This window comes from Schistocerca piceifrons, chromosome 7 (assembly GCF_021461385.2).
Source record: "Schistocerca piceifrons isolate TAMUIC-IGC-003096 chromosome 7, iqSchPice1.1, whole genome shotgun sequence".
NCBI lineage: Eukaryota > Metazoa > Arthropoda > Insecta > Orthoptera > Acrididae > Schistocerca > Schistocerca piceifrons.
In genome coordinates, this window is record NC_060144.1 from 145,601,258 (window position 1) to 146,754,690 (window position 1,153,433).

Here is a 1,153,433-nt window from a genome sequence, read left to right on the forward strand (position 1 = left end):
CATGCCCGAGGGAGGACTCGAAACTCCGCCGGGACCAGCCGTCCATAGGTTAGTTAGGTTTAAGTAGTTCTAAGTTCTAGGGGACTGATGACCTCAGAAGTTAAGTCCCATAGTGTTCAGAGCCATTTTAAGCCATCTGTCGCAAGTTCAGATAAATTAATGCGTCTGAAGACTTAGTATGTAGTCAGTTTCGGTATCCATCTGCAGCATTCTAGAGAGTACATCCTGAAAGTAATATCTGCTGGGTGCAGATATTTGAGAGGTACGAAGTACTCTATTTGGGGATGTTGTACCCAATATACCTGTGAACTGTAAGTAATGTTAGTATGATAGGTAGGAGCAAGCTGATGTAGCGACCCATTCGAAGAAGGAAACAGCAGCTTAAATTTCACACTGGAAGGACTATTGTACAGGAAATTTATGTTTGTGCACTAACTGTAATTATAATCTTGGGCGTCGATTCGAGACCTGAAAGAGCATTTTCCAAGCAGACAAACCCGCCTACTTTCCGTTGTTTGTAGAGGAATAATATATTTGACTTCCTTGCTGTTGGATGTGTGTAGCACAGCAGGTGATAAATCAGAGCGTATGTATGCCCCTACTCCATCCCTTAGTCGGTTACATCTGTCATGTCTCAGAAAGATGTGGCCATCTACATTTATGGCATTTTAAATGCAGTTTCACGTTACCGATTTTCAGAAAAAAATGCTAATACGACACCTGGCACTGGACACACGACTCTCGTAAATGCCTAATCGTGTCCTACACCAAAATTCAGGTAAGCTTGCGAGCCTAGCTAGCACGTGTCACTCACTCGCCTCCACCTTCCAGTTGTGGTTTATCTCAGTTGTCAACAATGAGACAGAAATTGAGTGTCTACATTGTTTCTCACAGTTAGATTGTACAAACTTTCGATGTTCTTTATAATTTTTTACAGTTATTTACTTTATTTTACAAAATTTTTTTGTATTTAGAATTCCATTTGAATCAGATCTGATTTTCCTGTACGGGAATGAATTCAAATATTGTTTTAACAATTCTAAAGTTAAGTCTTGTGCACTGTTTCACCAGCAGAGATTCAAAGACAAATGTTGAATAACACCAGCACACCATGTACGTAAAAAACATATGTTGGGAAACAAAATGACAGAGCCAGAACATTTTATAACCAACAAGTGCAGTTTCAAAATACAAAAGTTGAATGTGCTACAAGTGAGTGAAAATATATTTCAGGTCAATGAAGATGTTTTACTAAATTGAAGCCCAACGCTAGTACCAAATAATAAATTTTCTGTATTCAGTTGTACACGAACGTAACATCAAAACCACTAATGTATTATTGTTACCAATTTCGGATTGATAGATCAACAATATTATAGATATTTTTTCACGAACGTTTATTTCTAAGTTTCTTTATATACCTCTACTGACAACTCAGATTATTTTGCTTTTTAACATTTTCAATTTATTTGTCTTCTAAGTAGCATTAGCTGCTCACTTCCTCTCTCATCCCTTGCAGTCTTGTATTGTTTGCTTCAATCGATGACCTAAAATTGTGACTTACTCATGTCTGATCATAGTAAGCTGTCCAATTTCAGTTACTTTCTTCCATTACTATATGCCATTTCTCTCCTAACCCATTTTTCCAGTAATCAACACTCCAGAACATTTACTTATTATTTAACATTTTTACATTTATCATTATTAAGTTATTGTTTAAATTATGTCATTACCTCATTACACTTCTTGTGCTTTTATGATAACTAAATCTTTATACAAGTACTTTTAATTATTTATTTCCCCTCGTCTTTTGATCTTTTCCAATAGTACCTTTTCATTTGTTATTGAAGCAGAGTGTGGTCGCTGTAAACAGCTAAAATGGGAGGAAGAAGGATCAAAGTTTAACGTTCACTTGTTATTGAAGCAGAGCATGGTCGTTGTAAACGGCTTAAATGGGAGGAAGAAAGATTAAGGTTTAACGTCCCCTCGATAATGGGACCATTAGAGACAGAGCGTAAGCAAAAACTGAGGGGAAGGTAAGGAAGAACATCAGCGTTTATTTTTTCAAAAGAACCGTCCCCACATTTGCCTGCATTTGGAAGAAGTCCATCATCCATATTCTCTCTGGACTAGTCCTCGGTATTTGACAACCTCGTCGTCAGCCGTATGCTGAACACTAAACTTCTTTTACATCTAAATATCCTCAAAAATGCCATTTTTTCATCATCGTCATATGATGGTGACATATAAATCTGGGACATGGTATTGACGTAGATTTCGTATAAATCTTGTGAAAACGATTTTGGTAAAAATTGCACTGATTGACTGGTCTGCTGATCCTTGGTAGCCGCGTTAATTTCATAGGAAATTGCTCTACTAGCCACTTTCTGCACATATCAGTATCTGAACCCGTCACATTGTTTGGAGAACGGCAGAAATATCAGAAACCAATATTCTTATTGATTCCTAAGGCAATGAACTATGATATAAAAAATAAATATGAGGAATAAGTAATAGAAAAGGTTATGAATGTTAAAAGTAAGTCAGTAGTATTTATGACTATTAAATACATTATTTTATCCAGTGAAAAGGTAAACTTATATTTAAACTACAAAGATGTTTATGAAATACCGCGAGCAGAAGACGGTGAACGTTAATGGGATTATGAAATAGAATTTGAAGCTCAAAAACGCTTATACTGTTATTAGATCAGCATAAACCTTATACATAAGAAATTATGAAATTCTGAATTTACAAAAACGGTAGAGGTACGAAAATAGAATTTTTCTGCAGTAATAATATTTTTTTTCTTTCACAGACACAGAAGAAACCGAGAAAACGGACTTCGCACAGACTGAACTTTACTAAGAAAACAGGCTGTACCCTCTCAAATAATAAAGCAAATGAATAGATAATGAGGGTGTTAAATCTTTTTCGCAATGCAAGTGATCACAGATTTGTGGAATACCGAGCTTTAACAAACACAAAGCCGGAAAGAAAAAAATTCCACAGGCAGTTCGTCAAAAATGTCGACGATGACAGCGTTTGTAAGTACAGAGAAATATACCTGTTTATGTCATGCAACAAACCAGAATCTGAGAAAACGAAAATTATATAAACATAGCTGAAACGGGCAGTTACTTAGCAAAGCTAACTTTATACTAGAACAAGTTGCAAGTACGGAAGCAACAGAAGGTAAAAAGATAATCGAAGGGAACAGGACAGCTGTTAACCAGAAGGATTAATTTTCTTGTAGACGATAACAGGAACGTTGTAGGATATGCTAAACTAAATAATATTACTCGTAAATCTCTCCGACAGCATAGAGGAGGTCATCGTAAATAGTATATTAAAGAAACGATTTAATCATCTTTTTTTCAGAGATATTGATTACAACATTTTTTCTTCAGATTTTGTTATTTTAATGTATTAAGGGTGCTGGAATGGTTTCAAAATTCGCATAAAGGCTGCACTTTTTTCATTTAACAAGCAGATCGCATCTGTGATAGTTGTGCACATTCTTCTATGTTCAAGGTAAACTCTTTTTTAGGGAATCCATTGCATAGAGAGTTTTCCCCGTTGCTGTGTGGACCATGGGATTCTGTATACGTAACATAATTTTTGATGTGATATAGCACAGTACCTAACAAAAGAGAGAATCTTGTCTAAGCATTACGAAGTCGTACGGGCCTAGGCATAAGGACGATTGTTTGGAGACTCGTTAACTGCAGCTAACGAGTTCCGCTTGTGGGTAGGCTCCAGAACCTGAACTGCTCCGCCCTTGTTTGGCTGGCCGCTGCCCATCAGCGGTACAACGCCCATACCACCGCCGTCGCCTCCCTGCGGCACCGTCTGTGGAGGCAGGGACAATTTATGCTGTGCATTACATGGAATGGTAGTAAATCACAGTTTGATGCTATTTTAAAATTATAGAGAATGTGGCAAACAGTCACGGAAACATTATTTATGTTGTTGCAAATCGATTTTGACTGATATCTGTCATTATCGGTGCATTTTTCTAACCTATAGACGCCATAAGTAAAAGTACAGTCCTTGGCAGATTTCTATCATGGCAGAAATCTGCCAAGGACAGTACTTCTACTTATGGCGTGTATCGGTTAGAAAAATGCACCGATGATGATTGATTATCAGTCGAAATCGATTTGCAACAAGATAAATAAATTATGTTTCCGTGACTGGTAACTACATTCTTTATATTTTTATATTACACGGTCGCTGCACAGAAGGGTACCTTATGGAGCCCAACATTCAAATGATGCTATATTGTCAAAAACTTGCATTTTGGAGCCTGTGGCTGTGAACAAAATATAGGTTGAGTCGTACACACAAGATAACAGTAACCAGCCGCTTTTTACAATGAGATTTATTTATTCAAATATCGCCGTTGCCGGTTTCGAACCGACAGGTTGATCTTGAGATTGCTGGTTCATGTTTTACATTAGCTTTCGCTTTTAGTTTTCGCAACTGCTGAAACTTCTTTGGGGTGGTGGTACCCTACAACCAAAATAAGATGTGAGACAATGTCTCTTTAACTGTAATCGTGTGTGACAGCTTAGAATTTATGAAAACAAATTATTAAAGGGAAGATGTTTCGGTTACTTACGATGAAAAATCCGCGCCATTATGTTCTAGTGCAGACTCATTATGATCTTGCAACAGCAAGAACTGTATAATGCATATTTTTATGTACATGTATTTACATAATGTAAAGCACCACTCACACACTAAGAAGTTTCATCACACTGAGGTACGTATACAAAGATGGCGATATTACCAACATGATAATACCAAAGACTTGCAGTCTCAGAGATATTTCATTATATACATAAATGTGACAGTAGAAATTTACAATTTACTAATGTTGCATTATGTACTATTGACATTGAAAAAGAACTGATTAAAATTAGATAAATAAATAAAGCAGTCAGTTTGTGATAAAATGTTACTACCGTGATATTACGTACATATTATGGTATACAATAATAAGGGTCAGATGTACATAAATAAATATTACAACTGTGAATATACTATGTAAATATTATGGCATAACAATACATTGAAATTAGGGTAAATTGTTTCCGATGAATGTGCATGCGAGTATAAATATTACAGCAGTACACATTTCGTTGATTAATTTTCTTGAGGAGATTGAAATATACGCAGATCTTTGCTCTGTTTCTCGATGGGCACAGAACCTAGGTCTGAAACTAAACCCCAAGAAATCCCAGGTCATACTTATATCTCATCCAAAGTTAATCAGTCGGTACTTTCGCGAAACAGTCCCTCAAATACTCCTCAATGGTACCCAACTACCATACCAAAAAACAGTAAAAGACCTTGGAATAATCTTGGATGAACACCTAAACTGGGAAGAACAAACAGCTTGCCGCAAATCGCTCTCCTCCCTACATGCAATTCAAAAATTTAGAAAAATATTTCCAACCCATGTTAAACAAAAATTAGTCCAAACACTAGTCTTGCCTAATCTTTACTACTGTGATGTAGTTCAACATTGCACAAATAATGAAAATTCGAGATGCCTCGAGCTAGTGATGAATGCTTGTGTTAGATACGTATGCAACATACGGTTGTATGATCATATCAGTCCTTCATACTCCCAGCTAGGTTGGATACGCCCACATAAGGCACGCGATCTCCACACGATGTGCTTACTTCATCGATTTCTTAGCCACTGGTGCCCCCAATACTTATCTTCTCACATTAAACACCTATCATCATTCCACAACCGCAATACCAGATCGGATACGTCTAGCATTTTGGCTGTACCTTTACATAACACAAAATCTTTCTCCGTGTCATTCTCCATCTCAGCCATACGACTATGGAACGCGCTCCCCTGTGATCTGCGTCTTATCCAAAACCACTCAACATTCAAGAGGGAACTTAAGACTTACATATTAGGGACGGTATAGCCACCATTGTTGTGCCCCCCCTCATCTTTTTCTTTCTCCTCTCCATCATAGCTTCGAATTTTACGATTCTATTTCTCTTCCTCTAACCTATCTACCTCTTCTATATCACTTTCACCCCATTCCATCGTCTTATGTCTCTGCTTGATGAGAATAACTCACAAGCTGTAAGAATATAACGAGAAAATTCCCAACTAGCAATAGGACTGACACTCATAAAAGAAAAATATGTTTACTTTCATATACATAGTCATTATTATTATTATTATTATTATTATTATTATTATTATTATTATTATTTTTATTCTTGATTGTTATAATTATTTTTTGATTGTTATAATTATCATTGTACTACTTTTATAATCTCTATTTTTTTTCTTTAACATTAATACTGTATAACATGTTATATGTCCTAATTTTCTGTAGACACTGAAATTTGTTGAATCTGAGTATGCCTGGTTAGGTGTAAGAGAGGGCCTGAAGGCCCTAATCTTGCCAGGTAAAATAAATGCATAAATAAATAAAATATACATATATAAAAGCAAAATTTTCCAGTTTAAAGTAAAAAGATATCAATGAAAAGACCAGTGTTGTAATATTAATATATGCACATCCGCCCCAAACAATTTACTCTACTTTCAACTATGCCATAATATTTACATAATATATCCATAGTTGTCATATTTATTTATGTAAATCTGGCCTTTGTCACTGTACACCGTAATATTTAAGTAATATCACTGCAGTAACACTTTATAACAAACTGGCTGTTTACTTTGTTTGTCTAATTTTAATCACTTCTCGTTCAGTGTTAATAGTAAGTAACGTAACATTGGTAATTTGTTAATTTCTTCTGTCACAGTCAAGTATACATCGAAATATCTCCGAGAGTTTATGTCTCTGGTATTATCATATTTGTAATGTCGCCATCTTTGTACGTGAATATGATGAAACTTCTTAGTGTGTGAGTGGTGCTTTGCATTATCTATATACATATACATAAAAATGTGCATCATACAGTTCTCGCTGCTGCAAGATCATAATGAGTCTGCACTGGAACATAATGCCGCAGATTTTTCATCGCAAGTAACCTAAACATCTTCCCCTTAATAATTTGTTTACATCACTTAAAATCGTTGTGAGGCACATTTATAGTTAAAAAGACATTGTCTCACATCTTGTTTTGGCTGTATAGCACCACCACCACGAGGAAGTTTCAGCACTTGCGAAATAGAAAAGCGGAAGCTAATGCAAAACGTGAACCAGTGTTGAAGATGAACCTGTCGGTTCGAAACCGGTAACGGCGATATTTAAATAAATAAATAGCATTGTAAAAAGTTGTAAGAGTCAACCTATAAAATCACGGTTTCAAATGGTTCAAATGGCTCTGAGCACTATGGGACTCAACTGCTGTGGTCATCAGTCCCCTAGAACTTAGAACTACTTAAACCTAACTAACCTAAGGACATCACACACATCCATGCCCGAGGCAGGATTCGAACCTGCGACCGTAGCAGTCGCACGGTTGCGGACTGCGCGCCTAGAACCGCGAGACCACCGCGGCCGGCAAAATCACGGTTTGTTTGGCATGACACCACTTGGTGTATCGTTAAATCAAATACAATGAAAGGTATCAGTTCAATTGGAATTTTGTCACTTAACATCTTTGTATGCTGAACACATGTGCGATAAACAGCCTCTTGTGTCCAGAGATTGAATTATTGAGTAGAGAATGGTCAAGCAAGTAGGTAACAGTCGAGTCGAGTTGCAGACTATGGCAGTAGTAGTTGAATCATTGAGAGAGGTATTTGCATCACGGTAGAATGCTCAGCTTGGATAGAGGATGTGCCGCTCAGCAATTTTCATTGCACATGTTCCATGACGTGCAACCTGAGAATGTACGATGATCTTTAACATGACTGTATAGAGAGAAAGAATTTTAGAGAAACGTAATTTATTTTGAATATGTTAGGTGCAAGCGCGAGTTCAATAATTACTTCTGTGCAAATGTCACTGTGTCTGATGACATCTATGTATTGGTAATCAGGAAGCAGTATCAATAAGATGTTCAGTATCCTAATTAGCCGTACCTGACACAGACTGGTTAAACAGCATTGCATTAGGAATTTATTAAACAAATTTTGTAATAGAAATATTATATAGAAGCAGAAATAATGGTGTGTCACAATATGGAGAAAAACAATGCTGATTGTTCACGTAAGTTTAAGTTTATTTTTGTGTCATTAAAGGGTTGAATACGGTTGCAAAGTACTTTCTTTTGTCATTTTTAATTATTTCACAAAGCATATCCCCTCTCTTCAGAGTCAAAAATGTGTTTTCTAGAATTTGATCTGTCCAACCATGCACTTTTGCGTGAACAGTAACAGAAAATGTTTAAAGGAGTATCAAAAAATAATTTAATAAAACAGCAATTTAAACGAAATAAAGATAAGCAAATCGCCATGCAGTGATTTATTTCAGGTTATCATTCTTTCAGTGCAGTGCAGCCAGAGCAAGTGAAGTTATCAATGAAAGGTAAGAATTTGTTGGAGGGCCTAGATAAAAATTTTGAAAGAATATTAGGAACAGTTTCCAATTAGTGCAAAATGGTTCAAATGGCTTTGAGAACTATGGGACTTAACTTCTGAGGTTATCAGTTCCCTAGAACATAGAACTACTTAAACCGAACTAACCTAAGCACATCACACACATCCATGCCCGACGTGGGATTCGAACCTGCGACCGTAGCGGTCGCGCGGTTCCAGACTGTAGCACCTAGAACCGCTCGGCAACCCCGGCCGGCCCCCAATTAGTAAAATTTCAAGTTCAACAGAGGCGTTTTTCGTAATAGAACACATTAAAATTACGTAACAGTCATTCGTTCTGAGTATTCTTCTGAATCATTCTTTTTATGAAATCTAATTAACAGACAGTCAGGTGTACATCACATTACTTAAAATCACATTTCGAAAAGTTAATTTCGTGTTCAAAAGTAGGGTAGCTACGCCGATTCTGTAATGGAATGAATAATCAGAATTTAGAAGTCATATTGTTTCCAGATTATTTGTGAAAAAATCAGTCACACACAGGTTCAGCAAACTGCTTTCAACATTGATTCATCTTTCAACTCTGTCGATGGAACCATAGAACCAACCGATAAATCTTTGTATACAGAGCATCTGAAGAAACGAAAGAAATATCTTTGAATTCCTTTGATGAGATAAACATAGTTTACAGAGCATGTTTCGCATGTGTCTGGAAAGGGAAGTTCACGATCAGTATTACGAGCTTTTAAGCCACTGAGGGACATACTTCTAGTGTGAAGTTCGTCAAAAACCGACGGTTGTTCAGAGTGAATATGACTGATGAAGCAACAAATCAAACGGCCAGTGAATTAACTGGATTTCAACACGCAGTTATGACTCCACGGAAAATTGAGTGGAAAAGAGCGGGACCTGGAGCCAGGCGAGTGGGTGGTAAATTAACAAACAAATTCTTTGCTGGATTCCAATGTGTGCCGAAAGATCGCACCTGAAAGTAGGTTAGTTAGTGAAATTATAACACCAGCCGTAGCAAATTGGAAGCTTGTAGTTTCAGACTGTAAGCATGGAAAAATCTACTACAGGTCTCTATCCATCACTACACACCAGATGAATGCAGTTTATTTCTCCTGCGTATGTACAATATTATTGTACGTAGCAGCCACTAATTAATAGTTATTTGGAACGCATTTCACACATAACATCTGTTAAGAGCACTTTGTATGACGTTTTCTGTCTACTATTATGATCAAAGGCTCTGTAAACTTTCTAACATTTTGGTTTTCAGTGCTCGGTTTTCTCACTAGTTTCATCATGGACGCTAGGAAATTGACAGGTATCGACAATTTCTTACGTCGTGTTGGTTTGCAGTGAAACTGACGGTTATTTTCCCCTTAACGTAATGTAGTAACTGCACTTCGATGGAAAATTGAAAATGAGTTAGTTTACTGTGTTAGGATAGCGTAATTCATTTGTTAATGCTTATTTAGAAACACAATTTCAGATTCAGGACATCAACTCTTAACTGAGGGTCGACTAACAACAAGTAAACTCGATAGGAACACGTATCGTCGACTTACGTGCTGTTTCCTTGCAAGAGATAAAGCAGTAGAGTTTCTTCTTCGTGTTAGTTCACGGTTATAAACTACAGATTAAAATCAAATTCCTTCATTTCCTCAGACTGAGAAGAAAATACTTATATGAAATTAAAATTTAATAGATTTACTGTAATCCAGGCAAGGTTGGAGTAAGTATTCATAGTTTTATAGTTGACTAACTCGTGAAAGTACAGCCCAGTGCGAAGTGGGCAATCCGTTGTGGATAATAAATCATATATAAACGATTTCAAAAAATTAAACGACGACTTAAGACACCTGGAATCCATCCAGCTTTTGGTGAGCCCTATGAATTATTAGGAAATTATATACACAGAAATGAGATGTTAATTATTGCAACATGTTAAACTGATATGGAGATATTTTCATATTCTTGGGATCGCTCAATGAAAATAGGAATACTTTGCTGTAATTATACTAATGGCTGAACTTAAAACTTGACTTTGGGTAAGATATAATGTAATGTTGTTTGTAATCGGAAGTCAGAGTAAGTTATCTCTAGATTGTTACATTTTAAAGTCTTGCAATAGTGTTGTTATGGACAGTTGCATCAAAAGTTCAAGTTAATGATATATACCGCCTGAGAAAACCGGTGAAGCACCCACAAGACATGCTTGGATGTCCATGTAACTTCAGACGCCTACACACTAGAGGTGGGTATGTAAATGATGAGAGTCGCAGTTCTCTGTAACTGACAGAACGTTAATCAAAGCGCATTTGTATTGTTTGTTTTAATAGATGTTACCAGGCCTGTTGGAAGGGCGCGAACGGCATCGATGTTGTGTGATCACTGTGGAGAACACAGAGATTCCGCGTACCCTTATGAAACAATGTTGTCAGTACATGACAAAGTGTGAAAAGTGTCTCATTGTGGATCTCTATTTTGCTATCTGGTCGACCTCTGCAATATTCAAAGTTGTGGGGCATTCGTGTGTAACAGTGACCTGTAGTTGGACTGCATGGAAGGTGAAGACAGGTGTAGCCGTCACTAAGGTCCCAATGTGACCATCACAAGGGAGCATCACCATGTTACTTACTAAGCACATACTAACCTCATGGCATTTGTGACTGCCATCAGAGAACAGGTAATGGACTCCGAAAAGTCACCTGCAACAGTGGCTGTAGACTGCCAGCAGCCCTGCTAGGGAACTACCGTCATATGTGTAAGCTGCCATTAGCAAAAAAGTGGGTGAGTTGAGAGATATACCATGATTGGGGAACATGGACTGCTAGTGAACGATGTCGCCATGTGTTCAGTAATGAATCTTTCTACACTAACCAGGGTGACAGACATCAGTGAGTCTGGCATCGGCCAGGAGAGAGGTGCTGCTTCCAATGATTCAGATAGGCTAGCAGTGTTATTCTAAGCATTATGATGTAGGGATAAAAGCGTAAGACTTCAAGTCACATGCGGTATTAAATGAGGTAACTTTGACTCCATAATGGGAAGTCATAAACACCTTGTGTCCTTATTGTTACGTCAGTGTTGTGGTACTGTTTCTCTTCAGGGCAATACTTGTCCATGCATGGCGCCTGTGTGTAGGAAGTGTATTTAACACTTAATATATTACTTGTAAAGTGAAACATAGTTCTATTTTTGTTGGTAATTAGCAAACCTAGAAATGCTTCACAATTGCTGAACATGTACAGGAAGTACATATACATCATAAATTACAGCCCTCCCCAATTCCACCTTGTCTGCCTGCTCCCATCTCTTCCCTGTTTCTGTACATTTCCTCCCCTTCCTCTTCGTCCTCCTACCCCTCTTTCTGACCTTGTTTCACCCCTCTCTCTCTCTGTCTGTCACCTCCTCTCCCTTGTTTTCTCCCCCTTCCCTTTGTCCCCTTGCCCTCTTACCCCTCTTTCTTACCTTGACACAGTCCTTCCCTCTCTCTCTCTCTGCCCATCACCCCCTCCTCTATGTTTTCTCCCACTTTCTCTTTGTCTTCCTGTGCTATTACCCCTCTTTGTGACCTTGATTTACCCCCTCTCTCTCTGTCCATTACCTCCTTCCATGTGATTTTCTTCCCTCTCTTTGTCCTCGTGCCCTCTTACTGCTCTTTCTGACCTTGAGCCTTGTTTATTTTTATTGAAAATGAACCCTTGTTTGGGAATAGAAGTCCTTTAAAAGTGAATGGATAAATCGTTTGGTATGACTGCTATACACAAAATGAGAGAAACCTTTTCAGTTTCTGTATCTGTAACAACAGTATTTCACATAGAGTTAATCCATAAATGGGTAGGCTTAAAAAGTTTCTGATAGTACAGATTCTGTCATTGTATCCTAATCACAAGCCCATAATCCACAAATATAAATTTCATGTTTTCTGTAAAACCAACGATGACCAAGGAATCATAACAGCACATTGTTGTGTATACGATTTTCATTTGACATTTTGTATCGGAAGAAAGAGTACACATTAGAGTAACAATTTGTGTAATGATTTAGATGCCCTACCACCCATAGCTCAAACAGACTATGACAAGAAAACGAGACCACAGATATTCACAGCAAAGAATAGCATTTTCTTACTTGCACCCATATTTAACAGAAAATTTCTATGTCATTGTTTAAAAAATGGTTTATTAGTGTATCATGCGAAAATTTGAAGTAAAACGGTTATGTGCTTTTAGAGATTTTTGATTACAACATTCCTCCTTCACAGAGACAATATATATTTACATATTACATATATTAAAAATATGTAGCATATATCCATCCATGTGTTTATTAGAGCATCATCTAAAAATCTGAATAGAATTCCTTATAATTAGAGATAATAAGGAGTAATCCGTAATTGCTTTGGGGAAAGTTGTCAACATGGTATGTATGGTACTGAAACATCCCCTTAGAAAAATTAATGAATTACTGTGCTTAAACTGACACACAATATTTTTTAGCGCAACGCAATCTAATTTTTAATAATCCCTACAAAGGAATGGCCCTGACTAACAATAACCTATACCTTTCACAAATCACTTACCTCACAAAAATCTTCGTTATTCGAACTACTGCAATACAGTGAGCGCCACTACTGCTAGCTAAGTAAAAGATTCAAACTACTGAAGGCACTAACTACTGATAGGCATCGTTAGCAAATGAAAGATTTTGATAGAGAACAAACAATGTATTTACCTTAATATTGTTCAAAAGTCATATTATATATATCAGTTCATGACATCCAGTCTCACAAATGTACTGTCTCTGATGGACACACGTCCAGATCATCCGCTCTCAAAAATCTGCCATCTCACTTCCCCACATCCACCACCGCTGGCGGCTCACCTCCAACTGCGCAACGCTATGTGCTGTTAACATCCAGCTGCCCAACAATACAATGGCAGACAACAATGCAAACTAGCAACAGACTGCACGCAGCACAGCCAGTGATTTTCATACAGAGCGCTACATGGCGTTACCAATAAGAAAACCTAAACAGCCTACTTACATAGCCCCCATGCTCCCCACAAAAAATTTTGCAAATTGTTTTGGGCCATGGCCAATACAGATTTGAAAAAAAATTTCAAAATTACAATAACAAAGAAATCAAATGCACACACTTATTGATACAATGTTGGTCAAAAGCTAAAATTTTCTCACAGTCCATACAGTCCTGGTCATTCATCATAATAGTAATTACAGTTTTTTCACAAAGTCTCATTAGTAAAAGAAATTGCACACAGAAGTAGTGGATTTCCATGCACTCTTGGAGATGTAGTGTTGTCCTTCCAATGGAAAGACGGTGCTGACTCTTGACATGCAGACAGGTAATGGGCCACGACAGAGCAAACCCACAGCAGAGTCAGTCGAAGTTTTGAAGAATATTGGTAGGTAGGTCATCACAGAGCAAACCCACTGTAGTCCTGGTAGAGAGTATGGTATTGGTGGGCCACCAGAGGTGCAGACCCACTGTAGTTCTTGTAGAAATAATGGTACTGGTGAGTCATCAAAGGTGTAGACCCACTGTAGTCCTTGTAGAGACAGCCAGCATCCATCTGTTCCCACTGTGCAGGTGCACAACCACCATCGAAGAGTCTTGCGTACAATATAGCAAGTCCATAAACCACTACTTGTGCACTCACAAAGTTTTTTGGGAATGTCCTTAGAACCAGCAATGCTGTTAACCAGTCTTTTGCTGAGTTGTTAACACACGTGCATACACTAACAGTCCCAACTTCTCATATATTGTGCATATACTATGACCAAGAGAAACATGTGCACTGAAATGAATGGTTACAAGTTACTTAATTTGCTGAAATGGTGTCCATTACAATTTTATAACATGAGAATACAATTACAAAGATGCTGAAAACATTATTAAAAACATAATAATACAGATAACATTTGTAGTAATACAGGCCTTACAAAAGAATAGAAATAAACATATACATCAGTGTTACAAGAATTATGACATAAGTAAATATACAAAATAATGAGAATAGTTTTCGAAACATTAGTTTCACATATGAGCATTGAAACAGAACAGAATTGATAATGTCTAAACATCTTTACAAAAAAAATAATATATTATTAATACAAATTATATTTGAGGATAACAGTATTCCTCATCATAGTAAATGTAGCTTAGTACTAGAAAAATTCTACAACATAAATATTAGTAGCTAAACACATAAAGACATGAAAAACACAAATACACAAGAGTACACAAACACATAGCAGAATAACACAGGAGGAAGGGATAGGGTTTGTTTTCTGTGTAACATTTGGTACTACAGTCCAACCGAAAACTTCATTCCATAGATCTTTCGTCTTATTTCAACATTTGTTTCCACCAAAAAAATCCTATTCAAGCATGCTTTCTGTATTTATATGTTCTCATCCTCTTTCAAAAATAGTTTTTCTCCACTGTACACTCCTTTTCTGCCAAACCATTTTCTTATAGCTTCTCAATGCATTTCTTCCAATTCATCATAACTAATTCTCTTATATAGTTTACCCCCTCTTAACCTAACATAAATCTACTGAGCTCAGATGCTAAACTAAGGGACGAGGCAATGCAGCAACACAAAACAATTAATACAAACAGCAATGACAAAAAAATTCAAATTGGCCAAGCAAGCAGCAGTAAAATAAATTAACAGAGCAATTGCAATATAACAACTAATATAAGGCAATGTGCAGCAAACAATAAAAATAAATCAGTGGTAAAACTGGCTTAACAGAGTAATACAAAGTCAAATTCAGTAACACTATGCCTGGCAGACAGCAGTAGCAAATGAAATAACTTATACCTAAACATGACAAAGCTCAAGCAGAAAAAATATTACACTATTACACTAAAAATTGCAATGTCTAATACCTATGTCATATCTTAACACTAGAGTGATGCATCACAAAAACTTACTCTGCAAGAAAGTTACCAAGTCATTAAAAAAATTATTTATGCAATTCCTGTGAAGGGAAATGTCTATTTGTGCTCTCTTTTCTACGAAAGTACATCACAAAATTATTCTTTACTGGGTCTGTAGACAGAAAATAGTGATATTAGTACATCTATTAAATTTTATTTTAACCAATGCTGCAGTGCAGCTAGAAACTAGATATTAAACAAACTGAGCAAATATGTACAAAGGAAGGCATGAAACATCATTCATTAGCCATATGGCATTTCATAAGGTAGTAAAAAAAAATCTCTCAACTAGAAAGACAGTAGTCATAATCAAGTGTATAGACATAAAATATTTCTCGTCATTTCATTAGGCATTTCAGTAAATATCATAAATTAAGAGCTCCACAGTTTAATCAAATGTTTTCAAGTTTGAGCGTGTCGTATTTGCCATGCTTTCTACAAAGAAACGTCAATAGCGAGGATAATGGCCTCTTTTTTTCTCCACCTGCGCCTCTGAAAGGCACACACTAATGGCTTTTTTTCAGGTGACTGTCACGCAGCTGGTTGCTTACAGTGACCTACCGAAATATTTATGACATCAGTTTCCGCTACAGTGACAGTTGGATACAAATAAAATTTCACAGGTCGAAATATTTGCGTTACAAATCTGTAGAAACAAAATCTTATAAATACAACAGTCTCCAAAAAATTTTCGTCGGCATTGTGGTACATTCACGCATTTACACACATTTCATAACTCTTAAAGTACGATTCTTGGTTTCCAACATCCTTTTTCAGAAACCAGAGACCCTAACCACTATTCATTATTCCTTACCTTATTACACATATACATATTCATCGACACGTTAATCTTGCGTCGACACTTCAATATTTAATCATAATAAATACATACCATATCAAATTCCTCATATAGCATCAGCTTATTGATCATAAACATACCTCAACAGCATAATACACATTGTCATCGTAATAATAACATCATAACACCTCAGTCAAATCTCAAATACGTCGTAGCTTTCTGCAATAATTTCAAAACCTTAAAAAAAATCCTCTGCTCATTTCAATAGTGTCATCTACCTCAATCGTACTTTAAAAATCGTGATCCCACACCAAATATATCATTCAAAGCTCTCATAATATCACTATGGTTCCGAAAAAATATGAACAGTTCACAAAGTACGGACAAAATACAATTTCGTAAGTGTGAAGTTATCCAATGGTGTAATTACGTAAACATCTGTCACTGATGTAGTAAAATAAGTTTTTGTCTCTCTCAGTTAAATGATCAGGTAGCTGTGTAATTAATGTGTTGGAGAAATATAGTACCGATGTGTAAAGTTGTATAAACAGATACCATATTAGCTAGGGCTCCTTTTGCTTGCCAAACACATGGTACACAAAATAGGCGTGTATGCCCATGAGGATTAATGTAATTATACCCTCAGGTGTTACTGATTACAGCAATGGAATGAAATGTATCACGGAAAACTTTCTTTGTAATTCAAAAATCTTTAAAAATAAATGTTTTAAGTACAAAATTAATCACTCAAATGCATGTCCTGTAGCGCTAAATGTGTGTCTTGCTGTAAGATAATTCTGTGGACGTGTCGTAGTTATCGTCCTCCGAAATCTAAGTTCTGCAGAAGTGAATTTACTTACCTCACCATAAACAAAAGTGATAAGCTATGCGTATAGATATCGTAGTTATTACATACATTAGGCGTGATCAAGAAAGTACTACACTGAAACGCATTGTTGTGCCACAAAAAAGGCTGTATCATTGTAGCTATACCACAAAAGTTACTACTGAAACATGTTTTCCTTTCCAGAAGAATTCAGAAAAACTGTGCAGATATAAAACAGATACAGCATAAAAGCAACAATGTAAATTGTGTCACACATTAGTAGCATCGTGATATAATCGTGTAGCTGTCAAAGAAACCAAATACTAAGGCATCTTTAATCTCACAGAAAGTATTTCAAATAAAGAATGTCTTTTCAAGTAAACCAAAATGTTGCATTAAATCTCATTAGCAGTATATGTTCTAAGTATGTACACCTTATGGTCGTTACGTAATCGTGCAACTAACAAGCAAGAATGTACACACAAAGTAACACTGTGTCCTCTGTTCACTATCACAATGCAGTGGTAACTACTCTCTAAATATGTTCCCTAGGTTCTAGATTGGATAGTTAGCTTCAAAACATTGTTGCATGTTAACAGTTTCTCAGAGTGAAAAATTGTACTTGTAGCGTGAAGTGAAAAGTTTTATGGCAAAGACTAAGTTAAAAAACAGATTATCTTTCAATAAACGGTTTTACATGTGAAATGTGGTGTAAGCCTTTACTCTTCCTAGTACGCAGAGTTTCAACTTCAAAGCAATTATCATGTTGTATACATCGGTAAGGAATGCTAAAATTTTTCTCAAGGTTAGCATCTATGTTATTTTTCTCTGAGCCAGCCGGCGCACATGGCTGCCAGCGGTGCGAGTTATTGTCTGTCTCTTTGTTGGCGCACGTCGTTAATAGGATTAGGAGACCTAACTTCTACAAATTCACCTTGTCGAGAGGGCCCTGCTCTGTTTGAATCTCGCCAGATCTGATGCAATTCAAGTCTGTTGTTACGATTATATCGTCTGTCGTCATGTCGGTGGTTCCTGTACTACCTTTCTTGTCGTTTAAGTGGTGGAGAATTTCTCCCTGAATTATCACTGCACAGTGGACCATTGCGTCTGAAGTTATTCTGTCTCCTGTGATAATAATAGTTCTGGTTGCCATATTGTCTGTTTCTATGATTGTATCTGTTATATTCATTACTACGGAAATGCGATCTTTCTCTGTAATTATTATTACTCTGCCAGTGGTTGTCATATGGGTGGTGTCTGTTTTGGACACGATTTGTGTTGTGAGAATAGCCTTGTCACGTACAGTTATTATTTCTTTCATCGCGGAATTGCGACGGATGTGACCTGTAATTGTTGTGTTCCTGTTTTCGCGTTCCGCGATTGTCAGTGTCATTTTCTAATTCTTGTAAGAGTCCCTGAAAAGCTTCAATGTCGTCTTTCCAACGTCCTGCCAAAATAATATGTCGTAAATGTTCAGGCAATTTGATTAAGCAAATGCGGATGAGTTCTGAGGGGCTGTATGGATTTGACAGGTACTGTTTCTTGTGCAACATGTCTTCAAAATATTTCACAAGACTGGAAAATTCAGATTTTCGAAATGTTTCATCATTATGATGCTATGTTTTACTCGGTGTTGTGTAGCTTGAGACCAATACGCTGAGGGGAAGGCATGATAAAATTCTCCTTCACTGTGACAATCATGAATGACCGATCGCATTCTTACAGCTGGTTCATTCTCTAAATAGCCACACATAAATTCTAATCTGTGCTCCAATGACCAGTTGGGAGGAAAACAATGAGAGAATTGATGGAGCCACACTTGTGGATGAATGTCGTTGCCAGAATTTTTGCATGTTTTGAATTTACGTGTTGTAATGAACAGCTTATAGTCAAAATCATCATGTCGGCGAGTCGCACGTCGCTCATTGTTACTTCGTTTCGGCGGTACCATCTCAAAATTCAATGCGCCTTGCCAATTTCTTTCATAATTTCCGAAGTGTCCTGTGTTATTATTTTGTGGTTGTTCTGTATTTCTATGTCCCTCTTCCTGTACTGGAGCGCGAGTGTCCTTTGAAATATGTAATTCTTGTATTACTTGTGCCAACTGATCTTGTACTGCCCGGATTTCTCTTTTGTGCAGTGTATTGATTTGATTTTGATTTTGTTTGAATTTTCTAATTTGATCATACTCTCCAGTGTCAGTGAAGGCTACAGGTCTTGTGTCATTCAGATCATCATCTAACTTTGTAGGTAAGTTAGTGAACTGATCTGGAAGTTTGGCTACTTTATCCGATAGTGAAATTATTTCCTCTGTGTGTTTTTCTGAACCAAGTTTCAGAGTGTCCATTTGTGTTGAAATCGTATCTACTGTGTCCTTTAAGTTCTCCTGAGTTTTTGCAAGTTGCGTAACCGAATCGGTAGATGCAACTGAGACAATTTTAGCTTGCAAGGTGTTGTGATTTTCATGAACAATAGTTCGCAGTTCTTTTATGGCTGCTTCGTCATTCTGTAATACGTTTTCATGACGCGAAAAAATAGGTTGGAAATGCTCACAAATTTGTGTTTTTACGTCATTACAGACTTTTTGACATTTCGATTCGATCTTATGTAACTCAGTAGTTAAATCTTCACGTGTTTGTTAAAGCGTATGTTCCACTGAGTCTAACTTTTGAAGCTTTTGTTCCATTGCGTCTAACTTTTTAAGATTTTGTCCCATTCGTTTTTGATTTTGTTCAAGCGTTGTGTCTAACTTTTGTAACCTTTGTCCCATTTGTTGCATTAACTGTAATAACAATGCACTGGTGTCTGAAACATGTTCCTCAGTGCTATTCGGCAGTGAATTTGAACTGGCAATATTCGTATTTTGAAAAGCAGAAAATGTGTCTTGATTTATTTGAGAAAACGGTGAGGACGCAAAACCCGAATCTACAGTATTTGCAAGATTGTGTCCTGTCATTTCGGAATCCTGAGGCGAGCTGTTGCCGACCGATCGATCGAAAATGCTTCCCTGTTCACTAATTGTTTCACTGTCTACGCCATTGTTTGCTGCCCGCTCCATTTCCCTATGCACAATTACCAAATTACTACTTTGAACATTAGTTAATTCATTACACGGTGGCGCTAACACACTGCTTTCGTCTTCACTGTCATTTCTCAGTTTACTTTGGAGCTTAGTGTTACGTTTTTCACACGCCATTATTGTCACAATATTTCACACGATAACACAGAAAAGCACAATTTGAAGAGAAAAAATAAGAGAACACATTAACATAGCACTGAAAATAATATCTAGTTAATTGCAAGCTCAGCTGCGAAATACTTGGCGCAAATCTACATGGATGTCGCAACTGTTTTACTGTACAACAATGAAAGACCGCAACTACAAAGGAGATTCTCTCTACAATTACGCGCTAGCAATAAATAAAAGCTACACTAATTACACAAACTCCAAGAAAAAATCAGATGATTCCAGTGTGGTATCCTCGGCTAAGGGTCGACATATGAAACGTCCCCATAGAAAAATTAATGAATTACTGTGCTTAAATTGACACACAATATTTTTTAGCGCAACGCAATCTGACTTTTAATAATGCCTACAAAAGAATGGCCCTGACTAACATTAACCTATACCTTTCACAAATCACTTACAAAAATCTTCGTTACTCGAACTACTGCAATACAGCGAGCGCCACTACTGCTAGCTAAGTAAAAGATTCAAACTACTGAAGGCACTAACTACTGATAGGCATCGTTAGCAAATGAAAGATTTTGATAGAGAACAAACAATGTATTTACCTTAATATTGTTCAAAAGTCATATTATATATATCAGTTCATGACATCCAGTCTTACAAATGTACTGTCTCTGATGGACACACGTCCAGAGCATTCGCTCTCAAAAATCTGCCATCTCACTTCCTCACGTCCACCACTGCTGGCGGCTCACCTCCAACTGCGCAACGCTACGCGCTGTTAGCATCCAACTGCCCAACACTACAATGGCAAACAACAATGCAAACTAGCAACAGACTGCACACAGCACAGCCAGTGATTTTCATACAGAGCGCTACGTGGCGTTACCAATAAGAAAACCTAAACAGCCTACTTACAGTACAGTCGTTTTTTAAAGATCAGAAGAAAACCATCTTAACTGTTGATATCGGTAATCAGGAATCTATCGTACTGAATGCGGTCTAAGCTACGAAGTTTTCTCTAAAAATTTGAAGTAAATAGGCCAACAATCCCTGGAGATTTACGGAAACGATGTTTCCTCCTTGTGTATTACATACATATACACTCCTGGAAATTGAAATAAGAACACCGTGAATTCATTGTCCCAGGAAGGGGAAACTTTATTGACACATTCCTGGGGTCAGATACATCACATGACCGCACTGACAGAACCACAGGCACATAGACACAGGCAACAGAGCATGCACAATGTCGGCACTAGTACAGTGTATATCCACCTTTCGCAGCAATGCAGGCTGCTATTCTCCCATGGAGACGATCGTAGAGATGCTGGATGTAGTCCTGTGGAACGGCTTGCCATGCCATTTCCACCTGGCGCCTCAGTTGGACCAGCGTTCGTGCTGGACGTGCAGACCGCGTGAGACGACGCTTCATCCAGTCCCAAACATGCTCAATGGGGGACAGATCCGGAGATCTTGCTGGCCAGGGTAGTTGACTTACACCTTCTAGAGCACGTTGGGTGGCACGGGATACATGCGGACGTGCATTGTCCTGTTGGAACAGCAAGTTCCCTTGCCGGTCTAGGAGTGGTAGAACGATGGGTTCGATGACGGTTTGGATGTACCGTGCACTATTCAGTGTCCCCTCGACGATCACCAGTGGTGTACGGCCAGTGTAGGAGATCGCTCCCCACACCATGATGCCGAGTGTTGGCCCTGTGTGCCTCGGTCGTATGCAGTCCTGATTGTGGCGCTCACCTGCACGGCGCCAAACACGCATACGACCATCATTGGCACCAAGGCAGAAGCTGATATATATATATATATATCGACAGAAATCGTGAGTGTTGATACTGAAATAGAAAGCAGACTTATTTGTAGGTGTGGTTTTTAAAGCTACAGTGGGGCGGTAACATCCTATGGCTGTCCTTTGCTAGGAGTGCTCGGCAGTGGTGCGACGTCTCTCTCTGCGTTTCCGCGGACGCGGGTTTACGGCCAGAACTGATATATAAGTCCCCCGCCCAAGTCGGCGGCAGCGAACTCGGGCCCGCGGGCGTCCCCAGGGAGTATCGACTACCGCGAGCTGCCGCCATACTGATGACGTCACCGGCGCTCGTTCACCACCTCGTCGCCCGGAGTGCGTTCATGGTAATGCACGCACACGGCCGCAGGAGGCCGCGGGGCAAGGGCTGTGGAAGGAAAAGACACAAGCGAAAGTGACGCAGCGGCGGAAAGAGGAAGGACCGAGAATGAGGACCGGGGTGTCGCCGCACTCGTGGCGACGAATAAACAGAGCCCCGCGTCGTGACACGCATTGTCGTCGTCGCTGCCGGCCGCCTTACCGTTCCTCGCGTACTGAAGCAAAGGCTTTTGTTATGTTTAAAGCAGAGGTTAAATAACGAAAATGAAATCCGCGGGAAGAAAGGGAGGGTCGTATCTCCACCGAGGAAAGTTTACGGAGGGCAAAAAAAAAAAAAAAAAAAATACTGGCTTCGCAAGAAAGGCAGTCATGTGCCTCATGACGTGAGCAGGTATGTAGGAGGCAAGGGCCGGAGTTGTCGGTGGGCTGGATGGAAAGAAAGGTGCACGAGCCGTCAAAGAAACAAGGAATGTACTCTTTTTGAAATTATGACGTCGCAAAGTTAACCCACATCAGCAACAGTCTACCTTCTTTAATGTTGGCGATCTTGCTGTGACACGGAACGCTTAAAATGTGGTAAGAAAAATAAAAGATATTTTTTCCTCACACTTGAGTTCACAGCCATCAAAAATATCTTCAAGGAGGCTTTGTATTACGAGGGGTGTTCAATAAGTAATGGAACATTTTTTGTTCTGAAATCAGGTTGGTTTTATTCAGGATCCCAATAGTCCATATTGTTCCTCACTCTGTTCACTACAAAACCCTATTTTTCAGCACAATCTCCGTTCAATGGGACGGCCTTACGCCACCTTACGGGGAGTGCCTGTATGCCAGCCTTGTACCACTCTAGTATACGACGTCGGAGCCAACGTCTTACTGCTTCGGTAACCTCTCAAACATCCACATACTGCTTCCCGCATAGTGCATCCTTCATTGGGCTAAAGAGGTAGAAGCCGAATGGTGCGAGTTCAGAGCTGTACGGAGGATGGGGACCAACTCCCCAATGAAGTTTTGAGAGCTCCTCTCTGGTGCGAAGACTTGTGTGTCACCGTGCACTGTCATAGAGAAAGAGAAGTTCATTTGAATTTTTGTGGCAACGAACACGCTCAAGTCGTTTCTTCAGTTTCCTGAAGGCAACACAATAAACTTCAGAGTGTATCGTAGCAGTATCATGGAGGACATCAAACGGAAAACCCCTCCAGATTGAATGGCTTTACCGGCCGAGGGTACGGTTTTGTTTTTCTTCTCAAGAGTGGTGGTGTGGTGCCACTCCTTCGATTGCCGTTTTGATTCCAATTCAAAATGATAAGCCCATCTTTTACCGCCTCTGACGATGTTCGAGAAAAAGTTCTCACAGCCAGCCTCGTAACACGCAAGCAATTCCGCACGGATGGTCCTTCATTGTTCTCTGTGGCCTTATGTTAGTACTGGTGGACGAATGTGTCAGCACTACCAACAGAGACATGGAGTTAAGCAGCGAAGTGTTTGTGATCCTTCGACAGCCCTGAATGAGTGTGTTTGCACGTTCCAATACTGCTGGACTCCCAGCTGTATGCGTCCGGCCGGCACGCGTCAAGTCGGACAGGTTTGCGCGACCTTACTGCGATAAAGAGAGACGCACCAGCCTGCCGTGCTTTTGTTGACTTCCAGGTATCAAAGACATTCTGCGAGTGCCTGTGAATGTGGGGTTCAGCCCACTCGTCTCTTTTAGGGTGCTTAAAGGATGCTTCTTTCTCAGATAGCTATACAACAATTCAAGTAAATCACATTAATTGTTTTTATTAGTGTAAAGAATATTGACAAACTTAACTCTAGATTTACAACGAAGTTGTCGCAAGCGATGGGCGACATGCAAATAAGTCAGTGTCCTTCAATATATACATCGTTCATGCAAGTTTGCCACACAGTTTGTGCATCACTAATAACGCCTATCATAGTGCTCTCTTCTAAGGCGGAGTTTGTACTAGTGTCCGTCTTCTACTCTCACTGTACTGCCCCAGAGGCTGGCAGGAGCGGCGCTCATATTCCCTTCTTGTAGATGCCGCTCCTTGTCAGCAGGATATTGGCTGACGTCGTCTCACAGCCTTCTCTGCTCTTGCGTTCGTAATCTTCGCAGCGGTGCTAATCGATACGCCGGAACATTCCTCCCCTCCTCCCCCTCCCCTACAAAGCGACGGACCGTCGTGGTGCAGTGAGTGCAACCACGGCGGGGGAGGCAGAACTGTGGACGCATCGCTGGGCCGGAAGCTGTGGCTGCAGGGGCGTCAAGCTTGCGGCCGTATCCCGCCATCCGATCTTCGCTCTGGCCTAAACGTCCCCCGGAAAACGACCAGAAGCGTACGCGTCCACCTCCTGCTGCCATGTACCAGATGAAGAAGGCGGCGAGTGCTTCGGTGTGGTCCAGCTCCATTGGTAGGACGAGAGGAGGCGGAGGCGAAGGCTCCATCTCCTCGGGGTCGTCGCGCGGTGTCGTGATGACACCCTCTGGCGAATGCTGAGGCCGCGCAGTCCCCTGGATCCGTGAATCTGGTGGAAGAGACACTGGAAGATCGTCATGCACATGACAGAGGCGAAGTTGATTTTAATGTCGGCGCTGCAAGCCACCTGGACCTGAAATAAGATACATGCAAGCGTCAAGTCGACGGACGATCTCGCCTTGCGCCCACTGTCTACTGCCGCTTAAAACCTTGCAGAATACAATATCATACGGCGCATAGTTACACTTACGGCCTTCCTTCGCCGCCGGATGCTGAGGAGGGTGCAGGTGGAGAAGTTTCCAATGGCGGTGGCCGTGCAGGAATTCCGTCGGCGATGGTCCATCTCGTGGGTGCGAACGGTAGGACACGAGAGACTGTTGCAATGCTTGATTCCTGGTGAGCGCGATACGACGTCTGGCTATCTGCTGCTTGAAGGTTCTGACAAAATGTTCCGTTTCGCCGTTTTACTGTTGGTGGAACGGTGCACTAGTTAGATGCTGTATGCTATTGTGTTCACAGAATGTTTCGAATTCATTTGACGTGAACTGAGGTCCGTTGTCCGACACTATTACTTCAGGTAAACCTTCGAGGCAAAAAATAGAGGACAACACCTGAATTGTGTGTTACGTGACGTTCTAGAGTTCATTGGAACAGCAAAAGGAGACTTGCAGTACGAGTCAACCACAATCAACCAACGAGTGTTCTAAAAACGTCCCGTGAAGTCTATTTGTACTCGTTGCCTAGGCGATTACGACTTAGGTCAAGCAGAGGATTTTTGTGGCGGAGCGGACTGATCCTCCACACAGGTGTGACACTGTGACTTCATCTGTTCTATTTGGGCGTCCATACCCTGTCAAGTACAGTATCGACGCGGTAACTTTTTTCGTACGAAAAATTCCCCAGTGTCCTTGATGAAGTAACTGCAAAGCTTTATGGATAAACACACGTGACCGTCCACTGTCATTCTGAACAAGAATCACACCTTCCTGCACAGCGAGGCTATGCCGACTGCCCAAGTAACGGCGCACTACAGAGTTCTTTATGATATGCAAACAACGAGGCCGTGATGTGCAAATGTACTTCAGTAAAATCAGAATCAGCGTCTACTGCCAGTGCAATTTTCCTAGAGTTCAAAGGAAAAGGTTTAAGCAATTCAGAATCCTGACCATCGATGTGACAAGATGCAGCAGAAGCGTCAAAATCTGTATCAGGGGCAATAGGAAGACGTGAAAGTGCATCCGCATTACCATGTTGAGCTATCGGACGATACACTATCTCATACTGATACTGAGACAACAACGAACCTCATCTTTGCAATTTTTGGACAGTTCGTACAGGACCAGTTTCGTCACATGAAGCAAGGACTGCAAAGGCTTGTGATCCGTTACTAAGTAGAATTTTCTGCCATACAAATAATGGTGGAATTTCGTGACACCATACACAATAGCCAAAGCCTCTCCCTCAATTAGTGAACAGTTACACGGTGCTTTGGAAAACACTTCTGATGCGAAATAGGTCTGTCTTTATCACCAAAGCACTGCACAGATTCCGAAAGAGTAATGTAACTGGTTTTGCAAGATCAAAGTGCTCGATCACTGAGCAATGCTTCTTTACTTTTTTGAAAAGCTACTTGGCACTCATCTGTCCAAACAAAAGGGGACATTCTTCCGACGCAAGCGATGCAATGGAGCTGCGATTTCTGCAGCATTCGGTATGAACCGAATGTCATAGTTCATTTTCCCTAGGACTGACCTCAATTCTGTCACATTGCGAGGAGTGGCACATGGCGTATGGCTAACAAATGTGACTGAAGAGGATTTACACCTTTTCTGTTTATGACATGACGAAGATACTGCAACTCAGGTTTACAAAAATAAGACTTGTCCAGTCTACACTTCAGTCCTGCATCAGATAACACACAAAACAAAACACATAAATTTGCGATATGGTCTTCAGATGTACGACTTGTTACGGCAATATTGTCCAAATTGTTTGAGCAGTTGGGCACTTGAGTAGTCAGCTGTTCCAGATACTGTTGGAAAATGGCGGGTGCGGAAGCACTGCCAAAAGGCAAACGCAAATATTTAAACAAGCCCAAATGAGTATTTACTACACACACTATTTGAGATTCTTCAAGCGGTATTTGAAGAAACGCGTCACTCAAATCAATTTTGGAAAAGTAGCGTCCAGCGCCTAATTTGTCCATGAGATCCTCTGGGCGTGGTAACGAATAAGTATCAATCAGAGTTTGTGCTTTGACAGTAGAATTAAAGTCAACGCAGAGGCGAATGTGACCTGAAGGTTTGGAGAGCAAAACCAATGGGTTTGTCCACTGACAGGCTTGTATGGGCGGAATAGCTCCGCTGTTTTACAGTTCTTTAAGTTCAGCTGCGACTTTGTCCTGTAATGCATTGGAACAGTTCTGGCCCAGCAAAAGTTTGGCTGAGAATTGCCTTTCAACGAAATACGTGCAACAAAATTGTTAGCGTTTCCTAAACCGTCGGAAAAGAGTTGCGGGAATTCTTTTACCAAGCGAGGTACACTGCCTTTGGCATTGAATGCACACACATCACATTGTCATGAATGTTAAATCCAATCAAATGAATCAAGACCAAATTTTTTCTCACAATCACGTGACTGTAGTAATGTAAAAATCTCTATTCCTGTATGCGAGCGATACATGGCAGGCAAAGTACATCTTCCGAGAACAGGAATGTCTTGTCCATTATAAGCGGTCAGTTTCGTGCTAGTTTTAGACAGGCGTGGGGAGCCCAACAGTTCATATGTGTAACGATTTAGGAATGTGACAGAGGCACCCGTGTCCAACTGCAATTACACCCGTTTCCCACACAGAAGTAAATCAACAGAAAGTTTGTTGGACTGGCGTATCACTGAAGAAACTGCATGTTCGATAGTTTTGCTAATGCCCATTGCAGAATTTGAATACACTGCGTTAATGACATGGGATTTCTGACAAGATTTTTGTGGGTGGGTCGAATTCTTATGTTTGTTTCATTGCAAAGATACGGTTTGTACGCGTTCTTTTCTACCACAGGTGTAACACTGTGTTTTTTGGGAGGGGCACTCTACGCGTTTGTGCCGTGAATAAAACTGAGGTCAAAACTTAATTCTGTTCGCCTGTGTATCCACCTGCTTACGCGGCGTGGAGCGGTGTTTACTCGGTGTAGCTAGCGCAAACTGCCCTGAGTGGGCCGATGACAAACAAGGCACTGTGCCCGACAAATAATTGGCCGCTCAAATACATGAACTGACAAGGCACCGGAATCATACTGACCTAAGATTTGCAACACCTGCTGATATGATGGATCGGACTGTTTCAAAATCTGTTATCCGAGACTGACAGCAGGAACATTGTAAACGATCACATCACGCAACGTAACATCTGAATATAAAGCACATTTGAATTTGCATTTCCTTGTCATACCCTGCAAATTCGTTACGCGCTCACGGGAAGTTTGTTCTGAAAGTTTTTTTTTTTTTTTTTTTTTTTTTTTTTTTTTTTTTTTTTTTTTTTTTTTGCATTTAAGAACTGATACCGAGCTGCTACTACAATATCTTGTTGGTCATAATAGTTAGTTAGCAACTCGACCAGTTAGTCATAGTTAAGTGCACTCACAAGGGAACCTCCTCATGGCACCCCCCTCAGATTTAGTTATAAGTTGGCTCAGTGGATAGGCCTTGAAAAACTAAACACAGATCAATCGAGAAAACAGGAAGAAGTTGTGTGGAACTATGAAAAAATAAGCAAAATATACGAACTGAGTCGTCCATGTGCAAGATAGGCAACAACAAGGAGAATGTGAGCTCAGGAGCGTCGTGGTCCCGTGGTTAGCGTGAGCAGCTGAGGAATGAGAGGTCTTTGGTTCAAGTCCTCCCTCGGGTGAAAAGTTTATTTTCGCAAAGTTATGATCTTTCCGTTCGTTCATTGACGTCACTGTTCACTGTAATAAGTATAGTGTCTGTGTTCTGCGACCGCACCGCAAAATCGTGCGATTAGTAGATGAAAGGACGTGCCTCTCCAATGGGAACCCTAAACATTTGATCGCAAGGTCATAGGTGAACCGATTCCTCCACAGGAAAACACGTCTGATATATTCTATACGACACTGGTGACGGCATGTGGGTCACATGACAGGAATATGTTGTCGACCCACCTAACTTGTACACTTAGCAAATGGGTAAAAAGATTCTTCTACCTTGCCCGATATAGGTTTTTCTTGTGGATGTGATAATCACTCCCAAAACAGTGATGAAAACATAAGTGTTAGTCACATAAACTGAAAATAAAAAGTTACACTTTTCAACCGAGGGAAGGCTTGAACCAAGGACCTCTCGTTCCGCATCTGCTCACGCTATCGACACGACCACGGCACTCCTGAGCTTGCTCCTTCCTTCTTGTTGCGTATCTTCCGCATGGACTACTCAGTTAGTATATTTTGCTTATTTTTTCGTAGTTCCACACAACTTCTCCCTGTTTTCTCGATTGATCTGTGTTCAGTTTTTCAAGGCGTATCCACTGTGCCAAGTTATAACTAAATCTGAGGGGGGTGCGATGGGGAGGTTCCCTTGTCAGAGTGGCATTAGGAAATGTAACACATTAGGAACACTGCACTGCCTGTAGTGTATAAGAAGTAATGGCTTTGGACAGTACCTGGGACATTATGAGCGAGGAGATGCACTTCAAACTGGAATAACCTTTCGAGCCATTCCTTGTTTTGGTCACGAGACTGTCGAAAATGTGGTAAAGCACCTGTAATAGATGGTGCTTGTTCCAGCAGGCACGCAGCGTTGGCCAGTAGCTGCTGCACTGTGTTAAGTAACGTAGAAATTTGCTGTGCCGGCCGGTGTGACCGAGCGGGTCTAGGCGCGTCAGTCTGGACCCGCGCGACCGCTACGGTCGCAGGTTCGAATCCTGCCTCGGGCATGGATGTGTGTGATGTCCTTAGGTTAGTTAGGTTTAAGTAGTTCTAAGTTCTAGGGGACTGATGACCTCAGATGTTAAGTCCCATAGTGCGCAGAGCCATTTGAACCATTGAAATTTGCTGCATCTGGAACTGAAACATCTGCATTAGCTTTGTTTTATCGAATGCTTGCGGCTGGGGCGCCTCAGGAGTGGGCGGGATTGGTGAGGTGGGCATGTTGGGAGAGACAAACGCAACAGACGAACAACGCAAGCAAGCAAAATAAGGACAAAAGCAAAGAAAATTTCTGCAACACAAACCTGAAAACACTGATTAGCAAAAACAGCAAGAATCTGTTAAACGCGCCTGAAAAGTAAAGACCAGAGAGAATAAAGGCGCCTGCAATATACAAAAATTCCGTGGCAGCCAGGTACTGGGGTCGTCGTATAACTCGTTGCCAATGTGGGGTCCTGCCCACGCGTCTATTATAGGGTGCCTAAAGGATGCTGCTTTCTCATACAACTATACAACAATTCAAACAAAATCCCATTAATAGTTTTTATTACAATAAAGAAGATTGACAATACTTAACTTAATACAACGACTTGTCGCAAGCGATGGGCGACATGCTAATAAGTCAGTGTCCTTCACGATATACAATATTCACGCAAGTTTGTCAAGCAGTTCATGGATCACTAATAGTGCTCCTTTCTAAGGCGTAGTTTATAGTAGTGTCCGTCTTCTACTCTCCCTTTACTGAGCCGAGGCTGGCAGAAGTGGCGCTTCTATTCTCCTCTTCTAGAGGCCACTCCTGTCGTGGTGACGTCCTAGTCAGCGAGTTATTGGCTGACGTCTCACAGCCTTCTCTGCTCTTGGGTTTTTCATCTTCGTACCGGTGCTAATCGTTACGACGGAACAGCGAATATCCGCGATGTTCTCGTTTTCCGCCGAAAAGAAACTCCATGACAGGCCTCTGCTTGGAACTCACCTCCATTACAGGCGCCATTTTGAAGGCTACGTATTGCGCAGCCACATATCGGAATTTCATGAAGCTGTACGGCTCAGCGGGAGTATTCAACGATGTCCTACAACAAATCTCAAATTTTTGTAGCCGAGACTGGCCGGTCTAAATATTGCCCATTACCTACTAAATTCCCCTAGTGTTTGAAGAAACTGTTGTATTCGCCAATACGGGCCAATTAACTTTTCAGTTGTACACATGCGTATGACCAAACGAATGTTCTTCGAAAATCGTACATCCTTTCAGAAACAAAGAAAAAGTACCTAGGTATGTTCCAAACATACCGTATTTGCAAATGAATAGAAATCTCATCACAGAATATAATGCCATATAACTATTTCCACTACTATTATCAAAAGAAATGTACAATGCACATACGTCAGTTGTCTACGTCTGGGCTTAGACCGACAAAGGGGAGTCGTTACGCTGTGATACGAGGGCTATTCTTGTTTTTCAACCTCTGATCTGTCGGGGAAAGGAAACCACAGTGAAAATCAAAAATGTTTATTTGCAATATTTAGTTACACCTTCCAGCTACCTTCATACACAGTCAGCACTCCGACATTGATGTCTGCCGTAGGGCGGTATCAGCTTTCCAATACCCTCTTCATAGAATGCAGCCACCCTTATCTTGCAGCAGTTCTCTACATTGGTCTGCATCTAGTTCTCTATTACAAAACGCTGCCCTCACAGGCAGCGGCCCATGTGAAAGAAGAGATGAAAATCAGCGGGAGCCAAGTACGGGCGGCTGATCAATGAGTTCCCACTGAAAACGCTGCAAAAGCGTCAGTATTCGGCGGAGAACTGTCATAAAGAAGAAAACGCTAGACACTAGCCGTATGTGGGCTGCGAGAAATCGGGTGAAACCACTCAGCAGGACTTCATAATTTGCGAGAGGCAGTATTTTCTAGGCATCTCTATGAGTTCGCTCTGCACTCAGAACTGAAAAAATGTGCTGTGACGAGATATACTGGCGTGATACAGTCACTGCGCACACATCTGCGCAAAGCTTCACCATATTTTCGCTGTGGCTTTAATTTCGCAACCGACCAGAGGCTGATAAAAAATAGCTCTCGTATAAAAGCAAACAACATCTTTTTTACCATTCTGCGCTTTTAGGTCCGTATTTTGCTAACGTAGAACCAGGTTACGAGTTTTGAGCTTTACAGTTACACCGCGCACATCATACACTTTCTGAAACGTGTACGGATGAACTAGGTTCCAGAAGGATCGCACTGGCGATCTGCATTTACATGAAATGTATTCGCAGTTGCGAATGTGAACTACCATCAGCTGTATAATGGAATGGTGCCAGTGGCTTCCCGCTTCCCGTGACCGGTCGCCTTACCAATGGGCTGCCCGTGCACGACTCACGGCGAGAACCAAACTTCCATACGTTGGCAACCATATGTCTAAAACTATATTCGTACATCGATTATGTACATTCCCGTAGAGGGGAGACATTTTCTTGAAATTCGCTTGCCGGGTGTCGGCGATAAATATGTACGATATCGCAGTGCCTGTATTATTCTGAATTATGAGCCAATGTTCTCTCCTACATGCTTACATTAGATATTCAGTCTTTATACTGACACACAGTTTAGTCCTTGACTGGGCCAGTAAAGTTGGACGGGGTCTGTTATGGCCCCCTTCCACGTTTCTTTTACTTACTATACCTACATCTACATGGATACTCCGCAAATCACATTTAAGTGCCTGGCAGAGGGTTCATCGAACCACCTTCACAATTCTCTATTACTCCAATCTTGTATAGAGCGCGGAAAGAATGAACACCTATATCTTTCCGTACGAGCTCTGATTTCCCTTATTTTATCGTGGTGATCGTTCCTCCCTATGTACGTCGGTGTTACCAAAATATTTTCGCGTTCGGAGGAGACAGTTGTTGATTGGAGTTTCGTGAGAAGATTCCGTCGCAAAGAAAAGCGCCTTTGTTTTAACGATTTCCAGCCCAAATCCTGTAACATTTCTATGACACCCTCTCCCATATTTCGCGATAATACAAACGGTGCTGCCTTTCTTTGAACTTTTTCGATGTACTCCGTCAGTCCTATCTGGTAAGGATCGCACACCGCGGTGCAGTATTCTAAAAGTGGACGGACAAGCGTAGTGTAAGCAGTCTCTTTAGTAGGTCTGTTACACTTTCTAAGTGTCCTGCCAAAAAAACACAGTCTTCGGTTAGCCTTCCCCACAACATTTTCTATGTGTTCCTTCAAATTTAAGTTGTTCCTAATTGTAATACCTAGGTATTTAGTTGAATTTACGACTTTTAGATTACACTGATTTATGGTGTAACCGAAGTTTAACGAGTTCATTTTAGCACTCATATGGATGACCTTCCACTTTCCGTTATTCAGGGTCAACTGCCACTTTTCGCACCATTCAGATATTTTCATAAATCGTTTTGCAGTTTGTTTTGATCTTCTGATGACTTTATTAGTCGATAAACGACAGCGTCATCTGAAAACAAACGAAGACGGCTGCTTAGATTGTCTCCCAAAGCCAGAAATCACTTCTGTTTTACTCGATAACTTTCCGTCAGTTTCTACGAAATATGAGCTCTCTGACAGGAAATCACAAATCCAGTCACATAACTGAGACGATATTCCATAAGCACGCAATTTCAATACGAGGCGCTTGTGTGGTACAGAGTCAAAAGCCTTCCGGAAATCCAGAAATAAGGAATCGATCTGAAATCCCTTGTCAATAGCACTCAACACTTCATGTGAATGAAGAGCTAGTTGTGTTTCACAGGAACGATGTTTTCCAAACCCATGATGATTGTGTGTCAATAGACCGTTTGCTTCGAGGTAATTCATGACTTTCGAACACAATATATGTTCCAAAATCCTGCTGCATATCGACGTTAACGATATGGGCCTGTAATTAAGTGGATTACTCCTGCTACCTTTCTTGAATATTGGTGTGACCTGAGCAACTTTCCAATCTTTGGGTACGGATGTATCGTCGAGCGAACGGTTGTATATGATTGTTAAGTATAGAGCTAATCCATCAGCATACTCCGAAAGGAAGCTAATTGGTATACAGTCTGCACCAGAAGACTTACTTTTATTAAGTGATTTAAGTTCCTTCACTATTCCGAGGATGTTTACTTCTACGTTACTCATGTTGGCAACTATTCTTGATTCGAATTCTGGAATATTTACTTCGTCTTCTTTTGTGAAGGCATTTCGAAAGACTGTGTTTAGTAACGTCTTGCTAACTTATTAAATCTTATCATAGTCGCTGTCCTGTTGTCTCATTAAGTACTTAGAAAACGAGTACGCTGTATTGAGTTTTTTGGTTCCTTCCTGATATCGGTGGCCTTATTGCTTTCCACGTGTTACCTTTAATAATTACTGGTAAGTGTAGATGCGTGGATGAGAGAATTTTAAAGTACCGGCAGTGCCCAGGGAAGTTTCGTTTCCTCAGCCTAAAGTAGTACCAACTTCACTGGGACTCTTCCATAGATATTCAAGAATGTAGCTTGATGTGAAATCATAGATTTCCCGCTCTTTATTTTGTGTTATTGGCTAGATTCAGCAACGCAAACCACCTATGTTGTTGTTGTTGTTGTTGTGGTCTTCAGTCCTGAGACTGGTTTGATGCAGCTCTCCATGCTACTCTATCCTGTGCAAGCTTCTTCATCTCCCAGTACCTACTGCAACCTACATCCTTCTGAATTTGCTTAGTGTATTCATCTCTTGGTCTCCCTCTACGATTTTTACCCTCCACGCTGGCCTCCAATACTAAATTGGTGATCCCTTGATGCCTCAGAACATGTCCTACCAACCGATCCCTTCTTCTGGTCAAGTTGTGCCACAAACGTCTCTTCTCCCCAATCCTATTCAATACTTCCTCATTAGTTATGTGATCTACCCATATAATCTTCAGCATTCTTCTGTAGCACCACATTTCGAAAGCTTTTATTCTCTTCCTGTCCAAACTATTTCTTGTCCATGTTTCACTTCCATACGTGGCTACACTCCATACAAATACTTTCAGAAATGACTTCCTGACACTTAAATCTATACTCGATTTTAACAAATTTCTCTTCTTCAGAAACGCTTTCCTTGCCATTGCCAGTCTACACTCTACTTCGACCATCATCAGTTATTTTGCTCCCCAAATAGGAAAACTCCTTTACTACTTTAAGTGTCTCATTTCCTAATCTAATTCCCTCAGCATCACCCGACTTAATTCGACTACATTGCATTATCCTCGTTTTGCTTTTGTTGATGTTCATCTTGTATCCTCCTTTCAAGTCACTGTCCATTCCATTCCACTGCTCTTCCAAGTCCTTTGCTGTCTCTGACAGAATTACAATGTCATCGGTGAACCCCAAATTTTTTATTTCTTCTCCATGGATTTTAATACCTACTCCGAATTTTTCTTTTGTTTCCTTTACTGCTTGCTCAATATACAGATTGAATAACATCGGGGAGAGGCTACAACCCTGTCTCACTCCCTTCCCAACCACTGCTTCCCTTTCATGTCCCTCGACTCTTATAACTGCCATCTGGTTTCTGTACAAATTGTAAATAGCCTTTCGCTCCCTGTATTTTACCCCTGCCACCTTTAGAATTTTAAAGAGAATATTCCAGACAACATTGTCAAAAGCTTTCTCTAAGTCTACAAATGCTAGAAACGTAGGTTTCTCTTTCCTTAATCTTTCTTCTAAGATAAGCCGTAAGGTCAGGATTGCCTCACGTGTTCCAGTATTTCTACGGAATCCAAACTGATCTTCCCCGAGGTCGGCTTCTACTAGTTTTTCCATTCGTCTGTAAAGAATTCGTGTTAGTACTTTGCAGCTGTGGCTTATTAAACTTATTGTTCGGTAATTTTCACATCTGTCAACACCTGCTTTCTTTGGGATTGGAATTATTATATTCTTCTTGAAGTCTGAGGGTATTTCGCCTGTTTCATACATCTTGCTCACCAGATGGTAGAGTTTTCTCAGGACTGGCTCTCCCAAGGCCGTCAGTAGTTCCAATGGAATGTTGTCTACTCCGGGGGCCTTGTTTCGACTCAGGTCCTTCAGTGCTCTGTCAAACTCTTCACGCAGTATCGTATCTCCCATTTTATCTTCATCTACATCCTCTTCCGTTTCCATAATATTGTGCTCAAGTACATCGCCCTTGTATATACCCTCTACATACTCCTTCTACCTTTCTGCTTTCCCTTCTTTGCTTAGAACTAGGTTTCCATCTGAGCTCTTGATGTTCATACAAGTGGTTCTCTTATCTCCAAAGGTCTATTTAATTTTCCTGTAGGCAGTATCTATCTTACCCTTAGTCAGATAAGCCTCTACATTCTTACATTTATCCTCTAGCCATCCCTGCTTAGCCATTTTGCACTTCCTGTCGATCTCATTTTTGAGACGTTTATTTATCCAGGTCCCATCTCCTTAAATTCCCACCTTTTTGCAGTTTCTTCAGTTTTAATCTACAGGTCATAACCAATAGATTGTGGTCAGAGTTCACATCTGCCCCTGGAAATGTCTTACAATTTAAAACCTGGTTCCTAAATCTCTGTCTTACCATTATATAATCTATCTGATACCTTTTAGTATCTCCAGGGTTCTTCCATGTAGACAACCTTCTTTTATGATTCTTAAACCAAGTGTTAGCTATGATTAAGTTGTGCTCTGTGCAAAATTCTAGCAGGCGGCTTCCTCTTTCATTTCTTAGCCCCAATCCATATTCACCTACTACGTATCCTTCTCTCCCTTTTCCTACACTCGAATTCCAGTCACCCATGACTATTAAATTTTCATTTCCCTTCACTATCTGAATAATTTCTTTTATTTCATCATACATTTCTTCAATTTCTTCGTCGTCTGCAGAGCCAGTTCGCATATAAACTTGTACTACTGTAGTAGGTGTGGGCTTCGTATCTATCTTGGCCACAATAATGCGTTCACTATGCTGTTTGTAGTAGCTTACCCGCATTCCTATTTTCCTATTCATTATTAAACCTACTCCTGCATTACCCCTATTTGATTTTGTGTTTATAACCCTGTAGCCACCTGACCAGAAGGCTTGTTCCTCCTGCCACCGAACTTCACTAATTTCCACTGTATCTAACTTCAACATATCCATTTCCCTTTTTAAATTTTCTAACCTACCTGCACGATTAAGAGATCTGACATTCCACGCTCCGATCCATAGAACGCGTTTTCTTTCTCCTAATAACGACATCCTCCTGAGTAGTCCCCGCCCGGAGATCCGAATGGGGGACTGTTTTACCCCCGGAATATTTTACCCAAGAGGACGCCATTATCATTTAATCATACAGTAAAGCTGCATGCCATCGGGAAAAGTTACGGCCATAGTCTCCCCTTGCTTTCAGCCGTTCGCAGTACCAGCACAGCAAGGCCGTTTTACTTATTGTTACAAGGCCAGATCAGTTCATCATCCAGACCGTTGCCTTTGCAACTACTGAAAAGGCTGCTGCCCCTCTTCAGGAACTACACGTTTGTCAGGCCTCTCAACAGATACCCCTCCGGTGTGGTTGTACCTACGGTACGGGTATCTGTAACGCTGAGGCACGCAAGCCTCCCCACCAACGGCAAGGTCCATGGTTCATGGGGAGGGGGGGGGGGGGCAAATTACCTACAGCATGGAAAAAATAGATCCTGATACCAATAGACCACTCTTGGCCATTATTTATATAACTCTTGGACCTGGCACCGACACGACTGCTGTCTGCTGTTAGGAAACCCTTCGATAATCTCAGTTAGGTGCTCAGAATCTTTTTGTTGAAATCACGGTATTATTTGATTAGTTGTCAGTGAAATGCGTGAAGTTGCAACAGTACTTTTTTGTGGTCCAGATCTGATCACTCTTCAGTTGTACTCTTCGTTAGCCTTAGGGATTTCTCTTGAGTCTAATAAGTCATATGCACTAGTTCATGATGCGTTAAATTCACCAGAGCCAGCGTTGTCAATGAACTCTTCCTAATACAATCAGATTTGTGTGACTTAAGTGATTATCCCCAGTGCTTTGTTCAAATTGTGAAAAGTCCATTACTCTTCAGTTGAATAATCGCTCTCACTGATTTATTAATAGCATTCTTGTGTATTGTTTATTAATTGTGTCATGGTTTCTTAGTCACTGTCCCCGTATACGAAGCGGCTCTTGGTGTCGACTGACCACTATGCGTAACGAAAGTAATGGTTTTTTGTTGGAGAGTAGTAGAGCAAATAGTCCTGAGTAAAACTAACCCCTATACGTATGGAGGTATTGGCAGTAGCTGGAACCTATCATATTTAATGCATTTTACCGGATAATCTGCACGTCACTTCCATCCACTGTGGCTTAGATCTTTCTTACCATGAGCATTCTCTAGTCTGGGATTGTGAGCAGAAGTTTTCTGTAATTTCTCTTTGAGATTCCTGGAGTCCATATTCTATTCTTCTATATCCTATTCTTCTCCTGGGGAACTCATGCTGATGTTTATGCTCAAGAAAACGATCATCAAACCCCAATGTTTCTCTGCCTCGTGATGACTGGGTGTTGTGTGATGTCCTTAGGTTAGTTAGGTTTAAGTATTCTAAGTTCTAGGGGACTGATGACCATAGATGTTAAGTCCCATAGTGTTCAGAGCCATTTGAACCATTTTGAAACCCCAATGTATGTTAATTTTGTTAACACTGGACCCAAATCGTGTCACGAGTTCTTGTGAAGTAATCAAAATTTGAATGTATTTAATATACGTTTATTCGTATGTAGTCTGCCATTGTTCTCACCCTCCACACGTCTCACAAACCGTAATATTTCTTCAAAGGATCGTTAATCAAAGCATTCATAGCTGCAAAGTTGTTTTTTTGTCATACAGATTTTCAGGAAAGAAAAGATTGTTCTCATGTGCAATGTAATAATTCCGGTGTGTGAATCATCACACATTAGTCACAGCAAGACCTTGGCGATACCTGCTGTGCAGTTCAAAAAGATATGCTTTCTAATCTTCCGGGTCTGATAAGAAAATCTACTGTTGTTCTGTGCGCCACTGCACACAATAAGCGATAATCATAAAATGTAAATAATTCGTATCCATCCTTGTCAGAGGTCAGTCAATACTATACGGCAAAAAGCTATTTTAAAGACTATCATAGACGTTATAAGAAGACTGATTACACCCCTCTTAAACAACAAAACTCATAAGAAGAGGAATATGGCACCTCTTCTTTCTTCAGTGTTGCGGGGCTAACCACTTAACATTTAATGCACTTCTTCACTTTCACATATCTATGTAAACGTCTGATTTGCAATTCGATAAAATTCCTTTGTAAGTGTATGAAGGGATCAGCGAGCTTAAAGATAAGCATTTGATGCAATTATGTCGATTTTACTGTGGAATTATTATGGGTAGAAGACATTGTGCACGAAACTTTTAGAGGGAGGACCTAAATTATGTTGTAGTTAGGGTGTAATTGTGCCAAAAGGATACGGTTCAACGATATGTGAAATCTTAATAAGTAATTTTCCTGGTGTTTTTTTTTCAATATTGCGTGTACGGGAATGCGTAGGTGAGCAGGAAAGCGTAAGCACAGAAAAAAGAGAAATCCTGTATCGACTTAGTAACTTTACCAGCACCTGGAATTTCAACAAAAATGGAGAAATCACTACCAGCGGGAAGTGGTTTTTACACCTAAAACACTTCACTAGTGGGTGAAACACCTACATAAGTGGGAAAAAATACAAAGTAAAATCAATAGATCCTCTTCGCCTTTGACGTGAATGCAAACTGCAATGCAACTGCTTATGGATGTGTTACTCTACAGTAAAGAGCAAAAGCTTTTACTGGAGCCTCATTGAGTCTTGCCTCATTGACTCTTCCCCCTTCACCATTGAAGTATTCACGATTTCTTTTATTTTCGAGAGATTGTCGACGTCAGAAGGGCAGAGGATAAACGCGGCTCTACGGGACAGCCGGTCGGTGCGCTGTCGGCTGCGGAGTTGACCGCAATTTGTCGCAGTTGGCCGCAGCAGCAAACGACGGAATTGAATGGCCGGTACTTAGCATATCGGCGAGCCACTAACGAGGGCCCAGATAAATGTGTTATTCAGTCTTAATCCGACGCGGCTAACGCATGGCAATGGTCGAAAACAGATGCGCAGAATTCTCAGTGGCGGCGCCGGCTACCGCCGCATTAGATTTCGGTGTTCAATTTGCACTGCCGGCGGTGCTTTCTTTTCAGTGCACCGCGTGATTTAGGTCACTCACTGCTAGGCACGTGATTGGTACAGTGCCATGTTATCAGGAATGTAGAAAGTTTGTCCAGCAATTACTATCTGAGTACCTTACGTTGCCCTGTTATCGCAATCTTCTGTTAGCCCTGAAACCAATTTCTTTCTTTATGTTAACTGTCTTTCCTTGATTGCTCCTGTATTATTGGGATGCGGTACGTCTAATGCAGTAACGAAAGGCTGATTTTATTGTGCCATAAGTGTCTCCCTTTTTCCTTTTTTTGTGAAGCATCTCCAGTGGCGATTTATTGTGTTCTTAGAGAATACGTGCAGTCCTGAAGTTGTACTTAGCTGTTTTGCCTATTCTGGATACCCGATTTTCGGCGTTTTACGAAGATATTTCGACTCATCATTTCACTTCCACTGATCAGTCTGTTCGGGATAGATGTACATCTATTATGTTACATTAAATTTATTATATTTAAAAGATCTTTAAAATATAAATATAGGAGCCAAGTGTTCAATAAAACAATTTTACAAATGCGCATGAATGTTATTTAAACTCGGAACTTCAGTTTTCCTACCAGTATGAAGGAGAAAATACACTGAAGTGACGAAAGTGGTGAGGTACCTCCTAATATCTTGTAGGACCCCCTTGGACCCGGCGGAGTGCCCCAGCTCGACGTAGCATCGACTGAACAAGTCGTTGGAGTCTCCTGCAGAAATACTGAGCCGTTGTTGCCTCTATAGCCGACCAGGATTGTGAAAGCGTTGCTGGTGCAGGATTTTGTGTACGAACGCACTTATTCATTATGTTCCATAAATGTCCGATGGGATCCACTTCGAGCGACCTGAGTGGCCAAACCATCCGCTCGAATTGTCCAGAACGTTCTTCAAAGCACTCGTTAACAACTGTGGCCCGGTGACATGGCACCTTCTCATACATAAAAACTCCATCGTCGTTTGGGAATATGAAGTCGATGAATGCGGTTCTAGGATCTTCAGTCTGGAGCCACGCGATCTCTACGGTCGCAGGTTCGAATCCTGCCTTGGGCATGGATGTATGTGATGTCCTTAGGTTAGTTAGGTTTAAGTAGTTTTAAGTTCTAGGGGACTGATGACCTCAGATGTTAAGTCCCATAGTGCTCAGAGCCATAAGTTACAAAATATCGAAAACCTTCATATACTGACCATTCATTTTCCTACTTAATACAAGCTTTTTTCAATGTTTGTAGATCTTAAACTAAAAAACGGATCAGTTTTTCTCAAAACACTCTACCATCTGAACCATGTGGGCAACTGACAGATAGTTATTTTGATTTCTAGTTCACAATGCGCCAATCCTCTACTTTGTTAGCTTCACTCATGCTAGTTAATATCAATAATTCCAAGAAGTTGAACTACAAGAAGAAAAGAAAATAACATACATGGCAGAAGGCATACGTTGCTGGAGAGACACTAATCTTCGTCATCCCTCCCATCAGATATCTGTGAAAAGAAAATATACCGAAATTTGCACCTTATAGGTTAAATTGCCACCGTTCCATTGAGACATTATGTCGAAATCGTGCTGAGGCTCGGCAGATATGGGTGGTGTCTGCCTGCCACACTTACGATTTCAACATTGAAATGCTAAACGAGGGAGTTCAAATGGTTCAAATGGCTCTGAGCACTATGGGACTCACCTGCTGTGGTCATCAGTCCCCTAGAACTTAGAACTACTTAAACCTAACTAACCTAAGGACATCACATACACCCATGCCTGAGGCAGGATTCGAACCTGCGACCGTAGCAACAGCGCGGCTCCGGACTGGAGCGCCTAGAACCGCACGACCACCGTGGCCGGCAAACGAGGGAGTGCAACGCTCGTTATAGCCTACATTAATTTAAAGAAATTAATCGAAATCTCCCAAGGGTGGATATCTACTGTATATAGGAATGGGAATAACGTCGCCGTGAGACAAGAAATTGGATGCTAATATCAGCGGCAAACGTTGGTTCACTGGAAGCTTAATTATCGGATGGAATACCGAAAACATTGCTGTTATAGTCCATTAACGCCAAATTTCGCCGAACTGTCATAACCTATAAGTTCGTCGTACGTCCCAAATTGGTTTTTGTGGTTACCTCAAGCTATGTTGTTTGTCTGTTAGCACGGACAACTCTACGCAAACGCCGCTGCTCTCGGTCAAAAAATCGTTCAAATGGCTCTGAGCACTATGGGACTTAACATCAGTGGTCATCAGTCCCCTAGAACTTAGAAATACTTAAACCTAACTAACCTAAGGACATCACACACATCCATGCCCGAGGCAGGATTCGAACCTGCAACCGTAGCGGTCGCGCGGTTCCAGACTGAAGCGCCTAGAATCGCTCGGCCGTTCCGGCCAACGCTCTCGATCATTAAATGAATTCAGTTGACCACTGCGTTGTCCGTGGTAGGAGGTAACGCCTGAAATTTGGTATTCCCAGCACACTCTTGACACTGTGGATCTCGCAATAATGAATTCCCTAACAATTTCCGAAATGACACGTTCCATGCGTGTAGCTCCAACTACCACGTCGCGTCCAAAGCCTGTTAACTGCCGTCTTGTGGCCGTAATCACGTCGGAAACCTTTTCACTTTAATCCCCTGAATACAAACGACAGCTCCACCAACGCACTGCCCTCTTATACCTTTTGCGAAACTACATATTTGCAAATAACAGATTTCAGCTATCAGTCGTCCTTTTCAAATTTAATTGGCAGATCTAGATTTCAGCTAGAAACTAGCCGTTCTCAATGGACTATCACTTTTGATCAGTGCATGTAATGCCTGTTGGTCGCGCTTCATCCACAGTTCACTGAATACATATTTGTGTTTACGCATATTTCAGCTATGCTCTGGAATGCTGGAACAGCTAATCACATATACCACCTGATTATAATCACTGCATTGCCTAACACTTCCAATCATGATATAAATAACTATTTTTAATGTACAGGCAAAGATCAAATGATACACGTGTAAAACGATAAAGCTATTAACAACCCCAATTTTGGTTCAAAGATATCCACGGCTTTGCTAGGAATGGTAGAGGTGGTATGCCACTGCTTTTCTCTGAATTTTAAACTGACTTACCCAGCTAGTTATAGGGAAACCTAAGCTTAATGTGGACACCGAACTATGGAGAGTTCCGCATTAACAAATATTACAAGATATGAAAGAAGTTATAAGTGACAGATAAAGTTTTAAAGCTTATCTTATTAACAACTTAAGGATATTACATAGCTAATTCAACATTCTATAATTTACGAATGTACAATATTAGCACAAAGAATTAAATTATAACAAGACAACAAACAGAAGGTAATTCACAAAATATCAAGTACTTAAATTTCAGTACTGTATGTCGTTAAAGATCCATATTCCTAATCCTTGTCAGTTCGTGATCGCGCAGTTGGTGGTCCTGCTGTTCGGGGGAATAAATCCTATGCGGGGCCGGGAGTCGAAACCGAGATCTTTGAATCAGTAGATGGCACTTATCACTGAGACACTAAGCTACACTTGACGTACAGGTAGTAAGTACACTATAGATAATACAGAAAAGCATCCAAAATGTCACAACATCATCACGCATACTCTGTAAACCACTGGGAAGTGCGTGACGGAGGGTACTGAGGATTGCAACACAAGTTAGGTTTCCCTCCTGTTCCATATGCATAGAGCACAGGAAGGATGTTTCCACAGACGATTCTGGCGCTTTGTAATTAGTCTAACATAGTCTAACATTTTCTTTTCGATCTCTATGGGAGCGATACTTATGAGCAGAAGTGCATACTTCGGTTCTTCAGGTAATAGGGGTTTTTCAAAATCTATGAACAGCTTTCGGAGGCGGGGGGTAGTTGTTGTCAATCTTCCGGTATCTTTTCGTGAGCCTCTCGCGAGAGTCCAACAAACCTCTAACCATTCACCTTGTCCTTTTTCGTATCATTATCCTCGCCAATCAATATTTACCGAGCTATTACTACGTTTCTGTAGCGCACAGAAGACACCAGAGTTGAAGAAGAAACCAATTCATAGGGAAAATAATCGTATTGACCTCATGGAGTTACAATGGGTAAACTAAGCACGTTGATGGAAAAATGGACGAAAAGTTTCAGTGGTGAATCATGTGAAAGGGAGTCGTGATTTTGGAAACACCGTTCTTCTTCCGGGCTTCCGTCAGAGCTACTAGGTGAATGTTGTCTAGCAAATCTAGCATGCTTTTCCCTGTACCTATCCATCGAGGATTGTCAACATTAATCCTTTTGGTAAGCTAATCCAAGCCGTTAACAGTTATCTACTTTGAACTTATGAACAACTCAATTCATCTCATATCGCTGTAAAACACGAAAAAGAAACTACTCCTAATGGCCGTGAAATTACAAATGTTAACTGCTCAACGGAAGGTTTTCTCTGCTTTGCAAATTGTACTTGAAATATAATTGTCTGTATCTGTACCTGAAATACACTGAAGCGCTAAAGAAACTGGCATAGGCACGCGTATTCAAATACAGATACATGTAAACAGGAAGAGTAAGGCGCTGTGGTCGGCAACGCCTATATAACACAACAAGTGTCTGGTGCAGTTGTTATACAGGGTGTTACAAAAAGGTAAGGCCAAACTTTCAGGAAACATTCCTCACACACAACGAAAGAAAATATATTGTGTGGACATGTGTCCGGAAACGCTTACTTTCCATGTTAGAGCCCATTTTATTACTTCTCTTCAAATCACATAAATCCTGGAATGGAAACACACAGCAACAGAACGTAGCAGCGTGACTTCAAACACTTTGTTACAGGAAATGTTCAAAATGTCCTCCGTTAGCGAGGATACATGCATCCACCCTCCGTCGCATGGAATCCCTGATGCGCTGATGCAGCCCTGGAGAATGGCGTATCACAGCCGTCCACAATACGAGCACGAAGAGTCTCTACATTTGGTACCGGGGTTGCATAGACAAGAGCTTTCAAATGCCCCCATAAATGAAAGACAAAAGGGTTGAGGTCAGGAGAGAGTGGAAGCCACGAAATTGGTCCGCCTCTACCAATCCATCGGTCACCGAATCTGTTGTTGAGAAGCGTACGAACACTTCGACTGAAATGTGCAGGAGCTCCATCGTGCATGAACGACATGTTGTGTCGTACTTGTAAAGGCACATGTTCTAACAGCACAAGTAGAGTATCCCGTACGAAATCATGATAACGTGCTCCATTGAGCGTAGGTGGAAGAACATGGGGCCCAATCAAGACATCACCAACAATGCCTGCCCAAACGTTCACAGAAAATCTGTGTTGATGACGTGATTGCACAATTGCGTGCGGATTCTCGTCAGCCCACACAAGTTGATTGTGAAAATTTACAATTTGATCACGTTGGAATGAAGCCTCATCCGTAAAGAGAACATTTGCACTGAAATGAGGATTGACACATTGTTAGATGAACCATTCGCAGAAGTGTACCCGTGGAGGCCAATCAGCTGCTGATAGTGCTTGCACACGCTGTACATGGTACGGAAACAACTGGTTCTCCCGTAGCACTCTCCATACAGTGACGTGGTCAACGTTACCTTGTACAGCAGCAACTTCTCTGGCGCTGACTTAGGGTTATCGTCAACTACACGAAGAATTGCCTCGTCCATTGAAGGTGTCCTCGTCGTTCTAGGTCTTCCCCAGTGCGAGTCATAGGCTGGAATACTCCGTGCTCCCTAAGACGCCGATCAATTGCTTCGAACGTCTTCCTGTCGGGACACCTTCGTTCTGGAAATCTGTCTCGATACAAACGTACCGCGCCACGGCTATTTCCCTGTGCTAATCCATACATCAAATGGGCATCTGCCAACTCTGCATTTGTAAACATTGCACCGACTGCAAAACCACGTTGGTGATTAACACTAACCTGTTGATGCTACGTACTGATGTGCTTGATGCTAGTACTGTAGAGCAATGAGTCGCATGTCAACACAAGCACCGAAGTCAACATTACCTTCCTTCAATTGGGCCAACTGGCGGTGAATCGAGGAAGTACAATACATACTGACGAAACTAAAATGAGCTCTAACATGGAAATTAAGCGTTTCCGGACACATGTCCACATAACATCTTTTCTTTATTTGTATGTGAGGAATGTTTCCTGAAAGTTTGGCCGTACCTTTTTGTAACACCCTGTATAGGTTACCGCTGCTGCAATAGCAGGTTATATTAATGGAGTTTATTACAGTAGGTTAAATTGACAGTACATAACTTTGCGTTTTCACAAGGAGCTGTTGCAAGCAAATGGTAACATGCAAATAATCAGTGTCCTTTGGTATATATAATTTCAATGGAAGCAAAGCAAAACAGTTCATATGTCACTTGTTGTGGCGTTTGTAGGACGGCTCGTCTTTTACTAGCGCGGCTAGGCGGGACGGCTCTTACATTCTCTTCGTGTAGATGCCGCTCCTGTCTTCGTGTGGTCCTAGTCAGCGTACTATTGGCTGGTGTCGTCTAATAGCCCTCTGTACTGTAACGTTCCAGGCCGACAGGCCGGCGCTTGGTATTACGTCGGAACATTATCAAGATTTATGTAGGTTTGTACGTGCTGTTATAGTTATTTTTTCTTTTTTTGTGGATCTCATTTTTGTTCTATATTGTTCGTGGTATATGTTCGGGGCGGACGTCCCATGACACCCGTTCAAGTTGTTCGTTGAGTCGTTCACTCGGTTTTTTTTTTTTATTACAGAGGGTAGCTAGCCCTCTGACCGAACACGCTGAGCTACCGTGCCGGCTGTTATAGTCGGCGCACGAGCGATGGGGCACAGCATCTCCGAGGTAGCGATGAAGGGATTTTCCAATACGACCATTTCACGAGTGTGCCGTGAATGTAGGAATCCGGCAAAACACCAAATCTCGGACATCGCTGTGGCCGGAAAAAGATCCTGTAAGATCGGGACCAAGGACGACTGAAGAGAATCGGTCAACGTGACAGAACTGCAACCCTTCCGCAAATTACTGCAGGTTTCAATGTGGGGGCATCAATAAGTCTGAGCGTGCCAACCATTCAACGAAACTTCGTCGATATGGGCCTTCGGAGCCGAAGGTCCACTCGTGTACCCTTTATAACTACACGACACAAAGCTTTACGCCTCCTCTGGTCTCGTCAACACCGGCATTGAACTGTTGACGACTGGAAACATGTTACCTGGTCGGACTAGTCTCGATTCAAATTGTATCGAGCAGATGTACGTGTGCAGGTATGGAGACAACCTCATGAATCCATGGACCCTTCATGTCAGCAGGGGACTGTTCAAGCTGGTGGAGACACTGTAATGGAAAATTTGTGGTAAGGTCTAATGGGACCAAACTGCTGAGGTCATCGTTCCCTAAGCCTACTTAATCTAACTTAAACTAACTTACGCTGTGGACGACCCATACACCCATGCCCAAGGGAGGACTCGAACATCCGGCGAGGGGAGCCGCACGGACCGTGACAAAGCGCCCCAGACTGCTCGGCTACTCCGCGCGCCACTGTGCAATTGTGTGGGGAGTGTGCAGTTGGAGTAATATTTCTAGATACGACTCTGACAGGTTACACGTACCTAAGCACTCTGTCTGATCACGTGCATCCATTCACGTCGATTGTGCATTCCGCCAGACTTGGACAATTTCAGCAGGACAATGCCACACCCCAAACGTCCAGAATTGCTACAGAGTGGCTCCAGGAACACTCTTCCGCTGGTCACCAGGCTCCCCAGACATCAACATTGTTGAGCATATCTGGGATACCTTTCAACGTGCTCGTACGGATTTATGGACAGCCCTGCAGGATTCATGGTGTCCATTCCCTCCAGCACTACTTCAGAAATGTGTCGAGTCCATACCAGATCGTGTTGCAGCACTCCGCGTGCTCGCAGTGGCTCTTCACGAAATTAGGCAGGTGTACCAGTTTCTTCGGCTCTTCACTGTAAATTATGTGATTGCGTGTATTTGTCTATCGTGGTTTTCTAGTTGGAAACTGGAAGTGTGGAAGCGTAAGATGTTGTTGTTGTTGTTGTTGTGGTCTTCAGTCCTGAGACTGGTTTGATGCAGCTCTCCATGCTACTCTATCCTGTGCAAGCTTCTTCATCTCCCAGTACCTACTGCAACCTACATCCTTCTGAATCTGCTTAGTGTATTCATCTCTTGGTCTCCCTCTACGATTTTTACCCTCCACGCTGCCCTCAAATGCTAAATTTGTGATCCCTTGATGCCTCAAAACATGTCCTACCAACAGATCACTTCTTCTAGTCAAGCTGTGCCACAAACTTCTCTTCTCCCCAATCCTATTCAATACCTCCTCATTAGTTACGTGATCTACCCATCTTATCTTCAGCATGCTTCTGTAGCACCACATTTCGAAAGCTTATATTCTCTTCTTGTCCAAACTATTTATCGTCTATGTTTCACTTCCATACATGGCTACACTCCATACATATACTTTCAGAAACGACTTCCTGACACTTAAATCTATACTCGATGTTAACAAATTTCTCTTCTTCAGAAACGATTTCCTTGCCATTGCCAGTCTACATTTTATATCCTCTCTACTTCGACCATCATCAGTTTACAACAGAAGGTTTACATCAAGGCGTAAGATAATGTAATTCAAAGACTTTTATGTTGGATCTAGAGGAATAAATACACGATTCAAGGGCCCCATTTACAATATTAGATTCAATTGTATGCGTCTTTAAACAAACTTGTCTGCCTCGACCACGTGGAGGCAAACATGGATCACGGAAACTATGCTAATTCAAAATCACACATAACGTCGAAGGATTCGTACATGAAATACGTTAACACTCTGAGAAGGAAGCGGACAAGACAACAACTTCAGGAGGACGCACACGTTGAGATTTCACTAACCGTCCATTAACTTGTATTGCGTTGAGTCCATAGCACGCGGCCACTATTTGAACACACCAAATTGCTTTAGTGGGTGTTTGGAAAGAATGTGTGGTTCCATGTATCACGATGAGATCTTGCATGATGTCGGGCTGCAGGCCAAAGTACACATGTCCAGTGTAATGGTAAATTTTGATGCTACCATCCTCTGATACTGTTTCTTTCTCTTTTTCCAAAAAGAAAGGGAAATTTAACTTTTGCACAATTTTTTTCTTCAAGTTACAAAATATCAAAAATCTTAATATACTGACCATTCATTTTCCCACATAGTACGAGCTTTTTCCAATCTTTGCACATCTTGAGGTAAAAGACGGATCAATTTTTCTCAGTAACACTCTACCATGTGCGCAACTGATAGATAGTTATTTTGCTTACTAGATCACAATGCACCAATCCTCTACTTTGTTAGCTTCACTCATGCTAGTTAAGATCAATAATTTAATGAAGTTGAACTACAAGAAGAAAAGAAAATAACATACATGCCACGAGGCATACATTCTTGGAGAGACACTAATCTTCCTCATCCATCTCATCAGATATCTGTGAAAAGCATACATACCGAAATTTGAACCTTATACGTAAAATTGCCAACGTTCCAATGAGACGTTATGTCGAAATCGCGCTGAGGCGCGGCAGTTGTGGGTGCTGTCTGCCTGCCACACTTACGACTTCAACACTGAAATGCTAGACGGGCGAATGCAATGCTCGTTATACATTAATTTAAAGAAACTAATCGAAATCTCCTAAGCGTCGGTATGTACTGTACATAGCAATGGAAATACCGTCGCCATGAGACAACAAATTGGATGCGAACATTAGCGGCAAACGGTGGTTCACTAGAAGCTCAATTCTCGGTTGGAATCCCGAAAACATTGGAGAATATCTTAAATGTATCTGGAAGATTGCTTGGCAAGTGATACAAACTTACTAACCTGCACACCTCGCAAATGCATAGAAGTCGAGTGCAACACCTGAGATAAGTAATTAAACAACCGAAGTTGCGCTGTAATATTGCAAATTGTGAGCTGCTCAGATAACGAAATGTGAAACTTCCTTATAACTCAGTGAACGTGCGTCTCAATGCACGAGTCAGCACCGAATGCAAATAGCTGAGGGAGAGTGGAGAAGTGCTGCCACTGACGTCACGACAGATTCAGGTGTCTCCCCCCCCCCCCCCCCGCCAAGTCCCGAAATAGAATTCTCTTCTCCACCTAACTCTCAATCCCTCGAAAAATTCATACTGGAGGGGACGATTTCCAGGCTCTGCTAAGGTGACCGGCATGAATTTCGCTTTCTTTTCCAGAATACACGAGAGCCTGCACGGATTTCAGATTCTTGGTTCACTGAATGCAGGTTAATATGTAAAAGTTAAATACAGGGTGATTCAAAAAGAATACCACAACTTTAGGAATTTAAAACTCTGCAACGACAAAAGGCAGAGCTAAGCACTATCTGTCGGCGAATTAAGGGAGCTATAAAGTTTCCTCTAGTTGTACATTTGTTCGCTTGAGGCGCTGTTGACTAGGCGTCAGCGTCAGTTGATGCTAAGATGGCGACCGCTCAGCAGAAAGCTTTTTGTGTTATTGAGTACGGCAGAAGTGAATCGACGACAGTTGTTCAGCGTGCATTTCGAACGAAGTATGGTGTTAAACCTCCTGATAGGTGGTGTATTAAACGTTGGTATAAACAGTTTACAGAGAATGGGTGTTTGTGCAAAGGGAAAAGTTCTGGACGGCCGAGAACGAGTGATGAAAATGTAGCACGCATCCAGCAAGCATTTGTTCGCAGCCCAGGAAAATCGACTCGCAGAGCTAGCAGAGAGCTGAAAATTCCACAATAAACTGTATGGAGAGTCCTACGAAGAAGGTTAGTTATGAAACCTTATCGTCTGAAATTGGTTCAAGCACTGTCTGCAGCTGATAAGATTAAAAGAATCGATTTCTGTGATTTTATCCTTGCTCAAATGGAAACAGATGAATCTTTCGTTTCAAAGATTGTGTTTAGTGATGAAGCAACTTTCCACACTAACGGGAAAGTCAACCGTCACAATGTCTGTATATGGGGCACTGAGAATCCGCGGGAAACAACTCAGTATGAACGTGACTCGCCTAAGGTGAACGTTTTCTGTGCCATTTCAGCCAGTAAAGTTTTTGGTCCCTCTTTCTTCGAAGGTGCTACTGTAACTGGACTACAGTATCTGGAGATGTTAGAGAATTGGCTGTTCCCTCAGCTAGAACAAGAAGCACAACAATTCATATTTCAGCAGGATGGAGCGCCACCACATTGTCACTTATCTGTCCGTAACTAACTGAACGTCAACTACCCGACGCGATGGATCGGCCGCCAGGCAGCCCGTGACAGAGCACTTCATCACTGGCCTCCAAGAAGCCCTGATCTTACCCCCTGCGATTTTTTCTTATGGGGGTATGTTAAGGATATGGTGTTTCGGCCACCTCTCCCAGCCACCATTGATGATTTGAAACGAAAAATAACAGCAGCTATCCTAACTGTTACGCCTGATATGCTACAGAGAGTGTGGAACGAGTTGGAGTATCGGGTTGATATTGCTCGTGTGTCTGGAGGGGGCCATATTGAACATCTCTGAACTTGTTTTTGAGTGAAAAAAAACCTTTTTAAATACTCTTTGTAATGATGTATAACAGAAGGTTATATTATGTTTCTTTCATTGAATACACATTTTTAAAGTTGTGGTATTCTTTTTGAATCACCCTGTATTGACCCCTAGCCAGCTTCCATTCATTGGTAGACTCCTTTACGCCAAAGCACCACGTCGACAAGATTCACATGGTTGGGTAACCAGAGTTTGGAAGGAAGGCAATGAGATTTCCCACGATAAGCTAGCAGCACCCATCTTTCTGTTCTGAGGGCCCGTGTACGGGAAGCTGATTTTTTAACACATGGCAGTATTCCGGGGTTTAGCTGGCCACTCCTTTCAAAGGAGGAAACCGCATTCATAGCCCAAATGGGCGACCAGGGGCTTAATACAGACGCTTCTGGGGCAAGTAGCAGCCCCATGTCTGGCCTCCTTCCACCAGAACCTTTGTGGCTGACCTCCTGCAGTAACGCTATAACCGCTTCGCAGCCACTCAACCCTCTCGCTTTTCAAGGATGGCAAACTGAAACCTTCCTCCATTCCTCCATAGCTAGCTAACCATGTGCTTTCCTCAGACACAGCCAAATGTGAGGAAGTAGGAAGGTAACCATCGCATAGCAATATGTGACTGCAATGTCATAATACAGTACCAGTCTTACTAATCCGCATTCAGTTTACCTGTGTGATCTCCTAGTAAAGGAGAAAAGGTGATTTCAGTATCGCCTCAAATGTGGGTGAAGGTTTTGTATGTTCGACACGTTCATATGTCCGTGTACAAATATAATCCAAAGTTAGAAATACTCTGAGACGACAAACGTCATGGAATATCTCCTAATATCGTGTCGGACTTCCTTTTGCCCGGCGTAGTGCAACAGCTCGGCATGGAGTCCACAAGTCATCTGTAACAGTCCATAATTTCGGAAGTGTTATCGGCGCAGAATTTTGTGCACGAATCGACGTGTCGATTATGTCCCATAAATGACCGATGGGATTCATATCGGATGATCTCGGTGGCCAAATGATTCCATCGAATTTCCTGGAATTGTGGTCAGATGACATGGCGCATTGTCATCAATAAAAATTCCATCGTTGTTTGGGAACATATAGTCTATGAACGGCTGAAAATGGTCTGCAAGTAGATGAACATAAACATTTTAAGTCAATAATCGGTTCTGTCTGACTCGAGGACCAGAGGTACAAGTCCATACCATATAAACACAGCCCACACCATTACAGAGCCAACACTAACTTGCAGAGTGCCTTGTTGACCACTTGGGATCTGAGCCATGCTCGAACCCTACCGCCAGCTCCTACGAACTGAAATCGGGACTTATCTGACCAGACCACTGGTTTACAGTCGTGTAGCCTTGTTGACAACGTGGGATCTGCGCCACGCTAGAACCCTATGCCATGCGGTCTAGGCGTCTTGTCACGATCCGCGCGCGGCTCCCCCCGTCGGAGGTTCGAGTCCTCCCTCGGGCATGGGTGTGTGTGTGTGTGTTGTCCTTAGCGTAAGTTAGTTTAACTTACATAGTGTGTAATCTTAGGGACCGATGACCTCAGTAATTTGGTCCCATAAGACCTTATCAAAAATTTCCAATTTTTTCGAACCCTACCCTCAGCTCCCACGAACTGAAATCGGGACTTACCTGACCAGACCACGGGTTTCCAGTCGTGTATCGTCCAACCAATATTATCATGAGCCCAGGAGAGGCCCATAAAACGGGGTGGAGAATATCGTCGACGTACAGCTGTGATCTAAGGGTTCCGCGGTTGACAACCGAAGAGCATCTGATATGAAATAAAATGGCACCCCAGACCATCACTCCTGGCCGATCGGCTGAATGGCGACATTCAGGCTGGTATCATACCATTCTCCAGGTCGTCTCCAGACAAGTTTACTGCCAGGAATCTCATTGACTGCTGTGACATTGCCTTCAGGGATGAGTCTCGTTTCGAAATGTGCCTCGGTGCCAGGGTGGAATGTGTCTGGAGACGCCCCAGACGGTCGTAGGTTACTATTTTGACCGTCGTCCGCCATACTGGCCGACAAGTCGGAGTGATGTTCTGGGATGCATTTTTTGGCATAGCAGAACCCCTAGTCATCCGGGGCACCCTTACAGCACAGCGGTACGTCTATACCCCGTTTTTTCCCCTTGATATCAACCCATCCTAGGCTCACATTTCACCAAGATAAGGTCCACGCGCACGGGACAAGGGATCCTAATGCCAGACTCCTTTTTCTCCAGCAAGGTCGCCGGATCTCCCCCCAGCAGAAACGTCAGGACGATTATGCCCAGGGCCCTTGAACCATCTCGGGATTCTCACGTTCTAACCCGCTATTTGGGCAGAATTTGGCGCTATATCCCGCAGAAGGATATCCAACAATTCCATCAATCATGCCAAGCCGACTACCTGCTTGCATAAGGGCCAGAGGTGGACCAATGCATTATTGAGAATCTAAATTTGTTAAACTATTTCTCTTGAATCAGTCATCCAATTTTTCCGTAATTTATTCATTTGTTTGTCTGTACGTGTACATCACATTTTGGTTCAAATGCCTCTGAGCACTACAGGGCTTAACTTCTAAGGCAGTCCCCTACAACTTAGAAGTACTTAAACCTAACTAACCTAAGGACATCACACACACATCCATGTCCGAGGCAGGATTCGAACCTGCGACCGTAGCGGTCGCGCTGTTCCAGACTGTCGCCTAGAACCGCTCGGCCACTCCGGCCGGCGTACATCACATCTACCGATTTCCGTCCCGTTTGGGTAATTCCTTCCCAGGGCGTTGTTTTTGTTATGTGTTACTATACTACGCCATACTATGGTTTTCTACACCAATTCTTGAGCGTTATGAATGCAGACAAGGCAGGGAAGGCATTAAGACCAGGATTATTAGACTTTCTGAGAGTGTGATGAACTTAGTTTTTCGGCCGTTTTCATTCATAGTGGCATTACCTACTATCTGTGTACTTTGTAATCTACATGTTTTCCACCGCCTTTAATGAATTATAGCGGCAGGTTTGTTCTGTTTCTCGTACCTGATGAGCAAGTTCAAAAACAAAACCTGAAAGACAATAAAAGTTAAATCTCGTGGAAAGTAATTCTATTCTCGTTTTTCACCCACGTGCGTTCCCCCATCCTCCTGCATCCTCTGTAAAGGTCACTTGTAATCACATCACCTGCTTGAGAAACGAATGAAGGAATTCGATACAATGCATTCACTGGAGCACCGTGTGAAATCATAATTCAAATTATGTTGCGCTTTTGGCATAAATTAATAGCCCATATTATTTCAACGATTTCACGCAACGTGGCATTGCACTGCAATTAGCATATAGGGAGGCTCTGACTGTTCTCCAAAAGAAGTGCCATAACTGCAACAGGTTCATGGGATATGACAAAAGGGTAAAATGAATAACAGAAATTAATTTTTATAGGAGAACTATAGTGACACCTTTTGATGTAAGATTACCAGATGTAACCAAACATACAGGTAAGGAATAGTTAATGTGTTTATTATTATAACTATCATACCAAGAGCTCACAATGTTGCCCTCGACCATTGATACGTGCTATAAAGTGAATCCAGGCAGACAACACAGCATGTTGAATTTCATTCGGACTTGTGGCTAGTTAGAGTTCCATCAATGAAACGGAGACTAATAATGAGATTGATGTAAAACATATATCATACATTGGCAGGCCAAGTTCATTGTTTATACACTTCTCTCACGCAGCGAGGATTTTCGAATGACCCATATGGTTTGTAAACAACGCTTCATCAGTAAACTAAATCTTCCACAGTAAAGCTGCATCACTTGCCAGTTATCGTAGAGACCAGTTAGGTAGGTGTATCCGAATCGGAAAGTCATTTCAGTCAAGCTGTTGCGGTACGAAATGGGTAAGGATAAAATATGTTCGAATGCATCTTTCACAAAACGCTCATTCGATTTTTGTCACTAGAAAATTAAAGCTGTTTCGTAGGGACACGTGGAATGTATTTTAAGGCTGCTAAATTTTTAGCTACAGTTTTCTCTTCGGCTGTTATTTTTCGTTGGCTATTTTGTTATTCACACTTGTTGTTTCCTGAATTAGTTTCCCTTTATGTCTGCGAAACAAGGCTTCAGTGAGTGGGCACATCAGGATAATTTTATCAACATTCGAGATAAACGGAAACTATGATCGTATTTTCTACCGTCGTTCTCATTGGGAAACAGAATAAGTTCACGAGCGAATTGTCTAAGGGGTACACCGGTAGAGCACAGCAGCATGGGATTCCAGCGCACATATACAGACGCTGACCGTACCAGAGATGTGTTCGCTTTCATTAGGTACAGAAGAGCACACGTTCGTGTTACGACTTCTGATGGCGGGACAGTGGGATGCCGCATTGCTTGTGGCACTTTATTTCGTTCCAGTGTCACAGCAAAAGTATACAGTGTGTCCCATTTACGTTGACCGTCCTCACCCTCCTGCTAACAGGGTTTCTTGTCTCACCGAGTACCCAAGTAATACACACCTGATAGATTGGCAGTACTGGACTGAAATAACATAAAAACATTCATTACAGGGTTTATTGTAAAACTAATGATTAGATTTTCATAAATATTACAAACAATTTAAGCAATGGTAATACTGACTTCAGAGGTACTCGGTGCAGAAACTACTAATAAACTTCAATGTGTCGTAAACATAAAATGAACAAAACATCATTTGATACAATTTACTCATAAGTAGAAAGTCATATATACTGACGAAAAAAATCAACAAAATAAATCATAATTAATGTAGAGTAATGATAAGCCGGCCGCTGTGGCAGAGCGGTTCTAGGCGCTTCAGTCCGAAACCGCCCGACTGTTGCGGTCGCCGGTTCGAACCCTGCCACGGGCATGGATGTGTGTGATGTCCTTAGGTTTGTTAGGTTTAATTAGTTCTGAGTCCAAGAGACTGATGATCTCAGATGTTAAGTCCCATAGTGCTTAGAGCCGTTTGCTTTTTAGAGTAATTATATTTTGGGAATCCATTTATCAGTGTAACCTGTTTCAGGGATTGGAATTGCAAGCGATGGATAACCCATTTCAGATGTGAAATGCTTGTACGTTAATAACCGGCATAGCCGCCAGAATGTTGAATGCAAGTAGGCAGACGTGCATTTGGGTTGTACAGGTGCCGGATGGGGTTCCATGCCAATTGCACTTGGTCGGTCAACACAGGGACGATTAATCCATGTTGTGGATGACACTGCAGTTGTTGTCCGATGATGTCCCGTATGTGCTCGACTGGAGACAGTTCTTGTGATCGAGCAAGCCAAAACAATATGTCGACACTCAGTAGAGCATCTAGGAGTACAACAGCGGTATGTGGACGACAGTTATCCTGTTGGAAAACACCCCCTGAAATTCTGTTCATGAATGGCATTACAACAGGTCGATTCGCCAGACTAGCTGTCAGGGTGTGTGGTATAACTACGAGAGTGCTTCTGCTGTCATACTAAATCGCACCCCAGACCATAACTCCAGGTGTACGTGAATAGAGTTTAGCTCGTGAAAAGATTGGTTGCACATCGACAACTGGCCTCCTCCAAAGCAACACACAACCGTCAATGAAACCGAGACAGAACCAGATTTCAATAGAAATCACAGTAGACTTCCACCCTGCCCTCCACCGAGCTTTCCCTTGACTCCACTGAAGTCGAAAATGGCGGTGGTTTCGGGTGAGTGGAACGTACGCTACAGGGTGTCTCCCTCGGAGCTGTCCTTGAAGTAACCCATTTGTAACAGTTAGTTGTGTCACTGTGATGCCAACTGCTGCACATATTGCAGCAGCAGATGCGGTAAAATGCGCCAGAGCCATAAAATGAACATTATTGCCTTCCCTTTCAGTACTGTCATGTAGCTTTCCGGAGCCCCATTTTCTTGGAACCCTGTGTTCTCGCGACCACCGCTGCCAGAAATCATGTACAGTGGCCACATTCCTGCCATGTATTTCTGAAATATCGCAAAAGGGCCACCCAGTTTCTCGTAGTTCTGTTACACGACGTCGTTCAAACTCAGCGTGGTGCTAATAATTGCGTATTTGCCGCCTTAAAGACATTCTTCATTAATCACAACTCACGATATCCAGTTTCAAAGAAGACTTATGCTCACGACCGTTATAGCATGGATTTAAAGCAAACCTCATATGCAGCCTCTGGGGCGCCGCTAGCGCTACTCTTATACGACTGGCGAATAGTTGGAACAGACATTATCTTTCGGATGCAGAAACAGATTTATCAACTTTCACTTTTTTTCCACAACTAGTGTATTTTGAAAATAATAGTTTTGAAAACAGAGCAGATATATGTTTCGAATGTGCTTATGGGGTCAAACTGTATAGAGGAAAAATAAAAATAATGTACGAAGAAAATGTGGTTTTTCCGCCAGGAGGACATTACCATTATTGAACTTTTTATTACGATGACATGGCTAGCAGCATGTCAATTTCAAATAGGACGTTCTATATTTTTTAATCGGTAATCCACTCCCTCTCTTCAAGAACTAATCAGAAGTGTATTACAGTGTACCGTTCACGTAAACATAACTGTAACAGAAACGTAACACAAAACTGACCTTAACTCTCTTGTCCTAATACACAGTGCATATACGAGGGTTGGAACTTAAATAGCTCCAACTGTTTATTCACATCCAATACAAAAGAGTTACATGTTTGCACTTGTTACCCTCCTTCAAAGTAGTCACCAGCGTTGTGTAGAACCCGTTGCCAGAGATGTGGAAGGCGTAGTATACCGTTAGCAGAGGCTGTTCTGATGATGGTGCGAATGGAGCGATCTACTGCCTGTCGAATCTTTGGAACAGTACTGAAGCGAATGCCACGAAGCCAAAACTGAAATGCCACTCCAATGAAAGGCGTCATTAGGGGTCACCGCGAAAATCGAAAGTGCATGAAAGTTATGGTGTTATCGTAACGCATTACGTTCCTCCATGGCGGACCGTCAGTGCACAGTATTACTGTTCGTTTTTGGAACATCACCTGCGACCAGCTTTGCGAAAGAAACGGCGACGCTTCCTGTGCAACCCACCCATAATATTGTACGACAATGCGCGGGCACATACAGCGCAAGCTATGCCTGCTCTGTTCGGTCGATGGGACTGGGAAGTACTGTACCATCCACCATACTCCCCGGGCTTAAGTCCTTGTGACTCTGATTTGATTCCGAAGATGAACCACTTCGTGGCATTCGTTTCAGAACTGTTCCAGAGATTCGACAGGCAGTAGACCGATCCATTAGCACCATCTACAGAACAGGCTCTGCTAAGAGAATACTACGCCTTCCACATTGCTGGAAACGGGTTCTACACAACGCTGATGTCTACTTTGAAGGACAGTAACAGGTTGTGAATAAATAGTTGCCACTATTTAAGTTCCGACATTCGTATGTACTCAACGACTTTCATTAACAACTGCGTCAAATTTAATTAAATTCCCTTGAAACCTTTGGATTCTATAAGCTTTTTTTTAAGTATTACAACTTCGCATACGCGACCCTTTAACCTAGTTCGTCCTTAAGTTCTTCACGTATTGCTGTTGTGAATCAATTGCAGTGGTGAAGAAACTGAGCTGTACTATCAAATATCCCCCGAAAATGGTGCTTAAATCTACAGCTGGTGACCTCAGCGTGATATGGAGAGACAACAGCGGATCCGCAGTAAGTACTTTCTTACGAAGCAGCGAGATGCCTGCAGAGCTGAACGTTTCTCGTCTAGCAGTTCGGCTACCTCCGTTCTGCCCCGTAATACGGTGCTATGGTTTGCAAAAGTGGAAGCAAGTTTCTGTTAGGCTGGAATTACAACTGAAGCGACAAAGTCTGCCCTCGGTTTTCAGCGTAGCAAGAAGACTGGACATCATAAGTACTTGCCCTGAAAGCTATAGATCGAAAACACTCACAATACTAGTGACATCTTAGCAGCAGAGTGGACACTAGCGCCGTTCCCGCCGATCCGTTACGCACACTGTGGGGCAGCAGGTTATCACAGCAGTTGAACACAATAGCAGTGTGACAGGACATACCGTTAGACGCACGTGGCGGAGCACGACGTCCGGATTCAGAAGGCCATCATTCCAACACAGGTCAGTGCGGCTACAGCACAGTGCAACAATACATCGTCACATTGAGTCTGTAGCGCGCACAGACTACGATGCACTAGAAACAAAAATGGAGCCATTGTGCATACAGGTCAGCACTGTTTCATCTCAAGGCGTCTCGCAGCGATCAGTCGTCATGTTGGTACCATTAATGCCGTTGAGGAACGTAATGCGTTAGGATAATACCATCACAGTCGTACACGAGAATCATCATAATTTTAGACCGCTCCATTCGCATCATCAACAGAACGGACTCTGCTAACGGTATACTACGTCTTCCACATCGCTGGAAACGGGTTCTACATAACGCTGGTGACTACTTTGAAGGACAGTAACAGGTGCAAACATGTAACTCTTTTGTACCTGTTGTGAATAAATAGTTGCCACTATTTAAGCTCCATCCCTCGCACCTGCTGCAACGTAACTCATCCACTGTCTCAGTTGACAGTAAACTATTGAAACCACACACCGTTCATTCCTCATTCAGTGAACGCTACAACAGGTACCTGTACCGCGTTGTCTTACAGGAGTGTTTTGATATTACGTTTTCAATGACGTCATGGTTATGTGGTTACTATCGAGTGGCTATAATTTAAATACAGCGATTCACAGCGGTCCAGTGTGGGCTGTAATTATCGTATTGCAGCGAAACTAGGTAGACATTCTAATGCATTAAAGTGGAACCGATTTGCGCTCCAAAAAATTAGTTTCTTTTCCCCAACAGAAGCAAATATGGCGCTGTGAATGCAGGAAAGATGTATAGAAATGTTTCCGTGTGTAAGGAATTAGGAACAGTATGTGGGCAGAAAAAAACGAGAAAGGCACAATGTTGAATTTATTATTAACTGTCACTTACACCGTTTGTTCAATATGAGCACAGGAGACGTCGAAGAGATGAAAGAGGAAGTGACCAATAGTTCAAAAATGTTCAAATGTATGTGAAATCTTATGGGACTTAACTGCGAAGGTCATCAGTCCCTAAGCCTACACACTACTTAACCTAAATTATCCTAAGGACAAACACACACACCCATGCCCGAGGAAGGACTCGAACCTCCGCCGGGACCAGCCGCACAGTCCATGACTGCAGCGCCTAAGACCGCTCGGCTAATCCCGCGCGGCTGACCAATAGTGCTCCCAGCAGTTTCGTTGGGATCTGAACAACGTATTCCTCTACACTATATTTCAGATTAGGTAGAGGCCGAACGCGTCCCTGGTGAATGTGTTCTTTTATATGCATATCCCCAGAGCCATAGTTACATGGATTTTGATCAGGTGGTCTTGTAGGCTATGCAACTGGAAAACCTGTGGAGATAACCCATGTTCGTGGAAGGCTGCATTAAGCCGACCTTCCATAATCGATCGACATGAGGTATAGCCCCATCTCGCATGGAAGCGGTTTCCCACTATTCCAAATAAGGATTCACACACTGTACAAGAAGGTCTCGATAACGTGTAGACGTCACAGCACACACGACATGCCCTCTATACGTATTCTTCCGAAGAAGAGGTTCTTGTGAATCTACACCACACAGTCACATACAGCGAGTCAAACGGTAGTTCAAGCACGACACACAGTTTAACAGTACCCCAAATTCGGAAGTTCTGTGTATTCACTGCAGCCTGTCGAGTGAAATGCGCTCCGTCACTCCATAGAATATTGCCCATCCACATGTCATCAACTTCGACCCGCGCCAGAAGTCGTTGAGAAAATTCCGGAGATTGCTGTGCATTATGTTTCTGTTGCTGCATCGTCTGGATCATGTCCAGGCACCAGTGTAATACAGACCGCAAAACTTTCCGTACCGTTGACCATGAGACTGAAAACTCTCGTGACACAGGACGAGAACTAGCACTATCCGGCACACATGCTGCATGGTCATTAATGGCAACAATAACCTTGTCCGAGTGGTTCTAGGCGCTACAGTCTGCAACCACGCGACCGCTAAGATCGCAGGTTCGAATCCTGCATCGGGTGTGGATGTATGTGATATCGTTAGATTAGTTAGGTTTTAGTAGTTCTAAGTTCTAGGGGACTGATGACTTCAGAAGTTAAGTCCCATAGTGCTCAGAGCCATTTGAACCATTTTTTGAGCTACCTTCCACTGTCGAATACATGCCTTCCTCTTTCAGGTGTCACATTAATATCACCCGTTTTATCGAATTTTATGATGTTCTTAAACTTTTTAACTACATCACACCTTTCAGTCGTAGATTCTCTCTCAGTTGCTGTCGCTTACATAAAACAGTTTCACTAAAGGCGCACAGTCTATCTTCTCGACAGTCATACTGTTATGGCTTGTCAAAAGACAACATGGATGTCATGCCGTCATACAGTGTACAGCGCCAGATTTTCACCTAGTGGCCACAACTGGAACTGATTTGTTTTTCAACGTAAATCTGTCCCTTCGTAATGCATTAGCATATACACAAAGTTTCGCTGCCACAGGACAATTACAGCCAAATCTGGACCTCCGTGTTTATCTGAACTTCAATTATAACCATCCGGTACATTGCGATTCGTTTTTGAACAAGTCATTTGGAGAGAAAGTCGATTCCGAATAAAAAATATAGGATGCTATTTGAAAAAGACGTACTGATGTTCATATTAGTAACGAACAAACATACAAGAAAGGCTGTCATGCTGTTTATTGTCCCCTTGACGGCTAAACAACATTTGCTTGACGCCTTTTTTTTATTTTGGTTCGGACAAAAAGTTATTTGTGATGGTTAAAATAAATGGGGCACCCTTCAGAGTTTCATCAAAAAATTCGGTGGCATAATTCACAAGCTAGGAACCCTAAAAGTTGATAACGTGCATGAAAATTCACCACATTGTTCCCCGTAACTTGGTGCGAACCGCTCGTGCATATACACTCCAGGAAATGGAAAAAAGAACACATTGACATCGGTGTGTCAGACCCACCATACTTGCTCCGGACACTGCAAGAGGGCTGTACAAGCAATGATCACACGCACGGCACAGCGGACACACCAGGAACCGCGGTGTTGGCCGTCGAATGGCGCTAGCTGCGCAGCATTTGTGCACCGCCGCCGTCAGTGTCAGCCAGTTTGCCGTGGCATACGGAGCTCCATCGCAGTCTTTAACACTGGTAGCATGCTGCGACAGCGTGGACGTGAACCGTATGTGCAGTTGACGGACTTTGAGCGAGGGCGTATAGTGGGCATGCGGGAGGCCGGGTGGACGTACCGCCGAATTGCTCAACACGTGGGGCGTGACGTCTCCACAGTACATCGATGTTGTCGCCAGTGGTCGGCGGAAGGTGCACGTGCCCGTCGACCTGGGGCCGGACCGCAGCGACGCACGGATGCACGCCAAGACCGTAGGATCCTACGCAGTGCCGTAGGGGACCGCACTGCCACTTCCCAGCAAATTAGGGACACTGTTGCTCCTGGGGTATCGGCGAGGACCATTCGCAACCGCCTCCATGAAGCTGGGCTACGGTCCCGCACACCGTTAGGCCGTCTTCCGCTCACGCCCCAACATCGTGCAGCCCGCCTCCAGTGGTGTCGCGACAGGCGTGAATGGAGGGACGAATGGAGACGTGTCGTCTTCAGCGATGAGAGTCGCTTCTGCCTTGGTGCCAATGATGGTCGTATGCGTGTTTGGCGCCGTGCAGGTGAGCGCTACAATCAGGACTGCATACGACCGAGGCACACAGGGCCAACACCCGGCATCATGGTGTGGGGAGCGATCTCCTACACTGGCCGTACACCACTGGTGATCGTCGAGGGGACACTGAATAGTGCACGGTACATCCAAACCGTCATCGAACCCATCGTTCTACCATTCCTAGACCGGCAAAGGAACTTGCTGTTCCAACAGGACAATGCACGTCCGCATGTATCCCGTGCCACCCAACGTGCTCTAGAAGGTGTAAGTCAACTACCCTGGCCAGCAAGATCTCCGGATCTGTCCCCCATTGAGCGTGTTTGGGACTGGATGAAGCGTCGTCTCACGCGGTCTGCACGTCCAGCACGAACGCTGGTCCAACTGAGGCGCTAGGTGGAAATGGCATGGCAAGCCGTTCCACAGGACTACATCCAGCATCTCTACGATCGTCTCCATGGGAGAATAGCAGCATGCATTGCTGCGAAAGGTGGATATACACTGTACTAGTGCCGACATTGTGCATGCTCTGTTGCCTGTGTCTATGTGCCTGTGGTTCTGTCAGTGTGATCATGTGATGTATCTGACCCCAGGAATGTGTCAATAAAGTTTCCCCTTCCTGGGACAATGAATTCACGGTGTTCTTATTTCAATTTCCAGGAGTGTATTTAGTCTCGCTGGATATTTTCTGGGTGGCCTATCTGTATAACAGACAATCATATAGAGATACTGTAGGTTTAAAATAATAGGCAGAGCAAATAAGAACTGAAGCATACTGGAACTTCGGGACGCAATTGAAGCTGAAGATCGAGAATGTTGCTGTTTCTAGAAGCAGAAAGGAACAGAAAACTGCTCATTTTCAATTATTCAAAAAAAATGGTGCTAACGGGGTAAGCCACACGAATATGTGCACAGAAATGAAAATACGCGGGATTTTTAATACGTAAAATATACTGTGCACCGTAGTCATGCATTCATCGATTACCGGTGCTTCAGTTGAGCTGCCAGTTATTGTATTGAAGCAGTACAGTTCACAGCTGTGTGCATTTACTGCTCCATTAAGTGATAAGTGCGCCTCGTTTGTCCGCAGCAAATTTAACACTTCGTGCACATTGTTCTCCATTTATAACACTCTGCAGATATAATGCCGTACTGCGGTTGCTCTAGTGAAAAGTTTTGCAGAACATTGTAGCAATTCTGGCAAATTTTTTTTTCATATTACACATATTTTAAACATTAGTAGCTTTACTTTCTGATATTGATCATTTTCACTTTTACTTTCGAATCATTAACTGCCTCAAAATCTTACATAGAACTAATACCTTTTCTTTCAGATTTGTTATCTCTGGAAGTAAAATTGAGTAAATGAAACGATCATAACAACTACTTTGTAAAATTTATTAAGTGTGCTTGTGGAGCACAATAAGAAATCTTCACCCCCTACTTAAAGTAAACGTATATAGAGCCCCCCTTCAATGAAAAAGAGATTAAACTTACATTTCACATTTTGTTACTATTTTGCTATGAATGTTGCGAAGTGGACGGAATTCTGTGGAATGGATACGAAGAGAAGAGCAGTAAACGTTCACCTTCAATCATTACACAGTTACATAGTAAAGAGTAATCAGATGATGTCATACAATGCAAATTCAATACCTCCTGTTTATTTTTGCTTTTGTCATTATCATTCTCTTTATCACTCTCATAACTGTGCAGTAACCTAGCTTGCTAAACTCAGTTAACATTATGGATAAATTCCCCTTTCTGTTCTATCATGATCTGTGGTAATTTGAAACCAAAGTCTGTTGTCCTCTGTTGCCATTTCCACGCCTGTTCTCCTCTTTTTACATCCAGTTAAAATAATCTTCATAAACAGTTCTTCTGATTATTTGACACACAATCCTCAAAAACTCAAAAGCTCTTCACGAGGAAATTAGTAAAGTACAGGCGTCCTCAACTCGAAGAACGGTTGAAACATCGCCGTTGAGTACTGGGCATGTACCTGCTGAAGCTGACGTGCCCTCGTCTTCCTCTAAATCCTGAAGCAACTTATTAACTCACAAAGATGGATGGAGTGTAGAGTTTAACAAGGACTCAGAAATACAGTACACCTTGGTACCTGTAACGTTACGCGTACGTAGGCGAGCTAATTGGCCACCTAGAATTAGTACAAGGAAAGGTGAATTTGTCTGCGAAGCTTCGTGGCCCCACGGCCGAGAGGCCCTAGCGGACGGGGGGCTGCAGGCGAACCAGGTGCTGAGAGGAACAAGGGGTCATAAATGCAGAAAATCCCAGTATGAGGATTTTGGACGACACATCGATCACTTAAGAGGGTCGGCTATGCTCCCTGCAATGACGGACTTTGAGACAAGCTGCAAGTTGGCTCTTTGAGAGCCTATGATAATTTACAATCAAATATTAATGCGTATATGAATACATCGGCTATCTCAGACAAACGAGGTGCATCCAATAACACGACAGTATTTCAGTACCTTTGAACCTACGGAGGTTTATATTTCACAGCGAGTAAACATTTTCACATTGGACATCTGAATTAATAACTTTTAAACGCTTCATGCGATTTCACCAAACGGTATCTCAGACGATAGCATTACACGATAGCTATCATCACTTAAGACTACTCATCTGTATCTGTTTTTTATATATTGACTTACGGCATATTTTATATATTTTTTGTTATGCAAATGTTTTTCAGAATAATGTATTCTCAATATTTACACATTAAAGTAATACAGCATAAGTACCTCAAATTTTGCCATATTCGTGTTGTTATGTAACAAAGAGTTTAGTGTTCTGCCAGTAACCAGTAACTCGATTGAAATGTTGAGTGCAAGTGCTGTCAGAAATTTGTGCTGATTTAAAACTGGTGTTAATAGACACAACAATTGAAAAGAGAATGGTATCGTCGAGAAGGCACAAGTAGTTATTTAAAGAATATTTAATGACATTTCGTTGTCATTTAATGTGAGCGCAATCACACAAGAGCGCTAGTTTATTTAATTATGAACAATCATTTTTAGTAACTATTGCGAATGATCCGTGTGTATTGGAATATTTCTAACATTTCTTTATTTAAATATTGCTTTAATACTACTTCAGCTCGAAAAAATGCTCAAGGTGACTCAAATCATATCTTTAGCAAGTAATGACGATATATATTTGGTGGAGATGCCCTTCAGTCAATAAAAAAGCAGATAATTGCGGAACACTACGGTAGTCAAGTGGAGACTGGGACTTCATGAGTGAAGAGCTCGAGTGAGTGATTTTGGACGCTTTATATCAAGTGCTGGAGAAAACCAAACACACCTGCCGTAAGTCTCATGTTTCGGTAGTATTGATGAACGATTATGGGCATCGAACGGGCGCTACTATAACTTTTGAAGGGATTGTAACTCACGAGAATTCTGAACGCGCTCCAGACTAGGACTGTAAGTCTTTTTGCTTGTACTAATAATCTGAGGATCGAGAGAATATGAGTTATTATTCTTTATAACACCTGTGTTTATTTGAGAAACATCATGCTGATCGCTGAAATGTTTTGAGATGGTGAATATTTCGTGTATTCTGATCAGGAAAATGGATTTAGTTTCCACCTATGTTTGATGACTACTTAGTTTTGAAATTTTGCTACCATTCTCGTAACACTCATTGCAGTTTTACTGCATTATAATGAGTATTTTCTGTACGTATTTTAGCTAACTAGAGTAGGTCAAGTTCCCGTTTGTCTGAGGTTCATTCTTGAATAAACATTATTCAACCTGATTCACTGTCGTCTACATCAGCCACAGATGTCAGAATAGAACCATTCTTATTAAATTATTCATTTAACTTTCATTTAATGTTTCTGTGAGTATATTAACTCGAAATTCTAGCCAGTGCATAAATAAACTCTGCAGACTCACAGCTTCAGGTTATTATGTGTAGCGAATTAGCTGCAGGGCATGAAAGCAGACGTGCGTGTTTTGATCCTACGAGTACATCGAGATATTCTTTTTAAACACAGCCATACATAGCCAAAGTACCTAAAGTACAAGCAACCACAGGTAAAGAAGCAACTGGTTTGCTCATATGGGATGCTGTTTGGATGAACACCTCTGCAGCAGTAAGCGTTAGGTGCTGCCACACATCTTATACATAACAAATTATTGCTAGAATCGAAGCAAGCTATCCTACGGCCGATTGCGGATTGAAACTTAGGCCTTAGGGACTGATACATGATAGCTACTAGCTGCCAAGCCACAAGGAAGAAAGTACTATTTATTATGTATATGTTATACAGTATAATTGATGAACTAATATCTGTTGCGAAAGCGCAACTGAAAATCTTTCCAGAGCAATGTAATTGGCAGCAGATAGTCACTATTGCTCTTAAATTATAAATGTAGGATAAATAAGTTTTCAATATAGCATGAACGAATTCGCAAACATGATAATGTTACCTTCTTTGGATTTATTTAACGTCTGTACCCCAGCTCGGAAAGCTTTCACTCTTACATACGTCTTACACTCAACTGCTTAAATGATCAGTTTTACTTTAGAGTTTGTTTACCCTTAAGACACTTCTCTCCTACCCCTCTCACACCACATACCTTTCCCCGTCATCGACCATCCCGTCATCCTCCTAGTTCTTCTTAACCACTCTGTGATCTGGAGAAACAAATTCCAGAATCTGACCCGTGCTCCATAGCCCTTTCATCGGCTTCTATCTCCAGGTCGTCGTTTCGTACAATTACGTCACCTTTTGATCATAATTCCAGCCAACGTTTGCACTCTAAATAGCTCACAGTGTCATGAGAGAAGTGATCCCTAACCTGGTTAATGAATAAGAAAATCTCACAGCACGATGTAGACACTCAATGTACACAGTCAGCACGTTCATTTCAACTACCCTTTTCCTTATGAAACGTAGTTGCGATTGCAAAAACATTTTATTAACTATTCTCGTTGATTTTATTCAGGTTCAGCTACTTTCATTGTTGTTAAGAAAGATGAAAACTTCTCCTACAACTCCGATAAAATAAAGAAATACTGAAATCATTAAAAATGGCATGTGGGTACTCTGCCATGAATCCGTTCCATCATAACAGAAAAATGAGCAGTTTTACACTGGCTCATCACACATCAGTTTTACTCCGTCCATGTTGCTTTATTCGCTTTGTGTCTGGACAGTGTACTCACAGATCTGATTGAAAATCGTAAGAAGTTTTTGTGTTGTGTTAAATCATTAAACGGACCAAAGCCATCTATCCAGATACTCTGTGACAGTAGTTGCATCGAAATGAAATATGGCCAAGAGAAATCCGAATTAACTCGAATAAGTTAACTCCTTTTTCCAACTTGTTTCACAGGGTATGAAGGTACTGCGGTTACTCCTTTACATCTTCGCACGAGGGTCTATATGACAGGTATCAAAATAAGTGAACACGGGACAGAAAATCAGCAAAAATCGCCCAATACAGCAACGGTTACTGTGTAATGGGATACCTATACGACTCTACATAGAGAATGCGAAAGAACTTGCTCCTCTCCTGGCAGCAGAGTTCCATAGTTTGCTGAAGGATCGAAACGTTCGTAGTCATTGGTAAAAAAGCGCAGGTCATTCTCGTTTTCAAGAAGGGTCGGCGAACAGACGCACGAAACCATAGGCCTGTATCTCTGACGTTAAGGTGTAGAGTTCTGTACATGTTCAAGTACTACGGTATCAACGAAGATCGAATGTCTCCATTGTAGGAATCAACATAGATTCCGCAAACAACGATCGTATGAAAGCAAGCTCGCTCTTTTCGTCCACGAGACCCAGAATGCAGTAGGTACCGGGCTTCAGGTAGACACAGTGTTCCTATGAGTTCCAGAAGGCGTACAGTACATTCCCGCAATGCCACCAAATGAATAAACTACGGGCGTACGGAACGTCAGACTAGCTTTCTGGCTAGACTGAAGAGTTCCCAGAAACAGAAGATGTCCATATTAACGGAGATTTCAGACTTAATAGTAACATCCGTAGTACCTCCAAGAAGTGTTATAGGACCATTACTGTCCACAATATGTAACGTGTTTACGGTTCCTATTACCAGCTCGTAGGCGGTATATAGAGGGACCATTTGATATCGAACCAAAATCCGGAAATGGTGACGTTTTAACATAAAATAAGTTTGAAGATCGGATTCCATTCAAATATTCCGCTTCAGGGTAATCACAGAAACTGAAAGAAGGCGCTGTCGTCTGTCCATGCTGTAAACATCACATGCCATTTTCGTCCCACTATAACCCGGAAAGAGAAAATGGTACATTCACAAGTAGGAGGGCTGATTGTGGTGTTCCTTGGACTCGCCGAACTCTTGACTTTAAAGAGGAAGTTATTCATAGCGTAGAAGAGAACTAGACGACGAGCATGCCATGGGCTCCTATAGAGCACACAGGTCAGAGCTGTGTTCTTACCGTGAAGCAGGAGATTTGAAAGTGAATTGGTCTTCAAACGTAAGTTACATCCAAATGATAGTTTTCTGGGCCTGGGTTCCTTACCATAGCTTTATCTACTTGACTTAGTAATAGGAACTGTGAAACATGAATGACCTAATGGATAACATCAGACCCGCCCGCTGGAGTGCCGATTGACAGTTTCCCACTGAGTGAATACTGGCTTGGTACTCACATCCAGCAAGTAACTTCGGAAGTTCCATGTTGTATATAGAGAAGTCAATGCTAGAAAATAGTAACAAGATACAGGAAGACTTGCAGAAGTTCCACGCTTCGTGCACATATTGGGAGTTGACCCTCAACAAAACAAATATCAGGTATTGTGTGTAAGTAGATGACAACACTCGCGAAAATAACTTCGTAAGGTAATTGGACCAGCCATAAGCAGCAATTTAAGGTCGAACAAACACTAATCGAAAGTAGGCAGTCGCCAGACTGAGATTCATGCAAAGAATCCTCAGGAAATAAAGACCACCAATAAAAGAGGTAATATAAAATCTCTAATCGACGAATGCATCATATATACCACAGATCGATTTTAATCATATGTAGCACAGAAACAGCAAACTTCAAGATTATGAGAATGGGGATTTATAGCCTCTTAGCTCCAATAGGAAAAGAGAGACTGGCAGAGGACAAGCTGACATTAGGGGACATACAGAGCAAAGGGAAGGAAGAAATGAACAGGGAGAGGGGCAGAGGAGAGATGTGTGAGGCAGGTGAAAGGTGTAGAGGGGCAGTGGACAAGTGGGAAAGGAAGAGTGGGAGGCGGAGATGGAAAGACAAAGGGGTGAGTATATGTTCAGAGAGAGGAGGAGGAAGATATGGTCAGGGAGAGGCGGTGGAGGAAATTGACAAAGAAAGGAGGTGGCGATGAGACAGAAAGAGGGAAGGATATAGATAGGGGTGGGAGTGTGAGGAGGAGAGACAGTGGGAGGAAGAAGTGTGGACAGAGAAGGGAGGGAAAAGGTGAGAGTCGAATGCATATGCAGGTGACGCAATGGGGAAAATGCTAGTAACTGAATATTTCTCGTCGGGGTGGGTTAGGATTGGTGGAGGAAAGAGCAAAGATACCAGTGGGTTCATTTAGGTAGACTCATCCATCTCCAGTGGCAGATGCTCCAACTGAGGCACTGAGCGTTACACTGTGGTTTACCATTGAAATTCAGGGAAAGTACCGCCCGAAAGAGTCAATAAATATATTGCTTTCTCCTACGTATACACCACGAAAAGTTAACGAAGGTGAAATTAGAGAGATTCAAGTTCACACGGAGGCTAGTAAACAACTTCCCACGGACAGTTGGCGATTGGAACAGGAAAGTGGGACGTGACAGTGTACTTTCCAGCACACGCCGTAAGATGGTTGACGGATGCAAGTGTAGACACATATGTAGACGTGGATGTGACTGGCATATCATTATCCTCGCTTATTCATCTTTCCCAAACCAGTGCCGCTATTTCTACTCCACTTAGCTGGTCAGTCCCTCTGTAAACGCCGAGTGCACATCTCACCAACGAAAATCCCTTGGCTGCTCTCAGACTCTTTAACACGTGTCCCACCCTCCACTCACCTGTGGAGGCAGACACTGATCTGCTAGAATAGAAGAAACATTTAGTATTGGCGGCGATTTCACGATTTTGGTGAAGCGCACGCTGGCTTCAGGGCGGAGGGTAGAAACAGCGGCAAACATTAGTGTTGGTCCCGTCCGGCGATCAGCCCCCGCGGGGCGCGTGTTTGTTCTGGTAATGGCCGTGTCAGCGGGGCCTGGCGCTGACATCCGGCAGAATTGCCGGGGGGGACGGGCTACGGGCACACGGTGGCGCCGCCTTCTCTGCATCCTCACATCCTCGCCGGAATGAAATTGTTGTTTCTTACCACTAGTAATTCCAATGACGCATCAAAACACGCACTTCCGTCTTTCATTTCACACTGGAAAGTTGATGTAAATCTCTGTAGACGCCATCAACAGCTATTATTTTTTAAAACGAAATTTATAATCACTTTTACAAATTCATATTTGAAATCTTTTCTGTGAATATGCTTTACACACAGGACGCTTCTACAAATTTCGCTAAGAACAGTTTTTCGAGAATCCATACGTACTAAAAAAAATGGATGTTTGTATGTACACTACGTGTTCCATATCTTCTGTTATCCTACTGTGCCGATTTCTAGCACACTTTGTACACATATCACATACTGTCTGTAAAGAATAGTTGTGGGGATAAAAACCACCTATCTGTCAAAAGGGTGATGGGTGAGGATGATAAAGCAGTCTACATCACGACGCGCGAATTTTATTCATCCAGTATTTGAGAATGAGATCACTTTGTAACCGGCAACAAACATTACGAGTAATTTCATACCCTTATGAAACTTTTTTCTCACTTACAACCGCCGCAAAATGATGAAACGAACAAAATTTATCTCTTACTACGTTTTCGCTGTTCATGCAGTAAAACCGCCGCATGAAGCATGACATTTTAATTTATTACTTCTTTCCTACTAACTATATTTGTGACACCTTTGCAGACAGTATTCACATATGCCATTGAATATACTACCAAAATTATACAGTTGTACGACACATATCTCAGAAGATATGATGTTAAACACACTGAGATCCGTGAGAAACTGCCTCATCATGCACTACATTTAAATTTATTATATCTTTAATACTACCTCTATTCACAGTACATTTAGTAGACAGCCGAAACGTATGTCACTGGATGCCACTATAAAATTTTAACATTCTCCGGAGTATAGTTCGGAAGATACGTCATAAAAATTGAGCTGCGTGATAATGAAAATGCAGGACGAAATTCGCTAGAGATATTGGTCAAATATGCGTACAAATATGTGCCTATCAGTAGTTTGAGCCTTCAGTAGATATAATCTTCTACACTACTGGTCATTAAAAATGCTACACCAAGAAAGATGACGTGCTACAGACGCGAAATATAACCGATAGGAAGAGGATGCTGTGATATGCAAATGATTAGCTTTCCAGAGCATTCACACAAGGTTGGCGCCGGTGGCGACACCTACAACGTGCTGACAAGAGGAAAGTTTCCAACCGATTTCTCATACACAAACAGCAGTTGATCGGCGTTGCCTGGTGAAACGTTGTTGTGATGCCTCGTGTAAGGACAAATGCGTACCACCACGTTTCCGACTTTGATAAAGGTCGGATTGTACCCTATCGCGATTGCGGTTTATCGTATCGCGATATTGCTGCTCGCGTTGGTCGAGATACAATGACTGTTAGCAGAAAATGGAATCGGTGGTTTCAGGAGAATAATACGGAACGCCCTGCTGCATCCCAGAGGCCTCGTACCACTAGCAGTCGAGATGACAGGCTCTTGCAACCACGTCTCGATCCCTGAGTCAACAGATGGGGACGTTTGCAAGACAACAAACATCTCCACGAACAGTTCGACGACGTTCACAGCAGCATGGACTATCAGCTCGGAGACCATGGCTGCGGTTACCCTTGACACTGCATCACAGAGCGCCTGCGATGGTGTACTCAACGACGAACCTGTGTGTACGAATGCCGAAACGTCATTTCTTCTGATGAACCCTGGTTCTGTTTATAGCATCATGATGGTCGCATCCGTGTTTGGCGACATCGCAGTGGACGCACAATGGAAGCGTGTACTCGTCATCGCCATACTGGCGTATCGCCCGGCGTGATGGTATGGGGTGCCATTGGTTACACATCTCGATCACCTCTTTTTCGCATTGACGGTATCTGCAACAGTGGACGTTACATTTCAGTTGTGTTACGACCCGTGGCGCTACCCTTCATCCTATCCCTGCAAAACCCTACATTTGAGCAGGATAATGCACGACCGCATGTTGCAGGTCCTGTATGGGTATTTCTGGATACAGAAAATGTTCGACTGCTGCCCTGCCCAGCACATTCTCCAGATCTCTCACAATTGAAAACGTCTGGTCAATGGTGGCCGAGCAACTGGCTCGTCACAATACGCCAGTCACTACTCTTGATGAACTGTGGTATGGTTTTGAAGCTGCATGAGCAGCTGTACCTGTACACGTCATCCAAGCTCTGTTTCACTCAACGCCCAGGCGTATCAAGGCCATTATCACGGCCAGAGGTGGTTGTTCTGGGTACTGATTTCTCAGGATCTATGCACCCAAATTGTGTGAAAATGTAATCACATGTTAGTTTTAGTATAATACATTTGTCCAATAAATACCACTTTATTATCTGCATTTCTTCTTGGTGTAGCATTTTAATGGCCAGTAGTGTATGTGAAATAGATTCGATACGTGCGTACTCATGCAACTATACGGGTAAAAGACCCATCCTAAAACTGAAGAACGATTTCAATCAGATATGGTTTACATATTAGTTACTGTGAATAGTTCTGTTATGGGATTGTTCTTATCAAAATCAACAGCAAACCAAGACCGACAACGATAGTCGAGATATAAGTGCCGGCGTCGCAAGCTGAAGAGAAAGCAATATGAAGGCAGTGAAAGCGTAATACTTTACGTAAACGGAGATGAAAATGTAATTGTCATGGCGACTGGAATGTAGTTGTAGGGGGAGGAGCAGAAGAAAGGGTTACAGTTTCGGATAAGGAATGAGAGAGGAAAATTATTAACTGAATTCTGTAATAAATTTAAGCTAGTAATAGCGAATATTCTGTTCAAGAATCAAAAGAGGAGGAGGTATATATGGAAAAGGCCGGGTGATACGGGAAGATTTCTGTTACATTACATCATGGTCAGATGGAGATTCTGGAATCAGATACTGTATTGTAATGTGTAACCACAAACAGATATAGAGATAACAATGTAGTAGTGATGAAGAATTGATTGAAGTTTAAAAGATTAGTCAGTAAGCATCAACATGCAGTAACAATCAATACGGAAGTAATAAGGGACGACGAGATACGCTTGAAGCTGTCTAAGGCTATAGATCAACCAATGAGGAACATCTCAGTAGGCAGTACAGTTGAAGAGGAGTGGACATTTCTAAAAACGGCAATCACAGAAGTTGGAAGGAAAAACATAGGTTCAAAGAAGGAAATCGTGAAGAAATCATGGGTAACACAAGAAATACTACAGGTGATCGACGAAAGATGGAATTACAGAAAGGGTCAGGAAAATACAGGAATACAAAATTACAAGTCGCTGAGGTATGAAATGAACTGGAAGTGCAGGCAAGCTAAGACGAAATGGCTGCACGAAAAATGTGAAGAAGTCGAAAAAGAAATGATTTTCTGAAGGACTGATTAAGTTCACAGGAAAGTTAAAGTAGCCTTCGGTGAAATTAAAAGCAAGGGTGGTAAGATTAATAGTGCAACGGAAATTCTGGTGTTAAATGCAGAGAAGATAGGGGACAGGTGGGAAGAGTACACTGAAGGATGAGAAGATTTGACTGACATGATAGAAGAAAAACAGGTATCGATAGAAGAACTGGGGGATCCAGAATGAGAATTTAAGAGAGCTTTGGAGGACCTAAAGTCAAATAAGGCAGAAGGGGTAGATATATACAATATATTTATAAAATCATTAGGGGAAGTGGCAACCTAACTACTATTCACGTTGATGTATGGAATGGATGAGTTTGGCCACTACCACTTTACTTTCCATAAATGTTATCCACACAAATTCGAAGACTGCAAGACCTGACATGTGCAAGAATTATCGCACAATCGGCTTAACAGCTCATCCATCCAAGCTGCTGACAAGAATAATACGCAGAAGAATGGAAAAGGAAAGAGAGGATGTGTTATATCGCGATTAGTTTGTCTTTAGGAAAGGTAAAGGCACCATATTGGCGATTTTGTCGTTGCGAATGATAATGGAAGCAAGACTAAAGAAAAATCAAGACACGTTTAGAGGATTTTTCGATCTAAAAAAAAAGCATTCGACGGTATCAAATGAGGCAAGGCATTCGAAATTCTGAGGAAAATATAGGTAAGCTATAGATAAAGACGGGTGATACAGAACATGTGCAAGAGACAAGAGGGAATAATAAGAGTGGAAGACACAGAACAAAGTGCTCAGATTAAAAACGATGTAACACAGGGATGTAGTCTTTCGTCCTTACTGTTCAATTTATACATCGAAGAAGCAATGATAGAAATACAAGAAACGTTCAAGAGTGGAATTAAAATTCAAGGTGAAAGTATATCAACTATAAGATTCGCTGGTGACATTGCTATCCTCAGTAAAAGTGAAGAAGAATTACATGATCTGCTGAATGGAATGAACAGTCTAATGAGCACAGAATACGGGTTGAGAGTAAATCGAGGAAAATGGAAGTAATGAGAAGTACCACGATGAGAACAGCGAGAAACGTAACATCAGAATTGATGGACACGAAGCAGATGAAGTCAAGGAATTCTGCTACGTAGGCAGCAAAATAAGCGATAATGGATATAACAAGGAGGACATCAAAAGCAGGCTAGTACCGGCAAAAAGGGCATTCCTAGCCAGGGGAAGTCTACAAGCGTCAAACATAGGACTTAATTTGAGAAGAAATTTTGAGAACGTATGTTTGGTGCACAGCATTGTATGGTAGTGAAACAAAGACCGTGGGAAAACCGGAACAGAAGTGAATCGAAGCATTTTAGACGTGGTGCTACAGACTTACATGGACTGATAAGGTAAGGAATGAGGAGATTCTGCACAGAACCAGAAAGGAATATACGGAAAATACTGACAAGAAGAAGGGCAGTATGATAGGACATTTCTAAGACATCAGGGAACGACTGTAGAAGGCAAAAACTGTAGAGGAAGACAGAGATTAGAGTACATCCAGCAAATACTTGAGGACGTAGGTTGCAAGTGCTGATCTGACTTGAAGAGGTTCGGACAGGAGAGGAATTCGTGGCAGTCCGCTTCAAACCAGTCAAAAAACTGATGATTCAAAAAAAAAAATTTTCTTACGATCTGGAAGGAAAAAAATAAGCTTACGATCTGGAAAGACATAGTTTGGGGGTAAGAACCAGAACTTCCTGTCGGAGGGGCAGGGGGTTAATAACGTGGAGAGAGAAGGGGGGAGAAGGAGATGGACAGATCGAGAGGGGGAAGTACGAGATAAACACAGATAGGAGGTAGGAGGAGATGGATAGAGAATGGGGTTGGAGATGAATGGAGAGGTGAGAGATGGGGGGGGGGGGGTGATGGACAGAGAGGGTTTGAAGCAGGAGATGGACAGAGAGGGGGTACTGGAGTAATAGAAGACTGGATAAATACATGCCTGGGGAACGCTGCGCACTCGGCTAGTGTTACCATACAACAGTAGAAACGTCGGAAATACTTTCAATCTTTTCGAAAATAATCTCCTTCGATCAAACTCCGTGTTTTGTAATTCCGTTCTTGTGACTGTCTCTACGATTACTTCGAACAAATTTTAAGAAATGGGGATACAGCAAGAAGGATAAGATAGCGTGTTGTTTACATGACAAAGGCTGTCTCAGTAAAAGCTAGACTAACATAGCGTTCAAAAGCGAATTTCTGTACGCAAGTGACTTCGTCGGAATGACAGGAAAGCTCCAATGTGAAGAGACGAGCAGTTTCAGCAGCTTCGACAATTGATGAGTCCTGAGTTAATGGACGGACAGTGTAGCCTGCGAGCATAAATTTTTCAGGGCTAGCTGACAGGCTGATGGAATCGGTAAGAAAACGATGACCAATGTTCTACAGGATGGATATAACCAGAATAACGAAGCAGATTTGTCATCTACTGATCAACAGACTCAAAGCTCCCGAAAATGATTTAAGGATCTACGGAAAGTCGTATACAGCTTTGGGCTGAATCTGAAGGCCATATCAAACCAATCAACGTGCAAATCACTGTTCAGGAACTATAAGAACTTCCATGATGAGCCCAGTTAGAACAGCGGTTGGAAAAACTACAAATAAATTAGCCTCTGGCTGCAAAGCCCATTTTTAATATCTTTATACAAATCAGTTTCCGGTCTATCCGGCTAAATCTTCAGATACACTTATTCACATAGCAAAACTTTCCAAAAATTACATTACCGGTGTCCATATAGGCTCACATCACAGCAGCATTACTCGTATACTACATGTTACAAGTTGTCTAACCACTGCTGCTCTGAGATCAGATTGAAGTCCTTGTGAGTGAATCAGATTATGCATGGTGAACACACAACAACCTAATATATTCAAAAATTCATGAGAAAGAAACGGTAAATTTTATTCTCTTCAAATTTTAACTTGTAAGTTAAGTATTTCTTGCTTTTTTATGTATGGAGGCAATTATTTTGTGCCGGCCGCGGTGGCCGAGCGGTCCTGGGCGCTTCAGTCCGGAACCGACCTGCTGCTACGGTCGCAGGTTCAAATCCTGCCTCGCCCACGGATGTGTGTCATGTCCTTAGGTTAGTTAGGTTTAAGTAGTTCTAAGTTCTAGGGGACCGATGACCTCAGATGTTAAGTCCCATAGTGCTCAGAGCCATTTGAACCAGGCTGGGGGCGGGCGGAGAAAACGGATAATGGCAACAGAAGAGCTGGTGTGTCTTTCAGTTACCAGAAGAGAGGCCGGTAACTGCTGTTCAACTAGCATTTTGCACATTCTTTCACCACGATCTACCAAGCAGTCTCCATTTATGCTTGGGACAAATAGTCTGAAGAGAGGGACTGCATTTGCAAAGACAAAAAACCTAATCGGTCTCCTGCGTCATGGAAAAATATTGATCACGGTCGAGGAGCATTCGATTGAAGCCCATCGAAAGCGGGAGCTTCAGATCCCACAAACAACCGTTTCCAAAATCCTTGTGCATGAAACCATAAGGACTGCATTTGACCCAGGCCCCCACCCAATAAAGAGTGATGCACTATTGGTGTTTTGTACTAAGACGTTATCAAGGAGTTAATTTTTAGGGACGAAAAAATGATTTACACTAATGATAAAGTTAATCGGCAGAATGTCCGTTTTGGGAAAAGGCCCCCCCCCCTTTTCTCCATCTTTCATAAACGAGATTCGACAAACGTCAAAGTGTTCTGTGTAGTGTCGACAGAGAGAGGCTTACGGCTCCTTATTTTTCATGGAGAAAAACGTCACAGGCATTTGATGCTTCGACCTGCTTCCTTCGTGGCTTCTGCTTCAACTGCAGAAAGTGTACTAAAGAAAGATGGCGCACGTCCTCACTTTTACTGGCTGCATGGAAACACCTCAACACACATTTGCCCGAACGGTGTCTCGGCTGTGCGGATGCTGATGATGATGATGCGATGTGTGGATGGCCACAACGATCTACAGACTCAACCCCTTGTATTGTTTTTAGGGGGTTATGTGACAGAGAAAGTGCTTATCCCAATCCTCCCACAATCCATGTAGCAGCCACGACAGCGAATTGCAGCTGCCACGGAGACCATCATCACCGAGGTGTGGCATACCTTTTAGGAAGAATATGAATATCGCCTCGATGATTGCCGTGTGATTCGAGGAGCACATATCGAGTTCATGTAACTTCTAAAAATAACTTTAAAACTTCCAAAGGTATTGTACAAACAGGATAATGTCTAAGGCGAAATAGTTATAACGTCTCATTTGTGTGAACTTCTGAAAGTGTGAAGAAGTGCTCACCTGTACATGAAATTATTCACATTTATAGTCCAAACATAAAGATATTAATACTTTATATCTTACATGTATAAAATGTCGTCATATTATATTGTAGGGCAGAGCTCTAGTTTTTGGAGTGATCAGTAACCAGTAGCAGCTGCAACAGTTACTCTGGATATTATTATTTTACCTGTGGACAGAGGAAATGCTGTTGTTGTTCTGGACAAGCAAGATTACGCTCAAATGTTTCAGAATTTAATGTCTCATTCAGCTTATCACAGGACTGGTGCTGACCCCACAACAAGTGTTGGAAGACTAACATAACAGCCTCCTTAAGAAAAATTCGTTGTCTCAGGAGACTATGAAGAGTCTTTATTGGAGTGTCCTCCGTAGCTTATATAGCATTCTCAAGACACACAAAGAAGGGTTCCTCTTCGTCCGATTGTGAGTAACATCGGTACTCTGACATATGGTAAGTAGAGGAACAATGTTCATTGAACACCATTCTGCATCGTTGCCAAATTTATTCAAGATGGCTGCTCTCCTCTGACTACCCTGGGAGTCCTCCCAGCTCCTCTCCCAGGAGTAGATGTGATGACAACATCATATGACATCACCACCACCAGTCCTTCACCTCCCCAATTAACTCCCCATCCTCCACTTCCCTACAAACCTCCCCCATTTCCCCTACCCTCATTCTGTGCTGAGCTTATGGAGAGGAAGTATGTAAGGTAGTCAGTTTACTTACCCACTTTACTTATTTTTGAGGGTGTTGGATTGTCCTACAGCTTCTTCCTCACTCAGTTGCCCACTTTTCCCCTTTTCTGCTGCCTCCCTGTGCTCTGCACCCTGTTTTCCCAATCGTGTGTGTTCATGTTCACTTCAAATTTGGAAAAACGATTGCTCTAGTCCACAATACCGCCCCAAGAGGGTGCTCAAAATTGTCCTACAGCAGCCCCAACTGTCCTCACTTTCTGTCGCTGCCCGCCTAACCCGAAAAGATCTCACCAGGAGAGAGTGGTGGCAGCTGCATATGTGTTCACCTCGATGTGCAGATACAGACTAACCAGCTTATAACTTGTCCTACCTCCCATCCTTCGTCCCCTCCCTCACCTCCTCCTATCGGTAGGGATACTGGTTTTCCAGCTCTATTCTGGCTTGTCCCTGATGGTATACAAAGAGATCTAGGTGAAACTCCTTATAAATACTTAGTGTGATTACACAGGTATCCTCCTCCACCCACTGCCATCGCCACACTGTGCCGACAGCAACATTGCAGACAAATTGCTGTCAGGGAGCCATACACTCGGCCGCCATGCCGACTGCGAGAAGGCACTGTAAAGCAGAGAAACCACTATCAGGGGCCGCACAGCCTGCCCACAGTAGCCACTTGCCCTGGTACCGCTCCAAGCGGAAACACGTGCATACGCACCCGAGGGACCTCCCTTTGTTCTTGTGACCCCGAACAAAGCATTAGGTGGCAGCATTCCTCTGAATGGGAATGTGTATACAGGCACAACATGTCGCAAGCAGATTCATCTTCGAACCTGATCCCGGCCACAGTGCATGCTGGATCCACCTTTGAACTCCATCCCAATCCTAACACGTAGTGGACACACCTTTGAACCCTGTCCTGGTCATAAAAAGCGGTGGGTCCAATTTCGAACTCTTTCCGGGATGACTGCCTATTGGCTTCTGTCTCGGGTTCTTCGGCCGACGTTCATGATTTTTCTGACGCTTCGCCAGCACGAGTGGCTGGCATTGTCAAAGCTTCATCCTCCATTGCTGGTGGTGAACTGGAGCCGAGCTCGCAGCCGCAGACTATATGTACCTGGCGCGCCAACGTCCGAGGGCTTCTCCGCGGTCATTTCCGGTGCGAATATGTGAGCCGCAACACCTGTAACGAGAAATGCAACACCTGTAAACTGTTCTGAGGAGCAATGGGTACTCCACAAATTATATTAGAAGTGTAACAGAGCCAAACACTCGGCGAAGTAAGGAGCCAGAAAAAAAATGTCGGGTACGGCTTTTCTGCCATACATTCCCAGAGTGACAGACAGAATCGGCCGTATATTGCGCAAACATAGTGTAAAGACGTTTTCAAACAGACGAGCAAGATCAAAGAATGTCTTAGATCGGCGAAGGAGAAAAGAGACCCACTTGCAATGTCGGAAATATACCGTATACCATGCACATGCGGAAAAGTTTATGGCTTGGTTCAAATGGCTCTGAGCACAATGGGACTTAACATCTATGGTCATCAGTCCCCTAGAACTTAGAACTACTTAAACCTCACCAACCTAAGGACATCACACAACACCCAGTCATCACGAGGCAGAGAAAATCCCTGACCCCGCCGGGAATCGAATCCGGGAGGAAAAGTTTATGTCGGAATGACTGGACGATCAATTAACACCAGGATCAAAGAGCATAAGCGACATTGCAGGTTGGGGCAGGTGGAGAAATCGGCCGTGGCAGAGCACGCACTGAATGAGACCGACCACGTAATAAAATTCGCCGACACGGAAGTTCTGGCTGTAGAGAAGCACTATCACACGCGCTTGTTCAGAGAAGCTGTAGAAATACAAAAACACACGAACAGTTTCAACAAGAAAGAGGAAAGCCTTAAGGTAAACGGATCCTAGCTTCCCGTACTGCAGCAAACGACCGTCGCAGGTAGCAAGAGGAGAACCGCACCGGAAATGACCGCGGAGAAGCCCTCGGACGTTGGCGCGCCAGGTACATATAGTCTGTGGCCGCGAACTCGGCTCCAGTTCACCACCGGCAATGGAGGGTGAAGCTTTGACGATGCCAGCCACTCGTGCTGGCGAAACGTCAGAAAAATCATTAGATGAACGTCGGCCGAAGAACCCGAGACCGAAGCCAATAGGCAGTTTGTTAAGTGGCCACGAAAGCCTTAACAATTTTGTCTTTCCGGGATGCGATGCGACATGTGGTGGATCCACGTACATGCTCTGGCCCGATCCTATCCCAAATTTACCCCTTACCATAGTGCAGCAGTTGCGCTAGTTATTGACAACTTTACTAAACTTACATACAAATTTAGAATACGTGTTCAGAAGTGACGTTCTGAACACATGAACAGAAATATAAGAATCTTGGTTCAATAGAGTTGGCGAAATATAAAGCGAGCTTTCAAAGCAGGTTCCTTTGTAACACAGTAATGTCTGATTGTGCAGGGGAGGTGTATTGGTGGGTCGAACTGATTGTTTTGCATGTTACTTGTAACCTGCGCAGAGTGCAGGTACTCCCACATTCGTCTCCTGATTCAGCATCATTACGCTGTACAACATGTAATGTGCCTGAGATTAGGTTAACTCACCCTCAATATACAATGTACGATCTGAGGCTGGTATCTGTCAAAGGTTAGTCTTTAGTTATTAAGCAATGTCCTGACAAATTAAGTGAAGCTGGACTGTTTTATAATGATGATGGAGATGAAACAGTGTGTTTCCATTGTGGTGGAAGGTTGAAATATTGGGATGAAACGAATAACTCATGGACTGAACATTCTTTGTGGTTTTCCAAGTGCTTGTCTATGCTTCTTGCGTGGGGAAGGGATTTTGTGCATAATATCTGTCAGAAGAGAGATGCGAAAATTGCTGCAAAGTTTGCAGCTAATATTAACATACACAAAATCTTCTGAAAGCAGCAACGGAACACCATGCGGCAGTGAGAGCTTCTGCTCAACCATGTATATTCTCCTTCCAGAAAGAAGTGGGATACTATTCCTTCCATGCAGACATATTGCTGCTTGTGTTAAATGTTGACCGACCTTTTCCTCATACGCTGTGTGTCAGAGACCTGTTTTAGCTACAGTAAGAGCATTTTTGACGAAGGTAACGATGTTGTAAGAGACGCTATTATTTTATGAAGTACCTTTTTCATTTTGTTAATACACGTTATGAAGAATAAAGCATTATTGGTAAAATACGTTCTTTTCTTGTTTTTTCTACATTAATCACACTTAGGTCTGCTCTTAATATAACAGCGATTATTACACTGTGATCTTAACACAAGCTGATTTGTAATGAATAATTGTGATTTTATGTCAAAGCGTAGAACTGACATACATCTCTATTCTGTCAACATATGTGCTTAAAGAAACATCATTTCGTCCCCCAGCACACTATTATTGTTAATATCTGTGCTATAGAGCTCCATATGATCCAGTAACAAATGCCATGTGACATGTGCACCTACTAACCTAGTAGTGACTAGATTCTATACAGGGGTATATTCCAGGGATAAAAAGAAAACCTGGATGCTTCCTATGGCCATGCATCATATTACTTTAGTATAAAACATTCCACAGTAGATGTAATCGGAAATGGTGGTTGAGGGTGCTTGATTTCTTAATGTATGCACTACATGCTGGATGGAAGGATGATGTCATATATCAGTACATTAACAGGGAGAAGTCTATGCACTCTAGGGGCATTGTACCATACTGCATAGTCAGGAGCATGGTGTATACAAGGAGGAATTGGAATGGATGCAGAGGCAATATAAAAAAAATCCATCTAAACCATAACTTGTTGACACTGAAATATACCATCTACCTGTACTATTGCAAGCCCCTTCTATAGATGACTACTAGCTTACGGATTCGGATAATCAGGATGGATAAAAGCGACTACATAATATTTACTTAAGCAGGCCTCACAGACGTTTGGAAATAGTGCAACAGTATTTCGCAAATAACTGTTTTAGTATGTTTTGAATTTCAAATTTATTGCATGCAAATTTATTGGAGTAGATATACCATCTTGCAATGAACTTTCGTTAGTCTTAGAATGAGTGAGTGACTGAAATCAGGAACAGCATATCTCAGTCTCAATGCTCCTACTATTTTAATCAAAATTATTTCAGTGGATAGTGTACTGGAAGCTCTGTGGTGCTGTGATTCATATTATGGAGGTATGCTAAAATCGAAAACGGGGTAATGTATTTCTCATGAAACACTATCAACGAAGACTCTGACAACATTACACTGTCGTATTTATAGGGTTTAAATCATAAGAATATGATACAGGCGATTAGGACACATGCATTGGGATATTTATAAACAACCATTCGATATCTATAAAATGTAGGTGCTATACCTCTGAATTTCTTTGAGCAGTCAACGTATACTCTGAATGGTTGCAAATTTCACCCTGTACGTTAGTGTGCTATTTTTCTCGTTGTGGTAGCTTCCTACGTCGTCAGTGACGGGTGGAGGACTCGACAGCCTTGTAACTAATGGAACAGTGCTGTCGGAACGTGTTGAGATTTCGAGAGAATTATCAGGGGCCTGTGACTTGGTGTGGGACATCTCTTGCTCGTCGAAATCAGATGGACTCAAATGATATAATCTAAGACTGGAAGATTTATGAGAATATGGCAGGTAAGCGATACTTTGGCGAAAGGGGAGCTCTATAGCGCTTCTTCTAAGTGTTGTGGCCAAACACATTACGACCTCTTACATAAATCTCGCGAAATGACTGCAGTGAGAAAATTAGGGGCTAATACGAAGGCTTTTACTGAGAGGCAATCACCAACGGGAGTTCCGTCTTACGTTTCTCGATAAATAAGAGACAACTTTCTTCCGTGAGTGTTGTGGGCCTATAAATGGAGAGGCTGACATCTTAAAATGTAGACCGATTTTATATCTACATCTAAACACATACTTCACAAGCCATCGTATGGTGCGTGGCGGAGGGTACCCTGAACCACTAGTGGTAATTTCCTTATTGATTCCACTCACAGATAGAGCGAGGGAAGAAAAGACTGCCTATGTGCCTCCATATGAGCGTTAATTTCTTATCTTCGTGGTCCTTACTCGAAATGCACGTTGGCGACAGTAGACTCTTTCTGCAGTCAGCTTCAGATGTCGTTTCTCAATAGTGTTTCTTGAAAAGAACATCCTCTACCCTCCAGGGATTCCCATTTGCGTTACCTGGTAAGTGTATTCTGACTGCAGGGAAAAAAATTATTCACTATGCAAAGAGGCTCTCGTGCTCAGTTTAATTCATTAGTCATCAAAAAATGGTTCAAATGGCTCTGAGCACTATGGGACTTAACTTCAGAGGTCATCAGTCCCCTAGAAATTGGAACTACTTAAACCTAACTAACCTAGGACATCACACACATCCATGCCCGAGGCAGGATTCGAACCTGCGACCGTAGCGGTCGCGTGGTTCCAGACTGAAGCGCCTAGAACCGTTCGGCCACCCCGGCTGGCATTAGTCATCAACTTGATATCAATGATGTCCACCAGGCGGGTAGAAGCAAGTGAGACAATGGCACGGATTGAATACGTAAGCTGTAGTGGTAACCATGCACAACGACAGATGGCCATGGTAATAAAATCAGCTGTATTACTGAAGTTACAAAGTGGTGCGTAGTATTGACTTGATATTTACAACTCCTCTATGCTGCTGTTTGGCTTCGCAGGTGATGAGACATTTGATTACCTTCAGAGAGCTCGAAAGTGAGGAGACATCCTGTGACAAAGGTAGAGTATGCTCTTAACACCCCGGCAGGAGCCAAAAATGAGTTTAATATTCTAGTCCTGGAATGCAGGACGTAAAAGATATTATACTGATAAGATTTTTTAATCAGATGGGAAAATATAGCCTATATCATACTCTTGTACAAGATTTTCGCACTGAGAGCGATACTTTAGCGATGTGGAAACTCATGTATGCCCCAATTTCTTCTGTTTTCGAAAATAATTAGCATAACATGAAGAATCTAAATTCGAGGTGCATGGACGGCAGCATCACCGTCTAGAATTAGGTAAAATGGCGATTTATCTGCTAATAAATATGCAACTAGCGCTTTTTTACGATTTATTCAACCATCAACATGTTTTCCAGCCATTGCAAGCTCATCATCAGATGGAGATGTTACAAGAACATTCTGTTGTGGACCAAGTGTAGCCAGATACAGTGCTGGTGCTGCTGGCGGAAATGACAGAAATTTAGTAATTCGTGACGAAATGTTTGCGAACCCGAAAGTTTTTTACATTTTAGGTACTTACAGTTCACTAACTTGTATCCATATCAGACCTCTTCCCACAACATACATTATTGTTGTTGTTGTTGTGGTCTTCAGTCCTGAGACTGGTTTGATGCAGCTCTCCATGCTACTCTATCCTGTGCAAGCTTTTTCATCTCCCAGTACCTACTGCAACCTACATCCTTCTGAATCTGCTTAGTGTATTCATCTCTTGGTCTCCCTCTACGATTTTTACCCTCCACGCTGCCCTCCAATACTAAATTGGTGATCCCTTGATGCCTCAGAACATGTCCTATTATTAAGCTGTGTATACAAATATACACAGTATTTAGCTACACTTGTATTACACTGATTCACAGAAAGTAAACATTGGATGTTTTTACAAAGAATATGGATATGATGGATATTACACTTTACTCTATCATGGTTTTTGGGAGGAGATATGATGTATTATAGTACAAATATTACTAGTACAGATTTTACATTGCAGCAAATGTTGCTAGCTTCAGGAGCGTTTTTATACTGGTAACAAAATTTTTAATATGAGTTAACAGTTATACAGAAGGTAAACAGTTAGAGTGGAGTATTTAATACATAATTAAAAATTTTTTGTAAGTTACAGAAGACCATAGTCGTTACATGACAAGAAGAAGGAGAGTATTTATGCAGGAAGATGAATATGTGTTGTAATTGTCATTTTTGTTTTTTTTGTGACAGGATATCCTGGAAATTCTGGAAGAAAAGGTTTTGTGTTGATTCAGATAGTACATTTAGGATTTTTTTCGGTGATTTTACTTTCTGGATGTAAAACTCTAATTGTTCAAGGAGGTCCATCTGTATTCCTTTCTCATCATTGTGGTGCACAGGAAATTCGTCATTGATATCACCAACAGAGAGCTCACGATGAGCATGTGTGACGTAAAACTGAACTTATTTAAAGTTTTGAGTCGAAGGGCATCCATATGTTCTTCGAAGCAGGTTTCAAAATTTCTCCCCGTTCGACCTATGTAGAAAGCATGTGAGTTTGTATATGCCAGACTTTTTATGCCAATCTCCAGCGGATTTATTATTGTGAACAATTTCATTTTTTAGTTTACTGTCAGTGTGGAAGGATATTTTTATGTTATGCAGTTTGAAAAGATTTGCAAGTTTATATGACACTTTGTTAAGGAATGGAAGACAAACATGTTGATTGCTTGAGTTTACTTTGGATTTTTTCAGTTATGGTGTTTATCAAACAGGCAGTATAACCATTATTTTGGGTTACAGATTTAAGTATGTTCATCTTCTTCACCGATTGGGTGCAGAGCATGCGATTTTACAGATGACTTGAAGAAGCTGTTTTATGGTTTGGATGGCATGAGGTATAGTTAATGGGCACATCACTGGTAGTGGGTTTTCTGTATCTTTGGAAGGTGTGCTTGTTATTGTGACTGAAGATACTCATGTGAACGAAATTAATTCCTGCAGTGGTCTGATGTTCAACTGTGAATTTGGTATTTCAGTGCATTTTATTCATTTCATCTGCTACGTGATTTAGTTCTTCTTTTGGACCATTGAAAAGTGTTATGTGTCATCTACCTATCTTTTATAACGCAGAATTTTGTCGGTAAATTGTGAGTGTGTTAAGGAGAATTCTTGTTCCGGGTTATGTATAAATATGTCAGCAAGCAAGCCTGCAAGGTTGCTACCCTTTTCCAGACCCTTGTTCTGCATGTAAAATTTGACATTGAATGAAAAATATATGAGAGGACTAATTCAAGCCCCACGATCCAGAGTGTGTGCGATCATAGTATTTTTTTTCACCAGATATGTTTAGTGGAGACGCTGTGATTGGGGAGTGTGCTTGTGTTCCCAGACGTTGGTAGATGCAAGGCCTCAAATATACGTGGCACTCAGTCACTTCTTGCGGAAATTTAATTACTAGATTTGCTGAATGCATGTGAGTGACTCTTGAACCTGTAGACCTCATATACTCTTTATTACGAAAAAGACTAATCTTTGGCTGACTGTGTTTTAAGGGATCTACTTGAGTCTGTAAATTGTTAAACAATTTAATTGATAGGCTAGTGCAAATGGACTATTTCCAGCCGTTTTTGATATCACAATTGCACCAGCTCTCCCTTTGTCCTGTGGCGTCATAAGAGTGGGCTACTTTATCCGCCCAAATAAAGAAAATCAGTGTCCAGCATCTCTCTACAATATAATTAATCAGTCTGATTAGAATTTAAACAAATAATATATTGCTCGAATTTACAGCCCATTTATTGTTACGAGATCCTCCTAGTAGACAGTTTAATGCATACTGGGCTTTTACCACCAGTTCACAAATGGGGGATGCAAGGCGACAAACAGCAAGTAACCATTTGAGACACGGAGAGAGAGACAGGTAGGCAGACAGACAGGAGTGAGCCTGGAATTTCTCAGCCAAAGAAAAGTCGCCATCTGATTCGTTGTCCTGGGCCACAAGAGCTCTTTGTGTACCATTAGTGACATACTACAGCAGGACTGGAAAACCTGTATTATCCCTACGTACAAGGAGGTAGGAGGGGAGGCAAGACTGGTTCTAAGATGGTTGATATATATCCGCACACCGAGATGAACACAAGTTCAGCTGCCACCACTCTCTCCTGGTGAAATCTTTCGAGGTCGGTTTATGCAGTACCTGATGTATTATGATGATTTTTCTCAATTCCCAACGTGTGTGTTGCATCATGAATCATTGTTTACGTGTGGTGTTTTTCTTTTTCACGATGATTTCAGTGGGTAATTAGAGCAACGATGCATTTTGCATCAGTTGTGGTGCCCTGCGGAAAATGAGGACAAGTTTGGGCAGCTGTAGAACAGTTTTGAGCACATTCTGGTGGAGGTGGACTGAAGCAGTAGATCTTCAAACTTCGAGGAGAAGATATACACATACGAACGGAGAAATAAATAAAGACACTACTTCACATCCTTCCTCCCTATCAGCTCAGCACAGACTACGTCTTTTTCCTGCCAGTTTCCAAGTGGGTGACGGGAAGATAAGTAAGGCGGGAAGGGGAGGAGAGGGAAGGGGAGGGGACGGCAAGTGGAGGAGAGGGTGGAGTGGAGGTGGTGGTGTCATGTGATGTATCCACATATACCCTCAGGGAGAGGAGGTGAGGGATCCCCAGGGACCGCAGTCATATTGAATAAATTTGGCAACAATGCAGACTGCCGTCAAAGGAATAATGTCCCACTAATGTCATGTAGCAAAACACCTTGTTACTCGGTTGAGCCAATTCGTTGGTCAGTGTGGGCATCACATTAGGAACTCAGCATATTTCTTACGTTGATTAAATGGAATGCTCGTATTCTAATAAGGTTTGATATGACATATGGAATAATCGGGTCTACTGCCGGATGTTTGCGTCGCTGGCACAATATTTCGGCCACGTAACTCGTTGCCTTCTTCAGGTAGCACCTGAAGAAGGCAACGAGTTACGTGGACGAAATATTGTGCCAGAGCGACACAAACATCCGGAAGTAGACCCGATTATTCCATAAGTCAAGATCTGGCCGGGAAAGCCTGAAGAGTTACAGGTTTGATATGGTCTCTCTCTTCACTCGTTATCTCATTTCTGATAAGATACAGTTAATTGAGGTTACATTTGATGTTGAATGAACGAACACGTTTCGACATCTTATTTCCAGTTACCCTCTATTCAATGACCAATACTATGAGTAGACAGATGAAGTAGCGATGGGAAGCTCATTGTTATCTGTTATTGCAATGTTTTTATGAACGACTGAGAGGAACGTGCCATGGAGTCGGAAACTTTGAAAGATGGGCGTTTTTTCAGACATGTAGACGATACTTTTGTTGTTTGGCTTCGAGTCAGTGAGAATTTGAATGACCTATTACAACACCTGAGATTCGTTCTATGATGGAGATGGAAAAGGATGGCTAACCTTCTCTTCCTCGATATGCTTGTAAGGAGAAAGGTCGGTGGTACGTTAGGACATGCCGTTTATAGGGAGCCTACTCAGGCTGACTTATCTACACGCTGATTGTTGTCACTGTCTGGCTTAGTGTGATGGGGTACTTCGTACCTTGCTTCATAGGGCTCACTTCATTTCAGACACTGATTGTTTGACGGCTGAGTTACCCCAATTTTTCGTCACTTTTCGTCAGACTGAATACAGGACGAAACTGACGAGACATGTGTTGCGCTAGAGAATAACTGCGCGCTGGCTGAGTGATGATAACACCAAGTGAGCACCGAAGTGTGTAGTTTTTCTGCATTATGCAGACAGTATCTCCAACACAATCGGTTGTACTTTGCGGAAATATGATGTCAAATGTGGTTTCTGACCTCCATCTATAACTAGAGTCCTTTAAGCTTCTATTAATTACGATCTTGGTTTTGCGTAAGGCGAGGGTCTATCGTATTCCTTGCGTAAAAGTCACATGCACTTACAACAACCGAGTAAATCAACTATTGTAGTACACTGCCGTGACACCTATGGAATACAAAACACGGATATTCTACCATGCACTTCCAGTTATTGGGATAGTGTTATTAAGGAAGTAGTCGAAATTACATTAGCAGGTAAATAGAGGTGGCGGTTTTTGCTTAACTTCTGTATGGGATCCTGCTTTCTCTCTTGTCATAAAACATGAGGACAGACTAAACGCTACCTCACCCGTTGTTCAGTAATTTTCAGTATCGATAACTTCTCGCGTTGGTCATCTTGATAGTGTGATGGTGCTAGCGTGTGTGTGTGTGTGTGTGTGTGTGTGTGTGTGTGTGTGTGTGTGTTCGCTATCCTTGTGGAAGTGCTCTGAAAACCGAGGTCTTAAATGTCCTTGCATAGTGCTTTTTTTCTGCAGTTTTGCCTTGAAGTTGACAGGGTGGTCACTTGTAGAAATATCGGCGGTTGTCGACGAAGTCACCAGGATGCATTTCTTTAACGTACTTAAGTAGTACTTGGTTTACAAACGTACAATGCTTAGTTTAGTCGTTGTATTACGGGATACTCCACAGATGTGAGCAGCAGCCGTTTATTTATTGTCTACATTGAGACATGCTTTTTCGTTTCCATAACAAATATTCAGTAGTGTTCCGGTCCGTGACTAGTGATCAGTAATTGGCTCTAAGCACTATGGGACTTAACATCTGAGGTCATAAGTCCCCTACACTTAGAACTACTTAAACCTAACTAACCTAAGGACCTCACACATAATCAAGCCCGAGTTCCGGACTGAAGCGCCTAGAACCGCTCGGCCACAGCTGCCGGCAGTCAGTAATCAAAAGCAGCTAAGAATGCGTAGAGGCTATGCCTGTAGTGCACATTTACTCGTGTGTGGGAAACTGGCTACTGTTCAGGAACAACTGGAAGCTGCATTGGCTGTGCTCGACAGATTTCAGGCAACTACCCCCGGATTTCGATTGTGGAGAGGGATTTCGACGTAGATTTTTGCACCTACATTGCCTCTAGTGTCGTTGTCGTCTCTCATTATAGCAGCACCTGCCGATACGCCTGACATGACCGATTTATATTCATATGATAAAAGTACAACATCAGGGACCAAGAAGAACAGAAAATTATTTTAAAAAAAGGAAATGCGTTTTATGGCGCTGAGAACTGCTAGCTGATTTGACTTCTCTTGTTAGGATCATAAGTAAAGAAAACTACAGAATAAAATATTTGGAAAGTAAAACAAACAAACAGTGAAATATATTATCATTCTACTAGTCTATAATTGAGTAAGTAAACACAATGAGTAAACCTGACATAGTTGAAACATTTGATAAATTATTTTATTACTGTTTCATAAAAATATTGCTTTACAAAAGACAGTAAAAATGTGGACACAGTTGACTATTCGCTCTGTTGTACACACATGAAGACAAATTGTCACGAAGAAAACGTGGAATAACAGACAAATTAATATCATCAGTCTTGAATGCAAAAAAATAAAACACCGACACCCACGTCTGCCGAGCTAAGTCCCTTAGTCCCTTATGTTATCCGAGTACAGCTTGCAGAGCTGGTCGTGGTTTCCTCGCCTTCCTAACTAACTAATTAAGACGAGGTATGGAATGTTTCCGGCACGACACATTACTGTATTACTCGAACATGTTAACTGCGCAAGTTGTTTTTTGCTAACTGTAGGATGTGGAGAGCTACGCTAAGTAGCTCCAGCATATTCCCCAAGTCATCTCCTAGTAAGATTTGGGAAACGCATGCTACCTTGTATATCTGTGTCGTGGTTCTCACTGGATTTCTTATACATAGGCCGGAGGTTCTAAGTTGCTTGCATTAAACAATGAATCTTTGGAGTAGCATGTGGGATTACTTACCATTACGATAGTAAATGTTCAAAATACTGAGAAGTCACATGAATTTTATTATTTGTATCCCGAAATCAGGAAACGAGATGTATCATTCATTTTGTAAGAGCACAGTCTAACATCAAAGCTTGCGTAACACATTGTGGACTCTAATTATAAGCTATCAAAGACTGAAGTAGTACGTCACAACAGTCATTACGCGAGTCTGTCGATATACAGAAACAGCACAAGAATGTTCCGGAGGCAGTTTTAACTTACAGTCCAGTTACTCTGCACACGCATATTGCCTCTCGGAATGCTAATCACAGACACTTTACAAATACGATATTGTCGTATTTTCCGACATTAGTTTAAACTTCACTTAGCCCACAGCTAAGTACATGATAGTAAATTTGGTAATGCACACATTGAAAGCTAGTCATGAAATGCGTGGTGTACTACACTCTCTGCGTGTACATATTGCCTCTCTGAAAGAGTGTTGTAGACAGTCTAAGTGAGGTAGCCTACTGTTTTGATTCTGTTTGCTCAGGATGCCCTCACCACCTGTGTGTTAAGTCCACCAATGATAAGTGTCTTTAAATGAAGTCTTTAATCTTGGAGCGCGAAATCACAGCTATTGAAATCATAGAAATCCAGCAGCGTGGATATGGTAGTCAGCCTAGTTGGAACTCTACACAAAAAACACTCAAAGATTAATATAAATAATGAAAGCTATGCACTTAGCGCCAATTTTAACGGGTGAATCACAGCTCTCTCTGTGAAAACTTCTGCACAACTTGACCTCGTCCTCTCCGGCCGCCTGTGAGCTTGTTAACTCGCAATAGCCCGAGCCCTTATGTACTACATGATAAAACATAAAACGACGTGAGCAGAAAAAGAGCTTAAATTCCACAAGCTGACTGAGCAACACTCCGTGGTCTCGTAAGTTTGACGTCTATGTGGCGAAATGTGTGGGTAGTATTTGGATCTCTCCTCGTGCATGCAGATAATGCCACTGAAATGAACAATCATCAGTCGCTACTCTACTACCACTTACTGTAGACCTTACAATTTCACTATATTTACGGAAACATGTTTACTTAAACGTTCTTTTAGCTAGTGCAATATAGGTGAGATGCCATCCCACATCAAAAATAAGAGTTTTTAGTAAATGTTTCACATCTAAAGCTATTCGTTTCTCCGTTAAACTCCGGTTATCACATCCGTCGACAGGGAATGTAGATGAAGGATGTAGCCATGGAGATTACTAACACAAACGTCCAGAACGCTCAGAGGCAGGGCCCCAAGACTGCAATACGAATCCGACACTTAATTTTTGCCTACCATTACGTGAATGGAAACCGATAGCCATTGCAGAATTAAAGGAGATCATGTTGAAACTCAATGATTTTCGTGAGAAGAAACATTTGTTCATGCACCTGATATTTGCAGAGAGTATCTGTCATAGATTAGATTCTGAAATTAGGCCTTACTGTTTGTATGGAAAGCATATTTCTTGCGATGTGTTGTTCAGAACCTCATCACGAGAACAATAAAAGACAATGCGTCATCAACGAAACTGATCTTCATTAAAGTAGCAGCATCACGAAGGCAGCATCTAACAAATGCCATACTGGTATAAAATGACGGCCTAATACATCTTTGGATTGCAACCGAAGAGCTGAGAGAGATCTGTCATATCCCTCTCATATCTTTTTGCTTTTCTAAACTTATCACGTGCTGAGTGTGTGTGAATATAATCTACCTCCCGGAAAGAGATGTGCCATTGTTTTCTTTACTTTTGCATGTTTTATAAATGGCCACCTGGGTCAGCACTCCTCACTTAATTCCTAATGCAACCAACTTTAAAATAAAATCTGACAACAAACGACAAAGTTGTATATCAATGAAAGTAACATGGGAAGATGCTGGCGTGTTACAACTTGCACATTGACCGACACATACACCTGCTGTGATTCAAAGTCGGTTATGATTCGTTTCCACCAGTAATTTCAGTGAGAGTGTAAACAGAGCAGAAACAATTGCAGTCATCCTCGTAATTAACTCTTTTCAATAGAATCTAGTTCGCCACCGTAGCTGAGTAGACAGCGGGGAACGAGTACGATTCCCGGCTGGGCTGGAGATTTTCTCCGCTCAGGGACTGCGCGTTTGTGTAGTCTTCATCATCAACATTTCATCCTCATCGACGCACAAGTCCCCAAAGTGGCGTCACCCCAAAAGACTTGCACCAGACGAGCGGTCTACCCGACGGGAGGCCCTCGTCACACGACGACTGATATTAAAGTTTATTACAACAATGTGCAAACAATACTATAACGTTTATCACTTAGTGGAGGTATGAGCTGATACCGGTCACAATGATGTATATTGCAGCAGTGAAGCAATGTGTTGCGACCACAGTTAGTCCCACGACAAACAGAAACTGATTGTTGCAGCAGTTTTCATGTATCTGGTGCAGTGTGCTAACACAAGATGTCAGGCATAGACAGAGGTGGTAATACGTATTACCAGAAGCTCTGGGATGCCCCTAAGTTGATGGTAAATATGCTTCCCAAGGACCACAAATGACAGATTATTTTTATGGTAAGTATACTTCTCAAGCGCTTTCCAGAAACTACTTTGGTGGTAACCATGGTTCCAAAGAACCATTAAAACACGGTTGTTTGGTGGGATATATACTTCCCACAAGTCCTGAAGGTTATATTTCACAACAAACAGAAACTACATCTGGGGCAGCGGACAGCCACTAGATGCCAGGAGGGTACAGAAGTGGTAACACGTATTCCTTTAAACGCTGGAAAGAAATACATTTTGTGAGAACTATATTCCCCATGGCATGCGAAAGGGTTTTATCATTTCAATTCTATCGTGATTCTGAACTCTACTTTTGTTACAGCGAATACTAAGCCACCATGACTTGCTCGCTAGCTTGCCCTGTATATATCAATTCTGCTGCATTTCTAATGTCTCCTTATTATAGTGGGCACGTGACTTTGTGCTTCTAAAATAGCGTGAAGACCTCGAACTAATTTATGAGGATAACATGATGTCATAGGAGCAAGGACGCATATGTCATAATCTGTTACCAAAAAATCATCATTAAAATACTTGAAAATGACCTAAGCCCGAAATTGTAGAATAGTACAGGAAATAAAGAAAATGGCAGCTGAATGCTTCAAGAAATCACTCAATAATAATAATAATAATAATAATAATACGTGTACTACTTGTGAGACAGTTTAACACTTCACACATTTATTGTTATTTTTGAACAAAGATGTTCGCCATATTGAGTTTTTCACCTATGAGTAGTTCTTTTTGACGTAAATGTATAGTAGTCGAATTCTACTACATATGATTTCGTGACTTAGCTAATTCATGTCATTTGACAGTAGACTAACGAAGTCCGTAAGCCATACTTATAGCTGATAGACATTTTTTTCTTTTGACAGTACCGTGGTGCAAACCTTGTTTCAAATAATTGATACTTTCCAGTAAGCCTAAATGCCATAGGATATATTCCTTTATTTTGTATTATTCCTTGATGCTCAGGTATCTGACGACCTTTCTGTTCACTAATTAGTGGAAGCAAACAACAACAGTCTACTTATTTCCTCCCAACATAGTATCAGATAGGTTTCAAAGCATCTCAGTGCAACCATACAAAGAAGGAAGGAAAAATTAAACTGTGGGTTTCTATTTCGTAAACTGCATTCGGCTGTCGATCAAATAAAAAAGTTCTAGGACCATGACCCACTGGGGCCCCCCTTTATCGATATTACTGCTCGCACTGGTCGGAAGTCCCCGACTGTCATGAGTATATGGGATCTAAAGTTTCAGGAGGACTACATTCATCTCTGTACAGGATCTAAACGTCCCCGTGCAAATAGCTGGGTGTGCGGAAGCCGCCGAGGAATGGTCCTTGATTGCAATTTTCATCGTCATATGGGTCCAGCAAATGCTGTGTTGTGGGCGATGGTGGTATTGTAACCCGTAAGGTACCCGACACAAGCACCTTTCGTTTAAATGGTTCAAATGGCTCTGAGCGCTATAGGACTTACCATCTGAGGTCATCAGTCCCCTAGAACATAGAACTACTAAAACCTAACCAACCCAAAGACATCACACACACCTATGCCCGAGGCAGGATTCGAACCCGCGACCGTAGCGGTCGCGCGGTTCCAGACTGAAGAGCTTAGAACCGCCGGCCCTTTCGTTTATGTAGTCGTTTTCTTGGATGGCAGATGTATATTTTTGATATTGGCTGTACCCCATCTCAGAGGCCTACGTGATGTAATCTTTCAACAAGATGATGGGAGACAATCTGCTGTCCATGCTGAAGTTGTAGTGGCGTGGCTAGACAGCCAATCCACTAGGACGGGTAGCCGAAAGGCACGCGTTTAAAGCTCACGCAAACTGTCTTGAGGTCTGGAACATGTCAGAGAAATAAGACTAGCAAACAGGAGGTAACTGGTAGAATACTTAACTTTATTCCATAATTGAAGAACATAGGTCTGACGGTACAGGCTTTATAAGATAACCAGCAAAAGATAAATGGCGCCTTGCTAGGTCGTAGCAATTGACGTAGCTGAAGGCTATGCTAACTATAGTCTCGGCAAATGAGAGCGTAATTGTCAGTGAACCATGGCTAGCAACGTCGGCTGTACAACTGGGGCGAGTGCCAGGACGTCTCTCTAGACCTGCCGTGTGGTGGCGCTCGGTCTGCTATCACTGACAGTGGCGACACGCGGGTCCGACGTATACCAATGGACCGCGGCCGATTTAAAGGCTACCACCTATCAAGTGTGGTGTCTGGCGGTGACACCACAGAAGTGATACACCACAATACAATGGATGTTCGAGGGGTATCCTAGCTAGCACGTATAACGTCCCCAGTGAAATAATAAGAAAATATTTAAAAAACAGTATTTATAAAGAAGAGACATTTAAAAATTGAATAATAAGTGGACACCAGCCGCTCAGGCGAACATACATTTTTCTCATGTATCCGTATTGTAATAATTTCTCTGTGTAAGTTTCGAGGGCAAAGAAATACAACTAAATGATGCAAAGAGACGACAAGATACGCTCTTTTGTTAATCTTTTAGCGTCTTTACCTTTTCTCTTATCTTGGTTGCCCGTAGACGGACATCTTGCGAGTGCTGGCAAATGTAAGCATATTTGTAGTAATTAAGCAGATAATATATTGATTTAATATTAGTGTTCACTTTTAATTTGTAAGCGGTGATCCCGATTTCATGTCCGCCTTCCTTGAATTAACCTGCATTCGAGTAATTTACAGTGCAACAATCGCAGCAGCCGATGCAGCCAAAAAAATTAGCGGAAGCGAAAAACTCGCCCGCTATTAACATAATATACATTTTTCTCCACAGCCGTCCGACGTTGCACAAAATATGTAGCCTTAAGATTCTTATTTTCAGTACAACAGCTGAGAGCCAGAGCCAGGACTCCGACTACAATGCAAAAATACTCCCTCGCGTGTGTGGGCCACAATTGTTATTAATAACTAAAGATTTTTTGCTTTAAAGTGAACTGACTAGCCGAGGAAATTAATATGAATAGTTTATTCCATTGTTCAACTTATATGCTCATGTTCTAAGATTCAGCGAGTCTAACGTTCACTAACGTAACAAGTAATTTCCAATGAAGATTAATACTGTTAAAAAAAGAGAACTTCACAAAAGCATGTAATTGTAAATCAAAATTGAATGAAATATCATTTTGATTAAGGCCCACCACGTAAGTCGGCAACAATCACCATTACCAATCAATTTCTGTAGTAAATAATGAATTAAATTACGACGGCCGACGGACGCGAGACACGTTCTCGTGACCTCTCACCTGTTGAAAGCATCTAGTCATTCGTTGAAGAAAGACTAGCCCGCCAGTAGCCGACAGCTTCTAAGTAGTTCTTTTGTAGTGTTAAAACAGCACAGAATAACGTACCCGTTGTAATTGCCGGCGTCCTTGCAATACTGAGTGGAAACGATTCAGAAGCATCAACGCTTGTACAGCAGTTACGACAGAAACACGTCGCAACAAGAAGCGACACTGCAATCACCATCTGAGCCTGCCATTACAACGGAACACCGCCCGGAGCGCTTCGAGTGTTTAAACGCCACTGCGCAGATCGGCTGCGTGCACAAGGAACAGTCTGCATTCGCAGCTCTGTTGCGGCCATCGTGTTACCAGTCAGTAAGTAACAATCAGCAGCGGACGCGCCTCATTGGAGTAAAGCGAGTGACGACGCCGTTGCGTCCGCGCGATTGCGTCGCGGCCGCTGCCGCAGCCGCCGTTCGTGTCTCGCGCCAGTTGCACCCCTCGTGCGAGCCGCCGCCGGCGCCAACGCTGACGCTTCCGGCACAGAGGCCGTGCGGCCGCGATTCCTTTCCCCGCCATGAATTCCGTATTAGCGGCGCGCTGCGCCAGCTGCGGCGCATTAATTGCGTCGCGCTCGCTGTAATCCGCTCCTCGGGCCGGCTCGGCCGGCTATTATGTGGACACAGCCGCGTGGGACACGCCATCCCGCCTCGTAATGGCGGCCTGCAACGCCCCACTGCTGGTCGAAACGGCACCGCCGCACCGCAGTCGCTGTCGGGACAGGTGGCGGCTAGCCGGGGGTCGCATCGCCATAGCGCTATCTCAGCGTTGCTGACCTCCCAGCCAGGGACCTAGGAGGCCAACTTTCTGAAGAGTTGAAGTCAATCTCTGTTTCCTTATTGTTATTTCATTCCCCTTGCCCCATACATGGATATGTTGTTGGTTGTGAGCAGTCAGCGGTACAAAATGCCACACCTCAGGTAAGAGCTTTAAAAAAATGCAACGAACACGAAGTACACTACTGGCCATTAAAATTGCTACACCAAGAAGAAATGCAGATGACAAACGGGTATTCATTGCACAAATATATTATACTAGAACTGACATGTGATTACATTTTCGCCGCGCGGGATTAGCCGAGCAGTCTGGGGCGCTGCAGTCATGGACTGTGCGGTTGGTCCAGGCGGAGGTTCGAGTCCTCCCTCGGGCACGGGTGTGTGTGTTTGTGCTTAGGATAATTTAGGTTAAGTAGTGTGTAAGCTTAGGGACTGATGACCGTAGCAGTTAAGTCCCATAAGATTTCACACACTTTTTTTTATTACATTTTCACGCAATTTGGGTGCATAGATCCTGAGAAATCAGTACCCAGAACAACCACCTCTGGCCGTAATAACGGCCTTGATACGCCTGGGCATTGTATCAGATGGCATGTACACGTACAGCTGCCCATGCAGCTTCAACACGATACCACAGTTCATCGTGAGTAGTGACTGGGGTATTGTAACTAGCCAGTTGCTCGGCGACCATTGACCAGACGTTTTCAGTTGGTGACAGTTCTGGAGAATGTGCTGGCCAGGGCAGCAGTCGAACATTTTCTGTATCCAGAAAGGCCCGTACAGGACCTGCAACATGCGGGCGTGCATTATCCTGCTGAAATGTAGGGTTTTCGCAGGGATCGGATGAAGGGTAGAGCCACGGGTCGTAACACATCTGAAATGTAACGTCCTCTGTTCAAAGTGCCGTCAATGCGAACAAGAGGTGATCGAGACGTGTAACCAATGGCATGCCATAACATCACGCCGGGTGATATGCCAGTATGGTGATGACGAATACACGCTTCCAATGTGCGTTCACTGCGGTTTCGCCAAATACGGATGCGACCATCATGATGTTGTAAACAGAACCTGGATTCATCCGAAAAAAATGACGTTTTGCCATTCGTGCACCCAAGTTCGCCGTCGAGTACACCATCGCAGGCGCTCCTGTCTGTGACGCAGCGTCAACGGTAACCGCAGCCATGGTCTCCGAGCTGATAGTTCATGCTCCTGCAGACGTCGTCGAACCGTTCCTGCACACGTTCTTGCAAACGTCCCCGTCTGTTGACTCAGGGATAGAGACGTGGCTGCACGATCCGTTTCAGCCATGCAGATAAAATGCCTGTCATCTCGACTGCTAGTGATACGAGGAGGTTGCGATCCAGCACGGCGTTCCTTATTACCCTCCTGAACCCATCGATTCCATATTCTGCTAACAGTCATTGGATCTCGACCAAAGCGAACAGCAATGTCGTGATACGATAAACCGCAATCGCGAGAGGATACGATCCGACCTTTATCAAAGTCGGAAACGTGATTGTAAGCATATCTCCTCCTTACACGAGGCATCACAACAACGTTTCACCAGGCAACGCCGGTCAACTGCTGTTTGTGTATGAGAAATCGGTTGGAAACTTTCCTCATGTCAGCAAGTTGTAGGAGTCGCCACCCGCGCCAGCCTTGTGTGAATGCTCTGGAAAGCTAATTATTTGCATATCACAGCATCTTCTTCCTGTCGGTTAAATTTCGCGTCTGTAGCACGGCAACTTCGTGGTGTGGCAATTTTAATGGCCACTACTGTAAGTATCAATCCCTATATACCTCGTTGTTATAATTAAACTTTCCCTAATTAACAGGTTATAGCATGGAAATTAATTACCGTACGACTACCACAGTTGGTAGCATTAATGTCTATAGTATGAGGGTGCATGACCTCAATGCGTGACATCGCCACCGTTCAATTCCAACTATGGAGGCCAGGTGCCGCAGTCAGTCATCGTGAATCATAGTCTCACACACACTTGACCATTCGCAGTGCACTTGGACATAAGGAGCAGGGCATTATTGGCGAAGCTCTATTATCAAAACAGGAGTAATGCTGCAGCTGCACTTCGAGGATATCGCCGGCTGAAAGGATTACTTAAGGGTCCTCTTTCTCCATCTGCTGTGTGGAACATGATGAACAATATTATACTCCAATTACACTATTACAGATATTACCATAGAATTTTAAATTTCGTTACAGTTATCACAGTAAACGTTATATTATTATTATTTTTGACTAACATGAAGACAAATATTACCACGGAATGAATGTTTTTCTGACGTCAGTCAGCCCAGTGGAAAAATATTTAATTTTGTCAAGTAAAGCAATCATTTAAGCAAATATTTACGTTTTACTTGAAATAGTCTGTTAGCAGTGGAAACGTTTTGAAGAAGTCCGCACCTTGTCATTCAGCAACTGCTTTCCCTACAATTTCATAGCTTCATTACACTGTGTCTCGGTATTAATCAACACATAAAATGCCACATACTCGTTTGTGGTAATTAGCAACGAAAAATAAGTTTTCCTTCTTTAATGTATTTTTAGCAAGACGATTCAACACCTTCGCAAGAACAGTCAAACCCAGTATCAAAGTTTACATTTTCGCGCAAAATGTACATAATAGTCTCATAGCTGTGTCACGTGACTTCTATCGTTTGATGCTGGCGACTTGCTTGCGCTACGCATAGATACTCGCATTCCGTAATTGTGACCACGGACATCAGACAACTTCAGAAGCAGAAAATGAAAGATGCCAACGTACGCGGGTCGTCAGGATGCGCCACGCTACAGAATGGGCGAGTCTAGCATACGAAGTTCTACGAGAGGTTAACAACGTGCTCTGTGGAAACCAACGCGGCGCTGTTTTAATGAGGGCGTTCCACGCCTGCTACAGAGCTGAAGGACGTGGCTTTGAAAACTACGGCATCGAAAAACTAGTGACAAAACAGGTTGACTTTTGACGTGACGTCATTGAGCAGCTCTCAATGCGAATGCGATATTACTTTTGATAAAATCATATAGGTACACTGGGTCTGTGCTAAAACTAAGTCGTATGAATGGATACCAATCACTAAAATATTTCGAACATATAAAGAGTGTCCGTCTACAAAGCTGACAAATGATATATATTGTTCTACAAATTCACAGCAAGAAATTCTCTAACATGCAAAAATTCAATCCAGTATTTTCGTTTGCAGGCAGTAAGCAGCTCACAGAAGTCCGTGTTTATCCAGCTTGTGTCTTGCGCACTTTCGTTCAACTTCGTATAAATTAAGGGTGAAAACATTACTGACAGTGCCTCGTTATGAATGCAGAGAACTATGTCTCTTCTACGGATTACTTGAGGCGCAAAAAATGGGGAATGTGAACTAAGATTTCAGAAATGGAATAGAAACGGAACTGGAATGAGTACCAGTGCTTAGCTACACATCTCACATAACCCTTCCGCTTGCAACTAGGCAAGATTTTTTAAAAAAAAGACAAATGATGAATAAATTGGGAAAAATACTTACGACAGAATACTGACTAAAATGAGCAAACCCAGGAGGTGAGCGATGGAAAATAATAGATAAGTGCGTAGATCAAATGTTGTGGTTCAGGTCTCGAACACCGTATAGCTGCACAACAATATTTATTTTTTTAACAACTGGACCCCGTTCGAGTATCGTATTGTTCCATTAGGACGAAATAAAGTGTGTGTTTCTTTCACAAAAACGTGAGCTTTATAAAGCCACTTAGGTTATACAAGGTGTTTGAAAAAACTGTCGCATAATCCTGCAGGAGATAGTACAGGTTAAAACTGGAAGAAAAGTTCCTATACTGGATGTCCGGAAACCAATATCTGTTGACAGTTGGACCAGGCCATCTCCTCATTACCATCACTCTGATATGTGTCAGAATGTGTGATAACCATATGCAGCCGTGCCTATAGTGTCTCCTTCCACATATTTAAGCCCTTCTTTGCACTATTTCAAGAACAAAAAGAATGGTTCAAATGGCTCTGAGAACTATGGGACTTAACATCTGAGGTCATCAGTCCCCTAGAACTTAGAACTACTTAAACCCAATTAACCTAAGGACATCACACACATCCATGCCGGAGGCAGGATTCGAACCTGCGACCGTAGCAGTCGCGCGGTTCCGGACTGCGCGCCTAGAACCGCGAGACCACCGCGGCCGGCATTTCAAGAACACCTAGCTCCATTCGTAATGCGCCACGTGCATTGGCCGCGAGCTTCTGTAACATCTCCACATTGTAGATGACTTAGGCATACTCCAGTGCCTATAAATGTCCCGCTAGGCCGAAATCTAATTGATTCAAGTACTATGAACTGTGAGGTCATGCTGCCGGACCTCCTCGCTCAAGCCATCGCCTATGAAACTTTCCAGAGCGGTACTGACGCACAATCAGTAGAAAATGGAGTGGTGCGCCGTCGTGTCTTTTATGTTGTTTCGTGTTTATCTGTCATCTAATGATGAAAAGGTACATTTATAACATACCTCAGGGCTCTCTCTGCAGTATTTAAAATCTATAATTCCAGTGCCATATTACAATGTTGTTGTTGTTGTGGTCTTCAGTCCAAAGACTGGTTTGATGCATCTCTCCATGCTATTCTATCCTGTGCAAGACTGTTCATCTCCGAGTACTGCAACCTACATCCTTCTGCTTGCCGTATTCCTCTCCTGGTCTCCTTCTACGATTTGTACTCCCCACGCTTCCTTCCAGTTCTGAGTTGGTAATCTCTTGATGCCTCAGAATGCGTCCTACCAACCGATCCCTTCTTTTAGTCAGGTTTCACCATAGATTTCTCTTCACCAAGTTCTATTCAGTACCTCCTCACCACTTACGTGATAAACCCATCTAATCTTCAGCATTCTTCCGTAGTACCCATTTCAAAAGCTTCTATTCTCTTCTTGTATAAGCTGTTTATTGTCCATGTTTCACTTCCATACATGGCTACACTCCATACAAATACTTTCAGAAAGGGCTTCGGTTGATCTATACATGATGTTAACAAATTTCTCTTCTTCAGAAATGATTTCCTTGCCATTGGCAGTATACATTTTATATCCTCCCTATTTCGACCATCATGTTATTTTGCTTCCCAAATAGCAAAACTGATTTACTACTTTAAGTGTCTCATTTCCTAATCTAATTCCCTCAGCATCACTTGATTTAATTCGACTACATTACATAATCTCTGTTTTGCTTTTGTTGATGTTCATCTTATATCCTGCTTTTCCAAGATACTGTCCATTCCGTTCAACTGCTCTTCCAAGTCCTTTGCTGTCTCTGACAGAATTACTGTGTCATAAGCAAACCTCAAAGTTTTCATTTCTTTCATTCCTACTCATAATTTTCCTTTTGTTTCCTTTACTGCTTGCTCGATATACAGATTGAATAACATCAGGGATAGGTTACAAGGCCGGCTGCCGTGGCCGAGCTGTTCTAGGCGCTTCTGTCCCCATTTGCGCTGCTGCTACGGTCGCAGCTTCGAATCTTGCCTCGGGCATTGTTGCGTGTGATGTCCTTAGGTTAGTCAGGTTTAAGTAGTTCTAAGTCTAGGGGACTGGTGACCTCAGATGTTAAGCCCATAGTGCTCAGAAAAAAGGCACAACCACCCCTTCCTTTTTTTGCCCCTCGACTCTTATTATAACTGCCATCTGGTTTCTATGCAAATTGTAAATAGCTTTTCGCTCTCTGTATTTTGCCCCTGACATATTTAGAAATTGAAAGAGAGTATTCCAGTCGACATTTTCAAAAGCTTTCTCTATGCCTACAAATGCTATAAATGTAGGTTTGTATTTCCTTTATCTTCTATGAGAAGCCGTAGGGTCAGTATTGCCTCGCGTGTTCTTACATTTCTCCGGAATCCAAAGTGATCTTCTCTACCAGTTTTTCCATTCTTCTGTAAAGGATTCGCATCCATATTTTGCAGCTGTGCTGATAGTTCGGTAGTTTTCACACCTGGAATTTTCACACCTGCTTTCTTTATAATTGGGATTATATTCTTCTTGAAGTCAGAGGTTATTTCTCCTGTCTCATACATCTTGCTCAGCAAATGGTAGAGTTTTGTCATGGCTCTTCCAAGGTTATCAGCAGTTCTAAAGGAATGTAGTCTACTCCCCGATCTGTTTTTCGACTTATGTCTTTCAGTACTTTGTCACATTCTTCATGCAGTATCATATCTCCCTTCTCAGCTTCATCTATGTCCTCTTGCATTTCCATAATACTGCCTTCAAATACATCTCCCTTGTATACACCCTCTATATACCGCTCTGCATCTCCTTCTTTGCTTAGGACTAGTTTTCCATTTGAACTCTTGATATTCATACAAGTAGTTTTCTTATCTCCAAAGGTCTCTTTACGTTTCCTGTAGGCAGTATATATTTTACCCCTCGTGATATATGCTTCTACATCCTTGCATTTGTTCTCTAGGATTTCCTGCTTAGCCATTTTTCACTTCCTGTTGATCTCATTTTTTAGACGTTTGTATTCCCTTTCGCCTGCTTTAGTTGTTACACTTTCATATTCTCTCCTTTCATCATTAAAGTCAATGTCTCTTGTATTACCCAAGGATTTCTACTAGCCCTCATCTTTTTACGTACTTGATCGTCTGCTGCCTTCAGTATTTCATCTCTCAAAGCCACCCATTCTTCTTCTACTGTATTTCCTTCCCCTGTTTTTGTCAATCGTTTCCTAATGCTCCCTCTGAAACCCTCTACAGCTCTTGGTTCTCTCAGTTTATCCAGGTCTCAACGCCTTAAATTCCCGCCTTTTTGCAGTTCCTTCAGTTTCAATCCTGTTCATAACCAATAAATTGCAGTCAGAGTCCCCATCTGATCGTGAAAATGTCTTGCAATTTAAAATCTGGTTCCTAAATATCTGTCTAACCATTATATGATCAATCTGAAACTTTCCAGCCGGCCGCGGTGGTCTAGCGGCTCTGGCGCTGCAGTCCGGAACCGCGGGACTGCTACGATTGCAGGTTCGAATCTTGCCTCGGGCATGGGTGTGTGTGACGTCCTTGGGTTAGTTAGGTTTAAGTAGTTCTAAGTTCTAGGGGACTTATAACCTAAGATGTTGAGTCCCATAGTGCTCAGAGCCATTTGAACCATTTGAAACTTTCCAGTGTCTCCAGGTCTCTTCCACGTACACAACCTTCTCTCATTATTCTTAAAACAGGTGTTAGCTTTGATTAAATTATTCTCTGTACAAAATTCTACCAGGTATCTTCCTCTTTCATTCCTTTTTTTTCCTTTATTGAATTTCGATTCTCCCCTAAGGGGGCGGGCTGGCAGCAGCTTATTACCCTGCTCTGCAGCCTACAGACTTTTTAAAACATAAGAAGGAGATAAGAAACAATAAAAGGGCGATAAAACGGTGAAGTAAATTGTAAAACGGCGGAAAAAATTGGTGAAAGTTAAAACATAGAGCAAATGGTTGGCAAATAAAATACACAGGAATCAGACAAGTAACATAGTAGACAGACAATTAAAAAACATGGCGACAGTCTGCTTTCTGTTCGCAAGAGATATAAAAATCACACCCAGCGACAGTATGATGGCCATTCGAAACACTTCCGAAAAGACACACAACACTGAACACTCATTGTAAACACTGCACGAAAATGTCGGCACAAAGATTACACACCATAGCCAAGGGCAGATGGGGGGGGGGGGTAGGGGACCTGGACAGATGAGGGGGAAAACAAGGAGGGAGGAGAGGAAAACGAAAGGGGGGGGGAACCAAAGGAGGGAGGGGACCCATAAGGGGGGGAGGGGCAGGGCAGATGTGAGAGGGAATGGGAAATGCAAAAGGACTCAGGGGAGATAAAGGGGGCAGAGAGAGCGTAGGTGGGGAAAAAGAGGATGGAAGGGGGGAGAGGGGGCCCAAGAAAATGATGGAGGAAAGGAGGGGGGGTGAGGATCAGAGTTGATAAGAGGGATAAATGGAGGGAGAGAGGGCATCATCCAGGAGGGGGAGTTGACAGAAGCCATCTTGGGAAAGGAGATGGAGGGTGTAGAGATGGAGGGTAGGGGGACACAACAATGAAAACGTGGCAGGGGGCAGGGATGGGAGAGGAGAGGAGCAACCAGGGGGTGAGGGGGATGAAGGCGGCGGGAGGTGTAGAGGATGCGGATATGTTCGAGGAATAGGAGCAGATGGTGGAAAGGAATAACGTCATAGAGGATCCACATGGGGGACGGGAGGCGTACACGGAAGGCGAGGTGGAGTGCATGACACTCAAGGATCTGGAGGGACTTACAGAATTTGGGGGGGGGGGGGGTGTCAGATATCCAGGCGGGACCGGCGTAACAGAGGATGGGACGGCTTGATGATTTGTAGGTGTGGAGGATGTTAGAGGGGTGCAACCCTTTCATTCCTTGCCCGCAGTCCATATTCACCAAATACTTTTGCTTAGCTTCCTTTTCCTACTATCGAATTCCAGTCCCCAATGACTATTAAATTTTTGGCTCCCTTAAGCATCTGAATAATTTCTTTTGTCTCATCATATACAGGGTGGTCCATTGATAGTGACCAGGCCAAATATCTCACAAAATAAGCATCAAACGAAAAAACTACAAAGAACGAAACTCGTCTAACTTGAAGCGGAAAACCAGATTGCGCTATGGTTGGCCCACTAGATGGCGCTGCCATTGGTCAAACGGATATCAACTGTGTTTTTAAAATAGGAACACCCATTTTTTATTACAGATTCGTGTAGTACGTAAAGAAATATGAATGTTTTAGTTGGACCACTTTTTTCGCTTTGTGATCAATGTCACGATCAATGGACCACCTTGTATTTCCTCGGTCTCCTCCTCATCTGCTGAACTAGTTCCATATAAACTTGTGCTACTGTGATGGGTGTGGGCTTCGTATCTACCTTGGCTAGAATAATGGGTCCACTATGCTGTTCATAGTAGCTTATCCGAATTCCTATTTTTTTGCTCATTATTAAATGTACTTCTGCATTACCCCCATCTGTTCATGTATCTATAACGCTGAATTCACCTGGCCACAAGTCCTGTTCCTGCTGCCACCGAACTTTACTAATTCCCACTATATTTAACTTTAACCTACCCATTTCCCATTTTAAATTTTCTAACCTACCTACCTGATTAAGGGATCTGACATTCCACGCCCCGATCCGTAGAACGCCAGTTATGTTTCTCCTAATAACTACGTCCTCCTTAGTAGTCCCCGCCCGGAGATCCGAATGGGAGACTTACCACCGGAATATTTTACCCGAGATGATGCTATCATTAAACCATACAGCAGAGTTGCGTGCCCTCGGGAAAAATTACAGCTGTGGTTTCCCCTTGCCTTCAGCCGTTCGCAGTACCAGCACAGCGAGATCGTTTTTGTTGCTCTTACATGGCCTGATCAGTCAATTATCGAAACTGTTGCTCGTGCAACTACTGAAAAGGCTCTGCTCCTCTTCAGAAATCACACGTTTGTTTGGCCCCTCAAGAGATACCCTCCGTTGTGGTTGCACCTACGGTACGGCTATCTGTATCACTGAGGCACGCAAGCCTCCCCACCAACAGCTAAGTCCGTGGTTCATTTTACTATAACAAGTGCAAATTATACATTATTTTCAGCGAAAACAGACAACTGGATACATCCAGTATACTAAAATGTTATGTAATTCATTAAGAGACCTCAAGATGCGGATGTAAGTCCTCGAAATTCACCTTGAGAGAAAATAAAAGTAACTGTTATCAATAGTTGTTTTTCTTTATCTTTTATATCATAAACAGTCGCAGTTTCCAAACCATAGTCCAACATGGATGACAGAAGATTAAATGGTATTGCTTTGGGTGTGACTTCGACAATTGCTGCCCATTCAGTTATATTGAAGCGATCCTGATACGTCATCTCCACGACTACTCGAGGATTTGCATCTACCACACGTGCGTATTGTGATAATTTGTTTTGCCATCTCTTGTGAATCCTGCCTAATATGTAAATTAAAGGCTGATCTTCAGTGGCACATGTCTCAACCTGTATTCTGGATAATGCTCTCTCCAACAAATGTGCTCCAATGGAATGAAATGGTGACAAGGATCTTAAGGCGAATTTCTGAAAACATACGTCTGGAGCTCAATATTTAGTGAAAGTAAAACCGCAGTGCAGGAAAGGAATGAAGTGAAACATTTGAAATACGATACTATATACGGATATTATAATGGAAGCAGATGAAACACAAAATGAACCAGTACTAGGAAGACAATATAAAGCGTCTAACGAAAAGTCTTAGCATACCAGGGCTGAAATAGTGAGACACCTCCTACGGTATCGAAGGAGAATGATTCAGTAAAGAGTACAACAGTCGTGATAGCTTGTGGCATGCAAAGAATAGAACTTGAGAGCACGCACGCCGGAGGGTATTGGATGTAGTAGTACGTATATGTAACTGGCCAGACCAAACACAGATGACTAAGTAAATGACGAGGGAACTCCAAGACATAAACTGTACTCTTTATCTGAAAAGTGCGGCAAAATCCGTAGATGAGAGTAGTGTAGCGGTAACTGATTTACTCTCTTATATTGCGTGCCGATACACGAGTAAATCAAGCAAGATAGACAAGCGTTTAATCGGTGACTGTAAAGGGCAACGAAACTGCGTAAGCCATTCTTCGCGGAAGATATAATGGACAAATGTTGAACTATGTAAGTCATAGTGTAACACGGAAGAACGGATTCATCCACGCTGGGTTTCTGTTATTTACCAAAATTATTCATTTGCCCCAAGTTCGAGCGACTGTTAATCCACAACTACTGCACACGTACCCCTTCCCAGCAGACTTTACATATGTAAAGTTTGGTTTTTAGCCTTTTGGTCTATGTTCCTAAAATATGGGATTTTCAGCGTAGCAACTCGAAGAAAAGTAATCGTTGTATTTTCGTCAGTTGGTTGATGCCACTATAAAATAATAAGCTAACATGTTCTTTGGGGCGTATTAATCAAAACATCCCAATAAAATGAGTCAAATTGTTCTGTTTGCAGCAACTGTCGTAGGCTCAAGATACAAAAAACCAAGATCTTCTGAGGTTGGCACCAAAGTACCGCCACACTCGCTGACGTGGCTGCATAGCTGAATGCTCGAAGGCAGGAAGTGGTAAATGCTCTCAGAGACGCACTTCACGAGAAACGAGATGTTCTCGACCACTTTCCAATGGACCAGCTTTTTCTTTCCTATTCTACAATGTCTTCAGACATATGATTAAACTTTAGAACGAAACGTTGTAGGTGGTTGTGACCCTCTTCACTCAGAAAATCGGACAAAATGTCCTTATATTCGCAGTGAGACTCACATTAATGTTATCTTGCTTGCAATCAAGTAATTAGTATTGTGTACTTTAGCGTACTTGAGTATTGTGTGCTGTAACAAAATGGATCGGAAGACACACGCTGATGGATAACAGGAAAAACTGCAGTTAATTATTTCTGGTTATGAATTGAATCTAAAGACGCGAGAGATGCTCATTTGGTTTTTCAGTAGCTAATCAGCTAGCAACTAAATAATTACAGTGTGCCTTGGCCTATCTTAATCACAGGCAGTCAGATGCGGAAACACGAAAGACGCAGCAAATAGCTACTTCCTGCCTCATTTTGCTTGTTTTGTAATATTCGTTGGGACAGTGTAGTACACACACGTAAGATCAGAGACGGCACTTAGAATTACAGTTTCCTTCTGAGAGAGTGATGAAGTTAAAAGTACTGTGAAAATTCTTGGTTTCAGAGTACTAGTTGCGTCAGAATCAGGTTACATAAGTTGAAAAATAGTGCCAATACTGTGTAAGTAAGAAACTTTGGAGAACTGTAATGGTTTCTTAAATTACAGGAAACCAGTTACTGTTATTTCAATTTCCACTCTAATCAACTGAAATGGTGTGCACACTTTACTGTAATGTCTCAAAATAAATTTTCTAAACTTATAGCATTTGTTCCGCTGTGTAGTTGCTGACAATGTAGAATATGAAGCAACAAAAACAGTTAAACTTTTTTTTAGACAGAGAATGACTACAACCGATCTAACCCAAGCACAGAAACAGTCGCTTGTCAAATTTTATATGGGCATGTACAGTAACTTTAACACGAGTAGCCATAGTACTTCATAGACTCACTGAAAAACGATTTAACTCATTCTCTGTGGTGGTCGCTTTCAAAAATTAGACGCTATATATCAGATACTACTTCATTTAGCTAGTTAATCAGACATGTGTCTTAAATTTAATTACCTCCGATAGACATGAAACTAATTACTTTTTCTGTTAGATACTTTCAGCAAATTACTTATTACGTTACTTGCTGTCTCAGCAAGTAAGAGATGTATGAAAATAACTACTTTTTACCATAATGATTTACAATAAGTGTTATCCTGCTAAAAAGCTGAAGACCTAGTGTAAGACCAGTGGGATAATACAGGTTCATAACAGGCTCATAACAGTAGTAGATACTTTTAAATTCTCTCAATAATTATACGAAATATTAAAAATAAAATTTCGTGTAGCCCCAGGAAGCCCTTAACTGGAACTAAACGACCGCGTGATCGATTTAGCCGTTTCGTAATATACGATTACACAGCCCGCTAAAAAAGTGAAGCACCAAGATGACAGAAAATGTTCGACTGCTGCCCTGGCCAGCACGTTCTCCAGATCTCTCACTAATTGAAAACGTCTGGTCAATGGCGGCCGAGCAACTGGCTCTTCACAAAACGCCAGTAACTACTCTTGATGAACAGTGGTACCGTGTTGAAGGTGCATGGGCAGCTGCACCTGTACACGCCATCCAAGCTCTGTTTGACTCAATGCCAGGCGTATCAAGGCCGTTATTACGGCCACAGATGGTTGTTCTGGGCCCTGATTTCTCACTATCTATGCACCCAAATTGCGTGAAAATGTAATCACATGTCAGTTATAGTATAATATATTTGTCCAGTGAATACCCGTTTATCATATGCATTTCTTCTTGGTGTAGCAATTTTAATGGCCAGTAGTGTAGGTTACGGAAGGAGCGTCGCAGGTGTAGACTGCCGCGCGTTTGAAGTTGCGTCGTGGCTATTAAAATTGCTACACCAAGAAGACATGCAAATGATAAACGGGTATTCATTGGACAAATATACAAGAACTGACATGTGATTACATTTTCACGCAATTTGGGTCCATAGATCCTGAGAAATCAGTACCCAGAACAACCACCTCTGGCCGTAATAACGGCCTTGATACGCCTGGGCATTGAGTCAAACAGAGCTTGGATGACGTGTACAGGTACAGCTGCCCATGTAGCTTCAACACGATACCACAGTTCATGAAGAGTAGTGACTGGCAAATTGTGACGAACCAGTTGCGCGGCCACCATAGACCAGACGTTTTCAGTTGGTGAGAGATCTGGAGAATGTGCTGGCCAGGGCAGCAGTCGAAAATTTTTTGTATCCCGAAAGGACCGTACAGGACCTGCAACATGCGGTCGTGCATTATCCTGCTCAAATGTAGGGTTTCGCAGGGTTCGAATGAAGGGTAGAGCCACGGGTCGTAACACGTCTGAAATGTAACGTCCACTGTTCAAAGTGTTGTCAACGCGAACAAGAGGTGATCGAGACGTGTAACTAATGGCACCCCATACCATCACATCGGGTGATACGCCAGTATGGCGATGACGAATATACGCTTCCAATGTGCGTTCACCGCGATGTCACCAAACACGGATGCCACCTTCATGGTGCTGTAAACAGAACCTGGATTCATCCGAAAAAAATGACGTTTTGCCATTCGCGCACCCAGGTTCGTCGTTTAGTACACCATCGCAAGCGCTCCTGTCTGTGATGCAGCGTCAAGGGTAACCGCATCCATGGTCTCCGAGCTGATAGTCCATGCTCCTGCAGACGTCGTCGAACTGTTCCTGCACATGGTTGTTGTCTTACAAACGTCCCCATCTGTTGACTCACGGATCGAGACGTGGCTGCGCGATCCGTTAGATCCATGCGGATAAGATGCCTGTCATCTCGACTGCTAGTGATACGAGGCCGTTGGGATGCAGCACGGCGTTCTGTATTACCCTCCTGAACCCACCGATTCCATATTCTGCCAACAGTCATTTGATCTCGACGATCGCGAGCAGCAATGTCGCGATACGATAAACCGCAATCGCGATAGGCTACAATACGACCTTTATCAAAGTCGGAAACGTGATGATACGCATTTCTTCTCCTTACACGAGGCTTCACAACAACGTTTCACCAGGTAACGCATGTCAACTGCTGTTTGTGTATGAGAAGTTGGTTGGAAACTCTCCTCATATCAGCACGTTGTAGATGTCGCCAACGGCGCTAACATTGTGTGAATGCTCTGAAAAGCTAATTATTTGCATATCACAGCATCTTCTCCCTGTCGGTTAAATTTCGCATCTGTAGCACGTCGTCTTCGTGGTGTAACAATTGTAATGGCCAGTAGTGTAAGTGGACCTAACGCGTTGCTACCTTCGCTGTGTCGGGGCGAACACAATTTCAAACTTTTCCTGCAGATGAGCTGTGAGTGCACAACTGCAGAAGACTACCCCTGTGGAATATCTTTCAGATCTGTAAGTTATGTTTCTCTTACGGAGAACGTCTCAGTTCTCTTTAACTGTTCCGGAATTTTCCCACTGTGTGACGTGAAGGTACAGCATGGTTTAATAGCTAACAACAGCGGCTTTCCAGTTGCCTGGCTATGTTTTCATTTACCGACTGCTTGGATCGCTTTCGTGTCCCGTTATAAATCAGTCTGTTTGATGTGTGTCTCTTTTCAACCACCAGTAACTCTGATAATTAATTTGCGGTTCATCCTCAGAGGGCAGAGCGCAACTGGAAACTTGAAGCGAAAGCATTTGACGTCGTACAATTAGTGACGATTTTGGTTTTCCAATTGGAACTGAAACCGTTTCTTGTGTATAATTATACAATTTAGATCATTCTTAACTGGAAAGTTACAGTATGTCAAGTACAGCAGAAAATGTTTATTTCTGTTGCCAAATTTACGTCTGTTATGAGCACTAGCACCGCCAGAAACTAATAAGCTGATTTTTTGTTTCTAATCAACATCAAATACTCTGTAAAAAACGGAATTGAGGGGAAACAGACACTCAGCGTTGTACCATTTACCAGGATTTCTTCCATTCGCGTAAGAAACGCGAGCATAGCCTAATGATTGCTAAATGCCTCTTTATGCCGTATAATTGCCGTAATCTGTGCGTTCGCATTTCGTACTAGATTCATACGTACGGCTCTGAAGTATATTGCTAGGTTCTTCAATCTACTCTTTCTTGAAACTTTCTAAATAAACTCACACGGAATGATTGGTATTTACCTTCACTCCTCAGCAAATTGAGGTTTTTTTAGAAATTCTATGGCGCACTCCCTTGAGTCAAACAAACGTGAGAGCATTTGTGATGCCCTTCTTTGAATATGTTTAATATCCCCTGTTAGTCATATTTCGTACGGGTTCCACATACTTGAGCAGTATTCTGAAATGGGACGCAAAAGTGTTTCTTAAGCTGGGCATTTTTGTAGACCGACTGCAGTTTTCCAATATGCTGACGTCTTCTTCGCCCGCTATTTAGTCAGCGTTATCATTCAGTTACACATCCGTGCGCGTTTCTACACCAAGATATTTGTAATAGTAGACTGATTAGAACTGTAACTCATTGATATTGTTGTCATGGGATACTACTTTTCACCATCTTCGACGTTTCAAACAAACTGACAATTTGTGCGTTACTCGGAAATCTGATCAAGATCTGATAATATTCGTGTAGTTTATTTCACACAGTACTTCGTTATAAACAAATACAATATCTGAAAAAGTCTGAGGTTACTATTAAATTGGCTACCAACCAATTGACGTACAAAATGAACAGTAAGGGGTGGATTACACAACCCTGCGATGTTCCAGAAATTACAGAAATTACTTCTACTTGCTCATTACCAGGCCGACCGTTGATGATGCGAATCTTGTCTTACGGCGTGGGAAAGAGAAAGACTCGCTGTAAGTGGCTTAGTACGCAGTACTTTTTCTCAGACTGTAAACCGTTTGTGGAAAAAGCATGGTTGAAATTGCTCCAGATTTCGGATTACTTGACACGCCAATCCCAGCTAGCCATAGAAGTGTTAAATTTGTCCTGGTGCCACAATTTCTATTTAAGGATAGTAAGTCACATCAAATCTATAAGTTGTTCTACAAAGTTTTTATAACAGCACTTTCATGTATAACCATCAAAAAGCCGTTAATATCTTTATAGCACTTCAACTAGTCTCAGCAGTATATCATCGTCTGGCAAACTCAACAACTAAGTTCTGTTCTGGGATAGATCATGCATTACCATACTGCAGGCCCACTTACTTCCAGGGGACTAAATAACATCCTTTAATATTATAGCCTTTTGGTATCCAGCATTTAAAAAAATTAGTCTTCCAGACGACGAAATATTGTCGAAACTTGTTGCAAAACATGAAGAGTTCATCGGCTTTGTGATAGATATACGTAAAAACGTCCACCAAATCACACATTTACTATATTACACTGGAATTATTTCAAGCGTCCCAAAGTTGTGCAGTACGTACTGTCACCGCCACTCCCACAACTAGAACTTCAAGGTTATCAAAACATTATTCAGCCTAGCGATCCCGAATACTATACCTTTGTCAGTAATATAATTCGTTGTCAGTTCTCTGTACAGCTCACACGTGAAAGAACGACGTCTTACCTATATAGATGCTAACTATAGGCTGAACATTAATAAAATTGACGAACTGCAGGGCCGCATTCCTGACTGGCAGTTGAGGAAAGAAGGTCCAAATGGACATGTGCCCGGAAATGCATCGTTGACACGGTAGAGGGCACTGATGAATCGAAGTTCCTCTGACCACATTACGTGTGTTTTCCGTGTGTTGCAAACTATGTGACTGTCGTAGCGTACTATGAGCAAAAAATGGTCCTGTATACATGTCGGAAACAAGTACCCTCACAGACGCCAACAACACCACACAACATTTCAAGCCCTTTTGGTCGTTTGTGTGATCACGGGTCTTTTCAGGCAGAAGAACGGGGGGAGGTAGCTGGATGTGGGAACACGAGACCTGGAGGACCGGATTCTACAGAGGATATGAGACGAACCGTAGTACAAGCTCCAGGCAAATGGCCCGCCGACTTGGTGTAAGCCGAAGTGCGATTACCTATTTACTGCATTACAATCGCTACTATATCTATTACAGGCAACGAGTGCGAGATTTATTAGCAGTAGAAAGGGTTTTGTCGTTGAGTCTTGCACCAGACCACAACAATCATGGGATTTCGGTCATCAGTTCTCTTTATCGACGAAGCAACCTTTGCTAGAACTGGCATCGTCAGTCCGAATAATTGTCATCTGTGGCTACAGACATGGCACGTGCTCAGAGGATCTTTCACTCGTCAGTCAGCGCCATATATCGTGGCAACGATGCATTTCCGTACACACCTCCATTTCCAGCCAGAAATCTGTTCCTGTACTTTCTCGGTTTTATTAATATTTACCCTTTATTTTATGCCGATAACATTTTTTTCCCGGGTACTATGTCGAATGCGTACCAAGTTGGTCTGAAACTGCTGCGGAATGATGCTTAGATGTCACCACTAGCACATCCCACCCACAACTCTACCTCCCGAAACACACTCACACACTCACACACACACACACACACACACACACACACACACACACACAGGCATCATTATGGTGCTTAGTAATCACTAACTAGTTGTAAGGGCCCCATGCACACAAGCGTATCGTGTATTTCGAACTTTCACTGATTCGCAGTACACTTCGTTGATTAGAGTAGTAAAAATATTACACCTTTACAGTGAAAGTTGTCTGTTAAAATCACATCATTCGGTATCGAAATGCTTCTGCATAAGAAATCGCAGTTTTGGGCAAAGTTGTATGCTGTACCGAGCGAGTGGTCACTGACATCATGAATTTCTTTTACACATTCAGAAGAATGCTAGTGGGAATCTCTATGGCTTGCCATATTCTGAGATTAGTTGGGAAACGTTCGTTTTGAGAAGATACAAAGTGTCCAGTTGTGGAAGGGGTCGGAAGATATGTTCGAGGATGATAAGACGCCGCAAAGTTGGGTAAAATTTTAGTATGTTGAACCACCGCCCAGCTGGTGAAGCAGCAGAGACCTGTGATTGTCTCAGTAAAAAGATGTCACAAGAGGATGTCTCAGTAAATCTCAGTACTAGGTATTCTTTCACATGAAAACATATTCAGCACGATGACACTGCGGCTGTCGTGGCCCGGGGTTTCTGAAAGGAGAAGCTGCGACACCATTACGACACTTCTGAGGCTGTGAAGTTGCTGATACGATGGGAAATCGTGGGCAACAGTGTCATGTTTGCTCAGTGGACACTTTATCACATCGATCTTGTTAGCACTTAACAGAAACGCTTCCTTCTGAACAACAGTAGCAGACCAGGGTTACATAAACGCTAAATTCAGACAGGCATTCTCAGTTATTGCTTGTCTCAAGTGGACGCTGACGCCAGTCTATGAGCCGAGACGAGTAGCAAGCTGCAATCACCAGACTAGCTGCAAGCCGCTGCCTAAGCTAAGTCTGAATGTTGCCAACTTTCCACCAGGGCCCGCCTCCTGGGTGCTGTCACCTACTGTGGGCGTCCTATTCTGTTGGACCATGGTTCGAGCTGGAGCCAATTAGCTGCACATCCATCAGTATCCTGAGTGAGCAAACACTGTCGTTGTCCATTTTTCTGAGCACCTACACGCCCCGTTGTGAGCTGCCATGATCCACACACTATAACCACTGCTCTGATGCATGCCTCTGTGAATTCTGCCATCATTTGTGGGAAGATGCCACACACTGACTGTGTGATGGGTTGCTACTGAAACCACCACTTGTTAGCTTGCAAATTCCAGCCTATGTCACTGACTGCCTCTCAGTACAGTTGTCGCTGTGTAGTTTGTTACGGAATAAAGAGATTATTTGCCAATATTATTTTCATGACAGACCATCGGAAAACCATCTGCCAACCGCTGCCACACTAAAGCAGCCATGGCCAGAGTGGTGAACTGAACTCATCGCCCTTTCCACTACAGGAGATGTCAGAAGTCCAGCATAGAGAACACCATCCATGTGTGATGATGTGGTCTCTGACACTGCTACAAGTCGTCACAGTCGTTTTATATCCCATGGACAGCTGGATCGAGGACGTCATCGCCAGTTCCAGCATGCAGTTTCAAGAATGCTATGTGATGAATGGACTTATAACTTTTCCTCTGATGTTCGTGTCTAAGAGGAACGGTGAGGAAGAAAGAGTATAATACACTCCTGGAAATGGAAAAAGAACACATTGACACCGGTGTGTCAGACCCACCATACTTGCTCCGGACACTGCGAGAGGGCTGTACAAGCAATGATCACACGCACAGCACAGCGGACACACCAGGAACCGCGGTGTTGGCCGTCGAATGGCACTAGCTGCGCAGCATTTGTGCACCGCCGCCGTCAGTGTCAGCCAGTTTGCCGTGGCATACGGAGCTCCATCGCAGTCTTTAACACTGGTAGCATGCCGCGACAGCGTGGACGTGAACCGTATGTGCAGTTGACGGACTTTGAGCGAGGGCGTATAGTGGGCATGCGGGAGGCCGGGTGGACGTACCGCCGAATTGCTCAACACGTGGGGCGTGAGGTCTCCACAGTACTTCGATGTTGTCGCCAGTGGTCGGCGGAAGGTGCACGTGCCCGTCGACCTGGGACCGGACCGCAGCGACGCACGGATGCACGCCAAGACCGTAGGATCCTACGCAGTGCCGTAGGAGACCGCACCGCCACTTCCCAGCAAATTAGGGACACTGTTGCTCCTGGGATATCGGCGAGGACCATTCGCAACCGTCTCCAGGAAGCTGGGCTACGGTCCCGCACACCGTTAGGCCGTCTTCCGCTCACGCCCCAACATCGTGCAGCCCGCCTCCAGTGGTGTCGCGACAGGCGTGAATGGAGGGACGAATGGAGACGTGTCGTCTTCAGCGATGGGAGTCGCTTCTGCCTTGGTGCCAATGATGGTCGTATGCGTGTTTGGCGCCGTGCAGGTGAGCGCCACAATCAGGACTGCATACGACCGAGGCACACAGGGCCAACACCCGGCATCATGGTGTGGGGAGCGATCTCCTACACTGGCCGTACACCACTGGTGATCGTCGAGGGGACACTGAATAGTGCACGGTACATCCAAACCGTCATCGAACCTATCGTTCTACCATTCCTAGACCGGCAAGGGAACTTGCTGTTCCAACAGGACAATGCACGTCCGCATGTATCCCGTGCCACCCAACGTGCTCTAGAAGGTGTAAGCCAACTACCCAGGCCAGCAAGATCTCCGGATCTGTCCCCCATTGAGCATGTTTGGGACTGGATGAAGCGTCGTCTCACGCAGTCTGCACGTCCAGCACGAACGCTGGTCCAACTGAGGCGCCAGGTGGAAATGGCATGGCAAGCCGTTCCACAGGACTACATCCAGCATCTCTACGATCGTCTCCATGGGAGAATAGCAGCCTGCATTGCTGCGAAAGGTGGATATACACTGTACTAGTGCCGACATTGTGCATGCTCTGTTGCCTGTGTCTATGTGCCTGTGGTTCTGTCAGTGTGATCATGTGATGTATCTGACCCCAGGAATGTGTCAATAAAGTTTCCCCTTCCTGGGACAATGAATTCACGGTGTTCTTATTTCAATTTCCAGGAGTGTAGAAACCTGAGGGCGTATTCTGTGAGGCTTGAAGTACCCACTGGTCTTTCACAGATCCGTGGAAACTGTACGCGAGAGTGCCACGTGGCCAGTGAAATGTAAACAGTGCCACAGCACGTCATGTGTGGAGTCAGTACCAGTTAAATGCTACGTGTGCAGTCGCTTTGATTACTGTGCTGTGCAGCGTACAAATTAACATGGTTTATGTTTATGAGTTGCAGTGTGTATCTATAGGGTGGGGCAAAAAAAAGTGGCTTAGAGAACAGAGTTGCAGGGAACAAAGAAACATGTCAAACGAAACGAAATACAATACTAACATGACTATACGAGATGTTGAAAGTTACCATATTCGAATAGGGTGGAGCAACTGTCCACACACTGGCCAAACCACGGAGCTCATTTACACTATCTTCAAGCCTGACTGAATTCTCAACAGAGGTCAGTCTGGTCGCGGCCCTAGCTGGCCACCCAGGTCACCTGATCTATCAGCGTGCGGTTACTTCGTCCAGTTTAACCACTCCTTCGTTAGACTCGACTGTCTCCAATTTGGTTAACCCCTCCACAGGGAAGAAAATGAACGATGAGTTTGCATTCACAGGTGACCTAGAAGCAGCTGCAAGGAAGGGTTTCTCGTTAGATGAACAACTGCCACAGCTGACTAAGTTATGGTTAGTGTGTGGAATAAAGACATAGGTGATACAGCACGAAGACTTAAGGAATGCGACAACAATCGAGCAGATTAAGGAAGAGCCCGTGTAGCTTCACTAGAAACCAAACAGTACCAGATTGCTTCATGAAAAGCTGAATGGATTGTCACAAAGGCGAAATGAATAGTTAAAAAGCTTCTCGACAGGATAGGGAAGAGATGACAGGGAATGACAAAACGAAAGAAGTTACTCTTCAGAACACGGAGCATTCGGCATAGGGCGCTTTCCTAAGGAGGATTCTACTTAACGTGTCGAGAAGGGTACGTAGAGAAACCCCAAAGGACCTGACTGCCATCAGCAAGGCGACTGTAGATCTAGATGATGCATACATAGTGACAGTGGTGCAGGGAAAAGGATGTATCTTCTCTGAGGACATGTTATAGACGTCGGCATTCTGGCCAAATCCACAGGCAATGTCGCCGATCACAATATAGAATACGAGGAATGGTTGGCCACCCACACTAGGATTGCAGAAACAGACATCGAAATGGGCAAGGATGAGGTAATAAGTCGATAAAAACCTACGACAACTCCAGATCAGCTGGAGAGTGTTCTTGGCAAGTTTCAATATTATGAAGTCATATTCAGAGGCGGAGAGTTGCTTGATTGGCGTGAATGACGCTAGATAGAGGAGTTATTGGTGGACCCAGACGCTCAAAAGTTTTTCGTGTGTCTGGACCCCTTGGGTATGAGGAGTTTAAATGTCCCACATCATAGGTAATGTGGGACCGGAAATAACGGTGTGGACTCGTTACGTTCAGCAATGTTGTGGGGGGAGCAAAGTATATTTTCTCGATACTCCAACATATGGTCAAGTGGGATTCGTGAAGGTTGTAGACAGACACAGACGCAGTTAGCACTGGAAAGGTGTCTATCGATTCGTTAGGCACCAAGTGATTCACTGTGACGAATGCCAAAAAACTACATGCAGCAATAACCTCAGGGACAACTGTTACCAATCCCAGGTGCAATTGCGCCATTCCACCAAATCGGAACCCACTCCTTGGTTGTGTTCCCGAAGTCCACAAACTAGAATCTATGGATGGTGTGCACTGATTACTTCACCTTCTATGCTGTCAGTAAAGCTCTGTCAACTACTGAACCTCCATAAATTGCTATGTTCCTTGAATAAACAGCATTTAGAAGCATGGAGTAATGCGTGTGTAGATCTCTAGTCATGGAAAAGTTATCCAGTCGAGACCAACACGAAAGATAATTTGACGCTGCAACGTCATCCACTTCCTATCCAATCATCCACAGACGAATGGCTTCATAGAATGTTTTAATAAGACGTTGGCAGGTATGCTGTCGATGTACACTGACGTCGAAGAGAGAGCTTGGGATACAATACCTCCCGTCGGGACACTCGAATACAACACAGTGAAGTAAGATACTACAAGCTTCACTTGGCTCTTGCTGTTATAAGTTCGCGAGGCAGAGATGAAAATGGGTACACTGTTCCTACTTCAGTTGGACGATAATAACGTCAGGAACCTCGTGACAAGGGTTGAAGATGCAAGGCAACTGGCTCGGAGGAAGAGTGTGGACGCTCAAGAGAAAAAGAATCACCAGTCAGTAAGCTGCAGCCCAAGAGGACTGATACGGATTTTTATCTTTGTTAGAAAAGTTACTAGACCGATAGTTTTGGGAGTATTGCATCATCCGCCTCTTGTTGAATATCACATATTAAATTGAGGACTATGGTCCTTCATCTAGAAGACAAAATCGTATTGCTTGTCCTTCGTATGAAGGCTTGCCACAGTCCAGAAGGTCAGACAGACGAAAGAAGTTTCTAGGGAACTGAAAATCCACCTGACAATCGCGAAGCTTCAACGGGAAGAGTCACCTCTGATGCTCATCATAGTGAAGAGGGTTTAACAACACGAACAGCGCCACCATAAGAGGACCATTAACAATATTTACATTTGGGGTGCTGTTAGCCGTGCGGTTCTAGGCGCTACAGTCTGGAGCCTAACGACCGCTACTATCGCAGGTTCGAATCCTGCCTCGGGCATGGATGTGTGTGAAGTCCTTAGGTTAGTTAGGTTTAATTAGTTCTAAGTTCTAGGCGACTGATGACCTCAGAGGTTAAGTTGCATAGTGCTCAGAGCCGTTTGAACCATTTGTAGTCGACTTCAGTGAGATCATCTGAAACAGCAGGTCTTTATTTCTCCGGGACTGGGAGTAATGCAAAGTTTTTGGTGTAAGCATTGCGGCGTAGGGGTTACTTTCGCTGCTTGGCGTGCTGCAGTTCGCCGTTTTAAACCCGACCACTATCATTCGTTTCTTATTTATTATTCATCATATCTGAAAGGTTCTTGAAATATTTTACGTGTGTAATGTTTGTATATTGTGGAATATTCGGTGTTGTATAAGTACCAGCATTTTGGAGTATTCGATGTCTGTGTAAGTGGCTGCACTCACCGACAAGGAGTACAATTCAGTTCTGGCTCTATGATGGTGTTCATAATGAAGATACTTCCTGTTCTAAATAATGTACTTAATTTAAAACTCGGTGTGGCTATGATGTGACAATATCTTACGATGAGGTGAAATATGTGCTATCAAAATACACTCCTGGAAATGGAAAAAAGAACACATTGACACCGGTGTGTCAGACCCACCATACTTGCTCCGGACACTGCGAGAGGACTGTACAAGCAATGATCACACGCACGGCACAGCGGACACACCAGGAACCGCGGTGTTGGCCGCCGAATGGCGCTAGCTGCGCAGCATTTGTGCACCGCCGCCGTCAGTGTCAGCCAGTTTGCCGTGGCATACGGAGCTCCATCGCAGTCTTTAACACTGGTAGCATGCCGTGACAGCGTGGACGTGAACCGTATGTGCAGTTGACGGACTTTGAGCGAGGGCGTATAATGGGCATGCGGGAGGCCGGGTGGACGTACCGCCGAATTGCTCAACACGTGGGGCGTGAGGTCTCCACAGTACATCGATGTTGTCGCCAGTGGTCGGCGGAAGGTGCACGTGCCCGTCGACCTGGGACCGGACCGGACCGCAGCGACGCACGGATGCACGCCAAGACCGTAGGATCCTACGTAGTGCCGTAGGGGACCGCACCGCCACTTCCCAGCAAATTAGGGACACTGTTGCTCCTGGGGTATCGGCGAGGACCATTCGCAACCGTCTCCATGAAGCTGGGCTACGGTCCCGCACACCGTTAGGCCGTCTTCCGCTCACGCCCCAACATCGTGCAGCCCGCCTCCAGTGGTGTCGCGACAGGCGTGAATGGAGGGACGAATGGAGACGTGTCGTCTTCAGCGATGAGAGTCGCTTCTGCCTTGGTGCCAATGATGGTCGTATGCGTGTTTGGCGCCGTGCAGGTGAGCGCCACAATCAGGACTGCATACGAACGAGGCACACAGGGCCAACACCCGGCATCACGGTGTGGGGAGCGATCTCCTACACTGGCCGTACACCACTGGTGATCGTCGAGGGGACACTGAATAGTGCACGGTACATCCAAACCGTCATCGAACCCATCGTTCTACCATTCCTAGACCGGCAAGGGAACTTGCTGTTCCAACAGGACAATGCACGTCCGCATGTATCCCGTGCCACCCAACGTGCTCTAGAAGGTGTAAGTCAACTACCCTGGCCAGCAAGATCTCCGGATCTGTCCCCCATTGAGCATGTTTGGGACTGGATGAAGCGTCGTCTCACGCGGTCTTCTCGTCCAGCACGAACGCTGGTCCAACTGAGGCGCCAGGTGGAAATGGCATGGCAAGCCGTTCCACAGGACTACATCCAGCATCTCTACGATCGTCTCCATGGGAGAATAGCAGCCTGCATTGCTGCGAAAGGTGGATATACACTGTACTAGTGCCGACATTGTGCATGCTCTGTTGCCTGTGTATATGAGCCTGTGGTTCTGTCAGTGTGATCATGTGATGTATTTGACCCCAGGAATGTGTCAATAAAGTTTCCCCTTCCTGGGACAATGAATTCACGGTGTTCTTATTTCAATTTCCAGGAGTGTATTTTTATGAATGGCATTTTTCATTATATTGTACATCTTTTTCAGACCAACAGTACAGTTCATGTAATAGCTACTGTGAATATGAATAATCTTCACAAGGATTTGAGTCACTTACTTTGGTCTAGAAAGGTGGCCGTTAAGTGTCTATTACTGACGAACACACTTTTAGGATAACTTGCCAGGAGCCTTAGAAATTTAACCGCTACTAAAGGTCAGTGTGAATGTCCGTAAGTTATTTACAGTATCAAATAATGCGAGTACTAGAACAATCTGACTGCTGTATGAATTCAGCGCAGTAATGCAATCGTTGTAAACACGTGTCCTAGATAGATTTTTCTGTTTGATGATATATTAGTACAGTAGCCTAAGAATTATCATTTGCACCTCAGTGTACTGAAAATTTACATGTTTAGTGACAATTTATATATTACCTTTTAAAGGAATATATGTTAAAAATATTTTTGACCTATTCCACGACTATGAGGGCCATTTAACTTGGTATCTCTGGTAGATCCGTTTGCGTATTTGCTTTTTCTTTGTAAATATTTAGTGCATATTCATGTTCTTCTGACATGTTCATCATCCTGGAGCTATTCTTTTCTGTGGATCTGATGGAAGGGAAAGTATGTCCAGTCCAATATTTGTAAACAGAGAACATTTTTTTTGTTTTATTTTGTTTGTAACTGAGAGGTGAATTTGGTGTTGTGAAGTGTAATGTGGAAAGCTGTATTGAAACACTGACTACAAAATTTTCATCATCTCAAAAGTTTGCGAAACAATCCATGAATTAGATGCATTTAATAGTCTTAAATCTACAGCGTTTAAAAGTTGCTTCACTGACTCATTCGAGTTGTGTCCGTGCAGTTGAGCTTTCCTGTGCAATTGCAGTCTATCTTTAGTCAGTTATTAATTGTAGTACCTTTAATGAAATCCATTATTCCGAAATTTTCAGGCTGTTGCCACAGACAGTTTAATTACAATTGTGACAGGGGCAACCCTGTTTCCCAGTTCAATAATTGCAGTCAGCTGCGTTGACAAGCTGCGATTTGGTAGAGAGAAGAGACCGTCCTCGTTAATGTTGCTCTCGAGTGATATTTGAATACAATTTGGGGTCGAAACAATTTCACAAATCTTTAGTGTGTTAAATACACTGCTATAACCATGTTAAACTCTCAGAGCTTTATTTATACAAGAGAAGCGTGTACTGGAAACTTGTGACATGAAAATTAACCCATGGGTTCTGAAATGCATCATGTTAATTTTGATGATTGTTTATTGCATGTAAACAACCATACAGGTTTGTAAATTCATTCTTTGTTGTGAAATGTACTAATGATTCCAGAGGGACAATACTGAGTGTTGGTCTTCTGGTGCTACAAAAGTTTTGTGACATAGTGGAAGATTATTTCTAATTGCCAGCTGTTTGTTTTATGCTTAGGGTTTTTTTGTGTAATTCAGTGTGATATTCGTATAGAAGACTGGTTATTGTCTTAGTTCTTTCAGTATCCATAACTAGATGGAATTATTAAAAATCAGAGCGAGATAAGGAGCAGTAGGTTAGGAAGGAAATTGGATAGGGTTGGGAGATCTAGGTTGGTGGTGGAGTGTGGCTATAGTGATATATTGTCTCTGCTGCTGCTCAAGAGCTTATGTTTCTGGAAATTTTTGTGGGGCGTTGGGTAATCAAGAGGAAGTGTTGTATGTAATACTGGTTTTGTAACCTAGGAAGCAGACAGCGAAGGTGTGAGTTGAGGGGCAGGTGATTCTGATATGGTGTTACCAGTTGAATCCATTAGTAGCTGTAATGTTTTACCGGATAAGTTTGCCACTCGTACTGCCTAACATGTTCTAGTTGATTAGCAAAATGTCATTTCAGCCCAAAAAATAGCCTTCTTTTGATCATGGATTAATAGTCTAAACATACTGAAAGGAGGCTACTGGGGTACACTTGTATGTGGCACCTGAATGTGATAATAATACTAATGTAAACTAAAATGAAACTATTATATTATAAACGATTCAAGTCTCTACTAGGCTTTATAAAGCGGATCGCTGACTGTGCACGAGCGCAGAGCCAAATATACTGTTTCTGATCTGAGATAGTAGTGTTGGATTAAGAGAGCGCTTGGCGCACAGTAGTGGGTAGCTGCCTATGAGCGAAAGAGGATGAAGAAGGCAGTTTCCTGTAGTGTGCTCTATGAAGCCACAAAGTGTTAGATTATGATGTAGGAATTACGAGTACATGTATTCTTGGAAATAGATACGTGGAAGCAGAAGTCATTCCGCATGCAAGGTAAAGATGTTAAATATCTATGACTCTCGTTTTGCCAGTGCCTTAGTGTAGATAAGTTGGCTGATAATTTGTAATTGTTGAGTATTCCCAGAATGTACGTAAAAAGGTGTAGTGTTTTTAAGATATCTTAATACATGTATAAGTAATTTGATGGCCTGTACTTACGCTTTTTGTATGACGTTAGACAATACTTGCTGTATAGATCTCATCGTTGTGATCAGTTACTAAAGAGGGTGTAAATTTTCTGAGTAATGTAGTTTCACTTGTCAGATGCTTTGAAACCCAAACTTAACTTCGAATGCAATTTCACTACTGAAAAAGTCAGTGTCAGTAATTCGCCCGAATCAGTACCGCCTTCCTGTCCAGGTCATATGTTTTTCAAAGAGATTGAATATTTCTTAAATGTTTTCATTTATCAGCCTAAAGAATTTCATGTACATTTCAAAGTATTACGACCAACATTGCACACCGCTGAGCCTATAGCTAGTATATTTTGTTTTCAACAGAGGCCAGAATATATCGCGTTCCACCGTTGCTGCTTTAGAGGTAAACGAATTTAATTTATTTGTTATGCGCAGAGCGACCAAAGATATTAGTTTTGAACAGAGTCAGAGGGCTCAGTGTCAAAGGAACTGAAGGTATTTTGCGGTGACTGTATTCTTTTATTGGTATTGGGAGTTGCATCGCCCAATCAGTTCATGTAAAGTTTCTGCTAACAATAAAACAGAGTTAGTACACCACTTATACCTTCAGCACGCTACACGATACTTCAATTTCGTATCCATTTCTCAGTCACGCATTCATTCTACAACCTATGAAGAAGTTACAATATTAATGTGCGAAAACTTTTGACAGCATTTCAGTGTGTTTGAGAGTGTTTAGGTCTGTCAGTATATGCACGAATAAACGTAGAAGGGGCACATTCCATGGAGTCTGGTCAAAGACTTTCTGCCTAACGTTGCTCCAAAGACTTGGGTGTTGATACCATTTCATACTAAATTAGACAGCTTAACATTTTGACCCAGGATAATGAGCTGACACCGTTCCACAGCTTCCCATAAGAGAAACATCACTAATGTGGAGGTAAACGCTAGACCATCCAACAGAGGATGTTCAGGACCATTCTTATGGGCTAATAATAGCATTCATATAATGTGTGTAAAACGTTTCCTTAATGTTAACTCAGGGGTGAAAAATTGATAGAACACCTATTCCCAATGCTAATTTTTCTTGTTTTCAATCAGAAGAAAATATTTTATCATACGCTTCTTTACCGTAGAAACTTGTGAAATGAATTAACTTCCGTACTGTATTTATACTAAGTTGTGACAGATATTGTAACACTTGCATTAACATAAAATTTTCCGATTCATTTAATGTTTATAATAAATTTATAAAAGTAGAAAATCGTCTCGTATGCCACCGCTCGTACTTCTTCTCCTCGCCCCTATCTCTGCAAAACTATTTCATACTTGCATGTTGAAATCATTTCCAAGTAAATTAACGTATCACTGCTGCTGAACCTGGCATCGAAATAGACGTCTGCCTAAGGCGTTATTTTATTATGGTGATGTGTTTTCTACCCACATCGCTGGGCAGTCACTGTAGTACTTCCGGTTTTCCGCCATAGTCTTCATAGCTGTAAAGATGTTTTCACATTGGTGTCGTCATTTAGATAATACGTTCTTCCTTTGGTCCTCCTCTTGCCAGTCGCCATTCCTTCTAGTACATCCTGTATTATTCAGTTTCTTTCTCATAGACACAATTTGCTCAAATGGTTCAAATGGCTCTGAGTACTATGGGAGTTAACGCCTGAGGTCATCAGTTTCCTATAACTTAGAACTACTTAAACCTAACTAACCTAAGGATATCACACACATCCATGCCCGAGGCAGGATTCAGACTTGCGACCGTAGCGGTCACGCGGTTCCAGACTGAAGCGCCTAGAACCGCTCGGCCACACAGGCTGGCCACACAATTTGCATGTGAAACTTCCTGGCAGATTAAAACTGTGTGCCGCACCGAGACTCGAACTCGGGATCTTTGCCTTTCGCGGGCAAATGCTCTACCAACTGAGATACCCAAGCACGACTCACGCCCCATCCTCACAGCTTTAATTCTGCCAGTACCTCGCCTCCTACCTTCCAAACTTTACAGAAGCTCTCCTGCGAACCTTGCAGAACTAGCACTCCTGAAAGAAAGGATATTGCGGAGACATGGCTTAGCCACAGCCTGGGGATGTTTCCAGAATGACATTTTCACTCTGCAATGGAGTGTGCGCTGATATGAAACTTCCTGGCAGGAGAGCTTCTGTAAAGTTTGGAAGGTAAGAGGCGAGGTAGTGGCAGAAGTAAAGCTGTGAGGACGTGGCGTGAGTCGTGCTTGGGTAGCTCAGTTGGTCAGCCGGCACGGTAGCTCAGCATGTTCGGTCAGAGAGTTAGCTGCCCTCTGTAATAAAAAAAAAACCTGAGTTAAACGATCAACAACGAACTTAGACGGATGTCTTGCGACGTCCGCCCCGAGCAGATGCAATGAACGAAAGCGAACAAAATGAGATTTAAAAAAAAAAAAATATGTTGGTAGAGCACTTGCCCGCGAAAGGCAAAGGTCCCGAGTTCGAGTCTCGGTCCAGCACACAGGTTTAATCTGCCAGGAAGTTTCATATCAGCGCAAGCTCCGCCGCAGAGTGAAAATCTCATTCTGGAATTTGCATGTGGTTTAAATCGGGCCGGGATTATCTTGGAGAAGAAAATTAAAAATGACAATAGCCTGCAACAATACCTTGAAAACCTACAATAATAATAACGGAACTAGCATTAAATGCCATGCATTAATTCTTTTCAAGGAGAAAATTTCGTTGGCGGATTGTTTGCAGCGCCCCTTCTATCGCCACAGCAGCTCATATCTGCAGCCAGGGGCTAAAACATAGCGCCTCTCTTGTCTTCATTAAATTCACAGATGAGTGGAATATTATTGAAATAAACAGAGGGCATTGCTCTCCGCCCATTTTCCTGTCCTCTGCTCCGCGCATATTAGCCCTGTCACCGGTTTTCCCTTTCAAGGGACAGGACGCTTGTTCTTGTAGGAGAACCGTCTCCTCCCTATTCTTGCTCCGTTCGCCTCTCGCCATCTTCCACCCTCCGTCCCATTCGTTCCGACGCAACGCAGCGGCGCAGACGGCCTGGATCGGCAGGTTTGTCCGCGTGAAGTCGACAAACGTCATTACTTTCTTCCACACAATACGAGGCAGATGAAAGCCGTACATGGGACCTTACATACAAGTGGCAGTAAATTAATATTTACGCCCCGTGGTGTGGAAGACGGACGGACGAGAATGAGGGGCTATTGAAAGAGAAAGAAAGACTGCGAGGAAAAACATTGAGGTGAAAGGAAAAAAAGTAGAGGGGGTGCAGCAGACTGTCTGCGGTCTTTCTCCCCGCCTTCTCGCTCCCACACTTACGGGCAGCGCCCCTGACCACAAACAGGGCGCTGTGTGCCTAACAGGGCTCCAGCCACTCTGCAAACCGCGGTCTCGTAAACGCTCGTTTCTTTTGTTCAGACGGGTGAGAGAGCTTAATGAAGGACGCGAGCGGTCGCCGGCTCTGAACGGGGCGGCCCTCCAGAGGAAAGCTGCACTCCGTTTCTTGTTTAAATTCTTCCGTCCTGTGAAAGGCGCCGCTGTTACTGTACCACTTCGTAGACTACTTTTTTTCTGCGAAACAAGCGTTATAATGGCGCAACATACTTGTCTAGCTCCCATGAAAGCAACATAGAAAATGACGTTAAAATTAAAAGGAACGACGTGGTCGAAAGAAAGAACTCATTTTCTTGCAAAACTGCGTTTGATATTGCGGGGAAAGAAACTGGAACAATGTCCTTTGCCAAGACGACTATAAACGGGTTGTTTTATCGTATATCGTTGAGATAATCGTCTGATTTGGGAAAACAAGTAACGTACATGCGCTCGGAAATTTAATTGAAATGCTTTATTAACACGCCGGTAGTGAAAGTTGGAGGACAGTTTTAGTTTTACTAGTCTGTGTCTCACATTTGGCCAAGTCGTAAAGTAACACAGACTGGTGATCTGAAAGGGGCCCCATGTCTTACACCCAACAGACAAACAATTTACCGTTTTCTTGTAAAAAACCAAATGCAAAGTAGTAAATTATTTTTTTCGAAAACAACGTACTGAGAATTCAGTAGGTCAATAATTCACAGGAGATGCTGGAAATATTCATCATAAACCTCGACAAACAACTCAGCACGTCTCAACATGTTTCTGGAAGTTTTTTCAAGTTTGCTTAAAGTGATTCTCGCATCGCATTGCGAATGTTTGTTTTCAGCTCTTCAGTTGGGTGCGGGGTGTTACTGCAGACTTTACCCTTAAATTACCCCACCAATAAAAATCACATCTACATCTACATTTATACTCCGCAAGCCACCCAAAGGTCTGTGGCGGAGGGCACTTTACGTGCCACTGTCATTACCTTTCTTTCCTGTTCCAGTCGCGTATGGCTCGCGGGAAGAACGACTGCCAGAAAGCCTCCGTGCGCGCTCGAATCTCTCTAATTTTATATTCGTGATCTCCTCGGGAGGTATAAGTAGGGGGAAGCAATATATTAGATAACTCATCCAGAAACGCACCCTCTCGAAACCTGGATAGCAAGCTACACCGCGATGCAGAGCGCCTCTCTTGCAGAGTCTGCCACTTGAGTTTGCTAAAAACATCTCTGTAATGCTGTCACGCTTACCAAATAACCCTGTGACGAAACGCGCCGCTCTTCTTTGGATCTTCTCTATCTCCTCCGTCAACCCGATCTGGTACGGATGCCACACTGATAAGCAATACTCAAGTATAGGTCGAACGAGTGTTTTGTAAGCCACCTCCTTTGTTGATGTACTACATTTTCTAAGGACTCTCCCAATGAATCTCAACCTGGCACCTGCCTTACCAACAATTAATTTTACATGATCATTCCACTTCAAATCGTTCCGTACGCATACTCCCAGATATTTTACAGAAGTAACTGCTACCAGTGTTTGATCCGCTATCATATAATCATACAATAAAGGATCCTTCATTCTATGTATTCGCAATACATTACATTTGTCTATCTTAAGGGTCAGTTGCCACTCCCTGCACCAAGTGCCTATCCGCTGCAGATCTTCCTGCATTTCGCTGCTATTTTCTAATGCTGCAGCTTCTCTGAATTGTGAAAAGCAATGGTCCCATAACACTCTCCTGTGGCACGCCAGAGGTTACTTTAACGTCTGTAGACGTCTCTCCATTGAGAACAACATGCTGTGTTCTGTTTGCTAAAAACTCTTCAATCCAGCCACACAGCTGGTCTGATATTCCGTAGGCTCTTACTTTGTTTATCAGGTGACAGTGCGGAACTGTATCGAACACCTTTCGGAAGTCAAGGAAAATGGCGTCTACCTGGGAGCCTGTATCTAATATTTTCTGGGTCTCATGAACAAATAAAGCGAGTTGGGTCTCACATGATCGCTGTTTCCGGAGTCCATGTTGATTCCTACGAGTAGATTCTGGTTTTCCAGGAATGACATGATACGCGAGCAAGAAACATGTTCTAAAATTCTTCAGCAGATCGATGCCAGATATATAGGCCTATAGTTTTGCGCATCTGCTCGACGACCCTTCTTGAAAACTGGGACTACTTGTGCTCTTTTCCAATCATTTGGAACCTTCCGTTCCTCTAGAGACTTGTGGTACACAGCTGTTAGAAGGGGGGCAAGTTCTTTCGAGTACTCTGTGTAGAATCGAATTGGTATTCCGTCCGGTCCAGTGGACTTTCCTCTGTTGAGTGATTTCAGTTGCTTTTCTATTCCTTGGACACTTATTTCGATGTCAGCTATTTTGTCGTTCGTGCGAGTATTTAGAGAAGGAATTGCAGTGCGGTCTTCCTCTGTGAAACAGCTTTGGAAAAAGGTGTTTAGAATTTCAGCTTTACGCGTGTCATCCTCTGTTTCAATGTCATCATCATCACAGAGTGTCTGGATATGCTGTTTCGATCCACTTACTGATTTAACGTAAGACCAGAACTTCCTGTAATTTTCTGTCAAGTCGGTACATAGAATTTTACTTCCGAATTTACTGAACGCTTCACGCATAGCCCTCCTTACGCTACCTTTGACATCGTTTAGTTTCTGTTTGTTTGAGAGGTTTTGGCTGCGTTTAAACTTGCAGTGAAGCTCTCTTTGCTTTCGCATTAGTTTCCTATCTTTGTTGTTGTACCACGGTGGGTTTTTCCCGTCCCTCACAGTTTTACTCGGCACTTACCTGTCTAAAACGCATTTTACGATTGCCTTGAACTTTTTCCATAAACACTCAACATTGTCAGTGTCAGAACAGAAAATTTCGTTTTGATCTGTTAGATAGTTTGAAATCTGCCTCCTATTACTCTTGCTAAACAGATAAACCTCCCTCCCTTTTATTATATTCCTATTTACTTCCATATTAGGGATGCTGCAACGGCCTTATGATCACTGATTTCCTGTTCTGCGCTTACAAAGTCGAAAAGTTCGGGTCTGTTTGTTATCAGTAGGCCCAAGATGTTATCTCCACGAGTCGGTTCTCTGTTTAATTGCTCGAGGTAATTTTCGGATAGTGCACTCAGTATAATGTCACTCGATGATCTGTCCCTACCACCCGTCCTAAACATCTGAGTGTCCCAGCCTATATCTGATAAATTGAAATCTCCCCCTAAGACTATAACATGCTGAGGAAATTTATGTGAAATGTATTCCAGATTTTCTCTCAGTTGTTCTGCCACTAATGCTGCTGAGTTGGGAGGTCGGTAAAAGGAGCCAATTATTAATCTAGCTGCCGGCCGAAGGGGCCGAGCGGTTCTAGGCGCTACGATCCGGAACCGCGCGACCGCTATGGTCGCTGGTTCGAATCCTGCATCGGGCATGGATGTGTGTGATGTCCTTAGGTTAGTTAGGTTTAAGTAGTTCTAAGTTCTAGGGGACCGATGACCACAGCAGTTAAGTCCCATAGTGCTCAGAGCCATTTGAACCATTATTAACCTAGCTCGGTTGTTGAGTATAACCTCCACCCATAATAAATCACAGGAACTATCCACTTATATTTCACTAATGGATAAACTACTACTAACAGCGACAAACACGCCACCACCGATTGCATGCAATCTATCCTTTCTAAACACCGTCTGTGCCTTTGTAAAAATTTTGGCAGCATTTATCTCTGGCTTCAGCCAGCTTTCCGTACCTATAACGATTTCAGCTTCGGTGCTTTCTATCAGCGCTTGAAGTTCCGGTACTTTACCAACGCAGCTTCGACAGTTTACAATTCCAATACCGATTGCTGCTTGGTCCCCGCATGTCCTGACTTTGCCCAGCACCCTTTGAGGCTGTTGCCCTTTCTGTACTTGCCCGAGGCCATCTGACCTAAAAAATCGCCCAGTCCACGCCACAAAACCCCTGCTACTCGTGTAGCCGCCTGCTGTGTGTAGTGAACTCCAGACCTATCCAACGGAACCCGAAACCCCACCACCCTAAGGCGCAGTCACAGGTGGAGGGTCGGGCGATCTGGGAAGCCATATACAAGTGAAAACTGCACATTCTTTTCCGAAGCTTCATGGACGTACGACATTTGAAACCATGAAGTATACGCCGTAACATCATCTTTCTGGAAAAATGCATACTCATGTTCTTGCTCTGGTAGCTGCGCTAACAGTTCCGTTGTATACACTTGAGAGTTCCCTGGGATTGTCTGTTGACGAATAGCGCGTGTTTTCAGATTACACGTACCCACTATGCTGAAACCATGCTCCTTCCAAGTTGAAGTAAGGATTTCGAGCCAGATAATCATCAGCGTCAAGGGTGGGTAACCATTCACAATAGTGTTTTCCTTGCGCATAATCCGTAGGTTTTAATGTTTGCATGCGAAATTGCTTCAACATGTTCTGACATATCGTTCGTTCGGTTTTTAGTTGGGAGGATAGACGGCTGGGTGATTTCCGTGGACATCTTACCATTGTCTCGTGAACACGTTCAGTATTTTCCGCCAAGCAAACCTTGTTTACACTTTACGTCTGGCGTCAGCGATTCAACCTGTTGCTCTAAATTTAGTGATCAATTTCTGCACAGCACTTTTTGCAGGAGCAGCTGTCTCTGTACATTTTATTGTGAACCTTAAACGTTTTAAACGATTTATGGACAAAAAAGTTTAAATTATAAACACCCTTCTTTCGATTTAAATTGCCTAAGATTACCGGTGGCAGTGACGGTCGCGTGAGCGCGTATACCAGTCGCGTGAGCCACTCGGATTCCACGCGCCTTCAACTCACTTGCACACAGGCTGCGTATTTGCACTGTGCGCATCCGCGATGCACATCGGTTAGCACCACAAATTTGAGTAAATCACGAATAAAGATCACAAATATAAATTACTATCCGCTGTGCATGAATAACAAATCTTATTCGAAACATTATTCACTTGTACGAATAAAAACATTTATTCGTCATCTGTGAACAGAAAGTGTTACGAATAACAAATATCTCTGAAATCAAATTGCATTTATACCTCCAATTCCTTGTCATTTATTAAGCGAATGTACTTTCGTTCCTTTAAATTAGTTTTCAGAACATCTCTTTCTCTGAAACGTCCTGTCAGCATGAGGAACTTTATTTAATTTTAGAGATTTACCTGTGACTCTAAAGAAAATACGTTCTACACATGCAATGCACTCCTGAATTCGTCTTTAATCATGACTTCAGTTTATGAATTTAAGCTCACAATCCTCTTCAGCAAAAATTGAGAAATTGTCAGTTCCGCTGTAGTTTTTGGCAAATAATTCGTGACCGGATTTCTTTCACATTTCTTTGGCTATTATATGTCTGAAGTTCGTCGTAAGCCTAACTTGTTCATGGACAGCAACAGTGGTGAGATACCTCGTTTTAAATCGTAGGTAAGACTTTGCTGCAAAAATTGCAACTGGTAAAGAAGGCGAAAAACGTGTTCCAATCGCCTGCTGACACTTTCACGATACGTAAGTTGCAAGTATGCTCTCATATTACGAACTTTTTTCTATACTCGAGCCCAGTGCCTCTACGTAACTAAACAGAGGAACCACGGGTCGAACAACTATTCGAAATTCTAACGGATAGGTCACTCAGAGTTAATCCTAAAACTCTTTGGATGACTTTGCACATCCACCAGTATTTCATTAAAGTTTTAGGAGACTTTTGATTAAAAGTCTGGTGATGTTAGGAACCACTTGCTTGATTCACCCATTTTGTAGCACTACAACCACGAATTGCGGAATAATACTAAGGAGACATGCGTATCCGATAGTGTTAGCAATCTAAGGATGGTTTTGAAGTTTGAGACTTTTTGTCGGCTGCGTTCTCATCGTGGCTGCATATATAGAGTTCTTGCGCCATGTTAGCAGTGGGAAGTGGAGAACTATTGGCAGAGACAAACGAAGGTGGCGGAGTTGGCAGTGTAGTGGGGCTGCAACGCACTAGGCAAGCCATCTGCGACAGCCAATAAAAAATTGACCCACATTGTAACCCGTGTTACTCGGCCGCTGCTACAGCCAGCTAGCTCCGCGCTGCCAGTTCTGAGCAGACTGTCTCGTGGAGAACTTGAGTTGCTATCTTCACTGTCTGTGCACTTGTTGAAGAAGCCAGATCTTCCTTACATCCTGAAACAAATTTCATAATGGCTTTCGAGTGCGTGTAGCATTTGGAGGAATTTGCAGTTCTGGATGGACGTACAACATATCTTCAGATTTAGGGTCATCTCTTTCCGGTACATTATTTCGTAAAACACAGCATGTATTTACTACGGCAGTTATAAACTGGCGAGGTGGCGGGGTGGAGAAGAGTTTGTACCTCTTTAATTTAGACGAATTTTGAATAAGAACGAGACATGCACTCGACCTCCTCCTTGTCGACGAGCTAAATAATTATGCGCACAACGGTAGCGGAAGGAAATGATGGTGAACCCTACTAGTTGGTAAAGTAAGGAGTGCACACTCACAATAATCTAACAAATCGTAATCCACTCAAAAAAAGAGAACTTTGTCATAATAAAGAACAGGAAATGGGATTCTGTATATATCTAGGAAATAATATGCGGATTAAATATTACAATGAGATTTATTATACATCATAACATAAAAGCACATGATTATTGACACAAACAGTAGGTTAAAGGACAGGGTATACTGAATATTATGAGAATAAGAGTTGGCTCCAGAACAAGAGTCTTCTACTCTCTGTGATGCGCCGGCCGAAGTGGCCGTGCGGTTAAAGGCGCTGCAGTCTGGAACCGCAAAACCGCTAGGGTCGCAGGCTCGAATCCTGCCTCGGGCATGGATGTTTGTGATGTCCTTAGGTTAGTTAGGTTTAACTAGTTCTAAGTTCAAGGGGACTAATGACCTCAGCAGTTGAGTCCCATAGTGCTCAGAGCCTTTTCTCTGTGATGCAATACATTGACGATAATGACTGGAGGTCCTAATGAATCAAATATTAATCTTCTGACCATATAGCAGCATCGTAATCAGTAGCGAGAGCTGAAATGGGATCACACGGAGGAAAAAAAAAGGGGGAGGACTCGTAGCAAAGCGAGCGTGCGTGCTGCTGGGAGATTCAGTATAAAATTGATAAGGTCCTACAATGCCGGAGCCGCAAAATACTGTACCAGTACTGAAATCCCTGGCCTCGAAGGCTGTCTGAGAATTCTAAGTTCTTCCGAAAAAGAGCGACCAAGTGTCAAGATCGTCCGAATCCAACGAAGATCAGATCCCGAATCACCCTGCGTCAGCGCAACGCAAGAGCGAAGCTAACATTGCTCAACTCCCTACTCTCCTCGAAAACCGCGAATTAGCATTCAGTTCTGATTCCAAAATTCCCCTACACTGTCTCAGAACATCACTCGCGCCAATAGCGACCGTTCCCTCCAATTTATAGCAGGGTTTTATGACGTCAAATAGCCTCAGTTTAAGTTGACCAATCATGCCTCTGCTTTTCAGCTGAGGGCACTGAACTTGCTGTTTGACTGGCTATGAAAACAACGCGCCTAGACCACCTCCCATCGGGCGCCAGACAGTCGCACCCAGCAGGGCATGGTCCATAAGTATTCTGAAAATAAAGAGGACAATGCAGTCAGTCGGCGCCAGGAGCCTTCGTTCCGGACACACCGGAACGGTAAACACATAAACTGCGGCGACACTCAGACGTCTCGCAGGTCGTTTCACCCTGCATATACAATAGGCGAAACTCGACCGACATCAGTCGTTCCGCCAGGCACTTAAGCCTATTGTATGAAACCCTCAGAATTCAGGGCAGTGCAGCCCCCAACCGGAAGTGCAGTGTGCCGCGTCCTCCGATGCTTGCCTCGCACAGGCCACCCAGGAAGGTAACCCAACATGCACAGGAATCAAGTGAAAAGTATTTTTCGAGTTCTCAGTACAAATACTCTCATTACAATAACCTTATTTGATCTGTTACTACCGTGCAATGACATAGAACATTAATAAAATTGATGAAAATGAGAGGCGACACGCAAAAGAGGGCATGGAACCTCTCAAATTAATCTCCAATATCCAGTGGGTTAAAAAAAATTCTCTATTAAATGCTAGAGTTCAATCTTCAACCGCCTAGTTCGAAACTCCTTTCTCCATAAGGACACTTTCATATATACCAAATGTCTCGTCTTCCACAATGACGCACGGCATCGGTATTCCCTTCTTTGATAGGGGGTTTTTGTCTGATATTTGCAAATATTTACTAATGAGATTTTCATGCAAACTTATTGCATAAAAGTAGATGAGTCAGAGTATTTTCCATAAGTTTCAACATCTGTGTAATTGAACTTATAATCAGCAACACATAAAGCAAGTAAAACGACTGAAAAATAATTTTTATAATAATAGTAAAGTATGTTAGTTATGTGAAAAAAGGCATAACATATTTCACGTCCATCTGATTGGTCACGACTGACTGTCAGCTGGCTGACTAAATTGTCTGCTGAACATTGCTGATGCCTAGTGAGTTACAGCACAAACTACTGAGGCCATCCGCCTATAAGCATTTCTGTGTTTCATTTCTTACACTGTAAAACAAGAAAAGCTGTGCTCAACTTGAAGGATGGTTTCAGCACTTCAGTTGCTTGACTAGGCGTAGTGGTGTGCCCTTGACTTCCACCCGCATTTGAACAGATACAACCGATTAGAGGGGAGTCTACATTTCAACATTTACTCCGAAATATGGTGAAACTTGACATGGCATTGTTGTCATTTTCACTCTGCAGCGGAGAGTGCGCTGATATGAAACTTCCTGGCAGATTAAAACTGTGTGCCGGACCGAGACTCGAAGTCGGGATCTTTGCCTTTCGCGTCAATTGCTGTACCAACTGACCTACCCAAGCACGACTCACGCCCCGTCCTCACAGCTTTACTTCTGGCAGAGGTCCCGAGTTCGAGTCTCGTTCCGGCACACAGTTTTAATCTGTCAGGAAGTTTCATTATTTTCACTGTGAAAGAAGAACAGACGAAACATTAGGACCAACAGGGGATCGAACCCTAAGCCCACGTTTTGCAATCTGGAAATAATGTAACTGAGCCACAAAGGCACATTTCTGAACATACCATCAATAAGTTATTTATAAAACAGAAACTGCACTGAGCCAGGTGAACAAATACTAATTCTGTACAAGAGGTTAACAAAGAAAATAGTGACATTAACGTTGTTCGTTATTTAGCCTACAGATAATTTATTGGAGAATAAATTTGTTTGGATGATGCACTTATTCGGATAATTATCCAAACAGAAATCTGTTCCAATAATACCAATCTCTTTTCATCATTACACCTTACGCTTCCTTTCTCTTTCTGTTCGTATTATCAAATGAAACGAATCCTACTGGTTCATTTGCTCGATTTACCCACGAGCGCCTATGGTGAAAAAGAATTGAAGTTTTCCATTAATTATAAATAAAGTTGACAATTATAGTCTCTTTTCATACTCTCAATGTAAATCTTTTTACTTAGCTCTGTACAAAATATGTCTAACAGTCCGTGCGATTTTAGGAGCTGACTGAAAGCGAGCTTTAATTTATAGACTGTTATTTCATGGATATACACAATTTCACAACTGAAACAATGACCTTCAATTACATCCGACATTCAGTTATCACTTTAATTTTCATTATACTGTTGTAACACTAGGTGAATTTCAGGTATACAGCGCACACCTTCTCCATAGAAAACATGGAAAATCGACAGCTAAAAAGAAATATTAATGGTAATTACATTTGAATACTTGCCGGGGCCATTAGTGCGACTACGTTGTGTCGAAGCTGTGTAGGTAAAGTCTACATTTCCTTACCCGCATGACAAGGCCACGTAGCACTTGCTCGTCACTCAGTGAGTGACCACCGCATGGTAACCGAGTGAGTGAACTGCCTGCAGCATGCTTCCTCGTGCGTGTGCGTAGCGAGAGATGTAGACAAGCGCTACTGATGCACATTCGCTCTACTTTGTGATCGGCCCGTTCCATATACCCACAAATTGTTACACTTTGTTATTTTTGTGAGGTGACTGATTCCAGTATTGCAACTGTCGGACACAACTTACCTTTTTTTTCTTGTGAACTACACAGTTCTACATTTCTGAACATTTAAGGCTTTGCAAATCTTTGGGCTCTTATGAAATCTGAGCAAGATCAGACAGATTTTTATGTAATTTTTTATGGTGTCGCAAGAACAGCACGCATCACCAGCCAGCACCACAACCGTCGACGGGTCGACAACCTACTCAAGAGACGGCGTGTAGCCCAGCGATTGCCGCACCAAGAAGTTGCAGTGGTGACGCCGCCAGAGAAGTGGTATGCCGCGGCGCCACAACAGAACGGACAGTGCCAAATCAGCTGGATTACCGAGCAGACCGCCTTCTACTTGTGTACACCGCGCCGCATCGTCTGCTTCTAACGAGTCCACGCTAACCCGTCATTAGCAACATTCTAGTGGGACAAGGTTTACTGTCTGTCCTTATGCCCTGTAATAGCAGCTGAACTTCAGGATCTACTGCCTGAGCCGATTTGTAAAAAGCCGAGTATTCGTCAATAAATGTGTGTCTTTTTGTCACTAGTCATTATCAGTGTTTCAGTGTTTTCCTCATTCTCCTCTCATAGTGTTTCCCTCAGCGTACTATAAATAGCTGAAGCTGGCGAGAAGTAAAATCTGCTTGTGTGGCTGTATCAAAAGTACGATACAACAGCTGGCGATGAGGAGGGAAAGGATCTGGGGAAGTTAGAGGATTAATTTTTGTTTTTGCCCACCCAGTTTTGTTACCTGTCATAAATTTCTTTCTATTTCTTTTTATATGCCTAGTATATTAACAAGGGGACTTTTGACTCAGGATGGACACTGCTGCTGAGACGAGTTTGCTATTTTGTGTGCTGCGTCTAATCCAAAGTCCTTATAGGGGTGGCTTCTGCATGAGAAGACGGTTCTGTTATTCAATCACAGGACGAGCAAATCCAGTAGCTGCTGCAAACCGTGACGCAGCTGACAACAACAGCAGAATCTACGAGCGGTACAGTAGCCTCAACCCGGCAGCCTCCATCAGCGGCAGCCTCCATCAGCCATTCCACCATTCCGCAGTTTCAACAAACAGCATGAATTCTGGTCGGAACACTTGGATCAATTGATGAATTATATGGAGGAACACCAATTGCAAGATACGAAGAGCAAAGAATTTTTTTCTGTAGTGGGCACAGAAGTTTACAGGCTCTTAGTGAAATTGTTTCCTGACAAGGAACCAGAACAGTTGGAGTTTGAGACTTAAGTTAACTACTTACTTTGATGAATAAAACCTCGTGGGTGCTGCAAGGTTTATGTTTCTCCCCCTTCAGCGGGTAGCAGGTCAGACTCATAAACAGTAGATCACTGATTTACTAGGTTTAACTAGGCATTGCCAATTTATGTGTTGTTGTGGACAATCATACAGTTGTGTCATGCTGCGTGAGACCATAACTCAAATTATTTCTATTTGTAGAATTCGTGTTGCTATTTTGAAAAATCGTTGTCCTTCTTTATATATATAGGGTTACCGTTAACTGAGGCTCAGGACACTTACGATTTAGCTCTTATGATTTAACTATGTGTGAGATGGAAATGTTAATATTACGAATAGCGTAGTGACAGTATTAGGAGTGCTGACTGCTGTAAATCACGAACAGTTCCGTACCATCCCGGCCCCTATGACACAGCATATGACATTTTAGGCATAAACAGTGTCATGCCGCGCCGGTAGACAGAAGAACATGGCAAAGTCTTTCCCAAAGTGCTCTAATCGCCATAAGAGTGCTTAGTCCCCAAGTCGAGACGCTATTTGTTACTTCTGCCACACAATAGATCATGTTCAGTCAGTGTGCATGAAAAAGCTGGTGGATAGCTCATTCCCAAGTAACATGCCACTAAACCAGTCCAGATCATTAATGTTGTCACGGCTCAGCCAACCACAGAACAGTACGACCCGGTGGCTATAATAAACGTTGCGAAAGGTCGCCCAAACACCAGTCAGGTGATTTTCATATGCCAAAGAAGCCACACCGACGTGAACACAAGTCAGCTAACAAATCTTTGCCCACTTCACCTGTCACGAGTTGTAGTAGCTAACAGCAATAGGCAGGAAGTGGTAGTTCTCTCTTAGATATGAAACGTAGTCGGGAAAAAGTGTTCGTTACTTTGACAGTAGGTAATAAATATGTCAAATTACAACTTGACACTGGTGCTTCCGACGAAACTTCTGATGAACCATTAGGTTCATCAAATACTGAGCTCAGCTACGCATGTGTTGTCAGCTTATCAAGGACAGAAAATTCCAGTTTTACGAAATTTCAGTATGCCAGCTATATTTCAAAGTGTAACGAAGACAGTAGCATTCCCAGTGCTTTTTGCAAAATCTCGCACAATATTTTGGCCTAGATTCTTTTGACATTTTCGGATTGTCAGTCCACAAGACAGTGTTGCAAATTTCAACAGATGTGACTACAGACAGGCTTCAAGTTCTGTGAAACAAATTTAGTGAACTCCCTAGCGACGGTCTCGGTTGTGCGACTTTTTTTTAGCTCATGTGTCACTCAAAGACAATGCACAACCAAAGTTTGGTCGAGATAGCCAAGTGCCCATTGTCATTAGGGAACAGATTGCTGAAGAATTACGGTAATGGAAACTGATGGGGTCAGCAAGCCAATCCGAGCAACTCGTGCTCTTGTCCATTAGTCATCCTTCGCAAACCGTCGGGACGTCTTCGACTGTGTGTTGATTTTAAGTCAACTCTGAACTGTCAGACAGTGATAGACACGTACCCTTTTCCAGCCCACAGGAACTGGTGGCCAGATTATGCGAGGGTTGACTTGCCGGGTGCTTACCTCCAACTGCCATTGGATGAATACTAAGAGAAATTTTGTGTTATTAACACTCACCTCAGGTTATTTGAATTTCAGTGCCTGACCTTCGGTAGTGCCTCAGCGCCAGCGATTTTTCAGTGCTTTTTATAACAAATGACTGCCATTGTGGCTTCTTGCTCAAATTACCTGGATGACGTCGTCGTGTCTGGACGTTCTACAGAGGAACATTCAGCCAATTTCGTGTGCCTTTTTCAAGCGCTGTTATCGGCAGACCTCAAGTGTCGCAAAAACAACTGCTCTTTTTTTGCAGACGGAAATACAATATCTTGGACATGTTATTAACTTACAGGCTATTTACCCGACCAACACTCATTTGCGAGCATCAAAGATTTGGCGGCTCCAAAAAATCTAATGGAACTGCAACCAGTGTTAGGAAAACTGAATTACTACTTCAAATTCATTCCTCGCGTCTCTCAGGTTGCAGCTCCGCTTCACAAGTTAAAGCGTAAGACTGTTCCGTTTACATGGAGCAAAGAATGTCAGTTGGTTCTTGATCAGTTAAAACGGGCACTATCAAGCAGCACATGCCTCATACATTCTAATCTGGCTGAACCATTGGTGTTTGCTGTTCTTGCTTCTTTTATTGATCTAGCCAAAGTTCTGTAACATTGTATCGGATCAACGGATCGTCCAATAGCATTTTCCTCCAAAATTCTGACTACGACTCAGGCAAATTACACAGATTGAAAAATGAGCATTGGCGATCGTTGATGGTGTAAACCTCTACAGTTCTAACTTGGTCACGGATCATAAGCCACTCACTTCACTCTTCCACCAAACCAAGCCTGTTCCGCCACACACAGCGCAGGAACTGCAACGATGGGCTTTGTTGGTGTCGAACTACAACTATGAAATTTTGTACTGCCCTACGACTCAACATTCTAGCGTCGATGTGTTGTCAAGGTTACCGATGGACAGGAATATCAGTTCGACTCCTCCGAAGCATAGTGTTTTCTGCTAGATTCTCCAGACACTTCCGAAGTTCACAGTTTTCCCACGGACTCCCGTCGCATTGAACAGGAGACAGCTGCGGATACAGATTTAAACATTATGCTGAATTACATACGTGCTAGGTGGCCAAGCAGAATGAAAGAAATTGTTCGGCCCGAAGTACGTCGATACTTCGCTCGCTGTCAAGCCTTGTCAGTAAAACGTGGTGTTTTACTGTTACACACTGAGTCTGACCAGGCCGGCGTCATCACCCCACGCGCCCTTCAGCAGGATGTTTTAACAATATTGCATCAGGGAAAATAGGGTATTATGAGGACAAAGCACCTTCCTCGACGCCATAATTCTTAGCCACGAGTGGACGCTCAGATTGAAGACATGACGTCACGCTGCGCCGCTTGCATGGAGCAACAGGTGGCACAAATCAACACTTTTCAGGCTGGCCACGTCCCAGCGGTCCTTGAAAACGCATACACATTAATTTTTCAGCACCTTTCTGGAACACACAATGGTTTATTGTAGTGGACGCCTTTGATCAGAACCTTTGTGGTTCCGATGAACTCTGAGGTCAAACAGTACTGTCAGAACACTTACTGCAATATTTTGCATCGACAGCTTCCCGGAAGTGTTAGTGTCTGATAACGGGCAGCAGTTTACCTCACAGGAATTTGAACAATTTTGCTCGGCCAACGGAACTGAACCTGTGACCAAAGCGCCATTCCACGCATAATCAAATAGTGAAGCTGAAAATTTCGTGCGACCATTCAAGATGATCAGATGAGTAGGTTCCGTGGAACTCACGGCAGCTGGACTTGCAACTGTTCCTATCTACTTACCGTGCGATGCCGCGATATGGAACGTCCGTGGCCGAGCTCCTGCATGGCTGCCTGCATCTCACCCTCCTTTACGTGTTGCACGCACCAACAAGGAGTACCGGACAGTACAAAGATTTACAGATCCAGGTCGCAATACTTTTCAGGGCCTTCTGGCCCGTACAGCAACGGAAACAGGGGACAGTTTAATGTGTCCTTGGACACAACATATGCTTGGTTTCTTCCACCAGAAGGTCTGTGACCGAAAGGTATACCAGAACCATCCTCGCCCTCTGAGACTCAGTGATGCTGCCGTTGCGTTTCGTTCAACAGATTCAGCAAGCACCCAGGAGCCAGGGCTGCGGCCGTCCACCGCAGGTAGATGGCATCTATGCCTGAGGCGCTTCCCATGGAGGTGGACGCGCCCTCATCAACGATGCCGGCGTTTCAACGATGCCAGGCATTTCTGTGGTGCCTCGGAGCGAATGCTGCGGCACTGACTGGAGCCTGTCGCCGGTTTTAGCCCCGGCTCCCGTCATTCTGCTGCGCCTGCACCCAGATCATCCCCTCGCCCCGGTTCGCACTGCGACCGTACGCGACTACACAGATTTGGTGGAAAAGGGGGTGGGGTGGGAAGGTGTATGGTGTCTTACGCACAGTACGCACCGATACGCAGCAGCACGGGCGTCGATAGGTCGACAGCCCAGTCCAGAGATGGTGTACAGACCAGAGATTACCGCACCAAGAAGTCACAGCTGTGACGCCACCGAAGAAGTGATACAGTACTACGTCAGAGGCGTCAGTTCCAAGTCAAACCAATTACCGAGGAGACCGCCTTCTACTTGTTTGCTTTGCATCCCATTGTCTATCTCTAGCGAACATTCCAGTGGAACAAGAACTGTTTACTATCCAGCCTTAGCATTTGGAATAGTAGTTCACGATCTGCTGCCTGAGAAGATTTGTCACAGCAGAGTATTCGTCAGTAAATGCGGGTGTTCTTGTCACAAATTACTATCAGTGTTTCACTGTTAGTGTTTCAGTGTTCCCCTCGTTCTCCTCTCGAAGTACACTACTGGCCATTAAAATTGCTACACCACGAAGATGACGTGTTACAGACGCGAAATTTAACCGACAGGACGAAGATGCTGTGATATGCAATTGATTAGCTTTTCAGAGCATTCACACAATTTGGCGCCGGTGGCGTCACCTACAACGTGCTGTCATGAGGAAAGTTTCTATCCGATTTCTCATACACAAACAGCAATTGACGGTCGTTGGCTGGTGAAACGTTGTTGTGATGCCTCGTGTAAGGAGCAGAAATGGGTACCATCACGTTTCTGACTTTGATAAAGGTCGGATTGTAGCCTGTCGCGATTGCGGTTTATCGTATCGCAACATTGCTGCTCGCGTTGGTCGAGATCCAATGACTGTTAGCAAAATATGGACTCGGTGGGTTCGGGAGGGTAATATGGAACTCCGTGCTGGATCTCAACGGCCTCGTATCACTAGCATTCGAGAGGACAGGCATCTCATCAGCATGGCTGTAACGGATCGTGCAGCCACGTCTCGATCCCTGAGTCAACAGATGGGGACGTTTGGAAGACAACAACTATCTGCACAAACAGTTCGACGACGTTTGCAGCAGTATGAACTATCAGCTTGGAAACCATGGCTGCGGTTACCCCTGGCGCTGCAGCACAGACAAGAACGCCTGCGATGTACTCAACGACCAACCTGGGTGCACGAATGGCAAAACGTCATTTTTTCGGATGAATTTAGCATTATGATGGTCACATCCGTGTTTGGCGACATCGCGGTAAACGCACATTGGAAGCGTGTATTCGTCATCGCCATACTGGCGTATCACCCGGACGTGGACGTTACATTTCAGATGTGTTACGACCCGTGGCTCTACCCTTCATTCGATCCCTGCGAAACGCTACATTTCAGCAGGATAATGCACGACCGCATGTTGCAGGTGCTGTACGGGCCTTTCTGGATACAGAAAATGTTCGACTGCTGCCCTGGCCAGGACATTCTCCAGATCTCTCACCAACTGAAAACGTCTGGTCAATGGTGGCCGAGCAACTGGCTCGTCACAATACGCCAGTCACTACTCTTGATGAACTGTGGTACCGTGTTGAAGCTGCATGGGCAGCTGTACCTGTACACGCCATCCAAGCTCTGTTTGACTCAATGCCCAGGCTTATCAGGGCAGTTATTACGGGCAGAGGTGGTTGTTCTGGGTACTTATTTCCCAGGATCTATGTACCAAAATTGCGTGAAAATGTAATCGCATGTCAGGTGTAGTATAATATGTTTGTCCAGTGAATACCCGTTTATCATCTGCATTTCTTCTTGGTGTAGCAATTTTAATAGTCAGTAGTGTATTTCCCTCAATGCATTATAAATCGTTGAAGCTGGCAATGAGTAAAATCTACATCTGTGGTTGTATCAAAAGTACAATACAACAGCTTTTTTCAAGTAGTAGCTAATTATAAGTAACTGCATTATCTGCAATAATTATGACCTTACTCGTAACATTGCCTTGCCACTCAGTAATGCACAACGTGAACAGTTAACTGTGGCGACACAATCTGGTCGATCGTCGATCTTTGCCTGCTTTGCAAGGACAGCTTATCAAGGACAGGACGCCGTACCATGCAGCCACAGTTACAGTGTTGTTGTAGTCTTCAGTCCTGTGAAACTTCTTCATCTCCCAGAACCTGCTGCAACCTACATCCTCCTCAATCTGCTTAGTGTATTCATCTCTTGGTCTCCCTCTACGATTGTTACCCTCCACGCTGCCCTTCAATACTAAATTACTGATCCCTTGATGCCTCAGAACATGTCCTACCAACCGATCCCTTCTTCTAGTCAAGTTGTACCACAAACTCCACTTCTCTCCAATTCTGTTCAATACCTACTCATTAGTTATGTGATCAACCCATCTAATCTTCAGCATTCTTCTGTAGCACAACATTTCGAAAGCTTCTATTCTCTTCTTGTCCAAACTATTAATCGTCCATGTTTCACTTCCATACATGGCTACACTCCATACAAATACTTTCAGAAACGACTTCCTGACACTTAAATATATACTCGATGTTAACAAATTTCTCTTCTTCAGAAACGCTTTCCTTGCCTTGCCAATCTACATTTTATTTCCTCTCTGCTTCGACCATCATCAGTTATTTTGCTCCCCAAATAGCAGAACTCATTTACTATTTTAAGCGTCTCCGTTCTTAATCCTATTCCCGCAGCATCACTCTATTTAATTCGACTACATTCTATTATCCTCGTTTTGCTTTTGTTGATGTTAATCTTATATCCTCCTTTCAAGATACTGTCCATTCCGTTCAACTGCTCTTCCAAGTCCTTTGCTGTCTCTGACACAATTACAATGTCATCGGCGAACGTCAAAGTTTTTGTTTCTTCTCCATGGACTTTAATACCAACTCCGAATTTTTCTTTTGTTTCCTTTGAAATGTCCCCTTAGAAAAATTAATGAATTACTGTGCTGATAAACCTCTTACATTATTTGATTTTCAAACAGCTGAGCAGAACTGAACGTACTCAGACATTTCGCTCTTTGCCTATTCGGATCAACACTAAACTGACACACAATATTTTTAGCCCAACGCAATCTGACTTTCAATAATCCCTACAAAAGAATGGCCCTGACTAACATTAACCTACACCTTTCACAAATCACTTACCTCACAAAAATCTTCGTTACTCGAACTACTGCAATACAGCGAGCGCCACTACTGCCAGCTAATTAAAAGATTCAAACTACTGAAGGCGCTAACTACTGATAGGCATAGTTAGCAAATGAAAGCTTTTGATAGAGAACAAACAATGTATGTACCTTAATAGTGTCAAAAGTGCGTCTCTGATGGACGCACGTCCAAATCATCCGCTCTCAAAACTCCGCAGTCTCTCTCCCCACATCCACCACTGCTGGCGGCTCACCTCCAACTGCGCAACGCTACGCGCTATTAACAGCCAACTGCCCAACACTACAATAGCAAATTACAACAATGCCAACCAGCCACAGACTGCACACAGCACAGCCAGTGATTTTCATATTGAATGCTACGTGATGTTATCAGCATAAAAACCTAAACAGCCTACTTACACCTTTACTGCTTGCTCAGTATACAGATTGAATAACATCGGGGAGAGGTTACAACCCTGTCTCACTCCCTTCCCCACCACTGCTTCCCTTTCATGTCCCTTGACTCTTATAACTGCCATCTGGTTTCTGTACAAATTGTAAATAGCCTTTCGCTCCCTGTATTTTACTCCTGCCATCTTCAGAACTTGAAAAAGAGTAATCCAGTCAACATTGTCAAAAGCTTTCTCTAAGTCTACAAATGCTAGAAAAGTAGATTTGCCTTTCCTTAATCTTTCTACTAAGATAATTCGTAGGGTCAGTATTGCCTCACGTGTTCCAGTATTTCTACGGAATCCAAACTGATCTTCCCCGAGGTCGGCTTCTACCAGTTTTTCCATTCGTCTGTAAAGAATTCGTGTTAGTATATTGCAGCTGTGACTTATTAAACTGATAGTTTGGTAATTTTCACATCTGTCAACACTTGCTTTCTTTGGAATTGGAATTATTATATTCTTCTTGAAGTCTGAGGGCATTTCGCCTGTCTCATACATCTTGCTCACCAGGTGGTACAGTTACAGTATGTGTCGTCTTCTCCTAGAGGGTGGTACTGTTCCTCATACGTCATAGTCTAGCGCCCTCTTCTGCCATAGTAACTGGTAATGTTGTGACGTATTGATTTCACTTGCTGTCTCACCTTGTAGTTGATGTGATACAGCGTTGTACATAATGGTTCCGTATTCGAATTGAGAGCTTGCCGACATGGTGTTTACTTAGGGAAACGCAAATGGCAATGGGCGGCGAGCAGCAAGGCTGTATCAGGAGACCCATTCCCAGTGACAACAACCACAGCATTCAATGTTTGCAACAGTGTTTCGCCGTTTGTTTCATACAGGGTCTTTACAGGCAGAAGGAAATCACGAAGATTGTAGCCGACATGTTCGAACACCAGACTTGGAGGATTAACAGTGTGGAAGGCGACGCCGTAACAATACCAGGCAGCTGGTCGGCCAGTACAGGGTAACACAGACGACCGTGTGGAACATCCTCCATGACGATTGTTACTACCCTTCATCACTTACAGCGTGTACAGGGCTTACTAGCGAAAGACTTTCCACATTGGGAGCAGTTTTGTCACTGGTTTCTTCACCAGGAAACCACGATTCCGAAATTTTTGTCATCCATCCTATTCACAGACGAGAGCACATTTACGAGGAGTGGTATCTTCAACTTTCATAACAGTCATCTGTGGCATAGTGTGCAGAATCCCCATGGTATGATGGCAGCGAATCATCAGCATCGGTGCAGCTGGAATGTGAGGGCCGGGATAATTGGCAACCGTATTCTGGGACCAGTCTTCCATCCACACCGCCCAACTATCGGCGTTTCTTGCGGGTGACTTCGGCTTCACTGCTGGCAGACGTGAGACGGTTGATTATCAAGATTATGTGACTGCTACGGTATGGTGCTCCAGTCCACTTCGCCGTTAACGTCCGAACGCATCTCAGTCGTGTTTTCCTGGTCGATGTATCGGACGAGGAGATCCAGTTGCATGGCCTGCTTGTTCAAAAACGGTCAAATGTGTGTGAAATCTTGTGAGACTTTACTGGTAAGGTCATCAGTCCCTAAGCTTACACACTACTTAACCTAAATTATCCTAAGGACAAACACACACACCCAAGCCCGAGGGAGGATTCGAACCTCCGCCGGGACCAGCCGCACAGCCTGCTTGTTCATCGGATCTCAGTCACTACGATTTGTGGTTATGGGGCAATCTCAAAAGGATCCACATGTGGAGACACTGGAGCAGTGTATTCATGCTTCCTTTGACACTGTTCGGATGTAGCCTGGCAGGCATAAACACATGAGACAAAACATACTACGGTGCGTACACGCACGCGGTGAGGCATATAGAAACCATTTTCAACAATTTTTTGCATGGTACAGCGCGAATTAGACCGCAGTCTCTGTAAGAATGTGGGACTGAATAAATGGTCTCTAACATGGAGACCATGCATTTACGGACGTAAGTTCATTACACCTTTTTTGTTCCGTATCCTCTCGTCGATCAAATCCTGAAGTCCGTATACGGTGGAAAAAATCATCCTGTATAGTTATAATCGACTTTCTTCTGACCTGGGAATCTTCTAGTACTTGTTTCTCTACAGTTTTTCAAAAATGGTTCAAATGGCTCTGATCACTATGGGACTTCACTTCTGAGGTCATCAGTCCCCTAGAACTTAGAACTACTTAAATCTAACTAACCTAAGGACACCACACACATTCATGCCCGGGGCAGGATTCGAAACTGCGACCGTAGCGGTCGCGCGGTTCCAGACTGAAGCGCCTAGAACCGCTTGGCCACTCCGGCCGGCTACAGTTTTTGGTCTTGATATTAATACTTGATATTTCATCAGTGTAGACACATATATAAAACACTGGAACTAAATATATTACTGGAAATAAGTACGGAGGATGACAACGCCTTAAGGTACCAATTGATTACACTTTTTCAAGCTTTAGTTTAATGCAAAAACATTTATTTAGAATACAACGGGGAAATTTAGTATTCATTTAATGTTTTGTGAGCTAACATGAGTATCAAGTCAAACACAAAGGTGTACAGTAAAGGAAAAATATGCTGTTTATGTATACCATTCAAGACTACTCACAATGAAAGTCAAAACTAAGAATTATGCCATTTTTTTATTTCCTGAGTATAAAACCAAAAAATGAACCACTTTTCCAAGTAAATAGAATCATTTTAATACTAATAGTCTACTTTGCAAAAACTTAATAGGCGCGAGGAGTGGTCGCGTGGTTAGAGGCGTCGTGCCACAAATTGCGCAGTCCCTGAAGCCGGGGGTTCGAGTCCTCCCTCACACACGAGTGCCTGTGTGTGTTGTCCTTTGCATAAGTTAGTTTAAGCAGTGTGTAAGTCTAGGGACCGATGATCTCAGCAGTTTGGTCACTTACGAATTCACACACAATGGGACATATTTGAAAAACCTAATACTTTTAGACAGTGCATAGTGTGTACGGTTTACTTCTACATTTGTGTTTCATGTAGAATGTATAGATAAATGATAATACTTTAACTCTCTTTCAGTCAGTACTGAATGGTTGTTGTTTACTCTAACACGATACTTCCTATAGAGATACTGAGGTATTGATATATCTCTGCGAACTTACCGAACAAGTGGTATCGACATGATACCATGAGTATTGAAAAAAAAGTATCAGTACTTACTCAAATCAGTAGCAGCAAAATGTCCCTCTTTCCTCTTTCTATTCTTAGTAACATTTAAGTCTTCTCTCGCTATTTTTTCTTCGTTCAATTCATGCGAACAATTAAAAATTTGTACAAACTTGCTAATATAGCTCTCTTTCCTACCTTTCCAATAGCCACAGGTTATCGAAATAAATACTTTCGTACGAATGTAAGTCAACAACTGTGAACAGCTCCGTTCTAATCGTCTTTGGGTTGGCAGTGCCGCTGAGTACGCTCGCCAGCCGCTAGACGGCACCATTCTCTCCACATGTGACACTTCAGCATTGTCACAATAGTTCTCTTTTGCCCTTTTATGATGTAAACATGGCAGCGTCACATTCCGTTTTCATCAATGAAGAACAGCAGTCAATAACCACTTCTGTTCGTAGTAAGTAAAGGATTACATGTGTTCCGAAATCTATACAAGGCTGTTAGCGCTAAACGGGGAAAATACTTTACCACGGTAAAGTGTTTATCAGTGGAGTGAAGTATTCAAAAGCGGCAGAACAAGCGCAAAGGACAAAAAAAAAGGAGAATCCACTACTAATGCCCACACTGAGCATTTACCTATTAGTCATGCTTCTGCATCTGACAGCCATAGGCTCTGAGCACTATGGGACTTAACATCTATGGTCATCAGTCCCCTAGAACTTAGAACTACTTAAACCTAACTAACCTAAGGACAGCACACAACACCCAGCCATCACGAGGCAGAGAAAATCCCTGAGCCCGCCGGGAATCGAATCCGGGCGTGGGAAGCGATAACGCTACCGCACGACCACGAGATGCGGGCTGACAGCCATATTAAGCTCAAATTTGATTTTGTGCTAGATGGAACATACAACAACTGAATGAAGAAAATTAGCACAAATGTCAACAACGACTGGACCGGCATGCTATTTTCGGAGGTGAGATGAAACAGATCATCAGTGGAGATGAAATGTGAGCACGTTGCTTTGAATTATAGAACAAACGCCAAACTATTGTTTCCAGCCAAACACAAATTCGAGAGTGAATATTATGCGAAAAAAGTGATGCTCACAATTTTTTGGAATGCATATGGGCCAGTTCTGCAATATTATCTGGAAAAGTAGTCAACAGTATGTACCAAACGTTACTCTAAGAAGTTTCGCTAAGAGCTGTAAACTGCAATAATAGTAATAATAACAATCTACATCTACATTTATACTCCACAAGCCACCCAACGGTGTGTGGCGAAGGGCACTTTACGTGCCACTGTCTTTACCTCCCTTTCCCGTTCCAGTCGCGTATCGTTCGCGGGAAGAACGACTGCCGGAAACCCTCCGGCGAACTCGAATCTCTCTAAATTTACATTCGTGATATCCTCGGGAGGTATAAGTAGAGGGAAGCAATATATTCGATACCTCATCCAGAAACGCACCCTCTCGAAACCTGGACAACAAGCTACACCGCGATGCAGAGCGCTTCTCTAGAGTTTGCTAAACATCTCCGTAAGGCTATCACGCTTACCAAATAACCCTGTGACGAAACACGCCGCTCTTCTTTGGATCTTCTCTATCTCCTCCGTCAACCCGACCTGGTACGGATCCACACTGATGAGCAATTCTCAAGCATAGGTCGAACGAGTGTTTTGTAAGCCACCTCCCTTTTTGATGGACTACATTTTCTAAGGACTCTCCCAATGAATCTCATCCTGGCACCCGCCTTACCACCAATTAATTTTATATGATCATTCCACTTCAAATCGTTCCGTACGCATACTCTCAGATATTTTACAGAAGTAACTACTACCAGTGTTTGTTCCGCTATCATATAATCATATAATAAAGGATCCTTCTTTCTGTGTATTCGCAATCGATTACATTTGTCTATGTTAAGGGTCAGTTGCCACTCCCTGCACCAAGTGCCTATCCGCTGCAGATCTTCCTGCATTTCGCTGCAATTTTCTAATGCTGCAACTTCTCTGTGTACTACAGCATCATCCGCGAAAAGCCGCATGGAACTTCCGAATAATAATAAAAGCCACCGGGGCTTAATGTAAACCAGCGCTCTGTCCTTGCGTTAGAAAACCATCCACGTATCACCGCCCTCATAGTTCACGGTCTTCAAAAGATTCATTTCGAGGTGTTGGATCATCTCGCACAAAGACCTGATCCCGCCCCGTCAGATTTAATTTGTGTGGTCCATGTAAAGAAGGTTTTATTCACAGTCAGTTCACCTTCAATGTAGAGGTGGAGGGATGGATTCGTGGCTTGTTGCTCAACTGATACACCCTTGAGAGTTCTGGCTAGCGTCTCCTAAGATTCAGCTAGTGCATTGAAAAGTAATGAAAGTATGTTGATAACTGATGTCATTGCAGATTTTGTATTGTAGCTGTAATAAATTAGAGATGTACTGTCCAGATACTTTTTGACTTACCCTCGTAGATTATACAAATGCTTCATGAGATACGAGCTGTAGACACATCGAGAAGGTGTACATCTTCGAAGTCGTAGACGTTTTGTATTCCATATCTCCCTCCCACCGTTCCGATGGCATCACAGAGTTTCGTACAATTTCAGTTGACAGATCGACTTGATAAGTCGACGGATGACGAAGCCGCTTCGCAGTTACGGGATAGCATCCACAACCAGCGCCACCTGCAGGGTCACCCACGTCCTAACGTCTCCGCCACCACTCCCACGAGCGGGCGTGCTGCGCCACAAACAGAGCCAACCCCTATCCGAACTCGCTCGCCGCCGAGTCATAAAAATAATGTATGGCGAGGGTCCCACCATTTGTCAGGCGCGTTCGACAAGAGTTTCAGCGGCCATAGATATAATTCTTCTTTAGAGTGTGCCGACTGTAGTGGGCCCGTGTTTGGTCGGCAAGCAACTGGCCCGTGAGGGATGAGTTGCCGGGGCGAGGTGGAGGGGGTTACAGCATCCGCTGCGGGAAATTGAGCCACCTAAGGGGACTACCACAGACGTGAAGACATTTTAAGGACTGCATTTTCAAATTAATTTTGCACACTTTAATGTGGAGGTAACCGATAAAAATCATTGTGTTGGGATAAAATAATTATTGAAGAAGAAGGGAGGCCATTATCATCTTCTGCACATAGTAGACTTCGTCTGTAATGCTTGCTACTAGGGTTTACTTTTAAATCTTTCCATTTATTTCTGTGTCTTTCTATATTCCTCCGTCCTGTTCGTTGGTATTTGTGTAGAATTTATGGTAGTTTATCCTCCAACATATTAACACGCTCCTTATATTTCCTTCTGTAGTCTTCTACTTTTCCCTTTATTGACAGAAATCCCTACTTTGCCGTTATTTCTGTATTGCTATAGGTCCACGTATACATCTACACCCATACTCCGCCGCGCGAGATTAGCCGAGCGGTCAGGGCGCTGCAGTCATGGACTGTGCTGCTAATCCCGGCGAAGGTCTGAGTCCTCCCTCGGGCATGGGTGTGTGTGTTTGTCCTTAGGATAATTTAGGTTAAGTAGTGTGTAAGCTTAGGGACTGATGACCTTAGCAGTTAAGTCCCATAAGATTTCACACACATTTGATCAACCCATACTCTGCAAACCACAGTGGAGTGCAAGACAGACTGTATGTCCCATTGACCCTTTTCCCACTATGTTCAGGTATGGAGTGTGGCAAGAATGTATAAGTGCCTATGTGCGTGCTGTTATTTATCATATCTTTTCCTCACTATATCTACGTGAGCGGTACGTAGAGCGTTGTAGTATATCCCTATATTCGTCATTTAAAGCTGGTTCTTCACACTTTGTATGCAAACTTTCTCGAGATTGTTTACGTCTATTTTTAAGGGTCTGCCATTTCAATTCTTTCAACATCTCTGTGATACTCAAACACACTATGACTGTTCGAGCTGTCATGCTCCATATACGTAAATTGTCCCTTATTTGGTACGGGTTCCATATACTTGAGCAATATTCTAGGACATGTTGCACGACTGATTTTTAAGCAGTCTCCTTGGAAGACTGATTTCGTTTACCTAGCATTCAACCAATAAACCCATTTTTCCTACGTCTGAGACCCTGTCATCGTTCTATTTCATGTCCCTATAAAGTGTCGGATCCAGACATTTTTATGAGTTGACAGATTCCAAAAGCGACTCATAGACATCATAGCCATATGATACTACCTTTTATTCGGTTTTTGAAGTGCGCCGTTTCACATTTCCGAACATTTACAGCATGTTACTAATCTCTGCAACACTCGAAATCTTATCAAGGTCTGACTGAATATTTGTGCAGTTTCTTTCAAAGTGAACTTCATTACAGAGAACTACGTCATATGTGAAAGGTCTGAGATTACTATTAGCATTGTCCACAAAGTTATTAATCTACAACATGAACAGCAAGGGATACAACACGCTTCCCTGGAACACATCCTGGGACACATCCACTTTTGTTCTTCGATGACTCTGCATCGAAGATAACTTGTTGCATCCTCCCGACCACATAGTCCTCAGTCCAGCCAAAAATCTCGCTTGATACCCAGACGATCGTATTTTGAAAAAAAGAGTGGGTGTGTATTAGTGAAATGCTTTTCGAGAATAAGAGAAATACTTCGTCTACCTGACTGCCTAGTTCTGTAATTTTCAGTCACGCATGTAAGAAAACTGCGAGTTGGATTTCGCAAGATCAGTGTTTTCGGAATATCTGAAGTATCTCACTTTTGCACTCTGGATTACTAGTGTATCCTTTGTTGTTCGTACTGAGGTTTTCATCTCGTACGTAGATAGAGGGAGAAACAGTGTTCTGAAAAACTTCAGAGTTGTTTCTTTCCTTACTTTCGTTTGCAACGTTATTTGAGTAGTGTCATTCATTAAGCAACATTTCTCTCCCTTATACTATAAATCAGTTTTCACTAAACGGTATCCTAATATTCAAAAACTGTTACTGCACTACTACTGACCCATTTATTACAATTTTGGTTCTAATTTTGTTTTTCTAAAAGAATACCATCACCATGGTTTTGTTACCAAATAAGAGTAAATACTACGAAGCACAGACTGTTTGTGCTTGATATGCTGCTCTTTGTTAATTATTGTCAGTTAGCAATAATTACCCATTCACCTGCAAATAATTTCCTCAGTATTAGTGGCGCCTCATAACTGAACTTACGTGAGATTTTGCTCCATAAAACGTACAGCTTGCGTTTTAAACTTCTGTAAACGGAAATAAATCTGTATGAAAAGAAAATTTTATCATAAACTTGATAAAATCCTAAAAGAAGAAGCTCGAGTATTTTACATGCACTTTAACCTAAATTGTTCCATTTTAAGTTTAAAAATGAAATCTGCACTTGTCAGTTTAATTTGAGCTAAAAGACCAGTAATTTTCTCCTTAATTTATAAATGACCACTGAGGAAATTTTTCTTCATTGGAAGCACTGCAAGTGCATTTCAAATGTGTGTATGAATTCCTAAGGGACCCAATTGCTGAGGTCATCTGTCCCTAGACTTGCACACTACTGAAGCTAACTTACTATAAGGACAACATACACACACACACACACACACACACACACACACACACACACACACACACGCACGCACGCACACACACCTATGCCCGAGAGAGGACTCGAACTTCCGGAGGGAGGGGCCGCTCAATCCGTGACATGGCGCCTCAAACCACGTGGCTACAGCTCGTCGCGCAAGTACGTTTAATTTGCCGAATTCGTAGTGTACCTTACATTTTTTCTTTTCACTGTTGAAAAGCAGTGTTCTACTTACGATGTAGTCGTGGGAGATGGTATGAGAATTTTTATCAGCTTCATTTCACCTAGGATATTGTACAGATTATTTTCCAACAAAAATTTCAGGAGATCAATTAATCTGCAATAACCGACTACTTTAAGTTCGATTTGGAACTTTTTTTTGCCAATCATGGGGTAAGATTCAGTGATCAGTACTAATCACTCGTACAATGTTCATTTTTAAAACTAGTGAAGCATTTCGTGTTGCAAAATGTAGAAGGTACTGTTTAGTGGCAGAATATCTGTCCATTACATATTTCACACGTTCTTGGGTTCTGCCACGAGTGTCTTTGAAGGATTCTCTCAGTACTTTGATTTTCTGAATTCTAAAATAAGTGCTTTGAAGAATGTTACATATTAATTAAGGTTAGGCACACTAATTTCTCCAGATTTCGTTTGGTTGCAAGTTATTTCAAGATGAGCCATAATCTGATGAAACAACTCAAACTCTGGAATGACTTGATCTGCTTTTGACTTTTGTATATTTTGCAGATACTGGTGGATGGCTACTGATTTTAAGCTTCATTGTTACATTTTGTTCAAATGGAAAGAAAGAATTAAAGCTAAGGTGTTATCGATAATATGAAGTTTATATAGATATTAAAAGGTACAGGTGACACTGAAGCCCTCTCTAATTATTCTTCATACACTCTCTTTATGGATTCTGTTACGCATTTATTGAAAACCCTGCCGTCTGTATTTATCTAGAACAAATTGCCTCTTACTTAATGAAATCTATAAGGATTACATACGTCTCTTTAGTGTAGCCTGTGTGTTTTCAACGATATGTTTGAAGCTAGGTAAGAGGAAAAAATGTTATGTCTTAATTTTGATCTGGACGTCAAGGTCTTTTTTATGTTTCTTTTTCATTAACATTTGTAAACTCATATGCCTTTCTGTTTTCCGAGAAACTCAGTTCTGTGTTGTATAATAAATACATAAGAAATCTATTACTAAATATAAAAAATATGAGTAATTAAGGATGTTTTCAAGACGCAAAATATTGAAAACACCGAAATCTGTAGATTGCAAAAAATAAATACTGAAATACAGGCTCTATTATTTTGGTACCAACATTGTCGAGGTATTTGGCCGCACAGTCGTTCGTAGTCAGCATCACCTTCTAAGAACAGAATGGCTGGTATGGTCTGACCAGTATACGTGAAATCGACAATACAAATTGAAACAAAGGAAAAATGAAACTGATGATGTTTTAATTAAAATCAACTCACAGAATCGATAGGTTTTTGACACGAAACATCTGAATTGTGGAACTGAGACTACAATACAATAAACTTATAAATTATAGTATTCGTATCCAGCTAAATCACAAACAAATAAAAATCATTTGACACCTATTCCAAATCAGTCTGCAGTGCATTAACATTTGTTCCCTTCTGAACGTAATGAAGAAGAAAATTTTAGTTTCGTTACACTGCAAGAACAAGGCGCTTACAACATTTTCTTGTATAAATCTTGGTAAACTGAAGAAGTCCATTGCGTTTTGACTCACCAGAAATATCGAAGCGATGATCATGACATACCACACCCAAATACTCTGCAACCGCATTAAGCGTGTATCTATCACTACCTAATTCGCATCGTTTCGGTAATAATCTCATCATCTAGTCCCTCGAAACAAGGGAGTCTGCTGGCAAATTAGAATTCGTGCGATGTGATCAATAGTGCCAAGTAGGAACTCTTTCCCAGTTCTCTGTAAACGAACACTGACGTAAACCCACAGAAAATAGTGTCAAAATATTTTAAGAAATATATTAACAGTATTGCTTCCGGAAGCTAAAACTTGTTGATAGCGAAATCTACTAACCCTTAGATGTTTCAGGAGTATCACACTGTTTCCTGTGTCTACCCATACCTACATAAAGTAGTGGATGGGAACACATTTTTCACTGAATGGCTCTGAAAGACACAAGAAATCAGAGCAAAAAACTGTGATTTCTTCTGCAGATAAAGAGTTTGGAACTTAACTTGCCTCGTGTAATATCACCTCAAAATTGCAATCACTTCCCCAAGCACTAATTCACAGTTTTCAAATTTGATGCCGCAAGGACTTTGTAACAATGGTATTGGGTACCACGAAATTGGTTAGAGGAATAACGCGACAGTATTTTCATCGATAAACATGGCTGATAAAGAATTAGCCATTATCACCCAGACGACATTTATGAATAGTTTCAAGAACTATGGATTCGTGATGGAGGAACGGCGTCATCTGCAGCTATAGTTGAACAGAACACTGGACTTGGTCTTCCACGATACATGGTGACTTCTTCCTGATTTAAGACAAACTCTGACATTTTGATGATGTTGTACACGTCTGTTGTGCCCTGACTGACAGAAGCAACGCTGACTCCATGTGTAACTCCAGTGCAGGTAAAATCGACCTCTGTAAACTTAGTGTTTGTGCATTTAGTGAACGGAAGCAAATTATGATATACTTTTAGCTGCATATGACAAAGCATGTCACTAAAGCATATATGGGGTACTGATATTTTACTTTATTTTATTGTAAAATGATGCATTAGGTACTCAAAAGTTTAATATACAGGTGTTTCTTTCATAACAAAAACCAACAGAAATATTTAAGATCATTCAGATTTAAGTGACCAACAAGTGATACATCTTCGCAACAACCATGTCCTTTACGACAAAAATATACAGCCTCAAATAGGGAAAGACACTGTGTATGCAACACGAAGCATTTCTTAACATTTTTTAGCTTCTTGACTATAACAGGTTATACAATCCCTCATTACTCCCTATTTCCCTTTGATTCCCAATGAAAAATGAAGTAAAAGTTATAAGTAAAGAGAATGCGATTAATGGTGGGTAAAGAAGTTCTTAGCACTATATCCATTAAACGTTGAATGCAAATTACTGTTGCACTCATACGACAGAGCTATGTATTCAGTACATGGTAGAAAACTATACATAATAGCTAGCAGACTTACGGTTTAGGAACAACGAATGACTTGCAGAAAGTGTAGCCTAAATTACGATAACAGCTGTAATTGCAACTGCGACGTGAGATACAATCCATACCACAGACACAGTGCTTGTCCAGCAAACCGAAATAAAGAAAGCCGTGCGTGGCTCGTGATGGCGCCATCGTGTATTTTCCACCCTGCTTTTAACATATTTCCACCTCACTACGTTAATTTAAATCACTGGTGTCACCGAGTTGCTGCTTTGCCTGACCGCGAGCGGCATATCAGTATATCCCCTCTCGTAGTAGCTTTGTTCGACTGCTATGACTTCCCGGTCGTTGACTGTCGTAAACCAATTCGGGTCGAGAGTGTGGGTCTGCCAGTCAGTTGGAACGCGTCTGGAGCGCAGTCAGGACCTGTCAGTCGGGGAATTGCAATGCGGCACTAGTGCAGTCGGGTTGAAGCAGCAGTGAGGTCTGCGTCGACATGGCTCGCCCGACCATTGCCGCCGCGCATCACTTGAGCCGGGCCACGGTCTTAGTGGGTCGTCGGTCGGTCGTCCTACCGGAAGACGCGTTTTCACTCGCCGATCGCTCATGAGTCGGCTGTGTGTGTGTGGGTGCATCGACTTCCGATTTGTCTTCGTGCGTGCTTAGTTACTGTTTGGTATATCGTTCAGGTCTTGGTGCAAGTGTTTGTCAGGTTGTGTGTGTAGTTGGCGTTATTTCCACTGAAGATTATTTTAGATGTTTTCGCCATTCTGAGGTGAGTCGGTCGGTTGGTGCGGACTAGGGAGGATATCTCCGTGCGGCACGGTCCCAGTGATACGCCCGCTTAACCCACTGGGCAGAACAGTTGATTAGGATTATGGAAAGGGCCAAATAGGGTGGCGGTCAGTCTCTCTTCAAAATTGTAATTTATTGTAATTTAATAACACATTTAAACCAAAACGGCACATAGCCGAACCTTTACTAATACGAGTTTCAGAATCCAGTTCTTTCACGGCTGATGGCCTCCAAACAAGAAATCTTAAAATTTCAAGTGACTAAAGACACGCAGTTAAAATTGCAAAATCACAGCTAGGCTGAAAGCCTCAAGGTAAAAGTCGATAGAACAAACATATACAAGCCGGCCGGTGTGGCCGTGCGGTTCTAAGCGCTTCAGTTTGGAACCGCATGACCGCTATGGTCGTAGGTTCGAATCCTGCCTCGGGCATGGATGTCTGTGATGTCCTTAGGTTAGTTAGATTTAAGTAGTTCTAAGTTCTAGGGGACTGATGACCTCAGAAGTTAGGTCCCGTAGTGCTCAGAGCCATTTGAACCAAACATATACAAGTTGCAATACAAACGGCTGAAGGCCACAATTAAATTTAAAAATTTTAAAATATACTACCATAATCTTTTAAGGCAGAAGGCCGCGTTGTTTTTGCTTAAGGGGAAAATTTGAGAATAAGGCTTCAAGCGGCTGAAGGCCCACAGTTGATATTCCAAAAATTCAAAAAATACCTTTACCCTTAAGTTTTAAGTGGCCGAAAGTACTCTAACAAGGGAACCTCCCCATCGCACCCCCCTCAGATTTAGTTATAATTTGGCACGGTGGATAGGCCTTGAAAAACTGAACACAGATCAATCGAGAAAACAGAAAGAAGTTGTGTGGAACTATGAAAAAATAAGCAAAATATACAAACTGAGCAGTCCATGGGCAACATAGGCAATATCAAGGAGAAAGTGAGCATAAGTGGGCCTTGATCTTGTGGTTAGCGTGAGCAGCTGCGGCGGGTAAAGTCCTTGGTTCAAGCCTTCCCTCGAGCGAAAAGTTTACTTACTATTTTTGCAAAGTTATGATCTGTCCAATCGTTCACTGATGTCTCTGTTCACTGTAATAAGTCTGTGTGTTGCGACCGCACCGCAAAACCGTGTGATTAGTAGACGAAAGGACGTGCCTCTCCCATGGGAACTAAACATTTGATCGGAAGGTCATAGGTCAACCGATTCCTCCACAGGAAAACACGTCTGATATATTCTATACGACACTGGTGACGGCATGTGCGTCACATGACAGGAATATGTTGTCGACCCACCTAACTTGCACACTTGGCGAATGGGTAAAAAGATTCTTCTACCTTGCCCGATTTACGTTTTCTTGTGGATGTGATTATCACTTCCAAAAAAAGTGATGAAAACATAAGAGTGTGTCACATAAACTGCAACAAATGAATGCAACAGTTTCACAGTCGCACAGTTTTCTCTGTGCTCTGTCAAAACATATGTTTTTAACGTTTTCAAATTTTTCCGTGTGTAGACCGTCAAATCCTGCATATGTCCAAGCAAATCTAAACATGTCCTGGAATTTTGGAAAGCGATGTTGATTATGTGTGAGTGCCTGAACTCTGATAATTGTCTGAAAATAAAAAATTGAAGTTTTCACTCGAGGGAAGACTTGAACCAAGGACCTCTCGTTCCGCAGCTGCTCACGCTAACCACGGGACCACGGCGCTCCTTAGCTTACAAACTCCTTAATGTTGCCTATGTTGCCCATGGACTACTCAGTTTATATATTTTGCTTATTTTTTCATAGTTCCACACAACTTCTTCCTGTTTTCTCGATTGATCTTTATTCAGTTTGTCAAGGCCTATCCACTGTGCCAACTTATAACTAATTCTGAGGGGGGTGGGATGGGGAGGTTCCCTTGTAAGTGGAAAATTGTTGTGTACATAGTTCCGTGTAGTCAGTGCGTACACATCTTTCCCACTAGAGCGCGCCCCGCTAAGCACAACAGCGCAGCGCGCGTCCGTCTTCGCACTACGAGATGGCGCTGTCTTAGAGACGGACCAAATTCTGCTTCCGCCAATCCGCGTATTAATATGTAACGCAGCCAATGAGATTGCTGCTAACGTAGAACCTTTTCTCCTCGCGGATCACACTCGCGCTATGATACCTGAACGCGCGTGGTATTAAAACGAGCGCGCAGACCTCCGATCAGTCAGTCTGCGTTAGTCTGCAATTGTCTGCACCAGTCTGTACCAGTCTGCATTGGTCTGTACCAGTCTATAGTCAAGTTTCAGTCTGCACCTAATAAGATTACCATATTCCTGTACATAGCCATGAAGAGAAATGTATAGACACTTTCTCAATTATCAGAGATATGTGAGAATAAGATTAACGTACCAAGACCAGAGAAAATTCAGATTGTCAATTGAAAATAGCATCCAGAATCAAGTTACGTAAGGTTTACTCTTGTTACTATTTTAATAAATGTGTGTGAAAATTAATCAAGTTCTGTTTAAAGTTGGTCACCGTCAATCTGCTACTCTAAGCGTGCAAGTGGCATTTCGCTCGTCTGACCTAACGGCAGAAGATAAACACGCCACTATAAGACCACGAGACATATTACTGACACTCGACTACTTCATTAGAGCGGCAAGTCAAATAATCTGATGGTGTGTGTACCGAAGGTCTTACAGTACGCACACCACAAGAAGCAACACAACGACAATAACTAAATGTAAGAATAGGGTTTTAAGTTGTTGAAGGCCCACAATTGAGAATTCAAAATATCTTAAATCTTTAAGATTTAAGTGGCTGACAGCGCACTAAATGACAAGATAGCACAACAGCAGTAACTTTTAGCAAAATATCCACTTGCCAGAACTCATTCATACGGGCTGAAGGTCCTCCATTTACATAAAATGCAATAATTTTTTTTTCTTTTAAAGCATTGGCTATAAGAGGTTACCAACAGACCATTAAACACCAATGAAGAGGACAGTATAGACAACGGCACTCGGACGCCTCCAGGGTGAGGGGAGGGGGGGGGGGCTGCCCTCGAAACGTTAACGTTCATTTAGATGAGACAGATGGTGGGCCCAACTACACTTGATCCGTCGGTAATCCACCTAAGAGACACTCACGGACTGACCGACCAAATAACTTGCTAGCCACCAATCGGTACATGAAATCTCGAAGACGAAACTGTTACGGAAGTGATTATCAACAATGAAATATGTATTAAGCTGTCAAAACTAAACACCGTGTTGGACAGCGACAAGAGGTGAGGAAAGGACACTGCCTGAAATGGTTCAAATGGCTCTGAGCACTATGGGACTCAACTTCTGAGGTCATTAGTCCCCTAGAACTTAGAACTAGTTAAACCTAACTAACCTAAGAACGTGACACACATCCATGCCCGAGGCAGGATTCGAACCTGCGACCGGAGCGGTCTCGCGGTTCCAGACTGCAGCGCCTAGAACCGCACGGCCACTTCGGCCGGCTTACGTTAGTGGTCAGGGCAGGTAACCAGAACACTAACGGCCACAAGGCAGAAAATTCCGCTGGTGCACCAATATAGTCAATTCCACCGCACGGCGGCTCGATTTCACCACTACAAACACTCGGTGCTGCTCACAGGAAAAGCTCCCCAACCAACGAAACGAGCTACACAACATGAACGGACGTGACTTGCGTACTCACAACACCGACGTCCTGGGTCGGTGAGACACGAAGCTCGCAGCGATCGGACAGCTCCACACACACTCCGACACTGCGCAGGGACCGCCAGGGGAACCAGCCGACCACGCCGCACGGAGATATCCCCCTGGTCCGCACCAACCGATCGACTCCGCTCAGAAAGTCGACAACATCTACAATAGTCGTCAGTGGAAATAACTCCACTACACATACAACCTGACAAACACTTGCACGAAGACCTGAACGATACTCAACAGTAACTAGTAACGCACGGAGACAAATCGGGAATCGATGCACACACACACAGCCGACTGGTGAACGATTGGCAAGTCAAAATGCGTCTTCCGGTAGGACGACCGACCGACGATCCACCAAGACCTTGGCCCAGCTCAAGTGACGCGTGGCGGTAATGGTCGGGCGATCCCTGTTGACGCAGATTCCACTGCTACAACCCGACTGCACTAGTGCTGCATTGCAACTCCCCGACTGGCAAGTCCAGACTGCGCTCCAGACGCGTTCCAACTCACTGGCAGCCCCAAACTCGTGACCCGAACTGGTTTACGACAGACAACGACCGAGAAGTCATAGCAGTCGAGCAAAGATACTACGAGAGGGGATATATTGATACACTGCTCACGGTCAGGCAAAGCAGCAACTCAGTGACACCAGTAATTTAAATTAACGGAGTGAGGTGGAAGTATGTTAGAAACAGGGTGTAAAATACATGATGGCTGGAACATGAGCCACGCACGGCTCACAAAGCAAGCCCTTCTATTAGAGCTCTGGAGCAACAGAATAGGAAGTCTTTGAATTATATTATAAATCTAAAGATAACATAGATTACACGTCCAGTCACGACAAAGGAAATGGGAAAATTTCCTCTCTCTCTTCTAGAGTACCATATCGTATCATTACCATTGACAACAAACGGAAGACACATACATAATGGAAAATCAGAACCAGTGAAACGTAATACTCGCACCAAATGATACAAACCAAGCTATGAAGCAAATATTGGGAAGTCTGAATCCCATACAATGTTCAATCCCTTCACTTGGAACTCCATGTCATAAAGGAACGTCTTTCAGATATGGGCCAATTACACCAACTAGTCCACATATATGCATGTAAGCAAATAAAAATCAATAACCACGTGAAACAGGTAACTGATGAGATTACAGAATATAAGGATATATTCCTGCCAAAACTGGCCACTCAGGAACACCGCAACTGCTCCACGGTCAGGCTGAACGCCTTAGACAAACTGTCCAGCGAGTGCACCAAGGTGAGGCTCCCTGCTGTTTTGGGGGAGCATTATGTGTGGCTGACGTACGCAGCTGGTGGTCATGGAAGGGTCCGTAGTGGCTGTGCGATACGTGAATGCCATCCTCCGACCGATAGTGCAATCATAACGGCAGCTTATTGACGAGGCATTCTTCATGGACGACAATTAGCGCCCCCATCGTGCACATCTTGAAAATGACTTCCTTCAGGTTAACGAGGTTAACGACATCGCTCGAGTGGCCAGCATGTTCTCCAGACATGAACCCTATCGAATATGCCCGGAACAGATTCAAAAGTGCTGTTTATGGACGACCACTGTGAGATATATACGCTGAATCACCGTTGAGGAATGGGACAATTTGGAACAACAGTTCCTTGATGAACTTTTTTTAAAAAGAAAAAAATTGTGGTAGGACCAAATGGGACCAAACTGCTGAGGTCATTGGTCCCTAAGCTCACACACTACTTAATGTAACTTAAACTTACTTACGCTAAGGGCAAGACGCACCCGTGCCCCCGAGGAAGGACTCGAACCTCCGACGTGGGCAGGGGGAGCCGCGCCAACCGTGACAGGACGCCTCAGACCACGCGACGATCAACTTGTGGGTAGTATGCCACGACGAATACAGGCATGCATCAATGCAAAAGGACGTACTACTACTTATTAGAGGTACCGGTGTGTACACTAATTTGGACCACCACCTCTGAAGATCTCGCTGTATGGTGGTACAGCATGGAATGTGAAACTTCCTGGCAGATTAAAACTTTGTGCCCGACCGAGACTCGAACTCGGGACCTTTGCTTTTCGCGGGCAAGTGCTCTACCATCTGAGCTACCGAAGCACGACTCACGCCCGGTACTCACAGCTTTACTTCTGCCAGTATCTCGTCTCCTACCTTCCAAACTATACAGAAGCTCTCCTTCATATGCTATGAAAACTACAGTTAATACGATTCTGCAGCATCCAACAAAGATGCAATTGTGATGTAGGCGACTCGGTATAATCGATATATACCACAACTCCAAGGACTTTCACACCTTTGATGTAACTGACACTGCAATAGTATTAAGGTTGCCCATAGAGGGCATAACTATTACACATCGTAGTTTCCAGAATGAGATTGTCACTCTGCAGCGGAGTGTGCGCTGATATGAAACTCTCCTGGCAGATTAAAACTGTGTGCCCGACCGAGACTCGAACTCGGGACCCTTGCCTTTTCGCGGGGCAAGTGCTCTACCACTTGCCCGCGAAAGGCAAGGGTCCCGAGTTCGAGTCTCGGTCGGGGCACACAGTTTTAATGTGCCAGGAAGTTTCACATCGTAGTTTACTGTCTTTATGTAAAATATAAATAAGCTGTACACATACTAACTATCTGTTAATCAGACAATTTAAATGAATCAATTTTATGCTATTAGTGCATTTCCTACTTTTATACTTTGACGATGGCGTCATATTATGAACGCTGATTGGCAGTTGTGAAGTAGTGTGACAGGAAGTAGGTGGAGCCTCTGCATATTTAAGCTCATGCTCAGGACTCATAACCATCAGTTAACTTCGTAGCAGCTGAGGAGAGCTCCGCCTACCATCCTAAGGGAGCCATGGGTATAATTTATTTTATTTTATCTTGTTAAATTTTGACGTCATTAGACATTTTCATTTTATTTAAAGACTGGTTTCTAGTATTTCCTAAAATTAATCCACAGGTCTGATGATGATATGTAAAAATAACCGAAACCGGTTACCTATATCATTGAAACATAAATGGTGTGATCAAGACTGAACTTTAGTCAAAATATAAGTCATACAAATATTTTTAACGTTCCTTTATAACGGAAAACACAACCAGAGCCAAACAACTCTACAATGACACTGAAGCAGAACGTGACGCTAGGAATGTTAAACAAAAAATGTTTTGCTGTGGTCAACCTAGCAACGACCGTTGTGTTTTAAAGTCTTTTTCACCACATCAAATTTTCTTCCCTGCTCCACTCGGGGTGCTGCGATCGGAGTAAAAACTTTCAGCGGTTTACTCGCACCTGCCATCAGTCTGCCACTAGCCGATCCTTCAGACTATAGCATGTTCAGACTGAGGGCTCCTCAGATGCATTTAACCGTATTCGGCTCCTCCAACGGGTGTGATGGTCGAAACATCAGTAGTGTGCCTCAAGTTGACAGGACGCAGATTTGCTCTTAAATCTGGCAGGTGGGCTGTGCCACGCGCTCTAGCGCTACACTATAGCACTCGTTTCTCGGTTAAGACGTGCAAAGATATAGTTGAGTGACGACTTCTGTTGATAGAAGGCTCACGATGATGAGCCCATAAACGGCTCCATGATATGTGGGAAGACAGCTGATAACTACCAAATAACTACAGAAAGGTACGAATTATTTAATACAGTGGACTCTCGTTAAACGCAAGTTACGGCACCCGAGAAACGGTTCGAATTACTGAGAATTCAGTTTAAATATGTTCCAATTAAAAATAAGTCTCCTTCATTCATTTCGCCGCCTTCATTTAAGATAATAAGATTTATCTCTCTCCCTTAGAATCATATCAATCGCGGTGGCGAAAAATCTTTGACTGACCAGAAACCACTTCGTGACAAGGTTAAATTTGAACTTTCCGATGGGTCGTGTGTGTGTGTGTGTGTGTGTGTGTGTGTGTGTGTGTTTTTGTGTGTGTTTGTGTGTGTATATGTGTGTATGCGTAACTTTGGACTGTCTGTCTGCAGTAGGTAGTCTGTTTGAAGGCATATGCGATACTATATAGAAGAATATACAGCCTACAGTTGCAGGTTAACTTTATCGTTTACCTAAGTTTCAACGTTAGTGATGTCTTCTTCAGAACATAAAATATGATTTAAATATTTGCCTAAAACAAGCCATGTCCTGAGTCAACTTTATAAAACTTGATGCATAACCATAAGGTTTTGTCACTTCTATCAAACAAGCTGTAGCAAATTCACTTTAAGCCCGTTGTATGGGCCCCGTCGTGCATGAAAACGTTAAAAATTGTGATATGCGACACTCATCGGTGAAGAGAACGCGATGCCAATCCCGAGCGGTCCATTTGGCATGTTGTTTGCCAAATCTGTACCGCGGTGCATGGCGTCGTGGTTGCAAATATGGACCTCGGCATGGATGTCGGGAGTGAAGTTGCGCATCATGCAGCCTATTGTGCACAGCTGGAGTGGTAACAAGGCGTCCTGTGGCTGCACGAAAAGCATTATTCAACATGGTGACGTTGCTGTCAGGGTTCCTCCGAGCGATAATCCATAGGTATGGGTCAGGAACTGCAGTAGCATCCCTTGGGCAGCCTGAGCGACGGATGTCATCGACAGTTCCTGTCTCTGTGTATCTCCTCCATGTCCGAACATCATCGCTTTGGTTCACTCCGAGGCGCCTGGATACTTCCCTTGTTGAGAGCCCTTCCTGGTACAAGGTGACAATGCTGACGCGATCGAACCGCAGTATTGACGGTCTCGGCATGGTTGAACTACAGACAACATGGGCCGTGTACCTCCTTCCTAGTAGAACGACTGGAATGATCGGCTGTCGGATCCCCTCCGTCTAATAGACGCTGTTCATGCATGGTTGTTTACATCTATGGGCAAGTTTAGTGACATCTCTGAACAGTCAGAGGGACTCTGTGTGTGATACAATATCCACAGTCAACGTCAGTCTTCACGAGCTCTGGGAACCGGGTAAATGCAGTACTTTTTTTGATGTGTGTATATACACATTAGTTTGTGCGCTATCCTGGTTACGTTTTTTGTGCCAGCATTGATAACTATAGGTGCCTATTTTACAGTGCGTCATTTACAGTTAGTCCCTTTGGTAGCTACAGTTTTTCAACGTGGACGTCTATAATGTTAATACACTGACACCAAAAAAATAGCAACACAACGAATGAACTGTGCAACATAAATGAAAGTTGATAAGTTTCCACATGTGGAAGAAGACGTCTGATCAAATTTCGTGCCAGTCGCATAAAAGTTCCGGGAGTAGCGTCACTACAAAGATACAAATAAGGTTTTCTTTCAATGACGCAACGGTTAGAGCGTTAGTTACCTTTGTGACTGGACGTGGTGACTTGATGTTAGTGAAGAATGCCTTTAAGGCGACAAAGACTAAATTATCAGCACCTCACTTACTTTGAACATGGTCGTGTAATGGGGCTGCAGGAAGCTCGATGTTCCTTCCGTGATACTGCAGAAAGACTTGGCAGGACTAAAGCCACTGTACACAATTGCAGGCAGCGGTGGTCACGAAATATACGGTCGCAAGAAGACCTGCCTCCGGACGGCCACTTGAGGGAACATCGTGTTCGGCGTATAGCTGTGTCGCATCTTATTACATCTGCGGCAGCTATTTTAAGCCGCTGTCGGCACCGAAGTAACACAGCGAACTGTTACAAATTGGTTACTTCAGGACAACTTCGAGTCATATTCCCTTTAGCGTGCGTTCCACTGATTCAAAATCATCGCGAATTGCTACTTCAGTGGTGTCAACCGAGAGCTCATTGGAGAGTGGTGTGAAGGTCTGTGGTGTTTTCTGATGTTATCTGGTTCTGCCTATGTGTCAGTGATGGCCGTGTTGGTTAGAAGCAGGCCGCTGAAGGCCTGGAAACAACCTGTCTGCGTCCTACACACACACTCTACCTCTACGCTACGCAAATTCACAGAGCTTCGTACTCCGGTGGGTTGTAGGGTGAGCGGATCACGCCTTTCCTACTTCAGCCTGGGCGTGTTGGAAGTTGTCCTCACGTCTGAATCTTCCTCGCGGTTGCGTTTCTTCTTTTACTTCATCTGGGCCATGTTGCGGCGTGCCTTCACTCCAGCAACAGATCTGGCCACCTTGTGGTCGGGAGCCAGTGCACTTGACTTCCCAAAGTGCGTATCAGCTCGTTCTCCGACATCCGGGCGGCCGCGTAAAAACGACGCGCCGCCTGCCGGAATCGGTGTTTGAGCAGCGGAACTCCTGCTAATCTGTGGAGTTCTTCGGTGCTGAAGTCTCGTGGAAAGTGAAGCGCTAACCTAAGCGCCTTGTTCTGGAACGTCTGCAGCTTTGCGATGGACGAGTTGGCCGCGTTGCCCCACACCACAGCAGCGTACTCTAACACAGGCCTGATTAGTGTCAGGTGCAGAGTTATGCCACAGTGTGGGGGCAGGGTCGTCGATGGGTTGAGTAAGGGGTACAACAAGCGCAATCTGCCAAGCGCTTTACCCCTTACTCCCCTGATGTGCGCCTTCCACGTCAGGCGCCGGTCCAGAGTGACGCCAAGGTAGCGTCCGGTGTTCGACCATGGGATGGGGCCTCCCATGATGCTGAGTGGCTGGAGGTCGGAAGGAATCTTCTTTCTGGTGAAGATCACCGCCTCCGAGGTGTTCGTCAGGGAGCAAGCCTTCCTCTCCGACGTGTCGCCACAGCCTGCTAACATACAGCCTCTCGAAGACCTTCGAAACTGCGGGAAACAGGCTGATGGGCCTGTGGTTTTGCGGCAACCGCAGGTCTTTTTCGGCCTTGTGGACAGCTACAACTTCCGCATGTTTCCTCTTACACACACCGCCACCGTCTCCGAGGACATCGCAAGCCGATTGCAGGCGGTGACGCATCAGCCTGGCGTTGATGCTTCTGCCGTAGAACGCCGTATCGTCCGCGTAGAGCGCGACGTGCACGCCCTGCCTCTTCGGAACGTCGGCAATGTATAGTGAGTAGAGCAAGGGGCCGATGACGGACCCTTGCGGTACTCCAGCTACTATGGGGCGTGCTGTCGACGTCCCGACGTCGCCGCGCACGTGGAAGGTGCGCCCAGTCAAGTCGGATTTGAGCAGGCGGGCGTGCGACACCGGTAGACCTTGTGTAGGTAGGCGCCGTCGTGCCACACTCTGTCGAGGGCTCTGGAAACGTCCAGGAGTACCGCCCCAAGATACTCGCGACGCTCCAGCGTCCCCATCGCCTGCTCCACCAGTCAAAACAGTTTCTGCTGCGTGGAGTGGTCCCTCCTGAAGCCGAACTGTTCGTCAGGGAGCAGGCCTTCCTCCCCTACGTGTCGCTACGGCCTCCTGACATACAGCCTCTCGAAGACCTTCGAAACTGCGGGCAACAGGCTGATGGACCGGTGGTTTTGCGGCAACCGCAGGTCTTTTTCGGCCTTGGGGACAGCCAAAACTTCCGCATGTTTCCTCCTACACACACTGAACCTAAAAATGTAGTTATGGTCTGAGGTGCGATTTGATATAACAGCAGGAGCACTCTCGTGGTTCTCCCACGTACCCTGACTGCAAATCTGTGAGTCAGTCTGGTGATTCGAACTGTTCTGCTGCCATTCATGCACTCGCATTCGGGAGGGCAGCGGTTCAATCCCGTGTCCGGCCATCCTGATTTAGGTTTCCCGTGATTTCCCTAAATCGATCTAGGCAAATGCCGGGATGGTTCCTTTCAAAGGACACAGCCGACTTCCTTCCCCATCCTTCCTAATCCGATGAGACCGATGACCTCGCTGGCTGGTCTCTTCCCCCAAGTGAACCCAACCCATCCATGGGTAGCATTCCAGGCACTGTTTTCCAACTGGAGAACGCTCGCGCACATGCGAGTGTAGTTACGCAACATCCTCTTCAGATTGTCGTCTTATTGCCTCCTCCTGCTCGATCACCAGATCTGTTTCCAGTCGACCACTTATGGGACATCATTGGACGACAACTCCAGTGTCATCCACAAACAGCATTAACCGCCCCTGTATTGAGCGACAAAATGCAACAGGGGTATAAATCAATCCCACAAAGTGCCACCTTTATAACATAATGCATACATTTTGTATGCTTGCATTCAATATTCTGGCAGTTGCAGAGTTTATAATAGTACCAGAATTTCAAATTTCCAATGGCTTATCTCGCCCTTACATTAACTTGTGATCTTTGAATTTTAATCACTTAAATATGTTACCTAGTCAGATGTATCCCCCAAATTTAATTACTCCATATTAATTATTTATTGGAGTTGCGATTTTTTTCAGTCTATTATTCTAGTTAATATTATCAGCTCTTTAGGATTAACCCAATTTCTTTCGGCATTCTGAAAGATTTTTTGTAAATGGACTGGAATAGTCTGCTTTTTAATCTTTCATTGTGTGTGTTTTATCTGTTTCCATGTTTGACGAGATTATTTCAGATATTTTAGTTGCCATTTATGGACATTTTAAATGCTACAGAAAAATTGTAAAATGTGGTATCTGATCAGACACGATGCACATCAAAACTCTGTGACAAAGGTTAGTGCTTATTGTAAAAAAATTGGGTGCGTAAATTCTTGTTTGAAACAAACTTTTAGTGTCCGTGGAGCATGTGAATGTGCGTTTTATGTATTTGTGTTAAGCGTGACGGCAACGAGCCTGTGTAAATTCTATTGTTTTCTGTAAATAGGAGCACTGACCTTGAAGCAAGAAACTACTCTTTTCCCTAAGCTATCGGGTATACAATCGTCTCTGCAGCACATTTGTTTCCTTCGACTAATGTACGTAGAATCTGTCCACACTAATGCAACTGAATATGCCCAGGTCAAGCAACTAAGACAAAACATAATGACTTTGCAGTAGTACTTGTAATATGAAATAAATATTAATATGTGTCAAGAAATATATATAGTTCTCTGTAGCATACTGCAAATGCCAATCTCTACCCTCTCATTAGGAATCTGTCAATTACCTTACGCTCGCACCCTGGAAAACAGCATAAGCATCGCCATTGGAATGGTTGTTAGCGTATACGTGGAAGAGTGAGTAATTAATCAACAATCGAATTTACATAATACTTCACATCTCAGGATCTTCCAGAAGAGGCGTAGAAATGAAATTTTGTTGTAATATGTTGAAATGAGTTGTTTATTTTCTTATCCGTTTCATCATCTCAACTTCTTTACGATATGTATGCATTGTTTGAGTAATAAGTTTTCTCCTCGCAAAAGCTGTGTAGCAAATGTACGGTTCGTCGCTTTGACATGCAAACATCTTTGAGAAAAGAGAATTCTCATTGACTTTGCATTCTGGCCACGTCAGAATCGGTAAACCGTGGGCTTCGTCTCTCGTCTTTCGGGAGCTTGTTCACGTTTCGCATCTCCTGACAGGCATGGCTGTTGAGTGGAGTGAATCTACAAGTGCAGAGCGCAAAGCTGAATTCCTTTGTTCAAATTTTTGCTGCCTATTGTTCATAAATGCCACTAATATTGAAAGCCTGTCAGTTCTTTTGAAACTGAACCTCTGTGTTCAAATAATAACTTTTGAACCCGACTTCTGCCCTCGAGTATCCCCCCCCCCCCCCCTCCCAGACACTGATCATGGCCCATTAATACCACAGTGTCACTAGTAATGTGAAGTTCTGGAAATGACAAACACTTCCACAAAGCGCAAAGAAAACACTGGCATTACTCAGAAGTAAAATACCTGAGATTGGAATTAGTACATTGAATGCAAGCACCATACTACAGTGAAAGTGAAATAAAGTGTGCCTTATAGGTGAATTTGCGCTACACAAATGTGTTTGTCATTTGTGTTCGACACTGCCTACTAACCTGAAATATCGATGACGCCATCTCTGCCGCCGTTTGTGTAGAAAGTACTGTACTTAAGTCATCTTACCTGGACTGCTGTGAAGTTATTATTAAAGACAACTATAAGTGCTACTTCTTTGTAGATACTGATATCGGTGAGCGGAACATATCTTACGAAGAAAGTTATATTTATCTCCAAGTGGAGGTGTGGGACATACGGTGGACTTCGTGAATAAAGGAAGATGTGACAGTCAGCCTGGTAGCGTGTTTTGCCAGTGATACTTAGATGTGCGGTTCAGACTGGTGCATAGTATTCCCGTACACCAGACGACTTCCTTTGTGGCCATTTCTACATACATTGTCGAAAGAGAGCAGATATGTGTATAAATATTTTACTGTATATGTGTGAACGATATTCATATTTATATCTTTACACGCCATAACAAAAGGGGGCTGTAATGTAAGTAAATTATATTGTTCTACAATTCAGAGCAGAAGGATATGTCGGCATTTGTGGCACATTACCCAACACATACACAAAGAAAGAAACAAAATTTATTATTGCCACAACGGTGACAACCTCGCTGTTCCCGGAAACACATTTATTCAAAACTGACAAATCAGTCACTTAAAAAACTTATTAACGTTGTTTATTGTACTGGTCATTTCTGTTACAGATATGAAAGTACAGCCATACAAAATACAACTTTCTAGAAATTTACTCGTATAAAGGTACACACACATCTCAACAAAACTGTAACTTAGAGAAGGTAGACAATGTCTTTTACAGAAAAACAGAAGAGAGAGAGAAAAGTTCACGTCGAAGATGCGTAGATAATATAAAATATCCCTGTCACAGTTGCGCCTAAGGCGGAATATTTGGATGCCAACAGATTAAGTTGAAATGTTTATTTTATATCATAGAAAGTCTTCTTTAATTCTTTTTAATATCATCTCCCTTCTCAACTTAGCATTTTCTTTTATTGTGCTGACAAACTGCTTCACAACAATCTGCAGTTATGCCTTAGTTACATACGCGAAGTTACATCGCGAGGAAGTCTGTAAAAACAGTAAACGCTACACAATGACTCAACAGTTCTTCTCGTTCTACTAAACAAAATTCTCAAAACAGTTTCTGATTTTAGATAGAGAAATACTCTTCATTTCGTAAGGAGTCTACTTCAGTTCTCACTAGTGTTGTATTTAAACGCAAGTGTACCACACTACAGCTCAAAAAACTACGAGCCCCGTTCAATAAGTAATGCAACGTTGGAAAAAATGCGTAATTTGCTGTGGCATCAGGGAATATTCCTGCTTCAGCCCTGTAGTTTCATGAAGATCTGACGGGTGACGGCACTATACTTAGCCATCAAAATGGCGTCTCTAACGTATGTGAGTTCCAAGCAGAGAGCTGCCTATGAGTTTCCTTAGTCGGAAAACTAGAGCATCGCAGATATTCATAGGCGCTTGCAGAATATCTAGGGACACCTGGAAGCAAGGTGGTGCAAAGCTCTACAATCTGCCGTCTGACCTCTGACCGCACACAGCTGTGAGTCCTGCAACGTTGGAAGGTTCGGACACTCTCATTCAAGGTGATCGACAAATCACAATCATCGTTGCTGAATGGGCCGTGTCTGTTGGAAGTGCTGACACTCTTATCCTCCATTTTCGGTACTCATACATGTGTGTCCGATGGCTTCCCGCCGCATAAAGAGCAACGAAGGATCATCTGAGTGGAAATTCTTGTGCGTTACGAGAATGATAGTGACCATTTTCGATGCAGTTACTGATGATGCACAACGTTAACTCCGAAGCCGACCTGTAGAGTGGTACCACGCGGGCATATTGGTCCTCCCAATGATTTAGCTTAAGACCGATGCTCTTAACACAGATTATGTTGAAAAATAGGCTTTTGTAGCCACAAGAGTGAGAATAATATGGTGTACTGGAATCATGAATAAAACCAACCTGCTTTCAGGAGAAAAGAAATGTGTAGCATTACTTATTGAACGAACCTTGTATGTTATTTAAATTGCTTATCTGTAAGCAGAACTGAGTATTTTTAGAATATGACTTTGGCAAGCAATTGCTTGTTCCGCCTAGGATTGCGAACTAGAGCATCTGCTAATCGTAATTCCTCTCATAGCTGAACGCAGTGCGTTTATGTACTCGTATAATAATGCTACTCATATTGTGGTAATGATTTTGAAAACATGCCATAGATATCAGGATACTGAAGTAAGAATAAACTACGACGTAAATATTTTGGAAGCGAAACTCATTTAGAAAGACAACATTCTAAGTAGAATTTTAAACACTCCAAATAGCAAAAAATTCTGCACAGTCTTCGTACTTATTTGATGGGCTCTTTCCAAATCACCAGACCAACACTAACACAAAGCATGGTTGAAGATACAACAGGTAGTACGAATTATATGAGTCTGTAAATTTATTGCAGATTCTGAATGCTGCCATAAGTACTAGCTCTTACCGCCTCAGCACGGACAGCTCGTTTTGTTCCAAGAAATAGTGGTTCTTGTTCTGTGACTTGTGCAAGATAGGTTTAGCGTACAGATACTAGTTTCGAAACAATCACCACATTGTAGAGGAATTTTCAAGACTATCAGATACACTTTCTAACACAAGTGTCCGTTTCGTCACGCCTTCTGCACTGCCACTACGCACACTGTATTTAAAATAAATGCTAGGAACTATTTTTGTAGCAAGTCCTTGGCTGGTCATTATATAATTATGTTCTTTTATTTTTATATTTTCATGAGCAAATTGCATAATTACTTTGTTTCAATAGCTTTTGGCCAACCGGTGGTAAAAAACAGACTGTCAATAGATAAAAATAGGTAACAAAAAAACGATTACATATCTGTAAAATCTTTAACATGCTGCAGCGCGTCAGCAACCGTGAAGTGTACAGAAAATAAACAATTTTTTCAGCCTTCAGTTGCAAGGTAATATTACCTTGCAACTGAAGGCTGAAAAATTGTTTATTTTCTATATTACCTTGCAACTGAAGGCTGAAAAAATTGTTTATTTTCTATATCTTTAAAATCTGCGAAGTAACTATCTACTTAATTTTTCATCTTTTGGGCCAGCAACGTAATATATGTGTGATAATGACATGTTTATTAGAATAGATGCATCAAATAGGTGCTTGTACTAAGTAATTTTTATCAACGACAGGCTCTTTCGGTTTTATCGGCATTTTCAAGTGCGTCTAGATTGATGTGACGTCCAGTTATGTTGTTAGTGGCCTGTCTTATAACTGTCACTGTGTGAACAAGATGGTAAATAATGTCAATTTGTTGAAAACATATAGTGTCGAAAGAGTGGAACTGTCAAACCACTGTCGCATCGTAATTAAATTTTATTTTCAACATACTGACATGGTTTACAATCTTTCTCAAACAGTGATAGTTATGACAGTCCACTAACGACATAATATGGACGTCACATCAATGCAGACGTACTTGAAAATGGCAAAAAGCCGAAATGGTCTGTCGTAAATAAAGATAACTTATTATAAGCAGCTGTTTGGTGCATCTACTCTAGTGGTCATGTCACTATTTACGTATTGATAAGAACGGATTAAATCACAACTGAAGGCTCATGTTACAAACGGTTTCCGTTGCGTTGTCGGCAACCCTGAAGGCAATGGTAGGTAGAGCTCGAGGTCTTGTATGTGGTGTGAAATCATCCCTTTGTCTACTGGCATGGGTCTTCATTCATAAAAGGAATATCTCATTCTGCATATTTTGTATTTACATCTGATTCTACAGTTACATGATGTGATTGTGTCATAAAAAGCTATAAAATATAAAAGAACGTAATCGGTCTCTTAATGTCAGGGCAGTATGTCATTTTTCTCCAAATTCTAAAATTACAATTCACTTTTGCACTAACACTTACAGACCACTGTTTCAACTTACTGTGCCATGATTAATACAGACTGTAATGAACTGCGAGAATAAATTTGTCGGTATTATCAAATACGAATGGAAGTAAATAACGCGAAATACGTCTGCCAATAGATAGGGAAGTTAGTGTTGCCTAACAGCCAAAATATTCCGCCACTGACACAATTTTCTAGGGATTTACTTAAACAAAGGTCCCAGCAAGGCTGTAATATACAAGTCTTTCAATAATGAATAAAAAAAAGGGAGGCAAGTGTATCATCAAGACGTTTCGATTCCGCGACATACCTCAGTCACCACAGCTGTGTTGTTTAGACGTACAAGGTTATCTTGACAAGTTAATTTGACAGGATCGAATCTCTTCCTTCACTTTTTTCTTGTTATCATACTCACAGACAACTACTCAACAATCAACATTAAGCCTTAGTTTCATATGTTTACACAGATTTAAGTTTCGAAACAATCAACACAATTCAGAGTGTTTCTGAAAAGGATCAAATAAAGTTTTTATTTCGTAATGCATTTTTGTCAATATGCAAATCTTGTCTGCACTTAAAGGTAGTAACAATTTCTGTTGCAGGTGAATCACTGGTCACTTTAGAATTGCAAGTCAACTGTTTTCCATGTTACAAATGATTGTTATCAGGCTGCTGTGGGACATTTAAGAAATATAGCAACGAAATGAGATGCTCGTGTTTCAGTCATGTCACACGCGAGAAGCCAAGTAAAGGACATGACAGAGATCTGTCATAGACAGTGAAGTCAGTGTTGGCTAGCTGGCAAAAGTATTCCACCAGCAGTGTCTTTCACAGTAAGTCAGTCTAAGCGCCGAGCATCCACTCCAAGTCACAGGCCGACTCAGCGGGCCGTCGGTGAAGACCTCGACGTCTCAGGAGGCTGTGGCTGACACCCAGGAGCGCCACCAGCAGGAAACGGCGACGCCCAGAAGCGCAGGCGTCAGCTGCCCCCACAGCCGAACAGCCGTTGACGTGGACCCGGCGCCCTGCATCGCTTCTGTGTGCTCACCTGCAACATCAGCAGCGATGGTGAAATGTGACGTGATGTTTAATATTCCTAGAATTTAATCTCAACAATCTTTCCCATTTGAGTCGGTTTTGATCTATAAGATCATCATCAGACATACACTATGTGATAAAAAGGATCCAGACACCTGGCTTAAAATGATTTACAAGTTCGTGGCGCCCTTCATCGCTAATGCTGGAATTCAGTATGGTGTTGGCCCACCTTGATGACAGCTTCCACTCAATCAGGTGCTGGAAGGTTTCTTGGGGAAGAGCAGCCCATTCTTTTCAGAGTGCTGCACTGAAGAGAGGTATCTATGTCGGTCGGTGAGGCATGGCACGAAGTCGGCATCCCACAACATCCCAAAAGTGTTGTGTAGGATGGAGGTCAGGACTCTGTGCAGGCCAGTCCATTACAGGGATGTTATTGTCGTGTAACCAGTCCGCCACAGCCCGTACACTACGAACAGGCGCTCGATCTTGTTGAAAGATGTAATCACCATCCCCGAATTGCTCTTCAATAGTGGTAAGCAAGAAGGTGCTTAAAAATCAGTGCAGGCCTGTGCTATGATAGTGCTACGCAAAACAAGGGTGTAAACCCCCTCCACGAAAAACACGACCACATAACAGCACTACCTCCGAATTTTGCTGTTGGCACTACACACGCTGGTAGATGACGTTCACCTGGCATTCGCCATACCCACACCCTGCCATCAGATCGCCACATTGTGTACCGTGATTCATCACTCCACACAACGTTTTTCCACTGTTCAGTCGTCCAATGTTCACGCTCCTTACACCAAGCGAGGTGTCTTTTGGCATTTACCGGCCGGCTGATGTGTGGCTTATGAGCAGCCGCTCAACGATGAAATCTAAGTTTTCTCACCTCCCGCCTAACTTGCAGTGGATCCTGATGCAGTCTGGAGTTCCTGCGTGACGGTCTGGATAGATGTCTACCTACTACACATTACGACCCTCAAGCGTCGGCGGTCTCTGTCGATCAACAGACGAGGTCGGCCTGTACGCTTTTATGCTGTACGTGTCACTTCAGGTTTCCACTTCACTATCACGTCGGAAACAGTGGACCTAGGGATGTTTAAGAGCGCGGGAACCTCGAGTACAGACGTATGACACAAGTGACACCCAATCACCTGACCACGTTCGAAGTCGTAAGTTCCACGGAGCGCCGCATTTTGCTGTCTCACGATGTCTAATGACTACTAAGGTCGCTGACATGGAGCAATCGGAAGTAGGCGACAGCATAATGCACCTAATATGAGAACCGTATGTTTTTGGGGTTGTCCGGATACTTTTGATCACATAGTGTACCTGCCTTGCTAGACCAGTGTATAAAATATAAAATAGCATTGTAGCAACCAAGATGGTGTAACATGACAGCCTATTGCAAAGGGAAGAGACACTTTATTCAGTCAAAAACATTAGACCGTGGACGCACAGGCAGCGGCTAAGATCGGGTCATATTGGTGTTGACAGCTGAAATCAGCTTGACAGGATCACGTGGAGGACCAGTTTCACACTATGCTCCACAGATGGGGTTGTCCCTTGACTTCCACAGGCCGCTAAGATGACCGCGTAACCGGAAAAACCCTACCGTTGGGCAGCATAATGATTGTTATGACCGTTTTTCGCGTCTAGTGCAAAATTAAAGCTTACCTCAAAATTAATAAATATTGGAACATACTTGTCACTGAAGAGGCGGTAGGCTCAACTGAAGCGGAAAAGATGGATGATTACGCGTGTGAACACGCGCTTCGATATCCGCATTAGTTCATAAGTTAATATAAGTTAAATTACTGAACTGTAAAAGCGAATATTCACCAATGAATCATGCGATTGCAACAAACAGGGATCTACGGATACATCTCGTAAAACTGTATCGCACTGCGATGATCAATTCATTCAAATTATTGACATATTGAAATGAGAAGGCGAAGAGTGGATTTGCGCAATTTAAAGCATCATTCCTTACTAAATAAATAGAGACGCATTAAAAGTAGCAGCACTACTGTAAACTTTAGATATATAGAAATTATTGATTGCATAATTTAAATTGTTTGTGAATATTTACACATATAAATCCAGAAACGGAGGAAAACCTTAAAAATTATTGTTTATAAATAAACTATGATAGACAAAAGAAAACTGATAACAGCATAATATTTCTCGGAAAATTTCCATGTGACTAATGTATCTTATGTGTATAAACATCGTCAAGGAGTAGTAGAACTGTATGATACACAAACACAAATTACCCGTACTATAGGGCCATCATCACTATACGTTGCTCGCTGTTGATGATCATATACACAACCGCAAAAAAATTAGTACAACTTTTATGGGTTTCCAATTAACTCAAGAGCTAACTTTGCAACATATGGGGTACATCAAATGATTGCTTTTACAGATCAATAGCGCAAGCGGTTCTGAGGTACAAGGTATCGACCCATGCTGCAACATGCATTTTAGTACGTGGCACTCTCTTTGGCATTCTCTCGATCGTAAAAAATGCCAAATAGTGATCTGGGGTACATTATGCCACACCTGCTCGACCCGTTCACGTAGTTCTATAAAAGATGTCGGCTGACTAGTAACGCAAGTCACTTCTGTCCATTACTTCTCTCCACTACGTCGACTGGAGACGAGTTCGGAGATCGTGCTGGGCAGGGACGTTACTGCGAGTCTTGCAGAGCAGGTTGGGCTTCACTGGAACAACACATCACCTTCCCGTTGCAAGAACGGCAAAAGAACGGGTCTAACAACATTCTGCACGTACCGAAGGCTGGATAATGCCCCCTCCAGAAACAGCAAAGATGAACGAGTATTGTATTTTACCGCACCCCAGACCAGAAGGCCTAGGATGGGGTCAGATAGGACCAGTGTGTCTTGGATGAATGAACTCTACGAGAGAGCGCTCAGCAGGTCAACATCGTACGTGCAAAAGACCTTCGCTTGCACGCAGGTAAAACCTGCTTTCATCGCTGAAGAACGCGGCGTGCCACTCCAAACGATCCTCTGATGGCACCAATCGGGCCGTGCACGTCGGTGATGTGGTGTGGGTGGAAGACGGGACCCTTTCCTAATAACCGGCTGCTACAATTCGTCTTGACAAATCTGAGCTCTCAAGCCCTCATATCTGTACTGTGGTAGCTGTACGATCTGCCATTGCTGTCTTTAAAATACGACAATACTACGGGCGTCAGAACGTAAACGTGACCACTGATACCAGCGTCGTTGCACGACTGACACTGCGGGTCCAACTTGGGTGACAATTCTTCGAAAGGACCGTCCTGCCACTCGGAAAGCCACAATTAGGCCCCTTTCAAACTCAATGGTTTGCCTGTAGGAAACAGGAGTCTGTCTGCACGGTATGGTTCCCTGCTTGCTTCACACGTTTGCACCACACCGAGCCGTCTGGCTGTGAGCCTTCCCCACTAAGGGGAAGACAAAAATGGCGTTCGGGTAGCTCTGCCACTACGCTGCCTCTTGAAGAGCGACGCTGCAACCCTTATCAGTACATCCAATATCCTCCAAGTGGCATATATCGTCATCGGATCAAATTCGATGTCGTGTTTCCATGAGTACTAATGTTTTCCGGTAGTATAGATCTAAACCGATGATAAAATTTTTTAAAAATGCTATTAAAGACTCTTTTAAACGCTCCAAAGGGAACGCAAACAGCAAGGTCCTACATCTGCACCCATATTTTAGCTACCTCAAACTATATGGCGGAGGGAATACCCTACACCATTTACATTTCTCCCCTTCCCTATCTCCTTCTCTAATGGAGCGTGGTGACGTATCATGAATATAGTTAGGCCGAATCCTGGGGGCCATTAAAGTGTGTTTCCTGTAAACAGATCAGTATGCTTACATGTACGTTTAAGTAGTTGACATCTGCGTGCTGATTGATTACTTGATACCAAATACCTCGAAATGGCAGTAGTAAGATAATCCCTCCATGCAACATTAGCCGACTCTTGTTGGTGTCGGCCACATGGCATACACGCCTATCATCCCTTAGTAGCGACATGACCTTAAACATTACTATTGGAGCAATTTCCTTTTTTTTCCTTTTTTCCTTTTTTTCCTTTTTTAATAACAGTGGTGGAAAAATATGGGTTCAGTTAACCTTGTGCAGTATACCGACCGTTTTGTTGAGGTGGTGAAGTGTTTCCTAGAACAGTTGATACAAGTAATTCGATAACCATACTTTCACTCACCAAATTATTAATACTGGTTATGAGATATTTGTGAGGTAAAGTGATAACACTTGATAAACCCGATATGCCAAAATAATATCGGAGGTAAGTAAAACATCTGTAAATAGTTATTAAGCGTCTTAACAGTGCCCCAAATAAACTTCTTCACCCTGTTGCACCTCATCATTTTGTTCGCCATCCAAAACTCAGAAGTGAAACGTCTTTAATCCGAAACCTAACACCATATAACATAAAGGAGAACGAAGAACGACATACCATAATTTACAAGCTAGTTACAGTTGAATAATTGAATTAGCCTGCTAACAAATACAAGAATGGAAAGCAATCTGGTCTGGATAAGGTCTGTATTGAAAAAATTATTTTGGGCTTCAAATATAGAACCATTTCTATTCTAGTTAACTAGCTTAAAAGTAATTTACCTTATAGATAGCATTAATACATGTTCAAAGGGCTGCTGTTTTTCAAAAGTAAGCAAATATCAATTCAATAGGTGAAAATTTGTATCGAAAATTTTATATCTTGTTTAAATATGTTTACGACTTAATTTGTTGTTCTAGAAGATAGGGGGAAATTGTATACAGGTCAGAACAAGTAACGATCAGTTGTTAGTTTGCATTCTACAAAAAATAGTCATATTCTAAAGAAAGTTAGAAAATATCCAGAAATATAACATAAATTCAAACTGCAGATAATCAGATGGATACTATTATATGAAATATCGTGAAACAAAAGAAAGAAAGGACAACCAGTACGTGCACAAGATACAATTAAACAAAGAAGCAATGTTTTGACTGATGGCTCACAAGTTGTGAGTATTTTTAATAATCACTTTCTAAATGTAGCACAAAAAAATAAGATTAAATGGTTAAAATGAAGAAGCAACAGAATACATTATAAATGTCATTCCACAAAACTATGAACGACTACAAGTATCACCAACATCCTTAAGTGAAATTAATAGAATTAAAAAAGTTCTCCACAATACAAACTTTTATGGTGTTGATAGAATTTCCAATAGAATTCTCAGGATCTATTCAAAGTAATGTCCTTAATTAAATACATAATGTATCACTGGCACGGGGAATATTTCCAGACAGAGTAAAATATGCAATTGTTAAATTACTTAATAAGAAGAGCGATTAACAAAATTTAAATAACTATCGTTCACTTCTTTTACTGACGTCTTTTTCCATTATTGACGTCTTTTTCCGAAGTATTTGAGAACGCGCGTAAGACTAGACTGACATGTAACTTGAAACAATTTACTTAGTACTCACATTTTGGATTTCAGTGGCTCGACTGAGAACGCTGTTTATACATCCACTCACCAAACGTTATAAGCAATACATAATAAAGCATCGGCGAGTTGTATTTTTTGTAATATTTCCAAGGACTTCAACTAGAAAGATCGTGTTACTCTCTTAAAAAGACTTAAGTTTTAGGAAATTGATGCTTTTGGAAACAGCTTGTCTAAATCATACTTGACAAACAGAATGCAAAAATATTAATTGAAACAGTAGTGGAAGGAGAGCAAATTTTAATGGCTGGCAATAAATCATGAATGGACTCCACAAGGTGCAATTTTGTGCCCACTCGCATTTCTTATTTATGTAAATTATCCAACAGACATTTGTCAAGCAGAATTGACACTCTTTTCGGCGTTACTGGTGTTGTAATGACTTTTCTAGTTTATCATTTAGAAAGAATATTCTGATTACACAAAGCGAGTATGAAAATAATGTGACATTAGCCCACAGTCGTCTTGTAGACACCTCTTCAAGGGTTTATGTATTTAACTGCATCGTCACAATATAAATATTTGATGATGAAAGTCGTCATCACAGTCTGGAAAGAAAGTGCTGTCTTGCCTCAAATACTACAAGGAAAAAATACCTTCATTACTCATTATTAAAGACGTCAGAACCCCAGAAAGGATTTCGGTATTCATAAACAAATTTTGTTATCATTTCGCCAACAACGATAAATTTCTGAGAAATGGTAAAGCAGGCTTTTAAATCTAGCCTAAATTCATTTAATCTGGACAACTCCTTGTTCTCCATAGATTAATTTTTACTTAAGACGAGGGTGGCAGCTACAGCTCAAACTATCGGTTTTCCATTATCTATGTTTTTTCGTGCCAGTTTAACCTCTTAAAATCGCTCAAAATAATCGGTTTGAGAAATAACCGACTTTCGGTGTTTTATTTCTGTTATTTCCTATAGTAAACGTAGAAATTGAACTAAGACCGAAATTTTTTTACTTTCTCAGTTTCAAGATAATTAGAATCAAAATCTTAAATTAAGCATGAGAATGAAAGAAAACGCAGTCCGTCCACCATTTTCTCGAAAAATGATAAGTGGTTGAATGTACCCAAAAATTTCCAGAATTCTCCTACTGATTCCAGTTTCCTGAAATAATATAGTAGTCCGGAATCATACCACTATTTGGGCGTTACGAATAGTTAGTGCGAAAGGGTGAAAATGATGAAGAAGGTCTATTCGTCGTGTTAACGTCGTGTAACTCGGTTACTAGAAAAAAATAAGAAAAACACCTGTTGTAACTGAGACCAAACAGGTACCGAAAAGTACCGGTTATTCAGAACTGAAATACCAGCACTGGTTTCAACCAGTCGGTTTTCCCATCCGTAATTTAAAATTTGTCAGCCTTTGTTAAAGAAAACTAGTTTCCAATTGTTTCTACATGAGTAGGAATGGAAAAGAGATATGTTTGTTAATGTTAAAACTAATCATGAATACACTTCCTCTCCACTAACTCATTCCACGCCATTTCGATTTAAAAAAAAAAAATAAATAAATAAAAATAAAAAAAACTCATTCAGATGATCTACGGAGCCTATAACTAATTAAATTTCCACAAGCTAAGTTATCTTAGATTTGTCATAAGAAGGAATTGTGTGATTTCCAGTGATTATACTTCGTAATAGCTCACCAACAGCTCGCCGAGATCCGTGTTGCAAATCTTCCTCCTCATTATGTTAAGATTTAAAAAATCGGTATTAAAAATTTTACTGAATCACAGTCATTTTATAGTGAGAGAAAGTTACTGGCAAATAGCGTAATAACAAGGTATTTCTTTAAATTTTTAAAGTACAATACATTGATGTGTTCTTTAGAACGTGTAATTATCTTCTGTCCTATGTTTTCTAAGTAGCGTGGACGTATGAGGTTCTACAAATACGAATCTGTTTTGCGTTTTCCGGTGGATTTCTTTTATGAGTATTAGTTTTCTTTTGATTATTTCTTAAATATTTATTGAAATGAAAATGACACTGCTAATGTGTGATAGAAAGAAATATATCTGATTACGGTTGTGTTCAATGATTTTCAAAAAATATATATTAGCACTTATCACAGGTATATCAAGTCGCAATCATAAATTACTCAAGAGTAAACATTAAGTGTCACCTTGCAATTGGCGGACCTAAATGCCTAAACTAGAAGCGTTCTCTAATATAGCGATCGGGGACACTTGTTGTGAGGATACCAAAAGTTTTTCGCATACAGTGATTTCAAGTTTTCTCTCGATTTTGTTGTAGGAGAAAGAAGATTTCAGTTTAAAATGCCGTCTAAATGGTGGCAATGAAGGATAGGAGACGCACAAAATAGCAACGAAGAGGTGGAACTAGGAGATGGCCTTGTTGCAATGAAAAGTAATAGAGATGGCTTGAAGTAAGAAAGGAAAGCAAGAACATCTAAATTCAGATTTTTGGACTGGGCTTCGAACAATGCCCCTGTCAATAGTGACTTTTTTTTTGTGTAAACCACTACACTAGTTTGTTTGGTGGTTGCTTCGTTTAGAGAGACTGAATCGACAATACAGGAGAGGAAGAAATACCTAAAGCTTTCACTTTTCTTACTACATGAACGTTTCAAGATATAGAAAAGAGGTTTACGGTAAAAGATAATGCAGAGAGGTATGTATTTTTTAACGGCGTTCAAAATCTCTTAAAAACTAGTGCAATAATACAACGTTTGGTAATGTTCATAGACTGAGACGGCAGAACAGGACTACATGAATTATCTAAAGCTCGCACCTCGTTTATTGTGTGAGCGGTACAAGATATCGAAAAGAGGTTTATAGTAAATGATAATGCAGGGAAATACGTAATTTCGCGGTGTGGGTAATACTCTTAGTCATTGTGTCGACCGGATACTGAAGTAAGTTTGATTTCTTTAAATAAAACGATGTCCTTTTTTAACGGCATTCAAAATCTCTTGAAGAAACGAGTGCAATAATACAATGTTCAACAATGTTCGCGTTGAAACGTTTCTGAAAGAGAGAGGCTCTGAAGCTGAAAGTCAAGACAACCGAAATTTCGTAATTCTGTGCAAATGCAAATAACTGGTTTTTTCATGCATGGCAGCTTCGTGAGAAGTTGTGAAAAGATACGCCTATGCTACAAAGATAAAAAGAATTTTCTCTAAGCTTGTTTTATACAACAGAATACAGTTATATAGCAAAGTCAACTATGACTGTCGTAAATAGAACTATATGCTACCATCTTGAGATCCGAATGGGTTTAGAAATCTATTTAATATATTTTGTTACGTACTCACATTTAAATGCGCTGCTTCTAAGGACTTTGACATGAACTACATCCTGTTTTCGTATCCAAAATATGATTGAGAATCATCGGAAATTTTGAGGACTTTGCGGAGTATGGGTTACCTCCACCGTCAATCTGCTTTTCGTCTTTTGGTTACTACAGGCATTCACCTTCATAAATTATTAATTTTCTTAGGACTATATGGCAGAATATGTAGGTTTTGTTTGTATATTTTCATTTTTGTACATTGCTTATGACTAAATTTGAGTCTTAGTGTGAAATGATCAATCGAAAAATCTACTTTACTTCTGATCCTGATTCTGATTGTTCAAAGATTTGTTATGCATCAGGCTCAGCAGGTTCAACTTTCATAGCTGTATACACGTGTTTATGTATTCTATTTTTCTTCTAAATTTCCACCAATAACACCTCCTGCAGAAATATATGACAGTTTTCTTAATAACCATCCTGCATTGATGAAGGATCGTGGCCCGTCATTTGAGAATTGGGCCAAGCTGGCTTCATCCTCCTTGCTAACCCTTTTAAAGGAACCTCTACAGAGAAAAATAAGTGACTGAGATTATTGGATTAACGTTTGCAAAGTTTCCTTAAAACAAATAAGAAAAGTGTGTGGTAACTTCCAGTGAAACTGTTCTCGAGGCATCATTTGCAGTGCGATATACAGTATTACAAATATTCTTCAGGTTCATGCTGCAATTGACATCTTATTAACACGTTATATTTTCATCAGGACAGGACTCGTTTCGGCAATTGTGGCATTTTCATGTGATCCTGCAATGTCTGTACAATTTTTCTAATATTATACAATAAAAATATATTGTTTTACGCGTATGTTGGTTGGTGTTTGTTCTATAACTTACGCTACAATTTACTATTATGCTGTAACTATATATGGAGTATTTATATATAAATGGATGTCCATGTTTCAGTCTGTTATGAAACAAATGTATATGACGTACAATATGGGGATGGCTTGTGATACGCGTTCTTCTTCGTGGATGACCATGCCGTCGTCCTTTACGAAATACCTTACAGCAGGGTAGAATGATATCAAAGTAATATTTAATGCGCGTCACGTAGCAGTCCATCAAGATTTGATGAAGTGGATAACAGCTGCACACAGAAGCCGTTTGCTGTCAGTTAGATCAGAGCCGTTGATCACATAGAGGGAAAAGTCGTGCGATGAACTGACATCACAGCTGCGTGGCCTTAACGATAGAGGCAGAGGTTCCCTTTGTCATGCCAAACAAGTTGTTGAACGACATACCACGCACGTGCCACTGCATCGTCCGGAAGCGATTACTGACAGAAAACCGTTTCAGAGAGGCCTTATTGTCAGCAAACATGCGAGGTTGCACTCACATATACTCGTACTAGGTCCTAGGAAAGCCAGTTCCCGTAAACAACAAGGAGAGGTACCAGGGGACTGATGTGACGTCCAGACAGATCTGCGGCCCTACACTCCGTTCACTTCTCTCTCCAGCAATGAAACGCCTTTATTTATACAGGTGTGGCGGAACACAACACACATTTCTCTGTACAGCTTCGACTAGAGCGCCTCGGAACATTGCTTACACTAGTCCTGCGTCTACATCACAGACAAAGTAGTATCATAGTCAGGCAATTAGAGCAGGAAAGCAGACGCAGAAATTCTTCACCGCAACTCAAGGGCTTCCTTCGACCAGCTATGCAGCGTCAAGTGAGCGTCTGTGTCGTCTGAATGACTATGATTAGTGCTTCGATTTGTGTTATTGTGAATCAAGAGAAGAGAGAGCGGGAAACCCGGTGCCTGTTTCTCTCGAATAGCACTAAGGGAACCGCCGAGATTTGAAGTTCCCATCCGATGGATAGACAACCATCAGCAGTGACACATGAGTTCACTTCATGAGACACTGCGGGGAGGTTTGCAGATTAACCCAGGACGTTGACACATGAACTTTATTGCAACAGCCCTATTCCGCTTGCCGACGAAAATTTTGTACGATCAGGAATCGAACTGGCTTATCTCTGAGTGCGGTGCCATCGCGTAGGCTTGCGTTAATGACCCCGGCTACGGACTCCGATCTAGATCTACCCAGATATTTTGCAAACAATTGTGAACTGCGCGGCAGAGGGGACGTAGCTCATGTTCTTCTCTTCCCGTTAAGTCGCCTACGGAGGTCGAGAAAAATGACTTCTCGAATACCTCTTTGCATGCTATAAATAAGTTACGTCCACAGGATGCTTCTTTCCTCGTATACAAGAACAGAAGCGTGGTAACAAAAGCGCTTACGCACAAATCAGTGCATAGAATTGTCAGCAGGCATGCGGGATGTCGTGCCCAATTTATGCCTTATTGCTCAATGGAGACGATAATTTATGTGTTATAGCGCTAAACAGTGAGGTCATCAACGCCCTCGCTTTGAATTAAATAGAGATGAGGGTGGTGAAAATCTATTAAAAACTAACAATAAATTGGAAAACTCAAATTGTATACACACACAAGAACTGAAAATACAACCCTGAGATGATGAAACTCATAAAAGCCGTCTGCTGTACATTCAGCTATTTCCTCGGCAGTTTCTTCAGCGTTTATTGTGATGATAGGAGGCACAAAAATAAAACAAAAGATGACTGAGGGTAAAATAACATCAAAATAACAGAGGTACTACGGGAACTTCGAGAAATAAAGTGACGGAGACGTTCTGTTTGCAAATTTCAGTAGCGTGTCACAGGAAAATCATAATTTTCTTCTTGGTAAACTTAGAACTTGTCTCGCTAAGCAGAATAATGTAATGCTTAATGCAATTTCTACAGCTATAAGGCTGGCAATTACGTTAGCTGACAATTGATGATCATATACCTATTGAGCTATTCATTTCGTATTTCAAAACAAAGCACGCCACGAAGTGGGGGTTGATAAGGGGTGTTATTAGCGGTTTTGTAAAGCTTAGTTAGATTTCATTACATTATTTGTGTGTTTCTTTATAAAAAATGTTCACACAACTTCTTAAGCTGGGCATGTCATTTTGATTTTTGTAAGTTAGCATTGTGCGCCTCAGAGCGTGAGAAAGTTATGTACTTTTAAACATTCTTTGGTCTTTCCGTGGCACAGTCTGATACATTCTTAGTTGAGGGATAGCAAGTGATGGACGTATTCAGTAGTGCCGTGTTAACTCCTGATTGTATCTGTTAGATGAAGAAAGATCTATTGTAAAGGACAGCAAGGATGAATATGGTGTATAGATTGGAAGGTGATAATAATACAAATTTTGATTTATGTTAATATTTTTGGAGAGAAAAACTTGGAGCTAGTTTGACGTAATGATTATTGTTGGCTAGTTAACTTGCTCAGAGCTGAGAAGAAGACCATCCCGCTTCCCTAAGTCAAGCATTAAGATACCAACTGATAAAGCTGTTTGGTTTTTATAGACATTCTCTGCCAACACTGTACCATTTTCAAATCATTGTACACTTTGTTAATCATAGTATTATTCAGACCAATGTTAGGCATGAAGATCACGCAAATTTTACTGTGTCTTTTTGAATATATATTTCATTCTCGTACCGTTGACTTGGAATATATCTCATAGCAACAGTTCCTCTCCACATCAGGTTTATGACTACGCATTACCATGTTGCACCGTATGTTATGCAACAGGTTGAGTACTGTTTGGAAATTTTATTTAAAAACAGAAATATAGCTTGGCCGCTGCCTGCTTGCTGTTTGTTGTCGCGCTTTCGAGAAATCTGCAACGATGTTATCAAGACGCGAAGTAAGCGGAAATTTTGATTAGGGCCAGGTAATTGTTTTACATCATTTGCGCATTTAATATAAAGAAAAGTATTTAGACCAGATGCAGTTCAGTTCATATTACGTTCTGTTTAGTCACGGGTTAGCATACGAGTGTAAGTTGGATAACAGTTTGTGGGTACATAGTTTCTTAATACCTAGATTGTTTACACAGTGGAAGGTAAAGTTGGACTAAATTTCATACTGAAACACATAATTACAATTGCACTCAGAGAAGATAATAGATTATCATCCACAGAATCCACAAATTGGCAATGTCATATGCCCAAGAATCCACTGTCATGGAGGTTATATCATCCAAATTTTTCTTTTTTTTCTGTCTTCAGTTACCTTAATTTCAGTTTTAAGTAGTCCGCTGAGAAGCTGTAACTGTGCCATCCTTTCCAATGGCTAACATGTCGGGCTCCTCAATTGTTGAGGTATTAAGTAGCCAAAGCATGAATATTCGTCCATAGAGTTCATACGCACTTTTCAGAAATTTATGGCCAGTCTATTCTCTGTTTTCCAACTTCGAGACTCATATTGTTCTTTACAGTAACAAGACCAGAGGATTTTTATTTTATTTTTAGTTCTCGCCTAGTCAAATACGTACTAGGTGCTCAGAGCCTCACGTCTCAAATTTTTGCCCAAACAATCTGTAGCACTTTGTACACCAAGCCCGAGCATAGCTCTGGCCACAACTTTATGTTACAAAGACCGCGTCCGAATACAGGTCGCGCTGCCATTTTGTCGACGCACGAGCGAAAACTGGACGTATTGCACATGACAAAAATGTGCGGACACTTCGCTATTTGTCCCGTAACTGGTGCTGTCGTCTATGGCAATCTCTAGAATTAATCCGAAAGAAACTTCATCGAACGTAACAGGTGTTGGCGGCAATGGCTGAGAAATATTTGATGTAATTGACATAATTTCGTATGGGTACACGTTAGGTTCTGCAGATTTCCGCAATTTTATTTCAAATACGTCATGTCTGTTGACTGAGCAACAAATTTTGGTAGCTCATGTTGGAAGAAATGGATCAGTAACTCACATTGCATCTTTTTGGAAGGATATTATATTTTCATCATTATTTTAAAATTTATACTCTATCAAAGAACTGAAGGAATTATGAAAAATAAATACTGAAGCTTGGTATTTTTAAAATACCAAAAATAAATAATCAGTCTTGGTATTTTTAGTATGTATTATTCCTGATGATATAGCAATTATGCATGTGCCGGTGGTGCTTTAAGTAACGGCATAAATCTCCGGTTCCCTAAGCACAATATTCTCCTAAGCGACTGGTCTAAAAAGCGTGGCAGTGGAGTTCCGTGTGTTTTCTCTATCTCTGTAATCATCTATAAACTTCTGCGAAGTTTTTAGCTTCAGAAGACACATTTGCTCATAAATCGCCTTAAGGCATAACCACAACACACTATACAACCGAACAAACAAGTGCACCAGCTTCCTGCCGTCTGCTATGCAGCGCAGTAGATTCCTACCAAACCCGGAAAGCAAACCACTATGTCTTCAAATTCAAATGCCTCCGAGCACTATGGGACTAAACATCTGAGGTCAGCAGTCCCATAGACTTAGAACTAATTAAACCTAACTAACCTAAGAACATCACACACATCCATGCCCAAGGTAGGATTCGAACCCGCGACCGTAGCAGCAGCACGGTTCCGGACTGAAGCGCCTAGAACCGCTTGGCCACAGCTGCCGACTGTGGCATCTTCCATTTCGAACAAATTACTCTTACATGCTTGCGCTCTAAGATATGTAAGCGCTTTCGCTGCGTTGAACAGATAAATACCATCTAGTGGGCGCACCTTTGTTTAATCTTGTCCACACGATCCCTATGGCCGGCCGAAGTGGCCGCGCGGTTCTGGCGCTGCAGTCTGGAACCACGAGACCGCTACGGTCGCAGGTTCGAATCCTGCCTCGGGCATGGATGTGTGTGATGTCCTTAGGTTAGTTAGGTTTAACTAGTTCTAAGTTCTAGGGAACTAATGACCTCAGGAGCCCCATAGTGCTCAGAGCCATTTGAACCATTTTTGATCCCTTTGGAAGCGTTACGTCTGCATCTGGTGAATGTAATCTGGTCAAACGTTTCCGGACACCTATTAATGGACGTTAATGTGGGGCGGGTCTGGGTACACCTACAGTGAGGTGTTTGAATTTTTATGAAGGAATGGCAGACCAAAGCTCCCCAAGAGCCGAAACGTTGGACTCGGGGACCCGTAGCGAAGTCGACCATGTAACTCATCCCAAACGTGTTCCATGGGACTCACGCATGGACTAGGTGCAGGCTAGTCCATTTCAAGAATGTTATTGTCCACAAACCACCGCCTCATAGGTGCTGCTCTTTGACAGTGTCCAATGTCATGCTGATATAAACAATCTTAATCTTCAAACTGTTCCTCTACTGTGGACAGTACACGACGCTGTAAAACCTGTTATATCCTCCCGCCTTAAGCCTTTTCTTAAGTTCCATAAGGGAATCACATCCCAACTACGTGAAACAACTCCATACCGTAACACGGCCTTCTTCATACTTCACTGTTGACACTATAGACTTATGAGCCGAAACATTATCACCATTTGTTTAATAGCTTATTTGTCGTCTTTAGAACGAATCACTAATTCTGCGTATCAGGCACTCGACAGTTTGTTGGTTGGTGTGTGGAGGTATGTGGCATTAGATGTCTGCGCGCTGATCATGTAATTCGAGTAAATAACGGCCGCTGATGTGCGTACGCGGTTATGGCGCCCGACAGCAACCCAGATAGTTCCATAGGATTCACGTCAGGCGAATTTGATTGCCGAGGTATCAAAGTGAATGCAATACAATGCTGCTCAAATCATTGTAGTACGTTTCTGGCTCAGAGACACGGACAATTATACTGCTGAAAGATGACGTAGTTGTTGTGGAAGATATGAAGCAGGAAGGGATTCAGGTGGTCCGCAGCTGCCAGCATGTCTTCGATTACTACCAAAGGTCCCATGCAAGCGCAGGAGAATACCCTTAGCATAATACTGCTTCCATCAGCAGGCGTCCGTAGCACGCTTCACGTTTCGAGCCGCCGTTCACCTCGATACGGCGTTTGTGAAGTCGACTCTCGACCTAGTGTAGCAAAGATGTGATTCACCCGAAGAGCCGGCATGTTTCCGTTGACCGATGGTCGAATCCCTTTGATCCCGTGCCCACTACAATCGTAACTGACGATGTCCTTGGGTTAACATGTGGTCTGCGGCGGAGCTCCATGTTCAACAAGATAGGATGCACCAGCATTGCACTCTTTCGGCAGATATGACATGTATCACCACGTATCCTATTTTACCGAGAAGACAAGACCCCGAACAGCACGTTCTGTGAAGACGTCCGACAATTTAGCACCTAGTAGTAGTTTCACTGTCCTTCTACCTCAGCACAATAGCAGGTGAACGTGCGACCAGCTTCTCTGTTCCTGAGATACACGTTCACAGGCTATGCGCAATAATAATATGCCCTTTGTCAAACTCACTTGTTGTTGTTGTGGTCTTCAGTCGTCTCCATGCTACTCTATCCTGTGCAAGCTCCTTCATCTCCAAGTAGCTACTGCAACTTACATCCTTCTGAATCTGCTTAGTGTATTCATCTCTTGGTCTCCCTCTACGATTTTTACCCTCCACGCTGGCTTCCAATACTCAGAAAATGCCCGACCAACTGATCCCTTCTTCTAGTCAAGTTGTGCCACAAACTCCTCTTCTCCCCAATTCTATTCAATACCTCCTCATTAGCTATGTGATCTACCCATCTAATCTTCAGCGTTCTTCTGCAGCACCACATTTCGAAAGCTGCCGTCCTCTTCTTGTCCAAACTATTTATCGTCCACGTTTCACTTCCATATAAGGCTACACTCCATACAAATACCTTCAGAAACGACTTCCTGACACTTAAATCAATACTCGATGGTAACAAATTGCTCTTCTTCAGAAACACTTTCCTTGCCATACTTCAACCATCATCAGTTATTTTGCTCCCGAAATAGCAAAACTCCTTTACTACTTTAAGTGCCTCATTTCCTAATCTAATTCCTTCAGCATCACCCGACTTAATTCGACTACATTCCATTATCCTCGTTTTGCTTTTGTTGATTTTCATCTAATATCCGCCTTTCAAGACACTGTCCATTCCGTTCAACTGCTCTTCCAAGTCCTTTGCTGTCTCTGACAGAATTACAATGTCATCGGCTAACCTCAATGTTTTTATTTCTTCTCCATGGATTTTAATACCTACTCCGAATTTTTCTTCTGTTTCCTTTACTGCTTTCTCAATATACAGAGAATAACATCGGGGAGAGGCTAGATCCCTGACTCACTCCCTTCCCAATCACTGCTTCCCTTTCATGCCCCTCGACTCTTATAACTGCCATCTGGTGTCTGTACAAATTGTAAATAGCCTTTCGCTCCCTGTATTTTACCCCTGCCACCTTCAGAATTTGAAAGAGAGTATTCCAGTCAACATTGTCAAAAGCTTTCTCTAAGTCTACAAATGCTAGAAACGTAGGTTTGCCTTTCCTTAATCTATTTTCTAAGATAAGTCGTAGGGTCAGTATTGCCTCATGTGTTCCAACATTTCTATGGAATCCAAACCGGTCTTCCCCGAGGTCGGCTTCTACCAGTTTTTCCATTCGTCTGTAAAGAATTCACGTTAGTGTTTTGCAGCCGTGACTTATTAAACTGATCTTATCTCAATGGATTTCCCCATTTGCAGCCCATATCATCGTTGGGGTGATAACCCATTCGTGTCTGCTCCGCTTACATACTTTCGTTACCGCGTTACATGCCGGCAACGGCCTGGGCGGAATCCAGCGTCGTGATGGGCAGCAGTCATAAAGTTTTATCCGATCAGTGTACGTGATGGTAGGCAACGTTCTCCAGGAATTCGCCAAACCCAAACCTTTCCATCGTATTGTCACAGGATATAGCGGTACTCATCCTTCCACAACACTCGTGACAGCCTTAGAACGGTTGAAGCCCACACTGGCCGTCGCTGAGCTCTCCTGATCGACACGCTCTGCTCTTACTGCTTCTCTACTGGCAACACAATACTGTAGTGTCGCGGAATAGTAAAGAGTTGGAAACGTGGAATATTGTCAAAGTTTCGTTGCCTATGCTGAGAGCCAGAGGCAGTAGGTTAGCCAAGAGGTAAGAGGATTGCGCATGTATGGAATGTGTCGTCACGCAGGGACAATGGCCTGGTTACACACAACAAGCGAGAGAGAATTGCTTAGCACGCGGGTTTGTGTTAGACAGAGACTTTCGTCGAGTGCAAGACAGAGGTATAGCGTCAGCTGTACTGCATTTCACAACTTCGCGTAAGTCTGCCGTAACAACACGTAACTCTGTCGCAAGAACACCTAAGGGGCGGGTACGACAGATGAATCAGCAGTATAAGTGGAACGAATGCGTTCATACAAACGAGCATGACGTCAGGACGTCGCTCGTGCTTCCTTTAAGTACGCCAGCTTTGATAGCAACAAGGCACTCACACTCGCAGTTAGGCTTGCAGTAAGATGTGTACTGGGTCGCTGCGTAGCGCTCAGCTCGGTGATCGACATGTTAATCTTTATTAAGGAGATGTTGCAGTAAGGGCAGCCCATTCAGCACCAGACGTGAGGGGACAGTACCAGCTCTGGTCCTCTCTGCTGCCGCTGTCAATCATCAACCCAGGATTAGCAGACATCGCGGCAGACTCGCTCGCAGCCAATGCTGACCACATCAGTGAGTCGTCGTCGAGATCGTGCGGGGCCTAGGCCCTGTGCATCCACCGTCACAACCGGGTGAGCCGACGACGCTGGGGGACTGCAGCCCGTTCCGCCCGTCCACCGCGGACGAGCCACCAGGAGGAGCAGGGAAGAAGACGGGGTGTGGTAGAGTACACTCCGCACTAAGAGAACGCCTCTCGTGCCGACAGCGCCGGGACTCCAATCCGGAGCCTCGGGGAAGGTTGTTGATATCACCAAGCCACATTGTACTCGGCAGGAATAAAGATGTTATGAACTAATAATGTTTCTTTGGCGTTTCTGACGCGTCCACAGTCATTTCCTAGCATCCTGACAACTGGAGAGGTCACCGCTCGGCCTCCAGTCCACTGTAGGCGACCGGGACCGCCGGGGCGCCTACATACTCCCCTCCTCCTTTTCTGCATTAATAAGGTGTATCTGGATCCTTTTGCACATGTAGTGTGTTTTCAGTTAATACTGGTTCTCATAAATTTGTGAGCAGTCCTTAGGTGGATAACCGGCGTCTAACTACGCCTACCAACTCAGCTTCTTCAATATTTTTATGACAATCTCCCATGAGTCAAACAAGCCTGTGATCGACACGTACGATCATAGATTAGATATATATTTATACAGTATGTATCATACTAGATAATGGAGTCTTAGGCGCAAATATCGATGCGTCGAAAATCTCTGTATGCTATATCGTATCATCTTTGTTTCGTCTTGTAATGGGAAATCAACTTTTACTCGTTAGCATGTACAGTGCCTCCACAGGCAAAGATTAACAGTATTGGTTTATTTTACTACTGACTATGTAGTGTGTTTTATTATGGATGTATGAATACATCCTGTTTAATCATTCTGTTATGCTTATACGTCATTTGACGTCACAGTTTTAATATTGCCTTGGAGGTTCTTACAGTTAACAGTAACTGAGTACCCAACACTATACTATGACTTTTTCTATGAACATTTACATCACACAGCGTTGTAGTGATAGTTAAGTAGCAACGTAATTAACCTCGTCCACAAAGTAAAATTGTATGAGGAATAAGATAACTACACTACTGGCCATTAAAATTGCTACACCACGAACTGACATGAGGAAAGCTTCCAACCGTTTCTCATAAACAAATAGCAGGTGACCGGCGTTGCCTGGTGAAACGTTGTTGTGATGCCTCGTGTAAGGAGGAGAAATGCGTACCATCACGTTTCCGACTTTGATAAAGGTCGGATTGTAGCCTATCGCGATTGCGGTTAGTCGTATAGCGACATTGCTGCTCGCGTTGGTCGACATCCAATGACTGTTAGCAGAACACGAAATCGGTGGGTTCAGGAGGATAATACGGAACGCCGTGCTGTATCCCAACGGCCACGTATCTCTAGCAGTCGAGATGACAGGCATCTTATCCACACGGCTGTAACGAATCGTACAGCCACGTCTCGATCCCTTAGACAACAGATGAGGACGTTTTCAAGACAAGAAGCATCTTCACGAACAGTTCGACGACGTTTGCAGCAGCATGGACTATCAGCTCGGAGACGATGGCTGCGGTTACCCTTGACGCTGCATCACAGACAGGAGCGCCTACGATAGTGTACTCAACGACGAACCTGGGAGCACGAATGGCAAAACGTCATTTTTTCGGATGAATCCAGGCTCTGTTTACAGCATCATGAGAGTAGCATTTGTGTTTGGCAACATCGCGGTGAACGCACATGGGAAGCGTGTATTCGTCTTCGCCATACTGGCGCATCACCCGGCGTCACGGTATGGGGTGCCATTGGTTACACGTCTCGGTCACCTCTTGTTCGCATTCACGGAACTTTGAACAGTGGACGTTACGTTTCAGATGTGTACGACCCGTGGCTCTACCCTCCATTCGATCCCTGCGAAACCCTACATTTCAGCAGGATAATGCACGACCGCATGTTGCAGGTCCTTTACGTTTTTCTGGATACAGAAAATGTTCGACTGCTGCCTTAGCCAGCACATTCTCCAGATCTCTCACCAATTGAAAACGTCTGGTCAATGGTGGGCGAGCAACCGGCTCGTCACAATACCCCAGTCACTACTCTTCGTGAACTGTGGTATCGTGTTGAAGCTGCATGGGCAGCTGTACCTGTACACGCCATCCAAGCTCTGTTTGACTCAGTGCCCAGGCGCATCAAGGCCGTTATTACGGCCAGAGGTGGTTGTTCTGCGTACTGATTTCTCAGGATCTATGCACCCAAATTGCGTGAAAATGTAATCACATATCAGTTCTAGTATAATATATATGTCCAATGAATACCCGTTTATCAGCTCCATTTCTTCTTGATGTAGCAATTTTAATGGCCAGTTGTGTATGTCATTTGGCGTCACAGTTTTAATATTGCCTTGTAAGTTGTTACAGTTAACAGTGGGTGAGTATCCAACACTATACTGACTTTTTCCATGAACATTTACATCACACAGCGTTGTTGTGATAATTAAGTAGCAACGTAATTAACCTGCTCCGCAAAGTAAAATTGTATGAGGCATAAGATAACTTAGTCTTCACAATCTACATTAGCTACAGAACTACTTTTTTTACAGTTTATCCTCAAACGTATCTTGGAGGTATTGAAACAACGAAATTTCTAAATCTTTTTTGGTATCTCGAATATTAATTTTTCTATATGAACCACATTAAAAAATTCTTTTTATTGCCAATACTTAAAGTACGGAGTTTGTAACACTTGCACAGAGTGACACTTGTACGGAGAGGGATTGTGTTGACAATTGTACGGAGCCGAGGACAGTGTAGGTGGTGGCCAGGGTGTTCCAGAAGCAGGATACACTGGTCTGTCCCCCGCTCCCTGCGAAGTATTCTGGGAAAGGCCAAAGCCTATTTCCTGCACAAAGTTCCCTCTCCCCGTACCAGTCATGAATTTTCAGAAAAAAATTTGCTCACAGTCTTTTTGAGGAGGTGCAGCGGTAGGGATATCTGATTGTAAGCTAATGCCTATTTACTTGAAGCTTGTCGAGTGTACTGAACAGGATTTCAGTGTATTTCCTAAATTTATGTTTACACAGGCAAAGTAACTGATTTTCAACGACTGGCTGGCAATTTTCTTGCAACTTGTTTTCCCATTTTGAGTTTATGCCACGTTCCGAGTAAAGATGTTTTTTTTTATGGTGACTGAAATAAAAAATTATCTTCGGCCGCTTTCAGTGTTCCATAGGTCATTGTACAGTCCAGATTTCAAACGTTGGTAGACGTACTTGTGATTCGTATACAGCCAAATCGTTTTGCTATCTAAGAGTAAACACTAAAGATCTGAAAGAGCGATTTATTTTTTTTAAATGAATTTAAATTTTTGGTTGGAGTCTTCCCTGGAAATGAAGAGTAGCTGTTTCTACGGGGATGAAAAGCAGCATGGTGGTCGTGTTAGGAACTTCCAAGCGGTCAGACATTTCAACATCGAAGTATCAGTGCAGAATGCCTAGTCTATATGTTTATTGTATGCGATGGTGTCTTGTACACTTAGAGTTTTACTAATATGCTTCAGAACTTTGTACACAACGAAAACATTCAGTTTACAGCAACAATATAATAGATTTCATGCAAAAGATTATGGACGCCTGGAAGGCGAATAGCGGGTAGCCGATGTGGGAAAATTACAAACTTTTAAGCGATATGACTGAAGAAAGTATTCATCGAATGGGAGCAAAGAAGTAAACTTCTCAATAATTTTCCCAACATTTTCACTATGTAAATACATTTTTGTTTTCAGATGGAGCACTCACCGAATGAATCTGTAGTTACACCGAGTTACCATACTCTTTTTCAGCTTCAAAACGGTGACGCAGTTTCATTGATTTTCGGGTTATGTTGACTGTGTGGAAACTCGGATACAGCTGGAACTTACTCACTTACAGTGTAACGTTAGCGTTATTAGTTTCGTAGCAAAACCAATCTTGTTGACTTCCGTTGCCTCAGTGTAAATTTTCACGACTTTTCAAGACTGCAGCTACCATTACGTCGATGTTTAGTCTTACATGTATAAGCTGTTCTTTTTCGCAATGGAGAGGACAAAATCCTTCCACAGAAGCTCACTAGCAGGTTTCAACTAAAGAGGTTGTCTTCTAATTAGTATTACTCGATAAGTGGTGCCAGACACTGATCCTTCAGTGAAAAGCCAAATAAGCAATATTCATTGGTATTCTGTCTTTTTTATATTTAACATTTAAATAAAATGGTAGCAAAGTATAAATTTGTCAATTTCAATTTCGTTCTAAACCAGTAGTCATAATAAAGCTGCAAGAGTCGTAAGAAATACTATGTTTCTCACTTAGCCGCCTGCCGTTCTTTGCGTCATCAAAATATTGAAAGAGATGTTGAATGCCATTCTCAGTTCTCATTATGTTGGATATCATTGTCAGTTCTCGTCAATACAACAGTCTTAAAAATAAATTTGCCACGAAAGGCGCTAATGCGTTACCCTGACGCGATACATGGTTGCTTAGTACTGTGGTGTGAGCGCGAGCCAGCTGGCAAGAGCAAGTGCACTGAACTGCTAAACTTGTTAGTGTACCTCTACCGGTGAAAATCCGTTTAGCCTGACAAGAGCCCCTGCCCACGTGTAAGTGTCACTTCATGCAAATGTCATTCCGCGCAAGCGTTCCAACCCCTTCAGGACCCACATATTAACTGTTTAATCAGTTACAAAATGTATGAGAGCTCTAATTTTAGTGGAAATTAGAAATGGTACATTAAAATGTGAAAACGAAGCTTTCGGTAAACTGACTTCAAAGTTAAAACAGCTCCGCCGCATAGCTAAGGTCTTCATCTTCAAGTGCGTCCTGCAACCTTCTCACAGTGCCTCTCTTCACCTGCAGTGATTCCTTTACTGAACATCTGAGACAGTAGCCTACATTCTGTAGACTAGCCTGATTTAAGTCCAACATGCCACTCACCCTTTGGGAGGCAGCAGGAAATTGCGTTATCTCAAGATCCTGGCAGCTTGTAATTTTATATTGTTTAAAAGATTCCACAGAATCACACAAATCAAAATGACCTATTTTAATACCCCCAAACACTGTTTTTGGGAGAGTGTATCTCATTACACTTCTAAGACTAACATCAGACAGATCGCTGAAAAGAGGTTAAATTTCTCCCATCACAACTGATGGTATGCTGTTATGTTAACTGGAATTATGTTGTCTTTCTCCTGTTAAACTGATGCCAGCTGATTTCACCATCAAGACATAGTCCTTGACTCGGGTGCTCACTTTGTAGAGGCCATGTCGATAAAAGTACCCATATTGCTTTCCTCATAGGTTTCACCACATTCGTGATTTGTTTGATTGCTAGACCACAACAGTTCTGAATTTATTCTATTACAGCGCATGTCATATTCCCTTTACCCTCTCTTTTTCGCATTTCAGCTGTTTTTTCTTTCACTGTCATATTCAGCTGTCTATGTCTAGTCCCATTCTTTTTTGACTCATCCCACACACTCGAGCTTCTGTACCTCGAAACTGTTTTCATCTGGTTTGCTTTCTAAAACATGTTTGTGAGCTTTTGAACCACCATCCCCCAAAAAATGTAAATGACGCATATAATTTCACTGAGAAGACTAAATTTTTTTTTCTTTACGTAAGAAACTTCCATACCACCACTCCCGCCTTACCTGAGTAATTTGGTATACACATGTCACTATGTTTATTATTCAGTTGATCAGAACAGTGGTAATATTTTAACATAAACACCTTTCCAGTTAAAACACTTGTGGCTGTAGTAACACCATTGACGGATGTGTGATCCCTTTTCTACCCTGTAGCATCCAAAGCTAATGTGAGGTTGCAGACATTGTCATTTTTTGAGTGCTTCTGCAACATTTTCATGTAAGGTTTTTGGACTATACTCTCAGATGCAGAGCCTAATGCATTGTACACGTCGAATTTTGATGGTGGTGTAGGGAGATTCATTACGCACACCATACAGCTGCTGCTATTCATCTCTTACCGATATCTTGAAGTCCTTAATGGTAACCTTATATTCGCACTACATAAACCTCAGTGCCACTGATTATCACGGAATCAGAACTAGAAATCATGTAACTATCATTACATTCATAGTAGACCGATATGTCGTCCAAACCGTAGAGAAACGATTTTGTTATAAGACTTGTCTGAACACAATATTCAAGAACTTCAGATAATTTACTTACGTTGATAATTTCGAAAAATTTCTTGCCCTGGACAAGCATTTTATACTTATTTTCAGCATCTTTGAGCTTTCTGCAAGAAGCACTAGTACAAGAGTAAGGTGTACAACTTTCATTGGTGTTCTGTGGATCAGCTACGTCGGCACATCTTGGTTCTTCCGCTGTTGAATACAAAGAACATTGTTTCCCATTGACTTTAAGCTCTTCTTCACTTTCTTCCCCAATTCACAAGTTTTTGAATAAATGGCCCTACTCATCCAACACTAGCCATAGTCATGCAACATGCAAACAGTAAACGAGAAGGTCCTCAAAATACCACTCACATTCACCACATTCAAACAAACACTGAAGTCAGAGACGTAAACAGAAAACAAGACATCATCTTTTATACGCTGGCAAATATTGAAACTTCGTATGTATCACATACCACACAGACATATAACTGGAAAGTAGGAGTCTTGAAATAACGATGAAAGAATGTTATCCAGCCAGTCATAAGATTCTGCAAGCCATGACAGCATGCTTCACCTCTGAAAACTTGTTAATTAATGTTATTAGAATTCGAATAAAACCATGTGCAATATGTCATTTTCAAGAGCAAATCCTTCAGAATATTTCCTGTCAACGAAAATCCGATTCCAGATACCCTGTTGACTTTTACGCACAAATCACAGCTGTATTTGACAGTATGTAGAGTGTATCCACAGGGAAAAGTGGCACGCGATTGTTATAAGTAGACGAAGGTTAAAACTGTTGGTATATTTTACTGTAGGCTATGTATTAGTATTCACGGCAGATAATACTATACAAATGCTTCTCTTTCAAATATTTTGTTGCACTGTTATGTTTTGTACTTGTCTGTAAGTTGGATTATTTGTCCTTTGTCATCACGTTCTAAGAGTGTCATGTAAGCTGTTACAAGCAACTTTAAGTGAGTATATGAAATTGTATTATGAAATTTTTTAGCAGTTTATGGGCTCTCAGCGCTGAGGTTATCAGTGCACACTCACATTTTTCATGAATATATGTATTACATGGTATTTTAGTGACAGTCAATACTAAACTTATTTCGCGTATTCTCTCCCTTGGCATACAGGTCACTCCAAAGATGATCTGAAGATGTAAATCTTTGCTAATACCGAATTAGGTATCAGCACCGCTCGGCGGTTGAAGTATGACGTTTTTAAATACTTATGGACTATGGGTCCCCATCTCCGCATAGTTATCTCTATACGTTTAATAACCCCTGTTAGTCCCGTATGGTATTGAGCAGTCTCCTTTCAAGACTCAGTGTGTTTTCCCAGCATCCTACCAATGGAACAAAAACTGCTACTCCCAGAGACTAATTGGTCATTCTGTTTCATATCTATTCAAATTGTTCTACCCATTATGATAGGAATTGTGACTCACTGATGATAGGCATACTTCCTATTTTTCGTTTTGTGAAGTGCATAAATTTACCCTAAATATTTGAAGTAAGTTTCCAACCTTTTTACCACTTAGAAATTTCATCAACTTCTGACTGGGTATTTGTGCAGCTTTTTTCATTATACGAGTAGATAACTGAACCGTCTGCGGAAAGTCTGCGGTTACGATTAAGATTGTCTGCTGCGGTATTACTAGAGCAAAGTGGCAGTCCACTTCACTCGGGCGTGCCTGAATTTACTTCCTATTAGGTGATAAATTTTGCTTCGTTCTACGCGCAGAGATCTGTCACAATAGTCAACACAACATCTTCTGTAGATTGAAACACGGTTTCTGCCCGTGTTGCCTTGTTTCATAATTGTGCGTTCAGGCACTACATACCAGACATCGTATCTTTACAGAGTCAGGGCACTGTAATTTCTGAATGCCAGCAGGTGTATCTTTGCCCTGCATGCGTGGTGTACCTCGGTCGCTCGCGAATCTTTGACTTCTGTCAGCCAGTCAGGACGCTGGCCGCCAAAATTCAATGACAGAGCAGCACGTTGAAGAACAAAGCCGCACTCCCACTTCCACTTCTTGTTCGACTGGCTGTAACATAGACGCTTGTTTTGTGCGGATAGAGATGGCTGCTTTCGATATGCTGTTTCAAAGAACTTGGTGAGATAGCTGCAAGCGTTGTGCATTCACGATTCACTTACGTTGCTGGAATTTTTCATATGCTTTAAAGCTAAGCTTACTCAAAATAAATTCTCGTGTAGCGTGTTCATTTGCTTTACTGAGGGAACTTAATATTCTTTTGTCGTCAGTTCGATTTCACATGAGCACGTAGAAGCCAGTATCCAGTGAGAGCTCACCCATCCGTGCGCACAAATGACTTGTAATCTCTCTTTCTCTTCCTGTCCCTTTCTTTTTCTCTCATGTAAAAGACACAGTAAACATTTCTCTAATATTCTTTTGTGGGTTTAGTGAACGATTATATAAACATCCGACTTTTCATATTTATATCATGCGTTATATTTGCCCATCAGGTGTTAAAGATTCCGTATAATTATTTCGATTATAATATATGCTTATCGCCCACTCTTGGCATATGTGAAATCATAGCTTTATTGATTTTCCTTTGTCTGTACTTATGACCACGTGCCCCCACCTGTTGGCATTTACATTACAGTTGTTTCTTGAAACCAGATCACTTTATTACGTACTATCTTGTTCTGATGGGCAACACAATGTCATTATGCACTGCTTTCACTACTGTCTTACTTAAAAATTTTGCAGCGTAGACTTAAGGCTACCAGATGCATTTTTCCGAGGTATTTATATAGTTGTAGAAGCGGGAACAGATAACTTCAGATCCATAAGCATGCCACCTCACTGATTGTTAGCTTTTTTCGTGCAATAACTAATAGAGGTTGGAAGCACATTTGCTCTGCACAAGCTGATCGCATGCGGAGGTTCTACTACATCATAAATGTTGTTGTGGACTCAGATTTCGTTTCCAGGCGTCCATGATAAGTAATTCTGGTATAGTTTTGAGGGAATAAAACGTGTTCAGAACTTCTCTTGAACATTGAGTTTCAAATTTCCAAGATACGGTAGTCTTACACGATTTCTGATGTTGTGCCCCAGGCGTACACTTACTGTAACTACCTCCTCATTTCAGTATCAGTATCTGATACAAATACAGATACCGTATTTTAAAAATCTTTCTTTGCCTGTGACAGTGTACTTCAGATATCTTCCTTGCTCTACTATGTAATCTTGCTCTCTACATAGGGGAATTCTTTCACTTCTCCCGCAACTGGTTCGTAGGTTTTCTTTTCAGTTAAGTAATTCTTTATTTGAATCTATCTTCTCTTCAGTGTCTTTGTCATAGATCTGTCTGACCCTATAAGCATATTTCATGCTAAATAAAAACTAACATTACAGCTGGTAACCATATCTGCAATGATATTTTCATCGTAGTTTTAAGCGTGAGGTATTCTCGGAAGAATTTTCAAACATGCAATGCTAGGAGGCAACTGAAGTCTAAATTTTCTGGCTCTTAAAGCAACCTCCAATAGCTTCCACGTCGGTGGGATGTGAAACCAGAGTCGTGCAATTAAATATCCTGACGTGCATTACACCCTTCTGAAATATGGTCTCATGTCATGGTTCGCAGTTTTTGACTCTTCAACTGCTGTCTCGAGTTTCACTAAGATGTATGGGACACATTTTACATCACTACATTGGAGAGTGATCGCTCATTTCAATGATAATACATAGATTTCATTCAGATTAGTTTTTACTAATACTGCGGAGCATATAGCATCTTATGCGATCCATGAACCTTTCGATGTGTAAACTAGCTGACTCTGGCGTATACGTTGACATTCATAGTGGAGTAGTAATTTCATCCACACGTAAATTGTGTGATAGGGTAAAACACCTTGGACATTTGCTATAGCATCATCTTTAGAACATATTCATTATCGAAAGAAAAGTACGCGTAAAAGCTCAAAACGCGATACGATTACGTTATTTGGAAGACAGGTAACGAACGTCTATATTGAAGTAATAGTGAAGATCCTTTGTGTAACGCTGCAGTTGTCTATGAGCTTAGTACATCTATACTAACAAAGCTGTGAAACTGTCGTGTTTGTTTGTTTACTTGACACTCTTCTCCAAAATTATTAGACAAATTGTCAGCGGATTTTCACAGGTTCATAGTTTCTGACTCCATACAGATTTTACTACATAAAAACCGGATCACGGAAGAAATGAAATCGTGATTTAAAGTTTTAAAAACCGTCTCATCTGTCTGTTTCTCTGTCTGAACACGATAATCTACGAAATTACTATACGAATTTTCATGTGTTTTGCCAGGTAACTTGAGCGTAGCTTGGGACACCACATAGGTTACATTTCCACAAAATCGGATAACGTAAACACATATCATAAGTGTTGGTTGGTTCGTTGATTTGGGGGAGGGGACCAAACAGCGACGTCATCGGTCCCATCGGATTAGGGAAGGATGGAGAAGGAAGTAGGCCGTACCCTGTCAGAGGAATCATCCTGGCATTTGCCTGGAGCGATTTAGGAAAATCACGGCAAACTTAAGTGAGGAAGGCCGGACGCGGGTTTTGAACTGTAGTCCTCCCGAATGCGAGTCCAGTGAACTTACAACTGCGCCACCTCGCTCGTTATCGTAATTGTAAATTTTATCCATACTAACACTATGAATGTAAAAGTAACTGTCTATTACTTTTTCACAACTTATCCGCTGAACCATTGTCGATGAAATTAAGCATGGAGATAGCTTGAGCACTGAGGAACAATGTAAGCTACTTTAGAAATTGTGTAGTACAAGGCAGTTATTAATTTGAGAAGTATTACGTGAATTAGGGAAAAAATTTACTCTTTAAGCTATTTACCCTTACACTTTTAATTATTATCATATCTGTGGAAATGCTGTTACTAGTTGATACATGTTACGTGATACGATTTTAAGCAAAATACAGTGCTTATATAATCCTCAATGTGTCTCATCCATACGTCCTCTCTATTTGTTGCACAATGCAACTTTGTACACCGTATAGCTACTTCAGTGGCATGGTTGACACATGCGTGCTGCTAACCCTGCACCTTAGTACGTACTGCGCAGCAGTGATCCTGCTCATACCGGTGTATTGCGCCGACCGCGGTGGCCGTGCGGTTCTAGGCGCTTCAGTCCGGAACCACGCGACTGCTACGGTTGCAGGTTCGAATCCTGCCTCGGGCATGGATGTGTGTGATGTATTTAGGTTAGTTAGGTTTAATTAGTTCTAAGTTCTAGGGGACTGATGACCTCAGATGTTAAGTCCCATAGTGCTCAGAGCCATTTGAACCATTTTGAACCGGTGTATTGTGTGCTGAGACAGCTTGGAAGGGTGGAGAGCGGCAAGCACATCATGAGCTATACTTACCGGTCAGGCAGACACGTGAGGGCAGCTGAAGTTTTGCAATAGCTTACTCAACTCCACTCATCATAAAAACAATTGCTGATATGCGAGTACAGCCACAGGTAACATCTAATTTCAAATAATTGTGGTCCGTGTTCAGTAGGACTTACTATGTTAGAAATTAACAAACATATTGTAGCACCACTTGAAGATTGAAATCGATACTGCCCAGATCGTAATTAGTTGGTCCTTCGGGAATGGTTTTAGAAAGCATTATTAAATCAAAATGACATTGAAGGGTTACACATCAAACTTCTCTGGTCGGATCTTACCACCCACGTAACACAGTCGTCTCGTAGTAACGTTTCGACACATGTCTTATTTATCATGTACATGTAATGTATCAGGTCTTTATAGGGAAAAAGTAATGTAAATCAGCGATCGTGATTGTATAGTAGAATATTTTTAATAATTAATTTATAGATTATCTATCAAGGCCAACGGCCTTGCCGCATTGGTAACACCGGTTCCTGTCAGATCACCGAAGTTAAGCGCTGTCGGTCTAGGCTAGCACTTTGATGGGTGACCATGCGGTATGTCGATCGCTGTAGGCAAGCGGGGTGCACTCAGCCCTTTTGAGGCAAAAAGAGGAGCTACTTGACTGAGAAGTAGCAGCCCCGGTCTCGGAAACTGACATACGGCCCGGAGAGCGGTGTGTTGACTACATGCCCCTCAATATCCGCATCCAGTGACGCCTATGGGCTGAGGATGACACGTCCGCAGGTCGGTACCGTTGGGCCATCATGACCTGTTCGGGAGGAGTTTTTTTCTTATCTACCTTAAGAGAGAGAATCGATAGGGCCATTCTGTATGTCTACAAAATTGTGTTCAAGGTGGTTGTCGACCGATTCATAGTGAGGTTTATCGACTTCGAATTCTGATGCCGCTTGCCCATTCCAACTGCTTCCTATGGGAAGAATGCCACACACTTGAACCGCCTACTGCTTTTTCTGTTTGCTGGTCGTCTTGAGGGCACGGTTTGTGTTACGTCTGCCTCAGACGGCCCCTGCTAAGCAGACTACACTCAAGATACCCCAGTGTACCATATAACATACACAAGCCCTTGCAGGCGCAACCAAGAGGAAAAAAAATCTTCAAAGCAAACAGAACTTGCTAGAGACTAATGCGAACCTTTTTTCTACAGTGGTCGCCTCACAGATACGGGGAAAGTTGGAGTACTCCGCCGGCCTCCACCGGTTTTATGAGGCCAGCGCAGCAGCAGTACAGCCAGTTCCTCGCCAAGCTAGGACCAGCTCCGACGGACCTCACCGACACTCTTGATGAATAGTCGTCTACAAGTTATTTATTTTTGTGTGTATATAGTGATTTTTCGAGATGTGTAGTTTAGTTTCAATAAACGACATTATACTGAGTGTTCTACAATACTGAGTGTTCTCCAGTTTGCTTCTAATTTCGAATTTCCATTCAGGCTGAAGTTCCCTAGCAGTTTCTGCAGCTGGTTAGGCAGTCCCTGCTACAGCTCGAGTTCTGTGCACATGCTTGGTGAACACAGTATTGTCCTGCGCTGGGTGGAACTAACTCTGCTAAACATATTATAAATTAAAGCCACCACCACGTTTTACTATCTGTACGTGAAGATTCGGCAGCTGCTATATAGATTTTGAAACGGTTTCCACCAAGAGATGTGCTAATTCACGAAGAAGATTTGTGTTCGTCACTACCTATTATAAGTAAGTCGACTGGCTATAAATACTTCGTGGTACCCGCGAGAAGCTAGGGCAGGTTGTTGGTAGAGTCTAAAGAAAATTATTTGGCATCTGCTCTCCGCAGCGATGGGAAACTGATTTAAAGCAGTCATCCCTAAGTAACTAACTAAAGCCATGGTTGCAAACACTAACACGAATTCCTTACAGAAGACTGGAAAATCTGGTAGAAGCCGACCTCGGGGAAGATCAGTTTTGATATCGGTGAAATGTAGGGACACGCGAGACAATGCTGACCCTACGACTTGTCTTGTTATTCGAGGAAAGCCAAACCTACATTTGTAACATTTGCAGACTTTAGGGAAGAGTTTCGAAAATTTTAACTAGAACAACCACTTCGAAATATTAAAGGTAGCAGCAGTAAAACATAGGGAGCGAAAGGCTGTTTACAACTTGTGCCGAAACCAGACGGCAGTTATAAGAATCGAGGGACATGACAGGAAAGAAGTGGTTGAGAAGGGAGCAAGACAGGCTTGTAACCTATCCCGATGTTATTCATTCTGCACATTGAACAAGCAGTAAAGGAAACCAAAGAAATATTTGGGGGTAGGAACTAAAATGCAGGGAAAAGTAATAAAAACTCTGAAGTTTTTCGATGACGCTGTAATTCTGTCAGAGACAGCAAAGGCCTTGAAAAGAGGAACATCAACAAGAGCAAAACAAAGCTAATGGAATATAGCCGAATTAAATCAGGTGATCCTGAGGGGGTCAGATTAGGAAACGAGACACTTAAAGCAGCAGATGGGCTTTGCTATTGGGTCATCAAAATAACTGATGATCGCCGAAGTAGAGAGGACAGAAAATATTGACTTCTAATCTCAAGAAAAGTGTTCATGCAAGGAAAGTGTTTGTGAAGAAGTGGAATTCGCTAGCGTCCAATATAGAATTAATTGTCAGGAAGTCTTTTCTGAAAGAATTAGTATGGAGTGTAGCCATGTGTGGAAGTTAAAGATGGACGATAAGCAATTCAGACGAGAAAAGAATAGAACCTTTTAAATGTGGTGCTACAGAAGAATGCTGAAGATCAGATGGGTATGTCACGTAACTAATAATGAGGTACTGAAAAGCACTGGGGAGAAAAGGACTTTGTGACACAACCTGACCAGAGGAAAGGATCGGTTGATAGGACACATTCTGAAACAGCAATGCATCATCAATGTAGTACTGGAGGGAAGTGAGAGAGGTAAAAATCGTGGAGGGAGGCCAAGAGACGGATACAGTAAGCAGATTTAAAATGATGTAGGCTACATTAGATATTCGGTGATTATGAGGCTTGCACAGGAAGAGTGGCATGATGAGCTGCATAAATCACTCTGAGCACTATGGTATTTAACATCTGAGGTCATCGGACGCCTAGAATGTAGAACTACTTAAACCTACGGACATCACACACATCCATGCCCGAGGTAGGATTCGAATCTGCGACTGCAGCGGTCACACGGTTCCAGACTGATGCGCCTAGAACCGCTAGCCCTCAGCGCCTAGCGAGAGCTGAATAAACCAGTCTTCGGACTGAAGACCACACAACAACAAATGATGTAAAATGCCTCATACAAACGTATAATACAGATGTCTCTATTGTCTTTAGGTACGTCAAAAATCTGTTCTCAATTTTAACTAGTGTCCGAGTTAGGTTTCTTCTTGATATACGCGGATTTTCGTTCCAGAAGTGGCAATTACAATGTTTTTGTGAGTGGATATTGGCCGAGGAAGCCAGACTGCCATTAGCGTATTTCCGGCGGAAACAGTCCAATTCACTCTATGTCAAATGCCAAATAATTTAAATAGGCTACATTGTGTTTAGGTACAGATTGTGAGGGGGTCACCGTCTCTCGCTGGGCTCCTCGGGGTTCTCCTCTCACCAACAAGATGGGATAATGGTGACTCCTACACGAATAATACAACTAGGGTCTTCCATGAACTGATGAACACGCTTGATCACAACAATTAATCATTGCTGATGTCTTTCGTATGAACTAGTTTGGCTCTAAACCATAAATTACACCTAACTCTTTTAGTTGCATATCGATTAACTAACCTAATCAGTATGCGACAGCATGTGTAACACATCACATACTGACGCGAAGCTCAAGGAGACAAATGACTCGCTGCAGACGCTACGTCGTAGCAATAATAAAATAGCCATTTGCTACGAGTGGGCTCCTAAAAGACAGTTAAACTTATTATGACAGGCCAAGTAACTTTTATTGAATGCTGCAATATAATTTTAAGTGGCAGAGATACATGGGATTGTATTTCAAAATAACCACCGAGTATCTGTTGCACCACGTCTCAAATGATTCGATTCTCTTCTGTTCTGGTTTTCCCACAGTCCATGTTTCACTACCATACAATACTGTGCTCCAAACGTGTATTCTCAGAAACTTCTTTCTCAAATTAAATCCTATGTTTGACGCTAGCCCTTTTTGCCAGTGCTAGTCTGCTTTTGATATCCCCCTTGATCCGTACGTCATGGGTTATTTTGTCGCCTAGGTAGCAGAATTCCGTGACCTCAATTACTTTGTGACCATCAATCGTGATGTTCCGTATCTCGCTGATCTCATTTCTGCTACTTCTCATTACCTTCATATTTCTTCGATTTACTCTCAATCCATATTCTGTGCTCATTAGACGGTTCATTTCATTCGGCAGATCATGTAATTCTTTATTTCAGTCAGGAAAGCAATGTCATCAGCGAATCGTATCATTGATACCCTTTTACCCTGAATTTTAATTCCTCTCCTGAACCTTTCTTTTATTTCCATCATCTCTTCTTCGATGTACAGATTGAGTAGTAGGGGCGAAAGACTACATCCCTGTCTTACATCTTCTTTAGTCAGAGCATTTCGTTGTTGGTAGTCCACTCTTATTATTCCCTCTTGGTTTTTGTACATAGTGTCTATTGCCCGTCTCTCCCTAAAGCTTATGACTATTTTTATCACAATTTAGAACATCTTGACCATTTCACAGTGTCGAACGCTTTGTACAGGTCGACAAATCCTATGAACGTGTCTTGATTTTTCTTTAGTCTTGCTTCCATTATCAACCACAACGTCAGAATTGCCTCAGTCGTGTCTTTGCCTTCCCTAAAGCCAATCTGATCGCCATTTAACACATCCTCAATTTTCTGTTCCATCCTCCTGTACATTATTCTTGTCAGCAAATTGGATGCATGAGCTGTTAAGGCGATTGTGTGATAGTTCTCGCTCTTTTCAGCTCTTGCGCTCTTCGGAAGTGTGTGGATGATATTTTTCCGAAACTAAGACGGTATGTTGCCAGACTCGTACATTCTACACAACAACGTAAATAGTCGTTTTGTTGCCGCTTCTCCTAATGGTTTTAGAAAATGGTTCAAACGGCTCTGAGCACTATGGGACGTAACATCTTAGGTCATCAGTCCCCTAGAACTTAGAACTACTTAAACGTAACTAACCTAAGGACATCACACAAATCCATGCCCGAGGCAGGATTCAAACCTGCGACCGTAGCAGTCCCGCGGTTCAGGACTGCAGCGCCTAGAACCGCACGGCCACAGCGGCCGGCTGGTTTTAGAAGTTCTGATGGAATGTAATAGATCCCTTCTGCCTTATTTGACCTTAAGTCCTCCAAAGCTCTTTTAAATTCTGATTCTAATACTAGGCCTGCCGTTGTGGCCGAGCGGTTCTAGGCGCTTCAGTCTGGAACCGGGCGACCGCTACGGTCGCAGGTTCGAATCCTGCCTCGGGCATGGATGTGTGTGATGTCCTTAGGCTAGGTAGGCTTAAGTAGTTCTAAGTTCTAGGGGACTGATGACCTCAGCTGTTGAGTCCCATAGTGCTCGGTGCAGTTGCTTCCCTACGAAAACGAAACTACCGTTTCACCGTCGGTGATTATTAATGTTTTGCACGGCCGAAGTGTATTCCGTGATGGTCAAGTTGATTTTGCTTTAACTGATGTTCTGTTTATACCTGGTCAAGCACAGCTTACTGTTGCTATTGTCCAAGTTGATTCTCCATTACATTCGTTAGTTACGAGTTTGGACAGGTTTCCTTGTCGAGATGTGCTGTCACGTAGGACGTTTACGATTACTCAAACTGAAGTTGCTACAACCAAGGATGTAATTTTATTGATAAACTTGTATGTGTTCGTACTCGACATGTGCCATAATTTGTCTAAAAACAGATCTGTTTATGTGATTGTTAGATAGCGTGGTATTATTTGAAAGCAGACAGAGATTCCGAAATCAGATTCTGGATTGTAAGGCGTACCCAGGAGCAGGTATAGATTCAGATCTCAATGTAGTAGTGATGAAGAATGGGCTGAAGTTTAAGAGATTAGTCAGGAAGAATACATACGCAAAATACTGGCACTTCTCTTCTAAAATTCATTAAATTTCCTCTGTGTACTGTGGAAATCTGGTATCACTATAGTGAAACAGTATCAACGTCACTATTAGCATATACGAATTTTATCCAGCTACAAGTTGAGTACCCGGCGTTGCCCAGGTATATAATTATAACAGATCTGTTAGTTTTTCTCCACCTTTCCCCCTCTCTAAAAAAAATGGTTCAAATGGCTCTGAGCACTGTGTTTGTGTAATATTCAGATTCTTTAACCTCCAAACATCGGTTGTACACAAATGCAAAGTTCTACTGCTAAATTATATTGATGAGTGATGGAACAGAGACATCTCCGTATTTTAAAATGATTTTATTCGATTTTAGTCATTCTAGATGGGATATTTCAGCATTTCGTTGTAAAAATTCGTACCAAAAGTGACGAGTTTTCAAATGGTTCAAATAGCACTAAGCACTGTGGGACTTAACATCTGAGGTCATCAGTCCCCTAGATTTAGATCTACTTAAACCTAACTAACCTAAGAACATCACACACATCCATGCCCGAGGCAGGATTCGAACTTGCGACCGAAGCAGCTGCGTTTTTCGAGACTGAAGTGCCTAGACCCACACAGCCACCGCGGACGGCTTCTTTCCGTATCATCCGGCTTTTCCCAAGTATACCTGCTCCTCTTGTGAACCTTGAACAGAGTATTCACTGTTACTAGTTAAAATTTATTACAGAAGTCAATTAGACTTTCTCCTCTCTTATTCCATGTCCCAAGCCGTTATTCTCCTGTAACCTTTTCCTCTGCTCCTTCTCCTACAACTACATTTCAGTCCCCCATAACTGTTAGATTTTCATCTCCCTTTGTGTATTGTATCACACTTTCAATATCCTCATATACTTTCTCTAGCTCTTCATCTTCATCTTGGGACGTCGGCATGCACACCTGTACTATCGTTGTTGGTGTTGCTTTGCTGTCAGTTCTAAGAAATGTTCAAATGCGTGTGAAATTCTGTGGGACTTAACTGCGAAGGTCATCAGTCCCTAAGGTTACACACTACTTTACCTAAATTATCCTAAGGACAAACACACACACCCATGCCCGAGGGAGGACTCGAACCTCTGCCGGGACGAGCCCCACAGTCCATGACTGCAGCGCTCCAGACCGTTCGGCTAGTCCCGCTCGGCTAATCCTGCGCCGCTGTCGATTCTGATAACAATAACTCTATCACTGAACTGTTCACAGTAACACACTCCCTTCCATACTTTCCTATTCAAAACGAATCCTATTCCTGTTATATCATTTTCTCCAGCTGCTGTTGATATCACTCTATACTCATCTGACCCGAAATCCTTGTCTTCTTTTCACTTCACTAACCCCTACTATATATAGATTGAGCATTTTCATTTCCCTTTTCAGATTTTCTAGCTTCCCTACCACATTCAAGCTTCTGACCTTCCACACCTCAACTCGTGGAACGTTATCGTTTCGTTGATTATTCGTGTTTTTTTTCTCATGGTCACCTCCCCCTTGGCTGTCCCTTCTCGGAAATCAGAGTGGGAGACTGTTCGGGAACCTTTTGCTCGTGGAGAGATCATCACGACACTTTTTCAATTACAGGCCACATGTCCTGTTGATACATGCTATGTGTCTTTCATGCAGTGGTTTCCATTGCCTTCTGCATCGTCATTCCGTTGATCATTGCTGACTCTTCCGCCAGTTTCCCACCCCAGGGGCAAGAGAGTGCCCTGAACCTCTGCCCGCTCCTCCGCCCTTTCTTGACAAGGCCGTTGGCAGAATGAGTGTGGCTTCTTATGCCGGAAATCTTCGAGCGTCAATGCTGATTATTAATCAAAATTTAAGCGGTGGCGGGTTTCGAACTCGGGACCGAGTGCGTTTGGATTATGAATCAAAAATATTAACCCTTTTTTTGAAGACGCTACCTCATTTTTAACATGAGTACATTTAGGAAATGTGTACAAATGATAATTCTAGAAACTGAATGTTACAACAGCAAAGGTGGCATTCAAAAATAAACAAAAAAATAAAAATGTGAATCGTTACTGCAATTACAGCGAAAAAAGTTATTAAATAAACGTAACCGGTTCCATTTGGTACATCGCCATCGGTATCTGATATCTTTAACAGTACCTTTGAAGAGTAGCTGCAACGGAGGCATTCTGCTTCACTATTGCATCAAGGAAAGCAGCAATCCATGAATTAGCTAGTCTCGTTCTTCTCGCATTGCTGACAAGGCGGGATGTTCAGCCGTAAGTGTGATGCGGCACAGAACATTAACCACAGCTTGGCAATCCCCAACTGAGTTGGGTGCTAACGAAAACACTGCGTAGATAATTTGCGAAGAGCCTACGGTATCTTGGTATGCGTTCGAGGGCATTGTGAGCATTTTGTAGCGACCACCAATAATCAAGCTCATCTTTCTCTCCGACTCTAGAGATATAGGCGACGCTAAGTCCTTTTAACCATGTAAGTGCATGATATTTTGCGGCGGGAAAGTAAGATTTATCTGGACAGAGGAGGGTCTGAGGGTCAATCGTACCAGAAGTGACCCGGAGGTAACAAGCTAAACTTTCAAGAAATATCTTCTGTGTTAGTCGCCTATCTCCGGACGACGACACGCATGTAAAACGGTGTTCATCTGTGCCAAAGAGGTGATAATCTGGGCAATAAGGGGAGTCTGTTAGTCCACTAGCGCGAAGCCGCTGTCGTGTCGCATACTTTTGTTGGCGATCTGATACCACTTCGAACGCACCGTGGATGACAGAAAGTTGTGGTGTATCGTTTTCCACACTCGTGGCCAGTGAACCGTATCGTACTTGTTTTCCACACGTTATGGGGAACAGCCCTCAGAAGGTTCGTATAAAAATCTTTCGCCTTTGGTGGACGTGTGGCGGAGAGGTTCGAGCTGACATAGCTGTAATCAAGAATGAAGGTCGACACATGGAAGATCTGTGGTGGGACGTGCGCCACCGACACCGGCGGGACGTGAGAGACTGGCATCAGAACCTGTAGTAAACGACCCGTGAGAGAGGTATGTTGACTTTTCCATCGTTTCCTCATGTTGCTCATGTAAAGGGCAGCTGCTCTCGCCCTGACGTTGACCAATCCCAGCCCTCCTTTGTGTACTGGGAGGGTAAGAGTGTCGTATCGTACTCTAAATATCTGACCTGCGGAAATGTAGTAACTGAAGGCCCCCTGAAACTGGCGACCTATCTGCATCGGTAGTGGGAGGACTTGTGCCATATGGTTAAGTTTTGATGCCACGTAGAGATTCAAGTATTCAACACGTTGTATTTGATTCAAGTCCCAGAGTGGGTTCTGGCGCACCATCGCGCTTATGATCCGGAGTAACCATTGATAGTTTTCTGCAGCTGTTTTCTGTACATCCTTCGCCGGCCGAAGTGGCCGAGCGGTTCTAGGCGCTACAATCTGGAACCGCGCGACCGCTACGGTCGCAGATTCGAATCCTGCCTCGGGCATGGTTGTGTGTGATGTCTTTAGGTTAGTTAGATTTAAGTAGTTCTAAGTTCTAGGGGACTGATGACCTCAGAAGTTAAGTCCAAATAGAGCTCAGAGCCATTTGAACCATTTTTGTACATCCTTCGTGATTCCCAAATATGGCAGATTAGAAACTGGTGGGAGGGGAGTGAGGACTTTCGGTCCGACACCACGCCTAGTATCCAACGCCGCTGACTTGTTGACGTTCAGAAGACTGCCTGCGTCCTGTCTGTATCGCTCTATCCAGGTTAGTACGCTTCGAACTTAATCATTGGAACGAACCAGCAGTAGCAGGTCGTCAGCATATGCCCTATAGCGAAAGGTGACGTCCCGCAGCGTGATTCCTAATAGCCAATGGTTAAGGCCCCGAAGAGTAGCTCGATTGTGATTGCATAAAGGTAGGTAGAAAGTGGACAACCTTGTCGTTGAGACCTCTTAATGGGTACTGGTTCTACCGTCCTTCCATTGACCTGGACGTGTGAAATGGCTGCGGTCCGAAGACGCCGGAGAGTGTCAATGAGGACCGGAGGAAATCCTATACTGTCCATCACTCGTAGGAGGTAGTTGAGGTGCGACTGAAATACACTCCTAGAAATGGAAAAAAGAACACATTGACACCGGTGTGTCAGACCCACCATACTTGCTCCGGACAGTGCCAGAGGGCTGTACAAGCAATGATCACACGCACGGCACAGCGGACACACCAGGAACCGCGGTGTTGGCCGTCGAATGGCGCTAGCTGCGCAGCATTTGTGCACCGCCGCCGTCAGTGTCAGCCAGTTTGCCGTGGCATACGGAGCTCCATCGCAGTCTTTAACACTGGTAGCATGCCGCGACAGCGTGGACGTGAACCGTATGTGCAGTTGACGGACTTTGAGCGAGGGCGTATAGTGGGCATGCGGGAGGCCGGGTGGACGTACCGCCGAATTGCTCAACACGTGGGGCGTGAGGTCTCCACAGTACATCGATGTTGTCGCCAGTGGTCGGCGGAAGGTGCACGTGCCCGTAGACCTGGGACCGGACCGCAGCGACGCACGGATGCACGCCAAGACCGTACGATCCTACGCAGTGCCGTAGGGGTCCGCACCGCCACTTCCCAGCAAATTAGGGACACTGTTGCTCCTGGGGTATCGGCGAGGACCATTCGCAACCGTCTCCATGAAGCTGGGCTACGGTCCCGCACACCGTTAGGCCGTCTTCCGCTCACGCCCCAACATCGTGCAGCCCGCCTCCAGTGGTGTCGCGACAGGCGTGAGTGGAAGGACGAATGGAGACGTGTCGTCTTCAGCGATGAGAGTCGCTTCTGCCTTGGTGCCAATGATGGTCGTATGCGTGTTTGGCGCCGTGCAGGTGAGCGCCACAATCAGGACTGCATACGACCGAGGCACACAGGGCCAACACCCGGCATCATGGTGTGGGGAGCGATCTCCTACACTGGCCGTACACCACTGGTGATCGTCGAGGGGACACTGAATAGTGCACGGTACATCCAAACCGTCATCGAATCCATCGTTCTACCATTCCTAGACCGGCAAGGGAACTTGCTGTTCCAACAGGACAATGCACGTCCGCATGGATCCCGTGCCACCCAACGTGCTCTAGAAGGTGTAAGTCAACTACCCTGGCCAGCAAGATCTCCGGATCTGTCCCCCATTGAGCATGTTTGGGACTGGATGAAGCGTCGTCTCACGCGGTCTGCACGTCCAGCACGAACGCTGGTCCAACTTAGGCGCCAGGTGGAAATGGCATGGCAAGCCGTTCCACAGGACTACATCCAGCATCTCTACGATCGTCTCCATGGGAGAATAGCAGCCTGCATTGCTGCGAAAGGTGGATATACACTGTACTAGTGCCGACATTGTGCATGCTCTGTTGCCTGTGTCTATGTGCCTGTGGTTCTGTCAGTGTGATCATGTGATGTATCTGACCCCAGGAATGTGTCAATAAAGTTTCCCCTTCCTGGGACAATGAATTCACGGTGTTCTTATTTCAATTTCCAGGAGTGTAGATGGCGACGATCGCCGCTCTCAGATGGCACGCAGAGGCGATCGCTATTACGTCCCTGCAGTCACCGGTGGCCATGTGTATGTTGGCTTCTCCCCAATGCGACTTCTGTTCTGGGGCGAGAATCATCGGCAAAGTCGTCTTAATACTGCCCGTCATAAGGCTGGAGAAAATCTTGTAGTTGGCGTTCAGCATTGTGAGTGGCCGATAGTCGTTAATTGATCGCCCCCTACACGGCTTGTGTACCGGTAAGAGAAGTCCTTCTACAAAAGCTGGCGGCACAAGACAGTCTGGAGACATAAGTTCGCTGAACATTATAACCCAGTGAGGCATCATGATGGCACGGAAGGTCCGGTAGAATTCGGTGGGCAACCCATCAGGCCCAGGAGACTTATTGGCCGCACCTTTGTCCAGGAAGTCTTCGAGTGAGATTTGCTTCGTTAGTGCATTTACTGTAGCCTCATCGATAGTACGCGTTACCTGCTGCAACACTTCTGTAGTGGGCTCGTCATCTACGGTTCTTTCCTGGTGAAGATGACGAAAATTATCCTTTGCCGCCTTTACTATGGTTGCTTGGGTCGTACAGGAGCGACCATCTTGTGTCCTGTGTTGTGTGATTAAGTGTTGGCTATGTCGGTGCATATCCGCCATAACGTGGTGCATTATGGGTTCCTCTCCGGCCTTTCGGTCGTGTCGTCACGAGCGGACTGCGGCACCTTCTAGTCGCGCGCTTCGTCAATGGTAGTATGTGAGCCTTGATTCTGCTTTGGTCATGTTGTCTCTCCGGTGAAGTGGGTATGGTATCGAGGTTCCTGAGTGTCGTGTAGTAAAAATCTAGGGTCTGTCGATGCCACGGAGCCACATCTTTACCAAACTGTATAAGTGTCCTGCGGATCGCCGGTTTGGCACAGAGGAGCCACCACTCCAGAGGTGTACCGAGGGTGACGGCGTTCAGTCAGTCCACATTGCTTCAACTTGACTACCGCAGTGCAGGTCCTGGAGGTGAGTGATATTAAGCTTCCAAAATCCATTTCCGCGTCAGACTTGTTGGGGGAGGAGATATGTAGTGCAGATATAGGCACTATGATCAGAAAAGGCCTGAGGCCATAGTTCGGCGGCCACCACTCCTTGTATGAGGCCTTGCGACAAATGTATACGATCTAGTCGGCTGGCCGAATGGCCGGTAAGATGAGTGTGGTCAGAGCGATTACCGTGGGCTTTTTCCCATGTGTCGCACGAGTTAAGTTCTAGGATCATCTTACACAGTTGCGGACAGAGCATGTAGTGTGCGATTTGGTCCTTGGAGTGAAGTACGCAATTAAAATCTCCGGCGAAGAAGCTGTTTTCGTACCCTGTCTGCAGGGCCACCAGGCGTCACATATGTTGCGTAACCATAAAAGTTCGGGAGTGCCGTCGTTTTCACTTCTTGCACGAAAGCCAAATCAACTGCAGTGGCTCGTATTGTTTCTTTCAAAAGTTGGAACTTATGTTGATATTCATTGTCGCCAGGCGGTAATCTTAGCTACTCGTTGGTTGGGCGAGGTTATCCATGTCGATGTTGGAGAGAAACGAACATCGGAAGTGATGCCACTCCCCCGCTCCCCCTCCATCCACGAACGCGGCCCTCCTTGTGCTGCTTATGCTAAGTGATTCTGCGGCGCCGCACCTGGTCCCGGATCGGGATCTAGTGTCCCGACGTCCTCGGCCCACGAAGTGGGCGCGGATGTTTGTTCATGTTCCATAAACTCAGAATTTTTTATAGGAAGGGACAAGTACCTTCCTGCTGCTCACTGTTTATTTCAAGGGGCTGGTAGTCGAACGCTGCAAGTTGCTCTGTCTGTTCTGCAAGGTTTGAGGCAGTGCAAAAAGCCTCAGCCTCGCGGTTGGCTTCCCGAGTGGTCAGTTGTTCTTCCCCGGCCGAATGGGGACCGTCGTGTTCCGACACGTGTCCCAACACGGTCCTACGACGGTGCTTTCGGCATTTCGGTGGTCGCTGTTTCCGTTCGTGGCCTTCATTCATTGTCAGAAGACGGCACTCACTCACGTCTTGCCGAGACAAATGCTTCGGTTGGTACGATAAGAAAATCAATTGCCATCTTTCTGTCGACAATGTCTGTCGTGTTCGGTAGCTCCAGCGCCATAGTACTATTTTCCACCACTGGCCAGGCCGGTTGATCATCCAGGTTTCTGTCCTTGGAAAGTGATTCCTGTACCGCTAAATCGGTCGACTGTCCCTGTTTTGTTGAGAAGGTCGTGAGCGCCGCCGCGTAAGTCACGGGGAGAACATTCTTCGTCGGTGGAGGAGCAACATCCGTCGGTAGGAGTTGGGTGATTCGACGCTGGAGGCACTCGGACAGAAGGTGACCTTCCTTGCAACATCCGAAACACGTTTTCGGCTGGCAGTCGTAGATAACTATGGCCCGGGACCCTCCTCTCTGTAGGTAGGACGGTATGTGTCGTTGGAGGTCAATGCGCACTTGGCGTACTCCATTGAACAGTGGATACGTGCTAAACTGGGAAACTGGGTCTATTTTTCAGCCACGTGTTCGTGTACCGTGCCGTAGGGGCGGAGCGTCGCCACAACGTCTGCCGCAGTGAGTTCAAATGGTAGTTGGAATTTGCGTATAGTTCAAAAATGGTTCAAATGGCTCTGAGCACTATGGGACTTAACATCTGAGGTCAACAGTCCCTTAGAACTTAGAATTACTTAAACCTAACTAACCTAAAGACATCACACACATCCATGCCCGAGGCAGGATTCGAACCTTCGACCGTAGCGGTCGCGCGGTTCCAGACTGTAGCGTCTAGAACCGCTCGGCGACATGCGTATAGTCCGCAGTCCCAGTGAGACATGGCCGACCTCGACGTTGCCAACATTTCCGTCTGCGTGGCAGAAACGGAGTTCTCGTTTCATCTCAAGGAAGCACCTTGGCGAATGTAGCTTCGTTTATGAGTTTTACATAAGCCGTGCTTCTCACGATCGAAAAGTGGATGCCGACAATGTCGGCAGCCGGGATCTTGACTTCCTCTTTAAAAAGCGTTCTACTTCGAGCGCCTTTGGTCTGGTAACGTCGTTCCGAAAGGAGAATTTCAAGGTTGATCTTCAGTATTACTTTGTCATGATCTTGTAGTGCTACGGCGTCACGTAGTGTCGGCTGAAGTAAGTAAACAAGGCTCGCGGGCCCCCGCTGCTGGCGGGAAGCACACGCTGCAAGTCTGCTTCGTTCGGCTGCGAGAGCCGGACTGTCCCTAGACCATCTTACGTGATGGAATACACGTATCCATTCTCAGATGACAAATTCAGATAGTATTTGCCACAGCATGTTACTTGGGTGCGAGGGTCGCCCTTGAAACTGTTTTCGGTATACAGTACGTCAACAATTTGACAGGATAAGCAGCAGTTTAAGATTGATCGCTGACGGCGCTTTTGCATACAGAAAAGTATCGTCGTTGGACGATCGTAAGAAGCTTCAGGAAAACTTGGACAAAATTTCTATTTGTTGTAATGGATAACAGCTCCTTATAAATATGGATAAATTAGCGATATCGTGCAGAAAAATAATACTTCCGAATTTTTTATCCCTTTCTCAGTACCGGTTGAAGTATTGCATGTCCTGCGTATTGCGCGACTTTTCCGCTTCGCTAATGCAAGTTACAAAATCCCGTCCGCTAGAGGGCTCCGAATTGATACGTGTAACATGGAGATATGTAACGTAACTATTACAGAGCGTGAGAAACAGCATGCTGTAATTGAATTTCAGACAGCTGAAAACGTTCCTGCAATTGAAATCTATGGAAGAATAAAAAGCTGTGTACGGTGACGACTATATCCACAACACTAATGGTTGGCTATTTGATTCGGGTGAAGGGCACAAACAGCGAGGTCATCGGTCTCAACGAGTTAGGGAAGGATGGGGAGGAAGTCGGCCGTGACCAGTCAAAGGAACCATCTCGACATTTGCCTGAATACCTAAATCAGAACGGTCGGACGCGGGTTTGAACCGTAGTCCTCCCTAATACGAGTTCAGTGTGCTGAGCTATGCGCCACCTCGCTCGGTGACAACAGCAGTGTTCGACGTTGGTGGTGCTGACCTCAACGTGTGTAACAAAAGCTGGGAGTGGACGAAAACGAGGCTCTTCGGAATCAGGTTTATGAAATCGTCAGAGCAAATCGTCGGATGACACAGATATAACGCACAGATGTGTGTGCCATATCACGAGAGTGTGTGCAGGTCATCACTGTAGAACTGTGGTACAGAGAAACGCGTGCACTTTGGTGCCTTGAGTGCTTATTTCTTAAATGAAGCAGAGGAGATTGGACATACACTCCTGGAAATTGAAATAAGAACACCGTGAATTCATTGTCCCAGGAAGGGGAAACTTTATTGACACATTCCTGGGGTCAGATACATCACATGATCACACTGACAGAACCACAGGCACATAGACACAGGCAACAGAGCATGCACAATGTCGGCACTAGTACAGTGTATATCCACCTTTCGCAGCAATGCAGGCTGCTATTCTCCCATGGAGACGATCGTAGAGATGCTGGATGTAGTCCTGTGGAACGGCTTGCCATGCCATTTCCACCTGGCGCCTCAGTTGGACCAGCGTTTGTGCTGGACGTGCAGACCGCGTGAGACGACGCTTCATCCAGTCCCAAGTATGCTCAATGGGGGACAGATCCGGAGATCTTGCTGGCCAGGGTAGTTGACTTACACCTTCTAGAGCACGTTGGGTGGCACGGGATACATGCGGACGTGCATTGTCCTGTTGGAACAGCAAGTTCCCTTGCCGGTCTAGGAATGGTAGAACGATGGGTTCGATGACGGTTTGGATGTACCGTGCACTATTCAGTGTCCCCTCGACGATCACCAGTGGTGTACGGCCAGTGTAGGAGATCGCTCCCCACACCATGATGCCGGGTGTTGGCCCTGTGTGCCTCGGTCGTATGCAGTCTTGATTGTGGCACTCACCTGCACGGCGCCAAACACGCATACGACCTTCATTGGCACCAAGGCAGAAGCGACTCTCATCGCTGAAGACGACACGTCTCCATTCGTCCCTCCATTCACGCCTGTCGCGACACCACTGGAGGCGGGCTGCACGATGTTGGGGCGTGAGCAGAAGACGGCCTAACGGTGTGCGGGACCGTAGCCCATCTTCATGGAGACGGTTGCGAATGGTCCTCGTCGATACCCCAGGAGCAACAGTGTCCCTAATTTGCTGGGAAGTGGCGGTGTGGTCCCCTATGGCACTGCGTAGGATCCTACGGTCTTGGCGTGCATCCGTGCGTCGCTGCGGTCCGGTCCCAGTTCGACGGGCACGTGCACCTTCCGCCGACCACTGGCGACAACATCGATGTACTGTGGAGACCTCACGCCCCATGTGTTGAGCAATTCGGCGGTGCGTCCACCCGGCCTCCCGCATGCCCACTATACGCCCTCGCTCAAAGTCCGTCAACTGCACATACAGTTCACGTCCACGCTGTCGCGGCATGCTACCAGTGTTAAAGACTGCGACGGAGCTCCGTATGCCACGGCAAACTGGCTGACACTGACGGCGGCGGTGCACAAATGCTGTGCAGCTAGCGCCATTCGACGGCCTACACCGCGATTCCTGGTGTGTCCGCTGTGCCGTGCATGTGATCATTGCTTGTACAGCCCTCTCGCAGTGTCCAGAGCAAGTATGGTGGGTCTGACACACCGGTGTCAATGTGTTCTTTTTTCCATTTCCAGGAGTGTATGTCAGCAGTTTCTTTTGCATGAGGGTGATGGGTTCTTTACAATAGATAAAACCTGGGATCACCATTTGACGCCGAAAACAAGAGAGCATCAACGGAGTTCCACCACAAAGGATCACGTTTCCAAAAGAGTTCACGACCATATCATTAGCAGGCCAACTCATGCTCACAGCGTTCTGGGGTGTTCATGGTGTGGTACATATTGAATACATGCTTAAAGGTGCCGCCATAACCAGTGTGAGGCACCGTGAGACCCTCAGGAAAACGAGAAGACGAATTCGAAGACATCTCCCACGAATGGACCATTCTCTCCTTCAGCAAGATTACGCCAGATCATACACGAATTCTACGACATATGCAACAATCCGACGCCTTGGTTTTAATGTCATCGAGCATCCTACGTACAAGCCCGTCTTGGTCTCGTCCGACTTTCATCTATTTTCCAGAACTTAAGGTACACCCACGAGAACTTCAATTTGATAGTGATGAAGCGATGCAAGCAAAGGTGAGGTCGTGGCTCCGTTGGCACAGTCAAACGTTCTACAGTGACAATATCAACAAATTGGTTTCTCTTTGGGAGAAATGTGTTAGGCGCGTGGGTGACTACGTTGAGAAATAATTATGTAAACATGAAGATTAAGGGTTTTGGATATTAAGAAAGTTTATTTAAAATGCGTTGAGATTTTTCACATTCAAATTGGGAGGCATTACTTTTCAGCACGTCGTCTTAAAATAACGCCAGGAGTATTTTGATTACAAGATTAGTAGAGAGCATACCGAGCACATAATATCGTACAATTATTTAGAGATAATACTAAAAAGCGATACTAAATGAGACTGTCACATAAAATCAGTATTACGGATGGTGAACTGAGGTGTTGTGCCAAAGTATGGTGTGTCTGTCAAGGAAATCGCATGCCAGACTCGAACAGTTCTAGGAAAGTGCATCAGGAAATCTCGGGGTAATTCTACGGGAATCCTTGCAAGAAAGATGACATAGTTCTCCGGAAAACCATTGGGTAGATTTTGGTAACACATATTCCAAGAAGGTAGCGTAATCATTACGCTGTCAGCAACGTATATCTCGGGTGGCTATCATGAGAAAGAGATATGACCGATTAGGACAAGCTCTGAGTGATATGGGCAGTAATTACTCCCTCGTAAAGTACGCGAGTAGAACGAGAGAGAAAACACATAATATGATTGTCCTTCGCCACGCACTACGCAATGGATAGCGGCTTGTAGCTGCAGATGCAGAAAGACACACGACTGGTCTGTGCTACGATCAGTCGTTAAAGGACTGTCGTTGCAGAAGAAGTAAAAGGCAGCTTCCTGCAAGAACACTGAACTTATACTGAAAATAACAAACAGGGAAAGTGTGAAACATACCCACAAAATTACGCTTCTTCTCGGCTTACAACACGAGAAGATTTCAGTGGAGTGTTGAGCCTGCGCTAACCTTCCGTTTCGATACATAAACATCGCCTGACAACGTCTGACAAGATTAAACAGAAGTGGAGCACTTGTGTGAAATGTAATCGACAGCTACAATAGTAGCTGCTGACGGAAATTACACGATCTGTGTGGCATGAAGACAATCGTAAGTGCCCGCAACCTAAATAAAAGTGTAGTTAACGGTGATCGATGTCGTGACAGTTGATGAGAAATGTTTGAAAGTAGAAGCATAAACTATGCAGATTTGATGAGCGTTCGTTTAGACGAATTGAAGACCTCTCCCATTTGAAACAAACATAGCGCACGCAGCAGAAAGTTCATCGTCTGCAGAGGGAGAACAGCGAGGTTATAACTACCACAGTATATCGCCACTGTTTTCCCGACGTATCATGTTGCATGGCCACTATGTACTGGGAAAGACGGAGGTTTGTGTTACAATTGAGACTGACACTAAATTACTAGCCAGCCTCGAATTTTAGTATATGTTCTTACTGAAGCCTTCGGCAGTTAATCGAATGTGGCCCGAGGATTAAAGGCTAATAAGCCATTGTAAATGTTGTCTGCAGTTGAGATGAATGTTATGCGAGAATTAAAGACGAATAAGCCTTGCGAATGTTGTATGTAACTGACATGAAAGTTAGTTTTAGGAATATTTTCATCGTATAACATAGGAGGATAATTAACGCGATTTTAATTAAGACAAATGCAGACTTTTCACATATTATTCAAAGAATTATTACAGTAAGAGCAGAAGAAAACGGGATGCGAAACTATAATATTGCTTTCATCCTTCAATGAATTTTGGTAACTTTTCCCTAATTTAGTACCATGACAAACAATTTTCCCCAGTAAATGTCATTATGGATCTAAGAAGAATTTACATGATAAATAAATTTTTGATACGGCCATTTTTATGGAAATTGTACTGTACCTGAATTTTGGCTGCAATAGACGTGATCTAAACAGCGAATTATGTTCTCAAGTGCAATACACAGCTTACACACTTCTCTTCTACCGTAGCGTGTTATAGCTGAGGATGGCATTAATTGATAGGTGGTTCGCATACCAGCTGACTAAGAGTAACCCAAAAAGATGTTGTAAACACAGTCCACCTCTTAGTGTCTCACAGGATGAATATATCGTAATATTAACTAAACATGAATGATCAAGAACAGCTATGTTGAACACCAAAACAGCACAGATCTATCTGATGACTTTATGTCGATGTATCGATGGTTATTAAAGGACGGAAAATACATAGGTTACTGTTTTATGAAGCCCTGCAATTACTTGTCTGAATGGAAATAAATCACCAAAAACTTGAACATGCCAAGAGATGTGGAGATGTTAATGTCGTAACGACACTATGAGATACAATTCTCTCAACTTTGTTACTGTAAGTGAATAAGAAATCTCTCACTTTTCAAGGCTTTCTTCTGTTATCGTTGCTAGGAGCTGACTGTGGTAACAGATGCTCTATTCGCGTTTGTATCCAACACTCGACCTGATTATGTTTTGGTAGCGTTTTGCGGGGGCAAGATGTTTACATTTGCTTCTAGACATAATGTCAGCACCTCTGATGACAAAATGTAAGCAGTCTCCAAACATGTTCGAAAATAAATAGCCGCGCGGGATTACCCTAGCGGTCAAAGGCGCTGCGGTCATGGACTGTGCGGCTGGTCCCGGCGGAGGTTCGAGTCCTCCCTTGGGCATGGGTGTGTGTGTTTGTCATTAGGATAATTTAGGTTAAGTAGCGTGTAAGCTTAGGGACTGATGACCTTAGCAGTTAGTCCCGTAAGATTTCATACACATTTGAACATTTGAAAATAAATATCTCGCTTTGTTTATCTCTTGCGTCTCAGTATGGAATACTCCTTGCATGGTACACTGAACGATTACTCGATGCCCCAGCTAAACCTGCTGTGAAGTAACAGGATTCCAGTGACTTAATTGACTACATAATACTTGTAGCAAAAAAGATACACGGGATAAGAGTTTTGTTTCATGAAACTGAATTCTAGTGTGCTGCCTCCGTTATGAGGGCGCAGTTCTGTGAAGGCAGTGCTACCAAATTCTTTTTACATCCATCGAAAAGTGTATGGGGTATGATGCGCCCACAAAAGATAACATTTGGCCTCAGGGTTCTTCAGATTTGTAATACTCCTTCTCTGCGTTGCAACTGTTACTTTTGCTAAACAGAACGTATAATTTCAGAAAATAAAACACTGAGATTCTGACAGATCATCTGTTACCGACAATGACTTCATAAATTAGCAAGGAACTATTTTTGACAAGGCAAAAGCTTTGTCCCACACGTCGGTTTACTGGGATTTTGTCATCCATAAAGTCGTTGAGTTCAAATGGTCAACAATAGGGAGACCAGCTATTCCTTTAGTGGAAGCGGCGCTCAATGCTGCACAGCTGTAGTCGAAATGTAGAGGATCGTACTTCACCATGAGGTCGGTAGCTTTACTGGCATTGCTCCGTCGCAGAATTCGACTCAATCTAGGGGGTGTCATACGTAATTTCCTAGCACTTCCATGGTGTCTGCATGACGTACGCTCGCCGAGTGGTAAATTTAAAATATCAGCATAATATAAGTTAAAATGTAAATTACTTAAGTCAGCTCTTGTCATTTACCATGGAGAAAGTCGTCTATTTAAAACTTATTCGGTAAGAGAAATGAGAACAAGATTCCGGTTACGAAGCAAATAACAAAATCATATCCGGGGCCACCTGTGAAGATACGACAAAATTACTCTGACACTGTTATATACTCACTGCATTCGCCTGAGTCATGTATTCTTGTTCAGGAGCAAGGACTCGCCTGTATGTAAGGCTTATTGCACAACATACAATAAAGCTAATATTTTAAGTTTTGTGAGCTCACTTTTTAAATAGTAGTTTTATACGGGCAATAGTAACCTCGACATTGAGCTCCGTGAAACGCATCAGCAACAGTAACAACTAAACAAGACGGAGAGAAATACAATCAGTTTCACAACATACAAAAATACGAAAACTTATTTGAAATTAATAAGTAAATCTTTCGTGATATACCTAATGAATCATTGACAAAGGAAATTTTTCAGACCGATTAAAATATACAACTGTTCAAATTTTATATGAGAAATCTGACAAGAGCAACTTAAATAATTATAGTCCTCTTTCCTTACTAACACTTTTTTTCTCAACTTACTCGAAAAAGTAATGTAGTCAATAACAGTCTCAAATTCAGGTAGAAGCTATTTATTTAACGTATCATAGTTAGGTGTTCAGAGAAGTTACTCGATTAAAAATTATATTTGTAGATCCACTCACCAAATACTTAAATAACAAAATACCGCCAGTCTGTGTTTTTTGTGATCTTTCCAACTTGTTTGATTGTGTAAATCATGTTATGCTCTTCGAAAACCTGTCTAACTGAGCTGATGTACTTATTCACAAATGATCTGAATTATACTGAACAAACAGAATGTAACAAGTTTGAGAATAATTTAAAGGAAGACCCACAGAGTTCCACTTTGGGCCACTCCTATATCTTATAAATGTGAATGAGCTACTATTTAGAATTCAACAAATAGTACTGGTATTTTTTATAGACGATGCCAATGTTATAAATAATCCCATTAGACAGAAAGCAACAGAAGAGATCGTTTCCTATGTTTTTTAAAGCATTATTAAGTGGGTGTCTGAAAAAGGAATCTAAATCTAGGGGAAAACACTATATTCAGCGCTGCACAACAAAATAAGACAGCTGTTCCACAAACTTATGTACACGAACAGGAGTCACCAAATAATGTTGCAAATTATTAGGTGAACACATTGTTGAAAACTTAAACATGAAGAAGTATATTACTGAGCTTCTCAAACAATTAAGTTCGTCCAGCTTTGCTCGTCGTATAATTGTTTGTTTCGGAAAGAAACGAACAAATCTCTTGATACACAGGGTGTTTCAGAATTCATGTTACACGCTTCTAGAGGTTGTAGAGGGGACTTAGTAGATCAAGTTTAGGACTCCATGCCCGGAAACGTTATCCAACGACGCTACAGAGCGTCAAAGTTACAGCTACCGGCGTCTGTAGATGCACGCATATACAGCGAGGTTCCGTGATGATGTTCTAGCTTTCAAGAATGATGGAGACGGATTTGAGGTCAGGGTACCTGGCTGCGTAACGAATGTGTTGAAAGTCACAAGCGAAAATCTTTCTGATATCTCTGACTGTAGAATGTATGTAAGAGTATTGTTATTGCTAAGAATGTAGGGTATGCCACTTTCAAAAGTGGTAGTATGGACGAAGACAAGAAAAAATGTACAGTAAACATGGGCTCGAAATGCACACCTGAGAAGTTATGAGCACTTGTTCATCTACGCTAGTGTGAAACAGCTCTTCTGTACCGAACAGGTGATCATAGCTCTTAAGGCATGCATTTTAGAGCCACTGTTCACGGGACACGCCCGGGTTCCCGGGTTCGATTCCCGGCGGGGTCAGGGATTTTCTCTGTCTCGTGATGGCTGGGTGTTGTGTGATGTCCTTAGGTTAGTTAGGTTTAAGTAGTTCTAAGTTCTAGGGGACTGATGACCATAGATGTTAAGTCCCATAGTGCTGAGAGCCATTTGAACCATTTTTTTTGTTCACGGGACATTTTTTCTTGTTTTGGTCCGTACTACCACTTATGAATGCATCTTATCCTACAATCACAGCGACGACGGTACCGGTACATGTATTTCACCGTCAGAGGTATCAGAACGGTTTTCGCTTATAACTTTCGCCTCGTTCGTTTCCGGTACATGGACCCTTATCCTTCTCCATCATCCTCTGAAGATTGTAGCTTCATCGCGGAATCACATTTACATCAATTGTGAAACACCCTGTATACTGTCATATTTCCACCCAGTAATGTCTTATGGAATAATTTTCTGCTGTTATTCACCAGTTAAAAGTACTGTTGACGCTAAAACTATCAGTAAGAATAACACGTGGTGTTCACTCATCGTCGTCATATAGGTACATCAAGGAGTAACTCATCGTCCCAACATACACATTTGTTAATGAAATTCATAACAATTTGAGAAGAACAATGAAGTCTCTACCCATATCAGTCGAGGAAAACGTGACCTTTATTACCCGTTATTAAAACTGTCAGTCGCTTAGAAAGGAGTTTGATATGTAGCAACTAAAATATCTGATTATTTATCTAACAACACGAAATGTCTGACTGGAAGCAAAAAAAGTTTTAAACATAAACTAAAATCATTTCTCCTGGAGAATTCCTTTTGTTCTTGGACGAATTTCTATTTCAAAACCGGTAGCCCAAAGAAAAATACCAACCTTATTTTTTTAAGTTCAGTTGTATACACTGAAGCGCCAAAGAAACTGGTATAGCCATACTTACTCAAATATAGAGATGTGTAAACAGGTAGAATACAGCGTTGCAATCGGCAACACCCATATAAGACAAGAAGTATCTGGCGCAGTTGCTAGATCGGTTACTGCAGCTCCAACGGTGGGTCAATAAGATTTAAATGAGTCTGAACGTGGTATTATAGTCTGCGCACGAGCGATGGAACACTGCTTCTCTTAGGCAGCGATGAAGTGGGGATTATCCCGTACTACCATTTCACGAGTGTACAGTTAATATAAGGAATCCGGTAAAACATCAAATCTCCGACATCGCTGCGGCCGGATAAAGATCCTGCAAGAACGGCACCAGCGACGATTGAAGAGAATAGTTCAGAAGTACAACTCTTCTTCAAGTTGCTGCAGATTTCAATGCTGGGCTATCAACGTGTCACCGTACAATCCATTCTACCAAACATGATCGATATGGGCTTTCGGAGCCGAAGGCCACTTGTGTACTCTTGATGACTGCACGACACAAAGCTTTACTCCTCGCCTTGACCCGTCAACACCGACATTGCACTGCTGATTACTGGAAATATGTTGGCTGATCGGACACATCTCGTTTCTAATTGTATCGAGCGGATGGATTTGAACGGCTATGGATACAACCTCGTGAATCAGGACGCTGCATGTTAGCAGGGAACTCTTCAAGCTGGTGGAAGCTCTATAACAGTGTGGAGCGTGTGCAGTTGGTGTGATAAGGGACGCCTGATACATCTAGATACGGCTCTGACAGGTAACACGTACGTAAGCATCCTGTCTGATCACCTGAATCTGTTTATGTCCATTGTTCATTCCGACGGACTTCCATCAAGACAATGAGCTACCCTACACGTTCAGAATTGCTACAGAGTGGCTCCGGGAACACTCTTCCGAGTTTAAACACATCCGCCGGTCACCAAATTCCCCAGACATGAACATTATTGAGCTTCTCTGGGATGCCTTGCAACATGCTGTTCAGAATAGTTCTCCACCCCCTCGTTCTCTTACATACTGTAGACAGCCCTACAGGATTCATGGTGTCATTTCCCTCCAGCACTACTTCAGACGTTAGTCGAGTCCATGCCACGTCGTGTTGCGGCACTTCAGCGTGCTCGCGGAGTCGATGTTAGACAGTTGTACCAGTTTATTTGGCTCTTCGGTGTAGTTGTACGAGTCGGGCTGAGAAATGAAGTGTTCATTAATCTTAACTCCAACCATGTATCTGTTGTTCCACATTATTTCGATAAAAGAATCGTTCAAACGATCTGCGGCACATGTAACTGACCAACTAACATGAAGGTGAAATTTGGGACACACAGCGTACATTTACAGCACGTCAGTTCAAAAAATGGTTCAAAAATGGTTCAAGTGGTTCTGAGCACTATGGGACTTATCATCTGAGGTCATCAGTCCCCTAGAACTTGTTGTTGTTGTTGTGGTCTTCAGTCCTGAGACTGGTTTGATGCAGCTCTCCATGGTACTCTATCCTGTGCAAGCTTCTTCATCTCCCAGTACCTACTGCAGCCTACATCCTTCTGAATCTGCTTAGTGTATTCATCTCTCGGTCTCCCTCTACGATTTTTACCCTCCACGCTGCCCTCCACTACTAAATTGCTGATCCCTCGATTTCTCAGAACATGTCCTACCAACCGATCCCTTCTTCTAGTCAAGTGGTGCCACAAGCTCCTCTTCTCCCCAATCCTATTCAATACCTCCTCATTAGTTATGAGATCTACCCATCTAATCTTCAGAGTTCTTCTGTAGCACCACATTTCGAAAGCTTCTATTCTCTTCTTGTCCAAGCTATTTATCGTCCACGTTTCACTTCCATACACGTCTACACTCCATACAAATACTTTCAGAAACGACTTCCTGGCATTTAAATCCATACTCGATGATAAATTTTTCTTCTTCAGAAACGCTTTCCTTGCCATTGCTAGTCTACATTTTATATCCTCTCTACTTCGACCATCATCAGTTATTTTGCTCCCCAAATAGCAAAACTCCTTTAGTACTTTAAGTGTCTCATTTCCTAATCTAATTCCCTCAGCATTACTCGACTTAAATCGACTACATTCCATTATCCTCGTTTTGCTTTTGTTGATGTTCATCTTATATCCTCCTTTCAAGACACTGTCCATTCCGTTCAACTGCTCTTCCAAGTCCTTTGCTGTCTCTGACAGAATTACAATGTCATCAGCGAACCTCAAAGTTTTTATTTCTTCTCCATGGATTTTAATACCTACTCCGAACTTTTCTTTTGTTTCCTTTATTGCTTGCTCAATATACAGATTGAATAACATCGGGAGAGGCTACAACCCTGTCTCACTCCCTTCACAACCACTGCTTCCCTTTCGTGTCCCTCGACTCTTATAACTGCCATCTGCTTTCTGTACAAATTGTAAATAGTCTTTCGCTCTAGAACTTAGAACTAGTTAAACCTAACTAACCTAAGGTCATCACACACATCGATGCCCGAGGCAGGATTCGAACCTGCGACCGTAGTAGTCGCGCGGTTCCAGACTGTAGCGCCTAGAACCGCTTGGCCACACCGGCCGGCGACGTCAGTTGTCACTATGTAAGAAAAGGGTATGTATAATTATGGAATTGTGTAATGATCATCCCAACACGTTTTCAGTTTGAGCTCCGTAGTAAGAATCATTCAATACTTCCAGATCTGATGGATCACTACAGGAACAGCGTGTGGAACCGGCCACGTGCAGTGAGACTACCTCAGATGTTTCGCACGCTCATTTTCCCGCACTGACTGACACGTTTTTAACATCACACGGTTCGTTTGCTGTGGCGTGGACCGCGCGGACGATCGACGACACAAAAGTTACGGTCCCAGACCAGGAAGGACGCAGCGCATCCTTTTTATGAATGGCTCGCGCCGCGGGTTGCCAGCTCGATAAAGCAACTCCCGCACTGACTGATGAACTTAGAGACCGCAGCGCACACTGCAAAGCCCCATATTTCTCCGCGTGCGGCGGCCTAATTTATCGTAGTTTATTGCTCATTCGGTTCTCGTAGCGGCCGGAATGAGAGCGAAATACGATCGCCGGCGCAGTAAATGATTTATAACCTGCCGCGCTCGCGGCCCCTCCTTCATTTTTCTCCTCGTCTCCACCTCGTCCCCTCCTCGCCTCCTTCACTCGCTTCTTGTTTTCCGCCAGAGACTAGTTATGAAGTATCCACATCTTTCGTGGGGGGGACACGGGAGGGCGGTCGATGTGCGGTGAAAATTCAAGAAGGCGGAAAGATATATGTGCACACATTTTGTTACGAGGGCGCATTATTTAAATTTGAGGAGCGCTAGCGGTTACCACGTTGCTAAAGACAATAAAAAAAGCCCTCTCGAGCGGAAGAGCAGATGAAAGCCAAAAAAAATTAAAAAATAAAGGGTTGCCGCATCCCGGGGCCATGGAATTCGCGTATTAAAATCTCCTCTCCGTCGTTCCATGATGCAAGATAAAGACTGACTCCAAGATATTGGTATTCAGGTTCCGTAAGTTATGTCACGCTTCAGATTGCATGATGGTTCAGAAAGAGTCACGTACGACTTAAATCGATAGCAGTACGATATTTTGCACAGTGTGTACGAGTTTCATTAGTGTCTATGAAAAATAAAAGCCATGGATTATAATTACGGAATCAGTGTATTTATTCATAATACAATACTGTCCATTAAAGTTGCAACACCAAGGAGAAATGAAGGTGATAAATGGGTATTCATTGGACATATATATTATACTAGAACTGACATCTGATTAAATTTTCACGCAATTTGGGTGCATAGGTCCTGAGATACCAGTACCCAGAACAACCACCTCAGGCCGTAATAACGGCCTTGATACGCCTGGGCATTGAGTCAAACAGAGCTTGGATGGCGTGTACAGGTACAGCTACCCATGCAGCTTCAACGCGATACCACAGTTCATCAAGAGTAGTGACTGGCGTATTGTGACGAGCCAGTTCCTCGGCCACCATTGACCAGACGTTTTCAATTGGTGAGAGATCTGGAGAATGTGCTGGCCACGTCAGCAGTCGAACATTTTCTGTATCCAGAAAGGCCCGTACAGGACCTGCAACGTCCTGCATTATCCTGCTGAAGTGTAGGGTTTTGCAGGGATCGAATGAAGAGTAGAGCCACGGGTCGTAACACATCTGAAATGTAACGTCCACTGTTCAAAGTGCCGTCAATGCGAACAAGAGGTGACCGAGACGTGTAACTAATAGCACCCCATACCATCACGTTGGGTGATACGCCAATATGGCGATGACGAATACACGCTTCCAATGTGCTTTCACCGCGATTTCGCCAAACAAAGATGCGACCATCATGATGCTGTAAAGAGAAACTGGATTCATCCGAAAATATTACTTTTGCCATTCGTGCACCCAGGTTCGTCGTTGAGTACACCATCACAGGCGCTCCTGTCTGTGATGCAGCGTCAAGGGTAACCTCAGCCATGGTCTCCAAGTTGATAGTCCATGCTGCTGCAAGCGTTGTCGAACTGTTCGTGCAGATGGTTGTTGTCTTGCAAACGTCTCCATCTGTTGACTCAGGGATCGAGACGTCACTGCACGATCCGTTACAGCAATGCGGATAAGATGCCTGACATCTCCACTGCTAGTGATATGAGGCCGTTGGGATCCAGCACGGCGTTCCGTATTACCCTCCTGAACCCACCGATTCCATATTCTGCTAACAGTCATTGGATCTCAACCTACGCGAGCAGCAATGTCGCGATACGATAAACCGCAATCGTGATAGGCTCCAATCCGACGTTTATCAAAGTCGGAAACGTTATGGTGCGCATTTCTCATCCTTCCACGAGGCATTACAACAACGTTTCAGCAGGCAACGCCGATCAACTGCTGTTTGTGTATGAGAAATCGGTTGGAAACTTTCATGTCAGCGCGTTGTAGGTGTCGCCACGGGCGGCAATCTTGTGTGAATGCTCTGAAAAGCTAATCGTTTGCATATCACAGCATCTTCTTCCTGTCGGTTAACGTTCACGACTGTAGCACGTCATCTTCGCGGTGCAGCAATTTTAATGGCCAGTAGTGTAGTCTTCCTCTGAATCAAAGCTCAGCTGAAATAGTTTTAAAAGTGTTTTGAAGCAGTGAGTTGCATTTAGTACTGCAGTGCGATTTTCTTGGATCTCCTTAATTACGTCAAAACGGTGTCCTTTCACTGGCAACTTCAATTTGGGAAACAACCAAAAGTCGGCTGGGGCCAAATCCGAGAATACCATGATTGATTCAGGACTGTGAGTCATCCGTTGTCCAAAAACTCGCGCACAGTCACCGCTTTGTGGGCTGGGATTTCATCCTGAAGGACAAACAGAAGCCTGCGTTCGGCATGAGGGTCGAATTCGAGGAATTCTCGCCCACAAACGTTGGACGACCCAAAAAACTTGATGTTGTGTTAGTACTCCACTGGCATATTCCGACGAGTGTCAGGGTCATAGTGTTGCATTCGTCGTCAGGATGTCTGCTGCAGCTGAGCTTTGCTTTTCTACACAGCTGTCTTCGAAACTTTTAAGAATCGTTTACTCTGCAGCTCGCCACGAGATAGCACTGCAGTTTGGAGCTGGGACACACTGTTTAGTTAACAGCACTGGGAACGGCTGCTCGTTGGTCGATGCCGCTGTCCGTATGGATGCAGGATGACCTGAAAAGGCTCTCCGATTGGTGCAGGGAGTGACAGCTGTCCTTGATTGTAAAAAATCTTAACTCTTTCCACATAAAGTATGGTATCGGTAAGAAATCCCTGTAAAGAGTAATAAAAGTAAAATACGTAGGAATAGTCGTCCAGAACAACTTAAAATGAAATATGTACATAAAACTAATTGTACGAAAAGTAAATACGTAGAGCCTTCAAAAAGTATATTACACATGTCGTCCGACGTTAAGAGCAGTGCCCAACAGGTGTGGCACATTGTCAGAAGAGAGTACACGTTCCTGGTTTCCTGTAGACATAATTCTGCTGCGATTACGGATAAAAGGTGCGTCACGGACTGGAAATCGAAATGGCGTGCCAACTGGAAACGTATTCCAAAGTTAAATGCGCTGGACAGTATGATAGTTGGAGGCCACATGTTCAATTTACATACGTATTTACCGTGAGATTCTGGCGATATATGAAGTAAATGCAATATCGCATCCAGCCATAACGAAGTGGTGCCAACAATAGGACCAAGGCTGCACATACAAGGGTGATTTTCATTGGTCAGCCCCCTGTAGCTGAGTGGTCAGCGCGACAGACTCAATCCTAAGGGCCTGGGTTCGATTCCAGGCTGGGTCGGAGATTTTCTCCGCTCAGGGACTGGGTGTTGTGTTGTCCTAATCATCATCATTTCATCCCCATCGACGCGCAAGTCGCCGAAGTGACGTCAAACCGAAAGACTTGCACCAGGCGAGCGGTCTGCCCGACGGGAGGCCCTGGTCACACGACATGTTCTTTATTGGTAAGTCCAGATCTTGCACCATTTTCTGCCGGCTGAAAGAACGGTTTGTAGGAGGGAGGGGGGAGTTCGAGGAGTGGGGTGGAGAATGGCTGGCTGAAAAAAAGGTTGGGGGGCATGGGAGGTGGGGGAGTGGGGTGGAGGAGGGGGAAGAGGGTGAAATTATCCAACGAAGAGGACTAACACACAGCGACCCTCAGATGGTTCCATGCGCAAGGAGGGGATTTCTGTCGTATGCAAACCATGCTTGCATCAAAAGTAATTGCTTCGGGTGCATAAAAGAGCACAGGTTACGCGATACACTAATTTCTATTACCGGTACTTATAAAATGCAGTTTTTATTTTATAAAGATATAAAACATTCATGGGGCTAAAATCGAACGATATGCAGTTCTAATTATGTGAAAAATAAATAAACAAACAAACAAACAAACAAACAAACAAACAAACAAAAATAGAGAAGTCGTCCGACCCCAGTTTCTATCGCGCGTTCATTATGTTTCTTTCCCTACCAATGCTACCAGTACTACCGATAAACGCCGGCCGTTGTGGCCCAGCGGTTCTAGGCCCTGAAGTCTGGAACTGCGCTGATGCTACGGTCGCAGGCTCGAATCCTGCCTCGGGCATGGATGTGTGTGATGTCCTTATGTTAGTTAGGTTGATGAGTATATTGAAAAATAGGGTGATGTATGTGTTTCATTTAGAATTTTAGTGCAGTATTCAAGACAAGTTACATAGCCTGGCTTCATAATGTGTAAATTACTTTCGAAGTTCTCTGTTATTAGGCTGAGCCCCACTCCACCAACAACCCTCCCCCCACCCCCATCCCCACACCCCCAACCTTTCTTTCAGCCAGCCGTTCTTTCAGCTAACAGAAAATGGTGCAAGATCTGGACTTTCAAATCAACATCATTTAGCGGTGCAGTTACGATCGTGCGTAAAACATCAAGTAGTAAACTGTGTGATGTGTTTGGGAAAAGACTGTTTGACGCACAGAAAAAACAAGCGGCACACTGATGTGCATAAGTATTAAAGTATCAAATATAAAAATATCTATACGTACTTCTACTCGTTACACCTTGTCTAACGAGAAGTGAGCGCGGAGAGAATATCGGAGAAATTGCAGCTCGTACAGAGGGTTACCAAAAATCTTACTTTCACATGCAATGTTCACGAATGGAACAGAGAAGGGATGAGGGTGGTAGGGGCCTAGGTGGAGGATGTATGATAGTGGTACCGTAAGTTCCCTCCGCGATACACCATAAGGTGGCTTGCGGTGTACAGATGTAGATGTGTGATGGTTAAGACAGGATTCGTATTCGAAAGGACCCAGTTCCTCTCACATTGATTTAGAGTCACCGTTGTTGCCGTAAATCGCTTTAGAAAGCTTCTATTTTTTCTGTCTCTCTCTCTCTCTCTCTCTCTCTCTCTCTCCCTCTCCCTCTCTTCCACGTTCATTGCTAAAAGCGCACCATCTCTACTGAACGTGACGTCCAGAGGGCGACCTAGCACCTTCTCTTAGCATTCTTTTTGCCACAGAGAACCCTTGCTAAAGCCTACATACACGACTACATATGCACTGCCAAGCGACATTGTGGTGTGTGGAGGAGGTCACTTCGTGTCAGCTGCCACTTAGGCAATTTACTGTTCAGTCGCGAACGGTGCGCGTGAGAGCTCTGCCTCCGTGATATCTCGAAATCTATAATTCTACTTTCACGGCCTTTTCGTGAGACGTACACCAGTTTTCTCTTCTATGAACGTACGCGCCCGAATCTGAGCAATAAGCAGCACGGCGACATACAACGCCTCTGTTGGAATAGGATGAGGAAGATCATGATGGTTTCGGGCTTGCTAATCGAGCATGTGACTAAACGTGCTGCTCTTCTTAGGATCTCTTCATTAAGTTTTTGAGTTACAAGGCGATCATGTGTGTGCACACACTGAGCGGACGCACCATGAAGGAGTTACGCAGACTGGCCACAAATTGATATTCTTACAGTTATCAACGGAGAAACGCAAAAACTTTGGCGGCCGTTGGATGGACGTTTAACGCTGCAGCGCTATTTCACCGCGCAGCTGGCAAGGGTACTAAATAGGGGACACGCCGATACCAGGGTACAAAATTTTTGCCAGTTTCATTCCGTGTACTCAGTTATTCAGTAACTATGCTAGTTAGACAGGCGCGTGAACCATATATGCAGATGTCAGCATTTGAGAGAGGACCTGTAGTTGCTCTCACAGAAGTCGGTTGGAGTAATTGGCGAATCGTTCGACATGAGAATAGGAGCGATGTCAGCAGTATTCGACGATGTTAGCTGAAAGGGTGAAACATGGATGAACACAACGTCAAGAAGGAAGCGGTTAACCTAGAGAGATGACAGTATGAGGACCGAGGCACTCAGACCGGCTGGATTCATCATTATCATCGACAAGACGTGCGACTGATGTTTCACTGACCACAAGGGCCTTTAATAGGCGGCTCAAAGAAGGAGGGCTGACACTGCCGCCCCCCCTTGATCCAATTATCATTGGCCTCTGTGTAACAACAACCCCGTTTGCAGTGGTGTCGGGCACATTCGGCATGGAACCTCATTGACTGAAGTAGATTTTCAGTGATGAGTCTCGCTTTCAGCTGAGCCCCAATGGGCAGCGAAGATGTGCCTGGCGGCGCCCTGGACAGCGGGAGAGTTGAGTGATGGTCTGGGGTCCAATTTCTTTTGATAGCAAGACCCCATTTGACTCTCATCTGCGGCAGCCCCACATCGCAGCGGTACTTGGCGATGTTCTGTGTTCCGTTTTGGTTGCTCTTCGGGATAAGTCATCCTGGGCTTAAATTTCAGCAAGCAAATGCCCACCTGCACAGGAAGAGAGTTTCTACTGCTTGTATTTGTACTTACCAAACCCTACCTTAGCCGCCAAGGTCACCAGACCTCTCCCCAACTGAAAATATTTCGAGCATTACGGGCAAAGCCATTCAACCAGCTATTGGTTTTCACGATCTAATGCATCAGTTAGGGTATGTTGATAGCTATTACTTTGGCTCCGTTTCATTACAGCTGAATGAAACACAATTTTTGTGCTATACTTGCGTCACCTTTATTCTTTGCAAGGCATCTTCAATGGCCTTCAGCGACAAATATTTGTTCGTATTCCAGGCCATTGAAGATGTCGTGCAAAGACTAAAGACGAAGCGCGTATGGCATAAAAATTATGTTTCACTCAGCTGTTATCAGAGGGTCACAAAGTAAAAATTAAGGTTTTTAACGTGGCTGTCAATCAGCGACTGTTGTATAATACAAAATTTTGAAAAAACACAGCCCTCAGTCGCGAACACAATTAATTTGTGACATATGTTTCGATGTCACTGGCTGAAACTGGGAAAACCCATGACAGAAAAGAATATACATCACAAAAGCCAACTGGGAAGATGGCAGGTGGATGCCTGGAACAGGGAATTGGACAACAGTGATAAACGCCATAGAGTATAGCATTCCCCATCATACGAGAGTAGCTCGAGATGGGCAGAGTGGCGTACAAACCACAGTTAAAGAGAAAAATTAACTTGCGGTGAAGTAAGATCACCTGAACACACAGTACCAGACTGCAGATTGTTTGTGCCCGTGAGACATCCTGGAGAAACACACGACAACTTACGCAACACTCTTATGGACATAGTACGGTGAACTTACGTAAATAATGCAGTCTCAAACATAGTTGATACGAGTGCATGAAGGTTCGGCTGTGCAGACGAATAAAGAGAAGGGTGCGAATGAATAAAGGAGACACTGACAATGTACACTTAGTGTAGACAGACTACTAAGTCGTCGGATTTTAGCCAGAACTGCACATATTAATTATCTAACGAAAATAGCAGACATGTACGTCTTAGATACTAGACTGAAGACTACTGTACACCTTATTTGCATTAGACAAATAACAGGAGATCATCAGATTTACACAAGAACAATTGGTGATAACGTTTCTTCTGTTAAACATTTTATGCATTATAAATGTGGAGCAGTACGACTGTCATAAACTAAAATTTTCAGAAATGAGGTCAGTCATCCTCCTTTGATGATGGTAGAAAATTCGTTTTCTCAATGCCAGTCTGAAGTCGCCTAGCGACACGTCATCGGATGGTACACGTTTTAGTAATATTTTCTAGCATTGTGGTGCTTGTCGAGTACAGTTCTTTGATACCATACGACTACTCCTAGTGCACAAATTATTTTAGAAAGCACTGTTCAATCCTTTCATGGTTACATTTATTTTGGATACACTTGATAAATAAACGATCAAAAACTACCTTCGTGATAAATAATACACTTTCAGTACCAAAATATTTTTAAGCTCACCGATCTTGAAAACCGGTGAAGTGGGACACATGTATCGCACGTACCTAGCTACATCCATGTTTTCATGTGAACGTAGGATTTTCAGAGTTAAGTATTTAATTTTTGAAGGATTTTACGAAATCGCATTTATTCTTATAAAATGAAAAACATGAAATATTGCACAGAGTTGTGCATCATCACATTTGGAGATGGCTTTGACATACTACATACCAATGTTTTCTACATTTATGTAGTTTTCAGGGACATATACACTCCTGGAAATTGAAATAAGAACACCGTGAATTCATTGTCCCAGGAAGGGAAAACTTTATTGACACATTCCTGGGGTCAGATACATCACATGATCACACTGACAGAACCACAGGCACATAGACACAGGCAACAGAGCATGCACAATGTCGGCACTAGTGCAGTGTATATCCACCTTTCGCAGCAATGCAGGCTGCTATTCTCCCATGGAGACGATCGTAGAGATGCTGGATGTAGTCCTGTGGAACGGTTTGCCATGCCATTTCCACCTGGCGCCTCAGTTGGACCAGCGTTCGTGCTGGACGTGCAGACCGCGTGAGACGACGCTTCATCCAGTCCCAAACATGCTCAATGGGGGACAGATCCGGAGATCTTGCTGGCCAGGGTAGTTGCCTTACACCTTCTAGAGCACGCTGGGTGGCACGGGATACATAAGGACGTGCATTGTCTTGTTGGAACAGCAAGTTCCCTTGCCGGTCTAGGAATGGTAGAACGATGGGTTCGATGACGGTTTGGATGTACCGTGCACTACTCAGTGTCCCCTCGACGATCACCAGTGGTGTACGGCCAGTGTAGGAGATCGCTCCCCACACCATGATGCCGGGTGTTGGGCCTGTGTGCCTCGGTCGTATGCAGTCCTGATTGTGGCGCTCACCTGCACGGCGCAAAACACGCATACGACCATCATTGGCACCAAGGCAGAAGCGACTCTCATCGCTGAAGACGACACGTCTCCATTCGTCCCTCCATTCACGCCTGTCGCGACACCACTGGAGGCGGGCTGCACGATGTTGGGGCGTGAGCGGAAGACGGCCTAACGGTGTGCGGGACCGTAGCCCAGCTTCATGGAGACCGTTGCGAATGGTCCTCGCCGATACCCCAGGAGCAACAGTGTCCCTAATTTGCTGGGAAGTGGCGGTGAGGTCCCCTACGGCACTGCGTAGGATCCTACGGTCTTGGCGTGCATCCGTGCGTCGCTGCGGTCCGGTCCCAGGTCGACGGGCACGTGCACCTTCCGCCGACCACTGGCGACAACATCGATGTACTGCCGAGACCTCATGCCCCACGTGTTGAGCAATTCGGCGGTACGTCCACCCGGCCTCCCGCATGCCCACTATACGCCCTCGCTCAAAGTCCGTCAACTGCACATACGGTTCACGTCCACGCTGTCGCGGCATGCTACCAGTGTTAAAGACTGCGATGGAGCTCCGTATGCCACGGCAAACTGGCTGACACTGACGGCGGCGGTGCACAAATGCTGCGCAGCTAGCGCCATTCGACGGCCAACACCACGGTTCCTGGTGTGTCCGCTGTGCCGTGCGTGTGATCATTGCTTGTACAGCCCTCTCGCAGTGTCCGGAGCAAGTATGGTGGGTCTGACACACCGGTGTCAATGTGTTCTTTTTCCATTTCCAGGAGTGTACATCCCACTACATACAAATTACGTGCAAACCTACAGAATTATTGAGGTATGTAGTAAAGTTTAAAAAGAATGCCTGTGATCAACAAGAAAATACAAGTAGTTAAATATTCTTGGAATATATTGCGTGAAGCAGACGCAATGTGCCACCTATAAGCACATGCGGCCCCATCTGATCGCTCACAGCGTACTGTATATGCATATCATGGTCCGAAGTATTTTCTCCGTGTTCTGAAAGCATCTCGCTTCATGTTAGCACTAGACAGATATACCTTGTAGACGTCCAAACGCTAAAACTGCATATTACTTTAGTGGGACATATCTACCCCATCAAAAACGAGAGAGTTAATTCCGCTGGTTACGTTAATCAAACGATATTTGACACTTTGCCACTTGAAACGCAGAATATAAATAAATCAAACTCTTTTGGTTGGTTTATAGTGTGTAACGCATATGGGAGTTGTGACAAAGTGTGTGAGGTAGCGTTCAATTAAGATAAGTGGCGTACATAACCAATGTTTACTAAAATGATTTGTGTACTAGTACTAAGTAAAAACACACTTCCCCCACAACCAATTCCTTTAAGAATAAGACTTTCACGGCTTCAAACGTCTGATTACCCTACAAATGAGTTAATGTGTTAAATAATTGACATCAAATACGTGAAAAGTTCTAGGGGACTGATGACCTCAGATGTTAAGTCCCATAGTCCTCAGAACCATTTGAACCATTTTGAGATTCAATAGCCATTCCCTGCACCATGCGTCAATTCGCTGCAGATCTTCCTGCATTTCAGTATAGTTTTCCATTGTTACAACCTCTCGATATACCACAGCATCATCTGCAAAAAGTCTCAGTGAACTTCCGATGTTATCGACAAGGTCATTTATGTATATTGCGAATAGCAACGGTCCTACGACACTCCCCTGCGGTACACCTGAAATCACTCTTACTTCGGAAGACTTCTCTCCATTGAGAATGACATGCTCCGTTCTGTTATCTAGGAACTCTTCAATCCAATCACACAATTGGTCTGATAGTCCATATGCTCTTTGTTCATTGAACGACTGTGGGGAACTGTATCGAACGCCTTGCGGAAGTCAAGAAACACGGCATCTACTTGGAAACCTGTGTCTATGGCCATCGGAGTCTCGTGGACGAATAGCGCGAGTTGGGTTTCACACGATCGTCTTTTTCGAAACCGATGCTGATTCCTACAAAGTAGAAAAATGGTTCAAACGGCTCTAAGCACTATGCGACTCAACTTCTGAGGTCATCAGTCGCCTAGTACTTAGAACTAATTAAACCTAACTAACCTAAGGACATCACACACATCCATGCCCAAGGCAGGATTCGAACCTGCGGCCGTAGCGGTCACGCGGTTCCAGACTGAAGCGCCTGGAACCGCACGACAAAGTAGATTTCTAGCCTCCAGAAAAGTCATTATACTCGAACATAATACGTGTTTCAAAATTCTACAACTTGGGTATAGAGGCTGGGATATACTGTAATTCAGCTAATGGCATTCTGTGTACTGACATGAGCAATCCTGGTGTACAATGTCAGTACTGTAGTAGACTGCAGACTGTAAGACTGTGTTTATAAGTTGAAGTACTATCATTGGCCAACCCTAACCAAATGTAGGTGTACCCGGGTGATGGAACTCGCAGGCATGGTTTTCGTGCATGGGCACGCAGAAGAAAGCAGCAGAGGAGCAGAAAGGTTGTAGAAGACCACATATCCGCGTAGGCGACATCCAGCTCACACCATGACTACAAGACAGTTGGAACGATTAAGTGAAACACGGACGGAGGAGGACGACGAACTACGTGGACTCCCGACTCAGAAAACGCAGCGCTTTCTCGAGTGAATGAGGCGACTGGAATAACCATTCAATCACTTTCATGTGAAATGAATGTTTCGCAGAGTACAGTGCAGCACCATCCCTACCATCTCTATAAAGAGTGTGATTTGACTCCTGCTGGCATTGGACTTCGTGTCGTGTTGAGCCAGTGGTTCTTACACGGTCGTACAGTCGCTCCTCACTTTAGTGCATATGTCTTTTTCACGGATGAAGACTGTTTCACTAGAGATGGAATGCTAAATAGTCCCAATGGTCATGTTTGAGGTGATTAGAATCCCCATGTTACAGCTGTGAAGAGTCATTAACACAGATTGTTAGTCAATTTTTGGGCTGGCATAATCAATTCTTACGTACTAGGCCCGTTTCTTTTGCCTCCCCACTCAAATGCGCCAGTGTACACAGTGATTATCGGTCGTATTATCTCGGTTCCTGTAACATATTCCACTTCTGATTAATCAGCGGTTGTGGTTCGAAGGCGATGGAGCCTCACTCCCCTTTGTACTGAGGGGTCGTGAACATCCTCGGTTCAGGCGTTCAATGAAAAGCGAATGAGACAATGCATCTGTTCTCCCCCCATTTGATTTCTTCTCATGGGACCATTTGAAAAGTCTTGTGTACGAGACGCCTGTCGAGACTGGGGACGATCTCCTTTCAGGAATTCTGGCTGCCTGCCTCACTGTTCAGACGACATCGTGGGTGTTAGAACGGGTACCTTTGTGAAACGATGCCATGTCTGCATTTACACTGGGGGATGCGATTTTTAACAGCTGTTGTACATGTAGCAGCTTTTGAAAATTGAGTGCGTAAATAGATCTCAATATTATTGTGCCTTAGACGTAGGATTTTTGGTTCCTTTGACAACACGTTAGGTGCACCGTTACTATTCCGTCAACAGGGGTACTGGGGAGTATTCAGCGGAAATTCTATACGTTGAGATGAGGTTTCGAAGGTTGACATCCTCAGTTTTAGCGCTGCGCGACTCTTAGGCGGAAAGTGAGTAGACTTTCACTTATAGCTTGCTATTCGGTCGTTTCTGGGCTGGGGTCTCATAAATCAAATTGACACATTTACTCTTCTCCAGATTCTCTGAAAGACTGGATCATCATCACGGAATCAGCCTGTAGAAGCAGTATCTCTCGGCTCGAATATGAATTTGTAGTTAAAGATTTGCATGCTGACCCATCCCACATTTAGAACCATGCCTAAAACAACGGGTGACTGTGTTGCTCTTCGCTTGTTCAAAACAGCGCTTGCAATTTTGGAGGAAGGGTTAGCATGCCAGTAAATTAGTTAAGTCAGCAAGTGGTTGACGTGTTTAGTATGCGTGTGTCGGTATTGCCATAAATATACAGCAAAACTGAATGAAACCATTAATGTCTGGAATATTTAAATTATTGTAGCATCCAAGTTAAGAAGGTGTTATCCAACGGAGAAAGTGTATGACAGAATTATGACACTTTCGCAAGGTTTTCGGTGGATCTAATTCTCCAGAAACATTAATATTCATTTGACTTCTCAACTGAATTTACATTGAATAGGATAGTGGCCGAAGAAAACAACTTTACACACGAGAATCTGATTAATGCTCAAGATTGTTGCTGGCAGTGGCGGCAACAGTACTCCATAAAGAGAAGAAAACAGTGGTGATGATTCTGAACATCCACCAGGAAAGAAATCCGATATTGTTGGTATTTTGAGAAAGTCTTCGGAGGCACGTATTGAACGTATTCACGATTATCATATAGCTCCACTTAGAAGTTGCGAACTACAGTCCGTTACTGAAGAGGCACCCATGTGTAAAAAGTTTATCAACCATGAAAATATAATGAACATCCATTTAGTTGAAAAACTGCAGTAAAGTATTAGAGGTGTAGCAACACATTCTATCCCAATTTGACATAACAAGGGATGAAGGAAAACGTGTCTGTTACTGGCACTTGAAATTTTGGACAATACAGAAAGCAAGAGAAACTGGGCACAAAAGTTTAAATGTCCAGCATTTTTCATAGCAGGTCTCAAGAAAGGATACCGAATTCTCCACATACAAAGTAGTCACAGAGATGTACAGGTAGCTCAAGGTATACGCCGCTCTCAGGTCCGTTTTGAAGAAGAATTAAACCAGAATTCGCAATACATTAACACTGCATTTGCAACCCTGATCAGTACAGGCTTAATTAGGAACTAACTTCTGATGCCACACTATCTTAAAAAAGAAATCAATAACTGCCTTGGTCCAGTCTGCATACAATACAGTTCACAGTTACACAGTAGATGTTTGACCTTTAATTACTGGACACCTAACAGGAAACTGTATATTTATCTTCAAGGAAAAGCTTTCGGCTCGAAAGTTAAAAGGGCTATTAGAGATAATCTTCCAACAAACATACATTTAGAGGCTAGCACAAGTGAGAAAATGTCAAAAGACTGTTGAAAATCCTCTTCCGTGAATGTTGGAATTTTGTTAATGGTAATGTCGTAAACAACAATAAGTGTCCACTACTTTGGGACTCTTGGAATGCTCACACGAACACAACATTACTAAATGATTAATTTTCGGGTAAAGGCACTAAATGCATGATCATTCCGCCAAAAATAACAAAATACGTACAACCTTTGGATGTATATTTTTTCCGGTGATATAAAATATTAAGAAATGCAATTCTCATAATGAAAATACATTCTACTCCTTACAACCACGTGTCTACTCCAATATGTCAGCCTATGCTTCAATATTTCTGGCAAGTGGCTGGGTACAGTATTCCCATACATGTAGCTGAATGAAACATGTGATTCAAATGGCATTTGAGTTTGCAGATCGAGAATGTGATTCTAAGTACTGCCCAGATATTGCTTTCGTCAAATGTGCGTATCGTGATTCTGCATTTTGTTTCGCGCATTTTGTTGAGGAACCTTACGTACATTTTTAAAGTCCGATTGAGGGGAAACTAACAGTAATGCAGTCTGATGCTTCAATCACCCGAATCACAGTGGTACGTAAAGCTTTTGAAAACAAAGTGCAAAACACCACGGTGTCTCGATGCGAAATCGTACCGGAATAATGGAACTGCAGAGACTCCGTCACAGACCCCTTAAGATTTGATGTTAAATTTTAATTTCTCAGCGGAATTGATGTCTCAGAAATGACCCTAAGGTGCGACATTGCAATAAAACCCTACTGAATGGGTATTTTCACTCGATCGAAAAATAATAATAATTATTATTATTAACTGAAAGAAACTACAAGTTACTTTAAATGAAACTGAATTACAATTAAACGGATGTTTTATTATGTTCAAAACAATAAGATTCAGTGATGTGCCAAACAGAAAAAGTGATTGCAATAAAGGTATGAAGCAATTGAGAAAGCACCACCGTATCCTAGCTGCACAATCAATTACTAATCCGATTGCAACCCACCAAAAGTTTTAGTTGCTCCAGTGGATGACTGAATAGTAAATGAAAGCAATGATAACACTGGTACGAGGATTAACGGTACGTCCCATTTTGCGAACATGAACGCCCATCTATCGTAGATGATGAAACGTATTCTCACCCACCAATCTGCTATTCCAATAAGTCGGCCGTGCTTGGTCGCATGTGAAGAGGCAGAACCACCCTCGTCGGGACGACGACGCCGTGAAGTCGCATCCAACGTCTGAAGTTACAGTTCTCTGTTTCTAAAACCAGCGACCTTTAATCTTCCATATCCCCGAACCCAGAGTGTCCGTTTTCACCTGTTCCTGCTCCCGGCTCGGCTGGTTACTTTCCTCGCCAACAACGTAAAAACAGCGTCTTTGATAAATTCTCAACACAGAATATCTCGATACGCGCCAGCTGGTTGTAGAAACTTCTGTCTGACGTCGGTAAGCGATGGGCGAATCAAAGAGTTGTCTGTACACTTCTGAATATCCAGGAGCCTTATCAACATGACGTGAACTCTGTGAGGTTCCTCTTTCCAATGCGAAAGCCCAGACATTCCAAGACGCGATTTCTCACCAAAAACTATCAGGTGGCAGGCAGTGCTTGAAACTATCTTCTACAGAGCCGAACCGTGCGGAATACAGTGAACCCCGTTGACGGAGGAGTTCCGCGAGCCCTGTCAGGTGACTCCCGGACGCGCGCAAGCCGAAACAAAGCCTACGAATGTATTTAACTAAAGTTAAAATCTTCTGGGTTATTAGGTCGCGTCAAGTTTCTTCTAAAATTTTTGACGTTTCGGCCCCTCTGCTAGGATCTTCCTCAGGATCTTTTGGTGTCTATTACTGCGAGAACACTGTCGGAGACGAGTGTCGCGTCCACATATAAAGTGGGAATTTTTTGGCGTTTGTGCTGGAGAAGTGATAGTATTGATTAAAATACATCTGGCTATCATTGGTGGGTCATAGTCATAGGCTAATACAGAAGAAGGGGCGTTGGTAGCTCATCTCCTGTGGATACAATTGGCTGTCATCGTCATTGGATAGAAAGGCACTGTTCCACACATGCTGCAGAAGGGTTGTTGGTTCAAATGCCTGCTACCGCTATTGGTTGGTCGTCATCAGTGGCTAGATTCGAAACGGACAGAGCGAGAGAGGGGGAATGTTTACCCAAAATATTATTGTCAGCAGAGGAGACTTGCAGAGCGTTGTTTATGCCGCTCACACACCGCGTATTTACTTCCTTGATGGCGGGGAGCCACGATGCCGGAAGCCTATAGCCGTCCTCTCTATTGAAGTTAGATGCATTATTAGAAATTTCAACAGTGTGAGCGGCATAAACAACGCGCTGCAAGTCACCTCGGCCGACAACAATATTTTGGGTAAAGATTCCCCCCTCTCTTGGTCTGCCCGGCTCGAATCTAGCCACTGATGACGACCAACCAATAGCGGTAGCAGGCATTTCAACCAATAACCCTTCTCCAGCAAGTGTGTGGAATAGTGCCTTCCTGTCCAATGACGATGACCGCCAATGGTATCCACAGGAGATGAGCTACCAACGCCACTTCTTCTGCATTAACCTATGACTATGGCCCACCAATGGTAGCCATATGAATTTTAACCAATACTACCACTACTCCGGCACGAACGCCAGAAAACCCTGCCTTTATAAGTGGACGCGACACTCGTCTCTGACAGTGTTCTAGCAGTAGTGGACACCAGAAGATCCTGAGGAAGATCCCAGCAGAGGGGTCGAAACTGGGAATATTTTAGAAGAAACATGACGCGGCCTAATAACCCAGAATATTTTAACTTCAGTGACAACGGCCACGAAAGCCTGCAGACTTACATAAAGCCTACGAATGCCGAGTGGTCTCCCGAACTACAAGCCCCGACCGACAACCACTGCCTTTTTATAAAACACATTCCCCAATATTAAATAACGTCATGAAATTTTCAACACGATGAAACTAACTGTCTCGCACCAGTCGTGTCAAGGGTCAGATGAATTTAGCATATAAATGGTAGGATGCAATCCAGATGGCTTGCAACCTTCTAATTGGAACACCAAATTCCTGTTAGAGTCGACAGACTTCCCTTGCAAGGACGACTTAAAACACGACAAAACAGTGAGTGAGTAGTTGAGGTGTTGAGGACGCACCCAGCATGACGGCGAGGGAGACAGTGGCGGGCCGCGCTCCGGGCGGGCGACACGTGTAGCGGCCGCTGTCCGCCTCGGTGACGCCGGCCACCGTCAGCCGGCTCGTCACCAGCGTCGGGCCGCGCTCCGTCTCCAGGCTGAAGCCGCCGCGCTGCGCCTGCCAAAGGAACGAAACCGTGACTCGTCTGCAGCCTCCCCTCTGTCGAAGTCAGCGTACCTATAAACCTCAAGACAGCTGGCAAGAATCACTATACTGTGCTGTCTGCACAGTCACGATAAGCACAGGATATAGAGTTATAGCTCAATCCATCAGAAACCAAAGTAGTACTAGTGGGTCATTCCAGACTCTTCATCCAGAAATATCGGAAATCTTTAACCCCAAATGGGACAAATATCAAGTACTCTCCTTCAGCAAAGAATCTAGCAACCATAATACACTACTGGCCATTACAATTGCTACACCAAGAGGAAATGCAAATGATAAACGGGTATTCATTGCACAAATATATTATACTAGAACTGACATGTGATTACATTTTCACGCAATTTGGGTGCATAGATCCTGAGAAATCAGTACGCCTGGGCTTTGAGTCAAATAGAGCTTGGATGGCCTGTACAGGTACAGCTGCCCATGCAACTTCAACACGATACCACAGTCCATCAAGAATAGTGACTGGCGTATTGTGACGAGCCAGATGCACGGCCTCCATTGACCAGACGGTTTGATTTGGTGAGAGGTCTGGAGAATGTGCTGGCCAGGGCAGCAGTCTAACATTTTCTGTATCCAGAAAGGTCGCCAAACACTGATGCGACCGTCATGATGCAGTAAACAGAACCTGGAATCATCCGAAAAAAAATGATGTTTTGCCATTCGTGCACCCAGGTTCCTCGTTGAGTACAGAACCTGCAACATGCAGTCGTGCATTATCCTGCTGAAATGTAGGGTTTCGCAAGGATCGAATGAAGGGTAGAGCCGTGGGTCGTAACACATCTGAAATTTAACGTCCACTGTTCAAAGTGCCGTCAGTGCGAACAAGAGGTGACCAAGACGTGTAAACAATGGCACCCCATACCATCACGCCGGGTGATACGCCAGTATGGCGATGACTAATACACGCTTACAAAGTGAGTTCACCGCGACGTCGCCAACACGGATGCGACCTTCGTGATGCTGTAAACAGAACCTGGATTCATCCGAAAAAATGACGTTTTTGCCATTCATGCACCCGGGTTCGTCTTTGAGTACACCATCACTGGTGCTCCTGTCTGTGATGCAGCGTCAAGGGTAACCGCAGCCATGGTCTCCGAGCTGATAGTCCATGCTGCTGCAAACGTCGTTGAACTGTTTGTGCAGATGGTTGTTGTCTTGCAAACGTCCGCATCTGTTGACTCAGGGATCGAGACGTGGCTGCACGATCTGCTACAGCCATGCGGATAAGATGCCTGTCATCTCGACTGCTAGTGATACGAGGCCGTTGGGATCCAGCACGGCGTTCCGTATTACCATCCTGAACCCACCGATTCCATATTCTTCTAACAGTCGTTGGATCTCGATTAACGCGCGCAGAAATGTCGCGATACGATAAACTGCAATCGCGATAGGCTACAATCCGAGCTTTATCAAAGTCGGAAACGTGATGGTACGCATTTCTCCTCCTTACACGAGGCGTCACAACAACGTTTCACCAGGCAACGCCGATCAACTGCTGTTTGTGTATGAGAAAATCGGTTGGAAACTTCCCTCATGTGAGCACGTTTTAGATGTCGCCACCTTGTGTGAATGCTCTGAAAAGCTAATCATTTGCATATCACAGCATTTTCTTCCTGCCGGTTAAATTTTGCGTTTGTAGCACGTCATCTTCGTGGTGTAGCAATTATAATGGCCAGTAGTGTAGATGCAAATCTGAATTGGACTGAATATGTAACTGTAATGTCCAAGAAGGTATCAACATCTTTCTGTGCCCTACAAAAATATAACAAGCTCTTTCCTCTCGACCTGAAAAAGAAAGTTATTAAAGATTTACACCACCAGTTGATGATAACAGCAATTTCCCTCTCTTCCCCCCGTCCTTCCCGCAATGGCGCGGCACGAGTATCGCATCCTCTTCCAGAACATTCGCTCCTTCTGCTCCAACAAATACCTCCTCATGCACACCCTCTCCCACCACCAGGTCGATACCTTCCTCTTGAACGAAACCTTTCTCCAGCCCCACCATTCTATCCGTACCTCTCCCTATATCCTCCACCGCACTGACGCTCCTGGTCCTCGTGCGCAGGGTGGAGTCGCGATTGGCCACCTTAAGCATATCCCTGTCCGGCCCCAACCTCTCCTCAATGACCCCACTGAACACCTTATCCTTAGCGTCTTCTTCCCCTCCCTCAACATTACCTGTGCCACCATCTATGTCCGCTCCCCTGCTCCTCTTCCTTATGACGTCATCTCGCACATTGACCGCACCTTCTCCACCTATGTGATTGCCGCCGACCTCAACATCTATAGCCGCACTCCTGCTGCCCTTTGGCAGTGGCATCAGTTCCTCTCCACAATCCAAGGTGACCTTGTTCCCCTTCCCCAGCACACCGAACCCGAAAGTGACACCACCCCCGATGCTGTCATTGCCTCGGCCAACCTCCTTGGGTGTATCGCTGTCGCCGTCCTTGACCGCACAGGTAGCAATCACCTCCCTGTCCTTCTCACCATAACGTCTGCTCACCGCCCCTCTCCGGCTCCGCACCCTGCACCCCCTCCCAAGGTTGTCCATGACTACCAGTGTGCCAACTGGGATGCCTACCAGGACTCCATCTCCACCCAGGTCGAAAGCCACCCTCTTACCTATCGCCATCCTGACGACATCATCCACGCCTCGTCCTTTCTTCAGAAAATAATTACTGACGCCGTGGAGGCCCATGTTCCTACTAAAACCATCCACCCACACCTTCCCACTCTCCCTCCACGGACTGTCCTCCTCCGTGAATCCCGCCACCTCTATCGCTCCTTCCTGCGCACTCGTGACAGGGATACACTCCAACGCCACCGGCAAATACAGTGACACGTATGGAACCTTATTACAGCAACGAAATGCCGAGACTGGCGCCAGACCTGCACATGACTCAACGCCACCCTCCCTATCAACTCCTCCAAGTACTGGTTCGCCTTCCATCGCCTTACTGGTTCCCTTTCCCCTCCCCACTACCCCCTTCTCCATAACGATCGCCCCCTTCCTGACAACCTCAGTAAGGCCAACCACTTCCCTTCCCAACTTTCCGAGGTCTTCTCCATCCCCGATGTTCCCCACTTTGATTATTCTCTTTTCCCCACCGTCATGGAACGTGCCGATACCTCGGTCGCTCCACTTGCTCCTAGTCTCCAGTACTTGGGGCAGTTGCCACCCTCCAACATAAACACTCCCATCACAGCACAAGACATTAAAATTATCCTCCGGTCCAAACGCAACACGGCCCCTGGTAATGACTGTGTCACCTACCGTCACCCTCGAGAAAGCCCCTATTCCTTCCTGACTGTCCTCGCCCATCTCTATAATGTCATCCTCTCTACTGGCTTCTACCCTGACCTGTGGAAGACCTCCCGCGTCCTCTTATTCCTCAAACCCAACAAACCCCCTTCTGCCACCTCTTCCTATCGTCCCATCTGCCTCACCTCCATCTTCAGTAAGGTCCTTGAATCCATCCTCTCCCACCGTATCCATCAGCACCTTGCTCAACACCTCCTCCCCCTTACCCAGTGTGGCTTCCGACCCCCCACCTCCGCTGAAGACCAACTCCTCAACCTTGTTCTCCTTCTGTCCCTGCAGCTCAACTACCATCGCTCCGCCATTTTTGTTTCCCTTGACCTCCAAAATGCCTATGACCGTGTATGGTATCCCAGTCTCCTCTTTAAACTCCAAACATATGCCCTGCCTATCAATTTTGTCCGTCTGGTCGCTTCCTTCCTCTCGCACCGTCCTTCCTATGTCACCCTCCACAACACCAACTTCCGTATCTTTTATCCTACGGCTGGCGTCCCTCAGGGTTCTGTCCTCTCCCCTCTCCTTTATCTCTTGTATACAGCTTATATGCCCAAGCCACCCCCACCAGTCCACCTTCTCCAGTATGCTAATGACACCGCCTTCCTGGGTCTCTATCCTACTCTTCAATGGTCTCAACATACCCTCCAAACCCACCTTAACCAGTTCACCACTTGGTGTAACCAGTGGTTCCTCCATCTCAACCCCTCCAAAACCCAGCAATCATCATAGGCCGCACCACTCGCTCCTTTCGCCTCCATGATTTCTACCTCACCCTTTATGGTCGTCCCATCCAGCTCACCCCCACCCTGAAATACCTTGGCCTCACCCTCAACCGACACCTCACCTGGACCCCTCATCTCCAGACCGTCCAGCAGAAATCCCACTGGCCGGCCGGTGTGGCCGTGCGGTTAAAGGCGCTTCAGTCTGGAACCGCGTGACCGCTACGGTCGCAGGTTCGAATCCTGCCTCGGGCATGGATGTGTGTGATGTCCTTAGGTTAGTTAGGTTTAATTAGTTCTAAGTTCTAGGAGACTGATGACCTCAGAAGTTAAGTCGCGTAGTGCTCAGAGCCATTTTTGAAATCCCACTCCCGCCTCTGCCTTCTGAAACTCCTGTCTGGCCGGACATGGGAATTGCATCCTTCTACCATCCTCCACACCTACAAATCCCTCATCTGTCCTATCCTCTGTTATGCCAGCGTTGCCTGCATCTCTGCCCCCACCCTCTTTTACAAGGCCCTCTAAATTCTTGAGCGCCATGTGCTCCGCCTTGCCTTCCATATCCACCTTCCTTCCCCCACACGGCTCCTGTATGAACTGATCCCCTTCCCCCACCTCCTCCTGTTCCTCCAACATCTCCGCATCCTTTACATTGTCCGCAGGCTTGATTCCCCCCACCCTCTGGTTTCCTCCTTCCTTTCCACCCCCGCCCGTTGCCGCGCCTCTATCGCTGTATCCCTCCCTCTCTCCACCTCCATACCCTCCATCTCCTTCATCAGGGCAATTTCCAACGCCTCCCCCTCCCAGATGACGAACTTCGCTGTGACATCTACCCTTCCTTCCAACTATATAACCTGGCCTTGTTCCACCCCCCTCCCCAGGGCCCCCTTTTTCCTCTTCCCTCCTTCTCCCAGAGTGGATTTTCCTCCTTCCGCCCCCCTCCCCCGAGACCCTGCATCCCATACTTGCCTCTTTCCTTCCCACATTCCTCCCTACCTGGCCCTCTTCAGCGCGCCCCCCACTCGTCTCCCGCATCTCTTCCCCTCCCTCCCTTCTTCTGGTCTCCCTCATCTCCTTGCGCCTGGCAGATCCTCTGTTTTGATCATCGTCAGCGTGCCACATTAGTGTTGTGTTTAGTGCTGTTTTTCCTGTTCGTCAAGGGGTGTGATTTTAATTGTGTACTGCCTTGAGGTTCGCCGTCAGTGTTTGTTATGTACTATGCCATCCGTCGATACCTTTTATGGTCCAGTCATACTGTGCCTTGTGTTCTTTTAATTGTCGCAGTGTGTGGCTTTTTGTGTGTGCTACTTTTCAACAGTTTTAATAGTTTTTTATCTCCATTTTACCGTCACCCAGTTTTTTTGTCTATTGCCTTCCATGATGTTCCCCTTTTTTATGTCTATGTTCACCATATTCTCTCCTTTGTTATTTTTAAATGTCTTCTATTGTTTGTTCTATGTCTTTCGGCAGAAGAGCAGCGCATATGCTGCTGCCAGCTCGCCCCGATGGGGAATTGAAATACAATAAAGAAAAAAGAAAAAAAAAAGAAAAAAAGATAACAGCAATGTTATCCTGCAAGGCTTTTATCAGGAAAACTCATGGCGCCTGGAATTGCTTATAATGATACCTGTCATGTTCGACTTTTTGATCTCACTTCACTGTAACATACACAGCTATCCCGGCAGCGTCCAGACAATCGCAAAAAGTTCCAAACTATCTGCGTTCTCTTCTGTCGTATCAGTGCTCTGCTCGACCTTAAGAACACAGCGGAAAGAACCGTTCCCGTCGGAACCAAATCCTTTCTGTCAAACTCCATCGTTCAGCCACCTTCTAGACATCCTTCTCAGTAGCGTGATCACGACTCTGGAATAACAGTTTTCGTTATGTTAGAGAACTAAGTAACTTCCGCAGCCTCGGAAGACAGGTAATGATCTACCTTTAAAAGCAACAATAAGACTACCAATTCCCTATACGCAATCGTTAACCTTTGTACACACCTCATTCCAAAATGATCTTCCCCATTTCCCAGTATTCTTAGCTCATGAAGTCTCGTTGAATTTCCTTTTCCCTGAACTCACTATTTCAGAAAACATCAATTTCATAGGCATATAAATTCTTGATTTATCTGCCACTATTATAATTGTCATTAACGTCACAATTATTGTCATTTTATTATTACTATCACTATTAGTTGCTGCAGTTGCAGTAGTACAAGTAAATCCAGTATTAACTTTTTCAGTACATAATCAGTATAATTTACTCACACCGCCAATGGAGACACTCGAATGGTTCTAATCCTAGATGTCATACAAAAACTGTTATGTTCTTAGATAACTATTATGTACGATACACTGTGTGTGTGGAATACTGGTCCTGATCAGATAATGTTAAATTAATAAATAAGTATACAGAGAAAGCACAAACAATGATTTGGCTGGTGTCTACTCAGAACAAGTACTTACATATGCTACGTTGAGACAAGAATACGAAGTGACATTTCAAGGAAACACTCAACATCTACAGTTGCTATAGTTCTTTAGGGGTCACAAGCACCAAATATGGGCACAGTTTTCAAAATACGGAAAAGTACCATGAATACGATGACTGAATTACTGTTGCGGATTACAGCGACGCCAAGAAAATTCGGAACAGGGCATTCCACTTAACATCCCGAAGTCATGCGGTTGACGCCACATCCGACCTGCTACAAACTGCCACGCGTACCAGTCGGGTACTGTGCTACAAACGAGATACTAAAGTAACAACGTGAAATCGCATTCTAGGGACGCTAATGATTTAATATTATAGATGGTTCAGTTGCAGTTACACACATATAATGGGTAGCTACAGTGCCGCAACTGTTATTTCGTTGATGTTGTCAGCAGTGGAAAACTAAATTTAGTAACGAAGTCGTCGGGGTCAACAAATGTTGTTTATTAGGGTCGTTTTTTCCCTTACTTTGGCCTAAGAATAAACCGAACTGATTTCGTGTTCGTTTGCCACCATCACCACAAATTCTGAAGTGTTCCTAATTTTCAGTTTCTTCATTTTGAATAGCTACGACGTCCCTTATTACACGGAAACTGTATCTGTTTTAAGCTATACCTCGAAGAAGAATACGAACAGGTGGGACAAAGATTAAGAGCTAGAGAGACAGTAAAATTTCACAGTTTTACGTGGAGCGTATCACTTTTTCTTTTTAATATATAATCAGAGAGCTGGTCCACTGGCTCAGTTGGTCGAATTTTGGGCATCGGCGATTCTAGTGTATAACAATTACGTTGACATTTACACGCTTCCAAAGCGTTACTTTCAAAGGACCAGAAAACACTACGTGAGGATGAAGTGTGATTAGTTATTAAAATAAATTTAAAAAATAAAACTTGAAAGAAACATCAAACAATGAACCAAACATTAACAACTGTTTAATAAACAAAGGGGGATTAAGAAATAGTCATAAATATATACTTTAACTTAAAGATAAACCAAAAGAATTAAAAAAATCGTTACCATGAGATCGAATTATTGAAACTAAAATAGAAAGACACAAAGCACCCTCATAAACAGAAAAAACTAGAAAAATAACAGGAAAAAAGTAATCATTATCAAAATTAAGTAATAAAATATTTATTAACATTAGAAATGAATAATAAGCTGCACAACACGCTGTTAGTCCATAAACACAAGTTCCTATGACAAAATAAATACAGAAATAGCGCGCTTTTTTTTCATGTGGACACCACATTTACGCTGGTCTGTACCCAGTTTACGCCTGACGCAGCACATATGTTTGCCCATGGTGGAGGTGGCATAAACAAGAAAGCCATCATTGTATTTGCAATGGACGAAATTTGTACATTTTCGTGTAAAGCACGCCATGAAATTTATTCCAGATAAAATTTCTTCTGTAATAGAACACGTCTGCATTTGTATATTTTGAATCAGTAAGTTTTCGTCTTATATCCTTCACAATCTTACAAAACGCAGATTCGTAAAGGGCCATCTGATCTCTGCAATCTCTCACTTCGCGTTGTCACTGTTCCTTTATAGCAGATCGTGTGCTCACCTTCCGTATTAACAGTAAGTAACAACTAGACTTACACTCGTTCATGCTTCATCAAGAGACAAGGAGACGACGAGTATGCAGTGACAGCAGCGCCACAATTTTCAAATTCGTCATACACACGGAACTACAGCGGGAATGAAGAAACCCCGTTAGCACTGATGTAACAACGGGACCATGATTTTTTAAGTATGCAAGCCGCAACATGAGACTCGTACTCGCTACGTTACTGATCTCTACTGCGAAGCTGCGCCACCGAACGAGGTCATGGACACGTATCCGCTCTCGCTTGTTGAATGATAAAGAGTTTCTACGAACGCTGCAACAACCTTCACCTCCGACGGATTCCTGCAGTGTCTCGCCGACCCTTGAAACCCACAACGTCAAGGTGCGACAACCGAATGCTGTCCTGACAACCCGAAGAACACCTCCTCCGGCACCCACCGTACTGGTCCAATACATACCATGCATCTACACCACGTTCAAAGTATCGTAAATACGAATAATTATTATTATGTCAGCACATGGAACAAAAGCCACATGCTACTTAGTTTACCTGTCAAAATATACCTGAGACGCCCTGCTAAACCCGCAGGACAGGACAGGTAGCTGGAACTGTGGAAAGGGGCCAAAATGAGCCGCTGTCAGTTACACTCCGAACACCTAACTTTATTTGACCAAACACTACAGTAAAAATTCTTGAACTTCATTATCGGCTGAATACGTCACATTATCTTATGCCTTAAGGGTACGACCACTTTAATTTAAAAATAAAACGGACTAGAAGGCATTAACTCAAAATTCAGACGCCAAATATTTAGAAGGCAGAAGGCCTCACGTTAAGTAAGTTCTACAATTTGGCTGAAGGCCCCAAAATCTAACACTTGAAAAGCAACAACCTTAATTTAAAGACGACTGAAGGCCCATGATTTAAGACGCAAGATAAAATTAAATAAAAAAAAAAAGGCAGAAGGCCTTCTTCAATTAGGCTGAAGACCCCAAACAGTCATGCTCGAAAGACAAAGATCTTCAATTTTAAAACGGCTGAAGGCCCATGACTTAAAACTAAAAAATTTTAGTAGGCAGAAGGCCCAGGGCTTTATCTTTAAGCAATATATTTTAATCATGCTGAATGTCCAAACAGTCTAACACTTGAAAAGCAAGGAAATTTAACCTTAAAGCGGCAGAAGGCCCTAAACTTAAAACATAACTAAAAACAATTCAACTTTAATTCAAAACCTTCGGCTATGAGCCATACAAATACAAACGATAGAAAATAAGAAAAGGCAGTGCAGCTAACGGCGCTCAGAAGTTTCGGGTGTCAGCCAGCTCTTGAAATGCTAACGAAGGGTAGACAGGCAGTCGGCCCAACCAATCTCAATCCGACGACAACGCAACCAGCAGACAGTCAACGGACCAACCGACAAGGTAACTTGCATTCCACTCGACCAGCACACGACCGGGAGTTCAATGCAAAACTTAGTAGGCATGGACGCCCACAACCAAGCATACATTAAGCTGTCAACCTACACACCATGCTGGACAGCGACAACACGGTGAGGAAAGGACAGTGCCTGAATTAACGTCAGCGGGCAAGGCAGGTCACCGAACGTTAACGGCCACAAGGCAGAAAATTCCGCTGGTGCACTTCAATTGCAAATAACCAAATACAGTTAGACTATACCAGACAGTGGCTAAACCTTCGCCAACTCGAACACACACGTTGTTGCTCGTGGGAATGTCCGAACAGCCAACAACGAGAAGCAAACGGCACAATGTAAACAGTCCTGACTTGCTGGAAAATTAAATCGAAACTCAACTTTCGTGTCCAGGGTCGGTGAGCCACGGACCTCGTAGCAATGGGAACAGCCCCACACACTCCGACACAGGGTAGAGACTGCCAGCGGGCTCGGCCAAACTACGCCCCGTGAAGATTTCCTAGCTGCTCCACGCCAATCGACCCACTGCCACACATCAGCACGGAGACAGCACTAAAATAACTGAGAAGTCGACTTCACAAGCTACACGCAGTTTCACGAACACTTGCACGAAGAACTAGACAATACTAACGGCAGCGACTGTGCAATAACAAGGACGAATCACGAGTCGGCACACGCAGGCAACCCATAAACGATCGCCGGCCAACATACACGTCGTCCGACAAGACGACCGACCGACGATCAACCAAGGTGATCTGCACTCAAGTGTCGGCAACTGTCGGGCGAGTCATGGCTGTAAGGACCTCAGTGCAGCCGCGCCCCGACTGAACTTCTGACCCGTCCCAAGTCAAACACTGCCAGGTCCGAACTGCACTGCTGGCGGCTCCCAACTCACTGGCAGACCCGCACTAACTCCGAACACACGACAACCGGGAAGTAATAGCAGTCAGCAAAGATAATATGCCAGGGCTCATATCGAAAAGCGCCGCTGCTGCCGCTCACGGGCAAGCAAGGCGTCAGCTCAGTGACGCCAGTAATTGAAATTAACATAACGAGGTGGCAGTACAGTAAAAACAGGATGTCAAATGAGACATGGCACGAACACGAGCCACACACGGCTCAATACTGCTGTGCAAAACTTAAGGATGAAAGTAACTTTCCCATGATGTGTCGCTGTCAAATAACATCGCGCAACGAAACTTGTACAGTACACAGAAAGAAGTGCTGCAGTACAGTACAGAAGGTAACCGGGAGAAATACAAAATGAAACAAACGGAAATGACAATTTTATTCAAAGAAAATAATTACAGTGATGTTACTGCGATTCATGATAGTCTCCTGGGCATTACCGACGGTGGGACATGCTTCTTAACGGGTTTCTTGATCACCACAGATGGAAATCATGCACTGCATGCTCCCACGCTGGCCTCAGGAGTTGTTGCAGTAGGGGGTTCCGCTCCTTCACCAGAGCTGTTGACAAGTAGTGCATGGTTGTTAGTGCATGTGGAAGTGCAAATTCGTCTTCTCAACGCGCCCCATACGTGCTCCATGGGATTTAAGGTGACAGAACGGGCAGGCTACTCTATTAACGGAATAGCCTCGCGTTGTTCCTAGAATTGCTCCACTTTTGCAGTCTAATTCTATTGCGCATTTTGTTTTTCAGTCATTAGTCTTCTGACTGGTTTAATCCGGGCCGCCCCGAATTCCTGCCTTGTGCCAACTTCTTCATCCCAGAGTAGCACTTGCAACCTGTGTCCTCAATTATTTCTTGGATGTATTCTTGACTCCGTCTTCCTCCGTAGTTTTTATCCTATATAGCTCCCTCTAATACAGAGGAATTTACTCCTTGATGTATTAACAGTTATTCTAGTATCCTGTCCCTTCTTCTTGTCAGCGTTTTCCATATACTGCTTTCCTCGCTGATTCTCTGGAGGACCTACTCATTCCTTGCTTTATCAGTCCACCCAATTTTCAACATTCTTCTGTAACACTACTGCTCCGGGTTTCCCACAGTCCATCTTTCACTACCACACAATACTGTGCTACAAACGTACGTTCTCGGAAATTTTTCCCCCAAAATAAGGCCTATATTTGATACTAGTACACTTCTTTTGGCAATGAATGTCCTTTTTGACAATGTGTGATTTTTATGTCCTCCTTGCTCCGTCCGTCGTGACTTGCTTTTCTGCCTAGGCAGCACAATTCATTAACATCATCTACTTCGTGATCACCAGTCCTGACGTTAAGTTTCTCGCTGTTCTTATTTCTGCTACTTCTCATTACTTTCGTATTTCTTAGATTTACTCTCAGTCCATATTTTGTCCAAATTAGACTATTCATTCCTTTCAGCATATACTGTAATTCCTCTTCATTTTCAATGATAGCAATGTCACCTTTGAATCTCATAATTGACATCTTTTCATCCTAAATTCTAATCCCACTCTTGGTTAATCCCACTCTTGGACCTTCCTTTTATTTCCGTCGTTACTTCTTCGATGTGTAAATGGAATAGACTACATCCTTGACTTACACGCCTTTTAATCCGAGCACTTCGTTCTTGATTTTCCACTGTTATTGTTCCCTCTTGGCATTTGTACATATTTTATATTAGCCCTCTTTCCCTATAAGTTCCCTATAAGTATTTTTCTTAGAATTTCGAACATCTTGCTCCATTTGACATTGTCCGACACTTTCTCCAAGTTGACAAATCCTATGAATGTATCTTGATATTTCTTTAGTCTTGCTTCTGTTATCAACCGCAATGTCAGATCTGCCTTTCTGATGCCTTTAGCCGGCCGCTGTGGACGAGCGGTTCTAGGCCCTTCAGTCCGGAACCGCGCTGCTGCTACGTTCGCAGGTTCTAATCCTGCCTCTGGTATGGATGTGTGTGATGTTCTTAGGTTAGTTAGGTTTCAGTCGTTCTAAGTCTAGGGGAGTGATGACCTCAGATGTTAAGTCCCATAGTGCTTAGAGCCATTTGAACCATTTTTTGATACCTTTACCTTTCTTAAAGTTAAACAGACCGTAATCTAACACGTCCTTAATTTTCTATTCCATTCTTCTGTATGTGATTCTTGATAGGAACTTGGATGCAAAGGCTGCTAAGTTGATTGTGCGATAATTCTCGCATTTGTCAGCTCTTGCAATGTATGGAACTTTGTGGATGTGTTTTCCCTTAAGTCAGATGATACATCACCAGACCCATTCAGTATACATCAACGTCATCAGTCCTTTCATAGCAGCTTCCCTCAATGATGTCAGAAATTGTAATGGAATGTCACCTATCTCTTCCGCCTTCTTTGATCTTGAGTCTCCCAAAACTCTTTTAATTCTGATTCCGGTACTGCATTCTCTTATACCAACGCTTGTTTTTTCTTCCTCCTCATAGAGGCATTCAATGTGCTCTCTCTATCTATCCACTCTCTCCTCTGCGTTTGACAGTGTAATTTCTACTGCACTCTTAATATTACCGCCCTTGCTCTTAATTTCACCGAATGTTGTTTTGACTTTTCCGTATACTGAGTCAGTCATTCCGATAACCATTTCTTTCTCGATTTCTCCATTTTCTTCATGTAGCCATTTCGCCTTAGTTTCATTGCACTCCCTATTTATTTCATTCCTGACTGAGTTGCATTTCTGAATTTCTAAATTTCACTTGACATTTTTTTACTTCATTCTTTCATCGATCAAGTGAAGTAGTTATTCTGTTACCCATGGTTTCTTCGCAGTTACCTTCCTTGTACCTAAGCTTTTCTCTCCAAGTTCTATGACTGCCCTTTTTAGACATTTACGAGTTAAATCCAGCATATGATTTCGGAATCTCTCCCTGATCATGATATAATCTGACTGAAACCTTCTGACATCTCCCAGCCTCTTCCAAGCACATATCCTCCTCCTGTGATTCTTGAACAGAGTATTTGCTATTGCTAACGAAAATTTATTGCAGAATTCAATTAGTAGTTCTCCTCTCTCATTCCTATTATTATTCCCATTTTCTCCAGTTACTCTTTCTTCTACTCCTTGCCGTACAACCACATTCAAATACTCCTTGACTATTGGATTCCCCGTTCAGTGTACTCATATACTTTTTCTGTCTGTTCATCTTCAGTTTGTAACGTCATCATGTATATCTGAACTATCGTTATCAGTGATAGTTTGCTGTCGATTCTGATCAGAAAAACGCTGTCACTGAACTGCTCACATTACCTCACTCTCTGTCATACCTCCCTATTCATAACGAATCTAACTCTTGTTGTGCTATTTTCTCTTGCTGCTGATATTACACTATATTCATCTGATCATAAATCCTCGTGTTCTTTGTATCTCATTTCACTGGCCCCCAGCATTTCCATTTTCAGATTTCTAGCTTTGCTACCACGTTCAAATTTTAGACATTCAGCGCCCTGATTCATAGAATGTTATCCTTTCGTTGGTTATTCAGTCTTTTTTCTCATGGTCACCCCCTCTTGGGAGGCCCCTCCTGGAAATCCGAATGGGGAACTATTCCGGAATCCTTTGCCAATGGACATCATTTCACTTACAGTTCACATCACTGTGAAAACACATTATGTGTCTTCAGTGCAGTAGCTTTCATTGCCTTCTACATCCTCATGCCGTTGATCACTGTTGATTCGGCAGTTTCCCACTTCCAGGGCAAGAGAATTCCCTGAACCTGTGTCCGCTCCTCCACCTTCTTTTACAAGTGTGAATGAGGGTGACTTCTTATGCCGGAAGTCTTCGGCCGCCAATGCTGATGATTTTTAATTAACATTTTAGCGATGGCGGGATTTAACCTGACACCAAGAACACTCTAAGCCGCTACCTCTCGGCCATGGTCGCATTATCGTCCGTAAAAATGAAATCAGAGTCTAATCCACCCGTGAAAAGACGAACACGTGGAAGAAGAACAGCGTCACAGCAATACTGACCGGTGAGTGCACCACCTTGAAAGATTGGTAGGTCAGTATGTCTTTACAACATTATGCCACCCCTCACCATAACAGGTGGACCACTGAAACGATCCTGCTCGAGAATACTGAAAGTACATATAACACTCGCCCGCCCGGTTAACCGTGCGGTCTAACGCACGGCTTTCCGGAGTGGGAAGGAGCATGGCACGGATCCCCCCGGCGGACTTGTGTCGAGGTCCGGTGAGCCGGCCAGTCTGTGGATGGTTTTTAGGTGGTTTTCCATCTGCCTCGGCGAATGCGGGCTGGTTCCCCTTATTCCACCTCAGTTCTGCAAAATATAAACTGATTCCAACTACCACTTTTTGATGAAAATTTCTTCACAGCAGAGCCTAAGGTTCAGTTTAGGAATCAGGAAAATGTCATTTGGAACTACGTCTAGTGAATAGGTGGATGAAGAACCAATTCAAAACCCAATTCATGTATAGTCACCATTTTTATCGCTGATGTTCGGTGCATTATCCTGGTGCAAGAGCACATTTTTGCATGCCAACCTTCGTCTTCTTTAAAAAAAAATGGCTCTGAGCACTATTTGGACTTAACTTCTGAGGTCATCAGTCCCCTAGAACTTAGAACTACTTAAACCTAACTAATCTAAGGACATCACACACATCCATGCCCGAGGCAGAATTCGAACCTGTGACTGTAGCGGTCGCGCAGTTCCAGACTGTAGCGCCTAGAACCGCTCGGCCACTCCGGCCGTCGTCTTCTTTCAGCCAACACAATTTTCAAACCGTCTATAATAGGGTCCAATTATGGTTATGCCTTCTTCCAAGTAATGTATGACGATTATTCCTTGGGAATCCCGAAAGCAGTGGCCATCGCCTTACCATCTACAAACTGGTTCAAATGGTTCAAATGGCTCTGAGCACTATGGGACTTAACTTCTGAGGTCATCAGTCCCTTAGAACTACTTAAACCTAACTAACCTAAGGACAACACAGCCATGCCCGAGGCAGGATTCAAACCTGCGACACTAGCGGCCTATATCCGCTCGGCCACTACGGCTGGCTACAAACTGGTCTTTTCCTTCTTCGCTACAGTCTTTGCTTATTATTCTGACGGCCGTTTTGACACTAGTGTGTACTGATGGAGCCAGGTTTCATTACATTCCCAAATCGGCGCAAAAAGTCTTGCAGATGGCGATTAAACATCGCCAAATACTGTTTGAAATGTTGTGCCGGATGTGCTTTTGGTCGGCTGGAGGAATCGTGGTGCCCATTCTGCAAATAGCTTCCTCATAGCTAATTCTACATGCACGATTTTTATGCACTTGCTCATTTGAGATGCCTGCAGTCTCAAAAATCTCACGAATTTTTATTCGATGGTCTTTCATTACCATACCATGGGTTCTGTCAGTGTTTTGCCTTGTAGTTACCAAATTGGACTGACGAAGTCCGTAGTCTAGTGGCTAGCGTTACTGCCTCTGGATCTCGGGGTCCCAGGTTCGATTCCCGGCCGGGCTAGGGATTTTCTCTGTTCGGGGACTGGGTGTTCGTGTTGTCCTCATCATCTCATCTTCATCATCATCATTCAGTTCACAGAGTGGTGACAGGAAGGGCATCCTGCCACCTCTTGCATTAACCATGCCAAATCCGACATTAACCATGCCGACTTTGCACACATGTGGGACAAAGGCACAAGGAAAAGAAGAGGAACCCGAAAGTAAACGGTCTTCAATGATGATGCAAGGTCTGCGTGAATTCCATCCATTTCTTCAGTCCAACCCTTCAAATGAAAATGTTTGATAACAGCACGAAACTTGGTTTTCGCCATTTTCAATCGCAGTCGACATCCTGACCAATACAGACGGCTGTCAACAATGAACTGTACGCTGTACGTCTTTGAAATTCTGTATACTATCAATAGAATAATCAAGCTTACCAACCATGAAGGCACAAGAAAAATGTTCCATTCTTCCTGGGAATATTACCAGACTTATCAAACCATCATCGTATGTTTTGTATTTTTGATATAGAGTTGTAAAATTTGCTCTTATTTACGTGGGTACAGACTGACTAAGATAAAAGATAAGATGAAAGATACAGTGTCCTTAAGCTTTTCTGGACGTGTCTAGCATGTGAGTTATGACATCCAGCTCTTTTGCGTAGACTACACTTTCCGGTGTCCGAATCTACCTCACGGATCGTAACATAGCACGATAAACGGAAATGTAGAAACTTATAAGTTTCCTCAAGACGACCAGATGTAAAGGTGGGGTACTTTACTACCTGATTAATTTACTACTATATGAAAATAAGATGAAGATGTTTCTTTTTCGCAAATGTCTCTTCATCTGATTCGTTCTTAATAAGTAGGGAATATTAGTACCTAGTTCTTCATACCAACACGAAAGATTACTCTCGTCAGATTATAAGTGGGAAAAAGAATTTAAGTATTCCAACATATCCTGTAGACCTGGAAACTGCGCAGAAAAATACAGGATGGATGTCTCTATAGGCAAACATACCTCGTATGGAAGAGATGCTAGCAGTAAAAACATCGCGTGTATGAACTATATATTTGTACTGGAATGTCACGTGTGCGTCTCCTCGAGGTTTATAAAACGAATGGAATGTAATAACGTACGTACTAGAAACATTCACGTAGCTTTACAGGCGCTGTATCTTTAACCTGTCGAGTTCTCTTTTGTTGATATGCAACGTATCTTGCAAGCACCATTTTGCTCTGCTTTTTGCTAATGGATGTGACACATAAATACCTCTCGGACAAAGATATTATTATTTGAGCTGCCATATGTTTTACCTTACAGCAGCCAGATACTCTGACGTCGTTTATGGACTCAGAATGTCAACATAGAGAAATGGCCAGCTACATTTACACAGCAAACAGAAAGCTCGCAGACGCTTGATATACGTTTCCACAAATAAGCAGAATTTACAGAATGGGACGCACTGAGGCAAGTTCACAATCCTGCATAATATCACTTCTGTGTATAGGGAATATACGTCGCAATATCTGTTGGCAAACAACATTGGTTAAGAGAACTTATGAAAACTTGTTTTCCTATCTTCACACAATAACGTAGGAGCTTAATGTGACCATAGCGGTGGTAATTAACATCAACTGAGCAGTATTACTTGCAACAGCAAGCGGCGGTGAGACTCGGTTCCACACACTCAGTATGGACGGAAAGCAGTTCTCCATTCAGTGGAAGCGAATCTTTGCACGGAAGGTGAAGTTCCTCTCGCAGTATGTTGTTGGATCTATCTAGAAAACCGGTATTCAATGAACGCTGTGCAAGAAGTAATCGAACAATTATTGTTCAGCACCAGGGCAAAATTAATCAGCATAACAGCGTTTCTTTGGTTACATAATAGATTATGATCAGCACTACCTCTTTTTCAAACAGCACACTATGTTTTTTATTCCGTAATCTATTTCCTGCCCTCAAGATCTATTCAAAAACTCATCACAGTGAGCCGTTCACGAAAATATAACGTTATTAAAAACGCAACTCAAATCTGATGTTGACTCTCCCGTGCTAGCACACACTGCAGGTATTCGGTGTAACGTATTTCTTCCACTTCCTGGAGCTGACATTAAACAAATGGAAACGCAACGAAAATGTTCGCCAGTCATGCAGACAACCATCTTCAGTTGAAGGTTTGTGTAAATACAATGTAGACCAACAAGGAGATGGTCGAAATGCTACTCACTTGTGGAACTTGTAGGCGCAAGTTACAGGAAAAGTAAAGCAATACTGCTTTCTTATTTACAACTAGTTCAGTACTGTCGTACTTTTAAACTATGTACTGTTTACAGTAACGGCAGTCCTTGATTAAAAGCTGCATTCTCATTGGTTGAAACTTTCCGTTTCCTGAAGCTTCGTGACAATCGTCGGGAAGGTAGACATTCCGTACAGTTCTTTTATTGATGGTATTTAATTCACATGATTGACTGTGAATTTTTAGGATTTCGCTTTCAGGCGTGAAATACCCAAAACGCATAACAACATTGAATATAAACCCACTAGAGTCCGCTGATTCGCTCGTGTAGACGGTATGATCTGCATGGACTTTTTTCTTTCTTTTTTTTTTTAATTCGAATTTTTATATTATTCACCAAGAGCAACACCTTCTAAGCTTTTCACGCTAAATAAGGTCATAGAAGCATGGTCTTTGCGTGATGAACTTCTGGCTAAAAAGTGTTTCTGGTAGCTGGGGTCCAAGATTTTTCTTAGTCATGCCTTTTGCGTTCTTTTGGTGGTATTTCCATAGAAACTTAACTGCTAGTACATATTTGTTTATATCTAACCAAGAAGTGAAATACCAGTTTTCATATATAATAATACAAATTTTTAAAAATGTAATGAAACTTTTATTAAAAAATTTTCATCCCCTATTTTACCACATTAGTAGCTGCATTTCCAAAAATGTTGAACACGTACCTTTTTTATTTCTCACTGAGAAAACTAAATACCAGTTTCCATAGTTCTAGCTTCAAAATTACCTTTATAGCGACGTGTTTTCAATAGCCGTTCATCCCCTATTTCAGCCTCTTTAATTTCGAGCAATCCCTTCTTAAACGATAAAATCAATACGCGCTCCAAATTTCAAGTTCCTCCCCTTCGCGGATTGAGCCGGCCAGTGATGAGTCAGTGAATCAGTCTGGCCTTATTACACCACCTGAAGGATTGAATTTTCAAAAACAGTGAAAAAAGGTATTCTTTATTTCTAACTAAGAATTCAAATACCAGTTGTCATCGATGTAATTTTAAAAATGTTTTCACTATGATATATTTTCATAAAACATTTCATCCCCCTTTTTCACCCCCTTACGGGTTGAGTATCCAAGAACAGTGAAATGTGTATTTTTAATTTCTAACAGAAGAGCCAAACACAAATTTTCTTAGAATAACTTCAAAAATGCTTGCATTATGAAATATTTCCATAAATATTGTAATCCCCTGCTTTGCCCCCATAGGGATCTCATTTCCAAAAACAGTGAAACATGTATTTTTTATTTCCAACCAAGAAGCCAAATGCAAGTTTTCATAGATTTTAAAAATGCTTTCACAGTGAAACGTTTCAAAAACGCCCCCTTAGTAGTTGAGTTTCCAAAAACATTGAAATACTTACAGTTAATTTCTAACCGAGAAATCAAATAGCAATTTTCATAGATATAGGTTTAAGACTACTTTAGTATTTATTTAATAATGTCTTGTTTTTAAAGCCTCATTCACCCATTTCTTTACCCGCAAAGGGTCTAAATTGTTATAAAAATGCTCAAGCATGTATTTCTTTATTTCCGACCAAGAAACCAATTAACTATTTTCGTACGCCTAGCTTCAAAATTGACTTAACAGCGACATGTTTTCTAAAAACTTGTCATCCTCTGCAGAATTTAGAAAAATTCCGTCTTAAGCGACGCCTATAGTAATAAGATCAACACCCCCTGCAAATTTAAAGTTACTATCCTCGATGGCTTGGGCTAGGCTGTGATGAATTTGTCCGTGAGTCTGTCAGTCGGGACATTGTCTTTTATATATATAGGGATTGCACTGTAAAATATCATCATAAGTGTATGAAACCAAAACGACTGATTTTGAATTTGATTTTAAGAAAATGTATTTGTGGTTCGAACATGTAAAGGGTGGTCAGACACAGTCTAAACAAATTCTAAGTGCGTTGCACGTTGAACTGAGAAATATTAGTTAAGAAAAAAATTCGATACGTTGCGCCGATTCCCATTTAATTAGCACTGACGATGGCCAATCTGGTCGTTGCACACGCAAATTCAAACACTTGAACCCAGTAAAATGCTGTAGCGCGCAGACATCTGTTGTTTCGTGAGTTAACACTAGTTGAAGTGCCCATTGCGAGTTAAAATGCACCTTTTTTCCCAAGTGGTAAATTTAAGCTGGCTAAGTAAAAGCTACGTTGTTCAGTTTGGGAAAACCAAACAAAGAACACGTTTCGCGACACTGTCTCTAGTAGACTTCACTTGTTAACTTCAATGTTAATTAAATCGGAAACGGAGTAATGTATCGAATTTTTCTTAACAATTTTTTCTCAGACCCACCTTCCCTACCGCACCTTTAGAAGCTTTCCAGGCTGTTTCTGGCTACTCTGTATAGGAATTAACCACATGATGTTACATTCCCACACTAAGCGAACAAGCAAGAAGCCAATTACACTACAACTCCGTTGTTCTTTCTACAATAACACAATCAAAACATAGGTCTCTTATCATAAAAAGGAGAAACATATGTTGTCATGTCGATATGTGTACAGTGACAGCCATGGAGCAGTCATAGCATTAATAGAAGAATGTATCGGTAAAGTAGTGGTTTAAAATGTACTATCAAACATCGAAAGTATCCCGATTTGTCTGCCATCTATGTCGTACCAGGCAATGTGCCGAAAAAAAAGACTACAAGTGTTACCAGATACAGGAACCGAAAGATACTAAATATCCACACGTGTGGGCTGTTCGCCGGCCGGAATGGTCGAGCCGTTCTAGGCGCTACAGTCTGGAACCGAGCGACCGCTACGGTCGCAGGTTCGAATCCTGCCTCGGGCATGGATGTATGTGACGTCCTTAGGTTAGTTGGGTTTAAGTAGTTCTAAGTTCTAGGGGACTGATGACCTCAGAATTTAAGTCCCATAGTGCTCAGAGCCATTTGAACCATTTTTTGGGCTGTTCACTGCGTTCAGCACATGTTGTTGTTGTTGTTGTTGTTGTTGTTGTTGTTGTTGTCTTTATTCGTAGTTTGATGTAATTCTCCAGGCTGGCCTGGTCGCTGTTCAGCCTCTCTGTTCGCACACTGATACAAAGTACAATGCCCTAACATTTCTTCTTCTTGGTGCCATACACCTGTAGTGCGTCGGCTGCTCACAGACGGCGTTCCCTTGCTTCTTGAACCAATTCTTCAAAGTTGTTGATCCCAGTCCATGTCTTGTTATTTTGTGACCATGACTGCTTCCTTCTTCCTGGTGAGCGCTTTCCTTTTATTCTGCCTTCTAGAATTAATTGCAGAAGTTCATACATTTTTCCTCTCATAATGTGTCCCAGGTACGATGTCTTTGTTCTTTTAATTGTCCCCATTAGTTCTCTGTCCACCCCGTCTCTACGCAGCACTTCAGCACTGCTCACTTTCTCAATCCATGGTATTTTTAGCAATCGGCGCAAGAACCACATCTCTGTTGCTTCTAATCTCTTTACAGAAGCTGCTTTAATTGACCATGTTCCCGCTCCATAGAGTAGGACGGGGATAACATAGCATTGTACCATACTTATTCTCAGATGGAGCAGCATGTCTGTGTATATCAGCACATTTCGTAGCTTTCGGGACGTTTCTTTGGCAAACCCACAGCGAATCTTAATTTCATCACAATCAAGTTTCGAGTTTATCAAAGATATTTAAATTTGGTTACTTTCTCGATATTACTACCATTAATGACTAGTGATTCGTTTTGACCAGGGGTTCATTCAATTGACATCCATTTAGCTTTCTTGACGTTTATTCTGACACCAAAATGCAGAACAGCTTTATCTATTTCTGTAAGTATTTTCTGAAGCTGGGCTACGGATGGCGCAAACGTGTGACCACACGAGACAGTATTCCAAGACAGAACCAAAGTAAATAAGGTACAACGATTAACATAACATGTACTTGTTACATGTTGGCACTGCCTTTATCTGTTACCATCGCGACACTACTAGAATTCGCTTCGCTTCTTATCTCCCTTTCGTTATAATTATTGCTTGTAAGTACCCCTTGAATTAGGGGAGCTGCGTTTCGCCTGTTGTATACAGCGTTCAAATAGCTTACTGGAATGCAGTTGTCGATAGCAGCCCACATTTAGACAGATGCACACACTATCATTTTCAAGGCAAAACAGTTGTCTGGAAATATCGGCGATTGTCGACGACGTCACCCCGACGCGTTCCCGTTAGTTATTTGAATATGCCCTGAATTGCACAATTTTGTATAAATTAATGCTTTGCTGAGGTTCGGGAGCATATACGGAAGAGGAGGAGAGGTAAGGTAACACTTCTGGTGCACTCTTAGTTTGAGATTAGTTCAGGAACAAGTGTACTTCTAAGAGTAAGAATGCACTGCAAAAAAAGAATTTCTTGAAGATAAGTCAGTTGAAATGGCGTCACTAATATGGAAACTTCCCCAGTTCGACCTAATATTTTAAAGAAAACAACACTCTTGCAAGATATCCTCCCTAGCAATCGTGCCCTCCCCCCCCCCCCCCCCCCAACCCCCGAAAATTTTGCTCATAATCTTTACAGTACGCACAGCTTTTAAATTTCGTCCGCACCGCTTGTTTGTTACTCACCACGCCCAACTGCAGCTGCCTAATGTCCGAGCGCGAAGTGCTCTACAGAGGGGCGAGAAGTAGTACTTACTACTCGTGGGATGCAGACGAGGCAATAGGCGAAGGGAGATGGACACATCAGCAGAACCTGCTATTAAATCTTGTTCGAGAATATATGTCATTATACACGAAAAATAGTTAAGTAATGTGGGAACGATACATAACACGTCAAGCCCACGAACATACACGTTCAACATTATTTAACACTATTCTTGCATTGATATTTTGCAGTTATGTATGTGGTGTCACCGCCAGACACCACACTTGCTAGGTGGTAGCCTTTAAATCGGCCGCGGTCCGTTAGTATACGTCGGACCCGCGTGTCGCCACTGTCAGTGATTGCAGACCGAGCGCCGCCACACGGCAGGTCTAGAGAGACTTCCCAGCACTCACCCCAGTTGTACAGCCGACTTTGCTAGCGATGCTACACTGACAAATACGCTCTCATTTGCCGAGAAGATAGTTAGCATAGCCTTCAGCTACGTCATTTGCTACGACCTAGCAAGGCGCCATTACCAGTTTATATTCAGTATAATAATGTCTAAACAAGAGCGATGTTCTCCAATTGTGGATTAAAGTTAAGTATTCCAAGAACTACTTCTTTTCTTTAGAGGATAATTACTTTACCTTGTTCCAGACCTCACGCCAATCTGCGTGAGCTTAACGCGTGCCTTTCGGCTACCTCCGAGTGGCTTGGCTGTCTTGCCACGCCACTACAATATACACACACCTCAAACACAAAATGAGTAAACCTAAGCAGCTGAAGATATATTATAAAATGAAATTAACTGTTCTCAATTTCAATTTAATCGTGCCATTCATACAGAACAATAGGTCATCTACTATATATATATATATATATATATACATATATATATACTATGTGATCAAAAGTATCCGTACACCTGGGGGAAAATGAAAGGTTCGTGGCGCCCTCCATCGGTAATGCTGGAATTCAATATGGTGTTGGCCCACCCTAATCCTTGATTATAGCTTCCACTCTCGCAGGCATACGTTCAGTTAGCTGCTGGAAGGATTCTTGGGGAATGACAGCCCCTTCTTCACTGAGTGCTGCACTGAGGATAGGTACGCATGTCGGCCGGTGAGGCCTGGCACGGAGTTCCTAAGCATCCCAAATGTATTCTACAGGATTAAGGTCAGGACTTTGGGCATGCCAGTCCATTACAGGGATGTTATTGTCGTGTAATAACTCCATCATAGGCCGTGCATTATGAAAAGGTGCTCGATCGTGTTGAAAGACGTAATCGCGATCCTCGAATTCCTCTTCAACAGTAGGAAGCAAGGAGGGCTTAAACCATCAATGTAGGCCTGTGCTGTGATAGCGCTACGCAAAACAACAAGCCTCTGCATGAAAAATACGATCACACCACAACATCACCGCCTCCGAATTTTACGGTTGGCACTAACACACGCTGACAGATGACGCTCACCGGGCATTCGCCATACCCACACGCTACCATCGGATCGCCACATTGTGTACCGTGATTTGTCACTCCGCACAGCGTTTTCCCACTGTTCAGTCGTCCAATGTTTACGCTCCTTACGCCAAGCGAGGCGTCGTTTGACATTTACCGGTCGGCTGATGTGTGACTTACGAGCAGCCGCTCAACCATGCAATCTAAGTTTTCTCACCTCCCGCCTAACTTGCAGTGGATCCTGATGCAGCTGGGAATTCCTGTGTGAAGTTCTGGATAGATGTCTGCCTATTACACATTACGATCCTCTTCAGCTGTCGGCGGTCTCTGTCAGTCAACAGACAAGGTCGGCCTGTACGCTTTTCTGCTGTACGTGTCCCTTCAGGTTTCCACTTCACTGTCACATCGGAAACAGTGGGTAGGGACGTTTAGGAGTGTGGAAATCTAGCGAACAGACGTATGACATAAGTCACACACAATCACGTGATGACGTTCGAAGCCCTTGAGCTGCATACTGATTGATCTCTCACGATATCTAATGACTACTGAGGTCGCTGATATGGAGTACCTGGCAGTAGGTAGTAGCACAATGCACCTAATATGAAAAATGTATATTTTTGGGGTTATCCGAATACCTTTTATAACACAATGTATATACTCCATTTCAACACTGTCAGCTTTAAATTAAAAAGAACATAACGCATGACAGTTGTGTTAATAATGAAATAGCACCCTGTTACTTCCTAAATATCTCAGTCATTGATTTCATCCGTTTACAGTGCATTTGTAAATTGCAACATAAAAATGTTCACATGGCAGTCCTTGACATAATGAACAAAGCCTGTTATCAGTGTTAAGACATGACGAAACTACAATCATCCAGTGTAAATCTGGGTTCTTTGATTGAGCTGGGAGATGATGGAGTGGAACAGCAATATATGAAATGTTAGTAAATTAGAAGAAAGATAAAAAGATATACTTAACTTTATTTAATCCACTGCCACAGGTGTGTGCCGAATAGTAACAGCTGTCTTTGAATATTAAGGCATCTTTCATTCATAAATTTCTTCTCTCGATGTACAGAGTTCAATCAGTAGAGAATGGCAGTTCAGTCTCAGAGAAGAGTAACACATGAGTTCTAATTAGACTATTTTGTCTGTTGAATGTGAGGTTTCGAAATGGGCAGAGCCTACTTCTGCTCGTCTGCATTTCGACCGTCATGCGGTGGCGCTGCAGAGCTGGCAGAGAGAGTGTGGCTTCATGAGCACCTGCTATTCGTCGTTGTGATACATCGATATCTTCTGGGGTATCGAGGCGAGTGGCCGACTTTGTTACGGCACCACGGTCTTCGGAACACACGGAAAGCAATGTCAGAGCAGTACTTCACATACCTGTAACTCAATCCGCTGTCCAGTACTTCGCGCTTGGACATCAAGCGACTGCAGTGGGACGGAGCGAGTGACAAACAAGCAGCGCGCGCGAAATTATAAAAGCTGTACCTTCGGAAGGTCATAAATATTTACTGTCAGAATTAGGGACCAAATTTTTGTGCGCAGCCGATTGCTGGAGCTGGTATCTTGCAAGTGTGTTTTTTCCCGTGAAAATATAAAGACGAGTCGCAGCTATTTCCTCGGAATTAGCGCACTTACCCTTTATCGATATGGAATATTATCGAGTTGTACCATCTTAGCAGGTTGATACAGTGTCGCAAGTAGAAGGCTGCTTCGATACTGCGGAATCCCATGAAGATGGCATGCAACAAAGGTAAAATGGGCATGAAGCGTGCTACGTGCTTGGAAATATTAATACAACAAAACATGGTCGATACAAGTAACGGAATCAGTATCTTGTACGTAAGCAAATTTACACTGCAATTTTTTCTTTGAGAAACAGCTTTTGGATGTTGATACTGTGTAACAAGATCGAGTTATGTCTCGTATAGGCATGTGATTAGTGTGGCATCATGTTTCAGAAGCCGACTGTCCGACAGTCATACGAATGTGGAATGTACTGGTTCATGAGTGCCATACTGACTGTCAAACAGGATCTCGTCACTAGCGCCCGAGAAGAAAAAAGTACTGTCCACAGGGTCGCGTAGTGTCGTTCAGCCAAGTCACGTATTTTGAGTCAGGAAAGCATGGCACGCATCTACGCCGGCAGTGCGGTGACATCTGGAGCGTCACAGGATGTCCGCACGACGGCCATTGTTGCGGATTCCTTGACGACAGCAGCGTGTGTGCACAACACTCGACACGAGAATCGCGTCACTTCGCCTTCCCAAATGTGCACTGCTTCCTGTCCATCGCGATGGACGTATCCGTGTCTGAGGATGCGAGCAAAATAAACTTTACCTCACTGCCTTCGTCATCGTCACACGGGGCCAGCACTTGGCGTAATGGTGCCAATATGTACAGAACACGATAATCTCTACTTTGCGTAGTTGGTAATTTGGACAGCAGCCTCCACGCTTCTGACAGGTTTAGGTTGAGAACTGTGCCTTGTCTCGGAGGCTTTCGTGATAATGTTTCTCAACATGATAACATAACACCGTATATTAGCTGTACTATGCAGATGTAGAGGGTCTTTGGCAGTTGCCCTGGGCAGTATTTGTTCAGATATCCCACAGACTGAAATCAGCTGGCCATTGGTTGCCGATAAAATGGCACAGCGCCACTCGACAGCCAATCCGATAGATTGTCTCCACCATGGAGCAGGAGCGGCATGGTGGGACGACGTACTCGTGTCTTTCACCCGAGCTCGATGACCAGCGGACCGTTGTTGGTGTCAGGGATGGTAGCTCTGTAAACCAGTAACTCCCAAAATCACACACAGACTTAATCATGTATTCTTCCTACTACGAGGGGCGTTCAATTAGTATAACAATACATTTTCTTTCTGAAAGCAGATTGGTTTTAGTAAGGATTCCAGCACAGCATGTTTTTCCCCACTCTTTTGGCTACTTAACCCTATTTTTCAGTGTAATCTCCGTTCAATGTGATGTTCTTATGCTACCTTGCTGGAGTAAGGTGTTACTACTCTACTGGTCGACGTCGGAGCCAATGTGTAGCTGCATCAATAACACCCCCATCATCCACGTACTGCTGCCCGTGAAGAGCATTCCTGATTGGGCCGAACGGATGGGAAGTCTGAAGGTACAAGACTCGGGCTGTAAAGTAGATGAGGAAGAACTGTACAATGAAATGTTGTGGTCTCCTCTCGGGTACGCAGACTTGTGTGAGGTCTTACATTAAGTTCGTTTGCATTTTTGTGGCGACGAGCACGCTGAAGTCATTTCTTCAATTTCCGGCTGGCATATGGGAGATCGAACAGGTTTGCTTGAGCTAGTGCCAAAGACGAAAAAGGCATCGCCCAACGACTCATCGTGCTTCCCTTCACTGCCACATCTCCGTAGACATTCCAATAGAGCCTACGAATATCTGCGATGCTCTGATTTTCCACCAAAAGAAACTCAATGACAGTTTTGTGCCTGGAACGCACCGCCGTTACAGATGCCAATTTGAAGGTTACGTATAGCGTCGCCACCTATCGTAAATTCATGAAACTATAGGGACTAAAGGCGAAATATTCTACGATGTCCCACAACAAATTCAGCATGAAACTTTCCGTAACCAGTCAGATGCCTCACGATACTGAATTTTGAAGCCTGTGCTACTTGCGGGAGAGGGTTAGATTGTCCATCCCACAACAGCTGACGAGTTGCTGCTCATTTCATGCTGAGTGTGGCCTGAGCTCCTAGTTGGTGCACATCGACAGCGCAGAAAGATACGTATATAGCTTCTTTTCTGTGTTTACTTCGTAGATTCTTACTTAAATTGCGTGTGAGTTTCGTATAGGAGGTGTAATTTCGAATTTTAGTTACTGTAATCGTAAATTCAGGCAGATTGTAGCGCAGTCGTTAGGCATTTGTACAGTTTAGTTCATACATTCTTTGCGTGTTTCCCTTGCGTTAACTAGGCACGGACTCGTGTTTCAGTAACTGTTGTTCAACATCGATTAGAATGGACAGGGACTGTGATTGCTGTGTTCGGATGAGAGCTGAGTTGCCATCCCTTCGCTCACAGCTGCAGGCGGCGCTCACTTCGGTCGCGCAGCTTGAGGCTGTTGCCAATGGGCACCACTGTGGGGAGCCGGACTTGGGTATCACGGGGATGTCAAACTCGTCCCGTCTGTCCCCGGATCGGTCTGCCGCTGTGATTGCCCCGGTTGCTGCCCGCAGTGGGGCTGAGCCCTCGCCTGTGGTTGATTGGGAGGTCGTTCCAAGGCGTGGCAGGCAGCGAAAGACGTCTCCGAAGGCTGATCAGAAAGCCTCCTCGGTGCGTCTGACAAACAGGTTTCAGGTGCTGTCTCTGGCTGAGCCAGATGCAGCTGCCTGCTCTGTTTCAGAGGATGATTCTCAGCCTTCAACGTCCAGGCAATCGCAGAGGGTGGGCTTATTGGTAGTTGGGAGCTCCAATGTTAGGAGCGTAATGGGGCCGCTTATGGATATGGCGGCTAAGGAGGGGAAGAAATCCAGTGTGCACTCCGTGTGCATTCCGGGTGGAGTCATTCCTGATGTGGAAAGCGTCATTCCGGATGCCATGAAGAGCACAGGGTGCAGCCAGCTGCAGGTGGTGGGACATGTCGGCACTAATGACGTGTGTCGGTTTGGATCTGAGGAAATTCACTCTGGATTCCAGCGGTTATCTGATTTGGTGAATGCTGCCGGTCTTGCTTACGAGATGAAGGCAGAGCTCACCATCTGCAGCATCGTTGACAGAACCGACTGCGGACCTTCGGTGTAGAGCCGGGTGGAGGGTCTGAATCAGAGGCTCAGACGGTTTTGCGACCGTGTTGGCTGCAGATTCCTTGACTTGCGCCATAGGATGGTGGGGTTTCGGGTTCCACTGAATATGTCAGGAGTTCACTACACTCAGCTGGCGGCTACACGGGTAGCGGAGGCTGCGTGGCGTGGGCTGGGCGGTTTTTAGGTTAGAAGGCCTCGGGAAAGTACGGGGTGGGCTGCAATCTCAAAGGGTGCATGGCAAATACAGGACGTGCTTTGATCAAGGAACAGTCAGAATTGTAGTTGTAAATTGTTGTAGTTGTGCTGGGAAAGTCCCTGAGCTGGCTAAAGCCTGAAATAAGTTCTGCAGAAATTTTTACGAAGTCTCAGACGGTGTTCAGGAAAGATAGATTAGGCAGAATTGGTGGTGGAGTGTTTGTGTCTGTCAGTAGTGGTTTATCTTGTAGTGAAGTCGAAGTAGATACTCCGTGTGAATTGGTATGGGTGGAGGTTATACTTAACAGCCGAACTAAGTTAATAATTGGCTCCTTCTACCGCCCCCCAAACTCCGATGATATAGTTGCTGAACAGTTCAGAGAAAATTTGAGTCCCGCAACAAATAAACACCCCACTCATACGGTTATAGTTGGTGGGGACTTCAACCTTCCCATGATATGTTGGCAAAAATACTTGTTCAAAACCGGTGGTAGGCAGAAAACATCTTCCGAGATTGTCCTAAATGCTTTCTCCGAAAATTATTTCGAGCAGTTAGTCCACGAACCCACGCGAATTGTAAATGGTTGCGAAAACACACTTGACCTCTTAGCCACAAACAATCCAGAGCTAATAGAGAGCATCATGACTGATACAGGGATTAGTGATCACAAGGTCGTTGTAGCTAGGCTCACTACTGTTTCTTCCAAATCCACCAGAAACAAACGAAAAATAATTTTATTTAAAAAAGCGGATAAAGTGTCACTAGAAGCCTTCCTAAGAGGCAATATCCATTTCTTCCGAACTGACTATGCAAATGTAGACGAGATGTGGTTCAAATTCAAAGATATAGTAACAAAAGCAATTGAGAGATTCATACCTCATAAACTGGTAAGAGATGGAACTGATTCCCCACGGTACACAAAAGAGGTCGGAAAGCTGTTGCAGAGGCAACGGAATAAGCATGCGAAGTTCAGAAGAACGCGAATCCCGAAGATTGGCTAAAATTTACAGACGCGCGAAATTTGGCACGGACTTCAATGCAAGGTGCCTTTAATAGGTTCCACAACGAAACATTGTCTCGAGATTTGGTAGAAAATGCGAAGAAATTCTGGTCGTATGTAAAGTGCACAAGCGGCAAGACGCAGTCAATAACTTCGGTGCGCAGTGCCGATGGTACTGTTACCGACGACTGTGCCGCTAAAGCGGAGTTATTGAACGCAGTTTTCCGAAATTCCTTCACCAGGGAAGACGAATGGAATATTCCAGAATTTGAAACACGAACAGCTGCTAGCATGAGTTTCTTAGAAGTGGATACCTTAAGGGTTGCGAAGCAACTCAAATCGCTTGATACGGACAAGTCTGCAGGTCCAGATTGTATACCGATTAGGTTCCTTTCAGATTACGCTGATACAACAGCTCCCTACTTAGCAATCATATACAACCGCTCGCTCACCGATAGATCTGTACCTACAGATTGGAAAACTGCGCAGGTCGCACCAGTGTTTAAGAAGGGTAGTAGCAGTAATCCATCCAACTACAGACCTATATCATTGACGTCGGTTTGCAGTAGGGTTTTGGAGCATATACTGTATTCAAACAATATGAATCACCTCGAAGGGAACGATCTATTGATACGTAACCAGCATGGTTTCAGAAAACATCGTTCATGTGCTAGCTCCTTATTCGCACGAAGTAATGGCCTCTATCGACAGGGGATCTCTAGTTGATTCCGTATTTCTAGATTTCCGGAAAGCTTTTGACACCGTTCCTCACAAGCGACTTCTCATCAAGCTGCGGGCCTATGGGGTATCGTCTCAGTAGTGCGACTGGATTCGTGATTTCCTGTCAGGAAGGTCGCAGTTCGTAGTAATAGACGGCAAATCATCGAGTAAAACTGAAGTGATATCAGGTGTTCCCCAGGGAAGCGTCCTGAGACCTCTGCTGTTCCAGATCTATATGAATGACCTGGGTGGCAATCTGAGCAGTTCTCTTAGGTTGTTCGCAGATGATGCTGTAATTTACCGTCTAGTAAGGTCATCCGAAGACCAGTATCAGTAGCAAAGCGATTTAGAAAAGATTGCTGTATGGTGTGGCAGGTGGCAGTTGACGCTAAATAACGAAAAGTGTGAGGTGATCCACACGAGTTCCAAATGAAATCCGTTGGAATTCGATTACTCGATAAATAGTACAATTCTCAAGGCTGTCAATCCAGCTAAGTTCCTGGGTGTTAAAATTACGAACAACTCCAGTTGGAAAAACCACATTGATAATATTGTGGGGAAGGCGAGCCAAAGGTTGCGTTTCATTGGCAGGACACTTAGAAGATGCAACAAGTCTACTAAAGAGACAGCTTACACTACACTCGTTCGTCCTCTGTTAGAATATTGCTGCGCGGTGTGGGATCCTTACCAGGTGGGATTGATGGGGGACATCGAAAGGGTGCAAAAAAAGGGCAGCTCGTTTTGTATTATCACGTAATAGGGGAGAGAGTGTGGCAGATATGATACGCGAGTCGGGATGGATGTCATTAAAGCAAAGACTTTTTCGTCGCGGCGAGATCTATTTACGAAATTTCAGTCACCAACTTCCCCTTCCGAATACGAAAATATTTTGTTGAGCCCAACCTACATAGGTAGGAATGATCATCAAAATAAAATAAGAGAAATCAGAGCTCGAACAGAAAGGTTGAGGTGTTCGTTTTTCCCGCGCGCTGTTCGGGAGTGGAATGGTAGAGAGATAGTATGATTGTGGTTCGATGAATCCTCTGCCAACCACTTAAATGTGAATTGCAGAGTAATCACGTAGATGTAGATGTAGATGTAGTAATTGGTTTTGTATTAGTCATTTTCAAATAAATATTCAGTATAGTCTATTAAAGTAACTGGTAACATCTCAGATTCACACATTGCTAGACATTGGAAATGGAGCAAATAAAGAACTTTCACATACGCAGAACGTAGTAAAAACGAATGATAAAATTTGTCGGAAATTTGGGTCGCCACAAAATGCGAAATTTAGACAGAGTGCTTCCATATCTGGCAGCAACAGTGATTCTAACACTGCCGGTAATCGAGTCGAATTGAGCTTGAATGACAGATACAGGTACGTCATCCCACGCTGCTTCAGATCTATACTAATTACCTATCAAAGTCCCTAGGCAGTCTGCTTACATACCAATGATCACACTAACCTGAAATCCGATCACATAGGACCTAGAAGTGGCTTAGTGCCAGGTTCAGACGTGGCATAATCCAGGTCACACTCTCCCACGTACTACACTGCATCGACAATCTTCCATCCTCCAGTATCACTTTGTTGCCTGGACGGGGCCTTCTGTATTGACAGCTTGGTTCCTCTACAGCTTCTTGCATCAGAATGCGGTGATATCTTTCTGCTTGATTGACCCAAGGTTATAGACGCTTACTTCAAAAACATGACCAACGATGACAGCTGCTCAAAGCAGTGTTGTTACAACTATCCCGAGCAATTCATTCAGCTAGAATTGCCTGCTTACACACATTTCGCTTGTGTGGCAGGAAATCGAAACTATACCTTCTGCGCTAGGAAGTTCACTTACTGCATCATCACAAATCCTCACTCCTCGCCGGCTGCTGTGGCCAAGCGGTTCTAGGCGCTTCAGTCTGGAACCGTGCGACCGCTACAGCCGCAGTTTCGAATCCTGCCTAGGGCATGGATGTGTGTGATGTCCTTAGGTTAGTTAAGTTTAAGTAGTTCTAAGTTCTAGGGGACTGATGACCTCAGATGTGAAGTCCAATAGTGCTCAGAGCCATTTCAACTTAGATCTTGATAATCTGCCTTTGTAGCAACATTTTGAGCCTCACTCATCATTGCTTACCGAGTACAACAACATGAAATTAATTCGGAGTACTCAAGACAGATTTAATTCTATCTTTTCCTAAATTAGAAAATGAACTAACACTGACTTAACACGGAGATAATAGTAATCAATACCACAGAACTGAGATAGACTTAAGATCTATTGTTCACTGTTTCTTCTAAAGTATGTCATAATTAAACTATTCAGTACATATCTTAAATTAATATTTTTTGTCATCAGTGTCCTCACTGATTTGATTTGGCCCACCACGAGTTACACTCGTTCCTTCATCTCAGTACAGCACTTGAAATCACTAGTTAAAGGTATTCAAATTTTTCTCTTCGGCCACAATTATTACGGTTTGCATCTTCCTCTTGTAACACGCTGGTGTCTTAGCACGTGGCTTACTATCCTGTCCCTTCGTCTTGTCAGTTTTTTGCATATTTTCCTATCTTCACTAATTCTGGTGGGAATCTCACTTCTTACCTTATCTGTCCACTTAATGTTCACCATTCTTTTTGGCACCACGTCTCAAACGCTTGTATTCTGTTGTGTTCATGCTTTCCCATCGTCTGCAACTCACAGTACTGTGCACCAAAAGTACAGTGTCAGAAATTTCTTCCTCAAATTAAGGCCTGCCTTTGCCACTAGTAGACTTATATTGGGCAGGAATACCTTATTCCTTGAGTTAGTGTAGTCCTTGCGTCGTACATCATGTGTTATTTGGCTTAGAAGGTAGCAATATTACTTCAGCTCGTCTACTTCGTTGTGACTAATTATAACGCTGAGTTTCTCGCTATCCATACCTCAGCTGCTTCCCACTACCTCTGTCTTTCTTCTGTTTATCCTCAGTCCATATTATGTATTCATTGGAAATTAATTACAAGAAGTGGGATTGCTATTCTTCTTCAGTTTCACTGAGAATAGCAATCTCGTCAGCGAATCTTATCGTTGATATACACTCTTCCTAAATTTTAATCCCACTGTTCAACCTTTCCTTTATTTCCATCACTGGCTGTTCTATGTACAAACAGAACAGCAGTGGACGAAGACCGAATCTGTAGCATACCCCCTTTTTAATCCGGGAATTCTGTTCTTGGTCTTCGATTCCTACTGCTCCGTTTTGCTTCTTGGACTTGTTGTGGAATATCCCTCTTTTCGTATGGTTTACTTATATTTTCCTAATAATTTCGAATATTTTGCAGAATTTTACAATTCCGAACGCTTTTTCCAGGTCAATAAATCCTGTTAACGTGTCTTAATTTTTCTTCAGCCTTGCTTCCATTATTAAGTGTAACATCATAACTGCATCGCCGGTACCTTTAGCTTTTAATAAACGAAACTGATCATCATCTAACAGATCCTCAATTTCCTTTTCCATTCTTCTGTATACTATCCTTGTCACCAGTTTGGATACGTGAGATGTTACGCTGACTGTACGATCGTTCTCTTGTGGTCGTCGGAATTGTGTGAATGACAATACTCCGATGCTCTTGGTTCCCACTTTCCCCGCGGATTTTAGGAATTCGGAAGGTATGTTAACTGCTACCTTCTGCTTGTTTGCTCTTAGATCTTCCGAAGATCTTTGAAACTCTGTTTGTAATACAGATCACCTATGTCTTCGATACTGATTCCTGTTCCTCTATCTATCACGTCAACACACATCTCTTCTGCTCTTTTCCTTACGTTTAACCGTGGAATTCGCACTGAACTCTCAGTGTTGCTACGCTTACTTTCAACTTCACCAAAGACTGTTCTGACCTTTCTGCGCGCTGAGTCAGTCTTCACATTTTTCGTGGAATAATTTCACCTTAGTTTCCCTATACTTCCTGTTTATTTAATTCCTAAATGATATTGCAGTATTTCAGGCTCTCTGTAAACATTCATATACTCCCTTCTTTCGCCGATCAATTGAAATATTTCTTGTTAAGCAAGGTTTGTTCGCAGTCATCTTCCTTGTACCTATGTTCGTCTGTCCAATATCTATGATTGCCATTTTTAGAGATGTCCCCTCGTCTTCGACTGAACTCTCCACTGTGATAATTGCTTACTGCAGAATGCACACCCTTAGAGAACTTTAAAGACGGTTCATCATTCCTCAGTGAAGCCCTTAGGACTGGCATTCTGCCGCACTGATCACTCAGCTACCGGGGGATGACACATCCAGTGGTGAATAAGTGTGAAGCCAAGTGCTACTAAACACTGCATATTTGTGTGTACATCTGATAATGTACATTATTTGAAAGTAATTGCTGTGGAAATCACCATGCTGTGCATTGTAAGTACCCAAAACATAACATCATTTCCATTTCATATATGTTTCGTTAGCGATCACTGAATTTCCGTTATTTTTCCCAACCCCATCACCATAGCGTCACTAGCTACTCCTGGTCCTCGATATATGTTCCTGTGATACCTCCATCTTATAATGAGCCTCCAGTGTCTTGGAAACTAGTTAATGGTATAATAAATCGCATATGAAATCGAAAAAAGCTACTGGCTACGTATTTATACCCAGAAAAATCATCAAATCAAAGTTAACATTTTGAGTGACATACTTAACTAGTAACAGAAAAATATCTTGCACCTATATGCTGGTGGAATCCAAACGATTAAAAATTGCAATATTTCACTTTTGAGCATCAACAATGCACACAGCTTTCTACAACGGTTAAACGATTATACATACCAATATCAGGAAAATTCTCAACGATAACTGGTGTTTAACTCGAGTGGTAGTTGTGTTACAAAGCAAAATATCATGAGGTTTTGCGGGACCCACCAGCACAGTTAAGGGATAAAATAATACCGAGTAAAGCTTCTACTATTAGTCGAGAAATAAATGTGTGTGTAACATCTACTAACAGAACAGCTTCTTTGTAAAAGACAGTGGCAAGTTACGATGAAATTCATACCGACAAGTACCAAAATATGTAAGAAATTATATTCTACATTAGGACAAGGCCGTCTCCGTAGCTGAATCGCTAATGTTGCTGCCTTCGGTGCAGGAGAACCCGGTTTTGATTTCCGATACCTCCTTGGATCGGAGGGAAGGTTTGGAACGGAATTCACTCAGGATCGTGAGACCAAATGAGGAGCTGCCTAAATAGAGGATCAGTACCATCGGTAGCAGTAATCTCTTGGCTATAATGGCTGGAGGGATTGGCAAAATTCTGATCAATGTCTCACGGTCACAGATAACTCTTAATACCGCCTCGTAATCCTCCGCAATCCGTGACTAGTGTTTACACTTTTACTTAAGACAGTTGATTTCATCTTGGTAGCACCATAAATTCAAAGACAAATATCGTCTCCACCAAACAACTATAATAAGTTCTTTATTTATCACAGCTGGTCTCTTTCGAGGTTAAATTCACTGTCAGATATATAGATGGCTGTGGGCTCATCCTCCTAATAAGAATATACATTTTAAATTCCAGATTAGTATCGAATTCCGATTTCCATGAGGGGAAAGCTAAGGGGCAGTGGGAAAAAGATGAAATAATCAACGAGAGCGTAACATTCTACTTCTCGGAGGGAGGAATGTCAGAAGTTTGAGCGTGGTAGGAAATATAGAAAATCGGAAAACGGAAATGAAAATTCTCAGTCAAGGTATAATGGAGCTCATTGTAGAGAAATGGAGAAGAGATAAGGCTGTTTTGTCGCAAACTGATATTTTGAGTCTGTGACTGTGGGCAAAATGTAGGCTGATTGTTTAAAATTAAAAGACAGCAACCACCCACTATTAATAACTAATTAAAATAATTATTTAATTAAATAGTGCCGTAACTGTGCTCGAACCGACTAGTTCATCTCCAAACGGTTCTTCGCAAGACGCACATGTGGACGAAGTTTATGTAAGTTTTATGCACTTTACTCCCCCTCTTAGAGAAAGATTCTTGGGATGGTGGCACCCTACGTTAGAAAAACGATGTTTGGAAAGGCTTATTTGAACGTATCTATTCTTCATAACGATTGGACACAATGTAAACAAATATTTTAAACTAAGTATTAGCAGACCTAGTACTTACGTCTAAAAACCCCAGTTACTTGTTGGAATGTTAATGCCTTGTATTCAAGAAATACTGTAAACTATATGCAGCAGTTATATGATTTGTGTATATCCGCACTGGCAGAGCAACACACACCCAGCAATCAGTTTTTGCTATATTGCAAAGGTACACAAAGATGGTGATATCACAAACTCAATAGTACCAAAGAAATTCTCTTTCGGAGGTATTATAATACACACATTGATAACAGTAAATTTAAAAGAGTAAACAACATATTATGTGTATTTAACATTCAGTGAGCATTAATAACCAATGAAGTGAACAGATGTAGCAACTAGTTTGATAGGAAATGTTACTTAAATGATATTGTATAAATATTTGGCACACAAAGAACATGTAAGTGGTGAGAAACAAATAACTATTACCACAAAATGTTAAATCATCTGGGTCAAGGCAGACATAAAAATACAGTACAAAAAGAGAGAGATCCTCAACAAACAGTTATATAGCGAATTCTTGCAACTAAGTGATTGCCTTTCCAGACTGCAGTTCTCCTACATATTAAAATAAGCTGTGCCAAATATTACCATGCAAGCCCACAACAGCTCCGTGAAACTGGTACTAATTCAGCCAACATCAGTTTTACACATTGTGAACATGCCCTCAAAAGCAAAGGCTAAAGCACAACGAAGAGTCAAATCTTAATGGCAATAACTTAAAATAATAGGCAGAATACCATAACTCAACATATTTTTAATAGTGATCAGCTGGGACTGAGACTTACCAAAGGATTTTCTTTCTACACTTGTCTTATCTTTGACATATGTAAAACTGCAGCAAATAGCGTACAATCTTTCCTTTCTCATCCCTTACAGAGAAGGGGAAAATAAGCTGAAGATAAGAACTGAAGCTTTTTTTGAGGAGAGCACTGGACTTGGACAGTCGATACAGCGTTGTTACCATAGTGCTGCGGTGGTGTATGGCTAGCATTTCTGCTTAGTGGTAAGGAGACCTGGTTCACGTCCCAGCCATGGCAAAAAGTTTAATTCATTTCCTCAGCTTCCATCAATGTTGTAAATTAACTTAAAGGCCATATTGCATGTGATGCTGCAAAATTAATCTCTAGGGGAAGCCAATATAATAGCTTTCAAACCAATAAAACAATCACAAGACACATAAAAACAAAAATTCACGTAAAACAGCGACCAAGAGAAAGTGAGTTGCATGAACTCTAAAATTTTTAACAGTAACGCTGTAGTAGTCAAAGGAAACAAAGGTAAATGTGCAGCTGCAATGTATGAAAATAAAGATGTTGACAACAACAAGGAAGTTTTCAATAGTAATAACGTAACTTAAATAGACTTTCATCATACAAATTTGAGGCAACAATTTAAAAAAAATTTAAGAAGTTAAATTTCTTTCCAAATAAGTAGGAATGTGTAAATGCATAGCTATGAACCCTACTTGACCTCGCCATTGGTCACAACCTCAGATCTATAAACAACATTGTCCAATCAGACCGCTTGTTAGCTCAAGGAAGAGATGATTAAATAACAAATTTCCAGCTCTTCTGAACACCTATCATACCTCTGAAGACAAATACGCCATTAGGAGCATGTATGAACTTAGTGACAAAGTTCAAGACGTGCACATTCCATTGATAGCCGGATTTGAACTGCTACTTTGTAAACCTTCATACAAACATCACTATTAAGGAAACCATATATATGATCAGGAACAATTTGCTTGAACGTAAGAAACTGATCATGGCAGAGATCTATAAGCTCATTGAGTTACTTACATTGGTGCTGTCAGACAATAATTTCAGTTTTAGTAGCAAAATATACGAAAAGAATGACTGGTTGGGAGTGTGTAGCGTTGTAGCTGGGAAGTTAGCAGAGATTTACGTAAACCACTCAGAGCAAACTTTTTCAACGATAACAGTCACATCAATAACAAAATCATCTACTAAAACGGTATGTGGATAATACCATTATTCTTTTCTTTGGTACCAATGAGGAAATTGAGACATTAGCAACAAGGCTGAGCGGCATGCATGCCAACTTTAAATTCAGTGTTGAGCATGAATCCAATAACAGCATTAATTTCTGATAATCAAAAACCACCAGCAAAAGCAAGAAACATAGTTCTGAAATTTACAGATTTTTTTTGTAATTAATGCTATCTGAATATTCAATGCACTTAATGTAAAGTTTATTCTTTTTAAATTTCCTACTGCAAATCAATGTGTATATTGTAATATCTCTCAAAGTTCATTTCTTCGCCATTGTCTATTTGTGATAGATGTTTGTATATGTTTCTCATGTGGCAAAAACTTTTTAGTGTGTGTGGTGCTTTCTGCAATGTGAATATATGCAAGTCATATACAGGTAAGTGCTGCATACACTCTACACCATTTCGTGAACATAGGCCAGCAACATTCCAACAAAATGTCAAGTAATTTTTACGTAAATATTACTATTACTATTACTCAGTCTTTAATATTTTTTTACATTGTGTTCGACTGCTGTAAAGGGTTGTACTGGAAGTAAATACAAAGAAAATGTATACAATAGATATAATGCTGCAACATCGCAATCTTTGGCCTTGGCCTAAGATGCATTACATTATAAATAAATATTTACAAATACAGATAATATATTTAACCGAATCTTGCTAACTGCAGTTGTGTTTCTACACTGATAATATACAAGGAATATGGGTTGCAAAGATAAACAAATAGAGTGAACTTTTTGCTATGTAATTAAAGAGTGAATCACTTACAGAATGTTGTAGTTCTTACCATACAAAGAGAGTGAAATATTTACTATATAATTAAGGAGTGAATGGTTTACACAATGAATGAGATATAGAATATAATAGTTGTTACAAGACTGAAAGAACATGATTATGCGGGAGGATCAGTATGTCTTGTTATTGTCTTTTTTAGTCTTTTGGTTCCAGAATGTTTTGGAAATTCTAGAAGAAAGAGTTCTGTTATTGATTCTGTTTGATTGTTAAGGATTTCTTGGGGTCATTGTGGATTTCAAATGGAAATCTCTAACCCATCTGTATTCCTTATCCACCATAGTGTAGAACAGAAAACTTGTCACTGATATCACAAACAGAGAATTTGTGACGAGCAACATGTGATGCAAAGCTGGACTTATTTAAGTTTTCGAGTCGAAGAGAATCCATATTTTTTTGGAGTGGATTAAAACATTTCTGCCTGTTTGTCCCATACAGAAGCAAGAACCTGAAATCACCAGCACAGAAAAGCGTCAAAGAAACCATGTAAACAGTCTTAAATGATTTGTCGTTGTTGTTGTTGTGAGATATGATTTAATATAGAAGAATTAAGGTTTAATTAATTTTTTTACCACTGTCGAAAGTTCACTTGATTGAATCCCTAACAACTTTTGTCTGAAATAAAAGCGAATCTTTTATTTATATCAGTTCAGTACAGGAAGAGAATATTGAAGATATGATGGACTGACCAGGTTTAAACCGAATAAGTGATTACACCAGGAGACACAGCTGACCACTGGAAACAGTAATCCAATCATTCCGTTATTCATCCCAGTTCACCACTCAGGTCGAGGGAAAGATGAGAGAAGGAGAGAGAGAGGACAACCGAGACGGATGTTCACAGTTGAAATTAACGTTGTAGAAGGCACTAGATTCTCAAAAGCAGAACAAATAAAAGAAGAAGAGAGAAGCAGGGCATGCGGAGTGAACGTTCAGGGAGTATTAATCGCATGTCTTGTTCACCTGCTGCCTGTAAGACTAGCTAAAAGTTCTAACGATCTAGTACAAATTGTTTTTGTATTCACTGCAAAGACACTAATTTCGGATATAAGTGAGGAGAATATTAATTTAAAATTTTTACTAAGTGATGGGAGAATTACGACACATAGGGAAAAGTTAAATTATTAACATTTTTTAAAAACAAAATATTTCATGCTAAGAACTTCTGAACTGCCACCCAGCTTCGAGTTAGGGGAATGTAGTACACATATGACTGTTGTGGTTTATGTGCAGAACAGTCCCCTAAGAGGGAGGGAAACTGTGAGGAGCAACATGAAACTGAATCACTTATATTCAGTCTGCTGTGAATCCACTCCAAACTGATGATTTTATATGTTGAACAAGCTAGGACATTGCAGCTGACATATTTTAAAGGACTATTGGGGAGTAAATATCACAAGCCACAGATAATATATCATTACATTCATAATATAATCAGATTTTTAGTTCAGTGACCAAGATTAATTGATATTGTGAATATATATGATAGTGCATAAATTTATTTTCAGTAAATTGCAATGAGTCACCTCTAACTGAGGAGGCCATGGAAGAGTCATACAATATCAAGCAGAGCAGGGGAGAGTTGACGAAGCACTGCACTGACAGAATCGAAGTGCATGACTAGCAGTTTTTCTCAAACAATTTGCAGAATCTTTTGTTCAGTAAAAAAAATAATTTCTACAATAACTGTGACTTTTAAATGACTAATTGGGATATTCACATTTAAGTAAGAGAAAGCATGAAATTCTACAACTTACCAATGAAAAATAGTGGTCTCTAAGATTTTCCATTTGGTTCACATTACACCATATGTTACTTTGTACAAAATTAAGCTAAAAATTTGAATTTTTCTTTAGTCTTAAGAGATGTCTCTGTCTCTCTCCAATCTCGAGAAAATGAATTGCATGTAGTGTGTTCTTCCAGTCGCGCAGTGCGAGAATGAATTATTTATAACATTCTTCATATTTTGTAAACCATTAGAGATACTGAACAGAGATTTTGGCAAATGATAGCACACAAAAAGGATAGTATGTTACTGTATGGTTAACATACAGAAGTTTCTTATCTATAGAGATATAGCAGAAGCTACAGTTTTTATTTTATTGTTTTTAAACCAGTACCGTAATTTCTTTAAGGTCATCAACAGCTAATGAAAAGAGAATTCGCAAAAGTGAGAAACATGAAATTCCTCATCTTATGTTACTTTAAACTAACACAGTGAGGTTCTATATAAGTTATTGACCTCTCTGGTCACAAACTGCTTGGTTAATAAGACATCTTGTTTCAGGAGTCTTTCGCAATTGTTACTGCAAGCGGAGTTTGTGCAAACTGTAGTGTGTTTTGGCAAAAGTAGCAAAATTAATCCTGTCAACAAGAGAAACGCAGCCGTTACTGATAACTGATAATCCTTCTGCAAATGGGAGAAGACTAACATTTCAAACAGAAGTAAATGGCCAATTCTCTGGTAGTTTTAGCGGAATCTTGTAACCCATCATATTTTTATTAGTGAACAGCTGGGACTAGAAAACGCTGGTGACTTTCAGAACCTTTACAGCAATTAGTCAGACCCAGTATCACTAATTAATTAACAGATATTTGTAGTAGATCCACTCCTTCACTATACAAGGATTAAGCAAGGAAAGATTGTACTCTATCTGCTGCAGTTTTTCATATGCCAAAAATAACTTAAGTGCAGATAGAAAATTCTTGGGTAACTTTCAGTCTCAGATGTTCACTACTTAAAATATGATGAGTTATAGGATTCTGCCAAAACTGCAACAGAATTGGCGATTTATTCTTGTCTAGAATTTTAGCCTTTTCTTATTTGAAGAAGCATTATTTATGAATCATGGCTACATTTCTCTCGTTGACAGGCTCAATTTTACTTCTTTTGCCAAAACACAGTAATCGTATAATTTGCACAAACGCATCTTACGGTAGCTATTGCGACGGAGGTCTGAAACAGAAAGTCTTATTAAAATGGTAAATGGCGTTCAGAGAGGTTAATAACTTACAACAAATCTCATTGTGGCTGTTTACAGTAACACTAACGATGAGGTTTCTGTTTTTAATTCTGGCAATTCTCGATTCGTTAGTTGTCAAAAACTTTACGGTACTGATTTGAAAAAATGAAATAAAATAAAGACTGTAGCTTCTGCTACATGTTAATCATAGACAAAATACTCTCCTCTTTGAATGTTACCATTCACACCAAATGTCGTTTCTATATTTCGAATGCTTTACAAGATATTATGAATATTTCACTCTAACACAAGTGCGATCGGAAATGAATGCGCTACATAAAATCAATTTTCTAAAGATTGCACGCAGATAGATCTCCTCTCAAGTGTAAAGAAGAATTAACATATCGTGTAATATACACGAAATAAAGAATCATAGGAACTGCTATTTACCAATTCAAACTTTCAGAATTTCACACAGCGTGTTGTTTAAACGTGAATGTCATAATGAGTGTGACAATTAGAGAGCTGATGGGCACTTCACCACCCAGTTGATATATAAAGATACAAGTGACACAGAAATGTATTTTTTACCGAACAGAGTGTGTAAAATAGTTTGAGAAAGATCACAGAGCGTGCATCATTGTCAGCACAGCACCTCACCAAGTGTGGCCCTCTCTGCATGACATCAAACGACCACACTACGGCTTTCTCTTTAGGTTATGTTGAGTGTGTGCAATTTTCTGTTATTAATTGCTGTGTGCAGCAAGTGACATTCGTTTACTGTTAGCTCTTCTATTTAGTATTCCTTGGGGTTTAGCAGCACATGGAACAGCGGAACGTTATTGGAAGTGTGTAAAAGCGAATTCTAGGGCTCCAGCTATGACGTTTATACTGCCAACTCAATATTTCCAGAGGATTTTTATTTTACCCCCCCCCCCCCCCCCCCCCGAGCAGCAGCTCACCCGTTAGAGTTCGGGAATCAAACCGTTTTTAATTTTCAATCCGAAATTAAATCTTTAGAATATGTAGGTGCCGCAATGTTCCGCAATGTTCAATGTGGCTTCATCTTAATTAGGCGTTTCTAGAGATATACTTTACACAGAAATCCAATACAGTTATTTCATGAACATTTCAATTTTTTGGATTTTCGTATTAGATAACGGTCTTGACTAGTGCAATTTCATATATTAACGGAATTAATATGCCACGAATCACATGAATGATTTTTAAAGCATGTGTTTAAATATTCAGATACTTGTATTGTAGATCCTGTTCCATACCTTGACTAAATGAGTTACTGCCACCATTAATCTACAGCGATTAAGTTTGTAGGCCATAAAGCAGATGCGACAAGAATGATCCTTTTCTTGATAAAATAGAACTATTGTAGTGCTAAGTAGCATGAAACAAGCAATGCTGATGTTAATAGTAATGTAAGGATGGAGCTTAATATCAGCTTACTACAGTATACCAAAAGACAAAGAGTGGAAGTGTCCCAAATGAAAGTATATTGCAGTATACATGGGGCCTCTCAAACCCATCTTTTGCGTAAATAAACATTTTCACCCAATGATCGCTTTATATTTCAGTGTAATTGTGCTACACTTCATCAAGATCATAACCGAATATGTCCTTGTAAGAATGAGCGCTGAGAATAGTTTGTGGAAAGCTACAGGAAGGAGTACAGATTCTTGACCATCTATCGAGACATGAAGGATTTCTGTGTAGGATTTGTCAATCGATAAAACCTATAGTATATGATAATTTACGTACAGAAATAAAATTGTAATTGATATCTGCTGTAAGAGCAACACAGCAGAAATATGCAAAGAACAGAAATTTATTGCTAACTAGGCTGTCAGCAATCAGAACACTGAACTGTTTGTTTGCTGCATAGCACAGGAAAATACATACGTATATTTATTTATTATCTACCTATTTATCTGATTCTTTTAGATCGATTCCGTCTTTCATAGAATACGTCGTGTTTTTGACATATTTTGAAGTCGTAACAGATTGTAATTGATTACGTAGATACCACATCAGACCAACAATATCAATAACATTCATAACAACAATAATTAATTAATGGTAAATAAATAATAATAACGCTGTTTGTAGACAAATAAATGTATGTCTATAGATTCAAATCATATAGCACGTTATCGTTCTGCCTCATACGCATTATGGGAGAGGCAGTGATCAATGTCTTACAGATCTTTACTATTAAAAACAGTCTTGATCACGATTTATTTATCAAGGTGACTGGTTTCGACCACTACTATGGTCATCTTCAGACCATTGAGTAGGAACCTCTTTCTGTAAGAGAATTCTCCAACAGAAAGGGGTCCCTACTCAATGATCTGAAGATGACCAACAGTAGTGGTCGAAACCGGTCACCTTGATAAATAAATCGTGATTAAGACTGTTTTTAATAGTAAATACCAGTTTTTTTGTCTTTTAAAACTCTCAGGAAAGCTTCGCAACATTGTACAGTTCATTCATGCGCCCTGTAATATACCGGTACACTTCCGACCGGCCTTTCACTAATTAAGCGGGGTACCATGACGTCACTGCAGGTTGTACGTGGCACAGCTCAGGAGAAACATACGAAACGCGCTACCACTCACCGATTGCCGTGTAACACCATTCAGCACGCCCTCGATCCCCCGCCTCCCTCACTCTTCCCCCTGCTACTCCCGTGACCCACCATAACAGTCCCTCAAGTTGCCAGAGACAGTTGCCACCGAGCTTCCAACTCCACCGGTTTACAATCTAATTGCCGTATAAATTTCCAGAGCCCGGAGCGACAAATAACGCAATCTACGGGCGTGATAAAAAGTTTTACAGCCCCGCCGTGACGAAGGCGGTCCTAGCCTATTTATTGCGTTATCGGGCCCCGGCGCCATTAACGACCCGGCCACGGCCAGTGTCTCGCGAACTCACTCTCGCCCGGCCACAGCCCCGGGCGCCGGCCGATAACATTCGATAATGGGGGAGCGCGCATTATTTTTCATCCGTGGCCCTCCACCCTCGCACCACGGGCCGAGGAACACTTATTGCAGGAAATTAAATTACGTGATCCGATAAACTAGCGCTAGGTAAATTAAGTAAATCGCATTTCGTGTACGTGATCCCGTCGTGTTTTTTTTTTATTCCGGCGAGATAAAATGATCATTGATTGTGTGACCTGGAGAGGTGCGAGGTCCTGGAGAAGTGAATTAAGGCACGGAGTTCGTGTGGAATTTCCAGCCAGTCGCTGCACTTTCATTTACAGGTCCTGATTAACTGAGAATGAGCCCACTCAGTAATGGATATTTAAGCCGTCTGTATCTGAAAGCTCATATAACAGTGCCTGTGGCTGGCAATCGAAGGGAGGAAAGACTGGGGTCTGACATCCCGTCGCCGGCAGGGTCATTAGAGACGGAGCACAAGCTCGAGCTACGAGAGAAAGGTGGACAGGTCGTCATCTTTATCTACATGACTACTATGGAAATCAAACTCACATGTTTGACAGAGCACTCACAGAACTACTTTCAGACTCTTCGGCCATTCAGTTCTCGAATAGCACTTATGGTAAACGAGCACGAGAATACTTCCGTGTGAGCTCTGAATTATTTATTTAGAATGGTCATTTCTCCCTGTGTAGATGGGGGGCAACAAAATATTTTCGCATTCGGAGGAGATAGCTGGCGACTGAAATTCTGTGAACGCATTTGCTTAAATGATTCTAACCCCCAAATAGCGTATCATATTCGTGACACACTGTTTCGCGATAATATGCAATGGGCTGCCCTTCTCTGAAATACTGAGATGTCCTCCGTCAATCCTTTGTGAAAGGTGCAGTACCCTACAACAGGATAGCTTTAGTAGAATTGTTCATTCTTCTAAGTGACAGGACCGCTATTATTTTATATATACATAAATTTTAACCGTGATGGTAGTCAATGTAGAGATGAATGAAGTTAACATAAACTTAGAACGACATTGTGAGAACAACAAAGAGAGCAACTTTATGCCAATTAGCAAATTCATCTACATCATTGCCGCAGTTAAAAATAAATCATGATACATCAATAAACGCCGCCTTGCGGTGTGTGGAGGAGGGTCTGCCACAGATCCTAACTCTTTCCTCTTAGCCATACACTCCGATACTACTGATTCCGAGGCACCCTCCTTATTAGGCCCCTCATCAGGCGCATGACTTTCTAGCACAGAGCAGAGTTTCTTTTAAACTCTCTCACGGTACTTTTAATGTCAAACACTAATTACAAACGTAATTTTACTATCATGAAAATAAAAAAGTTTAATAATTTAAAACACATTTAGAAACTATTTTTAACGTTTTAGGTAATCTTCCATATTTTAAAACTGGCTGAATAGTGAACGGCTGGAGCGTTGCCAGACTGCCCTCTCAGTTCTGCAGAGCGAAATATCAGTAAAGATGAAAAATAACGCCAAAAGCCAGTGCACTCTGAGCAACAGTGTATAGCTATAACGTTCTTGAGCAAGCTGTATGCTCGCTGTCACTACTGAAACAAACACCGTTTTCAGTTGCGCTTGGTAGCCGCTGACTACTGTCACTGAATGTGGCTTTCACTGAACTTGCAAGTAATGGACAAAAATGAGGAAGCACCAAGAACCACAACACATTACCATGCCTAATAGGGTACAGGGAAACCAGTGGCATTCGAAACAGCCTAGAGTCACCTACACGTCCTGTACTGTTTTCAACGAACCTATTGCAATGGAGTGGCAAGTTCATTTAACTATGATGGAGGTGGATCGCGATCAAGCGCCGTTCTCTCCGAAGTCGACCACAGTGGCTCAGTAACTATGAGATCTGGTAACTGCGGTGGGAAAGGTGGATGCGACAGTTTATCCTCGTGCTCACGAAACCAAGCCTGGACGATGTCGTCTAGGAACACAGCATCAGCATTGAGGAACAAAGTGTGTATCGTGGGATGTCCAGATCAGCCAAAATGGTCACATAATCCTTGACAGTAATTTGATCTTGCAGAGTAACCACGTAGCCCACGGAATACCACGATATGGCTTCCAAAAACAATATCGAAACCCTGCCATATTTCACTCCCGGGGTGTAAACTTAGCCAGAAGTTGGAAATACCGTGAAAAAATACTCATTCGACCAAATTTCATACTTTCGTTGGTCCATAGGTCAGGTTTTACGGCTCCTGCAATATGTTTTTCTCTTACAGGCGTTTGCATGACTGATACGTGGTTTTGGAATTACTGTTCATCTTGCTATTAACCGGTAATGGAGCTACCTTCGCAAGTGCGACAGTCACATCGTCAGTGACTTTTGCAGCTGTCGGCCTCTTATTTTTCGTTACAATCCTCTTAAATGACTATCACGATCACTCAAAACATACTTTCGTCTGTGTTGTGATTTAGCTCATGACGTTTTTCCACTTCCGCTGCATGCAGTACTAATTTCGACACGGTGCCTCTGAAACACCGAACACTTCGACTACCTTGCTTACGTACACATCCATCATACGAGCGCCAACAATAGGCCAACCTTTGAATTCGTTTAGCTCCAACATAATGCACTCTTAGTTACAAAGAACACTATTCTGACGACAAATGAAACTTTCAACGTGCTGTGGACATCGCACAGGTGCAGTTACTGGTGAGGTACAAAAGCACAAACCACAGGATTAGCTAGCATATGCATCCACATTCAGGCATTCGCTGGAGGTCAGGCTTAGCTAGCATCTGCATTCACATTCAGGCATGCGTTAGAGATTTGCACTTATTTCCCTTGAGGGTCATTGAAAGATAACATATAATTCTTTTAGGGAATATTTGTTGTAAATTTAATGAAAAAGTAGTATGTGGATATCCAAACAAGACGTGTAACACCTGCCAGATACATGGAGGTTTTTAGCGAAAATTTATTTATTTTTTAAACAATCAGATAAGCTGTGAAATTATATGCTAATTGGCACTTACAAGAAAATACAATTTACTCATCAGTAATAAAACTGGCATTCACTGAGGTCAGAAAAGTCACGTTATAGCGATATGCACATATACAGATGATAGCAAAATCACGTACACAAGGTATGACACGTTACGGAATTCACTACTCCGAGATCAACAGTGTCAAGAGTGTGCCGAGATTACCAAATTTTAGGCATTATCTCTCACCACGGACAACACAGTAGCCGATGACGTTCACTTAACCACTGAGACCAGCGGCGTTTGCGTAGAGTTGTCAGTGCTAACAGACAAGGAACTCTGCGTGATATAACAGCAGAAATCAACGTAGGACGTACGACGAACGTGTCCGTTAGGACAGTGCGTCGAAATGTGGCGTTAACGGGCTATGGTGGCAGACGGCCGATGCTAAAGCTTTTTCTAACAACAGATGACAGACGTTAAGGCCTTTGCCAACAGCACGACATCGCCTGAAGCGCCTCTCCTGGACTCGTGACCATGTAGGATGGACTCCAGTCAACTGGAAAAACCGTTACATGGTCATATGAGTACCCATTTTAGTTTGTAACAGCTGATCGTAGGGTTCAAGTGTGACGTAGAACCCTCGATGCCATGGACCAAAGTTGTCAAAAAGGAATTGTGCAAGCTTGTGGTGACTCCATAATGGTGTGAAGTGGGTCATCTGATCCAACGGAACCGATCACTGACTGTAAAATGGTTCTGTACGGATACCTGAAGACCGTCTGCAGCCGTTCATGGACTTCATCTTTTCAAACAACGATAGGGTTTATATGGATTACAATGCACCATGTCACCGAGGGACAACTGTTCGCGATTGGCTTGAGATGAACATTTTGGATAACTCGAGCAAATGATTTGCCTACTCCGATCACCCGATATGAATCCCGTCGAACATTTATGGGACATAGTCGTGAGGTATTTCGTGCATAGTATCTTCACCGGCAACACTTTCTCAATTATGGACGACTGTAAAGGCAGCATGGGCCAATGTTCCTGCAGGGGACATCCAAAGACTCGTTGAGAACATGCCTTGTCGAGTTTCTGTACTACGCTGGGCAATAAGAGGTCCGACACGGTATTAGGAGGTACCCCATGACTTTTGTCACCTCACTACTACTGCTCACACCGCTTTTCGTTGATGCAATTCGGTTCTCATACCTGTACTATTAAACTGTTCACAACAGAGACAATATTGAGTAACGTGCTCCCTGGCACACAAAAGTAGACGAGAAGGTGTTGCGAGACACCTGTACTATTAAACTGTTCACAACAGAGACAATATTGAGTAACGTACTCCCTGACACAGAAAAGTAAACGAGAAAGTGTTGCGAGACTCGTGCTGCTTTCAAGTTTTCCGACAAAATGAATATATTCGCATCTGTGAGAATACCGCGACAAGCGGAGTGTTTAGCTTCACCAGAATAATGAGAACTGAAAGTTACACGAGGCGTCCAACAAGGAGGTTCTAAATTACTGAAATTACTCCCAATAAAGAAACGTTTATTTTACACTCAAACTCTTGCATTGTCACATTAGATGTTATGTGCTTTGGTTGCGTGGGGGTACAAATAAAGTGTAATCTATCAGCTTACTTGGGAACTAGCTGAATCGCTATATATAAAAGAAAGGTTGGCAAGGCAGAACACACGACCATGAAATAGGTAGGAGAGGGACGCACTGTGGCTGTACTTCCATTTCAATTTTATCTGAATCATTTTCTATTAAACGTGAAGAGAAGGTCTACTTCACAAGCTATAGAAGATAATGATTTGATTTATGGCCTGCAAGGGAAACGACTTGGCTTTTAGTTCCTCAAGTTTCCGACGATAGCTCTCCGATAGTTTGCTTGAATGATCGTCGGCAAGCATATACCAGTTTTACTGTACCAGAATCAAATATACTCAAATGATTCGGAATTCAGCATTCAAGTTATTACACTGGGATAGTAAATGGGTTAGGGAATCGTGAATTAGAGTTCAGTGATTATCATTCGTATTTCGAAACGGTACATCAGACCATCAACACACATATTAAATAAAACAAAACTGGTTCCTGCTAATAATTTGCCGTAAAACAACGATGTATTAGCGAAACGTACATGTCATCATTTTTATACACTAGCGTGGCGAATACCGCTAGCGTTATCCGGGTATTGGGACCAGGAGCATATAAAAATCGGACGTTCGCGTACATATTCCGTGAATCACTCAGGACAAACACTCCGTTATAGTTCTGCGGAATTCAGGGATTTGAAACGATACCAGCAAGGGGGAAGTTGTAAGTTCGCGAAAACTGTTATGTCTCAGAAAACCCTGAGTTTAAACATTTCCTACTATTGCATACAACTGATCAATAAATGTTTGAGGGGATCCCATTCCACCACTGGTATTATGGATTCCGGCGGATTGTCTGAAGGACATGTGGCGCTCATCAATGCACTATCACAAACAAACCAACTAAAATTCCGTTACAAGTCGCCCTACTGTTCGTACTGTACCCATAATTTCAATAACCGAAAGTCCATCTAACATAACTATCTTCATTCAGTAAAATCCATGCTGTGGCACACTTTACCCAGCGATCGTAAAAAGGTACGAAGACTCCGAATTTCTAATTCGGCAATATAAAAACAGACTATAAATTCCAAACCCATGTGAAGCGCGTTAGTTTGCGTTGATTATACCCATAAATTGTGAAACGGTTTATTGCAATAAGTGTCAGCCAAGCGTGTGGGTGAAATCTTATGGGACTTAACTGCTAAGGTCATCAGTCCCTAAGCTTACACACTACTTAATCTAAATTATCCTAAGGACAAACAGACACACCCATGCCCGAGGGAGGACTCGAACCTGACAGTCCATGACTGCAGCGCCCTTACACCGCTCGGCTAATCCCACGCGGCCTGTTTGCCAAGCATGCCCAACGGTTCAGTACGCAACGCAATCGCACAAATAAATTAAAAGTTCTCTTAAATGCCTGATCTGCACACATCTGAGTATTGAAACATAGACTAATATCTAATCGTTGAAAGAAAAATTATTAAACAACCTAACCGAGCACTAAAGTAAGAAATCGAATACCTGCATCATACCAAATAATGAGTGGAGCGTATCTGAGCATCAGAATTTTGTAACATAACCATCATGTAAATTGCAAAATTGACACTGTAATATTTGTAAGAAACAGTATCGTCGAACTGCAGCTTAACGAGTTTGGGTATACTCAGTGGTGAAGCAAAGCAGTAGCCTTTACCAGAAATACCGACCCTTAGACAATGTGTCTAATAGTGTATTTTAAATACGAGAGTATGCCATCTTAGGCACTGTATAACACTTAAAACACTTGATAATGGCACTCGGAAGCCGAAATCATGATTGTATGAGTGTAAATGTAACACTGCAAATAAACAACATTCTAATGGCGGTACTGACTTTTAAGAAATTAACGAGATTGCTTTCATAAGCTATATTAGCGATGATAAAGCCTAAAATAAACAGTTTAACGCTGTGGACTATTCGCCAAAACGGTCTTACGTTAACCTTATAAAGTCATTATCACTCTTTCGGTTCACCAGTTTCGGTTATGATTTTTTTCATTACTTTAAGGGTGAATAATCTGAAACTAATAAAGTGTACATAATTAGGCTTTTGAGTTTTAATTGATGATGTTTTACTTTCTTAAAATCAAATATTTAACTAATTTTGTATTTGTGAAGTAATCGGACGCTTCAGGCTGTTTTGTACATGGAAGAACCATTATGCAAAGGGTAAGGGGAAAGATGGTAGGGGTTATTGGTTGTCACAACCACTAAAATAAACTGAAAGTGGGTGAGACATGCAGGCAGCTGAATGAATCGAAGCTGAGCCAGTGAATTTCTGTGCCGGACACCTCGAGATAAGGCGACTACGTAGTGCCAGGTGGGTGGATGACAGTATAGACTGAAGCGACAAAAGTCATGATAACTCCTAACATCATGTCGCTCTGCGTTTTGCCCAGTGTAGGCCAGCAGCTCGACGTCCCATGCAGAAATATTGACTATGCTGCCTCTTTAACTGTCCGGAATTGCGAAAGTCTTGACGGCGCAGGATTTTGTGCATGAAGTGACCTCTTGATCATATCCGTAAATGTTCGACAGGGTTCACGTCGGGCGATCTGAGTGGCCAAATTATTTGCCGGAATTGTCCACAATGATCTACAAACAAACGGCGAACATTTGTGGCCCGGTGACATGGTGCATTGTCATCCATAGAAATTCCATCGTCGTTCGGGTAGATAAGGTCCGTGGATGGCTCAATATGGTCTCCATGTCAAGCCAAACGTAATCATTTCCAGTATGATCGGTTCAGTTGGGCAAGAGCTCAGCCCAGACTATTATGGAGCCACCACTAGCTTGCTCAGTGCATTATTGACAACATAAGCCCATGGCTTCGTGGGAATCTGTGCCGCACTAGAACACTATCATCAGCTCTTACCTTCTGAAATCGGGACTCACCTGACCATTGCATGGTTTTCCAGTCGTCTAAGGTCCAACAGATATGGTCATGACCCCAGGAGAGGTGCCAGGCACTCGCGCCGGTGGTCTATTGCCATTGACAATTGAGGCAAAATTTTTCCGCACTGTCCAATGTCCCATGTTGATTCCTGCGGTTATTTCATGCAATCTGTTTGTGCGTTAGCATTAACAACTCTACCAAAACGACACTGCTCTCGGTCGTTAGGCTATTGGTCACTGCATTCTCCGTCGTGAAAGGTAATGCCTGAAGTTTGGTATTCTCGGCACACTCTTGACACTGTGGATCTCGGATTATCGAGTTCTCCAACCAAGTCTAGAATGGAATGTCTCATGCGTTTAGCTCCAACTGCCATTCCGCTTTCAAAGTCTATTACTTGACGTCGAGCGGCCATAATGAACCATTTCACGTGAATCACTATAGTACAAATAACATCTCCGCCATGTACGCGATACCACCACCATTTGTATATGGGCATATCGCTATCCCATGATTTCCGTCATTTCGGTGTAAAACGTACAGCGGCTACATGCACTACTGGCCATTAAGATTGCTACACCAAGAAGAAATGCAAATGATTAACGGGTATTCATTGGACAAATATATTATACTAGAACAGACATGTGATTACATTTTCACGCAATTTGGGTGCATAGATCCTGAGAAATCAATACCCCGAACAACCACCTCTGGCCGTAATAACGGCCTTGATACGCCTGGGTATTGAGTCAAACAGAGCTTAGCTTGGATGGCGTGTACAAGTACAGCTGACCATACAGCATCAACACAATACCACAGTTCATCAAGAGTAGTGACTGGCGTATTGTGACGAGCAAGTTGCTCGGTCACCATTGACTAGACGTTTTCAATTGGTGAGAGATCTGGAGAATGTGCTGGCCAGGGCGGCAGTCGAACATTTCCTGTATCCAGAAAGGCCAGTACATGACCTGCAACACACGGTCGTGCATTATCCTGCTGAAATGCAGGGTTTCGAAGAGATCGAATGAAGGGTAGAGCAACGGGTCATAACATATCTGAAATGTAACGTCCACTGTTCAATGTGCCGTCAGTGCGAACAAGAGGTGACCGAGACTTGTAACCAATGGCACCCCACACCATCACGCCGGGTGATACGCCAGTATGGCGATGATGAATACAAGCTTCCAATGTGCGTTCACCGCGATGTCGCCAAACACGGATGAGACCATCATGATGCTGTAAACAGAACCTGGATTCATCCGAAAAAATGACGTTTCGCCATCCGTGCACCCAGGTTCGTCGTTGAGTGCACCATCGCAGGCGTTCCGGTCTGTGATGCAGCGTCAATGGTAACCGCAGCCATGGTCTCCGTGCTGATAGTCCATGCTGCTGCAAACGTCGTCGAACTGTTCGTGCAGATGGTTGTTGTCTTGCAAACGTTCCCATCCGTTTACTCATGAATCCAGACGTGGCTGCACAATCCGTTACAGCCATGCGGATAAGATGCCTGTCATCTCGACTGTTAGTGATACAAGGCCGTTCGGATCCAGCACTGTGTTCCGTATTACCCTCCTGAACCCACCGATTCCATATTCTGCTAACAGTCATTGGATCTCGACCAGCGCGAGCAGCAATGTCGCGATACGATAAACCGCAATCGCCATAGGCTACAATCTGACCTTTATCGAAGTCGGAAACGTGATGGTAGGCATTTCTCCTCCTTACACGAGGCATTACAATAACGTTTGACCAGGCATTGCCGGTCAACTGCTATTTGTGTATGAGATATCGGTTGGAAACTTTCCTCATGGCAGCACGTTGTAGGTGTCGCCACCGGCGCCAACCTTGTGTGAATGCTCTGAAAAGCTAATCATTTGCATATTACAGCATCTTCTTCCTGTCGGTTAAATTTCGCGTCTGTAGCACGTCATCTTCGTGGTGTAGCAATTTTAATGGCCAGTAGTGTATATCCATATTCCTCAAGTGAAATGACTGATGATGGTGTTGGTGGTGGTGGTGACAGCAGGTGTGTACAGTGAGGCCTCACCTGGAGACTGATGAGACGGCCGTCGTGCAGCCAGTGGAGGGGCGCTGCGCCCGGAGAAGACGTGGATAGGGCGGCCGCCTCGCAGGTGAAGGTGACGGTGCTGCCCTCGCGTACCACCTGCTCCGTGGGGCCCAGGATGCGGGACTCTGCCGCGCCTGCGCAGTAGTAAAGAGTAAGGAAGACCATGTGCTGAAGTCACTTATTGGTATGCATGCGACAGCATGCGTACCTGCTATGTTTCAAAACGCTACGTATGAAAGTGGGGGTTTCCGGAGTTCATACCTCGGGTTCTGTTGGTAACAAAAGACAGGGGTCAAGTGTTTTGAATGCCCTTGAACTAGGGACTATTTGTATCTTAGTATCATTACCCTACAGTACAGGGTCAAATTTGAATATTGTGCACTTTCTCCTGCTTTGGCAAGAGGAGGAAACCGATTGCCTCTTTTTGCATTGAATCTGCTCTACAGTGGGGTTGATGGGACTTGTGGAGGCACCATTAGTTCAAGGGCGGTTCCTCGTAAAACTCCACAAAAATGGTTTTTTACTATATTTTCGTCGTCACCATCGGACCAAAACCCAGCTGATGATTCCAAGATGGCTATGCACACAAATGGCAAAAATTTTTACGTTATCCTCCTAACATCCCGATCTCGAGCATCCTTGAAAATTTTCTTAATGTCTTTCTCCGTTTCCAAAATAAGGATGTTCAAATGTTAACTTACTTCTACATGTAAAATCCGATACGAAGTGAAATAATAAAACATCGCAACAATTGCTCATATATTAACAGTATAATCTCAGCCCCGGAGTCTGAGGCAGCTGTACGCAGCAAATGGTTGTAATTTTTAAGATGTATTCCTAAGATCCCGATCTCGAATAACGTTGAAAATATTCTTCGTGTATTAATGCGTTTCTGAGATACAGAGGTTCAAATATACTCTAAGTGCACACATAAAATACGTACGTAAAATTCGGTGTGAGGCGAAACCGCAGTTTATAAATTCACGTTGCACTGAGAATTATGGTGTAAAGTGTCTCTGTTGTGATCAGGAAAACCCACGTTGTGGTACTAATGGACTTGCAAAAATCCGGTCAGAGAATTGAGTTATTTAAAAAAATGCGAGTATGTTCGTGACTCTCCCTGAAACGAGGGGTTCCAGCTGCCTCATTCTATCTTTCTCAGCATCTTTAAAATTTTCGCAAAAATTTTGGTATACTAACATACCCGAGCTTTTTCATGCTGCGAGAGAACAGTGTCAGTGATAAAGAAAGGGAAAAGTAATATACAGGGTGTCCCATTTATCTTGACCACCCTAAATAACTGTTTGTAAAGATGCAAATTACAAAAATTTTCAAGCAAATGTACCTTAGTCGTCAGGGAGGCATCAATCAGCAAGATTGCCTTCGTTGTAGCTTTGTTTATTACAAAGATGTGAATAGCGGCATGACTTTTTTCAATTGTACCCAGTATTTTTTATTCGGTAATTCATTTCCTCTCCTAAAGATCTATTCAAAAGTGTATCACAATGTACCATTCACTGAAACACAACGTTATTAATTACATAACACAACATTGACGTTGACGCTCCCAGCGCCTAGTGCAGGTACTCGGGGTAATGGAACACATCCACGTGCTGACGTTGACCGAGGACAAAGGTATGCATAAGTAGTATGCACACCCGTCATTCCGTCTGTGGTGTCACCGCAAGGCACCACACTTGCTAGGTTGTAGGCTTCAAATCGGCCGCGGTCCGTCAGTACACATCGGACCCGCGAGTCGCCACTGCCGACGCTAGCAGACCGAGCGCCGCCACTCGGCTGATCTTACGAGACAAGCTAGCGCACTGGCCAGTTCCACAGCCGACGTAAATAGAAATGGCTCGCTTGTTATAGCTTGAGATATTCGCAGAGACGCTAGTCAGCACAGCCTTCAGCTAAGTCAGTAGCTACGACCTAGCCAGGCGCCACACACAGTTTATGCATTGGCAATTGATCTACATGTGTGTGAAGCAATCAGAATCGTAAAGTAGTATTCGCAGTTCAGACTATAACTGCACTTGTAAATATTACTGTACAAAGTAAAGACAGACGTTCATCGCTGATGCTGAATTAAAGATAAGTATTTAATTGTATTCCTGTCTACTAACTTTCTAATCCCCTAAGATGTTCCAGATACATTCCGTCAAGTATAGTTCATTGATCCTCACGTCAGTTTACGTGATAAACGAGTGCAATTAATGGCCACACCTCGTGATCAGACTAACAAGGGGAGGCCGCCAATTGTGAAATTCAGATTCGATTCATACTGCGCATAAAAAAAGCTCATGGCCAGAGGTGTAATGTCGCAAAGCACCAAGATGCACTTCTCAGCCGTTGTCGAGGAAAGCGACAGTTAAAAGAAACCGTTCCGGTGAAATACTCTCTACGATGTGTAATTGTGTACAGCGTCGTGGCGCAGCGGTAAGCGCTCGGGTTCGTAATCCGACGGTCGCCGGATCGAATCTCACGTCATGCAACTTTTTTTATTATTTGTTTTTTGTAATTCAGATGTACACACACACACACACACACACACACACACACACATATATATATATATATATATATATATATATATATATATATATATATATATATATATTTCCCAGCAATCAGTTGCAACAATTATGCATATAATAAGTTGTTGAAAGTCGTTTGTCGTGGAAAAACAATACTTGAAATAAAACACAATATCACAAATAATATTCAAGTGGATGCAATTTATTGAAAAGTTCGGTATACACTCGCATATAATTAACAATTAGTGACAAGAAGTAGCTGGAGTATCGCACCAACCAGAGTGATAGTTATCATAGAAACATGGAAAGCAGAAAACAGCACGACGTCGAGCACATCTGATAAACGATGCGTTTTTTCAAGAACAATTGTTTTTTAAATTATCTGTTGGGAACCACACCTAATTGCCCGCATCTCGTGGTCGTGCGGTAGCGTTCTCGCTTCCCACGCCTGGGTTCCCGGGTTCGATTCCCGGCGGGGTCAGGGATTTTCTCTGCCTCGTGATGGCTGGGTGTTGTGTGCTGTCCTTAGGTTAGTTAGGTTTAAGTAGTTCTAAGTTCTAGGGGACTGATGACCATAGATGTTAAGTCCCATAGTGCTCAGAGCCATTTGAACCATTTTGAACCACACCTGATTGACATTCTGAAAAATTGTTCTATCGTTCGTCAGGTTTGATGCATACCACGCGTATCGTATAATATCGGCAAAAATCGGAGAAGACAATTGGTGGTGGACGACGGATTGGATTTTTATACAATCGTCTCTGGAGTTGATGTCACGGTTTCGCTCGATTAAAAATTCTATTCTAATTCGAACGTTTGACTTACACTATACGTATTCGTTTCATAATATCATTTCTACGTCTTCCGTTAACTATACGTGGTAAACATTAAGAAGACAATTAATAACATTTGTGAAATACAACTTTGTTTGCGGAAAACATAATGATGTTTGAAGTCGCCAGTTTTTCCACACAAACGATTTTCAACAACTTATTACATGCATAATTGTTGCAACTGATTACCGGGAATTATATATGTATGTGTGTGTGTGTGTGTGTGTATGTGTGTGTGTGTGTGTGTGTGTGTGTGTGTGTGTATACATTTGAATTACAAAAAACAAATATTAAAAAAAGGTTGCATGGCGCGAGATTCGATCCGGCGACCTTCGGATTACGAACGCGAGCGCTTGCAGCTGCGCCACGACGCTGTAGAAAATTATTAATCGTAGAGACTTTTTCACCGCAACGGTTTCTCTTAACCGTCGATTTTCTCGACAACGGCTGAGAAGTGTATCTTGGTGCTTTGCCACATTACACCTCTGGCCATGAGCTTTTTTTATCCTTAGTATGAATCGAATCTGAATTTCACAATTGCCGGCCTCCCCTTATAAGAGTCAAATTGAGTGACTCAGCCGGGTCACCCCTTTTTCCGTGAGGCCCATAGTTCCGCCTCCTACGTAACACCGTCAACCATTGTCAGTTGAATGTACACCAACGAAGAAAAGGTAGAAATGCTACTCTTCTATGGAGAATGTAAGTTAGTAGAACAGTAATTGCAATACTGTTTTCTAATGTACAGGTACATTTAGTACAGAAATTTAGTCCTTTTAAATACTGTTGTGTAGAGTAGGCATACAGTAAAGGTTATCCTTTCTACAAACTGCATCGACATAACGTTTCTTTTAGTATTGTTGCTGTCGTTGTTGTTGAAGGTAGGCGAAAATGCTACAACTCCGAAGGACATGTAGGGACGTATCGTGCTTACTTGTAATTATCTTCAGCAGGCAACACTGGAAGCAGTAAATAATTCTTTTATTCAACGAGTGCACCAGTGTATCTGTGTCCAGGGTCATCACTTTGAGCATCTTTGAATGTTCTGCTTCTGGACAATGGTACAGGAGAGTCAAAGTCAATTTTTTGTTATGGTTTTACATGGTTTTCATTTGTTTTCTGACAACTCTAGCAAATGGACGAGTTTTCGATCCCGGGCTCAAAGTCACTGTTGTGTTATGTAATTAATAATGTTGTGTTTCAGTGAATGGTACATTGTGATACATTTTTGAGTACGTCTTTAGGAGAGGAAATGAACTACCGAATAAAGAATACAGGGTACCATTTAAAAAAATCATATCGCTGTTCATATCTTTCTCAAAAACCTGCAACGAAGACAATCACGCTGATTGATGTCCCCCTGACGCCTAAAGAACATTTGCTTGAAACATTTTGTAATTTGCATCTGGACAAACAGTTAATTAAGGTGGTCAAGATAAATGGGACACCTTGTATACTGGAAGATAGCAGAGAGTGGTTGTTTTATAGTGAGAGCGAAGAAAACAGCGGCATTGTCGGAGAAGGAGAGGGTCACAGTGGCTCTACAACACAGTTGACAGTGGCATAACAGTGCTAGGAAAACAGTGAAGGAGTCAGTGCCAACGGGTGGGGGGGGGGGGAGGGAGGAGGGAGGAGGAATAAAGGAAATAGAAAGTGGGTAACAGCCAGTGATAGAATATATGGCACTGACACTAAGGAAGAGAGAGACAGTAACCGTGAGATAGACGGCAGCAGTAGAAAGGAAGCACTGAGATAGCAGCAGTTAGAGAGAGCAAGAGGGAGACTGTGACAGAGAGGGGAGACTTTAGCATTAGGAGAGAACGAAGCAGACTGTGTCCATGACGCAGCAGAAACTGAGAAAGAGACGCAAATATATAATAAGTTGGGTCGACTGAGGAGTGAGTGAGAAATGGTAATATTGAGAGCATGTGCGTATTAAGAACTTACGGTGATAAACCAGTGGGTGTGTGTGAGTTACAGTTAGGGGAGCTTGTGGGAGTTTGAGATGAGCTTCATGTTAAGGAAAAGGGCTATATGTTGGTGTTCCAAAATATTTAGGAAAACTTTTAAATGTGCTGAAGAAGGTAAAATAAGGCAACTGGTACCCCACATTTCAGTCAGAGACTTTTAAATAAACAGGAACATATTTGCAGTTTTTGTGCTCCGATGGGAGCGTTTTTCGGTTGGTCGTGAATATACTTGAGTGTTTATGTAGTATGGCTTAGACCGGAACGCGACAAACTAACGAGCATGGGCCAACAAGAATTCTCTTCTAGAGGAAACGGTTGGCGAGCGCTAGCAAACGGCATCCGGTCATGTTCGGTTCGAAAGCACTGGTGGTCCCTCATGTTCCGATTGTGCTCCGTGTTTTAACGAACCATCAAAGGAAGTCCGTGTCCTCTCCGTTTCGGTGTTAGCAGCACAGACAGCTGTCGTATTGCGTACGAAAGCTACTTGGTTGCTGTTGAGGCGTGTGAGTAGTGGACTCATGTGAAAAGACTATAATGTTGATGATGGAAGAAAGTAAATCTCATAGGTGCTTGTGGGGTCCAGGGGTCCAAACATCCACAGCGAAAACGCCGAAGAAAAATAAATATGGTTGGTAGAGAAATGTCGATCACTCGAAGATCCAAGTGGGTACGCGAGAAAGACGATAAAATTGCATTGATTCCATCACGTGGGACGAATTAATAAGCACAAGGTTCGTACCTCTTTTTCTTAAAAAAGAGTAGCAATAAATTTCCTTGAAAACAAACGAGTACAAATGAGTGTCCCTCATTCTGACTAAAATAAATAATTTGCGAAAGACCTAATCATTCTCGTTGCTTACATTTATGGTAACAATAATTACACGTTGATTTATCACTGTAATTATAAAGTTTTGTTACGTGATAACTTTACACTCTAACAAACAATATAGTTTATTTTATCATGTAGTCTGTGTGATACCTAACATGTGTATTTCACATCTCATTAATCACGCTTTATTGGCATTATTTTCTTCATATGTACGTTAATAAAATCCTTGATGTATTTCGCCCATGCTACCGCTAAAGTAGCTATTTAAATGGCATACAGTCAGTAAATATTTCCAGTTGTTAATAATCATTGTGTAAATGCCGAACTTTCTTCTTGTTACGTTGATCGTCAGCAATTAGTGTTCTGCTTTTGAATTTCATCTTCAGTTGTAATGAGCAGCCAGTGAAAGGCGTCGTCTGTGAAGTGTGGAACGTCTTCACTTCCTAGTTCACTTTGCTCGCCTCGTCAAGGACAATGCACGCGCCAATTGAAATAATCCTATCCGAGTTTCGAGTATCAAAGTTTTTGTATTGTGGACATAACTTGTGACATAATCGAGTTAAACCTGTTGGGTATTATTAAAACAAAAAATTAATAACGCAGAGCTTGATGGGTTGACGTGCTATGCTCGTTCTCTAGTGTTACCTGCGATGTGAAGACGTCTTCACAGGTAGAAGCGAACGGTAGTGAACACTGGTGAATCGTCTGCTAATGTTCTTTCGCGTGTGTTTGCTTCTTTGTCATCCTACGCCCCTGAGCAGGACTGACAAAACTGCACACTCCACCTTCAGTAAAATAACTTCCTGCATTTTTTTTCTACACAGATTTAGAAAACTTTACGGTCCTGTAGGTAGGTTTTATTAAACATTAAAAATTTTATAAAAAACTACTGAAAAATATTAGTTAAAAGAACTATATTGGTACCCCCTTAATCTAGTAAATAAATTACAACTTGTGTAAACTTTCTAATAAAATTAAAAGTAAAACCAAATCAGCGTATCGTCTATGGCCCTTACTGCCTATTGATTTTAGGATGTGTGTAATAAGGAATATGTCTTGGCATCTCGAGGTGTCGGGTGTTCTGCCACCCATACAAATTATTTCGACAGCGTGATTCGTTGTCTTCATCAGGTAAAACCCGAACTGCTAGTCCAGTGGAATGGGCCCAATACTTATACCTACTACCTCCCCACGATCAGTTCTAGGCGCTTCGTCTGCGTCTAGAATCGTTCCGAGACGTGCCGCTTGGGTCCGCTGCGCATGGTAGCGAGCTGATGTCCCGTTTTCCGTCCGGTGCACCTGGTGCTCTGTCTAGGATTCGTTCCCGCTGTCCGCATTCTCAATTCCTCTTTTTGTTGAGTTCTGCTGCTGCAGCCGCTGTACTTCTGCAACTCTAGTGCAGGATCCGAGACTTCGCCGAGTCGCCACCCACTGTCACTATTAATGAGATTTTCTACCACCCATATCTCTATTGCCTCTCTCTCCCAGTATACGGGAGTCTGCGCCAAAACCATCTTCTCTCCATACATCACTGCACGCTTAAGTTTTAGACAGTGCTCGACAACAGTAAATTTCGTTGTCTCTCTCACAACGAATCCCTTGAATGCGAGATCACAAGTTCAATCTTTAGTCAGTCTCATTGGAAGGTGTTTTATTAATAGTTATCACAGGAAAAACATTAGATCCTAATGACTCCACCATATGTATCACGAGGGCGATAGAAATTGAGTGTCCGGGAGGTGCTACGGGATATATTTCGCCCGCTTAGCTGGGTGGTAACGTGCTTGCCTCCCATGTAGCGGACCCGGGTTCGATTCCCGGCCGGGTTGGAGATTTTCTCCACTGGTGGACTGGGCGTTGTGTTGTCCTTATCATCCTCAGCACCGGGACGCAAGTAGCCTAATGTGGCGTCTACTGCAATAAGACTTGCGCTTGGCGGCCGAACTTCCCCAGATGGTGCCTCCGGCCATCAACGCCATACGCTCATTTCATTTCATTATGGGATATATGTATGACATTTCACAAAATGGACATCGTCGACATTCAAGAAATGTTCAAAACAAACCATTAACTCGCACCATGAACACCGAATGAAAAGTGGCGTACCACAGTGATCGCAAAGGTTGGCACTATCAAGATCGAGTTACAAACAGTGCAGGACATTCTTCTAGGTATCCACTCTTAAAGGATGCATACAGAACCACACTGTTGTAACGGGGTAATGAGAATTAATGGAACGTGTTGGTGTGCAACCTGATGCGAAACAGTATCTCGTGATGCGTATCGTGAAACTGGCTATACTTTCAGGCGAAACTGCTGTTAGAGCGATAATATGTTTCATAGGCACGGAAAAAATAAACATCCATATGCAGAATTTGCCCAATGGTGCTAAGTGGCATGAATTGCAATGACCACACTTTTCAGGAGGGGTAGTTTGCTCTAAATGAGTATGATTTTTATACGCGGACCAGAAATGAAGCAAAAACAAATTATTTTGACCAACTATTTGGCAAAAGCAATGCTCATACCATGGGTGTAGTTGTCTTACATCCTTTTTCCCATGTTGCTTGCTGTGACGTAAATGTCCCCTGCAAGATCGCGCACACGAGAAAGAATCGCACGGGGCAGAGCACCTCCAATTTTTGGCAGCACAATAAATAACTTTCCAGCCAGTTTACCATCCAGATTAACAGTCGACATACTTGTATACGAATGCATTGAGGCTTTGATGTTAGTTGATCTTTATACAAGTGTCTTAGTACCTCTAATTTCCAGGTTCCTTTCACATGCATTTCCTCTTCAATTTAAAATTGGTCGGAGTTGAGTACAATTTCCTTTGACCGTTTGGATCAGTTTGTTTACGTTATCTACAAATTTTCGGGAGGATCCTACAGTTTGCTGTGCATAGTCAAGTGAAGCTTTGTTTGAAATTTCGTTACCTTACGTCTTTGAATTCTGTAGCACTGTTTTAAGTTATACAACGATCGACTGCTTCCTTTGAAATCACTGTACATAGGTCGATCGAGCATCCTTTAAACGCGCAAAAATCAGTGTTTGTAACAAGTGCCCCGTGTCCTCCCTTGAATATTCGTAGTTTTTCTGATGCACTACATAGCTATATTACTACGGAATTATTCGAAATATATTCATATTTTTTTTACTATGCTGCGGGTGACCTTCCATGTACGTAATTATGTTTAGGACTAGCTCCATGGACAACGATTGCCTTTACTACGTTTCATTGATGACGGGATTTGTGGCTTCCTATCCACCATGGTTGATGAACTAAAGGGCTCGATACCTCTTTCAGTATCGCTTTCAGTTGTGAAGGACGTATCGTTATCAATGTACTCCTCATGTACACTGTCCCCCCAATCGAGCGTTATGACACCAAACATTCAACTTTCAGAAACGTTAATATTTCATCTGCCACTTCTTTCGCATTCTGTGAAATTCCTTGGATTCCTTTCTGATGAAATGTCAACTTTGGCAACTGTTATTGTAGATATTATGCAATGTTTGCTTGTTTATCGTTGCCACTGGTCTGCTTTGTACCAACACTACTAGCACTGGATCACTGTTGTGAGTTACTCGTCGAACAAGCAGTTCAACTACGCCCCATGCTGGCTCACCATTGGATACCTCCAGTCCCACACCCCGTTCCCGTTAGCAGCCAATATTGTGATTGCATAGCCGACAATTATGTGGGGCGTCGGATGACGTAAACGTCATTCTCCGTTTGTTATCTCGCCCTCAATCGGTTCACTGGGTTCCTTGTCAGTCGGATATGCCTCTCACGTTCTTCGTATGTGATGTCCACTGTCCTAGTTGTTTGGACAAATGTGCACTACATGCCATATCGGCGAGGTATATTATAAATTCCTGGTTTTCGTAAACCAAGGTCATCTTTAAAATAACCCAATATACCTACCAGAGATTTCAACAGATCACAGGGCAAACTTGAAGAAGGCCTTCTCAGTTACGAATAATGAGGGTAGACAAGATATGTGAGTGGCTCGAAGACTGCTTAAACAATAGAACCCAGTATGTTGTCCTCTACGGCGAGTGTTCATTAGATGCAAGAGTATCGTCAGGAGTGTGCCAGGAAAGTATGACAGTACAGGTGTTGTTCTCTATACACGTAAATCATTTGGCTGACAGTGTAGGCAGCAATCTGCGGTTAATTGCTGGTGATGGCGTGGTCTACGGTAAGATGTTGAAAATGAGTGACTGAAGGAAGATACAAGACGATTTAGACAAAATTTCTATTTGGTGTGATGATGGCAGCTAGTCCTAAATTTGGAAAAATGAGAGTTAATGCGGATGAGTAGGATCAAACTTGCAATGTTCGGATACAGTATTACTAGTGTCCCGCTTGACACAGTCAAATCGTTTAAATATGTGGGCATAACATTGCATAGCTATATGTGGAAGAAACATGTGAAAAATGTGGTAGCGAAGGTGAATGGCCGACTTCGGTTAACTGGGAGAGTTTTAGGAAAGAGTGCTTCAGCTATAAGGAGACCGCATATATGACCCTGGTGCGACCTATTCTTGATTACTGCTCGAGTGTTCGGAATCTATACCAGGTCGGATTGAAGGAAGACATCGAAGCAATTCGGAGACGGGCTGATATATTTATTATTGGTAGGTTCGAACAACACCTAAGTGCTACTGAGATGCTTCGGGAACTCAAACGGAAATCCTGGGAGGGAATCACGTTCTTTTCGAAAAACACTACTGTGAAAATTCTACTGCCGTCAACATACATTGCGCATAAGGACCACGAAGATAAAGTATGAGAAATTAGGACTCATATGCAGGCACACAGACAGTCGTTTATCCCTCGCTCTGTCTGCGAGTGGAACAGGAAAGGAAATTACAAGCAGCTATACAGCTTACCCTTCGCCACGCATCGTACGGTAGCTTGCGGAGTATCTGTGTAGGTGTAGACGTAGATGAGAAGTCTGTCTACAATGGATAGCATTGATTCATTAACTGTGCGTAAATTACTAATTACAAATACATGAAAAGAGCTCTAACTGACAGCTGAGAATTATCTTTCTAAATTGCATATTTATTATTTTTTCTTTCGGATTTATTTGTTTTCAGAAAAGCAAACTCATTGGTTATGTCACTGATATTAAGTTTAGCAACTGTGTCGTATTCTGTAGACAAGAGGGCTCAATTTGATATCCTGTTTTCACTCTTATTCAACCCTACATTTCAGTTTTTAGTTCTACGTGAACGTATGTGAAATGTGACTGCCTTTACAAGATGTTGCGGTCACTGGCACTGCCATAAATGTTCTACAAGCTATTTCGATTTTTCGGTAGGTATCTATTAACGCATACTGTGAAAAATGTTCACAGTATCATAACGGGTTCAAATGGCTCTGAGCACTATGGGACTCAACTGCTGAGGTCATTAGTCCCCTAGAACTTAGAACTAGTTAAACCTAACTAACCAAAGGACATCACAAACATCCCTGCCCGAGGCAGGATTCGAACCTGCGACCGTAGCGGTCTTGCGGTTCCAGACTGCAGCGCCTTTAACCGCATGGCCGCTTCGACCGGCATCATAATGGGAAGCGGTGTCCATGCTCCTCAGCAGCTCTTTCATCTGGAGCTTGAAAGCAGATATTTCTTTAACTATCTGCAATATATCGATATATATATCTGGCACCACAATCAGCTGCACATTTTTAAAGACAAATACAGAGCCATCATTTACGCCATTCACTGACAGCTGATACAGTGATATATACGGGAGACCTGTTTTTCACTTCGTTTGCCATTCTGTGAAATACTCTGATGCACTCTATCTAAAAACATGATCGTTCCAGAGATGTCAGCATAAATTTAAAGCTTCAGTCCAATGGCATATTTGCAGATTTGCTTAAGCATCCGCTCGATGACCGCTAAGACCCTTAACACCACAGCGAAGTAGCAGAAAGAACTCCGTTGGTGAGTATGAGTGAGTTGTACAAGCGGTAAACGTGTCGCCACATAAACCATGTTAGCAATATACAGGGGTGCGCAATACTTAAGGACGAAAGTAGCTTTCGCATGACGTGCAACTGCCAAGTAATAGTAAAAGATCTGACGCTGTTCAAGAGCGTTACATGCTCTACCAGGTGTGACGAACAACACTGAATACAAACAGTACTAATGAACTCTCGTCGCCGTTCTACCTGTTACAGCGAATTGAAACTAATCGTTTATACCCGTTAGAGGTTAATATGTACACGAAGGTACACTGATATTAATTTTCTTTGTATTAGTGCGCACTTATATTCCCTGTTGACAGTCAAACTACAGATGCCACACGTCGTCCTTCACATCTCATAGTGATGTGCCTAAAGGACCATAATGCACTGCATTGTAAGGACAGCAAGGTGTTAGGTGTACCTCTATTAGACCGAACATTCAGCTAACATTCAGGTGAATGAAATGTGCTGCAATGTATTCAACTGACAGGAGTGCATAAGTATAAGAATAAAGGATACCATATTTTTAAAGCCAGCATTTTCTCATAATATTACAGATTGGCACCTTCATCGTATCATTCCTGTTGTAGTTCCTCGGTGTCTGCTGCATTACGTTTCTGCGGCTAACTACCCCTTTACTATAATTTATGACTGTGTGTAGCTCTGTAGTCTGAGACCAACCAATCAGCAGCGTGCTTTCTTGGATAACTCTAGCTGTCTCGAGCAAAGAGTATTATTTCGCAGTTTTTAAATTGCGTTCTTTATGTGCGTGGAAACGTGATAAGGTAATGAGTGCCCCCGTTATTTAGAATGGCAGGTGGTCCATTAATCGCAATAATTCATCCACTTTTGGCAGAGTTCTTCTGGTTTGTCTAGTCCCAATATTTGTAACTCGGAAGTAGAACAAGGTACTTTGTTGAAGCTGTGTCGTGTGGAGTAACTGAATGCAAACAAAAAAATCACGAGAATAAGAGACGTAGCATACAATTTCGTGTCACCATGACATATGTTACACACAGTTGTTCCATTAAGTATTTGAAGAAGCCAGTCGAGTACAAAAACGCAATTAAGCGCAAAACCAATTTAATGAAATCGGAAGTAATGTAACACTAAAAATTTCATTCTTTGTCTTAAATTCTTGGATGAATATTAAATATCAGAAAGTAATGCTCCTTAATGATATAAACAATTGCATTACGATATAAACAATTGTATTTCATGGAATGTACTATAGTTACCTGCTTAGCTATTGATGTAAATTTTCTGACAATATAATTTTAGCTCTCAACTGCAAAACACCGTTCTTCTTAGCTTAAGAGGTGTGCCTTGGCACTGTTATTCTCAAAATATTTTGCTCTGAAGCTCTTTTGTTTACTTAACGTTTTTCTGCGCATCCTCCAAGAAGTGCGATATTGTGTTTACAATGCGTCTCATTTATACAAGACAGCTTCTTCGTCGGTTAGTTTTTCTTGTACAGTCAAAGGGCCAATCCACAAATTCATTATTCTTTTAAGACTGGGTGTTTTCTCAAAAGAGTGAACAATGGTATTTTAATGTCGTGAATAGTCCTTAAATCAGATGACAATAGAAAAAACGTAGTCTTACGTTTGAATTAATTTTTAAAATTTATATTCGTTTCTCTATATTCAAACTCCTTACTGGGAAGCTTTGTAGTGCTTTCAATTATTGGAAGCTGTCGGGAGGAAAACTGAGCAGTTTCCTTTATGTTCAGTTAGCTTTTTGTCTATTATATACGACAGAACTGTATATCCCAAATCACCGTTATGAAATTTCATAGGTTCATGTGAAAACAGGGACTGCAACATTTGATCAAAGGACGTATTGAATAAAGTTTCTGATCTGATACTGATTGCTTTGAAAGTTATTAATCGTAATCAAGGAGTTCTTGTTCAAATGGTAAAACTACTTCATTGCACATTGCTGTACAGGGCAACACATTCCGACTACCATGTTCAGATTCGACTTGTGATTCGTGGAGAGCAGCAGCGAGCAACTGGCTTTCGACAATACGGTTATTGCAGTCAAATACTTGAGGAAAATCTTCGCCTTTGACAGATACCAGAAGATTGCGGTAGTAGTCTTATACAAATGGTGACCCACCGAATATTCTGAAGCAGTCGTGTCCTGTCGAAAATGTCTTCAATCGAAACAAGTTTACCTACCGAAGAATTTTGTCCGGCATTTGTCGGTTATAAACTTCATTTTCCCATACTCCTGCACGTATTACACATCAATCATCAAATTTAAAAACGCTGCCAAAAGGTATTTATGATTGTTGTAGCTAATTATATCTTAAAGACCGGAGTGAAAAGGTACAGCGAAAATATTTCACTATTGAAAACCCTACATGCTCATGAAATGATAGGACGGAAATAATAAGAAAAGATGTAGTCAAAACACTCATATCAATGAAACAGCGAAAGCCTATTGCAAACGCAATTCCTTTGCAGAAGTTATTGCAATAACACGTAATGTCTAAAAAAACTTGTATGTCATGCTAACGAAAAGACTTCTCACCTGTGTGCGTACCCGGCTTCCATGTCCATCCAGTGTCAGATGAATACGGAGAATCACCTTGATTTTGATTTGGTTCTGTAACAGAAATGAAATTACAGCGTTAATATGATCCCTTAGAGTTATTATTGGTGATCGTAAATTAGAGCGACGATCCTGTGAAAAAAAAAAAAGACTTCATTTTATACAACGCAAATTCTTAATACAGCCTGAAAACTCTTGAATGCGTAATTCTTATACATAATGAAATTAAAGTATTTGTAAGAAACAGTGAGTTACCATAACGACAGTCGAAATATTCTGAACGACTTTGGAATATTTACCGTAGCTGCTGTGACGATTGTACCATGTTCAGCCTCGTAGCTGAATGCAGTCCATTTCTCTTAAATACGGTATGTTAACAGGGGTATTAAGGGAAGTAAGTGTACGTACATACTTAGTGCGAAGCGCCATCGACAATATCTCATGTGGATGGTTGGAAGTCAGAAATTATTCATGTAGGTGACTGTTTTTCAGATGATCACTTCAACAGAAGGTTGAAAGAAGCTTAGGTTGCTAGTTACATGTTTCGTTCATCATCAGTAGGATATATCAAATAAACTGGAACAAATTATTTTACACTCTGTTTAGTACAGTTCATATTGGCTACCTGTTGTCGTTTACAAATCAGTACAAGTAACAACTAAACCATTTAGCTTAGCCACAGTAGTAAATCGAATCATGTAAGTTAAAAGTTGTTAAATAACAAATCTTTTATAGAACAATATCGGATGGCAGGAAGATAGATTTTTCAGCTCGATTTCGAGATTTGTGGAAACAACTTTAACATCAGCAGTATTCAGCCCATTTTGTGGTGAAGTCAGTTCTAATGAAGATAATTTATTCTTTTCAGATGAATTACAGACGCGGCTATTTTTTTACTTAGGAACATAACCATGATCGCACCTGAATGCCGCAAGGAACTTGTTTGTGGAAGGAAAACATTCTTAACGATGAATTATTTCAGAATGTTGTTCTGTAAGATACTACCGAATGAAAATAAACGAAGTGCGTCTATACATTGATTTGTTACTCTACGAGACTTGTAATTACTTGAAAAGGAAATCTGAGTGAAGGTGTTTCTTTAGGAAACTTCATGAAGTATTTCAGTTACTAAATCGAGTATCTGTGCTAAGTTTGTCAGTGGTGTTGCATTATTGTAGCAAATTAAAGTTTATGATCCGGAGTCAAATTTTAATCATTTAACACCTGTTGTGTGATGAACATCTCCACGAGTTAAATTAATGTCGGACTGGTGCTTAATGGTGTACACTTTCAGTTCGCGTATGTGTATTTTTGACAATTTTGTGTGGCAAACGTATTGAGAAAAAAAATACTGCTTTATTCTCTAGCCTTTGTAGTATCCTGAAACTTCCTGGCAAGCTAAAACTAAACCTGGGACTTTTGTCTTTCGGGAGCGAGTGCACACTCAGCAGCAGATTTAAAATTCATTCTGGAAAATATTTCCAGTATCCTGTTCAAGAAATATGCTCTTGATTAACTTTGGTGGACTAGTATCTGCATGCATAGTGTAATTACACATATTCTACTTTTGGATAAATAGCATGATTCACATACCAGTTTTATTCCATCAGATAGTGAATCGATGTGACGCGTTAGACGTGAGTCACTAATTCTTCTAGCCTTCTGCTACATATATACAGTTGCTTTACGTATGTGCCTGCCAGTTACTAGGCCGGTTCATTCCCTAGCACTCTGATTTCTGTACAGCCATTGTAGACACTCCAAGCAAGATCGAGCAGTGGTTAAATAATTTTTAACATCAACAGGAAAGACTGGTGAGGCACCATATTATTGCGTCCCGGTATTAATTTCCACCATTCAATAGTAGTGAGAGCGTATGAACAATACATGTTAAAACTGAAGTTATTATTCTGACACACCAGAAGGAAGAAAATATTGATTTTAATCAAATTCGGTATTTAGGAAATTAAAATTCTCTCAAAAAATTCATTGACCTTCTGAAAACCTTCCAGCAGATAAAGAGAAAACATTCGTTGAGTTGTTGTTAGAAAGCCATGACCAAAATTTTTCCATGTGTAGTATTCCAATTCGTTTCCAAGAAACCATTAGGCCATTCTACACTTTCTTCAATCGAGTTGATTGGTTAACATTTTTCACTTGAAAAACCGAATATTCAACAGTAGTTTTTGAAGAAGTTAGTAGCTTATAATCTTATTACTCATTAAGAATCTAAGCTTCCAAAGTATCGACATGGAAAGCTACAGTCATTGTAGTGACACATGGGCATTTAGTACAAAAAACAGTTAAGGTTGCTCAGTGAGCAATACAGGGATACATGATGGGAATTATATGAAAGATACGAAAATAAACGAATGAACCATTGAATAGAAAGGAGTCGGTGTCGCATTTACATGTCTGTTGATAGTGAAATACAAGTAGGGTGGTCGTGTAATCAGGTGAATTCCTGGTAGGCAGACCAAGTAAGTACTTTGCTGAACTCCAAGAGCTCTGTAAACACTTAGAAGAGAACTTGGTTGAATTTGAGGAGATAACTTTAGGTAGAATGAGAGAACAACATGGCGGCGCCTATGAGAAACACTCTCAGCCACATTGACTTACGTTAGTCCTTGGCTGCAATGAAAATGTAGCTAGATTTTGATATCCATTGCCAGACACACACACACTATTATTAATTAACTGTTCTTATTGATTGTATGGCATAGCCCCATGCGTGTCGATCTTTCGTTCATCATTTGAAGACGTGTATACGTTCTCAAACGAGATAAAAATTATCCTTACTGTAATTAACACCACACTCCTCCTTTAAAGTCTATAGAAATCAAATTAATACACACACACACGGACACACACACACACACACACACACACACACACACACACACACACACATACGCACACGCACATAAACATACACACACACGAACACACGGATATACACACAAACACACAGCGACATACCCATGAATTCTGCAAAGCCAAACTCACATACAGAAGCAGCTGTCAAGACTTTGGTCTAACGAGCCTGCAAATTCCATTTAAATTCTGAAACTAAGAAAATTAGTGAGATAAATTTAAATAATGGATAAAGTCAAAAAAAGACAGGAAGGTACAGTAAAAATGCAGGTAAAACAGACTGGCACCTGATAGCTTTGAGGAAAAATGACGTAAATAAATACGGAAATACACCATATCCAACAAAATAATATCAGATCAAATCCAAAAACTCATCAAAACTGCGGTCATCACAATCACTTTCAGCAGGAACAATAATCTTTACAAGAGAACATCAAGCAGACACACAGCAAATGTGATCAGTCTCGAGTGCATAAGACTACTTCCGCGCAATGTCGGTGCCTTTACGTAGGACGTCTGAGAGAAAATTCAAAATGCTGTTCTCAGACCATGTTAACGGCTTCAGACATGATCAAGTGCATAGTTCTGCAGAAGCTACATCTAAACCACAAGCCACCGAGAATCGCTAAAAACTCTCAAGCCACTCCACATTTTTTAAACAAAGAAAGGACACTACTTGGGATTGAGGAACAATAAATATACACTGATTTGACGACAGTCATGGAATACCTCCTAATAGCGTGCCGTGCCTCCTTTTGGCCGACACACCGTAGTGCAGCAGCTCGGTGTGGCGTGCTCTCAACAAGTCATTGGCAGTCCCCAGGAGAAGTACTGAGCCATGCTGTTCTTCAGCCGTCCACAATGGCGAAAGTGTTGCCGGTGCAGAATTTTGTGCAGGAACTGACGTCTCGATTACGTTGACGGGGTTCACGTCGGACAATCTGGGTGGCAAAATCATCCTTTCGAGTTTCCCATAATGTCCTTCAAACCAGTCGTGAATAATTGTGGCCCGCTAACATGGCGGATTGTCATCCATAAAAATTTTATCGTTGTTTGGGAGCATGAAATCCATGAATGGCTACAAATAGTCTCAAAGTAGCCGAAGATAACCATTTCCAGTCAATAATGGCTTCAGTTGGATATGAGGACCGAGTCCATTCCATGCACACACATCCCGTTATGGAGCCACCATCAGCTTGCACAGCGCCTTGTTGATAACATGGGTCCACAGCTTCGTTCGTGGGATCTGCGCCAAACTTGAACCCTAGCAACAGTTCTGGTCAACTGAGATCAAGACTCAACCGACAATTAGATCACGGTTTTCCAGTCGTCTAGGGTCCAACAGATATGGTCACGAGCCCGGGACAGGTGTTGCAGGCGATGTAGTCATTTAGCAAAGGCATTCAACGTCAGTCGGCAGTTGCCGTGATCCATTAACGCCAAATTCCTCCTCACTGTTCTTTCTAACGGATACGTTCGTCTGCGTCCCACATTGATTTCTGTGGTTATTTCACATAGTGTTGCTTGTCTATTAAAACTGACAACCGCTGCTCTTCGTCGTTAAGTGAAGGCTGTCGGCCACTGCGTTGCGCGTGGTAAGAGAAAATGCCTGACATTTGGTATTCGCTGCGCACTCGCTGACATTGCCGATCTCGGAATATTGCATTTCCAAACGATTTCAGGAATGGAATGTCCCACGCGTCTAATTCAGCTACAATTCCGCTTTCAGAGTCTTTTAATTCGCGTCGTGCGACCATAATCACGTCGAAAACCTTTTCACATGCATCATTTGATTACATCTGGCAGCTCTGCCAGTGCACTGCCCTTTTATACCTTGTGCACACGCTGGTATGGCGTGTAAACTTGTGTATCGGTAGCCCATAATCTCTGCAGCCTCAAAGTATGTCAATAATAATGCCAAAAAAGTGAACCAATAAATGAAGCAGTTGATATTTGTAACTTTAAGGATCTTACAGTGTAAACATAAATTCACATCAGTTTCAGTGAACTGTTTATAACTATGACTTGAAATATTATTAAATTCAGTTTTATATCTGCGCGAAATGCTAGTTTTTAAGGGAACATAAAGAAAAATACCTAAGTCACAGTGTGGAATATCACTTCTTTGAAAATGATAGTTTAGATAGAATGGTATGAATCTTCGCACCAAAGCAAAGACATGCATTCTGGCCTAACGACCCTGCCTTGTCACGTGACAAGGCAGAACATATTTTATTTTATTTTTGACTTGAGCATAGCTTCTCTAAATTTGAACCACTGCTTTCTCGCAATGTATTTTAAGGTTGCCCAGAATTTCATTCTAATGACGACACTCTTAACAGGTGTCGAAACCTAGGTCAATTGTACCAAACAATTATTTGTGACTGGTTGCCTGTATAATTCCTATGTTTGTCTATTTTTATACTTTTACTGGAGCCATTGATTCTCATGGGGAATCTGTCCAGCGTCTACAGACAATAGCAGAATATTCCGGCCGTATATATTTTGTGCACTTATAACATGTAATTTGACTTCTTCTTTCTTCTCTACACAGTATGCACATCTTCTGCTTTTCTTGGCTGGTGTTTTCACTGCCCTTCCCAGGTCTGGTGCTACTAATGATATGATTGCCTTCTTTACACCTGCTAGTTGCTTTCCCAAACTAATGATGAAGGTCCAACGTCTCACTTTTTTATTAGTAGCCAGCATAACCCAAATTAGGTACGCTTTCATTACACTTACCTCGATCGTGTTGAAGAGCACCACCAGGGGTCGTCGCCTTTTCTCTCTCTCTCTCTCTCTCTTCGCACTGTTGCATGGCGTCTTCTGGTTCATCATGTCAAAGCCGCCCTTGTGGGACTGTATGTCATTATAAATTCCGAATTCTTTACTTGTGATGATGACACTGTTTGTTGGTCATGAAGAGAGCCAAGGACGGTAACAGCTTTGTTTCTCTTAGGAGCTATCGTGACATCTGGTTGAAAACCAAATAATGTAAATTATACTTCACATCCTTTAGGTGTAATAAAATCGACTGGTGATTTAACTATCGTTTTTTCGCTTAGTACCGACTAGTGTCAGATCTTTTGACAACAAAAAACAAGCTAAATCCAGAGATGTAAAAAAATTATCACAGATGACAATCCGTCCAGACTCAAGTTCAATCACCAGGTTTTTCGTAACATTCTCTATAAGCGAATAGCTCTGGTTTCTTCCTCCTTCCCAAAAGCACTTTCATCTTCCAGCAGTAGCTCGTTGTACTGTCACAAATCGCCCAGAACGTTGTTACGTGCCTACCAGGTTTTGATAGGATGTATTGTCGAAACAGACAGCGACCTCGAAATGTGACCAACTGTTCATCCACGGCCATGCACAATCATGGAATGTAGTCACCCCTAAGATTAATATCCCACTTCTCAAAAACTTCTCTGATTGCTTCCAGTTCGTCACTTGAACTATTTTCACATCGGGCTGCGGCACTGTCAAAGCGCAATACCATCAGAACAGCACGCAAGAGGTAGCGAGACATACGTACTTTCAATGAACAGTGGTCGGCCACTCTTAACACCCCATATATCTTTGTTGCTTGACTTGTAAACTTCAGTCAGAATCAGAAAACCAAGAACTTTCTCATTTCCTGCATATCTACGTGTACATCCATTCAGACCTCATAAAAGATTCGACATTCCTTGTCGATCCACATACAATCTTTGTCATTGAGCGGTACAATAGGAAGAAGGTAAAACCAAATTATTCATTATCACAGTTCCTAATCGAATAACTTGTAGGTCCCTGGTCTTCTTTCAATACATTCTTTTTGCTCTGCCTATCAGAAATTCCAGCCTGTGCTGTCGGCGTCATGAACCTCATTATCATCATCACTGGAAAATTCACATTCACCAGGTGAGTTTTCAGAATCAGAAGACAGCTCCAACAAATCCGTTACCTTCATATCCAATAGTCCTCTTCTCCGCAACATTTTCAGTTTGTAGAACAGACAACTGTTATAACGTAATGCATCCGATAGTCCTCTTCTTCGCGACATTTTCAGTTTTCAGAACAGACAACTGTTATAACAGAATGCACCAAACCAAACATGTACTTATCACAAGGAGGACCGTTGAAAACTGAAGAATAACAGCACGAGTCAATAATAGCAAATGACGTAAGAGACGCTGCGCAGACAGAAGTCTGGTTGTTGAAAAATTGCTTCCAACCGCACGAACCTGCGATAACTTTATGGAAGGAAACGTGTACCAACACTTTAACACAAAACCTTAGGTTAATTTTTACAATTTTTTCCAGAATTATTACCAACTTCACAAATTAGGAAAAGTCATAATATTTGATTAAAATAAAATTTATAGTTACTAATAGAGAACACATTAAACATCACAAAATGGTAGGTAAAGGGTTGAGTCACACCACAGTTTCACATTCTGGTCGTCACTTACCTGCCGCACTTCGATAAGTGGGTTCGACGATTCCCAGAACCGGATGTTACTCCTGTTTACTTTACAGAATACGTGAAAAGTTGCTTCATCAAAAAATAAATTGTGTGAAGGCAATCACTGTCTGCATCCGCTGCACGGGATTAGCCGAGCGGTCTTAGGCGCTGCAGTCATGGACTGCGTGGCTGGTCCCGGCGGAGGTTCGAGTCCTCCCTCGGGTGTGGGTGTGTGTAAGCTTAGGGACTGATGACCTTAGCAGTTAAGTCCCATAAGATTTCACACACATTATTACATTATTACTGTCTGCATCCACTCATTCCAGAGTGTTTCTGGAAAACAGCAATTGTGGCTGCAAAGCTTGCAAGAGTTGCACTTCGTACGCGAAGAAATAAATCCGTTTGTGTAAATTTTCACGATAGTGCTCTGTGGTACGCGTGTTTCTCTTGAAACATAACGCGTCCATATCTGCGGACTGCGTTTGCTCTACTCACAGTGTCAACAGTGCCTTCACTCACTCCAGGGCTACCGCTTCTTTCTTTGTCAACAACACTGACGCTTCTCGCATTCTTTGATGCTCTTCACATGTGGCAGAACTCGACACAGAGACTTTGGAACTGTTGCTGAGCTGTCATAGGCGATTGTGTTTCATAAAGCTACAAAACAAATTGTGCTTTTCCTGCATAGACGCCATTGTCACAACAGCACCACTAAATAACGATACCTGTAAAAAGAAACGGAATACACTAAGAAGATTCAGAAGGATGTAGGTTGCAGTAGGTACTGGGAGATGAAGAAGCTTGCACAGGATAGAGTAGCATGGAGAGCTGCATCAAACCAGTCTCAGGACTGAAGACCACAACAACAACAACAAGAGATGCGGAGAAAAGAAATAAGATACTGTCAGAGCAAAGGTGGAAATAAATAAATAAAAACCTAAAGAAGGAAGGTACCATTTGAAAAAATTCGCATAGACATGTGGAATTGAACCCATAAAAACCTTAATGCATTAATCTACCACTTGCATCAACTCGCATAGCCACATAGTCCACAACTAACGTTGTGTGGTCTCTCAGAGCGCGGGAGAATTCTCGAACTCGCTCTCCAAGGTCAGTTCGGCCGGAATGTTTCTCTACCCCACACCCTTCCTTGAATCACCAAACCATCAATGTTTTACTGTCGGTTACATTATCGCCTTATTTGTTTGTTTGTTTGTTTTTGTGACGTGTCAGGATTTCCTAGACTGCGCCACATGAACTGCGTACCTGTTTTATTCAGGGTAGTACCGTAAACCCTTCTTGAGTCGACCGCTCTCTTTCGTATTTTTAACGCTACATCACAGACAAAGCGACTTGCATTTTCACTGAAAACAGTGCATAATATCTAACAGATAAGGGATCGTTTCCGGATTGTTGTTTTCTTTTCACTGATGTCCACGGTCACTGAGGAAAACACATTTTAAGCTCCAATCGACTCAACCCAGTACTGTATGTTAAGTCGACCATCAAATTAAAACTACACGTAAAAGAACGTTCGCACACATTTCTGTCGACATCGGCCTCCCTATTTGATTATTTGGTTATTTATCTGTATTGCTTAAAAGGACCTTTAGGAACGTAAAATATGGGCAAATACATTTTCTTACGTGCATACATTACAAAGGTTGTCCGCCTCGATAGCTTGAGTGATCAGCGTGACGGATTGCCGTCCTACGGGTCCGGGTTCGATTCCCGACTGCGTCGGGATTTTCTCCGCTCAGCGACTGGGTGTTGTGCTGTCCTCATCATCATTTCATCCCCATCCGGCGCGCAGATCGCCTAATGTGGCGTCGAATGTAATAAGACCTGCAGCAAGGCGGCCGGATCTGCTCCGCAAGGGACCTCCCGGCCAATGACGCCAAACGCTCTTTTGCATTTTTCCATTACACAGCTTCATGTTCGTTAATTTAACAGAAAATATTTAATTAATTCTCAGACATAACATTACATCAACCTAAACACAATGTTATCACAATTATTAATGAACTAATTCATATAATAACACTCAAAAATACAGTAAATGTGGTTTACATTTCTGTAAATACCTAATTAATACCATAGCGCAGGAAACTAACAGCAAATTTTAAAACTTCCCTAACAGCGACATTTTCTTTTCTTTTTGTTTGATCATACTCAGTAACAGTCAAATGCTCTGTCTCAGGATAACTGAACTGGAATGCAACCACCAATTTTTTTTACCTAAAATCTTCGATATACGCCAATCCCCAGGTTTTGGGTCATCGAAATTGTCACCATTGTTACGGCATCTTCCTCTTCAACCCATTCATCCGACGAAACTTCAATGGAATGCTGTCTGCCTTCATCACTATCACTGGAACCTTGCGACGTTGAATGTATTTGTTTTGTGTTTTTTTTCATGTTGTTTTAGTGACTTTCCTTTCACTTTGCTTCTCAGCTGACTCAGTACAGAATATTTCTTCATTTGATTAAGATACTCTATCTTCAGTACTGGTACTGGCAACACTATTTCCTTCAACATTATTTCTTCGTTCCATTTCAATTTTTCTTTTCGTGGCAAGAGAACAATGATTTTCGAGACAATCACTGGAGCTGTTTTACCTTGTCAGATCCCTGGTCGACTCTGTACTGGAAATTTAAATTTGTGAGTAGTTTCAATAACATGGGGAAAAATTTTTGCTGTAATATTTTGTTAAGCTAAAATCATTCAATAGAAATACAATGGTTTCGTATTTCAGTAGAGTTTAAAGAGGTTAAGACATAGTACTTTTTCATTATTTTTACAGTTTGTGACTGCGTTATAAATCATAAAGGACACGCAATATGTTCCGCGGAATCTCGCAAGGTTAAAGAGGAGATAAAATTTCTTCAGTTCCATCGTTGCTGCTGATACAGCAACCAGTGTCAGATTTAAGATAAAAATACGATCTTGGTTGCGGAGGCTTTTATTTTCAAATTTCGATGAGGCGTTTCCTTTGTGGTAGGCATCTTCAGATTATATAAACTGGACACAGCGCACACCGTCACCAAAAACAATTACACGATGCGAATACAAAGGCAAAATGAGATTAGGACATGTAACAACTGAAAATCCCCAGTGACTTTCGAATGGGTTGCCATGCGTAGAGGACGCCGCACAGGTTAGGAACAGATGAGCAGCAGAACTTCATGAAGCGAGAGCACATGTATGAGTGGTCCCGTTGACAAACATAGAATTCTGTGTCAGGGAAATTACAAAACAAAATCGTCCACAGGATATCTTATCAGTCAGCTAGAAACCAGCAGCGATGACTTTTAGCTTATTGTGTTGGTATGAACAAGTGAATTTACGAACTGTAGACAGTGATCGAATATAGATACAGTCAGCTGGACGTCTCTAGATAGTTCTAAGGTGCAGAATGTTTTCACAGGAACGTGTCGATTTCAACGATCTTAAATTTGCTGAAACTGTTACTCGATGGATGGTGGAAGATACCAGTAATAAGGATCAACTGTTTTGTAATTGGCAGTGACCACAACCCTACTAGCTTACAAAAGTATCAGTCAGAGAAAGAACTTCAGGTTAACGGAGGTGGAGCCGGCCGTTTATCCAATAAAATACTTAAAGTGTTATTTAAAATGGAATGTGTTCTGAGTGGTGGTGAAGAAAAATGTAGCACTGAATATCAATTCTGCACATTTCATTTTTGTAGCTAGAGTGCAGTTGGATGTGCAAGTTTAGTTTTATGTGAATATTCGGTTCTCTGTTAAAAAAAAAACTGAATAAAATGTTGCGAATTTCTATGATACTTTAGTAAGTAAAATGCTGCTTTATTTAGTGCAAAAAATCAAAAAGGAGTATTTAAACGACACTTAAATAATTGTACAGGTAAATTTTATGTAACCTAAATAAAAATTTTCAAATGATTTACGTCTTATATCTCGATTTAAACAAAGGGGACGCAGAGAGCACACCTCATATTACACGTTACAGGAAGGTCACGTTGTGAGTTAAGGGGTAGCACGTTTCTTATAAATAATCTTTATAATCAGGGAAAAACTTTGTGCTCAACGTATACTTCTGGTTTCAAATAATCGCATCGAATACTTGACAATATCTTGACACTTTACCTTTGTAAGAAGACACCAAGTATATTTATGTTTTCCTCTTTAGCTTGCACTTGATTTCTGCGTTTTCGTCTTTTCTATTTTTTATGTTCTGATGATGACCATTTGGGCCGAAACCAGCTGACTTTAATACGCCTGCCAAATGCGATCAACACATATGTGATTATTTTGCTTCCGTTGGAATCCACTGCCTCGTCGTGATTAATAAAAGAATAGATTGAGCGTTGTAGGCTGAACTATGCTTTACTAAAATCTTGCTTTTAGCTAATTTCGGCTGTGAGCCATTATCATGCGCATTTACTATGTATTGTATTACATACCGTGCATCCATCGTAACATACTGTAAGTGCCGCAGCCTGACAATCAGTGTGTTACGATGGAGTACGACTTCTGGTTTTATGTATGTGACGCAAAACAATGTGAATCGCACGACATGTAATACATGACATAGTAAATGTGCTCGATAGTGGCTCACGGCTGAAATGAGCTAATCGCGCGATTTTAATAAAGCGCAATACAGCTTAGAACGGAAAATGAATTCTTTTATTAAACATTGTGAATGAAAGAGACCGTACGTTTACACTAGCATTGTTGTGGATCTCTTCGCAACACATCCCAGTTTATACAATGCTCCCGTAACCGGGTTAGGAGAACACCGAGCGTTAGGGGAAGCCAGCAAGAAAACGCGGCTCCACCGCTGCGGATGATGCCCGCTGGCGAGAGGCAAATCGCATTACGACGTCGAACTAGCGGCTGGACCCGGCGGCCACCTCGCGGTGGCCGATAAATATCAATATCACGGCGACGCAGGCCTACTCGCACGTACTCCAGTTCAAATTATATTACACTCCGCATTTCCATAATGTTCCGCCCTGTTCACAGTCAGCAAATCTACAGAGAAGCTCCCACTAGCACCTCATCCTAACATTTCTCGCCCTCACACTCATCACTCTCTCTGTCTCCCCCACTCTTTCTTCGCTCCACATCCCTCTCTCTCTCTCTCTCTCTCTCTCTCTCTCTCTCTGCTGCTCTGAAATGCTCTCTTCTCGCCCTTCCGGAGCATCCGCAGCTGCCGTCTTCGCCAAATATACGACACTGTGTCGTAAAAATAAGCGTAGAGGAGAAGGGTGGAGGGGGGGGGGGGAGGAGGGGTGAGGCAGCCCGTTGCTGCAACTTGGCCATTGCTCAAGCTTACAAAGTCAACAAGATTGCCGCCCAGAACTGCTTCCTAGGCCCTGCCCACACGCGAGGAGCATTTCCCTATTCCTCCGTCCTAGGCCTGACCCGAACCCCTGCGCTCTAAAAGGAATGATAGGCTGTTAGCGCCCTCGTAAAACTTTTTACCTCCTCTTTTTTTTCCCCTTTGGACGCCTCCAGACTTGTTTTTCCCCCTTCAGCGAAACCTTTCCGGTCCTAAGTCGCGAGCACTTTTATTACGAAAGGATTTTTTTCCCCTCCTTGCGCTTTAATTTACTCACTCCTCGGGAGACCAATCTGCTTTTATTACTTCAGCGCTGAATAAAGGCGATAGGCTTGCAGCGCTTTCAATTAAAATTATTATTTCCTTATGAGCACCCAGTTGTCTTTTTTCGGAGTCTTAACAAAGGCTTTGTTTGTAAGCCAGACGCATATTACGTTTTACTTCTGTCGCACGTTTGTAGCAAACTATGTAACGGTCCAATTAAATGCGTTTTTAACCACCCTACAGCATTAATTTAATATGCAAAAGAAAATAAATGTATATTAACAACAGGTTTCTGACTGATCGGAGAATAGGGACAAGAGTTTCTCAAAAATCTGTTGCATATTGCTGTTGGCGAAGAAGATCCGTGGAGTACCTGTACGACATGTACATATGGCGGTGATAGAGAATAATGGCCTAAGAACAAGAAGTACGATACCCAGAAACATCGGTTTTTTCTCAAGAATTAATACTATTACAGCATCTAACACGTCGGTCTTTCGATTTTATCCATTCCGAAATGGCTCGTTAATGGCCGCACCAGGCCATAGCTGTTGTTGTTGCTTTGGTCTTCAGTCCTGAGACTGGTTTGATGCAGCTCTCCATGCTACTCTATCCTGTGCAAGCTTCTTCATTTCCCAGTACTTACTGCAACCTACATCCTTCAGAATCTGCTTAGCGCATCCATCTCTTGGTCTCCCTCTACGATTTTTACCTTTCGCGCTGCCCTCCAATGCTAAATTTATGATCCCTTGATGTCTCAGAACATGTCCGACCAACCGGTCCCTTCTTCTTGTCAAGTTGTGCCACAAAATCCTCTTCTTCCCAATTCTATTCAATACCTCCTCATTATTTATGTGATCTACCCATCTAATCTTCAGCATTCTTCTGTAGCACCATATTTCGAAAGCTTCTATTCTCTTCTTGTCCAAATTATTTATCTTCTATGTTTCACTTCCGTACATGGTTACACTCCATACAAATACTTTCAGAAACGACTTCCTGACAAATCTACACTCGATGTTAACAAATTTCACTTCTTCAGAAACGCTTTCCTTGCCAGCGCCAGTCTTCATTTTATATCCTCTCTACTTCGACCATCATCAGTTATTTTGCTCCCCAAATAGCAAAACTCCTTTACTACTTTAAGTGTCTCATGTCCTAATCTAATTCCCTCAGCATCACCTGACTTAATTCGACTACATTCCATTATCCTCGTTTTGCTTTTGTTGATGTTCATCTTATATCCTCCTCTCAACACACTGTCCATTCCGTTCAACTGCTCTTCCAAGTCCTTTGCTGTCCCTGACAGAGTTACAATGTCATCGGGGAACCTCAAATTTTTTATTTCTTCGCAATGGATTTTAATACATACTCCGAATTTTTCTTTTGTTTCCTTTACTGCTTGCTCATTATACAGATCGAATAACATCGGCTTCAGTCTGGAACCGCGTGACCGCTACGGTCGCAGGTTCGAATCCTGCCTCGGGCATGGATGTGTGTGACGTCCTTAGGTTAGTTAGGTTTAAGTAGTTCTAGGTTCTAGGGGACTGATGACCACAGAAGTTAAGTCCCATAGTGCTCAGAGCCATTTGAACCATTTTTGAATAACATCGGGGAGAGGCTACAACCCTGTCTCACTCCCTTCCCAACCACTGCTTCCCTTTCATTTCCCTCGACTCTTATAACTGCCATTTGGTTTCCGTACAAATTTTAAATAGCCTTTCGCTCCCCGTATTTTACCCCTGCTACCGTAAGAATTTGAAAGAGAGTATTCCAGTCAACATTGTCAAAAGCTTTCTCTAAGTCTACGAATGCTAGAAACGTGTATTTGCCTTTCCTTAATCTTTCTTCTAAGATACGTCGTAAAGTCAGTATTGCCTCACGTGTTCCAAGATTTTTACGGAATCCAAACTGATCTTCCCCGAGGTCGGGCTATTGTTTTTATTACTGACTAGTGAATCCGGCAGTGCTTTTCAACTGCTAAATATGTATCGAAAGTTCCTTTTCTTCTTCTCTCTACCCTCTTTCTCCTCCTCCCACTCTTTGTCCATCTCTTCCTCCACCCGACTCTTTCTGTGGATCACCTCCTCCCTTTCCCCGTCCCCTCACACTATCTGTTCATCTCTTTCTTCCCCCTCTCAATGTCCGTTTCCTCCCACCTCTTTGTCCATTTCCAGTTCGCTCATCTCTCTGACGCTGAGCCTTGTTTATTGTTATTGCAAACAAAATCCTTTATGGGAACTGAAGTCACTCCTTCAGTGGATAAACCAGTTGCGATCATTAGTATATGGGGTATGAGAGCAGCTGGCTCTATGAAGATAATAGTTGCTATGACAGTATTTCCCATTACAAGGTTACGGACGATTGAGATTCCGCAGTAAGCCGACCATCCATAAATACAATTTTTTTTTCTGTAAGACCGACGTCGAGGAAGAAAACAAAAGAGCACGTTGTTCTATATACAACATTTGTTTAAAAGCATATGTGAGGAAAAAGAATATATATGGGAGAAACGATTTAATTAATGGTTTACATGCCTTGCTCTCATAGTTAAAACTCACTGCGAGAAAGAAAAAGAAAACGCACATTTTTACAGCACAGCGCAGCATTTTCTTTCCCGTAGTCAGTTGTAACAGAAAACGTGTACATTACCAGTTTAAATATTTATAGCTTCTTCAAGGAACATAGTTTATCAGAATATTGTGTTAATATCTGACGTATATTGAACAAGTACCTTTCCAGTTTTTGGTCACAAAGGGTTGTCATAAAGTAGTGGCATAAATACATACAGATTATTCAAGCTTCTGGGGAAACTGGTTCTTTTTGCCGCAGTACCTGTAACATTACTGGAATAATACTTAATGTTTTTGATTCAGTGAGCGATGGTTAATTTTATAGAGTGAACTGATATGTAAATTTGTTCGTTTTATTTCCAATCACTGCAGTTTCAAACCGCTGCGCGAAGATGCAACAGTTATAGGAATAGCTATTATTAATTCACCCAGCAAGGCAACAGAGCGTCGGAACTCTTTTGATGGAGTCAAGTGGTAACCTAGGGGCCCCAGTTATGATTAACACAGTTTTCCCTGTGTAACTTGAACTAAGCCCCTTAATGTGGAAGTTCACCCGAGCCAAATAATATAAAAACAAACTTAGTTTTTGCTAGGCTATAGCCCTCGGGATTCTAGGCTATCTAAATACGTTCAAGTAGGAGCCGCCTCTCTTTGTGTGTCTCTCACTCTCTCTCTCCCTTTTTTTTCCAAGGAACCGCCACATTTTAGAACAGATGGTATAACAAAGATATGCAGATGCGCATTTTCTTCTTTTTAAATGAATGAAACTGTATTACTATTCATTTTTTTTATTTATTCACAATTATAATTAAATATTCAGTTCTCAGAAATATTTCATAAAACCATCTTGTGGCAACATCTCGACAAAGCAACCTGTGCCAATGCAAATCGGCTAATATGAGATTAGGCTCGGAGGAAACTGAAAGTAAATTGCCCAGTTAATGACTGATCATCGTGAAATCAGTTAGGAAAGGATATACCGCTGAAGGAAACACGCAGAATGACGGAAAAGAGTACTTCACATCTACTGTGGAATTTGGAAGCAAGCATTTCATGACTTGCAAGATAAATCGTTACAGTAAAGCTTTAAGATGTTAAAAATGTGAACAGATATGACTCTCCCTCCATCTCATGCAGACATAGCTCGGTCTTACCGCATTGTAGCTGTTGGTGGCAAAAGTGCTGCACCCTCAGTCTGCTGTACCAAAAGCGTATTTCCTTTTAAGTTGACGTCGTAAATTGAGGAAATGCAAAGGAGCTCTACCATGCGACCAGGAGGCAAGAACAGTCAGATGAATTGTCTGACTACTGTGCGACGGCATCCGTCAAAGAAGTCTTGCTTTATGGCGTTTTTCGTTACGAGCTAGCCCTGACTGGATGGACTTTAATTCTTATGAGCCCTGACCACTAAAAAGACGTCTCTGAGAGAACAGGCCCCCTTCCTTAGATTATGCTTAACTTGGTTAAGCAGTTAAATTCTTCCTAACAGTTTCCTCGGAATAAAGTCGTTTCTCACTCTTCCAGTCTCTTTCTTCAGCCAATAGTGAAGCTTCTTTCGGCATTACAGTGCTCTCAGTCACAGTGGGAAAATTTTCCATATGAAACAACGTCTATTTTTCTTGTATTCATAAACAAATGTTTGTGTAAGAGCTGCGCATTCAGTGGCTTCCCACAGTTTTCAAAGACTCGGCGCTTTCTCTTCACCTGCCGGGTATTGCTTTCTGGTGTCCGGCCCAAAAGCCATTTCTACGTTTGACGGACAATAGCGCTTTCTGCTAAGGTTCCTCCTCATTCCATCTCATAAAATATTTTCGCAAGTGGTCGCAATAGAAGGCTCTCTCTTTTGCGGAATTCATACGGCGGTGCCGCTGGCGTCAGGGAAGAGCCTGGTGAAGCTGGCACCCGATTTTCAAGATACGTACTTTTTTCTCGGGTTCTTAGTATGTATGCCATAGTTCTAGCGCTCTCTAAACGAAATTTGAATAGTGAATTAAACGAAGAAAACAATAATAACTGGAAAAATGTTGATCTTGTAAAAAAAATTGTCACATTAGCGCAAAAAAAATCAGATTTTAAAATAGCGCCGGAGCAGATCCACCAAGAATGGTAATGACTTTTCGTGCAGATAATAGTTTATGAGATAGCTGCAATAATGAGGGACCCATTTCCACAATCGTGTGAATATACAATTTTTTCAGAGTTCTTCATACGTATGCTACAGGTCTAGAGTTCTCAATTAAAATTATTAAGAAATTTTGACTAAAGTTCAGTCTTGATCACACCATTTATGTTTTAATGATATAGGTAACCGGTTTCGGTTCTTTTTACAAAACCATCATCAGACCTGTGGATAAATTTTAGGAAATACTAGAAACCAATCTTTAAATAAAATGAAAGTGTCTAATGATGTTAAAATCTAACAAGATAAAATAAAATTAATTATACCCATGACTCCCTTAGGATGGTAGGCGGAGCTCTCCTTGCTGCTACGCGGTCAACTGATGGTTATGAGTGCTGAGCACGAGCTTAAATATGCAGAGGCTCCGCCTACTTCCTGTCACACTACTTCACAACTGCCAATCAACGTTCATAATATGACGCCATCGTCAAAGTATAAAAGTAGGAAATACACTAATAACATAAAATTGATTCATTTAAATGTCTGATTAACAGATAGTTAGTATGTGTACTGCTTATTTATATTTTGGATAAAAACAGTAAACTACGATGTGTAATAGTTGTCCTCTATGGGCAACCTCAATACTATTACAGTGTCAGTTACATGAAAGATGCGAAAGTCCTTGGAGTTGTGGTATATATCGATTATACCGAGTCGCCTACATCACAATTGCATCTTTGTTGGATGCTGCAGAATCGTCTTACTTTAACTGTAGTTTTCATAGCAATATTCTTTATAGCAGTAGGGTAGCAGCCAAGAGTACGTTCCACGTTATGTATGTCTGAATAACTGATAAGACCGCTGATTAAATTTTTAAAACTCATCGATCTATTAGTTTTTATAATAATCAATGTCAATTTAATAAATTTTTATATGTTGTACAGCATATTTTACATACATATATTTTGCCATGGGTATAACTAGTCTTATATTTTTTTAAAAAAATAAAAGTGTAGATGCTTTTATTATAAAATTTCGTCAAAAAGGTCGTAATAATATTTTTCGCAAAAATCTAATTGTTCATTGAGCAGCATTGATGATTTGGTTTTCAAATGAGCATATATCTCGATTTCTTCTAGGATATTCATAAGTAAGCCTTTATTTGCATAATGAAGAACTTGTAAATTCTGCTCTACTGTCCCCTCAGCATGGTTATTGAATGCTATACGATGGCCAAATACAGACTTTGTTCATGAGGTACCCGACGTACGTTCTTTGTACCTTACTGCAAAATTTCGACCTGTTTGGCCGATATATATTTTCTCACAGTCTCTACATTGGATCTTGTACACTCCTGATCTGGTAGATTTTCCATTATCTTTACTTACGGTATGTCTTAATTTTTGTTGTAAAGTATTGTCAGTTGTAAATGCTATTGTTATTCCAGAATTTTTGAATAAATTAGCAATTCTGTTTGATATGTTTCCCATATATGGCATCTTCATATATTTTGGATTACCTAGTAGTGGAGTACTTTGTGATTGTTGCACTTTATTAAAAGTGATATCTACCTCTCGTGTGTCGAAAGAGTTGGTTTTTGCAATTTTTTTTAAGATGGTCATTTCCTTTTTGATCTCATTAGCCTCTAGCGGTAATTTTAGTATTCGGTGTATCATAGACTTCAAAAATGCTTTTTTATACTTGTCAGGATGACATGATGTAGCATTGATAATAATATCAGTGGTTATAGGATTCCTGTATATGGTGAAGAAATGTTTCCCATTGTTATTAGTTATAGTGAGATCTAGGTAGTTACTAGATTTTAGATTTTCATGCTCAACCGTAAATTGTAACTTCGGATGCATAGAGTTTAATTTTATAGCAAGTTTCTCAATTTCATCTTTTGAACCATTATAAAGCAATTATGTATCATCTACATATCGCTTGTAATATATGATTTTATTTGCGATATCAGGGTTATTTTCCAGGAATTGAGTCTCAATGTGGTTCACGAAAATGCCTGCAACTGTCCCAGCCAAAGAATTGCCCATTGCTAAGCCATCTTTCTGACAATAGATTTTAGTATTAAAAGAGAAATATTGTACTCTAAAGTGCATTCAAGCAGTTCTATAAATTCGATTATTTCGTCTTTAGTCATATTTTTGTATATGGGAAACATATCAGACAGAATTACTAATTTATTCAAAAATTCTGGAATAACAATAGCATTTACAACTGACAATACTTTACAACAAAAATTAAGACATACCGTAAGTAAAGATAATGGAAAATCTACCAGATCAGGAGTGTACAAGATCCAATGTAGAGACCGTGAGAAATTATATATCGGCCAAACAGGTCGAAATTTTGCAGTAAGTTACAAAGAACATACGTCGGGTACCTCACGAACATAGTCTGTATTCGGCCATCATATAGCATTCAATAATCATGCTGAGGGGACAGTAGAGCAGAATTTACAAGTTCTTCATTATGCAAATAAAGGCTTACTTATGAATATCCTAGAAGAAATCGAGACATATGCTCATTTGAAAACCAAATCATCAATGCTGCTCAATGAACAATTAGATTTTCGCGAAAAATATTATTACGACCTTTTTGACGAAATTTTATAATAAAAGCATCTACTCTTTTATTTTTTTTTAATATAAGACTAGTTATACCCATGGCAAAATATATGTATGTAAAATATGCTGTACAACATATAAAAATTTATTAAATTGACATTGATTATTATAAAAACTAATAGATCGATGAGTTTTAAAAATTTAATCAGCGGTCTTATCAGCTATTCAGACATACATAATGGGGAACGTACTCTTGGCTGCTACCCTACTGCTGTAAAGAATATTGCTATGAAAACTACAGTTAAAGTAAGACGATTCTGCAGCATCCAACAAAGATGCAATTGTGATGTAGGCGACTCGGTATAATCGATATATACCACAACTCCAAGGACTTTCACATCTTTCATGTAACTGACACTGTAATAGTATTGAGGTTGCCCATAGAGGACACAACTATTACACATCGTAGTTTACTGTTTTTATCCAAAATATAAATAAGCAGTGCACATACTAACTATCTGTTAATCAGACATTTAAATGAATCAATTTTATGTTATTAGTGTATTTCCTACTTTTATACTTTGACGATGGCGTCATATTATGAACGCTGATTGGCAGTTGTGAAGTAGTGTGACAGGAAGTAGGCGGAGCCTCTGCATATTTAAGCTCGTGCTCAGCACTCATAACCATCAGTTGACCGCGTAGCAGCAAGGAGAGCTCCGCCTACCATCCTAAGGGAGTCATGGGTATAATTAATTTTATTTTATCTTGTTAGATTTTAACATCATTAGACACTTTCATTTTATTTAAAGATTGGTTTCTAGTATTTCCTAAAATTTATCCACAGGTCTGATGATGGTTTTGTAAAAAGAACCGAAACCGGTTACCTATATCATTAAAACATAAATGGTGTGATCAAGACTGAACTCAAGTCAAAATATAATAATTAATTGATCACTGTTTTACAAAAATGTTTACCAAAATTGTACAAAATTATTAAGAGTTCTGAGGAATTTTGCCAAAAAAAAAATACGATTACATTTCTGAATAGCTCAGTAGTTGCGAAGGTCACAAACGATTTTCGAGGAATATAAATTTTTTCAGTGTTTCTAGAATGAAATTTTCACTCTACAGTGGAGTGTGCGCTGAAATAAAAATTCCTGGCGGATTAAAAGTATGTGCCGGACCGAGACTCGAACTCGGAAACTTTGCCTTTTGCGGGCAAGTGCTCTACCAACTGAGCTACCCAAGCACGACTCACGCTCCGTCCCAACAGCTTTAATTCTGCCAGTACCTCCTCTCCTACCTTCCAAACTTCACAGCAGCTCTCCTGCGAACCATGCAGAACTAGCGCTCCTGGAAGAACGGATATTGGCGGAGACATGGCTTAGCCACAGACTGGGGGTCGTTTCTAGAATGAAATTTTCACTCTACAGCGAAGTGGTGGAATTAAAGCTGTGGGGACGGGGCGTGAGTCGTGCTTGGATAGCTCAGTTGGTAGAGCACTTGCCCGCGAAAGGCAAAGGTCACGAGTTCGAGCCTCGGTCCGACACACAGTTTTAATCAACCAGGAAGTTTCATATCAGCTTCCACAGAAGCTGTGTGAGAACAAGCTATCTAATAAATATCGTTGCCCCTTAATTGGACAGAGAAAGAAAATACAGATGAATTTCGGAAATGGTTGGAGGACATTTGGCGGATAGGGTGCAAAAAGAAGGAAAAAAGAAGACGACGGCGTCTGTGCACTCAACGGTGTGACCCATACATCTGGAAAAACAATCAAGTGAATCATTCCAATTACGACCAACATGAGCGGCAGTTTACTAAACAAGGGATAGAGGGCAATCAATATTGGCGTTGTGACGACAGATGTACTCAGGTCCTGTCGGCAGGGGGGGGGGGGGGGGGGGGCGCCACCTGGAGCAGATAAGAAACATGGAATCTTTGGTAGAAAGGAGAGAGCAGCTTGCTGTTTCAGGATTAGATATAGTGAATAATTAAGTGATATAAGCGATACGGAGTACGAAAGTTTACCTCTCACACTGTTTTGTTTAGAATTATTGTAAGTAGATTATTCAAAGCCACGAGTACTTGTGTACGATTAATTGTCGATGATGGTTTGTGTACGAGTATTGTGTGAGAGTCATTGTGTGTGTTTCATTCTTATGTTTCCAGGCATCTATTCTTCTATCATTTTGTCTAATTGTAGCTTAAGTGTATCTGGTAACAGTATCGGTGAGAAGGCAGCCGAGAGCTATGCTGGGTGACAAAAAAATTGTTCAGATCCCTCCAAGCACTATGGGACTTAATATCTGAGGTCATTAGTCCCCTAGAAGGTAGAACTACATAAACCTAACCAACCTAAGGACATCACACACATCCATGCCCGAGACAGCATTCGAACCTGCGACCGTAGCGGTCGCGCGCTCCTAGGCTGAAGCGCCTAAAACCTCTCGGCCACAACTGCCGGCGCTGGGTGACATTTGGGAATAATTAGGTATTTTGTGTTCGTAATTAAATTCACGAAAGAGAAGGAGCTACGGTAGGGAATTGTGTGTTGATGTCACTCACCAATGTCTGGGGCATATGAACATGATAGATCATTATGAGCTATATCTAGTATTTGCATCATGTCAGATGGCTGCTGCAAAGGATACAATACGGATACTGATCCTCAAGTTTCGCTTCGTACTTCCTAGTCGTTATAACTGCCTGGTCATCAATAATGATAGTGTTGGATTATGTGCTCTTTCACTCAGTCAGTTCCGACGAGCGTTGAAGACGATAACTTATGCATAGTTATTGATGTCATCACCAACAATGCGAGTGGGCGTGAATATGTTGAGTTGTACGTGTCTGGAGTCGTTTGAAGTCAGAGAACGTCCGAACGACATGTTGTTCAGTGTGAACAGTTGTTTGTGTTTTTATAGATGCAAGGGTGATACGTGTTGAAGTGGCTAATGAGGTTGTTTGCCACGCGACGGATGATACGGACGATCGATGACTACGGGAACAGCTGTTGCGCTGCAGATCATCCAGACGTTCACCAGACTGCAACCATTCGGTCTCCAGCGACAGTGTGTGATAAAATACCGGGTATATTGCTTCTTATATTTGTTTTGTTTGTTCAATAGCTTATGGGAGAGGATCACAGAGACTCATAGAGAATGCTGAATGTATTGCATACCAGAGGAATGATGAAGTACATATATGGTGGTCATACTACACGTATTGGGCCTAGAGTTGCATTGACTGGAGTATCATTGTCTTCAGTAATGAGTCCCTATGATTAGCGAAGACGTGTCTGGATACGCTCCGGACAGCGCTCGGATACCAACCCGATTGTCACTCTTCAAACGTCTCGACAACCAGGAGTAATAGTCTGGGGTACCGTTTCTTTTCATAACAGAACCCCTTCGACGGTCATCCCTTAGAGTACAGCGGTACGTCGACGATATTCTACGCCCCGTTTTGTTGCCCTTCATTGTAAGCAATCCTGGGTTTACATTTCAGCAAGAAAATGCCCGCCCGTACACGGAGACGGTTTCTTCTGCTTGTTTTCGTGCTTTTCAAACCCTGCCATGCCCAGAAAGGTCGCCAGACCTCTCCTCAATTGAGTTTTGGAGCTTTATCGGTAATGTTCTCCACCAGTTAGGGGTTCAGACGATCTAAGGGGGTCCATTGGACAGAATCTGGTATAATGTTCCTCAGGGGAACATCCAAGTCTATGTACTAATCCCAAGGCGAATAACTGCTTGCATAAGGGTCAGAGGTGGACCACTACGTTTGTCCAATTTGAATAAATCGTCCAATTTTTCAGAAATCGTTATCTTTGTCCACACACGTAAGTCACATCTATCGATTTCCCTCCTGTTTGGATAATTCCCTTGATATATATATCTCCCAGTACTTACTGCAACCTACATCCTTCTGAATCTGCTTAGTGTATTCATCTCTTGGTCTCCCTCTACGATTTTTACCCTCCACGCTGCCCTCCATGCTAAATTTGTGATCCCTTTATGCTTCAGAGCATGTCCTACAAACCGGTCCCTTCTTCTTGTCAAGTTGTGCCACAAACTCCTCTTCTCCCCAATTCTATTCAATACCTCCTCATTAGCTATGTGATCTACCCATCTAATCTTCAGAATTCTTCTGTAGCACTACTTTTCAAAAGCTTCTATTCACTTCTTGTTCTAACTATTTATCGTCCATGTTTCACTTCCATACATGGCTACACTCCATACAAATACTTTCAGAAACGACTTTCTGACACTTAAATCTATACTCGATGTTAACAAATTTCTCTTCTTCAGAAACGCTTTCCTTGCCATTGCCAGTCTACATTTTACATCCTCCCTACTTCGACCATCGTCAGTTATTTTGCTCCCCAAATTGCAAAACTCCTTAACTACTTTAAGTGCCTCATTTCCTAATCTAATTCCCTCAGTATCACCCGACTTAATTCGACTACATTCCATTATCCTCGTTTTGCTTTTGTTGATGTTCATCTTATATCCTCCTTTCAACATACTGTCCATTCCGTTCAACTGCTCTCCCAAGTCCTTTACTGTCTCTGACAGAATTACAATATCATCGGCGAACCTCAAATTTTTTATTTCTTCTCCATGGATTTTAATACCTACTCCGAATTTTTCTTTTGTTTCCTTTACTCGGGGGGAGGCTACAACTCTGTCTCACTCCCTTCCCAACCACTGCTTTCCTTTCATATCCCTCGACAATTCTAACTGCCATCTGGTTTCTGTACAAATTGTAAATAGCCTTTCGCTCCCTGCATTTTACCCCTGCCACCTTTAGAATTTGAAAGAGAGCTTTCCAGTCAACATTATCAAAAGCTTTCTCTAAGTCTACAAACGCTAGAAACGTAGGTTTGCCTTTCCTTAATCTTTCTTCTGCGATAAGTCGTAAGTCAGTATTGCCTCACGTGTTCCAACAATTTCTACGGAATCCAAACTAATCTTCCCCGAGGTCGGCTTCTACCAGTTTTTCTATTCGTCTGTAAAGAATTCGCGTTAGCATTTTGCATTTGCATCCGTGACTTATTAAACTGATAGTTCGGTAATTTTCATATCTGTCAGCACCTGCTTTCTTTGGGATTGGAATTATTATATTCTTCTTGAAGTCTGAGGGTATTTCGCCTGTCTCATACATCTTGCTCACCAGATGGTAGAGTTTTGTCAGGACTGGCTCTCCCAAGGCCATCAGTAGTTCTAATGGAATGTTGTCTACTCCCGGGGCCTTGTTTCGACTCAGGTCTTTGAGTGCTCTGTCAAACTCTCCATGCAGTATTGTATCTCCCATTTCATCTTCATCTACATCCTCTTCCATTTCCATAGTATTGTCCTCAAGTACATCGCCCTTGTATAGACCCTCTATATCCTCCTTCCACCTTTCTGCTTTCCCTTCTTTGCTTAGAACTGGGTTTCCATCTGAGCTCTTGATATTCATACAAGTGGCTCTCTTTTCTCCAAAGGTCTCTTTTATTTTCCTGTAGGCAGTATCTATCTTCCTCCTAGCGAGATAAGCCTCTACATCCTTACATTTGTCCTCTACCCATCCCTGCTTAGCCATTTAGCACTTCCTGTAGACCTCATTTTTTGAGACGTTTGTATTCCTTTTTGCCTGCTTCATTCACTGTTTTTTATATTTTCTCCTGTCATCAATTAAATTCAATATTTCTTCTGTTACCCAAGGACTTCTACTAGCCCTCGTCTTTTTACCTACTTGATCCTCGGCTGCCTTCACTACTTCATCCCTCATAGCTACCGATTCTTCTTCTATTGTATTACTTTCACCCATTCCTGTCAATTATTCTCTTATGCTCTCCCTGAAACTCTGTACAACCTCTGGTTTAGTCAGTTTATCCAGGTCCCATCTCCTTAAATTCCCATCTTTTTGCAGTTTCTTTAGTTTTAATCTACAGTTCATAACTAATAGATTGTGGTCAGAGTCTACATCTGACCCTTGAAATGTCTTACAATTTAAAATCTGGTTCCTAAATCTCTGTCTTGCCATTATATAATCTATCTGATACCTTTTAGTATCTCCAGGATTCTTCCATTTATACAACCTTCTTTCATGATTCTTGAATCAAGTGTTAGCTATTATTAATTATGCTCTGTGCAAAATTCTACCACATGGCTTCCTCTTTCATTTCTTACCCCCAATCCTTATTCACCTACTATGTTTCCTTTTCTCCCTTTTCCTACGCTCGAATTCCAGTCACCCATTACTATTAAATTTTCGTCTCCCTTCACTACCTGAATAATTTATTTTATCTCATCATACATTTCATCAATTTCTTCATCATCTGCAGAGCTAGTTGGCATATAAACTTGTACTACTGTAGTAGGCATGGGCTTCGTGTCTATCTTGGCCACAATAATGCGTTCACTATGCTGTTTGTTGTTTGTAGTAGCTTACCCGCACTCCTATTTTTTACTCATTATTAAACCTACTCCTGCATTACCCCTATTTTATTTTGTATTTATAGCCCCGTATTCACGTGACCAAAAGTCTTGTTCCTCCTGCCACCGAACTTCACTAATTCCCACTATATCTAACTTTAACCTATCCATTTCCCTTTTAAATTTTCTAACCTACCTGCCCGATTAAGGGATCTGACATTCCACGCTCCGATCCGTAGAACGCCAGTTTTCTTTCTCCTGATAACGACGTCCGCTTGAGTAGTCCTCGCCCGGAGATCCGAATAGGGGACTATTTTACCTCCGGAATATTTTACCCAAGAGGACGCCATCGTCATTTAACCACACGGAAAAGCTGCATGCCCTTGGGAAAAATTACGGCTGTAGTTTCCCCTTGCTTTCAGCCTTTCGCAGTACCAGCACAGCAAGGCCGTTTTGGTTAGTATTACAAGGCCAGATCAGTCAATCATCCAGACTGCAACTACTGAAAAGGTTGCTGTCCCTCTTCAGGAACCCCACGTTTGTCTGGCCTCTCAACAGATACCCCTCCGTTCCCTCCGTTGTGGTTGCATCTACGGTACCGCCATATATATATATACTGAGCTCTTTCTATTTCATTTCCTCTCAGTTAGTAAGGTGCTGATATCTCATGTTTTTGGATTAGCTTTTTGTGTTTTGGAAGGCACAGCGCTCTGGATTTCGGACTGAAGGGGTAGTGATGTAGTGAAAAAAGCGACTATTTTGCTGCCAGCCGAGGCTGAAGGTTCAAGTGTTTTTTTCGTGGGAAGTCGGATGCCGGGGCCGGCCGAGGAGGGTAGCAAACCACTGTGCGTTTAACAGCCGGGCACTGGCAAAGTAGCCGGACTGAAGACGGAGGCGACTCTAGCACCAGGAGAGCGGCAGTTTTTTTTTTTTTTTTTTTTTTTTTTTTTTTTTTTTTTTTTTTTTTTTTTTTTTTTTTTTTTTTTTGCAGATAGCAGTTTGAAGATCAGCATCTTACGGCTTTGAAAGAAACACGATTTGCCCAAAATAACTGCCTAGCCAAGTGAGCAGTTTTCTAATTTCGGAGTACATCTGATGCGAGGCTCATTGCTGGATGCGAAAACCGCGCTAATGGTAAGTTTGTCCGTGACTCACCTTGACGAAGCTGAAACAGCAGTTTCTTAAATGTAGAAATGTGTTGTGTAATGTGATTGGCCTTTTATAGCGACACGCTGTCTTTGCGGGATATTGTCCGCCCAAAGCAACCCCTCTATTGGGAAGCCGTGCATTAATTTTCCACTACTGGCGGACGTATAAGGTTTGGCGGGAAGAAATAGCCGGGCGTAAGATTCTCTAAAAATTTTGAGTCAGTGGCTACACATGAAATGTGGATTAGGATTAGAGTCCTTGGCCAGGCGCGCCAGTGAATGTGTGTTTAGAGTTTTTCCAAGACGTAGAGTTGTGTGCATCGTGAACCTATCAGCCACATGCAATGGAGACAGACAGCAGCGCGCATCCTAGCAGACGCGTGGGGCCCAGAGTTGTTGCATCGTGGTGCGCCGCTCGGCCTCTACCGCCGCAGAACTATTCGCACGATGGCAGCGTTCTGTACGGCTGTCAGCTGGCGAATAATTACAGTGAGCATAATTAGCAGCACCGGCGTCATAGGGCAGTTTCTTGCTCCGCACTTGTGGAAATCAGTGCGATCAGTGTCTAGGGTACAGCATTGCTGTGGTGGATGTATGAGTTTTTCAGTTGCTAGCTAATGAACAGTCACTGCTTCTCGTTAAGGGCTAAGAAGATTCGAGAGTAAATTTCAGACCGCCATTAGCATCAGACGGGCATTTTCTTGTTGGTCAAAATAACTTTGCAAATGAACATATCCATCTAGAGTTTGCAAAAACATTTTGTAAAGCATTTCACATTCCATTCACGATCTCGGCCAATAATTAGGTTTTATTTGAATAAACTAGCTTAGCGCCCGTTGTAATACTTCTAAGATTTCACACTAAATAATGCCACATTATCATGGACTTTTCCGAATGTACTTCTGACCAAGAAACGATTCTGTTAGCTGGAGTACAAAGTTTTTGTTAATGATGCCTTTTGCGTTCTTGTGACCGAGAAGTCAAACACCAATCATAAAAGATTTAGCCTTAAAATTTGTTTAGTAATTATTTATTTTCAAAAAACTTTCACCAACTATTTTACCCCCTCAATGACTGAATTTCCAAAAATGCTAAGCAAATACGTATCTTTTTATTTCCTGACTGAGAAACCAAATACCAATTTTCGTAGTTCTGGCCTCAAAATTCCCTCAATAGCGACATACTTTCATCCTCAATTACACACACCCGAGTGGAATTCCGAGCAATCACTTCTTAAACGATGCCTGCAGAAAAAGATCCACACCCTTTCCAAACTCCAAATTTCTATCCTTAGCAATTTCAGCTGGGCCATGATGAGTTAGTCAATCGGTCTGACCCTGTTTCACCCCTTTAGGAGTTGAATTTCCAAACACAGAGAAACATTTACTTTTTCATCTCTAACTGAGAAGCCAAACACAATTTTTCAAAGACTTAGCTTTAAAAATGCTTTCGCAATGAAATATTTCCATAGAACGTTTCACCCCCTGAGCGGTTGAATTTCCCAAAACAGTGACATGCCTATGTTTTATTTCTAACAGAGAAGCCAAGTACTAATTTTCATTGACTTAGCTTCAAAATTGCTTGCACAATGAAACATTTTCCTAAAAAATTTCATCCCCAGTTTCATATCCATAGGGGTTGAATTATTACTAACTGAGAAGACCAATTTAAATTTTCTTTGGTTTAGCTTTAAAATGCTTTTGTAATAAAATACTTCCATAAAAAATCTCATTCCTCGTTTCACCTCATCGGGGGTTCAGTTTCCAAAAACACTGAAACGTGTTTTTTTTTCATTTGTAACCCAAATACTAATTATCGTAGATATAGCTTTACTTTAGTTGTTCTTCAATAATAATAAATTTTCAAAGAAAAGCTTTCACCCAGTATTTCAGCCCCACAGGGTTAATTTTCCAGAAATGATGAAACAAGCATTTCTTTATTTCTGACCGAGAATCCAAATACCAATATTCGAAGGTCAAACTTCAAAAGTGCCTTAATACCGACATTTTTCAAAAAAAATCCTTCATCCCCCTATTTCATCCCCTTAGCGTTTGAATTTCGAAAAATTCCTTCTTCAGCGACGCCTACAATATACGATCCACAGCTTCTCCAAATATCAAGTTTTCATCCTTAGCGGTTTCGGCTGGGTGATGATGAGTCAGTCAGTCAGTCAGTCAGTCAGTCAGATCATTGCCTTTTATATACAGAGATTACAATCTTAATCGTGAGACCACCATTCATATTAAATAATTCATCTGTGCAAACCTCCACTGTAGGTTCTACGGCCATTGCCTTTAATGATTAGCTTTATCCATTAACGTTGTGCATACCAATTTGTAGTTTAGACTTAAAGGCGTGTTCTAGTGTTATTTAGTTTCTTGGGTCAGGGCACGGTTACACGCGGACGATTCACATGTGGACAAGCTTTCCAGTACGCTCTGCAAAAATGTTGCCGCCAATGAACTGAAATGCGTCTGCACTTTGTCTTGGAGCTCATCTTTGATTTGGAATGTTTCTCCTCCTAGACATTTATTCAGTTCAGAGAACAGATGGAAGCTACTCGGCGCTAGTTCAGGCCTGTATAGTGGGTGATCAAAAAGTCACACTGAAATTGCTTAAGGAGGCGTTGGGTTGCGCCAGCAATGTGAGGTCGGCCGCTGACACGGATCAGAACAATTTCAGGGTCAGCACGCGTCTTAAGTTGTTTTCAACGTCTTTACGCAAACGTCGTTAAGTTTCACAATAAACAGCTGTACTAAGCGTAATCTGGCCTGCATGATTTCAGCAAGCATCATATCGTTTTGATCTCAAAACACGGTGGCCATTGACTTTCGAATTTTAATTTTTTGTTTGAACTTCTATTGTTTATTTGATGAATTTGAGCGTCTATTGTAGCTGAGGTATGGTTTCGCGTGTATCTTATGGAATTTCTGTTGTGCTATTCCCTTCTGCCTACAGGAAACGAAACACGCTTCTCTATTTACATTTGGTGTGGGCATCAACTAAAGGGGCCAGGTACTAATGCAGCTAACAATAAGCCATACAGCTGAGCACATAATGATTTTGAATCCTGGAGTGACAGAGCGCGTGGGGTGGGAGAAGCACAATCGCTTACTGCTCACATCACCCTCCTCCGCTTGTCCGGCGTTCATGCTCTGAGGTTGGGAACTGAAAAAAATGACCCTCGTAATTTTACTGCTCTTTACTCTTTATGTTCATTAAACGAACGAGGTGAAGAAAGCACCCTAAATTAAGGAGATTATGTTGTTAACAGTCTTTTAATGACTGTATCGGTCATAAGAAATACATACTATGAAAAAATCTGACGAACGAATCTGTGTCTTCTAGTAGTTGGAGACCTGAAATGACAAATCAACGATACCGGAATGAACACTGAAAAGGAGGTGGTGGTGGAGAAAGTGATTGACCTTCCATTTAACTTCTAACAAGCAGAACTGGTACCTTTGCAGACAATATTAGTGTTACAGTAAAGCCCATTAGAGAGATTCCTTCGTCTAGACAGGTGGTGCCACAAATTCTCTTTTTCCCAGTTGTATTCGGTACCTCCTCATTACTTACTTGATCTGGCCATCTAATCTCGAGCATTCTTCTGTAGCACCACATTTCAAAAGCATTTGTTCGCTTGTTGTATAAACTGCTTGTAGTCCGTGTTTCATTTCCGTACGTTGCTACACTACGTACAAATATATTCAGAAAAGATTCCTTACACAAATGAATATTCGATGTTAAAATATTTCGCGTCTTCAGAAACGATTATCTTGCCCTTGCCAGCCGGCTGCTGTGGCCGAGCGGTTCTAGGCGCTTCAGTCCGGAACCACGCTGCTGCTGCGGTCGCAGGTTTGAATCCTGCCTCGAGCATGGATATGTGTGATTCCCTTAGGCTAGTTAGGTTTAAGTAGTTCTAGGGGACTGATGACTTCAGATGTTAAGTCCCTTAGTGCTCAGAGCCATTTGAACCATTTTTGCCATTGCCAGTCTATATTTTATACCCTCTTTGCATCGAACAGCATCATTTATTTTGCTGGCCAAATAGCAAAACTCATCTACTACTTTAAGTGTGTCGTTTTTTAATGTAATTCCGTCAGCATCACCTGATTTGATTCGATCTCTTTCCATTTTCCTTGTTTTTCTTTTCTTAATGTACATCTTGTGTCCCGCTATCAAGACACTGTCCATTCCGTTAAACTGTTCTTCTAAATACTTTGCTGTGTCTGACAAAATTACGACGTCATTGGCAAACCTCAAAGATGTTATTTTTTCTCCGTGAACTTTAATTTATATTCCAAATTTTTCTTTGGTTTCCTTTGCTGCTTGCTCAACGTACTGACTGAAAAAGAGCAAAAGTGCCTAAAATTAATTTTTTGTGTAGCCCAACAATACACTTCTTCGATTTCAAGTTTTCATCCATATGTACACCCGAGAATTTGGAGCAATCCGTTTTTTTACTGACTCTCGTTCGTGTGGAACATCACTTGTTGGTATGACTATTTCTTGTACATAAATGATTAGAGTGCGTTTTCTCAAAATTTAGGGGAAGTCATTTACCCTAGGCTGAGCTTACCACAGTCACGCCTGTGCATAGTATTTAAGTTTGCAATATACATGCCGTGTTGTGGAATAAGTTCGATAGGTGAATACTGGATTACCACTGTCTCCGGTGGTCGCTAGCTGCACTGGCAATGCGAGGGGAGCGTGCTTGTAACGAATTCATCTTAGGCTTGCATGTGTAAGATAAATTGAGATACTTGCGTGTGGAATATTTTCTAGGCGGACTAGCTCTGTTTAAGAGTGGGTAACTAAACCACTGTTTCGGGTGGATCTCGTGGTCGTGGTTACAAGAATAATGAGGTGTAAGGATGCTTGTACCACATTCGTGTTAGGTTTGCGTGTGTACTGATTAGTTACAATATCTTGCTAGTGATAGGGTGAATATTCTTTTGGTTTGTGTGTAGTAGTTAATTACAATATTTTGTAAGTGATCGTGTGAATTATTTGTCTCTATCGCCCAGGAACGTTCCAACGCGAGTAATTACGCCACTGTTCTCACTACCAGGAGACGGGCAATGCACGAGCAATGTACACACCGTTCCTGAGGAATGCAAATAAATATAGTAAATGCGTGAATGTATAGCTATTAAGATAATAATCGTGTAGAATTTATTGAATAAGGGTGGCAAGAAGGTGAGTGAAAGATAGCACTGAATTTGTCTGTTGGTTATCGCACTAGAGTATGCGTGAGGTACGTGAGAGGGCTCCACCCCTGACTGTGTGTGTAATACAACATAATGCGTCTGAACGGGTTTGTTTGGATGAGAATAGACGTTGGGTAACTTATTTTATTTATGGGATTAATTTCTTTGTGGAGTCACCTCTTGTGATATTTGGGTGTTTTCCGTAATCAGTGCTGTCTTGCTATGTTTAATCAGTATCGTTAAACTAGAGGAAATTTCATTGTATTTTATTCTGAGTATGCGAGAATGTGTGGGAGCGTGAAGTTGAGACAAAAATCGTCCCCGTCACTAAGTAATGAGGGCACATCCTGACCCATATTTTCCTGTGCAGTTCACATATTCGTAGCAGACCATTTAGATTTAATTTGAGAGGAATTGATAACGATTGATTAGAAAACTGTGAGGTCTGTTTCATGGGTAGTATCATGTTACGTTCAGTACCATGGAATCATTTCGCATACATGTTGATTTGCCTCCAAAAGTAGGCCTTTAGTGTGAGTAAATAGCCATGTCGTCCAAAGAACATGAGTTGGGGCGTCAATATTCTTTTTCCACCATTTCACATGGGTCCGTTCCCACCATTATGCCGTGGCGTACCGTCATTATTCAGAATTTCTATAATTAATTTAGCACTTTGGAATATCTTCGATGTGTGAATGGGATTTGGACCAGGCAAAGGTTATATTCACCAAGTGGCTCGCTGAGAGTTGCCTTCATTATTATTTAATTAATTATTTGCGTTATTCGTGGCCTAGTTCAATTATAATCCACCAAAAGGAAGTGAATTTGTCATTAGTCAGAATTTATGATTCCATCGGCGTATTCACCTCTCAGTGTAATGAGGTGCTTCAATTACAAACTGTGACTTGCGACTAGTAGATGATGGAAGTTCAAGCTGAACAGTTCTGGTTCATTTATGACCTAACATCACTACGAGGAAGTAGCAGTTCCTTCACTCAGTAGCCGCGAGAGCACTCTTTGACTTTACTTTTGCGTACTGTGAGTTACGACTATTTTCGCTGGACTCTTCTTACAGATTACAGAGCGACAAGTCAGGGCTTGTTAACGATTATTATAATTGGAATAATTACGGGAATTTTTGTCAAAGCTCCGTTATTGTGTGGTTTTGTCTCTGGGTCGGTAATGGGTTCTTGAAGCACTCAAGCTTCCTCAGGACAGTCCGCTTATTAAAAACCTGCTCCGGAAGAACATAAAAACAGGAGGATAGGAGAAATGCCACAAGAGGCTACAAGAGAGCCGTTCTACATCACGAAATTTCGAGAGAGTACTTACCGGGAAGAGTCGGACAACATACTACTTCCACATATGTCCCGCGAAATAAACATAACGAGAAAATTCGAGAAATTATAACTAATACAGAAGTTTACCGACAGCCAATCTTCCCACGCGCCATTCACGAATTGGGGGGATTATTTAGTGACACGAGAAGTACATAGGTGTAGATGTAAATGGGAAGGCATTGTCTTGTTACAAGAAGCTTGGTTGCCATCTTTATAAAAGAGTTACGTATTGTAATACGCCACGTGAGACAAAGTATTGTGTCAAACATTTATAGTGTTTGTAATATTATTGCTTACGTTTATTCGTTCCAACAGCACGTCTGTTCGCCTAACGTAAACGTGCAAATTCACCTGTGAGCCAGTGGTTCATGAGAGTCTGACACATGGAGATTCAGAATGCAGGACCACCCTTATAAAATGAACCCATATCGAAGAACACCTTTTCGTATCAAATCGCCAAAAAGAATTTCGTACATTTGGAGAATCGTTACATATTTTTCCATCAAAAGCGCATTCAAGCTTATCACAAATGAAGGTCATTCGTTTAATTTAATTGTAGTTTCATTTTAGAGTGTCTTCTCCATTTGTTTTTCAGAGCAGTATAAACAAATAATCTGAAATTACTGCAACTCCAGTACAGTAATGCTTGTTATGGTTCTGAGCGAATGAAATATAAACAGCACCTTACATTCCGACATACAGTATGAATTGAGCAAGAAACATTTTGTTTGAAAAAGTTGAGTAGATTCGTTTCTAGCATTGTCAATATTACTTGACATCGTCGAAGAAAGTTAAATGTACAGTAGGCAGCTTACAAATATAACGCACCATAATTTACGTAATGTAATAAGTACTGAGTCAACAATTTACCATTGTATGTGTCGATTTGTGTAAAATAAGGCACATTTTCTTTCGGGTAGTTTTACGTAGAAAACACAATGTGAGAATAATAAAGCTGCCCCAAAAGGGTTTTCCGCAATTTGTGACAAAATAATAAAATGAGCAAAGAGACCTGAAATTGCACCGCTCGTTAGCTGTGACATTGGAAATAGAAAGATCGTTGTGGCAAAAATTTATAATAAAGTCTTTTGGCTCTTTACTCACACACATTTTCTGTTGTGCCTTAGTTAAGCTTCTATGCTAACTTGAGCATGTTCAATCCTATCGTTGGTTTCTAAAAGAAGCGACATTTTCAATGCGTGCTCAAGATATTTGTCTCTAAAATTGAAACGCGACAAGCAGTCATGCAAGTAACATGTTACCTCGAATATCTGAGAGGAACCGACTGCCGCCTGAAGCATACTTTTCCTAAAATTGCCGAAGCCGTTTCCCGCAGTGATGGTGAAAGGCAATCTGTTGTTTTGATACCCGTCCTAAGTTTTGACAAGAAACGAAATACAAACACAGCTGGCGAACAAATCAACAAAGGGCTAAGGCAAACAGCGAAAAAAATGGAGCAGCTCGCCATGACTGTTTTCGGCAGAAAAAAAAGAGAAGTCTGAGAGGGAAAAAATGCCGTATTCATTCACTCTGATTTTTCTGCGGTTTCCTGATTTTTGAACAAATAGAAAACAGCACTCACTTTATGCATATGCCTGATTAAAATTTCTCTCTTGATATAGGCTAAGTGCCATAAATTTAGTTGAAAATCTTTGTATTCCCACTGTCAACAAATGCTGTTTGTTAACTCAATGAATGCGATCTAAAATATAGGCAAATAGTGAACCGTAAACTCCTTTACATTTTAAACTGTTCATTTACTAGGGGGTTCCATTAATTCGAATTCTGGTGTATTAACTTCTTCACCTATAGACATATCCCCCGCTCTTTTATTTAGTTTGGGTCATTACGTGGTTCAATATTCAAGAAGAGAATTAGCCTATACCACTGGACAGAGAAATGAAGCTCATTCCTCATTAGTCTCAGTTATGGTAAGGATGTAACTTCAGCCGGCCGGGGTGGCCGAGCGGTTTTAGGCGCTACAGTCTGGAACCGCGCGACCGCTACGGTCGCAGGTTCGAATCCTAACTCGGGCATGGGTGTGTGTGATGCCCTTAGGTTAGTTAGGTTTAATTAGTTTTAAGTTCTAGGGGACTGATGACCTCAGAAGTTAAGTCCCATAGTGCTCAGAGCCATTTGAACCATGTAACTTCAGACAGTGTCTAATTTTATTATAGCCAACATACTCGTCTTGAGAAATACAGCAACAGTATTCATATTAACTATAATTCTCATTTATTGTTCAGGGTCAGCTGCACATTTTTAATTATATTTAATGCTTCGATCACTCTGGATCATCTTCAGATCCAAGCAAAGTAAAACTAAATATGTACCACATAAACGAAAAACTTTCAAAATAATTTTTGTTCTTATAGTTTCGAAGAAGACCTTATGACTTTACACTTTCTCACTTTCAATATCTTAAGATACTAATTTAGTATTCGTTACTTTAGTTTTAAATTTTATAATCCATTATTTTATCCCCATTTTACTGTTTTACGCATCCATTTTGGTATTTATAGAGAAATTTTTCAACTTCATTGACTTTTTGCAAGTTTTGTAAAAGACTCTCTCTTATTAAACCCATAGCAGACCTGCCAGTATTCCCCCCTTCCCCCTTTCCTTGCCTTTTTTTCCCGTCTCTTAATCCCTCTCACACCATTTGGCAGTTTCACTATTTTATGCCGTTTACAATTTACATACCCATTGTTCTACACTATTAGTGTTTCAACCAGAATTTCACATAATTACACGTTCTATAACTCATGACACCCCCACAATCCCCTCCTGCTTCCTTTCCCCTGTCCCAATCACCCTCACTCCATTTCCCCGACCACCCCCACCCCCTCTCCGCTACCTTCAACATATGATTACTTAAAGCACTGACCGCGATTGCAAAACACAGTGCTGTGATATGTGGTTCTGCGTAGAAAAGACGGGTTGCTGACGTAACTATTTAGATCAAGTCTACATTTATGTACAACTTTTTTCCTTTTTACTTGTTGTAAAATATTAGATTATACATATTTATTTTTACATTTTTTTTAGATCTAAACATGATGCAGAGAGATAGAAACATGTAATCTAATATAAAATGTGAACCGAGACGGATCAATAAACGAAATTAATTTTAAATCTAATTACACATTTAAAGTCACGAGCGGATGAACGGACTGGCAGAAGTGGAGCAGTGATTAACACACTGCACTCAAAATTGGGAAGACGATGGTTCAAATGCTCCTCCGCACTTCATAATTTAGATTTTCCTTGGTATCCCTAAAACGCTCCAGGCAAACACTGGGATGATTCCTTTGAAAGGGCATGGCTGATTTCCTTGTGTCCTCTCTCGTGTTTGAAATTATCCGAGTTCGCGTTTCGTCTCTAATGATGTCGATGTCAACTAGAAGTTAAACCCAAATGTTCCTTCCTTCTTTCCGGATGAAAAGTGACGGAAGGTGAGGTGTCATGGGGGGTCACCTGGAATCTCCAACTGGTCTCGATGATCTGCAAGTCACAATTTTGTGTTACATCTACATCTACATCTATACTCCGCAAGCCACCTGACGGTGTGTGGCGGAGGGTACCCTGAATACCTCTGTCGGTTCTCCCTTCTATTCCAGTCTCGTATTGTTCGTGGAAAGAAGGATTGTCGGTATGCTTCTGTGTGGGCTCTAATCTCTCTGATTTTATCCTCATGGTCTCTTCGCGAGATATACGTAGGAGGGAGCAATATACTGCTTGACTCTTCGGTGAAGGTATGCTCTCGAAACTTTAACAAAAGCCCGTACCGAGCTACTGAGCGTCTCTCCTGCAGAGTCTTCCACTGGCGTTTATCTATCATCTCCGTAACGCTTTCGCGATTACTAAATGATCCTGTAACGAAGCGCGCTGCTCTCCGTTGGATCTTCTCTATCTCTTCTATCAACCCTATCTGGTACGGACGCCACACTGCTGAGCAGTACTCAAGCAGTGGGCGAACAAGCGTACTGTAACCTACTTCCTTTGTTTTCGGATTGCATTTTCTTAGGATTCTTCCAATGAATCTCAGTCTGGCATCTGCTTTACCGACGATCAGCTTTATATGATCATTCCATTTTAAATCACTCCTAGCAGGCCGCGGCGGCCGTGCGGTTCTAGGCGCTGCAGTCCTGAACCGCGGGGCTGCTACGGTCGCAGGTTCGAATCCTGCCTCGGGCATGGTTGTGTGTGATGACCTTAGTTAGGTTTAAGTAGTTCTAAGTTCTAGGGGACTGATGACCTAAGATGTTAAGTCCCATAGTGCTCAGACCCATTTTTTGAAATCACTCCTAATGCGTACTCCCAGATAATTTATGGAATTAACTGCTTCCAGTTGCTGACCTCCTATATTGTAGCTAAATGATAAGGGCTCTATCTTTCTATGTATTCCCAGCACATTACACTTGTCTACATTGAGATTCAATTGCAATTCCCTGCACCATGCGTCAATTCGCTGCAGATCCTCCTGCATTTCAGTACAATTTTCCATTGTTACAACCTCTCGACACACCACAGCATCATCTGCAAAAAGCCTCAGTGAACTTCCGATGTCATTCACAAGGTCATTTATGTATTTTGTGAATAGCAACGGTCCTATGACACTCCCCTGCGGCACACCTGAAAGCACTCTTACTTCGGAAGACTTCTCTCCATTGAGAAAGACATGCTGCTTTCTGTTATCTAGGAACTCTTCAATCCAATCACACAATTGGTCTGATAGTCCATATGCTCTTACTTTGTTCATTAAACGACTGTGGCGAACTGTATTGAACGCCTTGCGGAAGTCAAGAAACACGGCATCTACCTGTGAAACCGTGTCTATGGCCCTCTTGAGTCTCGTGGACGAATAGCGCGAGCTGGGTTTCACACGACCGTCTTTTTCGAAACCCATGCTGATTCCTACAGAGTAGATTTCTAGTCTCCAGAAAAGTCATTATACTCGAACATAATACGTGTTCCAAAATTCTACAACTGATCGACGTTAGAGATATAGGTCTATAGTTCTACACATCTGTTCGACGTCCCTTCTTGAAAACGGGGATGACCTGTGCCCTTTTCCAATCCTTTGGAACGCTACGCTCTTCTAGAGACCTACGGTACACCGCTGCAAGAAGGGGGGCAAGTTCCTTCGCGTACTCTGTGTAAAATCGAATTGGTATCCCTTCAGGTCCAGCGGCCTTTCCTCTTTTGAGCGATTTTAATTGTTTCTCTATCCCTCTGTCGTCTATTTCGATATCTACCATTTTGTCATCTGTACGACAATCTAGAGAAGGAACTACACTGCAGTCTTCCTCTGTGAAACAGCTTTGGAAAAAGACATTTAGTATTTCGGCCTTTAGTCTGTCATCCTCTGTTTCAGTACCATTTTGGTCACAGAGTGTCTGGACATTTTGTTTTGATCCACCTACTGTTTTGACATAAGACCAAAATTTCTTAGGATTTTCTGCCAAGTCAGTACATTACGCGTGGTAATTGGTCAAATACTCGATAAAGATAAAGCTTCATCGGAGATTCCGTATCAAACTCCTCCTGGTCGCTGTCCAGAAAATTTCTTAAGTAAGTCGCCAAAGTACGCCTGAAACTGACAGTGTATAAATAAGCCGCCCGACATTAATTCTGAGTCTGAGACCTACGGTTGTGTGATTTTGTAACGCAGGGGCTTTGTTAAGTACATAAAGCACTTGGTGAGGCCACAACATCTGTCCTGACCCGTCCCCACCACAAAGGAAGAGAGGGAAAAAAAATTAATCCATTACCTCTGACCACAGATTCGGCTCCCAACGAAATTCCGAGTAAACTGATACCGAACAGAGACCAGTCGGTCAAGTAATTAACTAGTCGTCAATCTTAATTACGCAGTTAGTGCTATTAAACTAATTTTCCGGTGTCCGCAGACGCTAACGAGGTATTGTCTGAATAGATGATCATCGATTCAAAGGGACAGGTTGACATCATCGTTTATGTAAAATAGGAAACGCTTAAGACGGCGAAATCTAACTTGGTTCCCTGGCCATTATATCGGATCGTCGTTGAGGCTACGCGGTGGCGGAGACATACAAATTCTCCCGCTTTCTGGGAATCCGTTAATTTTGGCCAACCCAACTTGAATGTACGAACTTGGCCGCTCCAGTTGACCAGAACGGCAGAAACGGCAGAGCTGTTAGGTGGCTACAAGGCCGTTTTGTATACTGCGGAGAGATCAGTCGAGTGCATGTCACGTCGTGTTGCGGCACTTCTGTGTGGTCGTGGGGGCCCTACGCTATATAAGGCAGGTATACCAGTTTTCTTTGGCTCTTCAGTGTATAAACTGTGCTATAACCAAGCACAGTTTATTATTTGTTATGATGACGACGAACGAGTCGTCGCCAGTGGTGACTGGTGGCCAATGCTAAACAGAAACATACAAATCACAGCAGGTTTGTCAATAACGTCAATTAGGTGCTGGCTGCATGGTCTGGGTCTACAACGACTAAAATAATTAGAAGTCGTTGGTAAAAAATAATATATATTGTACTTAACTGGTTGTACAGCATTCTTCTTGGCTGCATACATATAATTATAAAAAAATAGCTATTAAGGCCTCACTTAGGCCTTGTTAGAGGTTACTTCCTATCAGCTGAAGGCTATGCTACTTTGCTACTAGACGTCCAGAGCAAGAGTGGACAAGAGCTCGCTAGAAACTTGATACAAGCCGCGGATCAGCGTTAGGGGTGCTGGTCGCGACTCGCGGGTCCAACGATACGAATACGGACCGCGGTCGATAACTGCAACCCCTAACAAGTGTGGTATCGAACGTTGATACCACATAATTGTCCAAGTAAATTTTATTTTTATGTGACACCAGTGACAAACTGATGGTGTTATTATCTGTCATCATGATTTTGTGTTCAATTCATAGTGTTAATATCTGTCGTCACGATTTTAAGTTTACCTAATATAGTGGTGTAAATTCTTTTAAGAACTTTGTGATGGTTCGCCGACCGAAACTGGTTGGTAAGTAAAGTACTGTATCAGCATTTTGAGGTGGTAATCATGACATTTTTTAAGCTCATAGAAAATGTGGGGGACTGCTTGAAACAGCGACACAGCAACCGAGAAACCCACCTCTTGGTAGCTATTGGGTACCTAATCTTAAATGAGAGGCTTCATCCTGATATGGTGTGCCTACAGAACTGTGAGACCTCTTCCCTAGCGAAAGTGAGGCTATAATCAGTACACAGTATGAACATGATGTCTCATGGGGTTGTCTGATTTTAGTTCAGTGCCCTTACGTATTAGTTTTACAGTAATTAGGTGCTGACTGTACTTTATTTCAGTTTTGCTGCAATTCAGCTTCAGCTTCGTCGCACTTGCTCCTCCAAAATTTGCAGAATCTTTTCTGGTCCCGAAGCAAACAAAATAATGTCATTGAGCCGTGGTAAAAATTGCTGTTTTGAAAAGGGCGCCGCAGCGCGTAGTGTGAACCAGTAGCCCTCCGTTTCTGGCGGTGGCGCCGCTGTGGCAATCGCAGCTTTGGTGTCTCCCTCTAGTAGACACTTGCATTTAAGGGGCGCCAGTCGGTCAGTCTGGGTCAGTCTCTCGTCCCCAGCTTGCTAGTCTGTCTCTCGTCCGCATTTGTTAGGCAGTTAGTGTCTGTCGTTCGGATCAACCTTTAAAGCCGTCAAAATGAGTCTTTCCACTCCGCTAGTAAGAGAACTCAGCGAGTGGTCGCCCGGTCGGCGCTTAGTTCCTTCATGTGAGTCTGCGCGTTAGGCCGCCAGTTTGCTCGAGTTTGTTCAAGCAATGGTCATTGGCGGTTGGATCGATCGGTTGGTCGGTCGCGCACTGAAACACTTCCGTCTTGAGCGACGGCGCATGTGAGGTCGCCACCTGAGTCCATTGGGCTGCGGCTTATAGCGAGGGGTAGTGGCTTCGCGGTCGACACGAGAGCCAACCCATGAAATCAGTCTGGCCGGTGCGAGCTTAGACGCCGTGAGACGGGAGATCGGCGCGCCTTCCTGCGTCCGTTGAAGCGGCTACCAGCGGACGGTTCGGGAGAGAGATTTAGGGGTGCTGCGCCAGGTCTTCTCCAGAAATCGCAGTTTATTAGAAGTTAAGTAATTGGTGATATCTTGTTTGATTTATTGTTAAATTGTACTTGTTTTCTTGGTGAGGTCACCAGCCGTTTTGCTTTGGGGTCGTCCGACCATTCTTCTCCGTTTGCCCACCCGCGAGAAGGTGGTTGTTTATAAATAGGGTAGTCCGTTTTTCCCTTGTGGAGCAGGGGCGGGTTAGAGCAACCTGCAGTTCGGGTTGTTCGGTAATCTCCCTATCAATCTACCGTACGTTAGTAGCGGCCTCTGTCATGTTTGTCGGATTTGGTGTGTTAACGAATTTATTACTTGTAGTGTGTGTCTGAGCAGGAGTTTGAGGTTTTATTCTATTGAGGTTATAAATATTTAATTCATAACATGCTGCTACACAAGCACCTCCAACTCTAACTAATACAATCCTAACAATATCGCATAACCTAAGTCGCCTAACCTATATACACTCCTGGAAATGGAAAAAAGAACACATTGACACCGGTGTGTCAGACCCACCATACTTGCTCCGGACACTGCGAGAGGGCTGTACAAGCAATGATCACACGCACGGCACAGCGGACACACCAGGAACCACGGTGTTGGCCGTCGAACGGCGCCAGCTGCGCAGCATTCGTGCACCGCCGCCGTCAGTGTCAGCCAGTTTGCCGTGTCATACGGAGCTCCATCGCAGTCTTTAACACTGGTAGTATGCCGCGACAGCATGGACGTGAACCGTATGTGCAGTTGACGGACTTTGAGCGAGGGCGTATAGTGGGCATGCGGGAGGCCGGGTGGACGTACCGACGAATTGCTCAACACGTGGGGCGTGAGATCTCCACAGTACATCGATGTTGTCGCCAGTGGTCGGCGGAAGGTGCACGTGCCCGTCGACCTGGGACCGGACCGCAGCGACGCACGGATGCACGCCAAGACCGTAGGATCCTACGCAGTACCGTAGGGGACCGCACCGCCACTTCCCAGCAAATTAGGGACACTGTTGCTCCTGGGGTATCGGCGAGGACCATTCGCAACCGTCTCCATGAAGCTGGGTTACGGTCCCGCACACCGTTAGGCCGTCTTCCGCTCACGCCCCAACATCGTGCAGCCTGCCTCCAGTGGTGTCGCGACAGGCGTGAATGGAGGGACGAATGGAGACGTGTCGTCTTCAGCGATGACAGTCGCTTCTGACTTGGTGCCAGTGATGGTCGTATGCGTGTTTGGCGCCGTGCAGGTGAGTGCCACAATCAGGACTGCATACGACCGAGGCACACAGGGCCAACACCCGGCATCATGGTGTGGGGAGCGATCTCCTACACTGGCCGTACACCACTGGTGATCGTCGAGGGGACACTGAATAGTGCACGGTACATCCAAACCGTCATCGAACCCATCGTTCTACCATTCCTAGACCGGCAAGGGAACTTGCTGTTCCAACAGGACAATGCACGTCCGCATGTATCCCGTGCCACCCAACGTGCTCTAGAAGGTGTAAGTCAACTATCCTGGCCAGCAAGATCTCCGGATCTGTCCCCCATGGAGCATGTTTGGGACTGGATGAAGCGTCGTCTCACGCGGTCTGCACGTCCAGCACGAACGCTGGTCCAACTGAGGCGCCAGGTGGAAATGGCATGGCAAGCCGTTCCACAGGACTACATCCAGCATCTCTACGATCGTCTCCATGGGAGAATAGCAGCCTGCATTGCTGCGAAAGGTGGATATACACTGTACTAGTGCCGACATTGTGCATGCTCTGTTGCCTGTGTCTATGTGCCTGTGGTTCTGTCAGTGTGATCATGTGATGTATCTGACCCCAGGAATGTGTCAATAAAGTTTCCCCTTCCTGGGACAATGAATTCACGGTGTTCTTATTTCAATTTCCAGGAGTGTATTTTTGTGCAACACGAGCCTAGTAATACTAGAGCTCGTGTTGTTGCACAGTCGGCTGCTGCTGGAAGACTGACTCTAACGCGCGAGCAGCGCGGCGTGCCAGTCCTTATCAGCTCTTATCTTGCGCAACCGGATGTGAATTATAGTGCAACACGAGCTAAGTAAATATATAGGACGCTGTAGCAGAGGCAGTTAAAAATTCTAAGTCCCAATCAAGGACACGCACTGCTCGACGCGTAACTCATATCTAAATATATGTTTTGATCTTTGGAAACTTTGATATTATTGCCTATGATCTTGAGAGGTGGTATCTATGTACTGTAGAGCATCTTAACTATTGTTTGGGCTACCTTGAAGAATTTTGTATAAGATTGCATTTCATGGGTTTTTATTTAAAAGATCATTTTAGTATACAAAGTTGCCACCCTTTCATCGTAAGATTTTTCTTAGAAGTTAAAATCAAGTTGCACCTACGGTGGCAAGGTTAATATTTTAATTGTTAGTGTTTTGTACCATTTCCATCCCTCCTACGGGGGGTGCATGGTTTGTGTGGTTGTGTAGATTCTTATAACTCTTGTTTAAAGTTATCTGTTGTGCGTTTCTAGGCGCTACGATCTGGAGCCGAGCAACCGTTACGGTCGCAGGTTCGAATCCTGTCTCGGGCATGGATGTGTGTGATATCCTTAGGTTAGTTAAGTTTAAGTAGTTCTAAGTTCTAGGGGACTGGTGACCACAGATGTTAAGTCCCATAGTGCTCATAGCCATTTGAACCATTTAATTAGTTCTAATTTCTAGGCTACTGATGACCTTAGAAGTTCAGTGGCATAGTGCTCAGAGCCATTTGAACCATTTATCTGTTGTGTTGCAGATTTGCACCAGTGTAGTCTGTCAGAGGCTGCTGTGAGCGGTCGTAACTACGGCCGTGTTAAAAGGGAGCGGGAAGGTTCTCTGCCCGAAAGCTCATACAGTCAAAACTTGTTTCTTTCTGCCTCTGAATAAATTGTAACTTTGATATTTAGAGCGTGCTTTTTGATTATAATTTTAAATCTGTTTCTTTTAAAAAATGCTTTTGTTGGTTGTTGTTGTTGTGGTCTTCAGTCCTGAGACTGGTTTGATGCAGCCCTCCATGCTACTCTATCCTGTGCAAGCCTTTTCATCTCCCAGTACCTACTGCAACCCACATCCTTCTGAATCTGCTTAGTGTATTCATCTCTTGGTCTCCCTCTACGATTTTTACCCTCCACGCTGCCCTCCAATACTAAATTGGTGATCCCTTGATGCCTCAGAACATGTCCTACCAACCGATCCCTTCTTCTGGTCAAGTTGTGCCACAAACTTCTCTTCTCCCCAATCCCATTCAATACTTCCTCATTAGTTATGTGATCTACCCATCTAATCTTCAGCATTCTTCTGTAGCACCACATTTCGAAAGCTTCTATTCTCTTCTTGTCCAAACTATTTATCGTCCATGTTTCACTTCCATACATGGCTACACTCCATACAAATACTTTCAGAAACGACTTCCTGACACTTAAATCTATACTCGATGTTAACAAATTTCTCTTCTTCAGAAAAGCTTTCCTTGCCATTGCCAGCCTACATTTTATATCTTCTCTACTTCGACCATCATCAGTTATTTTGCTCCCCAAATAGCAAAACTCCTTTACTACTTTAAGTGCCTCATTTCCTAATCTAATTTCCTCAGCATCACCCGACATAATTAGACTACATTCCATTATCCTTGTTTTGCTTTTGTTGATGTTCATCTTATATCCTCCTTTCAAGACACTGTCCATTCCATTCAACTGCTCTTCGAAGTCCTTTGCTGTCTCTGACAGAATTATAATGTCATCGGCGAACCATGAATTTTAATACCTACTCCGAATTTTTCTTTTGTTTCCTTTACTGCTTGCTCAATATACAGATTGAACAACGTCGGGGAGAGGCTACAACCCTGTCTTACTCCCTTCCCAACCACTGCTTCCCTTTCATGTCCCTCGACTCTTATAACTGCCATCTGGTTTCTGTACAAATTGTAAATAGCCTTTCGCTCCCTGTATTTTACCCCTGCCACCTTTAGAATTTGAAAGAGAGTATTCCAGTCAACATTGTCAAAAGCTTTCTCTAAGTCTACAAATGCTAGAAACGCAGGTTTGCCTTTCCTTAATCTTTCTTCTAAGATAAGTCGTAAGGTCAGTATTGCCTCACGTGTTCCAGTGTTTCTACGGAATCCAAACTGATCTTCCCCGAGGTTGGCTTCTACTAGTTTTTCCATTCGTCTGTAAAGAATTCGTGTTAGTATTTTGCAGCTGTGACTTATTAAGCTGATAGTTCGGTAATTTTCACATCTGTCAACACCTGCTTTCTTTGGGATTGGAATTATTATATTCTTCTTGAAGTCTGAGGGTATTTCGCCTGTTTCATACATCTTGCTCACCAGATGGTAGAGTTTTGTCAGGACTGGCTCTCCCACGGCCGTCAGTAGTTCCAATGGAATATTGTCTACTCCGGGGGCCTTGTTTCGACTCAGGTCTTTCAGTGCTCTGTCAAACTCTTCACGCAGTATCATATCTCCCATTTCATCTTCATCTACATCCTCTTCCATTTCCATAATATTGTCCTCAAGTACATCGCCCTTGTATAGACCCTCTATATACTCCTTCCACCTTTCTGCTTTCCCTTCTTTCCTTAGAACTGGGTTTCCATCTGAGCTCTTGATATTCATACAAGTCGTTCTCTTATCTCCAAAGGTCTCTTTAATTTTCCTGTAGGCGGTATCTATCTTACCCCTAGTGAGATAGGCCTCTACATCCTTACATTTGTCCTCTAGCCATCTCTGCTTAGCCATTTTGCACTTCCTGTCGATCTCATTTTTGAGACGTTTGTATTCCTTTTTGCCTGTTTCACTTACTGCATTTTTATATTTTCTCCTTTCATCAATTAAATTCAATATTTCTTCTGTTACCCAAGGATTTCTACTAGCCCTCGTCTTTTAGACATTCTTAAAGTGAATAAAATTCCCATTTTTTAAAGGAATTTGGTTAGGATTTCATCAGTTACTCCCTGGCAACTACTTCCGTGCTTACATAGTGTGATTAAATGTGTTAATGTTCTTGATGAATCGCTAGTAAATAAAATAACTTCCTAAGAATATTCTTTGGAAATAAATCACGGTTCAGTCATCTGCAAACGGAAGGGCAGACACGCGTGCCGGGCGGAACACTGGTTGGCGCCGCGCGCCTACCTCTGACGTGCAGGTGCACGGGCAGGCTGAGCTTGGGGTCGGTGTTGACCTGGCACTCGTAGCGGCCGCCGTCCTCGTGCCGGACGCCCACCAGCCGCAGCGTCCACGAGTCCGGGTCGGAGCCGTGCAGCACCTCGAACCGAGAGTCCGACGTGTACGTCAGCACGCCGGACGTCAGGATGTGCAGGTCCCGCGACCGGATCCACGACACCTGCGGGCAGCATCAAACCAGCACTGAGAAGTGAGAGGCGCCAAACATACAGTCAACTGAACACAACTTCTGGAGGTAATTATATGATGTTAGAGAATATTTAAACTTCCACATTCGCTCTAGCCAGCTTCGGAATTCTGAACTTTCTCTTTTCTGAGTAATCTGTGCATGCGTTGTAGACATACCATATGGCTTACGTCAATGCGGTCATGCGAGACACAGCTGGCCCTCTTTGTGCATGATATACAACAGGCTCTAGATACCGGCTCCCAGGTTGTCAGCTCCAAGCATTCACCGCGGGACACAAAGATATTGAGCATCTTTGGTCGGAATTTAAAGGTATTGTCCACCATGTGCTAGAGAAGTATAGGGGAGGGAAAGGATCCACCTTGGTACAACAATCATATTAGGAAGTTGCTGAGAAACCAGAGAATTTTGCACAGTCGTTTTAGACATAGTCACTACCCCGCTGAAAAACAGAAGTTATGCGAAATGATAGCAGCTGTCAGAAGGGCAATCAGAGATTCTTTTGATGAATTTGAAAGCAATATTTTATCTGCAGGTTCCAAAAATAACCGCAAAAAATTTAGGTCGTACGTAAAATCTATGAACGCTACAAATAATTCAATACCTTCCCTTGCTGACGGTTCAGGTAACGTAACTGATGATGAGAAACAGAAGGCCGAAATTCTAAACCTAGCTTTCAAAAACTCGTTTACGATAGAGGACTGCAATACCATTCCCCCTTTCAATTATCGAACAAACGAAGGGATTGCTGCATAGTGTTTAGTGTAGCTGAGATTGTAAAACAGTTAAGATCCTCATACGCCAGGATGGCATCTGGCCCAGACGGTAACCCTGCAAGATTTTATGTTCACTATGCTACAAATACAGCACCATTCTTATCCGTCATCTGTCAGAGATCATTGGAACGGCGGAAAGTTCCACGAGGCTGGAAGAAGGCAATCTATAAAAAGGGTAGAAAATCGGATGCACATAATTACCGGCCACTTTCACTGACATCGATTTGTTGTAGTATCATGGAACATATTTTGTGTTCAGACATAATGACCTTTCTAGACTCTGAGAAGCTCATCTGCAGAAACCAGCTCGGTTTTCGGAAACAGCGGTCATGTGAGACACAGCTGGCCCTCTTTGTGCATGATATACAACAGGCTCTAGATACCGGCTCTCAGGTTGATGCCAAATTTCTCCAATTTCGAAAGGCGTTCTACTCAGTTCCGCACTGTCGCTTGCTCCAAAAAGTGAGCGCTTACGGTCTATCCGATGACATATGCGTTTGGATAGAAAGTTTCTAACAGGCAGAGAGCATTATGTCGTCCTGAATGGGGTGACTGCAACAAAAAGATGCGTAACTTCAGGTGTGCCTCAGGGCAGCATAGTAGGTCCACTGCTTTCTACGGCTTACATAAACGATCTGGTTGAAGGCATTTATAGCTCCATTAGACAGTTTGCCGGTGATGCCGTAGTCTACAGGAAAGTAGTATCACACGAAAGTTGTGAATAAATCAATCAGGATTTCCAGAAAATCAATGCGTGGTGTAATGACTGGCAGTTATCAAATCGTTCAAATGGCTCTGAGCACTATGGGACTTAACATCTGAGGTCATCAGTCCCCTAGAACTTAGAACTACTTAAACCTAACTAACCTGAAGACATCACACAGATCCACGCCCGAGGCAGGATTCGTACCTGCGACTGTAGCGGTCGCGTGGTTCCAGACTGAAGCGCCTAGAACAACTCTGCCGCAACGGCCGGCTGGCAGTTATCTCTCAATATTAGTAAGTGTAACTTACTGCTTATAACAAAGCGAAAATCCCCATTAATGTACGAGTACAAACGCCCAGTCTGTGAAAGCGGTAACATCCGTCAAGTATTTGGGTGTGACTGTTCGAAATGATGTCAAATAGAATGATCAGATTACACAAGTAACGGGCAAGGCGAAGTCTAGAGAGCGGTTTATTGGTAGAATCCTGAAGCGATGCAGTCTTTCAACAAAGGAAATTGCTTACAATATGTTAGTTCGTCCAGTCTTAGAATATTGATCGTCTTACCTGTTGGGTCTGATTCAGGAGACTGAGAAGGTCAAAAGAAGAGCGCCAAGATTCGTGACTGGCACATTTAGCCATCGCGAGAGCATTACAAATCTCATAGAAAGTTTGAAGTGGGCACACCTGCAGGTAAACGACGCGCTAAAAGGAAGGGACTGCTCATTAAATTCCGAAATCCGATCTTCGCCGAGGATGTAGAGCATATATTATTACCACCAACTTTGAAATCGCGCAATGATCATCATAAGGGAAATTAGACCTCATACTGAGGCGTCCAGAAGTCGTTTCAGCCTCGCGCGATCCGCGAGTGGAACAGGGGGAGGTAAATATGACTTTGGCGCGAATTGTGCCCGTCGCCACACACCGCTTAGTGGCTAGCGGAGTATACATGTAGATGTAGAATTAAAATGAGCAGTCGACCCGATGAGTGGTCAGATCGTAGTCCAACCTAACTATAATAATATAGTTCGGCAACTAACCTTGCTAGTAGTCAACTCGTGGTGCATAAGTTCGTAGCGGTTTTTTTTTCTTTTTTTTTGCATGTTGGTATTCCGGTTGCTATGGGCTCATTTATCGACTATCATTTCTTGTTTGTAGTTCACTGTTAATGTTTAAGTTCCCATATAGTCATTTTGTCATTTGGAGATAATGGATGGAGATGTGGTCGCTGGAAAACAGAGTGACATGTGTAGAAATCGGAATATTTCCAACATATTCTTCTGTTTGAGTTCAGTAGAGGGGTGGCAGCAGCAGAGGGTGCCAGAGACAGTTGCGATGACTGCAAGAAAATGGTTTTCTCGTTTTAACGATAATGGTTTTGACATTAGTGACGCTCCATGTTCAGGAAGAAATTCGGGGTTTGATGAAGATCTTTTAAACGCATTAATTGACAATGATCCAATTCAGTGTGCTCGAGAATTGGCAGATCTGATGAACTGTGATCATTCCATCATCGTTCGACTATTTCATGCAATGTGGAAGGTTCAAAAATCATGTATAGGGGTAACGCATGCTCTAAGCCAAAATCACAAAAATCAGCATGTGACCGTAAGTGCATATCTGCTTGTTTGTCATAAACTTGCTCGTGAACAACGCCCACCATTCCTATCCTGTATCACTATTGGTGACTAGAAGTGGTATCTGTACGCTAATGTAAGGGAAAGAAGAATGGCTGTGCCCAAACAAAACAGCAGCTCCCCGTACAAAGAACTGCGCTCATGCACAAAAAATAATGTTATGAATATGGCGAAACAGCGACGGTGTGGTATACTACGAATTCCTTCCCTGAGGTGTAACCATCACTGCTGACATTTATTGCCAACATTAGATCCAAGAACAACGCCCAGGAAGACTGCCTGAAGCGGTGCTACTGTGCGATAACGCCCACCCGCATTCTGCTACACTGACAAAAAAGCACTATATAGGAGTTCAGCGGGGAAGTCATTCCACACCATACTTATTCACCAGCCGGCCGCTGTGACCGAGCGGTTCTAGGCCCTTCAGTCCGGAACTGCCCTGCTGCTACGGTCGCAGGTTCGAATCCTGCCTCGAGCATGGATGAGTGTGATGTCCTTAGATTAGTTAGGTTTAAATAGGGTACAGGTGACCACTGGAGCCATTTCACCTTATTCAGCAGATCTTTCGCCTTCAAGTTTTCAGTTTTTCCGCTCTCTACCGAACAACTTCCAAGGAATTTCCTTTTCGGACGAAAATGCGCTCCTCAACATGGCTCGACGACTTCTTCGCCTCAAAACCAGGTGATTTCTACATTCACAGAACCGAAAACTTACCCCAGCTTTGGCAAACTGTTGTAAATAGTGAAGGAGAAGATATTATTGTTGATTAAATTCTCTGTTATGTATTTCTGTTGTGTTTACTAGTCTCATGGAAAAACGCAACGAACTTACGCACCAGCTTCATAAGGTCATGTCCCTGAGGGCTAGATGTGTTGGCGGACTATGCTGCGCTCGAATACGTCTGTGAATACCTTCCTAGCTCAGCGGTAGACAGAGTTCACATCTGTGAAGACGCCGAGTACAACTAACGTTAAAGGAGAAATCCTGCTCTTAATTTTACGACACAGACATCTGAGTGAACTTCCACACTAAACTGGTCAGAAATAGCTCCCACTGGTAATTGTATACAGTCAGTACTTATTGCTATAATGCTAGTTCATATTTCCATAAAGTCACTTGTTATCACTGTAAACCAATTTTGAAAGAGTCGAAAAATATCGAAGAGTACTGTAAATTATCGAAAAGTTATGGAAATATCGAAAAATATCTGAGGTACTGAAAGAATGCGACAAGTATCGAAACAACAGAAAATTATTGAACAATATGGAGATACCGAAAAGTATCAGTATTACTGAAAATATTATAAAGAATTGGAAACTATAGGTGCAATACGTCCAAATAATGTTTGTTGCATCAAGTCACACAGCTCACAGACGGCGACGTAAGTGCTTCTCGCATGTAACTTGGCTCAGCAAAATATAACATGCTTGGAAATTGCATCAGCAATTCCTTGAACGCATATGTGTAGACGTTAGCGGGTGAGGAACAACTAAAATTATAGAATGATCTTTTTCAGTTTAGAAGCTTTCCAAAATTGCTACTCTGGTTGAGCGGTAAAGGAAACTAGGAAATTTTTGGAAGATGACTGCCAACAGCCGTTAAGTAATGTATAAAACACATATTTGAACCAACAGCTGTTTTTTTTTTAACCCAAAATCTACCGGTTTCGGTCTTGGACAATCTTCACGGTTGCTATCCAAAGATAAAAATAATTTTATGTAGGTTACAGGAATTGTTAAAAGCTTTTTATAACGAAGTGCAAAAGAATATGAATATTTACAAGGGTTAAAGTGGTTCAAGCCACCATATTGCATTAGCCGTTACTTAGAAGTGTAGTGTATGTCATGAATGTAAATATATGACACAGGACTTTCACAGCAAACATCCAAATTCTAAATCTATACAGGGCAGTACTATAGATAAGATCAGGACTGTAAGTATTACTTATACAAAATATTGAGAAGCTGGTCAAAGATATTTAAAAGAATATTTTCGCCATGTGGTATAAAAATATCTCGATGACAAGATAGTTGGTAATGTAGAAGACTAGACTATCTTTGGTGAATATCTTTGATATAGTGTCATATGTAAACAGCAAACGAAGTTGCTATGCCCAAGCTATAAGATAACACAGATGTTACAACACAAGGTAGGAAACATTATAAAATCCTAATGTTACGTGATATCCTATTCATTGCATGTACCTGATGAAATGTATACAAACAGACGTGAATTGTATCATAAATGTAATGGACATCGCATTGTAACATTCTCTCTCTCTCTCTCTCTATTCGTTTAGTCGGTTCCGACTCTTCGTGACCCCATGAACCAAATCACGCCACTTTTTCCTGTCTTGCACTTTCTCCCGTAGACCTTCCACGTTGGAACACATTGCTTCTGTGATGCCATCGATCCATCTCATCCTCTGACGTCCTCTTCTTCTAGTTCCTTCAATCTTCCCCAGCATTAATGTTTTTTCCAGCGAAGCATGCCTTCGCATTGTGTGTCCAAAGTAGGTCAGCTTTTGTTTTAACATTAGACCTTCCAGGGAGAAATCTGGTTTAATTTGCTCCAATATTGATCTGTTGGTTCTCTTTGCAGTCCATGGAACTCTAAGAAGTTTCCTCCAACATCACAATTCGAAGGAGTCAGTTCTTCGCCGTTCAGCCTTTCTAATGGTCCGGGTCTCACATCCATACATCACAACTAGAAAGACCATAGCCCTCACAATACCGATCTTTGTTGCTAGACCTTATAACCTTGTCAAGGTTTGACAACGCCTGTCTACCGAGCAACAGGCGTCTCCGGATTTCATGGCTGCAGTCGCCATCAGCAGAGATCTGGGAACCGAGATAACTGAATGTGGTCACTACCTCCATGGTTTCTCCTGCTATATCCCACAAATTGGTAGGTGTAGTTGCCATAGTTTTCGTTTTCTTCTTATTCAGCATAAGACCGGCCTTTTCACTTTCGTCTTTCACCTTCAGCAAGAGTGTTCTCAATTCTTCTTCACTTTCTGCCAACAGGATCGTATCATCCGCGTACCTGAGGTTGTTTACATTTATTCCAGCTATTTTAATTCCTGTTTCACCTTCATCTAGCCTCGCATTCCTCATAACATGTTCTGCATACAGATTGAATAAGTACGGTGACAGTATGCACATTATTGTATTGTAACATTAAAACAAGCTAAAACACAGTGTTCAGAAACGGGTTTAAATGTCACTCAGTGTTTACATGCTTCTAAGCTATAGCGGTGAAACAATTACTGTTACATATCGACTATATTTAAAGGAAATCATCATACATCATTGCTGTTCTTAACTGGAACCTTAGTGTGTTAGTAATGCTAGCATCTTAAAGACGAGGAGAGGAGTAAATAACAACAGCATAACCAACTGTGCACTTAAAGTTGCCTTTAAGGAGCGCTGATAACACATGTACATAGTAGTGGTAGTGATGAGTAATATTCTTTAAACAGTGTAAAACTATAGCTAGAGGCATAGCCATTGAGTATACATGTGTAGTACTTATTTGTCTGCGTGCATATGGACGATTGTGGGGGGGGGGGGGGGTGTAAAAATAGTACGAGAAAAAAGGACATTAAAGTGTCTCGAAACATCATAAACGTCTGCCTTTCGAAACTGTTTTCCGGAATTTACTCCACAATACTTTTTTCTCTGGGTAGCAGCAAAATATGTAGTGTCTCATAATCGCCCATACTCGCTTTATGACTTATAAACTGAAGTAACTCCTTACATTTAAAGCACATCACAATCGACAGAAAGTGTTTTCCAATACAAAATGGTTCAAATGGCTCTGAGCACTATGGGACGCAACTGCTGAGGTCATTAGTCCCCTAGAACTGAGAACTAGTCAAACCTAACTAACCTAAGGACATCACAAACATCCATGCCCGAGGCAGGATTCGAACCTGCGACCGTAGCGGTCTTGCGGTTGCAGACTGCAGCGCCTTTAACCGCACGGCCACTTCGGCCGGCTTTTCCAATACAGCCAGGCGGGTTCCGACTTGTAAGGTCGCCCGTCTATGTCATTTCCAAAATATGCTGACCAACTTTTCTGACACCCTCTACACAATTTGCTAAAACTATCACATTGAAATATTAGTGTGACATAAAATTTCGATTTACATATTCTTCCATCATATAGCACGCTCTCTAGAAAGAAGTTTCTCGTGTTTAAAGCTTCATGAGTTGGAAATAACAAGATTTCCCCGACAATGTATAGTTTAATTTGGTCACTACCAAAAGCGCGTTTCCATATGAGACTGTAACCCACTAAACCGATATATGAATGATCATTTGTTATCAACTGAAACATTCGAAAGCTTGATGACCGATGGAACAATAAAAAATTTGAATAACAAAGGGTGTGCGAGGCGTGGTGTTTATGTAAATGTAAGACATTGGAAGATTACTCAGACTTACACTTCAAAACCGATGTCACGCTACCGGCCGATGTCTCTGAAAATTTCAGTCCACTTTGTCTCAAAGGTACGAACTCATTGAGTGACTTGACCCGGTTTAACGTGGGTGCTTTGATAAGAGTTGTTAATTTAAGTTGCAACTTATTATGGAAACAAAACAATTGCAATTCTTTTGCGTGGCTTATTCGTGGATTTGTTCACTGTTCGGTACTGTTCGCTGTTCACACTGATGCGCTGTTGCAAACAATTGGTTCATGGCTATGTAGCGGCACCAACGTTCAGAATAGGGAGAGTTAGTTTTGTGCGATATTCTGAGCACAAGTTACTGCCAGGTGCGGGCCAGATGGCAGTGAGTTACGCATACCAACAGTTGCGAAGTAGAACAGAGGCCACAGGGCCGTCAAATTGTTTAAAGAGTATACGTAGCAGTTTTGCGTGTCACAAGTGGCGGGCGGAAGGGGCCCACTGGTCAACCTAGCGTGTTATGAGTACGTGACACGAAGCGGCGCGCTTGGCAAAACAGTGGCGCACAGCCAGGTATAAATAGGTGTCGTTTTCTAACAAGCTTCATTCAAGTGTGGCAGCTCTCCTGGACAGCGGGCGTGTTACACCACCAGTGTTCCAGTCCACTTTGCTCGTTGCAATGAAAAAAATGTACAGCTCGATGTTAACAGGCTACAGTTGTGGAATACTTACCACTCTCAGATTCTGTATGGATGTCTGTGGACAATCTTGATGTAATGAGAGAACCAGAGGGATAAGATATAGTTTATGAGTACATTTAGAATTAGGTCTTGAGTATCCAGAAAACAGCCATGAAATTCACTCCAATCTACCAATACGCCCAGAGAAAACGATACCACAACTAAGCACAACAAGCCAGTATTTCCACAAAAGGTGATTTCTACATCATATGAAAAAATTAAGAATGGAAAAAGCGATTTCGAAAGGCTTCAGCAAAAATGTACGCTATGTTCTCCTACCAAAATAGTTTGAGAGACCACTCACAGATAATTTCATAATTTCTTTATGGCCTCCACTTCAGTTCCGTCCTCAGTAGCGTCATTCCTCATCGTAATCCAACTGTAACACATCCATCATGTTAATAAAAATGTTTCAAGTAGAAGTCTAAACTCGAGGAACGTGTCCATCTTTGCTAACAAGTTGAGAATACTTCGTTCAATATCACACCCCTGTGTTAGCTATGATTAAATATTTCCTTCTGATAGCTGCAATTATATAGACCCATTGCACAGTCAATCGTCTGACGTTGTTGTGTAGCAGACGTCTCTTCCAACTTGTGAGGCCATGTGGTTTGCTTCGATTAGCCCAGCATGCTTCACTTAACGTCCGACACTAGGTATTCGGAACCCGTCCAAAAGTCTAAATTTCAACGCGAAGCGATCCTTTTCCACCCCAATAGTCAGCAGCAGTTTGCCGGCGTGAAGCTGAACTTCTGAGTTACTGGGTGGTTATAATTAAACTTGCCCTATTTAACACATTATAACACAGAAATTATTTACCATACGAATACCAAATTTGGTAGCATTAATGTCCAGAGTATAAGGCGTGTGATTTCCATGCGCCAGAGCGCCACCGTCCAGAAATTATTTATCATACAAGTACCAAATTTGGTAGAATTAATATCCAGAGTATGGGGTGCGTGATTTCCATGCATAACAGAGCCACCATTTAGTTCCAACCATGTCCACCATATGCCGTGATCAGTCATCGCGCTTTAATGACTGCCACCACAACTCTCTTATCATGTGCATGATAGTCCCTCCCTTATTTCGTGATGATACAAAATGAGCCGACGTCCTTTCAAATTTTCATTGATTTAGCTTTAAAATGCTTTCATAATAAAATACTTTCAAAAAAATCTTATCACAAACTTATATACAGCTTGTACAGGAACCGTTCTCCAGTTACAAGAATCTAAACACCTGAAAGGGAAGCAGTGGCTGAGAATGGAGTGAAACATGGTTGCAGATAGCTCCGATATTGTTACATTTTGCACACTGAGCAGTCAGTAAAAGAAATCAAAGGAAAATTTGGAGAAGGAATTAAAGTTAACAGAGAAGAACTAAGAACTTGGAGGGTTGCCAATGATATTGTAATTCTATCAGAGACAGAAGAGGATTCGGGAGATCATATGAACCACGAATAACTTAAATTGGGATGATCGCATAGATAATGTCATGGGGAACCCAAACCAGAAACTGCGTTTTATTGACTGAACACTTAGAAGATGTAGCAGGTTTACTAAAGAACTGCCTACACTATGTTTGTCCGTCCTCTGCAGGAGTTTTGCTTACCAGATAGGATTGACGGAGGACATCGAAAAATGTGACAAAAGAAACCGGGCATTACTGGTGAAGCTCTATTAAAAAAACAACAGTAATGCTGCAGCTGCACTTCGAGAATATCGCTGGCTGAAAGGATCACGGAAGCGTTCTCTTTCTCCACCTCCTGTGCAGAGTATGATGAAGCAGTTCGAAACAAACGGAGAACTGGGCGTCGCTCCGGGAAGGGACCGACGACTGGTTGCACCGCAGGTAGTTGATGAAATCGCTGTTGCTATAACAGACAACGCTGCGCACAATTCCCGATCGTCAGGCAGTGCGCGTGCTGTGAACATCCCGTGGTCCACTGAACGGAAGGTGCTTCGAACCATTCTCAAATGGTATCCGTACAAGATTGATATCGTACAGGAGCTTACACCACAGGACGCACAACGACGTGTTGACTTCACCCTTCACTTTCTCATAAGGAGTGAAGTTGACAAGGGCTGGCCCTGGACCATTCTATGGGCAGACAAAGCTCATTTTTCTCTGACGTGTGAGGTAGACACATAGAACTGCCGAGTGTGGGTATCTTCACCTCCAATCACTGTGCATGAAGTTCCTCTGTATGGTGAACGTGTTACCGTATGGTGTGGCTTCACGGCGACGTTCATCAATGGACCATTCATTGTTGAACAGGATGGTGCTCAAGAGCCAAAGACGTGCCGTGTAACCGGCCAGCGTTCTTGCGATACGCTTCCCCAGCATGTCATACCCGCCCCAAAGGAGAGAAACGCATTGAACTCAACAGTTTTCATGAAAGATAGGTCCCCACCACACACGCTCGTAAAGTTCACCTGCTTCTTCGAAACACGTTTGGAAACGATCGGCTGATAGTTCTATTGGCGAGCAGTGTCACCTGATGTGACTCCCTGTGAGTTATTTCTGGTTGCAACAGGAATAGTACCGCTATGCATTGGTATGATGTACCGTACCAGCACATTAAAAGCGATTCAATTGAATTGATTGTGCATTATTTCTCCTCCCCATGTCCTTGAAATTAGTGCTACCAAGTTTAGTCCTCGTACGGAAGTTATTTTCAGTCTAACAACTTGTTAAGTAGGGAGAGTTTAATTACAAACACCCAATAGCAGATGTACCTGACAGCAGAGTTCTACTAATCGCCACTAATCGATAAAGGTGTAGCAAGCGATTCATTTTCCATTGCCAATCAGACCGCAAGCCACTAAATCGTCCTATTCTTGTACTACAGCTCTACAGCTCTTACAGGTACCTTCTGAGCCCACTTTCAGATTATTCCAACCTCGCTTCTCATGTCTAGTGGGTTGCGATACATTATGCAGACAGTGGTAACAACGACAGTGGCACTAACTCTGGAAAAACAGCCGTTATCGTCGTTTTATTCCATTCTTATTGGTATTCTTTGCCGATACTCTTCGTCGCTACAGCAGCTACAGAGCTATCCTGCTGCTGCCAACAGCGGGGAAACGTCCTTCACCATCCTCGAACTTCAATACTCCACACAATAAGGCTCATTTTATCTTGGTCGTTATTTAAGACATAAAATGTTACGGCTGCAGCAGCGTACTTAATTATGTTGTCGCTAGTATTCTATAGAATCGTGTCGTATTGTGTCAGAGCGTTGTATCTTTTTATGGACGAGCGCTATACTTCACTAAAGCTTCCTTACGGCACAACGAAGGAGCGTCTTACGCAATAAATGGTCGCAAAACAATCACTAGAAGAGTTACTTCCAATGTCTCAACTGATGAACCGATGAAGCTATTTCGGTAGCCTGCTTTTCATTTGACATCCAGAGATAATATATAACATTATCAAAGATTTCGAATTTTAACATTTGGCCTTCAGGTACTTGTTCTTGTCCTCGTTGGAACGTGTGATACTCATTTCACGATTCGACAGCAAACACTGTAATTACAAAATTAGGTGAAACAGTCAATATGACATTTTTAATACATTGAAAGAAATTTAGCATAACTGTATGTTATTCATTGCTAAACAAATGAAAAGTGATAAGTGTTACCATATCCGGGCAGCATTTATTGTACGTTTGGTGAAATCTGTCCTGCTTGGTGTTCCGCTTTTCACAAATGATGATGATGTAGCACAGTGTTGGTTATTGTTACAGTATAATGCCGGTCAGTACGTTGTATTTGTCCGTATACCTGTAAAATCAACTGCCACCGTGTCTTACATATCTTCAAGTCTGTTCTGTGACGGCTGGTGGTTATTTTATGCCAAAAAACGTGTGAAGTGTGACTGTTTGTGGACAAGTATTTCGCAGCCCACAGGAAGACACACACGATAGGATACGGGCTGCAAGCCTATGCCATAAACGTAACAAAACTAGTCTACCCATGTGGAAATGCTCGTTTAAAGAAGACAGAGATTCCAATATTAGAACACCGTTTTAAAAATTATAGTCAATGGTCTAATGACGCCGACAGAAACGTAATGGAAATTTTGAAATTTGTGGTAAGGTCTTATGGAACCAAACTGCTGAGATCATCGGTCGCTAAGCTTACACACTACTTAATCTAACTTACGCTAAGGACGACACATACACCCATGACCGAGGGAGAACTAGAACCTCCGACGGGCGGGGGGAGGGAGTTGGGGGGGGGGGGGGGGACCGCGAGGGCCGTGTGACAAGACGCCTCAGACCACGCGGCCAAGTAATGTATTAAAGTAGTTAACAGCAGTAAAAATACTTCACGTCATCAGAAGCCCCTCCCCTCCCCCGCCCCACAACGTGAACTAAAAGTCGGTTATTTTAGAATTTCAGATATTTCATACGATGACACCGCAGTACACGCAGAAGGAGTTTAATGAAATTAATAGAGCCAATGGTTAAGTACACTTTGAAATTGTACCTAGAAGACTAAGATAGCGTATTGTCAATAAATCTAAATGAAAACTGAATAAATTAACTATGGTGTCATAGACCTAGTCCATGAGTATTTATATTGCGTCAGCTGAAGACAATCAGCGGAAGAACAGAATGAGAAATAAACAAAACACTGAAGTACGTGAAATTAGTAACGATAATTAAAATTTATGCCCGACCAGGACTCGAATCCAGATTTCCAGTTTTACGTGAGCGGCCTCGTTAACGGCTTTGTCTGTCAATGCACAGCTCTTGTCCAGAGCCAAAATTTCATATGTCGTCGTTTTTGTGTCATAACCTGTACTCGTACACAAACATTATGTAATGCCGTACAGGAGAGGACATTTTAATTTAAAGCCGCTGGCCGGTATCGGCAGATAAATACGATACTGTATGCATTTCAGAAGGAATACTGCATCGTTCTTCTTAACAACATAGTCACTGCAATATCGAAAACACTAGAAGTCTCCTGCAGTGCTTTTGGACAACTAATTCGAGTTCAAAAGTAATCTTCCGCTATGTATGAGGCAGAAGTTTTGTAAACACAATATATTATAGTTTTCGTTTGGAGCAGTGGCTCCTAGACTGTCAGTACAAGAACCATTAAAAACAAAAACTTAGCTTTTCCTCAGCGGTTAATGGAGAGGACCATGTGAAGAATTGGTCGGATATACAGGAAAACAAACTAGTAAATATGGAACAAAATGGCTCTGAGCACTATTGGACTTAACATCTGTGGTCATCAGTCCCCTAGAACTAAGAACTACTTAAACCTAACTAACCTAAGGACATCACACACATCCATGCCCGAGGCAGGATTCGAACCTGCGACCGTAGCAGTCGCGCGGTTCCGGACTGAAGCGCCTAGAACCGCTCGGCCACCACGGCCGGCAGTAAATATGGAACAAGCTGAAGGGCAATATGTAACTGGTTTTGACGCTGCTCTCTGCGCTAGTCTATCCTGAAGACGTCTCACCATTTCTGCTACCTAAATGTCCTTGAACCTGCTTGCTGTATTCAACCCTTGACCACAGACGACAACTTTTCCCACGCACACTTACCTCGATTAACAACTACATTGTTCCTTGATGTCTCTGGATTTGTTCTATGACTCTATCCCTTCTTTCAGTCAATTTTTGTCATCAGTTTCCTTCCTCCGCGGATCGATTCTGCCACAGCACCACCTGATTTAATTTGTGCTTCTGTTTCATAAAATTTGGCTCTTAGAACTATAGTTTATTCTCTATACAAGTATATAAATATACTTTCGACCCAATCTATATCCATATGAGCGCCTATAAATGGTTAACCTTAACCAGACGGACGCAAACATCGCAGTAACCACCACCTGCGACACCTCACTTTAGTGAAAACTAACCCTCATGCAGAGAAGGCAGTATACATTTTGAGTTGGCCATCATACCGGTGTGGGCGTGGAGGGGCTCCACCTCTTAGAAAAAACCTCTATACAAGTTGTAGATAAACTTTACTACCTGTACTTTATTGCGAGGAACCTAAGAATTAGAAACCATCCATTCTTAGCCACACTTTTCAAAAGCTTTTCTCTAATCTAAAGATACTGAAAATATTGCTTAGTCCTTCTTCCAAGTTATTGTCTTCAAACTGCTACACCTTTCTGCAACCAGCATTTGAGTTCCCCCAGGCTGGCTTCTACCAGCTTTTCCATTATTGAATAGAAAATTCATATTACTGTTTTGTAACCATGACTTACTAAACAGATAGTTTGGTAATACGTAATTATCACTATAATTACGCTGATGGCCATTAAATTTGCAACACTATAAAGACGACATTCAATAAACGTCAGTTTGACGTGAAGTACACTCCACGCTTGTATATGTAGCTGGTTAGCAATTCAGTGCTACAGCACAAAGTAGAGTAACACCGTTGTGACCAGAGGAAACTACTTTTTTCCTACTATAACTGTGAATTCTTTGACTGCTTGGTGAAGTGGCTCATAGGAACTATTACTTATGAAATATTATTTCAATTTATTATAATAACTAATAAAAGATTTACTTAACTTTGACACATGTCTATGACATAGGAGTACTGGACAGTTTATAACAGTCATTCACTAGCAAGGCATTACTTGACGCATTAATTAACAAACTGTTCTCTTGGGTACAAGGTTCAACATTCATGAAAGCACTTTTTCATCAGGAACTTCAACTCTCGCTATCTTACACGATGATGTTGACTGCTGTTGCTGTGTTCACGAACTGGACCGAGCACTTCGGTGCTTTTCTCTATATTGACCTCTGATGCAAGTGCGCTGCTGTGCTACGAAGGGAGGCGTGATCTCTAGGAGCGCCTCCCATACGTCATTGCGGATTGCTGCGAAACTTCGCTAACGTCTGTGGTATCGATTCACGCTGCAGACTTTGGTGTGGCATCATGGTCTCTGAACAACACCACACAGACAACCTACATTCAGTACATAAGAAAATATATACAGTGCGTTTCCCATTCAGAACTAGAATTTTAAAAGGTTGTTTCTTTCTCAAAATATCCTGTAGTGACCCAAGTAAGAAGTAGTAACGTCTGGCTGTATGGTTCAGAATTCGACACTGATAATATCATTACATATCGAGACTGTGGTTTATCATTGCACGATATTGCTTCTCACATTCCTCAGAATTCCTTGATCGTCATGCATACAAAATATCTATGGGCTAATGGCGGCCATACTCAATGCCATGCAGGATCTCAGTGGTCTTGGGCGACTAGCTTCCGAGAGGACGGACGTATTGTATAATCGGCCATGTATGATCCACACCCACGTCACGTTCCTTTAGTCATGAAAAGGATTTGTTTGCAGCAAGACAAGTATCCTCATGGACACTTCCATGACGTCTGCAGCACCATGGTCCGTCATCATGGAGACCATTGTTGGCGCTCCTCTTGATGCAATACCGGAAAGTGACAGATTGACGGTAGTGTGCTCAACGGCAACACTCCTCGCACGAATAGCTAGTAATTTCCCACGACTTATGGTTCTGTGTACTGCATCACGAATGGCGTATCCATGTGTGGGGACTCCTAGGTGAACAAGCGTTGCCAGATTTCTCTCGTCTTTTGTCATGTAGGCCCAGCACCAGGCATGTTGGGATGGGGCGCTGCTGAGTTTGCGATGTGATCACGTCTGGCTCGTATAGCTGGGAATTTAATCAGCAGATGTTATACCTCTTTCGTATTCGTAAACATCTCTGAGATGCCTACAAATGGTGTATCATATGGTCCAGCTCTGCAGTCAGAGTTACCGTAAGTCTTCCTATATTGTCCAAATACATAGAGTGAGACTGATGTCCTGTAGAAAATGGATCATACGGCACAAGGGTACAGTGTACTTCTCTCACACTGAGAAAGATCAAATAGATGCGTCGTCCTGTTGTACCTGCATCCAAATGCCTTGCAATTCTCGAACTGTCGGCGTTCTTCCTTAGCGTGAAAGATGACAGGCACTTCTTGGTATGTACGGGTCGTCTGGGTAGAACAGCTGTAACACATCTAGTTTAGGTGCTCTGAGGTGGGCAGAGGAACTGTGACACTTCAAGGAAATTAGTGACCACAGATATACATTTTACTGCACTGCAATGCTTAACTAAATGATCGTTAAGTCAAGACCCTAAGCTGTCGACAGGCGTTGATATACATCAACGGGGACAGTTGAAAATGTGTGCCCCAACCGGGACTCGAACTCGGCATCTCCTGCTTACATGGCAGACGTTCTATGCATCTGAGCCACCGAGGGCACAGAGGATAGTGCAACTGCAGGGATTTATCCCTTGCTTGCTCCCCGTGAGACCCACATTCCCAACTTAATGTCGCAATCTAGATTCGTGGTGCCCTTACCAATTACACTCATTACTCGCAGCAGGCAATCTTACCGAGTCACGTAAGAGTTAGGGCACTGTGTGTGCACCCAGCACAGAAGAAGAAGGTCAATGGCCGGTTAGCCTTAACTATATATGAAGATGGTATCTGTTCTTTCGGACATGTCTGAAGGAACAGATACTGTCTTCATATATACTTGACTAAGGTTGTACAGCAACTCGTTGGATGTGCTTACTGACAGATACAACTAAGCAGTGGCCTGTCAAGGTTTACATTACTGAAGACAATGTCAACAAGACTGTCCGCCCTGGGCGCCATACTGTCAGTCACTATAGCAAACACTTGTCCCTATGTGCAGGCGACTCCACTTCTAGACTAAGTCTCTCACGCTGATATCCACTATAAACTGTAGTTACGAACTGCAACCCTGAAACTCCAACTAGAATTATCGAACGCCAACCCAAACATGAACCCCATTGCTGCCTGTGGATGCCGCTTATCACAACGGGAAGTCCACCTCATTAGTGGAGGCGCGGAGATTGCTGATTGGGACACGCCTTTGGTTCACGACAAACTTCAAAGCGTCGCCCGTGGCGCCAGGCGGAAACTGCGTGCCATCTCCGGTTGCGTCCATTACCGGGGCCACAAGACTTCAGGCCCGTCCATCTCCCCCGACAGAAGGCCCTTCAGACCCATCCCTCTTTCATTTTATTGGTTATGCAAAGTTTAATTGTGGTTTGAGGGCTAGTCTTTTACATGCAGATAGAATGATGGAACACTATGTACTCCTATAACTCGATATTCCAATTACTTAGGGTTGCGGAATTCTCTTCTTTCAGCTACTTCTTTCTGCCTTCTGTTTCGTGGCCACTTGGTACAGCTGAGGCACGCAGCAGAGCGCTACCTTAGCGAGTCGAGTGTGTCGCACCAGTTCTTGGAAGGGCGGGGCTGGCTGGGGAACGGACTATAGCGAGTCTTCTGGACACTGATGTAACCATGGCATGAGGATGGACTGGTGACTGCAGCCGCTGTTGTGTGGTGGCTGAGAGCACGTGGCTCACTTTCTAGTTTGTTCCGGCCGAACCACCCTGTTGCCTTCTCTGACAGACTTACATTGCCGGTGGCGTGTTGTGATGTTCAAATGGTGCTTCTGTGCGAAATGATGAGGCTTCAGCTATAGAGCCAGCACGTTTTCTTTGCTGGTCTTCCTAGAACTGTATATGCATCCCTGCAGGATATATAACCCTAGGGCAACACACGTAGGCTGCCTTCTTTACACACTGTGTTGGCGGTTTTTCTTGCATACAGTTTCCTGCGCATGAAACCTATGCTCTCATTGATTTGTGGGCTAGCTGTGGCGTCAGCTCACGTTTTCAGGCTTCGTTTACTCTCTAGCAGGAAGCTATTCAATTGGAGGGTTTTGCTTAACTACACGGGTGGTGGGAGTCCAGTGCACCAGTTTCGGAGGTGTTCCTTACGTGAAGTTCCCTGCTCAACCAATATTGGCATCTATGGGCTTTTGGTGGTCTCAGCGCCATGCGTTTTGGTGACTGGGAAGTTCTCTTTTGAACTGACAGAGAAAATAGTTCAAGCATAATCTGGACTCCTAGATGCAAAACTTAGAAATTTCGTGGACGTGCTTCTTTCGAAAACTTCACTCTAGAGTCCTTTGATCGACCTGCTGCGCAGCTGGCGCGATCACAGCATTGGCTTCCATCCGACGCAGCCACCACCAACATGCATGATGGCAACAGTAGTGACAATATGTGCAGCTCTGGCATTTACGGAATTAATAGAGCGTTCAAATACTCCTTCTGTAGCAGACTGAAATATGACTCAATTGTGCGCTTTCCAAAGTAGTACGAGGTGCATTCAAGTTCTAAGGCCTCCGATTTTTTTTCTCCGGACTGGAAAGAGATAGAAACATGCGCATTGTTTTAAAATGAGGCCGCGTTCATTGTCAATACGTCCCAGAGATGGCAGCACCGTACGGCAGATGGAATTTTACCGCCCGCGGCGACAATGAGAACTGTTTTAAATACTTAAAATGGCGACGTTTTCCTTACTTGAACAGCATGCAATTATTCGTTTTCTGAATTTGCGTGGTGTGAAACCAATTGAAATTCATCGACAGTTGAAGGAGACATGTGGTGATGGAGTTATGGATGTGTCGAAAGTGTGTTCGTGGGTGCGACAGTTTAATGAAGGCAGAACATCGTGTGACAACAAACCGAAACAACCTCTGGCTCGCACAAGCCGGTCTGACGACATGATCGAGAAAGTGGAGAGAATTGTTTTGGGGGATCGCCGAATGACTCTTGAACAGATCGCCTCCAGAGTTGGCATTTCTGTGGGTTCTGTGCACACAATCCCGCATGACGACCTGAAAATGCGAGAAGTGTCATCCAGGTGGGTGCCACGAATGCTGACGGACGACCACATGGCTGCCCGTATGGCATGTTGCCAAGCAATGTTGACGCGCAACGACAGCATGAATGGGACTTTCTTTTCGTCGGTTGTGACAATGAATGAGACGTGGATGCCATTTTTCAATCCAGAAACAAAGCGCCAGTCAGCTCAATGGAAGCACACAGATTCACCGCCACCAAAAAAATTTAGGGTAACTGCCAGTGCTGAAAAAATGATGGTGTCCATGTTCTGGGACAGTGAGAGCGTAATCCTTACCCATTGCGATCCAAATGGCACTACGCATCCTACGAAAATGTTTTGAAGAACAAGTTCCTTCCTGCACTGCAACAAAAACGTCCGGTAAGGGCTGCGCATGTGCTGTTTCACGAAGACAACGCACCCGCACATGGAGCTTACGTTACGCAACAGTTTCTTCGTGATAACAACTTTGAAGTGATTCCTCATGCTCCATACTCACCTGACCTGGCTCCTAGTGACTTTTGGCTTTTTCCAACAATGAAAGACACTCTCCGTGGCCGCACATTCACCAGCCGTGCTGTTACTGCCTCAGCGATTTTCCAGTGGTCAAAACAGACTCCTAAATAAGCCTTCGCCGCTGCCATGGAATCATGGCGTCAGCGTTGTGAAAAATGTGTACGTCTGCAGGGCGATTACGTCGAGAAGTAACGCCAGTTTCATCGATTTCGGATGAGTAGTAATTAGAAAAAAAATCGGAGGCCTTAGAACTTGAATGCACCTCGTAATTCCCAAGTGATCCGTTACTGGTGCGTAGTAAGGTAATTCAGGTCTGATCTCGTTCCCCTCTAGTACACACTAGGTTGCACAGTAATTCACAGAGAGCAGTAGGGGCTCGTGGTGAATCCTGACAACCATACAACCTCGGATTTCACTTGTTTTTGAAGTTTAAGACTAATGATCAATTAATATTCGAGCGTGCACTCACTATTCACATGAATGTACTTGATTTATATAAATCTCACTGCGATGGCAACATTTTATGCAACTTCAGTACTGAAACATAGCTTCTATACCTGCTCCCTAATCACAGGTTTTATCAGATATCAATAAATTTTTCTAATAAATGTTTATGTGAACTTGGTACAACTCAAGCGGCGTTGCACGAGGGCCAGCAACTAAATTCATGTCTTCAAATACTTGTGTAATGCTTCCATGTGCAGTCACTTGAGGGCCATTGGTACTAATCAGTTTGGCTCTGATACGTGTCTATTCATATCAGGCAGTCTCAGTCTCCTTCCATGCGTTTACTTTCTCCTCTAATATCACTCTCTCTCTCTCTCTTTGCGTGTCACCCCTTCGTGAGTAGGACTGTGGTCCATTATGATTATGTCTTGAACGAATACACTCTTCGAGTCGACCTACACCAGTTCGATGTCCTATAGTACTTGCGTTTTTTTATATATAATCCTGAAGATCATTACGCGCCATTAGATACTATAGGCGTTTCTCTGACGAATAGTCAATATGTGCAAGTAGATGTTGCGGTTTGACTGAAAGGTGAACTAGAGTTGAGCATGCTCGTAGTCCCACTGCCACTAACTGGTTCAAAACCATTTTATATTGATTCTTGTGTGGATACATTTCCGGCCGCGGTGGTCTAGCGGTTCTAGGCGCTCAGTCCGGAACCGCGCGACTGCTACGGTCGCAGGTTCGAATCCTGCCTCGGGCATGGATGTGTGTGATGTCCTTAGGTAAGTTAGGTTTAAGTAGTTCTAAGTTCTAGGGGACTGATGACCACAGATGTTAAGTCCCATAGTGCTCAGAGCCATTTGAACCATTTTTTGGATACATTTGGCCAATAGGCAGTTTGTCAACAAGTGGCCACGAAAGCCTTAACAATTTTGCTTTTCTGCGCTGTTGAAGCTCCTTATTCCGTTTAAATATCACGTCTCTGCTGCGTGGACAATCAGGAGCTCGTCTGCGAATGTGAAAATGGTCTCGTGTCAGATGTTGCCAGCATCGATTCACAACTAACCTGGTATGTCTAACTTGTGTGAAAATTCTCCGAGAGCAACATCCTGTCACTCGAAGGCCACAATACGAATTTTCTAAAACTCGTCCAGCTGGCTGCTGGAAGCACGAGTGAGTCTCGGTGGCTGGGTTCCCGCTGGCTCCGCACCGTTGTCGTTGCAATGTAACTGATAGCAGTACCGGATTTTAGATTCATCACTAACCCTTGCGGGTTTGTCCTGCAAGCAAGCTCTGTATACACACATTAAAAAATTTCAAAATCATAAATTTATGACTATGCTCACGTGCTTTCTTGTACCAATTGACACGTTCCTGCTTCATAATAATATAAAGACTACAACGTTCCCACAGCGGTAGGTCTTATTCTGCACCAACCTCAGAATTTTATTTTAAAGCGTAGATTCTAGGTACTATTCAAAATTTACGAAAATATCCCATTAAAAATCAGAAATCTTACTTCTTAAATTTTACCGTCACCTATGAAATAGTGCTTGTATGCAATGTTTCCATCGATTTTCATGGTGTCAAAAGTAGTGCTGGAAGTGTGCTGGTTGAATTGTGTTCAACATTAATTACGATTCGGCTGGATCTCTTCTATGCAGTCAACACGTCCCCCTTTGAACTTCATTTTCGGGAAGGGAGAAACACCGCAAGGCGCTAACCAGGCAAATGGGGTAGGTGAGGAACAATTGTAGTGTTACTGAATGCCAGGAACTCCCTGAAGTGCATTGGCACAATGCAGCAACTAGTCTTTGTTCTCCCATCTCTCAGGCCTTTAATATACTCTCTCCGTCTCCTCAAGACGTCACAGTCTGATCATATGGAAGAAATTCCCTATGGGCACATGAATGACTGTCATGCTGCGAACTTCGCATGCTTTTCTAGAAGGCGGAGAGGATTATGTCTTGCTCTAAGAAGATTGCTGTTTGCTCTTTTGTTTGAGGGTCGTAACCCTGTGCCCATTATTCACCAGCTGTTATGACTGTGAAGAGGAAATATTGATCATGTTGTTTGCAGTTTCAAGTACACGATGAACTCGTTTTAAAACGAGTAATGACATCGCTGGATTCGTGTCATGCTCATTTCATCAGCTAGAATGAGTTGAATGTCCCGTATGAAACCCAACTTTGCCACAAACATAATGAAATGTCTGACTTCTGTTCCTGTGGATCTCTTCACGCACTTTCACCATCTTTTCCGGAATTGTGTACTGTAATGTTCGCTCACGAAAGTTTTGTCATCCTTCACAGACTCCCAGCCTTTTTTAAATAGTTTAAACCACTCAAATGTCCTTTTTTTTTTTTTTTTTTTTTTTTTTTTTTTGCTCAGAGCTTGCTCACAAAGGTGCGTCATAGCGTGCAGTGGCTTTCAGCGTCAATTTCGTGGAGCTTGGCACAAAACGTAAACGAGATTTCTTTCCCTCAAACCAGACATTTACATATTTGGTGGTACATTTGAACACGGTGAAAGAAATCAACAAAAAAGTTCACACCGATGCACTTACAAAGACGCCAAGTGCCAGTGGCAACTGTCGGCGAAATTTCGTGACATTATGTGTTTGGATGCAATATTCAATACTTCGACATCTGGGGTAGCACCTCGTACAGAGAATACTATCATCCACTGCCAGATGACATTGAATCAATTGCCAGTTGACCCACTATCGGCCAGGTGGAAAACGTTGCCATCAATTATTCAAAATGACAATCACAATCGCATTATTTATTTTTCCGCCAACCGGTTTCAATCCGCGATGGGGTCATCTTCAGGGCAATTTACACCATTTGGTCGCTCGCTGGAGTCGTCACCCTGCCTCTGCACGGTTGGTAACTATCATAGTTGGTAACTATGATAATCATTCTCATATACGTCAAAAAATAATATATTACAAGCGATAGGTTGACTATATTTTAATATTATTTGACGGCACAACAGAAGAAATAAATAACTTGACAGAAATAATGAATAGTATAAATCCAAAACTTACGTTTACAGTGGAACACGAACAGCATAAAAGTATTAATTATCTGGATCTAACGATTTGTAACGATAATGGACATCATACATTTGACATATATCGTAAACCGACCACTACTGATACAATAATCCATGCCAAATCATGCCACCCAGTGAGATATAAAAAAGTATTTTTCTATACGATGATAAATCGGCTGAATAAGATACCATTAATGCCAGAGCAGAGACAAAAAGAAATCAACATATTAAAACAAATAGCTATATCCAATTAATGCGATGCGAATGTGTAGAGACAATACAGAAGAAAATACAGGCACAAAGGCCCAAAATACCACGAAAAAGAATTATCTCGATATCGGATAAAATAAATAGACTATTTAAGGAATTAGACATTACGATAACCTTTCCCTCGAACACTCTAGCAAATAACCTTAGACATAGTATAGGAGATTCTTTACATCCGGCGTCGACAAACTAACCTGCAAAGACTGTAAAAAATATGCATTGGACAGACAGGGGGAAATTTTAAAACTAGGTTCAAAGAACATACCACGGGATGTATGATAGTTACCAACTATGATAGTTACCAACCGTGCACAGGCAGGGTGACGACTCCAGCTAACGACCAAAATGGTTTAAATTGCCCTGAAGATAACCCCATCGAGGGTTGAAACCGGTTGGCGGCAAAATAAATAATGCGATTGTGACTGTCATTTTGAATAATTGATTATAAGTAAATTAATCGCTGTTTATCTCCATACAACTATGTTGTCTTGAAATTTATATGTTGCCATCATTTCTAAATTGGCATCGCTTCTACTGGTATTAAATACACTCCTGGAAATGGAAAAAAGAACACATTGACACCGGTGTGTCAGACCCACCATACTTGCTCCGGACACTGCGAGAGGGATGTACAAGCAATGATCACACGCACGGCACAGCGGACACACCAGGAACCGCGGTGTTGGCCGTCGAATGGCGCTAGCTGCGCAGCATTTGTGCACCGCCGCCGTCAGTGTCAGCCAGTTTGCCGTGTCATACGGAGCTCCATCGCAGTCTTTAACACTGGTAGTATGCCGCGACAGCATGGACGTGAACCGTATGTGCAGTTGACGGACTTTGAGCGAGGGCGTATAGTGGGCATGCGGGAGGCCGGGTGGACGTACCGCCGAATTGCTCAACACGTGGGGCGTGAGGTCTCCACAGTACATCGATGTTGTCGCCAGTGGTCGGCGGAAGGTGCACGTGCCCGTCGACCTGGGACCGGACCGCAGTGACGCACGGATGCACGCCAAGACCGTAGGATCCTACGCAGTGCCGTAGGGGACCGCACCGCCACTTCCCAGCAAATTAGGGACACTGTTGCTCCTGGGGTATCGGCGAAGACTATTCGCAACCGTCTCCATGAAGCTGGGCTACGGTCCCGCACACCGTTAGGCCGTCTTCCGCTCACGCCCCAACATCGTGCAGCCCGCCTCCAGTGGTGTCGCGACAGGCGTGAATGGAGGGACGAATGGAGACGCGTCGTCTTCAGCGATGAGAGTCGCTTCTGCCTTGGTGCCAATGATGGTCGTATGCGTGTTTGGCGCCGTGCAGGTGAGCGCCACAATCAGGACTGCATACGACCGAGGCACACAGGGCCAACACCCGGCATCATGGGGTGGGGAGCGATCTCCTACACTGGCCGTACACCACTGGTGATCGTCGAGGGGACACTGAATAGTGCACGGTACATCCAAACCGTCATCGAACCCATCGTTCTACCATTCCTAGACCGGCAAGGGAACTTGCTGTTCCAACAGGACAATGCACGTCCGCATGTATCCCGTGCCACCCAACGTGCTCTAGAAGGTGTAAGTCAACTACTCTGGCCAGCAAGATCTCCGGATCTGTCCCCCATTGAGCATGTTTGGGACTGGATGAAGCGTCGTCTCACGCGGTCTGCACGTCCAGCACGAACGCTGGTCCAACTGAGGCGCCAGGTGGAAATGGCATGGCAAGCCGTTCCACAGGACTACATCCAGCATCTCTACGATCGTCTCCATGGGAGAATAGCAGCCTGCATTGCTGCGAAAGGTGGATATACACTGTACTAGTGCCGACATTGTGCATGCTCTGTTGCCTGTCTATGTGCCTGTGGTTCTGTCAGTGTGATCATGTGATGTATCTGACCCCAGGAATGTGTCAATAAAGTTTCCCCTTCCTGGGACAATGATTTCACGGTGTTCTTATTTCAATTTCCAGGAGTGTAGCTTGTTTTCTGGCGGTGTTTTGTCGAGATTTCGTCGGGATCTAGATAAATCGATGAAACGTGAAGGCTGGAAGGTGTCGCTGGACCTGTGATTGAAGGAACGGGCGGGCTGCGCTGCGGCGTGTCCCACTGAACAGCTGCGCAGAGCCGGTGCGGCGGGCTGCAGACCGCGGCACCAGGGTGGGGCCTTTGTCACCGAGGCCCGCGGTCGCACAAAGGTGGCGTGGCGCGCATCTGCGGAAGACTGATGCGGGCTCTTTGTGGCCGCTGGCGGTGGGGGGCGGGGTCGGCACCCTGACTGATAGCTGCGCTAATTGCCGCCCACGCCGCGGGCTCTCTGCTGGGTAAGCTGCTGAGGCACCTGTGGTTACGAAATCCACAGGGAGTCTACTAACGGCAGAATCGCCGTACTATAACTGTCGGGCAGAAAATTGAACCTCTTTGCTAGTCCACCACAGATTGGAATGTTGAACTCTGACGATAACTATATTCCACAGACGAACTTGCGGTGTGTGGCGGAGAGTACTTTAGGTACTACTATCTCTCCACTGGCACTCCAAAATCCCTGTTCTGTTCATGAATTACCTCAGAGTGAGCTCTAATTCGCTGTCAATCATGGTACTCTCTGTAGACGACAGTTTTAAAAATTACACTTTTGGGATAAGACACGCCTAACAGCCTTACCAGTGAGGGTCTCACGTAAAAATAAGCTAAAACTGAAGCGGTAAGTTTCGAATCGACAGTTTTGGTGACAATCCAGTTGACATTTGGTAACTAGGTGTGAGGGTTGGTTTGATTAAGAAGCGAAATGAGAAGAAGGCTCTGGACCACTTGGAGAAATGTCAACCGAACAAGCCACACATATAACTTTTTTTATGGGAAAGAATATCTTGGGAATAGTACACAATTAGCGCTCCTACGATTAGCAGTGGCAAGGACATGACATGTTAGCATAATTCTGGATAGAGTTTAAAAATTTCAAACAAAATTAGGAACTTCAGAGGAAATCATTATTGCATGGGGCGCTTTAATTTATTTTTAAATAATTAAAAACATGGATCTGAGCACTATGCGACTTAACTTCTGAGGTCAGCAGTCGCCTAGAACTTAGAACTAATTAAACCTAACTAACCTAAGGACATCACACACATCCATGCCCGAGGCAGGATTCGAACCTGTGACCGTAGCGGTCACGGGGTTCCAGACTGAGGCGCCTAGAACCACACGCCCACACCGGCCGGCCTTTTAAATAATTATTTATATCGTTATTAGTACGCAGCTGATTTCACTCTCTTGGGTATTATTAATACACTGACGTGACGGAAAAGTTGCGATGTAGAAATATGCACACACACAGATGGCGGTAGTATGGCGTATATAAGGTATAAAATGGCAGTGCATTGGCGGAGCTATTATTTGTACTGTGATAATCCATGTGAAAATGTCTCCGACGCGATTACGACCACTCCATGGGAACTCTGAACTCTGAACCCGGAATGGGATATTTCATTTCGGAAATCGTTAGGGAACAGAATATTCCGATGTTCATAGCGTCAAGAGTGTGCCGAGAATACCAAATTTCAGGCATTGCCTCTCGCTGCGGACAATGCAGTAGTCGACGGCCTTCACCTTACAACCGAGATCAGCAGCATTTGCGTAGAGTTGTCAGATCCAACAAAGAAGCAACACTGTGTTAAAAAAACCCTCAGAAATGATTGTGGGGCGTACGACGAACGTAACCATCAGGACATTACGACGAAATTTGCCGTTAACAATCTATGTCTGCAGACTGCCTACACGGTGTTCTAGCTATCAGAAGCCCCTCTAATGGACTCGTGACCATATCAGTTGCACCATAGACGACTGGAAAACGCTGACCTGGTCAGATGGCTCTCTGTTTCAGTTGGTAAGAGCTGACATTAGGGTTTCAGGGTAAGCCATGGACCCAACTTGTCAAAAAGGCACTGTGCAAGATGGTGATGACTCCATGATGATGTGGGCTGGCTTTACATGGAACGTACTGGGATGCTCTGGCTCAATTGAATTGATCACTGACTGGAAATGGGTATTTTCGGTTATTTCGAGACCATTAGCAGTCATTCATGGACTTCCTACTCTCAATGAATGCTGAATTGTCATTTGGTCGCAATTATTCGCGAGGAATTGTGTAAGATGTCGTGGTCTCCTGACCTTCATTACTTACATAGTCCGCCCTCACAGTCATATTCCGCACATCAGGACGCTTCATTCGAACCCATACTCGATAAGATAAAGTCAATGTTGCATGAATTCATGTAAACGATATGCAAATAACAAGTAAGCGCACCGTGGTTGAAATACTCAAGGCTGGCGTACACACATACATTCCAGACACGACGGTCACAGGGGCTTTTAGTTCGGGAGAGCAACCGCACGCCAGGAGGCCGGTTCCAACCTATCTACGTCGGTCGGTGACAGCCCATGGAGCAGACAGCGTTTGCCTGAGTGAAAGGGAAGAATGACCACGCGTTCGGCTTAAAAGCAAATTCCGCTACATTGTGTGGGAGCGCCCAACCTACGCATTCTTTAAAAATGTAGCACGCAGTTTCAGAGATTTTCACAGGGAGACTGCAAACGTCAAACGCCGATGCAACAGATTTCCGGATTGGTCGCCTTAAACGAAACGTCATTCTCCCGTTTTAGAAGATCAGTGCTGATTGGCAGACGATATTTCTGACGCCTTGAGCTGAAGGAGTAATGGAAGAGACTGAAAGATATACCCCTTCATGTCCGGCGTGGAGAAGGGCCGTTCCATTGTCGCTCTTGGAGCGAGAACACGTAATGAGAGGGTGCGCACTCGTACGTGTACTCAAAGAGCAAGGAACAAGTCTCTCCTCAGTACTTCACTGGGAGAGCACCTCTGTCGAGAACGAATCGGATTATGACTCAATATTGAGTCCTTGCGATTAAGCGTTGTTCACTGTGTTGGCCGCCACACTTATTGTGCGGTGTGAACGGACAGAGTCACAGTTAAACGCCTGCGAGCGAATTTTTTAGTGGCATCGCAGTGGACTGGTTATCTGGCCGATGTACCACGCCACTAGTTAGACTAGGGACGAATAGGAGTCCTTGACTTCACCAAGGCATAGGGAGAGTTTGATTGGCGAAGGTAAATCCAGATAGAACGAGAGTTATCTTAATTGTCAGCAGCGAGCGGCGCAGACAGCAGTCATCGCAGTTAACGGAATTGTGCGTTACAGCTCTTACGAGCCCCGTATTTCCTCCACAACAGTACACTTCACTGCATTTCACACGCAACAGCCTCGACCGTACCTAGCAACATTCTAACGGATAATTATTCAGCCATTCTGCCAAGTCAATAACAATCTTAAACTTTGTATAAAAATTTCATTAGTGAATCCTATCATTAAGAGGTAACTTCACATTCCGAAAAGAACCCGGAAATAACTTGTTAAGTTCCTAACCAAAAGTACCATTGTGATTTCTCAGAATGTTTACAAAAATAAATAATAATTTTCGTGAGTTTCATGTTTTTCTTACACTAACTAGCACTACTGCAGTACCCAAGTAACCCACTAGTTACGTAAGAAATTTTGTGAATTTTTGTGTCATTCACTTACAGCAGACGACTCCAGAAGATATTTATTGCTGAACGTTTTTCAGGCATTTCTCTTTAGAACGTTAGGAGCGTCTGTCTGACTTCTGTAGTTGTGAGAGGGTGGAAATTGCATCTTGCAGGAGCCACAGGGTAAAGGGTACATCTCAGATTAATCCGTTGCGCAGAATGACAGAATAGCACCCACACGCTTACAATTGTTGAACATTCTACACAATCCGAGCGAATGGCTATGTAGTGCCTAGAACCGCTCGGCCACCCCAGCCGGCCCCTTGAAGATTTATGAGGCTTCAAAGAGAGGTCAGTTCATGCACAAAATTCTGCACGGGCAACGCTTTCGCTATTATGGATGGCTATAGATGCAGCACGGTTCAGTATTTCTGCAGAGGGCTTACAACAACTTGTTGAGTCCATGCCACGGTCCAACACGATCTTAGGAGGTATCCCCTCACTTTCTTCACCTCTGTGTAATAAGTACGTTGTCACACTGGTACAATGACGAAATCAGAACTTGCCTTGCACTTTTTTCATTGTACATATGGATTTCACATTCACAGTATGCCCATACCTAATGCAGTCTTGTGTTCCTTCTCATTAAAACTGCATAGTTCAGTCACTGTAGAGTTCAAATTTGATCGCTGCCAGCCCACCCTGACTAAATGAGTACCATATAACTGTTAAGTTTAAAATGAAAGCTGTCGTCGCAGGTTCGAATCCTGCCTCGGGCATGCATGTGTGTGATGTCCATAGGTTAGTTAGGTTTAAGTAGTTCTAAGTTCTAGGGGACTGATGACCTCAGATGTAAAGTCCCATAGTGCTCAGAGCCATTTGAACCATTTGAAAGCTGTCGTCAATTGGAAACTTGGCTTCAGCACCGTAGTGCTTTGCTAGGCATGGTCGTTATTGGAGATGGTATACTGTTGTCTTTCTCCAGCTTCGAACTGACTTATCCAGCTAGCTATATGGGCACCTACATTTCAACGAGGATGCCAAATCTTAGTGCAAACACTGCTATATCGAAAAACGATGTACTTTGGCAGTGTCCATGGGAGTGAAATTAGCTAACTGATAACAATACGGAATTAGCAAATTGAAAATAACAATGTGAAGTGTTTAATTCAAAATAAACGAAAGAGTAATGCAGAAAAATTATTTAGTTTAAGAAATTTACAACTGCTGTGAATCGATACGTACAAAAGAACTTCGAAATATATGGCTTATGATCTAGGACAAAATTTCTTGGCTGTAGGACACCCTTCGGTCTTCTGTTTTAGGTACTGATTGTGGAAGTGGTTACATTTTAGTATAAGGAACGCCAGGAGCAATTTCAACTAATCTTTGTTTGTATATGACTTAATATCTGGAAAATAAATTACTGTTCAGTAAGATACCTTAAGGGTGTTGCTCTGGTGTGAAATGATAATCAGAGGCGAATTAGGTTCATGAGGGTGAGGGGAGCGTTTGGAGGGGAGAGGAAGGTGAGAGAGGAATGTTAAATGTAGTTGTGGCATAATGAAAAACTAATTTAAAGTGACTCATATCAATAGTGTGTCCACAACATAAAAGGTCGTCCGCCGATTTGTGGCAGCTGCCATTAGATTTCACAGCCACTGCAGGGTAGGTCTGCGAAAGATAATTATAAAGCAAAAGATGAGGGTATGTTTGAAGGAGGAGAGTGCTAAAATTTTCTCATTGAAACAGTTTGAGGTTGGAGAAGCTAATTTCTCGCTCTAGTCCTTTTAAAAAATAAAACTGCCTTTCAATTTCCGCAATCTGTTATCGTTCATCCGCAAAATTACTACACGCAGGCTACCACAGCTTGCGTGAGTGAGCCATTCGCGTAGCTACATATGAAGATGTCCACAAAATAAACAATTTCATACTAACAATGCTGCTAGATGTAGTCACTGAATGCAAGTCTATCGTCACTAGAGCAGATTCTGGTTAGGTGGAAAGGTTCGTTCTGTTTAGTTATGCATCGTTACCTTTTCGTATCTCTCTTCCTCTGTTTCCTTCTATCTATGCTAGAGCGTGCCGGACGTGTGTGTGGCCAAGTCGCCTCATTGACACGTGCTTGCCCGCTTGATACATTGCTCGGAAGGATTGAATTCAAGGGGCCGGCCCGGCGTTTAGTTAAATGATCTGATGATTATTATGTTAATATTGCGCAACGGATAACGCGGGGGAGGGCTCAAACAACCAAGTGGGCAAGTCAGTAAATGCCACGCTCTATCATAATCTATAAGGACACCGCTTTGTTGGTAACATTGCTCTCTACACAGGACTGGGGTTTGTAATGACCATTAAATCCATTACATCAAATTTATAGGACATTTATTGTCTAGATTCCCAGAAACTTTACAAACTTAATATGACATTTATTATCTATATTCCCCAAAACTTTACAAATTTAATAATTGCAGCAAACAAAGTCAAGTCAAATAACTTCTAGTTTTGTCTCACACTGAAGGTGCTTTAACTAACAGGCATCTCGTTTCTACTTATGCACTGGGAAAGAGGATGGGACTACGTTGCTGCCCTTGTGGGCTGTCCGCTGGGACAGTGATCGAAATTCGCACCCAAGATTACTACTAGGACAGTATAACAAAAATTCTCTTTGGCGGAAAAATGGGGGAACAAAGCAGACAGAAACATCTCCCATATTCACGAAAGAAATCAAATTCTTAAAAAATAAAACATCCTGTGAAATACGGCACACGCAAATAATCAATTAACATCACACGTAAGCATCCTCAACTTAACTAATTTCCAAGAACGAGCTGGTATCTCGCTGGTAGTGCAATTCGGCACCACGTGGGTGACCGATACCAACAGATAATTTCTTTATATTCACCCCTCTGTTCGCTCTTGCTTTCCATACTATACAATCATTCACGCGCTCTACCTATTCAATATCAATGTAATCAGGGCGTGCTGCTTGCAAATGGGGGTTAAAAAGGAACCGTGAACAAAATTTATGAGATGGCCTAGAAAAATTCTTACGTCACACGCTTAGAACCTTAAGTATGCCACACATGGAATCGTCATCCAAATTACTCACCAGCCGTTACGACCACGTGTTAACTAGGCGGAGTGAGGCCCCAGGTTACTTTAACATTGCAAAAAACGCTGCTTCTAAAAGTGAAATTATACGATTCTTTTTTAGAGGTATTGCTACTCTCGTGTGCTGAAGGCACCAAGTGCTAGCAGCACTATAAATGGATAACGCGAGCCCCCATGGTCGCCTGTGAAAAGGAAACCCTAACTGAAAACTTTAATTGTAAAGGCAAAATTTATCAAAAAATGTATGAATGGCCGTAACGACACGCCAACTATTTCAATCCTGAAAAAGAGCGGATTAGTAACAGTGTAAAACATAATACCTCATTCCTCAGTGAAATTGGCGGCAAAGACGGAGATCGCCCTCGATTCCGTCTGCTCAGTTCAGCCACTACCCCAAGAGTGACTATCATGGCGGCTCTCAACGGCCGTTCCCTTACATGGAGGGGAGGGGGACCTGTTACCAACCCCGGACTACCCCCTGGCAAACAGGTGCATCATCTCTGTCTTTACGCCAGGCTTAGGTTAGCACTAATCGACCTACAGGGTGACCACATCTCTGCCTTGGCACTATCAGCAGACGAACTCTTAATACAAACCCCAAAGTTAATCCACCCAAGGCAATGTAGTGAGATTAGGGAAAGGAAGTGCATTTATGTAATTATGAATTGAATTAAATAAACAGGTAGTCCACTTCTTCACTCGAGGTATCATACTATTTAAACTAAAAAAATGTTGAAAGTATATTCAATAATGCAACAAAAAAACTAATTGTAATGAAATGGAACAAACTGATCCCTCTCAAGGTCATTGGTTTCTCAGCCGATTCCCTAACAATGCTTAACTCTGTTTCATTACCACGCGCCGTCATTTACTGAAAATGGGATTTTCGACTCAGATATCGCAGTAGCACAAAACTATGTATAAAGAAGACACTGTCCAATTTAACTGAAGCGACAATCGTAACATGAGAGGAAGAGGATGAAGAAGTCTCAGCGATACTAGTCCTTCCCACCGAAGTCTGTTATCTTTAAGAGATCTCAGTTTATAGTAAGACATCCGTCGTCAGTCACGGTCAGTCATTATAGTGACTAGTTTAATATGTAACATGGAGTAAATCTGACATCGCCATGTTTCTCGCACGGATAAATTTATTCTGCTTGCTTAAAAGAAAGTTCACACAATGATTTAGTCTCGCATCTGGAGAGGAAATCTTATTATATAGTTTATATTCAAGTTTTGTCTCACGTTAATATTATAATGAATAGAAACATATTCTCATTTTAATTTGTATTGTGTAGTTATACTTCAGAACATCTAACTAAATTCAGTTCATTTTTAAAAAATAGGCACGTCTCCTTTTCCTCTGGCGTAATACAACACCATGATGCGTAGGTAACAGTGCGACGCAAACGCTAGGATCGTCCATTCCTCTAACAAAGCGACGAGGGCCTGGTACCTCATAATAGCGGAATCTTCTGACTGAAAAAGAAGGAATTCTGGAGCCGGCAAAAACAGGAGCTAATAAATCAGAGGAATTAACCGTGAACACAGAGGTCCGCGATAGCAACCTCATTTAACGTCAGCAGCGCAAAACTTGCATTGTGTCTACGAACCAGCGACCATTTCTGCGATTCGCTAAGATACTTTTAATGGTACGGTACCTGAGCAAAACAAAAGCCTCACTTCGTGAGTGTGAGAGAGAGAGAGGCACAAAATTAGTGACCGCGAGACAGAGGGAGAGAGAAAAAGAGAGAGAATAAATCGTAATGACAGATCACGTTTTGCCCGGAGGTAAACGTTCTCATTATCTTCCAGATATACAGACTTTCCCGGTATTCCTGAGCGTGGGATTTCATCAGAACAATAAAAGCAACCGGTAATTCCAACAGGTTGCGCAGTTCCCTGCAGACAAAATTCAAAGCACTGCTAGGCACTAAAAACTTGCAATCTTTCTTCCTGATTCTCCCCCAGTCGTTAAATATCGCTGGTGGCCAATGAAATGTTGAATCTCAGTTCTAAAAGACAGAGGCAGGCTTAAATTAAAACCCAGAAGTCGCGTACCTATCTTACGAAGCACGATCTAAGGATATTAATAAAGAAAAGGAAGTGAAAAGAACTTTCGCAATTTGGAAATAAAAATTGCAAAATCGACTCGATAATTGTAGGAACAGATCAAAAGTCCAAGAGAATGAAGATAAACTGCGTTGTTTTTGTAGACAATTTTTCAATGTTTAATGACACTCTAACAGAAGCATTTACTCTAAGAAATCTTCAGAATAAGAAAATCCAATACAATTTCAGTAGTGGAAAAATATGCTTCACAAATATAAATATTTTCTAAAACAATTGAAAACAGAAGTAAACAAATAGGGCGAGTTAGTAGCAATTTAACGAATCCATGCATCAGAATCAACTATACAGCTATACAGCAGATGTTAGAACAGGTAAAATCGAAAGAGAATAAGATTTAACTAAAAACATCAACAACAAAAATACTACTGTAGAAATACATAACTAAAACATTATATCTCGGTAGTGAGAGTGGAATATTCATATGCATGTCAGTGATTAACGATCGACTATCAGCTGGAGGAAGTAAGCCGCGCGGAGTGGCCGCGCGGTCTGAGGCGCGATGTCACGGACTGCGCGGCCCCTCCCGCCGGAGGCTTGAGCCCTCCCTCGGGTATGGGTGTGTGTGTTGTTCTTAGCGTAAGTTAGTTTAAGTAGTGTGTAAGTGTAGGGATCGATGACCTCAGTAGTTTGATCCCATAGGAATGCACACACTTTCGAACATTTGAGAAAGTAACGAGACCTGAAAGACAGGTTAGTAGAAAAATAATGAGTAAAATACAAATAACAGAGTGTTTGTAAATGAGAAGAAAACAGGATATCTATCAAAATATCAGAATTGATGATTAGGTGAAGATTAATCTTCTTTGCACACTTCTACCGAATTACTGAGAACAGGCAAAGAAAACTAATATTCCTGCGTATCTGGAAAAATTAGTCATAAACAGCATGAAATGGAAAGAAGCTAAGTCCAAGAATCGGATAAAGAAACCCATTACCTGGAAAATCAGCACCGAAAAAGCAATAAGCTTCAACTAGAGATGGAATACAGGAGATTTTACAGGTATGCCTAGCCAAATACCTGGTAGTTATAATCAAAGTGCAACTACTCACAGGGGGCCATTGCGGGCTGTAATTATCATATGGCAGCGAAACTTGGTAGATATGCCAATACGTTACGCTGGAAAACAAATTAGTTCCAAATGTTATAACCAAGAGCAAATCTGGCGCTGTACACTGTTTGTATGACGGTATGACACACACGCCTGTCATTTGACGAACCATGACGTGAGTGAACAGTATGGCTGTGTTATGTGAACGGCAGAAATTGCAGTGCTGCACTGAGAGAATATCACGTACCGGTAGGAAAAGGTGTGAGGAGAGGTCAGATTTCGTTAAATGGTTTAAAGAAAATGAAAAATTCGAAAACGCATGTGAGCTTGGTGGGGCACATGGAAGAGCAAGACCACCTATTCAGGCGCAAGTTCGTGTTGCTGTTGCTGTAACTGAACATGCAGTACGTTCTCGGATAGTGTTAGAGCTCGTGCAGTGCCAGGTGAATCGTCCGCCCTATGGTCAACAGTAGGGAAAGCTTTGCTGTAGATCCAGTCGGTGCAGCAACTGAAACTTCGTGATCCGGAGATTTGATCTTTCTGGCACAAATGGAAGTTGATGGCATGTGGCCGGGAGTGACGAGGCACATTTTATACTATAGGGAGCAGTGAATGCACAGACCTGCCGAATCGGGGGTAGTGATAAGGCGTGTGTTGTGCACAAAGATCCATTGCATTCGGCGTATGTGTTTCTGTGGCGCGGTTTCACAGTCAACTTTACCTTTATTCTCGGTTCGTTTTTCTTTGAAGAGAGTACACGGGTAGGTTCTGTCGCATGCACGGTGATGTCTGCACGTTACGGAGACCTCCTTGTACAGCATGTGAGTGCTGCTTTGGAAAAGCGCAGCTGTGTGAAAACCACTGTTTTCATGCAAGACTACGCAACACCTCGTGTCGCTCGCCCAGTGAAAGATCTCCTTAATGCAACCTTCCACAAACGTGTGGTCTCCAAAAATTTCACAAGTGCATTGCCTGCAAGATCATATGATCTGAGTTCTTGTGACTTTTGGTTCTGGGTATATCTAAAAGCACGCGTTTACCAGGTACACTTTCGGTATCTACCTGATCTGAAGTCCAGTATATAGGAACGCATGTTCTCAGATTCCACCGGAAATGGTGCGAGCGGCTGTTGAACACGTCGTTTTGCGGATGCAGCATCTCACCGACGTCTGCGGTGCTCGTGCTGAACAAATTGTGTAGGCATTGGTTAGTAATAAAATCAACGGTATAACTTTCTTAGTTGTTTGTCCTCTTCTGTCCACGTCCAACGCCACATCTGTACCTGGTGGCCAAAACTGGGACACACTTTTTTTCAACCTAGATCGGTTCTGCATTAACTCATTAGAATATCTGCCAAGTTTCACAGTGATACGATTATTACAGCCCGTACTGGATCTCCACCAGTAGCTGCACTTTAATTATAACAGCAGCGCGAATACAGAAAGAGCCACGAAACTTCAAAAATACATGGAAGCAGTACAACAACAAAATAATGTCCCATAGTGCAAAGCCAAACTGCGAGACTTCTTTTTACCAGAAACGCTTTACAGGATGTTTCACAGTCCCTACTGCAGGCTTCTACGGGCTGTAGAGGGAACTTTTTAGATGAAGTTTTCTTAAGGATCCATGTCCGTAAATACAGGGTGTACATGAAGTCCGGGAACACGTTCAATCAGTTATTGCACAAGAACTAAACATTGTACAAATGTCCTACATATTGCATTTTGAAGAGAAAGTCTTGGAGGTTTTTTTTTGTTTTTTTGTTTTTTTTTTTTTTAAATCGGATTCTTCCCATACCGTCCCGGTATAGCATCGTCGACTGTGGCAGTCGCTTCCTGTACTCTCTCCCGGAGCTCTGCTATATCGCGTGGTAGAGGCGGTACAAGCACCAGACCATTAGTATGTACCTACAGAAAAAGAGTCCCGCGGAGTGAGATCTGGTGACCGGGGAGGCCATTTCATGAAACAGCTGTCCTCTTCAATAAAATTCTTCAGGGTATCAGACCGCATCGTCATAATTTAAAATGCGCCAACGTTTCGGCCAGCGTTGCAGCTAGCCTTCATCAGGGCCTTACGTTAACTGCTAAATGAACACACTTGATTCCTTAAATAGCTGCACGAGAAAACCGTGTCGTTACTTGATTGGCTGTAAAAGGAGGAGGAGGAGGGGTGAAAGGTATGCTTTATTGGTGTTTCCTTTATTATCTGTCATTGGCTGAAATGGCTGTTTTCTATTGGTCTTTATATTAATCCACCCCATTGGAGGAGACGGACGAATAGCGAACAGGTGATGGCTGTGACGTCACACTGTTTCCATGCTGTCCAGAAGCCGGCTGCGGCGTGCCATTGCTTTGTGTGCTCGCGACCACTACTGCGGCTCTCCGCGTGTCTGCATGGGCCGCCACGGCTCTGCCGCCGCTCCGTAGCCCTGCTATTGCAGGCAGCCAAGACCTCGGAAGCTTGTACCCGTCCTCTCTATTCATGTTGGCGGGTCTTTTGGTTATTTCTATCGCCTCTCTAATCTTTCTTTTGAAAGTGAGAGGCTGTTTCGCCAGGACGCGGGCTTCTTGAAAAAAAATACTGGTTTCCCGCACTCGTCTCGGTTTTCCGCCACTGCTGATATAGTGTGTTGTTTCAGGTGGATATATCTTTCATGTTCCGAGAGCCTTGTGCTAATCGGACGTCCCGTCTCACCTATGTGTACAGGAAACCAACCAATACGGACAGGTACCTTCACGCCTCCTCCCACCATCACCCCACGCAGAAGAAGTCCGCCCTGCACACGCTAACGAAGAGAGCGTACAAGATAAGCGACGAAGAACATCTGAAGACAGAACTTGAACGCCTTCGGAACTAATGGCTATGTGAAGCAGATGATAGACAGCACCATGTCGACAAGGGTGAAGACTAATAGGGAAGAGGAGAAGGAGGCACAGAGCATTGCTGTGTTACCATATGTACAAGGGGTCACCGAACGTATTGGCAAAATTCTACGAAAAGCCGACATCAAACCAATTTTCCGAAGCAGAAACAAAATATCAGACATGCTCGGTTCTACCAAGGACGCAGTTGACAAACTACACACAGCTGGCGTGTATGAAATTGGTTTTGCGTGTGGATTAGTCTACATAGGTGAGACGGGACGTCCGATTAGCACAAGGCTCTCGGAACATGAAAGATATATCCGCCTGAAACAACACACTATATCAGCAGTGGCGGACCACCAAGACGAGTGCGGGAAACCAATATTTTTTCAAGAAGCCCGCGTCCTGGCGAAACAGCCTCTCACTTTCAAAAGAAAGATTAGAGAGGCGATAGAAATAGCCAAAAGACCCGCCAACATGAATAGAGAGGAAGGGTACAAGCTTCCGATGTCTTGGCTGCCTGCAATAGCAGGGCTACGGAGCGGCGGCAGAGCCGTGGCGGCCCATGCAGACACGCGGAGAGCCGCAGTAGTGGTCGCGAGCACACAAAGCAATGGTACGCCGCAGCCGGCTTCTGGACAGCATGGAAACAGTGTGACGTCACAGCCATCACCTGTTCGCTTTTCGTCCGTCTCCTCCAATGGGGTGGATTAATATAAAGACCAATAGAAAACAGCCATTTCAGCCAATGACAGATAATAAAGGAAACACCAATAAAGCATACCTTTCACCCCTCCTCCTCCTCCTTTTACAGCCAATCAAGTAACGACACGGTTTTCTCGTGCAGCTATTTAAGGAATCAAGTGTGTTCATTTAGCAGTTAACGTAAGGCCCTGATGAAGGCTAGCTGCAACGCTGGCCGAAAAGTTGACGCATTTTAAATTATGACGATGCGGTCTGATACCCTGAAGAATTTTATTGAAGAAGACAACGGCCGCGGAAGCCTACGCTTACATTTAAACAGCTGTCCCTTTCTGTAGCACAGCCACGATCCATCGATGTGGCAGCTCTGCGTTCAGGAACACACGAACTTCACGACGAACATGGGGTGGAGCCCCATCCTGCTAAAAGATGAACGAAGAGTCTGATTGCATTTGTGGCATCAGCCATTGCTGCAACATGTCCAAGTAGGAATATCCAGTGACAGTGTTCGCAGCGAAGAAGAATGGCCCGTACACTTTTACGCGTGACAAGGCACAAAAAAAACATTTACTTTTACGGAATCACGGTCAAATTCGATGCATTTGTGTGAATGCTTTGTACCCCAGGTTCGACAATTATGCCTGTTCACTTTCCCATTAGTGTGAAAAGTGACTTCCGTTGCTGAAAATTAAGCGATCGACAATACCATCCCCATCCTCATTCAATTGTTTTAACTACGAACAAATCTCAAAACACTTGCCTTTGTCGTCGTCATTGAGCTTCTGCACTAGCTCCAATTTGAATAGTTTCAGAGACAGCTTCTGTCGCAGGACTTTTCGCATGGTCATTGGAGCCATTTCGAGTTCACGGAATGCACGACGCACCGATTTCTTTGGACTCCTTATGAATGTCTCTCGTACGCGCTCCACATTCACTTCACTCACAATGGGACGTCCGGTTCTCTTTGCCGAGCACAGGCAACCCGTCGTAACGAATTTGTTGTGACAGCGGTAAATGGCCTTCCTTTTTGGTGGCTTCTTATCATACTTGGTTCTAAACATAAACTGGACAGCTGTAGCACACTTGTTTTTGTCGAACTCCAACACACAGAAAGCTCGCTCAGCACCTGAACTCGCAATGTTTGCGGTAGTCGCTGTCTATCGGCAAATTACCAAACTACGCTGTGACGGTATACATGAAAAAAAAAGAACTTTCAGGGTCTATCTTCAAAATGACGTATGTATGATATCTGTACAATGTTTGGTTCTTGTGAAATAAAAAATTGAATATTTTCCCAGACCTTATATGCAACCTTTATGCTGTTTCTCCGTTAAATAATTGTGAAGAGCGGATCACTTTCTAATCGCCCATTTCACGGTACGCACACGCACACGGAGCAGACAACGACCTCTGACCGCAGTACCCTACAGGAGCCCATGGCATGCGCAATGCTTCGAGTACTCGTCGTCTGGTTCTCTTTCTCCGTGACGAATGACGTTTTCTTCCAAGTCGAGACTGGCGGTCGTCCGTGCAGCACCACAGCGCACGTTCACATTTGCTAGCGTAACGGTTTCTCACAGCCGTTGCTATTCTCAAAAAGAATATAGACGGCGCCCTCGCCTCAGTTTGTATGCGTACCGTGAAAAGACAGATTTGAAAGTGATCCGATGTTCAAATTATTTTGCATCCAAACGACACATTTCTTGGGCTTTTCATCAAAATTTTATGTACCACATTACGCAAGTGGCTCTGTACAATAACTGTTGGAGGGAATCGAAAAGTTGCATCCAGGTAGTGAAGTGTGAGAGTTTCCATGCCCTGTTTTGCATGTCGCCTCTCATTTTCAACAGTTTTATTGATGTTCTATGTTATTACGTGGCAGTAACAGACCAAATAAGGTTACTGTAATGAGAGTATTTGTTTCTGAGAACTCAAAAAAATACTTTTCACTTGATTCCTGGGCATGTTGGGTTACTTCCCTGGGTGGCTTATGCGAGGCAAGCATCGGAGGACGCGGCAGACGGCATTTCCATTTGGGGGCTGCACTTCACTGAATTCTGAGGGGTTCGTGCAATAGACCTAAGCGCTTGGCGAAACGACTAACGTCCGTCGTGTTTCGCCTATTGTATGCAGGGCGAAACGACCTGAGAGAAAGTGTCGCCGCAGTTTATGTGTTTACCATTCCGACGCGTCCGGAACGAAGATTCCTGGCACTGACTGACTGCATTGTCCTCTTGATTCTGAGAATACTTGTGGACCATGCCCTGCTGGGTGCGACTGTCTGGCGCTGGATAGCCGGTGGTCTAGGCAGGTTGTTTTCGTAGCCGGTCAAACGGCAGGTTCAGTGCCCTGAGCTGAATAGTAGAGGCATGATTGGTCAACTTTAACTGAGACTAGTTGACGTCATAAAGCCCTACTCGAAATTGGAGGGAACGGTCGCTATCGGCGCGAATGATGTTTCGAGACAGTGTGGGGGAATTTTGGAATCAGCACTGAATGCTGATTCGCGTTTTACGAGGAGAGTAGGGTGTTGAGCAATGTTGGCTTCGCTCTTGCGTTGTGAGGACAGAGGAATTCGGAATCTGATCTTCCTCCGAGTCGGACGGTCTTGCGACTTGGCCGCTCGTTTTCAGAAGAGCTTAGAATTCTCGGACAGCCTTCGCGGCCAGGGATTGACACAGAGTTGCTGCACGGCAGAAGTCGGCGGCTACATCATCAGGAGGCTGCCTACCGACGACGTGCTTGCGGCTCCGGCATTGTAGGACCTTATCAATTTTATATTGAATCCCTCAGCAGCACGCACGCTCGCTTTGCTAAAAATCCACCTTGCTTGTTTCTCCATGTGATCCCATTTGAGCTCTCACTACTAATTGCGATACTGCTATATAGTCGGGATATTAATATTTGATTCATTAGGACCTCAAGTCATTATCGTCAATCTATTGCATCACAGAGAGTACGAGCCCCTTGTTCTCCAGCCAACTCTTATTCTTATAATATTTTGGTGTATCCTATCCTTTAACTTACTGCTTGTGTCGATAATCATGTGCATTTATGTTCTGATGTACAATAAATCTCATTGTAATATTTAATCCGCGTATCATTTCGTAGATATATGCAGAATCCCATTTCCTGTTGTTTATTATGATAAGGTTCTCTTTTTTTCTGAGTAGATTACGATTTTTATTAAATTATTTTACCAACTAGCAGGGCCCGTTACCATTGTGCACATAATTAATTAGGTGTTAGGTAAGGAGGGGGTCGAGTGCATGCCTCGTTCTCATGCAAAATTCGTCTGAATTAAAAAGGTACAAATTCTTCTCCACCCCGGCACCTCGCAAGTCCACAGTACTCCAGAACCCATGACGCTTCTGAAAGTAGTACGCAAAGGAAACTGGACATAGAATACGCGAGTCACTGCAATTACTTAACGTTACTCAAAAACTGTCTACTACTTGTCACCTCCTCCACTTTCTTCCGTAATAATGAAAAATTTCTTTCTTTCTTCATTCCATCTATTCCCCCCACCCTGTCTTAGTTTCTATTGTTCTTATTTCTCTCTCACTATTAGTATTAGTTTCTTTCTGTAATATTACGTGGAGCTGTTTAATGAGTTGCTGGAAAGCATTAGTTCTTTCTTCCGTGTAATCCGATTCTCTCACTTTCTATTGTTCTTACTTCTCTCTCATTACTACCTTTAATTTCTTGCGGTAATATTACGTGGAGCTCTTTAATGGATAGTTAGAATTTATTAATTAATAATATGGTATTTAGCTTATAGCTAGTTCTTAAAAGAAACAATTGTAGAGTAGTACGGCAAGTAACAATGCCACTAGTGTAAATTACGTAATATCGGAAATAACAGTGAAAATGTATGTGTTTATTTTGACAAATTTGTTTCAGAATGTAAATTATAAAAATGGTCTTTAGCTAGGTGATGGACCAACAACGAAGAAAAAAAATATGTGAACTACGTGGTATGAGGGGTACAACCTCGCAAGTGTCTCTTCTCTCCTTACGTCAAAGGCCACAGAAATTACCTAGACGCAGGTGCACCAGTATTCTACACTCGAGCTATGGAGAAAGTTCAGCTGAACGGGCGAGTAGCGGTACACGTTGATATACAACCACTAAAGAGATGAAGTACATAGAAAATCGCAAGAAACGATGCATTCCGCTTCCCCATGTAGTTCAGTATTTGGGTGGAGTGTAGGTTGACTGCGGGTTTGTGCAAGCAAGGGCTTATAATTAATATCTCTGCATTATGTAATGTAAAAGTGTACAATTTTCCTTCCGCCATTTACCGATAGGCGGCAACAACGATAAGCAGCGGTCGAAAGAAACAGAAGGCAGACGTCAGGCAGTTAGCTTGGACCTCGGTCAACATAACCTCTTTGAAACATTAGTCGATTTGTGTCTGCATGACAAAGTTTTTCTTCCAGAATGAGATATTCACTCTGCAGCGGAGTGTCCGCTGATATGAAACTTTGCAAAGGTCCCGAGTTCGAGTCTCGGTTCGGTACATAGTTTTAATGTGTCGGGGAGTTTCAAAGTTTTTCTTGATTGAAAATGTCAGTTTACGAGCCTAATTCTCTTCATTTACGGGAGATGTTACCGTTTTGTTTCAGTATGAAGAAAACAGCGGCTGACTCTCATCGAATGCTCTCAAGTACGTTTGGTATGGACGCTACTAGTGAAAGAGCGTGTCGTGAGTGGTGGAAGAGAGATTGGTGGGAGGGAGAATGTTTTCGAAGATGCAGAACTGGAGACATTGCTGAGTGAAGACACCCGTCAAAATCAAGAGGAATTGGCACGATTAGTGGGAGTGACATAGCAAGCCGTTTCAAAATGCCTCAAGGCTATGGGAATGATTCAGAAAGAAGGAACTTGGGTCCGGTGTGAGCTGAAACGAAGAGACGTTGAACGGCGTTTGTGTGTTTGTGAACAGTTGCTTCAGAGTCAGAAACGGAAGGGATTTCTGCATCGTATTGTGACCGGGGACGAAAAATGGGTTCATTATGATAACACTAAACGCAAAAAATCATGGGGATATCGCGGCCATGTTTCCACGTCGACGATCAAACCGAATATTCACGGCTCCAAGATCATGCTCTGCATTTGGTGGGAGCAGCTCGGCGTCGTGTACTATGAGGTGTTACAACCAAGTGAAACAAGCACATGTGCTCGTTATCGAACGCACCTGCTTATATCAATGGCGCATGGCCTGGCTGACCAACACTTCCGATCTCAGAAAGAAGTCACAAATTGTATCGATTCGTGGATCGCTTCAAAGGTTGAACAATTTTTTCGACGCGGGGTTCGTACACTGCCCGAAAGATGGGAGAAAGTAGTGGCCAGCGATGGAAAATACTTTGAATGATACATGCGTAACCAATTTGTTTCATTAAAGGCTCAAATGTTGGGGAAAAACTGCGGAAGCAGAGTTGTACACCTGTATTACAAATTTAGAGCGCATACGACTGTTAAGCCTTTGCCCTTAATTTCAGTGTCAAGAACGACAATTTCAGGGATCTAATGATACAAAAGATCAAAGCAATATGCAGATCTAACAGAAATACAATAAGATTATCTCACGATGACCAGCAACAATATACGACGGCACATATTCTAAAATATATCCATACGTTATATGGATAAAATTATCCTGCTTGGTCCAGAATGACTGTACAAGAGAACTCCTAAATAAAATTACAGCTTGTTTCTGTCCATGATTAACTTTACGAATGGGCACCAAACACAAAAACAAACTAGATTCTGCCCTTTAATAACTCTACTAGAGTGCACTAAAATTAACAAGGGAAATTAATATTTTGCGCACCATCGCACACTACCAGAACATTCATCTCCAGCGGCGCTAAAATCAATTGTGCCGCAATACACGGCATACCCGCACGGCGCCACTCAGATAGATAGCCGCTTGTTATATCGCGTGGGGGTTGTTGAGGAAGAATAAAACAGGTCTCTTGAAAGTCGGCAGTTGTCTGTCATGGACGAAAAGTTTTTCCAGATCGCCAGACCTCCATACTGCTGGATACATGAGGGACGCTATCCTGCCTTGCATCTAGCTTCGACCAGTATCTGCCAGCTGGCAGGTAAAATGTCTCCCTAAAGCTTTCGATTTATTGCAGTGTCCCTGACACCACTCGTCACCACAGTTATCACGGTGAAGGTACTGCTATACATTCCTCGGCTGGCCTCTCAGGGCTGTAAAATAAAGTGTTCAGAAATCAGAATACCCGCGCAATAAACTCGAGTGCGTGCTTTAGTTTCAGTAACAACTAAAGTGCTGTTTCTTCTTCTTTCCCCTCTTCTGTGTGCCTGTTTGGTAGTTGTCTTAGTATTTTCTGTCTTCTTATTCTCCCAGAATCTCTTCATGAATTCACTACGTTTTTCCTTTCAATCTTCTAATCATTCCTAGCACGTATGCTGTTCGGTTTCTCCGTAAATCTGGTGTTCCAAAGGCTCGACCTTTTTTCTGTAATGGTCAAATCTTGTTAAACTTCCCTAGATTTTCCTAACCAGCTGCTTTCACCTTCTTTGGATTAGAACAGATAGAATTACAAGCATCTGTGTATGGAGTTTTTGAACTTCGTTTTTTTCGTTTACATGCAATGGCCTGCTGCTGTTCTCTTAGGTTTCATTATGTGGGACAGCATTCACTAGGGCGCAAAACGTAAGGACTAAAGTAGCTTTGTCATGGTGGGCCACTGTCAAATAATAATAACGTCGTGTGACTAGGGCCCCCGTCGGGTAGACCGTTCGCCGGGTGCAAGTCTTTCGATTTGACCCCACTTCGGCGATTTGCGCGTCGATGGGGCTGAAATGATGATGATTAGGACAACACGACACACAGTCCCTGAGCGGAGAAAATCTCCGACCCAGCCAGGAATCGAACCCAGACCCATAGGATTGACAGTCTGTCGCGCTGACCACTCAGATACCGGGGGCGGACACTGTCAAATAACATTGTTCAATTAAACTTTGACCATGCATAGAAAAAAAATGTTACAGTATGGTACAGTAGGTAAATGGAGGAAATACGCAATGAGACGGACAGAAATGCCACCTCTATTCAAAGACAATAATGACGCAGAAGTTTACGTGATTTATGATGGTCTCTTGGACGTTACAAAAGTGGATCCTGGTTCTTAGTGGGGTGCCTGATTATTACGCACAGCAGTGCATGCTCCGCAACGTACTCCCATGCCGACCAAAATTTTTATAAGGAGTTCATGTGGTAGGGCGATCCGTGCTCCATCAGCGTGGTTTACAACTACTGGATGGTCTCTGGAGCATTTGGACGTGGTTGCAATACGTTTCCTCAACGCATCCCAAACGTGCTCAACGGGATTTAAGTCGGTCGAGCGGACGGCCAATCCATCCGCCGCGTGTCCTCTCGCTTCAAGAATTCTTCCATCTGCGCTTTTCGATGCTGCAGCGCATGGAGTAAGGGCCCGACGCACTCATAAACAGATCCACAAGCGAAAGGAATACAGCGTCACAATAACTTTGATCATCGGGTGTGTCGAGTTTAAAGATTTTCATGTCAATACACCTATGTAACATTATGTCCCCCCACACCATAGCACCTGGACTCCTCTCCCCCTCCCTCCCCCCCCCCCCCCCAAAGCGATCACGTTCGACAATATTCCAATGAATATTATGTTCCTATCTCCCGCCATTCTAGGGTACGTACAGAATCAGACTGAATTTGCTTGCATCCGAGAAGAGCATTGACACCAATTCTCGTAGGTGCAGTCTCTATGCTCTTGGCAACCACTGAAAACGTTGCTGCCGATGGGCGGGTGTCAGGGGATAACAACGCACTGGTCGTCGCACACAGAGACTGCCTTCATGCACTCGCCACACCACTGTGCAGAGTGACATTAGGTGCCTTCCGGTCATGTTAAATGCGGCTGCAATTCCACTCACTGTTTGATGTTGGTCCGGTCTTACTTGGTGCACAATGCTTCAGTCATATGCTGCTGTACTTTACCGTGTTTGACCATCTACTTTCCTTTGGGCAGCAGTGCCTGCGGTTCGGAAGCTCATCACGTACGAGGGTAGTCCACAAAGTAAGTTCCGTTTCTATTTCTATCCGCGGCAGCCCTACGGTTTCAGTTCCGAGCATACGTGGATGTTATCCTGGCTCGAGGTGAAGACTTGTACACCATTTTCAGATTGCTGCTGCCGACGTGTGCTTTGTAGTGCTTCTTTATAATGTCAGCCATAATTGAAAATGCCGCCGCGTGTGAAATCAGACCTGTGATACGTTTTCTAAATGCAAAGAAAGTTAAACCAAAGGAAAGTCATCGGCAAATCTGTGAGGTTTACGGACAAAATGCTATGAGTGATTCAATGGTTAGAAGATGGGTCAGACTGTTCAATGGAGGAGGTGATCAAGTGCATGATGAAGAACGAAGTTGGCGCCCGTTTGTGGTTACTGGTGAAATGGTTCACACAATTGAAGAGAAGATTAAGCACAGCCGTAAGTTTACACTTAGTGCCCTTGCTATGGAAGTTCCGCAAATCTCACGAACACTAATTCGTGAAATTGTTACAAAAAAACTGAAATTTCGAAAACTTTGCTCACGTTGGATAGCCAAAATTCTTACTGAACAACACAACAAACAACGGATGGGCAGTGCACCTCAGTTTTTGACACGATCTTTCTCGGATAGTCACGGGGGATGAAACTTGGGTATCGTACGACACCCCTGAAACAAAACGGCAATCAATGGAATGGAGGAACACTTCATCCCCAGCGAAGATTAAGCCAAAGCAAATCTTGACACCTCGAAAAGTCATGTGCACCGTTTTTTTGGGACATAAAAGGCATTTTGCTGATAGATTTCTTACTACGGGGCCAAACAATCAATGCACATGGTTACTGCGAGAAGAAATTGCGCCGCGCAATACACAACAAGCGTCGAGGATTACTGTGAAAAGGTGTTTTTTTTTCACAATAATGCCCGACCTCACACGGAGAATGTGGCCAAAGAACTCTTACGAGAATTCCACTGAGACGCGTTTGATCATCCTCTGTACGGCCCGGACCTCTCTCCTAGCGACTTTCATCTCTTCTTACACCTAAAATCTGTCCTTGGTGGTCAACAGTTCAACGATGACGAAGATTTGAAAGAACATGTTAACACATGGTTGAATACACAGGCGGCAACCTTCTATGAAGAAGGCATACAAAAACTTGTGCTACGCTATGACAAGTGCCTACAAAATTTCGGAAGCTATGTAGAAAAGTAGTTTAACGGTTCATTTTTGGGCAATAAATATTTTTTCTGTGTCTGTACACCATTGTTTTATATAACCAAACGGAACTTACTTTGTGGACGTGCCTCGTACAATGCTGTGAGCAATAGCAAACTCCTGGGCAACACTCGTCACACTTAGTTCTCCTACCAGTTTCCCGATGCTTCTTCCTCGTGTGAAGTCATCCAGATGCTGTCTCTAGACCGTGTTGTAATGAGGAAGATCACCACAGTGCTGATAAATACATACTTCTACAATTCCGTCAACTGTCTCGTGTTGCGGGGTCAGTCGCGTTTGGCGCTACAGTCAGGCGGAACTTAACGCCATATGATGTCCAACTTTCTGAAGATGCAGTGTCCGTTCCAGATTCGACTTCGGATCAGAAGATAAATGAAGTTTGGAAACGAAGGGAAGCTGACGGTTCATTGGGCTCAGTTCCGTTCACTCCTTTCCAGGTGTCGAACGGTTCCTCTCCTCCACGGCATGTCACATCCTTCTGCTCTCGGCACGTTGTGGGTTGGTCCACATGCCATCTTTTGGATGTGTGTGAGAAGAATGATTCTATTTCCTTCTAAAAAGGCGAATTTCAGATTACACTTATCCTCGTAGACAGGAGCGCCCTGAAACTCTTGGCTCCATTTTGCCATGAAGAACTCATACGAGGGTTATACCAAAAGCTTTTGGCACAAATTCAGAAATATTTGTAAACTGGACATTCCTGTTGAAGGTGACGGTGTGTAGCCTACCTACAGCTCCACAGTCACACATTGGTTGCTCCTGCTTCCAGAATTCAATATGGATAATACAAATACGGATGGTGTTGCGCCCGACAGTGTACAAGATAACAGGCTGGTTCTACAGCTTTGCAGGTTATCGTTACCCAGCACTGGAGTGGCTAGTTAGATGTACTGTCTAGAGTGCTGCAACGCTCAGTGTTTGACCGGTCACGGCTCGCCTGTTGACTGGGGGGGGGGGGGGGGGGGGGGGGACCGAGCCGCTCGTGTCCGCCCCACACGACTCGGCTCGGTCACGTACTCGCCCCATGTCTGTTGTCCGGATTCTGGACACGCGGATAACCGAGCATGACCGGTCACCGCTGACGTCTCACCTCGCCTCGCCCCGGCTCGTTGCACTGCGCTGTACTGTACAAATCCAAAGCATCTCTCTCTCTCTCTCTCTCTCTCACACACACACACACACACACACACACACACACACACATAGTGTATTTATCTCTCTCTCTCTCTCTCTCTCTCTCTTTTAATACAAAAGTAACGTTTCCAGGAACGGGTACGTGACACAGCTAAATTCATAAAGCACCTGGAAAGTAAAATGATATTTCCATACAATCGCGGATAGAAGACTAGTCTCGTTTCCAAACAAATGATATATTTTTCCTTTCATTTATAGGAAACATAAGTGCTTTCCCTGTAATCTAGAAGACAACCATCTTCATAAAGAAAGCATACAAAGAACATTTAGCATTTACAGACGTAGCTTGTCGTACTTTTCAATTGTTTGCAACATAAACAGAATTATAGTTATTGTTGACCAGCAGTAAATCACTAACGCGTTCCGGATTTAATTGGCTGCGGCAATTTGTTAGTAACATTCCGGCTTTACTAAAGCAGCTTTCACTAGATGCGCTTGTTGCTGGGATGCATAAAATACGTCTTGCAACTGCAGCCAAATCTGGCAGATCTGTTTCATGTCTGCTCCACCACTTTAAGATGTCATCATCATCTCCGGGGTGCATTAAAATGTACAGATCTACTTCATCTACTGCGGATGATCTGTTGTTCCTCCATTCCTTGAAACGATCTCTCTTTTTGGGTGGTGATGACACAGTACTTGAAGGATCTATGATAATAAACAAAAGAGACAAGTAATACAGAACTGATATCGAGATCATCGAAACGTTCCCGTAAGAGACCGATGACCTCGCTGTTTGGTCTCTCCTCCCAAACAACCCGACCCCGTTCCCATAAAAACGAGGTGTTTACGTTAATGAAATATTATACGAGTCACAACATTCCCGTTTCTCTATAATACACTTTCCACTAACTATGCAAAAACGATTATGTTAATGATTGCATGTTGTACCTGCGTACGTAGCACACATTTGTCGCACAATGCTAAGAATTTCCTGCTTTTCACTTATTTCAAGCATATTAAGATCACGGAAGGACGGCCAAAGAAACGATGTTTGTGAGGTTTCTTGCAATTGTGTTTCTTTAAATGAGTGGTTCCCGACTGGGAAAACAATAAAGTGGAGTAGTTTATGCACGATACGTACCCAGTAGACGCACTGTTTTCATCTTCAACCAACAGAAATGTACTCCATACTTAGCTTTTTAGACCTTCCCGTTTCTTTAATGTGTGAACACTGGTTTCAACCTTGCGTCTTACTACACTGGCTAGCTCGCGCTACATGATTACAGAGAGAGGGACACCACAAATGAGAAGCCCGTACTGGCTGCAGTGTCACACGGATAATAACACGTGTAAATATGTCTGAAGTTATGTGCTACGTATTCGGTCACGGCTTCTATGCTCGGTCAGGAGAACTAGTGCGGGTAGCCTATCCAGTTAGGGTGTGCTCGCCCACCTCGTATTTTGTGCTCGCTTACTCGGTCATGCAGGACTCTAGTACTGTCGCCCGCTTGTTACAACACTTGATTAATGCGACTGCTGTCTACATTATCCTGCCCAAGGCAATTCAGTCAGGCAGCAGCTGTGTTCCTTGCAGTTTACACTTTCACTACGCGGTTAACATGGCGGCCTCATGACTTTTAGGGTAGGCTGTCCAATACACTGGTCCACGAGCAACTGTACAAATATTGTGAGACTTGCCTCACTTGTGCTTTTTGACATCCCACTCACACCACGTGTCCAACTATTCCACTCGTTGTGAGGACAGGAGGGCGCTGACTGCAAAACAGACGTTGTCACTCAATCAGTTCAATGGAATCTGACATTGTAGATAGTGTCTAGCGTGAGGCTTTAACGATGAGAATTCCACCTCACATTTCTGCAACAGAAAAATCAGTAATTCAAATACACTGACGTTGTAAAATATTCCGTCGTCTACAGAAAAACAGCACTGATGTCGTTAAAACATTTTAGGCTGTCGCTCGTAGTGATGCAGAGGCATTCGCTCAGTTGGCTGTACTTCGAATAGTCTGTGCACTTGAGTCTTCGTGCATTCATTTGATAATGTACAAAACGGAATTATGAGTTAAATTATGCTATTTGGTTGTTAAATATAAAAGTAAAATGAGCGCAAGAAACATATGACATTAACTGGTTTTTTTCTCTGGTTAAGGAGCCGAATCTTGAATTTTAGCGTGATCACTTTCCCATTAAAAATGATGGCAGACAGGATGTCCAGGAACCTATCGTCGAGTGAAGCTACACGCATTAGTTGACATTGCAAAGCCCTGGGAAGGCTGTGTCCCTTAACTATCGATCCAGTATTCTACGAATATTGTTAAAGATTATTTAGAGTCATTTAAAGGAAATCTCAAGACACGTGTTTTTGACTAACCACACTCGCCGTTCGCAATTTTGTATTTAGGCAAAAGATAAGCATGCAGGTGAGGACAGATACAACGAAATAACTGTAAGTAAAGGCAAAATATAGCAATGAAATATTTTAGCGCAACAAAATTACGTTTATAGACCGATCATTTGCTACATCGTCAACTAAACTACGAAATTAATTTTGTTGCAAACCGCAAACTACACGTTAATGTAAATAAAGGTTTACATAAACCGACGTTCTGGAAAATAAGATAATAGTCACATCAGACATAAACCGTAGTTCCGTACAATGACTAGTAGTTAAAATACATTTACATTTTACACTACCGTAATGGATAAATGTACCCACTTATGATGATACAATGGTGCTACAGTATGTTAGAGCATTTAAAGGGACTTGTTTGCAGAAAATGAAAACCTGAGATCCCTTAACGTAGTCTACAAACACGGATTCAAAAGTATACGACGATTATCGTTTCTTACCGTATGGGCCACTCATCGAGTACGTATATCATTTTTGAGACTTTTCTAATAACATATTCCCGATGAGGTTGTATGCAAATGTCTAGGCACTTAGTTCTATGTTCGTTTGTAATCCTTTCTAGAAAGTGCTCAGAAAATAATACCTCATTTCTATATTACGTTTACCTTTGAGTCACTGGTTTTTAAAATGTGCGTTAGGATGTATTTCTGGGATGGTACAGGGAAATCTCCACTACAGCTTTGCTCTCGGCACCAGAATGGCCTCTCTGTGTCCTCACCGAGAACGTACAATTTCTTAGGATGTAAGTACTAATAAAAAACATCATGAGAGATATTTTCAGAATAATGTTGTTTCATCGCCCAAAGGACCTTCAATGATATTTGCAAACCTACCAACTTCTCGGTGTGTGTTCTACTGTTTATTTTAACATTTATTGTGGAATATGTATTGTGATACAGATAGAAATTTCAAAAATGGCTCTGAGCACTATGGGACTTAACATCTCAGGTCATCAGTCCCCTAGAACTTAGAACTACTTAAACCTAACTAACCTAAGGACATCACACACATCCAGGCCCGAGGCAGGATTCGAACCTGCGACCGTAGCGGCCGCGCGGTTCCAGACTGACGCGCCTATAACCGCTCGGCCACCCCGGCCGGCTAGAAATTTCACTTATAGAAATGTCTTCAGGGTAGCACTCTGCTGTTGCACCTCCAAATGATATTTTTCCGTCCTTAAAATAGAAAGGAAGGGAAAATGTTGCATCGTGTTTGGCTTTACGTTCATTAGTCCAGTCGTAGGATAATTTCTATAATATCGATATCGCTCGCAGCGTGTTTTTCAGAAGTTGACCTTTCAACATTCTAAGAAAGGGTTGATTCATCGAGCCTGAATAGTCGTGTACGATTCTGAAATTATTCTTCCTTCAACATCTAAGAACAATGAGTTAAAATAATTATAAAATTTTGGAGATACGGCGGAATAATGAAATGTCTCGCGGGAAGGAATTCACATAGTCGACGTCGAGATCGTTAAAGCCTAAACTTGGTCTCATTTGGAAGAGTAAGATAGGAAGCAGCAGCTTTGCACTTATTAAGGAAATTTTACGTCATTCAGTCACGTCGACAGGGCAATCATCAACGACCCTATGCCTTCACAATAAAGACAAAAGAAACCATTTTTAATTGCGTTGTTACGGCGTAACAGATCACCTTGTTGTTCCATTGCTGAAAATACTCAATATCGGCGGCGGTTTCTTTAATTTTTTTTACCACTGTTTTTATTTTCCATTGGAACGCAAATACTGTTGTCTATAGTGGTGGTTTGTCGAAATTTGCTATCGAATGCCCGTTATGTATTGTACATACACAAGTTATCGGTATATTTATTGCGCTAATTAAGATAATGTGATAACGTAGCACTGAGGCTTGGAAAAACTGTTTTATATGTACTTGCACGTGAGCACCGTCTCAACATCACCTACGCGTGCTTTTCGGATTTCGCCGATGCCCTATTTCACGTACATCTACATCTACATGCTGCATTTCACAGTTAAGTGCCTGACAGAGTGTTCTTCAAACCAGCTTTAAGCTACTTCTCTACCGTTCCACTCTCCAACAGAGCGTGTGAGCTCTAATTTCTCTTATTTTATTATGATGATCATTTCTCTCTATGTAGGTGCGCGCTAACAAAATATTTTCACACTCTGAGAAAGAAGGTGGTGACTGAGGTTTCATGGGAAGGCCCTGCCGCAGTGAAAAACGCTGTTGTTTTAATGACTGCCACCCTAATTCGTGTGTCGTATTTGTGACACTCTCTCCCCTATTGCCAGATAAAATAAAGCCAACTGCTTTTCCTGCGTCAGTCCAACCTGATGCGGGTCCCTTACCGCACAGCAGTATTCCAGAAGAGGGCAAACAAGCTTAGTGTAAGCAGTCTCTTTACTAAACCTGTTAAATTTTCTAAGTGTCCTGCCAATAAATCGCACTATTTGGTTTGCTTCCTCCACAACATTATATATGTGATCGTTTCAGTGGGAGATATTCGTAATTGTAATCCCTAAGCATTTCACCGAGTTTACAGCCTTTAGATTTGCGTGATTTAACGTTTAAGTGAAATTTAGATGATTCTTTTTTGTGTTCTTATGGATGACTTCACACTTTTCATCTTTTAGAGCCAATTGCCACTTTTTCTCCGCTAAATATATTGTCTAAATTATTTCGCATTTTTTTCGATCATCTGATGACATTACTTGACAATAAATAACAGCATCATCTGCAAACAATCTAAGAGGACTGCTCAGTTTGTCTTCTAAATCATTTATGTACATCAGGGACAAAATAGGCCTGGGGAACGTCAGATATTACTTCTGTTACACTCGATGACTTTCCGCCAGTTATTACCAACTGTGACCTTTCTGACAGGAAAACGCGAATCCAGTCACACAACTGAGAGGATACTTTATAGATAAGTAAATTAATTAGAAGTCTCTTGTGAGAATCGGTGTCAAAAGCCGTTAGGAAATCTCAAAACATGGAATCAATTTAACGTCCTCTGTCGATATCATTCACTATCTCTGGAGGAAAGGGTGCCAGTTGTGGTTCACGAGAAAGATATTTTATGAATCCGTGTTGGCTGTTTCTCAATAAAGCGTTCTCTTCGAGGTGATTCATAATGTTCGAGCACAGTCTACATTATAAAATCATGCTGCAAATCAACGTTAGTGATATGTGTCTGTAATTCAAGTGATTACTCCTGTTTCCTTTCTTGGATATTGGAGTGACTTGGGCAACTTTCTAGTCCCTGTATACGAATCTTCCTAAGAGAGAGTTGTTGTATACGGCTGCTAAGCATGTAGCTATTTTACCAGTATACTCTGAAAGGAATTTGGCGGCATACAATCTGGACAGGAAGCCGTAAGTGTTTTAAGCTGCTTCGCTGCAACAGGGGTGCTGCTAAGTTTCTCATATTGGCAGTTGTTCTTGATTCGAATTCTGCAATATTTTCTTCGTCTTCTTGTCAGAAGAAATTACGGAAAACCGTGTTTCGAGTTATATGGATTCATTTAGAATCCAGGAGCAGGAGAACTAATTTCTGTCGAAACTATTGTATGAGAACCTTCTTCACTAACACAGTTATGATTGGCATGCATGCTCACGCAAGAAAACACGTTTTCGACAAAACTGAGGCTCATATTCGGACCTATGATTCCAAAATGGCGCTCTACGAATAAGCTTACGCTCGTTTTTTTTTGTTTTTTGTTTTTTTTCGTTACATACGTGGTGGTCATATAATAGCTCCTACTCTAACCTAGCTGTGAACTTGGATGTAGCAGTCTCGTTGACTGAACAATTACATCAGAAGACGCTTGTTTCTCAGTATAGCACTTATTTTTTTGGCTGAACATGGGCTAATTGTATGAGCTTTTCTCTGCAACTACTGTGAGTACTCGGGTACAGCTCTTGATGAAAAGATAAATGTGGTATGGTAGGCACATTTTCGACAGCTCACATGCTATAATTCTAACGACTGGTTAACGACTAACGACCACAGACACACACTAATTACCACGGAATCAAATTTTGTAGTGTTTAGTGCAGACTTAAACCAAACGCTGCTTAAATAACGTAGACTCCCTATTGTGTTACATTCTGTGCGTAATTTTCCGCAAACAATCCAGTACTCATGAATGCATTACTTAGGTGACCAAACTGACACGTGCGCTAAGCGTGTTACATACTCACAAGTTTGTAGGCGCATGCGTCCTTAACGCTCAACGGTTGTGTTTTATGCTTTACAGTGAAGCTTACCTTCCTTCATATGTTGCACAGTTCTACATTAGTTTGTAGTTCCTATCGTTTCAATAACGTGACCGTTATAGAGCTCTGGACAGCGACCCTGGAGGTTCAGGGCTCTATCCTAGTCCCAGGGAGGTTATTTCTCGTTCCAGTCCCTCCAGGACAGCCCCAGGACAACTTAGCCTGGTGTCACAATGAGTGTCGTGTATTTTTCCTCCTGAGTAAAAGGTGGCCGGGACGAGGGAACCACCTATCCTCTCTCTCTTAGTGTCGCATCGAGTAGAAAAGGTGCACTCTGCCTACATTCAAGACGATAACATACTCACAGGTTGCTCCACAAACGTTTAGTTATCGTTTCACAAACAAATAACATGCAAATGACGTGTCTTTTAGGTTGTTTTAGGTGTATCTACCGTCTTTGATACGCTTTTCTTATTTTTTTTAATTCTGGGAAATAACTTAGGTCATTTGCACATTCAAAGTGTATTTTCAATGTGGCACTTCAACACATAACTGAATAACGCTCTAATATGTCTCTTCAGATTATACCTCGTACGGCAGTCGTCTGATCGGCTGATTTCCAATGTTCAACACGTTGGCAATATTCTAAGAGTTTCTGGAACACCCTTATAGATGTCACCATACGGCTAAGCCTAAAGAAATCGCGTCTAGTCAATGCTTTGTTGTAGAATATAGAGAAAAACGAACTTCTGAAGTCTATACACGGTAGTATGTACCGTCCCAAAGATTGGATTAACATACACCAGGTAGCAAGGTACGAAACTTTTTTGTCATTTTAAGAGGACAGGCGGTTTAAGGTATTAGACTGCAGGAAAGATATTGTCCGTCGAGATCGGTACTACTCTAGGTGGTGATTCCTAATTTGTTTTGTAAACAAGTCCCCAGCACCTGTAGTAGATTCAAAGAATCAGGCTACATAAATGACATGACAGAGGCTGTGATATGCTCAAAGCGTAAATTTACAGGAGTCGTGCAAAGATCCCGGGATGGTTACAAAATAAAACCTGGTTCTGTTATCAAAAACTGAAATGGTGTAATTTCTGCAGCACAAAATGACTGTTCTCGTAAAATAAGAATATTCTAAAAAAATTTCAGTCATTTTAAACAGGTCTCAGAGAAGCGGCATACAACTGCAGTCACGTATCAGGATTACATTCAGTAAATTCAAAGGTATGCTTTTATTCGATGATATATCGCATCGATAGCCTTGAAAAAACTGATTAATGTTGAACCCAGACCATACATGCCAAACAAGATGCGCTAACATACATTACCTTTAGGGTTGTGTAGTAGTTACTCTGTCAGTAACACGATATCGGTAAATACCGTCAGTCTTTCTACCGGTTCCAAGCCGTACTCCACCCCCATTTACCTTATGCTAATCTTTCATTATTTACACACCTATATTCAACACCCCGCATAATCTGTTTCACATATTCTTATCATGGCTTTTCGCTACAATTTTTTCTCTCTGCCACTGCTTATATTAGGATACTGTAGCAGAAGTCAAACTCTTTTCCTTTATCTTCATACATTCTCGCCCCAGTACCTCTTTGTTTACTGTAAGCATTTGTAATGTGATACTGCAAAAGAATAGCGAGAAAATAAGTAAATGTGTAAAATACGCACAAATAAGAGCAGATGACGCAAAAGGTATTACCAGAAAGTACCACAAAAGTGTGGGATCTAGAAACAGTCAACAACGGGAGAAAAGGAATATATTGCTTTGTCTGTTGGGCCATTAATAAGGAGAACTTTTTGAATCTGACAGAGAAACTGACGCCGCAAATTCCAGCAAACTGGTCGATTCAGTACAGTATATAAAAAAATATTTGTTAAGTTTTACAAGAATTTAATTAATGAGGCGGCATATTACGAATCTTAAATTATTTGACACGATTTCAAACTATATCAGTAAAATACAGTTGTGTCGAGAAGAGATATGAAGCAAGCCAGTAAGTTCTGACTTTAATTCTCGAGTTTTCACGCAAAAGCTCATCGTATGCATAAAGAGTAGTGACGTAAAAAGAGATCTGAACGACAGCTTTATCCATCGTGACAGTCCTCTAGTTACCGATCCGGGAAAGTGAAATATTTGCTTGCGCAGTCTCCACCACACAACGTTCTCAAAACTTTCACAGTTTACAAACACGCCCATACACATTAATCGAATGTGTTCAAAGTGGAAACATGCATCTGTTGCCACTCCAGTCGTACTGCTTCGGCAGGTAACGGTTCAAATGGTTCAAATGGCTCTGAACACTATGCGACTTAACTTCTGAGGTCATCAGTCGCCTAGAACTTAGAACTAATTAAACCTAACTAACCTAAGGACATCACACACATCCATGCCCGAGGCAGGATTCGAATCTGCGACCGCAGCGGTCACGCGGTTCCAGACTGAAGCGCCTTTAACCGCACGGCCACACCGGCCGGCCAGGTAACGGTGAAGAACTGTATGACTCCCTTCTCTGCTCAGTTGTGTACAAATGCATGCGTAGTGGGAGTTTTCGAGAGTCGCGGTGTCTTCTGCCATGTTGCCCCTTTAACAGTTATACAAAGCATTGCTCAAGCTAGGGCCGACTTGGTCGGAAATATAGCTTGAATAAAATAACCTTGTGATAGACGTCCGTGGAGAGCTGTTACCAGTAAATTACAAATCACTCCGAGGTTTGGCTCTTAACCCCTCCAGCGGATGTAATCTTGCCTCACCTAGCAAGGTACAGCGTGTGCCGGCCAGACAGAGCAGACAACACAGCGAGCGTGGATCCTGAGAATCAGATGAGGTTGGCTAATGTTTCACCCTTACGCCTTCACTCGCTTTAATGCCAGTCACAAAGATATTTTGAGTACACACCGATCAGCCAGAACATTATCACCCCCTTACCTAATAGCCAGTACACCCACCTATGGCACGAATAACAGCAGCGACACGTCGTGGCATGGAAGCAACGAGACCCTGATAGGTTGCTGGAGCGCGCTCACACCACATCTGCACACACAAATTAACTAATTCCCGTAACTTCTGGAGAGGGAGGCGACGAGCTATGACGCCACGTCGAGTCACATCCCAGATGTTTTCCATCGGGTTCAGATCTGATAAATTTGGGGTTGGGGGCAGCACATGAATTGGAACTTTCCACTATGCTCCTCGAACCACCCCATCGTGCTCCTGGCCTTGAGACATGGAGCATGATCTTCTTGAAAAATGGTGCTGCCGTTGAGAAACATGATCCGTATGTAGTGTGCGTAAGTGGTCTGCAATCAATGTATGACACGCCACGGCCGTCATTGTGCCTTGCAGGAGATCCATTGGACCGATGAATTTCCACGTGACTGTTCCCGAGAACGTAATGGAGCCGCCGCCAGCTAGTCTCTGTCCCGCAGAACACGTGTCAAGGAGCTGTTCCCCTGGAAGACGACGGGTTCGCTCCCTCCCGTCGGCATGATAAAGAAGGTATCGGGATTCATCAGACCATGCATTACTTTGCCACTGTACCAACGTCCAGCGCCGATGGTCACGTGACCATTTCAGTTGTAGCTGCCAACGTCGTGGTGTTAACATTGGAACATGCACGTGTCGTCGGCTCCGGAGGCCCATCGTTAGGAGTGTTCGATGTACTGTGTGTTCAGGCGTATTAACTAGGGGTTACAGGAAACTATGAGAGACAAATTTTGATAATAATTAGCGCTGAGAATCTCCACTGAACACAAATCTCCCCTACTTTGGCTTCACATCAACGCTCCGTACTTCCCAGCAAAATTAGATTTCCATGTCTATTCAGTCAAAAGAATTATAAGTATTTGGCGTATCAATCCAGTCACCGAGTCTTGAATGCGTCCTAGTCAGGATATGACGAATCGGGACGGTACCTAAATTTTGACGAAACACGTTTTCCTATGTAAGACATAAAGACTGAATTAAAACTTTCACGTCAGCTGAACGAATGTGAGAACTGGATGGCAGATCAGATCCGATGAGAATCTTCTCACAGGTTAATAGTTATTTCCCCATATTAATTTCTAACGACAAGGTGTCGCATGCTTATTCTGTTTAGCTCCCAGACCATTTAGCTTAATCACATACGTCCTGACGCCGTGCCATCATACCAAGTACGCTCTGGTTGGTGCGAACATTTCGTTGTGAGACATTCGTTGTACTGAAGTATATCAACTGTTCTAAAGAAGCTAACCGTAAATTCATGGTCTAAATACGTCAGGAAATTCCAGTACTGAAAGAGGCTCCTATGTTATTATGGAGTATATCTGAAGATTAATCACTACTAGCTGACCAGACTGGTGTTATCCTGTCCCAACTTCAATTAATTGGTTTGTAATCGTTTTGTGAATTTGTGAAAAGTTATCGGAAATATATGGACAATGCAAAAATTATAGAAAGATGTTTTTAAGTGGTCATTGTATCTATTAACAACTGTGGCCATCGATATTCAGTTTGTGGAGGAAACCTAGCGCTGAACGTGTTTGTCATAATCGACTTTGTTCAATTTCATTCCGCTCTTCGCGTTGCTCTGCAGTCCGATTAGATCGAAAACTCTTTTGGTTTGTAGCTTTGCGAGATAAACGACCTAAATTACTCTGTCTTGTTGGTGGCATTGCAATGCAAATGAATTGTCATTTCATTTCAATTTTGTCGATTACGATAATATGTGCGATGCGGATCATTACAATTCAACTGAACAACTGATTCACTGTGTTGTTACTGTGCTGCTGTTTTTCACTTTACAACTCACAGTTTTTAGTATATAAACTTCAAAATTTGTTTAACATAAAACGACTAAACCTAACCCAGTTCATAAAACGACTGCTATGAACTTACAATACAATCAAAACTGAAGATAAAGAACGGAATCAATTTTTCACGACTGTGTAATAGTTTTGATGGTTTGCAGTTTGGCAATACGAGCCGTCAAACGACATTTGTGCAGGTAGTGGCCAAATAAATTGCAACTGGAATAGAAATAAAATACGCTCCTGGAAATTGAAATAAGAACACCGTGAATTCATTGTCCCAGGAAGGGGAAACTTTATTGACACATTCCTGGGGTCAGATACATCACATGATCACACTGACAGAACCACAGGCACATAGACACAGGCAACAGAGCATGCACAATGTCGGCACTAGTACAGTGTATATCCACCTTTCGCAGCAATGCAGGCTGCTATTCTCCCATGGAGACGATCGTAGAGATGCTGGATGTAGTCCTGTGGAACGGCTTGCCATGCCATTTCCACCTGGCACCTCAGTTGGACCAGCGTTCGTGCTGGACGTGCAGACCGCGTGAGACGACGCTTCATCCAGTCCCAAACATGCTCAATGGGGGACAGATCCGGAGATCTTGCTGGCCAGGGTAGTTGACTTACACCTTCTAGAGCACGTTGGGTGGCACGGGATACGTGCGGACGTGCATTGTCCTGTTGGAACAGCAAGTTCCCTTGCCGGTCTAGGAATGGTAGAACGATGGGTTCGATGACGGTTTGGATGTACCGTGCACTATTCAGTGTCCCCTCGACCATCACCAGTGGTGTACGGCCAGTGTAGGAGATCGCTCCCCACACCATGATGCCGGATGTTGGCCCTGTGTGCCTCGGTCGTATGCAGTCCTGATTGTGGCGCTCACCTGCACGGCGCCAACCACGCATACGACCATCACTGGCACCAAGGCAGAAGCGACTCTCATCGCTGAAGACGACACGTCTCCATTCGTCCCTCCATTCACGCCTGTCGCGACACCACTGGAGGCGGGCTGCACGTTGTTGGGGCGTGAGCGGAAGACGGCCTAACGGTGTGCGGGACCGTAGCCCAGCTTCATGGAGACGGTTGCGAATGGTCCTCGCCGATACCCCAGGAGCAACAGTGTCCCTAATTTGCTGGGAAGTGGCGGTGCGGTCCCCTACGGCACTGCGTAGGATCCTACGGTCTTGGCGTGCATCCGTGCGTCGCTGCGGTCCGGTCCCAGGTCGACGGGCACGTGCACCTTCCGCCGACCACTGGCGACAACATCGATGTACTGTGGAGACCTCACGCCGCACGTGTTGAGCAATTCGGCGGTACGTCCACCCGGCCTCCCGCATGCCCACTATACGCCCTCGCTCAAAGTCCGTCAACTGCACATACGGTTCACGTCCAAGCTGTCGCGGCATGCTACCAGTGTTAAAGACTGCGATGGAGCTCCGTATGCCACGGCAAACTGGCTGACACTGACGGCGGCGGTGCACAAATGCTGCGCAGCTAGCGCCATTCGACGGCCAACACCGCGGTTCCTGGTGTGTCCGCTGTGCCGTGCGTGTGATCATTGCTTGTACAGCCCTCTTGCAGTGTCCGGAGCGAGTATGGTGGGTCTGACACACCGGTGTCAATGTGTTCTTTTTTCCATTTCCATGAGTGTAACTACATTTGCTGGACGGATCCCGAAACAACAAGAAACTGAAAACAAATGTTATTTTATTTTACTTTAGGCTGGAATGGTTTTTGGAGAATTTTCTCTGGAACTTTTTTCAATCAAAAACATTCATTTAAGTTATTTCCATCCCAGGAGCATAACAAACAACACAAAACAAGAAACAACCAAATATGTCGTTCCCATTGTCGGTTATTACCGCGAGTTCATTAAAAAATCATGATTTTCGCACATTGTCCGAATTTTCCACATTCCTTTGTAGCTGTCTCTAATTTTTTTCCTGAAAACTTTTCTATGCTCTTAACAGTCAAAAATAATTACGCATATCCATCGTTCAAATTGTGAATTATGGTTTTGAATTCATAGAAAAATCCCATAGAAAAAAGTAATTTCTGTTTTTTTCGGATTTTCCAATTGTCCGGGAAACTTTTCCATTTTTTCTTTCCCTAAATACCGTATTCGGATTATTACGAACATTAGAATAAAAGCTGGTTAGCCATTCTCAGTTGATGCTCTTTTCAACGAACAGCATTTAATTTTTATTTCTGTGGATTAATAAATGAAAATAAGCTGGTTGGGGGTCAGAGAGGAGGATAGTCCCCTCTAGCTCTTTCACCGAGCGAAGTGTCGCAGTGGTTAGCACAGTGGACTCGCAAACAGGAGGACGACATTTCAAACCCGCGTCCAACCATCCAGATATAGGTTTTCCGTGATTTCCATAAAATCGCTCCAGGCAAATGTAGGAGCGGTTCCTGTGAATGGGCACGTCCTTTTACCTTCCCCCATCTTTGACACAATCCGATCTTGTGCTCCGCCTCTAATGACCTCGATGTCGACGGGACGTTAAACCCTAATCTTCCTTTGTTTACTTCTCTCTAGCTTCCACTAGCGGACAGCTAGAGGGCAAGTACACGTACCTCCTGTCAGAGCAATTTCTCACGATTGCTGCATCATTCCGGCGGCAACTGTACTAGCTGCGTCATCCTACGTGTGACGTCATACATCTGATATTGGAGACTCGCCCGACTGGCTTTAAACCTGTAGGAATAACGTAATCGCTCCAAGAGCCAGTAACGCAACAGTACAAACCGGCGTAACAAAAGGAACCGTGGTAAGTAACCGAGTATAGGAACGCGGACTTCACAAGAGGAAAGAAAGGGAACAGATAGGGGCCGGAGAAGTCGACGCTCGCGGAGCGGGAGCTGCAGCCGGTGAGTGAATTACCGGGAGCGGGGGCTGCTCTAGGAATGTGACAAATGGAATACTGCGAGGATCTCGCGAGAGCCGGGGGAAGCCGCCGGCTGGCATTTTTATTCGGCGCGGCGCCGCGCGTCAGCCGCAGCTGCCAGTGTCGCTCTCTCTGCAGCCGCCGCAGCAGCCGTCGGCTTCGCCCGTTTCCCTCCACTGCGCTTCCGGCTGACGTTGCCTCCAATTCGCGATGTGTGCGCCGCGCCACGCCGCGCCATTTCTCCACGGGTTTCTCCTGCGCGCGCGCTGGAGCGACGGCTCGGTGCGCGCCGAAAATGCCGCGACCCACCCCCACACCACTCCCGCGAATAACGGCCACTGGCGTCACCTCGTTGCATCACGAGATCGAGTAGTGACCGATTCCAACATATCAGGTGCTTCGCCCCGCCGTTCGTACAGGATAATGCACATCTACAGGGTGTTTCCGTATGAGCGTGCAAAATGTAACAGGACATAGAGGACGCTGCACTGAACTCTTTGAGGTGGGGAACCTGAGGTCGGCGAAGCCAGCTTAAGGATATAATAGGAATCACATTATTGTGTACTTTTTACTTACGCTAGTTGCAGTTACCTGCAAATACCACGATTAATACAATGAAAGCACCATTTTTACGTTAGTTGCAGTTACCTGCAAATACCATCATTAATACAGTGAATGCACCACTTTTACTGTCTCCCAAAATGTGCTGAAACTCACGACCATCAACCACAATGCAAGCATCGGCGAACAAGACTCTGATAACTAATTCCATCTACGTATCCACGGGGTTCTCATACACAAGTGACTTTATATATCCCAATAGGAAATAATCAAGGGGATTCAGTTAGATGACCCCTTCCTATCGAGCGACAAAGAAATACAGCATTGAGATGGTTGCGGACATCCACACTGAAGTGAGACGGTGCACCGATATGTTGTATCCACATCCACTCACTAACAGCCAAGGCTACGTTCTCCAACAACTCAGGTAGAACACTTTGCAAGAACCTCATGCACTGGTCGCCTTTCAAACGGCTTACTGCATCATGACTTATAATCAAACTCGTCCTCCTTGTTTTCTTGCAGGAAATAAAGAACGTACATGCAAATAAACAGCGCAGTACTTGTAAACTGCTGCGCGGGATTAGCCGAGCGGTCTAAGGCGCTGCAAAATGGTTCAAATGGCTCTGAGCACTATGGGACTTAACTGCTGTGGTCATAAGTCCCCTATAACTTAGAACTACTTAAACCTAACTAACCTAAGAACATCACACACATCCATGCCATAGACAGGATTCGAACCTGCGACCGTAGCGGTCTCGCGGTTCCAGACTGTAGCGCCTAGAACCGCTCGGCCATTCCGGCCGGCTAAGGCGCTGCACTCATGGACTGTGCGGCTGGTCCCGGCGGAGGTTCGAGTCCTCCGTCGGGCATGGGTGTGTGTGTTTGTCATTAGGATTCAAATGGTTCAAATGGCTCTGAGCACTATGTGACTTAGCTTCTGAGGTCATCAGTCGCCTAGAACTTAGAACTAATTAAACCTAAGTAACGTAAGGACATCACACACAGCCACGCCCGAGGCAGGATTCGAACCTGCGACCGTAGCGGTCACCCGGTTCCAGACTGAAGCGCCTTTAACCGCACGGCCACACCGGCCGGCGTCATTATGATAATTTAGGTTAAGTAGTGTGTAAGCGTAGGGCCTGATGACCTCAGCAGTAGAGTCCCATAAGATTTCACACACATTTGAACATTTTTTGAGCTTGTAGACTTGTTAGTTGTAAATAAGCTGGAAAACATGCTAGACAAAGCGGTAGGCAAGTTTACTTCCATATCTCCTTAAGCTGGCTTCACCGACCCAGGTTCCCTACCTCATATTGTTCAGTGGAGCGTCCTCTATGTCCTGTAACATTTTTGCCCGCTCTTACGGAAACACCCTGTATATTACTCAAGGTAAAGGTAAAGGCTGCAGAGAGACAGTTCTGACGTTGCGGCTAACAGAGGGAGCGAGACTGATGAAAAATCAAGACACGTTCATAGCATTTGGCGACGCTGCAAGGCGTTCGAAAATCTGAGAAAAACAGGGTAAGTTATAGGGCTAACATAAAATATGTACAAGAACCAAAACGGAACAATAAGAGTTGTAGACCAGGAACAAATGCTCGGATTAAAAGGTGTGTGAGACAGGGATGACTTTTTCGCCCTTGCAACTTATACGCTGAAAAGCAGTCATGGAAACAAAACAAAATTTTACAGTGACACTAAAATTCACGGTGAATGGACATGAACGATAAGATTTCGCCGATGACATTAGTATCCTGAGTGAAACTGAGGAATTTTTATAGGATCTGTTGAATAGAATAGGCAGGCTAATGAGTACTGGATGTAGACTGAGAGCAAATAAAGTAAATCGAAGAAAGACGAAAGTAATGAGAAGTAACACAAATGACAATGTCGAGAAACTTAACATCATATTTGGTGCTCACGAAGTAGATGAACTGAAGGAATCACACTGCCTAGGAAGCAAAGCAACTCTCTAAGGATGAAGCAAGGTGGACGGAAGAAGCAGACTAGCATTGGCAAAAACGGCATTGCTGGCCAAGAGAAGTCTGCTAATATCGAACATGGGCCTTAATTTGAGGAAGAAACCTCTGCGAATCTACGTTTAGAGCATAGAAACTTATGGTAGTGAAACAAGGACTGTGGGATAACAGGAACAGAAGACAATCGAAATGTTGAGATGTGTTGCTGCAGAAGAAGGTTAAAAGTTAGATGGACTGATACGGGAAAGAAAGGGGAGGGTCTCAGCAGAATCGGCGAGAAAAGGAATATCTAGAAAACACTGACAAGAAGGGACAGGATGACAGGACATCTGTTAAGATATCAGGCAATAACGTCCAAGGTACTAGAGGGGAGCTGTAGACAGAGAGATAGAGGATGGAATACGTTCAGCAAATGATTGAGGTCGTAGACTGCAAGTGGTAGTCTGAGACGAAAAGGTTGGTACAGGAGAGCAATTTGTGGCGGAGTGCATCAAACGAGGATGGGTCAAAAATAAATAAATAAATAAACGACTTTGACCCGCCATGATTCGAATTCTGTGTTAAAAAGGAGCATGAAGGCAAAGAGAACTACACTGTAAATTAAATCATAGCCATAGTCTCGCAGATAAACAAAAACTAAACAGAATCAGAATTAGTGTGAAGCGTTCAACAAATTCTAAAGTAAAAATTCTATCTACCGACTTGACAGAAAATCGTAAGACGTTTTGTCCGTATGTTAAATCAGTAAGCGGATCGAAGCCATCTGTCCAAACTTTCTGTGACCATAATGATTACGGAACAGAAAAGGCCGTAATGCTAGAAGTCTTTTTCTAGAACTGTTTCACAGAAGATGATTGGACTGTACTTACTCCTTCAAAACGTCGCAAGAACGACAGAATGACAGGTATCTAAATAAGCGACCATTGGGTAGAAATGCAACTGAAATCGCTCAACAGAAGAAAGGCCATTGGACCTGACACGATACTAATTCGATTCTATAATTGCGATCAATAAGTTTCCGTTTGAGGGCGTTACTGCAGTGTATATTCAACCTAGCGCGACACCGATGGGTGTGTATAAGCACCAACATACATGCAAGGGATTAGCTTAAAACCAACGTTGTGGAATGGTGCGCCAACTTCCGTGCTAGTTGCGATTCGACGCAAGACGCCGATCGACCTGGGAGGTCAGCCTCATCCAATACGGACAACAAGTGGGCGGTTAATGTTGCAACTAGGGCCGACAGGTACATAACCACTCGTGCACTAACATAGGATCTCGGCATTAGCTTCAGTAGCGTGCAATACGTTAATCGGCATGAGTTAAGCTACCGTAAGGTCTGCAGCCCCGGGCGTAGAATGCCGCAGACACGATGGCTGTTTGCCTGAGGCAGCTGATGCGTTTCACTGTTAAAGACAACACGTTCCTTGAGCACATTGCTGCAGGCTACAAAAGCTCGTATCACCACAGGGAAAGTGAGTCGAAAGCGTCGACGATGCAGTGGTGTTATCCACCGTCCCCTTGTCAAGTTCAAAACCTATCCTTCTGCTTGAATCGAGATGCTGACCCTCTTCTCTTATTACCGGGACCCATTGCTTATAGCTTCATGATAACGCACATCACCATACCGCTAATGCCGTAACGCAGAAGTTAAGCCAACGCAAGTGGGAGAAACTCGAACATCATCCCTATAGTGCTGATCTCTGCTCATGCACTTATCAACTCTTTGGCCCCTTAAAAAAGCACTTAGAGGGTCGACGATTCCTGTCATCTTAATGATGATCAGTAGGCAGTTACGGACTTTTTCACACAGCAGGACTGGTGCTGTATCATATAGTGCGTCGTGAGATGATTGCCTCAACGCTCACGGCGATTTTTCCTGATAGGCATACCGATTCAGGACTGTATGGCCTTCGAACGGAAACTTTTCGATCGTCACTTATTTATAGAGTATGCGACAGGACCTGACCCTCTTCTAGTAGCAGGTCTATGGAGGAGTGAAGCGTTCCTAATGACTGTAGAAATGTACCTACTGGTTTTCAAAAAAGGTCGTCGAACAGAGGCAGAAAACTATAGGCCTATATGTCTCACGCTCGCGCATTATGACATTTCTTGAGACCAAAAAATCCTCTGTAGAAACCAACATGGATTCCGAAAACAACGACATTGTGAAACCCAGTCCAGTCTGTTCGTCTATGATACCCGAAAGCAGTAGATACTGGTGCTCAGGTAGATGACATGTTCCTTGACTTCCGGAAGTTGTTCGATACAGATTCGCAGTGCTGCCTAATGAACAAAATACGATCGTACGGAAATCAGACCAACCGTGTGACCCACCGAAATGCTGTCATAATCTGCTGATTAATAGGTGTATTACACGTAAAGCTAAGAGAATTATTAAAGTTAGAAAATGTGTAAATGTCTGGAGGCAGCGTAACTCGCAGCGTGCAAATTACCCAGACTATATACATCTAGTATTTGAGAATGAGAGTGCTTAGCGACTTCCTACTAACTGTGCACATAATTTGAAACCCTTTTAAAATTTTCCTTGCTAACACACCCCACAAAATAATGACAGAATTGAAATACGTTCCTTAGTACATTTTCGCTCTTCGTGCAGTAATACTTCGACAAGACGCAGGACGTTTCAGTTTCTTAATTATTAATAACTAGTTTTATTCACAACACATTTCGTAGTCAGTAACTACATATACTCCATTGAATGTACTTGCAGAATTACATCACTGTAAGACGAACAGTTCAGACGATATGACGTTTTCAGTGATCGTCGAACTTTCTTGCTCAAGAACCAACACGGATATTGTGAGGCGGCAACTCCGTCCGCACGTGTATCCGCCTTATTGTTAATTGGGAACCTACTTAAATTAGTAGGTTATGAGTTCCCTTCGACTAGCTATAACAAGAGCGCGATATTTTGGGGGCGACACCTTGGCTGCCGATCCCCTAGTTTTCATCGTTAAAATTCATCAGTATTCGGAAGACTTCTGTCTACTGTCTGTTTCAGACTACTGCCAGCCTGAGCGATCCCAGACTTGTCACACAGTATTCGCCTGATGAAGTAATTTGAGACAACATCACAAATATTTACATAACGCTTTGCACGTCCTTTTTCATCCATTACTCTGTATTGCAAATGTCTTCATTAATTTAATGTACCTTGCTACAAATAAGTAACGCAGTTGAGGATGACCGTCTCTGTAAGGCGCTTTCGTGTTTAACGTAATACCACCATATCAGATGATCGGTACAAGTCGCGTACGTTCAAGAATTGTCGGTACTGGAAGTCAAACAATAAAACAAATTTCCTCACATCCTCTAATCCCGCAGTTACCGCTCTGCTTAACCCTCTGTCCCGGAGGTAAGCAGTCAGCCTTACGTAAGCTCACGGCCGAGTTCAGCAACGTCAATTAAAATTAAACACATCTTAAAATATTACGTATTAAAATATTATTTGCTACTGAGCAGGAATACAACGCTCTCAAGAATCTCTTAACGTTTGCTGACGTTTTTGGCTTGGGCTGTTAGTTTCTGGATGCATGTTGTTACAAAATACGAGTGAGAACTGTGGACAGCACGAATACTTGATTCGGGGCGCATGCGGCCGGCGGGGAGCAGTTTGACGACACTGCTTTTAACCATCGTGAGTGGGGCTTGTTGTTATTTACTAACGTGCCTTGGGTAAGAAGAACCTTGTCAGATCTGCTTTTATCTAGGTTGGCACCTGCACTTATCGACCGCCACGCAACGTGAGAAAGCCGGCTGAAAATACGAGAGTTGCATGAAAATTCAAGTCAGAATCGGGTCGTCTGGAGTATGAGCACACCAATAAAACATATGATTACACACATTAAAGTTTATTACATCAATATTACTAACGACTTATAACAGGATTAGTATAGCGCCGTAAAGGTCAGAACGTCTCTAATACGTTGCTACTTTTAACACATTACTCATATTAATTCTATCTATCAAAATCTAAAATCTGTGAACGAATCATAAATGAATTGTACGAGCTTCAACACCGCCACCAACCACCACGAAGTGGTACCACTCTCATCCTTCCATTTCACCATAACTTCATAAGAAGTATAAACCACCAAGCCTCCTGTGGAAGCGAACGTACCACGCTGCTCTGGGCAGTGAAGGAGAATCCTGAGCAGATGGCACATTTGCCAGGTCGGCACTTCTTAAGAAGAGTCAGCCCATCGCAGGTGGCCAACCTCCGAACTCTGCACGCCCTCAACTTTCGCTATCACTTTTTAATATCAGCTTATATTCAGTTCTACTTTGCATGGCTCAATCAGACTATTGGTGCCACTTATCTCAAATAAAAGTTAGTTTTAATTAATGGTGTATTACTCTTATTTCTTTCGTGTGAGTTAGTGACAGAGAACTTGGCGTGAAGTTATTGCTAACCATCCCACTGGGAGAACCGGAGAACCGTTAGGTGACGTTGCTGTACGTGTAAATCTGGTTACAACAATGTTCTGGCTTCCAAGGTAGTCACTTCCGAGAATCAGCGGTCTCTTTGTTCCGCTGGTGGCAGCGACAGCCGCTTGCGGCACCTCCGCCCAACACGTAATACCCGAGGCAGAGAATCCCTTCAGCTATGTTTTTTCATGCACTTTAATAGTTGAATGAGCGAGTTTAATTGTGACAGTATCCATGCAAGAGTGCAACTTGCTCTCGACGTCCTCGAATTACACTGCCAGACAAAAATTGGTACACCTGAAAAGAAGGTGTCGATTTTTGTCCGATGATGGCAGGTGCCATGGTAGGGGACAGTACATGGTTCGTTAGCCAAGAGATAGCGTAATGGTACAGCTACCAGGGCACCATCTGTGTCTAGCCTTTATTACGCAATACTGACAGCCAGAAAGCTTAGTGTAGTGCAAACGCATGAAGCAAGGAGACAGCCATGCCACAGAGACGTACTCGTGCTTCCTGCAGCCAACGGAGCGAGTATGAAACAGGTCAAACTGTGGCGGGATGGTCCTTTCAGAGAACTGCACACAGGTCTGACATGCTGCGTCAGTTGTGCAACGATACTGGTATCAGTGATCACGTGAACATTCTCACGCCCATAGACGAGGTTCTGGATGTTCACAAGCCTTACCGTTTACAATTGCTACAAGCCCTGACACCCGATGACAAAGTCAAACGCTTTGAATTTTCGGCGCGGTTGCAACAGCTCATGGAAGAGGATGCGTTCAGTGCGAAACTTGTTTTCAGTGATGAAGCAACATTTTTTCTTAATGGTGAAGTGAACAGACACAATGTGCGAATCTGGGCGGTAGAGAATCCTCACGCATTCGTGCAGCAAATTCGCAATTCACCAAAAGTTAACGTGTTTTGTGCAATCTCACGGTTTAAAGTTTACGGCCCCTTCTTCTTCTGCCAAAAAAACGTTACAGGACACGTCTAGCTGGACATGCTGGAAAATTGGCTCATGCCACAACTGGAGACCGACAGCGCCGACTTCATCTTTCAACAGGATGGTGCTCCACCGCACTTCCATCATGATGTTCGGCATTTCTTAAACAGAAGATTGGAAAACCGATGGTGGTGGAGATCATGATCAGCAATTCATTTCATGGCCTCCACGCTCTCCCGACTTAACCCCATGCGATTTCTTTCTGTGGGGTTATGTGAAAGATTCAGTGTTTAAACCTCCTCTACCAATAAACGTGCCAGAACTGCGAGCTCGCATCAACGATGCTTTCGAACTCATTGATGGGGACATGCTGCGCCGAGTGTGGGATGAACTTGATTATCGGCTTGATGTCTGCCGAATCATTAAAGGGGCACATATCGAACATTTGTGAATGCCTAAAAAAAGTTTTTGAGTTTTTGTATGTGTGTGCAAAGCATTGTGAAAATATCTCAAATAATAAAGTTATTGTAGAGCTGTGAAATCGCTTCAATCATTTGTAATAACCCTGTAGAAAAAGGAAATAGGGAAAACTATTTCGGCCCGCTCTCGAGCGCCAGGCACAGACTTACACACTGCTTGGTACGACCTCTAGATACGCATTAAGCACGGCTTCATGTCTATTTGTTCAGCGTAGCTAGCACTCCCTTAAATGCCGTCACCATATCATGCGGCCAGACCAAATACAGTGAGAAGTAACTAAAACAATCATGAGAGTCTTCAGTGCACTCGGGTATTCAATTAGCAAAAACAGAACCCACCAAGCAACAATTGGGGGACTCCAGTTCATTCGCGTTGAGTAACATGTAACAGACGCGAAGGAAATCTGTTCTTCAAATCTCAAGGAAATACCAATCACCGTCGGCAGCGGATCTGCATTCCAACGGCTAAACAAGCTGCAGCAGCTGCCCACGCTCCTCCGTCGTACAGACTCGGCCACTCGCCTTCCTGCATACATCCACAGCCCACACGTCACTGTCGCTCACACAGCTGATACCCGAACTCAAGCCCCACCAGAGCGCGCGCGTCACAGTTAAATAGCCATCCGCCAAGGATGCGAAGAAGACAAGCAGGCATCGAAAATCGACTCACAACGATCTGGATGACAATCGATGGAGACCGGCGCTAACAGCGCACCAGCTCAAGCCGTTTCATGTCTGCCTTTTTACTACTACTACCTACGTCCACATGAACCTGCGTACAGTAAACAAAGCCTTGGCCTCTTCCTACAGTTAATATTCACCACTCCTTTCTCTGTTACCAGATTAATTATTCATTGAAACCCTGTAAGTATCCTGTAAACGCATCCCGTCTTACACTTACATTGTACCTTAAGTTTCTACTCTCCATAATTACATTCCTGCACTAAGCGTACCAGTTTAGATTCTAGTATCACATGTTGAAATACTTTGACGTCTTCGACCAGGCTGATTTTGTAAGGAGGAAACAGTGGAGCAGTCCTCGAAAATAGGTGGGAGTAGTGTCTAACATGCAGTTTTTGTGACAGTGAGCTCTGTAGTGCTATTTCCAGAGTATTCGGGAAGACGATAGTCCTGGCGTCCAAATTTCTCTAAACGTTAACGCAATTTCCGGGATGGTTCCTTCAAAAGGTCAAGGCCTTCGTTTTCTCCTTCCTATAATCCTAACAGATGTAAGTCACGTATGCGCATACCGTGCTCGCCGAATTCGTACTGAAAGACGTCAACCGTTTTTTTTTTTTTTTTTTTTTTTTTTTTTTTTTTTTTTTTTTTTTTTTTTTTTTTTTTTTTTTTGGGTGGATGAATACAGTTTGAAGATGGCAGCTTGGTGTCGAAACCAGTGATGTGAATATTATATATTTTAAGTGACTGTGAGATAATAGATTATTATACAAACAACTTTTATTGTATAATGCACTACACTTAAAAGTGATACAAGTAGATGACACTATTTTTCAACATAGTTATAAGTCTCTGTAAGCAAGTCTCACTTGCATCATTCTTCTGACAAAGTGCTAATCTTTTTTGCGTAATGGCTTGGAGTGGAAGGACTTTCCGCGCAAGATATATACCAGCTTATAATGATCATTGTTTGGCTCCTGAATATGGCCATGATAAGGATACTTTAAATCGTTCACAAACTGTAACCATTCGATTGCTCAACGATAGAAATCTACTCTTTGGTCATGAAGCCATAAAATAACTTCTGTGTATACGTCTTGATCATAGAAAAAAAATCTCATTCGCCCAGATGTTTCTCCAGATTGCCGAAAAGATGGAAACTACATACTGCAATACAGGGACTATACGGATGATCAGAATCATCTAAATCTGTGGGCCTTGGTCGAACTGTTGGCACCTTTTGACTATGGCTGGACGTGGCACTGCATGTGGTCCATATACTGCCATAATTTCACTGTGAACCTGTGTGCAATTTAGATGTTTTCCCCACAAGCATAGTACTGTCCCCCCTACTTTGAAGTAAGTTTGCAGATGCCATGCCATTCCGCTCACACATTATGTCACACCTGTTATTCGTACCCTTTATCCCTACAACCGGAACATGTACTCTCATCCGTCAAAACGCTACTCTTGTTGCGTATTGACTTGGCGTGGTAGGACATGTGTAATTTACTTTCCGCGCAACACGTATGCAGGCAAATAAAGCTCTTTGTTTTGCTGCTGAAAATAGCCGTGATGCGAATGCTTTAATCCGTTCGCGAACTATAATCAACGGTGTGTCTGTTTGTGTGTGTGCGTTCGTGCGTGCGTGGGTGTGGGTGTTGTATTTTTACATTTGTAAATTTTATTAAACTTGTCAAACTTGATTCCGGTTATGCCTCAACCGAATAAAGTAAACACAAAGAGATAATGTGCAAGTTAGAGTTATTCATTCACAGAATTAATTTCCAGTTTCCAATACGCAGTTAACAAGAAATCACTAATTTTATATTTCACTATGTTTGTATGCATCTGCATCTAGAAGTTTACTCTGCAAACCATTGTTAAATGCCTACCAGAGAGCACTTCCCATAGTACAACGTATTGTGTTTCCTTACCGCTCCATACGTCTATCGAGCGCGGCAAGAATAACTGGGAGCTCTGCGAACCATGTAGCCCAATCTTTTCTGCGCTGGCCCCTACAGCAACAATATATAGTTTGCTGTAGTTTACTCCTAGATCCCCCTCTTGACTGTGGGTCTTGGAACTTTCTAAGTAGGCTTTCTTGGGATATATGGCGTGTTTCTTCAATCATCTAGTAGTTCAGTTTACAATGAACCTTGACTCCTCGGAACCTTCGCATGTTAACCAAAATGTTCGATTCCATACTTATTGAGTGCAGACTTGGATTAAAATTGTTACTTAAATTATATATTTCTCACCTGAAGATATTTCTGAACATATTTTAGTAACAAAAAACTATTTTTCTGATGACATATTTTTATTATTCATATCGATCCTCTTCGTAATATCGATCTTGTACCACGAAAATTAGTAATTAGAGTTGTCAACTTAAATGATGGAAAAGCAAATTTATTGTAAAGATAACATTGTTACGCACCAGTTTTCATGCAAACAAAGTTTCTGCCGTTGTTTATAATTTGCTTTGGACACATATTGCTCACTGATCGATTATGTTCTCAGTATGGTTCAAGGAAGTTGAACATGTATATTATTTGAAATGTGTGAAATATGTGATGGTACATTATGTTACAAGAACATGCAAATAAAAGAAGAAAATGATTAAAGCCAACATAATGTTACAGCAGCTTGTCATTTAAACGCCCCTGGACAAAATATTTTCAGTAGGTTGTACAGGAACAAAGGAACCCGTACTGACACTGAGACCAACGTTCCAAGATAAGTACTATAAATACTGCACATATAATGCATTCGCTTTCACTATCCATTTTAACGTTGTTTAAACTATGAGGTAGTTATTCCAACTTAATACTTGTGCTTCGTAGTATATGGGCTATAGGTAAGCTAGTGCATTACAACGTTTTCTAAAATTTTAGGCGACTCTCTCCCATGGATCGTACAAGCAAAGTTTTTGAAAAACGTAGAGCAACGCACTCAGATCAAACATAAGTTTGCGGGTTTAGCACCTTCACAAGTTCATATTTGCAGATAAACTCTGATGTAACAAGCATCCACGTGTGACTGGGAGAGAGTACAAATCATGTTCCGTAATAATAAGGAAAAGAGAACGAATACATGGAACTGTGTACGGTATTCCTTGACGTCAATATTTTGGAACGCTAGAACACATTCTGAGCTCGACTGTCATCACACTCTTGGAAGACGCTTCCCTCATGGAGTCTCCGTGGATTCAGGAGATACAAGTCATGTGAAACAGAGACTGGAGTGTTAACAGACGACATCTGATAAGCAAAAAATGCAGGCGAGTAGGGATATTCGACCTCCCTGTGGATCCAAAACACGTTCGACACTACATGACATTGTAGGCTTATAACAAAGGCACTATCGTGTGTGTTCAGAAAGATGTGATATTCTCGAACATTGTCTAACTAATAACGTGCAGCACACTAGAATGAAGAGGGAGTTTTCAACAGAAACAAATGTAATGTTTCGTGTGCCCGAGGAAGCCTATAAGACGCCTAATGTCCTAAGTACAGTATACATAAACTGCGAGCTGCTACACATTCAGTACTTTCTTCCACTGTGAAGTGGTTGATAGCAAAATGTCGTTAGAGTATATTGTCAAGAAAATGTAGCAGGACCTCTTAGTGTACTGAAGGACAGAACTCTTTAAGCGTCGACAAACGCCCGTGTGACAGAGCGGAAACCCGATAGCATCCGATTACTAGGCTACAGGTAAATTTCCAGCGCCTTTTACATTATTTGAATACACTTCGGTTATACGAAGGTCACTCCAAAAGAAATGCACACTATTTTTTTTTTTAAATTCATCTTTTATTCTACATGTTTGAAAGTTTTACAGTGTGTAGATACATCCTTTAGGAACAATATTTTCATTCCTCCACATAATTTCCATCCCTCTCAACTGCCTTACGCCATCTTGGAACCGGTGCCTGTATACCCACACGGTAAAATTATGGACCAACCTGTTGGAGCCACTGTTTGGTAGCGTGCACAAGGGAGTCATCATCTTCAAACCTTGTTCCACGAAGAGAGTCTTTAAGTTTCCCAAGGTGATGATAGTCACATGGAACCAGGTCAGGACTGTAAGGCGGGTGTTTCAGTGTTGTCCATCCGAGTTTTGTGATCGCTTCCATGGTTTTTTGACTGACATGAAGCCGTGCATTGTCGTGCAACAGCAAAACATGCCGCTTTTGCCGTTGTGGTCGAACACGACTCAGTCGAGCTTGAAGTTTCTTTAGTGTCATCACATATGCATCAGAATTTATGGTGGTTCCACTTGACATGATGTCCACAAGCAAGAGTCCTTCGAAATCCAAAAACAGTGTAGCCATAAATTTTCCAGCAGAAGGTGTGGTTTTGAATTTTTTTTCTTGGGTGAATTTGCGTGATGCCACTCCATTGATTGCCTCTTCGTCTCTGGTGAAAAATGATGGAGCCATGTTTCATCAGCTGTCACAATTTTCCCAAGAAATTCATCTCCACCATTCTCGTACTGTTCCAAAAGTTCGCTGCATACAGTTTTTCTTGTTTCTTTGTGAGCCATTGTCAACATCCTGGGAACCCACCCTGCAAAAACCTTTTTTAACGCCATCACTTTCAGTATTCTGCAAACACTTCCCTCCCCCATCCCAACGTAGCGTAACAATTCGTTTACTGTGATGCGTCTGTCAGCAGTCACCAATTCGTTAACTCTCTACACATTGTCTGGACTGTGTGCAGTACGAGGCCTGCCGCTGTGAGGACAATCCTCAATACTGCCGTGCTCGTTTTCATCACGTAACCTGCTTGCCCACCGACTAACTGTACTGCGATCGACAGTAGCATCTCCATACACCTTTTTCAACCTCTTGTCGATGATTCGCACTGTATTGTTTTCACAGGACAGGAATTCTATGACAGCACGTTGCTTCTGACGAACGTCAAGTGTAGCAGCCATCTTGAAGACATGCTGTGACGGCGCCACACACGGGAACAGGTTGAACTAAGTTTGAAAACAAGCGGGAAGAATGTATCTACACACTGGAAAACTTTCACACATGCAGAATGAAAACTGTATTTTTACAAAAATAGTGTGCATTTCTTTTGGACTGACTCTCGTACTACGAAGAGATTTGAAGCGAAATGAACATACGAAATCAGTAGCAGATAAGACGAATGAAACACCGAAATGTTGGAAGAGTACTGCGAAATTACAGTGCATCTATTGACGAACTGGCTAGTGGAAAATATCTAGAGTATTGCTCCAAAACTCGGAGTTCTTACCAGTTACACTTGACAGTGTACATCCAAGGTATTCAAAGATGTGCTGCGTAGATCTAACTCTTATGAGAGTACTGGGTGCTACCCGTAGGACGCTGCGCGGAAACCAACACGCCCGTAGGCACACTCCCGGTCACTTTTTTCAGACTGTGCGTCAATTAGGGTATCAGTTTCAAGCTATAAGAATAAGAGAGGCCTTGGGATGAAGACAAAAATTCAGGGTGCCGTTTAGCAAATCAGGCTGTTGTGCCAGTAGCTCTGATGAAACTCAAGTCTTCCAAAGTTACGGTAATGCAGCGCTTGACCAGTTCAGTCACTGCTGCGCATTGACTGTACTGCAGTTGGTTATTGCAGTCTTTGCATGATGACAGATGGATCCTGAACCACTCATTTTTTCTGATGAAAGGTCACTGTATTTATTAGGGTGCGTGAGCCCAAAAAACAATCGACGCAGGAGTTCCGAAGAATCTCAGTACTTAACAACAAGAGCCTCTACATCTCATAAAAACTGCAGTTTGTGTGGCATTAGTGATACACGAGTTACTGTACCGATCTTTGTCATCATCTCACAGCCTATGATAGGTTGTTGTTGTTGTTGCTGCTGCTGCTGCTGCTGCCGCTCTTGTGGTCCTCAGTCCAAAGACTGGTGTGATTCAGCTCCGCAAGTTAGTCTATCCTGTGGAAGAAACTTTGAATAACTGCCGGCACCTACATCCATTCTTACTTGATCACTACATTCTCACCTTCGTCTCCCTGTGCAAATTTTACTCCCCACACTTTGCTCCATTACCAAACTCACAACTGCTTGATGCATCAGAACGCGTCGTACCAACCAGTCCCTTATTTTAGTCAGCTTATAGTATAAATATCTTTTGTTCCCCTCCTTTTGTTACCCGATATACCCATCTGATCTTCAACATTTTCCTTCATCTGGATTCGCAATGGCGGAAAATAATTTTTTTATATCTATTAATATATTTTGCACCTGGCGCTGTCAATGTTATTGTTATTCTTCGTCAGTACTACTTATTCACATTGTCTCTAGAAACATTCACATCGTTTTTAATTATGTCAATTCTGTTTTACTACTGTCGTATTAAAATTATTATTATTGCTTAGGTAATTACGAGGGTCGTCCTATAAGTAACAACCCAGATATTTTTTTAAAATCCATTAATATGCATAGGCAAACGTCCTTGTTGGTGCTCCACATTTGATGTTTGCTCTGTGCGCCGGTGAAGTTTCGAACCGTTCTGGCAGATTGCAGAACCGTAGTATAGGGTCAAAACGACGCCTGCATACGACTTACGTTACAGGCAGCGTGCTGTTATTGAATTCTTGTGTGCAGGAAAAGAAACCGTGGTGAACATCCATAAATGTTTGTGTGCAGTTATGGCGATACTGCAATTGATAGGAGTACAGTTGGGCAATGGGTAAAGAAAGTTACAGCCTCAGGAAACGCAGGAACATGATCAGCCACTCACGGAATGTCCTGTCATAGCCACTGCAGCAGACATGCTGAATCGTGCGGATTTCTTTGGTCTGCTTGAAGATTCTGTACGGAGAACACTCTTTGGAGATGACGAGAGTGTCAGTCATGCAATGAAAACATTGCTACGCCTACAGGACAAGAGCTTTTACCAGCAAGGAATACCTGCTCTTCCACAAAAGTGGTTTACGGCCACAGAACATGATGGAGACTACGTAGAAAAAATAGTACATGGACAAGACATGTTGATGTATATTGTCACCAAATTCTGACTCTTAACATTAAATATGTTCTGAGAAAAAAATGTGGGGTATTACTTATTGAACGACCTTCGTATGATGTAAAATAACGTATGTGCGTGAAACTAGGTCCGACTTAGGAGAACGCCCGAGGGCGCTGATCTGACCAGGTTAAATAAATAAATAAAAATAAGAACTTTTTTCTGTAGCAACACATTTCAAATGTTTCTATTCTCTTCTTGTCTGAACTGAATATCCTCCACGTTTACCCCTGTACAACGCAACACTCCAGACAAGCAGGTTTACAAAAAAAATTATTAACACTTATATTAGATGTCAACACTTTGTTTCAGGAAAGCTCTCTTTACAATAGGCAATAGGTACTTTATGTTGTATCTAACTTCAACCAGTTACTTTGCCAAAATACCAAAATGCGTGTACTGTTTTTAGCGCCTCATTTCCAAATCTGTTTCCTGCAACATCGTCTGGTAAATACCAGAATGTGTCTACTATTTTTAGTGTGTCATTTCCGACTCCATTTCCCTCAGCATCGCCTGATTTAATTCGGCTGTATTACCCTTGTCCTTCTGTTATTCATGCCCATCTTATAACCTCTTTTCAAGACACGATCCATTCCGTATATCTACATCGATATGACTGCTCCGTCATTAAAGCTTAAATGTCTGGCAGAGGGTTCATCGAACCACCTTCAGACTACTTCTCTACCCTTCCTCTCTCGAACACTGCGTCGAGAAAATGAACACTTACATCCTTCCGTACGAGCTCTGATTACTCATATTTTATTACAATGCCATTTTCTCGCTGTGTATATTGGTGTCAATAAAATATTTTCGCATTCAGAGGAGAAAGTTGGTAATTGAAATTTCCTGAAAAGATCTCGCAGCACTGAAAACCGCCCTTGCTTTAACGACTGCCATTGCAACTCTCTTATCATATCCGTGATGGTTCCTCCCCCATTTCGAAATAATACAAAACGAGCTGCTGTCCTTTCAAATTTTTCGATGTCCTCCGTCATTCCTATCTGGTAAGCAAAACTTCAGCAGAGTACGCACAAACATAGTGTAGGCAGTTCTTTAGTAAACCTGCTACATCTAAGTGTTCAGCCAGTAAAACGCAGTTTCTGGTTTGCGTTCCCCACGACATTATCTATGCGATTATCCCAATTTAAGTTATTCGTAATTCATATGCTCTCCCGAGTCCTTTTCTGTCTCTGATAGAATTGCAATATCATCGGCAACCCTCCAAGTATTAGTTCTTCTCCGTTAACTTTAATTCCTTCTCCAAATTTTCCTTTGATTCCTTTTACTCACTGCTCAGTGTGCAAAATGGAACAATATCGGAGCTATCTGCAATCCTGTTTCACTCCCTTCTCAACCACTGCTTCCCTTTCAGGTCCTTAGATTCTAGTAATTGGAGTACGGTTTCTGTACAAACTGTATATAACTTTTCACTCCCTGTATTTATCCCTACTATCTACAGCATTTCTATGAGTGAGCTCCAGTCAACACAACCAGAAACTTTCTCTAAATTTACCTTCCCTTTAACTTCTGAGATACGTCGTCGTAGCACTTTAGCCGGGCGCATTCCTAGGTTTCCCCGAAACGCAAACTGATCTTCCTCGATGTAAGCTTCTAAAGTTTTTCCATTCTTCTGTAAATAATTTGAATCACAAGAAGTTAGGCAATATTCACACTTGTCAGTACCTGCTTTCATCGGAATGGAATTGTTTCATTCTTTTTGATGTCAGTGTGTATTTTGCCTGTTCAAAAATGGTTCAAATGGCTCTGAGCACTATGGGACTCAACTGCTGAGGTCATTAGTCCCCTAGAACTTAGAACTAGTTAAACCTAACTAACCTAAGGACATCACAAACACCCATGCCCGAGGCAGGATTCGAACCTGCGACCGTAGCTGTCTTGCGGTTCCAGACTGCAGCGCCTTTAACCGCACGGCCACTTTGGCCGGTATTTTGCCTGTCTCATATATCTAGCACAAGAGGTGGACTCGTCTTGACATGGCTGTCTCTCCCTAGAATTTGAAAACTTCTGAGGTGATATTGTCCATTTCAGCGGTCGTGTTCCGAAATTGATCTTTCACTACTGATAGGTGTGTTACTGATGTATTATTTTGGAAGCTTTTTAGAGACAACTAATGAAAAGAATTACGATAATCCTATTGCAATGTACTTTTGACCGTAGGATTTTTCCAGGTTCAACTTCTTTATCAAATGCACGCTGCAATACATAGCGAATTACTGACGTCGAGCGCCCGTTATTTGTCATTCGATGCCCTACACTTATGTGTGTGCAATTCTGTTAGTAGATGCTATTGGCACATCAGTCTATAGTGCTAAACATCGCTACGACTTTCTCCGAATTCTTCCCAACGCCGCTCCTAAATTGTATAACATACATTTACGCAAGTTCACGAGCATAACAAAGGAGAGAAGTGATCTATACGGACGCTTATAGACAATAACATTTCCCGCACTCCGTTAGCTACTGGAATGACACCGTGAGTGGCTAATATTGTGCACAAAAAACTGTACATCCTGTTTCAGAGAATATATTTAGGTTCAGATCACATTTAAAGTTTCAGCTGGAAATAAAATGTGTTACTCAATGTAAATAATTAAATATAATTCGTGAAGAGTTATAAGAATTGGTTGAAGAATAACTGATTTTTAGCATTTCACAAAAGAAATTGTTTTGATTTGTCAAGCTACGAGTCGTCATAGGGACGAGGGGCACGGAAAGAGAAAAAATAGACCTTGTGCATGCGCAATACATCCAATGAAGTCCTGTGGCAGACATCAACCGACTCATTGTTACTCTGTAGTAGTACTGTGGTGAGCCACTGTTGGTATTTCAGGCTGTAGCGCTCATGTGAGCAATCATGACAAAAAGCTACTGCGACTTTTCCTGGTGCGCGGATGGTCCACGAGGAAAAAAAAATTACGTCCACATGGAAGCTGTGGAAATTTCGATTTCCTTTTGCCTAATTTCGTATACAAACAACGTAACGAGAGGCGTTTATTTACTCTTGATCAGATATCTTGTCTCATAGGTAGCAGGTAGTCATTAACTAGCGGCGTGTATCAAAGGGGACTGGGAAGGGTCGGAATTCGACACGTATCGGTTCCTAGTATCGTCGTTATCTCGGTAGATCGAGTCACACCTAAAAAACGTCGAAGGTGTTTATGTAAATAGCAACGGCATCTGAGAATCGGACAGCAGCGCTGGTGGCTGCAGTCTTATTGTTTCTTCTCTGTGGACGCGGACTATAGGGTCAGCAACACGTGTGCCGACGCATCAGTTTCGTCCAAAAGAACAGCATTTCGCAGCTATTTTTGGTGGTTTTGACGTTGCCGCACTCCCGTCCCTTGATGGATTTGAATTTTTCCTCATCTCACCAAGAGAACCACAAACTAAGGAACGTACGCCCATGAGAGAGTTGCAAAGTGTTTGATTGTTACATGTACCTTATGACTGCCAGCTGAGGAAGGGATTAGTGAATTTCCTTTGTGGTTGTAGTGGAATCTAAATTTACATGCACGTCTACGCTTCGCACGAAACCGTGCGCTACATAGTGCAGAGTACTTAATACTAGTATTATCGAGTTTTTGCTCTACTCTGTTCCTGTACGGAACGAAAAAATGTCTGATTTTATGTCTCGTTACGCACCCTAATTTCTCTTAAGTTCAAAGATCCTTACGAGAGATAAAGAATCGAAAAAATGGTTTAAATGGCTCTGAGCACTATGGGACTTAACATCTATGGTCATCAGTCCCCTAGAACTTAGAACTACTTAAACCTAACTAACATAAGGACACCACACAATACCCAATCATCACGACGCAGAGAAAATCCCTGACCCCGCCGGAAATCGAACCAGGGAACCCGGCCGCGGGAAGCGAGAACGCTACCGCACGACCACGAGCTGCGGACATAAAGAATAGCGTCATCAGAATTTCAGCACACGAGTTCTCGAATAGTTCCCTAAATTCTACCATGTGCCTTTTGAACTTTTCTTCCAGAGCAACTCTGTTACGACATAAAGGCTTCAGTGATATTTTACGATCCCAATAGCGCGACTCTAAATTCGTCCCATGTCTGTTTATTTGAGAGAGGCTGTAAACGCTTGACGATATAAATTGGACCTACTAATAATTCGTATATGAGTTTACCATTAACTACTGGTAATAGGATGCTATCGGGCACATCCTACTTGTTACGAAGGTAGAATGCAACGGCGAATGTACAGTTTAAGACCACCCTTTATTGACTACGACGAACAGCCACATCAATGACCAGACGGGATGTACATACTTTTGTGGAAAAATAGGACAGTAGGGAGATTTGAATACGTATGTCCCCCTTCGAAATCCAACACCGTGGCAACACAACCACGACGCCGCTGCTATTCAAGGACGCTCGAAGTTATAACTCTTGTGCTTGGACCATTCACTGTTTCTATTCTGCTTCATTTTCACGATTCTACTTTCCGCAGGCGATAGTTTCATCATTTATGTGCTGTGGCTGAGTCTTATACATCCACTATGTATTCAAACGAATGTAGTAACTTTGAATCGGCTGCGAACGCATACGAGGTATGTCTATAAAATAATGGGACCATTGTGATAACAAATTTTATTTCAAAACATACTTAGTTATTGTCATCCTAAATATACTTGCCTCCTCTATTCCTACAACGCTCCATGCTCCATGGAAACCTTAGTGCAAGCCTTCCTCTGTGAGTTCCTTATTGTCGCGTGCCGCTTTTCCTTCCACTGCTACAAATACTGAAAGCTTGTTTCCTTTAATGCAGATTTGACCTTGGGGAATAGGTAAGTCACATGGTTCTAGGTGAGGCGAATAAGGTGACTGGTCTAACAATGGGTTACTTCTCTTCTCTAAATGCCTCTTAACAGAAAATGCGTTATGAGCCGATGTGTTGCCTTGATGCGCAACGCATGACTTGTTCTTCCACAGTTAGGGTCGTTTTTTTCTTGTCTCACAGAGATGAGCAAGACCATTAGGGCAGCAATGCTGATTAATAGTTTGTGAAGATAAACAATTCTATGAATGTCAAAAAAAACATCATCGCTTTCAATTTTGACTTGCTCATTCGAACTTTTTTCGCTCTTGTTGAAGTTGAGAGCTTCTAATACATAGATTGGTGCTTAGTTTCTGGCTCATAAGCGAAAACCGAGATTCGTCACATGCTATCATTGTTTCCAAAAATTAGGATCATTTTAAACGTTATTCAAAGTGCCACGTTTTAACTAGTTTCCTTTAGCTCTATTGTGAGGATTTCGGCAACAGAGTGACACTTTTCCGATATTAATGGTTATGTAAAAAAATGGTTCAAATGGCTCTGAGCACTATGGGACTTAACATCTGAGGTCATCAGTCCCCTAGAACTACTTAACCTAACTAACCTAAGGACATGACACACATCCATGCCCGAGGCAGGATTCGAACCTGCGACCGTAGCGGTCACGCGGTTCCAGACTGAAGCGTCTAGAACCGCTCGGCCACACCGGCCGGCGATTACGTAAAATTTGCCTCCCACACTTTTATCAGTCGATCTACTGCTCAACCGACGGTCAGATCAATCAGATTAGCTACTTTTTAGATATTTTCATTCTTTTTTTGTTTTTCAAGGGCGTCCCGGACATGAGTCATCTCTCACGTCTTATAGATCATCTTGGAAGCGCTTGAACCACTCAAAAACTCGCGTACTTGGCAAACAGTCTTCAGCTTAAACTTCTTTTAGTAGTTTTTCCAAGTTTCGTGTGAAAATTCACGGTAATTTGTTGTTTTGTTATTACACTTATCATTACCCCGGCAGAACAAAATTACAGATTTCACACAAACGAAGGCCACGGCCACAATGATTTGTCTACATGGGCCAGAGAATTCGCATTCAACAGAAAAGGCTTTACACTTAAAGGCTATTGGTTCTTCATCTTTGGTACATGCGTACTTACTCTGTGACACTATCAGTTCCGTTATTTTTACAGTCACACCTCGTACATAGAAAAGAGGGCTATGGGAGGAGGATGGAAACTTTCACATCTTGAACATATACCCAACCATTCCTCTATTAGCCATGGAAGTAGTGGAAGGAAGCCTGGCAGGACTAAAGATTGTCACCTGCAGAAGACATCACGACAGCATTGATAACGGTCTCAATTCGGCGACGACAAGAATCCAGAAGTACCTTCATTACGCTATATTCAGCTGAAGCCATTCACTGATGGTAACATTTCGTAGGGACGCCAAATTCTACGGATTCACCCGCTTTTCCACGTGATCCCAGACATTTTCTACGGGTGATTTGGGTTGACAGTCGGAGATCGATTAGTTCTTGGGTGTTCAACCAAAAACGTATGTGAACCGACCTGTGAAAACAGCTGTTGTTAGCTTGGAAAATGAGTGTCCACAGCAGACTCGTCATGAAAATACAGAACAGAATGTTGAAGTAAGCATCCTATTTCACGTTTACGGTAACCTCAATAAATGATTCAAATTCATGGTAGCAGAGACCTATACGACTTAAATTACATCTTTCAACTACGGCTGGTGCGCCTCGTTAGGCCGTATGCCCACACGAAACCTTGCGTTGTATGAATAGAGGCAAAATCACAAGTCCTTTGGCCAAAAGAAAACGTGAAGCTGTATGTGCCACTGTCAGCGACGGGTTTTTTGGTGGTACCCAACGATACATTGCATGCAGGTCTCTTCATTGTATTCTCTCGGAAACTGATCCAGATGAACCTATACTCACTGATAGCAGGATTTGAGGCTGATTGTCATCGATAAGATGCGGCCACGTACAACACATGGATACATTCCTTTTTTCTCTTTTTTTTTGAGTCATCAGTCTTTTGACTGATTTGATGCAGCCCGCCACGAATTCCTCTCCTTCATATCAGAGTAGCACTTGCAATCTACGTCCTCAGTTATTTGTTGGATGTATTCCAACCTCTGACTTTCTCTACAGTTTTTGCCCTCTACAGCTCCCTCCATGGAAGTCATTCCCTGATGTCCTATCATCCTGTCGCTTCTTCCTGTCAGTGTTTTCCACATATTACTTTTCTCTCCGAATCTGTGCAGAACCTCCTCATTCTTTACCTTATCAGTCCACCTAATTTTCAGCATTGGCCTGTAGCACCACAAATTTGTGATAATGTCTTGTGGGAACAAACTGCTGAGATCATCGGTCCCTAAGCTTACACACTACTTAATCTATAACTTACGCTAAGAACGACACACACAGCCATGCCCGAGGGAGGATTCGAACCTCTGACGGGGGAAGCCGCGCAGGCCGTGACAAGACGCCTCAGACCGTTCATGTAGCACCACATCTCAAATGTTTAGATTCTCTTCTGTTTCGGTTTTCCCACAGTCCATGCTTCACTACCACTTAACGCTGTGCTCCAAACGTACATCCTCAGAAATTTATTCCTCATAATAAGGCCTATATGTTTGATACTAGTAGACTTCTCTTTGTCAGGAATGCCGTTTCTTCCAGTGCTAGTCTGCTTTTTATGTCCTCGTTGCTCCGTCCGCCATTGGTTAGTTTGCTGCCTAGGTAGCATAATTCTTTAAGTTTAACTACAACGTCACCATAAATCCTAATGTTAACTTTTTCGCTGTCTTCATATCTCCTACCTTTCATACTTTCGTCTTTCTACGATTTACTCTCAATCCATATTCTGTAGTCATTAGATTGTTCGTCCCATTCAACAGATCACGTAATTCTTCTTCGCTGTCACGCTGGGCACGTACAAGCACAGTAACTCTTTTCCTTCATTGTGTCACGGGTCTACATCGTCCCATCTTACTGCGCTGATTGCACAGAACCTATTGTCACTCACACTCAAACCATATCAGTGGCATGAGTTACGTCAACGTAGGAAGATCACATAACCACCTGGTACTTCACCATGTACCAGCAACCTATGTTACCTTTTTTCTTACTTACCTAATAAATCGGCTTCTGCTTCCATTTACGCAACTCATTAACACCATGTAATTTTTGACTAGTTCTTATCTGGTTATCATTTGAGTAATCTGGTCGAGGCGTAACGATGTTTCGGTAAGTTCTTTATTTGCCAGTTGAAGAACCTTCGCGAAACATCGCAACACATCGACATGTTTACTCAGCTGACATTGCGAGAAGAATTCGTCAGTGAAATTCACCGAGATGCCTGACATCACATGAATTATTAGCTCTAAAGGTAATTTCTATTGTGGGTCTTCCCTGATCGGTAACAGTCTGAAAGAGAACAAACGTGACTCATTCGTATGCTCTTTTAATCCACAGTACGCAATTTTAGAAACGCTACTACGTAATACACGATTGTGCCTTGGTAACTGTGAAGTAGTAGAACACCGCGTGATTTATGCATGAAGAGGTTCCCACTGGAACTGCGATTAAGCTTTGTTATAATTGCAGTTAATATGTGGTGCTATTTCTCATTCGAACTTCCGTTGTTCCAGCGTAGCGACATTGTGTGCTGCCCTGAAACACTGTGCACCGAGCAAAAGTTGCGAGATCACTGCAGGCAGTTGTTCGACAACTGAGTCCCGCAGCACAGAATCTACAGTAAGACACTTCTGACCTAGTTAGAAAGCAGACATTTAATAAACGTTGGCGAGGCTTACTTGTACCGGTTAACAAAAATGATAAGAAATTAATTTTTGTAGATAATAAACATCACTTGTTTAAGACAAGATAACGAAAGTACACTCTAGGAGACACCAAGAGCATATACCTAGTTAAATGAAAGTATATAAAAGCAAATTTTCAATAAACAGTAGCATAACTTGTGGAACAGTCACGAATTTTACAAATATTCGCCTGCGCTAAGGGTCGTTACCATGGGAGAATGAAAGCGGGAAGCCATAGTTTAATTGTTATGCTGGTGCAGACATACAGGAACGGGCAAAAATATGGAAACACCACAGACAGAACACATTAAGATGCCCAGGTCGGTGTAGGAAGACCGTTAGCTTTCAGAACAGCTTGCACCCGTCTCGTAATGCGTCATGGTGTAACGTCGGTTTGCAACAGCGAGGTGTACGAAAGGGACCTCTAGATGTTCGTATCTCCTAATTGTTCTACACAAGTACCAAATGTTATGTAAGACTCCTGTGTTCCGTTTTGTAAGTTTTGACTCTTTAATTTCTTTGTTCATACTCGTTTGTTTGTTGTTTTCATTTCCGTGAGAGGTCTATGCGGGATCTCGACTGCTCTCACTATTCATCACATTTACTTGTGACGGTAATATATTCTTACCACATGACTCGTATTCTATAACCAGTGTACAGTATGTAAATTGCCAAGACTATAGACGAAGAACCGGCACGTCACTGACAGGACGAAAGTTCATAATTTTGTGAAAAAAAATTTAGGCACGAGAGAGATTTGAACACGGATTTCCCGCGTAAGTCCAACATCATGACCACACAACCACGACAGCGTGCTTCTTACATTTCACTCGAAGTTCATATCTAGAGCTTGGTTCATTTTTCACAGTTCTGTATACCATCTTCCTGATTTCATGCTTGACTTATGTTCACTTTTTGACGGGCTCCGCTGGTTCATTTTACCACTAGATCTGCAAGTGTGTGGGTGGGGAGGGGGCGGGGGGAGGCGTGGATGTGGTGGAGAGTTTCCATTGTTAGCAACTTCAAAAAAACGTAAGCAAAATTGTGCTACACACGTATGATCACGTGCCTTAGTATTGTCACGAGTCGACCACGACGTCCGGTATCAGTGGCTTCAATACTCCCTATAAATCAATATGAAACAGGTCACAGATACCCAACTAAACATTTTAATTTCTATTCTGAACGAATCAAATTTGTTATAATAACTGTTCCACTTTCTGTTCGTAAAAATTACTTTTCAGAAGAGTTCCAGCAAAGTAGCGTTGGTCCCCTAGTGTCTCGGGCGATGAAGCCTCATGCTGATTGGGTGCCACAGTGCGAGGGGTGAAGGTGGACGCAGCTGGCGTTGTTCACGAAAGGACACGCCCACCTCTCCATGCGGGCAATAAATTTGGTAGCAGAGCGGAACTGTTGTTGTGGTAACACTGCTGCCTCCCACCCTTTTTAGCCCTTTTATTTTTTTTGTTCTCCCCGCCCCCCACCCCGCTGCCGACCGGTATTGGAAATGTCCTCGCAAGCAGTCGAGTTGCGTTCCTGGACGGCAGGATCGGCGCTTTCCAACAGTCGCCAAGCGCATGGGGGAGTGGCAGAGGGGAAGTTCGAATTTGCGAGACGCAGCCAGATTTGGCGCAGGGTGAGGGGTCGTCGTCCGGGAGCTGCCCGACGGGCTGCGAATTGAATATATGTCAGCGGCCAAGGGTGTCACAGCCGAAGAGTAGGTGTGAGCAGAGCGTCAGGAATACGGACAAAAACAAGGCACGAAGGGTGGAACGGGAGAAACGGAACTGCGTCTCTCACTCAACGTAATCACCGACTCGGCTCACAACATACGACTTCTGGTCAACACATGCGGTAAAACGTCGCACTCGCGTGCATCCAACGAGCGATTTACCCTCTGCGTCATCCGTCACCTCACTCACACATGTGTCCAACCGAAATTGTCCTGCTCATACAATGTCTCCCCGTTCCGTCGACACAATTTACTCGGCGCGCCACTCGCAATAAACTTGCAGTTTGCGGAATGAACTGTGGGAGGGCACGGAGGGGAATGTGTGTAAGGGAAGGAGCGAAGAAAAATGTATTCTGGCAAGCTCGGCCTTTACGGCAGTTACGAATAACATAGCCACACACAGTTTAAAGGCATATGTTTCTCTCTTGTCACACATTTCAGTCACACTGAACGAAAGAGAACACGCAGTGTTTCTTGCAGCATTTCCAGAAGAATGAGAAGCAACATTAATTAAGGGAGCAGTAATTCACACATTAATATGACCACCATCTATGTTGGAAGTCTACATGCAATAACCACCCATAGGTGGCAGGATGCAGCACTAGTAGTGAGGAGTACATAAACCATGTCGGTGACGGGGAAAATACTGAAGTCATTGATGTAATGTGGAAACGGCGTAATTTATCTCACGTCATTGGCTTTCGAGACAAGGATGGAAGCATTTTCGAAACGGCAAAGTTTGTAAACTGTTCGCGTACCGTGCAAGTCCTAATGGCGCTACCCAAAATCGGCGGCGAGCAACAGTGTTACGCCAAGGGCCATAGGTAACAGGGGTGAACGACGGTTACGGGTATGTCTACGCGCGGATAGACGTGCAACTGTTGAGCAACTGATTGCCTAGATGAAACACGGGGCAACCACCAGCGTTTCCTAAGCTAACGTCCAGCGAATGTTGCTCTGTATGGGCTTATACAGAAGCCGGCCGGCCGAGCGGTTCTAGGCGCTACAGTCTGGAACCGCGCGACCGCTACGGTGAATGTCCAACCTTCTCAACATGCTCCAGCGTTGCCACCTGTTGGGCAACAGTACGAAATTATCAGCAGGTTAGTATAGCAGCTCAACAAAATACACAGATGTGGTTGCTTCACTACATTCCACTGTATAATTTAATATTGTTGTTATTTCGCATGTTAATTACCGAATGATCATTTTACTATTTATTAAAATAGATAATATTTCGTAATTATTATTTTAGTCCGCAAAACGAAACCAAGGGTGCAATGTATGTTTTCAAAACGGATACGTATACGGCTTGTATCTAAAATAATTAAAAAATCACCTGAGAGCATTACTACAGAAAGGAAAATTTTCCTTCCTTCAAAAAAAATTCATTTCTCATGGAAGTTATTTTTCTGCCTTGTTTTCAGTGAATGAATAACTGCACTGCAGTTCCTTCTGTCTGAGTCTATATTACTAACCATAAATTCCGTTATAGTGTATATGTACTGGGATGAAACAGAATCTATACTGCATAGAAAGCAGCACTCTAGGCCTCTAGCTAGTAACCAGTTTAAACAGTACAATTATGGGTATCGAGAATAATTTTGCAAATATGATGAAGAGAAAGAAAAAAAAGTAGAAGGTACTAATATTGACGCATGGAATGAGATTGCTGATCTACATCTACTTGTATATCTACATGTACCTCTGCACCTTGATCTGTACTCCACAAGCCACACGACGGTACACGGTGCAAGATTACTTCTGGTACCGCTATAAGACCCTTTCCCTATTCCATTGACGGCGGAAGAATTATTGCCGTTAACCGTCTGCATCAGGTCCGATTTCCCGAATTTTCTCGTGGGACGTATGTGCGAGAATTTAACATGTTATTCAACTTTTGCACTCTCTCGGAATTTCAATAGTAAACCTCTTCTTGGTGCACAACGCCACTTTTGTAGTGTGTGCGACTGGACTTCGTTGATCATCTCCGCAACGCTCTCGCTCCGACTTAACGATCCCGTGACAAAAGGCACCGCTCTTCATTGGATATTTTGCATACATCAAACCTGGTAAGGGTCGCAGACTGATGAGGAATACTCAGTCGTGTCGTTAAACTAAAAAAGTAATTCGTGCGCGACGTAAGAGGTAAGATTTTTAGGGAAGAGTTCTTGGACAAAAGGCAAGAATTATCTAGAAAGAAATACACCGAAGATGTCTACTGCATTCTGTATATCACAACCTGCAAAATATTTGAGAAAACTACTACTGACGCTTGTGTCTTTCGGGTTTAAAGTTGTCAGATGTTAGAGATAGAAAAACATACATATGACAAAGAATGAGTCGAAAAGATTCATCCAATTTCACGAGACTATATCACACAAATTGTAGCAGTACAGTTAGATACTTTTTTTTATTTACCGGTAATGCATTAATTTAAAATATAAATGAGAAAATCACTAATTTCAAGTCGCTGTAGAGTGGTGGGAGAAGTGCATCAAATGGGTTTGTGTGAAAACTACTTTCATGTCTTCCGCTATGAACTTCCAAGGCGTCACCCAGTTTCGACTTCCGGCGAGTGCAGTACCCAAAATTCTGTTCGGTATGCGCGGGGGACACGCAGCAATGGGTCAGACAGCACGGAGACCACAAGTCGCTTCTGCCGTGTCGAAAAGTAGACTAATTTCATGAAACACATTAGATTTGAAGCTTTTATAACCATTTTGGACCAATGTATTTATGATTGCCACAGGCCAGGGCTGCTGTCATTGTTCATAACATTGATTTGAAACTGTTAGAAATTACCACGACGAGGCGTTGTGCCTGTACTTTTCTTTAAAGAATATATCAATTTACTTGTTCTCAGTAGTCCGTCGTCTTTTTTTACAAACCGACTGAAGTGAAAGTAAGATTATTTTATTCCCAACTGAATGGAGTTTGCAGCTTTCTTTAATTATTGCTGCCTGAAATTGTGACAGTGGGATATTCTTTGTTTGGTTAATTAGCTGGGAAGTTTACGCGTGCGCTGTGCAGTGAAACATTATTATTAGAATCGGACTCGTGTTCCAGGACCCTAGTCATGATTTTTATGGTGGTAACTTGTTATTTCGGGGTTTATTTATTTTAGGCCCATAATACCAAAGGTCCACCCCAGTAAAACTGTATAAAAACGTTATCTCTAGCTGGAAATTCTTAGTTAAACTTTTATTAGAAAGCGGAGCCGCCATACTGGCGCCATTTTCTGCCATTGTCTGTCGTGAATTAGAGTGGAATTCTTCTGACATAGAGAAGGTTCAGGAGACTGAGCCAGCGCCGAGGGCCAGCCTGTGTGGCCGAGCGGTTCTAGGCGCTTCAGTCTTGAACCACGCGACCGCTACGGTAGCAGGTTCGAATCCTGCCTCGGGCATGGATGCGTGTGATGGCCTTAGGTTAGATACGTTTAATTAGTTCCATGTGTAGGGGACTGATGACCTCAGATATTAAGTCTCATAGTGCTCAGAGCCAATTGAACCATCGCTGCGAGTACGAGCTGCGCAAGAGATGTGGGACTGCTGCTCAATTTTCGCTGTGTAAGTACGATGTTTGGGTTTTTGTGTTGGTAACGCCACGTAGGGCTCTATATGAAAATCACTGACTGTGCTATGTGAAGTCTGTGGCTGGTTTGCGTTGCTGGAATATTTACTATTGTAGTGTTGGGCAGTTAGATGTGAACAGCGCGTAGCGTTGCGCAGTTGGACGTGAGCCGCCGGCAGTGGTGGATGTGGGGAGAGAGGTGGCAGAATTTTGAGAGCGGATGATCTGGACGTGTGTCCATCAGAAAGAGTAAATTTGTAATACTGGATATCATGAACTGATATATATATATGATGACTTGTGAACATTATTAAGGTAAATACATTATTTGCTCTCTATCAAAATCTTTCATTTGCTAACTATACCTATCAGTAGTTAGTGCCTTCAGTAGTTAGAATCCTTTATTTAGCTGGCAGTATTGACGCTCGCTGTATTGCAGTAGTTCGAGTAACGAAGATTTTTGTGAGGTAAGTGCTCCATGAAAGGTATACGTTATTGTTAATCAGGGCCATTCTTTTGTAGGGATTATTGAAAGTCAGACTGCGTTGCGCTAAAAGAAATGTGTGTCAGTTTAGTGATGATCAGAATAAGTAAAGAGTAAAATGTCTGAGTACGTTCAGTACTGCTCAGCTGTTTGAAAATCAAATAACGTAAGAGGTTTATCAGCACAATAATTCGCTAATTTTTCTAAGGGGATGTTTCAGCTGGATCTGCTGCGGCGCTTGGTGATCCTGGAGAACCGCGCGACGCCGAATGCCCAGACAGGGGTACAGTGATAATTCGGGGCGGGCACTGGCGGCGCATTCTTGACGTGTGGGGAGCCGGCAGTGGATCCATTGGCTTGCTCACACTGGCATGTCGACACGAGAGTCATCGTGTTATCGACTTACCACGGACTGGTGGGCCTTTAATCAACCATGGAGGTTCGCTGTATTGCTTCTCTCACTCATCGTCGCGAGTCGCTAACAACTCATCGCAAACAACGACGCTGCGGCTGGTGGACTATGCTCTCAATAGCGCAAGACATCATCCGACGTCCCAGCAGATTCAGTGCGGTGGCTGCATCACGGCTGCGTAATGGAGTATAGTAAGATGAGTTCAGTTATATTGATTTAATCAGTAATCAGAAGTAACATGCAGAAGTCTCCGCATTGGGCACAGTGTAAGTTCAAAAAGCTAACTAAATTACGGATCAGTATTAGATTGGAAGAAACATTAGACTCTAATAGTAAAGAAATCAGAGCTAATCACAGAGATATAAGTGTAAGTAGGCTGTTTGGGTTTTTATGTTGGTAACGCCACGTAGCGCTCTGTATGAAAATCGCTGACTGTGCTGTGTGCAGTCTGTGGCTGGTTGGCATTGTTGCAATATTTGCTATTGTAGTGTTGAGTAGTTGGATGTGAACAGAGCGTAGCGTTGTGCAGTTGGAGGTGAGCCGTCAGCAGTGTTGGATGTGGAGAGAGAGAGAGAGATGCGAGAGTTTTGAGAGGTTGCTATAAGCGGACGATCTGGACGTGTGTCCGCCAGAAAAAGGAAATTTTTAAAGATGGATGTCATGAATTGATAGACTTTTGAACACTATTAAGGTAAATACACTGTTTGTTGTCTATCAAAATCTTTCATTTGCTAACATTACACATGTCGACCCTTCTTGTAGTGTAAGTAGTGTAGTTATTGTTTATTGGCTCAAATGGCTCTGAGCACTATGGGACTTAACATCTATGGTCATCAGTCCCCTAGAACTTAGAACGACTTAAACTTAACTAACCTAAGGACATCACACAACACCCAGTCATCACGAGGCAGAGAAAATCCCTGACCCCGCCGGGAATCGAACCCGAGCGCGGGAAGCGAGAACGCTACTGCACGACCACGAGCTGCGGACTATTTTTTATTGCTAGCGCGTAATTGTAGAGAAAATTTTGCAATAGCTGATGAGCTCGTTAACTTGTTCGTAGCTTACACGTTGTTAAATGGACGTTTGTGGTGAAAACCTTTTAAAAAAATGTAACGTCCCCGTAGGAAAATTATTAATGATCGTGCTGGTAAACCTCTTACGTTATTTGATTTTCAAACATCTGAGCAAAACTGAACATACGCAGACATTTCTCTCTTTATTTATTCTGATCATCACTAAACTGACACACAATATTGTTTTTCTTTTAGCGCAACGCAATCTGACTTTCAATAGTCCCTACAAAAGAATGGCCCTGACTAACAATAACCTATACCTTTCGTGAATCACTTACCTCACAAAAATCTTCTTTACTCCAACTACTGCAATACAGCGAGCGCAAGTACTGCCAGCTAAATAAAAGATTCTAACTACTGAAGGCACTAACTACTGAGAGACATAGTTAGCAAATGAAAGATTTCGATAGATAACAAACAATGTATTTACCTAAATAGTGTTCAAAAGTCATCATATATATACAGGGTGTTACAAAAAGGTACGGCCAAACTTTCAGGAAACATTCCTCACACACAAAGAAAGAAAATATGTTATGTGGACATGTGTCCGGAAACGCTTACTTTCCATGTTGGAGCTCATTTTATTACTTCTCTTCAAATCACATTAATCATGGAATGTAAACACACACCAACAGAACGTACCAGCGTGACTTCAAACACTTTGTTACAGGAAATGTTCAAAATGTCCTCCATTAGCGAGGATTCATGCATCCACCCTCCGTCGCAATGAATCCCTGATGTGCTGATGCAGCCCTGGAGAACGGCGTTTTGTATCACAGCCGTCCACAATACGAGCACGAAGAGTCTCTACATTTGGTACCGGGGTTGCGTAGACAAGAGCTTTCAAATGCCCCCGTAAATGAAAGTCAAGAGAGTTGAGGTCAGGAGAGCGTGGAGGCCATGGAATTGGTCCGCCTCTACCAATCCATCGGTCACCGAATCTGTTGTTAAAAAGCGTACGAACACTTCGAATGAAATGTGCAGGAGCTCCATCGCGCATGAACCACATGTTGTGTCGTACTGGTAAAGGCACATGTTCTAGCAGCACAGGTAGAGTATCCCGTATGAAATCATGATAACGTGCTCCATTGAGCGTAGGTGGACGAAACTAAAATGAGCTCTAACACGGAAATTAAGAGTTTCCGGACACATGTCCACATAACATCTTTTCTTTATTTGTGTGTGAGGAATGTTTCCTGAAAGTTTGGCCGTACCTTTTTGTAACACCCTATATATATATATATATATATATATATATATATATATATGTATATGTACCATTCAGTCCCTCGCTTGCTCCTTCACCGACAAGGAGGCGATCAGACCTGTTAATCACTAATTATGATGAGTTTTATGTATGTTGCAGAATGGCTAGGCTTGAGTACCTGGCTAGGGGCTTTCGAATGACAGTCTCTAGTTTGCAAGAAAATTGTTTTTTAAGTTTTATGCGTACCTTCTATACGTTTAATGTTTCTCCTCTTTTGACCATACAGTCGTAGCGCAGTGTTTAGCAGAACAGCATGGAATCAAATCCTACTTACGTACTTTTTTCAGTTTAATCGTACAAAATATGATAAAATAGTATATCTCATGCAAAATTACTAGGGGTATTTAACAAATAACGCAACACATTTGTTTTATGAAAGCAGGTTGGTTTTATTCGGGATTGCAATACACAATACTTTTCCCCTTTCTTCCCGAAGAGCTATCTGAAGTGATCCTTGAAGTTTTCCAGACATACTGAATACTCTACGAGTTTTCGGAATTGTAGCCGTATCATGTTGACATCTTGCCACAAAAATTCGGCTGGCAAACGTCCAGGAAACGAATGCGCATTGGCGGCCGTCACCAGAGCGTCCTCTATCGAAATCCGCGCCCTCTGCAAGCACTGTTCCATCTGTGGCGTGCCGCCCTCGGTCGGAATGCGCGCTGATATGATCACACTCTTGTAGTGTGGTCCCATGGTGAAGAAGAACTGTGACGCTTCTTGGAACACCTGAATTTAATTCACAAGAATATCTACATTACGATGGAAATAGAGAAGGATGGTTGCTTACCGTTTTTCGACGTCTGAGATACTAGGAGAGTGGATGGGTCATTACAGCATTCTTTCTACACTGTCCACACTTACGGACCTTTATCTGCAAGCATCGAGCCGCCATCACTCTGGGGTCCTTAGAACGTTGGTGCACCGGGCTCGTGTTGTTTCCGATGGAGGCTGCCTTACACAGGAGCTAGAACACCTACAGTCGGTATTCAAAGATAATCGTTGCTCTCCACATCAGATTAGTACAGCGTTAAGGGTGAATAGACGGACCACCCACAACATCTAGAAGATAAGCAGCTGTTCAAGTCTAGGGCGCCTCTTCCATACATTGGCAATCTTTCGTCTAAAGTAGGTAGGATCCTAAGGAAACATCTAGAAAACGTAATCTTCTGGCCACCGGAGACGATTACATCCTTTCTTGGTTCTGGAAAGGACGATCTGGGTCTGTGGAAAGCAGGGAATTACAAAATTCCTTGCCCGTGTGGCAAAGCGTACATAGATCAAAAGATACGCGTAGTACAAGGAAAGGTGCGTTGAACATGAGTGCCACATTCGTATTTTGCAACCTAGTATGTCGGCCGTAGCTGAGCATTGTACTACCACAGGACACTCAATGGATTATTCTGCCACAAAAATCTTGCCCCAGAGAGATCCTTTTGAGCTTCAGTAATTAAAGAATCTGTGGAAATACGTCTAGCACAAAATCTTATAAATCGTGACGGCGGCTTCAAGCTGGAAGTGAGCGCTTTAATTTCTTCTGAGGGAAAACATTCTGTGGTGTGCGTACTGTAAGACCTTCAGTACACACACCATCAGATTATTTGACTTGTCGCTCTAACGAAGTACGCGAGTGTCAGCAATATGTCTCATGGTCTTATCGTGGCGTGTTTATCTTCTGCCGTTAGGTCAGACGATAGAAATGCCACTTGCACGCTTAGAGTAGCAGATTGACGGTGACCAACTTTAAACAGAATTTGATTAATTTTCACACACATTTATTAAAATAATAAAAAGCATAGACATTACGTAACTTGATTCTGGATGCTGTTTACAATTGACAAACTGAAGTTCCTTTGGTCTTGGTACGTTAATCTTATTCTCACATATCTCTGATACTTGACAAAGTGTCTATTCATTTATCTTCATGGCTATGTACAGGAATATGATAATCGTATTAGGCGCAGACAAACTTGACTATAGACTGGTACAGACTAATGCAGACTGATACAGACTGGTGCAGACAAATGCAGACTGACTAATCGGAGGTCTGTACACTTGTTATAATACCTCACGCGGTCAGGTATCACTGCGCGAGTGTGATCCGCAAGGAGAAAAGGTTCTACGTTAGCAGCAATCTCATTGGCTGCGTTACATATTAATACGTGGATCGGCGGAAGCAGAATTTGGTCCGTCTCTAAGGCAGCGCCATCTCGTAGTGCGGAGACGGACGAGCGCTGCGCCTGCGCTGTTGTGCTTAGCGGGACGCGCTCTAGTGGGAAAGTTGTGTACGCGCTGACTACGCGGAACTATGTACACAACACATTCCTAATGACAGATCTGGCGACATCTACCGTTTGCTTTCAGCGAACCAAGCGAGCATGCGTTTCCAAGGCAATTTTTACTATACAGGCGACACCATGAACCACCGGTCTCCAGTGGTGGACACTCACCTGAAGATGGCTGGACAGTTGCCAGCCGAAAGTCAACATGATTCGGCAGCAATTCCGGAACTTCATAGGATATTCAGTAGGTCGGGAAAACTTAAAGAACCACACCACATATATGGTGTTCGAAAATTCCCATTACAAACTTCTAGAACTTGTAGAGGGGACTTAGTAGACACCATTTGGAACTGGAACTCATGTCCGGAAACGTACCGTTCCCGTGCTACAGCCATTTGAAAACATGATTGCTAGGTAGATACGCAATAGGGAAGTCAAGGAGGGGAGCTGTGGTTACGTTGGATATGCTGATGTCATTTGACGTCCACTCTACCACTATGACCTTCTTTGAGCCTCAATCACCCGTCTGTGTTAGAAAAAAATGGCTCAATACACGTTTGCAGGAAGTACCAACATGATCCTTCAGTATAACGAAGTTCAGGGTAATGGAAGAACTGCTCGTTACTTTTATCAAGATCGTTATTCACAAAGTGCGACTCCATCGCCTGCCCTTTTCGCCACAATTATACAACTGCTTCGAGAAAGGGGTACCCTAGCCGTCAGTAATATGACGGTAGTGCTATAAGTTCGTGCTACAAGTTCGTAAAAGGAATTTACGATGCAGTTCCTACAATCCCATCTTGATGATATCAAAAAACTGTGTGGTGTTACGAGAATTCATTCTGGGAGTCGAGATAAAACATAACAAATTTCTTCTCTCGTTTAGGCTACGCTCTGTTTATCACCACAACATAAGTAGACGGAAAATGCAGCAGCCACGTACCACAGTGAAGCACGAGAGAAACTCTCCAAAGCTTCAGGTGTTCCGCGCCATTTCCCGAGACCAGACTTACGACCCGTTCTTCTTTGTGGAAAAATTTGTTTACATGAAACACGTACCTGGATATGTTTGAAATCTTTGCTCCAAACTCCAAACATACATACTTTGGAATGTAATAACTAAACAGGCTTATGCATACATTAAATCCACTCCAACTTATTATCTGCCTTCATGAACAAGATATTTCCTTGGGAAATGCAAACTTTATAAAAGAATCGCTATAAAGCGATCTCTATGAAACGACAGGTACAGAACGATTTTTATGATGCGAGTTTAAAAAGAAACTCGTAAAGACACTAACGCTTCCAGTACATGATTATGATGATCCCATTCTCCAAAGAATCTCGTACGAGAGCTCACCCCATCTGCAATTGGCCTGTCTGGTATCCGTCAAGATGGACATCAAGAGAGGATGGCAAACTGTTACTTTTTCCTTTAAACGTGTTACCAAATATAACGTTTAACTAAATTTATTTTATACCATTATATTTCAGCCTCAGATAACACGATTATTATAATTACCAGTTTCACTGCTCGAAGACGTCCGGTGGCATTGCCCCCCCCCCCCTCCCCCGTTCACCCGTTCACCGGTCTTGAATCTGTCGCATTTCTGTCTATCGCGACATTTAAAGGCATCAGTATACGCGACAATGTGCAGAATTTTCACCTGAAATTAAACATATACTCCGCCATAGCCAGTCCCTAACACGGTTAAGATAGGAGGAGGTGGAGGAGTAACACCTCTCTTAGAAACGTGTGCCAAAGAATGTGATGCTATAGGAATGGAGCCCAGTGTTTTCAAAAAAATGCGTGATTCACTGGGAAGAACGGCTGAAGAATGCGTCAGGTTGCGAAGTAACCACATACAGCACTGCCCGTAGTGTCCACTTCTACGTATTCTACGCAACAGGAAGATGAGAATGAGATGACAGATATCTCAACAGATATTGGTGTTCACATGTATGTTTATAAGAACTTTTCTTCTTTTCAAACACTTAACATTTAAATTTTAGGTGAACGTCACTGTTTTGTCCGAAGACAGTGTGTCTAGCCTGTGTAATTGATTTAGTTGCCTCTGCCACTGCTGAAGTTAAAATCAGACAGACCGCGTTATATTTCTACAAACAATCGACGTTTCGATCCTTTTGCTGGGATATTCTTCAGAATCTTGTGATGTTCACTGTAGATTGAGCACTGTCAGAGACCAGCGTCGACTTCTTTTATAAATGGGACTTTTCCCGCGCTTGTGCTACAGAATTTAGTTATTGGGTAAAGATCTTGGGCTACTATTGGTGAGCGAACGTTATTGGATAGTAAGAGAAGTTTTCCCGCGCTAAGGGGGTTATTGGCTAAGACTCCTGTCACAACCATAGGTGGGCCAAAGTCATTGGTTAGAAGGGGATTTCTCCCGCACTTATGCAGGTGAAGAGCTATTGGGTAAAATTTCCCCTGCTGCTACTGATAGGCCTATATCGTTGGCTGGAAACGAGTAGGGCAGAGAATGACAGGGAAATTTTTATCCAAAATATTATTGTCCACCGGCCGGAGTGGCCGAGCGGTTCTATGCGCTACAGTCTGGATCCGCGCGACTGCTACGGTCACAGGTTCGAATCCTGCCTCGGGCATGGATGTGTGTGATGTCCTTAGGTTAGTTAGGTTTAAGTAGTTAGTTCTAAGTTCTACGGGACTGACGACCTCAGAAGTTAAGTCCCTTAGTGCTCAGAGCCATTTGAACCATTATTGTCCTCAGAGGTGGTTTCCAGGCCTTAGTATTACTAGCACGCCGCGGCCGCGTATTCACTTCATTCCGTCTTCTCTATCGAAGTTAATGCTTTCACAGACATTTCAATCGCTTCTTGGAGTATTCTTGTATTCGTATAAATGTCGGTTTGCTTTGCCAGCACACGTACGCTCTTGAGATCGATGTCAAGGACATTGTTCTGTTGATGTTACCCTGCCGCCGATCTTATACTTCGTTTCAGGCGTATGTGGCCTTCGTGCTCCTTAATACTTTAACAATCCTTTTCGTTTCGCTTCCGCCATCGTGGCTCCCCGCCATCACGAAAGTAAATACGCGTCCGGGGTATGCGAGCAATGTAAAGCCTGTAAGCCACCTCTGTGGACAATAATATTTTGGATAAACATTTCCCCTGTCATTCTCTGCCGTTTTGCTTGCAGCCAGTGATGTAGGCCTACCAGCAACAGCAGGAGAAATTTTAACCGATAACTATTCTCTAGCACAAGTTCCGTAAAAATTCCTTAATAAACAATGGCGGTAGTCCAGCAATGGTAGTCACAGGATTTATAGCCGAAACCCCCATCTTTGGCATTAGCACGAGAAAGCTTCTCTCAGTATCCAGTGACAATGGCCAACCAATGGTGGCCACAAGATTTTTATCCATTAATCTCACTTATCCAGCACAAGCGTGGGAAAATTCCCCTTTATAAGAGAAGGAAACACTGGTCTCAGACAGTGCTCAGTCTACAGTAGGCGCCACAAAATCCTGAAGATTCTAGGAGAGAGGTCGAAACGTCGATTGCTGGAAGAAATACAAGGGTCACTCCAAAAGAAATACACACTATTTTTTAATCCATCTTTTATTCTACATGTTTGAAAGTTTTACAGTGTGTAGATACATCCTTTAGGAACAATATTTTCATTTCTCCACATAATTTCCATCCCTCTCCACTGCCTTACGCCATGTTGGAGCCGGCGCCTCTATACCCGCACGGTAAAATTATGGACCAACCTGTTGGAGCCACTGTTTGGCAGCGTGCACAAGGGAGTCATCACCATCAAACCTTGTTCCACGTAGAGAGTCTTTCAGTTTCCCAAAGAGATGATAGTCACATGGAGCCAAGTCAGGACCGTAAAGCGGGTGTTTCAGTGTTGTCCATCCGAGTTTTGTGATCGCTTCCATGGTTTTTTGACTGGCATGTTTCCGTGCATTGTCGTGCAACAGCAAAACATCCCGCTTTTGCCGATGTGGTCGAACACGGGAGTCGAGCCAAGTTTCTTCAGTGTCGTGACATATGCATCAGAATTTATGGTGGTTCCACTTGGCACGATGTCCGCAAGCAAGAGTCCTTCAGAATCGAAAAACACCATAGCCATAACTTTTCCAGCAGAAGGTGTGGTTTTGAATTTTTTTTTTTCTTGGGTGAATTTGCATGATGCCACTGCATTGATTGCCTCTTCGTCTCTGGTGAAAAATGATGGAGCCATGTTTCATCACCTGTCACAACTCTTCCAAGAAATTCATCTACGGCCGGCCGGTGCGGCCGAGTGGTTCTAGGCGCTTCAGTTTGGAACCGTGCAACCGCTACGGTCGCAGGTTCGAGTCCAGCCTCGGGCATGGATGTGTGTGCCGTCCTTACGTTAGTTAGGTTTAAGTAGTTCTAAGTTCTAGGGGACTGGTGACCTCAGATGTTAAGTCCCATAGTGCTCAGAGCCATTTGAACCAAGCCAAATTCATCTCCACCATTCTCGTACTGCTCCAAAAGTTCGCTGCATACCGTTTTTCTTGTTTCTTTGTGAGCCACTGTCAACATCCTGGGAACATTTTTTAACGCCAACACTTTCAGTATTCTGCAAACACTTCCTTCCCCTACCCCGACGTTGCGCGACAATTCATTCACCGTGATGCGTCTGTCAGCAGTCACCAATTCGTTAACTCTGCACATCGTCTGGAGTGTGTGCAGTACGAGGCCTGCCGGTGGGAGGACAATCCTCAATATTGCCGTGCCCGCTTTCATCACGTAACCTGCTTGTCCACCGACTAACTGTACTGCGATCGACAGCAGCATCTCCATACACCTTTTTCAACCTCTTGTGGATGTTTCCCAATGTCTCGTTTTCACAGCACAGCAATTCTATGACAACACGCTGCTTCTGACTAAGATTAAGTGTAGCTGCCATCTTGAAGACATGCTGTGATGGTGCCACTCACGGGAACAGGTTGAACTAAGTTTGAAAACAAGCGGGAAGGATGTATCTACACACTGTAAAACTTTCACACATGCAGAATGAAAACTGTATTTTTACAAAAATAGTGTGCATTTCTTTTGGAGTGACCCTCGTATAAAGGGCCCTAACAACACAGGTGATCTTAACTTCGGTGGTGACGGCCACGAATGCCTGCAGACTTAAAGCTGCAGCTGTTCTTCGAGGGATGAAGAAGTCGGTGATTTTGTTTCCCAGCAAGCTGTGAAGTTAACGACGCCCTCCTGGCTTGCCTGGGAAGTGCGCAGGACAGACTCTGCGGCCAGCTACTCGGCTCGCCCTGACGTGATGTGCAGACTGCAGTGCTGAGGCCGTAGTTTCCAACTCCGGCGCTATTCGACCGCAGGGGGCACCTCTGTCTGCTCCAGGCAGCCACTAGGGTCGTGCGCGCGACAGCTTACGGCCGTCGGGGTCGTGGCGACGACCACACGTGGATTTTTCTTCCGCCGAGTCCCCGGGTAAACGAGCGACGACCTTTAACTTCCCTACTCCGTATTTCCTCTCGCAGGGAAGCTACCACCCCATTCCTTTGCAATACTAACTTTTAATCAAGTCGCGCGCTCCACAAGTAGAAATGGTTATGGCGCTGAAAAAATGAGAATGAGGTTCAATTTCACGGAAAAAAAAATTGTTAGTGTTTTCTGTTCCGAGCTTCAGATCGAGGATTTTCTAGCTGCTGTAATAGGTTACTAGGATAAACCTGCCACATTCTGCTTTCAAAAGGAAATTATGTTTAGTATTTCCGTCACTCGTATACTCCAGGACGAACTTTTCGTTGTTTATCTTATATGTTTGAGAAATTTCATAAGAAATAAAAGTTGGAGCGTATTTAAAATCAACTATTTCTTTTTTTCTAACTGGGACATAAAACAGTACAGAACACACGGGTTCTCAGTAATAAAGCTAGATGAGAAACAATGTAGTTTGTATAAGAAGATGAGTGAAAACTACAGCTACTAAAGTGCGCGTCATATATCTCGGCGGCCGAGTTCAGGTTCGTTCTGCGCATCTGATGTCACAAAACACAGTCAGCCAATGAACAGAGAACGACGTTGCCAGATCTCGACAGCAGTGCAGAGCACGGACGAGTGTCTTCAGTTTTAGAAACGTTCAGTCATAAATAAAGTAATAGAACAAAAGCAATGTCTTGATAGCAGACATTCTTTTACAGAAAGTTTGGAAAAAGCATTCTTTATACCAATTGCTTCATATTCTATTAATTAATTAAACCAAACAAGCAATAAGACTCCTAATTCAGACGATAGCAAAGAAAAGAGTCCGTATCGAGTTACACTGTTTGATGAGCTGAGGTAGCGGAACGGTTAAGATGTTAGGCTGCGAAGTGAAAGGTTATGAGTTCATACCTTGTGCGGTGCTTAATATTTCCTTTATTTAAAAACAATATTGGAGTGCCTTACTTCACGAATTTTATTCGTTTGAATGAAATTTCTAGTGCTTTGCCTCTTCATTAACTTTTTCACTCCTGCAGACACGTGCTCCCCGCATTCCGCGCTGTGCGCGATTTTGTCATCACTGCACTTCTCGCCTGTGCAGACACATGGTGTTCCCACTGCTTTGACACACTTATCATTCGATTTCACAAAAACTATTTGGCCAAAAAATTTGATTTTTACACGTCTTCTTGCCTGATACCTTCCCCCCATAAATGACGTAATTTTGTTTTGATGTGCAGCATTAAATGTAGTAAAACATTGCACGAAATTTTGAAGAGTTTGCAGAGGTAAAAGTCCATAGCGTATACTTTCCGTATGGTCGATTTTAGTTGCCACAATGTTGAGAATGAAATGTGGACAAGATACCTAAATTTCATATAATATTTACTGTATAACAATATCTCATTTAATTTAAGTACCACATAGGTGTCGTATGTAATATTGAGAAATATTCTGTCTTTCGCGACTGTAATAAAAGTTTTATACACACACGGCGCGTTTGGCTTTGTTTTAAAATACTTCCATCGGTGAAAGGTATGGCACATACACAATGGTATTCATGTTCTATTTCTTGTTTTTGTTCCACAGTCGCAGTTTTACCAATGGTATTGAAATATATCCCTCTTCTGCAACTGTAATAAGCGACTTATTTAGACCAGACGCGTTTCTCTCTTTTGAAGCATCATAAGAGGACTGTATTTTGTGTCCTCCATTGCCAAGTCACCTTTCGTAGTTTTGTGCTGCGGTAGCACAATATTCAACAATTGTATTGACTCATCAGTGTTTTAGCAAATAAATGCTGTTTGTGTGTACCACACACAAAATTATATTTGACATAGCTCTGAGCACTTCACTGACAGATGGTATATTCAAGTCCTAATGTTTTTGTAAGTCCACAGTTTTGTTTAATGTATTTTGTCTACTTCCTTTTGATTGATTGAAGTGCTTAAAAATAAAGGCAAACGTGCCCAGTGTAAGTAAAACTTTTGTTACAGTCGCGAAATGTGGAATATTTCTCAATATTACATACGACACTTATGTGGTACTTAAATTAAATGAAATATATAGGTATCCTGTCCACATTTCATTCTCAACAGTGTGGCAACTAAAATCGACCATACGGAAAGTATACTCTGTGGACTTTTACCTCTGCAAACTCTTCAAAATTTCGTGCAAAGGTTTACTATATTTAATGCTGCATAATAACTGCGTTGAACATCGAAACAAAATTAAGTCATTTATGGGGGGAAGGTATCAGTCAAGAAGATAGGTAAAAATCTAATTTTTGAGCCAAATAGTTTTTGTGGAATCGAATGATAAAGAGTGTCAAAGCAGTCGGAACACTATGTGTCTGCACAGGCGAGCAGTGCAGTGACAAAATCGCGCACAGCGCGGAATGCAGAGAGCACGTCTTTGTAGCAGCGAAAGGGTTAATGCGGCCATGGTGGCTTTACTTCATGAACTGCACGCTCCCCCCTACACGTAAGCTTGCGAACTATGCCATACTATGGCGCTGCTTCTATCGGCGCGTGCGTCGTGTGCAACTGGCAACGCAGCAATCTCCAGCGTCTGGGCGGGCATGCGCGAGCCGCCAAGATAAAAGAATTGAACTTTAGTTAGAAGTTGTTATTTTCATGAATTATTATTAGACTAACCCCTGCATTACACCTATTTGATTTTGTATTGGTATTTCGTTTAACTGCCACTATTTCTCACTATATCTGACATTATTCTAGCCATTAGTCTTCCAAACATGTTTAATCTAACTACGCGATTAAATTCCACGCTCCAAACTACAGAAGGCGAGTTTTTTTTTTCATTTTTTTGTGACAAACCCCATTTTCATGAGTAGTTCACGGTCGGAGACCTAAAAGGTGGACTGTTTGAACTTCGAAATATATTAACCAAGAGAATGCCATCATCATTAAACCGTACAATAGAGCTGTACGTCACTGAGGAAGATAAAGAGTTGTAGTTTTCCACTGCTTTCAGCAGTGCCTCACTATCAACATAGAGTGGCCATGATATCTTGTGATACTAGGCCACATCAGTCAATCATTCGACTGACAGTCGTGCAATTACTTACAAGCTTTCTGCCTCATTGCAGCAGTCATACATCAATCTGAGCTTTCCACAGACAACGAGAGAATAAAAGTGTGTGCAATGTGATTTCAAATGAGAATGTTGAGCGCGGAGGAAAGAGGGAATTGCAGAGGAAGACCAAGGGTTAACTACGTAAACAGGTTGAAACGCAGTAGTTATGCAGAGATGAAGACACAAGCACAGAGTAGATTGCGCGGAACAAACGAGTCTTCAGACTGAAGAGCACAGCTACAACAAATTCTTAGGTAACCTTTTTCGGTATCGTGTTTACCCTCATCTGCTGAAGGCGACATGTGTCACTTGTGATATTATTTTCGTCGATGGTATTGATGTTATCGTGTCAACTGATCGCGGTAGAGATAGAATTCAGGCTGTGTGTGTAACTCACTTTCGATTGTAGGGTGGGACGAACTCTTCTTCCACTGAGGCACTCAGCAGTCAGTTATTACTGCAGATTTAAGAAACAGACATTATTTGAAGCGATGATCTCCAGAAATTAACGTTAAAGAACTTATGTCCGTATAACAAATGAATTTTTTCACTGTTATCCCGAACTCAGCGCACAGTTTTATAAGTAGTCTCTGCGCTCTGGCTTATCACCGAAACCCTGCTTTCAGCCGGAACTGTTCCTCAGTGACAACGATGTTGAGTTGATACTCTGTTTCAGTCTTTGGTTCTGTAACAACCAATCTTCGTACATGTACGCCTCCAGTTTCCAATTTCCGACGCTAACCCCACTATCTTTGAAGCTGACTGTGACGTTCTATCTAACATTAACAGTCATAGATTGTAACTGACATACTCGAGACTTAAGTAAACCATATTACAATCTGAGAAGTACCAGGTGCATTAAAACGTAGACATAGCCAGAAACACTAACTCTCACAAAGATAACCGTTTTGTAACCACAAACACAATTTTGATTCTTCTACTGGCACCAAAGTCGGTGGTAATAATTGAAGGTACTGTCGCATTAGTTACAGCTTTCTGCTACACTAAGGTCCGAAAAGATCCCTTCTACGTTGCCTACCGCTGACGGACACAATTCTGTAACTAAATAAGATAAATAAGGCGGTTCTCAGTGGATTCGTCGAGAAAAGGAATATGCGATATAGAAGTACTAGACAAAAGCACAGGATAATAGGACAAGTGTTAAAAAGTTATTATGTAAAGAGAATTGTAGTGTAAAAGGGTTATAAGAAAGAAGAGAGATTTTGTGTAACAAAATTGAAGACGCTGGGCGTAGGTGCTTCTCTGAAATGTGAGATTGGCACATGAAACCGCGACGAGCCTCATCTACCCAGCCAGAAGGCAGACACACGCTCTCTACAAAAGCATTCTACAGAAGCTTAACTCTTACTGGAAACAGATTTTATATTTATATAACAAAAACGATCTGGATCCTGAACAAATGAGTATTTGTAAATCCACGTAATTATTTTGAATCGCGAAACCTCAGTCAAGTTTGCAGTAAAATTTTGATCCATGTTTGATGCATGTGCACATATTCGTATCAATGCTACTGCACGCTGCTTATTTCTTCCACAAAGACAATGATTTTTTAGAATAATCATATCTTATACATAATACGAAACATCATAACATCGCGTCATTGTCTGTTTCAGGTCGTTCCTAACGGTTACTTTGCAGGTGTTACTGTTTACAATTATTTATCACCAGTATCGTAATCCAAGAGCAATGGGTCTCTTCGCTATTTATAAGCAATACGGTGTCCGCCCCCGGTAGCTGAGTGGATGCCGGCACGGTAGCTCAGCATGTTCGGTCAGAGGGTTAGCTGCCCTATGTAATAAAAAAAACTGAGTTAATCGATAAACGATGAACTTAAAAACGGGTGCCTTACGACTTCCGCCCCGAGCAGATGCAACGAACGAAAGCGAACAAAATGGGATTAAACAAAAAAAAGTGTTCAGCGCGACAGAAAGTCAAGCCTAAGCGCCCGGGTTCGATTCCCGGCTGGGTCGGAGATTTTCTCCTCATCGACGGGCAAGTCGCCGAAGGGACGTCAAATAGAAAGACTTGCACCCGTCGAACGGTCTACCCGGCGGGAGGCCCTAGTCACACGACATTTATTTATCATTGTGCACTCAAATTTCTTACTGAGACCCAACACATATAACCTGGAATCATGTACATCGGCCATTGCGATACGCGTTGATATTAGTAGATAAACTAAACGAATACATATTTTTTTAACTATGATACAATTTGGCTACATGATTACCCATATTACTTTGTCTTCTGTACTGATCTAGTTTTTTAGTCATCAGTGTTCTGGCTGGTTTGATGCGGCTCGCCACGAATTCCTTTCCTGTTCCAACCTCTTCATTTCAGAGTAGCACTTGCACGCTACGTCCTCAATTATTTTCTGGATGAATTTCACTCTCTGTCTACCCGTACAGTTTCTTCCCACTACAGCTCTGTCTTTCGCCATAAAGATATCCCCTGATGTCTCAGCACGCGTCGTATCATCTTATCCCTTCTTCTTGTCAGTGTTTTCCATGCGTTCATTTCTTCGCCTATTCTGCAGAGAATCTCCACATTACCTATATTACCTATCCATCTAATTTCCATCATTCTTCTGTTGCAGAAAATCTCAAATGCTTGAATCGATTCACTACTTCTTACGAAAAGATTATCATGGCTGTCTACCAAAGGTGAAGGAAAATTCTTATCTCAATTTATTATCAGTAAGTTAATAACTCAACAAAAATATGGTACTGTCCTAGTCTCAAAACTTCGTGAATCAATGATACCGAAGACAGGCAATTCTTAAAGTGCTTTGGTGTGATACTGAAACGTCAGAAAAGTTGCTACCACGCAAATTTAATAATCAGTTTAAACGTCCTGAAGACTCGTTATGTACTGCTAATTATCCCACAATCCGAGAGACGTAACGAGAAAAACACGGCAGTTGCGTATATTAGCCGCCGGCAGTAATATTTACGGCCAGTTCAACCTGTAATTAACAAAGCGACGGCACAGAAAACCAATGTTAATTTTCGTCCATGAAAACATTCCAATTTTTGAAACCGTCTTATTGCGAAAACCTTCTGAAACGCCACTTTTTTCCCTTCCACAAAGATACTTACACATACAGCTATAGTGATAATCGCATCGAAAAATCGATTCCCCCCGGCAGACGACGAAACGTTCCATAGCAGTCAGTAAAACTGAAGAATAAAGATAAGAAAATGATTAAAATTTTATCGTCTGAATTTTGCTCGTCACTAGAGCGATATTAATTACAAGTAAAGGTAGCTACTTCGAAACTTTATTTCCAGGTAATGTAATCGGATAGTAACTCCACAAGCCACCAAATGATTTTTGGGAGCTTATAGCTTATGTGATAGAGACAATGTGGTTTCTCTGTATTCCCTTCGTGGAAAGATGATATCGCTGACCCTTTTTATCAGGTCGAATTTCTCTGAGGTTACCGTCGGTGGATCATGGGAGATGTATAGAGGCGAGAGTAATACGTTTATCGTATTGTACCGGAACATGCACTTTCAGTATTTTAATCCTCTGTATAAGGAAATACTGACCTTACGACTTATCTTAGGAAATAGATTATGGAAGGGCAAACCTACGTTTCTAGCATTTGCAGACTTAGAGAAAGCTTTTGACAATGTTGACTGGAATACTTTTTTCAAATTCTGAAGATGGCAGGAGTAAAATAGAGCGAGCGAAAGGCTATTTGCAATTTGAACAGAGACCAGATGGCAGTTATAAGAGTCGATGGGCATGAAAGAGGAGCAGTGGCTGGGAAGGGAGTGAGACAGGGTTGTAGCCTCTCCCCGATGTTATTCAATCTGTATACTGAGCAAGCAGTAAAGGAAACAAAAGAAAAACTTGGAGTAGAAATTAAAATCCATGGAGAAGAAATAAAAACTTTGAGGATCGCCGATGACATTGTAATTCTGTCAGAGACAGCAAAGGACATGGAAGAGCAGCTGAGCGGAATGGACAGTTTCTTGAAAGGACGATATAAGATGAACATCAACAAAAGCGAAACGAGGATGATGGAATGTAGTCGAATTAAATCTGGTGATGCTGCGGGAATTATATTAAGAAAGGAGACGCTTAAAGTAGTAAGTGAGTTTTGCTATTTTGGGAAAAAAATAACTGATGATGGTCTTAGTAGAGAGGATATAAAATGTAGATTGGCAATGGCAAGGAAAGCGTTTCTGTAGAAGAGAAATTTGTTAACATCGAGTATAGATTTAAGTGTCAGGAAGTCGTTTCTGAAAGTATTTCTATGGAGTGTAGTCATGTATGGAAGTGAAACGTGGACGATAAATAGTTTAGACACGAAGAGAATAGAAGCTTTCGAAATGTGGTGTTACAGAAGAATGCTGAAGATTATATGGGTAGATCACATAACTAATGAGGAGGTATTGAATAGAATTGGGGAGAAGAGAAATTTGTGGCACGACTAGAAGAAGGGATCGGTTCGTAGGACATATTCTGAGGCAAAAAGGGATCACCAATTTAGTATTGGACGGCAGCGTGGAGGGTAGAAGTCGTAGAAGGAGGCCAAGAAATGAATACACTAAACAGATTCAGAAGGATGTAGGTTGCAGTAGGTACTGGGAGATGAGGAAGCTAGCACAGGATAGAGTAGTATGAAGAGCTGCATCAAACCAGTCTCTGGACTGAAGACCACAACAACAACAACAAGGAAATACACAAAGTTTCAATGCAGCAAGTACCATTGTAGTTTGTTAGACACTTCTGTAAAACTCTCACGTTAACTAAAAAAAAGTTGTTAGATTAGAGTGGCTCTTCTTTGAATGTTCACTGTTATAGCATGTTGATGTATGGCAGTATATTGCTGGAATGACACGTGTCATGTCATATTGTCATACTTAGTCGCTGAATGGTTGGAATAGCAAAGAATCTTCATTGACAACGGAGACTAGGACGTCAATTCTCTCGCCATATACTGGAGGTAGTTGGGTGCAGATCTTTCTCTAACTTTCGTGAATAGTGAATCCCAGACAGCGCCAATGCCCGGGAACCTAGTTTGTGAAAAAGTGAATCGAACTCTCGTATTGTACTCAGGATCGACCACACTGTTAATTCATTGGCCAGGCATACTAACTAAGCCGCTGATCCCGCGGCATTATTTGGAGTCTTGCGCACGTTCTGCTGTTAAACTCACTGTCGTCCGAGAGCTTATTTCCACACACAATGTGTGGTCCGGTAGCCTACATTAAAAAATCAGATAACAGAGGCACAGAGCGATTGAGTACGGCCGACTTGGAGAGCTTAGCAAGCCAGGGCAACTGAGTGTAACTGTTTGACAAAATAATTTTGGTGTCGGGACGCAAAGTCCTTCCCAGAAATGAGTGGGGATGTCAGGTAAGCTTAACAACGTCAGGCAATTCCTAACAAATTGAGTCTTTCCACAGGTTGACATTGCAAACTCAGAAACTGTTGATGTATTTACGACCGTACCGTTGGGCAGAGTATTGTAAAATCATCTTATTGGCGCACGGAAAGTTGTGCAAACGGAGAAGCGAGACTTAGTCTAGAGAGAGAGTTGAATCCACTTGTTTGTGTGTGTGTGTGAAATCTTATGGGACTTAACTGCTAAGGTCATCAGTCCCTAAGCTTACACACTACTTAACCTAAATTATCCTAAGGACAAACACACACACCCATGCCCGAGGGAGGACTCGAACCTCCACCGGGACTAGCCGCACAGACCATGACTGCAGCGCCTCAGACCGCTCGGCTAATCCCGCGCGGCCACTTGTTTTTCAGCAGGCAACCCACGAACCCTTCTTCCTCAGTAGTGCCGAAGGACTTCCACCAGCAGCATTTATTAGCAGATCATGGCACACGCCGTCTTCTGCTCAGCGGCTGGTATAATTTGGTGAAATTCCACGAGCTAAGGCAAACTGGTGAAGGACCCAGAAATTGTTAAACGCAATGATGGGAGCGAATAACAGTTTAGAATGTTGCTTTTTTTTATGGTTAGTTTGAGGCCACATTCAGTTTGATTTTGTATGCATGCTTAAGTAGATGATTTTTTTCGTTACAATCATCCAGTGAATGGACACGCATAATGAGTTCATATTTTCACATATAATTTATGAGATGACGACCTCATATACTCCCTTATTTTCTGGTCTTGTTTCATGTGAAACACTCGTTTGCCCTGTGTGTTTGCCATTTCTGATCGCCAATCAGATGTTATGATTTATTTTATGGTAATGTTTTCTAAGTGCAAATCATGATAAATTAAATTAGTATGACATCCTGTTTCATTTAGTAATTATATGGTCTACGTGGCATCAATTATATAGTGTGTAAGGGGTACAAGTGCCCATATTTTTGTGTATAGTACCTTAATATTGACACACTCAGAGTGTCGGCAGTTTTTTTTTTTTTCTCTCAGCGAACAGTCCTCCCACAAACACGTCACAAACTTTACGCCATGGTGTTTTCTGCACGGGCATAACTGATTACGTGTCAGTATAGACTAACCGGTTTGCGTCCACGTGTCCACACTTGAACACCTGACCTGCTGCCCAGGGGAAATACAGGGAGATTCACGAAGATATGCAAATATTTTGATATGTTATTCTACAAGTAAAACTAAAGAAAAAAGTTCATAAACATAAGCCAGCAAATGTTTAGTTATGGAGTTACGGCTAATAAAAGATTTTGCCTGAAATTTAGCACCTTCGCTAATATGAAGCCATTACAAAATTGTACGAGATTAAACGAAAGCACGATTTTCATTTATTTTGTTGTTATTGGTCTGGTGAATCTATTGGCATTACTTGCTCACATTATGAATGCAATAGACGAAATTAAGAAAACCCTGTGAAACTGAAACGAGCAACAGAATCTGTTCATACACGTGCGGCTAAATGCACTGGACTCGGTGGAGACATTTTTGAACAATTATTGTGAATGTATTGTGAAACTGTATGTACACTGTTCAACTTCCTTATCACTGAGCATTGTTCTTTCCGGTTTAACATGAATTCTCGTGTGCTATTATATTAATAAAAACAGATTATCTGACACATTCATACAGTTTCAATTAACGTTGTCACCATCATTTTTCCAAAATTAAATTCTCTGCAATCTTTCTTGAAAACTTTGTGCTATTGTCTGGAATTTGAAAAACAAATTTTGCCAAGTAGGCAATAAATTAAAAATATTGCGAAATTACTTCTTTGTTTCTCTGGATGTTCTGGATAACTAATGCAGATTCACGTCTGGGACATGTTTCATTAGATAAATAACAACAAAATAAATGGGAATTGTGCTTTACTTTAACCTCGTACAGCTTTTCGATGGCTTCATATTATCTAAGTTGCTAAATCTGAAGCAAAATTTTTTATTAACCGTAACTCCGCAACTAAACATTTGCGGACCTGTGTTTATATGAACTTCTTTCTTTAGGTTTACTTGTAGTATAACATATTAAAATATTTGCCTATCTTCGTGAATTACCCTGTAGAAGCACTAATGGATTGCTTTTCAAAAAAAGGCTCTAAGCACTATGGGACTTAACATCTGAGGTCACCAGTCCCTTAGAACTACTTAAACCTAACTAACCCAAGGACATCACATATGACCATGCCCGAGGCAGGATTCGAACCTGCAACCTTAGTAGCAGCGAGGTTCCGGGCTGAAGTGCCTAGAACCGCTCAGCCACAACGGCCGAATTGCTTTTGCCACATGTATTTGGAGGTAGTAACCAACCTAACAATATATACCTTGTTATAGCTATAGTTATTAGTGTGAAAATGATGTAAATACTGATGTAATGTGTTCTGTACACTGTCCTTTGTCACCAGCAGAAAAATTTGCACTTACATCCGTAACACAATGTGTGTATTACCAGACGGTCATTCCTTGACCCATGTTTCATTAGGGCCACACTTTTTAAACTAATTTTATCCGTCTGGTTTAGTTCATTCAAATTACATGAGCATATGGCTGATTAATACACAAAATATCCACCTGATCACTAGTAATATAATTCGCTGGTCATTCATGTGTGCTAGCCCTGTTCGCTGTTGGAACCACCACAGCCAGTTTCTGTCGGCAGGGAAAAGAAGCTTTTCGTTCAGCCTGAAGAAAATGAGATGGATTTTTCCTAATACTCTGAAGCGGATGCTGGTCTGAGCATGTGATGCCGCCTCGAGGTCGAGTAATGTGCCGACGACGTCCGGTAGTTTCCTACGTTGTAGAGAAACTGATGAGAGTCCAGCCAGGGGGCAGCCCCTTACAGAAGCACAGTAATCAGAAACTGGAAATGGTCAATGAGAATGCCTACGTTTCTGTTCCTGATTCTGACCGGCATAAATGCCTATGTGTTAACTATTTCGTGAAGTGGCTTTGAAGCTAGCGGAATCGTGGTAGCCCTAATGGGTTTTGACTTGGCAAGAGGTGCGGCCCCTTCGGCGGAGTGTTTTTAAGTGGTTAGCACTGAAGTTGGTGATGCTTCGTGAACAGAAACGTTACTTTTCCAAGCCTGGGAACTATTGTAAAGTGCGTTCCCATGGGTGGACGTCAAAATCCTGCCTAACCAGTTTGCCTGTTATTCTCTGCAAGCATTTTGAATTAGTGAGTGTGGACTTGTTCGGTAGAAAGAAGCCTCAGAGCAGAGCGTAGAGATATTAAATAAATGGAGGTGGTGTTAGATAAAAATGACGGTCTCTGCTAGAGTATAATGACACCAATAAATTTCAGTTGTTTGCGTGAAAACCTGAACGTGATGCTTTTATGTGGTTCTTTCCCTACTGCGTTTCAACTATATTCCTATTTTGTTATTACGGTGATTATCAGCGAGAGTTGCTGACTGCAACTGGAAGGAAGGAAGGAAGAAGGGAACATTAAGGTTTAACGTCCCATCGACATCGATGTCATTAGACGCAGAGCACTAGCTCGCATTGTGTCAATGTGTCAAGGATCAATCATCAACCTTCACACCCGAATGCGAAAATATTTTGTTGACGCCGACCTATATAGGGCGAAACAATCATAACAATAAAATAAAGGCAATTAGAGCTCGCACAGAAAAATAAAGGTCTTCGTTTTTTCCGCGTGCTTTTCGAGAATGGAGTGATACAGAATTATTGTAAAGGTGTGTCGCTGAACCTTCTGCCAGGCATTTAAGTGTGATTTGCAGAGTATACATGTAGATATAGAATGATGGGGAAGGAAACCGTCTTTTCCCTCTCAGACGACACATCCCTGATTAGATGAAATCACAGAAACCTAAATCTGTGTGGGCAGACGTCCTTCCAAATGCGTATTCAGTGGGCTAACCAATGCGCCATCTCGCTTGGTGGGCCAGTTGGAGGCTGTGTACGAGATGTTACTGGTATACATATTCCAATCCAGTGGTCGGATCTCGGAATCTTTCTGAAAGTAGTTGGCTGACCACCGAGGTTTTTAAATATTGACTTTTCAGTTGTGAAGTTTAACCCTGTTTCGTGGATCAAGGCGAGGGTGGAGAGTCACATTATTATTAATTTGTTAATGTAGCAGTACAGATAATTAATGTAGATCCACCAATAAACGTTACCAATAAAATCCGCAGAGCAATACGTCACTTTACTTGTCTCGCGCGCTGCACGTCGCCAAGAATGCGTCGACCCAGCCACAGCGACGAGTGTGATTGTGTGACACCACGGAAGCTCCGGCGAACGGACGAAATGCCACGGAATCTTGGACAATCGACGAAAGGTACATTTCTTTATCTCTGCTGCTAATTCAACCTCAATAAATATTTCCACACGACACACTACAGTCTATAATTCGTGGAACTGTTGTTGCGTACGTAACCTCGAGCGTTGCAAATTTAATTCTTCCTGAGGATTCCAGTGTCAAATTTCACAATATTAACCATCTTCCCGTCGGCTACATTTGTGCAATTAGACGACATGAAGCCGCTGCAGATGTTTCTGGATTGTGACTCAGTGCAGCGACTGACAGCTGATTCCGTAGTCAACGTGGTGGTGTCTGTTATCTGTTTATGAGCACTTAATTTCATTTATTTACGCTGAAAATCATGTCAGTTCTTGCACAAAATGTCATCACCTGTAAATCTGCCTCCACATCGTAAGGCACACCAGACGCTCTTTTTTTCTTTTGTCGATGCGTAGCCATTACGAACATGTCAACTGTTTCCTAGCAAGACAACCCCATCGCACAAATGTCCTGGTATTTCAGGAGCGTCTGCTTTGTAGTTGGAGAAAAGGAAAATAAAGACCAATTTTATACCCTTGCGTAACATGAATGAACAGGAAGAACTACCCACGTATTTCGAGGGAAACCTCGTAATTCCCGGGCCTAAATAAGCAAATGTCTTCATGTATGGAAATTACCTAATGCTAGGCCTAGTTTTATGTGCATCTAGTATAACTAACATCGACCTTACACGAATACAAACAATGTTAAACCTGCATTCACAGAAGATCCATTGGCTTCCGAAAAATACTAAAGAACCAGACATGCAATGTTACCTTTAAAATTATTAACAGAGAAACACCTGACAAGAAATTTAACGACATACACAAGTTTTTTGCATACATAGGAAACATTTGAATATGTAAAATGAAGAATGTCTGGAATACTGAATAAATTTGAAATACACTAAAACACCGATAATTCATATGAAACCTTTACAAAATAGAGACGGGTGTAATTTATGGGTGCCCATCACAAGAAGCAGCATAGATTCGATAAGGAGTCCGGCAAGGAGGTGTAGTTTCAACTATTAGTGATTTACTCCAATTATAGAGAAAGCATTTAAAGTAATAGTTGGTGGTGGTGGTAAGTTCCTACGGGAACTAACTGTTGAGGTCATCGGTCCCTAGGCTTACACACTACTTAATCTAACTTAAACTAACTTACGCTAAGGGCAAGACACACATCCATGTCCGAGGGAGGACTCAGACCTCCGACGGGGAGAGCCGCGCGAACCGCGACAGTAATAGTTGGAGGTAGGTGTAGTAATTCATGGCAAAACAGTAGATGTGGTAATATACACTGATGACTTGCCTATTTTAGCTGCAAGACCTGTAAATTATGTTAAAGAAAACTGACACTCACTCCGTCCTCAGGCCACAAGTGGCCTACCGGGACCATCCGACTGCCGTGTCATCCTGAGTAGAGGATGCAGATAGGAGGGGCGTGGGGTCGGCACTCGGCACACCGTTCTCCTGGTCGTTATGATGGTATTCTTGATCGGGGCCGCTACTATTCGGTCGAGTAGCTCCTCAATTGGCATCACGAGGCTGAGTGCACCCCGAAAAATGGCAACAGCGCATGGCGGCCTGGATGGACACCCATCCAAGTGCCGACCACGCCCGACACCGCTTAACTTCGGTGATCTTACGGGGACGGGTGTATCCACTGCGGCAAGGCCGTTACCCTTAAAGAAAACTGACGTAGTATGAAAATAAGGGAATCAGTGACGACGGTGATGATTTGCGAGCAGAGGAGACATATATGTGACTATCTATGCAATGACTTGACTGATTTACTGATTCTGGAAGCAAGATCCCCAGGGATGGAAGAAGGAGAGGTAAAAAGCAGTTGACGCCTTAAATAACAGAAAAACGTTAGTATCTCCAAAACGTAACTGCCAACACTTCAACAAAAGGCTTCTGAATCATATGTTTGAAATTTGGTTGTTTATGGCTGTGAGACCTGGACTGCAAATTGTGAACTGATGAATGGGAAAGACTGAATTATTTTGGGGTGTGGTGTTAAAAGTACATCCTGAAAATCAAGTGGACTGATAAGATAACGAATGTCAAAAGGCCTTAAAAGACTTTGAGAGAAAAGAAGTTTATGGAGCACTATTCTAAAACTGTAAGTACACGTCACTGGTCATCTGTTGAGACAGAAATGGCTCCTAAAAGCAATAATAGAGGAACACGTCAGGGAAAAAAGAAACAGAGGACCATTACGGCAGTCCATAGATCAATTATGAAATATGACGGCCGTAGCTACTATACAGAGGGCAGAAAGTCGTGAAGACTGGAGATATTCTGCCAAGCAGACAACTGCCAAGCTATTCTCGGAAGAGGAGATGTTTTGTGTACCAGGCGGGCGACAATGTACAACTGTATTTCAGAATCTATCTCGATTCCCGCGGTCGCACACCAGCGCTTTTGGCTCCGTATTTTTCGTTAGTAGTCCGCAGCTCGTGGTCACGCGGTAGAATTCTCGCTTCCCGCACCCATGTTCCCGGGTTCGATTCCCGGCGGGGTCAGGGATTTTCTCTGCCTCGTGATGACTGGGTGTTGTGTGATGTCCATAGGTTAGTTAGGTTTAAGTAGCCCTAAGTTCTAGGGGACTGATGACCATACATGTTAAGTCCCATAGTGCTCAGAGCCATTTTTTTTCGTTAGTAGGAAAGTGACAATTTTTTCTGAGAAATTATGACGTTAGGCATCAATGTGTAGTACCTCTTCAGTTTCATATTTCGGAATTATTTTCATCACTTCACGTTTCGTGTATCTCTGGTCAGGGATAACAGTACATCCAAGGTCGGCACCATTCTTTAAGCGCATTTCCATAATATAGTTTTCCAACTGAACATCTTTAGAAATAACAGGTACCAGTCATCTTTTGTGATAGTTCCATTTTCGTTAGACCATGACTGTTTTCGATTCGCCTTGCGGCTTGCGAAACACTGTCAGATGCTGCCACTTTTGATGATCGCTTCTAGCATCGTTGGAGCCTGTAACAGTGGCAAGACAGAAAAAAAAAAGTGACGATGCATCAGAAGTATTTACATCACACGTAATACTGTAAGTAACACCTTCCAGTAGATTTTATGGTGTAAATGATTCCTGATACCTCGCTAAATTCAGGACTTACCTATTTCGTTTTCTCTATCTTAGTACTGTTACACGACAAACACAATGCTAAAAACAACTTTTAGAAGTGTGCACCATCTGATGATGAATCATAGTCATAGTATAGTAAAAACAGAACTATCACAAAAAGCAAGTGGTTCTGAAAACCTTTATTCATCACAGTCATAGTGTTACAGATCCATAATAGAGAAAATTCTAGTTTTTGGATTGTCAGCTACGCTCTTACTTCGCTCTCTCGTCCCCATGTGCTGTAACGTCTCTCGATGCGTTCTGACTGGAAGATAGTCTGTAGCCTCGGTGGTCATGGCCTACCACCACGTCTATTCCTAGACAATCAATCGGCATCCTATTAGTTGTTGTTTCAGTGCCAAAAGTCGTAAATCTAAAGGCCATATCCATAGCTAATACATTAGTTGTCGTGACAGCATGCACTTGGATAAGCAACTAACGAGATGGTAGCTGAAGACCACCGCGTGGAGGGATGTTTCTTATTCTGTTGAAACAGAACACTGCGAAAACACAAAGGGCAGCCCTTAGAGGCGTCAAGAGGAAGGTGCAACGTGTACAGTGGAAAGACAAAGTAAGCCATGTGGAAGCACTATCAGTGACTAGACGATGAGGCACGACGGGTTTACTTTATTTGACGCCACATTTGCCATATATACTGCTGTAAATGATTTTATGAAACTTACGATTATCAGACGATCGAAATCGATAGTTCATAAAGTATTTATTTAATCTGCAGCTCTTAGCTGATATGAAGTACTGCTTTTAAAAAAATCTCTTTTGTAATTGTTATTGCATTCCAGCCGTATGAAGTAGGTATTCTTTGTCACCTGTTTTAATGAATATAAACTGTTGAATCTGTGTGTTTTATTTGTATGCTGTTTAAAAATCACTATAAAAAAGTTATATGCAAGGTTGTGTACGACTCCCATATGACTAGTAAACTTTCTTCTAGATTATAATTGTAAGTGTAGCATTAATAATGTCGACATTGGTCATACAGAAATTCTTGACCTACTTTCGTCGAGCGACATATGATATCTCTGTGAGTGTGAGGTGGCCAGGAAGTTCCCCGTTTACATCAGAAAAATGAGCACGGGGGAGAGAACTACAGGTTATCTGCCAAAGCACAGAATCCCGTTTCACAGGCTTGACTTGTCAGAGCGACCGATGGGCGACGTAAGTTCACCGCCTGTCCTCAGTTTCCAGTATCGTAGTTAACGGGACGCCAAACTCTAATCTGCCTTTCTGATGCTGCAAGACGATTTATATTTACACCATAAAAAACAGTCAGGAAGCCGCTGGAGGCCGGCAGGGGTGGCCGAGCGGTTCTAGGCGCTACAGTCTGGAACCGCGCACCGCTACGGTCGCAGGTTCGAATCCTGCTTCGGGCATGGAAGTGTGTGATGTCCTGAGGTTAATTAGGTTTAAGTAGTTCTAAGTTCTAGGGGACTGATGACCTCAGAAGTTAAGTCCCATAGTACTCAGAGCCATTTTTGAGCCGCTGGAGACTCGGCGATGAAGAAAACCCACCATTTTCATCACGTATGTCATATCCAGCTGAAGAAACACGTTGTTGATTACATATCGTAGAGGTGCAAAATTGGGTGTATGTTGAATGCTGTGTTTCACACGCTGTTTCATAAAGCCCCTGACATTTTCAGTTGCACTAAGATCCGGTAACTCAGCGGGTCAGTCGTGGGGCAACAACGCTATGTGTGTGTGTGTGTGTGTGTGTGTGTGTGTGTGTGTGTGTCTGTGACAGAGATAGAGAGAGAGATTACGTGTGTGTGTGTGTGTGTGTGTGTGTGTGTGTGTGTGTGTGTGTGTGTGTGTGTGTGCGCGATTACGAAGAAACGTCTTGTCAGCAAAAATTTTAAAATAAACATCCGCGTTCATGTTCAAGTTAAGCTGAACGGAACAGACGCCCAAAACATCACAGAACAACCGCGATAGACGGCCTATTGCGAGGTAGGTGGCTATGCAAGTCCTTTACATGCAGTTCGTTTCTCAAAGTTCGCTGAAAAACTGGTTGTGATGAACCTGCAGCAATTCCTGTCGGCTGTAAATCGGGCATTTGTATTCACGGTGCTGTCAGGGGCACATTCAAGTACGACAGCTGCTTTCTGTCACACTGTCGCGCCTTCACGTCTGCTCTTCTTACTGCACCGATTCTATACACATATATACCACATAACTGTCATGGCTTATGTCAGCGGTGGAGGGTGTAAAGTACCCCGACATAGACCAGTATAACATAATGTAGAAATCGATAACACCTTTCGTTTCGTATCACTCGATACGAATTAAGTTTTTTAATGCATGATGCAGGTTTTCTCTTTAAGTAAGTGATACAGTTGATCCCATACAGCAACAATAATTTTCTTACCTGAAAATAATGAGTAAGGACATTGCTGTTAGTCGCGAGCGTACTAAAACTAAACTCCATCCGAACAGGTATCGGAAGGCCCAACGGTACCGACCGACCGCTTTGTCATCCTCAGCCGACAGGCGTCACTGGATGCGGATATGGAGAGCCATGAGGTCAGCAAACCGCTCTCCCTGCCGTTGTCAGATTTCGTGACGGGTGGCGCTACTCTTCAATCAAGCAGTTCCTCAGTTGGCCTCACACAGGCTGAGTGCACATCGTTTGCCAACAGCACTCGGCAGACCCGGACTGTCACCCATCCAAGTATTAACCAAGCCTACCAGTGCTTATCTTCCGTAACCCGAAGAGAATCGGAGTTACCACTGCGCAAGACCGTTGGCAGTCGCGAGTGTAAATAACTCCTAAAAACAGTATTTTTCAAACTCGTCATTTCACTTCAAAGCGAGAGTAAGGCCGCGTCCTAAGCAAGTGACAGAAGTGACCGATAGCGCGCGACAGCTTCAGGCGACAAAACACAACCGCAGATGTAGTTACGGAAGTGTCCTACGTCAGCGACATCTGTGTCGCTGCTTCTCTCCCGCTCCAACTGGCGACGTTTGAATTCAAACGCGTTCGAATCTTGTCGCTGCAGCACGCATGACAGAGAGCGACAGCCACGTGTCTTCTCGGCAAAGCAGTGGAGCGAACACGACGACAGCTATGAAATACTTTCCATCCGATTTTAAGAAAATTATTCGGTAAAACAATTGGATTCTTCTGCATCTTATAGCTTGATTCTTTAAACGGTAAAGGTCTAAATCTGTTTTAGTTATTCCTCAAAGTTACTATGCTGTATGAAATTGAGTACATGGCTGCACGAAATTTTTATGAATTTGCAGAGGTAAAATCACATTGCATAGCCTTTCCGTATAGTTCATTTAAGGCCATACATCACTGCGTATGAAATGTAACCAATATATCTAAATTGTATCTAAAGTAGAGACCGGAATGACATCTCCTTTAATTCTTGAGATATTGATTGTTATATCCCAGGATAGGTCGCTCACGGCGCGTCCGAATGTTTCCTGCTCTTCGGGAATCAAGTCGTCGTAAAAATCGTCATACCTCATAAACGGTTGAAGACATCGGAACGACGATTTTTGGAAATGACAGCATGCAGAAAGGACTATTTTATTGTATGATTAACACTCTATTCCTATTTGTAAACACTTGAGCAGAGCGAAAACAAGAGTCCCTGTAAACTACAGCCGGCCGAAGTGGTCGTGCGGTTAAAGGTGCTGCAGTCTGGAACCGCAAGACCGCTACGGTCGCAGGTTCGAATCCTGCCTCGGGCATGGATGTTTGTGATGTCCTTAGGTTAGTTAGGTTTCACTAGTTCTAAGTTCTAGGGGACTGATGACCTCAGCAGTTGAGTCCCATTGTGCTCAGAGCCATTTGAACCTTTTTTTTTTTATTTTTTTTTTTTATAAACTACACCATGAGATTTTGTTCGAATTTTCATAGCCAAACAAAGGAAGAGAAACAGGTAAATGGGTATCAAAGTGACCATCGTGAGGTCTAGTTTAGCATGAAAATATTTAAGTGCTTGAAAGTAATCAGGGTAATTAACGAAAACTTAATTAATGAGTTGAGGAAAAATTGAAATAATTCACGAAAAGCTGCTTCCAAGCTAAGTAAATGAAGCGTCAAAAGTTTGATCTGTTCAGGGCCTAGCTATTTTGCACATGACAAGATGTTGCGGTATTTAAATGTCAAAAAGGCTTCCTTCGACTCAAGTACGTTAGGAAGGCAAGCGAGGACTCAGTGATATCGTGTTTTCTGAATAAAACTAGAAAATAAAAAACGAAATAAATCAAATATTTTATGAAATGATATGTGTAAAAGAAATAAGTACATCACAGAAACGTTCTACATGTCATTGAATGATGCTCGAAATCATGAACAAAAAATGAGATGAATCAAACGTTTCCCTATTTTTTATTTCGCACTTTAAGACAATTCGTTACACAAAACGTTTGACTTTCTTTTCAAAAATTTTGTATACTTTACTTTTACAGACTATTTAGATTCATTTAAAGGCTTGGCCTTAGCACTGCCTGCTGATGAATTACGTTCGCAACATCAAATACCTGTAAAATTACATGGTTCATTGTAACCTATTAGGAATTTAATGTATGTGATATTCTGGGATAGGAGTGTATGCACTTAAGATCAAGTTCTTTGGCAAGACCTTAAAAATATACTTAGCGATGCAGTGTAAACAGTATACGTAAATAAAACTTAGTATACAGAATTGTAACTGATTTAGTTAAAATATAAGAAAATCGGGGAATCGAACCCACCACTTCTTCGATGCAGAGACTCACGAACTGTGACTCTACCACTACAACATAGCTACCAACTATGTATGCTTTTCCATCTGTGTGTTTATATGTCTATATACGATAGTTAGCCATGTAGTCAGTCTTTCTTCCGCATTTATTGGCTGTTAAAAGTTCTCGAGCACGTAAAAGACATTCGTATTTAATTTATTGATGAGATAGTCGAATGCTGATCTGCTCATTCACGTGTATTCGAAGAATGTGTTTGGTGATCTTCGTGGTTGATGATATTTATGAAATTCTCCATAGAGATTCCTCCCTTTGTACATTTCATGCACAACATAGCTTTTCGCTTTATTTTCTTAATCAAACCTAATTTTGCATTCATCCTCTTCAGCTACAGTATTCTACAGTTTAGGAGCGTCGTCTTTTAGAAACAGCTGGATGGCTCTAAGCAGCCATCTTGTAGCGCGACATGGTCGCTCACACGCAGGACACCCGAGCTTTTCGCTCGATGTTGGTGCCTGTCGCTGGAGCGTCCCGTATCCGGAAGTCGCTCACTGTCGGTCCCTTCTGTAACTCACGTAGGCAATGGCCTAAGTGAAGACATAGTTTTGAAGGTAAATGTATGTTGAAACATTCTAATGTGCTATTATTAAATTTTTGAAGTAATAAGGAATCTCATATAAACTTACAAAATTTATGTTGTCCAGTATCAACATTTATTATTCATTTGTTATACATTTACTTTTTTAATATCGAAATGTTGTTGGATTTGCAAAAATGTTTTAATATAATGTAAAATCACGTAGCATCAATGTGTAAACAAGGATTCATAGACTTCCTATTCTGGAACATTCCATATCTATTTTCACTAAGTTATTTCTCTGATTTTTCTATACAACGAAACATACATTTAAAGTTATACATACATTTTAAATTGTACTTCACTGAAAGACCGGTTGTAGTTTAAAAAAGGTGAAACGACACTAGAGGTTTCTAGAATCTTCTGGCACAGACGGTTTCAAGGGTCATGTGGCCACCTGTTGCCAGTTTTATAAGAGCTAAAACGTTCCATAACCTCCTGTTCACCTTTGTAACCTTGCATGCTATCAATTCTCGAGAAACATGTTGTATGTCTGGGATCTTTTTTGACACCAAAGTGATCCCAGCAACTTTGTAGCGATAAAATTTATAATAGTTCCACAAAAATAATGATTATTTATTGAGAGTCCCATGCACAATGTTGAAATTACAGCTCCTTAGTTACCTGCTATAATAAAGTTATGTATAAGTTGTAACTAAGTTCTAGCTATGTTTCAAATACGAAAACATATGTAGTGTTGATTCTGTTTAGTTGAAAAAATTATTTTAACACAAAACATTCCTATACCACAAAATTTTGTAACAATACTGTGGTTAATTAATATTATGCGTTATATCAGTTACAAAGAATTGTGTTAGAAATAAACTTCTACATCCCACACCATGTTGTATGATGAACACTCGTTACATGATACTCGTATTCTGGCATATTGTTTACAGACAAACCTGTGACACTCATCACGTTGTCGATGTACTTTCCCTGGGCAAGAATCACAACCCTTTGTGTCATATCTAGAGCATCTGCATCCTGGTTACCACGTTGTGTGCCCTTTAGAATACCCTTGGAACCTGAAGATCAGCCCAGTACTCAAAATGTTGGTGTAGAATTTTACTCTCATCTGCACGATTGTTGGTATGCATTGCTGTTACACTCTGCATGTGATTGGTAATAAAAAGTCTGAGACGATCTATTATTTTCTGTAATTGTGATCTAAGGCCACGTGGAATATGTCCAGTTTCACATATTACATTCCTTGAAACCTACCTGCACACATCAAGTTGTACAATATCATATGATATCTGCCCACTTGTAGATGTGCCTCAAGTTTTCCGAATACCATTATCACATTCACTCACACTGACTTCATTTCCGACCTGTATAACATCCTCTATCGTATCTACAGGGTGTTTCACAATTCATGTTCATCTCCACTATCGAACAAGTAATCACAGCTCCTCAGGTATGTATTTTAGAGCCCAAGTTTATCAGACATTATTTCTTGTTTTGGTCCATATTACAACCGCTGAAAGTTGCCTACCCTACGATCTTAGCAAGAACAGTAGCGGTACACGTATTCCACTCTTAAAAGGTATCATAACGGTTTTCCGTTATGACTTTAGATTCGTTCGTTTCCGGTACAGAAAGCTTTACCTCAAATTGATATATTTATCCTTTGCCATCATCCTTGAAGGTTTGTAACATCGTATATTCATACATTTGTAGGCGCTGCCGCCTGTAGCTTTCAGGCTCTGTGGAGTCACTGAATGACATTTCCGAACATGGGTTTAAAGTAAGACTTGATCTACTAAGTCCACTGTACAACAACTAAAACGTGTCACATTAATTGTGAAACACCCTGCACATCAACGTCACTCTCATCCTCTTTCCCAAAAGCTGATTAATTACCAGTATCACTCTTCTGCAAATCTGCTTAAGTCTAGTCCAGACTGCAGCCCTTCCAAAGCATATCATCATCAGTGACGGATAAAATATAACACCACGTCTTACTTCAACAAAACGTAGTTCCTAATTATGAATTTGTCATAACAATGGACGTTTATGTGTTTTCTACGAACTGTTTACAACAATGGATATAGAAATGTCAGTTTGGAACATGCATTCTTGCCAAGCTTTCATTGTCGTAATAGAGTTGAAATGTAGCATCGACAATCACATATCGTATTCTTGGGGTAGTTTCTGACTCCACTTCGGAAATTTCAAATTATTGTAAAACGAAACGTGGTATAACCATAAATGAGGCACTCGGTCGTAAAACATGGTATCTAACAATTTTTGCCAATTAGCGTTTTCGGCAACGTCGGACTCCTTACAGCTGATTTCATAGGTTGGTGAAGGAATCTGTGGAAGATGTGTACGTTGTAAGAAATTATGTTGGTATTGTGTTATGGTAAGTGACAGCTGACTGAAGGTAAAACATTGTAAGTAACAAACATGGCGGCCTGACACAGTCTGTTCCGTAGTGATGAGGAACTTGAATCGAAAGTTTCGAGCGCTAACAACAATTCTGACTACAGTTCTTCCTGTAATGACGAAGATGAAAGCCCAGAGTATTATCCTGTTTATGAGTACAAACAAATCAGATGCAAATTACTCCTTAAAAAGGTAAGAACAGATGCCTTTATTTCTAAATCTGTTTGAAGTAAAAGATGGTATGTACTGCACTTACCAAGTTTTACTGCCTCTTCCGTATTGAAACTTTTCAAAAAAGGAAATTCTGAACGTTCCTTTCATCAACTATGAACTGAGTACTTGGTAACCAAACTTCATGAAACATCAACACAATGCATTATATAGAAATAACCGAAAGAGGTTTCATTTTGACTCGCAAATTATAAATATGTGCGAAGGTGACCACGGTAACTACTAGCGTTACCACGTTTTACACCCACTAGGTTAAATCACTCAGGATTTTTTCTATTATCATGGTGTAACTCAGCTCTTCAGAAGAAATGTCTACCTGAAACACAACACTTTTACCTTACATTGTGTAGTGTAGGGACTTAAGCGCTTGACTACCAAGCCAAAGATCTCGAGATTGAATCCTGGTCGGATCACGAAGCGTTTCCAGTTAATCTTCGGACCGATCGTTTTCAATAAGATACGAATTACGCCAGATACAGCCGCGGTTCGGCCTCCGCGATGAACTGTAGATCCCTTCTCTTGCAGGTTGGGGATACGGGAACCTCCCAAGTGGCTTCAAGTTGATAGACTAGCAACAGAATCGGAAGGCACACGAGGTTTTTATTATTATCCCTTGCACCTTTTTTTTAGGAAGAAGGGTAATGAGCTTTCCGATACAAGTATTCCTTGTTTTGTTTCAGAAATCGATCGCGCTCGATATCAACCAGGATTGTGAATCGGAACCATGTACCAGTAGGTCTGCAACCAACAGTCATGATGAAAACAATGCGGATGTAAGGTCACCTACTGCTTCGGGAAAATCTAATCCGCCTAGTAGAGTCCGTTATGCAGGATGGTCGGTACCTCTTGAACAAAAGGATACTGTAGATGATCAGAAAAAATTAAGCAAAAAAGGTTGAAAAAGGAAACGTGGGGTAAACAAACAGGAAAAAAATAAAAAATTAAGAAATTTAGGTAAAAGCTATTTGTCTTATCGAGGAAAAGGAAATCCACAAGCACCTTGAGAAGCAGGCCCAGATTGCCTTTGTAAGAAAAAATGTTTTTCAAAGATTGATGCTGACGAACGACAGCCGGTGTTTGAAGAGTTCAATAGAATGGGAAACTACAACATCCAAAAAGCTTATCTATTTGTTCTAATAGATGTTAAAAAACTGCCAGAAGTACGAAAAAGAGTGGAAGTCCCTCTCGAAGAAAATTTACCATTACTTACAATATCTTGGTTGAAGGGCAAAAAGTAGAAGTATGTAAAACTGCTTTCCTCAACATCCACGGACTGCAAAAAAGTAGGGGCAGAGTCGAAATTTTGGTTTAAAAAAAACCAATGGCGCTCATACTCCACCATCAGATAAAAGAGGTGCACATGGGCACCACAAGAAAAAGTATTCAGAAGACGATATAAAAAATGTGCATACTTTTATATCAAAACTTCCCAAATACGAAAGTCACTACACCAGGCGCAAAAATCCTTATAAGATGTTTATGTCTATGGAATACACAGTTAAACGTTGTTTTGAAGAATATACTCAGTTCTGTTCAGAAAGTGGTAGCAGTCCTGTATCTTCAGACAAGTTCAGAAGAATATTCACGGAAGAATTTAATATAGGATTCAAGTCTCCTAAGACAGACACATGTAAGGACTGCGACTCAATGAGAATTGAACTACAACAAGCCGAAAACGATGAAAATGACGCTAAAGTCCAAGAAATTGGACACAAAATCGAGAGACACCACCTACATGCTGCTGCCAGGCAAAAATTTTTGCAAGTTGCCCCAGAGGACAAAGAAGCCCTTGTTCTAACATTTGATCTCCAACAGGCGTTGCCCATTCCAAAATTATCCACTGAACCTGCATTTTACAAAAGAAAATTGTTTTGCTACAACCTCAGCATTCATGATTGCTCCAATAACGTAGGGTACTTTTGTTACTGGGACGAGGCTACTGCTAGGACAGGAAGTGATGAAATAGCAAGTTGCATGTTGAAACACTTCACCGTGAATGACATACAGTGCAAGAAACTGATAGTAATATCAGATAGCTGCTGTGGTCAAAATAAAAACTGGACAATAGTCGCTCTCTGGCTTAAATTATTGGCAAGTGGCCGTGTAATACGTGTTGAACATGTTTTTCCAGTAGCTGGACATACTATGTTGCCATCAGATAGAGATTTCGGCCGAGTAGAGCAGTATGTGAGGGATCACATTCACTATGTGTACTGCCCGGAGGAATGGAGACAGATCTTGAAAAACGCCCAACGCTCACCTCCCTTTAATGTGTACGAATGCAGAAGGGAGATGTCTTTCAAGTTTCTTCACTGAAGGCATTGTTTGGAGCACGCAAGAATGTAATTGCTGCATCTGTCAAACTTCTGTTGGTCCGCGAAGAACCAGATTGTCTGACTGTTTATAAAACATATTTCTGATCTGGTGAAGAAATATCGTTGAAGCTGAAAGGTCGTCCTCTTACAGAAGATTTTCTGGGGAAATTTAACGCACCTCTTCCACTGCTGTATAATACACCAATACCAGTCAATAAGGAAAAATTGCGCGATGTCCTCAGCATGTTCAAGTATATTCCAAAGGCATATCACGGATATTACACGAGCTTAGCTCCTGAGCATTAAATGTAAAATTATTGTACCTAAAAACTACTAATAAAACAATTGGTAATGCAAGTTTAGGTTACTTTATTTTATTTCCAATGTGATTATCATGTTACACCACTGCACTGTGCCGGCCGGAGCCGAGCGACCGCTACGGTCGCAGGTTCGAATCCTGCCTCGGGCATGGATGTGTGTGATGTCCTTAGGTTAGTTAGGTTTAATTAGTTCTAAGTTCTAGGCGACTGATGACCTCAGAAGTTAAGTCGCATAGTGCTCAGAGCCATTTGAGCCACTGCACTGTAAACATCCTGCTAAGGTTCCATCTATGTGGTAACTGCCACGTTCCAGAAGCAACATTGTTGTGAAAAATGTAATCTGGCAGATAACAAGGTAGCAATGTCTCATACGTGAATGAAAAATACGGTATCTACGGGTATCTTTCCTCTGATTTTAGTTCTTATATTCGCAAACAAAATGTTATGAGGAGCAGCTAAGACGAATTTTACTTCTCAGTTCACATAGAATATCTGCGCAACATAATTATGTGAGTTTTGTTAGAGCAAACTATTTGATATTTTCCTCAAAACTTAACAGCCGATTTCCCGTAAGCTTTCATTTTGTTGGTTACCATGTTTTACGACCGAACGCCTGAAATATTTTATCCAGTTACAGTTACAAGACCATAAAAAGCATATCTGGAAGATAAGTCCACTTCCATATTACAAATATTTCTTTGCAGTTAAACGAGGCTTTCGATCTAAAGGGGCCACAGACACGATGCGAGGGTTAATGGGGTGATGATATTTTCACCAGAATGATCGTCCCGGTATTATGACCTTGGCTCCATACAACAACAGCGCATCTCTTTGCCCTTGTTTCGCAGTGCATTTGGACTGTGTGATTCGTGCAGACGGAATTGATATAACTAGTGGCAGCGGGCCCTTTTATCAGTGACTTGTCTTATCCACTTTCATATTACAAATATTTCGTTGTAGTTAAACGAGGCTTTCGATCTAAAGGGGTCACAGACACGATGCGAGGGTTAATGGGGTGATGATATTTTCACCGGAATGATCGTCCCGGTATTATGACCTTGGCTCCATACAACAACAACTCTTTGCTCTCGTTTCGCAGTGCATTTGGACTGTGTGATTCGTGCAGACGGAATTGATATAACTAGTGGCAGCGGGCCCCTTTTATCAGCGACTTATCTCGCTGGTCCTATTCGCTCGCGGCCTCAGAAGTCGGCCGGCGGCGGCGAGGAGGGAGCCGGTAGCCCGCATGTCTGGCTCCTAGACCCTCCCTCCCCCGCCCCCGCCCCCGCCCCCACCCACCAAAACCCGCCTTCCGCGACTGGAGCGCCAGCCAGTGCACGCCACAAAAGACGGCCCTCCTCGCCGGGACTTTATCTCCTCGCCACAAACAAGAGCGCGCTCTCAGAATGAACGTTCGCGGCGCGCACAAAAGAGACGTAACTGCGGTATTAGAGATGCGAGATCCTCTATAAACATTCTGCTGCCGTTCTCCGCGAGCGGCTCTGCTCGACAGGCGGGACTACCTGGCGACGGTGTAAGCTCTCCTCTGTCTGCCAAAGAGCGCACCAGTGTCAAGTGGGTTTACGATCGCAGCGCCCGCAGCGGGTAGCCTGCTGTTTACGCGCAGTCTTCGCGGACACAGAGGCTGCTGGGGAATTTAAATGATGGTGGCCTTTTACCTAGTATTCTGAAGAAACCATGCTCCCCCCACGTCGATTGCATTTGAGTGATTTTTTCCTCTTTTTTAGTAACGACGCTGCAATCGTAAGACAGTGACACAAAAATAGATCAACAAAGCATGGCATATCGAGGCAGCCTTTTGACGTCTGCAGAACACCTCAAGACCGCAAACAATCCTCCTATCGCAAATCGGCATAAAAGTTGTCGGATTTTACTAAAAGAACAACACTTCTAAATAGGCTTTCCATATTTTACAAAATAAGAATAGGAGTGACCACTCGTTAGTTTATCGATAGTTTCTTCGAAAATCCAGAATTACACTTTTCGGTAATTGACGCCCCTTGCATTAGGCCTCAGGCTAGTTTGTCCACTGTTCGAAATAGTACGAGGGTGTGTCAAATGAAAACCTTAAATTTGTAATAACAAATCGAAATTTCGCGCCGTTATCCAGGTTCGCCGATGACATTGAAATTCTGTCAGAGACTGCAAAGGACTTAGTAGAGCAGATGAACGGAATGGATAGTGTCTTGAAAGGAGGATATAAGATGAACATCAACAAAAGCAAATCGAGGATAATAGAATGTAGTCGAATTAAGTCGGGTGATGCTGAGGGAATTAGATTAGGAAATGAGACGCTTAAAGTAGCAAAGGAGTTTTGCTATTTGGGGAGCAAAATAACTGATGATGGCCCAAGTAGAGAGGATATCAAATGTAGACCGGCAATGGCAAGGAAAGCGTTTCTGAAGAAGATAGATTTGTTAACATCGACTATAGATTTAAGTGTCAAGTAGTCGTTTCTGAAAGTATTTGTATGGAGCGTAGCCATGTATGGAAGTGAAACATGGACGATAACTAGTCTGGACAAGAAGAGAATAGAAGCTTTCGAAATGTGGTGCTACAGAAGAATGCTGAAGATTGGGTGGGTAGATCGCATAACTAATGAGGAGATATTGAATAGGATTGGGGAGAAGAGAAGTTAGTGGCACAACTTGACCAGAAGGAGGGATCGGTTGGTAGGATATGTTCTGAGGCATCAAGGGATCACCAATTTAGTATTGGAGGGCAGCGTGAAGGGTAAAAATCGTAGAGGGAGACCAAGAGATGAATACACTAAACAGATTCAGAAGGATGTAGGTTACACCAGGTACTAGGAGATGAAGAAGCTTGCACAGGATAGAGTAGCATGGAGAGCTGCATTAAACCAGTCTCAGGACTGAAGACCACAACAACATACTGTAAGTTGGTAAGCCTGCTGCAAACAGGGTGCAGAATGGCCTGTAGGTGACAGCATAGCGCAGATGCATGCATACCGTCAGAGTACCAGTATAAAGATGGCCGCCCCACTTGCGACTTGCACCAGGGAAGAACAGGGTTCTGTTATTTTGTTTTTGCTTAGTGAAGGTGTGAAACCTATTGAAATTCATCGACGAATGAAGGTTCATTACGGTGATGCATGTTTGTCACAGCAGCAAGTCTGCGAATGGAGTAGGAAGTTCGCAAATGGTGTGACTTCAGTCGAATATGCTCCTCGTCCAGGTCAGGCACAACGAGTTGTGACTCCACAGAACATTGCAGCAGTTGAAGCCATAGTGAAGGAAAACCGCCGAGTGGCACTGAATGACATTGCAGCATGTTAACAAATTAGTCATGGGTCAGTACATAATATTGTGCATGATGTACTCCAGTTTCACAAAGTGTCTGCAAGAAGGATGCCACGGCAGCTGACTCCTGAAATGAGAGAACGATGTGTTGATGCTTGTGAAGAACTTCTTCGGCGCCCTTAACGAGAAGGTAACGGCTTCCTTGCAAGAATCGTTACTGGGGACGAAACCTGAGTTCGCTTCCTCCAACCGGAAACGAAGAGAACGAGCAAGGAATGGCGCCATTCCTCATCACCAAAACCAAAGAAGTTTCGAGTAGAACCATCAGCAGGGAAGGTTATGCTGACTCTCCTTTGGGACGGAAAAGGCGTCATTCTGGAGTATTACATGCCTAGAGGGACCACTGTCACCAGTGCATCATGCAAAGACCTCCTAAAAAATTATCTGCGGCCTGCAATCAAATCAAAGCAACGTCGATCGCTGTCAGCAGGTGTCCTTTTGCAACATGACAATGCAAGGCACCACACTGCCCGTACAACAGTTGCAACAATCACAGACCTGCATTTTTAGTGTCTTCCTCATCCACCATACTCACCAGACCTTGTCTCAAGTATTTTTCATATGTTCGGACCACTCAAAGACGCAATGGGAGAAAAGAAGTTCCATTCTGATGAAGAGGTACGCCACGAGGTGCATGAGTGGTTGCGCGGACAAACAAAAGAATTTTTTCTAAAGAAATCTATGCGCTTTGTAAGCGCTGGAAGACTTGCATTGAGCGTGGGGGAGGTTATGTTGAAAAGTGATACAGCTTTGTACCACTTCTGCACAATAAATAATATTTAAAAAAATATTTAAGGTTTTCATTTGACTCATCCTCGTAAAATGCGTGCTACTGGAAGTACAAAACGCTTGACTCTCCTTTGGTCCTGCCTAAATCCACGAAAATATATCTTCTCATGTATTGGTATAAATTTATTGATGTTTGCGTTCAGGTTTAAACGTTTTTCGTGGAGCAGTCTTTGATGGATCTCGCCTCAGACATCTTTAACTCGAAATAAATTTTCTAGCGAAGACGGTCAGATTAACAGATCACTCCAAACCACGATTGAATCAGGCTCTAGATGCTGAAGAAATCAATGTAAAGTAGTATCGTTGGACCGACGGCTGAATGACGCGTTTAAACAACACGGTGTGGAATGTGTGGCTCAGGCCGAAGATGGTTCCGGAATGCCAGAGGGCTGTTTCCGAACCATGACTTGGGTCCAGTCACCCACGTTCACGTGAACATGAACCTCGAAGCTTATTCCAAGATTCTCATTGGTCGGATGTTCCCCATTCTGGTACACCTTTACTTCACTGTGTTCGCCCCCACATTCCAAAATGGCAACAACCGTAATCACAGGGCTTCATGTAAATGTTGCTGCTTTGGCGAACATACAGGCACCCTATGTCATCACCTGAACTTAATGCCGTAGAAATGTCTGGAACTATTGGGTTGCTGCGTAAGTTCGTAGCATTTTTCCATAAGCTTAATAAACACAACGCATAACAGAGACTTTAGTGATGCGTAATATATTCTCCTTCACTATCTCCAACAAACTTCCAGCGCTGCGGCAGGTTTTCTATTCCTCCACTGTAGAAATCGTGTATTTTTGAGAACAACTCGAGCAACGCTCGGAACGGATTTTCATTCCGAAAGGAGCATTGGTCGATAGAGAGTGGAAGAGGAAAACATCTAAGGATCCAATACCAGGTGAATAAGGAGGGTACGGAATGACTTCCCAACCCAGTTTCTTGTCTGTCTAGCCGAATGAAGGCGGGCGTTATGTGGAGTAGCATCGCTTCACGCAGTCTTTTTGGTCATTGTTGCCGGATTTGGTCTGCAAGATGTCTCAGTTGTTGACAATAAATGTCAGCACTGATGGTTATACACCTCTGGGAACAATACGGAGGAACATCATCGCTGTTCCAGCAGATGAATGACATTAGCTCTTGTGGATGCGAGCAGGCCTTTCTTTGTACGGGGGTTGCTGCTTTGTTTAGGCTCAGTCATTCCCTCCTTTTCCTTATGATAGTATACATAAACCATTTCTCGTCACCAGTAACGTCACAGGATAGGAACGGTCAGCGAAAACATGGCGTGCAAGCACAGATGCACATATGGCCACCCACTAATTCTTGTGATTTTGCTTTAGAGCATGCGGTACACATGCATACGATTTGTGAAACTTCCCCGTCACATACAAGTGATGCAGGATGCTGGAATGATCACAGTTCATCACATCTGCTAGTTCTCTAGCACATTGACGTGACCCAATGTGGATTAATGGGTCTAAACGATTTTCGTCAATCCCTGAAGTTCTTCCTGAACGTGGAGGGTGAATGATGTCAAAATGATTCTCCTCAAAACGAGAAAATCGTTGTCTTGGCGTGCCCTGTCCAATGCCATTACCTCCCATAAACGGAGCAATTGTTTCTGGCGGCCCCTACTGCTGTCTCACCTCTACTGGACTCAAACAGAAGAATGTGTCGGGAATGTTCCGATTTCTACCTTTCGCACTCCACTCTATAGCATCCACAGCTCCACTCACTATTTCCAAGTTTAAACTGACAATATGTACACTCATACAGCAACAGTGAACTACAAATACGAAATGTCAATCGATAAATTAACTCATAGCACCCGGAATATCAACATGCAAAACAAAAACGCTACGAACTTATGCACCAACCTAAGCGGGGGTATGTAACTTTCAACGTCCCCGCTGTTCGGTAGCTTTACGGGATATAATCATCAATGAGAGGCTTCTGGTGGGAACAGCATACAAGTTGAAACTTCTGGAGTCTCTTCCCTGCCAAATTGAGGTCATTGTCAAAGCTAAACTCGTTGTAAAGGGATATTAGTGTGATATCTCCCGCAGGAGACCAATCTTTGGTCCAAGTAATTCGTATGACAGTGAAAGGCCAGCAACAGGGCACGTAAAGACATTGAAACATCAGAAAGAGATAAAAATAAATGCGAACACTGGATCACAGGAAGCAAGACTGTCATGTGGCGACGGCCAGGTAGGGAATGTCGACGTCTATTTAGTCGACAGTTGATTGGTGGTGGGCGAAGGAGTGAGGAATCGAAAATTAGAGCACTTCAGAAACTGGAGTGCCAGAGACAGGAGCTGTGTTGAGATTGCCGGGGTATGTGTCATCTACCTGGACGAGCATACGGAGGCATATTGGTTGCTTCCATGAGAATTTCTCACGAACATGAATCAGACAGAAAACCGACCTGTCTTACGAGACAGCGGCCGAAAACGCCCCACTGCGAACAACCTTCAACGGTTCTGATTGCATCGCTGGCGTAGCATCGGTACGAGCAAACGAAATAGTAAATAAATAAATTTATATGAATGTAACAAAAGAGTGAATGAAAGTAAAACTTCCATCCCTGCTCTTGAACAGGCTCAAAGTCAACCTGACACTGTACCTCAGGACTGATGCATTCTTTCTGGCAGTCATCCGAGAATAGGGTTCCAGGAAAACTTGTCATTTAGTTCAAATGGTTCAAATGGCTCTGAGCACTATGCGACTTAACTTCTGAGGTCATCAGTCGCCTAGAACTTAGAACTAATTAAACCTAACTAACCTAAGGACATCACACACACCCATGCCCAAGGCAGGATTCGAACCTGCGACCGTAGCGGTCACGCGGTTCCAGATTGAAGCGCCTTTAACCGCACGGCCACACCGGCCGGCTTGTCACTTACTAACGATGACTTCTTATGGCCACTCGGTGATTCTATAAGCAGCCGAAATCTAAGTAGAATTGTGGGAATTCTGCAGGCAGGAAACAAAGCACAAATGCTACTGTAAAACTAAAATCCGTCATCGTTATTAACTAGCAGAAAAATGCTACCATCGGAGCACAAAAAATGCGATTATGTTTCTGTTTATTTAAAAGACTTTGGCTGAAAAGTGAGGTAGCGGCTGCCTCATTCTACCTCCCTCAGCGGGTTGAAAAATTTTTCCAAACTTTAGACATGCGAACATATTCGCGGTTGTTTTTACATGCGTCTCACCTCAGTCTCCCACAAGCTCTCTTAACTGTAATTCTTTCACGCCCACTAGTCAATCGCTGCAAGACGCTCATACCCATTCACTACCAGTTGCTCTTTCTCACTGGTTGAGACCTATATAATGTCATTGTCTCTTTGTGTGGCTCTTTCATTGTCTCCTTGGGCAGCCTTAGCCCCTTCGTTCTGCCCCGCTACCACAGTGTCCTCTCACTTTCCCTCTCTCCCTCTTGCTCTTACTGCTTGCCGGCACGGTAGCTCAGAGTGTTCGGTCAGAGGGTTTAGCTACCTTCTGTAACAAAAAAACTGAGTGAAAGAATCAACGATCAACGTGAACAGGCGTCATCGGACGTCCGCCACGAACAAATTCAACGAACAATCTAGAACAAAATGAGATCCAAAAAAAAAACTGCCAATATCTCATTCCTTACCTCCTGCTGCAGTTGTCTCTTCCTCGTTACCACTGTCATATACTCTGTCTCCCATTACCACAATGCCCTTCACTCTTTTCCTAGCACTGTTCTGTCACTGACAACTATGTTCCACTGCCTTTGTGCCCTTCTCTTTCTCTCAAACTGCTACTGTCTCCTTCGCTCTTGCTATACCACTACCACCGTCTAGTATCCACCAGTATTTATTACTTTTAAGTCTCTTTGCCACAGCCACTGTCTTCTTCCTCCTTAGCATAAAAGAGCACGAATATATTCGCATGACGAAATTTTTTGGAAAATTTTGGGAGGTGCGGTGAAAGGTAGAGTGAGTCAGCTGATACCCCACTTTTCAGTTAGAGTCTTTTAAATAAAGAGGAACATATCCGAACTCTTTTTAGGCCGACAGGAGCATATTTCCGCCTGTTCCCCTCTTTATCCTCCTGCAGCCGGGCATGTAACTCATATGGAAAGAAATGTATTGGCCAGTAAAATTCAGACAGTTTACTTACGTGAAACAGAAATTACGCAAAACTGATTTTACGCATTACATCGGAGTTCACGTTCAGAAAAATTTTGCGTGTGGTTCACTACTACAACATGGGGTTCCAAGGTGATAAATGAGACACTTTACAGCATATTTCTCCGTCCTACGTCACTTTGTAACCTACGTTTTCGTCTGACACCGGATTTTACGTGCGTATTTTACGTGTACAAGTAGGACATCTTTAAACCTCCGTATCTCGGAATCAGATAAAGATCTGGAAAAAACTTTCCAGATTGTTCGAGGTCGGGATCTTAGGAATACACCGAAAAAATTACGGCCATTTGCTGTTCATAGCCGTCTCGTAATCCATGGCTGTGTTTTGGTACGTAAAAAGCAACGGATATACAATTTCGAAAACGGGGGGGTGTCTCTTCTAGACAAATGCCTAGAGAATATACTGTTAAAATTTGAGCAATTTGCTGCGGTTATTTATTATTTAGATTTTGCCTACTACCGGATTCCACGTGTAGGAGTAGCGTAAGTTTGAACCGTTGAATCTTGGAAACGGGTATAGATAACAAGAAAATTTTTAAGGTTGTTGGAGAAGGGATCTTGGAAATACATTGTAAAAAATTTCAGTGCATAGCCGTCTTAGAATCCTAGGCTGTGTTTGGCCCGCCGGTGACGACGAAAACACAGTAAAAAACGCTTTTGTTGGATTTTCCGAGGAACCATCTTTGGAGCCTTCATAAGTCCCATAATGCGCAGCTTAGATCACATAAAATTCAAAAAGAAACAATCGATTTTCTCCATTTTCCTCACCAGGTGGAAGTGTGTAATATTCATACTTCGATGCTGTACTGTAGGATAGTGACACTAATGTTGTCTTTCTGTTGGGTATACAAATGGTTGGCCGCGTGGGATTAGCCGAGCGGTCTCGGGCGCTACAGTCACGGACTGTACTGCTGGTCCCGGCGGAGGTTCGAGTCCTCCCTCGGGCATCGGTGTGTGTGTTTGTCCTTAGGATAATTTAGGTTAAGTAGTATGTAAGCTTAGGGACTGATGACCTTAGCAGTTAAGTCCCATAAGATTTCACACACATTTGAACATTTGAACAAATGGTCCTTAGTCAAAGGATATCCAAAAGAACCTGACGCATGAGCATCGGAAAATCCATTTTTATAAGCACTACGTTTTGGAACATATTAGGTACGCCTGGTGCTGCATGCATATCGATTTTCAGTATAATATACAGGAAGTAAAATAATAAATCCGAGGTGGTTGACGGAATGTTTGTAAGCAGTTTTTCTGCGTTTAGTCTTGAACATTACGTATAACAACTGGACCATTTATTTATAACATAGCTAGGGTGGTTTCCATTAATCATTAAAATTTCGGCGTACTTCTAGTTTTGGAGAATTACCTCGTACAAATTACGTAAAAAATTTTGCGAATTCCTTTAGTTTTTCTTTGTCTCCAGTATTCAGCTGTTGACGCTTCCCGACGAAGTGAAAACCGTATGAAGTAAGGATACGTTCGGGCTAAGAGGACTCGGTAAGACGGGGTCTCTCGCATTTGCTTCACTAACAGCAGTACGGTCGGGCTGTGGGTCGGTACGTATCGCATATTGCGTTACGGTCGTCGGCGACGCAGCAAACCTGGTTTGAGAGCCGGCGTACCACGTGCGGCTGTGCGGGTAACTGCAGGCACCGCGTCGCGACACGTGGCCGCTCATTGAGTTACCGGCTGCGGCTGCGGCTCGCCTGTCGGCGTGGCCCAGCACGCCGCCGTAGGGCCCGCGGCGTCGCGGCAACACCTGCGTCAGTGGCGGCCCCACACCAGCCACGGACACTCGCCGTTCGCGTACTGACGGAACGGCCATGTTTTTTGCCACACGTCAACAAAAATATAGCAAGGTTTCCCAGAACTAAAAAAGTCCCCTTTTCACGTCCCACATAGCACGGAGATGCACATCACGGGGACCATTTCTTTCTGTTTACTTGTGTCCACAATTCAGCAACATTTTAGATATGGCACCGTATTCCGATTGGAATGTTATTTAATGGAATGATTCATAATCACCGTTCTCAAGTGACAGCTCATTTTGAAGTATATCAATGCATAATCGTCTCTTTAAAGAGGACTTTGTCCTTGTGGTAAACATGGTAACATACGCCCTAGAAAAAAAAAAAAGAAAGAATAATAGCCACCCCACGTGTCATGTCAGTTGGTGACAGATCAATACGCGTGACCGCTACGGTCGCAGTTTCGAATCCTGCCTCGGGCATGGATGTGTGTGACGTCCTTAGGTTAGTTGGGTTTAAGTATTTCTAAGTTCTAGGGGACTGATGACCACAGATGTTGTCCCATAGTGCTCAGAGCCATTTGAACCATTTGAACAGATTAATATTCGAAGAGGTATCGATGGAAAATGCAAAACTGTAAACATTGACAGCCGATGGGTGAATGTGTGACGCTGCAGAGCAATTTCACCGCACAGCTGGCGAGGATAGTAAGTACCAGCTTCACATAACAAAAGAGAAAGACTGGATTTGATGAAAGCTCAAAAAGTTGTACAACTGTTTCACTCAGTGAAAGTAAAATTATTTTCTGCTACATTTCCAAAAGAAAAATTTCAAATATTTAACGAAAATTGCGAAAAAAAATGTAATAGAAAATAAAAATGTATGCACCCGATATTGCCACATAGATGTCGATATATTGAGGTAACACTATCACCTGTGTATGTCGATATTCTTTGTAAAAGAATATCGATATATTGATATCTTTACCAACAGCACTAGTGCGGACGCGAAGTCTGTTCCAATTGAGAGGTAGCGTTGAGGATTTACACTGCACATCCTTTTCGACAGGTGCACAAGACCGTCGATATCTACGATTTTTTAGTCAAAGCAACCGTGAGCTGAGTGCTCCAGGAGTGAATTCGGCGTACAGGACGATTTGTATCGTATTAAACTGTTAGGAGACGATCGCATGATGCGAACCTCCATTCCCAATGACCATGGTGTCGTACACCACAACACCATGGACTCCGTCAACAGATGGGCTAGAAATCATGCAGAACGGACGCACCAGCTTGGCGTTGGGTGTTGTTTACGCACGAAACTCGGATATTTTTGTACCCTGATAACACTACCCAACAGCCATTTCGCATGTGGGACGTGATGTATCAAGTAGTATGTATTTTGGTGTCTATAATCTGAATTTACCACCAAAATGTTCTAGCACATAGGATTTTTGAGTTTTTAAGAGCTTTTATGGTTTATTTTCCATACTTCGATCTTTTCTGTTCTTTATTTAGGTGCATAATTCTTTAATTTTTGTGTTTTTTCTACAGGTTTGTTAAAAGATCCACAAATCGTCATAGATCGCTGAAGTCATAAAGAAACGGCAAAAAAAAGTAGAGTATCGGTCTAAAAAAAAAATGGAAATTTGTAGTAAAGCCTTATGGGACCAAACTGCTGAGGTCATCGGTCCCGAAGCTTACACACTACTTAATCTAACTTAAACTAACTTACGATATGGACGACACACACACCCATGCCCGAGGGAGGACACGAACCTCCGACGGGGGCAGCCGAGCGGCCGTGACAAGACAATCTTCCGAATACAGAAGATGAAAAAAGTTGAATGTATATTGTGAACTAACTTAGACATTATGTTGGCGTCATGATCATAAATACATGTTAAATAGAATTGAGTTGTAAAGTTGTGAACATCTAATTATTTTTTGTTTTAATTCTGTCAGTATTCGCCAGTATTCTGTGTTTGATTCTGCTGTGCATCTAGGAAATGTGGCGTGATAGAGAACAGCAGATTTCACCAGTGAACGCAGAAACCCAAAATTAGGTACAACTAACCACTTATGAACCAGATGCAGACAAAAAGTTTAAATTTTTTGACTAGTGTCATCGCAGACAACGTGTCTGGAGAAAGCCCCCTAGTATCGAAGACTTCCAACACTATGTCCCACATGTGCAACAAGGTTGTGGCGGAGTGAAGTTCTGGGGTGGCATTACATGGGGCCATGGTACACCTCTCGTGGTTGTTGAAGAAAGCCTCACTAATCCACGGTGTAGGGACGAAAATCTACTACCAACAGTGGGACCTTATTGCCAATACTTCGGTGCCAATTTCATTTGGGACTCATTTCAAACAGACCGCCCACTTGTACAATTAGAGTCGGTGGCGACTTCAATCTACCCTCGATATGCTGGAAAAATTATGCATTTAAAGCCGGTGACAGGCATAAAACGTCATCCGAAATTGTACCGAATGCTTTCTCAGAAAATTATTTTGAACGATTAGTTCATGAGCCCACTCGAAGCGTAAATGGTTGCGATAGCATACTTGACCTCTTACCAACAAATGATGATGGACAGAGAGGGAGTATCATGACGAATACAGGTATCAGCGACCACAAGGCAGTTGCTGGTAGGCTGAATACCGTAACACCCACAACCATCAAAAAGAAACACAAAGTACATCTATCTAAAAAAAATAAAATAAAAAGCTGATAAAAATGCTTTTTAAGAGACAGTCTCCACTCCTTCCGATCTGATCACGAAAGCGTAGGAAAGATGTGGAATGATTTCAAACAGATAGTATCGACGGCAATTGAGAGATATATAACACATAAACTAATCAGTGTTTGTACTGATCCCCCATGGTATACAACACGGGTCAGATCGCTGTTGCAGAAGCAACGAAAAAATTATGCCGAATTTAAAAGAACGCAAAACCCCTAAGATTGGCGCAGTTTTGCGGAAGTTCGAAACATAGAGCGTGCTTCAATGCGAGATGCTGTTAATAACTTCCACAACCAAACTCTGTCTCGGAATCTAGCAAAACAACCCAAACAGATTTTATAAAGCACACCAGTGGCAAGACGCAATCAATACATTCACTGCGCGATAACAACGGTGAAGTCTCTGATGACAGTACCACAAAAACAGAATAATTAAAAACGGTTTTCCGAAATTCCTACACCTAATAAGATGAAGTAAATATTCCCGAATTCCAATCAAGAACCACTGCGAAGATGAGAAACATGAAACCTCGGTGTAGCAATGGAGATTAAATCACTTAATAAAGGTAAGGCCTACGGTCCAGATTGTATACCAGTGAGGTTCCTTTCGGAGTACGCTGATGCAATAACTCCATATTTAGCAATTATATACAACCGCTCGCTCACAGAAAGTTCCGTACCTAAAGACTGGAAAATTGCTCAAGTCAAACCAATACCCAAAAAGAGAAACAGGAGTAACCCGCTGAATTACAGTCCCATACCACTACAGTCGGAGTAGGGTTTTGGAACGTATACTATATTCGAAAATTATGAATTACCTGGAAGAAAACGATTTCAAAAATGGCTCTGAGCACTATGGGACTTAACAGCTGAGGTCATCAGTCCCTTAGAACTACTTAAACCTAACTAACCTAAGGATATCACAGACATCCATGCCCGAGGCAGGATTCGAACCTGCGACCGTAGCAGTCGCGTGGTTCCGGACTGAAGCGCCTAGAACCACTCGGTCACGGCAGCCGGCTAGAAAACGATTTAATGACACATAGCACGGATTCAGAAGACATCGTTCTTGCGAAACAGAACTAGCTCTTTATACTCTTGACGTAATGAGTGATACCGACAGGGGATGTCAAATTGATCCCAGATTTTTAGATTTCTAGAAGGCTTTCGACACCGTTCCTCACAAGCGTCTTCTAACCAAACTGCGTGCTTAAGGAATGCGGCCTCAGTAGTGCGACTTGATTCGTGATTTCCTGTCAGAAACCAGGGTTGGCTTGATGATTCCATCGATGGTATCACACAACGGATTCAAGCCTGCATCCGAGCAAAGGGACGTTGGACCACATGCTGTCATGTTGTGAGAAACCCTCACATGGGATAAAGACGATTTTGTTGTGATCGGGACAAATTGCAGATGAATTTACTGGCATGCTTCAGAGTCATTTTTTGTCTTCTGTGTCATGAATTTCGAAATAAAGGTGTTGTGCAAAATTTTTTGTTCGTATATATAGGTAGAACGTGTTTGTAGTTCATGGTTTGCTGCATTCTCGTAGCATACGTCCGACGTTACGGTATAAACTTTGAACTTGCTTTTCATTCTTTTCCTTTCTCATACATATACTGTTATGCATTAAATACACCGAAGTGCCAAAGAAATTGGTATAGGCATGCGTATTCAAATACAGAAATACGTAAACAGGCAGAATGCGGCGCTGCGGCCGGCAAAACCTATATAAATACACTGCTGGCCACCGTAAATGCAACATCAAGAAAGACAAGAGGTAGCACAACAAGATTTATTTTGTAGATAACATGTTGACCAAGTATCAAACGATTACGTTTACAGACGTCTGTGACATGTGGTTCCTGCCAGAATCATTAGCCAGAGTAGCCGCCATTGTTGGAGATCACCGCTGCCACACGTCTCGGCATTGAGTCAAAACGACGTTGGATGTGTTCCTGGGGTACAGCAGCCCAAGCAGCTTCCACACGTTGCCAAAGATCATCTGGTGTGGCAGCTGGGGATGTAATCTGGGTCACTCGTTGAGCAACCATGGACCACATGTTTTCTATCGGCGAAAGATCCGGAGAGCGAGCCGGCCAGGGAAGCAATTCAATCTGGTTATTGACGAAGAACCTTTGGACAATGCGTGCCATGTGTGGTCGCGCATTATCCTGTTGAAATATGGCTGTGGCCGAGCCCTGAAGGTAAGGAAGGACAACTGACTCCAGCACCTCGGATATGTAGCGCCGGCTACTTAAAGTACCGGCAACGCGTACTAGAGGCGTGCGAGAGTAATATCCAATACCGCCCCATACCATAATACCCGGTGCAAGACCAGTGTGGCGGTGCACAATGCAGCTGTCCAGCATCCTCTCTCCACGGTGTCTCCACACTCGAATCCGACCATCGTGGTGCTGCAGTCAGAAGCGTGCCTCGTCAGTAAAGACAACGTCATTCCATTCTGCCGTCCACATCCGTCTGTCATCACTCCATTGGCGACGGAGACGTCTGTGGTTCTGCGTCAATGGTAGACGAAGCAATGGACGTCTTGCGGACAGACCACTCTGCTGTAGACGGCGTCGAATGGTACGCGCAGACACTGGATGATGCGTTACAGACGCAATGTGCTGTGCTATGGCTCGGGATGTCACTGAGCGATCCGTCACTGCCATGCGCACAATTTGCCTATCAGCACGTGCAGTGGTGCACCGAGGTGAATGCGATCGACCACGTCGGTCCGTCGTACCCTCTTGCATCCAACGGTCACATATCCGCATTACAGTTGTTTGGTTTCGTCCAACACGACTAGCGATTTCTCTGTATGATAATCCACAATCTCGGTAAGCCACTATCCTTCCTCTGTCGAACTCGGATACTTGATCAAAAGATGTTCGCTGTTGTCTACGAGGCATAACTGATCGTCTTGTGAAACAACAACAAGGTAAACACACGTGCCGAACGTACACTCGTTGAAACCGCCAATCCTTTAATGGCGCTATGAGGTGGCGCCACAGGCGCGCGTGACGTGCGTCTGCGCTGAAATTCTAATCAGTTGCATATCTCATCGCTGCAAATTCATGGTGTAAATTTCACTCGATTCGGATGCTTCCTTCAGGGTGTTGCATTTACGGTGGCCAGCAGTGTATATCAAGTGTATGGCGCACTTGGTAGTTCTGTTACTGCTGCTACAACAGCAGGTTATCAAGATTGAACTTGGTGCTATAGTCGGCGCACAAACGATGGGACGCAGCATCTCCAAGGTAGAAATGAAGTGGGTATTTTCTCGTAGGACCATTTCAAGAGTGTACCGCCAGCATCAGGGATCCGGTTAAACATCAAATCTCCGACCTCGCTGCGGCCGGAGAAAGATGCTGCATGAATGGGACCAACGACGACTGAAGAGAATCGTTCAAGGTAACAGAAGTACAATCCTTCTGCAAACTGCTGCAGATTTCAATGCTGGGCCATCAATAAGTAGTGTGCGAACCATTCAACGAAACATCACCGATATGGACTTTCGGAGCCGAAGGCCCACCCGTGTACTCTTGATGACTACACGACACAAAGCTTTACGCTTCACCTGGGCCCGTCAACCCCACAATGGACTGTTGATGACAGGAAACATGTTGTCTCGTCAGACGAGTCTCATTTCAAATCGTATCGAGCAGATGGACGTTTACGGGTATGGAGACAACCTCACAAATCCATGGACCCTGCATGTAAGCAAAGAGCTGTTGAAGCTGGTGGCGGCTCTGTAATGGTGTGGAGTGCGTGCAGTTGGAGTGATATCTGACCCCTGATACGTCTAGATACGACTCTGACTGGTGACACGTGCGTAAGCATCGTGTCTGATCACCTACATCCAGTCATGTCCATTGTGCATCTCGAAGGACTTGAGCAATTCGAGCATGCGTATTCGAGCGACACCATACACGTCCAGAATTGCTACAGAGTGGCTCTAGTAACACTCTTCTGCGTTTAAACACTTCCGGTGGCCACCACACTCCCAGATATGAACGTTACTGAGCATGTAAGTCTGCAGGCTTTCGTGGCCGTTGTCACTGAAGTTAAAATCTTCTGGGTTCTTAGGCCGCGTTATGTTTCTTCTAAAATGATCGACGTTTCGACCCCTCTGCTGGGATCTTCCTCAGGATCTTCTGATGTGCACTACTGCTAGAACACTGTCAGAGACGAGTGTCGCGTCCTCTTATATAGGGGGAGTTCTCACGCGTTCGTGTTGGAGAAGTGAATAGTATTGGTTAAAATTCATGTGGCTACCACTGCGGTCGAAACGTCGATCATTTTAGAAGAAACATGACACGGCCTAATTACCCAGAAGATTTTAACTTCAGTTACTGAGCATGTTTGGAATGCCTTGCAACGTGCTGTTCACATATCTCCACTCACTCGTACTCTTACGGATTTATGGACAGCTCGCAGGATTAATGGTGTCATTTCCCTCCAGCACTACTTCAGGCATTAGTCGAGTCCACGCCACGTCGTGTTGCGGCACTTCTGCGTGCTCGCGGATGCCCTAGCGATATTAGGCAGTTGTACCAGTTTCTTTGGCTCTTTAGTGTATTTATAGCCATTTCTAATCTGCACATTCGTTTGGAATTGCTTGTTTTGACCTAGGGGTACAGAAGCACTGTACTAAATGACCTCTGTATTCCAAAGCAGACGAGTAGTCAGAATAACTATTTCGGCTGACCGTCGACTGCCGGCCCGTAGAAAGCGAGGTCACTGTGGACTCTAGGTGGTGGGGCCTGGTGTCCGGTGCGTTCACAGCGAGGCGCTCAGCTCGTTCCCACAGCGCCGGCTGGCCATATCCCGCCACTGCAGGTTTCGCGCACGGTTCGCCGCGCCGCTTAATGGCTGCCGCGGCGTTGTTTGCTTAAGCCGACGCGAGCGCCAGAGCCATAAGCACGCGCCGGCTCCTCCGCCTCTTTGCACGCCATTAATCCTGGCCGCCTGGGCGGTCTACCCCGGGGGGCGGGACACACGTGGCTCCCGACCCTAACGACGCAAGGAAAGCCACCTGCGGCGGCAGGCCGGACTGCGCTCGGCGCCTCAGCTCGGCGTCGCCTGCCTGTCCCAATCTGTAACGAGAACGTGGCCGGAAGCCGGTTGCTTGTTTCCAGTCGGTCGAGCAACGCGAATAACTCCGCGCCTCCCTGCGAAGCGCACGAAAACAAACCGCGCCGGCCCGACAGACGTCCGCTTCAGGGATCGCCGAAGGCTGCTTGTCTGCCGGCGTGAGAGAGATTAATTGCTCCGGGAGCCGACGCGGTACACAATAGTCAGTTCTAAAGCACGGGAAACAAATGGTCCTCAGCTGCAGCGCCTATACCGGCGTAAGCGCGTCTAAAGAGGGAATGCTGCGCGTTCTTGTGGCGCCAGAAAACAATGCGTCTCTTAATTCACTGCGTATGTACCATCAATCAGCGGGTAGCACTCCGTAAGCTCTGCGGCTACTTCCCTATTCAGAGTCCATTCATTCTTGGCAAATTATTTAGAAACAACATATGTCCCACAACGAATAAGGATAGCCGTAACATTTCTTTCAGCTGAAATAGGCTGCTTAAAGCTGTTTCCTCCTGCCTCTCTATAGAAGCAATACAGTTTTATTTTATCTATTTGTTTTGGATCCGTTGTGTCTAACACAGTAACGCGTTTTAATTTATTAACTGTTACTTTATTTAAAAAAAAATGAACATCCATTTTTGTGTTTCTCCATCTGTTCCTCTGCCCATCTTGTAGCTTATCGGAGGAGTGTTGTAGGGTGAAAAGTGTCGGAAGTTGAGAATTGTGGAATGTAAAGTCTGCAGATGGCCGTAGCTCGCCGAGCCGCCGTGGGCGGCAGGTAGCGGTCACCGGAAACGCAAGAGAATACGGCGCTTCTGGGGGTAGCCCGGCATCCGGAGCCACCTGTGCTGGGCAACACGTGGCGAAGACGGGAATTTCGTATGCTTAGGGGCGCTATGACCTACTCGATCATTGGTTAGATCTCAGAAATGCCGTTGGAGGGATTTCGGCGACGATAGAGGGTTCGACATTGGCCGAAACTGAGTATTCATCCGCCTCGTTTTCGTACGCGTGGGAGACGGGAGAACTGTGGAGAGAGAGAGAGGATTTCGCCTTCAGCCATCGAGCGATACGGACTTGGAGACGGCGTCTTGGCCATCGTCTTCGAAGGTAGATATACGGTCTGTATCGCAGCACAGCACCAACGCGTGTTCCGTGCACAGTTCTGCGGTTAGAGCTCTTTGTGTGCTCACATGGGAACCTCCCCATCGCACCCCCCTCAGATTTAGTTATAAGTTTGCACAGTGGATAGGCCTTGAAAAACTGAACACATAGCAATCGAGAAAACAGGAAGAAGTTGTGTGGAACTATGAAAAAAATAAGCAAAATATACGAACTGAGTAGTCCATGTGCAACATAGGAAACATAAAGGATTGTGAAAGCCCACGAGCTTCGTGGTCTCGTGGTTAGCGTGACCAGCTGCGGAACGAGAGGACCTTGTTTCAAGTCTTCCCCCGAGAGAAAAATTTGACTTTTTCTTTTCAGTTTACGTGACAAACTCTTATGTTTTCATCACTTTTTTGGGAGTGATTATCACATCCACAAGAAAACCTAAATCGGGCAAGGTAGAACAATCTTTGTACCCATTCGCCAAGTTAGGTGGGTCGAGAACATATTTCTGTCATGTGACGCACATGCCGTCACCAGTGTCATATAGAATTTACCAGACGTGTTTTCCTGTGGAGGAATCGGTTGACCTATGACCTTGCGATCAAATGTTTTCGGTTCCCATTGGAGAGGCACGTCCTTTCGTCTACTAATCGCACGGTTTTGCGGTGCGGTCACAAAACACAGACACTAAACTTATTACAGTGAACAGAGACATCAATGAACGAACAGACTGTAATAAAAAAACTGAGTAAATCGATCAACAACGAACTTAAACGGATGTCTTACGACGTCCGCCCCGAGCAGATGCAACGAACAAAAGTGAACAAAATGAGATTTAAGAAAAAAAAAAAAAACGGACAGATGATAACTTTGCGAAAATAAAGAAAAAACTTTTAGCTCGAGGAAGACTTGAACCAAAGACTTCTCACTCCGCAGTCGCTCACGCTAAACACGGGACCACAGCGCTCCTGAACTCACGTTTTCCTGTATGTTGGATATGTTACGCATGAACTACTCAGTTTGTATATTTTTCTAAATTTTTTCATAGTTCCACACAACTTCTTCCTGTTTTCTCGATTGACCTGTGTTCAGTTTTTCAAGGCCTATCCACTGTGCGAGCTTATAACTAAATCCGAGGGGGGTGCGATGAGGAGGTTCCCTTGTCAGAAGCAACATTTTCACCAATGCTTAACCACTTCCAACAACTTACGTAATATTCTTGATCTGGTAGTTATCCTTGCGAGGTGCCGAGTACTTATCAACGTAGCTGCCGGTAATAGGGGCGCGTAATTGCAAATTGTTAATGTGCCATTCTCAGGAGTGTGTGGGTGGACAAAGAAATTCACATTTCTATGTAAATTTTGTTAGTTGTGGGGATATCAAATTAAAATGCCAGTATTACAATTGAATTATCGACTTCATTGTAGCTAGCATTTACCCTGTCCCAGTAAGCTTTACATGTATTCTAGTCACTGCAGAGCTTGACAAGACGGGAAGGAAAGGAAGATTGCGGTCTTCTATGTCAGCGACGGACAAATAAGTTTACAGTGTCTCAGTAGATTTGGCATATAACAACTGTGTGTCTGAGCAGGATTCGTAACCAGAACCTTACCTCTCAAGGGCAATACCCTTGAGCACTGAGATCATTCTTTTCTATTTTTAACTGCTGCTTGAAGAACATTTCGTCTGTGCTATGCTGATGTATTGCTTCAAATGGTTTAGATGTAAATTAGAGAAATCAAACAGCAGAACTGATAGACTGCCAAAGGATGTATGTTATCCGAAAACATTAAAAAACTGCATTTTTAACCATCAGTTGTACAAAGAAACGTTTATTCTCTACCAGTTTCGCTCTCATCTACATCTACTTCTACACTCCGCAAAATCACATTTAAGTGCCTGGCAGAGGGTTCATCGGACCACCTTCACAATAATTCTCTACTATTCCAATCTCGGACATCGCGCGGAAGAAACGAACACCTAAATTTTTCCGTGCTAGCTCTTATTTCCCTTATTTTATTATGATAAATGTAAATGTCGTGTGACTAGGGCTTGCCGTCGGGTAGACCGTTCGCCGGGTGCAAGTCTTTCGACTTGACGCCACTTCGGCGACTTGCGCGACGATGCGAATGAAATGATGATGATTAGGACAACACAGCGCCCAATCTCTGAGCGGAGGAAACCTCCGACCCAGCCGGGAATCGAACCCGGGCCCTTAGGAACGATATTCTGTCGCGGTGGCCACCGGAGGAGGAATTTATAACGATGATCGTCGCCAAGGTTCCGATCGACCACGTGTGGCATCCAGATGGGTGAACGGTCCTTCTGTGCACCCCGCACATTGTAACCCTTTCACACGTGCGCCTACCATCCGAGAACAAATAATGGACTCCCTGCAACATTCTGTGTCGTTCCATACCATCTAACGATGATCGATTCATCCTATGTAGGTCATCTCAACAAAATATTTTTGCATTCGGAGGAGAAAGTTGGTGATTGTAATTTCGTGAGAAAATTCCACCGCAACGAGAAACGCCTTTGTTTTAATGATGTCGACCACAAATCCTGTGTCATTGCAGTGACACTCTCACCCCTATTTCGTGATAATACAAAACATGCTGCCCTTCTTGGAACTTTCTCGATGTACCCCGTCAACCTATCTGGTAAGGATCCCACACCGCGCAGCAGTATTCTAAAAGAGGACGGACAAGCGTAGCGTAGGCGGTCTCTTTAGTAGGTCTGTTACGTTTTCTAAATGTTTTGCCAATAAAACACAGTCTTTGGCTCACTTCCCCACAACATTATCTATGTGTTGCTTCCAACTTAAGTTGTTTGTGCCGGCCGCGGTGGTCTAGCGGTTCAGGCGCTCAGTCCGGAACCGCGCGACTGCTACGGTCGCAGGTTCGAATCCTGCCTCGGGCATGGATGTGTGTGATGTCCTTAGGTTAGTTAGGTTTAAGTACTTCTAAGTTCTAGGGGACTGATGACCACAGATGTTAAGTCCCATAGTGCTCAGAGCCATTTGAACCATTTTTTTTAAGTTGTTAGTGATTGTAATTCCTAGGTATTTAGTTGAACTTACGGCCTTTGGATTTGACATTTGTCTTGTACTCGAAGTTTAACGGATTGCTTTTAGGACTCATGTGGATGACCTTACACTTTTCGTTATTTAGGGTCAATTGCGAATTTTTACATCATACAGAAATCTTTTCTAATGCATTTCTCAAATTGCTTTGATCCTCTGATGAATTTATTAGCAGATAAACGACAGCATCATTTGCAAGCAACCTAAGACGGCTGCTCAGATTGTCTCCTACATCGTTTATGTAGATGAGGAACAGCAAAGGCCATACGACGCTACCCGATTGGACCGCTCAGGATTGGTGTCACGTTCTCTTCATCGATGAGTGTCGCATATGCCTTCAACCAGGCAATCGTCGGAGTCGTGTTTGGAGGCAACCCGGTAACCCGGTGAGGCTGAACGCCTTAGACACACTGTCCAACGAGTGCAGTAACGTGGAGGTTCTTTGCTGTTTTGGGGTGGCATTATGTGGGGTCGTCGTACGTCGCTGGTGATCATGGAAGACGCCGTAACGGATGTACGATACGTGAATGCCATCCTCCGACCGGTAATGCAACCATATCGGCAGCATATTGGCGAGGCATTCGTCTTCATGGACGACAACTCGCGCCCCCATTGTGCACATCTTGTAAATGACTTCCTTCAGGATAACGACATCGCTCGACTAGGGTAGCCAGCATGTTCTTCAGACATGAACCCTATCGCACATGTCTGGGATAGATTGACCCACCAACCACTATGAGGGATCTACTCCGAATCGCCGTTGAGGAGCGGAACAATCTGGACCAAGAGTGTCGTGATGAACTTGTGGATAGTATGCCACGATGGATACAGGCATGCAATAATGCAAGAGGACGTACTGCTGGGTATTAGAGGTACCGGTGTGGACAGCAATCTGGACCACCACCTCTGAACGTCTCGCTGTATGGTGGTACAACATGCAATGTGTGGTTTTCATGAGCAATAAAAAAGGCGGTAATGATGTTTATGTTGATCTCTATTCCAGTTTCGATTGCAGGTTCTCGAACTCTCGGAACCGAGATGATGCAAAACGTTTTTCTGATGTGTGGATTTTCTAAGGAGATTAAATGTTGTTTTTTTCCAGTGTATAACATATTCCAGTTGCAGTTTAATTAAACCAGTGTCTGGTAAGTCCTATGTATATGAGGGGAGCCGCGTGTTTTGAAGCGCCATGTCAAGGATTGCGCGTCCCCTCCCGCCAGAGGTTCGAGTCCTACCTCGAGCATGGGTGCGTGTGTTGTTCTTCGCATAAGTTAGTTTAAATCATATTAAGTAGTGTGTAAGTCTAGGGATCGATGAACTCAGTAGTTTGGTCCTTTACGAATTCACACAAATTTATATGAGGGACTGTCTGTACCGAGGAAATCCATGTAGTGTTGCACCTGTAAAAGGGAAGCATGTCATATATACTTTCTATGCTGTAGAATTACTGGACGTGACAGCGACGGTGACGCGTGTTGCAACAGAAGGGAAATATTATTTTGTATTAAATATAGATTTCTATGTTTCTGTGAATAATGCTGTAAAAGATGTTCAACTCCTGTGTTATAACCAGGATCGAAACACCAGTGGGTTCCGTAATTATGGTTTGTTCGAAAAGGGGACAAATCAAGGTGATTGTATTACGGTTTTGTAAAAATAATAATTTTAGAGTTTTGATATGTTGTTTTCCAGGAATCTTGCGTTAATAACATCTTTTCAAATCTTTGTTTATCAGAAACTATATTGCGAAGAAATTTTCGAAATTGCTTTTTGATAACATTTTGTTTGCAGAAATTAAATTTTTAGTTGTTTTATCCTGTTAGTCATTCTTATATTAAGTTGTAGTCATTACGTTGTTATAGTTATGCTAGTGTCGCACTATTGTGTAATTTGATCAATGAATTTAAGCTTGTATTGAATACACGGTCAATCAATTCCGCGACTAACTATTTTGGGCCCAACTCCCTGCTTCTACTACAGTGTAGAGGCTCGATGATTGGTAAGGGATTGACCTACAAACCCAGTAGCTGCGTAGGCTTCGGCGGCCAGAGTCAGTCGACTAAACCCAGTACCGTTCAATACCGTGAAAGATCACGGGAAAGGCCGGTTACGTAAAATACCTAGGATAAACAGTGTGGAGTGGTTTAAAGTGGAATGACCACCTGAAACTAATTGTAGGATAGAGATTTACGGAAAGAATCTTAAGGAAATGTATACTACTGACCATTAAAATTGCTACACCACGAAGATGACGTGCTACAAACGCGAAATTTAACCGACACGAAGAAAATGCTGTGATATGCAAACGATTAGCTTTTCAGAGCATTCCCACAAGGTTGGCGCCGGTGGCGACACCTACAACGTGCTGACATGAGGAAAGTTTCCAACCCGTTTCTCGTACACAAACAGCAGTTGACCGGCGTTGCCTGGTGAAACGTTGATGTTATACCTCGTGTAAGGAGGAGAAATGCGTATCATCACGTTTCTGACTTTGATAAAGATAGTATTGTAGCCTATCGCGATTGCGGTTTATCGTATCGCGACATTGCTGCTCTCGTTGGTCGCGATCCAATGACTGTTAGCAGAATATGGAATCGGTGGGTTCAGGAGGGTAATACGGAACGCCGTGCTGGATCCCAACGGCCTCGTATCACTAGCAATTGAGATGACAGGCATCTTACCTGCATGGCTGTAACGGATCGTGCAGCCACGTCTCGATCCCTGAGTCAACAGATGGGGACGTTTGCAAGACAACAACCATCTGCACGAACAGTCGACGACGTTTGCAGCAGCATGGACTATCAGCTCGGAGACCATGGTTGCGGTTACCCTTGACGCTGCATCACAGACAGAAGCGCCTGCGATTGTGTACTCAACGACGAACCTGGGTGCACGAATGGCAAAATGTCATTTTTTCGGATGAATCCAGGTCCTGTTCACAGCATCATGAGGGACGCATCCGTGTTTGGCGACATCGCTGTGAACGCACATTGGAAGCGTGTACTCATCATCGCCATACTGGCGTATCACCCGGCGTGATGGTATGGGGTGCCATTGGTTACACGTCTCGGTCACCTCTATTTTGCATTGACGGCACTTTGAACAGTCCTCGGTGGTTCACAACACTACAACAGGCCACAGCAGTCCACCCACCCCACGATGCCTCTCCGTCGTTTCTAACTCCCCGGTTCAATACACTACCCACGCAATAAGAGGTATTGTGTATCAGGGAGAGTGTTAAAGTAAAATTTCGACAGAGTTCATTCGAAGAAGAGCCGGGCAGCATACTACTTCCTCGAACGTCATGTCTCGCGAAATGACCACGTTAGGAAAATCAGAGAAATTGGAGCAGATAAGGAAAGTTATTAACGGTCGTTCTTCCCAAACGTGACTTGCATATGGAACACGGAAGAGGGCAAAAGATTATTGTCGATATATTAAAAAAGTAAAAAACTGAAAACCCGCCACCATTGCGAAAAAAGCACTTAGTGTTAAGTGTTAACCCACGTTTCGTCGTAGATAACTACACCTTCTTCAGAACAACAATAAAACCCACAAGTGCCTAAGAAGACGTTTGTCAATGATTAAAAGAACATCATAGCTTTACATTTATAAACGAAAAAGAAAAGGAAAGCACAAACAGTACATATGTATAAAGTCAAAACCACTACTTAACTTAATCATTGACAAAGGTCTTCTTAGGCACTTGTGGGTTTTATTGTTGTTCTGAAGAAGGTGTACTTATCTACGACGAAACCTGAGTTAACACTTAACACTAGGTGCTTTTTTCGCAATCGATGTAGGATTTTAGTTTTTTAATATATTAACCAACGAACGCTGACGCGCTGGGATGTTGAAGGTTCTTAAATTATTGTCGATCACGCACCGCAAGATGCACTGTGACGTATGGATACGTAGAAAGATCGAGAACAATGTGCCTTTTCCATTCTCTGACGTCAGAAACTCGTAACGCAGCACGCCGACGTTTCAACTCCTGCCCGTATGAAGACGGCTTCATAATTTCCATCTCGCGTTGTTAGCTTTCGCAGTGAAGAAGAATATGAGAACTCTGTAGTGTGTGATCTGCAGCTCCCGAGCCTCAGCCTCGCAGTTTCTGGGTCCCAACTCGTTGCTTACAGAGCCCTCGAGATTTCAGGTCATTTGCAGCCCAGACAAGCCAGAGGTGCTGACAGGGGTTTGGGGTGTCCACCCCCCCCCCCCTCCCCCCTCCAGCTCCTCGAACTGGAACGGTAACGGAGCGACGTGGACGCCATTAAAATGCAGAAAGCCTCCGCGCGTTCGTCAGGGACCGGTAGGCTGCAGGAGGGCAGGCCGCGCGGGGTGGGGAGAGGTGGTGTTGCCCCAGAGCCCAGAGGTCGAACGGCCTGGCCGTGGGCGCTGCAGCGAGTAATGAGACAACTGGAATCACAAAGTTTTGAGCGGCCACGGGACACAAAGCTGAGCTACGCTCCCTGCCCCGGCCGCTGCACCAGCCAGACACACTAATGAGGGAGCCTTGCTGTCGCCCCACCCTCGGCCAAGCACTGCCCCCACCCTGCCGCTGCCAGCTCCACAGCAGTTGCCCCCCTCCGCCGGCCTTCCAACTTTTAATATTAAACTGTTGTATAATAGAGGCAGAGGCGCTCACGGCGTGGAAGGCCGACGGTCATTTCCCTAATGGTTTTATAACCGGCTGGCTGGGGGGACGGCCGCTTCGCCTCGCCTCGTAGGAATAACCGACGAGGTCCGACGTACGTTCCGCCACGCCAGCCAGCATCGCCCACTGCAGGCCGCGTCCTGTTTGCTTTCTTGTGTTACACTTCATTAGGCAGCGCTGCCCAGTCCCTCTGCAGCGCCACGTCTGCAATCGGCGTCGTCCTGCATACACACACACACACACACACACACACACACACACACACACACACACACATATGCTCTGTCGCGGGTGTCCACTCGAACGCGCACTAACTGAAATGTGCTATAGCTTTAAAATTATTCCTGCTGCTGCACTGCCACCCAGCACAGAATAAAACGAAGTTTCGTCCCCCCCCCCTCTCGCTCCCCCCCTTCCCTCCTCTGCCCCCTCTCTTTTTCCCGCCCGCCTGTCCCAGCTTCTATTAAAAACCGCTTAAAAAATAAATCCGAAATAAATCACAGTTTCCTGATACTGCAATCGCACGATTTGATTTTTAATATTTGCAAAGCTGCCAAAAAATAATCCGATTTCTAAAAAAGATTAATTGAAATTTCTCTCTGAATGAATTACCGGATCTGTTTCAAATAATATGGTTGACAGTTTGTTGTGGAACTTAAAAAGGCTGAAAGCTGCGGATAGGGGAACTTGGGTAGAGGAAAGAGAAAATACTCACACAGGGCTTAATTTTAATCGTCGCACAGTTTTTTCCAGAAAAAAAGTAGTTATTTATTCGTTACGAATGCTTTTTTAGCGCAGATGACTGTATTCAGTGTCAAAAGCTGAAGGAATATTCAGCGTCATCCATTCATGTAGATTTGAGTAGTTACAGTATAAATTTAAACGTGTGTAATCCCCAATGCGTACGTTAAAATGTGAAACGACGGGAAAAACAGAAATGCGGATTAAACTCCAGTGACCTGTTGGATTACTACATTCTTCTTAACGGCAATGTTCACCGCACCCGAGAGTGGGACACGAAAAGGTATCGCAAAGAACGCAGCAGAGAAGAAGGGAGACAGCCTCCGTGACACTTGCATTCCCGCAATTGCAAAGAACAACTTATCCTTGATTCTGCCTTATGCAGTTATTCGTTTTTAGTCCAACATACGTGTTTTAGTACCGTGTGTACTATGATGAGTGGGTTCTTAATTCATCGTCCCATTATTCGACGAATACAACGATCTTTGAAATGTGAATAAAATGACAGCGCCAGCTGCATGTTTCTTTTTATTAAAAAAAAAAAAATACCGTTTTCGGCCCCCAGTGACACTATCCAGTGGCATGTGCCATGCTGCCTGAGAGAACACATACTACAGTTTCGGAACCTGTATGAAAGTGCTCGACATGCTGGACAAGAAATTACTCTTTTAAATGTCGAAAAATGGCGTACCAGCTATTTTATGAAGCTGGACTAGTTCTTGTAGTTACTCTCCTAAGGAATCTCTCATTCCTCTGAAACACGTTTTGCAGTTTATCTGTGGTGTTCTAAAACTCTTACATCCTGTGTGGCATCAGCTGGTCGTTAGACGATACAGATAAGAGTGGCTGCATTTTTTGTATACTTCATTGCCAGAGCGTCACCAAGTTTCATCTGAAAGTCAACGTCCAGACACAGTACCTAGCTCTTCTCTCCAGCCTCCAGCATCAATTAGATGTTTTTATTAATCTGTTTTAGAGTCTTTTATGTGCTGCTCTCATAAACTGGACTTGTTTCCTAATCTTAAACTTTCGAGTGTGAACCTGAAATATGCAAGTGGTGTGATTATGTTAAAGCTGTCTGATAAAAGGAGTCGCCAAAACTATCTGAAACTCTGTAATTGCACCTGAATTAAATTTTGGAAAACGTGTACTGTCTTGTGAAATTCTGAGCAGTGCACTGCAGTGAACACTGCCACAATGCGTGACGTCAGAGTGCGTGACTTGCAGTTCAAATACACAAAAGTAAGAAAATAAAAATTGCACATAAAATTAAAAATCGATTTTCGAAAGAATAAATCTCCAACACGCTTCATTTAAAATGCCCTGTACGTTTACGTATGCAAACTGACAAAATAAAATATCAACTTCAAGCTTAAAACACGCGAAAATAACACTGCTCTTCATGAATTAAACTGTCTGACAAAGAAATGAAACGGAATGAACATACCTAAACTGAATGGTATAACGATTTTGAAACGCGAAGCTTGACTCTGAATGATTTTTCCATGTCCTGAGTGTCAGACTGCGCAAGTGGAATGCAAGCACTTGCAGCTATGTCAATCACGTTAAGCTTTAGTTTTAATCGCCGTGCGATGCGGCGACACTCTACTACAAAGCAGAATATTCGTGAGGAGACGGTTAAAAGCTCTACTTATTAAATGATTTAAAGAGATTATCATTCAAAACCATAGTGCAAAACACGTTCTTTAATAATAACAACCACCTTTTCAAAAATTACTTCTTAGCAAAAAAAAAAAAATATTTCTCTGCCCTGAAATTAGTTACTGAAATGGTAAAAGAATGGTACATCTACAACTCTGAGTGCAAGCGACGTGATCAGACAATTTTACTGATTTTCCTCTCAACCATCAAACTAACTGTCCCGAACCAACAAAAAAATCACCGAAAATTAGCCTTTCACAAACTCATAACGAATTACGCGCAAGCAAGCAATGCAGCGACAGTGTTATCTGAAGATCTGTACATTTCTCATATCAATCTTTACGAAATCGTATTTCCAGAATTCAGCGTGGTCTGCAGTTGTTTCTCTGTGCCTTGCTAACTATTTCCAGACCTGCTCAGTGTGGTGACCAGCATCCAACTCCTTCACTTGCTTCTCACTGAATGTACCTGTCAACGATAATGCTTCTGCAATCAAAGATCACATTGCTTGTACCCAGAACCTCTGTAGCGTAACATATCGACCATTAAACACTTCCGTTAGAAAAACCAGTGTACAAATACGAAATATGATACATCGAATAAAACGAGAGCTCGTATCATTTTCATAGAAAACCAAAGAATAGCAATAAAGATTACAAGGTGGCATTTGTACCGATAATCAGTACCGTGTGTGGTACTTTTGACTATATTAGAAAAGTCTTTACCTTTTTCTATCTCGTCTCCCCCCCTCCCTCTCTCTCTCTCTCTCTCTCTCTCTCTCTCTCTCTCTCTCCCTCTCTCTTTCTCGCTCCAGGTATCTTCCCCTGTCTATATTTGCCTTACACCTCTGTCTGGAGCTTTTGTTGCATTATATCTATCATCTATGGAACAAGATGCAATTAGCCTAAGAGGGAAGAACATGACGGAGATACGTGTGGGTGCGTTTCCTGTATTATCCATGGTCGAGATAGGACATGGGACAAGAAGTCGTTAGCCTAATTGGGAAGAACGTAATGGATGCTGGCTTCTTGAACTGTACTTACGTGACAACCTCTTTATATTCGATGCCGATTGTGGGAAGACAATACATAAACGAGTGAAAGTATCAAAGTAATTATACACTTCAATTAAAAATTTAAAAATCTATAGTGCAGCACATTTGGGACTCATTTTAAAAGTAAGAGCGAACGTTTGTGATAGTACTGTGTTGACATTCAGAGCATTGCAAGGTCTCGAGCTGTGCACGTGCTAAATTAGCTCACGATTTTTATACTTACGGATTCTACTCACGTGTACGAACAGGATCAGTCTGAGAGACTAATCATCCGACACACCTCAACCTTGAGGCGGTCTGAAAAGTAGTCTACGTGTTACAACTCATCTTGGACCTCATAAAAGAACCTAGGCAACAATTTTAAAAAGTCTGCAAGTTATCATGTATTAAAAAATTCAGAAGAGGTACATCGAGCAAAATATCCCAAAGAGAATGACACTGAAAAATCTGATCCCTAACGGGAAACTGAGAGGTTCCATGCCTTCTTTTGCATGACGCCTCTCATTTAGATCAATTTCATTAACGTTTTATGTCACGGCACGGTGGTAACAGGCCGAATAAGGTTATTGTAATGAGATTATTTGTACTGAGAGCTCAAAATGCTTTTCACTTGATTCCTAGGCATGTTTGGTTACTTCCCTGGGTGGCCTATGCGAGGCGAGCACCAGAGGACGCGGCACACTGCGTTTCCGGTTGGGGGCTGCACTTCTGCGAATACTGACAGCATCGTACGTCAGTGGGCTTAAGCGCCTGGCGGAACGACTGACGTCGGTCGAGTTTCGCCTACTGTATGCAGGGTGAAACGACGTCTGTGTGTCACCACAGTTACCATTCCGGCGCGTCTGGAACGAAAACTGCTGGCACCGACTGACGTCCTCAATATTCTGAGAATACTTGTAAACCATGCCCTGCTGGGCGCGACTGTCTGGCACCAGATGGCTGCTGGTCTAGGCATGTTTGTTTTCGAAGCCGGTCAAATGCGAAGTTCAGTGCCCTCAGCTGAATAGCAGAGGCATGATTGGTCAACTTAAACTGAGGCTGGTTGACGTCATAAAGCCCTGCTCGAAATTGGAGGGAACGGTCTCTATCGGCGCAAATGATGTTCTGAGCCAGCGTGGGGGAATTTTGGAATCAGCACTGAGTGCTGATTCGCGGTTTTCGAGGACAGTAGGGAGTTGAGCAACGTTGGCTTCGCTCTTGCGTTGCGCGGGCGGAGGGCATTCGGGATCTTATCTTCGTCGGAGTTGGACGGTCTTGCGACTTAGTCGCACTTTTTTGGCAGAACTTAGAATTCCCGGACAGCCTTCGAGACCAGGGGTTGAAACGGAGTTGCTGCCCAGCAGAAGTCGGAGTCTACATTATCAGAACGCTACTTGCCGACGACCTGCTACAGATTTCAGGATTCGTAAAGTATTTTGCGGCTCCGGCATTGTAGGACCTATCAATTTTATACTGAAGTCCTCAACAGCACGCGCGCTTGCTTTGCTACAGGTCCACCTTACTTGTTACTCCATGTGATCTCATTTGAGCTCTCACTACTGATCGCGATACTGCAATATAGTAGGGAGAGTAATATATGATTCATTAGAACCTCCAGCCATTATCGTCAATCTATTGCATCACAGAGCCCCTTGTTCTCGAGCCAACTCTTATTCTCATAATAGTTCAGTATACCCTATACTTTAACCTACTGTTCGTGTCGATCATCATGTGCCTTTATGTTCTAATGTATAGTAAATGTCACTGTAATATTTAATCCACATACCTTGTCGTAGATGTATGCCGAATCCCATTTCCTGTTGTTTATTTTGATAAAGTTCTCTTTTTATTCCCTGAGTAGATTGCAATTTCTATTAAATTATTGTAAGTGTGCACTCCTTATTTTACCAACTAGCAGGGTCCACCATCCTTTCCTTTCGTTACCCCTGTGCGCATAAGTAATTAGGTGTTAGGTAAGGAGGGGGTCGAGTGCTTGTCTCGTTCTCATCCAAAATTCGTCAGAATTAAAGAGGTACAAACTCTTTTCCACCCCGACACTTCGCAAAACCAGCGCGCGCATAGTGTTAATGCGCTCAGACAAATCAAATGGCATCTAACGAGCTAAGCTAAGTATTGACGTGAACCAAGCTGGTGATCACAGTGTAATGGGGGTGGGCTCAGACCTATTGGACCCATTTTGCATAACCGAAAACGAGTTAAGGGCTCAGTTTTGATGTATTATTCTTAGAAGACTGTCAGGGAAGTGGCCTAAAAGCTGATAGGACGAATGGTAATTGGCTTCTGGATTGCTTAACACATGGTTAGCTGGTTCTAAGACATTTAACTCTTTCCTGATATTAACCATTAACTTACTATGTCCACAGTTTCAGGTTGCTATGCGTTCTTTATTGCAGCGCGTTACTTTTCCTAATCAGAAAGTGCTTTAATTGCATGCTCGGTGATTGTCCAATGCTATTAATCAGTCTCGTCACTCAGCTTTCATTCTTTCATAACAGTGTGACATACAATTTCTTTGACAGCCAACCCAGTGTATTCTCGACCATACACTAAGGCCCATGCAGTTATGTGTATATAAATTTGAGGACTAAGCCTTTAAGCGAGAAATATATACTGAAACAGAGAAGTCGTTTTTATGTCAAGACCAAAATGTAATAAAAATTATTATTTCTAATACCGATAAATTAGATATACTTGCGTCGATGATACAAAATTGGAAAAAACACCTCACAAATTGAGTGAAGAGAGACGCAAGCGATGTTGACATGATTTGAATATCAGAATGAATCTTGGACATTCTTCTCCGACAAATTAGGGATCGAAATTGATTTTTTTACGTTAATGTTGAATATCATGAAATATTTATTATGTTACTTAACTTTTCATTTATCGTCAGATACTACCCAACCGTTCCCTGTAATGGGTTAACCCAAGAGCTTCGCTGCAAAGAAATGCAGTGAAGTTAGCTTCTGAATTTCGTGAAAATTATTTCCTATGTGTACAGGCAGTTAAAGCTGAAGGTGCCTGTTGCGACACCAGCACAATTCTATTATTTTCAAATGTTATGCTGTTATGTACTCCATTATAGTGTTACAAGTTATACACACAATCATAGAACATGTCACTACTATTTCATACCTGACACGTTGCGAACCTTGGCTACAAGGTTGATTCTGTATGCCTGTATTTCAGATTCTTGTAATGCGCCCGACTTTATATCACACTGCAAACTGTTAAGGACGGTCCGAGTATACGGAATTAATTCCAAAACACGTGACAGGTTTGAAGACATTCGAGGGATTGGATCTGCTACATATGCGAAAGTGTCATCGGCATCGTTGAGCGAATGTATGGGTTAAGGTAAAGTACAAGAGCTCTTTATTTGGTGCGATTAATGACAACTTTCTTGAAATGTGAATAAATGTAAACTAATATGGTGTGATGGGAAGAAACAATCCTGTAATGTTGGAAAACAGTGTTAATGGCACGCTGCTCCAAAAAATACCCGGACGTAACGTTGCAAAACGACATGAAAAGGTTATCTGCTGTGAGGCCGTCGTATAACTGTTTCATTATTCTATACAAATAACGTAATGCACTAGCCGTAAAACGTGTTGATTTTTACCATAACATGTTGTCCCATTATTAAGTGCTATAAAGTAAGGAAACAAATCAATACATAGTAGTACCACAAGTAGTCACAACCATATAAAAATATTTATATCGTCCTGTAGTATAACATACCTTAAGACTTCTGTACCATTAGGTATTATCAAAAGTAATAGCCTAGCAATGAACATACACTGTCTCTTCCTAAAACAGATCATGTTGGCATATTATACTCTCAACGCATAGTTGGAAACTCACATTCTTCGGGATTTTCTCTAAGTAAAACTCCTAGATGCTACAGACCAACTGGAATAGTAGTTTGGTTGCAACTTCCCAGAATTATTTTAGAAATTCCGAAGGAATATTCCCTATCCCTTCCCCTTGTTTGATATCAAATCTTTCAAAGCTCTGACTCTAATAATGGTTTCCCTGTATCTTCCATATCGGCTCCCATTCCTCCTTCTATCACATCAGCAGACAAGTCCCAACCCTTGTACATGCATTCACTGCACTCTCTCACACGTCCGTTCTCTGTCCAGCCTTTAACAGTGAAATCATCATTGCATTCTTAATGTTACCACCCCTGTTTTTCAGACTTTACAAGATGCTGAATAATCCTTCCGATGACAATCTCCTATTCGATTTCTTCGCATTTTCCCTGCAGCCATTTCGCATTGACTTCCCTGTACTCTCTAACTGTTTCATTTCTACGTGACTAGTATTGCTGTATCGCTGTCGTTTCCTGGACATTGTATAGTTCGTTCCTTCGTCGAACAACTGAGGTACTGTTTGTGTCATTCAAGAGTTCTTCGCATTTACTCTCCTTGCACTCATATCTGTCTGTCCAACATTTATTATCTTTCTCTTCCGAGATGTCCATTCCTTTTCAACTAACTGCAGATTGTTATGGTCGTTATCGCAGTATCTACAGCCATAACGGGGCTTCAAATGCCGCTCATCATTCCTCATGACTTCGGTACCCAATTTCACTCCAGACTGACCCTCTCTAATCACTCTCTTTTGTCATCTCTTCACCATTACAACATTGTGATGTGAGTCCGTATCTGCTCTTGAGTACGCCTTACAACCCAATATCTGATTTCGAAATCTCTGTCTAACCATCATTCAGCATCAATATTCTCAAGTTTACAGGCCTTTTCCAGGTATACCTACTCCTCTTGCGATTCTTGAATAGTGTATTCGCTATTATTGACTGAAAATCATTGGAGAACACACTGTTTACTGCCTGTCATCCCGAATACCGAATCAACATTCTCCTATAACGGTCTTCTATTCCTCCCCCTAACATTGCACTCCAGCCGTCATTATTACTAAATTTTCATTTCACTTCATATACAAAATTACACGGTTAATCTCCTCAAATCTGTGAGGAGGGTGTGTGAGTCGTGCTTGGGTAGCTCCGTTGTTATTGCATTTGCCCACGAAAGGCAAAGGTCCCGAGTTCGAGTCTCGGTCCGGCACACAGTTTTAATCTGCCAGGAAGTTTCATATCAGCGCACACTGAGCTGCAGAGTGAAAATCTCATTCTGGAAACTTTCCCTATCTCTTCAGCTTCTGCTTGGTAAGTCGGCATTTATATCTGAGCAATTGTCGTTGACGTTGTTCTCTCCCGATTCTGATGAGAATAATTCTATCATCGAACTGTCTTCATTCCTGTTACACCATCGTCTGCTGGTGTTGATTATACCTTATACTCGTCTGAAGAGAAATCCTTACCTTCTTCCCATTTCACTTCTCTAATCCCCACTATATCTAGACTGAGCCCTTTGCTGATTTTCTAGCTTCCCTTCCACACCAGACCTCTGACATTCCACGCTCCGAGTCGTACAATGTTTCCCTTTCCTTGGTCATTCAGTCTGTTTATCATGGTTATGACCCCATTGGCAGTCCCCTCCCGGAGATGAGAAGGGGGTATTATGCCGAAATGTTGTCCCCATGAGGAGATCATAATGAAAATCTGTCAATTACAGGTCACACGTCCTGTGGAAACACGTTGTACGCCTTTAATTTAGTGATTACCAGTGCTTTCTGCATCCTCGTGGCGCTGATTTTTGCTAATTTGTACATCTTTAAGTGGTAGTATCCCAACCAACGGCAAGAGGTTGCCCCGACCCTTTGTGTTAGCGGAATGAGGTTGACTCGTCAAAACGCAAGTGTTAGCCCACCACTCCTGACTGTTTTTATTCAGAATTCAAACAGGGACTGTAATCAAAACCGGAATCTTGTATGTTGTTATTACCAGCGAAAGACGGTACCCCTAGATTTCTATGATCCACAGCCCAATAATTATAGTTCACTGAAATGCCGAACTTACAAGGAGTGTCATACCCTAGATCGTAAAAATATTCCTGTCCACTGAAATGCAAATCACCTCCTGAAACAGTGTCTCTGCAATCTTCGTCCCTACATAACACTCTCAATCTATCCGTCGTACTTACTCCCACACATATAAGAACCATCAAAACGTGGCCACACCAACAGTTCGGGCAAAAGTTTTCAGATGTTTCTCCTATCTGTAAGTTGATTACCATCCTATCCCTAACAATCCTCGCAAAATAAGTTCCCTATTGGAGGAAGCAAATATTCCCCGCCCTTCCTTTTCTGACATCACATATGGAACTACCAATAAAAATGTAAAACAGAGTTACAATAACCCTACAACTGATAAGATCACTCCTCATAATCTTCCCAAAAACCCTGCTCTCCCCCTAACAGGGGAAGTGAAAAGTGCGAAAAAGAACCAACTTAACCGCTCCCATTGGCTCTATAAAGTCAATACGAAACCCAAACAGCTAGAGAGATGTCGCTACACACAGCGCTTAAGATAGAATTCTTTTTGTTACAATTTTTTGGGTCCACTTCAGCCATCCTATTTCCTTCAACAAATCACACTGGCTGCTCATTACGTATCTCATCTGGATGCTATCGCCACACTTCCAGGACCTGCTCAGTTTCCCGCTACCAGATATTCCTGTTTAATTTCAATTAAACGTCATCCTGTGAAACATATTCAGTCCTCGTAAACTAACTGCCCGTCCTACTTTCCCTCTGCACATGTCCTCCTAGGACCCATCGCATTTCCTAGAGCTGGTCACCATGTATCACAAGATCACCCCAAATGAAGTACACCATTTCTATCATCAAGAGCCATCTCCATCGTCAAGAGAATCAGAAGAATAACAGCCCCAGCCCTTATCAGCGCAGTAACTCATCGTCTTATGAAGCCTTTAATTGCCGAAATCTGCACTTTCACAAACTTATAACGTTTTAACTTTCAGATTCATTTATATTCGAAAGTAGTGACACTGAAACGCAGATATTTTGCTACCAGCCCACTCTATCAGGAAAGTGAAAAACACTAAAGTGAAAATAATGACACTTCGCCAGGGAACGAGAGGAGAAAATAGAAAATGTGCACCCCAAACTGGCTTGGTAACCTTGGGGATTGATGCCGATAATAACCCACACTTTTAGTTGTTGTATCGACATGCCAGAACAACCTGCGTATGCACGATATAGATATTGCTGCGACTTCTGACATAGAATTTTAATAATGGTTGTATACATTTGTCATGGTGGGACGTGTCGTCATTACTAAAAACAAGGGATTCAACGGCTTTGTCATTCAAACAGCAGTAGCAGCATCTAAAACTACGAGAAAACCCAACTTTCCCTGAACTGCCAATCCTAGATTATAGTGTAAAGGGCTGGTTGAAGAACGCTTTCCACACAAACAAACACACATGAGGAAGTAGTTAGTCTCATGGGAGATTCCTTGGTCGGCATAAAAGGACTTCATGTACGTCGATCATTAAGCCACTTTTTCGATTGAGTTGACAAACACTTTAAAAATCTGTGGGATCTTTAGAGCCTATGCATATTATTCTAAGCCTTTTGTAAAATATTTACAACCCGACGAGACTATGCGCATGAATTTTCCTCAGTACTTGCATACGAACGAGAAATAAATATTTTTATGTTAATATTCCCTATCGATTAAATAAATCACGACCACCGTTCAGCATAGCCTCGATTGTCTCATGGTGTTTTCATCTGTTTTTTTTCTCTCTGGGTCGATTAATATCATATCGCACAGTATTAGCGGGAGAGTTCATAAGAGACAAGTTATGCGTGCCACTCCGAATCTAATTCTGTTCTACTCTTTAAAACACTGTTAGCAGTTGTTTGGTTCGCTGAGATTCAGACTACTCTCTCTCTTTTATGTTGTTTACAGTTCCGAGTTCCCCACCTTAATGACTTCGTTTATAGCCTCAGAACACTTGCACCTTCCATACACAATTCATACCATATAACGCATGACACGTTTTGAGAAATAAATGTTAATGTCAGGTGTTTTATCTTACAACTAGAGTACTCTCACGTCTTAAACATCATTCATGCTAGGTGTGAGATTCTGCAACGTCTGACGACTTCGTCAGTTCCGAGTGCCCCATTACACATAAAATTCGAGCCTGCTAATCATAACTAGCACAGTTCATTTGTAGACCACAAAAACATAAACAGCAATATGTCACCTATCTTATGTTCTTATTCTAGAATATGCATCCGATCGTTGTGGGTGCGTGGGAGCAAAGGAACACTTCCACACCTCACAACACGAACATCTGCATCGGTTGGCCTCTGTAGGAGCGAATGACAGTAGAGCAGCAACACAAATGGAATGTAGCAACAATTTCGGAATACTTCGTTAATCTTAGAATTTAGCATCCATTTACGAACATGGCGTTGGTAAATTACAAATAATATTAAACAGAAAACACTTCCTCGTGTTCTGCAAAATTATTTTTATTTGCTCACGAACGGGCTTTCGCCTTTTCGGGTCGTCTTCAGGTAACAACTGAAAGTCGCAGACAGAGATACGCTGACGAGTGGCTTACACAGACATTATTTACACAGAGTATACAAAAGATACATAAATGATGACATGTAGGGTGTTTACGTAGGAAAGTATTGCATTTTTTTGTCTCGCAGAAATACTTAAATTAACTAAAAAAGGAAACGAAGTTTTTTTGTGGTGTTGCATGTAACAACTGATGAAAAATAATCCTGAATTTACAATTTAAATCTATTATTCGTAACTAAAATTTAATTTAGAAAAGGGGAGAAAGGAAGCTGCACTTGACCATTTACTACTAAGCTGGCATTCTGTTTTACGGAAAGGAGTGTAAAACCTCACATTCTACATTATATGAGTTGCTTTCTGTTAAAAGATGAGCGGCAAAGTTGAATATTTCTTTTTTAATCTCCAACTTCTTTCGTGTTGAGATAATCTATTTCCCATAGCTCTGCTTTTTTTCCCCCAAGCCGGTCTAGTCTTTCCAATTGTTGTTCTCTGCTTCCTCTTCATCTCCTTTACGGCTTCGTCCTTTCGGTTCTTCCCAACAAAAAGTTTTGTTTCCAGTTTTCCATTTGTTCTTCCTCTGTCTTGTTTTTCCTTCAGCTTCCAAATATGTTTTCCTGTTGATGAATTTCTTTACACTCCCTACAAAGTCAACATTTGGAAGAGGCATTGGAAGGTTTGGTGCCATAGATAATGACGATGGCGTGCTAGGAGTTCTAGCAATTGCAACCAGTCCGTCCGGTGTCATTTCCAAGGTCCCTGGAAAAGCTACCTGTTTATCTTGTGGTCCTGGAAACATTTCGGTTGTAGGGCATTGGAAAACTTCCTGTTGTGGCTCATTGGCTTGATGAAGATCATCTTGAAATGTCTCGGCTATAGTTATTTCGTCTAGTGGTGCTGTGCCTCGTGCTTCTCGTCTCTTCTTGAAAGCGCACAGAAAAACCGGGTTGTTTTGCATTTTTGTTGGTAGTTCCATATATGATGTCAGAAAAGAGGGGGGGGGGGGGGGACGAGACGAGAATATTTGCTTCCTCCAATAGGGAACTTATTTTGCGGGGATTGTTGGGAAAAGGATGGTAATCATCTCACAGACAGGTGAATCATCTGAAAACTTTTGCCCGAAGTGCTGGTATTGCCAGCGTGTATCTGTTATTGTTACACGATGCTAAATTGAAAGAAAAATGGCGTTAGAAAGTTAGCATTAACTTTGTGTTTGTAATATAAAGATTGATATATTTAGGGAATGATGTTTAGTAAAATTAATTACTTACCTCTTTCTTGTCAGGTAACATTTCTTTTCACGATACTGCTAATCGAAGAAGCACCAACATTGGAGAAAATTCCAGCAATAACATTATACAAATATAGAAGGAAAGGGAACAGGCATCCGGCAACGATAGTCGTCTACAATTTGCCGAAATGGCGACTGCTAGTCGTTTCGACTGTTATCAGACCATTACCGACAATTGCCACAGGGATCTGGAGGTACCTGGTTTCACCTGCATACAAGGTGAAGCGTCCCCTTTGTACAATTATACATAACTGTGCTTAACCTGATACACAATATTTTTAGCGCAACGCAACTGACTTTCAAAAATCCCTACAAAAGAATGGCCCTGACAAACATTAACCTATGCGTTTCACAAATCGCTTACCTCACAAAAATCTTGGTTACTCGAACTACTGCAATACAGCGAGCGCCACTACTGCCAGCTAAATAAAAGATTCAAACTACTGAAGGTACTAACTAATGATAGGCATAGTTAGCAAATGAAAGATTTTAATAGAGAGCAAACAATGTATTTACCTTAATAGTCATAATATATATAGCAGTTCTTGACAAATTACAAAACTCCGCCATCTCTCTCCCCACATCCACCACTGCTGGCGGCTCACCTCCAACTGCGCAACGCTATGCGCTGTTCACATCCAGCTGCCGCTGCCCAACACTACAATGGCAGACAACAATGCAAACTAGCCACAGACTTCACACAGCACAGCCAGTGATTTTTATACAGAGGTGGCGTTACCAATGAAAAAACCTAAACAGCCTACTTACAAAGGTTTCATCCTGCTTCCCCCAGTGCTGCGCTATGTTAAATATGCTTACCGGACGATAGTGATGTGGGACATCGAGAAAGTTCAAACAAAGGCATCTCGTGTTGTATTACCACTAACTAAGGTAAAGAATAACACGGGTATGATTTGCAACCTGTAGCAGCAATCTTAAGGGGACCACACCCTGCCTGCCTAACCCATGTTAATGTAGACAAGCATTTGACTCATTTCTGAAAAAACTATTTGATGCAGGACCTTAATATTTTTACTGTATGTTACATGATGCTATTAGAGTCAACTGTACTAAAATCTGCTTTATCCATTTTATAGTTTTTAAGAAATACTTTTTTATATTTATTAACAAAAAATATTAAGTTTTTCTGCTGCAAATATTTTTTTGTGAACTTCCTAATGGGGGAATATTAATGAATGTAGTTCCAGAGGTGGCTTTTTATGCTATGCAGAGTCTCTGAAAATTTCATTCATTTATCTATGATAGTTTCTGATATAATGGGACATATGTACTGAAAATTTTAGTCTGCAGGAAACTGACTTTAAAGAAAAAACTTTTGAAATTTGTTACTTACAGTTAATTGAAACTGACCTGCTGACCTGGTGGCCCTTCTTTGGCCTCTAGCAGGTCTTCCAGCTTCTTTTTCACCTTCCTGGATGTTTGTCTTGCTTTCTTAGCCATATTAGATGCAGACCTGTCTTCATCGGCTATCCTCATGTTATCGCAATGTTGCAGCCCAGTGATCATATTTTCACTAGCATTAATCCCCAGCTTTTTCAGTGCCCAACACTTTCCAGTATTACCACAATTGAATGTAATAACAGCATCACGTACTCCTAGTTTCATTGTATGCATGCCTACAAATACAGTTTTAGGAAGGCAGTTCCATATTATGCTGTTGAAACACTCATTTGGATTCTGTGTCTGCCCATGTAGACATTTCCTTAGAAGATCAGGATGAGCCAAGTCTCTGAAAATAAGTCTAATTGCTGTAATAACAGCAGCAGGAAGAGAATGCTGGTGAGAATAAGATTCTCCAGTTACCTGAGCCCTATTGTATTTGCACCACGAATTTTCTCCTGATGGACACAATCCATGACATGGCTTATCATCACTAGAGGACTTATGGAAAAATATGGCCCAAACATCTCTCTTCATTGCCTCCAGATTTTCTTTATTTCTCCTAATTGCCTGCCCAAACTATACCTGCAACTACTCGCAATCACACTTGAACAAAACTAACCGCGTGCTTGAAAGCGTGTTGTTTACAAACAACAGAAACAAAAGAATACCGACTGTTGCATTCCAAGGATAGCCAACACACTCGGGAGTAAAAAAAAATCCCTAACGTGCAATGTAGGGGATATAAAGATCTGAAATATATGCAGAAAAGTGGGTGACACAATAGTGGGCGTGGCACATAAACACATGTGGTAGGAAAATTCTATTTAAAGGCTCAAAAAAAATTTTTTCAGCAAAATCCTTTTCAGAGTACTTAAATAAAACCTTAATCTATCGAAATATGATGAAAACCAAAAATCGATTTTTTTCGACCCGAACCACGGTGTGGTCCGCTTTTTTTAAAATTAAAAAAAAAATTAAAAAAAAGTTTTCCGTTGCCACGAGATCTTTTCACGAAATTATCATCACCAGCTTTCTCCTACATTTAATTGCAGAGTCATCCTGTAGACATGGGTATAGATTGTGGTCAGAAACAGCTGTAAGGTTTTGCTGATAAATAATTGTTAAGAAAAAATTCGACATGTCTCGCCGTTTCCGAGTTAATTGGCACTGAAGTTAGCCAATCAGACAGCTGTGCGCGCAGATTCACGCGGCCCGCCAGATACAATAAGTGTCAGTTGTTCTCTTACCGAAAGAGCCTGCTGAGGATTCGGCTCGGATTCTGTCGTTACAACCATTCCATTTCCAATTGTTGTATCGCCTCTTGTTCGGTCTCAGGTAAACCAACAAAGAACATCTTACCGATTCCCCTCTGGCACGGCGCTTAAATTTGCGCGTGCAACCACCTGGACTGACTAACTTCAATGCTGGTTAAATAGCAAACGGTGTACCGTATCGAACTTTTTTTGTTAACTATTATTTCTCACCACATCCTACGCTGCAACACACTAACGAGTTTTTCAGAGTGTTTCTGACCACCCTGCACAAGCAAAGCATCTGACAATTCATGTGTCACATGTATTTCGTTTATTTTCTTGTCGATTTATGGAGCGAGGTGGCTCAATTGTAAAACGCTAGACTCGTATTCGGGAATACCGCGGTTCAAACCTCCGTCCGGCCGTGCTGATACAAATTTCCCGAAATTTCCCTAAGTCGCTTGAGGTGAATGACGGTATGGTTCCTTTAAGTGGGCATGGTAGGTTTCCTTCTGCATCCTTCCATAGGCCGAACTGGAGCTGTGTCTGTGATGACCTCGTTGCGTTGTTGTTGACGTGACGTTTGACTCTAATCTTTCTTCCTTCCTTTTCTTGTGCATTTCTTCCGGATACAGCGACATGGCGATTTAAGCTATGTTAATGTTTGATGGTCAGTAAATTGAACTTACTTTTGCTTTTAAGGGCTTCTCCACTCTGCAGCAGTTTCCTTATATTCCCTTCCGCCAGCTTTCACGAACACAGCAGCCTTTTTCTTTCAGATCTCTCTTCCTCATCGTCGTAATTACTCTCTATTTCCATGTTAATCTCGGCCGCCCACGCTTCCTCGTTCCGGCGGCGACCATTCCAAGACTGCCTTTGGCCATTGTCCATGCTTAATTCGCCGTATACACGTATGGCCAAACCACTGAAGAACTCTTTTCTCAGTTGTTTGCACGACTGGTTGCTCCACATCCATTATCTTGCTAATTTCCTTATTACTTCTCCGCTCAGTTCTGGATATTCTGGCTCCACTCCTTACTCCATCCATCTCTGCTGCCTGTACTGTGCTTCCCTGCTGCTACCCCAGGATCCATCCTTCTACACCGTATGTTGCTATAATTTCCATTACTGTTTGAATAATGCTCTGATTTATTTCTTTTGATACTGCCCGCCTCCACAGGAATCAGTTTGGCGGTTTAATTGCTTCTCTTCCCTGCAGGATCCCGCGTTCCACATCTGCTTCACGGTTTCCCGAGGAATGGATAATCGATCCCAAGTGTTTTGATCTGCTTTGCAGCTTTTAATTGTTGGTTGCGGCAGTACTATACCCTTCCATCTCTTCCGATTACTAGAGATTCTCTTTTGCTCGTATTTATTCTAAGCCCGCCTCGTCCAAATGCTCCCATTAACTTCTTAAGCATACATTTGACATCCTCTGTACGTTGCGCTAGCAGTTGTTGATCATCGGCAAATAACAATAAGTAAATAGTACTATGCTAGAAAGCAATCCCCGTACCTCCGCATGACTGATTCCACTGTTCCAACACATAACGTACATATATTTTGAACAGAGTCAGCGACATACTGTAGCCCTGTCTAAGTTCTTTCGATGTTTGGAATTTATCGCGCAACTTTTTGCCTACTGTAAGTGTAGCGTACGATTGGAGGTGTATTCTCCGAATTAGGGATATTTGTTGGCTTCTATACCTAAATACTTCAACGCTTTCCGTAGAGTTCAGAAACAACGCCTTTTATAAATCCAGAAACATTAGGTCTATTTTCTGACCCTTAGAATACGCCTTCTCACTTAATTATCTAATGCTAAAACATGAGCCATACAAAATCGTCCAACTGTAAGTAAAACCTGCCTGCCTCGCATCTTTCTCTTGACCTCGTTCACCAACCTGTTTTTCAGTACAGCGCTAAAATGTCTGCTGATAGATGCCATAACGCTAATTCTCCAATAATTATTTGGATGCTTCTTGTTTCTTTTTTTTTTTTTATAAATAGTGGAGAGGTGTGATACACATCACCGTTTTGGTATTTCCTCTTCTTACACGAACTGGCTGAGCAATTCACGCAGAAGTCACACCATTTGATGGGGTCCGTACTTCCACAGTTCCGTCACAACTCATCCTGGACAGCTTGCCATTCCAGTTCTTGCCTTTTTTAGCATCTCTTTCATTTCTTCCTCTAGTATATGTTGTGTATTAACTAACCTTCATTTGGCAAACACTGAAATATCATGGAGAAAAAAAAATTAAGTTTGTCGTATTAGATGTACACGGTCACGTGAACAATGTTACATGCATTTTGTTTCAAAACCCAGTGTCTGCCACTAATTATCAACAACAGCATGGGTGCTACAAAATAAATACTACAGTGTTGTTCCTGTGACTGAAAAAATAGTTACGTTTCATGTGATCTGAGGGTTGTAAATGCAACTAAATACTTAGGGATTACAATTTCAAATAACTTAAATTCACATAGAGAATATTGTGGGTAAAGCAAACCAAAGACTGCGATTCATTGGAAGAACACTTATAAGGTGCAACAGGTCTACCAAAGAGACTGCTTACACTACGCTTGTCCGCCCTATTCTGGAGTACTGCTGTGCGGTGTTGGATCCGCATCAGGTGGGACTGACGGATGACACAGAAAAAGTACAAAGGGGCAGCTCGTTTTGTATTATCGCGAATTAGGGGAGATAGTGTCACAGACATGATTCGTGGATTGGAGTGGCAATCATTAAAACAAAGGCGTTTTTCATTGCGACGGGATCTTCTCATGAAATTTCAATCACCAGTTTTCTCCTCCGATTGCGAAAACTTTCTGTTGGCACTCATCTACATAGGGAGAAATGATCATCACGATAAAATAAGAGAAATCAGGGCTCGCATGGAAAAATTTAAGTGCTCGTTCGGGAGTGGAACGGTAGAGAGACAGCATGAAGGAGGTTCATTGAAACCTCTGCCAGGCACTTTATTGTGAATAGCAGAGTAATCACGTAGATGTAGAGATAGATGTGATATGTCTTAAAACACTTCCTTTTGGTTCAAAGCACGGAACGATTCCATATTTTTCACATTTCACAATGGAATACCCGTAAAAGCAAAGCCTATACCTTCTTTTTTAGCCCCCGTACTCTGGCCAGTGACGAAAACTCTAAGATCGTACGTAATTCACTGGATCAGGAGCTGCTGATGCCTTTTTATTCTTGTCTTGTTGTCCATCCAGTATTCAAAGACAGGCTTCCTCCTCCCAGGAAAGATCAGTCCATCTGTTATGTCCAAGGTAAGAATTCGCTGACACAGTTCTATAATAATTCCTCTTTTCCGTTTACATTCAGATTTCACTGTATAAGAAAAAACAGAGTCATGAGATAGGAAAAAATTGCTACTCCGGTAACATACCGGGTGATCAAGAAGTCAGTATAAATTGGAAAACTTAATAAACCACGTAATAATGTAGATAGAGAGGTAAAAATTGACATACATGCTTGGAGTGACATAGGGTTTTATTAGAACAAAAAAAAATAAAGTTCACAAGATTTCCGACAGATGGCGCTGGACAGCAAAAGTCAGTAACTGCTACCGTGACGGGTGAGAGGTACGCCGATATGATACAGAATCGCATGACCCCCAGCCCGGTTGATAACCACCTGCTGGAACGTACGATGTTTATGCAGGATGGCGCTCCACCCCATATTGCTAGACGCGTGGAAGATCTCATGCGCGCATTATTTGGTGATGATCGTGTGCTCAGCCGCCACTTACGTCATGCTTGGCCTCCCAGGTCCCCAGACCTCAGTCCGTGCGATTATTGGCTTTGGGGTTACCTGAAGTCGCAAGTGTATCGCGATCGACTGACATCTCTAGGGATGCTGAAAGACAACATCCGACGCCCATGCCTCACCATAACTCCGAACATGCTTTACAGTGCTGTCCACAACATTATTCCTCGACTACAGCTATTGTTGAGGAATTATGGTGGACATATTGAGCATTTCCTGTAAAGAATATCATCTTTGCTTTGTTATGCTAATTATTGCTATTCTGACAAGATGAAGCGTCATCTGTCGGAAATTTTTTGAACGTTTGTATTTCTTTGGTTCTAATAAAACCACATGTCATTCCAAGTATGTGTGTCAATTTGTTCCTCTCTATCTACATTATTCCGTGATTTATTCAGTTTTCAAATTTATACTGACTTTTTGATCACCCGGTACACGAAATTCCACGGTCTGCTATAGTTGCACACTATTCAGAACAGAGACAACTGAACATCGCTGTATACGAGAGCTTAAGAGCTGCTTGCAAACGCCGTTGCCCAGCCAAAGACGAAACTTTAAACATGTTGCAGAAAACAGTGTGGGACTTCGATGGTGCATGAGTGCAACATTGTCAAATAAAGGGCTGTATTGCTTTTGTAGTAGACATCACGTGGCCTCTTTTTTATCTACCGTAACTGAAGAAGTGTTTATTTGTTGCTGTAGACAACAGCGCCCTCGCACAGCTTTTGCTCGAATCGCTCCTCGATCATCACGGTGGAAACCGCGTTCCACCTCTATACACGGTGTGGCTTGGGAATTCTGGGAATTCCAATACTCTGCGCCGGGACAGAGTTTATGGCGTCCGGAGAGGATCGCAAGTGACCGAGCTGTAAGCGACACGGGGCTGCGCGTAGGCGGACAGCGGTGGAGTGAGGGCGTCGGGAGCCCAAACAATAGGGACGAGAGTGGAGCCGCAGCGGCTGCTCGTGGGAGGCGGCGTGCTCCGCTTGAGGATGCGTCCCCGCACACGAGCACACACACTCTCACACACACACACACACACACAGAGAGAGAGTCGCGATTGATTCAATCAGCGCGATTAGTTCGCATCAGCGGTCTGCAAACCGGCGACCCTCGGCGCACGCCTGCGCGACGCTTCTGCAAACTCCGCGCGACTCGACCCGCCCGCCACCTGACACAAGACCGCTTCGCGTTTGCTGGCACACAATACACGCCGGGCTGCGGGGTCGCCCAGCAGCACGTCCGATGCGCTGCGCCCAGTAGCTCGTCCCTCCGAAGGCCTCGCTGACACCTGTTCCGTCTGTCGCGTTCACCGAATGCACATATGAATGCGGCAGGAGGAGAATCCCTATTGCCGAGTACTCGCTGTTATGAGATACCTTGCTACCACGCAGTGTACCGTCACCTGGAAAAATTCTGTTAAAAGTGTGGTGTTCCAAGAACGAAGTCCAAGAACGAAACAGAACGAAAAACAGAATATTAATCTAAAAACACCGATTACCCATAGTTGTAAATAAACTTGATACTGCAGAAAGCGAAAGAAGGCAGAAATTTAATTGATACTTCTTATGAAAAAATAAATGTAATCACGTGTTAATCAATTATCCAAAATGATAGTCACAATCGCATCATTTATTTCGCCGTCAACCGGTTTCATTCCGCGATGGGGTCATCTTCAGGGCAATTTGATAGTTACCAACCGTGCACAGGCAGGGTGACGACTCCAGCGAGCGACCAAATGGTGTAAATTGCCCTGAGGATGACCCCATCGCGGGTTGAAACCGGTTGGCGGCAAAATAAATAATGCGATTGTGACTGTCATTTTGAATAATTGATTATAAGTAAACCAATCGCTGTTTATCTGCATACAACTATGTTGTCTAAAAAAAGTAATCACGTGTTATCTGTGTATCGTAATAACCCAGAGACGCTATATCCTATAAAATCTGTGTTCCTGACGCCGAAGAAGAATTGTATCAAACCTTCCACTTTCGTTCTGGAAGCGAAAAGCTACGGATGTATTTTGTTGTAGAAGTCGACGTATGTAAGTCTGCATGTTAATCTAAAAACACCGATTACCCATAGTTGTAAATAAAATTGATACTGCAGAAAGCGAAAGAAGGCAGAAATTTAATTAATACTTCTTATGAAAAAATAAATGTAATCACGTGTTAATCAATTATCCAAAATGACAATCACAATTGCATTATTTATTTTGCCGCCAACCGGTTTCAACACGCGATGCCGTCATCCTCAGGGCAATTTGATAATTACCAACCGTGCACAGGCAGGGTGACGACTCCAGCGAGCGACCAAATTGTGTAAATTGCCCTGAAGATGACCCCATCGTGGGATGAAACAGGTTGGCGGCAAAATAAATAATGCGATTGTGATTGACATTTTGAATAATTGATTATAAGTAAACTAATCGCTGTTTATCTGCATACAGCTATGTTGCCTAAAAAAATGTAATCACGTGTCATCTGTGTATCGTAATAACCCAGAGACGTTATATCCTATAAAATCTGTGCCTCTGACACCACAGAATAATGGTATCAAACCTTTTACTTTCGTTCTGGAAGCGAAAAGCTACGGATGTATTTTGTTGTAGAAGTCGACGTATGTAAGTGTATTTTCACAATATATGTTCCTTCATTTCGTCCCCCTTCCATGTGAGATTATTAGGAAGAGAATAATATAACTGAGGTGGAGATTCTTTTGACCATTTGCTTTTAGTTTGTAGTAATGGCGCACAGACAGCCATTTCGTGAAGTTGGAAACATTGATTCTTTACTGACTAAACCCGAACAGATAAGCAGAGCAATTAATTTTGAACAGTTCTGCTTCATAACTGAGTCAGCCTGATTACAGTTTGAATTTAAGTGACAATAAATTTCAAACCTCTAAAAATAGTTTTTCCTCAACAAGTCTGAGATGCCAGGTTCCATTAAGACCTTGAATTAATTTTTATTTCGTCGTTAAAACCATGTTACAAAAGGATGTTACTATTGACTTGTAAATAATAGATTTCAGCTATCAGTCGTCCTTTACAAATTTTGTTGGCAGATCTAGATTTCAGCTAGAAACTAGCCATCCTCAGTGTTAAGAATACGAGAGGTACATAGTTGGATGATGTCATAAAAAGTTGCAGTTAATGGCTTAACTCATATGGATTGTATATTACATACGACTATCATTTTCGATCAATGCATGTAATGCCTGTTGGTCGGGCTATATCCACAGTTCATTGAATACTACCGTTTGCGGAAAGCGAGCTGTATGGAGAACACATCGGTTGCTTACATGGCACCATCTATGTGAACTACATATACACCAAGGGAAGTAAACCACTTCAAATTTAATTACATAAAATGAGACATAAGTAAATTCTCAAACTGTCGTCCAACTTATCTTCTGGTAAACCTTGCGGGATGTAAGGTCGTGGTCCATGAAACTCTTCAGCTCCTAACGTTTCGTCCAGTGCTTCGCTGGACATCTTCAGAGGGGTGTTTCTCCTCCGGTGAGTCTTGCCGACTGACGGGTCGGACGTCTGAGAGCGACTTATGTATCGTAGAAAGTGGGCGTGACCAGAGTTACACGTGGTATGCAGAGATAACCTTTGTCAGAGATAAAACTTAACTATCGATCGTGACAAGATTACGATCGATAGTTAAGTTTTATCTCTGACAAAGGTTATCTCTGCATATCACGTGTAACTCTGGTCACGCCCACTTTCTACGATACATAAGTCGCTCTCAGACGTCCGACCCGTCAGTCGGCAAGACTCACCGGAGGAGAAACACCCCTCTGAAGATGTCCAGCGAAGCACTGGACGAAACGTTAGGAGCTGAAGAGTTTCATGGACCACGACCTTACATCCCGCAAGGTTTACCAGAAGATATGTCATCCGGTCGTGAAAGCCTTCATACTATGTCGTCCAACTTATTTCATATTTACCATCAAGTTATAAAATTTCCATGTTCACTCCTTGTGAGTCCGTTATTATTGTAAAAATATTTATATCACGTCAGGTCGGTAAAACTTTTTTAAATTTTTTAAATTTTTTTTTTAATTCATAATACATTAGAAGACACATTCTGTATACACCTATTAATTGATATGGCTTAAATATATTTATTTATATATTATATCTCCCTTTATTAAAGCATAATAAGTATATTGTTCATCATATTTACTAAATAGTTCATAGATATCACCAGACATCAGTCACATGCATTGTTATTACAATTTAGCTATTCCGCCATATATATATATATATATAAGTAAGAGGAGTAGGTAAAACTACTCAATTTGTTCTTATTCATGGACCTACTTTATTATGTGGTGCGAAGTTAAATTTTTCTTTAATGAAGGTTTCTTCTTCTTCCAGTTTTGGTAACGGATGGCTAACTGTTGCTTTCGTTGCTTGTAATAATGCAGGAAGAGCCGGTTTGGAATCCTTTGAAACTCGGGAAATTTTAGCTTACCGTACTATACCTGTTTCTGAGATTATTATTGCTAGTGAGGGTTCCTACCTTTTGCCGCACGGGAGTTTGTCTTTGTCTTGTCATAGACGTTGTAAGATAAATTCTGATTGCAGCATTCACTTATGGGTGAAGGCTAGTGGTCCTTCTTCTTTGGAAGATTGTCGCATTGTGGGTGATTGTACTTTATATAATAATTGAAGGCAGTTCTGAATAAACGGCCATTGATCTTGCCAAAAGCCGAGAACCGATTCTTCTTGGTGTTTTAGCTCTCTGGGGCACTCTGGGATGCTCTCTGTGGCACTCTGGGATGCTCTCTGGGGTGCTCTATAGATGTCGAGCACAGTCTGTGATTGGTTGTCTTGGTTTTTTATATATATATATATATATATATATATATATATATATATATATATATATATATATATATATATATAGAGGGTGCTAACCTCTTTCTCCCTTAAAGCCGATTCCCCTTGTAAATTCGAAACAACCAATATATTGAATTGCTGTTAATAATACTGTTTAAGCATCTGACCTAAGATATCATGGAAGAAGTTCTGTTGGTTCAGAATTATAATCATCATACTCTTATAGTATAATGCAAATGGTTGCTACATATTGGCAAGAAGTCAGGTGTTACCTCCTAGTCTCCGTACTTGGGTCACCTACCGCCACCTTAGAGAAAGCCCCTTTTCCTTCCTGACTGACCTCGCCCATCTCTATAATGTCATCCACTCAACCGGCTTCTACCCTGACCTGTGGAAGACTTCCCATGTTTTCTTATTGCTCAAGCCGAACAAACCCCCTTCCATCGCCTCTTCCTATCGTCCCATCTGCCTCACCTCCATCTTCAGTAAGGTATTCGAATCCATCCTCTCCCGCTGTATCCATCAGCACCTTAATAAACACCACCTCCTCCCCCTTAGCCAGTGTGGCTTCCAACCCTCCTTCTCCACTGAAGACAACTTCTTAACGTCCTTCACCTTCCCTACCTCCAGCTTAACTCCAATCGCTCTGCCATTTTTGTTTCCCTCGACCTCCAAAATGCCTATTACCATGTATGGCGTCCCAGTCTCCTCTTTAAACTCCAAACCTACGCCCTGCCTATCAATTTTATGTGTCTGGTCGCTTCCTTCCTCTCGCACTGTCCTTCCTATGTCACCCTGCATAACACCAACTCCCGTATCTTATATCCCACTGCTGGCGTCCCCTAGGGCTCTGTCCTCTCCCCTCTCCTTTATCTTTTGTATACAACTGATATGCCCAAGTCACCCCCACCTGTCCACCTTCTTCAGTATGCTGATGACATCACCTTCCTGGTTCTGTACCCTACCCTTCAACGGTCCCAAAACAGCCTCCAAACCCATCTGGACCAGTTCACCATTTGGTGTAACCAGTGGTTCCTCCGTCTCAACCCCTCCAAAACCCAGGCAATCATCATAGGCAGCACCACCCACTCCTTTCATCTCTATGATTTCTACCTCACCCTTTATGGTCGTCCTATCCACCTCACCCCCAGCATGAGATACCTTGGCCTCACCCTCGACCGTCACCTCACCTGGACCTCTCACCTCCTGAACATCCAGCAGAAAGCCCATTCCTGTCTCCACCTCATGAAACTCCTGTCTGGCTGGGCATGGAGACTGCATCCTTCTGCCAGCCTCCACACCTACAAATCCCTTATACATCCTCCCTCTGTCATGCCAGCATTGCCTGGATCTTCGCACCCACCCGCTTTTACAAGGCCTTCCAAATCCTTGAACACCATGTACTCTGCCTTGCCTTCAGTACCCGCCTTCCTGCCCCCACACGGCTCCTGTATGAATTCACCCCCTTCCCTCACCTCCTCATTTTCCTCCAACATCTCCACATCCTTTACACTGTCCGCAGGCTTCACACCCCCCACCCCCTGGTTTCCTCCTCCATCTCCATCTCCCGCCCATTGCCATGCCTCTATCGTTGTATGCCTCCCTCTCTCCACCTTCACACCCTCCATCTCCTTCATCAGGGCAATTTCCAGCGCCTCCCCCTCCCGAATGATGACCTTCGCCATGACATATACCCTTCCTTCAAACTATAATCTGACCTTGTTCCCCCCTCCGCTAGGCCCCCTTTTTACTCTCCCCTCCTTCTCACAGATCGGATTTTCCTCCTTGCCCCCTGCCCCCCCCCTCCCCCTGAGACCCACCACCCCATCCTCGCCTCTTTCCCTCCCACGCCCCTTTCTCCCTGGCCCTCTTTCGCGCGCCCCCACCCATCTCCCCCCATCTCTTCCCCTCCCTCCCTTCTTCCCTTCTCCCTCATCTCCTTGCGCCTGGCAGATCCTCCATTTTCATCATCGTCATCAGTGAGCCATGTCAGTGTTGTGTTTGGTGCTGTTCTCCTGTGCATTGAGAGGTGTGATTTTAATTGTCTGCTGCCCTTGTACTTAGTGTTACTGTCAGTGATTGTTATGTGCTATGCCATCTGTTGATACTTTTATACTCCCATTATACTTCACCTTGTGTTCTTTTAATTGTCTCAGTGTGTGTTTTTTTTGTGCACTACTTTTTTACGGTTTTTATCTCCCTTTTGCAGTCGCCCCTTTTGTCTATTGACTTCTGTAATGTTACCCCCTTTTTTATATCTATGTACACCATGTTTTCTCCTTTATTTTATTTTTAAATGTCTTCGGCTGTAGAGCAGCGTATATGTTGCTGCCACCCAATAAAGAAAAAAAAGGTATTACCTCGTTCCCCCTGGGTCAAACTCAACACCGTTTCCCAGCAACAAGTCCTGGAACAACTCCCAGAACCGTGCATTTTTCTCAACAACCTGATCTTTAATCAGGTTGCTGCCAGTGTTTTTGTGATGGCAGAAGATCTCGAGTTCTTCCAGGAGGTCGCGGAACCCGCCCTTCTCACACTGATGCAGCAACTTCATATTGAATGTCAAAATCGGCGCCTTATGTTTCGTTGTAAGCTATACTCGATTTTTCCATGGTATCTTTTCTTCCCAATGCGACGTGTTCCCCAAACTTGATTTCCAGCCTCCTTCCTGTTTGGCCATCATAACAGGCCTTACAGTCTATGCAATCAATTTTATAAACTCCAGATGCATTAAATATGTTTTTACGTCTACAGAGTGTGGCAAAAAACATCGTAAGTTATTTTTGGTACCAAAAGACACTGGAATATCGTACTTTCTAAGGATAGTTGCATCCATAGTGCTCATTTTTCTGTAGTAAGATAAGCTGACAAACTTACTATGTTCTTTAGAAGCCGTAGTATTATCGTAAAGCGTCGTCCTATTTTTGTATTTATTAGCTATGTTCTTATATACAGCATCTAGAGAGTCCCATAGATTGTTATTTATTTTTGCATTGTGCCTTATTGTTGCAATTTCCTCATCGTGTTCGTCTTTTGACAGCGGAATTTTAAACAACCCATTGCAGCAAAATTGAAAAACGCTTTTTTATGTTGAACTGGTTGGTATGAAGTAAAATTCACAATGCCATCGGCAAAAGTCTCTTTACGAAATATACCAAATGTGTGCCTGCCATTTTCATTTCGAATTGATAGACCTAGAAAAGTAATTTATTTATTTCGGTCTTTTAAGTAAATTTAATTGTTTGATGCACGTTTTTAAATAAGGCTACAATGGTGTTGATGACGTCGTAGTCACCTGTATTAGCAGCAGTGTGTCATCTACATACCTAAAGTAGTACACAATTTTGTCCGCTTGCACAGGATTTTCAGAAAAGAATTTGTTTTCTAGATCATTAATAAAGATGTCAGCCAGCGTTCCCGAGACTGAGCTCCCCGTACTGAGACCATCTTGTTGGGAATAAATTCAATATATTGGTTCTTTTGCATTTAGAAGGAAAATCGGCTTTAAGGGAGAAAGGTGTTAGCACCCTCTATATCAATAGCGGAATAGCCAAATTGTAACAACAATGCATCTGACTGATGTTTGGCACCATCTATGAACTGTTTAGTAAATATGATGTACAATATACTTATTATGTTTTAATAAAGGGAGATGTAATATAAAAATAAATACATTTAAGCCATATCAATTAATAGATGTATACAGCACGTGTCTTCTAGTGTTTTATAAATTTTACCCACCTCACGTAATTTGAATGTTTTTATAATAATAACGGAGTGAACATGGAAATTTTATTACTTGATGGTAAATATGAAATAAGCTGGACGACAATTTAAGAATTTACTTATGTCTCTTTTTATGTAATTAATTTACTTCCCTTGAGGTTTATATGTGGTTCACATAGATGGCGCCATGTAATCAACCGATGTGTTCTCCATACAGCCCGCCTTCAGCAAACAGTAGTTGCGTTGCGTTTCTCCACCTGACCGGTTGACAACTGCTGCATGATTCTTGTTGCATAAGGACGTGATGCAGTGCATCTCCCCAACAAATCCCGCACGTGCTCGATGGGATTTTAGTCGGGGGAACGGAGCAGCCCAGTCCATTCGCCGAAAATCCTCTCATTCCCAAAGCGCCTCCACCTTCTCTGTTCGATGTGGCCGCTCACTGTCATCCATAAAAGCCGGACAAGTGCGAATAGTATCCGTGCTGGGACCATCCGGTACAATCCTAACCGTATGTACAGCTAGTTCACCTATAGGCTTTGTTGAGTGAGTTTCCGAGTATCAAAATATGTGACATAAATGGCCGTATGTTTTGGCTGCACCGACTTAGAAGCTAACGTCTGCTATACTAGCAATGGACCGTAGACTTACTACGTGATACAAATTTCACCTTGATACGCCTACCCGGTATTGTAAGAAGTGTGGTCTTCCAGACAGACAGACGACCAATAAACTAAAAAAAAAATTGTTTGTAATATAATTACCGATTAGTCAATATCGAATTCTTTCCTTTATTTGATCAGTGAAACTCTGCTTTCTGGCAAATTTCATTATTCTAGATCAACGAGAAGTACCCTATAGTTTTGGAAGGGAGAGTCTGCGAGTACCAAAATATGTGACATAAATGGCCCTGTCTTTTAATTGCATTGACTTCGAAGCTTAAAATATTTTACACCGCCAAGGGACCGTACACCATGATATTTGACATCAACTTCAACCTGATATCGCTACCCGTTCCTGAGAGAAACGGGTCTTAACAGACGGAGAACAAACTGATCCTGCATGGTTTCTGTTTTCACTGAGTGAGGTCCAGAACCCTAAAAAGAAAATCAGTGCCGAATGCACCCTTTAAAACACGCACATGGGGAAGGAGGACAGTCTCACTAACGTCTAGCGGTTAGTGTACCGTGTTTAAACATTCAAAGATGATTGTTTGGAAAAGTCTCTAACATGATCGTTTTGGTGGTCCAGGGTGTTATGATGTGGGGAGCTATATGGTTGCCAAGGTGTACTGACCTCCATATTTTTGAACACGGTGCTCTCACTGGCAAACGTGACTGTGACACTCTACTCTTTTCCCATAGGAGTCTTCCCACGGGTGCATTCGGTCCTGAGTTCATTTTTATGGTGAAAATGCGCAGCCGCTCCCAATAAAACTAGTGCACCTGCTTAATATCGTGTAGGACCTCCACGAGCGAGCAATGCCGGATTGGGACGTGTCATGGATTCGACGAATGTATCATGTAGTGCTGGAGGGAACTGACACCATGAATCCTGCAGGACTGTTTATAAATCCGTAAGAGTGTGAGAGAGTGGAGATCTCTTCTGAAGAGCACGTTGCAAGACATCCCAGATAACCCCAGTAATGAAACTTCCCGGCAGATTAAAACTGTATGCCGGACCGAGACTCGAACTCGGAACCTTTGCCTTTCGCGGACAAGTGTTCTACCAACTGAGCTACCCAAGCACGACTCACGCCCCGTCCTCAGAGCTTCACTTCTGCCAGTACCTCGTCTCCTACCTTCCAAACTTAACAGAAGCTCTCCTGCGAACCTTGCAGAACTAGCACTCCTGAAAGAAAGGATATTGCAGAGACATGGCTTAGCCACAGCCTGGGGGATGTTTCCAGAATGAGATTTTCACTCTGCAGCGGAGTGTGCGCTGATATATCAGTGCACACTCCGCTGCAGAGTGAAATCTCATTCTGGAACCTCAGTAATGTTCATGTCTGGTGAATCTGATGGCCAGCGGAAGTGTTTCAAGTCAGAAGAGTGTTCCTGGAGCCACGCTGTAGCAATTCTGGACGTGTGGGGTATCACATTGCACAGCTGGAATTGCCTAAGTCGGTCGGAATGCACAATGGACATGCATCGATGAAGGTGATCAGACAGGATGCTTACGTGGGTGTCACCTGTCAGAAACGCATCTAGACGTATCAGGGATTCCATGTCACTCCTACTGCACATGCTCCACACCATTACAGAGCCTCCACTAGCTTGAGCAGTCCCCTGCTGACATGTATGGTCCATGGGTTCATAAGGTTGTCTGCATACCCGTAGACGTCCATCCGCTCGATAGAAATTGGAACGAGGCTCGTCCGACCAGGCAACATGTTTCCAGTCGTCAACTGCCCAGTGTCGCTGTTAACAGGTCCAAGCAAGGCGTAAGGCTTTATGTCGTTCAGTCATCAAAAATACACGAGTGGGCCTTCGGGTCCGAAAGCCCATATCGATGATGTTTCGTTGAATGGTTCGCACTCTGACACTTGTCGATGGCCCAGCACTGAAATAAGAAGCAATTTGCAGATGAGTTGCACTTGTGTCATGTTGAACGAATCTCTTCGGTCGTCTTTAGTCCGGTTCCTGCAGGGTCTTTTTCCGCCAGGGTCTTTTTCCGGCCGCAGCGATGCGGAAGATTTGGGGTTTTACAGGATTCCTGATATTCACGATACACTCGTGAAATAGCCGTGCAGGAAAATCCCTAGTTCATCGCTACCTCGTAGACTCACTTGAATCTTGATAACCTGCCATTGTAGCGGCAGTAACCGATTTAACAACTGAGCCAGACATTTGTCTTATATAGACGTTGCCGACGCAGCGCCGCATTCTGCTTCTTTATATATCCCTGTAGCTGAATACGAATGCCTGTATCAGTTTGTTTGGTGCTTAGGTAGAATGTGTGGGACACGTTGTGGAGACATATTACAAGACGTCTACATGCACCAACGACCATCAGCTGTTGTCTACAACCGCGCTGATGGAGGAATGCAACGCCTTACCACAAGGACTCCTTACCAGTCTCGTTACCGGCGTGGGAATGTGATGCCCAGTGTATGTATTGCAGTCTGTGGTGATCACATATCCTATTAAAAACTCTGTCTCACGATCCGTAATGGCCAGGGGATCATCATGAATCGTGGTGTCAATGTAATTGTGGTGGTGAACAAAAGTGCTATTCTGTTCGTCTCATGGCACATTCCTTTCAGTAACGTTTTGTGCTTTAGCGGTTCTTTACATGTATGGTCCAAGTCTTGGCAGAGGTACATGATGCGAAAGTTACTTTCGTCATTAAGTTTTGCACACCAGTGTAGATCAATGTTCACATACAGTTACCTGCCTTTCATAATACACAGTTTGGCTTCTTGGCAGCGACTGTAAATAAGTAATGAGACACTGACTTGAGGTACTCTCTTGAGATACAGTCCTGAGGTGTCAACTATCTGCTGACTCGTGCTGTGTCTCATTATGTACACATTTACCGGATGGAAGTTCTGACACTGCTGCTTCCTATTTCCATTGTTATGATGTTTGTTGATAGTTAATTGCATTTCTCCAGCTACTTTTATAGCTGTCTAAATGCGTAGTTATACAGTACGAGAAGCAGCAAATTTCTGTTCATCTCATTGAGTATTTCTTTCAGTTACGCTCTATATTATACTATACTATACCGTAACAGTTCTTTCCATATATGCTCAAAGTTCATCGAGCAATATTACTTAGCAGTGATGCATCATGCGGAAATTACTTTCGTGCTTAACTTTTGCACACCAGTGTATATATTATTAACTTTTGCACATCAGTGTACATATTATTCCGAATTCGTAGAAATGGAAATTTAATTGACCAAATAAAATTAGATGTAGGAAACTGATTCATTGGTAAAACTGTGAGGACATACAAATCAACCAAGAAACAGCTTAGAAAATTCTGGTTCGAGTGATTCGTTTGTACTGTTTGTCAGTCTGGGACCCATGCCGGGTTGGATTAAGACAGGAGAAAGAGAAGATTCAAATCAGAGCAGAGCATTTCATCAGGAGTTTATGTGGTATGCGATACAGAAATATGATAATCAACTCAGGCGAGAGATATACATGAGGTGTGTTGTACAATTTCAAAACATCGAACTTTCCAGATATATGTTGCCACAAAAGTCAGTCAACTCATTACTAAACCGGACACACATCTCGCAAAATGACGAAGAATGGAAAGCCATAACTCATGTGAAGCTTGGTGACAATTACTGTTGTGGAGCGCCATTTGCGCGTGGCACCAAAAAAGGCAGAACGTGACAGTAGTACTCCAAGTACCAACCATAGCACACTATTAGATAGCTTGCGGAAATATATGTATGTATGCAGAGAAATGAAGATTTTTCTACAAGGTGATTAAATACACTCCTGGAAATGGAAAAAAGAACACATTGACACCGGTGTGTCCAGACCCACCATACTTGCTCCGGACACTGCGAGAGGGCTGTACAAGCAATGATCACACGCACGGCACAGCGGACACACCAGGAACCGCGGTGTTGGCCGTCGAATGGCGCTAGCTGCTCAGCATTTGTGCACCGCCGCCGTCAGTGTCAGCCAGTTTGCCGTGGCATACGGAGCTCCATCGCAGTCTTTTAACACTGGTAGCATGCCGCGACAGCGTGGACGTGAACCGTATGTGCAGTTGACGGACTTTGAGCGAGGGCGTATAGTGGGCATGCGGGAGGCCAGGTGGACGTACCGCCGAATTGCTCAACACGTGGGGCGTGAGGTCTCCACAGTACATCGATGTTGTCGCCAGTGGTCGGCGGAAGGTGCACGTGCCCGTCGACCTGGGACCGGACCGCAGGGACGCACGGATGCACGCCAAGACCGTAGGATCCTACGCAGTGCCGTAGGGGACCGCACCGCCACTTCCCAGCAAATTAGGGACACTCTTGCTCCTGGGGTATCGGCGAGGACCATTCGCAACTGTCTCCATGAAGCTGGGCTACGGTCCCGCACACCGTTAGGCCGTCTTCCGCCCACGCCCCAACATCGTGCAGCCCGCCTCCAGTGGTGTCGCGACAGGCGTGAATGGAGGGACGAATGGAGACGTGTCGTCTTCAGCGATGAGAGTCGCTTCTGCCTTGGTGCCAATGATGGTCGTATGCGTGTTTGGCGCCGTGCAGGTGAGCGCCACAATCAGGACTGCATACGACCGAGGCACACACGGCCAACACCCGGCATCATGGTGTGGGGAGCGATCTCCTACACTGGCCGTACACCACTGGTGATCGTCGAGGGGACACTGAATAGTGCACGGTACATCCAAACCGTCATCGAACCCATCGTTCTACCATTCCTAGACCGGCAAGGGAACTTGCTGTTCCAACAGGACAATGCACGTCCGCATGTATCCCGTGCCACCCAACGTGCTCTAGAAGGTGTAAGTCAACTACCCTGGCCAGCAAGATCTCCGGATGTGTCCCCCATTGAGCATGTTTGGGACTGGATGAAGCGTCGTCTCACGCGGTCTGCATGTCCAGCACGAACGCTGGCCAACTGAGGCGCCAGGTGGAAATGGCATGGCAAGCCGTTCCACAGGACTACATCCAGCATCTCTACGATCGTCTCCATGGGAGAATAGCAGCCTGCTTTGCTGCGAAAGGTGGATATACACTGTACTAGTGCCGACATTGTGCATGCTCTGTTGCCTGTGTCTATGTGCCTGTGGTTCTGTCAGTTTGATCATGTGATGTATCTGACCCCAGGAATGTGTCAATAAAGTTTCCCCTTCCTAGGACAATGAATTCACGGTGTTCTTATTTCAATTTCCAGGAGTGTATACATGCGATCTATACTGTACAATGCTACAAACCTATAATTTTTATTCCATAATATGTGTTACAAAGTTCATAGCTTCACACCTGAGTTTTGTAATGGTAGTCTCTTCGTTCCTTTTCTCAGTTGCGTTCAAAATGTTTCTATAACCTGATCATCTTTTCCGTACCTCCTTCAGAATATGTATATCATATTATTTGAGCATGACTTTAGTTACTAAATTGCTTTCCGAAGTGAGTTCGAGTGTTGCAGAAAATATTGCATAGTTCTTAACCGGTTTAGTTTCATTGTCCCCTTCTTATTTCTACCTTTTGCTTTAACATACTAATTTCATTAACCACTCTGCCATTGTTCTACTGATATTTTACTGCAGTAGTACTTCTTTATTATCGCGTTTAACTAAATGTTTTATTTGAATATTACATAACTGTTAAGTTTATCAGATATTTTAATTAGTAAATAACATGCCGCGTTTAAAGCATAGCAAAATCAAAACAAATTTTCGTTTGTGGTAATATACTGTGCCTTGACTTAATCTTCTCGTGTGATCGTTTCTTAAACTTTCCGTCCTTTCATATTTCAGCTGGGCTATTTTCACCGTTGATACAAATTTCTATGTTTTAGGATAAATGATAGTATCACATTGTATTAAAGATAAACAGTAATACTTCCTGTACAAGCAAAAAAGTTTTTATTTTTTCTCAGTACGTATGTAGTTCCGTATAGCAGCCATACTGTGTTGATTTCTGATGGAAGCAAGTGGCCATGAAATGTTTACTTTGGCGTATACTCAGAGAATGTCGAGTTCCCTTGTAAACATTCAGACATCACGTGTGATGTGTCGTGCCCGCAAAGGAGGTCAGAAACATTCGCCTGTTGTTATGCTGCCCCACCGGACAGAAAAGGTTACCTCATAAACGTAAATCGCTATAAAAAAATGGCTCTCAGCACTATGGGACTCAACTGCTGAGGTCATTAGTCCTCTAGAACTTAGAACTAGTTAAACCTAACTAACCTAAGGACATCACACACATCCATGCCCGAGGCAGGATTCGAACCTGCGACCGTAGCGGTCTCGCGGTTCCAGACTGCACTGCCTAGAACCGCACGGCCACTTAGGCCGCCTAAATCGCTATAACCTAACAAAATATATAGAGACATAGAGTGACGGGAAGTTGTTGGTGTGGCATAAATATATATTCTGATAATAGAAACGCAAAATTTTGTTCGTATCGGTAGTCGGTCATCGCAGCTTATAACGACTAACTCTAGCTCCTTCTTAAATCAGGAATTACAAGTCTAAGTCAAGGAAACATGTCAGTTCGTCTCTCATGAGAACAGTCTCCTTGCGTTTGGCTACCATCGTGTCACACCGATAACAGGAAGTGTGAAGCATCTGTGAGTAAAAAATGTGTCTTCTCTCTTAATGGAATTTCACATTATGCGTTTCCTCTTTCACGCTCCCTCTCTCATTTGACAGCGAGTTACTGACTACCGTCTGCGTTATATCAGCTAGTGCACACTGTAACTTCATCCATTTATTTCAATATGCAGCTTCAATATTGAGAGCTATAGACCCGAATTAACATGTCATTAGATGCTTCTTAGAACGAAGGAGCTGGTCATGATTTTAACCGCATCTGAAGCGGCTCTGTTGCTGAGGTTATTTTATCAAATTCCAATTTTTCCCGCTTACATCTCCTTTATGTAATTGTATGCTCTGCTAGTATTTTCACCCGCAGTAATGCGACTCAGATGTATAGGGTGGTTATAATCAAACATTCCCTACCTGTGAGAGCTCCCGTGACGGATTAGTCATCGTGAAAGAATGAAACTTCGTGGAAACATTCACATGGATATACAGAAGAGAAATAACAAATAAATCATTGAAATAAACACATTTTAATTTCCTCGTGAGAGGCTAACATTTGTTAATTGCGTACCATACTTAAGTTCTAGGTTTCAAACGTTGCTCAGTTTGGAAATCATCTGCATCAGCGACAGCGTGGAACCGAACTAGATTGCTCCAGTACTGCCCGAAACAACGCTGGACCATGGAATGTTCCGGTGCCGTGACACAGTTAGTGCTGGCCGCTGTGGCCGAGCGGTTCTAGGCGCTTCAGTCCGGAACCGCGGTACTGCTACGATCGCAGGTTCGAATCCTGCCTCGGGCATGGATGTGTGTGATGTTCTTAGGTTAGTTAGGTTAAAGTATCAAATAACTTCCGGGAATTCAGCCAGGTAACACTTTTCAGCAACCGGTTGCTGAAAGTGTTACCTGGCTGAATTCCCGGAAGTTATTTGAAAGTTGTATACGCCAGGAGAAACTCAGGTCTCACATAGGTTAAAGTAGTTCTAAGTCTAGGGGACTGATGACCTCAGATGTTAAGTCCCTTAGTGCTCAGAGCCATTTTTTTTAACACAGTTAGTACGCTACTTGAAGATTGCACATTGCGTCAAGCCTTTTCAACCATGGCAACAGTAACTTCTTCAACAATTTGAGGTGCAATTGGACGCCAGGCTGTCACAGAAGCAGTTCCCACATCACCAGTTAATTCGAACTTCCGTATCACGTTCCTCAACAGCGGTGAGGAAAGAGGACCTCCTCATATTCCTCTAATGCGTCGAGGAGAAACTTGAACGTATAGGCAGATGTCTGTGATAAAACAGCTGCAAATATGAGTCAAAGAATCGAACAGATACTTTTTAATGCTCGTGAAAGATAGCATACACGTGAACAAGACGTTTTTGTTCAGAAGAAATTGACAAACAGTCTTCCTTCAGAACAATCCGCGGAGATACAACTGAACTAATAACAGTTCAAGCTGGGGTGTATCAGTAATCGATGTCCGCAGATTTCATCGGCGACTGGCACGGGGTTAAACAATAAAAAGAAGCTTTCGCCACGAATTTTTTAGCTATTTACAAGTATAGGATGTAGCTAAATCTGTACCTGTGTTTTAGTATTGCTTTATACTCATTAAAATACGAAATATTTCAAATGTAGTAGAATCTCAACCTGAGTAAACTAGCGTGAAAATAATTACGCCAGAACTGAAGCTATAGGAAGCCATTTAATTAGTCTCTCTGTATTGGCTTCGCGTTAGGTCTGTGAAGCCCCTTCAGCGTCCACGAAACTCTGAAGCGAAATTTAAGCAACTCTCTTGACCAATAGCTTCAAACATTCAGTTTGAATTTATGTGTCACGATCGTTGTGCAATCTAAAGAAAGATTTTGCACCTCTCTTACATTACTACGTTTTCGGTCTTAATCTAAAACGTATGATTTCTCTAATCAGAAACTTTACGCTAATTTCCGTAATCAGAATCTCGATGCAGAGGAGGTCAAGCACTGAAATCGTCCGTAGCTTCTTTCCTACGACTAGAATATTTCCGCGGATTTATTCAACTGTTCACAAAAAGTTACGAAATGTGGTGAATAAAACGTAAACTACAAAAAAATCATTGCTCTGTTGCTGTTACTGATCTGCGCACAATAAATACACTACTGGCCATTAAAATTGCTACACCACGAAGATGACGTGCTACAGACGCGAAATTTATCCGACAGGAAAAAGATGCTGCCATATGCTAATGATTAGCTCTTCAGAGCATTCACACAAGGTTGGCGACGGTGGCGACACCTACAACGTGCTGACATGAGGAAAGTTTCCAACCCATTTTCCATACATAAACAGCAGTTGACCGGCGTTGCCTGGTGAAACATTGTTGTGACGTCTCGCGTAAGGAGGAGAAATGCCTACCATCACGTTTCCGACTTTGATAAAGGTCGGATTGTAGCCTATCGAGGTTGCAGTTTATCGTATCGCGACTTGCGGCTCGAGTTGGTCGATATCGAATGACTGTTAGCAGAATATGGAATCGATGGGTTCAGGGTGGTAATGCGGAACGCCGTGCTGGATCCCAACGGCCTCGTATCACTAGCAGTCGCGATGACAGGCATCTTATCCGCATGGCTGTAACGGATCGTGCAGCCACGTCTTGATCCCTGAGTCAACAGATAGGGACGTTTGCAAGACAACAATCATCTGCACGTACAGTTCGATGACGTTTGCAGCAGCATGGACTATCAGCTCGGAGACCATGGTTGCGGCTACCCTTGACGCTGCATCACAGACAGGAGCGCCTGCGATGGTGTACTCAACGACGAACCTGGGTGCACGAATGGCAAAACGTCATTTTTCCGGTAGAATCCAAGTTCTGTTTACAGCATCATTATGGTCGCATCCGTGTTTGGCGACATCGTGGTGAACGCACATTGGAAACGTGTATTCGTCATCGCCATACTGGCGTATGTCAGTTCTAGTATAATATATTTGTCCAATGAATACCAGTTTATCATGTGCATTTATTCTTGGTGTAACAATTTTAATGGCCAGTACTGTATTTAATCATAACTACGCCTAACTGCTAAACACCCTTTGGAAGGATACTTCCGCTTAAAATTCTTCAATATTTTATTCTAACAGCAAGCAGTAACACTCGATGAAAGAACGCAGTAAGTAACTGTCGCTAGCATACAATGTAGTTTTTTCCAGCGGTGGAGGGTCACAAGACTCCTATGTACCAACTGGTTGGTTGGTTGGTAGATCTGGGAGAGGGGACCAAACAGCGAGGTCATAGGTCCCATCGGATTAGGGAAGGATGGGATAGGAAGTTAGCCGTGCCCTTTCAAAGAGTGTCCCTGCATTTGCCTGAAGTGATTTAGGAAATCACGTAAAACCTAAATCAGAATGGCCAGACGCGGGTTTGAACCATAGTCCATCAGAATGCAAGTCCAGTGTGCTAACCATTGCGACACCTGGCTCGGTTGCATGCACCAGTTCTACATTACTTACTGTGCGACAGTCTGGTCAGTATCCCTCCGATTCTGGGAGTTTCCAGGCACGTCCTAGGCTTAGAATCTCATTGACTGCAATAGAAATTTGTTCAGTGTTGAGTCCCATTTCGAACTGAGCCCAGATGGCCAGCGACGCATGCCTGGGGACATCCCGGACGGCGGTGGGTTGCCCGACAACCAGGAATGATAGTCTGGGGTGCCATTTCTTTTCACAGTATGACCGTTTTGGGTATTCGCGGCGTCCTTACAGCACAGCGTTACTTCAACGATATTCTACACCTCCTTTTGTTACCCTTCATGGCAAGTCATCCTGGGCTTACACTTCACGCCCCCACACGGCGAGAGTTTCTATTCCTTATTTCCATGTTTGTCAAACTGGACCTTGGTTAGCAAGGTTGCTTGATCTCTTATCAACGGCAAACGTTTGGAGCATTATGGACAGGATCCTCCAACCATATGGTTCAATTGGCTCTGAGCACTATGGGACTTAACATCTGAGATCATCAGTCCCCTAGAACGTAGAACTACTTAAACCTAACTAACTTGAGGACATCACACACATCCATGCCCGAGGCATCCTCCAACCAGCTCGGGATTTTGACTGTCTAACACGCCAATTGGAAAGCATTTGCACGATATTGCTAAGGAGCACATCCAACAATTCTCTCAATCAACTTCAAGCCGAAAAACTACTTGCATTAGAACCAGAGATGGAGCAATACGTTACTGACCTACTCAGTTCGTGATGCTATTCCTCTTGAATAAATCATCCAGTTCCTCTGCAATTTTAATAGTCTACTAGTCAGTACCTGTAGATCCCATTTACCGGTTTCGGTTCCGTTCGGATAACTCCTCCGCCGTGCGTCAGTTTTCTTTTGTCTTAGAGCAAATTTCATACACCTCAAGATTGGCAACCCAACTTACATCAACGCCCCGCGATGCAGACGGCTATAAATTGGGTAGTCTACCGTGAGGTGCATGAAATATTTTCTGGTCTAGTTGTATTTCGCCCATCTTTTATCTAGCCGTAATAAATAATGTGCTATATTGTCGATTCTTGGAAAATCCCTTACGAAATATAATTTGCTCTTGAGAAACATAGCACCCAAAACCTGTGTTGGACAATATCTTTCTTATTATTTGCCTGTCTGGAAATTTCATCAAGTGAAAGAGAAAAAGAGAGAGAGAGAGAGCAGCGATGCGGTTAGGTCGCTGGTTTGTTCTGCGAGCACGTAAATTTCACAGAAATGCTGAATAAGTGTAGCTGGTTGCCGTTAAGTTGAAAGCGTTATAGAACGCGAGGAGCCTTCCTCTCGGAAGTCCGAGAAGCCATTTCTAAATACAATGGATGTACTACTTCGTCCTGTATCTCGTCAGCGTTATTATGAGAAATTTAGGCTTATGAGAAAGTCAAAGCGATAAATTTCCTTCCGTTTTATCAGTAGGGAGAAGCAAGACACGAGGTCAGTTATTCTGATACACCGTTAACTTTATGGCCCGTGGAAACAGAAATTAAACCAATTAATCACAAACTGTACTCTGCGGTGCTGCGAGGTACAAGGACACGCGTTCGAGGTACTGCACACAAATATGTTATAAAATAGTACGAGGAATGCATGACTCAGACTGAAGGTGATATGGTGGTATAAAAAGTGCGAAATATAGTACACAGACCCGCTACGTCCTGTAACAATAATGGTTCCAACACGGCTGAACATCTTGTAGAATTGAGCTTGGATGTGTCCGCAGGTCGTGGTCGTGCGGTAGCGTTCTCGCTTCCCGCGCCCGGGTTCCCGGGTTCGATTCCCGGCAGGGTCAGGGATTTTCTCTGCCTCGTGATGACTGGGTGTTGTGTGATGTCCTTAGGTTAGTTAGATTTAAGTAGTTCTAAGTTCTAGGGGACTCATGACCATAGCTGTTAAGTCCCATAGTGCTCAGAGCCATTTTTGAGCTTGGATGACGCATATGAGTACATCATTCGATACTGCTTCAACCCTATGCCAGAGACCATCAACCTTACTGACTGGTACGATTAGGCTTGCCACTTTCTCGACAACCCGTGACGAGATGCTATCCATAGCTGAGAGATCTGGAGAATGTAATCAGTCGAACACCCACAGTACCGAGGAAGGTCACGATAGCGCGGGCAACATACGGTTTTGCATTATCTTGCTGAAAGATAAAGTCACGGAGACTTCGAAGACAGTGCACGGCCACCGACATAAACACGTCAGAAAACTAATGTCTGCTATCCAAATGATAGGCTATGCCAACCAGAGGTGATGGTGATGTGTACCTAGTGGCGTTCCACACCATTAAACCAGATGGTGATATTGTACAGCATTTAACACAAAAGGGGAAATGAGGGTAACTGAATTTTGATTGATTCAGATATTTGAGGAGTCGCTTAGTGAACATGCTCATCGATCCCATTACTTATACTCATCATAAATCTGTTCAGTAAACCGTGTGTGAATTTCAAATGCGTGTTGCATTTATGTCAACTTTTCAAACCAGTCTAATCGCGTCAGACCACTTCACTCGGCTTCTTTAAATAGACCAGTATTTTCAAATATTCAGATGTATTAAGTGATCCGAGAACCAAAAACATTAGGTAACCAGTTAATTAAACCATAAACGTCCCGTTAGGAAACGATAGCCCTAATTTAAAATCCCCAAAACTGTCTGTTAAAATGGCTGATACTCTTACTTGAAAGTTTTGGTTTAACGATAATCACATTTAGACTTCCTTCAGTCGAAACTTTGTTCCACTTGGGGGCCAAAGTACACATAACGCCACTCTACGAGAAAGGTAGCAGGAGTGCCTCATAGACGTCCATATGTCGTAAAATCCTGGAACATATTCTGACCTCAAACAAAATGAGGTGTTATTGTAACCATACAGGATTTATCAACTTCGAGGCCGCTAAAACACCTCATTATACACTGCTGGCCACCGTAAATGCAACACCAAGAAAGACAAGAGGTACCACAACAAAATTTATTTTGTAGATAACACGTTGACAAAGTATCAAATGATTACGTTTACAGACGTCTGTGACAAGTGGTTCCTGCCAGAATCAGTAGTCAGAGTAGCCGCCATTGTTGGAGATCACCGCTGCCACATGTCTCGGCATTGAGTCAAAGAGACGTTGGATGTGTTCCTGGGGTACAGCAGCCCAAGCAGCTTCCACGCGTTGCCAAAGATCATCTGGTGTGGCAGCTGGGGATGTAATCTGGGTCACTCGTTGAGCAACCACGGACCACATGTTTTCTATCGGCGAAAGATCCGGAGAGCGAGCCGGCCAGGGAAGCAATTCAATCTGGTTATTGACGAAGAACCTTTGGACAATGCGTGCCACGTGTGTTCGCGCATTATCCTGTTGAAATATGGCTGTGGCCGAGCCCTGAAGGTAAGGAAGGACAACTGGCTCCAGCACCTCGAATATGTAGCGCCGGCTATTTAAAGTACCGGCAACGCGTACTAGAGGCGTGCGAGAGTAATATCCAGTACCGCCCCATACCATAATACCCGGTGCAAGACCAGTGTGGCGGTGCATAATGCAGCTGTCCAGCATCCTCTCTCCACGGTGTCTCCACACTCGAATCCGACCATCGTGGTGCTGCAGACAGAAGCGTGCCTCGTCAGTAAAGACAACGTCATTCCATTCTGCCATCCACATCCGTCTGTCATCACACCATTGGCGACGGAGACGTCTGTGGTTCTGCGTCAATGGTAGACGAAGCAATGGACGTCTTGCGGACAGACCACTCTGCTGTAAACGGCGTCGAATGGTACGCGCAGACACTGGATGATGCGTTACAGACGCAATGTGCTGCGCTATGGTTCGGGATGTCACTGAGCGAACCGTCACTGCCATGCGCACAATTTGTTTATCAGCACGTGCAGTGGTGCACCGAGGTGAATGCGATCGACCACGTCGGTCCGTCGTACCCTCCTGCATCCAACGGTCACATATCCGCATTAAAGTTGTTTTGTTTCGTCCAACACGACTAGCGATTTCTCTGTATGATAATCCACAATCTCGGTAAGCCAGTATCCTTCCTCTGTCGAACTCGGATACTTGATCAAAAGATGTTCGCTGTTGTCTACGAGGCATAACTGATCGTCTTGTGAAACAAGTACAAGGTAAACACACGTGCCGAACGTACACTCGTCGAAATCATCAAGCCTTAAATGGCGCTATGAGGTGGCGCCACAGGCGCGCGTGATGTGCGTCTGCGCTGAAATTCTAATCAGTTGCATATCTCATCGCTGCAAACCCATGGTGTAAATTTCATTTGATTCGGATGCTTCCTTCAGGGTGTTGCATTTACGGTGGCCAGCAGTGTAGTTGAAGAATGGCGAAACCAGCCTCAAATACTTTTTAAATGTTTTATTTTAATGCCATAACAGCTTTCGAGCTACAAGTAAAAAGGATTTGTGGCTGGTTGCATCATTACCCACTATAATAAGGTGTTTCGAACAGAAGAGCCATTTCCATGCAAACCAGCACGGATTTTGAAAGCATCGATCATTCGCAACCCGAAAGCATTCTGAAAAACATTAACTAGGCAGCACCACCAATCTTTGCTTGCAAAAGTACGATTTTTCCGGGGTCTCAAACATCATTTCTTGTTAGGGAGGAAGCAGCATGGATGGAGAAGTTACTGCATGCGAGGACCCGGAAAGTATGTTGCGAACGTTGCTGATCGTATATACAAGGTCTATCAAAAGGAATCATCCGATTTGGCACGTCTGTATTTCTGAAAAAAAAACAAATACAATGAATTTTAGTTTTTGATAAACGGGAAAATTAAAAAGTTTTTACATACCTTTTCATAGGCATTCAATATCCACCTACTGAGATGCACAGCATATACAGGGTGAGTCACCTAACATTACCGCTGGATATATTTCGTAAACCACATCAAATACTGACCAATCGATTCCACAGACCGAACGTGAGAAGAGGGGCTAGTGTAATTGGTTAATACAAACCATAAAAAAATGCACGGAAGTATGTTTTTAACACAAACCTACGTTTTTTTAAATGGAACCCCGTTAGTTTTGTTAGCACATCTGAACATATAAACAAATACGTAATCAGTGCCGTTTGTTACATTGTAAAATGTTAATTACATCCGGAGATATTGTAACCTAAAGTAGACGCTTGAAACCTCCGACGTTCAGTTGCGTGTTGTAACAAACACGGGCCACGGTCGGCGAGCAGCACCTGCAGGGACATGTTTACGATGACGACCGTGTTTACGAGTTTCCTCGTAACGAAACACTAAGAGTGGAAGAAAACTGTCATCCTCCATCTTTCCAAGAACGAAATTACGGAAGTCCACACGTTCTTGTTTGTCACGTTCACAAAAAGCTTACAGTAGCTGAGGTTTTTATGGTTTCATGCGTAAACGTCGACTCAACACACGCCAGACGGACATCGGGGGCATGTTGACCTGTCGGGGTGCACGGCAAACGGATTTATGCCGAGTCCTTCTGAAACTATGGCGGATGTGTTTATGTCAGACACTAGGGGACGGCCCGGCGATTTGCCTCCATACAAACAACCTGTTTCTCGGAATTGTTCATGCCATCGTCTAATGCTCTGTACTGTAGCAGGATCCACACCATGCCTAGTACGAAAGCCACGCTAAAGAGTTATTACTAACCCGCACTGCGCAAAGCGTACAACACAAAACGATTTCTGTTGTCCCAATCTAGGTGCTCAGTCCGGAACTGCGTGACTGCTACGGTCGCAGGTTCGAATCCTGCCTTGGGCATGGATGTGTGTGATGGCCTTAGGTTAGTTAGGTTTAAGTAGTTCTAAGTTCTAGGGGACTGATGACCACAGATGTTAAGTCCCATAGTGCTCAGAGCCATTTGAACCATTTTTTGTAGTCCCGACACAATTTTTACTAGAAGTGAAGTGGGCGCACGCTGTTGCTACCTAGCGGGAACCATGTAAAACCCGAGAGCTTGCTCTTTTCAACAGTACCCCTTGTTTCGCATATATCTCAAATGACATAATAGTTATGATTTTTTTTTTAATCGAAAGAGCCTTTTTGATACACCCTGTATTTTAATGACCTGTCATACAAGTTTAATGGTAAACTCGAACTTTTCGCAAACGATGCAGGTTTTTATGAGGAAGTATCATCTGAAAATAGATGCACAAACTCCCTAGTAAGATTTTAATAAGATTTCAAAGTAGTGCAAAGACTGGGAGCTTGTTCAAAATTTTCAGAAATGTAAGATGTTCTCTACATAAAATGAAGGAAAGCTTTATCCTGCATCTACAACGTCAGTGAGTCAATCAAATCATACAAATAGCTACATTTAATTAGCAGAGGGATATGAAATGGAATGGTCACATGGGTTTAGTCGTAGGTAACATAGGTGGCAGACTTGTGTTCTTTGTTATTATACAGGGAAAACGCAGTCATTCTGCAAAGGAGACTGCACCTGGAATTTGGGGAGCCTCCAAACAATTTATGTGTCACTTCTGTGAATATTTCTCAGTTGTCATCACTGTAACCAAGAATTCCTTCAGTCGTAAAAAAAAAAAAAAAAAAACATTCATTTTACTTTTCGCTTCACTTGACGCATTTTGCTATTACCAGCATTAGATCTTACTTCAGTACATGGTACAAAGTGGCGTTAGAAAGCTTTTATCTACTATGATGCAGTAAGGAATCATATATTTTACTTATCATATTTATGCTATAGCATACAATCTGAAGTTAAATACAGAAGTTTTCAGAGTGGTTTCCTTCTGCGGCAATAAGTATGTAGAGTCCTGAAATGAATTCCCTGACGACCTTTTGAAGAACGTCACTTTGAGCTGCTCGAATCTCTCTGTAAATTGTAGAGCGAATATGTTGGTCGCGGGGGATTAGCCGAGCGGTCTAAGGCGCTGCAGTCATGGACTGTGCGGCTGGTCCCGGCGGAAGTTCGAGTCCTCCCTCGGGCATGGCTGTGTGTGTTTGTCCTTAGAATGATTTAGGTTAAGTAGTGTGTAAGCTTAGGGACTGATGACCTTAGCAGTTAAGTCCCATAAGATTTAAAAAAAAAACGAATATCTAGCAGTGTTGCCCGAACATTTTTCAAGACTCTGTCCTTTAGAGAACAACATAAGAAGCAATAACACGGTTTGATATCGTGACTATACAGGCGGCATTCCACCCCGTGTCCAGTGAATGCTTAGATGTCGAGGGCGACGATCCGGGGTCTGAATGTCGCCTGAAGAAAATGGAAGGCGTCTGCAGTAAGGTGTGGACGCTCTCCACGCTGTATGAAAGAGTAGTTTCAGATCATACTGCTGCGTCGTGCAGGTGGTACAAATTAATGTCCTGGACTTGCTTGTATTTGTCTTCTGCGACAGACTCTTCAATAAAAATGAACCCAATCATTCATTGTACAATGACCGTGCACCGAACAGTTACTTTCTGTGGATGAATTGGAATAGCGTTTTGAAATTGTGGGTTCACAATACCGCGGTTCCAGTGAGTGTGCTTCCATTCTGAAATGTGAAATGAGATATAGTGAGTGAGCTATAGCATTTTCAGAGCTGTAGTACAGCACGTGGAGAATCATTAACGGCATACGATTAAACCATAGTAGACAAACACTTTATAACTCGTATTTTGCATCACCCTGTGGCTCGTCATTCTATAATCTCAAAAATTAAGGTTTTTTTTTTTTTTTTTTTTTTTTTTTGCGACAAAGACAATTGATCAAGGACTTTGGTTGGACCCATACCAGGACGGTAGAACAGATGCAAATAATTCCGCGAATGCCTACTTACTAGCCGGCCGAAGTGGCCGCGCGGTTCTGGCGCTGCAGTCTGGAACCGCAAGACCGCTACGGTCGCAGGTTCGAATCCTGCCTCGGGCATGGATGTGTGTGATGTCCCTAGGTTAGTTACGTTATCTAGTTCTAAGTTCTAGGGGACTAATGACCTCAGCAGTTGAGTCCCATAGTGCTCAGAGCAATTTTTTTTTTTTTTTTGAGCCTACTTACAAAATGAAGAATCCAGAGACATTCTTCAGCAGTAGCGGTATGGCTGCCGTAGGGACCGTGATAACAAGACAGGACTTATTGCAGCATGGAAGAGGTAGCTAGCAGTCATCCTTTCTGACGTCCGCATGTGATTGGAATGGGAAGAAACGCTAAGATATGCTCGTATGCTAAGTACCCTCTGCTGTGCACTTCGCAGTGGTTTTCAGGATATGTACGTCGATGAGAAGCCTCAAGCGTCCACTTCCGTTGCAGGTACATCGTTGACGACGATGAACGTTACCGAGACGTACGAAACGTGCGCTTTACTCGGAATTGCGACCTTGACAGCGTATTTACTACTGAGCTGACTAAGCAGATTTTGCGTCCGAGAGCGTGTACATCCCTCTGTCACGTGCAGGAGGAATGGAGACGCTACTCTGCGGAGAGCTGCGACGGGAGGGCGTGGGTGGGGCCGCGAGGCGGCGACACCTCGCCCGCGCGACGGCTGTGGCCGGCGGCGCCGTGATGGAGTGCATTCGCCGCCGCCCCGTGCAAACAAGCCCTCGACACGGCGGTACACAGGCGCCGCCGCACCTGGGCCAAGTGCTGGGAAAACACCCGCCGCCACACACCGCACCACTTGCCTCGCCGAGGCCATCGACCGGGCGCCGTCGCCTCGCGGTGTGTCGCGGAGCCCACAGCTGTTTGTTCTGCGGTAACCCGCCTCACGCCGCCGTCTCACCAACGTCTGTGTCGCGCGGCGTCACTTCTCCAAGCTACCGCTCAACTGTTGTTTCAGAATTGTGCCCGGTAAAGGAAACATACATTTATGAAAACTTCACTTCCTCAACAAACCTGTCGCTGGGCAAATAAAGTTATCCCAGATATACTGGGTCTCCGTTAAAACATCACCTTTAAAATTCAAATGTGGCCGAGGATCATATAAATAACCACTCCTACACCTCAAGGAAATAATCAACTGTAGTAAGTAATTACGAAGTAACTACACTCCTGGAAATGGAAAAAAGAACACATTGACACCGGTGTGTCAGACCCACCATACTTGCTCCGGACACTGCGAGAGGGCTGTACAAGCAATGATCACACGCACAGCACAGCGGACACACCAGGAACCGCGGTGTTGGCCGTCGAATGGCGCTAGCTGCGCAGCATTTGTGCACCGCCGCCGTCAGTGTCAGCCAGTTTGCCGTGGCATACGGAGCTCCATCGCAGTCTTTAACACTGGTAGCATGCCGCGACAGCGTGGACGTGAACCGTATGTGCAGTTGACGGACTTTGAGCGAGGGCGTATAGTGGGCATGCGGGAGGCCGGGTGGACGTACCGCCGAACTGCTCAACACGTGGGGTGTGAGGTCTCCACAGTACACCGATGTTGTCGCCAGTGGTCGGCGGAAGGTGCACGTGCCCGTCGACCTGGGACCGGACCGCAGCGACGCACGGATGCACGCCAAGACCGTAGGATCCTACGCAGTGCCGTAGGGGACCGCACCGCCACTTCCCAGCAAATTAGGGACACTGTTGCTCCTGGGGTATCGGCGAGGACCATTCGCAACCGTCTCCATGAAGCTGGGCTACGGTCCCGCACACCGTTAGGCCGTCTTCTGCTCATGCCCCAACATCGTGCAGCCCGCCTCCAGTGGTGTCGCGACAGGCGTGAATGGAGGGACGAATGGAGACGTGTCGTCTTCAGCGATGAGAGTCGCTTCTGCCTTGGTGCCAGTGATGGTCGTATGCGTGTTCGGCGCCGTGCAGGTGAGCGCCACAATCAGGACTGCATACGACCGAGGCACACAGGGCCAACACCCGGCATCATGGTGTGGGGAGCGATCTCCTACACTGGCCGTACACCACTGGTGATCGTCGAGGGGACACTGAATAGTGCACGGTACATCCAAACCGTCATCGAACCCATCGTTCTACCATTCCTAGACCGGCAAGGGAACTTGCTGTTCCAACAGGACAATGCGCGTCCGCATGTATCCCGTGCCACCCAACGTGCTCTAGAAGGTGTAAGTCAACTACCCTGGCCAGCAAGATCTCCGGATCTGTCCCCCATTGAGCATGTTTGGGACTGGATGAAGCGTCGTCTCACGCGGTCTGCACGTCCAGCACGAACGCTGGTCCAACTGAGGCGCCAGGTGGAAATGGCATGGCAAGCCGTTCCACAGGACTACATCCAGCATCTCTACGATCGTCTCCATGGGAGAATAGCAGCCTGCATTGCTGCGAAAGGTGGATATACACTGTACTAGTGCCGACATTGTGCATGCTCTGTTGCCTGTGTCTATGTGCCTGTGGTTCTGTCAGTGTGATCATGTGATGTATCTGACCCCAGGAATGTGTCAATAAAGTTTCCCCTTCCTGGGACAATGAATTCACGGTGTTCTTATTTCAATTTCCAGGAGTGTATATAAGCTCCTTACCGGTTCCCGTGAGATCACCGAAGTTAAGCGCTGTCGGGCGTGGCCGGCACTTGGATGGGTGACCATCCGGGCCGCCATACGCTGCTGCCATTTTTCGGGGTGCACTGAGCTTCGTGATGCCCATTGAGGAGCTACTCGACCGAATAGTAGCGGCTCCAGTCAAAGTAAACCATCGTAACGACCGGGAGAGCGGTGTGCTGACCACACGCACCTCCCATCCGCATTCTCAGTGAGGATGACACGGCGGTGGGATGGACCCGATGGGCCACTTGTGGCCTGATGATGGAGTGCCTTTTTATCAGCTCCTTGAAATTATTTTTCAAAAAACTTATGACGCTGAAAGGCATCAATTGGATTTTATTATTATTTTGTAGTAGTACCTTGTATATGACATTTACACTGAAACGCCAAAGAAACTGGTACAGGCCTGCATATCCAAATACAGAGATATATAAACTGATAGAATACGGTGCTGCGATCGGCAAAGCGTACGTAAGTCGACAGGAGTGTGGCGCAGTTGTTACATCGGTTATTGCTGCTAAAATGGCAGATTATCAAGATTAAAGTGAGTTTGAACGTGGTGTTATAGTCGGGATACGAGCGACAGGACACAGCATCTACGAGGTAGAGAAGAGCTGGGGGTTTTCCCGTAAGACCATTTCACGAGTGTATCGTGAATATCACGAATACTGTAAAACATCAAGTTTCCGACATCGCTGCGGCCGGAAAAAGATAGTAGAGGAACAGGACCAACGACGACTGAAGAGAATCGTTCAGTGTAACAGAAGTGCAGCCCTTCCCCAAGTTGCTGCAGACTTCATTGCTGGGCCATCAACAAATGTCCGGCTGGTCCCGGAGGGGGTTCGAGTGCTCCCTCGGGTATGGATGTGTGTGCTTGTGCTTAGGATAATTTAGGTTAAGTAGGGTATAAGCTTAGGGACTGATGACCTTAGCAGTTAAGTCCTATGAGATTTCACACACATTTGAATTTTTTTTTTTTTTTAACAAATGTCAGCGTGCGAACCTTTCAACGAAACATGATCTACATAGGTTTTCGGGGCCAAAGGCCTACTCCTGTATCCTCGATGACTGCACGACGAAAAGCTTTACGTCTCGCCTGGGCACATCAACATCGACATTGGTCTGTTGATGACATGAAACATGTAGCCTGGGTGGACGAGTCTCAATTGTATCGAGTAGATGGACATGTACGAGTTTGGAGACAACCTCATGAATCTATGGACCTTGCATGTCAGCAGGGGACTGCTCAACCTGATGGATACTCTGAAATGGTGTGGGGCGTGTGCAGGGAGTGATATGGGACCCCAGATACGTCTAGTTCAAAATGGTTCAAATGGCTCTGAGCACTATAGGATTTAACATCTGAGGTCATCCGTCCCCTAGAACTTAGAACTACGTAAACCTAAGAACATCACACACATCCATGCCCGAAGCAGGATTCGAACCTGCGACCGTAGCGGTCGCGCGGTTCCCGACTGAAGCGCCCAGAACCGTTCGGCCACACTGGTCGGCATACGTCTAGTCACGACTCTGGCAGGTGACATGTACGTAAGCATCATGTGTGATCACCTGGATCCATTCGTGTCCATTGTGCATTCAGATGGACTTTGGCAATTCCAACAGGACAGTGCGACACCCCACGCGTCCAGAATTGCTACAGAGTGGCTCCAGGAAAACTCTTCTTAGTTTAAACACTCCCGCTGGCCAGAAAACTCCCCAGACATAAACGCCATTGAGCGTATCTGGAATGTCTCACAACGTGCTGTTCACAAGAGATCTCCACCCCCTCGTACCGTTAACGGATTTATGGGCAGCCCTGCAGGATTAATGTTGTCAATTCCGTCCAGCTCTACTTCATACGTCAGTCGAGTGCATGCCACGTCGTGCTGCCCTACACGATATTAGGCAGGTGTACCAGTTTCCTTGGCTCTTCAACGAACATCATGTGCAAGTTATATAGAGCTGGGAAGGCTTGTGGACAGGATATGTAATGACTTGGATGAGCCACACTATTACAACATTTCACCTTACCCAGTCACAACTTTAAGTATGTGATTATTACTGGATCATTTTTATGTTAGGTCTCGTTTTTGTTTTAGACTGTATTGTAATTTGTACAATACTGTAATACTATAAGTTGTACAATGTTACATTCCCAGTCTATCGTAACAAGGTAACTGTGACCTTGTATGCTTTTCATTATGTCTTTCTCCGTGTGCTAGGTTGGCATGATTTTACTATAAAAAAAATACATTGCTACATGACGATAGTGGAGTTAAGATTTAGCTCTCTTTACATTATTTGTCACATTTTTAATTGAACGATGTATATACTGATATATTTTCATAGGTACATCTTCAGCATAACGAGATCTTTGGGCTGTGATGCTAAGTCACTTTGTATTTGTTATTATCATCTCATATCAATAAGACGATTGCTGCACTTGTAAATGCTATAAATGAGTTTTTTATTACGCGTTTCATGTCGATTAAAATTTTCAATGCTTCATGTCACAATATAATGACGAATTGTGATTCTCGTAAGTATATTACAATGTGATTGCTAAGCGCCAGTTTATGTTTACTTTACATTTTTCTACAAATTGAAGCGTCGTTAGGTACCAGATGATTGCTTACGGCCGAAACCAGTATCTACCAAAACAATAAAAATAAACATTAATGCAGTTCAGTGTCATGAGTTTCTTGAAACATATATCGATTACTGAAAATTGCCTGAAAAAATCCTTGAAACTAATTTATTTCGTCACGGGTAAGGTTCTCTTTACGTTACAGTTGAGTTAACAGCGTTCGATATTATCTATTCAGAGCAAATGCAGATTCTCTTCATTGTCTCGAATGCTCTTGATTAGACTCCTCCTTGCATGTCGTTGAAAATTCAATACTCCCTGCCTACTACTGTAATACAGTAATTAATGCAGCAGATGCAGATCGCCATCGGTTGCCTGTAAACTTCTGGAAACATTTGGAACTTCGTGTACAGCTATTCGAAACTGATGCAATGCAGTTTATTCATCTATTGGTTCGACGATGGGACAGCAGATCACTTTAGTCATTCTTTAAAGCAGTCCCTAGGGTATCCTAAGACCGTGATACAGATTTTCCAGGAAACATCACAAACCAAATGTCCCAATGACTTACAGAAGCCTTGCACACACGTTCATTCTTGGAAATGCACCATTTATAAAATAAAAATTGTTTAATAAATTTTCAACACTCTAATATATCCTTGAGGAGAATTAAAGTCTCTTCTTATCAGTACTTTTACCCCATTCGTCACAGTAGTAAAGTAAAATAAAATGGCATTTAATGGCAGACAACAGTGAGTTACAATTACGTTGAAGATTTGCACGTCTGTTCTCGATCGCACGCCGTAACGGTGTGTGTCATTTATGTCTAATGTTTGCTTTAGACTCATGTCACCACAGACCAACAATAGTCCACAGAGTAAACACATCTCTCTTGCAGGTGGAATGCTGTACATCGGTGCATTTGACGATTTAATGTTAACAAATGGTTGTTAAATTACACATTGTGCGATAGAACAATTCTGGGTGCAGGGGTTCAACGCTCTAAGAAAATTGCCGGTGACGTCAAACTTGATCAGTATATAATTGATGCAGATGGAAACGGTCCGCACTTTGTAGTGTTGTTGACTGTACAACAGTTGTAACATTGTGAAATAAGCCTATATACTACGGCAAGGTAGTACCACACAGGATGGGAAAAATTAGTTTGTAATTGTCCTGAGACCGAACACCTCATAAAAAGCAAAATAACATCTGTTGCTAGCTGTCATGAGACTGACACGAGACATGTTCAGTATGCTGTTTTCTACCATAAGATGAAATCGAGAAAGCACAATAACATCGGTTGCCAGCTGTAGTGAGACCGACACAAGACATGTTCAGTATGCTGTTTACCGTTTTCTACCATAAGATGAAATTGAGAAACAGCATGTTTCACAGCAGATCGGAGTGTCTTGGAATTTGGGGAGAGGGGAGATCATGTTCAGAATATGTCTCTTCAGTTCAGTTAAGTTCGTATTTGGAGCACTGAACACAATATCTCTCAGATAACCTCACAGCCCGAAGTCACACGAACTACGGTCAGGTATACAGGACGGCAGGGCTGTAAGGAAATAACGGCTGATAATTCTAGCATTTACGAAGTGCCTCTGTAACAGCCACTCCACTGGGTGAGCAATGTGCAGACGAGTACCATCTTGCATAAAAATGATCCTACCGATACATACACGCTGTTGAGGGGCTGGATTGACATTGGTGCGCAAAATACTCTCATAGTGTTTACCAGTGACGGTACAGGTAACAGCAGCCGCAGGACTCATCTCCTGGAAAAAATACGCCCCTACGATAAACGATGCCGTCAACTCTCATGACTGTCACCTTTGCAGAATGAAGTGGTACCGGTTGATGTGTGTGTGGATTTTTCGTTGCCAATATTCTGCAATTGTGCGTATTGACATGTCCTTCGAGTTGTAAATGGGCCTTTCTGTCTACAGAACGCTCCATGGGCATTCATTATCCACTTCCTGGCGAGCAAAAAATTCCGGAGCGATCGTTTGTCTTGCTGGCAGACCAGCAGGAAGCAACTTCTCAACAAGGGTGATTTTCTGTCCATAGCAATGCAGGATATTTCGTAGGATTTTATGCACCGTGCTCGCAGGCATATCCGACGTTCAGGCAATTCCCTGTGTAGTGCATGTTTGCACGCCACCGCTGTACTCCTCCTGTGGCCACATCTTCGACAGAAGTCGCATCAATTGCTTTCCTCCCTCCGCCTCACTGCACTTCAAAAGAACTGTCTTTTCGAATTTTGTTATCATTTTCTCCATATCTTTAACAGAGGACGGATCAGTGCCTTTCTCCATACCTGTGAGTGTCAGCAGCTTCTTCAGGGCTACTGGCGCAAAATCACAGTTCTTGTAAAAGATCTTTGTCGGCAGAACGGAGATGTTGGGCCTCTCGGTCGCAAACTGAGGATGAGCAATATGCCGTGCGTCTGTTGGTGTGCATATTCTGACGCATACAGCGCTATCTATTGGTCAAATTTCGCTAATTTTTTTTTTTCAATGACGTTTCCTCTTGCGCCAATAATATGCCGTTCAGATGTGACGTCATTCTGAGCAGTGGTTTCCTTTCTACAGCGTTTTGGAATTGAAACTTTAATTACGGACATCCTGAGCATAAAAGTAGCTGAAAATCTATCGGTTCCGACTTAGGTTTCCAGAGGTTGTCCTTGGCTCGAAGGTAAATGAGAAACTGGTAATCTCTCACCACTAACTCTCATGGTATTTGGTTGAAAAAACAACCGAGGGTCTATTATGAGCCGGGTCTCAAACAGCCCGTTACCTAGACCCCCCCGCGGTTCGTTCTGTAGTCCACTTCTTTTCTCGTTGCATGTAAATGATACTTCATCTGTGTTAGCATTCAAGTGCAGAAGACTCACAGGTGTATCTAAATGCCACACCCTAAGTACAGTGCTGCTGATGTGTCAGATACGAATGACGACCCTTGTTCAATATCACGAACAAATCCATTAGAAGTCAAAGGTCATCCTCAAAAAACACCGAAAATCGATCACCGAACATTTTCCTAAAGCATTTTCACCGATACTTTTTCATGTTATCCTACCGAAGATAAAGCAGTTTCACCAAGGGCTCATTTCTTATCCTACCGCTTTCTTGAAGTAGAAGAAACTTTTCACATCGCACTAGATCCAGCTTGTCTGCCAGTGAAACTACAAGCGGACAGCATAAAGACATTGATGCAAAGGACAGTGAAAAAAGTCCATAATGCCACGCCTATTTGGTATAGCGTATGGTCCGTTCCCATCCTGGGCACCACAATGTCAGTGACCACCAGATAGCAACACGAATTAATGGTAATTCGGCAGTTGATGTGACAAATCCTTTCTCCTCCGGAAACCGCCTGTACTGGGAAGAAGACCTGGGACTACCAATTTTCTCCGACGACAGAGCAACAATGGCTCTATTGACCAGATTACACGTGTCACAAAGAGGTACCTACACTACTGGCCATTAAAATTGCTTCACCACGAACATGACGTGCTACAGACGCTAAATTTAACCGACAGGAAGAAGATGCTGTGATATGCAAATGATTAGCTTTTCAGAGCATTCACACAAGGTTGGCGCCGGTGGCGACATCTGCAACGTGCTGATATGGGGAAGTTTCCAAACCGATTTCTCACACTCAAACAGCAGTTGACCGGCGTTGCCTGGTGAAACGTTATGATACCTCGTATAAGGAGGAGAAATGCGTACCATCACGTTTCCGACTTTGATAAAAGTCGGATTGTAGCCTATCGCGATTACAGTTTATCGTATCGCGACATTGCTGCTCGCGTTGCAGAATATGGAATCGGTGGGTTCAGAGGGGTAATACGGAACGCCGTGCTGGATCCCAACGGCCTCATATCAGTCGAGATGACAGGCATCTGCATGGCCGTAACGGTTCGTGCAGCCACGTCTCGATCCCTGAGTCAACAGATGGGGACGTTTGCAAGACAACAACTATCTGCACGAACAGTTCGAGCCGGCCAAAATGGCCGTGCGGTTCTAGGCGCTACAGTCTGGTACCGAGCGACCGCTCCGGTCGCAGGATCGAATCCTGCCTCGGGCATGGATGTGTGTGATGTCCTTAGGTTAATTAGGTTTAATTAGTTATAAGTTCTAGGCGACTGATGATCTCAGAAGTTAAATTGCACAGCGCTCAGAGGCATTTTTGAACAGTTTGACGACGTTTGCAGCAGCATGGACTATCAGCTCGGAGACCATGGCTGCCGTTACCCTTGACGCTACATCACAGACAGTAGCGCCTGCGATCGTGTACTCAACGACGAACCTGGGTGCACGAATGGCAAAACGTCATTTTTTCGGATGAATCCAGGTTCTGTTTACAGCATCATGATGGCCGTATCCGTGTTTGGCGACATCGCGGTCAACGCACATTGGAAGCGTGTATTCGTCATCGCCATACTGGCGTATCACCCGGCGTGATGGTATGGGGTGCCATTGGTTATACGTCTCAGTCACCTTGCATGGGGGCTTAATTAAATATGATTGAAAATATTTTTAGTAGCTGTTATGTCCGTTTACGCTGTCTCGTAATCGGTTGGCCCTCACTAGTATTATTACGCTATCTGACTGCAAAGAACAACAACAAAGAATGAAATGAAAATTTTCATTAACACAATTAATTAATTAAGTCCCCAGCAACTATAAAACCTACTAAACCAAAGCACAAGTGTAGCTGTTCTGTATGTGGGAGTGTGACTCAACGCACATCTGGCACGGTTCTTCTTCAACAAGACAAGAATTTTTAAATACCAATTTTACTGACGCGATAAAAGAAAATTACAAATACTACAATTGCGTAAGGAAAGCAGAATTAAACTCTAATTCAAGAACACACGCCATATGCTCGTTGACTGAACCTGTAATGACGCATTATTTAGGCTACTGAAATAAAAAGAAACGGAGTTTATTACCTCATTTATATTGATGAAAATCACTCTAATCCTTACATTATATGTCACACCGACTCTCTACTATCACATTTCAACCAGAACTCTCCAATATCACATCTCAGCAAGCACTGCCTAATAGCACATCTCAACAAACACTCTCTGCTACAACATCTCAGCACAAACTACCCCGAGTCCTCGACAGGCACTGACTACTACGAGCTCTCTCCAAGCACTGACTACTACGAGCTCTTAACAAGCACTGACTACTACGAGCTCTTAACAAGCACTGACTTCTACGAGCTCTCGACAAGCACTGACTTCTACGAGCTCTCGACAAGCACTGACTACTACGAGCTCTTAACAGGCACTGACTTCTACGAGTTCTTAACAGGCACTGTGGAGGCAATACAAATTCTTTTCATACATGTGGCTTTACATAATAGTTTACACAATACATAAAAAATCAGTTTATACAAATGTTCACATAAAATTCTTTTAATTATTAAAAAAAAACAAATAGTTGATAATTCCAGCCCAGCAATGGTCAACAGGTGCAAACACCAACAAGTGACATCATTTCAGCAGAAACAGTCCATCAGTTGCACCCAGCAATGTTGAGCAGGTGCAGACACCAACAAGTGACATCATTTCAGTAGAAGCAGTCCATCAGTTGCACCCAGCAATGTTGAGCAGGTGCAGACACCGACAAGTGACATCATTCAGTAGAAGCAGTCCATCAGTTGCACCCTGCAATGTTGAGCAGGTGCAGACACCAACAAGTGACATCATTTCAGTAGAAGCAGTCCATCAGTTGCACCCAGCAATGTTGAGCAGGTGCAGACACCAACAAGTGACATCATTTCAGTAGAAGCAGTTCCATCTGTGGCACCCAGCAATGTTGAAGAGGTACACACAGCAACAAGTCACATTAGTTCAGTAGAAGCAATCCATCAGTGGCACCCAGCAATGTTGAGTAGGTGCAGACAGCAAGAAGTAACATCATTTCAGTAGAAACAGTTCTAACAGTGGCACCCAGCAATGTTGAATAGGTGCAGACAGCAACAAGTGACTTCAATTCCATACAAGTAGTCCATCAGTTGCACCTAGCAATGTTGAGCAGGTCCAGAGAGCGGTCCCTGATATTCACTATCACTAATCACACTGTTCATCAGAGTATATAAGCGCAAATTAAACATGTCCTAGTGGCACCAATCATGTAGAAAAAGTACAAGTAACAGTCCATAATATTCACTATCACTGATCACACAGTTCATCAGCAGAAATTAATCATTCCTAAGTGTCACACATTATGTTGAAAAAGTGCAGGTAACAGTTCATAATATTTACCTTCACTAATCAGACAGTTCAGGCACGAACAATAGTTTGAATGCACATACAAATGCTTTTACACTAAACATACAAATCATAACAAACACACAAATGATGTCAGATAATTTTCATATTAACTATTACAAATACTCAAATATCAGTAAACCTATAATATTTATGGGTGTCAGTGCAAGCCACTACAAACAAATAAAATAATATTTACGAGATAGGTGGGTAGGATTAGAAAAGGAAAACACACAAAAACACTCATTCATCTTTCGTCCACATTAAGTACTACTGTGTAATTGAATAGTGTTGACTGTGTAAATGTAATTCTGTCAAAATCTGATGTTCATCATGTGTATCAAGTAGTTGTGGCAGCAATGTATAACAGTCAATAATAGTTAGGTCAACGTCATAGTCATCATGTCAAGACCAATGTTTGCCAAGCCAGATCAAATGTACTGTTGTTGAACAACTGTCAGTGAGCCAAGATATGCAAATACTTCCTTCTACTTTAGTGTTCTAGTCTGCTATCTTCATCCTCCTTGTTCCATAAGACCAACAAAAAAAATATGCTTCTCACTTACTTTACCTCTTATCCACCAAAACTCCAATAATCATCAACTTCACACAATCTCAATAATACCTCTTCAATGCGTCGATACATATAAACCTTATTACCAATATCATTTCACTTCCATAACAACTCTTTCCTCTAGTCAGTCTCCTCGAACAAGTACAGATAAAATCCTAATGCAAACCTCATCATCCCATACAATCCGAAGACACATTGTCAACACACAACCTCTGTGTAATCCATCTGAGCCAAATCTTCTACTCATTATGAATTATAAACAAAAGAAATGCATACATGACCTCTAACAGACTTAGTTCGAATAACTCTCAGTAATTAAGTACGATTATGGAATGTGAATGATCATAATATTTCACAGTGTGTACAACACTTCAAGAATTATGGCAGAAGCAAACATGTGGAGTATTTCTTGTGTCAAGTGTCACTTCCTATTTCAATTGCTCGCGAAAAATGCAGTGTAATAACTGTCAATGGTCTAAACCTAGTTTTGGTATGTCACGTCGTTAGCTTCCTTCCTATTAGCATAAATTTATACAGCTTCCATAAAACCTCAGCTCATGTGACTTCTATGAAGTTTCTTGTACTAATGTCGTTCGTCGAATTATAGCAGTTCATTTTCTTATCTCAAAAATATAAGGCACTGAGCGTAAGCAAAACAAGCAATAGCGAGTAAATATACCAGTAGAGAACAGAATGTCAACAAGTGTATGCAGCACAATTCTTACAACGAGGCTCTGCCAAGCGAACAATCTATAATTAATACAAAAGTGTGACCTAAACTCTATGTTCATACACAGTATATCAGCATTTCTATACACCAAATTAAAGAGTAGTTATGACAACAAACAGAAATGTATAAATATGCAATCCATAAGCATAGCAGCAAACAGGTCATTAGCATCATATCAGCATAAGCAAATAAATGTTCATATGTCATCCTAATAAGTAAACATGAAGGCGTAAGCAGATAAATCACAAAGTATAACTTACATACCTAACCACATCAGCACAATAAATCAGATGACAATTATAATTTAAATAAATAAGCACAGCAGGCACATAATTAAAAAAAATATGACATCAGTGAAAAAGCAGTGCAGCCAAGCGATGCATAATATACACAAGTTACAACCCAGTTCATTAATAATCATTGTCAAAATCAGTTAACGTACGCAAGCACGTCGCTTCACAAGTAATTTCATAGAACATGAAATTTAGCACAAAGTATGAATCACGTAATCGCGAGCAGCAAATTACGTCTAAAGTACGTACCTAAGTGGAAATATGTTACCTGAAAAATGAACTCAATTAATAGTTACCTTTTTAGTTTATTAGTTTCTTCTTGGAAATTACATTCTTTCTGAAAATTTCTCGATAGCAAGTCCTCTTAACGTCGGAGACACACAGAATTTACCTGAAGTTCTTAAATATTTTATAGAACCGTATCCTGAAAAATACTGAATGTTAATAACATAATTCATCAAGTCACTATAGCTTTATACTGAATTTAGTCGGAGGAACAAGACTTTTGGTCAGGTGATTACAGGGTTATAAATACAAAATCAAATAGGGGTAATGCAGGAGTAGGTCTAATAATGAATAAAAGAATAGGAGTGCGGGTTAGCTACTACAAACAGCATAGTGAACGCATTATTGTGGCCAAGATAGACACAAAGCCCATGCCTACTACAGTAGTACAAGTTTATATGCCAACTAGCTCTGCAGATGATGAAGAAATTGATGAAATGTATGACGAAATAAAAGAAATGATTCAGCTAGTGAAGGGAGACGAAAATTTAATAGTCATGGGTGACTGGAATTCGTCAGTAGGAAAAGGGAGAGAAGGAAACATAGTAGGTGAATATGGATTGGGGGGAAGAAATGAAAGAGGAAGCCGCCTTGTAGAATTTTGCACAGAGCATAACTTAATCATAGCTAACACTTGGTTCAAGAATCATGAAAGAAGGTTGTATACATGGAAGAATCCTGGAGATAGTAAAAGGTATCAGATAGATTATATAATGGTAAGACAGAGATTCAGGAACCAGGTTTTAAATTATAAGATATTTCCAGGGGCAGATGTGGATTCTGACCACAATCTATTGGTTATGAACTGCAGATTGAAACTGAAGAAACTGCAAAAAAGTGGGAATTTAAGGAGATGGGACCTGGATAAACTGAAAGAACCAGAGGTTGTAGAGAGTTTCAGGGAGAGCATAAGGGAACAATTGACAGGAATGGGGGAAAGAAATACAGTAGAAGAAGAATGGGTAGCTCTGAGGGATGAAGTAGTGAAGGCAGCAGAGGATCAAGTAGGTAACAAGACGAGGGCTAATAGAAACCCTTGGGTAACAGAAGAAATACTGAATTTAATTGATGAAAGGAGAAAATATAAAAATGCAGTAAATGAAGCAGGCAAAAAGGAATACAAACGTCTCAAAAATGAGATCGACAGGAAGCGCAAAATGGCTAAGCAGGGATGGCTAGAGGAAAAATGTAAGGATGTAGAGGCTTGTCTCACTAGGGGTAAGATAGATACTGCCTACAGGAAAATTAAAGAGACCTTCGGAGAGAAGAGAACCACTTGTATGAATATCAAGAGCTCGGGTGGAAACCCAGTTCTAAGCAAAGAAGGGAAGGCAGAAAGGTGGAAGGAGTATATAGAGGGTTTATACAAGGGCGATGTACTTGAGGACAATATTATGGAAATGGAAGAGGATGTAGATGAAGATGAAATGGGAGATAAGATACTGCGTGAAGAGTTTGACAGAGCACTGAAAGACCTGAGTCGAAACAAGGCCCCGGGAGTAGACAACATCCCATTAGAACTACTGATGGCCTTGGGAGAGCCAGTCATGACAAAACTCTACCATCTGGTGAGCGAGATGTATGAGACAGGCGAAATACCCACAGACTTCAAGAAGAATATAATAATTCCAATCCCAAAGAATGCAGGTGTTGACAGATGTGAAAATTACCGAACTATCAGTTTAATAAGTCACAGCTGCAAAATACTAACGCGAATTCTTTACAGACGAATGGATAAACTGGTAGAAGCGGACCTCGGGGAAGATCAGTTTGGATTCCGTAGAAATGTTGGAACACGTGAGGCAATACTAACCTTACGACTTATCTTAGAAGAAAGATTAAGAAAAGGCAAACCTACGTTTCTAGCATTTGTAGACTTAGAGAAAGCTTTTGACAACGTTAACTGGAATACTCTGTTTCAAATTCTGAAGGTGGCAGGGGTGAAATACAGGGAGCGAAAGGCTATTTACAATTTGTACAGAAACCAGATGGCAGTTATAAGAGTCGAGGGGCATGAAAGGGAAGCAGTGGTTGGGAAGGGAGTAAGACAGGGTTGTAGCCTCTCCCCGATGTTATTCAATCTGTATATTGAGCAAGCAGTAAAGGAAACAAAAGAAAAGTTCGGAGTAGGTATTAAAGTCCATGGAGAAGAAATAAAAACTTTGAGGTTCGCTGATGACATTGTAATTCTGTCAGAGACAGCAAAGGACTTGGAAGAGCAGTTGAACGGAATGGACAGTGTCTTGAAAGGAGGATATAAGAGACACTTAAAGTAGTAAAGGAGTTTTGCTATTTAGGGAGTAAAATAACTGATGATGGTCGAAGTAGAGAGGATATAAAATGTAGGCTGGCAATGGCAAGGAAATCGTTTCTGAAGAAAAGGAATTTGTTAACATCGAGTATAGATTTCAGTGTCAATAAGTCGTTTCTGAAAGTATTTGTATGGAGTGTAGCCATGTATGGAAGTGAAACATGGACGATAACCAGTTTGGACAAGAAGAGAATAGAAGCTTTCGAAATGTGGTGCTACAGAAGAATGCTGAAGATAAGGTGGGTAGATCACGTAACTAATGAGGAGGTATTGAATAGGATTGGGGAGAAGAGAAGTTTGTGGCACAACTAGACTAGAAGAAGGGATCGGTTGGTAGGACATGTTTTGAGGCATCAAGGGATCACAAATTTAGCATTGGAGGGCAGCGTGGAGGGTAAAAATCGTAGAGGGAGATCAAGAGATGAATACACTAAGCAGATTCAGAAGGATGTAGGTTGCAGTAGGTACTGGGAGATGAAGAAACTTGCACAGGATAGAGTAGCATGGAGAGCTGCATCAAACCAGTCTCAGGACTGAAGACCACAACAACAACAACAGTCGGAGAAATTAAACTGTGTATTTGTTTACGGCTGTCAGTGCATTCGCACGGAGCTCTCGATCAGCTGTAGGCGCGTGACGTAGGAAGTAATTGTTTGCGGTCAACGACTGCCTTGTGCGGCGCGCAGACTCGACTGTTGCTTTGAGTATGTGCCGCCGCCAAAACACAGCGCGGTATCCTTGTACTCTCTGCGTGTTTACATGTAGCTGTTAGTTTCTCACAAGTATGTCATTCTACAAAAAATTTTTTTAAAAGTATATCATTCCACAAAAATTTTTACGCTAGATATATGATGTATTCCTTTAGAGCATTGAGATTTAAGAGTTTCTAGTTCGACAGTGTTATCATGAATAATTTTACGAATTCTATATGGACCGTTATAAAGCAGAAAAAATTTGCGACACAAGCCTTTTCCTTTGTGAGATAAACGATGAGACTTAATTAACACCTTCTGACCAACTGACAAGAAGGCGGAAAAGAAACGATTTCAGATATGTGATTTGTCGGTGCTCTATTTTTTAATACCAGTATAGGCGGTAAAGAAGTTGAATCATTAGAGAGTTCATTCAGAATGTTTTGAAAAATATGAAGATACTGATCCCACGTTCTGTGATTCTGATGACAATAAAGCCGACACAATTTATTGATTTCCTTCATCCATCTCTCTGAAGCGTTAGATTGAGGGTGAAAAAGTGAAATGAAAATTGGTTTAATTTTACGACGCCGTAGAGTACGAAGCCAAATTTTAGAACGAAACTGTGATCCATTATCTGATATAACCTTATCAACATGACCAACTTCTTTAAGAAAATGTTTGATGAAAGCGTTAGATACTGAACGAGCTGTTGCTTTGCGTAAAGGTGTAAAACATACATATTTTGACGTCAACTCCACTGCTACGAAAATGTACGCAAAACCATTAGTAGAACGAACCACTGGACCGAACAAATCGACTGCAGCCATCTCCTTTAATTTCGCTGGAATGATAGGAAACAACGGTGCTCTGTGAGAAACTGTTGGCGGCTTAGCCTTTTGACATAATTTGCATTTGGCAAGAACAGATCTAATACGTTTTTCCATATTACTGAAGTAGCAATTTTCTCGTAATTTATGAAAGCATTTTCTGGGACCAAAGTGTGCATAACTGAAATGCGTATACCAAATCAGCTTATTAACCCACTCATCAGGAATACAAACTAACCAAACAGAGTTGTCGACCGATTTTCATTTAAAAAGAACTTTCCAGATAGTTCGCAAAAACGAGGTGTGGCCAAATCGTCCAATCTAACAAAGCGTCTAAGAAAATTACAGACACCAAGAAAACTACGAACATCACATTTTGTGGTAGGAACAGCATAATTACGAATAGCGTCTAATTTTTCTGGATCAGGGAGAATACCTTCTGTAGAAATAATGTGACCGAGAAATTTCACCTGAGAACGACCAAATTCAGATTTTTCCAAGTTTACTGTAATGCCAACTCTTGCAAAGATACGTAATAATGAATCCAAAATTTTGTTGTGCTCACTCCAAGAATGTTTAGCAATAAGAATATCGTCAACATATGAAGTAATGTTGTCACGAAGATAAACAGGTAAAATTTCATTTAAGCTACGAATGAATGCTGCTGAAGATACAGTAAGTCCAAACGGTAATTTCAAAGTCACTTTTGGGTAAAACAGTCATATCTGGTTATTGTTTACTTACTCACTAAATAGATTGATAGTCGAAGAGTTGTTTTGACAGATGCAAAGAATAGTAAAAGAGTAGGCAGCGGTACAGAAAACTAAAAGAGAAATAGCACCACTACAGCTCGGGGCCCTATGCTCGCTACGGCACATATTCACTTAGTGTAGTGAATCCCCTGAGGACATTAATAGCCGCACATAATTTCCAGTTTGTGACTTAATGGCAACTTTGGCGGAAGTGCGTACATAAATTGATCTAACCATGCACATGGATGTATGTCATTCTTAGAGTTGCGGAAGATCTTAAATTTCCGAACAGTCAAAAAGTGTTTATAGTCAAAGTTTTCGCCTCGTGGCGACAAAGACCTACCGCGTCTGTCCCAGTCCGAATGTCGATTATTGTAAAGTTCGCGCGCCTGGCGCTCTCTTGTCGCATCCCGTAAATGAAACAAATTATTTTCTTCAAAGCCCTCTGGTATCTGTGATTCTAAATTTCTTCTGCTATCTTTTCCTACGATTTCGCCTTCAATCTGTTTGACTTGCTTTCGTAATGCCTCAAATTCCCTTTTCACGCGTTCATTAAATTTTCCTTGATATTCAACATGCTTATTTATGTTCTGATACTCTTCGGTTTCTGCAAATGGCAATGGTGCTGTATCATCTGAATCTCTGTCCCCATGTAAACTAAGATTAGTTAATTTATCTGATATCTCCTCAACTCTTTCCGCTAAATCACCTATTTTTTCTTTCTGTTTATTTACGTCTTCCGTAAGTGTCGCGACTCGGGTTTCGGTATTGTCACATTTAGTAGTTGACTGTTCACACTGTTGCGTTAAGTCATTTGGTACGGATTCCTCGATTCTTTCAAGTATTTCTTCCTTATCGTGTGCACGTTGTAAATTTAACTCTGAAAATTTTTGTACTACCACGCGATCTTTTTCTTCCTGTACTCTATCCTGTTCCCTTTGTCTGATTTCTGTTGAAATTAAACTATTATTGTGAGCATTCAAAATCGGTTGTACTTCTCTAATTTCTTTCTTTGATTCATCTTTCATGTTTTTGAAACATGTCCCTGTTCGTGAGCCTAACTGTGTATCCATTGTTTCCATTTCGGTTTTACTTGTTCCTATTTCTGAGAATAACTGTGTTATCATTGCTTCCATCCGTGTTTCCATTTGTGAATCTAACCGTGTTGCCAAAGTTCCCATCTCTGTTTTTAATTCAGATCGTAACTGTGATCCCAAATTTAATATTGCACTCATCAACTGCTCCATATTAACTTGTTCGAAATTCTTTTCGCCCCTAACATTTCCCACAAAACCAGTTTCCTTCGTCATAGCTGTAAAGCTATCTGTGTTCGATACTATCCCAGAATCTTCTATCGTTAATCTCGTATTCTGTGAATTTTCTGATTGAGAAAAATTTTGAAATGGTTCCGGACTGTCTTCCCGACTTATTAAATTGTTTTCAACTCCATTATTCATCATACTGTTGTCCTGTGTTGGCGAGTTCGCCATGTCAACAATTTCGTCATTCTCACTATTCATCACTTTCGCCTTTTTCATCGACCGCGTAATCATTTACAAAACAAAAAATTCGTCACTGTACGAAAATTACACACAATGACTCTTTATCTCCAACAATACCATATACATGAAAAGTTTCCCTCAAACACGATTAATCGAACAATTGAAATAATTGCACTAAATTGTCAAATGCGTATACAAGACAACAAATCAAATTCTGAGAAAAAAAAATACCATTAGAAGAATGACAATCACCAAATCTACACATGCAAAATAGACTACAATTACTAAACTACAAATTACTACAACAATACTACTATCTACTATTTTTACAATCAGAAGAATTCCAAGGGACGATCCTGGCAGGGTCGCCACGTGCATGGGGGCTTAATTAAATATGATTGAAAATATTTTTAGTAGCTGTTATGTCCGTTTACGCTGTCTCGTAATCGGTTGGCCCTCACTAGTATTATTACGCTATCTGACTGCAAAGAACAACAACAAAGAATGAAATGAAAATTTTCATTAACACAATTAATTAATTAAGTCCCCAGCAACTATAAAACCTACTAAACCAAAGCACAAGTGTAGCTGTTCTGTATGTGGGAGTGTGACTCAACGCACATCTGGCACGGTTCTTCTTCAACAAGACAAGAATTTTTAAATACCAATTTTACTGACGTGATAAAAGAAAATTACAAATACTACAATTGCGTAAGGAAAGCAGAATTAAACTCTAATTCAAGAACACACGCCAGATGCTTGTTGACTGAACCTGTAATGACGCATTATTTAGGCTACTGAAATAAAAAGAAACGGAGTTTATTACCTCATTTATATTGATGAAAATCACTCTAATCCTTACATTATATGTCACACCGACTCTCTACTATCACATTTCAACCAGAACTCTCCAATATCACATCTCAGCAAGCACTGCCTAATAGCACATCTCAACAAACACGCTCTGCTACAACATCTCAGCACAAACTACCCCGAGTCCTCGACAGGCACTGACTACTACGAGCTCTCTCCAAGCACTGACTACTACGAGGTCTTAACAAGCACTGACTTCTACAAGCTCTCGACAAGCACTGACTTCTACGAGCTCTCGACAAGCACTGACTACTACGAGCTCTTAACAGGCACTGACTTCTACGAGTTCTTAACAGGCATTGTGGAGGCGGCAGAATAATACTCTTTGGCGCAATCTCTGGCGCAGTGGCTCAGTGTAGCCACCTTTCAACCTCTTGTTCCCACTGACGGCACTTTGAACAGTGGACGTACATTTCAAATGTGTTACGACCCGTGTCTCTACCCTTCATTCGATCCCTGCGAAATCCTGATGAACTGTGGTATCGTGTTGAAGCTCCATGGGCAGCTGTGCCTGTAGACGCCATCCAGGCTCTGTTTGACTATTCCCAGGCGTATCAAGGCCGTTATTACTGCCAGAGGTGGTTGTTCTGGGTACTGATTTCTCAGGATCTATGCACCCAAATTGTGTGAAAATGTAATCACATGTCAATTCTAGTATAATATATTTGTCCAATGAATACCCGTTTATCGTCTGCATTTCTTCTTGGTGTAGCGATTTTAATGGGCAGTGGTGTATAATGACTATGTCCACGATCGCGTTAATCACCTTTTACGATACAGTTTCTTGTACCCACAAAATTTGCACAAATACAAGAGAACCCAAGATGTGTAATATTAGTACGTGCACCATCTGTTCGAAGGTATCAGGACAGTACTACGTAAAGCGGAATCTAGCTGTCACGAAAGGCTGTCCATCAGCGCTAAAGGAGACGGGGAGTATTTTGTTGTCAGAACGGAAGCAGTAACAGCACAATGTGTCGGTCATTACAGGTCAGGGGCTTCGCAAGTGGACTGGTCATTGGATGTAACGTGAGTAACATATCGCTCATGGAAATAGCATCTCTTCCAAAAATACCCAAGTCGGCTGTTGGTAACGTGATCGTGAGGTGAAAATGTGAAGGGAAACCAACAGCAAAAGAAGATCAAGCGATCTCAAACACTGATAGAAAGGGACTGTCCAACATTACGGAGGAAGGTATACAGAGCGACGCCATGGGACAGTGGGTGATCTGGATGGCTGGGAACGAGTTATTTGGAGTGATGAATCACGCTGTATTCTGAGACAATTCGATGAAAGGCTCTGGGTTTGGCGAGGTGCCTGCAGAATGTTACCTGACACCATGTGTAACACCAAAAGTAAATTACTGAGGAGTGGTGTTACGGTATGGGAATTTTTTGTGTGTTTGTTTGTTATAGCGTGGTCTCCTGGTGCAGAAAATGCTAATTGTACAGCATAGTTTACTATGGCCATGTATGGAAGTGAAACATGGACGATAAATAGTTTAGACAAGAAAAGAATAGAAGCTTTCGAAATGTGGTGCTGCAGAAGAATGCTGAAGATTAGATGGGTAGATCACATAACTAATGAGGAGGAACTGTATAGAATTGGGGAGGAGTTTGTGGCACAACTTAACAAGAAGAAGGGACCGATTGGTATGACATGTTCTGAGGCATCAAGGGATCACAAATTTAGCATTGGAGGGCAGCGTGGAGGGTAAAAATCATAGACCAAGAGACGAATACACTAAGTAGATTCAGGAAGATGTAGGCTGCAGTAGGTACTGGGAGATGAAGAAGCTTTCACAGGATAGAGTAGGATGGAGGGCTGCATCAAACCACCGGTCTCAGGACTGAAGACCACAACAACAACAGTTTACTATGTGCACTAGACGAACAGTACAGAGACTATGATTATTTGTATCAGCATGAAAATGCACCCTGCCATAAAGTAACATCTGTGAACCAATGGTTTGTGGGTAATAACAGTTCTGAGATATACTCGCCTGCCCAGAGTCTCCTCTTCACCCAGTGGAACACTCTGGGATGTCCAGAATGAGATTTTTCACTGTGCAGCGGAGTATGCGCTGATATGAAACATCCTGGCAGATTAAAACTGTGTGCCGGAGATTGAAACTCGGGACCTTTGCCTTTCGCGGGCAAGTGCTCTGCCATTTGAGCTACCCAAGCACGACTCACGCCCCGTCCTCGCACTGGCAGAAGTAAAGCTGTGAGGACGGGGCGTGAGTCGTGCTTGGGTAGCTCACATGGTAGAGCACTTGCCCGCGAGAGGCAAAGGTCCAGAGTTGGAGTCTCGGTCCAGCACACAGTTTTAGTCTGCCAGGAAGTTTCACTCTGGGATGTGTTAGAAAGTCGCCTTCGTTCCGTCCTCCGGAGTCCAACGTCATAACTTTCTCTAGTTTCGGCTCCTGATGTAGAATAAGCTCCCTATCCTCCACAGACACTCAGCCACCTCACTAAACGTGTCGCCAGCAGCGTTAAAGGTGTCATAAGAGCGAAGGGAGGAGAGGTCCCGTATTATTAGGTTGGTGTATAAGTTCGCATCGTTTTTGTTCTGCATGTAGGTATTCCGATTCCTATGTGTTTAGTTATAAATTGTCATTTTTTATTTTTAGTTCACTGTTGCAATTTGAGTTCACATACTGACATTTTGGCACTTGGAGATAGTGGATGGAGCAATGGACACTACAAAATGGAGTGCTAAATAAGAAATGGGAAGATTTCCCACATATTCTTATGTATGAGTTCAGTACATGGGTGACAGCAGCGGAGGCAACCACAAACATTAGTGCCGTGTATGGGGATAATGCCACTGGACAGAGCACGACTGGAAAGTGATTTTTTCGGCTTAAGAGGAATCGTTTTGGCATTAGTGACACTCCGCGTTCAGAAAGACGTTCGGAGTTTGATGAAGGTTGTTTAAACGCGTTAATCCACAATTCTCCAAGTCAGCGTACTCGAGAACTGTCAAAATGTGATGAACTATCGTCATTCCACTACCGTTCGACATATGCGTAACAGTGAGCAACGTGAGTATGGGTACTGCATTCTCGAAGCCACAATCACAAAAATCAGCTGGTGGCCATACGTGCATTTATGTCTGGTCATCTTCAATTGGTTCGTGAACAACGCCGACCATTTTTATCTGTATCGTTACTATAGTTGAATTCTTTTATCTTGGCGGCTCGCGCATGCCCGCCCAGACGCGGGAGATTGCTGCGTTGCCAGTTGCAAACGACGCACGCGCAAAGAGAAGCAGCGCCATAGTATAGTATAGTTCGCAAACTTACGTTTTTGGGGGGAGCGCGCAGTTTACGAAGTAAAGCCACCACGGCCGCATTAACCCTTTCGCTGCTAACAGTGACGTGCTCCCCGCATTCCGCGCTGTACGTGATTTTGTCATCACTGCACTGCTCGCCTGTGCTGACACATGGTGTTTCGACTGCTTTGACACACTTATCATTCGATTTCACAAAAACTATTTGGCCCAAAAATTTGATTTTTACACATCTTCTTGATTGATATCCTCCCCCCATAAATGACTTAATTTTGTTTCGATGTTTAACGCTGTTATTATGCAGGATTAAATGTAGTAAACCATTGCACGAAATTTTGAAGAGTTTGCAGAGGTAAAAGTCCACAGCGTATACTTTCCGTATGGTCGATTTTAGCTGCCATAATGTTGAGAATGAAATGTGGACAATATACCTACATTTCATATAAAATTTACTGTATAACAATATCTCATTTAATTTAAGTACCAGATAGGTGTCTTATGTAATATTGAGAAATATTCCGTCTTTCGCGACTGTAATAAAAGTTTTATTTATACCAGAGTCATTTCGCTTTTTTCTAAAAAGTTCTGATTAAAACAAAATTGGCGAAGTACACAAAATTGAATTGTGGACGTAATAAAACATAGAAACTAAAATATATTGTCAGTGAGGTGCAGTGCGCAAAAACTTTGTGTTCGTAACAACGGACAGCAAATACTTGCCAAAACATAGATCAGTTGACGAAATCATTGAATATGATGATGTTGCCAAAGCAGCGAAGCAAAGAATTGCGTCAGACATTCAAGTGGCTCGGCAACGTACGAGCCGAATTTCTGCTCTAAATAATACTTTTACTACTGTCGCAAATAATATATTTCAATATGAATAGTAAAACAGCGACTGCGGAAGAGGAGAAATACAAACAAAACAGATAACATCGATATTGTATGGCTTTTCATTGTTTTTAATTGCTATGAAAAGAAATATTGGAGGACAAAATTAGAAAAACCGAACACTTATTATGATTATAATGAAGAGACAAAGAACTAGAAATTTCAAAAAATTACATTCAAACGAATAAAATTCATGAAGTAAGACACTTCAATATTGTTTTTAAATAAACAAAATAATAAGCACCGAACTAGGTTTGTACTCAGAAACTTTCGCTTAGCACTCAAACACCTTAACCATTACACTAACGCAACTCATCATTTAAAACAAACTCCGAGAGAAGTGTAAAAGTATCGCGCACAATACCGACAAACACTGTTGGTATGACTATGAATTATTCACGTTTCGTCGAAGTACAATAGGAAATAAACAATTACCGCTGTTCTTTATTGCGAAAAATCGGTTCATGAGAATGATACGAACACCTTTCATTGCTATCACCTGAATTAGGAGGCTTATTGATTGTTTGGCTTAATTAATTAATAGAATATGAAGCAACTGGTATAAAGAATGCTGTTTCCAAACTTTCTATAAAAGAAAGTCTGCTATCAAGACATTGCTTTTGTTCAATTACTTTCTTTATGACTGAATGTTTCTAAAACTGAAGCCAATCGTCCGTGCTCTGCACTGCAGTCGAGCTCTGGCAACGTCGTTCGCTGTTCATTGGCTGACTGTGTTTTGTGTCGTCAGATGCGCAGAACGAACCTAAACTGGGCCGCCGTCGTAAATGACGCGCACTATAGTGGCGACAAAGGGTATCTTTACGCTAACATAAAGAAAAATAAGGAAAGACTGAACTCAAACAACCAGTATCTCCACGTACAAAGACCTGCGCGCATCCACAAAAGACAATGTTACGCTTCTGGTGCAACAGCGACTGTGTGGTGTACTACGAGTTGCTTCTCCGATGTGTAAACATCACTGGCGACATTAATTGTCAACAATTGATACTCCTGCACACGTAATTCAGGAATAACGACCAGGAAGACTGCGTGATGTGTTGTTACTCCACGGTAACGCCCGCCCGCATTCTGCTAGGTGGCAAGAAACACTATACAGGAGTTAGTTTATTCAGTTATACCACACCCACCTAATTTACATGATCTCGTGGCCTCATATTTTCACCTTTTCCAATCTGTGTTGAACAGCCTAGAAGTAACTTCCTTTCCGGATGAAAATGTGCTGCGAACATGGCTCGATGAGTTCTTTGCCTCGAAACCACATGATTCCTGCAGTCGCGGAGTCGGAAACTATCCCAAACTTTGACAGACTGATGTAAATAGTGAAGAAGAATACATTAACTACGACTTAAGACCCTTTTAAGTGTATTGTTGTGTTTATTAGACTTATGGGAAAACGCTACAAATCTACGCTCCAACCTAATAATTTCTGCTAAGAAGTGTACGGGTATTTTTGATCAGGTAGTGTATATCGATTTCAAAAACAGTCTGTGCCAGCCATTTGCAGTTAGTGTATTGCGGCAATCTTTGATGGAGAATAAGCTAATGTAATTTACGTCCTCTGTTTTCTTTGTTTGACGATATCATTCGCTGAATGTTTTAAACTCTTTTAGTGTGCCGTTTCCTCTTGATTCGTGTAAATTTAATAGTATTAAAGTTGTTTTGGAGTTGTATGGAGCACACTGGTTCTTACGGTAATTTACGGTGCCGGCGAGCGCTTCTGTGTCGGGAGAAGGACGAATCTGGCTGCAAGCGGCGAGGCGTGCTGTATGACAGCGTTCCAATTAGTGGAGAGCCTCTCTTACTTGCTCTGCTGCGTGACTCACGAGCGTTTAATTGGCCATGAATAATTAGCCTGGCACAAGGTGCTTATGGAATATTTCGTGGTAGACAACCAACGGCCCCGGCGGTCAATCGTTAGACGGAGTGCACGAGAAATGAACTTGGACCTAGCCACTGGAATATTTCACAACGGGTTGTCGAGAGAAGTCGAGTGCCACGATGTTTCTGCCCATGGCGTATGGCACTTTGAAATGAGTTGTATTGCTGCTTTTATGCAGGCTGGCCCTAAATTAACTTTACAATTAGACCTTAGTAACTTTAAAACGTTACTAGGTAATAATCATTGTTTTTAAACGTGTGACAAGACAACTCTTAGAGTTATTTAATTTTTTTATTTCAAGTTTCTAAAGATGTAACGAGAAAACTGAACCCCATGGGAGAAAGCTCAGCGTAAAAGAAAACGTGGTGTGTACCCACATCTGTATGTCTTCTTTATTACTATCAATAAAAATAAATAAAAATTGAAGACACCTTGTCGATGATAAGCATGCAGGAATATTTACAATATTTCAGGTCATCGGTCTCATCGGATTAGGGAGGGACGGGGAAGGAAGTCGGCCGTGCCCTTTCAAAGGAACCATCCCGGCATTTGCCTGGAGCGATTTAGAGAAATCACGGAAAACCTAAACCAGGGTGGCCGGACGCGGGATTGAACCGTCGTCATCCCGAATGCGTGTGAATATAAAATTACTCGTTCCACATTATTACGGCTTATCGTGGAAATAATCCATGTAAAATGAAACTATCTAAACTAAACCAATCGGTTAACAGTGCACAAGGTCTTGCATAAGGGGCTACATCCTTACGCCTCCATTGTGAATCTGATTCAGACATTAAAAACGAAGGACAAACCTCAGCGCGAATAGCTTGCAGCGCACATGTTAGCCAAGATGTCAATTTCTGCAGTTAGCATTGTGACCTTATCTCACGATGTGCGCCATTTTGTCTCCACGGTCGTAATGCAGTGTGCACCTTCGTTGACGGTGGAGACGTTAGTGGGCTGCGACGGGTGTGGGCTGTTTGAGTCGAGAGTTCGACAGTGTTCAAATGGTTCAAATGGCTCTGAGCACTATGGGACTTAACTTCTGAGGTCATCAGTCCCCTAGAACTTAGAACTGCTTAAACCTAACTAACCTAAGGACATCACACATACTCATGCCCAGGGCAGGATTCGAACCTGCGATCGTAGCGGTCTTGCGGTTCCAGACTGTAGCGCCTAGAACCGCTTGGCCACCCCGGCCGCTAGTGCGACGGTGTCTTGTTAGTTCTTCATTGGTGGTCCACATGTCAAGAGGTCATCTCCTACTGTCAAGTGATCAAAACTGCCTCAGACTGTAATGGGCGAGTGAACGCCGTCGCTGGCGTTTTGAACGGCAAAAGGTAAGCCTGCTTGTCCTACAGATATCGCCGCTTACGGTTTGGACGCAACTCTGCTGATCGCATTCCGGCAGTCAGTATTGCTGTGCAGCGCAGGCAGGGAGTGATCTGGGAGCCACTGGATGGAACCTTCCAGCTTCCCATTTCTTGCCACAAGCGTGGTTGCGGGCCAAAATGATAACGTCTGTTATTCTTGTACTATGGTCGCTCCCCTGGTTTAATGAACTGGCATTGAGTCTTGAGTTTATAGGATAATTTATGAGGTAGTTTTTTTGCTGGAGGGTTCGATTCGTTCATTGATTTGGTGCCACGTTTTTACTACAAGTCAGTGATAATACGCTACACTTTGCATTCAGTCCGGAAAAAAAGGAAAATGGTCTGCATTGTAGGGTATATATGTTGCCAAATAGATTTAGTAAACCATTAGAAATGAACATAAACAGTACTATAAAATCCTTACAATGAATAACTAACTCAGAAAAAAACAATATTGTCCAGTCGCTCAGAGATAAATTTTCTCCCTGGCAGTTTTATTTCGGTTATTATTAGAGGCAGCTTTTTTATGGCGTAACACGTTGTTGTCTACAATCTGAAGACACTTGAGTAAACGCCGAGGATGAACAGGAAGGTAGCAACGAGATCAACATCGAACGTCGCCATCAGCAGCAGAGCGTCAACAAGACAGCAGATGTTGACAAAGTTACGGTTACAAGCAGCAACCATTAGTAGGGCAAGCTGAATCATCCAAGGCTCTATCAGAAAACTCTCTGTATCCATGTGTCACTCTCACATACACGAACAGAGCTGAACAGTTTTCTTCCCCAAAGTGTTCTCCCTCCCTTAAAATCCCTTTCCACTGCTTTTCACTTCCCTTGAATGTCCAGGCACTGGCAAGGTGTCACCATCTCATTCCTTCAACTGCCAAGTCAATTCCATGAGAAATATCTTACGATCTTTTTGCACGTTTGGCTGCCCCGTGATCTTGACCAGGGAAATTCGCCTATACGATGGACAATTTCATGCATTTGTGCGGCACATCGGCAGTCGCCCTCCATAGGTCGACGTTTCCCATGTCCAAGTGAACGGGCTGCGGCTTAGAGAAGGATCGAAGCAATCTGCTTACAAAACATCTAACGCAACATTCAAGAAGAGCTCTTCATCTTATGCCTACCTCAAATCACACCAAAGTAGAATTACCCGACTATTAATTCACTCTACTCCTACTACAAAACATAAGCACGTGGGACACTACGTTTCTTGTGGGCAAAACAGATTCACAGTGAAATTCAGGCTGTATGTGGACCAAATGCAATCCCGAGTCCAGTCGTAGCGAAATGGTGCCAACAATTTGAACAAGGTAGCACAGATGCGGATGATGCTCATAGGGAAGGAAGAAAGGCAGGAACATCTTGGTTATTTTCCACAACAAATGTCTAGGGGAAAAAGGTTTTCCAATGATGAGCACGTTCACACAATGGATCTTTAATGACTCCGTGGCCAAGGAGCGGTTTCGTATCGTCAAGGAATTGATTGGCCGTTTCTTACAGAGACTTGGTGACTATGTTGAAAATTTCATCTATCTGTATCGTTCTGGTGTGTAATGCAGCATTCAATGAAAGTTGCTTGGCCTGCTGTAGTAATTCATAACTTACTTGTTTAAGTCCCCCCGCACATCTCAGAGGTTTAAGTGGCCTGAGAACTGATTCTCCTCCGGACTATTCCACGTGTCATATTTGAGCAGAAGAATACCGGTGAGATATGCGCGAGCTTTCCTCAAAAAATGGTAACTAAGACCTATTACATGGTTTGTACATTGGCCTCAGATGTGATCTACAATAGAAGTTTTAAGCATGGATGGTTAGTAGCGATTTCGTCATTAACGTCCATCAACCAACGTTACAGACTTGCAGAGACGCATATAGACAACGAGATAATTCATCATGAACTAAATTCATGCCATGCTCCACTCCATACGGGATTCTCAAGGTCAGGGAATATGAGTACCGATTTAAAATCGCAGTAATACACTATGTGATCAAAAGTGTCCCAACACCCCCAAAAATATACGTATTTCACATTAGGTGCATTGTGCTGCCACCTACTGCCAGGTACTCCATATCGGCGACCTCAGTAATCATTAGACATCGTGAGAGAGCAGAATGGGGCGCTCCGCAGAATTCAAGGACTTCTAACGTGGTCAGGTGATTGGTGTCACTTGCGTCATACGTCTGTACGCGAGATTTCCACTCTCCTAAACATCCGTATGTCCACTGTTTCCGATGTGACAGGGAAGTGGAAACGTGAAGGGAGACGTAAAGCACAAAAGCGTAAAGGCCGAATTCGTCTGTTGACTGACAGAGACTGCGGACAGTTGAAGAGGGTCGTAATGTGTAATAGGCAGACATCTATCCAGACCATCACACAGGAATTCCAAACTGCATCGGGATCGACTCCGAGAACTATGACAGTTAGGCGGGAGGTGAGAAAACTTGGATTTCATCGTCGAGCGGCTGCTCACAAGCCACACTTCACGCCGGTAAATGCCAAACGACGCTTCGCTTGGTGTAAGGAGCGTAAACACTGGGCGCCTGAACAGTGGAAGAAAGTTGTGTGGGGTGACGAATGACGGTACACAATGTGGCGACCCGATGGCAGGATGTAAGTACTGCGAATGCCCTGTGAACGTCATCTGCCAGCGTGTGTAGTGCCAACAGTAAAATTCGGAGGCGGTGGTGTTATGGTGTGGTCGTGTTTTTCATACAGGGCGTTTGCACCCCTTGCTGTTCTGCGTGGTACTATCACAGAACGGGCCATTGTTGTTATAAGCACCTTCTTGCTTCCCACTGTTGATGAGCAGTTCGAAGATGGCGACTGCATCTTTCAACACGATCGAGCACCTGTTCATAATGCACTGCCTGTGGCGGAGTGATTACACGACAATAACATCCCTGTAATGGACTGACCTGCACAGAGTCCTGTCCTGAATCCTATTGAACACCTTTGGGATGTTTTGGAACGCCGACTTCGTACCAGGCCCCACCGACCGCCATCGATACCTCTCCTCAGTGCAGCACTCCGTGAATAATGAGCTGCTATCCCCAAAGAAATCTTCCAGCAATTTTTTTTTATTCCAGTCTTTGCTCACAATATAAATTCCTTTGACGATTATAGCTACGTTTGTTCACTGATGCTACTTTCTCAGGAACGAGGCTTTCGATACGGCGATGGTATGTATTTATTTTGCGATATTACTACTGTCACTGTTTTGTCTGCAGTTACTTGTAACATTAGGAGAAATATAAAGGAGAATACAAAGGGTTATTAGTTCTGAAAAAAAACGTCTTGTAGCTTAATTTCACTTTTGATTTGTAAATGTGTCTTTCGTATTACCAATATTTTCGCCAATAACAATGATCAATTATGTCTTTTTAATTAAAAAAACATGTAATACTATTTCCTCTCAGTCGCGAATATTTACATCAGATCTTGAATCCGGAATAATTTTATGCAAATGACAAGGGATTCATTTACCGTGACAGTTCAAAACTTGTGCCACATTGACTTTTGATTGACCCAGACATTCAGTATCACTATTATTTCCCTGATATTACGTCGGAACATTAAATCAAAATTTCTCTCTCTGAATATTTGTGAGTGGCTATACTGTAAGCACTGTAATAAAAGTAGACATCATTTACCGAGTTATTATTCATCTGTCTGTTCGCTATAAATAGAAATCCACGGCCGAATGCTGCTATAGCAGAACTTTTCAGATGTCACGATAGATCAATAACACCCAATCATCGGCGCAAGTGAACTGATTTAATTATTTTCCCTATATACTTGGAAATAGGTCCTAAGCGCTTAGGTAAAATGAGGGAAGTGAAAGTACGATCTAACGACCAGTCCATGGAAAGATTACAACGGGCAGTGCTTCTCCTCTAAATGACCATGAATGGGAACGGAACAAAAAACGTATCAGATACTCCAAATGAGAATCGAGTACCACTTATTCGGCCAAATGTGTTGGTGAGAAGATGTATGAAAATGTAAATAATATAGCAAAATAGTAACAGCAGCAAAAGAATTCCGTTACATTACAGCATGAAAAAAAGGAGGCCAGTGGTTCCATTTTACCTACAGGTTACAAGATGACTCTCCTAAGGATATGAAGGCAGCCTTCATTTCACCAGTCAGAGACAGATACGGTCCGTTTCGAACATTTAATCTTGGTTGTTTGAGTTCTGAGCAATCGGGATGAATAATGTGGTTGGGCCTGTAGTCAGTAACGCAACGCCGAGAATCAGAAGTGGGACCTACACCAGTACTAGGACGTTGTTATTAATAGGATTCGAAACGCATTCTGTGAGAAATTTCATCTGGAAATTACGGTTTTAACAGCTCAGCGATTAACTATTTCACTACCTCATGACTTCTAGCTCTGCGTTCACACGTGACATTCTTTATTAACACGACTACGTTTCAACAAGGTAACCACTCATGCATGACGGTTTATGAGAAATAATAATACTTAAGGAGGGATTTTTTTTGGGGCGATGAGAGGGAGTTTCTTCAGTCTTCTGACATGTCTTCATCTCCTGTGCCAGCTTAATCTCAAAGTAGCACTTACACCCAACGTCGTCTATGACTTGTTGAATATATTCCAATCTCTATCAACCCCCAAAGTTTTAATACTTTACAGTCTGGTGCAATAGTAGTTGCTCCTTGATGGCTTAACATATAACCTATTATTGTCGACGTTCTTCATATGTTCGTCCTCTCCTAAGAGTACCGCCTAACGTCTTCTCAATCTACCCAATTTTCAACACCGTTCTGTAGTACCTCGTCTCACAGGTTTCGATTTTCTTCTTTTCCGGTTTCCCCGCAGTACATGAATCACATACATACAATCTTGTGTTCCAAACATACAATATCAGAAATTTATTCTTCAATAATGGCGGATGTTTCACACAAGGAGGAATTTCCTTTCTTCCTTCTTTTGCCGTCGTTGCTTCTGCCGCCAAGCGCGATTTTGCTTCCAAAATAGCCGAATTCATTCTCTTCCGCTACTGCTCAATTTTGTAGATAAGTTAACTTAAAAACTCGCTTCTGCCTGCTTTGTACTCGAAAATCTCCCTCACTCTGTTGACCTACGGGCTCGATCGCTGCCATACTTCGCGTATTTTAGATTGACTTGAAAAAGTGGTTTATTCTACAGAAGCGTGCAATAAAAATAGTGTGTCTTGGAGAAACCTCTTCAGGGATTTAGCAATACTCCGTATTGGTGTTTGTGGTTAATGATAAAGATGAATTTAGGATAAAGTAAGGAATTCACAATCGCAAGACTAAAAATAGAAGTGATTTCTATGTGGACTATGCACACGTTTATCCATCCTTTTTTCCTTTGGGGCCCACCAAAGCAAGTTTGAAACTTTCGAACCAACCCAACATGTAATTTTTTTTCTAGATGCAAAAAGAAAGCCTCTCATTTATTACTAAGCGTATAATCACGTGCGATAATGGACTATTTATTCCAAATTTGGCTACTCCATGAAATAACTTCGGGATGAATTTGTTATGTTCTAGATATTTTATCTGCAGAAGATCAGAAGAAATTAAAAATCTCGTGACTCATCTGACACGTATTCGCTACACACCAATGTGTCGCGGCATCGCGGTTAAGAATCACAGGTTTAAGCGTTTCACAGACAGATGGTGCACACATATATTGTTTCGAGACAGGTGATGTTTGTGACGACAGCATCACACTCCTTCCAGCCAATGAGTTTCAAGAACAGAACTGGGGCATATCCTTATCCCACTTGCTGCTGTCACTGACGGAGCTCCTCAGCAAATAGTGGCTTCCTGCCAGGTCTTGCAACGTTAATTTCCAATAGGAGGTGGGAAACAGTTCCTATCATGACAATTACTCGCCCTTAATAAGCGTAACAGACACAGAAGAAAAACCGATTTAGAAGAATTTTATTAAAGATAGGACCACCCCCTCAAGGTTGGCTACAGCTTGCTTCTTTCAGAGAACGGGAACAGTCTCTAGAGTTTATTGTGGCCAAGGGAGATGAAATGGTACGTTAAACTAATATTTCTGCACTTTCATTTGTCATCTTGTAAAGATCAAAAAAGCTGAGCAATTATATTCAGATGCAGATCTCAATCTACATTTATTTTTTATGTCATATGCGGGGAATGCACAAAAATATGCAAACACCGCGAGAAATGCATGCTTGAAAGCAGATGTTGATGCTAGACAAGACTGCAGAATGCACTGTTGCATTTGACAACGAACGGCACGTGTTCAGCGTCCTCAATACGCTGGAAGTGTCAGTCGCGGTTATAAAAGAGTTCAGTGTAGCTGTGAGTGCATTATGTCGGAGCTCAGTGCATTCGAACGTGGGGAAACTGTTGACGCTCGTACGGTCGATGCTTCCACACCCAAGGGAACTCACACGTTTGTTTTTTCAAGAGGCATGGTATCTACGATTTACAGTGCATGCAGGGAAAGAGGAACAACATCATTCGCTAAGCCACAATGTGGGCAAAAGTGTGTGTCGAATTATCGTTACATGGTCATTGAAGAGAATTGTGACAGAATCTAAGAGGAAGACATCTGAAAAAGTCACTGCAGAGCTCAATGTCGCATTCGCGAACCCTTCAGCACAAAAAAAAAAAAAAAAAATTGAAAGGAGCTCCATAAGCAGCGAGCTGGAATTCCAGAACCACTCGTCAGTGATACAAATCCCCGTAACAGGAAAATTTCATGTCCTACCCATAAAACTTGGAGTATTTGGAGTATGGAGCAGGGGGAGAACGTCATTGGGTCGGCTGAGTCATGTTTCACACTGTTTCCAACTTATGGTCGAATATACGTCCCTTGAGTGGAACATGGTTGGCGTTCGGTGATGGTCTCGGCGACCACATTCCATGACCCCAATAGGTACTCTGAAAGGCCGCATTACCGCCAAGGATTTTGTGACCATTTTGGCTGATCAGGACCATTCTGTGAGCACGAGGATGGACTGTCGCAGCTCCCCTGTCCACACAGTCAACTTATCTCAATATTATTTAGCCTTTGTGGTCGATATTGGAGAAATGGTGCGCTATCGCTATTCTCTTTCATCATAGTTGCCAGTACTTGCCACATTTTTCAGGAAGAATAGCATGATATTACCTTAAGAAACCATACAGAACCTGTATTTATCCATTTAGAGACGACGGTAATCTGTTCTGAATGCCAACGCTTTTCTTACACTGTATTAGGCATGGTAATGTGCGTTGTTTACGTTGTTTCGGTATTTTTGTCCGCCCCTCCTTTATTCTTATGTCCTTTTTTATGTCACTTTAAACAATGATAATTGGATGAAAGTTTTCTACTCATCTTGGGAATATTTGGTGCCGGGAGCAACAGGAATTAACAGCAGGAGCGTTAGACGGATCAGTACTGGACACCAGAATTACAATTAGACAAAATGTTACTCTGTACTGCACGATTTAAACGTATGCAGCTTTTAGTTAGGTTGTTTCTAGTGACTTGCGAGTCAGCGGCATGTACACAGTACATCCAAGGCAAACACCTACAGTCTTTTCCTCCCCTGCCCCCTTGATCTATCACGCTTTTCCTTCGTCTAGTACACCTGCTTGGTTAGTACTAGCAACAGTGACCTGTCATACATGTCGTACTTAATTAGGATGAGAAACGGAAGTAACGAGTTACAGTTACTTGTTAAGTTTTGTGGAGTGGTGGGGATCTATAGTGCCGAAAAACCCGATTCCTGACAAACTGTGACACCAAGCGATGTCTTCAGTGGAAGAATTATAACCTTCTTCCACGGAGTCGCGGACACATAATAGAAGAAATGTTGTATTTCCTTCATTTTAGAGGGAACGGAGGGGGGAGGGGGTTCTTTTCGTTATATGAATTCGATCTAATATCATCGGCGAGAAAAAGTGTCTGTCCATGAGATCTATAGAAATCCAGGGTCACAGTTGTCCACCATAAAAGATATACACTGGGGTAATGTCTTTGTTCAGCTACATTTCTCTGAGGAATTTGAAGCTAGGGAGAATATCTTATTATTAAGATGTACTGAATATTGAAGAGGATTATGTATGGCAGTCATAAATCGTCGTGGTTCACCTGACAGGGTTTCGTTTGACCCCTGATAGCACGGCGGGGGAAGGCAACGTGTGGAAACGGACGCGTAACGCCGCGGCTCGACGGACAGCTTTCATACCTGACAGCGCACGCATGAATAATTCATCCTCAGTTTGCCGCCACTAAACAAGCCGCATTCAGAAAGGTGCCGTTTAATGAACGCCTCTCAAATTACGCCCATCTGTTGCTCTCATAACATTTGCTTTGCGTCACACGTAATTCACTGCTTATATACATGATAAAATTATATCATGGTGAGAAAAATCTAAATTGGCCAGGTACTGACAGTGTCCCGTCAGTTTGTCTGATGAAACGATAAACAATTTGTTGAACTTCAGAAAAATATTTATTTTCATTAGCGTGTAGAGCTGTGGCAAGGATAATTCCGTACGTAACCCGGCGAAATTCTTATGAATGTTGCACAACAGGTGCTATTCAGTTTTGCGCTAGTATTTCGTTTGAATCTATGCATACAAATCAATCGCTCAGAAGCATGATTGTAGCCCAATTGCAACATACGTTTAAGAAATATTTAGAAATCAGCAGATGTAGCGAAAGCAATGTGGAAAGCAAAAATTTAGGATTTCATGTTCCGTTGATGACGTAACTATTAAAGACTAGTGTTAGGAGAGTAGTAATTAGGGTTGCGAAATTTACTTGTGGCATGCTTCATCAGTATCACTTTCCAAGGTAGCATAACTATTTAACTAACAATACTTATTTAGAAGAAAGATGATTAATAGATTAACGAGAAATATGAACAGTCTACCAATTCGATATGAAATGTTTGGACAACTGATCTTTGCTGGAAAACTTCGAAGTCAGCGAGAGGCAGATTAAAATTTGAATTACCTGGAATTAATGAAATGAAGTGTAAAGTGTAAAAGAAGGACTCAAACAAAACTAACGCAGTCAAATAATTTTTATATGGTTCGCTACTTTTTACCCGTCTGCAAATACCGCAGTAATATCCGGCCTGTGAATTTGTACGGTATAGTGTTAATGATTGAAGTTACGTTACGAAATTTAAACACGGTCCACACCATGATGGAGTCACCACCACGTTGAACAGTACCTTGTTGACAACTATGGTCCATGGCTTGGTGGGGTATGCGCCACACACTAAAGCCGTCGGCACAAGGACCATGCATCCGAACGTTGAGCGTTGAGCGTGCCGAGTTTCTGATGTCATAGCGTGGAATTGCACGTTCGGGACTCTTTCCGAACGTGCAGAGCAGTATCTGGCATGTCAGATATTGTGAGCGTGCGTCTGAGCGTTGACGAATGAGATGGTACAACGCCACCTACGTCACACGCACGCCGTCTCCCTTCAGTACAGAGTTGTGAGGCGTCATATTGGAATTCATTTCAAGCCTATATGTATATATGCCGTTTCTGAGCACCAGCAAATTGAGAATCACTGAAAAGCCCGTTGTTAGTTGTGTTATTCGTTCCAATAAAATAATGAGAAAGATCACATTCGTGGCAAAAGAATTATTGTAACTTGAGTATTATGAGAGTATGCTATTTGAAGTCAGCGACACACTGAAGATCCACCCAAAACGCATTGTTCTTGGTTCAATTAGTTATAATCAAATTTCAATTAGCAAATAATTACCTACGATTAACGTTTTTAGCACGGATAATACAATATGGCTAAGTTCAAAGACCGTGTTGTTGGTTCAGGGTAATGAGTAGAGTTTCTATTCAGGAACGAGTCTTTGTTGGGGCGGTGGTTTGCGTTTTAACACATCCAATTTTTTTTTCCTAACATTCGCGTTATTAGTTTAATATAAGTATATGTTATAATATCTGATGTTATGTAAATATAAGCTCATCTTTTTTTGAGGGGTGACTTTGTTCGATTGGCTTAATCTGCAGGACAGCTTGCGTACTTGTATAAAAATATTTTGCTCCTTTTTTCTTTTACGCTTCGTAAATCACATGTTGCAAAGATTCTGCTACTGGGTAGGAACAGTGATCAAGTAAAACTGACCTAGGGGTTTTACTAAAATGTGGGAATGATGAAATAATGTTTATCTTACGCGGAGAAGTATTCCAAATTTGTACCGCAGTGTTTGTAATGAAATTTTTATAAGCCTGTGTCCTTATTGACTGGACACGGTACTTTCCTTTTCGTGGACGATGAAGGAAATGTGCATTTTGATAGAGCTATCGTGGGAATTTTACTTGTGCCAGTTGAGTAATCAGTGTGATTTACGAACTAGAAACATCCCTCAACTGCCGCTGGAGTGCGTTGCGATCGCGTATACCACATTGGAGCCCACGTACCGTATGCACAAGTCGCATCGTTCCTGAGCGTTCAGCAGCACGTTGAACTTGACACGCTCAACGTTAACGTTCAACAGCACGTCAGTTCTGTTGAACTGACGGCTTAACACTGCCGTCAGTTCTCACGAACCAGGCCGCGGTTCCCCAGGTTCCAACCGAGCCCAGGAGAGGCGCTGCAGGCGATGTCACGCAGTTAGCAAAGGCACACGCGACGGTCGTCTGCTGCCATAACCAACTAACGCAATACTTCGCCTCACCGTCCTAACGGAAGCGTTCGTCGTACGTCCCACATTTATTTCTCCGGTTCTTTAACACTAACAACTGTAAAGAAACGCCGCTGCTCTCGGTCGTTAAGCGAAGGCCGTCGGCCAGCCTGCAGTCTGCGATGAGGAGTAATGCCTCAAATTTGATATTCTCGGCACGGTCTTGACACTGTGGATCTCGGAATGTTGAATGACCTACAACAATTGCGGAATGGTCTGTCACATGCGTCCAGCTCCAAGTACCATTCCCCGTTCAAGGTGTGTTAATTCCCGTCTTGCGCCGACAGTCAAGTGGGAAATATTTTTACAAGAATAAACTGCGGACAAATAACTGCCCTCTTACGTCTTGTGTAAGCGATGCTACCGCCGTCTGTAGATGTGCATATTGCTATCCCATGACTTTTGACTCTTCATTGTATATTCGTAATACCATTTCAGCTGACAGAGACGCCGTATTATGTGAACGTGATGTCAGAACTAAAAGTCGGTGAGCAAACCGTACGGCAGGTGGGACGGGAGCAGGCTGGGGCTGGGTACGTGCGTGTGACCGAGCAGCCGGGAGGCAAAGGTTGCAGTGGGCCGGCCCTGGGGAGGCGCGCTGATCCGGTGTTTACGGGCCGCCTCGGCGCTAGGGCCCCCCTGGGCGCCACTCGCGCGACGTGACCGCGACGCCACGCGACGCCCGCCCCCACAGCCCCCGACCGCCCGCGCCACCCCCACGCTTGCTGCCCCCGGGGGCCCGCGGCACCGTAATTGCCTCCGGCGCGATTAGGACCCGTGTGTAACTCACGGCCGAGCCGCCGTGACTCGCTGCGGAACCAGTTCAGTTCCTCTGGCCGCGCAGTCCGGCTGCCTCGCCCCCCCAAGAAGACGCGCCGACCGGTGCCTGCGTCTTTGTAGTCGCACGTCCTCCCGGCTCCTAATCTTGTGCTCCGGTGCAGAAGCACTCGTGCCACCTGCTCTATCTTCTATTCTCTGACTCTTACATAAGAAAAAAACGTAGTTTTCCAAAATGCTTTCGATAATGTGCCACCTAGTCGAAAACGTAATAACATTCCCGTTAGGTGGCAGGTATGTGGGTACCTCTAATGAAGTTCTGCATCTAAATATTTCTGTGACACAGCACCACCCCTGAGTTACACTAACGGAAAATTAAATGCAACGGAAACAAAACACAAATGACAAAAGTACTTGGCCCTGAGCAGTGAAACTGAAGTTGACAGGATGAATTCAGTTCTAAGACTACTTCTATCGTGTCTCATACAAATTAATGAAATTAATAAACGTGACTGGAGCGAAATAGTGTACCAAACAACATTCAAAGTAATGACATACTTATTTCCACAAGAAAATTAAATGTGTACTCACGTACGGTTGACAGAGTTGGAAAGAGGGTGGAAAAATAGACTACAACCTCTACTGTATATATCATTAACGTAATCTGACTGTAAGTCTGACGGTGATTGTGAACTGCTAATGGGGAAACTACCTCAGTATGGTTAAATCGGATAGTAACTGCAACTATTGTAAGAACATTCAGCAGTGGGTGAACTTCACATTAAAAATCCCTAATGCGAATGCCGCGAAATGATAACTGTACACCTGTAGCGGTCTAGAATGTGGTGAGCCGGCCGTGGTGGCCGAGCGGTTCTAGGCGCTTCAATAGGGAACCGCGCTACTGCTACGGCCGCAGGTTCGAATCCTGCCTCGGACATGGACGTGTGTGATGTCCTTAGGTTAGTTAGGTTTAAGTAGTTCTAAGTCTAGGGGACTGATGATCTCAGATGTTAAGTCCCATAGAGCTCAGAGCCGTTTGAACCATTTTTGAAGAATGTCGTGACCAGTCCGCCTCTGCGTCAGCTTGAACGGTGGACCTCTGTGTCTTTTTCTCATTCAGACCCATCGTCACGTCGTGAGAGTGAATCGTTCTCTCCTCGGTCGCGTTACCGCCGGAATCTAGTGTCCAACACTCCTGTCTCCTTCACGGCCACTGTGCGAGTTCTAACCTCCTCTCATTCTACTCAGATTCGCAAAATACTTCGCGGCGAGTGTACACCAAAAAGTTAAAAATCGCCATTCGGATAGTGCTCTCATGTACCAATCACATATCTGTCTGCGTACTGTACAGCCTGCCTCCAGAAGACGGGCAATTTCCGTTCGTCCTATCCTATCTCATGGCATGGAACAACCGTTCAGCGGTAAACTTTCTTATGTCACAGCCAGCTCCCCGATCAAAACACTTTGCGCACTCGGTAATCAGCGTAGCATGGGTGTCTACGTGACCCTAGAGAAACGCAAGAGCCGTCCCGGCGACATAGCGTCGGAGAGCCTGCAGTGCCGGCCCATTTGGGGTGCTGAGGCGAAATGTTTTTTCACAAGCCTAACAGATACTGATCTCGCACGAAATTCCACAGGAAACATCATGCCAATACCTGCAGAATCAGCGAAATGCACGCTGCTTAGCCGAGAGCAATTGCCAATTTGCCGGCTCATCGCCTCACGAAGGACTCTGTCTGCCTCTGAGACAGAGCATCGTAGCCCACTACGAGTTCTCCTCGCCTGTGGTTAGTGGATTCACTGCTGCTCAAGCCATGTCCTCCACCTTGCCTTCCGTTGCGAGAAAGCACCAGCCCAAGCCTCCCTTAGTTCTGCCGGTATACCTGCTCCCGTGACCCTCCTTGTTCTCCGAAATGTCCGCCCCGATAGCTGAATGGTCAGTGTGTCGGACTTCCGTCCTAAGGGGCCCGGGTTCGATTCTCGGCTGGGTCAGGGATTTTCTAAGCATCCATTGACGCCTGTGGGCTGAGGATGACACGGCGGCCGGTCGGTACTGTTGGGCCTTTCAAGGCTGTTCGAACGGTGGAGATTAAATAAAGTGGAAGAAAAGGCAAGTCCAAGAGACTTGCCGTCTTTCAGCGTTACACTGGACATTGAATATTCCACACATACTAATATCGATTGCCTAGGCCCTAGGGTGTCTAATATTCTGAATACATACAACATAAACAGTTCATCAAGTAGGATCACCAGCGCTATCAGATTGATCCCTGATGAGGCAGTTGTACTTAGTACAATAATGTCATTGGACTATCATACGGAATTGCAGAAAGACTTGGACAAAATTTTTATTTGCAATAATTAATGACAGTTTTAATTGGATATGAATGTCTGTAATAAGGAGAAATACCACAATTGTATCTGATTACGAAATTAGTGGGGAACATGATTAGCACATAAAATCCTGTAAGTATTTGAGGGTAATACTAAGATACCATATGAAACTCGACCATCACGTAAAATTATTATTAGAGAATGGAAGACTTAGATTTTTTAGGAGTGTACTGCGACCATGATCTTCATCTTGAAATTAAATCGGATGTAAAACGGCTGTTCTATAGTGTTTTTGCGTTATGTATATGCCAGGAGTAACTGAATGGAAAACCAAATTTGAAAAATAATGATGTAGCTTTCAGGAAACCCATTTGGTGCTACGATTATGTAGGCACCATACAGCATCTCAAGCAGGGTTTGTGAGAATAGGATAAGATAGATTAGGGCACATATAGACGCTCGTAGAGACTGATATTGGCCTCCCACCGTATGAGAAAGCAATAGGAAAGAAAATCGATGATAATGGTTCAGTGTACCCTCTGCCATGCACAGTACAGTGGCTCGCAGAGTACACTTGTAGAGGTACAAGTACAAACACAGTTCTTATGACAAAACTGAGTTTAATACTGTCCATTTGTACTAAGAGATAGCAGTTATGCTCTCTCAGTAATAACTATTAGCATCCTATTACTTTAGCTGTACTTTACACTTACAGCAACCCGTTTCGAGAGACAATACACTCATCGCCAAGTCGTCGATTCTCTGCTCATATGATTTAAAGTACTGCCACAAAGTACTTAATGTGGAAATAAGAGACGACGAAACGACGCCTTTAAGGCCTTTTTCCATTTCTTGCAATGAAGACCCACAGGCCAAGCATTCAGTACTTTTTCTATCTAGCAGCTACAAGTTCTCATCGTAAATTTCATCAGAGGACTGTCCAGACTGTCCAGTCGCGTTATGCGTTAGGAAGTATTTTCTTCAGGTCTGTATAACCTAAGAGACCAATAATTATGGTCATCAGTAATTACAATTGGTGTCTGAAAACCAGAGATCGTTATCATCCTTACGCGAACGTTTGCCACTGACACTCCTCAATTTATGTTTAAGTGTCACGAATAGGCATTTGTTTGGTTAAACAGCAACGTGCAAAAGTTAGTATCAGAACTAGACTAGCGGCAATCAGCACGGATTCACAAAAATTCGAGTGGCGTCGTGACATATAACAGCCAGAGGGCAGTGTGGTTGCTTAAAAGACTGTCAAAACCTGAAGTCTTTCCGTGGCAGTGGTTAAAACTTGAACATGTGTAGTATGAAATAACAATGCGCAGGTGGGCTCAGTTTAGTATAGTACTGACGACTTTAACGTCAATTTCACTTCACTTTATTTACTCAGTATCTTACCTGTTTTGTTAGAAACGATTTTAATTTGAATAATACTGGTAATAATAAAGTGTTGTGCTGAACTACGTGTAATACAGATGAATTAATTGGTTACGGTGTTTTTAAAGCCCGGCCGGATAGCTGCGGGTTAACACGCCGATTCCGAGATTTAGGAAGATTCGGTTCAAAAGAAGAACTGTTTTTTGTCACGGCATTACTAGCCTGTCGGAGAGGTGGGAGAAATGTATAAACAACAATAGAGATTATTTTGAATAAATTATCGGTCATCAGTTGCAACCAAATCCCGGTTTCATAGTTCTACACCTGGTACATCTACATCTGTACTCTGCAAGCCACTTTAATATGTGTGGTGGAGGGTACTTTGGGCGCCATTTTCAGGTTCCTCCTTTCTCTTCCAATCACGAATGGTGTGCGGTAAGTACGACTGATGGCAGGCCTCCGTGTCTGCTCGAATCTTTTAAGGTGCCTCTTACGTAGGAAGACAATTTTACTAGTTTTAATAAAATATTTTTTGTTATTGATGTATTCACGATAGTTAGGAAGTGCTGTAGTCCATAGCCGGCCATGAGTCGGAGAGCATTTCCCACGCTGGCTGGCTAGGTGACGAAGCGACGATATGTCGCGCATAGTGGGGTGGGGCTCGACACTGGACCGTAGCAACAAGCGTCAGCCTGGGAAATATACATGACGGGAAGTACCGCCATCTTGGCGCCAAAGTCACCGATTTTGTTTATTTATATTTAATAATAAAAGTCATTTATGACAACATGATTACTAGGAGGAGCCTCTGGATGTTTAAAACTATTTATCATAATTTTCCTCGTTAAAATTCACACCTGTTCATTAACAAATGTATATTTTAGCAAGTACGAACTTGATCGGAAATCCACGAACTGTGACGAAACTAGTAAGAGATACGGATTGCGCGCCGGATTCCTTCACAGCCGTGGTTCATGAGGACACATCTGGACCGATCCACGATTTCTACCATCATAAGACTCCGCTTCAATCATGCCTCTTTCCCACAACATCTACATCGGATCAACGTTTTCAGTTCACCAGCATGTGAGTGTGATCCTGAGTCGGAAACTGACGTCAACCACATCTTATTTATGTGCCCCGAATTTGACCGCGAACGGTTGGTCTTTCTGAAGACATTGCTGAGTATGGGCTACCATCTTCCTCAATCAGCTTCTTCTCTTTTGTGTACTAAAGACGTTCGTCTATATAAAGTGATAGTTAACTTCATCAAGAGTACTGGTTACAATCTGTAGGTTTTAATGGTGTACATAAATTACAAATATGTCTTGCTGATGAAGGTATTTCAGAAGTGGTGTGAATTGTAAGCCAAGACACTTTTAATTATTTTCCAATAAAACTCAATTCAATTTTTAAAACATTATGTACAAAATTGTAACAGTTAAGCTTTTTATTCTTGTAAATATGCATTTCTGTGTTTGTTTATTCAATTATGTGTACATTGTCACTATGTATTGCCGATGGCTAAATTGAGTACACACTGAAAGGCCAAATAAAAAAAAGTCAGCAGTCGGCGTTAAGAGCTCTTCCTGTCTTTTTCGATGGTAGTCGTGCTCTCGGTTACGAGTAGTTTGTGACATGAGTGTTTCATTATTGATCTAATGAGAATAAAAGTGGTATTTCGCCATTCTGAATGTTTAATTTCGAGTAAATAGATTCTCCAAAGTTGATCGACAGCAATTTCAGATAATTAGCTTCCACCGACAGAGACATCCAATGCGGCAATGAAGAATCTGCACGAGACGACATTTACGAGAGCTGCACCGCGCACAGGTAGGAGGAAATCCGACGACACGACCCACCAAGGCGGATCAAGGAAGGTGCGACTTACACTCGCAAATTCTGGGTGGAAATGCTGACGAGTTATACTGTACGTCACATTTACCACCCTCTACGGTCTCGCGGCTAAGCTGAGTAATAACAGTATCAGTTTAGAAGCGAGGGGATCTTGCATTCTCTCTCACCTCATCCTCACGACCTTTTCACAAGATGTACGTAGGAGGAAGCTGTGTATTGACTCGAACGTACTCTCTCGGAATTTTAACAGTAAGCCACTCCGTGATGAAGAAGATGTTCAAATGGCTCTGAGCACTATGCGACTTAACTTCTGAGGTCATCAGTCGCCTAGAACTTAGAACTAATTAAACTTACCTGACCTAAGCTTCTCCCACTGGTGTGGTGAAAGCACCGTCCGCCTGCTTAGCTAGGTGGTAAAGTGCAATCTTCCTATGCAAGCGGGCCCGGGTTCGATTCCCCGCCGGGTTGTAGATTTTCTCCACTCAGGGACTAGGTGTTGTGTTGTCTTCATCACCGACTTGGCGGCAGAACTTCCCCGACTAGGGGCCTCCCGGACGTGGATGCCATACGCTGATTTCATTTTTCTGTGCGAGCACCCCCGCGACTCTTTCACGTAAAGAACACTTGGCAAAACACGCTACTCTTCTGTGTACTTTGTTTCCTCCGTCAGTCCTATCTGGTGAAGGTCGCTTGCGGCTGGTTACACTACTGGCTCTCTGATTTTTACCGATACGCAGCAGGTCGCTACATTCTTTCAATCACCAGTCTGACCTCCACCTTCGCATTGAACGCGGGCACCAAATTGCGCGGCTCGACTGAAGCAGCTTATTAAATATCCATTATTCAACAGGAGGGGCAACGTGGCCTTTCCCAGCCCAAGTGCGTCGCGTCGCGGCGGCGCCATTTTGCCTCGGCCGCCGTGTGTACGGCCTCGGTTATCGACGGCCGGCCGGAAGCGGCGTGAAATGCGGTAATGGCGGAGCGCGGATCCGTCGCGGCCAGAAGTATGCAATTACACTGCACGCCGCATCGCCGCCTGCCGTATAGCGCCTGCTCTCCGCAGATATTGGAGGCGCGAGGGCACCGGCCTATTACTATCGGACGGGGTGGCTGCCGACGCTATAGCAGTCAAGGGCGGCGCACCGCCGCTGACCCAAGTCTTGCGCTCTTGTCTGAGCTCGCAGATTACAGCTTGTGAAGACAGCTCCATTGGTCACAAGAATTCAACCAGTAGTGATACCGAGATTAAAAGACAGTTGCTCGTAAGTGTATCAATATCAAGTTTTTATACACTACTGGCCATTAGAATTGCTACACCAAGAAGAAATGCAGATGATAAACGGGTATTCATTGGACAAATATATTATACCAGAACTGACATGTGACTACATTTTCACGCAATTTGGGTGCACAGATCCCGAGAAATCAGTACCCAGAACAACATCCTCTGGCCGCAATAACGGCCTTGATACGCCTGGGCATTGAGTCAAACAGAGCTTGGATGGCGTGTACAGGTACAGCTAGCTGCCCATGCAGCTTCAACACGATACCACAGTTCATCAAGAGTAGTGACTGGCGTATTGTGACGAGCCAGTTGCTAGACCACCATTGACCAGATGGTTCAAATGGCTCTGAGCACCATAGGACAACATCTGTGGTCATCAGTTCCCTAGAACTTAAAACTACTTAAACCTAACTAACCTAAGGACATCACACACATCCATGCACGAGGTAGGATTCGAACCCGCGACCGTAACGGTCACGCGGTTCCAGACTGAAGCGCCTAGAACCGCACGGCCACACCGGCCGGCATGACCAGATGCTTTTCAATTGGTGAGAGATCTGGAGAATGTGCTGGCCAGGGCAGCAGTCGAACATTTTCTGTATCCAGAAAGGCCCGTGCAGGATCTGCAACCTGCGGTCATGCGTTATCCTGCTGAAATGTAGGGTTTCGCAGGCATCGAATGAAGGGTAGAGCCTCGGGTCATAACACATCTGAAATGTAACGTCCTCTGTTCAAAGTGCCGTCAATGCGAGCAAGAGGTGACTGAGACGTGTAACCAATGGCTGACCCAACTCCGGGTGATACGCCAGTATGGCGATGACGAATACACGCTTCCAATGTGCGTTTACCGCGATGTCGCCAAACACGGATACGACCATAACGATGCTGTAAACAGAACCTGGATTCGTCCGAAAAAATGACGTTTTGCCAATGGTGCACCCAGGTTCGTCGTTGAGTACGCCATCGCAGGCGCTCCTGACTGTGATGCAGTGTCAAGGGTAGCCGCAGCCATGGTCTCCGAGTTGACAGTCCATGCTGCTGCAAACGTCGTCCAAATGTTCGTGCAGATGGTTGTTGTCTGCAAACGTCCCCATCTGTTGACTTAGGGATCGAGACGTGGTTGCACGATCCGTTACAGCCATGCGGATAAGATGCCTGTCATCTCGACTGCTAGTGATACGAGGCCGTTGGGATCCAGCACGGCGTTCCGTATTACCCTCGTGAATCCACCGATTCCATATTCTGCTAACAGTCATTGGATCTCGACCAACGCGAGCAGCAATGTCGCGATACGATAAACCGCAATCGCGATAGGCTACAATCCGACCTTTATCAAAGTGGGAAACGTGATGGTACGCATTTCTCCTCCTTACACGAGGCATCACAACAACGTTTCACCAGGCAAAGCCGGTCAACTGCTGTTTGTGTATGAGAAATCGGTTGGAAACCTTCCTCATGTCAGCACGTTGTAGGTGTCGCCACCGGCGCCAACCTTGTGTGAATGCTCTGAAAAGCTAATCATTTGCATATCACAGCATCTTCTTCGTGTCGGTTAAATTTAGCATCTGTAGCACGTCATCTTCGTGGTGTAGCAGTTTTAATGCCAGTAGTGTATATGCGAGTGCCATTCGTAAAGTAAGTTCCAATCGGTAGCCAAATGGAAACCACAGTGAAAATAAAAAAATGTTTTAAATGCAATAGTTAGCTACACCTTGTGTTCTTGCCCCTCCCGAAAATCTAACATCAGGTCCTCTAGGTTTTTTGAACTAAATAAATTGGAAGATGGTTGTTGCAGAACTTTTTATGTAAATGTATTTTCCACTGATTTTCTCCCATTTTAGTATATCATACAGTGTTTTGATTTTTCACATTAACAAATCCGAAATTACATTGTTCGCACCTATTAATACGTCCGATCACACCAGAGGCAAGGTAACGACTCTCACACTCTAGGGAAACAGCAATCAATATTCCAAAGGGTTTACAATTTTTCTTAACAAATGAATTCCTACTAGTTTTTGATACATTGTTAATTTCGAGTATTATTTTCTCAATGAATCCAGAAATAACCATAGTAAACAGTACAGGATTGTGTAATTAGTAACAGAAATTTTAAGTGTGCAAATAATTCGTACTTTCAAGTGTTTCAAAAAAAATTATTTTAACTGTAATTTAGAACTATTACTTATCGATTATAGCATCGAAACTAAAATATTTTATAAAGTAATTCCTTTTCGTAAATTTTAGCTCGCACCATGAAAGTTTTCAGAAAAGCAACTGAGATAATGTTGACCTGTCCGAAATTCTCTGATGAGGAAAAGTGAAAGAAAAAGCTAGAGGAGGATGTTCCGTTACAAGTCCACAACCGCTTCTCTACGTAGTAATTGCTCCGATTTAGACGTTTGTCGTAGCGTTGTACCAACTTTCCAATACCCTCGTCATAACAAGCAGCCGCCTGTGCTTTCCGTTAATTCTCTATGCTGGTCTACAGCTCGTAGTCTCTGCCAAAATGTTGTCTCCTTGTGAGCAGAGACCAAACTCAGCAGGAGCCAGTTCCGGGCTGTATTGTGGCTGATCAAACACTTCCCATCGAAAACGCTGGAGGAGCATCTTCACTGCTCCTGCAGAGTGCGTCCGATAACTGTAAATGAGAAGGAACTGTGTGACAGTTATGTTATGTGCGTTGCATGATATCAGGCCAAATCTCTCAGGTCCTCATACTTAGTGGGAGATACTATTTGTTAGCCATCTTTAGGTGCTCACCGTGCGCTCGGAACTGGAAAGAGCGGCGTGACGCGATTGACGGACGTACTAGATACACTGTCCAACACATATGTGCAAAGTTTCATCGGATTTGTACAGTGGTTTCCATTTCGTGACTGACTGTAACTTACTTTCCGAATATATATATATATATATATATATATATATATATATATATATATATATATATATATATATATACTCCTGGAAATGGAAAAAAGAACACATTGACACCGGTGTGTCAGACCCACCATACTTGCTCCGGACACTGCGAGAGGGCTGTACAAGCAATGATCACACGCACGGCACAGCGGACACACCAGGAACCGCGGTGTTGGCCGTCGAATGGCGCTAGCTGCGCAGCATTTGTGCACCGCCGCCGTCAGTGTCAGCCAGTTTGCCGTGGCATACGGAGCTCCATCGCAGTCTTTAACACTGGTAGCATGCCGCGACAGCGTGGACGTGAACCGTATGTGCAGTTGACGGACTTTGAGCGAGGGCGTATAGTGGGCATGCGGGAGGCCGGGTGGACGTACCGCCGAATTGCTCAACACGTGGGGCGTGAGGTCTCCACAGTACATCGATGTTGTCGCCAGTGGTCGGCGGAAGGTGCACGTGCCCGTCGACCTGGGACCGGACCGCAGCGACGCACGGATGCACGCCAAGACCGTAGGATCCTACGCAGTGCCGTAGGGGACCGCACCGCCACTTCCCAGCAAATTAGGGACACTGTTGCTCCTGGGGTATCGGCGAGGACCATTCGCAACTTTCTCCATGAAGCTGGGCTACGGTCCCGCACACCGTTAGGCCGTCTTCCGCTCACGCCCCAACATCGTGCAGCCCGCCTCCAGTGGTGTCGCGACAGGCGTGAATGGAGGGACGAATGGAGACGTGTCGTCTTCAGCGATGAGAGTCGCTTCTGCCTTGGTGCCAATGATGGTCGTATGCGTGTTTGGCGCCGTGCAGGTGAGCGCCACAATCAGGACTGCATACGACCGAGGCACACAGGGCCAACACCCGGCATCATGGTGTGGGGAGCGATCTCCTACACTGGCCGTACACCACTGGTGATCGTCGAGGGGACACTGAATAGTGCACGGTACATCCAAACCGTCATCGAACCCATCGTTCTACCATTCCTAGACCGGCAAGGGAACTTGCTGTTCCAACAGGACAATGCACGTCCGCATGTATCCCGTGCCACCCAACGTGCTCTAGAAGGTGTAAGTCAACTACCCCGGCCAGCAAGATCTCCGGATCTGTCCCCCATTGAGCATGTTTGGGACTGGATGAAGCGTCGTCTCACGCGGTCTGCACGTCCAGCACGAACGCTGGTCCATCTGAGGCGCCAGGTGGAAATGGCATGGCAAGCCGTTCCACAGGACTACATCCAGCATCTCTACCATCGTCTCCATGGGAGAATAGCAGCTTGCATTGCTACGAAAGGTGGATATACACTGTACTAGTGCCGACATTGTGCATGCTCTGTTGCCTGTGTCTATGTGCCTGTGGTTCTGTCAGTGTGATCATGTGATGTATGTGACCCCAGGAATGTGTCAATAAAGTTTCCCCTTCCTGGGACAATGAATTCACGGTGTTCTTATTTCAATTTCCAGGAGTGTATATATATACAGGGTGTTTCAAAAATGACCGGTATATTTGAAACGGCAATAAAACCTAAACGAGCAGCGATAGAAATACACCGTTTGTTGCAATATGCTTGGGACAACAGCACATTTTCAGGCAGACAAAATTTCGAAATTACAGTAGTTACAATTTTCAACAACAGATGGCGCTGCGGTCTGGGAAACTCTATAGTACGATATTTTCCACATATCCACCATGCGTAGCAATAATATGGCGGAGTCTCTGAATGAAATTACCCGAAACCTTTGACAACGTGTCTGGCGGAATGGCTTCACATGCAGATGAGATGCACTGCTTCAGCTGTTCAATTGTTTCTGGATTCTGGCGGTACACCTGGTCTTTCAAGTGTCCCCACAGAAAGAAGTCACAGGGGTTCATGTCTGGCGAATAGGGAGGCCAATCCACGCCGCCTCCTGTATGTTTCGGATAGCCCAAAGCAATCACACGATCATCGAAATATTCATTCAGGAAATTAAAGACGTCGGCCGTGCGATGTGGCCGGGCACCATCTTGCATAAACCACGAGGTGTTCGCAGTGTCGTCTAAGGCAGTTTGTACCGCCAGAAATTCACGACGAATGTCCAGATAGCGTGATGCAGTAATCGTTTCGGATCTGAAAAATGGGCCAATGATTCTTTGGAAGAAATGGCGGCCCAGACCAGTACTTTTTGAGGATGCAGGGACGATGGGACTGCAACATGGGGCTTTTCGGTTCCCCATATGCGCCAGTTCTGTTTATTGACGAAGCCGTCCAGGTAAAAATAAGCTTCGTCAGTAAACCAAATGCTGCCCACATGCATATCGCCGTCATCAATCCTGTGCACTATATCGTTAGCGAATGTCTCTCGTGCAGCAATGGTAGCGGCGCTGAGGGGTTGCCGCGTTTGAATTTTGTATGGACAGGGGTGTAAACTCTGGCGCATGAGACGATAAGTGGACGTTGGCGTCATTTGGACCGCAGCTGCAACACGGCGAACGGAAACCCGAGGCCGCTGTTGGATCACCTGCTGCACCAGCTGCGCGTTGCCCTCTGTGGTTGCCGTACGCGGTCGCCCTACCTTTCCAGCACGTTCATCCGTCACGTTCCCAGTCCGTTGAAATTTTTCAAACAGATCCTTTATTGTATCGCTTTTCGGTCCTTTGGTTACATTAAACCTCCGTTGAAAACTTCGTCTTGTTGCAACAACACTGTGTTCTAGGCGGTGGAATTCCAACACCAGAAAAATCCTCTGTTCTAAGGAATAAACCATGTTGTCTACAGCACACTTGGACGTTGTGAACAGCACACGCTTACAGCAGAAAGACGACGTACAGAATGGCGCACCCACAGACTGCGTTGTCTTCTATATCTTTCACATCACTTGCAGCGCCATCTGTTGTTGAAAATTGTAACTACTGTAATTTCGAAAGTTTGTCCGCCTGAAAATGTACTGTTGTCCCAAGCATATTGCAACAAACGGTGTATTTCTATCGCTGCTCGTTTAGTTTTTATTGCCGTTTCAAATATACCGGTCATTTTTGAAACACCCTGTGTATATATATATACGGTGGGGGAAATAAAAGTGGCGCAGAGAACAGAGTTCCAGGGAGAAGGAATCACAGCAGAGGAAATGAAATACAGTACTAACCTGACTACAGTAGGTGTTGAAAGTGACCACTATTCATCTCTTGGCACTTTTGGCCCCTGGTCAGCAAGTTGCTGAAGGTGGATCGAAGTTGGACTGGTGGGATTGCTGTAGTCTCATCAGTACAGTTCTGCTGCAGTTCGTTATCTCTATGAGGACTAGTGCCACACACGTTAGACTTTAGGGCTCCACACACAAAGTAATCGCACACTGACACATCATGGGATCTGTTTGACCAGCTAGTATGGCGACCAGACAGACCTCTGCTAACAACTCTGTCATGAGTGAAGACTGTGTAAACGTGCTCCAAGGTTCGGTCAGCTATATGGGCAATTGCTCCATCCTGTTGGAAGTAACTGTAGGTCTTTTCCTACTGGTTATATGCATACATTCACGGCCAATCGTGGCCACCGGTCCGGGTCGCTTTATTTTTTGCCCCACCCGGTATATCGTTAATGCATGGTTATTTTGATTGAGAAGACTGGAGATGTAACTTCAGACTTTTGGAGAAATATCACCTACACACTCCCGAAGATAGCGAGAGCAGGTAAGTTAGGAAATAATTCCACAATAAGCTTAGCTGTTCATGCATCTAAATTGCTAACAAGAATAATATACAGAAAAATGGGAAAGAAATCTGAGCAGCCCTTCGGCTTTCGGAAAAATATGTGCACCAGATAGACAGTTCTGACGCTGCAGTTGATAATGAAAGCACGGTTTAAGAAATATCCAGATACGTTCGTATGATTAGTTGGAAAAATAGTTACACAGCATAAGGTGGTGAAAGACGTTGGAAATTCTGAGAAAAATAGAAGTAAGATGTAGGAAATGACGAATACAATACTTACAGGAACCAAGAGGGAACAATAAGAATCGAGGGCGAAGAAAGAAGCGCTCGAATTAACAAGGATGTAACGCATGGACCAAGTACCTCAGCCCTACTGCTCAATCTGTACATCTAATAAGCTATGTTAGAAATAACACGAAGGTTTAAGAGTGCGATTAAACTTCAGATGAAAAACATATTAATGACAAAATGCGCAGATGACGTTGCTGTCATCAGAGAAGGTTAATAATTAAAAATATGTGTTGAATGGAGTGAAGAGTGCAACGAGTATAGAATATAGATTGAGTATAAACTGAAGGAAGATGACAGTATTGAAGAGTAGTGGAAATGGAATTGGCGATAAACGTAACATCAAAGTTGGTGACCACGGAGTAGACGAAGTTATGGGATTCTGAGAAATTTGAAGACACGTAACAAATGACAGGTGAAGCAAGGAGGAAGTAAGGGGCTTATTAGTACAGGCAAAGAGGACATTCCTGCCGAAGAGAATAGTCACAGTACCAAATGTTGGCCTCAAACCGAGGAAGAAATTTCTGGGAATCTACGTTTCGAGAACAGCACTCTACGTCAGTGAATCACGGAATGTGGGAAAACTGGAAAAGAAGGGAATCGGAGCCCTTGAGATGTAGTGCTACAGAAGGATGTTGAAAGTAAGGTAGCCTGATAAGTTAAGGAATGAAGAGATACTTCGAAGAATCGGCAAAGAAAGGAGCATAAAGAAAACACTCACCAGAAGAAAGGACGTGGTGATAGGACGTGTTAATAAAGTAGGGAATAGCCTCCTTGACATTAGAGCGAACTGTAGAGCGTTAAAACTATAGGAGATACATCCAACGAACAGCTGAGGAGATAGGCTGTGAGTGCTCCTCTGTGATGAAGAGGTTGGCACAAACGAGGAGGTCGCAGTGGGATACATTGAACCCACCAAAAGACGGATGACTTATAAAAATTAGTTAATATCATAGTCAGAAATAACAAAATGGAAGAAAGATTTCCCACCATTCTGATTCCCAGTGTAAGTAGTAGTGGGCACAGTCCTACATGGTTATTCATAACTACCTCCACCGTTTCAATACATGACTATACAAAAACTGCACTCAGTTTATTGGCACGAATGACCTGGGAATGTGCGGCAGCAGCCCGCTTTCTGTTTATTGGGTTGCCTATCTGCAGGCGCGAAGTAATTCGATGCGACAATGCGGAGCGAAAAGTTAACAGTGAAACTTGAAGAGAGCATAATGTACATGTGCCGTGTGTAATCATACGCATTCTGCAGACCAGTAGCAGACTTCCCTTTATCAGCGGGATACTGATAAATAGTAATAACTTGCAACAAATTCCCATTGGTTCTCTGATGACCTATCGTGCGTTAGCTGGGTAGTGAAAGGACTACACAGTAGGAATCAAACGGAAATGCGAAAGACATTATAATCTCAGGTCAATAAGAAATTGTTTGTAGCAGATGCCATATCAAAACTCTGGCAAAATGCATGCTTCACATCAAGCTCAGGCATCAGAACATATGAATTTCTCTCTAACCTCAGCTCTGGGCTAAAAACGAGGTTTCATTACCCCTCGGGCCAAATGATACATTAACTGAGCAGTGAAGGCCCATATGCTACGTATCAATACAAAATCCTAAGACAGATGAATGATAGTTGTGCTTGCTGCAGTATGGGCACTCGAAAGCACACGTTGTGCTGGCCGCGGTGGTCTAGCGGTTCTAGGCGCTCAGTCCGGAACTGCGCGACTGCTACGGTCGCAGGTTCGAATCCTGCCTCGGGCATGGATGTGTGTGATGTCCTTAGGTTAGTTAGGTTTAAGTAGTTCTAAGTTCTAGGGGACTGATGACCAAAGATGTTAAGTCCCATAGTGCTCAGAGCCATTTGAACCATTTGAACCAGACGTTGTGGGACTGTGCGCTCTACGGAGATGTAGCAGACAATGGCCGTCAGACATTAAGGACGCTCGATACAAAAGCGGCACTGAGGAAAGAATCGAACTGGGGCATCTTGTACGACACAGCAGCTACAGTATCCATCCGGCCAAGAAAGACTTCAGAGTCATTCATTCACACGTCAGCATTCTGCCATTCTGACAAGGCAATGGAGAGAGAGCAGTTGAATGTAACGGTTTTCAAGACTTCCCATCCCCTTGGGGCAACTGAGTACAGAAATAAACCATTAGAGCAAGGCAGGACACGGTGTGCCAAACTTCACCCGTGTGGCATGTGCGGGCCGAGACACGAGCTGTCATTCGGCTTTGCTCGGTCTTTGTCGGAAGCACCCGGAACAGCGCACGATTTCATTCAGCACTGTGGTGCGGCATTTTGTGATCGGCACAACTTTCTGCGTTCGGCAAATCAAACCAAAGTCTAGAAATAAACCAAGGATTACACAAGAAATAAATGTATCATGTGAGACAAAAATACTGAATCAAGTAATCCGAAAATCTAAGCAACTTTATTATGAGAAAAACATAATTACATTAGGCAAAAAAATAAAAACTGTAAGGCCTATAGTGAAGGCACAGACAGGTGGGGCCAGAAAGGAAGAGAAACAGATAGCATTAAAATATATGAAACATCGGTAACAAGTTCATGTAGTGTTGCAAGTCTCTTAAACAAGTACTTTGTTTCTATTACTGACTGCTTGCGGTTATCAGGTTCAGTAAACAGTGCAATGTAATATGTGAGACCAGCCTTACACTTGTAAAATGGAAATGACACTCACTTCTTCGAAAGAAGTAGCATTCATTATAAAATCCTTCAAATCAAAAGTATTCTAATGATTATGATATATCAATGAAGTTAATCAATGAGTTTTCATGGGAGTTGAGTTATATCTTAAGTTATTTATGTAATCAATCTTTTATCAGCGGAACATTTCCAGACTGGCTAAAATATGCTGACATTAAGCCTCTTTACAAGAAGAGGGGTAAAGAGATACCATCAAACTACCGAACAGTTTCACTTTTGCCAGTTTTTTTCAGAAATATTTGCAAAAGGTTGTGTTCAAGCATCTTCTTACGCATATGACTGTAAACAATGTAACCCAAGTCTCAGTTCGGGTTCATTAAGGGTTCCGATACAGAGAGGACTATTTACGCGTACAGTGCGAATATATTTAGTTCATTAGATAACAAATTAGAGGCTACTGACATATTCCGTGACCTCTCAAAAGTTTTTGAATGTGTGAATCACAATATTGTCTTCAGTAAATGAGAATTTTATCATGTCACTGGCAGTGACAAATTGGTTCGAGTCTTACGTAACTAACAGGGAACAAAATATGTCCTTGCGAAATACCTGTGGAATAAGCAATCAGTCTTCATCTGATTGGAAATTAATTACATGTAGTGTTCTTCAAAGTTCCATCTTTGTTCCGTTGCTTTTTCTTGTATACATTAATGACATCTTGTCTGTTACACTGCCAGATGCAAAGTCTGTTCCACTTTCAAATGATACAAACATTGCAATAAATAGCAAGTCAAGCAGAGATTTATAAATGGCTGATAATAAAGTTTTCACTGACTTAAACAAATGGTTTAAAGCTAATTCACTGTTATTAAACTTTGGAAAGACCCACTGTATGCACTTCAGGACCTGTAGGAGATGTTCTTTCAGCATGTGAAAACATGCAGGTAGAAGAGGTTGACAGTGTTAAATTTCCGGGGCTACAAGTCGATCATCAATTCAGATGGGAAGGGCATAGCACAGAACTGCTGAAGCCCGTAAATAAGTCTGTATTTGCAGTGCAAATGATAACAGATGTAAGAGATATACCGGGTGATCAAAAAGTCAGTATAAATTTGAAAACTGAATAAATCACGGAATAATGTAGATAGAGAGGTACAAATTGACACACATGCTTGGAATGACATGGGGTTTCATTAGAACCAAAAAAATACAAAAGTTCAAAAAATGTCCGACAGATGGTGCTTCATCTGATCAGAATAGCAATAATTAGTATAACAAAGTAAGACAAAGCAAAGATGATATTCTTTACAGGAAATGCTCAATATGTCCAGCATCATTCCTCAACAATAGCTGTAGTCGAGGAACAATGTTGTGAACAGCACTATAGAGCATGTCCGGAGCTATGGTGAGGCATTGGCGACGGATGTTGTCTTTCAGTATCCCTAGAGATGTCGGTCGATCACGATACACTTGCGACTTCAGGTAACCCCAAAGCCAATAATCGCACGGACTGAGGTGTGGGGACCTGGGAGGCCAAGCATGACAAAAGTGGCGGCTAAGCACACGAACATCACCAAACGACGCGCGCAAGAGATCTTTCACGCGTCTAGCAATATGGGGTGGAGCGCCATCCTGCATAAACATCGTACGTTCCAGCAGGTGTTTATCAGCCAGGCTGGGGATGATGCGATTCTGTAACATATCGGCGTACCTCTCACCCGTCACGGTAGCAGTTACAAATCCAGAATCACGCACTTCCTCGAAGAAAAAAGGCCCGATAATGGTAGATGTGGTAAATCCAACCCATACCGTGACTTTCTCGTCGCGCAATGGAGTTTCCACGACAGTTCTAGGATTTTCGGTAGCCAAATTCTGCAGTTGTGGGGGTTGACAGACCCTCGGAGCGTGAAATGAGCGTCGTCGGTCCACAACACGTTACTCAACCAATCGTCATCTTCCGCCATCTTTTGAAACGCCCACACCGCACATGCCCTCCGCTTCACTAAATCGCCAGGTAACAGTTCATGATACCGATGGATTTTGTAAGGATAGCATTGGAGGGTACGCCTAAGTGCCAACCAAACAGTAGTGTATGGAATGCCGGTGCGACGTGCGACTGCACGAACGCTGACTTCCCCGTGCATAGAAGAACCCGCTACAGTCTCCATTTCTTCCTGAACTGTCTCAGCAGCATTAAGCCTTGTGCTCGGTCGGCCACTACGGGGTCTTTCGTCTAAACGACCCGTGGCTTCGAACTTCGAAATCATTCTCGCCTAGCTGCATTTGTCAACGGACCTTTACCCGTTCGAATCCCCTGAACTAGCACATTCCCCATTCTGATAATACAGCTTCGCTAAAAGCGCCTTTTCAGGTATCGTCAACACGCTGCGACTGCTGGCGCATCTGATTCTCTCTCTCGTTACAGCTCCTTTTATACACGATTGTCATGCGCAGTCACTGACGTTTTGCTATCCAGCGCCATCTGTCGGACATTTTGTGAACTTGGTTTTTTTTTTTTTTTTTTTGTTCTAATAAAACCCCATGTCATTCCAAGCATGTGTGTCTATTTTTACCTCTCTATTTACATTATTCCGTGGTTTATTAAATTTTCAAATTTATACTTACTTTTTGATCACCCGGTACATAAAAAAACCTTGCAAAAACGAGCGAGGTTGCGCAGTGGTTAGCACAATGGACTCGCATTCTGGTGGATTTAGTTTTTCCGTAATTCCTAGACTGCTTCAGGCAAATGCTGGGATGGTTCCTTTGAAAGGGCACTGCCGATTTCCTTCCCCATCCTTCCCTAATGCGACGGGACCCATGACCTCTCTGTTTGGTGCCATTCCTCCAAATCAAACAAAAAACCAAACTTGCGAACTTCGCTTACTGTCATTCTGTTATGTCAAATAGGATCATATTTAGGAGTAACTCGTCAAACCGAGCAAAAGTTTATAGAGTGCAAAAGTATGCAATAAGACTCATCTGTGGTGTAAATTCCAGAACATCATGTAGAAACCAATTCAGGAAACTGGGTATTCTAATCACTGCTTCTCATTATATTTATTCCTTAATGAAATTTGTTGCAAATAATATGTCTCTAATTCCAACCTGTACCTGAATACATAATATAAATATCAGGAATTACAACAATCTACATAAAGACCTAAAATCTCTTACCTTGGTCCAAAAAGGGGTCCAATATTCAGAAACAAATATTTTCAGTAAATTTCCAGTAATCATTAAAACCTTGGTTTCAGATAAGCACCGTATAAGGAGAGTCTGAAAGACTTGTTGGTAGGCAACTCCTGCTCTACAGATGAATATCTTATCAGGGACTCTCAGACCAGCTTAAATAAAAATGTGTTTTAGATTTCAGTTTTGACAGCACTTGGTCACAACAGTCAAGATTCGGTACTTTGTTTATGATAAATTTGTTGAAAGTGCATAACTGTATTTCATTCTGACAGTTTATTAATACTTTAAATATTATCAGTTTCAGTTTACAGTAATGTTTTCACATGTCTTGACTATCTCCTGACAAATGATCAGTGAAGTGAGTGTAATATTCGAATGTCCTGTGTTGTACTTTCTGACATGTTCCACATACACGAAAATCATCTCCTTTTTGGGTCTACAGAACGAGAACTGAATATAATCTAATCTAATCTATGAAGGAGAAAGGAGGGCAAAATGGTTAAAATGGCTCTAAGCACTATGAGACTTAACATCTGAGGTCATCAGTCCCCAAGACTTAGAACTACTTAAACCTGACTAAAGACATCACACACACCCATTGCCGGAGGCAGGATTCGAACCTGCGACCATAGCAGCTGCGTGGTTCCGGAATGAAGCGCCTAGAACCGCTCGGTCACAACGGCCGGCTAAGGAGGGCAGAAACGAAAATTATACCATCCGGAATAGATTGCAGACTTCACATGTTACGTGAACTTGACTGCACTCTGCTCACCATAAGACATTGCACGCTAACGTCTTTCTAGTTTGACTTTGATGCACTTAAAAAGAAAATCACGTTGTAGAAGGGACACATTCTGACAAAGACAACCAAATTCCCTAAGATCACTGGCATTGAAGGAAGTGCGAGGTCCGAAGAATTCATTGTGGTCTTACAGGAATTACACCGACAGTTTTATAATGGTTTTGAGGACACTGTTAACCTTACATCTGTTTTCGAGGTCATTTGCCGCTTCAGTTAGAAGCACCCTCGAGCATGTGCAGATGTAACTGATTGATCTGCAAGGTAATTCTAATTTCAATTACAAATCTGTTTACGTTAAAAATGTCCACGACTTCTACATTGTTTTTCACAGGTACATTTCCAAGTCTCCATAATGAGACTGCCAAAGTGCTACAAAATTTTGGTCGACTTTTTTCGATTACGAAACTAAATAAGTCTCGACTACGTGGCAACCCGAATGCGAAACTGTGAAATTGTCTGCTTATGTATGTATGAAGACAGCTGGTACCAGTTAAAAATTATACTACGTCTTCAGTGCGCCAAAAATAGTTAATTAACACTGAATACTTGTTTTCTGTGATTTATGTTGCTGAATAAAGTGAAATACGAAAAAGTTGTATGCAGCACGACCGAACTGCCATTTAAATGCGGCTCTTTCGCTGTTTTTCCCTCTTCCCCCTCCTCGCATTCAGACAGCGAAGCGTAGCCGTGGAGAAATGTGAAGCGAGGCACAGCGTTTTCGCACTCGGACCCGAGCATGGCCGGCGAGGCGAAATCTTGGCCATCCTTGGCCGATTGTCATAGTGGAAATGTTGCTGTCGTGTTGTCCTACTCCCAAGGAATACAGCAGACTACGGATGCTGGCTGCGATAGATTGAGAGCTGATCCGGTAGCGGAAACAACTGTCTTCATTTTTGATGTTGCCTAATAAATGGACTTTAAAATTTCCACGAATTTACTCACAGACTTTATAGTAATAATAGTTGGGTAACTGGTTAACAGTTCTGAAATAGTCTTGTAATGGTAGAAAGTAGTTTTGTACCTTTATCGTTTGTTAGTTGTAACTTTAGAACTTTTTTTTCGAAAATGGTTCAAATGGCTCTGAGCACTATGGGACTCAACATCTGAGGTTATCAGTCCCCTAGAACTTAGAACTACTTAAACCCAACTAACCTAAGGACATCACACACATCCACGCCCGAGGCAGGATTCGAACCTGCGACCGTAGCAGTCACGCGGTTCTGGACTGAAGTGCCTAGAACCCCACGGCCACCGCGGCCGGCGAACTTTTTGTAATATGTTTTTTTCGTAATGTTTGTAAGTATCATATTAAATAATAAATACTTATTTTTAGTTTGTCTTGTTTAAAAATGTGTATTGTGTGGCGTATATTAGAGTATCAAATTACAGGCTGTAAATATGAGTAAATAATGTGACAAAAAATAAATAAAACTTTTAAAATAAACTAATCTTCAGAGATTTAACCTCTCCATCGATAGCGTCTCTGAGGTATGCAGTCACTATTTATTTCATTATGTTAGAGATTACATACTTTCTTGATACGCGCTTTATTGATATTGATTGTCCATTTAACATATGTGGTCCATTTTGGAATTCTCATTACGTCATCACATACCTCTAGAAAACCAGTCAGCGATTCAATGACGTACGTCCATGCTTGGATACTACCTCTACCCTCTCGTATCCTACCATATTAACACATATGAAACCGAACTTAGTCATGGAGCGTACCAACCAAAGTCGGATATACATATATATATATATATATATATATATATATATATATATATATATATATATATATATATATATAATGAAGTTTGCAGCTGTCTTCTTCTGGGCCCAGACCGTGGCCGAAACGTTGGTTTTCTCCAGCAGTAGTTTTAAACAATATAACACGGTATCACACCCAGAAAACTTTTATGTCCACGACAAACGCTGTTTATCACAGTTTTCCCAAAGATAAGTACTGTGGTGTCACCGCCAGACACCACACTTGCTAGGTGGTAGTTTAAATCGGCCGCGGTCCATGTAGTACATGTCGGACCCGCGTGTCGCCACTGTGATCGCAGACCTAGCGCCACCACCAAGGCAGGTCTCGTGATACGAGAGTGGACTCGACCCCAGTTGTACGAGAACCAAGCTACCGCCCAGTTGTACGCGAACCTAGCTATCGCCCAGTTGTACGAAGCCTTTCTCTCTCATTAGCCGAGAGACATAATAGCCATCAGCTAAGTTAATGGCTACGAACTAGCAAGGAGCCATTTGTATCAGTGCCTATAGCTTACGAGTAATCAAGAGAGATGTATTCCAAGGAATTATTAAAAGTTAAGTAAAAAGCATCTACATACTTTTCTTCTTATTCATTCATAAGTTTTTATGTTCCAGACTTCACGCCCGTATGCTTATTGCCGTGCGTGCACTATCGGCCACAGCGTTAGTTTAGCATTCCTTTTCAGCAATCCACATCACGGTGTCGGTCCAGCTACCGACACTACAATTATTGGCGACGAGGGAAAAGGACCTTTTTCTGATTGCTTACATTTATTTCTGATTGCTTACATTTATTTGTGTCATGGCTTCGCCACATTCTCCAGATGTACTGTCCGAATTTTATCGCTTGCAGAATCAGCAGACGCAGGCGTTACTGGATGCCCTTGGACAGCTCGTCCAGGGTCAACGTGCGCTGCACACCGATGCGGCCGCAGCCGCTTCACCGCTACCGCAGCCACAACCTGCCGTTGCACCGCCTTTTAGGCACTACGACCCGAACCACGAGACCTGGCAAGAGTGGTCTCGTCAGTTCGCCTTTCACCTTGCTGCCTACAGAATTCAAGGTAATGAGCGGCAGCCGTTTTTGCTTTCTTGTGTCGGTGTGTCCACATACCGTGTGATAGTGAAATTGTTTCCCCGCCGCGACGTAGCAACTTTGTCATACGAGGAAATTTTGTCTGCCTTAGATGTCTATTTCAAAGAAACAGTTAATGTGGTTGCAAAACGGTATACGTTTTTTCGTACAAAACGTACGGCCGGTCAAACTAATAGGGAGTGGGTAGCAACATTGCAAGGACTTACTAGGGACTGTGCCTTTGAATGTGACTGTGGTCTTTCTTATTCAGATACAATGGTGCGTGATGCAATTGCACAGAACGTTTCTGATGTTCGCATACGGGAGCAAATTTTGAAACTAGTTAATCCCTCCCTTCAACAAGTGATAGACATATTGGATAGACAGGACACACTTGACTGTGCTCAGGAATCTTTTGAAACTTCGCCAGCTGTGTGTAACATTAACCGGCCCGCCGGGCGCGCTCGCGCAACGCGGCCCGGTCAACTGCCCTCGCGGCCGTCCGCACAGCTGACGCCGCGCGCTAAGCCAGGTGTGCCGCGCCAGCACACAAATGCAGTGAAATCATGCCCGCGGTGTGCTACTCGACATTCGCGTGAACATTGCCCGTCACGCCAAGCTATTTGCTTTTTCTGCAATAAGAAAGGACATGTTCAAAGTGTTTGCCAGAAAAAGCTCAGATCCGACAATCACAATCATTCCAGGCCCTTTGCTTCGCGCCGGAATCGAACCAAGGACACTCAGGCTCGTGGACCTTCGCCTATGGACATTCATGTCGTTAATTCCACTTCGTCCAGTGACACTTTCTCTAACAGTGACTGTGATCGTCCCACAAAAACTGTGCGTCGACGTCGCCGGAAATCACGTCAATTAGCAAGTGATTCTGTACCAGTGTCTGTTCCAATTGCACAAAACAGTCGCTCTTGTCGTCAGCAGGACAATAAACTTTTTGTGGACTTAGACTTTGAAGGCAAAGTGATACCATTCCAGCTCGATACCGGAGCTGCAGTTTCATTGCTCAATCACGACACATACAAACAACTGGGCGCACCTCCGTTGCGTGCCGCAAATGTTAAGCTAACTACATATTCCGGACAGAAAATTCCTGTGTTAGGACAGTGCAGCCTTCTTGCCACATACAAGGGACAAACAAAACTTGTGTCATTTTACGTTCTTCGTTCTTCTTCTGCAGTGAACTTATTTGGTCTAGATTTATTTAAGTTGTTTAACATGTCTATTGTAAACCAGGTGCTATCAGTGAATCAGACTGTGCCTACAGACAGTGTTTCTCGGCTGTGTGACGAATTGCAGACATTTTTGCACCGGGCTTAGGTTGCGCTAAAAACTATGAAGCACATTTAGAACTGAAGGTAAACGCGCAACCGAAATTTTTCAGGGCGCGCAATGTTCCCCACGCATTGCGTGATGAGGTCGCAAAAACGTTACACGATCTCGAATCACAGGGTGTAATTGAACGTGTGCAAGCTTCTCTCTGGGCCTCGCCCTTAGTCATTTTGCCAAAACCTTCCGGAAAATTGAGACTTTGCGTGGACTTCAAGGCCACAGTGAATCCACAGCTAGTGACTGCTACTTTTCCTTTGCCCCGCCCGGAAGATCTTTTTGCTAAACTGTGCCCGGGAAAATATTTTTCAAAGTTGGACCTAGCCGATGCGTACTTGCAAATACCGGTGGACGACGAATCCCAGCGCGTATTGGTGGTTAACACGCATCTTGGATTGTACCGCTTCAAAAGACTGCCATTCGGGTGTGCATCCGCCCCTGCCTTGTTTCAGCAATATTTACAAACTATTTGTGCGTCGGTCCCTACTGCAGCAAACTATCTGGACGATATAGTGATCTCCGGACAGACAGAAGAAGATCATCTTGCGAATTTACGAACATTATTTCAGGTCTTGCGGCAAAATGGTCTTCGCTTGAGGAAGGACAAATGTGTGTTTTTTGCTCATGACTTACCATACCTGGGACATGTCATTAATGCCCAAGGCATACATCCGAGTCCAGAGCACCTCCGTGCCATACAAGACTTGCCGTCCCCTCAAAATCTCAAACAGCTACAGAGTGTGTTGGGTAAAATTAATTATTACCATAAATATGTGCGCAATGCCTCTTCCATTTCAGCTCCGCTTCATCGCTTACGCCGTAAAGGTGTTCCGTTCGTCTGGACGACGGAATGCGAACGCGCCTTTCGCCAGTTGAAATCGGCGTTGCTTTCTACTACTTGCCTTACGCCTTTCGATCCCCAGAAACCCCTGTTGTTGATGGTAGATGCATCGGATTTCGGGATCGGTGCTGTGCTTGCGCACAAAGTTGGCTCACATGATCGCCCTATTGCCTTTGCGTCCAAATTGCTCTCGTCTGCGCAAAGAAATTATTCACAGATAGAGAAAGAAGCTTTGGCTCTCGTGTTTGGTGTTACTAAGTTCCATGATTTCTTGTATGGTCGTCACTTTACCATCATCACAGACCACAAACCTTTGACATCGCTTTTTCATCCGACCAAGCCTGTCCCTCCACGTACAGCGCAGAAATTCATTCGCTGGTCTATTTTCCTCTCGCAGTACCGCTACGATATCTTGTATCGGTCCACTGCTAAGCACGGAAACGCCGATGCGTTGTCCCGTTTGCCTGTTGCTGAGGATAAAGCATTCGATTCTTCCGAACTTGCTTGCATGTTCATTGATTCGGAAACCGATGAAGTGGTCGAATCGTTTCCGATTGATTTTCGTCGTGTCGCTACAGCAACAGCTGCTGACCCTGTCCTTGCTACTGTTTTACGTTTTGTTGCTACGCAATGGCCTTTGTCAAAGTCTCGGATCGAGGATCCGTTGGTTCGCCGATTTTTTGCTCACAAGGAGAGACTTTTTGTTCGACGTGGTGTTTTGTTGTTGCGTTCTGATAATGATCAGTCCAGAGTCGTGGTCCCACGTTCGTTACAGTCCTCTGTTTTACGGCTTCTTCACCGAGGACATTGGGGTATAGTGCGAACGACACAACTTGCTCGTCAGCACTGTACTTGGTTCGGAATCGATGCTGCGATTACGAATATGTGTTCTTCGTGCCCGGCGTGTGCCGAACAACAGTCCGCACCGCCGCGGAAAGTTTTTGCGTGGCCAAAAGCCACTTCCCCTTGGCAACGCTTGCACATTGATTTTGCTGGTCCATTCTGGAATGCTCGATGGTTGGTTCTGGTCGACGCCTTCAGTAATTTTCCTTTTGTTGTCCGGATGTCTTCCACGACGTCCTCCGCCACCATCCAAGCGTTGTCTGCTATCTTTTGCATTGAAGGTCTTCCGCAGACTATTGTTTCCGACAATGGCCCACAATTCATGTCCGCAGAATTTCAGTCATTCTGCCAGGCCAATGGTATTCAACATCTGACATCCGCGCCGTTTTCGCCTCAGTCCAACGGTGCCGCTGAACGATTGGTCCGGACTTTCAAGTCACAGATGTTGAAATTGAAAGAGTCGCATTCTCGGGAGGACGCATTGTTGCTCTTTTTGTCTTCGTATCGCTCTCAGCCCCGAGATGGTCGCTCGCCGGCTGAGTTGCTCCACGGTCGTCCTCATCGCACCTTGATGTCTTTGCTGCATCCGCCGCATCAGGTTCCTGTGCAGCGGCAGACTCCTGCTTTTGCTCCAGGCGACGTTGTATTTTATCGCAACTATCGAGGTTCACGGCGTTGGCTCGCAGGGCGCATTCTTCGCTGCCTCGGCCGCGCGATGTATTTGGTTTTGGGGGCCTCTGGTGAGGTGCGTCGGCATCTCAATCAGCTGCGCCTCTGTCGTCGCTCGGGTTCTGCCGCTCCCCGTCTGCTTTCAGCGACGGTGCCGTCCGGTCAGCGCCCTGGGGACCCATCTACTGGCTCGCCTCATCCCCAGGTGTTACCGACGATGCCTTCCATTTTGCCCCATGGCGACGCGCCGCCGCCGCCGCAGCAGCAGCAGCAGCAGCAGCAGCCGCCGCCGCCGCCGACCGCATTCGACGCTTCGTTGCAGCCGCCAAGCGCCTCCCAGGGTCACGCGCCGCCGATCGCTTCCCGTGACCAGCTGTCCTCCGCCATGGAACGCCCGCCCGCTCCGGACCACATGACGTCATCGCGCGTCGGCTACCCCGACGCCATGGACGTCGACCCTTCAGTACCTCCTGTCTCTTTACGGGCGCATACACCGCATGTTGACGTGCACCCTGGACTAGTTTTGCAGGCGTTTCCTAGCTCCCCTCGGACCGGATGGCCGGGTGCGGGTGGCACAGCCTCGCCTGTTGTTAGGCTACCCACCTCATCGCATACGTCAACATGTGGTCCTCCCCACGGCGGGCGGAAGCCTTATTACACGACCGTTCGCCGATTTGCGGGGGAGGAATGTGGTGTCACCGCCAGACACCACACTTGCTAGGTGGTAGTTTAAATCGGCCGCGGTCCATGTAGTACATGTCGGACCCGCGTGTCGCCACTGTGATCGCAGACCTAGCGCCACCACCAAGGCAGGTCTCGTGATACGAGAGTGGACTCGACCCCAGTTGTACGAGAACCAAGCTACCGCCCAGTTGTACGCGAACCTAGCTATCGCCCAGTTGTACGAAGCCTTTCTCTCTCATTAGCCGAGAGACATAATAGCCATCAGCTAAGTTAATGGCTACGAACTAGCAAGGAGCCATTTGTATCAGTGCCTATAGCTTACGAGTAATCAAGAGAGATGTATTCCAAGGAATTATTAAAAGTTAAGTAAAAAGCATCTACATACTTTTCTTCTTATTCATTCATAAGTTTTTATGTTCCAGACTTCACGCCCGTATGCTTATTGCCGTGCGTGCACTATCGGCCACAGCGTTAGTTTAGCATTCCTTTTCAGCAATCCACATCACGGTGTCGGTCCAGCTACCGACACTACAAGTACTTTCAACATGAATGAATAGTTTGATGCTAATGGCACTCAAAAATTCAAAGTACGGACACAATGCCACAAGCATTATTTTATATTACGTGATTTCTCAGCATTTTAGGGTAAACTCGTGGACTGCAGACTCGTAGTTGACGCAGCAAACATGTGCTGCAGGTCAGCTCTCACCATGAGCTCAGAGAAAAGCTTTTTTATGTTCAGATACCACCGTTTCGTCATTTCAGTAAGTAGCTCCATGTTATAGAAACTGCATAAACGTGTAATGAAAGGAAGATCGTCTAGAAGTCGACCTCTGTCACACCAAGAGTCGACGATAGCTGCAACCATGTCATTTCACTTATTCCCCATGTTGTACTAACTAATCATCTAGTAAGTAGCGTTCTCTCTTAATATTGCCAGAAAATCGGCTGTAATCAGTAACATTCAATTCTTTTTGTTTGTTTGAGTAGTTAGTATAAAAGATTTGGGTTTCATGGCTTTGGCTTTCAAGTTTGGGACCGAAGTGTCGACTGAATACTATTTAGAGTAATGACGGTATAACCTACAGTGCTCTGCCGACACCAAAGTCTGGAATGCACTCTTTTGGGATAAGCATGCGGCCCTTTAAGGAGAGCGACGTATATCTCGGCGCCACGAAAAAACTAGTAGAGATTGTCGGGAACAGAATTCGAAACATCGACCTTCTCGTGAAATGTTGTACTTATGTCGTACACGTTCTCATGAGAAGGAGTCGGGTGCGAGCCAGCGTGCTACGGAGAGAGACGCATGAAACATGACCGCTCTCAAAGAACGCCGTGCAAACACTGAGTGTCCGTGAGTGGGAAGGTCATTACGACCACTGAAGTTGAAGGGATGCACCCCAGCCGAGTGTTATCGCTTTCTTGGCGCCGTAACAAAGGCGTCCTCTGAGCTGTGCCGGATGATAGCATCGCCAGCTGCCCAAGGGCGCGAGCCCTCTGCTGGGGTGCGGCTCGTTAGAGCTGCGGCCCTTTGCGCGTTCTCGTGTATCAATTACTGGCGAGCGCCCGCGGCCAGCTTGCGCCACTCCGTCACTAAGATGATGTGAACAGAGAACCCTGGCGCCAGGCACAAGACAAACACTACTTTATAGTGGCGAAGACACTGGTCAAGACAAAAGAAGACTTTAATCATCTGTTACAAAACACGAATTTACGAGGGTTGTTTTTTAAGTAAGGGCCGTTTTTATTTTTAAAAAAGATAAAAATACTTCTGTAAAAAAACTTTTATTTTCTGATTCTACACACTTTTACCTATTTTTCTACATAGTTGCCTTGTTTATTTAAGTACTTGTCATACCGTACAACTTAGTTTTTAATTCCCTCTTCAAAGAATTCGGCCGCCTGCTCCGACAGCCAAGAGTTCACGGCCGCTTTCACTTCGTCGTCGTCATTGAAGCGCTGCCCGCCAAGATGGTGTTTCAGGTACCGGAAAAGATGAAAATCGCTAGGAGCAAGGTCGGGGCTGTATGGTGCATGGTCCAAAACTTCCCAGCCAAAAGAATCAATCAAATCCCGAGTCTTTTGAGAGGTGTGAGGCCTAGCGTTATCGTGCAGGAGCAAAACTCCTTTTGTCAGCATGCCGTGCCTTTTGTTTTGAATTGCTCTGCGGAGCTTCTTTAGAGTTGCACAGTAGGCATCTGAGTTGATTGCCGTTCCTCGTGGCATAAAGTCCACTAGCAAAACACCGCGCCGGTCCCAGAACACAGTTGCCATTATCTTGCGCTTTGACAGCGTCTGTTTGGCTTTGACCTTGATGAGTGAGGTTGTGTGTCGCCATTCCATCGATTGTCGCTTGCTTTCGGGAGTGATATGGGATGCCCATGTTTCATCTCCAGTGACAATTTGACTCTACATGCCATCCCCTTCTTCCTCGTAACGAATCAAAAAGTCCACTGAAGTGGCGAATCTCTTCCCTTTGTGGTCCTCTGTGAGGAGTCTGGGTACCCACAGAGAACACAGTTTCTTAAAGTTTAGGTTTTCAGACACAATTTTATACAAAACCGATCTTAAAACTTGTGGAAATTCCAAAGAAAGAGTGGAAATTGTGAATCTTCTGTCCTCACGAATCTTTGTTTCGATTGCAGCCACCAAATCATCACTGATCACAGAGGGCCGGCCTGAGCGTTCTTCGTCATGGACGTTTTGACGGCCATTTTTAAACTCTCTAACCCATTGACGCACTTTACCTTCACTCATTGCATTCAAGCCATAAACTTCTGTTAACAAACGATGAATTTCTGCAGCTGATAGGCTTCTCGCGGTCAAAAAACGTATCACTGACCGTATCTCACACGCGGCGGGCGATTCAATAATCGTAAACATTATAAAGTAGCACAGCGATGCGTACACGTCAGCTGCAGAGCTGCAACTTGCATCAGTGTGAACGGTAAGGATGCCGGCAAGTGGCGCGGTGGCTTGTTGCGGCGTCCGCGCGAACTACGGGACTATACGCACGAACGGCCCTTACTTAAAAAACAACCCTCGTATTACTGAAGAGACTTAGTCTCAGATAAAAACCAGTGTAATTCACTGGTGTGCTGCGTCAAAACAGTATCGATTTCAATAATGAGCTATTACCGTTGTAAAGACAAGGGGTAAATATGAGGTAAACATGACAAGGAATCTCTGTACGACCTATTCGTAAGAAAAGAATATTGTATCTGCAGGAATCAGTATTACAATATTTCAATAAGTTCGACGCAGCTCTAAGTTCTGTCAGGGAAACCGTGAAAGTGAAGGAGAACTTCTCATGAGGAACACAAAATTTCAGTTTTAATGTTAAAATTGCATTTACCTGACATAGTTACAATTGCATTACTTACATTTCTTTTATTTTTGAAAGTTAAGATTTTCAATGGTGCTTGAGTATAGCAACAAATGTAAGATTTCTTATTCCAGAAGGCACTCTTCACGGAACACACCGTCTGTCACTTCATCGACCGTATGTAAATAATTCTGAATAGCATAATTTTTCCTACCGGAATTTTTTGTGTTTTGTCAGTGCAGATCACAAAATTCTTTTGGAGAAAATTCTTCGGTTTTCAGCGCACAGTGACTGAGCGGTTCACTTCATATTTAACTGATAGAGATCTTAAGTTCATATTAAATCGCTCACATAGTTTTCACCGTGGAACCTTTTCTGACTGCCGACGAATTACTACTAGTGAAGCACGTAATTCCATACTGGGATTGCTATTGATCCTGGACTGATACTGATACTGATATATACACTGATAAAGCAAAAATATTGCTCTTTGCTGAGATGCTACAACATAAGGGGCAATAAGTGAAATATCCGGATATGGTTGGTTCTCGCCAAGTGGTTTACCATGTAACGCAAAAAGACGAATACGTGTCATCCAGTTCTTTATAACTCAATTTATATCACTCTTAACAACGGAGCACGAGGGAAAGGAAATATATAAATCGGAAAGGCGAAAACCCAAAATCACATACTATCGACAGTCTGAAACGATTAAGCGAGGCAACAATTATCATCATTCACATACTTCCACTTGTTAATGTCGTATGGAATAATTTTCTGGGGCAGTTCCACAATTTCACGTAAGGCATTCATTGGACAGAAAAATGTCGCAAGAGTAATACGTGGCCTCCGTCATTGAAACTCACGTTGGTGAAAAAGAATTGGATACTAACAACGGCTTCCCAATACATTGACTCTCTAATGATGTCTGTTTTTATGACGAATCAGTCGGAATCAGGAAAGAATAGCAGCGTTCATAAATACAACATTCAAAATCAAAATGATCTCATTTTTCACAATTTAAGATTACTTCTGCACAGAAGGAGCGAGGTATCCATCTCCCCTGTGAACTGAAGATGATAACGGAAAATGAAATCACATTTCAAAATAGATTGAAATCAGTTCTGCTCAACAACGCATTCTGTTCCTTAGATGAATTCCAGAAAAGTTTATCAAGTATTACTGTCGGTTTAAAGTAAAAATCAAATTATGTAGCCAATATATACACGTAAACATTCTGACACGTTCGACATTGTATCGAGCCATGTAACTACTTTGTCCATGTTGTGTATCACGGCTGATGGAAAGCATATGGGGATCAAAGTTACCATAAAACCACTCCAATAGCGTTAAATATTTATTTTCAACTCCATAAAAGATTTACATATCCCGTAACATCTTCATGTCCTGTACCATACGAGCTCCTTGTCCAGGCCCTGAAGGCCCAACAAATGTCGACCGACCGCCGTGTCATCCTCTGCCGTTCAGCGTCATGCCGGTGTGGATTTGGGGAGGGGGGGGGGGGGGGCATGTGGTCGGCCCACTTCTCTTCCGGCCGTTTTGCCGAATTTCCAGGCGGTGGAGCCGCTGCTCCTCAATCAAGCCATCATTCGGCACCAAGAGAGTTAGTGCGTCGCATATCAATCCTCCAATCAAGAAAAAATCCTTGGGCGTACCGATAATAGAAGCCGAGTCCTCGGCATAGCAGCCATCTACGGTGAACACTAAGCAACGCAGTCGAACCTTAGACCATACGGCGTCATTTGAAAAAATTCAAAGCGCCATTGGTGGTGCTGTGTATTTGCAACAATCAGTTCAGAAGAGAATGAATCTTTCGTTAGGAGTTTTCTTTGAATTTTAATGTGTTTCAATTGTTCTTTCGTTCTTCTTGCCCGCCCAGAAAACAAACAGTAAGATCCTGAAGACAGAAACGAAGTAAAAAAATAAGGAGAACATACTACTCTGATTACTGAAGTGTGACACAAGGAAAAGTAAAGACTCTAGAGAGCCAGTCCTGATATTGCAGTCGATAAAAGAAGCAAGACTAAATAAAAATCAAGGCACGTTTATAGGATCTGTCGACCCGGAAAAAGCTTTTGACACTGTGAATTGCTGTGAGATATTCGAAATTCTGGGAAAAATAGGGGTAAGATATAGGAAAAGACGGGTAATATACAATATGTACAAAAGCCAAGAAGTAACAATTAGACTGGAGGATCAAGAACGAAGTTCTCGGATTAAAAAGGGTGTAAGACGGGGATGTAGTCTTTCGGCCCTACTGTTCAATCTGTACATCAATGAAGCAATGATGAACGTAAACGAAAGGTTCCACAGTGGAATTAAAATACAAGGTGATACGATGTCAGTGATAAGATTCGCCGATGACACTGCTATACTTTGTGAAACTGACGAAGAATTATAGGATCTGCTGAATGCAATGAACGTTTTAATGAGCACAGAATACAGATTGAGAGTAAACAGAAGAACGACGAAGGGTAATGAGAAGTAGCAGAAATGAGAACGACGAGGAACTTAACATAAGGATTGGTGATAGTAAATTAGATGAAGTTAAGGAATTTTGCTACCTAGCCAGCAAAATAACCCATACCTGACGGAGCTACGAGGACACAAAAAATAGACAAGCACAGGGAAAGAGGACATTCCTGGCCAATAGAAGTCTACTAGTATCAAACATAGGTCTTAATCTGAGGAAGAAATTTGTGATAATAAACGTCTGGAGCACAGCATCATATGGTAGTGAAACATATATTGTCGGAAAACCGGAAAATAAGAAAATCGAAGCATCTGAGATGCTGTGCTACAGAAAAATGTTGAAAGTTAGATGGACTGACAAGGAAAGGAATGAAGAAGTTCTTCGGAAAATCGGTGAGGAAACAAATATTTGGAAAACACTGACAAGAAGAAGGGACGGGATGGTAGGACGTCTGTTAAGACATCACGGAATAACTTCCGTGGTACTAGAGGGAGCTGCAGAGGGTAAAAACTGTAGAGGAAGGCAGAGACTGAAATAAATCCAGCAAAGAGTTGAGGACGTAGGTGGCAAGTGCTACTCTGAGATAAAGAAATTAGCACAGAAGAGGAATTCGTGACGGGGCGCATCAAACTAGTCAGAGGACCGATGTCTGAAAAAAATAAAATACTAACGTACACGAATCTTCTCTTTGCGTTATTGGAACATAATGATAGAGTCAGTGGGCCTGACACTGAAAAGAATAACGGTACGATTGTAAGGAATATCATTTAACGTCAATGGAAAAAGAGTAGTATAAGAGAATCAGAGGTGAGTATCTCAATTCGAAGCCTTGGATTAATATCGAAAGATGAGCGGTAAATTTATTGGACAAATTTTAATTAATTTTACGTCTGAATGCCAAATATATTCAATAACATTCCCTGAAACTGTACAGGAAAATGTATCTCTTTCCTACTGAAAGACTTGATCTTCAGCTGGACGAGTAGGGTTTGCCTTTCGTAAAGTGGTTACAAACGCATTTGAATCTAAGAATCGGCGGCAGCTGTGATCAGCTTAACACCACATCCGCAAGTTTCACGAAACTCTACCCCTCTTCATTCAAGCAATATTTTAACAGACAATCACCTGATATGGATACCAACTACTTTTACAATCTGGAGAACACCGGAAAAAGCTGAGATGGAGCGTAAAAAATATTTGTACGTTATAAACTTTTGTAATAGCTTCTCAGACGTAAATCACTCACAACAGCTGCAAAATTTTCTCATAAGCTCTAACAGAATGTGTTTCTATTATTGATTAAAAATGGCAATGTATTCTTTGAACAGATAAAGGGATGGAACAGAGTGAATAATTTGTATACAGAGCACTGAAATCCCGTGGTCTTTCATCAAACTACAAAAGCTTTTTAACTGAAGACCTCACTACCGAAAACTTGGCGTTCTTTGCTTCTTTGTGGAAGTATGTTAATGAAGGCACTGCAAATGATATAATTATAATGAAAGAGAGAAAAATAGTGAAAGATTTGAACCATGACAGTAAATCACACACGAAAAGTGAAAGAGCAGTTGTATTTAAGAAGAAAAACAGAGAGCTGGCAGTTGTTTCATTTTTAAATCTTAACGATTTCTCGGACAGTGTAAAGAAAACATTAATGCAATCAGAGTTTTAAAGCGACTGCCAGTAATCCACATTCTTCCATAATTAAATAACGAAGGGATAAACATATTTTTGCAACTTGTTTCACCAATTATTTATTTTTGTGACCTAGTAGTATGCACAATAATACTTTTGGCAGTAAAACTAGGTCGCAAAAATAACTACATAGTGAAAAAACTTTTATGAAAGTGCGATTTCTCCCTGTAGTCATATTTCACCAAGTATAGTGAAATTCGAAAGAAATTTATTATAATAGGATGTAGTGTGTAGGGCGGATATGGAGCCATGCCCAAGGGCAGTTTTCGTTCAAGTGCAGCACAGATGTGAAGAAACGCATTTTGCAACTATTAAAACAAATACTCCTTGAAGAATACGAAAAATAACGAAAAGCCTAAAAGAATATCTCACAAGTGCCATACCACAAACAAATTTAAAAACCAGTCCGCCTAGAACCGCTCGGCCACCCTGGCCGGTCCAGTAGCTGTGCATCCGCTACTATCCCTCCAACACTACTTCAGACATTAGTCGAGGTCATGCCACGTTGTGTTGCATCACTTATGCGTGCTCGCGGTGTCCCTACAAGATATTAAGCAGGTGTACCAACTTCTTTGGCTCTTCATTGTATTTACGATTAGCAGTGTATCCACTACTTGGATGTTTATTACCGCACCTCCAGTGGATCCACCGGGGCTAGTATCCGGCCGCGAACGCAGAAGTCGATCGACGATGTCCAGACAATGGTGCGTTACATGGGTTATTTCCAACGCTGACGAAGGGAGAAGCAGTCGAAAAATCGAGTCCTTGCTCGTAAATCAGTGGAGCGAAGGCGAAGAACGTTTTATTCGAGGAAGATGTCAATAAAAATTCCATTCTCCGTTACGCTCCCACTTTCAGTTTCCGCTGCCGTGGGCCAGTCTCTGCGGTCAGGCAGAGACCAGCAGTGGGCCGTAGGAGTAACGAGGCGCCATGTCTGCCCCGACAGCCGATGCGGGCTTGGGCGCCACCGCCGCTGCTGTTGGGGGCCCTCTTGTAATTCATGCGCTGCCCGCGTCGACCGTTCATTAGCCCTTGTTAGGGCCGGCGGTAATTTCGATGCCTCGATTCTGTTAGCGACCGCCGCCGCTGCTGCTGCTGTTGCGCTGTCGTTCCCACAGGTCGCGGTAACTATTCATTTCCCCCGTCTTCGGCAAACGAGTTAATGCACTTCGTGATGCTGTCGGCGTGCTGTGGAAAGTGGGTCGATACGTGTAGTCAGAGGAAACTGAATGCCACAGCGCCTACAGCCCATTTTCACTCACACATGCCTGTGAGCCGCTTGAATACATTAAATACATTTTTCCTAAACTCATACCTGCATAAAAATAATTATTAACTTGGCGCATAAATTCGTAGCGTTTTTGCTTCTCATGTTCGTATTCCAGTTCCTATGGGTCCATTTATCGATTATCATTTTTCGACTGTCAGTTGCTTTTGCTATTTGAGCTAACATATTGTCATTTTGTCATCTGCAGACACTGACTGGTGCTGTGGACTCTAGAAAATGGAGCGCCAGCAGGGGAAATAGTAACATTTCCGACTTATTCTTCTGTTTGAGTTCAATAGAAGGTGACAGCTGACGAGGCAGCCAGAAATATTTGCGCTGTGTGCCTCTCGACAGAGCACGCCAAAAATAGTTTTATTTTTTAAGAATGGACGTTTTGGCATTACTCACTCTCCACATTCAGGAAGACCGGCGGGCTTTGATGAAGATCGTTGTAACGCATTCTAACAATACCACCACTTGCAAAGTAGGTTAGAAATCAGATTAATAATGTTGCTCACGCAGCATATGTTCGCTTTATCGGGCAACAACAAAGTTATTGACTGTGGATGGTATCGTCAGATTGGAAATAATGAAGTCACTGTAAAAAAGTGATTAATTTTGGCACTTATCTTGAATGGATTCCCAGGTAGATTTCGTCGAAGTTGTCATGGGTCATCTTGTTGATTCTAGGGTGATTCCACTTTGACTGCTAGAAGGTCCAGATCTGTATTTTAGCAATATTTGAAGACCGAACAAATGCGTTTTACAGGAAATTCTTAATGATCAAACAATCCCAGATCAGATCAATGGTATGGAAGAAATAATTTTTGACTTGGTGTTCACGATCCACATTTTTATTAAATTTTTCTTGTACGTCATCAAGGAAACAGTTTTGTATCAATCTTCATATACTTAATTTCTACTTTAACCAAACACAAGACTTGACTGTTATTTTACAAATCGAAATAACAACTTAACTTCTGCAATGTGAAACAAAGACTGCTCTGTGTGCATTCGCGCCAAAACGGTTGCAAGTAAGTCAAAGATTATGACAGTCTCATAGAAATGAATACACACAAGAACCATATCGCTGTATTATATCGATACATCGGAATACCTATACATTGATGAAACCAAATGTGAATATTGTCACTAAAATACGTCTGTTACTTCGCAGAAAAGTAGTACGATATCACTGGTATCGAGAACGGGAGATGGAGTGCCGTAATGGTCACGTAAGTAAAGAACCATTAGAGCATTAGTACGCAATGATCCACGTCAGTTTAATCGAGAACTGGCAATGTAATGAAATACGATCATTCCAGTATAGTGAGACATCTGCATGCAATGGTGAAGGTTCAAAAATCGGGTGTATGTGCACCCCATGCTCTAAGCTAAAATACCAAAAATCAGCGAGTCGACGTATGTGCATCTCTGCTGGCTCGTCATCAACTGGTCCGTGAACAACACCTACAGATCTTATCCTGTAGTTTTAATGGTCACGATAAATGCTGTTTTCACGCTAAGATAAGGAAAAGAGAGGAGATGTTGAGCCCAAAGCATCATTTCCTCGTACAAAGATTTGCGCACATCCGAGATAGATGTTGTTGTTGTGGTCTTCAGTCCAAAGACTAGTTTGATGCTGCTCTCCATGCTATTCTATCCTGTGCAAGCTACTTCATCTCCCAGTACGTACTGCAGCCTACATCCTTCTGAATCTGCTTGTTCTATTCATCTCTTGGTCTCCCTCTACCATTTTACCCTCCACGCTGCCCTCCAAAACTAAACTGGATCCCTTGATGCCTCAGAACATGTCCTACCAACCGATCCCTTCTTCTAGTCAAGTTGTGCCACAAACTCCTCTTCTCCCTCCTCTCCTCCCTCAACTTTAATTCCCTTTCCAAATTTGTCCTTAATATCTTTTACTGCTTGATCAATGTAAAGATTGAGTAACATGGTGGATAGACTACAAACTTTTCTCATTATCTTCTCAACTACGGTTTCCCTTTCACGTTCTTCAACTCTTCTAACTGCAGTAGGGTCTCCGCCCAAGTTGTAGATTATCTTTCGCAGCCTGTGTTTTATATGTGATCTTTTCAGAGCTTCAATGAATATATTCCATTGTCAAAAGCTTTCTCCGAATCTAGAAATGCAATAAACGTAGTTAAGCCTTCTTGAACCTATGTTCTTAGATACGTCATAAGGCCAATATTGCCTTTTGTGTTCCTACATTTCTCCGGAATGCAAAATCATCTTCCCCATGGACAGCTTCTACCAGTCTTTCCGTTCTTCTGTGAACAGGTAGTACCAGTATTTTGCAACCATGACTTATTAAACAGATAGTTTGGTAATACGCACAGCTGCCAACACTTACGTTCCTTGGAATTGGTTTTATTACATTCTTCTTGAAGTGCGATTGTATTTCACACGTGTCATAAATCTTGCTCCCCTAGTGGAATGAGTTTGTCATGACGAACCCATAATCATCTTATATGATTGCGTGCGCTTAAAATAAGAACTGAAGTAACACTGTTACTGGTTCTGACCGGGATCTTTGACAAATATCGCTTAACGAAGCCTTTTCTTTATCGATCGCGAGATCTGGGACAGCGCGCGCATAATAACCGTAAATCATGCACCGGAGAACATCATTCACACGGTCCCCAAGTTTTGATTTCGCGATATCCGTGGGTGCTTGCTCTTATGCGATTGTGTACCCTGGAGCTTAGCCATTCATTGGGAATCCAATCTTCCACAACTTGCAAACGATGAGCTTTGCAGAAGGTACAGCATTCGCATAATGACACGCCGTAGGCAACGTCATCGGAAATAGCTTGTTAACAATGAGCGAGAGACAGAGGGAGAGGCCGGATCGATTAGGAGAGAAAGAGCGATAGCAACGGAGTGCTAGCTGGGTGCGTTAGCCGGCGTGTATGTTTCACCTGGAATCAACGCGGCCGGAAACAATCTCAGCGCACACATCGCGAGCGTTACGCAGTGGAACTGGAATTTATGGCGAACGACACTCTCGCGCACACAAGCACGCAAACGCTAGTCGCGAGATTCACGCGCGTGTTACCAGCTTTCACGCACTGAGTAATGCTCCCAACACAAGGCTAAATTACTGCGCCGGCTACGTTCGCGATAGCTTATTTACGTATTGTGAATATTACGCCCAGCTAATGATGCACAGAACAGTTATTTCTAAGCCAACTTCAGAATGGAGTGTTAATACTACAAGAATAGAACAAATCTATTAACGTAATTAAATTAATAATCATTCAGTTTTTTAACAATTTAGGCATAAAGAGCAGAAACATTGGATGAGTACTAAACAAAAGCACAAAGTATAAGAGCCTCTGATAATGGTCATGCCTTGCAAATCGTAAGTGTGTTGCGTGCTTCGTGCCATCAGTACAGGTTTTAGAGAGCAATAACTATTACATTGCTTCTGGATTATTATTATTGTTTTATCGTTTTTGACGAAAGAAGCTTTCATGTATTTGTTTTAGGCTTTTAGGAGTGATTAATTGTCATCTCTGCTATCGAGACGAAAACATTTTATAAGTAGTAGCTGAAACGAGAACATAGCATAGCGTTTGTCAACTGTCATGAAATAATCTATCAAAGCACCAGCAATCGCGTAACAGGTAGTAACTTAAGAAATGGAGCGCCCGTTAAGGCGTTGTTCTTATTCGTGTCAACATAAAGATTGTCATTAGGAACGCGGGAAGTGGTAGCTCAAAGACCACAACATATCTTATTATTATTATTATTGTTGTTGTTGTTGTGATCTTCAGTCCGAAGACTGGCTTGATGCTGCTCTCCATCCTACTCTATCCTGTGCAAGCCTCTTCATCTCCGAATAGCTATTGCAACCTATATCCTTTTGAACCTGCCTATTGTATGCATCTCTTGGTCTTCCTCTGCGAGTTTTGTTCCACCCACCCCCCCTCCCCCGACACACGCACATACATACATACACACACACACACGCACGCACACACACACACTTCCCTCCGGTACAAAACTGGTGTTGTGCAACAAATTTATTGTCTCCCCAATTCTGTTTAGTACTTCCTTATTAGTTGCGTGAGCTGCCCATCTAATCTTCAGCATTTTCTGTAGCATCTCATCTCAAGAGCTTCTGTTCTCTTCTTGTCTAAGCTGTTTATCGTCGATGTTTCGCTTCCATACATGGCGACACTGCATACATTCAGAAAAGACTTCGAAACTATTAAATCCGTTGGATGTGAGGTCCACCAGTTGAGCAAAACACCACTGTGTCATCATCAGTGGGTTTTCGCTATTATTTATTCTGTAATGTGATCATTTTTGTTAAATGATTATAAAATTATGTGGATGTTTAGTTCAAACAATAGATCGTTTCTTTTTGTAAATACCTTTACATTTGGTGCGCATGAATTTTCCGGATCACTATTGTGTTAATTACTACAGGTAGCTTGTCATCTGCAACCAAACGATGTTGATGATGAAGTTTTTTGCTGGGAGTTAACCTATCTTCTAGAATGAAATTTAGTTTGTCGCGATGTTTTCGCGCCTATATTCGTTTTTACTTACGTTTTTGAGTGGCAAGCACTTTCATCCCCGCATCATGGTGACGTGTTGTGATGCACACGTAACTATAACAAGTATGTTCCACAAATAACGCAGTGTGATTGTGGTTTGTTGTGTGTCCCAGCCCAGTCTGTGTTCATTTATTCACCAGAGACATTGGCGCCAAATTTGAATTTAGTTTGCATTTTATCTTTCTGTGCGTGTGTATATGTGTGTGTGTGTGTGTGTGTGTGTGTGTGTGTGTGTTTTCTGTACGCTCCTTAGCTGTGCGTGTGTTGTCTTTTATATGGTATTCCTTTTGAGTGTAAATGGTGCGTCTTTGCAGATTTTAGTGTATCCATTTTTCGTGTGTGTGTGTGTGTGTGTGTGTGTGTGTGTGTTTGTGTGGACTTTATCTGTTTGTGCTGTTTTTATTTGTAAAGTTCCTTTAATGTGTTAAGTAGTGTGCCCTGAGTACTGAGAAAAAACTGTGTTTTGCATAACTGGCAGACCTCACATCCAACAATTTTAACTGCAAACACGGCCAATACAAGGAGCTGCACATCAAAATGATGAACACTTAAATCTGCTTTCTGCGTTAAGAGACTTCTCTTCTTCAGAAACTCTTTACTTGCCATTGCCAGTCTACATTTTATACCCTCTCTACTTCGGTCATCATCAGTCGTTTTGCCGCCCAAATAACAAAACTCATCTTATACATTAAGTGTTCGACTACATTCATTTACTCTTGTTTTGCTTTTGTTGATGTTCATCTTATATCCTCCTTTCAAGACACTGCCCATTCCTTTCAAGTGCTCTTCCAAGTCCTTTACTGTCTCTGACAGAATTATAGTGTCATCGAAAAACCTCAAAGTTTTTATTTGTTCACCATCAATTTTAATTCCTACTCCATTAATCATTAGAATCGAAGCGAACAAATATATTCATAATAATGTGTTATTCAAGTATGGACCTTACTGTCGTTGTGTACAGAGTAATTTCGTAAGTGTGTATAATAGGAACAGGTAGCATAATACGTCACAAATGTACAGACGTCATATTAGGAGGACATGATTTTTGTTTGAGACATTGTCCTAGTTTTAAACACACAAGGCCTGACAAAAAAACTGAAGCACTCAGAAAACATAGTCGTGTGTCACTGTAACTTCGTCCAAACACGCAGCATCGGTGGGCGTGTAAATGATTGGAGCTACAGTTCTCTACGACAGAACAGGCACCATAGTGCGCTAGAGTTTCTACCAGGCTGGTACGGTATATAAGAGGCATGAATAGCGTCAGATGTTGAGTGATCGCCGTAAAGGACATGGACATGTCGCGTACTCGTATGAGACAGAATTATGAGTCGGCAACTGCAAGAGTCTGGAAGGGGCCTCACTATGGGTCTCCATTCATCCAGTTGGTCGATTCATCTTATATCCAGATTCGTGGTACATTCGGATGTGACAGTAGTCCGATGTTGGACTCAGTGACATCCCGCACCATTGTTCGGAAACTTACAGCTGCCGGCCTAGTGAACTACCACCGATACACAGGCTCCCATTAATAAAACAACACAAAATCCTGCGTTTTGAGTGGGACTCTGACTGGATAGCAATCACTGCTCAAAAATGGCGTCACATTGTGTTCAGCGAAAGAATCGCGGTTTGCGCTTATCTGAATGACTATCGTCGGCCTGGAGAGATATCCGATTCTTTTAGTGTTTTGGAGCTGTATGACTGTGATACTGCTGGCGTGATGGTGTGGGGAGTCATCGGGTACGACCTTATGTGACTAAGGGATTTGGTTTAGCAACGAAGCCCACTTTCACTTGGATGGCTCTGAGCACTATGGGACTTAACATCTGAAGTCATCAGTCCCCTAGAACTTAGAACTACTTAAACCTAACTAACCTAAGGACATCACACACATCCATGCCCGAGGCAGGATTCGAACCTGCCACCGCAGCGGTCGCGCGGTTCCAGACTGAAGCGCCTAGAACCGCTCGACCACACTGGCCGGCTCACTTGGATGGGTTGGTCAATAAGCAAATCTGGCGCATTTGGGGGACTGAGAATCCTCATTTCGCGATCGAGAAGTCTCTTCACCCTCAACGGGTGACTACGTGGTGTCGAATGTCTAGTCACGGAATAATAGGTGCCATATTCCTAGATCACAAGGTGACTACCGAATGATACGTGAAGGTTTTGGAATATGATTTCGTCCCCATTATCCAAAGTGACCCTGATTTCGACAAGACATGGTTCATCCAAGGTGGAGCTCGACTCATCGGAGCAAATGTCCTGGAGGAGCACTTTGGGGACTGTATTCTGGCTTTGGGGTACTCAGAGGCCTGTGGAATGGACGTCGGTTGGGCATCATATTCTCATAATATGAACACATGCGACTCCTTTTTGTGGGGCTATATTAAAGACAAGGTGCGCATCAATAACTCCAAAACCATTGCCGAGGTGAAAACAGCTATTCAGGAGGTCATCGACAGCATCGATGTTCCGACACTTCAGCGGACCATGCAGAATTTCGCTATTCGTCTGCGCCACATCATCGCCAATCACAGCAGGGATGTTGAACATGTCATAACATAAATCCGAATGTCTGTAGTGACCTATATACGTTGAATAAAGTGTGTGCACGCTGCAGTTTGTGACTAATTTAGGTTGGTTGGTTGTTTTGGGGGAGGAGACCAAACTGCAAGGTCATCGGTCTCGTCGGTTGAGGGATGGATGGGGAAGGAGGTCGGCCGTGCCCTTTCAAAGGAACCATCCCGGCATTTACCTGGAGCGATTTAGGGAAATCACGGAAAACCTAAATCAGGATGGCTGGACGCGGGATTGAACCGTCGTCCTCCCGAATGCGAGTCCAGTGTGTTAACCACTGCGCCACCATGCTCGGTGACTAATTTAGGGTTTCTTTCATATAGTTCAATAATTGTCACCCTGTAATTGGAGAACTGATGTAAGCGTCATGCCTTGTAATTTTGCCTTCTTATTTATGTGTTCTTTCTTTTATTAATGTAATGTTGTACGTAATTATGATCCTCCTCTTTGCAGGTATCCTCAAAAATGGCATAATAGCCGAAATTGGCAACAGTGAAAGATAAACAACAGTTATTGTCGAAAGCGAAAAGTATTTTTTCATGTCACAAGTTTCGTACGACTACGCACCGGCTCAAAGAAAAATAAAAGTGGTTTGGTTCAATTGAAAACACATTTTACTGTAGCCAGTAAAATTTATCATTATTCCCATTACGCATTTCGGAGGGTACATAATTAAATGCATTTATGTCAGTAGCTCATTAAAGGTTTGTATCAGTTATTTAGGTGATCTGTGGCATTCTCTTGCAGCGGTCACGTTCTGCTCGTCAGTCTTCTTTACATCACACATTTAACTAATCAAATGAATTATACAAAAATGCATAACAACCCATCGCCCACGCTTCATTGACTCTCTGTTTAATCCAACAATGATAGACTCATGCCAGTGGAAAATGGGGTTTTGTGGCCGAAACTGGTCGTGTTGCTCGAAAGTAAAAGTGCAGCTGCTGCTGTCATTTGATGGTGATGAAAGTATAATACTCAGAAACGTGAAACAGGAATAATCATAAATGAGACTGGTTACAGTTAATTTTTCTTTCACTTAATATTCACAGAGGTCACAGTGAAGACTATCCTAAAATGTTCGTATTTAAAGTATCCATTTTGGCTGACAGTACCCTAGTCGTTTACACAGCTGACGAATGTCATGCAATAACGATATGGACATATACAGACGGAGGTAGTATCGCGTACACAATGTATAAAAGGCAGTGCATAGGAGGAACTGTCATTTATACTCACGTGATTCCTGTGAAAAGGTTACCTAGGTCGTTTAGGCCGCACGACGAGAATTAACAGGCTGTGAACGCAGAATGGTAGTTGGAGCTAGACGCATGGGTCATCCCCGGCAAACGCCCGAGAGACGCGGCTTTCGCCTAGATGTGTCAGTGGTAACAGATAAGCAGCACTGCGTAAAATAATAACACAAATCAATGTGACACGTATGACATATTCATTAAGACAGTGCGGCGAAATTTGACGTTAATGGGCTACGGCAGCAGACGACCGACGGGAATGCCTTTGTTCACAGCACGACATCGTCTGCAGCGCCTTCCTGGGCTCGTGACCATATCGGATGGATTCTAGACAGCTGGAAAACCGTGACCTGGTCAGATGAGTCCCGAGTTCAGTTGGTAAGCGCTGTTGGTAGGGTTCGAGTATGACGCAGACACCACGAAGCCATGGGCCCATGTTATCAACAAGGCACTGTGCATGTTTGTACGGCCCCATAATGGCGTGGGCTGTGTTTATACGGAATGGGCTGGATCTTCTGGCCCAACTAAACCAATCATTGACTGAAGATGGTTATGTTCGGCTACTTGGAGACCATCTACAACCATTAATGTACTTCACGTTCCCAAACAAGGACAGAACTTTTATGGATGACAATGCGCCCTGTCACTCGGCCACAACTGTTCACGGCTGGTTTGAAGAACATTCCAGACACTTCGAGGGAATGAGTTGGCCACATATATCGCCCGACATGAATCCTATCTAACATTTATGGTATGTAATTGAGACGTCACTTCGTGCATAAAATCCTGCACTGCCAACATTTTGGCCTCTTAGAGGCAACATGGCTCAATATTTCTGCTCGAGGCTTGCGAGACTTGTTGAGACAACACCAAATCGAGTTTCTGCACTACGCCGGGCAAGAGAATGTCCGACATAATATTAGGATGTATCCCATGAGTTTTGTCACCTCAGTGTACTTTTTATATTTCAAACAAAATGTATAGTTTCGGTTCTCTACGGTAGAAGTTACGTGCTCTGCGGACGACGTAAAACCCCATGTGTTGAGCGTCGCCAGCGTCGTCAAAGGTTTACAGATTTCGATGCCCAGTGCTGCATTTGAGTGGGTTGTTGTGGCTGGTGAAGGGGGAAGGAAGAGGGGGGGGGGGGGGAGCGTGGCAACTGGACGTAACTTAGTAGTGACGAATGAAACACACGTTTGACAACTCAAACGCCACGCCGCGCCAGAATAACGAAATCTGGCTCCCGGGAAAAATGAAACAGCGTTGCCAATAATTATGGAGGAACCTAACTCATGGCGCTCGTATTGCAAATCAACCGCAAAGCCACCAATTATGAATGCATGAGTGTAGCGACACAACACCGTGTTCTGTCTGATAATTTATAAACCACAGACACTGAAATGAAAGTTATTAGCTGATGCCCGTTACAGCAGTTTTGAAAACGCGACCACAAAAATATATGTAACAGCTAACGCCCGGTCGTCCTCCGCTGTCAATATTGTGAATTTATCACGACGCGCCACTGCTATATGAAAGTCTCATTTTGTTCCAGATTGCAGAACAAAAAATGTAATCGCGACTTATATATATTTCATTAATAATCGTAAACGTGTTTGGTACGCAACGAATTTATTTGATTAGGAAAAAGTTATTTGGCGAAATTTGTGAAGATCTGGATCGATGACATGATTTACATTTCATCCAGCACACAGGATATTTCTAAATTACTATGACAGACTTTGGGAGATTGCAGTTTTAACGGGATGTCAGTTTGTAAATCTACTATCTCTGTGCTACGAGAGTAAACATGGAAATAATGTATCTCAGTTTCCAGTATCTGCTCTCAAAAAAAGTGGTACTAATGGACTTTAATTATTACATTCCTATCCAACTAATGTAGTAACAATGTCAAACGCTACCACACAAACGAAACTTTTACCAGCCCCCGTCATATTGCACTCTGAAAGTACTTTCTTTCTCTTGTGGTTTACTACAGTTACCACATTAACTGGTTAAAAATTTACCGATTAAAAGCGTCACAGTTACTGCATGAGAGCGTATGCAAGATACTGGAAAACATTCTCTCTCCTTTCGAACAGGCCTGGGAAGCTCCAACGGCACCAGTCGACCGCCGTGTCATCCTCAGTCGATAGGCGTCATGGGATGTGTATATGGAGAGGTATGTGGTCAGCACATCGCTTTTCCGGCCGTTGTTTTCGTGACGGGAGCCGCTACTTCTCATTCAAGTAGCTCCTCAACTGACTTCGCAAGGTTTGACCGCATCCCACTTGCCAAAAGCACTCGTCCGACCCGGGCGGTTCACCGATCCAAGTGCTAGCCCAGCTCAACAGCGCTCAACTTCGGTGATGTGATTGGCACTCATATTAGCACTGAAACAAGACATAATTTCTCTATTTAGTCCCACAGTTCCGTACTAATATGTTTATGGGTAAAAATCCCTATTCAGAACATCACGACTGGACTCTGCTGCAGGTACTCGATCAGTAATATAAATTTAGGAACACCATATACTGATCAGTGTAAAATTGCTTTGAACATTTGTAAAATCTCACATAGAATATTTCTTGAGCATGTAGCGCTATTCAATATCATAAAGCCGGCCGCGGTGGTCTCGCGGTTCTAGGCGCGCAGTCCGGAACCGTGCGACTGCTACGGTCGCAGGTTCGAATCCTGCCTCGGGCATGGATGTGTGTGATGTCCTTAGGTTAGTTAGGTTTAAGTAGTTCTAAGTTCTAGGGGACTGATGACCACAGCAGTTGAGTCCCATAGTGCTCAGAGCCATTTGAATTTGAATATCATAAAGATTTAAAGAATATTAAGCAAGAGCAACTGATCTAAGTTGTTCATGATTCTGAGTCATTCTCAGGACTCGAACCTCTAACTTCTTTGCTCTAAAAGAAAAATCTACGAATTATTCGTTTCTTCACTTACATTGGAGAGGACACGGCACTCAAATTTTTGTGTTTTGTAGTTTCGTTACCTCAAGTTCAGAACTTAAATGTCTATCACCCACATTAGTTGGATGCATTCCAGAAAATTCTTGAGAAAATCGACGTTGATGATTTCCGAACGTCTTTAATTCGCAAAAGGAAGAGAGTGTATCTGACGAGCCTCTTAGCTTTGTGGTAGAATGCTTCCTACCCCGTGAGTAGCCTAGGTTCTGTTCCTGGTGGTGCTAAAACCTTAAACAAAGGCGCATATACCGTGAACATGTGTGTGAAGCGTAAAACACATTACAATGAAAAAAGCTTATATCATAATTTTGTTTCAATTTAAAAAATCGTTATTAAGAATCTTTTATAAAATATCAGTAAATAGAGTTACATATTTCAAAGGAAAACTAGATTTTAGTGTGCGGTATGTAATCAGAAATAAGAATATGTGCGGTTTTCATAAAAATGGCGATTATATTGGTGTTAATTAGCATATATTTGATGAATTTTATATATAAATTAAGTAGGTATTCGAACTGAACGGAAAGAAACGAAAAGATATAACGACCGAAACGAGACTGGAACCAACGCTTTCCAGTCTCGAACGCTGCTGATTTTTTCCATGTTTACGTATTTCATGCGTCGTAGAAACGTTATGAACATGCACCGCTTTTTAAAAATTTGCATCGGCCTAGGCCCGAAAAATGCCATGAGCGGCATGGCCAGCACAGTGGTGAGGCTAAAGCGACGTAAGTGTCACAGAACTTGGTAATTGTTTGCGAGCATTGTCGGCGACAAACTCTGCACACACATTCCATTTTTTTATTAACCTCTGAAAAGTATATTATGAAAACGGTGGATTCACACAGTGGCATGAGCAGAAAAACAATAAAGGGAGAATCAATTCGTGACGAAAGAATGATTATTAGAAGTGGCGGGAAACCTTACGTAAACAGAAAAACTTGTCGGTAGAAGCAAAAACTGAGCCTACACAAGAGGTGTATACTAAATGTTCAGAGGATCTCTTCACTATGGACCAACTGGAACGAAAAAATGCATCTATTAACACCTAATGCTATTATGTAATATGTGGTTGTTTTGTGGAAATTTTACAAAGGAATTACTTATCTGTTCCACTCCTAGCCCGTGTGGTGACTAAATAAATCTACATCTTGTCTTGTTTCAGTTCAGCTTCAAATACAAACATTCTTGTGTTTGTGTCTCATATACACAAAGAAAATCTCTTTTCCAGGACTTTTATGTCCTTAAACATTATGTGCAGCAAAACTCCTATTTAGTGGTTTCGATGATCGTTAAGTGTGTGAACATAAAGCGTCGTCGTCGGTGTTATGACAACCTGTCAGTTGTAAAGAAAAGGGATCTGCAACAGATAGATATCGTATTTGATAGTAGGTATTAGAACCTTTTTCGAACGGTTAATCAATCAAAATTTCTTTGTGCTCTATAAAATTAGAAGAAGAATTACGAGTAAAAACCATTTAATCACATGGTAGTGTATCTGTAAAATGAATCTGTGAATATTTATTACTAAAAACTGATAATTGCTCTAAATTTCTTACATTGGCAGTTAACTCGTTTTTGCCGCCAACTGTGTGGCATTTAGCTCGTTCTGCGTCTTTGAGAATGAAATACCTATTTTCATTGACAAAAGGAAGTGAACTTAAATTTTTTTGCAATAAATGTATGACTCTTACTGTAAGCAATCATTAAAAAATATTGTTCAGGTTTCCTTATTAAAATTTTTTTATAAAAACAAAAAAAGAATAACTCGGAATCAGTTTTGTGGCCCTTAGTCCTTTATTTATTTCCACTGCACAATTGTAAATTTCACTCCCCATCAATTGCGATTTAAATGGTGTAAAAAGATACATGTTTTCTTTGTAGCTGCACAGACAGATTATAAATAAGCTTAACAATTGTAAAACTACTACGGACATTACGGGCACACAAGCCAAGAAACTACTATCCACTCCGTTTCACAGATCTTTCAAGCCTTTTGGCATCTCTGACAGTTTTTACAACGTCACCGGGAAGTTTTTATCTCTGCTCCAGGAATATTAAATGCCGGTTATCTTTAGCTTACTTTACTTCCTGGCCAGTACACATCTTGAACAGCAACCCTGTATCACTCCCTTCTCAACTGCTGCCTCCCTTTCACGATAATTCCTAACATTCACTGCAAAGAAACCAAACACACGCAACAGTGGCAAAAAATGACCATAACAGTAAATTCCAAATGATAAAACACTGCACACCAAACTTGGTAAACTGAATTGTGAATCACGTGATTTGCTATGGTCGACGTGATCGCTACCGTTCGGCAGAACAGGAGTCTTAACTTTTTCATCCTAAGTGGTTTCGTAAAGCGGCCTCCGTAATATTTTCACTTTGTCCCTACTATAATGGTAGGGACTCACTGGATCCACCTCGTTATTGTTAATCCGTGCAGTCCTCTTGCGGCAAAACAAGAACTACGTTCTCTAGGCACATACAGCATTACCTGAAAGAACGAGGAGTCAAGGTAAAGTTTATGATGTTCCAGCTCATTGATATTTTTGGAACAATCGTGTGTTTTCGTTATTAAGGTAAGACTTTATTGTTTTATATATCAGTCAATACTGACAGCTTCTAAATGTTACATAATATTATATTTTCTAGGGAATTGTTACTTTTATATTGGTGATTTCAGTCGAAAACAACAAGCCGAGAATCATTTTCGATGTTGAGGTTATGTATGTTGTGAATCTTTGAAAACAGAATATATTCTTGAACGGCTTTGTAAATCGGTGATCCTATTGTGAAATACTCTTATTAATAGAATGAAACTTTCACTCTGCAGTGGAGCGTGCACTGGTATGAAACTTCCTGGCAGATTAAAACCGTGTGCCGGACCAAGACTCGAAAATTTAACTTATGGGAAACCGAATCTGTTCTGACTGTGTTTTTATAACGCCTGTGGTTGACTTCTGAGAGTAAATGATTTATTTCCAAGTATTACATTACATTAATATTCGCATGCATTGGTATCGGATTCACTAATACGTGAAGCATGGAATACTAAACTAAGTTGAAAATCAAAGAATAACACAACGCATAGAATTGTACATGTCGTGGAATATTTATGCACGCTATTACTGTGCTCGTCGTCGTAGTAAGATGCTCTACAGGCCTTACCTTCTATGGGTGATATGTTTCAAATCAAATGCATACTCCTCTTCATCCCCAAGCACTCTTTTCTTGGCGAGTCTGCTTTGGTTAATCTGATTTTCAAATTGAATAGCAATAATGTCAGCAGCAGCAGTTCTCCTGTTACCATTTTCTTTACTGTCGACCATGTGAAAACGCCTAGATCAAATCCTAGACTCTGCAGATATCTGCCACGATTATTAAAGTGTAGTGATTATACTTTACTGGAACGAGGCATGCTGCAGATTGTAACAACAGATTTACACAAATTTTTTAAACTTTACTCCCTTACAATTATATGTAAACAAACACCATAAGCCAAGGAATACAAAATCAGTGCGAGTGATGCTATTCCACGGTCTTCTTGATGTGCTACAAAAACATTCCCTGCACGGCGATTGCATCAAAGTGGAAGAAACGCCACACGGATACATAACACACCGAAGTGCCAAAGAAACTGGTATAGGTATGAGTATTCAAATACAGAGATATGTAAACAGGTACAACACGGCGCTGCGGTCGGCAACGCCTTTATAAGACAACAAGTGTCTGGCGCAGTTGTTAGATCGGTTACTGCTGCTACAATGGCAGGTTATCAAGATTTAAGTGAATCTGAACGTGACAAAGCACGAGCGATGGGGCACATCATCTGCGAGATAGCGATGGAGATTTTCCCGTATGACCATTTCACGAAATAACCGCGAATATCAGGAATCCGGTAGAACATCAAATCTCCAGCACCGATGCGGCCGCAAAAAGATCCTGCAAGAACAGGACCAACGACGACTGAAGAGAACGTTCAATGTGACATAAGTGCAACCCTTCCGCAAATTCCTGCAGACTTTAATGCTGGGCCATCAACAAGTGTCAGCGTGCGAACCGTTCAACAAAACATTGTCGATGTGGGCTTTCGGAGCCGAAGGCATACTGCTGTACCCTTGATGACCGCACGGCACAAAGCCTTACGCCTCGTCTGGGCCCGTCACTATCGACATTGGACTGTTGATGGTTGGAAACATGATGCCTGGTAAAGACGAGTCTCGTATCCAATTGTATTGAGTGAATGGACGTGTACGGGTATGGAGACAACCTCATGAATCCATGGGCCCTGCATGTCAGCAGGGGGCTGTTCAAGCTAGCAGAGGCTCTGTAATGGTGTGGGGCGCGTGCAGTTTGAATGATATGGGACTCCTGATAAGTCTTGATACGACTCCAACAGCTTCCTGTCTGATCACCTGCATCAATTTGAAACGTCCCCTTAGAAAAATTAGTGAATTACTGTGCTGATAAAGCCGGCCGCGGTGGCCATGCGGTTCTAGGCGCTGTAGTCCGGAACCGCGCGACTGCTACGGTCGCAGGTTCGAATCCTGCCTCGGGCATGGATGTGTGTGATGTCCTTAGGTTAGTTAGGTTTAAGTAGTTCTAAGTTCTAGGGGACTGATAACCTCAGATGTTAAGTCCCATAGTGCTCAGAGCCATTTTTTTGTGCTGATAAACCTCTTACGTTATTTGATTTTCAAACAGCTGAGCAAAACTGAACGTACTCAGACATTTCTCTCTTTACTTATTCTGATCATCACTAAGCTGACACACAATATTTTTAGCGCAAGGCAATCTGACTTTCAAAAATACCTACAAAAGAATGGCCCTGACTAACAATAACTTATACCTTTCATGAATCACTTACCTCACAAAAATCTTCATTACTCGAACTACTGTAATACAGCGAGGGCCACTACTGCCAGCTAAATAAAAGATTCTAACTACTGAAGAGACTAATTACTGATAGGCATAGTTAGCAAATGAAAGATTTTGATAGAGAACAAACAATGTATTTACCTTAATAGTGTTCAAAAGTCATATATATATATATATATATATATATATATATATATATATATATATATATATATCAGTTCATGACATCCAGTCTTACAAATTTACTGTCTCTGATGGACACACGTCCAGATCATCCGCTCTCAAAACTCCGCCATCTCTCTCCCCACATCCACCACTGCTGGCGGCTCACCTCCAACTGTGCAACGCTACGGGCTGTTAACAGCCAACTGCCCAACACTACAATAGCAAATTCCAACAATGCAAACCAGCCACAGACTGCACACAGCACAGTCAGTGATTTTCATATAGAGCGCTACATGGCGTTACCAACATAAAAACCTAAACAGCCTACTTACACATTCATGTCAGTTGTGCATTCCCAGGGATTTGGACAATCCAGCGACACCCCACACGTCCAGAATTGCTACAGAGTGGCTTCACGAACACTCTTCTAAGTTTAAACATTTCCGCTGGTAACCAAACTCCCCAGACATGATCATAACTGAGCATATCTGGGATGCCTTGCAACGTGCTGTTCAGAAGATATCTCCGCCCCCTCGTACTCTTAGGGATTTATGGACGGCCCTAGAGATTCCGCGGTGTCAGTTGCCTGCAACACTACTTCCATGCGCCACACCATGTTGCCGCACTTCTGTGTGCTTGTGGGGCCCCTACGCGATATTAGGCAGGTGTACCAGTTTCTTTCTCTCTTGAGCGTATGAGGAAATACGAAACAAGACAGGAGCGTGGGCCCGAGCAAGCTTTTGCCAATTACCATTTGTATCACACTAAGAAGTGGAACTGGAACGTAGTCTTCATGAATTGAAATTTCAATACCTTGTAGTAAATGAAGAGACAATAAAAAATTTCTGCACAGTTTGGTTTCTTTCACCTACGTCACCCCTTGAAGTAAGTCCAAAGCACTAAAATCTTTTTTTTGGACGTAAGGTTTCCGATGAGGGCGCTTATATTCTAGGAATTCATCAGCACGTTACTGTTCCTTCCAGGAAGGGATTTCAGAGCCTTAAATAAGAGGACCGCCCATCCGGCGAGACATAACGCCGTCATGCTACTTGGACGCGGCGTGATGGAGACGTCAGCGCCCGGCGGGTGGTCGGCCTACTCGCCTACCTGCGCCCGTGACCCCTGACCCGCAAGTTGGCCGCCGTCGCTCTCCACAATCCCCGCCCGCTCCCCCCCCGCCTCCCAAGGGGCCGCAGCCTTCGGCACCCTTGTAACTTTCAGCGGGAAACATTCCCCGGCGCTATAAATCTCGGGCCAGAAACAAATCCCAACTTAGCCTCTTAAAACAGCCCCCGCCTCGCTGCCCTCCCCGCGGCGCACCGGGCCTTTACAAACATTCCGAGCCCAGAGCCAAGCCGCGCACCTCCACCAGCCTCCCCCACTGCGCCGCTCTACCTGACGTCACTAACAACTGACGCGAGCTGCTGCCGACAGCACACGGCTTCGTATACTTGCTCTGCCATCACTAAATACTGAAGCTCTCATCTCTTCATACTAGAACTGTGTTTTTGTGCACCAAGTGGATGTACACTGCTAGCCGTTAAAACTACAACGCCATGGGGGCGACATTCAACAACCGTAAAGTCGTCGCTAAAACTGTCACCTGGTCGCCATTTCCTAGTTTCAAGTTGCCGCACAACAGCTTCCAAGGGCAAAAAATTTAATATTCAGTATTTCATATACTTTTTTCTTTATTGTTATTTCATCCCACTGTGCCCCACGGGAGCGGAGGGTTAGACTCTCAGCAGTACAGGCAATCCGCTCTTCAGCAAAAAGAAAATAAAAATACAAGAAACAGATTAACGATGATGCAAGTATCGTTGCCACCTTGTAGAAACTGATACATTTCAAAAATACGATTTTTTTTCGTAACGTGTTGTTACGAGATTTAGCCGTGCATAAATGGACAACAATATATAGAGGGCAGTGAGGCATAAGAGCAAGGATGGTAGGATTATGCCACTGCCACGTAGCAGTAACAGTGATAAAATGTGCTCACCTATCACCGTACGGTGCTGCCACCAGACAGATAAAGGAGAAATCTTAAAGCGTAGATATGATACTTTGAACTTCACTGTTTAAATCATGACTTGTGTATTGTTATACGTATTTTGTAAAAGTGCTTTCATCATTGTAATTGCCATGGACATAAGTAAATACAAATTGACAGGGTCATCACTTTAGTTTTAAGACACAATCAGTAGGGGCTTCCCCACGGAAGGGTATTGGCGGTAGCCTTACCGCCATTTTACTCACTAGAAGTGGAAGACAGTCTCGAGTTACGCGTGAAATGGCGAACAAGTATACAGAGGGGTCCAAAAAGATGTATCCACTGTTTAAAAGTCCATAACTTGCAAACTAATTGACGGAGTTGTCTCACTTTTGGTGAAAGTGCAGCTTAAAGTGTCCAACTTAAAGCTATCACCGTAGGCCTTCAAAATGGTCACCATTAACACCCACACACAAACAATGCCGCCGAACTGCAGCACGAACTACTGACTGCAACGTGTTCAGTTGGATATTTGCATATGAATGTACGATGGATTCTCCAATTTCACCCAATATGCGTGGCTTTTGTCGATAAACGACGTCCTTTAGTGTTCACCACAAGTAAATGTCCAGAGGAGTTAGGTTTGGGGAACGTGGTGCATACTCCACAGCACCTCTACGGCCTATCCATCTTCCTGGTAGATTTTCATCGAGATACGCCCACGATTTTGGTAGTGGGCTGGGGCACCATCTTGTCTCCAAGTCTCGGATGGCAGGTGAAATGGATGTCTGAAGTTTCTGAAGGTACATCTCACCGGTAACTGTGCCGTCAATGAAAAATGGCTCTATCAAGCCCCGGTAAGACAACCCACACCACACATTTACTCCTGGCAAATTCACGGCTTTGTTTACATAGAAGTTCGGATTTTCGGCGGCCCAGTAGACGCAATTGTGGCGATTTACTGTACCATTGAGTTTTAACTGTGCCTCATCTGACCACACAATCATCTCTGCAAACTCTTCATCGTTGCGCACCATGTTAGTAAACCACTCGCAGTACTCCATTCTACGATCTGGGTCGTCCTCATTCATTGCGTGTAGCAATCGTGGGATGAAGCACTTTCACTTTGCTGTCTTCAAAATTCGCCGAACACTTGAGCGACTCACTCCAGTTTCACGGGCACACTGTCTCACAGACTTCTGTGGTGAGCGAGTGAATTGTTGTAACCCATGACGGGAGTTTGCTGGACTTGTTACTGTTACAGATCGTCCAGACCGTTGTTTGTGTACATCTTTAATACAGCCTTCGGCTTCAAATTTTGTCTCGAATGCGACGAATCGTTAAAGGGGTCGGTGCTTCTGTTTAATACTCATTTCGCTATCGCCTTTGAACCTCATTAATGTTTTCGTGCTTAAAATACCACTTCAAAATTTTCCTTTCATAGAATGTAAGCCGTGCGCCAGCCATGTTTGCTCGAGTAACTAGGTGCAAATAACAACAAAACACTGACTATCTGGCGACCGTCATAAACAAAACAACGCAATACAACGCTTGTGTGGCGATTGCCGGAACTACAAACTATTACACTGCCAAAGATGGGACAACTCCGTCAATTAGTTTGCCAATTATGGACTTTTAAACAGTGGATACATTTTTTTGGACCCCTCTGTATTACGTTGCGGTGGGCAAAATTGAGCGTAATTGTTACATAAGCCTCGGATAGACGAGATAAAAGTTGCTACTATTAATTCTGCAGCGTTGTAAGCAGATTTCATCCAAGAAAGAAGAGGTGGCTATATATTTTTGTGGGCCAGTTTGAAGTTGTTGTGTGCTGGCTTACAACGTCCATTACGTTGCAGCAAGATCTACTGTGCTGGCCACGTATGATGGTAGTACGACATCTAAGCTACAGTTGAAAGCTGCAGATCTATAGTACTGAAGCAATGCTCGTTAGAGAGTATATGCATTACTCGTTGTTGTTATTGTTGTGGTCTTCAGTCCAAAGACTGACGATTTTTACCCTCCACGCTGCCCTCCAATACTAAACTGGTGATCCCTTGATGCCTCAGAACATGTCCTACCAACCGATCCCTTCTTCTAGTCAAGTTGTGCCACAAACTTCTCTTCTCCCCAATCCTATTCAATTCTTCCTCATTAGTTATGTGATCTACCCATCTAATCTTCAGCATTCTTCTGTAGCACCACGTTTCGAAAGCTTCTATTCTCTTCTTGTCCAAACTAGTTATCGTCCATGTTTCACTTCCATACATGGCTACACTCCATACAAATACTTTCAGAAACGACTTCCTGACACTTAAATCTGTACTCAATGTTAACAAATTTCTCTTCTTCAGAATCGCTTTCCTTGCCATTGCCAGTCTACATTTTATATCCTCTCTAGTTCGACCATCAACAGTTATTTTGCTCCCCAAATAGCAAAAGTTCTTTATTACTTTAAGTGTCTCATTTCCTAATCTAACTCCCTCAGCACCACCCGACTTAATTCGACTACATTCCCTTATCCTCGTTTTGCTTTTGTTGATGTTCATCTAATATCCTCCTTTCAAGACACTGTCCATTCCGTTCAACTGCTCTTCCAAGTCCTTTGCTGTCTCTGACAGAATTACAATGTCATCGGCGAACCTCAAAGATTTTATTTCTTCTCCATGCACTTTAATACCTACTCCGAATTTTTCTTTTGTTTCCTTTACTGCTTGCTCAATATACAGATTGAATAACATTGGGGAGAGGCTACAACCCTGTCTCACTCCCTTCCCAACCACTGCTCCTCTTTCATGTCCCTCGACTCTTATAACTGCCATCTGGTTTCTGTACAAATTGTAAATAGCTTTTCGCTCCCTGTATTTTACCCCTGCCACCTTCAGAATTTGAAAGAGAGTATTCCAGCCAACTTTGTCAAAAGCTTTCTCTAAGTCTACAAATGCTAGAAACGTAGGTTTGTCTTTCCCTAATCTAGCTTCTAAGATAAGTCGTAGGGTCAGTATTGCCTCACGTGTTCCGATATTTCTACGGAATCCAAACTGATCTTCCCCGAGGTCGGCTTCTACTAGTTTTCCATTCGTCTGTAAAGAATTCGTGTTAGTATTTTGCATCTGTGACTTATTAAACTGATAGTTCGGTAATTTTCACATCTGTCAACACCTGCATTCTTTGGGATTGGAATTATTATATTCTTCATGAAGTCATTACTCACCACCTGAGAAAAGACGAAAGTATATTTTTTATTGGATCAGTTCAGTGTATCAGTGTGTAACGATTTTCATTCTCGTAGGACGCCAGATTGTCGAAGTAGTGACCTCATCTCTCTGTAAAGATATGCGAGCTGGTGCCAAATATAACAAGCTGTAAATTTCTATTCCTGGCGTCACTGAGTATAACAAAGTAGTGTTATCAAAGAAACTTACAAATTATTGTATTATAAATATTACAAAAATTGAAATCAGTGTTGCAGAACAAGACATCGAAAGGTACTGCGTAATTTTTCTTACGTACAACAGAAAATTTATGTAGTGGCATTTCAGGGTACACGATTTCATAAATTCATTTGCATGTGATGAAAGTAACTTACAGTCTGTTAAAGTGCAGGGTACAGTGCTTTTCTGATTACTAAAAGTCTAATGGCATCACTGTAGGCTTGTTTCGACAGACGGAGTAATGTTTCAACAACAATACGGAGTAAATTTATATAAAGAGTGATCCGGTATTGTGAAGTAATACGAAATTAATGATTACTAGGTACACTACTAATAAAAGCACCATCTCACTAGCTAGAGTCCGATCGCCGTTCATGGTCAATTAAAGGCGACTACGCATCCATATTATGATTAACATGGGTGGGACATCGCAACAGCGCAGATATATACACTTAATTTAAAACCTATTATAGGTGAAAAATAAAATGGAAGTTTTGAGATATAAGATAGCTGACTTTTCACTCTGGTAGCTAAAAACAATAATAATAATGTGTAAAATGAAATACAATAAGCGTACATTTAAAACATGTTGCCGAAACACGGATATATGAAAGAAGTCACTAGAGACTGGAAGGACTTGCCATGGGATAAGAAGTTAATAGTTGAAGGGACGAAGGCTGGCCGGTGAAAAGGGTAGGAATATAGTGGTATAAGGATGGAGGGCTGGTGCATAACAGATATGGGGTAGGAGTGTAAGTTGTGCAGAATGTGGAGTGGAGTAGAGGGGGAAATGCTAACACTAACAATTGTTGAGAAGAAGGGGGATGGGGAAGAAAGGCAGAATGGGAAAAAAGAGGGTAAGGAAATGTGAGGTGGGGAGGGAGAGAAAGCCCTGATAGGATAGACTGGGTGCAGTGGGCCAATGGGTATTAGGATGGGTAAATTTCAGGGTGGAGTTTATGATCTTGGAGGGGAAGATGGTTGAAGTTTCGTTGGGAGAGCATGGGGTGGGAGCGTAAGCGGAAGGTTGGTGGCATGTGTTGGTAAAGGCACGGCAGCATATGAGGATTATAGAGTAGAGAGGGAAACGATGGCATTATTAGAGTCGAAGTGTTTCATATAAATATCGACCGAATTTAAAACACTGTAAGAATCAACTCATTAAGAGGGATAATATTACACTAAAAGCTTAACACAACAAATAGAGTAGTATCATAGCGCCCAGAAGAAGAAGTGTAGGCACTCATCAAGTCTTCTCGGGCCTGCCGCTAGGCGGCTCTACCATTGCTTAGCGCTGGGCGACGAACGTTTCAATACATGTACTAGTCGGATTGCACACAATTTTGAATCGCTGTATATGATAAGATTAAGACAAGTGAACTATGCAATCTGCATTGAAAATGTAAAACGTTGGCGTCCTTTAAGGCAATTACGAAACATAGGGTCACGTATAATAAGCCAATAAAATACATTGACAAAAATCAAATACAGCTTATTATGCAAAAAAAATCATCTATTCGGGCACATACCAATCAATAACACAGACTAAAACATAGGAAATAAAAGATAATATAAACTCACCCATATAATTTGTGCCTGTTAATTAACTTCGGAAAGCTTGCTTGACGACTTCTCAGTATTCTCTGAAAAGAACTGTTTGTCGATTTCTTTCATGCGAAGGAAAAAGGGGCACTTTATGAAATGGAAAATTAATTTACCGGCAAGGTCAAGTTTATTTTCCACACAACAACCTAAATCCTCTTTTCCGCATTCAATTTCCTCAGTGCTGTCTAAACACTCATAAAATATATCACCCCATGGATTTAAGTTGGAAGACAGTTTCTTTTCAAGAACTACTTCAACCTGTAAAAGAATGATGAAAACGCGTTCGGACGAGTAAGTCAAATAAGAAATGCCGTTTATTGATCCAAAGTCCTTTATTGTAGTGAAGGTTGTAGCTATTGTCTCAGACGACAGTTCGTTCACAAGGGTTTCACCACGCTTCACACAGCCGTTCTGTTTATTAAGTTCTTTGATAATTTAACCTGCTATGTAATAAACTAAACATTGTTTTGGAATGTCGTATGTATAAGAAATAGGTACACTACATATGAAGAATTATGGACAGTTGGGGATGTGAGTCTCACGGGCGGTGTGGAAGGGATAAGTCCCTATCTGTGTCCTCGGTGGCTCGGATGGATAGAGCGTCTGCCATATAAGCAGCAGATCCCGGGTTCGAGTCCCGGTCGGGGCACACATTTTCAGCTGTCCACATCGAGGTATATCAACAATACCTGTCGGCAGCTGAGGGTTTCAATTAATTATCATTTATTCTAGAGAAGCTGCACGTTCATCAATGGTATCTGTTCTTTCGAGAACAGTTAGTATCTTCATATAAATATAAGATCATTTTCCCAGTCCGCTATAACCATGTTGTCTTTATGACGTGATTCTGAATTCGGTTCCCAGTTAACAGATGCAGATATAGTTATCTTAACGAAGACATACACACAATGTGACATATGTAGTAACAGAAAACCTACAGTTGATGGATGGTCATCACAATTTATAGACCACAAAACTCCAAAATAACGTTTCGGAAGGTTTTGGTTGAATTTTCCTGTCATTACGTACTTAAAACCTTTGATCAAAAATACTGCGAAACTTCCACTGCACTCTTTAGCGTTACTCTCAGAGATTTCATCGTTCTGTTTGAGGAAAAGTGTTGTTTTATGAGCAGATGGTTTCGTAAAAGTCAGTTAATATTTTGTGTAAAGCGAATCTTTGTGGAGTGAGTTATGTGGTATTCTAGAGATGAGCACATCTGGTGAATAGTTCCGTGTTTTCACTGCCGCTAAAATTCTTTAGGTTAGTTTTGCGGAAAATTTTAATTGCTTTTGCAGTTGAATTTCTGAGTAATTGAAAAGCCAACTTCGCATACATTCATAGCTGGATCACTGAACGCAACTTCTTTCAGATAATCACACAGCCAGAAGTCACACGGATTAAGGCCAGGTGACTGGACAGCCGAGCTGTAGGGAAATAACGGCTGATAACTCTGCCATTTCCGAAATGCAGGCAGTAGTCGCTCCACTGGCTGTGGAACGTGCGGAGGGGCGCCATCGTGCATAAAAGTGATCCTGCCCAAACATCCACTCTACCTAAGGACTGGAAAGACGCTGGTGCGCGAAAGACGCTCACAGCGTTTACCAGTAACGGGACAGTTAGCAGTACGCGCAGGACTCAACTCCATGAAAAAAATACGACCCTACGATTCCATCAACCTACACTTCGCATTCACGTATTGTGACGGTACATCACATAAATATTGGGATTTTGATCGGTTGTAAGCAGTGAACAATATTGTGAAGTGATAAGGGTGAACTAAAAATAATTTCTAAACACTTAACGTATTTTATGAACATGTTGTTGTTGTGGTCTTCAGTCCTGAGACTGGTTTGATGCAGCTCTCCATTCTACTCTATCCTGTGCAAGCTTTTTCATCTCCCAGTACCTACTGCAACCTACATCCTTCTGAATCTGCTTAGTGTATTCATCTCTTGGTCTCCCCCTACGATTTTTACCCTCCACGCTGCCCTCCAATACTAAATTGGTGATCCCTTGATGCCTCAGAACATGTCCTACCAACCGATCCCTTCTTCTGGTCAGGTTGTGCCACAAACCTCTGTTCTCCCCAATCCTATTCAATACTTCCTCATTAGTTATGTGATCTACCCATCTAATCTTCAGCATTCTTCTGTAGCACCACATTTCGAAAGCTTCTATTCTCTTCTTGTCCAAACTATTTATCGTCCATGTTTCACTTCCATACATGGCTACACTCCATACGAATACTTTCAGAAATGACTTCCTGACACTTAAATCAATACTGGATGTTAACAAATTTCTCTTCTTCAGAAACGCTTTCCTTGCCATTGCCAGCCTACATTTTATATCCTCTCTACTTCGACCATCATCAGTTATTTTGCTCCCCAAATAGCAAAACTCCTTTACTACTTTAAGTGCCTCATTTCCTAATCTAATTCCCTCAGCATCACCCGACTTAATTAGACTACATTCCATTATCCTTGTTTTGCTTTTGTTGATGTTCATCTTATATCCTCCTTTCAAGACACTGTCCATTCCATTCAACTGCTCTTCCAAGTCCTTTGCTGTCTCTGACAGAATTACAATGTCATCGGCGAACCTCAAAGTTTTTATTTCTTCTCCATGAATTTTAATACCTACTCCGAATTTTTCTTTTGTTTCCTTTACTGCTTGCTCAATATACAGATTGAACAACATCGGGGAGAGGCTACAACCCTGTCTTACTCCCTTCCCAACCACTGCTTCCCTTTCATGTCCCTCGACTCTTATAACTGCCATCTGGTTTCTGTACAAATTGTAAATAGCCTTTCGCTCCCTGTATTTTACCCCTGCCACCTTTAGAATTTGAAAGAGAGTATTCCAGTCAACATTGTCAAAAGCTTTCTCTAAGTCCACAAATGCTAGAAACGTAGGTTTGCCTTTCCTTAATCTTTCTTCTAAGATAAGTCGTAAGGTCAGTATTGCCTCACGTGTTCCAGTGTTTCTACGGAATCCAAACTGATCTTCCCCGAGGTTGGCTTCTACTAGTTTTTCCATTCGTCTGTAAAGAATTCGTGTTAGTATTTTGCAGCTGTGACTTATTAAGCTGATAGTTCGGTAATTTTCACATCTGTCAACACCTGCTTTCTTTGGGATTGGAATTATTATATTCTTCTTGAAGTCTGAGGGTATTTCGCCTCTTTCATACATCTTGCTCACCAGATGGTAGAGTTTTGTCAGCACTGGCTCTCCCACGGCCGTCAGTAGTTCCAATGGAATATTGTCTACTCCGGGGGCCTTGTTTCGACTCAGGTCTTTCAGTGCTCTGTCAAACTCTTCACGCAGTATCATATCTCCCATTTCATCTTCATCTACATCCTCTTCCATTTCCATAATATTGTCCTCAAGTACATCGCCCTTGTATAGACCCTCTATATACTCCTTCCACCTTTCTGCTTTCCCTTCTTTGCTTAGAACTGGGTTTCCATCTGAGCTCTTGATATTCATACAAGTGGTTCTCTTCTCTCCAAAAGTCTCTTTAATTTTCCTGTAGGCGGTATCTATCTTACCCCTAGTGAGATAGGCCTCTACATCCTTACATTTGTCCTCTAGCCATCCCTGCTTAGCCATTTTGCACTTCCTGTCGATCTCATTTTTGAGACGTTTGTATTCCTTTTCGCCTGTTTCACTTACTGCATTTTTATATTTTCTCCTTTCATCAATTAAATTCAATATTTCTTCTGTTACCCAAGGATTTCTACAAGCCCTCGTCTTTTTACCTACTTGATCCTCTGCTGCCTTCACTACTTCATCCCTCAAAGCTACCCATTCTTCTTCTACTGTATCTATTTCCACCTTTCCTGTCAATTGCTCCCTTATGCTCTCCCTGAATCTCTGTACAACCTCTGGTTCTTTTAGTTTATCCAGGTCCCATCTCCTTAAATTCCCACCTTTTTGCAGTTTCTTCAGTTTTAATCTACAGGTCATAACCAATAGATTGTGGTCAGAGTCCACATCTGCCCCTGGAAATGTCTTACAATTTAAAACCTGGTTCCTAAATCTCTGTCTTACCATTATATAATCTATCTGATACCTTTTAGTATCTCCAGGGTTCTTCCATGTATACAACCTTCTTTCATGATTCTTAAACCAAGTGTTAGTTATGATTATGTTGTGCTCTGTGCAAAATTCGACCAGGCGGCTTCCTCTTTCATTTCTGTCCCCCAATCCATATTCACCTACTATGTTTCCGTCTCTCCCTTTTCCTACACTCGAATTCCAGTCACCCATGACTATTAAATTTTCGTCTCCCTTCACAATCTGAATAATTTCTTTTATTTCATCATACATTTCTTCAATTTCTTTATGAACATAAGTAGTATAAAAGATACAGTTAATTTTCTTGAAAAAAACCTGATATGCAGCGATAATTTAAAAGTAGTACCTTTATTTAAAACATGTCTGTGAAAATAAAAAAGGATCGCTAAGAGACGCGACTGTACGGCCGAGGAGGACGGACGTACTTTATGATACACACACCGTTTTGTTTCACGATACGGAAGGCAGCCATTGAGCGGCTACACATATTTTATGTAAGTTATTTTGTGTTCTGCTAAAATAAACTAATTATTGTTATCACAAAATGTATTTCTTTGTAATAGTTGTCACCTCAAATGGTCACAGAGGCTAATTATTTTTAATAAGCATTCTTTTCAGTAATTTGCGCTGCGGGAAGCTCATCTTCCGATGCAGCCTCTGGTCGGCCATTACGCGCCGAAGTATGAATTTATTTTTCAAAGTGTTAACAGTAATTGTAAATACGAGACATTTCGTTGTAAGAACCTTTCTAAATTGCAACAGATAATTAATTTAACGTTAAAGTTCATTTTAATTATACAATTTATCTTGGCCACTCCACGGCAACAATCGAAATTCTCTCGAGCCTTGTTTTACAATCAGTAAATAGAAATTAACAAAATTACATTCAGTTCAGTTAACAGCAACTATATTTTAGTTATTACGTTCACAATCTAAAGTTGGTACATGAATAACAGCGGCCCTTCAAGAACCCGTTTCATATTTACTTATGCACGTAAGTAAATGTGATAAGAAAAGGTAATATCCCTCAGAGAAAGAATCATCCTGATAAATCGATAAATTAAAAATAAAGGTACGGCCAAACTTTCAGGAAACATTCCTCACTCACAAATAAAGAAAAGATGTTATGTGGACATGTGTCCGAAAACGCTTCATTTCCATGTTAGAGCTCATTTTAGTTTCGTCAGTATGTACTGCACTTCCTCGATTCACCGCCAGTTGGCCCAATTGAAGGAAGGTAATGTTGACTTCGGTGCTTGTGTTGACATGCGGCTCATTGCTCTACAGTACTAGCATCAAGCACATCAGTACGTAGCATCAACAGGTTAGTGTTCATCACGAACGTGGTTTTGCAGTCAGTGTAATGTTGACAAATGCGGAGTTCGCAGATGCCCATTTGATGTATGGATTAGCACGGGGCAATAGCCGTGGCGCGGTACGTTTGTATCGAGACAGATTTCCAGAACGGAGGTGTCCCGACAGGAAGACGTTCGAAGCAATTGATCGGCGTCTTAGGGAGCACGGAACATTCCAGCCTATGACTCGCGACTGGGGAAGACCTACAACGACGACGACACCTGCAATGGACGAGCCAATTCTTCGTGCAGTTGACGATAACCCTAATGTCAGCGTCAGAGAAGTTGCTGCTGTACAAGGTAACGTTGACCACGTCACTGTATGAAGAGTGCTATGGGAGAACCAGTTGTTTCCGTACCGTCTACAGCGTGTGCAGGCACTATCAGCAGCTGATTGGCCTCCACGGGTACACTTCTGCGAATGGTTCATCCAACAGTGTGTCAATCCTCATTTCAGTGCAAATGTTCTCTTTACGGATGAGGCTTCATTCCAACGTGATCAAATTGTAAATTTTCACAATCAACATGTGCGGGCTGAAGAGAATCCGCACGCAATTGTGCAATCACGTCATCAACACAGATTTTCTGTGAACGTTTGGGCAGGCATTGTTGGTGATTTCTTGATTGGGCCCCATGTTCTTCCACCTACGCTCAATGGAGCACTTTATCATGATATCATACGGGATAGTCTACCTGTGCTGCTAGAACATGTGCCTTTACAAGTACGACACAACATGCACATTTCAGTCGAAGAATTCGTACGCTTCTCAACAACAGATTCGGTGACCGATGGATTGGTAGAGGCGGACCAATTCCATGGCCTCCACGCTCTCCTGACCTCAACCCTCTTGACTTTCATTTATGGGGGCATTTGAAAGCTCTTGTCTACGCAACCCCGGTACCAAATGTAAAGACTCTTCGTGCTCATATTGTGGACGGCTGTGGTACAATACGCTTTTCTCCAAGGCTGCATCAGCGCATCAGGGATTCCATGCGACGGAGGGTGGATGCATGTATCCTCGCTAACGGAGGACATTTTGAACATTTCCTGCAACAAAGTGTTTGAAGTCACGCTGGTATGTTGTGTTGCTGTGTGTTTCCAATCCATGATTAATGTGATTTGAAGAGAAGTAATAAAATGAGCTCTAACATGGAAAGTAAGCGTTTCCGGACACATGTCCACATAACATATTTTCTTTCTTTGTGTGTGAGGAACGTTTCCTGAAAGTTTGGCCGTACCTTTTTGTAACACCCTATATATATATATATATATATATATATATATATATATATAAGCATCCATCACACAATCGGCAAAAGAAAAAACACCATAAAATGTCGTTTACGTAAAGTTATGATAAACTGAATATCCCGCACATGATGCTATTCTTTCGTTGTGCGTCCCAAGAATAGTCGTCTTGTTCCGATGTGGTATAAATAAGCTAAGAGGTTGGACACCCCTGAGATAGTTCGACAGGCTTACTGAGACTGCAGTTTGTAGTTCTGCGATACGGCTGTTCACGTTGGTCGGAATCCATCATTGTTATGCGAATGTGGAACCGATGGGTTCAGGGGGTTTATAACCCCTTCATCGTTTCCATGTGACTAGAGCGCGAGAGGACTGAAATATTGTCCGCGCAAGATAGAACAGGCAAGTCGTGCACCTTGTTTCAGGACCTGAGCTTGTTGGAAAAGTATCCACACAAAAAGGCGATGATGTCCAGACCAACAAGGACAGTCAGGGAAGCAGCCATTGATGCGGCTTCCCTTGGGGTGGCAACGTAGGAAGGTATGCCCACCCCCCCAAGAACTACACGGACATAGGAGTGCCACCTGTCGTCTTTTCACAGGAATACCGGTTCTTAGTACAGTATCACGAAGGACGCATACTCTGAGGAGACAAACACTGTCAGATTCCATTAGTCATCAGTCATGTGGGACCAGCAACTGACGTGGTCGTCTGGAACGCCATTGGGTACAAAATAGTATCACCTCCGGTTCGCATACTCTGTAATTCGGGCAGCACGACTGAGATGTTACGGCCAGTGCCCGTAGCCTAACTTCGCGGTCTCTGGTATGTTAGGTTTCAACACGATAACGCAAGACGGCAGGTTGGCTGTGCTGTCTATCGTATATTGCACGGTTGCTCTGGCCAGCGAGTTCTCCAGATCTCTCAATCGCTGAGTACATCTGCCCATGTATTGCCAAGAAACTAGAACATCGACATTCGCCAGGCACTAAGATGAGTGGTTAAGCTAAAGCAGCACAATAAGTAAAATTTCTTTATTTGCTATCTCCCCTGGTCGTCCAATTTTAATGGCTAGCAGTGTAGTTCGTAACTCTCCACTCAAAAACATACTTATTTCTGAAAGCCAACAATTCGATGAATGCAGTGGAACACGGCTCTCGTCAAACTACTACATACCGAAAGTGTTATTATTATAAACGGTGTTCGGAAATTCCCGTTACATATTTCTAGAACTTGTAGATGGGAGTGAGTACATAGTATTTTGAATAGGAACCCATGTCCAGAAACGTACCGTTTCCGTTCTAAGACGGTTTCAGTTCAGACGTTTAATGCGTCCACGTCTGCCGAGGTAAAGAGAAAATTCTCGGAATTGCTTATCGTCGTGTACAGTAGGGTAGACAGGACGACGTGGGCTGCGTCTTGCGGGGCGGTAAGCAAAGTTTAATTTGCGGGATTCCTGTAGAGACGGTACGGGTTCTGGCCGCTGTACTAGAAACTAAGAGAAGAGAGACAACGTAAGGGAGCGTGTAAATCAACAATCTTCGGAGGTGCAATGGCTGTTAACATCGTTGGCCGTCGCCACATCGTGCCCCTGTTGTAATGCATCAATACTGTTCCGTACATGGAACAATTTAAACACATAATGTTTAATTGTTAATACACACAAATACGCTTAACGAGAAATGGACTTTTCGTTATGTTTCGTTTCGAATTGTTACCTAATAATTGTACCGTGTCACGTTTAAATCAGTTCCTCAAACAGAAGTGGATGAGTTAAACTTCTGATCTGGAACTCTCATAGAACGGAAACGGTACGTTTCCGGACATGAGTTCCTATTCAAAATATTATGTGCTCATTCCGCTCAACAAGACCTAGAAGTTTGTAGCGGGAATTCCCGAACAGCCTGTAGATAAACATGCAGTGAGCAGGTTACAAGAGAAAAATAAGCAGGGAAAAGTTTAGACAAAGCCGGCTCGAATGTGATTCTTGCACATCTAGACGCCCCATAGGCTTTGATATGAAGTGTGTTTTCAGTAACGAACTGGTAACTGATTCCGTCCCAGCAACGAAAATTCATCTGGGATCATGAACTTGGAAATACTTTATTCTTACCAGAATAGGTCCTAATAGTCTGCTTATAGCAATGGTCGATACACCTAGAACCTTACAAGGAAGTTGCTCATACTTTTACGTTGAAGTAACAAACACATCTAGGTATACTTCTTCAAAGAGGAAGCAAAGCAATGAGTGCTCTTGTTTTTCTTCGTTTTGAGTGTATTTCGTGCACCTATGTACAAGTATAAATTTGTTGTAATTATTAAGTGTACTATGTATGTAATTTGGTTCTGTCTGTGAAGTGTGTAAACAAAAAGCTGAAACAAATTAAATAGATATGAATTACCGTAATGATACGCTGTTGTGCACGCACAAACACACATGGTCTTAGAGGCATGTCGTTTACTCATCACTAAACAAACTTTTCTAGCTACACCATAGATTACTGTCTAGCTGGGTGGGAGAATTAAACTGTCGGTTTGTGCCCTTTCTCATAAGGCAGCATCCAGCTAATTGCTCCTCAAGACAACTGAAACTCGTTGAAATGAAATTAATTGAATCGGCAACGACAATATCACTCAAATGGGATATGATCAGAAAAGCTGACCTTGGAACACACAGACACACACACGCACGCACGCACACACATATGTATGCCAAACTGGTTTTCGTATTCGTATCATCTGCTTATCGCAACGGAGTCCGCCCCGGTAGCTGAGTGGTCAGCGTGACAGACTGTCAATCCTAAGGGCCCGGGTTCGATTCCCGGCTGGGTCGGAAATTTTCTCCGCTCAGGGACTGGGTGTTGTGTTGTCCTAATCATCATCATTTCATCCTCATCGACGCGCAGGTCGCCGAAGTGGCGTCAAATCGAAAGACCTGCACCAGGCGAACGGTCTACCCGACGGGAGGCCCTAGCCACACGACATTTCCATTTATCGCAACGGGAAGGGATTTCAGTGATGGCACTGATTGGAACCATTCAATGGATTTAAATCGATTGATTAGTACTTCAGTTGAAAGTTAACCACGATAGTCCGCCATATTCATTCCTCTTGTGATGTTATACCCTGACGGCAGATTCTGGAAAAATTGGAGCTAAACATGAATGATAACGTTTCGGTCAAACCTGGAGGCGTGATCGGATGGCCAAATTTGTGTGTGTGACTGATCGCGACAGTTGGATGCTAGTTCGAAGGGCCAAGACACGTTCATTAATTTTTTGATATTCGTAGCTAACATTAGGTACAATGTAGGGCACGAACTGCCTTACAATTACGCGCTATACCTCGTCTCATGTTTTGGTTCCGTAACGATTTAGACTGCTGCTAACTGAAAATGAGGTTCATTTCATAACTAAATAACGGTCCAGTTGTCTACATATAAGCACCTTGAGAACAAGTGAACACAATCTAAACTTGGGGTGGTCTTACTTATCATATATGGACTGTATTTCTAAATATTGGCAGCGGAATAAAATTTCTATCAGTTTCATTATTAAACACTTCGGTATTTGGAAATATTTACGTAACAGTCGGACGCTCACTGTTGCCGCACCAGCGAAAAAAAGTTTAATTAAAATTGAGTTTTTCCTGTATATTAATTGCTAAACGATTATAATAATTAGCTTTTGCTCGCCGCTTTGGTGACTGAATTTGTTTCACGCGCCAATAAATCCATACCTTCCTGTAGGGAACTATATCGCTGTAGGTACAAAATGCAGTATATCAAATAAAAACTATTTTACAGGTTACCCTAGGCAGCTGAAATTTAATTGGTACAATTATTTCCGAGTGTCTGACAACGGAAGACAATAAATGGTTGGAAGATAAACTAATTACAGTATTTTACAATGTTTCGTTTGTTTAATGTCAAAGGAATAATTACAACGTAATTATAGTTTTCCAATACATTTCAGAGGAACTTGCTTTTTCTCTTAGCCCTTCGTCTTCGATGATAACTTTCGCAAATTGCAGGTAGCCGTGTACATTTGACAGGATACTGGAACCTAATATGTTTCCAGTGGATGCGTTTCAGTACTTGTAAAATGCTGGCCATATTTATTATGCAGTCCACTGTTTGACTCTGAAAACAAAATGAGATAGATCAGAGCCTATACGGCGGCTAAGCCGACAATCGTTCTCCTCCCCCCTCCCCCCCCCCCAACGAAGTACCACCACCACACACTTTCTAATGGCTCCTTGCGTCTAAGGTAGCTGTCCCTGCATCCAAACTATTTTTTTGTCGTTACAAGCGGTGTTAATCGGCATAAACGTATAACAGTCATTGAGAGGAATCAACAACTACTAAACAATCATAGTGCGTCATACAGAAAATGTGGATGATCGTATATAGCTTTCGAGGCTTGCAGCGCTGTGCCAGCACAAAAATAGTGATATAAAAGTTTAGAAATGCTGTTTCGTCAGTTTGTCTGCTGCATAAGGATCTCGGTAATCCATGCCAGCCATATTTAAAGTTTGTCTTTATCAGACTATTGGAATGTCTGTGCATAGAAGTAGGGTATCGCCTTTGTTTCATGTGGAACGGACTGGTGCCTGCTCCTGTTATTTGTGTCGTTACAAGAAAATATAGTAATAGGTAGTCTGAACGTTATAATTTCCGCGTGTAACACGTTCGCTATGCTTATCACTAAACGTTCACTTTCCCCCTACTCAAATACACTGTAATTTGATTGACATTTATCAGTTTCACGCTTCTTGTTAATAATTTCATTATGTTCCTTCAAAACTTACGTCAAATCTTACTACGGCGCTCTCAACGGCCGTGCCGAGGTGGGTGTATCGACTCCCCTCAGACTGACAAAGTTAGGAACCGTCAGGCGTGGCCAATACTTGGACAGGTGACCGTTCGTGTACACCACGCAACGATAACTTCCCTTTCCCTTTACGGCAGAGGGGAAAGGGAGTGTGGTGGCGTTAGGTCCCTGAACACAATTCTTTGTGACCATGTCCTGGACTCCATTCCAAACCTCGAGGACGTTATAGTTCCAACCAATGAGTATTTTTCAGGATTTGACAGAAACTTTTTTTCCGATGGGATGAAAAAGCTGGAGGATCGCTGGGCCAAATGTATATCCCTCGGAGAAGACAATGTCAAGAAGAAAGGTGAACTGTTTAACGAACAAACGTTTCCTCTTGCTTTTTTACCAGAATTATCAAACCACCCCCAGATCAGTTCCAGGTCCGGACCGCGGCTAATGCTGATCGTTATTGTGGGCGACACTGGTTTCGGCAGGACAGGGTCTGTTCTCCAGCCTGGTGATAAACGGCTGGTTTTTCATTAAACCAACTAAATCGTGGTGGTCTTGTCCGACACCGCTGTCTTCAGAGTCGAACAATTTTCTCAGGATAGATGTCGTTTCCTAATACCCTTTCGGAACAAATTTTTTAAAGTTCCGGCAGGCAGCGGCGTCTTATAGCCGTACTACAAGCGTTAGGAGAAACGGCCAACCGAAGTGCCAACATTCTGCTGTAGAGGCTGATCAGCCCTAATGCCTGCATGTCAAAGTAATTGCGTGGCTGTTTTTGAACTGGTGAAATTGAGGTGTAAGTTGAAAGACCTTGTGGAGAGCACGAAGCTACATTTCTGCACTCTGGGGCGGAGGTAATGTTGCTGCGGAGTGTATTTTGGAAGTCGGTAGTCAGTGACGAATGAACGGGTTGTCCCCGTGCAGAAAACGTCGAAATATTTCACGAGTGGAAGTCCACACCCTGTCGTTTGTCTATTTTCAAGGTGGGTGTTGCTCTTTAGTGAGTGTACACGGACTGTTTAGGAAAACGCCGCCTAGCAGGACGTGGGGAACCTAGGTGTTATCTCTTGAAGTGGAGTTGCGAAGGTTAGCAGAAGATAATATATTCCGTTTTCCTCCAATGGAAGTTTGATGTGCGGAGTTCTCGTGTGCATCCTTATTCTCTAAGCGAATAAAGTTGCATTTTCGTAAACTTGCTAGATGAAAGAACAGCATCTGTGAATCTTGCCATTTTAGCCCATGTTTTTCCCATTTGTTGCAATGCGACGAGACATGCCACCAGCAAGTTTTAGGTAGTGGGTAGACAGTGGCGGCAATCTGGGAGGTTTCCCACCAGGCGCTCCCACGAGCAGTGGTCACGCGAGTAAGCCACTTTGGGTATGTCTTAAGCCAGAGTACTTCAAAAGCACGTTTCAAAGCAGTGTGAGCCATGTGAGTTTCCGGGAGATTTCAACAAAAGTGCACGTGTTGTCCTAAAAGCGGAAGCAGAAAACACAGTCACCTCTATGTTTCCACAAGGAACGTGGGAAGCGAACTACATTTACACTACTGGCCATTAAAATAGCTACACCACGAAGATGACGTGCTACAGACGTGAAGTTCAACCGACAGGAAGAAAATGCTGTGGTATGCAATTGATTAGCTTTTCAGAGCATTCACACAAGGTTGGCGCCGGTGGCGACATCTACAACGGGGCTGACATGAGGAAAGTTTCCAACCGATTTCTCGTACACAAACAGCAGTTGACAGGCGTTACCTGGTGAAACGTTGTTGTGATGCCTCGTGTAAGGAGAGGAAATGCGTACCATCACGTTTCCGACTTTGATAAAGGTCGGATTGTAGCCTATCGCGATTGCGGTTTATCGTATCGCGACACTGCAGCTCGCGTTGGTCGAGATCCAATGACTGTTAGCAGAATATGGAATCGGTGGGTTCAGGAGGGTAATACGGAACGCCGTGCTGGATCCCAACGGCCTCGTATCACTAGCAATCGAGATGACAGGCATCTTATCCGCATGGCTGTAACGGATCGTGCAGCCACGTCTCGATCTCTGAGTCAACAGATGGAGACCATGGCTGCGGTTACCCTTGACGCTGCATCACAGACAGGAGCGCCTGCGATGGTGTCCTCAACGACGAACCTGGGTGCACGAATGCCAAGACGTCATCTTTCGGATGAATCCAGGTTCTGTTTGCAGCATCGTGATGGTCGCATCCGTGTTTGGCGACATCGCGGTGAACGCACATGGGAAGCGTGTATTCGTCATAGCCATACTGGCGTAATACCCGGCGTGATGGTATGGGGTGCCATTGGTTACATGTCTCGGTCACCTCTAGCTCGCACTGACGGTACTTTGAACAGTGTACGTTACGTTTCAGATGTGTTACGACCCTGGGCTCTAACCTTCATTCGAGCCCTGCGAAACACTACATTTCAACAGGATAATGCACGACCACATGTTACAGGCCCTGTACGGGCCTTTATGGATACAGAAAATGTTCGACTGCTGCCCTGGCCAGCACATTCTCCAGAACTCTCACCAACTGAAAACGTCTTGTCAATGTTGGCCGAGCAACTGGCTCGTCACAATACGCCAGTCACTACTCTTGATGAACTGTGGTATCGTGTTGAATCTGCATGGGCAGCTGTACTTGTACACGCCATCCAAGCTCTGTTTGACTCAATGCCCGGGCGTATCAAGGCCGTTATTACGGCCAGAGGTGGTTGTTCTGAGTACTGATTTCTCATGATCTATGCACCCAAATTGCGTGAAAATGTAATTACATGTCAGTTCTAGTATAATATATTTGTCCAATGAATACCCGTTTATCATCTGCATTACTTCTTGGGATAGCAATTTTAACGGGCAGTAGTGTATGTTTAAAGCAAATAAACTCAAAGTTCTAAATACTGTAATTACTCTCAAAATGTTGAAGAATGATATGCCGATGAGTTCGTCTCAGACTTAACAAATATAGCTATTGTTCCCAGCAGGACATGTCCAAGAACGTTTTCCCACTTAATTTGGTATCTTCTCCCCTACATCAGATATTAGTTGCTGTACTGTACGTCGAAACCTTCCGCGAAGTTTGGTATTTTTCGACTTGTGCCTCTCTGCTGGCATCGCTGGTTATGTAGAAGCTCTTTGCCAGAGAGGCTTGTGGTACGAATGTGGACCGCGAGGAGGCGCGGCTCGGGCGAGCGAAGGAGTCTTGAGTTAGCAGCGGCATGAGGAAGGTGGCGAGCGGGACCCCGTGCTGGGAGCGACCCGTGTTATGTACCAGAAAACGACTCGGCCGCACCTGGAGTGACAGCGCGGCCTGCTTGTAGGTGGGAGCCGTTGTTTGAGAACCTGTAATTTGGAAAGCAGCTCCCCCTTTGCATGCAAGAGCGTTTCTGTTGTACAGTACTAATGTTGCGCGAAGGAGATCTGTGGTTAAAGCAACGGTTGGATGTCTCCATAGCCGTCATTATAGTGTTGCTACTCCTCGGTTGCATTGTCACACGAGTACTGGATAATTCAAAGTGGAGCTGAGTAACTATATTATTGATTACTTGCGCATCTGTATATAGTAGCTGCTCGTCTAGCAAAATTATAGTTGAGTCTGCCCTTGTGGGACGCCGTTAGTTCCAATATTTCATGATCGGTCATTTGTTTGTTTGGACTGCTCACGTTACAACGTTTTCATTGAGTTTGCCCTGGTGGGAGGCCATTATGGTATGCATGTGTGGTACCAGTGGTAACTGATTTATGTTTCAGGTATTATCACGTCAATTTAATGATTTGTGTAATGTATTGCCAGGAAGTGTGCGCAAGACAGACGTGTGAAATACAACAAGATTACAAGATTACGGCTCTGCAAACCCACTGAGGTAGCAGCGCATGCAGATTTGTTCTCGAGATAAGTAATTACCTTTTGTAATTTGCTCGGTACTCCTGTACAGTAATCGAGCACATTTTAAATTGTAGAACGACAAACTGGTGTGCACAAAATTTGTGATAAAGGTGTTCCGCTGTAATTTCTTGTGTATTTCAAGTGTTTTTGTTAAGTTGGATTTATCTGAATACTCAATTTCCTATTCTAAATTTGTTCAAAAGTTACTACATGCATTTTGAAATAGCCTCAAGCATTTTCAGTCTTTTTATCACAAATAGTTATCGAGCTTGAGTTGAAACTTTTAATTGATGTTATAATTGCTTTGGGCTCAAAGACAATGTTTTCTAACAGCTGTTGAGTAAGAATTGTTGTTAATAAATTTGTTTTGAAGTACGTCGGAATTCATTTCGGCTCTACACCTTACCACTCCTTCACAGCTCCTACCATAACAGTTGCCTTTCCTTGAGCTCTTTGTAAAAACTTTAAAAGAAGATCTAATTCTAATTATTTTAGAAGTGGACTGTTGTCTCCTATAAAATAAGTGATGCCATACATAGATATTCTCTGCAAAAAAATAAAATAAAAATAAATAAAAAATGAAATTTCTGAAGTATGTTATTGTGACAATTATTAGAAATATAAACAATTCATTTCCATTTAAGATAGTTCGTGACAGCTGTAAAAGCTTTTTGTGAAACCAGAAAGAATAGACCTATTCGATTTTCTAATTAAAAAAAAGTGCTTTCCATTAAACTCAACATTAAAACTGGAAATACAAAATATCTGTTATTTTTAAGTTTAATACATAGAGGAATTTTTAACCCTATAACTTACAGATTATTTCACTTGTTCCCGAAGAAGTTGGACAGAAATACAAAAAAAGGAGTTTTATTTTATATTGCCATGGTTACATGCGAAAGTTGTATGTGAATAAAACTCACTCGTAAATAGTTAAATTTTAGAAAATTTGTCATGAATGTCACTGAATGTCACTGAAAACTGACAAAAAGTGTCATAATTTTTACTTATTTAAAGGAAAACAAAAATTTGTGTATGAATCTATTACTTCTGCCATGAAATGTAATCGTGATCACGAGTTTTAAGTTACCCCCCGCTTCACTCAAAAATGATATTTCGTGAATACTGTACCGTGTTTATTACACTCCTTATCCTGCCACCTATATTCTCTTTGTTTTCCGGTTACCCTCTTGGTGAATGGTGCTTGACAAGGAATTTAGTAGCAGATACCTTCTGCCGACTACTAGCTGTTTCAGTCTCACCTCCACAATACGTACTCCATCACTGGCAGCCTTCGTATAGCATTCTTCATTATTTTATGTTCGTTCCCCTCGAATAAATTCGCAAGAATTGTGAGAGCGTTGCTTATTAAAAGACGCTGCTTGGTTCTTTTGCAAAGCCCTCTAGCGAGCACGAATGCTACGTCGCTAATAACTTCGCTTCTGGTGAAAAAAAATTACGAAGAACGAGTAATAAATGGAAACACAGTAAAAGAAAAAGTACGCAAAGAAATCTGTGCCATTTTTTTTCGTTAATATCGCTCTTCGAGACGTATTTTCGACTTTTACAAGGCAGCACACTCGATGTGGGTTGATGCAGTTCATTAACTCAGCAAACAGATATCGAATTACCGTTAGTACATCTTCTCGAACATTCCTAAACACGAGTGGCGTAGAACACGCATTTCCCCTCAGCAGCAAAATATTTTCGTCTGTTTGGACTGATGTAGATGTTACGTATTCCAGACCAGGTTTCTTACGTTTAGTAGTTAATCCTTTATAAAAAAAAGGGTGATATTGTTTGGAACTGAAATTACTATTAGAAAAAGTCGCCATTTTTTGCTCTGATACATTGTAAAAAATAAACTTAGTCGACCTATCAAAGGACATCATGTGCCGCTGAGTCGTAATTACAGCGTTTAACGATTCACTGTAAACACAGAACTGCCACGAAAGACAATAAAGAAGAAATTTTGAGACGGGATTATAGTTCTGTATAAGTAACAAAAACGATGACAGTACTATCCCGTCAGAGATGTTTATGAGAAGAACATTATTAACCGTAACAGAAGAGTGATAGAGTGTATTCGAATTAAATCAGGTGTCGCTGCGGAAGATACTTAAAGGACTCGGCGAGTTCTGCTGTTGATGCAACAAAATGTTTGACGAAGGCAAAAGTAAGTAATAAGGAAAGCTTGTTTGAACGAGAGGAATGTGTTTACAATGAATATAAACTCAGGTGTTTATGAAAATAATTGTGTATAATGTGGCATTAAATGAAAGCGAAACGTAAACTTCGAGAAATCAAACAAGAAGAGAATAGAAACTTTTTAAATGTGTTTCTGTTATGGGTAGACCGTGTAAATGACGAAATACTGAATCTAAATGAGGGGAAAAGACATTTTTGTCAAAATTTAACTAATAGAAGGGATAGGCTGAGAGGACACGTCCTTAGGCATCAAGGAAAAACTATTTTGGTAATGGAGAGACAAGGGTTGCCAGTCAAATAGTAGGAGATCAAGGCTTGAATACATTATACATATTTCATTTGATGTAGAATGCAATAAATGTGCAAAGGTTCTGAGATATTCAGAGCACAGACTAGCGTGGTCAGTGCTGCGATAGCTAATGCAGTCTTTCCAACTTCTGGTCGAGTTAACGTCTCAAGAGTGCAAAATGGGGGGCGGGGAGAAGGGGTTTCGGCGATGAACTGGGCAACCCCATAGTGGTATTTCATTGACCTCATGGTTACTCTGCAAAATCATATTCCTGTAAAAGATTATGTGACCATTTTGGCTGATTAGGTTCATTCCATGGTGCATTATTTGTTCCCCACTTGTGATGATTTCTTCTAAGGCGACCGGGCCCCTTTTCACACAGCTAGCATCGTCCAGGACAAGCTTTTTTGAGCACGAGGACGGCCCTAGTATCGCATCTTCCCTGGTCACCACAGTGCTCAGATGTCAATATCATTGAGTCTTGGTGGTCTCCCTTGGAGAGAAAGGTGTATGATCGCTATCCATTAGCATTAGCTTGCCACTATTTTGCGGGAAGTATGGTCTATATATTCCCTTGAGTACCATACATAACGTGTATTTATCCATTACGAGACGACGAGAAGCTGTTTAGAATATCAGTGATTTTCCTACGGCGTATTAGACATGGTAAAATGTTGTGTTTCTGGTGTTTCCATATTTTTGTCCACCTCTTGTACATAAGGGCTGTTGAAGCTAGCTGACATCTGGATACATTCAAGATAACAAAATTGAGCCACAGTTAAGAGCTGCGGTTATAATTACGGTAACAGCATGCGCAGGAAAAAAGATTCATTCAAATAGTTTCTGCAGACTTTCGATACTAGAATAATAAAATCTACTGTGGCCACCTTTTCGATTTTGCGGCAGTTCAGAGGCTTCCATTTAAATTCTGCCGCTCATTATCTGAAGCGTTTCTCATTTGGATTTTTCGTTTGATGCTTATTTCGTGAGATATTTGGCCCAGTCACTATCAATAGGCCACCCTGTATAATGTTACGCGTCCAGAAAATTTAGAAGGTAAATTCTCTGCGCCTGTACTACACTCAAGAAAACTAAATTGGATACGGATATCCCAACAGTGAAGCTTTCCAGCGGAATACCACGCGCTTAAAAACAATACTGTTTCCAGCGAAATCATAGATAGAACGTAGCAATCTGTTTCTTCAGGGTGGACTCATACGACTTGTAGTACGATTTCACTTTGCGGACTTGAATATACTGGAAAAGCATCGACTACCAGGCGTGGAGATCTCTTCTGTATATCACGTTGCAAGGCATGCTCAATAACGTTCATATATGGGGAGTTTGGTGGCCAGCGGAAGTGTTTAAACTCAAAAGAGTGTTCCTCGAGCCACTCTGTAGCAATTCTGGACGTTTGGGGTGTCGCATTGTCCTCCTGGAATTTCCCAAGCCTGTCGGAATGCACAATGGACACAAATAGCTGCAGGCGATCAGACGGGATGCTTACGTACGTGTCACCTGTTAGAGTCGTATCTAGACATATCGGTGCTCCCATATCACTCCATCTACACACGCCCCACACCATTGCAGAACCTCCACCAGCTTGAACACTTCCCTGCTGACATGCAGGGTCCATGGATTCATGAGGTTGTCTCCATACCTGTACACCTCCATCCACTCGATACAATTTGATTGAGACACGGCCGACCAGGCAATCTGTTTCCAATCATCAAAAGTCCATTGTAGGTGTTGACGGGCCAAGTGAGGCGTAAAGCTTTGTGTCGTGCCGTCATCAATGATACACAAGTGGGTCTTCGACTCCGAAAGCCCATATCGATGATGTTTTGATGAATGGTTCGCACACTGACACTTGTTGATGGCCCAGCATTGAAATCTGAAGCAATTTTCGGAAAGGTTGCACTTCTGTCACGTTGAACGTTAGTCCCAATCTTGCAGGATCTTTTTCCACCCGCAGCGATTTCGGAGTTTTGAAATTTTGCAGGTTCCTGATATACACGGTACTTTCATGAAATGTTCGTAGGGGAAAATCCGACCTCATCACTACCTCGAAAATGCTATGTTCCATCGCTCGTGCACCGACTATAAAACCATCTTCAAACTCACTTAAATCCTGATAACCTGCCATTGTAGCGGCAGTAACCGATCTAACAACTGCGCCAGACACTTATTGTATTGTATAGTCGTTGCCGACCGCAGTGACGTATTCTGCCTGTTTACATATCTGTACTTGGTTACGCATGCCTATATGAGTTTCTTTGGCGCTTCAGTTTATGTTTTATTACTACGATTTATTGACACATTAGGAAATATCGTTCTTGCGAAACGCTACTGACTCTTTATTCACAGGAATTATTAAGTTCTAACGAAGGGGATCTCAAATTAATTCCATATTACCAGATTTCCAGTATCGTTTGGACATTGTTTCCCACAAGCGGCTTCCAACATAACTGCGTACCTATCGAGTGTCATCTCAGCTACGCGACGGCGAAAGATGTTCGTGTGACGCAAAAATCAAAGACTACTCCCTTAGGGAGTTACAATCAAGCCTTCGTATCTGCAAATTATGTAAATTTATAAATATAATGTCCCAGAAAACAAACAGAAAACGCTATGCGACCACTGACATTCAATAGAAATAGCCACACATGCGCGCGCTTTCCTAAATTCAGCGCAACTGAGAAAAAATGCGCTTGCGCAGCTAATACTTGTGTATTTCGCAGTGAGTGGTGACTCTTGAAGGCAGTGAACCAAACTAAACATGTTAGCTTTCTGCTTACAGAGCTAGCTATTATCATCGATATGATGTGCAGAAATAATTAAGTCGTGTGACTGAGCATTAAATCCTATCAACATTTTAACAGTGGGCGGTATTACGTCGCACAGCGCTTAACAAACAGCAATCAGCCAAAAAACACCAGTCGACCTGCCTTTATCAGCACATGGAAATTAAGAGAATGCAAAGAAGAAGTGTCGGTAATACCTATGTCTTACCAGAGTTCAGAGACTGATTACCGATACAGCTCGAGTGATTGTTGATCGCAAACCTATACTATAGGTTTCAAAAACATGGTGCCCATCTCCCTCTAGTGCCTGAATATACTGAATGATAGCGTATACTGCGAGTAAAATTCCAAAGAAGTACATTGCTAAGCAATTATATTGTCACTGAATACAAGGGAATAACAGCCCCGCAGGCATATTCAGACTTACATGTAAGGAATTTAGGTTTACGACAAGTAAAAGAAACATCGTTTTCTCATATATCAGATCTTGAATAAACGGAACTATTTTATACTTAATAAGTGAGCAAAAACTTTGATTTTACAGTACGACAATGCGGAAAATTAATACACGACGCTGTAATCATCTTCCATTCAACTAAGGATTAGCAACCTATGAGATCCCATTTTACTTCGCGCAAGCACTCGGCCCATTTCCAACTCGAGAATTGATCGCAATCTAACAATGCCAATACAACCTCGCAACAATAACCAAGTTTCACCACGGGAAGCAGATCGAAATAATCTCGCCCTAGCTTTTATTCATTGTCGAATCTCCACAACAGCATGGACCTACACCAGGCAAAAGCAGTTGTTTTCCAAACGCAGCTCTACCAACAAACACCCAGTCGAGCAGGAACAGCAGACACTCTCGAGTAGAAAACAGTACCGTAATGGAGAATTTCTTCCATGCATGAGAGTCCACATGGGCTGCAAACCGCGATCGACTCTCACTGGTCGAAAGCAAACAGACTCACCAAAATCGTAAAATTACGGCAGTGACCAAGCAAAGAGGTTCCTACAGTGCCTGTGTCGATTAATCGAAACTTATTATAGCTGACTCAAGTATAGCAAAGATAAACATAGCGAACTACACAATGAAATATAATGGGAAGAAAACGAAAGTGCAGGACCAACAGGCACACTTCAAATGGATTTGTAATTTCGTGTTAAGAAGTACGACAGCGCGTTGTGCGGGCTAACTGACGGAATGTCATCCAGTGAAACGGAAGTTTTGCATTGTCGCGAAATAACGGAGAGTGTGTCACGAATATGAGCTAGTTGACGCGGATATCGTTGGAACAAATGCATTCATCGTTACGGTAAGATCTTTTCTCGAATTTCAATCATCGCTTTTCCCCTCTGAAAGCCAAAATATAAGTTGGTGGATAAATTCGCACCATTTATCCATAAATTTAATAAACAGGACAGATATACGTAACAGAATCTTTAGTCATCAATAACATATTCTCCTTCACTACCTACAAAAGTCTGGTAACGCTGGAGTAACTTTTCGATTTGTCGGCTGTAGAAATCAAGTGGTTTCGAGGCGAAGAACTCATCATGCCATGTTAGGAGCGCATTTTCATGCGGAAATAGACAGCAGAAAAGGTGAAAATATGAGGAAAAATGTTCAAATGTGTGTGAAATCTTATGAGACTTAACTGCTAAGTTAATCAGTCCCTAAGCTTACACACTACTTAACCTAAATTATCCTAAGGACAAACACACACACCCATGCCCGAGGGAGGACTCGAACCTCCGCCAGGACCTGCCGCACAGCCCATGACGGCAGCGCCCAAGACCGCTCGGCTAATCCCGCGCGGCGAAAATATGAGGACACGAAATCAGGTGAATAAGGTAGTGCAGAACGATTTTCCAACCACACTCCTATACAGGGTGTTACAAAAAGGTACGGCCAAATTTTCAGGAAACATTCCTCACACACAAATAAAGAAAAGATGTTACGTGGGCATGTGTCCGGAAACGCTTAATTTCCATGTTAGAGCTCATTTTAGTTTCGTCAGTACGTTCTTCCACCTACGCTGAATGGAGCACGTTATCATGATCTCATACGGGATACTCTACCCGTGCTGCTAGAACATGTGCCTTTACAAGTACGACACAACATGTGGTTCATGCACGATGGAGCTCCTGCACATTTCAGTCGAAGTGTTCGTACGCTTCTCAACAACAGATTCGGTGACCGATGTACTGGTAGAGGCGGACCAATTCCATGGCCTCCACGCTCTCCTGACTTCAACCCTCTTGACTTTCATTTATGGGGGCATTTGAAAGCTCTTGTCTACACAACCCCGGTACCAAATGTAGAGACTCTTCGTGCTCGTATTGTGGGCGGCTGTGATACAATACGCCATTCTCCAGGGCTGCATCAGCACATCAGGGATTCCATGCGACGGAGGGTGGATGCACGTAGCCTCGCTAACGGAGGACTTTTTGAACATTTCCTGTAACAAAGTGTTTGAAGTAGCGCTGGTACGTTCTGTTGCTGTGTGTTTCCATTCCGTGTTTGAAGTCGCGCTGGTACGTTCTGTTGCTGTGTGTTTCCATTCCATGATTAATGTGACTTGAAGAGAAGTAATAAAGTGAGCTCTAACATGGAAAGTAAGCGTCCACATAACATATTTTCTTTCTTTGTGTTTGAGGAATGTTTCCCGAAAGTTTGGCCGTACCTTTTTGTAACACCCTGTATAGTGTTTTTGGCCAGTCCAGCAGAATGCGGGCGGACGTTATCATGGAGAACCACAACTTCACAGAAGACCTTGGTCGTTGTTATAGAATTGCGTCTGCAAGACGTCTCATTTGTTGACAACTGAGAGTAATGGTTACAACTCGGTGAAGCAACTGGTAGTACACCACCCGTCGCTGTTCCACCAAATGAATAACGTTACCTTTTCTGGATGCGCGCAAATGTTTGCACGGGGTGACGTTGCTTTAGTTGGATTCAACAATTCCTTTCTTTTCCTTATGTAAGCAGCCAGCCGGGGTGGCCGAGCGGTTCTAGGCGCTACAGTCTGGAACAGCGCGACCGCTACGGTCGCAGGTTCGAATCCTGCCTCGGGCATGGATGTGTGTGATGTCCTTAGGTTAGTTAGGATTAAGTAGTTCTAAGTTCTAGGGGACTGATGACCTCAGAAGTTAAGTCCCATAGTGCTCAGAGCCATTTGAACCATTTGAACCTTATGTTAGCATAAACACACAATGTATCGTTACCAATAAAATTACAGGATAGCAATGGCCGGTGTTATTCATGAGCCAACTGGCGACGAGCAAGCACGGATTCACAAATGGCCACCCGCTCATTTTTATGGTTTCATCTTGGAGCATGCGGTGCCCGTACACCCAATTTTTGAACCTTCAAACTGCATGCAATTGCCACTAGTCGAGTACAGTGACATGGATCGTTGCGGATTAATGCACTTAAACGAGCTTCGTCAAACGCCGTAGGTCTTCCTGACCGTGGAGATTGACTATCGTGAGATTCACTGATGTCAACACGATCCTCCCTAAAACGAAAAAACTATTTTATTGCACTGCAAGGTCTAATGGCATTATCCCCCCACATGGCGCAAATGTTTCTGGCTTTCTCCGTTGCTGTCACCCATCTACTGAATTCAAAAAGAAGAATATGTTGAAAATATTCCGATTTCCCGACTTTGACTACACTTTATAGAATGAGATTTTCATTCTGCAGCGGAGTGTGCGCTGATATGACACTTCTTGGCAGATTGAAACTGTGTGCCGGACCGAGACTCGAACTCGGTACCTTTGCCTTTCGCAGGAGAGCTTCTGTAAAGTTTGGAAGGTAGGAGGCGAGATACTGGGAGAAGTACAGCTGTGAGGACGGGGCGTGAGTCGTGCTTGGGTAGCTCAGTTGGTAGAGCATTTGCCCGCGAAAGCCAAAGGTATCGAGTTCGAGTCTCGGTCCGGTATACATTTTCTAGTTTCCACAGCTCCACTCACTATCTCCAAATGACAAAATGACAAGACGTAAACTGAAATAGGAACACTGAACTACAAACAAAATGTGACAATAGATAAATAAGCCCACAGCAAACGGAATACCAACATGCAAAACAAAAACGCTATGAACTTACGCACCAACGTAAGCGTTCGTTGACTCTCACCTACACAAGTATAAATGGTCATCGTAATAAAATACGAAATATCAGAGCTCAGACGGAATAATTTTCAAAAAAAAAACGCAGTCTGCTTTAAGGCCGGTTCCCACTAGGGCTGCCGCGCGTGAAAACCCGCGCGTCAGCGGCGTGGTTGCCATGGAAACGGCGTCTGCGGCAAGGCGCGGCGGGCTCTGCGTCGCGGTTTGCCCATGTCGAACCGCTTCCGCTGCCGCGTGCCGCGCTCCAGGTGCGCGCCGCCAATCACAGAACGCGCTCAGCGTGACGTCAGGTACGGAAACCCGGGCCACACGACCTTTCGCCGAACCGCTGGCGCGGACGCGGCGGCAGCCATGAAATACTTATCATCCGATTCCAAGGAAACGACTCGGTAGAAAAATTTGATTCTTGGGAATGTTACAGCCTGATATCTTCTCTCGATGAAGGACCGAATTTCTTTTCGTTATTAGTCGTGGTTACTTGCTGTATCGCATTTACGTAAACCTTTACACGAAATTTTAATGAGTGTGCAGAGGTAAAAACGCATTGCGTGGACTTTGCGTACAGTTCATTTTAGGTAATACATTATTGCGTATGAAATTTAGTCAACATATCGAAATTGTTTTTAAAGCTGAGAGCAGAACGATAGCTATCACCGTTCTCGAGATATTGAATGATATGTCGGCGGATGGGCTGTGCGGTGACCGTGCGCAGGTCGCTTGCGACGCGACCGATACTTCGTCCTGCTCGTCGTAAACCATGTGGTTGTATCTACTGCAAATTTCGTAAACGGTTCAGAAATCGAAAAGTGTTTTTTTGCAAACGATAACTTGTAAAAAGTCATGTATTTCGTCACATGATAAATATCCTAAATCTGTTTATCTACCGAGATATGAAAGAAACTACAGTTTCTCGGAAGGGACTGATGAATTTTTTTAAACGGCATTTAATAGCATGTGGAATTAGAAGTTAAACCGAGACTAATTTACTGGTATGCCATAAGATGTAATTTGCTAAGTATCTACAGCTATTGATTATTTCCTTTGGAAGTAACAAACGTTTTTTTCTTTATCCAGTGTACCTTATTGGTTCAAGACGCGTTTCGCCTTTTACTTTACGGCATCTTCGGCGGGTCCTAGCATGATTCAGTTTTGTTTTGATATGTGATACTTGCAGATTATAAAACCGTTCACATCTTTTTTACGTGAATAACTGATTACTTACAGTGAATCGAGTTATTGGCAGACATCTGCGTTTCCCCTCACCTGGTCACATGCTGTAGGTTGAACTAAAACTTAGATTATGGAACATAAGCACATTTTCATGTTCTTTTTTTTTCTTCTGTCACTAGCTGTAGACATTTTACAGAAAACACTGATTTGAAGTCGTAACTACAGTGTGTTCACCTCATGTCCCGTCCTGTTTGGTTTGTTTATGTACATGTTGCCAACCTAAAGAATTATATGCTGAAAACTAATGTTTGTTTATTTCTGTTCTCCTTATATCTGTATGTGCGTGTGGCTAGCCAGTGATAGTTATAGAAAGTTGAAAGTGAATGCAGTAGTTGTCAGACAGTGGTTGAAAGATTTGGTGTTCATCTGATTTCAGTTTTGGTTTAAATGTTTTGTGGAGGAGTGCATGGAAGAGTAAATTCACTGCTTACATTAATAGATAAAATAGTAGAATAGCATTTCAACAGATGATTATTATCAGAATCTATTACCCAACCCCGCTGTCCTCACTCTTTGACGCCTCATAATATGTCTTGTCAACTTACCCCTCTTGTAATCAAAGTTGTGCCATAATTTCCTCTTCCTCCTCTATTTAATTCCGTACCTCTTCTTTAGTTACACGATCCTCATATCTAATCTTCAGCATTGTTATTGATCACCACGTTTTGAAAGCGTCCACTGTCTTCTTGACAGAACTGTTCATCGCCCACGTTTCACTTACATACAAGGCTGCACTCCACACAAATACCGAACTCCACACAAATAGCTTTGTAAAATAGTACCCAGTCATTAGAATTTATATTCGATGTGAACAAATTTTCTTTTTCAGAATGCTTTTGTTGTTATTCACTGTCTTCATTTTATATACTCTCTACTTCTGCCTTCTCAATTACTGCTTCCCTTTCAAGTCATTGAAGTCTTAGAAATGCAGTTTGGTTTCTGTACAAGTTGTAGATAATCTTGTGGCCCTGTGTTTTATCGATGACATCTCCAGAGTTTCAAAGAATGTTTTAATTAAGATTGTCAAAACCTTTCTCTAAACATGCAAATGCTATAAACACAGTTTCGCAGTTCTTCAGTGTGTCTACTTAGCTAAGTTGTAGGATCAGTATTGCCTTGCGTGTTCAGACATCTTACAGGAATCTAACATTGTGCTTATGTTAGTTTGTACAACCCCTCCCCCTCTCCTCTCTACATATTCCTTCCACTTTCTAGCCTTCTCTCATTTGCTTAGTTCTGGCTTTGCCAAATGAGTTCTTGACAGCTGTTTCTCCTTTGAGCAAAGTTTTCTTTGTTCTTTCTCATTTTTCATTCCCCTATGTTTTCCAAGAGCAAAATGGCATTGCAATTTTGGATTTTCTGTTAACGTCATATTTAGACATTTCTATTTCCGATGGCCTACTTTATTTGCTACTTTTTTATATTTTCCCTTGTGTCAAATTTAATATATCACGTTTTATCTAACGATTTCTACTGTACCTTCTTCCCGTTCACGTACTCTGCTGCATTCACCACTTCTTCTCTCAAAGATATCCATTCGTATTCTAGCGGATTCCTTCCTCTGTTTCAGTCAGTCGTTGCATTACGGTAACTTTAAAATTATCGAAAAACTGTGGGTCTTGACTTATTCAAGTTCCATTTCCTTAATTTGCTATTGTTTACAGTCTCTTTAGTTGTAAATCGCAGCTCGTAACCAATAAATTATTGTAGGTTTGCGTCTGCACCAGGAAATGTCTTAGAATTTAAAATCTGGTTTCGAAAACTTTGTTCCAAAAATATATTATTCTTTCATGATTGTTAAGCAAGGTGCTGGCGATGATTACATTATGCTCTGTGCGAAATTCTATCAGGTGGCTTCCACTTTCATCCCTTCCCCCAAGCCTTTGTGTTCTTACTGTTTTCCTGTACATGCTACCGTATCACATTTTAAATTTTTGTCTCGCTTAACCGTCTGAATAATCTCTTTTGTCGTACATTGTTTCAATGTGTTAGGAGATAGTGAACAATGAACGGTAGTCGTGAAACCTTGTTATGGTGAAATGAGAAAACATGAATAATGAAATATGTGAAAGGGTACAATGTTCAGAAAATGAAAAATTGGTATGTCTTCACCAACTTCGTCTTTCCTTCATGTAGGTGTAAGATATAGTTATTCAAACACACCGGTCGTTTCGGTGGGTCAGTGGCTGTCCGTCATTGGCTACCGCTAGCGTCTGCCGCTTCCAGGTGGGAACGCCAATTCCGCGAGCCGCCGCGTCAAAGCGGAAAACGCTTGCCGCTGCCGTTGCCGCACGACGCGCTGCCGCGCTCTAGTGGGAACCGGCCTTTAGGCGGTGGCGCGGCACGAACCTGCTCTCCCGGCCGCGGGCTCGCGTGGACGAGGAAGTGTTTACACCGCCGGTACTTGCGCGTGTTGTTGTCTGACTCGATCGCCATGGCGCATAATTTTCGAAAGACTACGTTCGACAACGAATTTGCCAGACCCAAAGCTTTCGAAATAGAGCGTTTTTTGAGGGAAGAAGTTCGTTTACCTGCTGCAGACATAATTGGAATACACCTGTCCATTGTAAGCAGTACAATGCACGTAACTATGACCGATGAAGCTGCGTGTGAAAGAACTCTCTCCGCTGCTCAAAGAGGATTTAAATTTCGACACTCTGATGGCCATATCAGCGATGTAACAGTAACTTCTTCAGGACTGGGTGCGAGGGTCATTCGGATCTTTGAATTGCCGTTTGAGGTGCCAGAATCGATGGTTACTGAATCGCTGCGACCATATGGAACGGTACTTAGTCATACGCCTGAACGCTGGACACGTTTTAGTACCTATCCTGTGCTAAACGGCGTGCGACAGGTGCGGATCGTCCTTACTAAACATATCCCGTCTTATTTATACATTGGCGTATGTCGAGCTATTGTGATCTACGATGGCCAGCCACGCACCTGTTCTGGCTGTGGTGGAGAAGGGCATATCCGCTCGAAGTGCATACAACGCCGCGTCGTGCAGCTGCCACGTGGAGAAGCGTCACTGCGAGAAGTTCCTACGCAACTGCCGATGACGTACGTGTCGGTGGCTCGCCGGGAGGTGTTGCCCAGTTCGGAGCGTGACAAGAACGTGTTTATGCAAGATCAGACCGAGTTACGGGAGCATGGAGGTGACTCGGAGAATGTCCCTACACCACGTCACGTCAGTTGAGGGAGGAACCTTCCGAACACTCGCATGAAGCACGCGGCGTGGAAGTAGAAGTCGAGACAGTGGCGCCGGAAACGGACCAACGAACGATCGACGAATACAGCGAGGCAGCAGAGGGCAGGGCACGCAAACAGCGATCGCCGAAGCGTCGCAAAAAGCGTCGCCATAGTTCGGGTGACACGTCCCCCCCTAGCCTAGGGGACACGGAAGGTATCCTAGCCGAAGAACTGTCTGACACAGAACACGTGCCTTTAGAGAACGCTGACAGGATTCCGTCAGATGGTGACCGGATGTCCTGCCTTTCAGATGGTCCCTCTTCATTGATACCGACTGACCCAGAGCTGCCGACGAAGGAGTCAGGGATACCAATGTCCCAGCAGCCACGTCGAAATACATCAGAGGACGTTCTCGGATGGATGACCACTGCGACTGGGCGGAACCAGTCGAAGACATACAGGAATTGCCACCCCCTAATGATGACCACTCACCTACAGGATGCACACCACGGAACGACAACAAAGGAGGGCAGCCCGTTGGAGGGCACCCCTCTGAGCACGAATAGTGGACTAAAGCCCTTGGAGTTCTCAATGACATGACACGAGCATGACAACGACAACGAACCAAGCATATAAGGTGGGCACAGTGAACATTAACACCGCACGTTCGCTTGCAAAGATGCAACTTCTCCGGGACATGATTTACGCCACTGACGTTGATATTGCTGATGCAGGAAACCTGCAATCCTGCTTTTCCCGACGTGCATGTATACAACACTTACCTAGCGCCGACTCCAGATGGAGGACGTGGCACAGCGATACTAGTCCGGGAAGGGATTCCGATGTGTGACCTCGATTACCTTCCTTCGGCTCGGGGTTTGGCTATGACCGTGAACGGCATTCGTATCGTCAACATCTATGCACCCTCCAGATCTGACAATCGACAGGCGTGTGCACGATTCTACTCGGAGGAGATTGCCCTCCTATTCCATGGGAGGTATGACCACATCTTGGTGGGGGGGGATTTTAACTGTGTACTCACACCGAACGATCAAACTCCTAATTTCACCTCTTGCCACGCATTGAACACGATCTGCCGGGACATGGCCTTTATGGACACGTGGGAAAAGATTCATGGGCAGCGAGAGGGCTACACGTATTTTACTAGCCACTCGGCGAGCAGGCTGGATCGGATTTATGTTTCTGACGGATTAAGAGATCATGTGTTGGCTGCTGAACGTTGGCCCACAGCTTTTACGGATCACCTTGCATATTTATGCACGTTAACCCTCCCACGGCAGAGGGTCTGGCGGAGTCGTAGTTCCTGGAAACTTAATTCATCCTTGTTGGTGGATCTCGAATGTCGCCAGCGGATCGAAGAAATATGGCAGACTTGCACTCGCCGTCTGCCGATGCACCGTACGGTTCTTTCGTGGTGGCTGCAGTGTGCAAAACCGGCGATACGAAGAGCTCTCATAACGCATGGCAAGGAAAAAACGAAATGGCTCCGAGATACACTTGATTATTACTACATGGTGCTCCGCGACCTGTCCTCCAGGGCCCAATCGCCCGAGCGTCAAGCGGAAGTCCATCGCATTCAGGCCTGCATTTTATCGATCACGAGACGTCGACTGGAGGGACTTTCGATCCGTGCTCGGTGCTTGGACAACGTCGATGGAGAACGTATTGGCATGCATCATGTGTCCAAGGGACATGCGCGTAATCGCTGATCCCTAATCACAGTCCTCCATGATGACGATGGTCGACCCTTGACGTCACAACAGGACATTGCTGCTGAGTTTCTGGAGCATTACTGCCTCCTTTTCACTGGGACGCCGACGGACAATGGGACAGGAAAAGAAATTTTGCGACAGATGCAAACAGAGGTGGATGGTGCGGATGCAGAGGCGCTATTGGAACCCCTAACGGAAGATGACATCCGGGGCGCATTCGCGAAGGGTGCGGTGGATAAATCCCCTGGACCAGATGGGTTGACACTCGAAGTTTACCGCGCATTTGCGGATTTAATGATGTCCCAGTTGGTATTGATGTATAATGAGTTATTGAGCCCTGACACGGACGTTCCGTCGCAGTTCATAGCGGGACTACTTATACCAATATCGAAATCGACAGCGAGTGTCAGCGCCCATCAATTTAGGCCGCTCACGATGTTCAATACTGATTATAAGATCTTTGCGCGAATGTTGGCGGCAGGGCTCAAGACTGTAATATCCAAGACAATACCACCAGACCAGGCTTGTCTAGGGGTTCGGAGCAACATACATTCTATCCTCGGTGAATACCGTGACGTAATTTCCCTGACGGAAGCTTGTCGCATGCGAGCGGCGTTCGTATCGGTGGATTTTGATCGTGCCTTTGACAGGATCAACCATGATTTCCTTGACTCGACCATGCGATGCATGGCGATGCCACAGGATTTTATTACCGTCCTCATGCGCCTCCTTCGCGGCGCTTCTTCGACGGTTAGAGTCAATGGCAGGGAGGTAGGGACGATTCCTGTTTGCAGCTCAGTTAGGCAAGGATGTCCCTTGTCGATGATACTGTTTACAATAGTGCTCGAACCATTGATGCAGACTCTTAGACGGACTCTAACAGGCGTCCGACTCCGTGCGAGCTCCTTCACGCGTCGTGCATATGCCGACGACTTGATGATACTCGTCCAGTCGGAGAACGAAGTAAGTCAGGTTGTTACCCTTCTTACTACGTACGGAGTAGCTGCGGGAAGCAGGGTCAACATGAATAAAACCAAGATCATGCACATCGGTCGACGGCTGGACGCTCTGCACAGTCCGTTTACGACGGTGGACATCTTGCGATGCTTAGGTGTATTGTTCACCCGATCGCTACGGCAATCTGCGGCGGCGAGCTATCGACGTCTCCTGCAGAACGTCCGACTGCACATACGCAACAATTCACTCCGAACGCACGACCTCCTCCAAAGGGTGGACTACACTAATGTTCACCTGGCCTCGCGACTGCCTCACCTGGCACATGTACTGCCAATGCCACATGGTATTGCTGGCAGATTAATGGCGGCCTTTGGATACTATGTCAGCCAAGGAATCTTGTTTAAGATCAAATACAAGACTTTAACTCTCCCACACCACTCTGGAGGACTTAACCTCATGGATGTGCGGAACAAGGCTCTAGCTCTATACCTGCGAGCGACGATACGCACTTGGAACCAACGGCAACACGCCATCACGTCGGCCATCCTGGATGTGCTTCTTCCCACGTCCTTTGAACCACCGGTGGCGGTAGACACAATCTCGCCCTCTTTTTCTCACGTCGCGCGATTTTTTGTTGATTTTAGTTATGTTCAGTTACAGATACCTTCCACAAGAATCCCCACTACCCGTGAGATATATCGATACTTGCGGCGTCATCATGGCAGCAACGTTGTCGAACTTAAATACCCAACAAACTGGCGACAGATTTGGCGAGCTGTCCATACACTTCTCCTCACCACAGCAGCGCGATCGTCATGGTATACACTAATCAACCGCAAGACAGTCAACCGCCAACTATTGTACGACATTCGCATGGTAGATTCCCCGCTCTGCCTTATATGTGGCATGCAGGACACCGACGAACATTCCCTGCAGTGCGGTGAGGCAAAGGATGTCTGGCGGCTGACGCAACGCATCATGGCCCTCCTCCGACGCACCGACGAATCAACGATAACGACGGACGCTTTATTTTTCCCTGACTCTGTCTTTTTCCCCTCACAAAAAACTTCGGCAATCCGATGGATTGGAGGACACGCATCGCACTACGTGCTCTCGCGGACCTTGATATCGGGCATGGACTACTGGCATTATCTACTAGAACAACACGAAATCATCCGACGCCACTCTAAATATAAAACGCATTTTGCTAACTTTCTAGGCAGCATGTTTCATAACCCCCCGAAGCGGTGGGAAGTCCCAGGTTTACGTTGTTTCAAGGGATAGGATGTACTCCCAGTGAAGTGACGAGGATGTCACTTCAGCCCTATATTTCTTCCCCTTCTTTTTTATATATGATTTTTCTTTTGGGACATTAAAATTAAATGAATAAATAAAATATTATTGTTACTAACAAAAAAATATAAAAAAATAAAAAACAAAAAAAGAGGTCTTTGGTTCAAGTCTTCCCTTGAGTGAAAAATTAAAAAAAAAAGTTGGTGGAGCACTTGCCCGCGAAAGCCAAAGGTCCCGAGTTCGAGTCTCGGTCCGGTATACATTTTCTAGTTTCCACAGCTCCACTCACTATCTCCAAATGACAAAATGACAAGACGTAAACTGAAATAGGAACACTGAACTACAAAAAAAATGTGACACTAGATAAATAAGCCCACAGCAAACGGAATACCAACATGCAAAACAAAAACGCTATGAACTTATGCACCAACGTAAGCGTTCGTTGACTCTCACCTACACAGGTATAAATGGTCATCGTAACAAAATACGAAATATCAGAGCTCAGACGGAATAATTTTCAAAAATGGTTCAAATGGCTTCAAATGGTTCAAATGGCTCTGAGCACTATGGGACTTAACAGCTCAGGTCATCAGTCCCCTAGAACTTAGAATTACTTAAACCTAACAAACCTAAGGACATCACACACATCCATGCCCGAGGCGGGATTCGAACCTGCGACCGTAGCGGTCGCGCGGTTCCAGACAAGCGCCTAGAACCGCTCGGCCACTCCGGCCGGCTTCAAATGGCTCTGAGCACTATGGGACAACTTCAGAGGTCATCAGTCCCCTAGACTTAGAACTACTTAAACTCAACTAACCTAAGAACATCACACACATCCATGCCCAAGGCAGGATTCGAACCTGCGCCCGAAGCGGCCGCACGGTTCCAGACTGTAGCGCCTAGAACCGCTCGGCAACCACGTCCGGCGGAATAATTTTGGTGTTCGTTTTACTCACCTGCTATTCGAGAGTGGAACGGTCGAGAAATCGTGGTTCTGTGGAGCACTTACGTATGATCTGCAGAGTATTCATGTCGCTGTAGACTCTTTGACGCAGATGTAGGTGGCGTTAAACTACCTACAATTTTTTCTGAGGTTAAAAGATGAAAATACCTGAGTGGTAATAGACATGAATCAAATAAGGAAACGGAGCAAAGTAAAACGGAAAAGACCGAATCGGATAGGCACATACACAGAGCACCCACGAAATGGTGTTGAGGTAACAAGCAATTGGTGGTTGGCAGCACGAGCAAGGGAAAGCCACGCCGCCGCCTCGGCGGCGTAGCGTGCCGCACTAACGAGGGGACGTCGTCCGCGTTTAGCAGCAATTTGTTTGCCGCTCGTTTCCCAAATTACATCCGACACAGGCGCGCACCCACACGCGCGCGCGCAGGTATAATATTTATTATTTATTATTTCAAAGTTAGCGCGCGCCCTTCGTGCTCGTCCGCCATTGTCTGCCTCGCCCTCGACCGAAAATGGCGCGGCGCCCGGCCCAATTATAATTTCATTACACGGGGACAACGTAACGACTACATTAGGTCGGCGCGAGGCGGCTGCATTTTCGCTGCCGGCGTGCAGTACCTGCGAGCGCCGCGCCTCCGCAACTTGCGGGACAGTTAGCGGAAATGGTGCGGTCAGCGCCGCCAACCGTGCGCCAAGAAACTTTCCCCAAACTGCAATATCCATTCAAACCAAATTTGGTGGCGTAGCGAGCAGACTCGAGCAAGTGCGAGCAGAAGAGAGAGAGAGAGAGAGAGAGCGGGCGGGCAGGCATTGCCGCGGAAGAGAGACGGGAATGCGCGGCCTAGGAACCGCGGCGCGAGTTTACAAAGCTCGGTCTCGCGACGGTGGCGCTACTGGTGCGCGGATGAGGCACTAAAGCCGGTGAATTAAAACGCTCCGCTGCAGTTGCAACTCCCGGAATTCGGCGCGAGGCGAGGAACGGAGGTACTCACAAAGTACCCTGCCTCGCTTCTCGCGTTCCCGCGCTCCACCCAGCAACACCGCGCAATTTCCGATCAGAACGGCAAACTCGTTGGTGTATCAGGTTTACATTCTTATGTAAGCTCTCTTTTAAAAAAAATTGTCAATATGTGTAAACTGAATATTCGTTATCCTCGTGTAATGTGTACTTCTGATTTCGCGTTCAAGTGTTGAGCAATACTGTTTGTTGGTCGACCCCGTGTTGCGTATGTGGTGTGAACAGTGCCGTGAAACAGAACTTTAAACTTAATGAAATGCAGAATTTGAAATAATGAAAGCGAATATAATTAACTGCCAAAAGAAAGTAAATGTGAGCAAAAAAAAACTATATAACCGAAACTCAATACCAAAGTATATTATGAAAGTTGCGTGATATGATGTGCAATGTTTGACCTGGAATAATGAAAAAAAAAAAAAAAATACTGCACTACTCAGAAAAGTAACTGTACTCCATTACCAACACCATTCACTGAAAAATAATCTGCTTGCTTAGCACAACACCTCAACACCTTATAATTCTATAGTTCTGACTACGTACTGTTCCCTCATAAGAATGCAAGGTGAAGCAAATACAGATCAGCAGATGCAGCAGCTAAATAAAATTAATCTACTATTTTTTCTTGTCAAAATGGTTCAAATGGTTCTAAGCACTATGGGACTTAGCATCTGAGGTCATCAGTCCCATAGAGTTAGAACTACTTAAACCTAAACACACATCCATGCCCGAGGCAGGATTCGAACCTGCGACCGTAGCAGCAGTGCGGTTCCGGACTCAAGCGCCTTGAACCGCTCGGCCACAGCAGCCGACTTTTCTTGTCAGAAAAGATCTGTTGCTGCATGTGGCGTGAAGTGCAATGCACTGACGACAAAATATTCAAAAGTTTACTAATAGAGTTGGTTTTTACTTAAGAGAAATATCGTTCTTGAGAATTAGACTGTTATTATTGACAAAAAGAATTGTACGAAATAAGAAGACTCTAACAACTCCAAAATTCTCTCAGTATAAAAATTACAGGCATCTCAGCCAACTGCGTAGTTTGTGAAATAATGAAAACAAAGAGCTCAAATTAACAATAGTCATATATATTATTAGTTATTTGAGAGACAAAGATTTCCTTCTGTTAATAGTTCTGACAGACAATCATCTTATTCCTGCACATGTATGGGTTACCTTTACCAATTCTTCCAAAAACCTTTTCCATTAATACAAAGAACTAAATAGTTTTATAAATAAGCATTCATCTCCACATCTCTAGATAATTTCTCCCAGATTCACAAATAACAGTTCTCATTCTCTGAAAAACTCAACCGCTCGTTATTATGCCTCAGATAAGACTGCCTCCAGCAATGCATAACTGACTCAATAGTATGTGAACCACAACTATAACTAAACACAGAGTGAAGGATATTACTCACAACTTGCGCAGTGCGCTCATTCGTCTTTGTCTAAGTACAGTGAAGGTGAACATGTGAAAACCTTATAATTCTGTTTATCTTATTATTTGCTGTTTCTACATAAGGCGTGCACTACAGGCGCTACTGCAGGCTGTATTTCATGATATATTTTGTTCAGGTGGCACCTCAAAGTTCCTAAATAACTGCAGGCAGTCATATTTGAGAACCAACACGGGCTGCCGACGAAATAGTGCTTCATTCATTCTATCTCCGACGAACCGACTATCAACAGATTAGACGGAAGAATGATAGCCCTCCAAAACCTTCATCATGCACCCATTAACACCGATTCGTATCTACAATCATCAGATTTTCATCAACTGCCTCAAACTGTGACAGTGCTTAAGACACACATAACTTAAACAGTCTCATATCAAGATAATTTGCCTAAAAAGTTCGCCCTCTTGCAGCCAGCGTTTAGAGTAATGGATATTCCACCTGCCAGATTAACAAGGCACTATCACTTAAAGCCAAAAACCAGGAAATGGACAATGATGTACGCCGGCAAAATCTATAGCATCTGCTTGTTGGTAATATTTCGTGTAAAGGCCCCCATGCACGGGCCAAGCGGACGACCGAGCTGCTCGCCAAACGAGCCTGCCCAAACTCGTTCGCCTTTGTGTGTAGACGATGGCTTCCTTGCCGGATCCCTAGTGGAGTGTGTTGATTCCAGTGACAAACCGCTTGCCGGCTGGTGTGGCCGAGCGGTCCTAGGCGCTTCAGTCTGGAATCCTGCATCGGGCATAGAAGTAAGTGATTTTTGTAGGTTAGTTAGGTTTAAGTAGATCCAAGTTCTAGGGGACTTATGACCCCAGATGTTAAGTCCCATAGTGCTCAGAGCCATTTGAACCATTTGATCGAAGCGCTTCCTACATACTCAGACCGCTACCTGCCAATCAACACTCTGAAGTACAGGGTCCGCTTCAGTGTTGTTCCCCGATAACAGGTAGAGCCCCCCCCTCCAAAGCTGGATGTTTGTAGCGACATACGAGCAAATGGGTCGCGGCTGTGGATGAGATGATATCTCTTTCATTGACTTTCGGGACGTGCCCATTCAGCTGTTTCAAAAGTGGAATGTTAATCATGACGATAAGAGTGTAAGAACGACACAGCACCCAGTCTCCCAGCGGAGAAAACCTCCAACCCCGACGGGAATCGAACATGGGCCCCTTCAGTTAGCAAGCAGGATAGGATGGTTCGTGCGCACAGTTCCTGCTTTCCATAAGCCCCGTCTCATGTAGTTGAAACCAACTGCGAGAAAGAAAAAAAAATGGCACCCACTCACAGCAGAGCGAACACAGCGTTTTCTTTCTCACAATCACATTCGACAGGAAACCTGTACATTGTCATTTAAAAACATATACAACCAATATCCATGGTATTATTCATTGAAGTGTGCTGTGAAAACTTTAAGTAAATCGACCAAGAAATTTTCGAAATATTTGCTAACAATGTTTGCCTCATATATATTATATCGGCCAAGAAATTTTCAAGATTTCTGGTAAAAACTTTTCACCTTTATATATTACATGCATATTATTTGCTACATATATCAGAAAACATATACAGTGCGGTCCATTGATCGTGACCGGGCCAAATATCTCACGAAACAAGCATCAAACGAAAAAGCTACGAAGAACGAAACTTGTCTAGCTTGAAGAGGGAAACCAGATGGCGCTGTGGTTGACCCGCCAGATGGCGCTGCCATAGGTCAAACGGATATCAACTGCGTTTTTTTAAAATAGGAACCCCCATTTTTATTTCATATTCGTGTAGTACGTAGAGAAATATGTATGTTTTAGTTGGACCACTTCTTTCGCTTTGTTATAGATGGCGCTGTAATAGTCACAAACATATGGCTCACAATTTTGGACTAACAGTTGGTAACAGGTAAGTTTTTTAAATTAAAATACAGAACGTAGGTACGTTGCAACATTTTATTTCGGTTGTTCCAAGGTGATACATGCACCTTTGTGAACTTATCATTTCTGAGAACGCATGCTGTTACAGCGTGATTACGTGTAAATATCACATTAATGCAATAAATGCTCAAAACGATGTCCGTCAACCTCACTGCATTTGGCAATACGTATAACGACATTCCTCTCAACAGGGAGTAGTTCGCACATGCACTGACAATGAGTTGACGCATGTCGTCAGGCGTTGTCGGTGGATCACGATAGCAAATATCCAACTTTCCCCACAGAAAGAAATCCGGGAGCGTCAAATCCGGTGAACGTCCGGGCCATGGTATGGTGCTTCGACGACCAATCCACCTGTCATGAAATGTGCTATTCAATACCGCTTCAACCGCACGCGAGCTATGTGCCGGACGTCCATCATGTTGGAAGTACATCGCCATTCTGTCATGCAGTGAAACATCTTGTAGTAACATCGGTAGAACATTACGCAGAAAATCAGCATACATTGCACCATTTAGATTGCCATTGATAAATGGGGGCCAATTATCCTTCCCCCATATTGCCGCACCATACATTAACCCGCCAAAGTCGCTGATGTTCCACTTGTCGCAGTCATCGTGGATTTTCCGTTGCCCAGTAGTGAATATTACGCCGGTTTACGTTACCGCTGTTGGTGAATGACGCTTCGTCGCTAAATAGAACGCGTGCAAAAAAACTGTCATCGTCCCGTAATTTCTCTTGTGCCCAGTTGCAGAACTGTACACGACGTTCAAAGTCGTCGCCATTTAATTCCTGGTGTATAGAGGTATGGTACGGGTGCAATCGATGTTGATTTAGCATTCTCAACACCAACGTTTTTGAGATTCCTGATTCTCACGCAATTTGTCTGTAACTGATGTGCGGATTAGCCGCGACAGCAGCTAAAACACCTACTTGCTCATCATCATTTGTTGCAGGTCGTGGTTGATGTTTCACATGTGGCTAAATACTTACTGTTTCCTTAAATAACGTAACTATCCGGCGAACGGTCCGGGCAGTTGGATGATGTCGTCCAGGACACCGATCAGCATCAATAGCATCGCCCGTTGGGCATTTTGATCACAATAGCCATACATCAACACGATTTCGACCTTTTCCGCAACTGGTAAATGGTCCATTTTAACACGGGTAACCTATCACGAAGCTAATATCGTCCGCACTGGCGGAATGCTACGTGATACCACGTACTGATACGTTGGCGACTATTACAGCGCCATCTATCACAAAGCGAAAAAAGTGGTCCAACTAAAACGTTCATATTTCTTTACGTACTACACGAATACGTAATGAATTGGGGGTTCCTATTTTAAAAAACGCAGTTGATATCCGTTTGACCTATGGCAGCGCCATCCAGCGGGCCACTCATAGCGCCATCTGGTTTCCCCCTTCAAGCTAGACGAGTTTCGTTCTTTGTAGTTTTTTCGTTTGATGCTTGTTTCGTGAGATATTTGGCCCGCTCACTATCAACGGGCCACCCTGTATAGCCTATGTCCATCAGAATGTCCATTTGAGCATCATGTAAAAGTATGAAGGAAATCGGCCAAGATTTTATATGTAAAGTATCGAGCAGAAGTGTGAAGTAAATCGATAAACTACCCTCCGAGGTTTTTGGTTATAAAGTTTCCCGTTGCTGTATTAGATATGTATTTATACAGTATATTACTAGCGACCCGGCCCGGTTTCGCACGACTGGCCGTAAATATCTATTCCAGACAACTTGAGTGACGTTGCGTATTTTATTTTCAGACCACTGCGCAGAGGACAGAATAAATTTCAGAGAATGTCATTACTTTCGTATAACACAGCAGGACAATGTCTCTATTCTAAAGTGTTCTTATAGTTTGATACAATTTTCCTTCGGCCATGCATACTGACGATTGACAGCCATATTAAATTATGAAACGCAGTCGCAAATTGCGAATACGATTGCACAACAGCTAGCTAGCTTACTAGTGACATACGAAAATTTGTGCCGGGCCAGTACTCGTCGAAACCGGAGTTCGTGCTTTACGTGAGCGGCCTTGTGGACTGTCTCGGCCATCCGATCACCCCTCCAGGACCGAACCGAACATCTGTATGTCACTGTGCGTCTACGTTCCGTACTTCGCAATTGCTGTATTTCCCGCGTAGGGAGTCACGTTATTTTACTCGTTAGATTGCCTTACTTTGGCATGAAATACAGTAAGTAGGATAGTGTCTGTATTTTAGAGTGGCTGTACATTTCGATGCTGTGTTATTTCGGATATGGATGAGAGTGAAATAATGTCTCTCCCTGTTCGGGAATCACACTATTTGTGTCCGAGCACTATGAGACTTAGACACGATGACGTATGGAAAGTTTGGTCGATACTGGAGGCGTGCGCGAATGACTAAGGCAGTGAAGGTGACCGCTCGCGTAAAAGCGGCAGATGCCGGTTCGAGTCCCGGCTAGGTACAAATTCTCATATGTTACGGGTAAATCGTACAGCTTTTGTACAATCATGTTCACAATTTGGGAATGCATTTCATACTTTCATATAATTTAAAGCAATGTAAGTAGCGTACGCCAGTAAAGTTGTCTGGAGTCATGAATGCTGTGTGTTCCATACTGAAATGGCGTTTGATGTGACACCTCAGGGCAATGATCCAAACACATCTTGATGTATGTAATATGCTCACAACCAGTGTAAATCTGTACGAAACTCGTGTGTGCGTGAATGATTCAATATGTATCGGAAGCTGGCTGAGGTTACACAAACAAAAGAAAACATAAGAAACACGCATAATGTACATGCTTAGCTAAAAGTGTGACAGCACTCCGCTTGTGAAGCTCAGTACGCACTGTTATGCATTGTTGAGACTCATTGCCGCAATTCTTTTTCGTCGACTCTTTATGGCAGACTTCTTCGCCATGCAAAGAATCATATCTAAATTTGGATCAAGGTAGGCAGAAAACTGAAAGCTGAGTCATCTGTTGCACTGCTGAAATAATGCACTGTACGTTAACTTAGCAAAGTTATTGAAGTATTTTTCCGGAAATCGTTTTACTGGAGGAGTGAAAATAAAAACCATTTTTTTTATTCGCACTTCGTTTTCTATGCAACTATTCTCAAACCATTGCAGGGACACCATCAGTTAAAAATACTTGACTGTTTTAAATTGTAAGTCTCGCATCACAGCCTGAAGACAATGTGGTTATCATTCCGTTACTGATGAAACTTATTACTGTACTCCAAAGCTGAGTGTCTCACGGCCCGTTCTTTGAAGAATTTACTATTAATTTAGAGTCTGATTTGCAACTGGTAATCCGAGGGAAGCATAAACTGGCAGTCTGTAATTGTTGTCGTATTTCGAAATGCGTACCTCTACGTCATTGAGATGTGAATGCTGGGTTAAAAGGCAGAGTGAAAGAAAATCACACAGGTAGGCTTCGATCCCACAACTTTTCTCTTTCCGGCCAAATGCGCGACCACTAGAAGAACACACCAGATGCGAATCATATCATTCTTGCTGCCATCTCGAGACACTACCGTTCTCTCGAGTTTGGAGGTTGTTCGCTAGGTGTCAATGACTTCGTTTTCGACTTAACTTTTAACTCGACATAATTCAGACAGTTTGTACGAAATATTTACAAATTCTATCAAAACCTTCCTCATGAGTCAGTGTATCTATTAGTCAAAGTCCCTGTCGCAGTACCTGAGATTTGCCCTTTGTATGGAAAGACAAGAGCAAGGGACTTCAGATACAGAAAAAAGTGACAGTGTGGCATTGTTGGCCTGAGGCCCATTCGGGGGAGTTCAGCCACCTGGTGCAAGTTTCATATCAGGTGACGCCACATTAAGCGAATTGCACGTCGGTGATGATGAGGACAACACAACACCCAGCCCCGAGCGGAGTATACCTACATCCCGGCGGGGAATCGAACCCAGGCTCGCTACATGGTAGGCAAGCACGTAAACACTCAGCTAAGACCTAAGCAGGCGGACTTCAGATACAGAGAAAGAGAGTGAGAGAGAGAGAGAGAGAGAGAGGAGGGGGACGGAGAGGAGGGTAAAATGATGACGCTCTAGTGGGACCTAAAAAGAGGCACGTATTTACATTCAATGCTGCGCCAAAATTTCAAAGCAACTGGCGAAAAACTTTCGGAGATTTTAAGATTATTAATAAACGAACATCTACATTTTTATTTACGTACATGTGAGCAATGGCCTTTTACCAGGCAACTACGTAATTCCATATATCTCTTGCACGTAGTTCCCTTTTTAAAGTTCGGTCGGAAACTGGATGCGAAGTATCTGCATGCACTGAAAGCAGCAATTCCATCCTGGTTTTAAACCATTTATCATTGACAAGGAGTGGCGCTCATCGCCGGGCCTACTGGTCGGGCTGTTCTGACACCGTATTACACGGGTGCCGATGGCACACCATTCCTTGTAGACATGTTGCAAATTCAGGCGTGATGGACTAACAACTCGCGCTACGTTTTTCATGGTGGTGGCTACGCCACGTCCAGCACGATAGCTCCTTTCTGACATTCTGTCACGCCCTCATATCGACCTGGTGAACTGCCTGATTCCATAAAATCGACTACTATATAAACGCAAGAGACGTACGGCCATATATAAATACAACCATCCAATTCCTCACTTTCGAAAATGTAGAAACCAACTCCAATATTCGGCAATTAAAATTAATTAGCGCTGCCGCACAAACAGCCAAATTTATGTGTTTTACACGCAGCGCGACTGCCTTGAAAAACTGTATTAAGAATACAGTCCTCCAGATCAGATTGGCACTTAGATTATTCTGCCGCAAGATCTCAGTGAAGTTGTATTTTCTCCTTGCCTTTCTACACCACACGGTGCTTAGTAAAAAAGTGAAACCACAAACTGTCTGTCAAAAAAACTGCTGTAAAGGTCTACAAGTACGCTCCTGTTAGTTTTTAGAATGTTTTATGGCTATTCTAACGCCGCTATGCGTCGTCTGTAGGTCCAAGAATCAAATGGGAGATAAAAGTGCGAAGAGGACGAAGGGCAGCAGAAGCGCTGAATGGAAACATTACGGACACTAGATGGACAAGCGAAGCAGGGAACTGCATGAAACATCCTCTTTATGTGTCATGTCTACGCCAGAGCTGCTATATGACAGATTTAGTATGCACCACTCGAACTGCAGGGAAAAGAAAATATCGTGGTTAAGCGAAGAGAAAGCACTGCACTGTTCTTGGTCCACTTCGCGTAACGCGCAGTGAAAATAACGAAAGGATATGAAACCTTCCATTTTCCAGCGGAGTACAGACAAAAAGATTATCCGACAGTTCTAATTTGACTTACCTCCGCCTGCATCATGAAGACTTTTTTTCTCCTTAGTACCTTCAGGGCAGAATGTCACACATGTCAGAGTACACTTCGTAATCCAAGTCCACCCTCTTTTATCGCTCTCTGGTCTCATTCCGCTCGGTGAAAAGCACCCTTCTGACGCAGCGTATGAGTCAAAAGACAGGAGGTTCGGATGTCACAAAGAAATGAAACGAAGTACACCACACCACTTTTTAAAATTCTGTACTTGCGCTTCATGCAAATTTTTTTAAATTTCATTGGGAGTGTTTCTGTGAATGTATTTAATTAGAGTTATTATACCTGTATCAGAAAGACAATTGTTGAATTATAATCTTACTAGCGAACCCGGCAATGCTTTGCAACGCCTAAGTACACTAAGCGATCAACAGTATCCGGAAACCTGGCTGAAAATGACTTACAAGTTCGTGGCTCCCTCTATCGGTAATGCTGGAATTCGATATGGAGTTGGCCAATCCTTAGCCTTGATGACAGCTTCCACTCTCGCAGGCATACGTTCGATCAGATGCTGGAAGCTTTCTGGAGGAATGGCATCCCATTCTTCACCGAGTGCTGCACTGAGGAGAGGTATCGATGTAGGTCGGTGAGGCCTGACACGAAGCTGGCGTTCCAAAACATCCCAAAGGTTTTCTATAGGATTCAAGTAAGGACTCTGTGCAGGCCAGTCCATTACAGGGGTGTTATTGTCGTGTAACCACTCCGCCACAGGCCGTGTATTACGAACAGGTACTCGATGGCGTTGAAAGATGCAATCGCCATCCCCGAAATGCTCTTCAACAGTGGGAGGCAAGAATGTGCTTAAAACATCAATGTAGGCCTGCGCTGTGATAGTACCACGCAAACAACAAGGGGTGCAAGCCCCCTCCATGAAAACCACGACCACACCATACCACAACTGCCTCCGAATTTTACTGTTGGCACTACGCACGCTGGCAGATGACGTGCACCGGGCATCCGCCATGCCCACATCCTGCCATCAGATCATCATGTTGTGTACCATCATTTGTCACTCCACAAAACGTTTTTCCACTGTTCACGTCAATGTTTACGCTCTTCAGACCAAACGAGGAGTCGTTTGACATTTACCGGCGTGTTGTGTGGCTTATGAGCAGAGGCTGAACCATGAAAGCCAAGTTTTCTCACCCCCCGCCTAACTTGCAGTGGATCCTGATGCAGTTTGGAATTCCCGTGTGATGGTCTGGACAGATGTCTCCCTATAACGCATTACGACCCTCTTCAACTGTCGGCGGTCTCTGTCAGTCAACAGACGAGGTCGGCCTGTACGCTTTTGTCGTGCAAGTGTCAATTCACGTTTCTGCTTCACTATCTCATCGGAAACAGTGGATCTAGGCATGTTTAGGAGTGTGAAAATCTCGCTTACAGACGTATGACAGAAGTGACACCCAATCACCTGACCACGTTCGAAGTCCGTGAGTTCCACGGAGCGCCCCATTCTGCTCTTTCACGATGTCTAATGACTACTGATATCGCTGATATGGAGTACCTGGCTAGAGGTGGCAGCACAATGCACTATGGGACTTAACTTCTGAAGTCATCAGTCCCCTAGAAATTAGAACTACTTAAACCTAACTAACCTAAGAACATCACACACACATCCATTCCCGAGGCAGGATTCGAACCTGCGACCCTAGCGGTTGCACGGTTCCAGACTGTAGCGCCTAGAACCGCTCGGCCTCCCCGGCCGGCTTTGGGGGTGTCCGGATACTTTTGATCACATAGTGTATGTATGTATACATCCTATTCTCCTTTTCTTCCTCTCTATGTCCACCTCCTCCTCCATCCTTGTCAATCTCCCCGTCACAGGCGTCTCTCTATCCATATCATCCTCCTTCCCATCTCTCTCCATCTCCTCCTCCCCTTCTCTCCGTCCCTCTCCTCCTACCCCCTCTGTACGTCCATTTTCTACCCCCGTTCCTGTCAATTTCCTCTTTCCACTGCTTTCAGACTTTAAACTTTGCTTATTCTCTTTGCCAAAGAAATCTTGATTGGAAATGCAATCGCTAAAAGTGAGTATGTAAATCGGTTGGGATCATTGGTAGCTGGATCTTTAGTGTAGTATCTTCAATGACTGTATTTCGCATAGCTCTCGTCTGTGAACGGGTGGGGTTACAAAGTTTCGGACGATTCAGGTTTCATAGTAATATTTCAATAATAAGCAAATAAATTGTAAATACATCCTACTTGTTTCCCGTTAAAACCAACTGTGATGAAGAACAAAAACAAACTATACTTCTATATACCAAATTTGTTTACAGTAACGTGTAAGAAAAGAAATATACATAAGAGGAACAAATTAGTCTAATGATGAAAGAAAAATTACATTAGCTGCACTCGGGCACTGAAATATACCGAAGGCGACAAGTGAAAATTTGTGCTGGACTGGGAATCAAACAAAAATTTCACGTTTATCACGAGAGGTCGCCTTAACCACTTCAGCTATCCAAGAACGCTTCCCGCCCAGCCTAAATTCCCGTATGTTGCGCGCTACATACGTAGTGTCCCCTGTCTAATATCCTCACTGCTGACAGCCTCATCTAATCCCTGCAAGAAGTTGAAGGACGAGTGCGTACGCACTGGAGGTATCATTATTTGCCAATACAACACACGTACGTATATGCATTGTGTCTGCTGTTTCAGACATGTGTGAAAGAACACCTTTCACGATCCTGTAGCCCAATATACATGACGACAGATAAATTCCGAGATCAGCTGCAATGAAATAAATCCCGTGGCGACAAGTGAAAATTTCTGCCGGGCTGGAACTTGAACCCACATTTCTCGCCTATTGGAGTGGTCGCCTTCGGTTATCCAAGCGAGCTTCCCATCCAACCAAAATTCCCATATGTCACACTCTACAGTACGCTGACCGCTCGCAGCCTCACCTGATACTCATAAGGGGTCGAATGAAATGCGCATCCATTGCTTGCAGACTCAGCTTATTCCCGCAAGACATCTAACGAAGAGTGCATCCGAAATAAAAGTGTTTTGCTTTAAGGCGCGTGTATTTACATATATTGGTTTAGGTGAAAGGTTGCTATAATTCAGACATCTCGATACGAGTCCCGGTGTGGGGCACTCCACAGGCATGAATTAGTCTAAATGTTAAAAAAAAATTGGAAATTTGTTGTAAGGACTAGGATAGCAAACTGCTGAGTTCATCGGTCCCTAGGCTTACGTACTACTTAATCCAACTTAAAATAACTTGCGCTAAGGACAGCGCACACACCAATGCCCGAGGGGTGGCTCGAGCCTCCGGTGAGGGGGGGAAGGGTGGGGGGTTGGGGATGGGGGGGGGGGGCGCGTGAGCCGTGTCTAGGCGCCCTCACCGCACGGCTGTTGTAGTTCAACCTGGCTGCGAGTAAGAAGACGAGACGCACAGTTTTCAGCACAGCATATTGTTTTCCATAGACGATTTCAGCAGAAAACCTGTACATTGTTGTCTATAGAAATATTCAGAAATATTCAGTCAACGTCCGACTGAATGTTTAGTACAGTATCATATAAAAATGTTATGTAATTCAGGCAAGAAATTTTCGAAATTATCGCTGACACCTTTTGCTCAATGTACAGGATGAATATTAATAAAATCGACAAACTGAAAGAACGAGTTCCTGATTGGAAATGGTCGAAAAAAGGTCGTATGGCTATGTTTCCGGCAATGCATCGTTACCCCACGGTAGATGGCGCTGACGAATGATACTTCCTCTGACCACGTGCCATGTGTTCCTTGTGTGCTTCAGGCTGTGTGATTGGCACAGCGTACTGTAAGTAGCAGAATGGTGCGGTAGTCACGTCGGGAACAGGCCGAGATGGTGTTTGTGTTCGACCAATCAGACGGAAGCGGCCGATAGGCAGCGCGGTTACACCAAACCTAGTACCCTCACAGACGTCAACCACATCACACATTTCAAACCCTTTTTGCGAGTTTGCGTGCTCATGGGTCCTTTCAGACAGACGAACGTGCAGGGAAGCGGCGGACTGTGCGTACACCATATTTGGAGGACAATGTTCAACAGGATAGTGAGACGACCGCTAGTACACCCGCCAGGTAGGTAGCAGCCCACATGGTGTAAGCCAAAGTACGGTTATGTGCGTCCTGCATGACAACACCTGCTATCTCTACCACCTGCAATCCCATGGAGGCCACCTTCAACGTCTGTTGCGCCGTGGATGCGATACAGCACTGTACTGTATTCTGGGATGATTTTTTGTCGTTGCACGTGCACCATCCACTTCCAAACACATGTTCGTAGGATTTCTTCTCCTCCATTCCAGTCAGGAATCCGTCCCTGCAGTTTGTTAGTTTTATTAATGTTCACATGAATAAGTGCAGATAATTCTCTTGGTGAATGAGGGTGGTGTACTGTACAACATTACATCAGTAATTATATCATTTATAGAGTAATAATTATAGCTATTATGAGATGTACGTTTTCAAGTTGGTTAGTGCCTCCAAATTTTAATGCAAGCCAGATGATGGATGCGAAATGTTTAATCTATACTGACGCGTGCAGTCAACATAGTGGTGCAGTTATGACCACGCAGAAAATATTAGGTCCTAAAGATTGTGATATGTTTGTGGGAAGACTGTCGGGAACAGAGGAAAACAGGAAAAACACACTGTGTGAGTACATATTAAGGTACGACGCATAAAAATATCTGGAATTACATCTGTTGTATATGTATCAGTAGCCCACACGATTCCAAATGTTTATTAGGTATCATATATATATATATATATATATATATATATATATATATATATATATATATATATATATGATACCTTATATCTATCGACGGGAAAAATATCACAATACCAAGGAGAAACAGCATTCCAGAGTGTTTTCCAACAGAACAACGCTCGACCACATACCGCTGTTGTAACCCAACATGCTCTACAGAGTGTCGATGTCGTGTTGGCAGAAGAGCCAACACTGTTTTTCTAGAGGAGGCCGAAATGCACGCGTTTAATTACACGCTGACTGGCGTGAGGTCTGGAACAGGACAATATCTTGAGAATTGCAAATAAAGTGAAGTAGATATAATACTTAACTTTAATCCACAATTGTAGAACATCTCTCGTTACGGTACATGCTTCATAATATTAATTATCAATTGAATACGGCGCCTTGCTAGGTCGTAGCAAATGTAGCTGAAGGCTATGCTAACTATCGTCTCGGCAAATGAGATCGTATTGGTCAATGAACCATTGCTATGAACGTCGGCTGTACAACTGGGGCGAGTGCCAGGACGTCTCTCTAGACCTCCCGTGTGGTGGCGGTCGGTCTGCAATTACTGACAGTGGCGACACGCGGGTCCGGCGTATACTAATGGACCGCGGTCTATTTAAAGGCTACCACCTAGCAAGTGTGGTGTCTGGCGGTGACACCACAGTCGACCTGTTTCCTTGGCCTATTCGATCACCAGATCTATCTCCAACCGAGCAAATGTGGGACATCATAGAACATGTCCAGCGTCGTCCACAAACAGCATTAACCGTCGCTGTACTGCCCGACCAAGTTCAACAAGCATGGAAATCCATCACACAAAGTGACAGCCGGCACATGTACAACACAATGGATGTACATTTGCATGCTTGCATTCAACATTCTGGCGTCTATACTCGTTATTAATGCACAAGCAATACACACTTACAATAACTTATTTAGGGCTTATATTAACTTGTGTTCTTGCAAAGTTAATCACTTTAATATGTTACATAGGCAAATGTATTCCATAACTTTCATTATACTACATTAATAATTTTTTTGGTGCTGCGATTTATTTTCAGCGTGCGCATGTACCATATAGAAGTATGGGTATAGTGCACATATTTCTATTGATGACTGCGCACAGTGTAATGAACAACCTTACATCAGTATTTACGTCATTTGCAGTCTAGTAATTATAGTTATTACAAGTGATATGTTTTTAGATTTGGTAATACCGCCAAGTACATGTTGCAAGAGCAAGATAGTAACATTTATTTTTGCCTGGGCAGCAGGTCAGGTGTTGAAGTGTGGGTAGATGGACTCATGTCAATACTGAAAGGGGAGTGCACTTAGTCGAACAGTAACGACTCTGCAGAAAACATCAGATAGCACATTATGAGACGTGTCTACAGGAAGATCGTTCGACGCAGAGAAGAAAACACCGATATGTGTGTTCATATTAAAAACCACTTACGAAAATGTCTATACTTATACCCATTACACGCTGTATATTAAAAAAAAATGCAGCCTCTGTACGTGCAAACGTTTATTCGAGTATCATGAAGAAATTTGAAGTAAATCGCTCAAGAACTTTTCGAGATTTTTGGCGTCAACCTTATTGGCCTTATATAGTCATTACAGGGAAAAGTTGCGACTTCACGTCTCAGTAACATCTTTGCACTCGTCAAATGTACTTGACAGCAGCTCGAAATCGGAACTGTTTTCGGCAGGTATTCTGCAGATGCTTTTTTAATATACTTTACGGGCTTTCGTGGAGACAAAAAATGAGACCGTCGAGAAGCACAGCGACATAATTTCGGTCTTCAAAAGACAGTTCCATATGGTGTATAAACTTTAAATACAGTCACAAAAATGTCTGGTTATCAACCACCGGCTTCAACCTTGTGAACATCGTCAGACTGCTTTATTCTTCTCTATCTCTGACACTGACGTCATCTTGCAAAGATATTATTGAATGACACTCTAGGTGCTCGGTAAATTCGGAAATCGTGAAAACTGGAAGTCTCTTTCTATACACGGATTAGTCGACGCGTGACACAAACGATCAGATTTGTGAGAAAGTCTGTGGCTAATTCGTGTTGAGTTATTTTTAGCGCATTTTTTCGAAATCGAATTGTGGTCCGACATTCTAATTGTGGGCACAAAACTGTATAGCATTAGTTGACCTTCGTACTGGAATATCAGCGACAAAAACATTCCACACTAAAAATTGAGAAACAATCAAAACCTGCCAATAGAAAATTAAGTCTATCATTTTTCGTTTTCTCATGTTCTCTTGTTATTTATTTTCAGTGTTGCATAGTCTGAAAATGTGTCTCACCATTAACTGCTTTTTCGCATACTTAGCAACAAACAGTTTTTTCATCCGGCTTTGTCATCTTTCCTTCACATCTCCGCTTGTACTAATGTATTATTTACCACTTTCAGCGTAATATGGAAATGTAACGGACAACTCAAATTCCAGTATGAAATAGATGATGAGGAAGTCTTCCGGAAACCAATAAATTCTATTCTATTAAAACAACTCGTGTTTATCTGTAAACACAAAAAGAAACATAATTCCACTATATCCTATCAAACACGCCGTGGACATGATAGAACTGGGGAAACTCCAGTCAGATACTACTGAATCAGTTGTCGCACGTAATTCCTTGAATGGGAAGTATTTAGTACTTTTTGTTTTCTTTTTGTCTACTGTGCAGATTTTAAAACAAACCATATATTGCTAATAAAGTTGTTTATATAAAGCATACTTACAAAAATTTCGTGTATGAGAACATGTAGCAATGTATAAATGCAGTCCTAACTCCAAATCAGGGGGCAAGGGGGAGAGTACACAAATTAAAAGCCTGAGTACAATGAGCAACATGAATCATAACATAAACATTAAAAATATGAGGAAACAAATTATGGTGCATAATATGCAGAATGTAAGTAAAAATTCTGGAGAGTAATTATCTAAATAACGTATGAAATTTGTGCATGTTTTCAGTATAGAACCAGAATAAAAAAGGAAAGTAATCAGAACATACATGCCATAACGCATAGTTTTCGACTACAGGAGAATAACAATAGATCTGCATTAAATATATTTGCAACAGTAACTATGTATGTATCATCTTACACTCTGCAGACAAGAAGGAAGTGGGGGGGGGATACATTTTTTTTTTTTATGTAGTTTAACATGGGCCATGGAACACTCTGACACATGAACTACCATTCAAACTATTACCTAGCTGCTCTCTATAGTCTTACGAGTTTATACTGATAATTCAGGAATATCACGTAAAATTAACACAGTACGTATTTCACCAAAAGTAGAAGTTCCCCTTCCAATTGTAATAACGTTCGAACTTATGCGGTCTCGATGACTTTGGTTTTCCCTTTGCGGTACTGTGTGCCCGTTAATGAACACACCCGCGGGAAACTTGGAAAAAAATCGCCCTGTGTCGTTCTGGGAACGCACTTCTGAGACAGAAAGTCTCGGTTTTCATGTGGCCCTTCTTTTTTGTGGGGGGCAGTCGAGCCGTTTGAGGTGTGCGCTGTGGCTGGGACCACCGGCCCGCACTCGCACTTGAGCTGATCCTGAGAGACGACGGTAGTGTTAATTACGGGACTCATTTACGACTCTCTTCAGAAGGGCCGCAGAGCCCACTCAGCGGTCCCTCGGGAGACGACGCCGACTGCGTCCGCGTAATCACCGAGGTGGCGGTTCCACGAAAAGAACCGCAGAAAGACTTCCTGTCTGAGAAGAGCGCCAGAGTTGCCTTCGGCTGCGTGGAGCCAGTCTGCATCAACGAAGCGCCCCCGCTCCCCAAATCCTCTCCCCACTCTCTCCCCCCCCCCCTCCCCCCTTAACACACACACACTACCGCTTCCCATCCTTCCACCTCACTCGTACTCCTTTCACTAAACAGTTCAGGTACAGCGAAAGCGTTCCGTGCTCCGAACTCTATTCCAAGCGCGGAATTGCGTGCCTCTTCCAGTTTATGCATACTTTAAGAGGGAAGATTAAGAAGTTGTGAGCACGATATCTATTTCTGAATCGACGCCGTTTTATGCGCTGCGCCAACACACGAAATCGGTTCGGTTTCTGCCGAGCAGCTGAGGACATTTCGTAGGCGAGCGGACTTTCCGGCGGCCTTCGATTCGCCATTCCATTACTACTCCAAGGCGAAAAAACAACTGTACAAATTTACGTATGTCTGCTATGAGGAGGGAACAACGCCAATGGAACTAATAAAAATTAATCAATTAAGAAAGAAAATGCGATGATTGTTCAAATTACAAATCCTTGGCATCACTATACGATGATTAAAAAATTATAGAGAAAGAAAGTCTACAGATTGAAGTTAAACAACATTTAGGAGAAGATCAATTTGGATTTAGGGAAGGAAATGAACCAGGGGAGCTATAGTGGCACTACGAATAATCTTATAAAGAAGTGAAACGTCCCCTTACAAAAATTATAAATGACTGTGCTTAAACTGACACACAATATTTTTAGCGCAACGCAATCTCACTTTTAATAATCCCTACAAAAGAATGGCCCCGACTAACATTAACCTATACCTTTCACAAATCACTTACCTCACAACAATCTTCGTTATTCGAACTACTGCAATACAGCGAGCGCCACTACTGCCAGCTAAATAAAAGATTCAAACTACTGAAGCCACTAACTACTGATAGGAGTAGTTAGCAAAATGAAAGATTTTGATACAGAACAAACAATGTATTTACCTTAATAGTGTTCAAAAGTCATAATATATATAGCACTTCATGACATCCAGTCTTACAAATTTACTGCCTCTGATGGACACACGTCCAGATCATCCGCTCTCAAAACTCCGCCATCTCTCTCTCCACATCCACCACTGCTGGCGGCTCACCTCCAAATGCGCAACGCTACGCGCTGTTAACAGCCAACTGCCCAACACTACAATAGCAAATTCCAACAATGCAAACCGGCCACGGACTTCACACAGCACAGGTAGTGATTTTCATACAGAGCGCTACGTGGCGTTACCAACATAAAACCTAAACAGCCTACTTACAGAAGGACTGAGATGAATGGGAGTACACATGCCGTATTCATTAAGCCGGAAAAGGCTTTCGACAAAGTGAACTGGAAGACACTGTTAGCAAAGCTGAAAACAACCGTAATAGACTGGAGAGATAAAAGACTGATTCTCAGTCTATACAAAAACAGAGCACAGAAATAGATATCAAAGGCACTAAGAAACAGATTGAGATGAGAAGAAGAGTCCGACAAGTCGGTCATGTCTCTCCTTATTCATGTTATTTATTTTTAAATAAAGTGGAGTACAAAGAATGAAAAGCAGCACCAAAGAGATCATAATTAATGGATAACAAATACAATTTGTCCAATTTGCTGATGCTATGCCAGAACATGGGCCTTTTCTTAAGAATTCTGTCTGATGCCTTAGATAACCACAAACAGAATAAACGCTAAGAAGACCAAAATAACTGTGGTACATAAATCGAACAGCAAAACAGGGACACATTAAAACAAGAAATAAAATACTAATGCAGATGTTAACAGAAGCATTCGGAAAGAAGAGAATTCGATTAACAAACAACCTTCTTAACGTGAAAAAATAATCAAAACATCTACTCTGATAATTTGAAACTAATGTTGTAAAGGAAGGGCTCTGTGGAAACGAGAAAAAAAACTAGAAGCAACAGAGATGTGAATATGCAGAGGGGCCATGAAAACATCCTGGACTGAATTAAAACTGACGAACAATCAGTAAAAGAAGTTAAACATAACATAATATTGACACCATTCAGAGAAGACAAACTAAATTAATTGGACACCTAGTTCGACGTAAGAGATTCACAAAAAGGACATTGGAAGGAAAAATCCTGAAGTAAAGAAGCGCGGCTGGGACATCCGTATTACACAGTGTCATCAGAATAATGAACTGCAGAAATTACAACAAATGGTAGAGATGGCGAGGGGGAGGGAAGAATGGTTGTTGTCTGATGGTGACACACGATGCCATGTAATTGTAGTAAAAATAGATAGTGTAGTCAAAAATCTCCAAATAGCGTTTTTGTACTCTTCAATTATAATTTAATTGTATTCATTTGACCTCTGTTTCAGTCAAGATATAAGATCACAGGATACCCTTTTTGTGTAAAACGTTTTAAGCGCAATAGAGATCGCTTTAAAAAAGTCGTATTTAAGGACTACCGTGAGCTGCCATTGAAATGAAGCTGTTTTCAACACCTGTTTCGATTAACTGAACATCGTAATGTAATGTTGCTAGACACTTGCTACCGAATACATCTACATCTATATTTCGCAAGCCACTGCATGCTGTATGGCGGAAGGTACATTATGTACCAGTATTACTTCCCGTTTTTTTCCTGTCCCAATCGCAAGTGGTTCGCGGGAGTATCGATTGCTGTGTGTGGGGTCGAATCTCTATAATTTTATCTTCATGGTCTTTATGCGAGATATATATTGGAGGCAGCCATATTTTGGTTGAATCTTCACGGAATACAGGTTCGTTTCATCAGCAGCTCTTCGCGGCTCTTAGACAAGAACGTCTTCTAGTATTTAAGAGCTGTGGGCTACTACCTGCACAAAATATGACAGTGATCGATTTATAAGTAATACTGCACTAAAAACTGTAGTCGAAATTAATCGATATTGACAGTTTCATTTTACCCGAATTCATTATCCCAGGCTCTTAAGAATGAAGGTGGAAGAACTGAGATGGCGGAATGCAATGGGCACGCAGCTGCACTCATTATTTACGTAAAATTGGTGGGACCATCGGTACCGACCAGCTGCCGCCTCATTCTCTGCCAATGACGGTATGAGGAAGCGTGGGGTCATAACGCCGCTCTACTCCCGACCATTGTTAGTTTTCGTCACCTGGAGCCGGACTACTCGTCCAAGTAATTGCTCAATTTACACTAAGAGACATTAAGAGGAAAAATTCCTTGCAATACCGTGAATAGAATATGGATGCTCTGCATGGCAGGCAGCGGCGCTGATCACACAGCTACAGAGGCGGATTTTAGGTTTCTAATGTTTGGAGGTAACAGAGTACCACGTTCTTTCGTCCCATATTCAGTTCCACCGAAAACAGAGCGGTAACACTGCGAAATCGCTATGTGAAATAAACATATTTGGTAGTCCTCATAAAATGGTTCAAATGGCTCTGAGCACTATGGGACTCAACTGCTGTGGTCATAAGTCCCCTAGAACTTAGAACTACTTAAACCTAACTAACCGAAGGACATCACACACATCCATACCCGAGGCAGGATTCGAACCTGCGACCGTAGCAGTCGAGCGGTTCCAGACTGTAGCGCCTTTAACCGCTCGGCCACTCCGGCCGGCGGTAGTCCTCATACAATGAAGGTAGAAGAGTACGAAAAGTCACTTCACCATAACATTTATTTACTAACTCAATATGACAATCCGGGTCGTGTTGACATATCTTGAACAGCAGGAAATTTTGGATACTTTCACTTATTATTACTACATTAGTTTCCCTTCATACATGAAGAGATTTAAAGGGATGAACAAACAAAACAACGTGTTACAAATCCATTATTCTGTTGCATATCTTGCTCGATATGTAGCCACAACAAGCTGCACAAGGTGCATACCTAGATGCAGGGCGGTGTAACCATAAGCACACCAAAGATATACAAATACCTAATGTGGTAACTAGTTTCAGTGAATATGAAGATGATGTTTATTGGTTTGTTATTTCACTTCAGAGATGGCAAATACACTTTGCAGGTGAAGGTAGTGTAGGTTGTTTTCACTAAAATTTTACATGGACGTCATCAGCGAGCAAAGTCGACGTTGTAGGTCATCCCTAGGGTGTTCCATCGGGTTAAGATCGGGACTCTGGGCAGAACGCTCTGTTTAAAGAACGTTACTGTCCACATATCATTACCTCACAGATGCTGCTTTATAACAGGGTGCATATACAAGGCGGACCATTTTAATTCATAATGGGAAATAAGTCGGGATAGAGATGAGATGCAGCAAAACGTTTCAGATAAAAGTTGGTGAGAAAGAAGGTCACGCATTGCTACTAATGGCCGTGACCTTGAATGTGATTTTCAGGGCATTTAGAGGTTAAAGCGATTTTTTAAAATGGGAACCCTAATATCTAACTTGATATTTGGAAAGCGCGGCAAATTTTAGATATAAAACGACACATTATTTAAAGTCATGGCAAGGTTCAATGAAGGTCAAATAAGCAAATATGTTTTCAGATCTTGTAGGGATTAACTTGGTATAGAGGACGGATACAGCAAAATACAATGTTAGATACCAACTGGAAGGAGCATAAGGGGTCACATATCACAACCAATAACCATAATCTTAAAGTTAATTATCGAAGGTCACTCGAAGTTTGAGTTTTCTGACGTCGGGTGTGGAAAAGGGGAAGACATATTTGAACTTTAAGTTTTAAATAACGTGTTTATGGGCAAAACTAAATATGTCATAAAGTATTAATGTTATTTTGACATTTGCATCATAGAAGTAACGTAAATACGAGTAAGTCGTAGAACACCGATTTACAAGTCGCTGAGTGAGTCCCCTCGTCTCTAATTCCTAGAGATGACCCTTCCAGTTTGTATCTAACATTGTATTTTCCTGTTCCCCTTCACTACACCGAATTAACCCCAAGTAGAACCAAAAATGTATTGGCTTATTTGACCTTCATTGAACCTAGCCATGACCTTGAATAGTCTGTCATTTTATACGTAAATGAGTACTCTTTTCAAATCTTAAGTAAAATATCAGTATTCCCATTAAAAAAAAATCACTTTACTCTCCAAATCACCTTAAAAATTACATTTAAGGTTACATCTATTAGTGGCAATGCGTGAGCCTCTTTTCCACCTACAACTTTTATCTAAAACGTGTTGCTGTATCTCGTCTCAGTCGCGAGTTATTCTCCATTACGGATTACAATGGTCCGCCCTGTATATCGACAGGTTGCAACTGTTTTGTATTGTTGTTGTTGTTGTTGTCTTCAGTGCTGAGACTGGTTTGATGCAGCTCTCCATGCTATTCTATCCTGTGCAAGCTTCTTCATCTCCCAGTACTTACTGCAACCTACATTCTTCTGAATCTGCTTAGTGTATTCATCTCTTCATCTCCCTCTACGACTTTTACCCTCCACGCTGCCCTCCAATGCTAAATTTGTGATCCATTGATGCCCCAGAACATGTCCTACCAACTGGTCCCTTCTTCTTGTCAAGTTGTGCCACAAACTCCTCTTCTCCCCAATTCTATTCAATACCTCCTCATTAGTTATGTGCTCTACCCATCTAATCTTCAGCATTCTTCTGTAGCACCACATTTCGAAAGCTTCTATTCTCTTCTTGACCAAACTATTTATTGTCCATGTTTCACTTCCATACATGGCTACACTCCATACAAATACTTTAAGAAACGGCTTCCTGACACTTAAATCTATACTTGATGTTAACAAATTTCTCTTCTTCAGAAACGCTTTTCTTGCCATTGCCAGTCTACATTTTATATCCTCTCTACTTCGACCATCATCAGTTATTTTGCTCCCCAAATAGCAAAACTCTCTTACTACTTTAAGTGTCTCGTTTCCTTATCTAATTCCGTCAGCATCACCCGATTTAATTCGACTACATTCCATTATCCTCGTTTTGCTTTTGTTGATGTTCATCTTATATCCTCCTTTCAAGACACTGTCCATTCCGTTCAACTGCTCTTCCAAGTCCTTTGCTGTCTCTGACAGAATTACAATGTCATCGGCGAACCTCAACGTTTTTATTTCATCTCCATGGACTTTAACACCTACTCCGAATTTTTCTTTTGTTTCCTTTACTGCTTGCTCAATATACAGATTGAATAACATCGGGGACAGGCTACAACCCTGTCTCACTCCCTTCCCAACCGCTGCTTCCCTTTCATGTCCCTCGACTCTTATAACTGCCATCTGGTTTCTGTACAAATTGTAAATAGCCTTTCGCTCCCTTTATTTTACCCCTGCCACCTTCAGAATTTGAAAGAGAGTATTCCAGTCATTACTGTCATAAGCTTTCTCTAAGTCTACAACTGCTAGAAATGTAGGTTTGCCTTTCCTTAATCTATTTTCTAAGGTAAGTCGTAGGGTCAGTATTGCCTCACGTGTTCCAAAATTTCTGCGGAATCCAAACTAATCTTCGCCGAGGTTGGCTTCTACTAGTTTTTCCATTCGGCTGTAAAGTATTCGCGTTAGTATTTTGCAGCTGTGACTTATTAAACTGATTGTTCGGTAATTTTGACATCTGTCAACATCTGCTTTCTGTTTTGTATTATATCGTCAAACATTAGGGAAATTGACAACTTGAAGTAAAAATTAATTTCGTACATGGAATTTGCTACCCTGTCTACGAGCCACAATGAAGTTTTGTACCATGGTGCAAAAGTCTCTAAATTGTTGCAAGAAAACGTATCAATGGAAACGGGAAATTCCCACATAGCAAAAAAAAGTAATAGAATACCTCATAACCAATAGTCCTGTAGGACTATTTGTTCTAAATTATATGTTTGCCAGCCTTATACTGGTGGTTGGGCAGCTTAGTAGCTTGTCATCATGCACATAAATATGAGAATGCTATAATATCTTAAATTAGCCAATAGTTTATAACGAACAATAATTACAGCCGATGACGGAAACGTCAGCACGTCAGAAATTTTGTGTAGGTTTGGTGCCAGCGCAAAGACATGTTTATTTTGGACTGTATAGTATGCCCGCGACTTCTCGCCCTTTTAATTGTTTTTTAGGTGACCAGATTGAGCGAAAAGGTGCTCCAGTGGATATTGGACAGTTTAATGGGAGATCTACCCTACCCTGGTGAAAGTATCCCGACACCTCTTAGTGGACCTTAATTTGTTGTGTATCCCCCCTCTCCCTCTTCCCCTTAACGACGCTTGAACTCTGCTGGGAACAGTATCGATGTGTGTGAAGGTCAGTGGAGCAATTGCAGGCCATACTTCCTCCAGCGCCGAAACCGCAGTTATGTAGTGATTTTGGACGCTGGAGTCTGGAGCCAACTTAACGTTTTAACTCACCCCTCGGGTATTCCATTGGGTTCAGATTGAGACTTTGGGCAGTGCACTCCATTTCAGGAACGTTATTGTCTACAGACCATGGGCGCACTGCTTTATAAGAGGGCGCATTGTTATGCTGATACAAACGATTATCGTCACCGAAATGTTTCTCTACTGTACACAGTACGCAAAGCTCTAAAATGCGTTCATATCATACCGAATTTAGAGTTTTCTTAAGCGCAATAGGAGAGGACCACACCCTAACCCGAAAAACTACACCACCTCCTGCGCGCTTAATTGTTGGCACTACACACGATGGCAGGTAACGTTGTCCGTGCATTCGCCAAATCCAAACTCTCCCATCGGATTGCCACAGGCTACAGCGTGATTAGTAACTCCAAATTACTAGTTTCCAGTAACCCACCGCTAACGGTGTCGTTCTTTACACCACCTCAAGCATCGCTTATGCGGGGTTTCAAATAAGAAACGAAATGAGGTGATGCGGTGGCCCTCAACTACGTACCCTGTGACTCAGAGTTGAAATATGGCTGGTTTCGTTGTCCAGGGGCTGGAATAGGTAGTTGCCGCATTACAAGCCAAATACTGCTGAGTCTACAGTATACAGTATGAATCGAATTGTCGAAGGTTCCTATCACTTCCCAATTGAGACTTTATAACGTAACAAATACATTTATAAATGAAAGATTGTAATTAAATAAAATCTGCAGGTACTATCTCAATGACTTTGAGTACAATAGTAAAAGTCCTTTTGAGAATGTGGTATATTTCTGCAAAACACTTAATGCTCCAGCAATTAAATAAAATATAAGTTGACTAACAGGGAAAAAATGGATTCCTACTGCACGTAATTAATTATGAACGATAACATAGCTCGCGAGATATTCACTTCTAAACGCATACTACGTCTTCACTGTAGAAACCTCAGAAATCTCACAAGTTCACAAGTCCACACTCCGAAGTATTTCTATCTCTTGCGCCCACTCGCAAACCGCTCCACACTCCAAGTCTCTCACGCGGCAGTGCGTCCGTCGCCGGCGTCGCGTCCAGCACCTCCCGTGTCCTGTCCCGTACCAATGCTCTTCTCCCACTTCCATCCAGTCTTCCCATTTACGGGCGCTGTGATTGGCTAGAGCGCTCCCGCCATGTTTTCAAGCCAACGCGCATTCACAAACATAATGAAACATTTTCAAAACACTGGATTTACATTTAAATAACTTTAAATTAAATAAATATTCCTATGGCTGGACCATAAAAACGTTCTATCACACATTAGTAGAAACATAAACAAATTAAATGGACATATATCAAAGGAATAGCAAACAAAAGTAGGACAGTGGCCTAACGTCTCTGTGTTTCCTGAAGCACAGTAAATAATTGACCAATTTCTTCATGAATTGCATATATCGGATATAAATAAAGACATAGATGAATATATATATTTATAAGCATGAGGCCACTGTTTTTTCGTGTCACTGTGGAGTACTTATGACCTGACGCAATCGATAATAACTGGGCACTTTGACCTCCAATAATCCATGTACTATTCAAGTTACATGTCTGTAATTTATACCAATTTAGTTATACACTAATAGCTTTCTAAAGATACGTCGATCGACAAAATCGGATGAAATGTTTAGATTTTGGAAATTCGTTGCTGGGTGTTACTTGTGTAATTTACAGTCAGATATTACACTAATAAAGATATTGAAAATCTGATTAAACCATCAGAATCGTCGTGCAAATAATGAAAATGTACATGATTCTTTTTAAGGTATCATGATTCCCCTGGCTATTATTAATTTCTATGCAAACTGTGAAATGTCTGCCATGGCGGTTTCACAAAGTCCGCCATCTTTGGCACTCTCTTCATGTCTCCTTCATCGACACATCACCGTGGAATTCCCAGCCACGCTGTCGCTGGACCCCGGCTAACGTTCGGCACCACGTGGCCGCCGACAAGCCGCGGCCCACCGACGGGCCCCAGTACTTAGAATATTTTCAGGGCACCACAACTCGCCCGTTACCTCACACCTGACATTGACTGCAGAGGTGTGGGGCTTAGGAGGAGCTGCTTGATCGCTGTAATCCATTCTTCTTAACTCCCTATACAAACTTACTATGCCACCTGGTCACCTAGTGGTACTTTGGACCTCACTAGTGATTCTTCCTGCAAATTTCATTCAATTTTTTACAACCAGCCTCCGCAATACTCGACGATCCCTGACCATCAGTAGATGAGGTTTGCATATCTTTGTTGTAGCACTGGTCGTTCCTTCATGTTTCCACTTTGTATTCACATCACCCACAATCGTCTGCTGTAGAATGGTTGACACACCCCTGGAAGATCTGTCACTCAGGTGACACCCAGTAACTGGTCCATGATCTCATCACCGACGTGTTCTGCTGTTAATGCTCAGTGACGAATTCTGCTATTACTGCTCAATACTTTGCACCTTATTTTATACTGCTGGGTCAACTTCTCGTGATATTTAGTGGTCAGTTCCGTGTTATGTAGGGATGTCGGATTTTTTGATCCAATATTGTACATATTTTCACGTGTCAATGAGAAACAATGCATGTGAGGAGTCCACCTGTACGTGAAACCCGATTTTGTTATGTTGTTGTCGTTGTTGTTGTTGTGGTCTTCAGTCCAGAGACTGGTTTGATGCAGCTCTCCATGCTACTCTATCCTGTGCAAGCTTCTTCTTCTCCCAGTACCTGCTGCAACGTACATCCTTCTGAATCTGTTTAGCCTATTCATCTCTTGGTCTCACTCTACGATTTTTACCCTCCATGCTGCTTTCCAATACTATACTGGTGATCCCTTGATGCCTCAGAACATGTCCTACCAACCGATCCCTTCTTCTAGTCGTGCCACAAATTTTTCTTCTCCCCAATTTTATTCAGTACCTCCTTATTAGTTATGTGATATAACCATCTAATCTTCAGCATTCTTCTGTAGCATCACATTTCGAAAGCTTCTATTTTCTTCTTGTCCAAACTATTTATCGTCCATGTTTCACTTCCATACATGTCTACACTACATACAAACGCTTTCAGAATCGACTTCCTGACACTTAATCTATACTCGATGTTAATAAATTTCTCTTCTTCAGAAATCTTTCCTGGCCATTCCCAGTATAAATAATGTAGCCAAATTAAGTCGGGTGATGCTGAGGGAATTAGATTAGGAAATGAGAGACTTAAAGTAGTAAATGAGTTTGGCTATTTGGGGAGTAAAATAACTGCTGATGATGGTCGAAGTAGAGAGGATTTTGTAATTTAATTAATGAAAAAGACCTGAAACGATTCTCATATGTAGAAGATATTGTATTTTTGATACCACTGAACCAAAGATGTTGCCTGAGTGGCAGAATCGATTGTTAACAGGGGCGCGCGGAGCGCAGCAGCAGTTGCTGTTGCACTCTGTTATAGGTAGGATGTAAGGCCTAAAGCTAGTGGCTAGCTGTCCATGGACGCAGCATAATAGAGTTTTTATAAAATAAAGTGATGAATGATACTGTAACTCAAAGGTAAATAACCTGTCGTGTGCCTAGGTCCTCCCGTAGTGTAGACCGTTCACCGGGTGCAAGTCTTTCGATTTGACGCCATTTCGGCGACGTGCGCGTCGATGGGGATGAAATAATACTTAGGACAACACAACACCCAGTCCCTGAGAGGATAAAATCTCCGACCCGGCCGGGAATCGAACCCGGGCCCTTAGAATTGATATTCTGCCATGCTGACCACTCAGCTAGCAGGGGCGAGCACTGATAGGTGAAACAACTGGAACAAATTTGAAAGGTAATGAAATTTTTTATATTTAATTTTAAGTATGCAGCAACCCGATTTGGTTTTGGCTAATTTTTATAGTATTGGCCCTTGAATGTAGGAACCAAGTATTTTCCATCAGGTTTAATGTATAGGTTCATTAGGTATAAGCGATTTGTAATATTTTGTGGTTTTGTAATCCTGATACAGAGAAGTCAAATTTTGGAATCTATTTTGACAAACGATGTCAAGACTGTTTGTCATGTAACGATCCAAGTGCTTAAAAATTACGACAGTAAGTGAGGATAGTATAACAGCTGAGAAGTTCACAGATTTTTAAGTTAATGTAAAATGTTTCATACCAGATTTTGTGAAGGAAAAATTTTATTTTGAATACAATTTTCACACTGAAGCATTTCGTCTAAAGATATTCCCTTATCTGTACCTCATCCTCTTCAATGTCGTGTTTATTTTAACCCAATGAATATTTTTTTAAAGAAATCATTTTTCAATCAGAGTCAAAAAAATATTAATGTACTAGAATCTGAAAAGTTTAATGTTTGTAATAGCTTCAATGCGGGCAGCATTGCACAGCGCTGAGCTACTATCCAGTATTTTCACTGAACATTTGCAAGGTTATTCATTTATCAACCAATCTGCTGATATTATTTTGTATGAAGCTATTTTACGGCCAGCACTCCATTCGCCGTGCCAGGACTGGATATTTTCTATGTATACTGTGGAGAGAACATAATACCAAGAGATTACATCCGTTGCGACAGTATAAGAAAATTTATTTGATTGTTTATTTGCACAGGGACTTTAATCAGTTTATTAGACAGGGCCCTAGAACTTGGTGCTCACGAGACTGGGTAAATTTTAGAGGGATTGATTTTATTATATACATTATTTATTATATATAGAATATTAAATTGTTTAACTTTTTGGATAACAGGAAAACTGATTAAGCACACCATCTGCTCAACAACACAAACATTACGCATTACATATTCATTGGCAAACAGAAACACAAACAAAACTTTTTTAAAAAAGAACGTTACACTATAAATCGTTTGTACTGGAATAACTACATACTCAAATACAATAAAAACTTTCGAAAAGAAAAATCATGAGATACAACAAAAAAGTTTAAGCGCATTACGAAGCAAGAAAGCAAACCGTGTCCAAGGCCCTCGATATGATATTAGAGATTGTGGCGCCACTGTATTATTGAGAAGTAAAGGGACTGTAACTGTTAACGAATACCAGTGCAGAACTATGAAGCCGGAATTCCCCTACAGACGGTGCTAGCCTTCAGTGCAGGGCACGTGGGACAGCGTCTGCAACGCCATCTGCTTCCTGTAACAGCTGATGACAAATGTCAACACACAGTAACCCAAGCTCCATGCATCGGTATCTGTTTTCAAACTAGTAAACATTTTGAGTTTTGTCCCTACGAACTACGATTTGCGCACAGCATTGGTTTTCTGCTATTATTTGAAGAAAACTGCTGCAGAATCGCATCGAATGCTTGTCGAAGGTTTCGGCGAACATGATTTTGAGAAAACGCAGTGTTTCCAGTGGTTCAAAAAATTCAAAAGTGATGATTTTGACTTAAGAAACGACGAGCGCTGGAAACCACCGAAGGAGATCGAAGACAACGAAACGCAGGCGTTATTGGATGAAGATGATACTCGAACTCAACAGGAACTCGCGGAACGATTGAATGTGACGCAGAAAGACGTTTCTTTTGGACAGGAAACAACTCGTGAAGTGCTGCGCGCCAGACACAAAAGAAAGTCGTTTCTCCATCGAATAGTGACAGGTGATGAAAAATTGATATATTTTGAGAATCCTAAGCCTAGTAAATCATGGGTGAATCCAGGCAAACCATCGACATCCACTGCAAGACCAAATCGCTTTGGAAAGAAGACAATGCTCTGTGTTTGGTGGGCTCAGGATGGTGTCATATATCATGAGGTTTTAAAACGTGGTGAAACCGTTAACACGATTGATTTAAATCGAGCACTACATGAGAAACGACCGGAATATGGAAAAAAGCAATACAAAGTCATATTACTCCACGATAACGCTCCATCACACACAGCAAAACGCGTCAGGGAAACGATCCAGGCGTTCGGTTGGAAAATACTACGGCATGCGGCTTATCCGCCAGATTTGGCTCCGTCCGACTACCATCTATTTACATCACTGGGACACGCTCTCTCTGAGCAACGCTTCAGTTCACATGAAAATATGCGAAAATGGCTCACTGAGTGGTTCGCTTTAAAAGAACGGTTTTTTTTTTTTTGCGTGTGATTGACAGCGTGCCGGAGAGATGGGAGAAATGTATAACTAGCAATAGATATTATTTTGAATATAATATTGTTTATCAGTTTCTAACAACAGACGTGTAGTTATTGCAACCAAATTCCGGTTTCATACTTCTACACCTGGTAATCTCAGCGGCATGTTGGCTTTGATAATGGGAAAATTTCTAGGTTGCCATAACTATATAGCCTTCTTAGCTAGTTCATATTTTTTTTTTTTTTATAATGTGAAGATCGTTTCTATGTGATAGTTATTGTATAACGGACAGTAATCAATTTTTTTTTTACATTTTTATGTCAGAATTAGTAATGTCCTTGCCAAATACAATGTTTACAATGCACTCTTGAAATCGATAGCAAGAATCGATAGTACAGAGCGATGAAAACAATGCATGGTTGGCTGGGTAATATGGAGGCGCACGTAGCATGTGTCAGCGTAGTGTAGAATATATCTTTTCTTCTGTGATTCGACGGCCTGAAAACGTTCTATTTTGTATTTGTGCTCTGACAACAGCCTAAGCTGCATTGCCAACGTACGTATTTTAGCTACCAGATTGGTAGCGTGAATCTTCCATCACTACGATGAGAGGAAACTTGCACGAAATTTGGCTGTGGTGGACGAACAGATAATGTGGAGCCTGAACGGGCGCATGCTTGTTCTCTCGGTATTATTATGGACAGACACATTGTCGAATCAGCACAACGGAATCCAGCCACAAGGTAACACGCCACATTACCGGAAGTCGGAAGCAACGAACTTTTAACATTCTCACTTGTATGTTTTCTAAATGTGTGCTGTCAGAGATTGAGTAGATTTGTGCCGTATATATTTTGAAAATCTACATACATTGTTGGCTAAAGTATTAGTCCAAACGTAAGGGAAGTTGGGAACGATAAGCAAACGCTGTGGTATCGCCTCTTCCGCATATCGTATAAAATGGTGTCCAACGTCACAGATGGAAAAAACGGAAGAACTCCAAAGAATTTTTTCGCACAGCCTTGTACCTTGCTGTAGGTAACGTCATAATGAATGTTATCGAACGCAATTCTGTCGTTGGTTTCGTCATCTTATGAGAGAGTCAACATCATCCCACTGTCAACTGCTAGCCCATAATCCGCTTATTTCTCCAAAAAAGTCATCCTTAGTGTATAAAACTGCGACTTCTACGATTTTAGGAGTTACACTTCTTACCCACACTCGATGTTTAATGAAGCTTTCTAACTGCATGTGTAAAAAACGTGTACATTGTGAATGCCGATACGCATATACGCTTTTATCGTGCAAAAATCTTTAGAGTTAAAATTATTTCTAAAGTATAAGTTCATTTAAAATTATGTGTTCGACTATATTATTTGGTTTCCGCTCATTATAATATATTCCGCTACACAGTGCATCAGCATAAAAAATAACGTTGTTATTGGAACTTCCCGGCAGATTAAAACGGTTGGAAATCGTAGTAATTTATTTGAATCTTAATTACATTGCGTTTTTTGCGGTAGTGTCGACAACGGTTATCTCTCGTGGGAAAATCTCCCGAGATTTCTGGAATTCATCGATTAATTTTACATTCCGTATGGATAGATTACATCATTAAGGAAGCTTACCATTGCTGAACCGTACCACATATCGTCGTTGTAATCAACATAATTTACAAGTACGAAAGAAAAACACCAAAGTGATGCGAGAAAACGTGGAGAAAAGAAAACATGCAAAAGAATTGAAAATTTCTTACTCGTTGCCAGTGGAGGTGGCTCAACAATCAGGAAGATTCAAGGAAGAATATTATTACGTTCACAAGCAGGCTTTTTTTAAATGTTGTGCTGCAACATATGTGAACCCGGATAACACCAAACAAACCAGAAAACAACAATGATCTCCTGGTGTATTTAATAGAGTTAATCGAGTTCGCTAAGAATATTCCGGTAGCCATGGCTTGTGGGCAGCAGCTTCGGTTCTGTAGCATCTTGGAGATGCACATTGTGTTTCTTCTTAAACAAATCCAAATTGTAATCGAAGGCAGTCTTGAACGAAATGAAACGATACGGTTAAATCTTTAATCCTTCTTTCTTTACGAAAGACAGCAACTGACAAAAGCAGGAGTTATAATGCGATTTTTTATTTCTGAAAGTGATCAAAAAACGTAATTTTCGCTGCATTAAATATAGTACATATTACCTGAATCTGTCGTTTCGTGCTCACAGTTGTTTTTGCATATTATAATACCGTGCTGAAGACAGATCAGCATCACATGAACAACAGTCCAGAATTGTTCTTCATCTACCACTGTGTTCACATCTCTTCCGCTCCTTTATACCACTTTGTTTCGTTCCACTTGGCGTCAAATTCGCTGAATTTCAGCTGTCCTAGATGACAGAGATAAAACAAAACTTAGATCTCAAATTCGTCACTGCAAGTTGTCTTGATCCAAGTCACTACTTGGAGATCGATGGTAGTCTCCTAGTCACATTATAGTCTCTGTTTACGAAATATAAAACTTGGCTATACATTCCTGCGACGTTCCCTGTTGAATAAAATATAGTCATTGGCTATCTTTATGTATTTCTGAGGCCGTATTATAGTCTGACCACATTTTACCTACAACATTTCATTTGGTTTATTATGGACTCTGACCGACTCAGGTTTCATTTTAGTTGCTGTTCCTTCAGCACTCGGGCCAAAAACTGTTTGCCGGGAATCAAGTTGACTGACATTCTCGTTAGCTTTTGGCTCGTATGTGAAACACACACACAGTTAGATAATTAGCGACAAAAACAACGAGAAAAAGTGTGCGATGAACTGAGAACTGGCTGCTTGTGTGTGTGTGTGTGTGTGTGTGTGTGTGTGTGTAAAAGAGAGAGAGAGAGGATTTTTATGTGAATCTACTTTATATATGGAGGGTTTTAGCAAATTACGATGTATATTTTTAAATAATGCATGTAACTGGAAACACTTCCAGCATTAACTGCCAGTTGGCAGTTACAGGAAAATTTAATTTACTTAACAGCAATAAAACGCACAGTCTGAGACCCTGAGATCCTCGCGTCATTACTTGCGTAAACTGTCCCAGAACTTCACGTATTTCGTTACTTGTACATTACACATCTCATGGATCGTGATTCGGAATATGAACAATGGCTTGCACGATCCTCAGACAGATTCATTTCCAGCCTACGCAAAGCCCTGTAAACTTATAAGAATCCAAAAAAAAAGGCACTGATTTTAAAAATATAAATTCTAATGAATTCAAACAATGTATTAGGGCATAAATCTCGATTTGTTGTCGTCATCTGTCAGACTCGAATTTTCAGTAATGTCTGTTCATACGCTGCGGCGGTGGATGGATTTAAGTATTCTTAAGGCTGTGCCTACTTTTCTTGGTTTATGGTGAGCCATAAAGTGATCGGCACATGAGGATTGTGAGCTGTTGCTTTTTAGGGCTCTGAGGCACCTAAAGATCTTGTAAGTTCTGAATGGTGGGCTTCATATGGTTCCCAAGTTGTGAAGCGACCCTAAACCATAAAATTACCAAATAAGCAACAACCAGTCGCAAGATCATGGTTTCTTTATTTACTTTTGCAAATCTATTTCAACTGATTAACTTTCAACGTATATGTTCCCTGAGTTGTAACACTATCTTAAGCCGAAGTCAAACAAAACTTTATGTTATTTTTGTTATTGTTATTATTGAAAATTTTTTGTTACGTGGACAAAGCTATTTTCGTAAAAAGCACTATTCTGAAGTATTTTCTGATATGTTATTATTCGGCGTAGCATCGCTTACATAGCCGACCCCGGACAAAGACGTCGAAAACGCTGGACATTTGGGTGAAATAGGATTATTTTCCAGAGTACGCAAGTCTTCCGGCTGCTTCTCATAGTTATCAATAAACAAATATGGAAAATATGTGCAAAGGAGAAACAAAGATTTATTGAAATCTATTTGTTTCCAGTTAATCACATTTCTTTAGACACAAACGGGGACCGGGTTTTGTATAAGAAGACCATCCTCCCTCCACTCAGGAAAGTCTCTGACGCCCTCAAAACTAGAACAAATACCGGAAAACGCGGACATATGGCAACCTTAGTTATAACGTATTTTCGCTCTGTTTTTTACTTTTTTTATCAGGGTTCCTTTTTCTGTCTGCTAACGCTTGTCTAATAGTATCTTGATTTATCAATTTTTTCATACCTACTGTTTAGTGTACATTTGCTACCGCCAGATACAAGTTAGTCAATCGCGGATCGCATAGACAGCTGCGCGTCATCTCTTCTGTTTCTAGTGCGCATCTAACTTAGCTGCTCCAGTACTTACATAATTTTTTACTAGTTTTCTCTTTGAGATGGCCTATCACAATCGGTTTTACAATTTGAATTTTCTTTATCTTATATCTCTGAGTTAACAGTTAGAAGTTTATATTATTACGCAGTCAACTATAACCTTCAGTTCTAACAATCAAAGCGTAACAATCATAGCGTAGACGTGTTTACATTATGAGTGCCTTTCCGGGGATATCAACTGACGATTTACTGTGTAATGTACGAGTATTCATGTACTTATGATTGTGTACAGTAATAAATTTAAGTGGATATTTTATTTCCTAGTATTTTTTACTATCACTCGTTCTTTCTTCTTAAGCCTAACATGCGACGGTGATCTGGTAATGAGAAGAAACCTGATATGTAACCTGAGGCTGAAATAGATACGTATAATTTTAAAAAAGTTGCTATTACAGTAAGTTATAACGCCCCATTTTGGTGTAGTTCGCAACGGGTGAGGGGTGGTGGCGGGGGAAGGCCGGATTCATTTTCGGCTGTTTGATATGTGTCATCCCCGGTTTTCAGGTTTCGCATGTTTGGTATATACATGATGTAATTTCATTGCTTATTGCGTGAATTTAAAAAAAAAACAAGTGTCTATCGATTGCGGTTTTTATAAATTATGTAAGGCTATTTGAATCTAAAAATAACATGTTTGTATTTTACTGGACAGCTGACTGGTTGTGAGGTGATGATACATTTGGTTTTTGGCAAATGGTGAAATATAAAATCAGAACTGAAAAAAGCGGTAGCTCTCAAACAAAATAAAAAAAATGGTTCAAATGGCTGTGAGCACTATGGGACTTATCATCGGAGGTCATCAGTCGCCTAGAACTTAGAACTACTTACACCTAACTAACCTAATGACATCACACACATCCATGCCCGAGGCAGGATTCGAACCTGCGACCGTAGCAGTCGCACGGTCCCACATTGAAGCACCTAGAACCGCTCGGACACAGCGGCCGGCAGCTCTCAATCCACATATGCCGAACATACGATGGCCCCCCAAACGAGAGAGGGGGGGGGGGGGTTAGGGAAAGTGCGATGAGGTGTGGCCGACTTAGTAGTGAGATGGGAAAGCCGAGGAGACAGTCTCAATCACAATCACAATCTGGAGCAAAATCTCATCACTGACGAAATTTTCTGCGTATAGAAGACAGTGGCACAAATATAACAGGTTTTAAATCAATAGACAACGAAATTTCTATGCAGAGAAGTACATGATTTACACAGGAACATTATCACAGAAAATATAGCTGAGGTTATATTTCGTTTTACTAAACCATAAAAATAAAATATAGATCTGGTAAAGGATTTTCGTAGTTTTTGGCCAAAGTAACTGCATAGCGTGTTTGTGTAGAGAAGAGGGTGAGAACGAGAGGGGGGGCGGGGGGTTACTGGAAGTGCGATGAGGTGTGGGCGACTTTGTAGTGAGATGGGAAAGGCGAGGAGGCAGTCTCGTAGGAAGGGCCATGAGCCTCACTTCAGATTCTAGCCTCAGGGCCCCAAAGATAACCAACGTTTCGGCCACTATAGCTCGTCTACTTCATCGGGGTAGTGTAAAAACAATATGATGACGGGCTCGCATTCCCAAAAGAGTTTTTATCCAAGATGATGACAATAGAGGAAGCATATGGTTCGCATAAATTTAACTAGAGTCGACTATAATGATCTTTCGTACCGTTGCCATCCCATTACGGTTCCTTCACTCTAACTTCTAAGGGAAGTGAAGACGCGAAAGAGAATTGCCGCAACCCGTAGAAAAGCGCGAAATCTTATATTTCATTCAGCTCACTCAAACTCGCTAACTATTCAGTGTACAAAGATAGATTTGACGCCAGTTTGTTCTTGAAGAACTAATCTAGGTTTTCATTTTAGCTTTAATTACGTGAGTAATTTTTTAAGCTAATTTACGGAAAGTTTACGAAAATATATTTCTTGACAGCGTTACCGAATTTTCGACGTACGAGGAACATTTTTGTTAATGCATTCAAGTGAACAAATTACAGGAACAAAATCTTATGTATAACTCACATTTTCATCGTCTTCAAAGCAGGACCCTGTTAGTGATCACTGATACGAAATAATATGAGTTAAATTTTCAGTTTCATTTCAAAGGACACATCACTAGGTTTATAAATACCGTGGTATTGTAACACAACGAACAAAGTATCCCACAAATAAAACTAAATTTCTGCAACCGTTATAAATGAAAATAAACAAGATTACAGCGGAAGATCACACAGGACAGCAAGTTGACTGTAACTGAATCATAGTGTAAGTGGGAGGTGTACTTATGGGAGTGAAAGTGTGGCAACTGCTGGAGAGGTTGTCTGGCTGTGGGCCTCGTGTAGTTGGCTGTATGTCGCATGAGCGTCACACCATTTCCTTCACAGCTGACAGTCCTCAGGTAATTCAGAACACAGTTTCTTCGGTTATATCAAATCGTTTACCTTTGAAATATTCTATATAATTCTTTCGTTTGTTGTGAATTTCTCTCTCCCAGTTTTTCTTCTCATTAACTCACCTTCGCGAGCAATTCTCTATTTCGTTTTTTCAGTTTTTAGTTATGACAGTTTCTTTAGTATCAATGAAATCTATGGTTGGCTCATTATTGTGGTTTTTTAAGGTGGACCGTATCCGCGAACATTCAACTCACGAGTGTGTTCGAAAGTGCGTTTCATGTAGTTCCCAAATGCCAGGTTTCCGAGAGGCCAAGAGACGGACACTTCCCCAAAATTCTTCATCAGAACCAGACGCCATAAAGTGGAGCAAAGCAGCAGGATAGTGAAAACGCGAGCGTTTTAAACGTTCCCAGGCAGCGCTGTGCCTTTCAAAGCCATAAAGGTTATTACATTCTAATCCCCGCAAATAGAATTAAATATTTCATTTCACCGGCAGTTAAAAACCTTAATGAAATACTTTATTTCCACGTTGGTTTAGAGCTGTGGAGATTTCGCGGAAGGCTCAGCGAGAAGGAAACACAGAGTTTATGCGTTTACCGGGCGTGCAAAGTGTAATGAATGCGGCCGCCGGTGCGATGGCGTAGCGCAGAGGTGCCCAGTGGACGTACTACACTGCCTGTTCTCACCGAACAAGTTTGGTGAAAGCGCTGCAAGGGGATGTTCTTTCCGGAACTTTTGTTATTTACCAGTCCCTGTTGCCTCACAGAAAACTGACAGAGTTATTCCCCAACAGGCCTTACAAAAACGAAATTATTATTCTTTAACAGAATCATCAACTATAGCTTTTTCATACTCCGTCACTGTTCCACCTGGCTAAACAGTGTGCACACTTAAATAATTGACACGCAGATCAGTTAAGCAATGCGCCTCATCACTGACTATATCCATCTCACAAACACGCAATGGCTGCCGGTATTTAGTAATATTCCACCACCATCCATAAGAAGACCACAGTCATTGCTGAGCGTTTGGACAAGAATAAAGAACGACCAAAAATTTCCAGTTCATTAAGAAATTTCATTATCAGGACCCCGCGGACTTACGCCTAGAAAACTTTCGTGTTGCACTACTATTTGCCTGCAGGACAGTAACTACAACGCCCATGAAGCCTGGCACCACCAATGGCATGAGTAATCTTTCACGAAGCATCGCCAATTACTCAAGGTGTTTCACTGAGTTTTCTAATTTCTGCACATATTTCAGTTATTTTCTCCAGCGACCTACTAAGCCCTCATCGCTTCCATGCCACAACACGACGCTTCTGTTATCTGTGAACACTGAGTTGTCGTAGCGAGACTGAATATTGTAATCCACAAACCCTAAAAAAATAAGCGAAATATATATCTACTTAAAAAAGCAGATAAAAAATCACTTGACGCCTTTCTAAGAGACAATCTCAACTCATTCCAAATTAATAATATAAGTGTAGACCAGATGTGGCTTAAATTCAAAGAAATAGTATCGGCAGCAATTGAGAGATTTGTACCTAATAAACTAACAAACGACGGAGCTGATTCTCCTTGGTACACAAAACGGGTTAGAACACTGTTGCAGGAACAATGAAACAAACATGCCGAATTTAAACAGACTCAAAATCCCCAAGAGTGGCGATCTTTTACAGAAGCTCGAAATTTAGCGCGAACTTAAATGCGAGATCGCTGTAACAGTTTCCACAACGAAACTTTGTCTCGAAACCTGGCAGAAAATCCAAAGAGATTCTGCTCGTATGTGAAGTATGTTAGCGACAAGAAACAATCAGTGCCTTCTCTGCGCGATAACAATGGAGATACTATCGAAGACAGTGCTGCCAAAGCAGAGTTACTAAACACAGCCTTCCGAAATTCCTTCACAAAAGAGGACGAAGTAAATATTCCAGAATTCGAATCGAGAACAGCTGCCAACATGAGTAACGTAGAAGTAAATATCCTCGGAGTAGTGGAGCAACTTAAATCACTTAATAAAGGCAAGTCTTCTGGCCCAGACTGTATACCAACTAGGTTCCTTTCGGAGTATGCTGATGAATTAACTCCATACTTAACAATCATATACAACCGTTGGCTCGACGAAAGACCCGTACCCCAAGACTGGGAAGTTGCACAGGTCACACCAATACTCAAGAAAGGTAGTACGAGTAATCCACTAAATTACAGGCCCATATCGTTAATGTCGACAAGCAGCAGGAGTTTAGAACATATATTGTGTTCAAACAATATTAATTACCTCGAAGAAAACGGTCTATTGACACACAGTCAACATGGGTTTAGAAAACATCGTTCCTGTGAAACACAACTAGCTCTTTATTCACATGAAGTGTAGAGTGCTTTTGACAAGGGATTTCAGATCGAGTCCGTATTCCTGGATTTCCGCCGGGCTTTTAACACTGTACTACAGAAGCTGTTCGTAGTGAAACTACGCGCTTATGGAGTATCGTCTCAGTTATGTGACTGGATTTGTGACTTCCTGTCAGAGTGGTCACAGTTCGTAGTAATTGACGGAAAGTCATTCAGTAAAACAGAAGTGATTTCTGGCGTTCCCCAAGGTAGCGTTATAGGGCCTTTGCGATTCCTTATCTATATAAACGATTTTAGAGACAATCTGAGCAGCCGTCTTTGGTTGTTTGCAGATGACGCTGTCGCTTATCGACAGAAGACAAAAAAAAACTGCAAAACGATTTACAAAAAATATCTGAATGGTGCGAAAAGTGGCAGTTGACCCCAAATAACGAAAAGTGTGAGGTCATCCACATGAGTGCTAAAAGGAACTCGTTAAACTTCGGTTACACGATAAATCAGTCTAACCTAAAAGCCGTAAATTCAACTAAATACCTAGGTATTAAAATTACCTAGGTATTACAATTACGAACAACTTAAACTGGAAGGAACACATAGAAAATGTTGTGAGTAAGGCTAACCAAAGACTGCTTTTTATTGGCAGGACACTTGGAAAATGTAACAGACCTACTAAGGAGACTGCCTACACTACGCCTGTCCGTCCTCTTTTAGAATACTGCTGCGTGTTGTGGGATCCTTACCAGATAGGACTGACGGAGTACATCGAGAAAGTTCAAAGAAGAGCGGCACGTTTTGTATTATCGCGAAATATGAGAGAGAGAGTGTCACTGAAATGATACAGGATTTGGGGTGGACGTCATTAAAACATAGGCATTTTTCGCTGAGGCGAAATCTTCTCACGAAATTTCAATCACCAACCTTTTACTCCGAATGCGAAAATATTTTGACACCGACCTACATAGGGAGTAAATACGATAAGGGAAATCGGAGTTCGTACGGAAGGATATAGGTGTTCATTCTTTCCGCGCGCAATACGAGATTGGTATAATAGAGAATTGTGAAGCTGATTCAAATGGTTCAAATGGCTCTGAGCACTATGGGACTCAACTGCTGAGGTCATTAGTCCCCTATAACTTAGAACTAGTTAAACCTAACTAACCTAAGGACATCACAAACATCCATGCCCGAGGCAGGATTCGAACCTGCGACCGTAGCGGTCTTGCGGTTCCAGACTGCAGCGCCTTTAACCGCACGGCCACTTCGGCCGGCGAAGGTGATTCGATGAACCCTCTGCCAGGCACTTGAATGTGATTTGCAGAGTATCCATGTAGATGTAGATGTGCCAAGGGTGGACATACCAACTCCTAGGTAGGTGGTCATAATGTTCTGGCTGATCAGTGTACATACGTGTAGCAGACACATTAGAGTACTGTCTTAATTGTAAGACAAAGTCTCAGGAATTTCAGTTATCAAGATTCAAGTTTGCATATCGCAAATTCTCTCAACAACATTTTTTGGAGTCAGATTACATCGTATGAATTGATATAAAAATCTGTTGTGCAATTAATTACTCGTGAGTACAATGTTATACTACCACACCGTAATATAATTAAAACGTAAGTGCCGAGGTATTATACCTGATCCCGTGTGCCAGGATTTTAAGAGACACGAATAGTATAAACAGTTATAACGAAAATGTAGGTTGTAACCATAGAAGAACACTAGAGAAATGATTCAGGGCTTCGTGTGCTGTGTAGTGTTTTCCGTGGAAACGTTCCTGGTTGTATCCTTTTCTACGGAAAACAGAGTTGCAGATCTGACTTCTTCCATGATCGTGAGAATATTCTGGAAATTTAAATTTTCAACAGTACGGAGCGCTGCCGCACTATCACTTGTATTTCTTAACTTCAACGAAGGATCGACCGTAATTCGCGTAAGAATCTCGCATTACGTCATTGGCCACCAAAATCGCTTGATTTTGCAGTATGTGAATTAAAAAAAGTGGGTATTGTGAAAGACGCAATCAGTAAACTTCTTCAATCAACTTCGGGTGTTCTTCGACGTCACATAACAACAGCAGTGACTGCATTAACTCTAGAAAGGATGTCAAGGTACGGAGACGAATTTAGAGGGCATATTGAACATTTGTAATAAGCAAGTTAAAACACTTATCATACACCGATGTGCCGGAACACTACGACGGCATGTCCATGGCCGGCACGGATAACAGCGACGACGTGTCATGCCATGGAAGCAATGACGCCATGGTAGGTCGCTGGAGGGAGTGGGCACCACATCTAAGGGCACGTCAACTAATTTCCATAAATTCCGGGAAGGTAGCAATGAGCTCTGACGCCACGTTCGATCACATCCTAGGTGTGTTGGATCTGGTTCGGTTCTGCCTCGTAGGGGGACCAGCACGTCATTTGGAACTCACCACTGTGTTCCTCGAACCATTCCATTACACTCCTGGCCTTATGACATGGCAAATTATCTTGCTGAAAAATGCCACTGCCGTCGGGAAACATGATCGTCACGAAGGGGTGTTCGTGGTCCGCAACTAGTGTACGATTCTCCGTGGCCGTCGTGGTGCCTTGCACGGCCTACACTAAACCGATGGATGTCCACACGAGTGTTCCCTAGAGCATAATGGAGCCGGCGCCAGCTTGTCTCGGTCCCACAGTATGGGTGACAGGGAGCTGTTACCCTGGAAGACGACGGATTCGCGCCCTCCCATCGGCATGATGAAGAATGTACTGGAATTCAGCAGCCCCTGCAACGCTCTGCCACTACGTCAATGTCCAGTGCTAACTTTGGTACATGCGTGGGTCGTCGGCTGCGGAGGCCCATCGTTAGCAGTGTTCCATGCACTTCGTGTTCATACACACTTTTACACCGCCCAGCATTGAAGTCCGATGTTAGTTCCGCCACAGTTCACCGCCTGTCATTTTTACCAGTCTGCCCCGCCTACGACGTCCTACATCTGTGATGAAGGGCGGGCGCCCAGCCCCACGACGTCTGTGCGTGGTTTCACCTCTGTTTCACCACGTGTTGAAGACAGTTACCGCAGTATTCGTCGAACACACGACAAATCCTAGAGTTTCCGAAATGCTCGTGCCAAGCCTCCGGGCTATCACAATCTGCCCTTAGTGAAATTCAGATAGATCGCGCGCCTTCTCCATTCTACGAGTACATGCGGACACCACGCTCACTGAAACTACCGGGTGATCAAGAAGTCAGTATAAATTTGAAAACTTAATAAACCACGGAATAATGTAGATAGAGAGGTAAAAATTGACACACATGCTTGGAATGAAATGGGGTTTTATTAGAACAAAGAAAAAAACAAAGTTCACAAAATTTCCGACAGATGCGCGTCGTTTGCTGATGATCGTGTGCTCAGCCGTCACTTTCGTCATGCTTGGCCTCCCAGGTCCCCAGACCTCAGGCCGTGCGATTATTGGCTTTGGGGTACCTGAAGTCGCAAGTGTATCGTGATCGACCGACATCTCTAGGGATGCTGAAAGACAACATCCGACGCCAATGCCTCACCATAACTCCGGACACGCTTTACAGTGCTGTTCACAACATTATTCCTCAACTACCGCTATTCTTGAGGACTGATGGTGAACATATTGAGCATTTTCTGTAAAGAACATTATCTTTGCTTTGTCTTACTTTGTTATGCTAATTATTGCTATTCTGATCAGATGAAGCGCTGTATGTCGGACATTTTTTGAACTATTGTATTTTTTTGTTCTAATAACGCCCTATGTCATTCCAAGCATGTGTGTCAATTTGTACCTCTCTACCTACATTATTCCGTGATTTATTCAGTTTTCAAATTTATACTGACTTTTTGATCACCCGGTGTATGCACCGTGCGTGTGTGTGAGTAGCAGCCATTCGTCACCAGGTGACGCTACTATCGCCTGCACGAGCTTATTAAATAGTAGGTCGGTGGTCATAATGTTCTCGTTGATCACTGTGTGTAGTTGTACAAAGTACTCAAAGTCTGTACGTGCATGCATGTGAAAGATACATCGCTGTAAAATCGGATGGCTTTTTGAAAATAGAATATTTATAGCGTTTTGAGTAATTTCAAATCCATGCAAGTTTGTATCATCATGTATGTAGAAGCACTTCGTTGAAAGTTTTCGAAATTCGCTGTTATGCAAGGTGGTGGTTTAAATTAGCTGATGATAAGTAGCAATAATATGTAACAGCACGTTACTGATGTCTCATTTATTTTGACAGTGGGTCACTCATAATGGAACAAGAATTGTCATAGGTCTGTCACTACCTCATGCAGATCACGTTCCATGCCTATTTAGTAGATACTATCAGAGGTTTCAACGGCAAGTGGCAGGGGCGGGTAGTGAAGTACAATTCTTTGTCAAATGGTGGAAGAGTGAGAAAACAAAGGTGTTAACGGCGGGAACTTGATAAAGTTAGAACAGATGTGCCAGATGAGCGCAGATCCGGGCGATCGCGTCGCATTCCTCAGAAGTAAACTGCGCACGAGTTCGACATCCCCATTGACAGAGTAGTGGACATGTTGCATACGACGTTGGGCTGCCCGAGTCGCTGGGCAGTGCAGCAACAGCTTCATTAGCCAGGTTCTCTGTCCAGCACTTCTACATCTACATATATACTCCGCAAGCCACCAAGCGGTGTGTGGCGGAGGGCACAATTCGCGCCAAAGTCATATTTCCCTCCCCCCCCCCTCCCTCTTTTCCACTCGCAGATCGCGCGAGAGAGAAACGACTGTCTGAACGCCTCAGTACGAGCTCCTATTCTCCTTATCTTTGAGTGATGATCATTACGCGATTTGAAAGTTGGTGATAATACGCTCTACATCCTCGGTGAAGATTGGATTTCGGAATTTTGTGTGCAGCCCCTTCTGTTTAGCGCGTCGTCTATCTGCAAGTATGTCCCACTTCAAGCTCTCTATGAGATTTGTAACGCTCTCGCGATGGCTAAATGTACCAGTCACGAATCTTGTCGCTCTTCTTTGGACCTTCTCAACCTCTTGAATCAGACCCAACTGGAAAGGGCCCCATACAGATGAACAATACTCTAAGATTGGACGATCTAACGTATTGTAAGCTATTTCCTTTGTTGAAGGACTGCATCGCTTCAGGACTCTACCAATAAACCGCAATCTAGAGTTCGCCTTACCCGTTGCTTGTGTAATCTGATCATTCCATTTGAGATCATTTCGAATACTCACACCAAGATACTTGACTGATGTTACCGCTTCCAAAGACTGATCATTTATTTTGTACTCATACAATAATGGGGATTTTGGCCTTGTTATGCGCAGTGTGTTACACTTATTAAAATTGAGAGATAATTGCCAGTCATTACACCACTCATTTATTTTCTGCAAATCCTCATTGATTTGTTCACAACTTTCGTGTGATACTACTTTCCTGTAGACTACAGTATCATCGGCAAACAATCTAAGGCCGCTGTGAAAACCATTAACCAGATCGTTTATGTAAATCGTAAAAAGTAGAGGATCTATTACGCAGACGAACGATGCTCCATATCTACACTGTATTCTCACAGCGGATGAAATGTAGATTCTTCATATGACACCGAAGACAACGAAAGCACCATTGTCATTCTGACACTTCGTCTCCCGTAGTGTCCGACAGTAAAGTAACGGCCTGCTGCTGGTTGATGTCCTTGCTAGGACTGTTGATATTTTAATAAATATCAGGAATCCGCCGTATCAATATTATAAAAATATCTTTCTCGGCCCTCGATTATCGGGGAAACGTGTCGATATATCGACCGAAAAGATATCGACTTAACGGCCTATAAAAATATCGGCTGCACATTGTTAATATACAGCTGGTTTTAGAGCTGTATATTTAACTATTGATTTATCATTAGGTATTCTGTACATCTGCTTCTCCCCTTAGAGCAAGAATTGAGTGACACAATAAAAGGTGTCCGATGGGTCCATCGTTCGGTTGCGTCACGTATCGGATTTGTCCGGAACACGTCGTGTCTACTTTTTCGTGGTTTCTTTCTTTTTTTAAAAAAAGTCTGCAAACACCAACGACGTAGCACTTGTAGTGTCAAAATTACGGGGTGAAGTAAAACGTTGCTGTTGCTGTTGGAAGCGCCGATTAAGTCAGCATTTACCCTCACACGTCTCAACCCATCGCAGAGACTGATCTTGTTATTTAGATTTTTAGTCATCATTTTCAGCAACTGTTTTGAAGAATGCTGATGTGAAGAAATAACATACTAGATGTTTGACTGTTTTTTAATGCAACTGGTGTGCTACTTTTTCATATTGGAAATTTTGTTATTTCATTCAGTCATCCCTCAGTGCAATCGGAATTCTTCTTTGTACCTCCTATACTTGGATCACACAGTCAAAGAGAAGGACTGGACGTGATGAACGATCAAAAAGTAGTAAAATTCCTTCGGACATGGAAAGTAAAATTATGTTCTAATACAGTTTCAAAAGAAAAATTTCAAAAATTTACCAAAAACTGTGAAAAAATATAAAAGAAAAATATCGGCACATGAAATTGCCATTTCGATACTGGCATATCCATAGTTAAATATCGTCGATATAAATCATAACTTTTTGAAAATATATCGCTGTGTCGTTATTTTACTATCAGCCGTAGTCCTTACCCATAACGGGACTGCGAATGATGCCATTTCTTGTGCCACTTTGGAAAGGTTTCAGAAGGCGATTTGAAGGAAAGCGATTTTCATCTCTTCAGACCATTAAAGAAGCCTAATACGTTAGTATATATGCTGCTTCACTGTTCGGTCTTTGATATGACTATCTGTCGAACATTCTTTAATTCCTTACTATGTGATAGAACTTAGTGGCGGCCCTGTTATCCTATAGTTAATTTGTTTGTTATGTATTCCAGATTTACCAGTTTACTCTTAACAGGACCTTTTTGAACCATTAGGATGCACAAGCTGTGTGACAACGTGCAAACGAAAGAGAGGTGGTAAGGTAACAAAGGATCTCGTACTGTGGAAGAGAACCTATCACAGCCACCCAGGAAATCTGACTAACCTCACATCTACGTATTTATTTTCGTGAACGTGTGCAAATGTTTCTGTAACTTTCGTCCATGGGGCATGGTGGCATCTAGGATCTTGATATTAGCAGTTATTTTAATCCACAAGTGTAACAAATTACACATTTCTTAGAGCCGCTCTGCCACGTGGGGTAACCGTGCGGTCTAGGGCGCCTTGCCACAGTTCGCGCGGTTCCCCCCGTCGGAGGTTCGAGTCCTCCCTTTGGCATAGGCGTGTGTGTTGTCCTTAGTGTAAGTTAGTTTAATTTAGAGTAATTAGTATGTAAGCCTAGGGACCGATGACCTTAGCAGTTTGGTCCCACAGAACTTGCCACCAATTTCCAATATAGAGCCACTCTAGTTCAAATATCGAGAAGAACTGTTCCGTAATCCACTAGTTGAGACAGTGTGTTTTTCTGTACCACAAAATAGCGCGTGAACACTGGAAACCAGTTCAGCCCTACTGCGACCTACACAACTAGTATTAATAATTAATAAATTTCCATTATAATGTTAGAGAAATGAGAAAAATGAAGGTGTGATTACTGTCATTTGCGACAGTAAACTGTCCTACTTCGATTCGGTTTTTTTAGGAACCCATTCGTTGGTTACGATCCATGAAGGCGCAAAGCCACACGGTTTAGGGTTAGCCTATTTTGCTTAGAATGGTTCGAATGGCTCTGAGCACTATGGGACGTAACATCTGAGGTAAAAAAATTGGCTCTGAGCACTATGGGACTTAACATCTGAGGTCATCAGTCCCCTAGAACATAGAACTAATTAAACCTAACTAACCTAAAGACATCACACACATCCATGCCCGAGGCAGGATTCGAACCTGCGACCATAGCGCCTAGAACCGCTCGACCACCCAGGCCGGCTATTTTGCTTAGAAACTGCAGTGAAAATTGGAAGCGTCGTCAACAATAGGCGTTTAATAGTCCTTTCAGAACGAAAACTCAGTCAAATAGTAGCATGAAATGGGCTTCACGTGTCATGTTTTACGTTTCCATCTGTTCTTTGCAAACCAAGTCACGATGTGCGCAGGACGGCACAGTTGTGATGACACTAGGCGCCAGGTTAGCCGTGCGTCTGTCCAGTGGGAATCGTTTAATGCAGCTGAATGTGACACTTCACAGTGGCCTGTCAGTAGTCGCACCAAAGCAGGGACATCGTTAGAGCTTCTAATCTATAGGGTTGCGTGAATATCTGCCTAGTCAATCAAATTTGTCATTTGATTGTGCGTAACAGTATGAAAATATAAATAACTTAAAGTTATAAAATATGGAAAGGAATTCACAAACGAGAAGATAGAGACTGCAAAGTAAAATTGACAACAGCGAATTTCTCGGATAAGCGCAATTTTGCAGTGTCAACCAACTTTTGAGAGTTGAATGACCGATCTACCAGCAACAATAACAGTCATTTTTTGATGTTTTCGATCGTTCCTTCATTACTTCTATAGTTTTCCGGAGATGTGGTCCACATATTCAGGTAACTAAAAGACCGCTAGCTTTTTGCCGTACGTGTTTCGCTTCTTTTTAATTTTGAAGAATGTTCCGTGGCCTGTAATATCTGTTTGTTACTCGTGTACAATAAACGATCTATACAACGGTTCCAGATATCTGCTGTTTTAGTTACTTGGGTTTATTATCTTATCGTTAGGTGAGAACCCACTTTTTGGAGATCAGTTTTTGTAATGTTAAATTACTATTTTGTTTGCTTACGATGTTGTGATCTTATTTTTCAATTTTTTATTGTCCTGTAGCTATACTTACTAAGATATCACACGGCAGTCGGATTTGTGTAGTTTTCTTATATTTATGGGACGAGGAGTTCAGAACTCAAGTGTCAATCAGCAAAAGGAAGTCCATGCAACTATCAAAAATCTGGAGTTTTCTGAGACTATTTAATAAACTAAAGTAAGGTTGAGTTTTTCGACGGACAGTGTGGCTGCCACGTGGGACCCCAAGTTCGGTTACTGGACGACACAGATTTTTAAATAAACGTGTATGTTCCACTAAGAGTACTTCCACACAGCGTAAAATACACTAAAAGACGGAATAAAAAATCGGTAGCGCTCTGAAATGGTAATCGTTCGGTCAGTTCTCTGGTTCAAATGGCTCTGAGCATTATGGGACTCAACATCTTAGATCATAAGTCCCCTAGAACTTAGAACTACTTAAACCTAACTCACCTAAGGACATCACACACACCCATGCCCGAGGCAGGATTCGAACCTGCGACCGTAGCAGTCCCGCGGTTCCGGACTGCAGCGCCAGAACCGCAGGGCCACCGCGGCCGGCTGAGTTCTCTCTACAGTCGTTATTTTCTTGTTTGTTTTTCGTTCAGTTCGAATACCTACGTCACTTAAACAAAAAATTCATCAAATATATGCTAATTAAATCATATTCAATTTTAATTTGTATGGGAAACGAAGCCTTTTTCGTTTTTAATTGAATATTGTGCACAAAAATCCGGTTTTCATTGGTAACATAAATTCTTAATTACCTTTCTTTTATAAAAGATTGCTAATAAAAATTGTTTAAATTAAAAATTTATAATTTAATTTTTTCTTTTTATGTACGCTTCACGGAAATGTTCGTAGAACAAGCATCTTTGTTTAAAAATTTACTTCATGGAATCAAACCCACGTCACCGATGTGACATGTACGCATTCCACCACAGAGCCACACGGCCAGCTGAAAAAACGTTCTTACTTTAGGATATTAAATAAACTGGAAAAACTTTGAAACTGAATTCCTGTAGGATTTTTGTGAGATGTCGAACAGCTTTCACTATCTAATATTTGAGTCCTGAACTTCACGTACAGTATGTATAAAAAGATAAAAAGATCCGATTGCTGTGTGGTCTTCTTGTTAGTTGGAGTGCGTACACCAGCTTGTCAGATTTTCGGTGGTCTGGAACACATTTCGGTTGAACACTTCACTTTCAGTGTGTGTTGGTTGTGAGAGTTTACTGTACAAGAATCGTTGAGCGTTTTTCGTTCGTATTTTATTTGTTCTGTGGTGTCTGTATGTAGTTTGATGCTCATTTGTTTTTCATGTGTGTATGCTCTGGGGAAAGCGGGAAATTTAAATGTAGGGAATAGGAAGTAATTGTGTACTTATAAGGAAATAATAAATATGTGTACGGTTTTGCGAAACCTGTTGAGGACGAAGGTAATAACCTCGATATTTCATTAACGGGTAACGATACCGAACAAGAAAAAAGGAGAAGATGGTTAGTTTTCGAACTCCTGTTGATTGTGAGATCCTTATCCATTAGGCACAAGCTCGGGTAGAGGAAGGGAAATTTCTGTGTCCTGGCGCTAGTTACGCTCCACTTGCGTCGCTGATATCGACACTCGTCTGGTCTTGTATCTCTGACTATTCCGCCTTTTGTTTTCCGGCTTGGCGTGTGGCCGGGGTCTTTCTCTGGTCGAGGTTCAACGAGGCATGTTTTGAAAGCAGGCCCTCGTCTCGATCCGCTGTGCCTGGGCTTCGCCGTTCTTGCCGTTTTTCCGCGCGCCGGGTGTACGGGGCTGATTAGTCGACGCGTGCGAAACGGTGGCGGTTCGTCATCTCATGCTGGACATCTTCTCATTGCGTAACTGGAAGCATAAAGTTACGTATGATTAATATTCTGCTGTTAACCTGTTAAGATTTGTGGAACTTATGGTGGCATGTTGCATCTACCGGAGATCAGTTAAGGATGGTTTTGAGTAAGAGAGTGTTATACGGAACATACGAAGTCTAAGGTTTCGAAGTGTTGTTTCCGCGGAGCGGAGCTAATTATTTCAGCAAATGCAAAGGGGAATGGAGTTTTACTGCTTGTTTTAAAGGTTCCTTGCCGTGTTATTTTGATGTAGTATGTTAGTGTGCTCTTCGCCCAGTTTTGGCTTTAGACGTTCTTTTAATATGAAGGGCAGAGCTTTTGTTAAGTTAGTGTAATTTTAATTGTTGTTGTATTCGGTAAATGTCTAAGTTTGGTTTCCAGTTATGAAACAAATAGTCACGTAGTTAGTAAGCTTTGCATGGTCTTGAAGAAGCAGTTGAATTTGTCTGCCGCGTGAATAATTTGCTTTTGCAGAAATGGTCTGGTATGTGGGGCAGATGTGGTTTGTCGCCTTGGCGGGCAGGCTGAGATCGTGTATGTGTTAGGCGTGTTTTCTGCCCTGGCTTGCAGCCTGATCATCTTCGAAATTGCTTGGCGGTTGCTTTCTACTCGCTTCTTCCGAGTACCACCGTCCATAAGCCGCGCTTCCATCCTTTAGTTAAATATCCGGCCTGTCCGTCAGGACAGACGAGATCTTTTCGTAAGTATCTCAAGGTGAATCATTAGTGTTGTGTAAATTTTGGTTACATAAGCAATGAACTTGACAGTGTGCTTATGATGGTGACTGTCTGTGGTCTTTTGCAATTATTATTTTTAAAATACTGTTTGTTATATTAATTCATGATCTAATCACATAGTTTTTCCAAGTTTGGTGAAGGACAAGAAACCGAAATTTAAAGACTTGATTTTTGGTAATTCCATTTGCATCTTTTTCTTTTTATTAAAAAAAAAAAAAAAAGAAAAAGAACAGACTGTTAAAGTATGTTGTACATTTTCTTAAGAGGACAAAGGTCCGAATTAAATTTTTATATTGTTATTCTGATCCTGTAATTGTGTAATAATGAAATTTGTTCTTTAGTTGCAATTAAAATTATGTACCAACCGCAAGTTTGTCCATCAGCAAAGATCCCGAGCTTCCTATCTTCTTTTAGTAGCTGTGGTTAAATTGCAATTTTGGTTTCTCCAGCACGTAAGTAGAGCAGTAACACAGCTCAGTAACCATCTCGGTATTCGAGTCGACCAATCTGGGGAAACTGAGGATAAGCATGATGACTGGACGGGGATTTAGACAATACTGCTCCTCAATGAAAATCCAATGAAAATAACTGTGAACGTGGTTTCCGCGTGGTTCAGGGACTAAACCACGACCTGTAATTTATAATGTGAAATAAATGTGATTGTATGAGGCAATAAATTATAAATTATTTTCAAAATAGCCAGTTGCTGCGGTCCCCAACTCGACAGAAATTCCATTCTCTCCAAAGAAAAATCCAGTGTGTTACCCACTGGAACGTCTAACCAGGTAAAGTAATTCGGATCCCAGAAAACGCTGTACGCCGAATAACATTTATTTATTTCTCTGTGAAAATAACATTTGTATCATTTTTTCTGCCAGCACATTAAGGAAATTATGTTCTTTTTCTTTAATAATGAAACGAAGAAGCTTTTTCATGACGGTCGACACCTCTTGGAAGACTAATAAATAACACAACGATCCCTGCTGTTGTTAGTGCAACTTCCTGGAAAAATAGTTAGGAATGATTTTGTAATATGGAAGACAACGGCTCGATTCCAGCGCACTTGACAAGGGAATGCGTCTGAAAATGCACTCTAAAAACAACGTTGTCGTTCATACGTGAATCACTCCCTGGCTATTTTTGCCATACACTAAGAAGCGTCAAGGAAGTACGACGTTGTGTAAATTTTGGTTACATAAGCAATGAACTTGACAGTGTGCTTATGATGGTGACTGTCTGTGGTCTTTTGCAATTATTATTTTTAAAATACTGTTTGTTATATTAATTCATGATCTAATCACATAGTTTTTCCAAGTTTGGTGAAGGACAAGAAACCGAAATTTAAAGACTTGATTTTTGGTAATTCCATTTGCATCTTTTTCTTTTTATTAAAAAAAAAAAAAAAAGAAAAAGAACAGACTGTTAAAGTATGTTGTACATTTTCTTAAGAGGACAAAGGTCCGAATTAAATTTTTATATTGTTATTCTGATCCTGTAATGGTGTAATAATGAAATTTGTTCTTTAGTTGCAATTAAAATTATGTACCAACCGCAAGTTTGTCCATCAGCAAAGATCCCGAGCTTCCTATCTTCTTTTAGTAGCTGTGGTTAAATTGCAATTTTGGTTTCTCCAGCACGTAAGTAGAGCAGTAACACAGCTCAGTAACCATCTCGGTATTCGAGTCGACCAATCTGGGGAAACTGAGGATAAGCATGATGACTGGACGGGGATTTAGACAATACTGCTCCTCAATGAAAATCCAATGAAAATAACTGTGAACGTGGTTTCCGCGTGGTTCAGGGACTAAACCACGACCTGTAATTTATAATGTGAAATAAATGTGATTGTATGAGGCAATAAATTATAAATTATTTTCAAAATAGCCAGTTGCTGCGGTCCCCAACTCGACAGAAATTCCATTCTCTCCAAAGAAAAATCCAGTGTGTTACCCACTGGAACGTCTAACCAGGTAAAGTAATTCGGATCCCAGAAAACGCTGTACGCCGAATAACATTTATTTATTTCTCTGTGAAAATAACATTTGTATCATTTTTTCTGCCAGCACATTAAGGAAATTATGTTCTTTTTCTTTAATAATGAAACGAAGAAGCTTTTTCATGACGGTCGACACCTCTTGGAAGACTAATAAATAACACAACGATCCCTGCTGTTGTTAGTGCAACTTCCTGGAAAAATAGTTAGGAATGATTTTGTAATATGGAAGACAACGGCTCGATTCCAGCGCACTTGACAAGGGAATGCGTCTGAAAATGCACTCTAAAAACAACGTTGTCGTTCATACGTGAATCACTCCCTGGCTATTTTTGCCATACACTAAGAAGCGTCAAGGAAGTACGACGTTTCATTAGAAATATAAAGTATAACATTTTTTCTATTACTTTGTTAAATAACGGGATCGCGAATATTTATCATACACCAAAATATACATCCCCTTAAATATGGCGTGGGCTATGGGAAACTGGATACGAAAAAAATCTGACTACAGAAGGATACTGGAAACGAGGACGTTATTTTCAGAACTGGAGGGCAAAAGAATTTGTGCAATTCAGTTACTGTAAGGAGGGGCAGGCTGATAGGACATATATTAAGACTTCAGAAAACAGAACCTTCAACATAGCAGCGCGTCAGCAATCGTTGGTTAATATATTAAAAAACTAAAAACCCGCCTCGATTGCGAAAAAAGCACCTAGTGTTAAGTGTTAACCCAGGTTTCGGTGTAGATAACTACACCTTCTTCAGAACAAAAATAAAACCAACAACTGCCTAAGAAGACCTTTGTCAATGATTAAAAGAACAGCATAGCTATACATTTATAAACAAAAAAGAAAGGAAACACAAACAGTACATATGTACAAAGTCAAAAAATGTTTCAAATGGCTCTGAGCACTGTGGGACTTAACATCTGAGGTCGTCAGTCCCCTAGAACTTAGAACTACTTAAACCTAACTAACCAAAGGACATCACATATAACCGTGCCCGAGGCAGGATTCGAACCTGCGACCGTAGCGGTCGCGCGGTTCCGGACTGAAGCGCCTAAAACCGCTTGGCCACCGCGGCCGGCGTACAAAGTCAAAACCACTACTTAACTTAATGGTGTACGCTTCACACCATTAAGTTAAGTAGTGGTTTTGACTTTGCACATATGCACTGTTTGTGTTTCCTTTCTTTTTCGTTTATAAATGTATAGCTATGGTGTTCTTTTAATCATTGACAAAGGTCTTCTTAGGCACTTGTGGGTTTTATTGTTGTTCTGAAGAAGGTGTAGTTATCTACGCGGAAACGTGGGTTAACACTTAACACTAGGTGCTTTTTTCGCAATCGTGGCGGGTTTTATCAGTTTTTTAATATACTTCAGAAAACGGCTTCCATGGTACCAGAGGGTGTTGCAGGGGCCAAAGAAATTGGAATATATACGACAACAATTGTAAACTTAGAGCGAAAATACTACTCTGATATGGAGAGAAGTGAGCGGAGAGGAGTTCGTACAGGACCACATCAAACCAGTTTGGAGGCAGATTAAAAGAAATCCAATAATCTGAACCGCTTGAGCGAGTCCTAGCTGTTAGGGACGCAGTATAGAAAGGCCTCAAAAATAAGAGAATTTGCCACCCCATAGCTTACGCAGCAGCCAATTAAATACCCGAAAACTGGCTTTCATTACTATAAAACCTACTTGCTAGTGGTTAAATGCAGAGGCTGATCTGCCGCTAATGTTGTTTTATTCATGTTATTCACAGAATTGCTGGCCGTTATGCCAGATATCTGTATAAGAGTAGCTCCCGTCGGTTTCAGTGAAACAGCTTGGGCGACAAATAAAAACCAGATTCTACAGTCGTGATTTAATCACTTAATTAAGCCGCTAGTCCCGCTAAGGATTTAAGTCACGTGCTAAGTGCTGCTTAAGCCGTGACATTTAATCTGCATAAAGCCTACGGCTTAGGGTCTGGATAGCTAGCGGAGTACCCAACAGGCGGGTGAGGGATTTCACAGCTAACTTAGAGCAGCGAGCGGCTAGATTAGATGCGGCGAGCGCCCGATGCGACCACCGTATGCAATCTCAGACACTCTAGGTGGAGGGATTTAATGGCACCTAAATCGAGACGTTACTCAGGCGGTATGCGTGCGGGTTGACCGCAGAGGGATGGTCCCACTGTTTATGGGGACGCAGCGGGTCCCACCATTAGCTGCCGGACTTAAAGAGACCACAATTTATTGTCAGCCCTTAAACTTTGCATTTCTCCTTAGACAAGTGAAGGCTCGTTCGAAGGCACTGCTAATTTTACCGGCGCTCTACTGCTCACATCCCAGTACGGTTATCTTCTTTCGTTTGGTGTAGGGTAGAAATTAAAACATACACACTAGGTTCCCACCCATACGGCTAGCTTATTATCCGCACAAACCTTGACGATTTTTGAAAAAAAAAAAATGGGAAACGCAGCCTGAAATACCTTGCTAGAACGAATATTTTCGTTTAGAATGCACCTATGACTCATTTTTTACCACAGTAAACCGGTGCGACCACCGATCTGCAAGCTGATAACAGGGGGCTCTCTGTATGTATAAATCATGTAGTGTGTTCCTCGGTAGATGAAAGAATGAAGACGTGGCGATCGAGGAACTAGTGCCCACGCGCACAAACGACTGAAATGCATTTATCTGCTGTTGGAGTATAGATAAGAAATTATTCGACTGCACTCATGGCTTGGCTCTCCGGGAATTACGAACCGCCGTCAGAAAATGTTTCTGTTGTTGTGGTCTTCAGTGCAGAGACTGGTTTGATGCAGCTCTCCATGCTATGCAATCGTGTGCAAGCCTCTTCATCTCCGAGTAACTACCGCAACTTAGATCCTTCTGAATCTGCTTGGTGTATTCATCTCTTGGTCTCCCTCCACGACTTTTACCCTCCACACTTCCGTCCAGTACTACAATGGTGATCCGTTTATGTCGCAAAATGTGTCCTACCAACCGATTCCTTCTTCTAGTCAAGTTGTGTCACAAATTCCTTTTCTCCCCAGTTCTGTTCAGTACCAACTCATTAGTTACGTGATCTACCCATCTAATCTTCAGCATTCTTTTGTAGCACCACAATTCGAAAGCTTCTATTCTCCTTTTGTCTAAACTGTTTATCGTCCATGATTCACTCAAATGTTCAAATGTGTGTGAATTTCTTAAGGGACCAAACTGCTTACGTCATCGATCTCGCCTCAAACCACGCGGCCATGCTTCACGTCCATACGTAGCTACACTCTGCAAATACGTTCAGAAAGAACTTCGTGACACTCAAACCTATACCCGATGTTAACAAATGTCTCATTTTCAGAAACGCTTTCCTTGCCATAGCCACTTTACATTTTATATCCTCTCCACTTCGAGCATCATCAGTTATTTTACTGCCCAAGTCGCAAGACCTATCTACTACTTTAAGTGTCTCATTTGCTAATCTAATTCCCTCAGCATCACTTGATTTAATTCGACGACTTTCCATTATCCTCATTTTGCTTTTGTTGATGTTCATCTTATATCCCCCTTTCAAGACATTGTCCATTCCGTTCAGATGCTCTTCCAGGTCTTTTGCTGTCTCTGACGGAATTACAATGTCGTCGGCAAACATATTTTTATTTCTTCTCCTTGGATTTTGACTGCTACTCCAAATTTTTCTTATGTTTCCTTTACTGCTTGCTCAATGTACAGATTGAATAACATCGGGAATAGGCTACAACCATGCGTCACTCCCTTCCCAACCACTGCTTCCCTTTCATGTCCTTCGACTCTTATAACTGCCATCTGGTTTCTGTACAAACTGTAAATAGCCTTTCTCTCCCCGTATTTCACCTCTGCCACCTACAGAACTTGAAAGAGAGTATTCCAGTCAACGTTGTCAAAAGCTTTCTCTAAGTCTACAAATGCTAGAAACGTAGGGTTGTCTTTCCTTAACCTACCTTCGAAGACACGTGGTAGGGTCAGTTTTGCCATGCGTGTTCCAAAATTTCTACCGAATTCAAACTGATCTTCCCCGAGGTCGGCTTCTACGTTTATAAATTCGTCTGTAAAGAATTCATGTTCGTATTTTGCAACCGTGAATTATTAAACTCATAGTTCGGTATTTTCCACACCTGTCAACACCTGCTTTCTGTGGGATTATGAAAGAGTTTTGTCATGGCTGACTCAGCCAAGGCTATCAGTAGTTCTAATGGAATATTGTCTAGTCCTGGGGCCTTGTTTCGACGTAGAAAATAGTGAATGAAAACAGAAACAGAAAATACTGGACAGCGAAATGGTACTATCTTTCTGCTTTATACGATCTGCCGTTTGGCATCTCCAAACGCGTTATGAGTACGAGAGTAACACAAAACCCCATTCCTACTCTGGAGGAATTATGAGCGGAATAATGCTTTTATTCACCTGCTGGAACTTCCTAAAGTATCTTCCATCCTGTAAACTTCCCTGAACAAGTGGATGGATGATTTAGTCCGTTTTAAAAATACTGCACGGACCAGAGACTCAACTGCAGCCTTCCCGAGCTGAGCCAGCATTTTAGTATTTTGGTAGTTGGAGGATTAGCGGAAAACGCAAGGCATGTCAGCGACGTTCAGTTGCTTCGAACCACGCTGTCCAGCAGCTGACAAGATAGGTAATGGTACTTTTTTATCGTCTCGTTGTCTCTGTAGAGCTGGAGCAAGGAGAGGATGTTGTTTGGTGGCAGGTATCCTCTTTCAGTAACACAAGCTGCATGCATAGATTAACTGTGTTCTTTATTCGTAAGAATGGAAAGTTTACTTAACTCAAGATATTCGTTGTGTTGCAAGCTCTTCTGTATATTTCACGTTAGCCTCACTGCTGGTGAAGTACAGAGTCCACTGTGTACACTATATGGGTTGTTATGTGCTGCCCGTCTCTGAGTTAGCGGGAGGGCTAGCTGCTACTGCGATTCCCGTGGGCTGCCACTGATGACACTGGAACTCGGTGCGACAGACTGGAACACACACACCCACCGGTCCCCAGGGGCGATGTAAATACTGGAGGCCGAGAGTGCATTCGCGGCGCGTTTCCTGCGATCTGTTGTTGGCCTCCATCGCTCGCGACCTCTATGCCACATGGTGTGCTGGCGCCAGCTTACACCAGCACAGTACTAGTCATCCCCCTCCCTGAGCGAGAACAGACCTGTTGAAATCTGCGGACCCACCGTCACTTTTCTGGTGGTTGTCGCTCTGTAGGAATGGAAGATTCTTCCTTGAGTTTGTTCCAATAGTTTGGAGTTACGCCTCGTAACTTTTAATCAGTTTCATCTTACTACTGCAATTCAGTAGTTATTTTTTTGGTTATGTTTTCTGATATATTTACTAATTTTCGAGTTTACAAGAAGCTTGGTGAGGTAGCCTCTGTGTGTGAGGAAGTGCTTTCACATCTACTTGAAGATAAATGTGTTTAGTGTTTCGCGCTTTAGTTTACGTCTACAATTAATCGCACGTTTGTTCAGAAAGATTTTAAAATCTCTTGTATCAAAGTTCGTAAAATTTTAGTATATTCATTAGTGACCTAGTGTTGATCCTTTTGTTGGTGACCACGCCACGTGCCACAGTAGTCAATGAAAGCTAATCGTGAGGTGTTTAAATTAACCGATTTCGTTGAATCATTTTGTGGCCGACTTTCTGAAAATATTTGTACGCACTCTAAGGGAATGTCGTTCGAAGTTACACATGTTAGTCACTGGCAGCATCTGCCACGTATCGTGCTATGCTTCATCTTGTAGTACATAAAATTATGAACTGAACGAGAACAGGCATGTTTAATTAATTTCTCCTAGTTTGGCATTTATAGGATTTAATGTGTTTAATCACTTGTTCGGTGTCTGACTAGTGACATGCCTGTGTTCGACATCCTTTCATCCTACCCGGTTTGAATGTATTGTAGTAACTGAGCACCTGTTAGTATTTAGATGTTTTTATGTCTGAATCGTAGCATAAACTTTTTTATGAGTCTGAATGGATATTTCCGTTTCATTGTTCTGTGTAACTCTCCTTACCCAACATGCAAAAACGAGTTGCGTCTGCCGTAGCATCCCTTTGTTATTTAATGTGAATTGAATTGTTGTCCATGTTTCATAAACTGAAGACGTTCTCAGTGGTCTCTCATTGTAAAGATCGGTGGCCATGTTATGTATTAAGAGAATTAATAGCAATTATTTGTTATCATTGACTCGCTCTCTTTCATTTATGAGCCGCAAAGATCCAAACTTAACCCATTCGTGCAAACTAACTTGGCACCTCCACATAATGGGTACTAGTGAGGCAAATGAAATCAGTTAGTGAAATGTAGATAAAATTTTTCCACTCACCATCTCGTATTCTTGAGTTCGTGTGATAATGAAAATTTCCGTTGTTCAGAAAATCGATGTTAATGATAACAAAGACCAAAGGAAACTGAGATAGTTTCAGATCCTTTGCTTATGCACAAACCCATTGACATGCACATAGCCTGGTTTAAATTTATGTTAATTAGCGACGCCCATGAACATCGCACTGCACCATGGGCAACGACCTCTTGTTAACAAAGCAGAGTTAAAAGCGATGAGACATCCCCTTCATAATGCGAAGAAGTTCTGAAAGCACTTGATGCGAATTATAATGTGTTTTATGTTTAATATTGTAAATGAGGCATCAGTTTTCAGACAGTATCACGTAATAAATGCAATAGACTTTCAGATGTGATAGTTACCATGCTTTCTTACTAACACGAGCACGAAATTTTAAGGCAACCATTCAAGCAGAAATCCTCAATCAGTTTCCTTTACTATTTATTTTAAATGAGTTGAAAGTTATCGACCTTTACCTACTATGGAAATAAACAGCCACGGACATTTCTCTGAATATGAAATGGGAAACAACGAAAAAATATTTCAGGACGTCCGACATAATTGGTCCCCTCATTGTCTTTCTGAGGTAAAACATGGGTCACCTTCATAGCGGTGTACTGAATTCAAAAATATTCCCTTTAATTATAACAGAATACTTAGGTTTCATTTTCTTTTTCAAAAACTGCCGAACTATAGGCGGATTGACCGCACATTGCAGAGCTAAACAAGACAAATTACACATCCTAATATTTCGAACGCCACGTCACGGAATATGTGAGTTGAGCTGCCTAAATTGTTCACCTCAAAAACTTCCTGATTTGTAACGCATTTTCAAGGTGGAGCGAAAGTCACCAGCAGCTTTTGAGAAGCGTACGCTTTTCCGAAACTTCTTTAATCTACCAGATAGTGAATTAATTTTATTTCATGGAACTCAAGTATTTTTGAATCTGTATAGAAAATCTATACGAGTCGAATTCAGTGATATGACTTTTCCGTAGTTCTGAGAAGAACATTACGGGACTCCTGAATATGGGAACTCCTGTGTTGTTGTTGTTATTGTTGTTTTTGTTGGTGGTGGTGGTGTTGCGGTCGTTTGAATGGCATGATAGAAGCTATATTTGCACGGAAACTTGCGCCGAAGGTTTTAAACGTGAGGTCATAACGTTTGAGCTTTTGACTTTATCATAGTGTCAATGAGTACTGCACTTGCCGTCAGCATAAAATGGGGCATGACATGTGACTAATGGCTTAACGCTCTTGCTAACATTTTACGCCTAGTCCGAAACTATAAAACTACACGTATTGTTCTGTTTTTATTCCTATGTTTACTTGTAATAGCAGGGGAGAATATTGTTGCTGCTACGGATGTAAGCCGTAATACGTGGAAAGACGAACTGTATGATGTTATGTAATTCGTAACATCGGAAGATTAACAGCATACAGTCGGCCTTCGTCCGTGATACTACCTAACAAGGGGATCGTGCCTACTCGTCGTCACCGATTTCGCCCAGTTTTGTCGAATAGGGCTCGACCAGATATGAAAGTGACAGAAATGGGAACTCCAGCTGGCCTATAATTAAGAAACTATGGCATACATGACGTGGGTCGAGGGATTTATGAGCCAATTACGCCACCACAGTTTTCAGGCCTCGCTTGACGCAGCGGAAAGAGTACAAACGATATTCCGAGGTTCCTGGGGTCGAGTCCCTGTGTGCAAACTTCTCATCTGTTCTGAAAACAGACCGAAATAATGCTCTGTATTATATTTATTAGTATTTACATAAAAGGCACAGGCAAGAAGACAAAGGAAAATTTGAGATTGCAATCAAATATCCAGGAGGGGATTATTAGGTGCACACGAACACTCCATGCACGAAATTAAATTCCATTATTATTTTACAGTTGATGATTAGCACAATCTGGGATGTTGTCATCGAGAAACAGGAGAAGCAATAATTTCCTCGGCATGTCGCCCACGCTATAAATCCCGCATTGTTATCTGTACGCTTTAATTCTATTCCCTTCTTGGGAAAAAAAAATGGTTCAAATGGCTCTGAGCACTATGGGACTTAACATCTGAGGTCATCAGTCCCCTAGAACTTAGAACTACTTAAACCAAACTAACCTAAGGACATCACAGACATCCATGCCCGAGGCAGGATTCGAACCTGCGACCGTAGCGGTCACGCGGTTCCAGACTGAAGCTCCTAGAACCGCACGGCCACACCGGCCGGCCGTTCTTGGAATGTTGTTTGCAGAGTCTTCGTGGATACTGTTAAGTACCGTCTTTAGAAACTTACTTGCATTCCCCAATTTTCATTTATCTATTCTTTTCATGCTTTTTATGAAAATATTAGTCGATAAAATATGCTAAGCATATGTTATTTGCTGCGTAAGTGACATGAAAATTTAAAATTTAAGAAAAATTATGTAGGGGGATAACCCCACGACCCTCCGATTACAATTCTGAACTATTTTCGCAGCTCCAATCACTGCCTGACAACTACGCCCAAATTGCGTCTCATACCTCGCCCGGCCTCCTTGAAAAATGCTCCTTTTTCTAAGCGCATGGCCATCGGGAACTCCCACGTCTGTCTCTTTCAAGAAAATGGTTCAAATGGCTCTGAGCACTATGGGACTTAACATCTGAGGTCATCAGTGCCCTAGAACTTAGAACTACTTAAACCTAACTAACCTAAGGACATTACACACATCCATGCCCGAGGCAGGATTCGAACCTGCGACCGTAGCGGTCACGCGGTTCCAGACTGAAGCGCCTAGAACCGCTCGGCCACCACGGCCAGCTTGTCTCTTTCATATCAGACCATAAATTTGCACGAAACCGGTGATGACGAGCAGACGTCCCCTTGTAAGTACAGCTCAGCGTAACTAGAGTAACTGAAAATCATCAATACGGTCGTCAAGATACCCGTGGCAAATACATTTGTACCCGTAAACAATGTGCTGTCTGTGATAATGGAATTCAAAGTGAAGTACAATAATAATAGTAATCACTGAAACAGATACTGAAATGTGATTCGCAAGTGGAGACACAACATGTGGTAAGCCTTTTTTGGAAAGAAAGGTTCGCAAATGTACCCCTGTGATTTTTTAATAGAGAAAAAAATATTTGTGTCCACAAACATTCAAAGTATTCAGATATCAGGAAAGTGTGTCAAAGCTCTGTTTTGACAGGAAAGAGTCAGTAGCCACCATCTTTCCTGTAAATGTGGAAGAATCTTATACCACCTCTGGGACAATAAAAAATAACGATACCTACAAACATCATCGTGTGAAAACAGTTGTATCCACAAATCTGTTTCGCACTACAGCAAAGTACTCGTAGCACGAGTGCTTTTCAGATGCATTCTGCAAGAAAACAACATTTCAATCTCCACCAACATAGCTGTCAGCCAGATTAAATATAATTCTATATACAGTTCCAGAAAATTAGCTTGTTGGATAGTCAGTCAGCAGTAGGGAGGGCGGGAAAGTCAAATCGCGTAAAACTGAATACCAACACTTTATGGACTAGAGCTGTAATTAAAAATTATCCAAAACCGTTTCTCCGTAATTAATGACAAATTAGTCACACAGTTTCCACCGCGTTACAGACACACATGTTAGATAGTTGAACGTTACAGTAACAGTTTCACTAAAGCTTTCGCGCGCACTAATTACGTTTCTGGTTGATGCAAGTGTTCTGTGCTGCTCCCATTACTTTTTCCCAAGGAGTTCTGTCACGCAGGTAGATGGCACTGGCATCGCTTTATCGGAGATTGAGTTTAAAGAAAGAAAAAAGGGTAAACATTAATTTCTTCTGCTTTAACTTTTACGTAGACGTCACTTTTTTCCTTTCTCATAATTTATCGCATGTGGAGAAAATATCTGCATTAACTACAAAAGGACTCCAGGAAAGACTATTACCTTACATCAGTTACTTTTCTCACATAACTTCCACAAAGCCACTGGGGCTTGCAGGTAACGAATACTGAAAGGAAAAATCCTGTTCTGAATATCTCCATGGTCGATCCACACATATTCCTAGTGTCTGTTCTTAAGCAAATTTTTGTGACAGACGGAGTGGACTGACTAAACGGCGATTTCACTACAGTTTTGTCAGACACACCAAACTAAAATACACAATTGGTAGAGTGCCTCCTCTCTTGACTTCACAGGTTTCTGTCGAGAGTGGCGTAAACGTGACGAAGGTTGTGAAGTCCAAGCTTGCTTACAGTGTTTCAGCGTAAATGCCAAGTGGTCAACTGCAGAATCGTCATTCGTAACAAAGTACAAGACTTTGAAGACTCATAAAACTCACTAAGCTCTTCTAATAGGTACAAAAAGCTAATTAAAATTTGAAATTGACAGCAGTGAGATTCTTGGGAAAAATCTGGTCGAAAGGACAGGTGTAGTGGGACGCGAAATTGAAGCGTCACCCATCCACCAGTGTCAGCCCAGTTTGCAAGTGAATATAAGTTTAATTTAATTTTTTGTTTATGTATTTTTGTAATATTTGTAATGGTTGTGAATTGTCTAAAGTTTTGTATTTATTTTTTATGTTTCATGTACGAAGAGGGCGGCGCAACGAACGGAGACAGCATCTTCGCTGCCGGGACCAGAGAGAAAATTGCTGGCCACTATACGTCGCGGGTCGACAGCCAAAGAGCAACAGAAGATCCTGAAACCGAGTTGTTGCGTCGTGCTTCTAAAAATTGAAAATTAAGAATTTGTAATGTTTCTACAACAATGACGCCATAGAAAGTTTAATCATGTTGCATATGTTCAGTTCTGTCTTGTCAAGGCTCAGGTTCACGTCTATATGTAGGAAGATAATAAACTAGTGGATGCTACTAAAGTTTAAATGCGTGTTCCGAGAATTTATTTATGAAGAATTATGTTACGTAATTTATTTGACAAGATTATTAATTTTTGACAACGTCCATCGCGAGTTTGAATCTCGAAAGTTTATTCAGTGTGGTTCTAATATTTATTAAAGCAGATCATTTGCATTAATATAATTTCTGAGGAGAAACAAACGACATCTAAATTGAAAAAAGTTTGCGCAAACCAATTGGCCTGAGTGACGAAATGCTGCGCATACGACTCAAATGATGATGTTTTAATTACAATTTCGCTCAAGAACCATTCAGAGACAAATTTAAAAAAGGATTTAAATAATTTTGAAGTGTGTTGTAACTGACGTAGGTGACGAAGTCTGCACATGGTCATATGTCAAAAGAAAATCATTCATACAAAACTTACGTCGTTACACTACACAGGCTAATAAGAAATAGAGGTGTTGTATTTGTCGCAATAGACGAAATACTCATATGCACTGAGATAAAATCTGAAGCTGGATCCGGTATTGTTTGGGCAAGCCTCGTTATCAGAGGTATACAAAACATTTTATTCACCCAAGAGTCAAGTGGAATTACTACAGTTTAGTTAGTGGTAAGATTTTGGGGGAAACTTTGAGCGTATGTCGAGAGAACAGGCTAATGTGAAGTGGGGGTAGTGTATTTGGCTTATTACACAAGAACACAAATATAGTGAGATAAAAATTGAAGATTGATGCGTGTTGTTTGGGCAGTATCAGGGGTATACAAGAACATTTCAGTTATAGAAGAATCAATTGGAATGAATACAGTTTTGTTAGTGGTGAGAGCAATAAGACGTTCTGACAAACGTTATATTACTAAATGTGTTCACTGAAAACTACATAGAACACAAAGTTCGGCAATCCATTCACTACAGAGATACATGTGCTGTGTTGTCCGAACAAGACACAGCCATGGCAAATGCGCTACAGGTGGAAAGATGCTAGCTTGTGCCAGTGCCAAAGAGACTCGCCACTTGCACGAGTTCCGCCACGCCAAGGGCGGCGCTGAGGATGAAGATATCGACTTTGCCCCGACCAATTCCCGTCCGAGTACAATGCACCAATGACCGGGCGACAAAAGACAGAAGCCTACTCAGAAGACAGAGAAGCAGCTCTCGCCCACTTGGCTATAGATTATCGTCCAGGGCTGTCTTAGATAGGGAACGTCGTTTAGTGAACAGACAGTAGTTGTAAATTGCTTTTACTATGTACTGTAAAGTTTACCTACGATTATTTACACTTAGCTATTGAGGGTCCGCAGCTCGTGGTCTTGCGGTAGCGTTCTCCCTTTCCACTCACGGGGTCCCGGGTTCGATTCCTGGCGGAGTCAGAGATTTTTCCTGCCTCGAGATGACTGGGTCTTGTTGTGTCGTCATCATCATCATTCTTCCCCATTAAGGTCAGAGGAAGGCAAGGGCAAACCACCTCCACTACGACCTTGCCTAGTACAGCGGTGCGGATCTCCCGCATCGTCCTCTACGCTCCTCGGAGTATGGGACCTCATCTCAACCAATGAGGGCCTTTTTTGTGTTATATTACATACAGTGTTAAGCACTTTATTATTTAACAATTCATAAAGACAAGTAAATCGTTTTTGACTCATTTGTGTGTCTTAGTTACTAATTTGTTGGAACATTGTAGAGCCTTCGTTTTCCTACCCTGTTACTTGACCCTATCGGAGATTTGCTCCGCTCAGAGACTGGGTGTTGTGTTGTCCTCATCATCATCATTTCATCCCCAGCGACGCGCAAGTCGCCGAAGTGGCGCCAAATCGAAAGACTTGCACCCGGCGAACGGTCTAGTCACACGACATTTACATTCACCCGACCCTCAGGCATAGCTGTGTAATAGTGGCAGGGAGAAATTACCTTAGTGGTGTACTGCACCGCAAGACGTTTCACGAACCCACAGACTCGGTCTACAGCAACATCAGTGGCAACTCAGCCTCCACAGCAGTAGCGACGAGACCTTTCCAAAACTGGCGACGAGGGTTTACGAAATATTGAATGTCAGATGTCCCAGTCAGTTATTGGCAATTTACGTAAACGAGTCATAGAAGAAAGAAAATTCCCATACTTGTAGGAAATTGCTTTTGGTGATCGGAAACAGCCCATAACCACATTTTCTCGCCTCACTGCGAAACAGAGGTGGTGAGAGTTTCTTCTGCCTCTCGCATTTCAACCTGTTATCATCGCGTCAGAAGCCATCGTATTAATCAAATGAAACTATATGGTTCCCCAGACCTTTCCAAGTTTCAAACATCTTTGATGTATACGTATTGTAATGCATACGGGCATTCCCTTCATGTGTTTACGCTAATTATTACGTACATTTAAGAACCTTTGTGAGATCTAAAAGCTCTGGATTGCTCTGTAGTAGCCAGGATACATGTCCATCTGAGAATTAAGCGTCAGCAAGGAGCATTAACGATAACATCATAAGAGACAATGTTGTGCAACCTTAGTAGGGACAAGATCCGACTATTCGGGAATAGGACCTTACAATCTGAGAAAGTGTTCTGAGACAAAATTCCGTCCAACTATCCGGAAACGTGACGTCAGATCCGCCTGGCAACAGCGATCTGAACGCCCATTGGCTGAGAGTTTTGATATCTATGTGCGTAGGAGACGAGTGGAGAATCCCTGTTGGCTGAGGGAGAAAGGTGGGGCCTCTCTTTTGCGTTGGGAAGACGGTACGAAGCCAGCAGCAAGGCGCCACTCAAAACGCACGGTCGAGAAACCAGAGGCGGCTTCAAAAGGACGGTCGCGAGTACGCAGAGCCAGCAGCAGAATGCACCACTGACCACAAATATAGAAGTGATAAACAAGGTATAAAGTGACCGGTATTAATTACCAGTAATGCAACATGTCGTGGGCAGTATCTACACTACTGGCCATTAAAATTGATACACCAAGAAGAAATACAGATGATAATTACCAGTAATGCAACATGTCGTGGGCAGTATCTACACTACTGGCCATTAAAATTGATACACCAAGAAGAAATAGAGATGATAAACGGGTATTCATTGGACAAATATATTATATTAGAACTGATTACATTTTCACGCAGTTTGGGTGCATAGATCCTGAGAAATCAGTACCCAGAACAACCACCTCTGGCCGTAATAACGGCCTTGATACGCCCGGACGTTAAGTCAAACAGAGCTTCGATGGCGTGTACAGGTACAGCTGCCCATGAAGCTTCAACTCGATACCACAGTTCATCGAGACTAGTGACTGGCGTATTGTGACGAGCCAGTTGCTCGGCCACCATTGACCAAACGTTTTCAATTGGTGAGAGATCTGGAGAATGTGCTGGCCAGGGCAGCAGTCGAACGTCTTCTGTATCCAGAAAGGCCCGTACAGGACCTGCAACATGCGGTCGTGCATTACCCTGCTGAAATGTAGGGTTTCGCAGGGATCGAATGAAGGGTAGAGTCACAGGTCGTAACACATATGAAATGTAGCGTCCACTGTCCAAAGTGCCGTCAATACTAACAAGAGGTGACCGAGACGTGTAACCAATGGCACCCCATTCCATCACGCAGGGTGATACGCCAGTATGGCAATGACGATTACACGCTCCCAATGTGCGTTCACCGCGATGTCGCCCAATACGGGCTCGACCATCATGGTGCTGTAAACAGAACCTGGACTCATCCGAAAAAATGACGTTTTGCCATTCGTGCACCCAGGTTCGTCGTTGAGTACCCCATCGCAGGCGCTCCTGTCTGTGATGGAGCGTCAAGGGTAACCGCAGTCACGGTCTCCGAGCTGATAGTCTATGCTGCTGCAAACGTCGTCGAACTGTTCGTGCAGATGGTTGTTGTCTTGCAAACGTCCCCATCTGTTGACTCAGGGATCGAGACGTGGCTGCACGATCCGTTACAGCCATGCGGGTAAGATGTCTGTCATATCGACTGCTAGTGATACGAGGCCGTTGGGATCCTGCACGGCGTTCCGTATTACCCTCCTGAACCCACCGATTCCATATTCTGTTAACAGTCATTGGATCTCGACCAACGCGAGCAGCAATGTCGCGATACGATAAACCGCAATCGCGATAGGCTACAATCCGACCTTTATCAAAGTCGGAAACGTGATGGTACGCATTTCTCCTCCTCACACGAGGCATCACAACAACGTTTCACCAGGCAATGCCGGTCAACTGTTGCTTGTGTATGAGAAATCGGTTGGAAACTTTCCTCATGTCAGCACGTTGTAGGTGTCGCCACCGGCGCTAATCTTGTGTGAATGCTCTGAAAAGTTAACCATTTGCATATCACAGCATCTTCTTCCTGTCGGTTAAATTTCGCGTCTGTAGCATGTCATCTTCGTGGTTTAGCAATTTTAATGGCGAGTAGTGTATAACGAGTATCGAAAGTGATAACGGTGTTGTAATGCAAGACTGTGATGCGTGTTTTAAAGTCTTCTTCATTAACACGATTAATTTACAAAACGTTGTTAACCTTTAAGCACTAGCATCGCGACAAACCCCATTTCAGCCAGAACACAAAGGTACATTGAACCTGGCGCCTGAGCGCTGCTACTGTGACGAGGGATAACCGAAGCAGCAGCGCACCAGGTTAGTAATAAAGAAACCAGAGACGGAACGTGGAGTCGACCGCTAGAGTGGAGGTTCTTCTGCTTAGTCAACAGGAGACCAGGGTTGGAATCCCACCCGGCCTTGGCACAAATTTTCATTTGTCGGTTCAGCATGCGTATATGCGCACCATGGCTTTAATGGCCGTTAGTGGACACGACTGCTGATCCTGATTGTGACTTGCGACGGGAGTAATTTGGAGTAGGGCTCTCCCCTGCGGTCTCTTCACGTGTCACACTTGCGTATCACGAGCCACAGCCTGTTGCGGTTCCTTCCGCGTCCTCTTTACGCCAGCGCTGAGTGCCCGCTCATGTGCGGCGTGGCGGCCAGTACAGCTCAGGGACGGCCATCAGACTGCAGCGGCAGGAACCCGTGTTCCCGCGCGCCGTAATACAGCCGGTCACTTCTCCGCCCCGCGGCTCAATAAATTTTTACGGCCTTATTTACAGCATCGGGCGCACAGTGGCGGGACACGGGGCCCGCCAGTCGAGTGGACTCGAGGCAATCCGGGCCGGTGCGGGTCGAATATTGGAAAGGGCGCGCCCGGCGTCCGCTTCCCGAGGGCCGGCGCGCGCAACTTTTACGCGCCCCTGCCATTTCTTCCTCCTTTTTCTACGTTTCCGTTCGGCCGGCACCTCTCCATTTTTATTTTCCTCTCATTCTGGCCCTCGAGAGCCGCGGCGTTTTACGGCCCGCTCGACCGCGCGCTCGCCCGCCGGCCAGGAATCCCTCCAACTGAGCCGTTAAGCCCGCGCATCACTCTCCACGAGGTTAAAAACAAACGGAGCGAAATAAATTGCTTTTCATCATAGAGGCGGGTCACGGCTGGCGCGGCCAGTCTGTCCGACATGAGGCGTTCCGGGCTCCACACAGAGATTAAAATGCGGCCGCTGGCGCTACGGTCGCGGAGGTTGCGACGGTCGGTACCGTGCGACTCAGAATGTGGTGCATCTCAGTCACCCGTCAATCTCTACAGAAATCGTTGTTTTTTAAAGGAAGCTAAATATTATCTAAATAGTTGTTCCTGTGAGGGAGGAGGAGGGTCCACAGCCTCCATATGTTTTAAGAAAGGAAACATGGTCCAAACAGCCTGTAACACACTGAAGCGCCAAAGAAACTGGTATAGTCATGCGTATTTACTACACTACTAGCCCTTAAAATTGCTACACCAGGAAGGTGACGGGCTACAGACGGGAAATTTAACCGACAGGAAGAAGATGCTGTGATATGCAAATGATTAGCTTTTCAGAGCATTCACACAAGGTTGGCGCCGGTGGCGACATCTACAACGTGCTGACATGAGGAAAGTTTCCAACCCATTTCTCATCAGTTGACCGGCGTTGCCTGGTGAAACGTTGTTGTGATGTCTTGTGTAAGGAGGAGAAATGCGTACCATTACGTTTCCCACTTTGATAAATGTCGGATTGCAGTCTATCGCGATTGCGGTTTATCGTATCGCGACATTGCTGCTCGCGTTGGTCGATATCCAATGACTCTTAGCAGATTATGGAGTCGGTGGGTTCAAAGGGTAATACGGAAGCCATGCTGGATCCCAACGACCTCGTATCACTAGCAGTCGAGATGACAGGCATATTATCCGCATGGCTGTAACGGATCATGCAGGCACGTCTCGATCCCTGAGTCAACAGATGGGGACGTTTGCAAGACAACAACAATCTGCACGAACAGTTCGACGACGTTTGCAGCAGCATGGACTATCAGCTCGGAGACCGTGGCTGCGGTTACCCCTGACGCTGCATCACTGACAGGAGCGCCTGCGATAGTGTACTCAACGACGAACCTGGGTGCATGAATGGCAAAATGTCATTTTTCCGGACGAATCCAAGTTCTGTTTACAGCATCATGATGGTCGCATCCGTGTTTGGCGACATAGCGGTGAACGCACATTGGAAGCGTGTATTCGTCATCGCTATACTGGCGTATCGCCCGGCGTGATGGTATGGGGTGCCATTGGTTACACGTCACGGTCACCTCTTGTTCGCACTGACGGCACTTTGAACAGTGGACGTTACATTTCGGGAGTGTTACGACCCGTGGCTCTACCCTTCATTCGATCCCTGCGAAACCCTATATTTCAGCAGGATAATGCACGACCGTCTGTTGCAGGTCCTGTGCGGGCCTTTCTGGGTACAGAAAATGTTCGACTGCTGCCCTGGCCAGCACATTCTCCAGGTCTCTCACCAACTGAATACGTCTGGTCAATTGTGGCCGAGTATCTGGGTCGTCACAATACGCCAGTCACTACTCTTGATGAATTGTGGTATGGTGTTTGAGGTGCATGGGCAGCTGTACCCGTACACGCCATCCAAGCTCTGTTTGACTCAATGCCCAGGCGTATCAAGGCCGTTATTACGGCCAGAGGTGATGTTTCTGGGTACTGATTTCTCAGGATCTATGCCCCCAAATTGCGTGAAAACGTAATCACATGTCAGTTCTAGTATAATATATTTGTCCAATGAATACCCGTTTATCATCTGCATTTCTTCTTGGTGTAGCAATTTTAATGGCCAGTAGTGTATGTAAACAGGCAGAATACGGCGCTGCGGTCGGCAACGCCTATACAACAAGTGTCTGGCGCAGTTGTTACATAGGTTACTGCTGCTACAATGCCGTGTTATCAAGATTTAAGTGCCGCACGTCCACACCGGCCGGCTAAGTGAATTTGAGCGTGGTGTTATAGTCGGCGCACGTTCGATGGGATACAGCATCTCCGAGGCAGCGACGATGCGAAGATTTTCCCGTACGACAATTTCAGGAGTGTATCGTGAAAATCAGGAATCGGGTAAAATATCAAATCTCCGACATCGCTGTGGCCGGAGAAAGATCTTGCAACAACGGGACCAACGACGACTGAACAGAATCGTTCAACGTGACGGAAGTGCCACTCTCCCGCAGTTTTCTGCAGATTTCAGTGCTGGGCCATCTGCAAGTGTCAGCGTGCGAACCATTCAACGTAACATCATCGATATAGGCTTACGGAGCCGAAGGCCCAATTGTGTACCGTTGGTGAGTGCACGACACAAAGCTTCACGCCTCACTTGGGCCTGTCAATACCGACACTGGAATGTTGATGACTATAAATATATTGCCTGGTCGGACGAGTCTCGTTTCAAATTGTATCGAGCGGATGGACAGGTACGGGTATGGAGACAGCCACATGAATCCATGGGTCCCGCATGTCAGCAAGGGATTGTTGAATCTGGTGGACTACCTGTAATGGCGTGGGGTGTATGTTTCTGCAGTGATTTTGGACGCCTGATACGTCTAGATACGACTCTGACAGTTGACACATACTTAAGGATCCTGTCTGATCACCTGCATCCATTCATATTCACTGTGCATTCCAACCTACTTACGCAATTCCATCAGGACAATGCGACACCTTACACGTCCAGGACTGCTGCAGAGTGGCTCCAGCAACACCCTTCTGAGTTTAAACACTACCGTCGGCTACCAAACTCCCCAAACATCAACAGTATTGATCATATCTGGGATGCCTTGCAACGCGATGTTCAGAAGAGATCTCCACCCCTGGTAGTCTTACGACTTTATGGACAGCCTAGGATTCATCGTGTCAGTTCCCTCCAGCACTACTTCAGACATTAGTTGAGTCCAACCCACGTCGTGCCACGGCACTTCTGCGTGCTTGCGGGGGCCGTACACGATATTACGCACGTGTACCAGTTTCTTTGGCCCTTCAGCGTATTTTTGTCTGTGCTATTAGCTAATTTAGTCCGTCGGCTATTTTCAAGCACTTACCACAAGTCTCAAACTTCACCTCACAAAATAGTCATTACACATATCATTTGAATGTGCCTATGTGGCACAAAAACATTCCAGTAGGCATTAATTTACATTTCCTATCCTGTTCCACTCTCAAATAACAGTGGGGGAAAGAGTTCTGTCTATATGCCTTCGTATATGCCCAATTTCTCGTACCTTATAACTGTGGTCCTTCAGCGAAATGTACGTTGGCGGAAGTAGAATCGCACTGCAGACAGCTTCAAACGCCAGTTTTCTAAATTTTCTCAGTAGTGTTCCTAGAAATGAATGTCGCCTCCCCTCCAGGAATTTCCATTTGAGTTCCCGATGAATTTCGTTAACATTTGCGTGTTTCGAATCTTGCAGCATATCTAGCGGACCCCTTTCGCAATGCTTCGATGTGTTCCTTTAATGCGGTATGGTACGGGTCCCAAACACTTGAGCAGTACTCAAGAATAGGTTGCACAAGCGTCCTGTATGCGACCTCTTTTACAGATGAAACACACTTTTTCAGATTTCTTCCAACAGACCGAAGTCAACCATTCAGCTTCCCCACCATGTGAGGACATGCTCCTTCCATTTCATATCGCTTTGCAGCGTTACGCCAAAATATTTAATCGATGTGACTGTGTCAAACAGGATACTACTCTTGCTGTATCCCAACAAAATAGGTTTGTCTTCCCTACAAATCTACATTATATTACATTTTTCTACATTTAGAGCCAATTCCCATTCATTACACTAACTAGAAATTTTGTCTAAGTCGTATCCTCCTACAATCACTCAACTTCGACATTTTACCGTACACAATAGCATCATCGGTAAACAACCGCAGATCATGTTTTTATATAGAAAATAATAGCGGTCCTATCACTCTTCCCTGGGGCATTCCTGACGATACCCTTTGTTTCTGAGGAACGCCGTCTAGGACAACATACTGGCTTGTATTACTTAAGACGTGTTCGAGTCACTCACATACCTGGGAAACAATTCAATAAGCTTGTACCCTCGTTAAAGTCTGTAGTGGAGCACCGCGTCAAATACTTTCTGGAAATCTGTCTGTGTGATGTGAAACTTGAGGCTTAAAATGAGGTAACAGCACAAACTATAAATGTATTACAGCGTATTTGCACTATTTGTTTCTTTCTTAAATCATCTTAATACAGTACGGAAATGCAAAGTGAACTTCAATTTATTTCAGACACAATCAAATACTGTCGCCTCAATACCGTTTTCGGCCTACATTGGTCATAGGAAAAAAGGAGGAAATCCTTTATAAATACCTTAAAATTTGTAAAAAATATGTTTTCGAGCCTACTTGTGAGTTGCGAAAAGTAAACTTGAAATGGAGAGTGATTTAGTTGTGTTATTGACTTCAGACAGCTCCCGACCCGTTCAAGGTATCGTAATTCTGTTTTTACCCAGACGAATTGTGAAAAAGCACTCATAACATGACGTATAGTCTCTGTTCCTAGCTATATCAGCTACAGAGACGCCAACGGCCTAGCCACAGTGGTAACACTGGCTCCCGTCAGGTCACCGAAGTTAAGCGCTGTCTGCCATGGTTTGCACTGGGGGGTGGGGGGGGGGGGGGTCTGGGTCTGCCGAGCACTGTTGGCGAGCGGGGTGCGCTCAGCCATTGTGAGGCCAGTTGAGGAGCTACTTCATTCAAACGCAGCTGCTCTGATGACGAAAACTGACAACGGCCAGGAGAGCGGTATCCTCACCTCTTTCCATATCCTCATCCAGTGACTCCTATCGACTGAGGATGACACAGCGGTCGCTCGGTACCATTGGGCCTTTCGAGACCTGTTCAGACGGAGTTTATTAGCTGTGAGGTATCGATATCAACTTCGCATTTTCAAATTAATCAGTAGTAATTTCTGCTGTTGCTTATTTATTCATCGTATGGTATACAGGGTGTTACAAGAAGGTACGGCCAAACTTTAAGGAAACATTCCTCACTCACAAATAAAGAAAAGATGTTATGTGGACATGTGTCCGGAAACGCTTAATTTTCATGTTAGAGCTCATTTTAGTTTCGTCAGTATGTACTGTACTTCCTCGATTCACCGCCAGTTGGCCCAATTGAAGGAAGGTAATGTTGACTTCGGTGCTTGTGTTGACATGCGACTCATTGCTCTACAGTACTAGCATCAAGCACATCAGTACGTAGCAGCAACAGGTTAGTCTACATCACGAGCGTGGTTTTGCAGTCAGTGCAATGTTCGCAAATGCGGAGTTGGTAGATGCCCATTTGATGTATGGATCAGCACGGGGCAATAGCCGTGGCGCGGTACGTTTGTATCAAGACAGATTTCCAGAACGAAGGTATCCCGACAGGAAGACGTTCGAAGCAATTGATCGGCGTCTTAGGGGGCACGGAATATTCCAGCCTATGACTCGCGACTGGGGAAGACCTACAACGACGAGGACACCTGCAATGGACGAGGCAATTCTTCGTGCAGTTGACGATAACCCTAATGTCAGCCTCAGAGAAGTTTCTGCTGTGCAAGGTAACGTTGACCACGTCACTGTATGGAGAGTGCTACGGGAGAACCAGTTGTTTCCGTCGTACCATGTACAGCGTGTGCAGGCACTATCAGCAGCTGATTGGCCTCCACGGGTACACTTCTGCGAATGGTTCATCCAACAATGTGTCAATCCTCATTTCAGTGCAAATGTTCTCTTTACGGATGAGGCTTCATTCCAACGTGATCAAATTGTAAATTTTCACAATCAACATGTGTGGGCTGACGAGAATCCGCACGCAATTGTGCAATCACGTCATCAACACAGATTTTCTGTGAACGTTTGGGCAGGCATTGTTGGTGATGTCTTGATTGGGCCCCATGTTCTTACACCTACGCTCAATGGAGCACGTTATCATGATTTCATACGGGATACTCAACCTGTGCTGCTAGAACATGTGCCTTTACAAGTACGACACAACATGTGGTTCATGCACGATGGAGCTCCTGCACATTTCAGTCGAAGTGTTCGTACGCTTCTCAACAACAGATTCGGTGACCGGTGGATTGGTAGAGGCGGACCAATTCCATGGCCTCCACGCTCTCCTGAACTCAACCCTCTTGACTTTCATTTATGGGGGCATTTGAAAGCTCTTGTCTACGCAACCCCGGTACCAAATGTAGAGACCCTTCGTGCTCGTATTGTGGACGGCGGTGATACAATACGCCATTCTCCAGGGCTGCATCAACGCATCAGGGATTCCATGCGACGGAGGGTGGATGCACGTATCCTCGCTAACGGAGGACGTTTTGAACATTTCCTGTAACAAAGTGTTTGAAGTCACGCTGGTACGTTCTCTTGCTGTGTGTTTCCATTCCATGATTAATGTGATTTGAAGAGAAGTAATAAAATGAGCTCTAACATGGAAAGTAAGCGTTTCCGGACACATGTCCACATAACATATTTTCTTTCACTGTGTGTGAGGAATGTTTCCTGAAAGTTTGGCCGTACCTTTTTGTAACAACCTGTATAAAGGCTACAAATAAGACAAAATACTGTATATACGGTAACATGACACTGATAAAAGAAAATGAAATCTCAAAAATAAAATACAGGCGTTAACGGTAAATATTAATATCTAATCTCTCTGTCACAGCTGAAAATAATTTAAGCAGGTCTGTCACGTCGCCTCGATAGGACAGTTTTTAGCACCCTTGTGCTGTATGAAAGATTGTCTGGCGCTCCATTCCACAGTGATATTGGGGTGATGGCAGTTTAACTGAGTTAAACAGTAAATCTGTACTTCTGCCAAAGCCTGTAAGCAATTCTCTTGGCAGTTTTCCAGACTTCACGCGGCAAGTCAAATCTGTTAGGTTTATTAGCTAGGCCAGTATCGCTATGAATAGTTGATGGCACTACGTTGCTTCATACATCGGACCACTCTCGTTGGACGTTAAAACTGGTGAGTGTTGATCCTTAGCTTACCTGAGTGTAGGGTACACGTTCACGTACCAAGCCCTCACGACAGCGGAATTGTTGTTGAGTGTTGGTAGTCAGCTTGTAGGAGTGGGTTTAATTCAGCCACTGATGATTCTCATTGTTGTGTTGTCTGGTTTACTAACATGATGCCGGCCCTGGGCGCTTCAGTCTGGAACCGCGCGACCGCTACGTCGCAGGTTCGAATCCTGCCTCGCGCATGGATGTGTGTGATGTCCTTAGGTTAGTTAGGGTTAAGTAGTTCTACGTTCTACGGGACTGATGACCTCAGATGTTAAGTCCCATAGTGCTCAGAGCCATTTTTACTAACAAGATGGCTGTTGAGCCATAGTGATGCGCCATGTACTGCTGTGCTGTACACTAATGACTATACCGAAGACCGAGCCTTGTCGAATTGTCACTGATGCACCCCATGTCGATCTGCAGAGCTTCTGTATTATCTTGATCCTTGAGGCGACCTGTCTAGCTGTGTTAAGTAAGCGCTATTTGTAGGTGAGCGTTCTGTCCAGTGTAATACGTAGATATTTTGTGCAAGGGTTGTATCTCATTGCAGTTTACAATTAAACATCTTGTTGTTCAAATGCAAACGTGAACATTCGGTATTTCTTGCATTTGGGATCGGTCTTCGTTTTCTGTAGTAGTGTTCAAGGCTTGGAAGGATGTAACAGAAAGAAGGAAATGGAGCTTGATTGCACATATATTGAGAATGAAGGAGGGGCTTATAAAAAGAGTGTTCGAAGGATATGTGGAAGGGAAGAGGAAACGTAGGAGGAAGAGATTTGTGTTCATCGATGACGTAATGGACGAGAGCACATACACTGGCATTAAGAAGCAAGCAATGGATCGCACGAAATCGAGACGCAGAGGGCCGCTGATATTGCAGAAAACTGATGATGATGACGATGATGACTCTTTGAAACGCGGGTTGAAAGAAAAATGGAAGAGAAATAATCATTTGGTGACAGCACATTTCACCTACGTTTCAGTGTAAACGTTTGTACATTTATTTCTGCGGTACAAACGGCAGTTAAAAACAACATTACAACTTGCGACTTGGAAACGACCGCCGCTTCTCGCTGCATGGATTTCCACACATTTTATTCCACCACGTCGGTAGAGTGAACGTCAGGAGGCTCGTAAATGAGACCGCTGTGTGCTTATGTTTCAGTAAACTGTCCAGGAATACCCCATGAGTTGCTACCTCAACTTCTGTTTGATGTTCAACAAGTACACCGTTCTAAAAGCGTGCAGGCGTCGTAATGGGAGCAAACATTTCCTAAAAAAATCTGCCATTCGGTTAGGAAGTATATTGTCTCCTGTAATTTGTGACTCACCCACTCTAAGTTTCTGGGGCACAACTGGCAGTTTATAGAGAAACAATTCAGCTTATACACATTGCATGCGACTGACACGGGGTATTTAGTTGAGGTCAGATAAACAATCATCCTTACAACGCTAGTAATAAAACTGATATCGTCCCAATTTCATATATTGTTTTGATAAATTCGTCTATAGTTTTTCAGAAACTAATCACTAATTGTTATTGAAAGGTGAGTCTATTCCTGCTTGATTTGATTTCAGTGTTGTTAGAGAAAGCGGTAAATAACCATACAAATGAGTTTTCGCCGTGAAATACTGTACATAAATCATACACCAAATGCAGTAGATATCTATAAACACCCATATTAACCAGCGGCATACTCCGTTTATGGCAGGGAACTACTGTTTCTCGTAAAAGTCACCAACGGTTGTGGATAGAAACAATAGTTTCATTTACTTTGAAACGAAGTTCGCTAGTGCCTAACCTACTATTCACCTTACGAGTCGATGATCAGTAAAGAATGTTCTTTAAAGACTAATGCATCTTCCGTTTCCCATTTACAGCAAGTTAATTTGCATCTTATCTCACTTTCGAGCGCGAGAATCGCTGTGGAGAATAATGAATTATCCGCCCCTCTTGTTTTTTCTCTCTCTCTCTCTCTCACTTTCTCTCTCTCCCCCTCCCTCTCTGTCTATCTATGTATCTATCTATCTATTACTCTTCTTCTCTGTGTTTACATTTGCTCCTTCGAATACTTTATGCTTTCCGCTTAGCGATTTTACCTTATCGGTAATTTCGAGATTCTATTTACGGGTGACCTCTTTTACATCTGTTGCTTTGTCATCGTGTAAAACGAGTTGGATTCACGATCCACTCTTCACTAAGTTTCATTTATTTTACACCGCAAAATAGTAGATCATTACGTTATTCTTGAAAGGGTGCATGGTTTCGAGATGAAACTAGTCCCCTGGCTCGAATAAATTCTGTATCTCAATGTTGTGAAGATAAACACTACCGCCAGGAACTATCACTCTCTCTGTTCTGCGCAAAGATGTCTGAACGCAAAAGAATCCAATTGACCCTGTCTTTAGAGACAATTCATGGGATGATCCCTTTACATATTTACAATATACTGGATAGTCTACCCAAAAAATGAAATTAGGTGCAGTATATTCCAGTGTGGGTCGATAATTACTGAACTTAGAGTGAAATTTAATATCACGAGTAGATTTACTGATAAAAAGCACAAATGGATCCAGTCTTCAAATGTTACGACTATACGCGGCTGTTCAAATACCTGATAAGTATAACAAGTATCCGTGGATAATTATTTGGCAAAGTTGATGTAGTAGCCTATCAAATGTGTGTAATTCCCTTTCCTCTACCGTGAGTGGGCTGATTATCCTAACAGTTTGCTATTTCGCTAAATTGTGGCGCAGTGATCGAGCAACTGAACTCATTTGTCGAATCCCACATGCATGTTAGATCTGTTGTGGGGGAAGGCGCGGTACTGTGGGCATTAAAATACCTGACTGAGTCCCTACTTTGCCGGAGTTACCAGATACTTTACCAAACGCAATTCTCGATACGCGTGGAGTCAGATATCAGCGATGGGTTGCACTTCAGGTTGCAATCAGAGCTGATGATCATCCTGACGGGCCGGTGCCGTGGATGACGTTCAGTTAATTTGCGATACCGAACCAGAATTATGCTGACCAGCGGTCCGCGTCTGCACCTACAAGAAATCTATCCGGGCTATCGAGACACTGACTACTCTTGGCTTGATCGATCTCCGGTCTCTATTTCAAGTCTTCTCCCTGCGACGGTCCGGAATAAGAGTTCCCTCGAGAAATGCTGTTTCCTCACAAACTCCGAAAAAGATGCGCCGAGGCCACCAAGCTGGATGGCTGCCGATAGTGTCTGATCGCGGACCTTAGCGCCAATCTCAAGTGCGCAAGTCGCTACAGACAACCCCTCGCTAACACCATGAAAAATTATACCTATTGAGAGACTTACTGTCAAAAATTAGCAGTGTCTTGTTACGCCAGCAAGTGTCACCAGTTACTTACCAGTCAGCTTGCTCTTTTAAAGTGCACATGGGAAAACCGCGGTGTAACAACCACAACCGACTGAGCAAAATGCTGTGCCTACATGAGGAGCCGGCTTGATGGATGTCCTAGTGTCACTGAGCTGTAATTCTAAGAATGCGATGAACGATAAAGTCCGACCGCCCTGGCCCAGGCACCACGGCATCACTCTTGCAGATTCCACAAAATACTCGTTGCCTTACCTCCAGTTGAGGGAAAGCCAAGGGCGCCTGTGAAAGAGAGTACCCCCAACCACAACTGCTGTCACCTATGCCGACCTTCCTAGTAGCGGGCAGACACGGCTGCACAGAACTCCCCTGTCCCATACCCCTCTCCCACACAAAACGTTCACTAACAGATCTTGAAAAATATAGCAAATGGAGTAAGACCCATCATCTGATTTAATTCTTGCAGAGAATAATGACAGCCCTTCATAGCCGATCACATTCCTGTTTTCACCCCTTTAGAGGGCGATAAAAAAATATGAAAGGACAAGCCAGAAGTGTTTGGCATCTTCCTTCTCCTTTTTTTGGAGTTCCCTGTGTCAGCCATTAATTAATTACTGAGTCTACAGATTCTCAGTAACAATATTCGATTGTGAAACTGTAACACATGCAACGCAACATCGAGTACGGACACATACAATGTATTCAATGTAGACAATTTTCCCAGTCATTATTAAGATATAGATGATAGGAGTAATAAAATCACGAAAAAAACGAAAAAGGCTATATAGAAAACAATAGCAGAAATATTATGTATTTATGAGTCAGATACTTGGAAGATGAGGGAGAAAAATATCAAGTTCTAGCCACAGAAATGGATTACTGGAGACAAAGTGCTGGAGTCTGCAGATAATTTCACATCAAAAACGAAGAAATTAGAAAAATGATAGAAATTTAGAAATGGAAGAGAACATGATGTAAACTGTTAAGTGGTAGTGGTTACTATGGTACAGTCCTTTAGAATGAGAGGATGACAACAGATGGTCGAAGACGTTACGCAGTGGATTCCAGAGGGAAAAGGGAAACTGCTTAGAAGATGAATGACAGATGTTAACGAAACTGTGGATTCCGGGAATTTCCAAGAGTGCGGTTGAGGAGACCACAAACTATACGGGTAACATGCTGAACTGTAAACAACTCACAATATAATTATGTAAGATGTGTCAAAGTTTTTGCATCAAACCTCTAGGAGCTGTAGGTCACGTAATGGGGAACAACCATTGTTAGAGAAAAATTGTTCATTGACGCCTCCTGGAAACACTAGGCGTCCTTTAGCGTTCATTGCCCTGGGACAACATGATTTCACCAAAGTAGGAGTGTCTGCTGACCAGGTATGCTGTATACTACCTACCAGAGTAAACCGAAAGAGTAGTTTCCAAAATGAATGAATGTCTCTAAGCGAATAAAGACATTTTAGAAGCAAATCAGAAACTTTAAATTTGCTTAGCCCAACCTGTTTCACATGGATTAGATGACTGGTCTGTGGGCAACACACGTTGTATATGTGCACAGCAGAGTGCGTACGCTTTGCCACCTCTGAGGGGCATAACCAATACAACAGGATTACTAGTGTCGCACAGTAGCACCACCGAACATTTTCTCTCTAACAAAACTTGTTTGTCGAAACCTGATCTACCACTTCTACAAGTTTTATGCAACAACTCTGAAACAACCTATACAGGGTGTTTCCGTAAGAGCGTGCAAAAATGTAACAGGCCATAGAGAGTGCTCCACTGAACCATTTGAAGTAGGGAACATGGGACCCGAGAAGCCAGCTTAAGGAGTTATGGAAGAAAACGCGTCTAACGCTTCGTCTAGCATTACTGTTTTCCAGCTTATTTACAAGTAACATGTTATACATTTACACGCACTGTGCTGTTTATTTACGTGTACATTCTTTATTTCCTTGAAGGGAACAAAGAGGACGAGCCTGATTACTGGGAAGTCATGATGAAGGTATTTTTTTACTTTATCTGCCCACAGGGTGGGTCTGTTGTATCGCATTTCATTGTCCCACGACAGAACATGCTATGAATCAACTACAGACCCATTCGTTACTCATTGCTATTCAGAGACGTGTAGTGTAGTACGATGGAGCAATGCCGTTTCTCAGAACTCACTCACATGCACCTTGTGTATTGGGAAGTATGTTGCAGTGCTCTCGCTGCTGAAAGTCTCTACAGGGAATGATTTCCTAACGGGCAACATCCGTCACAACGAGTGTTTATTTCTCTCGATCGACGATTGCGGGAGACTGGTTCATAGGAAAGAAGAAACGAGGGACCTGGCAACATGAGGACCACTCGAACATCCGATTTTGAAGAGGAAGTGCTGCAACGTATTGTAGCGGATCCCATTACAAGTACTTGTATTACACGTGAATTTGACGCTGCACATACTAGCATATGGCGAGTACTCCACGAACAACAATTATACCCATATCATCCACAACGAGTCTACGCAATGTGTGTAATTGACTTTGGACCAAGGAGCGCATTGTGTCAGTGGTTGCTCCAAAAATGGATTGATCGACCAGATTTCCTCCAAATTTCCTTCGTAGTGTCAGTGATGGTGTTTGCAGTTAACTGCAACTAATGTAAATAAAAAGTAAACAGTATTTTAGTTTATTCCTATTTTCCCCTTAAGCTGGTTTCTCCAACCCCAGGTTCCCCACCTCGAATTGTTCAGTGGGGCATTCCCTATATTCTGTTAAATCTTTGCACGCTCTCACGGAAACACACTGTATACAGGGTGCAATGAGTGTAAGTGGAGATACTTGTATTGGTGACTGAGGACGGTGTACTGAACAACTTTATAGCAGTATTTACATCATTTCCTGACTAATGATTGCAGCCGTTACAAGTCATATATTTTTAGATTGGCTCTGAGCACTATGGGACTCAACTGCTGTGGTCATAAGTCCCCTAGAACTTAGAACTACTTAAACCTAACTAACCGAAGGACAGCACACAACACCCAGCCATCACGAGGCAGAGAAAATCCCTGACCCCGCCGGGAATCGAACCCGGGATATTTTTAGATTGGTCAGTACCTCCAAGTACATATGGCAAGTCTTAATGATTATTTTCCCCTGGGCAGCAGGTCAGGTGTGGGCGTGTGGACGCAGCACGGTAAGTCTGTACCAGCGGCTGCCAAACTACATCCCACAGACCACATGCGTTCCGAGTGAAGTATTCGTGCAGCCCACGATTCTCAGCCATATTATATAATAATATGCATGTAGCAAGTAACAGCCAAATCCAGAAACGTTGACTAACGTTAAAGCCTTCTTAAGAGTGTATAGCTTCCCTTTTCAGTAAAAAACAAAAAAAGCTGACAGAGAGAGTAATATTTTAATTGACGGTAATGAATGCGGCTGTGAATTAAGTATATCTGACAGCTTACCTCAGAGGCAGAGGGGTAAGAAGCACGCATAAAGTATGAGAACGTTTTACTGTCTATCTTCCAGTAGTGGCAACTCATGAGCGTTCGCGACTTGAGGCAGCCAGCTCCTGTGGTATAAATTTGATACGGAAGCAAAGAGCATTATAGAGAGATCATCAAATGTAGCAAGCAACATTAAGTTAATGAAGGTAATACAACGAAATAAGTAGAAAAAAAACGACATTAAAAACATTTAGTGAACACTTGTGATTGTGTCTCATATTGCTTATTGCATTTTAATGTAAGTGCAGCTACTTATTAATCAGTTAATACTCTACTCACACAGACAGCACCACGGCACTTCACTTCATCATTCATTTGCAGTGTCGTAACATTGGGCTCGCTGAGGCTTGCAGCAACCCGAAACAGATCACAGTCGCACGTCGCACGAAGTGTTCCAAAAGGTGCCGACTTTTAACGATCAGTACTTCGGAACCGGCAGCCAACTTATCGCGCACTTACTATAGTTCCTCTGTTGGGTGCTCATAACATCCTAATTTATATATTTATTTATTTATTTTTTAACAGATGTAAATTGTGTTAGCTGTGTTGTGAAAGTACCAGAGCTCCAAGCGCTAACAGAACGCACTGATTTACAAAACGTTATAGACACTGAAAGCTGGCTAAAGCCGGAAATAAGTTCATCCGCAATTTTTGCGAAGAATCTCACGGTGTTCCGAAAGTATCGGCTAAACACAGATTGCGGTGGCGTGTTTTTTGCTGTAACAGTTTATCTTGTAGCGAAACTGAAGTAGATCGTTTCTGTGAGTTAGTATGGACAGAGGTCATTCTTGGAAACCAGAATAAAATAATAATTGGATCCTTTTACCGACCTCCGAACTCAGATGATGCAGTTGCTGAAAGGTGCAAAGAAAACTTGAGTTTAATTTAAAACACGTATCCAACTCATACAGTTATAGTTGTTGGTGACTTTAATTTACCTTCGATATGTTGCAGAAAATACACAGTTAAACACGGGAGTAGGCATAAAACATCTTCCGAAATCGTGCTAGACGCATTATCTGAAAGTTATATCGAGCAGTTAGTTCATAAGCCCGCGCGAATAGCTCGAAAATGTTCAAATGTGTGTGAAATCTTATGGGACTTAACTGCTAAGGTCATCAGTTCCTAAGCTTACACACTACATAACCTAAATTATCCTAAGGACAAACACACACACATGCCCGAGGGAGGACTCGAACCTCTACCGGGACCAGCTGCAAAGTCCATGACTGCAGCGCCATAGACCGCTCGGCTAATCCCGCGCGGCGCGCGAATAGCAAACAGTTGAGCAACAAATAATCCTGAACTAATAACAAGCATCAAAACGAATGCAAGGATGAGTGAACACAGGGTTGTCGAAGCGAAACTGAATATCTTAACCCCCAAATCATCCAAAAATAAACGAAAAATATACCTATTTAAAAAAAAGCAGATAAATATTGGCTTGGCGTCTTGCTGAGAAACAATCTCCACTCCTTCCAGATTAACAATAAAAGTGTAGATCAGGAGCAGCTTGAATTCAGAGAAATAGAATCGTTAGCAGTTGAGAGACTTTGTATCACCTAAATTAACAAACGACGGAGCTGATCCCCCAAGGCAACCTCCAAGACTGGCGATCTTCTACACGAGTTCGAAATATAGTGCGGACATCACCGCGAGATGCTTATAATAGTTTCCACAACGAAACTATATCTCGAAACCTGGCAGAAAATCCAGAGAGATTCCAGTCGTCTGTAAGGTATGGTAGCTGCAGGGCAATGTCAACGCCTTCTCTGCGCTACAGCAATGGAAATACTATCGACAACAGTGCTGCCAAAGCAGAGTTACTAAACACATTGCCTTACAAAATTCCTTCATCAATGGAGACGAAGTAAATATTCTGGAATTCGAATCAAGAACAGCTACCAGCATGAGTAACTTAGCAGTAGTAGTGAAGAAACTTAAATCATTTAATAAAATCAAGTCTTCTGGTCCAGACTGAATACCAATTAGTTTCTTTCGGAGTATGCTGATGCAATAGCTCCATACCGAACAATCGTACACAGGCGCTAGCTTGACGGAAGATCCGTACCCAAAGACTGAGAAGTTGCACAGGTCACACCAATATTCAAGAAAGGTAGTACGAGTAATCCACTAAATGACAGTCCCATATCATTAATATCGATATGCAGCAGAATTTTGGACAATATAAGGTGTTCGAACATTATGACTTACCTCGAAGAGAACGGTCTATTGACACACAGTTAACACGCATTTAGAAGACATTGTTCTTGTGAAACATAACTAGATCTTTACATACACGAAGTTTTGAGTGCTATTGACAATGGATTTTAAATTGATTCCGTATTTCTAGATTTCCAAACGGCTTTTAAGACTGTACCACACAAGTAGCTTGTAGTGAAATTGCGTGCTTATGGAATATCGTCTCAGTTATGTGACTAGATTCATGATTTCCTGTCAGAGAGGTCACAGTTCATAGTAATTGACGGAAAGTCATCGAGTGAAACAGAAGTGATTTCTGACGTTTCCCAAGATATTGGTACAGGCTCTCTGCTGTTCCTTATCTATATAAACGATTTAGGAGGCAATCTGACCAGCCATCTCAGGTTGTTTGCAGATGATGCTGTCGTTTATCGTCTAGTAAACTCAAGAGATCAAAACAAATTGCAAAACAATTTAGAAAAGACATCTGAATGGCAAGAAAATTGGTAATTGGTCCTAAATAATGAAAAGTGTAAGGTCATCCAAATGAGTGCCAAAAGGAATCCGTTAAACTTCGGTTACACGATAAATCAGTCAAATATAAAGGCTGTAAATTCCATTAAATGCCTAGGAATTACAGTTAGGAATAATTTAAATTGGAAAGAACACGCAGACAATACTGTGGGGAAGGCCAACAAAGGACTGCATTTTGTTGGCAGAACACTTAGAAAATGTAACAGATCTACTAAAGATACTGCCTACATTACACATGTCCGTCCTCTTTTGGAGTACTGCTGCGCGCACGGAAAGATATAGGTGATCGTTTTTTCGGCGCGCTACTCGAAAGTGGAATAATAGAGAATTATTGTGAAAGTTGGTCGATGAACTCTCTGCCAGATTATCCATGTAGATGTAGATGTTATACACGCTACCAATTAATAATATGATCGGTACGCGTCCTGCCCACCGTGTCACATCTCAATGTCAGTATTGGCTCTTGAGCAAAATAATTTGACGAGGAGTTAGGAGGGAATAGCTTCGAAACGATGTTATATAAAAATGTGTTTCTTTTGAAAGTTGAGATGCAATTAACGTTTCTGAAAACAGCATAACAGAATCTGGTAATTTGAAATTTCGTAAAATAACCCCCCCCCCCCCTAACTCCAATCAGTTTTAGAAAATGAAAACTTTTGTTACAACATAAATTAAAGAAGCCTTCGAGTTGGTTTCTAATACATCATTTTTGGAAAATAAGCTCATTTGGTTTATATTTTAAATTGTTATTTTACGTTTCAATTTTTTTTGTTTTATAGTTTACGGTTTCAAATGTGGTATTTCGTTAAGGAAATAATATGAGGTTCATTATTATGATAAAAATCATCACAATAATGTCATACTAAATAAATTCTTGAAACACAACTTTTTCTTACACCATATGCATCGAATGAAAGAAATTTCTTCACATAATGTAAACGACTGAGAAACAATACAAAACAAAATTCAGTAGGATTTCAAATTGTTTCGGGTGATCCTCTAAAAATCCTGATTTGTATCAGGCATATTTCAGTACATTGGTAGGTTGTGGCGAAAAGAATTGATTATGTACTAGTGAATGTAGTTTAATTATACTTTTCTCAAGTGGACATCAATATCATTCACCAGAATTAGATCTGAAAATTTTCCCACAGGATTCTTCCAACATAGAAACTGTCTACGTACCACATCTGTACCTGTGCCGCCGAGTCCTTTGGGCTCACCACATGAACACGTTTCTTTCCCTCGGGTATGATGGTCGAAATGGTTTTTTCACATTGATTACCCACCTTTTCATAGTTTTAAAACAAACTAATGGGGAGTCTCGACAGAAAATTCGAAAATCTGTTTTTGGATCCCCAGACGTCCTCGTGACAGCACTGAAACATGATAAACAAAGGTCCGACCGGGTCAAATGACATTCGAAAGGTGTTTTCTCTCCCAGCGATGGAGAAAAATCTGTGTTTTGTTAGATTCTTAGTGCTGTCAGTGTGAAGGAACGATTTGTAGAGCATTATACCTAAGGACCAGGACCGTGTTCAACCGGTAATCTCAAAGGGTTCGACTGCACGGATACTGTAGTGAGATGTATACGGCTTTCGATGTTGGGAAAACTTTGTGAGAAGAGTTTCAGATCTAGCTCTGCTGAATAATTCTGATGTCAGTGTCCGCTTGAGGAACAATATTATTAAGCTGCATTCACTAGTATGTAATCAATTCTTTTCGCTACAGCCATGTAGTGAAATACGCCAGATACTAGTCAGGATATAATAAATAATAATTTGAAATCCTCCTGAATTTTATTTTATATTGTGTTCTCTGTCTTGTGTATCAATTTCATTCATTCTGTGTGCATGGCGTAAGGAAACTTTGTGGTTTAAGCATTTGTTTACAGGTCATCATTATTCTAATGATTTTGTACCATTTCAGTTAAAATACACACTTGTGAAACGGTAAACTAAAAGACATAAAATAAAGGAATGTAAAAGTTAAAATAACAATTGAAAACATTAAACAAATAAGTAATCTAAATAACTACACTAATAATGAATGTTATACATTTTAAATAGATACATGAAACATACTCTTACAGTTCATTGTGACAGCTTATTTTTAAAACTGGTTTTTCAGAAACCAGCTTTATTACTCTTGGATGTATGTGGCTTGAAGGCTTCACTAATTTATGTTGTAACAAAAGTTTTTATTCCTTAAAGTTGATTATTATGATTGATGGGGTATTTTGCACAATTTCAAATTATCACAGAACATGATTATACGATTTACCCCTTAAATGTGAAAGTGGACACGAACAAAGAAATATGTATTGCATTATTTTGCGCCCTCTACAAACCTGGCAAGTTTCATCATGCTCGATTATTGACACTTGGGCACGTGCAGTACAGCCATTCAGTGAACATTACGTCGTAAAGTTTCTGACGTGTTTGTGGGACGACTGCTCAACGCAGAGAAAAAAAACAAGCTGAACTCTGATGTTGTGTACGTATTAAGATACCATATATAAAAATATCTGCACTTATACCCCTTACACCCTGTATATATATGATTCTTTATGTTTATTAGTCTTGTAAAATAGTGCATAAAGTTTGTAAAGAAGTACTCAATGAGTAACGGCTGTACATATATTGTGTACACTCGTTTCTGCACAGGGATTAGATAGACATCAGTTACCATGTAATGTAACGACAGATATACTCGTACTTTCTGATATTAAAGAATGACAGAGTTCAAAAATGTTCAAATGTATGTGAATTCCTAAGAGACCAAACTGTATAGGTCATCGGTCCCTAGACTTACACAATACTTAAACTAACTTATGCTAAGAACAACACACAAACCCATGCCCGAGGGAGGACTCGAACCTCCGGCGGGAGGGGCCGCGCAGTCCGTGACAGGACGCCTCAAACCGTGCGGCCACTACGCGCGGCAATGACAGTTGGAGGAAACACCTTGGTTAAGAGAGGTGGTAGCCTATGGTGAACGAGCTAAGCACGCACAGTACCGGAGTTTGATAAGAGTCGTCACACACAACAGAAGCAAAAGAAATGGTCTCAGTTGTCCCTAGGTTATGTGTATATATTGGAGCCCGCTATTTAGCCCGCAGCGCTCCATAGTTATGAAGAAATTTGAATTATGAGCAAACCTCAACTATGTGTAAGTGGATTGTTAGACTGAGCAAGAGGAAAATGGTGCCATTGATGGTTCAGTATCTACTGCTACTCATCATCGTAATGATGGGTTGGATTGTGTGTATAAATATCGAGGTCGTCAGCGCTCCTAATAAACTACTTTATGACTAATGAGGTTAAGAGAGATAAAATTGGTTTCTAATAGGTAGTATACCAAACGAACGTCATGTCCATTTTTACAAAGGTGCACTAACACACAGGCTTAGTTAACAGTCATTTTTATATACCACCCACTGTTAAAATAAATTTGCAGTAATTATCCAGTATGTAAGATAATGCAATAGCAGATCGTGCCTGGCTGGTCCATGGGGAAGAAAAAACTCTGAAAACCCCCAATAAAAATACCTAAAATCTAACTAATAATCTAAGTAGAAGGTCACACACTACGTACAAACTCAGCATCTGTACCACATTCGTTTACTCATTTTATGAAATGTGGTGGAAATCGAGTGGTAGCCAAGCTGTCATGATATAGAATACATTCATTTCAAATGTGCCGTGCTGATAGCTGCACACCACAGACACTTTTCACAGATCGGTCCTCTCGCCACAGGAGGCGTTTTTCGTTGCGGCAGGATCTTCTCATGAAATTTAAATCACCAACTTTCCTATCAGAGTGTGGAAATATTCTGCTGGGGCCAACCTACATAGGGAGCAATGATCATCGTAATAAAATAAGAGAAATCAGAGCTCGCAAGGAAAGATATGGGTGTTCGTTTTCCCCGCGCGCTATTCGAGAGCGGAACGGTAGGGAAATAGCTTCAAGTTGGTTAAAAAAAATGGCTCTGAGCACTATGGTACTTAACATCTGAGGTCATCAGTCCCCTATACCTTAGAACTACTTAAACGTAACTAACCTAAGGACATCATACACATCCATGCCCGAGGCAGGATTCGAACCTGCGACCGTAGCGGTCACGCGGTTCCAGACTGAAGCACCTAGAACCGCACGGCCACACCGGCCGGCTCAAGTTGGTTCGGAGAACCCTCTGCCAGGCACTTAAATGCAAATTGCAGCCTAATGATGTAGATGTGGATGTAGATGTAGAAGAAATAATTCATGCCTCGTAGTTCAGTGAAATATTCGTAGTCGCGTTATAATTTCTTCTCATCGCCTCGACGGCCGGAAGGTGAAAATCCACGACACTATTCACTCCTTGTTTCTCAATGTTGACCCTCGTACTCTAACTGACGCATGATCCAGTTACTCAGCGGTGAGGTGGCTACATGTACACGCGTCCAGCTGTGTTAAGGCTTCCAATAGTACTTCTAAGGACATGTATTTCTAATATTATTAGTTATAACAATAATACTAACTAAATGTTAACCATGTAGCATACATTCTTTAATATGTGGCATTGAACGTATAAATGTGTCCCGAATCTCCCCCAAAAATAAGCCGACTTTAATGACAAAGGAAGATAAATTAAAAAAAAATAGTTTTAAGTTCCCAACAGTTCATATTATTATCATTTGGAAGAGATAGCTTAAATCTAATGCTATTCTGAAATTTATTTAATTTCAAAATGCAAACTTTTACTTTCTAATGTAAACTTTTACCTCAGTTACTCCTATGTGTAAGTGTATATGGCCTTTCCTGTGCTGTGTTTTTCAAAAAGACGGGTTCAACTGCGAGTATGCAAAAGTTAAGGATTTATTGAAGCGTATGTAAATGTGTCAGTGACTGAAGGCTTTGATAATTAGTAGGTACAGGATTTATGTTCGAAATTAAGCTAGAATATCTGTTTCTTTCTAAGTATATTGTAGCAGCAAACGATAACTGAGAAATAACAGCAGTGTGAGTAGAGGAGACTGTAGGTTTGTTCGAAGTCTTCGCTCAGGAGACGAATAACACAGTAGTGTCCAAAAGCGACCAGTGATGTCTCAGTCTTGTTTGTCTCTTCATACTGAGCAGAATATAGTCTCTTGGTGAAATGGACAACGTAAGGAACGTCACAAAGGCACCATTTTGACCCTGTTTTGAATACTACTGGGCCGCCTGGAAGAAGGCAAGACACAGGCCGCAGTCGGGATGTGACACAAAGTGTCACTTATAGGCTTTGGTGACAGTTTCGAGACACGGAAGACGTTCGTCATAGGCCAGAACAATGCCCACCAAGAACAACCACACCACCGCAAGACTGATACCTGCCCGTCGCTGTCCGACAAAATCTGAGTATACTTGCAGGAATATTGGCTGCACAGCTTGCAGCTGCCTCAGGAATTGCTGTTTCCCGACAAACTGTGTATAAGATGATCAGACCAACAGGGCTGTTTGTCAGACATCCGGCCATGTGTATCTTGCTCACGCAGCACAGAGACGGGCCAGTGTATTGTGGAGTCGGCAGCATCAAATTGGGCCATGAATGAATGGAAGAATGAGGCATTCACAGATGAATGCTGATTAAGTTTGCAAAATGATTCTCGTCGCACATTACTCTGCAGAGGACCTGGTGGAAGATGTAACATCGTGCAATAAGACCGATTTGGTGGTTATGGCGTCGTGGTGTCGGGAGGCATCATATTGAATGGTCACACGTAGCTGCACATACTCGTTGGTGATCGAAAAAATACTGTAAACGGTCAGAGGTACAGAGATGAACTACTGCTAACACGTGTTCGCTTTTTTAGGGGTGCAGTTGGTACACATTTCCCCTTTATGGACGATAATGCCCGTTCGCATTTCGCTGCTCTGGTAGATGAATTTCTTGAAGATGAGGACTTCAGCCACATGGATAGTCCAGCGAAATCTCCGGATCTGAATCCTACAGAATGTGCCTGAGATGAAGTAGGGAGGCGAACCGCATCCCGTCAGCCTCCATCGGTGACACTTCCAAATCTACACACTGTTTTTGCTGAGGAATGTGATCAACTGCCAAGAGAGCTGTTGAACCTTATCGTAGAGAGCATGCCAAGTCGCCGTGAACCATGTGTGGTTGCTAAAGGTAGCCATATTCCCTATAAACAGCTGTAGGCGCCCCGGAGTCCCGGTCGCCTACGGTGGACTGGATGACCGAGCGGTGACCTCTCCAGTTGTCAGGATGCTAGGAAATGGCTGTAGAAGCGTCAGAAACGCCAAAGAAACATTATTCATTCCTAACAACTTTATTCCTGCCGAGTACAATGTGGCTTGGTGATATCAACGACCTTCCCCGAGTCCTCGCTGACTCGTAGCAATGACACCAGATCCGGACCGCACAAGTCTTGCTAGCGCAGCGCCGCGTGCTGTGACGTAGCGGAGGAATGCCCTTACTTCGGCCGCGCGTGGCTGGTGGCGCTCTGCTGGGCGGCGGCTCGGCTGCGGACAGCAAGCTGGTGAGTGTGAAGGCTCTAGGTTGGAGTCCCGATGCTATCGGCACGAGAGGCGTTCTCGTAGTGCGGAGTGTACTCTACCACACCCCGTCTTCTTCCCTGCTCCTCCTGGTGGCTCGTCCGCGGTGGATGGGCGGAACGGGCTGCAGTCCCCCAGCATCGTTGGCTCACCCGGTTGCGGCGGCGGATGCACAGGGCCTAGGCCCCGCACGATCTCGACGACGACTCACTGATGTGGTCAGCATTGGCGGCGAGCGAGTCTGCCGCGATGTCTGCTAATCCTGGGTTGGTGATTGATATCGGCAGCTGAGAGGACCAGAGATGGTACTGTCCCCCCACGTCTGCTGCTGAGTGGGCTGCCCTTATTGCAACATCTTAATGAAGATTCACATGTCGTTCACCGATCTGAGCGCTACGCAGCGACCCAGTACACACTTCACTGCAAGTCTGACTGCGAGTGCGAGTGTGAGTGCCTTGTTGCTTTCCTAGTAGTGTTATTTTCTTACAAATCTGTGTCTTCGCTATCAGATCTATTCTAACATTATGTTTCGGGCGGTGTTGTATACCAAATCTCTTGTGGTTAAGCTGTTGCTTGTTCAGCAATGCTTCTAACATCTTGATAAGGCAATATGTCTCCTTTTAGTGATTTTGCGTATCTTTGGACACTTCGGTGTTTACGTTCATAAGCAGTTTGTTGGAAAGAGCGTTTGCCTTCATGACCTGGCGACCATTTGTATTCCAACTGAACTCGAAGCATATAATGAAACAGCATCAGTGATATCTCGCTTAAATACTCATCTCTCAATCCTTATGTTCTGTAATCTAATAAAGCAAACATTTCACCATCTAAAATACTCGCGGACCAACATACTAGTTCATTAAATATGACTCTCTTTCTAATAAAGGCTGATAAGAGCTATCAGCTATTGGTATTTTATAGCTCCAGTGCCTGAGACGGCAATCTATTATTCGTTAGGCTGACAGTAGGCATGGGTATAAACAGATTGCCATCCTTGTCTAACCCCATCGTAAGTTTCATACTTCTCATGTTATCGAGAACCTGCCGCAGTCCCTCAGTGCCTCGATTCCAAAAAAGCATTGTAACTTGAAGATAGAAATTAAAGAAATTTCACGTCGGTGTTGGTGCTACTCCCTCAGCTGAACGTCAAAAGAAGACAGAATACTGTTTGGTTCGTTATGACCGAAAAATATCCGAATACTTTTTCCTGGTGGATTTCAGATGGTGCCCTAAGTGCTGAGCTTTCATTCATGTGGGGGAAGAAACCCCACATACACCATAAGGAACAATTTTTGTGCTGTACGAAACGTTGTGAAGCTATTAGTAAAAATTTTCTCCATGTACAAAAAACCACAACCTAAGCGAACAATGTTTTTCGAATTTATTAACTTCGCATCATCTTCTTATATCATTTGTTTTGCTGTAGTACAATTTAGAGATGTTTCGTAATACACCTTACTTGTGTCGGACGGCGTTATTTACACTGAGTTATAACTATTTTAGTGATAAAATATCTGCCTTAGATAAGTATAGCTGTTTTATTTCGTACAAATGTAATTCATTTAGTACAGAAACAGCATATTTTTCTCCAAATTTTTTTTTATAAACTGGAACTGAAATGAAATTGAGATGTCAATATCACAAATTCGCTTTTAAGTGCCATATATTTATGTAAGACATACACTGAAGAGCCAAAGAAACTGGTACACCTGCCTAATATCGTGTAGGGGCCCAGCGAGCACGCAGAAGTGCCGCAACACGACGTGGCATGGACTCGACTAATGTTTTAAATAGTGCTGGATGGAATTCACACCATTAATCCTGCAAGACTGTCCATAATTTCGTAAGTATACGAGAGGGTGGAGATCTCTTCTGAACAGCACGTTGCAAGACATCCCAGATATGCTCAATAATGCTGCTGCCTGGGGAGCTTGGTGGCCAACGGAAGTGTTTAAACTCAGAAGAGTGTTGCTGGAGCCACTCTGTAGCAATTCTGGACGTGTGGTGTGTCGCATTGTCCTGCCGGAATTGCCCATGTCCTTCGGAATGAACAATGGACATGAATGTATGCAGTTGATCAGACAAGATGCTTACGTACGTGTCACCTACAGAGTAGTCGTGTGAAGTTAGCACCCCTTTTTCGAGAAATATACATTTTTTTCAGAGTTCTTGATAGATATGGCATAGTTCTAGAGTTCTTTGTACAAAATTTCAATAGTTCTGCAGAATTTAGCGAAGAAAACAACAATATTCGAAAAAATTTTCGTATCGAAAACGTTCTTTGGCAATTTCCGCAAAATGTAAATAAGTACAAGATTTCTGAGCACAGTTCTGAATAGAGCTCCAAGAGTTCTTTCGAAAATCCAAGTAACATTTTTTTGTGCAGCTAATAGTTTACGAGATAATTGCATTTTAATGAGAAAATCTTTTCACTTACTGTGAAGTTGGCACCCTTTTTTTTAGAAATATATATTTTTTTCAGAGTTCTTGATAGATATGGCATAGTTCTAGAGTTCTTTGTACAAAATTTCAATAGTTCTGCAGAATTTAGCGAAGAAAACAACAAAATTCGAAAAAAATTTCGTATCGAAAACATTTTTTGTCAATTTTCGTAAAAATTAAACTTGTACAACAGTTCTGAGGACAGTTCTGAACAGAACCCCAAGAGCTCTATCGAAAATCCCAACAACATTTTTCTATGGCGATAATGGTTTGAGATAAATTGATTTAATATGGGACACACTTTCTTTACGGATAATATAAATATATTCGTACAACAGTTCTGATGACAGTTCTGGACACCACGTGAAGAGTTCTATCGAAAATCCTAGTGAAATTTTTTTGTGCAGGTAATAGTTTAAGAGGTAATTGCAACTTAATTAAGAATTCCATAAGAGCTCCTACTGTGAAGCTGGCACCCTTTTTTTCACAAATGTATACTTTTTTTCAGATTTCTTGATAGATATGCCATAGTTCTAGAGTTCTTTGTACAAAATTTCAATAGTTCTGCAGAATTTAGCGACGAAAACAATATTCGAAAAAATTTTCGTATCGAAAATATTCTTCGTCAATTTTCGCAAATTGTAAATAAGTACAACAGTTCTGAGCACAGTTCTGAACAGAACTCCAAGAGTTCTATCGAAAACCCAAGTAACATTTTTTTGCGCAGCTAATAGTTTACGAGATAATTGCAATTTAAGGAGAAAATCTTTTCACTTACTGTGAAGTTGGCACCCTTATTTTCACAAATGTATACTTTTTTCAGATTTCTTGATAGATATGCCATAGTTCTAGAGTTCTTTGTACAAAATTTCAATAGTTCTACAGAATTTAGCGACGAAAACAATATTCGAAAAAATTTTCGTATCGAAAACGTTCTTTGGCAATTTCCGCAAAATGTAAATAAGTACAAGAGTTCTGAGCACAGTTCTGAACAGAACTCCAAGAGTTCTTTCGAAAATCCAAGTAACATTTTTTTGTGCAGCTAATAGTTTACGAGATAATTGCATTTTAATGAGAAAATCTTTTCACTTACTGTGAAGTTGGCACCCTTTTTTTTAGAAATATATATTTTTTTCAGAGTTCTTGATAGATATGGCATAGTTCTAGAGTTCTTTGTACAAAATTTCAATAGTTCTGCAGAATTTAGCGAAGAAAACAACAAAATTCGAAAAAATTTTCGTATCGAAAACATTTTTTGTCAATTTTCGTAAAAATTAAACTTGTACAACAGTTCTGAGGACAGTTCTGAACAGAACCCCAAGAGCTCTATCGAAAATCCCAACAACATTTTTCTATGGCGATAATGTTTTGAGATAAATTGATTTAATATGGGACACACTTTCTTTACGGATAATATAAATATATTCGTACAACAGTTCTGATGACAGTTCTGGACACCACGTGAAGAGTTCTATCGAAAATCCTAGTGAAATTTTTTTGTGCAGGTAATAGTTTAAGAGGTAATTGCAGCTTAATTAAGAATTCCATAAGAGCTCCTACTGTGAAGCTGGCACCCTTTTTTTCACAAATGTATACTTTTTTCAGATTTCTTGATAGATATGCCATAGTTCTAGAGTTCTTTGCACAAAATTTCAATAGTTCTACAGAATTTAGCGGCGAAAACAATATTCGAAAAAAATTTCGTATCGGAAACATTCTTCGTCAATTTTCGCAAATTGTAAATAAGTACAACAGTTCTGAGCACAGTTCTGAACAGAACTCCAAGAGTTCTATCGAAAACCCAAGTAACATATTTTTGTGTAGCTAATAGTTTACGAGATAATTGCAATTTAAGGAGAAAATCTTTTCACTTACTGTGAAGTTGGCACCCTTTTTTTCAGAAATGTATATTATTTTGAGAGTTCTTGATAGATATGGCATAGTTCTAGAGTTCTTTGTGCAAAATTTCAATAGTTCTGCAGAATTTAGCGAAGAAAACAACAATACTCGAAAAAAATTTCGTATAGCAAACATTCGTTATTAATTTTCGCAAAAAGTAAATTCGGACAACAGTTCTGAGGGCAGTTCTGAACAGAACCCCAATAGTTCTATAGAGTATCATAATTACAATTTTTTGTGCAGCTAACACGTTACGATATAATTGCAATTTAATTAGGGAACCTCTTCACTTACTGTGAAGTTGGAATCCTTTTCTTCAGAAATATATATATATTTTCAGAGTTCTTGATAGAAATGTCATAGTTCTAGAGTTATTTGTACAAAATTTGAATAGTCCTGCATAATTTAGCGAAAAAAACAACAATACTCGAAAAATTTTTCGTATCGAATACATTCTTTGTCAATTTTCGCAAAAAGTAAATTCGTACAACAGTTCTGAACAGAACACCAAGAGCTCTATCGAAACTCCTAATAACATCTTTTTGTGGCGATGATAGTTTATACGGTAACTGCTCTGATGTTAGACCCAGTTTCTCCACAGAAAAAGTAAATTCGTTCAACAGTTTTGATGAACAGTTCTGGTTAACACGTCAAGACTTCTATCTATAATCATAATAACATTTTTTGTGGTTGTAATAGTTTGTATGGTAATTGATTAATTGTGGGGCACTCTTACTCAAAAAAAATTATGTCTGTTCGTATGCTCTGATGCCAGCTCTGGATAGCATTGTAAGAGTTCTATCGAAAAAACTAGTAACATATTCTGTGCAGGTAATTGTTTACGTAGTAACTGCCATTATTAAGGAATGCTTATGAGCATTTCCCGCGAAGTTTGAACCCCTTTTACGATAAATATAAATTTTTTTCACAGTTCATGATATATATGCAATAGTTCTAGATTTCCCTGCTCAAAACACGAATCGTTCTACAGAATTTCGGGAAGAAAACAATAACACAGCAAAATTTTGGTATGGTAAAAAATTGTCAGTTTGGAAAAAATAAATTTGTATAACAGTTCTGTTGGCAGTTCTGGATAGCACCGGAAGAGTTGCATTGAAAATGATAAGAACATTTTTGTGGCGATAATAGTTTATACAATAATTGTTTTAATCTGATACTCACTTTATCTAATATAGCAAAATTCGTAGAATAGTTCTGATGACAGTTCTGAATATCACCCACAGAGTTCTACCAAAAACTATAATAACATTATTTGTGACGATGACATTATATGAGATAATTAATGTGGGACTCACTTTTGTCATGTAAAAGTAATAAATTCGTACAAAAGATCTGACGGCATTTCTTAATACGACCCTAAGAGTTCTACCGACAACTGTAATAACATTTTTTGTGGGGATAACAGTTAATGAGATAATAGCATTTTCGAGAGACCCACTTGGTCTACATTATAATAAATTGGCACAACCCTTTTGCTGCCAGTTCTGGATAGCACCGAAAGAGTTCTTTTAAAAACCCTCATAACATTTTTATGGTGCCAGTAGATTATGAAATAGATTGTGTGTTCACTCTGCAGTGGGTGTGCGCCGATGTGAAACTTACTGGCAGATAAAAACTGTGTGCCGGACCGGGTCTCTAACCCCAGGCTGTGACCAAAGAATATCGTCACAATATCCTTTCGTCCAGGAGTGCTTCTTCTGCAATTTTCGTAGGACAACTTCTACGAAATTGGGAACGCAGGAGATGAAGTACTGCTGGAAGTACAGCTATGAGTACGATCGTAAATTCTCACTTTTATTTTGGAAAACCGAAAATCGAAAACCGGATGTATATTCTACTAAATACAAAAAGTCTAAATGTTCAGCACTATACAAATGCCAGTACACCTTCTTAAGACTGACTGTAGTAACTGTAGGTGGAAGCGTGGGATGTGCACGCTTAGATGATTCAAGGAGAGAAGGCTCATCAGTGCAAAACAAACAGATGGCAGAGAGAGCAGATACATTCACACGCGCCACTAACCAGATGGTGTCACACCTGTCGAGAATCGCACCAGAGGTACAATGAGCTGTGGTGGAGTGCTGTTGGCGTGGTTACTATGCAACTTACTTGATGGGCATCAATACACCGTTATATTAATGTACAATACTTGAGAAACAATGTCATTCACACACTCCGAGTTCCTTATCACTCAGTACTAGACTAAATTACCGGCCTGGTGATAAGCAGCCTATGTACCTCACCGACTACACATCTTCGTGTTATAAGAAAAAAAAGAGAAAAATACCAAGGGACACAAAATATGAATCCGGATAAACCGGAAATCCGGATTATTGAGGACCAAATAAACGAGGTTCTTATTTACAAATTTCGAACTTCTTATTAACTTTAATACTGTATCCCCTCAACATTATAACACCTCTATCAGTCATGTATTGACTTAGGATTTAAACATACTACTTAGTTCGTTTGTACGATATATTCAGTAAATATACTTACATTTCTATACATTGTAAAGACTTTTAACTCTCGCTGTAGTGTAACTCATCAAACTTCCACACTTCCTTTCTAACTAGAACAAATGTTTGCAACAATATTAACGACATCAATTTCAAATTTATTCGTTACACACAGCACATGTTTTTATGTATCCTAGCGGCTGGTGATGTTGCAATATAACTTTCATCCATGAGGGTCCTGGGCATATTTTTAGCTGTTAGTGGGTCCTGGATGTCATGAGAGTTCAAAACAATTACTGTTTTACGTGATAAAATTCATCTGGTTCTTCCTGATTCTAAAAATATACACTTCATGTGTGCCTTTCATTGTTGTATGTATGATTCAGTATCGACGCTAATGCTCTCTTGATGAGATATGAGCCGATTGCTCGTTTTTATCTACTGTGCCCTTTCGTATTTCATTTCAGCGATTAGTTTATTTGTTTATCAACGTAGTAAGTAGTACAAAGCTAATCCAGAATGTAACCTGCACTTAAATTCTGTTTGAACTGTTTAATAGTCAGTGTCCGCTGTCTGAACGTCAAATATCAGATTAATACACTGCGCCTGGTTGGGTTATTTTATAGGAATTTTATTATTTTAAGTGGGAAGTACTAGATAATGTTGAAGAAATTCGAAGCATATTGTTCGAAGAGCATAATATTATTCGAAATTTACCTGTACCAATAGGTGCAGCCAAAGCAGCATTTGTGATGCTGTAATTACCTCATAGATAACGATATTTGTCTATTGTAGTTTTGTATTCCAATCAGAATTTTGAGAGCATCAAAGACTCATTTCAGCGTGAGAGAGGGGTAAAATCAATAGATGATATTGAATTGAAAGCCTTCATCAGTCTCTTGTTTTTAATTGTTGTTAACAAAAGTAACAGATAAAGCCTGGAAGATCTGTGTGGAACTGTTGGTGATGGCATTGAAAAATTTCACCTCGCAAACGAACATAAAACGTTTCAAATTTATTCTGGAGAGACTTAGATTTTACAGTCGCGCCATTCGTGATGAAAGGAGACAATTAGACAAGCTAACAGCTATTCGGGAAATATTTACTGTGTTTGTACGCAACTACCACAAATCTTACACCCTTGGAGAAAATGTTACAGTAGGCAAGAAGCTGAAAGGATTCTGTGGAAGGTACAGTTTTCGCCAATATGTATCAATCAAAACAAACGAGTATGGATTCTTAAGTGTGGATTCTTAAGTATTTTACCTGTACAATTTGGAAATATACGCTGTGTTGCAACCAGAAGGATTTACCAACTGAGCAATAAACAATTTGATGTTGTTCTGTGACTGTGTAAACCTACATATCAGTCAGGTCGAAATGTGAAAGCGGACAACTGGTTTACTAGTACTGGAATGATAATAGAGCTATGAAGGGAGAGTTTTTCTTTTGGTGGCATGATGAAGAAAAACAAGTGTGGAGATTTCTCTAGAGTTTGCTATCAGTAAAAGAAGGACTGCCCACATTTCCTTTTTTGACTTCCACAAGACTGAACTCTAGTTTCCTCCGTACCTAAAAGGGGAAGTGAGTGATCCAGGCATCACGTTTGCATGAAGATAATTCGATAGATGCTGACATTGTAGATAAACGGAAGCCATCCACCGTAAAATTTAAAATAGCGTTAAGTGTGGTATTTTCACAGCGGATAAGCCGAATGCTTTGTACAACGCTGCAAGAAATGTGCGCCGCTGGTCAATGGTTGTATTTTTGTAATGATCAGTACAGTTGGAATCTATGCACAAGTGATTTATTGTGGCAACAGGAAGAATTGTATCAAAAGGAAAGGGTTCCTGAATCAGCTTTGTTATACAATGTTGTTTTCTTCGCTAAATTCTGCATAACTATTGAAATTTTGTACCGGGAACTCTATAACTATGACTTATCTATCAAGAACTCTGAAAAAAATATGTATTTCTGAAAAAAAGGGTGCCAGCTTCACAGTAGGAGCTCTTATGGGGTTCTTAATTAAGTTGCGATTACCTCTTAAACTATTACCTGCACTAAAAAATTCTACTAGGAATTTCGATACAACTCTTCACGTGGTGTCCAGAACTGTCATCAGAACTGTTGTACGAATATATTTATATTTTCTGTAGAGAAAGTGTGTCCCACATTAAATCAATTTATCTCAAAACATTATCGCCATAGAAAAATGTTGTTGGGATTTTCGATAGAGCTCTTGGGGTTCTGTTCAGAACTGTACTCAGAACTGTTGTACAAGTTTAATTTTTACGAAAATTGACAAAAAATGTTTTCGATACGAAAATTTTTTCGAATTTTGTTGTTTTCTTCGCTAAATTCTGCAGAACTATTGAAATTTTGTACAAAGAACCCTAGAACTATGCCATATCTATCAAGAACTCTGAAAAAAATATATATTTCTAAAAAAAAAGGGTGCCAACTTCACAGTAAGTGAGAAGATTTTCTCATTAAAATGCAATTATCTCGTAAACTATTAGCTGCACAAAAAAATGTTACTTGGATTTTCGAAAGAACTCTTGGAGTTCTGTTCAGAACTGTGCTCAGAACTCTTGTACTTATTTACATTTTGCGGAAATTGCCAAAGAACGTTTTCGATACGAAAATTTTTTCGAATATTGTTTTCGTCGCTAAATTCTGTAGAACTATTGAAATTTTGTACAAAGAACTCTAGAACTATGACATATCTATCAAGAAATCTGAAAAAAGTATACATTTGTGAAAAAAAGGGTGCCAACTTCACAGTAAGTGAAAAGATTTTCTCCTTAAATTGCAATTATCTCGTAAACTATTAGCTGCGCAAAAAAATGTTACTTGGGTTTTCGATAGAACTCTTGGAGTTCTGTTCAGAACTGTGCTCAGAACTGTTGTACTTATTTACAATTTGCGAAAATTGACGAAGAATATTTTCGATACGAAAATTTTTTCGAATATTGTTTTCGTCGCTAAATTCTGCAGAACTATTGAAATTTTGTACAAAGAACTCTAGAACTATGGCATATCTATCAAGAAATCTGAAAAAAGTATACATTTGTGAAAAAAAGGGTGCCAGCTTCACAGTAGGAGCTCTTATGGAATTCTTAATTAAGTTGCAATTACCTCTTAAACTATTACCTGCAAAAAAAATTTCACTAGGATTTTCGATAGAACTCTTCACGTGGTGTCCAGAACTGTCATCAGAACTGTTGTACGAATATATTTATATTATCCGTAAAGAAAGTGTGTCCCATATTAAATCAATTTATCTCAAACCATTATCGCCATAGAAAAATGTTGTTGGGATTTTCGATAGAGCTCTTGGGGTTCTGTTCAGAACTGTCCTCAGAACTGTTGTACAAGTTTAATTTTTACGAAAATTGACAAAAAATGTTTTCGATACGAAATTTTTTTCGAATTTTGTTGTTTTCTTCGCTAAATTCTGCAGAACTATTGAAATTTTGTACAAAGAACTCTAGAACTATGCCATATCTATCAAGAACTCTGAAAAAAATATATATTTCTAAAAAAAAGGGTGCCAACTTCACAGTAAGTGAAAAGATTTTCTCATTAAAATGCAATTATCTCGTAAACTATTAGCTGCACAAAAAAATGTTACTTGGATTTTCGAAAGAACTCTTGGAGCTCTATTCAGAACTGTGCTCAGAAATCTTGTACTTATTTACATTTTGCGGAAATTGCCAAAGAACGTTTTCGATACGAAAATTTTTTCGAATATTGTTGTTTTCTTCGCTAAATTCTGCAGAACTATTGAAATTTTGTACAAAGAACTCTAGAACTATGCCATATCTATCAAGAACTCTGAAAAAAATGTATATTTCTCGAAAAAGGGGTGCTAACTTCACACGACTCTACAGAGTCGTATCCAGACGCATCAGGGGTCCCATATCACTCCAACTGCAGACGTCTCACATCAATACAGAGCCTCCACCAGCTTGAACACCAGCTGACATGTAGGGTCACGAGATTGTCTCCATAACCGTACACATCCATCCGCTAAATACAATTTCAACGAGACACGACCGACAAGGCAGCATGTTTACAGTCATCAATAGTCCAATGTCGGTGTTGACAGGTCCAGGCGATACGTAAAGGTTTGTGTCATGTGGTCATCAAGGGTACAAGAGTGGACCTTCGGCTCCGAAAGCCCATATCGATGATGTTTCGTTGAATGGTTTGCACGCTGACACTTGATGCCCCAGCATCGAAATCTGCAGCAATTTGCGGAAGGGTTGCACGTCTGTCACGTTGAACGATTCTCTTTCGTCGCTGATGGTCCTGTTCTTGCAGGATCTTTTTCCGGCTGCAGTGATGTTGGGGATTTGATGTTTTACCGGATTCCTTATATCCACGGTACACTCGTGAAATGGTCGTACGGAAAAATCCCCACTTCATCGCTACCTCGGAGATGCTATATCCCATCGCTCCTTCGCCGACTATAACACCACGTTCAAACACTTAAATCTTGATAAACTGCCATTGAAGCAGCAGTAACGGACCTAACAACTGCCCCAGACACTTGTCAGACAGGCGTTGCCGACCGCAGCGCCGTATTCTGCCTATCTACATATCTCTGTATTTGAATACGCGTGCCTATATCAGTTTCTTTGGAGGTTCAGTGTATAATGCCGTTTTGTTCTCAATTTGGAAACACCACTCCGCGCCTCATTCATTGTTCACCCTTGTCTCATTAGTTCCTCGTTCGTATACTGTGGCTTATTCGTTTTTTGTTAACGTGACCATTGATGCACTCATGTTAAAAAATGGCTTATCGTCGTTTTCGCAATAACCAATTCATTTATATTTCGTCACCATAAGACAGTGGCAGATGTTTCCACACTGTGATAAAACGAACTGCAAACCTTTGTGTTAACTCCATAAATATTTTGAACTTCCGTCGCCCTAGAGACGTAGTTGGGGAAGCAAGACAACGTTGCGCACCATCCTAACCGCCGGGGTACGTAGCTAACGCTGTACTGCATTATGAACACGGACCAGGGATTAAACAGCCAAGCAGCAGTTGCCTTGGCGTCGCCTCTCTAAACAGAAGTAATACGCTGTGTGTAAATGTAAACGGGTACACTAGGGCCACTTAAGGTCATTAACTGTCTGTCTAAACAAAGAGGTACTTGTTACTCATTGTATTTACTGTCCAAACAAACAGAGACTTGTCCTTCTTGTTAATTCAAGCAGACACTATCTGCAGTTGCAATCAGACTTCCACAATCAACACACTATTCTTTTAAGGTTACTAGTTGTTTCTCGTTCCTTTACGAAAATAAAGGGAAAGCGTTTTCACTGGGAATAGCCACGAGTGAAACATTACAGGTATAGTAAGGCGTTAGGGATAAAAGCTGTTCTCTCTCTAGTTTTCAGTTCGGCCTTTAATTTTATTTAACCGGCCATTAATGTCAAGTAAGCAGTTTCCAAGAAACTTTTGCTCGATCGGAGCAATGCTAACGGCTCGCATTTAACTTCCCACTGCTCTTCTAACACTCCGCTCAGGACCCTGATGCCGTTCCAATCATCAGATGAGTTAGCTTAGAGGTAATATTTTTTGACACGCTGTTGAAAGCAGTACTGCAAATTTACTACGCGAAATCACGGAAATTGTCAACTAATCGCATCGGTATGTAAGTACTTCCGTCTATGATAAACTGAATCCCTTTGGGGGCTGAGGCTCGAGAACAAACAGTATTTTGTAGGCATTAGTCACGAAATTTAGCTACCCGAATTGGACTGACTCAAAGATGCAAGTTACCGCTAATTACACCCAGTTTCTGTGAAGCAGGATCATGGTGATGTTTCCAGTGTACCTTTAGGCAGCATCCCTTTGGAGGTGAACTGCTGAGTACTTTACTCTTAGACACAAACAACAACTTATTCTAAATTAAATACCAATCGAGTGAAGAAAGAAGGCTGCTAGAGAACCTATCTAGAGGGATTGCTTCTAAGCCAGAACGTGAAAGAAACTGAAAGGAAGACAATGTTTTGTGAGAAACTCTGTATCTTCAGTATCAGACGGTATTCTTTGTGATACGTTATGTCGATAGTAGAATTTTCCAGAGCGTTTTAGACTCACGTTGGTGAGGCCAAGTCAACTATTACAACCGTCCCACTCAAAGAAAGGGCACGTCATAATTTGATTCGGATCACACACTTCCACAGCTAACGAAATAACGAATAGAATGACCGTAATTACGGGTGGACTACATCTGCATTAACCAAGTACACAAACATAATAATCAAATCTCTTCCAAAAATTACTTCAAAGGAAACAATGAACTGAAAAACATTTAGCAGGGATTCAGGAAACATAATAGCTGTTTATTCTCTCGAATAAAGCAGTGTTATCCGCAAGGAATGTCAAATTGATTCCGTATTTTTAGATTTTTAACAGACTTTTGACACCGTTCCTCACAAGCGACTTATAATGAAACTGTGTACCTATGGAGTAACGCCTCAGATGTGCTCCCGAAGAAAGCATTAAAGGCATCTATTGTTCCTCATCTACACAAGCGACGTAGGAGAAAATTTGAGCAGACCTCTTGGATTATTCGCAGATTATGCTGTCCGTCTTGTAAAGTCATCAGATAACGAAAACTAATTGCAAAATGATTTATAATAGATACTTGTATGGTGCAAACAGTGGCATTTGACTCTAAATCATTAGAAGTGTCAAGTTATCCGCATACGTGTTAAAAGGAATGCTCAAAATTTCGGTTACACAATAAATCACAGAAATCTAGAAACTGAAAATACGCCTATTTACTTAGGAGTTACAATTTAGAATAACTTAAACTGGAACTATCACAATGTTGTGGGGAAAGCAAACCAAAGACTATTTGTTGGCAGAACCCTTAGAAAATGCAACAGGTCTGCTAACGAGACTGCCTACACTAAGCCTGTCCGCATTTTTCTGGGACTGAGGAGTTACTCGATTGAGAAGTAGTGACTCCGGTCTCGTAAACTGACATACGGCCGGGAGAGCGATGTGCTGACTAGATGGCCCTCTATATCCGCATCTACTGACGCCTGTGGGCTGAGGATGACACGGCGGCCGGTAGGTACCGTTGGGCCTTCCAAGGCCTGTTCGGACGGAGTTTTAGTTGCCCGCGTCCACAGATGTCAAATATTTCACACGTATTTGTGCACATATTTCACCTGTACCTCTAACGAATTTTGCCCTGCAGTTCCATGTTTATGAGACCATATTTCCTGAATTACGTGCCGTACAATGTCCGAATTTTGCAGGTACACCCGGTGTTGTGTGTGTCTGCTGTCAGCGAAATGTGTTGTGAATTTAATGACCGACAAAGAAGTAATAAATTAAAACGTCAAGTATGATGTGGCAATTTTTCACTGGTCTCAGTTTTTATGACGTCGGATATCCGTGTTGTGCAATGATATATTTTAGTATGTGCATTCAACGACTTATGTGGACATTTTCCGCGTAACGTGTTTCGAATAGAATTAGTAGCGAATACTTAACCCGAAATGCCGCGCGAGATGAGGCAGTTTCCCCAGCCCCTTCGATAAGAAAGTGGTTCTCACCCCAGAACGATTCTGTCCAGACAATAAGTGATATGTGTACCAAGTTTGGCTGAAGTCGGTTCTGTGGTTTAGGAGGAGATGTGGAACACACACACATACATACATACATTTTTGTAATATGTATGGATGTGACTCCGAGGATGAGTGTAGAGAAAATTCGCAATTACGGCGATTGCAAAAATTCCCCATCTCCACAATGTATCTAGCTGCTCTTAAGAGTAAATAATCTGTCACGTCTTCGTAAAGGATTCTAAATTACAACTGAACTAGAAGTGCCCGGTCCTAAATTTTCACACAGCGTACATAATAATAAAGTTATCTTTATAAAGGCAGTCTGCCAAAACCAAATCATAAATTATAGCTTTGACACAAATTCCAGTTCTTTGCATGTAGGCGCCATTTGAGTCCCTGGCTATCATTAGATCACGCGAGTACATTCTAAAACAATATCAATGAAATCTTTCTGGGCGCTGGATAGTTTATAACAGAACAGTTCATATAAGACTCTTAATTAGCGATATAATTACAGGATTTCAATCTGCACCCGGCACAGACGTGTTTTCTTTGACACCTGCCGCGTTATCGTCTTGCGGTCGGTTGCTCGTTGCCAGTGGCTGACTACTTGTCCACCGGTTCTATTGGTGGCATCAGAGATCAGTCAGTTAAAGTTTTATGTAACATTCCCAACACAGTTAATACACACAGGGTCCCCCAAGCCGGCACTTTGTTGATCTCTCAGAAGATGCTTTATTCAACACTGTCTGGGAACTAAATCGTGAGGTCACCTCTCAGAATAAATCAGTACGGTGGCAATTCGCGATCCGCCACATATTTAACATACTACAGGGTGGGGTTAGCGAGAACGTCTGTCTATTTAATACTTTTTAAATTCAGATTTTTTCCCGTACGTAACTGGGTTATTCACACTGATTCCCGGCATTTTGGATTAGTGGTTTTCATAACGAGAAGGTTGCCTCACATTTCATTTGCGTTGAAGAATATCTTGACATACGCTGTTTGATGTCGTCCCATCGCACCAGTATATTCACAAAGCCATGTTTCGTCAGAAACACTTCCATTTCGACGAGACCAGATGACCAGAATTTCTCTGGGGCTGAGCAAGTGGTTATCTCAGAGCTATGGAAGTATAATCCCAAGAGTTAAACTAAGACAACTGCAGGACTATCTTGATGATGCATATAAAGACGCGAAAGGAAACCATAGCGCCTTCTGGTTTCCCCCTTCAAGCTAGACGAGTTTCGCTCCTTGTAGTTTTTCGTTTGACGTTTATTTCGTGAGATATTTGGCCCGGTCACGATCAATGGACCACCCTGTTTAAACTCAAAGAGCAATAGGGAATTACAAATAAGAAGAAGCAGTCGGTAAGTAAACCCACAGCAGCCGGAATACCAACATGCGAAACAAAACCCCACGAACTTATGCACCAACCCAATAGAAATATTTTTTTTTTCATCTATTGGTTTCCATGGTTTCTAGAAGTATACGATGTGTTGTATACGATGTATTTAACAGGTATTACCACAACAATTGAGTTTGATTATGTATAACGAAAATTAAAGTGATAATCTAATACTGAATGTTACTGAAGGTCATTAACTTAGCTGTGGAACTGTAAATTTGCAAGAATGAATAGTTGATGAAATAAAACCTGCATTCCAACTGCAGCTAAAATCCTAAAACACGTTGGGGTCTCTTAATAGAGCGGTTGAACTGATAGGACTCGTTACAGCTGATGATGTTGACCAAGAAATCGGGAGAAAGTCCAAGGTGTAATGGTAAAGAAAGCGTAGGCGTAGGTGCAAGTGAGTGAGAGCGCGTGACATCCGCGTGGCCCGGGAAGCCGCTCTCTCGGCTGTGTCATTAGGCGTGGCAGCATAGCATCGGTCATCCTCAGGAACATTTGCAAAGCTATGCGAAATTAATCGCACCCTCTTTAGCTCGCCGCAGCCGCCTGTAAACACATTGGGACTGCAGCGGTCTATAGATCATCCTGCCCAGCGGGAGGCGCTGACTCGGTAGGAATGTGAAATTCTCCAGTCTTAAGGGTTTCCGCTCTCGCTGTGCCCATCGGCGCACTCTGTCGTTTTCCTGTAGAGCACATAGATGGAGTTCCAAGCAGACAACTGGTACCCACTATCACGGCTCATCAATTTATCTGCTATGTGTGTGTCTGCGGATTCTTCAACAATGGAGTCACAAAAAGGTGTTGCTATGGAAGAAATTATTTTTACAGCTTATTCTACTCACTGTCCGATAAATATACTATTTTCAGAAAAAGCATACTTGGCTGTTGCAGTGGTGTTCCATGGCGCAGTTGGTCTGATCTATGCAACCCATACTACATTTCCAATAAAATAGTCGTTTTGTTTGAAACTTTGTATTGTTATAAACCCATGTTCTCAATAACGTTACCCATAAATAAATGATCAATTGCTTTTGAAATGTATGGTTTATGTATTTCTGTGTTCTTCTGTTATTGCAAGTGTTACCCAATGAATTATGATGTGCCGAATACAACTCATTGATACCTTGCCATACACTGAAATATAAGGGGCAGGTAATTAAGCATGAGGCAGGAAAAGTAAGCAAACCGTTTGTAATTTTAAAAGAAGTCTCCATACCTGTGAATATGGGCTATCTCTTTGTGAGACAAGACGGTCAATGCCCACAGGGAAATACTGTATATTGCAAGTCGTTACTTGCTTGAATCATAAATATATGTCTGAATGATGCTAAATGTCATCATTTTTACATAAAGAAAGGCATTACCTTCTCAATAACCTTCAAATGTGAATATACGTGCGTGGCTCATGTTCCCGCCATCATATATTTTACACCCTGTTTTTAACGTACTTCCACTTCACTACGTTAATTGCTATCACAACATGAATGGACGTGGCTTGGGTTGTTGAAACCACTACTGGGACGGTGAACCACGAAGCTCGCAGCGATCGGAGAGCTCCACCACACTCGCTCAGACACTGCACAGGGACCGCGAACCGACCCAGCCGATTGTACCGCGCGGAGATAACTTCCCTGGTCCGCAGCAACCGACCGACTCCCTCAGAATGCCGACAACACCTAAAATAGTCGTCAGTAGAAATAACGCCACTACCCACACAACCTGACAAACACTTGCTCGAAGACTTGAACGATACTTAACAGTAACTAAACACGCACGAAGACAAATCGGGAGTCGATACACACACGCACACACACACACACACACACACACACACACACACACACACACAGCCGACTTCGATTGGCGAGCCAAAACGCGTCATCCGGTAGGACGACCGACCGACGACCCACTATGACCGTGGCCCGGCTCAAGTGTAGCGTGTCGGCAATTGAATGGGCGAGCCATGTCGACGCGGACCTCACTGCTACTCCAACCCGACGACACTAGTGCCGTATTGCAACTCCTCGACTGGCAGGTCCGGACTGCGCTCAAGACGCGTTCCAACTGACTAGCAGACCCGAACTCGCAACCCGAACTCCCTTACGACAGACAACGACCGGGAAGAAATAGCAGTCGAGCAGAGATACTACGAGAGGCGATATATCGATACGCGCTGCTAACGCAGCTCACGCTCAGGCAAAGCAGCAACTCAGTGGCACCAGTAATTTAAACTAACGTAGTGAGGGGGAAGTACGTTAAAAACAGGGTGTAAAATACATGATAGCGGGAGCATGAGCTACGCACGGCTCAACCTCCCTCCCTCAAACAAGAACCCGGGGGTGATATGCCGAAATAAACTAACTAGCAACTTCTAAAAGACACGAGACACTGGCCGAGAAAGGCCGCAAGCGAAACACTCGGTCGGATCCACCCCTGCAGAAGAAACACGCCCACTGGCTATCCGACATCCCTGCTCCGAGATGAGATCGACCTGTCCGTCAAGACGATCAATTCATAGCCATTGCTAAGCCAGCAAAGAAGATAGGGTGATACCTGCTCGGACAATGCAGAACAAACATGACCCAGACAACCCGACATCCCCACACAGTAGAAGGCAACGAGCTAAGCCTCACAAGGTGACCAGAGTTGATCCGAAGCTGACAACTAAATAGCTACCAGAACCTTAAGACCAGAAGGTAATGTCTGAACTTAACCGATTATCAGTGCCCAGACTCAATCCAGCTGACTGTCACCAAGCTGGGTTCCCTCTAGAAGACAGTGTCTTCAAGGCCTTCAATAGCCTTAAGGGGATACGGAATCGGATTTTGGGTTAAAAAATCGAATTTTTTTTTATTGGCGTATTATATTCTGCCATGTTTCCTCTTTAAAATGACGTATCATACATAGCTCTACTACAATTATAACTATTTTATTTTTATATATTTGTGAGATCGGGTATTGCGCTTTAGTTATACACGTCTCTCGTGGCTGACCATGAACTTTTTGGCAGTACCTTTAAAGTGACATGAATTCAAATATCCCGGTTTCCAGCGACTATTTATACACTAGTTGCCCGAAAATGTTTCTCTCTGGTTTCCTCAAGTTACTCTTTGACTTTGTGGCGGGACTGTTTTGTAAACAGTGTGATATAAGAAAGTAGTTGTTGTTGAGTTATTTCGTATTTAGTGCTTCATTTTTCGCAGTGAAAATGCCTAGAGCTAAAGCAAAAGCATTTAAAAAGCGTGTGAACTGGCAAAAGAAAAGAAATAATGATTCATTAGCAAAGCAAAGCAGTTCATCATCATCACTGTTGGAAAATGTGAATCCACTTATTACTGATTTGCCGAACGAACTTACACCAAATGAAAACAGTGCTTCTCATAAAAAACTAAGAGATTTGGAAGAGAAATATAATTTACTTGATAGAGGGAATGAAGTTTTTGAACTCATTGATACGAATATATTGTGTGAAGCTCTTGAAAACAGTTTGTGCTGCAAAAAATGTCATGCAAACGTTTCTCTGAAAGTAGAATCCCATGTTGGCCTGGCTGCCCAGTTTAATTTAATATGCAGTGTTTGTAAATACAGCTGTAAGTTTCCAAGTTCGGTTTCAGTAACTGTAAATAATGGATACAAGAAAACTGAACTTTATAGTGTAAATATTAGGTTAGTTTATGGATTGCGAGCAATTGGTAAGGGCAAAGCAGCTGGTGATATGCTATGTGGTGTTCTAAATCTTCCAAGTGCACCTTCAAAGTTTGAAGCTTACAATTATGTACTAGGATCTGCAGTTGAAGATGTAACACAGAAGTCAATGCAGGTTGCTGTGGAAGAAGCAGTGGAAGAAAATGACGGCAGTCGTGACCTCACAGTGGCGTTTGATGGCACGTGGCAGAAAAGGGGCCACACCTCCAACAATGGTGTTGTAACAGCAACTAGTGTTGATACTGGCAAGGTTATTGATGTTGCAATAATGTCTAAATACTGTAGGTGCACAGGCAGGCTGAAAAATGAACACAGTGATGACTGTATTGCTAATTATTATGGTAGTAGTGGTGGCATGGAGGTTGCTGGGGTGAAGAAAATTTTTCATCGCTCTTCACAGTGGTATAATGTTCGCTATGTCAAATATCTGGGAGATGGTGACTCTAAAGCATTCAAAGAAGTTTTGGAAAGCAAACCATATGGGAACAGTGTAAATATAAGCAAACTTGAATGTATAGGACATGTGCAGAAGAGAATGGGTGCCAGGCTGAGAAGGTTAAAATCAGTTATGAAAGGGAAAAAACTAGATGATGGGAAAACCTTGGATGGCAGAGGAAGATTGTCTGATTCCATAATAGACCACATTCAGAACTGCTATGGCCTTGCAATCAGGCAAAATACAGGCAATCTTGAAGAAATGAGGAGAGCTATATGGGCTTTATATTTCCACACCGCATCCACGGATGAGCATCCACAACATGGTTTGTGCCCCAAAGGTGAAAACAGCTGGTGTAAATACAATAGGGGACTAACAACAGGAGAGAAATACATTCACCACCACAGTCTACCATCAGCCATCATGGCAGAAATAAAGCCCATTTTCAGAGATCTGGCTGACAGAAGTCTTCTGATGAAATGTCTTCACGGAAAAACGCAGAACCCCAACGAGTGCTTGAATAGTGTGATATGGCATCGTCTCCCAAAAACAGTGTTTGTCGGAATTAATACACTACATTTTGGTGTGTATGATGCTGTGGCAACCTTCAATCTTGGAAATATAACTAAATGCCAGGTCCTTCAAAAGTTGGGTATGTGTGTTGGTTCCCGTACGGTACGTGCTATGTTCTTTTTAGATCAGCACAGACTAAGGCATGCTGATAATATAATCAAGACAATAGTGAAAAAAGCAAGACAGGTGCAGAGGGGTGCCAAAAGAAGACTTGAAGATGAATATGAAGACTGTGAAGGGGGTATTAGCTACGGATCAGGAATGTTTTAATCTTCTTTCTCCGTTTCCCGTAAGTTTACTTTTTACTTCATCTAGGAACATTATCTCAGGTACTGGTCAACCTAGAAGTCTGAAATTTTTATGACGTAGTGACATAGGTCCCTATTACATACTGAAACAACGATTTTTTAATTACTTGATTTACAAAAGACTTAGGGGTGATAGTCTAGTAAAAAGCGATGGAAAAAATTTACTTAAAAATAAATGTACAATATCTCTGTAAGAAAATACTTTGACAATAAACTGTTGTTTCAGTATTGTTGTAACATATGAATGCACATACAGTAAAATTTTTACCTCTCTGTCTCCAGTAGTTTGTGAGAAAATGTTCCCTATAGTAGGCATATATTAACATTGCGGGGATAGGTGATTCCGTATCCCCTTAAGGGAAACCGAATTGCCGCTCCTGTCTGTGCGGCCACCACCGATGTGACGTCAACCGGCTGCAGCATGGCAGCGCACGAACGTGCTACCAATTCTGGAGCACTGCCCTCAGTCTTTTGGCGCCTTATTGCCAACCCGCAAACAAGATGGGCTTCTTAGCAGCCCGATCCCCGGACACTATCTGACAACCATTATCTTAACACCTGAAACAATAACAAGCCAAACAATACGATGCCACAGACACAATCGAAACAAGATCGAAACTGTCCAAAACGGTGAGTAGTTTTGACCGCTTAATACATATACATATTTGATTGTCTCACTGGTAACAGAGTTATCAAACTAGTTGCGGTCAGTTTCAGTCTTGTTTCGATTATGTCTGTGGCATCGTATTGTTTGGCTTGGTATTGTTTTAGGTATTAAGATAATGGCAGTCAAACAGGAGCATCAATTAGTGAATTTACTCAGGGCAGCTTTGTTCCCTTTACCTGTGGTCGCTTTCACAACTCAAATTAATAATCAAATTAATTAATTTAATAAAACTGAACTTTAAGTTTCTGGTGTACCTATGTACCACCACAATAAAATAAAAACAGTGAATAGCTGAGAGAGTGTGAATGAGAACCGTGGCATATTTACGTTTACAAAATAATGAGAAATTTTACTAACCCTTTTGTAACCACAACTAGCTGATATATTTTACATAAAAATGACAAGCACAAATCAGGAAAGGAATGTTGTTTGGTTGGCAAAACGTACATTTGGGTGGAAGCTATCGAAATTCTCCCCTGAATTAATCCCTTTTAAAATGCAGTCTCACTTTGTTTACATGACTCCACTGTGAGGCGCAACTCCATTCTAATAGAACTAACTACGACCAAGTATACCACGAACTATGGTTCACCTGAGAATAGGGAGCTGTGAATATTATTTAACAGCTCTAAGCCAGTACAGCAGTACTTTACTTTTCACTTTGATTCATGCAGCAGCAGAGAACGGCACGTTGTGGACGAGGAGCGATGCCCTGCGGCAGCTGTAATGTTCAGACCACAAAAAATTGTAAACTACGCCGTCCGGCGCTCTGATTATCAGAACGCGGGAAACTTCTCTATAAGAGCCCTAGAATCCCGCCAGAGTTCAGTGTGAGATGCACCTGTTCGTTGGTCTAGCCATACCAATTTGACTTACAGGCACTACGGTGCATGCTTGAATTGTCAAATGCCAGACAACCACTGGCTTTTAATCCACCATAAGATGCAGACCAGAAGTCTCACTCACTAGGGAAAGACCTAAAGTTCTCTACCAGTGAAGGAACAAAAGATGAAGCAAGGGCAAGAATCACAACCACTTTCCAACAAGCCTCAGTATGGGAGCTGAATTAACAAAAACGAAACCGCCCCCAGTTTGCACAAGGCCACTCAAACTATACTCGCGCTGGGGAAGCAATATTCTACTTCGTATATCCTGAGAGCAGCCAATTAGCGTCTCCAAATCTCTATTGTCTAAAAAAAGATTTTAGACTATGGAGGTGCCGTTCTCACAGTAACCATGATCATGTTCTGGCAAAAAACGCCACCGGAGTGGCCATGCGGTTCTAGGCGCTACAGTCTGGACCCCAGCGACCGCTCCGGTCGCAGGTTCGAATCCTGCCTCGGACATGGATGTGTGTGATGTCCTTAGGTTAGTTAGGTTTAATTAGTTCTAAGTTCTAGGCGACTGATGACCTCAGAAGTTAAGTAGCATAGTGCTCACAGCCGTTTGAACCATTTTTGGCAAAAAGATCTACCTAGACGGGACCACAGTCCCTCATATACGGAGAGATCTTATTTTTCAGGGCCAACCATTTCCAGTTTCTGAAAGAAGGCTGTTAAGCTTCCCAGACAGTAGTTTCCCCTAAATTTATGTTTTTGCCGCTTGCTAAAGAGCCTGGCGACTTCCTGGCGTCAGAGAGGGTTAAAGTCTTGCCTCCACTAAACACCTACATCAGCACCTTGTCCATATCGTCCCAGCTTCTAATATGCGAATGCACAGTGTCTTATGATCTTTCCACCGTTTGCATAAAAGCTCTCTTTACAGCAGTCTCCCTTAAATGGCTTCCGTCACCCACCTTCTGCAACTAGCCGCCTTAGCGATGGACTGCCACCTGGTCCAGGTGAAATCTTTTGTTGACCAGCGACTTTCTGTCCGACCCTAAGCAAAAGTTCAGAAGTCCCTCAGCCGTCAGATGAAAAAAAAATGTAAGTTAACCGTTTATTATTTCAAAAATAATCGCCATAGCTGTTAATACATTTATTCCATTATGAGACTAGACGCTGAATGCTCTCAGGGGGAAATGTTTGTGGTTGCCTACAAGACCGTGATTGCACAAAAGCTTGGACCTCTTCATCTAAAGTAAGTTGGCAGTTGCGAATGTCTTCCTTCAGCACTCCAAAAATTTGGAAATTGCCTGGGAAGAAATCTTAACTGTATGCAGGATGTGTAAGAGCTTCCCAGCGAAACTTCTGTAACATATTCGAAATACCCACCAACAAAATGCCTGCCCTCATGGTGCCAAACTTGTTTTAAGTACGCTGCAGAAGGTTTGCTGGAAAGACATTACACGTCCTCCGTACAGTCCTGATCTCTCCCATGCAATTTTCGTATTTTTGGAGCCTGGAATATAGACATTAGTGGCCGTCAGTTTCCTTTGGACAAGAGATACTATCATGGTTCGATAGGCAGCTGCAAATATTGGGAGGTGGCATGCCACTCTCTCACTTTAACAAGATTGTCAGTCAGATTGTCTGTCATATTTTAGGTGATTATCTCGGTGTTCCCCAGTATTACATTTGGTATGTGTGAATTACATGTGGAAATAGTGGGCAGAATGTTCTTACAACTGCAGATGTACCCTGTAGAGAATTTGTACCCGAGGGACCGTAGTGGAGGTGATGGAGAACAGGGAGAGAGATGAATTGGGGGCCATAAATGCTGAGTACAGTGATCTGGCTGTATGAATGATTCTGGGAAGCAAAGCGCAGTGGATATGATATGAAACACATCACACTCATTTCTTTTTAAACTGACTGGAAGAATCAATTGCATTCTGTTTCTCCTTTTGCTTTCTCACAGCGACAAACCAAAACCTATGGCAGCATCTGTTTACATTCCAAGTCGCTGTTAGAGTGCTGACAGACTTGGAAGGAAGAAAGTGATGGGAGCTTCTGTGCCTTGCATGCCACCCACGACAGCAGCTGGATAAAAGTGAAACTGTCAAGGCAGCATGCTGTGTACATGGTACTGTTCAAACGTCTGCCGGACGAGTGTGAAATGGGGCCTTAATGTGCCAGGTAGAATATCCATTATCTCTGAACAAGTCCACTCTTCAGCTGTAGGTAACAAGCGTGGCCACTTTAATGGTCGTGGTACGACCCTGTATGTATAGCTTATATAGACATATACAGAATGTCCCGGAAATGATGCAATAACTTTGAGGGCTTCTAACATTCTGCGTGGTGTCTGATTGTTCTATATCGTGTCTCCCTACCACTTTCGCGCAACGACGCTCTGAGCGTGTTTTTTAGGGAATTGACTAGTCTGAACCTGGGACCTGTTGCTGGTAAGGAGACGCCAGACCACACATGACATGTAGAGTTCAGAAGAGTTCAGTGAGACTAGCGATGATATAACCAAATACTTAATGATTTCAGCGTCAGCTCCACTGCACTCCCTGTTAAAGAATCTTAATACTAACTAAATTTAGTGGAAGGCTTTCCTATTTTTAGTTAGCTGGTAAAATAACGTCGAAAAAGCAGTTAAGTTTACCATTGGAAATTTTATTCTACTCACAAAACATTGTTTATTAATTGCACTATTGATAAAAGTAAATGTTTTAATACAGGATGGCAAAAACCAACTGCATTCAACAAAAATGTGAACGAATATTCCCTGAATGGGTTTCCAAGTTCTACAATGGATCGAAGGATGACCTATGCCATATCACATCTATAATCTAGGTTTAAATTAAGTTTCACAAAAGAGAAAACTATCAAAATGGTCTACAGTGACCCTCAATTATCTTTAATTACTTATCTAACTTGTCGTAAATTACAGTGGCTGATGTGGCTTCTCAATAACTATATAACAGAAAAATCATCGCGTTTCAGATTTTTGCTTCGAGTGGCAAATGTAAACACCATGAGCTTTAATTGACGATCGACACTAGTATTACGTAAAAAAGGGGGTGTAACAGATTAGACTTCTGCAGTTCTGAGTGAAGCTTTATGCGCTGTTATGCGGCATCCCGTGCGTTCATTACCTTGTCGGTGTTCGTCAGGGGGCGGCGGGCAGCACAGCTCCGCTCACCTCGCCGTCTCGGAAGCAACTCTCTCCTAACTTCTCCTTACTACAATTTACCAAAGTTGGTTTAAAAAAACTACCTGACTGTGTTTTCATCTGACCAATCAGGGTCTCAGTGTTAACCTTAAGCTCTGCCTACAAAAATTCTGTCTATCCAATGAGAAACGTTATACTTTTCATGGTGGGGCAATGTTTTTAAAGTTTGCAACGTAACAGAGACGCGAAAAAGTCTCACGCTAAAACTTGCAGCTGGTGTGGTCCTTTTAGTGTTATCGTAAGATCTATACTGTTCTTCTAGAGGGCTCTTAACATGGGCTGGGGGGTGGTCCTGACGTAACAGAGATGCGAAAAAGTCTCACGCTAAAACCTGCGGCTGGGGTGGTCCTAGCGGTTAGCTGGCGACGTGGGTGTCCGTCCCTTATCGTAGGGCCTTCCAGCTTAACACGGTTCTGCTCTCGGCTTCTGTTCTCATTTCTCCCCTCGGAACTGCGTCTGTCTCACGGTGGGAAGGTATGACATGCATTTAGGCATTCTTATGTTAGTCTGTGGTATTCCATTTGCTCACTCGTTACTCGTATTACTTTGGTTAATTTAATGTCACGATTTATTCGGAGCTATGTGACATACTACTGGATTTGCTTAACATCTCAGGGTTTTCATGGAAGGTGTTGGATTTGCCTGACACCTTACGGGCTGTAGAGGGTGTTTGTGAAAAAAAAAATCGACGATAGGAACCTATCTCTGGAAACATCATCCAACAGTGCTGCAGAGCGTCGAAGTTACAGGCGCTGGCACCTGCTACTAAGCCATCTCTTCAGCAGCATAGTTGACTTTGTTCGCTGACAGGTCTTAAGAGAAACAGTTGGCATTGTTGTTTGTTGTTCTATGATCGTAACTGATTGCCGCAATCGCCAATGGAAATGGATCTAGCTGTCATGCAGGGAGGCCTCATCTCCTATGAATGCAAAACACTGCTGCCTCAGTCGATGATAGTCTTGGGCACGGGTTTCTATCTGCAGTTTATTTTTCCCCTGGAACCTTCTAAAACCTCCAAAGTTTTTCGATATACATGAAAAAAATAAAATGCAGATGGGAATCCATGTCCAAACTGTCATCTCCAAGGCAACAGAGCATCACATTCATAGGGGACAAGGCCTTTCTACGCAGCAGATAGCCCCATCTTCTTCAATAGCGATTGTGGCAGTCAGCCGCGATCACTGAATAACAAACGACACTGTGAGACATTCAGCCTACAATCTGTCTGCATACAAAGTCAAGTTTGCTGCCGAAGGGGTGGCCTACTTGCAGGCGCCAGCGCCTATAACTTTAACACTCTGTAGAGTTATTGGATGGCGTTTCCCGACACAGGTTCCCATTCTCGATTTGTTTCTCAAGACATACGCTAGAAACCCTCGAAGTTTGCCGCAACATTTCTCAGACACACCGTATCATTAAAGATGTTTTTTGGCCAACCTCTAGCTTTTATATCCTTGAAATACTGAGTACTTGTAATTATATATCTATATTAAGATAAACTTGAAGGAGAGGTCGTGGCCTGCTGTGCGGCTAGGCGGTGTGTGAAGCGAACAGTTTTGTGTAGGATCCATACTCGATGAGTTTTTATTTAATTTAAAACGGTACAAGCTAATGTCAACAACTGGACGATGAAAACACTGTCTGTTGAAAGGCGCTGTTGAACTGTATCAAGCAGTATACTATTGCAGTGGCAGAATGCAAATAATTATTGCTGATGAAGTATAACAATAGACACGTCACATTCGAAAAATGGTTAACATTAAAATGAACATATAGGTCTGGAAACTATTTCACTTGTTAATATCAATGCTGATGTAAAGTGAGCAGAACATTAGTATGGGTTCTCGTGGCGTTTTTAAATGGAGGATTTTCAGCTCTGCGTGAATGCTGCGATTTAAAGCCTCATTTGGTAAAAAAAAAAAAAAAGTATCACGGTTGCAGCCGAATGGTGTTGGCAGCAGCTGTATGCACCGTGTTCTCATAGGCCCTTGAGGTGGAAAGCCCGTACGAAAAGCCACTCATCCGGTGATGCCGAGTGCCTCTGAAAGGGAATCTCGCACAGACGGAATTTGTTGCGTCACTCTGACGCGCTACTTATATTAGACGGAAATGTCGCTGCTGAAAGGGGTGTGAGCGCGCTCGACACGTCCGCAGCGTACGCACCACCAGTGACGAGGGTGTGAGGGGGAGGGGGTGCAGCTCGGGCTTCCGCTCTGCTTGTTAATACGCGCTACGAACGAGCAATAACTCGGCGCCAGCGGCATTCCGGGCACGCACAGCCGATGTGCGCCACGCGTGACCGCCCGCCCAACTTATGAGAAAACGTACGCACTGAATTTAAATGGCCGCCCATTTGGGCTGCCGCCGCGGCAAGTAGGTGTAAAATTATCCTTACGGGGGCGCCTGTTTTGCTCTGATCTGAATCGCCATTTCGCACCCGTCGCTTCTGATGTAGGCGTGAGGCGTTAGAATTTAACATTCATAGATGCCACCTCACCAGCAACGAACTGGGTATTCCGAGAACGCTACCTGTCACAGCCTTTTGTTAATATGCCTAATTTATTTAATGTCGCAACATGTTCCGAGGTATAACTTCATCATCAGGCTGAAATGACAATACAGAAACTTTTATCGTAAGTAAACGTAGCATTTTTATGTTATCAGTAGTAACATTAGTTATTTACTTTCTATCTAACATACACTGTCGGAAAGAAATTAATACCCCTGGAAAGACGGCGTCGCGTTTGATCCGACGACGCTATGTGACACCTGGGGGATAATAGATGTACTGTTACTGGCTTTTACATCATCTGCCAACAGATTGCGTACTGGCATAGCTATCGGAGCGCCATCTGTGTGCGCAATTGTTTAATAAGGAGTGCTCTCAGTATTGTGCAGATGTGTGAAGCAAGCAGAAAGCCAAGCCACAGAAGCACACTCGTCATACCTACAGCTGACTGGACGAGTTTGAAAGGGCTTAAATTGTGGTCTTCCGAGTGGTGGCACCGTGGTTGCAGGGAACTGCCACATAAGTTGGACATACTGCGTCAGTTATGTAACTATAAGTCCCTCCAGATCCTTGAGCGTCATGCACTCCGCCTCGCCTTCCGTATATGCCTCCCATCCCCCACGCGGATCCTCTATGATCTCATTCCTTTCCCCCATCTGCTCCTCTTCCTCGAACATATCCGCATCCTCTACATCTCCCACTGCCTTGAACCCCGTCACCCCATGGTTGCTCCTCTCCTCTCCCATCGCCGCCCCCTGCCACGTCTTCACTGTTGTATCCCCCCTACCCTCTATCTCTACACCCTACATCTCCTTTCCCAAGGTGGCTTCCATCAACTCCCGCTCCCGGATGGTGCCCTCTCTCCCTCCATTTATCCCTCCTATCAACTCTGATCCTCGCCCCCCTCCTTTCCTCCGTCCTTTCCCTGGGCTCCCTCTTCCTCCCCCTTCCATCCTGTGTTTTCTCCCCGCCTACCCTCTCCCTATCTCCTTTCTCCCCCCCCCCCACCCCCCCCGAGGCCTTTTGTACTCTCCTCCTCTGCCTTCCCCACTCCCTGGCACGTCTGCTCAGCACCCCCCACCCCTCTTATGGATCCTCATCTTCCATTGGCTCCTTTCCCTCCTCCCCCTTCACTTTTCCTCTCCTTCCCCCCCTTTTTTTCCCGTCATCTGACCAGTTTTCTCCCACCTGCTCTCGGGTGTGGTATGTCATATTTGTGCCACCTTTTTAGTGCAGTGTTTAAGTGAGTGTTCAGTGTTGTGCGTCTTTCCATAGTGTTGCGAACAGAAATCACGCTGTCGCTGGGTGTGCATTTTATATCTCTTGCGAACAGAACCCAGACTGTCGCCGTGTTTTTTAATTGTCTGTATATTATTTTTCTGCTTCCTGTGTATTTTATTAGCATCATCAACCCTGTGTTTTATGTTTTAAGCTCCAGAATTTGTCTGCCATTTTACCTTTAAGTCGCCGATTTTATCGCCAACTGTTATTATTTTTTTTATTATCTTCATCTTTTTAAAACAAATTCTGTAGGCTGAAGAGCGGCGTAATAAGCTGCTGCCAGTCAATGAAGGAAAAAAAAATCAGGTATGTAACGATGCTGGTGTCAGTGGTCAAGTGAACATTCTCACACCCATGGATGAGGTTCTCGACGTCCGCCAGGGTCGTCGTGTTGTAAGGGCAGCAGTGGCATATCGTACAGCTCCCACAGCACAGATAATAGAGCTTATAAGCCCAGACGTGTCTACACGAACTGTTGCAAACTGGTTATTAGGCCGGTATTACACTACCAAATTTCTTTGTCAAAGATTTGATCAAAGATGTGATCAAATATTCCGTCAAATATATTTGACAAAGATCTTTGACGTAGCGCTAGAAGGGGTATTACACTGTCATCAAATTTTTCGTCGAAGTTCAAGATGGCTGACAACAACTTATTATTAACCGCAGCAGTTGCACGTACCCCAGTTGCATTGTGTGCACATGCGGAAAAGAAGTGGGGGAAAAAATGGAACCATATATACGAGGCTGACAGTCCTAAATTCCTGGGATTACAACTTGATAATTAATTCAGTTGGGAGGAGCGCACCACAGAACTGCAGAAACGCCTTAACAGATCTGTATTCGCAATTGGAGTGTTAGCAGATATAGGCAACATAAAAATGTAAAAGCTTGCATACTTTCATTCCATAATGTCATGTGGTATAATATTTTTGGGTAAATCTTCAAGTTAAACAAACGTTTTCAGAGTCCAAAAGCGTGTAATACGTATTATTTGTGGAGTAAACCTCTTCAAAGAACTGGGTATACTAACTACTGCCTCTCAGTATATTTACTCCTTAATGAAATTTGTCGTAAATAATATATCTCTTTTTCCAACAAACAACTCAGTTCATACATACAATACCAGGAACAAAAATGATCTGCACAAGGACTTAAAAGCACTTACTTTAGTTCAAAAAGGGGTCCACTACTCAGGAACACTCATCTTCAATAATTTACCAGCAAACATAAAAAATTTAGTTACAAATGAAGATCAGTTTAAAAGGAGCCTGAAAGACTTAGTAGTGGCCAACTCCTTCTACTCCATTGACGAAATTTTTAATAGAAACAAATGATGTATTGTATGTATTCATACTATTAGTATTGTTATTTCAGCTTAAAAATAATTGGCATGTTCCACATCCACGAGGATCTCCTCAGCACGGATCTATGGAACGAAAAACTAATCTAATCTGGGTGAAGCCGTGGGTTTTACGACGACACGATAAAACCATTCAACGAAACTTGTTACGTGAGCTTAATGTGGAAGACATCAAGTCGTACATCAGTTACTTAAGAATGGATGAGCATACATTTCTGCATGTGCTCAGTGAAGTGTATATTCATATCAAAAAGCACAATTTTCACTTAAGGACTGCTACATCTTCAGAAGACAGGCTCACTGTTAACACTCCGATTCCTTGCTGCAGGAGAGGGTTAGTTAGGTTAGGTTACGTTATGTTATGTTAGGTCAGGTCTCGTCTCCAATCTTCTTAATCTATTTTTGTATTCAGGGTGCCTCACGTTGTAAAGAGCCTCACCAGTTTCATACATCTCTAATAATTTTGTAGTTGTTGGCACACACCAATTGTATTTACCGGCAATGTTTATAAAAACACTACAGACGACAGAACGCTGCAGCGACGCTAGCGCCCCATGTGGTAACATGTCACATTGCAGTGAACAGAAGACAAGCGATTTCTTTGATCAAATCTACAGCGAGGCCCTAGATTTGATCAAATATTGGACGACATTTGACAAAGTTCCTATTACACCATCAAATATCTTTGACAAAGACTTTGGACAAAGATATTTGACAAACAAATTTGATAGTGTAATACCGGCCTTAGCAAAGGGACTAAGGCACACGCGCCTCTAGTCCGTCTTCCACTCACGCCACAGCATCGACGTGCATTGCTCGACTGGTGCCGTTAGAGAGAGGATCACTTGGAAGGTGGGATGGCGCATTGTGGTCTTCAGCGATAAAAGCAGATTCTACTCGCACGCAAGTGATGGTTGTATGCGCATACGACGTAGACCTAATGAGCGCTGTCTCGTAGCGTGAATTCGTCCAAGACACACTGGCCTTATAGTCTAGGGGGCGATAAGCTACAACAACGTTCGTTCACGAAATGGTTCAAATGGCTCTGAGCACTACGGGACTATGGGGATCGTGTGAGACCCAACTCGCTTTATTTGTTCATGAGACCCAGAAATATTAGACACAGGCTCCCAGGTAGATGCCATTTTCCTTGACTTCCTGAGGGCGTTAGATGTCGTTCCGCATTGTCGCCTGATAAACAAAGTAAGAGCCTACGGAATATGAGACCTGCTATGTGGCTAGATTGAAGAGTTTTTAGAAAACAGAACACAGCACGTTGTTCTCAATGGGGAGACGTCTACAGACGTTAAAGTAACCTCAGGCGTACCACAATGGAGTGTTATGGGACCATTGCTTTTGCTTTTTACAATATATATATATATATATATATATATATATATATATATATATATATATATATATATATATATATATATATATATATATACATATATATGACCTAGTAGATAGTGTTGGAGGTTCCATGCGGCTTTTCGCGGATGATGCTGTAGTATACAGAGAAGTTTCAGCATTAGAAAATTGCAGATGTTCAAATGTGTGTGATATCTTATGGGACTTAACTGTTAAGGTCATCAGTCCCTAAGCTTACACACTACTTAACCTAAATTATCCTAAGGACAAACCCACACACCCATGCCCGAGGGAGGACTCGAACCTCCGCCGGGACCAACAACACAGTCCACGACTGCAGCGCCTAAGACCGCTCGGCTAATCCCGCGCGGCAGAAAATTGTAGCGAAATGCAGGAAGATCTGCAGCGGATAGGCACTTGGGGCAGCGAGTGGCAACTGACCTTTAACATAGACAAATGTAATGTATTGCGAATACATAGAAAGAAGGATCCTTTATTGTATGATTACATGATAGCGGAACAAACACTGGTAGCAGTTACTTCTGTAAAATATCTGGGAGTATGCGTACGGAACGATTTGAAGCGGAATGATCATATAAAATTAATTGTTGGTAAGGCCGGTGCCAGGGTGAGATTTATTGGGAGAGTCCTTAGAAAATGTAGTCCATCAACAAAGGAGGTGGCATACGAAACACTCGTTCGACCTATACTTGAGTATTGCTCATCAGTGTCGGATCCGTACCAGGTCGTGTTGACAGAGGAGATAGAGAAAATCCAAAGAAGAGCGGCGCGTTTCGTCATAGGGTTATTTGGTAAGCGTGATAGCGTTACGGTGATGTTTAGCAAACTCAAGTGGCAGACTCTGCAAGAGAGGCGCGCTGCATCGCGGTGTAGCTTTCTGTCCAAGTTTCGAGAGGGTGCGTTTCTGGATGAGGTATCGAATATATTGCTTCCCCCTACTTATACCTCCCACGGAGATCACGAATGTAACATTAGAGAGATTCGAGCGCTCACGGAGGCTTTCCGGCAGTCGTTCTTCCCACGAACCATAGGCGACTGGAACAGGAAAGGGAGGTAACGACAGTGGCACGTAAAGTGCCCTCCGCCACACACCGTTGGGTGGCTTGCGGAGTATAAATGTAGATGTAGACTTAACCTCTGAGGTCATCAGTCTCCTAGACGTAGAACTACTTAAACCTAACTAACCTAACGATATCACACACATCCATGCCCGAGGCAGGATTCGAACCTGCGACCGTAGCAGCAGCGCGGTTCCGCACTGAAGCGCCTAGAACCGCTCGGCCACAATGGATTTCGTTCACCTTTGATGTTTCTGGAGAGGACGCTAACCAGCGTTCGGTACGTGCAGAAAGTTGTTAGACCAATACTTTTGCCGTTCTCGGAACAGTAAGGCGATGTGTTGTTCAACAGGATAATGCTCGCCCACACACTGCCCATGAATCTCAACGTGCTCTGCAAGACGCGCAGCAAATTCCATTGCCAGTACGATATCCGAACTTGTCTCCAGTCGAACACATGTGGGATGTGATGGTACAAGAAGTGACTCGTGCTACTCTTCAACCAACAGCTAGTACAGAACTACGTGAAGAGCTCGAGGAGGCGCGGCATGACGTATCCCAGAACAGTATTCGCCCTTTGTACGATTCACTGGTGCCAGAGTCAGCACCTGAATTGCAGCCTGTGGTGGCCACAACCCGTATTAATATGGGTCGACATCTGGTATCTCAGAAACGCTTGTGATATTGAGCTGTAAACTTAATGCGCTCCATATACATTGTTGCACCAATAAATCTCGAGTGAATTGGAAACCTCTGAAAGGGTGTACTAATGTTTTTCCGACACTGTATTTCGTCCACCAAAGAAAAAATATTACTTCATAGTTTACAGAAGACATTACAAAGCGACAGATAACACCAGGATCGACATATCGATAATAAAGTGGAACCAAAGTTTGTTTTGACAGCCATCTCGTTTCTGCTACACATTATTAATATTGTTGTTATAGTAGTAGAAGTAGTAGTAGTAGTAGTAGTTCATCTGCAGAACACGTTTAGAAAAATACTGAACATGTCATGGTATTACAATTTAAGAACAAAAAATAACGTTATTCATACATACATAAAGTTACATACGTACAAGTCTACCTTGACGACGATGGGACAGTTACTTGGCTGTGGCCTTATTATACGAGGGTAATCCCAAAAGTAAGGTCTCCTATTTTTTTTATAAATTCATAGACCTGTTTATTTCTGCAATGGTTTACATCAGTTTACAGCTTGAACATTTAGCTATTTTCCGACATAATCACCTTTTCTGTCGATGCATTTTTGTAGACACTGTGGCAGTTATTGTATGCCCATGTCATACCAGCTCGCTGCCATGCTTTTCAGAAAGTTATGAACCTCTTCTTTCACCTCGTCGCCGGAGCTGAATCGCTGGGACCACAATTAACGCTGACAGGTACTGTGAGACTGAAAAAACTCAAACGGGCAATTCAGACCCGAGGAGAAGAGGAATGTTGAGCAAGGGCGTACACATTCTCCATGACAACGCTCGCCCGCACATCGCTCGGCAAACCGTTGCTCTCCTGCAAAAGTTTCAGTGGAACATAAATCACCCTCCCACCCTATAGACCTGACTTGACGCCCAGTGACTAACACCTGTTCCCTAGCTTGAAAGAACATTTGGCCGGAATGCGATTCATCTCCGACGAGGAGGTGAAAGAAGAGGTTCATAACTTTCTGAACAGCATGGCGGTGAGCTGATATGACATGGGCATACAAAAACTAGCACAGCGTTTACAAAAATGTATCGACGGAAGTAAACAGGTCTGTGTATTTATATAAAAAAAATAGGAGACTTTACTTTTGGGATTACCCTCGTATTTTCGTGACGCAACTTATGAAACCGCTGAGAACCTAAATCGAGATGGTCGAGCCTCTACCATAACGAATACAAGGCAAGTCTGTTTAAAACAACGTTACAACTTTCGGTTTGTCCCTAATGTGCAATATTGTTTTACAGAGACGGTATTTAATAATGTAAAAGGCCTAGCGCTATGCTGTTCATTCATTCCTCATTCCCACCCACTGTACACATTGAACGCACTCTATCCTCTTCAGTCCCGAGGTATCATATATGATACCTCCAGATTTTACTTTTTTCTCAGATGCGTAAGCAGCTGAACTACTTGTGGTCTGTTGTTTCATGGCCGGCCTTAGTGGCCGTGCGGTTCTAGGTGCTACAGTCTGGAGCTGAGCGACCACTACGATCGCAGGTTCGAATCCTGCCTCGGGCACGGATGTTTGTGATGTTCTTAGGTTAGTTAGGTTTAAGTAATTCTAAGTTCTAGGGGACTGATGACCTCAGAAGTTAAGTAGCATAGTGCTCAGAGCCATTTGAACCATTTGTTGCTTCATGTATGCACTTGCAGCAGTTTACTTGTTCGGTCTTCTACCGTGCACCATGAGGGTGTCGTCACTGACTGGAAACCATGGATTGCGTAACTGCACCTCACGTCTCGGCGAAATAAACGTAACGACACATCGTTTTCTAATTTCATGTGTTTCGACATTTTAATATACATAGTACGTGTAATATAAATGTACAGACATCCCTCAGATAATATCGGACTATAAAATAACATTACAACGCATTTATAAGCTTTAATTTTTTGGGTATCACGTATGGTACCTTGAGGCTCAATGCCAACATTGTTCACGTCAGAGGAAGTGTGGTTATATTTTTTTCCTTTTGGTTACCAGGCTTGACTGATGAAGAGGTCACTAATTTGGTCATCAGAATTAAACCAGGTGAATGACAGAGTTCGATGAATCTGATGATGAAAATGACGCTTTGATATAAAGAGATCAAAGAGCATCGGAAGAGGAAAGTGTTGCTCCTGCTCAGAATCGGCATAGAAAATAAATCTGGAGGCATAAAAAGAATGTGTGTGTTATTAAAGGAATTTCTGTCTTGTTCTCAAATTCTGAAGGTAGCAGTGGTAAAACACAGGGAACGAAAGATTATTTACAACCTGTACAGGAACCAGAAGGCAATAATAATAGTGGAAGGGCAGAAAGGGAAGCGTTGGTGAAGAAGTGTGTGGGACAGGACTATGATCTATCCCCAGTGTTATAAATCTGTGAAGGAAAGCTAGGAGAAATTTGGAACGGGAATTGAAGTTCAGGGATAAGAAGCAACAACTTTGAAATTTTCCGACGTCTTCGTAATTCTGTCAGAGGCAGCAAAAGACTTGCAGAGCAGTTAAACTGGATTGAAAACATCTTGAAGAGATGATGCAAGACAAACGTTAACAAAAGCAAAACAAGGGTAATGGAATGCAGTCGAATTAAATCAGACGATGCTAAGGGAATTAGCGTAGGAAACGAAACAATAAAAGTTGTAGTTGAGGTCTGCCATTTGAGCAGTAAAGTAACTGATGGTGGCCGAAGTAATGGGGGTATAAAATATGGATTGGCAGTGGCAAGAAAATCGTTTCTAATGAAGATAAATTTTTTACACAAAATTCATATTTGTGTTAGGTCTTTTCTGCAGATATTCCTTTGGACTACAGCCTTGTACGGAAGTGAACCGTGGATGATAAACAGAACACACAAGATGAGAGCAGGAGCTTTTGAAATATGGTGCTACAGAAGAATGCTGGAGATTAGATGGGTAGATCCTGTAGGCAACGAAGAAGTATTGGAAAGAAATACGGAGAAAAGGGATTTGTGGCGTGAGTTTACTAAAAGAGGGGATCAGATGACAGGACACATTCTGAGACATCAAGGGATCACCAATTTAGTACTGGAGGTAAGAGTGAGGGATAAAAATTGTAGAGGAAGAACAAGAGACAAGTACAATAAGCAGGTTCAAAATGATATAAGTTGGCAGCAGTTATTCGAAGATGACGGGCTTCCACATCATAGATTTGCATGGAGAGCTGCTTCAGACCAGTCATAGGACTGAAGACCACAACAACAAAAAACAGTTTCGGTCCAGTAACAGCCATGTGACTTTAAATAATTTTTTTTTTAATTTTTCTGTTTAGAGGAGAAAAAGCTATATCGAAATAAAATATTACGTGTAATAGTAAATACATGTATCGTTTACTTAGCTAAGTCTTTCCTTTTAAATACAGAGAATATATTTTGAATACTGAACATTATCTGGTATTGTGGTCTCAGGCTTTCCACTGCCGTGACTGAAATATACACTTTTGGAAGTTGTGAAAGTAGGAGAGATAAATACAGGGAGCAAACCCCATTCACTTCTCCAAGAGTGTCATGCTGAAGTTTAACATTAATCCATCCAGTTATTCCGCCTACTGCGCACATTACTGCCTTAATTTTGTTCTTTATTACGTCCATAGTCACCAACTAGCACTCGTCCTGCTGTATTAAACACCCAACTAAATTCCTGTTAGCTTCAAGCTATCACTATTACGTCAACGGGGAACTGTGTAATGGCTGTTTTCTATTTAAAAGAAAGAACACCGGCATCAAATTAGACCTTCCGTACAAACGTTAATGCCAGTAGTGACAGTCAGCAACGCTGCATTACGCCTTCATGGTTTTGGAGTCTTGTACCGTTAGTCTCTGCTGACTACGCCAAACTTCTTCGTGCACGGAAAATACCTTACTCTTCTATACGTGTAGCTGATATGAAAGAATTTAATAACTGAAAGAACTAGAGCAAAAACATAGTCAGTATTTCTCATTGTGGCTAAACACGAAAGAGGCTGATTATCCACGAAAAATGAGGAAATCTAGTTTCTATCTGATACCAAGAATAGTTGTATAGTGTAGTATATTGTAGTGTAGTGTTGTATATCATAGTGTAGTCTAGAATTATAAATTACAGAATCTGCGATGTAGCACTGTAACATAGTACTATAGACAAGTAAAATGTGCCTTCTGGATTCAAATTGAACACAAGCTGATGACCCAAACCATTATGACCCACTGTTTAATAGCTTGTTTGTCCGTCCTTGGAACGAGATACATAACTGATTCTGCGTATGAGGGATGCGACAGTTTTTTGGTAGGTTTGTGGAGGTATGTGGCATTAGATGTCTACGAATAGGTCACGTAATTGGCATAAATAATGGACCGCTGATTTGCCTACGCCGTGATAGTGCCCGGTAGCGACCCAGATGGGTTCCACAAGATTTACATCAGGAAAATTTGGTCGCTGAGGCATCAACGAAAGTTCACTATAATGCTCCTCAAAGCACAGCAGCACGGTTATGGCTCCGAGACACAATTATACAGCTGAAAGATAATATCAGCGCCGTGGACGACATCAAGCATGAAAGGATGGAGTTGTTTCGCAGCTGTCAGCGTGTCTTCGATTACCACCATAAGTTCCATGCAAGCGCAGGAGAATGTCTCCCACAGCATAATACTGCTCCCACCAGCCTGCGTCAGGTGGCTTCGAGCCGCCTTTTACCTCGATGACGGCGTTTATGGAGACAACCATCAACCTAATGTAGCAAAAGTATGACTCATCCGCTTGAATTCCTATGGTCTCGTGCCCACCGCAGTCGTAATGGATGGTGTTGTTGGGTCAACGCGTGAACGCCTAGGGGTGGTGTGCTGCAGTGCTCCATGTACAACAATTTACAATGAACGATGTACTCCGAAACATGTGTGCTGTTTCGGCAGAGATACCACATATCACCATCTATCCTACTTTACAGAGCAGATAAGCCTCTAGACCACACGTTCTGTGGTGATTCGTGGACGTCCAACCATTTAGCGCCTGGTGATACTTTCACTGTTCTTCTACGTCTTTCCATAAATAATCACGAATGTAGCATGTGAGCATTCGCCAGCTTCGCCGCTTTCGAGGTACTCGTTCACAAGCTCTGCACCAGAATAATCAGTCATTTGTCAAAGTCACTTATCTCAATGGATTTCCGCTTTCCGTGTCTGCTCCGTTTACATACTTTTGGTACCGCATCACGTGCCAACATTGCCACCAGGTGGCATCGTACGTCGCGATTAGCAGTGGACATAAAGTTTCGGCTTATCAGTGTATATCTGTGCACCAAATGGCTAAAGGGTAGTATTTAGATTTTTTAATTATTTACATATTTTAAAGCTGATATTTTTGTATACCTTTTTACCTGGAACACCCCAGTGCTTACTTGCACTAACGAAGTTGTGTTAAACGATTTTGTGTGATATTCATATATACTAGCCAGTCTACAAACTTCCGTTGTCCGCAGCTCGTGGTCGTGCGGTAGCGTTCTCGCTTCCCACGCCCGGGGTCCCGGGTTCGATTCCCGGCGGGGTCAGGGATTTCCTCTGCCTCGTGATGACTGGGTGTTGTGTGATGTCATTAGGTTAGTTAGGTTTGAGTAGTTCTAAGTTCTAGGGGACTGATGACCATAGATGTTAAGTCCCATAGTGCTCAGAGCCATTTGAACCATTTGATTTGAAACTTCCGTCACCCTGTACTTTGCACTGTTTATGCAGACCGATGCTGCCGACGGAACCAGGATCTGTTGATTGATTTTCCACTGCGCAGTTTCCAGGGCAGTGGCCGACTGGCCTCATTTGTGCCCGTCGGCTTAGCGCACGAATGACCTCTGTTTAGCCGCCTGGAAAGGTCGTAATCCCAAATTTCCAGGTGCATGGTTTTGCCGTTATGTAAAAACGGTCGCTACCGCTGGGCAGTGCAGGGGCCGGGCCACGGCCTAGCTGCCTCTTTCACGTGAGGGGCTTCGTAATTCGTCATTACACCACATAGTGGCTTCCGAAAAACGTACGCGTCGCTCTACTGATGCCACGCATACTTAATGAACCCGCCTTTTTTAATCTTTTGATTTTTTCCATCTAGTACTCCACTGTCCTTTTATTAGCGACGGTTCGAGATGTTGCTATGTTTGCATGCGCCAGGTTAAAACGGACCTAGATACAAGCTCTTATCTTGCTTTCTGAGCATCCTCACCGATCAACTCAGTGGCGATATTGGAGTATCGTTTCATCTGTGGTACTGTGTTCTTGATTTCCTGCCAAATAGCTCAGAAGTCGTAGTAATACAAGAGAAGTTTTCTAGTGAAGCCAAAATTATATCTAGGATTTCCCTAGGCAATATTTAATACCCCCTGCTGCACTTAATCGATAAGGGTCACTCAAAGGAAACGACACAAATGGTAAAAAGGTAAGCAAAATTTATTATTTCAAAAATGAGCCCAATGACCATTAATACATGTATCCCACTGTGAAACAAGACACTCAGTGCCTTCATTAAAAATGTTTGCGGTTGCCTACGGAGCAATGATTGTATCAAGCCGTGCACCTCTTAGGAAGAAGCCACGAATATCTTTCTCCAGGACTCGAAAATTATGGAAGCCCCATGGGAAGACATCGGGAATGTATGACAGATGTGTAAGGGCTTTCCAGCCAAGCTTCTGCAGAGTAATAAAAGAAAAAAAAAATGCCCACCCATATGTTGCCATGCTTGTTTCGTGTGCGCTACAGAAGTTTCGCTGGGAAACCCTTACACATCCTCTATGGAGTACCGATATCTCCCCACGTGATTTCCGCATTCTGAGAACCCTGAAGAAATACTTCTGGGGCCGTCGATTTCCTTGGGAAGATTAGTTGAGCGCCTGGATTAAAGGCAACAAACATTTTTCCATGAAGGCCTTGACCGTCTTGTCTCACAGTGGGATAAATGTATTTGGTGGTTGCTTTTGAAATAATAAACTGTTTATTTACTTTTTCTACATCTGCCTCGTTTTCATTTGACTGCTCATCACATACAATGCTCCGTCACATTAAGGTGAGGCAGTCAAAAGCCTGAATAACTGAGCAGCTGTCTTCGGTTGTTTGCAGATGACGCTGTCGTTTATCGACTGATAAAGTCATCAGAAGATCAAAACAAACTGCAAAACCATTTAGAAAAAATATCGGAATGGTGCGAAAAGTGGCAGTTGACCCTAAATAACGAAAAGTGTGAGGTCATCCACATGAGTGCTGAAAGGAACTCGTTAAACTTCGGTTACACGATAGATCAGTCTAATCTAAAAGGTGTAAATTCAACTAAATACCTAGGTATAACAATTACGAACAACTTAAATTGCAAGGAACACATAGAAAATGCTGTGGGGAAGGCTAACCAAAGACTGCGTTTTATTGGCAGGACACTTAGTAAATATAACAGACCTACTAAGGAGACTGCCTACACTACGCTTGTCCGTCCTCTTTTAGAATACTGCTGCGCGGTGCGGGATCCTTGCCAGATAGGACTGACGGAGTACATCGAAAAAGTTCAAAGAAAGGCAGCATGTTTTGTATTATCGCGAAATATGGGAGAGAGTGTCACAGAAATGATGCAGGAATTGGGCTGCAAATCATTAAAAGAAAGGCGTTTTTCGTTGCGACGGAATCTTCTCATGAAATTCCAATCACCAACTTTCTCCTCCGAATGCGAAAATATTTTGTTGCAACCGAACTACATAGGGAGGAACGATCACCACGATAAAATAAGGGAAATCAGAGCTCGTACGGAAAGATATAGGTGTTCATTCTTTCCGCGCGCTATACGAGCTTGGAATAACAGATAATTGTGAAGGTGGTTCGGTGAACCCTCTGCCAGGACTTAAATGTGATTTGCAGAGTATCCCTGTAGACGCAAATGTAGAATAACTGCCTTTTTCAACTCGGACCGCTTCGAGACGTTCAGCAAGAGATTCTGTGAGAATCTGCAAGCTACCGATAGCGACGTGGAGCCATGCTGACCCAATGCTGTCGCCAGCTGCGCTGGGTTTCTAGGTGGTCCCTCAGATTCTCGACTGGGTTTTAATCCTTGGAGTTTAGTGGCGACGGAAGTACGCTAAACTCATCCTGGCGCTCTTCGAACTGGCGCTCTTCGAACCACGCACGTACAACTGCGAGTTGTGCGACAGATTGCACTGTCCTGCTGGTAGATGCCATCGTTACGAGGAAAAACGAAGTGCGTGTAGGGGTGGACATGGTCCCCAAGGATAGATGCATATTTGTTTTGATCCATTGTGCTTTCCAAGTGACGGTATCACCCACGGAATGCCACGAAAACATTACCCAGAATCTCCCTCCTCCGTCCTGGGCCCTTCGCTTTCAGGAATTTCGCAATGTACACGCCAACGGCCATAAACTATGTGATAAAAAGTATCCGGACACCTGGCTGAAAATGACATACAAGATCGTGGCGCGGTTCATCGGTAATGCTGGAATTCAATATGGTGTTGGCCCACCCTTAGCCTTGATGACAGCTTTCACTTTCGTAGGCATACTTTCAATCAGGTGATGGAAGGTTTCTTGGGGAATGGCAACCCATGCTTCACGGAGTGCTGCTCTGAGGAGAGGTATCGGTGTCCATCGGTGAGGCCTGGCACGAAGTCGGCATTTCAAAACATCCCAAAGGTGTTCTACGCATAGGATTCAGGTCAGGACTTTGTGGAGGCCAGTCCATTACAGGGATGTTATTGTCCCGTAGCCGCGCCGCCACAGGCCGTGCATTATGAGCAGGTGTTCGATCGTGTTGAAAGATGCAATCACCATCCCCGAATTGCTCTTCAACAGTGCGAAGCAAGAAGGTGCTTAAAACTTCAGTGTCAGCCTGTGGTTTGGTAGTTCCACGCAAAACAACAAGGGATGCAAGCAAGCTCCCTCCATGAAAAACACGACCGTACTCTAACACCACCGCCACAGAATTTTACTGTTGGTGCTACATACGCTGGCATATGACGTTCACTGGCCATTCGCCAACCCACACCCTGCCACCGGATCGCCACATTTTGTACCGTGATGCGTCACTCTATACAACATTTTTCCATTGTTGAATCGTCCACTGTTTACGCTCCTTGCACCAAGCGAGGCGTCGTTTGGCATTTACCGGCGTGAGGTGTGGCTTATGAGCAGCCGCTCGACCATGAAATCCACGTTTTTCTTACCTCCCGCCTAACTGTCATTGTACTTGCAGTGGATCCTGATGCAGTTCTTAATTCCTGTGTGATGGTCTGCCTGCTACACATTACGACCAACTTCAACTGTAGGCGGTCTCTGTTAGTCAACAGACGAGGTCGGCCTGTACGTTTTGTGCTGTACGTGTCCCTTTACGTTTCCACTTCACTATCACATCGGAAACAGTGGAGCTAGGGATGTTCAGGTGTGTGGAAATCTCTCGTACAGACGTACGACACAAGTGACACCCAATCACCTGACAACATTCGAAGTCCGTGAGTTCCCCGCAGCGCCCCATTCTGCTCTCTCACGATGTCCAATGACTACTGAAGTCGCTGATATGGAGTACGTGGCAGTAGGTGGCACCACAATGCATCTAATATGAAAAACGTATGTTTTTGCGGGTGTCCGGATACTTTTGATCACATATTGTATGTACTACAGAGCATTGAACGTGATTCATCTGGAAAGGTCGCCTGTCGCCGTTCATTGGAGGTCCAGTCACGGTACTGCTGTGCAAATTCCAGCCTTCGTCGCCTATAAACAGCAGTCAGTATTGGTGCATGAACCAGGCACCTGCTAAGGACGCCCATACTAGGACATCTCCGCAGCCGATGTTCATCCCTGCCGCCTACGGCCTATTGTACACCACAATTTCCTCGGTGCCGGTTTTGGGTAGCACCGGTCTGGCATGTATGGTATACTTAAACCACAAGAGCACACAAACAGTTCACAAACCTAGCCGCTTAGGAAATGCTTCCACGTTTATCGCGAAAGCCAATGATAATGCCCTTTTGGATGTCAGATGACTCGCTCCATTTCCGCACCACGACAACTACTGCGCAGTTGTCCGATTCTCCCCGACACGGCTTACATACTTTTCACAGTTCGTGCTGCCACCTGCTGTCTGCGAATACTGATTGCACGGTGATGTCGAAAACAGGCAGTGGTCACGTTTGTGTGACTGGACTGTGTATAAACTATTTAGGAGACTATTTGAGCAGTTCTCTTACATTGTTTGCAGTTGATGTCGTAGTTTATCATCTAATAAAGTCATCAGAAAACCAAAATTGATAACAAAACAATTTAGACAAGATATCTGTATGGTGAGAAAAGTGGGAAATGGCCTTTACTAATAAAATGAGCGAGGTCCTCCACGAAGTACTAAAAAAAATCACTAAATTCCTGTTACGCGTTAGATCACACAATTCAAAGGTTGCCTATTCAACTCACTAGCCAGAGATAAAAATTACGGAAAACTTAAGTTGGAACCACCACACAGAAAATGTTGTCGGGAAGGCGAAGGAAAGACTGCATCTTATTGCGAGAACTCTTATGAGGTGCAACACAGAAGATTCCCCAAACTGCTTCTCCGGTCTGGTATGGGATCCTTAGCACATAGGACTGCCGGAGAAGATCGAAAAAGGTCAAAGATGGTCGTTAGGGTATTATCACGAAACAGAAGAGAGAGTATTACGGATACGATAAGCTAATTGTGGTGGCAGTCAAAACAAAGGCGTTCTTCGTTACGGCGAGGTCGTTTCATGAAAGTTACATTACCAATTTTCTCCTCGAAATGTTAAAACATTTTGTTGATTTCTTCTTACGTAGGGAGAAATGACCATCATAACGAAATAACATAAATCAGAGCTCGGACTGAAAGACGAAGATGTTTATTTTTCTCAAGTGTTATTCGAGAGTGCAATGGTTGAGAAAGAGTATCAAAGTGGGTTCTAAGCATCTCCTGCCAAACACTTAAATGTGAATTGCAGAATAATCCTGTACATTTATGTGTTTCGCCCTTCTGGAAATACAACGTGATTGTGGACCGAAATATGAGGTAACCGATTGAATTTCTGGAACATGGGAATCAATGTGAGATTTGTGTTAGTGAGGTTCGTTGAATCGAAGTTTTACAGGCGTGGAAGAGAAATTTCTTAAGTGATACAGCCGCATGATCGACCGATCGCTTGTTCTAATAGTTCCCTTGTTGTGAAATCTGCCAGAGGACGCAAATTATTTTAGTGTGTCGTTGATTTGCATAGAGTGGTTCTAAATTATGCGGTAGAAGCACGGGGGCGTAGTAGATTCGTTCCATAACTGACGCCTAAGGTTCTGAATCGTTTCCACTAAAGAGACAATGCTTGCGCCAAGAAATGAAATTAGTGCGTTGGAACTGGAACCATCGTTGTTACTACCTGTAGGCAGTTAGGTTTCTAGGAAAAAAGTGTCGTGTGTAAGTCTTTTCTTCTGTTTTTAATCTTGCCGATCACTTGTAATCAGTCGGTCAGTATTCATAAATTGTCGTACGTCTTTGATGTTGCTGAGCAACACTCATACAATATTTTTTAAATGAAGACACAGCAATTTGACTTCTTTGTTGTTTAAGTACAACCCAGGTTGTACTTAAATAAAAATAGTCAAATGGCGGTGTGTTCCTTTAAAAAATGTCGTTCGTCTGCTTCTCTAAGCGCCAGGTTTCAGAGATAAAACGATAGTGCTATGGATGTACAAATGTAATCAAATATTTTTATTTTTTTTAAGACTACTCAAAAATTTCATAAGAGGTAGCGCCCGCTACGCCACCAAGGCCCCAGTTTCGTAGATGGACGAAAATGCAAGGTCAGTGTATGAATGTTATCTTTGTATCTGGCTATGTGTAACGCCAAATACCATTAATTTTTAGTGATGTCACCGTTGCTAGTGACGTAATAATTTTAGTTGGAAAAATTAAATTGCACAATTATAGCTTTTAATGTAGAAGATTCACCGTAAAATCAAATAAATAATTTTTCTAGGTCTCTATTGAGATTGTCGTTCAGGAAATAATAAATATGACGGTTCAAAAAATGGTTCAAATGGCTCTGAACACTATGGGACTTAACATCTGTGGTCATCAGTCCCCTAGAACTTAGAACTACTTAAACCTAACTAACCTAAGGACATCACACACATCCATGCCCAAGGCAGGATTCGAACCTGCGACCGTAGCAGTCGCGCGGTTCCGGACTGAGCGCCTAGAACCGCGAGACCACCGCGGCCGGCAAATACGATGGTAATCAGTTATTAAAGCCGAATGCGCCTTGACATACGTAGCTCCACAAAGTATGTGTTTCGTCTTGTTTGTGATCAGTATATTACTTCCGGTTCATCACGCGTCGCAACGCACTATTGAGATTTAATTTAGCCTTTAACCACAGAAGCCTCCAACAGCACAGTCATTGCTCACAGCGCACGCCCGTAAGGCCTTCTTTGGCTTCCAACAGGGGCACCCGAAGCGCCGCTTTCCTCCAACTGCGAACGTCTTCCCGCGCACGCGTATTGCCTGCTCCTGGTCTGATAAATTTCAACACCAACGTGCTACTAACATCAGTCGCACCTTGCAGCAATGATAGCAGCAACTACCACCACCTGATGATGTCGAGCAGTTGCACTGCTGAAATATTGTGCAAGTTACACAGTACGATCCGGCGACAAACCCGAGCAGTGTATTTGCACACATCATCATTTATTTGCAACACGTACCAGGGCTTTCTACTGAACATCTATTTTACTCGCTGAAAATGACGGTATGTCTGAACAAAGCCCCATCTGCTATTTTGCCGCTGTTCTCGATAAATACTTGCTGTTCTAAAAAAAATGGACTTTACTTCTGGCGATAGCTCTAACTTATGTTTCCACTGTTATACAAATATTAATTACTCTCAGATCATTAAAAATCTGGTAATAGAAAAAATAGAAAAATTTTTTCTGGTGTCCCTGATCACAGCTCATTACATGTAAGGACACACTTACGTCCTTAGACCAAGTCAAATACGTGTGCTTTTTAGCGGCTCTCAGTGTGAACTGGGGTGAAATGAAAGTGTTTTTCGGTACATCTCATTTACAACAAAAAAACTCATCCTCGTCTTAAAATTTCGCTCGCATTCTCGACAATGAGTTCACAGTTGTTCTCACTTTTTCTGGAACCAGACATAATTTTCGCTCGCAGTTTCAGCTCATCTGAAGGTGTGCACCCCAGGGTGGTCGCTTTTCAACGTCGCCAATCCTTGCTAACACACTGACTAGTTACTATATGCGAAATTAAAACGCGTCAGTCTGTTGGTGCTGCATAAAAATTATTCGCTATTTGTTACAATGAGCCGGACTTATAAACGTACTTGTTTTTAGTAACTTTATCAAAATGTTGCCATACATGTCGAGCTGCGGAAGGACCTACGTTTGGGTATCTCGCCAAAACCAGAGGATATGTGGGAGTTACAGACCCTTGATGCATAAACACAGTGTGGTATAAGAAGTTGTAATTGTTAATTAAATAGTCCTGGGACCATTCAATAAAGACAAAAATAACTTTATAAGTGCTGTAAGATTCAATTGTCTCTCTATGACGAAGTGCAGTGAACAGTGGATTCATAGCATTACACTGTATTAGGCCTAGTCTAAGGACAGAATACGATTAGGTGCTCACTTTAGTAAACGAAGCACATGCTATTATAAAGGTGGTGTTTTTTTGTACGAGTAACTCTATATCGCTGATCCACAATCAGACGAAAAGTCTTTTTGGGCGCGGCTTGCCGAAAACGTGGACGGTTACACGTCACTAAACATTCCCAGTCTCACAGTGTAAACGTTACCCATCACCCATACTTGGTTTCGTAGCGGAGAATTTGGAAGATATTTCCGGTTCCATTGTTCTGGCAGAATTGGGCGCTGCAATGTATAATAGAAATTCTCTGGAAACTATACACGATATGGACGGATCTATTTCACCACGATTCACAGTAGCACCAATTTCTCAAAGTGTTCCAGTGATGTTTTAGTTAGTAATGTGGAGTCCTTCCAACTGGTCGCTTACAGGGTGCCTAAAGGATGCTGCTTTCTCGGATAGCTATTCAACAATTCAAGTAAATCACATTACTAGTTTTCATTACAATAACAAAGATTGACAAAAACTTTGGAATTACAAAGGTGTCGCAAGCGATAGGCGACATGCATAAAATTAAAAGTCCTTTGCTGTAAACGAGATCCACGTAAGCAATTGATATGGATTTCACGTCACTGCTATCGTTGTGTTCTCCTAGTACTGTGCGAATAGTCCGCCGAGGCTGGCAGGAGCAGCGCTTACATTCTCTTCGGCCAGAGGGCGCTCCCGTCGTGGTCCGGTCCTTGTCAGCGGACTATCGTCTGACGTCGTCTCACCGCCTTCTTCGCTCTTGCGATCTTCGCCTGCGTGCCGGCGCTTCTCGATACGCCGGAACAAGTAATAGCTGTGAACCGAATGTATTCAACGTTGTTAACATCTTCAAGAATTTGACACGTGGTCTATCCCCGTTTAAACGTCCACTTCGTTCTAGGGAATTCCACATCTCCTTGAGGGTGCGTAGCTCACAGCTGATTCTGATCTCTCCTTGTCGGTTTGATTTATCTATTTTGGTATTTATCTGATGGTTTTGTGGGTCTCATGTAGAGCAGTTCCTTAACTGTACACAAAAAGCTCATTTCTGCTAGAGGTAGACTCAGATCTGCGTTAGAATACACAATTTAACCCCCAAACAGCATATATGGAGCAATCGTTAGTCCGCAAAGTTTAAATTTATTTTCCTTTCAGTACTGCCTTCGTAGCAAACTGTGTGCAATGCACACATTCTACGGAAAATCTTTTTCTAAACTTCACTGTCTCTGCCATAGTTTCGGACAATGTCACCACAATATAAAGTGATTAATTTTTCTAGAACCACAGTTGATATAAATTATTTATCACAATACCTCTGATGCTAGCCCTCTTTGTCGAGAGCTAGCGATACATTTCGAAAGTTTTATGCAAGATATTGGAGGAATTTCTGCTGGTCGTCTTCTGAAGTCATCAGTATTCCACGGTTAACGTCCAGTAGAAAAGGCCCATCCTACTGTCTTCCGCTCAGCTTGATTCCATTAGGTCTTGTGCTTTCCACGCCAGGATCACCTCGTCATTGTACAAAGTAGGCCGTAGTTGTGATTAGTGAATCCTTTAAATACAACTGTACTTACAACAATCAGCAAAGAACTATTTGAAACAAATATTTTCCCCTAGTTATATCCGTGCTGTTTGTTCCAGACATACTGTATTATTGTTCTCCCCGGCTGGAACTCAGAAACAAGATACAAGACAGTGTAAGACAGGGGTGCAGATTTTGTCCCCTACTATTCAATCTGTACATCGAAAATTCCGTGATGGAGATAAAGGAAAGGTTCAGGGGAAATTAAATTCAGAGTGAAAGGATATTAGGGATAGGATTCGCTGATGATGTTGCTAACTTCAGTGAAAATGAGGAACAATTGCAGAACCTGTTGAATGACCGCAGAGTACAGATTAATATAAACCAAACTAAGACAAAAATAGAGAGGACTGACAGAAACGATTTTAGCGATAAATTTTACATCAAAATCCGGTATCACAAAGTAGACGAAGAGAAAGGAATTCTGCCAACTTGGCTTGAAAATTACGGATGGTGGCCGAATTCTGTTATCTTGGAAGCAAAAAAAGTCACAGGCTAAGGGGTAATCCATCGCAAAAAGATGTCCACCGCTAACAAACGTAGGCTTTAGTTTGAGAAAGAAATTTTTGATAATGCACGTTTGGAGCACAACTTCGTATGGAAGATAGTCATTGACGGTGGAAAACGGGAAAGGAAGTTAACAGAACTGTTTGGGATGTGGTGCTATGTAAGGACGTTGGAAGCCGGGTGGACTGATAAGATAAATGAGTAGGTGCTCCAGAGAATCAGCGACCGGACAACATTGATAAGAAGAAGGGATAGAATGACTGAATATTTGTTAAAATTTCGAGGAATAACTTCCATGATATTAAACGAAACTATAGAAGATAAAATTTTTTGGGAAGACAGAGGATGTAATACATCCAAAAAATAATAGAGGTCGTCGTGTACAAACGTAACTGTAAGGTGAAAAGATTGCCACACGAGGTGAAAGCGTGGGTGGGCCGCATTAAACCAGTCAGCTTTCTGAACACTGATGAAAAAGTGAAAAGATCCGTTACACGCCCCACTAATTGTGTCAATACGCATTATTTAATAAAAATAGTCTTTCATTGAAAAAAAAAACTTGCTCTGAACAAAAATTTTATTTGGTGCCGTATAATGGAATCTACGTTTGAAATTACGACAGCTGCAGGTTTAGTTTTTCGGATTTTCCACCGTTTCTAGCGATCCGCGCAGACCTGAAAGAGCTCTCACCTGAATTCCAGTTTCTTCGTATTTCAGTTGCAGCTGATTGAAGGTTTAGTTCTCGTTACCCGATGATATTAAACACGCTCTTTCAATGCTTCTCCATAGTCCACAACGTATCGGCAGAACGAAATTGTTTGAGGATTGAGTTCAGTTCGTCTTCGTCAACCAAACTACAATCAGTTACCCGGAAGTGAAACTGTTCCCCTGCGTGCGATACGACTGGTCAACTTTTTAACCTATTTATGGTTGCATAACGTAGTTTTCTGTAACAGAAGTTACAAGAAATTGTTTTTGTTTTGCGGTGCACTAATCACTGATACATACAAGCCACAAAAAATTGTAAATACGTAATATCCATTCATCAGCAATTCAGTTAGAAATAGGTGCCTGTCTGAAAGTCAACGCTCCATGTCGAATGGAGTAATTCGTTGTGTCACGTGAAAGGAATTTCACCAAAACTTGATTATTCAGTCTATTTCAAGCGTTAATTAGAGATCCGGTATTTGTAGTTGACTACAGAATGATTCTGCTGCCACCTATGAACTTTTCGCGTAAGTACCATGAAGATAGTCACATATTCTATACCTACCAACCATAACCTTCCGAGGTGGATGGGTTCAAGGTCCACTGTTACAGATAGCAACCACAGTAGGAGGGTCTCTGCGGAGAGGCCTGACAAACATGTGTTTCCTGAAGAGAGACAACAGCATTGCCAGTAGATGCAGGGTAACATTTTGAATCTGGCCAAGCATAGCCTCGCTATGCTGGTATTGCGAATGGCTGAAGGCAAGGAGAAACTACAGCCGTTTTTTTTCCCGAGGACATGCAGTTCTACTGCATGGCTTAATAACAGTATCATCTTCACTAAAATATTCCGGAGGTTAAATAATGCTTCATTCGGATCTCGGGGCGGAGACAATTCATGACGACGTTGACATCAGGAGAAACAAAACTGCCGTTCTACGGGTCAGAGCGTGAAATTTTAGATTCGTTAATTAAGTATGTAGGATACAGCATTTAAATAGAGAAATAGATGGGTTGAAGATGGATATAGTTGGAATTAGTGAAGTGCAGCAGGAGGAACAAGTTTTCAGGGCAAATGCATACAGGGTTATAAATACAAAACCAAATTGGAGTAATGCAGGAGTAGGTCTAATAACCAATAAGAAAATATGAATACGTGTAAGCTTCTATTAACAGCGTAGTGAACGCATTATCTAGCCAAGACAGATATGATGTCAACACCCACCACAATAGAGTTAGTTTATATGGCATCTAGCTCTGAAGATAGCGAAGAGATTGGAAGAATTTATGATGAGATAAAAGAAGATATTCAAGTAGTTAAGGTTGATGAAAATTTAATTGTGATTGGGGAATGGGATTAGGTAGTAGGAAAAGGACGAGAAGGGAAAATAGTAGGAAAAGAAGGACTAAAGAGAAAACGAAAGAAGAAGCCGCCTGGTAGAATTTTACACAGAGCATAATACAGTCATCGTTGTATGCAGAAGAGAACTGAAATCGCAGGAAGGTTTAAATACACTCCTGGAAATGGAAAAAAGAACACATTGACACCGGTGTGTCAGACCCACCATACTTGCTCCGGACACTGCGAGAGGGCTGTACAAGCAATGATCACACGCACGGCACAGCGGACACACCAGGAACCGCGGTGTTGGCCGTTGAATGGCGCTAGCTGCGCAGCATTTGTGCACCGCCGCCGTCAGTGTCAGCCAGTTTGCCGTGGCATACGGAGCTCCATCGCAGTCTTTAACACTGGTAACATGCCGCGACAGCGTGGACGTGAACCGTATGTGCAGTTGACGGACTTTGAGCGAGGGCGTATAGTGGGCATGCGGGAGGCCGGGTGGACGTACCGACTAATTGCTCAACACGTGGGGCGTGAGGTCTCCACAGTACATCGATGTTGTCGCCAGTGGTCGGCGGAAGGTGCACGTGCCCGTCGACCTGGGACCGGACCGCAGCGACGCACGGATGCACGCCAAGACCGTAGGATCCTACGCAGTGCCGTAGGGGACCGCACCGCCACTTCCCATCAAATTAGGGACACTGTTGCTCCTGGGGTATCGGCGAGGACCATTAGCAACCGTCTCCATGAAGCTGGGCTACGGTCCCGCACACCGTTAGGCCGTCTTCCGCTCACGCCCCAACATCGTGCAGCCCGCCTCCAGTGGTGTCGCGACAGGCGTGAATGGAGGGACGAATGGAGACGTGTCGTCTTCAGCGATGAGAGTCGCTTCTGCCTTGGTGCCAATGATGGTCGTATGCGTGTTTGGCGCCGTGCAGGTGAGCGCCACAATCAGGACTGCATACGACCGAGGCACACAGGGCCAACACCCGGCATCATGGTGTGGGGAGCGATCTCCTACACTGGCCGTACACCACTGGTGATCGTCGAGGGGACACTGAATAGTGCACGGTACATCCAAACCGTCATCGAACCCATCGTTCTACCATTCCTAGACCGGCAAGGGAACTTACTGTTCCAACAGGACAATGCACGTCCGCATGTATCCCGTGCCACCCAACGTGCTCTAGAAGGTGTAAGTCAACTACCCTGGCCAGCAAGATCTCCGGATCTGTCCCCCATTGAGCATGTTTGGGACTGGATGAAGCGTCGTCTCACGCGGTTTGCACGTCCAGCACGAACGCTGGTCCAACTGAGGCGCCAGGTGGAAATGGCATGGCAAGCCGTTCCACAGGACTACATCCAGCATCTCTACGATCGTCTCCTTGGGAGAATAGCAGCCTGCATTGCTGCGAAAGGTGGATATACACTGTACTAGTGCCGACTTTGTGCATGCTCTGTTGCCTGTGTCTATGTGCCTGTGGTTCTGTCAGTGTGATCATGTGATGTATCTGACCCCAGGAATGTGTCAATAAAGTTTCCCCTTCCTGGGACAATGAATTCACGGTGTTCTTATTTCAATTTCCAGGAGTGTAGATTACATAACAGTAAGACAGAGATTTCTTAACCAAATTTTAAATTGCAAAACATTTCTAGGGGCATGTAATGAATCTGACCATAATTTACTGGTTGTGAAATGTAGATTAAAACTAAAGGGGTTGCAGGAAGGTGGGAAACGAAGGAGGTACGACCTGAATAAGTTGAGGGAACCGGTGGTTGTTGAGGATTTCAAAGGGAGAACTAGGTAATGATTGATTGTGTAAGGAAGACATAAGACGAATGAGTAACATTGAGAGACGAAATAGTGAAGGCAGGAAAGGATCACATACGAAGCAGAAAAAAAATGCAGAAATCCTTCAGTAACGGAAGACGTACCGAACGTAGCTGAGGAAGGGGTTGGGTTGGGTTGTTTTGGGGAAAGAGACCAAACAGCGAGGTCATCGGTCGCATTGGATTAGGGAAGGATGGGGAAGGAAGTCGGCCGAGCCCTTTCAAAGGAAGTATCCCGACATATGCCTGGAGCGACTTCGGGGAAATCACGGAAAACCTAAATCAGGATGGCCGGACGCGGGATTATCGAACCGTCGTCCTCCCGAATGCAACTCCAGTGTGCTAGCCACTGCGCCACCTCACTCGGTGCTGAGGAAGGGAATAATTATAAATACGCAGCAGATGGATCAGGAAAACTGGAATATGGCTGTCTTAAAATAAGATTGATATGAAACTCAAAATGGCTGAGCAAGGATGACTAGACGAGAAATGCAAGGATGTAGAAGCATGCATAACAAGGGAAACGATAGACGCCGCCAATAGGAAAATGAAAGAAAGCGTTGCAGAAAAGAGAAGCAGCTGTACGAATATGAAGGACTTAGAAGGCAAGCCAGTACAAAGAAAGGAGTAAATATGAAAGGTGGAGGAGCATACAGCGTTATTCGTAACTACCTCTAGAATTTCAGAAGACGACCCTGTGAAAGAAACACAAAGGGGCAGGCATTTTAGAACATGCAGACAGATCATCCGCTCTGCATTGTCGCAACAAAGATGGAGGAGGAGATTGACAGAGGGGAAGAAGCACATGGACAGAAGTGGGTAGAGCAGATGGACAGAGAAAGTGGAAAGGAGCAGATGGACAGAAATAGGGGGAAGTAGCAGATGGACCGAGAGAGGGGCAAATGGAGATAGACAGAGAGTGAGTGTGGAAGAAATGGGCAGAGAGAGGGGGAGAAGAAGATGGAGATAGTGAGGGTGATGAAGGTGGAGAGAGAGAGAGAGAGAGTGGGGGAGAAAGGTAGAGAAAGACTAATAGATCTGGAATAATTATGTACGTGGGCAACGCAGAGTACTCAACTTGTAGCTGGATAAAATTCGTATGTGCTAATCGTGACGTTGGTTCTCTTTCAGTTTAGTGATACCAGATTTCTGCAGTCCACAGCAGAAATTTAATGAATTTTAGAAGTTGTTTTAAGTAAGAATATGTCAGAAATAAAAGTAAATTTTAAGAAGCAATCTGCTCGCTATATAAATATGGAATAAATATATCAAGAAGTGGTTTTGATATGTTTAAAACTTTAAATTGTGGATTCTGTACTCGGAGAAAACAAGGAAAGGACACTTTAAGATTTAGAAACGTTTTGGAGTCTACATTATTACACTTTTAATCTTCGTGTAAAATATAATACAAGGTCTATTAGTTCATAGCTTTTCGTATACTAAAATGTGTTTTTTTAGATATAAAGTCGAAAAGATGGCTTATCTTTGAAAAAGCTATGTTTGTACAGTTATAAACTCTTACTGATGTGTCGACTACTTGTTTCATCTTAAGTCATCTGAGGATTGCCTAGAAAGCCGAAAGCCGGTTCACAATGAACTATCAAATAATTATTATTGTGGGACATCAATGCTGTATATTTCAGTTTTTCATATATGTTCTAATACGTGTAAAGAAGTGAGGTAATATCATTCTGAACTGAATGTAAATCCGACGAGCCAGTACTGAGATACTTTAACAAAATTGGAGCTAATACATGACAAACAACATAAAATCCAAGACAAAATATAGCATTCAGGAAAAGTCTCGAATTAAGATTCATGGGTCGGAAATTAAGGGACAAGTGGGACATCCTCGTTGCAAAGGCTAATAATTCGAACGAACATCAACAGCTACAGTTGGAAGGTACAACTGGTGTAACAGACATGTGAATTCTTCCATTAACTAGCTGCTGCATTGAATATTGATTGGTGTCCACCATGATAATTGTGATTTTATTGAAGAGCTCAGCCAGAGTACAAAAGACGCAGTAAATGTTTCCTGTATTGCATATAGTACAGTACTTTATATTAATTTGATTTATAGTTTCAGAAGTCTGAGACCATAAACATGGTTAATTGTTGGTACATGCTACATTTTTCACAAGTAGCCCATAGCTGGAGGCATCTGCAGCATCTTCGAACAGTCAGTCACAGAAATCCTGAGGTGACATTAACACGTCGGGCAACACTGTTTGTTGCCTACAGCTGCAGCAAGACTCACCACTTTGTCACCGAGGTGCGCCACTCTGCACGGCAGGTACACGGTCTGCCCAGCGAGCGCCGTGATGCTGGTGTCCGTGGGTTCGAAGCTAGGTGGGGGCAGTCCGTGCGGCTCCGGAGTCCTCCAGTCGCGACTGGGCGTGCCCCACGAGTAGCCTGGAAAGTTAACACCCTGCATAAGGTACTGTCTCATCCTAACACGACACAATATCTCAAGTAGGAGGGGCGTTCAATATGAAATGCAACACATTTTTTCCTGAAAGCGGGTCGGTTTTATTTAGGATTCAAATGTAAGATATTACCCCCCACTCTTTTGGTTACAGAATCCTATTTTTCAACACAATCAATGCTCACTGTCCGCCCCCTGGTAGCTGAGTGGTCAGCGCGGTGGAATGTCATACCTAACGGTCCGATTTCGATTCCCGGCTGGGTCGGAGAATTTCTCCGCTCAGGGACTGGGTGTTGTGTTGTCCTTATCATCATCATCATTTTGAACTCCATCGACACGCAGGTCGCCGAAGTGGCATCAGCTCGAAAGACTTGCACCAGGCAACCTGTCTACCCGATGGGAGGTCCTAGCCACATGGCATTTCAACGTCCAGTTTTCAGTTTGACGGCCGTATGACTTCTTACTTCGAATACTTGTGTGCCCGCACGGTACCACTCTGCTGGTTGACGTTGGAGCCAACGTCTTGCCGTATCCATAACCTACCCACATCCATGTCCTGCTTCCCGCAGAGTGCATCATTCATTGTGCCAAACGGACGGAAGTCGTAAGGTAGGAGATCCGAGGGTGAATGAGGCAGACTTGTCCAATAAAGGTTTGTGAGCTTCTCTCGGGTGTGCAGACTTATGTGAGGCCTTGCACTGTCATGGAGAAGTTCGTTTCCTTTTTCGTGAAGCTGAAGTCGTTTCTTCATTTTCCCGAGGGTAGCACAATTCAGAACTGATCGTTGCACCGTGAAGGAGAACATAAAACATAATAACGCTTTCAGAGTCCCAGAAGACCGTCGCATTGACTTTACCGGCTGAGGCTGTAGCTTTGAACTTCTTCCAAGATAGATAGTGTGGCAGCACTAAGAGGATTGCCGTTTTGTTACCGGTTCGAAGTAATGAACTTTCATCGCTTGTGACGATGTTTTACAAAAATTGGCACTATCAGCCCCGTAAAGCGCAAGCAATTCTTCTGTTAGGCGGCGAGGAATCCAGTGGAGCCGGCCGTTGTGGCCGAGCGGTTCTAGCACTTCAGTCCAGAACTGCACTGCTGCTACGGTCGCAGATTCGAATCCTGCCTCGGGCACGGATGTGTGCGATGTCCTTAGGTTAGTTAGGTTTAAGTAGTTCTAAGTTCTAGGGCACTGATGACCTCCGATGTAAAATCCTATAGTGCTCAAAGCCATTTTTGAATCCAGTGGACACACACCTTTGAGCACCGCAATGGTGGACGAGTGTGTCAGCACTACGAACAGAGACGTCCAGTTGAGCTTTGAGTTGTCTGACTGTGTTCCGTCCGTCACCTCGAATGAGAGTGTCCGCACTTTCCAACGTGGCAGTAGTCACAGCTGTGTGTGGCCGCCGGCCGCGTTGGTCTAGCGGTTCTAGACGCTCAGTCCGGAACCGCAGGTCTGCTACGGTCGCAGGTTCGAATCCTGCCTCGGGCATGGATGTGTGTGATCTCCTTAGGTTAGTTAGGTTTAAGTAGTTCTAAGTTCTAGGGGACTGATGACCACAGTTGTTAAGTCCCGTAGTGCTCAGAGCCTTTTGAACCATTTGTGTGTGGCCGGGTGGCACGTGGGAGATCGGACAGGTCTGGGCGACCTTGACGCAATGATCAGAGACGCCTCGCCCAACGATTCACGGACAGGTCTCCGTAGACGTCCTGCAAGCGTCCATGAATATCTGTAATGCTCTGGTTTTCCGCCAAAATAAACTCAATGACATCTCTCTGTTTGGAACGCACCTTCGTTGAAGACGACATTCTGAAGGCTACGTATAGCACCGCCATCTGTCGGCAATTCATGAAACTATATGGGCTGAAGCGAGAATATTCCACGAAATCCACGTTTTTTTAACCGAAATCGGCCGATTAAAAGAAAATGTGTTGCATTGCTTACAGATCGCCCCTCGTATATCGATGTGGCTTTGTATAAATGAACAATATACAGGGTGTAAATTTTAAGTTGACAAACCAGAATAACTCGAAAAATAAGATTCACACGAAAAAACGTGTAGAATCCAAAGCTGATTATTTTCGAGGGCGACATCCGCTGGTGCCAAAATTAGCCCGCCAACCCAGCCACGTGGGGTGGGGCGGAAGGCAACTTTAAAATTTCAAATGGGAACCCCCATTTCTTATTTCAGAATTAGATTCTACATAAAAGACTACGACATCTTGACCAATCGGAATCTGCGGAGAAAATTAATATTGGGTCAACATTTGTAAAACTCTGATTCCTCTCCCTCAAACCCCATCCTATGGGGAGAGAGGGAGAGTTTTAGTTTTAGCGAATCAAATTTTATGAAGCAATTAAGTATTTTTTGTTTACCCGTAACTATTTTCCACGCAAGAATGAGAACATGGTTTTTTTTTAATTACAGCTCAAACTGCCAAGAATCGAAACAAATGTTTAAGACAAGATGTACGTAATTTTTTATGTAGAATCTGATTCTGCAATAAAAAAATGGGGGCTCCCATCTGAAATTTTAAAGTTGCCTTGCGCCCCGTTCCCGAGGGGCTGGATTGGCGGGCTAATTTTAGCACCAGCAGATGTCCCCTTCGAAAATAAACAGCTTTGGATTCTACACGTTTTTTCGTGTGAAGCTTATTTTTCGAGTTACTCTGGTTTGTCAACTTAAAATTTGCACCCTGTATATGTTGCGTTAAAGCTGTAACACAATAGGCCAAGTATTATGAAAATAAGAAATTACTTACATATAATTTCATCATTAATGAACCTTAACAAGAAATTTAGTACTGTATCAGCTCTTTACATATAACAGTTTACTCCCATTCGGATACAGTAATGTGCTTGTCTCACTAATGCGTTACGCATTCTTTCAGACACCTCCAGATCATTCCTTAGATCTTGACGAGACTGGGCAGTTCGTTGCTGCTCCTCTTCCGCACCAGTGTCAGCGGGGTACCGTATACTTCATTTCTGAGATGGCCCGGAGAAAAATCCCGATGACTGAGGTCGCTTGATCTTTCTTTCAGTCATCTGAAGCACACAGCTGGTTTAGCTCATTATGAAGTTTTCCCTGCCAACGTCGTGTTCATAGACCAAGAGTACGCGTTTCCCCTCGATCACATGCCTCTAAATTGAATTTTCAGGTATCCGTGCTACACGCCCAGTCCACTCAATTCACTTATGTTTTCACAATGTTCGTAATCCGATGTCCTCGCATAATCAGGGATATAGACGAAGAGAAGTTTTATACAGGTACGAAATGTCACCAGTTGAGAAGTGGAAATAACAAAAATTACTTAAGGTGGAGATTTGAAATATCAATTAGAAACAAAGTGGGTTAAATCTTCTTGGAAGGAGTTTCCTGCAACGATTCTGTGTAACAGTTTAATGTTACCTCGCATCAGTATATCGCATAGTTTGTGTGCTACTACTTGTGCTGTCCTGTAGATTAAGCCAATCGAACAAAGTCACCCCTCAAAAAAAGGTGAACTTATATTTACATAACATCAAATATTATAGTGTATACTTATATTAAACTAATAATAAAGTATCAGAACCTAATAAAAACGCGAATGTTAGGAAAAAAAATTGGAAGTGGCAAGACACGAACTACCGCCCCCGCCCCCCCAGAACTTAACAGCGCTGCCTTGCCAGTCCACAACAAGTTTTACTTGATCACTGTTCCTATTCATTAGGCTACAAAAACAACATGCCGCGGGTTTCTAGTCATAGTATGTTACCCGTTGCTGAAAACCTTAGTCGTACATATGTTACTAATTGAAATTTAATTATAACAAATTGTACCAAGAACAGCATGTTTTGGGTGGATCTTCAGTGTGTCGCTGCCTTCAAATAGTCTACTCTCATAATACGCAAGTTACAATAATTCTTTTGCCAAGAATAGGAAGGTTTCTCATTATTTTATTGGCACGGATCACACAGTTAACAACGTATTTTCCAGTGATTCACAATTTGCTTGTGCTCAGAAACAGTATATATACAGGGCTATTACAAATGATTGAAGCGATTTCATAAATTCACTGTAGCTCTATTCATTGACATATGGTCACGACACACTACAGATACGTAGAAAAACTCATAAAGTTTTGTTCGGCTGAAGCCGCACTTCAGGTTTCTGCCGCCAAAGCGCTCGAGAGCGCAGTGAGACAAAATGGCGACAGGAGCCGAGAAAGCGTATGTCGTGCTTGAAATGCACTCACATCAGTCAAGTCATAACAGTGCAACGACACTTCAGGACGAAGTTCAACAAAGATCCACCAACTGCTAACTCCATTCGGCGTTGGTATGCGCAGTTTAAAGCTTCTGGATGCCTCTGTAAGGGGAAATCAACGGGTCGGCCTGCAGTGAGCGAAGAAACGGTTGAACGCGTGCGGGCAAGTTTCACGCGTAGCCCGCGGAAGTCGACCAATAAAGCAAGCAGGGAGCTAAACGTACCACAGCCGACGGTTTGGAAAATCTTACGGAAAAGGCTAAAGCAGAAGCCTTACCGTTTACAACTGCTACAAGCCCTGACACCCGATAACAAAGTCAAACGCTTTGAATTTTCGGCGCAGTTGCAACAGCTTATGGAAGAGGATGCGTTCAGTGCGAAACTTGTTTTCAGTGATGAAGCAACATTTTTTCTTAATGGTGAAGTGAACAGACACAATGTGCGAATCTGGGCGGTAGAGAATCCTCACGCATTCGTGCAGCAAATTCGCAATTCACCAAAAGTCAACGTGTTTTGTGCAATCTCACGGTTTAAAGTTTACGGCCCCTTTTTCTTCTGCGAAAAAAACGTTACAGGACACGTGTATCTGGACATGCTGGAAAATTGGCTCATTCCACAACTGGAGACCGACAGCGCCGACTTCAACAGGATGGTGCTCCACCGCACTTCCATCATGATGTTCGGCATTTCTTAAACAGGAGATTGGAAAACCGATGGATCGGTCGTGGAGGAGATCATGATCAGCAATTCATGTCATCGCCTCCACGCTCTCCTGACTTAACCCCATGCGATTTCTTTCTGTGGGGTTATGTGAAAGATTCAGTGTTTAAACCTCCTCTACCAAGAAACGTGCAGAACTGCGAGCTCGCATCAACGATGCTTTCGAACTCATTGATGGGGACATGCTGCGCCGAGTGTGGGAGGAACTTGATTATCGGCTTGATGTCTGCCGAATCACTAAAGGGGCACATATCGAACATTTGTGAATGCCTAAAAAAAACTTTTTGAGTTTTTGTATGTGTGTGCAAAGCATTGTGAAAATATCTCAAATAATAAAGTTATTGTAGAGCTGTGAAATCGCTTCAATCATTTGTAATAACCCTGTACATTTAGGCTTGAAATGAATGCCAACATGTCGCCTCACAACTCTGTACTGAAGGGAGATGGCGTGCATGTGACGTAGGTGGCGTAGTGCCGTCTCATTGGTCAACGCTCAGACGCACGCTCAGAATATCTGACATGCCAGATATTGCTCTGCACGTTCGGAAAGACTACTGAACGTGCTATTCCACGCTATGACGTCACAAACTCGGCACGCTCAACGCTCGGATGCAAGGTCCGTGTGCCGACGGCTTTAGCGTACCGTGTCTGTTGCCCTGTTCGTCATAAGCCGTTGTCAGTCGCCGTTGTCAGGGTTGTCGTAAGTTGAGCGGCGAGACGGCAGATGGGGCCCTCCGAACAGCAGCCATCGGCCAACTCTTGCGCAGCCTCGGCAGCGCGCGTACCTCGTTCCGTCCAGCATGGCATCGCGCACTCGACTGACCTGATGTTTTCTGCACGGTAGTAATTGCGCAACTAAGTTAACTACACCTGTCAGCATAAAAATGGTTCAAATGGCTCTGAGCACTATGGGACTTATCATCTATGGTCATCAGTCCCCTAGAACTTAGAACTACTTAAACCTAACTAACCTAAGGACATCACACAACACCCAGCCATCACGAGGCAGAGAAAATCCCTGACCCCGCCGGGAATCGAACCCGGGAACCCGGGCGTGGGAGGCGAGAACGCTACCGCACGACCACGAGATGCGGGCCCTGTCAGTATAGATTAACCGTTTACCGTTCACGCGTCCACATTTCAACACCTGACTTGCTCCCCGGGGGTAAATAATCATTAATAGCTTGCTCTTTCCGCATGTACTTGGAGGCAGTAACCAACCTAAATACATACCTATAATTTTTAGACTGGAAATGAGTAAATACTGATATAATGTTGTTCACTACACTACACTCAATCACCAATGAAATTATCTCTATTTATACCCCTAAATCCCCGTATATGTTTTGGGTTAATCATTTTCATGATCGGTCTGTGGGTCGGCTGGTGTGAAAAGTGTAGCCACTATATTTGGGACAGTACAACTAGTATAAAGATATTTTGCCCCTTTTTCTTTTACGCTTCGTAATTCATATGTTGCCGGCCGCGGTGGTCTAGCGGTTCTAGGCGCGCAGTCCGGAACCGCGCGGCTGCTACGTCGCAGGTTCGAATCCTGCCTCGGGCATGGATGTGTGTGATGTCCTTAAGTTAGTTAGGTTTAAGTAGTTCTAAGTTCTAGGGGACTGATGACCACAGATGTTAAGTCCCATAGTGCTCAGAGCCATTTGAACCAATTCATATGTTGCAAAGATTCTGCTACTGGGTAGGAACAGTGATCAAGTAAAACTTGTTGTGGACTGGCAAGGCAGCGAATCCACTATGACAGGTAGCCGAAAGGCACGCGTTTAAGCTCACGCAGGATGGCGTGAGGTCTGGAACAGGACAAGGTCTTTATAGTAGCAAAAATAGTACGTAGCTTCTGGAATACTTAACTTTAATCCATAATTGGTGAACATCGGTCTGACGGTACATACATCACAAGATAAATAGCAATTGATAATGGCGCCTTGCCAGGTCGTAGCAAATGCCGTAGCTGAAGGCTATGCTAACTATCGTCTCGGCAAATGAGAGCGAAATTTGTCAGTGAACCATCGCTAGCAAAGTCGGCTGTACAACTGGGGCGAGTGCTAGGACGTCTCTCTAGACCTGCCGTGTGGCGGCGCTCGATCTGCAATCACTGATAGTGGCGACACGCGGGTCCGACGTATACTAACGGACCGCGGCCGATTTAAAGGCTACCACCTAGCAAGTGTGGTGTCTGGCGGTGACACCACATGACTGACCTTGGGGTTTTACTAAAATGTGGGAATGATGAAATAATGTTTGTCTTATGCGGAGAAGTATTCCAAATTTGTACCGCACTGTTTGTAATGGAACTTTTATAAGACTGTATCCTTATTGATTGGACATAGTACTTTCCTTTTCGCCCATGATGGAGGAAATGTGCGTTTTAATAGAGCTAACGTGGAATTTTTCCCGCGCCCTTCGAGTAAACAATGTGATTTACGAACTAGAAACATCCCTCAGCTGCCGCTGGAGTGCGTTGCAATCGCGTATAACACGTTGGGGCCCATGTACCGTATGCACAAGTCGCATCGTTCCTGAGCGTTCAGCAGGATGTTGAACTTGGCACGCTCAACGTTAACGTTCGACAGCACGGTCCGTGTGCCGAAGGAGTAGCTCGCGCAGAAGACAACGGACAGGCAGGACCCCGGATTAAGAAGATCGGCCCTCGCCCTCTCAGACGTAAGTGGCGATCAGGAATCCTGCAAGCGGAATCCAGCAGGATCTGACACTAGAATCACACACTCCTCCTTCCTGTACAATTCAAGGGCTGTCGATAAATTCATCAACTGTCGACGGAACTAGACCACCGTATCACCGCCCAGGACAGAAGACTCCGAGATGAACGAACTAAAGGATTGGCAGCCACACGTGAAATAATGCCGCCCACCACTGATAACGAAGAGGACATCTCACGTAAAGCAGCGGAATCGACAGAACTACCTACTTCGTCAGATTCTGAGCCACCAAACATGTCAGACAACGACGATGCTCAACCACTCAATCAGGACGAAGAGCAAGAGTTTCACCTTGTTGTGCACCAACGATCGGGAAACGCAAACGCAAAAAAATGGATGAAATGGAGGACATCGCGAAAAAAATGTACTGCTACATCCTGACAACGATCAGATGGTGGTTTCAACAGAGTAGAGTGCAGCTGAAATGAGCACAGACTCAAACCCTGCATCGACATAGAACCCTCCAATACCATCTAGTATCATCCAGTACTTAGGGTCAATCTTACTGCTGAATAGTGAACTGAAGAATTATGTCGAAGAACCCATAAGGGCGACACAATCAAGTATCACTTCTCACCATTGGCAGACCAGAAGTTTGGCCTACGGTTTTTCAAGATTCCAAACATTCCAGTTTTTACACACCAGTCGCCAAGTGATAAGTCTCAAAGTCGTTTTTCAGTTACGTTCCCGCGCATAACACAGAAGAGGAGATAGCCCAAACTCTGTATAACACTGGTTTGTAACAAGCCTCGGTCCAACAATTGAAATCGATATAACAGGAAACCAGCAATCTAATGACAGCCAATTGTGTGACCCTGCCAGCAGGCCTAGCCAGCGCGTCAGTATATGACGTCAAACATCTTCTCGTAATCAAAAAGGTAAATGGAACATGTCGATCAAAAATGAACCTCCACAACGCAAAAGATATCGAAGTTTCTTCTACACAGCCATTTATTGCCAATCGCCACCTCGGTGTGTGAAGTGTATGGACAACCACCCATCCAAGGCTTGCCTAAACCTCCAAATCAAAAGGCAAAACGTGTAAATGGTGAAGAGGAACATCCTGCTGCATGTAGAAGATACCCCATATTACTGGAGGCACTGTGGATTTACAGTGTACAGGGACAAGAACCACAAGCCAGACAATACCGATTGCTGCCCTTCCCCCAACAAGATGTTGCCAACGAAAAGAAATGTCCGCCTTTATGTCGGAGAAAGACATAGTCCACAGCTGCCTGGCACATTTCAACTGGCACCCGAGGTCAACAACCTACCATGACTACAACGGTTGCACATTCACCATTCGACTTCTTGGAAGTCATGAAGATGGGCACAGGCATATGAGAATTTTTAGCGACTCTTCGCAGGAGAGCATTTTTACTGTCATTCAGAAGACCTTACGAAAATTTAATGAACACCCGATATCCTATCAAAGCTACTCACCTTATACATGGCACTGCCACTATGAAGATATTCGCTCGCAGTAACGGCCCACAGACCAACAAGGCTGTATAATCTTCTACACTCTATAGTCAATGGACACGGCGTCTACAATAAGAAGGTGGAACTCGAGGATTCCCTCACGTATATTTAAGATCGACATTCTGACAGAAACGTACCTCCGCCTCACCCAACCTTTCAACCAACGCAGAACGGTGGGCTACCGGTCAGACAAAGCAAATAGTCGACAGGGCAACATGGAAATACACATCAAACAATCTACTGCACGCATTCCTCCCGCACTGTCACGATTTACATTTCTGGAAGCAACAGCAGCTAACATCTACATACGTTCTGGCATCACTGTATTGGTTGCAGCGCGTCTTAGACCTCAGAAGCCGTTCGTCGAGGATGACCTGCTGGTATTTGCTCGACACAAAAGAATTATGTTCCGCAGAGACCTCAACACTAAGCACTTCACATGGAATTAGCGATTGCTAACCCACGATGGAACCAGCTGTACGGCTTTGAGGGATAAATGGAAGCCATCACATCTGAGCCAGACAATCCAGCTCACGTCCCAAACAATACAGCCCAAAGAACCGACGTGTTGGACGTAGCTACCATGAAAAATCTGACTCAATCTGCGCCTTCAAACCACGTCCGACTACAATCCGGTGGTCCGTATCATCACAGAGGTGCTGGAACATCAAAACCCTCTAGTGCAACTGATCGCGAACTGGGATCAGAACCAAGCGTTCATTAGCAGCAATATTCGCCCTACAACAGACATATCAGCAGCATTACTCATAAAGGAGGCAATCTCTGCACTGACCGGAAAGATCCGAAGAGCGTACGCATTCTGTAATAAAGACTTTTCACCACTACTACTTAAAAACAGGGTGAGAAAAAGGTTGCACTAGTACCGTAACCCTGAGGACCGCCGCCAACTTAAAAAGTCTCTCTCGGGAGTTACATTTCAGAGCTGTTGAACTCCACCACGAAAATTGGGAAGATAAGATGGCTATTTTCACCTTACACACAAGGGATGAATGGGGGGCTAGACCAGTCCTTCCGAAACCCACGACCAGTGAAAGTGGCCCTTCTGGGACCCGTGGGACGATTGTCTCACCCTTGAGCAAAGCAGAACTTTTTGCCACGGCACAAAATATCTTAATACACTACTGGCTATTAACATTCCTACACCATGAAGATGACGTGCTACAGACGCGAAATTTAACCGACAGGAAGAAAATGCTGTGATATGCAAACGATTAGCTTTTCAGAGCATTCACACAAGGTTGGTGCCGGTAGCGACACTTACAACGTGCTGACATGAGGAAAGTTTCCAACCGATTTCTCATACACAAACAGCAGTTGACCGGCATTGCCTGGTGAAACGTTCTTGTGATGCCCCGTGTAAGGAGGCGAAATGCGTACCATTACGTTTCCGACTTTGATAAAGGTCGGATCGTAGCCTGTCGCGATTGCGGTTTATCGTATCGCGACATTGCTGCTCGCGTTGGTCGAGATCCAATGACTGTTAGCAGAATATGGACTCGGTGGGTTCAGGAGGATAATACTGAACGCCGTGCTGGATCCCAACGGCCTCGTATCATTAGCAGTCGAGATGACAGGCATCTTATCCGCATGGCTGTAACGGATCGTGCAGCCACGTCTCGATCCATGAGTCAACAGATGGGGACGTTTGCAAGACAACAACCATTGCACGAACAGTTCGACGACGTTTTGCAGCAGCATGGACTATCAGCTCGGAGACCATGGCTGCGGTTACCCTTGACGCTGCATCACAGACAGGAGCGCCTGCGATGGTGTACTCAACGACGAACCTGGGTGCACGAATGGCAAAACGTCATTTTTTCGGATGAATCCAGGTTCTGTTTACAGCATCATGATGGTCGCATCCGTGTTTGGCGACATAGCGGTGAACGCACATTGGAAGCGTGTATTCGTCATCGCTATACTGGCGTATCACCCGGCGTGATGGTATGGGGTGCCATTGGTTACACGTCTCGGTCACCTCTTGTTCGCATTGACGGCACTTTGAACAATGGACGTTAAATTTCAGATGTGTTACGACCCGTGACTCAACCCTTCATTCGATCCATGCAAAACCCTACATTTCAGCAGGATAATGCCCAACCGCATGTTGCAGATCCTATACGGGCCTTTCTGGATACAGAAAATGTTCGACTGCTGCCCTGGCCAGCACATTCTCCAGATCTCTAACCAACTGAAAACGAGTGGTCAATGGTGGCCGAGCAACTGGCTCGTCACAATACGCCAGTCACTACTCTTGATGAACAACTGTGGTATCGTGTTGAAGCTGCATGGGCAGCTGTACCTGTACACGCCATCCAAGCTCTGTTTGACTCAATGCCCTGGCGTATCAAGGCCGTTACTACGCCCAGAGGTGGTTGTTCTGGGTACTGATTTCTCAGGATCTATGCACCCAAACTGCGTGAAAATGTAATCACATGTCAATTCTAGTATATTTGTCCAATGAATACCCGTTTATCATCTGCATTTATTCTTGGTGTAGCAATTTTAATGGCCAATAGTGTACATGAAGTCGCTGCCGAAGAGGAGATGAGAATATGACGCCAGGCAGAAGACATCCAATGGATTGCACAGCAGATGGAACCACAATTAACGTTACTAGCGAAGGTCTACTCGATTGTACGACGATTCGACGACCGCTCAGCCGCTGGACAGGATGGTATAACTAACGAACGGTTGAAGATGTTGCCGAACAACCACAGCTGTTGATTATCCGCGTTTTTTGTCTAGGACACTTCCTATCCGACACGAAGATTGCTCGCATAGTACCACTACAGAAGCGAGGGGAAGACCATCGCCAACCGCAAAAACATCGGCCCATCAGCCTCCTGCCAGCGCTCTCCAAAGTACTTCAGTAGATCATACTGTAATGACTTAGCCCAGTAGTCAGTGAAGGGGATGTCATATGTCCAGACCAGTTCACCTTCCAGTCACATCTGTTGGGCGAACTCCAGTTCCTCCAGGTTATATATCATGTAGTATGAACTATGGTAACGCTACAGTGACCGGCTTTCTCTATTCTAAAGGGAGCAGATCGAGTATGGAAAAACAAGCTACTCTCCAAACTGCCCTCACCTCCCCCCCCCCCCCCCGACTATTACATGTTGATTATTGACACCTATATTCAAGAAAGGCGTCGCTTTATGTGAACTGATGGTCAGCAGTCCTACATTCATCAAGTGCGGGAGGCCAGCCCTCAGTGCTCTGTTCTGTAACCGATTCTATTCGTCTTGTACGTGAAAGACCACCCATAACTAGCACAATTCATCCTTCCGCAATTCGCGGACGATATAGCAACTGGCATCAGGAGTCACAGAGTCGATGCAGCGATACAGCGCCTCCAGCGTCAGCTTCCACTTGTTCAGTTATGGACAGAAGCAAACCGCATTATCATGAATGGGGAGAAGACACAAGCCATTATGTTTACTCACCATCGACCCGAACTCAGAGGCTGTCTCACACTGCACCACATCACATGGTCTTGGACAAATTAGGCCAAATACCTGGGAGTGATACTGGACGGGAAATTCCTCTTCAAGGACCATGTTCAGGGAAAACGCAACAGCACCACGTCCCTCTTTCGCCAATTTTACCCACTGTTGTCGAGTCAACATCTGAATGTGAGAACCAAACTAACCTCTACCGAACAACGATCCTGCTGTCAATCATGGTGGATACTCCTCCTAGGGAATCATCTGAAGCATCAAACTCAAATCACTGCAAACCTTACAAAATCGATGCCTACGGTTAATTCTTGGAGCACCTAGATGACCAAGGATCAGGGATATCCATCAGGATCTGCACATAGAGAGCATGAGCAAAGTAGTCGTACTATCCACACAAAAACAGCTCGCTATCATTCAAGCACTAAGTCCGACTACGGCACACGTTGATTACGTGGGCTCTGTCGCCACTGAGATGTGGCATGATGTGACATTGTGTGACATAAACTGGACCGGTATCGAACAATAAATTAAATGTAATAAAGTAAGCAACATCTTCGGAGCGTCAAAGGACCTGGAGCCCAATACCCTTCTCACGCAGAAATAAAGAGAAAATCAGCCATTCACCCTTTGGGTCTAGTGTAGCAGGGGATACAACCCGTCGGCTTTGAACAATGACGTCATTCCTTAGTCGTAGATAGTAATGTCTTCACTTCGAGGCATAGATAATAAAGCAGTTTTGTGTTCTAATAAGCGCTATCGTTTATCTATATTTCACTATTTTACCATATTTCACTTTCTTATTCCACCAATATGCTTCAGTAGCTGATAAGTGTTTTTTGGCTTATTAAAAAAAATCTCACGAGATAGAATAAACTGATCCTAAGATACAGATGCTTCAGTAGCTGATAAGTGTTTTTTGGCTTTTTTTTTAAAAAAAATCTCACGAGATAGAATAAACTGATCCTACTAAAAACTAAACTAAAACATAACAGCTTTTGCTGTTATGTTTTAGTTTAGTTTTTTTATTGATTGCTTAATGAAGTAGGATCAGTTTATTCTATCTCGTGAGATTTTTTTTTTAAAGCCAAAAAACGCTTATCAGCTACTGAAGGGAGCTACAACACTAAGAAGAATCGCTTCTCGGCTTTTGACAAGATCAATGTTTATCTCTCTCGTATTCCTTTGTTTCTCAACATTCTCCTCAGCTCTTTCGTCTTTGTAATACATGCTCTCTGGCGAGTTGTGACGTCATTGTTCAAAGCCGACGGGTTGTATCCCCTGCTACACTAGACCCCACCTTTTACACCTAGTAGTCCAGTCACGAGATGGTAGCAGTTCTGTGAAAAAAAAAACGTGTAGTAAATTATGTGACATAGCTGCGGAAGACTGTTAGACGCAGAGAAAACATATTGTAGTGACTTAGCAAGACAGCCAAGCCACTCGGAGGTAGCCGAAAGGCACGCGTTTAAGCTCACGCAGACTGGCGTGAGGTCTGGAACAGGACAATGTCTTGAGAATTGCAAATAAAGTACGAAGATCTTGGAATACTTAACTTTAATGCATAATTGGAGAACATCGCTCTTGATGATACGTAATTATAATCTCAATATAAACTGGTAATGGCGCCTTGCTAGGTCGTAGCAAATGACGTAGCTGAAGGCTATGCTAACTATCGTCTCTGTAAATGAGAGCGTATTTGTCAGTGTAGCATCGCTAGCAAAGTCTGCTGTACAACTGGGGCGAGTGCTAGGAAGTCTCTTTAGACCTGCCGTGTAGTGGCGCTCGGTCTGCAATCACTGACAGTGGCGACACGCGGGTCCGACGTATACTAATGGACCGCGGCCGATTTAAAGGCTACCACCTAGGAAGTGTGGTGTCTGGCGGTGACACCACACATATGACACCCTGAAGTGGGTACAAATTAATGCACCAATAATCACAATATCTGCTCTTCTATCCCTAACACTGTACATGAGCCGTGGCGCGACTCTCGGGCGCAAGACGCTATCGATTCCTCCTCTGGTTGATGTTGGCACTATGTGCGATCGCGAGCGCCTCCTGTCGGAGCGGGTCCTAACGAGGGAGTGAGTGCGAGTAAGGGAGTCTGGGGCGGACAGCAGAGGAGAACGGACATTGCGGCCGCACTCTGTGGCGACAAGAGAAGAGTTGTTGTGCACGGCCGAGAAGGGAGCGTTGAGCAAGGCGGCAGTCAGCATCGCTTTCCGAGGGACAGAGAGTTGCGGCGGTCCAGCGAGCAGACACCAGCTCCAGGAGCAGTGCTCCGGTTTGTGGACGTGAAGTGGGTCGTATTTTGGCGCAGTGTAGTTTGCTTGGTGCGCATCTGCTTCTCCCTTTATGCCCACGTGTGTTGTTCTGTCCGTATGTGCATTGAAAAGGTTGCGCTGCGGCTGGAACAGTGGGTTGTGCTTTACGTTCATGCACCCTGACTCATTTGTTTTGCTGCAGGCAGCTGTAATTTCAGAGATTTTTTTTGTCGCGATTGTCTTAGCCCGGTAGTGCCTACTATCCGAGAACAAGACAGCGAACGTGTGACCTGTTTTGGGTTTTGGAGTCCTGTTTGGGCAACCTAGTTATCACGCACACAAATGTATTGCTGCCGAGTGAGGTTAGTCCTAATCTTGTGGAACTGAACTTTCAATGACTGGCTCGTCTGCAAATTAATTAATTAATTTAACCTTTGTGGTGTGTGTTTTTTTCGCTTTCAATGGTGAATTTCTTGTCATTCATTTGTGTATGTTTCGCCGTTAATGATAACTATAAGATAGCAAGGTCTTGAAGGGCTTGCGTATCGTGACTGTATTTTTAGCAACTGTTTAACTTGATTTCTTGTTTATCGGTCTGGTGAAAACTCTTGCCAAGTTCACTAATTTCCGCCTGTGGTCCGGAAGTTGGTTTGGAGGTAAATCCGTTGGTAAATCTTTACTGGACCTAACTGTAAACTGATCTTGCGTTGAACTAATGCCATTATTAAATCGTTTCTTGTGTGCTATAAATTGTATTACCATAGACAAGGAGACAGGGCACATTCTGTGGTCGAGGGGTAGGCACGGTTGCTGCTTTGCGCGTGGCGTCTTGTCGCTCGCTATTATTTCCCGCGTTAGTACGGGCGGCGTGAGATTTGTTTGCTCGCGGTTGTATGGCCGCTAGTCAGCTGTGCCTGCTCCCGCTTCAGGGTGTGCCGTGTTTCGTAAGGCGTACGCCGACTTTGTCACTGTTACTCCTGTGTTGCTGTCGGTCGCTTACTGAAACGTTAGTCTGTTCTAGCACGGTGGCCACTGGGCCGTGACGATGTCGGTTGATGACCAGCGTTGGGGCGGTCGTCCGCTCTGAGTGGCTTCGGTCGCTTGGACGTGGCAGTTACCTTCTGGTTAAACAGTTCAAACTTGTGTATTTGCTATTCGCAGCTCGTGGTCGTGTGGTAGCGTTCTCGCTTCCCACGCCTGGGTTCCCGGGTTCGATTCCCGGCGGGGTCGGGGATTTTCTCTGCCTCGTGATGACTGGGTGTTGTGTGATGTTCTTAGGTTAGTTAGGTTTAAGTAGTTCTAAGTTCTAAGGGACTGATGACCATAGATGTTAAGTCCCATAGTGCTCAGAGCCATTTTTTTGTTTATTTGCTGTAAATTCCTAAGTAGTTTGTGAGAAAAGTTGTAACTCAGCTTTTCATGATTTTACTCAATTCAAGCATTTTGGTAAGGCATTTTCCTATGTTGTATTTAAATGAGAATTCTTTATTGGGGTTATTCACCTGTTGAAGCTTAACATAAAAATTTGTAACTTAGCTTTCATGATTTTACTTAATTTAAGCATTCTTGTAAAGCAGTCCTTTATCTAAGTTTTATTGATTGGTAATTCTTTATTGGGGTTATTCACTGGTTGAAGGTTAACATATGTTTGTAACCAAGTTTGTCCTTGCTTAATTGAGATTTGTTAAGAGCCTTTATTGCTGGCAGATCATTAAAGCTTGGGTGCTTGTAATTGTGAATACTGTTGTCTGTCTATGTTGTGGGCTACCCTTCCACTTCCACAGCCAAGCTGTCCTATCTACCAGTACAGTACATTTAACAGGTTAATCATTCTACTTGAGAACGGCTACACAGTCGAAACTTCGTAACACGCAAAATTAAAATAAAACGGCAATCAATAACTGCTGATGCAGGAATCTCAATTCTATCAAGAGGTTTATTACGACTGTGGACTCCGTTGCAACTAAATTAGGTGGTTGAATGTGTTACATGAAATTATAAAAAGTATGGAACATCGAATTTATACGTTAACGAGTTCAGTAGTTAGGATTAAATTGTTTGAAAATATATATTTTCAACGTATCTACTAACGAATTTTATCACTCACATCTGGGAACGGAATTACAGATATCATGGGTACCTCGAAATGTACGAATATCAAACGGTGAAAATGGTAACAGTTACAAATCCTTTGAGCATTTTACTGAGCGATTCCAACCATCGTAGTGGCGTCTGTCGGTGAAAATTTGTGTGGGGCTGTGTGTAATTCACGTAAAGATTTCTTCTGTAAATTTTAGTGTATGGAGAGTAATAATCGTCAGTAGCGTCTCGTCAAAAGCATGATAAAGTTCGACATCTACATCTGTCTCCGCAAGCCACGTGACGGAATGCGGTGGAGGGTACATGTGGTACCACTAAGGTTTGGCCCCTCTACGGTTCCTTTCGTCAATGGCGCATGTGAAGAACAATTGTCGATAAATTTTCGTATGAGCTCTGATTTCCTTGATTTTTTTGTCTTACTTATTTCACGAGACGTACGTGGAAGGAAAAAACGTACTTCCCAATTTCTCTTCGAACATATGCTCTCAGAATCTGTCTCTCCGTGAGACACTATGCTCCTATTGCACTCTTGTAGCGACTGCCACCCGAGTTTCTTCAGCATTTTTTAACGCTTTCTTGCTTACTAAACGGCGTGACGAAACCTGCCACTCATCGATGGAGGTTCTCTATCTCTTCTTTTAATCCTACTTTGTGAGGGTCCCAAACTGATGAACAATAGATTCGGTCGAACAAGTGCTTTGTAAGTGATTTCTTTCATCGATGAAATACATTTCCCTAAGCTTCTCATCCTACAATTTACTTCTTCAACTAGATTTCTGTAGTTTTTAGGTCGCTCTGGATGGTTGCTACTAAGTATTTTACGGTTATTCTCTCCAGTGATTTCTGACCAATACCTTAATCAACAGTAGTCGACCTCTTCGCCTTTTTATGCGCAGTATGTTTCATTTATTTCCGTTCGAGGTGAACTGCCACTCCTTACAGCAATCATTGATCCTCTGCAGGTTTTCATGCTTTCCGCTGCAATGATTTTTAACAAGACGTCCGTCCATTCACAAATCTGGTCCGATACTCTCTAAACATTCTGTGTGGTGTCTGTTTGTTCTATATCGTGCCTCCCTGCCACTTTCACGCAACGACGCTCTGAGCGTGTTTTTTAGGGAATTGACTAGTTTGAACCTGGGACCTGTTGCTGGTAAGGAGACGCCAGACCACACATGACATGTAGAATTCAGACGAGTTCAGTGAGACTAGCGATGATATAACCAAATACTTAATGATTTCAGCGTCAACTCCACTGCACTCCCTGTAAAGGGATCTTAATACTAACTAAATTTAGTGGAAGGGGTTCAAGGCTTTCCTATTTTTAGTTAGCTGGTAAAATAACGCCGAAAAAGCAGTTAAGTTTACCATTGGAAATTTTATTCTACTCACAAAACATCGTTTATAAATTGCACTATTGATAAAAGGAAATGTTTTAATACAGGATGGTAAAAACCAACTGCGTTCAACAAAAATGTGAACGAATATTCCCTGAATGGGTTTCCAAGCTCTACAATGGATCGAAGGATGACCTATGCCATATCACATCTATAATCTAGGTTTAAATTAAGTTTCACAAGAGAGAAAACTATCAAAATGGTCTACAGTGACCCTCCATTATCTTTAATTACTTATATAACTAGTCGTAAATTACAGTGGCTGATGTGGCTTCTCAATAACTATATAACAGAAAAATCATCGCGTTTCAGATTTTTACTTCAAGTGGCAAATGTAAACACCATGAGCTTTAATTGGCGATCGACACTAGTATTACGCAAAAAAGGGGATGTAACAGATGAGACTTCTGCAGTTCTGAGTGAAGCTTTATGCGCTGTTATGCGGCATCGCATGCGTTCATTACCTTGTCGGTGTTCGTCAGGGGGCGGCAGGCAACACAGCTCCGCTCACCTCACCGTCTCGGAAGCAACTCTCTCCTAACTTCTCCTTACTACAATTTACCGAAGTTGATTTAAAAAAACTATCTGGCTGTGTTTTCATCTGACGAATCAGGGTCTCAATGTTAACCTTAAGCTCTGCCTACAAAAATTCTGTCTATCCGATGAGAAATGTTATACTTTTTGTAGTGGGGCAATATTTTTAAAGTTTCCAACATAAGAGACGCGAAAAAGTCTCACCCTAAAACTTGCAGCTGGTGTGGTCCTTTTAGTGATATCGTAAGATCTATACTGTTCTTCTGGAGGGCTCTATCTTTTAACATGGGCTGGGGGTGGTCCTGACGTAACAGAGACGCGAAAAAGTCTCACGCTAAAACTTGCGGCTGGGGTGGTCCTAGCGGTTAGCTGGTTACGTGGGTATCCGTCCCTTATCGTAGAGCCTTCCAGCTTAACATGGTTCTGCTCTCGGCTTCTGTTCTCGTTTCTCCCCTCGGAACTGCGTGTGCCTCACGGTGGGAAGGTATGACATGCATTTAGGCATTATTGTGTTAGTCTGTGGTATTCCATTTGCTCACTCGTTACTCGTATTACTTTGGTTAATTTAATGTCACGATTTATTCGGAGCTATGTGACATACTACTGGGTTTGCTTATGTCAGGGTTTTCATGGAAGGTGTTTGATTTGCCTGACACCTTAAAACTCGGTAAGCTCGTATTTTATTAACTAGACAGTCCAGGATGCCTTATGGAAGAAGTCTAGGCGCCTTTGACTACAGTGCTCTGGGCTTCATGGAGATCAGAGACGGGTGTGCTGCGAAAGGTACTGGATTACGGAATCCATGTTATTTATTACAGAGACGATTTTCGTTCTACAGAAATGTCATGTCAGAGAGCATAACATGTTCCATAATTCTACAACATACAGATATCGGTGATACAGGCATATTACACCCCGGCAACAACAGTCACATAGCTCAACAGCGATAAGACATATAGTTCTGTTCTAGTTGAATATGTGGCATTATCTGGGATTTGTTAATTATTCTTTGAGTTGTGTACTGTTTATAAAAAACTATTTTTTTGTTGTGACCCTTAACTTAGCCACCCCAAATAATGTATTTTTTTTACTTACTGTAGTATATGATATTCGAAATCCTGTCAGGAAAAATCAGTGCTTAAGTTAAAAATAAAAATTGTAAAACAAGTTGAAATTGTTGGGTTAGAAAAATATAAAATACAAAATAATAATTTACGAAAAATAGTACCACTTGATCAGGAACTTCAATTAGGTACAATTAAGAAACACAGTTTACGAAAACGTATCATAAATGGGCTTATGTAATGTAAGGATACTTGTCGCCGAAAAATGGTATTCAGTATGTGCTTTTCTTATAGTAGAAATGTCAGCTTTTTCTTGTTCGCTGCAATGCACAAAATTTCGTAAAAATACAAAAGCTGTAATTTTCAAAACATTGACATCGTAATGCAAGATACAGACATACTATAACAACTGACTTTGTAATAATCAATGATATTAAGAACTATATTCTTTTCTGCATGAACATGTACATGTGTGCTGCTCTTCTTGGATGACCTATGCACACTTACCGGTAGCAAAACTGTTCATGTCGTGGAGCATCGTGAATTAGCCTACAGCAAAACTGACATATCTACTCTGAAATGGACAAATTGCAAGAGAGGAGTGCAACATTTTCCGTCCGCATTGGGGCACTTTACAGGTATTTTTTTGGTGATAAAAACTAAAAACTGCCGTTTTTTACTTGTGTTACTTTTCTCGCCGGGATGCTATTATAATTATATGCATCAATCCGACGACCGGTCTCAAAAACGAGAATGAGGTGTGCTTTATTCCCATTGCTTGATCTGTGTTCAGGCAATCTATGATGGTTGTTATTGGGGAGAATTTCGTCCTCCAGAAACTCCATAATGCCGTCAGCGATACATACCTTTAATTCCTATCCGACGCCCTTCGTGAAAACGGAAATGAGCAGTGTTTTTTTCTGTTCGCTTGGTTCTAGTAGCTGTTGCAGAGACCTACATAGCTGCTAGAAGTGAAACAAGTAGTTTCAAATTGGTTCTTTAGAATCGTTCAGGTATTTCAACCGGTCCAGGTACCTTTCCGCTACTGTGCAATTTCAGTTGATTTTATATTGTTATGACTCATTTTAGTATATGCTATTTTGGCGTTCTTACGTTGATTGAAAATGGGGACCTTATCACGACCTTCCGCGGTGAATCATTTTCAGGATATTGTATTTACTATTTTGGATTCCGTTTCGATGCCCTTGTGGTTAATGAGCGACTGAATATAAGAATCCCATCCGTTTACTGACTTTACGTAAGAACAAAACTACTTAGTATTTTTAATCAGATGGGTTGGCGTAATTTTACTTTCCAATTCACGGAACACTCCTCGCATTGGTCATTTATTCACTTCCACACTTATCCTATTACTATCTGTCTTATTAGTGGTTGACGCTTCTACAACCCGTTTCTGATATTGTTGTCTTCATTCATGTCGTCCTCTGTCTCGTACGACGAAATGCACAGCTCACTGATATTTAAAATTTATCAAACTGACGTGTTATACGAGGTGCGGCTAGAAAAAAACCGGACTGATGCTGGAAAAAACATTTATTTACAATTATTTACAATTTCATGTTATCTCCTTCAATGTACTCTCCTCCTCGGTCTCTACACCGCTCCATACGAATTTTCCACTGTTCATAGCAATGCTGCAGATCATTTTCGGTAAGTCCATACATTACTTCCGTCGCTTTTTCTTTTACTGCTTCAACAGTCTCAAATCTAGTTCCTTTCAAAGCTGACTTGACTTTAGGGAAAAGAAAAAAGTCACAGGGGGCCAAATCGGGTGAGTAGGGTGGATGATCTAAGATGGGAATGTTGTTTTGCCAAAAACGTCTTCACTGACAACGCACTGTGAGCTGGGGCATTGTCTTGGTGAAGGATCCATGACTTTTTTCTCCACAAATCGTTCCGTTTTCTCCGTACTCGCTCACGTAGGGTAGCCAGGACGCTAATGTAGTAATGCTGATTCACTGTTTGTCCCTCTGGTACCCAATCAATGTGCACAATCCCTTTGATGTCAAAAAAAACAATCATCATTGCCTTGAATTTCGATTTTGACATTCGTGCTTTTTTTTTGTCGTGGAGAACCAGGAGGTTTCCAGTGCATCGATTGGCGTTTAGTTTCGGGATCGTAAGTAAAAAACCACGATTCACCACAAGTAACAACATTTTGTAAGAAGGTGGGATCACTTTCAATGTTTTCCAGGATGTCAGAACAAATCATTCTTCGGCGTTCCTTCTGTTCAATTGTGAGACACTTTGGAACCATTTTTGAACACACTTTGTGAAGTTGAAACTTTCATGAAGAATCTGCCTAACACTTTCCTTGTCAACTCCTGTTAACTCAGACACTGCTCTGATTGTTAAACGGCGATCTTGTCGAACAAGTTTACCGATTTTTTCAATGTTTGCATCAGTTTTTGCTGACAATGGTCTGCCAGTGCGAGTGTCATCACTGATGTCTTCGCGGCCATCTTTAAATCGTTTAAACCACTCAAACACTTGTGTTCGCGCTAAACAATCATCGCCGTACACTTGTTGTAACATTACAAACGTTTCACTTGCAGATTTTCCTAGTTTGAAACAAAATTTGATGTTAACACGCTGTTCTTTCTGTACACTCAACATTTTCCGACGCACAGACGAAACGTCAACTACTTAAAACAGACGCCACGGGCAGACTGAGCGCAGGAGGCAGATGAAACTCGAGCAGTAGGCGGAGCGAGAGTCACGTGACGGGCCACGCGACTTTCAGCCTTATTGCATTCGTTTTATTGTTTCACCAGTACTAGTCCGGTTTTTTTCTAGCCACACCTCGTAGACATGCTTCTCTTCTTGATACGTTCTTTGTGTACCTCGTCCTTCCCAGCATACATCACTGAGATGTCGATTAGTCAACTCCATTTTTTAATACTTTCGACTTCATCATTATTTTGAATAACTTCAACTGATGTCATTCGATTACACCCAATACCTACCAAAACATAGCAAATTCCGGTAATATAGACACTGGAAAATAGCAGTTATATTACATAGATGTAATCTCACTGAAGTGCACAGCAGGTAATTATTTTTCTTTTGTCACAGCATACTTTCTATTATAATACAAACCAAATAATTTTCTCTTTTGTGCGTTTTCTCTGTTGCCACTATTTATCAAAATACTACAGATTTTATCGCAGAACGTCCCGTTTTCACTTCTGTTTTCATTCAACTAAAGCAGGAAATTAGAATTTAATGTCCCTTCAAAAACGATGACGTTGAGAAAGGATCCGAGGCTATTCAAAGGATTCACGTCGGCAGTCGCTTTATGTGAGTTATGATAACCACGGAAAATCCAGGTGGCCAGACGGCATCAGGTTTCCTATTGTTGTGATTCTGATACGTCATCATGCTTGAAATACATTTTATGGTAAAGTGCCAGCTCACTGTCGCAAATTGCCAAAGGCAGCGGGCATTATATGTTTTATTGTAAATTGGCCTTAAAAGTTCCGGCGTACTGCCGCAAACCGCCTACGGTAATGGGCATTATAAATCTCTAACATGCATGTAGACACAATAGTTACGATAAAGGTGTACAATATAAGGACCACCCTTCTTACTAACATGCAAGATGTCTGGGAGGCAATGGCTCGAAGCACATATCGAGGTATTCATTCTCAAACATCTAGGTGGCGGATTAACATCTGTAATCTTTCCTTTCTTCTTTTTGTTTCTTCTTAAATTCGACAAAGTTTTTATTTCCAATTCCAGTTCATGTATTATATTTTGATAAAGCATAAGGCCACTGAACAAACAAAAAAAAGCAACAAAAGAAATGAAGAAAACACCTATCTCCACATCGTGAGACACGGCCCACGGCCGGCCGGAGTGGCCGAGCGGTTCTAGGCGCTACAGTCTAGAGCCGCGCGACCGCTACGGTCGCAGGTTCGAATCCTGCCTCGGGCATGGATGTGTGTGATGTCCTTAGATTAGTTAGGTTTAAGTAGTTCTAAGTTATAGGGGACGGATGGCCTCAGAAGTTAAGTCCCACAGTGCTCAGAGCCATTTGATTTGAACGGGCAACGGTATGATCGAATGTGGGTGTCGGGTGGAACTGCTGCTCAGATCTACTCGGGCCCTATACACCGATCGTAGCGGCCAAGAGGCAATAAATGACTCGCCGCAACAATCAGGCGGTGGGTCGCTAAAAATAAGCAGAAAGTTAAAAAAAAGTACATATTCTACACGGTAAACCAGAACTCCATACGTGAACTTTCGGCGGTGTCAGTATGAATCAAAACAAGGGGGAAAAATGTCGAGTAAACATGGGCTCGAAAAAATGTACACCTTAAGAACTAGGAGCTGGTCTTCATCTTCGCTACTATGAGGCCGATCTCTTCTACTGAAAGCTCTTTGCTTTCAATATTTTGAGAGGTGGTAGTATGGATGAAACCAACAAAAAATGTCCAATAATCATGGGCTCTAAAGTTCATACCTTAAAAGGTACGAGCTCTTGTCCACTTCTGATACCGTGGAACACTTCTACTGAACAAGCGAACATAGCCCACAGGTATGCATTTTACAGCCCATGTTTACTAGACTCTTTTGTATGTTATGGTGGATGCTACAACATCTGAAAGTTCGTCGGTGGAGTTCTGGTTAACCCTGTATACATCTTCTGTCCCAGATTTTCATACCTGGTTTTAACTTTTTTTAAACATGTACACATCGAAGTGTCCCTTAAGAGACGATATCAACAAGGACGATTCATATTACAAAACAAAAGGATACCAAGCTCTAAATATTGAAGTACGAGATCGGTCAGTTTTGGCAATCTTCATTTTTGGTGCCGGTTTTGGAAAACACGTTTTGGTCCAATTTGAAGAGAATCTAAAAAATTTTTTGTCAGAACTCCACCAGTATTTTGAGATAATTCCATCCACGAGGAACCAGTATTCATCAATGTAGAGACCCGGAATGTGGTTTGCTTCTCGCAGACTGAAAACTTTACGTGCTGAATATGAGTGTGTGGCATATTTAAATTCATGATTTAAGAACTGGAACGTGTTATGTTTCACATTTTGCAGTAACCTTTAGCGTACTTATGTTATGCCTGTTGATCGCGCCAGGAGTGCGTTGTGTTATATTTCACATTTTGCAGAAATCATTAATGTACTTGTGTTATATTTTAGCAACCTTTAATGTTATATTTGAGAGGAGTTGATTATAAATTAGGGCATCATCAAAAAATATTCGTAATAGTGTTTGATGCTGGAACAGTAGAAGTGATACTAACACTGCAAATATGTGGTGATGACGTAAACCGTAGAGGCATGATATCAAACAGTATCTCCGTACACAAAACGAAAACAAGCTTGGTGGATGTGTATATTTACGTAGCAAGCAGGCTTTCCGGCCCGAAGACGGCGCGTTCTCGGAAATATTTCAAATGAATAATTGTCCAATATATGCTCGACGCCTACGACTTCTGCGCAGTGATCCAACCATTCCTCGTGACAGATGCGAACTGTTCTCATTCACAGGCGAGGAAAAATTTTACGTCGCTTTGGCTTATTGAACAGATATTCTGCAGTGATGAGAGTGTGAAACAGAAAGAAAAAAGAACTGGGTTTGGATGTAGGATCCACACGCACTAAATAACACGCATTGTATGAAAGACATTTGAATGCAACGAAAAAGCTCCAGCAGCATGGAGGCCGTGCCTACTCGTTATCACCAATTTCGTCCAAATTTATGACATGCAGAGCTTGGCCAGAAATGAAAGTGACGGAAGTGAGAGATCCAGATGATTAACGCTTTAGAAAAAAGACCATTTCTTGCGCAGCTCGGGCGAAGCAGAAGCCATTTGCGATAGCGTATTTTCAAGGCAGTGGCTGGGGCAGCGGGAAGAGGACAGGTTGGTAAACCGAAGTTCGCGGTACAGAATCTTTCAACGAAACTTTCTTACTTTCGATTTTTACATTACGTACAGTGCAAATAAAACGAAATAATTCTCAATTCATTCTGGGAATTTTGCCAAATAAGGACACTGGGTCGAAATTAAGGCTGTTACATGAAATAAACTGAATTTATTAATACGTACTACGAAAAAAACATGGCAAATTTAAACGGACGCAAAGTATCAGAGATTGGCGATCTTTTACAGAAGCTCGGAATTTAGCACAGAATTCATTGAGAAACGCCTATAATAGTTTCCACAACGAAACTTTTTCTCAAAATCTGGCAAAAGTGAATGGAGATTCTGGTCGTATGTAAATTATGCTGCCGGCAAGACACAGTTAATGCCTTCTCTGAGCGACAGCAATGGAAATACTATCGACGACAGTGCTGCCAAAGCAGAGCTACAAAACACAGCCTTCTGAAATTCCTTCACCAAAGAAGACGAAGTAAATATAAAATAAAATGTAAATTCCGTGTGGCTAGGGCCTCCCGTCTGGTAGATCGTTCGCCGGGTGCAACTCTTTCGAGTTGACGCCACTTCGGCGACTTGCGCGTCGATGGGGATGAAATGAGGATAAGGACAACACAACACACAGTCTCTGAGCGGAGAAAATCTCCGCCACAGCCGGGAATCGAACCCGGACCGTTAGGTATGACATTCCGTCGCGATGACCACTTTTGTCGGTATTGTTCGTTGCGTTTGGTCTGAGCGGACGTCACAGGATATCCGTTCATGTTGATCGTTGATTCCTCCGTTTTTTTTTTTTTTAATTACAGAGGGCGAGCAGCCCTCTGACCGAACACGCTGAGCTATCGTACCGGCATCCACTCAGCTACCAGGGGGCGGACAATATTCCATAATTCGAATCAAGAACAGCTGCCAACACGAGTAACTTAAAAGTAGATATCCTCGGAGTAGTGAAGCAACTTAAATCACTTAACAAAAGCAAGTCTTCCGGTCCAGACTGAATACCAGCTAGGTTCCTTTCAGAGTATGCTGATACAATAGCTCCTTAACAATAATATACAACCGCTACTTCGACGAAAGAACCGTACCCCAAGACTGGAAAGTTGCGCAAGTCATGCCGGTATTCAAGAAAGGTAGTAGCAGAAATACTATAAAATAATAATTTGGCACATGAAATTCTCGAGTACGCCTTACAATCCCTTCCTGTAAATTTATTTGCATTCCCAGGTTTTCCTTTGCATTTCCTTTTCATGCATTTTACGAAAATATTAATAAGTGCAAAACACTGAGCGTTATTTTGGTTTATTTGTAGTGCAGCTAACGTAAAAACGGAAAATAAGAAAATGTACTGCATAGGGAATCATTCCCAAGGCATTCCGATTACCATTCTGTATTCTTTCCGCTTCCCCTTCCGCTGCCTGGAAACTACTCTAAAATAAATGATTCATGACTCTCCGACACGCATTTTTTTTCCAAACGCTCCATCTGGAGTTCCCACTTCTGCAAGTTCCATTTCTGGCCAAACCCTGTATACCATAAACTTGGACGAAATCGGTGGTGACGAATAGGAGCGGTTGCCTTGTAAGTAACACTTATTGTTGCTGCGAACGTCGTCTGGACAGGCGTAAGTCTCGTGCCCACGATTACGAGTAGTGTGTACGTATGACGATGTCGTGACTTCAGTTCACATCCAATATGTACTTAAAACGGTGAAAGCGCAGCCGTTGGAGCCAAGGGCCGTGCTTTCACGGTTTTAAGTACATATTAGAGGTGAACTGTAGTCACTGAAAAGTGGTTTGTACCATATTGTGTTGTAATGTCTTCCAGACAATGGCGGTACGTCGAAACTAGCAGCAACATGATAAAGAAATACTTCACATCAGCTTTTCGTTTTGTATACAACATCGCAATTGCGTAGTACAATTTCTACATATAAATCTACACTCCGGAAGCCAAGTTACCGTGTGTGGCGGAGGGTATTTTGTGAAACACTCTCACTCTCCCTCCTGTTCTGTTCCTGTTTCCGGGAATAACGACTGCTATTAAGCCTTCGTGTGAGATTGAATCTATCTTATTTTACTTTTATGGCCTTTTAGTGACATATACGTCGGAGGAGGCAATATATTGGTTGACTGTTCTAGGAATGTACGCTCTCGGAATTTTAGCAGTACCGGTAAACTACATGATGATGCTGAAAGCCTCTGTTGCACCGTCTGCCACTGGAATTGTATGAAGATCTCCGTGACGCTCTTGTGCCAATTAAATGAACCTGTAACGAAACAAGCAGCTATTCCTTGGGTTTTCTGTACTATTCCCAGTAACCCTATGTGGTACGGATGACCAATATTCAAGCATTGGTAGAAGGAGTATTTTGTAAGCTAACTCATCTGTTGAGATTTCCTGAGGAGTCCTACAATGTACCTCAGTCTGGCATCTGCCTTACCTGCGATTAGTTTTATGTGCTCGTTCCACTTTAAATCAGTCCGTACGCATAGTCCTGGATACTGTGTGGTTCCGGAACCATCGGAAACAAACACATATGCTCCCGATGAATGTTCTATAATCGTGTAATCGTACAGTAATGGCTCATTCTGCTTATTTATGCGAAATACATAACATTTCAACAAGAAAAGGAGGGTCAGCATTGGTCGTTGAAGCAAAGATCTTTATTTCTGTTACAAATTGATTTCAATCACTGAGACCATCATCAGAGCTGTAGATATAACAAGAATAAAATAATCAGACTGCACTATAAGGCACTGAAGTATAGAAGTAAGAAATTATACAAGAAATCGTTTTCATTAACATACCTAGTATCAATCCCCTGTGGACTCATAAATACGAGTAAAAGCGCGATATCTCCAAATATCAATGAAGAGTACTTGTCCGACCGAAGGAACAGATGCACCTAGGCTAGCTGCTTGCAGGGACCTTCGCGGCTATCCTCATTACCAACATCTAACGCAACGGTGCCGTCTTTAATGATCATTATTACAAAATCTTTTATTCATGAAAATAGAAGACATAATGAAATATAGTGTCTAATCCATGCACACACCAAGAACATACAACACAAAAATCTGTAGGACTACATTGTAAAGACCGTGCTCACGCGTTCTGGCGTGTGTTTCGGGAACCAGGTCCCAAGTTATGTGATGTAGCATGAATCATACTATAACGCAGTACTGCAACCATTACATTAACGTAATACTGAAATAATTCCAGCTAAACCAAAAGAACTGGGTTATTCTATTATGCCCTTTGACATTAACTTTTATGAGTATACATTTCAAATGTTTTTGGTTAGTACACTGGACTCGCATTCGGGAAGACGACGGTTCAAGCCCGCGTCCAGCCATCCTCATTTAAGTATTCCGTGATTTCCCTAAATCGCTTATGGCAAAAGCTGGAATGGTTCCTTCGAAAAGGGCACGGCCGGTTTCTTTCTCCATCCTTCCTCGTTGTCGACAGGACGTTAAATACTAATCTCCTCCTCCTCCTCCAAAAGCCTTTTTGACAGACGATGTTTAAAATAAAATATTGGTGTAAAAACACACAGCACAGTGTAAAAATTTTAAAAAATCAAGTTACAAATTCGTCTTTTTTCATACTTGGGTAGAGTGACTGTACGACAAGAATAAAATAATCCGACTGCACTGAAAAATACTAAATCTGCCCTACAAAAATTCTGTTTGGAAGGACTGTAGATACGTTAGTCTTTGTTCCTATTTGTGTCTATATAAGAAAAATTTCATAACAGTGAACTGTCGTGTGCTATTTTAGACTAATCCTCAGTTCCAGTAAAGTGGAGTAAATCGTTCTTCAGAGTTGTCAAGAGCGCGTTATGGGGCAGCACTTGACGTCACTGTCACTCTATCTAAATAAGGTTATGAGCGTTTTATACGCTCTCTTTGTTTTAGATGGTGTTGTGTATATGTTTCTATCTACATTGTTTTTATGAGTTATTAAAAATGTATGAGTGTGAAAATTAATGTCAGAGTGTGTGCGTAAAGCATGTTTCACTAGAGGATTAGCTCATAGAAAACACTTCGAAACGAATTCATGGAGAAAACATTCTGGTCATCAAGCACACTTACAGTATCCTGCATGTTGTGACTGTGAATGTCAGCTTTTATGATACATTGTGTGCGCCCCCGTATCCCCTCCACTTAAAATTTTAAGATGTCTTTGCAGATATTCAGTGTTTACATTCAACCAAATAGTACCGAAAGCTGTCTTAATACTATGAACACGTGAATGTTCTTTATATCCTGTTTCCAAACGCCGTGCTGTTTGCAATATGCAAATTTTTGTCACAATTACGAGTACTATGCTTGATTTGATACGCTCCCAAACCTACAAGTGGATTTTTGTTGTTAATATTGTGGTGTAACTGGATTTTAAGACTTTTTCTGTTAAATATGTTAACTTTGCTGTTATGGTAATATTTTACAATTTTATCAGATACCTGACCTCATTAAGCCATAGGCACAAACCTCATTTTTTTCATCCGTATTGTACAGATTTCTCTCTTTCCCATTGCTTTTGTTCTCCGAATGCTGCAGTTTTTCTTTTCCCTTTTTGTGCAGTGATGTCGTGCGACTGATTCAGTATTCGGTGTTTATTGCTATTTGTACTAGGATTTTAAGTTCCTTATCTATTTCATTTTCAGTTAGCGGCAGTCTGAGTATTTTCGTAATCAAATGGTTCCAATGACTCTGAGCACTATGAGACTTAACATGTGAGGTCCCCTAGAACTTAGAACTACTTAAACCTAACTAACCTAAGGACATCACACACATCCATGCCCGAGGCAGGATTCGAACCTGCGACCGTAGCAGTCGCGCGGTCTCGGACTGAAGCACCTAGAATCGCTTGGCCAGAACGGCCGGCTTTTCGTTATCATAGCACAGAAGCAAACAACTTCACGTTGTTGCGAATAATAGGATTGCGAGCTGGTATCGGTTATGCTATGTTTTGTAAAACTGGATACTACATATGTATTTTTACTTTTGATTAATGTCAAAACTAAGAAACTGAGACTGTCGTTTGCTCCTGTTTCAAACGTGAAAGTTACCTTCTGGTGCACTGAGTTTAATTTAACGGCGAAATCGTTAAATTCTGCTTGACTACCTTTGAATAATATGGTACAGTCGTCTACATAAAGTTTGTGTTTTCAATCTTTATAGGGGGACGGGGGAATTTCATGAAGAATCTGTATTCCACGTCCTTTGTTAATATGTCTCCCAGTGATCCAAATTACAGGGTTTTTTAATAACATTTTTTAAAAAAATTTTAACGTTAATAACTTTATTTGTGCTGTTGCCAATGTTTTTCCAATAGTAATTTTAGATGATTCATGGTACGCTGTTATTCTTCCGTTTCATCTGTGGTTTTTACTCTCTCCCATTTAAGACCTTCCCTTTATCCTGCAACCCTCACTCCCATAAAGCCTTTTAGCCATGTGACGATATAACGTAAATTCATTGAAATATTGTAGTTGTCTTCATTATGATACCTCCATGAAGCTTTGTAGTTTTCTCACATCTGAAGATGACATCTGCTTTCCCAAACGCCAGTGTGGATATTTTATATATATTTAAGTGACGGTTGACGTTATAAACTATTATGCACTCATTTACAAACGTCACTTACCTCCAATTGATAGTATGTCAAGTTTTAAAAATGAGGTATAGGTAGAGGTAGAGGTAGATAGCGAATGCGGAGATACCAACTAGTGCTCTTGAACGTTTTTTTTTCTGGTACTACAGTAATAGGAAACTGAGAATGAGCTCATATGACGAAGATGAGCGAACACAATTTCATACGGGTTTTACTGGTATACTGTACGTGCCGAATAGACAAGCATATTTTCTTAAAGTACTGGCGTTGTTCTTACTATAGTACAGCCGTGGACGCCCTCTAAAATTTTTAAACCTTTCCCACCCGTTGACACCCTCCACACACACACACCAACACCGACGCACGCACGCACTCACGCATCCACCCACCCACCCACACACGCACGCACGCACACACACACATCCCTCCATTACCAAACTGCTGACTCAATGTCTCAGGGTGTGTCCTGCCAACCGATCCCCTCTTTTAATTAAGTTGTTATATAAATTTATTTTGTTCCCCCAGTTTCATTCAATGCTTCCTCCTTACCTATTGGATCTAGCCACCAAATCATCAACATGCTTCTGTAGCAACGCATTTCAAAAGATTTTATTCTCTTATTGTCTGAATTGAGGATCGTCTACGTTTCCGTTCTGTACAGGGCTAGAGGGCAGACAAAAGATTTTCTAGTACTTATTTGAGGTCCAAATACCAGAACTCGTCTACAACTTTTAGTGTTTCATTTACTAATCTAATTCCCTAAGGATTGCTTCAGTATCACTATATTCCATTTCGCAGGAGAGCTTCTGTAAAGTTTGGAAGGTAGGAGACGAGATACCGGCAGAAGTAAAGCTGTGAGGACGGGGCGTGAGTCATGCTTGGGTAGCTCAGGTGGTAGAGCACTTGCCCGCGAAAGGCAAAGGTCTCTAGTTCGAGTCATGGACCGGCATACAGTTTTAATCTGCCATGAAGTTTCATATCAGCGCACAATCCGCTGCAGAGTGAAAATCTCATTCTGGAAACATATCCCTTAGTTTACATTTGAAGGGTGCAGGTCTGTCACTTGTCAGAAGAATGAAAAGCCAATGTGTCTCTCGTAATACGTAACCGATAAGTATCCAAAAAATTGTGAACGGATTCTGATATGACAGAAATATGCTGCTCACCAGATTACTACCAAAAAATGAGAAATTAGAAAATAAATGCTTTATTAAGAACGTTCTACATGACATACCAGGACACTGATAATAGATACCATTAAGAATGTTTTTCCAAGCAATTCTTGCAAAGAAGAAAACTAACAACATACTGGATATAACGCTATTTATCACACAAATGTCGCGGTTACCGGTCTGGAACCGTCTCAGACGGCTGTATACGTTTATATTATATTGTTTTTCTTTCAATTTTTATTTGTTAATATATATCTTACAAACACTTTTCAAGGCGCTGTCAGTTACTTTCAGCAGTCCTACAAAGTCCTTCACCAACTGTAACAGAATTACAATCCTGTCGATAAATATCAATGTTTTTCTTTCCACTCCAAATGGTTCAAATGGCTCTGACCACTATGGGCTTAACATCTGAGGCCATCTGTCCCCCAGAACTTAAAACTACTTCAACCTAACCTAAGGACTCACACACATCCATGCCCGCGGCAGGATTCGAACCTGTGACCGTAGCGTTCGTGCGGTTCCAGACTGAAGCGCCTAGAACCGCTCGGCCACACTGGCCGGCCTGGAAACGTCATTTCCTCTCCATAAACGTTAATTTCCATTCCAAACTAACCCCAGCTGAAATCTAGCATTTATACACCGACAAATATCTGCCGACAATTGATTTCTAAGACACGTAAGAATTTAGACTTATCGAGAAATTCAATAAGTGGACGAAATAATGGGCCTCCCAGACATGGAAACATTGCAGTTATGAAGCTGAAAAACGTAATATAGAGGAACTACAACACCTTGGAGGTGGCACTTTTTCTTGCTGTTCAGAACAAATACATAATACGCCGAGTAGCCTATCACAATGTTCTCATCTACACCTATACTCTACATATTTTGAAGCCGAAGAATAACAGAGCTTTTAAAATCAGCAGTGGTTATTTTTCCACCTTCGACATGAAGACGTTAATAAATGGTTCAAATGGCTCTGAGCACTATGGGACTTAACTTCTGAGGTCATCAATCCCCTAGAACTTAGAACTACTGAAACCTAACTAACGTAAGGATATCACACACATCCACGTCCGAGGAAGGATTCGAACCTGCGACTGGAGCGGTCGCGCGGTTCCAGACTGTAGCGCTTAGAACCGCTCGGCCACTCCGGCCGGAAGACGTTAATACATCAGTTAAGAAACGATGTCGGGAAGCGTTTTTGAGCACGTAACGGAGGCGACAGTTTCCCTTGTGACAAATACGCTGGTGATGAGTCACCTCAACGAGGTTGCGTTCGTCACCGTAACGTTAGAGCGACTAAAAGCTCTCCCGGGGCGATTAGGTTACTTGTCTGTAAACAGGGAGTTGTGTAAATTATTTGTAGAGAGAGAGGGCCGCATTCCACGGCCTGGGGGCTTTCGTTCTGGAGCTGGAACGCGCCTCTGTACCAGTTAATGGCCCTCGGTGACAGCTGGAGGAGCCGCAGCTGCCGCCACTGGACGAGTGAAGTGTCGCCTGGTGAGCATGCCAGCTGTGCGCATCACAGGGACCTACAAATACACTGGAGAACACCGGGCAGGAAATTGCCTTATGACTCAAAGCTGATCCTCAATGTCGTAGCCCAGCGGGGATGGCAACATACACTACTGGCCATTAAAATTGCTACACCAAGATGAAATGCAGATGCTAAACGGGTATTCATTGGACAAATATATTATACTAGAACTGACGTGTGTTTACATTTTTACGCAATTTGGGTGCATAGATCCTGAAAAAATCAGTACCCAGAACAACCACCTCTGGCCGTAATAACGGCCTTAATACGCCTGGCCATTGAGTCAGAGCTTGGATGGGGTGTACAGGTACAGCTGCCCATGCAGCTTCAACACGATACCACAATTCATCAAGAGTAGTGACTGACGTATTGTGACGAGCCAGATGCTCGGCCACCATTGACCAGACGTTTTCGATTGGTGAGAGATCTGGAGAATGTGTTGGCCAGGGTAACAGTCGAACATTTTCTGTATCCAAAAAGGCCGGTATAGGACCTGCAACATGCGGTCGTGCATTATCCTGCTGAAATGTAGGGTTTCGCAGGGATCGAATGAAGGGTAGAGCTACGAGTCGTAACACATCTGAAATGTAACGTCCACTGTTCAAAGTGCCGTCAATGCGAACAACATGTGACCGAGACGTGTAACCAATGGCACCCCATACCATCACGCCAGGTGATACGCCAGTATGGCGATAAGAATACACGCTTCCTATGTGCGTTCACCGCGATATCGCCAAACACGAATGCGACCATCAAGATGCTGAAAACAGAACCTGGATTCATCCGAAAAAATGAGGTTTTGTGCACCCAGGTTCGCTCCTGTCTGTGATGCAGCGTCAAGGGTAACCGCAGCCATGGTCTCCGAGCTGATAGCCCATGCTGCTGCAAACGTTGTCGAACTGTTAGTGCAGACGGTTGTTGCCTTGCCAACGTCCCCCCATCTGTTGACCCAGGGATCGAGACGTGGCTGCATGGTCTGTTACAGCCATACGGACAGGGTGCCTGTCATCTCGACTGCTAATGATACGAGGCCGTTGGGATCCAGCACGGCGTTCCGTATTACCCTCCTGAACCCACCGATTCCATATTCTGCTAACAGTTATTGGATCTCGACCAACGTGAGCAGCAATGTCGCGAAACGATAAACCGCAATAGCGATAGGCTACAGTCCGACCTTTATCAAAGTCGGAAACGTGATGGTACGCTTTTCTCCTCCTTACACGAGGCATCACAACAACGTTTCACCAGGCAACGCCGGTCAACTACTGTTTGTGTATGAGAAATCGGTTGGAAACTTTTCTCATGTCAGCACTTTGTGGGTGTCGCCACCGGCGCCAACATTGTGTGAATGCTCTGAAAAGCTAATCATTTGCATATCACAGCATCTTCTTCCTGTCGGTTAAATTTCGCGTCTGTAGCACGTCACCTTCGTGGTGTAGCATGGCCAGTAGTGTATTTTCGTTGAATTCCTTAGTCGGATAGGAAGCGATGTGAGATTTTAGAAATCTGTTGATTGGCACGCGACCGGCTTCGTGCAGGGAATAAGTCGCCGACAAGATCTAGCTGAGGTTTGTCGGGTCTCTGAGGTTGGAGATGGTACAGAAAGATTCGAGCGGCAGGCTAGAGAGACAGAAATGAAAAGACTAGCTTCTGGGTTGGTATCTTCGTCTGATTTTATTGCTTCTACCCGAGTTTACATGAACTTGTCCAAGAGCACAGACACTGGGTCGTAATTTCAATGAGCATAGAACACAGATGAGGCTTACTAGACACTCAAATTACTAGAACAAGTAGCCCGTCTGGCCTGTCACTTTGACTCGAATCATGAAAGGGAACCAGTTTCTTATTGCCCATATCGAATTATCAGGTTCCGTTACACGTCACACTGTTAGCGACAGCTGTCGTAGGTGCAAGTAAGCCACGGTATACTGACTACCCACAGTCCACAGTAATGTACAGTCAAGTCCTTCTTAGTTCCAAGGTTAACTGAAAAGATTATTCCACTCACATGATTTTCTGATGTCGGTTCATGGACACCCGAGGCTCGTATGCTCTCGTATTGTTGCACTCTGCCGTGCTCGTTAACTGGTGACCTTATTATACTGTATTTTTATTACATATGATCATTTTAATACCTATTACACAAATAAGTACTAAATGTGTACACATTTAACGTTTTAAAAACCATATATCCTAGAGTCACAAAGGAAATATTTTTGTAGTGTATCCAATAGTTAAATACGAAAATATTTCCGTTGGGAACGTAGCACCTATTTCTTTTAAACTGTTAATTGTGTTTGCGTTTAGTATTTGGGACGGTTTGCTTATAGATGGTACGTACCCGCATCGCATTTTTACCCGCAATATGCAATCAGCTCCGTCTTCAGGCCACGATTGGCCTACCGGGACCATCCGACCGCCGTGTCATCCTCAGTGGAGGATGCGGATAGGAGGGGCGTGGGGTCAGCACACCGCTCTCCCGGTCGTTATGATGATATTCTTGACCGAAGCCGCTACTATTCAGTCGAGTAGCTCCTCAATTGGCATCACGAGGTTGAGTGCACCCCGAAAAATGGCAACAGCGCATGGCGGCCTGGATGGTCACCCATCTAAGTGCCGACCACGCCCGACAGCGCTTAACTACAGTGATCTCACGGGAACCGTTGTATCCACTGCGGCAAGGTCGTTCAGTCAGCTTGAAATCAGCGGTTTTAATGCTCGTGATCATATATTGGTCTGGCAAAGGTTCCAGCACTGTATGTCGCCATCCAGATTTCCAGGCTTACTTGTTAAAATTCTTACCAAGATAACTTTTTTTTGTTGGATATCCCTTAATGATTCGGTCATTACAACAACAAGGCAGTAAGAGCACTTGTTTCGATCAGAACACGTAGCCCCTTCGACAGTCACAATAATGAAAATTCAGATATATACATGCCGAAAAAGAAATGTTCCACTACAAAGAAGTTTCACTTTGCATGTTATAACCTTACACAACTGCCTTAAAACGGTGGTCGCTCTCGATCGCTGAAAATGGTGTAGATCTGGTACCAGACGATCAGAAGATTGGCGAAATTGGTGATGACAGTGAACTGATATGCACGAGCCATTTGGTTGCCTGGAGTCATCGCAGTAACATGAGTCAACAAGTAGACGTGTAGTGAGAGATGCAACAAAAAACGCATAGTGCCTTTAGCCTGGAGACACTTCATATCCCGAAATCAAGTAGCGATTTCGAATCACAGAATTGTGAGCGAGGGTGTCGTCGCAATCAAGCGAAAGCTGGTGTGACGCAACTAACAATTAATTAGTGTTTGTATAGATATTTGAATGTTATCGATATTTTTGCCAACCGGTGCACACTTCAGCACAGCAGGCTCGCCATAGAAATCCGAATTCGTGAAGGAGAAGCAGTAATCATCAAAGAAGGAAAAAAGAAAGTCTTCTTTGTGAGCTTCTACTGCTATTAAAGGAACAATCTTGGTCATTTTGAGCTAGTTGATTCTTGTTAACACTAATAAAAAGCCGTCAGAGCTATATTGATTCACATTTGTTATTTCAAGACCGATTACGTTTGAAAGAACATGGTTTGCGTTTTACGTAAACCTACTGTTATTTTTCCATTCTTGCTGTTATTCACGTAACATAAGCTGTGCAGAATTCTTCTTAACATACTTTCAAATATCTTGCAAATCTAAGTTTTATTCTTCGTTATTTCGGGAAATTTAATCTTATTTTATCCCGTGTAACGATAATACAACAATGAGTTAATGCTTCTTCATGCCCAACACCCACTCTTGCTACACAAGTAAAATTATTCAACTCTCCATGTCTGGTTATTATCCTGTTCCTCAGATTTGTATATGCACGTGTGGTTGCTCGCTCTAGTTCACTGGAATTTCACCTTACTATGATTTTGTAACGTCCTTCAACACACCTTAGCAAGTTTAACACAGTTCGGTTGTAATTTTGCCAACAAAATATCCGTGAAACCGTAACACTTAGTTACTTATCTCTTGTAAGTGTTCAATGACAATAGGATTTTTGTAGTCAGTTTTATTAAAAAAAAATGGTTCAAATGGCTCTGAGCACTATGGGACTTAACATCTGAGATCATCAGTCCCCTAGAACTTAGAACTACTTAAACCTAACTAATCTAAGGACATCACACACATCCATGCCCGAGGCAGGATTCGAACCTGCGACCATAGCGGTCACGCGGCTCCAGACTGTAGCGCCTAGAACCGCTCGGCCACTCCGGCCGGCAGTTTATTCAGCGGTGTGAATAATCACTATTGCTTTTCCTTTCATAGTGTATATAACGACTTTACAATCTCAGTCGTACTGTTTTATTTATCTATACTACAACCCTGCGCAAGCATTGAAAATTGTTCCTTTTTATTATAAATAATTGTTTTGTTTCCTTATTTATGTATTTTTGCAAATTTCTTTATCAGAAGTGTGGTATCTTTTACACTTGAATGTTATTTCTGTAATTAAGGTTATTGTCTTTAGTTGTAACGACTGTGATATCCCACGATCGATACTTCATACCCTGCAGATGCCAAACAGTATGTTTACTTGTTTATGTCTCTCCCAGAGCGCCCTGTCTGGACAGTCTAGCGCACACGGCACGCCATCTTGTTTTGCACTAATCTGCTCGCCGTGCTTCTGCTAGGCGGTCGACGGAGTGTTTACGTGACTGCCACGTTCCAGACTTTGCTTTTAATGATACGTAATATAGCTAAGCTACTTAACGGACGTTATTGTCACTTCTCCGTGGTGATTTGTTATGAAGAGTGTTGGCTGTGTTAGTTGGATATTATTTGTACATGTAAGCTACCGTAGCTTTTTATCCTGATTAATGTTTTGTTCAGCTGCAAGTGATTGATGATGTTCTTTTGGAAATAACCTTCGTATAGCAATAAATGTGTATCAGTATAGCTGTGATGGCCTTCTATTAATGTTGACAAAGAGTCTACGACATACGTCTTTTTGTGCGGTTATAGTTTTGAGCTTTTACGATACGATTAAAAGTCCGTAAAACATATATGATAAGCGAAAACTGAGTTTCTTTGTAAGTCTTACTGAGAGCGAAAAGTGAAGAAGTTGTGACAGTGAAAATAATTCGTATACTGAAAAATGTTCATAACTTCACAATTGTGGAAACCAGAAACTTAAAATCATATTTTCGTGGGAGTTCTATTTTCGATCAAGTTTGTGCTAAACGAAACAAATATGTTATGCCTTTCTAGCAATATTCACAAAGTTTAAATTGCTTATTTTCCAAAGTAAATAAAGAAACATGTTTCTTCGACCAACAGACATTTCGAGGGAAGACCATGACAGTAAAACTAGAGACAATTGTGATCATTCAAAGAAGACCGACAGTCATTCTACCGCCCACTACACACAGATGGCGCAGGAAAAGGTTCTGGGGAGGAATAATCTGGTACAATATTCACTCTCCGCCGTCTCGAATTTATGCGATTATCGTACCGGTGACTTAGATGTAGAGGTACCCGACTGCCACGGAGTACTTGGTTTCGGTTTCCAGTCCGTCAAGCAGTTACGTTCCAAGAGTAAATGGCACGGTACGGTGTATAATAATTCATTACGTCACAACTGCTTAGACAAAAAGATATTCACATTACCTGTTTTTATGTATATTTTGCATACCTAAGCGATCATCACGTAATAAATAATTGTACAAAGATTTAGAAAGGTAGCAAATGTTTATTTATTAATATGTTAATTTTATTTAAAAAAAGGCGTGGTATGCTGTTTCGGTAGTCTACAGTAATAGTTGGCATACTGTAAAATAACAGTTATATTAGCTGTGCATTTGCTTTTTCCCCAGGCACAGCGTTAACTCAAAATGTGTCACTGAAATGATGCGTTGCAAATGTTTGCTGAGTGATGAGGTAAAGGCTCCAAGCGGAGGAAAATCATTTTATTAATTGCTTTTGAAATTTTGTTGCAAGTTGTCGACGACTGTTAGGGTGTACGAGCTGCCACGCAGCATCTTAACCGCGGGGGAATGAGTGCTAGGACGGAGGCTGCATGAGTGGCTAATTAGACGGAGGGCATAGAGTCTACAGGAGTTGTTAGCGTGTCAAAAGAAGATTTGATTATAATTCTGTATACGTCAGCCGTTGTTTTGTGTCTGTTTTTGAACAGTGTAGATTTTTTATTGCACCGGGCTAGATTAATTGAATTTTAAACTTGAGTAATTCTCATTTAAGCACAGATAATTATTACGAGACGTAGTATCTGTAAATGTGGCTTCAGAATATATGCAGGATATATTCTGTTCAAGTAATTAATTGTATTCATTTCATGTCAGAAACTATGAAAAGCTTGTAGGGGTGTTTCTGGCTAATTTGTGTTGAGATATAACTGTAAGGAAAAAATTCAATACGTGGCAACGTTTCCGCGTAAATTAACATTGAATTTACCAGTCAGTACGAAAGTGCAGTGCAAGTGTTGTTCAGAAGTACGATGCAATGTTCCGTCAGACATCCATGCATGTCCGAAGGAACATTGCATCGTATCTCTGAACAATACTTTCACTGCAGTATCGTATTTATCTGCCGACACCGGGCGACTTTCAATTAAAATGTCTCCCCTGTACGGGAATCTACACAACGATTGTTCAAGTTGTTGACACATGGTTGACGACGTGTGGGAGCGAAACAGAATTTGGACATGGGGCGGTAATAGGGATACGTTGCAGCGTTTCCGAGTTAATTAACATTGAATTTCGTGACACTAATGGAATCTGGCGGGTCGCTTAAATGTGCGCGGGCAATGGACTGATCGGCTAACTTGAATCCTAATTAAATCGGAAACTGCGCAACATATTGAACTGTTTCGTAACGGTTATTTCCCAGCACGAACTACCTTGTAACACCGTTACAAGCTTTTCATACTGTTGTGAACGTCCTTTATACTGAGAGGGTATGAGTAACTATGTGAACTTTTGTTTTCATTTGAGTGAAGTGCAGCTTTCCTTTTACTAACGACTGCTACGCATGGAAGGGGAAGCTATTTATTCTTTTGAATAACAGCGGAGTACTGCTAGTATTTTTTTCACGTCGTAAGAAATAGGATGCTACAGAAGAATGCTGAAGATTAGATGGGTAGACCACATAACTAATGAAGAGGTATTGAATAGAATTGGGGAGAAGAGGAGCTTGTGGCACAACTTGACTAGAAGAAGGGATCGGTTGGTAGGACATGTTCTGAGACACCGAGGGATCACCAATTTAGTATTGGAGGGCAGCGTGGAGGGTAAAAATTGTAGAGGGAGACAAAGAGATGAATACACTAAGCAGATTCAGAAGGATGTAGGCTGCAGTAGGTACTGGGAGATGAAGAAGCTTGCACAGGATAGAGTAGCATGGAGAGCTGCATCAAACCAGTCTCAGGACTGAAGACCACAACAACAACAACAAATAGGACATTCATTCGCAATCAGAGCGCATATTTTATTTCCCAGGTGTGAGTATTATACTGGAACAGTGACAGCAGTCAGTGATTTTTACGTTATGCCGCTATTATGGTCGGTTCACGAGAACCAAATTAGCAGAATTTATATTATTGCGAGAAGTTAGCGCTCTGGAACTCCGGGTTGGAATTCTCTCAGTTAAAGCCAATCATTAAGCAAATGTAGCAGAACTGCTGCAGTATCTATCCTCCACTGCTGTGAAGATTTCGCGCCTGTTAGTGGAAATCTCCGATTTCTGCCGTTAAACAATTCGAATTTCCGCCTGACCTTTCTGTTGTCAAGGGCGTCGTATATTTTTGAAACGAGCAGATCACTACTCAGGATTGAGCGCCTAATTATAAGTACCCAAGGAATTCACTAATGCTACTAATGAATTTCAGTCATTAGGACTGTATCCTGAGTGAGGGTACTCACATTTTTTCATTCCAAACCAGTGATTGAGGAGGGACTTACTGTATGTGAAATCAAAAACATGACCTATGCAAATCCAACATTTATTATTAAGTTTGATATGCGAAATTAAAAGAACAGACAGTAAAGGAATGTAATTACAATGAAATTAAGTTATAGCGGACATGATTGGCAAAGTTAAAATTTAGAGAAGTGGAATTTTGGTAACACCTGCCGATGCATGTTTGTCATAATGTTGCTGTGTAGTGCTGTTTGTAATTCTGCTCCAATTTCATAGTCATCTCTGCCGCTCCAGATAATGTTCCTTTGGCACTTTATACCCGTTGTTGATTGTATGGTCCGTGTAGCCCAAAGCTAAAATAAGGAAATAAAAGAAATCTCTGACGGTCCCAGGTTTCACACGGAATCCACTAGGATGAGGTTGATCAGTGGCTGTCATTACCTGACACACCGGCTGGAAATTTGTGGTAAGGTCTTATGGGACCAAACTGTTGACGTCGTCGGTCCCTAAGTCTACACACTACTTAAGCTAACTTAAACTATCTTACGCTATGGACAACACACACATCGAAGCCCGAGGGAGGACTCGAACCTCCAACGGGGGGAGCCGCACGGACCGTGACAAGACGGCTGAGATCGCGCGGCTGCCCTCGCGGCCGCTGACACACCGGCTACCATCCGAAGGTCGTGGGTTGGTCTAAGAGTGCCTGTACGCCATCTGGCATCCGTCACAGGGCCGCTGGCAGTTCGCTCCGCCTGCCTCGCCTTGTGCCACCTGTGCTGAAGCACTTGCTCAGCAAAGAAGCCGACGCCATCAACCACTGGCAGGTGGTCGGTTCAGCTTTCCGCCACAAGGGCGTCATACGCCGTCTCTGAAATACGGCCGCTACCACTGTAGCGAAGACATCGCTACCTAAATGAAGCACTAACTGCTGCACCCCCGCGGTGCTAGTAAAGCCATCCTGCACATCCAACACTGGAGTCAGAATCAGCTAAAAGCAACAGTGAGACTGATGGCGTGGTATGCCGATTCGAAAGTCTACATTAATGGCCGCCATTGCTATCCTACAGCGCCTTTTTTTGGGACACTGGAGGGTTATAACTACTTCATTCGAAATCTCTGGTCAAACAGGAAGTGCGGAAAAGTCAAGTAGCTGGATCCGGCTGACGGTCTTAAATTACCAAGTTTTTTTGTGCATCTGTATAAAATAATCTACAGATTTTGTTCATTATGTGTGCTTGAGGGAAATTCGAAATTCAAAGAAGAAAATTTTTTTGAAAATTATTGCTGTCTTTTCAACGTTTTGGATTGGAACGTCGATTTCATAGCATTGAACTCTGTATAAAACTAGCTTGATCATACAGTGCAGACTTTCATTCGGTGATTTTTGTTTTACGTTCATTAGGTCGTGGTCCAAGGCACACATCTCTGCTAATGTTTGGTCTCCCAGTGCCGGAGGCACTTTCAGAGCTTACAGCGAATCAGCAAGCGGTTACTCAAACAACTGCAGCCTCTGATGATGTTCCAGAAATGGAACACGAGACGTTTGGCAGAGGAATATGACTTAGCTCAGGCCTTAACTCCCATAAAACAAAAATCACCAAAACCTTGAGGTTTGCTAAGAAATAAAGTGATGTTTTTGTATGAGGCGAAGAAACTGTTGCAGATGAGTGGAACGATATGTTGTTCATGACTGAATTTAAACTAGGACGGAGAGAGTCAGATTTGTCATTGAAAGCAGGGAAAAATTATTCCCATGGTGGGCAGCAAAGCACGTAAATTACGAGCACCAAAATAAAGACTTTCGTTTGTGACAGCTACTCCACAGCCACTAAATGCAAAGTTATTCATAACTATATGTCGTTAGCGTTCTGAAATAAAATTGAAATTTTCCGTCCTCTGACTGACATACATATCGTTTCCCAACAAGAAACTCAACACGATTCCCAGAAAACACGCCTCCTATGTGTCACTGCTGTGTCCTCCGGAAGATACGGGACACAGCTATACACGGAGAACCACCGTGGTGCCTACAGCCCAGGTGCATCTGAGCTAAGGCTAACCTCCAAAAGGGAGCGCGCAAGGCAAGGCCTATTTAATGCTGTAGGTACTCGGGTGAATCCCATGTGGTCGTGCTTCCTTCAAACGCGGATGTAAGAGGACATAAAGCACCACTGAGGCAGTGTATCGCACAGTCAGCAGTACCTCAAGACAGTATTAGGATGGCGTCTACTGCCGCCGCTAAGAAAGGCCCACTGGACATTCTTGACACGTGAAGTGTGCTAAACCTTTTTTTATCTGTAAATTACCGCTTCTTCAGCTTCATGATCGCCTGCTGTGATATTACAGCAAACAGCCATTCTGAGCAGGCGAGCTTCTGATTTTTTCGATCCTGGTGGTACCGGAGATAACCAGAGGGGGCCCACTGGTCGAAAACTCCCATTTATTGGTCAGTTAACCTTGTCTGCGTCTACTACATTCTAATAACACTCCAGCCTAATCCGATAGGCAGCGTGTGGCTTCCCTTTTCCTGATGGCTGAGTGTAGGCACCGAGCGAAGTGGCGCAGCGGTTAGTACAGAGGATTCGCATTCGAGTGGACGACGTTTCAAACCCACGTCTGGTTCACATGGCTCTGAGCACTATGGGACTTAACTTCTGAGGTCATCAGTCCCCTAGAACTTAGAACTACTTAAACCTAACTAAGGACATCACACACATCCATGCCCGAGACAGGATTCGAACCTGCGACCGTAGCGGTCGCTCGGTTCCAGACTTTAGCACCTAGAACCGCTCGGCCACCACGGCCGGCCCCACGTCTGGCCATCCTGACTTAGATTTTCCGTGATTTCCCTAAAACGCTTAAGGCAAATGTCGGGATGGTTTCTTTGAAAAAGGGCACAGCCGATTTCCTACCACATCCTTCCCTAAACCAAGCTCGTGCTCTGTCTTTAATCACCTCGTTGTTGACAGGACGTTAAGCACTAATCTAATCTCCTCCTCCTCCTCCTCCTTAGTGTAGGCAATTGTAATAGTGAAAAATCTCAAGAATTCCTACGCTGCCTTCCTTCTGAACTACAGTCAAATGTTCATACAAGGCTATGAACACAGTTCATGCCCTGAAATACACTCCTAGACAGTGAAAGTCACCCACTGATCTCAGATAGCTAGCAACTGTAGATGGCAAACTACACAATGTGCAACGAAAAGGAGGCAAGTTACTCGGAAGTAACACAATCGAATATTGAACACGTACGTGATCTGCAAACCATATGCTACACGGTCTGTCAGGTAAATCGCACCTTACAAGTCCGTTTTGTGCAAGGGCAAAAACATTTGCTTGTTTGTTTTAGGCTAGAGACAGCAAATGTTTTTGCAGTCTATGGCCTAAAACAAACTACCAAACGAAACTGTCCGAACAGGCCCTGAAGATCCAACGGTCCTAACCGGCCGCAGTGTCATCCTCAACGCTAAGACGCCACCGGATGCGGATACGGAGGAGCCTGTGGTAAGCACACTGCTCCCCCTGCCGCTTTGAGTTTTCGTGACAGGTGTCGCTACTTCTCAATTAAGTAGCTCCTCAATTGGCATTACAAGGGCCGAGTGCACCCCGCTTGCCAATAGCACTCGGCAGTCCCGAATGGTGACCCATCCATGTGCTAACCACGCCCGACAGCACTTAACTTCGGTGGTCTGACGGCAACTACTGTTACCACTGCGAAAAGGCCGTTCGTCTGTTGCCTGCATTGCGTAATAATGTGAAAACGTTGAGCTTGTGCAGTGACTACGATGAATTGCAATTACATCATCTAAGAGGCAGCACAATAGAACCGCTGATTGCAATATACGTTAAGAAACAAGCTTCATGTTCTTTTCCTTTTATCTTTTCCCGTTTCCCTATGGAGTCGACATTCGCTCTGAGCACTATATGACTTAACATCTGAGGTCATCGGTCCCCTAGACTTAGAACTACTTAAACCTAACTAACCGAAGAACATCACACACATCCATGGCCAAGGTAGGATTCGAACCTGCAACCGGAGCGGTCGCGCGGTTCCAGACTGAAGCGCCTAGAACCGTTCGGCCACACGGAGTCGACATTCTTATACATCTATTTTAAGAGTGTTGTGAGCATTTGGTAGTCAGATGCTCTTCCAGATATCACCACTCCCTTCCGGAAAGAATCTGTGTACATGATATATCTTCGCCTAGTGTAGATCTCATGTTCAAACGTGATGTTTCACTGAGTGTTTATGAAGAGTGTGCCTGAGGGAAGAAGTCGGTGCCACCCAAGTATTTATCTAGTTGTGTGTGGGAAACCACATTAAATTCACAACGGGGCTGATCAGTGCACCAGCCCTTGTCGTTAACCCGCGAGGCGGATCCAGACTCGGCTGGCTCGCCTCCCCGTGTCCTGGAAGCGAGAGCGATAGCGCTCTGCGTTATAGGGAGTGTATTGTAAGAAACATCTACCCCATGAAAATAGGCTTTAAGACTCCAACGTGGAGTCATATACAGAACCGCTCGGCCACTCCAGCCGGCCATTATTTACAAGCACGGTGTATATACAGTTAAAACCCCTGGCGGCAATCAAAAAAAGGTATGGGCTACAGAATTCGCGAAGGTGAAATGTATCAGAGCAAAACCATTATTTACAAAACGGTTCAAATGGTTCAAATTGGCTCTGAGCACTATGGGACTTAACTTCTGAGGCCATCTGTCCCCTATAACCTAGAACTACATAAACCTAACTAACCAAAGGACATCACACGCATCCTTGCTCGAGGCAGGATTCGACCCTGCGACCGTAGCGGTCGCGCGGTTTCAGACTGAAGCGCCTAGAACTGATCGGCCACTCCGGCCGCCGTTATTTACAAGCAGCGTGTGTATACAGTTACAACCTATGGCGGGAATCAAAAAACACTGAATCAGACTTTCTAACACTGCTTCCAAACAGCAGCTCTGAGTCGCAAAAACATAACGTTACAAATCGCATGGAAAACAAAGTAGCGACCTAGAGAAGCTGTTTGTAAGTCACTTCAATTTACAGATGACTAGCATAGGAATAGATCCCGATCACTACGTGTTCTGAGGCAACTCAAAACTGGGAACAACGGCCCAGTATCCTACACGTGAAATCCGCATGTACAGGACAACGCGAAAAAGAGACGAATGTACCTAATTTTAATGTTAACACAGATCCCAATTATATGAATCCAACTAAAGCGCTCACGGCTTTCTACGGTCTCACCATTACGTCGTTCCATGCGGCTTTTCGCGGATGATGATGTTGTATACAGAGAAGTTGCAGCATTAGAAAATTGCAGCGAAATGCAGGAAGATCTGCAGCGGATAGGCACTTGGTGCAGGGAGTGGCAACTGACTCTTAACATAGACAAATGTAATGTATTGCGACTACATAGAAAGAAGGATCCTTTATTGTATGATTATATGATAGCGGAACAAACACTGGTAGCAGTTACTTCTGTAAAATATCTGGGTTTGAAGTGGAATGATCATATAAAATTAATTGTTGGTAAGGCGGGTGCCAGGTTTAGATTCATTGGGAGAGTCCTTAGAAAATGTAGTCCATCAACAAAAGAGGTGGCTTACAAAACACTCGTTCGACCTATACTTGAGTATTGCTGATCAGGATGGGATCCGTACCAGGTCGGCTTGGCGGAGAAGATCCAAAGAAGAGCGGCGCGTTTCGTCACAGGGTTATTTGGTAACCGTGATGGCGTTACGGCGATGTTTAGCAAACTCAAGTGGCAGACTCTGCAAGAGAGGCGCTCTGCATCGCGGTGTAACTTGCTGTCCAGGTTTCGAGACGGTGCGTTTGTAGATGAGGTATCGAATATATTGCTTCCCCCTACTTATACCTCCCGAGGAGATCACCAATGTAAAATTAGGGAGATTCGAGCGCGTACGGAGGCTTTCCGGCAGTCGTTCTTCCCGCGAACCACACGCGACTGGAACAGGAAAGGGAGGTAATGACAGTGGCACGTAAGGTGCCCTCCGCCACACACTGTTGGGTGGCTTGTGGAGTATAAATGTAGATGTAGAAGAATGCTGGTTGAAGCCTTCCACATCAGATACAAGACAGATGTCTGAAATACCGCTTGCTACTGCATGCTAGCCGGCGGAAGACTAAGGCGAGACTGCTTTCGAGATTCCAAACACGAGATGGCACTGAAAACGAAGTCTGGCGCGTAGCGTCCCCATTGGCTGGCTCCGATCAAAGCTTCGGCTTCGCGGTAAGACGAATCAGCAGTCGTTACGGAGCACTCACCTTTTAAATTTCGTTTATCATAAAACTGCGTAAATAATTTATTTCTTAACGTCTTTATCAAGGATGTTCTTTTTAATGTTACTTTATCCACGGCGGAGCTTAACGAACTCGTCTTTTTAGTTTGGAGTGGCGCACACAAAGTTCTCGTGAAGACTATCGCCCGTTCAGGATTCAAAGAACGGTGAATGGCTGCTGATAGATGTATTTATCACGTTAAGAAGAAAAGAAGCCTCTTCGTAAGGACGAGGGTGACCCATTGCGCCGCGCACTTCCTAGGAGCCTCTGAGAACCAGTGGGCGAGGAGTGACGAGAGCTGGCTGCCCGCGTTGCCGGCCATGTTTACTGCGTGGCGCGGGTCTAAGAATACGGCGATTGTGCGCTGGCCGCTCTTGACGCCACGTGCAAGCCGCGCTACGGGCCGTTGTGGACGCGTAAAAGAAGCGAGGAAGATCACCGTGTAACTTCCGCAGTCCAGGTTACAAGATATTTAGGAGTCCATCTAGATGAACGGCTCTCCTTCAAAGAACGTATAAAACTTACTGTAGACAAAGCTGCTAAAATTGTGTATAAACGTGCTAGATTACATTCAGTGCAGTTTCGATTACCACTAATGACGACGCGGATGTATCACACAGCACTATTTGAGTCCATTGCATGTTTTGCAGCTAGTACCTGGGCACATCGTCTATGTCTAGTGACTTACAAAACAATAGTCAGGAGAGGACAAAGAAGTGTACTACTCAGGATGTCGGGAGCGTTTAGCACAACACCAGTTGAGGCCCTGTATGTGGTTCGAGGAACGTGCCCAATAGACCTCACTATTCACTGTAGAGTTGCCTCATATTGTTTGAAGAATGATGACTTCGAAACGGTATTTCAAACAACAGGAGAAAACATACAAACTAAACAACAGCTACACAAATGTAAATTAGACACGTGTCAAAGAGAATGGGAGACATCAGATAAAGGGCGGCGTGTCTTCTCCTTTTTTCCAAATGTATCTGAGAGGCTAAAACTAAAACATGTACCTCCAAGTCGTGGCATGGTTCACTACTTGCCTGGGCATGGACCATACCCAACACATCTACACCGTATGGGAGTAAGGCAAACCTATATTTGCCCATGTGGCATTCTTGGAATGCCTGAACATGTTGTGTTAACGTGTAACTTACCCGACCATGCACGACCTGCTGTAAGATACGACGAGGTCAGTGTGGTTCTTCGAGACCCAGATAAATGTAACACCTTAAATAGTCTGGCTGACTCAGTGTCAACGACACTGCTTGACATATACAAAAATCAACATCCTACTGCCAGAACAAGAACACAGACAGTAACAGAACCTCAACACAATACTTGGGAAGATGCAAGCTCCGACACTGACACAGAGACTTGAACAGATACTGATTAATATTGACAGAAGGTGTAGAAGGGCAGCGAAATAGATACAGATTAATACTGTATGGATGTAGATGGGTCAAACTTAAAATGACTGTGTCACACAACTGATGATGTACTTCATTAGACATATAATGTAGGCTCCCAGTTTTGGCTCACAGAATATCAGAGATTTCATTGGACATTCATGCAGATTCCCCTTCCTGGCTCACAACCTTGTCACGTGTCGCCACGTGTACCGAATTTAGTTGTAATCAATTTAAGTAACTTTACACTTGAATCATCACATTTTAGACTTTTATGTAACTTAATTTTTGATTTGTCTACTATACACACTTCTAGCTTTTAAGATATATTAACATTTTTTTCTGCTTTAGTAATCTACTGTCCCAAATAAAATTTCAGCAACCTGAATATTTTTGTATTTTTAATTGTGTTGGGGAGAACTTTGGTATCAGTTATGATTAATAGCCTGTAAAAAGTATAATTATATTGTTATGTGTTAAGATTCATATTGTTTTATTATTCACGTGAAACTTGAAACCTTATTTATAATCTCATATAGAGAAATCTAGTTATGTTCAACCTAAAGGAACATACGCAGCCTCCACACTCAATTGCACGAGTGAGAATCTGGTTTTAGGAGACACCATACATTTTAAAAATTCACTGTTTATACTCATTTTCTCTTACACTAAGTATAATTATATTCTTTTTATTAATTATACTAACTTTGGTAGCCACTTATCTCTAACAATTGATGATTTGTAATGTTATCTCGTCTTTATATTTCATTTTTAAAGTTTGAATAGAGGAATCTTGTTATGTTCAACTTCAGCTGTCTGAATACTTCCTGCATCTAAGATTGTTTATGCTAGAATTTCGGCTTCAGTTTTTTATTGATAGAATTGAAATTTTAACTTAAACCTTTATCATTATATCTTCATATTCATTATCCTCCTACGTGTCATGTGAAATTTTAACATCATTTATAATCTCATATAGAGAAATCTAGTTCAGTTCAATTTTAGGGCACATGTACAGCCTTGCACTCTGGAATTGCATCAGTGAGAACTTGGTTCTTGGTTGATACCGTATAATTTAGAATTCTTTTTCTTTTTTTGTTTATATTTTTATTTCTATTTTGTTTTACTGTATACTTACATAACTATATTAGTTTTATTAATTATTTTGTATTAAAACATCACTTACTGTATTACATAGTGTACAAACACACAGAGGAACAGCCAGGGCAGAAATATTAGAAAAAGGTCCACTTCCCCGTGGCAAGGACGGTAACGGAATGGGTGCTTGTCAAGCTAACCTAACTTACGGCTAAGAGACCTTCACGCTGCCTGGCTTGTTACTTGTCTTAAGTAGCACACGGCCCACCTTAGTAACCCGAGTGGGCTACTCTGCAGTGTTTAAATGAAAAAAAAGGTCCAGTCGCATCGATCTGACGAGAAGAACACGGCAAGTGCCATCACCTGAATTCCCAGAAACTTCGCTCAGTGGACGAGGAACCAAAATCAACGATAAGTGTTTAGCGTAGCTGTAGATTCTCGAAAGAGTACTAGAAAGAGTAATATTTACGTTCAAATCTCTGCTAATTATTTATCAGAGATGAGCACTCATTTTTGACATAATTTAGACGCCTTTTATCGGGCGATAATGTCTGCCGAATTGGTGACTTAGTGGCTAGCGGCCTTTCACTTTTGCGCCCCGTGTTCGAAATCCAATTATTGTTTTTACGTGTTTCATTTTATTCTAATTTTTTTCTTTTATCTACCCCCCTCTGTAGAACGCTACTGCACAAATGTCTCTTATCACGTTATGGAATACAAGGGTGGTACATTAATTGTAAAATTACAACTAGGTTTCGCAATAAATGTCATACATTTAGCCGGCTGTTGTGGCCGAGCGGTTCTAGGCGCTTCAGTCTGGAACTGACATGGACATCACACACATCCGTGCCCGAGGCAGGATTCGAACCTGCGACCGTAGCAGTCGCTCGGCTCCAGACTGTAGCGCCTAGAACCGCAAGGCCACTCCGGGCGGCGTGTGATGTCCTTAGGTTAGTTAGGTTTAAGTAGTTCTAAGTCTAGCGGACTGATGACCTCAGATCTTAAGTCCCATAGTCGTTAGAGACATTTGAACAGGCCGTGCGGAGTTGCCGCACGGTTTGAGGTGCTATATCACGGACTGCGCGGCCCCTCCCGCCGGAGGTTCTAGTCCTCCCTCGGGCATGGGCGTGTGTGATGTTCTTAGCATAAGTTAGTTTAAGCAGTGTGTAAGTCTAGGGACCGATGACCTCAGCAGTTTGGTCCCTTAGGAATTCACACGCATTTGAACATACTGGTAAAGTGGAGCGCTATGGAAGGCTATATATCTTTAAGCGCCTCTGGATGAAGTGCTCATTTAGAACAGAATGTGCAATATATCTCACACTACCTGCTCAGGACGCTTCGCTAATTGAATCCGTGAAACTACTTCCCTGGAGAGGTCGCTGTTTTTCACAACATTGATTGTTGATCTGTCGTCTGCTTTTTTTTGTCGGAGATGATAATGCCGACTCCTCGTTCGAAACCACTCTGATTGGTTTTATGATACTTTGTTTCCTCAACGGTCACAGTATCTCTCCTCCAGTAACCAACATAGACTTCTTTGGAATGCTATACGGCTTTTCTAGTCTTCTAATAACACAACACAGAAACTAATATCACTTCCCCACAGAGGATTTGACTGCGTGGGCCAGTGGTTAGTGTTTTATGCTCACGACACCGAGGTCCTGGGTTCACTCCACTTCGACCACTTCAATTTCTCTTCTGGGCAAACAGTCTGCAAAAGGGTCCACTTTGCCTTGCCAGATCGACTGAAAAGATACTTGAGTATAAAAGCAGCGAAACTGACGCGCAAGTCAACGAAATAGTGTTCTAGAAGAAGGTTTGCCCCAGAAAACCCTTTCATTTATGATAAGCAGAAGTATCAGCCATTATTTTTTCGAGCTGGAGACTGAGATGATTGACATATCAAACCTAAGAATCTTATTCTTTGAAAGATAACATACGAGTTCTATAGGACTTAGGTCTCGACGGTATGGTGGAAGTAGGAGGAGAATTATTTTGTTACAGAATTTTGTCACTGGAATACATAGGAGAAGGTAGGTGATCCTTGATTAACGCCAAAATTTCGGCTTTCCTTGTCCGTACGAACTTGTAAATTTTTTCTATTCATTTTTACATGATAACCCTAAGTGTTCCCGTTACAGCCGTATAGGAGAATGACTACGAAACGAAATTCTCCATTAACAAAAATTAAACGTTACCTGGTATCCTTGTTTGAGAATAATCAGCGAACACTGTCACGTGTCAACATTTATTCAGAGTGTAGTGTCTACGAAAAATAAATAATGACTCCTTTATTTAGTCATCTTTTACAATTAAATCCTATATATGGAACAGTTTTTTCTCGGTTTTTCTTTGCTATTAATTGTGACATAAAGCCACGCAGGAAGAATGTGACTATATCGCATATTAGTAGGAGTATTGCACAATTGCTGTACTGGTCATTAAATAAGAAGCCACCAGCCGATAAAACAATGACTTTATTTTCCTCAAATTGTCATGAACATCTTGGTGATCAGATATACAATGACAATACGTAACAAACAAACTTGTCATGACATTCTATCGAATAAAGTCATTAATTTATCAGCTGGTGGCTTCTTATTTAGTGACCGACACAGCGATTGCGCAATACTCATGTTATTTTTTGCTAGCCTCATCCAGTCTTGCGCGACAAAACTTATGAAGTTTCTGTAGAAACAGCTATCTTTGTATTGTTCATAATGTTGCAAAAATTTGTCTAATAATACAGCTTTCTACATCATCAATGAAATATTTACTGTCTGGATTTTAGTTGTTCTACTCCACTCAGCATCATGTCCTCCTTTCGTAAGTTGCTCACCACTGACTTACTTGGCTTGTAAACTTTTATTTGCACCTTTCTTCGCTTTCTCTGTCGACACTATCACATTTTTCTCGCTCCCACTGTCAGCAAAATTAATTACGTTAATAGCAAGTTGTCGTGGATTCCCACGAAGATATTTTCTGCGATCGCTCTTCAGAATCACTTTTCACGCTCGCACTGCGAGGTAACAGCGTGAGCCACGTTTAATTGGGGCGCTACCCTACCTAATCATGTGAACAATTTAGTTCCTGATAAGGCCAGGGTACCGCTTTGCGATGCCGAGTAATAGACCTCAAGGTTATAATCATAATAGACGTAATTTGGGTCCAATAATTATTACTGAAAACGTGTTTCCATTTTACAGATCTGAATAAAATTACCCGCTGATGATAAACACCCCTCTATGGACAAAATTATGGAGCGCCAAAGTCAAAAATTTCTAAATGCTCTATTTGTGTTTCTTAAGGGTCAGGCAAAAAACATACTGACAAAAACAAATTACGTGATCTTTATGCATCATACATACATAAAAAAAGTTTTGCATCACCTCAGTTCCGAGTGTTCCGGAACCTGTACAGAAAATTGGAATACAGATCAACATAAACACCATTTGACATTTTTATTGCTCATAAAAACCACACATTGCATGTTTTACCACCATACAGAGAGACCTTCAGAGGTGGTGGTTCAGATTGCTGTACACACCGGTACCTCTAATAGCCAGTAGCACGTCCTCTTGCATTGATGCATGTCTGTATTCGTCGTGGCATACTGTCCATCTTGTATCCCGCCTGTAAAGTGAAGGGTGGGCCGAATGTAGGAAGCGAGTAGGAGCAGGAAATGGAAGTACCGCGGTACTGCTTATAAGTTATAACTCTTGTACTTAACTTTGCGTATAGATGAGAACGTAGGTGCGAAGCCGTACAGGTATAAACGGTAAGGGCTACTTGTAGTGAGACAAACTATCATTCAAGTAACAAAGTCAGTAATGGCCCCCAAGGAAGTAGAAACAATATTGGTCGGTCGTCTCCTCGGAATCAAATGGGTAGAATGTGCAGCGGCGCTCGTAGAGCTGAACAGCACCGGCTAGAGGGCGCTGTCGTCGGTGTCGGTATCGTAGTGCCAACCTACGAACTTGCACCTACGCCGTGGCATGATAGCTATCGATACCACAATACACAAGTTCATCAAGGTACTGTTGGTCCAGATTGTTCCACTCCCCAAAGGCGATTCGACGTAGGTCTCTCAGAGTGGTTGGCGGATCACGTCGTCCATAAACACCCCTTTTCGATCTATCCCAGGCATGTTCGATAGGGTTCATGTCTGGAGAACATGCTGGCCACTCTAGTCGGACGATGTCGTTATCCTGAAGGAAGTCATTCACAAGATGTGCACGATGGGGGCACGAAGTGTCGTCCATGAAGACGATTGCGTCGCCAATGTGCTGCCGATATGGTTGCATTATCGGTCGGAGGAAGGCATTCACGTATCTTACAGCCGTTACGGCGCTTTCCATGACCACCAGCGGCGTGATGGGCCCCAAATAATGCCACCTCAAAACATCAGGGAACATCCACCTTGCTGCACTCGCTTGACAGTGTGTCTAAGGCGTTCAGCCTGACTGGGTTGCCTCTAAACACGTCTCCAACGATTGTCTGGTTGAAGGCATATGCGACACTCATCGGTGAAGAGAACGTGATGCCAATCCTGAACTGTCCATTCCCCATGTTGTTGGGCCCATCTATACCACGTACGATGGTTTCGTTGTTTCAAAGATGGACCTCGCCATGGACGTCGGGAGTGAAGTAGCGCATAATGCAACCTATTGCGCACAGTTTGAGTCGTAACAAGCCGTCCTGTGGCTGCACGAAAAGCATTATTTAACATGGTGGCATTGCTGTCAGGGTTCCTCCGAGCCATAATGCGTAGGTAGCGATCATCCACTGCAGTAGTAGTCCTTGGTCGGCCTGAGCAAGGCATGTCATCGACAGTTCCTGTCTCTCTGCATCTCCTACATGTGCGAACAACAACACATTGGTTCCCTCCGAGACGCCTGGACACTTCCCTTGTTGAGAGCCATTCCTGGAACGAAGTAACAACGCAGAAGCGATCGAACTGCGGTATTGACCGTGTAGGCATAGTTGAACTACATCCGTGTACCTCCTTCATGGTGGAATGACTGGAACCGATCGGCTGTCAGCGCCCCTCTGTCTAATAGGCGCTGCTCATGCATGGTTGTTTACATCTTTGGGCGGGTTTAGTGACATATCTGAACAGTCGAAGGGACTGTGTCTGTGATACAATATCCACAGTCAACGTCTATCTTCAGAAGTTCTGGGAACCGGGGTGATGCAAAACTTTTTTTAATGTGTGTATTTTGCAGCTTTACATATTTGTTACGGTTGACATTTAAGGATACGGAAAAACTAAATTTTTGCTTGTGAATAGTGACATGTATACTTTTCTGACTTATTTAAGACTTTGAAATTTTTGGCACTCACTATTTTTATTCTCTACGAAAGTCCAGAAGACAGTGTCTTTCCTTCTCGATGCACAAATTAACATTACACGTCTGTCAGATAATTGAGGGACTTCCTTTGCAGTTTGGCATATTGCATCCATCTCTATTCACAGACACAATTGGCTAATGTCTAACATTGACCTGACGAACAACCTTTTGGGGAACTAACCTTGTTGCGTGCCTTATTCTCTACTTCACTACATATTCAGAATCTACACTTCAAGAAGGTCTTTCCCTCTCGTCCATTATGCACAAAGCCTTCAGCTATGAACTGACAAAGTGACCTCTCCTTATTTTTGGGTTCACCATGAGAACCATAGTCCCTCCTGTACAAAATTCGTGGATCAAATGTTGTGTTGGCTGAAGAGCCAACATCGTGTTACTAGAGGAGGCCGAAGTGCACGCGTTTTAGCTCACGCACGCTGGCGTGAGGAGGGAAGAGCTATACTGACGTGAGGTCTGGAACATGACAAGGAATTAGAATTCAGAAAGCGGACGTAGCTAGTTTGGTACTTTAATCCATTAATGATGAACATCGCTCTTGACGGTACATGATCCACAATATTATCTGTTCAGAATAGTAATTGAAAATGGCGTCTTGCTAGGTCGTAGCAAATAACGTAGCTGAAGGCCAGGCTAAACTGTCGTCTCGGCAAATGAGAGCGTATGGAGTCAGTGAACCACCGCTAGCAAAGTCGGCTGTACAACTGGGGCGAGTGCTAGGGACGCTCTCTCGACTAGACCTGCCGTGTGGCGGCGCTCGATCTGCAATCACTGATAGTGGCGACACGCGTGTCTGACGTATACTAACGGACTGCGGCCGATTTAAAGGCTACCACCTGGCAAGTGTGGTGTCTGGCGGTGACACCACATTAACTACCATATCAAGGAAGTGAAAAAATAACCGACAGGAGTACTTCTTCCTTTTGATGTTAATTCTGCACAAGGCAAGTAGGAAATTTAAAACAACCACTCTTCCAATAGACTTGTTGTGGAGAAGAAAAACTGATGGACAGCCAACTTCAAGCCTTTCTATGGCCTTCTTTTCTAATTGGTTCACCTTACAAGAGAAACTCCCAGTCTCATCCCTCTCAGATTTGGCAGTAAAATCGTCCAGTCCGTCAAAAAATGAACACAAATCAAGCATGGAAACAGGAAAGAGATATACTGAACTGTGAAGAAATGAACCGATAGAACAAGCGAACAGTCAAAGCTCAAGATGTGCAGCATCGGTGAATTGCAAGAACCACGGCGTCATGCTATGTGGTCACGGTGTTGGATTGCAAAGTGGGAGATCCGTGTTCAACCCTCCATCGTGCCCCCCTTTTTTTCACAAACTTATGACCTTTCCGTCCGGTAGTTGACGCGTCTATTCTCCTTCTCTAGTCTTGGAAACTGCCGTACTATACGTTGGTTATGGAATGTGAGTCACATGGTAAGAATATACTACCGTTACAAGTAAATATGATGAATAGCGAGAGCAGGCCAGATGAACGTAGACCTCTCACGGAAATAAAAATGACAAATAAATGAGTGTGTAATATGTTACAACAAAGGAATTCATGAGTCAAAACTTCCAAAATGGAATTGAAGAGTCATAACACGTAGGACAAGTAGGATGTACGTATGTCTGAAGGTCCCCTCTTTACATCCCGCTGTTGCAAACGGACGTTACACCACTTCACGAGCACCAATTTGAATACAGCATACACGTCAGTGACCGGACGGACAAATCATAATTCTGTGGAAAAAAATGGGGGTCACGAGGGAAATCTGAACACGGATTTCCTCCTTCGCAGTCTAACACAGTGACCACATAACCACGTCGCCGGGGCCATTTAAATTCGCTCGATATTGCACGTCTTGAGCTGGGACCGTTCAGTGTTTGTTTTGCTTCTTTTTTCACAGTTCAGTTGGCCTTCTTCCTCTTTTCATGTTTGATCTGTGTTCATTTTTTGACGGATTACCCACTGGGCCATCCGAGGTTGGGGGAGTGTGGGGGGGAGGGGGGTGAAGTGATGGGGAGTTTCCATTCTTAGTGGTATCACTAGAAGAATCGCTTATGGACAGTAATCACTGCCTCCACCAGTCTCAAGAGCGACAAGACTCATCTTCTTTCAATAAAACACTGCAGGATTCATTACCTAAAACAGAACAGTTTTCTTGCGAAGGCCAATTTGACAAATTTTCAGCGTTTAAATATAGGCTTAGAAATTCTAGAAATAGTATTCAACAATTTTTATCCAGATATATCTCGAAATTACCCTCATATGTAATTTTCATTTAAGTTGATGACTTACGTTTTTCTGTATCATTAACAATAAAAAATGTTAACAGCTGAAATACACGCGTCTCGCTACCCAGAACACCCAAGGTGTAACTGTTCAAGTAGCTGAAGAAATTCTCACAGTGCAGCCTAACATCCCACACTTTTAGTATGAAGCGTTACGTATCTGCTAGGCACGGGGGACTTCGATCAAATGCTTTTCGATATACAGATACAGCCACGTATTTTAAGCGTTACGAATATGTGGAGATCGTCCGTAGAGGGATGTGCTGGAACATGTTTCTGCATTAAAAATAATGTTTATGTGATAGACAGAACTGGATTCCCATAAGTACGATGAAATTAAAAATGGTGCTGATCTTGTGTTGTAGTTACCACTATTCACTGATTAACCACACTATACTAAAAGACAACATAGCGAGTGCCACCGCCAGCGAGAGCGGCAGATATGAGTGTAACGGCCTCCACTCGTGAGGTCGCAGCAGGCTGTTCCCCGGACCGCAGCAGCAGGTCGTGGCTCACCGTAGGTCGACCTGCCATGGAAATGAGTCGGCAGAGCGGCGCCGGAATTAGGACTGAATTCATAAGGAAGGGGGCGGAACCGCGCGCCGGCACGGGAAATGACTGTTGAACTGTCGGCGGGCGGAGAATTTCATAAAGGAGTCGGAGAGGTGAAGTTTACCGGGGAGCGGAGGAGGGTGGCGCGGGGGCGAGGAGAAGGGGGAAAATAAAAAGGGCGAGGCGTCCGGAGGAGAAAAATTATCAAGTTCTGGCGGCGGCAGAAGAGCTCCAATCAGTTTTGTGTGCGCGCGTCGTCTGCACACCTTGACGGAGAGGCCGCAGGGCTGCAAGATGCCAAGAGACGCGGTGAAAGGCCGCGGAGGTGGAGCGAAAACGCGCAGCATGTCGGCGGAAGCGGCGACAGGCCGCCACCCAGCCACCTTCCGGCCCGGAAGGCCCGGTCGCGGAATGCGGTTCGCTTTTCCAGCGGCGGCAGCGAGAGTTACGTGGCTCGCATTGCAGCAACCAAAAGGCGAGTGGAGAGAGAGAGAGAGAGAGAGAGAGAGAGAGAGAAATTGTGGGAGGAGAAGGAAAGGAGTGTTTCCTGGCAGTCTTGTCAAGGAAGGTACAGTGTTGCTACGTTACCATCCGGAATACAAGGAAACTGTGCTCAGAATATTCCCCTGGAAATCCAGAAGCACTAGTCCACAGTACACTACTGCTGAACGTAGAAAGTATGATGGTATTGTTGCGTCCCAAAACAGCATCCCAGGTGAACACTAAAAGTGCATTAAACTTCTCGACTGGTGACACCAGATGTCAAACCCTTGGGTAAATGAGCAGCTGACTGCCAGATAGGGCGAGAAGCTGAACAGATTGAGGTGAACACGAAAGCTATTGGTACATGCAGCAGCAGCTAAACGCCCAAGTTCGTGAACGAAGCGTAATGACATCACGGCAACAGAAAGACACAATCATATTGGTGACAGGACAGAGTGTCACAAGAAGGCCCTGATAAGTAAGTATGTAAAAGCTGCAAATAACCAGACTATGAGGATACGTTGGTCCATCTCCACAATGTGGGGCAGCATGACACAGGATAGTGAGATGTGATGGAACCGTAAACCTTCCTCCATATAAAGGTGGCGCGTCAACAAAGAGAGGCAGAAAAATAAAGAAATAATTATAATAAAAATAAGTCCAATGTACTGGTTAAGAATGGGGAGTCTAAACCAGATAAATACAGTTAAGTTTACCAGTACAAACTAAATTTCAACTCAAAAGCTGGCGGATGGATACAAGGCAAGGTAATTGGGACAGAAGTGTTAATGGACGTAGACTATGTGATTTTATTCTCGACTTAAGGGAACGGCTGAGAATGGAACATATCGATCCCACCCACTGTATGATGCGTCGCTTGACTAGACACCGGACCTTATCCCATGCACTTACACCACGTGAGTCAGACACCATCAAGTACTTGCGAGGAAGAAGGTTTCCCGGAACACATAGTATTCTTCTGCAGACAATATGGGCACATTACAAACGCACTACACCTACAGTAGTGCCAAATCACAAATCTACACAATAATAACAGTGGACTAAACTGAAAGCCCTAACAGCCAAAATATCCAAAGCCTCATATGAATAGTACGCACGAGCAACACTTTTCAGATGGCAAGCCCATGTGGAGCCGAATGACATACTCTGAAGGGTAGGCGAAGAAGAAGAGGAATAAGAAGAAAACAAAGAATAACTGTCAAAGTAGCTTTGAGCTTTTAACCAAGAATTACTGTAAGTTGGCTGTTTAGGTTTTTATGTTGGTAGAGTCATGTAGCGCTCTGTATGAAAATCACTGACTGTGCTGTGTGCAGTCTGTGGCTGGTTGGCATCGTTGGAATGTGAACAGCGAGTAGCGTTGTGCAGTTGGAGGTGAGCCGCCAGCAGTGGTGGATGTGGGAAGAGAGATGGCAGGATTTTGAGAGCCGACGATCTGGACATGTGTCCATCAGAAAGAGTAAATTTGTAATACTGGATATCATGAACTTATATATATATATATATATATGATCGCTTTTGAACATTATTAAGGTAAATACATTGTTTGTTCTCTATCAAAATCTTTCATTTGCTAACTATGCCTATCAGTAGTTAGTGCCTTCAGTAGTTAGAATCCTTTATTTAACTGGCAGTATTGGCGCTCGTTGTATTGCAGTAGTTGGAGTAACGAAGATTTTTGTGAGGTAAGTGATTCATGAAAGGTATAGGTTATTGATAGTCAGGGCCATTCTTTTGTAGGGATTATTAAAAGTCAGATTGCGTTGCGCTAAAAATATTGTGTGTCAGTTTAGTGTTGATCAGAATAAGTAAAGAGAGAAATGTCTGAGTACGTTCAGTTCTTCTGAGCTGTTTGAAAATCAAATAACGTAAGAGGTTTTATCAGCACAGCAATTCATTAATTTTTCTAAGGGGATGTTTCACAACCCAAGAATAGCTATTCATCCATTGAGTCAGCAGAAAGAAGCATCTGAAAGACTAAGTTACGAAAGTCTAAAGCCACCAGAGGAGCTGACTACATGGAAAAACTAGTACACACAACGTTATTGCTACCCCTACCACAGCAGAGCACATGGTAAGAGCCAGGGTAAGTACTATGACTTGGTTAATTAATGGTCTCATTTGCAGCTGTCCTGTAGAGGAGGGAGGCTCACTATGCACAACTAGTCATCTACGATCATCTATAGAACCACAAGTCTTGCTGGAGAGACTGGGCCACTCCACACTTCTGTGTTAACTTCCAGGTGCAGAGACTGTCATAAATCTGCTGGCCCACTGGAGGCTTCACCAGTGGTGCGAAGAAGCTGTGCGCCATCCTCTGGGCGAGCGACTGTTGCTGCTCATCCTGTTTCTGCTGACACTGATGCTGCTGGACTCTACCTGCAAACTAGAGGCTGTAGGTCTAAATCTGCATGACAGTGAGTACATCAGGTTGGACTGGGGAGGGCAAGACTTTTGGGTGCACATCTTCAACATCAACGAGAGCACTTCAGAGATCAACTGGCATCATCGCCCAGTGTGGGAAGCACTGGCTCCAACACAGGGGGGGCACTGACCTGCCATAAAGTAACGGCTGTCACATGAGTCATCCACTACACAGCAGTACTTCCAACAGACAGATGGCTTCTACTGCTGAAGGGTCCACACACCACTTGCCCAACTCAGCTGCCAGCATCCTAACAAGACCTGTATTTCTGAACAATAAATATGTCAGTATCAATAATTCTTCTTGGCGCTCTCGAGGGTACACAGATATCACTAGAGGCGGGTCAACACAAACCTGACAACTAGAGAGATATTGGACCAGACCCTTATACTATACTTCCAAATTTGGCAGATGTTGCAGTTAAAAAGTGCGTTGGGGTCAGAGGAAAATCTTGAAAGAGTTACTCCACCAATGGTTGTGCTGGTGATCAAGAAAGGACGTAAGGTGGATCTAAAAGGCTACAGTGTGGCAGGTTTATTGCACAGAAGGCGTTAGTCTGACTATTAGGAGGCAAAGCTGGGTGCTCAGATCCCTGACTGGCGCTGGGAAGTGGTTTTAAGATTATGCCATCCTAGATACCTGATGAACGAACTGTAAAATTGTCTTTCATTGTCCGAAGGGTAGAGTTGGCTAATAGTCGATAGAACAAGGAAGGGTATGATCCGAATATTGAAAGCGGAACCATCTTGATCAGTCTAGCTGAGTCAGCAGAAACCAGGAGCTATCTTCTTAACGATGGAGATCAGCCTTCAGAAGCTGTCCTGCAGATATCTGTGATAAGATCCTACTCAAGTCTGGATTTATCGGCGTAGGAGTGGGTCTCGGAGGGCTAGGCCAAGTTCCGGGGAATCGAGCAAGATAGCGAGTGGCGCGCCTCATAATAGGCAACTCTTTCAACCCCAATACGCGCCCGGGTACGGGGTACAGGGTCACGATTGGGTGCGGAGCATCGGAAACCAATGTCGGCCCTGCAGTGATCGTAAATACAGACGTTCCTTGTCTTCCCAAACATTAAGTCGTAAGAATGTATATAAAAGGATATACCAAAATTATGTTCACTACGCAATCAAACCAAAAACTGGGGCGCAGTTCTCAACAATGATAGGTTAATTCTCAGACCTGTTGCGACCAAACATAAATATATGATTCAATCAGTAAGTGTGTACATAAAACGGGGGGCTAACTTACCAACACTAGGTGCTCCCCTGGTCACACGGGCGTTAAAGTCCGATGCCCTACCTTTATTCGGACAGGGATCCTACCAAGGTTACATCTCAGTTTGCTGGAGGTGTAATCAACCAAGCTAGAAGCTCAGAATACTACAGCTGATGGCCGTACGCTACCAGGTAAATCTGCTACAGGTAAGACTATTAAATGCCTAGCATTATTTTACCTTTTAAATATTAACAGACATAGATAAACGACTACAGCAAGATAATCGTTGAAGCATCATGTAACAGGTGTTACTGACAACAGTAATACTTAGTCGCCCGATCTGCTGCGACCCAACAAACACATACATAAAAGGGGTTTAAACATATATATATCTTAAAAAAACTAGAACTATGTAATCAACCAAGTCACAAGCCCAGACTACAACTGCTAGTGGCTGCAAAACATTTAAACATTTAAACATTTGATAAAAACAGTATTTTCAACTGTACGCTGACTGAGCACTCGGCGGCGCTCTGTCGCAAGGCTCTTCTTGTGGCTTGCCGTTAAACAAATTGTCATTCAACGGTGCACGTTAACAATAGGAAAATTCGGGGAACACTACAAGAAAGCCACAATACGAATTCGCAAGATGCAAACTTGCAGATCAAGTTGATAATCTACCATTTAGTCGAACGGGGTGGCCGAGCGGTTCTAGGCAGTACAGTCTGGAACCACGCGAGCGCTGCGGTCGCACGTTCGAATCCTGCCTCGAGCATGGATGTGTGTGATGTCCCTAGGTTAGTTAGGTTTAAGTAGTTCTAAGTTCTAGGGGACTGATGACCTCAGTAGTTAAGTCCCATTGTGCTCAGAGCTATTTGAACCATTTTTCTACCATTTGACGGTAAACACACACGCGACCACAGGCAGATTCAAACTGTCAAACAGTGAGCGTCGCTCTACCCGGAGGGAATCTCTTCGGGGCAACCTTGCGGGCAGCAAAATAAATAGCAAACAACCGGCACGTACTAGGAACCAAGAGTATAGCCTGCGTGAGGCAGCTTCAAATACCAACGGCTACTGTTTCACAAACCAACGGCCACAGTTTAAACCACCACATCCTCTTTAAGGGGGGAGGGGGGGGGGTGTACAATGCATAATGAAAGAACAATCTTACCACAAGAAGCCGGTAACTCGATGATACAAACGGCAGAACACCATGCCTCCAGGCACATTGCCTTAGCGCCCTTCTGGATGAGTCGCAACACAAGCCGCTACGAGGCGTGGCTTCCGACCTCGGAACAGCTCACCGTACGACAGAATACCGTTCGCGAAACGAGGCCGTCCACGCAGGCCACCTACCACAAACTGCCCGTACGCTAGTACGTCCTCTCTCTACGAAAGCCGCCAGCGATCGTATGCTAAGGACTGTGACCCCTCTGGCCATGCGTCAGAGGAAGGAGAGCACGGCTCAATCTGTCCAACAGCTACACAACATTTCTTAAAGGTAGGTGCAAAACCTTGACAGAAAAATTAAACGCATGGTATTCTGAAAGTATGTGTTCATTTTCACTTGACCAATAACCTAAATTACGAGACTCCTATGCCCACTCAGCGCCATTTGCGACTTGCCTGTGCATAGGCTTCCAGGGGCAGCAAAAATTTTGTTTTCAGTATTTTCCATAATTATTGACCGACTTTCAAAATTGCAAAATGCTGTCATGATCTACTCATTAAGAGGTTTAACACCATAAGATAAGTACTGAAATTAGGAACTGAGTATACCGCTTGAGAAAGCGTAATTTACGACGTGCAAATTACCCAGAGTGTATCCATAGAGGATATAACAATGAGAGCACTTGGCGACTGCCAACAAACGTTACACTCAATTTAAAAATTTTACCAAAAATACTCTCGATGACATTGCCACAAAATAATGGAAGATAAAATGTTTATCGCTTACTACAGCATCAAGCATTAAGTCCTAGTTTACTGCTGGTTTACTACTAACTCTATTCGCAACTCATTTAGCAGACAGTATTCACATATACCACTGAATTAATGGCAAAATTATATCATTATACGCCACATACTTCAGGACATATGACGTAATAAATATTGAGATGCTTGAAACACTAGCTTTTCTTAAAGCGGAGCACAGATTAGTCGCGTTCAGTGTTCGCTGATGTGTTAAGTAATAAGATGTTTGAAGTTGCTTTTTCCATGGGATTTCGATTATTTAAAGAAGTAAATGGTGGAGGGCATATGGATAAATGGGCAACGGGCTTGCCGCAGTGGATACACCGGTTGCCGTCAGATCACAGAAGTTACGCGCTTTCGGGCATGGCTGGCACTTGGATAGGTAACCATCCGGGCCGCCATGCGCTGTTTCGGGGTGCGCTCAGCCTCGTGATGCCAATTGAGGAGCTACTCGACTGAATAGTAGCGGCTCCGGTCAAAGAAAACCATCGTAACGACCGGGAGAGCGGTGTGCTGACCACACGCCCCTCCTAACCGCATCCTCAGCTGAGGATGACACGGCGGTCCGATGGTCCCGGTGGGCCACTTGTGACCTGAAGACGGAGTGCTTGCTTATATGGGTATATATGTGGAAGTTCACACACTTAAAGTGCGTTGGCTGTGACATGTACATAACCATAATATTAAAAATAAGACAGCTCTTTCCTCTTGAGTGTATAAACAGAACCTAGATTCATCCGATTGAATGACGTTTTGCCATTCGTGCAACCAGGTTCGTCGTTGAGTACACCATCTCAGGCGTTCTTGTCTGTGATGCAGCGTCAAGGGTAACTGCAGCCATGGTCTCCAAGCTGATAGTCCATGCTGCTGCAAACGTCATCGAACTGTTCGTGCAGATGGTTGTTGTCTTGCAAACGTCCCCATCTGTTGACCCAGGGATCGAGACGTAGCTGCACGATCCGTTACAGCCATGCGGATAAGACACCTGTCATCTCGACTGCTAGTGATACGAGGCTGTTGGGATCCGGCACGGCGTTCCGAATTACCCTCCTGATCCCACCGAGTCCATATTCTGCTAACAGTCATTGGATCTCGACCAACGCGAGCAGCAATGTCGCAATACGATAAACCGCAACCGCGATAGGCTACAATCCGACCTTTATCAAAGTCGGAAACGTGATGGTACGCATTTCTCCTCCATACACGAGGCATCACAACAATGTTTCACCGGGCAACGCCGGTCAACTGCTGTTTGTGTATAAGAAATCGGTTGGAAACTTTCCTCATGTCAGCACGTTGTAGGTGTCGGCACCGGCGCCAACCTTGTGTGAATGCTCTGGAAAGCTAATCATTTGCGTATCACAGCATCTTCTTCCTGTAGGTTAAATTTCGCGTGTGTAGCATGTCATCTTCGTGGTGTAGCAATTTTAATGGCCAGTAGTGTATATTTAAGTGTAGTAGTTACCGCCAAGAATCCTTCTACTAATAGGTAGTTACGTCATTGTATTCTGTCATGTTCTGGCGGTGCCGTCTGGAACCGCGAGACCGCTACGGTCGGAGGTTCGAATCCTGCCTCGGGCATGGATGTGTGTGATGTCCTTAGGTTAGTTAGGTTTAACTAGTTCTAAGTTCTAGGGGACTAATGACCTCAGCAGTTGAGTCCCATAGTGCTCAGAGCCATTTGAACCATTTTTTTTTATTCTGTCATGATGATTTGAAATATTTTAAATAATTGTGAAGCAACAATAAAATCAGAACTTTCGCTAACACACTGTAAAGGAATATCAGTGTTACAGTTGCCAATTTGTATTTTTTTTCCCATGATACCACATTCTAAATAGTTACAAATACAGGATGTACATAAAGTCCGGGAACACTTTAAATTATTTATTGCACAAGAACCAAACATTGTACAGATATCATACATATGTCATTTTGAAGAGAAACCCTGAAAGTTTTTTTTTCATGTACACTCCCACAGCATAGTTTGGTAATTTCGTGGGTACCTGAACTCCGAGCTGCCGCATCGATGGGTCGGCCGTGCTACAGAACGGGGCAGTTGTTTCATGAAATGGCCTCCCTGATCGCCAGATCTCACTCCGTGTGACTTTTTTCTGTGGGGACACATTAAAGACCTGGTGTATGTAGCGTCTCTACCACGTGATGTAGCAGAGCTCCGGGAGAGAATACGGGAAGCGACTGCCACAGTTGACGATGCCATGCTGGGGCGGGTATGGGAAGAATTCGATTACCGTATTGACGTCTGCCAGGTCACTCACGGTTCGCTTATCGAATGTTTGAAAAAAAAATGAAAAAAGACTTTCAGAGTTTGTATTCAAAATGACGTATGTATGACATCTCTATAATGTTTAGTTCTTGTGCAATAAATAATTGAAAGTATTCTGACTTTATAGACACCCTGTACATAATACGACATAGGTCTAGTATAGCAAGCACTATGCAATACGATGTAAATTATTCTGAAAAAAATGTTTTCTTTTGAAAAATCATTCAGAGACGAACATGTCCAAATGATACATGCGAATGAGAACATGTCCATAGGTAAATGCATTTTCATTATACATTTGATTTACAGAAAGGAAGCCGGCCGGTGTGGCCGAGCGGTTCTTGGCGCTTCAGTCTGGAACCGCGTAACCACTACGGTCACAGGTTCGAATCCTGCCTCGGGCATGGATGTGGGAGATGTCCTTAGGTTAGTTAGGTTTAAGTAGTTCTAAGTTCTAGGGGACTGGTGATCTCAGATGTTAAGTCCCATAGTGTTCAGAGCCATTTGAACCATTTGAACAGAAATGAAGTATGCTTGGAATACGTTTTGTTGATTGTGAAAAACTGCATATACTGTGCATACTCATCTTTGCATGTTACCTCCTCAGCTGATAACGATACGACGTTTATTAATGACTGGTAACGAGTTCTGCTATGACAGTAAGAAGACGAAGGAGTAACTGGTAACGCTCATATGCGACGTTTGCTGAAGGACATATTTCTCCAGTAAGGAAAGCAAGGTGCGCGACGGCGCCTCGGCTCTGCAAAGTGCTTCTGCGGAGCTTAGCAACACCACAGGTATCCCGACTGGTAGCGTACATTTTTTATGACAACGGAAGTGAGGGGCAACTCCGGCATGCATTATTACTGGCGCTTCTGACGACTGGACCCGACATCCCGCCGGGAACCTCGAGCAGAAAAAGGGAAGCGCCGAAAGGAAACAGAAGGAGCAGCGAGAACCGAGTAGAAGCGAGAGGGCTGCCGGCTGCAAAGGCCGGTTCGCCGTAACAGAGCGAACCGCAGCCGGGGCTACCTGTCAGCGGTTACCAGCATTCAGCCGCCCCGGGCATTCTTGCCCTCTGCAAATTACTGCAAGACTCGTCGCACGCCAAACAGCGCCCTTTACGGCTGCTACAGCTAAACTTTACGCAGCTAAGAGTAGAAAAACTGATCATTCGAAGCTGATCTCATAATTTAATGTAATTTAGAGTCTTGAAATATGCGCATATTCTCAAAATTTTGCTACCACAAGAATATATGACGAGTGGAAGTAAAACACGTTGTGCGTGCCATTCCTTCAGAAAACGTGTTTTCAGTACTATTGTGTCCGCCTCCGGTAGCTGAGTGCTCAGCGAGACTATGTCAATCCTAAGGGCATGGGTTACATTCCCGGCTGAGTCGGAGATGTTCTCCGCTCAGGGACTGGGTGTACTGTTGTTCTAATCATCATCATTTCATCCCCATCGACGCGCAAGCCGCCGAAGTGGCGTCAAATCGGTTCTGCGACGGTGTGGGCTGCAGATTCCTCGACTTGCGCCATAGGGTGGTGGGGTTTCGGGTTCCGCTGGATAGGTCAGGAGTCCACTACGCAACAAGCGGCTACACGGGTAGCAGGGGTTATGTGGCGTGGGCTGGGCGGTTTTTTAGGTTAGATGGCCTTGGGCAAGTACAGAAAGGGCAACAGCCTCAACGGGTGCGGGACAAAGTCAGGACATGCGGGGACCAAGCAGCGATCGGTATTGTAATTGTAAACTGTCGAAGCTGCGTTGGTAAAGTACCGGAACATCAAGCGCTGATAGAAAGCACCGAAGCTGAAATCGTTATAGGTACAGAAAGCTGTCTGAAGCCAGAGATAAATCGCTGTTAGTAGTAGTTTATCCTGTAGTGAAGTAGAAGTGGATGTTCCTGTGAATTATTATGGGTGGAGGTTACACTCAGCAACCGAGCTAGGTTAATAGTTGGCTCCTTTTACCGACCTCCCGACTCAGCAGCATTAGTGGCAGAACAACTGAGAGAAAATTTGGAATACATTTCACATAAATTTTCTCAGCATGTTATAGTCTTAGGTGGAGATTTCAATTTACCAGATATAGACTGGGACACTCAGATGTTTAGGACGTGTGGTAGGGACAGAGCATCGAGTGACATTATACTGAGTGCACTATCCGAAAATTACCTCGAGCAATTAAACAGAGAACCGACTCGTGGAGATAACATCTTGGACCTACTGATAACAAACAGACCCGAACTTTTCGACTCTGTATGTGCAGAACAGGGAATAAGTGACCATAAGGCCGTTGCAGCATCCCTGAATATGGAAGGTAATAGGAATATAAAAAAGGGAGGAAGGTTTATCTGTTTAGCAAGAGTAATAGAAGGCAGATTTCAGACTACCTAACAGATCAAAACGAAAATTTCTGTTCCGACACTGACAATGTTGAGTGTTTATGGAAAAAGTTCAAGGCAATCGTGAAATGCGTTTTAGACAGGTACGTGCCGAGTAAAACTGTGAGGGACGGGAAAAACCCACCGTGGTACAACAACAAAGTTAGGAAACTACTGCGAAAGCAAAGAGAGCTTCACTCCAAGTTTAAACGCAGCCAAAACCTCTCAGACAAACAGAAGCTGAACGATGTCAAAGTTAGCGTAGGGAGGGCTATGCGTGAAGCGTTCAGTGAATTCGAAAGTAAAATTCTATGTACCGACTTGACAGAAAATCCTAGGAAGTTCTGGTCTTACGTTAAATCAGTAAGTGGCTCGAAACAGCATATACAGACACTCTGGAATGATGATGGCATTGAAACAGAGGATGATACCCGTAAAGCTGAAATACTAAACACCTTTTTCCAAAGCTGTTTCACAGAGGAAGACCGCACTGCAGTTCCTTCTCTAAATCCTCGCACAAACAAAAGAATGGCTGACATCGAAATAGGTGTCCAAGGAATAGAAAAGCAACTGGAATCACTCAACAGAGGAAAGTCCACTAAACCTGATGGAATACCAATTCGATTCTACACAGAGTACGCGAAAGAACTTGCCCCCTTCTAACAGCCGTGTATCGCAAGTCTCTAGAGGAACGGAAGGTTCCAAATGATTGGAAAAGAGCTCAGGTAGTCCCAGTCTTCAAGAAGGGTCGTCGAGCAGATGCGCAAAACTATAGACCTATATCTCTGACGTCGATCTGTTGTAGAATTTTAGAACATGTTTTTTGCTCGAGTATCGTGTCGTTTTTGGAAACCCAGAATCTACTATGTAGGAATCAACATGGATTCCGGAAACAGCGATCGTGTGAGACCCAACTCGCTTTATTTGTTCACGAGACCCAGAAAATATTAGATACAGGCTCCCAGGTAGATGCTATTTTTCTTGACTTCCGGAAGGCGTTCGATACAGTTCCGCACTGTCGCCTGATAAACAAAGTAAGAGCCTACGGAATATCAGACCAGCTGTGTGGCTGGTTTGAAGAGTTTTTAGCAAACAGAACACAGCGTGTTGTTCTCAATGGAGAGACGTTAAAGTAACCTCTGGCGTGCCACAGGGGAGTGTTATGGGACCATTGCTTTTCACAATATATATAAATGACCTAGTAGATAGTGTCGGAAGTTCCATGCGGCTTTTCGCGGATGATGCTGTAGTATACAGAGAAGTTGCAGCATTAGAAAATTGTAGCGAAATGCAGGAAGATCTGCAGCGGATAGGCACTTGGTGCAGGGAGTGGCAACTGACCCTTAACATAGACAAATGTAATGTATTGCGAATGCATAGAAAGAAGGATCCTTTATTGTATGATTATATGATAGCGGAACAAACAATGGTAGCAGTTACTTCTGTAAAATATCTGGGAGTATGCGTGCGGAACGATTTGAAGTGGAATGATCATATAAAATTAATTGTTGGTAAGGCGGGTTCCAGGTTGAGATTCATTGGGAGAGTCCTTAGAAGATGTAGTCCATCAACAAAGGAAGTGGCTTACAAAAGACTCGTTCGACCTATACTTGAGTATTGCTCATCAGTGTGGGATCCGTACCAGATCGGATTGACGGAGGAGATAGAGAAGATCCAAAGAAGAGCGCCGCGTTTCGTCACAGGATTATTTGGTAACCGTGATAGCGTTACGGAGATGTTTAACAAACTCAAGTGGCAGACTCTGCAAGAGAGGCGCTCTGCATCGCGGTGTAGCTTGCTCGCCAGGTTTCGAGAGGGTGCGTTTCTGGATGAGGTATCGGAAATATTGCTTCCCCCTACTTATACCTCCCGAGGAGATCACGAATGTAAAATTAGAGAGAGATTAGAGCGCGCACGGAGGCTTTCGGACAGTCGTTCTTCCCGCGAACCATGCGCGACTGGAACAGGAAAGGGAGGTAATGACAGAGGCACGTAAAGTGCCCTCCGCCACACACCGTTGGGTGGGTTGCGGAGTATAGATGTAGATGTAGATGTAGATGTAGACTAGCACCCGGCGAACGGTCTTCCCGACGGGAGGCCCTGGTCATACGACATTTACATTTTAGTGCTATTGTGTTAGCGGTACTCTGTTACATGTCTCTAAACTTGTTCCAGGTAAGAAACCAAGGAGGAAGTCTTCCAAAGATGCGTTAGTAGATGCCACGCGCTCGTTGTGCCAGGCTGTACTTCTCTCTTGAAGTCCAAAATTTAAATTATTTGAAAAGTGGCTTAGTTAGAAACCTAATCCTGCATTTCGTTGCTTGTATTATCACAAACGCCAACGGCGTTGCCACAGTGGTAACAACGGTTCCCGTCAGATTAGCAAAATTAAGCGTTGCCGGACTTGGCTAGCACTTGGATGGGTGTCCGTCTTGATCTGTGGAGTGCTGTTGGCAAGTGGGGTGCACTCAGTCCTTATGAGCCTACCTGAGGAGCTAAGTGATTGAGGAGTAGCGGCTGAGCTCACGAAAGCTTACAATGACTGGGAGAGCGGTGTGCTGACCACATGCCCCTCCTTATCCGTATTCAGTGACTCAGGATGATTAGGCAGTCGGTCGGTACCGTTTGGCGTTCAAGTCTTATTCGGACGGAGAATTCATTATCTCAATTACCTGTCTTCGTAGCCGAGGTCGTTAATGCACGGCCCTTTGCTTAGAGGTAAGCGTGTTCGAATCGTGGTGTTGGTTGAAATTTGGCCGTCATGGAATGAAGAAGAGGTGGCGCATAAACGTAGTTTCACTTCGCTGGTACGCTGACGAGAGCTATTGAGGGAATGCAGTGCAGCTGGCGCACTCGCCTATGGGAACTGCCGACTGTCAGACAGACAGATGTGACACACGTTCATTCCAAGCACTGTTGATGCAGGTTAAGCACAGCCTGCTTCGGTGGTTCATAAAGTATGTGTTTTCTTCTCCTTTTGGCTTCGTCTTCTTGGTCGTCACTTGGCTGATTTTATTCATCTCTTACCGCCAGATTGGTCACTCCAGCAGCATGCGTACCCGTTGTGGGCGCTCCATCTGCTTAAATATCCGTTCTCCCAGAGAAGACGCTACCCTCTCCGCACATGTCACAGGCAGAGGCGTGACTCGGTGGTACTGCAGCGGCTCTGGCTACTGCTGGTGAGGCTCCTCGCACCCGTACGCCCCCTGATCACTTGCCAGAAATTGTAAATTTGTGGTAAGGACTATGGGACCAAACTGGAGTTCATGTTCCCAAACAAGGACAGAATATTTATGGATGACAGTGTGTTACCGGGACACATGTGTTCGTGATTGGTTTGAAGCGCATACTAGCGAATCATTTGGCCATCCAGATAACCCAACAAGGATCTCTCCGAACGTTTATGGGACATAATCGAGAGGTCCCTTCGTGAACAAAATCCTCCACCTGCAGCATTTTCGCAATTATGGAGGACTAGCGAGGCAACGTGGCGCAATATTTCTGCGGGGGACATCCAACCAATTGTTGAGTTGATGCCACGTCGAGTTGCTGCACTTCTCCGTGCAATAGGAGGTCCGACACGATATTTCAAGATATCCCAAGAATGTTGTCGTCTCAGTATAGATGACTACGTGATCTGCGAGAAGTCTGTGGTAATTAAAATATTGTCCGCAAGGTCATTTCTATACATTAACAAGAGGGGTCCACACACACTTCCGCTGGGCACGGCCCGAGTTGCTTCCACATCTGTTGTTGACTCTCCAGCCACGACAACTTGCTGCGTCCTCTCTAACAACAAATCCTCATCACGTGGCAATTTTCGCCTGATGCCATACGAGGGCATTTTTGACAGTAAGCATAGATATGGTACGAAGTCTAGCGCTTTTCGCATGTGGAGAAATACTGCCTCTACCAGACTGCCTTAATCTATGGCTTTCAGGAAGTTAGGCGGAAAAACTGCAGGTTGTATTTCACGTGGTCAGTGTTTCCGGAATACATGCTGTCTGGCATGGAGGAGACAACGCATTACGACTGAGTTCATAATATGTTCTAATATTCTACAAAAAGTGGATCTCAAGAATATTGGATGTTAGATTTACGGTTCACTTCTGATACGCTTCTTCTGTGTGGGTGTGACCCGTGCTTTCTTCGAACCACTGGGCACCATTTTTTGTTCCTGGAATCTATGACAGATTATGGTTAAAAGGGGGCGGACTCACACGGAGATATGGTGTAGAATCTGACTGGGACCGCATCGGGTGCTGAAGATTTGTTAAATTTTAGCGTTTTCAGCTGTTCCTCCACACCACTGACACTAATATTTGTATAATTTCTCTTTGCGGTGGTGCTAGAATTATGTAGGAGTATTACTCTTGGATAATTCTGCAGCTCATTGTCGTTATTGCTAAATGTACGATACATGATTGTTATGAAATTCTATACTAAGTCCTATGCAGTTACAGAACAGAATATTCATCACAACTTACGTAACCTTATAACTTACCTAAAAAAGAACATAAATCTTTGGAGGTGATAAAGCAAAACGATTTTTCATGTTGGAAGAGAGTACGCATGGTAATGTTACCAATGACAATGCCACTAGCTACTAAATCAGGTTTTCTGTACCTCCTTCACCAAAGAAGACGAAGTAAATAGTGTAGAATTCGAACCAATAACTGCTGCCAGCATTTCTAACTTAGAAACAGACAGCGAAGCAACATAAATCACTTAAGAAAGGAAAGTCTTCTGGTCCAGATCTTACACGGATTAGGTGCCTTTCAGACCATGCTGATAATAAAGAGATCAGTTCGTGCACAAAATCCTGCACCTGCATCACTTTCGTACATCATATATAACTGCTAGCTCGACGAAAAATCTGTACCAAAAACAGGAAAGTTGCACAAGTCACACCAGCACTCAAGAAAGAAAATAGGAGTGATCCACTGAATTACAGACCCATGTCACGAACGTCGCTTTACAGTAGGATTTTGGAACATAATGATACTGTCTCCTAAAATTATGAATTACCTCCAAGAAAACGATTTATTGCTCCATAGTCATCACTGATTCAGAACAATCGTCCCTGTGAAATACAACTAGCTCTTTACTACCATGAAGGAATGAATGCTATCGACAGGATATTTCAGATTCCTAGATTTCCAGAAGGCTTTTGATACTGCTCCTCACAAGCGACTTCCAATCAGGTTGCGTGCGTATGGAGTATCCTGTCAGTTATCCGAATGGATTCGTGATTTCCTGTCAGAAAGGTCATATTTCGTATTGATTGATGGAGAGCCATCGAGTAAAACAAAAGTGATATCTGGCGTTCCCCTTGGAAGTGTTACAGGCACACATCAAAGAAAGTTTTGCATCAGATCGGTTCCGAGAGTTCCGAAACCTGTACAGAAAATTGGAATAGAGATCAACATAAACATCGATTCCGCCCTTTTTATTGCTAATGAAAACTAAACATTGCATGTTGCACCACCATACAGTGAGACCTTCAGGAGTTGTGGTCAAGATGGCTGCATACACCGGTACCTCTAAAACCCAGTAGCACGTCCTCTTGCATTGGTGCATGCCTGTATTCGTCGTGGCGTACTATCCACAAGTTCATCAAGGTACTGTTGGTCCAGATAGTCCCCCTCCTCAACGGCGACTCGGCGTAGATCCCTCAGAGTGGGTCACGTCGTCCATAAAAAGCCCTTTTCAATATATCCCAGGCATGGTCGATAGGATTCTTGTCTGGAGAACATACTGGCCACTCTAGTTGAGCGATGTCGTTATTCTCGTCCATGAAGACGAATGCCTCGCCAATATGCTGCCGATATGGTTGCACTACCGGTCGGAGGATGGTGTTCACGTACCGTACAACCGTTACGGAGCCTTCTATGACCACCAGCGGCGTACGTCGGCCCCACATAATGCCACCCGAAAACAGCAGGGAACCTCCACCTTGCTGCACTCGCTGGACAGTGTGTCTAAGACTGTCAGCCTGATCAGGTTGCCTCCAATTTGTCTGGTTGAAGGCATATGCGACATTCATTGGAAGGAAAACCAGAGACTGTGTTTTATTCTCAGAATAGAAGATGTAACAGGTCTACTAAAGAGATTCCATACACTACGCTTGTCCGTCCTCTGCTAGAGTATTGCTGTGCGTTATGGGATCCCCACCAAATAGGACTGACGGAGAACACTGGGAAGTCCAGAGAAGGGTACCACATATTGTATTATAGCGAAACAGGGGGGAGAGTCACGCGAGTTAGGATGGCGATCGTCAAAAGAAAGACGTTCTTCATTCCGTTCTTCAAAGAAATTTTAGTCTCCAACTTCCTTGCCCTACTGCGAAAATATTTCGTTGAGAACTGATCATCGTAATGCAGTAAGAGAAATCAAAGCTCGTACGTAAAAGTCTTAGGTGTGCGTCCTTCCCCTTTCGGGAGTGGAACTGTAGAGAACTAAAAATATAAGTAGCGTGAGAACTGAAGATCATGGAGATGTAGGAGGAATTTATCCCTCGACCACTTCTGAAGAACTCCATGCTGAAGTACACTACTGACCATTAAAATTGCTACACCACGAAGATTACGTGCTACAGACGCGAAATTTAAGCGACAGGAAGATGATGCTGTGATATGCAAATGATTAGCTTTTCAGAGCATTCACACAAGGTTGGCGCCGGTGGGGACACCTACAACGTGAGGATCCAACCGATTTCTCATACACAAACAGCAGTTGACCGGCGTTGCCTGGTGAAACGTTGTTGTGATGCCTCATGTAAGGAGGAGAAATGCGTACCATCACGTTTCCGACTTTGACAAAGGTCGGATTGTAGCCTATCGCGATTGCGGTTTATGTATCTCGACATTGCTGCTCGCGTTGGTCGAGATCCAGTGACTGTTAGGAGAATATGGAATTGGACTCGTATCACTAGAAGTCGAGATGACAGGCATCTTATCCGCATGGCTGTGACGGATCGTGCAGCCACGTCTCGATCCGTGAGTCAACAGATGGGGACGTTTGCAAGACAACAACCATCTGCACGAACAGCTCGACGACGTTTGCAGTAGCATGGACTATCAGCTCGGAGACCATCGCTGCGGTTACCCTTGACGCTGCATCACAGACAGGAGCGGCTGTGATGGTGTACTTAACGACGAACCTGGGTGCACGATTGGCAAAACGTCATTTTTTCGGATGAATCCAGGTTCTGTTTACAGCATCATAATGGCCGCATCCGTGTTTGACGACATCACGGTGAACGCACATTGGAAACGTGTATTCGTCATCGCCATACTGGAGTATCATCCGGCGTGACGGTATGAGGTGCCATTGTTTACTGGTCTCGGTCACCTCTTGTTCGCATTGACGGCACTTTGAACAGTGGACGTTACATTTCAGATGATTTACGACCCGTGGCTCTACCCTTAATTCGATCCTGCGAAACCCTAAGTTTTAGCAGTAGAATGCAGGACCGCATGATGCAGGTCCTGCACGGGCCTTTTTGGATACAGAAAATGTTCGAATGCTGCCCTGGCCAGCACATTCTCCAGATCTCTCACCAATTGAAAACGTCTGGTCAAAGGTGGCCGAGCAACTGGCTCGTCACAATACGCCAGTCACTACTCTTGATGAGCTGTGGTATCGTGTTGAAGCTGCATGGGCAACTGTACCTGTACACGCCATCTGTTTGACTCAATGCCCAGGCGTATCAAGGCCGGTATTACGGCCACAGGTTGTTGTTCTAGGTACTGATTTCTCAGGATCTATGCACCCAAACTGCGTGATAATGTAATCACATGTCAGTTCTAGTATAATATATTTAGGCAACGAATACTCGTTTATCATCTGTATTTCCTTTGGTGTAGCAATTTTAATGGCCAGTAGTGTATTTTCCGGCTGAATGTTTACTCTTATTGTAGAGGTAATAGTATGCACTTAACCTTTGTTTTCCTCTCGCTCTTCTTGTGTCTGCCTTAACAATAGAAATTCATTAATGTTTTACAGTGACTTATATACACGGGCTGGCCAGTGGAAAGTAGAACGTCTTCATCTGATTATTATAAAGTTTAGCGTATATTTACAGCACTGTAACTGATTGACGGGCCTCATTTCCTGTAGCGCCACGTTACTGAAACGATATAAGGTTTAGATGGCTTTTTCCTTGATGCTGTGGAAAGAAGAGACGGTTAATCACGAATGCATGCCGACCATAACTGACACTCACGTTCAAGCCGTTGTTGTCCCTAAGAAAATCTGGAGCGAGGTTTCCTGTGGCCTGAACAATAGCACAACCGACGACGACCTCTCGGATATCCTGTGCCTTTCCACTTCATATCTGCGGGTTTGTTTCCGAGTAATATTGGAAGTTTTGTCTATCGACAAACCCATTCGGATGAAAGTTTGCTTCATCAGACATCACAAGAGTTAACAGAAATACGTCATTTTCGTCGAGTAATGTTGTGCGGAAGTTGCGCCCTTTCACTTCATCTCCTGGACCTAAACGTTGACCCCCTTGCAGCGTACAAATATAAAATTTTTAATCCTTTTTCCAACCCTCTCCCAACACGTATGACGGATTTGTAATGCACTGCACTGGCGACGGAGAGATTCCTCTGGTGGCTGAGTGTTTAGCACTACCAACGCATACGTCCAGTTGCGCAGTGAGGTATCTGAGTGTATTACAACGTTCCAGCATTGCACGTGTCACAGTTGTGTGTGGCTGGCTCGCAAATGGGAGATCGGACGGGCGTACGCGACCGTGTTGCGATGATGACAAGCGCCTCTCCCAACGACTCACAGTGATTTTGTTAACTGCCACGTCTCCGTGCCTACGAATATCTGCGTTGCTCTGTTTCTCCGCCAAAAGAAACTCAGTCAGCTCTCTGCTTGGAGCATACCTCCGTAATAGTCGCCATTTTAGGTTTATGTACAGCGTAGCCCCCTTTCGGAAGGTCCTGAAACTATAATGGCTGAAGAGGTAATATTTCACGATGCTCCATACGTTCGGGATTTTTTCAATCAAAATTTCCTGAGAGAAAAATGTGTTGCATTACTTATGGAAAGCCTCCCGTCAATTTCTCGTGTGCCAACCTGCAGGGGCTTAATGACACACTGTTGTATAAATACTACAATAAAAGATTAAGCAGCTAATCACACGTTTTCCTTAAATGCGTAGTCTTACCCGAAACTCCCTTACTTGAGCAAGAATTTCAGGTCTGACAACGATCTGTGGAAGTGAAGCTGAATCTGCAAATGAGCCTCTCAGCGAGGAATGACGTCCCCACCGCAGCAGCAGAAGCCCGTCTGTATCCGGCAGGCAGCCTAATTATGGTGGCAAGACATTGTGCGCGCATGCGCAGCCGCTGGCACGGGAGAAGACAAGCGACCCGCTGTTCTGTCTGCAGCCTCGCGACGCCCGCGGCGGGAGATACGAGGAGCAGGTGGGCCTCCGCGGGGGCAGGGGGAGGGACGAGAGGACAGGGGGGGGGGAGGCTGGGTTCCGCGGCTTTGTTTTTACCGCTGTGCCGCTCCGCGAGGCAGCTGTCGGCCGTACGTCTTCCTAAACCTGCGGCGGGCGCGGCGCCAGGGCGAACGCCCCCTGGCCTGGAAGCGACGTCGCTCTCTCGCGGCCACAGCAGGACAGGTTTCTGGGGAACGGTGGCGGAATACGGGCAGTGAAAGATCTGAAGAGTAAAACACGGGCAGAAAATTGCGCATACGTCTTATGATTTACAACACGGGAAAAAAAAACCGGAGTTCTACTTTTTGGTTTGTGCTTCGTTAATCAAATACCTGAATACCCGCGTTGCCTGTGTGTGTAATTATTTAAGCCGTCTACTAGTCCATCTCCTCCCTCCACGTCTATCTCCTGCTTCCCCTACTATCTCCTCATCACCCTCTCATAGTCCGACTCCTGCTACCCTTTCCCTCTGTCCGTCTCCCATCCCTCCTTTTCCTGCCCATTTCCTCCAGCCTCTTCCCTTTGTCTATCTCTTTGTCTTCGGAGATGCAACAAGTCTACTAAAGAGACAGCTTACACTACACTTGTTCGTCCTCTGTTAAAATATTGCTGCGCGGTGTGGGATCCTTACCAGTTGGGATTGACGGAGGACATCGAAAGGGTGCAAAAAGGGCAGCTCGTTTTGTATTATCACGTAACAGGGGAGAGAGTGTGGCAGGTATGATACGCGAGATGGGATTTGAGTCATTAAAGCAAAGACATTTTTCGTCGTGGCGAGATCTATTTACGAAGTTTCAGTCACCAACTTTCTCTTCCGAATGCGAAAATATTTTGTTGAGCCCCACCTACATAAGTAGGAATGATCATAAAAAAAAAGAGAAATCAGAGCTCAACAGAAAGGTTTAGGTGTTCGTTTTTCCCGCGCGCTGTTCGGGAGTGGAATGGTCGAGAGTATGATTGTGGTTCGATGAACCCACTGCCAAGCACTTAAATGTGAATTGCAGAGTAATTATGGAGATGTAGATGTAGATCTCCTTTTCCCCTATTACCTCTCTTTCTTGCTCCCTACTTCACTGTTAGAGATGCCTGGGCTAGCAGGACAGAGCGGACTAGGTTGTGGAAAGGGGCTAAAATAAGTTGCTGTCAGTTGCACTCAACATACAAACTTTATCAACACACAATATTACAACATGGATGCAAAACTCTCAAAACCTTAATCGACCTCCTTTGATTAACTTTAGATAGGCTGAAGGCCACACTCAAAATCCAAGACACAAGGCCTAAGCAAGAAATTGAAATACAAGGTTCTTCTGGAGGTTTCACCCAATAATGTTTGCTAAACCTTCAATCTAAACAGGCAACGGGCTTGCCGCACCGGTTTCCATGAGATCACCGAAGTTACGCGCTGTCGGGCGTGGCCTGCACTGGGATGGACGATCATCCACGCCGCCATGCGCTGTTGCCCTTTTTCGGTGTGCGCTCAGCCTCGTGATGCCAATTGAGGAGCTACTCGACCGAATAATAGTGGCTTTGGTCAAGAATACCATCATTACGACTGGGAGAGCAGTGTGCTGACCCCACGCCCCTCCTATCCGCATCCTCCTCTGAGGATGACATGTATACACAATCGAAACAGGCTGAAGACCTTAGCAACCCAATTTTAATGGAACTTGGCTGGAGGCCGCATATTAAGCAATAAGAAGAGTTTCAATCAAAAGGCAGAAGGCCTTATCTTAAAACATTTCATGCAAAATTCGGCTGAAGGTCCCATACAAAAGCATAACAATCTTGTGCCTTAAGGGCAAGACAAGAACATTAATTTAAGAGATATTAAAACTCAGCTGAAGGCTGCACATCAGCAAATAATTTAATGGCTTAAGCCCTAGAAACAAGAGTTTCAGTTTTAAAAGGGACAAGGCTGTATCTTAAAACATTTCATACAAAATTCGGCTGAAGGCCCCTGTAAACAATAACAATCTCATGCCTAAAGGGCAAGACAAGAACATTAATTTAAGAGATATTAATACTCGGCTGAAGTCCACACGTCAACAAAATATGTTTAACGGCTTAAGGGCTAGAAAATCAGTTTCAATTTAAAAGGCAAAAGGCCTTATCTTAAAACATCTCATGTAAAATTCGGCTGAAGGCCCCATATAAAAGAATAACAATCTCGTGCCTTAAGGGCAAGACAAGAACTTTAATTTAAGAGATATTGATAGCTGAAGGCCACATGTCAACCCAATAACTAAAACTCAAACAGGGAAATTAGTATGTAACACACAAGGAACGGCACTCAGAAGTTTCCAAGTTTCAGCCTGGGATTGTAACACTAACGCCCGTTTAGGTGAGAAAGCCAGCCTGTCCGACGACTTCTTAATCTGAAGACAACCCAACCGACAGACAGTCGACCGACCAATCAACAAAACCAGTTCCGCTGCAAGCAACCAGCAAAACGACCACAAGATTTCAATACAATGACACACAGAATATTGGTGCCCACAACGACCAACAACACCTCAGCTGTCGAACTACACGCCATGCTGGACAGCAACAACACGACGAGGAAAATACACTGCCTAAAATTACTTCAACGTCCAAGGGCAGGTGACTGGAACGTCAACGGCCACAGGGCAGAAGATACTGCTGGTCAACTTCAATAATAGAGAATAAATTAAACTCCACAGGAGGACGCCTGGAATCTTAGCCACCTTGAATACACACACGTTGTTGCTCGAAGGGATGTCCCAAAAGCGACAACCAGGATCAAACGAAGAAATGTAAACACTTGAGCCTCGACAGTAGGTTAATTGAAAAGTCAACTATCATGTCCAAGATCTTTGGGCGACGAAGTTCGTAGCACTCGCAAGCAGCTCCTCACACTCCAACCCCGCTTGCAAACCGCCAGCAGCCCCGGCCAGAGTACTTGCGATAGAGACTTCTTTGCTGCTCCACGCCACCCGACCGACTGTCCATGCCCGGAAACGGTGAAAGGACCGAATATACGTCAGCCGATGACCAACCGAACGACCAACCAACGGTCGTCCCAATTTCCCTCCGTCGGAGAGTTCGTGTATGTCGCCAGCGGTCGGCGAGCATTGGCTGTCGGCGCCTCACCGGCGCTCCGTCCCCGAATTCACTGCTGCTGCGTCCCGACTGCACTGCTGGTCCGTCTCCAACTGACTGCCAGACACACGATGGCCCGGAAATACTATCGGTCGTTCCAGAGATAGAATGACAGTGCACTTATTGATACGCGCTGCTGCTGCTGCTCACGGGCAAGTAAGGCAGAAAGTTAGTGACGCCAGTAAATGGAATAAGAAAACGAGGCGGCAGTACCACAAAACAAACAATAAATGGCATGAACACGGGCCGTGCACGTCTCTCTGTCCATCTCTTTTCCGCTCTGTGTCCATCTCCTCCTTTCCTCACTTTGTGTATCTCCACCTCATCGTCCTCCCTTCCCTATTCTCTCTGGTCGTTATCACCCCCACCTCAATAGGAGGTGCTGTTTCTTACGCCCACAGTATTTCTTTTGAGATAATAAGTGATATGTCTGCCAAGAGCCAGAGGTTGAGGAGGAGATTTTTACATGCACCTTAGCACACATACTCAAATTTCACATTCACTTGACTTATTTCACACATATTTGTACATATTTCACATGTATCTATAGCGCATGTTGCCCTGTACTTTCGTTGCTGGCAGCTCAGTGTTTATTAGTCATATTTCCTGACCTACAGTATGTGTCGTATAATGACGTAAATTTTGCAGATAAATTCAGTGGTATATGTGGATACAGTTTGGGAAATGTGTTGTGACTAGAATTAGTAGTAAAGAAGTAACACATTAAGACATCACGCCTAATGAGAGAGTTTTACTGCATGAACAATGAATATGTAATAAGTGATAACGTTTTTGCTTTCATAGATTCGCGCGAAGTGTCAGAGAAAGAAGCATCTCAAAGGTATTAAATTATGTATGAAGTTAGTTGCAAATCGCTAAGTGCTCTCTTTCTCAAGTAGTAGATCAATAGCGTCTGATTATTTGCGCGTGGTGCATTAAACTTGTTTCTCACCTCTGCTGCTACCCCCTTGAGAGGTAAGTAGTTCCTACCCCACAGTGGTTCTTTCCAGACACCAAGTGACGAATGTAACAAGTGTGGCTGAATTCTATACAGAGGTTTAGGAGGAGACGTGGGACATACGTACTTACGTACATGATTACGTATATACACTGTATGGATTTACGGCGACACTGAAGCGCGCTGCGCGACATTTTAGCCTAGAAAATTAATTCACTGATCACATAAGCGTGAAAACAACAGTTGAATCTGATTATATGGTTATTTTATTGAGATATTAGATGCCAACCGGGTTAGCTTCCGGAAAGGTAAAGGCACCAGACCGGCTGTTGTGACGTAGCGATTTTTAATGGAAACAAGTCTGAATAAAAATCGAGACACGTTCGTAGGATTTGTCGACCTTGAAAAAGGGCACGACAGCGTGCGAGATGTTCGAAATTGAAAAGAAAATAGGAGTAAGCTATGATAAATAATGGATAATGTAAAATATGTACAAGAACCAAGAGAGAACAACGAGAATGGAAGACAATGAACGAAGTCGTCGGATTAAAAATGGTGTAAAACACTGACGTTCGCCCACTACTGTCTATAAATCGAATATGTAACGACAGAAATTAAAAAAAAAAGGTTCAAGATTTGGGTTAAAATTCATGGTAAAAGTATATCACTGATACAATTCGCTGATGATATTGTTATCGTCAGCAAAAATGAAGAAGAACTGCAGATGATTTTGAATGAAATGAACAATCTAACGAGTACGGGATTGTATTGGGAATAAACCGAAGAAAGAGAAAACAAACAGGAGTAGCAGAAATGAGAAGTCTGATAAATTTTACGTTAAAACTGGGAACCTTTAAATAAACGAAGTTAAGCAGTTGTGGAACCTTGGAAGGAAAAAACTCATAACAAACCAAGGAGGACGTGAAAAGCAGATTAGCTCACGCAAAGAGGGCATTCCTGGCCACGAGAAGTCAGCTTAGTATCAGCCATCGACCTTAATATGAGAAAAAAAAAATTTAATAATGTACGTGTCAAGCACAGCATTGTATGGTAGTGAATCATTGACGAGAAGAAAGAGAACTGAATCATTTGAGTTGTGGTGCTATAGTAGGATTTGAAAATCTAGTGGACTGATTAAGGAATGAAGGTGCTCTTCGCAGAATCGCAGAAGAAAGGAACACATGGAAAACACTGGGAATGAAGGATAGGATTATAAATTCTTTGATAATACAAGAGCTGTAGAGGGTAAAAACTAGAGGGGAAGACAGAGATTTGAATACATCTAATAAAAAATTGGGGATATAAGTATCATTCACGAAGAATCTAAATGTACGTTATATGAAAACCTCTTTTGGACTGCATGAGTTACTTTTTAGAAGACGAAGCGATTGCTTAACTCTTAACCAGCGTCTGCGGTGTCACTTAACAGTTAAAATACCAGCGCGAGCCAGGTTAGTTACAAAAAGAGTTCCACTAGAATAAGTTTTATAAGATAATTGTTACTCTAATGAAGACGTGGTACAAGTATTACTACCAGTGAAAAAAATTTCCAGGGCTAGCTTACATCTTTCGTCCGGAGCTGCTCCCTTCTCTTCGAACAATATTAGTAATCGCACTGAATATGTTTTGGCAAAGCATATGTTAATACGGTTTTTGAACTAACAAGAAAAACAGATGATTTCCTTGGGTATGTAAAGGACATACGCCATTCCTAGAGTTCAGCAAAGTTGTGGCAAAATACAGATTGCGTAAATTATAACAGGCCCAAAAAATATCTCATACGCATTAAGAGAAGGAACCTAACTTACATCAGTAGCACGCGGTACGAATAACATGACTTCGGACGCCTCTCCTGAGGAGCATGAAACGCAGTTACATTTTACCTGGTCGCAAAAGGAAGTATTAACAACACTTAACCGAACACAAAGGACCTGTCACTTTGAACAAAATGATAAGTTAGCCGTAACAGGACATGTTTTACAGCATGGGAACCAACAAACAGAATATCACGAGATAAGAAACACATGACAATGTAGGATATATTTGCTGATAAGCAACTGCCTCTATGAGTATTTGTCTAACAGAACTCAGCACGTAGCATTAGACGACCATGGTTTTACTGGAACGAAACTAGCTTCGACTGCAAAGAAGCGCAATAGAATTTGTAATGTTCTTAGTATATATAAACGAGTCGTAAAACATAATCTCTCATGGCTGGTGACTCTGTTGTGTACAGCGAAATATCGTCGCTGGACGATAGTAAGAAATTGCAGAAAGACTGAGACAAAATTTCCACTTTGTGTAATGAATGGCAGCTGTCATGAAATGCAGATAACTACAGCGACTGAACAAAAATATGGACACACAGCGAGAAATGCATGCTTGAACGTAAACGAGGAAGCCAGACAATCCTACAATTTGCGCTGTTGTATTTGACCACGAACGGCACCTGTGCAACGTCCAAGTGTCATTGTCGGTCAGTACAATGTTCTGTGTAGCTGTAAGTCTGAGCTTAGTGACTTCGAACGTAGGCATACTGTTGGCGATCGTATAGTAGGAGCTTTCTTAACCACGGTAGCAGAAGCATTTGGTGTTTTAAGAGGCGCAGTATCGAATATTTGTTGTCGATACATACCCTGAAATTTTTCACGCAGAAGAATACACCGAAAGAAATACACTGTCAGAATAATAGGTGCTAAGGCGCACTGCAGGTTTTTTTTTAAATGATTAAGTTCTCATAGTTTCTGCATAAAGACTCGATTATAACAGTCGATTGTACAGCCCTTTCTGCAAGTTCGCTAACTGGCGAATAAACAGACGCAGCACTGAAAGAGAACGTAGCGCCGCATAGCGCGAAGTCCGAAGTGCACAAACGTGAATATTAAGCACTGACACCATACCAAAAAATGCCTCCAATCATTAATTTTCTGAATAACTTGGGGTTCATATCGCAGCTGAACTGTTGCAGACGTGACTGTTACACTAGTGACTAGTAGAGGAAAGAAAATCAAGGCAATGTATGATGTTACACTGCAGGCGACTTCTATAAACCATGACTTTAATCTGTTGACCTGAAACATTTTATAACAATTCCTGTAGAACAGTTGCTATTGTAATTCTTAAATGCTATCTAGTTTACTAACAATGAAACAGTTCTTTGTTTATTACCTGCAGTCGTCAGTCAACTGCGAAGTGTCTATTGTGTTACACCATGCACACCTAATAGAAGAAAACTTAATACATTAAAGCAATTCATAGCAGTTACTAGTTTTATATAGAAGAAATGGAGGAAGGAATGGTCGTGGCTGTTGTTTTTTCTGCACACTGTTTTGCGTGCCGGGCACACTTGATCAAATTCGTAAAACGTGGTGAAGCAAACGACAATTCGCAGATGTCTGAACGTTAACAATACTCTTCCATGCTGAACTCGGTTGACAAACAGCTGTCGGAAATTATATTGTTCGACTATTTTCTGAAAAATGCTTTACACTGTAGAAAAATTTCCGTATCGAGACACTGAATCACACTATTAAATATGCGTGAAATCCTAAACTATTTTCAGCAGCTGGTAAAAAGACATTTCGAAATTAAAATTGAAATTTATTCTCTTCCATTTTTCAACATTTTGCTGCACTGATAGCAAGATGTTCGCAGCTAAACAGTCGTTTTTTTTTTAATTTAATTTTTGGTCGTAATTTGCCTGGCTGCCATATGCTGCGAAGCTACTCTACCTTTCTTCGCTCGAAATTAAAAAGTGCGGTTTGCACACAGTTCTTGTTCGAAAACCGACTGATAGCCTTTATTCACAGCATTTTAGGGGATAACAATAAGCTTTATCTTACTTAAGCTGTGAATTTGATCAATGTATTAGCTATGAATGACACCTCCTCTACACATTCACTTGAAGTGAACTTCGTAATTTTGCGACTTCCTTTTCCATATACTTTCCTCCATCTGTTTAGCAGTCGAATAACCTGGAAGTTAGCAATGTTCATCTTACTTGTAATTCAGGGGACTCTCGCTCGTAGATCTCACTCAGTAACGGTGAATTGACACTCACAAGCAGTTCTAAACCTTTAGAATAAATTCTTTTTCACACTTCTGAGAGCTTCATTTCGGCGCGCATTTTATAATTAATTTAAATCTTTCCTCCATTTATACAGGTAACGTTCAGATTTGACGAAAGGAAATCGGCTATGCACATTGCTTAACTATAAGCATTTTCTTCCTCCTTCATTTAACCATCAGGGATTTTCTCTGCCTCGTGATGACTGGGTGTTGTGTGACGTCCTTAGGTTAGTTAGGTTTAAGTAGTTCTAAGTTCTAGGGGACTGATGATCATAGATGTTAAGTCCCATAGTGCTCAGAGCCATTTGAACCATTTCATTTAACCATAATGCAGCAGGTATCAATAAGAATCACCCGATTTAAAAAAAATCATAACCATCATGTTATTTGAGATATGCGTGTGAACAACGTTTACTTCTGGAAAGAGCAAACTCTTCGAGTTTTACATGGTTCCCGCTAGGTAACAGCAGGGTACGCCTATTTCAGTTCTAGTAAAAGTGATGTAGGGACAACAGAAAGCGTTTTGCGTTCTACGTTTTGCGCAGTGCGGGTCAGTAAAAATTGTTCAACGCGACTTTCGTACCATCTATGGTGTGGATGGATGCTCCTACAGCACAGAGCACTAGACGATGGCATGAACAATTCCGAGAAACAGGTTGTTTGTGTACAGCCAAATCACCGGGCCGTTCCCGATGTCTGGCACAGACGTCGGAAGTATCCTCCAGAGTTCCACAAGGGGTCCACAGAAGTCCGTTAGCTGTACAGCTCAACAGCACAACATGCCCCTGATGTCCGTTTGGCGTGTGTTGCGTCGACGTTTACACGTGAAACCATACAAAATTCAGCTACTGCAAGCTCCTCGTGAAGGTGACAAACAACAATGTGTGGAGTTCTGTAATTTCGTTTTTGGCAACATGGAGGATGACAGTTTTCTTCCACGCTTGGTGTTTAGTGACGAGGCAACATTCCGTTTAAATGGAAAGGTGAACCGTTATAATATAAGAATATGGGGTACGGAACAACCACATGAAGTGGTGAAAGAGACTCTCCAAAATTGAATGTGTTTTGTGTATTTTCACGGGAAAGGGTGTATGGTCCATTTTTATTTGCCGATAACACTGTTACAGGAAGCACATACCTCGATATGCTTGATAACTTTCTTTTCCCACTATTGGAGACTGATTCGAACGACTTCATTTACCTACAGGATGGCGCACCGCCACACTGCGACCTATAATCACGGGAATTTTTAAATCAAGGAATTACTGAACGATGGATAGATCGCACTGTACCAAATGATTCAGTCTTATACTACTGGCCTCCAAGGTCACGGAACCTGACTGTATGTGATTATTTCTTGTGGGGTTTATGAAAGACTCTGTTTATGTGCCTCTGTTACCAACAACAATGAATACACTGAGACATCGCATAACAGCAGCTGTGGAAGCTGTAATTCAAGACATGCTCGCTGCAGTGTGGGAACAATTTGAATACCGCTCTGACATATGCCGTGCATCTCACTGGGGGCATTTTGAACACGTATGAAAGGTATGAAAAAAATATTTTTGGGTTTCCCGTTCATCATATAACAAAATTATTTGTATACGCTTCTTAGTTTCAGAAATATAGACATGCCAAGTCCTTTTGATATACCCTGTATATACAGGCATTTTGCCACTCTAATCTATTGCTGTAATGTTTTCTTATGGGCTAGGAAGGTAAGCTATTTTTATTCTGGACGTTAACTACCACAACAATCATTGTTCGGACCACAATTTGCGGAATCGTCAGAATTAGTTCCTGTTTCCTCTAATGATTCCACAATTGCTAACGAAGTGTCGACATAATTACAATGAATGTCCTAGATATTAACTACTAAATAACACACATGTAGGTCTTCAGGGGAAATAGGTGGCATCAGCTGCATAGTGCGTTGTTCATATTTAATCTTTGCAAGGTTGAAAGTATTACCTGGATTCCACTTTACTGTGGAAGTCTGTGGAAGTCTGTGGAAGAATTAGTTCCTGTTTCTTCTAATGATTCCACAATTTCTAACGAAGTGTCGACATCATTACAATGAATTTCCAAGATATTAAATACTAAATAACACACATGTAGGTCTTCAGGAGAAGTAGGTGGTATCAACTGTATAGTGCGTTCTTCATATTTTATCTTTGCAAGGTTGAAAATATTACCTGGATTCCACAGATGCTACTAGCAAGGGTATACGAAGAAAACACAAAGAAAATTAATTCAGTTTTATCTCCGTTGCTAACACTTACCGATATCGCAAAGACAGCTGCTAATTAATATGGATATTAAACGAGTTGCAAATTCGAGTGAATGGTAATTGTGAACACATGTGTCAGAGAAGCTATCAACAGAAACTGAAATTACCATCGCGTTGTGTCGTGTTATACGTTTACCGAGTCGCTTTCAACCAAGGCTACGAACCTGCCGTGTTGTACATGCGCTGTCTGCTACAGCTGCCGGAGAGGTGTACATTTTTACAGCCGCCTGGCGAGCTGAGAATTTGAGAGTTGTCAACATTAAAAAAAAATGTATATTTGCAGTGTGTAGCAGCAGCTAAAATGACATTGTGTATTCTTCATTTACAAAAAATTTCAGGACAACTTTCGAAATGTCGGACTGGACTGTTCCCTTGTAAGTCACAACGCGAATGAAAATGTGTTTTCCACGACCGTGACAGACGTTCACTGAAGGACACTGTAATGGAAAATAAGAGGACGACAGTTGCAAATATCACTGCACACTAAAATGTCGCACACGCGAACCCTGTCAGCACCGAAACAAGAACAGGGGAGCTCCGTATACATGGAATTGTAGGGCGAACCGCCGGCCGGAGTGGCCGTGCGGTTCTAGGCGCTTCAGTCTGGAACCGCGAGACCGCTACGGTCGCAGGTTCGAATCCTGCCTCGGGCATGGCTGTGTGTGATGTCCTTAGGTTAGTTAGGTTTAAGTAGTTCTTAGGGGACTGATGACCTCAGAAGTTGAGTCCTATAGTGCTCAGAGCCATTTTTTTGTAGGGCGAACTGGAATTCCAAAACCACACTGAGCCGTGTTGCGACTCGCGTTGGTGCCATTGGTAGGTCTGCGTCTCGTTTTCTTGTTATGTTTACTGGCGCCACTACGTTTGCTAGCGTTGTCTGTCCACGAGTGGTAGCAGCAGCGGTTATCGATACCTAGTTCCGGGGTACTATCTTTGGAAGGACGTCAAGTTTTTCCAGGTCGGAGTGTGTTGAGGAGTTCAGTTGGGACAGAGCTGCAATGAGGCCCGGCAGCGCCAGGACATGCTGGCACTGCTCGCGGCACGTAGGCACTGCTGAATCGAGGGGCAGTAGTGGTGAGGGCCACAACCTCGTGTGTTCCCCCGGACCCAGGACGTTTGACATGGTGTATACGTGGACAAGGAAAAGAAATTCCCGGATTTCTCCCGGAATTCCCGGTTAAAAATACTTTTCTCTCGGGTGAAAATACACTTTTTTCCCGTGTTAAGGGACAGTGTCCTTTTCCTCGGAACTGCAAAACTTACCAATTTATCGAGATTGCAACTCGATTTTGTAAGCCAGTCGTAGTTCATGTCACGTGATCTCGCTAGCCGATACAGCGGATATTCAAAGCATAGGACACGTCACGTCGCAACTGTTAAGTTGCACGTACAGACAAATAGGAAAAGTTAACGGTTTAAATTAATATCCATAGGGCTGCTACAAGAAAAGCAAATCTTTCACATACAGTATTAGTATCAACGATTAATATGCTGCAAGAGAAGCTAAACTTTCACGTATAACGTTGATCTTTGCGCGCGTTACACTTTGAAATACATCACACGAAAGTGCCAGTAGAATTTTTAATAACGACAAAAATGTCTGATCTGGGCTCGGAATTCTTCTTAATGGTCATCTTCAAAGAGTTGATTTTTAAATGAGAGTCAAATGCTCTGTGATTAAGGAAATTCTTCGCACATAGTTTATCTTGCGTAAAACGAAACTTACTTTGATAGTGACGCTTTTCAGTCAATCATTCGCAATATTTTCCCGTGACCTGTTAGAAAGAGGTTCGTTTCAGCAGTTGCCAGAGAGCGCCAGATAACAGGTGTCACAGCGCTTGCGCAGCTACGATGACACAAGAAGCCACTATGTTCGTACGTGTAAAACATTAAAAGACCTTACGTTAAGTCATAAAAGAAACAAGACATCAGAGGATATTCCAAGACCATCGGAACTTCGTGAACTATAATAACGTGCATTTTCGGTTTAAAGTGCGCATTCGTACGTCCAGATTCCGTTGCAAATTTTCTTGGAGCACCAGTACCTGTATCATTTCGTTTTTGGTTCTTTATTATGGCACAATGCCATACTTGCAAGCAGACGAAAACATGCTCTTTTGAAATGCAGAGAACACTTGAAACTAGCCAATAGTGAGCAATTAAACATTTCGTTACAAATAAATTGACTGCCTGAGCGGAAAAGATTAATAAAAACCACATTTCCTTAGCAAACCGACAAAAATAATTTGATTTTTGTGCAAGGCGATTAATGCTTGGCTGAAATTGCCGCCCGGGACAGTTACCCCGGTTCGCTCCCAGTGAATATGGCAGCTTGCGCGCGACAGTAAAATTTTTCCGAGTAGCATCTTGCTGCTGCTGCTTATACAGCTAACAGCCACACTTTGTAGCCAGAAACGGGAGAAGGTACTACACATGGGTGACTCAACTGCGCATGCGCATGGGCCCGCACGCAACTGTTTACACGAATCTAATGTAAACAGCTGTGACGTCACGCTCACCGGAGGCAATTTGTTGTTACGAAGCATTGCATAGTCTTCCTAAAGCCTTTGACATTTTTTGCTGCCGACAGATGCTGTATGAGCACTGTGTTTTGTTGTACATGGCGCATTTCCTTTGCAACAAGTTTTATTTTAGTTTTTTTCTCTCGTTCATGTTTTATTGCTGCAGTATTATTCTGCAGTAGCGGGATACAGTAATATCCTTTGTTTGAATATTATTTCTTTCCAGTCAAAATAACAAAAATTTGACTGAAAACAAAAACAATAAAATTCCGGAATTCTAAAAAATTCCCGTGTTTTTCCCGGTTTTCTCCCGGATGAAAAAATTCCCGGGTTTTTCCCGGATCTCCCGGGTCGTATACACCCTGTTTGAGTTGAGTGAACATTAACCCAGTAGTGAAACCTCCACCATTTTGAGTTCACGCCGTTTCTTCGCGCATTGCTGCTCACAGGGTCGCTGAGACGAAGAGCAACGAGTGGAGTGTTTGGAGTTGGCGAAATTAGTTAGCCGTCCTTCGCTTCTTATTATTAATCATTGAATTCCTTGTGGTTATTGGCGAAGTTCAACCAGCGGTATTTTCATGCCTAGTGGCCACTAACGCGCCAGTTACCTGTGGTTCGGATATTTTGTTTCTTTTGGACTACTTTTGTCGTAATGGGTCCTTCTGCTTCTGGATGTTCTAAGCACCGGATTCTAAAGATGCAGTGCTGTCCACGGGTTCTGTCTTGCCTGGGTTATTCAATCGATGTAATGGTTATCAGACGTTAGGTAGATTTTGCAAGAGTGGTGGTAAACTGTCGCTAGTTTGAGTTGCCTGTCTCATCGGTTATGAGTTGAGTGACCTTCCCACGCCAACCCTTGGAGCACTGTCTGAGGCCCACTTCTCTCTTGGTTTGATCCGACTGAGACGATTGTTTTTAAAAAAATGTTTATATTTTGAGTTACTATTATTGCGGCCTTCAGCCGACGAGTAATTCGAATTTCTTGTCAATAAGGCCTTGAGTCATGAATGCAATTTGTCTTAAGAAGTTTTAATTAGATATTGCCTCTTAATAGTGAAATTTTGATAATTGTCTTTTTTTAAAAAAATATTTTAGCAACTGTCGGAGAAGTGTAACTGTTCTTACGAATTTGCTATCCATGCCTTCAGCCGTCAAAATGCTTTGAGTTATTACTATTGGGGCCTTCAGTCGACAAATAATTCAAATTTCTGGTCAATAAGGCCTTCAGCCGTGAGTGCAACTTGCGTAAGAATTTTTTTATTATACATTGTGTCTTAACAGACAAATTTGATAATTGTTCCTTATTGTCAACCTTATTTGCTATTGGTTCCAAATAAAGTGTACGTCATTTAAATAAAAAAACTGAGCAACCAACGGTAACTGAGTAAGGCCCCGTCCACACCGAATCCTGCCTTTCCCTAAGTACCATGTCTCACACACATCATTGGTTCAAATGGCCATAACAGGAAAACGTTGTACGAAAGCCGTAAAACCCTGGCTATTGGAGCGGTGGAAGAAAGTCTTTGGTTCAGATGACTTGTGTGTCTCACTATTCCCAATTTCTGTCCAGTGAAACATCACAGAGGTTCAGTGATGCTTTGGGTGAACCTATTCTGGTACTCGATGGGCCCTTAAGTTACTCTTCCATGTCTCATTAGTGCTACGGATTATATTACTACTTTGGCTGGTCAGGTGCATCCCATGGTACAGCACGCGGAGGTGACAAAAGTCGGATACTTCATAATATAGTGTCGGACCTGTTTTTGCTCGAATTAGTGTAGCAACACGACGTGGCAAGGACTCAAGAAATCGTTGGAAGTACTGTCCAGAAATATGCAACCATGGTGCCTCTATAGCCGTCTATAACTGCGAACTATTGCCGGTGCAGGATTTTGTGCACTAACTGACCTCTCGCTATGTCCCATGGCTCTCAGCCACTCTCGAACCTGCCATCAGCTTTTTCCAACTGGAATCATCTGACCGGGGCACTGTTTTCGACTCGTCCACGGCCCAAGCGACAGGATCACGAGCCCAAGAGAAACGCTGCAGGCGAAATTGTGCTGTTAGCAAAGGCACTCGCAGCGGTCGTCTGCTCCCATAGCCAATTAACGTATTATGTTAGCACCTACAACCGCTCGGTCACAACGGCCGGCAAATCTTTTCACATTAATCACTTGCTTACAAATGGCAACACGGCCAATCCGCTCCCCTTTTGTAGCCTGTGTACTACCGCGACGTGTGTTAGTGCATATCGCTGTATTATGTCTTTTTTTTGTCACCTCTGTGCATCTGTTCCTCAGTGGTGACGCTCTGTACGAATACGACAGGATCCCTATCCACACATAGTTCGCATCATCCAGGACTGGTTTTGCGAGCATTAGGATGAACTGTCGGCTATTCCCTAGCCGCCAGTCACAACACCTCAATATTGTTGTCTTTGAGGTCGGCTTTGTAAGAAAAGGTGAGTGATAGCTATCCACTTTCATCGTCGCTGTTTGACCTTGCCACTATTTTGCAAGATGAATGGTATAATACTGAACCTCGTCCGAACAGGCCTCAAAAAGCCCAATGGTACCGATCGGTCGCCGTGTCATCCTCAGACCACAGGCGTCACTGGATGAGGATATGGAGGGGCATGTGATGCGTATGCCGCTCTCCCGGCCGTATGTCAATTTACGAGACCAGAGCCACTACTTCTCAATCAAGTAGCTCCTCAATTTGCCTCACAGGGGCTGAGTGCACCCCGCTTGCCAACAGCGCTCGGCAGACCGGATGGTCACCCATCCAAGTGTTAGCCCAGCCCGACAGTGCTTAACTAAGGTGACCTGACGGGAACCGGTGTTACCAATGCGGCAAGGCCGTTGGCACGAATGGTATAATATCGACTTGAAGACGGTGTATTTCACTATTCCGAGACGACTGCAAGCTGTATTCAATGCCAATGGTTTTCCTATATCGTATTAGGCATGTTAATGTGTTGTGTTTTGGTGTTTCCATGGTTTTGTCTTTCCCCTGTAAAAGATCACGTTCATAATAAAGAAAACCAATGTATCTAATTGCGAAATTAGTGGTGAACCTGTTGAACACGTCGCATAATACGTGTATGTAGAAGTAAACAAGGAAGCGATGTGGTTTGGGTGATCATGATTGATCAGTCTTAGGGAAAGCAAATGTAAGCTTTAAACTTTTTGGAAAGATTCTGTGAAAGTGCAGCTCATCTGTAAAGGAAACGGCGAGCTGTTCTATTATTCCGGTGTCTGGAGTCCTTATCAATTACGGCGTGACAACAGACATCTAACGGATTCAGTAACACTCTGCTAGGGTCGTAAAAGGTCGCTCAGTCCATACGGAAGTGTAACAGAAGTACTGGGGGAACGTGAATGGGAATCGCTGGAGGTAAGACGACGTTCTCCCGAAATTCTGTTAGGTAATTGTAGGGTAACTGTATTCGAAGGAGATATTGGCACCATTCTTCTGCTAGAATCCTATATCTCGCGAAGACTAGGTCGTGTGACGAGCCAAATAGACAGCAATATTTCCCTCGTTCAGCATACCAAAAGAAGTCATCACATTCCACGTTAAACACTTTGTCCCCTTTTCATGGTTGGACAACTGGGGTAGGTTAGGGACACGCAACTTGTCGAAGTGGCGTCCAACTGGATGATTTACAGCAAGCCATTCAGCCGCTCGAAATTAAGGGATCAGTCCTCTTTGAAAATTTCAAAATATCCATTCTTTTGGCTTAAAGTGTCCTGTGGCATGTTTACGTTACTGCGGCGTTCATACCAAGCTCTCCAGAAACCACGTTAACGAACTACGAGGCGATTTGTGAGAAAGTGTATCCGAAAATCATTCGAGCGGAAAAAAAACTGTCGACATGTAATTTCAACAGCGGCCTAACAGGCATTAAAGAAATTAGGAACGCTTTCGAATCTGAGATATGATCAGCCTGTTACAACCTCTGCATGAAACCGGACTAAAATCGTAGCGTGTCCAGCGAGCAGAACAGCGGATGAAAGAAGCTGCCAAAGAGGCACGCACGACCACCGTGATCTTGAAGAAGATAGAGAAGGACCTCCTTTTGGGTGTGGAGGAACTGCTGTATGGTCCAGGGATCGCTCACTAGAGGTGTGTACAAGAAAAAGTACAAAAAATTTAATTTTCGATTCGGTATTTTTCAGATTGTCAGGAAACAAAATTTAAGAACGTACATATGATTTTGATGCCGGCATTCTAAATCGAATTATTTATCAGCATACGTAGACTCTAGCGATATCTTCAGAAGTTTGTTTTCGGTGCACGCTTTTGTCTCGATTTTGAACCAAAATGGAACTGACGCTATTTTCAACGTCACACGTCACGTCTTTTCAGACGAGTCCGGTTTCAACCTTCAGCATCACGATCGCCACATGTGGTTGTGGAGGCTCCAAGCGGAACGAACGTTTCCAGACGGCATTCGTCATCCTCTTACGGGCCCATCACACGGTAACACTATCACAGCAGACATGTTCAGAGTGTCGTCTGCCACAATATGTCCGAGGGAACGCACAATGTTGCTACGTGTGTCCGCTCCCCCCCCCCCCCCCCCTCCTCTCCCCCCCCGCCCCCCTCCAATTCTCTCACAACAAAGCTGTAGCCAGCTTGCTTGCGTCGCGCCTTTTAAACGTTGCCCCATTTGGTTTCTTCTCTATCAGTCGGGAGCTGTATCACTTCTACAATAAACAGCGCATAATAATGTGGCAGTTGGGTAGGTATAAAAGTTAGGGTGCCAACTAATTTTCTTTTATTGATCCAACTGCAAAATTAGTAAGCCGATTTCTAGGGCCGGACTATCGTTAATATCCGTAACAAGATTTCCGGACATCAGTCATATAATATCGAACAAATATGTTTTACAAGGCAACTTCAACAGTTAATTCCGTCGTTGTGCGGAGTTGCACTTCAAACAATAGTTCGCATGTTGCCACCCCGAAAACTGAGCATAGACTGCCTTGGATTAACACGACATCGCACAAGTACGTCATGCGAGGCAATTTTCCAACAAATTGTTCCGCCTTGACATGAAATCAGATTTTATAAATGGATTCACGTAATACCTCCTCGGAAACCGATCGTAGACTAGTAGTAAGCTATCTTAGCAGTCCTTTCGCCTGCCCTCTCAGGACGCACTTGTGATTGGTCCATCCTTCCATCAATAAGCGTTCACAGTAACTAAAATTTGTAATTGACATTTCCCGATGAACTGAGTGATACTGCAATTATTATTAAGATGTTCTCAGTGCAAGTAACGTCATCAGCATGGTTGGAGATGTATATCAATATTTTAACTGCAAATTCAGATAGTAAAACATTAGCTGCTTGGCTTCCAGCATTGAAGGTGAATCCTCACTGTCCCACTCTTTTGCCCGTCCGGCCGTTCTCACGCTGTGTGACACTGTGGCACATCGTACAATGAGTCTGCCTTGTGATCCTACTACTCGCTAACCTCCCGTAATTAAATCTTCCCATACTATGCATTAAAAAAAAATAATAAACGTGGATTGGAATGTGGCATAAGCGTCATAACCTGTTAGATGATATGAAGAGCCATTGGGTGCACTACACTATCACTTCCGTGATAGTGTAATTTGAAAAGCAGGCAGTATATTAATGACGTGTTGAGGACAATGTGTGTGCCCTAGGTCCGAGGTCTCCGAAACGTTATCTTTCAACAAGATAACAGCATGTTTGCCTGTTGTCCTGATCTACATCGATACACTGTTTATTCGACTGTTGCCCTTGCCAGAAGGTTCAGCAGATATGACAACCATTGAAAACATCTTGTCATGATCTGCATAGTAGCAACTACTGTCCATGAGGTCTGATATAGTTCTGAACCAGCGTAGATGGATGCTCCTGCATTTCTCACTATGTTCAGAATGACTCCATGCCCAGGTTTAAACCCCCAACGCAAACAGAGGGGTGTGTGTCAATAGTTTAACGTGTCTACCTGTGGCATTGTAGCTCCCAAACGAAATGTTAGATTTTAATGCAATATTTTTTTTGTTTGAAAGGTGTTTCGATCGGGATCGTTTTTAGCTATGTTGCATGAAAATTTGTTCAGTTGTTTAAATTTCATCAGTTATATGAGCTAAAAATGCTTCTGTCAGCACTCTCTCTTAATATACGCTGTATAAAACATAAGAGCTACATCAAGTTACGTAGTACCAGAATGTAGAGCTCAAAAAGATCTAAATAAAAGGCCGCGAGAACATGCGTTTATCTGTCACGGTTGACTGACAATGATGATTTTTTACTTTTGAAGTAGCCCGTTTCAGTATCTATGAAGCAGAGAAAGGAAGATTATGACTCAACTGTAAAAGATAAACATATGCTCACGTAGACCTTTTTGTAGTTCTGGGTCTACAATTCAGCACTGAATCAAATGATATGCCACCTGTTACACGAGAACGCAGTGGCAGCCCACTTTCTTCCAACTTGATTTAGAATCATCGCCTCTGCTTGTTACTTATGTTACCAAAATTAGCTAAATAAATACTAAAACAAAGTTAATGAATACATGTGAGAATTAAAAAAAGAAACACGTAAATCGCATAAGTGAAAAATATCTCGCGTCGATGTTTCGTCTTTCGTGCCGGAAAGTATGTGTGTGAATGTACGGGATAGAGTGTCGATCGTACCGTGTATACTATTAAATTCCATAGAAGCACCAAAGAAACTGGTATAAACATGTGTATTCAAATACAAAGATATGTAAACAGCCAGAATACGCCGCTACGGTCGGCATAGCCCATATATCACAACAAGTGTTTGGCGCAGTTGTTAGATGGTTATTGCTGCTACAATGGCAGATTACCAAGATTTTAGTGAGTTTCAACGTGGTGTTATAGTCGGCGCACGAGCAATGGGACACAGCATCTTCGAGGTGGCGATGAAGTGGGGATTTTCCCGTACGACCATTTCACGAGTGTGCCGTGAATATCAGGAATCCGGTAAAACATCAAATCTCCGACATCGCTGCGGCCGGAAAAAGAACGTGGAAGGACGGGACCAACGACGACTAAAGAGAATCGTTCAACGGGACAGAAGTGCAACCCTTCTGCTAATTGCTGCAGATTTCAGTGTTGGGCCATCAACAAGTGTCAGCGTGCGAACGACTCAACGAAACATCATCGATATGGGCTTTCGGAGCCGAAGGCCCACTCGTGTTCCCTTGATGACTGCACGACATAAAGGTTTACGCCTCGCCTGCGCCCGTCAACACCGACATTGGACAGTTAATGATTGGAAACATGTTGCCTGGTCGAACAAGTCTCGTTTCAGATTGTATCGAGTGGATGGACGTGTACGGATATGGAGAAAACGTCACGAATCCATGGACCCTACATACCAGCAAGGGACTGTTCAAGCTCGAGGAGGCTCTGTAATGGTTTGGGGCGTGTGCAGTTGGAGGGATATGGTACCCCTGATACGTCTAGATACAACTCTCACAGGTGAAACGTACGTACGCATTCTGTCTGATCAGCTGCATCCATTCATGTCCATTGTGCATTCCGACGGACTTGGGCAATTCCAGAAGGACAATGTGACACCCCACACGTACAGAATTGCTACAGAGTGACACAAGGAAGACTCTTCTGCGTTTAAACACTTCCGCTGGCCACCAAGCTCCCCAGACATGAACACTATTGAGCTTATCTGGGATGCCTTGCAACGTGATTTTAAGAAGAGATCTCCATCCAAGAGATCTCAATCCCCTCCTACTCTTGCGGATATATTGTCAGCCCTGTAGGATTCATGGTGTCCATTCCCTCCAGGGCTACTTCAGAAAGTCGTCGAGTTCATGCCACGTTGTGATGCGTCACTTCTGCGTGCTCGCAGAGGCCCTACACGATTTTAGGCAGGTGTACCATTTTCTTTAGCTATTCAGTGTATAAAGGTTAAAAGGCATGAAATAACACCGACGCTATGATCCCTGACACAAGAAAACCTCTGAAAAGTAAATAAAATACAAATAGAATACACCTAAAGTAGTAAAGTACAGTATGAAATTTAAGTACAAGTAGATACCTAGGTAACGTAGGTAAATATCAAAATAGCAATATAAGACTTAATTAATTTACTCCGAAAAATTCGCGGTATAGACACAACCGTGAGCGACGCCTGCCCGCACGCGACTGCCCGATCGTGTCACCGCACTTGCTAACGATCCGCGCGCCGCATACCGCGCACCGTGGGACTGCCGGTGGCGGTTTAATGAAGCGTGAGTTAGCACGCTACTATCGAGCCACTGCAGGACATAGACATAGACCCCGTAAGACAGATTACAGCATGAAACTAAGTTCGTACTTAATTACGTAAAAATGCGATGTCAAATAAATAGGTAACTCTATTCCTTAACATGGTTACACTAATTAAAGATGTATTGGTTGTCATTTTCATACAATAAATAATTATAACTTCAATAGCTATTTTGTCCCCCCCCCCCCCCTCAAGAACCATGGACCTTGCCGTTGGTGGGGAGGCTTGCGTGCCCCGGCGATACAGATAGCCGTACCGTAGGTGCAACCACAACGGAGGGGTATCTGTTGAGAGGCCAGACAAACGTGTGGTTCCTGAAGAGGGGCAGCAGCCTCTTCAGTAGTTGCAGGGGCAACAGTCTGGATGACTGACTGATCTGGCCTTGTAACACTAACCAAAACGGCCTTGCTGTGCTGTTACTGCGAACGGCTGAAAACAAGGGGAAACTACAGCCGTAATTTTTCCCGACGGCATACAGCTTTACTGTATGGTTAAATGATGATGGCGCTCTCCAGGGTAAGATATTCCGGAGGTAAAATAGTCCCCCATTCGGATCTCCGGGCGGGGACTACTCAGGAGGACGTCGTTATCAGGAGAAAGAAAACTGGCGTTCTACGGATCGGAGCTTGGAATGTCAGATCCCTTAATCGAGCAGGTAGGTTAGAAAATTTAAAAAGGGAAATGGATAGGTTAAAGTTAGATATAGTGGGAATTAGAGAAGTTCGCTGGCAGGAGGAACAAGACTTTTGGTCAGGCGAATATAGAGTTATAAATACAAAATCAAATAGGGGTAACGTAGGAGTCGGTTTAATAATGAATAGGAAAATAGGAGTGTGGGTAAGCTACTACAAACAGCATAGTGAGCGCATTATTGTGGCCAAGATAGACACGAAGCCCACGCCTACTACAATAGTACAAGTTTACATGCCAACTAGCTCTGCAGATGGTGAAGAAATTGAAGAAATGTATGATGAAATAAAAGAAATTATTACGATAGTGAAGGGAGGCGAAAATTTAATTGGCATGGGTGATTGAATTCGGTAGTAGGAAAAGGAAGAGAAGGAAACTTAGTAGGTGAATATGGATTGGGGCTAAGAAATGAAAGAGGAAGCCGCCTGATAAAATTTTGCACAGAGCACAACTTAATCATAGCTAACACTTGGTTCAAGAATCATAAAAGAAGGTTGTATACATGGAAGAAGCCTGGAGATACTTACAGGTTTCAGATAGATTATTTAATGGTAAGACAGAGATTTAGGAACCAGGTTTTAAATTGTAAGACATTTCCAGGGGCAGATGTGGACTCTGAGCACAATCTATTGGCTATGAACTGCAGATTAAAACTGAAGAAACTGCAAAAAGGTGGGAATTTAAGGAGATGGGACCTGGATAAACTGACTAAACCAGAGGTTGTACATAGTTTCAGGGAGAGCATAAGGGAACAATTGACAGGAATGGGGGGAAGAAATACAGTAGAAGAAGAATGGGTAGCTTTGAGAGATGAAGTAGTGAAGGCAGCAGAGGATCTAGTAGGTAAAAAGGTGAGGGCTAGTAGAAATCCTTGGCTAACAGAAGAAATATTGAATTTCATTGATGAAAGGTGAAAATATAAAAAATGCAGTAAATGCAGCAGGCAAAAAGGAATACAAACGTCTCAAAAATGAGATCGACAGGAAATGCAAAATGGCTAAGCAGGGATGGCTAGAGGACAAATGTAAGGATGTAGAGGCTTATCTCACTATGGGTAAGATAGATACTGCCTACAGGAAAATTAAAGAAACCTATGGCGAAAAGAGAACGACTTGTATGAATATCAAGAGCTCAGATGGAAACCCAGTTCTAAGCAAAGAAGGGAAAGGAGAAAGGTGGAAGGAATATATAGAGAGTCTATTCAAGGGCATTGTACTTGCGGACAGTATTATGGAAATGGAAGAGGATGTAGATGAAGACGAAATGGGAGATAAGATACTGCGTGAAGAGTTTGACAGAGCACTGAAAGACCAGAGTCGAAACAAGGCCCCGGGAGTAGACAACATTCCATTAGAACTACTGATGGCCTTGGGAGAGCCAGTCATGACAAAACTCCACCATCTGGTGAGCAAGATGTATGAGACAGGCGAAATACCCTCAGACTTCAAGAAGAATATAATAATTCCAATCCCAAAGAAAGCAGGTGTTGACAGATGTGAAAATTACCGAACTATCAGTTTAATAAGTCACAGCTGCAAAATACTAACGCGAATTCTTTACAGACGAAAAACTGGTAGAAGCGGACCTCGGGGAAGATCAGTTTGGATTCCGTAGAAATGTTGGGACACGTGAGGCAATACTAACCTCACGACTAATCTTAGAAGAAAGATTAAGAAAAGGCAAACCTACGTTTCTGGCATTTGTAGACTTAGAGAAAGCTTTTGACAATGTTAACTGGAATACTCTCTTTCAAATTCTGATGGTGGCAGGGGTAAAATACAGGGAGCGAAAGGCTATTTACAATTTGTACAGAAACCAGATGGCAGTTATAAGAGTCGAGGGACATGAAAGGGAAGCAGTGGTTGGGAAGGGAGTGAGACAGGGATGTAGCCTATCCCCGATGTTATTCAATCTGTACATTGAGCAAGGAGTGAAGAAAACAGAAGAAAAATTCGGAGTAGGTATTAAAATCCATGGAGGAGAAATAAAAACTTTGAGGTTCGCCGATGGCATTGTAATTCTGTCAGAGACTGCAAAGGACTTGGAAGAGCAGTTGAACGGAATGGACAGTGTCTTGAAAGGAGGATATAAGATGAACATCAACAAAAGCAAAACGAGGATAATGGAATGTAGTCGAATTAAGTCGGGTGATGCTGAGGGAATTAGATTAGGAAATGAGACACTTAAAGTAGTAAAGGATGTTTGCTATTTGGGGAGTAAAATAACTGATGATGTTCGAAGTAGAGAGGATATAAAATGTAGACTGGCAATGGCAAGGAAAGCGTTTCTGAAGAAGAGAAATTTGTTAACATCGAGTATAGATTTAAGCGTCAGGAAGTCGTTTCTGAAAGTATTTGTATGGAGCGTAGCCATGCATGGAAGTGAAACATGGACGATAACTAGTTTGGACAAGAAGAGAATAGAAGCTTTCGAAATGTTGTGCTACAGAAGAATGCTGAAGATTAGATGGGTAGATAATATAACTAATGAGGAGGTATTGAATAGGATTGGGTAGAAGAGATGTTTGTGGCACTACTTGACTAGAAGAAGAGATCAGTTGGTAGGATATGTTCTGAGGCATCAAGGGATCACCAACTTAGTATTGGAGGGCAGCGTGGAGGGTAAAACTCGTAGAGGGAGACCAAGATATGAATACACTAAACAGATTCAAAAGGATGTAGGTTGCAGTAGGTACTGGGAGATGAAGAAGCTTGCACAGGATAGAGTAGCATGGAGAGCTGCATCAAACCAGTCTCAGGACTGAAGACGACAACAACAGCAACAACAGCTATTTTGTGGTGTGGATGCAGGATGCGCAGGACTCGAAGAAATGGGATGACGTGATCATGTGCCATTCTTGGTTGGGGCGACCCATTGGGGAACTTGGCTGCTGGATTGCAAATCTTATTTCAGGCCAGGTCATATTGGGCTACTTGGGCGTCAGTGATAATGAAAGCATGATGAGAACAGCAAAACACCCAGTGGACGAGCAATCTCCAAGTATGCCGGAATAGAGCCTGGCCTCGCTGCATTGTAGGCAAACATGTTACCACTCAGCTCAGCAGGCGAAGAGGACAGGACGAGATGACGCCAACCAGACGATGTTTATACCCAGGAATAAAGTAAGTATGCTGCTCTAGAAAAAATAACTTTTGTCATCTTTTTTCTTATTATTTGCTTAGCTGACCCCTGACACGACGACGCTTCGATCAAAATACTAAAAATTATAAAGGATGTTTCCAAAACGAGTTTACAACTTTAAATATCCTTGTAAATTTATAGAAAGGAGATATAGAGCTGGGTTTAGTGTCATTTTGTAGGGAAACACGTCACGTTATTTTTACTTTATGCTAAAGATGTTGTATGTGGCTTCTGTTGGTTACCCTGCACACCTCCCATCGGAAGTCAATTTCTTCTCAAACTCGCTGTAGCATTGCAGGTGTAACTTGCACAGTGGCGGCGTAAATTCCTGCTCTAAGCTCAGATAGAGAAGTCGGCACAGGAGACACAAACACGATATCCTTGATGAAACCCTGTAAAAATAATAGAGCAGCGTTAGGTCTGGGGAACGCGGGGGCCATGCAGTTAGCGCATCACGGCCAATCCATTGAACCGGAAAGCGTTCACTGAGAAAATCTAGGACGTCAGGCAGGTAGTCGGGTGGTGCATCATGTTGCATGAAGTAACCATTTCGTTCTTGGTCATCCTCATCGATCTGTGGCATCAAAAAATTTTGTAACTTACCCAGACACACTATCCCGTTGATAATTCCCTCAAGGGCTGTCGCTTTGCTCTTACTCATTGCACAAAAAAAAGAAAACGTTCAGTTTAGGGCTATCAGGAACAGGCTGCATTGTTTGATGTGAATGTTTACTGCCCGAAATCCTAGAGATATGTGTGTTAACCTCGCCACTTACGTGAAAAGTCAACTCATCAGAAACAATAATTTTGTCCAAGATACGTTCATCCTTACGTAATCGCACACCGGGTCAATTTCATAGGGCTGTTGACAAAACGTTGTCTCACCCGCTGAATGACGTCGTCAGATGTTCTTGGACGACCTGATGATTTCCCATGTCTTACCGAGCACCCTGTTTCTACAAAACATTTATGCTACTGATAAACTGTAGGCCTTTTAGAAGGATCTTCAGCGTACTTGGTACGGAAATTACGCTGAACTATTGTCGCCGACTTCGATTGTTCAAACCAAAACACACAGCTTGCACGCTGGGCTCCAGTGAAGGCAGCCATCTTTAACGCAACTGCCAATAGCGCTCCTTACGGTGTTATTCGGCACTAGCGAACCACGCCAGGCCAAACTTGATGTATTTCGCGACAAATTGCCACTCAGTCACCTCTGTAGGTACTATGAATTAATTTGTATGAATTTTCAACGTTGTTGTAAAGTTCTTTTTGAGACACCGTGTATTAAACCTTAAGGGACGATACATACTTGTTTTACTTTTTAGAATTTATCGTGTCAGGGTTTTTAAATTTTTAATTTAAGCCTTATGAGAGCCACCACTGTTGGTGCCAGATGTGGCAGACCTATGTACTAAATCCCGCGTCATCCACACACCCGAATAAACACTGGCCATTAAAATTCCTACACCACGAAGATGACGTGCTACAGACGCGAAATTTAACCGACAGGAAGAAGATGCTGGGACATACAAATGATTAGCTTTTCAGAGCATTCACGCAAGTTTGGCGCCGGTGGCGACACCTACAACCTGCTGACATGAGTAAAGTTTCCAACCGATTTCTCATACACAAACAGCAGTTGACCGGCGTTGCCTGGTGAAACGTTGTTGTGATGCCTCGTATAGGGAGGGGAAATGCGTACCATCACGTTTCCGACTTTGATAAAGGTCGGATTGTAGGCTATCGCGATTGCGGTTTACCGTAACGCGACATTGCTGCTCGCGTTGGTCGAGATCGAATGACTGTTAGCAGAATAGGAAATCGGTGGGTTCAGGAGGGTAATACGGAACGCCGTGCTGGATCCCAACGGCCTCGTACCACTAGCAATCGAGATGACACGGATCGTGCAGCCTCGTCTCGATCCCCGAGTCAACAGACGGGGACGTTTGCAAGACAACAACCATTTGCACGAACAGTTCGACGACGTTTGCAGCAGCATGGACTATCAGCTCGGAGACCACGGCTGCAGTTAACATTGACGCTGCTCACAGACAGGAGCGCCTGCGATGGTGTACTCAACGACGAACCTGGGTGCACGAATTGCAAAACGTCATTTTTTCGGATGAATCCAGATACTGTTTACAGCATCATGATGGTCGCATCCGTGTTTGGCGTCATCGCGGTGACCGCACATTGGAAGCGTGTATTCGTCATCGCCATACTGGCGTATTACCCGGCGTGATGGTTTAGGGTGCCATTTGTTGCACGTCTGGCTCACCTCTTGTTCGCATTGACGGCATTTTGAACAGTGGACGTTACATTTCAGATGTATTACGACCCGTGGCTGTACCCTTCATTCGCTCCCTGCGAAACCCTACATTTCAGCAGGATAATGCATGTTGCAGGTCCTGTACGGGCCTTTCTGGATACAGAAAATGTTCGACTTCTGCCCTGGCCAGCATATTCTCCAGATCTCTCACCAATTGAAAACGTCTGGTCAATAGTGGCCGAGCAAGTGGCTCGTCACAATACGCCAGTCACTACTCTTGATGAACTGTGGTATCGTGTTGAAGCTGCATGGGTAGCTGTACCTGTACACGCCATCCAAGCTCTGACTCAATGCCCAGGCATATAAGGCCGTAATGTTTGACTCAATGCCCAGGCATATAACGCCGTTATTACGGCCACAGGTGGTTGTACTGGGCACTGATGTCTCAGGATCTATGCACCCAAATTGCGTGACAATGTAATCACATGTCAGTTCTAGTGTAATATATTTGTCCAATGAATACACGTTTATCATCTACATTTCTTCTTGGTGTAGCAATTTTAGTGGCCAGTAGTGTATACACGACAAATGTAAAGTTTCGTCATTTGCTGTCCACATTGATGTTTTAATTTCACTGCCCAGTAGTGTACAAGACGTACCAAACCACTGCTGGAGTTTAGCCTTTTTACAGATGTGAGAACAGTTCGCAGTGACGGCGTCTCACAACAGCTTTCTCTGGAAGCCTTTGTAACCAACAATGAAAAGAGGCAGTCGCAGAGGGAAGTGCGTCGGCACGAACTGCAACCCCCGGAGACGGAGTGAGCAGCGGCCGTCGACAAGTAGGCCGCGCCGCGTCGCGTCCCGGTTTAGGGCCGGGAAAAGGCCGACCACGAGGAGAGCGCGGCGTGCCCCGGGCGCTCGTAAAGGGACCGCCCCCCGTATCGCGGGGGGACTGTTTTACGAGAACACCGCGGCGTTCAGCTCCCGCACGGGGGTAATGGCCTCGATGGCCACCGCAAGCCTAGCCGGCGGCGGTCGCCAGCCCCATCTGGCAGAGACACACGTGACGTCAGCAGCAACAGGCGCCGCGCGCCGTCTGCTTCCCTTTCCCTGGGGCCGCCCTTCTCAGTGCCACTGCAGATGATTGTGTCCTCAGCCCTCCATCCGTCTCCCTCAGCCCCAAACCCCCCTCCCCCCCCCTCCCCGCCCTTGTGCATCGCTCTCGCGAGTCACGCTTCCTCACTCCAAATCAAAACAGCGAAATATAATTCAGGCTCTCATACAATAAAGTGGGAGGAGTAGTATTATGTGGGCCATGACTAGGGTTGTCGTCCATTCCCGATACATGGGACCGTCACCGTCATGGACTCTCTTGTCCTGACATCCCGATAAGCCTCAGTTTTGTAAAATACTACTATAGGCTTGGCTCAAGTACTGAAACAACGCCATCTGTTAGCGCAACATAAAAATGTAGTCTCTGTTAGTTTTATTTATGTCGCAAGTTCGTGTTGACAAAGTCGTCTCGTGGATGGCGTTGCATGTTGCGAATCTTGTATCGACGATGCAAACACATTCTAGATCTAGCGGCATCATTCGTGAAAATACCAAACTTCTTCAGTAGCAAAGGACTGGAACTATTTTTCACTTCATTTCTACACCCCAATCTCAGAGTATGCTAGGTAGACATGGTAAACTTAGTCACGACCCTTCATTTATCACGCTTTAGTGAAGACGTTCCTCTTTTAACATTTTTGTAAATTTCTAGAATTGTCAGCTACCTTTTAGAGAGGAAAATTGCACAACTAGCAATTAATTCGCTGATTGTCATTAACGTTGCAATGGCATGTAGGATAGCAAAACAATGTTCAATTGTGTGTGAAATCTTATGGAACTTAATTGCTCAGGTCATCAGTCCCTAAGATTACACACTATTTAACCTAAATTATTCTAAGGACAAACACACACACCAATGCCCGAGGGAGGACTCGAACCTCCTCCGGGATAGCAAATAACTAAACTTTAGAGTCCGCAAAAGATACAGTGGCTTATGCACAGTGACCAATTTTCATCCAGAGTGCTGGACGAGTTCATTCGTTTGTTCGAAAGGGAGGTCGACAGTGTCTTACACCCCTGAGCGGCCGCAGCCCTGCAATCTGTCTCAAACGATTTTACAGGCACTATTCGGAACAAAAATAGTCTTTGCTGTTCTTGTAGTTTTCATGTTAGCTTCTTGATGATGTGACATTCATTTCGTTAATGGTCACAGTTACTGTATATCTACATGTAAGTAAGACACTGCGCTAAATTCGAGAAGGTTGTCAATGAAAAATATGGGCCGCTATGATTTTGCGTTTGGAACATGTTACATAATATGTTCCTATGTTTAAAATTTAGCCACGGCAACATACTAAATTTTTCTTTATACTTGGGCGGAGATCCCTATCTGCCACCAATCTCGAGAAAATTGAACTGATGTAGCACACTCATTTGTGATAGCGCACGCCAGGGATAAAGTCAGAATGAAAAATCCACAACATTCCTCATATTTCACAAACCGTGTGAGATATCGAATTGAGACTTTGGAAAATGATAGCACGCAAATTTCGTTGTGTTATAAAAAAAATTTCATTATCTCCCATATTATTCCACTAACTACGGTCCTTTTCTATGAAATAATGTAATTTTTAAGGGCCATCAATAGCTGATGAAACCATGAATGCTGTTGATTTTGCAACGGGACAAGCGAAGGCATTACAAGTTTACTTTTGAAATGATGCGCTTTGCAATAAGCTATTGATCTTACTTTTCCTCTGTTTCTCACTTAATAAACCACTGTTTCAAAATTGACTTGCAGTCATGTCTGCCCAACATATTAGTGAGGTGACAAGTGTATACTACGCTGTGTTTTTGCAAAATAAGCAAATTTTGGAGCCAGAGAAAAGTAAGTATTACTAAAATTCGCCACTCATGACGCTTCTCTGAAAGTTACCAATAGTTAACAAGAAGGCGAAAATAAATCGCTGCTTTTGTTGCATTTCATCGGAATTATTTTTAGATATTAACCAAATCAGAGGTGACAGATTTTTCACTGGTCACCACGCCAGTATGGGCGTGGAGGGGCTCCGTTCAATATTTACAACAACAAAAAGTGAGCGTAGGTTTCAGTTTAGAACGGCATTCGGCATTTCCCTTCCAGTGCTTTTTTTTTCCTACAGCGCCCGCCCATATCCCCCACCGTTACCGCTCTTCCCACGTGTGCCCCGCCAATTGCGCATCTACAGGCCATGTTATTCTGCATGCCCTCTGCTTATGGTGCAGGAAGTAGACCTAACTTAACTTTCAGATTTTTTTTAATTTACTCATGTCCGAAGAATGCTATATGTACGCTTGCTTACATATGGTCACATGTATATGTAAATAGGTTACTAAAAATGAAATTCAGCATGACCAAACCAACATTCACCTAACATTTCTCCAAAACTGAGCCACATCTCACACGTTGAGCATCCTCCCTCATAAGCAATAGATGTTCAGAGCATGAAAATGGGCAGAGACGGCATTGAAACAGAAGGCTGGCTGTTTGTTCTTGGGCACATTCGCACTTGATGTCCTCTGATGTGAAGCACCTCTAGCTGACTACAGTTGTTATTCGGTTCAGGGACCTCCAGACATTGTAGCTAGACAGAAAATGTTCATGTGGTTCCATCCAGTCCTGGTGCTTAGATTTCCACGATGAAGGGCTTGCCTTATGTGGAGGTGCTTCCAAAGGATTTGATATCTAGAGGAAACTTTTCCTTGACTTCAGCCTAGGATGAGACTGTTGATGGCCAAACCGTGGGTTCTCGAACTTATTTCGCTCTTAGTCAGAAGTGACTTCTTGATGGAAATGGAAATGAGCGTTTGGTGTCATTGACCGGGAGGCCCCTTACGGTGCAGGTCCGATCGCCTTGGTGCAGGTTTTATTACATTCGACGCCACATTCGGCGACCTGTGCGCCCGATGGGGATGAAGTGATGATGAAGACAACACAACACCCAGTTCCTGAGCGGAGAAAATCCCCGACCCAGCCGGGAATCGAACCTGGGCCCTTTAGGACGGCATTCCGTCACGTTGACCATTCAGTTATCGGGGCGGACGCTATTTGATGAATATTTGGAAGTGGTGAGAGTTTCTCTCTGTCTCTCTCTCTCTCTGTGTGTGTGTCTGTCTGTCTGTCTGTGTGTGTAACGAAGCATTCATCACTTTTTGTAAATAGTGTCACATGTGCCCTGAGAGTTTGAAGATGTATAAAACGTAATTTTCTAATGCCCAAAAGAACTTAATAAGACAATCTAACTGGAAAATAAGGAGATAAATTGTCACAAAGCAAGAAATTTCACAAATTCAGGGCAACCAAAATATCTGAAGACCTGCATATCTAAAATGCGTAAGTAGCACATAAACGAATAGGATTGTGAATACAAGAGACAACTCTGATCACGTGTTTGCTTTTCGCTTATAGCTTCCAGCTGCGTTCTGCTATGTTCACACAAATGCAGAACGCAGAAAATAGTTCTCAACGAGGTCAATTGCAACCCTAATTGGCTTCTTACATAGCACTGTATTAGATGAATGAGACAACACAATACGATGCCTGTGTTCCGGCGTAAATTCAAGCACCGACTCGCCGGTCGGGAACGTTAGAGCAGAGAGGGCTGTGAAGAACGCATCAGCCAATTGCACGCGGACCGACGCCTCTCTAGGACAACCCGACGGCAGCGCCCTCGACACGAAGAGGTCATAAGCGCCGTGCCGTCCGACCGCGGCCCAGTCGAAGTTTGCTAACTTCCACAGCGGCGTGAAGAATAGGCCTGTGTATGCACCGACTTAGAAACTGTATTACTTTTCTAACATTACGAATTCTATACACGAGTAATGAAGACACTTCTTATTTGTCTGTCCCCATTTGCTTGCGGCACATTATTGTAAATTCTCAAAGGTAAGTATTCTCATTTTATTTTCTGTAGTAAAACTCACTAATCCGATCTGCTTGAACTGTTATCTAGCGATCCGAGAAGCAGTTTTCCTAGGCACCCCATATTTGATGAGAAGGCAGGACACAATAGGCTGATGGCAACAGATAGCAGCCCAGCACACGACAACCGAACTTTTTCTTGACAACTGAAATTTAATTACCATACAGAGTGATTACACTTACTATCTATATATTTTGTAAAAATCAATATATATTCGCATCCACTCCTGATCCACTGGACCGATTTGAACCCAACTTTGCCGGCCGGGGTGGCCGAGCGGTTCTCGGCGCTACAGTCTGGACCCGCGCGACCGCTACGGTCGCAGGTTCGAATCTTGCCTCGCGCATAGATGTGTGTGATGTCCTCAGAGTTAGTTAGGTTTAAGTAGTTCTAAGTTCTAGGGGACTGATGACCTCAGAAGTGAAGTCCCATAGTTCTCAGAGCCATTTGAACAACTTTTTTGAACCAAACTTTGTAGACGTATCACTTGTCTGGAGGGAATTGCTGTGGAGGTAAGAACAACCTACATATCAAAGGGGGGGGGGGGGGGGAGAGGGAAATGTGTAGTTCACGACACGCGAATTTGCAAACTTCATTCATCCAGTATTTGAGAAAGAGAGCACTTTGTGGCTTGGAACAAACTTTACATAAAATTTCAAACCTTTATCAACCGTTTTTCTCGCTGACAACGCCTATAAAATGTTAAATGGAATGAGTTTATCATTTACTACATTTTCGCTGTTCAAGGAGTGAAACTGCCGTATCAAGCACGACGTAATTTATTACTTCTTTACTACTATCTTTATTCACGGCAGATTCTGCAAGACCGTATTCACATATATGACAGAATTTGTCTGTCAAATTATATCATTGTGCGGCATGACGTCATAAACATGAGATATGTGAAAACTGCCGCATAATGCATGGCGTTTAAATTTACTCACTCTATTCGCAACAAATTTAGCATAAGTATCCACATATGCCGCTGAATTTAGCTACGACATTATGTCATTGTACGTCAGATAGTTCACAAGTGGCTCTGAGCACTATGGGACTTAACTGCTGAGGTCATCAGTCCCCTAGAACTTAGAACTGTTTAAACCTAACTAACCTAAGGACATCACACACATCCATGCCCGAGGCAGGATTCGAACCTGCGACCGTAGCGGTCGCGCGGCCCCAGACTGTAGCGGCTAGAACCGCTCGGCCACTCCGGCCGGCGTCAGATAGTTGACGACATGTGACATGATAAGGACTGCTACGCATGTTTGTACAAATGTGTGTGAAATATATTAAATATTTGTGAAATATATGAGACAGATGCGTATTCCGACAAACCCGCGCTAAAAAGCTCCTCTTAATCCGCTTTGTCGATTATCCCAAAGGTGATGTACATATTAATAACTGGAAAGAAATAACGTGGGAATACGAACCAGCACCATCCTGTTAGGATGGTAAGAGATAAGTGGGCAGGAAGATATGGCAGACAGAGGGAAGGAAGGAGCATATGGAGATAAATATGAGGGAGGATGAAGTGGACACAGTCATGGGAAACGGGCAGAGGAAGGGAAGAAGAGGAGGTTGACAGAGAGACTGGGCAGGAGCAGGCGGACAAAGGAAGTTAAGAAGAGGGATGGGCAGAGAGAATTGGGTGGAGAAGATGTACTGAGAGAGTGTGGAGGAGGAGAGAGCAGAGAGCTGGGAAGGACATAGTAAAAAGAGAAAGAGAAGAGAATAGAGAGAGGGGCAGGAGGAAATGGTGAGGGAGAGGAGAGGAAGAAATGCATAGAGAGAGGGGAGTATAGCAGATGTACAGAGAGACAATAGTGGATAGAGGAGGTGGACAGAAAAAGGAGGGAGAAGGATATGGGTTAATAAAATTGGAATAAATACATACCTGAGCAACGGCAAGTACTCAGTTAGTTATTTATACTTCTCAAAGCCAGCAATGTACTTGAGTGGTGATACGTTAGAGGACTTTGACTGTCGTAACACAGCAAATGGTGACCCACAAGCAGGGCACCTTAAATTAGATGAAGTGCAAAGAATCATATGGTTATGACAAACTAATTCATAAGACGTGACTTTAACAAAGAATGTACTGACTTTAAAAGCAACAGAAAAAAGTTTAATGAACCTAGGTTCAGTGATGGCGCGCCACCCCGTTGGCACAGTTACCAGGTGTTTTCAGTGTGTGAGAGATCTGCAGAACGTGCTGGCCAGAGCATGGTCGTGAGTGGAACATACTGTGTATCGTGGTAGATCACAACAGCGCGGGGAACATGCGAGGTTTTGTTATCTTATTGAAAGGTAGCGTCTTAGGAGCCTGAAAAGGCTGAAATGTAGCAGCTTCTGTCCCAATCACCACATATACGAAGCAGAAGCGATCGTCCTGTGTGTTCAGTGTTGTCTTTGGACGCACCATTGACAGCGGGCCGTTCTCTGCTCTCAGGCGGATATCATTAATCACTAGGTATTAATAACTGTTATTGAAATAGAACCGAGATTCTTGTAAAATTCTGTGTCCTCTTTTTTAGGCTTTATCGGGCACCTCGGCTTAGTAATTATTTTCTTGATCGTGTGGAAGTCTTTTCACCTTCATTAACTTAAGCAGTTAAACGAAACAAAAAAGTACGTTACGAATATTTTGACAGATATAATAAGTAATTAGGACAGCTGCTGCTACATTTGAGCCCTACCTTTCAGTAAACCAAGACGTTATCTTTCAATAAGTTCATGCAACCCCGCGTGTTGCCTTTGCTACTCTAACTTACTCCGATACAGGAGTTCGACTGATACCGAGCGAGGTGGCGTAGTGGTTAAACACTGGACTCGCATTCGGGAGGACGACAGTTCAATCCCGCGTCCGGCCATCCTGATTTAGGTTTTCCGTGATTTCACTAAATCGCTCCAGGCAAATGCCGGGATGGTTCCTTTGAAAGGGCACGACCGACTTCCTTCCCAGTCCTTTCCTAATCCGATGAGACCGATGACCTCGCTGTCTGGTCTCCTTCCCAAACAACCCCAAAGTTCGACTGATGTCCATGCTCTGGCCAGCACATTCTCTGCATCTCCCACGAAATGGCTCTGAGCACTATGGGACTTATTTCTGAGGTCATGAGTCCCCTAGAACTTAGAACTACTTAAACCTAACTAACCTCAGGACATCACACACATCCATGCCCGAGGCGAGATTCGAACCGGCGACCGTAGCGGTCGCGCGGTTCAAGACTGAAGCACCTAGAACCGCTCGGCCACCACGTCCCGCCCGAGTCCTCGTGGTAGAAGAAATTTTCACTGCTAGTATTTGGCCGGCAGTCGAAGGGAGGCGGGAGAGTAAACTTTCTATTCACCAGTCCCTGTGCCAGCGTCCTGGGCTAACTCCTAAGCCTCTCAGCTGATTTCATGAACTGAGGGCATGTGACACTCTTGATGGTGATCCGTCCGTTGGATGGGGATGTTACGCTCGACAGACGCCATGGTGCTTTTCGAGAGGAGCAGGCTATGTGCCGGCTGCTGGCACAGAGTGTCACGCTCTTCCTTCGCTCATCATATCCATCACGAACATGACAAGACTACAAACGTACCCATCACAGTCATCTACACCCAACACCTACACTCCACATGCACCACATACTTCGCGAATGAAAGGTGCATGTGGGCAAGAAAGATATCAGAAACCTTTCCAATTACGCAGCTAAACCTGCCGTTCGGATCTCCCAGCTATTCATGCCATACCGACTTGAACTTTTAACGACAAATGGCTACGATTTACGTGCTCAAAGAATATTCCAGAATGGCCTCTGCTCAAAGAATATTCCAGAATGGCCCCTTCTTGGGACAGGAAGTGAAAGCGAGACGATTAAGTAAAAAGACAGTGGAGAAGGGAAAGACAACATTAGTCACATGCCGCATGCAAAATCGAACTTATGGGTAACTTAATGTAGATAAGTATCTCTGTTATTCGTGTGGGAGTAACGTGCCCAAAACACCAATTGGATTGGCAACGTGGGAGGAGCCATTTCAGGAAGTGCTCTGAAGTCAACGGTTTTCGTGGTGGGGCACGAGGTCACTTCTAGACGGGCAGCGTTTGAGAGAAAACGTTTCGACCTGGCGTCTACGATAAAGGCGAGCCTCTGCTTCTGACATCGGGTCTACTCAACACTAAGGTCACTGTCGTCACTGCAAACACTTCTGCTGCATTCAGGTAAAATATATGTGCTCACTAATACCCTAAAGCAACTGGTTTCTCTCACGCTCGTCTTATTTTGCGTATTGAATAGTGGTAAGAATATACGCAGTTCCTACTAGAATTCAGTGTCCATAAACCTTCGGCATGAATCGCGTGTGGTGTTATTTCCAGCCATGTTGCAGCTCCAGGGTCACAACATTGCTGCCCTTCGATCGAGAGCAAAATGGTTCAAATGGCTCTGAGCACTATGGGACTTAACAGCTGTGGTCATCAGTCCCCTAGAACTTAGAACTACTTAAACCTAACTAACCTAAGGACATCACACACAGCCATTCCCGAGGCAGGATTCGAACCTGCGACCGTAGTGGTCGCTCGGTTCCAGACTGAAACGCCTAGAACCGTTCGGCCACACCGGCCGGCGTTCCAGAGCATTTAAGTTTCGATTTATGTGCGCGGTTACTCTTTCAGCGAAATTCGTCGAGTGGCAATTGTTTGATGACCATCTTTTATTCATTTAATCAAACAGCCATACAGATACATTCGGTCGATGACTCGGCGTAATCAAAGAGTCATAGGCTGTTAGTTAATCCCAGGCGGAGACTGGCCAGAACTGCCAGTGTCGTCGTAACTGTCGTCTGCTTCACATCTCCTGTGCAGCAGGCTACGTAAATTTAAGTATTAACAGTGTTTTTTTTACTTGCACTTCTTTTTCCGTGTGTTTTTGCTTTTAGTAAGCTTTAATTTTCGAGTTTTAGTAATAGTGTCCTATAGATTTCGTATTTGTTTTGAATACAGTCCAGAGACAGTTAGTGCTTATTTTCATTGTTTCCAACCAGGAGTAACCACAGTTTAGTCAGCTATCAGCCGCCTTTAGTGAATTAGCAGTCTAGTTAAAAGTTGATTACTTACCTCTCTACAGTACAATGTTGATTTTGTAGGATGGAGACGATGACCCGTTGTCTAGGGGTAGCGTGTTTGATTCATAATCAAAACGTCTTCGGTCCCGGGTTCGATCCCCGCCACTGCCTAAATTTTGATAAATAATCAGCATTGGCGGCCGAAGACTTCCGGCATAAGAAGTCAGCCTCATTTTGCCAACGGCCTTGTCAAAGAGGGCGGAGGAGCGGATAGAGATTCAGGGCACTCTCTTGTCCTAGGGGTGGGAAATCGCCCCTAAAGGCGGAAGAATCAGCAATGAACAACGACATGAGGATGCAGAAGGCAATGGAAACCACTGCATTAAAGACACGTCACGTGTATCCACGGGACATGTGGCCTGTGTTTGAAGAAGTGTCATGATGATCTCTCCATTGGCAAAACATTTCGGAATAGTCCCCCATTCGGATCTCCGGGAGGGGACTGCCAAGGGGGAGGTTACCATGAGAAAACAATTGAATAATCAACGAAAAGATAACGTTCTACTAGTCGGGGCGTGGAATGTCAGAAGCTTGAACGTGGTAGAGAAACTAGAAAATCTGAAAAGGGAAATGCAAAGGCTCAGTCTAGGTATAGTAGGGGTCAGTGAAGTGAAGTGGAAGGAAGACAAGGATTTCTGGTCAGATGAGTATCGGGTATTATCAATAGCAGCAGAAAATGGTATAACAGGTGTAGGATTCGTTATGAATAGGAAGGTAGGGCAGAGGGTGTGTTACTGTGAACAGTTCAGTGACCAGGTTGTTCTAATCAGAATCGACAGCAGACCAACACCGACAACGATAGTTCAGGTATACATGCCGACGTCGCATGCTGAAGATGAACAGATAGAGAAAGTGTATGAGGATATCGAAAGGGTAATGCAGTATGTAAAGGGGAACGAAAATGTAATAGTCATGGGCGACTGAAATGCAGGTGTAGGGGAAGGAGCAGTAGAAAAGGTTACAGGAGAATATGGGCTTGGGACAAGGAATGAAAGAGGAGAAAGACTAATTGAGTTCTGTAACAAGTTTCAGCTAGTAATAGCGAATACCCTCTTCAAGAATCACAAGACGAAGAGGTATACTCGGAAAAGGCCGGGAGATACGGGAAGATTTCAATTAGATTACATCATGGTCAGACAGAGATTCCGAAATCAGATACTGGATTATAAGGCGTACCCAGGAGCAGATATAGACTCAGATCACAATATAGTAGTGATGAAGAGTAGGCTGAAGTTCAAGACATTAGTCAGGAAGAATCAATACGCAAAGAAGAGGGATACGGAAGTACTAAGGAATGACGAGGTACGTTTGAAGTTCTCTAACGCTATAGATACAGCAATAACGAATAGCGCAGTAGGCAGTACAGTTGAAGAGGAATGGACATCTTGAAAGGTGGCTACACTGAGCCACAGCGCCAGAGAGTGCGCCAAAGAGTATTATTCAGCCGCCTCCACTGGCAGTGCTTGTCGAGAAGTCGTGGTGGAGAGTGCTTGTCGGGATGTGGCAGTGGTCAGTGCTTATCGAGATGTGGTAGTAGTGAGTCGGTGTTGAGATGTTGTAGTAGGGAGTGCTTGTTCCATGTTTTATGCAGTTGTTTGATGGGCTAGACAGCAGATATTGTTCGAATGGAGATATTGTAATGATCAGAGTGCTTTTCGTCAATATATATGAAGGTAAAAAATTCCCTTTTCTTTTTATTATTTCAGTGTCTTAAATAATGCGTCATTACAGGTTCAGTCGACAAAGCATCTGGTTTGTGTTCTTGGATTAGAGTGTAATTCTGGTTTCCTTACGCAATTATAATATTTCTATTTTTTTAATTACTTCAGTATAAATGGTATTTAAAATTTCTTGTCTTATTGAAGAAGAACCGTGCCAGATGTGTACGTTGAATTACACTTCCACACACAGAACAGTTACACTTGTGCTTTGGTTTCGTAGGTTTTATAGTTGCTGGGGACTTAATTAATTAATTGTGTTAACGAAAACTTTCTTTCATTCTTTGTTGTTATTCTATGCAGTCAGATTGCGTACTAAAACTAGTCAGGGCCAACCGTTTACGAGACTTCGTAATCGGACAGACAGCTACTAAATCAAAAATTTAAAAATATTTGCATTAAATTTATAATAAGCCCCCATGCACGTGGCGACCGCTGCTTCGGATCGTCCCCTGGAATTCTTCTGATTGTATAAATAGCAGACAGTAGTATTGTTGTAGTAATTCGTAGTTTAGTAATTGTAGTCTATATTGCATGTGTAGATTTGGTAATTGTCATTCTTCTAATGGTATTTTTTTCAGAATTTAATTTTTGCTGTCTTGTACACGGGTTTGACAATTTTGTGCAGTTATGAAGATTTCAATTGTTCGTTAATCGTGTTTGTCGGGAAGCATTTCTTGTGAATGGTATTGTTGGAGATAAAGTCTCATTGTGTGTAATTTTCGTATAGTGACGAATTTTGTATGTTTTGTAAATGATTACGCGATCAATGAAGAAGGCAAAAATGATGAATAGTGAGAATGACGAAATTGTTAACATGGCGAACTCGCCAACACAGGAGAACAGTATGATGAATGATGAAGTTGAAAACAATTTAGTAAGTCGGGAAGGTAGTCCGGATGTGAAAGAAGTGGAGCAGCAACTAAAGCATCACGAAGTTGTTCAAATTCTGACTGAGCTTCCTCATCCCAACACCAATGAGAATTCTTTCCGGATAGTTCACATAAACGAGGTGTGGCCAAATAGTCCAATCTAACAAAGCGTCTAAAAAAATTACAGACACCAAGGAAACTACGAACATCACGTTTTGTGGTAGGAACAGCATAATTACGAATAGCGTCTAGTTTCTCTGGATCAGGAAGAATACCTTCTGTAGAAATAATGTGACGAGAAATTTCTTGACGGCTCAACACAAAAGTTTTATCTCAAGTACAGACTGTGTTGAGAATCAGTGGACAAAGTTCAAAACCATCGTATAATATGCATTAGATGAGTATGTGCCAAGCAAAATCGTCAGAAATGCAGAAGAGCCACCGTGGTACAACAACCGAGTTAGAAAACTGCTACGGAAGCTAAGGGAACTTCACAGCAAATATAAACATAGCCAAAGCCTTGCAGACAAACAAAAATTACACGAAGCGAAATGTAGTGTGAGGGGGACTATGCGAAAGGCGTTCAACGGATTCTAAAGTAAAGTTCTATGTACTGACTTGGTATAAAATCCTAAGAAATTTTGGTCCTATGTCAAAGCGGTAGATTGATCAAAATAAAATCTCCAGACACTCCGTGGCCAAAATGGTACTAAAACAGAGGACGACAGACTAAAAGCCGAAATACTAAATGTCCTTTTCCAAAGCTGTTTCACAGAGGAAGACTGCACTGAAGTTCCTTCTCTAGATTGTCGCACAGATGACAGAATGGTAGATATCGAAACAGATGACAGAGGGATAGAAAAACAATTAAAATTGCTCGAAAGAGGAAAGGCCGCTGGACCTGATGGGATACCAGTTCGATTTTACACAGAGTACGCGAATGAACTTGCCCCCGTCTTCCAGCGGTGTACCGTAGGTCTCTAGAAGAGCGTAGCGTTCCAAAGGATTGGAAAAGGGCACAGGTCATCGCCGTTTTCAAGAAGGGACGTCGAAGAGATGTGCAGAACTATAGACCTATATCTCTAACGTCGAACAGTTGTAGAATTTTGGAACACGTATTATGTTCGAGTATAATGACTTTTCAGGAGACTAGGAATCTACTCTGTAGGAATTAGCATGGGTTTCGAAAAAGACGATCGTGTGAAACCCAGCTCGCTATATTCGTACATGAGACTCAGAGGACCATAGACACGGGTTCCCAGGTAGATGCCGTGTTTCTTGACTTCCGCAAGGCGTTTGATACAGTTCCCTACAGTTGTTTAATGAACAAAGTAAGAGCATATGGACAATCAGACTAATTGTGTGATTGGATTGTAGAGTTCCTAGATAACAGAACGCAGCATGTCATTCTCAATGGAGAGAAGTCTTCCGAAGTAAGAGTGATTTCAGCCGTGCCGCAGGGGAGTGTCCTAGGACCGTTGCTATTGACAATATACATAAATGACCTTGTGAATAGCAACGGAAGTTGACTGAGGCTTTTTGCGGATGATGCTGTAGTATATCGAGAGGTGGTAACAATGGGAAATTGAACTGAAATGCAGGAGGATGTGCAACGAATTGACTCATGGTGCAGGGAATGGCAGTTGAATCTCAATGTAGACAAGTGTAATAAGCTGCAAATACATAGCAAGAAAGATCCTTTATCATTTAGCTACAATATAGCAGGTCAGCAACTGGAAGCAGTTAATTCCATAAATTATCTGGGAGAAAGCATTAGGAGTGATTTAAAATGGAATTACCATATAAAATTTATCGTTGGTAAAGCAGATGCCAGACTGAGATTCATTGGAAGAATCCTAAGGAAATGCAGTCCGAAAACGATGGAAGTAGGTTACAGTACACTTGTTCGCCCACTGCTTGAATACTGCCCAGCAGTGTGGGATCCGTAACAGATAGGGTTGATAGAAGAGATAGAGGAGATCCAACGGAGAGCAGCGCGCTTCATTACAGGATCATTTAGTTATCGCGAAAGCGTTACGGCTATGACAGATAAACTCCAGTGGACGACTCTGCAAGAGAGACGCTCAGTAGCTCGGTACGGGCTTTTGTTGAAGTTTCGAGAACATACCTTCACCGAGGAGTCAAGCAATATATTGCTACCTCCTACGTATATCTCGCAAAGAGACCTTGAGGATAAAATCACAGAGATTAGAGCCCACACAGAGGCATACCGACAATCTTTCTTTCCACGAACAATACGAGACTGGAGTAGAAGGGAGAACCGATAGAGGTGCTCAAGGTACCCTCCGCCAAACACCGTCAGGTGGATTGCGGAGTATGGATGTCGATGTAGATGTATATGTAGACTGGTTTGGTTCTACCATTTACCGTAATACAAGAGGCAACAGAAATTCCATCAAAGGATTCTATAAATTCTGTGAGAGAAAGAGCAGGACACTAGTCTCGGGCAACCGATGAGGTAACGTAAGTGGAAAACTTAATAATACAATTCATCTACTGACTTCGCAGCAATTTTAATTCCATTGTACGAAGGGCATTCAGTAAGTAATGCAACACTTCTTTTCCGGAAGCAGGTTGGTTTTATTCAGGATTCCAACACAGCTATTATCCCCCACTCTTTTGGCTACAAACCCAATTTCTTAACATAATCTGCAGTCAATGCGAGGGCCTTTCGTCACACAACTGGGAGGGTCTGATGTCCGCATGACCATTCTACTAGTGAGGTAAGAGCAAACGTCTTGCTGCAACAGTAACCTCCCCATCATCCACGTACTGTTCCCGTGAGTTGCATCCTCCACTGGGCCAAACGGATTGAGGTCAGAAGTTGCGAAACCCAGGCTGTGTCTTTGAGTACCCCAACTGGTGGACGAGTGTGTCAGCACTACCAACAAAGACGTCCAGTTGAGCAGTGAGGTGTTTGATTGTGATCCGCATGTTTCAACATAGTAGCAGTCACAACTGTGTGTGGCCGGCCGGCACGTGGGAGCTCGGACAGGTCCGCGCGGTCTTGTTGCGATGATACAGACGCCCCGCCAAAAGACTCACCGTGCTTTTGTTCACTGCGAATTCTCCGTAGATATTCTGATAGCACCTATACATATCTGCGATGCTATGGTTTTCCGCCACAAGGCATTCAGTGACGGCTCCCTGCTTGGAAGTCACCTTTGTTACAAACGCCATTTTGAAGGTTACGTATAGCGACACCACCAAACGAAACTTTGTAAGTAGGATGTTTAGGTTCTTATGTTGGTAACGCCACGTAGTGCTCTCAGTGAAAATCACTGAGTGTGCTGTGTGCAGTCTGTGGCTGGTTGGACTCAAAATGTTCAAATGTGTGTGAAATCTAATGAGACTTAACTGTGAAGGTCATCAGTCCCTAAGCTTACACACTGCTTAACCTAAATTATCCTAAGGATAAACACACACACCCATGCCCGAGCGAGGACTTGAACATCCGCCACGACCAACCTCACAGTCCATGACTGTAGCGCCTAAGACCACTCGGCTAATCCCCCACGGCTGGTTGGACTCATCGTTGGAATATTCGCTTGTGTAGTCTTGGGCAGTTGGATGCGAACAGCGCGTAGCGTTGGGAAGTTGGAGGTGAGTCGCCAGCAGTGGTGGATGTGGAGAGAGAAATGCCAGAGTTTTGATCGTGTGTCCGCCAGTAAAAGGAAATTTGTGAAGATGGATGTCATATATATGTTGGCGCTCGCTGTATTGCAGTAGTTCGAGTAACAAAGATTTTTGTGAGATAAGTGAATCATGAAAGGTGTAGGTTATTGTTAGTCAGGGTCATTCTTTTGTAGGGGTTATTGAAAGTCAGATTGCGTTGCGGTACAAAAATATTGTGTGTCAGTTTATTGATGATTAGAATAAGTAAAGAGAAAACTGAGTACGTTCAGTTTTACTAAGCTGTGTCTGTATCAAATAACGTAGAAGTTTATCAGCACATTCATTCATAATTTTCCAAAAGGGACGTATCAACTTCATGAAACTATAGGGGTTAAAGTAATAATATTACATGATGTCCCAAACACTGTGCATTTTTTCAACCGAAATTGATCAAGAACAAAAGTGTTGCGTTGCTGAACACCTTCGTACATTTAGAACCCACAGCTTCATAATTTCAGCTTTTGGTGTTACGTAAGGTGCGACATCAACGCGCCACAAACACATTTCATTTTTAACATTTATGTGTGCCATATCAATGCAGAAGCTACCAGAATTTCAACATACACATACGAGAGCTGCCTCATTGAGGAGCCCTTTACGAAAGACATCAAAGAAATTCTCAGATTCGCGTTTCTGGCTTGTTGACATTGTAGTGAAGATTCCTACATAACATGAAATCCGCTGATGATCTAGTTACGACTTCTAAATGTACATTGCTATTATAGCTGCCATAGAGGCAATGGATGGATTTTGTTATTAAGTTTCCCAAAGTAGACTACACACCGGGGAAACAAGCACGTACAGGGGAACACCGATAATTAGCGTGGTCCGTAGCTGCAGTGATCGGAAGCATAAAAGGCGCAGGAAGAAGAAGAAAGAGTCGAAGGCACGGACGACTAATTTAAAATGCCAGCTACCTGGATTCTATGCGCTGAATGTGGTTTGCGAGAAAAGCATGGATGTGTAGGACTCGCCCTTCAGGACTAGGACACTATTCACCGCTAGACAGCTGGCGAGCCCAGGCGATGCGAACTCCCTGCCTGCTGTCCATTATTTTCGTAACAGCGTCCGCGGCGACGGCTGGTCTTCAGAGGACTTCTGCGCCGACCGGCCGCTCTTATAGGCTCGCCTAATGGGTGGTCCTCGGCGTTTTTGTAGGCCCCCAGTTTAGTCTTCTCCTCTCTTTTCGCGTCCGTTCGCGCTCCGCACTCGCTTCGTTGTCAGGCCCTCTCTAGGCTCGACGCAACGCGTCGCTTACGCATAAATAGCACTCTCACGCGGGGGCGGTACGTTGCGGAACGGCTTCCGCGGCGTTTTATTTTAATAAATTCAGCTCCGAGCTCGTTCGTGCGTGCTAGCCTCTGATGCCGTCTTATTCATGGCGGGGAAGGACACCACGCACGGCCGTCACCTGTCGGGATGAGCAACTCATCACCGCGATGACGATTAAAGCCTGCCTGCGAGACCCATAAATCCTGCGCCGCCATGTCGTTTACCTTTCCTCGTTCCCCCTGTAGCTTGTTTACGAGTTTTTAATTGCCCGGATGTCGCAGTAAAACTGGTTTACGCAACTCATCCGACATGCAGCGTATTTTCCTCTGACTCTGCAGAGGTACTAACGTAGTGTAATTTTGCTTCAAATGCAAGAATTAAGGCGGATTGCAAGCTAATTAAAACGTAATAATGCCAACAGTTTGGACACGAAAATTCCAGTCTCAACAGAAGTATAAATTTAACAGTTTTTTGTGATATACATGTTACGGTATACCGCCTGCTAACGACTACTATCTACTGTTAAACGAAGATCACTACGACTTGCGTTTTGCAAAGATACGAGTGCTTTCTGTCCTTTTTTGCGCTTCACCGACGTAACAATCGCTTGGAAAGTAGTCCCGAGTTTATTCGAATGGTGTCGTGGGAACTGCACACGGTTTTCACGAGGCTGATCATCTCATCTTATGAAGAGTAGCAGCCACGTTGAAACGCCCAAAAACCTTTCAAACATTCGAGTGGGTACACTACTGGCCATTAAAATTGCTACACCACCAAGATGACGTGCTACAGACTCGAAATTTAACCGACAGAAAGAAGATGCTGTGATATGCATATGATTAGCTTTTAAGAGCATTCACACAAGGTTGGCGCCGGTGGCGACACCTACAACGTGCTGACATGAAGAACGTTTCCAACCGATTTCTCATACACAAACAGCACTTGACCGGCGTTGCCTCGTGAAACGTTGTCGTGATGCCTCGTGTAAGGAGGAGAAATGCGTATCATTACATTTCCGACTTTGATAAAGGTCGGATTGTAGCCTATCGCGATTGCGGTTTATCGTATCGCGACATTGCTGGTCGCGTTGGTCGAGATCCAATAACTGTTAGCAGAATATGGAATCGGTGGGTTCAGGAGGGTAATACGGAACGCCGTGCTAGACCCCAACGGCCTTGTATCACTAGCAGTCGAGATGACGGGCATCTTATCCGCATGGCTGTAATGGATCGTGCAGCCACGTCTCGATATTATCTGCATTTCTTCTTGGTGCAGCAATTTTAATGGCCAGTAGTGTATTATACAGGGCGTTAAAAAGCTATCCAGTATTTCAGGGGATGATAGTATGCATCAAAGCAAGGCAAATCTATCTTATGACAATTGGTCCTACAAGGCCTACGTTCTGACATGTAACACCTGTTCATAACAGGTGCACCTGTGACGTTATCCATAGAAATATATTACTTGTCCTACTGCAGACGACTACCATATAATTAACGTTAATTACAACCCTTGGAATGGAATACTGCGAGACGGGAAGGCATCACGAAGATGTGGTTGCGAATATGAGCACCGTTGTTGCATTGACACTACGTGTCATGCCAGGGTCAACAGCGTGCTGGGATTCTGCCGTGCAGAATCAATGAAAATATTAGTTGGCTCAGTGGTATGCAGAGAGATGTTCCGTTTATGTTGTGTGATTTGCCCTGTAGTCTTGTCGCATCTGTTTCCGTCCTCGTACATTTCTTCTAACTCCTGGTGCGTACTATGATGTTTGGCATACTTACAGGTCACATTTAAAGTACATGTTATTGTGACGTTTGTGGTGCGGTGCAACATGTTTTTTCTTTCGCAGATACTCTCACACAACCTCGCAAAGGACGCGTTTTATTCCACAGGGCAAATAGTTGATACGATTTACTACTATGGTTCAGCAGATGGAGTTAATCTGAGAGCTCATAACACGTTCACTGAACGATTTACAGCACGAAGGTTATCATCTGTTAAGCTGTTCAGCCTATTGCTCCAGCGTCTTGGGGAAACAAGTTCCGTAGCACTCAACAAAATAGACAATGGAAGTCCTCTTTCAGTTACCACTCCTGAAATGGAGGAGCGTGTTCTAGGTGCAGTGGACGACAATTCTGGAACCAGTGTGTGACGTCATCCTCTGATCTGGGCGGTACTTCATGAACAGTTGTGTCCGTACCATGTTCGGCGCGTCCAGGCTCTTAGGACATAAGACCATCCTGACAGAGCGCAGTTCTGCAAATGGCTCTTGCGGCAATGAGGTGCAGACTCACACTTTCCCTCCAACATTCTGTTTACTGATGAAGCAGGGTTTCCACGAGATGATATTGCAAATTTCCATAATCAACATTGTGGGCCGATGGAAATTACCATGCACTTCAAGAAACAAGGCATCACGATCAATTCTCAATCAATGTATGGGTAGTCGTTCTTGGCGATAGATTAGTAGAGCCATGGTGCTACTACAGAGTTTGACAGGGATCCGCTATCACCGCTTTCTGAAGAACGTACTGCTTATCTTGCTAAAGGATGTTCCGTATCAGGACAGACTACAGATGTGGTTCATGCATGACGGCGCACCAGCACGTTTTCTCTGTAATGTTTGTCGGCACCTGGAGATGACGGTTTAAAACTGGTGGAATGGCCGGGAATGTCCCATATCCTGGACTGTTTGTCCCTGGACCTGAATCCACTAGACTCCTGATTGTGGAGGACACATGAAACAATTGGTCTGTGCGATTCCAATAAACGATGTGCAGACACTACATAACTCTGTTTTCCGCGCATCCCAGCACACCAACCATGGCGGTTTCAAAGAGTGCGTGAGTACTTAAACGAAAGGTAAAGGCATCAGTTGAGATGAATGGACATCATGTTGAGCACCTCTTCTGAAAAGGGGTCATGTGACAGAATGTATGCTTTGGCTTTGTAGGACTCATGGTTATAAGATATATTTTTCTTGTTTTGATGCGTACAGTCATCGCATGATATGTAGGATACTATTTTTTAACACCCTGTGTATCTTCCACAGAGGCAGTCGGTAGCTGTAGGAGTCAGTTAACAGCTTCTTATTTGGTTTCGATGACGTAAATTCGCTCTTCATTTCCAGATTTTGACGCGTCTGTACAAGACTGTATGAAGATGATCATTTAATAATGTGACCTTAGCCTCGAAACTGGTTGTTCGCCTCCTTATGGGGTTCAGTCCGAAGAGTGGACAGGTAAAGCTCTGAATGCTGATGTGTCCTGTGGAAGACTTATAACGGTATTACTACGGTAACCTACATCAAACCGGCCAGGATGGCCGAGCGGTTCTAGGTGCTACAGTCTGGAACCGCGCGACCGCTACGGTCGCAGGTTCGAATCCTGCCTCGGGCATGGATGTTTGTGATGTTCTTAGGTTAGCTAGGTTTAAGTAGTTCTAAGTTCTAGGCGACTTATGACCTCAGATGTTAAGTCCAATAGTGCTTAGAGCCATTTGATAACCTACATCAAGAAGCTACTTGCTGTAGCCAGACATTGATCTCTCTTCTCCTCCAGAACAAGTCACGAAGGCCCAACGGTACCGACCAGCCGCCGTAGCATCATCAGCCCATAGGTGTCACTGGATGCGGATATGGAGGGCATGTGGTCAGCACACCGCTCTCCCGGCTGTGTGTCAGTTTACGAGACCGTAGCTGCTACTTCTCAACCAAGTAGCTCCTCAGTTTACCTCACAAGGGCTGAGTGAACTACGCTTGCCAACAGTTCTCTGCAGGCCGGACGGTCACCCATCCAAGTGTTACCATTGCGGCAAGGCCGTTGGCATCAGTCTCTCTCAGAATACCAAAAAACCCACCCCTCCCCCCATCATCAGAACGGTGACTGCTTGCTGTCTAAGGATGTGTCCTACCACTCGATCCTTTCTTTCAGTCATTTTGTGCCACACATTTCTTCGCTCACCAGTTCTATTCAGTTAAAGCTAAAGCTTCCTTTGCTGACCTTGTCGACTCCTGAGTAACGCCCAATAACCACGTCTTCTTCTGCCAGAGGCGTCATGCGGTTGGAGTATTATTCACCACGTAACTTTTCGTTAGTCAAAAAATGGTTCAAATGGCTCTGAGCACTATGGGGCGTAACATCTGAGGTCATCAGTCCCCTAGAACTTAGAACTACTTAAACCTAACTAACCTAAGGACATCACACACATCAATGCCCGAGGCAGGATTCGAACCTGCGACCGTAGCGGTCACGCGGTTCCAGACTGTAGCGCCTAGAACCGCACGGCCACACCGGCCGGCTTTCGTTAGTCATCCAGTTTACTCATCCATTCTTCTTCTGTAGCACCATAGCACCACATTACAAATGCATCTGTTTTCTTCTTGTCTGTAAGTTCTGCAAATTAAACTGATACTGCCAGTTAGAAATGATAATATTTGGACAAAACCGCGGACGGAAACGTAACGATATGAACGCTGAAAAGTTTCGTACAGCATATTTACACTCTTGTTTCAAAATGGCACTCGCCACTCACAACATGAAAATTTGCACATTTTTATCAGAAGTTCCTATTCGTTATACACCGTCCAGTCACATTAACGTGACCACTTGTTAAAACCCTGAATAACCATCTTTTGCAGCTCGGTCGACTGCGAGATGTGCAGGAAGAGAATCAGTGAGGTTCTCTTAGGGACCGACAGGGATGTGGAGCAATGCCGAGTGCGCTAGGTTTCTCGATTGAGGATCCATGACGCGAACTGTCCGATCTAGGTGGGCACATCACTAATCGATTGAGTTTAAATCCGGGGAGTTTGGTGGCCAGGGGAGTACGGTAACCTGATCCTTATGCTCTTCGAACAACGCACGTACACTATAAGCCGTGTGACATGTTCCATTCCCCTGCTGGTGGATGCCACCGAGCCGAAGAGGAAAAACAAACTGTATATCGGGGTGCACATATTCCCTGAGGATAGATGCAGACTTGTGCTGATACACCGTGCTTTCCAGAACACTATAAGCCGTGTGACATGTTCCATTCCCCTGCTGGTGGATGCCACCGAGCCGAAGAGGAAAAACAAACTGTATATCGGGGTGCACATATTCCCTGAGGATAGATGCAGACTTGTGCTGATACACCGTGCTTTCCAGAATAATGAGATCACCCAGGGAATGCCTCCGGCCTAGACGCTTCAGATTGATTGTTGCAGGATGTTTGCTTTCAGACGTTCCACGCCGTAGACGCCAACGGCCATTTGTTTTATGGTCATAAAACGGATTCGTCTGGAGAGCCCACCTGTAGCCACTTAGTGGACGCCCACTTGCAAATTCCATCCTTGGTTGTCGATGAACAGCAGCCAACATTGTAAGACGTGTATATGTTTATTGTCTATTGTCAAACCACAATTTATGAAAGATGCTTATATTTTATTAATAAGATTATGTACTAATAATTAATATTTGTCATTTTGGAAATAATTGTGGTATCAGGAAATGTCCGCACCAAAGTATTGTGGGCGGGAGAGACCGCACATTGACACATTTTGTACTGATAGCAGGTAGCATGTCTGAAGCGAGAAGTTGAGAGGAGCAGTGTGCCTGCCAGCCACCAGCAATGATTTACAAGAGATTATAAACGGATGTAGAGAGTCATCAGCTAACTATAATCATAAGAGGAACTAATATTATTGAATTATTTTTTTGAGACACTCAAGACTACTGAATGTATGTTTGCGTAATGCTAGTTGTAAGATTATTGTGAAAAATAAGTCCCATTTGAACGTTTGCAAAATCGTTTCATTACCAACAGTAAATATTTGAAGAATCGTTTTCAGAAGTTAATTAATTTTTGCCAGCAATATGGCATTACTGATTATAATCCATCCGAAAAACCATCAACATAAAACTTTGCAAAATTTAATTGTTGTCAAGAAAAAGTGTAGCTATGAATTACGTAACTTCAGTCAAATTAATTAAAGAATAACGTCATCATTGCTATTAAAGAATAACGTCAGCTTTGGTAACAAATACAGCCACCTATTATGACAGCCCACCAGCAGCTAATAGAGTATAGTAAAATAGAGTAAGTATATTCATGTCGCAGTTCGATGTAGCAGTCAGATGGCGATCCAGTAACAGTAAGAAAGGTAAGGAACAGTTTTGGGTTATTGCAGGTAACGACTGAGGGCCACGACGACGACACATTCTGTTTCGTCGAAATAATCAGCAAATCACTTTTAATAAGCAGCATTTAAATTTGTATGCGAAGATTGCACGTATTATTATTATTGAGAAAGAGAATTGATTTCAAAGGCAACATTTCAATTGTTTTTACTAAGCAAGCGATAAAAATCTTAAGGGAAGGTTTCATAGGTTATTGTAGAAGGGAAGGTTGCGTAACAAAAGAGATATAGAGGAGACGGGAAGGTTTCAACATGGGTGCATGAACAAGGTGTCTGCTGCAGAGGCCCATACGCAGCAGCGTTGGCTGAGCAGCCATTAAGGAGACACTATCGGCAGCCCCTTGTTTCATCTGGGCGGTCATTTGTTGAACAGTTGCACGTCGGTTCGCCCGTACATATCTCCGCAGATGTCGAACATCCCTGTCATCAAAGGTCGGTGCAGCACCACAGTTACCTCGGGGCCGGTTTTGGATAGTGCCTTTTTGCCTTGCAAGGTATACCGGCAAGCGAGCAGTTTGCAGCGTTTGCTGTTTAGGAAATTCCTACATCTTTGGCCCGAAAGCCAATGACAATGACCTTTTGGACGTCAGAGAAACCGTTCCGTTTCCGCTTTATGACAACGATTGCATTATTTTCCGTATCTCTCCGACACGCATTCTAAGCCCTCCACTGCTAGTGCTGCCACGTGCCGTATGTGAGTGATTTTTGCACTGTGATGCCGGACGTACGGGGTGGTAGCACTATTGTGACTGAACAGGGTAAACTTAGTAACTTTCGGTAGTTATGTGGAAGAAACAGTGTAGCTCTCAGAGAAGAGAAAGCATAATGTTTTGCCATCACATATGACCATTCTTCTGATGGGCAAAGGTTTTCTTTCCATTCTTTGGTGTCGACGAGGCAAACGCTTCACTCACTAGATGTTCAATGGTTCAAATGGCTCTGAGCACTATGTCCTCTAGACTTTGAACTACACTACTGGCCATTAAAATTGCTACACCACGAAAAAATACAGAAGATAAACGGGTTTTCATTGGACAACTATATTATACTCTAACTGACATGTGATTATATTTTCACGCAATTTGGGTGCATAGATCTTGAGGAATCAGTACCCACAACAACCACCTCTGGTCGTAATAACGGCCTTGTTACGCCTGGGCATTGGTTGGTTGGTTTGGGGGATTGAAGGGACCAGACTGCGACGGTCATCGGTCCCGTCTGGGCATTGAATCAAACAGAGCTTGGATGGCGTGTACAGAACAGCTGTCCACGCAGCTTCAACACGATACCACAGTTCATCAAGAGTAGTGACTGGCGTATTGTGACGAGCCAGTTGCTCGGCCACCACTGACCAGACTTTTCAATTGGTGAGAGATCTGGAAAATGTGCTGGCCAGGGCAAAAGTCGAACACTTTCTATTTCCAGAAAGGCCCGTACAGGAACTGCAACATGCGGTCGTGCATTATCCTTCTGAAATGTAGGGTTTCGCAGGGATCGAATGAAGGGTAGAGCCACGGGTCGTAACACATCTGAAATGTAACGTCCACTGTTGAAAGTGCCGTCAATGCGAACAAGAGGTGACCGAGACGTGTAACCAATGGCACCCCGTACCAACACGTAGGGTGATACGCCAGTATGGCGATGACGAATACACGCTTCCAATGTGCGTTCACCGCTATGTCGCCAAACACGGATGTGACCATGATGATGTAAACAGAACCAGGATTCATCAGAAAAAATGACGTTTTGCCATTCGTGCACCCAGGGTCGTCGTTGAGTACACCATCGCAGGCGCTCCTGTCTGTGATGCAGCGTCAAGGGTAACCATAGCCGTGGTCTCCGAGCCGATAGTCCATGCTGCTGCAAACGTCGCCGAACTGTTCGTGCAGATGGTTGTTGTCTTGCAAACGTCCCCATCTGTTGAGTCAGGGATCGAGGCGCGGCTGCACGATTCGTTACAGCCATGCGGGTAAGATGCCTGTCATCTCGACTGCTAGTGATACGAGGCCGTCGGGATCCAGCACGGCGTTCCGCATAACCCTCCTGAACCCACCGATTCCATATTCTGCTAACCGTCATTGGATCTCGACCAACGCGAGCAGCAATGTCACGATATGATAAACCTCAATCGCGATAGGCTACAATCCGACCTTTATCAAAATCGGAAACGTGATGGGCTGATTTCTCTTCTTTACACGAGGCATCACAACAACGTTTCACGAGGCAACGCCGGTCAATTGCTGTTCGTGTACGAGAAATCCCCTGGAAACCTTTCTCAGGTCAGCACGCTATAGGTATCGCCACCGGCGCCAACCTCGTGTGACTGCTCTGAAAAGCTAAGCATTTGCATATACAGCATCTTCTTCCTGTCGGTTAAATTTCACGTCAGTAGCACGTCATCTTCGTGGTGTAGAAATTTTAATGGCCAGTAGTGTACTTAAACCTAACTAACCTAAGGACATCACACACGTCCATGCCCAAGGCAGGGTTCGAACCTGCGACCTTAGCAGCAGCGTTGTTCCGGACTTACGCGCCTAGAACCGCTCGGCCACCGCGGTCGGCCACTAAATGTAGCGAGTCGACTGGTGTGTTACTGAATGCGTGCTTTCAGCGAACGGCTTTTTGCGCAGATTGTGTCGCTTCTTTTTCGTCCGCATATCGGTCGAACGCGGCGCACTTGTTTAGCGGAGGGCCCGTTGATTGATCGAGGCGTGATAGCGTGCCTGCGACGGCCGTCACGCCTAGCGCCGACAGGACAATGGCGATGGAAGTGGCGCCGTGCGCCCGACGGCGATCTCTATCAAAGTATGATTATTCAAAACGTCAGCCATTTAATGGCCGCGGGGACAGTATGACAGATAACTGGGAATTAACAAAGGCCTCGCGGCGGCACCGGGCGGAATGTGACCAAATAAACCCACGCAGCTCCAAAATTGCTCCAACTTTTTCTATCGCTTATTTCCCCGACAAGTTTTATACTTGTTACATCTGAGGCTATAAGTGGCTTTGAATCAGCAGCATCTGAATTCTGTCGCTTAATTTTGTAGGAGTTTTCTACGTTCGTGTACTACATAATTTTACTCCGCTTGCACGGACAAGCAACTGCGTTAACCGGTTGACTCGAAAGTAGATATCAATAAAAATAACAATTACTGGATCAACGTAATAAATCAACAATAGAATTAAAGCTATGGCCGTGGAGGAGAATGGGCGAACGCGGAATGTTACAGGAAAATCAAGAAGGCTTTTTAAAATTAATAAATGCAATGATATATTCGTAAACGAATAATATCGTTAGACAAAATAGGCTCCTATTTTTATTGAAGAACTGTTGTAGTCTGACATCAGTACCGGTTATCATGACCGCTATCTATCGTCAAGCTTACTGTAGATTAAAATCAAGTTCCGAACGGATAATCGGAGGAGGTTCCCAGTTTCGTTGGCAATTTTCTTACTGACGAACTGCCTATTGGCTTCTTTCTCGGGTTCTTCAGCCGACGTTCATCTAATGATTTTCCTGACGTTTCGCCAGCACAAGTGGCTGGCTGGCATTGTCAAAGCTTCACCCTCCATTGCCGATGGTGAACTGGCAATGGAGGGTGAAGCTTTGACAATGGCAGCCACTCGTGCTGGCAAAACGTCAGTAAAATCATTAGATGAACGTGGGCCGAAGAACCCGAGACAGAAGCCAATAGGAAGTTTGTCAACAAGTGGCCACGAAAGCCTTAAACATTTTGAATTTTCTCACTATTAATCAATCAGAACATAGCCCATTTGCTATTAAAATATTAATCTACAACAAGTTTCATATAGCCTTATTGTCGCATTAAATTATAGGTTTGATCGATATACCACTAGCTAAAAACATTGTAAGTTGGCTGGTCTAAAATAATTCGGTAATGGCGACAGAGAATTAAATTAAGGACTTGCAAATTACCTGAATTGAGTTGGTAGTCAGTTTAACAGTTCTGAATCTCGTTTCCTCTTTACACAATACTGAGTGATCTCACCAGTGTGTGGTGACGAGGAAAATTTCGATTTTAATCTACAGTTTGCTGAGAGCAAAGGTAGAATTTACTAGAAAAAAATGAAAGAACGACAGAGTTTAAAATCTTAATGAACAGGTACGCTCTCTGCTTTCGAGGTGAACTGTCTGTACCACGTGGACCTGTTGGTAATTAATTATGGCCAACGTGCATGATTCGTAAGGCTGTTAGTTAATCCAGATTTAGAAAAAAAGCGTTTTAGCGAGTGACGAGAAATAGTATTACAAATTGTTTCTTCAGTCTAAAGCGAGATGTAGATAATTCACGTATGTTGTCAGACATTTAATGAATATGCTGTGAACATATGGCTTGCGAGTAATACCGTTTGGACAATAAAGTCTGTTTACCGAGCAGGTGTCGGTGACCATCGTTACTGCTTATACATTCTGTAAGATCAATGGTCATGTTCATATTACGTAAAACACTGCGTACGAGAGTCTGTTGACACAACGCGCAAACTTCAAAGAAAGAAACATTTACATTTCCTTCAGCCGGGAGCAACAGACTCCGACGGGTACTGATCAATGCCCGGATATAAATCAGCGCCAGAAGCAACAGTGCTGATCTTTTTCAGAGCGCGCCAGATATTTTGCGGGAATCGTTGAGTCATGAGCAAAAATAGGCTAAGCACACAAGAAATCTAAAATTGATTCAAATTCGCAATTTTAGAAGAGTAGTTTACAGAAACAAAATTGTTTCCTACTTTGGTAACGCAATTTTTAATGATGCAAGTGCATATTTATGACGATTATATTCGTATCCTCTTCTTCACGTAAGTAGAAACGATTTCTACACTGCTGGTGACGTGCGCCTGCATGTTTCCACTGAAGGCGCCCAGGCGTCTGAGTTACAATTAACTGTGAAAACTACTAGTTTGTAATTCAATGAATGATTGCAAGGGTTGTTGACAAATCATTTCATCCTTGTTCGAACTTTCAAAACTTTCTGGGTGATGTAGTATTTTATTATTATTATTATTATTATTTATTGCCAAATTATAGACCTGTTACCTGATGTTTAAAACAGGTTGTACATCTTACAATTTCCGTTTGTCATCTTTTTACAGTTTTCTTTTGTTTTATCTACAAGATTTACAAAGAATGATACTTTTCAAAATAACAAAAATTTAAGGTTGAAATATAAATAAAATTCTGTAGTTTTTAAGAAGAATACAAAAAGATGATAGGATAGAAGAGAGATTTGTTAGTACCATCACTGAATGTGACTGATGGTGAATACCTCGGAATGGTTTCTTCGAGCCGTTGACCGCCAGTGTCACACACACACACACACACACACACACACACACACACACAAATGGTTATTAGTAGAGAAATAATATTGCTTATCCTATTTATTACTAATCCTATGTATTAACTACTTTACGTGTCCATCCATGTACAAAATTTGTTGATTTCTTGGCTAGATCGGCAGCACATTATGCTTATTTACTGTAACATCTCAGCTTCCTCCTCCTGTTCCTCCTCATTGTCACCGTTTTCTTTCTCACTGTGGGTATCGCTCTCCACCCTCTGGAGATTGTTGTTACGTTGCACATAGGCATGTCTGTAATGTCGTGTCCGCATGTACTCTTCATGTGTTGTTTTTAAAATACTGTTTGTCAGTGCGTTTAATTGCGCCCATTGTTCTTCGTCTCTTATTGCTGTGTATATATCTATGTCTGTAACTTCTTCTTCTTAAGTTGCCAATCCTAAGATTGATTTGCAGCAGCTCTCCATTCAGTGCGATTGTCGGCCAGCCTCTTCAATTCCGTGAAACTTCCGCATCCTAGGTCCTGCATTATCTGGCTTATGTACTTTCTTCTAGGTCTGCCTCTTGCCCTTTTGCCCTCCACAAGGCCTTCCGTTATAGTGTGGAGAAGACTTTCATGTCTCAGAATGTGTCCCATCCATATGTCTCTCCTCTTTTTGACCGTCTTCCAAAGAACTGGAACTTCCTCCGCTCTGCAGGACTTCTTCATTTGTCATCCTGGCCGTCTATGGAATTTTTAACATCCTTCGCAGACACCACATTTCGAATCCTTCAATCCTTCTTCTTTCGTCCTCTCCAAGTGTCCAGGTTTCGCTGCTGTAGAGAAGCACACTCCCAACAAAAGTCTTTATTAACCGCTTCCTTAACGACAGACTTATCATATTTGATGTGAGGAGTCCTTTCCTTTTATAGAATGCAATCTTTGCCTGATTTATTCTACTTATTACATCTTTCCTACTACGACCATCTGATGTTATTCTGCTTCCCAAGTAGACAAAGTCTTGTATTTCTTTCAGCTTCTCTCCATTCAGCCTTATATTCGTAATTGCTTGATTATTTTGTTTGCTTGCAACTAAGATTTTTGATTTTGACTTATTAATTTTCATGTTGTACCGTGTAGCAAGAGTGTTTTCCATTTCCTCCAACACTACTTGTAATTCTTCCTCATTTTCCGCTAGGACAGCAATGTCATCCGCAAAACGCAGCATATCAACTATTTTTCCCTGGATCCTGATTCCATTAGCTTGTCCTAACTTTTCTCTGACCTCGTCCATTGCTTTCTGTATGTACATATTAAAGAGGACAGGGGAGAGTGCACATCCCTGTCTCATACCCTGTTTAATTTTTGCTTGTTGTTGATGTTCCCCACATCTCACTATTGCCACCTCTTCTTTGTATATGTTCCATATCGTTCTCCTGTCCTTGTACTTAGCTCCAGTTTCCCTCAATATCGGAAATAGTTTTTTCCATTCAACCTTATCAAAGGCTTTTTCGAGGTCAATAAATGCTATGTAGGTGTCCTTTCCTTTTTCCATTCTTTTTTCTATTATGAGCCTTAGGGCCATAATGGCTTCTCGCGTACCTCTCCCTCTTCTAAAGCCAAACTGGTCTTCAGTGAGCATGCATTCCACGTTCCCTTCAATTCTTCTGAGGAGGATGGTCGTCAAAATTTTTGATGCATGTGATGTTAGGCTGAGGGTTCTGTATTGTGCACACGATTTTGCTGGCATTTTCTTTGGTAATGGAATAATAATACACTTTTTGAAGTCCTCAGGCAGCTCTCCAGTATCATATATTTGGCAGATTAATTTATACAATTTATCTTTTGTTTCTGTTCCAGCTGCTTTGATGATTTCTGCAGGCAATGAGTCAATTCCTGGTGCTTTTCCGTGCTTAAGTGCCTGTAGTGCCTGATCAAATTCGGACCTTAGTACGCTGTCTCCTAGTTCATCTTTATCTACTTCGTCCTCACTTTCAATCATGTCATCTTGTACGTTGCCTCCATATAATTTCTCTAGGTATTCCTTGCACGTAAGTGCTATATCTTCATGATTATACACCATCTTATTATCCTCTCTTATTAGGGCATTACATCTAATCCTTTGTCCTCCTTATAATGAATTCTACTCTGTAAATGATGAAAGTCTATGTGAATGCAGCTTGCCGCTAACTTGGTGTAATGTTTTGTCTGTACAGAGGTGTATCTGTCGCCTTTATTACTCTTTCACTCTCACACATAAATCGGTACAATAAAGTCAGGGCTTCGTGTTTTCTTATTAGGCTGATCCGTGAAAAGACAGACAAACAATTATGCTGATGGAGGATTCTCTCACTCTCTATCTCTCTCTCTATATATATAATCTCTCTCTGTCCTTTATCTGTGTACTGTTTAAATATATTATTTACGTGAAATCAACCTAGTAGAATCTCTGGTGGAGCCCTTCGTCTTAATATTCAGCGGCTGGCTTGCTAGAAAAGATCTTTACATTTGTTATTATTATTAAGCGCTGCATTCAGTTGGGAAAATCGATCGTTTGAACAATTCGTTCGTTTACGACAGATCTAAAATTTCAGATGTGGACGAAGCCTTTTTGGACGATTTCAAAAAACTCAGAGATTGCAGGCTCTCTTCGTCACAGCTGAAACTTCCCAATTAATTACAGGGCCCAGACAATCATCAATGGTTCAGACAGAGAACTCATTCGTCATTCACTCTAGAATAAAATGGTCACAAACCTTATTTCTGAGGAAAATTGTATATTGAATCCATTTCCGTACATGTTCCGTTTTGTGTTGGTTCCAAGTGTCATGTAATTTTCTTTTACAGGTTTTTTTTTTCTTCTTTATCTATCACGCTAGCGGCACAAACTTTCCTAGCTCGCTTTAGTGCGAAGAAGAGTAAATAAATCTCCTTTAGCAATCCGAAAATCTTCCAACCGATACTTCCGAAGCTGTTCCTTTCTCCCACTATAATAACCATGGAGCGTACATTTCTGTACCTCTGTTGTTCCAAAGAATAAACGTACTAGAAAAATACTTTGGCGTCGACGAGCTGTCGGCGCATATATTACTAGAAAATCTGATTAGATACTTTTCAAACGTAAATAAATGAGGATGATTTGATTGACCATTATTAATTATTGCGTGGTAGAGGGTAATTTTCCGTGGGGAGATTACATCCTGAGAAGAAGCGTTTCACTGTTTTGTATGCTAATTCAAGGTTCCCTTTCTTCAGAAGGTCTTCAACTTCTTTGCATCTGTCTTCAAGGAATCTTTCTTTTACTTGCTTCAACTTCCTGTTGATTTTGTTCCTAAGCACTCGGTATGCCGTTTTCCCTTCTTCCGTTTCGTTATTTTTGAGCTTCCTTCTTTCCTCAAACATAAGTATTATTTCATCAGTTATCCACTCCTTCCTCTTTTCAGGTTTTTGTTTTCCAATTATCTCTTCAGCTGCTTTTATTAGGCCATCTCTCATATTTTCCCAATGTTGTTCTACATTCTCTATAGGATGCTGTTGAATTAGATTCTTAGCCCTTTCTTGGAACTCCTTCTGCGTCTCACGGTTTCCAAGCTTCCCTATATCCAGTTTTCCACGTCCTATTTTCTTCCTTATGCATTTGAACTTGAGTCGGCATTCCGCAACAACCATGTTGTGATCACTCACAATATCTGGGCTTGCGTATGCTCTAGAGTCTTTTAGTTGATTTCTAAATCTATTTTTGACTAGAATGTAATCAATTTGGTATCGTTCTCTATCCCCTGGTGACTTCCAGGTGTATCTTCTACGGGGGTGATGTTGAAACCACGTGTTCGATATTATCAGTTGATTCCTGTTACAAAATTCTATAAGTCGGTCTCCTCTATCATTCCTTTTACCAAGGCCGTAGCGTCCAACAGCTGGCTGTACCTCTTTATCTCCTACTATTGCGTTCCAGTCTCCCATGATTTAAATTTGTTTCTCCTTTGATTCCTCTCAAGGCTCCATTTAACTCTTCATATACAGCTTCATCTTCCTCATCCTCCTGGTTTGTGGTAGGCATATAGACCTGTATCACAACCGTCTCTGTAGGTTTGGTATCCAGACTGACAAGTATTATCCTTCCTCCATATTGTATATATCGCTTCACTCTCTGCCCCAATTTTCGACTCATAACTACTCCAACCCCACCTGCTCCAGGTCTATCTTCTGTCGTTCCTGTGTGAATTATCCTGTACTCATCACTCCAGAAATCTCCGCAGTTAGGCCATCTCATTTCAGACACTCCTAGTATATCCAACTTCATTTTCTTCATTTCTTGCTTAAGGTTTTCGAGCTTCCCCATCTGCAGTAAGGTGCGGACGTTCCACGTTCCAATTCTACTATAGCTCTTTTTATTTCCTTTCTTCCTATGAACTGTAACTGTGTAGTCTTAAGTGTAGTGTATGCCTACTGTTCGCGAATTGCGATGCTAGGCACTTATTGAATTTAAATGTAGTGGTTTTTCAGCATCACATATGAAAATTTACGATTCTGATAGCACATATACTGATCGGCCAGACCCGCCCAAACGATAGCAGCGTCACCTGACGAGGAATCACTGCTGGTCAGATATACGCATGGTGCTTGTAGTACCACTGAGTGTGCTGTCCGTGTGTACCGTGTGTGGAGTGGGGAAGTTCCAGCGAAGGCAGACTGTCATGGCCCGGAGGCTCGGCAGGAGCATTCCGGAAACAGCACGACTTTTCGAGTGCTCGAGGAGTGCTGTTGTGAGTGTCTTCAAAAGGTGGTGAAGCCAAGGTGAAACCACGCCCAGACGTCGTGGAGTTGGGCGGCCAGCCCTCATACAGATGTCGGACATTGCACGTTGGGCAGAGTGGTGAAACAGAAGAGGAGTCGAACTGTGGCACTACCATCAGACTCAGTAGCTGGGTAGAGTACAAGTGCGTCTGAACACACAGTACACCGACCACTCCTAACGATGGTCTTCCGCAGCCGATGAACACTGCATGTGCCAAGATTAACACCACGACGTCGGCAACTACGGTTGAAATGGGCACCAGACCATCGGCAACGGGCGTTGGCGCAGTGGCAGAGCTTTGCACGGTCTGATGAAGCCCGATACCTTCTTCGTCATGACGATGGGACGGTTCGAATCCGCCGTCTTCCAGGGGAACAGCTCGGTGACACTGTACTGCAGGCGGCGACTCCATTATGCTCTGAGGAACATCCACATAGACATCCACGGGTGCAGTGAAACTCGTGAAAGGCACCATGATGGCCAAGGAGCATCGTAAACTGGCTGCAGACCACGTACACAACTTTATGAAAATGGCTTTTCCTGACGGCAGTCGTATTTTTCAACAACATAATGCGGCATGTCACAGTGGCGAGTTCAAATTGATGTGCTGGCTCCCCAACTCACTAGATTTGAACCCGATCGGAAACATCTGGGATATGATTGAACGTGGTGCCAGAGGTCATCGCCCCTGTCCATGGAATTTACGGGAATTAGGTGACCTGTGTGCGCAGACATGGTGCCATTTGCCTCCAGCGACCTAACATGGCCTCATTGCTCCCATGCCACTACTCGTCGCCGCTGTTACCCATGCCAGAGGTGGCCATATCCATGCTATCGGGTAGCTGGTGATAATAGATGGAACATTGATAGCAATTTGTAAGTTAAGCAGAAACTGTAAAACATACCTTTAAGAAGAACTAGAAGTTTTCTTGTATGCCAGAAAATCAGTGGAATAAAATTAAAACAGAGAGTTTTTAAATAATTTCATTGGCAATAAGCAGCTAGTACTGTCGTATCTATCTACTGTTATCTATGAAAAGTAACAAAATCTGGAGTCATCATCCATATCTTCACTCGATTTATAAATTTAATTCTCATGATGCTAAATGTAATTAAATAATGTACTATTTTACCTATATATATATATATATATATATATATATATATATATATATATATATATATATATATATATGTGTGTGTGTGTGTGTAATTAAAAAACTTCATAATTAATGTAACAATATCAACTAAAAAAAATCAATGTCTCTGCACTAGTGTAAAAAGCATTACAGATACGTAAATGAATATAGGATGCTTTCAAAACATAGGACATCATCGTCAAATGTTACGATATATCATTGCATCTTTGATACTCATATGTTTGTAAATTCTTTGTATGTATCAAAACATGTGGTGCGTGATAGAAATCTCCTCAGTTACAAATCTAAAGTGTTCAGTGAAAAAAATTTACGTGTGCAACAATAAGAATGCAGTGGGAATGTATTCACATCTGTTGGACGAATTTTATGAAAACAAACTCCCCAAACCGACATTTCACATAAGTCACATGCAACGAAAATATGTAACGCAACCATCTGTGCGTGGCGTGTTTATAATTATGTATTATTTATATTTTAGGGCAATTAAATTGTAAAAAACACACATGTCAAAGGAAGCGTGTAATCCGTCTGAGGATGAATCACAACGATTCGAAACCGGTAATGGTACCCTTTGAATAAAGGAAATGAAAGTAAATTTGTGGCTGGTTGCTGTCCCAACACCATCAGCATTTGTCTTCAAACAACAGCCACGGTCTCCATCATGTCATCATATGACAAAATTGCATATAAAATATTTATTTATTAAGTACTGGAAAATAAACGAACTGATGCAAGTAACTTCTATAAAAATCTACACCTACATTTATGTGATTACTCTGCAATTCACAATTAAGTGCTAGGAAGAGAGCTCATCGAACCACTTTCAAGCTAATTCTCTGCCGTTCCTCTCGAACAGTGCGTGGGGAAAACGAACAATTAAATATTTCTGTGCGTGCTCTGATTTCTCTTATTTTATTGCGATGATCATTCCTCCCTACGTAGTTGGGCACCGACAAAATATTTTTATACTCTGAAGAGAAAGTCGATGGCTGAAATTTCATGAGAAGATTAGGCCGCAACGAAAACGCCTTTGTTTTAATGATTGCCACTCCAAATCGCGCCTCATATCAGGATGCTCTCTCCCCTATTTCGCGAATGTACTAAACGAGGTACCATTCTTTGAACGTTTTCGATGTCCTCCGTCAACCCTATCCACACCGCAGAGGAATATTCCAGAAGAGGACGCTGAAGCATAGAAAGCAGTCTCTCTAGTAGACATGTTGCATTTTCTCAGTGCTCTGGAGATAAATCGCAGTCTTTGGTTCGATTTACCCACAACATTATCTATGTGATCGTTTCAACTTTAGTTATTGGTTACTGCAACCCATAAGTACTTAGCTGAGAGTACAGCCTTTACATTTGAGTGATTTATCGTGTAACTAAAATTTAGTGGATTCATTTTGGTACTCATCTGGATAATTTCACACTTTCCATTATTTAGAGTCAGTAGCCACTTGTACGACACAGTTAATTATCTTGTCTACATCGTTTTGCAATTTTTTGATCATCTGATGACTTTATAAGAAGGATCAGCTGCAGTAAATCTAAGAGGGCTGCTCAGAATTTCTCCTAAATCGTTTACGTAGATTAGGAACAGGAGAGGGCCTTGGGGAACGCCAGATATTACTTCTGTTTTACTCGATGGCTTTCCACCATTGTTACGGACTGTTACCTTCCTGACGGAAAATACAATGATCTATGTGAAACTTATGTTCATTTTTAATTGTGGATAAGTAATACGTACTCGTTACGTCTCAAGTCGCTGATTCTTAGCTGATAACACAATCTATGAACTTTTATTTGAAGTCTACTTATTGTTTAAAATACGTAAATTTGGAAACGGCTTACAACATTGTAAGTAATTTTATCACTGTTTCTATTAAATAACATCAGTTGCATATTCTGAATTGTGTGTGACACATACTAACCACTACTGATATGTAAAATTAAATGCGACACGGGCAACTAGACGCTTCCATAAGGAAAAAAGTATACATGACAACATTTACATTGATAGTCATTTTAACCATCAGCTGAGCGATGAATTAACTGAAATGGTAGTATAAAAAATTATGTATCTAAAGTAGTAAACTGTTGTTATTTGCAGTTGTTTTTTCGTGACTTTCAAGTCTCAAACACGCTGCGAATTGAGGGATTTGTCAGTAACTTAGAAGGACAACACTGTAATGTTTTATAAACAGTCGTTGCTTTCCAAATATAATTCTAAAAAATTCTGTTATTAAGCGTCTCCATCGCGGGAACAGTAATGGACAATAAGTATACAATTTCATTTTGGTCACAATAAACTAAGCTATTTAAGCTGATGCAGAGTTCACAATACTCCCTACTGACAATGTTAGATTTCTAAATTGTGGACGGTTGATGTTGAGAATTACATTTCGTACGCCTCTAACGAAGTGACAGAAACGGCGAAGGTGGAGCTGATGACATTAAACTCAATGCCTCACGCCAGCAAAACGTGAAATATTTGGTAAACAGGCACATAGTGAGACGCTCCGCCGCTACCTTTTCGCAAGGAGACGAGAACCACTTCAAAGCATCGAGGGAAGCGCCGCATCTTGCCAGGTCTTTGATGACACAACCACGAATAGAAAGTCTATGGACGATTGGCTTCTTTGAAGTCGTTCACGGTCTTGGAAGACTGTCTTTGTGAATGAATTTTCTCGCTGTTTACGCTTAGAAATCAGACAAGATTGCACTGCCGTAGAGGAACCAGCACCCTGGATCTAAATTAATTTCAGCTTACATATTCTTCACTCACTGGCAGCAAAGGCGCTCCTCATCGAACCGCATGAAAAGGAGACGCTAACTCCGCACAAAGCAATATTTTCTGCAGCTGAATCGAGAATTGTTGCAATGTCACCGGACTCTGGCACAACGGAAATACGATGCACTGGCAACCAAGAAAATATGTCTACTACTTGTTTTCGGTTTATCAGACTTGAGTTTTGTTTAAAATAATTAATCACCCATCTTATGGGCATGAAATCTTGAGTGGACTGAAGAAAGAACTGTTCAGAAAAGTTACGTTTAATTTTTTGTTTGCGGCAACAGCTAACTAATCAAGTTTTAACTTTTTTGTTTAAATTTTGAGGTTGCTAGCTCTGCATGTGTGACACCTACAACTTTGTAAAAATTGATAAGTGAAGAGCAGTGGAGCTAGAACTTGTACGCGGAAAACTAACATGTAGGGCGGACTGTGGACGATTCCTGGCACTTAGGATGTTGATGTGAAGTGTAATGTAACGGTACGCTGAAATAAACAATTACGATAGGTGAGAACTAAATATTAACTAATAGGATTACTTCCGATAGTATTAGTTTCACGGAAATTGGACTCAGAAGATTACATCGAGTACTCTTACGGAGACCGGAATATGTTTATATTGAGTGAATAGCTTACTTCAGATAAATGCAGGTATGGCGTAAGCAACAGAACCATACTGAATCTTCCTTAAACACACAACCGAGCCACATAACATCTAAACAGGAAGGTAACTGCCAACTGAACCGTGAATTTACTTTCAAAACCTTTTCTTCAGAATTTACTTTATTGACTAGCGATTCATCAAGAAAAAAAAAAAAAACGGCTCTGAGCACTATGGGACTTAACTTCTCCGGTCATCAGTCCCCTAGAACTTAGAACTACTTAAACCTAACAAACCTAAGGACATCACACACATCCATGCCCGAGGCAGGATTCGAACCTGCGACCGTAGCGGTCGCGCGGTTCCAGACTGTAGTGCCTAGAACCGCTCGGCCACTCCGGCCGGCGACTATGGATCAATAAATCGTTTTCTTGGATGTAATTCATAATTTTCGAACACAGCGATACATCAAGAACATTAACACATTTAATTACACTATGTGAGCGTGGAAGTAGTTGCCAGTGGGTAAAAGATGAAAACAAATTAAATTTCTTCCAACAAATGGAAATTTTATTCCTAAAAGCCATTTTTTAAACAGATTTAAAATTATAATCAGAAAGCATCCTCTAAATATTAAGTTAAAATTTATTCAGAGGCGAAAGAACAAATTTTGACAGTATGAGCTTTCGGGCTGAGAACCTTGCCGCTCCCTTTTGACACGGTCGTAGTCACGACCGTTCACAACAACATCTGAAAGTCTACACTGGTGCAAATCTGCAACACACCGGATTACTTTAAACTAAAAAATTTTTTAAAGTCACACATTCACATAAACTGTGCAACCCGTAGGAGGGATGGAAATGGTACAAAACACTAACATTTAAAAAAAAATTAAATTGCCACCGAAGGTGCAAGTTGATTTTGAAAAAAAATAACTCTTACGGTGGAAGGGTGGCAAAAAAAAAAAAAATGGTTCAAATGGCTCTGAGCACTATGGGACTCAACTGCTGAGGTCATTAGTCCCCTAGAACTTAGAACTAGTTAATCCTAACTAACCTAAGGACATCACAAACATCCATGCCCGAGGCAGGATTCGAACCTGCGACCGTAGCGGTCTTGCGGTTCCAGACTGCAGCGTCTTTAACCGCACGGCCACTTCGGCCGACCAAGATTTGCAAATTTATATACTAAAATGGCCATTTAAATTAAAAAAAAACATGAAATGCAGTCTTACATAAAATATACAAACATGCTCCACATTACACATGTACCGCCTCTCAAGATGATAGGCAAGATAAAAACATATTTCAGGAATTCGGCCGTTACACTTCAAGCAATAAATTCGTTAACACCGAAACCGACATAGATGACAGATTAAGGTACGGCAGACCGACAGACAGACAGACACTAACTGCCTAACAAATGCGGACGAGAGTCAGACGAGCAAGCTGGGGACGAGAGACTGACCAAGAAAACAAGTAGAATTTAACAAGTAAATGAAACAACATATCACGGATCACTTAACTTCTAATAAACTGCGATGTCTGGCGCAGCACTTTCAGAACGCTCTCCCGAACCGTCCGCTGCCAGCCGCTTCAACGGACGCTGGAAGGCGCGCCGTTCCCCCGTCTCACGGCGTCGCAGCTCGCACCGGCCAGACCGATGTCGTGGGTTCACTCCTGTTGCTCTCGTGTCGGCCGCGAAGCCACTACACCTCGCTATACGGCGCGGCACACTGGACTCACGTGGCGACCTCACATGCGCCGACGCAAAAGGTGGACAAGTCATCTTGTGTCTCAGTGCGCGACCGACCAACCGATCGATCCAACCGCCAATCACCGTTGCCCGAGCAACTCGAGCAAACTGGCGACCTAAAACATACTATCACTCAGCCAGACACTAACTGCCTCACCAATGCGGACGAGAGACAGACCCAGACTGACTTGGCTGACCACACTCACTCCGACTTACCCCCTGCTGAGCTCACAGCGCCCCTTAAATGCACGTTAACAGGCAACTTCTCCCCTTTCCCACCAAAGGGAGACACCAAAGCAGCGATTGCCACAGCGGCGCCACCGCCAGAAACGGAAAGCGACTGCTTCACACTGTCCGCTGCGGCGCGCTCTTCAAAACAGCAAATTTACCACGGCTCAAGAAAGCAACAGAATCATACTGAATCTTCCTTAAACACACAACCGAGACACATAACATCTAAACAGGAAGATAACTGTCAGCATAGGGTTCGAAACATGACGTGCTTTCATACGAGGACAAATAAGACACGTTATTGCTCCTTAAGAAATTTTTCAACTTTTTTTACAATGTTTTATCAATATTACCACTTACCAAATCAAACGTGTACAGTTATCGCCAATGAGCAAGACACACTTTAACCTTAGTATGAAAATTTAATATGGAAAATATGTTTTTAGTTGTTCTGAAGTTCTTTTCGTTTATTTAAAATGTGTCGATTAAAGTTATATTAAAAGTCGACTTGATTATGTGTTCGAAAATCTAAATGTCAGTTAAACATGCCAACAGAAGTATCATAGTGACTTGAAAAGCTTTTTGTCCGGAAACATTTTCTTCCAAATTCTCTGCTGCTCCCAGGAAATCACTTTAAGACATATACATACCTGTTTCATGGAGGTTAAAGTAAACCCGTATTCTAAGAACAGTTGAGTAGAGCGCGTCGTGCATGTAATGCGACATGAGAAATGAGAAATGTTAAGCTGCGTCGTTTTCTTGAATGTACTCGTATTTCAATAATAACTAGACAGCGCGCTGTCGCGTTTCCACCACAGCTCCTTTTGATAGTTCATTCTTTTTGACTATGCACTGCTGATATTGCAAAATTTTGCAGTTTCGCATCATTCGAGGAGGAATGAGTTGGGAAGGGAAAAATTATTTCTTTATAAATTATTCTTACCATAAGCTGTCGTAATAAAAACTAGTTGTTGATTTTGTTTGGTGCGAGGACAAATAACGATAATATTTATTCTGGCGTTCAGTTAAACTCTAGGAATCATTGGTTTCTTCGCTATCAGTACAGTCTGAAGGGCCCAGACACGAGCGAAAGATTGCAGCGATCCGTCGCATGGGCGACCGATCGCTTCGTAGATCGCACGTGTGTGGGCAAAACGCAGCGATCAATCGCTGATCGCTGGTCGCATGGAAATGCCAAGCAACTTGGCAGTATGGCTGCCTCACTCGTTAACAATGGTGTGGGGCAATATGGCTGTGACACGTTTGTCTGTTTATTTAGCATGACTGTGCAATTTTGTTTCGTTTATACTTATCCAGGCACCACGAATTATTCTGAAAAGTGAAGTGGAAGACGTAGTTGCCATTTATATTAAGAAGTAATACAAAAGACACCCTCCGATTCTGCAGTGATTAGCATTTTCAAGCTTGTGGTAAAGAAGTAGAATTGGTGGGAAGTTCGTAGTAATAGTCGCGATGCAGTGGGCTCCATCTTATGCTTTTCGAGTTATTTATGAACTAATTGTACACATTACGAAAGTACTTAACTTCTGAACTGGATGACATACATATCTACTGTAATGTTAAGAGAACATTTTAATTTGCATGATCATAGCAAATGTATTGTGCAGTTATACTGAAGTCCCTTGTCATTTCATATAACCTAACTCTGCTTCATACAATTTGTAACTACAGTTACGGTAATCAGTAGTGCTGCTACTGATGTCTGTATGGACGCATCGTGTAAACTATGTAAGTGCTTGCAGTTAAACTATTAGACTAATGAAGAAAAAAGCAATTGCGGACTCATAATCATAAATCAAATTGTATTGGCTGACTGGAAAGATGTACACAACCCATTTAGCGTCTGTGATAAATGTAATACAAATAACCTACAGTTTCCAAGAAAAGGGTTCCATAACAAGTTTAATAAATTATATTACTCCTTTATTTTATATTTATGTTTTGAAAGTATGTGTGGGGATATGGAAATCAGCTGCAACTGTTGCTGAACGTAACAGTTCATTTTTCCATATCAGAACTTCTCGACCCAGTGACGTTCATAATACTGATTGAAACTGCTTTTCAAATGTTCGTGCGTGGGATGACAAGGCGTGCGACCGACTGCATGAAGTATCGCATTCGACGAATCGCTGCTATCCGTCTCTCGTGTGTGGCGCCTTTTGTACATACAATCACGATACTACTACTCTTGTTACGCGCTGCGACAGCAGTGCTCCAAGCGGACAGAAAGCTACACTTCTGCATACGACATCGAATATAGTGCGAATAGTATCGTTTATATTGATTTGTAACACAGTTTTTACAATAGGTGGCGTACGTAGTGCCACGAAAATCGGCACAGACTAGATCTATTTTCAATTTCATAACGACTATGGGTGATATGAAACGATACATTTACGATTTATTTACGATTCTCCTGTAATCTAGAGACTTTTAATAAAGAATGTCGTTTTGTTTTAAAAAAAACTAAACTCCGCCCGAACAGGCCATGACGGCCCAACGGTACTGACCCACTGTGTCATCCTCAGCCCACAGGCGTCAGTGGATGTGGATATGGGGGGCATGTCGTCAGCACACCGCTCTCCCGGCCATTTTCTCAGTTTACGTCGTTTTCTTTTAAGAACGAAAAAATGGCTGGAAAATACCGGAATGCTTGACCTTTTCCAGACGGGCGTCGTACATGTACACAATAACGTGAAGTTTTCTTCACCACACTTCCAGCCGCGCGGTGTGGCCGCGCGGCTTGAGGCGCCATGTAACGGATTACGCGGCCCCTCCCGCCGGAGATTCGAGTCCTCCCTCGTGCATGGGTGTGTGTGTGTGTGTGTTGTTCTTAGCATAAGTTACTTTAAGTAGTGTGTAAGTCTAGTAACTGATGACCTCAGCAGTCTGGTCCCTTAGGAATTCACACACATTTGCACATTTGAACTACACTTCCAGTTAAATTAGTGAACGTGGACGTCGCAAACGTGTATGGATTGCGTGACCAATTCATTTAACGTATCAAATAAGCCATCACAATTGTAGCTGAAGAGAAAACCACACAGCTGTGATATCAAAAACTTCAAATGCAATGAAACTTCAACCAAGCGCAGGAGAAACCGATTCGACAATTGTTGTTACATATGGCAAGAATCTTCAAGACATTGACTTTTCAAGTAAACTTAATTACATTTACAAAAATACTTTGTAGGAAGTCGAGTGAAGTGTACCAATGTGCGAATCATGAATCAGTACTGTACTGTAACGTGTCGAGGAAAGTGCCTATCATAACATTTCGGACAACAACAGAAATACATGCTTCCCTTGCTTGAAATATGTGTTTATATTCTCCTGCATTCAGTGGAGTCCGCTGCAAATTATACGTAAATTCGAAAGTTTGTTTAAGTGGCTATCCTTCGCAGCAAGCAGAGAAGTATTTGTTTTGCAAGTAAAACCGCCTTTTCTTGCTGCAACTGTAAGAAGAGGTGGTTTTGTTTACAAAACAAATATTCGAAAGTGTTTCTTCACGAATAAGTCACTAAATCAAAGAGATTCGGGTGTTTGTACATTTATTTCAGGATCATACGTGCCTCTTGATTACTAACTAATACTTGGAAGTCAAACTTATAACTGTTTCATTAATTAATTAGAAAAATAATTAAACATTAATCTTGTGGAAGGCAATCTCGTCGTTAGGGGCTCTAGTGACCAAATTAAACAGTCTCTGTTGATCCATCACAGACAGAAGACATCAGCTGATTACGTAATTCTCAATATCAACGAAATTCTCCAACAGCCGCCAAATTAATAAGTTATTTTATTTTATTCTGACGAAAACTAGTTCCCGCATTCCACTATGCTATCTTCAGGCCCCAATGCTTTCCTCAGAATAAACGATAATGCCGTACAGTGCCTTATATCCCTGGATTTCGTGAGTTCAAACCGTTTCATAAGTGGTTCATTCGAAGACTTGGTAGCAACTGCAAACAGTCGACGTAATGAAACAGCTAAACATGTATCCAGAATGTTTCTACCATTTTCACAGAATATCTCAAAAGTGTTTCTATATTCCGTTATACAAAGTGAAGGACAGCATTCAGAGAACAGTAACAAAACTAGAATGTTTTGATCATATTTTTCATATTATTTTCATTTGAGAGTAAGCCTAAACGTTCCTGATTTTGTGAGATATGTTCATAAGACAATTTTCCACATTCGTATCATCCGTAGACCAGAAATTCCTCGTTTCAGGGCATAGTTTCCTACCGTGGGGTAGAGATTTTTCCCTTGTAGAGAGGAACAAAATACCCTTTGACGAAGAAAATTGGATTTCAGCCATTGCCAACACCAACTACACACGCGATTCCGAAAACAGTGTTCTTTTTTGTAATTTTTCTCGTGAAAAGTAGAAGTTTTACTAAGAAGCTACCTGTATCAGGAGAGCCCAAATATGTAAACATAAAACAGGTAAGCAAATACGTAAGCATAAGAGTCCAGAACGCAGAATGCTTTAGATGTATCTTTCTCATTCATTGCTCCCTGGAACACACGCCCGCTATTTGACAATAAGTGGATGGCATAGTTATTGAATGTTTCGTGGATGAAACACGTTAGTGTAAACAAGAAGAATTTTCATATAGAGAATGTAGCTAACTCTGCCTGTTGATTTGCGATTGTCTGCCTCTAGTTTTAAAATAAAAAAATCTTAATGCAATGTTAAATTAATATGTGATTGTAACTGACTTCATAAACCATTACGAAAGAGAAACACGAGACCAAAATCGCACTACGCATGGCCATAACGTCGAGTGCCGTGCGTTGTACCTCGTCGTGGCCAAACGTCGTACTACGAGTGTATTACTTGTTTACTCAGGGCAAGAAAGAGGTAACTGTCTCATTCCACTGTTAAAACCAATTTCGATATGCTAGCTGTATTTCGCTTGCAGCAACCTACGTTCTAAAACTCACCAAACGCAAGCTGACCAGCGACTACATTCTTCACTGTGAGCTTTCCAAAACATGCCCACTGGTCTACTTATTGGGGAAATACGCAGTAACTACGGTCAATAATGAAAATAAAAACTGTTCACTATGAAACTGTGGTGTCATACTATAAGATGTCGAAATATGATTTTACGAGGGTGAATCAAATGAAATCCTTAAATTTGTAATAACAAATCGAAATTCCGCGTCGTTATCTTGTAAGTTGGTAAGCGTGCTACAAAAAGCGTGCAGAATGGCCGGTAGGTGGCAGCATAGTGCAGATTATTACATAGCGCCGCAGTATCAGTATAAAGATGGCCGCCCCACTTGCGACTTGCACCAGGGAAGAACAGCGTTCTGTTATTCGGGTTTTTGCGTAGTGAAGGTGTGAAACCTACTGAAATACAGCGACGAATGACGGTTTAGTACGGTGATCCATGTTTGTCACAGCAGCAAGTCTACGAATGGAGTAGGAAGTTTGCAAATGGCGTGATTCTGTGGAAGATGCTTCTCGTCCAAATCAGGCATAATGAGTAGTGACTCCATAGCAGCAGCTGAAGCCATAGCGAAGGAATACCGCCGAGTGACACTGAATGACATTGCAGCATGTTTACAGATTAGTCATGGGCCAGCACACCACATCGTGCATGATGTGCTCCAGTTTCGCAAAGTGTCTGCAAGATGTGTGCCACGGCAGCTGACTCCTGAAATAAGAGAACGACGTCTTGATGCTTGTGAAGAACTTCTTCGGCTCTTTGAACGAGAAGGTGATGGCTTCCTTGGAAGAATCGTTACTGGGGACGAAACCTGGGTTCACTTCCACCGACCGGAAACGAAGAGAGCGAGCAATGAATGGAGGCATTCCCCATCACCAAAACCAAAGAAGTTTCGAACAGAACCATCAGCAGGGAAGTTTATGCTAACTCTCTTTTGGGACGAAAGATACGTCATTTTGGAGCATTACATGCCTAGCGGGACCACTGTGACCAGTGCATCATACACAGATCTCCTAAAAAATCATATGCTGCCTGTAACCATATCAAAGCGACGTGGATTGCTGTCAGCAGGTGTCCTTTAGCAGCATGACAATGCAAAGCCCCAGACTGCCCGTACAACATTTGCAACAATCACAGACCTGCATTTTTAGTGTCTTCGTCATCCACCATACTCACCACACCTTGCCCCAAGTGATTTCCATATGTTTGGATCACTCAAAGACGCAATGGGAGGAAAGAAGTTCCCTTCTGATGAAGAGGTACGCCACGCGGTGCATGAGTAGTTGCGCGGACTACCAAAAGAATTTTTTTCTAAAGGAATTTATGCACTTAAGCGCTGGAGAACTTGCATTGAGCGTGGGGGAGATAATTTTGAAAAGTGATACAGCTTTGTACCACTTCTGCACAATAAATAATATTTAAAAAATATTTAAAGTTTTCATTTGACTCACCCTCGTATTTTGCCGAACAGTTTCCTCAATATCAAATGAGAAAGACTGCACAGAGGAGACACATACGAATTCGAAAACAGTGTTACTAGCTTTTTACGCCGAAGTGGGAAGTTTTACGGAGAAACTATCTACAGAGGCGGATGTAGCTTTGCTTCATCTACAAAAAACAATTTTTTGGCATGTCGAATGACTTCAAATTACTGAAAACAATTGCGCGGCACTTGGGCGTCTCTGCCACGCCTCTCTTTGTTGTACCACTCGTGGCGACAAACGGAGTTGGTGCGGGCCGCGAAGTGACCTCTGCCTGAATTGTTTGATTTGTTGACACGAAGAAAGCGTAAAACAGTGCCACGTCCCCAGTCCGCGTCACGTCATTTCTACGTGAATTGTGCTTGGGAGGGCTTTGTCGACCCAGACAGTTCACAACCTCCATACAGTTAGGTAGTCCTCTAGGAACGACAGTACAAACCCATGCCGCGCCCCCAACACTGCGATGCACGAGGAAGGCGCATAAGGTAAAGTCTGATAGTCGTGGAAGTGACGAATATTGTTTTCATCTGCAGCCGCTTGCACTTCGTTATTGAAGACTGGAAACAATGCGGCTAGTGCGAGTGATCATCTTTCGCCGAATCTACTGTAGCTTCTTAAATCGTTCAAGAGGTATTGCAGAACAGACGGCGTAATGGTACTGCTGCACCTACACTGGTGGGATAGCTGGCTTTCTCTGTGTGCTCGTGCAGGTACAGGTGTAGGCAGCTGCGCTAAATGGGAGTCTAGCGCTTTCTTTGTGCTCTCACAATAATATACGATCCCCGTTTGTAACTAGGATATTTCCCGGCAATGAACGTAACTGTCACCCGGGCAGCGAATTGTTAAAAATTGTATTTGCTCCGATCCGTGCTAACTGAACAATTTTGAGCAGTACTTGCGTTAGTATCGAAAGCTGACATTCATCACACTTCTCTGTACTTTGTTTCATAGTAAAACGGTTCGCTAGCATTGGGCCACAGACAGTGCAGCCGCTCGTCAACGAGGTTTAACTGCACTCTCTGCTGGGGAAGTTTTTTCTTGCTGTTTCGTGTAAGTTTGGTTGTTCACCGAGGACGGAGGTCCGTTTCGTCATGTTATGGGTGGTCTTCCATAACTGTGATAAGTGTGCTTAAGACATTCAAAGAATTCCTGCTTCCCATCGCCTTACCGGTCGCGAGTTCGTGCCTTCAGAGTTAGCACATTTGTTATTTCTACTGCTTCGGCCTGTGGATGCCTGGCGGCTAGTATTTACTATGCACCCAAGGACCGGCATAGAAATGAATGGCTAAGTGAAGGGCGATGTCTGGGTGTATCTGAAGTTGGTCACATTATGTCAAAGACTGATTCTTAACGAAATGTATTTGTTTTCAGCTCTTTGAATTGTTATTTGATACTGTTAATGCTTCTTTGTTTTTGTATGAACTCTGCATTTTAACTGTCTATTGAATAACGCGAAATTGTCGTGGAACTCAAAAATTCCGTTAATACTCATTCTGACACTGTTTAGGGGATTTAAAACCCATATGTGCAAAATTTTAAAATTTTCCTTATGTTTAAAAGAAAAGAATGACTTGAAGTGTCATTATGCTTGCGTGATTCATTAACTTAAAGTTGGCTGTTATAACACCTGTTTTGGATGAAGGCAAAATATGGTTCAAATGGCTCTGAGCACTATGGGACTCAACTTCTGAGGTCATTAGTCCCCTAGAACTTAGAACTAATTAAACCTAACTAACCTAAGGACATCACACACATCCATGCCCGAGGCAGGATTCGAACCTGCGACCGTAGCGGTCTCGCGGTTCCAAACTGCAGCGCCTAGAACCGCACGGCCACTTCGGCCGGCGAAGGCAAAATAGTTAGAATAGTTAGTACTAATTGGAATGTTATATTTCCGTCGGATTCAATTGATCATAATTGTCAATATTGTTTGAATACTGCTAAGGCGAATAAATTTTGTAAAAAGTATTTATTCTTTCGGGGTATGCTGAATCAGAAGGCCGGCCAGGGTAGCCGAGCGGTTCTAGGCGCTACAGTCTGGAACCGCGCAACCACTACGGTCGCAGGTTCGAATCCCGCCTCGGGCATGGATGTGTGTGATGTCCTTAGGTTACTTAGGTTTAAGTAGTTCTAGGGGACTGATGACCTCAGAAGTTAAGTCCTATAGTGCAAAACCATTAAATCCTTCACTAATCACACCGAGGTCATGATAATGTAATTTCTCCTCCCCTCCTCCCAAAATTTGTGTAGGCGAGGAATTGCCTAGTGTGATAAAAAAGTTACTGAATCACGCAGAACACTTTTTTATGTGAATTTATTTGCAGACACGAGCATTTATCTGTAGACTGACGAGGTAAGCAATGCACAGAAAACTACGGGAGTGCTATTTTTATAAACTGCTTCACGTGTGAAAAAGAGAGCACAGTATACACATAGAAAACTATTCTGGGGGGAGAAGTTATATTGATGTATTGGAAAAATGGCGTACAAATTTCCATATCTCGTCCTCTGGTCGGAAGTGTATTTTACGACTCTGCATTTGAAACATCGTTGCAAGCAGACGAATAAAGCCATTACCCAGAAGTGACGAATCGCATTCGGCGGTATTATTCACATCGACGCCGAGCAAACTACGTACATCTACGTGAAGAATGGGGCTCGCATTGGTGCGCTGCCTCGCCCGCGACAACCGAGGCGGTAAAGCGACTAGAAATGCGCTTGTCATTTAAGTGTGGGCCTTTTGATGCCTGTTGGTCAGGCGAGTCACCGCCTCAAATTGTATACGCTGCATGCAGCTGTGACTCCCCACACGAGATGTTGCAGCGCGCCTTTTCACCAGCCTTCTCGTGTAGCGACGGATATTCTAGCGCATTCCAACAGCAAAAATAACGAACAATTTATTAGGATACGTACAAGAAGCTGCTTTCCTTTTGTGGGTTTGAAGGCCTTTAGGTTCCTGTGCACGTTCTTATAATGAGGCGAAGACTACTTTCTGGACAGATATATTCGGTTCAGGACATTTCTTCTATTTGTTTTGCCAAGTAAATTTTTGCCAAGAGTGTTTGTTATACAGACGATCGGAACCAGCCGCTTTGTACATTTGTTATTTCATTAGTTGACTCTGCACATCTGGCTTCGATCTTTAACGAAGTTACAACGAAAATTTAAGCATCAGTAGAAGTCACGCAGTTTTTAGCAGGACTTTCCATATTAAATAACAACTTATTTTTTCCTCATCTGTCATAGTGCGTCTTTTGGCTCTTCATTACAGTAGCAGGGATGTAGTACATTGGTCTAACAGTAGGTTCAAATGGTTCAAATGGCTCTAAGCACAATGGGACTTAACATCTGAGGTCATCAGTCCCCTAGACTTAGAACTACTTAAACCTAACTAACCTAAGGACATCACACGCATCCATGCCCGAGGCAGGATTCGAACCTGCGACCGTAGCAGCAGCGCGGTTCCGGACTGAAGCGCCTAGAACCGCTCGGCCACAGCGGACGGCCTGGCAATAGGTGACAGAACAATCAATAGAAATGTAATCCCTGCACAGTACAGCTCATTTTCCCAACCGCTATCATTACCCGAGCGGGTACCATGGAGAGTGATCATTAAGGACAGCGTTGGAAGAAACGGTTTCTGTGGAACATGAGTGTAAACAGTGGATTTTTTCCACAGGTGATTTATGGTAGTTTAAGGAGAGTCTGCAGCATCACGAAAAAGTGTTGTCGCAAGACGACAACACTCGCCTTCATAACGAATCGGGAAACCACGGTTGTGCCGGCTGGTGTGGCCGGCGGTTCTAGGCGCTTCAGTCACAATCCTGCCTCGGGCATGGATGTGTGTGTGATGTTCTTAGGTTAGTTAGGTTTAATTAGTTCTAAGTTCTAGGGGACTGATTACCTCAGATGTTTAGTGCTCAGAGCCATTTTTTGAACCACGGTTGCCATCGGTGAAATGGGGCGGACCCATCGTATTCTCATGACTTGCCCGCTTTAACTTCTGTAGGGAGTCCTCGAAACGCTGTTTTGGAATCCGTCGCATCCATTCAGGAAGAGCTATTCACTGTTCATGGAAGTTGCGAAATGACGTCCGTGTAGTGGTCTCTTAATAGCCCCGAACATGTTATAATCTGAAGGGGCCAAAGCCGGAAAATATGATGGGTGTGGCAATGCCTGGAACCCCATTTCAGCGATAGCAGACGTTGTTTCAGATTTGTATGGGGACGAGCGTTGTCGTATTTCTAGAGCACATTTCGTGACACAGCACACTCTCTGCACACGCCATCAATCGACCAATCCTTAGTGAATATACACATATCACTCCTTCCACAGAACCCACGTCGTCCAGTGCTGTCCCTGATGATCAAACTCCATGCTGTCCTGCCACATAATGACAGCAGTTGGGGAAATGTGCTGTACTGTAAGTTATTAAACTTCTAGTAATTGTGCTACCGCCTACCGTTAGACCGAAGTACTAAATACTTGCAACTGTAATGATGAGTCAAGTGGCACACCACGATTGATGGGATAAAATAAAGTGTAAATCAATATGGAAGGCCCTTCGTATAAATACCAGACAGACAGCAAAATGAGACACTGATTTCTTGCAAAACAGAAAATGTGCTTTTAAGAGCTTCTTTAAACTGCAACATACAACCAAGAAAATGTATCCTGCGCCTATAGGTAGGTCACGCTTGGGGCAGGCGATGTAGTTTGGGTTGCCTATCGTATAGAGCATGAAATGTTTTGGGCCAGGTTTACTTTGCCATTCTGTTAAAGTGGTCTACACATCGATGCTGTAAGTCAATGCGTGACTAGTATGCCTTAATGCCCATAAAATTATCCAATTTTATGATTTTCGTTAGGCAGGGTAGTGAAACCACCCCCAATTCGAACTAAATCATTCTACCTTTATTTTGGAAACTTCGTAAAGCATCAAAGCAGTGTGCCATGCCACTACTACTATCCAGAACATTTGACTTTAGCGAGCAAATGCTACACCATCTAAGCAATCCATACACGAATCACGACTCGCTCGCACAGCTTCGTTACCTCCATTATGCCTCTCCTAAATTCCGTGTGTCGTGTATGTGTTGTTTAATCGGTAGAGCATTTGCCAACGGTAGTCTGAGGTTTCTGTTTCGAGCCCCAGTCCGGCACACAGAATTAGCCTTCCAGGTAGTAAATCACAGTACACTAAAGTGTCAAGCCGACATTCATTCTGGAAACTTTTTCTGTTGATATTTTTTTCTTTTATCGAATCGATTAGAAAACTCATTTGATCTTTAATCAGTGCTGCCAAATTCATTTCCAATTTTCACTCTAAAAGCAAAACAACGAAATGACACTGGAACGCCACTGTTTGGAGTGAGATTGCTTTTACGTAAGTAAATTACAAACGCCGCCTTTGTCAAGGCGCATGCTGTAAGAACTAGAAATTGTGGAAATATTTACGTATAATGAACATGGTGATAGCAAAGTTTCAGTTCTGGTGTGGGACACGCCTTTTATATCGGTAGAGTTGACTGTTCCCTGGATGGATTAATTGGTTTGTACTGTAAATTGGTGAAACTGAATCTACAGTAGCAACAATTACAGAAATGTCTCATACGATTTGCCGTTTCAGACACGAATTCTCACATTATCGTACAACCACTCCAGAGATAAGTTGCTAAAGCTGTTCTCCGCCCTACACTTTTGGAGGGTCACTTGTTCAGTGACTGTAGGTACTATTGGTTTGGAACTGGGATAGAATTTGTAGCGCAAGGTGTCGCCCCCCTGTGCTCATAGTATATCTCGGGCGAACATTTCAATGAAATCTCCAGGGCATTCAATCTGAGTCCGATCTTGATATTAAATTTAACCAAAAACGTGTAAATAATAGCCTTAATTGACAAATGTTGACCCTCAGCTCCTCAGACATCAACATCAGAGACAATCAACGACGGCGCGCTAGGTCAATGTTGACTATTCTAATACTTTCAGATATTTGATCCGAAAATGACGTGTAATATGCAGTAGTTTCCATGCCGTTTCAAAACGGCTGAAATCCATCATGAACCAACTGGCCTCTGACTGTCCCTGTTCCATATATCTGCGCCAATATCGCTAACGCATCTATCACTATTGTGCTCATTTACTAACAAAACCTAATGTTTAGTATTTGCTCGTTAACAGTGTGACGCCAGGCTTGACAGTCAATTTGCTTGACTAGCCACAGCAGATAACAGCACTTCAGCTTAGTGTGTCCAGTGCCATGTAGTGGTTCTAGTGATAGCACGCTGTGCCCGTTTTTACACACAGTAATATTCAGATGTTGGTCTATTCACCAGCTGTTAAAATGTGGCTCGCAATTTTACAGAGGGTACCATTCAGATATTGTTCCATTCACCAACTTATGAGATGCATCTGGCAGAGTCACTACCTCAGATTTTTTTGTTACACTTCAGTTTTGTGTTTACCGTAAAATTCTCAACTGACTTAAAATTTAGTATTCCTTTGTAAGGTGGCAGATTAAATGAAGGTCAGATTCGCACCTTACTGAGTGCTTTATACATCGCAACTTGGCGCTTATGAGCATACTTGTTTATCAGTATGTAATGCAAAAAGGGATAACACTCCATCGACGGTAATTAACACACCATTCCTATGTAATGCATGTGTATGAGCAAAAGGTGCAACAAGCAGCGAGAGGTGTTTTAATTTGGAATTCAGAGGGGCAAGAGCAGAGGAAAGGCTGTGCCTCAGCAGATACAATGGATATCACTTAAAGGGGCGTCCCAAGATACGTCAACGACCGACCAGGTGACTCAGAAAGGGAGAGCAAGTTAATGGACCATCTGAGGGAGGACAGGTAAGGAAACTTTCAAAAAACTGCGTTTCAGAATTCCAAATGGATGCTAACAAAACCAGTGATGCATTTTCGGTGACGTGTCCAGCGAGTACTACACACGTGAAAGACAATGTACACATTTTTTACGTCTGGCGTGCGCACACAAGGTCCGATTGGCGGAAACGCACTAGGAAGGAAAGAGCCGAGGTTTCGACACAGTTTAGTAGTAGGGCCCTTGCAATTAGTACAGACAGTTTCAACAAAATAAAAGGAACGCTCCTATTGGTCGAAAAAAGGTGTGACGTGAAGAATGAAAGAACCCAGGTGGAGAGACATGTCGGCTATGAGAAACAGACGATGGAAATTTTGGGGGACTGTTCTCCGAACTGGCGTCTAGTGCAGAATGGAGCACAAAATGCTCTGCACGTCGCAGAGGAGTAATTTTTGTGAGCACTGCGTTCACAGCGGCTGACATCCAGCTAGAAATTAGCTGTAGCATCGTTTAGCTCCAACTGTGGAGAAACGAACCAGCCAATTAGTTAACTGTTATTGCGAGAACTGAGAGGGCATAATATGCACGTTGCTCCAGCCAAGCGCATTTATTGTAAGACTAAGGAAGAGTACAGGTTTTCTCGCATAGCGAGAAACATAGGGAGAGTTTATCCCGAAAAAAGTCAGCAAAGATTTTAATTAGTTTTATAGGAATTTCAAAGGAGAGAGCGGCCTAGCAGACGGCAGCTCATCGCAGCTTGAGGTAAATATCGCGTGCATCCACTGTAAACTCGTGCGACCTTGGGTAATCTTTTGCTCAATTTGTCACATTACTAACCATCCACAGTAGATTTGATTGTCATCCTAAAAATAGTACCGAACTTTGAACCGAAAACAGATGATTTATCGTAGTACTGGCCAACATCATAACGAAATCGTAAGAATATTTTTGTAGAGAGGCTTATAGTTAAACTACAATATTATCGTGTTTAGGATAGTCAAAGTTTTTGAGGGTTAATAATTAATATTGTTATGTTTAGGATTATTTCACTTTTTGATGTTGACGAGATGCGTTATTCTGACAACAGTTTTAACATTGTCACATTGTAAACTGTGTAAAAGCGTGTATTTCTATGCAAATATTGCGATATTAAACAAGTTAATATAGCTGACACGGTTGTGTTCAATCCTAGAATAAGCAAACCTAATATATCACCTTACAAATGGGACCGCCGGCCTGTGTGGCCGAGCGGTTCTAGGCGCTACAGTCTGGAGCCGCGCCACCGCTATGGTCGCAGCTTCGAATCCTGCCTCGGGCCTGGATGTGTCTGATGTCCTTAGGTTAGTTAGGTTTAAGTAGTTCTAAGTTATAGAGGACTGATGACCTCAGCAGTTAAGTCCCATAGAGCTCTTAGAGCCATTTGAACCATTTGAACAAACAGGACCGTGCCAGGATGGCAATTGGTCTGCCTGGATGGCAATTAGTCAAATTAGTAAGAAATTAAAAAAATTTGAATTTTGAAAAAAAATTCTTTTTGTGTTGTTTTGTGACGAGGTTAACCAGTGTATGTAAATGTACAGTGGACAGAATACAGTAAATGTTTGATCCAAAGTGTAGAAAAGTTGTATTAGCAATTAGAAGAACATTTGTGATTGCGTAAAAGTAGCTTGTGCATGACCTTGCTGGCACGCGCCGTGTTATTCCCGGCGTTGTTGATATAGGTTGAAATTCCACATACAGTGAACGGCGTTGCTAATGATGTGTACATAATCTAAGAATCTTTGTATGATATTTAGGAAACGGGTAAGATGATACAACTTTATTATGACGAGAGCGCAAGCTTGCGCAATACGAGAAAGACAGAGGTTTGTTAGAGGATCGGAGATGGCGGAAGAGCAGAGAGTATCGCAGATAGGACAAACTGTAGACCTTGACAGGAATGAGACTGATGTAGAACAAAAAGCGTCGAGTGCGAGTCACGGAACGGAACGTAGTGATAGTGCAGAGGGAATGGTAGCAGTTTCACGATTGGTATCACAGTCGGAGAACGCACAAAAACGAACTAATGACTGACCTAGTGGATCAGAAATAGAATCAGGGGACGAACAACTTCGGTACGTTGAACCAATTACAGTAATTTTGAGCCAAACGCGACGGTTTTCAACAGCAATAATGTGTGTAAGTGCGTCTGCACTATGCACAGTAGTCGGTGAAACGCCACGTGAAAGACGCGAACGGCAAAATTTTTATCAAATGGTGACAGATGACGATGGCGGAGGGTCAGATAGTGTGTTCGCATTATTGAAGCAACTAATATGGTCGTAAAGCAAATGAGTGAAACAACAAATGCAAGGTTAGAAGATTTAAAAGCCGAAACGGCGGCCGGCCGGTTGGCCGAGCGGTTCTAGGCGCTACAGTCCGGAACCGCACGACCGCTACGGTCGCAGGTTCGAATCCTGCCTCGGGCATGGATGTGTGTGACGTCCTTAGGTTAGATAGTTTTAGGTAGTTCTAAGTACTGGGGGACTGATGACCTCAGATATTAAGTCCCATAGTGTTCCGAGCCATTTGAACCATTTTGAACCGTAAAGACGAATTTAAAAACAGAGACAAATGCTGCATTGAAACTTACGCTGGGTTAGAAAAAGTCCGCGAAGATCAGCAAAAATTACGAACAGAAGTCAATGAACAGTTTACTGAAATCCGAAGAGAAGTGAAAGACACGCGCGAGCTTATACCATCGTTTATGGCTGATCAGAAAAAGATGCATTCTGACGTTGACTAGGTGCAGGATGTAGGGTCTAACATTAATCAAAGCATGAATAAGTCAGCACGTAAGACGTCTGATAAGGCGCATAAATCCTAGAAGAGCTGAATGTCAGAAAACGTGTCACGCGAGTCATATTAGAAAGATTCGACACACGCATTGAAAACATAGACTCGAAAAATCAGAAACAGTATGACAGTTTACTGAAATCCGAAGAGAGGTGAAAGACACGCGCGAGCTTATACCATCGTTTATGGCTGATCAGAAAAAGATGCATTCTAACGTCGACCAGGTGCAGGATGTAGTGTCTAACATTAATCAAAGAATGGTTAAGTCAGCACGTAAGACGTCTGATAAGGCGCATAAATCCTAGAAGAGCTGAATGTCAGAAAACGTGTCACGCGAGTCACATTAGAAAGATTCGACACACGCAAAACATAGACTCGAAAAATCAGAAACAGTATGAAGACCTTCGCATAGAATTGAAGCAGTGTATCGGGATTCGTACAGAAAACAGTAGCGAGGTGACGGAATCGGTAGTGTCATCCGACATAGTGATGGACAGAATTCCAGAAATAAACTAGTCAGCTGTGCAATCTTCCGTAGTAATAGCGGGAACACAAAAACGACATGAAATTTCAGTTATATATCCCCAAGAGGTTATGTCCATCGGGAGCGAAACAAAATCAAACAGGAAAAGAACAGCTAACACAGGTGATCGAAGCAGATAATGTACGGTCACAGCAGACAAGTGAGCGAGAAACGGTATACGGTCATATTCCACCAGAGCGGCAGCCGAACCTCCGAACGTACGCGAGTGACGCGAGAAAAGAGCAGGTTGCACCAATTCCGCAAGTTCCAAGTTACAGTACGACAGGTTATTGACTCCAAGACAATATGAATATAATAGAAATGCAAAACACTGAACCATTAACGGGAAATATAAACGAATCCGATACACGAGGAACGTTACGGTGTAGATAACCGCACACCACTGCGTAGATACGATGCTATATGTCAGCTCAAAACCCTAATTTAGTAGAACAAAAACAAGAAAACATGACAGTCGAAGGGAACGAGTAATGTTGTGAAAACACAAACGCCGTATGGTGGAAGAGAAAAATTTGACAATGATCACTTTTTGACAGTCAGAAAATTCCAGCATTACAAAGAAAGCGGGGACGGCTAGCATCCACACATATTTACAAATCAAATTCAGATCGGTTTACCACAGCATTGGCCACGTAGCCATAAACTTGACTTCATTTGTGGGCATATGAACGGCGCAATAGCGGAAACCATGCAAAGAGTAGCTTTAAATTGTCCATCATATGAACAATTTAAATCCTCATTCTTGGAGCGATACTGGTCCACAGAAACACAAAATAGAATGAAGTATAAATTATTACAGAAAGAGTTGTTCGAAAATTCAAGAGAAAAGAAACTAGTTCGATTTTTAGAGGAAATGACGAGGAAAAATCAGTGTTTAGATAATTCATACAGTGATGGGGAACTGTTAATGATGTGCACAATGATGTTGCCGTTACGTTATCAGTAGTCATTGGTTGGTAGGACAGGAGACAATATACAAGCATTTCAAGGAATGCTAAGGGAACTTGAATTCATTTTCAGTGAAGATGACGAGAAGAAACAACGTATAGTAAGAGAAAAAAATAGTAGGGCGGCTAACAGCAACCGATCAGGCTTTAATAATAATTACAATTACGATAGTGACGTAGGAAAAGGTAATTTTTTTGGAAGGATTGGTAATCGCCCATAGGATAACAATAATAACTACGGTTTTGGAAACGCACAAAGGGCAAATAACAGCCATGGTTTTGATGGGCCGCGGAATTACAATGGTGGATTTGGTCCTAGAAACTACGGTGGTAACTATTATCCAAGATATAATCACCGTGCAAACGATGCAGGAAGGTTTAGAGGTTTTTAACAACAAAATGCAAGTTATTCAGGTGGAAATGGAATGGCCAGAACACAGAAAGGTTGGGAAAATAAATCTTCAGCTGGGCAAAACACGCGAAATGAAACGGTAGAGAAAATCGAGTTGAGACCGCCAAACCCAGGTAAAAGACAGAATTGACGAGATGAACGGTGCGGAGACAAGTCACAAGTGATTCGATCGAATAATGAAGTTAATTGTATACTCAAACACGTAAATAGACTTAGTTTTGATCAGCAAGATTATGAAGTAGGTTTAGGGGGAGATCTATTATAGACACCAGCATGCTGAGATTCAACTGACTGGGAATCGACCGACGATGATGAGGAATAGAAGTTATTAACGGTGAATACAGACAGTAATACAAAATCTGATGAGGACCAAATGGTAAAAGATGTAGCGTATTTATACGAAACGGAGGGAGAAATAGTATGCCATGAGGATAATGCACCATTGATGACACCTATAGTGATGCCTAATTTAGAACTAAATTCCCACCAGTACCCCGAGTACAGCATCAGCATTTAGTAAAATTACCCCTGAGCAATTTGAAAGCTGCAGCGTTAAAGAGAAAGAACCGAGCGGACAGAACGGCAAACGAGTATTTTCACTAGGACAAAAGGTACTACTAAAAACCCACCACCTCGCTAGCAAGAAAAAACACCAGAACCATAAATTCTTTCCTATTTACAAAGGCCTCATGGAAGTAAGTAAAGTAGTCTATGATAATGCAGTCGAACTGATTGATCCAAAAACAGGGAAATCATTAGGTTTGCACTATGTGAGTGAGTCATTTTAGAGTATATAAAGGTTAAACAAAGAGTAGCTCCACACGAGAATTTAGTTGTATTAAATGTCCAGAAGTCAAAGAGTACGAAAGATAGCAAAACGCACCCAGATAAAACTTTTAACTTGTACTTGTCGAAGTTAACGAAATAAAATAAATTTCGTAGGAAAGTAAAAAAAAATGATGATGAAAAGATAGGAAAAGTAAGAACTAAAGAAACTCTTCTAAAAACGAAATGTGTTCTGTGGAAAGAGTTGAAAGTAAGGAGAGAAATAGAGATCAGCATGTGGATAGTTTGACGAAATAGTAGTAGATTCTCTCTTAAAGGCGTAGTGTGAAGGAGAAGGAAGTTCATTTTTGTAAACGAAAGGAAGTGAAGAAGTAGGAAGGAAATAGATAATTGGGTGGGAAGGAGATAGGCATTTTTAATTTGTTCCGTCGAGGACGGTGAACAAATAATTGGGGAAATATTTGTGGAGAATATGTGAAGCATATGTTATTTGTGGAAGGTACCACAAACTGATACTGAAGTAGAAATATGAGGGAGTCAATAAAGCTCACACAGCTGTGTTCAATCCTAGAATAAGTAAACCATATATATCACCTTAACCGTTTTTATTGATAAAAAGGCCTTGAAACTAAGACTTATGACACTAATTCTATCAATTAAAGGTGAACTTGGCAATAGATGAAGAAAAAGTTAGCGACTGAAGAAAGAAGCAGTAAGGAGAGGTGGGTAAAGCAGTTATTATGTTGCGAGGAAGCTCGTATGATCGGGTCGAAACATAGTGAGTAATATTACCTACGAGGTTGAGCCTGTTTCATCGTGTTTTCTGCGCTACTAGGACTAAAAATATAAACAACCTGCTGTTGTATTAGATCATATTTCAACAAGCTAAGTAAATTCAGTACCTCGATGGCCGTCTTACGCTACACTCAGTTTATATCCAGTATTCGAACGATACTGTGTTTGTGTTTTTATTTCTGGAATATGGGTCACAGAGATTGTGTAATATCTCCCGACTGCTTCTATTTTTTCTGTGGTGCATACTCAGTGAGAAGTTAACAAAGAGACACAAGTATGTAGAGTTTATTTTCATGTTACCATTTGGAACTTTGAGATCAAGACAAAGCATGATCACTGCATAAGGTGATACTGTGTTGCCCTGCCCACTCCTCTCTTAAAGGGTGCCTAAAGGCTGCAGCTTTCTCGGATAGCTATAGAACAATCCAAGCAAACCACATTAATGGTTTTTATTACAATAAAGTAGATTGGCAGTACTTAACTTTGGGTCGCAAGCAATTGGCGACATGAAAATAACCGATGTCCTTCGATATACAGAGTGTTACAAAAAGGTACGGCCAAACTTTCAGGAAACATTCCTCACACACAAAGAAAGAAAATATGTTATGTGGACATGTGTCCGGAAACGCTTACTTTCCATGTTAGAGCTCATTTTATTACTTCTCTTCAAATCGCATTGATCATGGAATCGAAACACACAGCAACAGAACGTACCAGCGTGACTTGAAACACTTTGTTACAGGAAATGTTCAAAATGTCCTCCGTTAGCGAGGATAAATGCATCCACCCTCCGTCGCATGGAATCCCTGATGCGCTGATGCAGCCCTGGAGAATGGCGCATTGTATCAAAGCCGTCAACAATACGAGCACGAAGAGTCTCTACATTTGGTGCCGGGGTTGCGTAGACAAGAGCTTTCAAATGCCCCCATAAATGAAAGTCAAGAGGGTTGAGGTCAGGAGAGCGAGGAGGCCATGGAATTGGACCGCCTCTACCAATCCATCGGTCACCGAATCTGTTGTTGAGAAGCGTACGAACACTTCGACTGAAATGTGCAGGAGCTCCATCGTGCATGAACCACATTTTGTGTCGTACTTGTAAAGGCACATGTTCTAGCAGCACAGGTAAAGTATCCCGTATGAAATCACGATAACGTGCTCCATTGAGCGTAGGTGGAAGAACATGGGCCCAATCAAGACATCACCAACAATGTCTGCCCAAACGTTCACAGAAAATCTGTGTTGATGACGTAATAGCACAATTGCGTGCGGATTCACGTCAGCCCACACATGTTGATTGCGAAAATTTACAATTTGATCACGTTGGAATGAAGCCTCATCCGTAAGGAGAACATTTGCATTGAAATCAGGATTGACACATTGTTGGACGAACCATTCGCAGAAGTGTACCCGTGGAGGCCAATCAGCCGCTGATAGTGCCTGCACACACTGTACATGGTACGGAAACAACTGGTTCTCCCGTAGCACTCTCCATACAGTGACGTGGTCAACGTTACCTTGTACAGCAGCAACTTCTCTGACGCTCACATTAGGGTTATCATCAACTGCACGAAGAATTGCCTCGTCCATTGCAGGTGTCCTCGTCGTTCTAGGTCATCCCCAGTCGCGAGTCATAGGCTGGAATGTTCCGTGCTCCATAAGACGCCGGTCAATTGCTTCGAACGTCTTCCTGTCGGGACACCTTCGTTCTGGAAATCTGTCTCGATACAAACGTACCGCGCCACGGCTATTGCCCCGTGCTAATCCATACATCAAATGGGCATCTGCCAACTCCGCATTTGTAAACATTGCACTGACTGCAAAACCACGTTCGTGATGAACACTAACCTGTTGATGCTACGTACTGATGTGCTTGCTGCTAGTACTGTAGAGCAACGAGTCGCATGTCAACACAAGCACCGAAGTCAACATTACCTTCCTTCAATTGGGCCAACTGGCGGTGAATCGAGGAAGTACAGTACATACTGACGAAATTAAAATGAGCTCTAACATGGGAATTAAGCGTTTCCGGACACATGTCCACATAACATCTTTTCTTTATTTGTGAGTGAGGAATGTTTCCTGAAAGTTTGGCCGTGCCTTTTTGTAACACCCTGTATACATTGTCGATACAAGTAATTCACCCAAGTTCCTATGAATCGTTAACAACGGCTGTTCTACTGCCCCTCTTCTAGTACGTGGTTTCTAGTCCTCGTCTGCTAGTATCGGTATGGTAGTGTGGTAGTGCCCGTCTTCTACTGTCCGCCCGAGCGTGGCTTATATTCTCTTCGGATAGAGGCAGCTCCTGTCGCGGTGTGGTCCTAGTCAGCGTAATAAATGGCTGACGTCGTCTCCGGCTTTCTCAGCGCTAGTGTTCTTCATCTTCCTGCCGGAACTTATAGTTACGCCGAAACAGATACCATCTTTTTGAAAACAATGGGAGAAAAGGAAAAATAAGCATGGGACTCCTTCAAAAATGAAGTACACAAATTTTTGGGGAATACTAAGGACCCCGACCACAAAACCAGAGTACAACGCATGCTGGCAGCGTATGAAGCTGAAGGAGTTCATTTCTTACTCTCGCATACAGACTGTTTTCCAGAAGACTTTAGAGCCCACAGTGAGGAACGGAGTGAAAGGCTTCAGGAGGATGTCCGTGATATCGAGAGACGTTACCAAGGAAGGTGGGACGTCATTATTTTGCTTCAATACTGCTGGAGAAACGAGAGAAGGAATTCAGAAACGACTTCGGAGGAGCATCAAAGAAAGGAAGAAAAGGTTTCGCAAGAAAAAAGTGTAGACCTAAAATTGTGTATAAATCAGAAACAAGTATCTTATTACTTCTAGGAAAATTTGTTAATTCACTGTAACAAATACATTTTTATCAAAAACTTGTTATTAATTTTGCAATAAACAAATACGTGATGGAATGATACGGAAGACATTTTCAGTATCTGCGAACTTTAATATACATCATTTAAAATAATATCCACGCAGCTGGACTGCTTTTTCAGATCTGTGGTATCAACTTGAGGATATTATATGAATTGGTACAATTCACTCACAGCCGGAGCAACTCAAATGCACTCGAGTTAGACAATGCTAAGTTAAGAAGACTGTATCGATAGGAGTGTTTCTTCATCATAAAACGAAGGAAGTACTTTTTCAAGTCTTACGGCTGATTTACTAGTATTAAGAAATGTTTCTATCTCGTTTTGCTCTCTAACCAAAAACATGTATACTTTTTTTATAATCGTATGGCTAGAGCCCCCGTCGGGCAGGCCGTTCGCCGGGTGCCGGTCTTTCAATGTGCCGCCACTTCGGCGACCTGCAGTCGATGAAGATGATAGGATGATGACGAGGACAGCACAACACCCAGTCCCTGGGAGGAGAAACTTCCCCGACCCAGCTGGGAATCGAACCCGGGCCCAGAGGACTGAAAATGCGTCACGCTGACCATTCAGCTACCGGGGGCGGACACCTGTATACTAACAGTATTTTGTTGAATCGGGTACCTCCTTCATTGACAACAGATCCACTGAGTTAAAAAAACCGTCGATTCGTCCTAACAGTAAGTCTCTTAGTTCCCCTAATTAGTTCATACAAACACCAGTATGGTCCTGCCGACGAGACAACTTATTATTTACTCGCTTATTCGGGACCATTTAATTTGAATTAAGGCATCTCCCTTCTTTCCGTTCCCAATATCACTACTAACACTAGCGTGTGCTAAGCTGCTTCCTGTCTACAGTGTAGTATGCACGATACCATCGTAGTGTCCTCCTATCTCTCTCTTATGACTTTGAAAAATTAGCGTGCTACAATACTTAGGTCCAACTCCTAAACTACTTTCCTCGTTCTTTTCATTGATTTTATCCGTAAATTTGTTTATTTATAGAAAAAGTCTCGTTAGTTCTCCCGACTAACATAAAAGCCCGTCTCTTCACTTATCTCCTCAGTTCACGACCTAGTTAGTAAAACGTCTGTCCACTTCAAATAATCAGCTTTCAATGACAAATGTTATGTGTATTCGTCACGATATGTTTCGGAGCCATTTTAAACGGAAAATCTTTCACTTAAGTTGTCAACGTGGTTCGCATAAAACGAATGTCGCTCTGCAGTCGTGTTCCACATACCGTACATAGTCTGTTACACCTTTATCCTAGAGATCGAGCTGCTCACTTGAATATGGAACTATGTCTGTGGAAAGGTTCGGTGACTGATTTCATGGTTTTTCTCGTTTTTGCCGTTTTTGCCGTTACTGACACAGTTTATGGTTATGCATAGAAAGCTATTGGACCAACGGCCTTGCCGCAGCATTAACACCGGTTCACCGAAGTTAGCGCTGAGGGACTGGGCTAGCACTTGGATGGGCTACCATTCAGTCTGCCGAGCGCTGTTGGCAAGCGGGGTACACTCAGCCCTTGTGAGGCAAACTGACGAGCCGCTTGATTGAGAAGTAGCGGCTCCAGTCTCATAAACCGACATACGCCTCCATATCCGCATCCAGTGACGCCTGTGGGCTGATGAGGACACGGCGGCCGGTCGGTACTATTGGGCCTCCAATGCTTGTTCGGATGGAATTTAGTTTAGTTATAAAAAGATAATCGTATATGAACGCCACTTCATATTCGAGTGTTCATCAATCCTGTTCAGAACTCCCAACGGGTTTCCGTAAAATTACTGCTAAATTTCACGTGTTATATGGATAAAAGTTTTGTTTCTTTAATGTCTTCGTTTTCAGCGTCTTCATGCCGTTGCGCATTCGTTACCTTTAAAGGCAGTTTCACGCTTTTACTAGCCAAGGGAAATGGGACAGTAATTGTCTGCTCCAGTACCCATTTTGGAAAGGGTAGTTAGCAGGATGAATGTTGTTGAAAACGTAAAGCTGTTGTCATTATTTACTAGAACACTCCGGTTTTGAACCTTAAATCATTTCCTACCGCGGGGTGTAAATGTGAAAGGGTGAGTGTGACGTGTTGCACGTGACTGTCTAGTTTATGAGACTGACATTTCGAAGGTAATGAAACATTTATATTTAACAAGGTTCGTGTATATATACCTAATATAGTTCATTGAACTTTGAAATCTAAAATTAATGTGAACCATAAATTGTAAGATGTTGTCATGATTTTTTTTTTCTTTTTGTAATTTTCTCTCTATCGTAGCAGATTCATGTAACAGTCCTGTCCAGGAAATAACCGTGCCAGCAATTAATGACCCTGTGTTGGACAAATTAATTACATGTAGTCGTTTATCTTTCGTGGTCGGAGTCCCCAGACATCTAATATTGTGTGGTCTGCTAAATTTGTGCAGAAATTAGATACGTATGCGTAAAAGCATTACTTAGTCAAAAGGAACATCTGTGTCCTTCGAGGATGTTTAGTGCAGATGAAAGATACGACGAGATGAAATTCTATTTCAAATAAATCACTAATGACTGCAAGAAAAGAAAAAAAAGGATGAGCCTATATCTAAGTAGACATTCAGAATCAAGACGAAAATGTTTTTCTGCGGCGGAACAATTTTATGAAGATTACTGCGCATTTAGTCTACTTTTTCTTTGGTAAATTTTGTAGTTCGCAAGCATCAATATACCACAGTTGCGAAATATTCAGAAGTAAAAGAACAGTGTTAATTCTTAAATTGCTCGAAGTCTGTTTGAGATTTGTAGGAATTTGCAATTAAGCATCTCAAACTTAAGGCAATAATCAGTTGAAGGCGATTTTTTATACGGTCTGAATGGGAAAGCCACTGAATAAGCAGTCGGTTGATGTGTTCTTCTACCAGGGAGTATGGTCTGAACACTTTTATTATAGAAGACTGATTATCAAGTTTTGATAACAGTAGTGTTTACAAGCTATGTCGCTACAATTACACAAGAATACTGTAGTTAAAAAGAACTAGATGAACGAACGGCCTGCGATCGGCAGCCGTATTAGTCCTCCTCTATATTGGTCGAGACGCCGTGTGGAAGCTCCCTTTTTTAAAAAAAAATGAGGTTTGATTTTAATTAAATGTTATTCAGTCCCTGGCGCTAAAGTTCGTACAATTCAGCTCGGGTGTACCGCCGCAATAAGGGGCCTGAGTAAAAAATCCCATGGGAAAATTAATTTACCAGTATAAAAATTATAAACGCAGCCCTAGAATTCGCATCTGACTGCATTCAATAATTGTTCCGCCACTACTGGGGCCGCTAACAAAACCAAAGGGTATCAAATGATAAATCAAAAGAGTAAAAGTTTTTCTCAGCTTCAGGCAGTACTGTGAGCCCACTAACTAAAATAAACAATTGCTCACTGAACTAAAATCACAATACATTCCTTATACTGAGTGACAAATGTGTTGCCTGGAGATTTATTTACTGCCATGCCAGGAGTTTCGTATGCAGGGAATTTATTTTTTACTTGCAAAGCTTCTTTGTATACACCGTTTGATGTAGTACGATTGGCGACATAAACGAAGAGCTTGTTTGCTTTACTAGCACGGGAGAGAGCTATGTAGAGCTGGCAGTGCGAAAAGCATCTAACACCGAGGTCCACTCCTGCTACACGCAGCGTTCGTGCTTGTTCGTTGTTTATGGTCATGGCGTAACATAAGCTCACCGAGAACTGTACTTGTTTAAAACGAAATGTAGGTTTGTAGAATTTAGCAGCGTTTGGGGAATGAAAACTCGTCCGCCTTTGCCACGTTCCGTCAAAATTTGCGCTTCTGTAATGTTACGTTGGAGAAAAGTAACTTTACGCTTCCTTGAGTGAAGGGTTCTGAGGAGGGAGATGATGCATGACTCTCTCCATCAGTTACCTCGCGCCTCACTGCTAGACGAGTTCCCAAAGAGCGAGTTAAAGGCTGTGTTCTCAAGTTGCAGAGTCTCGACTCACGATTTTCGCTTGATTCTTGAGATCACATAGTCCTCGTCTCTCAGCTGGTCTAGTGTACTCAGAGACCCGGAATTTTTATTCGTAAGCAAACCTAAGTTAAAATATAATTATTAGAGGCGCAGATCACAAGCTTTTTCTAGCGAAGCATATACGAAAAACCAATCGAAAGAAGAGAAGCAATCTCGTTAAGATTTCAATACAGAAATAGAAATCAGCAAATACGTACATCCTAGCCATGTAAACTCACTGTTAGTTTGTATGCACAAAGAAATAACTACAGCACTTAATTCTGTCACTCACGTAAACTTTAGAAAATACATGTGTCACAGAGTTAAGTAAACTAACAGTGCCGTCTATTGGTTCTTTGGTGTAGCTACTACGAAACTAACACCGCCGTCTACTGGTTCTTCGGTGTACTATGGCGTGTGACTAATCATCCGAATTAGTGAACTCAGCAGACGACTTTAGATAAAACTGTAAACCGCGGTATAGTGTTTTCCCGTGATCAGACTCTGATGAAACAAATCCTCTCATAACTTTTTTGTTTCTTGCGCGACACAAACGCGGGTTGCGGACGCCCTGCCTCTTGGACCATACTTACGCGCCTCCACCACACTCACATCAGTCTCCCGGGACTGCACACCCTGGAAGTCAGAGATGGGTGGCTGCTCAGACGTTCTTTGCAGATTACGTGAAACAATTGCTTTCCGTATTACTGATAAAATGATTTCCCCTCTTGTCGTCCTTCTCCCAACAAACAGCGACAGCAGTTCAATTATGATTTCTCATGTGTTGTATTTGAAATTAATAGTTTAAAAGTCAATGAAGAAACGTATTACACTGGACCGTTAGAGTCGTTGACTCTAGTTTGTATAGAGATAAACAGATAATTCTACGTTCTGTAGGCTTTCTGTACTGCCTTGGAAATTAATTGAAATTAGCACCCATTTCTTTGTTCCGATCATGATTTTCGGGAGGTTTCCCTTGGTTGTAAGTGAAATGCCGTAACTGTCAATCTCCTCCCAAAAGTTCACAATTGCATGATCCAGTACCAGTTCTGCCGATAAAAATTCGCCTTTAAAAGTATCAAATCTCCAACTGCTCGCTTTATCCTTTGGGGTTGAAAAAATTGAAAAAGGAAGCAAAGAAGTACAGGCCTCTTAGGTACATATCCTCATCAACGCCGTCTTTTGTTCTTTACAAACACACACACACACACACACACACAGACACACACACACACACAGACACACACACACACACACACACACACACACACACACACACACACACACACACAGAGGCGAAAGAACTGGAACCCCATTCCCAAATATTCCTAATTAGGAATGCCTGTATACTCTCCTAGGCTGTTGAGACATTTCGATCCCTCAGCTCTGACCATGGTATTGGGTCGAATTCCGGAACTAGAAATTACCTCCCAGGGGTTCTGCATCACGAATTTCTCTACAACTTTCCAGGCTGCTAGGCCATTTAGATGAAAGTAGCTAACTTCTAAAACAAGCGCTCTTGCTCTATAAATAAAAGATTTTTTAAAAAAAATGACATAACTCTAAAACATTCAGATCTTAAAAATGTCATGAATGCTATTCTCCATAGTAGCTGTATTTGCTTGTGTAGTTTTTCTTGTTTATGGTCATTTGAGACCACGTCAAGTAACTACAAGGCATTTCTGGAAACCCTTCTTGCAACACCATGCTTGCTCTGGCCACCTGACTTCTCTACAAAGCCGCTGTTCTGATTTTGCTCATCGTGGAAGCCATTAACGATGTTGTTGAGCGATCTATACTTTTATTGCTTAACTACGTGGGGGTTTTTCCACTGAACTAAACCTTCATGAAACACTGATGTGGAGGCGTTCAACCTCCACAGGGTGCGCCCCAAATTGTCTGATTGGGGATGCTCTTGTAGTAATAAAGTACGTATAAATCCTAGTCAGATAACGACCCGTGGATTGACTGAGGTGGACAAGACATCAGTGAATATCCTATTCGGCAAAGATGAACATTCCAAACGACAACGCAATGGACAGAGATGTCTGCCCTCCCCCCCCCCCCCCCCCCCCCAGCAAAAAAAAAAAATACTGAAACGCCAAAGAAACTGGTACAGGATTGAATATTCCAATGCAGAGATATGTGAACAGGCAGAATAAGGCGCTGCGGTCGGCAACGCCTATACAAGACAACATGGTGTTACAGCGGATCACGAGCGATGGGACACAGCATCTACGATGTAGCTATGAAGAAGGGATTTTCCCGTACGACCATTTCACGAGTGTCCCGTGAATATCGAGAGTCCGGTAAAACATCAAATCTCCGACATCGTAGTGACCGGAAGAAGATCCTGCAAGAATGGGGCCAACGACGACTGAAGAGAATCGTAAAATGTGACAGAAGCGCAACCCTTCCGCAAATTGCTGCAGATTTCAGTGCTGGGCCATCGGCAAGTGTCAGCGTGCGAACCATCCATCGAAACATCATCGATATAGGCTTTCGGAGCCGAAGGCCCATCGTGTACCCCTGATGACAGCACGACACAAAGCTTTTCGCCTCCCCTGGGTCCGTCAACACCGACACTGGACTGTCGATGATTGGAAACATATTGCCTGGTTGGACGAGTCTCGTTTCAAATTGTATCGAGCGGGTGGACGTGTACGAGTATGGAGACAACCTCTTGAATTTATGGACTGAGAATGTCAGCAGGGGACTGTTTAAGCTGGTGGAGGCTCTGTAATGGTTTGGGGAGTGTGTAGTTGGAGTCATATGGGGCCCCTGATACGTCTAGAAACGACTCTGACAGGTGACACGTACGTAAGCATCCTGTCTGATCACCTGCATGCATTCATCTCCTCTGCGCATTCCGATCTACTTGGGCAATTCCAGCAGGATAAAGCTACACCTCACGCATTCAGAACTGCCACGGAATGGCTCCAGTAACATTCTTCTGAGTTTAAACACTTGCCATGGCCACCTAACACCCAGATATGAACATTATTTAGCATATCTGGGATACTTCGCAACGTGCTATTCGAAAGAGATCTCCACCCCGACGTACTCTTATGCATTTATGGACAGCCCTGCAGGATTCATGGTGTCAGTTCCCTGCAGCACTACTTCAGACATTAGTCGAGTCCATGCCATGTCGTGTTTCGCCACTTCTACGTGATCTCGGAGGCCCTACACGATATTAGACAGCTGTACCAGTTTCTTTGGCTCTTCAAAATATATATATCATTTTGGGAAAGTTAACGGTTCTATAAACTAACACTTCGTGAATACATCGAAATGCATTTTTGGACAACGTTGCTAGTTAAAGAACTTTGAAGAACAGTTTCGAAAATGATTTGTAGCACTGAATGAACTGCGAGCACTTCAGTTTAGAACATGACGATTGATGAACAATTTTCTGTTCAAGTGAACTCTTTGACATTGCTGTAGTAGAGATAAAATGTGTTTTCAGAAGTCCGTGGTTTTGCTTTTGGGCAATCATAAGAAGATTTCTGCGTTGACTGGCGACGTTGATGGCTTTTGTGTTGGATAACCACATCAACATTCTCCTAAATTGGCTGTTAGGTTAACAGTTAGTATGGCGTCGAGTTATGAGGCATGACCGTGCGGTAGTCATGTTATCTGTCATTTGGCATGGAACTATTTTGTTAAGATCGACTTATGTTAGTCACTAACAGCACCCACCTGGTGGACACGATACAGTTATTGAAAGGCTTTATTGAACAACAGATGTAGCATTGATGAGCGCATCTCATATTTTGATATTATTCAGAATGAAATCAGTACTGAATTTTCAGCTTCTTCAGATCTGAACACCACCTTAAGCAACACAAATCGCTACACCACTTTAAGAGCCGACCCGTACCATTATAATACCAGCGTAGATTACAGTGTCATTTTTGTTTTGTTCATAACGATGACAGAGGGAAGGAAGAGAGTGTGAACTGTTGCTAGCACACAGGCATATGCACTCAAAGTGAACCGAGATGTAATGGGGATTAATTACTCCCATCCTTCTGAAGTTTTACTGTCAACTACCTCGTCACTCCAGGTGAGACCGTGAAAATGTTTTGGGATTTCACTCAGGATATTATCGGAAAGGCTGGTGATCCAGAACAGAATACAATCTCTTCTCCAGCTACTGATGACGAAATTTTATTTGTACAGTTGCAGGATTCGAACCAGCTACATCAGAGAGTAGCTACTAGCGTGCATTGGTGATCTTAACGATGGAGTCTGAGGCAGACAAACTCTGTTCTTTAACTAAAATTTTAGCTATGCTTAAGATTGAAGATACACCCCTATTGAATTAAAATTCTTCGTCATTACCCACTAGACTAAACTGATATGACTCGATATCGTTGTAAATCTTTAGATATCTCAGGCTCTTTTATTGCGTTAGATTAAAGAAAAGAGGGGAGAGAGAGAAAGAGACACAAATTATCTTCACTAAAACACAGTGGATATCCCTTCCCAAATGTTGTGGTATCGTTCCTGGGTGTAAACCGATAGCTCGATGGTAAAATTCCAGATGGGTTATCCAAATGTTACAGGTTTTATCTCTGGTCTATCTCAAGATATTTATTAGTCGCTTACGACTTCCGTCAGCTCTGGTGAAGTTTGTTAACGTGGCTCAAAGCCTATATTAAACAGCAGCTCCTATAACTGGCTGGGTAAGTCAGCTCAAAGGTCGAAGAGGCAAGGACATACATCCTCCCGTACGAGAGAACTTCGTAAGTACTGTGGTGTTCAAAACAATTTCCGGATTGATGAAAGTTTTATCACTTCTTTCTTCATTCGTTAGCAACTGCGTCCGTCGTTGCTTTACAGTTGCTCAAGATATTTTAAAGGGGAAGGTACAGTTGTCACACAGTAAAGTTAGGGGACATTGTAATTTTTGTTCCTCAAAAAATATGAAAGGTAATTTCATGCAATAAATTATGTGAAGAAATACCTGTACAGACAACTAGAAAGGCTGACGGTTGGATTGATAACTAGCTTACGATGTTGCAATTACCAATTAAAATGTAACCCTGCAACAATGTTGGTATTCAGGTTTTCCCTGATAACTCAGTTTATTTTCATTGGGATTTACAGCTGTAATACATAGGCAGAACTTTCACTAGGATCATCAAGTCATTCCTTGCGGAAACTGTTTGATGATAAACTCAGTTCTTAAATACTTTTTGTATCGTATTTTCATCCATTAAATATTCATAGCTCAAAAGGTTTCTATCTTCAGCATAAATTCTGGTGTATATTATAGACCATCATATGTGGAGTACCCTTCAAAAATTATAAGATGAATCATGCGTTAGAAAAAGTTACTATTCTGTAAATAAACAAACAGAGAAAATCAGCTTGAAAGTTTGAAAAATGCCTTTCTGTAAGCTAGGATGACTATTGTAAAAACTGTACAGGTGAAAGGCATACTCCCTACTCTTCTTCCTTACTTGCTTTATTTTGTAGTTTCAGCTTTTTTCTTGCTTTTCTTCTCATTTTTTGTCGAACATTCTGCACTTTTATTCAGGAGAGTTAATTCTCCACATTTTATCACACTTTTATCCGCGTTACATTTAGTCTCTCAGAAACTTTTAATCATCATTAATTTAATCAATCATTATAGGTAATAACAGCATCCCAATTGCACCATTCGTCTTTCAAAAAGGCCACTCTTTAGGCATTAAGTTCCAAATTTTGGAGTGGACCAACTCATCAGCATTTTGATTGAATCCAGCCTCACACCATTTTATCGTTTTTGGATCACAAAGATCACGAGCAACTGGTTCTGTTGCTTTATCACTGGCACTGGGAGATTTTTGTGTTTCAGTTTTTAGTCATAGTATGAAGTGTTCGTTGATATTGGTGCTAACCAGAACTTTTAGGACAATGTGTATGCAGTGGATCATCTGAGGAACTTTTGTGAAACCACACAGATCAGATACCTTTTTCAGGTTTCCATCATGTGAGCTGTTAGTTGTGATGACGTTTTCATAATAAGTGGTTAGTATTCCTGTGACAAGTTATGTCGAGCGACCTTTGCCCACAAACTCTTGTAAATCCGGTAATGTAGCTGCTACTTTACGGTAGAAGCCTAAGGAGACAGAATGTAATTGTACCTGTTTGCCACACACGCAAAGAAGGCATATATTTATTTCCTTAAACACTAAATCCATATCATCAATCACATTTTCACTATTTGCTGTAGATTTCGTAGGACATAAACTGATTTTCTCTTTTTTCAACGACGAACTTGGTGTGTGATTACGATTATTGGTATTCCACAGTAAATTACTACGTCTGTTTCCACGAAAACATGCATTTGTCCTTTTATAAAGTGCTTTGCGTTTTCATGTTTCTAAATGAAAAAGAATCTCCTCAGAAATAGCACTAAAATACAGAAAGTGGTCTGCACACTCAATAACACAACACAATGTAACGTAATACAGTTCAAAGAAGAAACAGTTCTCAGGCGAACATTCAAACGACTGAACTTTATGTAACGAGTGTGAGAAATTTCCAGTGCCGTTCTGCGCCACAGATATTTGAAAAACACATCCCAAAAACTGACAGAAAACTGATAGTTAGGATCTAATAGCCAGAGTGGCATATTATGTTCAAATGTCACACGGGCACTGGCGTACATATTCCTCCTTAACTCTGCAACCGATAAAGATTTCCTGTTGAAATCTTTCCGTATCTGAGGTTACAAGACTCTTTGAGACAAATTTTGTAAAATGAATTTTTTGAGCCAAGATAACTGAATCTACTCCCATAAATCCGTTTGTGAATCTACAATAGAGTGCGTACTTTTGTCACCACCAAATGCGTTTCGATGCACGATAGCCGTACCGCAGGTGCAACCACAACGGAGGGGTATCTGCTGAGAGGCCAGACAAACTTGTGGTTCCTGAAGAGTGGCACCAGCCTTTTGAGTAACTGCAGGGGCAACAGTCTGGGTGATTGACTGATCTGGCCTTGTAACACTAACCAGAACGGCCTTGCTGTGCTGGTACGGCGAACGGCTGAAAGCAAGGGGAAACTACAGCCATAGTTTTTCCCGAGGGCATGCAGTTTTACTGTATGGTTAAATGATGATGGCGTCCTCTTGGGTAAAATATTCCGGAGGTAAAATAGTCCCCAATTCGGATCTCCGGGCGGGGACTACTCAAGAGGATGTCGTTATCAGGACAAAGAAAACTGGCGTTCTAGGGGTCGGAGCGTGAAATGTCAGATCCCTTAATCGGGCAGGTAGGTTAGAAAATTTAAAAAGGGAAATGGATAGGTTAAAGTTAGATATAGTGGGAATTAGTGAAGTTCGTTGGCAGGAGGAACAAGACTTTTGGTCAGGTGAATACAATGTTATAAATACAAAATCAAATAGGCGTAATGCTGGAGCAGGTTTAGTAATGAATAAAGAAAATAGAAGTGCGGGTAAGCTACTACAAACAGCATAGTGAACGCATTATAGTGGCCAAAATAGACACGAAGCCCACGCCTACCACAGTAGTACAAGTTTATATGCCAATTAGTTCTGCAGATGGCGAAGAGATTGATGAAGTTTATTATGAGGTAAAAGAATTTATTCAGGTTGTGGTGTGCGTACTGTAAGACCTTCGGTACACACACCATCAGATTATTTGTCTTGTCGCTCTAACGAAGTAGGCGAGTGTCAGCATTATGTCTCGTGGTCTTATCGTGGCGTGTTTATCTTCTACCGTTAGGTCAGACGATAGAAATGCCACTTGCACGCTTAGAGTAGCAGATTGACGGTGACCAACTTTAAACAGAACTTGATTAATTTTCACACACATTTATTAAAATAATAAAAAGCATAGACATTACCTAACTTGATTCTGGATGCTGTTTACAATTGACAATCTGAAGTTCCTTTGGTCTTGGTACGTTAATCTTGTCTATTCATTTATCTTCACGGCTATGTACAGGAATATGGTAACCCTATTAGGTGCAGACTGAAACTTGACTGTAGACTGGTACAGACTAATACAGACTGGTACAGACTGGTGCAGACAAATGCAGACTGACTGATCGGAGGTCTGTACACTCGTTATAATACCTTGCGCGTTCAGGTATCACTGCGCGACTGTGATCCGCGAGAAGAAAAGGTTCTACGTTAGCAGCAATCTCATTGGCTGCGTTACATATTAATACGCGGATCGGTGGAAGCAGAATTTGGTCCGTCTTTATGGCAACGCCATCTCGTAGAGCGGAGACGGACGAGCGCCGCGCCTGCGCTGTTGTGCTTAGCGAGGCGCGCTCTAGAGGGACATTTGTGTACGCGCTGACTACGCGGAACTATGTACACAACACAGGTAGTGAAGGGAGACGAAAATTTAATAGTCATGGGTGACTGGAATTCAATAGTAGGAAAAGGAAGGGAAGGAAACGTAGTAGATGAATATGTAATGGAGGTAAGAAATAAAAGAGGAAGCCGCCTGGTAGAATTTTGCACAGAGCATAACTTAATCATAGCTAACACTTGGTTCAAGAATCATGAAAGAAGGTTGTATACATGGAAGAAGCCCGGAGATACTGGAAGGTTTCAGATAGATTATATAATGATAAGACAGAGATTTAGGAACCAGGTTTTAAATTTTAAGACATTTCCGGCAGCAGATGTGGACTCTGACCACAATCTATTGGCTATGAACTGTAGATTAAAACGGAAGAAACTGCAAAAAGGTGGGAATTTAAGGAGATTGGACCTGGATAAACGGACAGGACCAGAGGTTGTAGAGAGGTTTCAGGGAGAGCATAAGGGAACGATTGACAGGAATGGGGGACAGAAATACAGTAGAAGAAGAATGGGTAGCTTTGAGGGATGAAATAGTGAAGGCAGCAGAGGATTAAGTAGGTAAAAAAGACGAGGGCTAGTGGAAATCCTTGGGTAACAGAAGAAATATTGAATTTAATTGATGAAAGGAGAAAATATAAAAATGCAGTAAATGAAGCAGGCAAAAAGGAATGCAAACGTCTCAAAAATGAGATCGACAGGAAGTGCAAAATGGCTAAGCAGGGATCGCTAGAGGACAAATGTAAAGATGTTGAGGCATATCTCACTAGGGGTGAGATAGATACTGCCAACGGGAAAATTAAAGCGACCTTTGGAGAAAAGAGAACCACTTGTATAAATATCAAGAGCTCAGATGGAAACCAAGTTCTAAGCAAAGAAGGGAAAGCAGAAAGGTGGAAGGAGTATATAGAGGGTCTATACAAGAGTGATGTACTTGAGGACAATATTATGGAAATGGAACAGGATATAGAGGAAGATGAAATGGGAGATATGATACTGCGTGCGGAATTTGACACAGCACTAAAAGACCTAAGTCGAAACAAGGCCCCGGGAGTAGACAACAATCCATTAGAACTACTGGCAGTCTTATAAATACTGGCGCTATAAATATGATGAAACATACTTGTTTTCTAAAAAAAACCATGTCCTAATAAACTGGTACCATAGAGGCATCGTCTAACGCTAAACACAAAATCAGCGCCATCATATCTATAATAGTATACACAAGACTAATCTTGTCAGCATCACTACCGTTCAAAACTAATTGCCATATAGTAGCCACAAAACGCTTGTGTTGCAAGTTCGCCAGATGTCGCTACTGTATGCGTACACATCTTCTTCAATGATAACTGTACGATGTAAAATAAAGATGAATACAATCAGTAAAGTCTGTAATAAGCTTATAAGCTGTAAAAGGCATTAAAGTAATAAAAAGCTACCAAATAAAACACGCCAAAAGTTAGATTGTTAAAAGAAAAAGTTAAGAGACAGTGATTGACATACGCTCAAGTGGTGATATTTTGGATATGACATAAATAATAAACAGCTTCCCGAGTGAAGTAAAGGAAATTTATTCTATTTTCGGATCACTGATCAATTCGCGTCCATGTCGCAGCTTGTGAAAAGATATACTGTACATTGCCGCGAAATCGGAAAAATAAGGTCCTCATACATGAATGCGGCCTATCGAACTTGCAGTGCATTGTTTTAGCCAGAAGCACATACTGATCTCACTAACAGATTTGCAGCAGCACTGAGTGAACACAGTACAGCGACAGGCAGCCGAACGCATAGACGACCAGAATAATGACAGAAGCAAGAGAAACAGTCTAAAGCCGTGACGAAATTAAACTGCACTAAAAATGAATTCCAGCGCAAGTGTCTGACTGGTTGCTGTAACCACAGAGGCTCCCATGCGATACGTCAGGCATCAATTTCTTTTTTATGTGATTTTTACAATGGTATTTTTAGTGTCTAGTTTCTAATATTTATTTGTGCATTAACTAGTTGATTATCGTGTTCTCGTGCATTGTTTGTGTGATCTTTCCTGAAAAGTGAGGAGTTATCCTTTTTTTCTGATTTTTGTGATGCACGTACGTCCTTTTATTTTTCTTGGCCAATGACATTCCTACCTAAAATAGCCTTATTTTATAGAATTATAATATTGTGTAACATAAAGAAAGTAAAAGTAAGAAGTCTTTTTGAATACCTCTGTTGTTACAGCTGTAGTTCTCTGAAGCCTGCTGTATCTGAGGCGCTGAGGACGACAAGGGCATAAAGCACAGATACAATTTTTTGAGAAAAATAAACATTTGTGAAAATCAGATTTGTAGGCAAACCGCCAGTCTCACAGGTTTGACTTGTTTTTTTTTTTCAACAAGGCTTAAAATTCAATATTTACTATGAAAAACTCACATACCTTCTTTATGTCACGAAATTTTATTTAATGTTTAGGATTATTATAATTATTAATGCTAAACCATAAATTTTTTATTTGTAGCCTAGTGGCGCAAGTGTCGTTTTGACTGTTGTGTAATTTCTAATGAATGTGGAACTAGAATCAGAATATAAAGGATAGATAATATATGCACCACACAAACCATTACGACTTATCCCAACGCTTCATGGTCCTCGTTATCATCATCTTCATTAAGCCTATTCTCTGGCTCGAGGTTCAGATAAAACTGTCTGTTCTCTTTGGGCATGCAATGTAGTAGTCTTTTTTAAGTCTATGTATTTCAGGTTTGATCTAGGACCTCTGTTAAGTGTTTATGTTTCAAAGTTGATATATATCTTCCGTCTACGTATTTGCGTACCAAATTTTACAAGGCATCTCCAAACTGTTGAGAAATAATAACAATTTTTGAAGAAAATTGTGGCCTCCCATCACTTCAAAACAGCATATGTTAATTTAAACAGCAGCTGATGTCAACCTTCACCACTGTAAAATTGCTGAAACTTCCGTTGTTACCACGAACCTCTTGGTTTGGTAGTGAGGTCGCTAACGCCCTTTAAGGTTCTGAAGTCCTCATTGCCCATTTAACAGACTGGAATGCCGAAACCACGGAAAACGAGGTAATGATGGTCCATTCCTTCAATTACTTCCACCTTTTATGAAGAAATGAACGCCACTGTAGCCAGTGAGCATTCCCACAGCAATGAAAATTTGTGCTTTGGGCCTTTATGGAAGTGAATATCAAAGAAGTAGATGGGACAGCTTTTCGCAAATGTTCATACACTCCTGGAAATGGAAAAAAGAACACATTGACACCGGTGTGTCAGACCCACCATACTTGCTCCGGACACTGCGAGAGGGCTGTACAAGCAATGATCACACGCACGGCACAGCGGACACACCAGGAACCGCGGTGTTGGCCGTCGAATGGCGCTAGCTGCGCAGCATTTGTGCACCGCCGCCGTCAGTGTCAGCCAGTTTGCCGTGGCATACGGAGCTCCATCGCAGTCTTTAACACTGGTAGCATGCCGCGACAGCGTGGACGTGAACCGTATGTGCAGTTGACGGACTTTGAGCGAGGGCGTATAGTGGGCATGCGGGAGGCCGGGTGGACGTACCGCCGAATTGCTCAACACGTGGGGCGTGAGGTCTCCACAGTACATCGATGTTGTCGCCAGTGGTCGGCGGAAGGTGCATGTGCCCGTCGACCTGGGACCGGACCGCAGCGACGCACGGATGCACGCCAAGACCGTAGGATCCTACGCAGTGCCGTAGGGGATCGCACCGCCACTTCCCAGCAAATTAGGGACACTGTTGCTCCTGGGGTATCGGCGAGGACCATTCGCAACCGTCTCCATGAAGCTGGGCTACGGTCTCGCACACCGTTAGGCCGTCTTCCGCTCACGCCCCAACATCGTGCAGCCCGCCTCCAGTGGTGTCGCGACAGGCGTGAATGGAGGGACGAATGGAGACGTGTCGTCTTCAGCGATGAGAGTCGCTTCTGCCTTGGTGCCAATGATGGTCGTATGCGTGTTTGGCGCCGTGCAGGTGAGCGCCACAATCAGGACTACATACGACCGAGGCACACAGGGCCAACACCCGGCATCATGGTGTGGGGAGCGATCTCCTACACTGGCCGTACACCACTGGTGATCGTCGAGGGGACACTGAATAGTGCACGGTACATCCAAACCGTCATCGAACCCATCGTTCTACCATTCCTAGACCGGCAAGGGAACTTGCTGTTCCAACAGGTCAACGCACGTCCGCATGTATCCGATGCCACCCAACGTGCTCTAGAAGGTGTAAGTCAACTACCCTGGCCAGCAAGATCTCCGGATCTGTCCCCCATTGAGCATGTTTGGGACTGGATGAAGCGTCGTCTCACGCGGTCTGCACGTCCAGCACGAACGCTGGTCCAACTGAGGCGCCAGGTGGAAATGGCATGGCAAGCCGTTCCACAGGACTACATCCAGCATCTCTACGATCGTCTCCATGGGAGAATAGCAGCCTGCATTGCTGCGAAAGGTGGATATACACTGTACTAGTGCCGACATTGTGCATGCTCTGTTGCCTGTGTCTATGTGCCTGTGGTTCTGTCAGTGTGATCATGTGATGTATCTGACCCCAGGAATGTGTCAATAAAGTTTCCCCTTCCTGGGACAATGAATTCACGGCGTTCTTATTTCAATTTCCAGGAGTGTATATACAGGCATAGGGGCACAGCACTGATAGATCTTGTTCACGTTAGACCAAGAGATGTCAGGACCATGCATACGTGCTACAATCTCAAAATCGACGACCATGTCCTTTAGGCCCTTATCGTTATCAGCGCCTCATTTAGTTATTCAGCTTTGCGCGATGTTAAATCAAGCGGAGTTGCGGTTTCACACTCTATGATCTACACGTTGCTTCGATATTGATTTGAAAGTGGGGTATAACCTCTTTGACTTGTCAACTAAGCAACCGCTTCCTTCATGTCCAGCCAGAAGCATGCGCGCCCTCCGTCACGCTAATTTCACAGATTTGCGAATGAGACGGCTGCGTGTCGTACACCGCCCACTGCTGTAGGAAGGCATCCAATGAGAAGTGCTGTCAGTCTTGTGGCACGTAGATGCTATGAGCATTTGCCGGATTTGAATATGACTTTGAGTGAGTTTGTGAGTCTCTATTTCTGCCATCTTACATGATCACATCGCTCCGATTTGGTGGAAGACTTCTAGTGGCTACCTCTCCTGGTTGTGGCTACAGAACTCACTTCAATAGTGGGATTACTGAGCCACAGTCATCGGCACTTGTTGCACTTATTTGGTGAGTGAGTTAATGTGTACACTGTACATACAATTATTCGGAGCTATCCGCTGTCCCATAGGTTTCTTTAAACTATATCTGTTGTATTGTTTTCGGTTTAAGTTAAGCCCATTTTTGTTTAATGACTTTACTGGTTCATTATGGCTAACTTGCAGTTCTAAAATTGTTTATGGTATATTTATTCGGGACGTGTTGTTCATGTCCTGTGTATCAGATCTGAGCCCCGACGGCAGCTGATGAATATTATTTGTGCTCGTTTTATGTAATGTGTTTGCTATTCAGGTACATGTTAATTCAGTCTTACTGTCTGATGTTTAAGTCCTGCAGGCGTTTCTGTTTAAATTTTATTTACACATTCCTTTATAGAGCCGTAACTTAGAACCAAGCTATATACATTAGAGCTTTCTCTCTTGGATGAGTTTTTTATTTGTTTCTAATATCGGGATCTTTAAGAAAACAACTGCTACCAATTTATAAGGATTCAGTCTTCTTCTGCATGACGAGAAAGGTAAATTATCTATTGTTTTTACGGTTTCTCATTGCTTGTCGTGATCTGGTGTGTTACAGGTGTTAACTGATGTGTTAACCGAATGTTTACTCATAATTTATATACTATTCTGGAATATCTGTTAACTGAAATGTTTTCGATCTGTTCTAGTAGTACCTGAATTCCTACTGCGCTTTATTGTATTTCATTTACGACAGAGCCATCTAAGAGAAGTGAACGTCTAGGCGAGTTCATGATTTTAAATTTTAAATTAATAATCGTCAAATCTGAAGTACTAAATCTTCGTTGCTGATTCTTTTGCATAGTTATAAACAATTATGTTCATCTGCTTACCAAATTCCATGTGATAAAAAAAGATCCTTAATAATAACAGTTTGCACAACCTGTTAAATAAAATCAATTGATCTTTCCTTCGTGACAAGTTATGTTTTTTTGCGGCCTGGCACTTTACCGCTCCCAGCTCCTGGCTTGCTATTTCACTGTATTTGTATTCTGCATGTCATATGTTCAAACTCAAGTACCACCATCCTATTTTACAGTTTCCGTGCTGTTACCTGAAGGAGTCAACGCGAATTCTGGTACGATTCCTTGATGAAGGACAGGGTTGATAGCCTTGCCCTTTACTGACCTAACTCAGCTTGTGATCCACCTCCCAACACATTGTCGTTGACCGGTCATTAAATTACACTCTAAGACAAAAAAATACGCGCCACGAAGGAATTATCAGAATGGGACAGAAACTGGCATATGTGGTGTACGTATACAGACAGACACATGAGTGCAATTTCACAAAAAATGGATGATTTATTCAAGAAAAAGAGCCTCAGAAATTGAACAAGTCAATAAAGCGTTGGTCCAACTCTGGCCACAATGCAAGCAGTTATACGGTGTGGTACTGATTGATAGATTTGTTGGATGTCCTCCTGAGGAATATCTTGCGGGCATTATCTTGCTGAAATGTAAGTCCAGGATGGCTCGACATGAAGGTTAACAAAACAGGACGTAGAATATCGTTGACATACCGTTGTGCTGTAAGGGTGCCGCTAATGACAACCAAAAACGTCCTGCTATGAAAAGAAACGGCACACCAGCCACAAACAAGAGGGTTGCCATGCGCCACCGCCTCCGGCAGACGTTCATGGTCTGAAGATGATCTGATCGGTCACCATATTAAAAAAGTTAAGCGATCAAGACTGCTTCCAGTTTATTTACTTCTAAGGGTGATTGATCACTGAAGACACTTCTACTGCAGTCGATGAGATTCCAGGCCGAAGGCGAGTCTGCAGAAGCCGTAGACAGCGATGGGGTACCAACCTGACTGTCACTTTTTTTTGTTGGACCCCTGTGGTGTCATCCGTGGCACACTAATAGCACAGCTGTACGTCGACGATATTACGCCCCGTTTTGTTGCCCTCCATCGCAAGCCATCCTGGACTTCCATTTCAGCAAGATAATGCCCGCCCCATACGGCGAGAGTTCCTACTGCTTGTCTTTGTGCTTGCCAAACACTACCTCGGCCAGAAAGATCGTAGTGTTCCTTTTCCAATTGAGAACGTTTGGAGCGTGCAACCAGTTCGGAATTTTGAAGATATGATGCGCCAATTGGACAAAATTCGGCGCGATATCGCTCAAGAGGACATCTAACAACGCTGTCAATCTCTGTGAAGCCTGACAGCTTATTGACTTGCTCAGTCTTTCAATGTCTGTTACATTCGGGTAATTTCCTCGTGATGCGACTTTTTTCTATCATTGTATATTTTTTCCTTCTTTCGTTCCGTGATCAACGTCCAAAAATTTTACATTATTTCTATTAACATGCTTTATAGTACGAAATATCTTCACTAGAATAATTATTACAGGCATAGCGAAGTACAGGCGAATTCACATGACTATATCTTCTTTATGAGCGAAGATAGAAAGTAGAAGTAAAATAACTTACGAATCTGAGCTGAAGGTTTGCCGAGGCGCCAGTAATAAGTTGTGGTTGCCAGTATGGGTGCAACTCGTCAATACCGAATGAGCACTGATCCGAGATGCCGATAAGGCACCCATAAAAATGTGTTAAAATGCATCCTTCAACCGGACGCTGAACCATCAAGTTGGCACCTGCATGTAAAAGCATTTCTTAGTAAAGTGCTGTCTCAACTATGTATTGGCCGTATGGGGTGCACGGATTTGGCTTTGCCCAATTGGTCGCAAGGTATCCTGATATGATGGTATGATATCTTTTATTTTTGTGAGGATTTGTGGAAAACTTAGTCGATGTGCTTTTGGGGACGCTGCGTAGCAACTGAGGTGAATATACTAAGTCCAGACATGCTCGTACAAGTGTGGGACAAGACTGACTCCCGTTCAGTTGTTCGTCGCGGATGGCACTCTGAACATTTAAATCAGTGGTTTTGAAAAAGGCGTCACTCACATTTTTATAAGAAAATGAAGTTAGGAGTTCCTTACGACTGTATCTGTTAGTTTTCACTGAAAAGGGCACCAGTCCATCGCATACTGTCATCCTTGCCATGGTTTGGAAATTCCGTACGCTTTGAAAAGGGGCATCAGTCCATGGCTGATGCCGTATTTAAAACAACTATACTAGCGCTCTCGTGTAATCAGCCTGCGAAACTCTTGCCATTTCCATTATTCTTTGCTGTTAATATTGTTGCTATTTTTATTTTAGTTAGATTCTTTAATCATCCTGGAAAGATGAGTTCTGAATCTGATTCTCAAGACAAAATAATTCCCAAAAACCATAATAGAGGTATAAAAATTCCTGAGAGCTATAATCAAATTGCGATAAAAAAAAGTGCAAAATTAAAAGACTTTAACATGTACAATACAGTGGTAAGACATTGAAACCGAGAACTACTGTTTCTGATAGCAAGTAAGTTGATAAACTTACACAGTATGCAAAAATGTTGTTGGAGGCTTTACAAGTGTACTTCACGAGGAAACTGATTTCAAAACTGGTGGAAGAAATTTCGTAAGAGAAAAGTTTTATCTACTGAATCATTAGGGAAGGATATCCGAAAGAAGAAAACGAACAGTTCTGTAAATCAAAATACTACATGTTTAACGCAAGAGGCACAACAGTGGAGTATTGAAAACTTATGACTTTATCGACCGATCCAGCTCTCGTAGTTTTAAGTTGGAACAGTGTGGAAATATATTACTGCCTACAGAAAAGGTGTACTTAAAGAACTATCCGAGTGTCTCAAAAAAAGTGGAAGACATTATAAAAGTCCAGCAATTATTTCAGGAGGACATACAGTACCTTTCTATGAGAGATCTGTGAATGGCCAAGAAAGGCGGAAAAGAAGCTGATTAGAAGGCACTGCGTCAAACCTTGTGGGGCTAAATGTCGTATATAAATGCATTACTTATGTAAAAATGTCTTACATGTCTGTATTGGTGTTCAGTTACCTAAAATTATGCTACTTTAAGTTGTATTAAGGCTGTTCTAAATTATTTTCTTTCTTTTTTGTTTACTATCTCAACAAAATTGTCAGAAATAAGAAGATTCGGTAGAATATTTCTTTCCACAATAAATAACTACGAAAAGAAAGCAAATTACAACCCTAATGTGGTAATTTTTTTCGCAATTAAGTTTTTCCTTTTTGAATATTTTAGCATAGTGCTGCAGAGTCAGAAACTGTAAAATGAAATTATATTAAATTTGAGACTCCAATTGCATAAGCAAAGAAACTTTACCTAGGTTTCGACTATAATAATTTAGCCTTCTTCAGAAATGTCACAATATAAAATTAAAATTCAAACATGCCAGATATTGGCCTTGTCTCTAATCTGACTGCGTTACTTCTACTAATGTATTGCCGATAGGCCACACAAACGGCCCTTTTCTTTTTTTAAATGCTGTAAACACCTGTTTACAAAATTACCTGTAGCGATTGCCCTGGTTATTACATAGGTCAGACAGGAAGAGCTTTATCAGCTAGATAAAAGAGCATTTACCCACTAAAAGCGGAGATGGCACCCGTGGCTCGACATTTGCAGAACATCTAATCCAAATAGCCCATGCCCCTAGCCCACTTATAAACATAGAGCTCTTAAACCAAGAAGCTAAGGATGCAGGATAGATACGCTCGAAGAAATGAAAATTTTCAAAAACCTCCTTTATGATAAAGACAACTTGCTTAATGACCAATTGCAGTTGAAAAGTAAGAACTTCTTCGAAGGATTTCAGCCCTTGCTTCGTGTACCATGATGACGCGGGACTTTCTATGTCGCCCTCTTATCTTTATGTTTACATACACATTTCACGTAATCGTTATTTTCTATAAGTTAAAGGCTTTTTCATAATTGATGCACGTTAAATGGTGTATCTCTAATCATGAGCTTCGTAAAGTTTGCATACAACTGACCTCTTATAACTGCCTTTATAATAACTTGTGGCGTGGTACGTCCCTACGTACTGCTTATTAACCCGTCAAATCTAATACTGTATACTGCTTATTACCCACGCCAATACCTGGCTACGACATACAGTCTTTCTGTTCTTATTAGTAGCTTCGGGTATTCCCCGATTATACACTGCATGTTTAATACATTAATACATAGGTTCATTGCTGTTTCACAATTTGTTACACATGAAATGGTGTATTTATATTTAAGAGCTGCATAAAGTTAGCATATAACTCCATTGCCTATAATGTATTTATAATGTTTTGTGGCGTTGTACGCACCTATTATCCGATAAATCCATTACTTTGTATGACCTTCTACCTACGTCAGTAGCTGGCTATGACATACAGCCTACTGGTTTTCACATGCATCAATTGCTGATCACATATTTGTATATCTAGCCGCTAAGCTGTGTGAGACAATTGTCCTTATTATCATTTACAGGCGTTCATTCTTAGCTAAGGTCCACATATTTCAGGCACTGATAACCTTAACTTATGGCCCTTTCTTATTAATAGGTTACTTTATGCTGTATAATATCAGCTGCCTCTGATAGAAGTGTAACTTCAGTTATTATGGTTTATTTGCCAGTAACATTTTTAGCTGTTGTAACAAATAATGTTATCAATTAATGTTTATTCTTACTTGCGTACAATACAATTGTTATATGTGTTTTGCCTTTTATGGAGAGTCCGCGGCCCACCTGTCTGGCCCGTTTGTGAGGCCTATCGTCAATGCATTAGTAGAAGTGACGCAGTCTTATGAGTATGTGCTGTACTACTAACGTTTTAAGTTTGACAAGGCCAATATCTGGCATGTTTTAATTTTAATTTCATATTGTGACATTTCTGAAGAAGGCTATATTATTATAGCCGAAACCTACGTAAAGTTTCTTTGCTTATGCAACTGGAGGCTGAAATTTAATATAATTTTTCCTTTTTAGTTTTTACGAAGCTAGCGTTCGCGGACTTATGCCCAATTCAAAACACTGAGTCTGTTTTGTGAAGGGTAGGTGAAAACTATTATATCAAGCGAGAATGAAGAAAGGGCACAAACTTCTTTTCTAAAACAAAAACTGTTAGTCCTACGTGTAAGATAAAATTTTACTGTAGCTTCTATAGGTATTCATGTAGAAGATACAGTCTTGTGAAATTGAAAAAATGTTTTTGAAACACCCTCTGTAACAACCATACAGAAAGCTCTGGAGAAGCATGAAGGGACAGAATTTCTATAGCTGGCATTCCCGTATTCCAGAAGTCCCCTCTGAATGCATGGCGGGTTTCTTTCCCCTTACCGCATCTTCCGCTACTCAATCGCCTGCTCAATCGCTCTCTCGCCCTGAGAAGTTTGTATCCACAAGCTGAGCCCCGTTAAAGAGAATCCAATCGACGTGAAGATTCCCTCCAATATTCAGCGCAATTAATTTTTTACTCTTTTGGCAGGGAGGAGCAAGGAAAGGGGCCCGGTCTTTTTCTGGGTTCCGGGACGATATTAAACCACTCCCTTGGCGGCCGTACATTTTTAATCTGGATCCCGCCGCCCGCCCACGACCGCCGAGTTTTCGCCCTGACGGTTCTTACTTTGCAGCATTCGACCCCCCTTGCCCCTTTATATCCCTAAAGTGACGTCTGCGGCCGCAACTAGTCGTAGAGCAGAGTATTTCCGCAAAGATTCACATGTAATTCTACTCATAGCTGCTACGAAGTCGTTTCCTTTGGATATAAAGTGGGAATATCAAACACATAACCGTTCCTTAAAGTTATGTTTCTTCTTCATTACTCTGTTCTTCCGTGGTAGGTCAGGGGTAACGGGGAAGGGGGATGCGAGAGAATTAACGTCATGATTTGTAATAATAATATACTCTAAAGTATAACCCCGTGGCACATGACGTCCAGTAAAGTGTTCAGCTGTTAACAGCAGCTTCTTTGGCGTTTCCAACCAGACCTGAACTTTTCAGTGTGCACAGTCCACTGCATTGGGCACTCACAGCTGACGTTATGCCATGCATGCTTTTGCAACCTCACGACAGATTCGAAACGCCAGAGGAATGACAGTTAAAAACTGTCAACACAGTGAAACTCATGTCCCACTGGGTTAACTCCACTCCCATCCTACTAGGTGCAGAATATCCTAATCTTACTGCACCCAGTTCTCAATAAAAACAAAGTCGTCTGCTATGGGACGTTCCCGAGGGGATCCATTGGGGGCCGAAACGCACAATAATCCTGGGTTCGGTGTGGAGCTGTGATGCAGTGGGTGGACTGCTGTGGCCTGTTGCGGGGTTGTGAACCACTGAGGGCTACGGCGGGACGAAGCCTCTCTGTCATTTCTAGGTCCCCAGTATAATACATACATACATATCATTACGAAGCCGTGTTTTAACCCGCCAGGTTAGCCGAGCGCACTAACGCACTGCTTCCTGGAATCGGGTTGGCGCGACGGCCCCGGTTCGAATCCGCCCGGCGAATTAACGACGACAGCCGGTGTGCCGGCCACCCTGGATGTGGTTTTTAGGCGGTTTTCTACATCACCCTCAGTGAATACAGGGATGGTCCCCACGTCCCGCCTCAGTTACACGGCTCGCAGACATCTGAACGCTTTCGCACTATTCCATGGATTACTCTTGTCGCAGACACTTGTGATACTCTAATCCCTTCCCAGGGGGTACGGGGTGGCGGCAGGAAGGGCATCCGGCCACCCCTTCAACTGACTGCCACATCCGCTTAACCATGCCGATCCTGCGTATTCGCGGGAAAATGGCACCAGCAAAAGAAAAGAATTATCAAGACGTGCTTTAATAATATCAACTATCAGGGCCTCACGTAATGGGTAGAAATGCACAATCCATCAAAGTAGACAAACATCACTTTCAACACAAAATTACGTTTATTAAAATGCAACATGTGTGTTTTTTTCTACAGAAATGACAAGCAGAGGTACAGTTTTAGTGATAAGAAGTGGTCCTAGTGTCCTAAACACAATTATCAATGGCTTATGGCCTATAGAAACCTCAACTTTATGCGTGACATCCAGCAAGGAAGACGCACTCACAACTAACCTATCTACATCTACATGGATACTCTGCAAATCAAATTTAAGTGTCTGGCAGAGGGTTCATCGAACCATCTTCACAATTCTCTATTATTCCAGTCTCGTATAGCGCGTGGAAAGAATAAACACGCGTATCCTTCCGTACGAGCTCTGGTTACCCTTATTTTATCTTGGTGATAGTTCCTCCCTATGTAGGTCGGTGTCAACAAAATATTTTCGCATTCGGAGGAGAAAGTTGATGATTGGAATTTCGTGAGAAGATTCCGTCGCAACGAAAAACGCGTTTCTTTTAATGATGTCCAGCCCAAACCCTGTATCATTTCTGTGACACTCTCTCCCATATTTCGCGATAATACAAAACGTGCTGCCTTTCTTTGAAGTTTTTCGATGCACTCCGTCAGTCCTATCTGGTAAGGATCCCACACCGCGCAGCAGTATTCTAAAAGAGGACGGCCAAGCGTAGTGTAGGCAATCTCCTTAGTAGGTCTCTTACATTTTCTAAGTGTCCTGCCAATAAAACGCAGTCTTTGGTTAGCCTTCCCCACAATATTTATAACGTCATGTCTGATGACCCTGCATCACATCAACAGATGTTCGAAGTATCTTCCACTTGCGTCTGTACACTTGTGGAGACAGTGAACAAGCCAACGTTACACAGATTGTAGCGTTTCCGTAGCTATTGCCACACATGCAGCGATAATACATTGTTGCATGTCTCCCGGCATCAATGGGACTCCGTGGTACACACATTCTTTCGCTACCACCCACAGCAAAAAGTCTAACGGTGTCAAGTCCTGGGACTGGACCTGCCGCTCACAAGACCTCTCCGTCATACCTACCGAATGGGAAAAACTCCGTCCACAACTTAATTGCAAACATGTAGTGTGCAGGGCATCGGACATGCTGGGACCACATCGACAGATGAGTTTCCTACCTGATGTCGTCCATGATAGCCGTCGAGTTAACCTTCCCTGATAAAAATAGGGTCCTACAATAGGGGTATCGATGACGCCGCACCAAACAATTATAGCCGCGCGGGGTAGCCTAGAGGTCTAAGGCGACTTGTCACGGTCCACACGCTGCCCCCCCCTCCCCCCCCCCCCCCCCCGCGTCGGACGTTCGAGTCATCCCTCGGGCATGGGTGTGTAGCTTATGGACCGATTACCTCAACAGTTTGGTCCCGTATCACCTTACGACAAATTTCCAAACATTTACGCACCACTGACGTTGACAAGCAACCGTGCGAAGCCTGTGGGAATTTTGCGCGGACCATCTTCTGCAGATTCCCATGACCATGATTTGTGAACGAAGCTTCATCCGTAAACAATGAATCACGTAGGAAGTCAGGATGACCTTGCAACCGCCGAAGTGCGAAACAGCGGAATTCATTGCGGCATTCAAAGTCCTTCTCGTACAGTTCTTGGCGAAGTGAGGTATGATACGGATGAAATGTATCACTCTGCAAAATGCTCCACACACTATTATGATTTATTCCAGAACCGCACGCAATCTGTAGTACAGACACCTAATATTTGTGCGCTACAGCAACTAGAACAGAAATTTCGTTGTTCAAATGGCTCTGAGCACTATGGGACTTAACATCTATGGTCATCAGTCCCCTAGAACTTAGAACTACTTAAACCTAACTAACCTAAGGACATCACACAACACCCAGTCATCACGAGGCAGAGAAAATCCCTGACCCCGCCGGGAATCGAACCCGGGAACCCGGGCGTGGGAAGCGAGAACGCTATCGCACGACCACGAGCTGCGGACAATTTCGTTGTTAGTTGCTGTGTTTGTATGTTGACGCTTTCTTGTGGCCCAGCTGCCTGTTTCCATGAGACTTGGGCAGATGTTGTAAATGCTACGACGTGAAGGACTCCGTCAATCTGGGTAGCGTTCAGCGTACACTTTTGCAGCTATGATTGCATTTCAGTGACATTCTCCGTAAATTTACATTGTATCTAGTTTCTCTTCATTACTGAAGACCGGCATATCGACGAACTGACCGCAGATGTCATATCCATACAGGGAAAGTACTGCGAGAAACGTACGTGAAATGCGTCACATTTTTCTCCTTGACATCGACAGCAGTACAGAAGGCCCGACCAGGAGACGTTAGTAGACTGTACAGTGTAGGTAGAACGTGCGTACCTATAGTGGTCTGTTTACAGATGATTGCAGGACAGTGCAGGCAACCCTTGCCTTGCACATTACGGTAGAAACATTGGCGCCTTATTCATCCTTTAAAGTCTGATATTTCAGAATGTATGAGATTTAGAACAGCGAAACCAAGTCTTCCATGATTGATTGTACCTCTAGTTTTCATTTCTGTAGAAAAACAGACAACTGCCTACACTGTAGCGCCAAACAAACTGGTATAGGCATGCCTATTCAAATACAGAGATGTGTATACACGCAGAATAAGACGCTGCGGTAGGCAACGCCTATATAAGACAAGTGTCTAGCGCAGTTAGATCGGCTACTACTGCTTCAATGGCAGGTTATCAGTATGTGAGTTTGAACGTGGTGTTATAGTCAGCATACATATCTGGAATCCGGTAAAACATAAAAGCTCTGACAGCGCTGCGACCTGAAAACAATGCTACAAGAACGGGACCAACGACGACTGAAAAGAATCGTCCAACGTGACAGAAGTGCAAGCCTTCCGCATATTGCTGCAGATTTCAATGCTGGGCCATCAAGAAGTGTCAGCGTGCGATCCACTCAAGGAAACAATCGATATGGGCTATCAGAAACGAAGGCCCACTCGTGTACCCTTCATGACTGCGCGACACAAAGCCTTACGCCTCGCCTGGGCCCGTCAACACCGAAATTTAGCTGTTGACGACTGGAAACATGTTGCTTGGTTGGACGAGTCTCGTTTCAAGTTGTATCGACCGGGTGGACGTGTACGGTTATGGAAACAACCTCATGAATCCATGGGCTCTGCATGTCAGCAGGGGACTGTTCATGCTAGTGGAGGCCCTGTAATTGTGTGGAACGTGTTCAGTTGGAGTGATGTGGGTCCCCTGATACGTCTAGAGGCGATTCTGACTGGTGACACGTGCATAAGCATCCTGTCTGATCACGTGCATTCCGACTGACTTGGGCAATACCAGCAGGACAATACGACACCCCACACGTCCACAATTGCTACAGAGTGGCTCCAGGTACACTCTTCTGAGTTTAAACACTTCCGCTGGCTACCGAATTCCCCAAACATGAACATTATTGAGCATGTCTGGGATGCCTTGTAACGTGCTGTTCAGAAGAGATCTCCACCCCCTCGTACTCCCACGGACATATGGCAGCCCTGTAAGATTCAAGGTGTTAATTCCCTCCAGCAATACTTTAGACATTGGTCGAGTCCATGCCACGTCGTATTGCTGCACTTCTGCGTGCTCGCGGGGGCCCTTCACGATATTAGGCATGTGTACCTGTTTCTTTGGCTCTTAGTGTAAAAAAAACGTACATTTGTGTTGAAAGTGGTGTTCGTTGGCCTTAATGGATTATGTATTCCTGTCTATTGTATGAGCTCTGACATAGGTGCATACCTGGCATTTATCGTGTTCTGTTTCTTTTCGGAAAGACGTGACGTGGCAGAGTTAGGTCTGACACCCTGTGTACTGTGAAGTGTGAAGGTCCTATACGACTTCCCCCGGGCTCGCCCGAAGACACATAACAAGAGAGCATATGCAATTCGATTGTGTTCCAAACTTGATGTACGAACCTGTTAGTGTATATGGAAAGGTAATTGTCCGAAACGGACGCAGACGAACTTAGGAGTGTGTGGAGATATAAAATGACACTTTTTCTTATTTTATTATGGTCGTCGCATGATTTGGCCCTGAATAGCTTGTGGCGCTACAGAGTGGCTCCAGGTACACTCTTCTGAGTTTAAACACTTCCGCTAGCTACCGAACTCCTCAAACATGAACATTATTGAGCATGTCTGGGATGCCTTACAGCGTGCTGTTCTGAAGAGTGCCACTCTTTGTTAATTATTGTGGATAATATTAATTGCTTCCCAGGAATCAATGTGAAAAGCCAATGATATTAAATAATTTACACTAACACACAGTTTACATTGTGTGTTAATGTTTATATTGTTCAAGAACATTTGTACAATGCACTGCTCAAAGAAACTGGCTTTACAGATCATCTACTTGAACTTAATGATAATAACTGCCACTCTGATGCCACTCCACTGTCACTCTACCACCACCCCGAGCTCTTAGGCTCATTGCTTGTGTAATTTCTTAACAATAGACCTTCTTCGAAAGTACTGTTCAACAAAGCCACATTAATTGAGTTACAATTAAAATCGGTTGTTTCATGAGAAATTACAGCTAGTGTTGAAGCCAGTAGAGGACTGCTTGTAACAAATGTGTATATCTGTAATTGCTTTTCAGATTTAATGTCACAGCTCTGCTTGAGAAATGTGAATAACAATATTTGATACCAGATAGTTAATATCTTGTTAATTACGACAGGAATTTTGATGCTAACATACTCTCCATAATGCGGAAATAGATTTTGAGGTTCAGTTTCACGCAATAATCTCGTTTCGACTAAATAATCTAAATAATAGCTTGTTCATTACAGAAAGTTCTAGAACTCGTAATGACAGAACTTATTACAATAAATTTGATTAGAATTTTTATACAGACATAATCCCTTGATATTGAACGTAACTTCTAGTGTATGAGTTACCTAGAAATCTGCCCAAAACATTAATTTTCACATTTTATGAAATAATCTAATTTTGACAATTAATTTTGCATTTAATGACAACTGAATGTAACATCAAAATTTGTACATGGTTATTGTCTGACAGTTACACAGATAAAATAATTTGGTAAAACTGATGATTACAATAAGATACTTCACCACTAATTAAAGATCCCTATAATTGTATTTAAATGTGCTGCAGTTGACTGAATGGGTGTGTTACATTTTATACATCTCGTGTACAGTGCCATTTGATACAGCACAGAGCACCAAAAGTTGTATTTTAACATTTGCTGTACTGTGAAATGTGTATCACATAATATATAAAAGTGTGATAATAAATATTTCATATACAGTTCCAAGTAGTATGTTCTGTCACACTATGCAGAACAAAAATGTTCCCTAGTTACCTGGCACTTTGTATATCTTTCACTCATTTTCTAGACGTTTCGCCACTTTCTGTTTCCAGGGGAATCCTGTAACACACTGATCTCATAAGCAAAGAAAGCGATCATTATGAGGTAACGCCCGATAGATATGCAACACTCCTAACATACAGGTAAGGCGAACACGACCTTAACTGATCAAAGGTACTTACGATGGTTTGCAGTAGCCTAAGGCAGTTTTACAACTCTACTATTGGTGTATGTTGAAACTATTTACAGTACATGACTAGTTGTCAAAAGTGTTGCACTGCCTGATACTACAACTTTAAGACACGCATTTAATGAATGCTGTAGAGGATGTATTTTGCTGATACTCATAGGAAAAATACTTTGTACCAAAGAGACCTGGCCATGGTCCTCGATAAGGAAATGTTCTCACCATAAGATCTGAAGAGATGGTACTGGACCATGGGGGGGGGGGGGGGGGGGGAATCACTAAGAGCTTGTCGCCTCCAATGTGAAATTTACACTTGTAAAAGTACATTGTAGAGATTAATGGTGTAGCAGCAACTATACCATGATCACAAACGTCAGGTACAACAACGAAACAGTAATTTGGGCCCATTTTGATTCATTCAGTGGACTGTCCACTGTAATTCAGGCATTGTCATGTGACTACGACCTCTCGCCGGGTAGACCTTTCACGAGGTGCAAGTCTTTCGATTTGACGCCACTTCGGCGACTTGCGCTTCGATGGGGGTGAAATGATGATGATTGGAACAACACAACACCCAATCCCTGAGCGGAGAAAATCTTCGGCCCAGCTGGGAATCGAATCCGGACCCTTAGGTAGCTCAGCACTCAGCTGCCGGGGGTGGATAATGCACGCATTGAGACCGATGTTTATAACAGCTGTAGTAAGCTTAAATAACTGCTATAATGTTAACGTTGTTTGTGTAAATAAAATAATTAAATATTCCACAAAGTGCTCAGTTAAATGCCCTTTATCATATGCGTAAAAGTAAAGGTTTTTGGAAACTTTGAAAATGTGATAAATGTATTATACTGTATAATATATGACGAATAGTTATTTTATTCGTATGATGAATGTGTCTACATTTCATTATAAAGCTGAACTATGCAATTTCTGAATTCTTTGTCATTCTCGTCAGTGGTGAAAGCAGAGAGTTTTAAGAGACACAAGTGAAGTTGTATGTGATGTTCTAGGGAATTCTTTCACCGAGGAGTAGAATCCGTCTGTACTCGTAATTGCTAACTGAGACGGACATAATAGAAGAGATGAACTCTGAAGATAGATTTGCTATGACCTTGATGGGCGCAGTCATTGGTCTCTTAAGGAGGAACTGGCCAACCAGAACTACTGCAGTATCAACTAAATAAACGCGTGCACCCATTTTACATGGAAGAGGGAAGATGTACGCAGCATTTAAAGGATATGCGAGGATGATAATGCCATGTGTGCAACTAGACCACACTCATTTAAGGACAACTTTAGATTTTGTGAATATGTTGTTTATTTGTGTGAAGAATGTGATTGCAGTGAATCACTGATCTGTTTCCTCAGTTGCCACGTAAGTAATTCAGAAATTGCCATAACTGACGATAATACTTTTGAAACTATCAGCTAATGGCACATCCTGAAGAATGCATATGTAAATTTCAAGCATACCGTAAAATGAACAGAACAGTTTTTGGCTTTAAAGGGGAAAAATTGATAATTTTCAAAAGAAATTTGAAGTAGCATTAACCATTTTTTTCTGTTTCTTGGTATTTGGGGTGAGGGGGAATCGTGTGATGCCAAAATGTGTTTTGGGTCTAGAAGAATAAGGATCAAAATTTATTTGCTTCAAAAGAAGCTGTACCCAATACAAAAACTAAAATATTTCATGATTTGTAGTTTGTCATTGTGTTGTACAAATAAAATTTATTGTGTGACTAAATGCTTTATTCTAAGATTACATTGATGAACTTCGTTTGTTTGTAAAGTACAATGAGCCACTGACACCATGTTTAAAAATGATGTCTTTGAATGGTAGTTCCAAACGTAACGATGAGCTTTCAAAAGACATCTCAGTGACTAAAAAATGACTCTAAATCTGTTAAAATTAACGCTTTTAATCAACGTTGTTTCTTCTGAATGCGAACATCAACATAGCTTTTTTCCTCTAAATCACAGCTTTTACATACTTACAATGTAAATGACTGCTTACTTTTTCCATATACTTTAATCACAGCATACTGTCTTGAGTTGAGAACAGACCACGTGGTTCTTAATTTCCGTCAAATTCTTGGTCTTCTTTTGAAGACCCACTGACGATTACTGTGTCTATTCACCCCACAAATTCCTAAAACACAAACCTGCACTTTGTATTAGTTGAAACACAGGTTAAGTATACTTCAATCCTTAACTTTTAGTTAATGAAACGGAACTGCAAATTTTCTTGTCATATACTTAAATCGAAACTGCATCATTTAGTTTGGTACTTACAGATAAAAGCTCGAAGTAAGTAAATTCAGCTCTATATGCGATGTTAGTCACAGAGTGAACAGACCATTACCAGACAGTATCAACAAGTTTGAAATTCATAATTTTCCTCTTATATTCGTTCACTACCAACCTAGAAAAACAAATGTTTGAATGATTTTCCCATTTGTCTTCGACGCGATTGCATAGAACGCGTTTGGAACCTGTTCACCCCAACTGTTTCTATTTAACCCACTTTATGGTAATTATTGCATTGAACGTACGTATCTGTTACACAGGTTTGATTTTATTTGTTATAGCCACGATGCGCAACAGTGGCCTTTCCATTACAGCTAATTTAATTGTTACTGTTAATTGAAAGCGCTGTTCTGATAAGCGCTACGGCAATAGTAGCAATTCACGTTTTTGTAAATGTGTGTGTGCAAAGTGGGGGCTGATATGAATGTGCAAGTTATTTATTTTCAGCATTTGCATTGTTGACTAACGTAAGTTGCGTTGCGGAAAAACCAATGTCGTAAAAAATCACAGTTATCACGATGTGTGTGAAAATTGTTATTTCAAGTAAGCCTCATTTACAAGAATAAAATGTATGTGAGATTTAAACTGAATTTTTACTGGACTTGAAGTTTGGATTTTTTGTTACTCTGAACATATGTCTCTCTACCGTTGATGTAAAAGACCGAGGTATAGTTAATGGTGAATGGTGTACAGAATTTGACTGCCACAAGTCATCGCTGAAATCAGGAAAAATAACGGCCAACTTCGCAGCGCTCTTCATCACTGCCAGCTGCCACTCAAAACCTCAAATTATAGATTATTTCGCGGAGAAAAACATCGAATCAATATTCACATTAGTTTTCGTTTGCCAAAGCAAAAATGTGTGGAAGGCCATTTTCATCTTCTCAAGAAGCTGTAGAATACTTCCGAAACCATATATTTGAGGTATCAACATCGGTGGGGAAAAATATTTCGGGATGCCTATCAGTTGGAACAAATGCCATAGAATGTCAGCATGAAAAGCAAGTATTTTCGACAACAAAACTACGATTTGCATCAAACAAAATGTTTTCTTTTCATTTTTGTTGTGTTCTTCAATAAAAAGACTGTTTTGACGCTGCTCCCAACGTTAGTCTCTCCTGTGCGAGCCTATTCATCTCAGCATAACAACTGCAACCTACATTCACTTTACCTTATAACTGTAGTCGAGAGTTGGACTCCGTCTTCAATTTTTATTCTTACAGGTCTTTCCATTACCAAAATTGAATTGAAAATTTAACCTACATTCACTTTACCTGATAACTGTAGTCGAGAGTTGGACTCCGTATTCAATTTTTATTCTTACAGGTCGTTCCATTACCAAAATTGAAATGACAATTTCTTGAAGCCTCAAGACGTTGCCTGTCAATAGCTCTCCTCTTTTACTTAAGTTGTCCCGTACATTTCTTTTTTTCCCCAACTCGTCCAGTACACGTGCAAATATCCGACCTCCCCCCCCCCCCCCCCCCTCTTTAGTTTTCTCACTTAGCACTACATATCAAAAGCCTCTACCCATTTCTTGTTTGACTGTTTATCGATCACATTCCACTTTCTTAAAGGGCTACACTCTACACAATTATCTTCAGTAAAGTGTCGTACAATCTGGAAAGGATGCGCTTATGTTCATCACAGACTTTGGGAATATAACTTGCCAATGACAAACATCATAATCTTAATTACACTGAGGAGAGAAAATTCATGGTGCAGTGATATGTACATATACAGATCGTTGTAGTATTGCGTACACAATGTGTAAAAGGGAGATTCGTGTCAAAAGATTTCCGACGTGATTATGACCGCACGACGGGAATTAATGCGGAATAGTGGTTGGGAATGTACGCATTGAACATTCCATTTCGGACATCGTTAGGGAATTCAGATCCACAGAGTCCAGAGCATTTCGAGAATACTAAATTTCAGGCTTTACCTCTAAGCACGGTCAACGCAGTGGCCGATAGCCTTCACTTAAAGAGCCCGCATCTCGTGGTCGTGCGGTAGCGTTCTCGCTTCCCACGCCCGGGTTCCCGGGTTCGATTCCCGGCGGGGTCAGGGATTTTCTCTGCCTCGTGATGGCTGGGTGTTGTGTGCTGTCCTTAGGTTAGTAAGGTTTATGTAGTTCTAAGTTCTAGGGGACTGATGACCATAGATGTTAAGTCCCATAGTGCTCAGAGCCATTTGAAATCACTTAAAGACCGAGAACAGCAGCTGTTGCGTAGACTTGTCAGTGCTGACTGACAAGCAACACTGCGTGAAACGAACGCAGAAATTAATGTGGGACGTACGACGAAACTGTCCTTTATGACAATGCGGCGAAATTTGGCGTTAATGGGCTATGGCAGCAGACGACTGAAGTTAGTGTCTTTGCTAACTGTGCCACATCGCCTGCAGCGTTTCTCCTAAGCTCGTGATTATGTCGATTAGACCGTGGTCTAGTCAGAGGACTCCCATTTTAGTTGGTAAGAGCTGATGGTACGGTACTGTCGTCGCGCAGACTCCACGAAACCATGGATTCAGTTTGTCAATAAGGCACAATGTAAGATGGCGGTGAGTCCATAATGGCCCGGGCTGTGTTTACATGGAATGGCCTGAGTCCTCTGGCCCAACTAAACTGAACCGATCATTTACTGAAAATGGTTATTTTCGGCTACCTGGAGATCATCTGCAGCCATTCATGGACTTCCTGTTCCCAAACAACGATGGAATTTTTATGGATGATAATGCGTCGTGTCATTGGACCAAAGTTGTTCGCAGTTGGTCTGGAGAACAATCTAGACAATTCGGGCGAATGATTTGGCCGCTCACATCGCCCGACATGAATCGCATCGAACATTTCTGGGACACAATCGAGAGGGTAGTTCATGCAACACTTTCGCGGTTATGGATTGCTATACGTAGTGTCGGCATGTCTCGATATTTCTGCAGGAGGCTTCCAACGACTTGATTAGTCCACGCCACGACAAGATGCCACAGTACGCCGAGCGAAAGGTGTTCGGAGACGATATTATGAGCTATCCAATAGCTTTTTTGAGTGTATATTATAGGTGATAAAGGTGCTTTTTCTTTTTTTCATTCATACACGTTACAACGTTACGTAAGCTTACATTCGATTTTCTAAACAGTCCTTCAGTGAATGAATGGTATGTACTTTTAAGGAGGTGTAATTTAATGGACTATTAGCTGGGTTAAAGCTTTAACCGACTGCTGCTGTATAACTGCTTGTATGTTATATGTACCCACATCTCACATAGCTTAATTGCTTAAATACATGGCAGTAATGTTGTATATACAAACGCAACGGACAGATAATGAATGTATAGCTGATTGTAATGAATATCTGAACGCAACGGATAATTTACTGTTATTAAAACCTAAATGCACACTTTGTTAATGTTTTTAACTCCATCAAAGACATCCATACTGTCTGCTCTAGAATTCCGTATCCAACGAAGCACTGTGGAGTTAGCGGACAACCGGCAGTTCCCTGTGATCTTGATCGAAACTTGCGTCATATCGGAACAGAAAGCCGAAAGAATACGATTCTGCGGTACACCATGTATCAGTAGTCGTGCAATGGAGCGCGTGTTTATCCCAACTTTCGCTTCTTCTAGTGCATATCATCTTGCACTAAATGTCTGGACATAACATCTCATTATTCAGACCGAAGGTTTTCTTAACAAAAAGGAATCCAAGCTGCGAACACAGACAGCATGTGAAGAACAAGTGAGAAACAAATCTTGTGTCAGGCTAATAAACCAGGAGCAGGAAAATAAAAATGCATAATTCACACACAACAAAATTTATTTCCGAATTCGTTTGAACGTACACGTCTTCATCATATCTGTCACAGTTTCCCCCAGGACAAAAGTTTTCAGAAATAGGGGAACTTTCTAAACAAAGCTCACAAAATCTGTTTTCACTTAGATCATGTATTTTAAAAATCAAATTAACAACGAGTCTATCTTACATAATGTAGAGAGAATACTATAAGCTGACCCATCACACTTTGTCGCATTGTACACTCATTTTCTGTGAGGACTTCGGATTCCCATAAAGAACAAAATAAAAACATTTCGACGCACATTAAAAAAAAGCTTCCGATATAATATGAGACAGTGTTCCATTAAAAACCGCATTAACTCTGCCTCCATTAATCAGTATCTGATAAGACAAAGGTCTAGGGACTCACAAGCCACGATGTGGTACGCTAAATCTCAAATTTACGAAGAATTTTCTGTCCGAGAAGTTGTGAGTACACCACACTTTCCTCTGTAACAAATTTCGAAATAGTTACCAACTACGTCGCCGAGAAGCGACCACAATAACAGCATGCGAAGTCACACAATGGTACACGGCAAGAAAGACCAACCAACGTCTTTGCACGCTAATTTTCAAAACATTGCTCGTACGAAACCACATAATACATTGCAAGATAAAGAATTTATGTAATAAACGAGCGAAGTGATATTAAAACAGGCTACAGCCGAGACGATATGGGATGATCCGTGACAAACCGCAGAGCTGTCGTCAACTTTCAAGAGGGAAGCGCTAACGGCTGCAGGAGAAAACAACAGCCCGCTACAGAGTTGTGACAACTACGAGGCGTTGTCAGGGAGACGTTTACAAAATCACGTTACTTTACTGGTTGAGATGGATCCGAGGGGCTTCCGCGGCAGACTCACTGCAACTGTCAGGGATCAACTTACACGTACTCAACTATAGTTACTATCGGCACTAAGACACTCACTCAAAAGATTGTAGTTACCAGTTTTATCAATGAATTGACTGCAGTAATTAAGCTGAGATGAAATATGTAACGACAAAAGCGAACATAGACTTAAATCTCGGTCTCTCGCGAAAGGATCATACCGCTACAACGAACTACTACGACCGCTGTGGCAGCAAAATGTATCACAGGCAGCACCAACAATCCAAGTGTCTCCACTAGATTATGTCTGGGGCCTCCGTCTATCTGTTCCCGCTGACTCCTTTACCTGATCTTAAAATATCGCACTTGACCAGTGGTCAGAGATCGTGTTCACCTCGACAGTCACATGTTTTACTAACCACACCAAACGTAATACAATACTGGCCATTAAAATTGCTACACCAACAAGAATATTATACTAGAACTGACATGTGATTACATTTTCACGCAATTTGGGTGCATAGATCCCGAGAAATCAGTACCCAGAACAACCAGCTCTGGACGTAATAACGGCCTTTATACACCTGGGCATTGAGCCAAACAAAGCTTGGATGGCGTGTACAGGTACAGCTGCCCATGCAGCTTCAACACGATACCACAGTTCATCAAGAGTAGTGACTGGCGTATTGTGACGACCAGTTGCTCGGCCACCATTGACGAGACGTTTTCAATTGGCGAGAGATCTGGAGAATGTGCTGGACAGGGCAGCAGTCGAACATTTTCTTTATCCAGAAAGGCCCGTACACGACCTGCAACATGCAGTCGTACATCATCCTGTTGAAATGTAGGATTTCGCAGGGATCGAATGAAGCGTAGAGCCACGGGTCGTAACAAATCTGAAATGTCACGTCCACTGTTCAAAGTGCCGTCAATGCGAACAAGAGGTGACCGAGACGTGTAGCCAATGGCACCCCATACCATCACGCCGGGTGATACACCAGTATGGCGATGATGAATACACGCTTGCAATGTGCGTTCACCGCGATGTCGCCAAACACGGATTCGACCATCATGATGCTGTAAACAGAACCTGGATTCATCCGAAAAAATGACGTTTTGCCATTCGTGCACCCATGTTCGTCGTTGAGTGCACCATCGTAGGCGCTCCTGTCTGTGATGCAGCGTCAAGGGTAACCGCAGCCATGGTCTCCGAGCTGAAGTCCATGCTGCTGCAAAAGTCGTCGAACTGTTCGTGCAGTTACCTCAGGGATCGAGACGTGGCTGCACGATCCGTTACAGCATTGCTAGTGATACGAGGCCGTTGGGATCCTGCACGGCGTTCCGTATTACCCTCCTGTACCCACCGATTCCATATTCTGCTAACAGTCATTGGATCTCGACCAACGCGAGCAGCAATGTCGCGATACGATAAACCTCAATCACGATAGGCTACAATCAGGCCCTATCAAAGTCGCAAACGTGATGGTACGCATTTCTCCCTCTTACAAGAGGCATCGCAACAACGTTTCACCAGGCAACGCCGCTCAACTGCTGTTTGTGTATGAGAAATCGGTTGGAAACTTTCCTCATGTCAGCACATTCTAGGTGTCACCACCGGCGCTAACCTTGTGTGATTGCTCTGAAAAGCTAATCATTTGCATATCACAGCATCTTCTTCCTGTCCGTTAAATTTCGCGTCTGTAGCACGTCATCTTCGTGGTGTAGCAATTTTAATGGCCAGTAGTGTATCTTTGGTCAAAACGAAAGCCAGTGTACATATGAGAAATGAATGCTTATGATAACAGAGTAATCTTCCTCTCAGCTCTTGCATGCCAAATATACATGCTACTTATATTAAAAGAGATGCGAGTAAAATTGTGCACAATGATTGGATGAGTGCATGAGTTTGCTTTCAAAGTTCTGTGGGCGTCTAGAGAATTAGCCAATGTATTTGCGAGGTCTACCAACCTTACAGTGCTCTCGTAGTCAAAAGTGCAGCAGCGAATTCAACTTAAACCAGATGTCTAATGTTTTCACCTCTGAGCAGGGCATGGCATGAGGTAACAGGTCAGTTTCCCCCACCACTTCTCGTTAGAAAGTCATAGGTGAAAATCGCCAGCTGACAAGCACTCTTGTTCAGACGAGCGAGTAAACTTGGTGCTCTCTAGAGCTTACTTTACATTTTTGGACTTAGCGGTCAGAGTTATTACAACAGGTAGCGGGGCTTGATCTGTTTCTTTCAGAAGTGTAATTTGATAGAGTTTTTCACGATTTCGTTTAACTTTTACATGCATAGTGCAGTTTCATCTGAAGGTGTCTGTCCTTTGCAAAATGAACCACGTGCATCTGTGGATCGTCGTGTTTAGTCTCTCATGAGTCGCTCAGTTTCTAGTTCATAAATGTATTTGTTTACGAGGCTTATGGAAATAATTCTTGCGCAATTTTCGTCAACCTTAACACATTATATTTTAGACCTGAGGCTGCCACATAGTCAGTCTAAATTGATTAATTTTCGAGTCTAGCTCCCTCACCGATGTAATTTTATCTTGCAACCCTTTCACTTCGATATATTCTACGCGAGTTCTGATGTTTTCCTCAGTGTTGGACCTAGCTTTGCCGGGAAGTCCATGCCAGGTGTCTCTTGTCTTATATCCATTAAATAATGCCTTCATGTAATATGTGAAATTAGTTGTAGGACTACCAATACGTTAAGAATTCTTTTTTGTTTCTGACTTACAGACTTTAATGCACTTACGCGACCACGGCAGCTGTGTTCTCTCTGCTTGCGCAGGTTAAATGTAATGACATTTAATACCACACGTAGCATCCTAGCCTACGTGACTACGAGAATATGTGCAAGTAATTCATATTGTCTTTATTATGTCCCATCCGTTTCACATCAGTCTGTCTGAGGCGTCTTGTCACAGTCCGAGCGGCTCCCCTCGTCGGAAGTTCGAGTCCTCCCTCGGGCATGGGTATGGTTGTCGTCCTTAGTGTAAATTAGTTTAAGTTAGATTAAGTAGTGTGTAAGCTTAGGGACCGATGACCTCAGCAGTTTGTTCCCATAAGACCTTAACACAAATTTCCAATTTCACATCAGTCTCAAACAGGAGGTTAGCGCTATTATTGATTGTCCTTCCGTATCCATCCATCTTGTTGTTTTTTCTGTATTAAGGGACTCTTCAGTTAATTAAATACATTGGGAGTTTGTATGGATTACACTACCGTCTTTTGTAAATTATGTGCAAATGTTAGAAGCTTATTTACCTTCCTTGTGAATATCTTCGACGGTCTCATGTTTTTAATCGTAGATGAGATGCCATTACTTGTGGTTATCAGTTGCATATTTCCTATCCTTGACACAGTTTCAAGTCTGATCGAGTTCCATAAGGTTAAGCCGCCACAATTACATTATGTTTTAGGAAGGTTGTAAAACTGGTTTGTAATAATGAACCCAAGGTCAATCATTAAGCTGTCATTTATCACTGAGCTTGTGAGACAACATACCCGTATTATCCGTTGCACTTGTAATTAGCATTAACGCTTTTATTGGGCCCATGTAATCTCATAAATTTAAAGCATCCACGCAAGTCCAGTTGATCGTGAACGTTACGTAAGAAGAGAGATTAATTCGTTTCCTCGCCAAGACGTCCTTGTCTAACATTTAATTTGTTATTATCCACAGCATATTCTCATTAAGTGTGTGTGAAAGAACATCCTGCAATCAGGCGCTCTGACATAGTGAACCGATCAGAGTTGAAAAGAGGACGTATGTTCCGAAGTAACTCCCTAGCAAGACTCGGACTAACATGCAACTTGCAGCTGTCGTCTTCTGCTCGTGCACGGTTACATCAGCGCGTGTGTCTCTTCGTGGTGACGCTGCTGCTCCAAGAGGGCGTGATTCTCGCGGACAGTGTGATTGGTTTGCGCGCAGCGACATCCGAGCTGCGGACGGACGTCCACTGTACTTCTCGAACCAATCGTTGCAAACCCTTCTCTGAGTACACCACCCCAGTCCTGACATTTGCCTGAACTTTGTAAGAGGTCCAAGCAGATGTAATTTTATGTAAGAGGTCCGAGCAGATGTAATTTCGATGTATTGCTCATGCGCTGTCTGCAATATGCAAGGTTTAAGAGAATCGCTGACCAGAGAGCAGTGTTGACTGCAGTAGGAACTGTGTAGCTGTAGCAGTAAGTTGTTGCTAGTCTGCGCTTGTCTGCAGTCCGCTCTGGTATAGTGTATCATGTTGGCTGGGCCGGTCGCGGTACAGCGATGCCGGAGCCCGAGTATTATTGTATAAGGTAAAAAGCAGCCTCGCGCATATCGAGTAATGTTATGTGAACTCCCATGTAAATCTTTAAACAAATGTCCTAATAATAATCTTTGTGATATAAAGTAATTTCTAACAAGCATTCATTTCAGTTTAAAGAATTTACTAATTTCTTCAATCCATGATCATTCCTATTTTTGCAAAAGAAAAATCAGTTGCTTCCTTTCATAAATGACAAATCAATCGGCCAGCATTGCACAGAGCTGTGCCGGAAAAATTTTAGGTAAGAGCAGATATATTCGCCGTTTTTATTGAGGTAAGAATTTTTTGCTTTTTTATTCAGAATGATCTTACAGGGCCATGACGCAGCACTGCTGTCGTCCAAAATTTACCAGGTTACTGAATTTATTTTTTATTACGAGGTTTAGGAATTTTTCTGTTTCGAGCATACATTAAATGAGAAAAGAATTTTGTGGGTACATCAAATGTGAATGCATTTCTGTAGGGAGGTTATAAATGGGAACCAATTTTGTTCTGAAGTTACACTAAATTAGAATCATTATTCATATTATTTGTTTCTTTTAATATTTTTTGTGGGGAGGTTACACAAAAAATAGAATCATATTATTATTATTAATACTTATTAAATTTTATGGGGAGGTTACACTTTTTTTAATGCTTATTAAAAATTACTTTATATCACAAAGATTATTATTAGGACATTTTTTTTAAAGATTTACATGGGAGTTCACATAACATTACTCGATATGCGCGAGGCTGCTTTTTACCTTATACAATAATACTCAGGCTCCGGCATCGCTGCACCGCGACCGGCCCAGCCAACATGATACACTATACCAGAGCGGACTGCAGACAAGCGCAGACTAGCAACAACTTACTGCTACAGCTACACAGTTCCTACTGCAGTCAACACTGCTCTCTGGTCAGCGATTCTCTTATACCTTGCATATCGCAGGCAGCGCATGAGCAGTACATCGAAATTACATCTGCTCGGACCTCTTACATAAAATTACATCTGCTTGGACCTCTTACAACTTCAATTTAAAGATTCTTGTTCTAGACTGTTGCTAATATTACGTCCCGAGTATAAAATTCTTGTGTACAGTTGCCAGAAAGAGAGAGTGTGTACGTGTGAGGGCGATCAGTATGAACAGGAGAGCAGGAAAAATTAGGTTTGGACAAACGAAATTCCACTGTGAAAGGAAAACAGGTACGGGCTCGCTAGGAGTTGATGAAGCAGTTCGCACAGGACTGGGCCACGGGGTGTGTGTGCGCTGGGCGCACCCGAGCAGTTGCGGGGCCTCCATCGGAACTTGCCGGCCGAACACATTTTTATGCGTGTAGCGCGCGCGGCCGGCCCATAAATTGCCCAAGTTCGCCGCCAACTCCGGCCAAGTGAGCGCGCGTCCGCCCACAGGGGCCCGCAGACAAGCGCGGCGCGGCCCCACTGTTTCGCGATAGCGGCGACGGCCCGGGCCGGGGGGTCGCGGCGACTCGCGGCGAGCTGTTCCGCGCTACGACTTGTTTTCCACAACTTGTGCCCCCACCGCGTTTATATATATAGAGCGCGCCCGCTGCCGGCTGCCCGCCGACCGCATATCGTTCTCGTCGTCGGCTGGGCGGCCCCATATGAATACCCTATGCGCTGGCGGCAAAGTTGGCCGCCCCTGCCGGCGGCAACGACGCAGCCGATATTTCAAGTACACTGTTCCACATCACTATAGCCTGCTATGGACCCGTCCAGCTTTGCACGCATAGCACTCAGGTATCTACATCTACATCTACATCCATACTCCGCAAGCCACCTGACGGTGTGTGGCGCAGGGTACCTTGACTACCGTTATCGGTTCTCCCTTCTATTCCAGTCTCGTATTGTTCGTGGAAAGAAGGATTGTTGGTATCTACATCTACATTTGCACTCCGCAAGCCACCCAACGGTGAGTGGCGGAGGGCACTTTACGTGCCACTGTCATTACCTCCCTTTCCTGTTCCAGTCGCGTATGGTTCGCGGGAAGAACGACTGTCTGAAAGCCTCCGTGCGCGCTCTAATCTCTCTAATTTTACATTCGTGATCTCCTCGGGAGGTATAAGTAGGGGGAAGCAATATATTCGATACCTCATCCCGAAACGCACCCTCTCGAAACCTGGCGAGCAAGCTACACCGCGATGCAGAGCGCCTCTCTTGCAGAGTCTGCCACTTTATTAAACATCTCCGTAACGCTATCACGGTTACCAAATAACCCTGTGACGAAACGCGCCGCTCTTCTTTGGATCTTCTCTATCCCCTCCGTCAAACCGATCTGGTACGGATCCCACACTGATGAGCAATACTCAAGTATAGGTCGAACGAGTGTTTCGTAAACCACCTCCTTTGTTGATGGACTACATTTTCTAAGCACTCTCCCAATGAATCTCAATCTGGTACCCGCCTTACCAACAATTATTTTTATATGATCATTCCACGTCAAATCGTTCCGCACGCATACTCCCAGATATTTTACAGAAGTAACTGCTACCAGTGTTTGTTCCGCTATCATATAATCAAACAATAAAGGATCCTTCTTTCTATGTATTCGCAATACATTACATTTGTCTATGTTAAGGGACAGTTGCCACTCCCTGCACCAAGTGCCTATCCGCTGCAGATCTTCCTGCATTTCGCTACAATTTTCTAATGCTGCAACTTCTCTGTATACTACAGCATCATCCGCGAAAAGCCGCATGGAACTTCCGACACTATCTACTAGGTCATTTATATATATCGTGAAAAGCAATGGTCCCATAACACTCCCCTGTGGCACGCCAGAGGTTACTTTAACGTCTGTAGACGTCTCTCCATTGATAACAACATGCTGTGTTCTGTTTGTTAAACACTCTTCAATCCAGCCACACAGCTGGTCTGATATTCCGTAGGCTCTTACTTTGTTTATCAGGCGACAGTGCGGAACTGTATCGAACGCCTTCCGGAAGTCAAGAAAAATAGCATCTACCTGGGAGCCTGTATCTAATATTTTCTGGGTCTCATGAACAAATAAAGCGAGTTGGGTCTCACACGATCGCTGTTTCCGGAATCCATGTTGATTCCTACATAGTAGATTGTGGGTTTCCAAAAACGACACGATACTCGAGCAAAAAACATGTTCTAAAATTCTACAACAGATCGACGTCAGAGATATAGGTCTATAGTTTTGCGCATCTGCTCGACGACCCTTCTTGAAGACTGGGACTACTTGTGCTCTTTTCCAATCATTTGGAACCCTCTGTTTCTCCAGAGACTTGCGGTACACGGCTGTTAGAAGGGGCGCAAGTTCTTTCGCGTACTCTGTGTAGAATCGAATTGGTATCCCGTCAGGTCCAGTGGACTTTCCTCTATTGAGTGATTCCAGTTGCTTTTCTATTCCTTGGACACTTATTTCGATGTCAGCCATTTTTTCGTTTGTGCGAGGATTTAGAGAAGGAACTGCAGTGCGGTCTTCCTCTGTGAAACAGCTTTGGAAAAAGGTGTTTAGTATTTCAGCTTTGCGCGTGTCATCCTCTGTTTCAATGCCATCATTATCCCGAAGTGTCTGGATATGCTGTTTCGAGCCACTTACTGATTTAACGTAAGACCAGAACTTCCTAGGATTTTCTGTCAAGTCGGTAAATAGAATTTTACTTTCGAATTCACTGAACGCTTCACGCATAGCCCTCCTTACGCTAACTCTGACATCGTTTAGCTTCTGTTTGTCTCAGACGTTTTGGCTGCGTTTAAACTTGGAGTGAAGCTCTCTTTGCTTTCGCAGTAGTTTCCTAACTTTGTTGGTGTACCACGGTGGGTTTTTCCCGTCCCTCACAGTTTTACTCGGCACGTACCTGTCTAAAATGCATTTTACGATTGCTTTGAACTTTTTCCATAAACACTCAACATTGTCAGTGTCGGAACAGAAATTTTCGTTTTGATCTGTTAGGTAGTCTGAAATCTGCCTTCTATTACTCTTGCTAAACAGATAAACCTTCCTCCCTTTTTTTATATTCCTATTAACTTCCATATTCAGGGATGCTGCAACGGCCTTATGATCACTGATTCCCTGTTCTGCACTTAAAGAGTCGAAAAGTTCGGGTCTGTTTGTTATCAGTAGGTCCAAGATGTTATCTCCACGAGTCGGTTCTCTGTTTAATTGCTCGAGGTAATTTTCGGATAGTGCACTCAGTATAATGTCACTCGATGCTCTGTCCCTACCACCCGTCCTAAACATCTGAGTGTCCCAGTCTATATCTGGTAAATTGAAATCTCCACCTAAGACTATAACATGCTGAGGAAATTTATGTGAAATGTATTCCAAATTTTCTCTCAGTTGTTCTGCCACTAATGCTGCTGAGTCGGGAGGTCGGTAAAAGGAGCCAATTATTAACCTAGCTCGGTTGTTGAGTGTAACCTCCACCCATAATAATTCACAGGAACTATTCACTTCTACTTCACTACAGGATAAACTACTACTAACAGCGACGAACACTCCACCACCGGTTGCATGCAATCTATCCTTTCTAAACACCGTCTGTACCTTTGTAAAAATTTCGGCAGAATTTATCTCTGGCTTAAGCCAGCTTTCTGTACCTATAACGATTTCAGCTTCGGTGCTTTCTATCAGCGCTTGAAGTTCTGGTACTTTACCAACGCAGCTTCGACATTTGACAATTACAATACCGATTGCTGCTTGGTCCCCGCATGTCCTAACTTTGCCCCGCACCCGTTGAGGCTGTTGCCCTTTCTGTACTTGCCCAAGGCCATCTAAACTAAAAAACCGCCCAGCCCACGCCACACAACCCCCGCTACCCGTGTAGCCGCTTGTTGCGTGTAGTGGACTGCTGACCTATCCAGCGGAACCCGAAACCCCACCACCCTATGGCGCAAGCGTCTGTGTGGACTCTAATCTCTCTGATTTTATCCTCATGGTCTCTCATGGCTACACAGGATAATTGAAATGGCCTGGGAGTCGGGACAGGTTCCATCAGACTGGACAAAAGCAGTAATCACACCAATCTTTAAACATGGAAACAGAAAAGATTGTAACAACTACAGAGGTATCTCTTTAATCAGCGTTGTGGGTAAAATCTTCTCAGGTATTGTTGAAAGGAAAGTGCGAGTATTAGTTGAGGACCAATTGGATGAAAATCAGTGTGGGTTTATGCCTCTTAGAGGTTGTCAGGACCAGATCTTTAGCTTACGGCAATAATGGAGAAGTGTTATGAGAGGAACAGGGAATTGTATCTATGCTTTATAGATCTAGAAAAGGCATATTATCGGGTTCCTAGGAGGATGTTATTGTCTGTTCTACGAGATTATGGAGTAGGAGGAAAACTTTTGCAAGCAATTAAAGGTCTTTACATGGATAGTCAGGCAGTAGTTAGGGATGACGGTAAATTGAGTTCATGGTGCAGAGTAGTTTCAGGGGTAAGACAAGGCTGCAACCCGTCTCCACTATTGTTCATATTATTTACGGATCATATGTTGAAAACAATAGACTGGCTGGGTGAGATTAAGATATGTGAACACAAAATAAGCAGTCTTGCATATGCGGATGACTTACTTGTGATGGCACATTCGATTGAAAGCTTGCAAAGTAATATTTCAGAGCTAGATCAGAAATGTAAGGACTATGGTATGAAGATTAGCATGTCCAATACGAAAGTCATGTCAGTGGGAAAGAAATATAAACCGGTTGAGTGCCAAATAGGAGGAACAAAGTTAGAACAGGTGGACAGTTTCAAGTACTTAGGATGCATATTCTCACAGGATGGCAACATAGTGAAAGTACTGGAAGCGAGGTGTAGCAAAGCTAAACAGTGAGCGCTCAGCTACGATCTACTCTCTTCTGCAAGAAGGAAGTCTGTACCAAGACTAAGTTATCTGTGCACCGTTCAATCTTTCGACCAACTTTGTTGTATGGGAGCGAAAGCTGGGTGGATTCAGGTTACCTTATCAACAAGGTTGAGGTTACGGATATGAAAGTAGCTAGGATGATTGCAGGTACTAGTAGATGGGAACAATGGCCGGAGGGTGTCCACAATGAGGAAATCGAAGAAAAACTGGGAATGAACTCTATAGGTGTAGCAGTCAGGGCGAACAGGCTTAGATGGTGGGGTCATGTTACACGCATGGGAGAAGCAAGGTTACCCAAGAGACTCATGGCTTCAGCAGCAGAGGGTAGGAGGAGTCGGGGCAGACCAAGGAGAAGGTACCTGGATTCGGTTAAGAATGATTTTGAAGTAATAGGCTTAACATCAGAAGAGGCACCAATGTTAGCAGTGAATAGGGGATCATGGAGGAATTTTATAAGGGGGGCTATCCACCAGACTGAACGCTGAAAGGCATAATCAGTCTTAAATGATGATGATGATGATGATGATGATGATGGTCTCTTCGCGAGATATACGTAGGATGGATCAATATACTGCTTGACTCCTCGGTGAAGCTATGTTCTCGAAACTTCAACAAAAGCCCGTACCGAGCTACTGAGCGTCTCTCCTGTAGAGTCTTCCACTGGAGTTTATCTATCATTTCCGTAACGCTTTCGCGATTACTAAATGATCCTGTAACGAAGCGCGCTGCTCTCCGTTGGATCTTCTCTATCTCTTCTATCAACCCTACCTGGTACGAATCCCACACTGCTGAGCAGTATTCAAGCGGTGGGCGAACAAGCGTACTGTAACCTACTTTCTTTGTTTTCGGATTGTATTTCCTTAGGATTCTTCCAATGAATCTCAGTTTGGCATCTGCTTTACCGACGATCAACTTTATATGATCATTCCATTTTAAATCACTCCTAATGTCTACTCCCAGATAATTTATGGAATTAACTGCTTCCAGTTGCTGACCTCCTATATTGTAGCTAAATGATAAGGGATCTTTCTTTCTATGTATTCGCAGCACATTACACTTGTCTACATTGAGATTGTAGCTAAATGATATGGGATCTTTCTTTCTACGTATTCGCAGCACATTACACTTGTCTACATTGTGATTCAATTGCCATTCCCTGCACCATGCGTCAATTCGCTGCAGATCCTCCTGCATTTCAGTATAATTTTCCATTCTTACAACCTCTCGAAATACCACAGCATCATCCGCAAAAAGCCTCAGTGAACTCCCGATGTCATCCACAAGGTTATTTATGTATATTGTGAATAGCAACGGTCCTACGACACTCCCCTGCGGCACACCTGAAATCACTCTTTCTCCGGAAGACTTCTCTCCATTGAGAATGACATGCTGCGTTCTGTTATCTAGAAACTCTTCAATCCAATCACACAATTGGTCTGATAGTCCATATGCTCTTACTTTGTTCATTAAACGACTGTGGGGAACAGTATCGAACGCCTTGCGCAAGAAACACGGCATCTACCTGGGAACCCGTGTCTATGGCCCTCCGAGTCTCGTGGACGAATAGCGCGAGCTGGGTTTCACATGATCGTCTGATTCCTACAGAGGAGATTTCTACTCTCCAGAAAAGCCATTATACTTGAACATAATACGTGTTCCAAAATTCTACAACTGATCGACGTTAGAGATATAGGTCTATAGTTCTGCACATCTGTTCACCGTCCCTTCTTGAAAACGGGGATGACCTGTGCCCTTTTCCAATCCTTTGGAACGCTACGCTCTTCTAGAGACCTACGGTACACCGCTGCAAGAAGGGGGGCAAGTTCCTTCGCGTACTCTGTGTAAAATCGAACTGCTATCCCATCGGGTCCAGCGGCCGTTCCTCTTTTGAGCGATTTTAATTGTTTCTCTATCCCTCTGTCGGAGGACTTGTCTGGCGTAGAGGTAATAAACTGTATATTTAGTTTCCACGTGAGTCAGCCTATTAGTGAAAACAGTGTAAAAATGCCTACAGTTCTTCCTGAATTTAGTCGTCAAGTACAGACGAAAAATTGCGGCGGGGACTTATTTATAATATGTATGGATTGGTCAGCACATTGGTTACTTGCCTTTCCCTGACCTACACCAATTATTGAAATGGAGAAAGAATGGGCACCTATAGTTTAACGCGGAATCCGAAGCACGTGTCATTTCTTCACATCACTGAGAGGGTTAAACGTAGGCTGAAAAAACTGTAGTCTCACGTCTTCGACGGTCATCGTGGCTCAGTTTCAAACAGGGCTCATCACGGAAGACTACTTTGGTTCAGTCAGTGACAACTGAAGACGTGTCTGGAGACGGCCCCAGACAGCGATGAGGTACCAGCCTGGAGGCAGCCCGCCGTGCGTCCCAACAACCAGGAGTGATGGTCTGGGGTGCCATTTCTTTTGACTGCAGGACCCCTCTGGTCGTCATCCACGGCACCTTAACAGCACAGCTGTACGTCGACGACATTCTACGCCCAGTTTTGTTGCCCATTATGGTAAGCCATCCTGGGCTTACATCTGCATCTACATGGATACTCTGCAAATCACATTGAAACGCCTGGCAGAGGGTTCATCGAACCACCTTCACAATTCTCTATTATTCCAATCTTGTACAGCACGCGGGAAGAATGAACACGTATATCTTCCGTACGAGCTCTGATTTCCCTGATTTTATCGTTGTGATCGTTCCTCCCTATGTAGGTCGGTGCCAACAAAATATTTTCGCAATCGGAGGAGGAAGTTGGTGAATGGAATTTCGTGAGAAGATTCCGTCGCAACGAAAAACGCCTTTCTTTTAATCATTTCCAGCCAAAATCCTGTATCATTTCTGTGACACTCTCTCCCATATTTCGCGATAATACAAAACATGCTGCTTTTCTTTGCACGTTTTCGATGTACTCCGTCAGTCCTGTCTGGTAAGCATCCCACATCACGCAACAGTATTCTAAAAGAGGACGGACAAGCGTAGTGTAGGCAGTCTCCTTAGTAGGTCTGTTACATTTTCTAAGTGTTCTGCCAATAAAACGCAGTCTATGGTTTGCCTTCCCCACAACATTTTCTGTGTGTTCCCTCCAATTTAAGTTGTTCGTAATTGTAATACCTAGGTGTTTAGTTGAATTTATGGCTTCTAGATTAGACTGATTTATCGTGTAACCGAAGTTTAGCGAGTTCCTTTTAGCACTCATGTGGATGACCTCATACTTCTCGTTATTTAGGGTCGACTGCTTCTTTTCGCATCATTCAGATATCTTTTCTAAATCGTGTTGATCTTCTGATGAGTTTTTAGTAGATAGACGACAGCGTCACCTGTAAACAACAGCGTCATCTGCAAACAACCGAAGACGGCTGCTCAGATTGTCTCCAAAATTGTTTATATAGATAAGGAACAGCCAAGGGCCTATGATACTACCTTGGTGAACGCCAGAAATCACTTCTGTTTTACTCGATGACTTTCCGTCAATTACTAAGAACTGTGACCACAAATCCAGTCACATAACTGAGACGATATTCCATAAACACGCAATTTCACTACGATCCGCTTGTGTGGTACAGTGTCAAAAGCCTTTCGGAAATCCAGAAATACGGAATCGATCTAAAATCCCTTGTCAATAGCACTCAACACTTCATGTGAATACAGAGCTGGTTGTGTTTCACAGGAACGGTGTTTTCTAGACCCATGTTGACTGTATGTCAATACACCGTTTTCTTCCAGGTAATTCATAATGTTCGAACACAATATATGTTCTAAAATCCTGCTGCATATCGACGTTAACGATATGGGCCTGTAATTTACTGGATTACTCCTACTACCTTTCTTGAATATTGGTGTGACCTCTGCAACTTTCCAGTTTTTGGGTAGGGATCTTTCGTCGAGCGAACGGTTGTATAGGATTGTTAAGTATGCAGCTAATGCATCAGCATACTCCGAAAGGAACCTAATTGGTACACATCTGGACCAGAAGACTTGCTTTTATTAAGTGATTTAAGTTGCTTTAGTACTCCGAGGATATTTACTTGTACGTTATTCATTTTGGCAGCTGTTCTCGATTCGATTTCTGGAATATTTAGTTCGTCTTCTTTTGTGAAGGCATTTCGGAAGACTGTGTTTAGTAACTCTGCTTTGGCAGCACTTTCTTCGATAGTATCTCCATTGCTATCGCGCAGAGAACGCATTGGTTGTTTCTTGCCGCTAACATACTTCACATACGAACAGAATCTCTTTGGATTTTCTGCCAGGTTTCGAGACAAAGTTTCGTTGTGGTAGCTGTTACAGGCATCTAGCATTGAAGTCCGAGCTAAATTTCAAAAAGATATGCCCCCTGCAGACGGCGATAGTTTCTACTGGTTTTCTTAGTGCTTGTAAATTCTATCTTGGCCAGCAAGGTCGGCAGATCTCTCCCCAACCGAGAACATTTGGAGCATTATGGAAAGGGTGGTCCAGTTAACTCGAAATTTTTATCATCTAACTTGATAATTCAACAAAAATGGTTCAAAAGGCTCTGAGCACTATGCAGCTTAACATCTGAGATTATCAGTCCCCTAGAACTTAGAACTACTTAAACCAAACTAACCTAAGGACATCACACACATCCATGCCCGAGGCAGGATTCGATCCTGCGACCGTAGCGGTCGCGCGGTTCCAGACTAAAGCGCCTAGAACCGCTCGGCCACTCCGGCCGGCTGATAATTTAACAGAATTTGACACGTTATCCTGCAGGAGGACGTCCATCAACTCTATCAATCAATGTCGAGCCGAATAATTGCTTGCAAAAGGGCAAAAAGGACCAACATTTTATTCATTTGGTGAATTTGTGAATCTCTTTGTCTTGAATAACTGATCTGTTTTTTTTTCTGAACTTGTAATAATTTTTTTGTCTGTACGTTTACATCATATCCACCCATTTCTGTGCCACTTGGATAATGCCTTCGTAGTAAGTCGCTTTTTCTTTTTGTCTTGAGTGTACATCAAGTTCGCTTTGATCTCCGACGACTTGCTGTTAACGCCTTCAATTTTACTGACGATGAGAAGGAGAAAGGTGTGATAGTGCCTAGGGAAATGACGACGGAAGATCCATTCAGATGCTGACGCAATAAGTAAACCGATGGTTTGCAAATTATGAAGTGGAAAAGGATGACGAGTGGAGGATTCAAGGATCTGCCGTAAAGCAGAATAAGTAAAAGCATCGAATTAAATATGTGGGATTTGTTTTAAAACGTGCCGGAACGAACGAGTCATTATGTGCTGACGAGAGAACGTACTTTCGAATAGAAGATTTACGGAAAAATGAAGCATCAGAATATACACTACTCTGCCGAGAAATGTTGCAAAGTGTCAACGTGCGAAGAGTACTGGCAAACAACAATGACAGTGTTTTATGTTGTGAAATGAGAGTGAGCCGCGCGACTGCTACGGTCGCAGGTTCGAATCCTGCCTCGGGCATGGATGTGTGTGATGTCCTTAGGTTAGTTAGGTTTAAGTAGTTCTAAGTTCTAGGGGACTGATGACCTCAGAAGTTAAGTCCCATAGTGCTCAGAGCCATTTGAATCATTTTTTGAATGTCATCGAGCAATAGACAGCAAAAAATTAAAAATACGCAGAGACGGGAAAAGCCGAGCTTTTCGCGTTAATCTTCTCATCTCTATTTCATTGTCAAAATTTTGCAAGATAATGATTCCCTGACAACTGTTGTCATACAATATAGACGTAAATCCTTTAGAATTGGTCTGGAATCTTGCAAAGAATAAGATCCGTAGTCGTAATACGTCAAGAAAGAATAATGGCTGGTGGCATTTGTCTCTTAGACTGATGCCGATCTTTCGACGTAAAACGCTACTTCGGCGAGATGCAGGTAAATTTCACTGATTTTACGTTCAAGCGAATTTTGTTTCATTCATTACTAGTTTTGCTCATTAGTGGCGGATGTCTTCAGATTTTCATGTGTAAAGCTCCGCATGGCATCATTGTCATCATGTACATCAAAGTTGGCTGAGGCCTTCAACTACAGCGACAGCAGTATCTCACTGAAAGACCACACATAAAAACCGACGCAGAGTTGGCCCATAAGTTAAGGATGTCAGTGGCAACAAAGGTAGCATCCAGCCTCTCTTTGGTGACAGAAAACTGAAATTGGGGGGAGAAAAACAAAAACACAAACGCTTCTTTCCCAAATGCTCATTTACAAAGGAACATCCACGAATATTGCTCCAGTTAAATTCTTGCACCACGTCAGTGATGAGTAATGTAATTGTTAGTGTCAGTGGCTGAAGTTACTATAATTTCTAAAAAGTCTGGGATCCTACTGGAGTCCTGTCAAATTCTATGCAGTACTTTCAGATGGGGTATCACCTGTCTTAAACAAAATACCATATTTTCGGTCTATAGGAAGGGCAGCAGAAGTGATCCACAAAACAACTGTCACGAATCATTGACGATCAGGACACTTAGAAAAGCCGGCCGCGGTGACCGAGCGGTTCTAGGCGCTTCAGTCCGGAACCGCGCGACTTCTACGGTCGCATGTTCGAATCCTGCCTCGGGCATGGATGTGTGTGATGTCCTTAGGTTTAAGTAGTTCTAAGTCTAGGGGACAGATGACCTCATATGTTAAGTCCCATAGTGCTCAGAGCCATTTGAACCATTTGACATTTAGAAAAAAATGGTTCAAATGGCTCTGAGCACTATGGGACTTAACATCTGTGGTCACCAGTCCCCTAGAACTTAGAACTACTTAAACCTAACTAACCTAAGGACATCACCCGAGGCAGGATTCGAACCTGCGACCGTAGCAGCGCCTAGAACCACTCGGCCACCACGGCCGGCGACATTTAGAAGATGGAGGCAATCTACAAAGGAATTTGCTTACAAAATAATCGGGCGACTAGTCCTAGAATATTGAATAAGCTTGTAGTAGGCTTAGAGAATAGGATTAAGTGAGATACTGAAAGGTCACAAGCAAGAGGAGCCGTTTTTCATTCGCTGAATAGCGTCACAAAAATTGTGGAAAGAAGACAGAACTGGCACACACTTGGCGATAGATTCCAACATTCCCCGAAAATCTACTTGGAAAGTTTAAAGTGAAGAGTGTAGGAACATTAGATGGGCGTTCAATAAGTAATGCAACACATTTTTTTTTCTTGGCCAATTTCGGTGTAAAATATGGGGGAATTTTTAGTGAGTCATCGTGGAAAATTCCCGCCTCAGATCCTATAGTTTCAGGAAATTCCGACAGTTGCCGGCGCTGTACGTAGCCTTGTAAATGGCTTCTTTAACGAAGGTGCGTTCCAAGTTGAGAGCTGTCATTCAGTTTCTTTTGGCGGAAAACCAGAGCATCGTAGATATTCATCGGCACCTGGAGAATGTCTACGGAGATCTGACAGTAAACGAAAGCAGGGTGAGTCGCTGGGCGAGCTGTCCCTCTTCGTCGAAACAAGGTCACGCAAACCTGTCCGATCTCCCTCGTGCCTGCCAGCCGTGCACAGCTGTAACTCCTGCAAAGCTGGAGCGTGCGGACACTCTCATTCGATGTTATGGATCACAATAAAACTCTTCGCTGCACATCTGACACATTTTTCCAGTAGTTGGGGTATTCAAAAGTTTGTGCTTACTGTGTTTCTCGCCGGCTAACAAAAGACCATAAAGAGCAACGATGGACATCTGCGCAGAGCTTGTTGCGGGTTACGACGCTCATCGTGAGAATTTTTGCCGAACATCGTCACAAGCGATGAAAAAAGGTTTCACCACTTCGAACCGGAAACAAAACGGCAATTTATGGAGTGGCGCCACAGCTCCTTACCTCCGAAGAGAACGTTCAAAGCCGCAGCCTTTGCTTCTAAAGTCGTGGAGTGGGTCTTCTGCGACTCTGAATGGGTTATTCTGTTTTTTATCCACCTCATGGTGCAAAAATCAACTCCAAAGTGTATTGTGCTACTGCCAGGAAATTGAAGAAACTACTTCAGCGTGTTCGTTGTTACAAAAATGCAAACGAACTTCTTCTTCTTCTCCATGACAACGGAAGGCCTCACAGAAGTCTGTGCACCCGAGAGAAGCTCACAAAACTTCATTGGACTGTTCCTCCTCATCCATCTACAGCCTGGACCTCGAATCTTTCGACTTCCATCTGTTTGGTCCGATGGAGAATGCACTCCGCGGGAAGCAGTACGGGGTTGATGGCGGGGTCAACGTTGCAGCAGAACGTAGGCTTCGACATCGACCAGTAGAGTGGTACCATGCGGACAATACTGGGAGGTGGCGTATGGCCATCCCATTGAACGGAGATTATGTTAATGAACAGGGTATTGTAGGCAAAAGAATAGGGAATAGTATGAAACATTGAAATCCTTAATAAAACCAACCTAGTTTCAGAGAAAAGTGTTGCGTAACTTATTTAACTCCCCTCCCATTGTAGTCTCCAACATATCGACGCATCGCAACCATGAGGTCAAGGTAAGACTGACTGCAGCACGCACAGAGACATTTACACAGACATTTTTCCCGTGCTCCATATGTGATGTCAAGGCTCCTATCGATGAGTTGCTATTGCACCAGAGACATGGTGCTGCGTCATTAAGTGACGGATACTCCGCAGCGTCCCGACAGGGAGTCAGTGCCGGCTAACCCTTTTTCGGTTCGTATTCTTAACAGTGATTGCTTGGTCTCAGCCGTGAAGCGGTAGTTGTGCTTCGGGTGTACTGCAACAATTGTTTATGACACATGTGAGGCTGGGTGATTTCTTCGGTTGTGGTTCGCCTGAGTGGAGGCGACGGCTACAATGCTGCAGTGTTTTACTCAGCCGTAATCGTTCCCTGTGGGTGATGCGTGGTCAGCCGACGGAAGGTTACAGCCGAGCTAGTCTCAGTCCCTTAGCCTGGGGTTACAGAGGCCTGCACGTGGGTGGCCGGCACACCGTGTGGCGATTGGTCAACTGAATTTATTTTCATAGATTTATTATACAAATTTCGCCAATGCACTAGAAACGTTTTGAACCTGCTGAGCCTGAATTTTATTATATTTGAACTAGTTGTGAATGATTCGCTAGAGAGCCACTTTCTCGTAATGGCCCTGGCCGGGCTTTTGCGGTGGAACTGAAAACTGCATACAAGGGAAAGAAAGTGAAAGATGACATGGTAAAAATAGGCTAACAGAATCTGTCATAGATAAATTAAAAACTGTACTGACATGGCCATCAGGTAAAATGTTAGTAGCGTAGAAAATTCGAAAAAGTTTTATGCGTCCTTTCGTTTCACTTCTCTTCAACGGACGATAAACTCACCTATGGCCTTTGCTATCCAAGATGTGGTTCATGGTGCAAATACAACTCAGAACAGCAAAATGACGAGAAATTTATCCACAAACTAGCTATACCCCTTGCCATATAGGAGGTCTTGTAACAAACTTTCAAATATTTGTCTCAAGTAACTATCGAAGAAATGTTTTCATGGCCGCTCCCACAATCCTAATGAGTTCATCAACAGCTTAATCTGGGCCAGAATTCCCAAGACAGTGTTTGTGTGAATTAGTATACTGCGTTTTGCTTTCTTCGGTGCGTTGGCGACATTTAGTGAAGGAAATGTTGCAAAGTATGGAGCCCTGAAAAGATTGCTACACACTGTTGGTCGTTTCACAATGAAACAAATGATACATTTAGATAAAGAAAAACACAGGGCATCGGAGAGAGCTGGTATAGACCTTGAAACAAGACAGAGCACACGAGAAGGAAAAAGGAAACTGCAAGATGATGACATGGAACAGAATACAGACAACCCATCATAAGGAGCTGGGATGTATTGACAACATTAATGGTTGTTTCCGTAAGTCAAAAGAATAAAGTGTACTTTCTCACAGGTGCTACTTGCTAGAATTTGTTCAGACTGACAGTTTATACTTATTGGAGTATTGTGCATATTTTAACACAGGGGTTCTGTTATTGCGTAAATCTCAAATACGCTAGAGCCTTACATTAATAAACATGTTTTTATTTTTATGTGCACTGTTTACAAAAATAAAAATTATTATCTTAAAACTAATCAGTGCTTAATTGGTTAGAAATATGTAACCTACAATCCATTTTCTTCAGATTTTTATTTCCATTAGTTTCTGAGAAAACGAACGATATACAAATTTTATGCATGTTACTGCATCCGCTAATGTTTGCATAATATCTACAGAATGAAACCGGGCTAACTAAGAAAAACAGAAAATCCATTTCAATCCTTATATATAAAATTTTCGTGTCACAGTGTTAGTTGCCATACTCCTCCGAAACGTCTCGATCGATTCTGATGAAATTTTACATTATATTCGGTAGGTCTGAGAATCGGTCGTAATCTATTTTTCATACCCCTAAGTGATAAGGGTGGTCCACCACAAAAAGGTTTTTTTGTGGACAGAACTCTTTATTTTTATTTTTTTATGATGTGGCATTAAAAAATACACACAACCCTAAATTTTCACCCTTCTACCACCAACCCCTATTTTTTAATAGCGGTTTCAGTAATTTAATAATTTTCAACCCCAGTCGATAACTGATCAATTACCTACCGGTGATAGTCTTTCACTATTCGATAGATAGATAATTGAAGAAAGCTTACCAGAAGCAACGACCCGAATATCCCAACTACTCAAATATCCCTCTTTGAATCGATGAAACTAGACCGAGAAGTTTAACTAGGTAGCACGATCATTCGCCAAACCGACATTTAGGCCTAGCACGCACACGCATCGATTTTTATCGCACGTAAATATATCGTACGATCAAATTCTTTTAGTGGGATAAAGAAGTTCCTATGCTCTCTTTTGTTCCTCTAAAAGAATTTAATAGTACGTACGATAAAAACCGATGCTTGTGCGCTTGGCGTTATTCATAATGCTGGCGAACACGTTTCGACACGAAATTGCCTCTTTGTTTGTATGCTCATGGACGAGCCTTGTATCTACTGCAATTGTTAAATCCGCGCGATCTACCGTGGAAACGCTAGAAGTAATAGTGGCTGATACTGCCGGACTTCCCCCTAAGCCTTTTCTCACTCCATACACAGTTTTCGGCCATTTTTATTGTTTGTGTCACGAGCTCCCGCCAACAACGGCTATTGTGTTACACGTATACATTATTCTTACAGACTAGAGATAATTTATGTGGCAAAACAACGTTTAGCGGGTCATCTATAACATATAAAGATTTTCAGAGGCAGAACCAACTTCACCGGGTATAGCTAGTTCCTCCATACAAATCAGCATAGTGCGCTATAGAAGAATAAAAGAAGAACATGATTAACTTCGACTTCTTTGTAATTCAGTAGGCTACTCCAGTACCATTGAGGACCCGACTCGAATTAAAGTAGTTAAAATTATACAATGAAAAGAAATATAAAGTTTCAAAGCAATAACCCATTTTTGAAGGACCTTTCCTCAAGCAGTTAACACGAAAGACTGACTCGAATTAAACTCTCACTTGACGTTCATTCTGTTATGAGTGAATAATCTTTCGTAACAACAGGGTGCTGTTAAATGGAAGCAGCGAAGCGGCTACATCAGAATTCTTTTAAACCAGCGAGAGCGTCGGAGCACAACTTTCTTCTGCCAGCAAAGTCTGAAAAGCGCGGAATGGGGAATTTCTTTGGACGAATGAAAACACTAGAATTACGTAACAGTCTAAGTGCCCCGTCGCAAGGAGGACGAATATTTTCCCAGCTCTCACGAAGCCATTTACAACCAAGTCACCGGTGACTCTCTACGGGCATTAGCCTTATTATCATTATTATGGCAAAACATCGACTGGAATCGAATTCTGGAGTTCGCTGACAAACTGAGAAGTCTCTCTGTTGCTTGAAATCATACTCCTCCATTTTGTTTTAGTTTGTCGATGTAATGCCCGTTATTTTCATTTTATAAATCTTTTCCTTTTCTAGCGTACAGAGTGGACAATAATAAAACTGACAGACTGTAGGGACGGAATCATGACTAGAAAGGGAGGGAAAAAGGTCCTGTGGACACGTGTCCGAAAATGGGCAGTTGCATGCAACAACAAAAAAATGGTTCAAATTGCTCTAAGCACTACGGGACTTAATATCTGAGGTCATCAGTACCATAGAACTTAGAACTACTTAAACCTAACTAACCTAAAGACATCACACACAACCATGCCCGAGGCAGGATTCGAACATGCGACCGTAGCGGTCGCGCGGTTCCAGACTGAAGCGCCTAGAACCGCTCGGCCACACCGGCCGGCTGCAACAACAAGACGTCCCGAAACACAGTACAGAGTTGCATCGTATCCACGTCGCAACATACGTTCAATGTGGCCTCCATACGATGCAATGCTCGCGTTCACATGTCGCATCATGGATCGCTGCACTCTAGAATCAGATTTTCACTATGCAGCGGAGTGGGTGCTGATATGAAACTTCCTGGCAGATTAAAACTTTGTACCGGACCGAGACTCGAACTCAGAACCTCTGTCTTTCGCGATGGCAGAGCACTTGCACGCGAAAGGCAAAGGTCCCGAGTTCGAGTCTCGGTCCGGCACACAGTTTTAATCTGCCAGGAAATTTCATATCAGCGCACATTCCGCTGCAGAGTGAAAATCTCATTCTGGAAACATCTCCCAGGCTGTGGTTCAGCCATGTCTTTGCAATATCCTTTCTTCCAGGAGTGCTGTTTCTGCAAGGTTCGCAGGAGAGCTTCTGTAAAGTTTGGAAGGTAGGAGACGAGGTACTGGCAGAATTGAAGATGTGAAGGCGGGTCGTGAGTCGTGCTTGGGTGGCTCAGATGGCAGAGCACCTGCCCGCGAAAGGCAAAGGTCCCGAGTTCGAATCTCGGTCCGGCACACTACAGCACTCTTTCACACGTTCCAGCTTCGCCGTCACAGATGTCGTAAGCACGCTGTTGAAAGCACTGCACAACATGAAGTGATTTAGCATAGACAACGCTTTTTAGATGCCCCAGAGGTAAAAATCGGGGTTTGTAAGTACGGTGATCTAGTAGGTGATGCTATAGGGCCTCCACGTCCTATCCAGTATCTGGGGAAGATGATGTTGAGGTGTCGGCGAACTGTAATGCGGAACTGAGGTGCTGCTCCGCCATGCAGAAAACATAGAATCTGTCGTCTTCTACAGGCTAATTTGCAAGCAGCGGCGGCTGGTCCCGGCGGAGGTTCAAGTCCTCCCTCGGGCATGGGTTTGTGTGTTTGTCCTTAGGAAAATTTAGGTTAATCACTGTGTAAGCTTAGGGACTGATGACCTTAGCAGTTACGTCCCATAAGATTTCACACACATTTGAACATTTTTTTGCAAGCAGCGCATGCAAAGCATTTCGCAGGAAGTCGATATACGTTCCTCCTTCTAGGCGTTATGGAATAATAATCGGACCAAGTACGTGGTCGCCAAGAATCACTGCCCATACATTTATGCTGAACCGATGCTAATGAGGTACCTCAGCCGCGAGGGGTTAGCCGAGCGGTTAGAGTCGGCTCACAGCCGTGACAGCGTGCGGAACTGCTCCGCGCGCCGTCCGACGTTCCGCTCTCGGCGGTGTTTACTTCCGCGTCGCGGTGTTTGTGTCTATCGAGTCCAGTACTAACGTACTCCATGGCGCACTCGTACCGCCGTGCAACGATCAAAGTAACGTTTCAGGCCGAACATCCATGACCCAGAGCTTTCGAACAGTTCATCAGAGAGGATCTACGTTTGAACCTCAGGACGTAATCGGCATACACTTTTCCGTCACTGGAAGTGTTGTCTACATCAAGATGTCGACGGAGGAAATTTTCACTGACATAATTCACCGTCATGCCACCGGACTAAAATTTAAACTCTCTGATGGACATATGGGTGCTGTGACAGTCGCCCATGCTGGATTCGGTCTCTGGACTATGCGGGTGTTTGAGCTCCCGTTCGAGGTGCCTCAGGATGTGGTCATTGCCGCTTTCCAACCATATGGCACCGTCTTGGGTCACGTCGCGGAGAAGTGGCAAGCATTTACCACCCACCCCCGTACTAAATGGCATACGGCAAATAAAAATTGAGCTGGCGAAACATGTTCCATCGTACCTGCTGATTGGCGGTGTGAGGGCCATCGTCATGTACGATGGACAGCCACGAACGTGCACAGGATGTGTCCAGGAGGGACATGTACGTTCCGAAAGCTTACACCGCTGTTTAATACAGACGCCGTTACGTGAAGAGACCCAGGCTTCGACGGTCACGTCCTTACCCATCACCTACGCCAAGGTTGCACAGGACCCCGTCGTACCAATCTCGATTGCGCCAGCAGCATCGTCAACGCCACCCGCCGCAGCACAACGCGCCGACGACACAAGCACAGCGTTGCCTCCAGTGCTCGCTTCAGGACCGTCCGGGTTGCAGACCGAAACCGATGTTCCTGTTGGAACCATGGACGTCGACCTCGGTGTCGTGCCGACGTCTGCCTTTGTCCAGACAGGTTCGGCGTCAGACGACGGGCGACCACATTCTGATTCAGAAGGCCACATCAGAAAACAGCGGTCGCCTCGCAACCACAGGGAACGACGACGAACGCCTTCCGATGACGCCCTTTCTCAGACGGCTCCGCGAGATGTCGACCTGATGTCTCCCCCATTGCGTCCAGTCACGCGATGCGGCAGCAACAGGCGCCCCTCCTGTGACGCCTCATCTCTCAGCCTGGGACGTGTCCTCGCCGTTGTCAACGAATGATGACGGCGGTCCCCCTGCCACTCATGCTGCGGAATCCACAACACCCGTTCCGGAAGTACGAGACCGTCACATGTCCAGGTCGTCAGCTTCCTGGGCCGATGACGTTGAAGAAGAAGTGGAACAGATTGCCAGCGTGTCTGCGGAGGATTCCACCACGGCGACACTGTGGCTGGCGCCCCGCCAGCAATTATCACCACTGCGCCACCACCGGCGGGTCTCCATCTGCCGGCTACTTCTACCGCACGTCCGGCATATATTGAGGATGGCCGTACACAGCAATATCGTAACGCCACGATGAATCTTGCCACTATTCGTGCCCCCCATAAACTGGCCATGTTCTGATACACTACTTATTCTGTCGCTGTTGATATAGCACTCTTGCAAGAGGTGTTTGTGGCTGACCTCCTAGTTCCCACCGGATACAACGCACATGTTTCCCCCGCCTCCGACACCTGTAGCGACGTCGCCATCCTGCTACGCGACGGACTCCCTGCAGAGGACGTCATCTACCTCCCCACTGCGCGAGGTATGGCCCTCACACTGTTCGGCGTGCGTCATGACCGACAAACTTTTTTGCCGAAAGCGTCTTACCCCTCTTCACATGTCCACAGGACGATTTGGTACTCGGTGGGGATTTTAACTCGACAAAAGAGCCCACGGACTAACTCCCGCGATATTCACCTTGTGCATCTCTCTCAGTGGTCATCGACCGTCTACGACTTGTTGACACTTGGAAGACGCTCCACGGAATTGAACCGGGCTATAAACTCTACACTTCTCACTCGTCAAGCCTCACATATCGCATCTACGTTACTCGCTCTCTTGCTGATGGCACACGTCCTGCGGAAGTCTGGCCTTTGGCCTTTTCAGACCATGATGCGTACCTCTGTGATGTCACTCTCGCCCGACAGCGAGTGTGGCATAGTCGTGGTCTGTGGAAACTCAATGTCGCTCACCTGACCTCCTCAGACTGTCGCCGTATGGTCGAAGAAGCGTGGGCACGCTGCCGCCATCGTCGAAGCCTATGACTCCACCTTATCATGGTGGCTCTCCTGTGCAAATCCGACCCTCAGGAAGACACTGATGAGTTATGGGAAGGAATTTAAGGCGTGGCAAACTAATACCCTGCACTTCTACTACACCATACTACGTGACTGCGCGACGATGCCTATCTCGCCATCCCGGCAGTCGACGGTCCATCGCACGATGGCGCAGATCTCCTTGATTATGCGGCGTTACTTGGAAGGAACTGTAGTCCGTTCTCGTGCTTCTAATCGTATCCCTCATGACCGTCCGTCGATGTACCACCTCCTTCAGAAACGACAACGACGACGACGAGCTCTGATCCAAGTCCTCACTGATGTGGAAGGGCGCCGGCACGACACCCAACAAAGCATCGGTCGTGCTCTCCATGCTCATTTTGCCGGGCTATACGCAGCCGTACCGCATTCTGCAGCACTGATCACAGAAGTCGCTCAGCTTACTACGAACACTCTTCCGGAGGATGCAGTGCATGAACTCCAAGACGACGTAACCACAGATGAAGTGGTAGACGCTATCAAGGCGAGTTCCGATAACAGATCTCCTGGACCAGACGGTATACCCATCGAATTTTATAAAAGTTTACACTATTTGTTGGCTTCCACGTGGACGGCAATCGCACAAGAGCTGATGTCACCGATGACAGTGATACCGAGCGCCTTCCTAGAAGGCATTATTATCCCCGTACATAAACCGCGCGGGTTATCGAGGGTCCAGGACTATCGACCAATTACTTTGCTCAACAGCGACATGAAAATATTCACACGGCTATTGGCATCGCGACTCAAGAAGGTCGCACGTTACGTCACATCCTGCGACCAGACTTCGCTAGGAGGCGACAACAACATCCGTACGGCCCTTTGCCGTTACAGAGCCATGATAGCATTGGCGCATTATCAAAGTCTCTCTGGCGCCTTGACTCACTGGACTTTAGCCAGGCTTTCGACCGTGTTGACCACTTCTATTTACCGACAGTTCTTCAGCATATGGGATTTCCTGGCGGTATTGTCACAGTGGTTATGCGCCTGTTGAGTAGTGCAACCTCTAAAATCATGTACAATGGTCGCCTCACACCGCCCCTGGTCATCGCACGATCTGGACGACAAGGCTGCCCTCTTTCCACGATTTTGTATGCTTTCGCCTTGGAACCCCTGCTCCAGGGCAGGCGCCAACGTATGGAAGATATGGCTGTGCACGGCTACCGTTTTTGTTGTAGAGCCTACGCAGACGACATAGTACTATATCTGCGCAGTGAAGATGAAGTACAAGCAGCACTGACATGGGTGGCGACTTACGGCGAAGCTCATTGGTGAGGGCTTGCCGGAGAGATGCGTTGCCCCCCTTAGTGTCGCCGCCACCATACGATGTCTTGGACTTGATTTCGCAGCAGATCGGCGCCGCTCAGCGACTATCAATGGTAGACGCTTGCTAGAGACAATCAGAGCAAATCTCGCAGATCACCGGCTACGAGCTATCGACGTTATCCAACGCGCGATACGTGAACATGTATCATGCTTCCGTTATACCACACGTGGCTCAAGTACTACCAGTCCCAAATCTCCTGGCCCGACGACTGTTGATGGCTTTCGGCTCCTTCGCCAGCTCGGGGATGTTATTCAAGCTGCAATATGAATCCCTTGCACTGCCACGAGATCGTGGCGGGGTGAGACTCATCCACGTGCCGACTCGTGTAAAGGCACTTTACGTCAGTTCCCAAATAAAACTTTGGCATCGTTGCCCGCAGAGCCTTACTAGCCTCCTGCTTCACAACTTTGCGCCGGCCTCCTTGTCCGCCCCAGTACTGGTATCAACCATTCCAACCCCCTTTTATTACATCCAACGATTTTTCCTGGAGTTCAGTTATGTCTATCGGTCCTTACCACTTGCACCTCACGAAAACAGTATCCGAATTGTTACAACAGTGCCGCCCGTCCAACCCCATCGAACGTAAGTATCCACAGTACGTGTGGCTACACATATGGAAGGCGATCCATGCGTGTTTTCTCGAATCAGACGTTCAATCAGCGTGGTACATCACCGTGAATGGCAAACAAGTTAACCGAGATCGTCTGCACCGCATCCATCTCGCCGATTCATCCCTCTGCACCCACTGTGGAGTGGATGACACGGATGCCTACCGGTTCCACTGTGGCACAGCATTCGACGTCTGGACACTTGCGCGGCGAATTTTGACGTTTCTCACTCTTGCTAGAGACAATCAGAAGGCGATCCATGCGTGTACTGGCTCAGCTCAGATCGACGTTCACATGCTTTTGTACCCCGATAAGACTTTCTACCCCTCCGCCAAAACTCACTCTGTGTATTGGATCTGTGGCCACACGATCCGCTATCTTTTTACTTCTGGCGACAAGTCTATGCTAGGATATTGGACTTATCTCAACGAATTTATCCAATTTCTTACGGAGCGCCGGCCTCGGTGGCCGTGCGGTTCTAGGCGCTGCAGTCCGGAACCGCGGGACTGCTACGGTCGCAGGTTCGAATCCTGCCTCGGGCATGGATGTGTGTGATGTCCTTAGGTTAGTTAGGTTTAAGTAGTTCTAAGTTCTAGGGGACTGATGACTTGTTAAGTCCCATAGTACTCAGAGCCATTTGAACCATCTTACGGAGCACCTTCGATGACCCACCTCGTAGCTAGAACGTCCAAGTCCTGAGAAGCTGAAAACTGTATTAACCGAACCGAACTGAATAGGTCCGCTACCCAGAACCCACGCCTACGCAACGAGAAGACACGTTTGGACGAGCTAGCCTGCTGTAGGCGGAGACACTTCAGGCGCTCCTGTAAGAACTGGTCTTCAACTTGGTCTTTAACTACAAGTCGCATGACTATATATATATATATATATATATATATATATATATATATATATATATATATATATATATATATAATAAAAACAAGAACTTTTCCTTATTTATTCCTCATAATTTCTTCTTAAAGGAAAATGAAAAAAAAGCGGTCTAAGGCGCTGCAGTCATAGACTGCGCGGCTGGTCCCGACGGAACTTTAAGACCTCCCTCGGGCATGGGTGTGTGTGTTTGTCCTTAGAATTATTTAGGTTAAGTAGTGTGTAAGCTTAGGGACTGATGACCTTAGCATAAGATTTCACACACATTTGAACATTTTTTTTTTTTTTTTGAGGTACCTCAACCATTACACGAGAATTGTTTAGAGCTCACAGATGACGAGTACGCAGACTGGTGATGCCTGTTCTGATAAAGGTTGCTTTACCCGGTAAAGAGTAGTGATGTCAGAAATTCCATAATTGTGATAGTCTGATGCAAAAACCCTCTTTTTTTTAAAAAAAATTCTTTATTACAAACCATAATAATTGTACAATGTTAACCCACTTCCTTATCTGATTAGTGGGTCATAATAATTGTACAACTTATATAATTATGTTGCAGCTAATTACAATTGGAAAGTGAGCTACAGTTGAATTACAAACAATGGGCATTTAATATCAAATACCTACGACTTATATCTGTGGTGTCACCGCCAGACACCACACTTCCTAGGTGGTAGCCTTTAAATCGGCCGCGGTCCGGTAGTATACGTCGGACTCGCGTGTCACCACTGTCAGTGATTGCAGAACGAGCGCCGCCACACGGCAGGTCTAGAGAGACTTACTAGCACTCGCCCCAGTTGCACTGCCGACTTTGCTAGGAAAGGTTCACTGACAAATACGCTCTCATTTGCCGAGACGATAGTTAGCATAGCCTTCAGCTACGTCATTTGCTACGACCTAGCAAGGCGCCATTACCAGTTTATATTGAGGTTATAACATGTACCGTCAAGAGCGATGTACACCAGTTGTGGATTAAAGTTAAGTATTCTACCAGTTACCTCCTGTTTTGCTAGTCTTATTTCTCTGACCTGTTCCAGACCTCACACCAGCCTGCGTGAGCTTAAAAGCGTGCATTTCGGCCTCCTCTAGCAACACGGTGTTGGCTCTTCTGCCAACACAACACATGGCGACGAGGATGGGAAAGAGTCTAAATAGGGTCTTCTTCTTTATACTTGCTTAAATTACTTGTGTCATGGCTTCGCCACAATCTCCAGATGTACTGTCCGAATTTTATCGCTTGCAGAATCAGCAGACGCAGGCCTTATTGGATGCCCTTGGACAGCTCGTCCAGGGTCAACGTGCTATGCAAAACGATGCGGCAGCCGCCGCTCCACCGCTACCGCAGCCACAACACGCAGTTGCACCACCTTTTCGCCCTTTTGATGCTGCACTGGAAAGCTGGACGGAGTGGTCACGCCAATTTGGATTCCATCTCGCCGCCTACAGAATTCAAGGTAATGAGCGGCAGCCTCACTTATTATCGTGTGTCGGCGTCCAGACGTACCGTGTGATAGTGAAATTGTTTCCCCGACGCGACGTAGCAACTCTGTCCTACGACGAAATTTTGTCTGCATTAGATGCATATTTTAAAGAATCATTCAATGTAGTTGCAAAAAGGTATACTTTCTTTCGTACAAAACGTACGGCCGGTCAAACTAATTGGGAGTGGGTTGCAACTTTGCAAGGCCTTACTAGGGATTGTGCTTTTGAGTGTGAATGTGGACTCCCTTATTCAGATACTATGGTACGTGATGCAATTGCACAGAACGTTTCTGATGTTCGTATCAGGGAACAGATTTTGAAACTAGTCAATCCCTCCCTTCAACAAGTGATGGACATATTGGATAGGCAAGACACACTTGACTTTGCTCTGCTCGTGACTTACCCTACCTGGGACATGTAATCAATGCCCAAGGCATACATTCCAGTCCAGAGCACCTCCGTGCCATACAAGACTTGCCTTCGCCGCAGAATTTGAAGCAGCTACAGAGTGTGCTGGGAAAAATTAATTATTACCACAGATATGTGCCACATGCCTCTTCCATTTCAGCTCCGCTTCATATCTTACGCCGTAAAGGTGTTCCGTTCGTCTGGACGACGGAATGCGAACGCGCCTTTTGCCATTTGAAATCGGCGTTGCTTTCAACTACTTGCCTTACGCCATTCGATCCCCAGAAACCCCTTTTGTTGATGGTAGATGCCTCGGATTTCGGGATCGGTGCTGTGCTTGCGCACAACGATGGATCGCATGATCGCCCTATTGCCTTTGCGTCCAAATTGCTCTCGTCTGCGCAAAGAAATTATTCACAGATAGAGAAAGAAGCTTTGGCTCTCGTATTTGGTCTCACAAAGTTTCATGATTTCTTGTATGGTCGTCACTTTACCATCATCACAGACCACAACCCTTTGACATCGCTTTTTCATCCGAACAAGCCTGTACCTCCACGTACAGCGCAGAAATTCATTCGCTGGTCTATTTTCCTCTCGCAGTACCGCTACGATATCATGTATCGGTCCACTGATAAGCACGGAAACGCCGATGCGCTGTCCCGTTTGCCTGTTGCTGAGGATAGAGCATTCGATTCTTCCGAACTTGCTTGCATGTTCATTGATGCGGAAACCGATGACGTGGTCGAATCGTTTCCGATTGATTTTCGTCATGTAGCTACAGCCACAGCTGCTGACCCTGTCCTTGCTACCGTTCTGCGTTTTGTTGCTACGCAATGGTCCTTGTCAAAGTCACGGATCGAGGATCCGTTGGTTCGCCGATTTTTTGCTCACAAGGAGAGACTTTTTGTTCGACGTGGTGTTTTGCTGTTGCGTTCTGATAATGATCAGTCCAGGGTCGTGGTCCCACGTTCGTTACAGTCCTCTGTCTTACGGCTTCTCCACCAAGGACATTGGGGTATAGTGCGCACGAAACAACTTGCTCTTCAGCACTGTACTTGGTTCGGAATCGATGCTGCGGTTACGAATATGTGCTCTTCTTGCATGGCGTGTGCCGAACAACAATCCGCACCACCGCGGAAATTCTTTGCATGGCCGAAAGCCACTTCCCCTTGGCAACGCTTACACATCGATTTTGCTGGTCCATTCTGGAATGCTCGATGGTTGGTTGTCGTAGATTGATTCAGTAATTTTCCTTTTGTTGTCAGGATGTCTTCCACGACGTCATCTGCCACCATCCAAGCATTATCCGCTATCTTTTGCATTGAAGGTCTTCCACAGACTATTGTTTCCGACAATGGCCCACAATTCATGTCCGCAGAATTTCAGTCATTCTGCAAGGCCAATGGTATTCAACATCTGACATCGGCGCCGTTTTCGCCTCAGTCAAACGGTGCCGCTGAACGATTGGTCCGGACTTTCAAGTCACAGATGTTGAAGCTGAAAGAGTCGCATTCTCGGGAGGACGCGTTATTGCTCTTCTTGTCTTCGTATCGCTCTCAGCCCCGAGATGGTCGCTCGCCGGCTGAGTTGCTCCACGGTCGTCCTCATCGAACCTTGATGTCTTTGCTGCATCCGCCGCATCAGGTTCCTGTGCAGCGGCAGCCACCTGTTTTTGCTCGAGGCGACGTTGTATACTATCGCAACTATCGTGGTTCACGGCGTTGGCTCGCAGGGCGCATTTTTCTCTGCCTCGGCCGCGCTATGTATCTGGTTTTGGGGGCCTCTGGTGAGGTGCGTCGGCATCTCAATCAGCTGCGCCTCTGTCGTCGCACGGGTTCTGCCGCTCCCCGTCTGCTTTCAGCGACGGTGCCGTCCGGTCAGCGCCCTGGGGACCCATCTACTGGCTCGTCTCATCCCCAGGTGTTACCGAAGATGCCTTCCATTTTGCCCTAAGGCGACGCGCCGCCGCCGCCGGACCTTCCGCCGGCGCCGCCCGCAGTGGACGCGTCGCTGCAGCCGCCGGGCGCCTCCCTGGGTCACGCGCCGCCGTTCGCTTCCCGTGACCAGCTGTCCTCCGACATGGAACTCTTGCCCGCTCCGGACCAGATGTCGTCTTCGCCCGTCGGGTGCCCCGACTCGATGGAGGTCGACCCTTCGGCCTCTCCTGTCTCTCTAAGGGCGCATACACCGCATGTTGGCGTGCACCCTGGACTAGGTTTTCAGGCGTTTCCTAGCTCCCCTCGGACCGAATGACCGGGTGCGGGTGGCACAGCCTCGCCTGTTGTTAGGCTCCCCACCTCGTCGCATACGTCAACATGGGGTCCTCCCCACGGCGGGCGGAAGCCTTATAACCGTTCGCCGATTTGCGGGGGAGGAATGTGGTGTCACCGCCAGACACCACACTTGCTAGGTGGTAGCCTTTAAAGCGGCCGCGGTCCGGTAGTATACGTCGGACTCGCGTGTCGCCACTGTCAGTGATTGCAGACCGAGCGCCGCCACACGGCAGGTCCAGAGAGACTTACTAGCACTCGCCCCAGTTGTACAGCCGTCTTTGCTAGGAAAGGTTCACTGACAAATACGCTCTCATTTGCCGAGACGATAGTTAGCATAGCCTTCAGCTACGTCATTTGCTACGACCTAGCAAGGCGCCATTACCAGTTTATATTGAGGTTATAACATGTACTGTCAAGAGCGATGTACACCAATTGTGGATTAAAGTTAAGTATTCTACCAGTTACCTCCTGTTTTGCTAGTGTTATTTCTCTGACCTGTTCCAGACCTCACGCCAGCCTGCGTGAGCTTAAAAGCGTGCATTTCGGCCTCCTCTAGCAACACGGTGTTGGCTCTTCTGCCAACACAGCAATATCTATTTCTTATAACTAGTTCCTATCGCCTGCAGCGTCACATGTGTGCCAGTAAAATATAAACCTACTTTAATTGCCTTGCTCATCGATCTAAACCCACTGTGCCGTGGTGAGTGTCCTCTACACGTGGCGAAACCAAGGTGAAACCACGTCCAGACGTTTTGGGGTTTGGCGGCCAGCCTTCATTACAGATGTCGGGCGTCATTGGCTGGGCAGCTTGGTAAAACAAGATAGGTGTCGAACTGTGGCGGAACTAACACTTTAATCCTGGGCAAAGTACAAGCATGTCTGAACACATTGTGCACCGAACGTACTAACGATGCGCCTCCGCAGCCGACGACCTATGCATGTGCCACGTTACCACCACGACATCGGCGACTACTACACAAATGGGCACGTGACCATTGGCACTAGACGTTGGCGCAGTGGCAGAGCGTTGTATAGACTGATGAATCCATATACCTCCTTCATGATGCCAATGGAAGGGTACGTCGACTTCCAGAGGAACAGCTTCTTGACACGTGTTCTGCGGGACGGAGACAATCCAGCGGCGGTTTCACTATGCCGTGGGGAACATCCCTGGGTGCAGTGGTGCTCGTGCCAGGCACCATGAAGGACAAGAAGAATCGTACACTGGATGCATACCACGACGATGACTATCATGTTAGGCGAAAGCAGTGGCATTTTTAAACAAGTTAATGCGCCATTTCACAAGGCCAGGAGTGTGATGGAGTGGTTCAAGGAACACAGTGGCGAGTTTCAGTTGATGTGCTGGCCCCCAACTCGCCACATTTTAACCCGGTCGAACACACCTGGTACGTGACTGAATGTGACATCAGAGCTCATCGCACCCCTCCCGGAACTTACGGGAATTAGGTGACTTGTTTGTGCAGATGTTGTGCCAGCTCGCTCCAGCTACCTATCAAGACCTCACTGCTTCCATGCCACTACATGTGACCATTGTTATCCGTGACGATGGTTGACATACCTGCTGTTAGGTTGGTGGCCATAATGCTCTGGCTGATCATTCTACATTCACAAAACGATTCGTTTGAAAGACTAAAAAAATATTCGCAGTGGTGATAAGTAACCTGGTATTTTTGCAGACATCGAAAATTAATATTTTGTAGATAACAGCGACGTTCCAAAGGTGCCATTATCGATGTTGAAATATAGGTTTATGAACTCCTAACATCGATGCTGTATCCATGCTTTGACGGCCTTAAGCCGTAATTATAACGAAGAGTGAACTTTGATTAAAATATTTAAGTATTAGTTATAAAAAGGAATACAATATAACCCTAAGAGGGTGAAGGAGTAGGAGTACTCCTGGATGGAATTCGTTTGGTTGTATTAATCTATAAGTAATAGAGACAACAGTGTCTCGCTCTCATTTTGTTCAGATCATTCGGTTAGATCGTCCAGTTAGCTCATTTTGGTTCGATCACCTTGTTTCCTCACTGAGAGTTATTTCGGCTCGGTGTTAGGTCATGTGAGCGATACGTATATTGAGTTGTGAAAATACATGAGATAAAAAGCATCGATAAACTATAATGGCTGAAAAATGCCCTACTTATTCTATGAAGACGTGATATGCGGAACAGTTAGCTTAGAAAGAGTTAACTTCAAGACTAGCTCTGTGAAAAATCAGTTTAATTAACCGTGAGTGATTCATTTTGAATCTGAACTGAGAAAAGGTAACTGTTAAATCGCTTCGTAGCGCAGCGCAGCGATATGCCATTCTTCGATAATTGTCCAATTGTGACTATCAGCCTAGCATCTCTGGTGGCTGTAGAAAGCACGCACTGAAATCATTTTTGCTACGAAAACGTAGTTTTAAAATTTGACTAAAGTACGTTTCAAAAAAATGTTCAAATGTGTGTGAAATCTTATGGGACTTAACTGCTACGGTCATTAGTCCCTACGCTTACACACTACTTAACCTAAATTATCCTATGGACAAACACACACACCCATGCCCGAGGGAGGACTCAAACCTCCGCCGGGACCAGCCGCACAGTCCATGACTGCAGCGCCTGAGACCGCTCGGCTAATTCCGCACGGCAAAGTACGTTTCAGTTTGCTAGGCCTAAGACTGTAAAAACAAATAATGAGAAACATTTTTTATCTGTGATTTATTTCTGTCAGAGAAGTAAATCATAGACGTATAGTTCACCATAAAAGTAAACTGTATTTAACCTGCGTCCAGGGTAGTTTTGTCTTCTTCCACGTCCCTGAGAGACATCTATGAGTGCTTCATAATAAAATTTAATGCTATAAATTATCAAGAAAGAAGCCAAGTAAGCACATCAAACTTTTAGTAGGACCATCAATAAAAAGAAAAAGGCCAGGAGAACACCAGATGATTGCCGAACGAATATCCCTAGTCTAGAAAGCTTGTGTGTAAATATGGCCCTGTTCACGCACGTCCCACAGAATACAAACATACCTCTAGTGGTGTGTGGGATCTAAGGATACTGAATGGTACAAACATGAAGGAAAATAGCTGTACACATCTCCTCGGTAACCGCTACTTAGAATTCTGCGAACGCACTCCACTGACAATTATGTAGACGGCCCCAGAGTTTCGTCACGTTTGTCGATAGCACCGCGAAATTTGCGCTCGGCTGGAGACGGAGCGACGTCACCGCGGGGAATACCTGCTAATTAACGCGCCGGCTGTCGCAGGAGACGGCTGCTGCGCGGGTTGCCGATCGTTAGGGACAGCCGGCGCAGTCCCAGACGCGGGACGGGACAGGAGCATCTGCTACACGCTGACCCCGCACCCCTAATCTGTCGCCACCCCACTACTGTTACCCTCATAAATCTTCCTGGCTCCCCCCCCCCCCCCCAGGGTCGCACTTACACCAGCTATCCTAAAATTAATGTACAATATTTCTTACAGCATTTGCACTGCAAAGAAAATTTTCTCGTGTGGAGGAAATGTCCGACACGTGGATTTCGATGCACTGGTAGTTTTTCTTTAGATAACAAATTTATTGTACAAGGAAAAACAGAAAACTTCAGTTAGCTCAGATTTTGATAGTTCAAATGGGAAATTCTTGTTCCCAGCGACAAGCAGTAGAGAGCAGTTGTCCACCCCTCTCCCCTTCCCCTTGGAAAAAGACATTCTGATCTTTGAAAACAAAATCACGTCCTGCTCTGCTATGCGACATACACATCATTTCAACATTAAGGGAGCCAGAAAATATAGCCTACCCAGAGCCGTTTGTCGTGAATATTACTTCGCTATTCACAGCTATCGGAACTGATCAGTAATGCCACATGTGTTTTGTACAGTTTCAGAAGAAATACTCACTTATTTTGATAAATAATGCACACAATTTTCGATTTTCCTAAAATGTAGTGCAATGATTATCAACAAGTGCACTTTAACCTGCAAATCAGAGCAGTAATTCCTGTTCTGTTTTGTACTATTATAGAAGAAATCTAAGTATTTTGATAAAAAATACTAATAATTTTAAGTGCTATTTTATTTTAGTGCAAAGATATTATTTTCACAGATCAGGGTGCACTCTGTATGGAGCGTTGGCGATCACTGTATCGCCATAAACAAACCGAGCAATGTTTACAAAGTCTAACATATAACAAAGAACTTTTAGAACATCGCAGCCCCCTCAGCAAATGTGATAGGCTAATATTTTGAAGAATCAGCCTCAACTGCGCAAATTTTCTGCTCTTTACCAGGTTTCGGCTAAATTAATGTAGCCTTCTTCAGATGCACAAAATTACTATAACACGCCACAATAAGGCGCAGTCAACATTAAAATTAAAACCTATAGTACCGTGGTACCATGTCGAATTAAAACTACTTAACTAAAGTCCAGCCTTCTTCAGATGCACAAAATTACTATAACACGCCACAATAAGGCACAGTCAACATTAAAATTAAAACCTATAGTATCGTGGTACCATGTCGAATTAAAACTACTTAACTAAAGTCCAGCCCCAACATCTCTTCACCACGCGGTCGGTTGGCAGCGGCAACAACGTTGGCACTGACCGTGTGTTAGATTAATTTAGCCGAAACGTGGTAAAGACCAGAAAATTTGCGCAACTGAGGCTGATTCTACAAAATATTACTAACATGTAACAATTGGCGGTCATCAAAGTTCTACTTGCGTATAGCAGCTGAAGTGATATACTGTGTTAAAGGCCTGTCAAAAATACATCTGTTTTAGTATGCTTTGTTGTGCTGAAGAATCGGAAAATGTGACGTCGGTGGGTAAACACGCTACTTATGTCGGTTTTATTTACTTGTTGATTATGGACATAGAGTCTATCAACCTTTTAGAGACTCTTGGCACCTTATTTCCTATCCCTAAATATCACAGCCTTCCTCGACTGTTTTTGCACACCAGTGGAACAAAGATAGTTCCGATATCTGAAGTAATATAAAAAAATATATATTAGTCATCAATAACATCTACTATATTTTTCAGGTGTGAAACATGCTGCATCAACTTGTTCTCCCCTACAAAGGTGCTTGGTCAGGTGATGAAAGATCCTTTTTGTACCATTCAGAACTAAGAGTAACTGTCAATGTCAGTGGCTTACTCTTCTGCACAGGAATAATGTTCTGAACAGCACTGTAAAGCATGTCCGGAGTTATGGTGAGGGATTGGCGTCGGATGTTGTCTTTCAGCATCCCTAGAGATGTCGGTCACGATACACTTGCGACTTCAGGTACCCCAAAGCCAATAATCGCACGGACTGAGGTCTGGGGACCTGGGAGGCCAAGCATAACGAAAGTGGCGGCTGAGCACACGATCATCACCAAACGACGCGCGAAAGAGATCTTTCACGCGTCTAGCAATATGGGGTGGAGCGCCATCCTGCACAAACATCGTACATTCCAGCAGGTGTTTATCAGCCAGGCTGGGGATGATGCGATTCTGTAACATATCGGCGTACCTCTCGCCCGTCACGGTAGCATTTTTGCTGTCCAGCGCCATCTGTCGGACATTTTGTAAACTTTGTTTTTTTTGTTCTAATAAAACCCCATGTCATTCCAAGCATGTGTGTCAATTTTTACCTCTCTATCTACATTATTCCGTGGTTTATTAAGTTTTCAAATTTATACTGACTTTTTGATCACCCGGTATATTTGATGCTGTGTGTGCACATGCATATGTGCTATCGGTGTGTGTGTGTGTGGGGGGGGGGGGGGGTCGCTAATGAAGCTTATGTGATTACAAACGAGTTAATGTGTTAAATATTTGAGATTAAGCACATCAGCCGAGGAAAAGTTTACGAAACGTTTGAAATCATGTTTGCGTTTGTTGAATGTCACTAAATGCTCTCGTTACGAGACACTGGCCGGCGGTTGTTGAAGACATTACCTGGCTGCATTCCCATAGATTATCTGAACATTTTATATGCGAGGAGAAACCTATGTAACTCTGATTCAGTATAGTCTGGATAATTTGTACTCCTTTTTCAGCAAAAGATAGTTTTTCATGCGTCTCGCCGTCCGTTGTGGCCGAGCGGTTCTTGGCGCTTCAGTCTGGAACCGCGCGACCGCTACGGTCGCAGGTTCGAATCCTGCCCCGGTCTTGGTCGTGTGTGATGTCCTTAGGTTAGTTAGGTTTAAGTAGCTCTAAGTTCTAGGGGATTGATGACCTCAGATGTTACGTCCCACAGTGCTCTGAGCCATTTGAACCATTTTTCCATGCATCTCTATATTTATGACGACATATTTGCTGAACCGAGGCCCACGAGAAAGACAGACCGCGGCGCGTACGTCACGAACGTAGGCCTGAACTCGCTCGCTCGCTCACCTCTGCACACAAAATGCGTTTCTAAACATGTTAACTCGCAGCTGGGTGTGTTCGTACTAACGAGAATCTTCTACTGGAATCTGCTATTATGATGTCTTACTGATTAACAGTAGGCCTACTGCAACAAAAAATTAATATAATATCAATACTCGATATAGGGCTTGTTTGTAGCATTTAGCTCAATTTGCTTAACCGTCCTAATTTCATACAAAAAGTGGTGTCTTACGCAACTGACAATCGTCTTGTCATGATTTTAATTTTTTTGTACATCAGTACAGCCGTAAAAAATTACTAGTAGGCCTTAGGACTTCTGATCATTGTAGGACTAATAACAGTAAGACTCCTTAATAGCGGATTCCAGTAGCAGTTGTAACTCTCGTTTGTACGTACACGCCTGGTTACGAGTTGACAGCTGCAGAAATGTAGTTTGTCTCCTGAATCGAGCAACCGAGCGAGGGCAGGCCTATCTTCGTGACGTACGCGCCGCGGCCTGTCTTTCTAGTAGGCCTCGTGCTGAACTATGCCCCTTACAGTGATATAATTTTGCATGCATATGCAGTGGTGTATGTGGCTATCTTCCGAAAAATGTATGGTGAATAGAATTAGTAGCAAACGATTAATAAATTACATCGTCACTCCAAATGGTTAAGTTTTATTGCAGAAACAGGTAAACTGTAGTAAATGATAAATGTTTTTTCTTTTCACCATTTTGGGAATGCTGTCAGCGAGGAAACTTTTCAAAACGGTTTGATAACACGTTTAAATTTTGTTAGACATCGCTAAGTGCTCTCATTCCTAAATAGTGGATGAATACGATCTGGGTAATTTGTGCTTGGAGCTGTAATGCCTCAAGACATAATCAGTTTCTTACTCTAATACTTACCTCACTGCGTGAACCTTTAACATAAGATTAAACCACTTAATTACTAGGTTATGACAGCAATTTAAATATTTAAATTCGATCAATGAACATATGAAATACTGAAAGTAAAATTTTTGTTGCTCCTGGAAGTCGTACCGATAGACAACCTGCAACTGGAAATGTGAACCATGAACCACCAATGACTCAGATCGGTGATACGGATACTGCAAGGTACAACAGTACTGTCAACATCTGTATATATTTTTAATAAATAATTCAACTCGTTTGAGCAACACGATGCCAATTTACAGAAGATATCTTCCATTATGACATCAGAGGGGTAGCAAACCATTACTGTGCTAGTTCCACCATATTGTTTTTTATCATAATCTCCTGCTCCTATGAACTGGGCTGGATCCGCAATTTTACATTTCTGAACCACAAACCTTCCTTTTGTATGCCGCTATCTTGGATTCTGATGTCCCTGCCCTGACCCTGCATATAGGCAACCCGCGTGTGAGATTTCACAGCACCATGAGGATGACGTCACGAAATGCACCATGTGGTCGGTAGCTGCACTAATTGTTTGTACTGCATTTTTGTTAACTCTCTTTTTATGAATTCTCATATATAGTTTATTACCCGTTGGCAAGTGATTCCTTGGGCTCCTCCCTCATGTTCAAATTGAAAGTAACAAAGATTGTGTAATTAACGGTGACTGGCTTCGGTTAATCAGGAGGGTTGTTCATAGCTCTGCAGCATCGAAGCAAACACAGTTTATTTCATATGTATCACTTTCTTATTGTGTTGTGTCTTGCGACATCCTGTTCAGCACTTTCAAAACTGCCGTCTTCCGAATGAAACCTATGAATATTCTTTAGTCACCTGGCATTTCACGCCTGTAGTTGCCAACAGGGCACGTTTCAGCTACTAATGCGTCGCATGGACGCATATTGGCTTTCTTCCTACGACCATGCGTGAATTGAAGGGAAGAAACTGATTTATACAATGTAATTAAATGTAATCATTGTATTGATTTATCTAAATTGTATAGTTTTTAGGGGATCCTGAACTCATTACATTCAGATACCGGACCAGTGACCTGATATTAACATCATAAACCGTATAAAAGAAAAATTTGAACGTATTGACTCTCCCAGGAGACGACCGCCATTGCATTACAGTGCCGCATTAAACTTTTCTGCATTCTCTCAAATCCCTGTTGTAAGTTGTACAATGGGCCAGGCGTTGGCGTATCTGAAAACACCATCACGACACTGGTTTCTACGAGAACTAACTTTACCATATGGGTTGTAAAGTTGCTCGTATCAGATTTTTGATGGAAAAGGGAATAATTGCCTTCAGTCCAGTAGAAGAATTTATATTAGAATAATTACTAAACTATTTCGTTAATCAAGAAAACTTTGGCGTTAAATTACTAGAAAACTGTTTTTAACTCCATTACAAAACGTAGCCAAAATGGTACTCACAATGCGTAGCTGTCCGAAATAACTAATTTTGACCAGCGGCTATCGCTAGATTATCTTCCGACTTAAGACATCTCGCCACATGTACGATAAAAGTACCATGCTCATTTACCTTTATCACACATACGATGAAGTAGTTCGTATCGCAACATTGACCTCAATCTAATGACGGGTACTGCGCTAAGCGGGTCATTTGACGATGTTATAAAATATAATTGCATTCTTGACTGTAAATTATAATAAAGTGATATTACAACAATAACAGCGTCCTGTGTTCTGGACATACTGTTTTTGAGTGCTAATATGCAAGAAAATTTGTTATCATTGTCATAAGAAGAGTATCAGCAGATCGGAAAAATCGCTGAAATGTAAATACGAGTTACTCTACAAATAAACTACGCAGAATAAAAATTACATCCGAGGACCGCGCAGTGCCGCCGGAAAGTGTATTTTCACTAAAAATACAGCTCCCAATGAGCCGTAGCGCCGCTGGGGATCGTATTTTCCGGTGAACTGGCTGCCAAATTCTGACGTGGCTGGTGTTTTGCTGCTGGATCTGAAAGTTGGTACAAAAATAAATGGCAGGCCGTAAATGGTATGCTGAACACACACTCATCTGGTTCATCCAGTTTTACTGGATCGTTAACTACTTTGATTTTCCACCCGATTGACAAAACTGACGTTGAATATTCCAGAGCTAACGAAAGATGAACAGAGCGAGGCTGTTCCCATGTGTAAGCAAGGTTTAGTCAAACGATGTTCTACTGGACACGCCGAGGACGCCCGGTATTACAAAGCTGTTCAAGTTTTCTTGGCCAATTGGTGGATTTTGTATCGGGATCTTTGGCAGTCACTTGCAGTAGAGGGAGGACTTTTGACATTGCCAGCCACTCGCGCTGGGGAAACATCAGAAATATCGTAAAACAAACGTCGGTCGAAGGTCCTTACACAAAAATCAACAGGCAGTCCCTCATGTTCGGTATTTTTTTCGTACTATTGACATTGAGTTATTCACGTATATGTTAAGATCCTCAACCATCCGCATCTGAAACTGCTGATTGTGACGTTCAGACTGCGAAATTATGCCTCCAGCAGCCACATACAGTGCATTGTTTCTAAGAGTATAAGAAATAACTATGCGAAGGTTTCTAATAGAAACAGCTTGCCGGACCAGGAATCAAATCCAGATCTTTGATTTTTGTTAGCAGTGCTCTTACTGACTGATCTGTCCAGACAATCATTTAAGACTGGTCTTAGATCTTCAGTTTTCGGGTGTCTGTATCTTTCTTTTGTCAGCATTCTCAGACGCTATGCTTTTCTAGGTCAACTCCACCGATAAAATTTCAGTGCTGTTCAGGGATATTTTATTTATAACTTTGCACAAGGAACCCCTGGTGGCCGGTGACTTATACAGAGTAATTACATTTAGTTTGATTTCTTACGCCAATTTCTCTTTTGGCCTGTATTACGCTGAAAATATCTGCGCAACAGAGCAAAAGGGGAGAGTATGCCATGTTGGGAATTGTCACTGGTTGAGCCGGAATGGAGCCGTTGACGGCGTGCACGCGTGGCAGGAGTGTGAGGTGCTGCTTGCGAGTGCTACGAAGTTCGTCGCCCACCGATCCTGGACGTGAAAGTTGAGTCCTCAGTTAACTTACTATCGAGCCTCAACTGTTTCCATTTCTTCTTTTGATTCTGGATGTCGCTTTTGGTTCAAACGGTTAGAATGGCTCTGAGCACTATGGGACTTAACATCTGAGGTCATCAGTCCCCTACAACTTAGAACTACTTAAACCTAACCAACCTAAGGACATCACACTCATCCATGCCCGAGGCGGGATTCGAACATGCGACCGTAGCGTTCGCGCGGTTCCCGACTTAGGCGCCTAGAACCGCTCGGCCACAACGGCCGGCGTCGCTATTGGGACATTCCCGCGAGCAACAACGTGTGTGTATTTAAGTAGGCTAAGATTCCAGCCGCCTTCCTGTGAAATTTAACTTAATTTATTCCCTGATATGGAAGTTCACCAACAGTAAGTATCTTCTTCCTTGTGGCCGCTGACGTTCCGGTTACCTGCCCTGGTCGTTGACGTAATTTTATGCAGTGTATTTTCCTCGTCGTGTTGTTGCTGTCCCGCACAGCCGTTGTGGGCGCCAATATTCTGTGTGTCATGTATTGAGATTTTGTGGTCGTTTTGCTGGTTGCGTGGAGCGGAACTGATTTGATTGATTGGTCGGTCAGCTGTCTGTCGGTTGGATTGCCTACACATTAATAAGTTGTTGTACAGGCTGTCTGTCTCACCTAAATGGGCATTAGAGTTACAATCCCAGGCCGACCCTTGGGAACTTCTGAGCGCCGTTCCTTGTGTGTTATGTAATAATTTCACTGTTTGGATTTTAGTTATTTGGTTGATGTATGGCTTTCAGCCGAGTATCAATATCTCTTAAATTAATGTTCTTGTCTTGCCCTTAAGGCATGAGATTGTTATATTTTTATATGGGGCCTTCAGCCGAATTTTACTGGAGAGGTTTTAAGGTAAGGCCTTCTGCCTTTTAGATTGAAACTCTTCCTAGGCCGTAAGCCGTTAAATATATTTTGTTGATATGTGATATTCAGCCAAGTATTAATATCTCTTAAATTAATCTTCTTCTCTTGCCCTTGATAAGATTGCTTTTGAATGGGGCCTTCAGCCCAATTTGCATGAAATGTTTTAAGATAAGACCTTCTACCTTTTGATTGAAACTCCTCTTATTGCTTAATATGCGACCTCCAGCCTAGTTCCATTAAAATGAAATTACTAAGGGCTTCAGCCGATTAGATTAAAGATTTAGAAAATAGGTTTGGGTGAAACCTCCAGAAGAAACTAGTCTTGTGTCTTGGATTTTGAATGGGGGCTTCAGCTGATCTAAAGTTAATCAAAGGAGTTCGATTAAAGTATTGAGTGTTTTGCATCCTTGTTCTAATATTGTGTGTTGATAAATAAAGTTTGTATGTTGAGTGCAAATGACAGGAACTCATTTTGGCCCCTTTCCACAACCTAATCCGCTCTGTCCTGCTATCCCTGGCATTTCATGTTAGTGATAACGCCTTCCTTGCTCATCTACCTCAGGACTTCATTTAGCAAAGCTCGGTTCTGTCTCAAGTTTCTTGTTCCAGCATAAAGAGTTGTACCTCATTAGTGACAGACAGCAGTATGGATGTGTTTGTTGTTGAAGAGCTGCCTGCAGGGCCGGTTTAAGGCACAAGAGGTACAAGCTCCGCAGGGGGCGTCCCTCCGGAGAAGTCACAGTTGTAGGATTTCTCTGTATGGGAGGTTTCATAATTAGTAGTGTTGCTTTGGGCGCCAGGGTTAGAGGTGCGCCAGGGGCGTAAAAGTACAGTATTAGAGTAAAGTGTGTATCACAGTTAGAGGTGAAAACTGACACAGGCGAAAATATAAGACTGGGGTGGAGAGGGGGGGGGGGGGGGTTGGCGCCAAATTACATGTGGCTTGTGTGGAAAACTGTTCTCGAACCAGCCCTGCATTATCCGTATGGATCTAGTATATGGGTTCACTGGATGCAGTGAAAGAGCGGCCTAACTACTCTTCGCTGGGCTATTCCTGCAGCGAAGGCAAACAAATAACAACAACTGTGTACTTTTTCTGAAGATTCTTGCATTACTCGGCGCTTTGTGTTGTACGAATTGGTGACTGAGTATCATCGGCTGTTTCATAGCTATGAACGTATTTTCACAAAACAAAGAGTAACTGGTGTAGCAAACCGAGTGAAACAGAATTACGTTAGTTCACTGTAACTAGCCATTGGAAACGTCGGGTCCCTAATACCAAAACAGTGAATATCTCTGGCAAAAGAAGTCTCTTAGTATGAAACATAAGCTTCTGAGACAGCACGTTAGCAGCCTAGCAGTGTATGGTACTGAAACATGGACTATGGGGAAACGGGAACAGAAGAAAATCGAAGCATTAGAGATGTATTACAGAAGGGTGTCGAAAATTAGGTAGACTGATAAGGTAAAGAATGAGGAAGTTTTCCGCAGAATCGGCGATGAAAGGAGTGTATGGAAAATACTGACAAGAAGATGATAGGTCATCTGTTAAGACATGAGGGAATAACTGCCACGGTACTAGAGGGAGACGCAGAGATTAAAAGCTGTAAAGGAAAACGGAGATTGGAATACATCGAGGAAATAATTGAGGACATGGGTTGCAAGTGAGAGATGGAAAGGGTGGCACAGCAGAGGAATTTGTGTGTGTGTGGGGGGGGGGGGGGGGGGGGTGCGCATCAAACCAGTCAGAACAGTTAGTAGACTGACGACAGAAACTTCTTTCGAGATTACCCTATACACCAATTCGGAGTATCTTACCCGGCGACGTCTACAGGAGAGCCTCTAAGGAGTTGTAAAATAGACGTATTCACCGACTGAAGATTTGGGTGACGTCTTGAGGAGTGCTAGAAAAGAAATTTTTTGTAGGATTCTAACTGAAAATCTAAAAGCGAGCTTCAAATATAGCTAATACAAATTTTAGCTCATGTTTAAAATAGATGCTTCAAACAAAACTGAGGCAACAAAAATTATCGCTGCACTTATTTCTGAAGCTGAAAATTCACGTCCGATATTAACCACATGTAGACGCTCTGTTCAGAAGGATGAAATAAATTTATAATACAGTTGGTACAATAGTTTCTGGCCAGATGTGTCATATAGAAAATGAATAGGTTTTAAAGGGGACTTTAAAAATAAAGTTACACATTCTTACGACAAACGAAGTAATTTTCATTGAATGTTGCACTATTCTTCATAGTGATACTAATGCATGACACTATTTGTAGTCACCAAATGCGTGTAAGCAACGATCGGGACATTCCACTTATCGTTCATTTACTCAACGATAGAAATCCACCTAAAAGATCACCGAATCGTTCGAAAATCCGTATCTTTGGAAAAATCTCTTTCGTCCCAGATAATCTTCCAGTTTATGGAAAAGATGGAACGGATGGTGCAAGATACGAAGTTTCCGATCAGCATCACACACGTCTGCGCGGCCTTGGTCAAACTGTTGGCACCATTCCACTACGGCTGGACGAAACACTGCATTTTTTCTATATAACGCCAATATTTCATTATGGATCTGTATAGAGTTCAAACGTTTTACCCACGTACTCTAACTCTGGAGCACATTGCAAGTTGCCGTGTCGTTTCAGTTGCACACTGCGATATATTTGTTATCTGTACCGTAGCAAAAATCTGTCTGCAGGAAGCCCAAAACTTGTACTCTCTTCTGCAAGGCACCATTGTTGGTACGCAATGATTGGTTATTGAGGTAAGGAAGTCGGTCGTGCCCTTTCAAACGAACCATGCCGGTATTTGCCTGAAGCGATTTAGGGAAATCAGGAAAACCTAAATCAGGATGGCCGGAATCGGGTTTACGCAATGGTCTCAGCGTGGGCTGACATGTGTAACTTAACCTTCTGAAATCCGTATCTAGTACATAAGGTACACGAATAGTAGAGTGTCATTCATTTAAATGTAAAGCAATGTAATGGCATTAAGGCCTATAGAATAAATAATTAAAAAAGGCACAGCATCTTTGTTTGAAGCTGGGAAATCAAAACCTTTCACTCTGAAGGTGAACCATTAAAATTAGCTAATACATTAGTGGAATATTCGCGGGAAATCAGTAGGTATTAGGACTATATGAATCGAAATAAAGACACGATGAAATCAGTTGGACGCGGAAAAATATTTTTTCTGTGTTTTTGCTTTACAGCTTATTGTTTTGGTTTAATTACGAATCTATAACAACACAAATGTAAGTCTTACTTTTGCCAATACGTATGTATTACAATTAAGCAGAAGGGCTATTTAAGTTACTTATCACCTCCTCGACACTTCATACACATACACTCTTCAGACAAAAGAGCCGATGCACCACGGAGGAATTGTCGGAATGAGACGAAGATCGGTAGATGTGCTATAATTGTACAGACAAACAGATGATTACGAAGTCAGAAAAAGTGGATCATTTAGTCAAGAGAACGAGCTTCACAAACTGAGTAACGCTTTGTTCTCCCTCTGGCCCTTATACAAGCTGTTATTCGGCTTGACATTGGTTGACAGAATTGTTGGACGTCCTCCTGAGCAATATTGTGCCAAATTCTCTCCAACTGGCGTATTAAATGGTCAAACTCCAGAGATGGTTGGAGGACCCGACCAAAAATACTCTAAACATTCTCAGTTGGGAAGAGATGCGGCGACCTTGCTGGCCAAGGTAACGTGTGGCAAGCTTGAAGAAACTCTCTCCGAGTGCGAGCGGGCACTATCTCTTCGAAATGTAAGCCCAGGATGGATTGCCATGAATGGCACAAAATGGGGTGTAGAATATCGTCGACGAACCGCAGTAATATATGCGTGCCGCGGATGACAACCAAAGGCTTACTGATAAGAAAAGATATAGCATCCCAAATCTTCACTCCTGTTGTCGGGCCGTACGGCAGGCGACAGTCAGGTTGATATCCCGCCATTGTCCAGGACGTCACCGGGCAAATTTTAAGTCGCCAATCTCGTTGACTGGAGTATAATTGTCTTCGGTAATGCCTGCCGCTTCGAGTTGAATTCCGATGACTAGCGAAAATGTGTCTGGAGATGCCCTGAGCAGCAATGGGATTCTGATCATCTTACTCTTACATTTTCACCTGTGTCAGTTTTCACTTCTAACTGTGATACACACGGTACACTAATATTGCACTTGTACGCTCCTGGTGCCCCTATAACTCTGGCGCCCCAAGTGCCGCTACTAATTATGAAACCTGCTATACACAAATCTTACAGCTGTGGCGTCTCTGGCGGGACTACCCAAGCGGAGCTTGTGCCGCTTAGACCTTAAACAGGCCATGCGGCAAGCTCTTCGATAACAAACACATCCATACTGGTGTGTATCACTATTAACGACCACAGGTCTCTCAGATATCCGAGCAGTCACTAAATTTTCTCAATAATGTTTCTCGAAAAGTACGTAGCCTCCCCTTCAGAGATTCTCATTTGTGTTCCCGAAGCATCTTCGTAGCACTTACATTTTGCTGGAACCTACCAATAGCAATCATAGCAACCCGACTCTGAACTGCTTCGATGTATTGCTTCAATCTGGCCTGATACGGATCCCAAACTCTCGAGCAGTAGTCAAGAATAGGTCGCACCAGCGTCCTATAGGCCTTCCCTACAACAGTTCGTACAAGCTAGTTCCATTTCATATCGCTTTGCAACGTTACTCCCAGATATTTAAACAACTTGACTGTGTCAAACAGGACACTAATAATACTGAAACTTCCTGGCAGATTAAAACTGTGTGCCGTACCGAGAATCGAATTCGGGACCTTTGCCTTTCGCGGGCAACTGCTCTACCAACTGAGCTACCCAAGCACGACTCACGCCCTGCCCTCACACCTTTACTTCCGCCAGTACCTCGCCTCCTACCTTCCAAACTTTACAGAAGCTCTCCTGCGAACCCTGCAGAACTAGCACACTTGAAAAAAAGGATATTGCGGGGACATGGCTTAGCGACAGCCTGGGGGATGTTTCCAGAATGAGATTTTCACTCTGCAGCGGAGTGTGCGCTGATGTGAAACTTCCTGGCAGATTAAAACTGAATATTGACCTATAGTTTTGCGGGTCCGTTCTTCTACCCTTCTCATATGCTGGAGTCACCTACGCTTTTTCCCATCACTTGGGACTTTGTGCTGGGTGAGAGATTCACAATAAATGCAGACTAGGTAAGGGGGCAATAGCATAGAGACCTTTTGGAAAACCGAATCGGGATTCCATCCGGACCTAGTGATTTATTTGGTTCAAAATCTTTCAGTTGCTTCTCTACAGCAGGGATGCTTATTACTATGTCTTCCATACGGGAGTCTGTCTGGCGGTCAAATGACGGTATGTTTGCAGAATCTCCTCTGTGAACGATTTCTTGACTGTGAAACTTAAAACTTCGGGGGACATTTTGTTATTTTCAGCTGCCACAGGAGACTGGTCAACAAGGGACTGAATGGAGACCTTGGAACCGCTTAACGATTTTGCTCAAGACCGGAATTTTTTTGGGTTCTCTGCCAGATTTTTGCTAAGAAGTATCTTCTCCGAGTTGTGATTAGTGAAAAGTGAGCGGCTAATAGTTTGCTATTTTCGCATAACCTTGATGACTGCCGTAGTGGAATGAGATACGCAGTCGGTAAGGTTACAATTTGTGTCAGAATACTCAATGCAACACCCCTTACGAGAAGTGAAGTGAATCAAATGGAAATGCTAAGCGTAGATAACGTAAATACCGCAGGATTGTTGCGGCCATACCACGATGCTGCGATTGATCATCACTAAACCAGTCTGAAATCATCGTTACAATAAAATACTGTCTGAAAAATCGGTCAAGGAATTGTTATATACTCATTGTAGAATATAACATTAGTTTTTACTTACGTATCTCCGTTTAACATCAGCATCAAATATTCAAATACCCGTCTTCTTAGCCAGTTAAATTATGGTCTTGACGCGAATGTCGAATAGACAGAGTCGACGTGCAACAGCAGGAAGTAAAGTACCTGAAACAGAGGGACTTCAATTAATATAACGAAACCGTGGGGAGAATCGAAAAGTAACAACAACTTTTTTTAAAAAAATAAACTGTTTATCGCGGAAACAACTTTGCAAGTAATTTTATTTCTCAGTGTAGTAACGCAAAACGTCAGCTAACGCACAACGTCAGTGCATTTTGTCCATCCTGGAAGAGTCTTTATGACATCGTGGGCGTCCAGTCATTCGCCGCCTCCATAGCCTTGTCAACAGGTGATAATTTGGATACACGCAGGTGCTCCTTCATCGGATCAAAACGATGTATGTCATTTTATGGCAAGGACAGTAATGTGTAGGATCCAGCAGTTCTAAACCAAGATAATGGAATACACTGGATTGTATTCGTAACCGTATGAGGCATGGATCTATCTTCATGCAAAACATCACACGTTTTCAAAGCTTTTCAATTCTGTTCATTTTAGTTTGGGTTTCAGACTTCGCAGTAACTCACGGTAGATACGATTATCCAGATTAGGAGTGTAAATAATCTGCACTGGTCCATTCGTATCCCAAATACAGTCATCATCAATCAGAAGCTGGCCTTCTAAATTTTTTCGCTGTAGGCAAAGATGCTTGTTTCCACACCGTTCGCCACCACTTACTCTGTGGTGCGTAGTAGTGTATGCGCGTCTCGCCAACGGATACTGTGTAAACGAAAATTCTTCTCCTTCCTTTTCAAAAAGCCTTACTTGTAATTTCTGCTGTTCCAAAATGTGCTGGATGTGTTGCTTTGTCAGGTGACGTGGTACCCAACAAGCACAAACTTTTCGATAGTTAACAAATTCGTTGACGATTGGAAATGCTGAAGCGTGCCTAGTGTTAATTTGGTGCCCCATATCATCACTTCTGGTCAGATAAAACCCGTTCATTGCCAAGAAATGAGTGACTACCTTTATTTGTTCCTTGCTTTATTCAGGGAAGGGCGTAAAATGTTTTCTACAATCACTACGAATAGAGATATTCACTGAAACAACACACATAACTCAAAAGGACAACACTGACGTCAAGACTTGTCGTTGTTAAATCAGTGATTTGAATCCACGGTGCGAATAAATAAAACAGCTTTTAAGTCGTGACTTGCCATCGTGCATAAAATGGTATTACGGCCTTTTCAATGGAAAATTGAATCTTATTTGAAATTACGCAGTAATTTACTGCCCGTGCTCGTGCACAACGAAGATTCTTATACGTATTCTAAAATTTCCTTTAATATCCTGCACGAAACGATACTATGAACCTGTTTCTCTGTTGGCTAGAGCGTTTGAGGCATTTATTTTCCGGCGCAACGTAATCTGACAGCTGCCTGGCAGTGGTACAGAAAATGTGGGCGCTGCAGAACTAATTTTTCTCGTGACGCAGCTAAAGTGTGGCTGAATCGGACGTTAGTGGCTTCTATGGAAGGGAGACGTATACACCTTCCGAAAACTCTGTTGACGGATATTTCAGAAATGGCATTTGATAAATAGCCCGAATAAAGTTTTAGGGAAACTTTACTATCAAAATTTATACAGCTAGCAACGATATTCCAGCTTCATACAAAGTCCCTCGCGCATATCTGGAGGAAGATGCTAGATGTCAACTGTCAGACAAACGTTGCGCGTATTACAATTACGAACAACTTAAATTGGAAGGAACACATAGAAAATGTGTTTGGGGAAGACTAACCAAAGACTGCGTTTTATTGGCAGGACACTAAGAAAATGTAACCGATCTACTAAGGAGACTGCCTACACTACGTTTGTCCGTCCTCTTTCAGGATGCTGCTGCGCGGTGCGGGATCCTTACCAGATAGGACTGACGGAGTGCAACGAAAAAGTTCAAAGAAGAGAAGCGCGTTTTGTATCATCGCGAAATATGGGAGAGCGTGCCACTGAAATGATACAAGATTTACGCTGGACATCATTAAAAGAAAGGCGTTTTTCGTTTGCAACGAAATCTTTTCACGAAATTCCAATCATCAACTTTCTCCTCCGAGTGCGAAAATATTATGTTGACACCGATCTACACAGGAAGAAACGATCACCACGATAAAATAAGGGAAATCAGAGCTCGTGCGGAGAGATATAGGTGGTCGTTCTTTCCGAGCGCTATTTGAGATTGGAATAATAGAGAATTGTGAAAGTAGTTCGATGAGCCCTCTGCCAGACACTTAAATGTGATTTGCAGAGTATCCATGTAGATGTAGATGTAGAGGTATTACTCTCCGGAAAGTTGCTCGAAATTCAGCACAGCCTGCATCGCATCTGGAGAATATTGCAAGCTACAAATAAGTTCAGCAAACTGAACGGCTACTTCTTCGTCAACTTGAGAATAAAGATGCAGCTGAAAGATATCTTAATTTTGAGGTTGTTTCATGGTCTTAGTGTAGACGTACATATAGTATTCAGACACATTCTTCACCATCGTAGCTGACTCACGGCTCCGAAGAATACCTCTGTACAGGGGGCGTTCAGTAAGTAATGGAACACCATTTTTCCCGGCCAATTTCGGTTGTGAGACGTCATGGAATATTCTCGCTTCAGCCTCTTTAGTTTAATGAAGTTCAGATTGGTGGCGGCGCTAATGTGCCTTCAAAATGCCGTCTGTAACGCCGGTGTGTTCCAAGCATGAGAGCTGTCATTGACTTTCTTTTGGTGCAAGACCAGAGCATCGTAGAATTTTATAGGAGCTTGCAAAATGTCTACAGAGACTTGCCAGTGAACAAAACAATGGGTAGTCGTTGGGCGATGCGTCTGTCATCATGGCAACAAAGTCGCGCCAACCTGACCCATTTCTCGCGTGCCGTTCGGCAGCGCACAGATGTGACACGTGCGTTGTTGGAACATGCAGAGACTTATCCGAGGTGATCGACAGATCGACATCAAACACATCGCTGCTGAGCTGCACGTCTGTGTTGGTAGTACTGACAAACTTGTCCACCCTGTGCGACACTCAAAGGTGTGTGTCGGCTGAGTTCCTCGCCGTGTAACAGAAGACCGTAAAGAACATCGACGAACGATCTGCGTGGAACTGCTTGCGAGTCACGAGATTCATCGCGACAATTTTTTGTCAAATATTGTCACAGGCGATGAAACATGGGTTCATCACTGAGAATCGGAAACAAAACTATAGTCCATAGAGTGGCGCCACACCACCTCTCCTACAAAGAAGAAGTTCAAAGTCGCGCCCTCAGCGGGTAAAGTTATGGCGATAGTGTTGGGGAACTATGAAGGGGTTATTGTGTTTGACGTCCTCCCTCATGATGCATCGATCAACTCTAAACTGTATTGGGCTACCTTCAGGAAACTGAAGAAATGATTCCAGCGTCGCCACTAAAAGGCAAACGCAAGACCCCACACAATCCTGTGTACCCGACAGGTGCTCACAAAACGTCAATGGATTGTTCTTTCTTATACACCGTACAGTCCGAATGTTGCACCTTCCGACTTCCATCAGTTTGACCCAATGAAGGATGCATTCCATGTGAAGCAATACGATGATAATAGCGAGGTTATTTATGCTGCAAGACGTTGGCTCCGATATCGACCAGAAGAGTGGTACCATGCGGGTATATAGGCCCTCCAGTAAGGTGGCGTAAAGCTGTCGCACCGAACGGAGATTATGTCGAAAAATAGGGTTTTGTAGCTAAAAGAGTGGAGAATTGTATGGTGTACTGCAATCCAGAATAAAATCAATCTACAAATTTTGAAAACATTTTCAGCTATCTTATAAAATATAATAATATAAAATCAGTCTTGACCGCAACTTTCTTTTAATTGGAGTGACCGGTTTCAATCCTTAAGGATCATCTTCAGACTCCAGAACGGCAGGTGGATTTTCCTGGACCAAGCTGCACCGACCCACGACAATGAACTGACAGCTGTCACTTGCACCACCACAAGGTGATCACACCAGTGATGTAAGTGAAGCTGCAAGGTGATGAAATAGTAAGTGATAAACTGCCTTTCACATTATTTTCGCAACACACTACTGATGCAAAACTATCTGTATCCTATACAGGCTGTGATATCATACATAGTCAACCACAAGAAAAAAAACAGCAGAAAACATCACTGACATCGATTTATGGCCATCCACGGTACCCCTCCCTCCCTCCTCTCCCAAATGCCACACCAGCCACTACAATAAGAAACAATGGACAAAGAGTTCTAGGTTAAGAAGGTTTATTTTTAAGCAACATTTCCCTGTATGTATGTATGTATAAACGCCTGAAGATGAACAGAACATTATCGAAACGCGTTGCATTATGTTAGATTAAGCATAAAACAAAAAACCAAGAAAAAAATAAAATAAAAAGTGATTGGTAGCAGAAATTACAAATAAATAATAACAATTTAATTTTTAAGGCAAAAATGAAAAACCAAATCCTCTTTATGTTGACTACGTCCATTGTTTTATACCACAGAGGTAGATAAGTATCCTAGAAACATGAAAAAAATCATTTTCACGGTATCGAGCACCTCATACATATGCTGCGTTTTTACATTTCCTACTGTACCATTACAATATGATCCCAAGAGGATTGATCTGGAGCCAAGTTGCGGGCTTTGGCCCGAGAAGTAACTGTTAAGCTGCAGGACGAACTGGTACTAACGCACGTCCTTTTTTCACATGTCACTGCCGAACGCTGGCGGGATATAGAACGTCTCTTGATAAAAGAAGGTGGATCCTGTTGTTGATAGGCTCGTTATCAACGTAGCAAAATGGTTCAAATGGCTCTGAATACTATGGGACTTAACATCTGTGGTCATCAGTCCCCTAGAACTTAGAACTACTTAAACCTAACTAACCTAAGGACATTACACACATCCATGCCCGAGGCAGGATTCAAACCTGCGACCGTAGCGGTCACGCGGTTCCAGACTGAATCGCCTAGAACCGCACGGCCACACCGGCCGGCATCATCGTAGCAGATGACACATCAAAACTGAAACGTATTTCTCGGATTCAGATGAGGAGGGAGCTAAGAGATTACCAGACTACTGACTGTAATTAATACGTTCAGTGGCTTCAGTATTCAACAGTACGGTGAAATCCCTGCAGTATGCGCTTGCATTACGAACACTCGCTCAGAAATATTACCCTTTGTTTAAGTTTTCTCCACTCTTGTTTGTAATTAGAATACTATGTCAGGTGATAACGAGTGCATTTCATGTTTTCCGTCTGGTCACGTAAGAAAAGAGCGGTGGTGCTGGAATTTCACCGAAAATAATTTCATTCTCTTTAAAAATGAAATGACATTCGAAGCTATATTGTATCTTTGCTCGTCTCTTTTTTTATGTCTGAACTGCAACAGCTCACATCATTGCAGGTTAGTTGGACCGCTTGGTGGCCAGAGCTCACCAAATTTAATGCGCCGGTGAAGCTGTTGTCCCGCATTAGGGCGAAGTCTAAGTACGTGTAACACAGCATAAAACGTATCGTTATGGTCGTACTTGACTGTACTGGTCACTGCTTGGCTTCCGCTCCACGTGAAACGAAATTCAATGAGATTATAGCAAACGCGCAAGAATACATGGCGTAATGTTTACATCAGGTTTATTCTTTTGATTACCAAGGAAGTCATCTCTGATGTCTTAACATATGTTCTATCATCCTATCCATTATTCTTGTTACTGCGCCTGCTTAGCTGGGTGGTGCTCGCCTGCCATGCAAGAAGACCCGGGTTCGACTCCCGCACAGGTTTGAGATTTTCTCCCATCGGGAACTGGGTGTTGTCCTCATCACCGGCGCGCAAGTCGCCCAATGTGGCATCGACTGAAATAACACTTGCACTTGGCGGCCGAACTTCCCCGTATGGGGCCTTCCGGCGAACGATGCCATACGCTCATTTCATCTTTCTCCCCCTGTCACTGTTTTCCACGTATTCCTTTCCTCTCCGATTCTGCGCAGAACCTCCTCATTCCTTACCTTATCAGTCCACCTAATTTTGAATATTCGTCTGTAGCACCACATCTCAAACGCTTCGTTTCCCTTCTGTTCTGATAGTCCCACAGTCGATATTTCACTAACATACAATGATATGCTCCAAACGTACATTCTCAGAAATTTCTTGCTCAAATCAAGACCTGTGTTCGATACTAGTAGACTTCTCTTGGCCAGGAATGCCCTTTTTGGCAGTGCTAGTCTGGTTTTGATGCCGCCCTTACTCCGTTCGTCATTAGACACCATATCGTTCACTAAACAGCGCAAAGTAATTATAGGGTCAATTTATCGAAACCCGTGTAGTTTTCTCCCATTGCGACACAGATTTTTGAGCCGGCCGAAGTGGCCGTGCGGTTCTAGGCGCTGCGGTCTGGAACCACGAGACCGCCACGGTCGCAGGTTCGAATCCTGCCTAGGGCATGGATGTATGTGATGTTCTTAGGTTAGTTAGGTTTAACTAGTTCTAAGTTCTAGGGGACTAATGACCTCACAAGTTGAGTCCCATAGTGCTCAGAGCCATTTGAACCATTTGAATTTGACAGATTTTTGAAATCTGACTCAAAGATGACTACAGTCCTCTTCTGTAACGATGCAAAAGCATGGCGTCATCCGACGTCACCCGCGGGCTCGGTTACGCGTCAAACAGCACTTGTTTCGACACACGCGTAAAATGGCAGCAGCTCAGCAGTTCGTGTGAGGTATAACGTGGGTTGATGACATCACATTGGCACCACATTTCACCACAATTCCGCCCAACGCCACCGTGAAAATATTACACGGTGAGAGTGTCGTCGCACCACCTCTTATCCACGTTTCAGCCCTTCCTTCGACGCCTCTGCGATGGAGATTAGAACCGGGATACCCAACTTTCAAATCATACCGTGTTCGTATGGATAGCAGTGGTAAACATTTGAGTCACGTGGACACTCAGAATAGACACGAAATCATCCCATCATTTGGGGCACTGATTCCCACATATTTCGCGGTCGAAGACGGCAATTCGCGGTGCAGTGGAGAACAGGGCTAATCTTTTGACAACCTTCAACACAGCTGACTCAGCCGTTCTCTAAGGACATCATGTAGCTACAGCCAAATTAAAAGTGGAATGTAGCGAGATCACAGTTTCTGCACTGGTATAAGGAATGGCCTTTCAAAACTATTCGGCGGAATTGGAACGTAATTCCAAGTAGAAAAGGGTGTTCACGCTTTTTCAGCCCTCTTGTACGGCACCCGCCCGTGGCGTGATCACGAAAGGGTGCGACAGTGACACGTTCGTGAATAAAACGACAACGGATCCCTCTAAGATCGCTCAGTTTAGCAACTCACTAGGTGCCACACGCCGCCTTTCTTGGACACTACAAGCGTTCCTAGAGAGAGACAGCCGTTCACTGATTCCTAGGTACTGGAGTGTGGGCATCCATTTCGACAGCCCTATGCATGTGGTCAGTTGGTGATAGTCAAACGGGCTCCCAATAATCAGTGAATGACTATTTCTGTATAGGGACATTTTTAAAGTGCTCCACACAGGCGCACGAGTATTACCAAGGGTGTTGCCAAACTGGGGTACCTTAGAAGTACCCTTTGCCGTTTTGTTCTCGCCCCCCTCCCCTCCCCTCTGATCGACTGACAAGAAGGCGCGAAACAGGGGGCTCAGAAAGCACAAACACTCTTAGCTGCTTCGTATCACGTTAAAATTTCGTCGAATTGTTTTGGAAGGCTCTTAGTACTTCCACCCTGTATACCAGACCAAAAACTGATTCATGCTACATTCCAATGCCGTCAGATCACTAGCGTCAGTGAACGACGCAACCGGATTATAGTGAAATTGCTTGCTTATGAAATATCGTCTCAATTATGTGACTAGATCTGTGACTCCCTGACAGAAAGGTCACACTTAGTACTATTTGGCAGAAAATCATCGAGTAAAACACAAGTGATTTTTGGCGTTACCCAAGGTAGTGTTATAGGCCTTCTGTTGTACCTTACTTGTATAAACTATTTACGAGACAATCTGAACAGCCATCCGTTGTTTACAGATGATGCTGTCGTTTATCGTCTATTAAAATCATCATTAGCTGGCCGTGTGGCCGAGCAGTTCTAGGCGCTTCAGTCTGGTACCGCGCGACCACTACGGTCTCAGGTTCGAATCTTGCCTCGGGCATTTCCTTAGGTTAGTTAGGTTTAACTAGTTCTAAGTTCTAGGGGACTTATGACCTCAGATTTTAAGTCCCATAGTGCTCAGAGCCATCTGAAACATATTTTTGAAAATCATCATACGATCAGAAGAAATTGCAAAATGGCTTAGAAAAGATATCTAAATGGTGCAAAAATTGGCAACTGACCCTATATAATGAAAAATGTAATCTCATCCATGTGAATGCTAAAAGGAATCCCTTAAGCTTCGGTAACACGATAAATCATTTAAATCTAAAGGCAGTAAATTCAGCAAAATACCTACGAATTACAATTCAAACAATTTAAATTGGAAAGAACACGTGGAAAATGTTGTGGGGAAGGCAAACTAAAGACTGCGTTTCGTTGGTAGAACGCCCTTCCCAGTGCGACCTGTCGTTTTCGGCCGCTAAATATGTGGCAATCAATGCCCCAAGGGAAGGGATGATTTCATTGACGCCTTTTATGCTATCTCCTGAGGCCTTTCTGAGCCTACTGTAAGCAGCTATGTGTCTAAAATATTTTCTTCCGCCAATATGAATATCGCGTGATGTCACTGTTGGGTGTCACGGTTTTGACCTCTATCGCACAGGCGTCAAGAGGAGGGGTGAAGTTGCAACGTGACCTTCCAGTACAGGTGGTGGTAAAACTGTACCTAAGTAGGAAGATTACCGTCGGTTTGTCATGTCTTACAGCTCCTGCAAGCTACCGTCTAAATGGTTTCTTAAATTCGTGTGGACCACGAAATTACCGACCCCTGCGAGTTGTTGCCAGGTATTAATAATTTCTAGCCGGAGGTTTTAACCAACCGGTAAAAATTTGAACGCAACGGATAACGCATTTTTTTTACCCACTACAGAAGGCACCTATACAGGGATTGATACGCAGTATGTAGCTTTTATTTGCTTTCATGACCCAGGATTCGACTGAGGTACTGACTTTCACTTATTATTTATGATGGAGGGAGCAGATAATAAGTCGAGGGTATGGATTAAATGATATTTATTCAGTACCGATGGCATTTCAACAACTATCTGTGTTTCTCTTGCAATATACATCATCACAACTGGTCTCTCTAGTTAACATTGTTCAGTTTCGCCAGGTAATTACGGAATGGGGCTGGGGAGCGCATTCCTGGTTTCAATGTAATTTTATACAAACACACAATTATACCTAAACCCATGTTTTTACATTCAGTTGCTGTAGGTGACTCAGAACAAGACACTACAAGCAAACCAGGTCAGGGCGGAAGAGTATTTCGCAAGTCTTTAACAATCAGTGGGCATTAAAATCTGATACTTGTCCTAGTGGCACGAGTTTAAAACATGTATTTTACTTAACGCACAACATTGTCAACAAATCAAATAGTTATGGGGGAGCATAAGAAACATCATCACTTCAATGCCATTCAACACACGTGGCCAAGTTTCGGTAGCCAACAGAACTCCAGAAAAATACCGACACACGCGATTATTCCTTCCCTATTTTACACTCGCACTTTATCGTATGATTATTCATCGTGTACAATACATTTTCAGACCGACACTACAATTTATCAATGTAGCGGTTCTACCAACCGACAACGTAGCGCGAAAGCAAGTTCACAAAGAAAACATGTGGAAAATAAATAAAAATCCCCCAAAATATTAGTGTAAATGAAAGAGCAGTTTAAAGTACATTGAATGAGTGAATTTCCGTTAAGCACAGAGCAATAATATGACCGTGACTTAAGAGCCATGGTGCGTGGCCTGACCAAGGCACAACTACTGAAATTTGAATAAATTATGAAAATAAATTCCCTTATGGGGCTTTAGTGGTAATCTCACATCTGATTGCAACATCTGGACATCATTACAGAGCAGATTTCAGACAGTCTGATACCTTTGTTAACATCACCAAAATGGAGAGCTGCGTATCCAAGTCTGTCCAGCGCCGCGACCAAGAAACAAGTGGACTTCCGGACACCTCGCCTAACCGTTCTTCGTTCAAAATACGGTGGAGAGGATGGTTCGCCAACCTAACAGAGCCAATACTCGTGCCTTCGTGACCTCTCTGACCTGATTCGCCACCATCTTTGCCAAACCCGTCCACGTTTAGGGGTTGGTACCATCCTACCACAGATCGACTCTACACATGCAATGCTACAACCTATGACCCGAGCTTTCTGCTACATCACATTCTATCTCATTCGTATATTCCAGGTCGCATAAGGGGAAGGATGCAAGGAAACGCGGCACACATTAAATAAAATGAATGAATAAATAAATAAACACCACTTGGTCCATTCTCTTCTGTTTGTTACACACGGAATTCACTTCTGCGGAGTCAAAACACTGTGGCTATTGTTCTCCTGTACCGCAATTTATTGGAAAAATATGGAACGGGACAACAAGTTCCGTTTCAAAGCGTCAGTAAGAGGGGAGCGTGTGGACGTTCCCACCGTGTGACAAGTCCACTGTGGCGTTCGGCGGAATTGCGGTGAAATTTGCTGCCAATGTGACATCCTTTATCCACGTTACACCGCACATGAACTTCTGAGCTCTGGCCTTTCTTCGTATGTGTTGACGACACCTTGCTGTTTGAAGCGTGGCGAGCCTAAGAGTGACGTCGGCGGGCGCCATACTTTTGCACCATTACAGAGCAAGGTTGTAGCCACATTTGAGCTAAATTGCAAAAGTTTTGCGTTGCAATGGGAGAAAATTACGCGCGTTTCGAAAAATTTGTGTGCACAGGATACTTGTTTCACCGAGCCACTTATGATAATGACAGCGACACCATGCACAGTGCACATGGCTTCGTAACATGGCGTATTCATTCCATGGCTGTGAACAGAGCAACTTCATTGGCAGACACAGATTATCATGCTCATAGCGTTGTTCATAATATTGATTTTACAAGCATCGCGAGGTCATAGATCGTAAGATGACATTTTTAGTTTGGACAAAACAAATTAGTAGCAGATACAGCAGCGCTTACCCCCGAATCTTGCTATCAGGGTGGGCATAAGTCACGAAGACGCAATTCACAAGCTTCAGAGCGAAATGCAGGAAGATCTGCAGCGGATAGGCACTTCGTGCAGGGAGTGGCAACTGACCCTTAACATAGACAAATGTAATGTATTGCGAATACATAGAAAGAAGGATCTTTTATTGTATGACTATATGATAGCGGAACAAACACTGGTAGCAGTTACTTCTGTAAAATATCTGGGAGTATGCGTGCGGAACGATTTGAAGTGGAATGATCATATAAAATTAATTGTTGGTAAGGCGGGTACCAGGTTGAGATTCATTGGGAAAGTGCTTAGAAAATGTAGTCCATCAACAAAGGAGGTGGCTTACAAAACACTCGTTCGACCTATACTTGAGTATTGCTCATCAGTGTGGGATCCGTACCAGATCGGTCTGACGGAGGAGATAGAGAAGATCCAAAGAAGAGCGGCGCGTTTCGTCACAGGGTTATTTGGTAACCGTGATAGCGTTACGGATATGTTTAATAAACTCAAGTGGCAGACTCTGCAAGAGAGGCGCTCTGCATCGCGGTGTAGCTTGCTCGCCAGGTTTCGAGAGGGTGCGTTTCTGGATGAGGTATCGAATATATTGCTTCCCCCTACTTATACCTCCCGAGGAGATCACGAATGTAAAATTAGAGAGATTAGAGCGCGCACGGAGGCTTTCAGACAGTCGTTCTTCCCGCGAACCATACGCGACTGGAACAGGAAAGGGAGGTAATGACAGTGGCACGTAAAGTGCCCTCCGCCACACACCGTTGGGTGGCTTGCGGAGTATAAATGTAGATGTAGATGTAGAACAACTACTCTGTAACAATATAAGAAGCATGTGAAATATTTCTGTTATTTTCGCTAGAGTGGCTATGATTTGTTGAAAATATTAAAGTAAAAACGTTAGTATCCCTAAAGTACTTCTCGTAAATCGTAAAACATCGAAATCACTGAGTCAATAAAACAAAACGTCAGTGAGAACCAAGGGAGCCGAACGAAATACTGCAACACAAATGCTGAAACTTAAGTATTGACGATCCACTGCTGGTAAATGTATGAATGTTCAGCTTGACACCAATATTGTCATTCGCAGTGTAAAATTAGGAATCCGTTTAACGACTTTGAGAGCGGTACTGATAACAGAAAGGCTAGGAGAAGCAGAACGAAGTGGCATAACATTCAGTGCAACGCCAACACTAATAACAACATGGGAGTGTATAGCGTAACATAATGAGAATGCTAAGGATCATAAGTACTAGTACTGTACGCTGATTTTCGAATTTATGTCACTGTGTCAAATGTCGTAAAATGTTTGGCGGAAAAACTAATCCCTATGTGATTCGAACTTTTTGTGGTATGCCACGTTCTCCAAATCCTTCTAATAACCTCCTGATATAAGCACTGTATCTAAACTCGTAATTGAAATGGAATTAAATTTCAATAATACTAGCGATCATAATACGGGAATAATAAGTACTGCTAAACCTCCGTCGTAAAACCCAACAGTGTTTAGTGGAGCGCGTGTTGGCAGATTCAGTTTTGAATACATTTACTGCTAATGTAAATACAACAAGATTCATCTGTGATTTAGCCGAGTATACTGCTAACTTTTTCGTTGGCAAACTGTCATTACATCTGCGTTTGAAACAGTGATCAAAAAGTCTTGTTTATTTATTTCTCTGTGTGTCACATGATGAATTCAGTGGTACCGTTTCATGTTTTTAACTCGCTGATCATTACAAATTTTCCGGCATAGGCACGAACTGCAGAATTCCACTTCATAATCGCATACATCGTTTAAGAGAAGTGTATGACGTCTCCATATTATTTATTCTTACTTAATTCTGGTTGCATATGCTGATTTGTTACTTTTAGTGCACGCCAACAGCTGAGATATGTTAGAAAATAAAATGTGCAAAATTCCTTGGAATTTGTCTGAGCGGTGTTCGCAGGTGTGAATCAAGGTAGTTACACAACAGTCGACAAGCACAGTGTAGTCATAAACAGTCTGAAAACTTGTAAGGGTGTTGGAGGGTAGGCTGTGCTGAGAGATGATAGGGCGCGAGTCTACCCAGCTTGTGGCTCGAATTAGTTCCTTACTACCGTCCCATATCCAGTTTTCGTATCGAGCTCTTGGTCGGTTTTGGGAAACCAAATGAAGGACGACGTCTCTGGGAGACCACTTGAATTTTTATGGGTAACAGCTTGACTAACTTCAATGCTAATCAAATCGTAAAGGGCTCAACTTACCGAATTGTTTTTCCTTAACCATTATTTCTCAGCACAAACTACCCTGCAACACACTTACAAGCTTTTCAATAGCTTCTGACCACACTGTATGCTACGGAAAGGAAGACGTGTTAGGGATCCATCGATTAAAATAAATTAGTAGAAGGCATACAGCTAACTGGGATCTAGGTGTGCACCTGGATGAACACTAGATATTCAGTGCCCAGGTGAAAATAATAACCAGAAAAGAGAATTCTGTAGTGAATAGAATGGTGTCCGCTCCCGTTAGCTGAGTGGTCAGCACGACAGATGTCAGTCCTAAGGGCCCGGATTCGATTCCCGGCTGGGTCCGAGATTTTATCCGCTCAGGGACTAGGTGTTGTGTTGTCCTAATCATCATCATTTCATCCCCACCGTGCGCAAGTCGCCGGAGCCGGCAAACGGTCTACCCGACGGGAGGCCCCCGTCGCACGACATTTATTTATAGTGAACAAAATTATTAATATGGGATAAATAAAGTTTAGTTTGCCGTAGAGTGTAATTAGACTGCACCACGAGTCTGTGTTAATTGTAATTGTGGACTACGGTGCCAGTGTTTGGGCAGACAGGTTACGACTGGTCAAACCTGCCGATGCAATAAGAAATGTACAGCGAGAAATTCTGCTTCGATGCTGCGGATCCCTCAGCATCACATCTACAGACGTTCTAGCTACATTAATGTGCGTATGTCCCATGAACCTTCTCGGAGAACCGGCAGCAAATCTAAGAGTAAAAAATAATTTAATATTTATTTATTTATTTAACCTGGCAAGATTAGGGCCATCAGGCCCTCTCTTACATCTAACCAGGCATTCTACTTATTTTACATTCATATGTTTTAGTAGGCATGTTAAACTACATCTAGTACAAAAAGTGAAATAAACAATTTGACAGGTACACCTGGAAAAATACATACATATAGAGTTTATATTCTTAGGTCACAAGTACTGTTATAATTAGACATTATTGAAGAGACAGATTTTATTTGTAGAATGACAGTAGATGTGGTAGTCCTCAGAGCCTGGAAGGAGAACGTATCAATTTCTTCTACCTGAGAGGTTTCAGATAACACATGGACCATAACCTATACATCTAAATAGAATTGGTAAAAGGGCAACGATCATCTGTAACTGTTGCGAAATCGGCTCACCAGATGATGTCCCATGGGCGTGTCCCATAGTTGATGCTGTAGTAAGGACTGTTAGGCAGGCGTTAGGAGGTAAAACTGTTTATGCCATACTTAGAGTAAAAAAGGAATTTCATACCTTAAATCTTCCAACTGATGCTGTCTCTGAAAAAGCGAGGCGTATCTATAGCCGACAGACACCACAGCAGGCACGAGTGAGGCGTGTATACGATCCTATGGGACGTGAATGATGCCCGATAGCTCCAGGATCACATGAGCCTACAACGAAATGAGTGAATAGAGACGCTTACAGAAAATCGTCTGTGTGTGTGTGTGTGTGTGTGTGTGTGTGTGTGGGCGCGCGCGCGCGCGCGCGCGCGCCAGCTAAGTATAACTTATACGCTGCGGTCTTCACCATGTTGTGTGGTGGTGTTGGGTAGTCGATCTGGTACGGAACTAGATACATTTCGATAGAACTAAGTAGTATGTGAGTGTGTTTCCATCTCAGATTATAATAAGGACAAATATTGATTATCTGTAATCATAGTAGAAATATCGAAATATTAGAGATAGTAGTAGTAACATAATTTTCAATAGTTGTAGCACTTACTTAAAAAAATAAATAAATAAATGTATAAATAAAAACCTAGGTCTTGGTAGTTGTATTAGCGACTTGTTTTGAAACTGTTATAGTTGTATTGTTTGTTGTTGTAGCAGTAGTATATGACGTGGTACCAGTAGTAGTAACAATATGTATAACGATAAATGTAAATTAGTCAAGGTAATTTGATGTAATGAAAAGCTATGGCTCTCTTTCTATTACAGTAAAAGAACATCCGATTGGGGGTGGATGGAGATGCTACAGGAAAACGATAGGTAGCCATATAAATGTTAGAGTGACAGCAGGAGAAAAAAATAAAACATGAAAAAACAGTATAACAGACAATGTAATCTTAATTCACCTTCAGAACAAAAGAAAGGGATAAAAAAAATAAGTAGATATCAAGAAAATCCACGAGTATGTAATTTTATATGTAATGGTCCATTGTTGTAACAAAAAAGTGGACTATGATAAATAAATAAACAAAAATGAATATTGAATAATTCTTATTTATGTTTACTATAGAATGACGGAGTAACAACGATCGTCAGTTATGGGAAAGAAACTTTATTCAGAATTAGAAACGACGTATAATTTATCCAGCTACTTCCTTTGCCGGCCCAGTCGTCGTCTTCAGACAGTTTTGTTCTGCAATAGCCGTCCAGCTATGATAGCCACAAGATGACGCCTACAACTTATTCTTAGATCGTTAATCACAGATTGTAGCTGTGAATAAAGGTACTATAAAATTCTTAGCACAGTTCTTCCAGACTGCGCTAGTATGATAAGAAGTCTTTCTTGCTTGCGACTGGTTGCTTTTCAATACAGGAGTATGGCTTAACTCCATATTAACGCAAAAATACAAATAAACTTTCACTGAATACGTCTTCAATTTTTTTTTTAAATCGATGTTAATACGCACAAGCGAACATTGCAATCTTGTTACGTCTTTTATTACTTCCTCTACTGACATCTGACTGTATATAACAAAGATGCATTTGTCCAGTCAGACCTGAACTCACTATCATGCGAAATGTGGCCTGTTTGCATTTAATCATGACCACTGGTTCACCGATTTGCAGTTTATTGTAAGTTCCCCACTATGTGCTTCTGTATGAAATTTAGCTCAACTTTACCTTACAATCTACGTATTACCAAAACTATGTAGCCACAAACTGTTGCCCAATTTAAACGTTTGAGATAAGGCTGTAGCACTGCGCAGATAAAATGTCGGAATGATTATTTTCAGCTAGTTAACTTAAACCCTTACTAAACACAACCAAATTTGAATAGAAATGTAACTGGTCTGAATACAACTCGTCTTTATTTTAAAAGCGCAACTCGAGCAAAACAATTATCTGGCACTAATCAAACTTTCCACATGCTTCGCGTTTTGAGAACATTGGTGCAGATTTCTCGAAAGCACACTAGCAGACAGCTAGAAGGCAGCGACTATTTTTAAATAAAATTTCCAAACAATATTAAAACCGTTGCATACCAGTGTGGTAATGCTTAAAGATAAAGCTTTAAACAGTGAGGTGGGGAGAGTAACTATTCCTATGAAATGATAACCCAAGACAACGAGTTTAGAATGACGTATGTATTCAAAAAGACACAGTAAAACTTTGCATGATCTTCACACATAACATTGGTCTGAAGAATACCGTGCTTAGCAAAGTGAATAATGATTTAAAAGGGTACAATGGTAACAGAGAACTTCTATAAAAACGAAACAACCCAATCAATATATTAATGCATAACTCAGGGAAGTGGAGTTGTCTTTCCCTTAGCTCAGTTCTGAGCAAGTAAATGAAGTTAACTAGCTGACAATAACCCTTCCAACATTCTACCTGCGCAGTGCTACAGCCTTACCTCAAACTACTTCTCTTCAAAAACATATTCAAAATTTATATTCTTTTCGCCTTTCAATATATACGTCATATTCATTCTTGCTATCCTTCACAGTAAATCTTTCTTCTTCTAACTGATACAACCACAAGTCAACACAGCACTACGGAGACGGCCGGAGTGACCGAGCGGTTCTAGGCGCTTCAGTCTGGAACCGCACGACCGCTACGGTTGTAAGTTCGAATCCTGCCTCGGGCATGGATGTGTGTGATGTCCTTAGGTTAGTTAGGTTTAAGTAGTTCTAAGTTCTAGGGGACTGATGACCTCAGAAGTCCCATAGCGCTGAGCCTTTTGTTTGAGCACTACGGAATACTTCCATTACCCACCACACTTAAACTAAGAACGTATCAGACCGTTCAGAGGCAAAGACTGGGCCACAACAAGATGAAAGATTGTTGAACATTAGCATAACTTGCTCTCTCTTTGACGTGCCCATCGACAACTTATAAAAATCAAAATGACATGTCCACCTCACATTATTATGAGCAGACTCACTTCACTGACTTCAGGGCGAATCCGTGCGAAATTGTACTTTGTTCCCGCTAAAAACGAAATGATTCCTAAATCGAAATTACGTGTGAATTAGATTTTATAGAGACGTTCCAAATTAAGCATAGAAACTGAATCAATGAACTGAAATTTGTGCCACATCCTGGACTTTAATCTAGGATTTCCGCTTATGAGGCATATGTGCTAATCTCTGCAGTATCGTAGCATCGTATCAACCATAGCTGCACGGAGTACCCTAGCTGACACCTTCGATAAGGGCAGCAGCTGCAGCACTGAAATAATGATGTAATAGTTTGTACATCCGCCTAGTAAGCAGTAGACCCGAATTGAAGTCCCTGCTGTGACACAAATTTTAATTCATTGGTTCAGCTCCTATCCTCTTCGAAGATGAGGTTGCGACTCATTGTCTCCAGGAAAATATAATTCCATCGGATCAATAGATCGTCTACACATGAGGTACAGGGAGGATTTCGTCATTACGTACAAAGCTGGGGTGCTATTCGAGTAAATGTAAATGTCGTGTGACTAGAGGCTCCCGTCGGGTAGACCGTCCGCCTGGTGCAAGTCTTTCGATTTTACGCTACTTCGGCGACTTGCGCGTCGATGGGAATGAAATGATGATGATTAGGACAACACAATACCCAGACCCTGAGCGGAGAAAATCTCCGACCCAGCCGGGAATCGAAGCTGGGGCCTTAGGATTGACATTCCGTCGCGGTGACCATTTTTTGTTTGTTTGATATAGTTAGTTGTGTTTGGACTGAGCGGACGTCACAAGACATCCGTTCAAGTTGATCTTTGATTCTTTGACTAATTTTTATTTTACAGAGAGCACGCAGCCCTCTGACAGAACACGTTGAGCTACCGTGCCGGCTACCATTCAGCTACCGGGGGCGGACTACTCTTCCAGTATCGGAGAGCCTATGCAATACTGACGGTTTAAGAACGGGAAAATGGACTGAAGGTGTGAACAGAACATTTGTTAGGGAGGGCACAGGAGTAGGGTAGCTTATGCATCTGTGCTAGCCACAATGCTAACATGGTGTCTGCCTGCACAGTTGCTCAGTGTGTTCGGTCAGAGGGCTGGTTGTTCTCTGTAATAAAAAAAAAAAACCTGAGTAAAGGGATCAAAGTTGAACTTAAATAGGTGTCATGTGACGTCTTCCTCGACCAAATGCAACGAACAACAACGAAGAAAATAAAAAAGAATAAAACAATTGTGTAGTGGTTAGCACATCTGCCTAGTAAGCAGGAGATATGGGTTCAAATCCCAGCCATGGCACAAATTTTAGTAAATTGCTTCAGGTTCCGTCCTTATCGCAAATAAAGCTGAAACTCATACGTCTCCAGGAATATGTAATTCCAGTTTCCAAATTAGTCTAGAGTCAAAATTTTTTACCGATATGTATTAATAGGTACAATAAAACACGAAGAATAACCAGTACTCTAGCAGCGACAGAGCAGCGCCCTTGCCTGCGCTGACTGACTGCTACCGCCATGCAGTCCGTCAACACTGGGCGTTGCATGAACAGCATGAGCAGTATTTGTTTGAGGTGACTCCAGCTACACATCGCAAAAAGGAAGTTGCAGATATCCACCGGAAAACCAGAGAAAAAGGCCTGACGGCTCTTAGGAGGGACAACTGGGAATCTAAAATACCCCAACTAGTACGCATTATAATTAAGAAAGAAAGCGAATTTAGTCTATTTATGACAATGAGGGGTACTTGTTCTACTTAATGACTTGATACAAAATTACGTGTGAATTAGATTTTGCCTCTGTTAATCTATATCAAATAGATGCGCAACAGATGCATCTGTGACTCTATTGTGCGAGAGATGCAGAAGCATGCCATAATATGCTTACTTATAACTAACAAATACAGGGTGTAACAAAAATGTACGACACAAATTGCAGGACATAATTCTCACATGTAGACGAAGAAATTATGTTATATGAACACAGATCTGTGAACACTTTGTTTCCATGTTACAACTCGTTTTCTCCAACTCATTAATCATGGGAAACAAGCAAAAACAGAACGTTAGGCTCATGGCGAACATGGATCCTTGGTTACGTCTGGTTACGATGTGCACAGCCAATGTTTTGCTTTGGGTCTCCCTGTTGCCATGCGACGTACGCCATTGCTTGTTTACAGATAACATCATCCGGCCTCAGTATCCGAGCGGTTCTAGGCGCTTCAGTCAGGAACCGCGCTGCTGCTAGGGTCGCAGGTTCGAATCCTGCCTCGGGCATGGAGGTGTGTGATGTCCTTAGGTTAGTTAGGTTTAAGTAGTTCTAAGTCCCATAGAGCTCAGAGCCATTTGAACCATTTTGAACCGCTAACATCAAACTTCCTGGCAGATTAAAACTGTGTGCCCGACCGAGACTCGAACTCGGGACTTTGCCTTTCGCGGGCAAGTGCTCTACCAACTGAGCTACCGAAGCACGACTCACGCCCGGTACTCACAGCTTTACTTCTGCCAGTACCTCGTTCCCGAGTTCGAGTCTCGGTCGGGCACACAGTTTTAATCTGCCAGGAAGTTTCATATCAGCGCACACTCCGCTGCAGAGTGAAAATCTCATTCTGGGAGCTAACATCAAGTTTTCCAGCGATCAGTACTACCTTTGCAAGCACTCGGGTTTCTTCGTGGAGTTGAGCACAGACAGTAGCAGTGTACACAAATGCAGAGATGGCAAGTGTCGATTTGACCTATGGATTACCTGACGGCAATGGCGTTCCCGCTACGTAACAGTTTCGATGACAGAAGGCTAGGCAGAGATGGACCAATCGCCTGGCCTCCACGCCCTCCGGACCTAAAACCACTGGATTTTTATTTGTGGAGGCATTTGAAAGCTCTTGTGTACGGTACGACAGTACAATATGCTCAGAGGTCCCATGCCCGTATTAGGGAACGCTGCGAAACCATATGGAATACACCAGGGATACATCAATGCATCCGAGGTTCACCACGACGGCAAGTTGGTGCCTGTATCAATGCCCACGGAGAGCATATTGAATATCTCCAGCGAGAAAGAGTTCCATGTGGTATGCTGTTGCGTTCTGTTCGTGTGTGTTTCCCATAATTAAGGAGTTGCAGAAAATGAGTTGCAACATGGAAACAAAGCGTTTCCAGACCTATGTTCATATGACATAATTTTTTCGTCTATGTGTGAGGAATGAGTCCTGTAATTTGTTCTGTATATTTTTATTACACCCTGTGTAACTCTAAAAGAGAGGAAGGCGATGAGTTAATGGAAATACTCTGCCTGACAAAAAGAGTGAAGCACCCAGAAGTGAAGGAGAATGGAAATCAAACTTCACGGGCGTTTAGCGTGCGTGATGTGATGTGATTACTAAAGCGAGTAAAGTTTACAAAGTAGCAGTATGATCCCACTTCTCAGTAAGACGCTTGTCGCGCCTGTAGTTTCCCGCGAGCGGATCGGGATAGGAATCCAGTAATGAGGTGTCTCGTCCAACTCGAAGTCCTGGTGCTGGAAAACAAGCTGGAAATTATTTGCAAATAAGGAAACATGGTGGGATAAAGGACGTATACTTCTGATGAAATAACTGAGACGAAACATGAGGTAGGATAAGACCACTGTCGAACCCTAAGAGGCACCAACACATTGAATGTAAGTTGTGCAATCGTGCATGTACCGTGTACAGCTAAGTGCCACGAGAAACTAAGTCCCGTACCGAGTGCAGAGTAACTCAGGTCCAGCGTCTGAGGCAACTGTCGAAGGAATCTACTAGCAACATCAGCGGCCCTGCTTATATAGCCTCGTCTGATGCAATCCCCCGCGATCACGCGTGTCTCCCGCGTCCTGTCGTCCTTCTAGAACATTCTGTCGTAGCTAATCACGTAGCTCCAGCGTCCCTTGCTACAAAAACGGAGCCTCTCCTGCTTCACGGCGCCCTGGCTGCCGTTAGGTTGCTTCCTACGGGTTCATCTTATGCATTTCCACTTACATACGTGACACCCTGCACTCCCACTGGCCTGCTAGCGTGCACTGATTCGGTTGGGAAGGAAGCCATAAAGCCATTGTATTCTCTCCAGAGATAAGCTGATCCACAACTATTGTCACTGGTCCTTGAGATCTTGGATGCTGACACTGTGACGGAGTTGATATTGGAGCAGGTCTCATACGTCCTATCGGGGACCTTGCTGACAGCGGGAGTACTTCAACATCACGCGGACGATTAACAGACACGTGCCACGTGTAAGTGAGCATCGTTCTGTTCAATAACGTCACCACGGGACTACCGCTTTAGAGGTAGCACACGGGGATGCAGTATATCTGTGACGTACCGTCAGAATTCCCTTTATTACTTTCAGCTGCTATATGAAGTCATACACTATGGTCCCTCATGCCGCGACTCCAGGAGTTTCATCGCTATGTCTCTCCAAGACATTGGGAGAGTCGGACCAGTCATCAGTCCGCCGCCATTATCGCCGACGGTGATCATCCGAGGTAGTGCAGAACCGCGATTCATCGCTCAGCACAACGTGACGCCATTCATCAGCATTCTGTGCTTGGCAGCCACGGCAAAACTCCAAACGCAGCCGTTTGCGTTGTGGTGTTAACGGCACCCTACGCATGGGACGTCAGTTCCTTAGTCCGTCTGCTGCTAGTCTCTGACCAATGGCAAGCGATGACACAAAATGCTGCACGCAGTCCATTACCTGTTCTCAGATGACAGGCGCTGATGTGAAGGGGTTCTGATGTGCCTGGTATACAATGCGAGGTCGAACGTAATCTTGACAAAGAGTACGATTTACTTCATTGTCCAGTATCCGACCACTGTCAGATCTGGAGACGCCACAACTCTGGATATCGCACGATTCGATCAGCTGGATAAATGGAAACCTACAATGAGGCCCCTTTCTAACCCTGTCAGCTGCTGACGCTGTCTCACACAACTACATAGCATCTCCGTGCCCTTCACAGTGATCACTCAACATCTGACGCTGTCTACCCTACCACTCCTGCTAACCGCACTAAACACGAACAACAAATGTTCAAATGTGTGTAAATTCCTAAGGGACCAAACTGCTGAGGTCATCGGTCACTAGACTTACGCACTACTTAAACTAAGTTAAACTAACTTATGCTAATAACAACACACACACCCATGCCAGAGGGAGGACGCTAACGCAGTTAGTGACATGGCGCCTCTAACCGCGCAGCCACTCCGCGCGGCCACGAACGACGTTAACGCACTCTGGTGGCCATCCATTCTACCTGGAACACAGAATTACAGTTTTAATCATCTGCATACTCACCTATCGTGTGTACTGTAGGCAGACCCACATATTTCTCGAATTACGTACCGGCCGCACTGGTGTGATACACGGCAGAATTTTCACTTCTACACTGAAGCGGCAAGAAAACTGGTATAGGCATGCGTATTCAAATGCACGGATATGTAAAGAGGCAGAACATGGAGCTGTGGTCGACAACACCTATATAACACAAGTGTCTGGCGCAGTTGTTAGACCGGTTACTGCTGCTACAATGGCAGGTTATCAAGATTTAAGTGAGTTTGAACGTGGTGTTACAGTCGACGCTCGAACGATGGGACACAACATATCCGAGGTACCACTGAAGTGGGGATTTTCCTGCACGATCAGTTCATGAGTGTACCAAGAATATTAGGAATCCGGTAAAACACCAAATCTCCGACATCTCTGCAAGCGGAAAGAGATCCTGCAGGAACGGGACCAACGACGACTGAAAAGCATCGTTCAACGTGACAGAAGTGCAACCCTTTCGCAAATTGCTGCAGATTTCAGTTCGGGGCCATCAACAAGTGTCAGCGTGCGAACCATTCAACGAAACATCATCGATGTGGGCCTTCGGTGACGAAGGCCTACTCGTGCACCCTTCATGACTGCACGACAAAAAGCTTTATGCCTCTCCTGGGCCTGTCAATACAGACATTGGACGTTGATGATTGTAAACATGTTGCCTGGTCGGACGAGTCTCGTTTTAAATTGTATCGAGTGGATGGATGTGTGAGGGTATGGAGATAGCCTCATGAATCCGTGGGCACTGCATGTCAGCAGGGGACTGTTCAAGCTGGTAGAGACTCTGTAATGGTGTTGGGTGTGTGCAGTTGGAGTGATATGCGACCCCTGATACATCTAGATACGACTCTGACAGGTGAAACGTACATAAGCATCCTGTCTGATCACCTGCATCCATTCATGTCCATTGTGCATTCCAACACACTTGGGCGATTGCAGTAGGACACTGCGACATCCCACCCTTCTAGAATTGCTACAGAGTGGCTCCAGGAACACTCTTCTGAGTTTAAACACTTCCGTTGTCCACCAAACTCTCCAGACATGAACATTACTGAGCGTTTCTGGGATGCTTTGCAACGTGCTGTTCAGAAGAGATCTCCACTGCCCCGTACTCTTACGGATTTCTGGACAGCCGTGCAGAATTCATGATGTCAGTTCTCTGCAGCACTACTTGAGACATTAGTAGAGTCCATGCCACGTCGTGCTGCGGCACATTTGCGCGCTCACTGAGGCCATACATGATATTAGGCAGGTGTACCAGTTCCGTTGGCTCTTCATTGTATAATATCAGTCGTGATTTGAATAAATTGTTCAGACTAGAGAACACGCGATTACCTTTTCCTCTTGGTTAATGCACTTCATTCATCACTTCACTCAAATTTCTCACACATTTTTGTAAACCCTCTATAGGAAGATGACGAGGAAAAAACTTTTCATGAATGGGTCAAAAATTTGTATAGCGGATGGTATGTGCTTTCGGTAATAGAGTCCATGACTTAGAATAAGTGATACTAGACTATGGGCCCTTAAAATTGCTACACCAAGAAGAAATACAGATGATAAATGGGTATTCATTGGACAAATATATTATACTAGAACTAACTTGTGATTACATTTTCACGCAATTTGGGAGCATAGATCCTGAAAAATCAGTACCCAGAACAACCACCTCTGGCCGTAATAACTGCCTTGATACGCCTGGGCATTGAGTCAAACTTAGCTTGGATGGCGTGTACAGGTACAGCTGCCCACGCAGCTTGAACACGATACCACAGTTCATCAAGAGTAGTGGCTGGCGTATTGTGACGAGCCAGTTGCTCAGCCACCATTGACCAGACGTTTTCAACTGCTGAGAGATCTGGAGAATGTGCTGGCCAGGGCAGCAGTCGAACATTTTCTGTACCCAGAAAGGTCCGTACAGGACCTGCAACATGGGGTCGTGCATTATTCTGCTAAAATGTAGGGTTTCGCAGGGATCGATTGAAGGGTAGAGCCACGGGTCGTAACACATGTGAAATGTAACGTCCACTGTTCAAAGTGCCGTCAATGCGAACAAGAGGTGACCGAGACGTGTAACCAATGGCACCACATACCATCACGCCGGGTAATACGCCATTATGGCGATGACGAGTACACGCTTCCAATGTGCGTTTACCGCGATGCCGCCAAACACGGATGCGACCATCGTGATGCTTTAAACAGAATCTGAATTCATCCGAAAAACTGACGTTTTGCCATTCGTGCACCCACGTTCGTCGTTCAGTACACCATCACAGCCATCCTGTCTGTGATGCAGCGTCAAGGGTAACCGCAGCCATGGTCACCGAGCTGATAGTCCATGCTGCTGCAAACATCGTCGAACTGTTCGTGCAGATGGTTATTGTCTTGCAAACGTCCCCATCTGTTGAGTCAGGGATCGAGACGTGGCTGCACGATCCGTTACAGCCATGCGGATAAGATGCTTGTCATCTCGACTGCTAGTGATACGAGGCCGTTGGGATCCAGCACGGCATTCCGTGTTACCCTCCTGAACCCACCGATTCCATATTCTGCTAACAGTCATTGGATCTTGACCAACGCGAGCAGCAATGTCGCCATACGATAAACCGCAATCGCGATAGACTACAATCCGAGTCGGAAACGTGATGGTACGCATTTCTCCTCCTCGCACGAGGCATCACAACAACGTTTCACCAGGCAACGCCGGTCAAGGGCTGCTTGTGTATGGAGAAATCGGTTGGAAAGTTTCCTCATGTCAGCACGTTGTAGGTGTCGCCACCGGCGCCAACCTTGTGTGAATGCTCTGAAAAGCTAATCATTTGTATAGCACAGTATCTTCTTCCCGTCGGTTAAATTTCGCGTCTGTAGCACGTCATCTTTTAATGGCCAGTAGTGTATTTTGCTACAAGCTATTAAACGTTAAAATACATCATTAGAGCAATTCTAGACTTATAGAGGCGATTGTCGTAAACACACAGAGAACTGTTAGTTGCTGCAGAGAGGAAACGTGTGTGTGGCGGGCTGGTGGCCAGCGCTGGCGGCGGCGGCTGCGGTAACCTTACGGCTGCGGGATGCGGGCCGGCCGCATGTGGGACACATTTCACGGCGCGGCTTCAAAGGACGCCAAGTTCGGCCGCGCTGGGTGCGGGGCGCGGCTCGCTGTGGCGCAACTTTCGCTCGTTCCGCGCCGGGGCTCTTGCGCGCCGCTGTGCTGTTAACTCTACGTAAGGACCACGGCTGCGCTTCTGGCGCTGTCCGCGCGAGGGAAGCGCCCGCCTCGTATGCAGTCTGCCATTTATACTCCGCAGGCATTACATGGTATCCTGGGCAATAGCACTGCGGTGAAACGGAGCATTAAGCTTTCGGACATAAGCAAGCTCATTCTACGCGTGGCTATACTATCTGATTAAAAACTTACGTACGTCTCTGTGGCCGGCCGCTGTGACTGAGCGGTTCTAGGAGGTTTAGTCCGGAACCGCGCTGCAGCTACGGTCGCAGGTTCAAATCCTGCCTCGGGCATGCATGTTGGAACGTTGATGCATTAAATTGTTTTGAAAGCGGTGCTGATATTCAAAACAATAAAAGCGGGTTAAAAGCTGTGAGCTATCCGGGGAAGTTAACCTTGCATTACTGAGCAACTGTTTCACCAGGTATCCAGTCTAACTTACCAAATTCTCAACCAGACTAACATTAATTATAATCTTTTAATAGTTATCTTACGACAACCAGTGATATAGACATATATATAAAAAGAGAATTTAAATGAAAAGAAATAAATCAGTTTAAATTTGAACATTTATTTTAACATTGATCATTGTTCCGTTAAAATTTCAGCATATTAAACTTGATTCATAACTAAACTGGTGCTTTATTTAGGGTTGTGAAAATATGAGTTTGTAATCTTACGGAACACATCAAATATGGAGCCAAGATTGGGAGACTGCATTCATAAAATAACACTCGAAGAACGTTGAAACATATGCAAGAGGAAATTAACCACAACCAACCGATTCAATTTTCACCCAAAGAAGTTACGTTCGTAGCGTAATCCTGTCTGTCATGAAATTTCCACGCACTGGTATACTAAATTCATACTAACTCTGTGAAATCTACTCAAAAAGAGTAGCTGAGGACTACTTTGATGCTTGCACCACATGCTTCACCTGGTCAACTTGGTTTACACAAAGAGTGTAACTCACAATAATTTTGATAATTAAAATAAAGTACATCGAAACGCAATTTACAAAAGAAAAATCTCGAACTGGTTACTATCGTCTTACTATTAACTCGATGGGTCAAACAATTGTATAAGCACGTGGTACTGGTCTTGCAAAGTACACCCCACGTGGGTTGAACATAAAGAAAAGTTGCTATATTGAAAAATATTGCCAAGACGAGACGTTATAATCTCACGCACATTCACATTTAAGATTGATGGTCTTAGAGTTACGGATCATCAACACGTAGTTCCACTTTACTCACAAAGTAGTGAGAAAGCAACTACTGGAAGATATTATGAACTTCACACTCGAATTACACTGCGTTGCAATTTCAGATAACGTAAGATATTTTAGATATAAACCTGATATAAAGGTGATTAAATTTTCAGTTAGGCTAAACTTAAGAAATCCATTGTCCTACGGACTTAGCAAAGTCGCGCTTAGCCAGAGATCTTACCACTTCAGACGCTCGCTGCAGACAGACTGGCGTGGGCCCCTACCGAGGGTGCTTCACAGCTACAAACGGAAGTGACCAGAGAGGCAACTTCCTATACCAACATGACATAGGACAGACAGGACCATACCAAGAATAGAAACCTCTTTGCTTTTAGGAAGCATAGCTACCTGTTCCGACGTTGCCCCTACTGTTCTCCAGCAGACCGGCTTGTCGGCTACCATCGAGCATGCAACTAGAAATACATTTGCTCATTCATCCTTTCACACAGAAGGGAAGGGGGATGACAGTATCTTATCATATACAGTACATAAAAGAAAGCGGATGTAGGTCCCATATGAGACTGTGTGACATGAATTACATGTAAACTGTGTTTTAAAGTGTAGTAGTGTGACAGATCTTTCTTGATTTTGTGCAAAAGTAGCACGTTCCACTGCTCAGTCTCCTTCAGATAAAGTCAGAAACACCATAGTAAATTTAGAAGTGGAATGTATGCCGTAAATGACAACAGATTTAAGAAATTAACATGAAATGAATCCAACAGAGACCTTTCAATGTGTCTGATGTCCTTAGGTTAGGTAGGTTTAAGTAGTTGTAAGTTAGGGGACTGATGACCTCAGATGTTAAGTCCCATAGTGCTTAGATCCATTTGAACCATATTTGAAAGTCTCTGTGTAATGCAGAACTGACCACTAAGTGTCACGAAAGGCGTACCTCCCACCCTCAAGTACAAAAATAGGCGCTGAATATTGTCAGCAGATAAACAGCAACAGCAGAATACAATGAGGTGACAAAATTTATGGGATATCTCCTACTATAGTGTCGGAACGCCTTTTGCACGGCGTAGTACAGAGAACTCGACGTAGCGTGGACTCAACAAGTCGTTGGAAGTCCCCTGCAGAAAACTTGAGCCATGGTGCCTCTATAGTCGGCCACAACTGCGAAAGAGTTGCCGGTACAGCATTTTCTGCACGACCTTTCGATTATTTTTGATGGGATTCAAGTGGGGCGATCTGGGACGCCAGTTCATTCGCTCGAATTGTCCAGAATGTTCTTCAAACCAGTAGCGAACGACCGTGGCCCAGTGAAATGGCTCATGGCATCCATAAAAATTCCATCGTTGCTTGGGAACATGAAGTCCATGAATGGATGCAAATGGTCTCCAAGTTCCCAAACATAACCATTTGCACCAAAGGAACCTGTCCATTCCATGTAAACAGAGCCGACACTACTATGGAGCCACTATCAACTTATACAGTGCCTTTTTGACAACTTGGGTCCATGGTTTCGTGGGATCTGCGCCACATTCGGACTCTATCATCAGTTCTTACCAGCTGAAATGGGAACTCATCCGACCATCCCACGGTTTTACAGTCGTCAAGGGTGCAACCGTTGTGGTCACAAGCCCAGGAGAGGCGCTGCTGGCGATGTCGTCCTCTTAGCAAAGGCATTCGCGTCGGTCGTCTGCTGTTTTAGCCCATTAGCGCCAAATTTCGCCGCATTGTCCAAAGGGATACATTCGTCATGCGTACTACATTGATTTCTGCGGTTATATCACGCAGTGGTGGTTGCATGTTAGGACTGACAACTCTACGCAAACGCCGTTGCTCTCGGTCGTGAAGTGAAGGGTGTCGGCGACTGCCTTGAACATTCCGTGTTCGAAGTCTGTTAATTCCCGTTTTGCAACCATAATCACGTCAGAAAATCCCGCTCACAGACTTCGAACGTGGTATAGTTATTGGATGTCACCTGAGTAACAAATCCTTCAGTGAAATTTCAGCTGTTCTGGATCTGCCCAAGGCCACTGTTGGGGATACGACTGAGAAGTGGAGCCGCGAATGAATAACCACAGTTAAACCAAAACCAGACATATCTCAAGTATTAACGGCAAGAGACTGTCGAGCATTATGGATACTGATTATAAGAAACGGCATCAAATAAGATGCTGGAATCATTAGAGAGTTCCAGATGGCTACCATCAGTCCAGCTAGCACAATGACTGAATGACTGTGTGTAGACAGTAAAAAAGAATGTGGTACAATGATGGAGTAGCTCTAAGCCACATATTTATGTAGTCAGTACTGAGTGAAAAGTTAGGTGGCGTGAAGGGTGACGTCACTGGACAGTGGACGGTTGGAAACGAGTGATTTGGAATAATGGATCACGTTATGCCCTGTGGCACTCCGGTGGAAGTGTTTTGGTTTGCGACTGCGTGGAGAACCCCACCTGCCATCATGTGCAGTGTCACCAAGCCAGTACGGAGGAGGTGATGTTACAGCTCGGGAGGTGTTTTTCGCGTGGTCTAGGGGTAGCGTTTTTCATTCATAATCAAAAACGTCTTCGGTCCCGGGATCGATCCCCGCCACTGCCTAAATTTTGATAAATAATCAGCATTGGCGGCCGAAGACTTCCGGCATAAGAAGTCAGCCTCATTCTGCCAACGGCCTTGTCAAAGAGGGCGGAAGAGCGAATAGAGGTTCAGGGCACTCTCTTGTCCTAGGGGTGGGAAATTGCCCCTAAAGGCGGAAGAATCAGCAATGATCAACGACATGAGGATGCAGAAGGCAATGGAAACCACCGCATTAAAGACACGTAACGTGTATCCACAGGACATGTGGCCTGTAATTGAAGAAGTGTCATGATTATCTCTCCATTGGCAAAAGATTCCGGAGTAGTCCCCCATTCGGATCTCTGGGAGGGGACTGCCAAGGGGGAGGTTACCATGAGAAAAAGATTGAATAATCAACGAAAGGATGACGTTCTACGAGTCGGGGCGTGGAATGTCAGAAGCTTGAACGTGGTAGGGAAACTAGAAAATCTGAAAAGGGAAATGCAAAGGCTCAATCTAGATATATTAGGGGTCAGTGAAGTGAAGTGGAAGGAAGACAAGGATTTCTGGTCAGATGAGTATCGGGTAATATCAACAGCAACAGAAAATGGTATAACAGGTGTAGGATTCGTTATGAATAGCTAGGTATGGCAGAGGGTGTGTTACTGTGAACAGTTCAGTGACCGGGTTGTTCTAACCAGAATCGACAGCAGACCAATACCGACAACGATAGATCAGGTATACATGCCGACGTCGCAAGCTGAAGATGAACAGATAGAGGAAGTGTATGACGATATTGAAAGGGTAATGCAGTATGTAAAGGGGGATGAAAATGTAATAGTAATGGGCGACTGGAATGCGGTTGTAGGGGAAGGAGTAGAAGAAAAGGTTACAGGAGAATATGGGCTTGGGACAAGGAATGAAAGAGGAGAAAGACTTTCTGTAACAAGTTTCAGCTAGTAATAGCGAATACCCTGTTCAAGAATCACAAGAGGAGGAGGTATACTTGGAAAAGGCCGGGAGATACGGGAAGATTTCAATTAGATTCCATCATGGTCAGACAGAGATTCCGAAATCTGATACTGGACTGTAAGGCGTACCCAGAAGCAGATATAGACTTAGACCACAATATAGTAGTGATGAAGAGTAGGCTGAGGTTCAAGACATTAGTCAGGAAGAATCAATACGCAAAGAAGTGGGATACGGAAGTACTAAGGAATGACGAGATACGTTTGAAGTTCTCTAACGCTATAGATACAGCAATAAGGAATAGCGCAGTAGGCAGTACAGTTGAAGAGGAATGGACATCTCTAAAAACGGCCATCACAGAAGTTGGGAAGGAAAACATAGGTACAAAGAAGGTAGCTGCGAAGAAACCATGGGTAACAGAAGAAATACTTCAGTTGATTGATGAAAGGAGGAAGTACAAACATGTTCCGGGAAAATCAGGAATAGAGAAATACAAGTCGCTGAGGAATGAAATAAATAGGAAGTGCAGGGAAGCTAAGACGACATGGCTGCAGGAAAAATGTGGACATCGAAAAAGATATGATTGTCGGAAGGACAGACTCAGCAAACAGGAAAGTCAAAACAACCTGTGGTGACATTAAAAGCAACGGTGGTATCATTAAGAGTGCAACGGGAATTCCACTGTTAAATGCAGAGGAGAGAGCAGATAGGTGGAAAGAATACGTTGAAAGCCTCTATGAGGGTGAAGATTTGTCTGATGTGATAGAAGAAGAAACAGGAGTCGATTTAGAAGAGATAGGGGATCCAGTATTAGAATCGGAATGTAAAAGAGCTTTGGAGGACTTACGGTCAAATAAGGCAGAAGGGATAGATAACATTCCATCAGAATTTCTAAAATCATTGGGGCAAGTGGCAACAAAACGACTATTCACGTTGGTGTGTAGAATATATGAGTCTGGCGATATACCATCTGACTTTCGGAAAAGCATCATCCACACAATTCCCAAGACGGCTAGAGCTGAGAAGTGCGAGAATTATCGCACAATCAGCTTAACAGCTCATGCATCGAAGCTGCTTACAAGAATAATATACAGAAGAATGGAAAAGAAAATTGAGAATGCGCTAGGTGACGATCAGTTTGGCTTTAGGAAAAGTAAAGGGACGAGAGAGGCAATTCTGACATTACGGCTAAGAATGGAAGCAAGGCTAAAGAAAAATCAAGACACTTTCACAGGATTTGTCGACCTGGAAAAAGCATTCGACAATATAAAATGGTGCAAGCTGTTCGAGATTCTGAAAAAAGTAGGGGTAAGCTATATGGAGAGACGGGTCATATACAATATGTACAACAACCAAGAGGGAATAATAAGAGTGGACGATCAAGAACGAAGTGCTCGTATTAAGAAGGGTGTAAGACAAGGCTGTAGCCTTTCGCCCCTACTCTTCAATCTGTACATCGAGGAAGCAATGATGGAAATAAAAGAAAGGTTCAGGAGTGGAATTAAAATACGAGGTGAAAGGATATCAATGATACGATTCGATGATGACATTGCTATCCTGAGTGAAAGTGAAGAAGAATTAAATGATCTGCTGAACGGAATGAACAGTCTAATGAGTACACAGTATGGTTTGAGAGTAAATCGGAGAAAGACGAAGGTAATGAGAAGTAGTAGAAATGAGAACAGCGAGAAACTTAACATCAGGATTGATGGTCACGAAGACAATGAAGTTGAGGAATTCTGCTACCTAGGCAGTAAAATAACCAATGACGGGCGGAGCAAGGAGGACATCAAAAGCAGACTCGCTATGGCAAAAAAGGCATTTCTGGCCAAGAGAAGTCTACTAATATCAAATACCGGCCTTAATTTGAGGAAGAAATTTCTGAGGATGTACTTCTGGAGTACAGCATTGTATGGTTGTGAAACATGGACTGTGGGAAAACCGGAACAGAAGTGAATCGAAGCATTTGAGATGTGGCGCTATAGACGAATGTTGAAAATTAGGTGGACTGATAAGGTAAGGAATGAGGAGGTTCTACGCAGAATCGGAGAGGAAAGGAGTATGTGGAAAACACTGATATGGAGAAGGGACATCTGATAAGACATGAGGGAATGACTTCCATGGTACTAGAGTGAGCTGTAGAGGGCAAAAACTGTAGCATGAAAAAGCAGTCTATCATACAGCAGTAAGTGTAAGGCAGTAGTTTGACAGTAACTTTTTGAAATGGATTGGCATGCCCAATGAAACCCTCATGGGTTACTGGGTTCTATTGCTTCGAATCACACACATGGTAACCTATTCCGTATGCTCGGACCTCCGTTAAAAATTTCCTGAAGGAGGACGTGGTGTTTAACTACAGTGGGATCCACAGTTCAAAGTCAGTGTTACCTGATCGCCATTATAGAGGTTCCGGAAGGAATCAAGGAAGAAAGAATTGTGTTTAACGACCCTTCGACGACGATAACATCGGAGACGGAGCACAGCCTCATTTTCGACAAAGATAGATGACGACGTCGGCTGTGTCCTTAACAGTGGTCTTAAGTGACTTAGAAAAACCGCTTATCTGGATGTCGAAGTGGGGATTTTACTCAAGACGTCCTTAATACGAGTACAGTGGCTACCCACTTCACCATAACCTACTGCTGTCTATGATGGTGTTTTCATGTAGAAAATTATTTCGAATCTTTTACACGTTACAGCGGAAGTGTCTTGCCATGTAGAAAGGAGGGGAACAGGTAATTTTGTTCTCACATCACTACAGCAGTTGCTGGCCGCTGGGGATGCGTGAGCTGTATAACATGCGTGTGATCTCATTATACATACTCCCTACGAATCTAAAGAAATAGCATAAATTTTATTTTATATTTTTCATACTCTGTATACCGACTTGTATTGACAATACATCTATATTGTAGAAATCTCAGCTAATTATCTACAATAGTTTCAGAGACATAAAATTTTATTTAAAAATCATTATGATTCTTTTGGCATTACAAAACAGAGTAAAAACGTATAACATATTCACTTATAACCTCATCTGAAACTATATATAAAAAGATATGGTTCATATAAATTGTTTTTTCTAGAATTTTCTTGCTTTCATTCCAATAGCTGCTGACGTAATAGTTACCTACTTTCAGAATTATTATTTAATTATATTTTGCTGTGTGTGTGTTGTGGAGAGAGTGATAGAATGTATGGAGGGCATATGTAAGTATGGATGCGTTAATGTGTGGAAAAGTCCTTGTGGAATCATGAATCATGTGACGTATGTCATAGTGCGCATGCTTTTGTGAAAAAAAAAGAGCAGCCATAAGAAAAGTTAGATGTCAAATCAATTAGTATTTCATTTCTATGTATAATTCGTATTTTGTTTCTTTTATAAATTGCATTCTGTAG

At 42.9% G+C, this 1,153,433-nt stretch overlaps 1 protein-coding gene across 1 annotated transcript; it reads right to left on the bottom strand.

The window, feature by feature from the left end:
* Positions 1–178,989: 178,989 nt before the first annotated feature.
* Positions 178,990–861,239, bottom strand: LOC124805519 (lachesin-like). Its single transcript, XM_047266083.1, has 6 exons — positions 861,048–861,239; positions 372,870–373,080; positions 325,320–325,394; positions 310,606–310,760; positions 254,958–255,114; positions 178,990–180,886 (listed from the first exon to the last, which is right to left on the bottom strand). The coding sequence occupies exons 1-6, from the start codon at positions 861,237–861,239 to the stop codon at positions 180,750–180,752; spliced, it is 927 nt and encodes a 308-aa protein (XP_047122039.1). The 3' UTR covers positions 178,990–180,749.
* Between the last annotated feature and the right edge of the window lie 292,194 nt (positions 861,240–1,153,433).

Bases quoted from the DNA above. Each gene is read 5' to 3' on its own strand.
- LOC124805519 (XM_047266083.1), bottom strand. From the start codon at position 861,239: ATGAGACAGTACCTTATGCAGGGTGTTAACTTTCCAGGCTACTCGTGG. The intron at 255,115-310,605 runs GTGAGGCCTCAC...TTCCTTTGGCAG, and splicing joins GCCGTCTCATCAGTCTCCAG to GCGCAGCGCGGCGGCTTCAG. The intron at 180,887-254,957 runs GTGCGTCCTCAA...CTGATGTTGCAG, and splicing joins CTCCCTCGCCGTCATGCTGG to GTGAGCACACAGAAGCGATG.